This window comes from Yarrowia lipolytica, chromosome 1E, assembly GCF_001761485.1.
Source record: "Yarrowia lipolytica chromosome 1E, complete sequence".
Taxonomy (NCBI): Eukaryota; Fungi; Ascomycota; class Dipodascomycetes; order Dipodascales; genus Yarrowia; species Yarrowia lipolytica.
In genome coordinates, this window is record NC_090774.1 from 1,177,643 (window position 1) to 2,237,667 (window position 1,060,025).

General features: G+C 50.2%; 442 protein-coding genes, 26 non-coding genes and 9 pseudogenes across 468 annotated transcripts, besides 2 other annotated features; 231 read left to right on the top strand and 246 right to left on the bottom strand.

Moving 5' to 3' along the window:
- Positions 1-1,829: 1,829 nt before the first annotated feature.
- YALI1_E11798g (uncharacterized protein) lies at positions 1,830-2,174 on the bottom strand (the record flags this gene model as incomplete). Its single annotated transcript, XM_068282950.1, has 1 exon — positions 1,830-2,174. One exon carries the CDS (start codon positions 2,172-2,174, stop codon positions 1,830-1,832), a length of 345 nt encoding a protein of 114 aa, XP_068139051.1.
- Positions 2,175-3,042: 868 nt separating this feature from the next.
- On the top strand, positions 3,043-3,666 carry YALI1_E11807g (uncharacterized protein; the record flags this gene model as incomplete). Its single annotated transcript, XM_068282951.1, has 1 exon — positions 3,043-3,666. The coding sequence occupies one exon, from the start codon at positions 3,043-3,045 to the stop codon at positions 3,664-3,666; it is 624 nt and encodes a 207-aa protein (XP_068139052.1).
- Positions 3,667-5,919: 2,253 nt separating this feature from the next.
- On the top strand, positions 5,920-7,242 carry YALI1_E11835g (uncharacterized protein; the record flags this gene model as incomplete). The annotated part of the gene is made up of 1 exon (XM_503739.3): positions 5,920-7,242. One exon carries the CDS (start codon positions 5,920-5,922, stop codon positions 7,240-7,242), a length of 1,323 nt encoding a protein of 440 aa, XP_503739.3.
- A 2,590-nt stretch (positions 7,243-9,832) lies between these two features.
- Positions 9,833-10,438, top strand: YALI1_E11875g (uncharacterized protein; the record flags this gene model as incomplete). Its single annotated transcript, XM_503740.2, has 1 exon — positions 9,833-10,438. The coding sequence occupies one exon, from the start codon at positions 9,833-9,835 to the stop codon at positions 10,436-10,438; it is 606 nt and encodes a 201-aa protein (XP_503740.2).
- A 3,296-nt stretch (positions 10,439-13,734) lies between these two features.
- On the bottom strand, positions 13,735-17,508 carry YALI1_E11943g (uncharacterized protein; the record flags this gene model as incomplete). The annotated part of the gene is made up of 2 exons (XM_503741.2): positions 13,735-16,700; positions 17,328-17,508. The coding sequence occupies 2 exons, from the start codon at positions 17,506-17,508 to the stop codon at positions 13,735-13,737; spliced, it is 3,147 nt and encodes a 1,048-aa protein (XP_503741.2).
- A 1,773-nt stretch (positions 17,509-19,281) lies between these two features.
- On the top strand, positions 19,282-19,704 carry YALI1_E11969g (uncharacterized protein; the record flags this gene model as incomplete). The annotated part of the gene is made up of 1 exon (XM_068282952.1): positions 19,282-19,704. One exon carries the CDS (start codon positions 19,282-19,284, stop codon positions 19,702-19,704), a length of 423 nt encoding a protein of 140 aa, XP_068139053.1.
- Positions 19,705-19,989: 285 nt separating this feature from the next.
- Positions 19,990-20,319, top strand: YALI1_E11976g (uncharacterized protein; the record flags this gene model as incomplete). The annotated part of the gene is made up of 2 exons (XM_068282953.1): positions 19,990-20,091; positions 20,143-20,319. The coding sequence occupies 2 exons, from the start codon at positions 19,990-19,992 to the stop codon at positions 20,317-20,319; spliced, it is 279 nt and encodes a 92-aa protein (XP_068139054.1).
- Positions 20,320-23,651: 3,332 nt separating this feature from the next.
- YALI1_E12013g (uncharacterized protein) lies at positions 23,652-23,923 on the bottom strand (the record flags this gene model as incomplete). The annotated part of the gene is made up of 2 exons (XM_068282954.1): positions 23,652-23,716; positions 23,761-23,923. 2 exons carry the CDS (start codon positions 23,921-23,923, stop codon positions 23,652-23,654), a joined length of 228 nt encoding a protein of 75 aa, XP_068139055.1.
- A 331-nt stretch (positions 23,924-24,254) lies between these two features.
- On the top strand, positions 24,255-24,746 carry YALI1_E12019g (uncharacterized protein; the record flags this gene model as incomplete). The annotated part of the gene is made up of 1 exon (XM_068282955.1): positions 24,255-24,746. One exon carries the CDS (start codon positions 24,255-24,257, stop codon positions 24,744-24,746), a length of 492 nt encoding a protein of 163 aa, XP_068139056.1.
- Positions 24,747-24,851: 105 nt separating this feature from the next.
- YALI1_E12027g (uncharacterized protein) lies at positions 24,852-25,336 on the bottom strand (the record flags this gene model as incomplete). Its single annotated transcript, XM_068282956.1, has 2 exons — positions 24,852-25,128; positions 25,191-25,336. 2 exons carry the CDS (start codon positions 25,334-25,336, stop codon positions 24,852-24,854), a joined length of 423 nt encoding a protein of 140 aa, XP_068139057.1.
- A 3,741-nt stretch (positions 25,337-29,077) lies between these two features.
- YALI1_E12067g (mitochondrial 37S ribosomal protein bS16m) lies at positions 29,078-29,398 on the top strand (the record flags this gene model as incomplete). The annotated part of the gene is made up of 1 exon (XM_503745.3): positions 29,078-29,398. One exon carries the CDS (start codon positions 29,078-29,080, stop codon positions 29,396-29,398), a length of 321 nt encoding a protein of 106 aa, XP_503745.1.
- A 1,057-nt stretch (positions 29,399-30,455) lies between these two features.
- On the bottom strand, positions 30,456-30,709 carry YALI1_E12083g (Compare to YALI0E09713g, Misc non-coding, no similarity possibly noncoding; annotated as a pseudogene).
- A 119-nt stretch (positions 30,710-30,828) lies between these two features.
- Positions 30,829-31,017, bottom strand: YALI1_E12086g (Compare to YALI0E09735g, Misc non-coding, no similarity possibly noncoding; annotated as a pseudogene).
- A 692-nt stretch (positions 31,018-31,709) lies between these two features.
- Positions 31,710-32,669, bottom strand: YALI1_E12103g (uncharacterized protein; the record flags this gene model as incomplete). Its single annotated transcript, XM_503748.3, has 1 exon — positions 31,710-32,669. One exon carries the CDS (start codon positions 32,667-32,669, stop codon positions 31,710-31,712), a length of 960 nt encoding a protein of 319 aa, XP_503748.1.
- Positions 32,670-33,217: 548 nt separating this feature from the next.
- On the bottom strand, positions 33,218-33,676 carry YALI1_E12113g (uncharacterized protein; the record flags this gene model as incomplete). Its single annotated transcript, XM_068282957.1, has 1 exon — positions 33,218-33,676. One exon carries the CDS (start codon positions 33,674-33,676, stop codon positions 33,218-33,220), a length of 459 nt encoding a protein of 152 aa, XP_068139058.1.
- A 4,114-nt stretch (positions 33,677-37,790) lies between these two features.
- YALI1_E12159g (uncharacterized protein) lies at positions 37,791-38,276 on the bottom strand (the record flags this gene model as incomplete). The annotated part of the gene is made up of 1 exon (XM_068282958.1): positions 37,791-38,276. One exon carries the CDS (start codon positions 38,274-38,276, stop codon positions 37,791-37,793), a length of 486 nt encoding a protein of 161 aa, XP_068139059.1.
- A 2,043-nt stretch (positions 38,277-40,319) lies between these two features.
- YALI1_E12183g (uncharacterized protein) lies at positions 40,320-40,837 on the bottom strand (the record flags this gene model as incomplete). Its single annotated transcript, XM_068282959.1, has 2 exons — positions 40,320-40,636; positions 40,732-40,837. 2 exons carry the CDS (start codon positions 40,835-40,837, stop codon positions 40,320-40,322), a joined length of 423 nt encoding a protein of 140 aa, XP_068139060.1.
- Positions 40,838-40,931: 94 nt separating this feature from the next.
- Positions 40,932-41,527, top strand: YALI1_E12186g (uncharacterized protein; the record flags this gene model as incomplete). Its single annotated transcript, XM_068282960.1, has 2 exons — positions 40,932-41,046; positions 41,094-41,527. The coding sequence occupies 2 exons, from the start codon at positions 40,932-40,934 to the stop codon at positions 41,525-41,527; spliced, it is 549 nt and encodes a 182-aa protein (XP_068139061.1).
- A 455-nt stretch (positions 41,528-41,982) lies between these two features.
- On the bottom strand, positions 41,983-42,954 carry YALI1_E12206g (uncharacterized protein; the record flags this gene model as incomplete). Its single annotated transcript, XM_503750.3, has 1 exon — positions 41,983-42,954. One exon carries the CDS (start codon positions 42,952-42,954, stop codon positions 41,983-41,985), a length of 972 nt encoding a protein of 323 aa, XP_503750.2.
- Positions 42,955-43,359: 405 nt separating this feature from the next.
- On the bottom strand, positions 43,360-43,629 carry YALI1_E12211g (uncharacterized protein; the record flags this gene model as incomplete). Its single annotated transcript, XM_068282961.1, has 2 exons — positions 43,360-43,518; positions 43,573-43,629. The coding sequence occupies 2 exons, from the start codon at positions 43,627-43,629 to the stop codon at positions 43,360-43,362; spliced, it is 216 nt and encodes a 71-aa protein (XP_068139062.1).
- Positions 43,630-43,752: 123 nt separating this feature from the next.
- YALI1_E12223g (uncharacterized protein) lies at positions 43,753-45,207 on the bottom strand (the record flags this gene model as incomplete). Its single annotated transcript, XM_503751.3, has 2 exons — positions 43,753-44,668; positions 45,194-45,207. The coding sequence occupies 2 exons, from the start codon at positions 45,205-45,207 to the stop codon at positions 43,753-43,755; spliced, it is 930 nt and encodes a 309-aa protein (XP_503751.3).
- Positions 45,208-46,742: 1,535 nt separating this feature from the next.
- On the top strand, positions 46,743-50,240 carry YALI1_E12244g (uncharacterized protein; the record flags this gene model as incomplete). The annotated part of the gene is made up of 1 exon (XM_503752.2): positions 46,743-50,240. One exon carries the CDS (start codon positions 46,743-46,745, stop codon positions 50,238-50,240), a length of 3,498 nt encoding a protein of 1,165 aa, XP_503752.1.
- Positions 50,241-51,897: 1,657 nt separating this feature from the next.
- YALI1_E12295g (uncharacterized protein) lies at positions 51,898-61,579 on the top strand (the record flags this gene model as incomplete). The annotated part of the gene is made up of 2 exons (XM_068282962.1): positions 51,898-51,953; positions 52,174-61,579. 2 exons carry the CDS (start codon positions 51,898-51,900, stop codon positions 61,577-61,579), a joined length of 9,462 nt encoding a protein of 3,153 aa, XP_068139063.1.
- Positions 61,580-62,590: 1,011 nt separating this feature from the next.
- Positions 62,591-64,396, top strand: YALI1_E12402g (uncharacterized protein; the record flags this gene model as incomplete). The annotated part of the gene is made up of 1 exon (XM_503754.3): positions 62,591-64,396. One exon carries the CDS (start codon positions 62,591-62,593, stop codon positions 64,394-64,396), a length of 1,806 nt encoding a protein of 601 aa, XP_503754.1.
- Positions 64,397-64,492: 96 nt separating this feature from the next.
- Positions 64,493-65,288, top strand: YALI1_E12421g (uncharacterized protein; the record flags this gene model as incomplete). Its single annotated transcript, XM_068282963.1, has 2 exons — positions 64,493-64,581; positions 65,036-65,288. The coding sequence occupies 2 exons, from the start codon at positions 64,493-64,495 to the stop codon at positions 65,286-65,288; spliced, it is 342 nt and encodes a 113-aa protein (XP_068139064.1).
- A 1,081-nt stretch (positions 65,289-66,369) lies between these two features.
- On the bottom strand, positions 66,370-67,743 carry YALI1_E12454g (uncharacterized protein; the record flags this gene model as incomplete). The annotated part of the gene is made up of 1 exon (XM_503755.3): positions 66,370-67,743. The coding sequence occupies one exon, from the start codon at positions 67,741-67,743 to the stop codon at positions 66,370-66,372; it is 1,374 nt and encodes a 457-aa protein (XP_503755.3).
- A 377-nt stretch (positions 67,744-68,120) lies between these two features.
- YALI1_E12482g (uncharacterized protein) lies at positions 68,121-70,598 on the bottom strand (the record flags this gene model as incomplete). The annotated part of the gene is made up of 1 exon (XM_503756.3): positions 68,121-70,598. The coding sequence occupies one exon, from the start codon at positions 70,596-70,598 to the stop codon at positions 68,121-68,123; it is 2,478 nt and encodes an 825-aa protein (XP_503756.2).
- A 1,367-nt stretch (positions 70,599-71,965) lies between these two features.
- Positions 71,966-74,617, top strand: YALI1_E12496g (uncharacterized protein; the record flags this gene model as incomplete). The annotated part of the gene is made up of 1 exon (XM_503757.3): positions 71,966-74,617. One exon carries the CDS (start codon positions 71,966-71,968, stop codon positions 74,615-74,617), a length of 2,652 nt encoding a protein of 883 aa, XP_503757.3.
- A 323-nt stretch (positions 74,618-74,940) lies between these two features.
- YALI1_E12541g (uncharacterized protein) lies at positions 74,941-76,473 on the bottom strand (the record flags this gene model as incomplete). The annotated part of the gene is made up of 1 exon (XM_503758.3): positions 74,941-76,473. The coding sequence occupies one exon, from the start codon at positions 76,471-76,473 to the stop codon at positions 74,941-74,943; it is 1,533 nt and encodes a 510-aa protein (XP_503758.1).
- A 1,342-nt stretch (positions 76,474-77,815) lies between these two features.
- YALI1_E12561g (uncharacterized protein) lies at positions 77,816-78,469 on the bottom strand (the record flags this gene model as incomplete). The annotated part of the gene is made up of 1 exon (XM_503759.3): positions 77,816-78,469. One exon carries the CDS (start codon positions 78,467-78,469, stop codon positions 77,816-77,818), a length of 654 nt encoding a protein of 217 aa, XP_503759.1.
- A 494-nt stretch (positions 78,470-78,963) lies between these two features.
- YALI1_E12587g (uncharacterized protein) lies at positions 78,964-81,099 on the bottom strand (the record flags this gene model as incomplete). Its single annotated transcript, XM_503760.3, has 1 exon — positions 78,964-81,099. One exon carries the CDS (start codon positions 81,097-81,099, stop codon positions 78,964-78,966), a length of 2,136 nt encoding a protein of 711 aa, XP_503760.3.
- A 2,676-nt stretch (positions 81,100-83,775) lies between these two features.
- YALI1_E12614g (uncharacterized protein) lies at positions 83,776-84,570 on the top strand (the record flags this gene model as incomplete). The annotated part of the gene is made up of 1 exon (XM_503761.3): positions 83,776-84,570. One exon carries the CDS (start codon positions 83,776-83,778, stop codon positions 84,568-84,570), a length of 795 nt encoding a protein of 264 aa, XP_503761.3.
- Positions 84,571-85,770: 1,200 nt separating this feature from the next.
- On the bottom strand, positions 85,771-86,703 carry YALI1_E12643g (uncharacterized protein; the record flags this gene model as incomplete). Its single annotated transcript, XM_503762.3, has 1 exon — positions 85,771-86,703. The coding sequence occupies one exon, from the start codon at positions 86,701-86,703 to the stop codon at positions 85,771-85,773; it is 933 nt and encodes a 310-aa protein (XP_503762.1).
- A 2,443-nt stretch (positions 86,704-89,146) lies between these two features.
- On the top strand, positions 89,147-90,718 carry YALI1_E12668g (uncharacterized protein; the record flags this gene model as incomplete). Its single annotated transcript, XM_503763.3, has 1 exon — positions 89,147-90,718. One exon carries the CDS (start codon positions 89,147-89,149, stop codon positions 90,716-90,718), a length of 1,572 nt encoding a protein of 523 aa, XP_503763.3.
- A 606-nt stretch (positions 90,719-91,324) lies between these two features.
- Positions 91,325-92,683, bottom strand: YALI1_E12703g (uncharacterized protein; the record flags this gene model as incomplete). The annotated part of the gene is made up of 1 exon (XM_503764.3): positions 91,325-92,683. The coding sequence occupies one exon, from the start codon at positions 92,681-92,683 to the stop codon at positions 91,325-91,327; it is 1,359 nt and encodes a 452-aa protein (XP_503764.3).
- An 838-nt stretch (positions 92,684-93,521) lies between these two features.
- Positions 93,522-94,446, top strand: YALI1_E12711g (uncharacterized protein; the record flags this gene model as incomplete). Its single annotated transcript, XM_503765.4, has 2 exons — positions 93,522-93,524; positions 94,099-94,446. 2 exons carry the CDS (start codon positions 93,522-93,524, stop codon positions 94,444-94,446), a joined length of 351 nt encoding a protein of 116 aa, XP_503765.2.
- A 661-nt stretch (positions 94,447-95,107) lies between these two features.
- Positions 95,108-95,993, bottom strand: YALI1_E12730g (uncharacterized protein; the record flags this gene model as incomplete). Its single annotated transcript, XM_503766.3, has 2 exons — positions 95,108-95,393; positions 95,827-95,993. 2 exons carry the CDS (start codon positions 95,991-95,993, stop codon positions 95,108-95,110), a joined length of 453 nt encoding a protein of 150 aa, XP_503766.1.
- A 1,041-nt stretch (positions 95,994-97,034) lies between these two features.
- Positions 97,035-99,422, top strand: YALI1_E12747g (uncharacterized protein; the record flags this gene model as incomplete). Its single annotated transcript, XM_503767.3, has 1 exon — positions 97,035-99,422. One exon carries the CDS (start codon positions 97,035-97,037, stop codon positions 99,420-99,422), a length of 2,388 nt encoding a protein of 795 aa, XP_503767.3.
- Positions 99,423-100,282: 860 nt separating this feature from the next.
- Positions 100,283-100,532, bottom strand: YALI1_E12780g (uncharacterized protein; the record flags this gene model as incomplete). The annotated part of the gene is made up of 2 exons (XM_068282964.1): positions 100,283-100,426; positions 100,470-100,532. The coding sequence occupies 2 exons, from the start codon at positions 100,530-100,532 to the stop codon at positions 100,283-100,285; spliced, it is 207 nt and encodes a 68-aa protein (XP_068139065.1).
- Positions 100,533-100,590: 58 nt separating this feature from the next.
- Positions 100,591-100,978, bottom strand: YALI1_E12784g (uncharacterized protein; the record flags this gene model as incomplete). The annotated part of the gene is made up of 2 exons (XM_068282965.1): positions 100,591-100,811; positions 100,861-100,978. The coding sequence occupies 2 exons, from the start codon at positions 100,976-100,978 to the stop codon at positions 100,591-100,593; spliced, it is 339 nt and encodes a 112-aa protein (XP_068139066.1).
- Positions 100,979-101,364: 386 nt separating this feature from the next.
- On the top strand, positions 101,365-101,680 carry YALI1_E12790g (uncharacterized protein; the record flags this gene model as incomplete). Its single annotated transcript, XM_068282966.1, has 2 exons — positions 101,365-101,520; positions 101,570-101,680. 2 exons carry the CDS (start codon positions 101,365-101,367, stop codon positions 101,678-101,680), a joined length of 267 nt encoding a protein of 88 aa, XP_068139067.1.
- Positions 101,681-101,720: 40 nt separating this feature from the next.
- Positions 101,721-103,325, top strand: YALI1_E12793g (uncharacterized protein; the record flags this gene model as incomplete). Its single annotated transcript, XM_503768.1, has 1 exon — positions 101,721-103,325. One exon carries the CDS (start codon positions 101,721-101,723, stop codon positions 103,323-103,325), a length of 1,605 nt encoding a protein of 534 aa, XP_503768.1.
- Positions 103,326-107,103: 3,778 nt separating this feature from the next.
- YALI1_E12847g (uncharacterized protein) lies at positions 107,104-109,329 on the top strand (the record flags this gene model as incomplete). The annotated part of the gene is made up of 1 exon (XM_503769.3): positions 107,104-109,329. The coding sequence occupies one exon, from the start codon at positions 107,104-107,106 to the stop codon at positions 109,327-109,329; it is 2,226 nt and encodes a 741-aa protein (XP_503769.3).
- Positions 109,330-109,678: 349 nt separating this feature from the next.
- YALI1_E12873g (uncharacterized protein) lies at positions 109,679-109,924 on the bottom strand (the record flags this gene model as incomplete). Its single annotated transcript, XM_068282967.1, has 2 exons — positions 109,679-109,728; positions 109,771-109,924. The coding sequence occupies 2 exons, from the start codon at positions 109,922-109,924 to the stop codon at positions 109,679-109,681; spliced, it is 204 nt and encodes a 67-aa protein (XP_068139068.1).
- A 1,740-nt stretch (positions 109,925-111,664) lies between these two features.
- Positions 111,665-113,446, top strand: YALI1_E12893g (uncharacterized protein; the record flags this gene model as incomplete). Its single annotated transcript, XM_503770.3, has 1 exon — positions 111,665-113,446. One exon carries the CDS (start codon positions 111,665-111,667, stop codon positions 113,444-113,446), a length of 1,782 nt encoding a protein of 593 aa, XP_503770.1.
- A 560-nt stretch (positions 113,447-114,006) lies between these two features.
- On the bottom strand, positions 114,007-116,159 carry YALI1_E12919g (uncharacterized protein; the record flags this gene model as incomplete). The annotated part of the gene is made up of 2 exons (XM_503771.3): positions 114,007-114,328; positions 114,373-116,159. 2 exons carry the CDS (start codon positions 116,157-116,159, stop codon positions 114,007-114,009), a joined length of 2,109 nt encoding a protein of 702 aa, XP_503771.3.
- A 325-nt stretch (positions 116,160-116,484) lies between these two features.
- YALI1_E12952g (uncharacterized protein) lies at positions 116,485-117,570 on the bottom strand (the record flags this gene model as incomplete). The annotated part of the gene is made up of 1 exon (XM_503772.3): positions 116,485-117,570. One exon carries the CDS (start codon positions 117,568-117,570, stop codon positions 116,485-116,487), a length of 1,086 nt encoding a protein of 361 aa, XP_503772.1.
- Positions 117,571-118,575: 1,005 nt separating this feature from the next.
- On the top strand, positions 118,576-119,994 carry YALI1_E12962g (uncharacterized protein; the record flags this gene model as incomplete). Its single annotated transcript, XM_503773.3, has 1 exon — positions 118,576-119,994. The coding sequence occupies one exon, from the start codon at positions 118,576-118,578 to the stop codon at positions 119,992-119,994; it is 1,419 nt and encodes a 472-aa protein (XP_503773.3).
- A 144-nt stretch (positions 119,995-120,138) lies between these two features.
- YALI1_E12987g (uncharacterized protein) lies at positions 120,139-121,128 on the bottom strand (the record flags this gene model as incomplete). The annotated part of the gene is made up of 1 exon (XM_503774.3): positions 120,139-121,128. The coding sequence occupies one exon, from the start codon at positions 121,126-121,128 to the stop codon at positions 120,139-120,141; it is 990 nt and encodes a 329-aa protein (XP_503774.1).
- A 527-nt stretch (positions 121,129-121,655) lies between these two features.
- Positions 121,656-123,434, bottom strand: YALI1_E13011g (uncharacterized protein; the record flags this gene model as incomplete). Its single annotated transcript, XM_503775.3, has 1 exon — positions 121,656-123,434. The coding sequence occupies one exon, from the start codon at positions 123,432-123,434 to the stop codon at positions 121,656-121,658; it is 1,779 nt and encodes a 592-aa protein (XP_503775.3).
- A 2,306-nt stretch (positions 123,435-125,740) lies between these two features.
- Positions 125,741-126,286, top strand: YALI1_E13034g (uncharacterized protein; the record flags this gene model as incomplete). The annotated part of the gene is made up of 1 exon (XM_503776.2): positions 125,741-126,286. One exon carries the CDS (start codon positions 125,741-125,743, stop codon positions 126,284-126,286), a length of 546 nt encoding a protein of 181 aa, XP_503776.2.
- Positions 126,287-130,533: 4,247 nt separating this feature from the next.
- Positions 130,534-131,862, top strand: YALI1_E13082g (uncharacterized protein; the record flags this gene model as incomplete). Its single annotated transcript, XM_503777.3, has 1 exon — positions 130,534-131,862. One exon carries the CDS (start codon positions 130,534-130,536, stop codon positions 131,860-131,862), a length of 1,329 nt encoding a protein of 442 aa, XP_503777.3.
- Positions 131,863-132,072: 210 nt separating this feature from the next.
- On the top strand, positions 132,073-132,379 carry YALI1_E13097g (uncharacterized protein; the record flags this gene model as incomplete). Its single annotated transcript, XM_068282968.1, has 2 exons — positions 132,073-132,172; positions 132,222-132,379. The coding sequence occupies 2 exons, from the start codon at positions 132,073-132,075 to the stop codon at positions 132,377-132,379; spliced, it is 258 nt and encodes an 85-aa protein (XP_068139069.1).
- Positions 132,380-135,560: 3,181 nt separating this feature from the next.
- YALI1_E13132g (uncharacterized protein) lies at positions 135,561-137,261 on the top strand (the record flags this gene model as incomplete). Its single annotated transcript, XM_503778.3, has 1 exon — positions 135,561-137,261. One exon carries the CDS (start codon positions 135,561-135,563, stop codon positions 137,259-137,261), a length of 1,701 nt encoding a protein of 566 aa, XP_503778.1.
- A 168-nt stretch (positions 137,262-137,429) lies between these two features.
- YALI1_E13150t (uncharacterized protein) lies at positions 137,430-139,574 on the top strand (the record flags this gene model as incomplete). Its single annotated transcript, XM_068282969.1, has 1 exon — positions 137,430-139,574. One exon carries the CDS (start codon positions 137,430-137,432, stop codon positions 139,572-139,574), a length of 2,145 nt encoding a protein of 714 aa, XP_068139070.1.
- A 62-nt stretch (positions 139,575-139,636) lies between these two features.
- On the top strand, positions 139,637-143,479 carry YALI1_E13173t (uncharacterized protein; the record flags this gene model as incomplete). The annotated part of the gene is made up of 1 exon (XM_068282970.1): positions 139,637-143,479. One exon carries the CDS (start codon positions 139,637-139,639, stop codon positions 143,477-143,479), a length of 3,843 nt encoding a protein of 1,280 aa, XP_068139071.1.
- Positions 143,480-144,639: 1,160 nt separating this feature from the next.
- On the top strand, positions 144,640-148,839 carry YALI1_E13223g (uncharacterized protein; the record flags this gene model as incomplete). Its single annotated transcript, XM_503779.3, has 1 exon — positions 144,640-148,839. One exon carries the CDS (start codon positions 144,640-144,642, stop codon positions 148,837-148,839), a length of 4,200 nt encoding a protein of 1,399 aa, XP_503779.3.
- Positions 148,840-149,296: 457 nt separating this feature from the next.
- On the bottom strand, positions 149,297-150,379 carry YALI1_E13280g (uncharacterized protein; the record flags this gene model as incomplete). Its single annotated transcript, XM_503780.3, has 1 exon — positions 149,297-150,379. One exon carries the CDS (start codon positions 150,377-150,379, stop codon positions 149,297-149,299), a length of 1,083 nt encoding a protein of 360 aa, XP_503780.3.
- A 675-nt stretch (positions 150,380-151,054) lies between these two features.
- Positions 151,055-151,843, top strand: YALI1_E13287g (ribosome biogenesis protein NSA2; the record flags this gene model as incomplete). Its single annotated transcript, XM_503781.3, has 1 exon — positions 151,055-151,843. The coding sequence occupies one exon, from the start codon at positions 151,055-151,057 to the stop codon at positions 151,841-151,843; it is 789 nt and encodes a 262-aa protein (XP_503781.1).
- Positions 151,844-153,778: 1,935 nt separating this feature from the next.
- On the bottom strand, positions 153,779-155,329 carry YALI1_E13329g (uncharacterized protein; the record flags this gene model as incomplete). Its single annotated transcript, XM_503782.3, has 1 exon — positions 153,779-155,329. One exon carries the CDS (start codon positions 155,327-155,329, stop codon positions 153,779-153,781), a length of 1,551 nt encoding a protein of 516 aa, XP_503782.1.
- A 1,821-nt stretch (positions 155,330-157,150) lies between these two features.
- On the bottom strand, positions 157,151-158,317 carry YALI1_E13359g (Compare to YALI0E10505g, Misc non-coding, no similarity; annotated as a pseudogene).
- On the bottom strand, positions 157,745-158,317 carry YALI1_E13360g (uncharacterized protein; the record flags this gene model as incomplete). Its single annotated transcript, XM_503783.3, has 1 exon — positions 157,745-158,317. One exon carries the CDS (start codon positions 158,315-158,317, stop codon positions 157,745-157,747), a length of 573 nt encoding a protein of 190 aa, XP_503783.2.
- A 4,265-nt stretch (positions 158,318-162,582) lies between these two features.
- YALI1_E13402g (uncharacterized protein) lies at positions 162,583-163,167 on the top strand (the record flags this gene model as incomplete). Its single annotated transcript, XM_068282971.1, has 1 exon — positions 162,583-163,167. The coding sequence occupies one exon, from the start codon at positions 162,583-162,585 to the stop codon at positions 163,165-163,167; it is 585 nt and encodes a 194-aa protein (XP_068139072.1).
- Positions 163,168-163,176: 9 nt separating this feature from the next.
- On the bottom strand, positions 163,177-165,417 carry YALI1_E13428g (uncharacterized protein; the record flags this gene model as incomplete). Its single annotated transcript, XM_503785.3, has 3 exons — positions 163,177-165,191; positions 165,268-165,304; positions 165,412-165,417. The coding sequence occupies 3 exons, from the start codon at positions 165,415-165,417 to the stop codon at positions 163,177-163,179; spliced, it is 2,058 nt and encodes a 685-aa protein (XP_503785.3).
- Positions 165,418-167,596: 2,179 nt separating this feature from the next.
- On the bottom strand, positions 167,597-168,087 carry YALI1_E13453g (uncharacterized protein; the record flags this gene model as incomplete). The annotated part of the gene is made up of 3 exons (XM_068282972.1): positions 167,597-167,721; positions 167,764-167,931; positions 167,988-168,087. The coding sequence occupies 3 exons, from the start codon at positions 168,085-168,087 to the stop codon at positions 167,597-167,599; spliced, it is 393 nt and encodes a 130-aa protein (XP_068139073.1).
- A 1,465-nt stretch (positions 168,088-169,552) lies between these two features.
- On the top strand, positions 169,553-170,608 carry YALI1_E13472g (uncharacterized protein; the record flags this gene model as incomplete). Its single annotated transcript, XM_503786.3, has 1 exon — positions 169,553-170,608. The coding sequence occupies one exon, from the start codon at positions 169,553-169,555 to the stop codon at positions 170,606-170,608; it is 1,056 nt and encodes a 351-aa protein (XP_503786.1).
- A 172-nt stretch (positions 170,609-170,780) lies between these two features.
- YALI1_E13495g (uncharacterized protein) lies at positions 170,781-171,836 on the bottom strand (the record flags this gene model as incomplete). Its single annotated transcript, XM_503787.2, has 1 exon — positions 170,781-171,836. The coding sequence occupies one exon, from the start codon at positions 171,834-171,836 to the stop codon at positions 170,781-170,783; it is 1,056 nt and encodes a 351-aa protein (XP_503787.2).
- A 925-nt stretch (positions 171,837-172,761) lies between these two features.
- On the bottom strand, positions 172,762-173,235 carry YALI1_E13509g (uncharacterized protein; the record flags this gene model as incomplete). Its single annotated transcript, XM_068282973.1, has 1 exon — positions 172,762-173,235. One exon carries the CDS (start codon positions 173,233-173,235, stop codon positions 172,762-172,764), a length of 474 nt encoding a protein of 157 aa, XP_068139074.1.
- A 512-nt stretch (positions 173,236-173,747) lies between these two features.
- YALI1_E13514g (uncharacterized protein) lies at positions 173,748-175,964 on the top strand (the record flags this gene model as incomplete). Its single annotated transcript, XM_503789.2, has 1 exon — positions 173,748-175,964. The coding sequence occupies one exon, from the start codon at positions 173,748-173,750 to the stop codon at positions 175,962-175,964; it is 2,217 nt and encodes a 738-aa protein (XP_503789.1).
- Positions 175,965-176,464: 500 nt separating this feature from the next.
- YALI1_E13541g (uncharacterized protein) lies at positions 176,465-177,925 on the top strand (the record flags this gene model as incomplete). The annotated part of the gene is made up of 1 exon (XM_503790.3): positions 176,465-177,925. The coding sequence occupies one exon, from the start codon at positions 176,465-176,467 to the stop codon at positions 177,923-177,925; it is 1,461 nt and encodes a 486-aa protein (XP_503790.2).
- Positions 177,926-177,977: 52 nt separating this feature from the next.
- YALI1_E13579g (uncharacterized protein) lies at positions 177,978-180,299 on the bottom strand (the record flags this gene model as incomplete). The annotated part of the gene is made up of 1 exon (XM_503791.3): positions 177,978-180,299. The coding sequence occupies one exon, from the start codon at positions 180,297-180,299 to the stop codon at positions 177,978-177,980; it is 2,322 nt and encodes a 773-aa protein (XP_503791.2).
- Positions 180,300-182,071: 1,772 nt separating this feature from the next.
- Positions 182,072-183,493, bottom strand: YALI1_E13611g (uncharacterized protein; the record flags this gene model as incomplete). Its single annotated transcript, XM_503792.3, has 1 exon — positions 182,072-183,493. One exon carries the CDS (start codon positions 183,491-183,493, stop codon positions 182,072-182,074), a length of 1,422 nt encoding a protein of 473 aa, XP_503792.3.
- A 1,601-nt stretch (positions 183,494-185,094) lies between these two features.
- YALI1_E13627g (uncharacterized protein) lies at positions 185,095-185,362 on the top strand (the record flags this gene model as incomplete). The annotated part of the gene is made up of 2 exons (XM_068282974.1): positions 185,095-185,138; positions 185,185-185,362. 2 exons carry the CDS (start codon positions 185,095-185,097, stop codon positions 185,360-185,362), a joined length of 222 nt encoding a protein of 73 aa, XP_068139075.1.
- Positions 185,363-186,080: 718 nt separating this feature from the next.
- On the top strand, positions 186,081-187,217 carry YALI1_E13637g (uncharacterized protein; the record flags this gene model as incomplete). Its single annotated transcript, XM_503793.3, has 1 exon — positions 186,081-187,217. One exon carries the CDS (start codon positions 186,081-186,083, stop codon positions 187,215-187,217), a length of 1,137 nt encoding a protein of 378 aa, XP_503793.3.
- A 196-nt stretch (positions 187,218-187,413) lies between these two features.
- YALI1_E13677g (uncharacterized protein) lies at positions 187,414-190,095 on the bottom strand (the record flags this gene model as incomplete). The annotated part of the gene is made up of 1 exon (XM_503794.3): positions 187,414-190,095. The coding sequence occupies one exon, from the start codon at positions 190,093-190,095 to the stop codon at positions 187,414-187,416; it is 2,682 nt and encodes an 893-aa protein (XP_503794.3).
- A 558-nt stretch (positions 190,096-190,653) lies between these two features.
- On the top strand, positions 190,654-191,265 carry YALI1_E13683g (uncharacterized protein; the record flags this gene model as incomplete). Its single annotated transcript, XM_503795.3, has 1 exon — positions 190,654-191,265. The coding sequence occupies one exon, from the start codon at positions 190,654-190,656 to the stop codon at positions 191,263-191,265; it is 612 nt and encodes a 203-aa protein (XP_503795.1).
- Positions 191,266-191,525: 260 nt separating this feature from the next.
- On the bottom strand, positions 191,526-193,181 carry YALI1_E13708g (uncharacterized protein; the record flags this gene model as incomplete). The annotated part of the gene is made up of 1 exon (XM_503796.3): positions 191,526-193,181. The coding sequence occupies one exon, from the start codon at positions 193,179-193,181 to the stop codon at positions 191,526-191,528; it is 1,656 nt and encodes a 551-aa protein (XP_503796.1).
- A 360-nt stretch (positions 193,182-193,541) lies between these two features.
- Positions 193,542-194,150, bottom strand: YALI1_E13718g (uncharacterized protein; the record flags this gene model as incomplete). The annotated part of the gene is made up of 1 exon (XM_068282975.1): positions 193,542-194,150. One exon carries the CDS (start codon positions 194,148-194,150, stop codon positions 193,542-193,544), a length of 609 nt encoding a protein of 202 aa, XP_068139076.1.
- A 937-nt stretch (positions 194,151-195,087) lies between these two features.
- YALI1_E13727g (uncharacterized protein) lies at positions 195,088-195,691 on the top strand (the record flags this gene model as incomplete). Its single annotated transcript, XM_503798.3, has 2 exons — positions 195,088-195,306; positions 195,443-195,691. The coding sequence occupies 2 exons, from the start codon at positions 195,088-195,090 to the stop codon at positions 195,689-195,691; spliced, it is 468 nt and encodes a 155-aa protein (XP_503798.3).
- Positions 195,692-196,213: 522 nt separating this feature from the next.
- YALI1_E13755g (uncharacterized protein) lies at positions 196,214-197,899 on the bottom strand (the record flags this gene model as incomplete). The annotated part of the gene is made up of 1 exon (XM_503799.3): positions 196,214-197,899. The coding sequence occupies one exon, from the start codon at positions 197,897-197,899 to the stop codon at positions 196,214-196,216; it is 1,686 nt and encodes a 561-aa protein (XP_503799.3).
- Positions 197,900-198,911: 1,012 nt separating this feature from the next.
- On the top strand, positions 198,912-200,261 carry YALI1_E13765g (uncharacterized protein; the record flags this gene model as incomplete). Its single annotated transcript, XM_503800.3, has 1 exon — positions 198,912-200,261. The coding sequence occupies one exon, from the start codon at positions 198,912-198,914 to the stop codon at positions 200,259-200,261; it is 1,350 nt and encodes a 449-aa protein (XP_503800.3).
- A 132-nt stretch (positions 200,262-200,393) lies between these two features.
- YALI1_E13787g (uncharacterized protein) lies at positions 200,394-201,101 on the bottom strand (the record flags this gene model as incomplete). Its single annotated transcript, XM_503801.1, has 1 exon — positions 200,394-201,101. The coding sequence occupies one exon, from the start codon at positions 201,099-201,101 to the stop codon at positions 200,394-200,396; it is 708 nt and encodes a 235-aa protein (XP_503801.1).
- Positions 201,102-201,352: 251 nt separating this feature from the next.
- Positions 201,353-201,424, bottom strand: YALI1_E13790r. Its single transcript has one exon. It is a non-coding gene; the product is annotated as a tRNA-His (tRNA).
- A 164-nt stretch (positions 201,425-201,588) lies between these two features.
- YALI1_E13793r lies at positions 201,589-201,660 on the bottom strand. The gene has a single exon. It is a non-coding gene; the product is annotated as a tRNA-His (tRNA).
- Positions 201,661-202,122: 462 nt separating this feature from the next.
- YALI1_E13808g (uncharacterized protein) lies at positions 202,123-203,160 on the bottom strand (the record flags this gene model as incomplete). Its single annotated transcript, XM_068282976.1, has 1 exon — positions 202,123-203,160. One exon carries the CDS (start codon positions 203,158-203,160, stop codon positions 202,123-202,125), a length of 1,038 nt encoding a protein of 345 aa, XP_068139077.1.
- A 433-nt stretch (positions 203,161-203,593) lies between these two features.
- On the bottom strand, positions 203,594-204,208 carry YALI1_E13818g (uncharacterized protein; the record flags this gene model as incomplete). Its single annotated transcript, XM_503803.3, has 1 exon — positions 203,594-204,208. One exon carries the CDS (start codon positions 204,206-204,208, stop codon positions 203,594-203,596), a length of 615 nt encoding a protein of 204 aa, XP_503803.1.
- A 447-nt stretch (positions 204,209-204,655) lies between these two features.
- On the top strand, positions 204,656-205,268 carry YALI1_E13823g (mitochondrial 54S ribosomal protein mL43; the record flags this gene model as incomplete). The annotated part of the gene is made up of 2 exons (XM_503804.3): positions 204,656-204,780; positions 204,971-205,268. The coding sequence occupies 2 exons, from the start codon at positions 204,656-204,658 to the stop codon at positions 205,266-205,268; spliced, it is 423 nt and encodes a 140-aa protein (XP_503804.1).
- Positions 205,269-205,299: 31 nt separating this feature from the next.
- On the top strand, positions 205,300-205,801 carry YALI1_E13829g (Compare to YALI0E11055g, Misc non-coding, no similarity; annotated as a pseudogene).
- Positions 205,802-205,899: 98 nt separating this feature from the next.
- On the bottom strand, positions 205,900-207,213 carry YALI1_E13848g (uncharacterized protein; the record flags this gene model as incomplete). The annotated part of the gene is made up of 1 exon (XM_503807.3): positions 205,900-207,213. One exon carries the CDS (start codon positions 207,211-207,213, stop codon positions 205,900-205,902), a length of 1,314 nt encoding a protein of 437 aa, XP_503807.3.
- Positions 207,214-208,188: 975 nt separating this feature from the next.
- YALI1_E13863g (uncharacterized protein) lies at positions 208,189-208,659 on the bottom strand (the record flags this gene model as incomplete). Its single annotated transcript, XM_068282977.1, has 1 exon — positions 208,189-208,659. The coding sequence occupies one exon, from the start codon at positions 208,657-208,659 to the stop codon at positions 208,189-208,191; it is 471 nt and encodes a 156-aa protein (XP_068139078.1).
- A 2,437-nt stretch (positions 208,660-211,096) lies between these two features.
- YALI1_E13899g (uncharacterized protein) lies at positions 211,097-212,290 on the bottom strand (the record flags this gene model as incomplete). The annotated part of the gene is made up of 1 exon (XM_503808.3): positions 211,097-212,290. The coding sequence occupies one exon, from the start codon at positions 212,288-212,290 to the stop codon at positions 211,097-211,099; it is 1,194 nt and encodes a 397-aa protein (XP_503808.1).
- Positions 212,291-214,965: 2,675 nt separating this feature from the next.
- Positions 214,966-216,666, top strand: YALI1_E13926g (uncharacterized protein; the record flags this gene model as incomplete). The annotated part of the gene is made up of 1 exon (XM_503809.3): positions 214,966-216,666. The coding sequence occupies one exon, from the start codon at positions 214,966-214,968 to the stop codon at positions 216,664-216,666; it is 1,701 nt and encodes a 566-aa protein (XP_503809.3).
- Positions 216,667-217,205: 539 nt separating this feature from the next.
- YALI1_E13963g (uncharacterized protein) lies at positions 217,206-218,690 on the bottom strand (the record flags this gene model as incomplete). Its single annotated transcript, XM_503810.1, has 1 exon — positions 217,206-218,690. One exon carries the CDS (start codon positions 218,688-218,690, stop codon positions 217,206-217,208), a length of 1,485 nt encoding a protein of 494 aa, XP_503810.1.
- Positions 218,691-220,982: 2,292 nt separating this feature from the next.
- On the bottom strand, positions 220,983-222,858 carry YALI1_E14003g (uncharacterized protein; the record flags this gene model as incomplete). Its single annotated transcript, XM_503811.4, has 2 exons — positions 220,983-222,632; positions 222,691-222,858. The coding sequence occupies 2 exons, from the start codon at positions 222,856-222,858 to the stop codon at positions 220,983-220,985; spliced, it is 1,818 nt and encodes a 605-aa protein (XP_503811.3).
- An 865-nt stretch (positions 222,859-223,723) lies between these two features.
- On the top strand, positions 223,724-224,686 carry YALI1_E14013g (uncharacterized protein; the record flags this gene model as incomplete). The annotated part of the gene is made up of 1 exon (XM_503812.3): positions 223,724-224,686. One exon carries the CDS (start codon positions 223,724-223,726, stop codon positions 224,684-224,686), a length of 963 nt encoding a protein of 320 aa, XP_503812.1.
- Positions 224,687-225,133: 447 nt separating this feature from the next.
- On the top strand, positions 225,134-226,477 carry YALI1_E14028g (uncharacterized protein; the record flags this gene model as incomplete). The annotated part of the gene is made up of 1 exon (XM_503813.3): positions 225,134-226,477. The coding sequence occupies one exon, from the start codon at positions 225,134-225,136 to the stop codon at positions 226,475-226,477; it is 1,344 nt and encodes a 447-aa protein (XP_503813.3).
- A 402-nt stretch (positions 226,478-226,879) lies between these two features.
- YALI1_E14045r lies at positions 226,880-226,959 on the top strand. The gene has a single exon. It is a non-coding gene; the product is annotated as a tRNA-Pro (tRNA).
- A 13-nt stretch (positions 226,960-226,972) lies between these two features.
- On the top strand, positions 226,973-227,064 carry YALI1_E14046r. Its single transcript has one exon. It is a non-coding gene; the product is annotated as a tRNA-Tyr (tRNA).
- Positions 227,065-229,157: 2,093 nt separating this feature from the next.
- YALI1_E14068g (uncharacterized protein) lies at positions 229,158-229,967 on the top strand (the record flags this gene model as incomplete). Its single annotated transcript, XM_503814.3, has 1 exon — positions 229,158-229,967. One exon carries the CDS (start codon positions 229,158-229,160, stop codon positions 229,965-229,967), a length of 810 nt encoding a protein of 269 aa, XP_503814.3.
- A 389-nt stretch (positions 229,968-230,356) lies between these two features.
- On the top strand, positions 230,357-230,807 carry YALI1_E14080g (uncharacterized protein; the record flags this gene model as incomplete). The annotated part of the gene is made up of 2 exons (XM_068282978.1): positions 230,357-230,366; positions 230,620-230,807. The coding sequence occupies 2 exons, from the start codon at positions 230,357-230,359 to the stop codon at positions 230,805-230,807; spliced, it is 198 nt and encodes a 65-aa protein (XP_068139079.1).
- Positions 230,808-231,291: 484 nt separating this feature from the next.
- Positions 231,292-231,656, top strand: YALI1_E14089g (uncharacterized protein; the record flags this gene model as incomplete). Its single annotated transcript, XM_068282979.1, has 2 exons — positions 231,292-231,446; positions 231,491-231,656. 2 exons carry the CDS (start codon positions 231,292-231,294, stop codon positions 231,654-231,656), a joined length of 321 nt encoding a protein of 106 aa, XP_068139080.1.
- A 541-nt stretch (positions 231,657-232,197) lies between these two features.
- On the bottom strand, positions 232,198-234,186 carry YALI1_E14118g (uncharacterized protein; the record flags this gene model as incomplete). Its single annotated transcript, XM_503815.3, has 1 exon — positions 232,198-234,186. One exon carries the CDS (start codon positions 234,184-234,186, stop codon positions 232,198-232,200), a length of 1,989 nt encoding a protein of 662 aa, XP_503815.2.
- A 471-nt stretch (positions 234,187-234,657) lies between these two features.
- On the bottom strand, positions 234,658-235,397 carry YALI1_E14125g (uncharacterized protein; the record flags this gene model as incomplete). Its single annotated transcript, XM_002143034.3, has 3 exons — positions 234,658-234,920; positions 234,985-235,066; positions 235,395-235,397. The coding sequence occupies 3 exons, from the start codon at positions 235,395-235,397 to the stop codon at positions 234,658-234,660; spliced, it is 348 nt and encodes a 115-aa protein (XP_002143070.3).
- Positions 235,398-235,614: 217 nt separating this feature from the next.
- Positions 235,615-236,739, top strand: YALI1_E14132g (uncharacterized protein; the record flags this gene model as incomplete). The annotated part of the gene is made up of 1 exon (XM_503816.3): positions 235,615-236,739. One exon carries the CDS (start codon positions 235,615-235,617, stop codon positions 236,737-236,739), a length of 1,125 nt encoding a protein of 374 aa, XP_503816.3.
- A 51-nt stretch (positions 236,740-236,790) lies between these two features.
- Positions 236,791-237,675, bottom strand: YALI1_E14153g (uncharacterized protein; the record flags this gene model as incomplete). Its single annotated transcript, XM_503817.3, has 1 exon — positions 236,791-237,675. One exon carries the CDS (start codon positions 237,673-237,675, stop codon positions 236,791-236,793), a length of 885 nt encoding a protein of 294 aa, XP_503817.2.
- Positions 237,676-238,793: 1,118 nt separating this feature from the next.
- YALI1_E14164g (uncharacterized protein) lies at positions 238,794-240,869 on the top strand (the record flags this gene model as incomplete). The annotated part of the gene is made up of 1 exon (XM_503818.3): positions 238,794-240,869. One exon carries the CDS (start codon positions 238,794-238,796, stop codon positions 240,867-240,869), a length of 2,076 nt encoding a protein of 691 aa, XP_503818.3.
- Positions 240,870-241,041: 172 nt separating this feature from the next.
- YALI1_E14189g (uncharacterized protein) lies at positions 241,042-241,533 on the bottom strand (the record flags this gene model as incomplete). Its single annotated transcript, XM_068282980.1, has 2 exons — positions 241,042-241,281; positions 241,327-241,533. The coding sequence occupies 2 exons, from the start codon at positions 241,531-241,533 to the stop codon at positions 241,042-241,044; spliced, it is 447 nt and encodes a 148-aa protein (XP_068139081.1).
- A 942-nt stretch (positions 241,534-242,475) lies between these two features.
- YALI1_E14201g (uncharacterized protein) lies at positions 242,476-244,458 on the top strand (the record flags this gene model as incomplete). Its single annotated transcript, XM_503819.2, has 1 exon — positions 242,476-244,458. The coding sequence occupies one exon, from the start codon at positions 242,476-242,478 to the stop codon at positions 244,456-244,458; it is 1,983 nt and encodes a 660-aa protein (XP_503819.1).
- A 1,294-nt stretch (positions 244,459-245,752) lies between these two features.
- On the top strand, positions 245,753-247,117 carry YALI1_E14234g (uncharacterized protein; the record flags this gene model as incomplete). Its single annotated transcript, XM_503820.2, has 1 exon — positions 245,753-247,117. The coding sequence occupies one exon, from the start codon at positions 245,753-245,755 to the stop codon at positions 247,115-247,117; it is 1,365 nt and encodes a 454-aa protein (XP_503820.2).
- A 281-nt stretch (positions 247,118-247,398) lies between these two features.
- On the bottom strand, positions 247,399-249,798 carry YALI1_E14274g (uncharacterized protein; the record flags this gene model as incomplete). Its single annotated transcript, XM_503821.3, has 1 exon — positions 247,399-249,798. One exon carries the CDS (start codon positions 249,796-249,798, stop codon positions 247,399-247,401), a length of 2,400 nt encoding a protein of 799 aa, XP_503821.3.
- Positions 249,799-251,246: 1,448 nt separating this feature from the next.
- YALI1_E14316g (uncharacterized protein) lies at positions 251,247-253,967 on the bottom strand (the record flags this gene model as incomplete). Its single annotated transcript, XM_503822.3, has 1 exon — positions 251,247-253,967. One exon carries the CDS (start codon positions 253,965-253,967, stop codon positions 251,247-251,249), a length of 2,721 nt encoding a protein of 906 aa, XP_503822.3.
- A 2,347-nt stretch (positions 253,968-256,314) lies between these two features.
- YALI1_E14341r lies at positions 256,315-256,443 on the bottom strand. Its single transcript, XR_002432133.3, has one exon. It is a non-coding gene; the product is annotated as a 5S ribosomal RNA (ribosomal RNA).
- Positions 256,444-256,657: 214 nt separating this feature from the next.
- Positions 256,658-257,332, bottom strand: YALI1_E14350g (uncharacterized protein; the record flags this gene model as incomplete). Its single annotated transcript, XM_503823.3, has 1 exon — positions 256,658-257,332. One exon carries the CDS (start codon positions 257,330-257,332, stop codon positions 256,658-256,660), a length of 675 nt encoding a protein of 224 aa, XP_503823.1.
- Positions 257,333-257,443: 111 nt separating this feature from the next.
- On the bottom strand, positions 257,444-257,723 carry YALI1_E14353g (uncharacterized protein; the record flags this gene model as incomplete). The annotated part of the gene is made up of 2 exons (XM_068282981.1): positions 257,444-257,657; positions 257,704-257,723. 2 exons carry the CDS (start codon positions 257,721-257,723, stop codon positions 257,444-257,446), a joined length of 234 nt encoding a protein of 77 aa, XP_068139082.1.
- A 3,126-nt stretch (positions 257,724-260,849) lies between these two features.
- Positions 260,850-263,742, top strand: YALI1_E14385g (uncharacterized protein; the record flags this gene model as incomplete). Its single annotated transcript, XM_068282982.1, has 3 exons — positions 260,850-260,877; positions 260,954-263,151; positions 263,203-263,742. The coding sequence occupies 3 exons, from the start codon at positions 260,850-260,852 to the stop codon at positions 263,740-263,742; spliced, it is 2,766 nt and encodes a 921-aa protein (XP_068139083.1).
- A 91-nt stretch (positions 263,743-263,833) lies between these two features.
- On the bottom strand, positions 263,834-265,054 carry YALI1_E14427g (uncharacterized protein; the record flags this gene model as incomplete). Its single annotated transcript, XM_503825.3, has 1 exon — positions 263,834-265,054. The coding sequence occupies one exon, from the start codon at positions 265,052-265,054 to the stop codon at positions 263,834-263,836; it is 1,221 nt and encodes a 406-aa protein (XP_503825.2).
- Positions 265,055-267,435: 2,381 nt separating this feature from the next.
- Positions 267,436-268,380, top strand: YALI1_E14451g (uncharacterized protein; the record flags this gene model as incomplete). Its single annotated transcript, XM_503826.2, has 1 exon — positions 267,436-268,380. The coding sequence occupies one exon, from the start codon at positions 267,436-267,438 to the stop codon at positions 268,378-268,380; it is 945 nt and encodes a 314-aa protein (XP_503826.1).
- Positions 268,381-268,763: 383 nt separating this feature from the next.
- Positions 268,764-269,309, bottom strand: YALI1_E14469g (uncharacterized protein; the record flags this gene model as incomplete). The annotated part of the gene is made up of 1 exon (XM_503827.3): positions 268,764-269,309. The coding sequence occupies one exon, from the start codon at positions 269,307-269,309 to the stop codon at positions 268,764-268,766; it is 546 nt and encodes a 181-aa protein (XP_503827.1).
- A 701-nt stretch (positions 269,310-270,010) lies between these two features.
- On the bottom strand, positions 270,011-271,243 carry YALI1_E14489g (uncharacterized protein; the record flags this gene model as incomplete). Its single annotated transcript, XM_503828.3, has 1 exon — positions 270,011-271,243. One exon carries the CDS (start codon positions 271,241-271,243, stop codon positions 270,011-270,013), a length of 1,233 nt encoding a protein of 410 aa, XP_503828.1.
- Positions 271,244-271,709: 466 nt separating this feature from the next.
- On the bottom strand, positions 271,710-272,105 carry YALI1_E14497g (uncharacterized protein; the record flags this gene model as incomplete). The annotated part of the gene is made up of 1 exon (XM_503829.3): positions 271,710-272,105. One exon carries the CDS (start codon positions 272,103-272,105, stop codon positions 271,710-271,712), a length of 396 nt encoding a protein of 131 aa, XP_503829.3.
- Positions 272,106-272,880: 775 nt separating this feature from the next.
- On the top strand, positions 272,881-273,627 carry YALI1_E14505g (uncharacterized protein; the record flags this gene model as incomplete). The annotated part of the gene is made up of 1 exon (XM_503830.3): positions 272,881-273,627. One exon carries the CDS (start codon positions 272,881-272,883, stop codon positions 273,625-273,627), a length of 747 nt encoding a protein of 248 aa, XP_503830.1.
- A 339-nt stretch (positions 273,628-273,966) lies between these two features.
- Positions 273,967-275,853, bottom strand: YALI1_E14535g (uncharacterized protein; the record flags this gene model as incomplete). Its single annotated transcript, XM_503831.3, has 1 exon — positions 273,967-275,853. One exon carries the CDS (start codon positions 275,851-275,853, stop codon positions 273,967-273,969), a length of 1,887 nt encoding a protein of 628 aa, XP_503831.3.
- Positions 275,854-276,654: 801 nt separating this feature from the next.
- YALI1_E14555g (uncharacterized protein) lies at positions 276,655-277,836 on the bottom strand (the record flags this gene model as incomplete). The annotated part of the gene is made up of 1 exon (XM_503832.3): positions 276,655-277,836. One exon carries the CDS (start codon positions 277,834-277,836, stop codon positions 276,655-276,657), a length of 1,182 nt encoding a protein of 393 aa, XP_503832.3.
- Positions 277,837-278,475: 639 nt separating this feature from the next.
- Positions 278,476-279,387, top strand: YALI1_E14561g (uncharacterized protein; the record flags this gene model as incomplete). The annotated part of the gene is made up of 1 exon (XM_503833.3): positions 278,476-279,387. One exon carries the CDS (start codon positions 278,476-278,478, stop codon positions 279,385-279,387), a length of 912 nt encoding a protein of 303 aa, XP_503833.1.
- A 96-nt stretch (positions 279,388-279,483) lies between these two features.
- On the bottom strand, positions 279,484-279,579 carry YALI1_E14572r. The gene has a single exon. It is a non-coding gene; the product is annotated as a tRNA-Ser (tRNA).
- A 1,174-nt stretch (positions 279,580-280,753) lies between these two features.
- Positions 280,754-281,518, top strand: YALI1_E14584g (uncharacterized protein; the record flags this gene model as incomplete). Its single annotated transcript, XM_503834.3, has 1 exon — positions 280,754-281,518. The coding sequence occupies one exon, from the start codon at positions 280,754-280,756 to the stop codon at positions 281,516-281,518; it is 765 nt and encodes a 254-aa protein (XP_503834.2).
- Positions 281,519-281,975: 457 nt separating this feature from the next.
- Positions 281,976-282,755, bottom strand: YALI1_E14604g (uncharacterized protein; the record flags this gene model as incomplete). The annotated part of the gene is made up of 1 exon (XM_503835.3): positions 281,976-282,755. One exon carries the CDS (start codon positions 282,753-282,755, stop codon positions 281,976-281,978), a length of 780 nt encoding a protein of 259 aa, XP_503835.1.
- A 1,477-nt stretch (positions 282,756-284,232) lies between these two features.
- YALI1_E14619g (uncharacterized protein) lies at positions 284,233-285,855 on the top strand (the record flags this gene model as incomplete). Its single annotated transcript, XM_503836.3, has 1 exon — positions 284,233-285,855. One exon carries the CDS (start codon positions 284,233-284,235, stop codon positions 285,853-285,855), a length of 1,623 nt encoding a protein of 540 aa, XP_503836.2.
- A 903-nt stretch (positions 285,856-286,758) lies between these two features.
- On the top strand, positions 286,759-290,886 carry YALI1_E14644g (uncharacterized protein; the record flags this gene model as incomplete). Its single annotated transcript, XM_503837.3, has 1 exon — positions 286,759-290,886. The coding sequence occupies one exon, from the start codon at positions 286,759-286,761 to the stop codon at positions 290,884-290,886; it is 4,128 nt and encodes a 1,375-aa protein (XP_503837.2).
- Positions 290,887-292,158: 1,272 nt separating this feature from the next.
- On the top strand, positions 292,159-292,656 carry YALI1_E14698g (uncharacterized protein; the record flags this gene model as incomplete). The annotated part of the gene is made up of 1 exon (XM_503838.4): positions 292,159-292,656. The coding sequence occupies one exon, from the start codon at positions 292,159-292,161 to the stop codon at positions 292,654-292,656; it is 498 nt and encodes a 165-aa protein (XP_503838.3).
- A 616-nt stretch (positions 292,657-293,272) lies between these two features.
- Positions 293,273-294,535, top strand: YALI1_E14709g (uncharacterized protein; the record flags this gene model as incomplete). Its single annotated transcript, XM_503839.3, has 1 exon — positions 293,273-294,535. One exon carries the CDS (start codon positions 293,273-293,275, stop codon positions 294,533-294,535), a length of 1,263 nt encoding a protein of 420 aa, XP_503839.1.
- Positions 294,536-294,648: 113 nt separating this feature from the next.
- On the bottom strand, positions 294,649-295,632 carry YALI1_E14733g (uncharacterized protein; the record flags this gene model as incomplete). The annotated part of the gene is made up of 1 exon (XM_503840.3): positions 294,649-295,632. One exon carries the CDS (start codon positions 295,630-295,632, stop codon positions 294,649-294,651), a length of 984 nt encoding a protein of 327 aa, XP_503840.1.
- A 174-nt stretch (positions 295,633-295,806) lies between these two features.
- Positions 295,807-297,312, bottom strand: YALI1_E14749g (uncharacterized protein; the record flags this gene model as incomplete). The annotated part of the gene is made up of 1 exon (XM_503841.3): positions 295,807-297,312. One exon carries the CDS (start codon positions 297,310-297,312, stop codon positions 295,807-295,809), a length of 1,506 nt encoding a protein of 501 aa, XP_503841.3.
- Positions 297,313-298,619: 1,307 nt separating this feature from the next.
- Positions 298,620-300,470, top strand: YALI1_E14762g (uncharacterized protein; the record flags this gene model as incomplete). Its single annotated transcript, XM_503842.3, has 1 exon — positions 298,620-300,470. One exon carries the CDS (start codon positions 298,620-298,622, stop codon positions 300,468-300,470), a length of 1,851 nt encoding a protein of 616 aa, XP_503842.1.
- Positions 300,471-300,609: 139 nt separating this feature from the next.
- Positions 300,610-302,868, bottom strand: YALI1_E14805g (uncharacterized protein; the record flags this gene model as incomplete). The annotated part of the gene is made up of 1 exon (XM_068282983.1): positions 300,610-302,868. One exon carries the CDS (start codon positions 302,866-302,868, stop codon positions 300,610-300,612), a length of 2,259 nt encoding a protein of 752 aa, XP_068139084.1.
- A 1,889-nt stretch (positions 302,869-304,757) lies between these two features.
- Positions 304,758-305,573, top strand: YALI1_E14824g (uncharacterized protein; the record flags this gene model as incomplete). Its single annotated transcript, XM_503844.3, has 1 exon — positions 304,758-305,573. The coding sequence occupies one exon, from the start codon at positions 304,758-304,760 to the stop codon at positions 305,571-305,573; it is 816 nt and encodes a 271-aa protein (XP_503844.1).
- Positions 305,574-305,761: 188 nt separating this feature from the next.
- YALI1_E14856g (uncharacterized protein) lies at positions 305,762-307,984 on the bottom strand (the record flags this gene model as incomplete). Its single annotated transcript, XM_503845.3, has 1 exon — positions 305,762-307,984. One exon carries the CDS (start codon positions 307,982-307,984, stop codon positions 305,762-305,764), a length of 2,223 nt encoding a protein of 740 aa, XP_503845.3.
- A 3,311-nt stretch (positions 307,985-311,295) lies between these two features.
- On the top strand, positions 311,296-312,276 carry YALI1_E14889g (uncharacterized protein; the record flags this gene model as incomplete). The annotated part of the gene is made up of 1 exon (XM_503846.3): positions 311,296-312,276. The coding sequence occupies one exon, from the start codon at positions 311,296-311,298 to the stop codon at positions 312,274-312,276; it is 981 nt and encodes a 326-aa protein (XP_503846.3).
- Positions 312,277-312,889: 613 nt separating this feature from the next.
- On the bottom strand, positions 312,890-313,449 carry YALI1_E14910g (uncharacterized protein; the record flags this gene model as incomplete). Its single annotated transcript, XM_503847.4, has 2 exons — positions 312,890-313,397; positions 313,442-313,449. 2 exons carry the CDS (start codon positions 313,447-313,449, stop codon positions 312,890-312,892), a joined length of 516 nt encoding a protein of 171 aa, XP_503847.3.
- Positions 313,450-314,897: 1,448 nt separating this feature from the next.
- YALI1_E14925g (uncharacterized protein) lies at positions 314,898-317,945 on the top strand (the record flags this gene model as incomplete). The annotated part of the gene is made up of 1 exon (XM_503848.3): positions 314,898-317,945. One exon carries the CDS (start codon positions 314,898-314,900, stop codon positions 317,943-317,945), a length of 3,048 nt encoding a protein of 1,015 aa, XP_503848.3.
- Positions 317,946-318,146: 201 nt separating this feature from the next.
- On the bottom strand, positions 318,147-319,124 carry YALI1_E14967g (uncharacterized protein; the record flags this gene model as incomplete). The annotated part of the gene is made up of 1 exon (XM_503849.3): positions 318,147-319,124. One exon carries the CDS (start codon positions 319,122-319,124, stop codon positions 318,147-318,149), a length of 978 nt encoding a protein of 325 aa, XP_503849.3.
- A 1,634-nt stretch (positions 319,125-320,758) lies between these two features.
- On the bottom strand, positions 320,759-321,519 carry YALI1_E14988g (uncharacterized protein; the record flags this gene model as incomplete). Its single annotated transcript, XM_503850.3, has 2 exons — positions 320,759-321,210; positions 321,507-321,519. 2 exons carry the CDS (start codon positions 321,517-321,519, stop codon positions 320,759-320,761), a joined length of 465 nt encoding a protein of 154 aa, XP_503850.1.
- A 2,369-nt stretch (positions 321,520-323,888) lies between these two features.
- YALI1_E15015g (uncharacterized protein) lies at positions 323,889-327,695 on the top strand (the record flags this gene model as incomplete). Its single annotated transcript, XM_066094342.2, has 1 exon — positions 323,889-327,695. The coding sequence occupies one exon, from the start codon at positions 323,889-323,891 to the stop codon at positions 327,693-327,695; it is 3,807 nt and encodes a 1,268-aa protein (XP_065950414.2).
- Positions 327,696-328,064: 369 nt separating this feature from the next.
- On the bottom strand, positions 328,065-329,786 carry YALI1_E15074g (uncharacterized protein; the record flags this gene model as incomplete). The annotated part of the gene is made up of 1 exon (XM_503852.3): positions 328,065-329,786. The coding sequence occupies one exon, from the start codon at positions 329,784-329,786 to the stop codon at positions 328,065-328,067; it is 1,722 nt and encodes a 573-aa protein (XP_503852.3).
- A 1,167-nt stretch (positions 329,787-330,953) lies between these two features.
- On the top strand, positions 330,954-331,364 carry YALI1_E15086g (uncharacterized protein; the record flags this gene model as incomplete). Its single annotated transcript, XM_068282984.1, has 1 exon — positions 330,954-331,364. One exon carries the CDS (start codon positions 330,954-330,956, stop codon positions 331,362-331,364), a length of 411 nt encoding a protein of 136 aa, XP_068139085.1.
- Positions 331,365-331,632: 268 nt separating this feature from the next.
- Positions 331,633-332,634, top strand: YALI1_E15093g (uncharacterized protein; the record flags this gene model as incomplete). Its single annotated transcript, XM_503853.3, has 1 exon — positions 331,633-332,634. One exon carries the CDS (start codon positions 331,633-331,635, stop codon positions 332,632-332,634), a length of 1,002 nt encoding a protein of 333 aa, XP_503853.3.
- Positions 332,635-333,911: 1,277 nt separating this feature from the next.
- On the top strand, positions 333,912-335,837 carry YALI1_E15115g (uncharacterized protein; the record flags this gene model as incomplete). Its single annotated transcript, XM_503854.3, has 1 exon — positions 333,912-335,837. One exon carries the CDS (start codon positions 333,912-333,914, stop codon positions 335,835-335,837), a length of 1,926 nt encoding a protein of 641 aa, XP_503854.1.
- A 940-nt stretch (positions 335,838-336,777) lies between these two features.
- Positions 336,778-339,915, top strand: YALI1_E15144g (uncharacterized protein; the record flags this gene model as incomplete). Its single annotated transcript, XM_503855.3, has 1 exon — positions 336,778-339,915. The coding sequence occupies one exon, from the start codon at positions 336,778-336,780 to the stop codon at positions 339,913-339,915; it is 3,138 nt and encodes a 1,045-aa protein (XP_503855.2).
- A 624-nt stretch (positions 339,916-340,539) lies between these two features.
- YALI1_E15182r lies at positions 340,540-340,613 on the bottom strand. Its single transcript has one exon. It is a non-coding gene; the product is annotated as a tRNA-Ala (tRNA).
- A 1,071-nt stretch (positions 340,614-341,684) lies between these two features.
- YALI1_E15197g (uncharacterized protein) lies at positions 341,685-342,164 on the bottom strand (the record flags this gene model as incomplete). Its single annotated transcript, XM_068282985.1, has 2 exons — positions 341,685-342,111; positions 342,160-342,164. The coding sequence occupies 2 exons, from the start codon at positions 342,162-342,164 to the stop codon at positions 341,685-341,687; spliced, it is 432 nt and encodes a 143-aa protein (XP_068139086.1).
- Positions 342,165-342,417: 253 nt separating this feature from the next.
- YALI1_E15211g (uncharacterized protein) lies at positions 342,418-343,524 on the bottom strand (the record flags this gene model as incomplete). The annotated part of the gene is made up of 1 exon (XM_503856.3): positions 342,418-343,524. One exon carries the CDS (start codon positions 343,522-343,524, stop codon positions 342,418-342,420), a length of 1,107 nt encoding a protein of 368 aa, XP_503856.3.
- Positions 343,525-343,971: 447 nt separating this feature from the next.
- YALI1_E15229g (uncharacterized protein) lies at positions 343,972-345,324 on the bottom strand (the record flags this gene model as incomplete). The annotated part of the gene is made up of 1 exon (XM_503857.3): positions 343,972-345,324. One exon carries the CDS (start codon positions 345,322-345,324, stop codon positions 343,972-343,974), a length of 1,353 nt encoding a protein of 450 aa, XP_503857.1.
- Positions 345,325-347,968: 2,644 nt separating this feature from the next.
- Positions 347,969-349,486, top strand: YALI1_E15256g (uncharacterized protein; the record flags this gene model as incomplete). The annotated part of the gene is made up of 1 exon (XM_503858.3): positions 347,969-349,486. One exon carries the CDS (start codon positions 347,969-347,971, stop codon positions 349,484-349,486), a length of 1,518 nt encoding a protein of 505 aa, XP_503858.1.
- Positions 349,487-349,742: 256 nt separating this feature from the next.
- YALI1_E15274g (mitochondrial 54S ribosomal protein uL23m) lies at positions 349,743-350,531 on the top strand (the record flags this gene model as incomplete). The annotated part of the gene is made up of 1 exon (XM_503859.3): positions 349,743-350,531. The coding sequence occupies one exon, from the start codon at positions 349,743-349,745 to the stop codon at positions 350,529-350,531; it is 789 nt and encodes a 262-aa protein (XP_503859.1).
- Positions 350,532-350,980: 449 nt separating this feature from the next.
- Positions 350,981-354,181, bottom strand: YALI1_E15318g (uncharacterized protein; the record flags this gene model as incomplete). Its single annotated transcript, XM_503860.3, has 1 exon — positions 350,981-354,181. The coding sequence occupies one exon, from the start codon at positions 354,179-354,181 to the stop codon at positions 350,981-350,983; it is 3,201 nt and encodes a 1,066-aa protein (XP_503860.2).
- Positions 354,182-354,497: 316 nt separating this feature from the next.
- Positions 354,498-355,418, top strand: YALI1_E15321g (uncharacterized protein; the record flags this gene model as incomplete). Its single annotated transcript, XM_503861.3, has 1 exon — positions 354,498-355,418. The coding sequence occupies one exon, from the start codon at positions 354,498-354,500 to the stop codon at positions 355,416-355,418; it is 921 nt and encodes a 306-aa protein (XP_503861.1).
- Positions 355,419-360,381: 4,963 nt separating this feature from the next.
- On the bottom strand, positions 360,382-362,175 carry YALI1_E15398g (uncharacterized protein; the record flags this gene model as incomplete). Its single annotated transcript, XM_503862.3, has 1 exon — positions 360,382-362,175. One exon carries the CDS (start codon positions 362,173-362,175, stop codon positions 360,382-360,384), a length of 1,794 nt encoding a protein of 597 aa, XP_503862.1.
- Positions 362,176-364,476: 2,301 nt separating this feature from the next.
- YALI1_E15421g (uncharacterized protein) lies at positions 364,477-364,728 on the top strand (the record flags this gene model as incomplete). The annotated part of the gene is made up of 2 exons (XM_068282986.1): positions 364,477-364,605; positions 364,648-364,728. The coding sequence occupies 2 exons, from the start codon at positions 364,477-364,479 to the stop codon at positions 364,726-364,728; spliced, it is 210 nt and encodes a 69-aa protein (XP_068139087.1).
- An 811-nt stretch (positions 364,729-365,539) lies between these two features.
- On the top strand, positions 365,540-366,329 carry YALI1_E15432g (uncharacterized protein; the record flags this gene model as incomplete). The annotated part of the gene is made up of 2 exons (XM_503863.4): positions 365,540-365,603; positions 365,767-366,329. 2 exons carry the CDS (start codon positions 365,540-365,542, stop codon positions 366,327-366,329), a joined length of 627 nt encoding a protein of 208 aa, XP_503863.2.
- Positions 366,330-366,525: 196 nt separating this feature from the next.
- On the bottom strand, positions 366,526-367,599 carry YALI1_E15452g (uncharacterized protein; the record flags this gene model as incomplete). Its single annotated transcript, XM_503864.3, has 1 exon — positions 366,526-367,599. One exon carries the CDS (start codon positions 367,597-367,599, stop codon positions 366,526-366,528), a length of 1,074 nt encoding a protein of 357 aa, XP_503864.3.
- A 1,652-nt stretch (positions 367,600-369,251) lies between these two features.
- Positions 369,252-370,496, top strand: YALI1_E15469g (uncharacterized protein; the record flags this gene model as incomplete). The annotated part of the gene is made up of 1 exon (XM_503865.3): positions 369,252-370,496. The coding sequence occupies one exon, from the start codon at positions 369,252-369,254 to the stop codon at positions 370,494-370,496; it is 1,245 nt and encodes a 414-aa protein (XP_503865.1).
- A 146-nt stretch (positions 370,497-370,642) lies between these two features.
- YALI1_E15492g (uncharacterized protein) lies at positions 370,643-371,572 on the bottom strand (the record flags this gene model as incomplete). Its single annotated transcript, XM_503866.3, has 1 exon — positions 370,643-371,572. One exon carries the CDS (start codon positions 371,570-371,572, stop codon positions 370,643-370,645), a length of 930 nt encoding a protein of 309 aa, XP_503866.1.
- Positions 371,573-371,992: 420 nt separating this feature from the next.
- Positions 371,993-372,568, bottom strand: YALI1_E15502g (uncharacterized protein; the record flags this gene model as incomplete). Its single annotated transcript, XM_503867.4, has 1 exon — positions 371,993-372,568. The coding sequence occupies one exon, from the start codon at positions 372,566-372,568 to the stop codon at positions 371,993-371,995; it is 576 nt and encodes a 191-aa protein (XP_503867.4).
- A 181-nt stretch (positions 372,569-372,749) lies between these two features.
- Positions 372,750-374,495, bottom strand: YALI1_E15521g (uncharacterized protein; the record flags this gene model as incomplete). The annotated part of the gene is made up of 1 exon (XM_503868.4): positions 372,750-374,495. One exon carries the CDS (start codon positions 374,493-374,495, stop codon positions 372,750-372,752), a length of 1,746 nt encoding a protein of 581 aa, XP_503868.3.
- Positions 374,496-376,618: 2,123 nt separating this feature from the next.
- On the bottom strand, positions 376,619-377,872 carry YALI1_E15555g (uncharacterized protein; the record flags this gene model as incomplete). The annotated part of the gene is made up of 1 exon (XM_503869.3): positions 376,619-377,872. One exon carries the CDS (start codon positions 377,870-377,872, stop codon positions 376,619-376,621), a length of 1,254 nt encoding a protein of 417 aa, XP_503869.1.
- A 426-nt stretch (positions 377,873-378,298) lies between these two features.
- Positions 378,299-380,002, top strand: YALI1_E15559g (uncharacterized protein; the record flags this gene model as incomplete). Its single annotated transcript, XM_503870.3, has 1 exon — positions 378,299-380,002. One exon carries the CDS (start codon positions 378,299-378,301, stop codon positions 380,000-380,002), a length of 1,704 nt encoding a protein of 567 aa, XP_503870.3.
- A 652-nt stretch (positions 380,003-380,654) lies between these two features.
- On the top strand, positions 380,655-382,400 carry YALI1_E15583g (uncharacterized protein; the record flags this gene model as incomplete). Its single annotated transcript, XM_503871.3, has 1 exon — positions 380,655-382,400. The coding sequence occupies one exon, from the start codon at positions 380,655-380,657 to the stop codon at positions 382,398-382,400; it is 1,746 nt and encodes a 581-aa protein (XP_503871.2).
- A 440-nt stretch (positions 382,401-382,840) lies between these two features.
- YALI1_E15606g (uncharacterized protein) lies at positions 382,841-383,170 on the bottom strand (the record flags this gene model as incomplete). Its single annotated transcript, XM_068282987.1, has 2 exons — positions 382,841-383,027; positions 383,166-383,170. The coding sequence occupies 2 exons, from the start codon at positions 383,168-383,170 to the stop codon at positions 382,841-382,843; spliced, it is 192 nt and encodes a 63-aa protein (XP_068139088.1).
- A 700-nt stretch (positions 383,171-383,870) lies between these two features.
- YALI1_E15625g (uncharacterized protein) lies at positions 383,871-384,932 on the bottom strand (the record flags this gene model as incomplete). The annotated part of the gene is made up of 2 exons (XM_503872.3): positions 383,871-384,833; positions 384,891-384,932. 2 exons carry the CDS (start codon positions 384,930-384,932, stop codon positions 383,871-383,873), a joined length of 1,005 nt encoding a protein of 334 aa, XP_503872.2.
- A 378-nt stretch (positions 384,933-385,310) lies between these two features.
- On the top strand, positions 385,311-386,723 carry YALI1_E15629g (uncharacterized protein; the record flags this gene model as incomplete). Its single annotated transcript, XM_503873.3, has 1 exon — positions 385,311-386,723. The coding sequence occupies one exon, from the start codon at positions 385,311-385,313 to the stop codon at positions 386,721-386,723; it is 1,413 nt and encodes a 470-aa protein (XP_503873.3).
- A 1,605-nt stretch (positions 386,724-388,328) lies between these two features.
- Positions 388,329-390,599, top strand: YALI1_E15659g (uncharacterized protein; the record flags this gene model as incomplete). The annotated part of the gene is made up of 1 exon (XM_503874.3): positions 388,329-390,599. One exon carries the CDS (start codon positions 388,329-388,331, stop codon positions 390,597-390,599), a length of 2,271 nt encoding a protein of 756 aa, XP_503874.2.
- A 3,574-nt stretch (positions 390,600-394,173) lies between these two features.
- On the top strand, positions 394,174-397,926 carry YALI1_E15718g (uncharacterized protein; the record flags this gene model as incomplete). Its single annotated transcript, XM_503875.3, has 1 exon — positions 394,174-397,926. One exon carries the CDS (start codon positions 394,174-394,176, stop codon positions 397,924-397,926), a length of 3,753 nt encoding a protein of 1,250 aa, XP_503875.2.
- A 268-nt stretch (positions 397,927-398,194) lies between these two features.
- YALI1_E15758g (uncharacterized protein) lies at positions 398,195-398,887 on the top strand (the record flags this gene model as incomplete). The annotated part of the gene is made up of 1 exon (XM_503876.2): positions 398,195-398,887. The coding sequence occupies one exon, from the start codon at positions 398,195-398,197 to the stop codon at positions 398,885-398,887; it is 693 nt and encodes a 230-aa protein (XP_503876.1).
- A 510-nt stretch (positions 398,888-399,397) lies between these two features.
- On the top strand, positions 399,398-399,478 carry YALI1_E15770r. The gene has a single exon. It is a non-coding gene; the product is annotated as a tRNA-Lys (tRNA).
- Positions 399,479-399,495: 17 nt separating this feature from the next.
- Positions 399,496-399,587, top strand: YALI1_E15771r. The gene has a single exon. It is a non-coding gene; the product is annotated as a tRNA-Glu (tRNA).
- Positions 399,588-399,591: 4 nt separating this feature from the next.
- Positions 399,592-399,708, top strand: YALI1_E15772r. Its single transcript, XR_002432134.3, has one exon. It is a non-coding gene; the product is annotated as a 5S ribosomal RNA (ribosomal RNA).
- Positions 399,709-399,795: 87 nt separating this feature from the next.
- Positions 399,796-401,892, top strand: YALI1_E15774g (uncharacterized protein; the record flags this gene model as incomplete). Its single annotated transcript, XM_066094344.2, has 1 exon — positions 399,796-401,892. The coding sequence occupies one exon, from the start codon at positions 399,796-399,798 to the stop codon at positions 401,890-401,892; it is 2,097 nt and encodes a 698-aa protein (XP_065950416.2).
- Positions 401,893-401,984: 92 nt separating this feature from the next.
- On the bottom strand, positions 401,985-402,806 carry YALI1_E15804g (uncharacterized protein; the record flags this gene model as incomplete). Its single annotated transcript, XM_503877.3, has 1 exon — positions 401,985-402,806. The coding sequence occupies one exon, from the start codon at positions 402,804-402,806 to the stop codon at positions 401,985-401,987; it is 822 nt and encodes a 273-aa protein (XP_503877.1).
- Positions 402,807-404,080: 1,274 nt separating this feature from the next.
- YALI1_E15835g (uncharacterized protein) lies at positions 404,081-405,832 on the bottom strand (the record flags this gene model as incomplete). Its single annotated transcript, XM_503878.3, has 1 exon — positions 404,081-405,832. One exon carries the CDS (start codon positions 405,830-405,832, stop codon positions 404,081-404,083), a length of 1,752 nt encoding a protein of 583 aa, XP_503878.3.
- An 861-nt stretch (positions 405,833-406,693) lies between these two features.
- Positions 406,694-407,326, top strand: YALI1_E15843g (uncharacterized protein; the record flags this gene model as incomplete). Its single annotated transcript, XM_503879.2, has 1 exon — positions 406,694-407,326. One exon carries the CDS (start codon positions 406,694-406,696, stop codon positions 407,324-407,326), a length of 633 nt encoding a protein of 210 aa, XP_503879.2.
- A 121-nt stretch (positions 407,327-407,447) lies between these two features.
- On the bottom strand, positions 407,448-407,570 carry YALI1_E15852r. The gene has a single exon. It is a non-coding gene; the product is annotated as a tRNA-Ile (tRNA).
- A 1,290-nt stretch (positions 407,571-408,860) lies between these two features.
- Positions 408,861-409,868, top strand: YALI1_E15865g (uncharacterized protein; the record flags this gene model as incomplete). The annotated part of the gene is made up of 1 exon (XM_503880.3): positions 408,861-409,868. One exon carries the CDS (start codon positions 408,861-408,863, stop codon positions 409,866-409,868), a length of 1,008 nt encoding a protein of 335 aa, XP_503880.1.
- A 1,386-nt stretch (positions 409,869-411,254) lies between these two features.
- YALI1_E15889g (uncharacterized protein) lies at positions 411,255-414,863 on the top strand (the record flags this gene model as incomplete). The annotated part of the gene is made up of 2 exons (XM_503881.3): positions 411,255-411,329; positions 411,390-414,863. The coding sequence occupies 2 exons, from the start codon at positions 411,255-411,257 to the stop codon at positions 414,861-414,863; spliced, it is 3,549 nt and encodes a 1,182-aa protein (XP_503881.3).
- Positions 414,864-415,112: 249 nt separating this feature from the next.
- YALI1_E15939g (uncharacterized protein) lies at positions 415,113-417,662 on the bottom strand (the record flags this gene model as incomplete). Its single annotated transcript, XM_503882.4, has 3 exons — positions 415,113-416,255; positions 416,617-416,704; positions 417,139-417,662. 3 exons carry the CDS (start codon positions 417,660-417,662, stop codon positions 415,113-415,115), a joined length of 1,755 nt encoding a protein of 584 aa, XP_503882.3.
- Positions 417,663-420,082: 2,420 nt separating this feature from the next.
- Positions 420,083-421,513, bottom strand: YALI1_E15991g (uncharacterized protein; the record flags this gene model as incomplete). Its single annotated transcript, XM_068282988.1, has 1 exon — positions 420,083-421,513. One exon carries the CDS (start codon positions 421,511-421,513, stop codon positions 420,083-420,085), a length of 1,431 nt encoding a protein of 476 aa, XP_068139089.1.
- Positions 421,514-422,551: 1,038 nt separating this feature from the next.
- YALI1_E16002g (uncharacterized protein) lies at positions 422,552-423,847 on the top strand (the record flags this gene model as incomplete). Its single annotated transcript, XM_503885.3, has 1 exon — positions 422,552-423,847. The coding sequence occupies one exon, from the start codon at positions 422,552-422,554 to the stop codon at positions 423,845-423,847; it is 1,296 nt and encodes a 431-aa protein (XP_503885.1).
- Positions 423,848-424,263: 416 nt separating this feature from the next.
- On the bottom strand, positions 424,264-424,671 carry YALI1_E16023g (uncharacterized protein; the record flags this gene model as incomplete). Its single annotated transcript, XM_503886.3, has 1 exon — positions 424,264-424,671. One exon carries the CDS (start codon positions 424,669-424,671, stop codon positions 424,264-424,266), a length of 408 nt encoding a protein of 135 aa, XP_503886.1.
- Positions 424,672-424,970: 299 nt separating this feature from the next.
- On the top strand, positions 424,971-427,202 carry YALI1_E16026g (uncharacterized protein; the record flags this gene model as incomplete). The annotated part of the gene is made up of 1 exon (XM_503887.3): positions 424,971-427,202. The coding sequence occupies one exon, from the start codon at positions 424,971-424,973 to the stop codon at positions 427,200-427,202; it is 2,232 nt and encodes a 743-aa protein (XP_503887.3).
- Positions 427,203-427,546: 344 nt separating this feature from the next.
- YALI1_E16068g (uncharacterized protein) lies at positions 427,547-429,190 on the bottom strand (the record flags this gene model as incomplete). The annotated part of the gene is made up of 1 exon (XM_503888.3): positions 427,547-429,190. One exon carries the CDS (start codon positions 429,188-429,190, stop codon positions 427,547-427,549), a length of 1,644 nt encoding a protein of 547 aa, XP_503888.3.
- A 796-nt stretch (positions 429,191-429,986) lies between these two features.
- On the top strand, positions 429,987-430,587 carry YALI1_E16076g (uncharacterized protein; the record flags this gene model as incomplete). The annotated part of the gene is made up of 2 exons (XM_503889.3): positions 429,987-429,989; positions 430,162-430,587. The coding sequence occupies 2 exons, from the start codon at positions 429,987-429,989 to the stop codon at positions 430,585-430,587; spliced, it is 429 nt and encodes a 142-aa protein (XP_503889.2).
- Positions 430,588-430,729: 142 nt separating this feature from the next.
- YALI1_E16097g (uncharacterized protein) lies at positions 430,730-432,052 on the bottom strand (the record flags this gene model as incomplete). Its single annotated transcript, XM_503890.3, has 1 exon — positions 430,730-432,052. One exon carries the CDS (start codon positions 432,050-432,052, stop codon positions 430,730-430,732), a length of 1,323 nt encoding a protein of 440 aa, XP_503890.2.
- A 2,471-nt stretch (positions 432,053-434,523) lies between these two features.
- YALI1_E16121g (uncharacterized protein) lies at positions 434,524-437,868 on the top strand (the record flags this gene model as incomplete). Its single annotated transcript, XM_503891.3, has 2 exons — positions 434,524-434,558; positions 434,979-437,868. 2 exons carry the CDS (start codon positions 434,524-434,526, stop codon positions 437,866-437,868), a joined length of 2,925 nt encoding a protein of 974 aa, XP_503891.3.
- A 400-nt stretch (positions 437,869-438,268) lies between these two features.
- YALI1_E16164g (uncharacterized protein) lies at positions 438,269-438,811 on the bottom strand (the record flags this gene model as incomplete). The annotated part of the gene is made up of 1 exon (XM_503892.3): positions 438,269-438,811. One exon carries the CDS (start codon positions 438,809-438,811, stop codon positions 438,269-438,271), a length of 543 nt encoding a protein of 180 aa, XP_503892.1.
- Positions 438,812-439,747: 936 nt separating this feature from the next.
- On the top strand, positions 439,748-441,490 carry YALI1_E16174g (uncharacterized protein; the record flags this gene model as incomplete). Its single annotated transcript, XM_068282989.1, has 1 exon — positions 439,748-441,490. One exon carries the CDS (start codon positions 439,748-439,750, stop codon positions 441,488-441,490), a length of 1,743 nt encoding a protein of 580 aa, XP_068139090.1.
- A 173-nt stretch (positions 441,491-441,663) lies between these two features.
- Positions 441,664-441,907, bottom strand: YALI1_E16194g (uncharacterized protein; the record flags this gene model as incomplete). The annotated part of the gene is made up of 2 exons (XM_068282990.1): positions 441,664-441,823; positions 441,867-441,907. The coding sequence occupies 2 exons, from the start codon at positions 441,905-441,907 to the stop codon at positions 441,664-441,666; spliced, it is 201 nt and encodes a 66-aa protein (XP_068139091.1).
- Positions 441,908-442,622: 715 nt separating this feature from the next.
- YALI1_E16202g (uncharacterized protein) lies at positions 442,623-444,680 on the top strand (the record flags this gene model as incomplete). Its single annotated transcript, XM_503894.3, has 1 exon — positions 442,623-444,680. One exon carries the CDS (start codon positions 442,623-442,625, stop codon positions 444,678-444,680), a length of 2,058 nt encoding a protein of 685 aa, XP_503894.1.
- A 696-nt stretch (positions 444,681-445,376) lies between these two features.
- Positions 445,377-445,892, top strand: YALI1_E16230g (uncharacterized protein; the record flags this gene model as incomplete). Its single annotated transcript, XM_068282991.1, has 1 exon — positions 445,377-445,892. One exon carries the CDS (start codon positions 445,377-445,379, stop codon positions 445,890-445,892), a length of 516 nt encoding a protein of 171 aa, XP_068139092.1.
- Positions 445,893-447,328: 1,436 nt separating this feature from the next.
- YALI1_E16249g (uncharacterized protein) lies at positions 447,329-447,750 on the top strand (the record flags this gene model as incomplete). The annotated part of the gene is made up of 2 exons (XM_068282992.1): positions 447,329-447,474; positions 447,519-447,750. The coding sequence occupies 2 exons, from the start codon at positions 447,329-447,331 to the stop codon at positions 447,748-447,750; spliced, it is 378 nt and encodes a 125-aa protein (XP_068139093.1).
- A 163-nt stretch (positions 447,751-447,913) lies between these two features.
- YALI1_E16255g (uncharacterized protein) lies at positions 447,914-451,084 on the top strand (the record flags this gene model as incomplete). Its single annotated transcript, XM_503895.3, has 1 exon — positions 447,914-451,084. The coding sequence occupies one exon, from the start codon at positions 447,914-447,916 to the stop codon at positions 451,082-451,084; it is 3,171 nt and encodes a 1,056-aa protein (XP_503895.2).
- A 643-nt stretch (positions 451,085-451,727) lies between these two features.
- On the bottom strand, positions 451,728-452,375 carry YALI1_E16300g (uncharacterized protein; the record flags this gene model as incomplete). Its single annotated transcript, XM_503896.3, has 1 exon — positions 451,728-452,375. The coding sequence occupies one exon, from the start codon at positions 452,373-452,375 to the stop codon at positions 451,728-451,730; it is 648 nt and encodes a 215-aa protein (XP_503896.2).
- Positions 452,376-452,896: 521 nt separating this feature from the next.
- Positions 452,897-453,589, top strand: YALI1_E16305g (uncharacterized protein; the record flags this gene model as incomplete). The annotated part of the gene is made up of 1 exon (XM_503897.2): positions 452,897-453,589. The coding sequence occupies one exon, from the start codon at positions 452,897-452,899 to the stop codon at positions 453,587-453,589; it is 693 nt and encodes a 230-aa protein (XP_503897.2).
- A 273-nt stretch (positions 453,590-453,862) lies between these two features.
- YALI1_E16325g (uncharacterized protein) lies at positions 453,863-454,858 on the bottom strand (the record flags this gene model as incomplete). The annotated part of the gene is made up of 1 exon (XM_503898.2): positions 453,863-454,858. The coding sequence occupies one exon, from the start codon at positions 454,856-454,858 to the stop codon at positions 453,863-453,865; it is 996 nt and encodes a 331-aa protein (XP_503898.1).
- Positions 454,859-458,260: 3,402 nt separating this feature from the next.
- On the top strand, positions 458,261-459,271 carry YALI1_E16359g (uncharacterized protein; the record flags this gene model as incomplete). The annotated part of the gene is made up of 1 exon (XM_503900.2): positions 458,261-459,271. One exon carries the CDS (start codon positions 458,261-458,263, stop codon positions 459,269-459,271), a length of 1,011 nt encoding a protein of 336 aa, XP_503900.2.
- A 2,106-nt stretch (positions 459,272-461,377) lies between these two features.
- YALI1_E16390g (uncharacterized protein) lies at positions 461,378-463,414 on the top strand (the record flags this gene model as incomplete). Its single annotated transcript, XM_503901.2, has 1 exon — positions 461,378-463,414. The coding sequence occupies one exon, from the start codon at positions 461,378-461,380 to the stop codon at positions 463,412-463,414; it is 2,037 nt and encodes a 678-aa protein (XP_503901.1).
- An 886-nt stretch (positions 463,415-464,300) lies between these two features.
- Positions 464,301-465,665, bottom strand: YALI1_E16433g (uncharacterized protein; the record flags this gene model as incomplete). The annotated part of the gene is made up of 1 exon (XM_503902.3): positions 464,301-465,665. One exon carries the CDS (start codon positions 465,663-465,665, stop codon positions 464,301-464,303), a length of 1,365 nt encoding a protein of 454 aa, XP_503902.2.
- A 1,819-nt stretch (positions 465,666-467,484) lies between these two features.
- YALI1_E16451g (uncharacterized protein) lies at positions 467,485-468,942 on the top strand (the record flags this gene model as incomplete). Its single annotated transcript, XM_503903.2, has 1 exon — positions 467,485-468,942. The coding sequence occupies one exon, from the start codon at positions 467,485-467,487 to the stop codon at positions 468,940-468,942; it is 1,458 nt and encodes a 485-aa protein (XP_503903.1).
- A 1,653-nt stretch (positions 468,943-470,595) lies between these two features.
- Positions 470,596-471,702, bottom strand: YALI1_E16493g (uncharacterized protein; the record flags this gene model as incomplete). The annotated part of the gene is made up of 1 exon (XM_503904.2): positions 470,596-471,702. The coding sequence occupies one exon, from the start codon at positions 471,700-471,702 to the stop codon at positions 470,596-470,598; it is 1,107 nt and encodes a 368-aa protein (XP_503904.1).
- A 741-nt stretch (positions 471,703-472,443) lies between these two features.
- YALI1_E16501g (uncharacterized protein) lies at positions 472,444-473,460 on the top strand (the record flags this gene model as incomplete). Its single annotated transcript, XM_503905.3, has 1 exon — positions 472,444-473,460. The coding sequence occupies one exon, from the start codon at positions 472,444-472,446 to the stop codon at positions 473,458-473,460; it is 1,017 nt and encodes a 338-aa protein (XP_503905.2).
- Positions 473,461-473,525: 65 nt separating this feature from the next.
- YALI1_E16531g (uncharacterized protein) lies at positions 473,526-475,439 on the bottom strand (the record flags this gene model as incomplete). The annotated part of the gene is made up of 1 exon (XM_503906.3): positions 473,526-475,439. One exon carries the CDS (start codon positions 475,437-475,439, stop codon positions 473,526-473,528), a length of 1,914 nt encoding a protein of 637 aa, XP_503906.3.
- Positions 475,440-476,790: 1,351 nt separating this feature from the next.
- YALI1_E16544g (uncharacterized protein) lies at positions 476,791-477,148 on the top strand (the record flags this gene model as incomplete). Its single annotated transcript, XM_068282993.1, has 2 exons — positions 476,791-476,806; positions 476,856-477,148. The coding sequence occupies 2 exons, from the start codon at positions 476,791-476,793 to the stop codon at positions 477,146-477,148; spliced, it is 309 nt and encodes a 102-aa protein (XP_068139094.1).
- An 852-nt stretch (positions 477,149-478,000) lies between these two features.
- Positions 478,001-479,026, top strand: YALI1_E16556g (uncharacterized protein; the record flags this gene model as incomplete). The annotated part of the gene is made up of 1 exon (XM_503907.3): positions 478,001-479,026. One exon carries the CDS (start codon positions 478,001-478,003, stop codon positions 479,024-479,026), a length of 1,026 nt encoding a protein of 341 aa, XP_503907.3.
- A 1,980-nt stretch (positions 479,027-481,006) lies between these two features.
- YALI1_E16597g (uncharacterized protein) lies at positions 481,007-482,065 on the bottom strand (the record flags this gene model as incomplete). Its single annotated transcript, XM_068282994.1, has 1 exon — positions 481,007-482,065. One exon carries the CDS (start codon positions 482,063-482,065, stop codon positions 481,007-481,009), a length of 1,059 nt encoding a protein of 352 aa, XP_068139095.1.
- On the bottom strand, positions 481,938-483,185 carry YALI1_E16608g (uncharacterized protein; the record flags this gene model as incomplete). The annotated part of the gene is made up of 1 exon (XM_503908.3): positions 481,938-483,185. One exon carries the CDS (start codon positions 483,183-483,185, stop codon positions 481,938-481,940), a length of 1,248 nt encoding a protein of 415 aa, XP_503908.3.
- A 68-nt stretch (positions 483,186-483,253) lies between these two features.
- Positions 483,254-483,712, top strand: YALI1_E16609g (uncharacterized protein; the record flags this gene model as incomplete). Its single annotated transcript, XM_068282995.1, has 1 exon — positions 483,254-483,712. One exon carries the CDS (start codon positions 483,254-483,256, stop codon positions 483,710-483,712), a length of 459 nt encoding a protein of 152 aa, XP_068139096.1.
- A 3,606-nt stretch (positions 483,713-487,318) lies between these two features.
- Positions 487,319-488,071, top strand: YALI1_E16649g (60S ribosomal protein uL30; the record flags this gene model as incomplete). Its single annotated transcript, XM_503909.3, has 1 exon — positions 487,319-488,071. One exon carries the CDS (start codon positions 487,319-487,321, stop codon positions 488,069-488,071), a length of 753 nt encoding a protein of 250 aa, XP_503909.1.
- A 1,787-nt stretch (positions 488,072-489,858) lies between these two features.
- On the top strand, positions 489,859-490,812 carry YALI1_E16675g (uncharacterized protein; the record flags this gene model as incomplete). Its single annotated transcript, XM_503910.2, has 1 exon — positions 489,859-490,812. One exon carries the CDS (start codon positions 489,859-489,861, stop codon positions 490,810-490,812), a length of 954 nt encoding a protein of 317 aa, XP_503910.1.
- Positions 490,813-490,955: 143 nt separating this feature from the next.
- YALI1_E16694g (uncharacterized protein) lies at positions 490,956-491,807 on the bottom strand (the record flags this gene model as incomplete). The annotated part of the gene is made up of 1 exon (XM_503911.3): positions 490,956-491,807. One exon carries the CDS (start codon positions 491,805-491,807, stop codon positions 490,956-490,958), a length of 852 nt encoding a protein of 283 aa, XP_503911.2.
- Positions 491,808-492,432: 625 nt separating this feature from the next.
- YALI1_E16701g (uncharacterized protein) lies at positions 492,433-493,065 on the top strand (the record flags this gene model as incomplete). The annotated part of the gene is made up of 1 exon (XM_503912.3): positions 492,433-493,065. The coding sequence occupies one exon, from the start codon at positions 492,433-492,435 to the stop codon at positions 493,063-493,065; it is 633 nt and encodes a 210-aa protein (XP_503912.1).
- A 425-nt stretch (positions 493,066-493,490) lies between these two features.
- YALI1_E16731g (uncharacterized protein) lies at positions 493,491-495,503 on the bottom strand (the record flags this gene model as incomplete). The annotated part of the gene is made up of 1 exon (XM_503913.3): positions 493,491-495,503. One exon carries the CDS (start codon positions 495,501-495,503, stop codon positions 493,491-493,493), a length of 2,013 nt encoding a protein of 670 aa, XP_503913.1.
- A 1,828-nt stretch (positions 495,504-497,331) lies between these two features.
- On the top strand, positions 497,332-498,000 carry YALI1_E16750g (uncharacterized protein; the record flags this gene model as incomplete). The annotated part of the gene is made up of 1 exon (XM_503914.3): positions 497,332-498,000. The coding sequence occupies one exon, from the start codon at positions 497,332-497,334 to the stop codon at positions 497,998-498,000; it is 669 nt and encodes a 222-aa protein (XP_503914.1).
- Positions 498,001-498,427: 427 nt separating this feature from the next.
- On the bottom strand, positions 498,428-500,895 carry YALI1_E16773g (uncharacterized protein; the record flags this gene model as incomplete). The annotated part of the gene is made up of 3 exons (XM_503915.4): positions 498,428-499,699; positions 499,951-500,047; positions 500,549-500,895. 3 exons carry the CDS (start codon positions 500,893-500,895, stop codon positions 498,428-498,430), a joined length of 1,716 nt encoding a protein of 571 aa, XP_503915.2.
- Positions 500,896-502,988: 2,093 nt separating this feature from the next.
- YALI1_E16820g (uncharacterized protein) lies at positions 502,989-504,401 on the bottom strand (the record flags this gene model as incomplete). Its single annotated transcript, XM_503917.1, has 1 exon — positions 502,989-504,401. One exon carries the CDS (start codon positions 504,399-504,401, stop codon positions 502,989-502,991), a length of 1,413 nt encoding a protein of 470 aa, XP_503917.1.
- Positions 504,402-506,469: 2,068 nt separating this feature from the next.
- Positions 506,470-506,737, top strand: YALI1_E16841g (uncharacterized protein; the record flags this gene model as incomplete). The annotated part of the gene is made up of 2 exons (XM_068282996.1): positions 506,470-506,496; positions 506,543-506,737. 2 exons carry the CDS (start codon positions 506,470-506,472, stop codon positions 506,735-506,737), a joined length of 222 nt encoding a protein of 73 aa, XP_068139097.1.
- Positions 506,738-507,429: 692 nt separating this feature from the next.
- YALI1_E16850r lies at positions 507,430-507,523 on the top strand. Its single transcript has one exon. It is a non-coding gene; the product is annotated as a tRNA-Phe (tRNA).
- A 290-nt stretch (positions 507,524-507,813) lies between these two features.
- YALI1_E16854g (uncharacterized protein) lies at positions 507,814-508,950 on the top strand (the record flags this gene model as incomplete). Its single annotated transcript, XM_503918.3, has 1 exon — positions 507,814-508,950. The coding sequence occupies one exon, from the start codon at positions 507,814-507,816 to the stop codon at positions 508,948-508,950; it is 1,137 nt and encodes a 378-aa protein (XP_503918.3).
- A 51-nt stretch (positions 508,951-509,001) lies between these two features.
- YALI1_E16900g (uncharacterized protein) lies at positions 509,002-512,406 on the bottom strand (the record flags this gene model as incomplete). The annotated part of the gene is made up of 1 exon (XM_503919.3): positions 509,002-512,406. The coding sequence occupies one exon, from the start codon at positions 512,404-512,406 to the stop codon at positions 509,002-509,004; it is 3,405 nt and encodes a 1,134-aa protein (XP_503919.3).
- Positions 512,407-514,250: 1,844 nt separating this feature from the next.
- YALI1_E16919g (uncharacterized protein) lies at positions 514,251-515,561 on the top strand (the record flags this gene model as incomplete). The annotated part of the gene is made up of 1 exon (XM_503920.4): positions 514,251-515,561. The coding sequence occupies one exon, from the start codon at positions 514,251-514,253 to the stop codon at positions 515,559-515,561; it is 1,311 nt and encodes a 436-aa protein (XP_503920.4).
- A 607-nt stretch (positions 515,562-516,168) lies between these two features.
- YALI1_E16950g (uncharacterized protein) lies at positions 516,169-517,341 on the bottom strand (the record flags this gene model as incomplete). The annotated part of the gene is made up of 1 exon (XM_503921.2): positions 516,169-517,341. One exon carries the CDS (start codon positions 517,339-517,341, stop codon positions 516,169-516,171), a length of 1,173 nt encoding a protein of 390 aa, XP_503921.2.
- A 196-nt stretch (positions 517,342-517,537) lies between these two features.
- On the bottom strand, positions 517,538-518,026 carry YALI1_E16956g (uncharacterized protein; the record flags this gene model as incomplete). Its single annotated transcript, XM_068282997.1, has 1 exon — positions 517,538-518,026. The coding sequence occupies one exon, from the start codon at positions 518,024-518,026 to the stop codon at positions 517,538-517,540; it is 489 nt and encodes a 162-aa protein (XP_068139098.1).
- Positions 518,027-519,159: 1,133 nt separating this feature from the next.
- YALI1_E16968g (uncharacterized protein) lies at positions 519,160-519,678 on the top strand (the record flags this gene model as incomplete). The annotated part of the gene is made up of 1 exon (XM_068282998.1): positions 519,160-519,678. One exon carries the CDS (start codon positions 519,160-519,162, stop codon positions 519,676-519,678), a length of 519 nt encoding a protein of 172 aa, XP_068139099.1.
- Positions 519,679-519,782: 104 nt separating this feature from the next.
- Positions 519,783-520,577, top strand: YALI1_E16974g (uncharacterized protein; the record flags this gene model as incomplete). Its single annotated transcript, XM_068282999.1, has 1 exon — positions 519,783-520,577. One exon carries the CDS (start codon positions 519,783-519,785, stop codon positions 520,575-520,577), a length of 795 nt encoding a protein of 264 aa, XP_068139100.1.
- YALI1_E16982g (uncharacterized protein) lies at positions 520,574-521,536 on the top strand (the record flags this gene model as incomplete). Its single annotated transcript, XM_503922.4, has 1 exon — positions 520,574-521,536. The coding sequence occupies one exon, from the start codon at positions 520,574-520,576 to the stop codon at positions 521,534-521,536; it is 963 nt and encodes a 320-aa protein (XP_503922.3).
- A 369-nt stretch (positions 521,537-521,905) lies between these two features.
- Positions 521,906-523,804, bottom strand: YALI1_E17014g (uncharacterized protein; the record flags this gene model as incomplete). The annotated part of the gene is made up of 1 exon (XM_503923.3): positions 521,906-523,804. The coding sequence occupies one exon, from the start codon at positions 523,802-523,804 to the stop codon at positions 521,906-521,908; it is 1,899 nt and encodes a 632-aa protein (XP_503923.3).
- Positions 523,805-524,364: 560 nt separating this feature from the next.
- Positions 524,365-526,125, bottom strand: YALI1_E17037g (uncharacterized protein; the record flags this gene model as incomplete). Its single annotated transcript, XM_503924.3, has 1 exon — positions 524,365-526,125. One exon carries the CDS (start codon positions 526,123-526,125, stop codon positions 524,365-524,367), a length of 1,761 nt encoding a protein of 586 aa, XP_503924.3.
- Positions 526,126-527,194: 1,069 nt separating this feature from the next.
- Positions 527,195-528,835, bottom strand: YALI1_E17065g (uncharacterized protein; the record flags this gene model as incomplete). Its single annotated transcript, XM_503925.3, has 1 exon — positions 527,195-528,835. The coding sequence occupies one exon, from the start codon at positions 528,833-528,835 to the stop codon at positions 527,195-527,197; it is 1,641 nt and encodes a 546-aa protein (XP_503925.2).
- Positions 528,836-529,283: 448 nt separating this feature from the next.
- On the top strand, positions 529,284-532,004 carry YALI1_E17069g (uncharacterized protein; the record flags this gene model as incomplete). Its single annotated transcript, XM_503926.3, has 1 exon — positions 529,284-532,004. One exon carries the CDS (start codon positions 529,284-529,286, stop codon positions 532,002-532,004), a length of 2,721 nt encoding a protein of 906 aa, XP_503926.3.
- A 397-nt stretch (positions 532,005-532,401) lies between these two features.
- Positions 532,402-535,209, top strand: YALI1_E17100g (uncharacterized protein; the record flags this gene model as incomplete). Its single annotated transcript, XM_068283000.1, has 2 exons — positions 532,402-532,434; positions 533,989-535,209. 2 exons carry the CDS (start codon positions 532,402-532,404, stop codon positions 535,207-535,209), a joined length of 1,254 nt encoding a protein of 417 aa, XP_068139101.1.
- A 438-nt stretch (positions 535,210-535,647) lies between these two features.
- YALI1_E17141g (uncharacterized protein) lies at positions 535,648-536,457 on the bottom strand (the record flags this gene model as incomplete). The annotated part of the gene is made up of 1 exon (XM_503928.3): positions 535,648-536,457. One exon carries the CDS (start codon positions 536,455-536,457, stop codon positions 535,648-535,650), a length of 810 nt encoding a protein of 269 aa, XP_503928.3.
- A 475-nt stretch (positions 536,458-536,932) lies between these two features.
- On the bottom strand, positions 536,933-538,630 carry YALI1_E17162g (uncharacterized protein; the record flags this gene model as incomplete). Its single annotated transcript, XM_503929.3, has 1 exon — positions 536,933-538,630. The coding sequence occupies one exon, from the start codon at positions 538,628-538,630 to the stop codon at positions 536,933-536,935; it is 1,698 nt and encodes a 565-aa protein (XP_503929.3).
- Positions 538,631-538,973: 343 nt separating this feature from the next.
- Positions 538,974-539,670, bottom strand: YALI1_E17171g (mitochondrial 37S ribosomal protein uS11m; the record flags this gene model as incomplete). The annotated part of the gene is made up of 2 exons (XM_503930.3): positions 538,974-539,503; positions 539,580-539,670. 2 exons carry the CDS (start codon positions 539,668-539,670, stop codon positions 538,974-538,976), a joined length of 621 nt encoding a protein of 206 aa, XP_503930.1.
- Positions 539,671-540,816: 1,146 nt separating this feature from the next.
- On the top strand, positions 540,817-541,575 carry YALI1_E17184g (uncharacterized protein; the record flags this gene model as incomplete). Its single annotated transcript, XM_503931.1, has 1 exon — positions 540,817-541,575. The coding sequence occupies one exon, from the start codon at positions 540,817-540,819 to the stop codon at positions 541,573-541,575; it is 759 nt and encodes a 252-aa protein (XP_503931.1).
- Positions 541,576-541,736: 161 nt separating this feature from the next.
- On the bottom strand, positions 541,737-542,447 carry YALI1_E17201g (uncharacterized protein; the record flags this gene model as incomplete). Its single annotated transcript, XM_503932.2, has 1 exon — positions 541,737-542,447. One exon carries the CDS (start codon positions 542,445-542,447, stop codon positions 541,737-541,739), a length of 711 nt encoding a protein of 236 aa, XP_503932.2.
- Positions 542,448-543,074: 627 nt separating this feature from the next.
- On the bottom strand, positions 543,075-543,815 carry YALI1_E17214g (uncharacterized protein; the record flags this gene model as incomplete). Its single annotated transcript, XM_503933.4, has 1 exon — positions 543,075-543,815. The coding sequence occupies one exon, from the start codon at positions 543,813-543,815 to the stop codon at positions 543,075-543,077; it is 741 nt and encodes a 246-aa protein (XP_503933.3).
- Positions 543,816-546,295: 2,480 nt separating this feature from the next.
- YALI1_E17243g (uncharacterized protein) lies at positions 546,296-546,715 on the bottom strand (the record flags this gene model as incomplete). The annotated part of the gene is made up of 1 exon (XM_503934.4): positions 546,296-546,715. One exon carries the CDS (start codon positions 546,713-546,715, stop codon positions 546,296-546,298), a length of 420 nt encoding a protein of 139 aa, XP_503934.2.
- Positions 546,716-548,170: 1,455 nt separating this feature from the next.
- On the top strand, positions 548,171-553,179 carry YALI1_E17258g (uncharacterized protein; the record flags this gene model as incomplete). Its single annotated transcript, XM_503935.3, has 2 exons — positions 548,171-548,235; positions 548,313-553,179. 2 exons carry the CDS (start codon positions 548,171-548,173, stop codon positions 553,177-553,179), a joined length of 4,932 nt encoding a protein of 1,643 aa, XP_503935.2.
- Positions 553,180-553,395: 216 nt separating this feature from the next.
- Positions 553,396-553,521, bottom strand: YALI1_E17311r. Its single transcript, XR_002432135.3, has one exon. It is a non-coding gene; the product is annotated as a 5S ribosomal RNA (ribosomal RNA).
- A 378-nt stretch (positions 553,522-553,899) lies between these two features.
- On the bottom strand, positions 553,900-555,006 carry YALI1_E17326g (uncharacterized protein; the record flags this gene model as incomplete). The annotated part of the gene is made up of 1 exon (XM_503936.3): positions 553,900-555,006. The coding sequence occupies one exon, from the start codon at positions 555,004-555,006 to the stop codon at positions 553,900-553,902; it is 1,107 nt and encodes a 368-aa protein (XP_503936.1).
- A 1,624-nt stretch (positions 555,007-556,630) lies between these two features.
- On the bottom strand, positions 556,631-556,722 carry YALI1_E17343r. The gene has a single exon. It is a non-coding gene; the product is annotated as a tRNA-Ser (tRNA).
- A 336-nt stretch (positions 556,723-557,058) lies between these two features.
- Positions 557,059-557,925, bottom strand: YALI1_E17355g (uncharacterized protein; the record flags this gene model as incomplete). The annotated part of the gene is made up of 1 exon (XM_503937.3): positions 557,059-557,925. One exon carries the CDS (start codon positions 557,923-557,925, stop codon positions 557,059-557,061), a length of 867 nt encoding a protein of 288 aa, XP_503937.1.
- Positions 557,926-558,510: 585 nt separating this feature from the next.
- Positions 558,511-560,130, bottom strand: YALI1_E17377g (uncharacterized protein; the record flags this gene model as incomplete). Its single annotated transcript, XM_503938.3, has 1 exon — positions 558,511-560,130. One exon carries the CDS (start codon positions 560,128-560,130, stop codon positions 558,511-558,513), a length of 1,620 nt encoding a protein of 539 aa, XP_503938.1.
- Positions 560,131-560,692: 562 nt separating this feature from the next.
- YALI1_E17389g (uncharacterized protein) lies at positions 560,693-561,301 on the bottom strand (the record flags this gene model as incomplete). The annotated part of the gene is made up of 1 exon (XM_503939.3): positions 560,693-561,301. One exon carries the CDS (start codon positions 561,299-561,301, stop codon positions 560,693-560,695), a length of 609 nt encoding a protein of 202 aa, XP_503939.1.
- Positions 561,302-563,865: 2,564 nt separating this feature from the next.
- Positions 563,866-563,939, top strand: YALI1_E17415r. The gene has a single exon. It is a non-coding gene; the product is annotated as a tRNA-Met (tRNA).
- A 213-nt stretch (positions 563,940-564,152) lies between these two features.
- Positions 564,153-565,481, bottom strand: YALI1_E17431g (uncharacterized protein; the record flags this gene model as incomplete). The annotated part of the gene is made up of 1 exon (XM_503942.3): positions 564,153-565,481. One exon carries the CDS (start codon positions 565,479-565,481, stop codon positions 564,153-564,155), a length of 1,329 nt encoding a protein of 442 aa, XP_503942.1.
- Positions 565,482-568,191: 2,710 nt separating this feature from the next.
- YALI1_E17466g (40S ribosomal protein uS5) lies at positions 568,192-568,971 on the bottom strand (the record flags this gene model as incomplete). The annotated part of the gene is made up of 1 exon (XM_503943.3): positions 568,192-568,971. The coding sequence occupies one exon, from the start codon at positions 568,969-568,971 to the stop codon at positions 568,192-568,194; it is 780 nt and encodes a 259-aa protein (XP_503943.1).
- Positions 568,972-570,827: 1,856 nt separating this feature from the next.
- YALI1_E17484g (uncharacterized protein) lies at positions 570,828-571,543 on the top strand (the record flags this gene model as incomplete). Its single annotated transcript, XM_503944.4, has 2 exons — positions 570,828-570,832; positions 571,090-571,543. The coding sequence occupies 2 exons, from the start codon at positions 570,828-570,830 to the stop codon at positions 571,541-571,543; spliced, it is 459 nt and encodes a 152-aa protein (XP_503944.2).
- Positions 571,544-573,149: 1,606 nt separating this feature from the next.
- Positions 573,150-574,547, top strand: YALI1_E17508g (uncharacterized protein; the record flags this gene model as incomplete). The annotated part of the gene is made up of 1 exon (XM_503945.3): positions 573,150-574,547. One exon carries the CDS (start codon positions 573,150-573,152, stop codon positions 574,545-574,547), a length of 1,398 nt encoding a protein of 465 aa, XP_503945.2.
- A 67-nt stretch (positions 574,548-574,614) lies between these two features.
- On the bottom strand, positions 574,615-574,702 carry YALI1_E17523r. The gene has a single exon (XR_011031481.1). It is a non-coding gene; the product is annotated as a YALI1_E17523p (non-coding RNA).
- YALI1_E17524r lies at positions 574,703-574,788 on the bottom strand. Its single transcript has one exon. It is a non-coding gene; the product is annotated as a tRNA-Trp (tRNA).
- Positions 574,789-575,057: 269 nt separating this feature from the next.
- Positions 575,058-577,505, top strand: YALI1_E17527g (uncharacterized protein; the record flags this gene model as incomplete). The annotated part of the gene is made up of 1 exon (XM_503946.3): positions 575,058-577,505. The coding sequence occupies one exon, from the start codon at positions 575,058-575,060 to the stop codon at positions 577,503-577,505; it is 2,448 nt and encodes an 815-aa protein (XP_503946.3).
- Positions 577,506-577,763: 258 nt separating this feature from the next.
- YALI1_E17574g (uncharacterized protein) lies at positions 577,764-579,734 on the bottom strand (the record flags this gene model as incomplete). Its single annotated transcript, XM_503947.3, has 1 exon — positions 577,764-579,734. The coding sequence occupies one exon, from the start codon at positions 579,732-579,734 to the stop codon at positions 577,764-577,766; it is 1,971 nt and encodes a 656-aa protein (XP_503947.1).
- A 981-nt stretch (positions 579,735-580,715) lies between these two features.
- YALI1_E17583g (uncharacterized protein) lies at positions 580,716-581,147 on the top strand (the record flags this gene model as incomplete). Its single annotated transcript, XM_503948.3, has 1 exon — positions 580,716-581,147. The coding sequence occupies one exon, from the start codon at positions 580,716-580,718 to the stop codon at positions 581,145-581,147; it is 432 nt and encodes a 143-aa protein (XP_503948.1).
- Positions 581,148-581,384: 237 nt separating this feature from the next.
- Positions 581,385-581,807, bottom strand: YALI1_E17594g (mitochondrial 54S ribosomal protein bL31m; the record flags this gene model as incomplete). The annotated part of the gene is made up of 1 exon (XM_503949.3): positions 581,385-581,807. One exon carries the CDS (start codon positions 581,805-581,807, stop codon positions 581,385-581,387), a length of 423 nt encoding a protein of 140 aa, XP_503949.1.
- A 202-nt stretch (positions 581,808-582,009) lies between these two features.
- Positions 582,010-583,704, bottom strand: YALI1_E17613g (uncharacterized protein; the record flags this gene model as incomplete). Its single annotated transcript, XM_503950.3, has 1 exon — positions 582,010-583,704. The coding sequence occupies one exon, from the start codon at positions 583,702-583,704 to the stop codon at positions 582,010-582,012; it is 1,695 nt and encodes a 564-aa protein (XP_503950.3).
- A 233-nt stretch (positions 583,705-583,937) lies between these two features.
- YALI1_E17616g (uncharacterized protein) lies at positions 583,938-585,347 on the top strand (the record flags this gene model as incomplete). The annotated part of the gene is made up of 1 exon (XM_503951.2): positions 583,938-585,347. One exon carries the CDS (start codon positions 583,938-583,940, stop codon positions 585,345-585,347), a length of 1,410 nt encoding a protein of 469 aa, XP_503951.1.
- A 1,321-nt stretch (positions 585,348-586,668) lies between these two features.
- On the top strand, positions 586,669-587,796 carry YALI1_E17643g (uncharacterized protein; the record flags this gene model as incomplete). Its single annotated transcript, XM_503952.3, has 1 exon — positions 586,669-587,796. One exon carries the CDS (start codon positions 586,669-586,671, stop codon positions 587,794-587,796), a length of 1,128 nt encoding a protein of 375 aa, XP_503952.3.
- Positions 587,797-587,915: 119 nt separating this feature from the next.
- YALI1_E17699g (uncharacterized protein) lies at positions 587,916-593,218 on the bottom strand (the record flags this gene model as incomplete). The annotated part of the gene is made up of 2 exons (XM_503953.4): positions 587,916-592,258; positions 592,582-593,218. The coding sequence occupies 2 exons, from the start codon at positions 593,216-593,218 to the stop codon at positions 587,916-587,918; spliced, it is 4,980 nt and encodes a 1,659-aa protein (XP_503953.3).
- Positions 593,219-596,251: 3,033 nt separating this feature from the next.
- Positions 596,252-597,775, bottom strand: YALI1_E17754g (uncharacterized protein; the record flags this gene model as incomplete). The annotated part of the gene is made up of 1 exon (XM_503954.3): positions 596,252-597,775. One exon carries the CDS (start codon positions 597,773-597,775, stop codon positions 596,252-596,254), a length of 1,524 nt encoding a protein of 507 aa, XP_503954.1.
- Positions 597,776-598,406: 631 nt separating this feature from the next.
- YALI1_E17760g (uncharacterized protein) lies at positions 598,407-599,342 on the top strand (the record flags this gene model as incomplete). Its single annotated transcript, XM_503955.2, has 1 exon — positions 598,407-599,342. The coding sequence occupies one exon, from the start codon at positions 598,407-598,409 to the stop codon at positions 599,340-599,342; it is 936 nt and encodes a 311-aa protein (XP_503955.2).
- Positions 599,343-599,652: 310 nt separating this feature from the next.
- Positions 599,653-600,156, top strand: YALI1_E17773g (uncharacterized protein; the record flags this gene model as incomplete). The annotated part of the gene is made up of 1 exon (XM_068283001.1): positions 599,653-600,156. The coding sequence occupies one exon, from the start codon at positions 599,653-599,655 to the stop codon at positions 600,154-600,156; it is 504 nt and encodes a 167-aa protein (XP_068139102.1).
- Positions 600,157-600,940: 784 nt separating this feature from the next.
- On the top strand, positions 600,941-602,366 carry YALI1_E17786g (uncharacterized protein; the record flags this gene model as incomplete). Its single annotated transcript, XM_503956.2, has 2 exons — positions 600,941-600,976; positions 601,152-602,366. The coding sequence occupies 2 exons, from the start codon at positions 600,941-600,943 to the stop codon at positions 602,364-602,366; spliced, it is 1,251 nt and encodes a 416-aa protein (XP_503956.2).
- Positions 602,367-602,456: 90 nt separating this feature from the next.
- Positions 602,457-603,512, bottom strand: YALI1_E17811g (uncharacterized protein; the record flags this gene model as incomplete). Its single annotated transcript, XM_503957.3, has 1 exon — positions 602,457-603,512. One exon carries the CDS (start codon positions 603,510-603,512, stop codon positions 602,457-602,459), a length of 1,056 nt encoding a protein of 351 aa, XP_503957.3.
- A 326-nt stretch (positions 603,513-603,838) lies between these two features.
- On the top strand, positions 603,839-604,339 carry YALI1_E17815g (uncharacterized protein; the record flags this gene model as incomplete). Its single annotated transcript, XM_068283002.1, has 1 exon — positions 603,839-604,339. One exon carries the CDS (start codon positions 603,839-603,841, stop codon positions 604,337-604,339), a length of 501 nt encoding a protein of 166 aa, XP_068139103.1.
- Positions 604,340-605,233: 894 nt separating this feature from the next.
- YALI1_E17829g (uncharacterized protein) lies at positions 605,234-606,829 on the top strand (the record flags this gene model as incomplete). The annotated part of the gene is made up of 1 exon (XM_503958.3): positions 605,234-606,829. One exon carries the CDS (start codon positions 605,234-605,236, stop codon positions 606,827-606,829), a length of 1,596 nt encoding a protein of 531 aa, XP_503958.1.
- A 439-nt stretch (positions 606,830-607,268) lies between these two features.
- Positions 607,269-607,689, top strand: YALI1_E17849g (uncharacterized protein; the record flags this gene model as incomplete). The annotated part of the gene is made up of 2 exons (XM_068283003.1): positions 607,269-607,361; positions 607,435-607,689. The coding sequence occupies 2 exons, from the start codon at positions 607,269-607,271 to the stop codon at positions 607,687-607,689; spliced, it is 348 nt and encodes a 115-aa protein (XP_068139104.1).
- A 2,789-nt stretch (positions 607,690-610,478) lies between these two features.
- Positions 610,479-610,550, bottom strand: YALI1_E17882r. The gene has a single exon. It is a non-coding gene; the product is annotated as a tRNA-Glu (tRNA).
- Positions 610,551-611,311: 761 nt separating this feature from the next.
- YALI1_E17889g (uncharacterized protein) lies at positions 611,312-611,597 on the top strand (the record flags this gene model as incomplete). The annotated part of the gene is made up of 2 exons (XM_068283004.1): positions 611,312-611,381; positions 611,428-611,597. The coding sequence occupies 2 exons, from the start codon at positions 611,312-611,314 to the stop codon at positions 611,595-611,597; spliced, it is 240 nt and encodes a 79-aa protein (XP_068139105.1).
- A 278-nt stretch (positions 611,598-611,875) lies between these two features.
- YALI1_E17896r lies at positions 611,876-611,967 on the bottom strand. Its single transcript has one exon. It is a non-coding gene; the product is annotated as a tRNA-Phe (tRNA).
- Positions 611,968-613,011: 1,044 nt separating this feature from the next.
- Positions 613,012-614,379, bottom strand: YALI1_E17920g (uncharacterized protein; the record flags this gene model as incomplete). Its single annotated transcript, XM_503959.3, has 1 exon — positions 613,012-614,379. One exon carries the CDS (start codon positions 614,377-614,379, stop codon positions 613,012-613,014), a length of 1,368 nt encoding a protein of 455 aa, XP_503959.2.
- A 1,478-nt stretch (positions 614,380-615,857) lies between these two features.
- YALI1_E17935g (uncharacterized protein) lies at positions 615,858-618,230 on the top strand (the record flags this gene model as incomplete). The annotated part of the gene is made up of 1 exon (XM_503960.2): positions 615,858-618,230. The coding sequence occupies one exon, from the start codon at positions 615,858-615,860 to the stop codon at positions 618,228-618,230; it is 2,373 nt and encodes a 790-aa protein (XP_503960.1).
- Positions 618,231-619,658: 1,428 nt separating this feature from the next.
- On the top strand, positions 619,659-620,177 carry YALI1_E17973g (uncharacterized protein; the record flags this gene model as incomplete). Its single annotated transcript, XM_068283005.1, has 1 exon — positions 619,659-620,177. The coding sequence occupies one exon, from the start codon at positions 619,659-619,661 to the stop codon at positions 620,175-620,177; it is 519 nt and encodes a 172-aa protein (XP_068139106.1).
- A 966-nt stretch (positions 620,178-621,143) lies between these two features.
- Positions 621,144-622,757, top strand: YALI1_E17988g (uncharacterized protein; the record flags this gene model as incomplete). The annotated part of the gene is made up of 1 exon (XM_503961.2): positions 621,144-622,757. One exon carries the CDS (start codon positions 621,144-621,146, stop codon positions 622,755-622,757), a length of 1,614 nt encoding a protein of 537 aa, XP_503961.2.
- Positions 622,758-624,856: 2,099 nt separating this feature from the next.
- YALI1_E18025g (uncharacterized protein) lies at positions 624,857-629,485 on the top strand (the record flags this gene model as incomplete). Its single annotated transcript, XM_068283006.1, has 2 exons — positions 624,857-625,889; positions 627,033-629,485. 2 exons carry the CDS (start codon positions 624,857-624,859, stop codon positions 629,483-629,485), a joined length of 3,486 nt encoding a protein of 1,161 aa, XP_068139107.1.
- Positions 629,486-630,492: 1,007 nt separating this feature from the next.
- Positions 630,493-631,020, top strand: YALI1_E18081g (uncharacterized protein; the record flags this gene model as incomplete). The annotated part of the gene is made up of 1 exon (XM_503964.3): positions 630,493-631,020. One exon carries the CDS (start codon positions 630,493-630,495, stop codon positions 631,018-631,020), a length of 528 nt encoding a protein of 175 aa, XP_503964.2.
- Positions 631,021-631,236: 216 nt separating this feature from the next.
- YALI1_E18095g (uncharacterized protein) lies at positions 631,237-631,875 on the bottom strand (the record flags this gene model as incomplete). Its single annotated transcript, XM_503965.3, has 1 exon — positions 631,237-631,875. One exon carries the CDS (start codon positions 631,873-631,875, stop codon positions 631,237-631,239), a length of 639 nt encoding a protein of 212 aa, XP_503965.3.
- Positions 631,876-632,042: 167 nt separating this feature from the next.
- Positions 632,043-634,496, bottom strand: YALI1_E18121g (uncharacterized protein; the record flags this gene model as incomplete). Its single annotated transcript, XM_503966.3, has 1 exon — positions 632,043-634,496. The coding sequence occupies one exon, from the start codon at positions 634,494-634,496 to the stop codon at positions 632,043-632,045; it is 2,454 nt and encodes an 817-aa protein (XP_503966.3).
- Positions 634,497-635,959: 1,463 nt separating this feature from the next.
- On the bottom strand, positions 635,960-636,685 carry YALI1_E18143g (uncharacterized protein; the record flags this gene model as incomplete). Its single annotated transcript, XM_503967.2, has 1 exon — positions 635,960-636,685. The coding sequence occupies one exon, from the start codon at positions 636,683-636,685 to the stop codon at positions 635,960-635,962; it is 726 nt and encodes a 241-aa protein (XP_503967.1).
- YALI1_E18148g (Misc non-coding, similar to Saccharomyces cerevisiae YDR306C; ancestral locus Anc_5.327) lies at positions 635,960-637,231 on the bottom strand (annotated as a pseudogene).
- Positions 637,232-638,171: 940 nt separating this feature from the next.
- Positions 638,172-639,434, bottom strand: YALI1_E18171g (uncharacterized protein; the record flags this gene model as incomplete). The annotated part of the gene is made up of 1 exon (XM_068283007.1): positions 638,172-639,434. The coding sequence occupies one exon, from the start codon at positions 639,432-639,434 to the stop codon at positions 638,172-638,174; it is 1,263 nt and encodes a 420-aa protein (XP_068139108.1).
- A 1,382-nt stretch (positions 639,435-640,816) lies between these two features.
- Positions 640,817-641,342, top strand: YALI1_E18184g (uncharacterized protein; the record flags this gene model as incomplete). Its single annotated transcript, XM_002143038.3, has 2 exons — positions 640,817-640,888; positions 640,965-641,342. 2 exons carry the CDS (start codon positions 640,817-640,819, stop codon positions 641,340-641,342), a joined length of 450 nt encoding a protein of 149 aa, XP_002143074.1.
- Positions 641,343-643,578: 2,236 nt separating this feature from the next.
- On the top strand, positions 643,579-645,345 carry YALI1_E18212g (uncharacterized protein; the record flags this gene model as incomplete). Its single annotated transcript, XM_503969.3, has 1 exon — positions 643,579-645,345. The coding sequence occupies one exon, from the start codon at positions 643,579-643,581 to the stop codon at positions 645,343-645,345; it is 1,767 nt and encodes a 588-aa protein (XP_503969.3).
- Positions 645,346-646,625: 1,280 nt separating this feature from the next.
- YALI1_E18242g (uncharacterized protein) lies at positions 646,626-647,198 on the top strand (the record flags this gene model as incomplete). Its single annotated transcript, XM_503971.3, has 1 exon — positions 646,626-647,198. One exon carries the CDS (start codon positions 646,626-646,628, stop codon positions 647,196-647,198), a length of 573 nt encoding a protein of 190 aa, XP_503971.1.
- A 151-nt stretch (positions 647,199-647,349) lies between these two features.
- Positions 647,350-648,156, bottom strand: YALI1_E18258g (uncharacterized protein; the record flags this gene model as incomplete). The annotated part of the gene is made up of 1 exon (XM_503972.3): positions 647,350-648,156. The coding sequence occupies one exon, from the start codon at positions 648,154-648,156 to the stop codon at positions 647,350-647,352; it is 807 nt and encodes a 268-aa protein (XP_503972.3).
- Positions 648,157-648,739: 583 nt separating this feature from the next.
- YALI1_E18269g (uncharacterized protein) lies at positions 648,740-649,318 on the bottom strand (the record flags this gene model as incomplete). The annotated part of the gene is made up of 1 exon (XM_503973.3): positions 648,740-649,318. The coding sequence occupies one exon, from the start codon at positions 649,316-649,318 to the stop codon at positions 648,740-648,742; it is 579 nt and encodes a 192-aa protein (XP_503973.1).
- Positions 649,319-649,896: 578 nt separating this feature from the next.
- On the bottom strand, positions 649,897-650,457 carry YALI1_E18281g (uncharacterized protein; the record flags this gene model as incomplete). The annotated part of the gene is made up of 1 exon (XM_503974.3): positions 649,897-650,457. The coding sequence occupies one exon, from the start codon at positions 650,455-650,457 to the stop codon at positions 649,897-649,899; it is 561 nt and encodes a 186-aa protein (XP_503974.3).
- Positions 650,458-650,976: 519 nt separating this feature from the next.
- YALI1_E18291g (uncharacterized protein) lies at positions 650,977-651,507 on the bottom strand (the record flags this gene model as incomplete). Its single annotated transcript, XM_068283008.1, has 1 exon — positions 650,977-651,507. One exon carries the CDS (start codon positions 651,505-651,507, stop codon positions 650,977-650,979), a length of 531 nt encoding a protein of 176 aa, XP_068139109.1.
- A 1,205-nt stretch (positions 651,508-652,712) lies between these two features.
- Positions 652,713-654,809, top strand: YALI1_E18303g (uncharacterized protein; the record flags this gene model as incomplete). The annotated part of the gene is made up of 1 exon (XM_503976.1): positions 652,713-654,809. The coding sequence occupies one exon, from the start codon at positions 652,713-652,715 to the stop codon at positions 654,807-654,809; it is 2,097 nt and encodes a 698-aa protein (XP_503976.1).
- A 208-nt stretch (positions 654,810-655,017) lies between these two features.
- YALI1_E18326g (uncharacterized protein) lies at positions 655,018-655,415 on the top strand (the record flags this gene model as incomplete). Its single annotated transcript, XM_503977.3, has 2 exons — positions 655,018-655,268; positions 655,340-655,415. 2 exons carry the CDS (start codon positions 655,018-655,020, stop codon positions 655,413-655,415), a joined length of 327 nt encoding a protein of 108 aa, XP_503977.2.
- A 116-nt stretch (positions 655,416-655,531) lies between these two features.
- Positions 655,532-661,862, bottom strand: YALI1_E18378g (uncharacterized protein; the record flags this gene model as incomplete). Its single annotated transcript, XM_503978.3, has 3 exons — positions 655,532-660,212; positions 660,269-661,802; positions 661,853-661,862. The coding sequence occupies 3 exons, from the start codon at positions 661,860-661,862 to the stop codon at positions 655,532-655,534; spliced, it is 6,225 nt and encodes a 2,074-aa protein (XP_503978.3).
- A 943-nt stretch (positions 661,863-662,805) lies between these two features.
- YALI1_E18411g (uncharacterized protein) lies at positions 662,806-663,483 on the bottom strand (the record flags this gene model as incomplete). Its single annotated transcript, XM_068283009.1, has 1 exon — positions 662,806-663,483. One exon carries the CDS (start codon positions 663,481-663,483, stop codon positions 662,806-662,808), a length of 678 nt encoding a protein of 225 aa, XP_068139110.1.
- A 455-nt stretch (positions 663,484-663,938) lies between these two features.
- Positions 663,939-666,718, bottom strand: YALI1_E18441g (uncharacterized protein; the record flags this gene model as incomplete). The annotated part of the gene is made up of 2 exons (XM_503980.3): positions 663,939-666,473; positions 666,548-666,718. The coding sequence occupies 2 exons, from the start codon at positions 666,716-666,718 to the stop codon at positions 663,939-663,941; spliced, it is 2,706 nt and encodes a 901-aa protein (XP_503980.1).
- A 2,138-nt stretch (positions 666,719-668,856) lies between these two features.
- On the bottom strand, positions 668,857-670,422 carry YALI1_E18480g (uncharacterized protein; the record flags this gene model as incomplete). Its single annotated transcript, XM_503981.1, has 1 exon — positions 668,857-670,422. The coding sequence occupies one exon, from the start codon at positions 670,420-670,422 to the stop codon at positions 668,857-668,859; it is 1,566 nt and encodes a 521-aa protein (XP_503981.1).
- Positions 670,423-670,851: 429 nt separating this feature from the next.
- Positions 670,852-671,123, bottom strand: YALI1_E18485g (Misc non-coding; annotated as a pseudogene).
- A 1,416-nt stretch (positions 671,124-672,539) lies between these two features.
- Positions 672,540-672,739: a sequence feature (Compare to YALI0E15444s, Misc non-coding, Centromere Cen0E YALI1E centromere; YALI1_E18502g).
- Positions 672,740-673,185: 446 nt separating this feature from the next.
- Positions 673,186-673,764, bottom strand: YALI1_E18514g (uncharacterized protein; the record flags this gene model as incomplete). Its single annotated transcript, XM_503982.3, has 1 exon — positions 673,186-673,764. One exon carries the CDS (start codon positions 673,762-673,764, stop codon positions 673,186-673,188), a length of 579 nt encoding a protein of 192 aa, XP_503982.1.
- A 2,522-nt stretch (positions 673,765-676,286) lies between these two features.
- On the top strand, positions 676,287-677,726 carry YALI1_E18539g (uncharacterized protein; the record flags this gene model as incomplete). The annotated part of the gene is made up of 1 exon (XM_503983.3): positions 676,287-677,726. One exon carries the CDS (start codon positions 676,287-676,289, stop codon positions 677,724-677,726), a length of 1,440 nt encoding a protein of 479 aa, XP_503983.3.
- Positions 677,727-684,099: 6,373 nt separating this feature from the next.
- Positions 684,100-684,627, bottom strand: YALI1_E18622g (uncharacterized protein; the record flags this gene model as incomplete). The annotated part of the gene is made up of 1 exon (XM_503984.3): positions 684,100-684,627. One exon carries the CDS (start codon positions 684,625-684,627, stop codon positions 684,100-684,102), a length of 528 nt encoding a protein of 175 aa, XP_503984.3.
- Positions 684,628-692,513: 7,886 nt separating this feature from the next.
- On the bottom strand, positions 692,514-693,638 carry YALI1_E18713g (uncharacterized protein; the record flags this gene model as incomplete). The annotated part of the gene is made up of 1 exon (XM_068283010.1): positions 692,514-693,638. The coding sequence occupies one exon, from the start codon at positions 693,636-693,638 to the stop codon at positions 692,514-692,516; it is 1,125 nt and encodes a 374-aa protein (XP_068139111.1).
- A 758-nt stretch (positions 693,639-694,396) lies between these two features.
- On the top strand, positions 694,397-697,138 carry YALI1_E18720g (uncharacterized protein; the record flags this gene model as incomplete). Its single annotated transcript, XM_503986.3, has 1 exon — positions 694,397-697,138. The coding sequence occupies one exon, from the start codon at positions 694,397-694,399 to the stop codon at positions 697,136-697,138; it is 2,742 nt and encodes a 913-aa protein (XP_503986.3).
- A 171-nt stretch (positions 697,139-697,309) lies between these two features.
- Positions 697,310-700,399, top strand: YALI1_E18749g (uncharacterized protein; the record flags this gene model as incomplete). The annotated part of the gene is made up of 1 exon (XM_503987.3): positions 697,310-700,399. The coding sequence occupies one exon, from the start codon at positions 697,310-697,312 to the stop codon at positions 700,397-700,399; it is 3,090 nt and encodes a 1,029-aa protein (XP_503987.2).
- A 97-nt stretch (positions 700,400-700,496) lies between these two features.
- Positions 700,497-702,708, bottom strand: YALI1_E18802g (uncharacterized protein; the record flags this gene model as incomplete). Its single annotated transcript, XM_503988.4, has 2 exons — positions 700,497-702,623; positions 702,682-702,708. 2 exons carry the CDS (start codon positions 702,706-702,708, stop codon positions 700,497-700,499), a joined length of 2,154 nt encoding a protein of 717 aa, XP_503988.2.
- Positions 702,709-703,048: 340 nt separating this feature from the next.
- On the bottom strand, positions 703,049-706,711 carry YALI1_E18843g (uncharacterized protein; the record flags this gene model as incomplete). Its single annotated transcript, XM_503989.3, has 1 exon — positions 703,049-706,711. The coding sequence occupies one exon, from the start codon at positions 706,709-706,711 to the stop codon at positions 703,049-703,051; it is 3,663 nt and encodes a 1,220-aa protein (XP_503989.3).
- A 1,045-nt stretch (positions 706,712-707,756) lies between these two features.
- Positions 707,757-709,526, top strand: YALI1_E18854g (uncharacterized protein; the record flags this gene model as incomplete). The annotated part of the gene is made up of 1 exon (XM_503990.1): positions 707,757-709,526. One exon carries the CDS (start codon positions 707,757-707,759, stop codon positions 709,524-709,526), a length of 1,770 nt encoding a protein of 589 aa, XP_503990.1.
- Positions 709,527-709,674: 148 nt separating this feature from the next.
- Positions 709,675-711,852, bottom strand: YALI1_E18895g (uncharacterized protein; the record flags this gene model as incomplete). The annotated part of the gene is made up of 1 exon (XM_503991.3): positions 709,675-711,852. One exon carries the CDS (start codon positions 711,850-711,852, stop codon positions 709,675-709,677), a length of 2,178 nt encoding a protein of 725 aa, XP_503991.3.
- Positions 711,853-712,223: 371 nt separating this feature from the next.
- On the bottom strand, positions 712,224-712,664 carry YALI1_E18903g (uncharacterized protein; the record flags this gene model as incomplete). Its single annotated transcript, XM_503992.3, has 1 exon — positions 712,224-712,664. The coding sequence occupies one exon, from the start codon at positions 712,662-712,664 to the stop codon at positions 712,224-712,226; it is 441 nt and encodes a 146-aa protein (XP_503992.1).
- Positions 712,665-714,191: 1,527 nt separating this feature from the next.
- On the top strand, positions 714,192-714,680 carry YALI1_E18918g (uncharacterized protein; the record flags this gene model as incomplete). Its single annotated transcript, XM_068283011.1, has 1 exon — positions 714,192-714,680. One exon carries the CDS (start codon positions 714,192-714,194, stop codon positions 714,678-714,680), a length of 489 nt encoding a protein of 162 aa, XP_068139112.1.
- Positions 714,681-715,046: 366 nt separating this feature from the next.
- On the top strand, positions 715,047-716,774 carry YALI1_E18927g (uncharacterized protein; the record flags this gene model as incomplete). The annotated part of the gene is made up of 1 exon (XM_503993.3): positions 715,047-716,774. The coding sequence occupies one exon, from the start codon at positions 715,047-715,049 to the stop codon at positions 716,772-716,774; it is 1,728 nt and encodes a 575-aa protein (XP_503993.3).
- Positions 716,775-717,043: 269 nt separating this feature from the next.
- Positions 717,044-718,513, bottom strand: YALI1_E18961g (uncharacterized protein; the record flags this gene model as incomplete). The annotated part of the gene is made up of 1 exon (XM_503994.2): positions 717,044-718,513. The coding sequence occupies one exon, from the start codon at positions 718,511-718,513 to the stop codon at positions 717,044-717,046; it is 1,470 nt and encodes a 489-aa protein (XP_503994.1).
- A 1,841-nt stretch (positions 718,514-720,354) lies between these two features.
- On the bottom strand, positions 720,355-720,450 carry YALI1_E18981g (Compare to YALI0E15752g, Misc non-coding, no similarity possibly noncoding; annotated as a pseudogene).
- A 59-nt stretch (positions 720,451-720,509) lies between these two features.
- Positions 720,510-720,695: a sequence feature (Compare to YALI0E15774t, LTRyl1; YALI1_E18984t).
- Positions 720,696-721,421: 726 nt separating this feature from the next.
- Positions 721,422-722,143, top strand: YALI1_E18990g (uncharacterized protein; the record flags this gene model as incomplete). Its single annotated transcript, XM_068283012.1, has 3 exons — positions 721,422-721,689; positions 721,829-721,913; positions 722,029-722,143. 3 exons carry the CDS (start codon positions 721,422-721,424, stop codon positions 722,141-722,143), a joined length of 468 nt encoding a protein of 155 aa, XP_068139113.1.
- Positions 722,144-722,297: 154 nt separating this feature from the next.
- Positions 722,298-723,776, bottom strand: YALI1_E19014g (uncharacterized protein; the record flags this gene model as incomplete). The annotated part of the gene is made up of 1 exon (XM_503997.3): positions 722,298-723,776. One exon carries the CDS (start codon positions 723,774-723,776, stop codon positions 722,298-722,300), a length of 1,479 nt encoding a protein of 492 aa, XP_503997.2.
- A 2,198-nt stretch (positions 723,777-725,974) lies between these two features.
- On the top strand, positions 725,975-727,081 carry YALI1_E19036g (uncharacterized protein; the record flags this gene model as incomplete). The annotated part of the gene is made up of 1 exon (XM_503998.2): positions 725,975-727,081. The coding sequence occupies one exon, from the start codon at positions 725,975-725,977 to the stop codon at positions 727,079-727,081; it is 1,107 nt and encodes a 368-aa protein (XP_503998.2).
- A 177-nt stretch (positions 727,082-727,258) lies between these two features.
- Positions 727,259-728,389, bottom strand: YALI1_E19060g (uncharacterized protein; the record flags this gene model as incomplete). Its single annotated transcript, XM_503999.3, has 1 exon — positions 727,259-728,389. One exon carries the CDS (start codon positions 728,387-728,389, stop codon positions 727,259-727,261), a length of 1,131 nt encoding a protein of 376 aa, XP_503999.1.
- Positions 728,390-729,333: 944 nt separating this feature from the next.
- Positions 729,334-729,646, top strand: YALI1_E19070g (uncharacterized protein; the record flags this gene model as incomplete). The annotated part of the gene is made up of 2 exons (XM_068283013.1): positions 729,334-729,341; positions 729,394-729,646. The coding sequence occupies 2 exons, from the start codon at positions 729,334-729,336 to the stop codon at positions 729,644-729,646; spliced, it is 261 nt and encodes an 86-aa protein (XP_068139114.1).
- Positions 729,647-730,566: 920 nt separating this feature from the next.
- Positions 730,567-731,334, top strand: YALI1_E19082g (uncharacterized protein; the record flags this gene model as incomplete). Its single annotated transcript, XM_504000.1, has 1 exon — positions 730,567-731,334. The coding sequence occupies one exon, from the start codon at positions 730,567-730,569 to the stop codon at positions 731,332-731,334; it is 768 nt and encodes a 255-aa protein (XP_504000.1).
- Positions 731,335-731,655: 321 nt separating this feature from the next.
- YALI1_E19098g (uncharacterized protein) lies at positions 731,656-732,132 on the bottom strand (the record flags this gene model as incomplete). The annotated part of the gene is made up of 1 exon (XM_504001.3): positions 731,656-732,132. One exon carries the CDS (start codon positions 732,130-732,132, stop codon positions 731,656-731,658), a length of 477 nt encoding a protein of 158 aa, XP_504001.1.
- A 788-nt stretch (positions 732,133-732,920) lies between these two features.
- On the top strand, positions 732,921-734,456 carry YALI1_E19105g (uncharacterized protein; the record flags this gene model as incomplete). The annotated part of the gene is made up of 1 exon (XM_504002.3): positions 732,921-734,456. The coding sequence occupies one exon, from the start codon at positions 732,921-732,923 to the stop codon at positions 734,454-734,456; it is 1,536 nt and encodes a 511-aa protein (XP_504002.3).
- Positions 734,457-734,626: 170 nt separating this feature from the next.
- YALI1_E19124r lies at positions 734,627-734,735 on the bottom strand. Its single transcript has one exon. It is a non-coding gene; the product is annotated as a tRNA-Pro (tRNA).
- Positions 734,736-735,618: 883 nt separating this feature from the next.
- Positions 735,619-736,146, bottom strand: YALI1_E19138g (uncharacterized protein; the record flags this gene model as incomplete). The annotated part of the gene is made up of 1 exon (XM_504003.3): positions 735,619-736,146. One exon carries the CDS (start codon positions 736,144-736,146, stop codon positions 735,619-735,621), a length of 528 nt encoding a protein of 175 aa, XP_504003.3.
- A 1,307-nt stretch (positions 736,147-737,453) lies between these two features.
- YALI1_E19172g (uncharacterized protein) lies at positions 737,454-739,592 on the bottom strand (the record flags this gene model as incomplete). Its single annotated transcript, XM_504004.3, has 1 exon — positions 737,454-739,592. The coding sequence occupies one exon, from the start codon at positions 739,590-739,592 to the stop codon at positions 737,454-737,456; it is 2,139 nt and encodes a 712-aa protein (XP_504004.3).
- A 2,910-nt stretch (positions 739,593-742,502) lies between these two features.
- YALI1_E19201g (uncharacterized protein) lies at positions 742,503-744,197 on the top strand (the record flags this gene model as incomplete). Its single annotated transcript, XM_504005.3, has 1 exon — positions 742,503-744,197. One exon carries the CDS (start codon positions 742,503-742,505, stop codon positions 744,195-744,197), a length of 1,695 nt encoding a protein of 564 aa, XP_504005.1.
- A 4,513-nt stretch (positions 744,198-748,710) lies between these two features.
- On the top strand, positions 748,711-750,627 carry YALI1_E19263g (uncharacterized protein; the record flags this gene model as incomplete). The annotated part of the gene is made up of 1 exon (XM_504006.3): positions 748,711-750,627. The coding sequence occupies one exon, from the start codon at positions 748,711-748,713 to the stop codon at positions 750,625-750,627; it is 1,917 nt and encodes a 638-aa protein (XP_504006.1).
- An 813-nt stretch (positions 750,628-751,440) lies between these two features.
- YALI1_E19292r lies at positions 751,441-751,540 on the bottom strand. Its single transcript has one exon. It is a non-coding gene; the product is annotated as a tRNA-Leu (tRNA).
- A 329-nt stretch (positions 751,541-751,869) lies between these two features.
- YALI1_E19314g (uncharacterized protein) lies at positions 751,870-753,756 on the bottom strand (the record flags this gene model as incomplete). The annotated part of the gene is made up of 1 exon (XM_068283014.1): positions 751,870-753,756. The coding sequence occupies one exon, from the start codon at positions 753,754-753,756 to the stop codon at positions 751,870-751,872; it is 1,887 nt and encodes a 628-aa protein (XP_068139115.1).
- A 211-nt stretch (positions 753,757-753,967) lies between these two features.
- YALI1_E19316g (uncharacterized protein) lies at positions 753,968-754,894 on the top strand (the record flags this gene model as incomplete). Its single annotated transcript, XM_068283015.1, has 1 exon — positions 753,968-754,894. One exon carries the CDS (start codon positions 753,968-753,970, stop codon positions 754,892-754,894), a length of 927 nt encoding a protein of 308 aa, XP_068139116.1.
- Positions 754,895-754,984: 90 nt separating this feature from the next.
- YALI1_E19327g (uncharacterized protein) lies at positions 754,985-755,706 on the bottom strand (the record flags this gene model as incomplete). The annotated part of the gene is made up of 3 exons (XM_068283016.1): positions 754,985-755,090; positions 755,499-755,629; positions 755,689-755,706. 3 exons carry the CDS (start codon positions 755,704-755,706, stop codon positions 754,985-754,987), a joined length of 255 nt encoding a protein of 84 aa, XP_068139117.1.
- A 386-nt stretch (positions 755,707-756,092) lies between these two features.
- Positions 756,093-757,799, top strand: YALI1_E19337g (uncharacterized protein; the record flags this gene model as incomplete). Its single annotated transcript, XM_504009.3, has 1 exon — positions 756,093-757,799. One exon carries the CDS (start codon positions 756,093-756,095, stop codon positions 757,797-757,799), a length of 1,707 nt encoding a protein of 568 aa, XP_504009.3.
- A 234-nt stretch (positions 757,800-758,033) lies between these two features.
- On the bottom strand, positions 758,034-758,381 carry YALI1_E19360g (Truncated form of YALI0E16192g, Misc non-coding, highly similar to uniprot|Q9Y756 Neurospora crassa Vacuolar ATP synthase subunit F (EC 3.6.3.14) (V-ATPase F subunit) (Vacuolar proton pump F subunit) (V-ATPase 14 kDa subunit, similar to Saccharomyces cerevisiae VMA7 (YGR020C); ancestral locus Anc_4.157; annotated as a pseudogene).
- Positions 758,382-759,472: 1,091 nt separating this feature from the next.
- On the top strand, positions 759,473-760,348 carry YALI1_E19371g (uncharacterized protein; the record flags this gene model as incomplete). The annotated part of the gene is made up of 1 exon (XM_504011.3): positions 759,473-760,348. One exon carries the CDS (start codon positions 759,473-759,475, stop codon positions 760,346-760,348), a length of 876 nt encoding a protein of 291 aa, XP_504011.1.
- A 420-nt stretch (positions 760,349-760,768) lies between these two features.
- YALI1_E19403g (uncharacterized protein) lies at positions 760,769-763,102 on the bottom strand (the record flags this gene model as incomplete). The annotated part of the gene is made up of 2 exons (XM_504012.3): positions 760,769-762,702; positions 763,039-763,102. 2 exons carry the CDS (start codon positions 763,100-763,102, stop codon positions 760,769-760,771), a joined length of 1,998 nt encoding a protein of 665 aa, XP_504012.1.
- A 748-nt stretch (positions 763,103-763,850) lies between these two features.
- YALI1_E19415g (uncharacterized protein) lies at positions 763,851-764,333 on the top strand (the record flags this gene model as incomplete). Its single annotated transcript, XM_068283017.1, has 1 exon — positions 763,851-764,333. The coding sequence occupies one exon, from the start codon at positions 763,851-763,853 to the stop codon at positions 764,331-764,333; it is 483 nt and encodes a 160-aa protein (XP_068139118.1).
- Positions 764,334-766,361: 2,028 nt separating this feature from the next.
- Positions 766,362-768,161, bottom strand: YALI1_E19458g (uncharacterized protein; the record flags this gene model as incomplete). The annotated part of the gene is made up of 1 exon (XM_504013.3): positions 766,362-768,161. One exon carries the CDS (start codon positions 768,159-768,161, stop codon positions 766,362-766,364), a length of 1,800 nt encoding a protein of 599 aa, XP_504013.3.
- A 308-nt stretch (positions 768,162-768,469) lies between these two features.
- YALI1_E19483g (uncharacterized protein) lies at positions 768,470-770,695 on the bottom strand (the record flags this gene model as incomplete). Its single annotated transcript, XM_504014.3, has 1 exon — positions 768,470-770,695. The coding sequence occupies one exon, from the start codon at positions 770,693-770,695 to the stop codon at positions 768,470-768,472; it is 2,226 nt and encodes a 741-aa protein (XP_504014.3).
- Positions 770,696-771,167: 472 nt separating this feature from the next.
- YALI1_E19488g (uncharacterized protein) lies at positions 771,168-771,785 on the top strand (the record flags this gene model as incomplete). Its single annotated transcript, XM_068283018.1, has 1 exon — positions 771,168-771,785. The coding sequence occupies one exon, from the start codon at positions 771,168-771,170 to the stop codon at positions 771,783-771,785; it is 618 nt and encodes a 205-aa protein (XP_068139119.1).
- YALI1_E19494g (uncharacterized protein) lies at positions 771,782-772,287 on the top strand (the record flags this gene model as incomplete). Its single annotated transcript, XM_504015.4, has 2 exons — positions 771,782-771,830; positions 771,917-772,287. The coding sequence occupies 2 exons, from the start codon at positions 771,782-771,784 to the stop codon at positions 772,285-772,287; spliced, it is 420 nt and encodes a 139-aa protein (XP_504015.2).
- A 900-nt stretch (positions 772,288-773,187) lies between these two features.
- On the top strand, positions 773,188-776,382 carry YALI1_E19508g (uncharacterized protein; the record flags this gene model as incomplete). The annotated part of the gene is made up of 1 exon (XM_504016.3): positions 773,188-776,382. One exon carries the CDS (start codon positions 773,188-773,190, stop codon positions 776,380-776,382), a length of 3,195 nt encoding a protein of 1,064 aa, XP_504016.3.
- A 357-nt stretch (positions 776,383-776,739) lies between these two features.
- On the bottom strand, positions 776,740-778,508 carry YALI1_E19557g (uncharacterized protein; the record flags this gene model as incomplete). Its single annotated transcript, XM_504017.3, has 2 exons — positions 776,740-778,119; positions 778,473-778,508. The coding sequence occupies 2 exons, from the start codon at positions 778,506-778,508 to the stop codon at positions 776,740-776,742; spliced, it is 1,416 nt and encodes a 471-aa protein (XP_504017.1).
- Positions 778,509-778,691: 183 nt separating this feature from the next.
- Positions 778,692-779,183, top strand: YALI1_E19563g (uncharacterized protein; the record flags this gene model as incomplete). Its single annotated transcript, XM_068283019.1, has 1 exon — positions 778,692-779,183. One exon carries the CDS (start codon positions 778,692-778,694, stop codon positions 779,181-779,183), a length of 492 nt encoding a protein of 163 aa, XP_068139120.1.
- Positions 779,184-779,594: 411 nt separating this feature from the next.
- YALI1_E19603g (uncharacterized protein) lies at positions 779,595-782,720 on the bottom strand (the record flags this gene model as incomplete). Its single annotated transcript, XM_504018.3, has 1 exon — positions 779,595-782,720. One exon carries the CDS (start codon positions 782,718-782,720, stop codon positions 779,595-779,597), a length of 3,126 nt encoding a protein of 1,041 aa, XP_504018.1.
- Positions 782,721-784,401: 1,681 nt separating this feature from the next.
- YALI1_E19620g (uncharacterized protein) lies at positions 784,402-784,761 on the top strand (the record flags this gene model as incomplete). The annotated part of the gene is made up of 1 exon (XM_068283020.1): positions 784,402-784,761. One exon carries the CDS (start codon positions 784,402-784,404, stop codon positions 784,759-784,761), a length of 360 nt encoding a protein of 119 aa, XP_068139121.1.
- Positions 784,762-784,914: 153 nt separating this feature from the next.
- On the top strand, positions 784,915-785,520 carry YALI1_E19625g (Compare to YALI0E16412g, Misc non-coding, similar to uniprot|Q6CGP8 Yarrowia lipolytica YALI0A17446g; annotated as a pseudogene).
- Positions 785,521-787,040: 1,520 nt separating this feature from the next.
- On the top strand, positions 787,041-788,333 carry YALI1_E19647g (uncharacterized protein; the record flags this gene model as incomplete). Its single annotated transcript, XM_504021.1, has 1 exon — positions 787,041-788,333. One exon carries the CDS (start codon positions 787,041-787,043, stop codon positions 788,331-788,333), a length of 1,293 nt encoding a protein of 430 aa, XP_504021.1.
- Positions 788,334-788,882: 549 nt separating this feature from the next.
- YALI1_E19669g (uncharacterized protein) lies at positions 788,883-789,314 on the bottom strand (the record flags this gene model as incomplete). Its single annotated transcript, XM_068283021.1, has 1 exon — positions 788,883-789,314. One exon carries the CDS (start codon positions 789,312-789,314, stop codon positions 788,883-788,885), a length of 432 nt encoding a protein of 143 aa, XP_068139122.1.
- Positions 789,315-790,564: 1,250 nt separating this feature from the next.
- YALI1_E19682g (uncharacterized protein) lies at positions 790,565-791,485 on the top strand (the record flags this gene model as incomplete). The annotated part of the gene is made up of 1 exon (XM_504023.3): positions 790,565-791,485. The coding sequence occupies one exon, from the start codon at positions 790,565-790,567 to the stop codon at positions 791,483-791,485; it is 921 nt and encodes a 306-aa protein (XP_504023.1).
- A 545-nt stretch (positions 791,486-792,030) lies between these two features.
- On the top strand, positions 792,031-792,648 carry YALI1_E19696g (uncharacterized protein; the record flags this gene model as incomplete). Its single annotated transcript, XM_066094347.1, has 1 exon — positions 792,031-792,648. The coding sequence occupies one exon, from the start codon at positions 792,031-792,033 to the stop codon at positions 792,646-792,648; it is 618 nt and encodes a 205-aa protein (XP_065950419.1).
- Positions 792,649-793,089: 441 nt separating this feature from the next.
- Positions 793,090-793,734, bottom strand: YALI1_E19714g (uncharacterized protein; the record flags this gene model as incomplete). Its single annotated transcript, XM_504026.1, has 1 exon — positions 793,090-793,734. One exon carries the CDS (start codon positions 793,732-793,734, stop codon positions 793,090-793,092), a length of 645 nt encoding a protein of 214 aa, XP_504026.1.
- Positions 793,735-794,525: 791 nt separating this feature from the next.
- Positions 794,526-794,796, bottom strand: YALI1_E19723g (uncharacterized protein; the record flags this gene model as incomplete). The annotated part of the gene is made up of 2 exons (XM_068283022.1): positions 794,526-794,672; positions 794,719-794,796. The coding sequence occupies 2 exons, from the start codon at positions 794,794-794,796 to the stop codon at positions 794,526-794,528; spliced, it is 225 nt and encodes a 74-aa protein (XP_068139123.1).
- A 406-nt stretch (positions 794,797-795,202) lies between these two features.
- YALI1_E19736g (uncharacterized protein) lies at positions 795,203-795,952 on the bottom strand (the record flags this gene model as incomplete). Its single annotated transcript, XM_504027.2, has 1 exon — positions 795,203-795,952. One exon carries the CDS (start codon positions 795,950-795,952, stop codon positions 795,203-795,205), a length of 750 nt encoding a protein of 249 aa, XP_504027.1.
- Positions 795,953-797,629: 1,677 nt separating this feature from the next.
- On the bottom strand, positions 797,630-797,977 carry YALI1_E19754g (uncharacterized protein; the record flags this gene model as incomplete). Its single annotated transcript, XM_068283023.1, has 2 exons — positions 797,630-797,791; positions 797,834-797,977. 2 exons carry the CDS (start codon positions 797,975-797,977, stop codon positions 797,630-797,632), a joined length of 306 nt encoding a protein of 101 aa, XP_068139124.1.
- Positions 797,978-798,060: 83 nt separating this feature from the next.
- YALI1_E19757g (uncharacterized protein) lies at positions 798,061-799,107 on the top strand (the record flags this gene model as incomplete). The annotated part of the gene is made up of 1 exon (XM_504028.1): positions 798,061-799,107. The coding sequence occupies one exon, from the start codon at positions 798,061-798,063 to the stop codon at positions 799,105-799,107; it is 1,047 nt and encodes a 348-aa protein (XP_504028.1).
- Positions 799,108-799,554: 447 nt separating this feature from the next.
- On the top strand, positions 799,555-800,067 carry YALI1_E19772g (uncharacterized protein; the record flags this gene model as incomplete). Its single annotated transcript, XM_068283024.1, has 1 exon — positions 799,555-800,067. The coding sequence occupies one exon, from the start codon at positions 799,555-799,557 to the stop codon at positions 800,065-800,067; it is 513 nt and encodes a 170-aa protein (XP_068139125.1).
- A 452-nt stretch (positions 800,068-800,519) lies between these two features.
- On the bottom strand, positions 800,520-800,832 carry YALI1_E19783g (uncharacterized protein; the record flags this gene model as incomplete). Its single annotated transcript, XM_068283025.1, has 2 exons — positions 800,520-800,709; positions 800,798-800,832. The coding sequence occupies 2 exons, from the start codon at positions 800,830-800,832 to the stop codon at positions 800,520-800,522; spliced, it is 225 nt and encodes a 74-aa protein (XP_068139126.1).
- A 1,052-nt stretch (positions 800,833-801,884) lies between these two features.
- On the top strand, positions 801,885-803,210 carry YALI1_E19795g (uncharacterized protein; the record flags this gene model as incomplete). The annotated part of the gene is made up of 1 exon (XM_504029.3): positions 801,885-803,210. One exon carries the CDS (start codon positions 801,885-801,887, stop codon positions 803,208-803,210), a length of 1,326 nt encoding a protein of 441 aa, XP_504029.3.
- A 199-nt stretch (positions 803,211-803,409) lies between these two features.
- On the bottom strand, positions 803,410-804,984 carry YALI1_E19826g (uncharacterized protein; the record flags this gene model as incomplete). Its single annotated transcript, XM_504030.1, has 1 exon — positions 803,410-804,984. One exon carries the CDS (start codon positions 804,982-804,984, stop codon positions 803,410-803,412), a length of 1,575 nt encoding a protein of 524 aa, XP_504030.1.
- A 1,908-nt stretch (positions 804,985-806,892) lies between these two features.
- YALI1_E19845g (uncharacterized protein) lies at positions 806,893-807,488 on the top strand (the record flags this gene model as incomplete). Its single annotated transcript, XM_068283026.1, has 2 exons — positions 806,893-807,166; positions 807,319-807,488. 2 exons carry the CDS (start codon positions 806,893-806,895, stop codon positions 807,486-807,488), a joined length of 444 nt encoding a protein of 147 aa, XP_068139127.1.
- Positions 807,489-807,562: 74 nt separating this feature from the next.
- On the top strand, positions 807,563-808,858 carry YALI1_E19852g (uncharacterized protein; the record flags this gene model as incomplete). The annotated part of the gene is made up of 1 exon (XM_504031.3): positions 807,563-808,858. The coding sequence occupies one exon, from the start codon at positions 807,563-807,565 to the stop codon at positions 808,856-808,858; it is 1,296 nt and encodes a 431-aa protein (XP_504031.2).
- A 620-nt stretch (positions 808,859-809,478) lies between these two features.
- Positions 809,479-810,240, top strand: YALI1_E19871g (uncharacterized protein; the record flags this gene model as incomplete). Its single annotated transcript, XM_504032.2, has 1 exon — positions 809,479-810,240. One exon carries the CDS (start codon positions 809,479-809,481, stop codon positions 810,238-810,240), a length of 762 nt encoding a protein of 253 aa, XP_504032.2.
- Positions 810,241-810,677: 437 nt separating this feature from the next.
- Positions 810,678-811,647, top strand: YALI1_E19883g (uncharacterized protein; the record flags this gene model as incomplete). Its single annotated transcript, XM_504033.2, has 2 exons — positions 810,678-810,750; positions 811,082-811,647. 2 exons carry the CDS (start codon positions 810,678-810,680, stop codon positions 811,645-811,647), a joined length of 639 nt encoding a protein of 212 aa, XP_504033.2.
- Positions 811,648-812,339: 692 nt separating this feature from the next.
- On the bottom strand, positions 812,340-812,818 carry YALI1_E19902g (uncharacterized protein; the record flags this gene model as incomplete). Its single annotated transcript, XM_504034.3, has 2 exons — positions 812,340-812,554; positions 812,779-812,818. 2 exons carry the CDS (start codon positions 812,816-812,818, stop codon positions 812,340-812,342), a joined length of 255 nt encoding a protein of 84 aa, XP_504034.1.
- A 1,192-nt stretch (positions 812,819-814,010) lies between these two features.
- Positions 814,011-816,839, top strand: YALI1_E19916g (uncharacterized protein; the record flags this gene model as incomplete). Its single annotated transcript, XM_504035.3, has 1 exon — positions 814,011-816,839. The coding sequence occupies one exon, from the start codon at positions 814,011-814,013 to the stop codon at positions 816,837-816,839; it is 2,829 nt and encodes a 942-aa protein (XP_504035.3).
- A 1,348-nt stretch (positions 816,840-818,187) lies between these two features.
- On the top strand, positions 818,188-819,012 carry YALI1_E19958g (uncharacterized protein; the record flags this gene model as incomplete). The annotated part of the gene is made up of 1 exon (XM_504036.3): positions 818,188-819,012. The coding sequence occupies one exon, from the start codon at positions 818,188-818,190 to the stop codon at positions 819,010-819,012; it is 825 nt and encodes a 274-aa protein (XP_504036.2).
- Positions 819,013-819,550: 538 nt separating this feature from the next.
- On the bottom strand, positions 819,551-824,295 carry YALI1_E20016g (uncharacterized protein; the record flags this gene model as incomplete). The annotated part of the gene is made up of 2 exons (XM_504037.4): positions 819,551-823,981; positions 824,077-824,295. 2 exons carry the CDS (start codon positions 824,293-824,295, stop codon positions 819,551-819,553), a joined length of 4,650 nt encoding a protein of 1,549 aa, XP_504037.3.
- Positions 824,296-824,730: 435 nt separating this feature from the next.
- Positions 824,731-825,246, bottom strand: YALI1_E20029g (uncharacterized protein; the record flags this gene model as incomplete). Its single annotated transcript, XM_068283027.1, has 1 exon — positions 824,731-825,246. The coding sequence occupies one exon, from the start codon at positions 825,244-825,246 to the stop codon at positions 824,731-824,733; it is 516 nt and encodes a 171-aa protein (XP_068139128.1).
- Positions 825,247-825,320: 74 nt separating this feature from the next.
- On the bottom strand, positions 825,321-827,267 carry YALI1_E20049g (uncharacterized protein; the record flags this gene model as incomplete). Its single annotated transcript, XM_504038.2, has 1 exon — positions 825,321-827,267. One exon carries the CDS (start codon positions 827,265-827,267, stop codon positions 825,321-825,323), a length of 1,947 nt encoding a protein of 648 aa, XP_504038.1.
- Positions 827,268-829,370: 2,103 nt separating this feature from the next.
- YALI1_E20070g (uncharacterized protein) lies at positions 829,371-830,390 on the top strand (the record flags this gene model as incomplete). The annotated part of the gene is made up of 1 exon (XM_504039.3): positions 829,371-830,390. One exon carries the CDS (start codon positions 829,371-829,373, stop codon positions 830,388-830,390), a length of 1,020 nt encoding a protein of 339 aa, XP_504039.1.
- A 1,856-nt stretch (positions 830,391-832,246) lies between these two features.
- YALI1_E20099g (uncharacterized protein) lies at positions 832,247-834,187 on the top strand (the record flags this gene model as incomplete). The annotated part of the gene is made up of 2 exons (XM_504040.3): positions 832,247-832,434; positions 832,873-834,187. 2 exons carry the CDS (start codon positions 832,247-832,249, stop codon positions 834,185-834,187), a joined length of 1,503 nt encoding a protein of 500 aa, XP_504040.3.
- Positions 834,188-834,874: 687 nt separating this feature from the next.
- Positions 834,875-835,875, top strand: YALI1_E20125g (uncharacterized protein; the record flags this gene model as incomplete). The annotated part of the gene is made up of 2 exons (XM_068283028.1): positions 834,875-834,977; positions 835,379-835,875. The coding sequence occupies 2 exons, from the start codon at positions 834,875-834,877 to the stop codon at positions 835,873-835,875; spliced, it is 600 nt and encodes a 199-aa protein (XP_068139129.1).
- Positions 835,876-836,569: 694 nt separating this feature from the next.
- Positions 836,570-837,022, top strand: YALI1_E20142g (uncharacterized protein; the record flags this gene model as incomplete). Its single annotated transcript, XM_068283029.1, has 1 exon — positions 836,570-837,022. One exon carries the CDS (start codon positions 836,570-836,572, stop codon positions 837,020-837,022), a length of 453 nt encoding a protein of 150 aa, XP_068139130.1.
- A 1,259-nt stretch (positions 837,023-838,281) lies between these two features.
- YALI1_E20159g (uncharacterized protein) lies at positions 838,282-839,982 on the top strand (the record flags this gene model as incomplete). Its single annotated transcript, XM_504043.1, has 1 exon — positions 838,282-839,982. The coding sequence occupies one exon, from the start codon at positions 838,282-838,284 to the stop codon at positions 839,980-839,982; it is 1,701 nt and encodes a 566-aa protein (XP_504043.1).
- A 209-nt stretch (positions 839,983-840,191) lies between these two features.
- Positions 840,192-841,535, bottom strand: YALI1_E20192g (uncharacterized protein; the record flags this gene model as incomplete). The annotated part of the gene is made up of 1 exon (XM_504044.3): positions 840,192-841,535. The coding sequence occupies one exon, from the start codon at positions 841,533-841,535 to the stop codon at positions 840,192-840,194; it is 1,344 nt and encodes a 447-aa protein (XP_504044.3).
- Positions 841,536-843,886: 2,351 nt separating this feature from the next.
- On the top strand, positions 843,887-844,630 carry YALI1_E20215g (uncharacterized protein; the record flags this gene model as incomplete). Its single annotated transcript, XM_504045.2, has 1 exon — positions 843,887-844,630. One exon carries the CDS (start codon positions 843,887-843,889, stop codon positions 844,628-844,630), a length of 744 nt encoding a protein of 247 aa, XP_504045.2.
- Positions 844,631-845,299: 669 nt separating this feature from the next.
- Positions 845,300-846,469, top strand: YALI1_E20229g (uncharacterized protein; the record flags this gene model as incomplete). The annotated part of the gene is made up of 1 exon (XM_504046.2): positions 845,300-846,469. The coding sequence occupies one exon, from the start codon at positions 845,300-845,302 to the stop codon at positions 846,467-846,469; it is 1,170 nt and encodes a 389-aa protein (XP_504046.1).
- A 404-nt stretch (positions 846,470-846,873) lies between these two features.
- Positions 846,874-849,234, bottom strand: YALI1_E20269g (uncharacterized protein; the record flags this gene model as incomplete). Its single annotated transcript, XM_504047.3, has 1 exon — positions 846,874-849,234. One exon carries the CDS (start codon positions 849,232-849,234, stop codon positions 846,874-846,876), a length of 2,361 nt encoding a protein of 786 aa, XP_504047.3.
- A 1,006-nt stretch (positions 849,235-850,240) lies between these two features.
- Positions 850,241-851,482, top strand: YALI1_E20279g (uncharacterized protein; the record flags this gene model as incomplete). Its single annotated transcript, XM_504048.2, has 1 exon — positions 850,241-851,482. The coding sequence occupies one exon, from the start codon at positions 850,241-850,243 to the stop codon at positions 851,480-851,482; it is 1,242 nt and encodes a 413-aa protein (XP_504048.1).
- Positions 851,483-851,627: 145 nt separating this feature from the next.
- Positions 851,628-851,713, bottom strand: YALI1_E20293r. Its single transcript has one exon. It is a non-coding gene; the product is annotated as a tRNA-Pro (tRNA).
- Positions 851,714-852,996: 1,283 nt separating this feature from the next.
- On the bottom strand, positions 852,997-853,581 carry YALI1_E20312g (uncharacterized protein; the record flags this gene model as incomplete). The annotated part of the gene is made up of 1 exon (XM_504049.4): positions 852,997-853,581. The coding sequence occupies one exon, from the start codon at positions 853,579-853,581 to the stop codon at positions 852,997-852,999; it is 585 nt and encodes a 194-aa protein (XP_504049.2).
- Positions 853,582-855,526: 1,945 nt separating this feature from the next.
- Positions 855,527-855,830, bottom strand: YALI1_E20334g (uncharacterized protein; the record flags this gene model as incomplete). The annotated part of the gene is made up of 2 exons (XM_068283030.1): positions 855,527-855,755; positions 855,799-855,830. 2 exons carry the CDS (start codon positions 855,828-855,830, stop codon positions 855,527-855,529), a joined length of 261 nt encoding a protein of 86 aa, XP_068139131.1.
- Positions 855,831-858,509: 2,679 nt separating this feature from the next.
- YALI1_E20361g (uncharacterized protein) lies at positions 858,510-863,484 on the top strand (the record flags this gene model as incomplete). Its single annotated transcript, XM_504050.4, has 2 exons — positions 858,510-858,528; positions 859,040-863,484. The coding sequence occupies 2 exons, from the start codon at positions 858,510-858,512 to the stop codon at positions 863,482-863,484; spliced, it is 4,464 nt and encodes a 1,487-aa protein (XP_504050.2).
- Positions 863,485-864,643: 1,159 nt separating this feature from the next.
- YALI1_E20423g (uncharacterized protein) lies at positions 864,644-865,165 on the top strand (the record flags this gene model as incomplete). The annotated part of the gene is made up of 1 exon (XM_504051.3): positions 864,644-865,165. The coding sequence occupies one exon, from the start codon at positions 864,644-864,646 to the stop codon at positions 865,163-865,165; it is 522 nt and encodes a 173-aa protein (XP_504051.1).
- A 1,003-nt stretch (positions 865,166-866,168) lies between these two features.
- On the bottom strand, positions 866,169-867,653 carry YALI1_E20453g (uncharacterized protein; the record flags this gene model as incomplete). The annotated part of the gene is made up of 1 exon (XM_068283031.1): positions 866,169-867,653. The coding sequence occupies one exon, from the start codon at positions 867,651-867,653 to the stop codon at positions 866,169-866,171; it is 1,485 nt and encodes a 494-aa protein (XP_068139132.1).
- Positions 867,654-868,209: 556 nt separating this feature from the next.
- YALI1_E20463g (uncharacterized protein) lies at positions 868,210-868,659 on the bottom strand (the record flags this gene model as incomplete). The annotated part of the gene is made up of 1 exon (XM_504053.3): positions 868,210-868,659. The coding sequence occupies one exon, from the start codon at positions 868,657-868,659 to the stop codon at positions 868,210-868,212; it is 450 nt and encodes a 149-aa protein (XP_504053.3).
- A 465-nt stretch (positions 868,660-869,124) lies between these two features.
- YALI1_E20467g (uncharacterized protein) lies at positions 869,125-872,478 on the top strand (the record flags this gene model as incomplete). Its single annotated transcript, XM_504054.2, has 1 exon — positions 869,125-872,478. The coding sequence occupies one exon, from the start codon at positions 869,125-869,127 to the stop codon at positions 872,476-872,478; it is 3,354 nt and encodes a 1,117-aa protein (XP_504054.2).
- A 258-nt stretch (positions 872,479-872,736) lies between these two features.
- Positions 872,737-873,363, bottom strand: YALI1_E20510g (uncharacterized protein; the record flags this gene model as incomplete). Its single annotated transcript, XM_504055.2, has 1 exon — positions 872,737-873,363. One exon carries the CDS (start codon positions 873,361-873,363, stop codon positions 872,737-872,739), a length of 627 nt encoding a protein of 208 aa, XP_504055.2.
- A 2,821-nt stretch (positions 873,364-876,184) lies between these two features.
- Positions 876,185-876,273, top strand: YALI1_E20538r. Its single transcript has one exon. It is a non-coding gene; the product is annotated as a tRNA-Asp (tRNA).
- A 468-nt stretch (positions 876,274-876,741) lies between these two features.
- On the top strand, positions 876,742-877,344 carry YALI1_E20544g (uncharacterized protein; the record flags this gene model as incomplete). Its single annotated transcript, XM_504056.3, has 1 exon — positions 876,742-877,344. The coding sequence occupies one exon, from the start codon at positions 876,742-876,744 to the stop codon at positions 877,342-877,344; it is 603 nt and encodes a 200-aa protein (XP_504056.1).
- Positions 877,345-877,544: 200 nt separating this feature from the next.
- Positions 877,545-879,284, bottom strand: YALI1_E20569g (uncharacterized protein; the record flags this gene model as incomplete). The annotated part of the gene is made up of 1 exon (XM_504057.3): positions 877,545-879,284. The coding sequence occupies one exon, from the start codon at positions 879,282-879,284 to the stop codon at positions 877,545-877,547; it is 1,740 nt and encodes a 579-aa protein (XP_504057.1).
- Positions 879,285-880,493: 1,209 nt separating this feature from the next.
- YALI1_E20596g (uncharacterized protein) lies at positions 880,494-882,011 on the bottom strand (the record flags this gene model as incomplete). Its single annotated transcript, XM_504058.3, has 1 exon — positions 880,494-882,011. The coding sequence occupies one exon, from the start codon at positions 882,009-882,011 to the stop codon at positions 880,494-880,496; it is 1,518 nt and encodes a 505-aa protein (XP_504058.1).
- A 606-nt stretch (positions 882,012-882,617) lies between these two features.
- YALI1_E20604g (uncharacterized protein) lies at positions 882,618-882,972 on the bottom strand (the record flags this gene model as incomplete). The annotated part of the gene is made up of 2 exons (XM_068283032.1): positions 882,618-882,789; positions 882,836-882,972. The coding sequence occupies 2 exons, from the start codon at positions 882,970-882,972 to the stop codon at positions 882,618-882,620; spliced, it is 309 nt and encodes a 102-aa protein (XP_068139133.1).
- Positions 882,973-883,936: 964 nt separating this feature from the next.
- On the bottom strand, positions 883,937-884,998 carry YALI1_E20626g (uncharacterized protein; the record flags this gene model as incomplete). Its single annotated transcript, XM_504059.1, has 1 exon — positions 883,937-884,998. One exon carries the CDS (start codon positions 884,996-884,998, stop codon positions 883,937-883,939), a length of 1,062 nt encoding a protein of 353 aa, XP_504059.1.
- Positions 884,999-885,918: 920 nt separating this feature from the next.
- On the top strand, positions 885,919-886,533 carry YALI1_E20635g (mitochondrial 54S ribosomal protein mL67; the record flags this gene model as incomplete). The annotated part of the gene is made up of 1 exon (XM_504060.3): positions 885,919-886,533. One exon carries the CDS (start codon positions 885,919-885,921, stop codon positions 886,531-886,533), a length of 615 nt encoding a protein of 204 aa, XP_504060.1.
- Positions 886,534-887,437: 904 nt separating this feature from the next.
- YALI1_E20666g (uncharacterized protein) lies at positions 887,438-889,009 on the bottom strand (the record flags this gene model as incomplete). Its single annotated transcript, XM_504061.2, has 1 exon — positions 887,438-889,009. One exon carries the CDS (start codon positions 889,007-889,009, stop codon positions 887,438-887,440), a length of 1,572 nt encoding a protein of 523 aa, XP_504061.2.
- A 1,073-nt stretch (positions 889,010-890,082) lies between these two features.
- YALI1_E20677g (uncharacterized protein) lies at positions 890,083-892,629 on the top strand (the record flags this gene model as incomplete). Its single annotated transcript, XM_504062.2, has 1 exon — positions 890,083-892,629. One exon carries the CDS (start codon positions 890,083-890,085, stop codon positions 892,627-892,629), a length of 2,547 nt encoding a protein of 848 aa, XP_504062.1.
- A 638-nt stretch (positions 892,630-893,267) lies between these two features.
- On the top strand, positions 893,268-893,717 carry YALI1_E20709g (uncharacterized protein; the record flags this gene model as incomplete). The annotated part of the gene is made up of 1 exon (XM_504063.3): positions 893,268-893,717. The coding sequence occupies one exon, from the start codon at positions 893,268-893,270 to the stop codon at positions 893,715-893,717; it is 450 nt and encodes a 149-aa protein (XP_504063.3).
- Positions 893,718-895,237: 1,520 nt separating this feature from the next.
- Positions 895,238-896,155, top strand: YALI1_E20729g (uncharacterized protein; the record flags this gene model as incomplete). The annotated part of the gene is made up of 1 exon (XM_504064.3): positions 895,238-896,155. One exon carries the CDS (start codon positions 895,238-895,240, stop codon positions 896,153-896,155), a length of 918 nt encoding a protein of 305 aa, XP_504064.1.
- A 603-nt stretch (positions 896,156-896,758) lies between these two features.
- Positions 896,759-897,529, bottom strand: YALI1_E20751g (uncharacterized protein; the record flags this gene model as incomplete). Its single annotated transcript, XM_504065.2, has 1 exon — positions 896,759-897,529. The coding sequence occupies one exon, from the start codon at positions 897,527-897,529 to the stop codon at positions 896,759-896,761; it is 771 nt and encodes a 256-aa protein (XP_504065.1).
- Positions 897,530-898,629: 1,100 nt separating this feature from the next.
- YALI1_E20762r lies at positions 898,630-898,710 on the top strand. The gene has a single exon. It is a non-coding gene; the product is annotated as a tRNA-Glu (tRNA).
- A 278-nt stretch (positions 898,711-898,988) lies between these two features.
- On the top strand, positions 898,989-900,170 carry YALI1_E20766g (uncharacterized protein; the record flags this gene model as incomplete). Its single annotated transcript, XM_504066.1, has 1 exon — positions 898,989-900,170. The coding sequence occupies one exon, from the start codon at positions 898,989-898,991 to the stop codon at positions 900,168-900,170; it is 1,182 nt and encodes a 393-aa protein (XP_504066.1).
- Positions 900,171-900,454: 284 nt separating this feature from the next.
- Positions 900,455-901,069, bottom strand: YALI1_E20787g (uncharacterized protein; the record flags this gene model as incomplete). Its single annotated transcript, XM_068283033.1, has 1 exon — positions 900,455-901,069. The coding sequence occupies one exon, from the start codon at positions 901,067-901,069 to the stop codon at positions 900,455-900,457; it is 615 nt and encodes a 204-aa protein (XP_068139134.1).
- Positions 901,070-901,187: 118 nt separating this feature from the next.
- YALI1_E20791g (uncharacterized protein) lies at positions 901,188-901,539 on the bottom strand (the record flags this gene model as incomplete). Its single annotated transcript, XM_068283034.1, has 2 exons — positions 901,188-901,433; positions 901,486-901,539. The coding sequence occupies 2 exons, from the start codon at positions 901,537-901,539 to the stop codon at positions 901,188-901,190; spliced, it is 300 nt and encodes a 99-aa protein (XP_068139135.1).
- Positions 901,540-901,746: 207 nt separating this feature from the next.
- On the top strand, positions 901,747-904,398 carry YALI1_E20794g (uncharacterized protein; the record flags this gene model as incomplete). The annotated part of the gene is made up of 1 exon (XM_504068.3): positions 901,747-904,398. The coding sequence occupies one exon, from the start codon at positions 901,747-901,749 to the stop codon at positions 904,396-904,398; it is 2,652 nt and encodes an 883-aa protein (XP_504068.2).
- Positions 904,399-905,015: 617 nt separating this feature from the next.
- YALI1_E20829r lies at positions 905,016-905,302 on the bottom strand. Its single transcript, XR_011031482.1, has one exon.
- Positions 905,303-906,874: 1,572 nt separating this feature from the next.
- On the top strand, positions 906,875-908,812 carry YALI1_E20845g (uncharacterized protein; the record flags this gene model as incomplete). Its single annotated transcript, XM_504069.2, has 1 exon — positions 906,875-908,812. The coding sequence occupies one exon, from the start codon at positions 906,875-906,877 to the stop codon at positions 908,810-908,812; it is 1,938 nt and encodes a 645-aa protein (XP_504069.1).
- A 2,065-nt stretch (positions 908,813-910,877) lies between these two features.
- YALI1_E20885g (uncharacterized protein) lies at positions 910,878-912,188 on the top strand (the record flags this gene model as incomplete). The annotated part of the gene is made up of 1 exon (XM_504070.2): positions 910,878-912,188. One exon carries the CDS (start codon positions 910,878-910,880, stop codon positions 912,186-912,188), a length of 1,311 nt encoding a protein of 436 aa, XP_504070.1.
- Positions 912,189-912,836: 648 nt separating this feature from the next.
- On the bottom strand, positions 912,837-914,711 carry YALI1_E20923g (uncharacterized protein; the record flags this gene model as incomplete). The annotated part of the gene is made up of 1 exon (XM_504071.3): positions 912,837-914,711. The coding sequence occupies one exon, from the start codon at positions 914,709-914,711 to the stop codon at positions 912,837-912,839; it is 1,875 nt and encodes a 624-aa protein (XP_504071.1).
- Positions 914,712-916,253: 1,542 nt separating this feature from the next.
- YALI1_E20943g (uncharacterized protein) lies at positions 916,254-916,724 on the bottom strand (the record flags this gene model as incomplete). Its single annotated transcript, XM_068283035.1, has 1 exon — positions 916,254-916,724. One exon carries the CDS (start codon positions 916,722-916,724, stop codon positions 916,254-916,256), a length of 471 nt encoding a protein of 156 aa, XP_068139136.1.
- A 2,006-nt stretch (positions 916,725-918,730) lies between these two features.
- Positions 918,731-919,732, top strand: YALI1_E20963g (uncharacterized protein; the record flags this gene model as incomplete). Its single annotated transcript, XM_504072.3, has 1 exon — positions 918,731-919,732. The coding sequence occupies one exon, from the start codon at positions 918,731-918,733 to the stop codon at positions 919,730-919,732; it is 1,002 nt and encodes a 333-aa protein (XP_504072.1).
- A 1,020-nt stretch (positions 919,733-920,752) lies between these two features.
- Positions 920,753-921,367, top strand: YALI1_E20984g (uncharacterized protein; the record flags this gene model as incomplete). The annotated part of the gene is made up of 1 exon (XM_068283036.1): positions 920,753-921,367. The coding sequence occupies one exon, from the start codon at positions 920,753-920,755 to the stop codon at positions 921,365-921,367; it is 615 nt and encodes a 204-aa protein (XP_068139137.1).
- A 494-nt stretch (positions 921,368-921,861) lies between these two features.
- YALI1_E20995g (uncharacterized protein) lies at positions 921,862-923,340 on the top strand (the record flags this gene model as incomplete). The annotated part of the gene is made up of 1 exon (XM_504073.3): positions 921,862-923,340. One exon carries the CDS (start codon positions 921,862-921,864, stop codon positions 923,338-923,340), a length of 1,479 nt encoding a protein of 492 aa, XP_504073.1.
- An 857-nt stretch (positions 923,341-924,197) lies between these two features.
- On the bottom strand, positions 924,198-924,444 carry YALI1_E21020g (uncharacterized protein; the record flags this gene model as incomplete). Its single annotated transcript, XM_068283037.1, has 2 exons — positions 924,198-924,352; positions 924,396-924,444. The coding sequence occupies 2 exons, from the start codon at positions 924,442-924,444 to the stop codon at positions 924,198-924,200; spliced, it is 204 nt and encodes a 67-aa protein (XP_068139138.1).
- Positions 924,445-924,520: 76 nt separating this feature from the next.
- YALI1_E21026g (uncharacterized protein) lies at positions 924,521-924,946 on the bottom strand (the record flags this gene model as incomplete). Its single annotated transcript, XM_504074.3, has 1 exon — positions 924,521-924,946. The coding sequence occupies one exon, from the start codon at positions 924,944-924,946 to the stop codon at positions 924,521-924,523; it is 426 nt and encodes a 141-aa protein (XP_504074.3).
- A 2,758-nt stretch (positions 924,947-927,704) lies between these two features.
- YALI1_E21053g (uncharacterized protein) lies at positions 927,705-930,206 on the top strand (the record flags this gene model as incomplete). Its single annotated transcript, XM_504075.3, has 1 exon — positions 927,705-930,206. The coding sequence occupies one exon, from the start codon at positions 927,705-927,707 to the stop codon at positions 930,204-930,206; it is 2,502 nt and encodes an 833-aa protein (XP_504075.3).
- A 611-nt stretch (positions 930,207-930,817) lies between these two features.
- Positions 930,818-932,145, bottom strand: YALI1_E21097g (uncharacterized protein; the record flags this gene model as incomplete). Its single annotated transcript, XM_504076.4, has 2 exons — positions 930,818-932,077; positions 932,128-932,145. 2 exons carry the CDS (start codon positions 932,143-932,145, stop codon positions 930,818-930,820), a joined length of 1,278 nt encoding a protein of 425 aa, XP_504076.2.
- A 505-nt stretch (positions 932,146-932,650) lies between these two features.
- YALI1_E21106g (uncharacterized protein) lies at positions 932,651-933,249 on the bottom strand (the record flags this gene model as incomplete). The annotated part of the gene is made up of 2 exons (XM_068283038.1): positions 932,651-932,943; positions 933,018-933,249. The coding sequence occupies 2 exons, from the start codon at positions 933,247-933,249 to the stop codon at positions 932,651-932,653; spliced, it is 525 nt and encodes a 174-aa protein (XP_068139139.1).
- An 851-nt stretch (positions 933,250-934,100) lies between these two features.
- Positions 934,101-935,156, bottom strand: YALI1_E21128g (uncharacterized protein; the record flags this gene model as incomplete). Its single annotated transcript, XM_504077.3, has 1 exon — positions 934,101-935,156. One exon carries the CDS (start codon positions 935,154-935,156, stop codon positions 934,101-934,103), a length of 1,056 nt encoding a protein of 351 aa, XP_504077.3.
- Positions 935,157-937,096: 1,940 nt separating this feature from the next.
- YALI1_E21147g (uncharacterized protein) lies at positions 937,097-937,687 on the top strand (the record flags this gene model as incomplete). The annotated part of the gene is made up of 1 exon (XM_504078.3): positions 937,097-937,687. One exon carries the CDS (start codon positions 937,097-937,099, stop codon positions 937,685-937,687), a length of 591 nt encoding a protein of 196 aa, XP_504078.3.
- Positions 937,688-937,865: 178 nt separating this feature from the next.
- YALI1_E21183g (uncharacterized protein) lies at positions 937,866-940,670 on the bottom strand (the record flags this gene model as incomplete). Its single annotated transcript, XM_504079.2, has 1 exon — positions 937,866-940,670. The coding sequence occupies one exon, from the start codon at positions 940,668-940,670 to the stop codon at positions 937,866-937,868; it is 2,805 nt and encodes a 934-aa protein (XP_504079.2).
- A 425-nt stretch (positions 940,671-941,095) lies between these two features.
- Positions 941,096-942,346, bottom strand: YALI1_E21200g (uncharacterized protein; the record flags this gene model as incomplete). Its single annotated transcript, XM_504080.3, has 1 exon — positions 941,096-942,346. The coding sequence occupies one exon, from the start codon at positions 942,344-942,346 to the stop codon at positions 941,096-941,098; it is 1,251 nt and encodes a 416-aa protein (XP_504080.3).
- A 362-nt stretch (positions 942,347-942,708) lies between these two features.
- On the top strand, positions 942,709-943,473 carry YALI1_E21203g (uncharacterized protein; the record flags this gene model as incomplete). The annotated part of the gene is made up of 1 exon (XM_504081.3): positions 942,709-943,473. The coding sequence occupies one exon, from the start codon at positions 942,709-942,711 to the stop codon at positions 943,471-943,473; it is 765 nt and encodes a 254-aa protein (XP_504081.1).
- Positions 943,474-944,287: 814 nt separating this feature from the next.
- On the bottom strand, positions 944,288-945,292 carry YALI1_E21222g (uncharacterized protein; the record flags this gene model as incomplete). The annotated part of the gene is made up of 2 exons (XM_504082.4): positions 944,288-944,607; positions 945,052-945,292. The coding sequence occupies 2 exons, from the start codon at positions 945,290-945,292 to the stop codon at positions 944,288-944,290; spliced, it is 561 nt and encodes a 186-aa protein (XP_504082.4).
- Positions 945,293-945,418: 126 nt separating this feature from the next.
- Positions 945,419-946,963, top strand: YALI1_E21230g (uncharacterized protein; the record flags this gene model as incomplete). Its single annotated transcript, XM_504083.3, has 1 exon — positions 945,419-946,963. One exon carries the CDS (start codon positions 945,419-945,421, stop codon positions 946,961-946,963), a length of 1,545 nt encoding a protein of 514 aa, XP_504083.3.
- Positions 946,964-947,790: 827 nt separating this feature from the next.
- On the bottom strand, positions 947,791-948,266 carry YALI1_E21256g (uncharacterized protein; the record flags this gene model as incomplete). Its single annotated transcript, XM_068283039.1, has 2 exons — positions 947,791-948,020; positions 948,068-948,266. 2 exons carry the CDS (start codon positions 948,264-948,266, stop codon positions 947,791-947,793), a joined length of 429 nt encoding a protein of 142 aa, XP_068139140.1.
- Positions 948,267-950,576: 2,310 nt separating this feature from the next.
- On the top strand, positions 950,577-950,852 carry YALI1_E21282g (uncharacterized protein; the record flags this gene model as incomplete). The annotated part of the gene is made up of 1 exon (XM_504084.2): positions 950,577-950,852. The coding sequence occupies one exon, from the start codon at positions 950,577-950,579 to the stop codon at positions 950,850-950,852; it is 276 nt and encodes a 91-aa protein (XP_504084.2).
- Positions 950,853-953,545: 2,693 nt separating this feature from the next.
- On the top strand, positions 953,546-954,745 carry YALI1_E21312g (uncharacterized protein; the record flags this gene model as incomplete). The annotated part of the gene is made up of 1 exon (XM_504085.2): positions 953,546-954,745. The coding sequence occupies one exon, from the start codon at positions 953,546-953,548 to the stop codon at positions 954,743-954,745; it is 1,200 nt and encodes a 399-aa protein (XP_504085.2).
- A 169-nt stretch (positions 954,746-954,914) lies between these two features.
- On the bottom strand, positions 954,915-956,858 carry YALI1_E21345g (uncharacterized protein; the record flags this gene model as incomplete). Its single annotated transcript, XM_504086.3, has 1 exon — positions 954,915-956,858. The coding sequence occupies one exon, from the start codon at positions 956,856-956,858 to the stop codon at positions 954,915-954,917; it is 1,944 nt and encodes a 647-aa protein (XP_504086.3).
- A 1,215-nt stretch (positions 956,859-958,073) lies between these two features.
- YALI1_E21364g (uncharacterized protein) lies at positions 958,074-958,826 on the bottom strand (the record flags this gene model as incomplete). Its single annotated transcript, XM_504087.3, has 1 exon — positions 958,074-958,826. One exon carries the CDS (start codon positions 958,824-958,826, stop codon positions 958,074-958,076), a length of 753 nt encoding a protein of 250 aa, XP_504087.3.
- A 2,713-nt stretch (positions 958,827-961,539) lies between these two features.
- Positions 961,540-962,952, bottom strand: YALI1_E21406g (uncharacterized protein; the record flags this gene model as incomplete). The annotated part of the gene is made up of 1 exon (XM_504088.3): positions 961,540-962,952. The coding sequence occupies one exon, from the start codon at positions 962,950-962,952 to the stop codon at positions 961,540-961,542; it is 1,413 nt and encodes a 470-aa protein (XP_504088.3).
- Positions 962,953-963,610: 658 nt separating this feature from the next.
- Positions 963,611-964,146, bottom strand: YALI1_E21417g (uncharacterized protein; the record flags this gene model as incomplete). The annotated part of the gene is made up of 2 exons (XM_068283040.1): positions 963,611-964,032; positions 964,086-964,146. 2 exons carry the CDS (start codon positions 964,144-964,146, stop codon positions 963,611-963,613), a joined length of 483 nt encoding a protein of 160 aa, XP_068139141.1.
- A 1,190-nt stretch (positions 964,147-965,336) lies between these two features.
- YALI1_E21430g (uncharacterized protein) lies at positions 965,337-966,152 on the top strand (the record flags this gene model as incomplete). Its single annotated transcript, XM_504089.2, has 1 exon — positions 965,337-966,152. One exon carries the CDS (start codon positions 965,337-965,339, stop codon positions 966,150-966,152), a length of 816 nt encoding a protein of 271 aa, XP_504089.1.
- A 504-nt stretch (positions 966,153-966,656) lies between these two features.
- YALI1_E21443g (uncharacterized protein) lies at positions 966,657-967,589 on the top strand (the record flags this gene model as incomplete). The annotated part of the gene is made up of 1 exon (XM_504090.2): positions 966,657-967,589. The coding sequence occupies one exon, from the start codon at positions 966,657-966,659 to the stop codon at positions 967,587-967,589; it is 933 nt and encodes a 310-aa protein (XP_504090.2).
- A 905-nt stretch (positions 967,590-968,494) lies between these two features.
- Positions 968,495-970,192, bottom strand: YALI1_E21478g (uncharacterized protein; the record flags this gene model as incomplete). The annotated part of the gene is made up of 1 exon (XM_504091.2): positions 968,495-970,192. The coding sequence occupies one exon, from the start codon at positions 970,190-970,192 to the stop codon at positions 968,495-968,497; it is 1,698 nt and encodes a 565-aa protein (XP_504091.1).
- A 952-nt stretch (positions 970,193-971,144) lies between these two features.
- Positions 971,145-974,367, bottom strand: YALI1_E21513g (uncharacterized protein; the record flags this gene model as incomplete). The annotated part of the gene is made up of 2 exons (XM_504092.2): positions 971,145-973,678; positions 974,337-974,367. 2 exons carry the CDS (start codon positions 974,365-974,367, stop codon positions 971,145-971,147), a joined length of 2,565 nt encoding a protein of 854 aa, XP_504092.2.
- Positions 974,368-974,755: 388 nt separating this feature from the next.
- Positions 974,756-975,139, top strand: YALI1_E21524g (uncharacterized protein; the record flags this gene model as incomplete). Its single annotated transcript, XM_068283041.1, has 2 exons — positions 974,756-974,813; positions 974,862-975,139. The coding sequence occupies 2 exons, from the start codon at positions 974,756-974,758 to the stop codon at positions 975,137-975,139; spliced, it is 336 nt and encodes a 111-aa protein (XP_068139142.1).
- A 410-nt stretch (positions 975,140-975,549) lies between these two features.
- On the bottom strand, positions 975,550-975,905 carry YALI1_E21535g (uncharacterized protein; the record flags this gene model as incomplete). The annotated part of the gene is made up of 2 exons (XM_068283042.1): positions 975,550-975,853; positions 975,898-975,905. The coding sequence occupies 2 exons, from the start codon at positions 975,903-975,905 to the stop codon at positions 975,550-975,552; spliced, it is 312 nt and encodes a 103-aa protein (XP_068139143.1).
- Positions 975,906-975,950: 45 nt separating this feature from the next.
- YALI1_E21552g (uncharacterized protein) lies at positions 975,951-977,582 on the bottom strand (the record flags this gene model as incomplete). The annotated part of the gene is made up of 1 exon (XM_504093.3): positions 975,951-977,582. One exon carries the CDS (start codon positions 977,580-977,582, stop codon positions 975,951-975,953), a length of 1,632 nt encoding a protein of 543 aa, XP_504093.2.
- Positions 977,583-977,642: 60 nt separating this feature from the next.
- Positions 977,643-978,028, bottom strand: YALI1_E21555g (uncharacterized protein; the record flags this gene model as incomplete). Its single annotated transcript, XM_068283043.1, has 2 exons — positions 977,643-977,915; positions 977,960-978,028. 2 exons carry the CDS (start codon positions 978,026-978,028, stop codon positions 977,643-977,645), a joined length of 342 nt encoding a protein of 113 aa, XP_068139144.1.
- Positions 978,029-978,709: 681 nt separating this feature from the next.
- Positions 978,710-979,328, bottom strand: YALI1_E21566g (uncharacterized protein; the record flags this gene model as incomplete). Its single annotated transcript, XM_068283044.1, has 2 exons — positions 978,710-978,948; positions 979,004-979,328. The coding sequence occupies 2 exons, from the start codon at positions 979,326-979,328 to the stop codon at positions 978,710-978,712; spliced, it is 564 nt and encodes a 187-aa protein (XP_068139145.1).
- Positions 979,329-979,422: 94 nt separating this feature from the next.
- Positions 979,423-979,756, top strand: YALI1_E21570g (uncharacterized protein; the record flags this gene model as incomplete). The annotated part of the gene is made up of 2 exons (XM_068283045.1): positions 979,423-979,431; positions 979,487-979,756. 2 exons carry the CDS (start codon positions 979,423-979,425, stop codon positions 979,754-979,756), a joined length of 279 nt encoding a protein of 92 aa, XP_068139146.1.
- Positions 979,757-980,854: 1,098 nt separating this feature from the next.
- YALI1_E21585g (uncharacterized protein) lies at positions 980,855-981,406 on the top strand (the record flags this gene model as incomplete). Its single annotated transcript, XM_068283046.1, has 2 exons — positions 980,855-981,082; positions 981,125-981,406. 2 exons carry the CDS (start codon positions 980,855-980,857, stop codon positions 981,404-981,406), a joined length of 510 nt encoding a protein of 169 aa, XP_068139147.1.
- A 1,659-nt stretch (positions 981,407-983,065) lies between these two features.
- On the bottom strand, positions 983,066-983,899 carry YALI1_E21615g (uncharacterized protein; the record flags this gene model as incomplete). The annotated part of the gene is made up of 1 exon (XM_068283047.1): positions 983,066-983,899. The coding sequence occupies one exon, from the start codon at positions 983,897-983,899 to the stop codon at positions 983,066-983,068; it is 834 nt and encodes a 277-aa protein (XP_068139148.1).
- A 2,136-nt stretch (positions 983,900-986,035) lies between these two features.
- YALI1_E21638g (uncharacterized protein) lies at positions 986,036-986,443 on the bottom strand (the record flags this gene model as incomplete). Its single annotated transcript, XM_068283048.1, has 2 exons — positions 986,036-986,199; positions 986,257-986,443. The coding sequence occupies 2 exons, from the start codon at positions 986,441-986,443 to the stop codon at positions 986,036-986,038; spliced, it is 351 nt and encodes a 116-aa protein (XP_068139149.1).
- Positions 986,444-990,677: 4,234 nt separating this feature from the next.
- YALI1_E21683g (uncharacterized protein) lies at positions 990,678-991,241 on the top strand (the record flags this gene model as incomplete). Its single annotated transcript, XM_504094.3, has 1 exon — positions 990,678-991,241. The coding sequence occupies one exon, from the start codon at positions 990,678-990,680 to the stop codon at positions 991,239-991,241; it is 564 nt and encodes a 187-aa protein (XP_504094.1).
- Positions 991,242-1,000,168: 8,927 nt separating this feature from the next.
- On the bottom strand, positions 1,000,169-1,000,850 carry YALI1_E21779g (uncharacterized protein; the record flags this gene model as incomplete). The annotated part of the gene is made up of 3 exons (XM_068283049.1): positions 1,000,169-1,000,313; positions 1,000,371-1,000,662; positions 1,000,724-1,000,850. 3 exons carry the CDS (start codon positions 1,000,848-1,000,850, stop codon positions 1,000,169-1,000,171), a joined length of 564 nt encoding a protein of 187 aa, XP_068139150.1.
- A 102-nt stretch (positions 1,000,851-1,000,952) lies between these two features.
- On the top strand, positions 1,000,953-1,001,222 carry YALI1_E21786g (uncharacterized protein; the record flags this gene model as incomplete). Its single annotated transcript, XM_068283050.1, has 2 exons — positions 1,000,953-1,000,991; positions 1,001,037-1,001,222. 2 exons carry the CDS (start codon positions 1,000,953-1,000,955, stop codon positions 1,001,220-1,001,222), a joined length of 225 nt encoding a protein of 74 aa, XP_068139151.1.
- Positions 1,001,223-1,001,814: 592 nt separating this feature from the next.
- Positions 1,001,815-1,002,330, bottom strand: YALI1_E21799g (uncharacterized protein; the record flags this gene model as incomplete). The annotated part of the gene is made up of 1 exon (XM_068283051.1): positions 1,001,815-1,002,330. One exon carries the CDS (start codon positions 1,002,328-1,002,330, stop codon positions 1,001,815-1,001,817), a length of 516 nt encoding a protein of 171 aa, XP_068139152.1.
- A 1,687-nt stretch (positions 1,002,331-1,004,017) lies between these two features.
- Positions 1,004,018-1,004,410, top strand: YALI1_E21816g (uncharacterized protein; the record flags this gene model as incomplete). Its single annotated transcript, XM_068283052.1, has 2 exons — positions 1,004,018-1,004,084; positions 1,004,127-1,004,410. 2 exons carry the CDS (start codon positions 1,004,018-1,004,020, stop codon positions 1,004,408-1,004,410), a joined length of 351 nt encoding a protein of 116 aa, XP_068139153.1.
- Positions 1,004,411-1,005,557: 1,147 nt separating this feature from the next.
- YALI1_E21832g (uncharacterized protein) lies at positions 1,005,558-1,006,562 on the top strand (the record flags this gene model as incomplete). The annotated part of the gene is made up of 1 exon (XM_504095.3): positions 1,005,558-1,006,562. One exon carries the CDS (start codon positions 1,005,558-1,005,560, stop codon positions 1,006,560-1,006,562), a length of 1,005 nt encoding a protein of 334 aa, XP_504095.3.
- A 2,382-nt stretch (positions 1,006,563-1,008,944) lies between these two features.
- On the bottom strand, positions 1,008,945-1,009,478 carry YALI1_E21871g (uncharacterized protein; the record flags this gene model as incomplete). Its single annotated transcript, XM_068283053.1, has 1 exon — positions 1,008,945-1,009,478. One exon carries the CDS (start codon positions 1,009,476-1,009,478, stop codon positions 1,008,945-1,008,947), a length of 534 nt encoding a protein of 177 aa, XP_068139154.1.
- Positions 1,009,479-1,011,395: 1,917 nt separating this feature from the next.
- YALI1_E21890g (uncharacterized protein) lies at positions 1,011,396-1,011,840 on the top strand (the record flags this gene model as incomplete). The annotated part of the gene is made up of 2 exons (XM_068283054.1): positions 1,011,396-1,011,500; positions 1,011,544-1,011,840. The coding sequence occupies 2 exons, from the start codon at positions 1,011,396-1,011,398 to the stop codon at positions 1,011,838-1,011,840; spliced, it is 402 nt and encodes a 133-aa protein (XP_068139155.1).
- Positions 1,011,841-1,012,350: 510 nt separating this feature from the next.
- Positions 1,012,351-1,013,847, bottom strand: YALI1_E21915g (uncharacterized protein; the record flags this gene model as incomplete). The annotated part of the gene is made up of 1 exon (XM_504096.2): positions 1,012,351-1,013,847. The coding sequence occupies one exon, from the start codon at positions 1,013,845-1,013,847 to the stop codon at positions 1,012,351-1,012,353; it is 1,497 nt and encodes a 498-aa protein (XP_504096.1).
- Positions 1,013,848-1,016,317: 2,470 nt separating this feature from the next.
- On the bottom strand, positions 1,016,318-1,018,624 carry YALI1_E21962g (uncharacterized protein; the record flags this gene model as incomplete). Its single annotated transcript, XM_504097.2, has 1 exon — positions 1,016,318-1,018,624. The coding sequence occupies one exon, from the start codon at positions 1,018,622-1,018,624 to the stop codon at positions 1,016,318-1,016,320; it is 2,307 nt and encodes a 768-aa protein (XP_504097.1).
- Positions 1,018,625-1,019,694: 1,070 nt separating this feature from the next.
- Positions 1,019,695-1,020,675, bottom strand: YALI1_E21983g (uncharacterized protein; the record flags this gene model as incomplete). Its single annotated transcript, XM_504098.1, has 1 exon — positions 1,019,695-1,020,675. One exon carries the CDS (start codon positions 1,020,673-1,020,675, stop codon positions 1,019,695-1,019,697), a length of 981 nt encoding a protein of 326 aa, XP_504098.1.
- A 2,088-nt stretch (positions 1,020,676-1,022,763) lies between these two features.
- On the top strand, positions 1,022,764-1,023,828 carry YALI1_E22004g (uncharacterized protein; the record flags this gene model as incomplete). The annotated part of the gene is made up of 1 exon (XM_504099.2): positions 1,022,764-1,023,828. One exon carries the CDS (start codon positions 1,022,764-1,022,766, stop codon positions 1,023,826-1,023,828), a length of 1,065 nt encoding a protein of 354 aa, XP_504099.2.
- Positions 1,023,829-1,023,943: 115 nt separating this feature from the next.
- YALI1_E22029g (uncharacterized protein) lies at positions 1,023,944-1,025,311 on the bottom strand (the record flags this gene model as incomplete). Its single annotated transcript, XM_504100.2, has 1 exon — positions 1,023,944-1,025,311. The coding sequence occupies one exon, from the start codon at positions 1,025,309-1,025,311 to the stop codon at positions 1,023,944-1,023,946; it is 1,368 nt and encodes a 455-aa protein (XP_504100.1).
- A 307-nt stretch (positions 1,025,312-1,025,618) lies between these two features.
- YALI1_E22041g (uncharacterized protein) lies at positions 1,025,619-1,026,527 on the bottom strand (the record flags this gene model as incomplete). Its single annotated transcript, XM_504101.3, has 1 exon — positions 1,025,619-1,026,527. The coding sequence occupies one exon, from the start codon at positions 1,026,525-1,026,527 to the stop codon at positions 1,025,619-1,025,621; it is 909 nt and encodes a 302-aa protein (XP_504101.2).
- A 766-nt stretch (positions 1,026,528-1,027,293) lies between these two features.
- On the top strand, positions 1,027,294-1,027,375 carry YALI1_E22049r. Its single transcript has one exon. It is a non-coding gene; the product is annotated as a tRNA-Glu (tRNA).
- A 611-nt stretch (positions 1,027,376-1,027,986) lies between these two features.
- YALI1_E22070g (uncharacterized protein) lies at positions 1,027,987-1,029,378 on the bottom strand (the record flags this gene model as incomplete). Its single annotated transcript, XM_504102.3, has 1 exon — positions 1,027,987-1,029,378. One exon carries the CDS (start codon positions 1,029,376-1,029,378, stop codon positions 1,027,987-1,027,989), a length of 1,392 nt encoding a protein of 463 aa, XP_504102.2.
- Positions 1,029,379-1,031,435: 2,057 nt separating this feature from the next.
- On the bottom strand, positions 1,031,436-1,033,484 carry YALI1_E22111g (uncharacterized protein; the record flags this gene model as incomplete). Its single annotated transcript, XM_504103.2, has 1 exon — positions 1,031,436-1,033,484. The coding sequence occupies one exon, from the start codon at positions 1,033,482-1,033,484 to the stop codon at positions 1,031,436-1,031,438; it is 2,049 nt and encodes a 682-aa protein (XP_504103.2).
- Positions 1,033,485-1,034,057: 573 nt separating this feature from the next.
- Positions 1,034,058-1,034,603, top strand: YALI1_E22117g (uncharacterized protein; the record flags this gene model as incomplete). The annotated part of the gene is made up of 1 exon (XM_504104.3): positions 1,034,058-1,034,603. The coding sequence occupies one exon, from the start codon at positions 1,034,058-1,034,060 to the stop codon at positions 1,034,601-1,034,603; it is 546 nt and encodes a 181-aa protein (XP_504104.1).
- A 390-nt stretch (positions 1,034,604-1,034,993) lies between these two features.
- Positions 1,034,994-1,036,403, top strand: YALI1_E22126g (uncharacterized protein; the record flags this gene model as incomplete). Its single annotated transcript, XM_504105.3, has 1 exon — positions 1,034,994-1,036,403. The coding sequence occupies one exon, from the start codon at positions 1,034,994-1,034,996 to the stop codon at positions 1,036,401-1,036,403; it is 1,410 nt and encodes a 469-aa protein (XP_504105.1).
- An 881-nt stretch (positions 1,036,404-1,037,284) lies between these two features.
- YALI1_E22159g (uncharacterized protein) lies at positions 1,037,285-1,038,232 on the bottom strand (the record flags this gene model as incomplete). Its single annotated transcript, XM_504106.3, has 1 exon — positions 1,037,285-1,038,232. One exon carries the CDS (start codon positions 1,038,230-1,038,232, stop codon positions 1,037,285-1,037,287), a length of 948 nt encoding a protein of 315 aa, XP_504106.3.
- Positions 1,038,233-1,040,684: 2,452 nt separating this feature from the next.
- Positions 1,040,685-1,043,129, bottom strand: YALI1_E22207g (uncharacterized protein; the record flags this gene model as incomplete). The annotated part of the gene is made up of 1 exon (XM_504107.3): positions 1,040,685-1,043,129. The coding sequence occupies one exon, from the start codon at positions 1,043,127-1,043,129 to the stop codon at positions 1,040,685-1,040,687; it is 2,445 nt and encodes an 814-aa protein (XP_504107.3).
- A 1,051-nt stretch (positions 1,043,130-1,044,180) lies between these two features.
- On the top strand, positions 1,044,181-1,044,582 carry YALI1_E22218g (uncharacterized protein; the record flags this gene model as incomplete). The annotated part of the gene is made up of 1 exon (XM_504108.4): positions 1,044,181-1,044,582. One exon carries the CDS (start codon positions 1,044,181-1,044,183, stop codon positions 1,044,580-1,044,582), a length of 402 nt encoding a protein of 133 aa, XP_504108.2.
- Positions 1,044,583-1,044,949: 367 nt separating this feature from the next.
- Positions 1,044,950-1,046,194, bottom strand: YALI1_E22238g (uncharacterized protein; the record flags this gene model as incomplete). The annotated part of the gene is made up of 1 exon (XM_504109.3): positions 1,044,950-1,046,194. The coding sequence occupies one exon, from the start codon at positions 1,046,192-1,046,194 to the stop codon at positions 1,044,950-1,044,952; it is 1,245 nt and encodes a 414-aa protein (XP_504109.1).
- Positions 1,046,195-1,046,857: 663 nt separating this feature from the next.
- YALI1_E22245g (uncharacterized protein) lies at positions 1,046,858-1,047,522 on the top strand (the record flags this gene model as incomplete). Its single annotated transcript, XM_068283055.1, has 3 exons — positions 1,046,858-1,046,919; positions 1,046,973-1,047,254; positions 1,047,303-1,047,522. 3 exons carry the CDS (start codon positions 1,046,858-1,046,860, stop codon positions 1,047,520-1,047,522), a joined length of 564 nt encoding a protein of 187 aa, XP_068139156.1.
- Positions 1,047,523-1,047,661: 139 nt separating this feature from the next.
- On the bottom strand, positions 1,047,662-1,048,582 carry YALI1_E22262g (uncharacterized protein; the record flags this gene model as incomplete). Its single annotated transcript, XM_504110.3, has 1 exon — positions 1,047,662-1,048,582. One exon carries the CDS (start codon positions 1,048,580-1,048,582, stop codon positions 1,047,662-1,047,664), a length of 921 nt encoding a protein of 306 aa, XP_504110.3.
- Positions 1,048,583-1,048,885: 303 nt separating this feature from the next.
- On the top strand, positions 1,048,886-1,052,062 carry YALI1_E22265g (uncharacterized protein; the record flags this gene model as incomplete). The annotated part of the gene is made up of 1 exon (XM_504111.3): positions 1,048,886-1,052,062. One exon carries the CDS (start codon positions 1,048,886-1,048,888, stop codon positions 1,052,060-1,052,062), a length of 3,177 nt encoding a protein of 1,058 aa, XP_504111.3.
- Positions 1,052,063-1,052,701: 639 nt separating this feature from the next.
- On the top strand, positions 1,052,702-1,054,591 carry YALI1_E22303g (uncharacterized protein; the record flags this gene model as incomplete). The annotated part of the gene is made up of 1 exon (XM_504112.3): positions 1,052,702-1,054,591. One exon carries the CDS (start codon positions 1,052,702-1,052,704, stop codon positions 1,054,589-1,054,591), a length of 1,890 nt encoding a protein of 629 aa, XP_504112.3.
- A 709-nt stretch (positions 1,054,592-1,055,300) lies between these two features.
- YALI1_E22329g (uncharacterized protein) lies at positions 1,055,301-1,057,310 on the top strand (the record flags this gene model as incomplete). The annotated part of the gene is made up of 1 exon (XM_504113.3): positions 1,055,301-1,057,310. The coding sequence occupies one exon, from the start codon at positions 1,055,301-1,055,303 to the stop codon at positions 1,057,308-1,057,310; it is 2,010 nt and encodes a 669-aa protein (XP_504113.1).
- Positions 1,057,311-1,057,582: 272 nt separating this feature from the next.
- Positions 1,057,583-1,058,746, bottom strand: YALI1_E22364g (uncharacterized protein; the record flags this gene model as incomplete). The annotated part of the gene is made up of 1 exon (XM_504114.3): positions 1,057,583-1,058,746. The coding sequence occupies one exon, from the start codon at positions 1,058,744-1,058,746 to the stop codon at positions 1,057,583-1,057,585; it is 1,164 nt and encodes a 387-aa protein (XP_504114.1).
- Between the last annotated feature and the right edge of the window lie 1,279 nt (positions 1,058,747-1,060,025).

Here is a 1,060,025-nt window from a genome sequence, read left to right on the forward strand (position 1 = left end):
TACCCTGGGGGGAGTTGGGGGTGGAAATAGTGTGATGAGGAGCCTGGAATTTTGACAGATGGTCTATAAGAGTGTCAATTATCTGTCATCTTTTTTTCCGCGCGATTCGGCCACTATTGGGTCCTCCAGATTCCTTTCGAATGTCGCCACTTCTCCACCTAACGAACCTTGTCAGAAGCCGAAGGCCGAACAGCACGGTTAAAAGCCCCATTTCCAGAGCAAAAAGCGACCGTTTCTGCCCGGAAATCGGACTCACGTGACCCATTCTGTACAATTGACGCCCAATCTCCTGGAAAAACGGCGTATATCCGCGAGAAATACCGACCTATTCTCGGTGGCAACTGTCGCTATACTGTCAGTCAGGGAAAAAAAGGCCGATTGAAATAAAAAGAACCTTAACGCTAAAAACAAAAAAAAATTGGAAACAGTCCGAGTCATAATTGGACCCTGAGAAAGACATGAGTGGGTGGGCAAGGGGTCTTAAAGGGCTCCTTGGGGGCCGATTTCGGAAACGAAAAATGCACGATCCCATTTCTTCGGGCTACATGACCACTTTTCGAGCGTCTTATCTCGTTTCCACCCTCCCCACAACCCACATTAGCCACCAGTAGCACCTCCCAACCTCGTCTCCATGGCACATTTCGAACCCAAATCAATTTTTTTTCCACACGATGCATGAACGAGGTACGCGGCTGGTGATTGAGATGGCAGCGGCGGAAAACGGTGCAAAAAAAAACCGTGTGTGTAAAAAGAAACGAGACGTTGAAAGGTGCAATTGATGAGGCGAACACCCACTTGGCTGTTTTGTCGGTCGTTACGGTAGTTGCGTGGACCATCCACGTCGTGATGTTGGTCTGGGTTGTCCATCATCGCCCATTACTCGGCCATCCAAGTGTCTTAACAAAATATGTGCAGTGACTGTGAAGGCGCTTCTTGTCTGAATGCGGTCACACGACGGATCGCATCGCACAGTTGCTGAAAAAGATAAGCTCAGGTGGGTCTCATGGAGAGTGTGGGGGTTTTGGGCCCAATAGTGGTCCGATTTTGGATCTGAAACGTGCATTTTGTTCGTCGCATCGATACCATCACAATGGTATGCGTTTTGTTGCTATATCTTCTATTTCAAGCAAAATGGCTGGACCTCTCTATCCTCCTCTGCCTACACTACAGACTGTACAGGGCATACTGCACCCAACATGTGCAGCGGCTAAGTGGAGTTACCGAGGGCTTCGGCGGGGTACCGGTGCTGTAGATCTGTGTCGAGATGTGTGGAGAATATGATGGTTTTGTTCGCCTCGTTTTTGGCCTGTTTTTTCCCTCTTTTACTGCGACTCTTTCGCTCGTCGTTTTGCTCACCGACATCCTACAACCCTAACTCGAGACCGGAGCAGGATACCCGAAATATGCACCAGAGAAGCCGGAGCTCCTTGTATCACTACCCGAGTAGCTTGGCTACAGATGTTGATGCGAAGCATGGGCATGGGCTAACTGCGGGCTATCGCTATCCAGTTGGTGAGGTTCATTGCTGCCCAGCGACGTGACACAGTGGCCAAGATGAAGTTGGGTGGGCTCTAGGGAGGACCGTAGTGCAGCCTTCAAGCCAACTCCGGGAGCAATGTTGAGAATCCGGACATGCAAATGATTCATTCGGTCAATTAACATGCTTTCCCGCGATCTTTGGTAGGTTTCCATGCCTGGTTTGGTGACTCAGCATTGGAGAAGTACCAGCATGGATAATGTGAGTTTGAGGGGTAATGGAAAAGACCAATGGTGGAGATGTTCATTTGATGATTCGGATATTGTGTGATCTCATCCTACGTTGAAGGTCATTACTGCGTACTGTACTGTAGTTGTAGTTGTAGATCATCATTGCCGGACCCATGATCAGAACCTAGACACCACTTTAGAACCATGGAACGACGTCCACAAAGGCTGAGACTCGGGAAATCGCATATTTTCTGTTTCGTAATGGCCGAAAACATCTCAGTATTCTTCATCTCGCTCTCTCGGCGAAATATCCGCTTCCCGTTTGGTCCTTGCGTTAATAAAACTCCGAGGAAAAACGCTGCAAGTCTCTCAGTCTCGATTTGGACGGGTGAAATATTGGTTAGGTGCCGTTGCTGGTTAGAGACGGATTGGTTGGTGACAAGTTGCGTGCAAATCCAGTAGAGCATGACGTTTCTCGCCAATTCACTGTGTTTTTGCTGACTAAATTGGATGGGTATACATGATAGAAGATGTTCCGGTATGACTAAGCAGCCTGGAGGCGAGATGTGTCCAGTGACTATATGGCGGTATCTCTGACTGAGTACTTGTACTTGTACCAGGCTTAATGAACTCGTGAGGGTATCCTTGAATGACGAAAACAGAGGCATGAATAGACAGCGGAGAGTGGATGGAATATCGTCCAATAAAGGAGCGGGTGGGAAGAGAATCTTGAAACTGCTCAAAGACATGATGAATGGTGAGGTCGGAGGTGTGCTGGTGCTGTTCATGACCATCAGCTGTGGGTTGGTCGCGCTCGGGAATGTAAAGGGAGATCGGGTGTTACAAGTACACAATCACCATAACAAGAGTCCAGTAAAAGTCTATGGACGTGTTCCGTAGGTGTAGAAACTTGCGCAGTACTAACTGTACTTGTACTCATACTCCTCCTGCACTTGTCAAGACTCGTATGTCCCTGTCGGTTCCACCCCTTTGAAAACGGAGGTTCGATAAAACCATACCAGGACCGGCTCTCGATACCGTGTGTATCAAAAGTCAAGTCTCCGTGTACAATACTCGGTCCAAGTCCGACAAGTGTAACTGCATAGTGCGTGTCTTTATCAGAGCGATCTCACCATCAGCTCCTAGCAGCTGTCACACTACGACTACAGAGCTGAGTACAGTGTCTTGTACCATACTCCGTCAGACTAGCCAATGACAGAAGGACAATTCCTTTAGTACGAGGACGGTACAGTACGTCAAGTTTGCTCGGAGTGGGTCCTTTTGAATCCGTCTTCTCCTCTTGGCTGCCCCTCATCAGTCCACGAGTTACAGTCCATGTTCTGGAAATCCTTCCTCATCGGTCCAAGTACATACTGTTGTCGTACCGTACCGTACCGGACGTACCGGACGTACCGAACCGTACCAGAATGTTCCCTCTGGAATGCACTCTGGTTGCATCGCAGTCCGAGCCGCGTGTTCTTTCCTGACTCCCGGGGGTTCTTGGCAATACAACACAGCAAAGAGGCTCCGACAGCAAGCCAGGGTTGTCTGCCAAGAGGAGACTTCATTCTCGGCCGTACGTGGTTAGTTTGCTACGTTCAGCTCCTCTGGTTCGATTCTCTCGTCTGTATCTTCTCCTGGGTCCTACCCATTGTTACACCGTGGTCCGTCCTTGCTGAAACAATACAACGGTTGTATAGAAACGGCGGTCATCACGCAAGACCATCTAATCTATGCACGTTTGAGCAAATTGGTCGGGTCTCTTGCTGGCAACAAGTCTGGTTTGGGAAGACCCTTGTCTCACCTTGCGCCCAGCTTCATCCCTCCCCTCGTTCCATCCCTTGTCTGCGACGTTTTGAGACCGCCAATAACTTGTGGCAGATTACTCAAATTTGCCCGTCTGATTGGCCCCCCTTTCAATTGTCTTCCAGCAACCTTTACCAGCTTAGACTTGAATAAAAATATTTCACGGCGATTTTTTAACCGAGCGAATACTGCCACGGGAGAACGTACAAGGCGCCGTATCTCGCGCAAAAACGGGCCATTCGAGCCAAAAATGGCGCTCAATCAACTCAGCAGACTCCATTCCATGCACAGCCAGCAACGCAACCAACCCACACCACCTCCACACCTCGCTACAGGGGGGCACCCCATTTATCCACGTCATGCATAGAGGCATATGCATCTCCATCAGATGGTCCGTTTGATAACTGGAAACTGGAGAAGTAGTGGCGTAAATAGGAAAATACCTATATCGGAGGACTCACCAAACACCGACAAGTCCATCAATCTAACTTTCATCCCGGAAATCCCATCATCCACCAAAATACCCCTCACCGCAAACCCTCACCAAACTCACACCTGCATCTAATCTAATCAATCAGTCAATCTTCCTTCAGCAAAAACCCGCATGGTACAAGGCCGAATGTGTACGGCTCGCCAAGAGTTCGGGAGGCGGAGCAGCTCCCTTGGCATTACTAATGCGCATGCCATTGGTGTGGGAGGGGTATCTGGGCCGGAGTAGGCGGGACGCAAATATAGACCCTGGAACGAAAAGAACAAGACCATTGCAATCGCCATCATGTGACAAATCCAATGGTGCAACTTCCATCTTTGTAGCTTCACATGTCGTCAAGTTAGCTCCACATGTATGTCCATAGGATGTATCTATCATGGTTGAAACTAGAGCTATGAACAGGGGATAAAGACTATTACAAGCACCTTTGAGGGCATATTTCGAATGGGTATTTGACCAGCTTATGACCGTTTTATTTCCGGTCCATAAAATGCGACAAATGTACGTGGTTGGGTGGGTTGTTTGGTCATTTGTGGACGGATTTTGATTTTGAAAGTACCGTCTTGTTGGAAATCACGTGAGGAACACGAATATGCTAGCCATTCTCGGCAGTCTCTTGTCGATTCCGTGCGCAGTTTACTTTGTAATTTAACTCCGTCGGATGTAAAGAGACGTGATAGAACCACTTTGAAAACGTTAATGGACCTCGGTTTGCATAATAAACTTGGCCTTAAACTGTAGTTTAATTTCCAAAAGGGGGCGTTTTGCGCGGGATATGGGCGCGAGAGCGCGAATCTGAGCGCACCAGCGTCTTCTCCAGCCCTTTGCCATCACAGCCATATGTCGATCGTCCACTTTTGGGGACTCCAGTGGGGTCTTTTGGACGCTTCAAGTTGGCACGGCCGAACTTTAAGACGCGCTTCTTTTGGTGACAATGAAGCCCCGACACTTGCTTGAAATATGCCCGGGGTTGGATATTGAAACACATAGCAGACATCTCCCGAGCGCGCGGAGTATGGAGCCGGTCTTGGCTGTCGAATCCCTTCACTCTAGCGCTGTTCAGAGCCCGTCAAACCTTTTAGCCTCCAAAAAGCGGAACCAACCGATGCATGTTCGGATGCAAGATAATCTGGCGGTCCATGGGGACATGGTCACCTGTGGCCCGCTCCAGAGCCATTTGTGGCCCCAAAACTCGCAAACGGGGCTCTTCACTGCAAACTCCGCCCATCAGATAAAGGGCTCTGCTCCATATGATTCTCCTGGATGTCAAAGTTAAGGTGGATATTTGCGTATGCTAAACGGAGTGATATGTTTAGCCTCCCAGAATCAATAGAGTTGGCGCAACTTAAACACAACGGAGTTGTACTATGTGTTTTTGTTTGTGTTAATTTTTTTCTTTCCTTGTGCTTTTTTTCTTTTCCTTGTGTTTTTTCGCTTGTATTTTTTTAATCTTTTTTGCCGCTATCCTAAGAGGAGGGGCTGAGAGACGAGCAATCGGCCAGAGAACCCCCAGAGGGCGCAGAGGGCGGGAAACGAGGTCGCCGGGCGCAATATCACCATCACGTGACCCCATTCCCGAGAGATGGCCCGTCCTCCATCCAAACCTTGCCCTCGCTAAAGAATCTCAAACCCCATCTTGTGGATGCCAAAAACCCACAAACCGTGTGGAAGCGGGTGCCAAGGTTCAGCATAAAATCTAGATGCCTTGCGGAAGCGGATGGCGGGGCGCCGAACGGGGGATATTTGTATGGCGACCAGCTGATATTATTACATCAACGTGTTTGCAGGCACCACATTACCCTACTGGCCAGTTTCCAGCCCTCTCTGAGGCCTCCAACATCCCCCATAAGCCGCCCCTAAACCTGCCTCACAATACAAATTAAACATGGCCAACATGCATGTCCATCTCAACCTAGATGAAGCATATTTCCCTTGAAATATATATCTCTGGTAGCTTCCGCCCCCGCCAAAATGGGTTCGATAGATTATCGCTAAAGCTCACAATGCTCCACAAGTTGCCGTTGGAACAGCTCTCCACTGTGTTTTCCTTCTGCGACGCGCGTTCGGTCGTGGCTCTGAGTCTGGTATCTCCGTACCTGCGATCCTGTGTCCAGTCCAACAGAATTGTGTATGAACACGCCCTCAACGACATTTTTTTCGGTCTGACAAATTCAACAGGCTCTAGAAACATGTCGGTGGCTCAATCGCTCAACTTCATCGCCTCGCTAGGCCACCAAGTCGACATTGAGCAAGAAGTCAACCTGCTGGCAGCAGAAAAGATATCCAAAACCACGATAGCGCCGTTCCACAACGATTACGAACTGCACAACAACGTGCTGGTCAACCCAACCGCCACCCTCGACAACTCCTTGTACAATTTCACCAACCCCATCACCCAAAATGACGACTGTCTCACCTGGCTTGTCAAGGACTACCACTATGTAACCCTTTACGAAATGAGTCTCCGCGACGGCTTCCTGCGGGTCAAGCACCGAGAAAACATGGAAAACATGATTGACTACAGTGGAACTTCAGTCAGCAGAAGTTCGCAGATGCAAATCGGAAGAGGTCACCTGGGCCACTACTACGCCACCAACGATACCCAGATTTTCCAGGACCAACTGTGGATCCGGAAAAAAGAGAACCACGTCATCAAGTCCATCATGTTACCGATCGGATACAATTTGCCCGGTGTGGGGGTTCAGAAGCTGCAGTCCAGAGTCAACAGTCGGTACAGTTACTGCCGCCTGGACTCCAAGGATGACTCAGCATGGTTTCTGCTTGACTGGAATCAGGCCAAGTCCTTTCTGCTATTCAAAACCGACAAATACAGCGATAAGATTGATCTACATGCCTGTGCGGAAACAGGATGTGTGTTTATCACCTCAAACACCTCCCTGAACACCCTGAAGCTGTTCCCACGAATTTCTGAGCGCGAAATTACTTGGTATACAGCCCAGACCAACGATCTACCAAAGTCATACCTGTCTCTACAATACGGATGTGTGGTTAGAGAAGGAGCTGAGGTGACGTATCTCAAACATAAGGGGAGTATCTTGTTGGTGGGACAGGTAGAGGGAACTACACAGTGCTGGAAGTTCACCCGTCCGTTTCTCTCCAAGCTAGATGCCTACGTCAAGAGATGTCTGCCTGTATGGAAAGCAGATAGTGAAGAATGGAGAGACTGGAAGATGGATCTCAGTGGATACTTTTATCCCCAACGAAGGAGAACGAGATAGAGGGATGTATGTATTTTATTTATTAGAACTAGTTTTGCGGATAGAGTACTTGTGTTTGGGGTGTAGTGTATGATCGGAGAACAAGACGAGGCCGAGTTCCGTAATTTCGGGGTTATAAGAAAATAAAACATACCACAATGATCTTCTCACCTTGCTGGTTATTACAGTAAAGGTCTCAGACTGATAGGGGCATTATATTGGTTGTTTCGGCGTTTTATTAGGGTTGATGATGGAGGCTGCGATAAAAGATTAGTTTGTGTCTTGGAGACTCGGGGAGTTGACAGTTTGTCAGTAATTGTTCCAATTACTGCTGCATTATCCTCTGCTTCAATTATTTGTCGCATATCCTCCTGTTCATTCATGTTCCTGGCCACCTATATGAGTAGTCGTCATTTCCGTTCTGCAAGCTTGACCAACTCCGGAAGTTGCACATGTGCGTCATTGGGGCTGTGCAATTTCATCATTCCGAAGCTTCAAGTTGCATGGTATTTACAGCTGTATTATCTGGATGATCTGTTGATGGCACCTGGTTCCCGAGATGGTGAATTGATAAGTAAAGCTGACATTGAAGGTAAGTTGCTGGTTCACGTGGTTTTCAGAAGTGTTATACGAAGATTGTAAATATATTGGTGCCGCGTCCAAAATGTTCTCCGCTCAATCGTCTTATCTACATCCCCATCTACCAACCACACGCAATAAACACTCAGTGAGAGGCTACTGCGACATAAACTCAGGCTTAGAAGGCTTGATTAGATCATCGTCGACTTGTCTGTAGCATATTAGAAAGAACCTACAAGTCCTTCCCACCTCTTTCCCTAATAATGCTACTCACTATTGAACGACGGCACGAGTACATGTATAGCAGTCATACGACCGCAGAGTTATGTGTCAAGCCGCCTACTTGCAGATCATCTCCATCAAGAACCCTAAAGTGATTCGTTGAAGCCTTGAAGAAGCACTATTAGCTGCTTTGAGCTCTCATTTCTGTCCATCTACATGGTCATTCAACCTCCCCACGCCCAATAGACATTCATATGGGCGCTGTTGTCTATTCTATAGCCAGATCGGACCCTTTCATCACCCCTGATCACCTAGGTTAACTTTGAACCCTCGCAGCTGATTGACTGAACTCACGGACTCTGAGACTCCAACTCCAAGGGGTTTTAGTTTTTTCCCCTCGAGACATTCGCCCACTCGGTCACGGTTCTTGCACAAGCTTCATAGACAACATGTTTGGGTTGAGGAGAGAATATGGGCGTGATCCGGTTCGTTTTCTGATATATAAAACAAGCCAGAAGTCATCTATTGAGATTCTTCATCCATTGCGACTTCCAGAATCTCAATTGATCCAGTATTGACAGAGTTAGAGCAGGAACGAATTGTATGTTTGTCAAAAATGGTCTATAGAGACCCCCATAGACCCATATTTGGTACCATTCGAATCCTCATAATCGTCGTAATCTTTCTAGCATACTCTCTCATCACCAAACCCCCTCCCCTTCTGCCCATTTGTTTCCACGGTCTTCTCGGAACTAAAATATCACCCCGAACCACCCAAGACCAACCCATGATCAACCTGAGGCATTAAGATTCTCCCGAAGATTGGATTAGTCATCCGTAAAGGGTATTAAATATCGTGAATGAGTGCAAATTCACTCTCTCGAATCATCCTTATTGTTCTCCAGTCTATCTCCTGTCTGTTTCTGGTCTTCCTACCACCTCTCATAGTGGGTGGACAACAACTACTTAGCTTTACTTGAACTTACTCCCTTTAGTTGACATAAATACACTTTAAATCACATCATCCAACTAAACTCCCAACTAACCCCGACCACTTTATTTGCCGGCCCTAAAACCTCTTCTTCAACTCCCGAACCCAATAATTACCGTACCGTCTCCGCTTTTCGTCTCCTCTCTTGGTCTCCTCTCTTGGTCTACATCTTTCCTCTCCAAGATATGAGATATCACGTGACCGCCCAAGGCGGTAAGGCTTCTGGGCGCCAAGAAACGGCGCTTCTCTATATGGACGAATGTGCATGTGACTCCAACAGCCCATCTGCGAATATGAGACTACTCCGACGCCATACGCACAAGTGGTCCATCTCGCCCAATATTGGTCAGAAAATAATTTGGGCAACAGTGGCATATTCCCGGAGATTTTCTCATCAAAACCATACCAAACAGCCCCCACTCGGGCCCCTCTCCGAGTGAGAACGCTCAGCCACAAGTTTATCGTCAGATGCGTTTTTTTTAAGCTTATTTGAGCGTTCTATACGGATTTGTGGGAGGTGAAATATGTCTACAAGTAGGCCAATAGTGGACTTATTTGGATTCTGAAAAGAGTAATCTACTTGTCCCTGCCCAAGTACATGATTTATTTTTTTCAGAATTCAATTGGACTACTCCTTCATCCTCAACCGTATATCTCCGAAATACCGTCCGATGCCTAATAGTTTCGTATGTACTCCCCTCATGCTCTCGCAACTTTGTCAGTCTTACAATGGGCCCCTCTCTTATCATATATTAATACCCGTCTTGGCGCTGTACAAATAAATCACTACTATACTGTCAACTTCTCTAATATCTAACAATGTCCTACAACACGGAGGCTCTGGAGCGCGGACGGGCGTTTTTCAACCGCATGAAGCACCAAATGACCATTCAAACAGATACCACCGACAAGGAAGAGTCGACCCAGCTTCAAGATTCGCTAGTCAAGTACTACATGACCAGGAACAAGCCCATTCCAGAGTGGTTGGAGACCGAGGAGACCCGACAGAGTCTCGAACGACTTAAGATCAAAGATGCCTCCACTGCGGCCTCTACCAATCTCGTGACTCCGACAGCCCCCATCCAGATCAAAACTCCGGCCTCCAATGTGCCTGAATTGACCCATAGGGGCCGATCTCCCAGTCCCACCAGTCCTCAGACTCCCACTTCTCCTGCTTTCACCAACCAACGGCCTCCCCTCAAGTCCAGACCGTCTCAGCTGCAGGATATCTACGCCCGAAGAGGCTCCAGTGCCGACGTAAGCCGCCAGAACTCTGTCACGGGCTTTGAAAAATACGGACGACCCAACGGTTACCAGGAAGTCCGAAACGCCAGGGTCCCACCTCCCTTGAACCAGGAATCGACAGACAGAATGAGAGAAAAGCTTCGAAACCTCTCGAGAAGCAATTCTGTCCAATGCCATTAGGTGGTCAGTCTAATGTAATGTTTAATGAAGATATGTTTATACCAACCAGGGGTGGACTGTATAGTGCCAGTGTTGGACTTTGTAGTGGATAATTTCAGACCTTGTAGTGGATATGTGTGAGATTAGAGTGAATATTCGTAATTAACAGAAAGAGAAGATAATAATGGTACAAGTATTACGCTTTATGATGAGACTTGATTTGATCTGGTTGATTTTTATTGCTAATGTCAACTTGGTGTCTGTGTGTAAAACCCAGCTGACGTAACAATGGAGGAGGTAAGGAAAATGGCAAGTTCAAAACTACAATAATTGGAGATCAAATAATGTAGTTCTCCAATCATTGTGGCTCTGGGATCTTTGCTTCAACACTTGCGAAATCATCTTCAGTTTGCAAGCCTATCAAAAACAGTGCAGTGGCTCCAAAAAGTTAGCAATTAAGACGAGGACTTCAAATGATGGTATTTCCACTCTTTATAGATCACTATTTCCCCACTCAGGTCTACTTTCGTCACTTAACACCAAATTACCCTCTTGATTACTAATACTCGGAGATGTCAATACTGTGAGAAACGTCGATCCAGCAATCCCACACAAAACAAGTTGAACCAATACATAATTTCCTCCTGATATTCCCCTTCTCCAATCACTTGTTACCACATTAATAACTTCTTTACATCCTTCTATCTTTCTCAGACATTGCCGTGCACTTTGGCCCGCTAAGACACCCCGAAACGTTCCCCCACCAACTTTACAGTCCATCACCGTTGTTCACGTGATCCCAAATTTCCCCTTTTGTACCTCTTCTTTCCAAAATCCTTCCTCCACAAGGTTCTTATCGTGCTTCCCGCAACCTGAGAGGACGCTGATAGGAGCCTATCGACGCGGTTGGGAGCCCCGAAAAAAGATTGGCAGAGTTTATCAGCTCGGAAACAGTTGGGATTTGCCAACCTTGATCTGATATTTCACCTGGATTCATTTCCGAGAAATTTACACCTCCAAAGAATTTTTTGTAAGAGTTTTACAGGCACATCAGACAGATGAAAATGAAGTCAGGTGGAGGTATATATGGCGATTGGTGACGTCATTGGAAGTACAAACACCTTCCCAGTAAAATCTCCACTCACCGCTCACCGCCCACCACTGATCTTCCCACCATCGTGACGACATATCCAACTCGCTGATTAGGCATAACAGAAGGACGGAAGAATAAAACTCAGTCATATTGGTGTCCACGTGACCATCAGCGTCGCCGTCCTCCCCTCTCTCCATCCAACCCTCTTGTAACCTCATACCATTCGCCATGGGCTATTCGACCCCAAACCACATCCCGCCCTGGATCCTCCGATTAGTAAGCGAATTAGTTCAAAGGTCACCTAAACAAGTGCTTCACGTGACTCGCACGCCTCTGTTTACTCACTACACGAACTGTAGGCGAGTATTTTTTGAGCGCAAACAGAAAAATTCGCTATATTACATAATCGTCATTACATAATCGTTCACACCTGGCTGTTCCCCCGCTGTTCCCCCGCTGTTCCCCGCTGTTCCTCACATGTAAGGTAATGTAACAGCTCCAGATGGTGCATATTACACAAACCGACTTTGCATTACTTTTTTTAGACCCGCTAAGAACAATGTATGTATCGTACCCCACAATATGGAGAAAAAAAGAAAAAAAAGTTTGGGTTGGAATAAAATTTCGAGCAACTTTGAGTTCCAATCTGGAACCGGTTCGATAGCCGAGGGAAGGCTGAGAAATACGCAGATTTAGAAGAAGGACTTTGGAAGCAACCAATTGAGCAGTTTAGTCGCAGTAGTCGCTTTTGGACGAGTTGGCCGAATCTAAATCACGTCTCTGAGGCGGCTAATATGGACCCTTCTGTAGTCTCGCGCGTATATGAAACTCTACTACCCCAACATATATGGAGTGGGCGGGAGATGAAAGAGGTTTTTCAGAGCAATACCGAGCCGCAGAATGCCGTTTCTTTGTCGGGTTGCTTTGTCTGAGTGTTTCCCCGTGTTTATCCGTGGTTTTGTTGTGCTAGTGTGGTTACGAGGAATGGCCGTTGTTCAGGTCGGCCAATGTCCGGCAGTGACAATAATTTCAACATATCAAAAAGAGAAGACCAGATATCCTCATTGCTATCTATACGAGGGTAGTTTCAGCTAGTTTCTAGCACGAAAAACTAAGCAAACTACATGATTCCCACTCCATCCAGGGTCTCGGAACCTTAGACAAACATAGCCCAACCCACCAGACTGATCTCCTATTATTACCGTGTTAGAAGGAGACAAAGCGTGTCATCTTGTAATAAAAAAACACAGAAACCGTGTCTAACACCAGTCTGTTGAAATTCCGGAGCAAATCAGACTCCATCGCGTCCAAAAAGGCCCTTCTTGTATCTCTCCAACAAAGCCTAACATACTGTTGGGAAATGTGGGGTAGCAGGGCTGGTTATGGCGTCATATTGTTAGCGTGAGGGTACGACCCGATCGGATTGGATCCGGATACCTACGACTATTGGAGTGGTAGATAGTTGGACAGCACGTTGATTGAAGCGTTATTTTACACCTGTTGACGGTCTAGATGGTGATGTGGTAAAAGTTGGCCTCAGTCCAGCAGTAAAGGGTACAGTACTACCAACGTGTACATCTCAAGGATTGCATCCTCAGCAAATTTCAACTACAGTAGTACATCTTTACGCCACATTGGACATCTCCATGTACCCCAGATTCTAGACTGCACATTCTAGACTGCTTAGTGAGATGCACTTGAACCAAGCCTAGACTTGCACGCACAGCAAAGATACATGAGTACTTTGTTAGAGGTGCACTGCCGGGAGGAGAGTTTCATTTGAGAGCACATTTGGTGCAAGAGGTGCTGTACAAGCGGTACATGTCCACTATGTACAGTACATACTTGTAGTTCGATCGTTAGAGCTATCGTGAAGAGAGGTAAACTTGTATTACAGTATAGTGTGGAGAAGAGTTGGAGACACATAAATCATATCAAGATGTTCCTCTTGCTGAGACAAACACGCTGGTACTATTATTTTCATAATACCTCAATTATAGCGTCGTTTTGAGGGACTTCATACACCTGCCCTCCAGCATCGTATACTCTACATACTGTACTTAGCCGTAACTAGTTGTGCAACAATATCAGCCATCTACAGCACAAAAAAGCCGGTAATGATTCGTCAGTGTATACATGCACGTTCCCACAGTCTACAGTCTACAGTCTACAGTCGCCGCCATTCCATTGCAAATCATTATTATAAATTACTAATACCAAATACCTATTGCTTCTTAGTCTTCTCAGCCATGTACTCAAAGAAGGCAAACTGGCCAGGGTTGGCACCCTTCTCGTAGACAAATCGGCCAGCAAGGTAAGAGCCAAAGATAGCCTTGAGGTAAGACTCGGGAACACGCTTGAGCATAACATCGAGACCAATCTCGTTGACCAGCAGCTTGGGGAGAGCCTCGTGCAGAACAGAGTTTCGGAACTCCACGTCGTCCCACAGAGCGGAGTTCTTGAGCTCACCAGACAGATCGTTGATGGCGATAGACAGCTCGTCGGAGAGAATAGATCGAGGCTTGCCGGTCTTCTCGTGCTCTCTCCAGATAGCCTCAAACTCCAGTCGGGCGTTGTTCTGAATGATGGACTGCACCTCCTTGACGTAGGCCTTGTAGAACTCAGGCACAACTCCGTCTCGAATACACATGTCCTTGGCGAAAGACTCGTCGTCAAAGGCAAGAGAGGCAAGAACCTCCAGAGAAGAGGAGGTCACACCGCCCTTGTTGGCAGAAGCGTCCTTGTAGACAACGACACCGGCCTCCTCAAGTCGGAGCTTGGCCTGCTGGGTGATGAACAGGTTGGCACCCTCAACGAGCCACTTGATCTTGGGCTTGCCATCAACAAACAGCTGGCTGACGTTGTTGATGTCAATGGCCTCAGGTCGACCACCGCAGGGAACAAACATGTCAACAGACTCGCATCGCAGATGGTAGGTGTTTCGGAACTGGGTACCGTTGGAAACAACCTCACCAGATGGCAGAGTCACGTCGTTCTCGTCAACAAGAACTCGGTAACCCTCGGGAGAGAGCTTGGACGCGTCGTACTCGGAGATCATGACTCGTCGCTTAGCCAGGGACAGGAGCTCCTCTCGGTCAAGTCCGTTGGGGTCGTAGAGGACACCAGCACCGTCAATGACTGTGGTGTACTTCTCGGCGGAGAGAAGAATCTCGTTGGAGCCGAGATCTCCGTCGGGGCCACCAGTCTGCTGCTTTCGCACGGTGGGCTGCTCAATCTCGAGCTTTCGGTAGATACCCTTGACGTACTCTCGCACGGACAGAGAGGTCATTCCGTACTCGTCGTGAGGGATACCACCGAGAGAAGGAGACTTGCCAGTGAAGAAAGACTTCCACCAGGGAGCGCCTCGCTGCTTGGCGTGCATGGTGGCCCAGTTGACAAGGCCAGCGGTGTTCTCATCGGGACCCATGAACAGAATCTCGGGAGAGCCATGCAGGTCAACGATGGGCTCCTTGATGCCGGGAGTGTCGCCCTTGAGGAGCAAATCAATGACCGAGTCAATGTACTTGTGGAAGGCAATCTCGGCCTTGTCCTGGTGCTCGTTGTTGAGCAGAATGACACCCTTGGAGCCACCCTCGGGGATGTCCTTGTTCTTTCGCTGCTGGGTGTTGGCGAGGTTGTAGTTCTCGTCGAACATGGATCGGGCGTTGATTGAGTAGGCCTCTCGGTTTCGAGACTTGACGATTCGGATACCGCCACGGGCAATATCGGCAAATCGGAGGTGGAAACCTCGGAACTCCTGACCAACTACAAGGAACATACCGTACAAAGGTTGAGGGTACTCGGACTCGGGGAGGAAGTCGGGAGAGAGTCGGAACGACAGAGCAACCTTGGTAGGGGTGTAGAAGTTGGTCTTGAGCACGTGGGTGTTGAAGGTCAGGAAGGCCTCCATTACCATGGCCTCGTGGTCGTTGGCGGCCTTCTTTCGGACCAGCTTCTTGAGCTCATCGGTGGAAAGAACGGACTGGGTCTGCAGTCGCTGGTAAGACAGGGTAGGCAGGAACGAGTCACCCTCGGACTTAGACTGGATGTAGTGCACGTCGGCAAACTGCAGGTACATCTGCTTGACAACGTCGAGCTGGTTGTTGATCAGCTCAAACAGGTAGTCTCGGGTGAAGGTCTCCTGTCGCAGTCGTCGCTTGAGCTTCTCGAGAATCTCAACGTGCTCCTTGCCAGTGCCGAGCATCTGCTGCAGAGTGGTGTACTCGGAGCCCAGACGGTTGAGGAAGTGCTGCACGAAGATGAAGGCGCAGTGGGCATAGATGGACTCCTGCAGCGACATGTCGCCTCGGGCAAAGTGGTGCTTGAAGGCGTTGTTGGGCAGGCAGAAGAGCAGAGAGGCCTCCTTGACAATCTGGTGGATGGAGTTCTCAATGGGAGGGTACCGCTTCATGGCCTTGATCTCATCAGCAGTGTTGGCGGTCTGGGGGAAGGCGGGAACCAGGTACATGGAGATGATGGTAACACCGTTGGAGAACTGCTCGACGTACTTTCGGGTGGAGGTGAGTCCGTAGAAGTGGTACAGATCGGACAGAGCGGAGAAGTAGCCGGGAGTAGTCTCCTGCTTGTATCCGATAATGACCCGTCGCTCTCGAGAGCCGTCAATCTCAAACATCTCGATGACGGGGCCCTCTCGCTGGACAACCTGGTTGACAATCTCAGAGTAGATGGCTCGGGTGTACTCGGTGGCCTTTTCGTAGAAAGTTTTGTCGGAGATCTTGGTCAGATCAGTCTCGCCCTCCTTGGGGTTGGGCTCGATGAAGTCGCACTTGTAGACAAAGTAGCATCGCAGAGCGCCGTCACCAGGAATGGAGTCGTTGGTGGCTCGGAAGGTCTCGACTCGGAACTTGCCGTTGGGGCTAGACAGGTACTTTTCGTCGATTCGGGTCTCGTACTGGGGGCCCTCGAGGTTGGTGGTGCCAGGGTTAGAGGTGTCGATGTAGAAAGCGTGGGCATCGTCCTCCCGCACCAGCTGGATGTCAAGCTTCTTGTCAGTTCGAGCGTAAGCAGCAATCTTGGCAGAATAGAGGGTGTGGATGTAGGAGACAATGTTGTCGATGGACTCGGTAGCGAAGAAGGAGTCGTCGATCGAGAGCTGCTCGTAGAACCACTTGGTTTCGTTCTCAATCAAGTTCTCGGGGATGAAGCCCTTGACGTCAATGGCGTCCATGACTGGGTTAGTTGCATGTTAAGTGGACAGTGTCAAAAAGGGTGACGACAATAGCTATGTAGTGCGTGGACCGACCTTAGCGGCGGTTTGATCTGACTTCAATTTGGTGATCTGATATCATCAGGCATCGTTGAGTTGATCCGTTGAGTCAAATTGTGCTGCATGTGGTTTTTTCTCTTCATGCCAAGCAGTTGGTAGAGATGGCAAATGTACACTCTGTGGGGTGGGTGCTTAAAGACGAGAATCGCGCAATAATTGGCAAACTAGTTCACGTTACGCCACTCGCCTTAACTGTGGTTTCACTCCATCACACCACCTGATGCATGCACCCGCCTGAGCTGCAGTGTCGATTGCCGTACGACATCGGCACAGTAATGCAGAACAAGACAGGCACAAAAACAGACACAAACAGACTATAACACGGTGTTTTTGCTCACGACCATGTATAATTAGGGTCACCGAGTTGGAAAATGCTCATGAATGAGTGGAGAGACGCCACTTTTACGCCACAATTCGATCCAAACGCAAACCGATCCGCTCAGATCAACCACAAGCACCGAAACCGGTTGTGAATCGATTGGTCACCAAATAAACCCAGAGACGTTGCTGTCTCCGATACTAATACTCACCCTTCTCCATCTGGGAGTCCTTGCCGTCGAACAGAGGCGAGTTGTAGCCGGTCTGGTTCTTGAGAACATTGTTCTTGACCACCTTGAGGCCGTTGTTGTGGGCCAGATGGGCTGCTGCGGCGTTGAGGGTGTTTGTGTTGGTGGCAGCCTGGGGCTGGTCACCTACGGGAGTGGCAGGCATGGTTGTGTGAGGTGTTGGTTTTGTGTCTCTCAATTGTGGAGGCTCCAGAGGTATATATATATAGGCATGGTGCGTTCCCAACCGGCCCTCCTGTGTGTGTTTGGTTTGACTTTGTGTTTCTGCCTAACCCCAAAAAAAAAAAAAAAAAACACAAAAAGCCAGTTTTTGTGCGTGCATGCAGCCTCCAGCAGAAGCGTCTTGGTGGCACACTTCCGAGCTGAACCTTGTTCCCCGAGGAGCCCTTGCCAAAGTGCACCGACATGTAAGAAGCCGTCGGGTCTTGCAAAATAGACATGCACTAAATGGATGGCGGTGATTTGGGCCTACACCATCGTGGCGTGCGTGGGAGAGAGTGTTTGGCCCCCAAACAAAGAGGGTCGGAGATGATGCTATTTTTGGGTGAGTACTAATGACAGCTTGTTGATTGTTGAGTGTCATGACCGATGGTGGTTCTGACTCTGTCCCGTGCACCGTTTTGGCAACGCACAAGCAGCCTGGGGTCACAAGACTTGACGATACATGCTGGCAACTGATGACAGGGTCTTCCAGCAGGTACAGTACAACTGAAGTACACACCTGACTACTGGCACTCTCCCAAGAAGGTAACCTTCCTCCCCTTCCTCCCCAGACACACGCTAACATTACATTTCATACATATTGGTGGTCTCGGTACCCCACACACTTAGCTCTCATCGCTAACGGCCAAACCCAAGGCAAAAGCTGCCGCAGTCAATAGCCGCGTGAGAAAGAGACAATCGACGTGGTGACAGTGCGATAATGGTTGGTGCTACCTAATACGGATAAGTGTCCTGTTTGAATGTTCTAACTAACTATAGGTGGATATTACAGTGCTAACATGCTGCCAGACTACGAGTGAGTGTGCTGTAAAACACTACTCGGCGGCCCCTCTCCTCGAGCGCGCGCTACGACACTTGAGGTTCCTGTCGGTCGCTCTCTAGACTTGCTTTTTATCTCACATCGCACCCAACCTCCTAAACGGACCCTTTTTCTCCTTCTCCAGCTGGACGAACGTGCGGCGCGTCCCAAAAGGGCAAGCCAACCTTGAGTGTGGATTCTGGGGGACTCCATGGCAGAGCCGTTCAACATACTCTACATTACGGGGTGCGTAATATGTAAGAGTTTGGGTCTGGCGGGAGCATGTCATATGTGGCGCTTGTGGGACTTGGGACGTTTCTGCTTCTGACGTTTTCGACGGTACAGTAAGCACAAGTATGACGTCTCCTACCGGACTGGACCATCGGAGTATGGCACTTTGAACTGTGAGCAATGAGCAATGAGCCATCACCACGAACAACGGAACTTGCCGCTAGCCGCCAGAATACCCACCAGTACACCCACATACAGCCATTCCGACGATACTCCTTGTTCCATGTCTTTTCCCCGGTGCTACTCGTACCGTATCCCCAACATCACCACCCCACATGTCCGGCCGGGTAACCTGGGGAAATTAGCTTTGGAAAACGCTAAACGATCCTCCCCCCGAGTTTCTCCTTGAGGCAGTTATCTGCGAACGTTCTGCGAGCGTTCTGCGACTCATGCTGCGACCGGAACTATTGATCCGAGACACTCAAGAAGGGGTGGTTGGGGCGCTTTTTTCCCGCTTTTTTCAGCGCCCCGCTGGTCCACCTTGCAACTGGGACTCCGGCCACCGCTCGAAATACCTCCTCTCCACAACAAAGGTTTTACGCCACTCGGTGGTGCACCGCCTCGCACATTTGGTGCACTCATTTCATTTCGAGTTTGGTGGCAAACATGTTGGTGCACGATTTTGGGGCCGAGAGACGGCGGTTAAAAACGGAGGTTTTGGGGCACACTTTTAGCCCACGAGGGGAAGTTGCGGCGGAAGAAGAAGAAAAAACAGAAGTGGATGCCCGCATACTCCAAATTAGTGGGGTCCGTTGCATCCCAAACTCACCTCCCACACCTGGTGATATTCTCCCAAAAACATGCCGCCCAAAACACCGCTCCCAAAACACCACGGTGCATGGAAAAGAAAGTCTCTTGCCCGGGTTTCCTCTGTTTTTCGTGCCAAGCAAAAAACAACGCCCAAAGGATGGACCGGCTTATCTGTGGCCAATGGCGTCGCCCAGATACCACGAAAAAGAGCGTGGAAACGTGATTTCTAAGCACTCGAAACGCTTTACCTCGGCTATCAACAAGGGAAAAGACGATTAAGCATCGCCGAATCAGGGCCCGGGCGTTGAACGTGTAGGGAGTACATTATCGTGTGACTCAGACAATGTGAAAAGACCACCGTTACGATTCCGACCACCTACAAGACCGATATCGGAGTCACAGAGGACGGGGACGGGGACAGGGAGCGGCAAGGTCACGCCATAACTACAAGTACAAGTACAGTACGGTACAAGTAATTTAGATGGACCGTCTGGTTGGACGCGTGACTCAAACGTGTCTTTGGACACACTCGTTCCTGTGACGCTCCACTATCTCTTCATTATTATGTGTCGTCTAATCCATCGTCATATATGGGTTTTTTTTTTCCCCAAAAATTCCAGCGTGAAATTTCAAATTAAGATTTTCCGACACCGGCGAGAATCGAAGGTGCGGCGGACGTGCGGCTCAAGAAAATGACGTCATTTGAGAACGAACCAGACAGCTGATTTGACCAGTGAAAAGTGCAATCGACGGAGAATCGACCAGAGAATAGTTGTATCAAGTTTGTATTTCTCTCACGTGATCAGCCGTCCTGTTACAGCGTCCTGTTACAGCCATAATAAGTTCCGCGTTATCCTCTCTACCCCACTCTCCTCGTACCTTAACTCAGTGTGAGAACACAATGGTTCTTCGGAATGCTCGGAAAGACGACATTCACATGTGCGGCCGAGTGGAGAGAGTGCTGGAGCCGGATATATACTTCTATGGAGTGTTTCGGATGTGTTACAGGTGCACCAGGGAGAGGACTGTGGAGATAGTCACGTGAGCTGATGGAGCTCTCCCAGTTCTCTCCGCTCGTGCTTAATGGCGGTTCTGGTCATGACTCATGGGGACTATGATTCATGTTTGATAGGCACAACTGTTTGAGGCGGTTGCGTTAACGGTGTATGACTGCAGACAGGCAGAAGAGAGAGGATAGCTGCGTATATGAGCTCCTGCTGAGTAACGGTGATGATTGAGGTCTTTAGTAGTCGATAATGAGTTACTTGTACAAGTCACATGAAGTGTCCTTGTGCTTGCTTACTAAGACACATAATGTATTCAGAATGTCACAGAAAACGTATGGATTTCACGAAAAGAAACGGCAGATATTACAATCACGAGAACTGCATTTAAATTACTAAAATCCAGCTCCAACTTTCTCTCTGGAGTTGCTCTGAAGGTCTTGCACGAGCCGAGATCTATCCTCAATGTATGGGTAAAGGTCTCAGATGTGTTTCAACTGCTTCAAAGTGGAGATTAAACGGCTTCCAACGGCTTCTAACGGCTCAATCAGGCTGGTAATCAACTGCTATTCACGATAGTTCCTTCATATAGTACTCACAATGGTTCCCAAAGGTTCCAGAAGTAGCAAAGAGACAAGAAGTCGGGAAGTTTTTCAGATGGGGAAATAAAAAATTGCTTAGCTGATAAATTGAACGTGCGTATTGTTTCCATATGAGGTTTGTCTTCTCTACTTTACGGAATTTCGTTTTACGGATACTTTTGTTCCACTCCCTCCAAAAAGTCATTATTTGGAGAGTATTCAGAATTGCAAATATTGGGAATATTGATCTGTAACTGGAAAATTAGAATTATATAGTCACATATGCTGTTTTGTCAACTTTTCATAGATCTTCCATTCTTGCGGAGCTCGCTATTTCACTTCATATGTCTCCCCATTATCGTCGCGTGTGAAGTGTATTGGGGGACTCAATGAGGAGCATTTTGTGTCGAAAATGCATCTGAAAGTGGATGGCAAGAGTAATATTAAGGATAACTGTTATTTATGTGACTTGTGAACCAAATTGAGACTAACAGGAGTGATGATATTTTGGGGGAGACACTCAAGTAATATCCCAGTATGATGAATATGGTATTCAACTAAGTTCATACTATTACACTAAAAATGTCAACTAACACTTGAAGGCTACTCATGTTTAATAATTGGTCAACTATGACGATCAGTTCAGGATGGAAAAGAAGTTGGAAAGAGAACAACGGAGGACAGCGAAGGAAACATTGCCGTAGACTAGAATCAAGAGGGTTGAAGCTATACCATTGATACAAAGTACCTGTGCCTCAATTAAAGCGCGACAGCCGGGGAGTTTGTAGTTGAAGGTCAGAACCACTCAGATATAGACCATCTTCCCGTTGCCGTATGTTGTGAATCCACTTGCTCACTGTCTAGTTATTCACTGCCAGAAGACCAGTCACTCCAGAACTGGATCTGCAACCTGAGCTCTTACAATGGGTTTGTCGAAACTGTGAGGGCTGGGCTGAAGCCGAGGGTGCACTTCAGGTAGCTGCCCAGACGTCGACATGATAGTACTGTACTACATGTAATCAATATAGTACGGAGAGAACTATTCCAGGAGAACCGTACGAGTATAGAGCATCTGACATTGTGACTCGGTGATGTACAAGTACAGTACTCATTAGTACAATAGGCCTTACTCGCGATTGTGCTCGATGGGCCCTCAACGGCTAGCTTTCCAGCTCCGTGCCAGGGCTGCTACTACCCTCTTGAACTAATGGGATCTTTGGAGATTTTGAACATAAACTAAACAAGTTGGACATGAGACTTACTACTAACACATCTGGTTTAAAATCAGGACCTTGTTGTCGTTTTTCCAACATTGTAAAGTACTACTAGATGATATGTATTGAAGCCATGGTCTTTAGATGAGCCACCAGCCGTCAATGAACTTGTCTATCAGACTGACCTCTTGTGTTTTTACCGAGTCTGGTCGGAGTACAACTACAGTTGTTGGAGGTTGTGTTTTGCAAGGAGACAAGAATTATATATATCATTAGAATCAGTGCCAAATGATGAATCCATTGATGAACTGTTTGAATCCATTATTGTCAAAGACACTAGATTGGGGTGTTTTTGTTTTTTTTTAAAAAAATCACATTTATACATCAACTAGATAGATATTGAAGTCCTATCGGAATGTCCCTGTTGGAGCGCGTTGATGATGTCGCCAAGTCTCTCACCTGATTATCGGAGAAAGTGGGTGGAACTACAACTACAGTATTTATTGGAACATGAAGTACGTAGTTATGACATCTGGCTAATTTTCCTATCACTGACGGAGTCGAGACTCCACTCTACCCACAGAGTCAACTTGTCTTATGTAAAGACGTGGAGTTGTACCTGAAAGTGCCATTCTCATGTTTTCAATGTTCCAAACACCCGAAACATAACGGACTTCCCAAGGTGCAATCAACGTTCTCGTCTGCCATCAGGGAACCTCCATGTCCTCATCAACGCAGCCCAATATGACTACGAGTTTTCTGGCAACTTCGTATTTACTTTGGTGTGTCCGCTCTTGTTCGTTGTGAGCCTCCGTGGAGGCGTGGAACAGGTATTTTCCGTTCAGCTATGTTCAATCTCCATGTTGGAAAGGATGAGCAATGGACTTATGTTTGCGTAAATCGAGTCCGCAGGTCGCAGTCCGGTGGCCTCCTCAAAGGACACCCGAGACGCAAATCCAGGCACACTCTTTGTTAAACAGCGTACTAGTGACTACAGCCCGGGCAAGTATCTGTTTGAATACAGGCAGGGGTTCACCACTGTGCTTTTCAAGAGTGCTGTGCGTTTCAAGAGTGCTGTGAGTATAAAGACCTACAGCTAAGATAGATTGCAGAATAGTAATACCAGCGTTGGTCTCTTTTGGAGACAGTTCAACAAGATATATCTTTTACAACCCTTTCCCCAATTGAAGTGTCTGGGTCTCGGTGTAGGTGCAGTTCAAGATGATAATAGCACCTTTAATCGCTGTTAGATGCCCATTGTTATGCTTGTAGCTGGATTATCGCAGACCTGTCTTCTCATGTTTGTACTGTCGTCTCATGTTTGTACTGTCGTCTCATGTTTGTACTGTCAGCCATATTGGCCTTCAATTAACACCTACAGTACCATTCAAGACGTATACTAAAGTACGTGCAAAGGTGGTTCACGTTCAGTAGCCCAATGACTCGTCATAGCTAGATGCCCAGTCAACAGTCTCTAGTTGAGTTTTTGATACTGCTCCATCCATGCTCGAACTGGCTATGATCTGCGTCATTGACTTCTACGGAAGGACGTCGGCGAGCTGTTCAGTCGAACACTCAACAGTGTTGGTTTACTCTCTGGACTCGATGTGACAGTCCGCTCATCGGAAGGACTTCCAGCCTTGTTAAAAAACCGGTCGGTTAGACGAGGAGCTGACAGACTCTTCCCGAGTTCGGCCATAAGTTCAAGTCAGTAACGGGCAGTCCACCAGTCGACTGCTCTCACACGTTGGCTTAGAGACTCTCTTCAAAAAGAGAAGACAGTTGGGGACAAACTCGAGAGCTTTGGAGATTCAAGTCTTTCACCTTAGTCTGCTCAATCGTCTGACATCTGGCCATCTGACGGGGAGCTTGTGATTCCAGCAGTCTGTTAGTTTCTAGCAAGGGTCAACTTGAACAGACGGACCAGCCATTCCATTACCGGCAAAATCACTTGCAGAGTTTCGTTAACCGCCTCTGTCAATAGATCTCGGGTTAACACCATCATTAACAGCCCTGCAACAAGTCATGGCATGGATCATTGCATTGATCTCACCTTTGGATCTGGTGTTCAAAACACGGCCCTCGTAGTGATCACCTACAAGACATTTCTCGCCCCAAAACACAACTGGAACTCAGCAAACCCATATCAACCTCAGTTCTGCTGCTCGGGCTCTTCAAATGATCCCAAACCGAGAGCCTACCTCCCAGAGTTTCTGTCACAAGGTCACGAGGTCACGAGTCACGAGGTCACAAGGTCACAAGGTCACGAGGATGGTCACGTGATGGCTCACTCACTCACGCTCTCTTCGTCCAATCCACTTATCTCATGTGATGAGATCTATCATCATTCCCTTCATCCAGTCCTTTTTGCCGAGATTTTCCGAGTCAGTCTTCTTTGTAAAGGAGTATCTCGAGGAGGGAAGTCCTGTTTCTTTTTCCTGAGTAATTTCTCTCTTCTTTGCGGTCCAATTTCCAACATAATGACGTGCGTTAGGCAGCCAGAGATGCTGTGTTATGAGTAGCTCTCATGTAATGTGACATGGATTATGGCGAGGGTCCGAGTGAATGAGTTGTGGTATAGTAGGTCGATAGCCCAACTCTACCAGGTCATCTAGTAAGGAGTCTGACTACCGTCTCATCAGATCTGTGGAACGTGAGACGGGTGCTGATTGTTCCAAGCCATTGCCATACTGAGATGAGTCGAACAACGGACTTGGGGAATAAAAAGCAACGAGTTTTGACAGGAAGGCGTTGGAGAAGCGGTTGATTGCTTTTTCTGATAGCCGAAGCAGGGTATGAAACCTGAAAACAGGGTATAAAGGGCAACTATTCAATGACCAGGAGTGGTTGGGGTGGAGAGCAGGAGTGAGCGATAGTAGTCGGTGGTGAAGTCTGCGGTCACTACTCGGCAGTCCTACTCGAGCGTCAACCGGCAGTGAGACTACTTGGTGCGCCGGAGCCTTCACCAAAGGCAAAGCTCAACCGTTGCTCCATCCAGTCTCAGAAGAGAACGAAACGGTTTCTGAGGTTCCCGTATGTGGGTTGGTTCTTTTCTGAGCTCCTTCAACATGAACGACTCAATGTTCCTGCTGAGGTTCGTCGGTACAGCCATCCCTGGTCTCTTAGAGATGAGAGTCTGCTCTCCGAGGCGGGTGGTTCTGTCATTGGAACTGTGAGACTACTGATGTTCATGGACATGTTTGTCTTGGACATCTCGACACTGAATCTTGATGCTGATGTCCGAGGCAAGCGCTTGCAGTACGTCTTTGCCATTTTCCAGGACGGTGAGGTGTACATCTTGAACATAATCCTAGATAGTACAAGATCAATCACTCTGTGCTCCACCCAGTCAGTGAGCTCAGTCATGGAGCCCAGTCAGTGCCCATTCAGTCAGATTCTAGATTCCAACTCCCCGTGCTGCTCACGTCAACAAGTGACATTGACATGACTTGACTGACATGCTCACATTACTTTTTCCATCTGAGAGTACAGTACAAGTACTTTTTCCTGGCTGCCCCTGCCCCTGTAGGCCAGCACGTTTTTCGCTGCAGCGCTGTCGAGACCCTGTTATGGCTGCCCTTGCTGTAGCAGCCACCGTTGATATCAACAGCAGTTTTTAGATAGATGGCGTAACGTAACGGTATGGATTATAGAAAATATCGACAGAAAGCCATTTCAAAAAATAAAATAAAATAAAATAAAATAAAATAAAACCAATTAAGTCCAAAAAAATCCAACAAATACCAAAAAGATTTTAAGAGGGTTTCCAGAAAACTCCAACTCAACCACTCCAATAAATTTCAACCCCGATTTTTCCGCTATTCTGCACAATCCCCAAAGTCCGAAAATCCCAAAATCCCAAAATCCCAAAAATCCCAAAATCCCAAAATCCCGAAAATGCCCAAAAAAGACCCAAAAAGACCCAAAATCCTAACCTCCAATCCCACTCTCTAGCATCCATCATTCCAAGACAATTGCTTTTATCTCCGCCACGCCACGCGACGCGTCTCTTCTTTCCTTCTTTCATCAGCCGACCCATTTCCGTTTTCCTTTTTCCGCTTTCCTTTTTCCGTTTTCCGTTTCCGTATTGCTTCGTTGCGGTCTTTTCGATGCGCTGCAGCAACACTAACGGGACCACTGCATCACCAGCCTGTCATGCCGAATAAAACGAGACCCAAAATCCTATCCAGACGCCGCAAAAAAACAAGTAAAAACTGCATTTCGCTGCGAAAATCAACCTCTATCACCTCGTATATCCGGAACCTCCCCATTATGCTTAGTCAGCCACCAATGCCTCTCCCTTCTCCCTGCACAGCATCAGCATGCACATATGCACATGTACCATATACGCAGCCAAGACGCACCTGTAGCCTAGATGCATGTGGTGCTGCAGACCAACCCGTACAGAAGAGCATGAGCGCGCGAAAGAGTACACGATTAGTCAGTGTGTGATGTTGTACAATGACTGAGCATGTTGTAGTAATTTGGATCTTGAAAATGGTCTCTGCTGTAATCCATTGCATTGAAACAGATGTGGTGAATCCAACCCCGGCCTCCGTTTTTCATTTGCAATTTCCCTGATTTGTTAGGTGTTTATCCCGCGAGTTATAATGATTCATACCCGACATGTACGGGTACTCACACCCTTCTATCCACCTTGTCCGAAAATTCCCTGACGACATCACCGTGTAATACTTGAATCGAGCTCTCATGCTCCAGCATCGCAGATGTCACAACACTTTGGACACTGGATTGGCCGTATACAGCATTTCTCCGATACGACATGACGCGCGCGCGAATGGAGCTAGAGCTAGCACCAGAAGCAACCCAGAAGCCACTAGTCCCGATCTCGCACATTAGCGGCAGTTGTCTGTTGTGTAAACGCGCCCCAGGTTTCGCCGGTATTTCTGGAGTTGCATTTGCTTCGGTTTTTGGGCTGGAGCTAGCCAGCCCAAAGTAACTGGAACCGTGGAGATATGCACCGATGGCGCTTTTATGCATCCCAATGTAGTAACGACATGACCAATGTGGTAACGACCGGGACCAATGTGGTGACAACATGGTCAGGGTTGCGGGACAACATGGTAAGGGTTGCGGGACAACATGGTCAGGGTTGGGACAACATGGTCAATGTTGTGCAACTACGCGACCAATGTTGTGGGCATGTCTTTGGGTCAAGGTGGATGATTAAAGTTGCAGCATGACTACCATCAGGTGGTGTTCAACTGAGAGTGTTAGTCAAGTAGTATGTACAGTATGTATATATACCGGAATTTGTACTCGCCAGAATCTGAATGATAAATAATGAGACCAGTGATTTATTTTGCATTCCAATTTCCACACGGTTTTTTTTTAATTTTTTCTAATTTTTTCTAATTTTTTCTAATTTTTAATCTTTTTAATAACCTTCAGATAGCCGCTTTAACCGCCGTCGAATGATCGCCGTAATGCACCTAATGTCTAATGATCAGAGCAACGCACAGAGCGATTCAAAACGTACCGGATAGGGAGGTTACGGCCAGCCTCATCACATCACACCAGAAATGTATACCATGACATAAGCCATGTAATGCCAACACACCAGACATGTAGTTGCCATCACAGGCAGACATGTAAATGCCATCCACAAGACATTGTAGTGCCATCAACAGCAACATGTAATTGCCATCACAGACATGGAGTGCCATCACAGACATGTAATGCCTCCACTCTGACCATGGTCTAACCGTGCGGACGCTTGCCACCATCGCCAACGGTCACATGACCCGGCCCACCTTCTAGAAGATCTTCGGTGCAGATCGCTACAGGACAATCCCGAGGTCCACGCCGGCCGGCTTTATATGCGTTAATATCGTTCTTGTAGCGGGAATTAGCCCGTTGAGATCTTCTGCGCGGCTGGAGAGGGCGTCGCACGTGTTCGGGAGCGGATCCGGCTAGGTTTCTGTTGATTTCCTGACATTGTGTGATCATTTATGTAATTTTCGGGATTATTTTTGATTATTTTGATTTTTTTGATTTTTTTTGATTTAATGGAATCAAGGATAATCCAAATAATTCGATAAATCCAAAGAAATCCAAAGAAATCCAAAGAATTCCAAAGAATTCCAAAGAATTCCAAAAGAGGGAAAAAAACCAACAAAAACATCAACAACCAACCCCAAATCAAAATACACGTCACCGTCTTCCATCAATCAACCCGATTCTCTCTTTTCACTCAAATATGCTCCGATCAGCATCTCTATCAAGACAACTTCACAGCCACAATGAGCAAATATCCCTTCTGAATGTGAAACCAAACGTCCTGAAGAAAGAGCCAATTCGAGAGCGATCTAAGAAAGGTAGAAAACAGCTGAGGCCCGGAAATATATCTGCAATCGGCCCAAAATCAACCAAAACCACCCCAAACCCCCCATAACCTGTTTTCTACCACCCCAAACCGCCAAAAAACCCCCGTGACACCCCTGACACCCTCCAACCTGCTCTCCAACCACCCACAACCCTCCTCCCCTACCCGGCCATGTCTCACGATCACCGTTGAAGATCGTTGTGGCTCCCAAGCCCAAACTGAAGATGGACGGAACAAAGCCCACCAAACTCGTCGACGATCCAGCACGTGCCAATGCAATGCAATCACGTGACCAGACAATATAGCCGCCGCCTGCAATCTCGAAATCAACTCCAGATCAAAAATTAAACAAGAAATCTGCCCCAGTCGAAAATCGAACCGCGGACCAAATATTTGCTTACTCAGCAAACCTTAAGAAGCCCTTACCCTGACATGATGCAAAATGGCATGTAAAATTGTGTCTCCAGACGCACCGTGAAAAAACCCACCGACACTTATCATCTCATCATGAAGGGAGGAATCAGAATTCGACTGGCGCGATTTGGCCGACGACACTCGCCCCTGTACAACATTGTGGTGGCCAAGGCCGGCCAGCGACGAGACGGTTTGCCCATCGAGGTGATTGGCACATACAACCCCATTCCTGCCCCCCGGTCGCACGAGGAGCTCAAGAGAGGCGTGCTGCCGGTGAAGGACGTCGAGTTGGACTTTGATCGAGCAAAGTACTGGATTGGAACCGGTGCCCAGCCGTCGGACACTGCCACCCGGATCCTGATGCTGGCTGGCGTGCTTCCTGAGGACTGGAAGGGAGTCGACAAGAAGCAGTAGGTGGTCTGGGGGGTGTCCGAGAGTGAGAAGCATTGATTTGTGTTGTTGCATTGTGGTGGAAGCAAACGGTGCAGACACAGACACAAAAGGGCTCAGATCAGACACAACACAATCACACTATCACACGGACAAAAAGAGACAGACCAAAAGAGACAGACACAAACGCGAACGGAGTGTGACTGTGAGGGATGGTTGATCCGACGAGAAGCAGATTCGGACCAATCAGGAATCTTGTACATAGATAATGGATGTTTAGTTGAGTTGAGGTGGCTGAAGACGAGTAGTGTGATGGAGGTGCGTGAAAGGGTTAAGCGGTGGTGTCGAGTGGATCTGGAGCGGGCTAGAGCGGATCTGGAGCGGATCTGGAGCGGATCTGGAGAGGATGTGGGACACCGGTGGAATGAGAGAGAGGAGGGGAGTCAGAAGAAGGTCTGACGAATATCGAGGGTAGGTTCAAACAGGGGGAGTTGGGAAGCGAGGTAAAACGGTCAGTTGCGATCGCATTACATTGAAAGTAGTATCAAATTAATCAGAGACATGAGGAGAGTCCAATGATCATTGTTAATCTCTTGTAGGAGCAGTATCGAAAGCGCTGGGGTGTGTTGTGGTGGTGGGTGTCGTGTGTGCATCACGCAGACTCTTTAACGAGATTGGCGAGTCGGTGGATCAGGGGGTGTTTAAATTTTTTTTTTGTAAAAATTGCACCATTGTGATCATCGTGATTAGGGGAACACAATGGTGTGATTTCCTTGGGCATTTGTTCCATGCGTGGAATTTTGGCGGGATCTGAATTGCCTTGGAGGACAGGTTGGAGTTCTTGGGCGGTCGGAGATGATCCTGATGAGATGGACCATGGGCATCTGGTCAACAGCAGTGTTGATCTGGAACGAGATGATGATTGGCAGGCCCACCAACTACCCCACTTGTTACAGGACTAAGACCCATGGAGCTGTAAAAGAAGTATGATGGCACCGATCGTGTGCAACTTGATGGTGAAGAGGCAGCTGTGGAAGAGGGCGTGGAAGAAGTGACGATGGATGTGGGGGTCGCGGTCTCGTCAAGGTAGGTCACCGTAGGATGCTGAGATGGAGGAGGCCAAGGCGTCTGTGAGCGAGTCGCGGATGGACGGAAGCGGCGACAGCAGCGTCGGAGAGGTGACGGAGGGAGCTCTAGCAGGGCCGGTATTAGCCAGCAGGCGTCGGCAGCAGAAGTAGCCGAAGCCACAGAAGACAAGGCCAGCAGTCTGCTTGTTCACAAGGAGGAGACAACGTTAGTTTATCGGGGACAGATATTGGAGTACACTTGGTGACCCATGTGGAAGGGCTCGGGGGGGGGCGGGGAGCTGGCGGGAGCCGAAGTGGACAGGAAGCAGGAGAAGGAGCAGAAACAGATTCGGAAGTTCTTGACTGTGCTGTTCCTACTGAACTATGCTAGGAGACCAGCACTCCCGCTGCCGTCCCTGCCCCTCCCCGCCGGCCAGAACATGTGAGACGCTTCCAACCCCAGTTCTCGGTGATGTCAAGTCTAGAACCGGGCTCTGGTTGTCGTGTAAGAGAACCCGAGTGCGATGGGATCATTCTTGAGTGACACTGGGTCGTTTCCAAAGCTGGCAGATTCATCGGTCCAACCAGGTTCTCACAGTACTACAGATGACGCCTACTAGACTGCTATAGGACCAGACCATGGCACTGAAGTTGGCTAGGAGATTGGGATTTAGTTCTCAAATCACAATCTCGAGAACGCACGTTCACGAGAATACCCAGTCTGTGGTCAGCGACTCTTCCTGACTACTACACAGCATCAAAAGCTCCAAGCACTTGTCATGTTGCACAAGTCGGTCACAAGTCGGACAGTCGGGCAGAGGACACAGGTCAATCAGTGGGGCAAAGGACGCAAGTCACTCAGACAACCACTCGCCGTCATCTACATCTACATCTACATCTACAGTACTCGTCAATCGTCCAATTCCAGATTGTTAGATTATAATATATATCCGCCTGCGGTGATGCATCTCGTGAGAGTGATTGTGGTGTGTTATGTTAGGTAAGGGGTTCCGTGTGTTCGATGGAACAGATAAAACGGGTTGCTTGATTCGAACCGACAATGTTTGATGAAATCCGGTTCGAAATCCGGTTCGAAATCCGCTTCTGCGGCGGCGAAACCCTAGTTCGAACGTGCGCTGCGACTCGAACTGAGCTGAGTGCGTTTGAAATCGAATGGATGGATCTGCACTCGCTGCACTCAGATTGACACACTCGAAGTGAACTTTGGAACCTCGTTGCGCTCAGTTTGAGCGTGCTCAGTTCTTTGGTTACTTCTTCTGCTGCCCTCGCTTAAACCTCAAACTATCTCGCTTTCGCTGACTAGTAATATTAGTCGGAAGACCCTCCACATCCTCCTCCTTGGGGTCCTTGTCATGCCCATCGCCCATCATGGGACTTTCGGCGAGCCGCTTGCTGCCGCTAAAGTTGAAGCCCTCCTGAAACGGGCTCTGAAGAGGCACCGAATCCATGGAAAACACCGGCGACTGATGACTCAGCGTGATTCGAGTGGGCCGCGAAAGAGTGGGCGGAGTCAGAGGAGTGTTCGAGTCGATCGAGGTGTCCATGGCATCGTCATCCTGAAGCCAGTCCGAGTTGAAATCAACATGTCCAGAACTGCTGCCATCAACGTTCTCGTTCACGTGATCACCCGAGCTCACGTGACTGCCAAATAACAGCGTGCCAGCACCCTCGAAATTGCTGTTGGACTCCTTGACGGGCGTCTGACCCAGTCCAACGGTATTTCCACCGCCACGCTGGGTCAGCACCAGCAGTCGCCGCCGGATCGCCACCATCGAGTGGGGGAAGTCACGGGACTCGGCTTTGGCGCGCTTGGCGCAGTCTTTGGCGACTCTGTGGATGATTCCCGAGGGCGGGGTGTGTCCCACGAATGGCGCAATGGTCGGGTTGTCCACCACCTTGTAGTAAATGTGCATGAGGAACGCGTCGTCGTGTTCGGGCCAAAACTGGTTAGAAATCGACGTCAGCGGGTTCGAGTTGAGATCACTCATGTATCCGTCCTCGTCTTCCGACGTGGCTACTGACGACGTGATACTGTTGTTTCTAGACAGATATCCATGGGGAGTGTGGATGGTCTGGTCCATGGGGGTCGACGGAAGCGAAGATTGCGACGTGTTGGACAGAGTGCGGCCCAGAGCGGCTCCCCCGCACGATTGCGGGTTGGGCGAGTTGTGCAAATTGATATGGAGATTGGGACGAGTCGTTTTCATGGCGGACGAAGAGGGGGAGGAGGAGGAGGAGATGTCCACGGAATTAGATGGAGTCGAAATTGTTGAAGAAAAATCCACACGAGGAATTCAAAGTACCAAAATGATGCCGGAAACAAGACAAATCCAGCGGTCAAGACGTCTTTCCAATCACGTGAGTATTCGTAGAGATAGTGTCACTAATCTGAGTCACTAATCTGAACGCGTAGTGCAATGTAGTGCGATGTAGTAGTAATGTAGTTTTAGCAGCGAAAAGCGTCTGAAACACGAGTCAGGTGGTTTCCTGGAGTACTCTGGTAGTTGTTCTGTTCTTTTTGTGTCGCTTTTGAGTCGGTTTGTGTCTTTCTCGGTCGGTTAAAATGTCCCGGAAAAAAGTCGCGTAATGTCCTACTGCTGGTGAGGTCGTAATAGTGGTCGAATAGTGGTCTGGGGGCGTCCTTTAGGTCGAAAATACCCTGGTCAGCGTGGTCAATGAATCGGGGCTAAAAACAGGCACGTTCGTAAATCGACTGATCGTTCACAAAAACGATTTCCGACGACTCCGACAGATGTTATATGGGAAAAGACAGACACCAGATATCAATGGTGGAGCAAAGCTGCACCCAGAGCTTACTCGTAAACCCAATAGGGTTATGGTTTCTACAAAAACACAAAACCAACCCGCAACACAAAGAAAAGGCTATTTTTAAACCACTCAGCGCGATTTCCATTTGACTACCTATTTGGGAAAGTGTTGCTGAACATAGAGAGAACATTAAACTTTCAACCCTAACCCTAATCACGTCCGATGGCTGGCTAGCAAGGGATGAACCTTGACCAGGCGCGTCTAAATAATATTTATGAAGAAATTGTGGAAATAATTCGCAAGGAGTTATGCGGGAGTAGCGGAGTTGGCGATTTGGCGGAATTATTGCACAATGAATTTTCAAACGCTGGTAGTTTTTTTTTTTTTTGGGGGGGGAAGCGATTTTCGAATTGTTTGGTATTCTTTTTAATTTATTTAGGTCCATTTTCCCTGAATAAATCCGAATAACTTTAGACAGTCTTGTGACCAAGTTGAAATTCAAATTTGACCCGACAAAATTGAATCACGTGATAGGGATATTAGCGAGCGGTTTTATCCCCTTTCGTATCTATTTGCTTTGTACTGTGATTTTTCCTACATTTTTCCTACATCTTTCCTACATCTTTCCTACATTTTATTTTATTCTATTTATTTTAAATACGTAGAAAACCCCTAGTGCCGATCCTCAAAAAAGGGCGTGTTAAGAATGCGGGATGCATGAAACCAGCTGTATCGACGCCTTGCGGGCGGAAATATTATTTTAGCACACGTGACGTTGCATTGGAAGTGGTTTTGGAGGTGGGTTTTTGGAGGTGGTTTCTTGGAGGTGATTTTTGTGATATTATTTTTGTGGCATTTATTTTGCCTTTTTCCCAGTCGATTTCCAGCCATTTTTGAGAATACGCGTTTTTTTTTTTAATTTTAAATAATCCAAAAATTACCCCTTCCTTCGATGCTTACATAATCGGGGCAGTGAATCGGGGCAGTGGCATGACTAATCCTAAAAAACCTCATATTATGGGTACGTAAAGTGTCGGAAATTCATACTATAGGGAACTTCACGTGACCCATTCCATCGGGACGTCTTTTTCAGCTCGATTCCGTCACGTTTACGTCGTTCTCGAGGTGTTACCCTACTATATGTTTGATTACTAAGCATTCCAAATGAGTGAATGCGGGGGATTTTTGCAGGATTTTCTTGTCACGTGTGTGTGCAGGTGGTCTATATTCGTAAGTCGGTTTTTGTTACAAGATATTTTTATTTATTTATTATTTATATTTACTTACTTTAATTATTAAATCAATTAATTTAATAATTTCTTACATCGGAAAATCACTGCTAAACCTCAGATCGTGCTTCACTCCGTTTTCGTCCATTCTCCGCCCATTCTCCGCCCAAATTAGACCCAATATGCACCCCGACACGCCTCACCGAAACCCCGCAACACTCTCTCATTTTTGTTCTATTTTCGCATTTTTTTTCCCATGTTTCATATTAGGCTTTGGGCTGGTTCTGAGGGGACGAATTTCTGAAATATTCACGGAAAATCGCAGCCAAGTTATAGAGCCATAATTTGACGGCCAAGTCGATTTTTGGAGAGCTTCGCGCAGCTTGCCAGTTTTTTTTGTCTTTTTTGGAGCCATAATCGCGTTTTGGAAGGTAGTGCAGAATGACGTCAATATGTAAGGGGAAAAAGAGGAATGATGGGCAGTTGGAGGGACAGATGTTGGCGGTTGTAATGGCTTTTTTGGGGTTAAATTGCACGAGGTTGGGTGTCGAGGACGCGCCTAATTTTTTTTAGGAGCAGTTTAGAGAGTATTTTGGAGCTGTATGGATTTTTTGCGGAATTTCTGGAATATTTTTAATATTGTTTAATAATTATGGAAAATACAGGAAAAATAAAAGTGCAAAGTAATGCAGCCGAAATGACACCTTCTGAAGTGACAAGAAACCAAGGAAGTCAATTGACCGTTAAAGAAGGCCCTAAGAGTCTACTGACAGCTCGACATACGTCTCAGAGCTCCATGTCACGTGCCGGGCCGGTGTTGCATGAGGCGGCAGGTCCGGAAGAAGAGATGGTCATATTGTGGACAAAGGAGTTGGGCTGGAAGATCAAGATTCCGTATAGACGTTGTTTGTGTTCAGGGTGTCATCTGCAAAAATTTTGGACTTGTTAGAACCGAATTTGGTCGAGTTGAAGAGGGGCAAGGAGGAGTCGGTGGGGAAATCTGGTTTACTTGGTTCTAGTGGGGAATTTGTGGGGTAATTGTTAATCTTTACTTAAACGCTATGTATTGAAGCAGGATCATGTTAGGGACCTCAACTAAATGTAAGTAAAGGTGAGTGAAGCGAACGTGTCTCTAGAAGGACGAATATACATTGTGAAGAACAGGAAAAGGAGCAAATCATCTCCTCCACCCCCTATGACCATAATAATCCCCTCAACCGCCCCAGATCTAAGTCTCTACTAGCAGATAATAACTCATTCTGTTCTAGACAGGGCGTTTGCACGGAGACACTATCAACCAGACCGATCTAGAACCGTAGACCCAGGACGGGGGCGGAAGTCAAAGAATAATGGTCACGTGAATGTATGATATCATCTTCCAGTATATACACAAGGGGTAAGATAATTTGGAGTTGAGATTCGAATCAAAAGGTCATTGAGATTTCAGTATCTTAATCATCCACCATTATGCTCAACTAATTAGTTGTCTTTAGTTGGGATAATCTAGATTACTAAAAAATCCAAGTACGTTACTTGAATATCCCAAGTATCTTCTACTACTACAAAACAGATAACATACCTCCACCAGTACACAACATAACATACCACCCATCTGATCAACATTTCTATCGACCCAATTCACCCCCAAATCATCCCTAATTCAATAAAACTCTTGTTCGTTCCAAAATTACCACAAAACATTCCCGCCCTTTCGAAAACTCGTTGCACAACCCAATATCCAATTCCATCATATCCGTCTCATCTTTCTCCACAAATCGACACCAAACACGTCCATGTATCCGTTTCACATGGGCTTTAGCCGGTTGCAGAAGCTCCCGAGACACCACATGTCATCAACTCTATGACAGAGTCTAACTTTTTCCAGGATGTAGATTCTCGCCGAAAATGTATGCCAGGGTGGAAAATAAAGCCGCCAGTCCGAAAAGCCGTGGCGAATTGTCCCTGTTTTCTACCTTCTCACCTCCACACCACCGATTCTCCAGCCCCTATGTCGCCATAATTACCCCCACCTGCATTAGCGCGGCTCCGGAACCGGAATGGGCGCTAAACCCACTTTGATTGGATCTCTGGAGCATCAAATGATACCAAGACGCGCGAAATTTGATCAGCAATGCACTGGGCTGGTCAGATCCAAGATCCGATCGAAATTGGAGATACTATCACCGATTTGAGATTTCTCCCCCAAATACCCCCCAAATCCCACATTAACCTATTCCCACCCTCTCAATCCTACATTCTAGATGTATCACGTGATGCCATATTCTCCAAGTATCTCTGCAGATTCCCAGAAGGTCTCAATTTGGTCAAAAGCAACGGCAGATCTCGGAAATGAATCTCAGGGATGAGGTTTGGCCAGTTGCTTCCACGTGCCGCCGTTGAAGCTGCGAAAAAGCCGCCTAAAAGCCCATTGAGCACCCTAAAACCCGCATCCGGACACCCCAGCGACTCAAATTGTCACGTGAATCGTTTGCCTCAGGGTTTGAAACAGGGGGGCGTGACTCCGGGACGTCAGGAACGTCTAGTGCGCCGGTTGAGGCAGTGTCAGATCGGACATTTCTTGATATGCGCCCAGAATCATCAATATGAAAGGTAGATGAAAATAGACTTGATAAAAACGTTCCGGGAACCGCCAATGTTCACCTCCATGTCTCCGCCAATCTCCAGGTTTACTAAACAAGAAACTGCGGGAGGAAAACGGAAATCAGCACTACAGTTGGAGAGTCTGGTTGCGGGTCACGTGAAGGAAAATGGAGTTGACAATATTGTATTTAACAAGCAGGGAAATCGTTTGGAAAACTCCTCCTTTCTCCAACGTATCTCTATGGCCCAGTAAATTGAATCATAAATCCCGACTATCATAACTTGACGGTTGTATAGTAGGATCAAAAAGCACACGAATGAACAGGCCCATCAACTCACTCCATCCAATATCAGGCCAAGAATAGGCACATCCACTAGTTTGGTAATGTTGCAATACTAAATTTGGGAAATAATCACCACCTCTGTAATCTCAGAAATGCCAGTATGCCAGTAGATAGAGGCAAGCTATGAGCTGGGGAAATATATCATTGGAATACTCTCATTCAAATCTCCTAAACTTTTTACTTTTGGAGTCTTGAACTTGTGTCTGTTTGATTCTACCGTTCTCTGAATTTTTCTCGTGGTTTTGGCTGGTACAAAAATACCTGCCTATAGTTCTAAACGTTCAAACGACATCAAAACAAGCAAACAACAATCTATAACCCCCTACTTGGACCCCTGGTGCCTTCATACAAAGCCGGAAACGTATGTAAGGCACTATGTAAGGCACTAATAGGAGCACGCGGAAGTAATCTTCATTTTTGGATGAGGGAGTGAAGGTGGAGGAAATAAAAAGTAGTGAAAATGAGAGGGCCGGTCAAGGGGATCATAATAATATGTTCTGCTAGTTTCTGAAAGTACTACAACGTCCACAATTATACATCTCCTTTTCCCAGTATTACTCCCTGTAATACTCCCATTTATACACCAATAAATCGTAGATACAAACTCGGTTTTCAGTTTGTTTCTGGAGACTTTGGCAAGGAGTAGGGGAATCGAACTTTGGGCTTGTATTGGTTGTTTCTCATGGTTTTGATGAAGCTGTTTGGTCGGGGTGGAGGGGTTCGACTGTTTTTCTGAATCCAATTCGACGAATAATGACTGTAGAGACATGTTTAAACCACTCTTATGATACCCGTCAAAATCCAAACAAAACTCCCTTTTGAAAATCATTCTATCCGTCGCGTTTCGTTCACAATCTCCCCCAAAGTCCATCCACTCAGAACCAAGTCGAATCTCTCTCCAAAACCAAATCAAACCAAAAAAAACCTGCTCGGGAGAATCGGGAGACACGTGACCGGATCCAGCCCCGTCGTGACTAACGCTTACAGTCTTTTACTGTACTGTAGTGTGTTTTTCGGTAGAGTTTTACAGGGGGTAGACGATGGGTTCTGGGTGGGTAGGAAGATGGTTTTCAGCGGTCACATGACAATGCAAATTGATCCACAAACACCATCGTGACGACCCCTTTCTTGGCGGCGATCCATTGGCAGACTCTGCTCTCCAATTGAACAGCTGGTCGCGTTTTTTTGCTCAAAGTTGCAAGAGGCGCTACCCCGCTGATCTACAGATCAGCAGATCGGCGCTCAGCAAGGTTGAAGCCAGCAGCAGTTGATAGACAGGGTATTTTGGGGCCGTCGATCGAGATGGAGGGGTCTTTGGGGATACCAGCGATCCCTGATTGTCTCGTTGGGCTGATGTTTTTGTGATGACGGCTTGTTTGCGGTTTTGATCACAACTTTTGATCCGATGGAGATAGAGACGCGGGAAGTTGTGCATTCGATTCAGGCCACTCGGAAGAACCCGCCGAAAGGCTGGATGGCCCAAAAGTCTCAGCTGGCGGCGGCTGGCAGGGCTGGAAGATTCAGACCAACGTACAGTCGTGCACTACTCTACCCCGCTTGGATCGACAGAGCTAGTGACTGGGCGGGGAGAGGGAGGTGACGACCTTGCTAGTTTTACGTTGGAGTACGGCGGGGGAATGAGGAAATGGTACTGGCAAGGGCCGTGTAACTGCCATCACAAATATGGGTAGTGGCTGCATTGTTTCTGCCATCACCACTCCACCCATGCGGTTACCACATCGTCCAAGTACTCATTACTCCATCCACGTGGTCACCCACTCACCCATGTCATCACCACATCATCATACATCGCCAATGATTCAATAGCCTTGCAGAAGGGGGATTGTTTATCCGTGTTAACAGTCCACTAGCAGGGGCTGGGGCTGGGCTAGCCGCGACGAAGTTTCGGGATACTTTTCGAGCTAGATTATGACGATTTGCGGCGCTAAGACAAGACCGAGTGTAGCAGCCGTATCTCTGGTTGCCGCCAGGTTCTTTTGGGGGTTCTATGGCAATTAGAGCGGGTGAAATTGCTTCATCAGGGCCTGGGGGGACGGCTGAAGTGAAGGAACGGCACAGTTGTCTTTATAGAGGCGATAGAGAGAAGCGGAGTTGACGAAAGTGATATATGGGCGCTTTGTAATGGTCTGGTAAAAAGAAAATCTCAAAATCTCCAATACTGCCCAATCTGGAGACATTCCATGGGACCTCCTGTGCTGGTCGTATTACTCAAGTAAGCTTAACTAATTGGGGAGATAGGCTAAGTAATACGTGAAGTTTGAGGTCTGTTCATAACGCGCTAGATTGGTTTGCAAAAGCTCAATTTTTTTTGCTAATTGAGACATTGGCAAGGCAAGAAGGCTTTATACGGGTTTGGTGTGTATTAATGGAGTAATAAGCGTTCCAGGAGGATTCAAATGCGGTTGGTTTGCTCAACTAATTGAAAAATAGAGTTTAAAAATTACCATTAAAATAAATAATAAATGAAAATGAAATGAAATGAAAATGAAATGGAAATAATATAAAATATAAATATAAATATAAATATAAATATAAATAAAAAATAATAATATAAATAAAATATAAATATAAATATAAATATAAATATAAATATAAAATTAAATATAAATATAAATATAAATTATAAATATAAATATAAATATAAATATAAATATAAAATAATAAATATAAATATAACAAAGCGGTTGGTCAATCACTTGGACCGGCGGCAATGTGCGACCCAAGACGAGAACAACCGATCTAATGTTGTAGGTATCGGACCATTTCAGCATGCCTGGACGAACTGGTCGGGTGTTGACATGATGATGAATGTCAGTAAACATCGTCTCTGCCCGCAAACAGCCATTTCTGCTGAGACACCCCAATCAGAAAGCATCGAACACTCATCGAGCACTCATCGAACACTCATCGAGCACTCCAACTCAGACCAGAAAACGCCCCAGGTCAACTCCGAATGACTCGATTTGTGCAAAACGTCGATATAGATCATATCTGAGATTCCAGGACCAACGGCAGAAATCGTTCCTCTTAATGGCCACAATTGGCCAGGTAGGGTTAACTTCATTGAAGAAGGCTCCAAGGAAATCTGACTAGAAGTTCCACCTTCAATATCACACTTGTAGTTGGATCGGAATGCGGTTTTCAGCAGTGTTTGGCCAGAGCGTTTGTGAAATAAAATACTTGCACCAATGACCGCACGGGAAACCTTTGCTGAAGTTGGATACAGAATTGTCTGCGATCAGTGACTGTGAGCAGGTTTAGTGTGTCCGAGCTTTGAATTTGGTCCATTAGTATGAGGTTTCAACGTTGGCTGGAGGTTGAAAATGCATCCAGATGGTCTGGTCTGGTCGATTCAGGAGGTGCACGTGCTAGTCTCACCGATAGTAGATTTCTCCGGATCTCGCACTCCATCCAACCTCCATCTCAATGAACGGCTTCTCGAGCTCCCACCTTGACTTGCAGTCTCTCCCACAGTCTCAGTCTCAGTCAATACCACCTCTTGACAATGTCTCACTCAGGTCTCACACGACGCAATGTCGCATTGTGTTCGGAGATCTCGATACGACCAAATATCGGAGCCACCCAGCCACGAAATAATAAATCAGGAACTTATGACATTCGTGTAGAGCAAGTCAGATACGAGATACGACTGGAGAAGATGAGAAAGTTGTCCGAAAGTGCCAATTAGTTGACCATCTCCACAAACAGAAAATCCAAAACTTGGTTTTCCAACTAGACAGCAAAACAGTTGCTCCTCATGGGATACCCTCAAACAGGACAAAAATAAGAGGGAAAAAACAACAAAACAGCAATTCCCCAACGAAAGGAGTAGCCCAGGCAACCCAACCAGAGCTCGAACATGGTCTCACCAGCCCTCAAACATTGTCTCACTATCCCTTGACGCAACTATCTGCTGTTGTCTCACTTTTACAACGACTCGGATCGACGGGATCGACTCGGATCGACAGGATCGACATGGGTGAAACTAATGAGTTGGAGACAATGTGGGTTAGACTGAGGGGGAACTGGGAGTTGGGAGTTGGGAGCCGGGAACTGGAAGCTGGGAAGCTCGGCTCTAGTTCCTCCGGTTCATTGTTTTAGTCTCATCGAAAGTGGGTTTCTGATCAGTGGACGAAAGACAAATTTCTGAGTTCCCAAGTAGTTCCAAGTAGTTCCGAGTAGTTCTAAGTAGCTCCAAGTAGTCCCAAGTGTTCCAGGTAGTTCCGAGTAGTTCTAAGTAGCTCCAAGTATTTCCTCGGTAAACCAGCAGCTAGGAGTTCGATGAAACAATCCATTGTGACGTTACACTTGCGAGCCTCGATCGGTGTTGGAATTTGGCGAAAGGAGGATATCAAGTAGAAAGCTGCGATCATTGTAGTTTGAGTAATGTAAGTGGTTCGAGTAGTCTGAAGATTCAAAACCCCTGTCAGTAGTAGCCTAGATATCGCGACTGCTACAGCGCAGCCATAATCTAGCGCTCTGGAGTGGCCTAGCCAAGAAATACTCAATTTACTTGCATACTCACTACTCGGCATACTCCTGAAATGAATCTATGATCATTCCTCCTTGAAGTAGGGAGCAACGTCCTTGTTAAGACGCTGCCAGAGCTCCTCTCCGACACTTCCTCGGCGCCCATCGTCAACATCCAGTCTAAGATGACCTCGAACGCCCCAGGGAATGAGATGCTCGTTGTTCTTGACGGCAGGATTGAGCAGTGCAGACAACTCTGTGTAGGCTCCGTACTTAGGAGGGTACTGAATGTAGCTCTTGAGGGTGGAGAGGATTGGGTAATGTCGGGACAAATTGGAGGACAGATTGCCCGGATCGACGGACACGGAGACCACGCCCGAGTCAGGATGGTGCTTGGACCACAGATATGCCAGATAGGCGTCTCCGATCTTGGACTGTGAGTAGAGCGTCCAGGGAGACGGGTTCTTGTCGTTCTGGTGGTTGATATCGTCGAATTTGATGCCTCCTTCGTACGGGCTCACGAATGTGACTGACGACGACAACCACACGAGGCGCACCGAGTCTTTGGGGGCAGTTTTTGCCGCGGCGATCACCGCTGGAGAAATGTATTTGGCCAACAGAAAGTGCGAGACCACGTTGACTCCCCATTGCGACTCGTGGCCCTGTGGAGTGAGAGAGTAGGGCGGGGCCATGACTCCGGCGTTGAAAATGGCGCCATCTAGAGTCGGGTACTTGGTTCGAATGTACTCTCCTGCCCGTTGCACTGTGGTCAAGTCTGCCAGATCGGCCTCCACGAAATCCAACGTGCCGTGCGAGTGGTCCTTCTGGAGCTGGTCCAGGACGGGCTGCCAATCGCTTCTGGACCGGCCAACCATGATCACGTGGCTCTTTTTGTCCAGCAACAGCTTGGTCACCTCCAGACCCACTCCTCCGGTGGCGCCAGTGACGACAAAATTCTTGCCGTCAATATCCGGGTAGTCCTTCTCAGTGTACTGCGGTTGGCCCACCCAGTTGTTTCGCAGAGCCTGTTTGTACTCGGTGAACTTGGCCCGAATCATTGTTGAGAAAAAGTGGTGAGTAAGAGTCTAAGTTGGTTGTTGTGATGTTAGACTCATATCTACAAACGCCAGGGAAGCAGAAGAGCCGCTGCTGGACGAAGGAGAGGAGATTTAGAGACTCTGAAAAGTGGAATTTGCTCAATTGCACGAGCTGAATCTTTGGGATTTGTCAGATTGCCAATACGACCCAAACTCGTCAACTTGGACCTTCTGACCCGGGTTGAGCACTGTCGCCCAATATCGCAACCTTCTGGTGCGCTGAATAATCGGCTCACCGGTTCGAATTTGGTACGAGAGCATTCCCCGAGACGCCCGCACCTAGAAAAACCTTCGCCAGTCCGAATCTATGGTGTATTCGTGGGTTTAGACAACATCAAACACATCTACAAACATCTAACTGCGAAGTCAACGGCCCATCGGACCCAGATCTGATACTGCCAGTATTTCAACCATGGATGCACAACCAACACCTTTAGACCTTGTACTTCTCCAAGACAGCACTGCACAAGTACAGTACCTATTGCATCTGCTTGTTTCTTCAATCTCCTCATTCGTCACATTCCTCTAATGATTCTTAATCCCTTCGGTTGTTCTACTTGGTCCCTCTCTTCATCCGACATTCATACCAATGATGGGACTAGACGAGAGAACCCACAAGACTTGGATTGAAGTCATGGAATCAACAATATCATCGACGAGCCTTTTCGTACATCACATTGAGACAAGCATTAAACACACGTGACGATTCTTGTCGTTGGAATATGTTCACGTGACTCTCTCAACCCCAGTCGTCATGGGTTACTCCAAAATCCACTTCCTCTCATCCCACCATCCGTCTCGAATAATATCACAATGCATCACCCTCACCCTCCCCATCTTCTTCATCTTGCGCTCCACCTGCCGCTGACTGAGCCCCGTAGTGTCAAACTCCTTCACAATGGTCGTTCCCTTTTTGAACACGTCCGGTTCGTTGTTGTAGTTGAGTCCAAACTCGGTGAACAACAGCTCATGCTTGTCCTTGCTGACGGTCTTGCTAAGCCGCTGCTCAGCCTCCTGCGTAGTCATATTTCCCTGCTGAACCAACGTCCAGAATGTCGTATTGTACAAGTTGTTGATATGGCAATCCACCTGTCTCCACGAAAAGTAGTCTCGGATAGATTGCGCGTTTGGATAGACGACACATCGAGCGTCAAAAGTAGGAAGCATGTGAATCACAAGTTCGTTTGAGCGAGAGTCACGTGAGTCGTCACGTGGTTCAGACTTGACTGCTTTTCTCTCCTCCTCCTTCCTTTCCTCCTCCTTCCGCTCCTCCTCCTTCCTCTCCTCCTCCTTCAGCTCCTCAGTCGTCTCACGTGTCTCATCACGTGACTCATTTCCGTTGAAATACCTCCCCCACAATGCGACATAATAACTCGTAAACGTGCTAGCAAAGGTACTAACCAGTTTACTCTCTCTTCTCTCAAACAGAGAACACTTTCTCCTCAGCAGAAAAGAATACTCGTCGGAGTCGCCATAAGCCATAATAACATCATCAAATTGAGACACAATCAGCTCGGCGCATTTGTTCATCAACTCAATGGCTCTGAGATCGTTGGGCTTCTCAAAATTGTAGAACTTTGAAAACTTGTGAAACCCTCGACCATCAACTCGAACCACGATATGACAGTCGGGAAGAAGATGGTTTTCCTGCTCAAAGTTTTTCACGTATTCGTATCTGTGTTAGCGCGTCGAAGGGGTTTGGATCACGTGATATCTGAGGAGAGAATCAAGTGATGTTCCATGCGTGGGTGGTAACATCCATAATGGTGCCTGAATAGACGAGCGATTACGCTATGAAAAGCAACAGTGGTATCGAGAGAATGACAGGATGATACAGGAAATGTTTCCATCGTCACTGCATCACGTGATAACATCGTAATCACATTCTTTGGGGAAGCTGGGTTTGAGATAGAGAATCGTTCTGTTCAATCGCGTTATTCCAAACGTAGGGGGACCGGGTGAGTGATAATATGTCATAGAGTAAGATCAGCAAAAAGATCATGTGATTTCCCCTCCTGGCCCTGCTCTTGACGTGGCGTTGTCACTCCACGCAGCAGTTCCCAGACCTATCCTGATCGGTCGCGACTGCTCCATCTCACACCCTCCTTCCCTCGAGCATCATGGTACTTCCATTTAACCGGCGGCAGGTCTGTTTGTATGATTTTTCCATCTCTGGATGTCGTCCTTGGCTCCAACTCACCTGCTTTTCGCCATTTTCGCGTGGTTCTGCGATGATCAAAATTTCCAAGATTTATTTTCATCTGCATATCCCATGCAGATTTGAGTTGCGTCTCCACCATCGCGAGGGAAGGACGCTCTGAGTATGCGAAGCAGCTTTTTTACCGTTCATGATATCAAAATGGTTGCGCGGATGTCACGTAGGCGATCCGAGGAGACTTGACATTGAACTCAAGGACTCTAACTACGTTTCGTGAGGTTTGTGCCTGGTAACAAGGCCATTGAGAGGTATCTACCAGATGTCAGATGAGTCAATGGATCTGACCAGATGATTCATGGATCTGTCGAGACTTCAGGTCAAAACTCCAAGGGTTCGGCTGGAGAAGTTTCCCTTGACTCAGGGTGAAAAGATGACCTTTGCGACGGTTACGGAACAGTCTTAACGGAGCTTTTCCAACTGTCCTTGAGGATCCGACATGCACCGTATGGATACCAACGGCCATCTTCCTTTGGAGTCAGTTTCTGGAGACCTACAGTCCTCCAAACGTCAGAAGGGATTACACTGTTCTATCACTTGGAATATGGCCTAGATGATACACATTTGAGGTTTTGGACACTCTGACAATCAGATAGGTTGCGTTCTGCCGGGTTCTTCTGGGAGGCCCTCCAATGACCAGACTCTTCTCTCGACTAGGGAGACTCATCAGGAGAATCTTCGCACTGAGCACGTCATCAGGTTGACCAACTTCAGATGAGTGAGTGATTTATCCCTCAGCTAGTGGTTGGAAGGTCGACCCGCGATCAAAAATCATTCATAACAACTGCCACAAAGCATATCAACTGTCACAAAACATGTCAACACCGAAGGAGACATTTCATTGCAATATCCGCCTTGATTCGCCCCAACGGAGACGTTTGACTTCCAGTTGGGTGACTTTGCAACTGATTCTGGCCAGAGCAGACGTTAGGAGTAACATAATGATGAGAGCAAAGATATCAGGATGCTCCTCCAGACATTCCGATCCTGGTTCTACTTTCAAAAATCAAATCTGTTCACTATTCACCCACACACCGTCCTTTTTCAAGCGCACATTTCACCATTTTGAGTTTCATAGACGTTGGAGTTGGGGGAGTCTCAAATGGGTAATTGGAGACATTATTTGATGATTCAAAAGATGTCATCCTACTCATATCCATCTTCTTTTGCAGATTATGTCTTCATTGTCGGTCTAAAAGCGCCCCCAAGTCTCATTGACAACTTCTTTCGCCACCAGTGGAGAAACTCGGCTAAGATTTGAGTTTTTCACTTTTTTTGTAGCTTTGGAGATGTGCGACGAATGGGCCAACTAAAGCCGGTATCGCGATTCTGAAAAGTGCATTCTTTTGGCAATGCAATTATGACTCCAGAACTAACGTTGTATTTCCCGATTTCCCTCCTCTTCGGGTCTTTCCAGCCCCAACCGAGACTCCAACCCCGTGCATCTGGGACGCACGGTGGATAAACTTTTCAAAAGATTTTATTTCACTGCACATGTCCAATTTTTTCCTCCCACCACTACTACCACAACAAGATGAGTGAAACGAAAAAGGCGTCGTTCCACACGCTGGAGCGCGAGGAGTATTTTGCTAACCCGCCAGATGAGCAAAAGTACCCGCTACTCAGAGACGCCGTGGCGCCCCACATCGGGTCGTTCAACGCGCTGACGGAGGGAGGCATGGACTCTCTGCTCAACCTGGCGGCCAAGGAGGTTGGCGAGCGGGTGGTGTTTGACGGAGACGACGAGAATCTGGGCAATCGGCTGGCGATCCGGGTTGCCAACGTGCAACTGGGCCGACCCACGGTGTCTGCCAATGACAAGACCACCATCAACCGAAAGGTGTTTCCCAGCGAGTGCCGTGAGCGAATGGCCACCTACCGAGCCCGTATGGTGCTGACTCTGGGCTACTCGGTCAACGGTGGCCCCGAGAAGTTTGAAAGCAGAGATGTTGGTATGATCCCCATCATGATGGGCTCCAACCGGTGTCATTTGGAAGGCATGGGTCCCAAGGATATGGTGGCCCACAAGGAGGAGAGCGAGGAGCAGGGAGGATACTTTGTCATCAACGGTCTGGAGAAGCTCATCCGTCTGCTGATTGTCCAGCGACGAAACCACCCCCTGGCCATCATTCGAAAGAGTTTCACCAAGCGTGGAAGCAACTACACCACGTTCGGAGTCCAGATCCGATCGGTGCGACCCGACCAGTCGTCCCAAACCAACGTGCTGCATTACCTGTCCGACGGAGGAATCACAATGCGATTTTCGTGGCGAAAGAACGAGTATCTGGTGCCCGTCATGATGATTCTCAAGGCTCTGGTGGAAACCAACGACCGAGAAATCTTTGACGGCATTGTCGCCTCCGAGGGCTCCAACTCGTTCCTGACCGACCGTCTGGAACTGCTGCTGCGAAACTACAAGTCCTACAAGCTGACCTCCAAGCAGGAGAACCTGGCGTTCCTGGGAGAAAAGTTCCGAATCGTCATGGACGCCCCTAAGGACATGTCCAACGAAGATGTCGGCCGACTCATGCTCAAGCGGGTCATTCTGGTCCACCTGCAGGACAACACTGACAAGTTCCGAATGCTTCTGTTCATGATCCGAAAACTGTACGCCCTGGTCGCGTCTGAGTGCTCCCCCGACAACCCCGATGCCGTCCAGCATCAGGAGGTTTTGCTCGGCGGCTTCCTCTACGGCATGATCATCAAGGAGCGAATGGAGGAGTACCTGAGCAACTTTTGCGCCACGGTGCGAACCGAGTTGCAGAAGAAGAAGCAATCCTTGCATTTGGATGACCCCAAAATCATGCAGCGAATCTGCCCGCGAATTAACGAGGACATTGGCCGAAAACTGCATTACTTCCTGTCCACCGGAAACCTGGTGTCTCACACGGGTCTGGATCTGCAGCAGACCACCGGTTACACCGTCATCGTCGAGAAGATTAACTTCCACCGATTCATTGCCCATTTCCGAATGATCCATAGAGGTTCTTTCTTCGCCGAGCTCAAAACCACTGACGTGCGAAAGCTGCTGCCCGAGTCCTGGGGCTTCCTGTGTCCCGTTCATACCCCTGATGGTTCGCCCTGTGGTCTTCTGAACCATTTGGCACACAAGTGTCTGATTTCCGTCAAGAAGAGCGACGTGGGAGACATTGACTCTGTGCTCAACCAGCTCGGAATCTCTCCCGCAGGAGCCCTGGCCAACACCCCCCAAAAGTCTGTCGTCATGCTCGACGGAAAGATTATCGGATGGTGTACTCACGAGATTGCCCAGCAGGCCGCCAACACCATTCGACAGTGGAAGGTGACCGGAGACGCCCGACTGCCCCAGGATCTCGAGGTCGGTCTGGTGCCTCCCTCTCGAGGAGGTCAGTATCCCGGTCTGTATCTGTTTGCCGAGGCCTCTCGGTTCATGCGACCCGTCAAGCATCTGGCAACTGAGAAGGAGGACATTGTCGGTCCCTTTGAGCAGGTTTACCTCAACGTGGCCGTCACCCCTGACGAGATCACCAACGTGCATTCCCATGTCGAGTACTCGCCCACCAACATTCTGTCGATTCTGGCCAACATGACTCCCTTCTCAGACTTCAACCAGTCGCCCCGAAACATGTACCAGTGCCAGATGGGTAAGCAGGCCATGGGCACTCCCGGTGTCCTGACTCACCGAAGTGATAACAAGATGTACCGACTCCAGACCGGGCAATCGCCCATTGTGCGAGCCGGCCTGTTTGATGAGTACGGTTTGGACAACTTCCCCAACGGAATGAACGCGGTTGTCGCCGTTATTTCCTACACGGGATACGATATGGACGATGCCATGATTATCAACAAGTCTGCACACGAGCGAGGATTTGGCCACGGAACCATTTACAAGACCGAAAAGGTGGATCTCACCGAGAAGCAAAAACCCGGCGACCCTACTCTTCTGCACTTTGGTTTTGGCCCCGACAACTGGCCCAGAGAGTGGACTCAGACTCTGGACGTTGATGGTCTTCCTCTGGTGGGCGCCAAGCTGTCTAACGGTGATCCCATTGCCGCCTACTACGACTCCAACTCCAACAAGACCATGTGCCTCAAGTACAAGTCTGGTGAGACTGGATTTGTGGAGGAGGTGAAGCTGCTGGGTGATGACTCCCTCGGTGAGCTTCAGAAGATCACCGTCAAGCTGCGAATCCCCCGATCGCCCGTCATTGGAGACAAGTTCTCGTCTCGACACGGACAGAAGGGTGTGTGTTCGCAAAAGTGGCCCACCTACGACATGCCCTTCAGCGAGTCCGGCATCCAGCCTGACGTTATCATCAACCCCCACGCTTTCCCCTCGCGAATGACCATTGGTATGTTTGTCGAGTCTCTGGCGGCAAAGTCCGGAGCTCTGCACGGAATGGCTCAGGATGCTACTCCCTGGCAGTTTTCCGAGACCAACACCGCCGCTGAGTACTTTGGAGAGCAGCTGCTCAAGGCCGGCTACAACTACCACGGAAACGAGCCCATGTACTCTGGAGTCACCGGTCAGGAGTTGAGATGTGATATCTACGTCGGCGTGGTTTTCTACCAGCGACTGCGTCACATGGTCAACGATAAGTTCCAGGTGCGATCCACCGGACCGGTCAACCCGTTGACCATGCAGCCCGTTAAGGGTCGAAAGCGATCTGGAGGTATTCGAGTCGGAGAAATGGAGCGAGACGCGCTCATTGGCCACGGAACTTCATACTTGCTACAGGACCGTCTGCTCAACTGTTCCGATTACACCCAGACCAGCATGTGTCGAACATGTGGCTCTCTCACTGCTACCCAGGAGGCCCAAAGCACCACCGGTCATCGACGAGGCGTCAAGTGTCGACGATGTGCCACCCAGCTCGAAAAGGACTCCTTCTCTTGGGACTCGCCTCCTGAGGGCATGTGGCAGGACGCCATTGGCAACTGCTTTGTGGGAGGAGATGATACCACCACGGTGGCCATTCCGTTTGTGCTCAAGTACCTCAACTCGGAGCTGTCGGCCATGGGTATTAAGATGAAGTACAACATTGATCCTTAGTCGGGGTTAGAAAATGGTTTGTTATGGAGGATGAGATGCTTATAATTAATTGATAGATATTAACGTAGAGTACAAGTACAGTACGGGGTAAATTGCCGGTACGGTCTCAAACAGGTGCCATCGCACATGGGTCTTGCAGTCGGTATATCGATTCGAATCTAGACCGCCTCTCTTGATCATCTAAGAGACTGCGGTTTGCTGTTCGAGGTAAGAGTGGTAACTGGAAGGTGATGAAACACTTACTAGTTAAACTATCTCTTAATTCCCAAGTATTTCTTCATTAAACTCAGAATTACTAGTTAAACTATCATTTAACTATCAAGTAATTCTCCATTAAACTCCCAAGTATTGCTCACCACATAAACTCCCAAGTTTCTCACTAAACTGGCAAGTTTTTCTACACATACACTCGGATTGGGCCGTCAGAACAGAATTTGTTATTTCACTGCTTGAACTCCACATTTGGCCCATCTTCCAGATCCCACATTGTCTTCTGATTCGAACTTCCCTACTTGAAGGATGTTCCAATGGCGGCAGATGTCGGGTCTCTCGTAATTGGAACCCTTTAGATACAAGTAAAAGTACCTCTCTTTTCCGGAATGGCAATCTCCAGAGTGACTTTCCTTTCCTGTTGGTTCCGTGCTCTTTGCCGGGCTGAAGTTGAACATGGACCTTCCGTCATGTTCCTACAATTCAAGTCTCATATGTTGAGAAAGTCGGAAGTCGAACTTGTACGGGTTAAGCGAAAAACAGTCTCCCAAGTGTCATTAATACAGAATTGATTCAAGTACAGTGGTATACAAGTACTTCGGTTTTCTTTCAGTATTTTTTTCAGTATTTTTTTCAGTATTTTTTTTCAGTATTTTTTTTTCTTCGATCTTTTCCTTTTTTTAACTGATAAACAATCACACTCTATAAGCTGTGCAACATCGTACCACTGACACCATAGTAAAATACTTCTATCGAAATTTTGATAATCGAAAACACAAATCAAACACTTGTCCAACCGCGCAACCATCCCCAAAACACTCCTCCACTTTTTTCTCCCATTTTTTCCCATTTTTTCCCATTTTTCCCCATTTTCCCCATTTTTTTGACATTTCTTATATTTAATTTAATTTTTTATATTTAAATTCATTTTATATTCATCGCGAAACAAGGTTTCAAACTAAGCATTATCACCACTGCGGGATTCTAAACTAGAGCGTAGTTAAGACACCTCTCCCCCAAAACACCTCTACCCCAAAACCCCCCGGCTCAACTTATTTATACGGCAAAGCTGCCCAGGCGTCGTGGTGAGTACACAAGAGGACGTCACGTGACACGCGACACGGACACGGGCCGAGCTAACTCAGACATCTTTACTGGCGAGCAACAACCGCCCACCACAAAAAACACGACTTTTCACACGCCACTTTTTGGCTAGACGGATACCAGCAAGGAGGAGGTGAGTACAGAGTGACAGAGAAGGGGTGATATGGATGGAACTTGTCGTGAGCGGGGCTGGTCTGGCTCTGGCTCTGTTCTTGGTTTCCTGCTAACTCAGACTAAGGCTACTTGTACGACAGATACACAACAGACCAGGCATTTTTGAACGGCCAACAACGTCTATAAACCAGTGACAGACGGCGTTCGTTACACAAAATGTGAGTAATCTATGGAGGTTGTGGCAGATTGTTTTCTCTTTTGGGGGTCTACGACGAGATCGTCATGGTATGAGTGGACGCCATGTGTGTCTGGGATATTGGGTGTTTGGAGCTCAGTGTTCCATTGGCGGGGTTACGATTAAGCGGTCTAGCGGCCTTCTACTTGCTCAGGTACAGGTGTTGGGGTTACTGAAGTTCAAACATGACCCTTGATCTGGAACATACCAAATGTTCATTTGGCAACTACTACGAAACCCCCTCCTCGGTTTCACATGATACTAACTCAGGGACTCGTCTTCGCGCTTCCAACCGGAAGCCATTTCTGGCGGTGTGGACTTCTCGCCCGTCTTTCTCATGGACGTGATCATGATCCTGCTGGTGTCGCTGTTTGTCATTTTCTACTTCAACCGGCTCATTGCATGGGTCACAAACTTCGGACTCCGCTTCGTCTTCTGGCACAAACATAGGATACGAGTCAAGGTGCAATCAGTGCAGATCTCGCTCCTCGGAGGAAGAATCTTCTTTAAAAACCTCACATATATCGGCACCAACCAGACGATATGTTTTTTGAAGGGCCATTTCACATGGCGTTACTGGCTGTGGAAGAGCCGCAAGAGTGAGCTCCAGATGAGCGAGGACTCGGAAAGCAATGTGACCCCGGAAAAGTTGCAATCCAGACTGGCTCTCGAGGTGGATGGCCTTGAGTGGTTTGTGTACAACCGTACACCTGCTTATGATGCTGTTTTCGAGCAGTTTCAGGCCCGCCACAAGGCCAACGCCGAATCAAAGTGCGAAAACAACGACACCCTCCAAACGGCGCATACTACCACATCTTACGAGCCGAAAAACTTTTCCTTTGGCGAGCAAATATACCTAGATTTGTTCCCCATTGACCTCAAGGTACACAAGGGCAGCATGGTGGTTGGCAACAGGGACACTCAGAGTGTGTGGATGTTTCATTTCAAGAATGCCACCGGATTGGTGGATGTGGCGCCCACTCCTTCCTATCTGGACAGATACAGACAGGTCTACCGTGCGGACTTTGAGCATCCTGTGGTTGAGATGAGGCCCAATATCGACTACAAGGGCATGGACTCGACGCAGTTTGAGCACAAGCCCAAGGTGAAGAAGAGTCTGTGGGCCAAGACGTACGAGAATGAGCCTAACACTAGCAAGTTGCGGCGCAGTCTGCGGGCCATTCGGGCTGTTCTTCTCGCCCGTGCTCTTCCTGACAATGAGAGTGAGCATTCTCGTGAAGGGATGCCCTGGATGGGTCTGAGTCGGTACTTGACGCAGGACACTGAGTACTATGTCGAGGACGACAAGAACGAGGGAGCCTTTGAGGATTATGCTCGAGTTCCTCAGATTCTCGATGCTCCAAGTGGTTCCTTGACAATGTACTACGATGTTCAGGGACAGGTTCCTCAGATTGAAGGTGTTGGAGCCAAGGATTCACCCCAGTGGGGCATGAAGATCACAGCCACGAATGCCACGATCAACTACGGCCCTTCCACTGAGCGACAAAGGACAGATCTGCATCAGATGCTCATTCCCCGCACATGCATTGATGCCGTTCCGTCTCCCAAACCTCTTCCAGGCGATTTGCGGCCCTATGAGCAATTTCGGGTCGATGTGGAGTTCCAGGAAGAGATGATTCTGCGAGTTCCGATCCGGGAGGAAAGTAAAAATCTCGAGTTTGCCAACCTGTTCAGAGACGACCCTGGTGCCAACACGAAGCGCCCGTTCGGGTGGATGGAAATCAAGACAAACAATACGGTGACTGTGGAGGAGATTCAGAGCATGGAGGCCACCAAGGATGGATGGGCTCATACCGTGTCTATTAATCTAGGCCAAACCGAGGTTCGAACGAGTGTCAACCATGGTCTTTTGTTCACCGGCGACCATGTTTCTCTTGAGTGTGATTTGTCTACTCCTCTCGAGTGGAACGGGCTTTGTGACTGGAAGTTTGATTTGCAGTCTTCGTCAGTCAAATTGTTTCTCCTCGACGAACACATCACTTTGTTCTCCGATTTGACCAATGACTTTGGCTCTGACACACCTGTTCCGTACACTCTGTTCACTCCTTACAAGTACACCTTCCACTGGGGAGTTTCGCACTTCTGCAACATTTATCTGAACATCAATGACGCCAACATTATCAACAATCCCACTGATTTTGAAGATAACACGTTTCTGGTGTTTGAGAGTGATGCTCTTGACATAGACTTTTCTCTTCCTCTGGACCAGATCCACCAGTCTCTGAACGAGGCCTCTTTCAAGATTTCCGCTCCTATCATGGACTTCAACTTGTCTGTGCCTCCCTGGCATACCTTGGACTCGTTTCTGGAGACGGAGAAAATGGGGCGAGCCTACGAGTTTGCCATTGTCGGTACTTACTCGTACTACTCTTCCTTTGACAAGGAGCACACCGATTCGATGCATGTGGAGATTTACGGAACAGATGTGACCATGGTTGCCCATGGAATCTTTGTGTGCTACCTCATGAAGGTGATTGACAACTACTTTGGCATCAACACAAAGTTCCAGACCATGGAGGAGTATGCTCAAAGAGACGCTCCCAAGGTGGTCGACCCCGTCAACTTCATCAAGGAAAAAAACGATATGGACGTGGTGGTCGATACCTTTATCACCAACGGAGTGATTGTGCTGCCGGCAAATCTGTACTCCACCCGAGAATACTTGCGTCTGGATTTCCCGTCTCTCGATATCGACTGTCGGTTCACCAACTACTACATGGACCTGCAGTCGAACATTGCTCCCATCCGAGGTCGATGTGTCACAGAGGCAACCACCAAGGCGTACATGTTGGCCCGCGAGTCGCATTCCCGCACTCTTGGTGAGGTCCAGCCTCATATCTACATTGATGGCATTGACGTGCATGGTCACCGTTTGTTTGGTCGTCCCCCTGAAGAACCCACTTACTACTGCAAGTGGGACTTCCACTTGGGTGACATTCAGATCCGAGGTCCCATGAGTGCTATTGCAGTTCTCGGCCAGGCTGCCGACTGCTTTGATTACGGCTTTGACGACACGGAGAATAAGCTTCTGATGGCGATTCCACTCTTGTTTGACGTCACCTTTGTCTCTGCGAAGATTAACTCTCTGACATTCAGACTGGAAACCGATCCAGGAGCCGTGGAGGTTCTTACATCTGCTGTGGCCTTCAAACTGAACGATCTGAACAATTCGGACTATACAGCACGGGCCTCAGTCAAGATCCCCTGGATCCAGTTGTCTGTAATGACCAACGAAGAGGTGCTTTCTCAGTTGACCACTTCTGTTCTCGTCACCGATTACATTCAGAAGAGGAACATGGATGACCGTCGAGGCAAGCAACAAGAGCACATTCGGCTCCATGACGACTCGTTTGGCCGATGTGACTTTTTGTTAACTCACAAGTATGCCCCAGACGCAAAGCCATACACCATCGTTCCCACTCTTCCTCTTCCTCCACTTGCAGAGCCATTGACTGACGAAAACATCAACTCTCTGGGTACAGCAGGTATCTTTTCTACGTACAAGAAGCGTGAAAACTACGACATTGCCCAATCGTCTTTATCGTCTGCATCCACCAACTCCCACCGTCTGAGTATAGACAGCAGTTTCATGACCCGAAGCAGTGGCATTTCTCGTATAAGTCGGTCTCGAAACAGCTACAAGATTCGCAAGTTCCGACGTCCCCGTATTGAGAACAAGTTTCTGGCGCCCAAACCTTGGAGAAAGGCTTCCAAAACAGCCGTGTCCGACATTGACGTGGACCCTGACTTTGCTCAAGACTTTTTCGCGTCGAAAATGCGACCCGGCATGTCTGCATCACGTGAGACACCTGACGAAGACACGGAGACGGATAACATTGTTGTGCAGCTGGGTAAGATTGGAGGAACGCTTACTCCGGCTGCTCTGACGGTAGTTCTGGCAATTATGGCCCAGACCCCGCAGGACGGGTTCCACGTGACTTTGGATAAACTGCAGATCCAGGTCATGAAGAAGCTCAACTACATCTTGTCTGGACAGCCAGAGACGAAAAACATCCGCGTGGTGATTCCCGGCGTGGATATTGAGATGAAGGCTAGTCCAGGGGGCTCGGAGGAGTACGTTCATTTGCAGATGGGTACCATTGACATTATGGTACGTGACAATGTGCACAAGCGTCCCCAGTCTATTGAGGACTACATTCAGGATACCATGGATGGTAATGAGCCGCGGGAGAACAGCTTGATTGTGTATGGTTCTATGGACTTGACTCTGGAGGTTGTCAAGAGCAGCCACACGATTGGTCCGTCTCCTAACCCTCTGGTTCTGGGATTGACGCAATTTGAGTTCTGGCTGAACCAGGACGTTTCCAACTCAGCCTCTGCTCAGATCAAGGAGCTAGACGTGAGTCTGGACAACCAGCAGCTCGAGTGGCTGTTGCGGAACACAGATCGGCAGCTGGACCGTCTCAAACTGCTCTTGGATGACATTCCCAACCAGAACAAGGCTACCCAGTCCGACAGAACCAAAGACGTGGTCTACTCGCTGGCATTAGCTGGCCAGCAGTTTGATATCACGTCCGATCCTTCAACTCTCACGAAGCCTGCATACATTATCCGTCTGTCTCAGCAGCATGTGCGAGCCCATGATTCGTGGAAGATTCTGATTCGGCTGCGACACATTCTACAGACGGTTCCTGCTGCTTGGTACGCTCACAAAGAGAAGCAGCTGATTCATGGCGACTGCAAGGTGCCCGTGGACGCTAGAACCAAGGTCATCAACGTCTTCAAAAAGTGGCGATTCTGGGAGATCAACAGTATCCCGAAAAGTTACTTGTTTTTGCACGTGTTCCCTCCCGAAAGCAAGAGGGCCATTACCATGACTACACGCGTGCTGGTGGATGTCGACGGTATTGGTCTCCGTCTGCTGTTTGCAGAGTGCGAGAACTATCTTCTGTTTGACTACGTGCAGGTGTATGTGGACGTGAGCGAGGGTGATGACCATGTGATTGATGCCGATGCCGGTGTGTGCGTGGCCTCTATCCGTACACATTTTTCGCTCGAGATTGTGGACACCATTCAGACAATTGCTCGGTATGTGGATGCAACCAAGCCCTCCAGTGATGATGAGACTGACCAGGATACGACTAGACCAAGTACCGGTGACGTGCTCAAGATTGAAGTTCCTCAATCTCCCCTCTCGATGTCAACTAGTATGATATCTGACAAGTCTACTACGACTCCTGAGCCCGATAAGTCGGTCTCGCCTGGCCCGGAGAAGGTTGCTTCCAAGTCACCTCCTATCAGGGTCATGGTCAATACTCTGTTGTCGTCGTGGGTGGTTTCCATCAAATCGTCGGCCATCACGCTGTCTGTTTCTGGCCAGGAGTTTCTCAATTCTGTGTTTGTGGAGAAGACGGGCGACGATTTAATCAACGATGTGGCTGTCATTCTTACTGGCACTTTTGGGTCCACTGGAATGGAGCTAATTGCCACCGAGACCGACGAGCAGGTGGTTTCGTACGCCATCAATTCGACAGCGGCATCTATTGCGTTCGGCAAGTCCATCCACGTGACTTGTGACACGCAAAACATGTTGCTTACAGTGTCTCAGGACCTTCTGACGCTCGTGAAACTGACCACGCAATTTTTCGAGCACGATTGGGAGGTCATCGATAAACTGATCGAAGAACTTAGTGGAGAGGAGGACATCAAAGCCCACCACACACCTGGATCGGCAGCCGCCGCAGCAGCAGACGCAGCGGATGAGCTGAAGGAGGAGCTGTGCGAGGAGCCTGGACCTCTCAAGGATATCATTCCGTTCCTTGACCGAGTCTCGTTTAGATACTCTCTCACTTCTCTACAATGTTCGTCCATGCTCATGCCCAACTGGGTGTATGCCAACGAATTCCGTAACATGCAGGTGGTGGTTGGATCGGGCATTGATTCGAGAACCACTCTTAACGGCTCGTTCGAGGTGGGCGAGCAGATGCACGAGGTACGAAACCACTCTTCTGGCGACTCTCAGATTGTGCTTGGAATTGCTCTTTCAGCTGTCTCGGCCCTTGGAGGATCGGTCATCACAGAGGAGTTTGCTTTACTGGACTGTGCGCTTCGATTTGGCATTTTTGATGCCCAGACAGTGTCTCCTAGCATGTTGACGAGGTACCTAGCGTCTGAGAATGAGCGGGAGTGTGTTAAGCAGATGTCTGATGCCATTGATGATCTTCAGGAGATCCTCAAAAAGCGTATTTCTAAGGGGGGTGGGGAGACCACCGAAATCCCTGTTTCTTCAAAGCAGAATACCCCCAGCACACCTTCCTACCCTCTCCACTTCACCACCCAGATTCTGGCTGACAGGTTCTCGTTCACTATTCCCGCTCTAGATTCTTCTCTTTGTCTTGAGTGCGATAAGGTATCTGCTTTGGCGTACAATTTTGTCATGAGCGAAAAGACCAAGGCCATTGAGCATACAGCTCTCACTGGAGCTGTCACCCCTGATCACGTACGGTTCCTGCTCCAGAATAAACGTCTGCCTGGAGGTGTGGCTACTCTTGTAGACTTGCATGTTCGAATTTCTCTGTACGAATACATCAAGTCTGGCGAGAGAAAGCGAGGCGCAGATATCGAGTCCGAGTTCATTCGTATCTGTCTGTCTTCTCCGTCACTGCTCAAGCTGATGGAGATTCTGACAAACATTGAGGGTGACATTTCCTTGCTTGAATGGGAGTCGGACGACAAGTCGCCAAAGAGAAAGAGTCCCAAGAGGAAGATGTCCCGTGACAGTGTCGACTCAAAGGTGTCACATGAGTCATTTGTGTCGGCTGAGTCCGAACCCGCTATTGTGGAGGAGGAACCTGAGTCACGTCAAGAAACGGCTTCTCCAGCTATTGATTCGGGCGATGATGACTCAACATCATCCGACTCTCCTCTCCAAAACTGGCGAATTCGAACGTCTTTCGAGCAGGTCACGTTTGGTTGGCTGTTCCCACCAAACTCGGGTTTCAACGGTATTGTTTTTGGCTGTGATAATGTGGCTGTTGTGGCACTTTCTGGTTACGGTCAGTTGCGGCTCAAGGGTGTCTACATCACACCAGCTCATGGTAACAAGGACACAGACTTTTTCCCGGACAAGGTGTTCCCTACTCATGCCAACACCGTCTATCTTCCTCGTCTGCTGGTCACGTTTGCTACTCTTGACACTCGAGAGTATCATCTTCGAATCCTTGGTGAGGAACTCAAGGGTACGATTCTGCCGTCCATTGTCGAAATCGTCTCCTGCACGGCTACTACCATCAAACAGACGGTTAAGGAGCTCGAGCTGCTGTCAAAGGAGCGCAACAAGCGGCTTGAAAAGAGCAACAGCAGCGTTCGGGTTGTTGAGCCAAATACCGCACCGTCCGACTCGTCGCTGTTGTCAATTGATCATTCCTTTGTCTTCAGAGCCGACGCCAAGTTCCAGGGAGCCGTTGTTTCTCTCTGGAGTGAGTCTGAGTACGCCATGGAGATGTATGCCGAAACGCGTCACATCCAGGCGTCTTCTGGAGGCCGCAGATCAACTGCTCGAGTGGTGGAGTCATCTCCAGAGCTCTATCTCCAGGCTCCTGCTCTCGAGGCCAAGGTTGACTTCAGACATAACACTGGATCCGCCAACAAAGAGCTGCTCAAGTTTGGCGTCACTGTGGAGCCCAGCAGCAACACTCTCTACCCTCGGATGATTCCTGTGGTACTGGATATTGTGTCTGGTATGAGAACGCTGCTCGAAGACAAGAGCGACAAGCACAAGGACCTGAAGCTGGATCTTAAGAGCGAGATCAAGAAGGTGAAGATTGAGACGCCCCAGCCCCAGCAGCCCTCCAAGGACCTCACCTTCTCCGAGTGGGATATCACTGCCGGTATACAAATTGAGCGCCAGGAGCTGATTATGAGCTGTGAACCGACCGCCCGAGTGTCTGCCTCGTTGTCGTACCAGAATCTGTCTCTGAACATGACGACTGTGGATGCCAGTGAAGAGGGTCTCGGAAAGTTCTTTTCATTCACGTGTCGGCTTCACGAGTTCAACTGCTCGTTGCAGCACACTTACTCGCGTGAGATTTCTGCCATGGTCGGTATTGATGAGATTCTGTGCGTCGTCAACAAGGACAAGGAGGTAGACCCCGCGTTGGCAAATACCTGGAACGTTGCTGTTTCGATCGTCGATGTGATTGCAGACATCAACGTCAAACACACACAGGACCTCAAGTTGTTCCAGGAGCTGTGGCTCAGCGAGATGCCCGAGAAGGAGAAGGAGGTAAAGGTCAACACGGATCCGGAACGGTTCGTCCTCAAATACCACCGAGCCACTTCCGGTACGCGAATCTGCTGGAACGCGACAGTTTCCAACGTCAAATTCTCTGCCGATCTCGGTCAATCTATCGGAAAGGTAACTGTCGGTCTGGATCGATTCTGGCTGCTCACAGACAAGAAGGAGCACCTGGACCAGCACATTACTCTTGGTTTCGAGCTCATCAAGATCCATTCGGACGGCCGACTGGGAGGTATGGTTTCTCTGGCGAGATTCCGGCTTGAACTGGCTCTTCTGTGGGAGATTGACGAAGACGCTCAGGTAACGCCAGAAGATGTTCCTCTGGTGACTCTTGTGGCGTCTCTGGCGTCTGCGGAGATCCGGATGGCCTTTGACTACCAGCAGTTTGGTATTGCCAGTATCAAGAACCTCGGGTTCAGTGTCTCCAACCAGCGAGAAGTGGCGGACTACCTGTCCGCCATTGTCGACATTGAACAGATTTGTGTCTTTATCACTGTTTTGGCTCCGTCCAACATTCTGGATCTCGTTCAGATTCTGGTTCGAACCAAGCAGGGTATTGAGGGAGCCTATGAGGAAGAAGTCGGGGCTTCCAACGAAGAAACTCCCTCCAAGGAGAAGAAAGTTGGCCGGCCTCATCTTCTCACGTCTGTGGACGTTTCCATCAACTCTGGAACGCTGCAGGTCTACCCCAGCACTCTTCTCGATACTCAGGTCCTCTACGTCAATCTGTCTGGAACACATGCCAAGTTTGTTTGTGACACCCAGAAGCGTGGCCTCGTCAAGTCGCACCTGGAGCTGGGTATGCACGAGTTTATCATTGCTCTGAGTACTTTCAAGACCCAGATCAACGAGGAGGATCTGTTGACACTCACTGTGGACGAGTTTGTGGCTCATACTCGCAGAGCCAAGGGAGGCACCATTGTGCGGATCCCCAAGGTCGACATCAACATGCACACATGGCAGTACGACACCAACCCTACTGAGGTCAAGTTCACATACTCGTCCGAATTCGCCGGCAAAGTGGACATTGGCTGGAACTTTGGCTCAGTCACCTTCATCCGAGAAATGTGGAACTCGCACGCCAAGGCCTTTGCCAGCCGAAGAGAGGCCTACAAGCTCAACTTTGTGGCCAACCCGTCGGTGCTCAAGGATGGCGAGCTGGAGGAGAAGCTCAAGGATGTGGCTCTGGATGAAAAGTACGTCTATGTGGCGTTGGAGCCTCCCAACATTGAGATTCCCCAGCTGCGAGATATGGGCGAAGCCACTCCTCCCATTGAGTGGATTGGTCTGCATCGACAGCGGTTCCCCGGTCTGACTCATCAGGTGGTGATTGTGGGTCTTCAGGGCTTGGTCAAGGAGGTTGAAGTTGCATACTTTACAGTTCTTGGAGCGTAATGACGGCGATATAATGGAGTTTGAGGAGGAAGAAGAGAAAGATATGAGCGGCTGAGTGTGGGGGACAAAAAGGAGGACAATTTATTTATTTATATTATTTTATTATTTCAATTTGGGGTGCTCCGGCACACATGCAGTACATACTCGTACTCGATCTTGGATCAGTGGTGTGTGGCTAGACCATTCATAAATCACTACAGGACAGCCTTGTGTATCACGCGGTGCATCATCTGTTTCTGGACCCTTCTGGACCCTTCTGTTTGTTTCTTCTGTCTCACTCCATCCAACTTCCACACATCGACGATGCAGAAATCAGGCGTGGAAAACAGAAGTTTGGATCGGTGATGGTGTGGAGTTGTAGGGAGGATGGAGTTGTAGGAGGATGAAGGGCGTGGATGAGTACTTGAATCTCGTTTGAATCTCGTTTGTTTCTATGCAAAATGTGTCAAGATAAGATGATTAGTCGTGTAGAAGAGGAGCCAACTAATAGATAAGTATTTCGTTCCAAAGGTAATCATTTTCCAAGTGTAACGCTAACTAATGATTGAAGGGATGGGGTTTTATGATGGAGTTTTAAAGACATTTTTGGAGATGAATTGTGCCAAAAAGAAACATTTGCTAAGAATATGTTTGCGGTCTATCGCTTTATTCATCTACAATTTCTCTAGCATCTTTAGAACACCGAATATGAACCCCCAGCATGCTTTTGCTCTTAACAAAATGTCAAGTAAAGAAGACTTTTCCAGGAAAGGACGTGAGTTCTGAAAATGGGCAGAAAAAAAGTAGCACAGACACAAAAAGTGGACCTTAAAAGACATCCAAGCCCTAATACCCCAAGCATCTGCTTCTACTCGGTCTACTCCCTGGGTTGTATGGTTGCCACCAGACCTGCCTGGGTTACCCTACCCGATGTGAAGCTTGTCCTTCTTCACCTGCAGCGTACTTACTCAGCACTCACTGGTTTGAACTGTACACACACCACATCACCACCCTCCAACCGTCTGTTTCAGCATGAATAACAGCGTGGAGGAGTTTTTGGCGCAGACGCAGCGCGGGCTGGACACGCAACAGCCGCCGCGACCTCGTTCCCACGACTCGCGCGACACCGAACGAGATGTCCGAGATCGAGAACGAGAGCGGGACCGGGACTTCAGAGACCGAGACCGTGAGCGAGACCGCGAGCGGGACCGGTACCGTAACCAGCGGTGGCGTCGACGGGACGACTCGGTGGACCGTGAGCGGGAGCGAGAACGACACAGAGATCGAGATTATCGAGATCGCGGCGATCGAGGAGATCGAAGGGACAGATACAGCAGAGATGGAGGTAGAGACCGACGGGACCGACGGGACGACGATCGCACACGTGACAGACCACGTGATCGAGACAGAGACAGAGACAGAGACAGAGACAGAGACAGAGACAGAGATAGGGATAGGGATAGGGATAGGGATAGAGACAGAGGAGACAGAGAACGGGCACGTGACCGAACCCGCGAACGAGATCGAGACGTTTCGATCGACGATAGCGTGGTGCCTCTCGACGAGCGTCCATTGTCTGCTCCCACGGGCTGGGATGTCAAGGCTCGAGGATATGAGCGGGTCAGTTCTGAGCTGGCCAAACGATCGGGTCTGTTTCCGTTACCGGGACGTCCCACCCAAGTCAACTATAATGTGTTGAGGGGACTGGTGGAAGGTCTGCCTGATCAGCCCACGGACCACGAGACGGCAGCAATGATGCCTCTGGTGGACACGGGACCCATCAACAACGGTAAGGGATCTGTTCGACCTGAGTTTTCACGGGTGGCGCGAAGACTGATTCTGAGTGGTATTCCTGCCGATCAGATCGACACGGTGGCCATCAAGAGCTTCTTCACAGACTTCATCGAGGGTCTGGAGCTGCAGGGATCCAAGGAACGGATTGTGGACGGAGTTTACAAGCATCCTCGTCTCCCCGAGGTGTTAGTGGAGTTCTTTTCTGCGGAAATGGCAACCTTAGCCCTGGCTCTGTCTGGTCTAGGTATCAATTACTCGGGACCCCCCATTAGTATACGACGACCGTCCAACTACATTTGTCCTACGCCAGAGAGAAGCGAAGTTTCAAGAAGATCGCTGGACGAGGAGAAGGAGGTGGCTTCTGTGGTGGAGGACTCCAACACGAAAATCATTGTGTGGGATATTCCGTTCAACGTAGAAGAGGACCAGGTGCGACAGCTGACAGCATCGTTCGGTGAGCTTTCTGCATTCCAGCTCATTCGACAGCTGCCGTCTCGGGAGTCGGCGGGCATTGCTCTGGTGGACTACAAGGACCCCGAGGTGGTCAAGGACGCCGTTTCAGGGCTGTCAGGACAGGTGATTGGTGGAAAGAACCTCAAGGTAATGCTAGCATGTGAAGGACCCACGCAGTTGTCGTGTTCGTCCAACAACGGGTTGAAGGGAATTGTGACGGTCATGAATGACGTCAAGAGCCGGCCGGAGTCGTCGGTCATTGTTCTGTTCAACCTGGTGACTCTGGACGAGCTGCTGGATGATGTGGCCTACAGAGAAATCACCGAGCAGGTCGAGTCCGAGTGTCTCAAATATGGAGGAGGAGAAGAGGTCCAAATCAAGATCCCACGACCTGACCCCGAGGCCATGAAGGCGTCGTATCGACGGCTAATCTTTGAGACTCGTCCAGGTGTGGGAAAGGTTTACGTCAAGTTTGCCAGTGTGGAAACGAGTCGAGTGGCGATGCAGAAGTTGACGGGCCTGCGGTTTAGCAGGAGAAGTGTCATTGCGAGTTATTACTCGGAGGAGTGTTTTGACATGAATGTGTTTTAGATAGTTGAGCGCAACGGAGAGACACTTGTTCCAGGACTCTCAATCGGAGCAGTGGAGTGCGAACGAGCTAGACATTGTGACGCTCTCTACTCTGATATGAAGGTTCATCTATCATTATTGTGTTTGTCATCATGGATTTTGGCTGGATTGGATATAATGATACCGAGTTTCCTTCGGGGTTATAGGTCTTTACATTAATTGTACATTTGAATAGTTGGATTTTTGTATAAGGGTATGAGCAGCAAGAAAGCAATTTGTAGAAAAATGAGTAGGAAGAGCGCGATTTTCACATTGTCGCAGTTCTGAACACTCGTGGAATGTCAAACAAATAATTAAAAAATAAAATAAAAACAAATAAAAATAAAAATAAAAATAAATCTTAGATTATTGTGTTTTTTATTTAATTTTTTTTATTATAACATTAATACATTAAACTCTATATTTAATAAGACAAGTACTTGTACTGTAGGTAAACCGCTGAATGTGATCGACGGATTAACTCTGACCCAGCTCTCTCTTAAAATAATGCGATTAAAAAATAAAAATGAAAATAAATAAATAAATAAAGATCAATAAATTAAGATAAATAAAATAAAGATCAATAAATAAAGATAAATAAATAAAAAGACGTACACATAGAATTCCACACGTTGAACATGAACCACGAGAGAAACGTTGCTCGTTCTATGGTACAGATACTCCATGGTCCACCAAACTCTCAGACTCGTATCGAGGCATAAAGTTGAGGGCCGAGTCAGAGATGCAACGTCTCCCCCACCATCAAACTCAGCCCACAGACATGACCCTACTCCCTCACGCTAGGTTAGCAAGGTGGTTGAAAAAAGCGACCACGTTCAGATATCACATCACGATTGTTTTCTTTTGTCGTTGAGTATCCCCATGTTCTTTGTAGGTTGGCTCTTCCTAATACCATAATGTTTTTCATCATTGGTTGTGCGGATCGGGTCTTTCTCCAGGTGTACTTACCGTTAGTTTGGGGTTCACAGAATCCAAACAGCGTACCACCCGCTTTATATACCCTGACTTTCGGGGCAACTGGCGCTTCTGTTTTTAGCCACCGATCGCAATGGCGCTTTCTATTGGACCGCCCTCGACTTGCACTGCACCGCACCACATGGCACCAAACTCTGAAACCATGCTGGAGGTGGATATTTGGGGCTGGGAGCGGCGTTTGGAGACCGTGAGGTTGCCTGAAACGACACCGAGGGTCCGCCGGTCGTTTTTCGCCGTCTTCTGGACCCCCAAATGCCCCCAGGTCTACCCCGGATCATTTTACTTCTCACACGCCCCCTTTGCTTTCATCATGTTGATGCACGCAAATATAGTGTTTGGAAGGAAAGAAGAAAAAAAAAAAGGAAGAAAAAAACCGGAAAAACCAATAAAAAATGGGAAAAAATGGAAAACTTGCAGACTGGAATTTACGTCGATGAGATGCGAGAACCCAAGAATCAGTTTGGTAGTCAACAGAGAGCATTTCAGGTGGGTTGTGAAGACGTGAATATACGAAGATACGAAGATACGAAGATACGAAGATACGACCTCAGATCACGTCCATCTCACTCATTGCCTGAACGACTGGTACATTCAACGATTGTCAGGTGTTTCGTCACAGGCAGGGTAACTACAGAGAAGTGTATGCTACAGTACTTGTAGTAGGGTTGGATGAATCCATGAGAACGAGGACTGCATCAGAGATACTGGTGGTGCTAATACTCCACCTTCCGATCATGTCCAGTAAACGCGTTGTAGCTAAGTCAAGTCATGAAGCATTTCTTGTATATCATAAATAGGTATGCACGGCGAGCTCTGGGCACAATACCGTGGTTGTATGTGCAGTGTGGGTCGTTTCAGTCAACGTCCTACTTGTAGGTGGTAAAATACCTTGCTGTGACCACTTCTTGTCTCTCGCTTCTGGCGACTTGTCTCTTGGTTCTTGTCGCTCTCGTCTCGCCTTAAATGGTCTTGACCTCCTCATATATCGCCTCGTCATATGGATGCCTCACCAACAAATCATACAAGTCCTCGGGCAACTTGGCAACGAAACTCATGCCCAGCTTGATAATCTCCTGGGCTCGCAATGGAGGCAGGGACCGCAGAAGAGACATGGGCGACTTGCTCTCCAGCAGCTTGTCTCGCATGAGATTGACCTGCGCAATCACAAACAACACGTTCATGTGAACCCCGTAGGCAAACAGGAAATCCCACAGCACGACCACCTCAGACAGCGGCGGAGTGCAAGCAGATAGCGTGAGCACCGATGCAAACGCGTACAACTCGGCCTTGAGCATCTTGGAGTTGAGGTACTTGTAAAGAGTTGGGTCAATGATCTCCAGACACTTGTCGATGAGGGCCAGAGCAGAATGCACTCCCTCCAGAGTGGGTTTTACGTAGAGAGGGCAGTCCCGAGACAACATGACGTCCAGCAGATTGAATGCCATTGCCTCACTTTTGCAGACGTACAGGAACGGGGCTGCGAGGACGTTCATACCTTGAACGTACTGATCTCGGTGTGATTTTTGCAGGTGGTCAATGCCCTCTTCCAGACTCGCCTTTTGCTCGCGCATTTCATTTTTCCATGCGTATGAGTTGAGAACTCGGATGAGCGCGTCTTCCGGCACCTTTTGCTTGAACACCGTGTCTGTGGCCATTGTCCTGAACGTGTCGTTTCGGATCTTGCCGTACATGGGCGAAGGGCCCAGCTTGATGAGTCTGATGTAGTCTTCAGCACGGGTGGGAGGCACCTGGAGCAAAACAGACCACACTGTTGCTCGGTAGGTGCATTCTGCCTGGTCGTTGGCCTTCAACCCCTCCACCAGAACGAGATATCGCAACTGTCCAAGTGAGCTCTTGAGAATGATGGGAGTCTTTGATAGGAAGTTTTCGATTGTATCTTTTCGGCGCGAGCGCGGTTTGGTCGGCGATTTGCGCTCGCTGAACGAAGATATGCTGGACGTTTTGCGCAGGTCGCGTTCCAGCTTCTCCAAACTGTCTCTTCGTGACATGTGTGAGCTGCTTTTGTTTGGGGTGCGTCGGAGGTGGAGATTTGGGCCACGAAGCTGGTTGTTTGAAGTGGGAAATTGGGGATCGGCGACCTGGTAGTCGGTGACTTTGATGGGATCGCTTTCAGGAGACACGAAGGCTGAACTGGATGGGGTTGCGGGTGCACTGGAAACATCACCAGTCGCCATGTTTACAAGTAGTGCATGTGCATGAATCTTAATCTCTGGAGTGTCGATAGGGGTTGAGGAGGCCGCTGGGGGCCGGAAAAGTTGATCGATTGGCGCCAGATTCGAAAACGAGTATGGATGGACCTTCTGGGGCCGCATTTTCAAGTTTCAGACCGGTGCACGGTCGCCGGCGGATGCTGTGTGCTGTTGTGCAGAGACTTTTTAGTAGTGTAAACACTCCAATGGAAGAGTATGAGCAAAGCACTGTGAGAACCAACTGGTGCGTACGATAGCGTGGAATAATATAATGCCGGAGCTCGGGAAATATGGCTTTGACTTGATTGCTGGACCCACCAACAAAATGAGCTACAGGTACAGTACAAGTACAGACAAGTGTCGCTGGTCTCACCAAAAAGTCAGTCATAATCACATAATACATTATCGTAGGCTCGTCTAGTCACCTCTAATAGTTCTACGTACAGCTGCGGCTGTATTGTTTGGATCAAGGGAATGACCCCAAACTCATGGGCCAACATCTACTGCTGGTCCTTGAAGTTGAACGGAGCATAGGCGTACCCCTCTCCCTCGAAAAACTTGGACATGGCCTCAACCCAGTGCAATCTGAGGGAATGAAGCATAGCAGATGTTCCTTCCATCATCACCAGAATGACCACCGTCAGAACAAACCACATGGCAAACATGATCACAACCATGGCTACACCGGCGGGTCCCGTGGGTCCAAAGGCGCCCTGGATAGTCATGTCCCAAAGCACAGTAGACAGCTGGGCATGAGCCAGAGACAGAGCCCATAGACGCAGGTAGGAAGCGGTATGCGACACACAGTTGAGGCAGAACTCAATGGTATGAATCACCTGGTGGATCATCACCTCTCCAAACTCAAACTGCTCGTGTCCCTCACCTTCCTCTTCAAACTCCTCAATGGTCATATCGAACGAGTCTGCGTCGTCGTCAGTGTCACCAATATGGTAGGCATTGGGCTGTCGAATGGCGTCATATTGTGTCTGCTTATGCTGTCGTCGCAGGTAGAGCGGCTTGAGAAGGAGCAGCCACGGAACACAGACAAGCGCAATAAGCACCAGAATGATCTGCACAAACTTTTGGCCGGGATACAGAGGAGCATCGATGGTGCCTGGGCTCAAAAACATGTTGATGAGCATGTTCAGCAGACCAGGAGGGGTCTTATCCTTGGCAATCCAGTCTACGCACCACTTGTACACAATGGTGAGCGAAAGGTAACCGAAGATGGATTGCATGAACAGCAAGCCAGGTACAAAATTGCCCCAAATATCAATCTGCGAGTTGAAGAACTTGTAGTTGAGGAAAGAGAAGAAGAAGGAGTAGCTCATGTGGGTGAAACCCATGAGAATCGACAGCTTCATCTTGTACGAGTTTGTGAACAGCAGGTTGTTGTCTGTTCCATGCCATGCGGGATCCAGGCCAAAGGGGTAGACTCCCGTTTGGTGGGCTGTGATACGCTCTTTTTCCTCCCAGCTCTCAGGCCAGGCCCATCCCGATCTGAACAGTGTCATACTCTTGGAAAAGATATCGTTGTACATGAGACCTGTGTAGAGCGAGAAGATGCCCATCAGTAGCACAATGTATCTGCCCGAGAAGGCCATGTCGAAGATTTCGTCTCGGTTTCGCATCTTGAGAATGCTCTTTTCCTTGAGCACCATGACGAGTCCTGCCAGGGCCAGAATAACACCATGACCCAAATCACCAAACATGATAGCAAACATGAATGGAAAAGTGACAACAGTCGCCAAACCAGGGTTGATTTCCTGGTACGACGCAATACCGTACGCGTCGACAATGAGCTGGAAAGCCGCCGTGAATTTGTTGGTTCTGTGGAATGTTGGTGGAGTCTTTGACGTTTTGATTTCGTTGAGAATCGAATTGATGGCCACTCCGGACGACAGAGTCACATCGCGGAGCACCTCCTGGACGGCTCTAAAGTCCGCCTTGGGGATCCATCCCTCGGCGATCAGACATCGACGGGTCTGGTCGTAGTTGAACATGTTGAGAGTGTGGTAGATGGCCTTTTCTTTGTTGGCCAGAACCTCCCAGTGGGGCAGAGTATTGGCAGCGAGAGCCAGCTCGGTCATGAGCGCATTGTTAGTGGATCCTAGGACGTTGTCCACGTCCGCAAGCTTGATGTTTAGCTCTTCTACCTGTTCTCGTCGTGTATCAAAGTCCTCCGAGACAGGGTACAGAGTGGCGTCCAGGGTGAGGGCGATTCGCTTGATTTTCGCCAGCAGCGACTCTCCGTGTCCAAAGACAATGAACACGTCCTTTCTAACGCCCGCCAGCGGCTTTTCGATCGCCTGGTGTCGAAAATACAGGTTTCCACGCAGAGATCGCCACAGGATCCGCTCGAAAATGGCGGTTTTGGTCGAGGGGATGACTCCGGTGACAAACGAGAGCCCCGCCACCGAGTTCCAGGTGACTGTTGCGGCCTCCACGTCTGGCTGAGGGTCGTCCAGGTCGTACAACAGGCCCGCTCGGTCGCCCTCTAGAGACGCTCGAATTTCGTGTCTGTTTTCTCTGGCGTCTGCAAAGAAGATGCCTGCCGTCTGGACCATTTCTCGACGTTCCAGAATCAGCGCACGCTTGTCAACCAGCTCATTCCAGGTTGTGTCCAGGTGTCCCACGCGCTCCTCCAAAGCCCCGACCTGGTGACACATGTTGTCCACCTCGTCCAGAGTCGGAGCCGCCACTCCCTCGGGCTGCTCATCGATTGCCACGCCATGCTTGTCGATATGCGCCCGCAGGCCGCGCAATTGGCGCTCCACGCCGTCCACGCGGCGAATTTCCTTGATGAAGGACCGCTGAAAAACGTTGACCGAGGTGTTGAGGTCTCTGAACATGACCACGCCCAACTCTCCTAGAGCCGCAACCACGTCTCGGCCGATTTCACTGGCCACGTACAATTGGACCAGCGACATTTCAGCCGACCGAAATATCGCCTCACGTTCCATCGCAGCTGTTTCCATGATGGCGGTATGAGTAGATGACGAGAGGATGATATGCCACTTGTCAACCTTAACATTACTAAGTGGCAGAGGTCTGGCTGCATGGACGACCGACTGCAAGAGACCAAAGATGCAACAGGGAGGAGTCCCAGGGTGGTACAAATGTTGGTGACGACCGTGCTACAGCCTAGTCACATGATCTCATTGGCTTATTAATACCCTTTGCTTTCGTTGCACCTTCAAAACCCCGCATTTTTCACCACCACCAACTTTTCACCGCTTCTTGGCACTACGTGTACAATCTTACTCTAGGGTCGGCTCCGCGGCTTATCAGATTCTTTCCGATAAGCTCTGGGATGCAGCTTGGGGTCATCTTGTGTAGCTGGAGCGAATGGTGTCCGTTTTCGAGACTTTTTTTGCTTCCATTTCCGCCCATTTCGCGCAACTCGTGAATCATATAGGGCCCTTACTTTTGATGCAATCTTACAACAGTACGATACGACTGTCGGCGTATTTTAATGTTAAAAATTCAGTATGAAATGAAGAAGAAAAAAAAAGAAAAAAAACTGGATAAAAAACTGGATAAAAAAGGAAAAAAGAAAATGTTGGATGATACTTATATCTAGACGGGAAGTGATCAGAGGAGACAGGAAAATGTATCGTCGGAATCCCCGAGACTGGGAGAATCGATTTCCGTTGTCATATTTCAGATGCGACGGAAACTGCGCCGTTCAGCTCCTGTTCTTCTCTCAAATTGCAACTCCCAACAGAACTGTAAAGCTGCGAGAAAAAACCGTAGTGCAATGGAAGTAGTTATGTTGCAAAGTACAGTTTGTAGGCGGTTTGGGTGGCGGGTGCTGGTGGCAACTGTATGTGTGGATATGAGTATGAGCAATAGTTTTTGGGGATGGTATTTTTTTGCACGTTGCACGTGACTACTTGTAGTTAGTAAGTAAACCAGATTTCTGTTTCACCTCAATTTGTTCAACAATTGACTCTCAGCGTCAGTTTTGAAACACGTGATTTCCCCACAGACGATATTACGTCATCACACAGCCCGCACTAATTATAGGTGCCTTCTGCACGATATACAGTCCCACACCAGGCAGCATCAAACAGACGCGGACAGGAGGGATTTGCCCGGAATTAAGTCGCACAGACAACTCAAGCCGATATTCCAGCTCACTGTCTTACCCAGCCTTCCCAAAGTAGGTTCTACGACAGGGCCCAAACCGGGAGACTCCCACAACAGACTCTCACAACAGACTCTCACATCAGACTCAACCAGACGCTTAAAAAACGAGCACAGCCTCGACTGGTGACTTTGGGGACGTCTTTTTATTGACCCATTTCGCAACTGGAGTCGATTTATTGCTTTTCCGACAAAAATGCACCACATAGTGGCCCACGACAGAGAGAAGGAACGACAGCATGATTTGAGGGACATGATGCACCGCACACACTCTCGCTCGACGTCAGCAGTGAGTCCAGACGACAGCGACAAGTGTGTGACTACAGAAAAGAAAACATCCAAGCGAACGCTTCCTCAGGGAGAAACGGTGCGGTATCTGTTTGTTGACTTCAAGGCATTCCATTACTTGAGACAAGAACAGCAGTGCAGCCTGGTGAGCGAGGAGGCAGTGATTCATGGCTACGAATCTTACATGGTCGAGCAGTGGGTGTGTGAACGACGAAAAGTGACCGTCATCACATCATACACCGGAAACCAGTCCAACACCGTGCGTGTCGGTGTCTTGGCCTTGCCCAGAAACCCCTCGTTATGGACCCCCCGAACTAAAGCGTATTTCGACGAGCTTCTCAAGGGCTATGCTCGAGCTAAGGAGACCGAACTTGGAGTACTGTTTGTGACTTCGTTGTCCTCGTTCCCTTCCTTCTTGACCCTGGTATCCGTGCCTGGCGGAGACGTACGAAAGACATGGGAGTATTTCGATGTCAATGAGAATCTAAAGCGAATGGGCTGTGGAGGTCGAGCATCATTGGCCATCTGTGAGCCGTCCGGAACTGCTGCGGCCAAGTTCAAGAACATCTACAAGATCCATGACAGTGTGCCCATTACTTTTGCTGCCAAGGAATTGGTGGTTCTTGTGCAGCTATCTCTCTTCTATTTTGGAGTACTACAACCCGAGTATTGCGATGGCCTTCTCTGTAACGAAACAGTTGACGCCATCAACACGTGGTGGGATATGTGGGGAGTGCGAAAGTACAACACCAAGCCCAAAGATGGTGTTTTGGGACCCACAACCGTTGCTGGTTTGATTGGGTTTGTGATTGGAGTCCGAAACCGAATGGCCTATGTGCTCAACTCCAAGGTGGCGAAAGATCCCTTTGATTGCGAGGGGTTTGTTGCTGGCTTGAGTCGATTTCAGAAACACGAACGGCTTCCCAAGACCAGAATCATCGACCAAAGAACCATGGATAGACTCTACTTGCTCACCAACAAGGGCAGTTATAACTCCGATATCATCGATCTGTTCAAATCGTCCATCAAGGAAGTGTCTGGAAAGCAGCATCTTCATATGACTGCTTCCGAGACGTTCAACCTGGAGCAACTCACCAAGTCGCTCCAGGGAGCTCGATGCAAATACCTCTGGGCTGGAAAGGGCCACCAGCGAACTGTTGATGCCTCTCTTGTATCCAACTGCGTAGGTATTCCCATGTCGTCTGCTGGACATACCGAATTGGCAGCTGCTCGAGATATCAGACGAGTTATCCGAAACCCAGCCTCTTCCACAACCACTTCATTAGTGTCAACCAACAACAATATTCCTGGAGGTGCAGACACCTCTCGACGGGCCATGTTCAAGCTCAGGAAGCCCAGAGATGTGGTTGAAGTACCTCCTTCCAGACTTTACAGAGGTATTCGAGGTAGACTTCGATCAACTTCTCCTAACGACTCGGTCGATGACGATATCGCTATCCGAGGCCACAGTTCGACTCCTGAGCTTGACCTTCCTCTCGACAACATGCTCACTGATCGTCTTCTACCTCAGGAATACAGAGATGACAGCAGTGACGATGATGACGGTCACCACTTGCGCCCTGGTCGGCAGGATAGCATCAAAACGACGAAAACGAACCACTCGGCTACGTCGTTTGACAACAGCAACCCTGCTCTTCATTTCCGGCGACGATCCAAGTCTGTGGATCAGTTCCACCACGAGCTGTCTGTTCCCGAGCAGCTGGAAAAGCACCATCGATCAGTTATGCGTCGAAATTCCTTCAGTCTGATTGAGAACTTCATTCTCCGCCAGCCCCCGGAGAAATCCTTTGTCAGTGAAAAGCGTATCCGGCGATCGTACGAAAAGTCGCAACTGTACCATTTCCTCTTCAAGCGTCATGTGAAGAAAATGCGGGATGTCTGTGAGCAGATTGACCAGGAAAGTCGAATGCTGGGCAAGGCCAAGATGCGAGATGACGTGCTGTTCGACAAGCTGACATCGTATCTCAAAAACTCATACAGAGAAGAGGCTCGCCTCAAGGCAGCTCTACACGAGGTCGAAGTCATGAGCTCTCGAATCAGATACGAGTCCAAGATGCTGCAGTCCAAAATCCAGGACGTGGAAGAGACCATGGAAAGTTTTGTTGGTAAGGTCCAGTCGCTGGAGGAACGAGTCCAGAAGGCCTCGGCTGCTCGAGGTTACGGCTCTGGAGGGTTCAATGTGAAGAAGTGCGAGTTGGAAGAGAACCACCATGAAGGACACAAGGCCAGTCCCCTCGAGACTCACCGACCTCCCCCCCTCAAGATCCCCACCATGAAGGTGGCATGCACAGAAGTTGGTAAGGGGGGGCTTGCCAATGCCGGTAGTGGTGCGAGCACTCCCATCCAGAGTCCTCTGGGAGATATCTTTGAAGATGGACCTACCCCCAGCAGTCTTTCTGCTGTTCTCTGGCCCGATAGCAAGCCTGGAGAGGAGGGTTTGGTTCAGAGACTGTTCAACAAGCTGTGCGAGTTGGCTGGATACGAGACCAAGAGTGCGTTCGACGCCAATGCCGCTGGAGAGCGAGTTTACGCCGAGTAAAGGATGAAGCCTGAGATGACAATATACATATTTATAGACCAATTAAAACGTAATACAACTACTCTGTACAGAACTGTACCAGTTTTACCGTTCTCCATTCTATTACTATAATACATTAAATATAATCGTTTCGTCGTTATGTTTGACATCGTTTTCTGCACAACACAGTTTTGGGGCGTTCTCTTCTCCACAAGAAGGGGGAGCAGAGAACGGTTGAAATATTTTTTTGTCCATGGCAACAAACACCTATTCAAAAGCACCTGTGCCGGTAGATGGCAGTTGCATGGGACTTGAGGTCCGAGGGCTCGTCAGTGTCCTTCACACTACTGAGAGAAAAAGTCACTGGGGTCATCCTTACCCTCACTGCTCTCGTTGGCCTGGATCAGCGCCCGGGCAATAGCAATCTCCTCGCCTCCGTGAACATGTTCCTCAAAGGCGTTCTCAACCTGCGGATCAACTGGGATATTGTCGTGTCGAGTGAGCTGCTCGTCCTGGTTGTAGGACGCCAGGTCCACGTCAAACTGGCTCATCTGCTGGTTGTTGGAGGCTATGTTAGCAGCGTTCTCGTTCTCACGGTTCTGAGCAGCCACCGAAGCCATCAGCTGCTGTCCATCTTCCGTGTCAAGACCCAGATCCGCCTGAAGGCGGCCAATCTGGTTCATATTGTATCCAAGAGGCATGTGCGAGCCGAGGTTCATCATTCCGGTGTTTCTCGACTGCTGGCTCTGGTGCTGTGATTGGCTCTGGGTCTGCTGGGTCTGTTGCGTCTGCTGCTCCGAGGAGCTGGGCACATGCTGATGCACCTGGAGAGCAGACAGGTCCTCAAAGTCGTCCTTTTTGATTCGCTTGATAGGAGGTCGTGCCACTTCTCTGCATTCGACACAATTTCGAATAGCAGCCGCAACAGTCTCCTTGATTCGGGTCCAGTGGTACGACTCTGTGATGATCGACGTACTCTTGTTGATACCAGCATGGCTCTGTTTGTGGACCTCTGTGGCGATCTGGATCTGTCGTTCAGGGTCCGAAACCACCTCCCGGTCCTTGAGCATCAGCTTGCCGTCTCTCAGACGGTAGTGAGCTGCCGAAGATCGCAGTCGAGACTTTTCTTGTCGGTCTGACTGAGGAGGATACTTGCCTGTTTCGAGGTAGTACTTGATCTTATCGAACCGAAGTTCTCCGATGGACTCGTCAGTCTCCTCAATCAGCTCCTTTCCGTAAATCAAAGCATCAACAGGCCCGTTCTCATTATCCTTCAGGTGTCCTGCGCCCTTGATTCTTCCCACCTTTTTGAAACTCAACGCATCGAAAATCTTGCGTGCTGCCACGTTGGTTTCGTAAACCAGATTGAATACCGAGTAGGTGTATCCCAGTTTGGGGGCCCACTCGATATAGCTCTCCACCAGAGTTCTTCCGATGCCCTGACCTCGAATTCCGGCATTCACCAGAAAGTTGGCAGTGCAAATGTGGCAGCTGCGGCCAGGGTAGTTTGGGCGGATGAAAAACGAGCCCAGGCACTCCTTTTCCCACGCCCGGTCGTCCCGAATGAGCGGCTCGTTGCCAAGCAGCATGATGGCGGAAAAGGTCCCAAACCAAAAGTTTTGAAAGTCGTCAAACTGGATGGGATGGTAATGGGGGAAAGTGTCGCCACGCTCAAGCTCCATGTTGAACTCGTCAAACAGAAAGTACTGTAACGTCTGGGGCACAGACTGCAGGTTCCGGATGGGGTAGATGGTGGCGGTGGTGACCTGGTCCTTGAGCACCACGGTCAGAGGCTCGACCTGGGCGGCCGAGTCCAGATTCAGCTCGTCGCCACGCAATTGGATGGGATGCGACGTGTCCTCAAAGGTCGTCATCATTTTGAAAGCGGGTCGGTTGTGTGCGGGTTGGAAAGTGGTGATGTGATGTGCTTAGTAATCAGCCGTGTGATGTGAAGATACTCAATTGATGTGTGCAAGACGTCGTTACTGTCGCCCTATCTCTGTGACTCTCTCGACTGGCCGAATGTCTGGTCGGAGCACTGGACGGGTTGAAGGTCTGGTCGTAGACTCAATATAGGCGCCTCGTATATGTCGTGTCTGGCTGCAATTGCCGGTGCAGTTTAAAATACCAAAAAAGAACCCCCAGCCTGAAAGCGGAGTAGGAAAAGACCCTGTGGCAGGTGTGGTTTTCCGGTTCGGGGGAGCTGGAAGCTGCGTGGATACGCGTGGGTGGCGGGGCCGAGATGCTCTGACGCGTCGCGTACTGTACTGCCGTTTGAAAGCTGCACACTGGCTGTTTAGGGGAGGTGTGGTGTGTGCTGAGATATTCTGAGGAGGCGAGAAATTTTGTCCGGGTTACCCGGTCGAGATATAACGGGTGGAACAAATATAAGGTTTCCGGAAGTTTAAACGGGGGGACTGGTACTTGGGTCCGACAATGTCTTGAATGTGATATTATCGGCGATAAGAGGGGACGAGAGTGGTTTTTTGGTGGTTTTTAGGCTCAAATTGCGACGTTAATCTACTTGAAAGTGCTCCAGAATGTCCCCAAATCCTCCAAAATGCCCCAAAACCCTCCGAAATCCTCCATCAATATTGTAGCTGCAAGTGACCAAGGTTCACCATTTAACTCTTCCAACTTCCCAGCTGCAGGTTGCCTTTTAGGGACAAAAATTAATGATCGGTCCATGTCTCAGAGTTTTTCTCGAACGGCGTGTTACTAAGCCGTACTGTACGGTAGTAGGTGGGTTGGAGAGGGAAGAGATGACATGAACCGGTTTTCAGTGGAGAGTATCTTGTGCGTGGCGGACTATGATTTGAAGACAGTCAGTAGCTTTCGTATCGTGTGTATGTCTGAGTTTCCAGGGTTATTTTCTATCCATCTCGTATAACATGTTCTGTTCAGCGTTTGCAGACTGGCTCATGCTGCAACTGCTGTCCGAGTAGCCGTCTCATCTGCGCATGCTGAACTTGTATCCACAAGCGTTTGACTGGAAAGTGCATCTAGTGTGACAATGTCTCGATATTGTGCTATTACGGAACTATGGTACAAGTACTTGTAGTACACTCGATTCAAGATGGTGCAGATTATGTGGGCAAACAAGACGAGATGAGACCATGGTGGGCTAGTTGGATGTCAGTTTCCTCAACCATAACATGCCGTCGCCACAGTCCATCTTCTCCGCGTTCACAGGCCCCCGTCAATCTCCCTCAGGCTCCCTCAAGCCGCCGTCAATCTCCAACTGTCTGTCTCTTCCACATCGAGCTTTCTTCCATAAATCAAAGCGTCAACGGGTTCGTCAAAGCCGTTGAGAATAGCCGCTCCGGGGATTCTGCCTACCACCTCGAAGTCCATGGAGTCCCAGATCTTGCGAGAGGCCGTGTTGGTGACAAAAACCAGGTTGAACACCGAGTATGTGTACCCCAGCCGAGGACCCACGTAGATGTAGCTTCTTCCCAGCGCCTTTCCCACTCCCAGACCCCGATGGCGAGGATTGACCATGAATCCTGCATTGCAGTTGTGTGAACACCGGCCAGGGTAGTTGGGCCTGATGTAGTAGTGGCCCAGGAGACATTCAGACCAGTCGCTGTTCGTGGGAAGCTCAGTGCCTCTGACAAGAAGCCCTACCCATCCAACGAACCAGTACTTGACAAACTCGGCCGAGCTCGCAAACGGCTTCAACTGCGGGTATGTCTGTCCATCCTCGATTTCCTTGTTAAATTCATTAAACATGAATTCAACCAGACGCTGGGGTAACTTGCCCGCCTCCTCGTACCCATTCACAGGCACAATCGCGGCCTGACTGCCATCTTTCAGCGTCACGGCCAGTGTCTCGGTGAATGGCCTAGTTGGCTTTTCTATACACACGGTCATTGGTTTGTGTGCAATACAAGAGGGAGACACGAATACCTGTCAACTAACGCTTCGTCCCAAGAGTCATAACAGTAGTTCGCACCCAACTTCCTATCGTGACGTATTGAGAGGAGTGCGCCGCGTGCATATCGGAGATATTAATGGTACACGAACGAGCTGAGGGAAAAAGCTGTAGCTTGGTAAAATATATTATTGTGTAGCAGGAGTTACACAGAAGCAATATACCAAATAAAATCACATATTTCTTTCCAATCACACTAGTTATGGCGATTCGGAGTTTGTCGCAAAGAAAGCCTATTCGTGTGCGGAAGGTCAGCGCGATAGCACGATAGTTCTAGAAGATATAATACGACATGGTACTGTATGTACAACTGTGTCTATAGATGACTCTCTCTCAAGTCCTCGCTTGAGTTCACTGTGCAATGACTCTATTACTGGTTGGCGTCTATTATTAATGTACACTTGTATGTCTATGCCACCTTCAGATGGCCGATTCACTCTCCCCCTCTCAGCAACTTCCACAGTGACCCAATATCAATTCTCTGCTCTGGCAGAGTCGAGTACAGTAGAATGTACAGCCTGTTTCTCTGAACAGGCACAAACTGGCCTGTCAGCAGCCGCTTGATAACCCTTACGCTGAGGTAATGGAACCGGATTCGGTCTGAAAGAAGCGAATACTGGTAGAAGATCTTGGAGAAGCCGAGAGGGATGTTCTGCAGCTCCAGAGTGACCCCATTGGCCACGAACTTGATGCCCCCTGGCAGTCTTTTTCTGTCTTTGGCTCTTAGAAGCAGAGCAAAGAGCGGAAAGTGGTTCAGGAAGGCCAGAATGGTTTCCAGGACTGCGGAGAGAATGATGATGGACAGCCGGGCCAATGCAAAGGCTCCGTAGAATACCATGACTGTCGGCAAAAGAAAGACCAGGACTGTGAAGAAGATGGTTCCCATCAGAAGCTGGTCGAGATCATAGTTGCAAGAGTCGATACGGTGTCTCAGCACGTTCTGACGCTTGCCTCTGAACAGGTGGAACAACGAGGTGATTACTCCCAGTTGCCAATGGAAGATTTTAGCTGATGCAATGTAGAATGCGTAAATGTGCAGCGTGGTAAAAGAGATAAGATCACATAGCACAGAGATGGTCAGAGTGATACCACCAACACGAGAGATGACGCTTCCCAGAGCTGGCATGTAGGGCATTGCGGGGATGATGAGACCATGCACCACTGTTCTAGACCAAAAGTGGATCACCCACAGCAGAAATTGTCCAAAGAACTTGGCCAACTCGGTATTGAGCTTTAGACCAGCCGGGGAGTCCATCAACCAGATAATAGTTGATTCTGGGAATGTTACAAGAATGTAACTGGCCAAGCGAGGTCCATTCTCAGCTATCCAAGTCTGGTTATCAAGTAGATAAGCACTTAGAGCGAATCCCAAGATGAGATCGTTCAACACAAGCCAGACGGTGTTGTACATTCGAATGTATTCTGGAGGAACGTGTCGCTTGGCAGCACTTCCATGTCCACTTTCGCTGATACGACGTTCAATGGCAATGTGACTAGGTGACTGGGTATGACTGTCATGGCCTCGAATACGCATCCACTGCACTGGCAAGTAGCAGACTTGCTGTAGTCTCAAATCAAGCTGAATGGCTGTAGCTGACGTCTGTTTAAGATTCTTTCCGAGCACGCGGAACTCGATTAGCAGCAGACATGCCTCACAGAAGATTCGGATCCCCATGATGAAATATATCACCAGATTCGTGAAGAGCGGAATCAAGGGGTTGACGAGAGTGCATAGAAGCGTTGAAATCACATGACTCTCTTTGTTGTTGTGTACCAGTTTCTGCAATCGGTATGCCGAGTTGATTTGTGCAAGAATCCGTTCTAACTGACACTCTGGAGCACCACCTTCTGCATGGACTGTTCCGTTCAATCTCGGAGCTTCGGTCTCTTCTGTGTATGACAAAACCCCCAACTGGCAGTCCCCTTGCTCGTCTGTCTTCTCCAGGGTTTCCACCACAATCTCCTTGTCACCCTCCACGTAGTCGTCACCCCCAAACTCCACTCCTCCATGCTGTACCAACTTGTCCATCAAACACTGCTTCTTTTGCTGTTCGTGAACCAGTTCCTGCTCGAATTCCTGCGAAATGACCCGCATTGGCACCGACCAGCCGAGAATTCCCAACGAAATCGGATCTGTGCTGTAAAACTGCATCCGCTGTGGATTTGGCGTCTTGTATGTGATTATCGTCACGTCGGGAAGAGAGCATGTTAATGGACTGTCAGCGGTGTAGGTGAAAGGAATTAGATGGCGTGATGGCGTCGAGCGCGACTCATTCTTGGTCTCACGTGACAAGTCGCACAGATCACGTGCCTTACCCACATATCCAACAATCTCCAACCCCCGTTTCCTGGCGACCTCGGGCAGCTCGACACATGTGGCTATGACAACAACATTGCAGCCGTCGTTGCGCCAGCCAATGACTAAGCAGTCGTCGTACCTCCTCCCGCGCATCACGTGCATCTCTTCCAGCGGCCAGAACACTCTCATTGGGGTGGTAGATCCGTTTTCGCGTGGTTCGTCGGGTAAAGATGGGTCCATGTTGCGGGACGTGAGAGGTGCAGTTGACATGCACACAAGTGTTAGGCTTTGTAGATAAAATATTAGGGGAAATTTTGGGGGTACGAAAAGAAGGGTTTGGGAAGGGGTTTCGAGAGAGTGGGAGATTTGTGGTATTTTTGATGAGATTCTGTTCACTTGTGAGTTTTTTCAGATCTATTATAGGGGTTATAGCGTGAGACAAAAGCGGTTGTTTGTTGTAACTGCTTCCAAGTATTCCAAAGTCCTACTTAGAAGTATAGTTAGTTCTTAGTGAGCAGAAGTTGAGGAGTGGAGTGGGAGTCATATCCAAAAAAATATCCACGACAATTTGCTACAAGTACGGCACGAAAACAAGTAACGATAGAAGTTCTTCCAGCTTCGAATTCTGTTGCAATTATTCAGCAATTCAAACAACCGGAAACAGCTTCTTCATTCGTGTTTCATCTGATACATTCTTGCAAGACTGAAACATGCGAATCTTGAAACCAAGTCTTGATATTGATATGATCCGAGTATGTAGTTGGCCTAGACTTGGCGGGGAGTACGAGTACATACTCTTCAAGTACCCACCTCTCGCCAGATGAACATCGTCGTCGCCACAGTTGTAATCACGTGACAGACCCAAAACCCCCGGGCCCTCTTGGTCGCCTGAACGACCTCTGGATCGACCGAGAGGCGGAATTGGGGTCGGATGACGGCGGGCTATGTCGACTTGGATCCTGTATCCTGTGTTGAGGGCTGTACGAGGTAGTCACGTGAGAAGATCGTACCGAGAACAATCCGTTCCTTCATCTTCAGGGCTATGTGACATTATCAGCTGTCTTGGGCAGACCGACAACTGTCGTATTTTTTATTTTGCGTTTTTCGCATATTCGGCAATCCTGTTTGTTTTTGAATATTTTTTTGGTTTTTTTTGGTTTTTTTCGGTTTTTTTGGTTTTTGGTTTTGTCCTGTTTTGCCCTTTTTTCCTGCACTGCCCCCCAGATGGCACTCTTAATCACCTTGATGTCCCCACATACGGACGGAGGCTAAGACCAAGCGTCGTCCGACAAAGCGTCGTCCGACAGAGCGTCGTGGCGAGCGTCGTGGCAGGCTCTGGAGGGTTGCAATTGGCCCATTAGTTTGTGTCCAGAGGCAGTAGACGACTCCTGATACGCTCCTAGCCCTCCGAGTCTTTGCTTGGTGGCTCATCTCTTATAGTTGTCGGTCCTGAGTGCAGCAGTCAGAAGCCGAAGCTCCGTGCTGATATCAGAGTTGAAGACAGGGTTGGAAAAGAAAATCAGGGTTGATCAAGCGATCTTTTGGTTAAAGCTACGGCCGTGAAGAATCACGCTACCGTGCTGTTAGTCATATCTGGTGGAAACGGTTGGAAAAGAAAAGCATCAGCGAGTTAGCTTATGGTTAATGCCTGTGATCCTTACGAGGACGAGTACGAGTTCCGCTCGCTTCTGGCCAATAATGCTGCTGTAGATGAAGGGACTTGACGGTGGAGACTGTGGTGCGATTCCCTACTATACCGTGTCTTTTGTTTCCATAAATTGTCCCGCCATGGCCCCAATATGTCTCTGTTCGGGTTTCGGAGTCCGCGTGCACAAGCGAAAAGGCATGCTTTTACAGAGCATAGCGTCGGTGGTCGCGTGCCAAGCCAGCAACGCTGTTTGTTCCTCCGCCAATCGTCTTGCGGGCGTTAATTGGGCTTTCTTAGTCCGCTAAGTCTGCGGCTCTGGGGCTGTGCAAGAAACGTAACGCCTGGTTGGGTTTGGCTTGAGACATGGTTTAGCCGGAGATTCAGGGTTGGAGAGGGAAAAAAATTTGCACGGTGGCCAGGAATTGCGCAGCAGTTGCGAGGTGCAAAATCTGCTGGAGCCGCCCCTTGGCCCGCACTTCGCCTCCAACTCAGCCTGCTTCAGGCTGTGCATCACGTGCGTGTCCACGTGCCCAACCACGGAGGGCTATGCACCGGTTCGTATTCATGTGCTATCAAACATGTGGGACGCATGTTGACGACCAGCAGGAGAAAAGGCACCAGGAGGGAGAAAGCGGAGATTATGTAATCGCAAGGGCCAAGTGCAGATACTCAATTTAGACAGGGCAGGGTCCGCGTCCAATGCCCGCTTCGGGAACCTTGAGAGGAGGGGTCCGGGGGGTAACAACTGCCCACATTGTCAACCAAGGTTCGGGCTGAGTCGACAAGGGAAGATGTAGTTGCGGTGGAAAGTGGGTCTATTTGGACCAGGTTTTGGTGGGAAGGATGAGTGAAGCTCAGCGATTCTTTTTGTATACTTGGATTCAAAATCGGACCGTTACTCGGCAAGTTACGTATCCTATTGTCGACAACGACCGACGTTGGAAATAACCGAGCCGTAGGCGTTTGAAAGCGGCTGGAACGGGAAAACCAAGAGAGGAGAAACAAAGAGGATGGAAAAGACGCAATCAGCTCCGGGCTGAGTCAGACCCCATCACGGCCGAAATCTCCCCCTCCACGGCCAGTTGACGTCATGTCAATGGCCTACCCATACTCGTACCCTGGTACATGTTTTGTCCTCCACACGGCTCGATCAGCCCAAGGCTATGCACTTTTGACGCACGTCTAAACTTATTTGAGAACCCTAACTAAAGGTGAGTTATTAGTGGTAATTGGAACCCTATCTAAGACACTTGACGACAAGTCAACCACCTCTCACTACCGTCTCCTATATATATACCATGACGGAGCCCTCGGAAACGCCCTCCACCTCGCCAATCGACACAGACACAGACACAAAGACAACTATGGCCACCGTCGCAGTACCTCTCGCTTCTCTCAACAACGCTTCCAAGAAACACAAGATGGCCACCAACACCCTCATTATCACCGGGCTTTCACGAGCGCACTTTTCGTCCGAGCCGTTCATGCTCGAGCTCAAAAAGGCGCTAGAGTCCGACGATCTGGTGTGCTGGGCTCCCCTCAAGTCGCTGGGCCGAATCGTCTGCGTTTTTGTGACCCCAGACTCGTGTTCGGTGGCGAAGAAGTACATCAAGCAGGCGGCCGAGGCAGCATACGTGGACGAGGAGTTCCTCAACTACTCCACCTTGAAGGCCCAGTACGCCCCCAATAATACAGACATGGCCACTCTCGGCGACACAAAGCAGCGATTGCAACTGCCCGACGCTGGCAAGCTCTTCTTCATCTCGCCCCCTCCCTCTCCTCCGGCTGGATGGACCTCCAGACTCGAAGATACCCCCAACCCCAACGCCTTTGACTCGCAGTTCTACGACATGCTGCACAAGGAACTAAGCAACGTGGCTGAGCCCAAGGAGGAAAAGAACGACCCCATCAACATTCCTGTGAGCGCAGGTACCCGAAAAATCACTCTCCACGAGGGCCTCAAATTGGACACCAACCAGGGCGTTTCCAGCGGCATGAACTCGCCAACAATCATCCTCGAGTGCGAGGAGGGTGACGTCGTGTCGCCGGGAGTCGCCTTTGCAAAGACCGAGAGACCCCCTGTCGAGCTGTAGACTTGACGTTACATTCCGTGCATAGCCACAACGCAACACAACATCCTACATTCCGTGGCAACAATCATCCTGGTATCTGTGGTCACAATAGAAGAACACGATACATACTAATCATTTATTAATACACTTTTTATTTAACGCTTTTGTGGGTACTGGCCCGACCGTAGTGGCCGTGCGACTCTGCGATACAACACTTCAACACGTGCCTCCACAGTGATGGGAAGAAGCCCTGCCAGTTCTGGTAGATGTATTGCACTTGAAAGGGTTGTAATGGTTGTCATGTTCATGAAGACGCTCTTCATTCTCAATAGTCACCATAGTCACCCGTCTTCATAGTCCCCCAGCTAGCATGAATCAACGCTCGTCAACAATCTCGTCCACTATCTTGCGTGTCGGAGGCCGCAACTGCCGAGGAGGCTTTGTAGATAGCTGGTACATGGCGTGTTTCAGAGTCTTGTATTGAGAAGAAGAACATCTTGAAAGCCCCTTGCTTGGGGTGTATTCGAAATAGTCTGACGACAGAGAACACGAGAGGTTGAACAGTGCAAATGTCAGTCGTCGAAACACTCTGTCGGAGAGATATGTCCACCTCGTGTATCTGGCCAAGGTATCGATTTTGGTGGGGATAGTGGAGCTGTCGCAACCCACATCTTCAGGTATTTCTCCGCAAGTTTCTGCGGTCAGAACTCCTCCATCAAGTGTGATTATAACTGTGGTATTGTCAGCAAGAGACACTGTCAACGAGTCTCCATAGTGAGTCCCTTCAACCATGGAAGTGATGTGAGGAAAGGAGAGCGACATGGGTGCATGCTGTGCTTGGCATTGCAGGAGGACATCAAGTTTTCAAGAGAGGTTGAATAAATATCAAAATGATCGCGAGATTGAGGAGGTTGGTGCACTGACACCTGGTTATCTATACCAGTGACTCGAGGTGAATTATAGGAAATGAGACGAATGATAAGAAATCTCAAAATAGAATGTGTCAGTAGTCGAAATGTAGGAGTGCGTTATAGTCATGATTACTGTACCCGTACAGATGGCGTTTTGTTCTGGGTCTCTGAGATGGGATGACAATGTTGGAATGTTCTCAGCTAAACAGTTATTCCTTAGCAAGTAGAATTTATTGTCGATCTCGACCTATATACAATATGAGTACTAGCGTGCTAGTAGTAACTAATGGTTAAAAGTTAACAGTGCTGTCTAAGCAGCGGCTTGGGCCTCGACCTCCTTGGCGATCTGGAGCTGGGACGCAAGCTCCTGCTCACTGGCTTCGGCGGTGGCAACGGGAGACAAAACACCGTCGTCGTTGTACTTGGCTCGGAAGAAGGTGTAATGCAGAACAATGTCGGAAATGCCTCTGAGGTTAGGGTCGGTGGCGTAGTCTGGGTCGATGAAGAAGAAAACAGGCATGTCCACCTCCTCACCGGCTAGCAGCTGCTGCTCCTCGAAGCAGAAGCACTGGATCTTGTTGAAGTACTGCGATGCAATGGCCGGCGTCACGGTGTATGTGGCCATTCCGATAATGTCCTTGTCGGTTCGGTTCTTGGCCTTGTAGAAGCACAAGGCGGTTTCTCCGGGAATAACAGACACCTCTCGCTGCTGGGGTCGGAAGTCCCAGGGCAGAATGCCGGAGACATCGCCCGAGAACGTGATTCGGATATGTCGGCCCTGCTCGATGGGCTTGAGTCGCTCGGCGGCAAATCTGGGGTTTTCATAGTCGCCGGTCTTCATATTTCCTCCGGGAGTGATCTGTCCTCCCCAGCCCATCTGCTGACACACAATTCGGTAGACGGGCACGGCCAGGTATGAGAGACCCAGGAAGGCAATGACCACCGACAGGCCGTAGAGAATCGTGGAGTTGACATCCTGCTGACGTCGCTGTTTTCGGGCCTTGGAAAACAGCTCTCGGTACTCCTCCTCGGAAACGCCCAACCTCTTCATGTTGGCGTCTCGTTTCCGCAGAAACTCGTCTCGCGCCGCCTCATATGGCTTGCGGTTGTTGAACACTGCTCTGGAGGTGCTCAAGAGGCGTGTCTGTGTCTGCGTCAACGAGGTCTTTGCGAGCGAAGAAACCAGTCGGGCAGTTAAAAGAGACGACCGGAGTCGTGTGGCTCGGGGTAGAGACTGTAGCATGGTCGTGAGAGTCGTTTCTGACTAATTTGCTCGTTTTCGAACGGGATCGTGAAGACTCGAAAATGTGGCTGTTCAGCAGTTAAGTCAAAAAGATGGCTTTCACTACAACTTTTCGAGTATTAAGGTTCGCTGCCTGTGGCTAATTAAAGTTGCGTGGAAAACAGTAATCGGGAGTCTTGCCGAGATGATAGGGAAGATATTGAAAAATAAGTAATGTAAATCTATTTGTCGTCAAATTCTCAGCAGAATGATACCAAAAAATCGAATACACTCCTCCAAAAATGCCCCTTTCAAGCCCGCCTCACTCCACATACATTGCGCCCAATTAAGTAACCCTAATCCACCCAAGCCACATGGATGTGGCTGGAGATCAGCTCATTCTCTAGGGCCTGGCATCGACCACTTGACTGAACATATACATCCCGGCCAGAATACATGTCTGGAGAAGGCGGAGAAGGCGGAGATAGGTGCCTGCAGTCACGTGACAATGCGTGCACCCTTTCAGTCTGTTTGGTAACGTGACTTGCCAATTCCAATCCGGCTCGTATCATTGGTCCATACATCACCCCACAAGCTTAGACACTTCCGATCCAGTCTCCGCTTCCGTCTTTTTTTGTTTTGTCTTCGTCTCGAAAGGTCACGTGATTGTTCGAACAGCAATGGAACAGGGGCAGGGTTAGGGCGCATTCGTTCTGCTCGTTTCTCGAAGTTGGCGGGTCTTGCGGCTAACTCGATGAGTATGTAGAGTATGCGTCAACCGTTGAGATTTGGTCAACTTTTGCGATGTTGGTGGATTTGGAAAAAAAAAACAAAAAAAACAAAAAAAAACAAAAAAAGAGAATATGGTGACAAATTTCTTCACGTGACAAGCTCAATGATGGTATTATTTTCTTTGTAGCTGCTCTTCAGCGTCTTTTGGAAACGTCTATAACCTGGTCTATCAACCTTATCCGTGTTATGGAGCAATAGTCTTAGAATTACTGTACCATCTCTTTTTGCTGTATCGTGCAAGTACAGTATCACGTACAGGGGCAAAGACATTGAACAGATGCCACAAAAGCGTATATGTTTTTCCAGCCGAAAAGGCGGCGTTCTACCCCTCTTATCCAAGTCGATCTGTGCGTATTGAGAGGTATTGAACTTCTTTTCTCCCAATTTTCCGATGCACATGACTCCCAGTTTGTTCGGAAAAACTCTTGCAGCAGCATCGCGGGTGGAAGGAAGTGTGAAAGGCGCGATGAGCAGACTAGGAGCGTTTTCTAGAGACTTGAGAAAGCGAAATCTGCCATTTCAACGACTGAAAGTACAGTCAGGCTTTTCCTTTGGAAATGTAGCTGGTCTGGAGGACCAGATAGCGAATGCTGTACAGCACTGGTGTGAAAGCCGAGCGGCACCGGTTCAGGCACTTAATTTTAGAGTGAAATGAACGAGTGTACGCAGGGGTGGGCTTGGAGGGTATTTTTGTGTGGCACTCGGTCTGTTTTGTCACGTAATATGGGGTAACTGGATGTGTGTATTTGATTCAAGATATCTCTGTCGCTCTATGTCATCTCCTTCATGCCCAAATAGCATCCGTGGAGAGACTGCTAGGCTCAAAGTCCCGTTGGAGACTAGAGTCTAAACTGTGACTAATTTCAAGACAGAAATAAAAGGTGCTTCTAGCTTGTCTCAGAGACACTAAAAGGGACATTATATTATATGACTCAACTCGCATTGATCGGTAAAACTCGCTGGTATTTTCGGTTTTTCATTCCCACAATCGTAGCCCGCAATATACCCCTCCTCATCTCCCTCTCATCTCCCTCCGTTAAAGTTCAGAGGGTTACCCATTCTATGCTACCGAATCTCAAATTGTGATGTGGACACCCTTAGGCACACCACAAAAGCCACGTAAAAGGCACCCTCCTGGAATACTATAAGTACACGCAATCCACCCTCTTCTTCCCCGCTTCTTTTGCACCTCCTCTACGTCCGTCAGCCTCCCTCTCTCTCTGACGTGTGTCAGAAATCCCCACATGTAACTCAAATTTCAAAATCAAAATTGAACCAAAAATCACTACCACCAAAACCAAAACCAAAACTACTTTTCTCCACCACCAGAGTGACGACGCCATATTGGAAACAACCGGCACTCGCGCAAAGATACGACGGATCACGTGATATATACACCTCACGTGACACAAGCGATACACCGCACGTGACTCTCAACACACATCCACGCGACTCTGTCCCAAACACACGACCTTCACGACAGAGAGTCTAGACCGACAGCGATACCCCACTTCACCAGCACGACAGTACCCCAGCAGTAAGACGACAACACCGGTCACGTGGCGTACTTCTTTCCATTCACGTGACAATACCCCTTTCACGTGACTATACAACAACACCGCAGCACGTGTTCCACAGCCAGTTAGTCAACACACCAACGACATCCTACACCATGGACAACGAGTACAAGCCGCTCCGACCGAGCATTTTGGCGGCTCCGGGACAGTCGACCATGTACGACATGAGCTCGCAGGGCTTTGCGGCGTTCAACATGGGCTCCAGTATGTTGACGGGTCCTCAGAACTACATGTATGGGAACCACCAGCCACAACAGCAGCCCATCAAGCGAACCAAGCGGAAAAAGGTCGACCAGGCTTGTGTTTACTGTCGACGAAGTCACATGACGTGTGACAACAACCGCCCGTGTTCGAGATGTGTGAAACGAAACATTTCTCACCTGTGTCATGATGAAGCCAAGCCAGTACGAGGGAAGCGACAACAGAGCCAGTCTGACGATGAGGAGGAAGTTCAGGGCCAACAGCAACAACAACAGCAGCAGCAGGGCCAAGGACAACAGGGCCAAGGACAAGTCAGTGGCTTGAATACCCCCAACGCAGGCATGTCTGCTCAGTTCATGAACGCTGGAGGTATTCAGAATGGTTTGTTTTTCTCCGAGCATGCCGGATCCGAATTTTCCTCGCTTAACGACTTTCTGACCATGTTCGACGATGTAGTTTATGAGGGACAGCCGAGTCAGGGTCAGAACCAGGGCCAGCAGCAGGGTCAGGGTCAAAGCCAAGGACAGAGTGAAAACGGGACCGGGACCCAATATCGCCAAGGACAGGGTATGCACCAGACACAATCTCAGAACCATTCCCAGACCCAGTCACAGACGCAAACCCAGGCACAGGCCATGTCTCAGGGTCAGCGCCAACAACCGGGCCATCAGCATCAGCAGTTGCAGAGTCCTGGTATGGCACATCCAGCTGTTACCCAGCAGCAGCAACAAGGCCAGAGCCAAGCCCAAGCTCAATCGCAAAATCTCTCTAACGCATCCCTTACACACGAAGACCCTCCCCAGGTTTCGGAAGCTGCTAGGAACAAGTTCTTTTTGACTGCGGCCGATCCCACTATTGACAATTCGCCCGAGGAGCGTCTCAAACAGGTCATTTACGCCAAACTCGAAGCGGGGCTTCTTCAGCCGTTCAACTATGTCAAGGGATACGCCCGTCTGCAGCAGTACATGGACAACTACATGAACATTTCGTCCAAACAACGAATTCTAAAGCCGTTGTCCATCTTTCGGCCAGCTTTTCGAGCCATTGCACAGTCGTTGAAGGATATCGATCTGGTTCTTGTTGAGGAGGCCTTTGAGCGAATGTTACTCGACTACGATCGAGTTTTCACAACCATGGCCATTCCAGCGTGTCTGTGGAGACGTACAGGTGAGATTTACCGAGGCAACAAGGAGTTTGCCGGCCTAGTGGGTGTTCCTGTGGAAGATCTTCGAAACGGCAAGCTGGCCATCTACGAGCTCATGAGTGAGGATTCGGCGGTCAACTACTGGGAAAAGTACGGCAACATTGCGTTCGATTCGGGACAAAAGGCCGTCCTGACAAGTTGCAACCTGCGGTCTAAGGACGGGCGAAAGAGAAAGCTATGTTGTTTCTCGTTTACAATTCGACGTGATCGGTACAATATCCCTAGCTGTATCGTGGGTAATTTCATTCCGATTAACCCATAAGCAGACTGAGCGGACTGCAGTTCAGAGAGAGAGGCATGATGAGACTACCATGTTAAACGTCTCGATGTCGAAGGCTTGCCATTGGCCTCCAGCTTCTACACTGTATATATATATATATAAGAGAAGATGTTTTTATTATCATTGTAGGTCAACATTTGGTGGAGAATCATTCGTCCAATGGTCTCGAAGGAGAACTTATCTGCTCCTCTTTCGTCCTCAACATCAAGTCCTGCGTGGAACTGGCTAGATAAAGAATATGTCAGGTGCTTGGAAGATCTGACAAATATTCTTCCACAGACCCAACCCCCCAGACCAACTCTTGTCAACCTGGCAAAAAGCTTGGCCGCTGGGTCCTGGAATCTTGGATAGTGGATCAAAAGTTACAATGCATGTCAATACTGACACACTAGTTCCGTGTTGCTATTGGATACAATGACATCCGTTAAGACACCAGGCTGCGTCACTATTGTGCTGACATTGCTGCGATTCTATCAACCAAACCGTTACGACATTGTACTGTGTACACATCTTCGTAAACAAGATATTATACCATTATGTAGCTCTTTTTGAGCACCATCTATATATTGTGGAGCTGTGCCTTTTTCCTTACTCCGTCTTAGCCTTCTTGGCTCCACCGTCCTGGTCGCTTCGCTTTCGCTTTCGCTCCTGCAAGGCCTTGTCGGCTCGTCTGTTGTGTTCGAGAATGTCCTCCACGTCAACCACCTCGGCAAGAGCAGCATCCAGAGCAGACAGCTTGTGTCCTTCCACGACAACCTTCTCCTCATCCTCTTCACCAGCACCGATCTTCAGTCCCTTGGGCATGACGAATCGGCCGTCCGACTGCTGACCAATCTCCTCCTCCTCCTCCTCGTCGTTCTCGTTGAACACATCGTCCTGAGTGTACAGGTTGTCAGCCAAGTAGATGGGCAATGCGGGAGACGATCCGGTCTTGAGGTAGACGGATCGCACGCCATCAAAGCCGTTGGGCAGATCGGCAGTGAACTGGTCAACCACGGCGTAAACGTTGGCGGCAATCTCCTTGGGTGTAAACAGAGTTGTGGCCACTCGCACGTTTGTGTGGTTGGACTGGCTCTTGAGGTACCAGGTGGAGGTCATGATGTTGGAGAGGCCCTGCTGGGTGGCCTCGACATCAATGTCTTCAGTCTCGACCACTCTCTCGGCCTTGGACTTGATCAGAGTCTGTTTTTCCTCCTTCTTGTGCAGCACGGTGATGGGCAGAGGCAGCTTGACGGCTCCATTCTTGTAAAAGGTCTTGCCCAGGCAGAAAGGCATCTCCTCGGTGATGTCCTCGTCAACCACAAAGATGTCGTGTGCAGCAAACAGCTGTCGTCGGGCCTCGTAGGGCTTGAACTTGCCTCGCAGCTTCTGTGTTCCAACCACTCGTGACAGAGCGGGGGTGGTGGCGCCCTTGAGAGCTCGCTTGTACGAGTTCTGAGGGTTCTGGGACAGCAGGCAGATGGAGGGCTGCTCTGCACTCTTGGTCCACAGACCGTGGGGGACCTGGACCAAGGTGGGGACCTGGGCCTTCTCGGAAGACACAAACCGCTTGGAGGTGATGACCAGGTAGATAAACTGCTCCTCGTTGTCGTCGGCAAGCAGGTTGTTGGCGTCCTCTTCGGCCTGCTTTTGGGTGAACTTCAGCAGGGCCTGGGCAGCGTTGATTGTGTTGTCGGAGGATGCGAGAGGGCACGACGAGGTCTCGGCGGTGGACACGGAGGATCGTCGTTTAGTGGGAGTGGCTTTTGAGGGAGTATCGCCCTTGGTAGGGGTGTCAACAGCAGCCTTGGCTGACTTGGTGCTCTTAGGAGTGCCCTTAGGAGTGCCCTTAGGAGTACCCTTGGGGGTTCCCTTGGGGGTTCCCTTGGCAGCGGATTTGGGAGTGGCTACCTTGGACTTGACGGGAGTGCCCTTGGGGGTTCCCTTGGATGCGGATTTGGCGACCATTGTTGGGTTGTGTAGTCTGGTGTCTGGGTGTGGATCGCAGGCAAAATAATTTTGGCATAATCCTAAAAAAATTTAAGAGCTGCAGATTTTCAAACTCAAACTGGCGGGTGGATTTGAGCAGAGCCAATTGAGGTATTATCAAAGATTTTGACTGGGATTATAGCATTTGTGAGATCATTAATTCGCATATATACTTGTTCTAAATAAAACCCACTTTTTCGCTTGTCGATCCGACACCTATTGGTCTAGATATGGTGGTCCTGTTCTCACTACTCCCTGTCGTCTATAGTTCAACTGAACGTTACTCTGACTGAAGTCCGACTACCATTGGGAGGGCATATCGAGTAGAGGAATGTGTCGAATGTGTCGAATGTTACGAATGTGCCGACAGTGTCTGGGTGGCGTTCTGTGTGTGTATTGTGGCGGTGTTTGTCTTTTAATGGGACGGTGTGATCTATTTGGAGGTAAAATTTTGAAGAACTCACTTAATAAACGTTTAAGTATAGTTGACTCTACTTGACCAGTTCAGTTGACTATAACTTTGTCCCAAGTAAACGTCAACTATGACTAAGTGAGGAAATCTACATGTCAACAATCTACAAACTGTACAGTACAACGGATTTTTTTATCTAAAACTCTGCTGACTAAATTAAACGGTCGTTTCGGATCACCTGATATCTCACATTACTCTCCAGCTACCTTCATTCACCGTCTTGATCACCTCCTGGTCGATTGCGATTGCCCTCAACGTTGCACCACGTGACTTTGAGTTTCGATACAATATCGCAGAATCCAAGCTCTGCAGAGCGTCTCTATCATACACACAAAAAAACACATCATGGTGAGTACGAGTGCTGGAGAGAAACATATGGTTTGGACAAACGACTGATTAGTTTGAGAGCAACTACAGAATGTGGTATCATCGGCAATAGAGGGACTTCAGACATCACTCTACGCGATGACATACATGAGACGCATTACAAGGGTGGTTCGAGACATGACACGAACGAGGATGTACTTCCGGCTGGTTCGGTTCGACCATCCCATAGGAGTGTCTTCCTATGAAGTCGATTCGATACTATCGGCTTCTCATCAGCGACTGTAGTGAAGCACGACGACATGGCCTCACCGAGAGGTTGACCCTGAGGCCCCATTGAACCGTGTTGGTATTTATCGTGGTGCTCATCTGACTTTTCCGTTCGGGTTATCCACAGCCGCTGAAATATCTGGGCGCCGCTTCAAGCAGGCACGAGATGGTGGTCTGGTCACGGTTTTTTGGTTTTGCTACATTGTTCGATTCGCCGCTCAACATGCTTCTTTCATCAGGTCGAATCTAACGTCTGGTATGATTCATGAACAGATGTGCCGCGACCACTCCACCTACTCTCGCTCGTTTTTGACATCTGCTAACACAGGGAAAACGAAAGTCTTCCTCTGCCCCCGCCAAGAAGGTGAAACAAACGCTGGCAACCCAGTTTGCATGCCTGTTTTGCAACCACAACGACTCGGTTGTGTGTTCAATGGACAAGAAAATGGGCATTGGCAGCCTATCGTGCAAGGTGTGTGGCCAGTCGTTCCAGGCCAGCATCAACGCTCTGTCTGCGCCTATCGATGTCTACTCCGAGTGGATCGACGCCTGTGAGGCTGTTGCGGAGCAGGAGAAGAACAAGGATGACGAGTTCATTGAGAAGGACGGAGGCTATGCTAGTGACGACGACCACGTGCCCAAGGAGGAGGACGATGAGTTTTCCGATCTTGAGTAAGGCGGAACTCACAGGGCGAACAAACAGTGCATGTATAAGAAAAGAATGTATATTAAATGTGGATGGGGTGGAAGGGGGGCATGCTGACTTGCTGTAGGAATGGAAGGGTACCCAAAGAAAGGGCATGAGCCGCAGTGTCTAATACTCGTACAATTGGACGAGGACTTCTTATGGCATCACTAGTATCTACAGTACAGTATGTACGGGTACGAGTACGTACCCATACATTGTGCAGCTGTCAAATACAGTACTCATTTTTTGTACAAAGTCCGAATAATTGCTCCGGAACTTGTCTGACAACTCTTGTCGGGCCATTTTCTCTCGGTGCTTTCTTTTTCCATTAGAGCATGTTTACTCATCCAGTACACGATCCCTGATATGACAGTCATGATAGGGTTGCGATGTTATTGAGAGCGGCTCGAGTTTCGGGATGTCCAATGCTACAGTCATTAGAATACTGTACTTGTAGGGATATGAACGGAGTATATATGTGATCTATTCAGCTTGTGACGTGACAGCTACGATACAGCAGAATGGTCCGGCTCTACACCAACTCTCCACAAGCATGTCCCTCAACAGGTGCGCCGCTCACTATCGTACTTGTAGGGAAACCAAACAAGCGGTGTCTTGTATATGCGATCAATTAGCTATTTTAGTGCGTTTATTCAGCAAGCTTGGGGAAAAGGTCCTCCTTGAGGGTGATGCCGAGCTCCTCTCGAACGTCCTTGAGAGCGTCAAGGTATGCCTGGTACTGGGACTTGTTGTCAACCTTGTATTTAAGACCCTCGAACACTCGGACGGCGGTGGGGAAGTCGTTGACTCGTCGGCAGGCCTGGAGAGCCTTCTCGATCACGGAAGGTGCGGGGACCAGATCGTAGGCGAAACAGTTGTTGAGAACTCGCTGGACCTCAAACAGATCGTAAGCCTCCTCGAACTCCTTCTCGAATCTGTGTTAGTAAGATGAATTTAACTGGCCAGCAGCTCATTGGTGACGTGTGAACGAGTCTTGGTCGTACCACTTGGTGTTCTGTCATGTCCGTTTATGGTGAGTGCTGTGATGAGCTGTGAGGTGTCATTGTACGTTGTAGTTCGAATGATAGGTCAATCATCAAGGGTCAGATGTCTCGGATAAAGACGACAAAACCGTCATCTTGTCTTCATTCCACCTCCCAATTCCCTGCGTTTGTGATTGTGTCTCCCTGAGCCGATTCCTGTATCTCGTCCCAGCTGACGCCTGATAGCCGAACAGCAAACACGACACCACAGCAAACACCGTCATCACGTGTTCACTGTACCACACGTATGACTAGCCGTTTCCCACGTCCACACTCGTCCATCTCGTCGTTTCATTAACCGCATCCTCCATGTGGTTGTACTCACCGAGTGGTGAACTCATCGAAAGTCTCCTCGTGAGCAGCGCTGTAGTTTCGGATAGCAAGAGGCTGGGCTCGCACGGCCTGGAAGGTAGGTCGGGCAATGCTCAGTCGAGCAGCGGAGTTGAGGGCGGAGCCTCGGGCGATAGATCGGAAAGCAGAAGCAAAGACCATTGTGATGTTGGGGTAGTGACGTGCTGATGAGAGTGTAAATATCACCGTTTCGAAAGTGGTCTGGTTTTCCAAAATGCAAAGTCAACCAAACTTTTCGGCAAGCTGATTGGAGGAGTCCACCACAACATTAAGGTTTCGACATGTGCAGTACATTTGGTCATGGCCCAATACCTGGGAATGGGCCATAGGGGACGAGTCTTTAGTAATCGCCGGGCGGGGGATGATGGGGCTCGTTTGAGCTCCGTGACACAGAAACAAGGTGGACACAGAACCCCGCACAACTTTGAGAGCAACTTCTGCCGTCCAACCTCCATCTCCACTTCCACCCGCTCCTAGGGGGCGCTTCCACAACATTCTCAGCCCGCCTTGCCGACAGTATGCGGGCTTGGGACAAACTGGCCAATCAGCCGTCAGCTATGCACGGTCAGCTGTGGCTGGTGTGGCTGGTGGCCTGTTTTTCGAGCCAGGTCATTTCGAGGGTTGTAAGCTGACAAGAGCGTGTCAGAGTGTCTGGAGAGTAAGAGTGCACTTTTAGACGATGCGCGATTGAGCAGATATATCGGTGCATTATTTGCTCATGCTTAGTCATTGGTAGTGAGTGAATGAGAAAACATATTGACAAGGACTTGGCAAATATATATGATGAATGGGTCTACTTGTACAAGTAGACCGATCAGAGCAGCACGGTGCAAGCCGATTTCATCTCATTTGATCTTTTATTCTTTTTCTTTTTCTTTTTCTTTTCTGTTTTTATCTCTTTTTCGTATTCTTTTTCGTATTCTTTTCGTTTTCTTTTTATTTTCCAAAAAATTTCAGATTCAATCCTCCGCAGTCACGTGACCCGACATTCATAGTTTGCATGCAGACATTATTCTGGTGAAAAATCAAGGGCCAATACGCGGAGGAGGTCAAAACACGCTGAGCGAATCAGTACTGCCCCGAGCCACGTTCAAACTGCTGCTTCACGCGCACTCACTTCTCGTTTGCCGTTTCACCGTGAAAAAACGCCTCGTCGACAGCAGATCAAAGTGTTTATATGACATGAGACGGATCAACGTGGCCGTTCGTACCGTGGGTCTGGGGCCCCGGTATGACTACAAAGCGTTGGTTCCATCGATACAGATGCCGCGGGTGTCCATTCGGGTGCCCAGAAGGGCATTCAGTGCGCTTCAGGCGCCTCAGGGAGGGCTGCAGTTCATTCAGGACATTCTCTTGGCCGAAGAGCCGACTTTTTTGCATTTGGTTCAGGAAGTGATTGAGCAACCGATACGGGAGGGAAAGAAGGGCCCCAAGGGCGCGGTACACAAGCTGCAGATGCAAAAGCTGCGTGTTTTGGCGCGGATTAAACACATGAATCTGGGGTTGGAGGAACAGGTGAGAATGGTGGCGGCAAACCGACTCATAGATCATTCCAGCCTGCTGCAGTTCTGGGAAACGTGTTCAATGGACGATGGAGGAGATCCGCAGCTTCCGCTCTCTACAGCTATTTTGCTGGGTCAGCAGATGGTGGCCGATGGAGAATTCGAGCTGGTGGCCGACTTTCTAGCCAACCAGTTCTCGTTCGGAGACATTCTTATGCTGGGCGGCCGGGTCATTGCCGACGGAGGGCCTAAAAATAAACAGAAACAAGTGGTGACGGCGTTCGAACTGTGCAGGGCTTTTGATAAGCACGGGTTTGCCCAACAGCTGGCCCGGGAGTTTTGGATAGGTAACATCAACGGAGGATTGCATTTTTGTCTGGGGTTGGATAGCTGTGCAACGGAGCAGCAGCTTCAAGACTTTCTGTACCACAACGACCGGATCAACTACCGGTTGTCCAAGTACAATAGTGGCGCGTTCATATTGGAAGATGCTCTTAAGCCATATGAGAAGATGAGGCTGTTGGAAAAGTACGTGCAATTGGGTAACACGGAGGTTTTGCGCAACTTGTTTTTCAACCAGGCTGCTGAAAAACATCAGGAATGGATCCATGCATGCATTGAGAGGGTGATACGAATGGCTATCACTGACTCCAGACTTTTGGGGGTGGTCAAGGACGTTTTGGAGAAGAAGAATGACCTCCCAGTGTGGTGTACTGCTCGAGTAACGGCTCTAGTGACCGATCAGAAGTCTCTACGAAGTCTCTGGGCAAGATATACTGCACAATATGCCCATTTGGCTGAAGATGAGACTGTCAAACAGACAATGGTGACGTTTCTGGAGAAGGCAGTGGCCCTGGGAGATATTCATTCGGCCAGTAGCATCACCAAGGTGCTTGGAGAGAACACTCCGATTCCCTTAGTTAAACAGTACCTGCATCTGTTGTTTAACAACCGTCTACACAAGCGTGAGTCAGACAAGTTTGATCTGATTACACGTCTGTTGGATGCATATTCGAGCCACCCTTCGGTAATCATGAAGGCTGTGGGCGCTGTCTGGCCTCACAAACGATATCACAAGTCGGAGGTGCTTCTATGGGACCTGCTACGTGCCTTCGAGGCTAGTAAGCTGCCCCATTGGTCTCAGCTTCTGGAGAAGCATTTTGCTCTGGCGATTTTTACTCGGCCTCCTGTTGAAAAAGTTGAGTACTACTTCCTACCCAAAGTGTCTGTGCGAGCCATCTGGCTGTGTATTCAGACTGAGCTATCCAAGGCCATGGAGGCTGTGACGGGCGATGTGGATCGAAGCGGACGTCTGCAGTTGATCACTATTGCTCTCATGGCTATCAGAATCAAGTCCAGAAGGAGGCGGTTCCAAAGAGGCCATTTCTTGGAAGCTGAAAAGGAGGAGTCGGAGGTAGAGAGCGATGATCAGCCAGAGACCAGGTTAGTCGTTTCCAACCCCTACGCTGACCTCGATTTGAGCCTACTGCCTCCACGGGCTCAGCTAGAACGGCTTCAGATCCCAAGTGAGTACCTGAAGATTCGAGATCTGGACATGTTCTTACTACAGCACATTGGCAAACAAGAGAAGCCATTTTCACAGCTTGTGGACATGGACCAGTGGATCTACGACGTTCTCAGTGTGGAAACATACAAACCCAACTTGGAGACGCTGTCTGTTGAAGACCCCGCTCTGGCCTACAGACTCATCCGATGGTTCAGACACGACTTCATGTTCCCCATTCCGCCTCGAATCTTGCGGGCCATGGTGCCCGGGTTTGCCACTTCAGAACAGCTCACCAACAGCATGTCTTTCCGGTACATTTCCGAGGTTATCTCTCAGCTACGTCTGCAGCACGAGCGGGTGGGTCCTGAGGTGTGTGAGGAGCTCGTGGACTCGTTGTTTGATCGAGTTGCTCTTCCTGGAGCGTCGCGTGACAAGAAACGGCTTCAGTGGGCTCTGACGCTCGCCAAGCAGGAGCAGGTGGACGAGCAGGTGGTGGAGCGATGGAACAAGCGTTTGGAGGATATGAAGAAGCGTCAGGACGGATTCTGGAAGGAGGCATGAGGAAAGGGGTTTGTTTCTCCACGCTACACAACAGTATTGGTAGGCCAATGCCACTCATTCCGCCAAAACTGGCAGGTTGTCCGGTATACAATAATAGGGCGTGTCCCGTTGCATATATATAATTATAATGAATAACGAATGCATTTGATCTGACGACCGCGAGTATTGTACAAGTATCGCGCATTCGCTCTTGTTCTCGTCTGACATTTACCATAAGTATCGCGGTCATTGCTCGGCGTTTGTTTTCGGCTACTGCTCCTGTCCAATTTAACAACGTTTGTTTTGCCAACCCCCCTTTACTTGGCAAAAAAAAAAAAAAAAAAAAAAAAAAAAAAAAAATGATTGGGTTGAGGACGATGGGGTGGCAGCGCTACTTGTAGGTGAAAGACCGCCATTTACGAGACAGAAGGCCCTCGGAAGAGGACCTGGAGGACCCTGCTGTCTGTCGAGGACAGTCTTGGTCTCTTCCACGACCCTTCTTTACATGGTCTGTTCTTTGTTGTCTTGTTCCATGCAATTTGCCGTCACCCACACTCCTTCGAGATCGACGCACTGTAGTCTCGGAAGCATAATATGTCAACAGAGATGGAGATGACACTCGCGGTTGGGTGTGGACTGTGTGTACTGTAATATGTGACTGTGCAATTGCCTAATCGACGTTGGTCGCACTGACCGACACAGATTGACGATTCCATACTACAGCAAACCTCCTTTGCGCTACACACTTGCTCAATCTGTCTGCGTAGGCGCCTCTTCCGCGTTAGCTTGCTCTAATGCGGGCAGTGGCGGTATTTAATCGTGCGAGATGACATTAAAAGTGGTTCTAGCTTGTGGACACATGTCCAGAGGCTTAGCTGGGCTTAGACGGGCTTAGACGGGCTTAGACGGGGCTGAGAAGTAATTAGACAACGTCCAAGCCCGTCATAATTGGTAATGAAACCGGCAACAGACGGACTGCGACCGACTGCGACCGACTGCGACCGACTGCGACCGACTTCGACCGACTACGATGGACTGCCACAACAGACCGCGACGGACTGCCACGACGGGGTGCTTGCCTGGGTCTGAGTATAGGACGACCCTCAACTGTTCAACAGGCCCGTTGCGCATACAGTGACGCTCGGGGGCTCCTCCGTGCAAACATGACCACCAGTGTCAAAGTTCTGGTCTAGTGGACAAGGCTGATGCTGATCAACGTCGACAAATGTCTCAGAAGGATAATATTGCCGGACGGAGGCTGGAACCAGGAGTAGTGCCGACCGGGTGTGGTCTGAGAAGACCGTCCACCGGACTTTGAGGCCTTTTTCCACCGCTGTTTGCTACCGCTGTTTGCGCTGTTGTTCCCTCCGATCGCCCTATCCACGCAAACCAAATAGTAATAATCACAGTCTATTGTTCTAATTATAAATACACTACCATACACACCAGTCAGTTGTACTACTGTACAGTACACTATGAACAAGTAGCGATGACAATGACAAATGAGCAGAGCAGCAAAACTGCAACGAGAAAAGCTGGATAAAACGGCCGCGGCACCTGCAGGGCCTGGTTGCCATCCGACTAATTAACGACCCGGCAGATCTATCGGTGGATCTATGAGGCGCTTAGCACACACATGATAACTAACTATGCCCTGGTAGAGGCACAGGCAAACCCAAATGGCGGAGCAAGGAAGACCATGTGCAGGGTGTATACATTGTGTGGAGTGGATGTCGGGGCACTGCGGGAGGGCGTTGGATGGCTGGGTTCTGTCGGATGGGACACGGACCGCCTGTTCCTGTTACACTGGTTCTGTTGTGGTCCCGGAGCAGCGCGTGGAATCTATAAATACCCCTTTAACCCCTCGTCTGCTCAACTCCCTCCCCCTATAGTATAAGGTGCGCTTGAGGGAAAAAGACAAGTGCAAGCATGCACAGCAACTGCACAGCCGCTGGTCACTCAAATGGTGCAAACTATACGCCTTTTGCAAAAGTATATGGGTGGAGCCTTGGTAGCAATTGAAGGACCGGTTCTCCAGACGGATTTCGATCACAAGACACGACGCGTGCCCCTACGACCGCCAACACAAACCAGCAACTGCTACTCTGACGATACTGAAGTCATCTCACCTTGATAGGCGCACAGATTATAAACACAGGTAAAACCAGACAAAACACACGACCATCGCTGCTGCTGTCACATCTCAAAAGCTCAAAAGCTCAAAAGTTCAAAACCTACAGCCGCACATTCCAGATACACTCTCGAGGGACCACTGCTAGGTAGATATTTACCCACTCTTCCTCCACACCACACCCAGACATGCACTTTTCCAACTTTCTGCTGGGCGCTCTGGCCGCCACTGCGGCCGCCAAAAACACGTACCAAATCAACAAGTACGGGTCGCCACTGACCAACCAGAAACGATCGCTGAGCGAAAACTCGGTCGTCCAGCTCGACACGGTTGGCGTGCGATCCATCCGAGATGAGCCTGCTCCCCGAGACGCCGCGCTCATGAAGCGACAGACCGCCACTCTTCCGCTCAAAAATCTCGTCACATACTACGAGGCCGAGGTGAAAATCGGCACTCCCGCCCAGACGGTCAAGCTGCTGATCGACACCGGTTCGTCGGATATTTGGGTCATTGGAAGCGGCAATCCCGATTGTGGCTCCGCCCAGGACGCCCAGCGAGACCCCAACATCATCGACTGCTCCATCTCGGGCACCTTTGATACCTCCAAGTCGTCATCGTGGTCCCAGAACCAGACGGACTTCTTCATTCAGTACGGAGACCAGACCGCCGCCGAGGGAGGCTGGGGCACAGACACCTTTGCATTCGGCAACACCAACGTGTCTGGCCTATCCATCGCTGTGGCCTCCAAGACCAACTCATCCAACGGAGTCATGGGTATCGGTCTCGCTGGTCTCGAGTCCACCATCACCTACCGAGGTAACGACCAGATCTCTGGTAACCCCTACGAAAACCTGCCCATGAAGATGAAGGCCGAGGGTCTCATCAAGGCCAATGCATACTCTCTGTGGCTCAACAACCTGTCTTCCGACAGCGGCAACGTGCTGTTTGGTGGCGTCGACTACGCCAAGATTGACGGAGACCTCTTCACCGTCAAGCTTGTGAACCCCCAGCGATCCGTGTCCTCCAAGCCCATTGCATTCTACGTTGGCCTGGACTCTGTCTCCATCACCGACGTCAAGGGCGTCTCTGGCTTCATCACCAAGCAGCCCGTTCCTGCTCTTCTTGACTCAGGAACCACCCTGACCTACCTGCCCCAGGACGCCTTCAACTACGTTGTTCGGGCCATGGGAGCCACCTACGACCCCCAGAACGGATACGTGTGCCCCTGTAAGAACGGTTACTCCGGACACCTCGACTACAACTTCTCCGGCGCCAACATCTCTGTCCCTCTCTACCAGCTCACTTACCCCATCCAGCTGCAGTCCCAGTCTGGACGAGTGGTCAACGCACAGTTCCGAAACGGAGACGACGCTTGTCTGCTGCTTATGCAGGCTTCCCAGGACCATGTCATTCTCGGAGATTCGTTCTTGCGAGCCGCCTACGTGGTCTACAACCTGGACTCGTACGAGGTGTCCATGGGCCAGACTAAGTACGGAGTAACCGACACCAACATTGTCGAGATTGACAGCAACGGAGTTAAGAACGCCAATCCCGCCCCTGAGTACTCTTCTTCCTTCACTAACGTCAACTCCGAGACCACCATTCTGCGAGGAGCTCCCGGCTCTGCTGACTCCAACCCTTCCACCACACTTTCTGGCGGTCTTGTTGCCGGCTCCAGTGCTTCTTCTGGCTCTTCTGGTGACGGTAAGGGCAAGAACAATGCTGCTGGTCTTGAGCTCAGTATCGTTGGACTGGCCGTCGCAGTTGTCATGGCCAGCTTTGGTCTTATGTAAACGCAGCATGATAAGCCAAGCGAGTCTTTGCAAGCAAGTCTTTCCAAGCAAGTCTTTGCAAAAGCACCTTGTCTGGCGAACCCACTCACTGCGGCATGTTCATCACGTTCCTGGCATGTCCACTATGTATTTAGTATGATAATAGAATTTATAAATGGGAGGATAATGAGAGTAGCATGAGGGACTGAGCCTTAAGCTTGTGAGCGTCAAGAACCAGTACATTGGCAGTGCGCAGTGCTTTCCATGAGTTTCATCACTTCATTGAGAGACTCAATATTGTATGTACGAGTACGACCTGTACGAGTCATGTAGGGTCGCAGGGGTGCTTCGGTATGAATAGCAGAGTCAAAGGTTGCGAGCAAGTGTTTCAGCTGCACAGCAGGTGGACTAAGGGGTTGTTTCAGGGTCCTATCTTGATGTTGGACCACCTATGGATTTTGATGTGAGATGAGCTGGGTGGAGAGCAGTTAGTCAGAAAATGTAGTTGTTCAGAGCACGTGGTCAGAGAGAACATGTACAGTATACTTGGAGGACGTCCATGGCCACTTTTGTCGGTGATATGTAGCCCCTTTTCAGTGAGGTAATTGGTTTGGGGGAGCAGCCAAATACGAAACACGAGTTCAAACATGGTCCGAGGTTCCACACTTGATAGTACGGTGAGACCTGGAGAGCATTCCGATTGGGGCTAAATCGCCAGAACAAACGTGCAACTGTGAGAGCTTTGGTCACGCGAGCTACGGGCGACTGAACGGGCTAATGGTTGGCAGTTGACGAATGATGATGTATTTGGTGTCTTTAATGAAGATTGCATCGCTTTGCAGGAACGCGTTGAGGTCGAAGTATCTTCACACAACAGTATGTACACTACAAGTAGCGGCGCAGTGTGTACAGCTTGTACCAAAGGTATAGGGCAGCCGAAACTTCAAGCTGAGATTCAAAGGTGGGTGAGACGTTGAAGTATCTCGATTATTGCTGGAAAGTGAAACCAATTTTTTTCGCAGTTGTACAAGAAACAGTCCTTTTCTTCAAAGGATATCGTTAAACTAAATGTCAACTAATATGAACGAATTTGCGGTGTTAGTTAAGAGTAGGTCAGGAAGTAACGGATCGCAAAAAGAGGTATTGCTCAGCTACAGTATACAGTAATAAAATGTACGTTATAGTAAGCTGGCATAAAACCATTTGTTGAATGGTACGCAATGTGTGCTCCATAATTCTATGGAATTGCCCCTAAGCTTGGCCTATGTCACCTCCGTATGCCCACTGCACTGTCAGATGGTTACAGTAGCAAGATTAAGAGTGTGGATCAAGTACGAGTACGAGTACTAGTACAAGTATTGTGGCCGGTGCGATATGTATGAGCTCTACATGTGTCAGTGTCCATGTCCTCTGGGAATGAACGTTTTGTGGATACTGTACAAGTACGCCATATAGACAACCTACTCAGGTTATACAAGAAAGGAAGGGACACTGAGAACTCCACCGAGGAGTTGATTTGGAGGCATGACGAGACGGTAAACCCGATCAAGACTTGGCGTAAATGACGTGCTCCACGGATATCAAATAATTGCCGACAGATATTCTGGATTTTCCCCCCCCCCCCCCCTCCCCAAATTACCCTGTCAGGTACACTTCATCGCCCTTCCGCATGCGTCATGTAAGATAATGCAAAGAGACCAACAGAGCAGGTGGGGGCCCCGCCCCGTGTCGGTCCTAGACCTCAGGTCTCATAGAAAGAAGTTATAGCAATTGGGATGTAGAAAGAGAGTGGTGAGGAATTTAATCAAAAGCAATTTGCTGTATGTGCGACAGACAATGGATTTTAGTGCGGAAAATGAAATTTCACCAACTTTCTCCTATCAATTAGGCAGCTTTCAGGCTACTTGTAGGCCCATGACGACAATCAGTGCTAATTTTGGACGCCATGACTGCCCTTGTGCAAAGCCTACAGTAAGAGTACAAGTACACCGCCACTCAACAGGATAGACATGATTTCTATAACGCTGCCCCACCTTTCTGAGACAGGGGTGTCGACACCGGAGATGGCGAGACAAGAAGAGAGCCATATAGGGAATATGCCGTTGATTGGACTGGTTATTTGTACACAGTTGCAAAACATGCACCCGATGACTCTACACATGTCTCACCATGTGAAGCAGATTGTTTAGAGAGGGTAAGAAAGGGGTTGTGAGTAATATCGCTGCCAACTACCCCACCACGACGCTGAGACACAAGGAACAAGCACCAGTACTTGTAGGTGGAGTGGGTATGTTTACGTCATAATCGCACCCGTATATGAATTGCCATCAAAGAGAGGGACAAAGCCGTCTCTCCCACCATGACCAAGCCGCCTCTCCCACCATGGCCAAGCCGCTTCTCCTCTTTCTCCAGGGCGACAAGGGTCGACGTCTAAGACGTGGTTGCCATTGCCGCCAGTCTTGTGCATCCTTCTGTGGGATTCCGCGTCGGGTCTTGCCTTGGGCGGTATAGGAGAAGCACACGTGCACGACACGGTCTCTTGTATAGCTCGCTCGCCGGACGTGGGGTTGGGGCAAAGACGGGTTTTCCCATGGCCAATCATAGCAGATAAACTAGACACGCAGGGAGGTGCATGTGGTGAGCACGGGAGACACATTTGGGGGGAAACTAGGTTTGTCAATCCAGGTTAATTTGCAGCGCTGCAGGCCTATCAGAGACAAGTGTGGGGGCAGGTGGTGTATGGGCCAGGCTGTGTGGTCTTTTTGTGGTTATTTTATGTGGATTGGGGGTCCTCGGAACCAAGTGCCATTGAGCTGTTTATGCTGAGTGTATTTTTGTCGGCTCCTTTTTCAAGGCCACCATCTTTAATACACCCCGACCGCTCATTCCACAAGCTTATATTGGGCACACAAGTAGCTCCAGACTCCAAGAGACACGTTTTTGGACTGCGTTTTTTGAATTTCAGCATGCAAAGGGGCAATCATGGTGGTACTGTGGACGGCAAGGGCGACTGCCGAATTGCGCCGGGGCAAATCTCAGTTTAGATGATCATTTGATTTCCTGGAAAAACATGTTTGTGCTGGGGAGCTCAGAGTAGTGTACCGCCGTATACGGTCTCATCGGCCGTACATACAGGAGGCGCTGCACCCAGCTACGTGTGTAACTTGAGTAGCGCTACACAGGGTGAAGGCGGGACCGACCACCACCACCCTCCCGACCCCCGACATGGGCCCACGCCTCCTCGAGACCCAAAAGAGGAACAGCCAGGCCGACCAAACGTGCGCTTGTGTAAATGGAGTTTGACAGTCAATCCGTACCGTCTTTGAGTTTGCTCCACAAGGTTGATATCAGCATTGTCCATGCAGCGGCGTGGTTTGGGGGACATGTGTCCAAACTCAGCTGTAATTGGTTCCTGGGCGGTTGGGTAGGCTTCTCATTCAACGTGGATCATGTCTTTAGAGCGTGACGTGTCGGTCGTGTGAGCCGAGCGGTGTGAAATTTCGCGTTAGAGGGGGCCCCACCAGCTCGAATCGAACGCCGAAAACACAGCCCTCAATGGCTGCCCACACCCCTCCTCCTCGCACCCAGACCACCATCACCACCTCTCTCACTTGCCAGAGACCCCTTCTCCACCCCACCCAACTCAATCGCCTGCTCGCATGACAGTAGAGTTTGCCCTCGTGCTAACAGTGACGCTTTCAACAGGCACCCCGAAAGCCAACTAACTTTTATAAATACCCGTAGCCCCCGGCGTGCTGAGGTCTCGTGTAGTCGTTTCCGTTCACTTTACCATTTCAACATGCTACAATACGCCATCCCCGCCTTTCTTGTTCTCGGACTGGCCCTAGTCTTCGTCAACTCGTCGGCCAAGACCCTGGCCATCTTTGCCTGGAACTGCTTCATCAAGCCCTTCACCGGCCACAAGGACGTGGCGGCCGGCCAGCAGGGCGCCCTGGAGTCCTTCTACAAGGGCCAGGCCAACATTTACGACCGAACCCGAGCCACTCTGCTCAAGGGCCGAGAGCAGGCTCTGGCCACCACCGCCGCCGAGCTTCGAAAGAAGCATGATCTCGTGTGGGTCGACATTGGAGGAGGAACCGGCTGGAACATTGAGCACATGACCACCAACTACCTTCCCATTTCCTGCTTCAAGGCCATCTACCTGGTTGATCTGAGTCCTTCTCTGTGCGAGGTGGCCCGAAAGCGATTCGCCGAGAAGAACTGGAAGAACGTGCACGTTCTGTGCATCGACGCTGCCGATTTCACTCCCCCCGCTGGATCCTCCGTTGATCTCTTCACCATGTCCTACTCTCTGTCTATGATCCCCACCTACTATGCCGTTATCGATCGACTCTCCACCCTGCTTGGCAAGGACGGTCTGGTCACTGTCATCGACTTTTACGTCCAATCCCATGCCACCTTGACCGCCAAGTCTACTACCATGGGCGGCGAGCTGCTCCGGCATGTCAACTGGTTCTCCCGAACTTTCTGGCGACTGTGGTTCGAGTTTGACCGGGTCTACCTCGACTCTGCCCGACGAGACTATCTCGAGTACCGATTCGGAACCATCAAGTCAGTCAACTGCCGAAACACCCGACTCGGAGGAATCCCCTACTACTACTGGATTGGATGTGACAAGGACCGATCCACCAACATTCTCCAGCGAGCCAACGCTCTTGCTACCGAGTCTCCCTACCTGTCCCCCCAGAACGAGCTTGTTGTTGGAGACGAGGACGCCGCTAACAACACTCTGGCTATCCGATCCAAGGGCTACGATGCCGCTCTCGTCAACATGCAGCGAAACTTCCCCGCTCCCTCATTCTTCTACCAGACCGAAATCTGGCGAATCTTCTACAACCAGGAGCTGCCCAAGTACCACCAGTTTGCCAACCAGTACATCTACGCCTTCACCTGGGAGGACCCCCGAGAGGACAAGAACATTCTACAGTTTAAGCCCAGCGATACCGTTCTTGCCATCACCTCTGCCGGTGACAACATTCTGTCTTACGCCTCCATGGACGCTCCCCCCAAGCGAATCCATTGTGTCGACCTCAACCCTTGCCAGAACCATCTGCTCGAGCTCAAGCTGGCCTGTCTGCGAGTGCTTCCCTTTGAGGACATGTGGAAGCTGTTTGGTGAAGGCAAGCACCCCAAGTTCCAAGAGCTGCTGACCACCAAGCTGGCCCCCCACCTGTCTTCCCACGCCTTCCAGTACTGGCACAAGCGAGGCCACGCCTCTTTCACCGGAAAGGGTCTGTTTGATACCGGCTCTTCCCGATGGGCCATTCGACTTGCCCATTGGGTCTTTGCAATTTCTGGTGTCTCCCCCCACATTAGCGCTCTGTGCGAGGCCAAGACTCTCGACGAACAGTGGAGCGTCTGGGAGAAGTCCCTTCGACCCTGTCTGTCCAACCCCATTGTCGCCAAGGTGCTTGTTGGCAACCCCATTTTCCTGTGGAAGGCTCTCGGTGTTCCCGTTGAGCAGACCTCTATGATCGAGGGCGGTATGCTCAAGTTTGTCATCGACACCTTCGAGCCCATCATCAAGCGATCGCTCATTTCGGACGACAACTACTTCTACTACCTGTGTCTCAAGGGCTGCTACGCTGCCAACAACTGTCCCGACTTCCTGACCAAGCACGGCCACGCCAACCTGGCCAAGCGAAAGGGAGCTCTTGACGGAATCCGAATCCACACCGACGAGATCAACGAGGTGGTCAAGCGACTCAACCCCGGATCAGTCAACCACGCCATCGTTATGGACCACATGGACTGGTTCCCCAAGGACGGTAACGCCGCTCGAGAGGAGATCAAGTCTCTGCACCATGCTCTTACCGAAGGTGGAAACGTTATGTTGCGATCAGCCTCCCAGAAGCCCTGGTACCTCAGCGTCTATGAGGAGGAGGGCTTCACCACTAGACCCGCTGCCATCCGAGAATCTGGCACTTCCATTGACCGAGTCAACATGTACGCTTCCACTTGGGTCTGTACCAAGAAGGGAGCCATGGAGAGCCTCAAGATTTAGACTATTTATTATAGATGATGTATTATATGACAACTCATGGTCAACCTGGGACGTACTTGTACAAGTACTCGTGCGAGTACATGATGTAACATTCCACAACACCAAATGTGACGCTATGGACCAAACAAAACCAGATATCAAAAAATGACACGTGTAATAGTGATAATAGTGACATGGACTCGAGAAAAACGCGCTCCTACGAAATGAGAGGGCCGAAGGAGATAAAGTTTGGTTTATGTAACAAAATCCTACGAGACTGTATATGGGGTGATATGTTCCCCCTTTGATTTCCATTCATCTTAGCTGTGCTCATATCTTAGAAAAAACTACTAAATGATACTCATCAAAATCATGGGAGTGTTATAATACCGATTTTGGAGGTAATATCTTGATACGAGCCTCTTCTGCCGGGACACTGGCATCGACGCAATCAGAAGGCACAGGCGATGATAACAGAGGGGCTATCATCCAACGGTTTCATTGTCGAATAAATAACCGCTGTGGCTTTGTTGTGGGGTATCCAACTGTTGAGTAATGTGCCTCGATGAGGGGAATATCTTTGTTCGAAGTCGTTAGTCGCACAGCCCATGGCCATTTGAAGAAGATACGAATGACACCATTCGAAAGCTTGAATCTGGACCAGTAAGATACAAGTACTTGCAGTTCAATTGCTGGCAGTGTTGGAGAACTTGTTCCTGCTTGTAGTTTCAATGTCTGTTCGACCACTCAGTTATCAGCGTTCCTAACCATAGCAAATAGTCGTACTGCGCTGATTGGAGCTGCAACAATGTTACATCTATGGCAGTTCTGAGATGAAAGAGTTTCATAAGAGCAAACTTTGGATTTCTCGAATGTGTTCCTGAGAACAAGGCCAATGTTTGCTTTACCCAGCGGTTGTGCAAACCAGCCCTCGTGCCTCCAAAAGCAACGAAAGTAGACCCAATGAGACACACTAGTGTATGGTGGCTGTTTCTGTGGCGTAGTCAGTCGACTTTGAAACTGCCTCACGCGAGAGATACTGTAGCTGCGATCATGGACTCATTTTCACATTGACAACGCTCAGGGTCCCCAATAAGGACACAGGTAGATTGGGTAGCTTCAATCACGTCTCTCTAGAACAAGCACTTGTTATCTCGTTGGCGTCCTTTTCTTTGTACTCTTGTCGATTTGATTCTCCGAGGCCAATTTGTTTTTCGGGTGGCCCAATCCTCTTGCTCGTCCGACGGTTTCTGCAGCACCTGCCTGCTGGTCGAACACTGTGGGTCCAGTTGCCGAACTTTCAGCACCCAGGTAAAAAAGCGTACTTTACAGTCTTGCTGGCGAGTTACTTAGTTCTTAAAGCAGTCTAAGATGGGGCGGTGACTTGAGAAGACCGACTTTAGGACCGACACTTTACTTCTACCTCGGGATTCTCTCTGTGCCTGTATCTTTTCTCGCTTAGGTCCCGGCATCTGACACATCTCCACTTGGCTGCGTTATCTTGCATATAGCGAGTACGACAGACAGATCACATCTTGCATCGAGTGCCGTACGCCCCACTTGGGACGACTCAAAGGTGTCCAAAATGAGCCATTACAGTTAATCATTTTAGGACTCATACTTTGAGACAGCCCTCGCATTTTTCTCGCTGATATACTTTTAGCCGTATTTTACATGAAACTGGGAACCTCTAGGGGAGAGTGTACAAGAGAGGTAATAAAGGGGTGCAAGAGATGGTGAAAGTGACCCCGCATCGCGCCAAGCCGTCAGAATGGACACCATCCGATTTTTCTGGCCTGCCAATCCCTTCTTGCCAAGCTCATTAGTCACCAGTTGACAGACTTCCCTCAGGAACAGACGAAACTCTTTCTCTGACAAGACATGGGCCGTATGATAAGCCACAATTGCGCAGCGATAATGAACTGGGGGTTGTCGTTGTTGTAGAGCGGCTATTTGAAAGCCCTTTCGACATGTCTCTAATTCTCTCCCCCTCATCGATATCAACACATCTTCCCCACTGTTGGTTGTTTTGCGTTCTTGTGATGAAAGGGCTTTTTCAACTGTGGCCAGGTCGGCCTTCTATTGTTAACACGCCTCGGCCCATCACGATACAGACGACTCTCGCATTCAACATAGCCTAATGCTAATTCCACGTCTAACTGAGCCTCCAGATAACACCATTGGCTGGCAGCGTTTTCATCTTACTCCAGGTCCCCTATCAGAGTTCCTTCGGCCTCGAACCTTGAGTCAAGATAAGTGAAATGAACATGTTCCAGCTCACCGGGGGGTTATGTAATGTGAGGGAGTATAAGTACTGCGAGCGATAATACAGTGATCGAGTAGAAAAATACTATCAATGAGCGAGCGAAAATCCTTTACGGAAAACGTCGAGTCCGACAACTCTGTGGGCGAGATCCACGAGGTCAAGGCCGAGGGACCCCCCGACACTTCTCACCTCAGCTACTGGGGTCGATTCAAGCACGGTTTTGGTCCGGCAGATGTGGCACACCTCGATCTTGAGGGTCTGACACCCATGGAGATCACTGCTCTCAAGACTGCCAATGCACCTCTTCAACGAAACCTCAAGGGTCGACATTTGCAAATGATTGCAATTGGAGGATCCATTGGTACGGGTCTGTTTGTTGGATCTGGAAGTACTCTTGCCAACGGAGGTCCTGCCGCCCTTCTCATTGCTTATGGAGTCATTGGTATCATGTTGCTGCTGACCATGCATGCTCTTGGAGAGCTGGCTGTCTGTTTCCCTGTCTCTGGAGGTTTCTGCACTTACTTCACTCGATTTCTTGATCCCGGATGGGGCTTTGCCATGTCCTGGAACTACATTATGGGCTGGTTTGTCATTCTTCCTCTAGAACTGGTGGCAGCGTCCATGACAGTTAACTTCTGGAACGAAATGAACGGTACTCACATCAATGCAGCGGCCTGGGTGTCCATCTTCTGGATCATCATCTGCGCCATCAACCTGTTTGGAGTCAAGGGATACGGAGAAGCCGAGTTTGTCTTTTCCATCATCAAGGTTGCTGCCATTGTCGGTTTCATTCTGTTTGGAATCGTCATGGCTGCCGGAGGAGGACCCAAGGGAGGAGCCTTCCACGAGTACCAGGGAGGTAAACTGTGGCAGCATCCGGGAGCCTTTGCCCATGGTTTCAAGGGTGTGTGTTCCGTCTTTGTCACTGCCGCCTTTGCCTTTGCTGGTACCGAGCTGTGTGGTCTTGCTGCTGCCGAGACCGAGAACCCCCGAGTCATGCTGCCCAAGGCCACCAAGCAGGTTTTCTGGCGAATCTGTCTCTTCTATCTCGTTTCCCTGACCATCGTTGGCCTGCTCGTGCCCTGGAACAACGACCAGCTGCTCAACGGATCCTCTTCTGCCGACGCAGCTGCCTCTCCCTTCGTTATTGCCATCCGAGTGGCTGGTGTTAAGGGTCTGCCTTCGGTCATGAACGTGGTCATCATGATTTCGGTTCTCTCCGTCGGTAACGCTGCCGTCTACGGTTTCTCTCGAACTATTGCTGCCATGGGAGAGTCCGGACAGGCCCCCAAGATCTTCGCCTACATTGACCGAGAAGGTCGACCTATCTTCGGCATCCTGGTCGTTCTGGCGTTTGGTCTGTTCTCTTTCATTGCTGCAGCCGGTGCTGAAACCCGAAACGAAGTCTTCAACTGGCTGCTGGCTCTGTCTGGTTTGTCTTCCGTCTTCATCTGGGGCTCCATCTGTGCTGCCCATATTCGATTCCGAATGGCTCTCAAGTACCGAGGCCGAGGAACCGACGAGTTGTCATTTGTGGCTGGTTTTGGAGTCTGGGGATCTGTCATTGGTGTAGTTCTCAACTGCCTGGTCCTCATGGCCCAGTTCTGGATCGCTCTCTACCCCCTGGGAGTCAAGACTCCCAATGCCTCTGACTTCTTCCAGGCCTACCTGGCTGCTCCTGTCATTCTCGGATTCTGGATCTTCTGGAAAATCTGGAAACGAGATGGCCTGTTCTTGCTTCTGAAGGACTTGGACATTGACACTGGAAGACGAGAGCCCGATCTCGAGAGAGTCAAGGCCGAGATGGCTGAGGAGAGATACGCCCTCAGCCAGAAGAACTTCATGTACAGACTTTACAACTTTTGGTGTTAGACAAAAAACACAACTCCATCCCCATTCTATATACTCATATAATGTTGACCTTTGGTGTCTGCTAGTTATTTAATGATTGATTGCTATACTACTGTACACGAGACTGTGTGTTATGTACGAGTACCACTACACGAGCAGCGCTTTAGAATGGCGGCCAAATGAAACTTGTTTCGAGAAGCCACAAAATGGTCTAATCGATTCAATTAATTACCTCATCCAATGGGAGGGGGTCGTCATGTTGCCACAGTATGACCATTCCATGATACTGCTGATGCTGAAACTACAGGGCTGGCTTGTAGGCAGATCAAAAATCGACTTTTGCCCCCAGATAAGTCATGCGTTAATAATTCTGATAAATTTTACAAATCTCGGAGATTTCTTTTTCCAACTGCTAATACATAGACACCTTTCGACACCAACATTTCGTCTTTTCGTTTCCTTATCTACCTTGACCTGATCGACCCTCTTATCTCCAGAAGGTGATACTCTAATCTTGAGTGTAGCATTGACTTTGCATCACCTTATTTTTGTACGTCCGGAAGACCGAAAGAAGTGGACTCTTAGGGCGCTATTTGAGAATTGAAGAGCTGGTTTTGTTGCCGTAGTATTAAATTGGTCTGTTTCAGTCTAATTCCGCAATTTCGGACCCCTCCGGTCTCTGCCCGGCTACTTCTCTGCCGTATGTACTGTACTGTACAAGTACTTGTAATGCTGGTCTGAAAGTCCTCCCCCCTTGCGCTGGTATGAAACGAAAAAGGATGTTCAACGCCAAATCCTTCCCATCCGGTTTCATTATCGGCAGCTCTTAGCCAATTGATTGTGGTTATGAGACTGTATTCGAACGTACTACTGTAGTACAGAAATGACTTAAAACAGAAGCCACTCCATGGTCTACTTAGTTAGTTGCACGACGGGGAATGTCAGACATGTCTGTGTCACCGCCATCAGTTGGGCCGCCGTTTACCACTCCATTGGAATCCTCCCCTCTCGATCCAGATCCCTCTACCTGATACATCTCTTTGGGCAACTCGTGGTCCTCAAAATGTTCAAACTGAAAAGTTGCAACCAAGGTAGTCTCATCCAACGAAAAGGGAGGCCGTCCTTTGTAGATACGCCGATACACCTTCTGGCGCTCGTCATACGCATCAGGGATCCGAACCGCGTCGTGTGTGCCTCTGGAGCTATCCTCGAACTTGTGTGGCTCGTCAGAGACGTCCTCAGAATGAATCACACGCGTAAAAACAGGATCCCCTCCACGAACAGTTTGGGGAATGCATGCCTCATCCCACCATCTAATAATGTTGTCTCCATCTGACGAGCCGTTCGATATCTTCTTAATCACCTTCTTGGAGACCCAGTTATCCACAGAGAAGAATCCCACGGAAGACCCATCGCCAGCAGCAAAAGGAATAGATAAAACCTGTTTGGGGTTGAAATAGGTCGTTCCAGTCTTCAGATCTCCAACCACCAGTCCCTTCGCGTCTCCCACTGTCACGAATTGACCCTTTCTCTGTATTCTGGCTCCTTGGAACTCGGCTTCTCCTTCGTTGAACGTGCCAATGGCTGGGAATCTTCTGTCCCACACCGTTAGAACCTGTCCTCGGAAACCCTTTGAGTAAACATGACTCATCAACCCTCCAGTAGGATGCTGTCTTGATCTCAGACCAAGATCAACCCATAAGCGCAGAAACCTGCCCTCAAAGTAAAGGTATAGGTAGCCATTGTAAAATGTGAAGAAAGGAAAGCTCAGATGGTTATGCATTCTCTTGAATCCCATCCCCATGGGTAGCTCGCACAATACGACCCCCGGGAGACTCGGGAGTGGCTCTATGTACGCCAGGTACTGTGCAGTTTTACCACCTTCAGTGTTGGAGACGACCAAGGCACCCCCAGGCCCTGGCACAAGACTGACAAGAGTTCCAAGAGGATTATTAACAGCGTTGTTGTCGGGAAGTGGCCATGCATTTCCATCCTTGGCCGAAACAATGCAAGCCCCTGATTGGTCCCTAGGATGTGATGTCTTGTGGACGATTGCGTCTGCTCCGCCAATCTGAGACCAGTACCGAACATGCAGCAATGAGTCGTTCTCATCCACCACACGAATCTTGTATCCTTCGTGGTCGTTTACAACTCTCAGTCCTGATGGAGACATGGCCATATCGGTTCGCCTGTACGTGTATTGTAGCCGGTGTGTGCCTGGGAAGTCGCTTTTGGACACCTCCATGGTCTTGAAATCCAGCTCTTCGCCCGGAAGCAGTAGTTTCGTGCCCTGGATGGCTCCTCCTTCGTAAACATCAATTGGAAGGAGGTAGAGCTCGTCGAAGATGGGCTCAATGGTTTCTCTGACCTCCTTGTCTTTTGAAAAGTCCACAGAATCCACAAATTCCACCTTGTTGCAACATAATGAGACCGGCACTGAGAGGTTTCGGAGCACGTAGAGATGCTTGTTGGCATTTCCCCCGGTTCCATCCTCCTCCAATGCCCTGTAGGAACGTCTCGTCAACAGCAAGGCACATTTCCGCCATGAGTCAAGCCCACATTCCGTATCCAAGGCGATGAACCACGGAGCTCGCTCCACCACTCTCTCACGAATCAGAGACTCGTCCAACTCGGTCCATACCGACCAATACGAACTGCATACCTGACTGAGTGCCACACAGCCTTCGAGGTTGCAGTACTCGAAAATCAGGCGTATGAGTTCGTTGCTGAGCATGCTACTAAGTTATAATGATGTATGTGTGTGCATAATAGATGAAGGCGTTGAGGATAGGAAAAACAGACACTATCGTAAACGCCACAGAAAGCGGAGTTATGGCCATAAATAAATACAAGAACCATTGTTGGACTCTTCATAGCAGCTCCAATAATTCTATAACATATATTACACATACATTTCTACCCGCTTGAATACCCAGCTTCCACCGATATACTCGAGCTTCCCTTCTAACCTTGCATGAACCTACAAGGTGTGTGATACCATATCATCATCGTCATATCATCATCTTCATCTCCATCTCCATCTCCATCTCTCAAACACACTAGAGCTCATCTCTCACCTTGCTGCTGGCCCCCATGGGCATGACTATAACGTACTTAATGTACAAGTCGCCATGCGAGTCATCGACGCCCATCTGGGGCATGCCGTGGTTCTTGATCACCTCAATGTGGCCATGCTGGGTAGGCTCGCCCTTCTTACGTGACAGAACCACCTCAGACTCCTCATCCAAGAACGGTATCTTTCGGGTCCAGCCTCCATGAAGCGCCTCCTTGAGCGATAGAGCCTCTGTTCGGAACAGATCGTTGCGCCGTCGTCGGTAGCCCATGTTCTCCGTTGGTGCCTCTCTCACCTGCACAATGAGATCTCCAGCCACGTGATCTGGCGACTTGTCAGCTTCCTCTTCAAAGGAGTAGCTGTGGACTCGTGGGGTTCCGGGCTCAATGTACACGTTGTACTTTCGGTCCTCCCGCTGCACCTTTTGTCCTCCGCACTTGTTACAAGGGTTGGAGATGAGATGGCCCTTGCCCTGGCACTTGGGACACTGCTGCTGGAACTTTTGGATCATCATACCCATCTGGGCCACCTGGATCACCACTCCGCTTCCGTCGCAACCATCACACTTGTGGTTCACGCCGTCAGCACTTCCAGAGCCCTTACAGCTGGAACAGATTCCCTGCAGATTGACCTGGAGATCCATGTCGAAGCCCTTGAACATGCGCTTCATAGACACGTCAATATGGGTTTCTGTGTTGGGGCCCTTGGGCACGCCTCGTCGCTGGCCTCCTCCTCCGCCTCCAAAGAATTGTGCAAACAAGTCAAAGGGGTTGGTTCCTCCTCCTCCGCCGTTCTTGAGACCCTCGTGGCCAAACTTGTCGTATTTGCCCCGTTTTTCTTCGTCTGACAGCACCTCGTATGCCTCTCCAATCTCGATAAAGGTCTGGTGGGCCTCCTCGTTTCCGGGGTTCTTGTCGGGGTGGTACTTCTTACTGAGGGTTCGGTAGGCCTTTTTTATATCCTTGTCTGACGCGCCCTTTTTGAGGCCCAGAACGGCGTAGAAGTCCGCCTGCGCAGCCACCAGCCACATCAGCGTCGCTAGAAGAAATACGGCCTGAATTGCCAGTCGCATTGTGTCGTTAGGTAATGGATCTCTGGAACGCTACCGTCTTCTGCACGAGCCACGGTGTACGTTAATCCCATCACGTGAGATGGGGGTTTATTCGTGTTAAGGTTGTGGTTTGGTGAAAAAGATGGAGAAGACGGGTACAACTTGACAGCACGAGGTGTCCCAGTACGAGTGCAAGTACTTGAGATTACAAGTGCGGCACGCTCTATATATGTACTTTTTGGATGTCACATTTTCGTCTTTAGAAACTGGGTGCTTTTGCCGCTCATATGGATTGGACAGAACTTAAGACAGGGGCTTGGTTAGTCCCTGGTAGATAGTAGGTCTATGGACGACATTCCAACCAGGGTAGCAGAGTTGCACTAAGTCGTTTTTACTACAGAATGTGAAGGGCGTATGAGAGACATGAATGACTACTACTTGTTGTAGGTCATATTGATTGCCAGCTGTATCCTCTTAGACGATCACGAGCACCTGATTCGGTTTGAGATACTCAAGATGAGATGTGAGACCGATGATCCATGAGTACTGATAATCATGGGTGATGTATGTAAGTAATAGGGAATACTCATGCAATAACCTAGGTGCCGATATGGGGGTTTCAAGAGGTCAATTGACAGTATAATGAGTTTTCTGTTGGTCATTTTTGTACGTTACAGGTATCTTATAGTCGTTTTATGTGCTCTATAAGCGGATATCATGGAGGATCTTTGTTTAACCACAATACTTACTTTAGTTGGAATGTGAAGAGCTTATGGAAGAACTTTTAGTTGAAGATTCACTTACAAACGAGGACTTCATACCTATTCAAAAGCTTACCAAATCTGTTGAAATTGAAAAGTCATATTTAATGCCCCCATATTGGCCGTCCACACTGCTATCTTTCACGTAGCGTCAGGAACACGCCTTTTATACTGACCCCTGCTCCAACACCCTCCAATATAAAGTTCCAATCACAGTGCAGAAGGCGGAACAAAATATCAGTCTCCGATTCACAACCATTCAACCATGAGAGAAATCATCACGCTGTCGTTTGGCCAGACCGCCGGCCATATCAACGCCGACTACTTCAATTCGCAGGAGCACTACTTTCCTCTCGCCACCAAATCGACCTCAGACCCTACTGTGCGGTTTCGACGAGGAGTGGCTACCGACAGCAGAACTGAGACTTACAACCCCCGTCTGTTGACGTGGGAGCTCAAAGGTGGGTATGGAGCTTTCCAGGCATTCAACCAATTCTATACAGAGGGCGACAAGAGCCAGCCGCAGGTGTGGAACGAAGGAGAGATCAAGGAGATCAAGGAGCAGCCTGTGGACAAGAACGAGTACCAAAAGGCACTTGATCTGGGCAGGGAAAACGCCTCCCAGCTCAATACAGATACCACCAAGCGATGGACCGACTACAATCGACTGTTCCATCACCCCAAAACCCGCCACCAGCTCGACAACTGGCTGTTTGACCCTGACACTGCTCCCCAAGGTATCCATAGAGGAGGCGATCAAAAGTGGACGGGCTTTGACGTGGGTGTCAACGAATGGGAACATGTGCTCAATTCTGATAAGGAGTATCTCGACTCGACTCTGCGGTCATGGGTTGAAGAATGCGACTCGTTGGGAGGCCTTAACGTCGTGGTAGACGACTCAGCCTGGGCAGGAGTGGCTGCCAAGATCCTGGCAAACTACAGAGACGACTTTGACGCCAAGGGAACGGTGGTCACATGGTCTGTGGAGGCCAAGCCCGAAAAGAAGACCCGAGAGACACAGAAGAATGCCATTCAAACCACTGTGGCTCTGTCGCAGGTTTCGTCCATCTACATTCCCGTGTCTTTCCCTACAAAAACACCCATTGATGCTGATTTCGACCCTACCAGTCCCTGGCATCAGGCAGCTCTCTTTGGCTTGTCAGTTTATGAGCCTGTTCAGCTTATGGCCACCCAGAGAACCGGAGGCTTGTCGTTGGACGCTATGGCTGCTTTGCTGGACACCACTGGGGAGAGAAACATTGTTTCCGAGGTAGGAGGCACTCTCACTGATGTTGATGGCGACAAATCAACCGTTCAGTATGACTCCAGGCTGTTCCAGGAGCTCTTCTTGCCCTCCAGAATCCCCCCAAAGACCCCCCATGTCTTTTCTGATCTCAGCATTGCCCGATTGGAGGATCAGGATGACGATGCCAACAGCTACCGGTTGAACCAACCCATGCCCGAGGTTTCTTCTCAGCCCGAATTCACTAAACAGTTTGTCAGCTCCAAGACCCGTCTGGCCGTAACCACCAAGCCCCGACGAACTCTTCTGGACATGGCCAAGTTTGTGTCTGTGTACGAACGAGGAGACGAGCGTGAGGAGATGAAGCAGGAGCTCGGCGACATGGCTTCCAAGTACGAGCATGGATGGGAAGAGGAAAGTGATGACGATGATGACTACTAAGTAATGAAATAGCTGTATATAATACAAGCAGTCACATCCATGTATTTGATAGAAAGGGAAGGTGTATTGGTTAGGGATCCACGATCTATTAAATGGTTAATCTAGTTATAGCATATTATAGCCACTTCATCATGGAAACATGTGCTACTTCTCTTCAGTTGTCTCCTTTGCTTCCAAGTCTTTCTTGAACTGCGCGATATCAGAAATGCCAGTAGCCGAGCCTCCACAGAGAACAACAACAACGTTAGAATCAGGTTTCAAATCAACCAGATCCTTTAGAGCAGGCAGAACAGCGAGGGAAGCTCCACAGGCGGGTTCCACGATGATCTGCTTGGTCTCAGCGTACTCCACCAGAGCTGATACTGCGTCGTCATCTGAAACGACTGCAGACACAGTAGGGTATGTCTGGGCGTTTTCAAACGTCTTGTCAGCGACTCGAACGGCTCCCAGAGAAGTGGCAATTGACGTAATTCCAGGTAGAGTGACCTGCTCGCCCTTCTGTAGACTCCGGCTCAGAGCATCAGCACCGTTTGTTTCCACTACAATCACGGGGCAGTTGAGCTTGTGTCGTTTAAGGCCCTCGACTACTCCGTTGAACAGTCCTCCGCCTCCCACGCTGCACACGACGGCGTCTGGGGTGATTCCCTGCTTGATGATTTCGTCGATGAGAGTCGAGTTTCCCTTCCACACCGCTGGAGCGTCAAAGGGATGGCAGTAGATTGGCGTTTTTCCCGTCTTTTCGAGCCGCGGCATCTCTTCCTTTTGCAGAAAGTCGTTGGCTTCTGACCAGTGTTTTCCGTGCACAATCACTTCTGCTCCTGCAGCTCTCAGTTTCTCCACCATTCGAGGTTTAGTCGATTCCGGCACAACCACCGTGCACGCGACACCATTGAGTCGCGAGGTGACTGCTGCGGCGAGCCCTGCGTTGCCTCCAGAGCTGGAACACACGTGGAGAGTGTCTAGAGAAGCCTGGGGGTCTGAGTCCAGCGCATCGGAGATGACCTGGGTCATGCCTCGGGATTTGAACGACCCTGAGGGCTGCAAGTTCTCCATTTTCAGGTACACGTTGCACCCGACCTGGTGCGAGAAGATGTCGTTCTTCAGCAGCGGTGTTTCAATGTAGCCTGGTCGCATTGTGTTGTGAACAAGTGCAAGTAGACGTTGCGGATAAGATCAGACTTTCATAGATATGCACTACTCAAGTGGTACTTGTAGTATGTAAGACCATTGGAATACGGATTGCCTCGATGGATGATACCTGAGAGATTTACATGGGGTTTGAAGAGTAGTTACACAAAAAGATAATGCTGAATCGATGGGAACTTGGTCGCTCGGTACTGTACCCCTTTTTTCGTTGTCAATAGACCTACTTTGCGTCAGCCATAATGATTGATCTACTGGTCTGGTCTGCATACTCACACCCCCAAATGCATACCAAGATATCGCTAGACGCACATTGTATACAAGTCATGTGCTGGCTGAGCGCTATAAAAGGGTGATACATACCAACCGTCTTACATGTCTCTGTATGAGTAGTTGTACTTGCAACTGGTTACAAACACTTGTACGGTATACTGGTATGTACAGTATGTACATACTTGATGGTACCTTGGTAATTCAGCTCTATTGGTTATCCAATAATTAAATATATTAAGAATCTACTACAATCGATGACCGGGAACACATGCAAAAATAACGGTGAAACAGGCGGTGACAATTACGACCCAGAGCATGACCCAGGAGGACCGGATCAGCAACAGTCGTCGCACAAACGGCTCCTTGATTCGAACCCGTTTGGTCAGACTGGACTCGGAAAAGCCCAGCACTGCCTGGATGGGGTCCAGAGAAAAAAGCCCGGCAATCACCAGATACCATCCAATGGCAAACGGCAAGAGCACCCAGACCCGCTCTGTTCGCGAGTAATTGAGAAAGATGAGACAAAAGCCGGTCCACACGGCGCCAAACACCGCCACTAGACCAGCCACCATTCTCACCAGCGCTCCCAGAGGCACCAGGTTGCCTAGTGCTTTGGTGGCAAGGAAGCCGGGGAACACCTCTCGTTCGAGAATCTGGAAAACGTATTCTCGACACTCGTCAAACACCTCGGGGTCGTCTCGTCCCTGCTGTTCGATGGCGGTCCGGACTGACTCCATGAGAGGTGCGGGCAGGGCCAGTTCACGTTCTGCTCCAGGCATGAAATATGTGACGAGGATCTGCTGTGACGACTCTCGGATCCGTTCTCGGGTGATGAAATTGGGCGAGTTGACGTCGCTCATGACGCCGTGCTCGTTTCTCTTGGGGAAGAGCTTCTCGATGATTTCGAGGGTCAGAGGCTGCGACGACGCTCGTGAGTCCACGCCAATGGGGCCACGGGGCTGCGGCAGCGTCTGGGGCAACGCATTGAGTTGTGTTTGTAGCGGAGATGCAGGTTGGGTGCCCAGAAGAGGCGAGTTAGCGTTGGGCGATTGCGGCAGGATCTGCGACAGTTGCGAGTTTCTGCGGGTCGCCAGATTGGGACCTGTGGGCTGCGGTTGTTGTGGCAGCGCAGACTGGGGCTGTGGCGTTTGTGGTTGCTGTTGTGGTTGCTCGCCAGAGTTGTCTGGAGAAGGGAACTGCAGCTGGGATTGGAGAGTCGGACCAATCTGCGACTGCGACACGTTGGACATGGACAGGTTGGTCTGCTCCTCGTCGTACAGCTGCTGCAGCGACGGTTGTGCCTGGGCAGCCAGGCCCAGTGATGCACGTGACGACTTGCGGTTCAGTGAGAGGCGTGAAGAGCCCTGCAGTGAGTGGGTCATGGATGCTCGAGACCCCGGACGGACCATGCCGTGTTCTTCGCCCGCGTCCTCCTCGTCAATCGGGCTTGCGGCGGCACTCTGGAACAGGTTGGAAGATGCATTGGACAGGTGTGATGCCCGTTTTTCCTCGAGGTTCATCATGAACCGCTCGCTTCGGTTACTGGGCGCATGGTCGTCGCTGATTTGCGACTCCCGAACATGCATGGCGCCCAGCAGGGCACTGAGACGCGAGGCTGCGGACGAGTCATGGTCGCTCAGCAGGTTTTCGCCCCGCAGGTACTCGGACAGACGATGCGAGTCGCCGTCCTCCAGCAGATTGTGGTCGTGGATAAGTGTCTCCAGTAGGATGGATGATTCACGAGATTGCTCGGCAAGGCCCTGCCCGGTGATGTTGCTGATGCTGAGGTTTGTGTGTTCGCTGGCGAGGATTGACTGGCGCAGACCGCGGATGTAGTGGCGGCACAGCGACAGGTGCTGGACGACATCCAGCCAAAAGTCCAGGTAGTCCACGCCTCGGTGCTGGTCCCGCGTGTAGACGTAGAACGACCACAGGTCGACTGGCGCGAGCGATTTTCGGTTGAGCACCTCGAACAGCGTCGGCAGCCGTTTGCGCTCGTCCTGCGGGAGTCGAGTGAGGCTCATTGTGGAGATGTGTGTCTTGGGTCGTGTCTTCTCCTGGAAATCGCGTTATGACGGTCAGATGTTGGCTCGGTCTTTGGTCGTGCGGTGTTGAGCAGTGGTGGGAATGTGTGTCCGTGTTTGGACCGGTGATGTCGATGACGACTTGTAGTGCTGTACCACTCTGCTCGCACACCTGTTGTTGGTGGTCCGTGACGTTTTTTCAACTGGTGTCACACGTTGGTCGGGTGAAATGCTGGCTGGTGAGTTGTAACTTTATTTTTACGAGACTGGAAATAAAAAGAGCTTAAGCAAAGTAAAAATAGGGGGCAGGATGAGACACCGGGGCGGAAGAGTGAGACAGTGGTGAGAGCGAGAGAGACGAGAGTTGGTATGGAAGAGACGCTAGTGTCCATTTATTTGTCGCCGAACGCTCATATTTGCGCTGCCAGCCTCTTTAGAGCTACACGTCCAAACAGTGTCCAGTACAGTGTACCTGTGAATGACATTCGCAAGTAGGATAAATACAGCGCCCAACTCTCTTGTTTACTTTAGTCCCAAAGCAGATTGACGTCATGTTACTGGAGGAGACGGAGATAATTATGCGAGTAACGGAGGGAAAAATGAGCATCTGAGGCGGCTCTAAAGTTGCTACGGGGACCATGTTGTGATATGTCATTTAACGGCTCCTTTTTGCCTCTCTATCCCGTTTCGTGGTCCATACAAGTACCACCCCAATATCCAACACCTGACGCGGCTGGGACCCCAGAACTCAAACCTGCATACCACCACACTAATAGACTCCGGAATGTGCGCCTGACGAAAAGCGTGTTTGGCCATAGACGAGAGGTCCATGAAACATGTCTGCAGATGGCGGTTTCGGCCATGTATCAGGAGGAGAGACCACAAGAGGCTCCAGAATCGAAGCCGTGGTCATTGCGGCGGTTGCGCTCCAGATCTGTGACCATTGTAGTCCTGGCAGTACGGTACTTGTAATGGTTGCATGTACTCGTACTCGTAGGGCCCACTACACTGTATGCTATTTTCGTCACACCTATTTATGGATCTGCCGAGGACGAGAAACGAACGACCAACGACGAACGAACGAAAAATTGACAAACGAAAAATGGACAAGCGAAAAGTGGATATGGGCTGCTTATATAAGCCGGAATCCCACACAATTCCCTTATAGGACTTGGATAAACACGGCCATTTAATATCTGGTGCCCGAAGTGGGTCATATGGGGCTGGGACTACAGTATCAAGGGGCTGGTGATAATATTTTTAGACGTCGACATTTTGAGTGTGGAGGTTTGAACGGAGATCTGTTTGAAGAAGTTGTAGTGTACAAGTACATAGTGTACAAGTAGAGACAGCAGTTGTTCACGTCAAGAGATGTTGAAAGATTACATTTGTACAATGTGTGTGATTCAGGAGATTGAGGAGTCTTTGGCCTCTTTATGGTGCTCCTACTTGTAACTATACTGGAACTCCTGAAGCCCACTCTGAGTTATGCATCGTTTGACTCTTCTGGTGTGCGATACTACAGCACAGGTAGGTACAAGGGGAAGAGTTGTTGTTATTATATGGGAACCAGGCTGGCGATCGGGTTATTATTTGCTGGTTTTGTGGCATACTGTAGTTTCAAGGCTTGGTGGACTGGGTGGTTGCGGAGGTATCGTTAGACAATCTACAATATGTAGTGTAGTTAAGTTAGTTGATATCTTGAGGGATTTGTCATAACGAGTGCAGTAGTTGTAAGTAGTACGCAAGTAAGGCGGCTAGAATTAACAGGAAAGTTGTTATAATCGGTTTTTCCAATTATCCTCGACTATAACTAATCTCTTTCACTTATTATCTTACAGTAGTATCCACCTTCTCACCTACATCGTCAAAATACATAACGCCAGTGCTTGTATAATCAATGATGGTGAAACGGTACCTCATTCTAAACGGCTCGTGTTTTTCATAATTTCGAGATTTTAAACATACAATTCAAATCCTTACCGTGTTGTTATTTGTATCTTCAACTTCAATTTTCTATAATACCGATATTACCCCTTTTGAATCTCTTCTCCACCCCTTCTGGCCCCCCCACCCCCCTCCTCCAAAAAGCTGCTTACTAACAACTCTATTTTATGCATGCCTTTTCCACACTCCAGGGTCGCACGATCCTGGCCATGAGCACCTCAGCATCATCACACTATCGCTAGCAACCGCACACAGAACGACATCGAACAGCATCTCACACAAACACAACCCCTCTGCATCATCATACACATAAACATCCATCCGTCCCCCTCACCACATTCACAATACCGTCGATATCGATGCCCAACTACTACCTTGCTGACGACACAAAGTACACCCGTCCTTCGACGTCGGCCATGTCCAACCTCACAGAGTTGTGTGGGCTCAAGGGCCTGGCGGACTCGATGGCGCGGTTCGACCCCGTGACCGGCGAAAAAAACAAGCTGCGAAAGTCGTACAAAAACCAACTGCTAGATCTCACGGGCAAGTTTGACATTCCGTCCCAGCCATCACTGGTTCGAATCATCCGAGACCCCGTTCTGGCAGAGACCGGAGGCAAGTCGCTGTCTGTGTTCGATCGAGATTTGCTGTCACGTGGTCTGGACTTTGACGCCACTCCCAGCACGGGCATTCCCGGATTCAACCCGGCCATGCTGGGTATGCCTGGTCCTGGGAAGCCCGGAATTGGTCCCCAGGTCGGAGGCAACAGACTACTGTCGGTGCGAAAGAGCTACAACACGGAGTCAGCAAGGGAGAGTAGTAACAACGAAGAGACCCCGATGGCGAGACGCAAGCGAAAGGGAGACGATGATACCGACGGAGAGAGACGGCGCAAGAGAAAGTGAGATTAGTACAGTTGAGGGCGTATTGTGGGGTCTACTGAGACCTCGCCATGTGACTGAGGCTGTACAAACGTGCTGATAGTGCGACAGTTCGGGGTGCCTGTTACTGGTACCTCTGGCTAAGTAGAAGCGGCGAAGGTGGTTAAGCACTGTAAAAGAGCCAACCAAGTGTGACCACACTGGGAGCTGAATGGCATGAAGGCACACTACAGTTGGAGTTACACCGTCAGCTGGTCGATGTACTCTTCATCGAACCACTCTTCTACGATTATTTATATACACAGTGTTCCTACTGTTTCTAGAATACATTTTGTTCATAGGTGTATGAAGGCAAGCCAGATGTACAAGTCGACCCTGCATGAATGGAAGGCCGGGAGAAGTCATAAGGAAGAGACACTTGCAGTTGGACGAGGTTGTAGGCGATGTATACTTTTAGTTGGATCTATAGGTAACCAGCGGGTACAGTAGATGTGATGTTTATGAAGTGGGAACTATATATAGATGCAGTCTTGTATAATAGATGCGATCCCTATTGACTTTATCATGATATACAGTAGTTACATAGTCGTATTGTAGATGACTGTATGGACTTGTAGCAAACAAACAGATCTAAGTTGTAGAGCTACTTGTGACAGTTACTATACTGAGACCATCTGTCATCCTAAGGATTCGTTTGGAAGCTGTTTCCAACTGAAAAATTCTTGGTTTAATCCCTCGTATAGCTCAGTTCTCCATCTCACTAGTATACGAGAGATTGGCCGACGGGATCGTACTCATTGACCAGTGTAACAGTGGGTGTAACCTGGATAATGCCTCGGTCTGAGACCCGGTCTAACAAATGCTTCTAACCGTACTTGTAGCAACTACTCGGTGTCTTTTCGGGGAAGACAGACTACGAGTCTGTGCAGACAGACCTACATCACAGTTGTTTCCATTGGCCGGATTTTAACGGAGCGGCTATGGCAACGTTGTGGGTCTCTTGTGCCGTCTTTGCTGCTTCAGCGACGGTGTTCCTGCCGAGCACGACGATCGCGGTCTTCCTGTGACGTCACCAAGTCGGTTTCATGGTGGCTCTAGTTTTTCGCTTTGCTCTCTTTCCTCCGCTGGAGGTTGAGTTCCGGTCGGCTCCGGGTCGGCTCGAATAGGTACTGGTAGGACTGTGTAGACAGACTTAGTTTGGGCTTACTTTTGGCAACGGTTCTCGCTTAAACAACGCGGCTTGCACTTGGCCTAGCTATACCAAGGAGCAACTCGTATAGGGGGGGCTCGGAAATGGACATGTTCTGTACATGCGACGGTGTTGCCCGCTTGTTGAGACGACCCCCATCCCAGCACTTGTCCGCAACAGGGCCTGTGACGTCAGTTAAGTCCGGTGAGTAGGTTTTTGGACCGCGCTAAATGGCCATCTCCGTTTTTCATTGTCGCTTCTTTTCACACTTTTTTTCACACTTTTTTTTTTTTTTTCTCAACGCCAATTTACGTCATTAAGTCTAGACCTCCAGTTAGCCTTCTTGGTCAGCCTGGGGAAACCATGCCGCACCACACGGACGTCCGTGACCAGCGGTCATGGGACACAAGTTACAAGGTAGTCGTTTCAGCTAAGCGTAAAGACTGGCTTGCAAACAATGCCCCGGATGTGCGTCATGAGCCGTGTCTTTCTCAAGTGACTTGGGGATATTTTATTATCTGGAGCTGGCGCGAACCCCACCCCCCTTCATATTAGCTTACAGGCACGATATTACTCCCGAAAATTCCCTCATATCTGGTCGGGATAAATATGAAGAGAGAGAAAGGCACTAAACCAAAGACAGTACATACTTGTCCAAGCGGCCGGCAGCTGTCAAGGAGCTCCCACTACCCTATTTAATCCGGCGTGCCTCGACGTGCTTGCCCGGGCCGTAGTCACTGTGCTTTTTTTGCTCAAGTTTTTCCGAATTCTGCATGGTTCAACGGGTTTGGGTCTTGTTGGAGCCACTGGGCGTGCGCTGTGCGCTAGTCTGGTGCCCACAGCGTTATGGGGTTAGCACACCGTTCAAGTATATGCCATGTAATTAGGCGATATTCTTCGGATAAATGGACAGGCGGATAAACGGATAAAAACGGATAAACCAAGCACATACAGGCGCGGCATGGGCAGCACCGCACAAGATCCACATCCAGCCCCACATGACAAACGCCGAGGCCCATTGCATACATTCCGGATTAATAGTTTAGGCTACAGTCTACTGCAGAGTGCGAAGAAAAAAACAAAGTGTGGATGCCTTTTTTGGGTTCACACTGACGTAGGTTTGTCCCAGACCCAACTCTGCTAGAGGTCTTTGTTAGCCGACGAGAACAGCATAATTACCGGGGAAAACAGGATGGGTCCAAAACGGGCTGGAGAAGAGGTGAGGAGGTGGAAGCAACGGGAAAATGTTCTGGGGGACGTAAGCAGTTGATTCGCGTTTCCGGCGTGTCCGTGCGCCGTCTCGTCACCATTCTGGCTCTCTCCACCTCGGCCCCCACCAGCTGGTTCCCCAAGCATCTTCCCCAATCCACGTGAGCTAAATCGCGGAGAAAAAAAAGTCTGAATCCAAACTGTGCATTAACTCTAATGCAATGTTGTGTGTTGTGGTCCCGAGACTGGGGGTGTATATATCGTGGACCTTGCCCTCGATTCGGTCTGCATCCTTTCTCCCCCACCGCATCCCCATTCCCCGTATTTTTTGGCCCTCTGCGCACAAAAATACAGCCCCCACTCGCAACACAAAGACGATTTCCGCACACATTCACATTCTACACATCCATCTTCCATCATGACCGACACATCCTACGTTAACACCATCCACGAGGGAAACAACAAGGCACGCGACCTGGTGAAGAAGCACAAGGTGCTGGTGGTTGGTGTCTCTTGGGCCGCTGGCTTTGCCGAGATTGTCGCCGACGCCAAGAAGGCATACCCTGACACCTTTGTGGTGGAGTTTGACAAGCTGGACAATGCTCTTGACAAGCTGGAGCTGCAAAAGTCCTTCCGAAACATCACGGACCACTGCGTGACCCCCGACATTTTTGTCAATGGCAAGGACTTGGGCACCTCCGAGGAGATTTTCGAGCTGCAGCGAGCCGGAAAGCTCTCTGAAACCATCAAGAAGGCCCTGGTCTAAGCGGTCCAAGCGCACTTGACCAGACCATTAAGCATGAAACCACCCCCCAAAAAAGAAACGCATGATTCAGAGTGAATCATGGACGATTGACGACGAGAGATTGTACATTACCATCTGTAATAGACCCATACTGACTGAATAAATGATGATTACCCATTAGAAGGCCTATGGCCATTGTACAGTACAAGTAATATACAAGCACCGGTACTCTGGCTCAACACCCCTCAGGAACGGCATTTCGTTCAGCAGACTCACTTCAACAGACTCACTTCCCCACCAATTACCCCAACATATTACCCCATTCTTCAGCACTCCATGTTTCTTGTTTGACAGCGGCCATTTTTCTCTTGACTTTGCGCCCATATCCAATCGATGACTCTTATCTCATGCTTTGTTGACGGGTTTGACTTTGGTTTTCGTATTGAGGGAAAATCGCAATGTGAAAGAAGCGACCGCTACAGAAACGGGAAACGAAAAACGAAAAGCACCTCCGTCTGCAGAAGGACGTTTAGAAGCAGGGAGACATGTGGCGGTGGCAGATAAGACAGAGGGGGGAGCTCGATGGAGGCTGCGGACGAGCTGTTACAGTTACTCGTGATTCGGCCCATCAAAATATATTTTTTCTCGACCCCACTCTAATTACCCCGCCACATCCATCTCAGTTACCATCTCTGGGGTTGTCTCTGGGGTATCTCCAAGCTTAGCCTTAAGTACACAAACACTGCGAGTTGGTCTCTTTTCGTCCTTCTTCGTTGTGCTTTCTTTTTCCACTCAAATTACCCGGCTCACGGACTTATCGGGGATATGTGGGTACCGCTAAAGTAGCCTAATAAAACCTTGTGAGTAACCCTGATTCACATTACTGTGTTAATGTTCACGCTACGGAAGGAGCCGGAAAGGACAGGTTATGAGTGGGTTGGTTGTGTAGTCAGCAATTCCCACAAAAGAGCAAAAGTCAGACGTCTGTCGTGATTAGCAGCGCTACTTTGCTGTGCTTGGTCGTAGTACCACAACTTTGCTCCTCTGCAGTTTTAACTATACCCATACTGATATGCCCACTCGTAGTTGAAAACCACACTATGTACTGATCAGAATTTAGTTACACCCATGCCACCAAAACTGCCGGGCTTTTACTACGATGAAGAGCGCAAAAAGTACTTCAAGATAGTAAAGACGGGCCAGGCGACATCTGCATCGCAGGATTACTCGATTTCGGCGGTGGAAAACACCAAACGGCAAAAGACCAGAGAACGGAAATTTCACAGAACGGAGCAACGACATGTTCGAAAACCCACAGCTCCTAAAATCGACAAGATTGTGCTTCCAAAACACTCGGTCCACGTGACCAGTCGCGACACGTTCCATACCCAGCTCCAGCGGTATCTGCATTGTCGAGAAATGGGTACTTTACAGCCTGGCTTTCAGAGCCGTCTTGAGTCTCGGGCTTTGGGATCGTTGATTCGGGTCACAGACGTGGAACAGGTGGGCCAGGTGAGTGGACGAGACGACGTGACCGCCATTGCTTTGGACGAGGAGAATGGAGATGTATTTACTGGCAGAGCCTCGGGGATCGTCAATGCTGTTCGTCGAGGCAGCTCTTTGATTCGAGAGTCGTATATCAGACGCATTCCCGACAATGGCACCATAGGCACGGTTATTGGCATCAACTACAATCCACGCACCCGGTTCCTATGGTCTCTATCTCAAGGTATGCATTCTGTGCTTTGTGGAGGGATATCTGAAGACACTTACAACGACTCCCTGTTCTACGATTTGCACAGCATGACCAGGCTGCAGCTGTGGGACGACAAGTGTGTGTTTTCATGTGCACAGAGCCCCGAAGGAGATATTCTTCTGGGTCTCAACAGCCAGATACAGACGTTTACAGGTACTGCTGGGTTGCATCGTCTCCATGCCATTGATATGAAGAGTGACGCAACTTCTGTGTGTTATGAGCAAGAGCAGGTGGTTTTTGCCGGCTGCCGAGACGGAAATCTACGTCAGATTGATCTCCGTGAAGATCGCAAAGGCAAGCGGGTCAGGAGTCCGTTTCGAATCTCCTCTCCCGTGACCAATATTGGAGCACAGGGCAATTTTGTGGCTTGTACGGGTTTGCAAGGGGTTGTCACTGTGTTTGACCGGCGGATAGAGAAGCAGTCTTTATGGACGGCCTCTTACAAGAACGACTGTACGTTCCGACATGGTTTTGCTCTTGATCCTAGTGGACGTCTGATGATGGTGGCTAATGACGATCAGACAGTCCAGCTGTTTAATCTGGCTGGAGGAGAGGAGAACTGGGGTGGATCTGCCGCCAACCTTGTGAGCTCGGTCAACGGACACCGGTTTGCTGACAATCTGGCCTGCATCCGATGGACTGAAGGCGGCGTTGTGGCCGGTGGAGGAACTAATTTATATTTTATGAGCGACCGCTCGTAAGCTAATGTACTTATTCGACAAGGTCTTACGTATGAGAGTGGGCTGGGCGGCACGGTGACTGTAGAGTGACTTCTGAAGCTACAAAACACAGCAGAAACCGGATTTAGGGTGGGTGTGACCATGGACCAGAGAACTAACCAGTAGCTACTGTTTGAAAGACTTGCTGGTGTCTGTGCGCCGCTACCATAGCGAGTAAGATGCCGCTTGTGAATGAAATGGATCAACATCAGTTGGATCACCCCTTCTGACCGAATCTCCCGATATGATTTCGGCTATCGGGAAATTTCATCCCATTCTGACCACAGTCAGAGTCTAACTAAACGCGCAGGGTTAGTTGAACTATAATGAGACAAGTGGAGAACCAAGTGAGTGCATATTCAGCAATACTGTATGGACAAGTCTAGAGCTGTCTCTCATGGTATCTTTGACGACCCCATCCCGTCTATATACCGGTGCTATCGATAATCCCGCCCTCCATATTCCACCAACCACCATTTTTTCATACCATCCTAACTAGCCAGCCCATCTCCATCCGCTGATTGGCCCAGTAGCTAGCCCCAACTACAGGTAGCTACAGGCACCGTATCGATACAGCCTAAGGACTGGTCACACTACAAGTCCAGTATGAGTGCAGTACTTGTATATTGTACAAAACATTCGTAACAAATCTCCTATTAATATCCCCGACCCCTGAACAGCGACGAATGGCAAGTTCCGTATTGACCCTGTTTGAAGCTGGTGATAATAAAGCTGTACAGTCACGCTGCATGAAAAAATAAATCATACAGCGTGCCAAGTGTAACTCGTACCAATACGGTAAGCGAAAGATGTTCGTCGGTACCAATACCACTGAAAGTACAGTCATGACAGCCTGGTCCATTCGTGTGTGATTATGTAATCGGAAACCTTATTGTGCGGGCCTCAGATCAACGTTTGCTGTGGCATGTATTTGCTGGATTATACGAGCTGGAGCAAATAGTGGGGGCGGGTAGAGAGGGGAGGGGCTATGACAAGTTACAACCAATCTCCTAGGCAACATATTGAAGCTAAAGCGGGTGCCTCATCTTGGCTGTGTCTGTCTACCCTGGATAGACATGTCTTGGATCAACAAGTGTGTGTGTGTGTGTGGGCCACTCTCTGGTCTGTTGGTTGTTATGTTGCAGGAGTGGCCAAAGTTTAGCCACAGCCTGTAAAATACACTTTGGGCCCACCCCGGTCACATCGGGCGCCACGGTAGCCACGAGCAGCGCCCGGACGAGCAAAAACGTCGGAGAAAAAAGATAGCGTGGGCACTGGTCCGTGGCTGCTGGAATCTGCCGCGAAGAGATGGACAAGACAAATTTTGGAGTCAGCTGGATATCTTGCATGAGGCATGCATCTCCTGTTATCGCAACACCTTATTTTAGAGTGCATGTGAATAAGCCCGCCAACCAACACAAAGCGGTTGGGATAAATTAGGCTCCGTCAACGCCAAGGATTTCTGTTGTCACGGTTACTTATTGCGAGGACGGCGGTGAGACGAAAATGATGGCCGAGAGATGTAAGATGTGGTAAACGGGCGGCGCACGGTCGTGTGACGGCTCAGTGTAGCTGTTGTCGGTGTGTTGCTGTTGCTGTTTATGACGTCATCTATCCATTGCCTTGTTGTGGACTTGTTGTACATGTGTGGCGGATCAAGAATATGGCCTAAATTGCCGAGATTGCCCCAATCTTGCGGGCCAAAAATTGCCCCATAAACTGCAGCTGGCGTGGAAATTGCGAAAATTGCGCCTCAGGTCCGTTGGCTCCCTTTCCAGCCGCAGGGGTGGATGAAATATGCAGTTTGTCACTGAGGTTGCAAATAGGCTTCTTTAGCAAGTGAGACGGGGACGGGGGCGACGACGGGGTTTGTGGCGGTAGTTTGGCGGATATGGGGGCATGGTTGTGGTCGCGTTGGAGCGCTGATTCCGGATCACTTTTCAGAATCGGAAAAAGGCCACTATTGGCCGCCGTAGAAGTCCCCTCCACACTGACCTGTCCATATACACCTCCCAATCAGCCCGCACAACTCTAACATGTCTTGCGCTTAATGAAGACCCCAATTGACATCCACCACGTATGTGTATGTTTCACTGTCGTCTGGCGGAGGGTGTAAGGGCCTCTGAGGCCCGGGTTTGCAGCTGCCGGGTCGAGAAAGGACACGTGTAGCCCAGGTAGCCCGTGTAGCCCGCGTGGGTCCCCTTCGTTATGCCCACGGCGCTCCCCAGCCCGCTGTAGTAACCTCTTTGCCCTTTGCCCGTGGTCCTAGACTCAGAGAAGCTACTGCACATCCCCGATCCGACCCTTTGCAGAACTTTGCATCTTTTGGCAGGTTGGGTTTGAGTAACCATCCAGAGCGAGACTACTGTAGACTGAGAGAGACTGCGAGACAGAAGGAGAAAGAGACCCATGTTCCATAGACTGAGTGTGGGGCTATCGATGGAGAGGTTGGAGACCCGGAGCGCGATTGGGGCAGCCAAAGAAGACCGCGAAACAAGCCAACAAGCGCCCCAGGTCTCCTCCCTGACAGCCTGCGGTAGACTCCAGCACTCTGGTTTGTGCTGTTCCGCCTCATGCGTTATTTGCCAACAGAGTCGAGGCTAGGGCTCAAATATATTTTAAACCTAATACCCCCTAATATCCAGAGAGGGGAGGAGGTGAGGTGACAGTCGCGGGCTGATTGCGAGGATCCGGGCTCGGAAAACAGCAGAGATCAGCTCGCCCGGTCTCCAGCACCACAACCATACCGCTTTTGCCCTTATCCTTCGCCCGCATGGCCCACCGCCAACCAGTCTTTGCTCGCCGTGTGAGGTGAGGGCTGCAGACCTTGTGCTTATTTATATCTACCGAATTTAAACCCACGGGCTTAGCTAGAAACTTGACCACATCTTCTTGTATTGCCTCATTCAAAACCGACCTCTTGTAGACCTTCGGACCACATTGAGGGCCTTTATGGTGAGTATCACAGCGACGACAGAGCCCACACACAGCACTCCTGCCAGCAGCGAAAACAGCCCACAAAACCCCCCGCCAGGAGCCGGTTCACACCCGGTCTCTGTCACTCAACAACTGAACCTGGTTGCGCCACAGCTCCAGAGCCACCAAGCCGGAAACTGCCATGACCGCGACTCCATACGGACTACACATAGCCCACACACACAGCCGGGCCCTTTCCGCACCGCCACGTGCCCCTGATGGACCAGCTGCGGTGGTTGTCTTGGACGTCCTGTGCTGCACCAGTCTTCAATTTCAAGCGGTTCACACCTCGGCCTTGGTTTTTGGTAGTTAATGGTTGGAGCTAGCTACAGGGTTACAGACATTGATTGATCAAGAGCAAATTGCGGGATGATGTGTTGACGTTGCGTTTACGTGGCGACCACAGAGCGTCTGTGACGAGCCCGACCCACGGCGACATCCGATCCACACTTGCGTTTTTAGTTGCCCCGTGTTACACTTACCACCACCCACAAGGTCCAGTTCTTTCACCTACAGTTTCACTACTTTGACCCAAGAGAAAGATGATCCCCTTGTGTGTGTGTGTAAGCTCCTACTGCACTCCCAACACCTTACTAACGTTAGACTTTTTGCCATCCCTAATCGCGGGGTAAAACACATTGCCTAATTCGGAATAATCTTATTTGCCACTTTTGATCCAGACCTCCTACCAAAACCCCCTTCACATGCACGCCTCCTCTCTATCCGTGGGGTCTATTTCGACCGCCGAGGAGCCTCACACCCCCAAGCAGGCTTGGAACCTGCCCGGCTACGCCACCCACGACTCCCGCTTCATGCTGGGAGGCTACGACGACCTGGTGGGTGACGTGTCGCGGCTAAATCTTGCTCCCTCCCAAAACGGAAACATGCCCATGTCCCAAAACGGAAAGATGAACATGTCTCAAAACGGACACCCTAACCTCCCCGTCAGCCACAACCACAGCCAGCATCACCGTACCCACTCGGGAGCAGGCGGATCGCCCATTTTCGGCAAGTCTGTCTTTGTGGAAAACGAAGACAAATTCCCTATTCTTGTCCGGCGTCCCTCCTCTGCCGTTTCCCCGCCCTTGGAAGAGACCTTCCAGCAGCAGCACCACAATCATCATGGCAATCACGGCAGCTACAATGGCAACGGATCTCCACCCATGCACCAGCCCCTGACTCCTCCTTACGAGAAGGCCGGTGGCAAGTTCAATTGTTCGACCGCTGCAAACAACAACAACTCCCACTCTGTCATGCAGGCCATTCCTGCCTCTCCGCTAACCCCCAATTTGCATACTAATCTGTCTCCTACGTTTGTGGGCAGCAACAACCACTACCGACGAGCGTCCCAGCCCGCTAGCAGTTGCATTCCTCCGGCATTCACCCCTGAGCGAAGCCCCAACGGCACTGCGTCGTCTGGAGTACAGACCCCCTCCACCACCTCGTCCAAGATCTCCTCCATTGATCTCAACAACTGCGACATTTTTGCGCTGTGCAAGGACCAGCACGGGTGCCGGTACTTGCAGCGCAAGCTCGAGGAGGAGCCGTACTACCTGAATCTGATTTTTGAGCAGACCCACAGCCATGTGGTAGAGCTCATGACAGATCCCTTTGGCAATTACCTGTGCCAAAAGTTGCTGGAAAACTGCTCTGTGGCACAGACCACCGTGCTGATCCGAACGGCTGCTCCCTCCCTTGTCCAGGTGGCGCTCAACCAGCACGGCACTCGAGCGCTACAGAAGATGATTGACTACGTCACCAACGACGAGCAAATTGAAATCATTGTGCAGGCCCTCGAGCGAAACGTGGTACGGCTCATCCAGGACCTCAACGGTAACCACGTGATCCAAAAGTGTCTGAACCGGCTCAACTCGTGCGATACCAACTTCATCTACCGAGCCGTGTCGCAGAATCTGGTGGTAGTCGCTACACACAGACACGGCTGCTGCGTGCTGCAGCGGTGCGTTGACTACGCGGACGTATTGCAACGAGAAATGCTCATTGGTGTTATCACAAAACACGCTCTGCAGCTCGTGTGCGACCCGTTCGGCAACTACGTGACTCAGTACGTGCTAGGCGAGCAGGTGATCCGCCAGTTTGTCGGCCACGTTGTCGCGCTGTCGATGCAAAAGTTTTCGTCCAACGTGATTGAAAAGTCGCTCAAGGTGGCGTCCTACGAGCTTCGAGCGGTTCTGATTGCCGAGATCTGCGCCTCGCCCCTGTTGCCTAAGCTGCTGAGCGACTGCTATGGCAACTACGTGGTCCAGACCGCCTTGGACACCGCCAACCAGTACACCCGGGCACAGCTCATTGATCGTATCCGGCCCGTGCTGCCCATGATCCGTCAGACCCCTTACGGACGACGCATCCAGGCCAAGGTCGACGCCCGAGTATTTTATTATTAGTGTATTATAAGTGTAAGATATATGTATATTAGCAGTGGCCTGTAGGTGAAGGTTTTCCGTCGTAGCTATAAGTATAGAGACTATGTTTACAGAGACGAAGCTCAGGGCCAGTACTTATACTAAACAGAGCTATTTATTAATCGAGCGCGACCAGAAAAAACGTTCACCATGGAAACAGCGCAAGCCCAAGCTTCGGCGGGTAACTCCTTGGGCGCTCCGAACCCCCCACCTCCTGATTTATCGCGAGGTGATGGAGCCACCTCAACCGAAACCCCCAACCAAACCGACATTGAAAAAATCCAAAAAAACGACAAAAACGATGAAAACAACAAAAAAAACGACAAAAACGACAAAAACGACAAAAAAAACGACAACAATATCACCCTCAACGCCTGGAAGAGCAAGGCCGAAGTCAAGGCTCTCCTGACATCGAACCCCTCCACACTCAAATTCAACCTCAACAAGGAGCGAATTTCGGAGCCCCTTGCGGCGCCGAATGGTAGGCATACCTCCGGCCGTTTCAACGTGTCCTATGTAGCCAGCAAGGAAAACTTCTTCCGAAGAGCTCTTGACCGCTCCGCCACCCCTGATTGGAATCTTCCTATCTCCATGTTCCTCGAGCACCTCGATAACGCCGCTGAAGTCGACGAGAAGGACACCATCAGTGTCCTCGAGGGCGTCATCGAAAAGTTCGACGAGATCAAGGGTCAGGTTGGTCTGGCGGAGTTTGACCTGTCCAGGCACAACCTAGACATCGTCCCCCACCTGATCGACCAGATTAACTTAGAACAGGACCCTGAAGACTGCTACCAAGTGGGAAATGGTTGGCACTACCTGACGTCGGACGCCCTCACTGACCCCCACGAACAACGAATGGCTGTCATTCTGGAGACAGTTAGTCTCATTGTTGAGGCCAATACTCAAGATTATCGCATCATGAGGAAGGGCTCGGCTAACCCTGCTGGACGAAGAGTACTTTACTACTTCAACCTACCCTCGTACATGAAGATGGAGCGTCAGACGGAGGATGCTTTCAAGATCCACCTCAACGCTATTCTCAACCAGTTCGACGTAGACATTGATCAGGCCATTCCAGGTTCCTCCCTCTTGAGTGGCACCCTTCTGATGACCTCTGCCAACCATCAGAACATCTCGGGTCCTGTGATCGCAGTTCGTGCTCTCCTAGGCTCCACCCTGCCCCAGACCATCCCCGACTTCTTCGTCAACCTGGATCCCACCAAGGCTAGGCTTACCGGCTCAAAGTTGATCAAGATGCACTTCGCCAACGGCGATAACATCTGTGTTAAGTGCAAGAGCACTAAGCACATCCGGGAGGCCTGCCCCGAGAAAGACATGGTCACTCCCAAGATCTTCCGCACCCGCGCTCACCAGGGTACCCTCCCACAGAGAGGTAAAGCCCTTGCTTCCATCCATGCCCCATCCACCGTGGAGCCCCCGGTCCAAACTCGCAAGTTCCACCACACGCCTGCTACTCACCAGTGGGAGACCGTCGGCACTAAGTCCCCTAGACATAGACGGACTCGAGACACGTCCCCCCAACCCACCGGTCAGAAGCCCCTCCGATCTTACTACAACTTTGAAGTCTTGAGCGACAAAACCGGAGAGGACACACCCGAAGAGACCGAGCAAACTAACCAGCTGCCCTCTACGAACCAGCAGCATGGAACTCAGAATCTACCCATCAACATCCCCGCCTCCGAGGAAGACACAGTTCCCGACGACCAGGAAACGGAACAGGCTGACGTATCCATGAACGGCTTTGACACCCAGCCTGACGCACTTGCTCACCCTGAAGTAGCCCCTGATGTCACCCAGTTTCTTCCCCCCGCTACCCCGCTTAACACCGAGGCCACCAACAACGGCCTTCCCCACGACCACACCAGTCCCAACACGACCAACCAAACACAACCCCCCCCCGGAAGTATCCACGAGGGCCGACCCCGAGGAGGGCACACCACCTCCAGTTTCTCTGGCGAGCCCTCTCACACCACGCTCGGCAAGAAGCACATTGCGGTCTTCCAGACCGCCTCGAGCGAGGTTCCGGTGCAAATCCTGAACCCGGACAGGTCGGAGAACAGACTCTGCTGGCTGCCTTCTCAGGAGGTAGCAAAGTTCATTGACGGGAGGTGCCCGACATTCCTGTCTACATGCCACTTCAAAGTTTTCCACGACGGTGCGACACTCAGCTCGGTAGACGAGATTGTAGAACCCCCGAACAGTCCCCCGAACCCCCCTAGGGTGACCACTCTCCATGAGGTGGACACAATGCTCCGACCGGGGCAGAACCAGTAAGCATGTCTTTCACCTCTACTACCACCCCTTCTAAAGCCCCATGTAAGAGCACCCAGGCCAAAATGAAATCTCCGAATGTTAAAGTCATCACGGCTAACATCGGCGGTTTTAAGATGGCGGAAGCGCTTAACCGATTACCCGACACCATTGTAAACATTATTCGAACTACTCACTACCCCGATCTCGTCCTTCTTCAAGAGACGAACTGGGTGGACTCCTCCCTACAAACCGCTCAACAAATCATTTCAAACTCGCCCTACCCGGGGGGCAGACACTACACCCTCCTCGGCTCCACAGCTGGTGTTTCTAATAGAAGCGTCGGCGTGGGGCTAGTCTATTCCGACAACGTCACCATCACAAACTTTACAACAGTTTTTGAATACTTCCCAGCCCTAGACAACAGACTGTGTTTGGCCGACGTGCACATCAAAGGCACCGACAGACACCTATCGCTGATCAACGTATACGCACCAAACGAGCAGGGAGCCTCCCCCTTCACTAACCGGCAGTTCTACCAGTCACTAGACGACTATCTACGCCTCCATCCCTGCCAATACCCCCTGATAGCGGCAGGCGATTGGAACGCGGTCGCCTCCAACGACGGCAGGATTGGCGAAAAAGTGACGACTCACCTTAAGGACTTCTTAGCTAACTGGGACTTACTAGACACCTACACTCTAATCAGCAAACACAGAAAAGGCCTCTACACTCACACCAACAACAGCCGCGGAGCTGGCAGGCGCCTGGATCAGCTGCACATCTCTTCGACACTCTCACAGTGGATCAAATCCACACAACTGGTAACCAACAAGCAGGGTCACAACATCACGAAGTCCTCTCACCACGCGGTCCAATTCGTCTTTAACTTTGGCAACCTCACCCAGCGACAAGACAGAGGCCCAGGCACCTGGAGGATGCCCTGGTGGGTTTTTGATACAGAGTACATTGCTTGGCTCAAGTTCCACGTCAAATCCATTCTGAAGCGATATGGTCCTTTGAAGCCCAGCCTGAAGCTGCAATGCCTGAAAGAAAACATTAAGGTCACCATCCAACAGGAAGCCAAAAACCGCGCACTTCGAGATTCCAACCACCCAGACAACAGACGCCGCGAGGCCCTCATGGCAACAGCCTCAGACTGGCAAGCCTACCCAGCTAACGAGCCATACCCGATGCTCCATGCTCGGGTCGAACAATCCAAGCAACAGATGGAGATCCACTCCCTACGGAACCACCAAGGCCGAGTGAAGACCGACACCTCCTCTCTCTGCGACATCTCAGCTCGATACTTTGACAACATCTTCGACAGAGCTGCCGATATCAACGACACCGACGACAGCGCCTTTTTAGACCTCTTCCCCGAAGAAACCCGGAGGGTGAATACAGCTAACCCAAGCCTGGACTCGTCTTTTACCAAGGAGGAGATCTTCGATACCATCAAGGCGTCTACGCACAACAGCGCGCCAGGGCCAGACGGCATCCCGTACAGGTTCTACCGCGACTGCTGGGATGAGCTGGGGGACTTGATGACGGACGTCTACAACGAAGCTGGAGCCGACTCGCCCATCAGCACCGAACGCAACACCGCTATCATCAAACTACTGTACAAGTCGGGAGATCAGGCCGACATCTCCAACTACAGGCCTATTTCTTTGATCAACACAGAGGTGAAGATCTACACACAGCTCATTAACAAAGCCATCCAGAACATTCTTCCGGACAGCATTCACGGCGCCCAAAACGGTTTCGTACCGGGTCGACACATCACTAACAATCTCGACACCATGGATCATTTTTGCAACGCCTACTCCCAGCTGAACATGGGTTGGGTCGTAGGATCACTGGACTTCCGGAAAGCCTACGACACTATCAGCCAGAGTTGGGTGATAAAGACGCTTCGAAATGTGGGTGTCTCGGAACTGATGATCAACCGTATCCTAGCTGTACAACAGAACGCAGTAACGAGAATCAACATCAGAGGTGTCCTATCTCGCCCAGTCCGCATCAAGATCGGAGTGAGACAAGGATGCCCTCTCTCTCCAACCCTCTTCATCATCGCAGTAGACGCACTTGTGCGTCGTCTGGACCGAGAGATGTTTGGACTGGCCCCAGGCCTGCCACTATCCCACCACCACACCACTGGGCACAGGCCGCCACAACCCCCTACTCACCCGGAGGCAGTGGCAGCTGGACACATGAAGGTGTCGGCTTTCGCGGACGACATAGCGGTGTTCCTCAACAACATCCAGGACGTGGCCACGGTTGGTAGAGTGCTCTGCCTCTTCCAACGGGTCTCAGGCCTCACACTAAACCCGTCAAAGACGGTGCTTCAGAAGATCGGCCCCCCCGATTGTTTTGTTCCACTAACCTTTATTGACGCAGAATGGCAGCGAACAATTGACGCCACCTGGCCAACCGACAACAACACACGACAGGCCCCGACGCTCCGGACATCTGACAACATTTTCCGGTACCTCGGAGTACACTTCGGAAATCGCGAAAGGTTGGACACGCACTACGCTCAGATCAAGGAGGACCTCAAGGAGTCGCTGCGACGCCTTTCACTATGGGGTCTCCCCTATTACAGCAAGGCGTGGATGATCAACATCTACTTCTTCTCGAAACTGAATTTCCTTGGACCCTACGTCAGCCAGATCGACAACACCTTCATCCGAGAGCTGAACGAACTAGCGTGCGACAAGATCAACAAATTATCACCCGACAAAACACGCAAAACCTTCAGCAATGGTTTCATCCAAACTCCGGTAGGCAGAGGAGGACTGAACCTGCGGGACATGGGACGTTTCATGGTGTGCCTGAAGGCCGCTCGGGCTTACAGGTTCTTCCATGGCTCATCGCCGGCCCTTTGGGACTGCACCTTCCAGTTCTACAGCAGAACTCACAGTCTCACACAGGAAAAGCCACACCAGCGCGTCGACTGCCGCTTTCCGACAGGCCAAGCTTGGGGCTACGCAGCCTCCCCCACCATGCGAGACGCAATCAGAGCTTCTTTCGAGCTCAACAAGCCCCTCACCGCGGAACATGCCAACCCTCGAGAAGATCACGAGCCCTCTACAACAGACACAGTTAATCACAGAATCTGGGAACGAAACCAGGTGAACGTGAGAGCAGCAGAATCTTTCCGGGAAGCACACGTCGACATCGCAGCCGCGAGACGATACCATCCGGTCAGAATGGTGTCCACAGCGGAAATCGACCACCTCCGGTGGAGCATGGGACCACTTACTCTAGAGAACTTCATGTTTCACAAGACCTCGTCTCCCGACTTGCCAAACTTCCCACACACACTTGCACGACCGAAGAAGTGGACTCAACGAAGCGACTACGGGGGCATCTCTGACGACATGGTCTGGCAGGAGGTAATGCATGACCTTCGAAAACACTACATCGCCGACGCCAACAAAGCACAAGTTCTTCACCTCATGCGGATATCTCGACTTCCGCTCGTGAAATGGAGATACCCTGACGACCACGTTTTCACCAAGAAGAATCCAGGATGCGGGCTCTGTGATAAGGCCATCATTCAGGATCTGCACGAGCATATCTTCTGCAAGTGCGAAGTTCTTCTTTCCATGTTGACCAGGATGAAGATTCCGTCAGTGGACTCTCTAAAGGACTGGATCTTTACCGAGTCGAAATGTGGAGTACTCCCCTCTTTCCCAGGGCATGTGAACAGTGACGCCCCCCGGAAACATCAACAAGTCAAGACACGCAAATATCTGCGGGAATTGGCTTATGGGATCTGGAAGATGGAGAGATCCCTCCGGTACTCAGGGGACGACGCCACCCTGGGACATGTCCAACAGGGTTTGCTTCAATTCCTGAAGGAAGCCCAGATGTGTTTCTACGATGGACAACCGCCAGCACTTCACGATGAGCGAGAGTAGACACAGTAGCAAGCGTAAAAGGCGGCCGAGGCCACCGAGAGAACAGCGTAGCAGGGCGCGTAGTCACCACAGGGGACGCAGAACCAAACCAATGACGAAGAAGAACCACAAGGAGAAGTTTTCAAAGGCAATGCAAATGAAGAGGGCAATGGAAGGATTGAGATTAGAGAACTGGAGACTGGAGTGGCGTTTTCCCGATGAACGAACAAACACGCGAAGCTATGTGGACCAACATACAACACGGACTGAACCAGGTTTTTTTATGATTTTTTTACTGGAAATAGGTACGTGCCAAGTTGGACCATGACACTAAACGTGTTTAATTAGTAATATTCGTGTAAGCGTACATTCATTTCAAAGGTTATTCTTTCACGGCAAAGTTATAATTAAATGAATGTATATGCAGAAAAAAAAAGAAAAAAAATACTAGTGTATCTACAGCGTGACACCCTCTGAGTGACGGTTCCGACACTGTAGCAGATGGCTGAAGATACAGCGACGCTGTAGAACGCCGGGAAAATGTCTCAAGAAAATTAATCGAGAAAGTTGTCATATTGCTTCAGCCGTGTGAAGCCGTGGGTGGAGGCTGTACATGCAGTAGAGAGTGATCATTAGACAATCGAAAAGTGCCCAGTTTTCGGACAACGACAAAAAAACAACAGCGTAGTTCTGTCACCCTAATATATTCTCTCCAGTCTAATGAGCTTCCGTACCCTCGGGCGTTTGCTTGACAATGCTACAGGTAGCTGGCTATCTGCAGATCGGTCTCGCTGTTTGGCTCTTGCCTATTTGGGACCCGCAGGGCTCGCATCCTGCATAGTGAGATGAGCAGCTTCTTGTGGGGTGTACAGCGGGCGTGTAGGTGATTTGGGGATGGAAAACGAAGTGGAAATGGAACATGTATTCCGTAGTTGACAAAGCCATTCTATTTGGACCATTTTTGCTTCTGAAAAGAGATATTATTATGTTTCCCCAGAGTCGGTTAGTTTACGGAACCTGCGTTAGCGGCGTTTTAAGGTTCACTTATGGCCGAATCGAGACATGGGAAAACACACGAGTCGAGGGCCATGGACAATGTATAAGAGACAGCCAAAGAAGCAGTTTCATCTCGTCTAACAAACTACTGCTGAATCGCTGATACATCATTGAGAGTGAGTACGATGAGTCGAGTTTCTCAGGAGGCAACAAACCAAACTAACACAGTGCTCAAAGATTCATCATCTCACATTGGTGAGGACTACGCTTCGCTCGTGTCGACATGTTTTGCCCATGGACGGCTGAGATGCGAAGACCAGCTTTTTGCAATCGTGGATGACTCGTTCATGCGCGCCATTGAGGGCCTGGGCGTCGACACTGAGCTCATCCAGCTGATTCTGCCCTTCACACACGGCCTGGAGCCCATGGTCTCGGTTACCATTGACCGAGACGAGAGAGTGCTCAAGAGCCGAGTCAATGTCGGTGAAATGTACTACGATAACTACGAGACCATCAAGGGCGCTTTTGCCGAGCTATATGGCTCTCTGACTCCCCAGGAACGGGAGTATCTCAATGTCAAGCCCGAGTTCAACGACTATACCAAGGCTGACGAGCTGTGTGACTTTGACGTGCGACACATGTTGCGACAGGCGTTTTCCAAAAAACAGATTCGACAACTTCTTTCCATTCTCTCGGGTCTTATTCTGCTCATCCACGACCAGGATGACCTGGAAGCCTGTTCTCTGATCGAAATCGATCCCCATGTTCTTCAGGACGCGGGCATGACTCGACAACAGGTTATTTACGCCATCTACGACAAACTGCTGCGTTTTATTGTGGGATCGATAAATGCCAAGCTGTCCCAGGGTACCACAAACTCGTCTTCGGCTTCCATTCACTCGGGAGACACTCTCAACGACGCTGACGACTCCATCGCTGCTGTGGTCCACTTTCTGTCCATTACCAAATCATCTTCGCTTGTGAGACAACAAATGTTCGACGTGAACCAGGGTATCAATGCCGAGATGGTTGGCGACGGACTCAAACTTAAGTCTTCTCCTGAACTTTTTGGAGAACTGTCTCTGCATAGACCTGTTGATATCTCCGACATCACATCCTTCACACAGTCTCATTTACTTACCAAGGAGGCACGAAAGGCCTACTCTCTGCCAGATCTGTTTGCCTCCTCTCGTCTGTGGACCGTATTCACCCGAGACCATCCCCCCATCGACTCCTGGAACGCCTTCAAGCAGGGCAACAACTTCACCACTGACTTTGATCATGAGGAGTTTGTCGATCGGTACTACGATGCATACCCGTCGCTACAGTCTATTCTGCCCCTGGACGTCTGCGAGCATCCTCTGAGTTACTATATTGGACTATGGGCTCGAAACAACGTCGGATCTGCTTCTGAGATCTACGTCGGTCGAGACCGAGTCTGGATCAGCGAGAACACCTACCGAAAACTCGAAGCCAAGTACGCGGAGTTCTCTCAGACCACTCCTGTGCAAGAGCAGGGTGAATGGGCTGCTCAGGGTGGTGACGAGAAGGCTATGCTTGAGAGTCACTCTCATGAGCTCCATTACGATGACAAGGAGATTGTAGACGAATCTCTGCTCAAGGATGTGGATCCGGAGCTTGGTGAAAATGTTCATGTTGAAGAGCAGACGCGACAGCGACGGGTGTGGATGACTATTGTCTGGGCCATGACCTGGTGGGTACCTTCTGGATTCCTCCATCATCTTGGACGACTCAAGCGAAAGGAAGAACGGATTGCATGGAGAGAAAAGTTTGCCATTTTCGTGCTCATCTTCTTCCTCAACTGTGTCGTCATTTTCTACATGATCTTTCTCGGTCGAATTCTGTGTCCTGATTTCGATAAAGCATGGACAGCCAAGGAGGTGGGATACCACCAAGGAGAAGACGACTTTTTTGTGTCCATCCAGGGAAAAGTCTACGATATCACCAAGTTCTACAGACAGCAGCATTCTGATACCTCCATCACCACCTCTGCCGCCAACATGATTCCCTTTGCTGGCCAGGACATGACCTCGTACTTCCCCAATCCTCTGACCAGTGCCTGTCAGGGTCTTGTTGACGACCCTACCGTGTGGCTGGCTTCCAACAACACCATCTACGACCCTACTGCCATTCACTACTCTGGAGACTACAAGACCTCTGATACTGGATCTGCTCTGTACAACCTCACCTGGTACAATGATGTTTTCCAGCCCAGCATCGCTCAGTACTACAAGGGTCCTCTGGTTGCCAAGAGCAAGGAGCTCAAGGAGAATGGAGAAAAGGGCTGGAACAAGTGGGTTGTTATCGACGGCTCCATCTATGATCTGACCAACTACTTTTACACTCTCGACCAGGTCGAGGGTTACCCCAACAAGGGCGCCTACGACTTTTTGCACAAGGATGTCAAGGCAATGGTTGATGATAATGCCGGCCAGGATGTTACTGACATCTGGAAGCGGATGGATCTCAAGCCGTCCGAGCGAGTTCAGAACATGGAGTGTCTCAAGAACGCCTTCTATGCCGGTAAACCTGACTTCCGACAGTCTGCCCGATGCCAGGTGTCCAATTACATTCTGCTGGTTGTTGCTATTCTTCTGTGTTCCGTTGTTCTCATCAAGTTCCTCGCTGCCATGCAACTCGGTTCTCTAGCTACCCCCGACACTCAAAACAAGTACGTTGTGTGCCATGTCCCTGCTTACACTGAGGACGAGGAGGCTCTGCGACGAGCCATTGACTCCATTGCTGCTCTCGAGTACCCTGATTCTCGAAAGCTGCTGCTTGTTGTTTGTGACGGTATGATTGTTGGACAGGGTAACGACCAGACCACTCCTCAGATTGTGCTTGATATTGTTGGCCATGATCCTCGAGCTGCTTCCGAAGTCATTCCTTACGCCTTTGAGTCCATCGGCGATGGTGCTGCTCGTCTTAACTACGGTAAAGTGTACTCTGGTCTCTACCACTACGATGGCCGAAACATCCCCTATTGCATAGTTGTGAAGGTCGGTAAGGAGTCAGAGACTTCCAAGCCCGGAAACCGAGGTAAGCGAGACTCCCAGGTTCTGCTCATGCGGTTCTTCAACCGAGTTGCTTCCAACGGAGCCATGAATCCCCTGGAGCTCGAAATGTTCCATCATATTGGTAACGTGATTGGAGTGGACCCCGGAGCCTACGAGTACATGTTCATGGTGGATGCCGACACGCGTGTCAAGGAGGACTCTCTCAACTTCCTCGTGGCAGACTGTGTTTCTGACGTCAACGTGGTGGGTATCTGTGGAGAGACCGCTCTTCAGAACGAGAACCAGTCCATCTGGACCATGGTCCAGGTCTACGAGTATTTCATTTCTCACCACCTGTCCAAGGCTTTCGAGTCTCTGTTTGGTTCTGTTACTTGTCTGCCCGGTTGTTTCTCCATGTACCGACTCAAGAATCTGATTGATAACCGGGTTCTGGAGGAGTACTCCACCAACAAGGTCAACACTCTGCACATGAAGAACTTGCTTTCTCTTGGAGAAGATAGATTCCTGACCACCCTCATGACTAAGCGATGGCCTAAAATGCGATTCACCTTCTGCCGAGGAGCCATGGCTTACACCACTGCTCCTGACTCCTTCTCCGTACTGGTTTCTCAACGACGAAGATGGATCAACTCCACTGTTCATAACCTGGTTGAGCTTCTGCGAATCAACTCCATGTGTGGTTTCTGTTTCTTTGGCATGCGTTTCATTGTCTTTATTGATCTCGCAGGCACCCTAATGCTGCCCTCTGTATGTGTCTACCTCGCCTACCTCATCTACGTGATTGCCGCCCACGCCGGAGCCTTCCCCCTGGTCTCGGTCATCATGTTTGCGGCCGTCTACGGTCTGCAGGCCATCATCTACATCATCAAGCAGGAATGGCAGCATATTTTCTGGATGATCATCTACATTTGCGCCTACCCCTTCCACTCTTTCCTTCTTCCCATCTATTCCTTCTGGAAAATGAACGACTTCTCGTGGGGTAACACCCGAATCGTGGTCGAGAAGGACGGTAAACAGCTCGTCCAGAGCGACATTCCCCGTCTGTCTGACAAGGAGTTCAACGCCCTATGCCCCCTGGATACCTGGGAGTCCCATGCGCTTCGCAACAACCTCCCCATCTTCGCACCCGATGATACAGCCACTGTATACAACGAAGACTACCTTGACCAGCCGGCTTACACCCCCCGGGCTTCAACCTTCTATACCAACACCATGACCAACACTATGCGAAGCAACCGAATGTCGTTGTTGGAGCAGCAGGAGCAGCTCATCGAGCACCGTCGCAACCGCTTCTCTCAGCTTGGAGACAGACACAACTCCATGCAGTCGGGCTTCACCGGTTTCTAATCTCAAGCATAGTGAGCAGGCTCACTCTTTGTTTATTTATAATATATTTGCACTTGAACCAGGATTGTAGTTTCTCTTACCAAGGAGAATAGTTGTAGTATCTTTGCATACAGAAGTTGAAGTAGGCCCTCATGATTGTTGGCTCGGTATCTATACAATGGCTGAATTTCTCAGTCACCACGGAAGTTTTTCATGGAGAACATCTATCGTACAAGCATAGCATAGCATGTCAAGTTAATTGGCCAACAAGTACTAGTAACGTGCGGTACCTGCGATATCACATGGAACCGTGTATGTACTACAGTATAGACCCGAATAGAACATGTACACAGATCGTCTTGAAGCACAACTACTTGTACGGGTAGTTTGATATGACTCTTCTATAGTATCAGACATTGTCTCCATAACCAAGTCTATAAATTTATTAGCTGTAACTATACATTTCCCTTTTTCCTGCTTATCGTCGCTTCTTGGACTTTTCCCACATGGACGAGCCGCCCCGCTTTCGCTTAGTGGCCTCACCAATATCTCCTCCAACTCCCCAGTCTTCACCAAAGAAGGCGCCAGCTCGAGCCTTCTTGAGCTTGGATCGTTCTTTCTTGTTGGCGCCCGGCAGACGCACAAAGTTGTCTTCTTCGTATCGCTGGACCTCCTCCTCTCGTTTTCGGTCTCGGTCTGTCTTCTCTCCTCCTCGACCGTGCTCCAGAATACCCGAACCAATAGACTGCTCGACCATGGGTGCAGAAGAAGAGTACTTTAGATACTCTTCCATGGTGGCGTTCTTCTTCTTGCTCTTTCGCATGCTCTTGGACTCGGGAGCCACAGCCGAGATCTTGGGGGGCCTGTAGATGGTGTTGGAGGCGGACTCTCGGTCGTCGTCCTGCTCGGATTTCTTTCCTCGCGAATCTCGCACTGGTCGAGCATTCTTGTCTCGTGTGAGGTTGGAAACGTTGGGTTTGAATGCAAGATTGTCGTCCTCAGATTCGGACTCATCGTCGTCGTCTCTATCGTCCTTGTCGCCCTCATCGTCGTCGTCCTTCTCTTCGCCAAGAAGCGCCTTCTCAGCCCGTTGCTTTTCTCGCTCGGCCTTTCGCTCCTTGTCCTGTGTGTATGCCTTGAGCATCTTGTCAATCTGGTAGTTGACCTTGCTCTCCAGACCCTTGATACCCTTCTCCAGCACCACCCGGTTCTTGACGGTGCCCTGGATCGCGGCCTGTCGCCCCTTTTCAAGAGCGTCGTCCTTCTGCTCCTTCTCCACCCGCTGAACTTGTGCCAGAGTCACAACCGCCAGGTGATGGAGGTAGGCCAGCATTGTGTGATTCTTGAGTCCCAGCAAGGACAGAGAGTCCCGCTGGATCTGGGCCTTGACGTCGTCGTCCAGAGCATTGTACGCCTGCTGCTCCTCCTTGAGCTTGGTAGCCGAGTTGTCCGTAGCCGTCGTGATCTCCTTCAACAAAGCCTCCATTTGTGTTGTCTTGATCTGAGATGAAATTCCCGTCTGAACATTTTTTCTGCGCCCGGAAAAAAATAGCTTCGTCATGCAGGGTGGGAAAATCTTGCATATGCTTAGTCAGCAAGGTGGGATAGGGGATTACTGACTGCCAGCATTGTACTTGTATCGTATTTGTCATCATGTTACGGGCCAAAGAGTGTGTATGTATATATACCTATCTTTCTACCCGCTTCAATTCATGATATACTGTACCATTTCCAACAATTTATTTCTGCATGCATCAACCAGTCCTTCATTAAAATACAACAAAAGTACTTGGACAAATAATGGACGACAAAACGGGACTATTGGAAAAAGATTTCTACCAAACAGTCTATAAAAACAGGTGGCATTTCATTTGCACCCTTTCTTTCATTGTCTATCACTTTACCGGGTGGCGTAATGACTATGGTATTTTTTTCTCATAAGGCGTTCTCAATAGAAGACTAAAATTGCTTAGTGCAGTTCAATGACAAGGGTAACAGGACAATGGTAGGCAATTGTGAGCGAATAACGGCGAATTTACCATCATTGTAGATGGAGCTTCATTATTCAGTGGTAATTCCCGCTTATCTCCCCCTCAAATATTGTCTTCTACACCTTTCTCTGTGCCCTCCAACCTCAGTTACCCTCCTTTCAGATAAGAAACTCTAATAGAAATTTATTCCCAAGGCTTTCTGCGGGAAAACAAATTTCTCCTTCACACAACATACACAGCACAACATGCCTCAGAACGAGTATATTGAGGCTCACATTAAGAAGCATGGTCGAAGACTCGATCATGACGAGCGAAAGCGAAAGCGAGAAGCCCGAGAGGGCCACCGAATCTCCAAGGATGCCCAGAACCTGACTGGTTTCCGAGCTAAGATGTTCGCCAAGAAGCGATACGCCGAGAAGGTGGCAATGAAGAAGAAGATCCGAGAGCATGAGCAGTCCAAGGTCAACGGCACACCCAAGGAACACAACCCCGAGGATGGTGATGCTCTGCCCACGTATCTGCTGGACCGACAGCAGCCTAACTCTGCCAAGGCTCTGTCGTCTTCCATCAAGCAGAAGCGTCTGGAGAAGGCCGACAAGTTCAGCGTGCCTCTGCCCAAGGTGCGAGGTATTTCTGAGGAGGAGATGTTCAAGGTTCTCAAGTCTGGAAAGCGACGAAACAAGAGTTGGAAGCGAATGATCACTAAGCATACCTTTGTTGGCGAGGGATTCACACGACGACCCGTCAAGCTGGAGCGAATCATCCGACCCTCTGCTCTGCGTCAGAAGAAGGCCAACGTGACCCACCCCGAGCTCGGCGTCACTGTCCACCTGCCCATTCTGGGCGTCAAGAAGAACCCCCAGTCTCCCATGTACACTCAACTGGGTGTGCTGACCCGAGGAACCATCATCGAGGTCAACGTGTCCGAGCTTGGTCTCGTGACTGCTGGAGGTAAGGTGGTGTGGGGTAAGTACGCCCAGATCACCAACGAGCCCGATCGAGATGGCTGTGTCAATGCAGTTCTGCTGGTTTAAGAGAGCATACGTTTCTCCAAACGGACTAGCTGCCCTACAGCCATATTTATATCAGGTGGTTCCAGTATTCTGTACATTATACGCACCACTCGGTAGTGTTCGACTACCTCTTGGGATAGACTAACTAAAATAAACATGTTAATGGTTTCTTGTTGGAGCATTGTAGAAGCCCAAGTAGTACCGTAGATACGATCCAACTGTAGTGTGACCATGGGTGTGTTTGTATTCACAGTACTGGGAATTCGATGACAATGCACTATTATTGCTGGGTACAGTAGAGAGAAGCACAAGTACACTGGTGGGTAACTCATAACTAGGTCAATCGTAACGACTGCACTCCACTCGATTGTAACACGCTGGATGGACGCCCATCGTATAACAAGTTAAGCATAGCTCTTCCGTATCGAACTCCCCCTCCACGCCAGAATGAAACAGTAGTCTGGGCAATATAACCCCTCAATCAATGAACCATGTAATTATATTGACAAGGAAACCCTGGAGAAAGCGTGGAACAAACATTTCCTCCATGTACGAATGTACATACGGTAGTGTATTTTGTACCAACGCCAACCCAGAATAGAGTCATCGAAGTCTAGATTGACCTTGTATTCGTTAGCCTACTCCCCATACCCATAAAAGAGTCTATTTTCTTGTCGTCCTTGTCCCGTGGGTTCTCTCGATGCTACTGTACGCCCTCTGTGAATGCTACAATGGGAAGCTGCTTACTAAAGGGTCGCTAGACGTGTTATTTAGACTGCGCTCACATAAACATAGACACGGTTTCAAACGCCGAAACCTTGGGGTTTGAAACATTGGGTTTCAGACCATCAAACCCAGCTAATGGTCTTTGTTGGAGTTGTAACAAGGACTCACGGGCAAGCTTACCGACGGAAATGGCCTCTCTCCGCATTTTTCCAGGTCGCCACACGCCCGATACTGGCTTGTCTGTGTCTTTGCTTTGGTAAGCGTGCAGGACGAACATGTTTCAGGCGTGCTATCCACAGCCAGCATGCCCGCCATTCGACACCGTCGGAAACTCTTGCCGAACCTATACGGACCGCCCGTGCACTATCTACTCTTGACTTGTATACGAAGGGCAAGCAGGGGTCAAGTACGTCAATTTCGCCTGCCAGAATGCAGCCCTAGTCTGGTAATATCCGGGCCACGTTTACCAAACTCAACGTCTAGTGCCAGGACAAGTGTGGGCTATTGGATCGACTACAGAGCATTATCGTAGCTACAGTGTGCTTAATGGTACGAGTAGTAATTATAAATTATAAAATTATATACAAGTATGGAACCGCCAATACACAGTACAAGTACATTGTGTACCAAAAAACAACTGGGATACTGAGACCGCAAGGCAGAAACCAGACCACGTTTCTGTTGGAATCGCCCGTACTGGTACCGTACATATTCGTACAGACAGACACATCCGTCACTTTGGTAGACAACATCCTTGCATACAGTTAAGCAACACGCCATTATGACGTCAAAATAACAGCCAAGATTGGTGCTTGACCGATTAGCGCCCTCATGGACCCCGTAGTGCTACATTTCCCCAACAATGGGCGCCAAGCTCCCCAAGTCGCTAAAAGCTGGCCAGCCGTACAAACACGCATGCTCGTCTAATAGATCTACTTCTAGACGACCCCTGCCGAAAAGGGTCTCGTGTCTCGCTTGTGTCTCGCTTGTTGGACATAAAGTAGTGGAGACGGGAAGGGAGGGCTTTCCAGGACACAGTTTGGCTTAATTACCAAGCTTGTTTTACATTCTCGATCTTCCTTCTTCCTTGTTCTACTGTTCACTCTCTGGACAGTCGTTTCTTCTTCGACTCGTGTAACCTACAATAAGTACAGTATGTGCATACGGTACGAATCTCATCTCAGTATAGTGTACATACTCACATGATTCATTAATTGAAAACTATTTGGTTCATCTCATCATTCGTCGGACCGCCTTCTGACGCATGTCCTCGCCCTTCCACAGCAGGATGAAGACGGGAATAGTGCTGGCAATGAAGCCAAAGGCAGCCACAGTCGACGTCCAACCAATGCCAATGTTCTCCACGGCCTTGAGGGTGGAGGCAGCAGCAATGGCACTGCCGCAGTTTCGAATGGCGTAATTGCCGGAAATAGCAGCAGCAGTTCCGAGCTCAGGACTGGAGTCGGCACAGTAGGCGTTGAGCGACGGAAAGTACATGGACAGTCCAAAGCCAACCAGGAACATGGTCACCACCGGAACTGCCACTCCTCCAAACTCCTTCTCCAGAGACCATCCGTAGATGAGCATACAGACGGGGAGCAAGATGCCAACAAAAGGGAGCTGGGATCGAAGTCGGTCCTCGCAAACTCGTCGGCCACGGATCTTGGTCCATCGCTGAACAGTCTTGTCCGCGTACATGCCTCCAAAGTAGCATCCAATGAGGAAACCCACACCCTGAGGCAGGTAGAAGAGAGCTGCGACGACAGGAGACTTGATATCGAAACGGGGCTCGACAACCAGAGAAAGGGGAGTCAGCAGACAGTCCATGCCGTACATGATTGGAACAATGGAGAGACCTGCCAGCAGAAGATGCATGTTTCGGAGACCCATGAGAACCTTGAAGGGGTTGATCCAGATCCAGACAAACCGCTTGTTTTGCTCAGCGCATAGCATTTGGTGCTTGGTGGTGGCCATGGGCTCCCGGAGCACAAAGGTGACGAGTAGCAGGTTTGCCAGGGCAACTCCGGCCTGCATCCAGAAGATGACTCTCCAGGAAGTCTTGGTGACGATCCAGCCACCGATAATAGGACCAATGGTCATTCCAGATTGAGAGCCGAGAAGGCAGGCGCCCACAGCCTTGCCTCGGTGCTCAGGCCGCCAAATATCGGCAATGGCAGAGCCCGAAACCGAGAAAAACGCCGTACCTCCCATGGCGGTAGTGGCTCGGAAGATGTAGTAGGAAACGAGGTTGGGAGAGGCAGCAATACCAATATTGGAGACAATAAAGATTATGCAACAGGTGATGAGGGCGGCCTTTCGTCCGTAGGCATCACTGAAGGGTCCAAAGAAGCAGGACGAGAAACCGGTGATGAGGAAGAAGATAGCGTTACCTACAGTGACAATGGTGCCACTGACGTCGAACTGCTCGGCAATCAGAGGCACGGCAGGCAACATGGCGTAGGTGACGAGGAAGGGCTGGAAGAAACAAAAGGCCAGAACTGCGGTCATGATCCGCTTTTGCGACAGAGTGAACCGGTTGAACTTGACATCGTCATCGGGGGCTGTGGCAGGGAGAGCTTCCACGTCCAGCGTGTTTGTGTTGCTGTCGTCAGTGTTTGCCGACACCGGTCCATCTCCCTCTCCCGCCGTGTCACTCCCGCTTCCCAAGTCGGAGGACACAGAAACTCTGGGTAGCTTTTGGTCAATGCTGTCCAGCTCAATGTCAATGGAGCCGCCAGTGGACGCGAACGTTTCGTCTGCCTTGTTCAGAAGGGCTCTCATACTCGTTATTGTGTGGTTAGTGAGCGTGTTTAAAGGCAGAAAGTGGATTCTACAAGGTGGCTGATCCTCAACCCATTATATTTGCACTCTGTGAGTTTTTTTTTGCCGCGCCGTTCCTCGCTATATGCAGGTTGTAGCGAGCCGCTCTATTTTGGGTTTCGAGGCTTGCTAAATTCACCGATACCTTGGCGGTTAGACGGGAGAAGAGCGGGTCTGGCGGCAAATAATCAGATCCAGACACCAATCTTTGGAATCCGAGTCACTGGGGCTTTTTTGCGCCCAAATTGAAGCAAGTGCACGCATTTTGGTAGCTCGTGTTTTGTGGGGGTAAAATAGCTTATTTCAAAGAGAGTTTCTGAGTTGTCCTCTAAGGGCAGGAGCAAGCTATTCCATTTTCGCAATACGACGCTACCGGCAGTGATAACCGTTGGAATAATTGCTTATCGACATCCACCACGTTACTTACGGCCAAAAATGGCCCCGAGAGGTGCTGATCCGAAGGCGTTCTGGCGCTTTTACACGTGATCCCCACGTGACATGTACCACATCTTGAACCTTATGCAGGGTTAAATCTGGTGCTAAAATATTTACACTTTCATAAACGAGACGTGAGAGTCTGGGGAAGGGTGTGAATAGCGGCTTTGTGATGATAAAAGTGCTTGCGGGAAAAATAAGTGGATTCTAAACATCGCAGTTTGGTCACGTGGCGGAAGTGCTGACTCGCAGTAGTTCATCACGTGTTCAGCGTCACATGGTTCATTGGAATGATGCCGTTAGCCAATCACAAGTGGTGGTTGACTAAAAAGGACTATACATGCTGTCAGATAGTCCACGGTAGAGTGACCATACTTTTGCCATCTGCCATGTCTGCCACCTCCAACGCCGGCGACACACAAACCACCAGACGCCGGCTCGTGAGCACCCTCAGCACCCCTGAAACTGTAAGTAACCAAACAAGCCAATTCACCGCTGCTGTACACACAGCATCATTATTATTCACAACATGTGGTCTGATATTACGCGAGAAAAAATATCGCGTGAAGCAGACAGTCCTCAGGAAGCGCGCATTATTATGGAACCGTGCGTCCCCAGTATGTTCACTTGTAGTAGCAATTGCAGCCGCGAGAGGGGAACCATGACAGCAAAGTCCACTGGGTCTTTTTCACACTCAAGGATCTACATACCCCACTGACAATCACCGGTACCTGAGACTTCAGACTTACAAGACTCTACCGGACATTACAAGACTCTACCGGACTTTACAAGACTCTACAGGACTTTACAAGATTCTCTTTACACGGCCACAACTTGGAGACACTCTCCCCAACCTCAACAGACCCTCCATCGCCAAGAATCACGTTGCTATTGCTTTTCACATAACACTTTAGCACGTTCTGAAAGGGCGTAAGAAGCAATGCTGATCAGGGTCTTGACTTAGATAATACGGAGCTGCATGGAAACCCGGCTTCTTCCGGCCGGAAATATTCATCGCTCTTAGTCATCCCTCTCAAGCTCAGAATTATTACTCAATTCATACAACGTGCCAATGGGTACATTGACTGGAAGTGGCTTGCTTATAGCTATGACTCAGAATACAATTCTACGTCCAGTAAGGTTGATGGTGCATCCTTCTCAACAAAACATAACTTACTCGTACATAGTACCAATGACTCATGACAATAAATAAAATCCATTAAACCGATATAGAGTCACGAAGATTCGAGACTCGGGTCATCAGCTACACACTCTATATCTCGTTGGTTAGTTAGTATGTACGGTGGGCATACAGTAGCCCTAATAATCACAGAGTCGTCAAGTGCTCTAAGAAGAGAACTTGGACTGCTCAAAAACCTGGCCGTGGACCGCACGCTCGTGTCGAGCCCGGTTTCCACTGTCCACATGCCATCGCGTGGAACAAGTCTTGCTTCCAGGGAACTTTTCCATGTCTCCCTCACACCAGAACCGGCATTGGAACTTGGGGTGTCCATGGCGTCGGTCGTAATGCTTCTGGGCCTCCAGCTTTCGAACAAAGCCGATAATGTGCCACAGACAGTCAGGCGACTCGCACTTGTAGTGTCGTCCGGCGACTTCGGTGGTGCCCGTCTCCTTCTCCACCTTCTGGATGTGTGCTGCAAACTCCTCCAGGTTCTTGTCGTAGAAAATCTCGTCGCAGTGCTTGCACTTGTACTTTCGGTTTCTCCACTTTCTGTGCTTTCGGCCGTTGAAGTCCACCTCCACGGGTTCCTCGACCTCTGGGACAACCTCAGGCTTGGCAGATACATTCGGTGGTTCGTGCTCCTCCTTGATGGTCACGGTCGCCGGCAGTGGGGTCGTGGACGGTTGGGGAGGGGTGATTGACAGGTTCACATCGGGTAGAGGGATATCAATGCTCTGTGTCAATAGCTGTGTGGAGTGCTACTGCGGTTGCAACTGTGTCTGCATTTGGCCCTGGGTGAAGTCGAACGAATAGTTGCCGAACGCGTGCTGTTCCTCCTTGATCACGGTGGTAGGGATGTAGTTCATGTTGTTGTTCATGGTGTTGGAACCAGCCATCAGTTGCTGAACAAACACAGAATAGTCGGTATTGGCAATGTTGGTGGCCACGTTGGGCTTGCTGATGTTTCCCGTCTGGTTGCGCGCTGGAAGAGACACTCTTCGGGGCTCAACATAAGGAGCAGAAGAGTTGACATCGGGGAAGCTTTGGTCTGGCGGGAAGAGCGAAAAATCATACTGTGGGCCGTTCAACACGTCGCTGAACGAGCGTTGTGGCACTGCTAATTGTGGTTGTTGCTGCTGTTGCTGCTGCTGTGTGATATGGTCTAGGGATTGGGGTATGTCTGGAAATTCATCACAGTCATCTTCTTCCTCTTGAGGGGAGTACATTGGGTTGACCACAAATGGTACTGGCGACAGAATGTCGTACCCCAGACACGGCTCGTGAGTATCACAGGCCACCACCTCATTGATATCAAAATGAGAGGGCATCATCGTGGCAGGTGATCAGAGAAGAGAGATTGAGAGGGTGTGTGTGAGTGTGATTGTGCGTGGGTGTGTGATTGAGGCTCGTGAATGTGTCGGAAGATGTTTCTTGAGCTCCAGATTAAAGGCTGGTTTCGAGGTTAGTATTTCGTTCTTGGGAATCCCCAGCCTCCACGGGAACCGTTCTCTACTTATATCAATGGTCATAGTTGGATAACAAAAGAGGTGCTGTTAGTGCTGTTAGTTCAATTAGCTCTATTTGCGTTGCGCACAAGGGCAGGATATGTGCATGTGCAACAAAGAAATCCCCAAAGTTGTCATACATAAGGTTGTGCGTCTAACCTAGAAAATCGCAAAATTCATTCGGTGGAAAAATAAAAAAATAAATTTGACCTCTTTTGCTTTTGCCAAATCTACGGTTTTAGTCAGTTTTCTGCCAGCTTAAAAGCTCAAAAAAACGAAAAAACAGGCACGGTTGAAAAAATATCACCCACATTCACGCCAACACCACACTCGTCTCCAGTCTCTACTACTGTACACACATGTTGCACATCCCTCCGTCGGATGCCATTACTCAGAGCCCCCCCCCAGTAAACACAAAACGGTTGGACACATGCACTGAACCCGCTGGTGGAAAAGCATGGTCGCCGATGGTACATGCAGAAGCTCCGACGACGCGGCCAGAGACGCTGCTGGTCCACACTCCTTTGGACCGAACATCGCGAAGCGTCCCACACACAGGCCATGGCGAGTCTGGAGACTCGATACAGACCGCGGGTGAGATTATTATCCCAGTCTGGTGACGGCAATCCACGGCCCCGCCAGAGAGGGAGGGTTTGGATCCAGAGTCTGTTTGTATCCCCGGCTGTAGATGGCATGTGGGCCAAAACGTTGTTGTGACAATGTGCGCGGAGACCGAGTGAACCGAAGGTGTGATTGAGGAAAGAGGGAGTTCTTAGCGAGTCGACTCGGGGTATCGTCTGGTGTGCTCGAGTGTATCGAGTACGAGTACGGGCACACGCCTGGGTTACTTGTAGAGAGGGGCGCAGAGTGCGATACGATGGAGAGAACAGGGGTAATATGTGCAAAAAGGCCCATGTTTCGAAAGGTCAAGAGCCGTCGTGGTTTGCTAACCTTGCCAAACTGTGGGCTAGCTGTGGGCTATGGGCTAGGTGCTGTGGTCCGCCCTTTCGTACGCGTCGGTTCACATATATTGTGTACTCGTACTGTAGCTCTCTTTCCGGCGCCTCTCGGCGATTCAACCCAAAGCCCTCCACCGTGAAACGGTTGGAGGACTGTGGAGGAGGTTGGAAGAGGTTAGAGGAGGATGTCTGGCGGGTCGGGAGACTCTCAGAACGGGGAGAATGAGAGTAGCGACTTGTGCAGCGTGTGTCAAGACGGGAGTGAGGTGTCTGTCAGTTAGACCGGCTGTTCGTCACATGACTCCATCGTCGTAGCCCTGGTTGCCCAGAATGACGTCGTTTAAAAAGTCTCAAAGCACACGGAGAGGGTGCATTTCGAACGTGGTTGTAGACTTTTCGAAACCTTGCCCAAACAACTCGGATCTAGGATTCAACTTAAAAGACCCTAAAAATAGTGCATCCACACTCCTTCAGCCGTACACCGCGCGCTAATCAATATTCAACATCAGACCATGATTGAGGTTGTGTCTAGGCGGGCTAGGCAGGGACAGGGTGGACCGCAGCATGGTGAGGTTGGTGTTTGAACGGGCTGAACTGAACGGAACGGAACGAGAATCTGCCAAGTACAACTAGTGGACAACTAAAAGTATCGTACTTGTACTTTTGTTCGTACTGTACCCATACTTGCATGGCGATGACGGTGACAGCGTCCAAAAACATGGGCCTAGCGCGAGTGAGTCAACTCCAAACAAACCCCCGATCCTTGTGGCAACAGACCACGGTCCGAGTAGACAAAAACTGAGAGACAGAGCAGAGACAAGAGTCGCCACCGACTAAACTTTGGACTCCATCCTGCATTCCCCTGCCTCCCTCCCGAACTTGTCAGGACCCTAATTTCACGCTCCCAATCTGGAAAAGTTAAGCGTATATTCGAATTCCACATGAGGAATACGAGCGTGACAAAGGTTTCGGAGATTCCGTACCTGTCACGGAGGGAGACGGAGGATTTGACGGAACCTGAGAGGGACTTGACTTGCCCAGAGGCTCCTTTTGCCAGAATGATGGAATATGTACAATACAAGTAGGCATTTAACCATAAGAGAGCGCCGGGCTATTAATAGACAGAAGCGACGGGCGATTATACGAGCATCTGATATCTCATGGCGGGGTCTTGTCTTGGCTACAACCAACGGCACTGGCACACGGCTGGATCGAACTTGCGGTTGTTGATTGTGTCACAGGGCTGCGAGGTAATTGCGTTGGTTAGTTCCGTGACTGACATGGGTTTCGGACCCCGAAACTCACTCACCGAGGGGCGTTGGACCGCCTGTACTAGCTACCGTACTACTACCGTCCACAGCACTACCTTGCAACAGCAAGCTCGTAGGGCGACACAGCCCCGTCTCGTGACTGGAGCTAGCACGGCTGAATCACGGGGTCTATCGAGCCTTTGGCATTTGTTGCCAGGGCCAAACAAAGACGGTGAGGTCTTGTCTGAGGCTTCGTTAGCTGGGGAAAGCGAGCTAAAGGCCAAACCCAGACAGTTGGGCAGTCAACTAAAAAGTCGACTAAAAGCCAAAAAGCCAAAAGCCGAAATAAGACACCATTTTTTTCTTGTTGAAGCAGGTTTAACCCCATTTGGAGCCGGGGAAAACAAGCCCATGAACTGGCAACCAAGCCTTTGATGAGACATGACAACGGTTCTGGGCCTCTAGAACCGGCCGTCTCCTAGAGAAGGCCACCCCGCATTTATCAGCGACCGACCACGAAACCACACACCGAAACCATCCCGTCGTCGTGCTCTCTCCATGGGGCCCTTGTTTGGCGGTTTTAATTACCGCCCTTGTCTCCTCTGCTGGAGCCAGCTGTTGTCTCACTAATCAGCAAAGACGTCGACGTACCCCGTATCCTACACAAACACACAACGGCGGTTGATGCATGGGCTTGCTGACGTCATGCACGGGACCCTCAGCCCTGGACCCCCAAACCCTTGTTATTATTCGGTGCTGGACTAGAGCGTCACGTCCAAGGCTCCGCCTACAGCTAGACTCTCAAAAGGCAAAAGGACCCACGTTTTAGAATGTATTATCGAAGCTACCAAGAGGTATAGAACACAACGGCGGCCAGAGTTTAATCTGGTGGGGTGGGAGGTATGATAAATGGCTTACATGGTTTCGATAGATGGTTGGATAACTGCGTTTGTTAGTCATACCAACAGTAAGTTGGGCTCGCACTGTAGCTCGTGAAAGACATCTCGAATGTCTCGAATGTCTCGAATTAAACAAACCATTGACTGCCATTGTAACCCTGCTGCTGGCAACCACCCTAGATTCGGCCTCGGGCTGTGTACTGTACATACTGTACGATACTGAACCCCAAGACCATATCCAAGATCCAATACAACCTCCCGTTTAGCCGACCAAAGACATGCCTCTCAAACGCACCCCGTGAGCCACGGCCCAAAGTGTTCGCCTCCGGAGGATTCTCGTGATCAGCCCTCTCTAGGTGTCTATTATGCAGGTCTCGGCATGGACCGACCTTGTGCCCACACTGCTCCCGTCAAGAGCCTTTCATCATCACTGGTGGCAAAAGCAGGACGCTAACCAAGACCTAAAGTAGACTCGCTCGTGGTCTCGCGTGTGGCAAATGAAACCAGCGCACCAAACCATCTGTACCGTTGAAGCCAAGCTCGGTGGCATAAAGATATAATATCGTCTCTTGTGTTATATCGTCGTCTCGACACTACTCACTTACCGTAGACTCTATTGGATAAGACAAGGTGACAAAGCAGCCAAGCCTTAATGTCGATCTAGCAATGCACAATCGGAAATCTGACAAGACAGGGCCGAAACTGTATCCGGGCCTCCTGGGGCCGCTGGACTCGGTCGTCTTGTCGCGCTCCAATCTTCGTATTCGTTGCGCTCGCCAAAGTCAACCCTCCCACGGTGGCAAAAGGCGGCAAACCTAGTCGGTCAATTGACTTTGGTCTCAACATGACGTGGGCCCTTTGTCTCATGTACCGGTGTCAGTACAACAAGTTCCGGCGATGATTCGTGCCAGCTTCTGTACAGTACACCGTTAGATGAGCTTGGCTCCTCTTGGCCAACCACAAGAAGGGTGCCACGTGTAACTATGGCCTCCCAAAGGACCATTGACCCGAGCCATCTGCTCGTATTCTCACACTCGGCTGCAACCAGATCAACATCGCCACCAAGTAGTAAACTTCGATCCGACTGCCCCATGATCTATTTGTCAGACTGTCGCAGCGCCGTGTCGCACACCCACAGCCAGCTGTTTCACCCTGTCCCCGGCGCTTTCTTTTTGCAGTTGCCAACAGATGAAACCGTCTTTTTGGCGGACGCACTCCATGGTTCGGCAAGCGGCGCCAGAGTGACTATGACAGGCAGCTCTCATGTAAACGGTGCACGCACGTTAGACCTTGTCTCAGATGAGTGCAAAGTACAGCATGTACAAGAGAGTATGTACTGCGGTCGCCCTCTCCACAGCCCTCATTCCACACAGAATCGAACCTCCATCAACATGCAAGGGCGTGCTATTATTAGCAGCAGAAACAAACAATCGATTCGACGCAGCCATTGTCTACAGACACGGGTGGTGGTTTCACGATACAAGGCACAAGTGAGATATAATGTCAATATTAAGAAAGGTAAAAGTACAGAGTGGATTATATTTAGAATGCCTCGATTCGGTCCCTAAGAACCCCCTTCAGGCCTTGCTGCTGAGCTTGGATGACAACCCACTGGACGGGCGCAGCTGAAGCTCGGGAATGAGAATCTCGTAGGGGTTGGTGTCTCCACTGGGCTTGCTGGGATCAATCTCAATACGCAGAGCCAAAGAAAGAGACGATGGAAGAGCCTCGATGGGAAGCTCCTCCTCGACAGGCTTGGAGCTGATGTGTTCCACCTTCTTACCCGCATGTTGACTCTTGGATCCTCCACCCATGTGCGTAGTGTAGTCTCCGGAGGTTTTAAAGTCGGGCCCCATTGGACCCGGACGTCGGTTCTCGCCGATTCGAGCAGCCTTGGGATCAAACTTTTGTAGATTATCCAGCTCAATGATGGAGCACCAGTTTCGCCGGGGCAACAGGCGCTTGTTGTTTCTGTGAGAGCCATCGACGTCGCAGGGGAAAATCGAGACCATGTTCTCGTCGGTCTTGAAGTCGAAATGATGCACCTTGTTCCGCTTGTTAAGGAAGTCGGCCATGGTGTCCGGAGGAGGTGTGTTCACAATAGCTGAAGAAATGACGTTCAGCATGTTTCTATGGTCGTTGATAACGGGGACAGACACCTTGTGGTGCTTGGTGGGGTTCAAAGACTTGGTATAGAACCGTCCAATGCCAGCCAGATGCACGTCTCCAGACAGAATCGTGATTCGGACCGAGTACTTTTGGGCAAGCTCAAACAAACGCTCAACCAACGCATTTCGCTCCTTCTTGTGTCGCTGAGCACACCAATGGTCATCGAGATCATCAAGAATCTCCACTCGGCCATCAAACTCGTTCACCAGACCAGCAGCAACGACTTTACGTCTAGACAGGTATCTGATAGGGGCCAACAGCGGAGAGGTTAGCAGTCTCTCGAGCCAGACGAGTCGCGGGTAGGCCATGGGGACACCGATCATAAGCAGCAGATGCTTGATCTCGCCCTTGGCAGCTGCCAGCTCCTTTTCGATACGCTGAAAGTTGAGCTGGTACGTCTCTCGAGTGATAATCTGGTCAATCTTTCGTTCAGTTCGGCAGTCCAGACCGTGAAAGGCAATGCTCTTTCCAAGACGAGCATAGATGGATCGAGACCGATTGTGAATGTAGGGACCTGTTTTGGCTCCAAGCACCCAACTGGGGTCCTCAACGTCGTCAGTCAGGTTGTCTCGAGCCCCTCCTTCAATGTCAACCAACGTCTGGTTCTGAAACAACATATAGTACTTGTAGGCGACTCGTCCGATACCTCCAAACACAGGTCCAGTCATGGTTTTCTCAGGGTAGGAGCCGAAACCGTCGATAATGTCGTGATCATCAAAAATGTTGATCATGGGAATGGATGCAAACGCAAGGGGAAGGTTGGTCTGCTGGGTCGAGCCCTTGGGGCCTCTCCAGAATCCAGCTCCGAACCAGGCCATGTAGTGGAACAGGTAGAATCGGTGGAGTTCGTCTCTCATTTCCGGCGTCCACTTGATTCGGTCCTTGTGGCCATGTTCGGCCTCGATCCACTCCTTGAAGTGCTCGGTGTACTGTTTGACCGAGTCGCAGTAGATCTGGTCTCCTCCTCCGAGCATAACGTGGTAGTGGGCCTTCTCGTGCTCCTTCATGACGTCTGTCCAGAGGGAGCCATTGAACACAGAGGGGTCCACACCCATGGAGAATCCGTTGCACGAGTGGAAAACCACGTTCATGGACTGCTCGAGAGCAGGCACGAAGAAGCTGGCAGCAGCAGCCTCCTCGTTGATGCGGTAGTGCAGTTTCTGCTCCTCGTTGGTCATGGGGATCTCCACGGACCATCTCCAGAACGAGATGCCCATTTCGGAGAGGATGTTTTTCGCCTCAAGAGTGTTTTGGAAGCCATTGGTGGACGTGATTGTGAGAAAGGGGGTGGTGGAGAGGTCTGACGACATATCTTCGGTGCAGATCATGATGCTTCCTCGCCAGACGTCTGCGGCCTTGTCGCGCATGCCGAGATATCGCAGCAGCGGGCCACATGTGATCTTGAGCGGGGGAGACCCTCGAGCTGCGTTAGTAAGTGGTCATTGGGACACTGGCAATGTCGCCAGAGTCGCTGTACGGTCAGAAAAAGGGTAACTTACGAACAACAGGAGGCCGGCTGGTTTCGTTGGTAAGGGTCTGGGTTAGCGGGGAGTTCTGGAGCGAGACGCGCTTGAAGAAGCGTGTCTGTATCGTGGACAAGTTCCACTCAATCCGCGGTGGGTTTACCCCCAATAGCAACTCACACTCATGTCAATGGTGATAATGAATACTGCTGCATTCGGAGTGTTAAACAACCCATCATGAGCTGCAACCTTAAATTATGCATTTGGGCAAAACAAGCTGGGCTGGGTCTGGGGAATGTGACAACTGGGGCCGATTATTAACATGACATTTGTACGGAAGACAGAGGGGACTCGGTCCCGCGGGGGGCTCGTTGACAGTCGCAAAACCTGCATTTGTGTCATCTGCGTTCCCCGGCTTGCCAAAGGCCCATACTGACCTGGAGTCAGCACTATAGAGTGTTGCTGATTCGTGCATTCTCTCCTCTATTGGGTTCGGACAGACGTATGGGGGTATCTCAGGGGTCCGATGGAGAGACAATACAAAGAAAAGAGTCTCCAAGATAGCAACCAAGACAACAAAGGGGGTTTATTATGAAGCTACTCAGAAGGTGCCCAGGATTTGTGGCCAAGGGAGATGTCGGGAATGTGAGAATTTTGGGGGTTAAAAACTGCGCCTCCATCCACATCCTCCAGGCCATCTATTTTTGGATTCTGGAGAACAAGTCGATTCACGCACCTAGACCAGGTTAAGCCTTAACATTAGCACAGCCATCGAACGCTTTTTTGGCCCTGTAACGGTCAATCATACGACAAGAAGGTGGAGTACGAGAGACAAGGAGAATCAGGGAAAACAATCAATCTGGGCTGAGCATACGACGGGTGGATATACACACGTCGACCTGACCCGTCGTATGCTCCGCCTCGCTAAAGCACAGGGACTTAACCCGTTATCGACAATTAGTTACAAGCCTGCATGGTGATACTGTAGCTGATAGTGAATATCGTGACAGCCAGCCTTGTAGTTTCAGCGAACTAACGATTAAATAGCTCATTAATTGTAAACGGAGTAAAATAGAGACCAAATACCGAGTCTGTGGTGCATGGGAGTAATGTGAAACAAACACGAGAGTGTTCTAACATGCTCATAGGCTTCCGATGCTCTCTGCTCTGGCTGCAGTATCTCAGTTGAATGGTCACTTGTCTCAACTTCTTCTTTTCAAGTCATGTAATCACACCCATCTGGAGTAAACAACTTCCAGTATGGTAAATGTGTGGGGAGTGCAAGACACTCATCTCGGTGCCGTCAACTGTAGGTCTGTGGATATGGAAACCAAACTTTTCACTTATAACCCAGCTGAGTACCGGTACCTGTATTCGTACTACCTGTACAATTCATCTCGTATTGCGCTTCTAAGTTCTTAGTCATCAGTTCGTTCGTCAACTCTGACTGTCTCGTATGGACATGACGGAATTACGCATTCTCTACGCACATGGGGCACGTCCAGCCACACCAAAGTCCTACGTACATCCCATCATATACATTATCCACAAGCAAAGAACCTAACCAGCCCACACTTGCATTAACAGTGCCTCTAGGCAGCCATTCTGAGAAGACGAGCCCAGAAAGACCGCCGATGGCCGAGAACTACAGCAGGTGTCTTCCCACGGCTCCCACACCAGCTGATCGGTAATCGACACGAGCCGCCTTGGAAATCCGTGGAATTTTCGGACATATTCTACAGCTGAAAAATTCTCCTGTTGGAGAAAAGTGACAAGGTTTAAGCGAGTTTGGGTTCGGTCTGGAAAAAAAAATTTCGTGCCGCAAAATATCAAAGTAGACGAGTACTGGGACTATTTTCAGCAGGAAAATTCCAAAAAATCTAAAATATACACCTTCTTAAACGATACCACACGTGTATTTTCGCTCTGCCATTACCATAGCTCATTTGACGCGTGATATTGTTATTTATGGCTCCCTTTTTCCTCATGCATGTTAATTGCAAATGCGCATGACAAACGCACATATCTTTCTACCTGGGCTCTTCTCGAAACCCAAATTGAGCTCTCCAAAAATATATAAACCCCCCCTAGACCCCTCCTAGAACAGCAGAAGCGACCAGTCTCTGGGCAGCAGCAACTGCAAAGGATGCGGTACCTTCTGATGGACGGTAGGTGCGGTAGAGCCCGCTGAAATGCGGAGCTGAGAAGCAAACCTGTCCCACCCCACCATGCAACGATGGACTTGATTGATGACGTGCCATACACAGCTTAGCCAGCCTACGCACGAGATCGTCCGCTTGAGTTTGGGTAGCGCCCAAGGGTTGTGATATTTCCCCTGCATGGAAAGATACACATCACCACATGGTCAAGAGCCAATGCCTTGAGAGCAATGACGCGTTGAGACACACGCATGAGCCCAAGAGTGAAGCCGCCTGAGCCAAGAGTCAATGAGTCCTACGGGTTGACCGCTTGTGACAGAGTCAATAAATCCTTCGGGTTGACCTCCTTGCATGAGTCAATAAATCCTACCACGGCTGACCGCCATACGCTGAAACATGCTATGAGCCAAGAGCGAGGTGTCTAGAGCCGGCTGAAATGCCAGAGCCCGCCTCCGTGCCTTGTGTAACACACATGAGCAAGCCGCCAGAGCCAAGCGCCAGATGCCATCGAGCCAGAGCCACCAATTCGACCGTTGAGAAACTCACAGGGTGGAATTCCTTTTTGAGACACTCACGAGAGCCGCCTAGTTAACCTACCTGAGCAAAGCGCCAGAGCCACGATGCCAGAGCCGCCCCAAAGAGCCAACTGTCGAGAGACGGCCAGGTAAAAGCCGAGAAGCTGCTGAGACGCTACCATGCCGAGAAGCGGGCTGAGACGCGCTAGAGCAAAGATCTGCTTATGACAGACGCCATTCCAATGGTCAAAAGAGCTATGCAACAGTTAACGAGCCCGCGCCACACGCCGACTATCAAGTCTGAGCGAACGCCAGAGCCGCCAACGAGCCACACCATGATGCCTGAGTCAGAGCCAGTAAGCCCCACTGAGGCAATAAGTGCCAAATCCAGAGCCACAGACGAGAGCAAAGAGCCGGTAAGTCCAAAGATGCAATAAGAGCCAAACGCCAGTCACCAGCCAGAGCAAGAGCCAGTGAGTCCACAGATGCAATAAGAGCCAAACGCCTGAGCGATACACGTACCAGAGCCAAAGGAGCCAGGGCCATCGAGCCGAGGCCAGCCAGATGCCACTAAGAGCCAGAGCCACAACGAGCCAGTTGCCAATAAGAGCCAGAGCACGGGCCAGAGTCACACAAGATGTTGCAGTCGAGATGTGTATAGGACGTAGGCAGTTGAACCTCTTAGCAAGAGGATGTAAACTGACCGAACCTATTATTTAGTTGAGAGGAGTAGGTGAAAATCCGAACCTCTGGGTTAATATATCATGGACCAAAGAGTCCCCACCCAATTTTTCAATTGTAGTGTTATTGTAGCATTTTTGTGTCGTGGTAATTTTTTTTTTTAGTAATTTTTGTAAGTTTTTTTTCTGTGTGTAAGTACATGAGTACGTGCTAGTGATTTAGCTACTGCACTTGACATACGTACTTGTACAGTACTTACGGTATGTACCTCATAATCTCACCACCCAGCTTAGAAAAGTGTGTATATGAATCACCTCAGCTCCAGGAGTCATGAAAAAGCCCCTACTGTACCATCAGATAAGTACATACTCGATTACGTTGTACAATACGCCACAATGATGCAACCCCTTGGCGATGAGCTCATCTCAGGGAACTCTAACAGAAATACTTAACATACGCATATAGGAGTGTCGTGGGTCATTGCATACAAAAAACAAGTACAAATGGGTGTATCCAATGGCTTATCATGGACACTATCACTCCATCATTCTGTCAACCAAGTTTACCCTACCGAGAGAGACATTTCTCGTCGACAGGCAACTAAAATATTTTCTGACGGCTATTGACGCTGACGACATGTCCCAACAGGGTCACGTGAACCGTGCGGCTTTTCTATTGAGGAGATGATGTAGAGAAAGAAAAGTAGGAGGTGGTTGGATTGTGTAGCGGGAGTTGTTGGCCTTGGGACTCGTTTCAATCCGACGGTGTATCACATGACCAGTAAGATTCTGCCATTACATCTGCTTCACGGTCGCCACAACAGTAGCAATTGCTCTTGTCCCAACCTCGTCTTACTCAGTTCTTCACTGAGTAAACTGCAAGCTCAAATCATAATCTCCAGTCGGAAAAACTCAACACATTTACACCACACACTCGCACACACATACACGCAAACGCCTCACTCAGATGCTCAAGCGACAGCTCCATTCCGCCAGCAAACGGTCGGCCACCCGTTTTTCCGACGCACTCAACAAGGGCCCCTCGTTCGATGACTTTCTGACCGGACGAGCAGGAAAGGCAGCAGCCGTTGATCCTGTCCTGGCAGCATCGTCAGACGGAAAACGACTGCCCAAGTGGCTCAAGACAGAAATTCCCAAGGGAAAGAACCTGCACAACATCCGGGAGGACCTGCGAGGTCTGGGTCTGCACACTGTGTGTGAGGAGGCCCGATGTCCTAACATTGGAGAGTGTTGGGGTGGATCGGACAAGAGCAAGGCCACAGCCACCATCATGCTCATGGGAGACACGTGCACTCGAGGCTGTCGATTCTGCTCCGTCAAGACAAACCGAAACCCCGGCCCTCTGGACCCCAACGAGCCCGAAAACACCGCCGTGGCCATCTCCAAGTGGGGTCTGGGCTATGTGGTGCTCACTACTGTGGACAGAGACGACTTGTCCGATGGAGGATCGTGGCATTTTGCAGACACCGTCAAACGAATCAAGGAGAAGGCGCCCCACATTCTGGTCGAGACGCTATCTGGAGACTTCCGAGGCAATCTGGACCACGTTACTACTCTCGCCGAGTCTGGACTCGATGTCTTTGCCCACAACATGGAGACCGTCGAGGCTCTGACCCCCTTTGTGCGAGACCGAAGAGCCACGTTCCAGCAGTCGTTATCCGTGCTCAGACAGGCCAAGGTGGCCGTGCCCGACCTCATCACAAAGACATCTATCATGCTGGGTTTCGGAGAGACCGACGAACAGGTCGAAGACACTCTTATGCAGTTGCGGGGCGTGGGTGTCGACATTGTCACCTTTGGACAGTACATGCGGCCCACAATCCGACATCTGAAGGTGGCTGAATACGTGACACCCGAGAAGTTTGACTACTGGCAGAAGCGGGCCATGGATATGGGTTTCCTTTACTGTGCATCCGGACCTCTAGTGCGATCTTCGTACAAGGCCGGCGAGGTGTTCATTGAAAACGTGTTGAAGAAGCGAAATGCCGCCAAGGCTGTCTAAACTACTCCGGCTTACTCCACCTAACTGACATATATATTTAATCTCCTGAATGATAGAAGAACAAGTTTCATGTAGATCTTCACTCGAAGTACTTGTAGCAGGCAGGCGCAATGTACTTTTACAAGGACTTTACTCCATATATAATGCATGTATTATGAGGTCTATGTGTGTGCTACGTTTTGCTTCGTTTGGGCTGACCTTCGTAGTCCCCCATCTCACTGTCTGCATCACTCTTTGAAGTAGAAAGCACAGGTTTCCGCTTGGCTCGTTTTCGATCACTGAGTTTCACATTCTGAACCGACTTGACGGCGTTGGATAGAGCCTCCAGAACAGTAGTGTCTTTGACATGCAGATTGATGATGTTGGCTACTGCGGCCAGCTCGCAGTATTGTGTATGCAGTTGGTCTCTGAGCGCTTGCCAGTCTCGCTGACCGTCGTCCATGAGATATTCGTCTTCTCGGTCCGATTGCAGGTCCTCCACGTCGCAATTGAGACGGACGTTTTCGCGACGTAGTTCCTCCACTTCTGCCTGCAAGGTCGATTCGGTCTCTTCGAGGCGTTCAGCCCATCTCTGAGTGGACGCGAGTTGGCTCTGGATCTCTCCGTTGGTTTTCTCCAGCTTCTTGATGTCCTTTTGCAGGTTCCCCAGACTGCTCTTGAGTTCTGCGTTTTCCGCCATGATCTTCTTGCGGTTCTCTTTTCGCTGGAACTTTTTGTCGTCAAGAGACCCTCTCAGACGCTTGATTGTATCTCTTCTACGGTCATTGATGGCTCGTAGTCGCGAGGTTTCGTTCTCGTGGGCCAGTTCCATGCTGTTCAGAACCGATGTGACTCTACTGAGCTCCTGCTGCCCAGCAATATGGGTTTGTTGAAGTGCCAGCATCTCTTTCTCGACCTCAGCGATTCTGGCGTCAGCTCTGGCCTTCTCAGACTGCTCCGAGTCGCGAAGAAGCTCGAAACAATACGTTTCTGCATTCTCCTTGAACCGAGCAGCCTCTGCGAAAACAGTCTGGTGAACCTGCTGGCACTCGGGGGAGCTTGGGTCGGACAAGGCCTGGACTAGGCGTTCGAGATGGGCTACCTGCTGGCTCAGCAACTGGTTTTCGTTAGTCAATCGCTCCACAATGCGGAACGGATCGTCTGCCTCGGACGTCGCAGTCACACTGGCAGTCACGTCAGCCGATTCGTCCATTCCATACGGAGGAGGCTGTTCTTCCCAGCCAGTCATGACAGCGATGTCCTAGATTAATCGTTTTCGTTTGTCGTTTGTCGTTTGTCGTTCGGTGGTTTAGTTTAGTCGTTTGGTTGGTCTTCGCAAATCGGCGTTTCTCCGTGATAATTGTTAGATATAGCGTTGTAGACTGTGCGGATCAGTTTTGAACTCATCAGGCTGGTTCTCGATACCTCAAACAGGAGGCTCATCTCGCTCTCAGACGGCAGGACCATAACATGACTGATCAGATGAGCAGGATAAGAGCCACGGGAACCAGCCCTCATTTGCCACCGTCGGGAAAGTCGGGGCAGTGGTCTCCCGGTCACGTGACTGGCGTTGTCATTTGGTATCTAGTTCATGTGTGTGTATATCATACAGTCATGTTTTTTGTTGGTGGTATCTTTTAGCTACATATCTTGAGCACACATGATATTCCCAAGTTGAGTTTGATGGTGAGTTCGATGTGATCTACCATAGTCCACACAGTACATAGAAGAATACCGACACAAGAACAAGTACTCGTAATTCAGTTGAACTTGCGAACATATGGGGGACTTTGACATTACAATGCAACCACAATACTGTATGTACCGGTACTGTAGGAGTACTTATAGTTGTACTTTTTCCCACATCTCTGGTCAAACTTTTTTTTTCTTTTTTTTCTTCTTCATATCATGCCTCTGCTGAACACAACCATAACGATTCCCTACCGCCATACCTCTCCAAAACTCCACCCCAGGGACAGCGGTTGTCGCCCACGAGCACTCGTACATACATTACTCCGAAAATACATCCAGAAGCATCCAGAAACATGTTTTCCACGTTTGAGGGGCTCTTGTAGACGCCATTGCATCTAACCTGCGTGGAGGTTGTGCCAAGGCGAGCCGGTACGAGTACGACACTTGAAGCATACAGTACTGTAAGGATTCAGGACTCGGTGTCAAACTGAAAACGCCCCGGACGCGGTCCATAGATTGCACGGGTCCGCTCTTATCCGCTTTCTCCACCTCCACCCGGCCGGCTTTCTGTACTTGGACGGTAGGTTCAAGTGGTAGCTGTTATTCCTTCCAATAATGGATATTTGGATCCGCAACCTTAAGAGGTTCGCTTCGGAGCGCGAGGTTGTCCAGTATAGTGTATACAGTACGACGATACTCGTGCCTGTATGGTGCGGTGGAGGTTGTTCAAAGGGCAGGTCGAGGGAGATGAGAGTTTTTTCGTCACGTGATGGGGTCACATTGACTGCTCTGGAAATTAATTGCCACCGGGTACGGCGCTCATGTGAGCACTTCTCCCCGCTTAGGACTGCTGCAATTGGGCATACTCCAAGCGAGTAGCTAACAGACACTCTAATACAAGCGGCAGAGCAGCGTGTTTCAGTTTGGGAAGGTCTGAAACCACCGGTTGGGCTCATGACCGCGGATCGCACACAAGGACCAACAGCGGTCAGCAGCCCGCGGAGCCTCGTAACAACGTCTCTGTGTGCACACAAGCGCGTCCGTGCGCGGCCTGTTGTATACGTTCGTGGCGAACTTGCTGCGCGGTTGCTGTTGTCATGCGCGTGGCGGGCTCCGATTACAGCAATGACTGAGGAGTGTGTTTGGGAGATGGGGGCCGTTCAGAGCGGCAAAAGAAGAATATTCTACAGGTTTTAAAGGAAGAAGTCAAAGTAGGACTCAATCTCTCTCTCCTGGGCTCCTCTTCCAGTCATCCTCATCAATCCCCGTGGTTCCATTGGGACATTTTATCCGCCACCCCCCGTCTGGTCTACATACGGCATCAACCTAATAAGCCCAGATATACTGCTTTAACTAGACCCAAGGCACAGCACGCAGCGTAGTAAAGTTTGGATCGCCGTCAGGGCTACCACTTGTTAACGCACTGCTTGTTTTTCTTCTCTTTTCACCAAACTCAACCCATCGCGAAATGTCATATCCCGATCGAAGAGCTTCGTTCGGCTCGTCACCGCGGCAGTCTGCCATCCAGCGGCTCGGAACCCCCGTCCAGGTCGGTTCGCCCAACTCCAACCCAGGCTCGGTGACGGGCTCCTTCAAGGACTCGATGCGAGAGTCCATGAAGCGGTTCGAGGAGCAGGCCGACGCCAACAAAAACGTGGAGGAGGTGACTTTCAACAAGCGAACGCCCGAGGAGCAGCACAAGAACGGCAGCGACTCTTCCAAGGGAGGTCTCAAGGGCCTCATGGACAAGGGCAAGGAAAAGGACGATGCCAGCAACAAGACAGACTCAAATACGAACACAACCACCAAGACCACCCCGTCTAACAGCAGCAAAAACAACAGCAACACCAAAACCAATAACAACAGCAACAGCAATTCGTCCAACGACACCAAAAAGGATCAATCTGCTTCTCCTGCAAACCCCCCCAACCCCGCAGACGCAGACACCCAGTCGATCCACTCTGTGGACATTGACAACCCCAATCCCGAGGTGGTCAAGGCTGTCGGCCGACATCTCGTGTCTGACGACAAGACCAGAAACTACGGAGCCACGGAAAGCGAAAATTTCGACTCCCTCAAACTGCAGGGAGGAGACATCACCCGCCAGCTGTACAAGTGGCAGAAGGAGCACGAGGAGGGCGGACTCAAGCGATCCAAGTCGTTCGATGCCGGCGAGGGAGCCTCCTCCTCTGCGACCCAGGAACTCGGACAGGATATCAACTCTATCAAGGCCCCCGGAGGATTCCGACGAAACTTCATTGCTCAAAAGGTGCAGCAAGAAAACGGCCAGGACAAACCCCCCACCTTCCTCACTCGGAACTTCATTGAGTTCCTGTCTATCTACGGTCATTTTGCCGGCGAGGAGCTCGAGGAGGACGACGATGACGACGATGATGATGACTACGACGGAGACGATGAGGTTGACGAGAACGACTACGACGAAGAAACCCCTCTGCGTCGAAGAGCCCGAAAGCAGCGAGGTGCCAAGCCCGGCCATCCTCCCCAGGGTAATGCATCTGCTACCAAGGCTGTCATGTTGCTGCTCAAGTCCTTTGTGGGAACCGGTGTGCTCTTCCTGCCCAAGGCCTTCTTCAACGGAGGTCTTCTCTTCTCAGCCTGCGTGCTCACCATGGTGGCTGCTCTCTCTTACTGGTGTTTCCTGCTGCTGATCCAATGCCGAATGAAGACTGGCGTGTCGTCCTTTGGTGACATTGGTGGCGCCCTCTACGGCCCCAAGATGCGGTCTCTGATTCTCTTCTCCATTGTTATTTCCCAGATTGGTTTTGCTGCCGCCTACATTGTGTTTACGTCCGAAAACTTGCAGGCCTTCATTCTATCTGTGACCAAGGGAGAGACCTTTGTCAAGATCGAGACTCTCATTTTCCTGCAGCTCATTATTTTCCTGCCTCTGTCCATGATTCGAGACATTGCCAAGCTGTCCGGAACTGCTCTGATAGCTGATCTCTTCATTCTGCTGGGTCTCGTGTACCTGTACTACTGGTCTGGAATGATTGTTGCCACAGAGGGTGTCGCTGATGTCAAGATGTTCAACCCCAACTCCTGGTCGCTGTTCCTCGGTACCGCTATCTTCACCTTTGAAGGAATTGGTCTGATTATCCCCATCCAGGAGTCTATGAAGAAGCCCGAGCAGTTCACCCCCGTCCTTGCTGGAGTGATGGTTGGCATCACTGCCCTGTTTGTGTCCATGGGAGCTATCTGTTACATGGCCTTTGGCTCTGAGGTTAAGACTGTCGTCATTTCCAACCTGCCCCAGGACTCCAAATTTGTCAATGGTGTGCAGATTCTGTACTCTGCTGCCATTCTGCTGTCCACTCCTCTGCAGCTCTTCCCTGCCATCCGAATCATCGAGAATGGTCTCTTCACCCGATCAGGCAAGTACAACTCTACCATCAAGTGGCAGAAGAACATTTTCCGGTTCTTCCTTGTGTTTGTCACCGCCTTTGTTGCATGGGGAGGTGCCGACGATCTCGATCGGTTCGTCGCTCTCACCGGATCGTTTGCATGTGTGCCTCTGGTGTACATTTACCCTCCTCTTTTGCATTACAAGGGTGTTGCTCGAGGCACCACGGCTCGAACCGCCGATGTCTGTATTTTCATCTTTGGTCTGTGTGCCATGGGCTACACCACTGCCAACACAGTTGGTTCTTGGATTGGCGGAAACTAGATGATACCATCCGCTGCCGCTTTTCATCAAGCAGGTGCATAGACTTAAATATTTAGTAAATGCACAGATTATATTGGCCTGTGTAAGAGTGTATATGTGGGGGATGTTCGCATTATCGAGGTCATTGCTCTCCATGCAACGGAAGTCGGAACCAGTCTTACTACCCGTTGAAGATGCACATCTTTGCATTAGTGTGGAAAGGTGCATATAAGCGGAATGTTTCCGCCCATTCATAACAAGTGTTCTATAGATGGGGTAATACAGAGTGAGTTTATGATATGATCTTGACAAGGCATAGAACCGCTCTTCTAGTGAAGTTGACTTCCGACAACATCCATTGCTCGATTCAGGCGAGGGAGACTGTGGTTTCAGTTCAATCAATGCCAATGTAACATAGTGTCCAAAGCGCTTTAGTTTAGCGCGTTCTGGCCTGTGTGATTATATAAGGAGGGAGATGTTCTGATTGTTGTCTACTAACTATCAATTCCGGTCAAGAAATCATGTCTGTCACATCAACTTCTCTCAATGGAACCTTCAACGGTATCTCTGAAGACGGCATCGAGATCTTCAAGGGTATCAAGTACGCAAACATTCCGTATCGATGGGCGTATGCCGAGCGAATCGACGACTACGATAATGGCGTTTTCGACTGCACTCAGGAAGGCATGGCTTGTCCGCAAGTACTTCCTTTCGACTACAACATTGAAAAGGGGCCCAAGGAGATGCCTTTTGATGAGTTTGAATGCTCCAATCTCATGATCACTCGACCCCAAGGCGCTACAAATCTTCCTGTGTTTGTATGGATTCACGGAGGAGGAAATCTGGCTGGAAATGGGTACTGTTCCGATCACAACCCCGTTCCTTTCGTCAAGCACTCCATTGTGGCTGGAAGACCCGTTCTTCATGTGATGATCGAGTACCGTCTCAGTGCCTTTGGGTATCTTGCTGTTCCGGACACAAATGGCAACTGGGTTGGCAATTGGGGTGCCCGAGACCAATACACAGCCTTGCAATGGATCTCCAAACATATCGTGGAGTTTGGAGGCGACCCTTCCCAGATCACCATTGGAGGAGAGTCCGCAGGAAGTATTGGACTTCACGCTCTCATGGTGCACGAGAGTATGAAGCCCAAGGAAGAGTGTATTATCCACAATGTTATCCTCTCGTCAGGGACCATGGATCGAATGGGTACGGGGACAATTTCAGAGGATGCTTTTAAGCCCATCTATGACGGTATCAAAACTCTGGTTGGAGATATCAACACCTGTTCTGCGGACGAGCTGTTGGAGGCTCAAATCAAAGCCGGCCTCGACCTCGGCTTTTACCTTCAAGACGACTTCTTCCCTCCAGACTGGAGAAACGTGCGGTTCAAAGTCTCTCGAGTTTTACTCTCGGACGTGATTGTGGATGGAACCAACTTCAAGAACAAGATCAATCCAGCGGTACGAGTAACTCCAGAGAACGACTTTGACCACAAGGTCTTCAAGCTCTACAACATATCTACCGAAGATACATGGGAGGACTACCACTATAAGATGATGCTATTTAAGGGAGACGAGACCTTTATTCGTGGAAACCAGCAGCTGGAACTTCTGTTTGAGCAGGAAAATATCCCCGTCTGGAGACAGTTGTTCGACCAGATTCATCCAAATGACCCCAGTCGTCTCTGCCACCATGCCGTGGATCTCTATTACATGTGGGACAACTGGGAGATGCCTGAAGATAAACATGCAGTGGCCCGTCAGTACCAGGACACTCTGACCAAGTTTGTTTACGGACAAGACCCCTGGCCGGTCGACAAGCTCCATTATGTCCACGATAACCAGTTTGAGATCCTAGACAAGTCTCAGTTTGGCGACTTCCGCAACGTTCCAGCCCTCAAGTTTCTCTTGGGATTCTCAGCCGAAGAGCTTGGAGAACTCACGAAAAAGTACACTGGAGAGGGTCACTACACGTTGTAGGGTTCATGAGAAGATAAATATATAAATACATTGAGATATTAAATGCGCTAGATTAGAGAGCCTCATACTGCTCGGAGAGAAGCCAAGACGAGTACTCAAAGGGGATTACACCATCCATATCCACAGACACAAGCTGGGGAAAGGTTCTATATACACTTTCCGGAATACCGTAGTTTCCGATGTTATCAATGGGGGCAGCCAGGATTTCAGGCACTTCGGTGTCTCGGGGTGAAATGGCGTTCTTGGCCTCCATCAAGTCGTACCATGTCTTCATTTGCCTGTCAAAGTAAAACAGAAGCAGATGAAGAATGAACTTGAAGTGAAGGACGTGACTACAACAGCCTGCCTGGTCAACCACATCATTCATGTTGCTGATGATCTTCTGAATCAGCTGAAGAGGGTACTCTGTCTCAATCAGATCACCAAATTTGGGGTGCAGTAGGGCACATGATCGAAGCATGAGTGCAGTAGTAGCACAATAAGTCATCCGAGCAAGGTAGAGAGTACTCGACGACAGAATCTGCATTGTGTAGAGCTCCGAGAATCCCTCCAGGGATGTTCGCACCGCATCGGCAGTGGCCATGGCACTATTGATCACTGCGGGGGTCAGTTTGAGATCGAAGATGTTCAGACCAAACTCGGAGAAGGGCGTTCGAGGAACAGTGGGTGACACGTTCGTCAACAGAGATAGTTCATGCAGAGAGATCTTGAGAGAAGATTTGAACAACTCGAGAACGTGATCAATTGGGAACCCTCGCTTGTCAAAGGTGAACACCTCGTCGATTCGACGGTCGAAATGCTTGACCAGCCGCTGAGTACGTTCATCATTGATATCCAGAGGCTTCTTGTAATCCTCACTTCTAAGCATGGCCATCATATCTTCCAACTCCTTGAACACTTTGGCCAGCTTGGCACATCTGATCTCATTAATGGTTGAATCAGGTGTGGAAAAGAGGTCACAGCATTCCTGCAGATAGGCATTCCATGTGATTGTGACAGGTTTCTTCAACAGAGAGGACATATTTACCTGCTGGAAGTAGATGACGAGCCACAGTTTTCGACACTCTCGCGACTTGGGATCCATGACAATGTTGGGTCTCATGATGGATTCATAAGAGTCAAGGGAAGACACTCGCGTGAAGGGGCCGTCGTTGATACCAATATCATTGGCGATTGAAACGGCCATGGAGATGAGCAGGTGGTACTTTTGGTTGAACGCAAGCTCGCAGTTGTTGTACCAGATCATCATGAGAGCCAGACACTGCACCAGCTCGAACGATTTGGTTCCTACAACCATGATTTCTGAGGTAATACTTTTGTAGCATTCCACATTGATTTCGATGGATGTGTTTTGGAATTTGGGTCCGAGAATAGCGTTGGAAGACGAGTTCATGATAGCCAAGAATAGAAACGGCTTAGTTGATCTAAGCTCGTCTACCGAACAGTCATCTGGAATCACCACAATACCATACAGGCACTGCAAAACGGATCTGTACTGTTGCAGTCTCATATCCGCCTCCTCTTGGGTAATGACTCCTCTCGCAATGATATCATTATGAGGTCCTAACTGACCGCAGTATGCATGAGTAGTGCTGTGGATGAGCTCTGTTCTCTTTGCACTTAGCTGAACCAGAGCGTTCCATGTCGCCAGCGTCTTCTGCTTCTCGTCCACGCCATCGATTCCGGTCTGGAGGTTTCGGGGATTGTTACCTGACGAGTTCTGGACTTCTCTGAACAGTCGGTCTGCAGCTGCTGGGAGTCTTGGTTGCAGGTCTTTGTTTCGGACTGAGAAGGACGATGCTGAGGTCGGGGTTCCAGAGCTTTCTGGCGTTCGTTCCGACTGCGTTGTGGGAGACGGGTTCAACATGCCTGCAATTCCATTGATCGGCATCTGAGGGGGGATGCCACCGTTAGGAGGCGTTTGTCCGTGCATCTGCGGCGATTGCATGTGGCCATGGCCCTGGCCTATAGACATGATATGGCCCATGGGTCCTGGTTGCGGCAGAGACTGCGGAGGTAACTGATGCTGTTGTGGCTGCGTCTGCTGTTGCTGTTGCTGTTGCTGTGGTTGTGGCTGTGGTTGTAAGGGTTGGTGGATCATGGGCTGACCTTGGGGAGCGCCTGCAGCCGCGGCTGAGGCTTCGGAGACCTGAAGGCCTCGGCTGAGCATCTCCAGCTTCTCCTCGAGCTCCGCAATCTTGCTGCGCGTCTTGGGTCGCCGCTTTCGTCGCGCATTATTCACCACACACTCCTTGTTGAACCTCGCGCATCGGGCACAAGGCCCACCTGGATCTGCCGAGTCGCTGGGCAGACACTTGACCTTGAGGGCCCTGCAGTTTTCGCAGGCCCGCGGACGGCGCAATTTTTCGTCCATGGCGGCGTCGGGGGGTATAATGGCTGAAGTCGGGTCGGTTTTTCTGTTGGACTCGATGAGTAATCTTATACCCTCTGGAAAGTGCCTTCCCCACCTTCAAATAGTTGCAATGGAAGCGAGCCAAAGTTTACCTGACATGCAGAAAAAAAGCGACAGAACAATACCAGCCCGTCAACTAAGGTTCCCCTATGTGATGCAACAGGCTGGACCTGGCGGATCGATAGCACACCCGGGACTCTGTAGATGCACGACCGGGTCTCCTCGGAGAATGGGTTCTTGTAAATGCGAAAAACACGCTGGAAAAAGCTCGTTATCTCCACGGAGTCGCCCTCCTGCTGGAATACGTCATGTCCGAAACGTGCAAAAAATAGGCTTTTACAATCATAACTCCAGAATCGTCAGTGTGAGACTTAATCGTACATATTCTTACGTAGGGGACCCAGAGGCAACGGCGGTAGCTCAGATCGGAGTTTGGCTGCTTCTCCGAGACATGCATCGTGGCCAAACTCCCTAAGAAGGCTCTCTTGCACCCTTTCCACCCACCGGCCCACGCCCAAGATAACCTTGGAGAAGCCTGCCTCCCACAGTCGGCATCTATTATAAAACCGAGTCCGGTGCTTTGTACTTGTACTTGGACTAATTAACACAAACAAGCCTTGCGGGTAGTTGTAATTGTACCGTGCCAATAGACACTTTGTATGGCACAGACACATATTTCTTCTATGCATTGACTGACAGCGAAGCTGCACCTATGGTTGTGGTGCCAGGGCATTGCCGGCTTGGATCTGACACTTGGCAACCTTGGCGGCCGTGTCCTATAATATATTGTCTTTTGTCTCTGTCGCACAAGACAAGACATGCGTTCTAGACACGGTAGCAAAGTCGGTTTTAATTGTACATGCCGCTGGTGGTCCCGATACATGAACACTCGTACTTCTTGTACGTCATTCCACGCACACCCTCCAAGAACAAAGCGGCCTAGACTTTGAACCCCTCCACGCTAACCAAACCTACCTAAGGCTTATGCCACCCAACCTCCAATTGCGTATCCCTCGCTTGCTAACTCCCGTAATTAAATGGCGGGACTCTTGGTGGAGACAAAAGACCCGTCTTTGCTTCTTTTCTTTTCCACCCAGCAAGCCTGCGGGTTTGGGTAGCTGAATACAATACCAGCTGCCCAACGGCCGTTGAAGCGTGTTCTTATTTCGGCTTGCAAACTAACAGGCTTGCCTTCCTTGTCCACCAGCCGCTCGATGGACGCCGTTACTTGCATGTCTCACACGACTAATCTTAGCTGCGAGCCCACCGTTCCATTTTGACACTGTCTCACAGCCATAGCCAGAAATGCTCGTACCTTGTCCCCTTGTGTGGAGACACATGCCCATCTTCCCAACACTTGCCGCTCTTCATTTTGTATTAGGTATTAGATATTGGGGCGACCGCGTGGTAAATCGTTGCAATGAGCCAAAGTTGAAGACATCTTGCTTCTCTTCACACGCCCATCTACGCAGGTAATTCATTTATAGCTACCCCAAATTCCTCGACGACGAGTTCGTAGGATGTACTCCCAGTCCAGTACAGTAGGTACCATTTGGTGGCTTGTCCGCTCCTGTTAGTGAACCCCAAGTGCAGGTACAATGTAGTCCACATCTTCAACTAGGTATATTCATTGTTGTTGTCGCTTGTGATCCCTTCAAGTATATCTGAAAGCTAGGCCACTGTATGTACTGTTGGAAGACTGTTCGTTAGAGCATCGTCACTCATCCAACGGCTCATTTCGAGACTGGAGAAAGTCCCAGCACAGACCAACTCTTGCTTGCATCGTTTCCACCAACGTGTCCACGTGCGACCTGGACTCCTTGTCGTGCAAGAACATCAGCCCGCTTGTTTCCCTTACTATCACCATGAGCCTGGACCTTCTTCAGCGCAATTCCACGCTTGACAAGCCTGTCCATGATTTTTATACAATCCTGGATCAAATCCACGTTCTCCACAGGCTTGCCCTCACTGGTTTTCCATCCGTTCTTCTTCCAGTCATGTCGCCACTTGGTGAGACAATTGATGGCATACGAGGAGTCAGACATGATCTCGTAAGAGTGACCATTGTCTTTTTTCTCAATCACTTGATATGCCTTCATTATGGCCTGCAGCTCAGCCCGTTGGCTAGTATGAACCGTTCCCATAACCGAGGCAGCAACATTCCATGGGTTGTTTTCTCCGAAATACAGACCATACCCAGCCTTTGCATCTGGACCATTGTTGGAACACGCTCCATCGACAAGCACCTGGTAGACTGTGTTCCCTTGTTTGTTCACGTAGGAAATGTCCTCGCTAAACGCCTTGTGGTTTTGATCATAACCGGCTTTTCGCACTTTCTCGGTAGCTTCATCCCAAGACGCAGCTTTCACCACACCCTTGGACCCACCGTAGTACATCACGGCTGCCTCTCGGGTGTCGAAAATGAAACAATCCACTATGTAGAACGATTGCTTAGGTTCGGCGCTGTCCCCTCCTTTAATATTGTCTCGAGCCAGTTGTAGAGCTTGCTTGTGAGACTTGACCCTATCCTGTGCTTCAAGGAGGGCCTTGGTCAGAGATTTGACATCAGCCTGAGCCGAAAGCAGCTCGTTAGTCGCTGTCTCAATGTCGGTTTCAGCCTCGGGTTTTCCTTTTGCCTTGGTCTTGGCTTTTGCTCCGGTTTTAGTTTCAGGCTGGACACCAGATTGCGTCTTATGATTGACTTGAGATTGGACCGCAGTCTTGGGCCGATCTTTACTTTTGGACTGATCTCGAGTTTTGGGCTGATCCTGAAACTTGAGCTTTGACTGAGTTTGAGACTGATCTCGAGTCTTGGACTGTGTCTTAGTCTTGGCCTCTGGCTGGGACTTGGCGTCTGGCCGACTCTTGGATTGGTTTTGAGCTTTGGTCTGTATCTTGGTCTGTTCCTTCATCTTGGTTTGTTCCTTCACCTTGGTCTGTTCTTTCACCTTGGGTTGAGTCTTTAGTTGCTTCTGATGCTTGGATTGTGTTTCGGATTCTGATTTGGTCGCATGGAGGTAGTCGGTAGCATCCTGAAGCACATTGAATCCCTTCCAGTCAGAACGACTGTACCCTCGGACTTGTTTTTGAGCGTCCGCATAGTCGTAAATACCTGGTTTGTGCCCAGCTCTGACCGCGTAGAACTTTTTAGGCATGTCGATTCAAAGGCTGATAGATTTGACCTGGCGCTTTCCGTATAGTCTCTTCCGAGAGTGCTCGTACTGTACTCGTACTTGTATTTGTAGCTGGTCTAAATCAATTAAAATTTCAGCTCCCACCCTGCCTCTGCGCGTTGCATCCAGCATGCGGGACAGGTCGCGTGTGTGCAATTTGGCGATAATAAAGAACTCGTCATATTACGAGTACGAATACGAGTACGAGTACGAGTACGAATGCTTGCACTTGAAATTAATGGAATGATGCGACAAAAAAACAACAACAGAAGAAGAAGAAAAAATCCTCAGAAAGATGATATTACGGTCAGCCCCCGGATTTTTACCATGATAGATGCCTCGAGTAGCCAGACTGATGTGACTGATCAATCACAGCATCGAGCCATCTACGGCCGCACTTGTACTCATTTGATGATGATCTGACTATAGCGATGGGCATACTTGACGTAACCGATATGGTCCTGATGGTGCGGGAAACAAGTCTGTACCATCTGACTCCAAACGTATCCCCACCTCTGTCAAGGCCAACTGTTGACCTAAACAAATTCGAGGACCTCAATTGAACGGCAGGTACTCTCATCCTCGTCCAATACTGCCGTTATTGATGTCCCATCGCTCGGGAAAGAACTCCTCCGCGAAGTTCGGGGTCTCGGTGGGTCCACCAGACTGAGTATGACACGGTTGTCCTGGTAGTCGTCCTTTTGGCTATCTGTTCGAAAATCTATTTTTCCTACGAAGCAGCTAACGATTAACTGAAACCAAGGGGGGCTCATGGATTCTACCTGGTATTTGTGAATATATAGTACATTCACCGTGGCTACGTTGCCGAGCTAGCTCCTCACCGGTGCTGAGCTTCTGGCTCTTACTAGCCGCATGCATTCATGAAACCGACTCCCTTGGGACTGACGGTTTGTCTTGATACCGAACCTGTTGGACTAAGGCTTCCGATGATCGAGAGCAGTTACTCGTAGGAAGTCGTCAAAACCCTCCCCTTCTGGTTGATTCTTTACTGCTGCGATCCCTGGCCTCTTCGAAGAATCTGACATCCGTCTTAACACCTTCCCTTTGGCAGTCAGTCGATCCGATCTGGCAAGAGGGGCACATATTTCATGCCATCTCACATGCATGCGGGGCTCCCAAATTAATCAAGTAAATCAATATACACAAAGGTGAGCCGCACGATGATTGCTCGGCTCTTCGATATCACATACTTATATCCACCGCGTCCCCAATATAAACAGCTTATGCATGCACATCACTGGTCAAAATATGTCCGGCAGTATAAGCTGGGGGGAGCCCATAAGCCGGAATGTTTTCCCTCGCATAACCCTCACTGTTTTCAAAGTGACATTCGAGAGTCAGGAATTGCTATCATACGTCGAAGTTGCTGAAACACATGCTGGTCTTTCATGACAAACCCATCCACGTTTTTCCACCCGTTCTTCTTCCGAGTGTAGGCCACTTGAGTGAGGTGAACGCATAGGCTGGATCTGAACAGATCCCATAAGACCGATCGTTTCCCCCCCTTGAAAGCAAGCTGACAATAGGCCCTTCTTATAGCTTCCAGCTCTGCTCTCTAGTTGATGTCAATTGGTGGGCAGCAGGCTTCCGGAATGTTGAAAGGATTGTTTCTGCCAATGTACGCCGATATCACATTGAGAGCCTTTTACAAGAGCAATCGGTAAACACCTGGTATATCCTCTTTCCGTCACACACATCCACGTAGCTCAAGTCCTCTCAAGACAGCTCTTTCTACGTTTGAAGCTATCCCTGGCTAGCCGTTGCCCTTGCATGCTGGAGATTTGCGCATACTGCAATGCTGCTACCTATGGCATGTTCTCCTGTAATTGACAGCTCCTTAATAACAGTGTTATCAACAACAAAGTGCATCTTGGAGTGTGTCGACGGATTATCATCAGTCTGGTCATCAAAATATGGTGCCAGCCTTTGCATTTCTGTCTTATAAAGGGCTAGAGTTTCGGCCGCAAAGGCTTGGAAAAGGAAGCTCCATTTTGCAAAGCGCTGTCTTTCTCTCCGCGCGTCAGCAGTTGCCTCCTGTAGTGATTTGGTTGACACTTCGATCTTGGCCATGGTGCTGGTTACAGTCTCTTCAGACTCCAGGAAGTGACATAATGTTCGGCCGCATGCCATTGCTGGCGGGGGTCCAGCTCGGGGCACAGTTTGAATGTGGTTTGGACTTGTTCCGAGACTGTGATTTGGCTGGCGATTGGGCTTTCTTCAGGTGATTAAGAGCGTCTTTCATATGTTGAACCCATTCCAATCCGAATGGCTGTAGCCCTGGACCCGTTGCTCGGTCACTTCGAAAGAGTACACATCCGGTAAGAATGCTGCTTTGACTGCGTAGTTTTTTTTCTTTTTTTTCGACATGCTGAAGTTAATGAGATGTTTTGTTTCTCGTGATCACAACTGCTTATCGTAATGCGTCAGTCTCTACTGTAGAGTTTCAACGCGTCACGTATTTTTCATGCAGTAAAATTAGTCCTTCTCAAGAACATCAGCGGGATCAACTTCACATCACAACAACACCCAAGACACAAAGACACACACAATGCAATCTTTCTTTGCAAAGTCGCAACAGGCGCAAAAGGCAGACGGCAAGAAGACGTCGAAAAACAAAGCCCCTCCTCCATGGGTTGAAAAGTACCGTCCAAAGTCGCTGGATGACGTCTCGTCACAGGATCATGCCGTGACTGTTCTCAAACGAACTCTCGGCTCAGCCAATTTGCCACACATGCTATTCTACGGCCCTCCCGGAACTGGAAAAACGTCGACCGTGCTCGCCCTGGCCAAAGAGCTGTACGGACCTGAACTCATGAAGGATCGAGTGCTGGAGCTCAACGCGTCGGACGAACGAGGAATCGCCATCGTGCGAGACAGCATCAAGAATTTTGCGGCGCAGAAGGTGGTTGCACCCAAAGACCATATTGCCGAAAAGTACCCCTGTCCGCCATTCAAGATCATCATCCTGGATGAGGCAGACTCCATGACTACAGACGCCCAGAGTGCTCTGCGACGAACTATGGAGACGTACTCGGCCCAGACCCGGTTCTGCCTCATCTGTAACTATGTGACCCGAATCATCGACCCGCTAGCGTCTCGATGCTCCAAGTTCCGATTTAGACTGCTGGACGGAAACGACGCCCTGGCCCGTCTGCGGCACGTGTCTGACGCTGAACAGCTCTCCGTGGAGGACGGAGTGCTGGAGAAGATCCTGGAGGTGGCTAACGGAGATTTGCGTCGAGCCATTACCATTCTGCAGTCATGTTCGCGTCTCAGCGGAGAGTCTTCAGCTGCTCAAAACGACGAAGATGGAGACGCAACCATGGCTGAAACTAGGCCCATCACTATTGCCGATGTGAACGAGACTGCTGGCGTTATCCCCACAGAGACTCTCAAGGCCATCATCAAGGCATGCAAAGACTCCAAGGGACCCATTGGAGACACTGTGCCCGACATTCTCGTCGCTGTCAAGGAACTGACCTACTCTGGATGGAGCAGTGCTCAAATCACCTCGCAAATGCATGACCTGATTATCACCGACGTGTTGATTGAAGGTAAGGAAAAGAGCAAGATTGCCGAGCTGCTGTCTGTCACCGACAAGCGTCTGGCTGATGGAGCCGACGAGTCTCTGGCTATGCTGAATCTGATTGTGGGTATTGCTGACGTTCTAGGAGCAGCAAAGTAAGCACTATGCATGATATATATAGGGAGAGGGGGAGTAAGTATGTAACGTTTGAATGACATTCGATTTTTGATTGTAGACGTGTGCACTCTGTTTGTGTTAAATGGTTACATGCTATGAATGCTGTCTGGGGTACCCGTACATACTGTACATACTGGTGGAGCGTCCTCCGTAGTATCATTATCATTCTTATATACAATTAAAACTCGTAATCCTGAGTGAATACCGGCCATTTATCAATTTCCATCAGATGGCGCATAGTGGGTCTTCCATGGGGACAGTTCCAGGGCTTATCTAGACCTGCGAGGTTCCTCACAATGCGATCCATCTCCTTTTCCTTGAGAGCAGTGCCCACCATGACACTTCCTCGACAGGCTCGAGACGCAAACACGTCTCTGACCTTCTTGGGACGAACAGAGTCGTTTCCGGGGTTATCTTCGAACAGGACCACGAGTTCTCGGAAATCTGGCATTCCAAACACAATGTTTCCTGTTTGAGGGAAGCCTCGAATTTGGCACTTTTCGCCAGGAGGGAGAGAATTGTCAATGGTCACGAGAAAGCCGTTCTTCTTCAAGAGCTCGAGATTGCTACTGACAACAGATTCTTCAAGAGGCGTCAGTTCCACCGTCAGAGGATTCACGAATGGCTGAGGAGTGATTTTAGTGTCTCTTTGAAGTCGCTCAAAGTTGTACTTTTCGTCACTCGCATGCTGGTCAATGATGAATAGGTTCTCGGGGTCAGAAACAATAATGAATGCCTCGTTGAACTGGCCAATGATGTTAAAATTGAGGAAGTCATTCTTGGAAATGGTCAGGTTGAGCTTAGATTCAGCTGACGAATCGTCTAGAGCAGACGTCTGCGGTTGAGAAGTGCTAGAAGAAGTGTTGAACGTAGAGAGAGTCTCAGAAGCCCGTTCGCCTCGTTCAAGATCCTCGGCCGTGATTGTGAGAGACTCTCTATGTCCAAATGTATCAAACTCAGGCAGGTTGGCATAAGTTCGCTTTCTGGAAGAGGCTCGTTGAGATGCAGGAAGAGATGGTAATGATGATGCAGTGGAGGGCCGAGTGGAAGAAGACGACGAGGGTCGCGAAGAAGCAGAGAACTGGGATAAGTTGAGTTTGTTCACATTGCTCTTGGTCACTCGTCTTCGGCTGGTGATTGGGGTAGTTAGCGAGATGGAGGTGTCGGATACAGAGTTCATAGAAGTGTCCGACTGAGAGTACGACAGTGAGCTAGTTGGATCGTTGTCGTTGTCGTCGTCGTCGTCGTCGTTGGTTTCATCATCATTCCCTCTGTCTTCTCCTTCATCCTCTAAGGTAGCAGCTGTGTCGATGTAGGCATACTCTGGAGGAATTTTTTCGGGGTCTTCTTCTTCTGCCTGGCCTTCTTCTTCCTCTTCTTCCTCCTCTTCCTCTTCAACTTCCTCAGCCTCGTCATCAACCATACCTTCATCCTCCTGCTCCCGTGGATGATCAGCTTCATCAGTAGTCATATCATTGATTACCAGCGACTCCGTCTCCTCAACGTAAGTCATGGAAACATCTTCCTCTTGCTCCTGATCAGTAACAAACAGTCCAGCCCTCTCGATCTGACCAGCAGCGGCCTGCCTTACTTCGAGCTGGTTTGGAACATCGTCGGAAGTGGCAGCTTCATCAAGTTGAACATTATGATCCAGCTCAACAGGTCCTACCTCTCCAGATTCTTCAACGTCCTCAACTTCCTCAATCTCTTGCTCACCAACATCGTCCTTCACGCCCCAATACGACTGACTGCTCATGGGCTGCACCTTTACGTCAACAGTGTGCCGAGGAACAGATTGACCAGAAGATTCAAAGACATCAACGAGATTTTCTCGAATACAATTGATCACGTCCACCTCATTATGCAGCATAATGGTCCGTTTATCAGGAGAAACATTAACATCATAAGCACTAGGAGGAATGTCCAAGTTGATGATCAAGACAGGCTTTTGTAAATGAACGAACGACGTATAAACGTCTTGAAACACCTTCTGTAGCTTCTTCATTGTAAAGGGACGCTTGTTGATAAAAAGTAACTGTTTATCGTTGGCATTACGTCCCATACCAAACACAGGCTTGGAAACAAGTCCCGTAACTCGAACGACATAATTGGGCAGCTCTTCAGAACTAAGAAAGCCGCGTTTCGTGTAATTAACATCAAAAGAAAAGTTCACATCCATCAAATGAGCCTTGAGCTCGTTTCCAAACACTCTTCCAACAGTCTTTATCATGTCCCCTGATCCGTCGGTGGTCAGCTGCACGTTTCGGTTCTTGTTGTTGGTGACATGAACGATACTAAACCGCACATCTGAGCGTATAATGGCGTACGTCTCCAGTATGCGAATGAGCCCCGGGTGACTGTTCTTGGCGTTCTTCTCGAACTCTTTCCGACGAACAATGGCACTGTGGAACAGCCGCCTGATAGTCACAGTTGTACCTCGTTTACCAGCCACAGGTTTTGTGCTCTTGATAGATCCGTCACGGTTGAACTCCAGACGTGTGGCGGGTTCACTGGTGTTGCCACATGTGACGATCTCGAGCTCTGCCATCTCACAGATAGATGCCAGGGCTTCTCCTCTAAATCCATAACTGAGAACGCTGGCCAGGTCGTCGAACTCGTTGATTTTCGACGTCATGTGCTTGCGTGCCACGTGGTCAAATTCGGACTTGGGGATTCCGTCTCCATCATCAATGATCTCCACACGATCTTTTCCATAGTCGAAGATTTTGATTTCAACGTTCTTGGCGTTGGCGTCCAGAGAGTTCTCCACGACCTCTTTGACGGCGGAATTGAGGTCCGTAACGACTTGCGCCGATGTTATCTGTCGAATTGACGCGGTGTCTATCGCCTTGATAGCCATGGCGGTGATAGACAGGTGTTGTGTTGTGTTGTCGTGTAGCGTACGCGTTGCAATTAAGCTGCTTGAGTGAACAAGGTTGAGAGAGGTGGTAATACGGGGGTTGTGGACCGGTTGTAGACGGGTGGTTGAAGCGCTGTTTCGGGAAATCTACCTATGATGGAAGAAGCTGCTCTCTGCCAAACATCCTGCTCTCCGGCTATCGTGCTAGGGGTGTTTGAGTGTGGTCTGTATACTATGCTATACTACGCGAAGTTGTTAGGATGAGAAATCCCGAACCTTATTTAGTTATCTTTTTACATTAGCTATAGTTGGGAGTGAATAAAATAACGTCCATTTTCCAAGTATAGGTCAAACCAGTCAACTAACACTCCCATCTGAACTGCTTACCAGAACCACCTCACAAAAGCTCAGATAACGACTATGACCAAAGTTGCCTCCGAAGAAAACTGTTGATATCTGCCTGACTTACTTGAATTGTCGCCACAAAGACACCCCTTCTCTGACGTTTGCCACCCACCACACGCAGCGACAGCAGAAAGCTTGCTTCTTTCTCCACACATGAAAGCACAGGAACCAGATACCACTACGTATGCTGCCGTGTTGGAGAGCATCCGGACGTTTCTAGCCGTATTCATCCACAACATTGCCTATTACTTCAATGTATACCCCGCAGACGCTTTTCAACAGGTGCGTCAGTTCAACTCCGCGGTGTGGCTCTGTCGAGCACCAGTAGTCAATGGATACATTGACGAGGCGAGCCACGAGTGCGTAAACCTGCTCAAGGACGGTAAATGCGCCGCCGTGGCAATATCGATTCACAACTCGGCTTCCAAACACGTTGCTACGATACCAATCAAGTTCAACATTCCTGTTGTACCGGAGTCTGACCAAACAGTGCCAGTGACCGACGCTCCCACACTGATCGAGGACCTCCAACTCGAATTCAACGCGTTCTTCACACGTCTGGCTAACTACGGGCCAAATTTCAACCCTTCCAAGTTGGAACATACGTTCAAGATCCAATGTGAGCTGGAAGGACGCCATACTCTGGAGGGCTGGATATCATCAGAGGCTCAAAGTAGCAAACAAGTCCCAGGATTGGAAGATGTCGTGGTCAGAAAGATCGAAACAGGACCCATAGAGGTTGTTTCTTGGTTGGAATATGTGTAACTGGGCTACTGGTGATATAATCGGCCATTTCACCGATGATAGTCGACCACTTCACCGATGATGATCCTTACAACAGTCGGTCACAAGGGGACTCGTCATATACATTATGCGTCCATATTGCGATCTAATATTTTTATTCGTACACCCTCAGTCCATTCCTACAAGTACTTGTTCTATGCTCTATTATATTCAACATGCGTTATGTTATGCTTCTACTATAGGTCCGGTGCTGTACATGAGCAATGATGGTTACTCCAGCATTACTCCAACCCCAACATGGTCTTGGTATTCTCGTAGACCAAATAACTTATACTGACGGCAGGAGCCACCTTGGCAAGGTTGGGAGCCAGACCTCTAAACAGACCCCGGTAACCGTCCTTGGTCACCGCCTTGTGGTATGCATCCATGATGCCAGTGTACGTCTGAGGATGAGCAGCAGTTCCCTGGGCCTGGAGACGGGTTCGCAGCAGGTTGATGGGGTACACAACCGTGGCTCCGACGGAACCGGATAATGCGCCCATGGTCAGAACGGCCATGTTACCAATCTTGACGTCAGAGTTCTCGCAGCCCAGTCGCTTTGCCTCTCGGGTAATGTATCCTCGCTTCATGACCTCAAATGTTCCTAGATCAAGCGCGGCATAAGGGAAAATGCCTCCCAGACCAGCCCACAGACCCCTGTAGTAGGTGGCCAGACCTCCGTTTCTCCACATCTGCTTCATTGTGTGCCACAGAAGCGCATTGCCCTGAAGAGCGCCGGTGGGGGGCTCGCACTGGATTCGGAACTTGAGCGTATCGATGGGGTAGACCACAAACTGCGACACGACACCTCCGATACCTCCGGCCAGAAAAGTTGATGCACGGGACAAGTCAGCAGTGTCCTCCACTCCCTCCAGCTGGCACAGAAACTTTTTGGCGGTCTCGAACGAGCCAAACTTCATGGCCGACTCGGGAATCACCTTGAACACGTTGAGACCGTTACCAATGAAGAACGACCGGATTCCTCCCTCGGCCCAAATGTTCTTGATGGCATTGATCAGCACGTGGTGTCGGGCCATGAACCCCGACGGGGGCTTTGCCTTGGATGCGTTCTTGGCAATGCTCTCATAGACGGCCTCCGAGGCTCCTGAAGCAGCGGCTGTGGTTGCGGGAGTGATAGGATCGGCAATCAGGTAGACCTTGAGCCGATCCAGAGGAGCGGTGGCTGTTCGGGAGATGGCTCCGGCAAGACCGCCAGCCAGAAAGTACCCCAGACCTTGTAATACGTCTCTGTGAAAAATCACGTCTCCTTCGGAGCTGAGATCCAGCTCCTCTACAAAAAATTTGTAGGCGGCCTTGAGGGTAGAGCCGGCCTCATTTGGGACCAGCAGCAGGAAGTCGCGCCACTCGTCGAAACAAATGTATCCGTCCTTGTCTCGATCGAGGGCCTTGAAGAAGTCGTCTATCGTGTCGCTGTCCATGTCTCCCAGTCCCACAGCTGCCATTCCGTCGGCCAGCTCCTCTCTATCCAGCTTACCGTCTCCCTTGTCGTCGATGATGTGGAACAGGTAGACCAGGTTCTGTTCCGTGAGCTCCAGGTACGACTGGAACTCGGACAGGTCCACGAGACCGTCCTCATTTGTGTCCATAAGATTCACCAGGTTGCCCACCAGCGAGTCTGCGTTTCGCAGCGTGTGCGACTCGGGCACAGATCCACCGAGCGAGCCACTGAAGGCTGCCACAAAGTCCTCCTTGGACAGTTGGCCCTTGCCCTCTCGATCCAGTTTGCGGAACATGCGTTCATAGCGTGCGCTCCGTTGTTCCGGGGTTTCTCCGGTCGAAAGCGCCAGCTGCTGTTGTTTTTCCGCCTTGAGAAGCTGTGCCTGGGCCTGCTCGGCGCTCTTGTGTGTGTGTTCGGCGGCTTTTGTCGGCTCCGTCATTGTGTGGTGTCTGTAGAATGTAGGTGTGTTTTTTTTTTGTGAGTGGTTGGTTCCGATTCTGCCCGAAAAATTCACGTGTTCCTAGGTCACGTGGGCTCTATGCGTGTAAAGCGGGGGATGTGGTATTCGCCTTGTTCGCCTCGGTCTCGTGCCTCTTGCTTCCTGGTCGCTGGTAGCGTTGCTTCTTGAGGCCTGGTGGAGTATTAGTGTAGGTGGTGATGCAAAGAAAATTCAAAAAAAGAAGTCAAATGCAAACCATGTTATGTAAGTGGTTGGTGGGGTGAAAGGGGCCCAAAGGGGAGCAAATATACAATTAAAAACATGAAAATCATATCTTGACCCTGTATCCCTTCGAATAGATCACGTGACATGTCGCCAAACCGTCCCTATCATCGCGTTGTATGGAACATCAACTCCCCCCCTCATCGACAGACACACCCTATACAGAATAGACACTGTATGATTGGGTTGCGAATAGAAGGGACCTTCCAATGAATGACTACCAGTACATCTACGTACGAGTAGACATGGGGCCTGCCAAAGGTGGGTCACATGACCTCGAGTTGCGCGATTGGAGCAATCGATAAATTTGAGAGAAGTCGGCTCTATACCTCCACTCTTGCTACATCCCGCGCACCCCACAGTAGAGTCTGACTGGCATGTTTGCTCGGTACACATGATTTTAACCTCTTCAATATATATACTCGGGCTAGCGTCGGAGTCTAACGTCTGGGGTTTTGAGGTGTGTTTCTGAGTCTGACAAGGCAGCTGGTAAGGATTTTTGTGTTTGCTGGATCGGGTGTTGGTGGTCATAGGGCAGTTATTGTGCTCTATCAGGTCAATTTCACCCTTGGTGGTGCTCTGTTCCCCCTCAGTGGGCAATGTGTTCACGCATCTTGACCCTACATTCACCGCTTTCTCCTGCCACCTTTTTCTCCACATCGAAGTCCACCGCCAAATGCACGTCATGCTTATTTGGTTCGGAATTGATTTCCTTTTTGAGAGGCCTGCAAATGGTCTCGATGGAGTATCTTAGCGAGATGAGACGCCGGCTCAGATAGATACCCGCCGACACTGCGCAATTTCGCTCTTCACAGAGAGAGCTGCCGTTAGCAGTAGTTGTTGGTTGTATCTCACTAGCAAGAACGTGATTGTTGATGCGTAGGCCTCTTTCGAAATAGAGATCGTACAGTAGCTACTTTGTAGCCAACAGACAACAGAGATAGACAGATAGCTTATCTGGCGTGTTGACAGGTCACGTGGCAAAAGGCAGTCCCGGTCACGTGCTCTTATTTCACACGCAGGGTGTATTTTATTGATTTTGATAGCCGTCTGCTGTCATTCCGCAATCACATGATGCGCCAACGCTTTTCTGTAGTCCAGTAATCGCTTGGTCCTGGATGGTGTTCATAAATGCACTATGGTGAGCTTATTTCTGCGGTTGATGACTCGGGCCATCCTGTGTGTCTTGTGGTTGTGTGTTCGAAGCCGAGCGGGGTTCCTTTGTGGTGTATTTGTGGGGTTTGATGGTTTGATTCTAGAGCTTTTGAGGGAGCTCCATGTCAATTGACTTGGAAACGAGTACAGGTGCTCAAATACGACTTTCTCTGGTACACATGCCTTCATTACTCCAATTTTGGACAATATCGGACCTAGAACCTGATTGGGGAAAGATACAAGAGATTTGAATATATCCCAGTGAATCTCATGTCACGAGCTATCCGCTGGTATAATCACATCTGGAATAATGCGTCATCTACCCCCATTTCAAGTCATCGGATATCACCTCTAACTTGCCCTACCATTCATCCTCCCAAACTCTGATAATGCATACAGCACAGCACATCACCAAATCCCACTCACCTGCAAATAACTCACGAGCAGCACACACCACACATCACACACCATGTCGCAGATTGATTTCCGAAGAATTGACGTCGACCAGTACGACCCAGACTCGTTCATCTCCAAGGAGGATCTCACTCCTCCCTGCAAGCCCGTCTCTGCCGCTGAGCAGCAACAGGTGGCCACGGAAATCCGAGGAGCCATTTCTCGAGGAGAGGCCAAGGCTGCCCTTCCCATTGCGCTGGACTTTGCTCCTTACGGTGGTGATGACAAGGTAAAGGTGAGTATGGAGCGGTGGAAACGATTGCTCTTGGCAGCAAGTGAAACCCCCATCAGCTCGTGATCAACCGACATCTGGGGACACAATCAGTTGTCTTTTAAATGTAACAACCGCCAGACCCCACGTACTAACCCAGGACGCCCACCTCAAGTCTGTAATTGAGGTTCTGAGCGCAACCAAATCGGCCGAGATCCCATCCGTGGTCAAGGCTCTCAACAAGGAACAGCAGGATGTGCTCATCAAGTACCTGTACAAGGCCATGGGCTCGCCACAGGGCCAGTCCCAAGGAGTCGGCGCCATCCTACTTGCCTGGTACGAGAAGACCGTGGACATCACCGGACAGGGAGCCGTCGTTCGATACATGTCTGATCGACGAACTGTTTAAGCGAGTTTAAGCGACTACAAGCCCCTCGAACAGCGGATGGATGTGGGTAAATATTATGAGGTTCTCTCGCAATTGTAAACTACAAGCGTTGCAGATCAATCATATAACGGTAGCAGTGCTAATGATGTAAATGAATGTAAACTATCATCTTTGTTTGGACAAAATCAAGTGTAGACTGCAAGTCAGTGTTCTTGTGTAGAGCCTATCGAAGAGCTGCTTCAGTCTATGTCGTCCATTGGCCAGTACCAACGGTGAATAATGTGTGAGTTCACTTGTCATAGACACAGTGGATCTGCCAACTATCAATATTGTTAATGTATGGACCTTCACGTTCCCTCCACGACATGGCATCGTCTAAGATGATGCCCCTTGGGTTGTCATTGTCTTCTTACATATGATCATCCAATTGACTAGTAAAAACTGTAGGTGGGTATGAGATCAACTGTTAGGACCACTTTCCATCTACCACTTGAATGATATCATGATTATTTATGTAATTATTAGTAATGTCTGTTCTCTTGATTAGTCTGAACGAAAGCTGTCTGGACCATGTGCAATCTCAACGTTCTCTTTGTCAACGTTGAGTCTCTGCTTAAGTAACTGATTTTCCTTGCGGAGCTTTACCAGCTCGTCGCTGACATTGTCGCTGTTGACTCGTCGTCCCAGAATGGAGATCTTCTTGTCTGTGAAGTTCTGAGCAGCATCGGTAGCCTGGTCTAGCTGGTCCAGATACCACTGGCGCATCTGCTCCATGTGGGTTTCCATTTCCTGGTTGACCTCTTCTCGGATCTGGATCTCCAGGGCGTCTTCTCGCTGCTGAGCCTGGTACAGTTGCTCCTGCAGAGCAGCGATGGTTCGAATGAGATTGTCCTTGGTGTCATCGTGCGAAGTATGTGATGCGGAGGACATATGCGACATGGTGGAGCCTGTAGAGGAGATGGATGAGTTGGAAACCGCGCGTTGAGCGGGAGTGGAAGGTCCAGAACCAGCTCGCTTGAGGTAGGCAGGAGTGACGGGTGGTTTGATGGTATCTCGTGCCAGAGCAGAGTATCGCATGATCTGGATGGTGGATGAAAAGTCGGCGTTCTGGTTCGCTGTGATAAGGAGAGCAGTCATGGCATCTCTGGAGAAGGCAACTGGAAGAAGAAGCTGGGCGAGCTTCGAAGATCGAAGAATGGATCGATCCAACTTGTATCCCTTGACTTCTCTCTGTCGCTGAAGACACTGTCCGAGCATCATGAGCGACTGGTTGATGGAGCAGGCTTCACTGAGACGTTCTCCCTCGGCCCGAGTGCTCTTGTTTCGCTCACTTCCAGCAAGATCACCGATTGTAAGGCTTGTGGTGAGCATTGTTCGACCCAGTCTCTTTACGGTGACTGTGAAAAGAGCGTGGGACCGCGAAGACACGCTGTTGGACTCTGTGGAGTGGGTGCTTCGTAGTGCATGGGCCTGTTCCAGCACTTGGAAAGCCTCCTGGATGGTTGCGCAGAAGAGTTTAGTCTGCGAGGGAATACCAAACTTGCCCTTTGTGTCGCACTTGACCACCACGGGTCGGCGTTTGTCCAGAAGATCAAAAACTCTGTCGTTGTAAATCTCCACCATGGAGATGTACACTCCATGGGAAGATCTCTGGCCGACAGAAGAGTACAGGTCAGCGTTTTCGGCAACAACGGCGTTCTCAATGAACTGGTTGAGCTGATGTTGGCTCTGTGTAAGAATGCCGTTGTCAATGAAAGGAATGGCTTCCAGAACATGGGACTCTCTGTTGGGACCTGCGCTTTTTTCGGCAACCGCTTCAGCCTCGTCAAATAGACACAGGCGGTCACCAATGGCATCAAAAACAGACTTGAGTGCATAATGCACCATGCCAGGACGTCCCAGCCGAGGGTTACCAAGCAGAGTGTGTGTCTTACCTGACCCGGTAGTTCCCATGGCAAACAACAGACCGTCTCCCGATCCTGTCACCACATTTTTTACCATGGGCAGCATGACCTTTTTGTAAACCTCCTCCTGAGTCGAGCCGTCAAAGACCTCCGAAAATGCAAACTTCTCTTTGGTCCTGGTTCGGCTCTTCTCTGGAGGATTGGTGATGATGGTGGAAGGGTCGTTCGAGGCGATTTCGAGATACGGCTTGTCAGTGACGGAGCTGGGCCGCGAGCTGGGCTGCTCGTCATCCTTGCGCAGTCGCAAATATACCGGTAGAGACATTTTTGAAGCTGTGGTGATCGTTCTGTTACAGCAATAGGGTGTTTAGGTCTAGCCTTGGGTATACAGTTAGGGGTCTATATTTGGGTGGTTTTGAATTACCCTTTTGGGATGGAGGATGGTTGTCCCAGCAACGGCTCAACGGAAATTATGGGGGTGGATGAATGATGAATTTGTGGTCTGTCAAGGGAGAAACAATTTGAAAAGTATCCAGAAGTGATATCCATTAGATTATTTGGCTCATCTACTTTATTATGTGTTATAAATGGTCTGTTATGGTGTTGATGTTTGTTAAGAAGAGATACTTACGAAACTTTACTGAGACGAGAAACAGTCAAGCTGAAGTGCTTTCAAAAGTGATATGGGTTGTTTTTTTTCACTTCAGAAGTATTTTCCATTACAGAAAAAACAGTCGGATGTTTTTATTAATAAAATCTTTTGTTTTCGGGTTAGTTTAGCTGATTCTGTAACAGATCTCAATGGGCTCTACGATGACGATTTTACTTAGCTTTAGTTAAGATTTTTAAAGAAAGACTCCAGACCATCCAAGTATGTGGTATTGGAGTAGTAAACACAAGATCTGGGTATTCGTGATTTGGATTGATAAATCGAGGAGCTTCACTTTTTCTTCTTTTGTTGTTACGTCCCTTATAAGATATCTCTAGAGATCTCTATCGATCGTTCTTCTCTTCCATTCACGGAGTTCCTGTATGTAATGTACATAGCTGTGGATAGCTTCGAGTGTGTCTAAAACACTGTGTTGCGATTATTTAATAGAATATCGAAGATTGAAAAGGTAATATTACATGCTATCGCATTTCATTCACTTTTTCCTTTTGTCATTCTGCTCATTCCCCATCCAGATAACAGCACCTTCCTCTTCTTGCGACTTGCCAGTTACCCGGAGTGCTTACATAATCCCAGACGCAAGCCGCCCACAATGCAGTTGCAGAACCACACCAAATAATTTGTGTTGAATACTGCACTACGATACACACACAATTCGATCCCGACCATGTCCAAACGAACGCGAGAAGAGCGAGAGTCCATTGCGACCCCTCAGAAAATTGATATCAAGCGTCGCAAGAGTGAGGAGGATGTTGTTGATGCCGCTGAGGTGGAGACTACACCCACCAAGCCTGTGACCGGCATCAAGTGGATTCCCAGTGAGGAGGATGTGGCTGATGCCGTTGCCGAGGCTGCTGAGGAGACCAAGGCGATTGCCGCCGAGACCCAGGTGGTTGCTGATGAGATCAAGGCGGCTGAGAAGGAGGTCGAGGAGCTCAAGGAAGAGGTGAAGGCTGATGAAAACGATACCAAGCAGGAGTCTAAGGAGGTTGGGAAGGAGGCTGGTGATGCTGGATCCAAGCAGGAGTCTAATGCTGATAATAACACTGAGACTAAGGCTGATGAGACCACCGGGACTAAGGCTGGTGAGACGGCTGAGACTGTGACTGAGTCTGCTACTGAGACCAAGCTGGCCAAGGCAGCAGAGACCAAGACAGAATCATCTGCACCCGAAACTAAGGACACAAACGGCGACTCGAAGCCAAAGCACGTGTTTGGATCCAATTCCAAGTTTTCGGGCGGATTCGGAGCCTTCAAGGGCGGATCTTTGTGGGGCAAGCCTGCTTCAACCACCACCTCTTCTATTACCACCCCTGCATCTCCTGCTCCTGCAGCTGCTTCTACAGGCTCTTCCGGCTATGTGTTTGGCTCGGCCACCAAGTACTCTGGGGGCTTTTCCTCGGTGCTAAACAACCTGAAGAAGGACGATACCAAGTCTGACAACCCATGGGCCGAGAAGAAGAAGGAGGACAAGACCGAGGACAAGAAGACAGATAAGGATGGTGAGGACAAGAACGACAAGGACAAGGATGCGGACGATAAGGAAAAGGAAAAGGAGCAAGAGCTAGAAAAGGAAAAGGAGGCTGAACATTACATTGGTGTCAGTGCCCCGTTGGCCAAAAAGGAGTCTATGGAGACCGGAGAGGAAGGAGAAGAGTCGATCTACACATGTAGAGCCAAGTTGTACTACTTCGACCTGACCAATACCACTGAGGGATGGAAGGAACGAGGAGTTGGTCAGGTCCACATCAACAAGCTCAAACCAGAAGACGTGACCGAGACATGCAGCGGCCGCATCGTGATGCGAACAGACGCCGTTCATCGAGTGGTGCTTAACATGGGTCTGGTTAAGGGTCTGGAGGTCCAGGCAGGTATGGGAGCCTCTCTGTCCAGTGACAAGGTGGTTCGTATTTCCACCATTGAGGACAATAAGCCGGTCCAGTATGCGCTCAAGACCGGTAATCCCGATGCCGCCAAGCAGTTGTTGGCAGGCATCAAGGGTCTCATCCCTGTTTAACGAATAATGATATAGTGTAATATTAGAGTGTTATTTCGTGTATTGTAGGAAGATGTGGTACGAGACCTGGTTTGAAATGACGTACTCGTAGAATTTATATCAGCTGCTGTTTACTTTCCTTTGTCCCAGGATCTACTCCTTCTTGAATGCAATGGTGCACACGGTGGATCCGTCGGTGCCTCCGAACCGGAAAGAAGGGTATTTGACATGCTTCCACTCCTTGAGACAGGTGTCTGTAGTCATGATCTTGACGAGCTCGTCCGAAGTGAAGTTGCAGCTGGTGATAAGAACAACACCCCTAGTCTTGACCATATGCTGAACGACATGGGGGTATGTTTGCACGCCAGTCTTGCCCTCATACTTAATATCAGACAGGGCAATGGCGTCCAAAGTACCCTTGTCCAGCACAACGTCCCATTGTCGGTTGCCAGTCGACCACATAGCGGCATCTCCCAGAAAATCCGCATGCTCAAAAGTAATGTTTTCCATCTCTTCCTGCTCGGCAATCTTGGTGGAGAACTCCACAGCAGGCTGAGAGTAGTCCAGCCCAGTCAAGTGACCAGTGAATCCCCCCTCTCGGATACTAAACAGCAGTCGTCCATTTCCTGTGCCCAGATCGCACATTTTACAGTCCAAGGAAATCAGAGACTCGCCCTGGCCCTGCTCTTCCTCGTCAACAAGGAAGTCCACCATCTTCTCTTCTGCTCCAGAGTCACTGAACCAACATTCTCCAGAATCGTTGGGGTTTTCGGCGTAGTTGTTCTTCTCGAGGTTGTAAAATTCGTCCCAGTACTGTTTGGTACCGAGCTTGGACGAGGTGAGCTGCTCAACGTCAGACATGGATTGTGGTTTTTGTAGTTCAAGACGATCTCAAACTTCTCCGATATTGAAATTTCATGCATCTCCGAACTTTGATTGAATCTACTCTGACGGTTTTCATATACTAATAGCGGATTGGTAATATTACGAATGTAAGACTGGTTCATTTTGATTTCTACCACAGTTAACAAGGGGAAAAAATGAAAAGAATCTTCAAAAAACAAAAAACATATTGCAGGAATCAAACCTGCTTGTTTGGAACAGCATGATGCTGCCATCACCCAGAATCGAACTGAGGTTTCCACGGCCACAACGTGGTGTACTAACCACTATACTATGATGGCTTAATAAAAGCTTTAGTGGAGCTAATTTTTGTGCTACATTATCCAAAATCTGATTCAGGGTTAGGGCGAAAATGAAACTTCAAAATGTAGCCCTCTAAAAAGTGGTTCCATATTTCGCCTACAAAACATGTCTGATCCAGATCAGAGCAAAAAGAATAGGCACTTGCCATCACCCAGAATCGAACTGAGGTTTCCACGGCCACAACGTGGTGTACTAACCACTATACTATGATGGCTGGTTGTGTGACCGAGGCTCACTAGGTTTGATTTGGGCGCCAAAACAACTTCTGTAATTGGGAATATATTTTGGTCTACGAGGACAAGTATAACAGCCAGAAGAACAGAAATATCCGTCAGAAGTGTTTGATATGCAATTTGTTTGACGACATTTAATGTGGTGTTTTTTGAGGCCATTTACTGCGCAGCTCTTTCATAAGTGTGGATAATACTGTAGTAATGGGAAAGAAATTAAGAGGCTGATATACTAGGGTGAGTGGAGCCAGCAGTCTTCGTCCGTATCATACCTTTTCCCTAGAAGCAAGTGTTGAACTTCCTCCGGCATATCTTTTCCATGCTCTATTACTTACATTACCATCAGTTGACTACAGTATGTGCATACTTGTATTACCATCTCATCTGAATGCGCAAAATACTATAATAATACAGCTATATATTTACATGCCGTGTATACCTTCAGCCTAATAATACTTTGTAGGCTCTCGTCCTCCTCTGTCTCCTCCTCTGTCAGCTGGCCCTCTTCTGAAGTCCCCTCTATCTCTTTCTCTTCGAGGAGGACTTCTGTCTCTGTATTGAGGTCGTCGTTCTCGATCCCGGTCACGAGGGTCTCGTTCTCGGTCTCGATCACGTGGATCTCGATCTCGGGGATCCCTGTCTCTGAAATCTCGTCCTCCTCGACCTCCGCCCCGTCCTCTGAACGAGTCTCTGTAGTCTTCCGGAGGTCTGGATCCTCTAGGGTCTCTTGATCTGGGCCCACCTCGGTCTCTGTGTCCTGGAAACAGATCCCGTCCTCCAGCTCCTCCCGGTGGCATTGGTGGACCGAGCGGTTTGCGTTCAGACTCCTTTGTGTAGTGTCTTCCGCCTTTTCCTCCTCCTAGTCGTCGAGGAAGCCATCCACTGACCGTACGGCCTCTCTCGACGTCAACCACCACTTTTCTGCCCTTGATGATCGATCCGTTGGTCATCTGAAATGCTTTTCGAAAATCGTCTTCCTCCTGGAATTCGACAAACCCATATCCGTTGCTCTTGCCGCTCTTTAGATCCCGTACAATACGTACGTGTTTGACAGGCCCAAACTTGATGTAATGTTCCTCCAGGTCGTTTTCAGTCACGTCGAACGCCAGACGCGCCACAAATAGCGTCTTGAACGGATCGCCCACAATCTTGTCGTCCTTCTTGGGATCCCATGCCTCTTTTCGTTCCTGCTGGGTCACCTTTTGGCGCTCACTTTTTAGCCGCTTCTCTCGCTGCTGTTTGACCAGCCACGACTCGGTCGGCACGTATTCCGAATCGGGCTGCTTCAACAGCTCCATATACGCCGAAACGCCTGAGATTTTCTGCGTTCTTCGGTCCTCAGGAGCATAGTCGATCGGCTCCAGGTACCGTGGCTCGGGACACTCGGGGAAGAGCCGCTGGATGTGAGGGGGTAGCCGTTCCAATTCAGCCTGGGTTAGCCTTGTTGTTGATTGCAGAGCAAATGTCGCGCAGATACTCACCATGATTATGGATGCTGTTAGTGTGTGTAGTGATGTTGATGGTCGTGATGTTGGTTTGAAATATTAGTGTTGTGCATCAGAAGTTTATCTGACATCGTGAGTAGGGTGAAGTGAGATGGGATTGAAGAGAGTTATACAAGAAAGGTAGAGAAGAAGTAAATACAAGGGGAAAGCGAACAGAATATCGTCGCTAGTTTGTTTTTCTAGGTTTTTTTTTGGATATATTCTTCTGAAGAAGACTTTTCAAGACGTGATCGAGTTTTTCAGACCTACAGTGTGCCCCAGGAAGAATCAGCGAGCTACAAGGCTGTTTGCAATAACAAGTACACTGTACTTGTACTATACTGACCATCCGCTCATACTACCGTCTCCACCCTCCCCTTGATACACAAATAAATACTTTACTATATACATTGCTGCTCTTTTGTCCTTCTAATCACAGGTCAGGAGGAAAGAGAGCAGCAGCAACAAGACCGGGACGCTCGGTGGCCAGAAGATCAAAGTTCTTGGCTCCGTTGGCACTGTCAGAGATCTCGACGGAGATTCCCAGAGAGTTGAGATAGTTTCGGGTCTTGGGCGACAGCACTCGCGACTTCTTTCCCAGGCCGAAGATGAGCAGCTCAGGACGAGGGTAGACAACCTCAAAGACACCCAGTGCAGCAGGATCGATTTCAACCAGACCGGTATCGAGACCCTTGACGCACTCGGGAGTAAGGTTCCAGGCCAGCACCTCAGAAAGGCCCATCAGAATGGCTCCAACGGGCTTCTTTCCGCTGGGAGACTTGCTCTTGAGCACCTTGTCGTCCTTGAACACAAAGCCGTTGGAAAGCACGGCCTCCACGTTGTTGTGGGCCGTCTCAAGATCGCCGTAGAGATCGTATTCGGCCAGAGCTCCTCCAGGACGAGCAGCCGTGTTTTCGAGCTTTCGCTTGGTTCGCTCCATGGGTCCCTCGCCCTTGAACCACGGGTTTTCGAGCTTGACGTTTTTCGCACACACCCGAGAGGTGTGGATCGAGCGGGACAAGATTCCGACGGCTCGTGTTCGCAGCATTGTTTTTGTCGTGAGAGCGAGTGAGTTGTGGTGTTCAAGACGACTTCAGCTTGGTCTTGATTCGCTCTGCATTGGAACCTTGTTGATGACTTCAGTGGCGGTAGTCGAAAGAGGCGGGAGAAGGCTAAGTAAACGTTTGACAATTAGCTAACTAATAAATGCCCCAACATTAGTAACTGTATTTGGCTTAGTTGAACTCTGAAGGGCAGATCAATACCCCCTCAAGCTCTTCTAATATTGGTAATTATTGTATGGAAGAATCCACACTGTCTCTATTGTTGTTTTTCTTCCATTTAAAATGCTCTCCTTCATATTAATTGTCTCTCATTACCAAGAATTACTCCTCCCCCCCTTCGGGCCTCCACAGTTACCCTACCTTTGCAAAATTACAGGAGCCTAAACGCAACGCACAGATCAATCTGAAATATCTACATTCAACACACAAAAATGTCGGCTCGACCAGCTTACCAGACTGTTGCCCGAAACCTCAACGGTGTCGGCAACTTTGTGCTTCAGTGCAAGAAGGTCACTTTCCGGTACTGCAACTGGGGTGGCTCTTCCGACGGAATGAGGTGAGTATCACAACGGGGAACTGAACTGTGACTTGGACACGGACATAGATGGAGGTACAGACATGCCAGTGGCACAAGTGGGGTGCTAGATGAAGAGCAGAATGCTACCCAGTGCGTGTGGTGTGACGTGTCATCTTTGTTTGGTCTTTGAATTCAGACATCCACCGCGTCTCAGATCACACTAACACAGACAATACCTGGACAAGAACCTGCAGAAGATTGCTGCTCAGAACCCCGAGATCGAGTTTGTGGCTGTCAAGGACATTGGCCACCCCTTCATCCGAGGCGAGTTTGTCAACGGTGCCGAGAAGACCATCTGCTGCAAGAACAAGCATCCCCGATTCATCAACGGCAAGTTTGAGATGCTCAAGAGCTCCGACGGAGCTCCCCGAAAGCAGATGAAGAGCCCCGTTGAAAGTATAAACGAGAGTGTCCGAGGTATCTGGTCTCCTTACCATACCGACCCCAAGGCACGACACAAGATTTAAATGTACATAGTAAATTATAGCATAGCGAAAGATGGTGAAAGAGCGAAGGACAATGGCCGATACGAATCGCCATAGTAGAGGTATGGAGCGAATGGTGGTGTGCAAGTGGCTTTTATACCATAACGGTTGTGACACAGTAGAAGCTCGTTTGTTGAATTGTGCGGCACTCCGACGATCTCTAACTACGATATATCGTGGAGCGCAAGTGAGAAGTACTTGTACGAGGCAAACAAGCGGTTGTACTACAAGTGTTCGTACGAGTACAGTACTCATAAGTACAGAACTTGTACCAACTTGTATGAAGTCACTCAATTACTATAGGGATGAACAGAAACACAACTACTGGAAGCAAAAGGGAGTGAAAGGAAACAGAACAGAAAACAGAAACAGAAACAGAAACAGAAACAGAAACAGAAACAGAAACAGGAAACAGAAACAGAAGCAACCTGAATGTTGTCAAAAGGATACTTGTAGTAGATTCAGCAAGGTGCAAGGTAACATCAACCTCGGCTACAGTAAACTTGGGAACTTGATTGAAGCTGTGTACATCACACAGTCTGGAATAACTTATTTCTATGCGTGCCTTTCCTCCGTCTATTTTACATGCCCAAAGTGGCTGCTCTCTTGTATCTTATGCTTTGTGTTGGGGGTCGAGCTGGTCTATGTCAGCCTCTCTATCATGACAGAAGGGATGCTCGAGTGCCTGTTCTGGGGTCATTCGCTTTTCGGGGTTGAGTGCAAAGAGCTTGTCTAATAGATCGATCAGATGGCCCTGTAGGATGATATCTGATCCGGTCTCTCTGCATTTGCCCAGCAGCTTTTTGACAGGCAGAGGAGCCTGGTTTTGTGTGTATCGTAGTGTATGTGTGATCATTCGTCCAGTATGGGGGTCCACTTCGTCGGACTTGAAGTCGAGGTTCTCGTCAAAGTACTTTTCCGTCAGCTTGCCTTTTTTAAGCTGCTTGTGGCTAAACTTGCCTCGCACGTCCATGATACACTTGATCATGTGGTTGTTGGACGAGCCTGCAAACAGAATACATCCGGTGTACAGCTCGTAGAGAGTGCATCCAGCGGACCACATGTCGACTCCGTAGTCAAAGGGCGCGCCCAGAATGAGCTCGGGGGCCCGGTAGAACCGCGATGCAAGGTACGGCATGGGTTCCGTCCACGCCTTTTGGTCCTTGTTGGCCTCCACGGCCGAACCAAAGTCACACAGGCGAGTGGACGACCGTTTGGCGTTGACCAGCACATTATCTGGCTTGAAGTCGCCATGCAAGATTTGGCATTCACGCAGAATTTGCAGACTAGTGAAAATTTGCCGAGCGTAGAGACGGACGGCCCGGATGTTGATGCCCTGGTTGCGTCCAAACTCCTTGAGAATGTCTCGAAGATTGGAATGCATGCCTTCAAATACCAGACACAGATGGCCCTTGTGGTCGAAGCGGTCGATGAGGCCAATAATCGAGCTCGTGGACTGGTGTTTGTTGAGGCGGTCGATGATTTTGCCTTCTCTGTCTCCGATTTTGCGCATGGCGTCGTTACTTCGGATGATTTTCACGGCCAGGCCGTCGTTTTCGTGGCCATTTGAGCTGCCATTCTTGTCTTCTTTTTCGTTTCCTTCTTTCCCCACCTCCTCCACCTTGACAACGGTAGCACTGACTCCCTTGCCCAGATGATCCACCACCTTGTACTTGTCGTTCAGCACCTCGCCAATGATGGTCTTGTAGTAGTTTTCCTCGTCGTCCCATTTGTCGAGCAGCTTCTGGTCGAGCTTTTGGCCTTTGCGGGCCGGCTTGTCGGCCTCCGTCTTTTGTCGCTTTTTGTTTGGGCTGTCTGTATCAGAGGCCAGGTCGAACATGTCGTCCGAGTCGTCCGAGTCCATGGGGTTCGCTATTTTCGAGGGTGTCGGCTGGACGCGTTTGAGCGGGGCGGTTGAGGTCGCCATTTGGGTCTGTGTGTCGAGATTCAGCAGCGAGGGGCCGGCAGCGTCGTTTTTATCAAATTGCTCCACTTGCTATTATGCGGTCAAGCGTGCAGTAGTGTGGATTAGGTGCGTATGATTTAAGCAAGGTTTTGCGGTGATGATGGTGGGTGTTGATTAGGGGTTGCGCGAGAGAGAGAGAAACAGGAGATATGCACGTGATTGTTGGCCAGTAGACATACGATCCGATTCCGCGGGCCTCCGGCAACGCCACGCCCCTAGCAGCCTCAGATACACACCGCTCTGCTTCACTTGTGCTTTTTTGCTAGCCCAACTCTAACTTCAGCAACCATCTGATGTTCAACTAATGGCTCGGATGGGGGGATACAACAAGGGTTCTTTATATGGGTGGATGCGTGGATGACTCGATGCGTCAATCCATAGGTTGGTTCGGCCCTACCTCTGCCTCCCACACTCGCAATCGCGTCCTCACAACTCTCAAAACAAACTCCTGTCATGGAGCTGTCAACTCTACCATTAGGCTGCCTGGAAAGATGCTCAGGTCCGACTTTGAAGCCCCAGAGGTGACGTGTGACAGCTGTCGTCGGTCGTTGCAAGTCCCTGTCGGACTTTGGAGTAGCTTAAACGAGTTCCGTGGTGGTTCACCCAGCAATCGGCGTTGTTGTTGTCCCTCAAAGCACGGCACGTCGCCAAACCTACCGTTTCGCTAGCCTGGCTCATTGCAGAAATCTGCCACTAGTGGAACCAAGAATCCAGACAGCAACGGTGTGAGTGCAACGTGCAGGTGTGCAGTGGGTGTGTCACGTGAGTGCTGCGGCCTGTGGATTTTAGCGCCGGCGTTTGGTCTTCTATGTTTTCCCCCACCGTATTCATCCGTGACACCTCGTTGCAGCTCGTCTATACGTGTTCGTGTTTTCCGTTTGTTTTTCGCTTCTTTTTTTTTTTTTTTTTCTTGACACTGCGGGGCCAAGTGTCCGATTAGGCTCGGCCAGTGCTAACCGAAATGAAAAAAGCAACGATATTCCGAGCCGCAACTGAGACAGTGAGACAACGAGCAACGAGCAAAGATGCCACGTGAAGGGGTCGGCGGTGGCAAGAACGGTGGTGGTGTGGCAGGTTTGCAGCGTCCACGTGATGAGCCACTATTGTTCCATGACTCCAACTCACACCAAGCCCACCATCCCGAGGTGTCAGGACCAGCAGGGCCGATATGTGCATCTGCAGTTCCTGCTTCAACTTCAGCGTGTCAGACCAGAAGAAGACAAGATGGAGGAGCCTGCAACAGAGCTCGCTTATAACCACTGCTTTCGTTGGGTGCATTTGAGAAACCCCGCGCCTTGTCAATACCATACGACTACCGTACGTACTGGCTGGTAATCTCCTGGCACCCACTCCACTCCCCCAGCGAGCCGAGCGCTCCGTGAAGACTTGCCTGCCACCTCGGGCCATGGCACACCAGACCGGGTGATATGCACAAAGTTCGGTTAGCCTGTCGTGATCAAATAAGCTGCGAATGTAGAAGTGGACCAGTGATTCTTGTCCAGCTAGCACAACGGATTCCGAGCCGCTAGCGCAAACCTCAAAGCTTCCGTCTTCATACCGGCTCAAAAAGGGATATATTGATGAAACATAAAGCTGTTGGCCTTAGTCATGGTTTGTGATGATGGGGGAGATATACCACGATAGACCTACAAGGCTCTGGGTGCTATTGTAGAAGTCGCAAGAGCGAAGAGTTGAAAATGGGTGTGGAAAAGACTGCTCGAGTGGATTAGTTGCTTTTGGAGACCTCTTACAAGTGGTCTTGGTCTGAGGTTGCTTTGTATGGTGGTGTCCAGAGCTTCAGTGTTTGTTGCAACACACGAGAAATACATAGTGGCTGTATACACCGATGATAAAAAGGCATCTGCAACAGACAAAGCTATACTACGAGTACGAGTACTTGTATCCTGTATTTTGACCTTCAGCAAGCACCATCGGCGACATCCCACAAACGATTTCAGGCACTGTTATGCATTCATGACAGCCCAACTCATCGACGGCATTCAACAGGGCCATAGGCTCACTGCGGACATGTGTCAGTCTTCAAGTGTGTCCAAAATCGGCAGATCAGCCGTGCGGCTATGCACTACATCTATAGTCCACGATCCATAACTGTTGACTATCATACAAAGTGCATCTATCATAGTTGGTCTGGACTCGCTCGGTGCAAGTCCGGCATGGAGTAGTGTTGCATGTTATATTTAGTGCTTTCATATCATCCATTGTGCTCTTATATCAAACGCTCTGACAGGGAGACTACTGTGCCTACTCCGAAATCATTCCACTATAGACCCGAGTTCCTCCAATAAGATCACTCCAAGATCCTTCCAACAATATCACTCTTGTGTCCAATGGCAAGCTGCCGCTACTTTTCCAAGGCGTCGGAACTGACCTGTGCGTAGCATTGGGCGCCCTGTCCACCTGTGTGTCGGGTGGAAACATATTGGCACCTTGTCTTGACGTCCTCCGACTCGTTTCCTGTCATGTATATATTCACATCCTGCGGGTCCTTGGAGGAGTCGAGGAGTCCCACTTACCTTTTCCTTTGATTGCTTCCGTGTAATAGTGTCTCAATATTAAATCGCACCCGGGTTTTATCTTCGGTAAATTCGACTTCCTCGGAGTACTTCTCCTCTCATTCTGTTTCCTTGCCTGGAGCAGGTCTCGACGAATCTGCTTTCGTTCGAGGAGTTCTGATTGACTGGAAGAGACGCCTGGATAGGACCTCAGCCCTGTAGAGGATCTTAGACTCGTTTTCCGTACACCGTGCGCTCGTCAAAAAGCTCGTGCCCACAATAGTTACCAAATCTCCCGTGACGTTAGGAACGGTGTAGAGCACAACGGCCGAGGTGGAGAAATCGTGGACTTGTTTTGTGAGGCGAAGCACAGTTTAGGGGATGGACGTCCGAATACTAGTGTGTATACCCTTAACACCTGATTGTACTTGCAAATAGTTCCACACTACTTGCCAATGGCTAGGGGGCCTAAGCTGCACTTTTGTCAAACAGCATTTCGTTACAAGTAGTCAACAGGCCATGTCTTGGAGTCAGGCATCTCAATGTGTCTTGGACAATCAATCATCTTGGAAGAGGCTCTCAAGTGTTGAACTCCTTTCATTTAATAATGAATACTTTAGCTAGAACAACTCAGTGCCATTGCTATGGTGGATCACATAGATGTGGAACAGGAACTGTATCATGCCCGAGTCTTTGTGGGATTTGTGTCGTACTCACGCTCATGGCGAACGCAAAGGACTGACACCGAACCAAGTACTTGTAATTGCAAAAACTACAAGTTTCAGCCTGTTCTGTCTCACAAAATATGACAGAGTTATGTCGAATTTATATGATTTTACATCAAAATTTCGAAACTTAATGTCTATTAAGGTTGGGTATGGGGACAATTAATTTGTCGCGTTCTAAGGCCAAATGTGTAGAATTTGCCGACCAAGCTCTAAGAACTAATTATCCATGCACCCTGTGAATGAATAAGAAATATTTCGTGAAAATTATGATACAGAAATCAAGCTGAGAGTCGGAAGAATCCAATGGCATCTTAACATGTCACTCGTCACTTACAAAAATGTGCCCCATTTGTATCACTGCTCTGAGACTAGTGTAGCGGAGAAACCCAAATGATCGCAGGCAGAATGAAGGCGAGGTCTCTTTTGACCGGTATGTACTGCAATCGCCTCATAACTTCTCCATACAGCAATTGTCACCTAATACTACTACAATATCCTATTGTGGCAGTATTTCACTACGCATTCGTCTCTCTCACACTCTCCAGGCCCTCTGCTCTGTCCGAGTTTGCTCCAAACATAAATCATAAATCATCTATATACTAACTACTCGACAGAAGAGACCTTCTTGATGACGATGGCGGTGGAAGCTCCTCCACCGTTGCAGATGGCGGCAACTCCGTACTCGCCCTCCTTGAGGGCGTTGACCAAAGTCACAAAGATTCGGTTACCGGAGGCACCAATGGGGTGGCCGAGAGCAACAGCTCCACCCTTGACGTTGACCTTGGACTTGTCAATTCCGAGTCGCATGAGGTTGGCGAGAGCGACACCGGAGAAGGCCTCGTTGATCTCCCAGAGGGCAATGTCGTCCTTGGTAAGGCCAGCCTTCTTGAGGGCGGCGGGAATGGCCAGAGAGGGAGCAATGGTAAAGTCAATGGGGGCGGTGGCGGCGTCTGCGTAAGAGACAATCTTGGCGAGCACGGGGGTACCGAGCTCCTTGGCCTTGGTGCCAGAGGCAACGACAACGGCAGAAGCACCATCGTTGATGGGGGAGGCGTTACCGGCAGTGACGGAGCCCTGCTTGTCAAAGACAGGCTTGAGGCCCTTGAGCTTCTCGGCGTTGGCTCCCTTGGGCTCCTCGTCCTCGGAGACAGTCACGGTGCCCTTTCGGGTCTTGATCTCAACGGGGACAATCTCGTCCTTGAAGGCGCCGTTCTTGATGGACTCGTTGGCCCGTCGGTAGGACTCGATGGCGTACTCGTCCTGCTGCTCTCGGGTGATGCCGTCTCGCTTGTTGGTGTTCTCGCAGCAGTTGCCCATGTGGATGTTGTTGTAGGGGTCCCAGAGACCGTCCTTGACGATGGAGTCCTCGAGCTTCTGGTTGCCGAAAACAAGACCTCGACCGGAGTAGTAGGGGGTGTTGGACATGGACTCCATTCCACCGGCCACGATAACGTTTCGGTCGCCGGCCTTGATGGCCTGGGCAGCCAGAGCCACGGTCTTGAGGCCGGAAGAGCACACCTTGTTGATGGTGGTGGCCTCGACGGACTCGGGGAAACCACCCTTGATAACCACCTGTCGGGCGGGGGCCTGGCCGGAGTTGGCGGTCAGCACCTGGCCAAACAGAAACTCGTCAATCTGGTCGGCGGGGACCTTGGATCGCTGGACAGCGGCCTTGGCAGCGGTGATACCGAGGTCAATGGCAGACACGGACTTGAGGGCTCCGTTGAACTTGCCGACAGGAGTTCGGGCGGCTCCTACAATGTAGGCGGCGTTAAGTCGGGGCAGAGTGAGTCGCATTGTGTGTGTGTGGGGAGGATATGTGACGTGGATGGCAGAAAGAGAAGGACCGAGGTATATAAGTATAACCCACTAACGGTAACGTGTATGCACTGTCTCCCCAGAACACCCGTCCTTTAGCTCCCTGGTTGCGTCGGCCCTGTTCCGAACCTTGTCGGGTATCGGTCGGCTCGGCAAACTTTCGGGGGAATCTGGGGTACGAATAGCGGGTGTTGTACATGGTATATACCATAAAGGGATGTAACAAGAAACCTGAGAGAGTGTCTTGGGAGGATATATATACATTTGTATTTGTGTCCCGAGCCTGTTTGTGTCGCATTTATACCAAAAGGCCCTCCTATAACCCCTTGCCTAATGCCGACCGACACCCTGCTCCACATGTTTCCCAGGCACAAGTCGGACTTTCTTTTTCTTTTTTGGACCGCCAACCGCCCGCGAGTAAAATTGCCGTGGCTGGAGACCATGGTCACGTGATGTGCCCGAAGGCGCGCTGCTGAAAATGACAATCGAGCTGAGTCGCCGGTTTTCCGCCCCTTTTTCCGTCACGTGACCGAAACATACCGTTCCTCCGTCTGTTTTCGTTCCTACTTGTTCCGATCTTGATCGGCACATGTGCGGAGAGCTGTGGGCGAGAAAAGACGTTAGCGTGATTCGCATGTGGGGAAGTGTGGAGAGCTGCAGATGGAGTTGGGGTCTGTGTCAATGACTGGGTAAAGAGGGCGTGGTGAGTTCTTATTGCGGTTTCCGTTGTTCTATGTTGTCATTTGGTCCTATAAAGCAGTATTGGCGGCTCCATTTTTACGCCAATCATCATGTTCATCTTTTTTTTTTTTTCCAACTGTAATTTCCGCTCTAATTCACAGGTTGGAGAGCCGAAAAGTTTCACCCACTCCATGATTTTTTTTATTTTTTTGTTTTATTTTTTTATTTTCACACTCTCCCAAGACGTAAAGTTGGCTGTCATACTGACTGGAAGGAAGTGATCTAAGACACGCCAAATTTCACTCCCAATATCGGCCAAGTAACAAGACACTGTTTCACGGGTGGTCTGGGATCACCGCAGATATATATGTCGTTGGCTCTGGTAATTCGATGATCTCTGACTGGTCAGATAATAATATGCGGTGCACTCGGCCACAAATGGAAAAATGGAAAAAAATGGAAAAAAATCGTGTATATATAGGCCAACAACTTCCCTGTAGGCTCACTACAGATGGTGCACTCAGCGTTGGACGGAGATACTTGAGCAAGTACAGTACATACTGAAGGAGTACGTCCTGTTCAAGTACTGGTTAATACTCGGAAAACAGTACAGTATGGCAACAAGTGCCTCAAGAGATGACTTGAAGGGTGAGTAGTCATTGCCGGTTGGAGACAAGTCGGTTGGCAAAGGCGTGATCGGTTGGCAAGGGCATGGTCGGTTGGTCGGTTGGCAAAGACATGGTCGGTTGGCAATGGAGACATGGTATACATGTTGTCGACATTCAGACACTCAGACACAACAGATGTCTGATCACAGTCTGATGGGTCAACATCCATCAGAGAGAGGTTCTTCTCGAATGAAATCGTGTGCAAGTTCTAGTTTGTTTCTCTTCGCAGAACTTGCACACACTAAATAACTATTTGAAAGAATGTAAGCCCTAGCATTACCCTTGACTAGAAATCAAGCGAGTTGCAGGGCTAACGGGTCCCCCAGTAAAATCCGGTTCCTATGGGTCGTTCACGTTTTTCTGGGCACCCTTTTGAATCCAGTCCGCTATAGGGCATGAGCGAGTGGATCTTCGAAGGTGCCGAAAGATATGGGTCGAGCTAAACTACAATCTCGTGTCGTCAAAAGTGTATTACGGTCGATATGTTGAGGGTCGGTGATGTGACAAGAAGAAAGATGGGTGTCACCGCGAAGTTTATACTTTGGCAAAAGGTTAGGGTTGGTAATTGTCAGACTGGTTTGGGAGGTTTGGAGGTAGGGTAAACGGGACACCTTTACCACTGCCAGTGTGGACACAGCACAGATCATAGCGGTGGGAATATGAAGTTATGACAAGCCCGATTGGTCTTTGTCTCGATTTTTCCACACAGACGAGAGGACAGCAAACAGATCGAATAGATAATGCATGGCTGCAGCCCAACAACTAATCCTTACAACTGTAAACGAACCGTCTTTATATACAAGTACGATGAAAAAGGGGCTAAGACGACCGCATTTCCATGTACTCGTATGTACATACTGTAGGTACACATGTTGATACGAGCACATATCCTCTGGCAAACGTTTATCCCAGTCTGGCTGTCTCAGGCTCCCTATTCTGGCCTTGCCGAAAGTCTACCCTTAAACTGTAGTGCTGGAAAGGGTCCCGAGGTCTGGATAAGTTTGGATCAAGGAGCTAACCCTGTTCATGTAGCAATCATGGCATGTGTTATTTGTGTATGAGTGTGTTTGTTGCGGGGCGTGTTTTTGTGTCGGTCATGGAGTCTGCTTGCGGGGCGTCTCAGGCCCTCCCTGTCGGGTGCCCGTATTTCTTCTCCCTTCCCCAGATCATGCGAGATTACGCTGGGCCCAAGTATGCGCGCTAAATTTAATGACGCAACAGGTGGAAGCCTAAAGTACGCGTCTTGGACCGGTGAACAAAAAAGTAGTCTCATCATCCACACCCTCCACAGACACATACCGCACTATGGGACGACCACCTGGATCCGGAATGGACGGTCCGGTCTACACCGACTACGACCCCGCCATCATGGAAAAACTCAACCTGCACGTGGACATTGAAAACGGCACTCTCACGAACGGACCCCAGTGCTGGCTCAGTTTCGGGGACCACATCCCCACCTTTGTGCACATTGAGTATCTGGACACATATGCCATCAATGGAACCACCTGCGACTCTCCCTACTACTCGATGGGAAACAAGGGCTACCTGGGCGTCATGCTGAGCGTGGGAATCGCCGCTGCCACACTTGTCACCTTCTTCAACCTGAGAAAGCATGGAATGAACTTCATGCACGAGCCCAAGGCCGAGGAGCTCATGAGCCAGGGCGGACGGCCTAGCAAAACCAAAACGGCCGAACCTGGCTGGATTCGAGGCCGAAGACTGCCCTGGTTCCTGCTCCTGGTCCTGGGACTCATGCTGATCCTCACCGGCTTCTTTGCTGTTGATATTGACCGAAACTACATCCAGGGCACTGCTGCGGGTATGTACGGCGTGTTTCTGTCTGTCTGCCCTGTTCTGGGACTCATGGTCTCGTGGGAGTTCATTCGAAGATGGGGTTTCTTCGAAGAACGAAAACTGCTGGAACAAGACCCCTATGCAATTGACCAGACAGACCTCAAATCCAAGGCCCGAATCATCCCTCCCATCGTCTTCTACGTGAGCTGCTTCTTCGCAATGTTCATGATGGTGCTGCGGAACTGGAGCAAGCATCTGGATTACAACACGTTCTTTGATCTGGATGTTCGGTGGGTCATTGGCGGCATCTGCGAGGTGTTTGCCTTCATCCAGCTAGTAAACTCGCTCAGAGTCACTATCACGTACTACCAGGTGCCCCAGGTGCCTCTAGTTCTTCCCTTCATGGTGTTCATGAATCTGCTGACGGAAATCTACCAGGTGACCGTCATGGTGGTCAACGACAAGACCGTCTCCCCTTTCTACCCGTCTTCCAGCGTCGTTTTGCCTGTATTTCTCGTCTACCTGCCTCTTTGGGCCATCACCATTGCTGGTAACCTCTCTGGTCTGGCTAGAGACAACGAGGACCAGGTGATTTTGCGTCTGCGAGCTCTCCGTTGGAAGATTAAGCAGGAGAACGCCGAGCGAGCTCGATCTCAAGGAGAACAGGAACAGGAGGCTGCCCAGATAGCCGAGCGACGAGAAACCGACGCTACCTTCAACGAGCAGTACCCTCACTTTGAGGACTCTGACGCTGAGGCCGACGAAGAGGGATCCGACCCCAACGCTTCTGGAGGAGGACGACAGACTTCGCGGTACCAGAAACTGGGCAACGAGGGAGGCAATCGAGCTGGTCTGTTCAAACGTCTGTTTGGCGAATATAGACCCACAAACACCTGGTTTGGGCATAACATGGCCTACGTGCCTCTGTCACGAACCAAAAATCAGCTGTTTGACGAAGAAGATTTCCCTGCCATCACTCTGCAGAAGACCCGGGTTCGATCTGAGGTGAACGAAGACCCTGATGAAATGGAGGGTGGGTTTGACAACTACCACAAGCCGTCTCTGTTCTCCTTCTTGTCCAACTCGTTCCGGCCCATTCCGTCCAAAGGTCGGCGAGACCTCAACGACCTGGAGATGCAGGATCTCGGCACTCCCAAGAGCATCAAGCAACAGAAGCTGTATGGAGGTAGACGTGGTTCTCGGCCTTGATTATTTATGTATAGATGGATTAGATGTTTCACCTTGAGTTGGGGGGATACAGTATATGTACACATGGTACAAGTAGTGATGCCTATGGAAGCAACCCTCTTTGTTGTACAAGTACCAGTAACGGTACAAGTGGAAATGTACTGTTGATCAGATTGATAAGATCTCAGACTGCAGTGCAGCAGTTTCACATGTCTTCTGACTGTCCCGCATGCCCTTCTCATACTGTAGAAAATATTTACTACGGGGACTGTAGAGTTTCCCGCTGTAGATAATAATCTGGGCACCAAAAAAAATATGGACCATCTGGTAGACTATATTTAGCATGGGAATAATTAGTCGGCTATAACATACAGTCTATGGGGTGACACATTGTAGACTTCAAGGCGGTTATGGATACAGAGCTGTATCATGGTGAGCTTGTGGTACAACTACGTACAGGGTGCGACTCTTCTGAGCATATGAATGTACTGCTGGTACTTGCACTCACCAAGTCATAGTAAGTAAAGAACTGATCTAATCTATTGTATAAATAATGCATGTTAAGGGCCGAAAATTCGCATCTTTTCGCTCTCCAGACGCGACCGCACGGCAATACGAGCCTGGGCGAGCAGCTCGCGGTTAGTATCTTCGCTCAGAGTGGCCTCGGAGACGGCTGTGGTGCGAGAACTGATGGAGGTTGTGGACGTCGCGGTGGAGACGCACGAATTGATGGAATTGGCAGATTCGGGAGAGGTAGAAGGAGCGTATGTAGGAGGAGGAGGGATGTGAGGCGCACCGCAGCCGCTGCCAAGGCTCATGGTGCTGGCCTTCTTCTTGAGCCGGTTAGACGAAGAAGAGGTGCCGCTGTTGGTGATGGGCAGGTTCGGAGTGTTGTACTGCCGTCGAGGAGACCGGGTGGGCGAGCTGTTGGGACTGGGAGATGACTGCTGCTTGGGGGGACTCAGAGGAGGGTCAAAGTACGACTTTTGCTTCTCTGGAGACATGAGCAGAAACAGCTCAGCGTGAGACTTCTTTCCCTTGAGCGACGGGGTGTGAGTGGGGATGTTAAGAGATCGCACCTCGAGTTTAGGTGATCGGGGTGTAGAGGGTCGGGGAGCGGCGTTGGGAATAGCTGAAGACTCTTCAAGCTGGAAGATGGTGTCTCTGAGACTGTCTCTAGAAGACGAGGTGACAAAGTCCTTGAAATTTTCCTTAGAGGCAGACTTGTGCAGCTTGAGAGTTCCCTTGGTCGACTCCTTCTCCTTTTCTCGCAGTCGTTCTCTGAACGCTCCTCGGTACAGTCTCTGGACCTGGACTTCGACTGCCAGCTTCTGCAGAAAGGTGCGGATGATGAGGGCACGCTCATCCTTGGTGAAGTTAGCGGAGCTGGGCTGTTTGGCGTCCCGAGTGCGGTCGATGCAGTCTCTCGCAAACCGCATTCGGGTGTTTCGAGCAATGTTGTGTTCCCGGTAGAGATCTGAGTCGGCCAGGGTGCGGATGTACTCTTCGTCGGTGGCGTCGGCTCGGAGCAGAGTGAACTTGCAGTTGTTGAGCTTGTCGATAACTGGAAGAGTGGACGAATGGGCAGGCATGGCGGTCAGAATACAGACGCTTCGAAACTTGTTTTTGGCCCAGTCAATGGTGATTCTGTGTTGGTCGTTGAACAGCTGGCGCTCAAACTCGCTGCGGTTGTACATGATGTCGAGTTTTTCCACCTCGCTGGCAGTCATGCCTGTAAAGTCCTCCTCGGACCGTGATGGTCGCAGATTATTCTTCTCGCTGCTGAGAGCTGTTGGAAGCACCTGATGCGACCGCTTTTTGTTGAGCTTGTGGCGCATCAGACACTCTTTGACGTCCTTGGTCATGTCTTCCGACGAGTCTCTGCGGAACGGAGTGTGGATCTGGCGATTGCAACGCTTGTACATGAAGGTGAGAGACTTGATTTGCAGGTCAATGTGGTCCTCGTTGTCGCCCTGGTAGTATGTAGGAATGGTGATGGCTGGGGTCGTTGAAGACGGCCATAGAAATGAGAATAGTCCTGTCATTGTTGTGGGCAATAAACTTGTCGTCGTCCGTGTCTGTCGGTGGGTAGGGAATGAGTGTTGTGTAAGGAGTGAGGGGGGTTGTGGGAGATATGTGTGCGTATAAGGAGTGTATAGGTCGGTGAGATATGTCGGACGACTAGGTCGGTATGACTCGTTATTGTGGCGAGCGGGAGCTGTCGAGTGTGTATTGGAGAGGTCGCAATGAGAGGTGGTGAGTGGGGAACGGAATGAAGAGAGTCCCGGCTGAGAAGGTCTAGGTGTATATGCAGTTGCGAATGACCAGAGATCTATGCACAGAAACGCAGCTGAGCTGATTAGCGGACGAACCTAGAGGCGGCAGACAATCAAAGCGGGTAGGGTCAGCTGGACAGACACAGAGTATGGTCCCAGGAGCGTTTTATTTTTTGTTGATATGTGTGGTATGCACGGGGCGCGCGTCTGGTCTGTTTGTTATTTCAACTTTCAGCTGTATTTCAGACTAGGTTGGATTGTTGCAGCGGAATGAAAGACACTGTTGGTTTGGCAAGTAGGGTGGTGGTTCTGGAGCCGGGAGGGGTCGGATTCGGCGACCGTTGCGCAGCTAGAGGGGCTTGGAGAGCAATTAGCCCGGAATAGAGACGGTTTTCGGTCCTGTTAGTGCCTCAGAAGAATTCCGCTAGTGTGCCTGTTTGCTTCCACTGTATACAGTTTTTATGCAGGCTGGGCAGAATGGGGTGATTGGCCGCGGGCAGGTATGGAGAATGGTGGTTAGAGCAAGGGCCTTGAAGAATGAGCTGAGCTACAAGTAGGCGCACTTTTGGCGGACGAGACGGGCTTTTGTCGGAAATGAGTGCACAAGTGGTGTGATCCGGGATGGTGTGACTGGAAGTCAGGGTGTATATCGTCAGACTTGAGTGTAATACCGGCGATGAACACGGCAAGGCTGTTATCGTGAGAGACGTTACGGAGATATCAGCCTTGTGAGCCTACTATATATCCTGGACATGATTGTGCAAGTCTATTAATGGCCAGCATGCGCCCAAACCGCCTGGTTTCAGCTCGGCCTGAGAGCCTACAGTCCATGTTTTTTCCCGACTATTTCAGACCCAAGACGGCCTTTGTATTGTTTACTTCTGCACCCTTGTGTGTGGGAGGAACCTTGAGTTTGGAGCAGCGGGGTTGTGGAGGGATATATCAGGGCATTTCGGGGCGGATTTTGACGCAAAAAACGTCTGAAATGGATACTAAGCCGTTTAATATCAGATATTTCGACTCATAATTGCAGTATTCCTGCTCAAACACCCCAATAATTCTGCCCCTCACCTGTTTAGCTCCCAGACAAACCCAACCCTAAACGCACCATAACATGTGCAACAGTGTCAGGGCGCGATGAGCAACTTACCGTAGCACCAAGTAGCGGACATTTGAAGCACGGAATGCTGGAACGAGGTGACAATGTCATGTGTCATGTGCCGATGAGGGCCGTGGAGTCTCTACCAGTCTGTGTAACATTGGATCTGCGTGCTCGTAAAGTACACAAAGATATATTCCGAGCACAACCGCCGCCAAATCGCACCTACAGCACCTACAAGTAGCTACCCCCTCTAACCATACAGCATAATACCACTGACAATTGCTCTCTGCTGAGCCCCTGAAAGTTGCTCTGATCCTCACTGATAGACAGACGGCTTCCATACATATCCACTGTGGAGAAGCAGTTGGAGCCCAAGGAGCTGCAGTGCGACTCAATACACACAAGCCCATAGTTACAGTGTTCTTGTATAGTTGTGTAGTTGTATTCATTTGCTACTTGTAGTGCCATTCTTACAGCACAGCACCATCATAGGATACACCCTCTCACATGTTACTTGTACATTGTACATTTGTTTTTATCTAAAAGATCTATATTGGAAGGCTACAGTCACCCCGAGATGGCAAGCGCAACTGATCGTCTCAGCAAAGCAGGGGTCTTCAACTTCAGCGTTTCACCTTGTCTCAACCGATAACGTACCGTCCCCTTTTTTTTGATTTTTTTCACTTACAATAGCCGGACCTGCGTGCTTTAATCTTGCGTTAATTATGAGTAAAGGCACGAAGAAGCATAGTGCAACAGAAAAGTGCCTGAAAACAGCACTTGAAACACAGTGGAGAGAAAAATATCAAATGACCACATGTCGCTTATGGCACGTCTATCAGCAGGTGCTCGCACCAGCACCACCCGTTCCCGCATCGCTACATACATCTCATCTACATCACATCACTTCCTTGCTCTATTACTATACTCTATCAATGTCCTTTTATGCCACCTTTTGCTCACCGGTTGGCGCCACTCAGCTTGTCCACCTCGTCCTGAAGCGCCCGCAGGTCAGCCAGAAGATCGGGGCTCGTCTGGCTCGAATACCCGTTGCCGTTGAAGGAAGTCTGCGGGGGCGCAGAATGCAACGCCGTAGACCCTCGTCTTGGCGGAGGCGGAACGGGAGCCTCTCGCTGAAATGACACGGGCGGTGGCTGGGGAGATGCAGACTTGTTTCGGGGCGGCGGAGGAGGCGGAGGCACCCGTCGGCCTCCTACAGCATTGTATCCACCGCCGTTTCCAAATGAGGTGGGTGTGGGAGACACGCTCTGTGAACGCGACACTCCGGGCACCATGAGATTGTAGACCGAGTTCATATTATGCTGCTGCTGTTGTGACTGCTGTTGCTGCTGTTGCTGTTGCTGTTGATGGTACTGATGTGGTTGGTATTGTTGCTGCTGCTGCTGCTGTTGCTGGCCATATGCTTGTTGGGTGTGCGGGGTGGAAAACACGCCAGACAGACCAGAGTAGTTTGTAGCGGCTGCAGATGGCTGGGATTGAGTCTGAGGCTGCGGAGTGGATGCCGGCGAAGGCGAATACGACGAGTTGGCTGATCCGTCGCCGTACGACATGTATCCTGCAAACGACGTGGAAGGAGCTCCTGTAGCCTGTCGGCCCAAGGTAGGCTTAAACGACGAGCCTGTGTTAGAGGGCTGCAGATTGTTATTAGTATTGTTGCTGTTGTTGCTGTTGTTGCTGTTGTTGTTGCCCGTGGCCTGAGACACCAGAGCATCTCTGAATGCGTCTCCTGGAGCAGGAGATCCTCCAGGAGCAGGAGATCCGGTCGCCTGGCTCTGCAGAATGTTTCTGAAAGCATCGCCGGGCGTTTCTCCGTAAGTGCTTCCAAAGGTGATGGGAGGAGGTCCCACCTGGGGTTTGCCGTGGTGCAGCACACTGTCCACCTTGACGTTCTTGAACCCACTGTCCTCCAGAGCCTCAATGACCTCGTTTTCGTCGTCCTCACCAGTCGAAGGGTTCGGAGGAGGGGCTTGTTGGATCGGAGCAGTCACAGTCACCGGAGGTGGTGGCTGCTGATGCTGCTGAGGAGGAGGTGGAGGCTGCGACTGCTGTTGCTGAGACTGAGGTTGAACTTCAGCTTGAAGATCCTGCTCAGTCTGGTGCATATATGCCATGAATGACGTTCGAGGTGGAGGCCCCGTCTGCTGGCGTTCCAGAGGCTTGGGTTCATCCTCTTGGGCCGTATCATCATCCAACAAATCCGACATGCTCTGCGAATAGACAGGGGCCGAACCGCTCTGGCGCTGTCGCATGAGCTCCTCCAGCGTCCGGCCGGCCGCAGCAGTCACCTGCGGAGGCTCGCTAGTGAACTGCACCTTCTTCTTGCTCTTTTTGCGTCTATCTCCGGTCAACAGTAGACTGGTGAAGGAGTTGATGTCCAGCGGGGTGCCTGTGGGGGTGACGGCGAGCTCGGGCTCCGAGTTTTTGCGCTTGCGGCTGAGAATCGATTTGGGCCGCAACAGAGGAGCTGGCTGGTAGATCATGGCCGCAGACACATTGCTGCCATTGAGCGCATGGCTCACCAGTCGTAGAAAGCCGTAGAACTGGCCAGGGTCCAGATTGACCAGGTGCTGGCCACATGCATTGAGAATCTGTGTTAGAATCACTGTAATATGATGGCAATGTCTGCTGTCCCTCCGTCTGACTCACCTTTTGCTTGTCCTCGTCCTTGACGCCGAAATTGTCCACAAACGTCAGCACATCGCCGACAACAATGCTCTCTTTGCCCTTGCGCAGCAGCAAATCTGTGTACCACCGGCTGTACGCGCGGATCTCGTCTTCCGTCAGCGACAGCTGCTCATATCTGATGGACTCCATGCGTGGTTTTTCCCTCCAAGTGGTCTCTAAAGGTAATATGCGCTGCGGTCTCGGTTCCTATTGTAGTACCAGTACACTCGTACGTGTAAGTAACTTGCTGACTAAGTTGGGAGGAAGAGGAAGGGCCAGAAGAAGGGATGACAAATATAGATGGGGGCGGAGTCGACTGGGGATGGGGGCGGAGTTCCAGGGGTCTGTTTGGGCCGCTTGGTCTACATTTACCACTATTTTCGTCCCGGTCACACGACCCCATCCCCGATACTTAGGGCTCACTTGACCCGGAATTAACGGCTGTCAGGGGCGATCTGTAAGTGCGGCAAAGATACGATGTGGGACATCCGGGTGCATGTGGGAATGTGCGTGGGTGCACCAATAGGGGATTCAGAGGGACAATGGAGTGTGATCAGTGTTATAATATCCCTTTTCAGTGGTATTTTTACTCGTACAGTTAGTGCACTAGCTTGTATGTCGATTGTACGGCGCTACACTACACTACCAGTAGCTTTTATACTGTAGTGTATGTATTACAGTACCCGGACGTATGGCTCAGTATCAAGGGGGGGCTAAAAACGTCTACAACTCGATTTTGTGAAATGTGCAAAAAAGGACTCTACGAAATCAAACGTGGTGGAACAAACAGCTGTCCCAACATATATATATTGTGCCATGCTCTCGCCCTCCCATACATTCGCCTGTTTCTACAACTGCGTCGACTGGTATGTACTCTTGCCATTTCCCCTTCCGTCACGTCTAAAACTAAATTAAGCCGTTTCGCGTTTATTGCATGCTGCAGTATCGCACGTTAATTTTTTGGTGTTTGATGTGATTGTCGCAGCACCCACTCCGACACAACCATAGAGACACAATGTCCGACGAAGACGAGTACTTGAGGCAGCAAAAGCTACAGGCGGACTACGACGAGTTCCAAAAGGACGTGGAGGACGCCGACGGAGAACACGTGCTGGGGATGATCGAGAGAGCCAATGAGGTCAAAAACAAGTACAAGGACGACCGGCGAGCTCTCATCAAGGACGCAGATCTGCTCAAAACGGTGGCGACCAAAAAAACCAAACACATCAAGAAGTACGCGCTCGCGCAGCCCGGCACCATCGATCTCAAGGAAGTGCAGAATATGGTGACCAGGTTTATCGACACCGCCGCCGAGATTGAAGACCCTGCCTTTGATCGCGTGGTGGACGCTTTTACGGGGCTCTCGGCGGATCCGCAGGCCGTTCCTGATTTCAAGCGGATCGCAGCTCTGGGCCGGGTCGGTATGAAGCACGGAAGAGTGGCTCGTGGAGCGTCTCATTTGATTGGCGCTCTGGAGAAGGATCGACCGCAAAAGGTGCGCCAGATGAAGCCGCGACAAGACCCAACAGAGGTGGGAACCCAAGAAAAGGCCAAGCAACTCAAGGGCGACGAGATCGACAGTACCAAGAACAACATTCAGAGATTCGGAGGAATTATGAGAAGAAGGCTCACGGCCGAATACAACTACCGAAAGCAGTGCGGAGAACCTCTGCCCATGCTTCAGGCCATTATTGACCCTCGAAGCTTCGAGTCGACCGTTCAAAACTTCTTTGTCTTCTCTACCCTGGTGGCTGGAGGAATGGCTAAGCTGTCTGAATACGAAGACAACACTCCTGTGATTGATATGTGCTCCGAGGAGGAAACTGCTAAACTTGTGAATGATAGAGATTCGCGGTGTCCCGTTGTGCTGGAAATGGATTATGAGACGTACGAAATGATTCTGGATGCGTACGAGATGCGAGGTCAAGAACCGTTGTTGGACCTGGGTGATACCACCATGGGTTTGAGTGCAGAGTAGAGTGGACCACATGACCGAAGCGAATGTGTGAGCTCGTGTGCACTTGACTAATGGAGCTTGAGGCACTTCCATGAGTGAATTGGGAGCACTCGCTGGTGTGGGGTACTGAGGGATGCTGTTGAAGTATCATTTTGGGTCATGCGACCTTCAAGAATGCAGTTGAGGGTACAAGTACTGTGCATTAAATTTATTTATTGACGTTGACTGTTGTAGGGAGTATGATTTAGATATTGTGGTGGTCGGCGTGACAGATATTGAAGTTGTACTTCTATACCGGTTTATGTATGAGAGTTAGCCCACAACGTAGAAAAGCGTATCATTTAGTATATGTTTAGTCAGCATGATGCAGGCACTCAAAAATTACTTGTACAAGTACATGTACTTTCCACGTCCACGACATTTCCACTTCCATCATTCTACTTGTAGAATTGTACATCTGCTTCCAAAATGCATGCCGTGTACTTGTATATCCATGCCATCTTCCGTGCATATCAACGAACTTTGGACTCTATAAACGCACCCACCCCGCCACTCATGTCTACACTACTGGAAGTACTGGGATTGGACAATCGTGAACACAGCCCATTTGAAATCGATCAGGCGTACCGCAACAGAACGTTTCTTGCGCTTGGACTCCTGCCATCGGACTCCGATCCGTTTTATGCAGTGTCTGATGCCTATCAGGTCTTGAGAAACCCCAGTCACCGAGCCAAGTATGTGAAGCTCGGAGATAAGCGGTTTTTCGACCAGTGCCGCAACATTCAGTATATAGATGCTGTCGACATTCTTCTGGGCTCATTTGGAGTGGACAGACTGAAGTTTCTGGTTGCCGACATGCCTGCGTTCAGCACCATAGTCAATTGTTTCAAAGAGATGAAAGAGATTGCTGTGGCTGCTGGACCTCTGGACATTTCAAACAGATCCCTGGACATCATGCGACGCCCAGGATGGACACAGGGGAAAGCCAAAGTTGAATATCAGTTTAAATGCACCAAGGGAGACTACTCTCGCGTGACTGTCATGCCCCAGATGAGAGAAATGCAGCATCTACTAGATGAATACGACGGAGAAAAGGGGAACCGACAGGTTGCAGAGAAACTGCTAGATGCGTTCAAACAAACCACTCTAGGGTTGGACTGGATGCATGTGGTTGCTGCAGTGTTCCGTACCCGCGGAACCAATCAGTATAACAAGTGCCGCAAGCTGATCAACAACAGAAGCAATATTGAGTGCCCAATCAAGAGAGTGGCTTACATGAGGAAGTACGTGATCAGAACCCAAAAGTTCTGGAAGTATGCCAACAAGTCATACGATGACCAGGTCAACCTGTTCTACCTGGCGTGCGCCTGTTCTCTCATTCTGGAAGCCAAAAAGGCGTTAGACAAGACTATCGATTACCTGTTTGATGCACAAAGACAACAGATCTCGAAACGAAAAGACAGAATGGTTCCTGCTAAACGGATGGCAGACCTAGGGGAGTGGATGGGCCAGAGAGACGAGGTGTTCATCACTTACGATGACGTTCTAGCATCCGCAATCACACACACAGCTTATCACGTTGTCTATGTTGTAACAAAGATGGAAAAAGTTGACCTTCCAGATATCAGATACAGCCTTCCCAAAACTGACTTCCCAGACCGATCAAAGACCTTGGTGAAGATGGCGTTGGATATCTACAACGCAGAAGATCTTTCGGCAGGCCCAGATCCTTTCAATTCAGACCTCGTGGTTTGGAACCTGGCTTCGATGAATGCGTTGATGACTGGCCCTACTCCTGGAACCTATTACTGACATAATGGCACTGTGATGTATAATAATACGGCAGACGACGGAATTGATTCATATTTGTTGTAGACGGCACTAACCCAACAATTTACCGTCCCGATAATATGGTCCAACTTTTTAGTTATCTCAGTCTCGGTCTCACCCAGATGATGATGCCATGTTTCACAATGTCGGATATCTGAGTTTTCTTGGGCAACATCCATATTAGATATTCTAAGACATTATCGCTTGTAAATACGGCTTGAAACTAGCCCCAGAATAATTGCTAAAGCCACATTTATAATATCCATGTACTCGCTTGCAGATATCTCCATTATTTATGCCCCAAGTCGCCGTTTCAATTTTGGTCACGTGATTTTCTGAAATTTCGATTTGGTATATTTAACACATCACCGTGACAAGTATTGTGGCCCGATGGTTATAATTCTCGCTTAGGGTTTCCTGGAGCAATTTGCGAGAGGTCCCGGGTTCAATTCCCGGTTGGGCCCCTCCTTTTAATCTCCCCGGTGGGCCAAGCTGGTTTAAGGCGCGAGACTGTAATGGTATCATATTGTAATCTTGAGATCGGGCGTTCGACTCGCCCCCCCGGGAGATGTCTTTTTTCTGTGGGATCGTATGACTCCAGGGGTTTATTTTTGCTCTGTAGTTTTCGGGTGCCTTGGTTTCGCATGTATAAGCCGTAATTCAACATGGGGGCAAGACAGCCCAGAGTGTCAATTTCCGTTTTACCGAGGTTGGGCTTTGCGAGCCAATTTAGGAGTGTTTATTTCCCATCTGGAGAGGTGTGCACGGCGTTAAATGAGCTATTTGGGTCCTTGGCTCCGGATGAGATTGCTATCAGATCACCATGCCTCCATAATCACACTAATTTGGACGCGTCATATTTGTACCAAACTCATGACTGCGTCATTAGCGGAGACTCAGACCATGAGGGCAATTGAGGGTTTAAGCCAAGGTTCGGTTCTTTGATGCGCTCTTTTGGTGATGCATTCATTCTTGACTAAATGGGACATTTGGTTGCCCGAAAAGATCAATTCGCGGGGACTCGTGGAATGCAAGAACGTGCTCTCGGCCATGTGCCCAGATTACCACCACGGGCTTGTGTGCGACATTATGGATCCGGTGGAACTGGAGGCTTGGTCCGTCTGTACTGTAGTTGCGTTACGTGTTGCCTGGCTTAGCATGTTCGCGTTAGCCCGAAATGGATTTCGTGTGAGTCTTGCTTCTGCTTGGCTGGGCCACTAACAAGACAAACCGAGCTACGTTTTGCTAGAATGGGCCATTTGGGCTCTGCGCAGCCCCCCCAATTTCGGTCCAGCAAATCCGCCTGCTCCTTGGCTTGTTTGTTGGTGTGCCTCAAAGTGCCCTCTTGTGCGGCCCGCCAATCGAAAGTCGCCTGGGCGCAAAGTGAGGGCAGTGGGCCGAATATTATTATCTGGCTTTTTTGGCATGGACGATATTACGATATTAGCAGGCCAATTGCTGTGTTACAAACTCGTACTGTAGTTGCAAAGATGGGGGAAAGAGGGTAAATTAATTGAAGTGAGACCGCCCCAACCCAGGAACACCAGCGTCACAAATGTCCACCCTTTCTGAAGGCCGGTTTAACCGGTGCACTGGAAGACCTACCGACCTTGTGCTGTAGATGTATTATTCCTAGGGCTACAGGAGCTATTTTAAGATCGCAGCCGAATCCACCCCTATACAAGTACGGTACGAGTACTTAGGGCCCTAGGGCCTGTGTCAGCCCCTGCAATAGACAGGTGCTTTTTTTTCGTTTTTTCCCAAAATACCCGTCTATTTCCGTCGGCCCTCTTTAATAAGCAGACGCCCTTCCGTGAATAGGGCCTGGGCCACCTGACAAGACAAGGGAACGGCTGACGTCATATTTTGTGCCCTGTCCGCCTCGCATCGGCGATTGGGTCTGCGAGCCGCATATCCCAAAATTAGTTCCGACGAAATGGAGGTCAGCAAGCAGAAATCATGCTAAGGACCATGTATCCACAAGCTCCTTACTCGTCGGTGGCGAGTCGAGTGGAGCTGGACAAAAAAAAAACCGTTTGGACGACCCGCTCCAGAAGCGCATGTAGGCCCGGGCAAAGAGAGAGAGAAAATGCGACATTCCTGACTCGGTTAGAGGATAATATCCGGGAAGCACGGTGATGCGCGGGGCATCTCGGGCCAGTCAACACATATTTCCGCCCCAGAAACACTACAAAATAAACCCTCTTGGTGTCTCTGTCTGACATCACCACCGTTTGCAAACGATTATTAGCCCCAAAGTAAAAAGCCTAAAACTCCAAATCCCAACAAGGTTAAGCTTCTTTGTCACTACAAGGTTGAGGTGTGCGTCGTCACTGCGATTCGTATTTAGACAGGCCTCAAGTCCCGGGTGGTATATATATTATAAGTCTCTCTAGCGCCATAGCCTCAAACCTGTGCTTGCAACACGCTACAACTACCGGCTGGGAAACCACAGACATCTCTCCATACCCTCTTCTTCGATACACTGGCGACGTGGAACTGGCTTCGACAGGATACCTCATCCCAACTCTGATGATCTCATTACACCCCCCCATCCCCCCCATCCCCTAGATCTCAGATCCCCTAATTAAATAAATCGGCAAAAATCAAACCAGACAAAATATCGCAAGTCTCTCGATATTCGCCACCGCATTAAAAACCCATGACAAAACCCACAACGCCACTGCACTCTGTTGACTTCTACGACTGGAACGTGCTGACCCAGTTCAAGCTCAGGGGCGACCTGTTCAAGGACCCCGTGCTTAATCGCGTGGCCTCCTACTTCAACGAGGGCGTCACCTATCTGCTGAACGGCGGATATGTGTACAAGGCGCGGGGCTCGGGCAAGTGGATGGCACTGCCCAAGACCGCCGCCACAGACGAAGCCTCAAAAACCGCGTCTCCTGACGCCAACCGCGACTACCCCAAGGAGCTGCTGGAACTAATCATCTCGGACGCAGACTCGGCCTCTTCGCTGGAAGAGTGCAAGATTGTGGGCCGCGATCCGTCCAGCTGGGCACCTGAGCATCGGGTGCTTCTGGAGCGGGCCACAGAGTCCAATCCAGACCTCAGCATCGTGGCCGACTTTCTCGCCATCGGAGGCACCTACGCCAAAAAGGACAATTACCTGTTCCGAGTGGACAATGGCGTGGACCGTATGGTGGTGCCGCGAGGCGACGTACGCGACCAGCTGATCAGAGAATGTCTGGAGGGCATCAGCGAAGGAGAAGATCCAGTGGAGCGGGTCCAAACTATGGTGGCTCAGTATTACGTCATTCCGGAATTGGAAACTGACGTGGTCAGGGTCATGAGTTCTGAGGAGGGGGAGAAGCGGCTGCAACCTACTACAAAAGAGGCTGCTATTGCACCAAAGACTCCAGTAGTCACTGCTGCTGCTGCTACTTCTACTCCCACCACTCCCTCTGCATTGTCGTCTCCTGCATCCGATGTGTCTGTTGCCCCATCTCTATAATCCCCTGTAGCATCTGCATTTATTTATTTGTGTTTATTATTGCTCTTGTTGTTGGCTGCACCCGTCGCGTTGCGCATCTTAGCATTCTGGAGTCCCCTAATCCGTCGTGAAACCTCCTATTATCTCCATCCAGCGTTTCTTCTCAAGGGATTTCCCCACATATTGCACAGTTTCAAACTCTATTAGTAGAGTAAGACTCATCAACTCTAATCCGCCTGGAGCCTGACTTAGTCACATCCATCAGACTCACATATAAGGCCCCCACTGGCTTCATGGCCATCTTTTCTTTCTCCTTCTCTCTTTCCGACACTTTTATTTACTCTACGCTATTTATTCCAGCTTCGACTTGCCCCATCTCCCCGACAGCAACAAGTTGACCCTTATTTATTATGACCAGAGTGAGTATCTGCTTATCTCGATCATTCGCCTCTCCGCCTCCCTCCACATACAACACATTAACACGCCTTGATACATCGTGAGCAAGTTGATACGAGGCAGGGTCCACAAAAACGAGTGTAGAGGTGCTTGTCTACATGTGGCTGTGTCTTTGGAGCACATGGGACCATCTCCGTTGGAGTGGCTTGATTGCATATCGTGCATATCCAGCAGGACCCTCACAGCAGGCAAAGATAAGTATTCGTACTAACACAGATGACAAAGTGGGACCCCGAAAACGACAACATTGTCAAGAGCTTCGTCAAGGAGCATGGCCGCGAGTGGTCGATCAGCGAAATGGCCGACGAACTCAAGTCACAACTGCCTGGTTTCGACAACTCGTCTATTCAGCGCCGCATTCTGCAGTGGCTCCAGAATCCAAGAGGACCGTCTGACCTCCTGTGAGCAGACAGCATCATTACACGACACAAAAATTGCATTTACATAGCCAAGGCATGGATTAAAACACTACAAGTAGCTGTGGGGCGTACGATGAAGTACACGCCAGTATGGGTACGATACGAAACCAGGGCCTGGCACGAGTGCATACTTGAACTAGTATGTAAGGTATCGCTACAAAATGTTGTAGAACAGTATGTACGAGTATCGTACTTGTATCGCTCGTACGTACTTTACTTGTCATTATACACAGTTATCTTTATTAATCACATCCAGACAATTCCACCTTTCACTTTGAGGCATTACGTGATGCGTCCAAAAGTGTGCCTCATTTTGACGTTGACGGACGTTAGATAGTCTTAGCTTAGTCTATAACCCCAAGTTCCATGACACCCCACAAAACCATAGCGTTATCCGAACTCAAATCTCAGCACTTATAAGCCGCGAATCACCTCTGCCAAGGGCCACTCTGCAACCGCCTCTCGTTACCATGACAGCCTGGTCCATCTGGGAAGACCAGGTCATTTCCGTGCATGTCAAGCAATACCACAAGGCCTACACGGTCCGGCAGATGGCCCAGGAGCTGGCCAACGCCAATGTCTTCAAAAGTCGAACTCTTGCGGAGATTGAACAAAGAGTCTGGGTGTGGGTGGAGGAGGGAATGTTGTTTTGAGGGGAGTCGGACTCAGTTCTGGTACGGTCAAGTCTCAAGCAAGCAACAGCAAAAAAGCTATTCACTGCCGTGCATCACCCACCCGGCGGGTTTTCCTTTACACGGTTGGACTCGTTGGTCTGACACATGACCTTCAGCGTCGCGAGCTAATGACGAGTGCGGGAGAGTCGGGTGGAGCCTAAACTCATGACGTCATGGTGGGTTCCCGGGACTCGCAATTCGTGTATCTGCCCTTTATTTATTACCAATTTATTTATCACGCATTTTTGAAGAGCAATCACAACAACTTGTATTGATTACGTATCGTACCTCCACTGGCCCAATATGATACTGCTGCCAATCAGTCGGAAGAGGCTATTACTGCATTTTTGCCCGTTGTGCCTGACAACAAGCACCCCTTCCCCGCCTCCAATGACGTCACCCACACCAAGGTGAAACTTACAATAACGTACAAATACAAGAATATTAATTATGTCGCGTTGTTCAAATATTTGAGACACGCAAAAACATCAGCTACCAGTATATAATATCTCTCTAATTACATGGCGCCATGTGACCCTCTTATCTGTACGCACGCCATCCAGGTCTTGTACTTGTATTTCCTCGAGGTTATTATGAAACGCAACACATGGCAGAGTCTCGTATATCAGGCGGAGCTCGGTTATGTATCTATTAGATTATGCGCATTTCGTTCGTTTTCTCCGTATAATATATCCTCTTCCCCTAGGCACTCTTACCCAAGCTGACCAGGCTCTTAAACCGTTTCCACAGGCCCACACCATAGCCAGCAATATTCACGTTCTTGACAAACTCCCATCCCTTGACGGCGCTGGGAATTGGATATTGCAGTGGCCGGGGCAGAGTGGTCTTGCAGAAGGGCACAGAGTCAAACGCCACAGATTTGGCCAGACACAGACCCTGCAGACCCTCCTCTCCTCCAAACTTGCCGTAGCCAGAGCCCTTGCAGCCTCCAAACGGCAGCTGGCACACGTAGAAGGCTGCCAGATCGTTGACGGCAATGTTTCCGGACTTGATGTCGTTGATAGCCTTTCGCAGCGTCACAGTGTTGGCTCCAAACACCGCGGCTCCAAGACCGTATATCGTAGAGTTGGCCAGATCGATGGCTTGGTCGACCGTCTCGGCCTGCATCATGGTCAGCACGGGGCCAAACACCTCTGTCTGAGCAATCTCCATGTCGGCAGTGACCCCAACGAGCAGAGTGGGTTGGAAATAATGACCCTGGGGGTACTTGGGGTGGGGGTATCTGTGTCCTCCAGCAACGAGCTCGGCTCCTTGGGCAACCGCGTCGGCAATGAGCTCCTCCAGACGATCAAAATGCATGTTGGAAATACACGCTCCGACATCCACGTCGTCCTGCTGGTCGATTCCAGCTCCAACACGCAGCTTGGGGATGGTTTCTCGGAAGATGTCGAGCAAAGTTTTGTAAGCGCTAGGCTGGGCGATGACACGCTCGAAACCAATACAGTTCTGGCCGGCCGCCTGGAAAGTGCCTCTCAAAATGGTGTGAGCGATGGTCTTGAGATCCAGTCCATCATCGTCAAAGACGACACATGGGTCCTTGCCTCCAAGCTCAACGACAAGAGGAACAAGCGACTCGGCAGCGGCAGCTGCCACCTTGTGGGCCACGGGTTTGCTGCCAATGAAAGTCATGTGCGAGATCTGGGGGTGGCTGGTGAGGTGGTTAGCAGTCTCGGGCCAGCAGCACACGAGCTGTACGAGATCGGGCGAGTGGCCACAGGCCTGGAGCGCCTCACGAGCAATCTGAACAAAGTACTGCGACGACCAGACGACAGACTCGGAGCATTTGATGATGACGGCGTTTCCAGCGTACAGAGACGCCAGAATCGGCCCCATGAGGTTATGGAGAGGGTAGTTCCACGACACAAGGGCAGCCACGACGCCCAAAGGCTCATATACCACCTTGGCGGCCTTGTAGAACATGAGAGGGTTGGAGGAACCCGGTCGTGAGCTGGGCTGAAGGGCTCGTTCTCCGTTCTTGATGAGCCAGTTGATCTTCTCCAACGTCACCATGATCTCGCCCATGGATGCGTCGATCATGGTCTTTCCGGTGTCTCGACAAGCCACTCGAGCCACGACCTCCTGGTTTTCAAGCAAGAACTTTCGAATGGTTTTGAGCACCTTGTTTCGGGCGCTGAACGACGGGTTCCACTGGCACTGGGCAGCTGCAGCACATTCAATCGCTGCATCAATGTCCAGCAGCGTCGAGGCCGGTGTGGCTCCCAGAAACTGGCCGGTCGCAGGACAGTAGCACTGGATCATGTCGGGCTCCTCCTGGGATCGAAGAGTAGGAGGGTCCATACGAATGCCCTTCCAGTGGGGCAAGGCCTGGTCTGGGGTTCGAACGTGGATCACCGCAGGCTTCTCGGCGGCGTTCTTGTAGCCGAAAAACCACCGCTGGGTCGCCAGAATCAGCGTCACGGTGACACTGATTGTGGTGGAAACCAGCAGAATGTTTTCCCACTGTAGAGACCCCGACGACAGCGATTGCAGGTCGCGGAGGTTAATGTACTGGTCCAGGTCCAACCAGGCCTCCTCGACCGCCGACCATGCTGTTTCGGCGTATTCCATTGGGGGGGGCGGATGAGACGGGGGGGGGGGGCGGTTGATACCGGTACTGTACTTGGAGATGTAGCGCTGAGGTGGTGGTAAATTCAACCTTTTGGTATGCATCGAGCACCCAACTATATGTACCTGTGGAGTGGTTGAGGGAGTTGGGGAAAGAGGAGAGAACGGCAAAAACACGTTATGGAGGAGAAGTCCTGCTTATATTCTTGTTAGAGAAGAATAACCAACACTACTGCCTTGTAGCAGCTGAAAACACCACACCCATGGTGTCTCCACTGTCCCTTGACGAAAGCTAAAATTGACTGACACTGGTGACGGTGAATGTTACTGTAGCTGCTGGAAGCTGTAAGCTATATAGCATAGCTGTGACGCATGATGTCCTACTGTAAGCGGAAATGAGAAGTGCAAAGAGATAAATTGAGAGGTGATTGACCACATGGAATTGATCAAAGTCAAGATAAAGACGACACCATCTGATTGGTGTCATTGTGTCTCTCCTGCGACTGCGCTGCACTGGCTCACACCAGCTCTCAACTACGAATACCAGCCCTACCATAAACATGTTAATATTAAAACCTAAGCGTTGATGTGGACAATGGGCTTGGGGGTCAGAACCTCATCTATAAGCTTCTTGAGCACGTCCTTCTCGGCCTTCTCGCCAGCCTTCTTGATCTCGGCCAGCTCGGACTTGGCGGACTCTTCGGCCTCGGCCTCAGCCTTGGTGTTGCTGCCGCTGTCGGCGTTCTTGGTCTTAGAAAAGTCCTCCTCCTTCTTCTTCTTGTAGGCCTCAATGTCGGCAGCAGCGTCCGTCTTGGCGTCCTTGAGCTTCTGTGTTCGGTCTGTGTTAGCACATGCACAGGGGGTGTTTGGAGACAGAATCGTCTAATTCGGGCGTATACTCACATCCTCGTGCCTTCTGCACAATCTCGTGGGCCTTCTTCTCTGCCTGGAGCAGCTTCTGGATTTCCTTGGAGTTTTGGGCGGACTGTGTTAGCAGGGTCATGGATCGTGCGGGAGTTGTCAGGTTGGTATGTTGGAGTTTGGTTAGGCGGGGGCGTATTTGGGTCGGTCCCTAACGGTATAGCTCCCGAATCAGTTTGTGTACAAGATACAAACTCGGCTCTTGATTCTATCGACAGCTTGTTGCGTCCCGTCTCTCTGGTGTATCGTCGTCATGTCAACATGCTGGTTCAAACAACGACAACACAACCTCGGGACTTGCAGAGCAATTGGCAGGTGGTCGCTGATGCATTATCTGTAATAGCTCTGCTCTGAGACGGTGAAACAATCGCTCTTTTTGCTTTCGTACTCACCATTTTTGTGTGTGATGCTGACTGGAGTTTTGGAGTCTCGACGTCGACGATGATGCCAGATAACAAGCACGGGCAGTTGCGGCAGCCGCAGTTCGAGTCCCTCCCACGCACATTTAATTGGACAAATAATATCTCATCTAAAGTTAAAGTTTATAGTTGACTTATTACTTGAACCCTCCAACCACCCCAAGATAGGCTTAGACCTGAAATTTGTTATCGTATGCATGAACTAAAAAGATTCACCATCCAGAAGAAAGAAAAAAACCACACACACACACACACACACACACACACACAAACAACAACACACAGCATGAGCTGCTCCATCTGTCAGCAGGAGAGCAAATACAGATGCCCAGCATGTTCGGCGCGCACGTGTTCGCTGGCATGCTCAAAGCAACACAAAGCCTCCGAGAAGTGCTCAGGACTCCCTGATCCCACAAAGTACCTGAACCGAGAGGCTCTCTTTACAGACACATCTGTTAACAGAGACTACCGGTTTCTCAAGCGGCTGGAGCGAGATATTGTAGTGCGCAAACAGGATGGCGAAAGCATGCCGATTTTCAAGCGGGCTCGATACAACCAGAACAGAAAAGACGGCAAGGATGGCAGTGTGATGGAGCGAAACGGAGTCAAGATACACAAGGTGGCTCAAGGGATGGGACGGCAGAAGCGGAACCATAGCAGATGGGATCCTAACATCAAGCAGTTTTGTTGGACTGTCGAATGGGTGAATGTTGACACTAACGAGACCATGACTGTGGACAAGGTAAACCCTGTGCAGTCACTTCTCGAGTGTTTCCAGAAGAGAGGCAGTGAGAAGGGTGGGAATGGTGATAATAAGGGTGAACGGAAGGTCGAGAAGAACGACACCGAGCAAACAGAGATGAAAGATGAACATTCAAAACAGAAGGATGGCGACAAGAAAGACGAAGAAAAAGAAGTGGTCCCGTTAACACCTAGATCATTCTACATGAAGAGAATCAAGTCGAAGAACACATCTCCAATTCTGTTAGATCCCTCAAAGCCTCTGTCTGAAAATCTGAAAGACAAATCTGTCGTGGAATATCCTACCATCTACTACACCAACGAAGAGATTGTTGCGAGTGACAGCGATAGTGACAGTGACAGTGATTCCGACAACGACAGTGGTTCCGATGATTCGGACGATTCGGACGATTCAGATGACGACTCTGATGATGACTCTGACTCAGCTCCTGAAGAGGAGAGTGCTCGACAACCAGAGATGCCTGACATTGTCAAAACATTGGCCGACTCAGCTGTCAACGACATGGCCGGCCTAGAGGACGCCTTCGAAAAAGCACAAGAGGAAGGAAAGCAATAGCATATAATTTATTGTATATATATTTTAGTAGTTTTGGTATGATGTGAACGTCTATGCAAGTTTCAGAGTGTGGATAGGTACCTCCGCGGTTTGGCTGTCCAGATCCTCGTACTCGGGGATATCGGGGAAATGTGCAATGAGGTCGGCAATGGAGTCATCGTTGAGCAGAGAAATCTGCTTGAAGGACCACTTCTCGCAGATGCCACTGACAAAGGCCATTCGAGCTTTGATGTCACACTTGACCACGTTTCGGACAGCTTGTCGGATCTTTCCAACGTTGTCAATGGCCTTTGTGATCATACTGTCAGACTCTCCCTCACCCTCTTCAGCCTCCTTGTCCTCGAAAATGTTTGTGATCTCCTTTCGGATCTTTCGAGCCAGTCCAGGGGCCTTTCCGTTTGTGGAGATCATAATCTGCAAAGGGCCATCTCGGTAGATGGAGCCAAAGTAAAAGTCGCACTTGGCCGGCACATCAGCCACATTTACGGGGATCTTGAGGCTGACGGCTCGTCTCCACACCTGGTCTGAAACCTCGGGATCGTCCAGACACGACAGAACAAGGTTGTAGTTGTCCTCGGCAGTCAGATGGTCATCGTTGTACGGAGCCTTGATCCAGATAAACTCCTTGAGCTCACGTCGGTTCTCGAGCTCGGCGTTTGTGATAGCAGGCGACACCACGACGACTTCCGCGTCAGCATTGAGCAGAGCCAACACCCGTCCAGAGGCCACTTCTCCGCCTCCAACAACCAGACATCGCTTGCCCCTTGCCTGCCACGCCACAATCAGTGATCCTCCAGGCTGCACCTTTTCAAACTTTTGTGTCTCCGCCATCTTGTTTGTGTGTGTTGGTGTGCACAAGTAGCCACTGTAGTGTGTAGTGTAGATGTCAGAGCTTGATCTGATCTCGACAGTCATATGGAGATAGTGTATCTGCATGCATCACGACTGAACTTTGAATATTGTATTAGATCACGTGCCTGCGAGATTACGTACACAACACAATTGCAGCTGGAACTGAACCGACCAAACAAGCCCATGTACAAGCACTGTACCTACAGGCATCGTACCGATTATACGACGCCAATGAGTCGATTTGAAAATGCTCAAAAGTGGCTTGAGCCGAGGTCGGCAGTCACATTTAGAGTCCCTTCAAAAGGCCCTTGAACCGAAACCACAAGGTGGGCGTGCCCGAGTCACAAAGCATCCGTACAATCCACAGTAATCATTTCGAGCAGCATAGCATTGCACCATAGTTGCTCTTGTTTGTTCGGGTGCGCGAGCGATGCATCTTTCTGTCATCCTTCATAATACTACAACGATGTACAGTCACTGCAGTGCTGAGGATGTGTGTTCGAATACGCAAACACGTTTGGAGCTACAGTATCAACTTCTAGACTGATTGAAGACAATGACAGGAACATTACTTGTACAAGTATACGTGACATTGTCATTGTGCTTCTGATCACCTTTTTGAGGTCTATGGCAGCTTTATCACTACCGCAAGACACTCTAGTTCTCACGATATCAATACCATCCATATGGGTATGTATGTACCGTTCTACAGCTCCCTACAACTCCGCCATCTCCGCCCCTCACCCTCAACCGAAAGCCCTATGTGGCAACACCCACATGGGTCTCGCATATGCCACCGATAAGCCACTTCCCTGCCTCCACTAGCGTGGTGGTAGATGTCCCGTAACCTTGACACATGGAAAATGATGCAAAATCACGCCTTATCCAAACCTTGAACGTATGTCGATCCAAAAGCCACAGGAAACTGGGGTAAGTGGAGGAGTGAGAGTGGTTATGGGCGATTGGTGGGGATGGTCATTTCAGCGATTCAAGGTGTTTGGGTCTTTCACACATCTGGCCCATTGAAAATTACCCCACTGGCCTTTACAGACGTATGTCCATGCACTCCTCCACCATGACAACTATTTCGCCGCATCAACAGAGTTGCACAACTCTGGCCCCAGTGTGTGGCTTGAAGAAATACGAAAGTGTGGAGAATCAGCACTGATCTCCGCCATTTCCGCGGCTGAAGAAGCGTGCGAATGCGGAGATTGAAATACAACTTTCAGTCAGTATATATACAGACGCGTCTCCGCCAATTCAAACACATATCACCCTCTACCACTCCGATCGGTTACATTTGGCTTGCGCATCACGTGCCAGATCATCCAACCCATCCTTCTGGAAACCCACGACTCGTTATTTACACGTTTTCCACAACCAAAATGCCTACTGGACAGGAGCTCTACGACTCGCTGCCAAATCTGCACTTCCCCGATGAGCCCAACACCGCTGCAGAGGAGATTCTCAAGCGAGACTTTGCTGGTCACCGAAAGGTGAGAGCGGTGGTAGTCGGAGGAGGCCTTGCAGGAATCACCCTGGGAACCATTCTGCCCCGAAAGCTCGACAACCTGGATCTTGTCATCTACGAGCGATGGCCTGAGACTGGAGGTGTGTGGCACCGAAACACCTACCCCGGAGTCAAGTGTGACATTCCATCTCACAATTACCAGCTTTCCTTTGATCCAAAGACCGACTGGAGTGCCACCTATGCCCCCGGTCAGGAGATCAAGAGTTACTGGCAGGGCATTGAGAAGAAGTACGGCGTCGACAAGCTGATCAAGACCAACCACGACATCCAGAGTGCCGACTGGGACGCTGAGAAGGGCAAGTGGATTTTCAAGATCAAGGATCTCAACACCAACACCGAGTTCACCGACGAGGCCGAGTTCTTCATCCAGGCAACCGGTATTCTCAACAACGCACGGTACCCTCCTTACCAGCCTGGCTTTGACGATTTCCAGGGTCCCAAGTTCCACCCTTCTCAGTGGCCCAAGGACCTATCTCTCAAGGGCAAGCGGGTCGCGTTGATTGGTAACGGTGCTTCAGGTGTCCAGATTCTTCCCCAGCTGCTTGCCCAGGGTGTCTCTCACGTTGACCACTACGCCAAGCGAGGAACCTGGATCTCTCAGCACGTTTTCGGAAAGCACCTTCCTCCCCACCGAGAGTACTCTCCCGAAGAGATTGCAGAGCTGCGAAACACGGAAAAGTACCACAAGTTCCGTAAGGACCTCGAGACTCGAGGCCAGGGAAACATTGCCTCCGACGTCTACGGATCTGAGCAGAACCGACAGCAGCTCAATGCCTTTCTGCTGCTCATGTACGAGCGGCTTGGCGGTGATGAGGAACTCTTCAAGAAGGTTGTTCCCGACTATGCTCCCGGATCTCGACGATTTCTGCCTGCTCCCGGCTACCTGGAGGCTCTGACTGACCCTCGAGTTTCATACCATCTGGGAACCGTCAAGTCGTTCACCAAGACTGGTGTTGTTGGTGCCGACGACGTTGAGCGACCTACAGATATCATTGTGGCCTCCACCGGATACACCCGAGCCAACGGAGAGTCGCATGCCCCCAACTTTGAGGTCACTGGTCTCGATGGTACCAATCTCAAGGAGCACTTTTCTGGAGCTGGCTCCAAGCTCGGATACACCAACAACTACTACGGAATCACTTCGCCCCATTTTCCCAACTACTTTTACGTGCTGGCTCAGAACTCCTATCTGTTCTGCGGCCCTGCTCCTATCGCCGCCGAGCTGTGGTCCACCTACATCTCCAAGGTGATCCGAAAGGTGCAGCTGGAAAACATCAAGTCACTGGTTGTGTCCGAGAAGGCTGCGCTTGGTTTCTCTCGAGTAGTCACCGAGCTATCCAAGGCCTCGTCTACTTCTCGAGGTATCGATGGCTTCTTCGTCGAGAAAACCAAGGATGGAGAATACAGAATTGCCCTTGCCTGGCCAGGAACTATCACCCATGCCGTAACTCTGCTGCGAGAGCCTCGATGGGAGGATTATGAGTACGAATACCTGGACAACGACAACCCCTTCTCCTTCTTTGGAAACGGACACACCTTCCTGGACTTTGCCCCCAAGGGAGACAAGACCTTCTTCGTGCAGACCGGTGTGCCTCCCAAGCTCCTCCACGAGGAGTATCTGACTATCCCTCGAGACCATGTTGCCGAAGGATACGAATATGATGGAACCGGTGACTTCCTCAAGAACCACCATGTGGGACTAGATGACGACGAAGACGCCGAGCAGGCCAAGGAGGTCAATCTCTAAACGCAGGTTTGACAATAATTTATGTATTGAAAAGGGTATTTGTTTATTAATCGAGAGTATATACGATACTGTGGGTGCTGCAAGTAATTGTACTCGTAATCAACACCTTGTAGTTCTGTTCTACTTGTACTGTACAATATTGGTAGAACAGCAAATGGAAGATACTACACCCTCATAACAAGACGTGGAGGGACAATTGATGGAGCGTGTCCTTTGCTGTTGATTTCGAGCTATTTTGACAAACTTCGAAGAGACAATTTCGCTCAACTAATCCCCACCCTGCAGTTAAGTAAACTCTTGTTGAACATTCTGAGACACGGTCTCTGTCGAAAAGTTGCAAGCAAGCACAGTGTGGGCAACTGTAACAACACACGCCAATCTCTACCCTTCCATCTGCGTGGCGGTGCTGCGGCTATCGAATAAACCTCTGCTTATCTTTTTTTTCTATCAGGGTAACGTCGCATCTCTCGTCTATTGGGGCCAAAAGGAAATAGAACAAATCTAGTGTGGCTGAAGATTTGAGGGGGGATAGAGCTGACTCACGTGGCGTAGACAGCCACCAGGGGTGAGACTGGGTGGATGAGACTGGGTGGATACGGTTGAAAACGAAAAAAGAATGAGGGCAAACAACCAGACCCTCATCTCCGATTATGTTGGACCACATGCATATCTGTAGAGGTCAGAGAGAAGAAAAAAAAAACAGCCGATGACTCAAATGACTCAACACTTTGCACCCAACTTTTTCAGCAGCGCTGCAGTTCAGGAACGCTTAGAGTTGGCAACAGTGTGGCAAAGATAACAAGCCACCGTGGCTGAGGTGGGCTGTCAGAGAGAGGGTGGTGGTAGTTTTGACATTGGCAATCACATAGACCATTTTGTTATTAGTGTGATTTAATTGTTGTGTTGGCTGTGGGTCCGTAGCTGTGGCATTATGCGATCTTGGGGTTTTCGTACGTGCATACTCGACATTCAAGTATCGTGCTCCAGTTGCTTGTTGTCAACTCCGTTTTTCTTTTCTTGCCCTCTTCCGTTTTTTGTTTCTCAACTGTGATTCTTTTTGTCTGTTGGCCGGTTATCGTCTCGTCCGATCCAATTATATATTCCCTAAAGAAACGAAAGCAACTCTGGCTTGAAGCACTATTTACGGCGGTGTCGAATTCAAGCCACAGTTTCTAATCACCCTAGCCCCGAGGGTACCCTCATGCCACCCTCATACCACGCTCCCGAGAACGCCACAGTAGGCGGATTTGGCGGTCCCAAACTCCTTCTCTCCTGCTGCTGTTTCGGATGTGTGGCTTTCTGTATGAGCCAATTTAATGCCCAACTGGTGCTCAAGATGGACATGGTCTGCAGCTCTCATGTGTCTTATACTTTGAATGGGTAATATAATTGGAGAGGGTGACCGCGAGGCTCCGGCCCTAAGCGTGTCTTTTGACGTCTACCACCTGGTTATCACCTCACCCACCCTGTCCCGGTGACCTCCCCTCCAACTGTCTGACACTCCACCAGAAATCAGAACCCCCGCGTCTCAGATCTAGACCGAACCACACACTAGCAGGGGCACAAGACACCTACCAGCATCCACTGCTATCCAGTCGCACCACTAATGACTATCTCCAAGCCTCCATCGCCAAACAACCTCGACAATGCCGGAATCACCTCCTCCAGCCAGGCCGGTAGGGGACATACCAACGTGACCGGCGTGGACAAAGAAGCCCTCTGGAACGAGTTTGACTTTCTCAAAAACCTCGAGCCTCCAAGTGAATGGGCCGAAACCATTCTCAACCGAGAGTACCACGGCCGACGGCCCGTCAAGGTGGTCATTTCGGGCGCTGGGCTGTCTGGAATCACCACCGGTATCCTCATCAACGGCAAAGTGGACGATGTCGATCTGACCATCCTGGAGCGAAACGAAGAGGCCGGAGGAGTGTGGTTCAAGAACACTTACCCGGGCGTGCGATGCGATGTTCCCTCCCACTCGTACCAACTCTCCTTCGACCCCAAAACAGACTGGAAGAGCGTCTATGCCTACGGAGAAGACATCAAAAAGTACTGGCAGAGTCGAGCTGAAAAGTACGGCATCTCAGATAAGATCAAAACCCAACAGAACATCCTCGAAGCTAAATGGGACCAGGAGGACGGCCAATGGCACATTCTGGTAGAAGATCTCACCAAACCCCATCAGGATCAGTACACAGTCAAGGCCGACTTCTTCATCTCGTCCTCAGGAACCCTCAACCAGCCCAGATACCCTCCCACACAGCCCGGATACGACAAGTTCAAGGGCGAAAAGTTCCACCCAGTCAATTGGCCCAAGGGACTTTCTCTTGAGGGCAAACGGGTGGCTTTGATCGGAAATGGAGCCACTGGTGTACAGCTCCTCCCCCAGATCGCACTCCAGGCTGCTCATGTTGATCACTACACCAAACGAGGTGTTTGGATCGGCCATTCTCTATATGGATCTCGAGTTCCTGGATACGTGGATTACACGCAGGAAGAGATTGACGAGATTCAACAGTCTTCCGAGTACCACAAGTTCCGAAAACAGCTGGACGAGGCTCTTTTGGGTAACTACGGCGGCTCCTTCTTTGGAACAGAATCCTATAAGGGCCTCATAAAGGAGCTACTGGCAATCATGTTTATTCGAGTGGGTAAGGACCTGGAGCTGTTCAAGAAGGTGGTACCTAATTACCCCCCTGGAGCCCGACGTCTTCTTCCTGCTCCCGGATATCTCGAGGCTCTGACTCGAGAAAATGTTTCTTATCATCTTGGAGACATTCAGGAGTTTACTGAAAAGGGTATCATTGGTCCTGATGGCGTAGAACGAGAAGTTGATGTCATTATTGCCTCTACTGGCTATGTTCGAGATGATGGAGCTGGAGTGACCCCCAACTACGAAATCTACGGCCAGGAAGGATACACTCTTCGCCAGCATTTCAACCCTCCCGAATCCAAGCTTGGATATTCCGCGTGCTACCTTGGACTGGCAGCTCCTCACTTTCCCAACTTCTTCTACACACTGTCCGTCAACTCTTACATTTACTGTGGAACAGCTCCGTTTGGAGTCGAGTTGCAGGCCACATACATCGCCAAGGCTATTCGAAAGGCCCAGCTGGAAGACATCAAGTCGCTTGTTCCCTCGGTGCGAGCCTCTGTGCTCTTCAACCGACGAATCAATGAGTTCTCCAAGACGTCATGTGTGTGTCGAGGCATTGATGGATACTACACTGAGCGAGACACTGAGGGCAATGTGCGTCTCAAGGGTTCTTGGCCCGGAACCATGACCCATGCTCTGAGTATGCTGCGAGAGCCTCGATGGGAAGATTACGACTACGAGTACCTCAATCCTGATGATCCCTTCTCGTACTTTGGATCTGGAAAGACGTGGATTGATGACCATGATGGAGACAAGACTTTCTACCTCACCGAGCCCGGTAAGGTGTCTGTTCGTAACGTCCATGAGGGCTGGGTGTCATTGTCTCGGCATCATGCCCCCAACTGTTCTCACAATGCTGACGAACATATTGAAGATGGACCCAAGGCCAATGGGCATGTTAATGGTCTCAAATCGAAGGTTAATGGGGTCTAGACGCCCATGATTTGATATTTTAGCAAGTATATTTGACTGATACAAGTGCGGAAGCTGCTGGGCGAGTACATACTGTACACAAGGGAGCACGTTATCAGTTCCGTCCGAAGAGCACGACTACAAGTAAAACTAATAGTTGGTGATCGATACTTTGAAGTAGGATAAACGCTATTGTATGTACGATGTACGAGGGAGCACATGATGATGGATTCGGCTTATCACCAATCAGAACTCATCATCCTACCAAACACCCTATATTCCGGCTTTGAGATATTATAGACAACCTTGGTTCATGCTGAATATATCGGACTCCTCATGTTACCAGCCATCTGGCCCCTCGTCTACAGAGTTAGGCTTGTCGGATCAAGAAGAAGATGCGGAACAGATGGAGCCGGTGGGAAAAAAAAACAACGTGACATTTCAGGTTAGAACCCAGGCTTGTCAATGCGCACTAAACCATGATACTACATGAAACGGCACACCGGGGATGAGATGCACCTACAGTGCATTTTCGCCACAAGTACTGTAATGCTGATACTCCTGGTAGTCGCCCTAACCCCTAACCATCCCATAGAAGCAGCCTTGCCATCCAATGCGGCACACCGACGACAGGATATCTGCAGGTCTGGTTCTATCGTCTTTTTGTCTGTCCAAAAAAAAAATACGCAAACCGAGTATTTTGTACTCTAACTTTTTGAGGACAGGGTAACGCCAAGGCGCCAGTGGAGGGAGGCTTGGCGACACGTGATGTGGACGACAGCAGCAAGGGATTTGCAAGTGTGTAGGGGGCTACTTGGTTCAATTGAAAAATGGATGTCGTCGTCTGTTGTTTTTTTTTGCGCCAAATCACATTCGCCTGGTCTCGTTTCAGGGTCAACTAAATAAGCTGTCACCCCACTTGTGTGCCTGTTAGCAACCAACACTAAAAGAGTGTCTCCAAGACACACGCACACTATCGATTCAGTAGCTACAGTATATGTATGGATCCGTACTGTACGTACGTAGAGGCAGTGCACACGGCGGTTGTAGCAATGACATGATGATACGGCTCAGTCGGACATATATAGTTCAACCGCGCGCTGCTTGGTGCGCCCTCTCCAACACACAGTACGAGTACGATCCGATACAGCACAATCATATTCTGTTCACAAGTATACGCCAAAAACATCTGCACGTCCCACTATCCCCGCAGAAAATAAGTCTATCGCGCCACAACACTTAAGTGCTGCTGTACATCCCATTGTCATCAGACACACCACCCTCACACCCCACGACCTTTAGAGGAAGATATTTAATGTACAAAACCAGAGCGGCCTTCGACACCATCTCGCCCCCACAACTCGCTCCCGATGGTCCCGAGCTTCTCTCCGACATTGACTACCGGTCGCTCGATCTACCGTTTTATTCGCTCGCCGCCAAACACCCCGGCGTCAAGCTCTCGTACCACGCCCGCACGGTGCTCTTTTCGTACACGGGCAAGCAGCAGGCCGACAATGCATTGAAATGGCTCATGGACGAGCTTATCGAGGACAATGACGAGCTGGTGTGTCTCAAAATCATCGACAAACATAGCGCCAAGGACGTGGAAAAGTACCACAAGCAGGCGGCCGATATTTTGCGGGCCGTGGTCGCGGAGGCAGACAAGGTCGGCAAAAAGCTTACCATCGACGTTGAGCTGGGCCAGGGCTCCGTCTCCAAGGTCGTCAAGCACTGCACCTATCTGTACCAGCCTGCTCTGGCTGTGGTCGCTCGAACCAACTACATCGATCCTCGAGTCAGTGAAATGCCTAAGGATACCGCCACAAACTATCTGTTGCGTTCGTCAGTGGTGCCCGTCATTGTGGTGCGTCCACCAATGATCGACAAGTGGCAGGAGCGCAAAAAGGCCCACGCCAACGACCAGCCGCCGTTCACCGTGCCCTGGTTGATTCACGACCCCCGAATCACTGTACCCAAGGACTACGAAACCCAGCAGGGCCTGTTGGAGAACCCCTCGTTCAAACTCGACGACCTCAAGCTGCTGCAGCATTACCAGATCGACTACAAGAAGCAGCCCACCGGCACGTCGCTCCAGGTTCCTTCTACCGCCCCCAACAGACGCATGTCTAGCAACGCCTCGCAATCGCCCTCCAACATGCGAACGCCAGCGCCAGAGACTCTTTCGGCACCCACGTCACCGGCCCAGATGCGCACAAACTCCGTCGGAGGGGGAGGCCTACCCCACCCCATGTATAAAGCCGATGGATTCCTACAGCTTCCACCAGACTCCAGTGCACTCAAGAAGCAGCAGCAGCGACGTAAGTCGACCCTGCTGTTGGACGACGAGCCTCCCAAGCCTCCACCTACCCCGGCCGACCGGTACGACGAGAACGCCCTTGACGACTCGTCTCCCGAAAGAGACAACAGTGGCTCTCAACCTCCATCTTCCCGAACGATTTCCATTGTGCATCCTGAGAAACCCGAGCGATCTCGGTCTCGAGGAAAGGACAATTTGCGGCCTTCTCTGTCGCTGACCCGAACACTATCCAGCTCGTCCATGTCGTCCGACTCGTCCAAGTCGTCCCACAAGTGGGGTCTGGGCTGGCTCAAGGGTAAGAGCAGCAAAAAGAAGAAGGGCGGCAGCAGCGGAAACAGCCTCAAGCCCTCCGTCACCAACTAGTTGCATTTCCCATCTTCCGACTGATACATATATATTTATTACATTCTCGATACTGTGATTTGTAGAGAGGGGAGGGAGGCGAGAGAGATACCGATAAATTTGATACCAGGATGATAACAGGAATGGGGAACAATGTCGTTGATACCGGTTGCGACTAGCTGTGGTTGGACTACTGCTTTTTTGTACAACTGCCCACCCATTACGGTAATTCATAACTCATTATATCATTAATTGATGCATTTTTGATGCAAGGAGTCTAGCTACACAACTATTCAAAAGTTCTAAATATAAGCAGCAGTGGTGACGCTGATGGGAGTGCTGCTGGGATCCTTGACAATGATTTTGACGACTCGATCGGAGGCATTGAAGAAGTACTCTGCGGGTCCATAGATCCAGTCGATGAGCATTCTTCGGCACCAGATGGCCGAGTAAATTGCTGTTCGGGCCACCTTGCCTCGGTTAGCATAGTCGTCTTTATCATAGCCCGCTCCGTAGCACAGCTGCTTGTTAAACACGTGCACCACCTTTCTGTCCTCGTTGTACCCGTCAATGGTGTATCCAACACGGGCAGCAATCTCGTCTTCGAGTTCAGGAGTCATTTTGGCGGACTCGACGAAACCAAAAGAAACAACTCCTCGGAAGAGACCGTCGACCCCAGGGACTGGAACAATCTTGACTCTGTCTTCAGGCTTTACTCGAGGAACAGTGGCGATTCTGATAGCCAGCAGAACAACGTGTTCAGAGAGGGTGGGGAAGGAGTCGACAAAAGTTTTGAAGACGCCAGGGACAGTGTTTGGAGATCGAAGAGTGAACCGCAGATTATTGTAGAAGATGGACATTCCAGGATATCGAGGAATAGGGGCGGCGTTGGTGGCAGCGTTGATTTCCCGATGTCGCACCTGCACGTCCTTTTTCTCTTTGACGCCCAAGTCGAGCTCAGAGACATTGTCATCCGATACTGTTTCGATGGAGTCGTCAAAGTTCTGGGCGTACTTTTCCTTGGTGCCGAGGTTCAGGCTCTGGATGTGAGACGGTCGCGGCTTCTTTCGCTCAAACAGACGTCTCATGGGCACTCGATGGTCAAACTCGTACTTCATTCGTTCTCCGTTACCCCATCGCCACAGCAGCATGACCGAGATGAAGATGACTCCCATCATGAGCGGGAACCAGGCTCCTGAGGGCACTTTTTTCATTTCTGCAGCAACAAATGTCATGTCAAGAAGACCGAAGGAGAAGAGCATCAGGATTCCCCACACCCAGTGGTGCTTGTGAACCAGAACAATGGACATGGAGATCATGACAGTGGTGATGAAAAAGTCGACAGCCACACACAGACCAAAGGCCGAGGCGGTGTTGTTGGAGTTCTTGAAACCAATGGTGGCCAGAACACAGCAAACCAGCAGAAAGTAGTTGAGAATGGGCACATACACCTTTCCGTAAATCTTCTCCGAGGTATGGACAACGGGGAAGTTGGGCATACAGTCCAGTTGGATGAGTTGCTTGGAGATGGAAAAGACTCCGAGAATGATAGACTGAGAGGCAATGATTGTGGACAGCAGAGCAAGCACGAAAATGAACCAGTACAGACCTCCGTTCTGGGGTCCCGGAATGGTCAGGTAGAAGATGTTTTTCATCAGAGAAGGCTCCAGCACCATTCGAGCTCCCTGACCAAAGTATGCAAGAGCACACATGGGGTAGACGAGCACTAGCACTGATAGACGGATGGCCCAGGGCGAAAAGTGTCCGACATCAGCAAACATAGCTTCTGTTCCAGTCAGACACAGGATGACGTTTCCCATGGAGTCGATGCCGCCTGCCTTTAAGTAATCAATGGCGTACTTGGGGTTGGTGGCCTTGAGAATGGCAGGATGGTAGGTGATGTTGTAGATACCAATGACACCGAGGGAGATGAGCCAGACAAAGAGGATAGGAGAGCAGACCATGGACAACTTGGCACTTCCCAGGCGCTGGAAGACAAAAATGAAGACAATGATGAAACACGAAATCAGCACAACGTGTTTTTGCATGCTGGGTTGGGGGATCTCGATACCTTCAATAGCAGACAGAACGGACTGGACAGGAGTAAGGAGACCATCAGACATGAGAAAGGAGGATCCTAGGAGACATAGAAAAAGAGGCATGGTTCGCAGAAACGGAGCTACTGCTCTCCACACTTTGTTGTTCCACATATCGTCGGTCTTGTGATTTCCGCTGGCGGCCCAAGAGCCTTGGGTTTCCGACTTTTGGAGCTGGATGAGATCATCTTCGGGGTTTGTGGACGCACTTCCTCGCTGGCCGAGATTCAACTCACGAGCAATTTTGGCGTAGATGGCCACAATACCTCCCTCTCCGTTGTTGGGTCCAAAGGCAAACACAATGATGGCATACTTGAAGAGCACGACGATAGTGAGACCCCAGAAAATGCAGCTGACGGCGCCCATGGTCTCTTTCTCGGTCGGATCCTCGGGGAAAATGGAGTTGAGCGTATACAGAGGCGAGGTGGCCAAGTCTCCATAGACAGCTCCAAGCGAAGAGAATGCCAGCATTCCGAGCTTCATGGCTCGCTTAGTAGTCGATTCTGCAACCTGGTGGGACTCCACGTCCCTGTAGTTGATTCCGTTGATCATATCCACAGGTACGTCACTGTCAAGAGTCGCTCTTTCGCGTTCTTCGGGAGCCATGTGTGAGATAGTGAGATAAACGGCGGTTGAATGATAGGCATAGTAAGGATATCGCCATTCTTATATAGACTAGGTGCGAAATCCACAAGTCATTAACCATGGGTACAAAAGCACATGCTTCCACATGGGCGTATCCGTGTTTGAGACACGAACCGCTGATTCTCGCTCGTTTGGTACGAGTAGACTTTCTGAGGCGAGGCTGAGAGTTTCAGAGCGAGAGCTAAACGCGACTGCGAGAAAGTAGGGATGTGTTACGAGCGGAATTTTGGGGCGAATCGAAATCTAAAAAGATAATTTAATCACTATCATGATAATTTATTGACGCTCAATTTTTCTCCCAAATCCACCCACTATCCACCAACCTGAACCCCATACTCCACTCATCTTAGGTACTGTTGACATGCACAATGTGCGTTAAAAAAGCTTATAAAAGCCGTGTGGTGAACCCTATTGACGTCATGTAAAAAATGTCACCTCTGCCAGCCCAAAGCTTGTGTTTGCATCTGGTCCCAACACGAAGATCGGTTTCTCCTGTGGACCATGAAGTCGTCGTGATAATAGTTACTGAGCAAAAGTAGCTTCCCATGCGCACGGAGCCGTGTGTTTACTGCACAGCCTGGATCCTTGTCGTATCGCAGGCAGTCATTAAAGGGCCCAAGACTACTGTATGTACAGGTACAGCTGGATCTCAAGTTCACAGTGTTCACGCCAAGGAGCGTGTCGAAGAAGACCAGTATAACATCACACACAGAGAAATGCGTAGAAAATGACCTCGGTTGTTGTACATCAACCTCACCAGAATCGGATTTTCCCCATTTTTTTCATTTTCCCCATACCCTTACATCACCAGGACAACCCGGAAACCCCAGGGTATATGTGAAAAGGGTGGGAGAAAGTCGGCCACCCACGTCTTAGCTGCCAAGCAAAAGCGCCCAGAGCCCTTATACGAGAGATTAACATTCTCAATCGTACCAAATGAGTGTTGAATGAGACCAGATAGCAAAACAGTGTGAGATGGGCGAGATATGGAGATGGAGAATAGAAAAAGATGGGAAATCATGAATGGAGAGGGGAAGTTGAGATTCGTGTTTTTGATCCACTGTATGATATATCATGCTCTCCTATACTACGACCATACATTGCCCACCCTACAGTCTGAGTGGCTAATACAACACACTCTAACTGCAAGCTTAGTTTTCTCCCTTCTTTTTTTCACCCAGCCAAAAAGAGTCTGAAAGCGGAACTTGAGAGCGGAAGCAGTTGAGAGCGGGAGTCTGTCTATATCTCAAAGGTGCATTGCATCAGGAAAATGTCTACTGAGTTTCAGACAATGTCCCTCGTTCTATGAATCCATCATGTGATGCTTCTGACGCCCAATCACGCACAAACAATACATGTTACTGTTTTCTAATAACATCTATTACATCAATACAAGTACATGCTTATAATTAACCATGCAGCCGCTCAAACTCCTCAAGATTGGTGTACTTGTCCACCAGAGCAAGCTCGTGGGTCAAAGTCTCGTCTCGGAAGGCCAGACGCACATTGGGCACGTTTGTCTTCTGGATGGTGTTGCCCTCGGGGCCATGGATCTCGTAGTTTTCGCCGATCCAATGCTCCTTGATGATTCGCTCAAAGCCAGATTGCAGTACCGAGTTTCGAGCAAGCTCACACATATCCACGTTGGAAAGCTTGTAAATGAGCGCAGCCACAGAGTACTCCTCAATCAGAGCCTCCTTAGTGTAAGCAAACTGCAGAGGATCATCCGATGACAAGGACACGTTGAGACCCCGCTTGAAGTATGAGTAGAAGGGGTTCTTGTCGAACGTGAGGAACAGCGCATTGTTGGACACGGGAGACATGGCAATGGGGATCTGGTCCAGGTAGTAAAGGTACTGAATGAAGGGCACCTTTCGCAACAGAATACCGTGGTTGATACCCTGAGCAACCAGATAAGTGCACAGAAGATGCTCTGGGTCACCAGCCTCTCCAGCATGGGGTCGCAACTCAAAAGTATTATAGCCCAAACGCTGTCTCCAGGTGTTGATGGAGGCCATGTTGGCGTATAGATAGTACTGCCAGTACGAGTAGGGAGGGTTCTGTGCGCTGTCCCAGTATGCTGCAGTTGGGAACTTTCGGTGGAAACGTCGGTCCAGCTTCGACTCGTCATCGACAGAGTCAAAGCCCACAACTCGCTGCAGGAACACGTGCAGCTTGGGATGGGTACTGGGATCCTTGGTGACCTCGAAAAGAGGCTCAAAGACGTTCTGCACAATGTCGGCAAAGGTGTTAACCAGACCAGCCTTCTTGTAAATGTCGTACAGTCGAGGCACCTGGATCAACCACCGAACATTGGGCGAAAACAGTTTGTTGTCCAGCACCCAGGCAGCCAGCTTGTCCCACTCGTCCTTGGACCGACCGTAGATGGAAATACGGTACTCCGCCATCTGGTACTTCGAGTTCTCGAGATCCTGGAACACCTCCTTTGTGATCTCAGCTAGGTATCGACCCTGGATGTAGTTGTCGGTCTTTAGGAAGATTTCTCGCAGTCGAGACTCACCGACAGGGTTGTACTTGAGGTTGAACTTGTCAAATCGATGGAACGAGTCCTTGTGAGCATGCATATCAAGGGTATCGATAGACAGGTCGTAGGCAGTCAAGTTAAGTGACTCAAACACCTGGGAGAGTGTCAGCTCCCGACCGTCTCGGTGGATGACAACTTCATCAGGGCAGTTCTTCATCTTGTATTTGATGAATCGCAGCAGATGCTTCTGGTTCATGCAGGCAGAGTGGTGAACGTGGGTGTCGACCTTTCGTACGTTGTAAAAGTCTCGATGGGGGTTGGTCTTGGACTCGGTTGTCTCCGTGTACTCGTTGAGCAGGTAGTAGAGGTTCCACTTGGCTTCTAGATATTGCAGTCGTCGGAAAGCAAAAGACTTGGCAGGTCCGTCAGACGAAGCCACAATGAGATCCTCCAGATCCATGTAGTAATCTCGGATTGAGGGGATGGCAACAAACGGCTTATTTTCGTTGAGAGAGCTTTCATCCTCATAGACCTGATAGACACAGGTAGGATCTCGCTTGAAGACCATGTCGTTGGGTCCGGGGATTTCGCAGTCCTCGAATTTGAATTCATCCATTGTCGGGTCTTTCTTTTGGTGCTCCTTTTTGGACGAGCCTCGGAATCGCTTTTCGGTCTCGTGCCAGGAGGGTGGTGGAGGCTCGGGGTAAATTTTCCAGTGCGTCTTGTCATCCTTGGGGTTGTCTCCGTCCTTCTGTAGCGACACGGTTTGGTACTTGTCTCGGAGGTCTCGGCAGTACTGCACCTTTTCGAACATCATGGACAGCTCCTGGGCCACAAGAGGATCTTCTGTGGTGGTGGTGATTTTGACGTCGTTGATGGACATGTTCTTCATGTCGTCCTTGGTGCGGGTGCGTTTGAGAGTAGGAGATATGGGCTTGCAGGTGTCTTTCTGGGTAGCATCATAGACAATGTCGTCTTCCGCAGATAGTCGGGCATCGTCATCGCTCTCGTAGGGCTCTTCTTCGAGCGATCCGGTCATGTTGAGCTGCTGGAGACCCTTGCTCAGCGAAGATCCAGACTTGGTTCTGTTTCTGTTGAACTTGCGTCCAGAAGCTCGAGACGACGATCGAGATCGAGTGGAAGATGCGTCATCGTCCTCTGGCTGTTGGTGGGTGTGGCTGGAGGGTGGGGGAGGGGGGTGGTTCATTTCGGCCCGCACAAATGACGAAGATCTGGACACGGGACTCTGAGAGTGCTGATGAGGCAGATGGCCATGAAGAGCTCTGTACTTGGCATCAACCTCGATGAGGTGGCGTTCTTCCGCGTAAGAGAAGTGGGTGGACGCAGATCGGCCCAGCATTCCCAGTTCTTCAAGCTCGTCTTCGTCGTCTTCGCAGCCCACGTAGCCAGCAATCTCGTCTGCTCCGTGAGGTCGAGGAGAGATGGGACCCACAAAATGCGAGTCCAGGTCGTCTTCTTCGGGCATGGGCACAGACTTGGCCTTGCCCTTGATATCCATTGCTTGCTGCGGCATGGTACAGAGGCAATGTCGTGATGGTGTAGTGTGGAGAGGAGCAAGATCAAACGAATTAGCGGGTCCTTCCAACGGCTCTATCTCCAACATGCACAGCAACGTAAACTTCATCAGGGTTTAAGCGACAGTAGCGAGTGCGATGGGGTACAAGTGCTATATGGCGCAAGTGTTTGTGGATTGAGAGCACTATTTATTTAGGGAGCTTTTTTGTATTCTGTAGATTGATACGTTAGTCACATGCTTGACTGCTTGGTAATGAATACCAGCCCCACAAGTTGTTCAGGGTGGAGCTCAGAGTCTGTCATCAATGCAGCACTGCTCCAGATGATAAGCTTTGGAGAAAATCCGATGGAAGATGGTGATGGAACAATGGGGCGTGTGGCGACGGCGGAGTTGGTATGGATGGGGCAACTATGTTGAAGGTGCATAGTCAGTAGCATTTCCGAGTTGACAAAAGTACAAGTAGCACAGCGAGAAGGAGATACGAGTATGTAGTCTAGTGTACTTCTACTGTAATAGTAAGCTGTCTAGAGACAGTAGCTCGCGTCAAAGTGAAACCCGACCAAGGAGATGCTTCGAAACTACAAACAGGGGTAGTCGGAGAGGAGGAAGGGGGAAAGAGGGGCTAATAACCTGGTGGATTCTGAAAATTGAGATTTTTTATAACGATAATATACCATGCTACATTATTCAGTGCATTCACTGGCTACTACGGACTTCAGAAAAGTGTTTCATACACCTGCATTCTCGCTTAAATCGGACTTGGCTTGAACCTTGACAGGACTAGTTCCTGATCAGTGAGTGGTACTTTCTTGGCACCACCCAGGGCTACTAAGTATAGATACATGCGACAATGTCTTCATTTCCTGTTCATCCCTTTCTGTGTTCAAAAAAATGATCCATAGATTCATCTTGTGGAAGCTATCGAGCAGGACAAGCGGCACGATTAAACTCCTATGATTTGCGTCAATTTAATTTCAGTATCTTCGACAGATGGATGTGGAAGTCGAGGCTATTGTATATGAGTATCAAGCTCTGTAGTCCGGTGAGCGCACTACTACATGTAATTCTTCTAAAACACGTTCTTATTATATTCCACCTAGTTCTGTAACAAGTGGCAACTAGGATCGATACCAAAGGGATGCTTGCAGACAACCTCTTCCAGTATTGGTGATATACCACTCATCAGTCTATCAAACTCATGTCTTATACCAAGAAAAAGAAACCAAATACCTATACTCTGCAGGCCTACAAGTTTACAAATGCAATCTCAATATCGGACTCCATGGTCCTGAATCTATTACAGTAACCCAGAGGTTCGGATTTTCGCATACTCCTCTCAAAACTAGATATACAGGTTTGGATAGCCCCATCCTCCTGTGAGGTTCGACTCCTACTCCTTCAGTGAAGTCTTTGCAGGCCTAAGATCAATTTCTCTGGCTCTTTGCTCTGTCTGTGTGTTCTGGCATTGGCACTTGTTGCTCTTGGACTTACTGGCTCTTTCTCAGATCAATTGCAGCTCCTACAGCCTGGCTCTGACTTATTGCTCTTTTGACCCTGCAACCGTCTGTCGATGCTGATTTTTGCTCTAGCAACTCAGCACTGGTGGCACTGGTCATCTGCTTTGCTCTTCAGTATCTAGGCGGCTCTCTCAAACCGGGACTCCACCTTCGAGTATGAAAAGGAGTATATCAACAGGGATTCTACCCTAGAGTCTCCCGTCGATAATCTGGCGACTTTTTTGTCCATTGCTCATGGAGTGTTTCAACTCATTAACGGTCAACCTCATGGACTTGACCCTGACACTTGGGGCTGTGTCCTTGTCGTGAAAGACTGTGCTTATCAGCTCGGCATTAAAGGCACCTTCCGTCTTCAGAGCGACTCATAGTGAACTGGTCTTGTTCTATGGAAACCCGGGGTCTGGAGAAGATGAATATAGTTCTTGTAAAGTTCGTCACCTTGCAAATAAATGGCACGGCATGCTGGTTCTTGTGTATAGATACGAAACGAAGAGAAGGACTTGGAATGAGGTGGACTAAAATATTACTGTAGATGGAATTGCAAGTTGGAAACGCCGGTTAATAACTTTAGATAACATCGGTCCAAGTAGCTCTGTAAAACCACTTTACGGGCTCTAGTGTTACCCATATATGCCACTTGATTTGCGGTCCTTTGCATGTACACATTCTTTTGCCATCTCCCCGTCAAGATGTCTCTCCAAGGAGCACAGGGGAACAGCAAAATAGTGAAAACGCCGCTTTTCCCGAACCGTTGACACAAAAACTTGCCCGATGTTTGTCGGGTGGGAAAATGGGGGTATTCTGGCCCCTGGCGCCCCCAAAGTCGGCATACATGCTGTAGCGACTTTTAAACGCTCGAAGCTGGTTGGAGACTAAACATGATGAAGGCAGGGAGAGATGGAAAGAAGGAGATTGAGCATCACAATCGGCAAAAAAACAATTGCAGCACCCAGGATTCTCGTATGGTCTCCCACTATACAATACTAAACTGGGCCTCTCTGGTGCCTTGGACTATGGGCTGATCCGGACGGGGAAGCCGTATTTTCACCAAGGATATGGCCGCAAACTAGTTTCGGGAATGCCTACTAAGAACGAAGCTGTTTGTATTTTCGGCCTGAATCCGCATAAAAATAAAAAAAAAATATTAAAAAAAAAACTCGATACATGTCCTACATGTTCTACACATGTTCCGAGTCCGACAAGAATACTACAACTAAAATACTACAGCTTACAGTTCTTTTTCAATTCATTAGGGGGTAATAATAGTATCAACTAACCAACTTAAATAAGCAGGGCAGCGGCGGCAACACCGGCAGCGGCAACGGAGACACCGAAAGCAGCGGCACCGTTGGCCTGGGCAGGGCCGGTGGTGGGCTCAGTAGCCTGGGCGGGCTGGGAAGGCTCACCGGTGGGCTTGTGGCACTTGTCATCCTCGCAAGAGGTGATGGTGACCAGAGCGGTGGACTGGGCAGTGACAACACCGGTCTTGGTGACCACGGTACCGTTTCCGGCAGCGGCGGCAGACTCGGTCTTAGAGTCCTCATCCTGGTAGATGACACGGGCAGCGAAGGGAGTAGCACCCTGGTTGCAGTCCTCGGAGGAGGTGACGGTGTACTTGTAAGCTCGGCCCTGGGCAGCGCAGGCAGTGAAGGTGTAGTTGGGGACGTAAAGGTGGTCCTGACCGTCAACGGTGACGCCGTCGGTTCCCTGGCCCTCGCCATCCTCAATGGTGGCGCCGTTGCCGAACTGGACGGGCTTGTCGTTGGCGTAGAGGACACCATCCTTCACCTCGTAGGTGGTGGGGATGCCACCGTCACCGCCAAGGACGAGCTTCTTACCGTCGGAGACGACGGGGGAGTTCTGGATGTCGGAGCCAGATCGGATGGCGACGATGGTGAACTTCTTGGCGGAGACAAGAGCGGCGGCGGAGGCGAGGAGAACAGCGGAGAACTTCATTGTTAAGCGAGTGTGGTTGTAGTTGGTTAGAGAACTGAGAAGGGTAGCCCGAAGGGTGTTATATATGTTTTGAAAACGGTCCCCCAACCTCAGGGCACCTGACACGCAAGGCTACAATAGCCTCAGACTCAGACTCAGACTCAGACTCAGACTCAGAGTTCGGCTCGAGTCATGGACTCGTTCTCGACGCGTGTGGAATGAGCTTTTAGACACGAAGAGAGCCAATAATGCCGTGTTTTGGGCATCAGATTCGGGAATCGTATGGGTGGTATCTTGTTGGATCACCAGGGGTAGTTGTTTTTTGGCTGCTCTCTGCAAGCAGGGACTTATCAAGCATTCCCGTGAACATCCCGTTTCGCTCCACTGCAGACATGGTTTTCATTAGATTCATCGCCAATGCGCACTTAACTCAATCCCCAATGTAACGCTGCGGGTCGAATAAACTCCCTTAGTGAGGTGAAAAAAGCTACTATCGTAAGTGTGGAGCTAAAAATAGGCAATCACGGCGAGGCCATGATAGATTGGTGGAAATCATCTCCAAGTCTTGTTTTCGGCCCTCTAGCCCCCAATCTAGCCAGACCAGACCAGGTTTCGTGTAATTCAGGTTGCTTTTGTGTCACAGACCTTGCGCTGAGGCCTGAAACCTCACCTTCGCTGCCCCCATTCCTAGATCGACTTGTATGTGGTCGACATTTCCAAGAATAGTGTTGTCGCCCGTGAGCACCCAAGTAGAGTTGAGTGGGATTTCTTTTTCTGATGAGTTGCTCATAGATGACATCATATTGGGGACAATAATAGAACGTATAATTTAGAAAGATTTAGTAAATCAATAATAGGGGCTGTTTATTTTTGGTGGCACGGCACGACAGCCAGAGTTCATTACTGTCACGCCGTGTCTCTATAGCGCGCACCTGTTCCCCCCATCGCTGCTTCTAGTGTCTATAGTTGATACCCACTCTAATCCAGCATCGTTCGTCCATGGACAGCTCCTTCTATACCGGTCAACTTCACGATCTACAAGTACGGTGAATTACAGCGGCTGGTTGTAGTTGTCTATTTTGCGGAACTTGTCGGTTGAGCCTGTTGTTAATAAAAAAACAAAACGGGTAAAAAACTCTGCTGGAATCATCGCTTCCGCCTGGTTAAGGCGTCCGATTCGAGTAACTTTCGCAGTTTGTTCGTCTATAAACGCGTTGTGGGAGAAGATTGGAATGCTTGGCACGAAGCAAGGGCCAATTGTCACCGTTCGCGTCTCGAGGTGTAGGAGAGCGTTCTGAGGTGGGAAGAATTGCTTTTGATCAATTCCCACGCCCCGAAACAGTTGACTTTTCGTCTCTCGTTCGACTCTCGTTTCGACCCTAGGTACCTTCTTGGTCCGTCTGTCGGTCACGCCGCGACAGTAGCGACCTCATCTGATTATTCGTCCATAAGGTTGCGATCGCCATGGAGATCCAAACAGTGAGGTTCGTTTCCCAAAAAGGGAAGACCGCTACTGTAAGAGAAGGAAGAGGCTGAAGTGCCGGAATGATGCACTCGACATCCGGGGAATCCCCTGATTGAGAGCAAGGGCCTTCTAAGCGAGGTACGGTACAGTACTCGGGAGAGAGCAATGTTGCATCTATAGGCATAGTAAATTCCGGTGGCTACAAGAATGTGCAAATAGCAGGGGTTGGACCGCCGCAACTACAGTGCCTACACGATGTGTGCCCCTTGAAATCATTGTCATGGCAGCCACGGTTGCTCTTATGAGTGGAGCTATGATTCTATCATGATATCATACCTCATACATATGCCTCGAACGGGCTTATGGGTATTATTCCACCATCGTCAACGTTCCTCTACATGACCCATGTATCCATTCTGTAGCGAAGACCCGATACGTTGTCTGTCTCAGTGCTTTCCTTGTGCAAGCTGGTTCCAACTATTGTAGCTCTCGTTTCAGAAACAAGACACGGCAACAGGGTGCTGAGACAGACCGACATTCTGAGACAGGGCACACGTGATGTGAGTGTGAAACGAACTGGAATGAGAGTGTGGAATGGATAACTGGGTTGTTCGAGTTTTCACGCGATAAGATATCATTGCTGAAGTAATGTACATACCAGCGCCGCTCTGGTACCAGTGACGAAGTACCGACAGTGTAGTATCGTACATACAGGCGTACATACAGACGCTCGTAAGCGTCGTATGTCACCAGACGTGCTTTGATAGGATCATCACTGTCATGTTCGCACCTGTTATCAGTTGCCCTGTCCGGCTCTGTGTGTATATAGAAGTCTTTCAGTAGAACGCGTTGCTTGTTGTTGAGTGTCAGCAGGTGTACTGATGGTGAGAAGCCACTCACAAGTACCGGTACAACTAGCTACGGGTGTCACTAGGAGTACGAGTACAAGTACAAGTACCGCATGCCATCCCCCAACGACATTCCGGATGACATAATATGATGGTACAGTATGTACTTGTATACTTGTTCAAGTGCAAGTCCATATATAGACCCCATTCTGCCCTCCCTAATGTCAAACACTGTTCAACACCTTGTTGAGCTTTTGGTGAGGCACGCCCATCCGTACTTTTACCAACCAAGGTTTCAGTTTGTTTTGATGTAAGGGTTGCCAGGCAACGCGTCACAAGACTGCCTCCCCAAACATTATGTCCACGTGACCAACGTCCCGATCAAACTCGACAGACACTTGCGAACCAATCGTCGCACCCGCACCGTGCTCGCACACCAAGACAAGGGACCTACATTCTGCTCCCCAACCGGGTCTTTCCCCAACAGCTCGTGGCCATCAGCTTGCTTTTTCCCGCACATTCGATGCACTCCAACGGGTTCTGCATCTGTCAACGGTCTATGGTAAAAGCCGTATTCTCGCACCAAGGGAGGGGAATAAAATAGACCCGCGGTCCACAGCTAACATAAATGCACTTGTGCACACTATATAAACCCTCTTCCGGCACTATTTTCCTTCAGCTGTAACCTCGGCTTCAACCCGTCAACACTCCAATATCGAAGGCCACAACGTGCCTGAAAACTTAACCCTGGAAGGTGGTAGCTGCTACTCGTACTCAAACCTGAGAGAGGGAGCTATAAGCTCCATGGGTGGCGATGCAAGGGCAGGGTGGGGGAAGATGCAAACGGTTTCGAGACAAGATGCAAGCCACGTGACAAGAAACCACGCCCAACCCAGCTCCCATACCAGTATTCGTACTCCTACAAGTAGCTGTCTAACTCCAACTCCCCCTATACTTGTAGGCACTTGTTTACTTTAGCTAGACGCATTCCTTCCAGGAAGCTTATTTGTGCAGACCCCGTGCACCTCTGCAAACCTTTGTTTTGATTTACGAACTAATTCTTCCCACGACTCTGTTCTTTTGCCCACGGTGATTTTCAGGACCCCGTTTGGATCGCACGCAACCACGGCTCTCACCTCACGCCCCCGTCCGGTCCGCAACTAATCGCCGCCACCAAAGCCCGCCACACTGCACGTGCCATTGTGTCCCAGAAATCAGACGCGTCATGGACAGCTACGAATATCTGACTGAGGGTGAGTAACGACCAGAAGGACGTGTTTCCAGACACAAAAAGAAAGGGAGGTTCCCCGGGTTCAGCCACTAACACAGGTTTCGACCCCAAGTCTCTGCGAATCGCAGACCTGCGACGAATCTTCGCACACCACGACATTGAGTACAACGTCTCCGGCAAGAAGGCCGAGATGATCAGTGTCTTCAGAAACGAAATCTCTCCGCGCGCAGCAGAGCTCTATGCCAGGGAAATCGCCACCCCTGGAGGCGAGGGCATTGTCGACGCCGGAGCCCCTAAGATCAAGAGCAAGAAGGAAGGGAAGGAGAAGAAGGAGAAGAAAGAGGACAAGGAAAAGACCACGCGAGCGCCCGCAAAACGACGGGTTACCTCGCGAAACAAGACCCCCGAACTTCAGGCTCCCGACGAGATCCAGGTTAGACGGTCGCCCAGACGATCTCCTTCCAAGCAGGATATTTCTCTTGATCTGGACGAGGTTCTAGCCTCCCCCAAGAAGAAGAAGGCGTCTCTAGATTCCCCCAAGAAGAAGGTTGGCCGACCACGAAAGATCAAGGAGCCCTCTCCTGAACCCGAGTCTGAGGAGGAAGAAGAGGCTGAGGAGATTATTGAGCAGGTTAAGACTACACGAAAGCTGGAGCTGGACGATATCCCCGTCATTGCTGCTCCCAAGCAGCAACGACAACCGTCCGGATACGCTGTGGATGACGATGAGGTGGTTGAGATGGATGAACAGGAAGTCGCTGAGTTGATTGCCCCCATCGTAGACCAGTCGCCAAAAAAGTCGCCAAAGAAGAACAAGCGGCGGCTGTCACAGCCCGTGGTCGACCCTGAACGGTCCGACAATGAAGATGCCCGGCCGAAAAAGAAAAAGCTGTCCAAGGAGGAAAAGGAGGCTAAGGCGCTGCGAAAGGAAAAGAAGCGAAAGGAAAAAGAGGCTCTGGCCCGAAAGGTGTTCTCCTTTGAGGACGCCGAGACTGCCGAGAGCAAGCTGCTGGGCGAAGAGGACGAGGTTGCCGACTTTGAGTACAAGAAGGTCGACACTCCTCTCAAGGTCAAGAAGGAGGAGGACTCAGCAGACTCTCCCTTCACGTCTCAGAACGTTTTCCAGTCTGGAGGAACCCCCGACAAGAAGAGAAAGCGAAAGTCCGAAGTGGCCGAAAACAGTGCTCGAAAGGTCCGAAAGGCCGAGGAGGACGACGACTTCAATGCCTCACTTGACCAGACCTTTGCCTCTGTTCCTGAAGCCTTTTCTGGTCTTGGAGGGGCTGCACAGATTCCCTCTTTGTCCCCTCCTGCGTCGTTCTTCTCACATCAACAACAGCCAACTACTGCCACTTCTCAGACTCCTTCGTCTTCGACGCAGTTTTCTTCTCCTCCCCATTCCACCTCCAACTCTCGAATCAACCGGTTCATGTTCTCTTCCCCCGAGGAGCGAGATGACGAGAACGTGAATGTGGTGAGCTCCACCCCTCCCTTGCCTGTGGCCTCTTCTTCCCAAAACACCCGCCAGTCGTTCATGCCTGGTTTGGACGAGCTCAACCTAAGCAGCAAGTTTGCTGAGGAGCTCCGAAAGCAAAAGGAAGAAGAGCTCAATGACGACGACGACGAGGAAGAGGAGGTTGATGTCAAGTCCAAGGGCAAGGAGACAACGAGTATCACCAAGACCAAGACAAAAAACAAGCCTGTGGTTTTCAAGGCCAAGAAGCCGTCCGTCTTGTCCAAGATTGACTTCAAGGCTGTCATTTTCAACCTTCTCAAGCTTGTGACAATTGGTGCTCTCATCTCTGGTCTCGTGATAGCTGGTGGCTGGTATCGAAAGGAGAAGTTTGCCGTTGGATACTGTGGCACCGGTGAGCATGCCCAGGCTCTATCAAAGTATGACGAGTTCATTGAATTCTGGAAGGAGGTTCTTCCTCCCTGCACACCTTGTCCCGAAAATGCCGAGTGCTATCGGGGCTTTGAGCTCGAGTGCCACGAGGGCTTTGTTGCTGAGGCTCACCCTCTCTCTTTCAACGGCTTCCTGCCTCTCCCCCCCAAGTGTGTCTACGATACCCGAATTGTTTCTGTTGCCCAGCAGGTGCTCGACTACTTGCGGCTGCAGAACTCCTACGCCGAGTGCGGCTCTCCCGAGTCTGAGGCCACCGGCTTCGACGTCCAGGTGAAGACCGAGTTTACCTACGACGAACTGTACGACTATGGACGAAAGAACGTGCATGCCTTTGACGACAAGGTGTGGGCACAGGCCATGAAGGCCGTCGGTGAGCAGGAAGATATTATTGTAAGGTTTGTTTGTGTTGAAGACGGAAATGAGGAACTATTACTAACCCAGATCGGATCAATTCGTATCAGTGAATCCCAAAGAGCAACGCGATTGGTTGAAGGAGAACCGGAAGTCTACTACGAGGACGTCGTGGTTGCACAGGAGACGTACAAGTCAATCTCCGACGCCTACTTCACTCTCCGATGCAAGTGCGACAAGTTTGTTCGAGGATGGCTGGCTCAAAATCAGTTCTATATTCTCGGGGTTTTGATTGCCGCTTCCGCTGCTATTGTTGGAAAGGAATGGTATAACCAGCGAAAGCGAGAGCAGCAGCATGTGTCTGAGCTTGTCAATCAGGTCAACGAAATGATGATGACCCAGGCACGGGAACATGACGCTGACTCTACTGGCCTTAAGCAACCCCGATTCCTTCCTGTGCCCCAACTTAGAGACGAGCTGCTGGTAGACACCGCCACTTCCAAGCGAAAGGCTTCGCTGTGGAAGAAGGTGGCTGACACCGTTGAGCAGAACGCCAACGTGGAGTCTCAGACCAAGGAGGTCCGAGGAGAGGTTACCCGAGTGTGGGAGTGGGTTGGAAATTTGAACTAGTTGACAGTGTGTATTATTATTAATAGGTGTGGATATAGAAAATAACTGAAATGTGTATTTAAATTTCCGAAATTAGAAGCCAAGGCGTATATTAGTTGGTGGGAACCAGTGTACGACCGGGTCCTGTATAACCAGGTTCAGTGGCATACTTGTAGGAGTTGTTCCCGTGGTATTTGGGCATGGCTAAGACATCTCGCCGACCAATGTTAAGTGCACAATAGCCGATGTAGTAGATGTAAGCCAGATGGTTTTGGAGCAGGTCGATTCGAGACCACAGATTGAAAGTGCCTCGATGGCAGGCCTCGTTTTCTCCTCCTTCACAGACAGACACTTTGTCGAGTGCAGGGTAGACGCTTTCTTGGTCAATGTACACTTCTCCTATGGCGTGTGTGTAATTGGACCAATCTGGCAGTCCAACGAAGATATCGTTCCAGTGAGTGAGCCTGTAGTTTCGTCGCTTGTCGTTTACTTCAAGGCCTGTGTCGTTAAACCACAGCTGGTTGATGTAGTTTGCAAACTCTGAGTTTCCTACTCTCGGCTGGCCAAAGTTGATCATGGTAGGATCATGTCCAAGTAATTTGAAGTGAGTTGCGAAAAGAAGAGCTTGAGCAGCGCCCAGCGAGTGACCAGTAACATACATTTTGTAGTCAGTGTGGTTGGTGAGGAACTTTTCAAACTGAGGAGCAGCATTGACCATAGTTTCGTTGAAGGCCTTGGCGAACCCATCATGGATCATGCAGCCTTTGCACTCACTAGTTTTGATGGGAATAAGACGGGGGTCTTCAACCACCAGAGCCCGCTCTTTGAGGTTGTCAAGACCTTTGTTCTCCACTTCCAAGTCTGGTCGGACTGCCCATCTCTGTTTCATATCGTCTTGGGTAGGGATCAGGTGCTTAGGAAGCTCGACCAACCACGGAGACTGTTGAAACTGGATGTCGGTAACAGCATCTGGAATGCTGAATGTTCCTCGAATAACAACATATTTCTCCTTGTTGAGGTGATCATAAGCTATGTATCCGGTGATTGAAGTGGAATAGAAGTCTCCTCCGAAGACTGAGTCCAACGTCATGTTCGGGAAATACCGACAACTCTCTCCACATGTAAAATCAGTTCGTAGAGGAGTGACTGGCGCATTGACACAGTAGGCGATGTTTGCAATCCGAGAAAACTTGGCCGTAAAGTTGTACAGCTCCTGGGAGGCTTGAACTCGAGTTTTTGAAAGTGTCGCTGGTGGCTCGCCGAAGAGGGAGGCATAGAGGTAAGCAACCACTTGCCCGAGCGTGAGGTTCATGATGCCAATAGTGAATGTCATTTATCACCGTACAGCGCAGTATTTATATAGGGCTCATCGGTCCATGTATAGATCTGTCCACTTATGACACCCCCATGTCTCATTAATGTGTAAAGGTGGAGACGGGTGGAGTACAGGTACAGAGTTGGAGGAAATCAGGATGGTGGGGTTAAGACATGCTCCGAGTCCAAATTTCAACTCTCCATTGTCACAAGACCTCTGGTTTCAGAGTTATTACAGATCTAGGCCTGTTTCAAGGTGGGGGGACCTCATCTGGATCGGCACGACGATCGTCACCTTACAGAGGACGTCTGTCGCAGGGAAAGGTGATGTGCATTAATTAATCATTTAGATGATGAGAGGGCATCGGTTTCTAGAGGGCATCAGGTACAGGAACGATAACTTGAGATCTGACAGGACTCCTTGAAAGGTGTCATAAAGTCGGTCGTCAATTGCTTGGTATGTTTCTGGACTGATGATGTTTATGTTTACTGTCGTCGCGGACAAGGCGCAAGAAAACAAAACAATTCCAGTAAATTTGCTTCGTATAAGTCACCCAAAAGGACACTAAACTTCACCGAATCGACAGGGCCAAGGTCTCTTGAATAGTCCGCGCGTACGTTTGGACGCAGCTGAACTGCACCCCACAATGTCATAAAGGGACACAAGGATTAAACGTAGAGGCGCCCAGCGACGTTACCCTTGCAATGCCGCTGCCACCGTTAACCCCGGAAGAATTGATGCGTCTTTGGGCTTCCTTGTTAGTAGCCTGTGTGGTCCTACTAAGGCATTGTGTTCAATATACGACTATTTTTACCGACGCCGCATAAGACTGGGAGTACACCCGGTTCAATATATGAGATAATTTGTATGTAGATGGTCCTAATCACCCCCACAGAAGTATCTTCACATGCCAATAGAGCGGAAATAGAAAACTCCGTTGGCACATTATCAGACGTCCACTTTGGGCCAATGTCTTACAACTCACCGTGTAGGTTTAAAAGCAGGAACCGCGGGGTTGGCAGCCAACTACAACTACGTATTGACTTCATGTGATTCTCCCTCTTTTGGATGTGGAATATACATTGTCGAGTAGATAGGCTGATCTGTAGATCTGAGGGGAAAAGAGACTTGTAGTGAACTACGAATATCATCGAGTAGTTGCACCTTTTTCCTTATTGGTGGTTTGGTATCCAGACCCACCAAGGTACAAGTATGTACCCATATGGTACTTGAAATGGCGCATCCAATGTCTCAGAAGACAAGGTGCTGTACAATTACGAGGTGCATCTCACTTGTATCGTATGTACTCGTATATATTCAGGCTTATACCACGGAGGTAAGATATCATGTACTGGTAGACCGGCTATTGTTGCTGCATCAATGTTTCTTTCTCCGAGACATCACACGCTATGAACTGAACAGTATGTACTGATTGTCAGCTACGGACGTGATTGGGTGACAGATGTCCTGGAAGCTATTCAACTAGGATAATATGAGAGATGTGAATGACATGACAACCAGGTACGAGTACATACCCATACAACAAGTGTGCACACCGGGATACCTTACATGACCATGAGATAATGAAGGCGGAATGTAGCATAACTAAGCAGATCATCTCAGTTAGAGTGCACTGTGCGGATCTAAAACACTTTTCAACCTCCTTACACCCCACTCTACCCTGTCTCATTACTCCAAAGATCGACATGAAAGACAGTTGACAACGTCGATCCCCCCACAATATGGCTACTCAACCATCTTTGCGAAGATACTGTGATTCTACGAGTACTTGTACGAGGATGTGGTGTACAGTATCGTACTACAAGTAGGGTCAATGTCCCCAAGTCCGTGTTTGCAACTTTGTAGGAGCTGCAATAATAGTACAGTATGTACTGTACAGTAACAATGAGCTATTTTTTATAATAAAGAATAACAATCAATTTTTTTTTTTGCATAAACTTTTTATATAATGTAATAATCACTTCTAACAAACGCACCAAGTAGGAGATGTAGGCTTGTCAAGTAATTACTTATTTACTCAAGTTAGACACAGTTCATCTATACACTATCAGTGTTTTCGATAGACATTTACTTTCGCCGGTCCAATGGAAATACCATCGAACTGATCAAAGGCTCTCTATATCCTTGGTTCCTTGGTTCTCCACTCTCGTAGCTACCTTCAGTGTACAGCATTATCTCAACCCCACCCCACATACCTCCGATAACGTGCACCGAAACCTAATCCAATTTGTACTCTTCGCTAAAACAAGTCTCTGTAACACGCCTTCAACACACTCACCAGCTTGCTACACAAATATCGCTAGATACCACCGACCCATTCATTCGATCAGTGAGATACCACCGTGATACAAGTTGATACATTGGTAGACTCCGCTGTCATGGACAATGCTACGATGACATCGTATCGATCCGCGATTGATCATAACCATTACGGGCAGCCTGAAACGATACCTCTGGGCGTGCTACAACCCTCCAGCAACAGGCTCAACTGCAAGACTGCCGAGTCTGTATACAAAACGAAACCGCAGCTCAACTCGGCTCCTATCAACCAACCCTCGCTTACCTCGACTCGATGGGACGGAAGTGCAGTCATGACCACGGCGCAGAAGATGACGAGCCCCCAGTACGTGACCTATGGTGACGGAGTGGACCCCGTAGATCTATCAACGAACTTCACCAGTATGGACAACGACCCCGGGCCTACGAGCATCTGTATGGTCAAGCCGTCTGATTTGCGCCAAACAAGTGTCTCCAAGTCGATCATGGAGCAGTACCGTAGCCAGATTCGACGGGAAAAAGAAGCAGTCGAAGAACAGGACTACTCCACCATAAGAAGCGTCACGTTTCACCCTGTGGAAGACTTGCGAATCTACGAGCCTCTAACTGGAGAGCATTCGGAGAACACGTTCTTCCCGTCTCCGGGATCGGGATCCAAGGTCCCCAGACGACTTGAAAATGGTGCGGCCAGAATGGAGCAACAGGGCTCGCATCTCGAAAACTCCCTGTTCCTGAGCAAGATGTACCGCTCGCCTACCCCGTTGGAATCATATTCGCCTGTTCACATGCTAGAGTATGGGGGGAGCATCCATTTGGGTGACAGTGGCTGGGGTCCTTACGGCAACAAGAAAAGCTACACTATGAAGAGCACTGCTTCCATGCCACGTTATATGAAGGATACCATTTCCTATCGAAACAAGAAGCGTTCCAAGCACGACACCCAGAATGGAACTGAGAAAGGCACCAGAAAGGGTCAGGACCGTGACTCCGCTAAAGGGGTGGGTAGAAAGGCCAAGCGTGATTTATTGGATTTTTTCCGGAGATAACACGTCCTATGTAGACAGGGTAAATATGACTTGGTCGAGAGAAACAGTTACGCGGAAGGGGTTGGTGGTTGGGGTTGGGTGTAGTGGGTATTTGTGAGGGGGTGAGATTGTTGGGCAGACAATGATATTGCCGTTGTAGACTTTCTTCAATTATACATGGAGCTTGGAACATCGATTGCCTGTGATCTCTCAACTACGGAAATGCAGATAACGATTACAATGGCACTTGATACCCATATGGTATCATTGTATGAGTATTTTGACATGTACGTAATTCTGACATGGACAAAGATCGACTTTTCCAACACCATATGTAGAACCTCATACTACACACTCAGTTCTGCACTCATTCAATCTAATCAAACCATCTATTATCCTACATGCTAATCCTTCTTGAGCTGCAACTGCTTGACCTGCTCCTCGAGGTTTCGGATGGATCCGTTGAGGGCGATGACGTCGGCAATGATCACGTTGTTGGCTTGTCGGTACTGGTCCACCAGGTAGGAGTAAGCGCCGAAGCCGGTGAGGGTGGTGCCGAGCAGGAATCCGAGCAGAGTTCCTCGCACGCTGGACTTCTTTCGGGGCTTGAGCTTCTGGGCAGAAGAGCCGATGGTAGCTCCGGCCTGGGCAGCCTTAGCAGTGGCCTGGGCACCGGTGGAGGCTCCCTGAGCAGCGGACGACACGTTGGAGGCAGCGTTGGAGGCAGCGTTGGCGGCGTTGTTGGCAGCGTTGTTCACGGTGTTGGCAGCGTTGTTGGCAGTGTTGGCAGCGGCGTTCTCAACAGCAGCGGTCTTGGCCTGGGCAGAGTAGTTGGCGGCAGGCTGGATCTTGGTGGGGGCGGGAGGCACAGCGACGGGGTGGGGAGCGGTAGAGTAGGCTCGGGTGGCGGGTCGGGCCACTCGGGTAGATCGGGCGATGGTTCGGATCATTGTGTGATTTTTTGTGTATCTCGTCTCGTCAGACTCCTGTTCTGTCTCGGGCTTCTTTCACTTTGCTAATGTGCTGTGGGATGTTCGACTTTGAGTTTTCCCGTTTGGGATCTGCCCTAACCACACGAATGGCGTCCTGTGATTGGGTGGATGTTTGTAGAATGACGGGGATCATATTTCTCGACGCCAAAGCTGCTCAATTGGAGAGCTATTGAGAGGAATAGATATGACTTAACTTGATTGGGGCTCGTTGTAGCTATAGTGGTGCTTTAAGAAGCTGTGTTTCAGGGTTGTACTGCCTCCCAAATGCTGAATAAGCCTATGAGTGATTTGCCATGTTATAGCGGCTACGAGCCGGTGTAGAGTGCGTATAATCACGTGACCCACTAGATAGATACATTTTCATAATTAATGATCATTTAATCACTTGTCTGTCGGTTTTTTTTGGTCCCAGGTATCTACGACTTAGCTCTTGTATCCTACTGTAGTTGCGTCGACGCACTGGTGTTAGTTACTGTAGAAGAAGATTAAAGTAAAAAATCAAGTACAGTTGAAGTACAATACCGAAAATACTCGGGCTCGGACATACTGCACAACTGTACCATCACTGTAGCAAGGGATAATATCTCATGCATTTCGGTCAAGTTGTTCGTATACATACATGATTAGTAATATCTAAAAACGTCCTTCTCCTCTCCCCCCTAAATAATACCCGTCTCTCTTAGCTGGGCAGACAAGACCATGTCTGTCACGGCGGCCATGACAAAACGCATGTTCTCAGTGTCCGTGGCACAGGTAAAGTGGACGTAAATCTCTTTGGACGGTCCGCACTTATTTTGGGCCAGAAAGAGATTCTTAAAGAAAGCCTTAACCGCAGTGACTTCATTTGGTCCATTGAAACTAGGGAAGTATTTGCGAACAGGCGATTTCTTTAGCTTGGCCTCCAACAGATCGCATTTGTTGAGAAACAGAATGATCGGCTTGTCGATGAACGTTTTGAAGTTGCAGATGTAGTCAAACAGGCAGATGGAGTCCTGCATTCGGTTCACGCCAGAGTCCTCATACAGAACCTGGTCGTACTCCGACAGTGCAACCACAAACAGCACACTGGTTACGTCATCGAAGCAGTGCATCCACTTCTTACGCTCGCTTTTTTGACCTCCTACGTCAATAATGCTGAGCATCTGGCCGCCCACCAGAAAAGGGGTTTCCGAAACACCTGTGGTTTTGATTCTTCCCCGGATGACATCCTCGTCTGAGGCCAGGTAATAAGGGTCGGCAAGACTGTGCACATTGTCAAAGTAGTATGACGCCGCATCTTCCAGCTGATACTCGTTTGAGCGGGCAAAACATTGCTTAATTCCTGTATCTTTAGTCCATAGCTCTGAAATGGCGTGTGCAATCTGTGGCCGCTCGGCTGGCGACACCTTGAGGACATTGTCGGCAAACTTGAGCGGCGAGTCTGTATAAACCATGGGAAGATTCTCACCCTCCATAAACCTCCTTTGGCTTTTGATGTCTTCATAAAGCGCATCCCAGTCAGGCATAGCGGAGTCGTTGGGGTCTGCATTGGTGAGCAGGGTCATATGACTGTTCAGAACGCTGTGTGGATCGTCGCAATCCAAAGAAATGCCCAAGAACCGTGCCTGGCGCACAATTTCCATCATCTGGACGAAAGCCTGCTCCCACATAACCTGAGCATACAGACTGCGTTCCTGATGGGTGAAGCCCTGGCCGTGGATGAGCTTCATTTGTTTGAGAATGGTCGACTTGCCAGACTCGCCGGTACCCAGAAGCAGTAGCTTGGGGGGTTTGGAGTCGTCAAACGATCTGGAGCTGCTTAGTTTTCCGACTCTAAATCGCATATTCTCTTCAATCAGTAGATGCTGGTCATGTTCAGCCCCGTACTCGGGTTTCGAAGGTACACATCCCATTGTTCGGGTGGTAGGGGCGTTCAGATAATTAAGTGGTCGCGGATGGCTTGAGATGTGTTGGAGGAAGTTGAGGGGGGTTACAGCGCCATAATTATATGTTGAGCCGAAGACTCCATTCACTCTGCCTCATTGATATCCTCTTTGGGATGTGGGGCTGAATGAAGTGCTGGTGGATGCACTTGCCGGGGGTTCCCTCGATTGGAGGTGGTCAGGTGACGAGAAGAGGATCAAACATGTGATTTTAAGTGACACAATACGGTCCGGCTACATATTCAGTGGCTACCAAACCCACCATATAGTAGTTGCGGCCGTAGGGTATTGTCATCGTGGTTCAACCGTCAGTGCAAGAACATGCACCCCCCCACCTGCACTCATGCACCTTCTGCCACATAGAGAACTCTATCCTGAGAACTTGGAGTCATACTTCAACACATCTATTCCATGATATACTGTAATACTTTTCTAACTAAAACTTGATGACAAAAGCTCCCTCAATGTCCTCCTCATCCTCGTCGCCCTCTTCTTCTTCTTCCTCGTCGCCTTCTTCCTCGTCGTCTGAGTCGTCATTGTCCTGGTCGTGATCGAGCTTGGCCTTCTTTTTGCCCTCATGCTCCAGATCTCGAAGTTCTCGTTTGTACTCATCCAGCTCCTCCTGGCTGCCCTCTAGGCGGGCCACAGCATCGTCAAGATGGCCCTTGTACTCGTCGGCTTCAAGCTGGGCAGCCTCGACCTTCTCCATGGCCTCGTCGTAGTTCTCCTGATTGCTATCAACCTCCTCCTGCTGGTCCGGAATCACCTCCTCCAGCCCCTGAATTTGGTCCTTGAGATACAGAGCATGTTGCTCCCGGTCGTGTTTGGACATCTGTGGTAGAACCGGTCTCGTCTCGTTCGTGCATTCAGGCAACTACACCTTTGGAGGTTTTAATTGCTCCCGCCACGTTCCTCTATCGTTAACCGGGCTCTCACACCATCAATCGGCTTTATACGGATCTATGCTGCCGCTATACGAAGGCCTAAAACCTATACCACCACTGTGCTACCTGTAGTTGTGCCCATACCGGTACACCCTCCGCTAGCTACAATGCTGCACCAGTAGGTCTCTTGGGTCGCATGTGACGTCATGGCGCAGTGGAGTAGTGGTAGTGAGGATGTCATATGTTTCACGGACTTGTATCAACCTCCATACCAATCACGCTCACGTCTATAACCCACTCAGTAAACGCTACAGTAACTTGTCATCGCCTTCTGACATGCCCCAATGCCAAGTCCCACCTCACAAACGGCACCCAAAACAGCCCCAAAACAGCCCCAAAACAGCCCCAAAACAGCCCCAAAACAGCCTCTAATAAAGACCACTCTAAAATAGTATATGCTGCTTGCTGCTGTTGGGTGAGCTAGCCGAGCCGCCGAGTGTCATCCTGGCATGTCATGAGGGATAAACGGAAACAGCTACTTGGACACGCAATGGGCCTGGGGGGGTTTTATTATTCCTCCGCTTACATAATCGTCCATTGCTCATTGCTCCGAAAGAACAGATCGAACCTTGATTACACGCATACATATGAAGGCACAACGTTTCTGACGTACAATATCTGCTTCTTGATCACTCCTTCACACAAAGAAACATCAAAAAAACAATGCCCAAGGTCATCTCTAAGAACGAATCGCAACTGGTCGCTGAGGCTGCTGCCGCTGAGATCATTCGACTCCAGAACGAGTCAATTGCTGCCACTGGAGCTTTCCATGTTGCCGTATCTGGAGGCTCTCTGGTGTCTGCTCTCCGAAAGGGTCTGGTCAACAACTCGGAGACCAAGTTCCCCAAGTGGAAGATTTTCTTCTCCGACGAACGGCTGGTCAAGCTGGACGATGCCGACTCCAACTACGGTCTCCTCAAGAAGGATCTGCTCGATCACATCCCCAAGGATCAGCAACCACAGGTCTTCACCGTCAAGGAGTCTCTTCTGAACGACTCTGATGCCGTCTCCAAGGACTACCAGGAGCAGATTGTCAAGAATGTGCCTCTCAACGGCCAGGGAGTGCCTGTTTTCGATCTCATTCTGCTCGGATGCGGTCCTGATGGCCACACTTGCTCGCTGTTCCCTGGACACGCTCTGCTCAAGGAGGAGACCAAGTTTGTCGCCACCATTGAGGACTCTCCCAAGCCTCCTCCTCGACGAATCACCATCACTTTCCCCGTTCTCAAGGCTGCCAAGGCCATCGCTTTCGTCGCCGAGGGAGCCGGAAAGGCCCCTGTCCTCAAGCAGATCTTCGAGGAGCCCGAGCCCACTCTTCCCTCTGCCATTGTCAACAAGGTCGCTACCGGACCCGTTTTCTGGTTTGTTTCCGACTCTGCCGTTGAGGGCGTCAACCTCTCCAAGATCTAGATGTATTGAATGGATGAGTATGATAGAACCAGTAAGGTAAATGTGAGCCGTTGACTCGAAATGGCTTGCTTGTAGAGATCTGATAGATATAATTAAGCCATTGACGAGTATGACGTTGTATTCATCTGAAGTTGTATTCATCTGAAGTAGCTACACAATCTTGCTATTCTTTACACTCATAATTCATTATTTTATATACAGTCATTTCGTCGGTTATTTGTCGTAGGTATTTGTCGTTTGCTCGTTTCGTTATTATCGTAGTTTATTCATAGCATGTATCGTCAGGTCGTGTTGTGTTGTAGTTGTAGTTGTAGTATTGGTCGTGTATCATATCGATCTTCATTCATCAAGAGTACCGAGGGCAGCATAAAGCGAATCAACGTCAACTTTTCCATTCCTGGTGCGCAGCATGCTCACAAGAGTGCCGAGAGAAGAGTTGGCAAATCGGGCATGGCCACTGAGAATGTTGTAGGCGTCTGTACAGGGCACCAGGACGGGAGAAGAGGACTCAGCACAGGGCCTGGCAGAAGTTTTCAACACAGTGCAAAAGAGGTTAGCCTTGGGGTCCTTAGCACACAGACAGGACGACAGATCTTCTTCGGTGACCGAGACCTCTGCCATCTCGTTGGCCACTTGGTCGACGGCGTGGTCTGTAATCTCAATGACTTCCGGCTTGTCTGGCTTGAGGGCACTAGAGCAGGGCTTTTCAGCTCCCTCCTCTTCGTCAAGACCAGCACAGAGACAAGGAGTGCCGTTGGAACAGAACCCACAGGGATCCACCTGAGGGGAGGGTTTATCTACAAAGTTGCTGTCCACAGGACTGTTGAGACTAGAGATGGACGGTGTTCGCGAGATCTTGGCGACTTGGGTCTTTGAATGTTTGCAATCGGGACCATGGACGTGTACAGGCTCAGGAACAGGTGGAGTCGTGGGTTTGGAGCCAAAAGTCTTTGTAAAATCGATTTCGTTGGCTTCAGACACGCGCTTGAACCGCTTTCGGATTATCATAGACGTCCCATTTGAGGCAGGGCGCTTCTTGAGGGGAACAGCAGCAACAGGCTTGATTTCACTGAGATTGACGCCGCCAACAATGTACGTGTTTTGGTCCTCAGCTGGAAGAGGTGCCTTGAGTCCCAGGGTATCACAGAGACAATTTCCTCCAGTCTCACACAGTCCACAGTCGTCGGGTTCCTCGTCCGGTTTCATTGGCGTGATATCATGGTGGTTATGTTGATGTTGATGGTGATGATGGCCAGTGCTGTTATTCGCAGTTTGGGCACCTGGGGTATCGTCAGCAATGGTGATGACCGATTCTCGTCGTTTTCGGGGCGGTCGGGCTTTGGGGAGGATAGCTACTGGTTTCTTTTCGTTTTCGTTTTCCTTGTCCAAGTTGCTCTTGCGTTCCTTCTCCATCTCTCTCTGTTGCCGTGCTCGTTCTGACATGGGAAACATGGAACTTCTAACAGCCAGCGGGTTGGCGTCGACGAAGCCGTACAGAGATTCGCGCGAGTCCTGGGTTTTGAGTGCCCGTAGCATTTCCACCTCGCTTCGCAGCTCTTCAATCACGGCTCTGAGTTTGTTGTTCTCGGTGTTGGAGTTTTGAAGCGCCGCACGTAAGTCATTTTCCACCTCGTCGTGTTCCTGTTCCACCTCCTGCAGTTTGTCCTCCAGCTCCACGACCCGGGCTGCTCGTCTTTCTCGAAACGCTCGCTGAGCAGCTCTGTTCTGGGCTTTGCGTTTGGTTGGCGGTAGGTCGTTGGACGGCTTTCGGCCGGGTTTCGGCCGCGGAGGAAGTACCCATTCCTTGGAGGTGACAATGTTAGTGATCTCCGGCGACACGCCGATGGAGTACGACATGGACGAGTTCTGCGAGAGCATGCCCATGTCCAGGTCGTCCTCCATTTTCACATGGCGCGGCTTGAGCGCAGATACTGGCGGAGGAGATGAGGACGACGAAGACGAGCCTAGCCGGGGAAGTGGTCGGGGCTGAAGCACCGGAGGCGGTCCGTTGCTCTGGATCTGTGGCTGCGACGCCTGCGGTGTTTGTGCCACGGGCTTGAGGGCCAGCTTCGGCGGTGCCGACTGCTGGGTTGGAGGAGCTATCGGCCGAGAAGGAGCCTGCTCGTTTGAGCGCAGCTGCGGGTGAATGGCCAGCTGTGGAAGCGCATGATGCGGTCCGTGGGACGGTCGCACCGGTTGCGGCTCTATCGACCGTATTGGCGTCATGGCAGCGGGTGTGAAAGAGTGTTGAGGTCGTGGTCGATAACACTGGTGTTCTACGCTAAACCAAACTGAAAAATCCTATTGTGCGTATTGTGGGATGCACGGGTGAAAAAAAAACACAAAATTCAGACGACCCAGAATGTGACTATGCACTGCACACTATATAAATTTACTCTCTACCAAGTACAGCTAGTAGGGATACTCGGACGGCCGCCCACAATACAGGAGAAAGACACGTTGCGGGATATTTCGGATAGTCGTTTTAGCGTTGATTATGCACTCAGATGGTGGGGTGGAGGGGGTTGTTGATCGATCGAGGAGCCAATGTGGCCGTCTAGTGTTTCAGCATGGTGCGGCGGTCATGAGATGTCGAGCGTACAACAGCACATTGCGCTCATGGTTGCTCACCACCGGACCAAGTTTTTCGCTTCTTTTTGCCACCTTGCTGTTGTCTTGCTTTTGCGGTATATTTGCTTAGACGGATCGGGTGGAAAAGACGACGCTGAGAACCAAGAGATGGAGGTGCAGCTGACACGCATGTAGATTATCTAAACCATCTGCCAATGGGAAGGGCACGGGAGAGCCCGGGCCGACCAGAGACAGAAAGAGAGATAGCCAGCAAAAGAAGCAAGTCAGCAACTGCGTAAAGAGACGTTTCAGTTTCAGAACTCAGTAGGGTTCGAGACCATGATAAGCTTTAGATAAAGCGAGCAAGAAATAACACCGAGATGAGGCCAGGCTACAAAAACTCGTTTATAAGTTGGCTACTTGTAGAGAATTAAGCAATGATACAATAAAAATACATCAGTTGCACTTGCGAAGACCATTCACATTGATCCAGCAGGAAGGACCATAGGAAGGGCCCGCGGTGACAATATGAGGATCGCCAGTGGCATGTATGTTCTGTTCAGCCAGACCAATGCGGTAGTCCTCAGGGTCAAAGTACACATAGGCGGCTCGGAAGAAGGGAAGACCCATTACAAGACGGTTATCGGTCTTGCTGTTCAGCGAAGGTGCAATCAACAGTCGACATTTGTCGTCTGAATGCTGCTCCACCGGCATCATCAGGGCTTTGGCTGGCACGTCGACAGAGACGCCGTTGAAATCAAAAGTATACTTGAAGTTGCTAGCAGGAACATTGCAATCCATTTGATAATCAGCGAATCCTTCTTGTTGAATATTCTGAGCTCCAAAGTCTGCTTGGATGACGTCAAAAACATGCCGAGGAACAGTAATCAAGGTGTAACCCGTGTCAAAATGGGCATCAAAGGTCTCCACACATTTGGGACGAGATCCGGGACGTCTGAGGATGTCCTTTCCATTTCGCATGATAGAAGTGATGAGTGTATCGTATTCGTAGGGCTTGGGGGAGTCCTTGATTCGGTTGAGTCGGTTGTTGACCATCTTGGTGAACCTGAGCTCACCCTTGATTCGGTCCTGGTCATAGCCTCCAAAAAGCACTTCTGCTCTTTGGTTTGCATCAATGTAGACACCGAAGGACCGTCGCCGAATGATTCCCTGACTTCGCATCTGAGAGAGAAGATTGGGGTATCTGGGATTCACCATCTCTCCTTCCTCAAGACCCAAGCCCATGAATCCTGTCTGAGGGCGATGTCTGGGATGGGTAGGATGGGGGTACTCTGCCACTCCAATGTTAGCGTCACTGATGATTCCTCCAGCAATAATTAGTCTCTCCTTGGCCATGAAGCCATCAAACTTTCTACCATCCGCGTACTCCAGATGCATAGGAACGGAGGTGTTGACATACGAGGCCGAGGACTCGGGTTTGAAGCCAGTGGAGAGAGGATTGAACCAAGTTTCGGAAGAGCCGGTATCAACCTCGATTGACACTTGTACGGCGGGATTTCCCACGGAAATGTTGAGCATTAGAAACTGGAAATCCTCATACTCCCCAGCAGCTCGGAGGTAGTTGGCTGACGCTAGAGATAGAGAAGTCAGAGTTGACAGGAAGAAGGTGGATTTCATGGCTGATGATGATCTGATGGCGTCTGTTTCCTTCTCATCCTTTCCAAAACCCCATCTATATACATTTCTGTGTCTGTTGGTGTGGTATCATCTGCTGTGGTTGTGCTATTGAGGTCGCCAAAACGGGTAGCATCAATTGGGTGCCCAAAAGAGGTGGCTCAATGCAGAAATGTCGCTATCTGAAACACATCCTTGGCAGTCCGAATCAAGACTTAAACAGGTGACATTCTATGTGGAAAAATATTTGGTCATTCTTCCTCATGGCCAAGGGCATAACATTGGTCAGCATTCCTTACTTCCATACACATCTAACTTTTTGACCGTTGAGCCTTGTTAGGCGCTGATGGACTAAGCGACCCTGAGCACTCGGGTCTAGCAACAAGTAGAGTGGCAGGGGCTAGGCTGAAACATTTTAACCAGAAATGAAGCTGATTCGAGAGCAACCAGGCTTCAGAAGACCATCTTGTGAACACCTCTCGCCCTCCACGCTCTCTCCATAAACCTCCAGCCTGCGCCCCCACTTTTGGGTTCCATAAATGGTCCCAAGGTTTCAGGCGCTGTGCAGAGTGGGTGCCAAATAACGGTGTGTGTAAAAAACGTCAAATACAATAACGGCTTCCAAGTTTCTCACTTTTCAGCATGAAACGAGACAAGAACAAAACGGACGGCGACACGGACTCCACGGACTCCACCCCCGACGACACAACCGCCACGGACGACATGACGGACGACGTACACGACCTGTACGCCACTGACGCCACCTCCCCACAGGTGGATGGTGATGTCGATCAGAGCGACGTCAAGACGCCTGGAGACACAGTGACGCAGGAGAGAGACACAGACGCGGGCTCAGACACGGAGACGGAGTCCGACAACGACGCGGAGCCGCTGTTATCGCCCTCACAACCCCACAACGTGCACAAGTACAGAGGCGTGCTGCACTGCGGAGTGTGTAGTAAGGTGGTGAAGCATGGCGTCCAGGTACGACCTCTACCGTGCAAGGACCACGTAATACACACTGAGTGTGTAACGGGAAACAACCAGCTGCCCTCCAAGTGCATGTCTCAGAAATGCTCGCCGTCTTCAAACACGTCTACATCTTCTGATGCCTCGCCCAATATGGCTCTGCCCAAGGTAATTCTCACCGTCCAGGACTTTGAACGAGACTATCCCGTCACACATTTTCTGCCCACAGAAAGCGAAGTCACCTACTGCCTGGTGTGCCAGGGCATCGTCAACCCGCCCACACAGGTGCGGACCATGCCCTGTGGCCATAAAGCACATGCCAGTTGCATCCCAGCTCCACTGGCCGTACCCGATAAGTGCAGGTTCTGCCGACGAGATAACCATTATAGAAGGGAACAGGAGCTGCTGGACGGATATGACCCGGCGCTATACGCCAACCAAAACCTGCCTGTTTATCCTGGCAGATCAGACGAGGGAGAAGATGATGACTCGCCTCCTCCTGCTCACTCCCCGCCGCCCCCTGGAGCAGAACTGGGGCTACCGACGTACGAGGAGGCCACCGAGTGGACAGAAGAGACAAAATGATAGACAGATAGCATATACGTGATTTGATTTATTTATAGCAAGATTTTGGGGCCAAAAGGTAGCATTTTTGAGCAAAAAATGCAAAAAAAGAAATGGCGACAATTGCAGGACTCGAACCTACGCGCGGAAACCGCATTTGATAGCTGAATAGAAATTCAAGTCAAACTCCTTAAACCACTCGGACAAATTGCCAGTTTTTCCAAATTTTAAAAAGTTCATTATATCACCGATAGACAGGGTCACGTGACTAAGTTTTTTTTTACAGGCCACTAAAACTGATGAGGACGATGGGTTATCTGGTTTGTAGAAAAGTTAGGGATTGGGGTGACAATCAAGTTTATGATAAGTATTTGCTTGGCCATCTCTGACGCTCGAGAGGCTTGTTTTTATGGCTGTTGCTCATGTTCCGTTTCGATGATCTGATAAATAGGGGTGATGATCGGCAGAGGGTCCCTTCAGGGGTAAGACGTGCGCTGGTGGTGGTCATACCATAGGGGTAAGGAAGTAAGTATGTGGGTGATTGGCAAAAAAAACAACAAGAAAAAGTGGCTCGGATGAGAGCTCTAACAGCTTTCAGTCTCCACTCAAAAATGTACACATTGTTCCCCACCAAATCCACTTCCTGTTGTACATTCCTCATCAATACGTCTGGCCTGTTCCAGTCCAAAGTTAGATCTGAAACGATCAGGGTATTCAGACATAATTAGTTGTGCTTAAAAGTATTCATAGTAGCATCCTCAAAACGGCGCAGTTCTCCGAGAATACATGTATCTACACATGACGCGACTCTCGTTCATCATAAGATTGATATCGCTGTGTTCACGATACGTCTCCTGTATTGCTTTGCAACCCCTAAACGCTGGGACGCATCGATACGGCACAATATGCAGTGGTTGCTTCAAGCAAACTTGGCTTGGTAGGTGTGGTGAATATACCGGTATCGAATACCAGTGCTGTAGGATGTATGTGTTTGCGAGCCTGCCATTGTCATACAGTAATAACCGTAGAGTATTTGTATACAGTAGCTAGTTCGAGATCTGTTTGAGAAGTTGTCCAAGTGTTGTACTCGTACAAGTGCTGATTGTGATTTGCACTGACGACTGACGAGAGACACTCTCGTTTTACTCGTATCGTACAGCTGCGACAACTGCGGAAGAATGAACATGTGTCATTTTAGCCCGGCGCAATTGTGGGTGCCTGCGGCGTTTTCAGCTTGTATTTCGGGCTAAAACAGGGCTACAAGAGATTCTCGGAGGCCCCATCTCTGTGTTTTCGACACTTGTGGTGGCAACATCAAAATCACGTTCTCAAAATATACTGTGATGTACTGTCAAAGTATGACAAGAGGGGCGCGGGTGATGCCTCTATGGTTGCGGTTACCCGGCCGTCATCACGCACCGCACCACCAACACTGTGCAGGACCTCCCAACCCTTGCAGAGGTTGGGTGTGGCTATATTTACCTGCAGACAGATAGACAACAGAAGCTTGACAAGTGAGAGCTGCAAATACTTGTACGACCACCCGACTTCTTTGATACATTTCCACCCTCACCCACTCACTCTCACGCCAACACAGTCGCAAATGGAGTGGTTCAAGAACATTTACGAATGGCTCTTGTCGCTGTTCTGGTCCACGGAGCTGGACATTACGCTTCTGGGTCTCCAGAACGCCGGCAAAACGTCGCTTCTCAAGGCCATCTGTGGTTCAGATTTCACTCCAGACTCGATACCCACTGTGGGGTTTGCTATGAAGCGGGTCAAGGTGGGCCGCGTGACGCTCAAGTGCTGGGATCTGGGCGGCCAGCCGCGATTCAGAAGCATGTGGGAGCGATACTGCCGGGGAGTCAACGCGGTGGTGTTCATCCTGGACTCTGCGGACCCGTCGACGTTCGATACCGCCAAAACAGAGCTGCATTCACTGCTGGAAAAGGAAAGCATGGAGGGAATTCCGCTGTTGGTGCTGGGCAACAAGAACGACATTGCCGACGCAATTCCGGTAGACAAGGTGATCCAGACGCTGGGACTCAAGGAAATCACCGACCGCGAGGTCTCGTGCTACTCCATTTCCGTCAAGGAGGCCAACAATCTGAGCGCCGTGCTAAAGTGGCTCATTGCCAACAGAAAGACCTAACAGCATTCATTATTTATAGACAAGCATGTGACAAGTACCTACAACGATGGGCGTAGAGAATGCGCACGCACACATGGGCATAGGTTGACCGATAAGACCTAGAACAAGAACCTCAATATCCAAGCAGGTGGATTCAACGTGACTGCAATCTTCAGGAGATTCCGTAAGCAACCTACGTGACTATTTGTACTTGTAGTAGAGCTATCATAAGTAGCGTCTTGTGCTCTCATAATAAGCACAGAAAAAAAAAACTACTTGTTCATGTATATATTCACGTCTTAATTTGACTAAATACTAGATGCATTTCTGATAGTTGATATCGTTAGTAGGCGCGTTGAGCGTTTTTGTTTTTGGTTGGTTGAAGGGGGCGACATTTAGATGCGAATGTCTTATTATTAGTGTGGGGTGTGTTGAAGGTGTTGACTGAGGCGCGTAGGTACCATTAACTCTGGAATCGTTACGCGGCAACTGCTAGAATGATGATGAGGGCGAGGATCATGATTCCAAGGACAATCAGAGAACAAGTTCTTCGCTTTTTCTGGTAATCGTTGGCCTTGACGAGCTCTCCAGCAGCTGCGGAGGTCTGATCCGCCACCGTGGAGATGTTGTTCTCCACTGAGTCCATCTGTTCTCCCTGGTGGGCTATTAACGCACCGAGGTCTCTGTAGATGCCGTTAATGTCGTTGATGCCCTGTTCGATGCCCCGAATGTCCTCCTCTCGCTCAGCAATGAGCACCTGTTGCAGGTCCACCTCCGACTGGTCCACCACGTCCAGCAGCTGGTCCTGCAGTCCTCCGTAGTTGGTGTTGTTCATGCCCATGGGCTTGGCTGCCAGCAGGCGGTCCTGTTCGCTCCGTTCTTCCTCCAGGGCCGCTCGGGCTGCAGTATCCTGCCTCTTGTACGCATCGGTACTCTGATGCTGCAGGTTTTGGAACCGGCTCAGGAGCAGGCCGAACTCGTTGCTCAGCCGTTTCTGGGCAAACTGCTCCGTGTTGGACAGCTCCGCCTCGGGAAACATGTTGAGCCGGCGCACGTTGGCATGCATGGTTTTGATGTCGGCGGTGATTTTCTCCGCCAGATCGGTGACACGGCCACGGTTGGTATCTCCATCTTTTCGGGTTCCGATCCACGACACAAACCGGTCGAGTTTCGCCACGTCGGCCGAGATGGTCTGCAGCGAATCGGACAGCTCCGTGGTCACCTGCTGGAACGGCACTTTCTGGTTTTCGAGATCCATGCTGTTGGGCGGTGTTTTGGGGGGTTGGTTGGAGGTGTAGGAGTCAAAAAAAAATAATTTATTAGCTTACTCCAGGCCAGAGGTGACTAATAGAGGTTAATGGAAACTCTCAGTCAAGGGTGTGAGTGTGGGCTGTAGGTGGGTTATGATAAATGGGAGTGGCAGAAGGAGCAGCCAAACGTCTCGTGAAAAAGGAGAAAGAAGAAAAGGGACTCGCAAAAGTGGGGTATCCACTACAAACATGAACCCTCCTCCCGTACAAGTGAGAAGACCATCACAAAGTGTCTTACTCCCTCCTCCACGTGACAGCGATTGACGCCAAGCCACAGTTGGATATTGACTCGGGTAAGAAAAGTGGAAAATCAAGGGACCTCCTATACATTACATTTATACAAGTATGTACATACTGTACAGTAATAGGAGAATAGTGCACAACCATAGACCACGAGTCATGGCCGTTGCAAGAGGGCGGATTGAAGCTTTCTTTATATTGGCGTCGCGTGACACATTTTTTGACCCTAGAGAATGCTCCACTCCCGGCATCCCTACAAGAGGCGTATTCGTTTCGCTACGTGAATGAGTCGCAACGAGCCGCAGCCGAGTGGCACACACTATATTAAGGAACGCCACGACGGGGGCTGGCTGTACCTTCAGTAGCTAGTGGAGATGGGGGTGCAATGGAAAAGACGTACTCGTAGGAAAACGGAAAATGGAAAACGGAAAACCACGGTATCTATAGCAGGACACACGGGTCAGGAGATGTCGACTCATTTGATTAGTCATTCTAATGCGATACTGGGATAGTCTGCAAGTGTCGTCTCGTACATACCGTCGTATGACTGTACCCCTCGTACCCCTCGATTCATCTTCTCATGCAGATGAGACATCATAATTAGTCCGTGTAATTACTCTATGTACTGGTACGATACATTGTCATACTACAAGTGCTACTGGTTACAAGTACTTAGTGTACTCGTACTCGGACCGGTGAATGCCGACATTACGCACGAGCTCCGATCGGATATACAGAAACAACCGAGAACCACAGTGCATACCGCAACTACTTTATGTACAGCCTTGTAGACTATGGTCGGTGTCCGAAAACCGCCTTTTGAAGCCACCATGACAAAGCCACGATGGCAAAGCCACCATAATGCAAGCCACAGAGGGCGGATCAGCCACAGAGGGTGGATCAGCCATAGAGGACTGAGAATCATCAGTGTCAAACGGCAAGTTAAGTCCGTGGCACAACTATCCGACATCTCTTGACTTTGACTTAAATCTCCATGTACTGGTACCAGTCCACATCTGCGCTCTTTCTGCGATGAATATAAAGCGGCGAAGCTGTCTGACAAGTGAACTCTGGTAAACTCTGGGGATTCTATACGACGTGCATCGATGCCGTGTACTTGGCAGAGGCTATATAAGATAAGAGGGGTCTCGGTGGGCTGATTCTGAGTATCGCAATATCACCAGCATGACCTTCCAGGACGCAAAGGACATCTACAACAACCGTCTGCAAAAGTCAATTGAGGAGGTGGACAAGTATTTCCCCGGAAGCCACAAACCCCTGCCCGATACTATCCCTTCCAACGTCAGACCACTGCTCAAGCTGCTCCATGACGAAGACTACGAGGTTGTGACGCTAGGAGGAATCGAACTGCTCGATAAACTGGCCAAGGGCGAATGGTCTGCCGTTCGAGTCACGGGTGCGTACATTCGAGCTGCCGTGTTGGCCCACAAGCTGGTCAACTGCGCGACCGAATTCCTTGCAGAGCGGGCCTACAACCGAGCCAAGTTCCTCGATGAACATCTGGCCCAAAAGGGGCCCGTTGGACCCTTCCACGGCTTGCCTTTCTCCGTCAAAGAGCTGCTGGGCGTCAAGGGACATATCTCCACCTGTGAAAACTCCTTCTTTCTGGACTCGGAGCCCATGGAAAAGGATCTGGTGCTGATCCAGCAGCTGGAGAGCCAGGGGGGTACCATATTTGTGCGAACAAACGGCCCGCAGCTCTGTAATTCTCTCGACAGTTACTCTCCTGTCCACGGTTCCACTCTCAACCCTTATAATACTTCTCTGACCACTGGAGGCTCTTCTTCCGGAGAAGGAGCTCTGGCGGCCTTTGGAGCGAGTATCATTGGTCTGGGAACCGACATTGGAGGCTCCATTCGAGCTCCTTCTTCTTTCTGTGGAATCTACGGTCTCAAGCCCACCAGGGGACGTCTTTCGATGCTCAATTGTGTGGGGTCCAACCCAGGAAACGACTTCATCAAGGCCGTTGTAGGTCCCATGTCTCGAGACCTGCGTCTGATTGATTTGTTCATGGAGAATATCATCAAGCAAAAGCCGTGGAAGGACGATGTTTCCTTGGAGGCTGTGCCTTGGGAGATTGTGTCTTCCATCCAGCCCAAGAAGCTGACTCTGGGATACACCACCTTTGACGGGGTGGCCCATCCTCATCCCCCTATTGTACATGCAATTGAAGAGCTGGTCAAGAAGTACGATGGAAAGACTGTGGACGGAGTGGAAATCACTTTCAAGAAGTACACCCCTGTCATTCCTGAAGATATTATCCACATGCTCATTGGAATGTTCATGCCCGACGCTGGAGAGCGAATCAAAAAGTGGTCCGAGAAGTTTGGAGAGCCCTTGGATGACCCTGGCCCGGAGGTCAAGGCTCTGGCCAAGAAGCTGGAAATTAGCGATGTCTTTGCCCTCAACACCAAGCGAGACAAGTATAGACAGACCGTGTGGGAGGACTGGAAGAAGCAGGGGATCGATGCGGTGATTTATCCGGTATACATTTCGCCCTCGTCTGTGATCCGAACACCCAATTATGGATTGTACACCATGCTGTGGAACGTGGTGGACTACCCGGGAGTGACTCTTCCTCTAACCAAGATGGACGCCAAGAAGGACTACGGTCCTACTCCTGAGCCTGCCAATGACATGGACAAGAAGTTCCTGGGCATGTACGAGCCGGAGAAGTTCGACAATGCTCCCATTGGAGTTCAGATTATCGGCCCTCGGTTTGAGGAGCCTCTGCTGCTCAAGGTGGCTCAGCTTCTCCAGGGCACTGTTCAGCCTTTGGGCGAGTAGGTATTTTGACCACAATTGATGTTATTGAACAGGAACTTTTTTAAAAGTAGTGATTACTGTAGCGACAGGTACATACTGTGATACAGTGACAGGTGGTGTTTGAGAGTCGGCACTGTAGTCAGATCACTATGTACACTACGTAGTAGAACTATCACGACCATGCCAGTACTACCATAAATGTTTTTTTATTTTATTTGATTTTACAGTGATCAATAGATGGTCTTCAAGAGCATGTAAAGCCTGTAATTACAAGTAAACCACCACCAGAGACTGTCACGGCCTAGGAACGGCTCCGTTGGCAACAAGCAAAGTTCACACGACGTAGGAGGTGAGCAATCACCTCTTCGACACGGTTTCAGGTAGGGGCTTCAAAATGAGAAGAAAAAAACTGAGAGCGAAAAAAGAATCAATATCATCCCAAATCCCACAACAATGCCACCCCGCCCACGGCACATGGCACGGTACAGCACCCACCAGCACTTCTACACAGTACAGTGTGTGCATTTGGATGCGATGTGTCTCCTACCACGCGTATTAGACTTTTTCAAAAACAATTTGCAGCTTAATTTGCAACCTGGTCATGCACCTTTTCGAGAGGGGGCCAAAAAGAAGTAAGCCCAATATGCGACGGCGGCAACTCTGTGGAATAATGAAAATTCAAACACAAGTATGTTTGCTGATTTCTAAGCCGTTTGTGTCTTTGTCTTCTCAATTGCTCACCTTGTTCACCCTTTATCAAAGGGCTCAGTCTCCGACTGCACCCCCAACCCCGAACTCTAACACGCGTCGGGGCTGGTAACGCGTTTTTTCACCTTGATGCGTCTCAATTAGGCTCTTTTGGGTTATCAAATTGAGACCCGTCTTTTACTCTTAACACATTACACACTAGACACATTACACAGCATGTCGCGACGAAACGCTCTGGCGGCCCTCAAGGCGGCTCGAGCCGGTGAGAAGCGAGAACTCACCTTCAACGCCGAAGACGTGTACGACGAGCTCGACGAAACCGAGTTCAAGCAGCACCGAAAACAAGAGCTGCTCCAGGACGACTTTGTGGTGGGAGATAACGGAGAGGGGTACGCAGACACGGGCGCGTACGAGTGGGAGGATACGGGCAAGCGGTACGGCTCCAGCGACGAGGACGGCTCGCCCAAGAGCAAGCGGGCCAAGAAAAACAGCGACGTGATCAAGAACCGCAAGCTCAACTTCAAGGCGCTGGCGTCCAAGCCTGTCAAGACGGAGACGGCGGCGTCAGCAGTGGCAGACGACTTCATGGACGACTTGATTGGCGTGATTGGCGGCTCCGGGCCCAAAAGCGCCGACAAGAAGAAACCCATGAACCGCAAGTCGCGATCCGCCCGGGCCAAGGAGGAGGAAGACGTGTTTGTGGACATGGACTACAGCTACGACATGGCCAGTCCGGAGCACGTTTCGTCTTCTCCCCCCGCGGAGATTGTGCATGCTGTCAGAGAAGAGGCCATTGCTGACGGCATGGATTTTGCTGATGACATGGACATTGATATGGGCGAGCCCGACATTCCTGACAAAGTGCCTCAATCGGAGTCAGACGACGATGAGGACGAGGTTGTGGTTCGACCCAAGGCCGGCCAGGCTGCAGCTGCAGTCAACATGCGCGGCCAGAAGCCGGTGGTTGCAGTCAAGAAGGAGATTGTCAAGACGGAGCCAGTCAAGAAGGAGCTGGTAAAGGAGGACATCGAAGAGCCCGAACTGGTTCCCGATATCACCAGTAACATCCAGCTTGCGACTTCAAAGGCTGGATCTGCTGATACTGCCAAGATCTCTGTGGAGCCCAACGAGGTGACCACCGAGGACGGCAAGTTCAAGTTCTTCTGGATGGAACACGCCATTGTGCGAGACACACTCTATCTGTTTGGAAAGACCATGGTGCTGACCGGCAAGAACAAGGGCCAGTTTGTATCGTGTCTCATCAAGGTTGCAAGCACCCAACGACAGATGTTTGTGCTGCCCAAAAACGAGTATAGCACTTCTGACGTGCACGAGGAGCTCGATGGAATTATGGAGGCCCGAGGTATTCGAATGCGAGCCAAGCCTGTCACTAAAAAGTACTGTTTCCATCTGCCTGGTGTCCCTGCCGAGGCCGAGTACCTGGAGGTGCTGTACTCCCCTCCCAAGGAGAAGTTCGACGTTCCTTCTTCTGGAGCTACCTTCTCCCACGTGTTTGGAGCCAATCAGTCGCTGTTTGAGCAGTTTGTGCTCTCTCATCAGGTCATGGGTCCATGCTGGATGCAGATTGATGAGCCTGACTTCGCCTCGGCTGGTCAGGGACGTATTTCGCACACTGGAATCGAGATCACCGCTAAGTCGTCGGCCAAGATTTCTGTCTGTTCCAACCAGGAAGCTCCCATGCCTCCAATTTCGATGATCTCTCTGGCTGTGCGAACCATGACCGAGGGCAAGTCTCAGTCTGTGGTTGCCGTGACTCTCCGAATGTTCCAGGACATGCCTCACGATACCACATCCAAGCTCGGCGAGCTGCAGCACCGATCTATGACCTTCTTCCGGTACCCCAGTAAGGTTGCACCTGTTGGCTTCAAGCAGATTCTGCAGGAACACAATGCTGGCACTGCTGTGGACAAGATCATTCCATGCAATTCTGAACTGGACATTTTGAGCCATATGGTGCGGCTTATTGCGCGTGTTGACCCCGATCTCATCTGCGGCCATCGTCTGGAAGCTCTGCATCTGGATGTTCTGCTGCACCGACTCAAGGAACTCAATGTCAAGGACTGGTCTTCCATGGGCCGACTTCGACGAACACAATGGCCCCACATGAACTACGGAGTTCTTGACGGCCGGCTTATTCTCGATATGGACAACTCTTACGGTCGGTCTGTGGTGCAAGGATGTCAGTCGTTTGATCTGACTGAAATGTCGCTCAACACTCTGGGCATCAAGCGGATGGACATTGAGCTAGATGCTGCTCATAGCAAGATGGTCAGCTCTGCCCGGCCTTTGCTTAGCTATCTCATGCACTGCATCCAGGACACGGGCCTTGTTGCCGGCATTGTGATCCAGACCCAGGCCATTCCTCTGTCCAAGCAGCTCACCAACCTGGCCGGAAACGCCTGGAACAAGACTCTGGCTGGTACCCGATCTGGCCGAAACGAGTCCATTCTCTTGCACGAGTTCACTCGTCAGGGCTACATTATTCCCGACAAGGAAGCCGGTCGAGGCACCAACAAGCGAGGCAAGGCCAAATTCCAGGGAGGTCTGGTTCTGGACCCCGTTAAGGGCCTGTACGACCGCCACGTGCTCGTCATGGACTTCAACTCACTGTACCCTTCCATTATTCAGGAGTACAACATTTGCTTCTCGACTGTGGACTGGGCGTCTATCCCCGACGACCAGATTGAGCCTCCTGCTCAGCCCGAACCCTCCGTGGAGCAGGGCATTCTCCCTCGACTCATTAGGACTCTTGTGCAGCGAAGACGGGAGGTCAAGCGACTCATCAAGGACCCCAAGGCGTCTGCTGCCCAGAAGAAGCAGTGGGACGTGAAGCAGATGGCGCTCAAGCTGACTGCCAACTCCATGTACGGTTGTCTGGGTTTTGAGGGCTCTCGTTTCTACGCCAAGCCTCTGGCCAACCTCACCACCTCCATCGGTCGAGACACTCTTCGAGCCACCAAGGAGCTTGCCGAGGCCGAGTCCCTGCAGGTTGTCTACGGTGACACTGATTCTGTCATGATCAACACCAACACAGACACCTACAAGGACGCCATCAAGGTTGGTAACGACTTCAAGAAGAAGGTCAACGGTCTTTACAAGCAGCTTGAGATTGATATCGACGGTGTTTTTGCTCGTCTTCTGCTCACCAACAAGAAGAAGTACGCTGCTCGTCTGGCTACTGAGGAGGGCATGGGCAAGATTGAGGTCAAGGGTCTGGATCTGAGACGACGAGAGACGTGCCAGATTTCCAAGGACGCTTGTACCTATGTGTTGGAGCAAGTTCTGGGTCCCGACGACCAGGAGACTGCGCTGAACAATGTCCACGAATACCTTTTTGAGCTGGCTGAGAAGCTACGATCTGGGCCCGTCAAGGACGAGTCAGCTCCTTTCCCCGTGGAGCACTATGCGATTCTCAAGCAGCTCGGAAAGGACCCTAAGGCCTACAACCCTCCCATCCAGCCCTTTGTGGCTGTGGCTCTTCGACGTTTGGAGCGAGGAGAGGTGATTCGAGAGGGCGACGTTATGTCGTTTGTCATCACCACTGTGGGCTCCGACGAGTCTGCCAAGGCCCAGACCACTATGGATGTCAAGCTTTCTCGAGGCAAGCTTCAGCCGGATGCCGAGTACTACATTTCCAAACAGCTGTACCCTCAGATCGAGCGACTCCTCGCTCATGTGACCGGTACTGATCCTGTCCGACTTGGAGAGGTGCTTGGCATCGAGATCAAGAAGGCCCACCAGTCTCACGAGTCCCGAGAGCTGCTCCATCCGCTGGAGTCTACCATCTCCGATGCTGAGCGGTTCAAGGATGCGGTTAAGCTGGAGCTGACTTGTGAGTGTGGCCACTCTTTTGCCTACGAGGGAGTCAAGCAGAACACCACCGAGCACGGTATTATCTGTCCCTCTTGCTCCACAATGTTCCCTCTCACACGGCTGTGTGCCCAGTTGGAGACATCAATTCGACGACACATTTCCAAGTACTACGAGACTTGGTACACGTGTTCAGATTCCGCCTGTGGTATTCGAACCGCCCAGCTGACCAACTTTGGAAAGCGATGCATGGGTTCCGATGGCCGCTTCAACACTTGCAATCGGGGCACTCTGGACTATGAGTACAACGATCAGGACCTGTACCGACAACTGTTGTACTTCGACACTCTGTTCAACATGGACAAAGCAGCTCAGGAAAATGATAAGGATATGAAGCTGGCTGTTCTGGCTGGTCAGAACCGGGAGCGGTTCGTGTACCCTCGCCAGGTGGTGGACAAGTATCTCAAGGACTCTGGACGAGCCTTTGTGGATATGGCTGCAATTTTCGGTTAATGTGGAGGAGATATTTATGTATACTAATGGACTTATTGATTATGACTGTTGTATTGTAGTTTGGTATGAATAATTGTGCGTGTACTAGTACTTGTAGAGGTATTTGTCTGGGTTCATGGGGTATTGGCTAATGCAGTACAGCACGAGCACGAGTACAACAAATTATCATACCGTACTCGCTTGTACTTGTACGTACCGTGCAGGATTGTCCTAGCTAATTAGGTAGACTTCACAACGAAGTATCGTAACTATGAACACACAGAATTAGTTGACATACAACCAAAGTGGTGCTTTTTACAGCCAAATGTGCTCTATTACCAATAAAATCAGAAGCGGGATATTTTTGGTTTCCATTACAATACAGACTCTCCCATTGACCCAGTCTACGGTCATCCTCCCTCACGTTTTCAGCTGGTCACCAGTTAAAGTTCGGAGGTTTGTGTGGTCCCAACCTATCGTGCCCTAACCCCGAGTTGGGAGGGCCAATCACCGTGGGTCAATATCTGCACATACTACTGGAATTTCTGAACAGTGATCAAGCACGGAACGACAAAAGAGTGAGTATTGAGAAGGATGAAAGCGTTACGGGAAACGAAGTGGATGTGGTGCTAAGATGAAGCGACGATACACGACATGATGTAACGGGAAGAAACGACTCGTGATCGATACATGACGGCGGAGGAGTTATGTTGTCATGGAGCATCACGAACCATGGGAGATGGGTCGGAACGGCAAAGACGAAGTGAATGGTGGATTGTGGAAGGTGTTAATGATCGATTATCGGTTGGTGTCAGAGTGCCCAAGTTGTTTAAACACAACATTTGTTTTACTGATCAATGTGAGAATGCAAGGGAAAGACTACAATAACTACGGAGACATGCAACTTTGGCATAATTGATGGGCTGTTGTTGTTTTTGATTGTTGTTGCATATGGAGAGAGCTATTTCTTGCTGTTTATCACTGTAGCTCATTCGTTTCTCCACTTGTCTTGCTCACTTCTCCGAAACACCTGATTCATGTGCATCAGACACCTTTCATGACCTGTTCTAGATGTGCGTATACAAACAGTTCACATGTCTTTGATACATATGCTCACCTTCTCACCCTCCAATGGGTCCTGCTTGTAGGGTTGTTCGTGATCTTTAACTACTTATCCATTTTCATACTAACCCAGTGTCTGAACACGTTCACCTTCCCTCGCCGACATTCAACACCAGCTCTGCTGGCCACTTTCACCCCTACAACACCCTGGGACTGGCCACCCAGAGCGCCATGGTTGGTCTTGGTGCTGGTGTCGTTGCCGCCGCCGCGCGAAACAGTTTAGCCACAGGCCCCCGAAACATCCTGACCACCTTCTCTAAGTCTGGAGGAGTCGTCACCATCTTCACCGGCGCGTCTATCGCCTACGTGTTCACTTACTGCTCTGCTGCCAACCTGCGAGAGCGAAAGGACGGCTGGAACCACATGTGGGCCGGTGCTGCCACCGGTGCCGTACTTGGAGCCAGAACTAAGCTAGTCCCCGCATTTATCGGCTGGACGGTGCTTTGCGGAGCTGCCTGCGGTCTGTTTGGCTGGACCGGCGCCCGATTCAACGCCGACCGAAAGGCTTCTCTGGAGCAGTCTCCCAAGGGCTTCGTTCAGGAGGATGCTCACCAAACTTTCTGGGAGGTTGTCCACCGACGACCCTTGTCCCTGACCGTGGAGCAGCTTGGTGAGGGCCGAGGAATTAACGCCGTGCCCATTGCCACTGCCACCGAGGCCCCCAACTAGCATAATAGATGATTGAGTAACGCTGAGAAAGAGATTCGCGTAATAGAGACGCACGAGACCCATGAAGGCTATTGGTTTGGGGTGTAGTATAAGAGACAAGCTGTCAACAGAGAACATAGTGATTGAACAGAGACCATATCGTATACAACTTCAGCATGGGTCATGTTGAGAGAGAGAGTACAACTACTCGTAGCTTCATAGTTCTCAGGTTGAAGAGCAAAATCTACGGTGTAATAAATAAAAGCTGACGTTCATTTCGAGTTAAGGAGAACAAACCTGGCATTGTACCCCCACCAAATGGCTAATAGTGTTGTGGATATTGCGGGGCGCATACAGTAGCTCGTTCTGAAAGAGCCGTCGTTAATGCCGGCTGTGCCACCTCAACAATTGGACGCCCGAGTGAGTGAGAGTGGCGGTCATCAGATATAATATAGAATACAGAACAAGTACGGTATAAGTAGGTACGAGTGTCGTATTGTGTGCATCGTTAGCTTCTTACAATGTTCAGATTTTATCCATAAACTCTTCTCTCTTCTTCGACCCTGCCTCAGAACATACTGTAGCTGATAACCTAATAACCGAGGCGAGTCCATCTTGACCTCCGCAACAACACAATATGACTTCACGGTACAGAGTGGAGTACTCACTGAAGCAGCACCGACGAGATGAATTCATCGAGTGGGTGAAGACTCTGCTTGCTACACCCTTTGTTCTTCATGCAGGATCTACAGGTGACGGTCGTCCTGGAGACGAAAACCGATCTGTGGTGGAAACTCGACGACGATACGCTGAGATCTTCTACGATGTGGAAAAGCTGATTGAAAACCAGCTGTATCATGACAACAATGACAGTGGAGAGCGGGCTCGACTGCGACAGCTGGTGCCTACCATTGGCCAATTCTTCACCAAGCTGCCTCTGGAACGGGCCTTCTACACCCAGGACGAGATCCGGTCGATTTCTCACAGACGTTTTGTGTCTCCAAGCTTCAATGACGTGCGGATGATTCTCAATACTGCACAAGTCATGGCACTAGCTACAGGTCGTCAGCCACTCAAACTGGTCACCTTTGACGGAGATGTTACACTATATGCAGATGGAGGTAACATTGACCCTGACAGCCCTATCATCCCCGTGCTACTCGGGCTGCTGCGAAACGACGTGTATGTTGGAATTGTCACGGCTGCCGGATACTCCGAGAAGGACGGTTCAAAGTACGGAGTCCGTCTCTATGGTCTTCTCGAAGCGATTGTCAAGACTGACACCCTGACCGAACAACAGAAGAACCATTTGCTGGTAATGGGAGGCGAGTCCAACTTTCTGTTCAAGTTCATTGCTGCCGAAAACCGATTCGAATGGATCGATCCTGAAGAGTGGACTCTTCCTGAGGTTCGAACTTGGTCGCAGGAAGATATCACCAGTGTTTTGAACATAGGCGAGCGGGTGTTTACCAATGCCCTCACCAAATGCAGTTTGCCTGCCACCATCATTCGAAAGGTGCGAGGAGTGGGTATCGTTCCTCTTCCAGGCAAGAAGATTATGCGAGAACAACTTGAGGAGATGGTTCTGGCTGCCCAGAAGACCCTTGAGACATCCAAGGCGACTGGAAACGTGCAATTCTGCGCCTTTAACGGCGGCTCCGACGTCTGGGTCGATATCGGAGACAAAGATCTGGGTGTTCGATCCCTTCAGGCCTACTTGGGCAACATCACAGGCACTCAGACTCTCCATGTGGGCGATCAATTTGCTGCCCTTGGCGCCAACGACTTCAAGGCCCGTCTTGCTGCAACCACCGTCTGGATTGCCAATCCTTCCGAAACGGTGGAGATCATTGCTGAACTCATTGACTACATTGAGCACGAGCGACAGTGCAGTGCTTGATAACAATGGTGAAAGCACCACGGTACACATAATAGAAACTTATTCAATTAAATAACACATGTATATACCCTCCGGGTAGTTCATTAAATACGTTAATATAAATACTGCTATGTTTACAACTCCAGCTGCATCTTCAGCTTGATTTTGAATCCGTCTTTGGGGTACGGAACCACAAAATTCGACGTCAGAAAGAATTGAACGATAGGAATGTCCTCCTTGTGATACTCAATGTACCGTTTCTCGTCGTCTGGAGCCAGCGACTCTTCATCTGCCACCAGATTAGCGTAAAACAGATCATCGATCAGCATCTTGATTCTGTCTCCGTAAATGTCTACCAGATCCTCGTACTCGCCCTCCGTGATTTTCGTACTCTTCTTGAGATACGAGTCGGCAATGAGACGTGCCAATGTTCCCTTGATGAACCTCAGACCACTGGAGATATCGTTTCCTGACAACTGACTCTGTTCTTTCAACTGAGCCTGAAGAAGCTCCTTCTCGTAGTTGGGGCCTTTGCGACTTCTTTCACGCGTCTCCCTCAACTTGGCCTGAAGCATTTCTGTCAGTTTTTTATGTTCCTGTTTGAGATTCCTTTCAGCACGGATGCTTTTCCTAAGTTGTTTGGCCTCCTTCTCAAGCGCATTTTCCAGCGAAATGTTGTTGTTAATGCTGTCTTCCACGGCCTTGCCGGCAAACAGAAACGACAATGTACCAACATCTTCCTTGTCAATGCCTTCAATATGCCTCAGTGCCTTTTCGAGACCCACATAACGTTTCTGGAGAGCGGTCAAAGGGTCGTCTTCCCTCAAGGGCGTCGCCTCGGCTGACCCCCCCTCATCTTCCTCTTCGTCCGAGAACCCAAAGTCATCGCCATGCTTTTTCGGCATCGGCTTAGCCGTTTTGAGAGCTTCACATTGGCGAGTCAGCTTTTGCAGCAATGGCCGGGTCCTCTCTGAATGATACTCGTCGGGAACAGTGTCGAGAAACTCGTCCAGCTCCTGTCCTTCAGACCCGAATACGCCACTCAACGTCGTGTCCGTGCGTGTTTCCCACTCGTAGCTTTTTTGTACACATCGTGCCAAAGCTGCCTTTCGTGACATGTTTCGGATAGTCGTGTCACTTCACCAAGGGATCTATGTTACGCGTCGTGCATGAACCTGCAGGTCATAATCTGTGATACAACAAATGAAGAAGGGTTACGGAGTATCAATGGTGTGGCGTATATAAGTCAGAAATACACATTGTTGTTATAAATAAATATCGTATTGTACATACTAGAAATAATTATTGCCTCTGAGACTCTCGAGAGGATCATGTTTCTTGGGAGGAGGGGCAGAAGGAGCCTTATCGGGAACATGTAGCTTCATATCTTGAACGCAAGCCCACTCCTTTGAAGAAGGTCCAAACTCCTTGGTTAACGCTGTAATGAGCACTCTCAGTTTTTCTTCGAGTACCTCCTTTGAGTTATTTTGTGCCAGTGTTTCTGCGTTCAGGGGTCCCTTGACACTCGTCTTTTTGACACCGTCAGTCTCCTTTTCCTTTTCCTTTTCCTTTTCCTTTTCCTTTTCCTTTTCCTTTTCCTTTTCCTTTTCCTTTTCCTTCTTGTTCGTTTTCGTCTTCTTTCTGTTCTTTTCAAACAGAGACCCTCCCATGAGCTCTTCATTGCGGGCATTGAAGTCTTGATCCTTGCTGAACGTGTGTTCCAAAATAGTAGCAAACTCCACGGCCGAAGTAGCCTTGTTGCCGAGATTCTCAGCCTCCAAGCGCCACTTGAACGGCAGTCGCATCACAACCACATTGTACACGTCCTGGATATCAATGAATCCTCCAGTGCCAGCTTCCCCGTAAAGACACTTGTTGATTTCTCGCTCAGATTGGGCTCTGCTGACAAGACGAGCCACGTACGAAAGATACCGCTTGAGTCCACCCCGTTTCGAAACTGCCACGTTTTCAAGCAACGACATTGTGTGAGAAACGAACTCCTCGTCGTCCTTGATGGCAGCAAACTCGCTGACCACAAACCGTCTGATTTCGCGCCACGAGCCTGCCAACACCCGTTGGTGCATTTCCTTGGCGTCATCCTCAATCTCCAGCTTGTCTAGGCCTTCCACCTCAAACGTTCTGTATCCAAACTCGGCTTCCAGACTGTAGATGACTCCTAGAGACACAAAGAATGGGAGGTAATAAACAAGATAAAACTCCAGGTTCTCCACATCATGATCTCCGTTCCATGCAGCAAATATCGCTCGGATGATCGCCTCGTACTCCCAGATAAAAGTACGCATATCTGTAGCTCCTACCCACTTCATGAGGTTGGACGTCTCACTCAACTGCTCGGATGTGAAGGGAATGTGTAGCTTGTTGGGATCTGCGGGAAACGGCGCCTCGTCGTTGTCGAGCTTGACCATTGAAAAGGTCTTCTCCAGCTGGTCTTCGTGGATAATTATCGTCTTGCCAAGAATAGCCTCTCCATCCGAGGCAGAATGCATGCTGGAGTTGCGATCTGGACCCATAAGATCCGGAACGTCATTTCCGCTCGCCTTGATCGAGTTGGTGAGTTCCTCCATCTCCTGCTGCGTCAACTCGCCCTCCTCATCGCCTGACTGTATCGTCTCATCCATTTCTTCAATCTTGCCGTTGGAGTGCTCCACCAGCACCTCCAGAGCCGATGAAAGCGATCGTTTTTCCATCGGGTTGAGCTGGTTGAACACGTCCCACACCTGTTCCATGGTGATCTCTCCCATGTCCGGGAACCCCTGTTTTTTCAGTATCTCGTCCATCGTCGTTCGTGTCAGTGGTGTTTTTTGTTCGTGGTTAATTAGAATTTTCCAATATTTGATCTGAGTTACGCACCGACAGATGAGGAAGGGCTACAGTAATTTCAACACTGATAGTTTGATACTAGCCAATTTAATGAGAGAATTTAATAAACCATTCACTGCACCAGTCGTCAGTTTTAGTACAAGAAACCAACAAAGAGCTGTTCATCTGGCCCATAAGTTCGCCGGTACATACAATAGGATACCATTGGAGTTTTTCTCTCAAACACATATGCTCTATAAAACATTGTGATATTCCTAGATCTGTTTCATCAACTATTTTCTTCATTTATCTTTTTATGCGTTCACCAAATTACAAGCGCTATACTTAGCTTTAGTTATAGAGCTCCGCTTTTGTTGGGAGTTTAGTTTAATTATAAACCACCACTTCATAACAATCGACATAAGTATGATACAGTACTCAGACAAACTACTTATTCACCTCACCTCTCACCTCTCACCTCTCACCCTCATGATCATGATCATTTGTTGCAAACTTGCAACATATCTGAGAACCCCCTGAACCCGAGAGAAGCACCACTTTCAAACCTAGGCTACCGACTCCTTGTAATGGCGTCGTATCGACGTGATACAGTTCCCCCTCCACCTATTTGATGCTGATCGTGCCGTGTGGGAGCTACAGGTAACCATCTAGTTGGAGCTACTGTAGGTCGTCTGGCGACGCCTGGATGAGCAACATGAATCACAGAAACACACCACAAGCCGAGCCAAACATCAACTGGAGCAATATTAGCACTGCTACCGGTGTGCATCTACTGTGCTATATACTTACAATGACTACAATACAAGTACCACGGTACATTACACCAACACAACGTCTCGTTTTAACAACCCCAACAAGACACACTCAAACCATGATAAGATGTCCGTTCATCGTAAGTTGGGTGGAGGAGGTTGCACCAGTACAAATAAGAGGAAGGTGTCACAATGTCGAAATTTCAAACTGTCGTATTGTGTCACACGTGACCCCGTGACCCCGTAACCCCGTGACCCCCCCCACGTTGACCCCATGTCCAACTTTCGGACTCTGTGTTTCACCAGTGGCCGTTTTTGTTATCTTACCGGCGGGGTTTCCGTCCTTGGCAGCCTGAGAATGCGTCTTATACAACCTAACCTGCCATACAACCTGCCATACAACCTACTTTTACCCCACATTTTCGGACTAGGAGTATATATACTTTTGGTCTTGTTCCTGTTGCTCAATTCCCCCTCTCCATCGTCTTCTTCGACTCAAATAACCCCCCTTGATGCCCCAAATCATTCACAAATCTGCCTGGGGCGATATCCCTCTATCCACCTTTTTCTACGGAAACGTGACGGACTATCTCCGGAGTAAAAAGTCGTTTGGATCCGACAAAATCGGCTACATTGACGCAGAGACGGGCGAGGGAATCACCTACAAACAGCTGTGGAAATTGGCCAATGGAATCTCGGCCGTATTGTACCATCACTATGGTATCGGACACGCCAGAGCTCCTGTAGCTTCGGATCATACTCTCGGAGACGTGGTGATGCTGCATGCTCCAAACTCGCGGTTCTTCCCCTCCTTGCACTATGGAATGCTCGATATGGGATGCACTATCACCTCTGCAAGCGTGTCTTATGATGTAGCTGATCTGGCTCATCAATTGCGAGTCACGGACGCTAGTCTTGTCCTGTGCTACCAGGAAAAAGAAAACAACGTGCGACAAGCAATCAAAGAAGCCCAAAAAGATGCTGCCTTCCCGGGAATCACCCATCCAGTGAGAATTCTGCTCATTGAGAATCTACTCACAATGGCCTGCAATATTTCGGAAGAAAAGATCAACTCGGCCATGGCCAGAAAGTTCGAATACTCGCCCCAAGAATGCACCAAGCGAATTGCCTACTTGTCAATGTCGTCAGGGACCACCGGTGGTATCCCCAAGGCTGTAAGACTCACCCATTTCAACATGTCGAGCTGTGATACTCTAGGAACCCTGTCTACTCCTTCCTTTTCTACGGGAGATGATATTCGAGTAGCAGCTATCGTTCCAATGACCCATCAGTATGGTCTGACGAAGTTCATTTTCAACATGTGTTCATCTCATGCTACTACTGTTGTTCATCGCCAATTCGATCTGGTCAAACTACTCGAGTCCCAGAAGAAGTACAAACTCAACAGACTCATGCTGGTGCCTCCTGTGATTGTCAAGATGGCCAAAGATCCGGCCGTGGAGCCTTACATTCCCTCCCTGTATGAACATGTCGACTTCATAACTACAGGAGCCGCCCCTCTTCCTGGATCTGCCGTCACAAACCTGCTGACTCGAATCACAGGCAACCCTCAAGGCATTCGGCACTCTCAGTCTGGCAGACCTCCACTGACCATCTCTCAGGGTTATGGTCTCACAGAGACTTCCCCTCTGTGTGCTGTGTTCGATCCCCTTGATCCTGACGTTGATTTCCGATCTGCTGGAAAAGCTACCTCTCATGTCGAGATCCGAATAGTATCTGAAGACGGAGTTGACCAGCCTCAGCTCAAACTCGACGACTTGTCCCACCTGGACGGCATGTTGAAACGAGATGAGCCTCTGCCTGTGGGAGAGGTGCTTATTAGGGGCCCCATGATTATGGACGGATATCACAAGAATCGTCAGTCTTCAGAGGAGTCTTTTGACCGGTCGCAGGAGGACCCCAAAACACTCATTCACTGGCAGGACAAGTGGCTCAAGACTGGAGATATCGGTATGGTCGACCAAAAGGGCAGACTCATGATAGTGGACCGGAACAAGGAGATGATCAAATCCATGTCCAAACAGGTGGCTCCGGCTGAACTGGAATCTTTATTGCTGAACCACGACCAGGTCATTGATTGTGCCGTCATTGGAGTCAACTCAGAAGCTAAGGCTACAGAGAGTGCCCGTGCCTTCTTGGTACTGAAGGACCCATCTTATGATGCTGTAAAGATCAAGGCTTGGTTGGACGGTCAAGTGCCCTCGTATAAACGACTCTACGGAGGAGTGGTTGTGCTAAAGAACGAACAGATCCCAAAGAATCCCTCTGGAAAGATCCTGAGACGAATTCTGAGAACCAGAAAGGACGATTTCATTCAGGGCATTGATGTGAGTAAGTTGTAAACTGTTAATGGACATTTAGCTAAAAAACTACAAGTATTATAATTGTACAAGTAGAATGAACTCGTAGTGTGTTATAATGTAGAAGCGATCAAAACCAACCCACTGACCCATACTTAGACATATTTACATTATTTACATACTATTCGCCACCTTCGGACAAAAGAACTAGACGCTCGATGGAAGCCAGATGCTTGCCGTAACTGTACTTCTTCAACGACGCCAGATGAGGCTTAATGATGCTCACCAAAAGATCGAAATCCTCTCCCTCGCTGACATCCAGCAGCTTTTGGATCACGTAGTTGGCAAACTGATCCTTCATCATGACGGTAATGGGGAGAGTGCCATCCTCCCGCTCGGTGGCAATCTCTTCAATCAGAGCCCGACGCTGCCGTCGGTTACCGTAGATGACACACTTCTCCACAACGTTGGACGCAAACTTGTGTCGCGAGAAGATGAGCACGTGCTGCTTAATCACCAGCATCATGGCCTCCTTATCGTCAGGAGCGCCCTGCTCCAACACATGCTGAATCACATAGTTTCCATATTGGTCCTGGATCAAGTGGTAGGCGTAGTTGTGCAGCTCGGCCAGAATGGCCGCCTGGGCCTCTTCACAGTGCTCGAGCATTCGCTGAATGACTCGGCAACCGTAAGGATGTGTGGCCAGCTGGTACACCTGCTCGTTGAACGCGTTGATAATAAACTGAATGTGCTGAGGGGGAATCTTCTCAATGGCCTTTTGGATCACATGGTTTCCGTTCTGGTCCTTGACACATCGCAGCACATGCTTATCTAGCTCATTGATCAGGTGCGCCTGTTTGGCAGTGTCGACGTACTCAATGGCCTTCTGGACGACACGGCAGCCATACATCTGCAGCGACAGGCTGAGCACGTGACCCTCCATCTGCTTGGTTAGAACAGCCTTTTGGGCGTTGCTACCGTGCACAAAGAACTTCTGGACCACATAGTTGCCAAACACGTCGGTCATAAGCTGCAGAGAAGAAGGACGGATTTCCTCGAAAATCGCGCTTTTCTCCTCACCGCTGGCAGACTCGAGCTGCTGCTGGATGAACCGAGATCCATGCTGGTCACCACTGAACTCCACGATGTGGCCCTGGAGGTCCTTGAGCTCGAACTTCTTGGACTTGTTGTTTCGGAACTCTTCAAGCAGGGGAGATCGGTAGCCATCTCGCTTTCGTCGCGATGATGACGAGGGAGGAGCGCTGGCAGCACTGTTGGTGTCTCGGGACTCAACTCGGGGAGGAGTAGGGGTGGTTGGCACCGCGGTGGTTGCAGGAACAGAAGCAATGTCAGCCTCAGGTGCAGCAACCACACTGGCTTTATTAGTAGGGGTGCGCGTAGTGACGGGCTTTGCGACAATCTGCTCAGGAGAGCCCTTCTTCTTGGATACTTCGACTTCGTCGTCCAAGCCGTTGGGGAAGAACTCCTTGACGCCGTACTTGCGGGGTGAGGGTCTGCCTCGGAAGCCATAAAAGTCGTGGCCGTTGGAAACAGCGGCTGTGGGAGCCTGTGGCGACTGCGTGAGTCCGGCCATGCCGGGCATGCCTCCCATGCTGGGCATGCCTCCCATGGTCATACTAGCGGGTCCAATGGGAGCACCAGAGGCAGGAAGACCACTGGGAGCAACACCCGCAACATTAGGCAGTCCTGCACCTACACCAGTACCTGCAGCGCCCATGTCAGCGCCGTAGTCATAGTATCTCTCGTAGGGCACAAACGGAGTGAAGGTCTGCATCTGGTCCGTGACCTCGTCAATATGCAGCTTGGTCTGCTGGGCAGGAGGAGAACCCGTATTGTTCCAGATGGGGCTGGCGGACGAGGTGGAAGTTCGTCGAGAAACCAGTCCAAAACCAGAAGCGTCTTCGGGTGAAGCCTTTCGAGAGCCCAGGTTGAGCTCTGCGTCTCTTGTGGCGTCTCCGATGTTGGAGAACCGGGACAAAAATGAGCTTCCACTGGCAGGGATGGGCGCGTGGGCCTGAGACGGGTTGAAGATTTCCGGGGCCTGTAGGTGGGGCCGCTGCATTTCCACGTCGTTGAAGCTGAAGTGTTTGGAGGCAAACTGGTGGTCGGGGTGTGGCAGCATGGAGGAGTCTCTGCGGATATCATTGCCAGAGCGGATGAGGGAAATGCCGCCGGAAAAGGAGCCGCTTCGGATGGGGTTGTATGCGGGGTTGATTTCTTCTCCTTGCGAGTTTTTGCGGCCCACGCCACCGGGGGCCAGGTCTCGTTCTTGTTGGAAGGACGGGGCTCGGGACCATGTTGGGGTGTCTGTGTTAGTTGGGGGCCCGTACGGGACTATGTGGCTCTTGTTATACTCACCCCATATGCCTCGGGAGGGCGGAGACCGGTCCCAATTGTTGGACTGGGCGCGGCCGGTCATGTTCTGTTGTTAGTGGGGTTGTGACTGGGTTGCACGAGCAATCTGGCGGTGGATGCTGATGGGGCTGCTTGAGGAACAAAGTGACTGGACTCACCTGGTAGGGGTTATTTGTATCTGTGTAGGTGGTGCTCGCCATGTTATGGGGCCCGGGGTTATGGGAGCTGGGGGATTGCGTACTTTTCCGAGCTGCTTTGTTGGGTGGAAAATGCAACGTCTTGGAGGGCGTGGGAATGAGTTTTTTTTTCAAAAGCGGGTCCGCGAATTGCGCCGTGTCGAGAGCTGTCGGTCAGCTGAGGGGCGTCGGGGGGTTGCGGGTCCTCGTGTGTTGGCTGATGAATACAGTACTATCTTCACTATCGCGGTGGAGACGGAAGCTTTTCGCCTTTAGGGTCTGCTTCTGTTTTACTCCCACAGTGGTGTCGGTAGTGTGCTGGAAGGGCGGGCTTAGAGTTTGGATGGTGCAATTGACGGGTTAGGGTGGTCCGACATAGAGTACCCGGTAATGAGCGGGGAGTGGACGTTTGACCGGTCGAAACCGGCATGGATTGGCTCCAAATGCCCCAAAGGGGTGCCCGGGTCTTTTTTTTCCCCCGCGTATTCGCCCTGCCCCGCCCCCACAACCATCCAGCTCCACCTGCTTCATTTCACTCTCCTGCGCTTACTCACATGAGCGGAAGCCAAACTTAGCTACGCCTCTAGCCCAATACTAGCTGGTGCAATACCGAAGGGCGTGTCTGACGGCTTCCCCTCATCATGGCGGGTGTGGTGCGAGCGGCTCGGGTTATGGAAGATGCGAGTGTGCCGGGGTCTCGACATTGTGACAATCACAAAACCCATATAATAAACGCCTCGTTTACATAATCATGGTTTCATTTCGCAATTGGTGCATGAAACGACCGTTTTAAGAGGCGGCATGCAGTTTTTATTTCTTTCTTACCCCCCAAAAGGCGCGGTACGAGTGTACGTAATCCGGTGGGCAGCCTTGTTAGACGCATTTGCGGCTTGGCTCCCGCGTCACCGGCGGCCAAAGTGTCACGATGACTCAGCGAATGGGTAATCAGGAGTAATCAATACCCAAATTGTAATCATAAATACACTGCGCACCAAAGCATACTCGCACGACACTGGTATAAATGTGGTGGTAATCAGATGCCGCATGTGTTCGTTTTTTGGTGGTGCAGGTTGCTCGGCTGCAGCATACAGGCATATGGGACTCTAGCCACAGGAGAAGCGGCGTTAATAGTCAGAAAAATACATTGAAAGACCCTTTTGGCCCCATTTGTCCATTTCCATTTAGTCCTATTTACGATACTAAGTATATCTAATTAATCACCTATATTTAGGACTTGCAGATCCTGATAAGCTTCGATATATAACAATGGATAAGCCACAGAGATGGACAAGAGGGGTGATTCAGAATCGGTGAAAAACCAAGGACCCGACTATTTATTTGATGATGATAGGTTTCGTAGATGCGGTAGAATGTCGTGGTTTGTCTTTGTAGTTTTTTTTCCCCCTGTTTTGGGCTTTTTTGTTTGTTTTTTTTTTTGTTTTTGACGTTGTTTTTTACATGATTTTACATCCCCTATTCTTCAACTATTATTGTACTGTGGGTATCTTATGCTTATTTCATTGTTGCTCACATCTGTCTCAAGACACGCAATGGAATGGATTGACACTGCCCATCATTGATGCGCAACGGTTTCGTGCACGTTCGCTAAAGTCACGCCTTTTTTGTTCAGTTGCTACGACCGACACTTCTCACTCATGCTTACTAATCATCCCAACGCACCACCACTACAGTACACAATTAGTAACACGCACACCATGCACACTGAGTTAATGCAGAACGCGACGCGACTTGGTTTCTTCTCCCTCTTCAACTACGCATGAAAACATACCGAGCCAAGCGAAAATACCTGTCGGAATCGGAAGACGACGTGTTTTCTTCATCACCAACACAGTCACCCGAAACCTCGCCTCTACAGCCCCCCAATGAGTCACGACTCAACATAAAAGCAGCTCAAGCCGTCTCGCCATGTCAGAAACGAGCCAAGGTCGTCAAGAAACCAGCAAAAACAAAAGCACCGGTCCAGATGACCCTGTCGCTGGGACAGACGACTTCTACCACCTGCAAGACGTGTGGAATGACCTACCAGGTGGCTTATGGTCCTGATATCTCTGCTCACAAGAGCTTTCACAGCACGGCCCTCAACGGACCCAAATGGAAGCCCTCAGTGTCGGCAGTCGTGGTGGACAAATCTAAGACGTACACAGTGTACAAGTCGCGGCTGTTGAGTCATCCCTGTGTCAGCCAGTTTCTGAAACTCGTCAACTCGGAACTCAATGCGCCAGAGCCCATTCTGTCCTCTCAGGCAGCTGTCTACGTCTACGTGGTGGATCAGCGGGCAGTAGGATGCGTGCTAGTGGATAGAATCACAAAATGCCGTCACGTGGACATTCAGACTGGTACTTTGGGCCTCAAAGAGTACCCTGCAGTCATGGGAGTGTCTCGAATGTACGTGTCGCAGCTGTTTCGACGAACGGGCATCGTGACCAAGTTGCTGGACCTGGCGAAAAGTGACTTCATCTACGGAATGGAGCTTGAAAAGAACCAAGTGGCATTCACTCAGCCAAGCGAGGGAGGTCTAAAGGTGGCCGAAAACTGGGCGGGGACCGTTCGTGTCTACAGAGAGGGAGAGTAGACTTGGAGACGTGCGAGGAAAGGCTGGAATTTGCATTCTTCCAGCGAGCATTGGCATTACTCAATATCATAGCATTAATACAAGTTGAGTACGTACAAGTAATTATAAGTACAAGGAGTAAATCTTAGACAATGCTCATATAGTAAACTAGATGAAGTCAGAAGCGTTAGTGGCAATAAATAAAAGGGTCAGATCAGATTGGGCGAAGTTTTAGGCGTTCGGCCCCGTCTGCTGAAGTTGGGGGGTTTGTTGAAATCAAAGTCAATGGGCATGAGGGTAGGGGAGTCAATGCCGACCGAGAACTCCTCATGGGGGATCATGGGCGAGTCAAGAAGCAGATTTTGGTCTCGCGAAGACTTGAGGAGATCATCTAGAGACAGCTTTCTGAGGCTAGGGGGGAGATTACCGCCTAGATCTGTGTCGTCAAAGTTGACCGGGTAGGACACCTGTGGGTTGACCAGAGACATGAGAACGGAGCATCGATGAACAACTCCATCTGGCCACATGTCACTGGAGGCAGCAGAGTACATCCACAGATCAAGCGTCTCCTCGATACTCTGGGCGTAGAGAATTCCGAGAATAACTGCCTCCATGTAGAATCCCAGCTGCTGGTAGACATGAATCGCCTGGTGAGCCAGTCCCAGAGACAGAAGAGTGGTACAGACATAATGAGTATCGAGAGCAGCCGAGGGAAGGCGTCTTCGGACACGGGAAATGTGCACCGAGATGGCCTTGTCGACCTTGGTGGGTTCTCTATCAAGTAGAGACAGACATAGTAGAGCTGTGGATTGTGTGGGTGACAGAGTGCTTTCCAGAGAGTCAATGTTGAGAGTATAGTCGCTGTCGTTGAGCCATTGGCCGAGGTAGAAGTTGGCGATGGTGTTGTCTTCAGTTCGCTGGCTCTGGATAAGTTCGTAGCAAGACGACTCCCAGTCAAACAGCACCCGGAGAGCCTGGGATTCCCAAGACAAGCTTGGAGATAGAGCCTTTTCGGCCATTGGGTCCGGTACGGACATGACAATGTGGAAAAGCGAGATACGCGAGGTGTCGATAGGCAGCATTTCGTTTCTAGTAGGCGTGGTCTGTCCTGAGAATCGGGTCTTTGGTCGACAGTTGAGGAGAGGTTTCACTGGCACATCATATTCGGAGCCAGGAAGAGTATCTGCGGAGGTGTTGCTGCTGCGGGTGTTTGAGAATGCTGAGGAGGGTCCATCAGATTCATCGTCCCAAGAGTCGGACTGGGCTCCAGCTGAAGGAGGAGGGGGAGGGGGAGCTTCTGTAGGAATGGGAATCAAGGGCGTTCGTCTGGGAAGAGGTCGGGGAGGTGAAGGTAGCAGTTCAGGTGTAGGAAGAGCGAGTTCCTTGACTTGCTCGACGCTCCCTTCGCTGCTATCGCTTCCTCTCTTTCTGTTTTCCATCTTTTTATCTCCTCCTACAAGGTCAAGGAACTCGATACCCCCGGTGGTTGCCATCCAGGCCTTGCCTCGGTTGCTTTTGATACAGCAAGACACAATTTTCCCGGTCGAAATGATTTTGGTTGACACGTTCGATGTCTTAACGTTGTGGACGCACACTCGGGAGTCATTGAGGGCGTGGAACAGCGATCCGCCCTTTGTCCACCATATGGGAGACGCAGTGTGAGCTCCATCAGGCAGTCCAAAGCACCGAATCTTTCTCACCATGGACTTGAGACTCACAGACCACACCTGGATCTTGTTGTTTGAGTCTATGGCGGCAAGTGACTGGTTAGAGGGGTCTCTTGAGGAGTAGTGCCATGCCGTTGTAAGAGCGTAGACGGGAGTTGTGGCAGGTTCGGACTCGCTGTCCTTGGAGAAGTCGGTACCGGAGCCTCGTGAACTGAGCTTGAATGTATGGTAAACTTCCAGTTGGTGTGTAATTCTGAGCACCGAGATGGAGCCGCTTTTGTGAGCAATTGCAAAGATGTTGTCGCCGCAGGGAGCTGCCGAAACCGAGGTCACTGCTCCTCCAATCATGGCACCAAAGGGATCCATCTGATGAGTGAGAGTGTTGACTCTATAGAGGGTTCCGTTAGTTGTGCTGAGCACCAGGGCTGTTCCATCATGGTTCCAGCACACGCTGGTGAAGATATCCGATTTCGGCAGCTTCCATTCGGCTACCTGACAAAAGTGGTCCTTCTTTTTGGTCAGGTCGAATACTGCCAGATGAAGCACGTTGGCTGTGTCGAGAGTCGCCAGCTGAGTCTTGTGGGCAGTCATAAACCGAATACTGGTCTGGTCGGACACCTGGTAGCCCGCATTGGGCACTCGGGTCAGGTTGGAGGGGTCGTGGGTATAGACAGTCGCAGTGTCGGGTTCTACTACAGCCAGGGCAGGTCCACAGATCTCCACCAGAACTTTGGGGGCTGCTGGAGGCAGACAGTTGTAGGACATTTTGTCGAAAGGAGAAAAAACCGTGGGAGTCTGGGGACAGATGAGAGATGAGAGATGAGAGATGAGACGAGATGTTTCCGACTCTCTAGAGTGGTGGATTCAGCCATTATTAGCCGATCAGCTAGCATAACTCCAAAGTGCACTGTTTCCCAGTTAGGCAGGTGGGACTCCATGGTTAGAGTTTATAGTTGCAAGATCGTAACTTTCTTCTTTGTCTATGGCTGCACAAGTTGCATTTTGCAGACTACATGCTACTTTCACTTTGCGATTTGGACCACTTGTCCATAATCACAGTCTTTTTCGGTGCCCTGTCGATTCTCACCTTTTAGGTGGAACATAGGTGAGGCTCTCAACGGTGGCCTAAGATGACATCTGGCCATAAAAACAAACATTAGGCCTGAAAAAAGCCAACAAAGCGGACAATGTAGAATAACAAACATGCGGCTTTGTAGGTCTCCGCCATTCTTTCATCGTCACGTCCAACACGTCCAACACGTCCATCATCTGATCTTCCCCAGGGGTGTCGATCGATGAATAACAATAGGGAATAGTGTGCAAGAAAAGAGAATGTGAGGGCAGATGATTCAACAGGCCTGCATTCGTCCAACTGACTCCAATATTGTTTGTTATCATTCCTGAAGTCTGGTGGGTTTTAGCACGCCAATATCGCCATGTTCTCTGCGTTGGTCCACGGTGCCGGAGCCGTATTTTAGACTCGGCCTACCTGTAGCTTGTACACACATAACCGCTCTTCCGATCTCATTGTCCATAGGTTCTGCAAGATTGGGTGTGAGCATGGCCGCTGGAGAGAAAAGGTGCCAGGCGAAGACCTAGAAGAGCACCTATAGCTTAGTGGAGTCGTCGGTAATCAGCCTGGAGCCGAAGCCGTCTGTAGACATTTATTTTCAGCTACTGGAACCAGGTCTGTTTGGGTTGAACGCGTCGATATGCCAAACTCAATAGAGGTTAGCTTTGCATGGAATGTATCTCTAGATTCAACTACAAGCACGCTACTAGCCCTTTCACACCACCAACAACATTAGTCGGGACACTCTCCCTAAGCTGTGTGGAAACAAAGGCCACAGAGAGGCGAATGGGGGACAGACAGCTACTAGGATATTAGTTTTTGGTGGAGAGACTTGCTTGATGGATGTACGTACCTCGGTTGATTTATCACCCTGGTGGTAGTACGAGTACCGGTGTAAGTGCGAGTACTTACAAGTGTATGTACAGTATAGCTATGCGTCTCTGCTTCCGGAACCAGTCCTCACCTCACATTCTCCTCCAGCGTCGCATTTTGGATCTAATGCTGGCGTGCAAAAGACTACAAGTAGGCACTCCCGTGTCTACGATCGCGATCTAGTCTTATTCCTCGATGGGACCAGACAAAAGGGTCACCTTCTAAAGCGGAAGTAGTGATTACCCAATGCCGGATTCGAACGTTTGGTATTTAGCCAATCCACCCGGCTACCCCCATCCGGTCTCTGTCTACACCCTCCAGCACGCACATCAACTCTCTTGGCCGCGCCTCACGTTATCTATAGAAGCACATAGCTTGCCGTTTCTCCATCTTTTCTTCCGTTGGGCCCCGAAGTATGTCCAAGTACAGTTCATAAAAACATGAATTCCTCTGTACTCGTGCTAATTAGTACTGGCGCAGTAGGCCAAAACCGGACAACAATCTCTCTACAAATGAGCCCAGCCCAGAAAAGCGCAGAGTCCACAATATTGTCGACATCACGCCATAAACCTGTTGGGCTCTGCACACAGGTGAGAGCCGTTGACTAAAGGACTTGCTGCATCCGTAGACTACAGTAGGTCGGCTTCGTATGTACCCGCTCATTATCACTACTGCACTTTTTTACGCAGGGTCGGTTTCGTGCCATGGACATACAGTACGACAAGTGTACTCATCCTGGGCATAACACCAACTATGCTGGCCGTTGTCTGTCGAATCCCAATCAGACAAGGATCGTCGTCCAAACGAGCTTGTTTCTTTGTCTCCAGCTTCTGTGGGATGTCTGGAACCATATTGGGTTTCGCTTGTATCTTTTGAGTTAAGCGTCGTTTCCATAGAAACACAACACACATGAAGACAATGGTATGGATTGATAGCAGTATGGCGTGTGGTGTATTAGTCACGTTGCTGTGACGGAGAAATACTCGTTGTTAGTTGTTAGTCGTCTTTGAATCGCCCCGATAGTGATATTCTGGCTCTTCAATATCGCTTGCTGTGTTGCTACTCACACATGAGTGCTCATACATGTGCAGTCTTCGGATCATACTCGTACCAAGGACTTCATACGAGAGGTCTCAGATCACGTTAACTACTTTTAATGCACTCCAGCGGGGCAGTCTCATGTATGGCACGCGAATCAAGATACAATTACGACGTGACGAGAATCTTAGAACCCCTGATCAACATGGTCCTATGACGGAGCTGCCAGACGTCAGACCACACTCTATATCACCAGGGATTTGCTTTTTCATTGTATGCAAAACAGACGGCGTATCTCTGTCTCGTACACTTAGACTCGCTGACATACATAGACTTCCACTAGCGAAGGTGGTTATGCGTGTGTATTGTATTGTAAACATTGGTAAATGAGCGCGGACAAATGACGGTAGAGACAGCCCAGAGATGTAGTTTGACGTTAACAAGAGTTGAATTGGGGAGAGTTTTGCCTCCCGCGCTACTTGGTACTTGCTTCTTATGCACCAACAAAGTGGTTTGTTCATAACTGCTCTCGTTTAGGAAGTATTTGCTTTTCAAACATTGCTTTTACGACCACCAAGCTTCCTCGAGACTTACTTTTGGGCGGGGAAAGAAGGAGTACAAGAAAAGTCGGTTTATTTTATTTTGCAAACCCTCCCTCAGGTTAATTGTTCATTAAAGCCTCAAATTCCGTTTCTCAAACGTTGCCCATACGTCCATTAGTCTTGGAGAGGTGTGAGTAAAACTTGTATACGTGATAATACCTTCCTGGGTGTGTACATGATCCATCAAAGACCCAGTAGCTCGTTAAATGTCTCACATATGTCTCATAATCGCTCCCTGCTCAGTGTGAAACTTGCTGCTGTCTCATCTCAACGAAAACGCGACGACAGCTTGATGTTTCTGAGACACTAGAACGTCGCAACGCGGAGCTGATATCGAGCGGTGCTGTTTGAAAACACGCTTCAGAGGCAAAATAAACTAGGGCAGACACGTCTTGGGCTGACTAATCTTTGCTGACTAAACATGCGCTGATAAAGTTGAAGGTGCATGAGGAAGATGATCTGACATCTACGATACCAACCCAGCTACAGCCATGACCTGGTTCACCACCATGGGGATGTTCATCATCGATGAAATCCACTTTGAAACTCACTCGGTATACGACATTGTTGGAGGAGCGGGAACTTACGGGGTTCTTGGAGCGCGTTTCTTTGCCAAACAAGACAAGGCCAAGGACATTGGATGGATTGTGGACGCTGGAAACGACTTTCCGCAGTCGGTAGAGGAACAGATTACAAGCTGGGACACAGGTTTAGTCATGCGAAGAGATCCGAGTAGAAAAACCACCAGGGGATGGAACTCTTATGGAGATAACGACCTTCGAAGCTTCAAGTATCTGACACCAAAGAAACGGATAGAGGTGTCGGATCTCCAGGAATGTGGTCTGGACTCTTCTCGTAGCATCCACGTCATCTGCTCTCCGGATCGATGCATGAAAATCTGCTCTGATTTGGCCAATGGACCTCGACAAGACCAGCAGGTGTTCCTATGGGAACCTGTGCCTGACTGTTGTTGTCCGGAAACGTTTCCGACCATGCTACAGGCTCTCAATTCCGTCCAGGTACTTTCTCCAAACTGCCACGAGGCTGCTTTGTTTGTAGGTATTCCTGAACCTACGACAGTGTCCGAAATCGAGTCTCTAGTCTACGACTATTGGGCTCCTCATCTTGACAAGCTGAAAACGGTGTTTGTGCTGCGATGTGGCAAGCTCGGAGTGTTGGTCTACAGTGACAAGAAGCTCAAATGGTACCCTGCGTACCACCAGAGCTCGGAGAAGGTGATTGATCCCACTGGAGGGGGAAATACATTTGTGGGAGGCTTCCTGTACGGCTATCTTGAGAGCGACGGAGACCTGGACACTGCTGCGTCGTATGGAAACGTCGCAGCTGGATTGGCAGTCGAGCAGGTTGGAGTTCCTCTTCTGACCTACCAACGCGGACAAGAGCTGTGGAATGACACTACCATCGAGCAGAGATTGGACGTGTACGCTTCTTTGTTGAAGGCCAGCAACTAGCGTGGATGGCATGGAACATGAATGGTTCAGGTTTAGTATCCAATATACTAAAGAGAAGCATCGAAATATTATTCTCAGCCGTCTAGAGACAGAGTCAAGTGACTTCAAGTGTGAAATTAAACGTGTGAAGGCTTCGACCCTGATATTGCTCTGGGAAATTAATCACATGGCTCGGGGGCAGAGGCTTAATTAACCCGTTTAATATTACATGATTGTGGATATGAGACATGGATCATTCTACCGGTACTTTACAGCCGTTCAGGGGTGGTTCTTGTATATTTAACAGGTCTTCAGGTGGTCCAGGTGTGTCATGTGTAATCGTACTTACACTACACATCGATATGTGTACGGCAGTTTTTACAGAGCGGTCCTCGGAACCTGTTCGCACGTCTCATATCTCATTGTCCCCTTGCCAACGCCTATTAACTCCATATCTAAATCAGAACATGTAATCATTACAAAATCAGCCACTGAGACAGCTCTAGCACAACTGCTGCTCTTCTAGAATCGAAATCATCCGCCAGTAAGTCACCAATCAACCTAAACAGCCTAGCCTCTGCTCGTAGACAGTAAACGACTCTCAGTCGCACTCTTAATGTTATATAAATATGCACTAGACTTCCAACTCTCCGGCGGGCTCCTCGTCGTCGTCAGAAAACGAGCCAATGCTGCTGAGATCGTCATCGTCAGAAATGTCCTTCTCTGCCGACACAGAGTCGTTGCTGGCGTACTTGGTCACGTAGTCCTTGACCTTCTCCTCGTACTGCTTGGGCTCTCGCATCAGCATACCCGAGGCCTCTCCGTTGAGAGGATCGCTGGGATTCGGATATCGCAGCAGCTGAGGCAGGAAGACCTCAAAGATGTTGACCATGTCAAACATGGGGGACCACGTCTGGTTGATGACATCGAGGCACACGCTCCCGCTGAGCTCGTCGATATTTGGGTGGAAGATCTTGTTGACAAAGCCGATGGAGGGCGACTTGTATGGGTACTCGTTTGGCAGTTCCACGTGGATCTTCCATATTCCTCCCTGGAACGGTGTTTCTTCCGGTCCTTCAAACCGCACGTAAAACTCCTGCATGCTATCATTGACCAGCGTCACTTCGTAGTCGCTCATTAGCCTGTGTTAGTGGTGGAGGCGGGGTGTCGCTGGAAAGATACTCACAACTTCATGACGTCAGTCTCGATTCTTCTTCTTGTTGGGGAACTGTGTTAGTTTGTGTATGAGAGTGGTGGTGAGGTTGTAATGAGGGTGGAGATATGCGAACCAATGGGGTCAGTATGGCAGCAGCCCAACACCAGCTCTCTAGTCACTGAGCACATGAGCATAAGCAATTTCAGGGAGATATTCGGGGATAACCTGCCCGAAAAAGATGGGGCTTCAAATCCAAGCAACAGACATGTCACTGATAGCTCCGGATAGCGTCGCTGAGTCCATAAGTTCCGTCAACCCATCAGTAGAGGCACATTCAGGCAGACCAGACAGGTTTAGGCAGAGGTGTGGGGTCCAAGCGGAGTGTGAGTTACAGAGCAGAATCACATTCCAAAGTAGGCCATCGATGTGGTATCGTATCTGGCTCAGACGACGCCCTACGGCGCTTTGGGAGACCCTTTCTCTCGACCTTTTCCTCGATCAAGTGCTGTTGTCACCTTCCCAGTCACCCTATCCAGTCTGGACCCCGCATTTTATTGGGGGTGGCCACATCCAAGCAATAACCGGAGGTAGTCGGACCAGTCCAGTTTGCGATGCAGACTGGGATGTGTTTTGAGACTCCCAAGCCTTCACCTACATGTCTTTTTTCATATCACTCCGTCCGTCTTCGCCCCTGGTCCCTCTCCCGTCTGTCTGCGTCTGCTGTAGTACCACTCCCCTAGTGGTGCTATCTAACTGAGTGAGGGGGGACCCGCCACCTGGCGTCGTGGAGGTCCGAGGCTGTGTTTTTTGTGCTTCTTTGGGGCCCTGAGATGCTCTTCCTCCGTCTCCGTCTCCTCCTCTCCGTCCCTTTTCTACTCACCTCATGATTGTCGATATATGTGTGTGGTTATGTGGGATAATGGGGTTATCAGTTGCGCAACATGCACCTTGTCAGCTGTGGCGCTCCGGGCGTAGTGTGACCAAGTTACCCTTACACACCGCACTCCAGCTGCACCGCACTGCACACTGCTCCCATAGACACACGGTTTGTTTCCTCCCACCCACCAGTCAACCACAGTGCACACAAATAAAAATTAAGCTTCGCCTCTTTTTGGCCCCTGGCCGGGTCACTCCCACAACTGCCCCCTCCATAATACTTGCCCAGTAGAGTTGGCAGCCCATAGAGTAGCTACTCTGGTAGTTTGAGGCAACTTTAGAGGTGATAGGAAAGAGAGAGTGAGAGGCGTGCCAAAAACATGTGGGTCACCCAAAAGGAGTGTGGTGAGAAAAAGTACAGAGCCACATCCGGGTAAATGTCTCACAGTCATCAGTGCTGACCGTCACCGGAGTTGCTAGGGCAACGCCCGCCCACCAAGTGTGACCCCATGTGCGATGCGCTCACACTCGCAGATGCGTAACCACACCTCGGACAACCTAAAAAAATATCTCACGGATACCAGTCTGGAAAAACACTTGAGACGGAAACATGACCGACCGTCTGGGACCCGAAGAGCGCCAAATGGCCGCTGCGCAGCGTGCGTACACTGCAGCGTCCCGAGGCGAGGGCATTGAGACCCCCGCCGTGGCCTACGTTCCTCGAACCATGAGCTTCGAGTGGACGTGGAAGTACTTCATTGGATTGTTTCTGTGGATGGTGCTGTACGACGCAATTGGCGTGGGGTTTTTCACCAGAGGCTTTCTGCTGAGCCGCAGTGTGCTCACCGACGTCAGCCCGAGCGACTGGCAGCTCACAGAGCTCCACGAACCTCCCCATATCGACAATGGATGCTGGACGGAGCCCAAGTTCGACAAGGCCATCATGCTGGTGATTGATGCGTTGCGATTCGACTTTTCGACGCCCCAGCCCGGCTCCAACAAGCCCTACCACAACGCCCTGACCGTCATGAGCGAACTGAACCAGAACCAGCCCAACAAGGCGTTCTTGTCCAAGTTTGTGGCTGATCCGCCTACCACAACCCTCCAGCGACTCAAGGGACTTACCACAGGCTCTTTGCCCACATTCATCGACGCTGGAAGCAACTTTGCGGGCTCCGAAATCGACGAAGACAACTGGGTCTACCAAATGTGGGCTCTTAACCAGACCGTCTACCAGTGTGGAGACGATACTTGGGACGCGCTTTTCGGCAAATACTTTGCTGCTGCCAACCCCTACGACTCTCTCAATGTCTGGGATCTGTACACGGTCGATAATGGAGTCAAAGAACACCTTCTGCCCGCCTACAAGTCCGGAAACTACAGAATGAGCATTGGACATACCCTTGGCGTGGACCATGCTGGACACAGATACGGACCCGACTCTCCCAAGATGACAGAGAAGCTCCAGGAAATGGACGAGTACATTCGAGAGATCATTGACTCCCTAGACGACGATACTCTTCTCATTGTGTTTGGTGACCATGGAATGGATTCCAAGGGAGATCATGGAGGAGAAAGTGATCTGGAGGTGGATGCCACTCTGTTTATGTACTCCAAGAAGGACTGGGTTGCTCCCAACGATCAGATTAGTGAGGGCGGATACCCTTCCATTCCTCAGATTGATCTGGTTCCAACCCTGTCTCTTCTTATGGGTCTCCCTATCCCCTTCAATAATCTGGGGTCTCCTATTGCTGAGGCCTTCCTTGGCCCCAACAAGGACCCCAAGGCTCTTGCCAACGTCCTCCAGCTCACTTCTGCTCAGATTGAAAACTACAGACAAAAGTACGGCTTTGATGATCTTGGAGGACTGTATAAAAAGACTGTGAAGGTCGACTCTTCTAAGGCTGGCATGTGGGAGTCCATTGTGTCCAATCACTACAACTTTCAGCGAACCAACCTCGACCAGTGTCGGTCTCTTTGGGCCCAGTTTGACTTTGCATCCATTTTTGCCGGTTTTGCAATCATTGGATCTTCTCTGATCCTCATGATTCTATACAGCCGACTGCCCATTTTGGACGTGGAAGGATCACTCGAGAAGCTGTGCAACTACTCTGGTCTTAGTGCGTTCATGACTGCTCCTGCCTTTTACGCACTTGCCAGCTACGGTGCATTCGGAGAGTCTTGGCCCTTTGATGCTCTATGGACTAGCGGGCTTGGATTCTGTGTGGGAACGCTTCTCGGTTACTCCATCTACTACATTCGACATTTCACCAAGAAGCTCCAACGAGCTGAGATTGGAACTATTGCCGTGATTCTCATCACTCTCATCCATGTAGCTCTCTTCACCTCCAACTCCTTCACCATTTGGGAAGACAATATTCTGTCTTTCCTTCTAAGCACCATTGGTTTCGGCCTACTCATCAACGCCGCCCAGCTGCCCTCTTCCAATGCCAACAGAGCAAAGGCCATTTCACACTCCATCATGTTCCTCATTCTCACTCGAACGTCGGCTGTCTCCAGACTGTGTCGAGAAGAGCATGGAGACAAGTGCTCTACCACTTTCTACTCCTCGGATGCCTCCTCCGTACCGGCTCCTTACACTGTGGCTTTGCTTATTCTGGGCGCATTCCTGTTGCCTCTACTCGTCAAAGGCTTCCTTATTGAGAGTGGCTCTGACCATGGGTCGGCAAAGTTCCACATCTGGGGTCTGTTTGGCGTCATGATGTCTGTTGCCGTCTACTGGTTCCTAGACCTGTTTGTCACTGAGCAGCTCAAATGGTCGGATCCTCTGTTTGGCGACATTGAGCTGCTGTCCAACATGAAGCTGACCATTGCCCGAATCGTTCTGGGAGTCACTCTGCTGGCTGCCAACGTTTCGTGGATGTTTGGTCTGTGTGTGGAGGTCAAGTACACCAAGAAGGACGGAGTCAACCAGGCGCAGATTCTCGGCTACAGCAACGTCTACGGTGCGCAGTACCTCCTGCTGGTGCTCAACTTCTTTGGAGCCATTCTACTTGTCTCCAAGCCTCTTGGAGGAGTCATGATGATCATCCAAATGTACCATATCATGACCACCATTGATTTGCTGCACATCCTCGAGACCCCCGCTAGCATCGGCCCCGTCATTCTGGCTGTGCTTGGAAACGCCTACTTCTTCTCCACTGGACACCAAGCCACCATTCCTTCTGTCCAGTGGGATATCGGGTTTGTGGCCACAAACACCATCTCTTTCCCTTTGACGCATCTAGCCCTTGTTCTCAACTCTCTGGGCCCCCAGATTCTGTCTACTGTTTCCACTCCTCTATTGGTTCTGTGGAAGATTCCTCCCGTGCGGAAATCGTCGCTGCTTTTTGCTTCTTGTGGACAATCCATGCTGGTGTCTGTCGCCTACCAGACTGCTGTCACTCTGTCCGCAGCGGTGTTTGCTACTCACTTCCGACGACATCTCATGGTGTGGAAGATCTTCGCACCCCGATACATGCTGGGAGGCCTGACACTCATCGTGGTGGACGTGGTCGCAGTGCTGGTGGTGGGCTTTGGAGTGGGAAACATCATCAACCACGTGAAAAAGACCTTTGGCACTGATGCCAAAAAGACCGTCACAGCAAACACTTCCCTCAAGAGCGATCTGGGAGAACAGTGGGATGCTCTTCAGTAATTTATAAACTACAATACACTAGACCACATAAGATATTCAATACATTGCATTCTTAACACGAACACGCGGTACAAGTAGGAGTAATACAAGTACTTGTACTTGTAGTATGAGTACAGTCATTAAATATATTCCTCTACATCACTGAAACTAGGGAAGGTCCAACCGTTGCACTTCTTTTCACAATACGTTAACTATGTTAGATTACCAGAACATGGCCAGAGTAACAGGCTCGTGGACGGGCATCTCCTTTTCCTTGTTTTTGTTAACTCGGTCCTGGAGAGCAAGGAACTTGGATCGCACCTCAGGCTTGCCCCAAATGGCAAGGCAGAAGGTGTATCCAACGGTTTTGGCGGAGACAGGGGCGTAGACGGATTCAACCGAGTCGACAATGTCGTCGAGCAGGTCGTCCTCGTCCTCGCTGTCCGAGTAGCCATCGGTGAGACCACGGGGAAGACCCCAGTCTCCGAGGTTGTAGGCATCCTTGACGTCGAAGTCCAGCTCCTCTGCACCGAAACAAGTGGCCGAATCGGACATGCCCGAGTCGGAACCGGAGTCGGAGAACGCAGAAACGGCAATAGCGCTGAGCTGAGACGTGCAGCTGACTGAGTTCGGGATAGTGAGCTGGGACGCCATGGAGGACTGGGAGGTTGATTTGGAGATGCGGTTGGAGCATCGGGGGACCTCTGCGAGCTGCTCGAGCACGTCGGTGTCTTCGATCGACAGGTCGACCGAGCCAAACGACTCGTGGGAGGTCACGGGGGTCAGGTTGTCTGAAGGGTCGTGCCAGAACATGAACCCGTCGGAGCAAGCCGGGGAGGGAGAGGGGGAGGCAGGCTTAGTGGAATGCTGCCGGTTTGGAAGCAGGCAGCAGCCACGGCCGGCCGCCTTCTTGGGGACACAAGACGACACTGGGCTGGTCTTGGGCAAGGTCATTGAAGACTTCTTGCTTGCGACTGGGGCCTTGTCGGCCTTGTCCCTGTCCCCTCTCAACAGACTCCTCAGCTTATCACCAAACTTACGCCGCCGTCCGGCAACCTTGTCGGCGCTGACGATGGTCCTGGAAACCAGGGTCTCGTCGGACAGCACCGACTGGGGTCGTCCGGGACGGGTGGACACAAAGTACTTGTGGTCCTCGTGGCGGGCTGGGCTCTGGCGACCGGTAAATCGTAGAAAGGCCATTGCTGCAGAGCGTGTCTTTACAATGGCCGCCGGTCTAGAGTGCTGCTAAAGGAGGTTGCGAGGTGGTGGAGTTCCGGGTGGTGGTGGGCTGTAGCCTTGCAGAGAAGAACACTCGGGTTGGGACCAACGGTACTTTTAAGGCGCTGTGTCAAAGTTCGCACTGTGTGAACTTTAATTGTCCTGAGACAAACTACTTTAGGTAAACACGTATTGGCGAGAACAAGTTCTAGAGAGACACACGACTGGGAGTTTGGGGAGCACGAGAACGGCGAATAGAGCCCTTCGAACGCACCTTCAACTTGGACCCTCTCTCTCCCTCACACACACACTCACTCTTCTGTCATTCGCGCCCCTTTAATTATACGACTGTCTATCAACCCACCCACCCCAGCCTGTCACTCACATGGCCCGAAATATTATCGTTCCTTTCACTCATTTGCAAACTCTCAGCTGATTGGACATGCCTGTGGGGAAGCAAGGTTGGAATGCCACCACCAGTAGCGGCTACCAGTGCTCGAACCCGCGCTACAAGTTGTCGACCAAGTGGTAACAGCTTCTCTATCATACACACCAGCATTGTCGTTATTGTCTGCATTGCTGACTTGCGGCTATACTGCTCGTGCTGTATTGGTGTGTGTGTGTGTGTGTTTTTTTTTTTTTTTTGGGACTCTGTCCCTTGCAGGCTCTCTGCTATGCAATGTGCTGTATAGTGGTGGTCAAACTGAGCTGACCGGCTGGGGCTAGTAATACCGGCAATTAAACGTGCAACTATCCAACAAATAAACAAAACCGGCGTGGAAATCTACTGAGAACGCCGAGCTTGGCCCCACTGCCAAAAAAATCGACGCTTTCGCCAAACCAACCGCCTTTTAACACACCCCATTCCCGCCCCTCCCCTCCACCTACAAGTAGTCCCCTGTCACCCCATACTGATAAACCCCTAACCTTAGACTGTACCCCGCGGTCTGTTAAAATGTCAGCCGGGTAACCCCGACGGTAAAGCTTAATTCATGCGCGTGATAGCGCACCTCGGGGCCGATAGTGGAGTGAAGTGTTCTGAAGTCCATTAGGCCGCTGAGTCCGTCGGCTGACATGTTCGAAAAGCGGCCCATATTTTCTGATTATTAATGTCTCCGCGGGATCGGTAACCCCGTCTTAATGAGCCATTTATAGCGACTGAGACAGCACGTATTCGCGTCTCTTTTTATGTGAGTCTAGAACTTATCCGAAACAGAAGAAAGAACGCAACAATTGAACACGAGCACAACGAAGTGAAATACCAAGAGGGACGCTACAACTGTTTATGATCGTGGTGGACGATTAATGAACATTTATTTTCCTGCCCAAGTCTCGTCAATGTCATTTCACGATTCCAATGCCTTCCATCGTCGGCATATGTGCTCGATTCTACACATGTATTATTACAGTACAAGTTGCAAGTAAGAATGTACTTGTACTTGTACTTGTACAATACTGCCAAAATGTCACTCTTGACCGGCCAGGATTCGTACTTGGACAGTACCAACGTCCACCCATCCCTGTTTATTTTTTTTAGTCGTATTAGTCACACACTACTACAATCACATATAACAAGTCATTCATTCATAGAGTATCTCAGGAATACTAAACATAACTTAGGCGGTAAGACCAATGACACCGCAGGCGGGTCGAGGGCCAGCGTTTCCGGTCTTGAGAGAGTCGGCATGGCCACCCTTTCCAAGATCGTCCTCACCACCGTGGATAACGACGGTTCGGCCAACAATGGAGTTGTCACCAGTCAGCTTGAGAAGAGAGTCCTTGAGAACACCCTTGGCAACACCCTCAGAGTCAGTCTTGACGTTTCCGAGGTCACCAACGTGTCGCTCAGAGTCGGTGGGACCACCGTGGTTCTTCTTGAAGGGGTTGAAGTGGGGGCCGGCAGAAGTGCAGCCGTTGGTGTTGTCACCAAACTCGTGGACGTGGAATCCTCGCTCAGCGTTGGGATCGTTGCCCTTGATGTCGTAGGTGACAGTGACGGGGCCGGACTCAGAGTCCTGCTCGAAAGTGACAGTACCGGAGACCTTGGAATCTCCTCGAAGAACAGCGACTGGGTTAGAATGTGCAGTGTGGGCAAGTGGCGAACAACGACATGGACTATTCCGTGAGGTAGGGCTCTCAATTCCCTCCTAAAATGCAATTGTGCTTGTGGGGTCTGATCTCAACAAACAATGAGCAACTTCTGAGTCACCTGCCACCTCACACGGCGCAACGTTCCGCCACCTTCCAGACGGTTGTCGAAGTCAACGTAGCGGCCAACCTGTGGGTGTGGACCGGTCGAGCGGCCTTCAATTGACCCGCTGGCCGCTCAATGTGCCCGATTCCGGGCCTTGCTCTCGTACTCACCAGCCTTGACCATTTTTGATGTGTGTGTTTAGTGTGTGGAGGAGAGCAAAGCCAGGTTCCGCACTTTATATATTTTGCTGGAGCCTGAGCCGAAGTGGCTTATTAATTGAGAGCCAGAGTCAATTTTTTTCCATTTGCGGTATACTGCCGCCTGGGTTGGGTATTGTGTAATATCTCGTGCGGAAGCACATGGTGTCCGTTTATGGTGGGGAACATTCCTTATCGGGAAGGCAGATTATACCAAAAACGGATTCTGGAATATCTCCCAATTAGGATGCAATATCGGATATCACGTTGTGGGTGGTCGTGGAGAGGTATCGGAGCAAGTGTGCGGTCAATGAGGGACGAATACCCGCATTCTGGCGGGCCTGGGTACTGCTCAAGTAAGTGGAAAGCAAAAACAAGGAGGAAAGTAGCGCGGGCTACCAGCACCTTTTATACCACCATACCTTGGAGGTCAATTTGCTCATCTGGAGAGCATATACCCCGGAGCTTATTACATGGTCAGTTGTTGCCACACTAATAGGCAGGCCCAAACAAGATGTGAAACGGACGGAAATGGACAGATGGAGTCAGCATTTTGCGGAGAGCAAACGTTGGGGAGAGTTCTTTTGTTCTTGATTACGTCATGCATCTGACTAAACCATTATGACTAAGCCATTGTGACTAAACCATTATGACTAAGCCATTATGACTAAGCCATTCTGACGTGTTGTACGATACTATACTGGAAGTACATACTGTGCGATACCAACAAGTCCCAAGTACTGATCGATACAGACAATCGTACCACTGTTTGTGCAATGACAGTTTGTATATGAAGACAAATTTACACTGCCAGTTCTTCGGCTTTGTACAATGGCACGATATTGTTTCCTACTTGCACCCATTGTCTGCTATACACTGTTGTCTATAATACATACAAGCATCAGCACAATGCACCATGTGGGTACAATTCCTGAAACAAGGGTCTAAAACGGAGGTCAGAAACAATGGACAAAGAAGTGAGTCTGGCTGAGCAGGCAGTTTTTCTCGAGCCCTGGCAAGCTCTTTTGACAAGCCGGTTGCGTTTCAATCAATCACGCCGAGCTAGCCCCCGATTCTCCGGGCCCAGCAACACCTCAACAGGGCTAAGCAGCCTGCAGATTAGCTACTCGTCTACTGTAAATCGGCTAATCAAAGCTAATCTGGAAAAGTTGATGGGTGAGGATGCATTCCGACATGAATAGGAGAGGTGGATCAGTTCCGTGGGCCAGGGTGGTTAGCGGCTTGTCTGGCCATAGGTGGTCGAGTCAAGAGTGCTACAGCACACGGCCCAAATCAAACCCAATCGCACCTCTCACTCAACGGTATACTGTATACACTGCTGATGATAGGCCTCTTCTCTCACCTCTGACGAAGTTGCAGTCAAGTAATTTAAACAAGAGTGGGCCAACTAACAATGGAGCGTTTCTCTAAAGTAGACTCTATTGTAAGTATAACAAGAAAAAAAAAAAAAAAAAAAAAAAGTACCGTGCAATACTGCAGCGCAATTGAGTTCAAACTCGACCCACAAAAACTGGCCCCAACCCAGGAACAGTGAGACTCGTGGGTTATTAGCTGACAGCACTAGTGTCTGGAGCAGGAAAAAAAATTACGGAAATCCGCGCTTTCCGCCCGTGACAAGCCCCCAAACCCATACTGCCTTGTCATCTTCTCCAGCTCTCGCACTTCACATAAAGTAACCTTTACTCCCAACTCCGCAGCCCCACAGATTTGCCTTTAGATTGTTGTATTGTGTGGTGTTTGTGAGCACGTGACGCGTGCCACTCATACGTACAGACAGTCGGTGCCATCTTCACCTTCACAATTCACTTTCTGCAACAAAACAAACGCCATTTAGGCAGTGAGTACCCGCAGCGGACCACGTCTCACCCCCAGCGCCCTTCTAACACAGTGCATCCTCCTCCATTACCTCCAAAGCCGCCTGCTGAGGTCATCAACAGACGGACCCAGGTGACGGATGAGTTCAGAACCAAACTACCTGAGCGAGTATCGTCGCTCGTGGACAAGCGACCGTCCTATCACCCGCAAGGACCACGCCAGCTCAACTCGGACGCGCCACAACAGACCAATCGGTACCTGGGCGTCTACTCTTCGCCGCAAGCGCCAAACTGGAGAGATGAAGAGAGAAGCGTGGAAAGAAGCAACACAGATTCGTCTGATAGAACGAGCGGCAGCGCCACCGACCGTGCCAGCTACTCATCTTACTCCACCGACCGAACCAGTATCCACGGCGGCGTCTCTGGCTACTACAACGACCCCAACAATGGCAACAACATTGGCACCGACTACGATAAGTTCTGGGCCCAACAGTACTCGGACGTTAGCCGGACCAGCAGCATGCAGTCGTGGCGGCCCGACAGCGAACGACCGCCACCTCTGCCCCTCAAAAAACCCGCATTGAACACCTCTCACAGATCTAATCCCGCGTCTCCAGGACGAGCTCACTTCTCACAACAAAACACAAACACGCCCCCTCCACTGCCACCACAGATTCCCATCTACGACACATACATGGAGCAGCAAGCATATGAGGACTACCTGGAAAATGGGTTCTACGACCAACAATCACTATATCGTACCCCCGAGCCCCAGCACCCTGCGCGTCACTTTACTCCGTCCCCAAACGCCCAGGACAGATACCAGATCCCTCCGCATTTGAGTCCAGGCCACAGCTCGTACCAACCGCCAGCTGACCTGCCTGCATTGGACACCAACGACTGGAGCCATGTGGCGTCTGCATACGAAACAGACAACATGTATCCGGACCATGCATACGAGTCTCCGGTGCGCATGCCTGTGGCAGATGCCTACATGTCGCCTGGGAGTCCCAGTCCGTTGAAAACAGAGACATACTCGCCTGCTCCGTCTCAGCAATCACCTCTGCATCACCACTCTTCGCAGTCGTCTTTGAACTACATGACGTCTCAGTCGTCTCCCTTGACTCCCCAGCAGTGTTCGGAACGAGATTTGGCTCTAAGAATGGAGCGACTGGATATGCGTCCTGCCATGGAACGATTGGAGCCTCGTCCTATGGTCGATCGAATTGATATGCGCCCCTCCATGGACATTCGACCAGTCGATATGCGACCCACACTGGAGAAACGCATGAGTTTGCCCAACGGAATGCCCAAGTACCAGCCAATGTCACCTTCTGTGTCCCCGTCGCGGTTCAACTCTATGCCCAACAAGCGACCTGTACCTGTATCTGCAGGAAACACTCCCGTCAAGCAGCTCGACATTCCCGAGTACGATATTCTGTCGGACAGTATGCGGTCGGATACCGCCTGGGTGGAGCTGGATCTCCCGTCCATTCCTACACGACCACAGGTGGATCTCTCAAACGTGACGTACGCATGTCCTGAGATGTGGTCGCTGTCTGGCGTTCGAAACTGGATCCGTCCTTTCTTCACAGGCGACAAGGAGGTGCCTGAGAAGGATTTGCATACGGCCGTTTCGAATCTCTTTGCCGCCAACAAGACCATGTCTCCTGTTTATGCTGAACAGTACGCCAAACACGTAATCGGAGCCCTTGGACGAGGCGACGTGCTTCGACATGATGAGGAGAGAGGCTCTTATATGTTCAGCGACGAAGGTGTCGTTTCAGGAGTTATCCCAGCCCTCACCCTGTGCTACAGCAAGTCGTCGCATGACTCTGGATACACTTGTTATTCCACAAAGTGCCCATATGAGTCCGACACTCGGAAACGAGAGGACAAGAAGCGCACCGAATCTACATCCTCTGACCAGATGGACTGGGCGCAGTACTGGGAGCTCACCGATGACCAGCTGGCTCGTATTGACCCCCGAGAAATCAAGCGGCAGTACGCCATGCACGAACTCATCGTGGGAGAGGAGCACTTCATTCGTGACCTGGAGATTCTGCACAACGTCTACGGCGAATCTCTCAAGTCACACATGCCCGACAAGCAGTTTCGGGACATGTTTGCTGTTCAGGATATTATCCAGTGTTCCAAGGAGCTGCTCCAGGGCCGTCTCAAGGCCAGACACATTATTTTTGTGACTGGTATTGCCGACATCATCATCGAGTGGATCAAGGTTGCTCGTCCACACTTTCTTGCCTATGCGAACCGGTACTTGCATGCTGACCGGCGTATTCGAAAGGAGCGCGAAGACAATGTTTTGTTTTCTCAGTGGCTGGGCGACATGTCGAAGGACCCTCGGACGCTCGGAAAGCCCTACTCGATCTACTTTCATCGAGTTATCCCCCGTCTGGCTCGATATTCGCTTCTTTTGGGCACCATTTCGAAGCATACTACCAACGAGATGGAATTGGAGCTTCTATCACGTGCTGTCGCCGAGTGTGATGACGTCACTCGACAATGTAACATGGTGATTGGCAACGTCGAAAAGCAGGTGGAGCTGTTGGATCTCAAGAGCCAGTTTGTGTTTAAGCCCGACTGTGGTGCTGATCTGAAGCTTGAGAGCACTCAGCGAAAGATTATGCGACGAGGTGACGTACAGCGAAAGTCCGACTACGGCTTTGAGTGGATTGACGCTCATCTGGTGCTGTTGGACAACTTTTTGGTGCTGTGCAAGCATCAGACAGGTCAGCATGGTCCCAAATTGTATGTGACGAAAAAACCCATTCCTCTGGAGCTATTGTGCGTTGAGCAGATTGACGAGGCCGAGCAGCAGACCAAGGGCCGAATTCACAACATCACGTCGCATGTTCGAGAAGTCAGAGACAAGCGAATGAGTTTCATTGGCGGAGATCATCACAGCAGCAGCTCCTCCAACCCCGGAGCAGTCACCGTGCTCAACGAGGACTCCGATCAGACCACGTATCCTTTCCGAATTCGCCATCTCGGCCAGAACATCACCTACACCCTGTTCTGTCCGTCTTCTCTTGATCGAGACAGATGGCACACTGCCATGGTCGAGGCCAAGCGTCAGTACTCCAGCAAGGTGTATGCCAAGAACGCCGAGCCCTTCCGGCTGACAGTTCTGTCATATCTCGACTTTGGATACGAGATTCCTGTTCGCCTGGCAGTCCCTAACAATGCCTCTACTCTCCAGAGAGCCATTGAAAAGGCCGGTATGGCCGGCAAGCCGCACCTGAAGACCCAACCGTCTTCGACCAGCATGACTACTCGAAGCAAGGTCAACTGTGCTACGTCGTTCATGTTTGATTCGCGTGAATTCGTTTTTGTCGGCACAGATTACGGTGTTTTTGTGTCCGAGTTATCTCCCGAGACCCGTCACAAGGGCGGAAACAACAAGTACAAGCGGTGTGTCGACTTGCACAAGGTGACTCAGATTGGCGTGATTGAGACACTCAACTTGGTTATTATCCTGTGCCACCGTGGACTAATCTACTACCATCTGGACCAACTGCTCAACCGAAGCATGACCAAGGATGCGGCCACCCCCATGGGCTACAAGTTGTCTTCCTCTGCGTCCTTTTTCACCATTGGCAATATGAAGAACCGAACCCTGGTATTCTACAAGTCTCGCGAGGGTCTCAACTCGGTGTTCAAGGTATTGGAGCCCATTCGGCAAAAGGGCTCTCAGAAGAAGCGATCTCGAATGTCGCTGTCTCGGTTCTCGTCGCATATTGGGTCCACCGAGTACTTCAGGGACGCTGAGCGGTTCTACGTGCCGTCCGAGTGCTGGGGCATCTCCGTGTTCAAAAACTACTTTTCGGTGCACTGTACCAAGGGATTCGAGGCCATGAGTCTGGATTTCAAGGTGCCTCGAACACTACCCATCATCTCTTCTGGCTCCACTGACCTCAGAAAGCGACTAGAAGGACTCAGGCCCCTGGCCATGTTCCAGATCTCGGACTCCAAGTTCATGCTCTGCTATGACGAGCTGCTGGTGTACACGGATCACTTTGGCAACCTGGCCTCCAAGCCCATTCCCATCATGATAAAGGCCAAGGCCGTGGCACTTCAACATCCCTACCTGGTGATTGTGGACGACGAGATGGCCGAGATTCGGCACATTGATGGTACTCTCAAGCAGGTGATTCCTGGCCAGGATATGCGGCTTCTCGACGACCACGAAGGCCAGATCAAGCTGTGCATGGCGAACCCCAATATTTACGGCCGCCAACTCATTGTCGAGCTCAACACCAACGAGCTTATTGTTGACGACGACGATTCGTCTCTCACGGGATTGTAAGAGAGAGTCGGACAGTCCAAGTCCGTGTATACATAGTTTATTTATTGTCATGTTAATGTGAGCATTATATCGAAATTTACTTTCTATTATTTGAAGATGAAACTCCATATCACGAGAACATCTAGTGCCTTTCTTTTGGTTTCACTCCTTCAGTCTCCCATATCGTCAAACATTCATACTAATGCTTATGGTATAAACAAACATACAGTGTTGTACTGATACCACTCAGTTTCTACTCTCGGAAGTAAGCACCATACGAAAACTCACTGAGCAGATGTGAACTCTCTATCTATCATAAAAGTCATGGAATTCATTAAATGCGGTTGAAGAGCACCACAGTGGACTGGATAAGTCACGTCATCTTGCTACTCAGCTCGCCACGCTCGTAGGTTTAGCCTCGTTGGCAAGTTCCCCCTTTAACCTAGTCAACAATGTCCCCTCGTTGTTTGGCCAGTTCAACTCGTCATAAACCGGCGCTGTCATGTCTAGACACTTTGCCATCTCACCCTTCTGGTTGGCATCAGCCCATTCACGAGCAGACAACAACTGCCACAGAGCCGCCTTTCTGCCTTTGGGAGATTGTGAAAAGGCGTACGATACCCGCAACATGATGAGAGCATAACCCAAACGGCCCACCAGCCGCTCATCCAACAGTTTCTGGAACCACTGAGTTGCCCCCTGTGAAGCAGCGTCAGGACCAAGCAGACACTGCAGGTCCGAAGTTACCACCAGCATTCGAAGCGCATACTGTGGTAATTGCAGCCGCGAAATATATGTATAGCATGCCGAGTCCAGCAATGGGTTCAGCACCTCAACCCGTTGTTTCTCCGTCAGACGAGTAGTGTACATGAGAAGGGCCACTGCTGCCTGTTCCTGACATGCTGCAAGGTACTTCCACGCCTTGTCCGACAGGAAATCCCGTTTTACCAGCTCGTAAGTAGCATATGCGTATCTGTAGTCTCTCAGCATGAACGCATAATCTGCCAAACGTCGAATCGTCTGTTCTGGAGACCCCTGGGGGTAGATTCCCGATGCTTGGATGGATGATCCTGCCTCCTGTTTCTCGCTTCCTCCGAACTTGAGCCACTTTTTGCCCGCGGAAAACATTCGACCTGTTAGTCCTCGTTTTCCGGCTGCCACCGTATCCCACGTCATGATACACCGTTCCATGTGCGGAATAAGATGCTGTACGGTAAACTCTCTCAAAAGCGACCGAATACTCTCCTTGTCAGGCTGAGACAAGGTCCGAGAACCGAATCCCACTCCAGTCTTAAGATTGACCAGCTCATCGCCCACGGTCAGAAACTGCGGCGTGGGGATCGTCTCCGGAACACCCTCCTGGCCCAGTTTGATCATACCAGCCAGTCCAAACCGCTTCTTGGCCCGCTCCAGCAACGCAATGGTTCGTTGCGTCGAGTTCTCGGCGTCCTCCACACGTGCATCGTGCACCAGCACATAAAAGTTGAGACAGTCCTTATCGCGTTTCTGGCCCTGGGCCAAAGCCTGCAACGTGTCCAGAGGATGCGCGTTTCTGCTGGAGACACAAAAGAGATGCGCAGCCGGTTGAGAAAAGGTCTCAAATGCCGTGTCCGGTGGAGCAGCCACCAGTTTGGCGAAAAACCGGGCAAATGCAGAATCGTCAGAGTTGTAGTGACCAATGTACTCTCTCAGAAGCGCCTCCATGGCGTCCGGGTTGAAGAGCATGCCGCCAGAGTCTCTCTCGGTGGGTCGCTTGGCACCCAGTCGAATGGCAAAGTCGTCGTACGTGTTGGTCATGCCCTGGGAGTCTCGAACTGTGGCTCTTCCTACCGAGTCTCCATGGGGGGCCAGAAGAGTGATGAGATCTTCGTATCCGAGATCGTTGGCGAGTTTGTCGCAGTCTTCCGTGGCGAACACGGAGCAGAACGGCGAGTACGCCCTTGCCACTATCGACTTCATCATAGTTGGGTTGGGAGTGTTATGTTGTGAGTTTGATATGGTGATGTGTGTTAGTAGTACTTGTAGTAGTAGACAGACGACCGAGTGCTGGGAGAGCCAAAGGGAAGACAGAAAACGACAACAGACAAACGATTGAAGCAAGAGTGAAAACATGGAGTTACACTCTCCACCCTCCCGTGATTAGTCAGCATTAGTCATCACAACGAACAGACCCAACAGGGTGCTTGTAGCTGGGTGGGATACGTGGCCAGATATGTCAACTAAATATCCAAGTAGGGGCCAACTAAACGAGAGTTTGAGACCAAGTAGAAATTCAACCGACACTGACTCCGGGCCAACTACTGTACTTAGAGAATAGTTTAGTTGACTTCTCTATGATATAAGATGGAAACATCCAAAGTCGAGCCCAGAATCAAGCCCAGAAAGCCCACGTCTCAGTGGATAGTCCGCGGAGAAACGGAGACCGAAAGAGACACCAAACACGCCACAAGTGGCCTATTTCCCCCCCAAAGTCGGTACTGTAGACAGAAAGAGAGACTAACGACGGGCTAAACATTGAACGGCCCAACATGTACATACAGTAGCCATGCCGAAACGGCGGCATAAAGTAGCTTGTTTTGCGCTGCCGGTTTCATAGTCACTGTATTTGCCGCTCTTGGATGAAATGAACTTTGCCCATAAGTCAGGCACGCAGCAACACCATCAATAAACACTCTGTTTTGCCTATAATTAGTGTCTATGAAAAGTGGCCAACCAGAGACGCCAAGACTCGGTTAATAATAGCTCGTGACTTTTGACAACTTAATCGCGTGCAGTGAACTAATGGGATGCAGAGAGCTATGAGCGCCATCTATAATGTCGGCTTCCAGGGGGGGGGGAAAGGGAACATTACTCAGCATTTTGAGGCCGTGCGTTGCCCCGGTGATGGTCCGTGTATACGTATTGTGTTTGCAAAACGTTGCTGTTTAGACATGGGCCAGTTGGGTTAAGGTCCAGTGTCGATCTTTTTCACTCTTTGGCTGATAACAATGTCTGGGAAAACTACAAAGTAGGGTTCATCTTACGCTTTAGGAGGGGCGAATAATAGGAGCCAGGGGTGCAGTAGCCGGTAAGAACGGTTGGTCCTTTGGGGATCCACGGCTGCGCATTAGTTTAGAATGTTAGATAGAAAAAAAAACAACCAGAGTAGGGCTCTTTTTCACGGAGCATCTTCACCGAGCCAGAGTATGAGCACTTGGCAACAAACTTGCCACAGTGTGTCTCGAGTTTCTTCTTGTTTGGAAAAGGAAAACCGTGTCTGATTTAAATTAACCTTGAAAGATGGACACGGCTAATCAGGAACACTTGCGACGGTCCTTTGGCGCAGCATCTCTTTCTCCACCAGCAGCTTCGCCCGCCCTGCATACCAAACCCATGTTTCGCCGGCGCTTTTCCACCACTCTTCTTCTGCTGGGGGCCTGTGTGTGTCTGCTGTTTCTGGCAGCGTCACAGTCCCGTCTGGACCTGGATGTGCCCTCTTACCATGGCTACCGAAAGTCCAAAGAGGTGACGGACGAAAAGTTGCATGTTCACAAAGAGCGTCCTCAGGAGGAGCATCACGAACATGTGGAGCATAAGGAGGAGTCCAAGGAGGAGATAAAGGAGGAGTCCAAGGAGGAGTCCAAGGAGGGTCCAAAGGAGGAGTCCAAGGAGGAGTCCAAGGAGGAGTCCAAGGAGGAGTCCAAAGGATAAGTCCAAGGAAGGAGTCCCGAGCCTGTGGCGGTAGAAGCCCGAAAAGAAGCCTGAGCAAAGTCCTGAACAGGCGGAGGAGGAAAAGAAAAAGGCCGACGAGCTCAAGGTCCAGGAGGACCGTAAGAAGACCGAGGAAGACAAGAAGGAGGAGGAAAAGCGACTCAGAGAGGAGGAGAAGAACGGCCGAATCGACCGGCTGGCGGAGGACGAGGAGCAGTTCAAGAAAACAGAGGCCAAACTCAAGGCGGCGGAAGAAAAGGCAAAGGCCATGAAGGAGGAGCTGGAGGAGGCACGAAAACGAAAGGAAGAGAGACGAAAGAAGGCCCAGGAGCAAAAGAGTGAAAAGTTACAGGGAATCTTCCACAAGCTGGAAGGAGAGGAGATCGGATCCATCGTCAACAAGCCTCTCACTTACACGGACGAGGAGAAAGTGGACGGTCATGTCCAGCCCTACGGACCCAAGATTGCGCTTTTGTCTGCATCCAACGGAAAAACGGACAACGAAATGGCCATGCTGGAACTGGTGCTACCCAACCGACAGGAGTACTGCAACTACCACGGCTACATTTGTGCGTTTGTGGATCTCAACACTGTCGACACCGGTTCGGATCACGTGGTGTGGGCCAAGATGGGTGCTATTCAACGTGTCTTTGACGAACATCCCGAAGTCGAGTGGGTCTGGTGGATGGACACTGATATCTTCCTCATGAACCCCGAGATCGAGCTTGGTGAGCATCTGCTGAGTGACCGAGCTCTGGTGGAACGACTCACCTACGCTCGTCCTATTCGAAAGCCCGATGCCACCTTTGATGGAGAAGTCTACCCTTCTAAGGACAATCCTCCCAAGCCCGAGAACCTCAATCTGCTGTTGACACAGGACTTTTTCGGTATCAACGCCGGCTCGTTCTTCATCAAGCGGTCTCCTTGGACAGACATGTTGCTTGATCTGTGGTATGACCCCGTCCACGTGGAGAAGAACTACATCTTCAAAGAGCAGGAGGCTCTTAACAACCTGATTCGAGGCCACAAGTCCATCTTGTCGCACACTGGAATCTATCCCCAGCGTCTGTTCAATTCATACACTGGTGAGCCCAACGACGTGTGGACCTACAAGGAGGGTGATCTGGCACTGCATCTGGCCGGCTGCAACCACAATAACGACTGTGAGAAGCATCTGACTGGCTACTTCCCTCAGAGAGTCCGGGTTCCTGAGAAGTACAGGGAGTCTGGACTGAGAGTAGATTTTGGAAAAAAGAAGGAGGGCAACTAAGCGAATAGCCCACAAGCCAAGAGTGCAACAACACGAAGATGGGCACGAAGAGTACCCTTACTTTTGCCTACTTGTAGTTGTACTAGTATCTTTATCCAAAGAGCACCAAGACAATGCATCAACCGTTCTAGAGCATCATTAGAAGATGCCATTAGAATAGATTAATAAAAGGATATTATTTTGTAACTAGTGAGTGTACTTGTACAAGAAGTTGAGGTAATACAAAAAGATCAACAATTGCAATTATCTTATGGTCGATGATGACTCTCCAATCTCAGGCATCAGACTCTGGGACAACACTGTGGCTCCTTCACTAGAAGAATTGGACGAACGCTTGTACACATGGAATTGGAAGCCTTTACCACATGATCGTGTTTCGGGCCCTTAAAATCTTCTAACAGTACCTGTATCAGTATGTTTCTCACATAGCTTTTCAACATGGCCCACAATTTGAATCAACTAGACACCCAACTAAAAACATGCCCCCCCCCCAACTAAAGTCTAACCATGCCTGTCCCAAAACTAGGCTGTGATAAACGCAAGTCACTCTTGGCTTAGATTAGGCCGGAAGATGTCGTGTGCAATAATGGCGATAGTGGCCAAGAAAACACAACGGGGATCTTGCTCTCTAAACCCCTCAGTAGCTATAGCTATCATCTCATCAAATGCCTCGGAGATATGCGGAGATAACGTAGTGAGGGATTTATGCAGCGGAAGAATGCACACAGTATCGGACATACATGACCGTCCAACGCGTGAATCCAACGTCGCAAAAGAGACAAGAGTGGCGGTGGCAATAAATTCGTGGTACAAGTAGAGCGGATAGCGCGATTAACAAAACAGACAAATGCCCGATTACTAATCAAATATATAATATATATATATATATATATATATATATATATTACCTAATCAAACAAGGGTTTGGGTGCCCCCCTGTCAGAAGCGAGACAGCAGTGACTTGGCATCATCGTATAGGTTGACTGGTCCAATTCAGGGTCATACAAAGAGCCTTCAATTTCCCTGTTTGGCGATAGGTGACGACGAAAACCACGGAAAACGGGGGTTCAGCGCCCATATCTCCGCTAAATCCGAAGTAAATCCGATATTGATTTTTTTTTCCGCTCCCAAAAGGTGGACTGGTCGTGTATGGTTACACTTTTGGTTACTGTACATACAACAGTAGAGGCGAGTTTTGGTTTTGGTTCGAGCTTGAAAAATCACACTTCGTTCCACCTACACGCCACAACACATACAGCCCCCTTCACACAACGACAATGTTACACGTTTACGTCGTGCTTCTGTTAGCGGCACTATGTCACGCGTTCTATCTGCCCGGCGTGGCCCCCACAGACTATGAGGAGGGCGACAAGGTGCCTCTCCTGGTTAACGCGCTGACTCCTCGACAGATTCTGTCCGAGTCCGGTCAGCTGGAGTCTGTTGTTCCCTACGACTACTACTACGAGCTGTTCAACTTCTGCAAGCCTGTCGGAGGCGCCGAGAAGCAGAGCGAGTCTCTGGGATCCATTCTGTTTGGCGACCGAATCTTCAACTCGCCCTTCCAGCTCAACATGAAGGAGGACAAGCAGTGCGAGGAGCTGTGTCCCAATCGACCCATTTACGACGTGTTCTCCGCTCGTTTCACCAACAAGAAGATTCTGCAAGGTTACGCGCAGAACTGGTTCATCGATGGTCTTCCTGCCGGCCGACAGCTGCGTGGCCAGGAGGGACAGTTTTTTGCCGGCTTTGAGCTCGGAGAGATTGAGCAGCCAAACGCCGACAACACCGACGACGTGGATGACTCTGAGAACAATGAGAAGCGAGACGAGGATTCCGACATCCCCTACCTCAACAACCACTACGACATCACTGTGGAGTACCACACCACCAAGCAGGGCAAGCACCGAGTGGTTGGCGTGGAAATTCTGCCGCGATCTCTCGACCGATCCGGCGCCGAGGAAGACCTCTGTGGTGACTACCCCAAGCTGCATCTCCAGACTGATCCCGATACTAAGCAGCAGGTGGTTTTCACCTACTCGGTCACCTGGAAGCACTCAGACACCCCCTGGGCCACCCGATGGGACAAGTACCTCCAGGTCCACAACCCCCAGGTCCAGTGGTTTGCCATCATCAACTCCGCCATCGTCGTCACTCTGCTGGCTACTACTGTTGCTACCGTTCTGACCCGAGCTCTGCGAAAGGACATTGCCTCCTACAATGAGATTGATCTGTCTGAGGAGGTTCAGGAGGACAGTGGATGGAAGCTCGTGCATGGAGACGTGTTCCGAACTCCTAAGAACCGAATGATTCTGTGTGCCTTTTTGGGTTCTGGAGCTCAGATGTTCGTCATGTGCGGCCTCACAGTCTTCTTCGCCGTCATTGGATTCCTTTCGCCCTCCAACCGAGGAGCTCTTGGAACAGCCTTCATTCTCTTCTACTCTCTGTCTGGCTTTGTCGGGGGCTACGTGTCTCGAAAGTTCTACAACACCATGGGCGGTGAGAACGTGAAGATGAACCTTCTTCTGACCCCCGTGCTTATCCCCTCCATCATCTTTGCCGCCTTCATTGGTCTCAACTTCTTCCTGATTGCCTACAACTCTGCTGGAGCCGTTCCCTTCGGTACCATGCTTGCTCTGGTTGCCGTGTGGTTCGCCATTTCTGTTCCTCTGTCCATTGCTGGAGGTTTCATCGCCAAGACTCCCTTCTCTGTGCCTGTCAAGACCAACCAGATCCCCCGACAGATCCCTCAGCAGCCCTTTTACCTGGAAAAGGTCCCCTCTGTGGCCATTGCTGGTATTCTGCCCTTTGTGGCCATCTTCGTCGAGCTGTACTTCATTGTCAGCTCCATCTGGTTCCACCGAATGTTCTACATGTTCGGCTTCCTGTTCCTGTCGTACGGTCTCATGCTGGTGTCCACCGTTGTTGTCACTGTGCTCATGATCTACCTGCTGCTGTGCTCCGAAAACTACCACTGGCAGTGGAGATCTTTCTTCATTGCCGGCTCGTGCGCCTTTTACGTGTACGCTCACGCTCTGCTGTTCCTCATCAACAAGCTGGCTCTGGGCTCCTTCACCTCCAACATTCTGTATCTCGGCTACTCCGCCATCATTTCCCTCATTATGTTTGTGCTGCTCGGAACCGTGGGCTACACCTGTTCCTTCTTCTTTGTGCGAAAGATCTACACCGCAATCAAGATTGATTAGACAAGTTAGCATGGCGGTTGTAAAATCTCCCAATAAAATTTTATGAATATTACTGAGCGAACAGCACAGTAGCTATAGACGTTACAGCTGCATTGCTCTCAGCAGACAGGAAATATCGTATCGATCAGCTCCCTTGACAGTGTATACCTTCAAGGGACTGGGTACACTGTATCAACAACTGTCCATGTTGTACTTCTAAAGTACTTGTATACATACTACATATACCACTTGTAGCACTACTTGCACTGGTACTCGTACTGTACCAGTTATTCAGCACACTAACGCATAATACTCTAACGCTTCCTTGGTTACTTGAACAACCAATCCAAACACTCATACTGTAGACGCCTAAATTATTCAATGTCGATATTTTTTTTCATCTTCGGCTCATCCAGGCCACATTGAGTTTGATGAGTTGCGTCAGAGCGGTGTGTGCACAGGGATAAAAAAAATATTTTTTGGATTTGCGTGCAGAGCTCCCTAATGATTGGTGCGCTTACGTAACTACATTCCGACGGTGTGCGGTGTACATACAGTCTGTTTCCACCGTATGCCAGTGTGTGCAAGGGGGCCAAAAAAGACAATAGGGAAAAAGAAACCGAAAAATACGGGAAAAAAAGGGGCTCAAAGTAAGTGCAAGTTGAAAGTGAGATTGCGACGGAATTTTGAAGGGGGAGGGATATTAGACGACGGGGCCGCGGTAGACTTGCCAAATCACGTGACCACCAGACAGACTCGACCCCCCGCACGTGACCGCGGTCCCGTCCCTACGCCAGTGCGACGTCAATTGCTGTAAAACACCCCGGCTCTGTAATCGTAATCGGTCCTTGTTTGAGTGCACAGATGCACCCCCTAACCCCAACTCTAATCGAAAAAATTCCAAGTTTAAATTTTCTCTCGCTATCTCACAGTCTCCTCTTAACTTGTACCTCACTACACGATGGACGACTTCACGGTGCAACTAGCCCAGCTTCTGGGCCAAATCACGTCCCCCAAATCGCCTGAGGACATCAAAAATGCGTCTCAGCGACTGCAGGCCGAGTTCTACATGAACCCTCAGTGTGCCGTGTCTCTGATCCACATTATGCAGAAGCACGAGGACTCTGGAATCAAGCAGCTGGCTGGAATCGAGGCCCGAAAGCAGATCCCCATTTACTGGGAGGAGAACGATCAGGCCGTTCGAAACGAGATCAAGAACTCGCTTCTCCAGTCCACTCTGGCCGAACAGGTGGCCCTTGTACGACACACCTCTGCCCGTGTTGTGGCTGCCATTGGAGAGATTGAGCTGGGTCTGCAGACCTGGAATGAGCTCCCCCAGAGCCTCAACACCGCAATCAGCTCTGGAGACGCCCGAGATCGAGAGGTCGCTACCTACATCATCTACATTCTGCTTGAGGTGGGTGCCGAGACCTTTGTGACCAACGCCTCCAACATTCTTCCTCTGGTGTCCGTCAACATGGCTCAGAACGACGCCGAGCTGCAGGTTACCTCCATGCTGTGCGCTGGTATGATCTCAGAGCTGATTGACTCTTCCGACTCTAATGCCGAGATGTTCAAGAAGCAGGTGGTGCCCCAGATGGTCGATGTGCTCAAGGGTGCCATGCAGCGTGACGACGACAAGACCCTGCAGCTGTTTGAGGTCTTCTCAACCCTGCTTCTCATCGAGGGCGCTCTTGTGGCTGATCACATTGGCGACCTCGTCCAGTTCATGCTGGAGATTGCCAAGCGAGGCGACTCTGACGAGAACAAGATGGCCGCTCTACGGTTCCTGATCTCTGCCGTGCGATTCAAGAAGCGACGACTGCAGGCTCTGGGTCTTGGGCCCACTCTCACCAACTCCATGGTCGAGATCATTGCACAGCAGATTGCCGAGTTCCCCGACGAGCAGGACGACGATGATGAAGATGAGGATACTACCCGAAAGCTTGCTCTGCGAGTCATTGGTTATCTGTCCAACGAGCTGCCTCCCAAGCAGGTGCTTGTCCCCATCTTTGAGCTTCTGCAGCAGCAGCCCAACTCGGACGCTGTGCTTTCTGCTCTCTCCTACGCCATTGAGGGATCTCCCGAGTTCGTGGCCACTCACCTGGACCCCGTTCTCGAGTCTGTCATTGGCACTCTCCGACAGAACCCCACCAACGTGTCTGCTCTGATGGTTCTTGTCCGTCTGGCCTACCACCTGCACCACATTATTGGTGAGCACCACGCTACTCTGGTGCCTCTAATTTGCTCTGCTATGGATGCCTCTTCTTCCCCCGCTCAGTTCAAGGCTGCCACCTCTGCCCTGGAGTCTGTGCTTGAGACTCTCGAGCAGGACGTCATCGCCGAGAAGTACCTGGCCGAGCTCATGCCCCGTCTCATCACCATGCTGGACCAGGCCCAGGACGACTCTCTGCGAACTACTCTGATCGCTGCTGTTGGTTCCGCTGCTTTCGCTGCGAAGGAGGCCTTCACTCCCTACGCCGAGCAGTGCATCAACGGTCTTGGCCAGCTTATCAACCTCGAGAATGCCGCTGAGATGACCGAGGTCGAGCTCGCCGTCAAGGGCTCCGCCTTTGACACTATCGGCGCGATTGCCGGCGCTATTGGCAAGGAGGCCTTCCGACCCTACGTCAACACCTTTGCCGAGAAGGCCTATGCTACTCTGCAGGTGGATCTGCTGCGAGAGGCCGGCTTTGTTTTCTTTGGCGTCATTGCCAAGCTGTACGGCGAGGAGTTTGGCCAGTACCTTCCTCGAGTTATTCCTCTGCTTGTCGAGTTCCTGGGACAGGACGACTTCGGCTTTGAGGATGAGGATGAGGATGATGAGGCTATTGGACAGGAGGACGACGACTCCAAGTTCAAGGTCAACTCGCTGCTGGCTACCCAGAAGGAGACCGCTTTCCAGGTGCTTGGCGACATGATCCTCGCCACCAAGGGCCAGTTCCTCAACTTCCTGGAGGAGATCACCGATCCCCTGTTCTCTGCTCTCGACCACTTTTACGAGGGTATTCGAAAGGAGGCTCTGGGCGCCGTGTGGAAGATTTTCCACTCTCTCTACAGCATGGCCAACCTTCCCCAATGGAAGCCCGGTTTCCCCGCGGACACCTCGGCCTACCCCGAGTCTCTGTCCACCTTCCTGCAGCTTGCTCGAACCAAGACCGTCGAGCTTCTGGAGGAGGAGGACTCTCGACTGGTGGTAATTGCCATCTGCGAGGTGCTTGTTGAGGCCATGAAGGCCGCTGGACCCGCCATTCTCGGCGACGAGGACACCCTGCGAACCATTTGCTCCCAGGTGATCCTTGTGCTCAAGAAGGAGCACCCCGCCCAGATGGAGGAGGAGGAGATTGACGCTGCCGAGCTCGAGCAGTCCGAGTACGACTCCCTCATGCTGGACTACGCCTTTGACGTGTGCGCAGCCATGTCTGAGTCTCTCGAGGCTCACTTTGTGCCCATCTTCAAGGCTCTATTCCCTTACGTGCAGAACTACGCCAACTCCAAGATGGATGAGGAGCGAGCCTTTGGCATTGGTGCTCTGGCCGAGATGACTGTCGGCATGAAGTCCTCCGTCTCCGAGTTCACCGGCGAGATTCTCAACATCTGCATCAAGGGTCTCACCGACGCCCATCTCGATGTGCGATCCAACTCCGCATTTGCATTTGGTGTGTTGGCCGAGAACTCTACTGTCGACCTCACTTCTCAGTACCCTGCCATCCTCCAGAAGCTGCAGCGCCTGCTCACCAAGGTCGACAAGCAGGCCAAGAAGAACCTGTCGGACGACCCCGAGGACAACAACGACCGATGTCTGGCCAACGCCTGCGGTTGTGTCGCTCGAATGACCCTCAAGGCTCCCGGCTCCGTACCCATCAGCGAGGTGGTGCCTGCCCTGGTGGCTCGTCTGCCTCTGGGCGACGGCCAGGAGGAGTATGTGCCCATTTTTGGCCTGTTTGCCGCTCTGCTGGAGCACAACGACCCCACTATTGTGCCTCTCAAGGGTGACATCTCCAATCTGATTCAGGAGATTGCCCGAAAGGACGAGACAGAGAAGATCCTGGACGACCAGGTCAAGCAGAAGCTGGAGGCAGTGATGCAGAAGATGTAGAAAAGTGGCTAGGTGGTCGAGACTATGCTAGATGATTTAATAGATGTTTTATTTATACGATGTAGACCGGGCTCTTGATTTGAGGAGCTGAAGATAGGAGAGCACAATTCTTGAGCCAGGGCTGCTCTCTCGAAGCCTTTCGCTTTCCGAGAGTCGTGTCTACTGAATCCATAACAGAAGCTCACATCCACCCAAGTTGGAAAGCGCTAGTAAAGCAGGTTGCAGGGACATTATTCCAGAAAAGATTTATTTATCGCCCGCGCCAGTGGCATCAGTTGTATTCTGTGTCTGCAGGTAGTGTCATTCCTATCGTATCTAGCGTTGAAGCGTGAATCCATAGAGTGAAGAGGTTGACTCTTTAAATTGGATAGAGGATCCGTGAAGTAACTGAACTGAGGAAATTGGCCATTATATATATTCTTCTTCCACAGTGCCTCCATTCATCTGTCTTTGAATGCTGTTATAGGTATTATCGCATGGTAGCGTTCACAAAGGAGTTGGGAGAAGGTCCACGATTCTGAAATAATATCACCGAATGTCATGACGATATCGAAAGATACAAAAGAAAAAAAAATCACAAGTATGAAACGGTTATCGTTGCTGTATCAACAGATTATAAAAAAATGGACGACACCGGAATCGAACCGGGGACCTCGCGCATGCTAAGCGCATGTGATAACCAACTACACCAGACGCCCTCGTTAAAAACACGGATTTTTGGCATCCACTTTCAGAAATGTTGAAAAATAGAATGAATCATTAGAATAAAAAAAATAAAAAAATGTATGATTTATTGAACGCCAATAACCCGGCTTACTACTTGTAGGTATATAGCTGTAATGAATCATTAGAATAAAAAAAAAAAGTAATGAATCATTAGAATAAAACAAAAAAAACCCAGCAAAAACAAAAAACGAGGGACGTTTTTGACCGTTTCAAAGTGTTTCGAGGGTAGTAGAAATGTAGAATATAAACACACTACTGGTGTTTCTTACGAGTATATAATATTCATGTTTTAACAATGGTATTGATGGACATCAATGTTTGTTGTTGTGTGGTAGGGGTCGAAGAGACCTCTCTCGACTATTATCACTTCCTGAAGTGACCATCAAAAGACTGCAAGTTGAAAGATGAGTTTTAAAAGATAACTGAACTGATGGGGGAACCGCTTTCATCTTTATGAGGTCGAACTAAGTGGCTCCCAGACAAGTACCAAGTTACGTCAAGGAACCATCTGAGAAAAGATCTTACTCTCAGTGATACAGAGGGTGATACAGACAAATTTATGATGTTTATGAGACTTTCTCATAGAGCTTGAGTGACGCAGACAATGTGGTCAGTTTGTCACCTTCCAGATCAACTTCTTCACTTGAAGATCTGTGCACTCCTTCTCCCAGCCCTCAGGTTGGAAGAATGTCGTCTAGTTGATTCACCGCTCCTGGCGACAATGCAGGCACAGAAGCTGGAGCCTGGGGATCTAAGATGGGGTAACAAAAAGAGCTGTAAAAGAGGCAAGTCAACTAGCGCGTTTGACTGGTGTCACACACTTTCCCGTCTCACAACTCCTACAGCTATGCGGTCTCTACAGGTGTCCCCGGGCTGTGCTACTCTCAGTAAGAGTTGAAATGTATTAGATTAGTATGAATAAATAGGGAGCATGGCTCTTTTGTATCTGCTGCCCCCGTACAGTAGCGTTATCGTTTGTTGTTTTTTGAACGGGGGGTTGGCGGGTGCTATGCGCCATTAAGTCTGTATCGTGCACGTCTCTATCAAAGAAAGACGTTCATCATGGAATAGCTGGTGAAGACCATCCAGAGAATCTGGACCACCGCCCAAACGAGTGGAATCCATGTACTAACACTGCACAGACCCGCTCGATAGACTCCCGTGATAATGAGTCCCACAATAGTCCCGCTAACTATTGCCTCAATTCCGGCAATGCCAATGTACAGAAACATGATTATGAGTCCGTTTTTGAAGTCGCGTTTCACCAGCGACGCCCACATTCCCGCAATAAAGTGGAAGCAGCAGAACAGAATGATGGTCCACAGAACCGTGAACCGCCAAATGTCATATGTGTAATATAATGACGAGACTTCATAAAGTCGTTCTGACGATCCTGCGGGCCAGTAAAGAGACGGAAATGGTGGTACTTTGTATCCGATCGGGACGCTGTACGTCGACGATATCAGAAGTCTGTGTTAGAAGCAGTGGACCGAAGTTGGCGGCTGTGGCAGTACTCACACCATGGTTCATGGGTCTGTTGCGATGTGGAGAGATGTTGCCAGTGGCTGTTGTGCCTGATATTTAGTTCACAACCTTAAATTAACGCCTTACAGAAAAATATCTTTAATTTATGACAATTAGTTGGGTTGTTAGTTGGTATTTACTTGAGAAAAATGGAGAAAGCACACGCATAAAGTGTGCGAATAAAAGTTGTAAATAACAACGGTAGTAATAATCACCGTCTATCCACATCTCATCAATAAATTACAATCGGATTCAAAGACCCATTTCTCGCATGACGGCCATTGCCTCGTCATCCTCGTAGTCTTCAGGATCAGGTTCGGGTTCATGTTGTTCCTGGTCCTCGAAATCAGGCTCAAAGTCAGCCAGCATGTCCAACTCCAGATCATCCATTTGTCGCATCGGCTGGGGTGGCGCTTTAACGGGTGCCTGGTTGGAGGGAGGTTGAGTTGGAGCAGGTGCCTGAGGAGGTTGTGTAGCTGGTGGCTGAGCAGCAGGTGCCTGCGTGGAAGTCTCAGATGCAGGTGGAGGAGTGGGGTCTAGAGAACCAGTGCCGAATATATCACCTTCTAAGGTACTGCCTCCACGATCACTCTCAGAGGGGCTACCACTCCCCCCCAGATCAAATAGACTCAGTCGTCCGGACGATCTCGAATTGTCCTTGTCACGCTGGGCTCGAGCTCCCTCCAATAGCTCGCTCACGTCCTGCTCTCTATCTTCATCATCCTCTCGTCGACTAACCTCTGCCTGAATGTCAACATCTTCGTCGGATACCAGTCGATGGTCAACACTGTCCATACCCACAAACAGGTCGTCGGGGTTGTCCACATTCACGGAAGTCTCCACGGGGGGTTCCGATTGCCTACTGTATCGAGGCTCTGTTTCAAAATGTCGTCCCCTATCTCTGAAGTCTGTAATGTCCTCCAGCTCATCAACTGCAGTTGCAACATCCGCAGCCTGTTTCTTACGCTGTTCCTCATCGATCCAAGCAAGTCGCAGTCCCCGCACAGTTGCAGTTCGACCGGCTTTGGACGTCAGAGGATACAAGCTCTTGAACTGGCCCTTGGGAAACAGATCATGCGACCACATCTGGTACATGTCCAGTAGTCGACCCAGATCTCCAACCTCGTGGCCATTGCCCTTCAAATTTACCTTGGTACACAAATGCTTGAGAGCGGGAAGCCCCTTGTCGTCCATCATACGGGTATCGTCTAGTTTCGCCACATGCCGGGTTCTCTTGACTTGCACTTCAGTATTGATTCCAAGCTCGTCATCGTTGAGAGGTTGCGAATCGATATTCTGCGAGTCTGCAGGCGCCTCAAGCTGCGAAAGACCCCATGGCGATTCGTAGTCGTTATCCATGGCTGTTTTTGTGTGATGTGAGTGGGTGTTGTGTGAAAACGCGTCACCGATTACGCGTGCACTTAATTAAATTTCAACGTGCATGACGCATGGCTGATGGAGAAAAAATATACCGGTTGTTAATTACTAGTAGGCAATCAGTACTCGTACTTATACAAGTATTTATCGCCAAGAAAAGGACGACAGATGATTGAAAAATACCACAATTTTTGATCTACAAGTCTAGAGTTAATTCTTTTTTTCGAGGTATTAATCGACATTAAATTTGGAAATAAAATGCTGTAAAATTGGAACGATCATGGAAGGCGGAGCTTCTAATATCAACGCCACCGGGGATTCCCATTATCCTGCTGAATGGACCCCCCAACTCCATCAACCAAATACAGATAAAAGAAAAGTCGTAATTCGTTAGAGTATAATACAATCTATAGTCCGAAAGACATGAGTCTACCAAGAGGCCCTTCGCTTGTCTTTCTCAGTGTCTTTCTCAGTGTCTTTCTCAGCCAGCCCCCGAGGAACCCAGCCAATTGCCTCCAATCGCTCCTTCAGCTTGGAGCGACCGGAAAGATCGGTCAACCAAAGAGGGTCTCCATCCAGAGGAGACACGCGCTTATAGGCCGACGAAAGCGTGTATCCATAGTAGGACAAGTGTACATTGCCAAGACAGACAAGTCCAGCGTCCTTTTGAAACGTCTGAGACCGTTTCCAGTAGTTGTTGGCGTACTGACACGCCTTGTAGATGGGGTAGTGAATGCAGGGAATGATGTATACAGCCAACAAGATAGGTTGCCACCTCTTCAAGCCCAGGTACGTGTGAAAGGACGGATTCCAACACAGAAGCAGCGTCAACACACCTCTTGTGTATTCCGATAGTGCCATCCACCCCAGAGGGAAAGTGTCTGTGTTGATGGGGAAGAGTCGCCCTGCTAGCACATGGGCCACAAACAGCAAGATTTCCGGATGTGTGTGCATTGTTAGTAGATGATTGTGGATATAAATATGGGTGGTTTTTTTGGTCCATCCTGCCACGTGAATCCGTGGTTTTCCCTTGTGGTAGACGTAGATCTGTGTTGGGTTAGGGAAGTTGAGGTCACGGGCCACATTTTCGAGCTTGGACCGTAACTGGCATTCCATGAGCGGATATGCATTGGGCGGCGGACTTGTGCGGTGGATTTTGAGCACCATCATGTGTGTAGCTGTGTAGATCAGAGGGACAAGGAAGACGAGAGACATGTGGGGCTTTTTCCAGGGCAATGCCGATACTGCGAGCTCTGCGAACCCCACAATGAGACATTGAACGACACCCTTTTGCAGAGTTTCGGACGTGTACTCGGACAGGTATTCCATTTTTGTAATGTGTAGTTGGAGCACGTTTGCGTCGCGTTCGTAGGCATGTAGCAGTAGCGAGATGCGTTGGAGAATGTAGAAAATGGCCGAGGCTAGAAAGGCGTTGACGCAGTCGCTCAGTGCCATGGTAATGAGGGTCTGGGGCGCGTGGATTTGGCTCAATCGCAGTCTGAGCCGGCCCTGGATGAACTCGGACGCCCAGATGATCCAGGGCAAGAGACCTAAGCCGAAAATGGCCGTTTTTTCCACAAACGGCAGCAGTGCCAGGTAGAACTGGCTGCGCAGCTCGGCCCACGCCAGCTGGTTCTGTTTGCGCAGCCCCACACAGTCCAGCATGTGTGTCAATTCAGGGGGCACCGTGTGGGACGCGCCCAGATAGACGAGCTGGCGCGCCTGCAACACCATTTCGGCCACAAAGACCACCGCGGTAGCAACCACAATGAGAGTGCCCATTGTGGAGGTGTCGATAGAAGCGAGGACGGTGGAGGATGTGTTGTGTTACTGGTTGATGTAGACTGAGGTTCTCGGTACTAGAGTTTCGGCAGAGCCCTGCATAAGCTTTAGTGGGGAAGTGTGGAGAGTGGAGCGTGGGGTGAGTGGGTGTGTAATGAGCGACAAGTTGACGGCAGAGTGTGTACTTCGAGAGTCAGTGGGCGCTGGATGCATCGGTATATATATATTGAGGAAACGGTTTTAATGTCACTTTGCAACATCCCAGATGTAATCAAAACGCACATCCCAAAAAAATCGGGTCACACCTCGGATCATCTCCAGCACATGAAAGCATGAAAGTTGGTGCATGACCACCAATGGCCTGGCAGATGATGACAGGGTACGACTGTTAATGGAGATGATGGTTGTGAATGGTGGAAAGCGTAGCCATCGATAGAAGCAAAACATCTGACCAAGTGTCAGATATCCTGTCGCCATGACTGTTATGGCATTTTATTTACCAACTGTTCCGTTGGCTCATCTCTCAGCCTGGGTAACGTCACATGGATGATATAAGAGATGGATGATATAAAAGAGATTGATGATATAAAAGAGATAAGAAGTGCACGAGACATTTTCTTGGGAGCCACTTCATTGTACGTAATAACCAGCCTCTTGGAAAAGCTGCTATGAACAAAAAATCATAATTGAATCGAGTTGAGCCAGAGGGCGCCTATAGATTGTATTAGGGGATTCGTAGGTGTTGCAAGGACGGGTGTACGAGTCTAGAATCTTTCAATACCAAGGATTGCGAAATGAACAACTGATATCGCGAATCTCTGGTTTGTTTTGCAGTCACAATCGCCCTACAGCTACTCAGGCTGACTCTCAGCATTTGGTAAGTCCTAAGCCTCTTCCGGTTATGATACATGAGCATAAAAAACAAATCCAGGGTGGCATTCACTTTCCATCAACTGTCCAATGACATCCAATATCCAAGACAGTTTTCAACTCGACTTGTCCAAAATTCGACTTGAGCGGTGGACGTTGGGTTTCTTGTGGTTGCATTATCCCCTCTTAGTCTGGGGCTACTTGCACTACCTGTGGTACGAGAATGGTAGCGCCTGAAAGAGTGTTATTTTAGCGTCAATTGGATAAATGCATTTCAATCTTCTTTATTATTATTATGTATTATTGTTGTTATTGTCAGATATGTGTTCGCATCAAACACCTACTTGCTACAGTGTGTATTCCACGGTGCCCCTCCAGAACTCCAGTATGTAGTGATGTGCACTTGGAGATGTTTGAAACTAGCGAGTTGACTTCAGAAACGACTTTCCTGACTCCCCATAAGAACTCCCTATAAGTAAAAGTGGTTATTGACTACGAGTACGGCACTCATAATTGTAAATATTGTAGTCGCTTGTCTAAAACTCCTAAATGACGTCATGGCCCACCACTGAACCCTCAACGGCCCATCAATCATCTAATCACACACTACAAATGTAGTACTTCCAGTCGGCCTCTTCAGCTCTCCGACGCTGATCGGCGAATTCCGGTCCGTGTTTCACCGTTAGCCGTGTCACGGAAGAGATCTGAATACCGCCAACCATCGAAATTCTTGCACCCGCTCTTGCAGTAAATACGTGCAGATATGTACTCAACCTGTCTACTTGTACCGAAGATTCTGCATCTGCACCTACTTGTCTGGTTTACTAGTTGGCCCCCCAATGGCCCACACACACATCCAATCTCCCACCTTCCTCATTCATTCAATCATACCCCCCCATTTTCATCCCGTGGGTGCCCCACAACCCAATCCTACCGTGTCTAACGTAAACGTGTATTGACCATGGTGGGGTTACATACGGACGTGAGACAGGCAATGGAGTGGTGATGTGGTTCATGCTGAGTAAGAAATGGGATTTACGCGGTCCAAATTGCTCTGCGCTATTTGTAGAACAAACATATTGCTCTCAAACCCCTCACATAATGTCTACACCCGCCAAAACCTGTACAGACTCCTTTCTTCCTCACTCCACATGATCAAGTCACGCCGTTTCAATCTCACTTATGGTTATGCACAAGCGAGCTAAATATAGACGCATAACTAAATGTGAGTGTGAGTATATACTGTTTGTACAGTATGTACACGACACAGCCAGGAACATAGCCCACGCTGCGATAATTGGGACGTACAGTCATGATTATGAGACTTGAAATTACCGCGCGGCATACTGGAGGCGGAAATAATCGACTTTTCATCACCACAAAATATCCCCATTCACTCTCAATACACCCGTCTCTAATAACCGATGGTACATTCGTAACCTACGAACCAACGACAGTGTAACCTAAGATATACCGCAGAGACAAGTCCGAGATAAGAGGACGCTTGGCAGCAAACTACGCCACAGGCAGTCGGGGAGACGCCAAAGCGCGCCATGTCGTCTGTCCTTCGCCCACACCGCCTCTCCAGAGAGTCAGCCAAGCCCCGAGCCCCTTGTTTTGCACATCCACCAACAAGCTCTAATTAAACTACCGACCTAGTAGCGCGCTAGGGATGCAAGCAAAAAATCTAGCTCCGGAGGTCTAGCCCGAGGCTGGCAGTTTATAATGTTGGGGTGGTGTCTCTGGCGCTGCAATTGATTCCACTCGACGAAAAATGGGAATCAAAGGCTACTTTAGCACTATGAGAGAGCGGTTCACGCCGCTGACGTTGGACCAGATCGGCAAAGGTGTTGTCTTCGTGGACGGGCACATCATGGCCCACCAAATCGCCAACATGGTTGATCCAGGCAGCCGTTACGACATGCGTGGCGTGGCCATGAAGTTGGAGGAGCTCTTCAACTGTTGGATCGGCCAACACAAATGGGATATTCAGCTCGTGCTGTTTGACGGCCTGGTGCCCACAGACAAAATGGACGGCAGACGCAAACGGGCCATGGAGTCCCTCCCCACGGCTCTGCATGCCCAGAGTCTCGCTCTGACCGTTCTTTGTGGAGCTCTGTGTCTCGATACGATCCAGTCCAAGTTCCCAAATGTCCCGTGCTTGGTGTCTCCAGGCGAGGCAGACCGGGATCTGGCCTGTCTGGTCTTCAACTACGCCAAACTGAACTCCAACAAGGCCGTTCACATCATCTCCAACGACTCAGGTTTCTGCGCGTTCGACTTTCCGGAAAACGTGCACGTTGTCAACACCCTGGTAGGAGGGTTGGAGAACTCGGTTCTGTATGCCCTACCAGTCTCACGAACAGTCGCCAACTGGATCGGAGTCAAACCTACCCTACTGGCATACTCTGTCATGAAACACAGTGGAAAGGGACCTTCACAAGCGAAAAAGTACGAGGAGGAAGAGGGGTACCTAGAGTTTTCACAACAGCAACAACAGCTGCTAGCCAAGGCCAGTTACTCATCTGTAGGCGAATATCTCGCCGAACCTGTCACTCGAAGAGCATACCAGATCTTTGGCCAACAGCACGACGAGTTGTTAATGCATACAGCTGCGAACGCATGGATCGAGTATGGATACGGATACGTGCTGCTACCCGTCATGTGTGAGCCCAAGGAGTTTGAGTATGCCTTTGACGCTGGACGAAGGTGGCGATCTGTGGCGTACGAGATCTGTGCCCAGAGACTGATGCAGGTGTTCCCCGAAAAGGACTTTGTGACATCTCATGTGCGTGAGTTTGTGCGGATTGGAGAAACGTTAGGAGAGATGGACGTGCCTATTACCGACCACGAGAGAGCAAGATACAACAAGACCGGTTCACATTACCAGCTGTTCCAAAAGGAGGAGCTTTTGCGAGCGGTCAAGACGTGGAAGACTTCGGATCTGATCAACGCCATTTGGATAGAAATCATGGCCACGTCTCCCAACGTCCGAAACACCAAACTTGAATTTGACGCCCATCACATGAGGGATAGGGTGGTCAAGTACTTGAAGGAAGCATGGAACGACGAGGGAGTGTTTGCTCTGCGAAGGTACTCACGAAAGGAGCGTAAGTTGATGGCCCGCAAGTCGTGCGCAATGGAAGCAACGGATCGTCGGTTCTACAACAAGCTGTTGGCCTGTTTCCAGAGCTTGCGAATGCTTCAAGCTGTGGGAGTCACGTTCCCAGTCGATGTTCATTTGTTTGATCTTGATGGAACTCGATGGATGTCTATGACCAAGTCGAAGTGACAAAACAACCGAGCCAAGTATTTATATATGTGACAATAGATGATTACAATTTTAACTTGTTGTACAAGTATCTCTGAGTAGCCGAAGTATTAGTAGATTTTTATATATGCATATATTGTAATCGAACCAACAACCACACAGCCAAACGCACTTGCCCTCACCTCCTCAAACCCTAACCGCAGTGAAAAATACTGCATGGCTCTGGGCCGACTGGGATCAAGAAAGCTTTCAAACACCCGAAACACATACACACAAAATGCGACTTTCCGGGGTGTCTCGATTCGGCGCAACGGTCGCCAAGTTACAGCGACCTACCATCACTCTGCCCACCAAGCAGGCCTCCGGCATCGACGCCAACAAGTACAAGGGCGGGCTGCCTCTGCATCGACCCTTGAACCAGGAAGAGCGAGTTGCCAAGCTGGAGCAGGGCATCGAGTCTGGCGACGCCCATTTCGCGCTGGGTAAGCGGGAGGTGTGGTTCCCTAAGGAGCAGGTTATTCTTGTGCGACCCAATGCCAAGCTGACCCCCTACCAGGCGTCCTTTCTCACTCCTCTGCACATGAACAAGATGGAACTGCGAGACTACCTGTACAACGTCTACGGTCTGCGAGCGCTCAACGTGCGGTCCGTGGTTTTCCCCGCCGCATTTGAGCGAGAAAACCCCACCCGACCCCGATACCGAAAGCGAATGATCAAGAAGATGACTATTGAGATGGAGGAGCCCTTTGTGTGGCCCGAGGACACTGACGGCTTTCTGGCCAAGATGGAGGAGTCGGCAAGAGAGACCAAGAAGCTCATGGACGAGGTCACCGGCCTTGATTCCCTTGGGTCCAGTCGAGATCGACCCTCTACTGCCTTTGGGGGAATTATGGGCCCCTACAAGAAGGCCGGATCACCTTTCGTGGCCCAGAAGGTGGCATCCAAGCTTGGCGGCTCCAAGCGACGAGAGGCCGAGGCCGAGGCTCAGCAGGAGAAGATGCGAAACATCGCCTTCTACCTGGCCAAGAACAAGCAGGCTGGCATTCCCCAGCCTAAGACAAACTAGTCTCTGTATATAGAAAGGATATGTTATGATAGCAAACACTGTAGAGAGTGAGAATGAGTATGGGAATGCAGAGAATGAATATGCTCAACATGTTATCTATTACGAGCATACTATTACCATCACGTCTATAAGGAAACATTAGATGAGTGTACACTGGGTTGTTACAGTACAACTACAGCAAAGTGTTGAACATGAGTTCATATCACAAGTACAGCAGCTAGAAGTACGTATCTTACGAAGTAATACTTGACCTGATAGATTGAGCATGTACAATCGTCGATGCTCACTTGGATGATCTGCTTAACCATAAAGGCGAAATGCGGTGTTACTGTAAACACCCAATCGTCTACAAAGGTCTCCCCCATTCATGTCCATACCTCCAATAATATTATATATACAGCTAACGCGTTCCTTTTCCTTCGCATCGCCACTGTGCGCCACAGTTTTCCTTATAAGAAACCCCGGAAAGAGTTGATCTTCTTGGATTCGCTCTTTCTAGCAGCATTCTGCCATCCTCCCCGCCCTCGAGCTCGTGGCCGAGAAGAGTCCTCATCCTGAGATGTAGAGTGCGAATGCGAAGGAGGCTGGGGCTGGGGGATGTTAGTAGCAGATGTTGCGTGGCTGCCGTGGCCTCCAAAGTTCATGCCCAAGTGCTCAACTGCAGGAGAAGGTGTCTTCGAGTTGCCTCCAATGGGCACTCCTCGGTAGTAAGCCGAGTCCGAGCCGGCTAAAGACGCTGACGACTGCTTGGTGGTTCTGTGGGAGTTCCCAGAAGACTCTCCAATGGACTCCACGTCGTAACCAAGCAGACTCTTTTGGTTAGTGTTGTTGAACAGCTCACCAGCGCCAGGAGACAGGTTCTCGGCCTCTGAAGACGCGGCGTATGTTCGGAATCGTTCGTCCAGATCTTGGTACCGCTGAGACAGCTCTTGATGACTAACTGACAGCTGATGGTACCGATTTTCAGCCTCCTGTTTGATAGTCTCAAGCATCTCGAGCACCTTGTGTGAGGGCTGAGTCTGCTTTTCAATGTTTGTCATCTGCTCTTCAAGTTCTGCGATCTCGCCTCGCAACCGTTTCTCCATTGTTTCCTTCTCGTGTTTCAGGACTCCTAAGTCAATCTTAGTTTTCTCCAGCTCAATGTGAAGATCTGAGTTGGACGATTGTGTCTCGGAGCCCCGTATGTTGTCAGATGAAGATTCGGCGGAGGCCTCGAGGCTTTTCAGCTTGTCTCTATACTCGTTAATCAATCGATTCTCATTTTCCAGAGATTCGACCTTGAGCTCCAGCTGTGTGACAGCAGCCTCCTTGGCCATAGCTGCAGCATACAGTCTCTGGTTCTCAGCCTGCATGTGCTCAAACTCGAGGTTGGTTTTGGCAGTTTCCTCAGTCAGCGCGTCACACTGAAGACGCAGTTCTCGGTTACGTTTTGTCAGCGTACCTTCGTGCTGTACCTTTTGTGTTCTTAGCGTGTTTCCGAGCTCTTTCATCTTCACCAACTGCGAGTTGAGCTGCTCAGACTGACGCTTGAGCTTTTGATTGGATGTGACGAGGTTCTGAACGTCAATATCTTGTCTAAGAGCACTGTGAAGCTGTTCCTTGAGTTGGCGGATGCGGAACTGGTTGTGGTAGTCCAAGTAACAGACAAAATCAAGCTCGTTCTTGATCAGCAATAGCTCTCGCTGATAATAAGCCAAAATATCGGCCTGTTCGGAAGTAGAGTCTCCTCTGAGAATGGGGGAACCGACAGGCAACTGAGTTGGGCTCATCGCAGGGCTGGAGTTAGTTCCTGACTCAAGGACACCCTCAATAGAGGCTGAGGGTGCTCCTAGACTGGAATGTTTCTGGTATCGAGTCAGTGGAGAAACAGGACTCTCTTCTCGACCCTGAGAATCGCTATCATCAAGAGTAAGTGTGGAAATGGATACTGGAGGAGGAAAGTCGGCCTTTCTGCCGTACAGAGACTGGTGACGGGCCTGAAGATCCATAAGCTGACCAGTGGCAGATGTAGATGTCAACGTAGGCGAGAGCAGCTCTCCAGCAGCAACTTGTGACTCTGTTGAAGTTGTCACTTGACTGGAAGGAGTAGATTCTCGGTCAGGAATTGAAGTGATTGAAAACTGACGTTTCGACTCACTCAAAGACGTACCTCGTGATCGAGTAACAATTTCCTTGTCCTTCTCCTTGTCCTTAGTTCCGGAGGATACAGAAAGATTGTCTTCGCGTGATCTTTCAGCGGGCGATGCTGTCAGAAGAGACAAACACAATGACGCAATGTCTGCAGGTGTCATTCCAGCCCATCGGTACTCGTCCTTGAGTTCTTGCTCCGACGAGGATGTCAGCAGTTGAACATGCAACAAGTGTCGGTCAAAGCAAGTTTTGGACCGCTGCGAAATAAAATATTCGTCCCAGTCGTCAGGAGACGACAGAGTCTGTGAAATGTACTCTGTAGGTTTCCGTAGAAACATGATGAAATTGGAAGGAAACAGTCCATACAGAAAAGTGAACATTCGTTCCCAGTCTGGGCTGGGAGCGTCCGGAACATTGTCTCGGGGCAGAGCGTGCCAGTCGGCAAACACAGAAGTTGAGTTTTCTGTTTCTTTGCCACCATCTGTGTCGCTGGTTGGTGGATTTGTGTTTGTGTCGTTAGAAGGTTCTGGGTCCAGCGTAGACTGGGTTTCGGTCTCTTCTTTTTCCTTGTGTTTAGCGCTATCCTCGTCGTCTGTGTGCACCTCTTCCTCTTCCTCTTCCTCCTCGTCATTGGCTACTCCAAAAGCGTCTTGGTTGTCGTCTTCGTCAGTTATTTCTCCTTCTCTCCAGCACACCATGCGCCCGTAGACTGCAAATAAGTAGGGCAGGTCGGTCATGATCTTACTGCAGATAAAAGGCAGCATCATGATGAGTGCCGAAGCAGCCATGGTGACTACCTGCGAGGACTTGTCGTGCAACAGGCATGCAAAAAGGTGCTTGACGAGCTGTGAGCGGGCCAGATCCGCCGGAATTTTGGCCTTGGTTTGGGAGAAAAAGGCAGACAGAAGCACAAGAATTCTAACACGGTACTCAGGCTGTACAAAGAACCGGTTGGCAATGACACAAAACTCCTGGGGCCGTTCTTCGGCGAATGTGAGGATGAGGTTTTTGGCATTCATACGCACAAACCGAAGACGTTCCTCCTTCGCATCAGCTTTGCCCTTGGTCTCACCCACAATCAGGCTCTCATGCAGGTAGATTTGGACCATGAAGAGGGCCGTGCTTCGGGAGATGGCCTGGTACTGCGCCGTATTGCCCTCCACGCTGTCTCTGGGCACCATCCACGCCACCAGCAGGTCACGGGCAGCCCGCACGAGATCATTCTTTTGGCCGGCAGAATCAATGGCGGGCTTGGAGTACAAATCGACCCACGTTCGAACCTGCTCCTCCACCACCAGACAGGGAGCCAGGCGGCTCATACACTGCAAGAAGAGCACCTCAGCCGCTGGGTTGGCCATGACGGCATCTTTGTAAATCTGAACGAGATCCTCGCCGAGCTTGGCCGACTCGGATTCGGAAATGGGCAGGTTGGAGTCCACGAACGCCTCACATTGCTGGACCACCTCTTGTCGCACCTGAGGCGTCAGCTGGTTGGGCGGAGTCTCCAACGCCAGAGCCATGGCTCTAGCCAAGTCGTGACGGCGCCTGTGTTAGTTTTTGCCTGTCATAAAAAGCTCTTCACTCGTACTCACATTCCCATCGAGTTGTAGATTTTTGATGAATTCAAGATTGGCTTCCCCACGCAATTTCACTATAGTGCGCCTGGGACCCAGTATTATGGCGTGCATGTTCTGGGTCTCCGTCCACAGTTCGATTCATGGTTGGGTTGGTATTTACATCATGAAAAATATAAAATATGTGTGTGTCCCAACATGCTGAATATAAGTACAGCAGTATGCAAGAAAACATAGGACACCAAACGCACTCTCAACAACAATGAGCCTCCTGGAAATCATCAAAAAGTGCGATTCGGCACCATACACGCCACTGACTGACTATTACATCTTCACTGCTCACGAGGGAACGCCTTTGGGATACCTGACGCCCCTTGTGGTGGCTGAATTGAAGAAGGAAACAGATACGGTCTCGGTGGACGACCACAAGAAGACGGTGACGATTCTGGCGCAATTGGACACGAGTGAGAAGCGGTCCGAGGCATTCGAGAAACTGGGCGACAAATGGCGAGCACAAAAACTCTTTGATGTACTGGAGGGTTGGAGAAACGAGAAATATGCCATCTACAACCCCACTGGAACGGTCTACTTTCTCATGGAGCGGGCTGTCACTGCCCTGTTTGGTGTGGTGACTTATGGAGTACATATTGTCGGTTTTGTACCTGGAAAAACTGCCAAAGATGCTCGGATCTGGGTGCCCAAAAGGGCGCTTACTAAGCCCACTTGGCCCGGATACCTGGACAACACAGTGGCAGGAGGAGTGGGATACCCTGCCTCGTTGTGGGAGACTGCTGTCAAAGAATGTGGAGAAGAAGCTGGCTTAGAGCCCTCTTATGTCGAGCCTCGACTTTCTTCTACCGGTGTTGTTTCGTACCTCTACAGAGCCACTGATGATCTCAGTGACGAGCTGTCTGTGATCCAGCCTGAAGTGGAGTATGTGATGGATCTGGAGATGGACGAGGCGACCATCCCTGCTCCTGCTGACGGTGAGGTCGAGAGCTTTGAGCTGCTGTCTGTGGATCGGGTTCTGACGTTGATCAAGGAAGGTAAGTTCAAGCCCAACACTGCGCTGATTACGATTGATTTTCTGATTCGACGGGGTGTTATTGGAGTTGAGCAGCCTGGATATGTCGACATTCTCTGCCATTCCCACAGAAAGCTGCCTTTTCCTTTGCTCAAGTAGGGGAAAATGTGCTTGATCTAGATACGCGATTCTGACCATACATGAGGAGTTGACTTGAACATGTTAAAAACAAACCGGACATGGGACATGTGAAAGTAAAAGGCATCGCCCAAAGAATTGTCAGACTGGACAAGTTGAACAAGTCCAGACAGACCCGAACACACTTCAGACTGGACGATATCAGACTGACTAAGACTGAACTCGATACTTGAAATGAGATCGGTGAGACTTGCAAGTATTTGTACAAATAATATAATATACATATGGAAGATAATGTATCACTCGAAATGAAACTGGCCATTCGCGGAAATGAACGTAATATCTGGTGGTTCGGCTAAGCCCCTACTCTCGCATATGTGTCTTGAGCATGTGCAGCCCGAGGCTGGATACGGAATACGAGCCGTGGAAGCCGGTTAGACCGCCCAAAACAGGTACAAGTACTCGTAGGGTTGCTCATGTGAAAAATTTTCCCCTGAGATCCGTGTCTGATTTTGGATTTCATTTCCGACTCTCATTTCCTGTCGCTCGTTTTTTCTTATCTCCCGGGTCATGGCTGCTTGTCGATCGGAGCCTATTGATCCAGGAACAAGAGCCTGTGTGCTTAGAGCATGCAGGGGAATGGGGGTTGGGGAGTCGGCCTTTGATAAGCGTGGGGGTCGGTTGACGCTCAGTGGTTCGGTCCGCTTTCGAGCACTTCAAGGTTGCGCTGGAGATATCGTTGATTGAGAAGGAATCCAAGCCCACTGCGGCGGCTATATTAATCCGAAAATAAGACTGCGATAGAGCTGGAGATAACGTTGCCCAGCCAAACTACAAGTAACGCACAAGGACAAGATATACTACTGTATGAGAAAGGCTACACTCACAGCACAGATACAGTGAAATACCAACAATCTATTGGTTGACATTAGGGAGCACTGCTTGCACGCTTTGCTTCCGTCCTGACTAGCCTGTCGGGGTCGCAAAGAGCAACATGGGAGGCAAAGTCGCGGCCCCATTTTTCCATTCCACACGTGGAACACTTGATTCTGACATCTCTCTGCATGGCTGGGGGCAGCGGCGGAGGAGTCTCGTGCGACTTTGGGGCTGGGTGTGATATCGTTTTAGTCGCTCCACCCAGTTCTTGTAGCGGTGTAGCGGTCGGTGGTGGTGGTAGTTGGAGATACCAGGTCCGCCCGTCTGGCAGCATTTCCAAGCCCAGCCTCATTGTTGTTTGAGCCCCATTATTCCGAGTCTCTACGGCAGACTGATATGACCGGTCTTCTTGACTCGTTCTTATGGCCTTGTCGTCTCATTTAACCAACAGCTTCCAATGTACATGTGTGATTACACTGCAATTACACTCCTCACTGAGAGGGGTATTTGTACCAAGTTTTCAATCATGTCCGATGCGCCTGAACCACTATACAATGGATATAATACCGTGGGTGGACACCTGAGAGACACACGTGTGTGCACACATGGTTGTGAGAGCCCCTATTTGACGTCATAGACCCCAGGCTTCCCCTCATGCTACCGCACAAGAGGTCCCTTGGCTCGTCTACGACCTGGGGTAGGCACGTCCGGCTTTTCGGTCTTATTGTGGGGTAAGTAGACAAGTGTTTCGGATTTGGATTTCCGTACCAGTAGACAGTAGAATATGGCCGGTTTGTAGGTGAATTGGAGATAAGGAACACTTGGAAGAGCACGCGTGACAGACCGTTGCGGTCTCTTGACAGCGGATTGGATCGCATGTAGTTGCATCAAGTCGACCACGGCAAGACGCTGTTCTGTCCCTGGCGGAGCCATCATAATATCGTCATAATATCCGCATCTTCTGCCCCTGTCTTGTAGCTATTGCTCAAGGTTCCAATAGGTTAGGGCAATGCGGCAGCAGTAACAATTGTAACAAAAAGTTTACTCAAGACAAGTGCAAACCAAAATTAAAAAAAAAAAAAAACCCAAGAAAAAAAAATTAAGCAAAACCGTAAGAGCCAGAAACAGGGCCCCAACAGCAGTAGAGGAGCGGGGACATGGCTCTTTGGGGGTGCAACTAAAGAAACCACTACATTTTTTTGGCTTCCCCCGGTGGATCATGATGGTGAGACGGCGCCGGAAGACCGAATGACACGGACATGACTCACCGCAACCCCCTGATTAACACCGCACGTTTATCATAGACGGCTATCAGTGACTCAGTTTGGACCAGCAGCAGAGAATTCAAACGTGCATTATTCTGCGTATCGTGGAGCTGACGTCACACAGTTTATGCAGACGCGCCCTCCCAAAACGGAGATGCCGCAATCACACACCTTAGTGTGACTATTAGAAACCGTGTATATATAAATGACGCGCCCCCAGACCACCATGTGCCACCAAACCTCCTCGTCTCCACATCGCCACACTCAATCACAATATGCCCTGCCATCACAAAGAGCCCGTCAACACCGTTGCCCATGCCCCAACCGCAGACCAGGTCAAGTGCCCCAACTGTGACTGTATCGTACTGCAAATCGACTACCAGGACCACCGCCGGACAGGCTGTGATCCCCGATACAACGTCTAGTTCCGTCTAGTTCCGTCTGGTTCCCTGCAGATGTAGCCCGACTCCCTACACCACCCTCCTCCATGTCACTGGTGTTACCGTTTTGCATTATTTATTCGCATGCTAACCGTCAATGTTTACTGGGCCAACCGTGCGACATTGAGCAGCTGCCCACACCAACTCAAGGTGAAGGTGAAGCCATGGCTCCTCGGCCTTGCTGGCTACAGTACGCTCTCATATTCGCACAGTACTACTTTGCTGCTGCCCATGCCTATGACATCATCCCGCTTCTGGCAAACACACCATTGTTTAGTGCAGTTGACCTGCACGGCCCCTGTTAAACATGCTATTTATTCAATCTATTTATTTCCAGAGTGCACCAGCGTATTGCGTGTCCAGTTGTATCGCGCCTGAGCGAGTCTGTCCGAGTACTGTACCGATACATATAGCTCAGCCTCTCCGTCACGCTACACGTAATTCACTGTAGGAATGCACTTGGTGGTCTCCCCACATTTGCCATTTGCTCTTGCCTGTCCAAAAATAAAATAGGAAAGCTCTTGTTCAGTAGATGCTCTTGGCAAACTCTGAAAAAAGCCACCTTCGACGTGGAGCTACAGAGAAGAACCACTGGGTGACGTCATAGAGCTATAGCAAATACCCCGTTTCTATACCTGTTGAAAAACACGCTCAAAACACCTCTTTCCGAGACCTATAAACACCTTCCTCCTGTTTGGGAATTCCAGGGTTAGGACATGCATAGTATAATGAAAAACCTATGAAAAACAGACTCGCAACCACGCTCTACACAGGCACGATCGTAGCTCGCTCATACGTTAGACATGCCATCTGCCCACTTTTGAGCAAGCTGGCGCCGGAGTCTTGGGCCCGGTCTGTAGACTGGCTCCATTGAGCCAATCTGTGCAGCTATTTAGGGACAGAAGAGATGGTTGGACGTAACTTATGGCGGACGGTGTCACTTCTCGATACTTGTACTTGTAGAGCCTGCAACTGCCGAAAACAGCCATCTAAGACGCCGCAAGAAGTATTCGACGACCCCAACCGACTAGAAAAACGCTGTCGACCACGGATAACCCTGCTCCCGATGATCAATGTCCGTTTTTTCTTGCCTTGTGTTGCGGACCAGAAAGTTCCGCATTGCATGGAGCGCACTGTTATTTCTCGCAAGACAGTGATGTGGGTTTGCAACATTGGGCCATATGCCTGCGCCGGGCTTGGAAGAGCGAGCGAGTCCGTCAAGTAAACAGAGGGAAGTCTGAAACGTTATGGCTGTATGGTGCCATAAAACCTGATTGGGGCTGTTTCAGGTTGTCACTAGCCGAACTCACCGAATGTACTGGCAGCTACTAGACAGGACTTGCGCTCTCACCGGCCTGTACTGTAGCGATTCGGATCGCCGCCATGCCAGCAACCATCCAGACTGACGTCATGGTTCCCCTCCAAGCCCTGCCCTGGTCGGTTGCTATGCTTGAACGTCGTATAACAGCAAGCATGAAGCCCCGTTAGCGTCGTTCCAAATATATCTCCGTGCATCCCGGAAGTTTAATCAACGGGACAGGCAACGTTCCAACGGTGTTCACTGTGGAGTAATGTCAATGGGAACGAAGGATTTGGATTTGTTTTCATATTGATTGATTTGATTGATTGATTGATTTGATCATTTGTTTGGATTATCTTAAAAGTAGTACCGTATACCCCACCCTCAATCTCACCCCACTCATCGCCCCACTTATGTGCAATCTGAAACAGGCGGAGAAGTGAGCAGCTATTGACGGTCATTTGCTGTCGTACGAGAACTTGTGCCAACTACCCAACAAGACGCAGAAAGACGACCCCCAGAGCAGGAAACTAATTCTTGGCAGAAGTTGTCTCGAACCGCTGTATCGCAGTTGGGGTATAGTGCAGATTTACGTGTATCTTGACGTCATAGTTTTGACGGCTGCAGTTTAGGACTAATGCTACGAGAGCTTCAGGTTCAGGCAGCTCCAAAAATAGTGCAATTTAATTGAGGGCATCTTCTGGGTATGTTATATCTCGGTCTAGCGTCCGGTTTTTACAGTGGTTACTATACTATGGGTATACAGAGGTTTTCTCCACAAACGCAGCTCTTAGTCAGGGAAAGAGCAACAGTATAGCACTTTGTTGTGTGCTCGTAGTATGATCAGACTGAACAAGTTCCACCACTTATCTTTCTACTATCTTCATGTCAATGGTGTATTCAAACCATTGTAGCAGGTACTTGCAATCTAGACCGTTTGGTACGATGCTGTAGGGGTGATATCAAACAATACACCTAGACACCAATCATCTCCAACTGTTGCTCATCCAAAATATATTATTATACATGTATCCATGACACAAATGTTGCAACTTACACGCCTCTTGTTGGTAGACCATCGGAGTACATCCTCGGATCTCGTCTTACAGCTTGGCCTTGTTGAGACCCAGAACAACATCGTCCTTTCTAGCACGCAACAATCGTCGCAGAATCTTGCCACTGGCGTTCTTGGGAATGGCATCAATCACCACGATGCCAGCATGAAGCTGCTTGTACTTGGGAAGCTGCTTGTCCAGCCATGTTTTAATCTCCACAGCGTCGTACTTCGGGTCCTTGAGCACAACAAAAGCTCGGGGAGCCTCGTTACCCTTCTCCACGTCCTGAATACCAATGACTGCGGTATCTGCCACCTGTGCGTGTCCCAGGAGCATGTCTTCGAGCTCGGCAGGAGCAACCTGCTTACCCTGACTCTTGATCATCTCCTTGGTTCGGTCCACAATCATGTATCTGCCCTGCTTGTCGACCAGAGCAACGTCTCCGGTTCGGAACCAGTGTCTGTTATAGTAGGCAGTATCTGCTTCAGCATCGTCAGCCTTGACGAAACAGGCTTCGTTGGCCTCGGGGTTGTTATGGTAGCCGTCCATAACCTGGGGACCTCTGATCCAAAGCTCTCCGACTGGCAGAGTGCCCTGTTTGATGGCCTCGTCCAGCTCGTTGGGGTCCACATCGTAGGCGGGCTGATCAACGCCGTCTTCGTTCACAATTCGAACCTGCGAGTTGGGCACGAGCTTTCCACACGACCTAATGTGTCGTTCCTTGTCTTCGGGGTCAAACAGAGTGGCTACGGGAGACGTCTCTGTAAGTCCGTAGCCCTGGACGATTCGCAGACCGCCCTCGGGGGACTCGCCAAACTTGTTGCCAGTGACTCTGGTCAAAAGAGCCTCTGTGACATTGGCACCCAGAGGAGCAGCTCCCGAGAGGATGGCTCGCATGTGGGCCCTGAGAGAAGGAATGTACTTCTCGACAATGGGATGTTTGGTGAGCAGTACAATGATGGGGGGTACCAGGGTCCACGAGTTGACTTTATACTTCTTCTGTGCCTCCAGCACCTCGATCAGATCGAACCCATTGTGATAGACAGTGGTGGCTCCGGCGTGGGGGTTGCCAATGAGGAATTTCGACAGTCCAAACAGATGAGACACGGGGATAATGGCGGCAGCGATCTGCTGGTCAGTTGCGAGGGACTCGGAGGCTTTGTTAGAGATTTCAGAACACGACGTGAGATTGGAATGGGTGAGCCTGACAGCCTTTGAAACTCCTCCGGAGGTACCTGAAGACATGCCAAGGTACGCGATTCGAGTTCGCGACTCGTGGGGGGCCAGCTTGATCTTTCGGGTGTGTTCGACCTTGTGGTTTCCAACCATTCGGGCCTGTTTGTCCAGCGCCTCGAGCTCAACAAGTGCGGGGGGGTTGGGCGAGTTGTACAGCTTCGTAGCCTCGTCCACCACATCCTTGAACGCCTTGGCATACACAACGACCTTGGGAGTGGTGACTCTGAACTGGTGAGCGAGATCCTGGGCCGAGTAGCCTGTGGATCCGGGAGAAATGGTTGCTCCGAGGTCGAGAGCAGCCCAATGGACCACAGGGGCGAGGATCACGTTTCCAAAAAAGGTGATGAGCACATCTCCCATGGATGGGTCCAGCTCGTTGTCTCTGTGTCTGCATAGACCGTACTGCGAGCTTAGAAGTGCCGCGTACTTGTCCGACAGCTGCCACATTTCCGCCTGGGAAAGAGTCTGGCCTGTTTTGGCATCGATCACCGAAGGCTTGGTTTCGTTGGAGTGGCCTCCGCTTCGAATGAAGTCGGTGATCTTGCCGTCGTAGAGCTGGTCCACGGGGATATTGGGGATGGTGGCGTTATGGATAATCTGTGTCATGTTACCTGGGGTCTTAGGGAGAACAGATCGCGGTATATATAAGTGGATTGGAGATGAACCAGAGGCTTCTCCTTTTGCGTTTTCTGTCGGGCTGCACTGCACGGTTAATCATGCGGGGCACAAGTGGGGTAGTACCAGTACAAGTATTCGTACAGTAGCTACTTTCAACTAAGTTGTGCGCCATATGGCAAGTGGGATAGTGTGAGAAAAAATAAGTGCGTTATATAGTGTACTGGTGGTCTGGAATGTCCTGTGTACGAGTTTTACGAGTGTCGGTTCACATGGCGCGTTCAGGCCCTGAAAACTCCCATTCGACTCGTCGTATGCCAAGCCCACACGCTAAGGCCTAAACCCGATGCAAACGGGGTTGATACACGCACAACACACTCTTTTAAGGGGCTCTTCCGAGCCGAGACGTACCCCGATAAAGTACAACACTGTCTTCTGATGGTTGGATGAGGTGGTTAATGCCGTTCTAGACGAAACCCAGTCAAAGTCCATCTAAATCCGTCTAAATCCGTCTAAATCCGTCTGGTCCGTGTACTCTCACCTCATCAATGGGAAACGCAAATGATACATCACCGTTGAGCTAAGGCGGCCGATTTTCTTCTCTTCTCTCGGACTACTTGTACGATACTTCTCTTCTCCATCTCCGTGCCGCAATGCCGAGGCCGTTTTTGAACCGCCTCTACTATGCTACTCGTACAATACGCCGTTTCTTCCGGAATGCGTGTGTGCATCCGACGGTGCATGTTGTGCATTGTGTTGAGCGAGTGTTGGGTGTGCTGTTCAATATGTGCACTGTCTGCATCCCGTTTTGTTCCTTTCCCAAAAATCCTCTCCTCTTCACTTCTGGCTCGCTTCTTACTCACTTTGCTTCGTACCCACAAGGTACTAGTAGCTCATTTTGCTGTGGTCCTCTCCTGGCTCATCACGTGATCCCCCACTCTCAGTTTTGGCTTTGCGGCTGATTGACTCGCAAAGTGAAACAGCGAGCGTAATGGAGCCAGGGTTCAGAGGGGGTAATTTCCCATCACAGCAAACAGACGGCGGCTGGAACCGCTTGGTGCTCACGTAAGCGGTTCACTCACGTGAGGCGGTCGAGATTCCGCGCCCTCCGTGTCGCAAAACCGTGCCTACACCATGTCAGGTGCCTGTCCAGGCCACATGAAACGGGCTGGTACATCCCTGTACCCCGCAAACCTAGATTTGCCGATCTTTGGTATCTATGCCACAGCGATATCGCCAAATATTGGCGGGTTTGCGGGGCAACCCAGAGATTACTCGAGTCCGTTGGCCAACCTCCGAGCGTTTGTGTTTGAAAACTTTTCTTTTTGACTCAGGCACGTCATTTTCGCTGACAGCCTTCATCTACTGTACAGCCTTGGGTATGATGATACTGTATCGTCAGTCGAGCTGTGTGGAGTCTAAAACAGCGCCAACGTGTGAGACCTACGATACAAGAATCGACTCGTACTGTACGATAAAGCTGCTAAGAGATCCAGAACCCGCTGGGACAGTCGCCTAAAGCACGTCACAGTCGTGTCGGCTGCTAAGCACGTGAATGGGTACATGAAGGAGTGATTATTATGTGCGATATTGGCACTGTCGCGTTTGGTTTTGCGTTTGCCCTTTTTTTCTTGTCTTGTCAAAAAAAAAGTGTGTCAGTCGGTCCAAGAGCTTGTAGTCCAGCCAGCCTTCCAGATAATAAAAGGCCCTTAATAAACGAAGGACGGCCTACTTTTACGCTGATCACCACAACCCAAGATACGACGGGTCATTAAACCATACCAACCAAACACACGCGCACACACGGACTGCCACGCCAGATAAAAAGCCTCCATGAACGCAATCACCCCTATTCTCCAGCCCCACATCGACAAGGTCAAGGCCAAGCTGCCAATAGAGAAAATTGAGCAGATTCGTGCCAACATTCCCCCGCTGCCCTTTGACGTTAACAAGCTGGTGGAACAACTGCCGTCGGCCTCCACCTCGGTGGTCATTTTCGCCACCCTCGTGCTGTTTGCCTCATTCCACTCTGGATTTCTCTTCAAGTACGTGACGGTGCCCTTCATCTTTGCCATTTGCTGCGTCGTCATGCTCGGCAACCACAAGATCAAGTGATGCAGAGCACTGGACAAGGCACTACATGAACTCGATTGTCGTGAGTCTTTGACTGGGTGCTGGAAACCATCTGCTGGCAATCATCTTCAGTCTCCCACATCATCGCGCACTCTTACACACCCAGCACCACCAGGTGTCTCTCCACACTGACGTAAAACGTTCCAACCAAAAACCGACATGTGGTATCAAATGCTACACCGTTACATACCGTCTGTTTCTCATTCAGATAGTAGTTTGAATATATTCATCTCGGGATTCGACCTCGCACCAACATTCGACATGGACCGCATTCGGCCCCACCCCCAGGTGTAATTAAACTGTATGCTTGACCCATGCAGGTTGGGCCAGGGAAGTGGTAATGGTGGTGCTAGGGGATGTAATTTGGTGGGGATTTTCGTTTTTCGTAAAGAAATAGATAATTGGCGTTGATTTGGGCAGAATGGTGGTTTTTACTGGATTTATTCCACTATTTCTGATTTCCAAGGAATTATGAAATTTAGTGTATGAATGAAATTCCACCGTTGATTAAGGACTGTCTAATCTACAGACCCATGCCAAAATCACCGTCTCAAGAAACGGACAATTGAAAATATTACAAGTAAAAGTACAAGTACAAGTACTAAATTCACCCTTGTTACGTCACGTGACCAACTAGGTACTATCTTGTACCCCGTAAGTAGTGGTAGTCGTATTACTTGAGCTTGCAGAATTATCTTCTGTTAGCCGCATCAGATACATGATCTGGCAAGACTGAACGGTCAATCAATGATTCGATCCGCGAGAAAAAGATAAGTTATTATAACACCATTAAACCCCTCTCGTTGAGCTGATTCAGACGGATATTACAACTCCCGCAAATACCGCTCATTGGCCAAATCCGTCTTCTCGCAAACTTCTGTTTTTTTTTTTCTGCATATACATTCATTTATGTTAGTTCGATGAAATCTCGAAACTCTCCCTTAGTGTGGCCGAGTTTCTTTGGCTTTTTTATTTCTTTCGAAAGTGACTTGATTCAGAAACGGACACTAATTGAATGGCTGCTACAGTACAACTTCTAACAATATTAATACACAACCAGTGGCCTCTCCCCCTTCACCCAACAAGTGTGTACTTCAGCCCACGCACAGCTCAGACGCGTCATGTGAAATGTCAACCCTAACCGCGCATGTGAAGCTGTCCGAGCTGGTTGGCTCTCTGGAAAACTCTCTTAGAATCAGATTTCCGAAGACCAGAAATTACAATGTCCTTTCCTGACAAGATTGTTGCCGACTTCAACGTGGATTACGACCAGAAGAGCCTCTGGAGTGAGTACCGCAACCATTGGCGTCCCTCGGCCCCCTGTTACACACACTTGTACCCCACAATCATGTGTACACGGTGTAAGAAGCTGATGGAACTAATCCCCTAGCCACCGATCTAGCACCCCACGCCAGGGCCACAACCCTCCCTTAAACATAACTAACACAGTCGTCCTGGGCTCCATCGCCTTCAACCCCATCTTTTGGAACATTGTTGCTCGAGCCGAGTACAACACCCACTTTCTGACTAAGCTGGCTGGAGGAGCTAAGACCGGATGCTATCTGCTGGCCATCACCATTTTCTCGCTCGGTATCTTCCGAGACTACCTTTACCACCAGGCTCTTGAGCAGCAGCCCACCTCCATTCTGCTGTCGGTCACCTACGTTGACATTGTCAAGCCTCTGGCCATTGTGCTGTTTGCTGTTGGCAACGTGCTGGTCCTTACCTCCATGTACGCCCTGGGCGTCACCGGAACCTACCTCGGCGACTACTTTGGCATTCTCATGAACGAGCGAGTCACCGGCTTCCCCTTCAATGTGTCCAACAACCCCATGTACCACGGCTCCACTCTGTGTTTCCTGGCTTCCGCTCTGTGGTACGCCAAGCCCGCAGGCCTGCTCATCACCGCCTTTGTGTCGCTCATGTACTCCATTGCTCTCAAGTTCGAGGAACCCTTCACCGGTGAGATCTACGCTAAGCGAGACCGGGAGCTCGCTGCCAAGCAGAAGTAAAATGCCTCTATTAGGTATTTACTGATAAGCAACAGAAAACGGCCTACGCCAAGCGGCCCTTCAACAACCCGCTCACAACTCAACTATTTATAGCATAACTTATTTCAACATAATAGATTCAACTCGCTATTACAAAAATCGATATTTTCTTACAGTATAGATGTTCCGGTTGTAGATTCACTAAGTTACTTCACAGCTACTCCTCCTCGGGACCGTCAATGATGATCTTGATGGCCTTGCCCTCGGCCGCCGTCTTGTACGCCTGCTCAGCCTCCTTGAAGGTGAACCGGTTGGTCACCAGCTTCTTGACGTCAATCTTGCCAGAAGCAACCAGCTGAACAGCCAGGGGATAGTCACCATGGCAGTATCGGAACGATCCGAGCACGGTAATCTCCTTTACAATGCATTTGGTGATAGGGAAGTTGACGTCATCCTTGCCCATGCCGACCTGCACAAGTCGACCGGAAGTGGCCAGCACAGAAACAGCAGTCTGAATAGAAGGCTCAGCTCCGGTGCACTCCAAAGCCACATTGGGCGAGTCAGAGAGACCAGCGCCCTTGATCAGAGCTCGGATCTTGTCAGCAGACTCGTTGGGACTGTCTCCCTTAGTGGGTACAAACGTATGAGTGGCACCGAACTTCTTGGCGAGCTCCAGCTTCTCGGGAACAAGATCAACACACACAATGGTAGATGATCCAAAGGCATTGGCCACTCCCACGGCTAGCAGTCCGACTGGGCCAGCTCCAAATACAATAACCACGTCCTGGGCAGTGGTCTTGGCCAGCTTGTTGCAGTGGACAGCCACGGACAGAGGCTCCACAAGAGCTCCCTCCTCGAGAGACACATGATCAGGCAGCTTGACACAAAAGTCCTCGGGAATGATGTAGTGACGACACAGAGTACCGTCGTAGGGAGGGGTGGCAGCAAACACCATGCAAGGACACAGGTTGTATCGTCCCTCCTTGTACTCCTGTGACAATCGAGACGGCACTCCGGGCTCGAGAGCCACTCGATCTCCCACCTTGAGGTCCTTGACTTCAGGACCAACCTCAACCACCTCTCCGGCACTTTCATGGCCTAGAACCATGGGAGCCTTGACAATGAAGTCGCCGATTCCTCCATGCAGATAGTAGTGGACATCCGAGCCGCAAACTCCGGTCTTTTTGACTGCCACCTTGACGGAGTGGGGGTCCTGGATCTTGGGGTCGGGCCGATCCTCAAAGACGAGATCCAATGGCTTTCGAAGAACAAATGACGGGTTAGAAGACATGTTGAGTGAGATGAATGGAACTGAATTGAATGGAATTGGAGATTCAATACAAGAGTGTGAGCTTTTAAAGTTGTCCGGAAGAACCCACTTATGTAGTATGTGTGCGCATCTGCAGTCTGCGATGTTAGGGTTTGGGTTTAGATCCTTTGCAAGTGGGGATGACACCGAGTGGTGCCTTAGATAGCGCGCATGCGAGCACAGGTAGCTGCTTGATTAGGCGTGCCGCGGCCCCTTGGATGATGTTGATTATGTAAGCGGTGTTGTGAAAGAAAGGCACTGCCGAATGCCGTGTTGGTTTGTGCGTCTCGTCCTTCTCCTCCTTCTTCTCTATTCCATGGATGATCATTGTCCAGAGTTTCGTTGGGAGCATTGGGTACCGGTTTAAGGTGTTGATAAGCTTCGTATGGTCTGATGGCCACATGGGACTTGAGAGCAAGTATTGTACCAGTATTGTAGGAGCAGCTTGGGGGCAATAGTAGAATGCGGCGGGTCAACATGTCTGACAAGATGTTCATGATGTGGCACTTTCTGGTGGTTAACAATTGTTTTGTTTTCTTCCTGGTGGCGCAATGCTCCATTGGCTGAAAGGTCTGTCCAATGTCACCTGTCAAACTCGTATTCAGAAAACAGACCTTGAGACATGTGGTTTTGGAAAGTGCTGGGAATGGCTGGTCTTATAATTAGAGGTGCGGGTCTGGTGTTGACTATGGCGTGGTTGTTGGTCTCGAATGGAGTGTTCAAGGGCGTTGTTCTACTATTGTACAAGTAGAGAGTGTTTGCTCGTGCTGTACCTACCGGTGAGTGGTTGTCTGAAGAAGGCCGTAGAGTCAAGTGTTGGAATCATCACGGTTACAGGGAAGTGTTTGAGTAAACAGTGATATTGGTGCTGTTCCGCGTGCCAATTGAACTGGCGTGTTTTCAGTGACTCTGTTTTGTACTCGGTATTACTTGTACTGTACAATACCCAGTGGTGCGAAGTAGGTGGTTAAATGGACTGTGGAGATGAGTTGGAACATGAGTTGGAACAAGGGAGAGGTCTTGGGCTAAAATAAGCTGACTAAAGACAATGGTTGGCTATGCTTACTTGGGCAACTCTGAATGCTTGTGTTGAAAAAAACAATGACTTGCAATGACCGAAAGTTGATGGCCATCTTCTCTCAATTCCTGAGGCACGCTCACTCCACTTCTTTCAAAAGACCCTTCCCATACTTTTTTAATTGTCCAATACCTGCGTTATATATTGCCCGTCTGTGATTGGCATAAAGGAGGTTACAGTACACACATGAGCAGAATAAGTGCAGGAGAACCGATTCTTTCGCTGACTCGTATGAGAACATTTCGTGCTGCAACTATGATGCTGACTGATCATCGACATAGGAGACTAGGAAGGTACTGTAGACGATAAGTTGACGACACAAAAGCAACGAAACAGTTCAGAATGGACAGAAATAAACTGAAGAAACCAATACATCTCCTCCAACACGCCCCCCGCCCGCTAATTGCTGGACCTGAGAACCTTTGCGGTTCTGACTACAGTAGTCTTCCCCAGACTGATAAGGTTGACGTGCATAACTAGAGATGCAAAAGTTTAGCTACGCGGTGATAACCGCATAACCACAGAGGGACAAGCCAGGGAAAAATATATATAAGAGATGGCTTCGACGGACGAAAAGAAGGTCGCTAAGACCATTAACGACACAAAGACAGACGCAACTGTCCCCACAACAAGAGCTGACGAAGACGACGACGAAATCCCAATGCTTGTTTCGGGACCTCCTCCTACTGGCATGTTCCAGACCCAGAGTGAACACCACTACAGCACATTCGACGTGCCCCAGGTCGAAGACCGTGTGCCCATCACCATCATCACCGGCTATCTGGGCTCAGGCAAAAGTACACTGCTCAATTTCCTCAGCAAACAGAAGGAAAAGAAGATCGCCATCATTCTGAACGAGTTTGGAGACTCGGCCGAGGTGGAGAGATCCCTTACTGTCACTCAAGACGGTCAGATCTTTGAGGAATGGCTCGAGCTCGACAACGGCTGTCTGTGTTGCACAGTCAAAGATTCGGGGGTGGCGGCCATCGAGAACCTCATGACCAAGAAGGGCAACTTTGATCTCATCATGCTGGAGACCACCGGAGTTGCGGATCCAGGCCCTATTGCTAACATGTTCTGGCTGGACTCTGCGCTTGCATCTTCCATCTACCTCGACGGAATTGTGACTGTGCTGGACGCAACCAACATCGTAAAGTGTCTGGATGACGTGACTGTCGACGATGCACATCATGGGGAGAACAAGGAGCTTCAACCGCTATCGACAGCCTGCATCCAGATCGCCCACGCCGACATTCTTATTCTAAACAAGGTCGACAAGATTGGCTCTGCCGAAGAGCTCGAATATATCAAGAACAGAATCAAAGGTATCAACGGCCTGGCACCGATCATCGAGACCACCTATGGACAGATTGAGCTGCCGAAAATCCTCAACCTCAAGGCCTACGAAGAAAAAGTGAACCTTGAGCACGCACATTCTCACGATCACGGATGGCATGACCACAGAATCACCACTGTTTCCGTTGGTTTTCCTCCTGTTTCGCTGCAGCAGGCTGAACAGCTCGAGAGCTATATCCAGCAGGCCACCTGGGACAACCAGTTATTGGGAGTGCCCGTCGAGATCCACAGAACAAAGGGTAAGCTGGTAGACACCAACGGAAACGTCCGAGTGATCCAGGGTGTTCGAGATACTTATGATGTTATGGATACCAGTCAGGTGGAGAATCTGTCAGAAGTTGGACATAAGCATCCTTCCAAGCTCGTCTTCATTGGAAAGAACCTCAGTAAGCAGCTCGTTCTCGAGAGCTTTGCCCGTTTCATGGGCATTACAGATATTATTTAAACAGCAACCTTCAAATACAATCTATTACATTAGATAAAGAGTCACCGATGTTACATGATCCAGTTAGTAATGAGTATAGTTATCTCCATTCAATATTCGATGTTAGTATTCTCTCTATATGTTATTTACATACGTGAATGTCTCTCTCACATCATTCTCTTACCGATTTCTGACTCCCAGGTAGCAGCTCGCTCGAAGCCGTTGCTGCTGAACTGATAGTCCATGAAGGCATTCATGATTCCTTCCTCGGAAGAAGCCACGAAAGGACCGTGTTGGACAGTCTTCTGGTTAAGAATCTGAGCTCCAATAATGATGATTCGAGAGTTGGGAGCAGGGGTAAAGTCGATAGTCTCACCCTTGGTAGACAGAGTAGCAACATCGTGAGCATTTATGACCTTGCCATCAACAATAGCAGAGCCCTTCATAACGTACAGCAGAGAGTTGAATCCAGCAGGCATGGTCTGGCTCATTTCTGTTCCATCGTAGTTGGATTCGGTGAAGTAGTCAAGGTACCAGACAGGAGTGTAAGCAAGATCCTTGACAGAGTCCACGCCCATAGCCTGGCCTGAGATTACCTTGACAGTAAGATCCTTCTTGTCGGACTGAGCAGTAGGGATCTCTGCGGCCTTCAGATCTCGGTATCGGGGCTCGCAGTTCTTGAGGTGGTCAGGAAGATCAACCCACAGTTGGATTCCTTCCACGACCTGCACCTCACCGTTTGGACCAGCTGCAGGCATCTCTGCGTGAACAATTCCTTTACCTGCAGTCATAAATTGCAGATCTCCAGCATTCAAAGTACCCTTGCTTCCAGTAAAGTCCTCGTGGTCAACAGCTCCATCAATCACATAGGTGATAGTCTCCTGACCTCTATGGGGATGATCAGGGAATCCTGCTGTTGAAGGGACCTTGAAGTGGTCAAACATAATAAAAGGGTTGAAGTTTCGTAGCTTTGGAGTACCGATGGCTCGTCTGACTCGGGCCCCAACTCCTTCAGACTGTTCGGGAGCTGTGAAGACCTTATCGATGGCCTTGGCCATAGCAGTAGTAGCGGTAGTAGTAGTGGTAGTAGTAGTCATTGTTTGTCTTTTTGTGAAGATAATAATCAAAATGACGCTCTAGGATGTCATTATATATTGTTCCTATCTCGCGATGGTGTTTTCCAGAAGATCAGTAGTAATAACTTACTGTGCATAATATATGCAGTGTAATAAGCTAGTAACAAAGAAATGTGTCTTAAACATGCGATGTAATGCATGTGTAATGTATTACACCTGGGTTATTCAGTCAAATAGAGTTGAATATTAGAAATCAACCGTTTTGATCGTGTGGAAGGAGGCGTAATGCACTCCATAAGATGAAAGCTAGTAGCATAAACTAGTGGAAGGCATTGGATACAGATAGAAAGTTTCCATTGTTGGTGGAATCGCAATTATACCATTTAAACACATCTCATAATTGAAGAAATAAGAGTTAGTTACAGACAATTAATATTACCATCAAGAACGGTATCCAATCAGCTGGAAGTACTGGGGGTTGCGGCACTTGGGAGATCCCTGTTGAGCATAGATAGGGCCACCTCGACAAGTGTAAAACTGGTTGACTCCGTTCCAGGTGAAAGGCATAACGGTCTCCTGGTTACCGGTGAACTCCCAGTAGTTGTAAACGAAGGGTCGACCCCATCCGTCCTCAGCAGTAAGCTTGCCTTGACCGTCGACTTCAATGTGCTTTCGCTGCTTTCTCCAGCCTCGCTCATTGATGTTCACGTTTGAGTTATGGTACTCAACGGTGAAGTCAGGACGCTTGTACTTGTCATCAAGCTCCATGGTTTTGCCCTTGATTTCAACGGGCTGGTTGTGGAGACGGGTTCCGGGGGCAAACGCCTTGAGCTCGTACTGGTAGCCCTTGGACTCGGGATAATTGGGTCCGCTGTTATCGGGTCGGTTGTGGTTTCCACCCCATCCGCCTCTCTGGGCAGTGACAGGAGCTGTCAGGGCAAACAGGGCAAAGGCAACGTTGAGTTTCATATTGGTCAGAAGTAATTCGCTGATTATCTTTGTGTAGTCTAGTATCATGTGCTCATTGATCTATATAAATACCTGGTCTATATTTTGGCGGGACTGAAGTTGCTATGGAAAAACGACTGTCTAGGCAGGTGCAAGTTTGCCGTGAAATGCCCGCAGCCCCGTTACTGAGATACACCTGCAGTTGTGTTGCAGTAGATGCAATTGTGTTGGACTTGCTAAACCGAGAAAATTACCATCCAAACCGCTCGGCAAACAGCTCCACATTCTGGCCATTGCCCCGTAACTCCGCTACATTATTTCTCACTTGTCTCAATAGCATGTCTGGTCCACAGACACACACCCAATCGCAAGACGACGATCCCTTGAGCCGCGATTGCACCATTTCGGTGATATCCGGTCTGCCCTGTGTCTTGGTCTCGTGGATCAAAACAGACGCATTCTGCACACGCGGGTGGCTGAGATCGACCCATGTGGCAAAAGTGCGGTCGGGAACAATCCAGATAAACTCGACTTCCCGTTTCTGGTGCGCCAGCTGCAGCATGAGTGGGAAGGTGAAGGCCACGCCTGATCCGCCGGCAATAAGCACAATCTTGCGCTGCTGCACAAGGCAGCTGTTTTCGGTTGCTGCAATTTCCTGGGGGGCAGGCGGCTGAAACAAACCAAGAGGCTTGACTCCGTAGGGACCATGGAGAATGACGGTCCAGCTGATTTTTCGGGAATCGGCTTCAGACAGCCCGTTGGCAGACATTTGGGCCAGCAGCTTTTCCTTGAGCGACTTGGTGAACCCTTTTCGTACTCGGATAATGAACTCGAGGTTGTCTTCGTGATCATAATTCGACGAAATGGTAAAGGGATGCGACTCGAAAAGCCTACATCTCAGAAAAGTGATGAACATGTGCTGCCCTGAATGCCATTTCAGCTTGGTTTGTCTGTTGAACAGGCCAATGAAGAAGTTGAGAGTGTGAATGAGGCCGTTTGTGATGAGGATGCCGACATTCAGAGGGTTCCAAGAGGACGGGTAGTAGCTCAGTGAGCCGAGCAGCTCCCTGGGCTGGTTCTTGGGAATCTTTACAACGATGGTGTCTCCACTGTGAAGTTCCAGGTATGCTCTAGCCACTCTGTATCCATCTGCAGCCCTGGCCACTCTATCGTAGACAACGGACGCTCCAGCAGCTAGAGCAAAGGGCTTGGCGATCGGAATATGGTAGTACAAGCCCACCAGTGACGCGAGCATGCCTACCAGATGCACGACGTAGAAAATTTCGTAATGGTTTTCTCTGAACTTTTGCCGACTAGTCAGACCAATGACGACGAAGGCCACGAAGGCCAAGATGCCCATGATCGACCAGAACTCGGTGATCAAGTACATGGGATTGAAGTAGTAGGCGAATACGGCCGCGTGCATGACGGCCGCGTACACACAGCACATTCCAACCACCTGGTGGAAGATGTTGAGTTGGTCATAAGACCATCCTACCAGGAAGGACAGGGGTGTCTTTTTGGCCCCCAGGATGTAGAGCATTGGGAAGTTGATTGCAATGACGAATCCGGTTCTGAATCCAAAGACAATGAAGTGGGTGATGTTGTAAAAGAGCAGGAAGGCCGTGGCTGCCATGAAAATGAGAGTCACGAGATGCGTGGCTACATCAAGCCGGCCCTCTCCCTCCGGGTGGTATAGCAGACATTGGTCGATTTTGTGGAAGATGCGTAGTCGTCCGAACAGCGACTTCTTTTTGTTGTTGTGTTCTTTCTTCTGTAGCAGTGCCAGCAGCTTGCGGCCCTGGTATCGCATGACGTGCAGCACCAGCAGGCCTGCTAGTGTCCATGCGTAGTATGTGGCATAGTCTCGAGATTTGAAGATGGCAGCTGCTAGTTTCTCCGTCTCCTGCTCGTCCTCAAACGGGTTTTTGCCTCTCCAGATGGGGTACGAGTTTGGGTCGGAGCCAGGGTGGGTTCTTGCCAGAATGCGTGGCATGGCAGGGGAGGCGTCGAATTATGGTCGGGAGGGTGGTGGGATGAAGGATCTAGCAGGAGGGACCTGGGTGGAGGAATCTGGGTGGAAGACACTTTCACTTTTCACACTTTTATCTTATCCATCTCATCAGACTTTTGGGCTCATCCGCATGCGAAATGGCCCAGTCTGAAACCTACAGAGGCACCGTGGCGTCCGTTGACGCTTGTTTGCAACTCAACCTCCTGTCGCGTGGTGCAGCAGGTGCGCACAGTATGGAGCAACTGGAACCATAGCTCGGGGGAGACAAGGCTTTGGAAGCAAGTATTGGCATGCGATCCGATCGATAAGATGGCGGGAAAAGACGCCGGCAACACTCTACAGACACGGGCCGCCTCTGAGTTAGTCTCAATTGCGCCATACCCTCGCTGGCAGCCCGATATTGAACTCTGACAAGCTCACGGAAGCAAATTTCACCCGAGTTAAAAGAGTGTATAAATTTTTGACCCTGGCGCGGAACTACACGGTGGCCGGTGCAGCCAAGAAAGTGGCCGTGTTGCTTTCCGTTTTTTTATCGGATGTGGATCTAGACACGAGTCCGATTGTGTCACTTCCATCCGATTGTCCTTGTCCTTGTACGACTAATACTTGTGCTATATGTACGATACCGCTAAGAGTACAGTTGAAGTCATGCTACTACGGTATGTACTTGTAGATAACATCTGTGGAACATCTGATTAAACTACCGCCAGTACATACACTATTGAGCTTATACTCCGTCAAACAAGGCCCCAAACAAGACCCCAAACAACCGATATCAGACTCATATCTTAGGGATCACTGTCAAAGAGACAGTCAGACACATGTCCTCACATGGACAATTGTGTGAAGAAATACATGTACAAAATGGTGGAACTTGTAGCCAGATCTTTCCCAAACAGCTCCGTATATTTCCACCAAGATATTCGTACAAATACCTGGGCCGACTGTGGCCTACTGTACGGTTACATGGTATCTCACGTATCCCACTCACTCCTTGTTTTGGATGAAATTCTTGGCATGATTTTTTGGAGATTTTGAAATTTTTTTATTTACAAAAATCAAATAAATACGGATGAAAACGGACATTCAAAACAACCATCTTCCATTTCAAACAGACTGCAACTTACCAGCTGCCACATGAACTTCAGAGACTTTGAGAGGTTGGTCTAGTATAGCTGGTCTCAACGAAGTACCGGTACCGGTACTCGTACCGATACTCATACCGTCCCCGGCAGCAGGTTCTGACATCTCTCTACACGATATAGTCCAATCACGTGATGTGCTCTGATGTAGTTAGTGGGGTTAGTCACGTGCTTGTACTATTGCGTCTGTCTGTGTTTTCCACGTCACTGGATGGTCTTGTTGCCGTCCTCATGTTCGATTCTCCATCCCAGTCTGCTGTCCCACCAAGTCAAGAAGGTTATGTAATCTCCTCTCTCAAGACCGTCTTCGGAGTGTCTCATAAGTCGGCAACATCTCGGTACTGTACCTAGCAAATAATAGCTCTCTATATATACCGCTCAAAATCAGTTCAACAACGACAAATCCGTTAAAATATCATCACCGATATATTAACGCACCCCACAAACAACCCCATGTCTCTCCATTGACACAATCACTCACATTCAACCTGATTAGTGGACCATGAAGTGCTGATTAGTGAACTGCTCTCCATGTGAGACACACGATTAGAGTGGATCAACGTGACATTTTTCAGAACCAAAAAAGGCTCCTAAAAATGACGGACTAACGCACTACTACAAGTAGTAAGTGTCGCCACTTCTCCGCTCCCCGATTAAACACGGCTATAGATGCAACATTGGAATTCGTTGTGGCTGTGGGCGCATAATCATGGCAATAGACGGCATGTGGATCCTTGCATGATAAGACGGACCACCGAGATTGCACGTAAAATTAAACTAAGCTACGAGCTTCCTTAAACACAGTCTCTCACAACTATAGTTTCAGTAATTGTCCGGTACATGTACGATAGTTAACGATATCAATTAAATACATTTTATCCCAGGTGTCCGAGGGAGCTCCGAGAGACCAAGTCTGGCCAGTTTCAACCCTCCATGGCTCGCCAATCAATACACACAAACTCCTTATGCGAAATCCTTGTTGAAGGCTCGGCCAATAAGCATTCGTCGGACCTCAGAAGTTCCAGCTCCAATCTCGTAGAGCTTGGCGTCTCGAAGCAGACGCTGGGGAACGGTCTCCATCATGTAGCCCATGCCACCCATGCACTGAATGGCGTCAAGAGCAACCTGGGTGGCCTGCTCGGCAGCAAGCAGAATGACAGAGGCACATTCCTTGGAAGTGTGCTGGCCGAGATCAGCCGCCTTGGCAGTCTGGTACTGGAAGGCTCGAGTGGACGCAAAGGCAGTGTACATGTCGGCGAGCTTGCCCTGCAGCAGCTGGTTGTGGGCGATGGGCTTACCGAACTGGGTTCGGGTGTGGACGTAAGGAAGAGCCTCGTCCAGAGCTCTGTGCATCAAACCAATGGGGCCAGCAGCAAGCACCAGTCGCTCGAGATCCAGGCCGGACATGAGCACGTAGACACCGCCGTTGATCTTACCAAGAACGTTGCCCTCGGGCACAAACACGTCCTCGAAGATGAGCTCTCCGGTGTTGGAGCCTCGCATACCGAGCTTGTCGAGCTTTCGGGCGCAGGAAAAGCCGTCCATGCCCTTCTCCACAATGAAGGCGGTGATTCCTCGGGCACCGGCAGCGGGATCAGTCTTAGCGTAGACGACCATGTAGTCGGCGTCGGGACCGTTGGTGATCCACATCTTGGTACCATTGAGAACATAACCTCCGTCGACCTTCTTGGCGGTGGTCTTCATGGAGACAACGTCGGATCCAGCGCCGGCCTCGGACATGGCCAGAGCTCCAATCTTCTTTCCGGCAATCAGATCGGGCAGGTACTTCTCTCCCTGCTCGGGGGTGGTGTGCAGAGACAGCTGGTTGATGCACAGCTGGGAATGCGCCGAGTAGGAGAGAGCGATAGAACCAGAGGCTCGAGACAGCTCCTCCATAACGACAGAGTGGGCGAGGTAGCCGAGGTTGAGACCGCCGTACTTCTCAGGAGCAGTCATTCCGAGGAAACCAGCCTCTCCAAACTTCTCCCATAGATGGTTGGGGAAGGCGTTGTCCACGTCGGTCTTCTCCTGGAGCTCGGGAGTGATCTCCGCGGCGCAGAAGTCAATGGCAGCCTGTCGCAGCTCCTCGATCTCCTCGATTCCAGATCCAGAGCCGTTGGTGTCTGTGGAGTAGAGTCGGGCGGCAGCCATGGATTGTCGGGCCATGGAGGCCACTCGAACCGACTTTTGCATGTGTGAGAGGGTGGATCGAAGCATTGTGTCTTTGTGTTTGGTGTTGTGTTAGTGCTGCTTCCAGAGGGTCAAAGCACGTATATAAATATCCCCTGGAAGAGTCTCAATTCTAAAAGCTGGGGAAGTTTTGAGTTTTGAAATCTGCATTTCGATATCCGGGGTTTTTTCGGCGTGGTTTAGGAAGGCTAGCGGTGGCCTATTTGCAAAAATAAAACTTGTGATACCGCGTTTTGAACCATTTTAAATCGATCCACGTTGTTAATTTGGCTCCCCCAAAGCCCAATCCCTACTTATACTGCTGCTACCCCACCCCGAATTTATGCCGAACTTAACTTACGGTTTCTGTGGGGTTCCCAATAACCGTTTAGTATAGTGTTTATAAATATAAACGCGGAGGACCCAGTGTAACACCTCACGACTCTTCTGAACTTCACCTCTTCCCACACAACAATGCTTCGAATCAACCTCAGAGCACTGTCGCATGTCCGACAGCCTCTAGCCAGGCCCCTGGGTCTCTCCCGGTCTCTGCACCAGCATGTCTCTCCCAAACAGACGGACTTCAACGTGATCCAGTCTAAGATTGATCCTCTGAGTGCAGACTTTGCCGAGAAAAAGAAGGGTTTCGAGGTGCTTGCCAACAAGCTGGCCAGTATCCATGAGCAGGTGACTGATCCCGCCTTCATTCCTGAGAAGATCAAGACCAAGCATCTGGCCAAGAACAAGATTCTCCCCAGAGACAGAATCACTGCCCTCATTGACCCAGGCACCTCCTTTGTGGAGCTGTCGCTGCTGGCTGGTCATGAGATGTACGGAAAGGACAAGGTCCCGGCCGGTGGCATTATCACCGGTCTGGGCCAGGTCAATGGAGTCACATGCATGATTGTCGCTAACGACTCCACCGTCAAGGGAGGAACCTACTTCCCCATCACCGTGCGAAAGCACCTGCGAGCCCAGGAGATCGCCATGCAGAACAAACTTCCTTGTCTGTACCTGGTCGACTCTGGAGGAGCTAACCTGCCCCACCAGGCTGACGTGTTCCCCTCTCATAACCATTTCGGCCGAATCTTCTTCCAGCAGTCTCGAATGTCTTCTGCCAAGGTCCCCCAGCTGTCTCTGGTTCTGGGCCCCTGCACTGCCGGAGGAGCCTACGTTCCTGCCATGTCTGATGAGTCCATCATCGTCAAGGGCGGAGGCCACATTTTCCTGGCTGGTCCTCCCCTTGTCAAGGCCGCTACTGGAGAGATTGTGTCTGCCGAGGACCTTGGAGGAGGAGAGATGCACTCTTCCGTGTCTGGTGTGACCGATTACCTCGTTGAGTCTGAGCAGGAGGGTATCGAGCGACTTCGAGAGTGCGTCAAGAACCTCAACTACCCCCAGAACAACGGCCACGTGACTTACAACCAGACCCCTGCCCCCATTGAAGAGCCTCTCTACGACCCCAAGGAGCTTGGTGGTATTGTTGGAGACAACCTGCGAATTTCTTACGACGTCCGAGAGGTGATTGCTCGAATTGTGGACGGCTCCCGATTCTCCGAGTTCAAGGCCAAGTACGGCGAGTCTCTGGTGTGTGGTTTTGCCACCATCCACAACCACAAGGTTGGTATTCTCGCCAACAACGGGCCCCTGTACTCCGAGTCTTCTCTCAAGGGTGCCCACTTCATTCAGCTGTGCAAGCAGCGAGACATTCCTCTGGTTTTCCTGCAGAACATTTCCGGTTTCATGGTTGGTTCTGAGGCTGAGCGAGGCGGAATTGCCAAGAACGGAGCCAAACTTGTCAACGCTGTGGTTGGCTCTGGTGTCGAGCGATTCACTGTTGTCATTGGAGGCTCTTACGGTGCCGGAAACTACGGAATGTGTGGTCGAGCCTACGACCCCCGATTCCTCTTCACATGGCCCAACTCTCGAACTGCCGTTATGGGCGCCGAGCAGCTGGCCCAGGTCATGGAGTCTGTTCGATCCGAGAAGGGTCACGCCGACGCTCTGCGAGAGCGAGTGGAACACGAGTCCATGGCTGAGTTTGGCTCTGCTCGACTCTGGGACGACGGAGTCATCAAGCCCGAGGACACCCGAAAGTACCTGGCTCTGGCTCTGGAGGCTTCTCGAGGCGGTGTTCGACAGAAGGAGGACACCGACTTTGGTATCTGGCGAATGTAAGGGGATTTGGGCGCAGGCATGTATTTAGGACTAGAATAAAATGATTATAAGGAACGAACCGAACGAACTTGGCGGAGGTAAGTGAGTGGACCTATTGTGCGATCTCAAGCACGAGTGCATACTACTTGTACAAGTACAAGTATGTGCTGTATGTAAAGTAGTACCAGAAATCAGGTTTATGGTGGAAGAGAAGTAAATGGAGAGTAGCTCTGACAATCAGGGCTTCACGAACTTGCTATAGAACCGCGATTCCATTTTTTTATCATATACAAGGCACGATTAGTAACTTTTCAATACTTACTATCGTACAGTTCGTTTTCTCAGCAGCGCATGATCTTCATCCTTAAAGACTCTCTGGGCAGTGCCGTATGAAGTGTGTTAAGGTGAGATGGAGGACACTGTCAATGGCATTTGAACCGCAATAGATAACTTCAGACTCCGTTATTTAATTTCACGTTTGCCTCACGAATCCCATTTTCTATTTTACATGTGATTTTTGCCACCTTCCAACAGAGTACTTTCACAGTTCAAGTTAGCACATGGGTGGTTATATTTTATATTTCACACTCCGCCACCTGCATGCGACATACATAAAGTTGGTTATCGCCACCTACAATCACGCTATAAGAGTAAGCACTTCAGCAACCCAACCATGAGTGAGTCAAACAGCTCTCACGACAAGGATCTGCTCAATCGAGACATTCTCATCCATCACGTCTTTCCTCTGCTCTCCCCGGAGGACATCAAGAACGTTTCTCTCACCAACAAACAACTACACGAGGCAGCAAACTCACCCTCCGTTTGGCACGATCTGTATCTCAAAACGTTTGGAGAAAACCCATTGACCACCCACAAGTGGCCCGAAATGTACCAGGTGCGATCCCGAAGCGGGCTTTTCACTTGGGGCCAAAACGGCCGAGGAAAGCTCGGTCTCAACGAAGCCCATGTGCCCAGTGACCACAAGACACTTCGAGGCATCTGCAGACCGACTCAGGTGAGCGGTCTGGGCTCCCTCGTGGTTTCGGACATCTCGGCGGGAGGTTGGGGCTTTTTGCTACTTGATATCGAGGGCCATGTCTACGGCATTGGAAGTATTTCCGACCGAGGAAGAGCTCCTTATGTTCCTGGACGAGTCACCAACAATCCCAATACCTACCCCTTCAGAAACCCTCGAGGAGCTGGTCTATTCGGAGGAAGAGGGCCGTTCCCTTTTCGAGTTGGAGGTCTGATTCGTCCCGACATTCCTCCTGTCACCAACAATGATGCTCAACCCACTCCCCCTCCTCAGCCTGGTTCTGGACCTGCTCCTCCTGCAACCACAGGAATGTACGGAGGAGATAACAGCGACCCTCAAACAGACGCTCCTCCTCTCGGGCATGGAATTGGACCCGCTGTGCCACCCAGAACCACTGCTGAGTCAGATGCCATCATGACTGCTTCGAGAGACGCTGCTCAGAATGACAAAAAAACCAACGAGGGCCCTTCCGAGGAAGATGTCCGAAAGCACTGGCTACTCAAGTTCCCCGACGACAAGCACCCCAAGGTGGTGGCTATCTCTGCTGGTCGATCTCGAGCTCTGGCTCTGGACGAAGAAAATAACATCTGGCAGTGGGACAAGACGTTCTACGACCAGGCTGCCCGCCTTGAGTTCTCGTTCGGAGACAAGCGCATTCTCAAGATCACCGGAGGCTGGGAAAAGGCCGCTGCTGTTGTTGAGGATGTCGGTCTGGTTGTGTGGGACGGAATCAGTCTGACCAACGTGGCTGCTGTTCGACCCGTGGAACATGAGACTGTTCCCAACACCAAACTCACCGGTGATGGGGAGATTGTCGATGTTGCTGTTGGTCGAGACGCCATTGTTTACCTTGACAGAAAGGGAGATGCGTACACTATCGACATCCACAAGCTTGCCAGTGGACCTGTTCGTCTGGATGGGTTCATGAACAAGCTCAAGCTGTCCGACTGGAAGGTCGATGCCAAGTTCACCAAGCTTACCGGTAACTTGACCCATTTCATTTTCATTTCTGACCGAGACGATGTGTACTTGACTCCTCCCGATACTACTCTCACAGCTGGTACAGAGCCTTCCATCATCCCTGAGCTCCAGAAGAAGGGATGTATTTCTGTGGCTGCTGGAGATCGCCACTTTCTGGCACTCATGAAGGGAGGCAAGATTCTGTCTTGGGGATGTGAGTCTCAGGGCTGTGGAGATCTTGGTCTCGGACAGGCTCAGGAGTTGATCAAGAACGATGGAGCCTCTGAGCGAGGCATGGATCTTGTGCTTTCCAAGCCTACCCAGATCCGTATGGAGGGCCATGCTCTTGCCATTGCTGCAGGAGGCTGGCAGAGTGCTGCCATCATCACCACCGATGACATTGAGCACGATGAGAAGCAGTAGCCGTGGCAACAGCAGTATATAGTTGTGTATTTAATAAATCTTTTTACATTCACTATCTGTGCTACAAGTAAGGTAATTACTGTAGTAGTAGTGGGTCTTACAATATCAACCCTTCAGGTGCTTAGTCATCAGATAACATCTCAGACATCAATCATCGATCCTTGCTCAGGAAACCTCCGCCTTCTCGTTCTACGTGTCCCTGTCGTGTTTCTTCTCGGTCTGAATCCCCCAATATTGTTTCTGTGTCGTTCTGATGTCGGTTTGATGTTGCAATTTCTCCCTCGTCGCTACGGTTGCGGTATCTAGTCAAATATCATGTGCAAATGTATTAAGTCTACTCGGAGGCAGGCTTCTCATCCTTGATACCCTGGGTTAGTTTTGCAATTGTCGTGATCCTTGACTGCTCAATCAGTCGAATTTCTCATCTTCCATCTCTCCAATCATGTTCTCCACATATCAATACTACTCACAAGAATGGTTCGGCCAGTGTACCAGACGGAAACGCCCATGGAGACGGCGAAACAAGCGTAGAAGGGGTACAGCAGGAACTTGGATCGGGGGTGTCGCTTCCACAGAGCCACGTTGGGCTGGGACTGGAAGAGCTTCTGGTTCTTGATGACGTTGTTCTGGGTTAGTAATGTGGTGACACACGCCGCGCAAAAAGGCCGCACAAAAGCCACAGCCCGCTAAACGGGACGTGCTCAGAACACTGGCGGTGGATCTGTCGGGTTTCAACGCCTCGTTTCGCGTTTATCGGTACTCACGACCATTGTGATATGTAGTGATGGATTTGGTGGTACGTCTGAGCTTACTTAAAATCGAATGTTTGCAAGCGGCCAATCAGGCTCGGTTCAAACCCAACCTTGCGCGTAAAATAGGGTCCTGCGTATAACACAGACTGCAGTATTGCCTGATCCAAGGCGCTTTGAGTTCAGCTTTGGGAGAAGCTGTTGGAGATGAGTGGATGGAATTTGTGGTGTCATATTTTTTACATAATCATGATATTATGTAATCGGAACAGGGACAGACATTCAAATGTTCAACCACTCGCAAGGGCGTAACAGTGCAGAAACCAAAGCTATTGTTCACGTGATACCCTTAGTTCTTCAAACGTACACTCATACATACCTACAGTATACATGCCACAAGTACAAGTACAAGTATCGGCAGCGTTCCAAAGCAAGTCCCTGTGATCTACTGTACAGTATCGTAGTGCTGGGTGTGTTTTGGGTATGTATGGTCAATCAAGGCCTATAGACTTGCTGGGCTGTACGATGACCATTACCACATTGATTGTGTTTCCGATAACATTTTTATTGATAAATAGTTAGTATGTATTGCTCTCCCTGAGCCTGTGCTCTCCCTGAACCTGTGCTCGGGTATCTGTATCTCACTGAGGCTCTCAGACCGCTATACTGATTGCCCCTCTCGCACGCTCTGTCTCTTGCCTTCACTTTGGCTCCCGCCTCACTAGCTTGAGAAATACCCCTCGCTATCACTGCCTCTGGAACCGTTAATATGTGCATCCACAACTCTCGTGAATGTCTTCTCATCTCCATTGGCTACCCCAATGGTTAGTTTGGTAGGCTCGACCGTGATCCACTTGATCGCATGTCTTACCCCCAGACTGATATCTGGAGTCTCTACCGGAGGAACATGCTCACTTGGAGGCGAGTTTCTTCTCGGGGGTCTCTCAATCATCACACGCTCAGGAATATGTCGCCTAGAGGGACGTGCGTCGTGGAACTCCTCGGTAGGAGTCCTTGGTGCATAGTGCGAATCTGGAGCATCGTGGTATTGTTCTGTGTGTTCTGTAGTGTCACTCACCGCACGGATGGAAACCTCCACGCGATGGCGATAGTAAGACTGCATGATGATGTGGTTGATGGTGGTTCCCCAGTCGAGATAATGTCGCTGACCCTGTCTATCGAGCCAGTGTATATTTCCAGGCACTCCGTACATCATTTCTGAGCCTGAATCTGACAACTCATCTGAATCAAAGCCGCCTTCATGGGTCTCAATATCCAGAGCTGAAGCCAGAGAGGCGTCGAATTGAAAGTCGCTGCCATCTTCGCTATCTGAAAAGAGGCCTGGAAGCATCGAGTTGTGTATCGACAGATCTCTCTTGTATTCTTCCGTTTGTCTTTGCATGAGTTCGTCGTACTCTGCTTTCCTGGAGGGGTCTGTTTCGATTATAGCTGCAATTATGGCCTTGGATATACCTGCCGCTGCATGTGAGATATGGGGCTTCTTGTGACACTCCTTCCGACACGAAGGACAGGTGTTGACCTTGGTGAACCAGGTCGAGATGCAATCATAGCAGTAAGAGTGCCCACACTCCAGCACACACGGCAGACACATGAGTTCCTGGCACACGATACATGTGACTGAATCGGCGATTTGCGATAGCAGAGACACACATTGTGTTTGAGTCTGTGTTAGTTAGATCCGATATCCAGACGTAGCTGCTAGCGGTGCCGGTGTACTCACATAGGCCCTACTCAACGCTGTCACGTTTAAGTTGTCGGACATGTCAGCTCTGTGACGTTGGCAGTGGTTGAAGGGAAGGAGAACGAGTCCGTCGCTTGGATCGTCTGTTTCTGTTAGTAAATAGTGCTTGGGTGCTCTCACAACACTTTTTTGGCGTCACGTTGCAGATAAAGCAGGCCCGATGCAAGGTGGAGAAATATTTAAGGTTGTGTGCCTGTCGCGTAATTATAGACACTATAGAGGTGTCAAAGTCAGTACTTACTTAAGTAGACACAAAACGAAAAGGGACCTGCAAAAACACTCTCGACCTTGTATTGTCTCACTCATAGCACATCGTCACAGAACGCCCATCTACTTCGAGCACAAAAACACCTCCAGGATACCTCCAAACGAATACCAGCATCGCGATACCTCTCCATCATGGGCCGAAAGTTCAAACACGCCCCCCAAGCCCGTGCCGATCGACCTGCTGATTCTCCAGCAGCAAATACTTCTTTTGGAAGTGACGCTGGCAAGGCTATCCCTGGACATTCTGAGGTTCGAGTGGACCCTGTGTCTGGAGATAAACGCCGTCGGCGGCCACAGTGGATGACGCGTCTGCGCAACAACCCAGCCAATGTCGTGGAACAAGATACCAGCGATAGCGATGGCAGTTTCAGCCACTCCAAGCATATTGACGACGATACCCGCGATGACGACGACGACGAAATTGAGATAATGACGCCTCGCAACGTCAGCAGCGAGATACCCCGTTCCTCTGTCTTCCGACGAGTCAGCACTGAGGTTGTGCCTGCACCCTCTTCTCCCGACGACTACCAGCGCAAGGTCAGTGGTGACAAGCCCAGAAAGGTCACCTTTGACAGTTCGCCCACTAGTACCAAAAAGACGGTCGTGGCTGCCAAGAGCATTCTCAAAAAGCCCGAGCCGGAGCCCTATGCTGTCATGTTGCCCCTGACACCCACACGGGTGCTCAATCAGGAACAGCCAGTGGCCTCCATTTCTACTACGGCAGAAACCCATCCTAGTCAGTCGAGCAGAGGTTCTAGCCGGCCTCACCGCCTGCATTTGCCTCGAAGACCCAGCCGGTCCAGCACCTTGGATTCGGTGATGGGCAACGCCCCGGTCGCAGAAGCGACCCGGGCTGACAAACCACTTCAGGTGACAGTTGACTCGTCCTCTTCGGAGTCATCGCCAGAGGCCCCCACCAGCTCCCTGGCCAAGGAGATTGCGAGGGAGCTGGTCAAGGAAGTCAAGCTGCTCCAGCCTGCGCCTCTGCTGCCTTCACGCCCTCAGGGCTCGCCGCCTGTGTTGTCACTCGACACGCCGGCTGAATCAAGCCCCAGTCAGAGCCATGCTCATCGAACCGGCCGTCTTAGTGTCCGCCGTCGCCAGCAGGCCTGGAGACAGCGTCGGGTAGTTCGAAAGGCCATTCGGACCGACGCCTACGTGGACAAGATTGTCGACGAGATTGATGGGCAGGAAAGCAAGCCCGAGGGTCCGACTTCCGAGCCGGTCTCGGAGTCGACTTCATCCCCTCGGGTTGACGGGAAAGCGCCGTCTTTCTACTGGGACCCCTCTGGGGCCTTTGAATTCTACACTTCCGCGCAGTGGTGGGAACATCTGCGGGATCGAGCCAACTCGGCCAACGACGGGTCTCGGTCTTTTCGAAAGCAGCTATTTCTGAATGTGGATGGTGCTGCTATGTGGCTACATGCGACCGTGACTGGGTGTGTATCTCGAGTTCGGTCTCGATGCGAGTCTGTGATGGCGCTAGTTTCCCGAATTCAGGCTCGATTCGGGTGGTATTCGGATGGCGGAGCAGTTCCAGCGTAGAGGACTTCATATACGAGTAGAGGTGCAGGTACATACTGGTAGCTACATGGGAAGATATAGGGCGGATATAGATAATGATGAGTATATACTCTTGTGGCTGTGTGGCTCGGCAATTGGTGGGATCCTTTTCACCCCAGCTTCAATGGCATCTGTCATCTGCTGCTTTGGGAAGGTGCAGAACATGCTGGGTACTGTATAGTGTGCCTGGGAGTGTGGGAGGTAAATTGGGTCCCCATAGACTAAGTGTGAGACAGAGGACACGACAAGTACACACATCGAATGGGGACTATAGGCATTGATCCTAATAGCAGCAGTTTCACACTAGTGTAGTGGAAAAGTAGTGTCTCAGGAGTCACGAGGGCGGCGCTATAACGTAGTTGTATGTATGGGTGCATTGAGACGGGCGTTTAGTGTGTCTTTCTGTCACTTGAAATTTCCGGCCCTCCAATCTGGGTTCTGTAAGATCGAGACAAGCTTTGTGCAGGAGGGTGTTGAGTGTCACTATACGACCTGTACGAAAAGATACGGGGTGGGGACAGGTCTGGAGCACATTGGGGCAGTAGTGTAGTGTGGGGTGCGGTGGTACGGTGGGCGGTTTTGGAGACGTTGAGCACGGACTCCAATATGGCAGTCTGGGAGGCTCAATTGAGTGGGTCGTGGCGTTCACATACTCGCGACGATTGGTCTACGGTGCTCCAACAAGACCGCCGATACTGCAGACGGTGCATTACTTACCCGTGTCGACTGAGAGTCTACTTGGTACTTGGCCCTGTGGCTAAGCAGTATTTGAGCAACAATGCAATGCAGTGGCTGACTCGGTTCCAGATCCCCTTGCCCCGATGTGTGGAAGCGTTGTTTTTGGGGCAAGGGCATGTGGGGGCTGCATCATACTGTGGCTGGGGCCGTTGGAAGAGCCGTCGGCAGTGAGCCTGAGTCGCTTCTCGGGGCCTTATCCCCCCCGCCTCTAGGTCAGCGGCGGCGGAAGTGTCGTACTCAGCTCGCCTGTACAGTATGACGTGACCGAATAGCCTCTGGAAGGTTGGAGAAGTACGGTGCAAAAAAAAGTTGCAAAATTTCATTTTAGCGTTCGATCCGACGTGGCAGTTGGACAATGAATCGATGGAGACATGATCATGGGCAGAAATAGAAGGTCTCCGTGTTCAATGGCAGTACCAATTGAGCAACAGACGGGTCGACAGGCGGCGGGCACACCATCCGCCCTCCACATGGCGCAATCGTCAGTGCAGCGATTCGTACTCGGATTGCATCATGTTGCACCGAAAGTTGGGGCCCGCACGTTGGAGAGGCGAGGAGCCAGGGTTAGCTTTGGTGGGGTCCTTTGTTGTCACGTGGCATCAGCGAATGGCGTCCTCCAATCAGGGCCGTCAGCGAAGTCGGCGTGTGATAGTGCGTGGGGAGCGAATAGAGTTTCTGGGGGGGGCGGCCCAAAACGTGAAATCCGAGTACGCATGTAGAGTGTAAATTGGGTGTATAGTGACATTGTTTGACTCTGACCCTGAGAGTAATATATAATGTGTACGTGTCCCCCTCCGTTGGTCTTCTTTTTTTCTCCTTTCTCCTAACCAACACACAAACTAATCAATCATGGTCCTTTCATCTGTCCTTGGTTTCCCCCGAATCGGTGCCAACCGAGAGCTCAAGAAGATCACTGAGTCCTACTGGGGCCAGAAGGCCTCTGTCGACGAGCTGTTCAAGGTCGGCAAGGAGCTCCGAGAGATCAACTGGAAGAAGCAGAAGGATGCTGGCGTCGACATCATCCCCTCCAACGACTTCTCTTTCTACGATCACATTCTCGACCACTCCCAGCTCTTCAACGTGATCCCCGAGCGATACGCCAAGTACAACCTGGCTCCCATCGACACCGTCTTCGCCATGGGCCGAGGTCTGCAGCGAGACAACGTTGACGTCCCCGCCCTGGAGATGGTCAAGTGGTTCGACTCCAACTACCACTACGTCCGACCCACCTTCACCAATGCCACCGAGTTCAAGCTCAACGGCCAGAAGCCCGTCGACGAGTACCTTGAGGCCAAGGCTCTCGGTATCGAGACCCGACCCGTTCTCATTGGTCCCGTTTCCTTCCTTGCCCTCGGTAAGGCCGACACTGACTCTCTCGACCTCGAGCCCATCACTCTCCTCGAGAAGCTCCTCCCCGTCTACACCGAGATCCTCCAGAAGCTGCACGCTGCCGGCGCCAAGACCGTCCAGATCGACGAGCCCGTTCTTGTCCTTGATCTGAACGAGAAGGTCCAGGCCGCTTTCAAGACTGCTTACGAGTACCTTGCCAAGCAGAAGGACATTCCCGAGATCACCATTGCTACTTACTTCGGTGATGTTCGACCCAACCTCAAGGCCATTGAGGGTCTCCCCGTTGCTGGATTCCACTTTGACTTTGTCCGAGTGCCCGAGCAGCTCGAGGACGCCATCAAGCTTGTTGGTGACGACAAGACTCTGTCTGTCGGTGTCATTAACGGCCGAAACATCTGGAAGACTGACTTCGCCAAGGCCATCAAGGTCGTTGAGCAGGCCAAGGAGAAGCTCGGTGACCGAGTTGTCGTTGCCACCTCCTCTTCTCTCCTCCACACCCCCGTTGACCTTGCCAACGAGCACAAGCTGGACCCCTCCATCAAGGACTGGTTTGCCTTTGCCACCCAGAAGCTCGGTGAGGTTGTGACCGTCGCCAAGGCTGTTTCCGGCGCTGACGTCAAGGCTGACCTCGAGGCCAACGCCGCCTCTATCAAGGCCCGAGCCGAGTCTCCCATCACCTTCAACAAGGAGGTTCGAGACCGACAGGCCCAGATCAACGAGGAGTGGAAGAACCGAAAGTCCGCCTTCCCCCAGCGACTCGAGGCCCAGAAGAAGCACCTCAACCTGCCTCTCTTCCCTTCCACCACCATTGGTTCTTTCCCTCAGACCAAGGATATCCGAATCAACCGAAACAAGTTCACCAAGGGCGAGATCACCGCCGAGGAGTACGAGAAGTTCATTGAGAAGGAGATCCAGGATGTTGTCAAGTTCCAGGACGAGGTTGGACTCGATGTGTACGTCCACGGTGAGCCCGAGCGAAACGATATGGTCCAGTACTTTGGTGAGCGACTTAACGGTTACGTTTTCACCCAGAACGGATGGGTCCAGTCTTACGGCTCTCGATACGTTCGACCCCCTATCATTGTCGGTGATATCTCTCGAGCCCGACCCATGTCCGTCAAGGAGTCTCAGTACGCCCAGAGCATCACTAAGAAGCCTATGAAGGGTATGCTTACCGGTCCCGTCACCTGTCTGAGATGGTCTTTCCCCCGAGACGACATTTCCGACAAGGACCAGTCCGAGCAGCTTGCTCTTGCCCTCCGAGACGAGGTTCTTGATCTCGAGAAGGCCGGCGTTTACGTCATCCAGGTCGACGAGCCTGCTATCCGAGAGGGTTTCCCTCTCCGAGACGGCCCTGCCCGAGACGACTACCTTAAGTGGGCCGTTGATTCTTTCCGAATCTCTACTGCCGGCGTCGAGGACTCTACCCAGATCCACTCTCACTTCTGCTACTCTGACTTCAACCCCTCCACCATCGTCTCTCTCGATGCTGATGTTGTTTCCATTGAGTTCTCCAAGAAGAACGAGCCCCAGTACCTCAAGGACTTCGCTTCTTACCCCAACCAGATTGGTCTTGGTCTCTTTGATATCCACTCTCCTCGAGTTCCTCCTCAGGAGGAGTTTGAGCAGCGAATCGAGGAGATTCTCAAGTTCATCCCCAAGGAGAAGGTCTGGATCAACCCCGACTGTGGTATGAAGACCCGAAAGTGGGAGGAGACCAAGAAGCAGCTCACCAACATGGTCAAGGCCATTGAGAAGTTCCGAAACTAAGCGGAATCCTACTGCGTTTAAAAACTGTATATTTCAGATGTCAACCATCTGTTTTATTTATTAGTGATGTCAACCGTCACCATAACTTATTCAACATATAATGTAAATACATCAACTGATTGTAACACACGCACTATACAATGTACATACTGTAGCCGTTAGATCTTCATGCAGCGCATATTTCACAGCACTGCATATTTCATAGCATTGCAACTATTATTAATAGCTCTCCAGCTATTAATGAACCCCACAAAATGAGGGTGAAATGTCTTGCTGGAAGATGGTGGCAACAAGACGCCTGAGGATCAAAACCATTGCTGCCAATGTGTTCAATTGATGCAATTTGTTGGTTTAATAAGACACGACGTGATGGAGCGTCGTCTTCACGGACCGAGCGTCGTCTTCACGGACCGAACGTCGTCTTCACGGACCATAGTATGGTGTGACCACGAGAAAGATCAGTGGAATCCTTGAATCAAGTACGTACTAGTACAGTGTACAGTAGCTAGAACGACCTTGCTCGGGTCTGAACTCACCATGTTTTCAGATCGTATGGCTCAAGATCATGGTCTAACGCCACCAGTTCGGAGGACTCGAAGGCCCAGAAAACTTGTGAAAGACGTCCACTTCTGGTTCGAACTCTACCATGAAGCAATTAATGCTGTGGAGACGTTTGTCTATGGCCCGTTGGCAACTATAAAGGGTGTCTAACGGTGGACACTTCACGATCTCCAATCATGAATCGTACATGCGATACTGCCGCCAAAGAGAGGACTAAGTGAGCGCACGGTAGAAGCAATTATACGAGAGAAGAGCGTAGAAGATGGGCAATGTGTAGAGGCAGCCAGATCAGCTTGGGTGTCAATCTTGCCCTGTTTCTGGGGGTTATCAGCGATCACAACAAGAATAATGTCGATCAGCGATCGTCAGGAAGGCAGATGTCAAGTAGGGTGCAAGGCAGGGGAGGGGGTTTGCACAGATGTTAATTATTGCTGCTGTGCAAACCATTGGGGAGAGAATTCCATAATGGAGGATATTATTTCATCCCCAATGTAGGTGAAGCAAGTTGCTGGAGGGTCGATTTGAGACACAGGGCGCCCTACTGTACCTTAACACTATCATCCCTTGCTAGTCTTATATTGGGTGGTTGAGATGGATAGATAATTTTATCAGCGATCACGTCGGACGGGGTCGATTGCACGTGTCTCTGCGTGGATATCAGCTGAGCAGGGCTGTTTCTGTGAGTTGGCACGTCTCCTTTAATTCACCATACACCCCACACACCTATTGTCCAGCTCTTTTGACGGGAGGTTGTTCTATAAGTAGCAAGGAGTAGCGAATATCCACCACAGGAGCCACACCTGCAGTTACACGTCGCGTGAATTACCAATGCGGTGATGCGGTGGGTGGTGTACAGTCATTAGAGACAGCGATACAGAGCACAGAGTGGTGAGATATCTTTCTTTCGCAGCTCTGTCTGAATAATACTGCAATAATTTCCCGAGCTACCTCCTGCACTGCATAGGGCTAACCCTAGTGATTGACAGTTCCTGGACCGAGAGATTGAGAGAGAGATTTTATGCAACGGGAGACGATTGTAAAGAGGGCGGGGGACGTGTAGCCCTGCTGGACGAGCTTGGCCAGCTCCGGTAGGCTCCTCCGAACCTCCTTCAAGCACTTCTGTCCTGTCTCCTGCACCCCTTACTTGCCAGCCTTTTTCGCGCCTTTTTCTTTTTTTTTGCTCCCTCTATCTGCAACCTTCTGCACATGGGAGGGCTGGGTGGTGCAGATGTCAACTTAATCATTGCGTGAGCCGTATGGAATTTGACAAGTAATTAGTGGAGCTTGTGGGTCGAATGGCAACTGATGGTAGTGCCAGTGCGCTGGTATGAAATGGCGTGTGCGGTGGCGGCTGATGTACTGTAGAATTGTGGCGTGTGGAGAGAGTGTGCTGTATGATTACCACACTGCTTCAAAGGGCCCTCCCCACTCAGCGTAACATGATCACCACCTTGTCAAAATAGCAGCCAAAACCGTCTTGTTAGTCCGAGAGTAATCTAAGAGCATGTTCGGTGCTGAAGCGTCTGTCTAACAGAAACGTCGAATCGAACTTTCCCACACAGCGTTTCAGGCGTGAAACCCAGCTGAGACACTGGGCCCGGAGTCATCGTGTGTATCTCACCGTCCGCAGATAATTATCCCATAATTATCGCTTTTCCACCGCCGTACATGGGGAAGAAAAAGAGACCATCAAGAGGTCATGTACATACCCTTTTCTGTAGATCGAGAGATTGAGCTGTCATCTTCCAATGGGCTGTAATCTGACGCTACTGTCGCTTCCGTCTGTCTAGGCAATATCTGACATGCAACGAAACCAGTGCAACAACAGATGGCTCCCCTCTGCTTCTCCTACACAGGAACAGACAAGGTATCCCCCCTGGGGCCTGCCAATCTCCTGCGAAGCCGAAGACGCCAAGATTATTGCTTTTAGACAACATCAAGGTTCGTCCAACTGATATTGTGCCCGTTCCAAGCGTCGCTGGAAGCCCCAGACTAGCCTACCAGCAGCAAACTTTGGAGCTAGTGGTTAGCGTGGCGCTTCATGTAGCGGCCCTAGTCTGGAAACCATGGGGCTGTCAAGGCGGGTGCCTCTGCTTATGGGACGACCGGAGAGTCTGCCGCCAGTTGTTTATCCATCTTGTCCCAAACGGGCAGAGACTCCAAAAGTGGCAGCCAGGGATAGATCTTCAAGTTGGGCAAACAAAGACAGAGGTCGGAAGAAGCAGTTGAAAGTAATTTCCCGAGTGTGAAGAAAGAAAAGAACAAACAAGCAGTTACTGCAAATGCAACCAGCTGCTCGTACTGGCATTTTGTTGCCACTAGCTCCCCCCACTACTGGATCTTGCTGCTCACGTAGGCAGCTCGTGTGAGGGGCCTGGCAACGTCAGCGACCCTCAAGAAAAAAAAAACCATGCTCTCAGCCCGACGTATTGACGGACAGACTTTCGCCAAAACGACAGAGTTCGTAAAAAGCAACGAGCTGGAGCTTGTGTGATTGACTTTGTCGACTCGCATCCTCCCACAGAGCGTGCGCGTTCTCAGTTTGGAGAGAGTGCATGGCTAAAGTCAAGATTGGTTTTTTTTCTTTTTTAGTGATTTTTTTTTTCCAATCACCCCCCACAACAAGGTTTCGCACCCACCGCATCAAAGTGCTAAGAGGTGCAGTACGAACGACTCCTTGTTTCACCCTTCATTGGCGTGTTCTTGGTAATTTTCTTTTTCGACACACCTTTCGAGACCCATTCGAGACCATCTACACCACTACCGCGCCTACGAACCGCACCCCGACCGCACCCACGACCCTACCCTCGGTCCCCACGCCCTACACCAAGTGAATCGGAAAGTGAGTATCTCAGGGGTAGACACGCGCGGCGTGAGAGCACAGTACAGCACCGAACAACGGAACAAACAGCTCTGGCGACAACGGTCATGCAATTCTGACACGGTCGCGAACAGGTGAAAAATCCGGCGGACGTTCTCGTAGATATTAATAGCCACCCCAGAACTAACACAGATGGATCTAGAGCATCCCATCCCGCCCTTGAACGTGAACAAACTTGTTTCGTCTGAGTCGTTTGACTTTTCAGAGTCACCGTCAGACCCCGTCCAGAAAATGCTCAAGCGGAGATCGCTGATTCAAGCCGCCAACAACGCCGCTCTCAAACACCAGCGCAAGAAGGAAACCGACCCTGGCCTCGAAACGCCTCCGCCATCGCCAGGTTTGGAGCAAGCTTCCCAAACTCAACTTGACAACTCCACCTCTTCTTCCCACAACACACTCAACAACGACATGGAGAGCTCTCCTCGAACGGCAGGCTCCAACTACACGTCGTCCATCAACATCGAGTCGCCACCGGACTCGCTGCAACAGGGCGCAGACACACAGTCGCCCCCGTCGTCTCGACAAACATCGGTGGCCTCGTACGACTCCAACGCGACCGACATTGAGTCGCGCAACTCGCTGAACTCGGTCTTTTTCGACTCCAAGGAGGCACCCGCAGACCCGCGCAAGATCACAAAGAAGGAAATCAAGCAGCGCGAAAACATCAGCGAGCTTTCAACTACCCCAGGCTCGCCCGACGGAACAGAAACAACCTCGGCGACAATCACAGCATCCGCAGCCACCGCCTCGGCCGCAGCAACGTCCGAAATGAACTCCATGTACCCATTTCTCAGAGCCGTGCACGCGTTCGACGCGCGCTCTCTCGAGACACACGACAAGGACTCTGTCTGTCTCTCCTTTAAACAGACAGACTGCATTTTGCTACATGGCATGGACGTGTCCGGATGGGGAGACGCCACTCTGCTACACACTGGTGAGCGAGGCTGGGTACCCACAAACTTCTTCCAGCCCTTCCAGGACCCAGAAGCAAATGCCCTGCTGGTAGCCGTGCAGAAGTTTGCTACCAACCCCAAATGTCACCCTACAAAGAACGGCCACACCTTTTCGCAAAACTCGGTCAACTCGGTCATTGCAGGCGTCCGAGCATTACTTCAGGCCTGCGGTGCCCTCACACGTGACTCCCCAGCCGTACGAAGCTCCAACTCGACGAAAAAATTCAGAAAGATGCTACTTGCCGAACTAGCCGTGTTTGTGGGACAGGCCCGGGAGTCTAAGAACTCGACTGACGACGCACTTATCCAATCGCTGGTTCAAAGCTGCTACAACGTGGTGTGTCGAGCTGTCGTGTTTCTCGACATCTACAATCTCAAGCGAGACAAGTACGGCTCATCTCTAGGCAACTCGCTGGATGCAACGGCGCGACACTCCGTTGCATCCTCTCAGAGCATGCGTTCCGATACCAGCACGTCCAGCCATGGACGTGTTTCTGGTCGAAGCTCACGCTCTGGGCCTCCATCGTCTCCTAGAAAGGATTCAGCCACAGGCGAAGACTCTCGTCAGTCTGTTGTTCTTCACAAGACTGCCCCCTTTGCCAATGCTCGTCTGGACGAGGTGTATGACGCCCTGATGGCATACTTAAGTCTGATTCTGCGTCTGCTCAATTTGCTCGACACGTCTCAGGATGACGGCCAGACCATTTCATCCCAGATTCTGTACATCGCCCGAAAGAGTATCGTTGCTTCTCGAGCTCTGATTTCCGCCACTGAGGACGTTTCCAATAGAACTCCCCGTACTCGACGAGCTGAACTAGAAGCCACCAAGGACAGGCTATACCGATTGGCCACCAAGTTGTGTGCCACCACTCGAGAGCTTGTGATTGATGAGGGCGCTACCCCCGAGTACGCCAACGAGCTTGTGCGTGTGGTCAACAAGTGTGCAAAGACAGCTGGAGAGTGTGTTTCTCGCTCCAAGTCTGTCTTGGAGTCCACTGGTGACTTCCAGCTGAGCAGTGACAGACCCTACCCCGACCTCAGAGGTACTACCGTGACTATCAACTCGTTCTACAACTTACGACCTGACTCTGCTCGAGTCGGCGAGTCTACTGCTTCCGAAGCCGAGGAGGAGGCTCCTCCTTCCACTGCTGACACTGACGATACGACCCAGCTAACCATGCATTCGAACGCTTCCACAGAGAGCACTGCGACTGTCGACAAGCCTTATTACAAGCTGACATCGGCTGCTCGTCTTCGTCGATCCGTCGTGATTGACGAGGAAGGAGATGAAGGCAACTCCACAGTCGGTAACGATGATGATAACACGGCTGTAAACGAACTGGGACAAGAACAGGTGCAAGATGGAGACAAAGAGAAGCACGCCTCTTTGCTGCCTCCCTTGCCTCATGTGATTCCAATGAGCCAGGGTGAGGCTGTTCTCATCAGCGAGGAGGTCGGCGATGTCAGTGGAATCACCATGGCTTCGGCGGATGACGACACTGTGGATCTGTCGACGTTTGATCCTGCCAGCAATAATCTTGCCGCTGTTTCTGTGGAGGACCAGCTCATTGTCGGTGACCAGGGACAGATTCAGGGAGGTTCCATCCAGGCTCTTGTGAAGCACATCACCTCGACCGTCGACCCTTTCTTTGTGTCCGTTTTCTTCCTGTCTTTCCGACGCTTCTGCACTCCCATTGAGCTTGCTGAGTTTCTGGTTGAACGGTCTCAGAAGCCCGACGAGGATGTCGTCATCCGAGTGTTCAACACCTTCAAGCAGTGGCTCGAGTCGTACTGGAAGGCTGGCGACGCTGAGGCTCTTCCACTGATGCGATCTTTCGCAGAGACTCTGGCCAAGGAGCACAACAACTCCGCTACTGTGCTCAAAACTTTGGTGACCAAGGCCCAGGATCCCAATTACAAGCCTCCCATCCAAAAGTGGGTTGCTGTAGCAAACACCGGTCGTCCTGCAATGTCCATCTATAACTCTGGAGCTGTTCCTTCCAGCAACGTGAGCAAGTCTCAGCTGACGATGATCACCAGATTTTTCGACAACGTTGCCAACGCTGCATCTGATGCTGGCAATCGACGAACTGCTTCTCTGACCTCCAACCCCAACTGGGCTGCCCTTCGAAATGTGATTTCGCCCGAGGCCACTATTTCAATCGTTGGCTTCGATGCCTTTGACATTGCGCGACAGTTGACTCTCATTGACAATGAGCTGTTTTGTAAGATCAAAACGGAGGAGTTTATGGACCTCAACTTCGCCAGCAAGAAGCGAAAGCTCGGCAACGCGCAGAACATTGGAGCTATGACTCTCAACACCAACAAGCTCAGTGCTCTGGTGGGAGACTCCATTCTGCGTCACGGGCTGAACGCCAAGCAGCGAAAGAACATTCTCAAGCAGTGGATCAGGATTGGCGACAAGTGCCTGGAGCTGGGCAACTTCAACTCACTGCTCACCATTGTCAGTGCTCTTCAGTCGGTGTCCATTATGCGACTTCGAAAGACGTGGGAGATGCTGTCTCCTCGGTACCAGACCCTCTTTGCGTCTCTCAAGGCCATTGTTCTGCCCGAGAAGAATTTTGTGGCGTACCGGTCTCGAATCCGGCAGCAAGACATTCCTTGTGTGCCTTACCTTGGTGTCTATCTGACCGACCTGACCTTCATCGAGGAAGGTAACGCCGACAAGCGTCTGTACATTCCTAAAGGAGGCGATGGACATGCGCCTTCCGTGTCTGTCATCAACTTTGACAAGCATGCTCGAACCGCGAAGATCATTGGCGAGATCCAGCGATTCCAGATCCCCTACCGTCTTCAGCCCGTCAAGGAACTGCAGCAGTGGCTCCACATGGAGATGGACCGTGCTCAGAGTCTGATCAGTGAAGACAGTAACGGGCTGTGGCGACGATCTTGCATTGTCGAGCCCAAGTAAGTTTCATTACTGGGTCTTTATTTATTTATATCTCTCTCTCATTTGATTGATGAATGAATTATGTATGTTATGAACCACTTCTTGTAGAATCACGATACTGAGTACTTTGTACAGTACATACAGTAGTTGCATAGTTTGTGTAGTGGGGTGTAAGGCGGGGTTATTTAGGTGATAAAAGTCCACCGCTGATCAATACTTGTACTTGTACATACGATACCGGGACTTGTGCAACTTCATAAGCACGTCAATTCTTTTTTAAATCGACAATATGAACTCCGGATACCATTACAACTACCCAGGATACCGCTACAGCTCTGTTGTCAACCCATTGTCACTTTCCTCTCCGACTCTGTTGAACCCGCCAGACGACCTGTTTTACGACTTCGAATCAGATGGGTACTACCAGGACTCCAAGAGATCTGCCTTTCAGTTGTTGGAGGATGCTCGAGAACAGTACGAGCACAAAAAGATATCACTAAGCAAGTACTTCGATACCACTGTGGCGTTGCTCAAAACTCTGGATACCTCAGTTCCGGTCTTCAGAAAAGCCGGGGCTATTATTAGATATCTACCCATTGATATCCTCGACAAGGTGCGGGACAACCATGTCACTGCCCTCCTGCTCGAAAAGCTCATCCACTACTTCTACCGTCTAGACTGGACTAATTTACTGAAAGCGTTGGAACAGGACAGAGACACCTGGTTGTTCAATGGTTCCGGTGACACCAATAAAGAAAAAGAGAACGACAACTACTCGTACGCTGAGGCAGCCCTGCAACAGACTCGTGATTATGAAAAGAGAACACGGCCGGAACAAAGGACTTTCCTACAAGTGTGTGTCTCGAGCGGCACACCCACATCCAAGACGCGAACACGTCGGTCGGCTGGAACACAATCTCCGCCATCCACTCCTGAAAAGCAAATCCTTCCCATCTGCCCTACATTGGCTAACTTGAGATAGATGGAGTGTATATTTAGCTTGTAGAATACTATAATAGAGTGATAGACAGACAGGTTATGGGATGGGGAATCACGGGTCGTGGTATATAAGAGCGACCTACAGTAATACCGTCAGGGCGTCAATGAGTCATAATAAGTTATTGGTTGACATTGTTTTTTCCATATTCTTTTTTTTTTTTTTTTTTTTTTTTTTTTTTTAATTCTAATGAATTCATTACAGCTATATATACCTAGTAAAGCGGGTTATTGGCGTTCCAATAAATCATAACACTTCTGAATCTTGGGCGATGTGTGCGCTGTGAGGCGGGGCTGTCGGTTTGTTTTTTCGACCGCCTTCGTCTAGTTGATGACATTGTCGTGGTCCCTGGGTAGTGAAATCATGGCTTAACAGATCGAGAAATCATATCAATCGTTTCATGTCTTATCCAGACTCGAGGTTGGTTTAGTTTGTTCTGATTACATAATCAGAAAACAACGGCTCTGGTACAAAAACACTTTGTGTTCAGCGTCCGCCTGGCTAGCTCAATCGGTAGAGCGTGAGACTCTTATACAAGAAATCTCAAGGCTGTGGGTTCAAGCCCCACGTCGGGCTATTTGCGCTTTTCAATTTCCGATATAGTGTAGGGGCTATCACATCACGCTCTCATCAAGAAGTCTTCTTGAGAACCGTGGAGACCGGGGTTCGATTCCCCGTATCGGAGTTGTGGTTACGGCCATATCCTGGTGAAAATACGGCTTCCCGTCCGATCAGCCATAGTCAAGCACCAGAGAGCCTAGTTAGTATTGTAGTGGGAGACCATACGAGAATCCTGGGTGCTGTAATCTTTTTTGATATTTGTAGTTTTTTTTGTTTTTTGGACACGGTCTTTTTTTCACTATATTTTGTCTACGGGCACTTTTGATAGTCACATGACCCGACTTGCATATGCAATTGGTCTGGGGGGGACATTGATAGCTCCAAGTGCAGGTCAAAGCGCGCTATCCCACACTTTGAACGACATGACCAACATCCCCAATCCATGTTTGTTGGCGATTCTGGTCACGTGCGCGACCTCGACCGGACCGCAGTTTGTGTTTCATTACCCGCCCAAGCCCAAGTCCTACGGGTATCGAGCTGCAGCACCGGTAATCTTCCGCGAGAACGAGGAGTCTTCAGGTGATAGTGAGTCTTCGGAAGACGACCTTGGCGACATTCTGTCCGACTCCGACGAGAGCGACAAGGAGGAAGAGGAAGCTCCTGCTCTGGATTATCGGCGATTGAACAAACGGGATCAGGGCAAGAAGGAGAGCCGACGACGAAGAAAGGAGATCCTCAAGAACCTCATCAGCAACTACACAACGGCGGCCGAATTCGACTACAACTTTGGAGATGATACTCCAGATGACGATGGAACGACAACAGCTTCGCAGGGCACCTCACGAAAGAACTCTCTGTCTGAAAACTCATGGGACAAGGTGCTTGGATTCGATGCTCAGTTTCTGGGTGATATTCTGACGCCCGAAAAGAGCATGTGTCAACAGCGGTTCGAGTTGACTCTAGACGATATGGTGTTCACTGGTCTTCCTGTGCATGTGAACGACGACGGAAGGTGGAGACGGAAAAAGGAGTACGACAGGGAGGAGAAGGAGGTTGGAGAGGAGGACGAGGAGCCGAAATCTAACCTCGTGTCGTTCCACGTGTCGTTTGTGGTCAATCCACCTTTGGCAGAGTACAACCAACGCGTGGACGAGATGTACTTTTATATTGCATCCCAACTTGCGGTGGCTTTGAGAGCAGAACAAGCCAAGTCTGATTGGGTGGGGCAACAGCTACGTCAGATTGCTCACCTGAGAGAAGCAGCGGCATACGAAAAGCGTGGAATGGCGGATTTATGGAGAGAAACAATCACTACCTGCCCTCTGGCTCATGGCATTGCACAACTGTTTCATTCTATCCAGAACGCCTCTATTGCATCCATTGTTCTGAACAAGAGCGTGCGGAGTTTCCAGATTCCCGTGGAGACAGAGATGGCCTCTTTACCGCTGGTAACTGAGCCCCACATCTCCGGTGCCTATCTTACCACCGAGTCCTTTTCAGATTCGGACTCAAAACAGCTGCATTTCGCTCTTCTGCTGTTGGATGAACCTGAGTCTATCATCTCAGACCTGGAAGCGCAGAAGGACTACACTCTGTGTAATTTTATTTCCCACCTAAAACCCTGGATACCACTCAAACAGGTGGTTCAGGACCTGCAGATTTCAGCCGAGCAGGCCCTGGGGTTCAGCAAGCATCTTATTTATTGGCGAAGAGGACGAGCAATTCTGCCCATCAACAAGGGAAACTCGTACATTGTGTCTCCCATTGCACCTATCGAATCTTTGTATGAATTTGCACCTCGATTTGCTGTCAAGTTCCCAGGCTTGCCGTCTCTTCCCAGAATGCTGTCCTCTCTCTCGACGGGAAAGCCCCAGCAGTTCGCCAAGCTCATTCCTTCCCGCGATCACAAAACCATGTATTACCGGGCGCTGGCCTGGTTGCTGCAGTATGGATTTGTCACCCAGTTGCGCACTTTTCTGTACCTAAAGATCTCCAAGAAGATCAAGCTGCAGGTGAAGAACCAGACACGAGATAAGCGAGACAACGATTTCAACCTTACTAACCCTTTAGCCATCTCTCGAAAGTCGTCTGAGTCGCTGAAGGATAGACACTTTTCTGCAAGTATCAGCAGTCATGTTTCCAAGGACTCTCCCGAGGCATCTGAGATCCATTTTGCCGAAGATGACAGCATCGATGACTCCATCTTGCTTGAGCCCGACAGAGCCACTCTCACCCAGCGAAAGTGGCTCAACAAGATTCTTGAGAACCAACCTCAGGATGTGGTCTTGTTGTTTAACCGCCTCAAGCCTTACTTTAATGGCAAGCATGCCATTGAGCAGGTTGTGATTGAGGAGGGGTTGTCTCGAAACGAGCTTAGACGACTGACTCAGTCTCTCGAAGAGCATCTTTTGATGGTCCGCCATTGGTGATGGGTGTATTTATAGCTACAAGTAGTGTATATAATGGATTCCGTTTTGTATATTAACACCTACAGTAATCAAATCAATCTTCTAATAAATAATCAAGTCATCTTTGGCTTGTGGGCACCAGGCATCATGATGGGAACGGGAATGAACCACTTGTAAGTGGATTGAGGAGTTGCAACACCAGCCATTGCGTTCCAGCAGCCCAGGAGACCGGTGGAAATGCAGAAAGAACCACCAGCAACGAGCAGACGGGGATTTCCAGTGAAGTTACCAGCAGCTAGGAAGATGACCGCGAGGTCCAGAGACACAAACATGACGAAAAAGGCAACCGTCGCCTTCAGTGTACACAGTGTCATCAGTACACAGAAGACAAACCAGCCCATGAGGAAGACTCCAACAGCTTGGGCAAACTCATCTTCTGTGGCGTAGTACTTTTCGATTCCAATAGGTAAGTTGAGCATGGCCCAAGAGAACCAGAAGCAGGAGAAACAGAGGAAGACACAGGCCGCAAAGGTGTTTTCGGCGACAATTTCCCAGATACCGGCAATGAGTTCACAGAGACCTCCACCGAAGATGGCGCATCCAACCATGACATTAGGAGCTCCAATACCTCGGACTCCACAGGTGCAGAAGCCAAGAATGATCATTGTCACGGAGAAGGCAAACAGACCGATGGGAGCAGCATTTCCAAATTTTCTAGAGGGAGCAGGGGCGGATCCAGGGTTCAGAGTACCTCCAAACGCCTGCATGAACTCGTTCCTGTGGTATCGAGTACCGGCGATGATGAGATACTCTCCGTTTTCAAGGACACGGCCATCCTTGCCATTCTCGACATGAGAGATTCTGTCAGTAGAACCACCCCGTTCGAGATCAAGGTCGCTGGCCATTGCATGAGAAGAGTTGTTGAGGGTAGTCATTTTGTGATGTCCAACAAACCATGGCTGATCCCTTTTATATATCGCGGAAGGTATCAGTTGTTTGGGTGGAGTTTCCAGCCTCGTAAGGGTGTTGTGGGGTAATGACTTAGCGAGGTGCTAGCAGCAGGCCAAAGTAGTGGAACTTTTAACTGCTGGAAGGTAAGAGGACAGATCTACACCTGTTGGGTTGGACCACCTATACGTGGTGATGTATACGGGAGGGTGATGACAACCTTGCATGACGTAAAGCCGGTGCAAAGAATAAAAAGCGAACCTGGAGTTGATGAACCTCTAAAAGCCTGCTCAATAATTTCCATGAAGATATCAAACCCAGCATACCGCGGATATGTGCAGAGTGTACCATTAGGCCGATCTAGACCCTAGGCTGCAGAGACTCCATTCGAGTTGCAGCCTCTGTGCGGGGCTAAAAGGAGAAAGCACACGCGAGGGGGGTTTCTCGCCTCTGTAGAAGTAACTTGAAATGAATTAATCAACTTCTTGGGGGAATTCAGGGGGTGCTGAGCACTTTCGGTGAGACCTCGGAGCACAGTGCATTAGTGAAATGCCTCCATGCTACACTTGAACAAATGTTCTACTTAAGCAGCACACTTTTTACCCCTCATTCGAGGAGTTTACTATTAGAAACGTGTAACAGGTCAAAATCTCGGTTCTTCATGCCCTGTTTGCGCTTCACGCGACAAGTTTTGACGGTGTTTTGCTCTACATTGCAGCTAACTGTTTTTAGCGTGGGTCCAGTGGGGGTACTTGAGCGGGACGTAGCGAGTCCTTAGGTAACTTGGAAGACGAAGAATTGCCTAAGGGTGCTCAACTACATGTAATTGCGGGGAACCATTCTCCATGAATGAAGCTAGACACTTGTTTTTGCGTAGCCATGGGGTATCGTACATCTGGAACTGCCTTGCAACGCTAGTTTAGTTCTCTCGCTGGAATATCGAATGATCCTTGCTTGGTGTTACAGATTGATGAATTCACATGGAGCAGTCTTTAGTATGTTAATTTTTCTGGCTTTCGGAGCTTCAGAGCCCTACGTGTACTTGTACAAGTATTGACATTCCTTACCGGTAACTACATGTATGTGCTGGTACAAGTACTTGGGCAATCTTCCATCGAGAGTGCCAATCAGAAATCTAGACCTTCTGACAAGCCGCATATTAGAAACGCCAACGCAACACGGGCTCTCTTCTGTCAATTAAAATAATTCACACACAGGCTAAATATAATGTACATGTTCGGGGTTGAGGCCAGTCAGATGCTTAGAGCTTAGCCTTGTCAAGGAACTTCTGGGCGACAAATCTTCGCTGAATCTTACCAGTGGCAGTCTTGGGCATAATGTCGGTGAAGAAAACTCGAGCAGGAATCTTGAACTTTGCGACCTTATCAGCCATGAAGTCCTTGATATCTTGCTCAGTGGCCTTGGCGTCCTTCTTGAGAACGATAGCGGCATTCACCTGCTGTCCGTACATCTCATCGGGTGCACCGAAACACACAGCCTCGGCCACGGCAGGGTGCTCCAGCATGACTCCGTCAAGCTCAATGGGTGAGATCTTCTCTCCTCCTCGGTTGATGAGCTCCTTGATTCGGCCGGGGATGTTGACAAAGCCGTCCTTGTCCAGGAAGCCCTGATCTCCGGTTCGGAAGAAACCGCTCTTGGTGAACGACGACTTATTGGCCTCGGGGTTGTTGATGTAACCCTTGGTGACGTTTTCTCCTCGGATACAGATCTCGGCAATCTTTCCCTGAGGGACTTCGTCTCCGTTGTCGTCCAGAATGGCGACTTCGACACCCTGGCCAACTCCGACGGTTCCAGGCTTTCGCTGTCCGGGAGGAAGATTGTTAGAAGTCATCTGATGGGCAGCCTCAGTCATGGCGTAAGCCTCCAGGACGGGGGCCTTGAATGCCTTTTCAATCTGGTGGAAGGTGGCGGGTGCCAGGGCCGAAGAGCACGATCGAATGAACCGGATCTCGGGCAGAGGCTGGGGAATCTTTGTGTTCAGCAGAATCTGGTGGATGGTGGGCACGGCAGTGTACCAGTTGCACTTGTACTTGACAAAGTCGTCCCAGAACTGCGAGGCAGAGAACTTGCTAGGGATTACGATTCCTCCACCAGAGGCCAGAGGGGCCAGGAAGGCACACAGAAGACCGTGGACGTGGAACAGAGGCATGACCAGATAAGTGGTGTCCTTACTGGTGAGCTTGTATGTGTCGACAATGTTGTGCATGGTTCGGCACAGGTTTCGCTGGGTCAGGGGAACGGCCTTAGGTCGGCCGGTGGTTCCACTGGTGTGCAGCACGAGAGCCACGTCTTCGGGGGAGACCTCGTCGGGGGTGGGGACGGCAACGGGAGGGTTTGTAGGGCCCTCCTTGATGTCCATGACAATTCGCTTCTTCTGGTCGTCCCAGTAGACCTCAGCGATGGCAGCATTAAAAGTTCGGGCAGCCTGAACGGAGGCCAGGTTCTGGGCCACGGCTCCCTTGGGTACCAGCACCAGCTTGGACTTGAGATCGTCGATGTAGAACTCAAACTCGGACTTTTTGTACGCCGAGTTGAGAGGAGCAGCAATGTATCGAGAGAAGGTGACTGCCAGGAAGGTCACGGCAAACTCGAGAGAGTTGGGGATGGCAATGGAAACAGCACTCTGGGGAGGAAGACCGACCTGGGCAAGCTGTTTCTGGAAGTCGCCAATGAGATCGAAGAACTGGCTGTAAGTCAGCTCCTGGGCGCCGGGGATGAAGATGCCGGCTCCGGTCTTGGAAATCGTTTTCTGAAGAGTCGCCATGGTGTAGATACTTGTCGTGTCGTGAGATGAAGGAGTACTCAGCGGCGTTATATATAGGTGAGTAATAAATGCACTCCGATTCCGGGGTAACCTAAATACGATGCATCTCAACGGAGTCCGGCCAGGAAGGAAAAGAGGGAGAGCAAGAGTATTCAGCACAAGCAGTGCGATATCATATGACGCACTGGATGTGTAGAATAGAACAGGGCAATTCGGCCGACGGTGCATGAACCCATTGCTGGATAGTCTCTTGTACGAGTACTTGTACCAGTATTGTCTACCGAGGTTCTCCAAGGTTAGTTGGTAACGGTGAACGCCACAGGCGCCACAATTACAAGTTGACTTATGTTCAGCCTCCGTTCAGCCTCTGGTCAGCCTCTAGTCAGCCTCTCACCATCCTCAGCAACCCGTGAAATATGCCATTCGCTCTCTTCTGACCACATATACCTTTTCTCCGCTACACAAGTAGCAAAGTCCCGAGCTGTGGGGGTGGGAAAGCAACCATCCCCCACTTTTCAAACGTGGGGGTCACCGGAACTAAACCGACCTGCACAAATCGACCATGTCAACTAACCAGTCTCGTTACAGAATGTGGTAATAAAGATGCAGTGGTCAATGGCGTGATCGAGGTATCTATTAGTCCTAACAACTTCGCAAAGTATCACTAATCATCTTCAATGGCACGTTGCAGTTCCCTTTCAAACCAGATAACAGATGGAGTTCCTACTTGCGGCAATCTGGTGTCTTGTCTTCATACACCATGATACACACAAGCCACACGCACCGTCTGAAAACAGGTGCACACACATACACACACATAGCTTCACGTCTGAACCTTAACAGGATGGAAAATGCACAAGGAAAATATAAAAAATCAAAGGGTGGTAAATGTGTGACAGAAGAAACCTGTGCGACGACTCCCATGATCTCCGGTCCAAACCGCTGTAGTTGCGTAGGAGCGGTCCTCATACCGAAATTAAGTTGATGAACACTCTATTACCCTCCTCACGCGAGATCCAACCTCAACGCACATGATACCTCTACAGTAATCAAGCTCGCTGAAACAGTCTACAGTCTACGTCCGTCTGCATGGCTCAAGACGACATTGAACTGGGCCTCATCAAGGACAAGCCCGCCCAATGGGCTCCGGAAACAGGTTCGTCGGAAAAACACATCCACCGCCCGCCATGGAACCTCAAGTTGTTCGTGCTGGTTGTCCTCCAGCTGACCACCACGGCAGTCGTGATTCTGCACTTTAGCGAGCTGGAGACCCAGAGTCCGCTCGGACTGGCCGCGCTCATCTGTGTGTGTCTCTCGGGCCTCAGCCAGGGCATCACCCAGGCGTTTATCACGCGTCGACCCAACTACTCACAGCTCTTCAAGTTCTACGTGTGGGGAGTCATCAACGGCGTCACCACAAAGATGTGGACCGACATGCTCATCGCCAAGGTGCCAGTCACCATTCTCAGAGTCGTCATCGACCAGCTGTGCGGAAACCCGGGCTTCCAGCTCATGTTTTTGTCGCTATCAGCTTACTGGGATGCCACGTCCATCTCTGCAACTTTGCATGAATCCTTCTGGAAGACACTCAAAAGCAGCTGGCTCATCTGGCCTATCTTCTCAATGGTAGCCTTCTTTGTGCTTCCCCAAAACCTCATTGTTCCTTGCAACTGTGTCGTGAACCTGACATGGTGCGTCATTCTGGGACTCATCACTCAATAATGCTAATAGATAGAATGTGTTTGTGTTTACCACCGTCGTGATTTACGGCTGTAAAAAGTGAAAAACAAAGAGATATACAGCTAGGGGAAAACAATTACACGCCACGCCCCTACAAAAAGAATGCTCCAGGAGGGGATTGAACCCACGACCGTCGCGTTCCTCACACGACCGTGACTTTGACATAGAGAATGATCAAGTCTAAAATCTATAAGCACGAAGCGCTAACCAGCTGCGCCACTGGAGCATCGAACTCACGACCTCGAAAATACAAACCCAAACCTTAATTCGCGCTTGCACCATCTAGGCCAGAAATTCTGATCTTGCGTTTTCGCCGTTTTTGGGGCACTTGAGCCATTGCTTCAAAAGTCACGTGACAAAACCCTTTGGATTTCCCTTTTCAATGATTTCGGCCGGATGGCGACGTGGGGAAAAAACCAATCATATAGAGAATCAAAGTGAAAATTTGAATTTTCAATCTTCCAACGCATCAAACCCACTTTGACATCTCAATGGCTCGTAATTGTCTGGTTCAGGTTTGTCACCTTGGGGTCGTTATCGAACGCTAATTGGGGATGAGGAAAAGTGAGACTAGTGCGATTTTGAGCCACAAGGTGGGCAGATTTGCTTTTTGTAAGCTTACGGGAAGGAAACAAGCACATTTCCCATTTGTTTTTTGCTATTTTCAGTGCCGCTAAAGCTGTGAGATACTCCTACTTTGCATATTATTTGCAACCCGTCGACATGTGGAGGTGCAGGTGGCTTTTGCGATAACGAAACAAGGTTTATGGGAAGAGCGATAAATTTCATCTCGCTTCACAGCTACAGTACTTACAGCACAGGTGAGACTTAACGGCGTGTGTGTGTGACCCGACGACGAGGCAATAAACCCAATGGAAGAAAAGGCCCTTGAGCCTTGAAATGGTGTCAGTGTGAAGACAAAGTACAACTCAACACAATAGTATTCTGCCTTAGATGATTTTCCACGTGGGGAAAAAGAACCTCACTTAAAGATAAATAAGCCAACAGCCTCCTGACACCGCCTGCGCTGCTGTACCGGTACTGTAATTTTTTTGGTTAATATATCTCGCTTATTTACAAAAACTCTCTTTGTGCTTGATATATTATACTCGCTTATGCTTGCTTCCAAAGTGGCTTATTATCGCTCACACAACGTACTGTAAATGAGTGGGCGGGCTTGGCTTGCTAAACATGTACCAGTAGAGAGACATACAAGGGCCGTGAGCCGCACAGCCGTCAGGGATGGTGACCATAGTTGTCCAAAAAAGCCGCATGCAATATTAGCGCGGGTTTTTAAGCGTTGTTGGTTGTCTGTTTTTCTTTGGGGGGTCCCACCATATGACAATCCGACAATGCGTAATAAGCTCACTCAGTTGCAGTAGTTACAACTGTGGGAACCTAGAAGCCTAATGAATAGAGTCGTAGACAAAGAATTGCATCTAGAGCCGCACGCTCTTTTCCACAGCGGGCCCGAAGGATTCCTCCTGTTGCAAACGCATCGCATATCGGAGACAAAATGAGCAGTCGCGACGTGATCAGGGCCCTGGCACCCCTCATTCCGCCCGAGGAGTGTGCTCTGGAGATGGTAGCGGTGGCCCGTCGTAAACACCGACAGGGCTGGATCAAGCTGTTTGTCAGCTCCGTATGTGGAGGAATCATGCAATCCATTGGAGCCTTCGTCAGTATCACGGTACAAGGAAACTCGATTTCGGGCCAGCATGTGGGTGGGGCAAACGACTGGCTGCCAAAGGTCCCAGAGGCTGGCGCCTACTCCATCGGACTGATTCTCATCACCATGTTTGGTCTGGACCTGTTCAACTCCAACATTCTTTTTTTCACCGTGGGCTGCGCGACCCGCAAGCTGTCACCGTGGGCTCTTCTAAAGTCGTGGGTGGTGTCGTGGTTTGGAAACCTGGGAGGAGCTCTGTTTGTCAGCTACATTTTCGCCTACTCCACCGGCCTGGCACGATCGGAAGGAATGGTGAACGCATCCTACGTGTCTGTCAACAACAAGCTGACAAACCCAACTTGGGCTCAACTGTTTGCACGGGCAGTGGCCTGTAATGCACTGGTGTGCATGGGTATCTATCTGTCGTTCATGTGTCGAACATTTGTGGCAAAGTACATTGCCATTCTCATCCCGGTGTTTGCCTTCGTATACATTGGGTTCGACCATGTGGTGGCAGACATGTTTCTCATCAGTTTGGGCCTGTTCAATGGCTCACCGCATAGTGTCGGGCTTTTCATTCACAAGTCGTTAGTGGGAGTCTCTGTCGGAAACATTGTTGGAGGCAGCGTCTTCGCGCTCGTGGTGCCGTGGTATCTGCACTACTTCACCGTGTCGGCTCTGCACATCAAGGATTCCATTGCTGGTGTCAATGCCGACGGAGTCCAGATCGGTACCGAGGTGGGAGAAGAAGAACCAAAGGAAGAGCCGTCTTCGTCTTCGGCCGGAGAGTCGTTCAATCCTCCGCAGGCCCCCGCTTCGGCGCGTATTGCACCCCATGCACAGTCGCCAGTCTGATGCATTTGATAGAATATTTATACAAGTTTTGATATAGAAGTAATCGCATGAGTTGAAGACGGCCGATAGACTGTATGCTGTGGTACGAGGATCGGAATCAACATAAAACCACAGACGAAGGGAGTGATTTTCGAATTGTGATCCTCCCGGAACAAGGGATCACTCGTGCGGCCACATGTATCATATGCAGAAGGGTACTGTCGGTATGGGGTATTGTTGGGGGTAATCGCGCAATGGCATTTTCATTTAAGGAAGTTGGCTGTTCCAGAGAGTGTCAGGATAAACTGTTTTCCATAGGTATCGACATGTGTCTGATCCGTCGACGTATATTTGCCCAAAAGTCAAGCATCTCTAAGATATCGGGTTAATGTGGGCTAGAATGGAATGAAAAGAGTCCCAAGTTTGTCAGGCGAAGACCGTGTCACAATGAGGAGTGAGAAAGGGTACAGCACACATGGTACTGTAGGGAGAGTGTGGGGTAAAGTGAGCCATGAGGATGGCAGGTGGCAGGTCTAATGAATGTTCGTTGCTGTAGGCAAAGGAAGAGAAAAGGGGAGATTCTGAAGTAAAAGCTCTCATACACTTGCATAATAGAATTAATATCTCATTTCCAATAAATACCAGATATGTGCTTTCATAATTCTCCTTACGTCAAGTCTATGTTTATGATAACAGCGGTATTGTTTGGAGCCTGGACTAGGGTAATGCAGTATGGGTGTGGATTGTCGCAGGCACAAGCAGTTGGATTCCGCAACAGAGAAATTTGGAAGGATCATGGGACGAGTGAACAAAATAAAGGAGAAGAGGTTTGGAAACCATTCACTGATCAGTATCAATCACGACTATCCCGAGCTTTATTTACGCTTCAACTGTTTACTTAAGACTCGAGAGACTTTAACTATCATTTGGAGTGCCAAATTCCTCCTTCAACGTCCACGATGCTGCTGTACTTCCGTTGCGCGTTCCATATTGAGAGCTACAGAGACAGATGCTGGTGATTACCGCAAACAACCGGAAAAAAACCCCGAAAACAACAACAAAAAAACAACAACAAAAAAAACAATTAAATATCTACGATAACAGCTCATCTAAAGCTCTGGGCTTCTGTTTCAGCCTCAATGCAGCATGCACCCATTGGAGCCTGAGTCAATAAACCAGGTAAATATATGAGTGAAATAGATTGATCGCGAAAAACGCTTGATTGGATCATCGATCAACCCATCATTTTCTGCTTCTTTCCACTACAAGTACAATCGCCCCTTCCAACACCAGCTTACATCATCTGCCGGGGTCCATCCCCAGACAAATTAGATACATAAAGTTTCGCGTCGGACGCGATCTCCAGAAGACACACCACACACACCAAGCGACACGACATCATATTCAATGACGGCCAAGGCGCGATTGAAGACGACGAATCTCCTAAAGGGAGACACGGGCGCCATCAAGAACAACGTCAAGGTGAGTATTTATCCTTTTCTATCTTCTACGACATTCCAATTGTGTGGTTTGCTAACCTAGAAACTGCTGGACGAGCTGAGAAGTGTTGAACAGGGAGGCCTGGACATCAATGCCTGCAAACCTATCCGGCAGGCGCTTCTGGACAAGCGCATTCTCGAATCCAAAGATCAGACGACCCAGGCGTACGCCTCGCTGTGTTTCCTGGAACTCCTGAAAATCTTTGCTCCGGATGCCCCTCTTTCCATCTCCGACCTGGAGCGCGTGTTTCAGCTGTTCAAGCGCCGGTTCAAGGCACTGGCCAACACCGAGGCCGCTAGCTACGCCGAAAGCTTTGAACTGCTTGAAAACGTCGAGTCTCTGAACTGCATTGTTCTGGCGAACGACTTTGAAACCAGAGATAAGTTCATTGACGATCTGTTTTTGCTCTTCTACAAGCTGTACACCACAAAGCCCGACAGCAAACACGCCGTACTACTTCCCCGTGTACTTAATCAGCTTCTTTACGAAATCAACCAGGAGGGCAATTTGCCCATGCAGTCTGCTCGAGTGGTCTTCTCTCAGTTTGTGGCTGTCCCCAAGAAGAAGACTGCGTCCAAGCAGGCCTCTCTGGGCTTTGAGAACGCTGGATACGCGCTGAGCAAGATTCTGTGCGCCGATAACAAGACGGTCATGGCCAAATCTTTGTTTGCGTATTTCAACGACGTGTTCAACAGCGAGTGTGGAGACGACGCAGAGGAGGACGAAGAGACCAAAATGACGGAGCTCACTCGATTACACAAATTGGTGGTGGAGATCTGGAAGGCCGTTCCCGAAACCATTGCCCAGCTGGTCGGATATTTGCAAGCTGAACTCATCACCGAAAAGACAGCCGTGAGATTGCTGCTGGTAGAGGTTGTGGGAGACATGATTGCGCACCAGCCTTCAGAGATCAACTTTGTGACCACCTACGATACCTGCTGGAATCTGTGGCGAGATCGATGTCGCGATAAGGATCCCGAAGTGCGTGAAATGTGGGCTTTCAAGGCCCATGATATTCTCAAGTATCGAACTGACGTGACTCGAGAGGTTTCCAAGATCCTTCTGCAGCTGTTGATTGACGAAGATGAGAGAGTTCGAATCCAGGCCATCAAGTCTCTGGGTGAACTGGAGCCGGAGACGCTCAAGAACCTCGTGGGAGGCTCAGACGAATTCATCAAGCTCATGACTGACCGTATGGGCGACAGGAAGCCTCTTGTGAGAAAAACAGCCACAGAAGTGTGTGCTCAACTATATGCTGATGCATACCCCCTGATTGAGCAAGATGAGGATGTGTCCAGTATTGCCAATTGGATCCCCAGTGCTCTTCTGAACTTGGTGTTCAAGAACAACCCCGAAATCACCTTCAACATGGAACGGGTTTTCCATGAGGATATCTTGACACGAGAAACTGGTGTTCAGACTCGTGTGGAGCGTCTTTTGTCGGTGTTGGGATCTCTTGGTGATGATACTTCTCCTGCCAGAAAGTCGTTCCATTCACTCATCAACTGGCAAAACACCATTTCAGAGTACTTCAAGGCGGCTGTGGGGGATGTCATCACCGATGCTCAAAAAGAGTCTATTATCGAGTGGATGGCCAATATCACACCTAACCCCAAGCTTGCAAGTTCTGCCATCGCTGAGCTGCTGGAAAACTATAGTGAAGACCTCAAGACATGTATTTCACCCGACTCGACTGTGCGAGAGGTGATTGAGGCACAGGATCGAATTCTTGACGAGTTCTCTGGAGAAGCCGCGGAAGTTATTGCTGTGCTTCTCTATCGAAGCTCCAACTTGCTCCTCAACAAGCAGATTCTCGCATCTCTGGTCACCCAGCCCGTGGCTGCTTCTTTCTTGGAGCACGTGTCTAGAATCAACCCAGCCCTTCTCACAGCCCATGTCAACGGCATGTTCGAGTCCATTGTTGCCGAGAATGCCTCTGAAGAAACTCTTCGAACCCTGGCAGCTATGGCCAAGCGGGGCAACAATACTCTCAAGGTTCCTAAGATGGCATTCAAGCCTCTGACAAAGTTAATTCTTGACGGTGAGCCTCTAGAGGCCAACTATGCTACCGCCATTGCCTGCTGTGCTGCCCCTTCACTTCTTTCAGCTTCGGCTATCAAGGCTCTGGTTGGTTCTGCTAACACTGATTCCAAGTACACTGCGTTGACGCAAATCTACAAGCGAAAGCCTGAGCTTCTAGAGAAACATGACCTAACAGAACACGTTTCTGACTTGCTAGCAAATATGGAGGACCCCGACACTGAGGTGTCTGGCTTCGCGGTATCGTTTGCAATCACCCACGAGACTGCTAAGGGTGCCCCTAACCTTGTTGACACCATCTGCAACCTCATTGACCCCAAGGATCTAGAAATCGACGAAGATGGGGAGATGGTTGACAACGAGCTATCTCCTTCTGTTCATCTGTGTCTTTCTCTGGAGCTTCTACGGCTTGCTTGGAACCCGGCATACAGAGCTGACAAGATTCATGCCCAGCACATCATTTCTCTGTCTCGAACAGTTCGACATCCTGATCCCGAAGTTCGAAAACGGTTCATGCAGAAACTCATGTCTCTGATGAACAAGAACAAGCTAGGCTGGAAGTTCCTTCTTTTGCCGCTGCTGTGCATCGGAGTGGAGTCTGAAGCTGCTTTTAAGGATGATGTTGTCCGATGGGTGCGTGCCAAGCACGACAATGAGCTCAAACAAAATCCCAAGTCCACCGTTTTTGTGGCTCTGTTCCCACGTCTTTTGCACTTTCTTGGACGTGATCTCATCATTCACACTGGAGGAGCCGTCACTGGCGATCATCTAGAGGAGCCGTTGTATGCCATTCTGGTCTTTCTACAGATTGTGGCAGATACAGACAATTTGGCCATGCTGTTTCATCTTGCTCAGCGGGTCAAGCAATTCCAAGATGCTGTAGACGAGGAGCGAGCCAACATTATGCATCTGGACAAGGGCGTCCATTTTCTGTCTGAGCTGGCACAGCTGTCCATTCGTCAGTATGCTGAGAACAAGCACAACATGCAGATACCCACCTATCCTGGCAAAGCAAATATGCCTGGCGATATCTTCAAGCCGTTCGATACCCCCGAACTGGCTAAAAAGGCGTCTCAGACGACGTACATGCCTCAGGAGGTGGCCGAGGAGATTCCCCACAGTATCCGAGTGTTCTTGACGTCTCGAAAACGTGCTCAGGAGGCTAATGCAGAGAAAGCCAAGAAGCCCAAGAAGGCCAAGATCATCAAAGCACCCAAGAAGACGAAAAAGGCTGCCAGTAAACCAAAGGCCAAGAAGAAAGCCGCTGGGACTGAAGACGGACCACGAAGGCGAAGCAGTCGACATTCTGGACGAGTGAGTGACTACAGAGAGAAGTCTGTTGAGGAGTTGGAAGAAGAAGATGAAAGTGAGGACGAAGAGGGCGACGAAGAAGAGGAGAGTGAAGAGGAGGAGGAGGAGGAGGAGGAGGGAGAGGAGGAAGAAGAGGAAGAAGAGGAAGAAGAAGACGATGAATAACTGTATGTATTGTATTTTAATGTTATATCAGAATTAGCCGAGATCAAGGTACAAGTACCTATAGAATGAGACGATATCGTTATGAACTACATCCAAAAGGTACAGAAGAACGTCGTTGTCCACTCAACTCTACAAACAGATATAAATTAATGTCTATTGTACAAAATACCTAACTTTGGTAGTCATATCAGTTACAGCATAGTCGTCAGAAGAGGTCGGTAGGGGATCAGAAAAGAGTTCCGGCGGAGATCAGTCACGAGTCTCACTTTTCACATTATCATTTTGCTCCTCCTTGATCTTCTTCTCCACCAGATCGGCTATCTTCAACTCCGCCAACACGGCATCCAAGCCCTTGCTGGTGACAATCTTTCTCACTTCAGCCAGCAGATGTTTTTCGGATAACGAGAACAAGTCCTGTTCCTCGTCCTGCTCCACACCCGCCTCCAGATCGTCGGGACCTCCGTCACTAATCTCACCATCATCGTCATCGTCTTCTTCCTCCATCTTCACCTCCATCTCCTTGTACTTCTCGGCCATGTCCAACATGGCGTATGCTGCCACGGCTTCATCTCTAGCCTCGTTCCAATTATGCATTTTTACTGTGTCGATGAAGTCCAATTTGATCCCTGCTTCTGGCAGTCGATAAGCCACTCCATCAATCACCATTTCCCTCATTTTGGCCCGACGAATATCAGCTAGCGACGGCTTTATAGAGAGGGGTACCCCCTCATCTCCCTCATCAAGGAGAACCTCTATGTTACCATCGTTAACAAACCCTCGCTGGAGGTCCGTATCAATACGTTTCAGTTTCTTGGGCTTTCGAGGCAGATTAATCACATTATCCACGTGATTAGGACACTTCCACTTTCGGCCTAGCATCTTGACATTAGCCAACGGAGGATCAATGCAGTCCAGATGCCATGCTGTGGGGCAGTAATCACAGGATGTGATTCCTCGGCCATTGAGACCGTTCTTGCCGCACTTGAAGCATTCGAGCGGCTTGCCGTTCTTATCCAGGTTGCGAACGATGCCGACCTCTCGATCATCCAGAGCCAGCGTGATATCCTTCTCGGTCTTTTCGTGGTCGTCGGAATACTCGCCAAACGGCCCTGTGCTGACACCCTCAAAGTATTCGCGGATGCTTTTGGGAAGACGGAACTCCTTGGGGTTGGTGCGACTGATGCGGTTTAGTAATTGCGAAAAAATGCCCCTGGGAGCCTGCTCCGGAGGGAACCGGCGGGCCTTGCATTCCTTGCAAAACCACTGGCCGTCGGGAAGCGACTCGTCATCGTAAGGCGGGTCGGAACATGCAAAATGGAAAGATTTCGGACATGCCTCGCAGCAGAGGAACCGGCCTAGGCCCTTGCACGCGTCGCAGAAATCGTCATTGTCCTGGGGTTAGATATTAGGTTACGGGGGATACTTGTGGACGGTTGTGAAATAGACTCAATGACACGGTATCCAGGGAAAAGAGATGTGGTGGTGCAACACACGAGACATATCCCCGCTCTATATAATAATAGAGTGAGGTTCGTGTCAGCTCGTCAGATGGTTATGTGTGCTAACCTTGCTGGACTCAACAAAGTCAAGCCAACATAACTTCCAAGAACACACCACCACCAAAAAAACCAACAATGTGTCTTGACAGAAACGTGTCAGAGGACAGGTACATTGACAGCAATCATGCAACAGAAATATTCGCATGATCACTTCCAGCATGTTTCAATATAGTTACCAATCCAACAATACTCACCTTGGTCGGGTCGTCTTCACTAGGGGGAGCCGCGACTCTTGGCGGCGTTTTAGTCGCAAATCCAAACGGACTTCCGGGCTTTTTGGGACTGAGTTAGCGGAGAAAAAGGAAGTCGAACAGCGAGAGCTGTTCGGTAGACAGCAAGAGGGGGGGCGAGGCAAACGGGCGGCCAAAAAATCTGGGCGTGTGGGGTATGGGTATCACAGGGTATCCACCACAACAATCTGTTTATGTGTCAAACCGCAATAGATGAAAGCAAACGCAATTTGCGAGCATAACATCGCAGCATGTAAGCAATGACGACACGACCATGACAACGACATGTCATTACCAACAACATACTTTGATTGTAGTAACCGCGTCAGCATTGTAACATTGAAGATCATGTAAGCCGTCACTTTCCACCTCTCTTTCTTTCTCTCTCTCTCTCGCTCTGTGTCTTAACAACACTCTCTCATGGGTATCAATATGTAACACGATGGCGAACAATTCGCGTAATTGGAGTTGCACTCATGTACTCACCTGGCCACCTTGATCTTAATATGCAGACCCGAACCGTGTCCCAGGTTCGGAGTGGATCCCAGCTTTGGAGTACTCGGGGTCGGAGTACTGCTCTTATCCTTCTTTGCTGATCCCTTGGGTCTTCCTCGTTTCCTCGGCGTACTGGAACCGCTTGGCGTCGCAGTCTTTTGTCGTTTGAGCGAGCCTCGTTCTGTGGACGGCTCTGTCTTGTCCAGAGCCACCTTGAGTGATCTCTTGTTGGTGGACTCATACTGCTGCACCCGGTCTTCCACCTGCGGTGACGATGATGGCGACGACGGACGCGTGCTGTCTGTGGTATTGCCGTTGGGCTCGTGTCCATTAACACCGTTGGTGGACTCGAGCGCCGGACTGGACTCTGACGAAGCCACCGACGAGGCGCGACTCATGCGCTTGACGGTTTTCTTGCGTCCTCGTCCCGACTTTTTCGGCGGTGGAGCGCCAAAGTTGTACCCGGTCACGGAGTTCTGCGGGCCTGCCGTCTGTGGCTCGGTCCACTCGGGCATCTTTAGTGGTGGTGACGTGCCTGAAGTTATTGTGCGATGGGTCGACACTCTCTGGTGTAAAGTGAAAAGTGCGTACGAAGTTTAGTGGTGGGTGTGCGACAGAGAAGCTGGATCTGGTAGGAGCACAGTTGCCAAAAAAAGCAGCGTGTTTTTTGGGGACGAAATCTCGTAATTACCTGGAGGCTGACACAAGTATCTGCGCCAGTTAATTGCTAGATTTTAATAATGGATATCCCGGGTCTCGAGTCCTGTGTCTCTGTTGAGAGTTGTGTGGGTGTGAGATATACAACTGCACGCTCCTGTTTTTCTCTGGTGTGCACTGCTGCAGTTGTGTGTGTGGTTAAACAAGTGCTCGTGTGTGTGTGTGGGCACGGTGAGTGGGTGGTGTACGCGGTTGAGTGTTGTGCAGTGATTCAAACGACTAATATACTGTAATTCCGAGAGCCTCAGAAAAGCAGTCTGTCAATCAACAAACGACAAAAATACCCACCTCAAGAAAGCAATAAACCAAGCTCGGTGAGGGTTTCGGAAGTGCGGATGCGCGGGATCTTGTTGCAGGTTGCAGCGGTGGTTGTATGTACAGTTATTACTGTTTCCGTCGATGTGGCGGGGGCTTGTACAAGTGGCTAGTACGGATGGCGTGCGCACCGTGAGCATTATATGCTGCTCTCTTTTGTATTTCATTATGGTAATCCCTGCTTTCTTTTATCCAACTAAAGTCGGCTGGTATTTCACTCGATTACCTCTGCGAGCTTCAGGGCCTGCGATTCCTTCTTTGGTCTCTTTCCATCTCGTGATGCAGCCATAGATGCTTCTTGTAAGGACGCTGTTCATGGTTCATGACACATGTTGTGCTCCCGTCTCGTACTCTCGACACCGTCCCATGACTACCCCAGTAGCTTACCGTCTTTCTCTACATTATCGCCCAGAGCTGCTCCAGGAGGGCTGGTTGCTGCATACATACAACGTGCTCACGGGAGAGGTACGAGCATGCAACCCCTCTGTTTCACCTTACTCCGGTGGATACGATTTCCGAGTGGTGAAGGAGACTGTATGTCGACACCTTCCGATCTCTACTGTTGCCCTACAGTATGTACTTGTACATCCATCGTACTCCTCTTGCAGAACATTTATTAAGCTAGTCGAGCGCTACAGCTCGCGGCAGCTAGAGCCGACTTGGTCATGACAGTGACACCGCCCACAGTAAACGTGAGCACAGCAGAGACCTAGCTCAAAGACCAGGCCCACCACCATCGCGACTTCAAGAGCACTTGCTCTCAACTCCGAGGCCGCTAAGAGGCTCGAAACGTGGCCTTTAAGTTTGATCAGCAAGCCGGGGCACTTGTTGGAGGTCTTCGTCAGGCACCCAAGATTCGACAGGGCACAGCTACTTGTAGCGAGTACGAGGCTATACAAGCGCGATTTGTAAGCAGGCGGCCGTCGTTCGGACTCACCTGTTGGAACGAAGAGTGTCTTTACTTATCGTAGTACTTTCGCCAACACCCTACTTCTCATGAGAACAGAACAGAACAGAACAGATCCCATAGAAAGACCAAGGTGTACTCACCTGAATTGAGAAGTCAGCAATAGAACTATTGTACCAAGGAAGTGGTCGTTTCAATTCATTTGATCATGCCTGGGGTAGTCAAAGCTCCGTCTCTCGCATTTCTATGGATCCGCTTTAGGGATGGCCCTGTCTAGTATAGGAACAGGACACGTGAAGATACGACATGAGCTTTTGCTTGATTCAAAGAATGGATTTGGAAAGTGGTCACTAAGCTGATACTTGTCTTCAACTATTTCATGTCATTCGAGACTCATTCCACCCTGTGACTCCAACAACTTTTCTCTATTCATTTCCATCTTCTCCTTAAACCAGTAACCACTTCAGTGTCCCCATTCAACATCACGAAAGCCAACGCAAGTTGACAAAACAAAACTGTTGAAGGATCCTTTTAAAAGACCTGAAGTACTCGTACTTCAACTTGTGCACTTTCTTCCTTTGCAGTTTGAGAACACAAGTGCATAGCAAAAGTGCTTTGACACACTAAGGAATACCTACTTCACGCCTTACAAAATGAATTCAAGCTGTTATATATTTCCGAGCACTTCAGAAGAGACCCCTTCTTACATGTGCCATGAAGACTGTCTTTCAAAATACCGAATTTACAACTTCACACCGGCTGATTGACCTGCTCACTACCCTATATTATGTACATCTCACGAACAAGCTGTTAACACTTTCAATATAACAAGAGCATCATAATGACCACAAGGAATTGCACTATCCTCTTTCCATTACACCTTCCTATTATACACTCCATTACAAGTACTCGTACCATCGGATATTACCATGTCATCATCGCAATCATATTTTCATACTAACCGGTATACATCCTATTCTGCCTATTTAACGTGATTTAAGCAGAAGCAGCCTCCTGGGCCTTTCGCTCCTTCTTGGAGAGCTTGAGGGGCTCAGCGAGAACCTTGAGGAGATCCTCGTTCTCAATCTTCTTGTCAGACTTGACGATGGAGAAGTCGGGCTGAGGGGCGGTGGCCAGCTTGATGTTACCGTCCTTGGTGACACCGACGGTGGTGAAGAACTCGGCAACAATCTCGCCGTCCTTCTCGTAGTGGACGTCGTAGGGGATGACGAGACCGTGGTTCTTGCACTCCTGGAGACCCATTCGGCCCTTGGTGGGGTCCTCAAGGACTCGGACGGAGAAGGGGAAGGCTCCGGCCTTCTTCTGGACCTCAGAGAAAACGGCTCGAGAAGATCGCATCTTGAGCTGGTAGGTCAGATCGGTCTTCTTGTAGATGGTGGTTCGGGTCTCGCCCTGCTTGACCTTACCGTCGCCGGTGGAGACAAGAATGTCGAGTCCGTAGACCTCATCAGCCTCAAAGGTGAAGGTCTCGAAGTTCTGCTTCTGGCCCTCGGTGGGGTTGAGAATGATCTGCTTCTTACCATCCAGAATGTTCTGGCCCTGCTGGTGGGTCAGCATACCCTCGGCGGGGGTGCAGCCGTAGGCCTTGCAGACCTCCTCGACGTTTCGGGTCACGTCCCAGTTCTTGTTGCCGGGCTTGATGGTTCGGACAGCGACCTCGGTAGCGTACCAGGCGGCAGAGATGACATCGGCAACCTTGCCGGTGATGGGGCCCTCGGCAATGGGGCCGCCAGAGACAACGAGAGTGTCGGCAACAACACCGCCGTAGCCGTCAATCTGGGCGCCGAGAGACACCTTGATGACGTCGCCGGTCTTGAGGTTGATCTTGGCCTCGGGATCAGTGGAGATGGGAGACAGATGGGCAACACAGTTGTTGGGGGAGATGGCGGTGGGGAAAGCAACACCCTTGGTCACCTTCTTGCCCTTGAAGATCTTGTTGGTCTCAGCGACGAGGAGCTCGTCACCCTTGACACAGATGTCGTAGAGGTTGGCGCCGTCGACACAGAGGGCCTTGACCTGCTCAAGAACCTTGGCGGAGATCTCGCCGGCGGTTCGGTACTTGTAGACAACCTCGGAGTTGGCGAGGGTGGTGTTAACTGTGTTAGTTGGGGGTTCAACGGTCGCGCAGCCGCTCAATTCACTCACCGTCAGTCTTGGGGGCCATTTTGTAGTGTGGTGTAGATGCTGTGTAGCGGTGTGCAATAAAGATTTTTTCAACTGCGAGCGGTCACGTGCTAACCTAGTGCCAAGGGTGGAGCGGAGTCTGGTGCGAAGCAAAAGGTGGAGTACGCGCGCGAGTGCTTGGGGAGCTGTGCCGTTGACACTTTGGAGCCGGGAATTGGGTCTGGTTTTTGGAGATGGTGGCTTGTTGGAGTTGCTATCACCACTTTGGACATGGTGTAGCATGGTCTTGTCATGATATTATGATAACGTTGTGTTTGAGAGCACGGAGTGGGGTCCAAGCACGGGCAGAAATGGGCGACAATGAATTTAGACAAATGGGAATATATATTAACAAATAGAAGATGGGGAATATCCGTTGGTAATTGTTTTTTTATAGAATTACTAGGGCGGCCCGTGTCATTTCTCACACCTTTCAATTCTCGATTCCTCGATCTGAACAAAGTTGGCTGCTCGTGTGACCTGATTATGGTACCGTAATGAAGATGTGCGTGTTGAGTTGGATGTTAGTTGAGCCGACAGGTAGGTTCCATGGCTTTATATTTCGAGTTAAAGCGCCTTTAACGGTGACACGAGGGTTGGATTCGCTTTTTTGTCCTACTTTTCATCAGATACCCCCTCTTTCGGCAGCCTCTCAAATCGGCCACACAGCTTGCACGCCGTCAGTATAGCCTACAGTATTGGTGGTGTACTTTAACTAAGTTCAACTAAACTGGATAAAAAAAATACAGTAGTCCCACACCCTTGGAAGTGCTACGCGGCTAACAATGCCTACTCGGAAAATAAGCTTCGACTTATCTCATCTCAGACCGTCAAGAGAGGTGTTCAAAAGCCGCTTCGCAGTAATCAGTTTGCTCGTAAATGGATAAAATCAATCAATATGCCACTTATACTTCAGAGATATTCTTTCCCAACCTTGGCGGCAACCACAGCCACTGCTACAGCCTTCTCAAGCGGTCCGCTTCCCTCTTCGATGTCAAACTATAAACTCCATATTGACTCACTTCTAGCGAGTTGCGAAATACCGCTCTAGCAAGTGCAATTTTCATTTTTTGTCAAAAACCAACAATGAAATCAATTCCAAATGCCCCTTTAACCCCCCTGAACCACTCTCTACTCCCCACTTCCGCTTAACCACCCCAAATCAACCTCCCAAATACCCATTGACTCATTGGCTAATGCACCGTCCAACCTTCGCACGACGCATAAATACTGTAGACCGCTCCACAACCATCACCACCCACTATTCACCCGTCCGTTGCGATGCAAGTGCGACATTTCTCCTCGTGTCGAATCGTCCAGGCCGGCAAAGAGCGGTTTGTGCCCTCCTCGGGAACCTACCCCAAGGGGTTCAAGGTCGGCGGCTTTTTCACCGGCGTGAAGAAAAATGCCTTCAACATGGATCTGGCCATGCTGTCGTCCGATAAGCCCTGCAACGCCGCGGCCGTGTTCACCACCAACGTGTTCAAGGCCGCTCCTGTGCAGGTGGACCGAAAGATCCTCGACGTAACCCAGGGTAAGGGAATCAAGACCGTGGTGGTCAACTCAGGATGCGCCAACGCCGTGACTGGAGAGGGAGGTATCCATGATGCCCAGCAGATGGTCAAGAAAGCCGACCAGGTCTTTGGATCCGAGAGCGACCTACCTGCCTCGCTTGTCATGTCCACTGGAGTCATTGGACAGCGATTGAAGATTGACAAGATTCTCAAGGGAATCGAAGAGCACGCCCCTGCCATGAAGGACGACCATGAGGCCTGGCTCAACACCGCCAAGGGAATCTGTACCACCGATACTTTTCCCAAGCTCATGTCTCAGCAGTTCAAGATTGGAGATAATACTTACACTATTGCTGGTCTGACCAAGGGAGCCGGTATGATTCACCCTCGAATGGCCACTCTTTTGGGTTTCTTTGCTACTGACGCTCCCGTGTCTGCCTCTGCTCTCGGAGTTGCTCTCAAGCATGCCGCTGACCGATCTTTCAATGCTATCTCTGTCGACGGAGACACTTCCACTAACGATACCATTGTCTGTCTGGCCAACGGAGCCGCTGGAGGTCCCGAAATCACCGAGACCTCTGCCTCCTTTCCTGTTTTCCAGGACATCCTCACTGACTTCTCTTCTCGACTCTCCCAGCTCGTTGTCAGGGACGGAGAGGGAGCCACCAAGTTTGTCAAGATTTCTGTGAACGACGCTGTTTCCGAGCAGGAGGCTGCCAAGGTGGCCGAGACTGTGGCTTGCTCTCCTCTCGTCAAGACTGCCCTCTACGGCAAGGACGCCAACTGGGGCCGAATCCTGTGTGCCGTTGGATACTCTGGAATGCAGGTCGAGCCCACCAAGACCACTGTTTCTTTCATGCCCACCGACGGCTCTTCCGAGCTCAAGCTGCTGGTCAATGGTGAGCCCGAGCAGGTCGACGAGGCCCGAGCCTCCGAGATTCTCGACATGGAGGACCTGGAGATCCAGATCAACCTCGGCACCGGAGGGGGCAAGAACGCCAACTTCTGGACCTGTGATTTTTCCCACGAGTACGTCACCATTAACGGAGACTACCGAACCTAGAGAGGACTAGAAGCATCCAACAATCATATACATATAAAAACCACTACGATCATAAGCATATGGCCTAGTGTAGTGCAATACACACTCTCAAACGTCTATAGAAGAGCCTGGTTGTGGTCTCTCAGGTGATTCACTTAACTGTCGATGGCCCTCAAGTCTGGCAACCCTCGCCACCATCGTGAGAGACTCCGTTACACTCTACCGACCCTCTATATACTCTACTAGTTCTGTACCTGTTGGGTGCTCGTCCTCACTCCACGTAAATGCAACAGTGTTTTTTGTACAATAATAAATAAATGGTTATACTGAGCGTGACGTCCGCCACCTCAGCCTTTGGTCTCTCTTATAGAGCTCCAAGGGGCCACCCTGCTCGTCCTTCTGCAACAGGTCCAGAATTCGTTTCGCTTGTTCCCGAACTAGTCCACCCTCGACCGCTTACTAGGCTTCTCATCGCCAGACATGGGCGTCGAATCCCCCTTTCTTCTCTTTTGAGAAGCGGTCTTTTTCCTTTCATTCTTGGTTTCGTCCAAGTCACCCCCCGCACCTGTTTTGGCCTGGTGTTTGAGAAAGACCGCCGAGGACAGCGAAAACAGCCGGTCGTCTTCGTTGAACACGTAGCGCTTTTTCGATTGCGCGCCCTTGATGTATGTGTCGAAGCCCTTGACGAGGTTTCCATGGGACGTTTCCTCGAGATATGCGCCTTCCAGGGTGAATATCTGTTCCTCCAGCGAGTTGAGGTTTTTGTCATGTGTTTTTTTCTTGTTGATGTTGTCCTTGAGCTGCTTCTTCAGCTTCTCGTACTGGTTCATTTTCTGGTCGCTCATTGTGGTCGAATACTGAGAGGTTTTCAATATTGGTGGTGATAATTATAATTATCACGATACCCGATTGGAATGGTGCACCACATGTAGTATTTGTTTATTAGAAATTGGTCATTGATTTAGTTAAAAATGTCAAGTAACTCTAATGGCTCAGCAATGCTGACGTTTTCGCCTTTGTACATTTCGGGCTGGCACGAAACGCTAATATTGGGATATCACCACCACACGTCTAGCACGTCTACACCTCCAAACCGCACTACTTGGACCGCCGTACACGCCACACTACACACCGTACGTACACCATGTCGTTCCGGCAACAGTTCCAGCAGGGAGGCAATCCCAATGGACAGATGGGCTTCAACAACATGAACATGAGCCCAAACATGAACAACGCGAAAATCGGAGGCATGGATATGGGAGCGCAGATGGGCCAGATGGGCCAGATGGGCCAGATGCCACAGATGGCTCAGATGGGCCAAATGGGCCAGATGGGAGGCATGCCGCAAATGGGCGGACCCATGGGTGGCCAGATGAACGGCATGAACATGGGTGGCATGTCCGGAGCAGGTGGCATGCCCAATGTCGGAGGGATGCCCAACATGGCAGGAATGCCCAACATGGGTCAGGGTATGAACATGGGCCAAGGAATGAACCCCCAAGTTGGTCGAGGTGGACCCATGGGACCTCAGGGTATGATGGGCCAGCAGGGCATGGGCGGCATGCAGCAGGGTGGCCAGGTGCAGATGGGTGGAGGACCACAGATGCAACCCCCTCAGCGTCAGCCACAGCCACAGCAGCAGCAGCAGCAGCAGCAACAGCAGCAGCAGCATCACCACCAACAACAGCAGCAGCAGGTGCCTATGCCGCAATCGCAGCTCATCCCTCAGCAAGGAGGCATCCCCGTCATGGCTGGAGGTCAACCCCAAAAGAACTTTGATTTCCCCCCACCAGGCCAGACCATGATGCAGCCCGGCCTCACTGTCCCTCCCGTGCAGTCACATCTGGGTCTTGTGAGTTCCGATGACGCCCGACAACAGGAGACACCTCTCGTGAACCCTCCCTCGGCTGCCGAGTCGCTCGCCGAGATGCCCACGCTGTTCAACGGCCAGGGAATTACTGATCTCACAGAGATTATGAAAAACAAACGTGACCCCAAGACCGCCCAAGAACTCAACCTGCGTCGTTTTGTATCCAAGGATCTCAACGAGTCCTCCACGCTGCCCAAAAAGCTCAAGCAGGAGGCCGACAAGCTCAACGCCAAGCGATATGAGATCTCTTTCTACCACTCGTTTGGTCCCATTCGTTCGCAGGAGCCCCAGTCCATTTTTCAAGACGGATACCTCGGCTATGGCAATGGTTGGACAGGTCTCAACACACGGTTCGTGTACCCCCGTGACCGAAAGAAACACAACCGAAACACCCGGGACCTGGTGCTGTCGCGTCAGCAGATGAATCAGCAGGCGGCAGAACCGGAACTGCTGGTGCCCATTCGTCTTGACTTCGATCTCGGACGACTTCGACTTAGAGACACCTTCATGTGGAACCTTAACGAGAAGACATATCCCGTGCACTTTTTCGTGGAGAACATGTTCGAGGACTTCCACTTCCCCCACCAGTACATTCAGTCGGTCACAAACTCCATCACTGAACAGCTGCAGGATTTCCAGCCGCATCAGTACCCCCAGGACCCTCGACACGTGATTGGCAACGGAGATGCGACCCGAAACGAAGACATGCGAGTTGTGGTGCGCCTGGATATCACAGTTGGTCAGCACAATCTAATTGACCAGTTTGAGTGGGACATCAACGATTCTCTCAACTCCCCAGAAGAGTTTGCTGCCACCATGTGTGCCGAGCTGTCTCTGTCTGGAGAGTTTGCTACTGCTATTGCCCATGCCATCCATGAGCAGACACAGGTCTTTTCAAAGTCGCTGTTGCTTCTTGGCCACACCTTTGATCAGCGACCTGTGGACGACGAGGACATTCGACGTGAGATTTGCGCTCCCATACCCGATGGATCCGTCATGAGACCCAAGAACTCGGTCAACGAGTACTCTCCTGCGCTGTTTGAGATTTCTGAGGCCGAGCTGAGTCGCCTGGATAAGGACAAGGACCGAGACTCTCGTCAGAAACGTCGACAGGGACGAGCCGGCAGACGAGGCGCACCTTCTCTGCCCGATTTCAAGAAGGTTGTCCGAACGTTCCGAACTCCCGTTTACTCCGCTGTGCTTCCTGGAGCTGTCGACCGAAAGGTGGAGTTGGCTAAACAGGCACTTCAGGCAGAGGAGGAGGAAGAGGAAGAGGACAGTGATGGAAACGTTGTGGTGCGGCCTGCCAAGCGACAGCGAACCACCGGTAGACATGTTCCAGTGCGAGCTGCTGCTGCTAATGCCGCTGTGGCTGTGGCTGCACAGAGCCAGGAGCTGGAAACCAACTATGTGGAGGAGCTGGCGGATCCTACTTCATTCTGGGTCACTCTGAAGGTGCCCCCACAGCAGCTTGCGCGGCTGATGATGATTCCTCGGTTTGGATAAGGGAGGGTAGAGGGAGTAGCTACCCGCAAAAGAGATTAGCTACAGCTAACTGTATATTAATAGATGTATGAGACAAAGCAGAAGTCTTTGGCTAGTCATGCGCCAGCCAAAGGCTTGTGCTGATGGATAATGAAGGATATGTATCATATATAAGTATTTGATGGTAATTGAGGGTGCAGGTACAAGTAGTTACGAGAGATGATGATTCACGTGGTATCCAAGTACATCATGAAAACGAATGTGTACTTGTGCATAGTTCCTGGGCCACTGACACTGCTATAGGTATCTACATGTTGGACGGTGTTACATTCAATCATAGTCATAACTTTTATTCATATTTACACTTACAAGGTAAAGTCCTTGAGAAGCTTCTGGACCTCACCAACAGAAGAGGTCTTGTTGGCAATCTTCTCCTTGAGAATCTGGGCCAGATCCTCAATCTTGACATCAGTTCCTCGGTCAGATTCCTCACCCAGACCCAGCTCCTTGATCTTGACCAGACCCTGGGGATACTCGTCCTGGCCCAGAATGACGGCAAAGGGACATCCGGCCTTCTCGGCGGCGGTGAACTGCTGGGGGTACTTGGGCTTGGTTTTGTACATGTACTCGGCCTCGATTCCGGCCTCCCACAGCTTGTGGGTGACGGCCATTCGCTCGGCGAGGAATCCCGTGTACTCGGGTCCTCCTCCCATGGACATGACGTAGACTTGGGTAGCAGCAGGTCGGACCTTCTCCATGAGTCCGGGCCGGGACTTGATGAGCGAGAAAAGACGCTCGACGCCAAAGGAGACTCCAACACAGGGGATGTTACCCTTTTTGGAGTTGTTGGCAAACATGCCGACCAGGTTATCGTATCGTCCTCCGGCCAGAATGGAGCCAACACCGACGTTCTCGGAGTTGTCGTCGTCATCCTTGGACTTCTTCTTCTTCTTGCCATCCTTCTCAGCAGCAGCCTTGAGGGCAGCCTTCTGTTCTTCGGTGGGGGGAGCAGAGGCCTCGGTCACAGCCTCGTAGATGATTCCGGTGTAGTAATCAAGACCTCGGGCCAGAGACATGTCGAAAGACAGGTAGTTTGTGATACCAAAGGACTCCATGAAGGGCAGGGCAGTTCGCATCTCCTCGATACCAGTCTTGGCAGACTCGTTGGCCATAAGGGCAGCGTCTCCCTCCAGCCACTCGAGCATGTCCTTGACAGAGCCCTTGTGCTGCACGTACTCGCCAATCTTGTCGGCGACCTCCTCAGGCTGGCCCTTCTCCACGCACATTTCCTTCTTGACGTCGGCCCAGGGTGCCTTGTCGAGCTTGTCGACGGCAGAAGACACCTTTCGCACGTCCTCCTCCTTGACTCCGCAGACCTGGAAGATTCCGTCGAGAATCTTTCGGTGGTTGAGCTTGATGGTGAAGTTGGTGATTCCGAGTGACGTCAGACCCTCCACGGCAATGGCCAGACACTCGGCATCGGGGATCATGGTGGGGTAGACGCCAGCCACGTCGAAATCGCACTGGTAGAACTCTCGCATTCGGCCCTTGGTCATGGCGGGCTGATCTCTTCGGTACACCTTGGCAATGTGGTATCGCTTGATGGCCTGGATTCCGTTCTGGGCCACAAATCGGGCAAAGGGCACCGTCAGATCGTATCGCAGCGATGTCAGCTCTCCTCCCTGGTCCTCCAGGTTGTAGATTAGCTTGGAATCCTCGCCGTACTTTCCGGCCAGAATCTCTCGCAGCTCAAAGACGGGGGTGTCGATGGTCACGGCGCCATGTCGCTTGAACACCTTGGCCAGAGTGTCGAAAATGGCCTCTCGAACAACCATGTCCTTATCGGCCCAGTCTTTGGTTCCCTTGGGCACCTTGAGCTCATACTTGACGGCCTTTTTTTCCTTCTTGGGGGCGGCCTGGGGGGCGGCGGTAGGAGCGGCAACGGCAGCCTCAACGTTGGCAGCGGACGACATTCTTCGAATAACTTGTGTGAGGGTTCTCCGCAGCATGTATGACTGAGCTAGCACAACCAAACTTTTTCAGTTGAGGTTAGGGATTTTCTGAGTAGTGCGGCGGCCAACGTTGTGCATGCGAGACGAGACTGGAAGAGATCAAAGTCTCCGTGTCGAAGGTTGAAGCCGGTAAATTCGCTGGATGTTGTTGACTATTTATATTGATATTATGAGTTCCTGTTCGCTATATTAGCCAACTCCTGAGTTGTGTTGTTTAGTGTGTGGTATTGGTAATAAAGAGAATGAGTCAAAAATATATAAATAAAATAATATAAAGAATATAAAAAAATATAAAATATATAAAATATATAAAGTATATAAAATATATAAAAGCATAATATATATATAAAATATTAATACTTGGACAAGTTACGAGTTTCATCTACCTGATAAATAATTGTAAGATATACGGGTGATAGCTATTGTACTGATGCTGTATTGTAAAGTAGATTGGTCTTCTTGCTTTTCAAATATGGCCACTGTGTCTACACTTCAAACTTGGAGTTCTGATTCTAACTAATTCCTTCTGTTTTACTTAACCTATGCCAACTATGATACACCACACGAATGTCACCCAACCACTCAACATAGTGGAAAAAAGGGGATGATTATATCAAATATCCTCTCAATTGACAGTTGGTCTTCTTTTTGACCCTTCTTTTCCTATTTTGTGGCACTTTTCAAGACTCTTTGGAAATCGTGGCAAATCCATCTAACCTCCCACCACACGCAAGGTTCAATATCTGACATCACCACACTCTCACTTGTGCCCGTCCCCAAACAACACATCATAATGGTGAGTATTAAAACACGCAAGAGGTGATAGCCGCTGTTGTTTGATGATACGTTGTCTCTAACTCCAACTGAGTCGTGGTCAACGTCTCATAAACCAACATTGACGCCGTTGTTATGTTATCGCCACTGACACGACCACACAACAACATCGCCACTGAACCTCTCTAACACAGTCACTTCGAATCACCCCCGAAAACACATCGCGAACCCAGGTTAACCCCGCCTCTTTCGGAACCGGTGCTCCCTCTGTCCAGGGTCTCCACGACACGATGCGAGACGGTCAGCTCAACATTGAATCACAGCTCAACGGACGGCACCCATTACAAGCTCGTCTGGAGAACTGGGAGGAGACACAGATGAACATGCGAATGCAAAACTACAAGCGAACCTTTGGTATGGGTGAGCCTATCCGACGAACAATGGAGATGCAGATTGTCAAGGAAACCACCCTTATGCCTGCTGTGGTCGGTACCCCCGCCAACATCCACCTGGACATTCTCAAGAATAAGGATCTGGATGTGGACTGGGAGGACGTGTACACCGGCGACGACCAGCCCCTCGACTTCCACTCCGAGCTCGAGAAGCGAATGGGTATTTAGAGTAATGATGATGTATTAGCTAGATGGAGAAAGAGAAAGTGTGCCAACATGTAAGGATCCTACGCCAATTGTCTCATGTGTATCGTGTATTAATAATGCTTTACTGTACATGGGGAACTAGTGCTCTCTTTACGCAGTCAGCCTAGTTAACCCTCTTCCAAACCTGAATATATACCTCTTTCAAATACAAGGAGTCCTGTCCGAGCTCGGTAACATCAGAAACAACCAGATCTCGGACATCCACCCACGTTTTTCGTCCCCCATCACGCATCTGGACACTCCATTCCTTCTCCTTCTTGTCTCCTCCCTCGCAAGTGATGTTGGTGATGAGATTGTACTTGCCTTCCAGTCCCTTGGTGTAAGGAGCCATGTCCAGTCCCTTGAGTGGAAAGTTGACAATCGTACCGTTGTACTCCTTGGTTCCATCTGGAAGGGTGGAGAATCGCTTGTAATGCAAAATGAGATACTTGGGTAATGACACAATCTGGTATGTGTTTCTCTCCCCGGCTAGTTCCTCACAGGTTACACCATCGTACTTTTTTAGCAGCCTTGTTAATGGCACATGTTCAAGGGTGGTATCGTTATCTCCATCCTTGAACACGGATTCCGCTGGCAAGTCGAGAGTCAGCAGCAGGAACGGAATACATGTTGTTTTCGAGCTCTTGACATCGAAAACGGACTTTCCACTCACCTCCCGCTCGCTCAGCTTTTCCGTCGTCTTGTTCAATTTTCCCTGGAAGATATGGTGAATCAACGAAGATCCCGGCTTTGAACTTCCTCCTAGTCCCAGATGTGTCTGTACCAACAACCAGACCAGAAACTGACAGGGATCAGCCTGGAAGTTGGCGGAGAACTTGCCCTGTGACAGCTTTTCGGCTAGGTTCACCAACTCATGTGGACTCACGTGGTTCTTGAAAGCCCGTGGGTTCCAAATGCGTCTGGATATCTGTGATAATGCTGACACAATGGCAGACTCGCTTTTGGGGTGCAACAGCAAGTAGTTTCTCAGAGGCTTTGTGTGTGAAAGAAGTTGGACAACCACATTGGCGTAGTCACTGTGCTTGATGTTGTTGATTCCAATGTACCCTGGTCGATACACCTTGTTGGTCAGTGTGTAGCTCGTCTTGTCCACATCCAGCCTGTTGATCTGAGACTCCTCATACACAGGATTGGCCACGGACTTGATGTCATCGAGATCACGTGACGCCTCCTTGTACCCCTCCGGAAGTACGTAGACCTCGTATGTTTCCATGTTCAGAAACACATGGTGGTCGTCGTTGATGGAGTGAAAGTAAGCATGGCTTGACTTGCCTCTTCCCTGAAAGTATCTACCACATACCAGGCAGCAGTAGACGTTGGTGGGCGATAGCGACACGGAGCAGACCTTTTCAAAGTCAAAGTCGAGTTTCGATCGGTCCACTGTGTCGAGGTACAGCGACGATTCTTGGTGGGTTCTTTTTTCCATTTTCTGTGATGAGATTGGAGATGTTTTGGCGAACCTGCAGGTCTAAAGTGAATCAGGAATTTTGGGTTGGTATACTACAGGATCTGGGTGTGAGCACGAATTGTACTTACTTAGACTTGTGCTTGGAAAATTACCTATGCTTAGTTGGGTCTTAACAAAACCACAACTCATTATCATCAAAACCGAAACTCATCAACAAAATCAGACTCAACATCAACATTGACACCAACAGACGCAGTGAAGTCAAACAGGTTCCCCAAATCCTTATTGAATAGACCGAAGAAGGGTAGATACAGATATCGCAGGTGTCGCAGATTCTGAAGTGGCTCACGGACGCGATATTTCAATCAACACTACACCACGTGTGTTACACCAACCCATGCCTTGATACATTCAAACTTCCATGGATCTGCCAACTGCCCAAGACTTTGTGCACGTTCTATTCGAAGCTGGTCTCATCAGACAGATGCTGGCTCGGTTCTCCGAGGTGTCGCCATCCCCATTCTCAACGTGATTTGCATGTGCAAGTCTGAGAGTCCTCCCATTTCGAGCGACCCGGCGTTCCTGGAGCTCGTTGATAGAGATGATCTGGCTCGCTTGGCTCAGGGAGTCAAGCATGTGAAACCTCAAGCCTGTTCAATCTGGCACTTCCTGCTGAGCTCCTGAGATTCTGGGTATTCTTGCATCACTGCACAACCCCAAATCTACCAGTGCGAGGGACGAACAGGTTGAGGTCGACGGAGTGGTCGTGGCTAGACAGATATTTAGCAGTGATAGACGGTTCTACGAGGTGTCCAAGCTGCTTCAGAAGGTGCAGTCTACGACCCTTTTCATCCCTCTGACTGCAACGAACAATGAGGCTCTGACATTGCAAAAGGAGGTGGCAAAGACCATCGTTGTGCGAACATTTACTGTTCCTCTTGGTCGAAGTTGGCTGTTCTTCTAGGTGCGTGTACCTTTCACTACCGAGCGGTTCCCCATTCCCACAACTCAACTTCAACATGTTACTGCGACCTGACAACGTCACTGTTCCTCTTGACAAGTCGCTGTTGAGTGAAGATAGCACCGCCTGGGATACTTCGACGATGGTGTGTCTTCGGGCTTGAGACGAATGTGTTTCTTTGGCTCTCGCGGGCTGTTCGTGTTGCCTTGGTTTGGTCAGGTCAACAGCATCATCTTGTCGCCTTAAACCCCTGACTATCTCTTTCAATGATGAATTGGAAATCGATGGTTTTAATAGCCGGTGCTTGAGACTTTACTTTGTTGTGACATCTGGCACGGTGCCAGCTACAAATACCGATAGCTACACATTCACTTGTAAACTAGCGGTGTCTGAGTTCTGGATGTACCATCACTCCCAATACAACTCCCCTAACTCCATCACCAAAAAAGAACACCATTGAGTTCTCAGAGTTTGAGGCAAATGAGATGTCTGCTATTGGCGCTGATCATTGTGGTAGTACGAACAGCAGACTTTTGAACGAGCCAATCGTGATATGAACTTCAATGATTGCGTAAATAACTACTGGCTACATTTTATATTTGTCAGCTGTGCAATCACACACCTGGCGTTCCTCCAGGTTGCACTTCCTCTCCAATACTCGCTACGCTCACATTGGCCGCCCATGTCACGTCACCTCGCATACTGTATGCACAGTGCAATGGGAATACTGGGCCATATCTTTTTCTGGGTTTGCGGGCTCCATGGTGCAATACTCAGCAAAAAGAGTCACGTGGGAGCTGCGGCCAATCTCTGCGGCGGCTCTTCCGACCTATGGCAAGTGCCGAAAATGCATGTCCGAAAATGGGGCTGGTTCCTGTGCATGAATGCCAACGTTGTGTGCCTTGGGTGGGACGTTGGCTGAGCTAATAGCTAGACCGAGGAGTTGAAGGAGGGAAAAGGGGGTGTATATATAGCCGAGTAAAAAAAAATAAACCGGCAAAAGAGGACAAACAGACCCCCTGAGAGGAACACACTGTGCTCGTGGCAGCTCATTTCCGCGCCTCCCCCCAACAAGATGCCCCAACTCCGTCTACGAGAACACCACTAAAGTGTACCACTTTTAGCCACGCAGGAGGACCTTGTCTTAAACACAGCCTTGGAGGCCATGTCAACAGGAGCAAGAAGAATGAAGACGAAGGATAAAAAATGAGTTGCAGAGACAGATGTAGCGGAAATGAAGATGGTCGGGGCGTTTGGAATACGTCACGTGACCCGTGGCTGTCTCCTATAGGCCACTCTCCCCCGCCTCTACTTACCCCACATACAGCAGCTCACCTAACCCTGCTTGTCCCAGTGCGTGAGAAAAAAAGTTGACGGATATAATGGCACAGTGAAAAATCTTGGAAGCGTAAGTGTACTTGTAGCTACCTTGAGCTCTTGATCCACACATCGAAACACAAAACGACGCCAGCAAAACGCCCTCAACAACCAACTATCCAACAACAACCCACTTATCATCACCTTAGCAATGTCACAGTCTTCTCTTTCTTTTGGTCCCGAATGGTGAGTATATTGTCTACGGACTTTAAAGGTCAAGGAGCACGTTGGCGGCCGGGGTACGAGTACTACGGAGGCTTGACAGAGCAGACGAGAGTACGAAAGCGTCGATATCTTGAGATAAGCACGTCATGTGGCATGTGTGAGTCACGGAGCTTCTACAGAGACTTCTCCAGGGAGCTCTTTTTTGGGCACAGGTACAATTAAATTGTGTGTGTGATTTTGCCTTGACAGACACCACGGTGGTATCCTGGTATGGACACCTCACGACTACACTTGTACTGCGCCGCTGTGACACGACACGATAAGGACACGTTATCATCTGCCCCGGCGCCGCTCTCGGTGTCGTTATCCACCACTCATGTCTGTTATCTACACCAACACCAACTCTGCCTCAGTCGTATCACCAGTGTCGTACTAACTCAGGATGCGCCCGAAATCCAAGGCGCCCGACGGAAAAACACCACTACCAGCTGTGGTTCCCAATGGCAATAAGGCCAAAATGGCGTGGTCCGGAGTCGCCGCAGGCAAGGTGGTCACGTCTGTGCCCACTGAAACCAAAAAACTGAGCTTTGCCTCTGCCGCCACTACCACCCCTCGCAAGTTCAAGAAACGCGACCTGGAGGAACCCGAGGATCTGCGCTCCGATGTAGGTTCGGGCTTGTTGGCTGAAAATTCGGAGCCCGTGCCACCCGAGTCTCTGGGTGACCTCGCGTCTCCATTGCTGCCCAACCACGGAGGACAACGGTTTTCGGCCGAAGATATGCTTGCAGTATGGCGAAACATGAAGGACAAGAACGTTCTGGTCAAAACGGAGGTAAACAACCAATCCATGTACCAGAGCATTCATCTCAACACCCCTTCGCTGCTGCAGAAGGACCAGGGTGCAGGAGGTTCGCTGATGTCCAAGGACCGAGAGGGATGGTCTCCATTCAAGAGCGTAAGCGTGGTGAGTTCGGTTGAATCTCCCTCTCAAGGACACCAGTCACTGCACCAGCCCCAGCAGCAGCAAGCGCAACAGCAGCAAGCGCAGCATCAACATCAACAGCAATATCAGGCCGATCCTTCTGCCCCCTCTTCCGCTGCCATGTCGCCTACCACGGGAACGGTGCCCTCGGTGTTTGACACGTTCAATGCTCCCGCTGTGCCTCCCGGGATGGGTTTTACAGCCTCCCCACCCAAGTTGCAGCATCCTGAAAACATCAAGTGGATGTACAAGGACTACCAGGGCATAATCCAGGGTCCGTTTGCTGGTCCCGTTATGCACACTTGGTGGAAGGGCGGCCATCTGGATGCCAAGCTGCTCATTCGACGTGAGGATGACGACGTGTGGCAGACCGTGGACGAGCTCATTTCTAAGACCAGCACCCAGGAGCCGTTCCTGACCCCCTTGCCGTTTGTTGCTAAGCAACCGCCCGTGATCAATACGCAGACGGCTTTCTCGCAGCAGTATCAGCAGCCTGGAGTCCCGCAGCAGCAACAGCAGCAGCAGCAACTTCAAGGCCAGCAGCAGCAGCAAGGAACTCCCCAGCAAGGAGGATCCTTTCAGGGCTCTACTTCTTCCTTCCAGCACTATCCCCAGCATCTGCATGGTAGTGTATCATCCTGGGGAAGTCCTGCTGTGACCCCCATGTCTCCCACACCCTGGGGTGGTTCTCAGATGGGCGGTCAGGCGACCCCCAATAACAATTTCGGCGGTGGAGGCTCGTTTTTCGACCAGCCCTTCCATGGAGGGCATTCGCAGTCGTCTTTCTTTGACGACAGAAGCATGTGGCGAAGTGGCAGCGTCAGCAACACCATGTCTCCTGCTTTGTCGCGAGCTTCGTCCGTCATTTTCCCCAACGACGGTCCCCATACTCCTACCCGGGCCGGATCTCATACTCCTCTTGCGGCTGCTGCTTCCACTGCCGATGTGACTGCCGCTGACAACGAGCTGCTTGAGCTGGATTCGCTGCCCCTGCATCTGAAGGATGTGATTGGAGATGATTTGGAGGAGGTTCCAACCATCAAGGAGGAGGAGCCTGAGAAGAAGGAGATGAAGGACGAGGGCAAAAAGGACGTGGAGCCCAAGAAGGAGGCCAAGGAAGAGCCTGAGGAGCCTCTTACTGCCAAGGAGCGGGCCAAGCGAGAGCGAGATGCCGCCAAGAAGGAGAAGAAGCGGAAGGAGAAGGAGGAGAAGCAGCGAATCAAGGAGAAGATGGCTGCTGAGAAGGCCGAGCGATTGGAGCGGGAGGCTCGGGAGAAGGCCGAGAAGGCGCGTCTTGAGCAGCTCCGGATCGAGCAGGAGGCCATTGACCGGGAGGAGGCCAAGAAAGCCGAGGCTGAGAAGGCCGAGCGGGCTCGACGGATTGAGGAGGAGCGACTGGCAAAGGAGGCCCGAGAGAAGGAGGCGCCCTGGACCGCCAAGGAGAACAAAAAGAAGGAGAAGCCCAATAAAATGTCTCTGGCTGAGATCCAGCAGCTGGAGGAGTTTGAGCGGCAGAAGAAGGAGGCCGAGGAAAAGGAGCTTGCCAATGCGATCCGAGCTATTGAGGAGGCTGAGCTGCAGCAAGAGAATTCTCTGTCTGCTTCCCGAGACGAGCCCTCTTTCAAGCCCACCTGGGCCACTGCTCCTGTGGCCTCTGCTCCTGCCAAGTCTCTGAGCCAGATTCAGAAGGAGGAGGAGGCTGCTCGAAAGAAGAACACAATCACTCCGGCAACCGCTGTTTCCTCAGGAGGAGTAAAGAAGTACGCTGACGTGCTTCCTCGGCGAGCCCCTGTCCCCGCTGCTGCTGCTGTTCCCGACGCTGCTTCTCCCTGGACTACTGTAGGAGCCCACGGTAAGCGAATGGGAGAGGATGGAATGCCTGTTCGAGCCCAGACCCCTACTGCCCCTGCTGCTCACATGGCTCACCAGTACGCTGCCCAGCAGGCCGCTGCTGCTCAGCAACAGGCTGCTCTTGCAGCTCGCCCCTCTGCGCCAGTGGCTCCCGCTGCCCCCAAGGTGCTCACTCCCGCTGAGTCTTTCTTGCAATGGTGCCATGGAGCTCTCAGAGGTCTAAACGCCGGAGTCAATGAGACCGAGCTGATCGGTATGCTCATGACTCTGCCTGCAGAGGAGGAGTCCACCGAGATCATTGCCGACATTGTGTACGCCAACTCGTCGACTCTGGACGGTCGACGGTTTGCTGCCGAGTTCCTCAAGCGAAGAAAGATTGCTGATGGTGACTCTGCTGTCAAATGGAGCGAGGTGATTCAGCATGCCGAGGTTGCTCCTCAGGATGATGGATGGAACACCGCCTTCAAGGTGGTTGGCAAGAAGAAGCGGGCTCCTTAGGGCTCTTTAGGGCTCCTTAGGGCTTCCTCGGAGGACATGTATATATGTATAAGTAATGGGCAATTATTGTACGATGAGAGGTACAGACACCGTATAGCTCATACAAAAGACTACAAGTACCAACACAAACCGTACGGAAAGCACGGACGCTTTCTGAGAAAACTCCTGGCCCTTCGATGGGTCTAAGTACTTCTTGTCCTGCGAGCCATCGCCATAACCCAATGTGCAATCTGTCTAAAGATAATACAAATGATCATCGCTTCATTAACAAGTAGTAGGGTCTGACATTCGTTACAAAGACCCGTTGCTATCACATTGGTTCGCAGTTAGTGCCAGTCTTCTTCTACACCCACTTTATCGCTTCACTGGATCCATATCATACCTCCATTTCTATATTGATCTAAGCGACAATGACCTTGGCCTGGACCAGGTCGGCATCAAAGGCCTTCTCCTTCTCGTTGAGCTCGTTGACTCGTCTTCGCAGACCCTCGTTCTGGATGATCTCCGACGCAGTAGCAAACATGGTTTGGGCCCAGTTTTCGGCGTATGTGTTGGCCTCAGCGGCACAGTCGTTGAGCTCCATTTCGATCATCTTCTCCCACGCGGTGAACTGATGCAGCAGATCATCTCCAATGGATCCCGCCTCGTGAAGAGCAGTCAGATGGGGCTTGGCCTCCTTGGTTTTGATGATTCGCTTGATGTTTTCCGCCGACCGTCGTAGAAGAGCGGCCTTGAGCACCTTTTCGGATGGACGGGGCGACGTGTGGTCCCGCAGAGTGAAGTAGATGTCTCGGGGAATGTGATCGGGGTACCACGGTTCGACTCCTGCCAGGTTGACCGCCTGCCGGGATCGGTAGATCTTGCCAAACACGGCCAGCGCCGTCACAAGCACGGCAAAGTAGATGAAGGGCGTGTAGATGGAAACGCCGCTGCTGCTTTCCATTGTCGGTCTTTTGTCGGTCTGTTGTGTGTGTGTGTGTGTGTGTGTGGTGTTAACAGAGGTAACGTTACGTGTGTCTCGTTCTTGTTAGACTCTCTTCGCTTCGGCCACCTATGAATAACTCTATTTGCACTGGAGAAAGAAGGTGTAGTATAATCAGCTACGCGCGTTGCATAGACGAGGCTGGAGAGGACGACAGAGTGTGGTCACGTGGATGTTTTTTTGGTTGCAATTGTTTTTTAATGGTTGTATACGCGTCCCGAGGATATCGTTGCTTTTTTTCCAGAACCAGATTTGGGCTATTTTGGGGTAGTTTTAGACGACAGTCGAAGAGGTTCTAGAGTTTATGTAGTTACTTGGCTTTGCTACATAATGATACTTGAGATTTAATTAGAACATGCCAATGTGGGATGGTATTAGGTAAGCCGAGTGAAGTGTTTAGAGTCTAGTTGTGGCTACAAATATGAGTACGAGTACACGAATTTGTGTTTGTGGCCACCAATTTCTGAACCGACCGTTCAAGCATCCTTTTCATTGGCTGTACACATGCCATCCGCCATTATGCCCGCGCTTACAGTAGTATTATCATTTAGGCTGCTAATTATACTGTATGAAACTTGTACATGATCATCAGCCCCAAACTAGGACACCTTCAAACGGCGTTTCCGAATGTTTAAAGACCCGAAATACTCTCCTTCACCACTGTAATACATATTGAGGCAATATCTTGACCTCTTGGTACGATACTACAGACGTCACACTGTCTGTCGCCATCCAGCTACTTTTTTTATATATACTGTTTTGTTTTTTATTTTATTGATTCTCCAAGTAGAGCCAAATATCTTTAACAAACTCTAAATCCTCACTCGGATATGCTTGTCCCAGTGGCAACAGGAAGCTCCATCTCAACATCATCTCTATCAACCACTACTTTCGAGAATGGTGAGTACTGCAGACACAAACAGCTGTGGAATTGTGCCCAGACTAACTCAGATCCTGCGATTCCGGTCCAAAAAGGGCACTCTTCGAGCGGAGGCCCAGCCCACAGATCTCTTCGATGTGGCGTTCAAGAAGCTCACTGAAGACCTGCCAGACATCGATCCCGCCACAATCACCCTTGCCACGTCACCCACAGGCAAGCAGGAACCGGCCTCTCGTCTTCTGGGTAAAACCGTCCAGAAGCTGGGGCTTAATCATGGTGATATGCTGTTTGTCAGCTACACAGACTCGGCCCCACGAGCTGCTGTGGAGGCTGTGACGGCCGAAACCGCTCCCCAAATGACCGCGGCACACATTCGAGACGCCACCAAACAATTGCCTGTCGATGACTATCTCGAGAAACAAGATGGAAAGATCAAGCGACAGCTATCAGCACTCCAGCAGCGAAAGTTTGGATCCAGAGGTATGGGCGAAGACACTCTTCCAGTCGACCCCTGGGACGAGGAGTATCTCAAGGAGCAGAAGATTAAGCATATGAGCTACCATGCCTACGTCAAAAAGCTCAATTCGCAGGCGAACAAGAAGAATGGAGGCGGATACATTGCCCCCCTGAATGTGTCGGATTTCGGAGTGTCCAAGAGCTGTACAGGAGCCCATGCTCCCTGGCCCGAAGGAATCTGTTCCCGATGCCAGCCCTCGGCTATTACTCTGCAATCACAGCCTTTTCGAATGGTTGATCATGTGGAGTTTGCAGAGTCAGGTATGATCAACAGCTTTATTGAGCCCTGGCGTCAGTCCGGAACACAGCGTATCGGCTGGATGTACGGCCACTACGAACCCTACGAACTTGTGCCTCTCGGCATCAAGGCTGTTGTTGAGGCAATCTATGAGCCTGCCCAGAGTGGTGAGTATGACGGTATCACCATTACTGAAATTACCCAGGCAGACGGTCAGCCTCAACCTCCTCATATTGCCACTGCCGAGGCGTGTGGACTGGTGCCTCTGGGCGTCATTTTCACCGATCTGGTTGATGCTGGCAATGGAGATGGTTCTGTCATCTGCAAACGACACGCGGATTCGTACTTTTTGTCGTCTCTGGAGGTGGCATTCGCTGGAGCCATGCAGGCACGTTTCCCCAACAAGTCGCGGTGGTCACCAACGTCTGAATTTTCGTCCAAGTTTGTCACTGCCGTGATTTCCGGTAACCCCAAGGGCGAGATTGATGTATCGTGCTACCAGGTGTCTGAGCAGTGTGAGGCTATGGCCCGCGCAGATCTCATCGAGCCCAGCATCAACCCGTCGGTGCTGCTGGTCAAGGAAGCTACAAAGACACGATATGTTCCCGACGTGTTTTACAAGAAGAACAACGAGTACGGACGGACGGTGCTCCAGGGAGCCAACCCACAGCTTCCTGTAGACTACATGTTGGTTACACTGACCCATGGCTTCCCCCAGGACCCCAGGCCTTTGTTCTCATCCGGCCTGTCGTCTTTCCCTGTGGAGAACCGAGAGCTGATTGGAGTGACCCAGAGCCCCCAGGCACTAGGAAAGGCTCTGGACTCTGGGTCTGCTGGAGGAGCTGTTTCCAACTTCCATCTGCTGAGCTACATTCAGTCCATGGGTGTGCTATCTGCTGAGGAGTTCCAGTTGTTGGCCAAGGTGGCTACGGAAAAGAAGGATGAGGACGTGAGTCGGTTGGTTGCCAGTGAGGGCTGGAACAATCTACTGTTGATCATCCAGTGATGGACGAGTATATAATGGGTGCATTACAATTTCTATCATGCCGACTTGTGTCGTACAGTACGAGTCCAAGTATCATGCACTACTTGTAGCTACTGTACAATCAAAGTCCGATCCTTAGCGGCGAGTAAATTGCAAGTCTAGCAGCATACAGTAATGATGTCTTGGATGTCTGATCATGACGTCAACTTTATCGCTCGAAATACCATTTTTGTAGTCCGTTGAGAGCCATATTGCAACTGTCGAATCATAGCAACTACAGTATGACGAGAGCACATGTTGTTGCCAAACAGGTACGGCAGTAAAAGTGGCACCGTGCGGGTACTGAACAATAATCTATGGTTGCCATTGTTTCTGTAGGAGGAGAATGTTCCCGCACCTTCTATAGCCACGTGCAGCAGTTTGGATGGAACATATCATCTCATCTTTCTTGTGTTGAATAAATGTACGAAATCGCGATAATCGAGGCCAATTGGCGAAATCCAAGTTGGTACAGCCCTTTTCCGCCGTTGCCCCTCGCCATTCTGGTATCACACGCCCCATCCGCCTGATACTGTATGGTTCTAAGACAGTTTTGGATACTTGCTCTGAGGCAGCGCTATCGATCAGGGATGACACGAGCAGGAGATATTACGCGCGTAACCAAGATAATGCTGCGCGATCTTGTGTACCATATCGCCTCAAATTCCACAAATGCCCCAATTGCCACTTGCACCAGGTGCTCTACTAGTCGCCAACTGGAACCTGGACCGGTACTGTAGTATCCGCCACTGTACTGTATCGGGGCCGGTCACGTGAATATTAAGATTAAGGTTCTGGGTTCGGGAGAGTTCCACGTTATTCTGGAGGGTTCTACCTTGTTGTAGGTGGATTTTCGGCGGTCAAAAATGGGCCGAAAAAGGCATTTTTTTCTTCAATTGGACAATTGGCCAGTGGCAAGAGGGTGGGAATCTCTTGTAGGCGCCCGCGACCGTGTCCCCGGCGTGATTGCTCTCAACTTTTTGAAAAGTCAATTTCCGTTAAACTCCAGCTACGACAAATATAAAAGTTTTCACGCCCAACTACAGTTGAGTGTTAAAAGTACAGGGCATCTACAACCTAGCCATATACCCATTTTATCACAACACCATACACAATGACCACCCCCATTGGATTGGATTTTGGTAACTACCACTCCTACGTCTGCGCCGCCCAGCGAGGCAACCTTGACGTTCTCGCCAACGAGGTGTCCAACCGAAGCACACCCTCTCTTGTTGGTTTCTCCTTCAAGAACCGATACCTTGGAGAGACCGCAAAGTCCAACGAGGTGTCCAACCTGAAGAACACCGTTGGTTCTCTGCAGCGAATCATTGGCCGAGCCGGCGATGATCCCGAGTTCCTTGCCCAGCAGAAGTTTGTCTCTTCCAAGCTGCTCCCCGTCGACGGCCAGGCCGGTGCCGAGGTCACCTACAAGGGTGAGAAGCGACAGTTCACCGCCACCCAGCTCACCGGTATGTACCTCAACAAGATCAAGCAGACCGCCATCACCGAGACCAAGTCCCAGGTCTCCGATATCTGCATTGCTGTTCCCGTTTGGTTCAACGAGCAGCAGCGACTTGCCATCAAGGACGCTGCTGCCATTGCCGGTCTTAACTGCGTCCGAGTGGCCAACGACGTGACCGCCGCCGCTGTCGGATGGGGTGTTTTCAAGAACAATGATCTGCCCGTTGACAAGCCCAAGCTTGTCTGCTTCGTCGACGTTGGACACTCCTCTTACACCGTGTCCGTCGTTGCCTTCAAGAAGGGAGAGTGCAAGGTCCTGGGTACCGCCTACGACCAGCACTTTGGTGGCCGAGACTTTGATGCTCTGATTGCTCAGCACTTTGCCGAGATCTTCAAGAAGAAGTACAAGATCGACGTCAACACCAACCCCAAGGCTGCTGCCCGAGTCATGGCCCAGTCCGAGCGACTCAAGAAGATTCTGTCTGCCAACTCTTCTGCTCCCTTTAACATTGAGTCCGTCATGAACGACGTTGATGTCTCTTCCTCCATGACCCGAGAGGAGCTCGAGGAGGCTGCTGCCCCTCTTCTCAAGCGAGCCCACATTCCCGTCGAGGAGGCTCTTAAGCGAGCCGGTGTCACCCCCGATCAGCTCGACAACATTGAGGTCATTGGTGGTTCTTCTCGAATCCCCTCTGTCAAGGAGGTCCTGTCCAAGGTCTTCAACAAGCCTCTGTCTTACACTGCCAACGCCGAGGAGTCCACCGCTCGAGGTGCCGCCTTCATCTGTGCCATGCACTCCCCCACCATGCGAGTCCGACCCTTCAAGTTTGAGGACTACAACCTCAACTCCGTCACCTACTCGTGGAACCCCGTTGAGGGCGAGGATGTCTCTGAGCTCGAGGTCTTCCCCGAGGGAGGCTACTACCCCAACACCAAGGTCATCACTCTTCACCGAGCTGCTGCCTTTGATGTTACTGCCCGATACACCAACCCCGACACTCTGCCCGAGGGAACCAACCAGTTCATCTGCAAGTGGACCATCTCCGGCATGCAGGGCAAGGAGCCCGCTGTCTGCAAGCTCAAGCTGCGACAGGACCCCTCCGGCATCTTCACCATTGAGGACGCTTACGTTGCCGAGGAGGTTGAGGTTGAGGAGCCCATTGAGGGAGCCGAGCCCGCTGAGGAGGGCGGAGAGATCCCCACTCAGACTGTTAAGAAGTGGGTCAAGAAGACCGACCTCAAGATCGAGGCCCAGGGCCTGGGTCTGTCTCAGAAGCAGCTGCAGGAGCAGATTGAGCTGGAGAACTCCATGATCATGGAGGACAAGCTCGTTGCTGACACCGAGGACCGAAAGAACGCCCTCGAGGAGTACATTTACGAGATGCGAGGCAAGCTGGAGGACATTTACGCTGACTTTGCCTCCGACGCCGAGAAGGCCAACCTCCGAGAGAAGATGGAGAAGATTGAGGACTGGCTCTACGGTGCCGGTGAGGACGCCAAGAAGGCTCTTTACATTGCCAAGTACGAGGAGCTGGCTTCCATCGGAAACCTCATCAAGGGCCGATACAACGCCAAGCAGGAGGAGGAGCGACAGGCCAAGGTTGCCAAGAAGGAGGCTGCCAACCAGGCCAAGCTTGCTGAGATGATGGCTGCCAAGCGAAAGGAGAAGAAGGATGCCGATGGCGATGTCGAGGTTCCCGACGTCGAGTAAATTAAAATCGTATAGAAATATTAGATGATAAGGAAGACCAGGTGAGCGTAGATGACGTAGTCTGTGAGAGAATTGTGCGACTGTAGATCATGCGATCCGTATGTACGTGATCGTCTCCGGACAGGGCCCGACACTTTTACATACTACTCGTACAGCACGTGTAAGTGATCTTCTCGTTCATCGGTGACGGTCACTTTTCACGCAGCTCTAGTCTAATAGGACAGTTTCGATACTATCGTTTGACGATACGGGTTCATTGGAGCTTTCTACTTTGTTAGTTTCCATTCAATGCTCTTGTCGGTCTTGAACAAACGCTGAACTGTTGGATTCGCTCGGGCTTCTGGCATAGTGTGAGCTATATGCGAATATTCTTCAAATATTGAAGCGTCAATTGCATGAGTGTATATGAACTTTCACACTGAACAATTAATTGTCCGTCGGCTTGGGGATTCTTGTGTGTTGTAGCGTTCACCGCTGCCATAAATAGAAATGGTGTCCGAGAAGACTGGAGTTTCTATGAAGCAGTGTAATGTCAGAGAAGAGTGAAGTTGAAAAACTTGAGAGAGCAAGAGATAACTTCTAAGAAAATGTCCGGAATTAGCTGTTCCTGTCACTCAGGTAAGACCAACCTGCTACAAGTACTGTAAAACTAATATCTGATTGTGAGATGTAGCTACATACTGTGATATATGAAAAATGTCCATACTGAGACTAGGAAAAGATGCATCACTCCAACTGTCTCCATCTGTTGCGGAGTTGTGGACAGGGCAGTTCTGCCGAGTATACTGCGGAGAAGCCATTGTTTGTTTTTTATTATTATTTTATGCGTACTTTATTCGTATTTTATTCGTATTTTATTTTTTTAATTCTTATTTTATTTGGTTTTTTTATTCTTATTTATGCGTATTTTATTGTATTTTATTTGTATTTTATGTATTTTATTTGTATTTTATTTGTTATTCTATTTGTATTTTTTACTTATATTTATTTGTATTTTATTCGTATTTTTATTCGTATTTTATTCGTATTTTATTCGTATTTTATTCGTATTTTATTTGTATTTTATTTGTATTTTATTCGTATTTTATTCGTATTTTTCAATTCTGGTTGACACATTATTTGACCAACGCTCAACCTCCTCAAAAGATATCTCCTGAAGGACTCATGATGAGTCCACAGATCGACCCTAGACTGATGTTGACTACGTTGTAATTGGTATGCTCCAAGTGTAGCTAGATTGCAAGTACTGTACTAATTAGTAACTACTTCGACCAGAAAAAACGGACCATCACTCTCTGCCAAACATGCCCCGTCCATAGGTTCCATGTGGCTCGTTTGGCGGCCATTACATTTTTTTGACGTTTCGCAGTCTCCTATACCCCGTTCCCACAAGGTTGCTTTTTTTCCCTTTTTTTCCCTTTTTTTTCTCTTTATCCTCTTATTTATCATCGCTCTCGGGTTAAGTACCGGTCGTAGCGTGACAATCCGAACGTGGTGCGCCTACCCCATGTGGACAAAGAGGTATAAATACACGCCAGTATGACGTCGCAGGACACCTGACCGTTACAGCCAAAGCACTACCTACTGTACGATGCGATACAGTACGAAAGCTCCAGCGACACGTTAATGGCAGTACCACAACTGTGCTCGACTCAAGCTCACACGCCACGTTGCATTTGACATGTATATGCTGTAGACGTGGGTGCTAGCGGTCGGAGAGATGTTTGTGGGCGTTTCGGGGAATGCGTGCGAGTCGCCACCGTTGCGCAAAATACCCCTCATCAGACCCTCTCCTCTTGTGCTGGTGGAGGTGATAAATTGCACGTTGCCGTTACACCGATTGGAGTGGGTCGTGTGCCACGTCACAAAGGTCTTTTTTTTTTCTCTGCAAATTAACATCGGTCAACCTTATGTGTGAGGTTAATGTGAGTTTGGATTTGTGGGTAAATTGGTTGTACAACGGTTGTGTTAGGGGAGGGGGACACCAAGAGAGGGGGACACCATACCAAGATGGCGCCAGATGGTTGTCTCCAGGGGAGATAATTGACCCTGGTCTCGGCTTTTTGGTCGTCTAAAACCACCGCCACCGGCAACCCAGCCTTCGACTCTTTTTCACCAAGTTGTACAGAGCGTTTTGGGTTGGAGCTCAGATCAAATTTTATGGCAACCGCGCATGACTGGCGAGTCTAACACAGGTGAAAGAAGAGATAGCTGAGGGATATGGTGTAGATAAGGGGTGTCCGAGGGCCGTGTTAGCACTCCAGAGAGAGTGCACATGGAGCTCGGGCTGGGGTCTCGAAGCGTTGTCCGGCAGCTTTTTTGCCACCCCCAAAACTGAACATCACCCTTTGACCCTGTCCCACAATCAGCCGTATACTTGGGTTCAGCAACTCTGGATACTACAGGAAAACTATGCAGAGATCCAACCACACACGGCCAATGTCCTCTATGGAGCTGCGTGGGAGATATTGGGTAAGTCCTAAGTGGCTGGAAAAGGGGGATTGAGCCCGCGTCCTAGGCCATGGTCCATCCCGTTGCTCTCAATGCCGGCCTATAGAACGGGTTCCAACACTACACACACCCACTAATGCACCCCTCCCCCTCGTGTTAGCCGAGGAGAGATGGTATGAGTGAGTAGACAAGAAGAGATGGTGATGCCCGAGAACGCCGATAGTATCAGCGAGATACACGCCAACAACCAAACAACTTGGTTGCCCTCAAATCAAGCCCCTCTTCGCCATTCGGTTCCTTCCAGACCATTCCAGATCAATCCACCTCTTCTTATCTCAGGTGGGTGCTGACATCAGACCCCGTAGCCCTTCTCCCAGTGGCGAACAGCAGGCATAAAACAGGGCCATTGAGCAGAGCAAACAAGGTCGGTGAAATCGTCGAAAAAGTCGGAAAACGGTTGCAAGAAATTGGAGCGTCACCTGCCACCCTCCAGGCTCTATATAAAGCATTGCCCCAATTGCTAACGCTTCATATTTACACCTTTGGCACCCCAGTCCATCCCTCCAATAAAATGTACTACATGGGACACAACAAGAGAGGATGCGCGCCCAAACCCTAACCTAGCACATGCACGATGATTCTCTTTGTCTGTGAAAAATTTTTTCCACCAAAATTTCCCCATTGGGATGAAACCCTAACCGCAACCAAAAGTTTTTAACTATCATCTTGTACGTCACGGTTTCCGATTCTTCTCTTCTCTTTCATCATCATCACTTGTGACCATGAGTGCTCAGAAGGAAGCCGCCATTACGCACAAGACGCTCTCTGAGCTCTTTGAGAAGCTCTCTGTCAGCGACTCTCTGGAGTCTCGACTTGAGGCTGCCAACAACGTTGCCACCTTTGTTAACCAGGGCGACGTGATTGAGCACGATGTTCCTAACCAGCTGCTGGCTGCCACCAAGGCCAAGCTGAACCAGAAGAAGGACCAGGCTGCCGTTCTCAACGCTCTGCAGCTGCTCAACTCTCTTGCCACCTCCTCCTCCGTTGCCCCCAACGTGGAGCCCTACCTTGTTGAGGCCATCACTGATGTGCTCGCCAAGGCCGGTGACAAGGACAAGCAGATCCAGGACGCCGCCGCCAAGACCGCCAAGGATATTGCTCAGTGCATCACTCCTCGATCCGTCAAGTTCATTCTGCCCCTGATCATCGAGTCTCTTGTTAACACCAACAAGTGGCCCGAGAAGGTTGCTGCTCTCGAGTGCATTTCCATCCTGGTCACCGTTGCCCGAGACCAGGTTGCCCTGCGAATGCCCGAGCTCATCCCCGTCCTCTCCGAGGCCATGTGGGACACCAAGAAGGAGGTCAAGGAGCAGGCCACCGCCACCATCACCAAGTCCACCGACACCATTGACAACAAGGATATCATCAAGTTCATCCCCGCCCTGATTGCCTGTATCTCCAAGCCCACCGAGGTCCCCGAGACTGTGCACATTCTCGGTGCCACCACCTTTGTGTCCGAGGTCACCACCGCCACCCTCTCCATCATGGCTCCTCTGCTGTCCCGAGGTCTTGCTGAGCGAGACACCGCCATCAAGCGAAAGGCCGCCGTCATTGTCGATAACATGTGTAAGCTGGTCGACGACCCCCAGGTTGTTGCTCCCTTCCTTGAGACCCTTTACCCCGCTCTCAAGACTAACTACGCCAACATTGCCGACCCCGAGGCTCGAGACGTTACTCTGCGAGCTCTCAACACCCTGAAGCGAGTTGGTGAGATTGTTGACGACAAGATCCCCGAGGTTTCCACCGCCGGTGACACCAAGGTCAACCTTGCCATCCTCGAGAAGCTGCTCGAGCCCTTCAAGGTCGACACCAAGAAGTTCGGCCTCATGATGCAGTTCATTGCCTCCATCTCAGGTGACCTCATTGACGAGCGTCTCACCCACGAGGCCGACTGGGCCGAGTCTCTGGTTGCCTTCATGGTTACCATTCTCCCCGAGAAGGATGCTCGAACCGTCATTGAGTCTCTCCGAAAGCAGGCCATCGCCAACATCCCCGGTGCCACCAACTTTGAGGAGGAGGACGACGAGGGCGAGGATCTGTGTAACTGTGAGTTCTCTCTGGCTTACGGTGCTAAGATTCTGCTGAACCGAACCCAGCTGCGACTCAAGCGAGGCCGACGATACGGTCTCTGTGGTCCTAACGGTGCTGGTAAGTCCACCCTGATGCGAGCCATTGCCAACGGTCAGGTCGAGGGTTTCCCCACCCAGGAGGAGTGTCGAACTGTCTTCGTCGACCACGACATTGACGGTACCCACGCCGACACCAACGTTGTCGACTACGTCCGAAAGACCGCCGGTGAGTCCATCGGTACTGAGGAGGAGGTCCGAAAGCAGCTGCTTGACTTCCTGTTCACTGACGAGATGACCCGAATGCCCATCACCTCTCTGTCTGGTGGATGGAAGATGAAGCTGGCTCTTGCCACTGCCGTCCTCCGAAAGGCCGATATCCTGCTGCTTGATGAGCCTACCAACCATCTGGATACCGTCAACGTTGCTTGGCTGGTCAACTACCTTAACACCTGTGGTATCACCTCCATCATCGTCTCCCACGACTCTGGTTTCCTCGATAACGTCTGTGAGTACATCATTCACTACGAGCGATTCAAGCTCCGAAAGTACAAGGGTAACCTGTCCGAGTTTGTCAAGAAGGTTCCTTCCGCCAAGTCTTACTACGAGCTTGGAGCCTCCGAGATTAACTTCTCTTTCCCCGAGCCCGGTTTCCTCGAGGGTGTCAAGACCAAGCAGAAGGCTATTGTCAAGGTCCAGAACATGACCTTCCAGTACCCCGGTACCACCAAGCCCCAGATCCGAAACGTCTCTTTCCAGTGCTCTCTGTCTTCTCGAATTGCCGTTATCGGTCCCAACGGTGCTGGTAAGTCCACTCTTATCAACGTCCTGACCGGTGAGCTGCTCCCCACCTCCGGTGAGGTTTACGCCCACGAGAACTGTCGAATTGCTTACATCAAGCAGCACGCCTTTGCCCATATTGACTCCCATCTTGACTCCACCCCCTCTGAGTACATCCAGTGGCGATTCCAGACCGGTGAGGATCGAGAGACCATGGACCGAGCCAACCGACAGATCACCGACTCCGATGAGGCTGCCATGAACAAGATCTACAAGATCGAGGGCACCCCCCGACGAGTTGCTGGTGTTCACGCCCGACGAAAGTTCAAGAACTCTTACGAGTACGAGTGTTCTTTCCTGCTCGGTGAGAACCTTGGCATGAAGTCCGAGAAGTGGATCCCCATGGGTTCCGTCGACAACGCCTGGATCCCCCGATCCGAGCTCATGGAGTCCCACTCCAAGCTGGTTGCTGAGGTTGATATGAAGGAGGCCCTTGCTTCCGGACAGTTCCGACCTCTTACCAAGAAGGAGATTGAGGCCCACTGCGCCCTCCTTGGTCTCGAGCCCGAGCTTGTCTCTCACTCTCGAATCCGAGGTCTGTCTGGTGGTCAGAAGGTCAAGCTTGTGCTTGCCGCCTGTACCTGGCAGCGACCCCATCTTATCGTCCTTGATGAGCCTACCAACTATCTGGATCGAGACTCTCTTGGAGCTCTGTCTCGAGCTATCAAGCGATTCGAGGGTGGTGTTGTCATCATTACCCATTCCGCTGAGTTCACCAAGGATCTTACCGAGGAGGTCTGGGCCGTTATGGATGGTGTCATGACTCCTTCCGGCCACAACTGGGTCTCTGGTCAGGGATCTGGTCCCCGACTTGGAAAGAAGGAGGGTGACGAGGAGGAGAAGTTCGACGCCATGGGCAACAAGATTGTGTCCGAGAAGAAGAAGGCCAAGCTTTCCGCTGCCGAGCTCCGAAAGAAGAAGAAGGAGCGAATGAAGCGAAAGAAGGAGCAGGGTGATGCTTACGTCTCTTCCGATGACGACTTCTAAAATCAAAATTAGTAGCCAATAGATTATGCGAAGAAAAATTGATATTTGTAATTACCACTCGCGGCCTGTAGTCTCTCTTGTATTATTGTACTTGCACTGTAGTACTTGTATCGTGATCGGTGTGTCTTGAAGATCGGTTTTTCTATTCATTTTTTGGAAGGCCAAAACTTTGGAGCCGAATTCACTGAACAATAGTGATGATATATGTATTTGAAAAAGGTGAATGAATCAAACATTTTGAACACGATATACATACTCGTCAACAACTTTCAGTCGTTTCACAAAAACTTGATCTCTATTGGTGACTCTTCTGTGGACCAAGTCCATATGAAGCAGTATGAGCTCTACACGACCAAAAGGAGTCGTCGGTGATTCGAGTACATTTTGATATCAATTTAATACGCATATTGATCTAGTTCCATTTATATCTACAAGTACGAGTAGCGGTACCAATCATCTGTGTAATCATCACTCGTACAAGGTGTGTTTCATACTGGTTATTCTTTCACGCTCTCCCTGATAATTGCAGCTATATGATGCGAAGGTTTCTCATGGGAAGAGTGGGCAAGAGAAACACCTGTTGGGGAGTATCCCACTACCTCATCATTCATTATACAATAAATAAATATTATTACAAGTTATGCTACTCATCATCTTCTTCCCCTTCCTCTTCACTTTCCTCATCTTGACTCTCCCCCTCACTCTCCTCGCTTTCGCTCTCACTAACGTCAATAAGAGGTTCTCTGGGCTCCAACTGCTCAGCATCTTCGAGGGTCAGTCGTTTAGGCAGTCGAGGCAATGCAATATCACACACTCGCTCCTCGTGTAACAGATCATCAATGAACTGATCCATGTACGTCAGAGTCACGCCACCCATGTTTCTGAACCGCAGTTTCCGGTAGTCTCCTAAAAGTGGTTCCAAAAGAGTGTATATTTTCACGGGGGGGTATGCCAGCCGAATATAGAAGGCTGCCACCGCTCTCAGGTACTTGAACTCCTTCTGGTTCAAGTACTCCATGATAATGTCGTGGCTGGGCTGGATCTGGAGCAGTTTGAAGACCAGACACAAAAACGGCGTCGGTTTTTGATTCGCATACTGACCTCCAATGGCCGTCAATGTTGCTGCTCGATCACACAGAGTGGCGGCATTGAGGTTGAAACACAGCTCTTTCCAGTACAGTGTTTCAAAGATGCGTTCTCTGATGATCTTTTCAATCAGTAGAGCCGGGTTTATTCCATGAATCGACAGCGCGCCGTGCACCATGCCCCTGTCGGTGATATAGGTGTCCATGGCTGTTGTGTGTCAAGGGTGGTACAGTAGTGCGTAGGAAAAAGTGGTCATGTTCTTTGACGCATGTTGGTGCACTGTTAATTTAAGTTCCCCGATACCATTGATCCAGTAGTCTGATCAGAATGTTGATCCAGCAGAGTAGCTGTAGTTGTACGCGTACTCAAGAGGTCGGCAAGTAGATGTGAAGCTTTGGAGTCAGGTCCGACAATCAGATATGTGGACCAATGAGTTCTTACGTACTTGTTCTTGTACTTGTATTTTGTTGATATGGTCGTTTTATACACATCAGTAAACGGCTATATATTGTTACGAAGTAAAAGTATTTGTACAAGAATGTCAAAAGTTGGGCTTCGAGGGAGAAAAACCAACTCTGACGAAGGGAAACAATCCAGGAGTTTTCTTGCTTTTTCACCTCTGCCTCCTACCCACACTACCGCTTACATAATACCCCCGTCCAGACCCACACGATAACAGCTGCAGGCTCCTGCACTCTCACTCTATCTTTAGCATCTGACAACACCATGGAAGCAATCTACGACCGGCTGGCGAAACGGGCTCTAGACCTGTACGAACACAAACAGCGTCGGGTGATCATCACGCTCGTAGGAATCCCCGGCTCGGGCAAAACCACCTCAGCCCAAAAAATCGCCGACAAAATCAACACCATCACACACAAGCCCGATCTCAGTATAGTCGTACCCATGGACGGGTTTCATTACACTCGAAAGGAGCTGGATGCAATGGATGATCCTGCCGAGGCTCACCGAAGACGGGGAGCGCCATTCACGTTCAACGCCCAGGCCTTGGTAGATCTTATTGCCGATTTGCATACTGAGAAGCCCGGCGTTGAGGTGCCATCTTTCGACCATGCGAAAAAGGACCCAGGTCCCGGCTTCGTGGTCCATTCGGAAAACAAGATTCTCATTGTCGAGGGGCTCTATCTTCAACTCAACTACGAGCCCTGGAGCAAGATCAACCAGTTCGTTGACGAGCGGTGGAGAATCGACATTGATTTCGACAAGGCGAGGCAAAGAGTGGGAAAGAGACACGTGGGAGCCGGTCTAGCAGACAATCTCGACCAGGGACTGGAAAGATTCGATATGAATGACGGACCCAACGGAAAGCACCTCTTGGAGAAGAGTGTGAAGCCAGAGGTGGTTGTGGACAGTATTGATGAGAGCCCTGCTTGGGCTGATTGTGGTGGAGAGTGTTAATCTACTTGATACTACCAAAGGATGCGCAATCCAACGTTTATAAAGAGCTCTTCACCGCCCTCAGGAGTGCTATGTCCCTCTAACATCAGCTGATTAGACATTGTACGGTGATGTAATCATGCTAGGATGTGTGAGTGAAACTTCTCCTGTCCGAGGTACTTGTTCCGACATTTACTGATCTTGTTGACACACATGATCTGGAATTACTCTCTTATTAATGTATGGAATTATAATGCTAGTCTCCTTCCTTTGCCTGTCTCTCTAGACTCGGGGCTAATCACTCTCGTAGTTCTCATCCTGGTATCCTCTCAACATGAGCGATGTGTATCTCAGATAGTCATGCTTCATGTACTGAGGCATAGCGCAGTTGGCGGGATACCAATAGTTGACACTCACATTGGCGTCGTCTTCGGGGGTCTCCACAATCTGCACCTGATGATACCACAGCGAAGGAATGTATAGAACTTCTCCCTCATGCAACTCCACCACAAACGGTCGGCAATACTTTCTGTAGATGGGGTTGTGGGTCTTCTCATCGGCCGGGTTAACGGTAGGGAAAAGCGTCTTGGGCATATTCTCATCGTTCACAACATTGTACCCCCCTTGACCATCAGGTACATATGTAGCTGAAGTCAGGAACTGCTCATCCAGACAGTACACCTCGGTAGGAGGGATCAAGTAGAACTTCTTGATTCCTCGCACTTGTATATACAGGTTCTCAAATGAGTCGCAATGCAGTCTCGAGGTGGTTCGCGTGTCCCCAACCCACAAGTTGACCAATTCAGGCACTCCTAGAACCTCGTCTGCCCATTCAAAGTTGTCCACCAAGTCTTCCATCAAAATTTTGTAGGCTGTGGCCATGCATCCATCCTGGTTCTGCAGGTATCGCACCGGCTTGTGGCTGTCAAAGCTGTTTGATCCCTGCAGCGAATCGACAAACTCCCCAAAGGGCATTTCTGCCGTGTGGGGCTTGACAAACACAGATCCGTCAGTTGTGTTGAGAGGCGAATCCGCGTTTCCCAGCGGGGTTTCCGCGATACTCACTACCAGGTTCTCGCCCAGTTTCTCCTTGAGGTAGGCTGCGTTCCATTTGCCAAAACACGGCAAATCAATCTTCTTGATTACCATAGGAAAGCCCAGACCCACCTGTTTGGCGAGCTGGGTGGGCGTGGGAGGCGTCTCGAACTCGGAGATTTCCGCGGGCAAAAACACCTGTTGGAGCTCCATCTGCTTGAGCATGCCCTTTTCGAGCTTTTCGTGTGAGACCATGTTTGGACGTGTTTCTGATCCGTTTCAAATGCCGTCTTGTGAGTCCGGAGGCTGTGTGAAAGACGAGTGTGTCAGTTCAATCCCGTGAGCCCCACTTGCCGCTATGTCGCACGGGTCCTCCAGAAGTATCGTACGTTGCTAGCTGTGACTGAGCACGGGGTGCGATGTCTGTTTAGAAAAGTATGCAGCTGGTATGCACATTCACGTCACCTGAACCCGAACTTTTGGGGCCCAGTGAACCTTGAGCAGGCTATTTTGGGGCTCACTGGGGCAGGCAGGGCATGTATGTGGAATGTGTACGACAGCAACGGAAGAGGCATTTTGGGGCTCCTTGGAGATATGTGCATGTAGCAGGTGGTTATATTACTAAGCCACTCTGATTCTTTGTGGTGGTTGAGTTGGTATATTTGTAGTGTACGATACAAGTGCTAGTGCTTGCAGCTCAAGATATAATGACAAGGGGAGATGGTAGCTATTGTAGTGGTGAATGTTCGAGTGCAAGGTACTACAGTTGCTACTGTTAAAAAAAACAGAACATTAACCACAAGTAAAAGACGAGCAACGTTGATTGCACTTGGTAAACAGTGTGTACAGTATGTACGATATACGTTCGAGGAGTACTCTCGTACCACTATGTACCGTACATGCGTGCTTGTGCAAGTATTAGTCAGGAACAGTTCACACCAAGTGTGCGTTTGTAGACACGGATCAGCACATATTGGCTAACAATGGGCTAACAATGGGCTAACAAAGACTAACAATGGCTAAAAATCATCGAAAATCGGCAAAAATGACTTGCTACAAGTAGGAGTGGGCTCAATGGTATGTACATACAAGTATGTACCATGTAGGCTCAAACCTACAATGTGGAGTAGAAGTCGATTACTTGTGTAGCATTGGTTGTTTCTAGAGTATACCGAGGTCGCAATCGTTAGCTTGTACTTGTACTTGTAGGTACTGTAGAAGTACGAACAAGTACAGTACATACTCTACAGTATGTTTCCACCTATGAAGCACTGATTACCATCATATCGTTTTAATACGTACCTCAACGACCTACCCTGCCGCCCAGAAACCCTCTCAATCTGATGATAAGTCCATGGGACTTGCCTCCGTCAGACTCTTCCATCTGATCCGCCCACCAGATTACAATTCCACTTTTGAAAAAAACACCAAAACACACTGTCTGTTTATCCAACGGTCTGAGTGGAGATGCAACTATCGTGTAGGGCAACTAACTGGAGCCGAAAAGTCTTCATCTTCAGAGAGTGTAGAAACACTTCATTGTCTTAGACTAAAGTCTCCGACTCCGTTCCATGACAATGCCATTCCCTCTGGAATGCCGTTCCCTGTGAGATACCATTCCAGCACTGTACTGAAACTACAGTACTTGAACAAACTCTATATACACGATTACACCTTCGGCTGTCGGCTATTCTCAAATCTGCAGGAACATATGCACCACGAGTGAGATCGATGACAGGGTCTACCTGGACCAATATTGGAGATATTGCAAGTGGGAAAATTGGTTTTGGCATGAAATTCATTAAGGATTCGAACAGTTGCTTTTTCGCCTTCGGAATCGCCCCGTTTGGCCCTGTCAACAGCACCCCCAATCCTCATGTCTCAGCTGTATAAGTCAAAACAGTTTTCGGTGAAGAAAAGACCTGAACAGAGTATCAGAAATCCACCAACGTTTCTATTCGGGGTATTTGTCCTAGTTACTACTTCTTTGCATCAGATACAAGTACTTTTGGGCTCTTTGCGGCAGACCCCGCGGGATTTGTGCCGGTCCCCACGCTTTTGGTAAATTGGAACAATATAGGCGAAGGACGTGGAATCAACCATACACTACGTCAACAGACACTGAACAGGGTAAAAAGTATCGACGTTTGACTGATAATGCTCTTGATACATACCTTTGAAGTCACCGCCCTCATGTGGGTCCATTTCAGGTGTTCGAAAATCACTGCCGTGCCCGAAATACAATGTCAACCGATTCCCATTGTATGGATGACAAGTGTCTCAGCTCACCGGCTCCTCGTGTTCACCAATGCAACCCGCTAACAGAAAAAGATAAATCCAACAATATGTGCACGCTGCCTACAACAACACCCGAATCCATCCAGTTGAGTGTGGGCCGAATGGTGCCTGGAAAATCGCCCCCATCCGGTCAAAGATAAGATCTTGACGACTGTTTAGTCAACACTCCAATCAGAATGTACTTCAGAATACACATTCTGGAGTATCCACCGAGAGCCGAGTGCACATACACCTTTATAACGGCATGGTTTCGTTTGACCTAGTCCGAGTGGTCCAATGAGTTGCCAGATGCCCGAGAAAAAGAGAAGGTTGTTTGGAGCAGGATTCCGGGCGGAAACCGCAGATCTGGACTGATAAGAAGTCGCAGATGCTGTGTTCTTCCTCGGTGACGAGCCACCAGCAGTCGGCTACTGTTGTTCGTGTCCCTCGTTTGAATGTTTCCGTCTGCTGTGTTTGATCGTCTGTCCTCACTGTGTCTCTCATTCATTGTGTCATGGATACTGAAATTACCCAGATGATATCACTTTGATTGCATCGATTGGGGCTGGGATGTTCTCTTGTATGTACAGTATGTATGAGTACATGGTGGAATCTCGTTTTTGGCAACAGCGAAAATCAAGATAAACAGCGAAAACAGATCCAAACATGGCAAAAACAGAAAAGATCCAAATCACGAAACCACACCAAGACCTCACCGTCATTCCTCTGGCCCACATCTACACTCATCTCCCCTTTCATGTCCAGGACTAGGTTGAGTAACACGATGTTTATAGACTGAGCTATTGTATGAGGACATAGTCTTCCCCTCTACATCACCACAACAACTGCCGGTACCTGTATCTAGTTATAACAGACTCCCCAACAAATAGCTACAAGCCCGACCGCACAGGCTGCCCACAGTCGCATGTCGCTGAGTCATCGGAAGTGACAGAGTTGGAGAGTGCGTTTTCTGCACCATTCAGGGAGTTTTATGCGCCGAACTGTGCCTCGGCCGAGTTTGCCCCGGGTTAAGAGAGGTGTGTTTTCCAGACATTCAGAGATAGGGGAGAGATGTGGTGGCAGCATAAATCGAAGTATTCTACTTGGCTGATTCGATTCATGTCGTCAAAAATATACCGTATCTCCGAAAAACACGTTGTTCCGGGCTGCTCTCCTCCAATAACCGAGTCATCCCGGTCGTTGTTTCCCATCTCGTGCCCTAACCCCAGCCATCCACCTCCCCGACTTTGTCCCGACTGGCCTGGAGCAATGTGGAGAAACTTTAGTTTACTCTAAAAAGCTCAAGGTCCCACCACCTCATACATTCCCGTTGTACCACCACATACACACTTCCTTCTCCCCATCCCCATCACACACACAATGTTTGCTCTGCGAAACCAGGTTCGAACCCACATTGCCCGGGGCTTTGTCTCCGCCCGACAGTCTCTCAGCACACTGGCTCTCATTGAGCAGAGCAATGGCACCATTGCCGGATCTACCCTCAACGCCCTGACTGCCGCCAAGGAGCTGGGAGGCGACGTGACCGCTCTGGTGGCCGGCTCCAAGGCTGCCGACGTGGCCGCTCAGGTTGCCAAGATCAAGGGAATTGCCGCCGTGCTCACCGCCTCATCCCCCGCCTACGACCACGGTCTGCCCGAGAACTACGCCGATCTGGTCGCTGCTGCCACCAAGGAGGGTGGCTTCACCCACGTCGTGGCCCCGTCCTCCGCCTTTGGCAAGAACGTGCTCCCCCGAGTCTCCGCTCTGCTCGACGCCACCCAGATCTCCGACATCACCAAGATTGAGTCCGAGGACACCTTTGTGCGACCCATCTACGCTGGCAACGCCATTGAGACCGTCAAGTCCAAGGACCCCATCAAGTTGCTGACCGTGCGAGCCTCCGCCTTCCCCGCTGCCGAGCTCGAGGGCGGCTCTGCCAGTGTCTCTGACGCCAAGGACCCCGCTTCGGAGCCCCAGTCCGAGTGGCTGTCCGAGGAGCTCACCAAGTCTGAGCGACCCGATCTTGGAGGTGCCAAGAAGGTTGTGTCTGGTGGCCGAGGTCTCAAGAACAAGGAGAACTTTGACAAGATCATGTTCCCTCTTGCTGACGCCCTTGGAGCTGCTGTTGGTGCTTCTCGAGCCGCCGTTGACTCTGGTTTTGCTGACAACTCTCTCCAGGTTGGCCAGACCGGAAAGGTTGTTGCTCCCGAGCTTTACATTGCCGTCGGTATTTCCGGCGCCATCCAGCATCTTGCTGGAATGAAGGACTCCAAGGTCATTGCCGCCATCAACAAGGACGCCGACGCCCCCATTTTTGAGGTTGCGGACGTTGGTCTTGTTGCCGATCTCTTTGACGCTGTCCCCGAGCTCACCGAGAAGGTCAAGGCTTAGGAACAAGAGTCATTGAAGTGATGCATGACTAGATCATGAATGATGAACGGTAGAAGTGAATGAATAACGATTTATGTTTGTATGAAAAAGAATCTTGAGCGAATAGAATGCCTGATAAGCCAATGTCTGCATATGGTGATGTAAGCTGCGTTCCGTGATATCTACGATACTAGCACACTGAAGCTACGCTATCATCCAGATCCTGACACAGCCTTGTGTAGCATCTTTGCCTATTGATTGACTGTAGTGGAGCATTATAAACTGACCTCCAAGGAGCATATGATAGCTTGTGGGGCATCTACAAGTAGTGTACGATACGTAGCTGCCATTGGCATTACAACATCGGATGGAATCCAAGTAAGCAATGCCTGGTACAGCACACTGACACAAGTGGTCTTTGCACAATGCAATTGCAACTATATCAGCTACAATCACTTCTGATTCTTGTGATTACTTCTGATTCCAACTTCATCTTTTCAGGCTCGGCCATCTGGCGGTGTGTCCCTGAATGTCCACAATGTTTAATGAACAGATATCGTAAAAATTAAGGGGTATCGATGCATACTGAAGAACATGAGATTATCCCAGCCATGGTAAAGGTGCGAGCATGATACCGTGACATCGATGTCGTCTTCATATACAAGTATTGTCACATGACGTGACGTCATTGAGGTTCAAGAGCACTCAGACCACCGTCATTTGCTGCCTTTCATTGTACATACTGAACTGGTACATACTGGATCTGTACACACAGTAACACGAGCGAAACATTCTCCCACAACTCTACAACAACACACTGCCAGAGTATTACGAGCAGAACTCGTACTCTTACCGACGCCTACCCATTGTACCGCCCCAATTGAACCTCCAAGGTATCTTGGAACCCAGCAGTTGTATATTATATCCTTACTAATACGTTGCTTTCGGTAACAGTGCTTTTTACCTTGTTTGATCCAAGCCACGTTCAGTCTGGAATACGACGATAGATGGTGTCGTGTGTGTGCCACTAGAGCAGTATTCCGTATCTCGTCGTATCGTATCTATTGTCGTTTCCGTATGACATCACATGTGTCATGACACTGGCCATCTATTTATATCCATCCCTTTTCCCCGCTACTCTCTCTCTCTCTCTCTCTCTCTCTTTTCTCTTTCTTCACGCCCATTCTCCTCCACACAAACTCTGTCCTTTGTCCTGCCTGCCAACTTTATTGGACAGATCCTTCGTGTACATCTTTGTCTTCGATCGAGGACGATGAAAGAAAAGGAAAAATGGCGGCGAAAAAATGGCGAAAAATGGGGAAAAATGGCGAAAAAATGGCGAAAAATGGTGAAAAATGGCGGCGAGAAAACGAAAAAATGCAACAAACAACGTTCAGACTCCGGCTTACGAAATCTAGGTGACTAGTCGAGAGCTTACCAAAACGCCCCCTCCTATAGGCCACACGTGTGCTTTGGTGCTTTATCTGTGCAGCAGTCAAACTTGTCCGTGACTGTGCTGCTCAATCAGGTGCACTTGTGCACTACAAGTAGGTCTCGGGGGATAAAAATACTCTCTTTTTAGACTCTGACCGGAAACTATCACCATTAATAGGGTCTTTTTTCAAGAAAGAGTGGTACCCACGGTAAGAGAGTCAGCGAGGTTTAGTGGTGCATAACAGCAGACTAAATGGCCATCTGGTTATGAAACTACAACAGAATGTGATGGTGGTTGTGGCCATTGATGATATGGGCACCTTACCATACAAGTCGGATCAGACTCGACAAACGCACCACTCCCTCCTGCCTCTCCTATCCCCGCCACTACCACCCCCTACGCACCCAAACTCAATAGGTCTTGCTATCAAACCTAGAGCCTGGAGTCGTACAGTGTCGTGCAGCATAGGCGACACGTTCCTTCATAACCCTCCTAAAGAACCTGACAATTGCAGCAGCTAGGCGAGAAACAAAAAGTCGGGTGTTCTTTTTTTCGATCCTCCTTGTTCTCCCTTACACACAGACGAGCCCCTCGATCACGTGACCACAAAGCAAGCCCCAAAACCACTCCACTCCACTCCATCCCCCTAACACACTAGCTCCCCCCACATCATCTCATCCACAGCTAGCAACATGACGGGTGAGAATACGCCGTTGTTACACAAAGTCACCATTTCCGAGCCCGGAACGCCTCCCCGGCCAGGAACCCCGACTCTCCGACCCAACCTCATCAGACACATCTCCAACAATTCGGTCAAGCCCTCGTCCTCTTCTAGCAATGACGATGATCACCACAGACTGGTTCCTCCACCAACTCCAAAGGCCCTACGGCCCAAAATGAAGTCCTACTGGGCTTACTACATCCCCGCCATGGAGTGGATCCCCCATTACACTGCGACCAAGTTCTGGGGCGACTTTTGTGCCGGTGTGTCATTGGCTTCTTTCCAGATCCCACTGTCAATGTCCTACGCCACTTCCCTGGCCCACCTTCCGGCTGTTGCAGGTCTCTACGGACTAGTAATCCCGCCGCTAGTGTACGCGATATTTGGATCTGTGCCCCAGATGATTGTGGGTCCTGAAGCCGCCATCTCTCTGGTCGTGGGCCATGCCCTCAAACCCTACCTGCACCCTGACAGTGACAACGTCATCAAACCCATTGAGGCCAACGGAATCATTGCCGGAGCTACAGGCGCCATTCTGCTGTTTGCCGGCCTCGTCAGATTCGGTTTTCTCGACTCCGTGCTCTCCAGAGCGCTTCTGAGAGGCTTCATTTCGGCCGTTGGTATCGTCATGTGCATCGACCAGAGTCTTGGGCTACTCAAGCTCAACGGTCTGTTTGCCGAGCTGTCGCCCAACAACGAAACCACCTTTTCCAAGCTCGTGTTCGTCATCACACACTGGCATCAGGCCCATAAACTGACTGCTGCCATCGGTCTGTCTGCCCTGGTGGTACTGGTGATCCTGCGAAGTCTGAAGAAGAGGCTACGAGAAAAGATCTCCTGGATGCTTTTCGTGCCAGAGATTCTCATTGTCGTTGTTGTCTGCACCGTTCTGACTGATGTGTTTGACTGGGACCGAGAAGGAGTGCTTGTTCTGGGCAAAGTCAAACCTGGAAAGCTCCACCTGAGATTCCCTCTCACCCCCAGCACCTGGACCGACTTCAAGGCTACCTTCTCGGCATCTTTCATTCTTGCCGTGCTTGGATTCTTTGAGTCTACCATTGCTGCAAAGTCGCTGGGTACCACCTTTGACGTCGCTGTCTCCACCAACAGAGAACTGGTTGCTCTGGGTCTGTGCAACTTCTTTGGCTCGCTCTTCTGCGCCCTTCCTGCCTTTGGAGGCTACGGTCGATCCAAGATCAATGCTCTTTCTGGAGCCACGACCCAGATGTCGTCTGCCGTCCTGGCCATCATCACCATGCTGTGTACAGCCTACCTGATGCCCTACTTCTTCTACCTGCCTTCTTGTGTGCTGTCGGCTGTCATTACTGTGGTTGGTCTTTCTCTCCTGGAAGAGGCTCCCGGTGATATTGCATTCTACTGGAAGGTGGGAGGCTACCAGGAGCTGTTCACTCTGTTCCTCACGCTCTCCACGACCATCTTCTGGTCCGTCGAGACCGGTATTGCTGTCGGAGTGGGTCTCTCTGTGGTTCGAGTGATCCACCATGCCACACGTCCCCGAATCCAAATTCTGGCTCGAAAGCCCGGCACCAACGACTTCTTCAACGCCGATCTTAGTCTTGACAACGAAGATGGTACTCATTCTGAGCTCGAGGATATTCACGGATGTCTGATTGTCAAGATCCCCGAGCCTCTTACCTTCGCCAACACGGGAGATCTCCGAACCCGACTGGGTCGTCTGGAGCTGTATGGTTCCATGAAGGTGCATCCCTCGCACCCTCGAATCCGAGACGACGACATGACGCAGTTTGTCATTTTCGATCTCAACGGAATGACCGAAATCGACGTCAGTGCGGCCCAGATTCTCATGGAGATTGTGTCCCGGTACAAGGACCGAGGCCTGGAGGTGTACTTTACGCGAGTGCCCAACGACCACAAGATCCGACAGCTGTTGGACAAGTCTGGTATCAGTAAGCTGGTGGCCGATGATAACGCCGTTTACTACAATTCTATAGAGGAGGCTTTGCGACATATCGATAGTGAGGCTTAGGTGTCGCGTGAGTGCGGGCTAAGTTTCAGTGGACACATTAACCCCAGGCCGCTGGGAAGAGAAAAGAAGCATTTAGAGTAACAAATATTGATATCTTAGGTCGTAGAGAAAGAGTCCTAGAAGTCGGAACTAGAGCGATAGTCGACTTTACGAACTCGTCTACCACGTCTGTTTACTCGTTTGAAATAGGAAGGCGATATGGCGGATATGAATGAGCTGTTTGTCTCACTGGATTCTATCGGTACTTGTATCATACAGCACGAGTTGAAAAATAAGGTTGCAAGGCTTGCATTATCTAAACTCAACTTGAGAGGCTAGTTACTACGGGTACAAGCATCGTACTAAGTATGTAGATACCGTAAAATGTTGGTATCACGTAGGTGAAACATTCCAGTACAATTGATAGTCGAGTGGCGTTATATTCTATACAAATTGGAGCTCTATCTCGATTATTACTCAGTCAACTGTCCACCATACGTTCCTCCGCTCTTTTTAGGGTCCAGCAGACCAGACTACAAGTGCAAGTGCTTGTTGTTGCGAGTTCGACGCTAGCAAATGGAGTGAATGAGTCTATTGATTCCCAATAATAGGTAAACTGGAGTCTTCAGCTTCTGTATAATCATTGATCATTGAATCGAGAAAGTCTTTGAATTTCAGTGCTCCCTCCCCCACACGGCACACCATTTCACAGAGAAGCTCTTCATCCCTCGACTGTAATGAGACCGAGTGTTCAGGTGTCCCCTTCTGGTTCAATACAACTAGTGTAAAGAGCTTTCTGGTGTCCTCCCTGTCTTCTCCCGAGCAGCCCTAAATCCCCTACGTTCTTCTACAATCAAGTCTTTTTCTTTTTTCACCTGTATAAACAGGGGTGGTGGTCCATTGAGGTCTAAACAACACAGTGGAAATGCTTTCGGCCCTTAGCGATGCCGTCCTTGACAATCTTGGCCACCTCCTCGGGGTCCTTGGTCATCTTGGTGAAGTTCTCGTAGCCGTCCTTGGTGACGAGAATGTCGTCCTCGATTCGCACTCCGCCAACCTTCCAGTACTTGTCCAGCACGGCTCGGTCCAGAAACTTCTCCTGCTCGGGCTGGATGAAGTGGTCTAGTAGGTACTTGTTGAAGTAGCAGCCGGGCTCGACGGTCAGCACCATGTTCTCCTCCAGGGTTCGTCGAAGACGCAGGTATCGGTACATGGGGTCCTTGTCCTCGTAGTTGGGTCGGCCGGCGGTGTCGTGGGTGTCCATACCAAGCATGTGGCCGAGTCCGTGGGGGAAGAAGCCGCAGGAGACTCGGGAGTCAAAGATCTCGTCCTCCGTTCCGTTGGTGAAGATACCGAGTCGCATCAGATGTCGAATGAGAATTCTGTGGGCGTCTCGGTGCAGATCCTCGTAGTTTACGCCGGGTTTGATCTTCTCAATGCAGTGATTCTGGATGTCCAGCACAGCCTCGTAGATGTCTCGGCACTCCTTGGTCCACTCTCCGGAGATGGGGAAGCAACGAGTCACGTCAGAGGCGTAGTTCTTCCACTCGGCACCAGCGTCAATCAGCACCAGCAGCTTGTCGTCGAGGGGCAGGTCGTTCTTGACGTAGTGCAGGGTGCCAGCAGAAGTACCAGCACAACAGATGGGATCGTAGGACTGGTTCTTGGAGCCCTGTCGGATGGAGTGGTAGATAAACTCGGCATGGATATGGCCCTCGTTCTTCTCAATGGGAAGAGCAGACATGACGGCTAGATGCGAGTTGTCGGTGATCTCGGAGGCGTGTCGCATGAGAGCGAGCTCGTGTGAGTCCTTAATGGCTCGAGCCTCGTCCAGCGCGTCCAGCAAAGGCTGAGACATGGTCACGGCGTCTCGCTTGTCGTAGGTCTCGACACTGATGAGCTTCTTGCCCTTGAGGTCGCTCTCCAGGTGGTTCATGTACTTGATTTCGTCCACGTCAGACACGGCTCGGATCTGTTCGGGAGACAGCGGCAGGCCGGACCACATGACCTCCTCGTCGTCAATCTCGGGAATGTAAAGAGTGATCTTGTCGTCCTTGGCGGAGTAGGTGACAATGGCGTCGGGGGCCTCGTAGCCCGTCAGATAGTAAAAGTACCGGTGCTGTCTGAGAGGCACGGTCTGGTCCGAATGGGGCCACAGGGTGGTTTTGGCAGCTTCAATGTACCACAGAGCGTCGTCGGAAGCTCCGGAAGCTTTGAGGTGTTGCGCGGCCTTGAGGGCGTGGGCCTTGGCGGGGTATTGGTCGACGGTCATGATTGTGTGAAGAGAGGAGATGTGGAGAAAGAGAGGTGTTAGCCGATACTTGTATCCGGATCAAACTCTAAGATTTAGTTGCACGAACGGCACTGGAGATGCAGTTGAGCGGTGGACCAAATGCAGGTAGAAAGGGTAGGAGTAGGCGATCGGAGTCCGACCGTATGAATAATCTGTACGAGGAGTAGGATACGCACACTACCGAGTCCTTTTGCTTAGTAATATACCATGTCTTGTCTTGCCGCGAGCCCACTGTATATAATAATGGCCTACTTGTACGAGCACTGTATTTTCTTGGGTGAAATTTCACTTCTGTCATCCTGACTTGGACCGGATACAAGAAGACATGTTCCGAGAGAGACATCATGTGTATGTATGATGGCATGTACGTGGAGAAAGACAACTGTGGAGTACAGCAATTAGTCATTCAGCTGCTGTACGTACAGTCTTGTAGGTTGTGGTATGGTGTGACTACTAGTTCCGATCCCGTTCCTGTTGTATCGAGACACTTCTATTAGGGAGATGTATGCCTCTCACTTTGATGATCTTGTATTGTATCAGACCCCATTGAGAAATCACCTGTAACATGGCCAAAGGCGAAGTGCTAGTCCTTGGGGATATCTCCAGGTCTCCGTTGTATCCCCTTTTTTTTCCTCCGTGTAGATCTGTCTGCTATATTATAGTCACTGGACTCCATGTCCAGTCAGACTCTGAATGTCCTCTCGTACACTACATACTGTACATACTCCTTCGTCAGTCCATGAAGCATTGTTACGAAGAAGAAAATGAAAAAAATGGCACTTTCAATATATCAAATTGATGGGCTCGCATAGGAGCTTCGATTTAGCTGCTTTCGGCATCTTTTTCACTATTTTTTGTCTCGTTTATCTTTGGTGATCACTGCCTGTTCCCCGGGATGGACTAGTAGACACCTAAACCGGCCATTTTTGACAAAGGTGTGATATAAATCTCGTATGCTAGTTGTTGTTGGTCACGTATACTTCCTATCTATGTCTTCTTCGCCCCCCATTGTCATACAAAAATGGTCTCTTCTGGACCCCTTCCATTCACCTCTCAGCTCCCATACCGCTTCTACTGTAAGTACGAATCCTCACAAACTTGTCCAGTTGCCAAATGCCACAACACTCTCCTCAGTCGCTTAATAATCGAGATACGAGCATATAACTCGAACTGGTGATATAATACGTGACCTTACTCACCCTTCGTCGATAAATACCTCGTAAGAGCACCTGAACTGACTCCCCCTTCACCCACCATTCACCATCTTGACGCATCCTAGAACCTTAAGTTCAGAGCAGTCTTGAAGTGATGGGCAACCCAGCCATGAGCCCTTTCAGTGAGTGTCAGCAAAGTGTGGCCGGGGTTTGAACATCCGGGCCATGGAGATGCTGCCATGACCACGTACCTATATATACCTGTATTTGTACTGTTTATGTTGTCACACTCCATACGACACTCCAATTGCCTATATGCCTACAATCTAGCTCACGCAACGCAGTCACTGATTTGTGGCGATATAAGTACAATAAACGTAGATCGAGCATCAAAATACCGGCCAAAACACCTCCAAACCCACGTCACACACCCACAAACCACCTTGTCAAGTGAATGACCAGAATATATCTCCCCGGTACCCTAACCGCCACCCTAACCCCATACCCTAATGCAGAAGGACTCGTCCCAATCCTGGCCGCTCCCCTAATCCAAACCCAAAGTACAAAAATTCTGCGCAGTGAAAAAAAAATTGAAACTCACATTGAGAGCTTCTCCTACATATCGACCTAGCAACACTATCGACATGTCTGCTGTTGTTCAGGAACAAACCGACTATCTCATCAAGCCCGAGAATGTTGGCCCCTCGGCCGACACCTCTGAGTGGCCCCTTTTGCTCAAGAACTACGACAAGCTGCTTGTGCGGTCCGGTCACTACACCCCCATCCCCACCGGATGTTCTCCTCTGAAGCGAGACCTCAAGTCGTACATTGCTTCCGGTGTCATCAACCTCGACAAGCCCTCCAACCCCTCTTCCCATGAGGTTGTTGCCTGGATCAAGCGAATCCTGCGATGCGAGAAGACCGGTCACTCTGGTACTCTGGATCCCAAGGTTACTGGATGTCTGATTGTGTGCATCGACCGAGCCACCCGTCTGGTCAAGTCCCAGCAGGGAGCCGGAAAGGAGTACGTGTGTATCGTGCGACTCCACGATGCTCTTGAGGACGAGAAGGAGATGGCCCGTGGCCTCGAGAACCTCACTGGAGCCCTGTTCCAGCGACCTCCTCTCATTTCCGCCGTCAAGCGACAGCTGCGAGTCCGAACCATCTACGACTCCAAGCTGCTTGAGTTTGACAACGACCGACACCTCGGTGTCTTCTGGGCCTCCTGTGAGGCCGGTACCTACATGCGAACCCTGTGTGTGCATCTGGGTATGCTGCTCGGTGTTGGAGGCCACATGCAGGAGCTGCGACGAGTGCGATCCGGTGCTCTCGACGAGTCCGACGGAATGGTCACCTTGCACGACATTCTCGATGCCCAGTGGCTCTACGACAACACCAAGGACGAGTCGTACCTGCGACGATGCATCCGACCCCTTGAGTCTCTGCTGCTCGGCTACAAGCGAATTGTAGTCAAGGACTCCGCCGTCAACTCCATCTGTTACGGCGCCAAGCTCATGCTTCCCGGTGTTCTCCGATACGAGGAGGGCATTGAGCTGGAGGACGAGATTGTGCTCATCACCACCAAGGGTGAGGCCATTGCTCTTGGTATTGCCCAGATGACCACCGTCGACCTTGCTTCCTGCGACCACGGTGTCGTGTCTCGAATCAAGCGATGCATCATGGAGCGAGACACCTACCCCCGACGATGGGGATTGGGACCCGTTGCTACCGAGAAGAAGAAGCTCAAGGCCGACGGTAAGCTCGACAAGTACGGTCGACCCAACGAGAGCACTCCTGCCGATTGGAAGAAGAGCTACGTGGACCACACTGAGGACGAGCCCGTCACCAAGCCCGTTGTCGCTTCTGTGACCGAGACCATTGCTGTCGAGGCCCCCAAGAAGGAGGTCGAGGCTGATGTCTCCATGGCCGCCGACTCTGACGATGAGGAGGAGGACAAGAAGGAGAAGAAGAAGGAAAAGAAGGACAAGAAGGACAAGAAGGAAAAGAAGGAAAAGAAGGAGAAGAAGGAGAAGAAGCGAAAGGCCGAGGACTCCGACGACGAGGGCGAGAAGAAGAAGAAGAAGAAGAAGAGCAAGGATTAGTGTCTGCATGTAAATTATGTTATTATTTGGTTCCGACAAAAAGGTGCAAAGTGGCTTGGACTGAAGAGTGGAAGGGTAGATTGTCAGTGTGAATACTAAAGAAGAGTGGCAGTAGAAGATGGCTAAGATTTGTATGGATTCTGGTTCTGTATTGAAGCTAGGCTCATCACGCGGTATGAGGCCTACAGAGACAAGAGGTGGTATGTGGACGAAAAAATCATGTTGAGAAAGTTGACTGCGAGTATGCGTACAGTTGATGATGTGACACCCCTTGAATACCGTCTGATTGAATACCCAACTGTTAACAGAAGGCGGTTTCACGGAGAGCATGGCAGTGTAAACAACAGAGAAGTTATGGCCAACCAACCTGGGCCAAGAAGCTGGTCAAAGGCTTCTTCGTTCCATCCAACTTACGTACTCAGATTGACCATCTATCGGGCTACCCGGATATCGACCCCGAGTGGCTCCAAGCTCTGGATGAGCGTGGCATTTCCCTTGACCGTCAGCCTGAAGAACTTCAGCCATGTGAAAAACTTCAAGCGCTGTGGCGACATGGCTTCCGACCAGCGTTGTCGCTCGAGGAGCACACCCGATGGATTCGCAACACCTGCGTCGCCTCCCTGATCAAATGAGACAACGTTGGTAAGTACGGAGGCTACTTGGTCAACTGGCTCGGCTGTAACAGTAATTGTCACCCAAGCTCCCTCTCCGGAGGCATGTTCACAGCCCACTTGGACGAGCTCAGAGCACAGGCTTCTAGTATCGGTACAGGTGCGTACCAGCAATAACTACTGTATCTTCGTGATGTTAAGATGTCTCTACGACCTGAAGATGCGTCCACGACCACCACCTGAAGATGAACCTCTATTTCCCACTCTAACCAACCCATCTTCTTGACCTCAGTTCTGTAGGAGATGTAAAGTCGATGAAAAAAGTTCTCATAACTACACTACTCGTACTCGTACCGTAAAGCACAATGTACAAACATCCCTAGTACACCAATGCAAACAGCCACTCGTCGTCAAATCACACATCAGCTTGCAAGAAGTTGTGTCACAATGCTCTTCTGTTGAATTCGACAGATTCGCTGAACTCGACAGATTCGCTGAACTCGACAGATTCGTTCAACTCGACAGATTCTAGAATGTTCCAGAACCCACATCCAGAACCCACATGCCTCGTACAAGACGATAATCCCTCTGAACACTTGACGGGCCGTCGACGTGATTGTACATGTACATGAAAAATGCCCTCCAAACGTCACCGCTTATCTGCCCACGTCGATTGCACATTTAGTTTGCTAATTATGCTAAAAAGCCTTCAAAATGTCGTCGACAGCACAATACCAACTTCTTCAGCAGAGCCGTCAGAAGCCCCAAATGAAGGCGCTCAGAAGTCCCATCAGCTCAATTGGACGTTAAAAGACATTCTACATGTTTTCCTACCCTCCAAACCTCCCCCTGATCCCTATAAACACCTCCATGTCCTCTTTACACCCGCCAAACCTCACCAACTAAATCATCCTTAGAGTTGCACTAAGGCTGCAGTAATGAGTTGTTCATGCACACGTACAATTGTCTCCATGATCATGCTATCATTTATTAATTCTTACATGTGAATGCTCTTGCACTCTATGTACAATAAGTTAGTCTATTAAAAGTTGTCCTCAATGGCCTTTCGCTGGGCGTCGGTCAACGAGCTGGGGAAGTCCACCTTGATGGTGATGATCAACTGACCACGCTCACCAGGCTTCTTGGAAATGGGCATACCATAGTTGGGGTAGGTGATAATGTGGCCGGGGTTGATGGGCAGACGCTGCTCAATCTTGAGCTTCTTGCCCTCCAGGGTCTCAATGATCTTGGTGAATCCACACAGAGCCTCCTTGAGAGACAGCTTGATGGACATTTTGAGATCATCACCGTCTCGAGTAAACACGGGGTTGGGCTTCTGCTCAATGACAAACACCACATCCTGCTGGCCACCGTTGGGCTGAGAGTCTCCCTCGCCAGCAAAGGTGAGCTTGGTGCCTGCCTTCCAGCCGGGCTTGATGTTGACGGTCAGCACCTTCTCTTCGGGCTGGCCACTGGGGCCCTTTCGGGTGATCTTCATTTTCTTGGTGGCACCGGTGCACAGGTCCTCCAAAGACACGGGCATCTTGACTGTCACCTGTGTTCGCTCGGGCGATCGGGCCCTCTGGCGCGGCATGCCTCCCATACCGCCCATGCCGCCACCCATGCCTCCTGCACGGCGGCCAGCACGTCCGCCAAAGAGGTTGGCGAATCCTCCGTAGTCGTCTCCCTCATCGTCGAATCCGCCCTGCTGTCCGAATGAGTTGAAGATGTTGAAGGCGTCGCCAGACGAGAAACCACCGAAGCCACCCGGACCACCGCCACCAGAAGAGAAGTGGAAAGTCTGAGGGCCACCACCGCCTCCTCCACTAGAGAAGCCACCTCCGGGGAAACCTCCGGCGCCGCCGGGAAACCCGCCTCCGCCCGGAAACCCGCCTCCTTGGCCGGGTTCGGGCATGGGAACTCCTCCTTTTCGAGCAGCCTCTAGACCATACTGGTCGTAGAGCTCTCGCTTCTCCTTGTCTGACAGAATGTCGTACGCCTCGGAAATCTGCTTGAACTTCTCCTCATTTCCTCCGGGCTTGTCAGGATGGTACTTGAGAGCAGCCTTTCGGTACGCCTTTTTGATGTCCGCCTCGCTGGCGCCAGAAGACACCCCGAGGTCGTCGTAGAGCTTTGTTTCTTTCACCATAGTATCGCTTGTGAAAATGTATGGGTGTAGTAACCTATGTCGTGCGTTACAAGAGCCCGCAAAAAAAGTGCTGACCACCCGCCTTAAGTATTGCTCAGAGCCTATTCGCACTCGACTCTTCTGGAGCCTTCGAGATTGGTTGTGAACCTTCCAGCGTCTTCGCCGCGATAAGGTTGGCAATTGGGACCACGACAGAGCTAAATTCCAAGGCGGCAGTTTGGCTGTGAGTGTGATATATATATACTTAGCGCAATAGAATAGCTACAGAAAAAAGAGGGAAAAGTCACGTGACAGACAGGATGTCGGAGCGCGCGCACGTAGAGAGAAATTCTTACCAATTGAGCGTTCCCCTCGCCACCCATACCTCCTCCTCTCGGTGTTAAAGTGTACGTAGCGTAGCTACTGTACTTGCAGGCGTGTGTGTCAGGCAGGGCAATATTAATACATGAACCGCGCAAGGCCAAAAAAAAAAGACGAAAAAAATCCACGGAAAAACCCGCAAACTCAGCCAATGGATCGCTCTGGCCGCTAAACAGACCCAATTTTCCTCAATTGACGATCTCAAATGAGTACCTTCGAATTTCCATATTTTTTATCAGGGTTAGGGTAGTCCTGATTTGGCTGATTTCTGGGGGGGGGGGAAGAGAGAGGTCCACCTCACGTGACCATAGCTTAATCTCGCCGCTCCCAATATGCCGTTTAGTCCGTGATATCTCGAGCAGCACGAAACAGGTTGAATCCATGGGTTCGGAAACAAATCAAGCATCCGCGCAGCCTCAGCAGCCACCGGCGCAGCCCCAGGGCCAGGTCCAACCCCAGCAGCAGGCCGCGGCAGCCGAGTCGGACATGTCTGTGATTTTGTGCTCGTCGAGTTACGATAACACCATCAAGTTCTGGGAGGCATTGAGTGGAATCTGCTCGCGAACCATCCAGCATCCTGATTCGCAGGTCAACAGACTGGCAATCACGCCAGACAAGAGGTATCTGGCAGCAGCAGGAGGCAACACAGTGCGGCTGTACGACATTCGAAGTAACAACCCCAAGGCGGTCATGACCTTTGAGGGACACACAGGCAACGTGACGGCATTGGCATTCCAGTACGATGGCAAATGGATGGTCACTTCGTCGGAAGATGGAACAGTCAAGGTCTGGGATATGCGGACCGCCACAGTCCAGAGAAACTACAAGCATAGATGCCCCGTTAACGATGTGGTGATCCACCCCAACCAAGGAGAAATCATCTCGTGCGACCAGGAGGGAAACATTCGAATCTGGGACCTCGGCGAAAACACATGCACTCACCAACTGATCCCCGAAGAAGACGTGCCTGTACGATCAGTGTCTGTGGCGTCGGATGGATCAATGTTGGTGGCCGGAAATAACAAGGGCAACTGCTACGTGTGGAAAATGCACAACACCCGCGACGTGACTTCTCTGCATCCCATTACCAAATTCAGATCTCACTCAAAGTATATCACCAAGGTGCTGCTATCTCCAGACGTCAAGCACCTGGCCACCTGCTCCGCAGATAACACGGCCCGAATCTGGTCCATCAAAAATGGATTCTCGTTGGAAACTACTCTCACAGGACACCAGCGATGGGTGTGGGATTGCGCATTCAGTGCTGACTCGGCATACCTTGTCACCGCAAGCTCAGACCATTACGTGCGGCTGTGGGAATTGGCATCTGGGCAAATCATCAGACAATACAGTGGCCACCACAAGGGCGCACTTTCGGTCGCCCTCAATGATGTTTAGTCTACTAACCAGCTTATGTATTTTATTATATATCTATGTATATCTTTCATCTTCATGTGCTTTAATCACACAGTAACAGGAGGAGAAGACATGGGGCGGTACCAAAACTCCAGTTTGCCCTTGATCATTTCCACCTCAGGACTCACATCCAAAATATGGATGGACTGGGGGAAAGATCCGTCAGCAAGAAGCCCGTCATGAGCAAGATATTCGTAGAGGAAGCCGCACAGAACAGACATGTCGTGGTCAAGACCATGCTTACTGACCACGAGATTCGCGTCAAGCTCCAGATTGTCATGGTCCTTTCTCACAAGATCGCCACAGATCATGGTCTGCTCAACGTAGGGGCTTGCAGGATGTGTGAAGCTGAGATTCTCGTGAGCAGACGAAAAAAAGGCGTAGGCGAGATTCACAATGGACTCCAAATCGTCGTCCGAAAGGAAGTCGTTCTCCCTGGACTCAGCAATATCACCGGCAAGAATTCGCAGGTAGTTGCCGAGCATAAAAAGGCTGATGGAAACAACGGGGTTGTATGACGACATCTGAACTCTGCAGTACCGCAACTCCACCAACGCCTCCAATAGTGCTACGGCAATGGTGGACTTCAAGTGAGGCAGTCGCTCCCAATCGGGGATCTCTGCTTCGTCTTGAAGTTGATGTAGGTTTCTTAGCGTCACCAAAAAGGTCATGATATGAGAATCAATAGGTAGAACTTGTGCCTGAACCATCAATCGAAGACATAGTTGCATGGTAAGCAACTTGGATTGGGTCACTTCTTCGACAACTGTCAGACACTTTTCCGTCTTAGCATTACCCTCAAGAGTGCAAACGTGAGCAAGAACCATGCCCAGGACCTTTTTGAAGTTGGCGTTATCAAAATACTCCACCGAATGGGTCATCAATGTCAACATGGCCTGGATGACGTCTCCAGACACCTTGTTCTCACATTCGCAGACAAGCAAACGTGCCGAAGGCAAGAGATCGACGGAGTTCCGCACAGAAATGGCCTCGGTGACACCATCCATCAGGTGCCTGAGACATTGATCCAAAGTAGGAGGATTCAGCAATGTGAACGGATCTCTGTTGACTCCAGTCCCGCACTGGGTGCACACGACGTGACTGTAAGGGTACTCCAGCTCCTGCGACACACAACCTGGGCACTCGCACCAGAAGCGGAAATGCATATACAACAGAGTACGCCGTTCCGGGGTAGGGTGCATGAACCGGGTGTACGATAGGAACACTTCGTCGCCGTCGTTAATAGGTTTCCAGCACACGAGATGTACCTTTCTGCCTCTAAAGAGCAAGTACGCGTTGGGAACACAGCTGTGGTTGATCAGAGCAAGAGTAGGATCGAAGATGTACCCTCCCTGTCGCCCTAGATCGTCACATCGAGTGTATTGGTTGACGAAGAGCATACCTGCGTACTCAAGAATCTGTTCAAGCGGGTGACCGCGAGAGGCGTTTCTGGAGACCAGAGCTTCAGCTGCCATTCGAAGGGTATCCATGGCAGGCCAGGAGGTATCGGTGGTGTGGTGGGTGAGCTGGGCGTAAGTGTTGCGAGGACGGGGCTGCTCTGCCATGCATAAAATCCGGTACAGAGCACGTAGGAATCCGGACATGATCAGTTTTTGGGGCCCACAGAGATCTGTACATTCGGGAGAATGCAAGGTGTCCGCTTCGAGACACCTCTGCGAGCAATAGGACATGAGCTTGCAGTCCTGACAAATGGTGATGTTTCTGGCGGGGTATGTTTCAAGACAAAAGGCACAAACGCCTGTAGTGGGGTCGAGACGTGCCTCCTGCTCCACCTCGATAGTTCCGTCTGCGTCTCCACCTACCAGAAGTCGTCCGGAGAGAGGGACGTTGACGGCAGGTTCAAACGAGCAAATGACATCTCCTGTGGAGTAATAAGAGCACGACACAAGCCCTCGTTTGGCGGGTCCTTCCCCAGCCTTGAAGATTTTTAGAGGTGCCATTGGGCACAGGGCTACCAACGTTGGTGTTTGATTGGGTTGTGTGTGTTATGTGGTATCGGGTGGTATCTGTGTAGTATCCGGGGGGTATCCGAATGGTATCTAGGTGGTATCAGCGAAGGGTGTCGGAAATGATGCGGTTCCGAAGGGTATGGTGCAGTTTGTGTGGTTAGGTATCAGAAGACTATGATATGAGTCTGTGGCCGTGTAAGGTGTCCAGAGTGCGGGGAGGAGACACAAACACAAGGTCACGATAAGGCGCACTACTTGTAGCTTCAACTAGAAGATCACGTGTATCGTTGGTGTGTGTGTGTGTGTTAGCTACTTAGGTACAAGTAGTGTCCAGGTGAGTGTTGAGCAAGTGTAGAAGAGTGGTTGAGAGGTGGTGGAGACAGAGTGGCCTGTAAACAAGATATCATGGGGCCTATTACAGTCTGTTGCTAGGATACGGTGGAAAAATACTCACTGTGCTACCCGAGCTCACAACAATGGTATTATCTGGGCGTGAGGGGGGCGAAGGGCGTAAATATATATATAAAAAAACACTCCGAAACAAGTAGCACCGACACCGACAGCATGGACCAATGGCTACTCGGCACACACTGTAGCTGCTCAATCTGTTGAGTGAGTGAGATGTATGAAAGAGATTCATGATCTGATAAGCTACAGATTTCTGGTGCAAGTACCTACTGTACAAAAAAGTGCACACTTCAAACCTGTTCTCAAACGCTCAATACAGTCGATATTTGCACTGTAGAAACTACTGCTTTTACTTACCCACAATGGTAGATTTTCTATTTTCTTCTTTGTTTTTTTCCGAGTTTTTCGCACCATTGCCGCTAGCCAATTAATTGCCCTGTATCGGCAGTCAGATGGTGCATACACACTGTACAACAATGGGATTGTGAATGATTAGCTTCCACGGCGCTAATGACGGAACCGGAAAGGAGGTTAGGCAAATAGGGGGTTATAGCATCGGCTCTGTGGAGCAAGGCTTCGTCGGCCAAATCGCGGGACTTGACCATCGTCAGCGACAATGGTGGAATGGGTTGGGGTTGGCCTCGTTTAGGGTCTTTCTCCCCACTTTGAACTGGTACGAGAACGGTACATACGGTACCAGTATCCGCTTACAGCAGTATCGTTGAATACACTCCAGATTCGACGCAAAGAGCCCGAATTCGTCAAGTCACATGTCGCACACGGCATCCTGCAGCTGGCCACAAACTCCAGAGATATGTTGGACCTCCAAACAGCTAGTTGCTGTCCACGTTATACGGCCTATAGACTACCAGCACTAGTACAGACTGTACTGGAGCCGGACTTAACAGTGTCCCAAGGTCCAAGACTGATACAAATGGCGCCGGTCGTCTGTGGACCCCCCCCAATTGGCGTTTCAGGTCGCAATTGCTCTCCAACCAGACTCAGACCTTCGCAGAGGGCCGGATCTGAGTTCCGTGACTATTTCGTACCAGATTCAAAACGAGAAATCAAACTCAGCCCACCATATCACCCTTCAGACAACCATTTTTAACCACGGCCTCGAAATAAGCAAAACTCTCTCCCACCGTACCGTGAGAGCAGAGGGCGTGCACAGCACTATTTTTGGACTTGCTCAATCTGCTTTCAACCTACCCTGTCTGGCTATAACTGCCCTCAGACAGAGAAGATACCCGCCTCAGCCTCCCGCAGGGTCGGGTCAGTTGACAGCCTGACTGACGCAGGTGGGTCATCGCAGCGACAGACCCGACAGATGCGGTATCTGCTGCTGCTGTGACCGCCCAACAACTCCATCTCCAAAATCCACCACAGCCCACGTCATTCTATTCCTGGCTCGGGTCCGCCAACGTGCATTTTCAGAAATCAATTAACATCGGACGCATTATTAAAATTTAGACTTTTCCAAGACCTGCTCGCTAACTGCAGCTCTATTTTTAGACGCCGAGCACCCAGCCACGCGCCAAGAGCCGAGCGACACACGTTTGTGGCGATATTACGAGATTAACGTGTATGTGAGATTTCCAGGCGATTACGCGCCGCTCTCAGTGGTACCGGACGGCCCCAAACACGCCCCGGAACTGCTCCATATCCTTCTCCTAGCGTTGGTTCGTGACCAAGCATGATTTTCAGTTGCCAAATTAGGCTACATGCATGTATCAGGTCGCTATTTGTGACCGACTAATTAGGGGGCCCACTGCCATGTGTACAGTGCAATAAAAGGGGTGTTTGCGGCTTGGCAACCGGGGAAAATACCATGGGATCGGCCTCAATCGGTCCAACTCGCCGAGGAGCCGAAACCCGCGCCCGAAATAGCCCCCTCTACGCCCTCAAACTTCCAGATTACCTTCTCCATCAACTCTTTTTTCTCACCTCACACAACGCTTCCCCGCATGCATGTCTAATTATGCAATATGCACGAGCACCAGGTAATGGGCCACGACTTGTGGTGCCCCCCCCACTATGCCGAGTATATAATAAGGCGGCCATCCCAGCTTGCAGCTCTCAGACACCTTTGTAGTACTCTTTCACCCCCCCAAAAAGAAGAAGACCCAAGACAAAATCAAACCATGAAGTTCGCCCGAATCGCCCTCGTTTCTCTCGCCGCTCTGGCCGCTGCCCAGGACAACAAGAAGGCCGATGGCCAGAACCCCATCTCGTCTCCCGGCGCCAACACCAAGATTTCTCCCGGTGAGAACTTCTACATCACCTGGGTGGCCGACCCCGCCATCCAGGCCATCACCCTGTCTCTGGTGAAGGACGGACAGAAGGTTCTTGATATCGCTCCCGGACAGGCCAACGACGGAAAGTTCACCTGGCCCGTCCCCTACGACCTTGAGGCCGGCTCCGACTACTCCATCGAGATCACCACCTTCAACGGCGACAACGTCAACTACTCCCCCAACTTCACCATCACCGACCGAGACGAGTCGCTGCAGAACCAGATCCAGAACCCCAACGCCCACGGTCTGGTCGCCTCCGAGTCTGGAGGAACCGAGGCTGCCGCTTCTGCCTACACCTGGTCCGACGAGGTCAACACCAAGACTGCCGGTGTCTTTGCTTCCACCACTGGATCTGCTTCAGGCTCTGCTGCCTCTGGCTCCGCCTCCGGCTCTGGCTCCGCTACTGGCTCCGGCTCTGGCTCCGCTACTGGCTCTGCTACTGGCTCCGAGTCCGGTTCTGCTTCCGCCACCTCTGCTGCCGATGCTTCCAGCTCCGCTTCTGCATCTGGTTCTGACGCCTCCGGCTCGGCTTCTGGCTCGGCAACTCAGGATTCTGATGCCTCTTCTACGGGCGATGCTTCTGGATCCGCCTCTGCCACTGGCTCTGCTTCCGGCTCTGCTTCTGACGGCGCTTCTTCCGGCTCGAACGGCTCTTCTGCCTCCGGATCTGGCTCCAACGGTTCTGGATCTGCCTCTGCCACTGCTTCCGGCTCCGGTTCCAACGGCTCCTCTTCTCTGGCTGCCTCTGCCACCTCTGCTGCCGCCTCTTCTTCTCCTTCCGCCACTTCTTCTCAGAACCAGAACGGAGCCGGTTCTCTCCAGGGCTCCATCGCTCTCGTTCTTGCTGCCGGTGTTGCCGCTCAGCTTCTTTAAGCGTAGTCGAGTATTCATGGTACCCCGGCTTTTGTAATTTATTTAGGACTGTAGTAATTTAATTTTTGACATATGACCATGGACGTATATCGTAGTAATCAGGAGGGAGTTGCGGACTTGTGTCACAATGAATACGAGCCATTGAGTAATACAAATGTCAGATATGGGTGTTACTGTATAATGGATGTCTTTCTAGCCCGCCTGTCTCAGTCGACCATGTGAGACCAGTACATACTGTACTCGTACTCGTACTCGTACTTGTAGCTAAAAGTATCAATAATGAGCCAATCACGCAAAGTTATACTACTACTTGTAGCTCGGATGTATCGAGAGTTGGTGACAACTGAAGATCCTTCAAGTAGGTTCAACTAATTAGCTAACGAGAGTTGACTGTTCAAGTAGGATTTCAAGAATGAGTACTTTTAAGATCAACAATTTGTTAAGGACAATAGGGCACCGTTTAGGGTGCTTGTACAAGTACGATATTGGCGATAGAAATGGATCCAGTAGCTCATGTTGTGGAATCGGTTTATGGGAAGGGCCATTTTCCACTCGAAAACTCACAGAATATCCCCCATGACGTCTCATTTCTTTGACGAATGAGACGTCAGGGAGTCGTCGATGAAGGGCTATATATAGAAGTGTGAATTGAGTGTCCAAACTTAGCAGCAGAGAAAAGAGCAGCCCATCTCCGATAGACGACGATTGGTCACCACATCTACAAGTGCTTGTAGCTCATCAGCAGTGCCACTTTTGCACTTCCCACGCTCAACTCGTACGTACGTACAGTACATCTAGACTCGCATCTCCGCCACTTCTCGCACTGATCCGATCCGTCTCAGAGCCAGTGTCTCTCGTACAAGCACCTTGTCAACGCCTCCTCCACGGGATCTACGGGATTTTCGCTCGTCGACAGTGAGACACGATTGACGCTGCTCAGATCACCACAGTGATGAAACAAGGCGTCAGATGGCTGTACACCATGTCCTTCAGTGGCTGCCATCTGAATAATGATGACATCAGCACTTGTTTGCACCGTTACCCCTAAATAATAGTTTCATCCGTCGTGTCTCAAGCAGCTACGGCGCTCTCTCTCTCTTCCTTGTCCATGTGTCACCGGTGAAAACAAGACGCTGATTGGCACCAACTGAAACCCGAGACACACAAGATACGAGGCCAGACAAAAAGTCACATGACCGATCGGACGCCGCCGAGCAGCCCGCGGCGCAGCCACCTCGCTCTTTCCAAATACTAATACCGCACGCACCAAGCAGCCCCTGTCCCTGGCCTTTACGGTTTCAGGGAGCCTTGCAGATCACTGTGGTTGCAATGGAAGCAAGACGGAGCTCTTGGTTTGGTTTTGGATCCAAATAAGATTGCAAACAGATATTATGGACGGCGCAAATATTATTGTAGAAGCGCCCTAAACGCAACGTCTGCCAAACTACGCTCTGAACATGGAAACCAGGTCTCCAAGCCCGGTTGGTCTCTTTGCTTGCAGACAACCCCCTCATACAAATGTCTCGGTTAATTATACTTCTCACGTGCTAATCCAATAAGAGAAGCCTAAAAACGGCACACGTCCTCTTCTTTTTTTAAAGTATTAGATTAGAGTTTGACAAACCGCATGTACCATATTATGTTTAGCATAACTCCAAACCTACCACTAGCACAAACGTCATACAAGCCCCACGACAAATAATGGAGGGCAAAAAACAGCTCTTTTCCTCGGACAAAACACTCAATCAACCACCACGCAGCCCACACAGGCCCTCAGATGACCCCCTCTAAGTCTAAGACCCCCCTGAGTCAGACGAGACATATTTTTCAAAATAAAGTTCATGCGATAACGGTTATCTGAACCTTGCCAAGTATAGAACAGCAAACTACCAAGGAAGAGAAGACGATTGACTACGATTCTTAGTCACCCGGTGTGACCTCATACTACGCTGCAGCGGCTCCATCCACCTAATAATTTATCTATGCATCCTTGTGGGTGGGCTTGAGCAACCCCACAGTCATGTCGAGAAACTTGGCGGGGTTGCCATGGGGCGTCCCTTCCTTGTTCTCATGCTTGTTGACCTCCTTGTTGTGGTCGGCAGACAGAAACGTGCCCTGCTCGGCCGTCCATCCCATCCATTCATCCACCCAGCACCGAACCACCATCCACGCTCCAAACCCGTCTCCTCCGTTGAGAAAAATCTCCCGTAGTGCGGCTGTAAACACAGCGTTCATGTAAAGCAGAAACATATGGGGGTACACGTTGGTGAACCGCGACGGAAGAGTCATCAGGTACATTGCCCAGTGCTCCACTATAGCCGACGCCACCGGATCCTTGTAGTCCAGCAGCTGCGGAAGGTCGACGTCGAGAATCTTGGTCACCTCCTGTGATGAGCACGGAACGTCTCGAGCCACTATCAGCCCGCTGTCCACGTACTTGATCCAATCGTTTTTCATCACCGCTCGGTCGTGGTCGGACGCCAGCAGCTTGCCGGCGTTGAGAGCCAGCTCCGACACCCGCACCAGCCGCATCAGCAGTGATGCAAACGCCCGCGCGGGCTTGAGCTTGGTCTCCACAAACCCCGGCGACGTCTTGCACAAAGACGACTTGAGGTACTCGGGCAAGTATTGCGACAAGCTCTTGAGACCCGACAGGACCTGTGGAGGAATCTCCTGCAGCGCCAAAGGCGACAGCATCTGGACCATGTCCTTGTACATAATCCAGTCGGCCTTGGCCACCCACGGCTGCAGCGACTCATGTCGATACAGCTTTTGAACTGTGGATGTCAGGCCCCCAATGAAAGCTCCATGAATGTGGAGAAATTTTCTGATATGCATGAACCGTAGCGATTCGACCAGCGACTGGCAGTGGGCCTTGTAGAGCGCCGCTAGCGTGTTGGCGGTGTCGCTGTCAGTGCCCAGAGGAAGGTACGGCTCCATCGAGGGCAGCATGAGGGAGTCGTAGCCTTCTGATAGTGACACTTCCGTTAGGTTCGACACGAAACGAAGGTCGGGTACGCCTGGTTGGGGGGTTCCCATTATGTGTTGCTGTTGCTGTTGCTGTTTGTTGTTGTGTTGTTGGTTGCTGTTGCTGTTGTGTTGTTGTGTTGTTGTTTGTGCTGTTGCTGTTGTTGTGTTTGTTGCTGCTGCTGTTGTGTTGATGTTGTTGATGTTGCTGCTGCTGCTGTTGCTGTTGATGATGCTGTTGGTGATTTTGTTGCAGATGCTGCTGCTGATGATTTTGGATATGCTGCTGTGGCGTGCCGGGCTGGGACGCCATCATGGAGTTGAGGCCCAGCGCGTAGTCGGGAGTCTCAGTCTTGCCACGGAACCCGTAGGGCGAGTCGAAGGGAGTCAATTCGGGGGTGAAGGCCCGATCAGGCGATCCAGGCCCGGGGGTAGAGATCTCCTCGGCCTCGCCGGTGAGCCGGATGCCGCAGTAATGGTACTTGCTCTGGCCACGAACTCCCAGTCGTCGCGTGGTCAGGTCGGGGTAGATGACGCGCACGAGCTTGCCAAACGATGCCGGGTTCATGGGCCGCACATTGTGTTGCGAACACATGGTCACGTAGCGGGCGTAGATGCGGGATCGCAGGACCGACGACTGCTCATTGAGCTCGCAGAACTTCATGAGCCAGGCCATGCCAAAGGTCTGCTTGGTGCGCTCGTTGCCATGGCCTCTGCCGGCGGGCGAGTCTTGTCGACGCAGGGTTTCCACAATATCTTCAATTGGCAGGCCCACCAGTTGCTCTGCGGCTCTGCGCAGCTCTGCGTCGATTTCCTCCGACGACGCCATTGGTGCCTTGCGTTTTCGCGACGCCGACGAGCCCGGGCCCGGCGACTCGGGAGGCCGCATGTCTGTGTTATTGGGCGCCGGGGTCACGTTGTTGGCGGCTGTGTTTTGCTTGTTTGTGTACACCTGGGAGTCCATCATCGAGGCCGAGGTTGCGGCGGTCGACGCCGACGCTGCCGACGAAGTGGACACGTTGGAATGCTCGCTTTCGTTGTTGGTGAGAGCGTCGGCCAGCGAGTCGTCGTTGCGCATGTGGTACATTTGTGTCAAAAGGTCCGACTCCGGTTTTTCGAGCAGCTCGGCAGACGAGCTTCGCCGAGCGCATTTCCGGCGCCCATTGTGGCTTCCATCCATGGCCACCTCCATTAGGTGAGTGCTAGTTGGGTGTCGGGGTTGACAGAGTCGTATAGATCGGAGAGAGTTGGGTGGGTAGGATGCAAACTGAGTCCAGGAGAAAACTGCGGTCTGACGACAGGGTCAAAACGGGTAGTGAGAGTGGGGGAGGTTGTGGCGACGTTTGGTTGGCGCTGTTTTCGACACGTCTGTGCTTCTTTTCCTTTTTTTTTCTCCTCTTTTTTCTCGTTTTTTTCGGTCCCCGTCCCTCGTTTTCCAGCTGCTTGTGGACCGACCGTGTCTGTGCGGAGCTCAGTACCAATGCCAGATGCACAGATTCACACTGCTCAACATTACACTCTATCTTTTTGAATTTTCCCATTTTACCTTCATCAAACTCCCACACAATAAGATTGTACGGTGGACATAAGATTATATCGACCTGCAATTTTAGTGCGGACTCAGCAGCGAACAAGAGAGACGGCGCAAAAGAAATACACAAAGCTACAGGTCCACAGAGGCTACAAAAGCAAGCTGAAAGACGACGGCGGTTTGGGTGACGTGGCAGTAAACCACACGGTTGTCCGGCCCCAGTATCGCCACCCCTCCCGCGTCGCCTACCGCCCGCTGCCCGCTGCCCGCCGCCTGCCGTCACTGGTCTCGTACAAGCCACCCGTTTCTCGCCCAACCACCAACAAGTACAAGTACTGTACTACTACCAAACTCGCAAACTCTCTCCACTTGTATCGTGCAAGCTGCACTCTGCACAGGGTGCGTGACACCAACTTTTTCACACCCAAGGTGCTGGACCGTCCATTGATCGGATCTAGGACGCGATCTATGGGACAGGAGGTTTCCAGGGGGCTGATCTAGATTGAGCCATGGCGACCCAGACCCACAGACACTAAATGGCTGCTGCTTTGGGATGTTATGTGGGACGCCCCGTGCGTGCAGCAGAGTCAACGATATGCCATGCTGGAGCGTACATTTGTGACCATGGTCCCTGGTGGTGGACGGACTGTGTGGTGTGATTGAGGTGGTGCAAAATGGTGTGTGGATGTGTCAGCAGTTGATGGGCTTCGTTTCCAAGGGTGGCTGACTCAGAGTCCAGAACTCTACGTCGATGCTCTCTGTCAGCATACCAACCATTCGATCCATCTTCAGTTGTCAGCTGTTGGCACTGCGCCATGACCCCGTCAAAATGGCACTCACTCAATGCAATGGCATGTCGTCTTCGCTCTGGCTTTTTCGCTGCCACCTCACAGTTAGCCTTCACTGAACCAATAACCTAACCTAAACCAACTTGCACAAGGTCACCGCGACTAGGGCGCTGACAACTTGGCTGGTCCGTTTGGGGAGGCGAAAAAGCAAAAGTGGCGACGTGGCCTGCTGTGGATCTTCGGCGACAAAGCAGCAGCCCGCCATGATCCACAGCCCGCCTCAATCCGCGGCCCACCGTGATCCGCCGCCCTTTTTCGCGGTTGTCATGGTCGCCCTTTTCGTTTTCGGGCTCGCAAAAACGTCCCCCCTGGTTCGTCCAAATTTAAACTGCCAATGTTTCACAAAAGGACAGAGGTGGATGTGGCCTGGTCGCGGCCGGTGTCTCGTATGCCCACCGTCACGTGTCGCAGGGTGCTGTCGGGGTGAAAAACCAATGGAAAGAAACGCCGATTCAATCGGGGCCAAACAACAAAAAGACATGACACGCGTGCTCCACGTAGGCACCAGGGCCCGCTACGAATGCACTTCTTCACCTACGACTGAGGGTTCACCGATTGTACAAGTACATCCAAATGGACTTGTTGCCGGGGGTTTTTTATGCAATTTTGGCAGTGCATCAGACCCTTAGCGACGGTTGACAGTCTGATGTACTAATACCGGTTCATACACCACCGCGTTAGTGCCGAAAAAAAGTAAAGAACACTACTGTATGTACTGGTAGCTACTACAAGTAGTCGACTTGAACACCGTCACTACCGGTACTGGACATACGGTACTAGTCCACATGTACAATTCCTTTTGTCGTATCGGGTGTCTTGTAACGGTACCTACCGTCTTCCGTCCAGTGGGCCCGTGCAACAGCTGCTTCTGACTGTCTGTACCTGACAGCGCCAAACTCCTGCTACACAGTTGACACAGGTACCGCAACCCAATGTGTGAGAGCCATCTAATTACACCTACTTGTAGGGGCCATCCCCACATTTGTTGCTCTCTCTCTCTTCACAGGTCTGAGACAGGGTGGGCATTAACAGTGACGTTATCCCACATTGTTGCCGTTCTTAGTGTCTTTAGGCTCTTGCTCAACGTTGTTCAACAGCCTGATGCAAAGCTAGACTGTCCCAAGCTTGGATACTACAGCCTTGCTACAACGCCAGGTATTTTTAGCCCCGAGTGTACGTCACTTTTGAGCGATATCCGCGTCTGCTCGGGGCCAAAGAGCTCGACTTGGGTGCATCAACATGGACGAGAATGTCTTGCGAGAGATCCACAACCGCCCACGGTGTCCGAGGTCGCCCCCTTGCACCTGACGACTCGCCTCCAGACCCATTTCACCCCGTCTTCTGATTGACTCTCGTGTCTCAGCCCACCTTTAAAGTGGCCGAGGAAAAAAGCAGTCTGTCTCTGGTTTTGGAGGGGTGCATGCAACTTTGGTGTGACAGATGGAACGCCGAGAGATATGCCGTGGTTGAAGGAATTGCTATTTGGCGCGAAGGAATTGCCACTTGATGTGCTTGTATCGTGCTTGTATTGTACGAGTACAGCCGTGGTTGAGGAATTGTTACTTGGTGTGCTTGTATTGTACTCGTACCGTACCGCTGCCCGAACCGCTGCCCGAACCGCTGCCCGAACCACTCAACAAACGATACATTCCGTACGACCTCGCGTACATTTTCACAGCAGATTTATTGCACTCTAATGAGGGTTTCTAGATGCCGTACGGGCTCAAACGGTCCGCAAATGGCCGCTCAGAGTGGCTCTTTGAGATAGCGACAGATATGGCGTTTACGGAAACGGACGTACATCTGTGAGGGGAAGATGGAAAACTGGGGGGCATCTTCCAAACAATTCAATAGCGGTGCGGTGTTCTAGACCAGCTACCTACCAACGGCATAAACCGATATTATCATAACACTAGTTGTATCTATACATTACGGAAGTCGGAGCCGCGTCTTTCTGTTTTCGCAAGATTCTCCGTGACAATAAACCTCGTACAATATACGACGTATAGCCATGGTTCTACTGCAACAATGTGCCACTAACTTGTCTGAAAAATACCCGCTCCATCATAGACAAAGACAGTGTACGATGCCAGACTCCACTTTGACACCATTCTGACACTGGCACTGACGGCCCACATCTCTCCAGAACGTATAGCTTAGGAGGTACAGGCTTGCCAGAGTCCGGAATGTGATTGGAGATTAGAGATTGGAGATTGGAGATTGGAGATGGGAGATTGGAGACTGAAGGTGAGTGAAGGTGATTGGAAGTCCAGTATGAATTGAACAGTACAATGCACACAATGTGGGAAACAACTATTGCACCAATCCACACTAACTTCAACTAAAACCGAACATCCAGAGCCCGCAACTTGTGGTGCCATGGAGGTATATGTCTGCAACAGTCGCTTGCTGTTGGTATAATGAGTTCCAAACCATGCTTTCTCCACGTACGCTCTCTCCACGCTCTCTCCACGCTCTCTCCACGCTCTCTCCACGTACGCTCTCTCCACATACGCTCAGCTTCAAGAGGAAATCATACAACTGCCTGCCTCGCAGTCTATGGATCAAGTAGTTGAACGGATAAGTATCGTAGAAACAGCCGGAAAGATGCAGATGGGTTTTCAGAAACACACATGACCGGTAGACTCCCTTAAGACACAGACAGTAATATCCGGCATCTATCCTTCATCTCGTCTATGATACATCCTCTTCTCTCCATTTTCTCCAGGTTAATTACACATAAATTATTCTCATTAAGAATCGAACCGACGTCTGCCAAACTCTCCCAACCCCCACTCCTTCATCCCAACCCTAACACCCCGTTGGTCCCAACTCCCAAAAGACAGTCACATCACGTGACCGCTCACTGCTCCTCCCAACCTCCCAACGTCCTTCCTATACTAAATTTTCACACTGATCTTCTTTCAGCTCATCAACACATCTAAAATGCCTGCCGGAACCGTGCCCACCAAGGATGACGTTCTCGTTCCCGAGACTCTCCTGAAGAAGCGAAAGAACGCCGACCAGATCCGAGCCGCCAAGGAGGCTGCTGCTGCCGAGAAGAAGGCCGCTAACGCCGAGAAGGACAAGGTCATCTTCTCCCGAGCCGAGAAGTACGTCAAGGAGTACCGAGAGGCCGAGCGAGAGCAGATCCGACTCCGACGAGAGGCCAAGCTCAACGGCACCTTCTACGTCCCCGCCGAGCCCAAGCTCGTGTTCGTTATCCGAATCAAGGGTATCTCCAAGATGGCCCCCAAGCCCCGAAAGGTCCTGCAGCTCCTGCGACTCCACCAGATCAACAACGGTGTCTTTGTGCGAATCACCAAGGCTACCGCCGAGCTTCTGCGAATCGTCGAGCCCTACATTGCCTTCGGTTACCCCAACCTGGCCTCCGTTCGACAGCTCGTCTACAAGCGAGGATACGGTAAGGTCAACAAGCAGCGAATCCCTCTTTCCGACAACGCCATCATTGAGGAGGCTCTCGGCAAGTACGGCATCATCTGCATGGAGGATCTGATCCACGAGATCTACACTGTTGGCCCTGCCTTCAAGCAGGCTTCCAACTTCCTGTGGCCCTTCAAGCTCTCCAACCCCTCCGGCGGCTGGGGTGTCCGACGAAAGTTCAAGCACTACATCGAGGGTGGCTCTACCGGTAACCGGGAGGAGAACATCAACGCTCTCATCAAGGCCCAGAACTAAGTCTGTCTTTTGACGCAAAAATAAAATAAAATTATTCATTGAACGGACCACAGACTTTCATCAGTCGCCGTGTCTCAGTAAATTAATGTAGCTTGTATGTACAAGTAATAAAGTGCAATACAAGAAATCTAACCGTTTATTCCAAAGAGTGGACTCTTGTCTGAGCGATAATTGTTGATTGTAGCTGTAGACGTACGACAAGACGCAAGATATCGACAATCTACACTGCTTCCTGCTCTAATGATGGAAGATCTATCTCATCTTTACCCGTTCATCCTTCAGCTCTGTTGGAGTTTTGCTTCAGAAATCGGGCATGATAACAGTGGTATAGGAACGTGTTAGCAAGAGCAATGCGACCAAATTAAATACCTCCATTTCAGTGATACCTCACCTATTGCGAGAGTTGTTTGCTCCTAATCTGAAGTTGATACCATCATATAGTTGAATACATTTGATCTTGTAGGAACATTGGTACGAGACAGGAGTGAAAGGAGTAGGTGGGTTCATGAAAGGATCGTTATAAGGGGGTTTAAAACTTGAAAAGGTTCTCTAGGTTGTATGAAAAAGTCGACTCTGGGATGGTTCATGAGCGAGATAAGTTGATAAGAATGATTCAAATGCTTGATTTGATGGAAAAGTGGGTATTGCAAAGCACTTGGCATAGTCAGTGACGACATAGGATGTTTTGCTTAGGTCCGCATCGTATTTTTCATTATTTTAATTATTTTTCATTTTTTGCTCAAGGCTCTATCGGGTTCTCACAAGAGCTACAATACCTGCCTAAGGGGTATAAAAATGAAGGGAAAAATAATAAAAAATAGTAGAAAACAACCAAACAATGGCTACTTCTTCATTGGACGCGCTCATCGCTTCCTCTATCATTCTCGCCTGAATTCTCACATTGTCAAGAGTTCCTCACACACACAAAACATCACTGACACAAGCAATGGACTACATACATAATTCTGGTTCGAAAATGACCACAGGGACCCAGATAACATATATGTCCACTTTCCAAAGCTCTTTATTACAAATTCAGTTCTTATTTTGTCTCTAAAATCCTTGTAAGATCGGTTTATATCCCGGCAAAGTTGGAGTTTCTCGAATTTACCCTTGGTTTTTTTTTTTTTTTTTTTTTTTTTTTCCGATTTTTTTTTCGCCTTTTTTTAATCTCAATTTTCGAACAAGTTTAATTCGGCAGAAATCCCAAAAGTTGGTTTGACTTTTAGAAAATTGAGAAGAAAATTTTTGAGAAAATGATGAGAGGAAAACGAAAAATCTGAGGAAAATATATATTAAAAATTAGTAAGCAAAAAATGTATACACCTCAGAACAATACACAGATGAGAAACAGACGAAGAATATATTGTAGAGAGTGTACACAGTAGCAAATTATTGACCTCTAATACTTGTAGTGTTTCTTTCACTATCTTTAGTTCGTCTTTACAAAGAATCAATACAGCCCCTTTGATCTTGTTTACTTAGACTTTCAACTGTACTTCAAGTAACATTGCTGGAGTGTATAGAAGCAAAAGAAACAGATTACAAGTATATAGCAAAATAACGGCCTTGTAATTTACAGCAATAGAACCAAATCAATCCAGGATTAAAAATATTCTCGCTACACTCACACTTTTAGTCCAAGTCTACACACATGACCTCCATCTACAACTTCAAGTATCAAGATGCACATGCACAACACCAAACTTTAGAAGATCTTGAGGTGCACAGTTTCAGCACGATACCACACTACCACAGACACATCTCAGTATTTTCACACGACAACCATGGCCACAGCGTCGCCATATCCATCCGACATCATCATGTCCAAGCCGTATCTCAGCGAAAACGCCATTCAGCAGATCCAGGCTCATTCCGTCTACACCACCTATTCTCGGTACATGGCCCAGGCCAACATCGCGTTCAAAGTGCTTGAGGCGACATGCAAGAGCCTGCTGCTGCCCGTGCGCTCGTTCGGAACGGCCATGGTACTCTTTTCGCGCTACTGTCTGCTCAACAACTCGTTGGACGGCACTTTCGAGGAGGTCCTCATTGCCTGTCTTGTTTGCGCCTGCAAAATCGAAGATACCGCCAAACGGGTGCGAGATGTTCATGGCGCCGTATACTTGTACTCAAAGGTGGCCATGGTGGCCTTTGATGCGTGCAAACCCAAGATCATGACGCTAGAGCTTCAGATTCTGGAGACGGTCACCTTTGACTTCCGAATCAGACACCCCCAACCATACATCATCAAGATCGCCAAGGCGCTGGGAGCCTCCAAGGAGATAGCGCGCCTCGCATGGACCATTTCCATGGACACATACAGAACACACATGCATATGAAGCGTCCTCCACACACTATCGCACTGTCGTGTTTGATACTGGCTGGCAAGCTGAAGAACGAGACAAACATCTTCCCCATCAAGTCGGAACCATATAACTCGGATCGTTTGTCGGTGAATCATGCGCTTTTGGACCTCTTGGATCTCTACATGATCTACCTGGACAGCACCAAGCTGGGCGAACACAAGTACGAAAAGAGCGTGTTTTCACAACTACGAATTGCCGTGTCAAAGGAGGTGGAAAACTCACATGTGGAGGAACATACGCTGAGTCACGAACAAGAACAAGCCATTTCAAAGCAACTTATTCGGGACAAAACTCGTTCTGATAAGGGAACCGTTCGGTATATTCTTGATTGGGAAATTCATCAGCTAGGAAAGTATGAGGAGGTTAATTAGCATGCCGGTATGTACGATTGTAATCACATTTGGTCGATATTACCTGTAGGTGTACGTGCAGATCTCTCTTTGAATCAATATCGGTCTACTGTACTTGAAAGTCATTCATTTCATGCATTAGATCTTACAACACCGTCCTGGTTTCAGTGAGCTGAAACCACCACCTTCTCCCAGTCTTCATATTGGCCCTTTCTAAGGGCATCCTTCTCCTTGAGGTCACCAATGTGTTTGGTAAGAGTTCTACCAACAGCTTCGGGTATTCTCTGTTTCTTGAGCTCATAAAGCATGATGGTGTAAAAGACAATCCAATAAATGCAATGACGGCAGTCTTTCTCATCCTCGTACAACTCCGCAATTTCTTTGATGGTGGACTCCACTACTTCAATGTGGTATTCGGTAGAAATATCAGGATAGATGATTTCAGGCTTGGTCAACAACCATCGTAAGTAGAGCCAAACAGACTGGTCGTTGGGGTCCATAAAGATAGCATTCTTCACGTAGTCCAATTCCGAGCCGAAAAACGTCTTGGGATCACTGAGACGTTTTACCAGCTTCTCGTCTGTGCACTTTCCCTGGCGTGTTTCCTCCATGAGTTCTGGAATGACCTTTGATCTCTGATGCCAGGCGGAAAAGTTTGAGAAGTTCTTGTTGATCTTTTCCTCGGTGAATTCAAACTCTTTGGGCTTGACAGCGCCTCTGTGGGCCTCAGGGAGCGTCTCCTCGTACTTGGCCAGCACATATCGTCTGTAGTTCCATGCGTGGAAGTTTCGTTCGTCTTTGGCAAGAGCATAAGTTACCATGGCCAGTTCCTTTTTCCAATCCGGCTTTGCGGCAGTTTCCAAACACCATTTTCGGTGGTTCCACAGCCAGTAGGTCTTGGGGAACCGCATCAAACATTCCTGAACAAACTTGAGCTCTCCATCCAGAAAGTCGTCTTTGTCCTCCAGATTGGGCAAGATTCCGGTCTTCAGTATTTCTCGTCGGTAATTCCACATTGTGTAAAACTCGGGGTTGATCTTAATCAGCTTGGTATTGAGATCCAGCGCCTCCTTGTCGTGTTTTCCTTCTCGGCGAAACTGGTTCACCTGTGTCGAGAGGCCATTGTAGGCGTTGATCTTGCCCTTTTCTAGCTGCTTTTTTTCTGCCAACTGCTCGGCCGAGTATTTCTGCTTGCGCACGTTATGCTGGGTTAGTGGAAATCGGGTGGCAACAGCGGACTCGAGACACTTACCATGGTGTTGTGGTGGAGATAGGGACGATTAGGTGTTACTAATTAGAGAGAGCGTGCATTGAATGCGCTTAATAAGCGGAGTGGAGTAATCTGAAGACTAGAGCCAAAGTCGACGAATAAACACCAAGAACGACTGAAATTTGGAAATGAGGCTTCTGGAGCCTACATTTACGTTGGGTCGAAATCTGGGACCTATTCAGCACTCCTAATCAGCTATTTTGTATCACCTCTTTTCGAATGGCTTATGTAATTAATCTTATACTTACTCTCTACCCAATATTAACCTTGCTGGAAATCCCGATTGGGAGGTAGATATACAAACCGAAAACCGAATCAGTGCTACTCGACACTTGAAACAACTCGAAAAGTCGGTTCAGACACACGCGAAAATGAATAAGGCGCCGACAAGAGACAGATTATCGATCCGAGGATCGTCCAAGACGGTGGCGGAGTTCTTTGAGTACTCCATCAACACAATTCTGTACCAGCGGGGCATCTACCCGGCGGACGACTTCCAGCAGGTCAAAAAGTACGGTATCAATGTGCTGGTGACGGTGGACTCAGAGGTCAAGGCATACATTCGCAAGATCATGGGCCAATTACACAAATGGCTGGTGGGTGGCAAGATCCAGAAACTGATTGTGGCCATCACATCCAAAGAGTCTGGAGAAGTGGTGGAACGATGGCAATTTGACATTCACATTTCGGGCAAGGACACAGACACGGCTTCAAAAGAAACCGACACAAAGACCAACGGCGACAAAAAGTCAGACGACCAGATCCAGCAGGAGATCCAGGCAATCATGCGCCAGATCACCGCCTCCGTGTCGTTTCTGCCTGTCTTGGAAGATGAATGCACCTTCAACGTGCTGGTGTATGCCGAACAGGACGCCCCTGTGCCCCCCGAGTGGGCCGACAGTGCCAACAGAGAGATTAAGAACCCGGAACAGGTTCAGCTCCGAAGCTTCTCCACTAATGAGCACAAGATTGATACTCTTGTTGCCTATAAGCTGGACAGATGAAACCACTGACAAGTTTCCCACAACCAACACATCCCCAAGAGGACACCTTATCAAATCTCTCTCAAGTTCATGATGATGACCGTTAATGAATGATAAGGGCCACTTGAGCCGTGTCAGTACCAATGCCACTTCCATGGTACACACAAATGCATACCCTTTTTCCATAGGAATATATCTAACGTCATAGAACCGTCAAACAAAGACTCGCACATGGAGATGAACAAGTACATACAGGTCTGTCCTCGGCAATTACAGCGATATTTGTAAGCACATTCGCTCGCTTAGACGGTATCTCACAGATCACACCTCTGAGACACGCCTCACTTGTAGTACATCACTACAAACTCACGTATACACTAGATTACCTTTATTAGGAAGCAATAATTAAATACTCTACATTGAAACTCTCATAGTTCCGAAACCTTTTAAAGCTCATCGTGGAAAGGAGCCTCATCATCATCAGCGTAGAATCCACCGTCGTTGGACTCGTCTCCACCTTCTCCACCCTCGTAGATCTTGGAGGTGATGGGGTAGGCAATGGCAGACAGAGCCTCCTTCTTCTCCTCAAAGTCCTCCTTGGTGGCAGACACGGAGTTGGCCTCCAGCCACTCGAGAGTCTCGGTGACAGCGTCGTTGAGAGCCTCCTTGTCGTCGGCAGAAATCTTGCCACCGAGACCAGACTTGTCAGCAACCTGGTTTCGGAGAGAGTGGGCGTAGTTCTCGAGAGAGTTCTTAGCCTCAATGGTCTCTCGGATGAGAGCATCCTCCTCGGCAAATCGCTCAGCCTCCTCAACCATTCGCTCAATCTCGTCCTTGGAGAGACGGCCCTTGTCGTTGGTGATGGTAATGGTCTCGGACTTGCCGGTGCCCTTATCGTGGGCGGTGACTCGCAGAATTCCGTTAGCGTCAAGCTCGAAGGTGACCTCAATCTGGGGGACACCTCGGGGAGCAGGGGGAATACCCTTGAGCTCGAACTTACCAAGCAGGTTGTTGTCCTTGGACATGGTTCGCTCTCCCTCAAAGACCTGAATCAGCACGGTAGACTGGTTGTCAACAGCGGTGGAGAAAATCTGGGACTTCTTGGTGGGGATGTTGGTGTTTCGGTTGATGAGCTTGGTCATGACACCACCAGTGGTCTCAATACCAAGAGTCAGGGGGTTAACATCGAGCAGGACAATGTCCTCAACACCGTCCTCGCCGGAAAGAACACCAGCCTGGACAGCAGCTCCGTAAGCAACAGCCTCATCGGGGTTGATACCCTTGGAGGCCTTCTTGCCGTCAAAGAACTTCTCCAGCAGCTCCTGGACCTTGGGGATTCGGGTGGAACCACCAACAAGAACAATGTCGTGGACATCCTCCTTCTTGACGCCAGAGTCCTTGAGAACCTGCTCAACGGGCTTGAGGGTTCGCTTGAACAGATCAATGTTGAGCTCCTCGAACTTGGCTCGGGTCAGGGTCTCCGAGAAGTCCTCTCCATCGAAGAAGGACTCAATCTCGATTCGAGTGGACATCTGGGAAGACAGAGTTCGCTTGGCCTTCTCAACCTCTCGCTTGAGCTTACCAATGGTCTTAGCGTTCTTGGTAATGTCGACGTCGTGCTTCTTGTTGTACTGCTTGACAAAGTGCTTGATGACTCGGTAGTCGAAATCCTCACCACCAAGATGGGTGTCACCAGCAGTGGCAAGAACCTCAAAGACACCAGACTCGATAGACAGAAGAGAAACATCGAAGGTTCCTCCACCAAGATCGTAGACAACAATCTGCTTCTCGTCATCGGTGTGGTCCAGGCCGTAGGCAATGGCGGCAGCGGTGGGCTCGTTAACAATTCGCAGAACGTTGAGACCAGCAATGATACCGGCATCCTTGGTGGCCTGTCGCTGGGCATCGTTGAAGTAGGCAGGGACGGTGACGACAGCGTGGGTGACCTTCTTGCCAAGGTAGTCCTGGGCAATGTCCTTCATCTTGGTAAGAATCATGGCGGAGATCTCCTCGGGGGTGTAGGTCTTCTTCTCGCCCTTGGTCTCGACAACAACAACGGGCTTGCCGTCCTTGTTCTTGACCTTGTAGGGGAAGTGCTTGATGTCTCGCTGGACGGACTCGTCCTTGTACTTAAGACCAATGAGTCGCTTAATGTCGAAAATGGTGTTGAAAGGGTTGTTGGCAGCCTGGTTCTTGGCAGCGTCTCCAACGAGTCGCTCGTCCTCGGTGAAGGCCACGTAGGAGGGGGTGATTCGAGAACCCTGGTCGTTGGCCAGAATCTCGACTCGGCCACCCTTCATGACACCAACACAGGAGTAGGTGGTACCCAGATCGATACCAATGACGGTGCCATAAGAGTCCACGTCATCAGCCTGAACGCCGGCCTTGGAAAGGAAAGGCAGAAGGCATACCAGGAGGGCGTAAAAAACGACGCCCCACGAAGGCATAGAGAACTTCATATTTCGAGGTGGTTGTGTGTTTTGTACGGTTTTGTGGTAAAAACGGCACAGGTCTGTCGAAAGATGCAGAAAAGTGAAGCGGGGGGGACTAGCCTTCTATATAAACTCGAGTCGGATCAAGGTTAGTCATTACGTGTCTTCAAAAATTAGGTGGGTGCGTGGCAGGGTTCTGAGGCCGGGTAACCCACCTGAACTGAAGTAGAAAGGCGGGGGAAGTTTATCTGGCCGGTCTCAGGTGGCGGGTTTGGAGGTATTCGCGAGCGTCCACGTGACCTCCGAGCCCACACCTACGCGTCACACGCTGCTACCAGCCATATCCCGGCTTTCCCCGTCTCAATCTCCCCGGCCATCATGCTTCTACCGCCTTCCACCCAACTCTTGTGCTGCTCTTCTCTCCACTCGGTTACGTGTCCAAACCTAAAGATGCCTTTGGCGTGCTTCACAGCGGTGGCAGGCATCGACAGGCATGAACAGACATTCCCTACACGGAGTGAACAGGGTCGTTTTGGGCAAGCTGCCAGGGTGGCAGTTTGAGGTGGCGACGGTGGCGACATTGACGGCGAGTCATGTGAGCAATTGCGGGATTGCGGGTTGCTGTGGAACCGCTCAATGACGTGTTAACAGCGTCTGTGTTATGTGTGGATGAAATGTGTGGTTTCTACCATATTCCACATGACACAGGCCAGTTAACCGTTGTGTGATTTGCCACATGGGACAGAACGGGGTCTTGGGCGTGTTACACAGACACAGTCAGAACAACCAGACCCAAATCTCGTGACAACAAGACTCCTCAGAGATGCCAATGGCAATGTCCATGCCAACGCCAATTGTCATGGTCACTGGACTCCTCACATTGCCTGTGTGACCTTGTTTAAACATGTTCCTGCCCGCCACCACTCAAGGTTCCGAGTGGGAAAAGTTAAGTTGGCTAAATGACCAGAGCCATGCAGGTCGCGAAACATAATGGTCGTATTTATCGATGACGTGTCCTCTGAGCGGTCTGTGGAGAAGCTGATATCGCCACAGTGTGTGCAATTCTCGAGTTGTCGTTTGCTCACAATTGCCATAGAGGCCACGCGCTTGCACCTTCCCCGACACACCACTCGCTCCCACCGACGATTCACCTCCTTACTTCCTCATGCGACATCCACGCGTCTCATCTACCACCGCAAGTAGGGATTAACCGCCTGCCACATGATATTCTCATCGACAAGCATTTGCACACCATGTCACCAACTGCTGGCGGCCTCTCCTTCTAGCGGTATTAACACAAAATGTCTGGTAGTGGAGGAATTTAGACTGAAACGTGGGGAACTTCTCCAAACGATCAAGTTATTAATCATAATTTAATCGTTTTCTAACGCCCGCCGCCCCCGACTATTAGCCCTGTCACCAGAGTCTGTCAAAACACGTAAATCAAGATAGACACGATTTTTTCCCTCGACGATCACCGACGATCACCCAGCTCGAATTATCCACGACCACGAAGCATTGCATCACCTCTGTCATGCCGCCTGCTAAATTACGTGCCGTACATGACGTGTGTGCTTCTTTGGCTTTCTCTTATTCGTTCCCCTGGATTAATTTATGCCATGCGCGTGGAGAAACTGAAAGTGAAAATGTCGAGGCATCCAATTCAGGACTAACCCAAACCCAGTCTTAGTCATCCATCTCGGAACTCGAACCACCCAGATCAACCCTAACCCTTATCGCAGGACGCTGAAAAAAAACAAGATTCTGCATCAGTTGACAGGGCTAACTGAAAAAGACCAAAAAAGAAAAAAAAGACCAACGAAAAACGCAAACAGCACGAGTACAGTACCCTACAATGACTACAAAATACGAATACCATTCGGGCTTCATGGAAGAGGCTCTCGAACAGGCAGAACTGTCGCTCAACAATAACGAGGTGCCTGTGGGATGCGTGTTTGTGCACAACGGCAAGGTGATTGCCAGAGGCATGAATGACACAAACAAGAGTCTGTGTGGAACCCGCCACGCCGAGTTTCTGGGTATCGAGCACATTCTCAAGACACACACGGCCGATATCTTTGAAGAGGTCGATCTCTACGTCACAGTGGAGCCGTGTATCATGTGTGCATCTGCTCTGAGACAGCTCAAAATCAAGTGCGTGTACTATGGATGTGCAAACGACCGGTTTGGCGGCTGTGGAAGCGTCATGAGCATTCACTCGGACAAGGGAGTCGACCCTACCTACAAGGCATACCCCGGATTCTACCGTGAAGAGGCCATCATGTTGTTGAGACGGTTCTATTGCCAGGAGAACGAAAATGCCCCTACCGAGAAGAAGGAGAACAAGAAACAACGAGAACTGAAGACGGCCTTTCAACCGTTTGATTTCACCAAATATGTGCATTCGGAGGAGGAGTTTGTCGAGGTTTACGGCGAGGAATATTTGCATCTATACCAGGAGAGTCTGAAGGAAAAGCTCAAGGAGACTGGCAAGGGAGAGAAGAAGAGAAAAACAAAAAAGTAGACACGGACACGCATTATAGACATCAACTAATATACACACATTTACATCTACAGCACGAATATGTACCAATGTATGTACATACATGAATGAGAAGCATCTACAAGTACAAGTACCCGTGCTCATACAAGCACATACCTGAGTCTTGTCTACAATTTCTGTTACAAATAGTCATACATACCCTCACTTTATTACTGCGAATTATCCCTCCAATTCCTTACCTTTGTGTGTCATTGTGCAACTCGAGCCCTGCTCTCTCTCGCACACAAGGAACCCGTAGATCCGTGGTGCAAACTGTCCATCGTGCTAAAATGTACAAGTGCAAACGTTTGATTTTTTGAAGTCTCTGGTTGATTTTTTGCCCCGTTTGATTTGTAGATATAAAAAATGCCGTTCGATAACTCAGAACAAGAGCGACAGACGCTGCGCGCTATGCAACACCGGCAGCGGCTCTCTTTCGCTTCTCAAGCAACGTGGCGCCGTCAAGTTTGAGCTCAAACACGCCTGATCGGTTCTTTTGCTTCTGGCGCTTGTGGGCGTGAGGGTTCTCGGCCACCGACACTCGAGACATGCTTCCCTCCAGAGTGTCGTCTTCCTCGTCCTCTTCGTCGGTGATGATTTCGGTCAACATGCCGAGATTCTTGGAGCCGCCCATTCGGCGACGTCGCGCATTCTCCTCCTCCATTCGATGCACTGCGTTGGACACGTCAAACACCTCCTTGAGGGTGACAGTGGCCGGCGACCGATACGTTGCTTGAGGATCCTCAAACGACGACGTGGAGGCGCCCTCGGCAGGGTGCTCGACATGCAGAGTTGATGCAGAGTCGTGGGGTTGAGGATCTTCGGCCTCGACGTTCTCTCGCGAAATGGCAGTCGTGGCGGGAGTGTGGCCCTTTCGCTGGTCCAAAATGGACGCCATGGGAGAATCCAAAGCAGGATGGGTGGGCTCGTTGCTCTGGGTGATCCAGGGATGAGCCAGAAAGTCCTCAATTGTGTACCGACGCTCGGGATCGACCGTCAGCAGATGTGAAACGAGATCCTTGGCTCCCTTGGAGATTTCATCCCACCAGGGAGACAGGAAAGTGTATTGTCCTCGAGCGACCTTCTCGGTCAGAACATCGATACTGTCGTCGTAGAAGGGAGGGAAGCCACACAGAATAGTGTACAGAACGCACCCCAGAGCCCACATGTCGACAGATTTCGAATACCGCTCATCCTTGACAATCTCAGGAGCGGTGTATCCAACAGTACCACAAGGAGTCATGGTTTTGCTGTCCCAGACCACCTTGGAAAGTCCGAAATCAGCCAGCTTAATAACCCCAATGCCTCCGGCTCCCACGCCGGGAATGTACTTACCCTCGTCTTCCTTGCTCTCGTCCTCACCCTTTCTCAACACAATCTTCTTGCTGGGGGTGAAGGGAGCAGGGTAGAAGAGCAGGTTTTCGGGCTTGATGTCTCGATGCACCACTCCTACCTCCTCATGCAAGTATTGTACTGCTTCTGCGACCTGGACAATCACGTGTCGGGCCAGGTCTTCGGAAAAGTACGTCAGACGCACAATCTGGTGGAACAGCTCTCCTCCAGGAAGAAGCTCCAAAACAATGAAGTAGTGGTTTTCACTTTCGCTAAAATCAATGAGCTGCACCACATTTTTGTGCCGTAATTGACGCATGATTGCCACCTCCTTGAGGATACTCGAACGCTGAGTTAGTATTTTGCGACTGCGGGTATAACCACCTCAATCCCTGATCCTTCATTAACCCACCTGTGTTGCCTTTTGTTCATGCTTAGCCTTGTTTCCTAAATGTCGCGACTTGTGTCAGTGGTGTCTTTCTTTCCTGAGTGTAGGCACAAGCATTCGTTTCTTCTCTCTCTCTCTCTCTCTCTCTCTCTCTCTCTCTCTCGCTCTCTCACTCTCTCACTCTCTCACTCCTCTCTCCTCACAAGACTCACCTGATTGGCGTTTAGTTCAAATTTCCGAATGACCTTGACGGCCACCTCCTCCTTGGTCTGGAGATCCACTGCCTTGTAGACAATGGAAAATGCGCCACTATGTTAGCATGTTGAGATAATGTACTAACCGCACACTTATGCGGGTTTAGCGCGGGTGGTATTTAGAGCCCATTGGCGCGTGAAGCACGGAACAGCGCTACAAGTACACTGGGTATCAGTTCTTCTTGCGTCGTCACGTGTCTCAAACGCCTCCACCTGTTTTGCAGGCCATTATGCTTATTACCAACATGGTTGGAAATTCGCGCTAGTGACATGTGACTTGTGTCAAGTGGTGTAGTCAGGTCCGAGTGTGTGGATGTAGTAGCTGGACATGGCCAGACACTATGTCCTCACCGTCCATAGTGAACATGATGTAAGCGAGCGTGTCACAAAATAATTAACAAGTTTGAGCACACACTTTAACCATACTCCCATCATCACACCATGACCCAAGGAAATTGAACGACAGACATCCAGAATGGCCATATATATGGCCGTCGTAAGCATCCGCCTGTCACCATACACAACCCCATGTTTCCCTCCCGTTTCTCATACTCACTCTCCCATCTTTTCAATCAGCCTGTATCTCTCGAGTCCCGGGTAGTTGGGAATTTTGCTCTGTTGCAGCTTCTCCTCCTCCACAATCTCCTTGATCGCGTCGTTGTACTTCTCCTTGTCGACTTTTTTGGCGGGAGCAGCGGCTTTGGCGGCCGGTGCGGGCTCCTTGGTCTGAGCTGCGCCCTCGCTGAACATTGTGGTTTTGGTCAGCGGCTCACTGTTACTGTGGGTGATGGCGGGCGGTTGTTGGCTTCGTCGGCCCGAGTTACGGGACGAGATGGGCTCCAGGCCGTTCTGGGCCTGTTTTCCATGCCGAATGAAGTTTTTGAGGTTTTCAAAAACGGGCATTGTGTCTTATCAGAGGCGTGGTGGTGGTGTCGTGAGTAAGTCAGAAACAAGAATTGGTGTCGGTGGGAGAAAGGAGTGTTTTGACTGCAGGTGCAGGACGTGAATGTTCTGGGGATGCGAAGGTGGTGAACGAGGGGATGGTGGTGGAGTCGTGGGGACGCCGGTTGTGAGATACAAAGCAGTACAGTATGTCAGCCTACGGTTATCCCTACGTCTCCTCTCAAGGCATACCTTGATCGCTACTTGTACTCCTCCTCCCACTCATCGTGGGTCATTGCTACAAGGCTAGTTTTTATCTTTGCCGCATGACGTTGCGTTATTATGGCACACGGCTGTAGTGGGGAAGTTGCTGGCGAGAAGAGTGGCTGGGGGTCAGGGGGGGGACCGTTCACGATACCAACCGTGTCTCGGGCCTTTGTCCGAAGGTCATGGCCGCCGTTGTGACCAGTCATTTCCGACCGGTCAAGTCCCTGTTAACCGAACCCCGGGCCTTCCATTGACGTCATCAACACATGCGACACTATGTACCCGTACAGGCTGCTATCTATGCAGGTTGCTGGAAGTAGCAATGCACACGCGGCATGGTTTGGAGCAAAGAACAATGGAGCAAGGAAACAAAAATATTAAAATATTTAGAGTCTTGTCTTGTATGTGGATACTTTGGACCCGACCGTCTGCGGCGCTCAAATCCCTGAGTTTTCGGGCGCACATGGCACATATCCGCCGCAATGGGGCTCCTGGGCAACAGAATTTGAGACTCTCCCCTCTCTCAAACCGACTGTCTAATCAGGCAAGGTACCCGATCGACCGTCCATTTAGTCTCACAAGCAATGAAAAATAAAATAAAGTCGCGGCTTTATAGTTGGCCCGAAAGCCAGGGTGTGCGTTTTTCGAGACGGTCTTTTGAAGGGCGTAGGAAAACGCTACGAGATTGCCGACAGTTTGTGGGACCGCGATTGACCGTCGTATTTCGATTCCACAGCTCACCAAAAAGGCATATTCGCTACAAGATCCCAGAGACCCATCCTTCGGTTTGTCCCTTTGTGCTCCATGCATGTCCGATGCCCCCCGAGATGGCGTGTCGTCATATGACATGAACCGCACAACAAGGGCGTTTCAGGTCCTCATTTACGCGAGAAGTCTTGGCCAATACCGTGACAAAATGGGTCCTCCTAGAAGAATTTATTAGAAGAAAAAAAATACGAAATGGGATCGTCCTAGATGCCCAACAAGACTCCTTGCCTTTGCCACCCTAACGTTTAAACGGTGTTTCAACGGCGCAATTCAGTACATGCATACCACCACCGAAATGGGCTACCAGTAGCTAGCCATGATACTGTGCCAACAAGGAGGTGTACATTGGATTAATGGAGATAGAGAGATCTGAAATGTCGGACTCTGATGGTCCGTCACTTCCTGAACCCCAGCTCACGTGAAACCCGCCCTAACAAACCTTGACGACGATCCTTCGGCTCGGATACGCCCCAATACGATGTAAGGGTTCCAGACTGGTGGGCGAACACTTAGTTTTCCAACAATAAAGAGGGTAGTTTTGTGAGCTGGCGGTTGGCCCTTGTAGAGGGGCCATGGGACCTGTAAAATCGCACCACAACAACCGCACCTATATGAAAAGGAGAAGATCAGGCTACTTCATACAGTACTTGTGCGATTGCAATGTTCTGGCATCATAAACCTTCCACTTACTCACGAGTGACTAAGGGTCCTTAACATGAAGGGCTACGCTGTCTTATACCATAATCATAGTGTGTCTGACAAATAGCAGTTTGCCTGCGTCTTGTACTTTTGACCGATCTTCAAGTATGTTCTGTAAAGTGAATGCAAGTCTGGTGCACTTGTAGCCTTGGTTGGTTGATTATATCTTTACTTGTACTACTTGTAGTAACTGAAACAGTTGTGAGTAATGAGTAGTACATATACAATAGACCGCCCCACTCGGAGCGTTCCTCTACAACCCTCTCAGTTCATCTCAAACCCACAGTTGGGTCAATAATAATATATATATTACAATAATTTACCGTGGTCCGAATGACCAAGCTATATTTTGGAACGGCGTATGGCATTGACACAACAGCCTATTCCATGGTGGTATCGGCGTCAACAGTGGAACCTTCAACATCCTGCTGCTGCTGCTGGCCAGGAATGAGCTTTTCAGTTCCCTCAGCCTCATTCACAAACTTTCGCTCAGCAGTGCCGTTTCCATGACCCTCGGGATGCGAGAAGATACAATTGTTGTTGGCACAGTTGACGCCATACTTGCATGGCGTCTCCACGGGATGCATGAAGATGCAGTCCATTCGGGTGCACTCCTTTCCGTTTCGACAAATGGTCTTGGACATGGCATGTCGGAACCGACATTTGGGGTTGGTGCAGTAGTTGTTGAACTTGCACTGCTCCAGAGTCTGGCCTGAGGGAAGAGACTCATTCTCACGCACCAACGACGACGACGGATGGTTCTTGACACACTCAGGATCCGCACAGTGCTCCTTATTGTCGCACCACGCAAAATGGTCGGTGATCTTGGCCTCATTGTTGCATGGAGTAGGATGGCCATAAGTGCAATGCTGGTTGGCACACCGGTCTGTGAACCGACACTCCATGATGGTCGTTTTCACGGGCACCTGGGGAACCATGACCTGTTGGGGGCCTTGGGGAGTCATCATGGGCATGAGCATAAAGCCCTTGGGAACTGCAGGCTTGTATCTCTCATAGGGCACCCACTCAAACGGCTTGGGCTGCTCGGGAAGGTTGGCCAGATCATCGATATCCTGGCCAACATGCACCTTGAGACACGTGCCAGGAGGAGCAGCACACGCTCCACCGTTGGCAAACGCCTCACATGCCTCTGTGGGATGCACGTACTTGCAGTTATCGTAGTTGCAGTTGGGCCAGTTTCGGCACCGATGGTTGAACCGCTCCTTTGGCGGAAGATCCATCGACAGCGCTTTCTGCATCGTCGCGAACATGGCCTGCTGTGCGTCCGTCGGAATGCCTCCTACAGAACCCGTAGGAACTCCCCCGGTAGATGTGGGCTTGCTCCTGATGCTATATTCCCCCTCCTTGCTGAATGCCTTGGACACGCCGTTTCGGCCGACCCGATCCTTGAGCGACTTGCCCACGCCTCCAAACGCACTTCGATCCTGTCTGCCCTTGAAAACGCTCTCTGTTTTCCGTCGGCCAGGCATAGACCCCACGCTGTATTCATCCTCCATTTCTGTGTCCTCCTGTACCGCACCGCCGTGTTTTGCCACGCGACCCATTTCGTCCTTGCACCACGCCACAAAGTCGTCGCTGAGCTGCCCCTCGGTCATTTGCTTCACCTCTGACTTGATTGTGTCCTCGGTCACGTAGTCGTCTAGCAGCATCATCACAATGTACTGCCCCAGAGTCGGGTCCTGCTCTGAGCCCATAACCTGCGTGGCCCGCTGTAAAATGTTCTTCTCAAACTGCTCCTTGAGAGCATCGTCGTTTTTCAAAATGTCTGCCATTTGAAAAGTTGTGTGTATGGTGGTGTGTATGGTGTGCGGAGGTGCTTTCTAGAACCACATGAGAATCTCACTTTTTCAACCAAACTTCGTCACGTGAGTTACCCTGCAGGTTGGTAAATGTCTTGATGGAGGCTGAATTAACAGTAAAATAAGGTTCCAGAGAACTTTACCTAATATATCGATATGAGGTATCACATGATCTAAGAAAATATCGCTCTTTTTCGCTCATAACCTGTACCCCGCCACGGTGTTGCGGTGGCCATTGTGTCCGAAAAAGAAATTGTTAGGGATCAGCGGCTAAGAAATAGCCGCCTGATTAGTCTCTCGTGAACCGCTAGCGGAGACTACGACGAGGGGCCACCACGTGGGCCCTCAGTGGGATTACGCTATCATTAATATCGATATGCCAAGCCTGCTATCACGGACAAAGGGTTGCGCCGCAACCCTGGATAACATATAAACCCCTGTATTCCATGTATTCTAATACACCTTTCTTGAGAGTGACGGCAGTGACCATACCTTCGGTATGGCCACCCCGGCTGAGTCATCAGTCGGCTTAGTCACGGGGCCTGGGGTCTAACATCTGGTAAGGCCGATGCACTTGTTGTGCAATGCGATTCTGGGGCGAGAACCAGGGCCAGGGGAAGTCGGTCAGGTTTAAACGACACAAACACCTACACCGCTACGGTCCTTCGAAATTCCGCAAGTCACATACCGTTGCTGCTGCCTCAGTTCAGGTCATCGTTCCAAAAACCCCGGAAATTTTTTTAGGGGTGGCTGGGTTACAAGTAGAGGCGAGTGGGACCAGGCCTCTCTAGTTGTCGGCGTCTTTTTTAGAGGGGTAAAAGATGGTGGCACCCTGGAGTCCCGCAGTATCGAACAGGCCTCTGTGGGAGGAGGGGAGAGTGAAGTATGCACGAGTGGTAGGGAGAGTTGGCATGATCATGACTAACTTTCCAAGGATGAGAGGTGGAGAAGAAATGCCGATGGCTTTTATCGAAATGTATTTGGTGTCATATCGTCTAGCAGTCTCATCCTGTCGTCGTGGGAGTCACGCTCCGGCTGTCGAGGAGCTGGCTCAGTGAGTGATGGTATCGCTGGCTGATGTCTGTGGATGATGTATCCCAGAGTGACGATGTCGGTGATGGAGCTCACGGCAGTGCGACATCAGACGTGGCGTCTGCACTGAGAGTAGCGAAGGTGCTGCGGTTCTGCCAGCTTTCCATACCTTCCTACTGCCATAAGGTGGACAGTCAAGTTCACAGGAGTGACGTCTTCTCCCCAAGGAGGCGCGCTCGACAAGAGGACGTATCTTGCACTCGTTGTAGCATGGTTGCTCCGAGTGAATAGCCGACGGTCTTTGGTTCGGCTGCGCTTCATAGGAACGGTTCGAGAGTCGTTTCAGCTGCGGTGGAGGGCATCCCCATGAAGGATTCCGTTCAGCGTTGTCGTCATACTCGGTTACGACGCATCGAGGCCACTATGTTTCCGGGAACTGGCGTGTGGTCTTGATTGCTTAAAGGAGGCTTCATGAGACGGACTGATCCTAGGTCGATGGAAGTTGCAATGTACAGTAACATGTTGGTGAGCGAAGATTAGGCTCCCTGCTGGGTGTCTTCCGGTTCTTGATTGCTGCCAAGGTGTGCATTATCTGCCACCATTAAGGTTTGTGTTGGGCTGTGTCCAGCTGCATAAACACATGCGAACTCTGACGACTATTGTCTCGTCGTCTTCAAGAGCGTCCGGGGGGACGTCATTATGGACTCGTGAGAAAAGAGTTTAGCAATTCAAGAGTGGTCTTCGAATGACACGGTGGCGTACCAACGATTGAGATTCTCTCTAAACTCAGTCACCGGTATTGGTCAGCTCAAGTTCCCTGCGACCTGCTGGTTAGTGTCGCTGGAGACAAGAACTTGTCGCGGCATACCCGTTATCACTGAACTTGGTCATGGCTCGTTCGTGATGTTTCCCCCTGTTTTGTAAGTCTGTTGTGTGGACTTTACAAGTAGTCGCTTCCACTGCCAAAGCCTCCGCTACGTTCGACTAGGTTGTCGTCCTGAGGTGAGTAATGACGTGTTGTTATCGTCATGTTGCTGTTCTAAGGGTTTAGACCAGACTTTTCTTTCTGTCTGTGTCGGTAGATCCCTTGGAGTGTGTTAAGTCGCATTGAAGATGATGCTATCATCTTGAGGTGGGGTGAGAAAGGAACGAAACGGTTTCTGATGTTTCTATTTCTCGTATGTCGGTTTGTTCATTTCGGTGTGGATTGGGATGAACGGCTCAGTGTTATTGCTGAGGTTACGTTGGTACACTACAGCCATCTCTGGTCTGTTTAGAGATGTGAGAGTCTGCTCCTCCGAGGCGAGTTTCTCGGAACTGTTTGAAGCCTAGTCGACGTGGTTGTCGGTTTGTTGATCCGTCAACTGCGAAGTTGGGCTGTGTTTTGCCTTGTTATTCTCAGACATTGACCCCGCGGGTTGATGTCGGTCGGCTGTGATTGTCTCTGGTCATGAGGAGTTTCAACGTGCCTCGTGTAAGTTCTCGCGTCGCTGAGGGCTGCACCTTATTGTATGGATAGTCTGATCCATAAGATTGTTTCACGGGGAATGTTTGTCTTGGACATCTCGACGTCGAATCATGGTTGCTTTTTATCGTGTTAAGATGGAAGTCGCTTCCACGACTTCATCTTAGGGGGGGGGATGATGTTAGGGATCAGCGGCTAAGAAATAGCCGCCCTGGATTAGTCTCTCTGAACCGCTGCGGGGAGACTACGACCGAGGGGCGCCACCACGTGGGCCCCTCAGTGGGATTACCGCTATCATTAATATCGATATGCCAAGCCTTGCTATCACGGACAAAGGTTGCGCCGCCCAACCCTGGATAACATATAAACCCCTATTCCATGTATTTCTAATACACCTTTCTTGAGAGTGACGGCAGTGACCATACCTTGGGTTATGGCCACCCCGGCTGAGTCATCCAGTCGGCTTAGTCACGGGGGCCTGGGTTTTTAACAAAGAAAAAATCGGGGATTTAGCCTCAGTTGGGGAGAGCGCCAGACTGAAAGTCATTCTTCGGTCAGAGTAATCTGGGGTCCTGTGTTCGATCCCACAGAATTCGCAATTTTTTTGGAGATGTTTCAGACAACACACACATTCTCGTTTTTGTCAGTCCGACTGTAAATTCAAGCGGTTGCGGGCTTTTGATAGTACTCCAATTTGTTTTTCAACTTCCTCTGTGTCTCCACACTTCTAGTCTCTACTCCCCTCCTAATCTCAATACAACCCTACTACTTGTACTTGTAGGTGGATACGGTTTGTCAGATGGTGGATAAAGTGCAAACGGCATCAACTCTACCATCTATTACATTCCATATAAGAGATCTGTAAGCGTGGTTGTAGTTGTGGAGATAATGTTCTTTTCGTTCCCTGCTCTTCTGGCTCTTCTGGCTCTCTCAGCTCTTTCAGTAGCTGCACCCTCCAACCCCAAGGTGGTGTCTATGGATGTCTCTAAAAAGACATACCTAGGGTCGGTCAAGGGAAGACCTGGGGTCTATATTTCCACATACATCGGTGTGGGCACTCCTCCTCAGTCATTCGAAGTCAGCTTTGATACAGGATCTTCTGATCTATGGATACCAGCCGTGGGTGATGACCAAACTGGAGGTCCAGGGCTCTTCAACCCCCAGGCTTCCTCCACGTTCAAATCTTTAGGAACCAGTTTCAACGCGGCATACGTCGGAGGAACAGCCCAGGGATACTGGGTGACCGATAATGTCAACGCAGCAGGCCTGTCTCTGTCCAATCTGCAACTTGGAGCTGTTTCTAACATGCAAGACCAGAAGCAAGGAATCTTGGGTGTGTCTTTCAAGCAAGTAGAAATGTCGGTACGAAATGGACAACCCCAGTACTACAACTTTCCGTTTTCCGCCAAAGAACAGGGCTTTATTGACCATGTGCTCTACTCTCTCCATTTTGACGGTCCCCATTCTCCTGACGGAACCTTTCTACTGGGAGGTATTGACCACGCCAAATACTCTGGAGATCTCCATTACTACAACGTCGCCAACCCCAGTGCAGGTCCCCAGATTAATTTCAAGAGCCTCGTACTTGGCGGACACGAACTCGACTTCAATCTGCCGGTCACACTGGACTCAGGGTCGCTAGCTATTGCCTTTCCAGACACCCAGTTCAGAGCTATAGGAAGCGGGCTTAACCTGACCAACTACAACAAAGATATGGGTCTGTATTATATCGACTGTCAAGCGGAGATCTCCGTGGACTTCAAATTCGACGGACTCACAATCTCAGCCAACTCTTCGTCTTTGGTACTGCCCATGGGATTCTTCTCAGGGGACACCACAGACCCTTCATGTGTACTGGGAGTGCAAAACTCTGCCCTTTATGAATCTCCGAATGATGCTGTTCTCGGAGAACCTTTCCTTAAGAACGCCTACGTCGTCTACGATTTGGAGGACTACAGCATTGGACTAGCTCCTGCTGTCTACACCGACAAGTCTGATGTTCAAGCTGTCTCCCGCACATTGTAAACAGTTTACAACCTCTTTCTTACGTCAATTAAAACAATGCAATTAACACTCCTAACTGTAACTAATATCGAACATCTCCTCGTCAATAACACCAAACAGATCCTGCATCAGCTTGGCTAGAATCTCCAGCTCGGAGGTGATGGTCACACAGACCAGAATGTAGATGTACAGGAGCGCAAAGTCGTTATCTGTGATTTCCGAACCAGCTGCCATGACGTTGTTTTGCTCATACTCTTCAGGTTGACTGCCTCGATAGATATTCAGTTTGACCATCATACGGTCTCGAGAATGCTTGGTGGAGGGCAAATTGTCTGGGAAGGGGAAACCAAGCTTCATGGCAGAGGCCAGCATGTAGAACCGCAGGAAAATTCGATGACTGAGCTCAGTACGTTCAGCCAGCGTGCTTTTGAGCAGAACAGCTTCATGAGGAGTCGTGGTGGGGTCCTTTTCAATGACCAGTCGCAGGTTCTGGAACGCATCAAGGATCTTCTGTGTTGATTTGAGAATGTTGTCGTACGTGTTCTTAGGGAAACGGCCCTTGAGACGAAACTCGTTGGGGGCATGTTTGAGCAGACCGTCCAGCTGGATCAATGTGTTCTGCAACTGGGGCTGCTCAGCAAGCCCAACCAACCTATACCCTCCAGTAGCAGGATCAAATTGGGACGCCAGCGGGTCTTTCCACGTAAGACCCATTCGCAACCAGAGTGAACACAGACCATGCTTGAGATTGACTCGGGCCTTGTTGGGGAGCAATAGAACAGTAACCAGGAACGCCCACATAACTCCAGCACACACAGAAACGAACCGATGGAAAGCAATAGTACCTACCAGAGGCCTTAGACCTCCTTCATCGTCGTCATTGTCGTTGTCTCCAAGGTACAACGAGTACGAATACACAGCTGTAATGTTAAAGGTGAGCAGAACGAATCGGCCAAACGCATTGTTATCCTTCCACGTAACAATGATGCGGAAACAAGGATAAGAAATGGCAGCTCCAATCAATGCCAACATGTATTCGTTCTCTGGGAACAAAACCCAAGACACATAGGCACACATAGCACCCAAAAACGTACCGATAATTCGTTTCCAGGCAGTCCAAGTAGTGCCTCCTACTGACTTGGACATGATGACCACGTAGGAAATCAACCCCCACTCGCCCCTCCATGTATAGAAAATTGGCTGAAGACTGGGCATATAAGCGGGGGTAGCAAACATAGCTGCTCCAATACCTACCCTAATTCCAAATTGGACATCTCGTCTTCTAAAAACACGCAGGCGTTTCCACAGACGGAACGACATAGACGGTTTTTCGAGCTCTCCGTGCTTTGCCTTCTTAGTCAGAGCACTATTGAGATCATCATGCATTCGCCCAGCAAACCCCTCCTCCAGAAGATCAGATTGTCGAGTCATGAACGCCATGGTCTTACGTCCACTGATGATCTTGTTGACTGCACTCCTCTGGGAAGTTTCTGCCTCCTCTGCTGCCGTCGGTTCTCTATGCTTGCCTCCCCACAGCCATCGGTAGCTTCTCTCGTCGTTTTCACGGATGGTGAGGTATCCCTCTATGCTTCCCAGCAACTTTTGCACCTCAGAAGCCATTTCTTCAAGCAGCAGCGAGAAGTTACCACACGAAGCCGCCACCTGCTCCCAATCAGTGATGAACTCGTCATTGTGCCTTCGCTTAAACAGCCCCAAGCCGTAGACTTCAGCCAGAGCCTTCTTTCTGGCTTCACAGAATAGCTCCTCAGCAAGACCAAGTGATCTCTGGTACTGAGCAACATCCGCCTCGGCATCGCATTTGTCGAGCTCCGAACCGTGCAAGATCCGCTTCATGGTCAGAGAAAAAGACTTCATGGGTGGACCCAAGTGGTATAAGAAGACATCAAACAGATTTTCAGGCGTGATTGTAGGCTCATTGGGTTTTGTAGATGCAAAATTCGGGGAAGGAAGAGAACTTCCAGGGGTAGAAAGAGTTCTCTTCAATGAGTGTCGTTTTCTGATGGGGCTGTCCTTAAACAGCTGGGACAGCTTCTTTCGCGTCAATGTAGAATGCTCCGTTTCAACACCTGAAGTAAGAGCGTTAAGATGCTGATGAATACTGTTCATGTGATGAACGAGCTTCTCCAGCTGGTGGTATTCATCTTCTCGGCCTGTCAAGTACAGTTCCAGCTTCGCATGACGAATGTTTCTGAAACAACTCAGCTGGGCACGCAGCTTGGCCTTGAGCTCAATGTACTCGACGCTGTCCACGTCGACAGCCCGCATAAACTGCCTGGTAAGATACAGAAGCATGTCTCCATATATGTCCATGGTGTTTGAAATGGATTGCTTGAGTTCTGTGACTGCAGAAGTTCTCCAGAGCGTTACACAAACCAGAGCAGACACAGTACAACCAGTAATGGCGAGCAAGAAGATCTGGTTCAGCTGTTCCAAAGAAATTCTGCCCTGCTGCACGTTTCCCTCCTTCGTCAGCACACTAACAAGGCACACACACGCCAGTGAAGTGGCAGTGTTGAAAGTCGGCAAGTCCATTTTCTGCTTAACAAAGGCCAGAGTGCCCAGTCCCACGGCGCAGAAGATGACTAGGTCGATAATGTACGCCAATAGGCGCATATGCAAGTCGACCAGAAATGCCGACACTAACATACTCAGAGAACAGACACAAAAGGAGTACAGCAGGGCGATAGATGCAAAAATAAGAGCCTCAACCATACTTCCCATGGTTCTTCCTGGGTGGAAATAAATAACTGAAGTGGCAACCATATGTTTGGAGTCACCGTTACCCAATAGTCTTGAGAGACGGTCGTTGTAGACGAACACGGTTCCTAGAAGGTATCCCACTGAACATTTTAAGACGACCTTTGCTTCTGGATCGATCCATGCTCCAGTGGCGTAATATTTCAGTTTCCCAAACACTCCTGTGGGCTTTGGTTTGTGTCTGTGGCACATTGTGGGGCTGTCAACTGTCGATACAGCGTAGTTGAAGGACCGTTCGGGGTCCGGTTCTGGCGAGTTTGGAGAAGAACTGCTGTTGGGTTCTCCAAATTCGGTGATACTGTTGTAATTTTGGTACGTTGTCTGGAAATTGTTTGCGTTTGCGTTTGCGTTTGCGTTTGCGTCTGCTAATGCCTCCAGTTCTTCAGGCGTTATCTTGATTGTCTGTGGCACCAGTCGCCCTTCCTCGTTGCTGAAAGTCACTTGTCGTCGTACTCGCTGTCCTGTGTTTGGCAGGATCATGGAGGCTTTTCGGAATAGGGGCAGCGTGATGCCGGCCCTCGTGGCCCATCCCACGGGAGACACAGCCAGACTGGAGGCTGCTGTGCTGCCCAAAAGTCGCTGAGATGGAGATGAGGGCATGGATGTTTGCTGCGACGAGTCCTCACCAGTCTCGCTGTACCACGAGTTTCCTCGAATGGCCAGCGGCCTGACGTTAGCCTTGGGGTCGGGCTGGTTCATTATCGGTTCATAGGGATGTGGCCGACGAGCTGAAAAGGGTTGGAGCGTTGGAGAGCGGTGCTTGAACAGTCAGGGACAATATCCGGATGAAAGTTTGGAACAATAACATGGTCGTGCATCACCCATGCAATTCCTCCGCGAAAGGTGAAGGGACCCAGATGGCTCCTAGACCCGAGGGGGGGCAACATCTATTGCGGTCACGTGACAAAAATATATCAACTGTGGATGGCTGATGGAGTTTCTATGTACTCAATATATGGCTTCAAGCCACCATCTATCACGTTCTGCTGCCCATCTCTGTCAGCCGTGTGTGTTATGTTATTATTTCGCCGGAAGCCAAAACATGAGCCAAAATAAAAAGGAATAAGGGCATATAATTTACACACAAGGCGGACGGGGAAGACTGTGCGTGACAATGCGATCCCGTACAACTACTTGTAGTTCGAAAACTCCGTCAACATGTGATCCGATTGCGACAAGCTAGTCAAATGTCCCTTTCACAAGCACTAAACACTTGAATATACTCAATCGACCCTTGAATATACTCAATCGACCCTTGAATATACTCAGTCAACACTTGAATATCCTCATACTGAGTATCGATCCACACTTGAATATACTCAACCAACCCCTGAATCTACAACTGCAGGTGTCTACAGCATGCATCGTCTGAGGTCATTTTGTACAGTATGTGCGTGTACGAATGCCGGTGCAAGAATCGGAACGAGTAGGACAATTGGAAGCACGAAGACGTGGCTTTTGATTGGCCATTCTGGTGGTTTACAGTCTCGGTTCAAGTACTTTCCTTGGGGTATGTACAGTAGCTATTCGTAGAGCCGTTGTGAAGGATGCCAGAAGTGGTTTAGTAACTACTACTGTAGTTATGAACGAGCACTCGTACCAGAAAGGAAAGACAAGACTTTGAAGTGAGCACCAGGAATAATCTCCAGCAGAATAGTTCATCATTTTTTACAAGTAGCCACAATGCTAGTACAGGTACATCACCCGCCTGTCGTATCAGGACAGATGGTACTTCCTGCAACTCCCAATTCCGACCTCGGAGTTCTCCAGGAAACAGATTATGAGCTACTAGACGACATTGGAAGGTTCCTGGGTATGTAACAAACACAATTGGTTTGCTTGAGGACACACAACAAGCATTCTTCATCAGGTGGACCCTTCTGACTCATCTCTACTCAGCCTTTAGACGCTATTGAGATGTACAAGTACAGTATGTACATATGCTAGTTAAGGAGCAGTTCATACACGTATCTGTTGCCCAATCTGGATAAATATTGGACCAATCGAATGGTCTCAACTCATTAGAATCCAGCCATATCTCTGTCTCTTCCATATTGACCTCATGTCTCGTTTTTTTTCCTTCTTTTTTCCTTCTTTTTTGGGGGTTAATTTAGGCTAAATACCGTCTGTAGTGTACTTATACTTATTCTATAAATGGAGATAGACGAGACGCGAATAGAGTCTTTCTGGAAAACCCATTAAGTGATTCCAAGCAAAAAATCCAACAAAACCCGCCGTACCCCTCTCGACATACTATCGTACGCCCGTACGCTCTCCACTGGTGCACTTGCTGCCAACCACTATCAACGTCACGTTACTGAACTCTATCTGGGCTGTGGCAACCCCAGAAACCTACAGTCCACCTTCGCTGTGCCTGTTGCAATAGGGAGCCAAACACTTGACGACCTGATAACGACGGTCGACGGAGCGGCACAGACACAGAACAAGACGACAAGTCACAAAGAGCCCCACTCCAACAACAGCAACAACTACAACTACAACCACACCCCATCAAACCCCATCACACACTCTCACTGCATACGATGGAATGGCAAGATGAAGCGGGGCCTTCGAGTGGTCCTTCTAACGGCATAGCGTCATCGTCCAACGGACCCTCGTCGCACTCAGACACAGACCTGTATCGAAGCGACTACCATGCGCTCGAAAATGACAAGACTTATATCGACTCTGTGGTGAGCGATCCGGCCAAAGACCTGGATGGAACCCAGAACGCCCACATCACATACCTCGTGACGACCAAGTCCAACAACACGCAGTTCTCGAACAAGGAGTTCCGAGTCCGACGCCGGTTTTCGGACTTTGTCTTCCTTTACAACTGCCTGAACAACGAGTTCCAGGCCTGTGTGGTGCCCCCTCTCCCGGACAAGCAGCGTCTCGAGTACATTCGAGGGGACCGGTTTTCGACAGAGTTCACAGTCAAGCGAGCAGCATCTCTGACACGGTTTCTCTCACGCATAGCACATCACCCCCTGCTCAAACGGTCCAAATATTACCACGCCTTTCTGGAGTCTGGCGAATGGAACGCATACAAGAAAAACAACATTGCACGAGGAGGACTGATTGTGGACGGAGGAATTTTGGACGGACTGTCCGACACGCTGGTCAGTGCATTCACTCGACCCCCACAGACGGCCCAGGAGTTCCAGGAGGTCAAGGAACGAATCGACCGCCTGGACGTGTGTGTGTCGCACATTGAAAAGGTACTGGCTCGGTCTGTGCGTCGACAGTCAGATCTGGTCATGGACTACCAGGACCTGTCGCAGCACGTGGGCCAGCTGGAGCATCTGATTCCTTCATTGGAACAAGAGTTTTCCAAGTTTGCTGGAGGCCTGCAGGCGCTGGCCATCAACACAGCCGTGCTCAAGGAGAAACTTGATACCGACTACGTGTCTTCTCTCAAGGATCTCATGCACTATCTTGTGTCGGTCAGAGCTTTGCTCAAACAACGAGACCAGAAGCAGGCAGACTACGAGGGCCTGGTGGAGTACAATGAGCGAGCTGTGGCCGAAAGACAGGCGCTGGTGTCTGGTGGAGGGAACGGTATTCTGCGAAACAAGCTGGAGGACATTCGGGGTATCAACCATGAGTTTTCACGACGGGAACGGCTGCAGAAGCTCGAGGGCCGGATCGAGAGTCTCACGGGCGAGACGAATCTGGCCAAGACCACGTCCGAGGCCTTTGACGAGCAGACCAAGCGCGAGATTAACACTTTCGACAAGATTCGATCCGGCGAGATGAAGGAGACTCTCAAGACTCTGACCTCTGGACAGGTGGATTTCTATGCGGCTTTGGTCAAGGATTGGGAGGCTATTTACGATGCTCTTGGAGAGTGACGGTATTCAAGTGCTTACCTAACGATAATAATGATAATGATAATTCGAAGCCATTGTGCACTGGTTTATTTTGATGATGATGAATAACTCCGATAACCTATCAATTGACGCCACCCAAAGTTGTGCAACTCCACTACTCGTATTTGTATATATTCAAACAAGTCTGTACAAGAAGATTGATAAAGGAAGTTTTAATAAGGTTTCATATCAATTGAACCTCATCATTATGGACCCTTCAAAGCAGTGAGATGGAAAGGTCAATTTTTCATGCGTTTTTGTGTGCTCTTAGAGGATGGCAAGAAGAGTTGATTTTTCGATTTCCAGCTTCGCAGCTGCACTATTGAGTTGTATTTGTCTGAGGTATTATATAGTATGTACACGGAATATACAGTAGATTGATAACATTCACACGATATATGCACTGTCTAGTGAAGCGAGTGAAGCAAGTGTACAGGAACACCTGTCATAGATCATACTGTTCCTTTTGATCTCTTCATTACGGGTGCTCTCCTAATGTCCTTATCGCCAAATACATCTATGCTAATTACTGTACGTACTGCGACACTCTATATAACCTCCTTCCTCATTTCCTCATTTCCACCTATGCTTATGCCTGAAGAGGCAAAGGAGCGTAGAGAACCTGGGTCACGTACTTACGAGAGTACCGGGAGACCGAGGCCACGGCCAGAACGTTATGTTTAATGGACGTGGTGGCCAGATGGTTGAGAATGACGTGATTGGGGATGGGCAGCACCGAGTTGTCTTCCTTTTCGGTGGAGTTTGTGTTGAGAATGACCGAGTCCAGATGGGGAGGCAGTTGGGGAGGCGTGGGCAACTCTTTGGAGATGTACTGCTCCATCACTTCTGTGTCGGTGAACAGAGCCGGGATTTCCGGTGTGAACTCGTACTCCTCCTTGGGCAGATCTTCTTCAGTGAACCGCTCGTAGCCTCCTCCCAGATCGTCGTTACTGGGGATGATGCCTGCTCGAGAAATGGGATGCAGATCCTTCTGGTCGGCCCGTTCCTCGGTGTCCGATAGACCCACCTCCACGTAGTTGAGAAGATTACCCATGGAGTCTGTGGCTGTGGGGAGGTAGTCTGAGCATCGCAGCTCATTGTCAACGACAAATCGCAGTCTGTGGGTTCCAGGAGGAAGATGAAGGGTGGTAGAGAAGACGCCCTTCTTGTTGGGGTCCGGGGTCAGAGCCACCATCTTTCTCCAACCAGTGAAGGTTCCAGTAACGTAGACCTTGGAGCCTCCCTGAGTCCATTTGATTTCGAGGGGGATCTTTCCTTCGGTCACCTGAGGGGAGGTGAGTTCGATCTCTTCGCCGGAGTCCACCCGTGACAGCGGCTTGGGCTCGTTGGATGTGGGATGGGTGATGTTGAGTTTGTCGAAGGGGATATCGTCGTCGTTCTCTCCCACGGGTTCGTCTTCATCCAGCAGCAAAGTTGACTTTCGTCGCATCTTGGGCCGCTGGGGGTGGCTCTTTGCGGGCGCCACGGGGACGGGGACGCTTTCCGGAGCAGGCGACTCTTTGTGGTACGAGGCGGGCTCAAATGGGTTGTTGAAGGGTGTTGCGCTGACATGCGACGAGTTGGCGGACATTTGCTCTGGCGAATGGCTCACATGGTTCTGTGTGTTGTCGGAGCCCTCCTGGGGGATGGGCTGCGGATCGGCGGAGCCCTTGGGGTCGTGATGGCCGTTGTTGTCCGCTGGACGGTGCTGCCGAGCAGCTCCATTGTTGTTGGCCTCCTCCTGGCTCTGTGCGTTTCCCATGGTTGCTTGGGTGGCGGGGTTGGGGGGTGATTCGGGTATTGGTGTTGCGGGGGGCCTGTGGCGGGGCGTCGTTACGGGATCCAGCAGTGGTGTTGCTCGAAGAGTACGCTTGGAGAGAGAGAGGACTAGACAGCGTTTCGCACCCGTAGATATTTTGGATTTGCCCAAAAGTTTAATCTACACGTAACGGCAACGGTCAGATAACGAACATGGTGCGTCCTTCAACAAGTGGACGGCGGGGCAAGCGACGGGCCAGAGCCGCCATTCTTTTTGCGTTCCCCGGCGCATGTTTTTTGCGGTGGTTATAGGGCTGGTTACGGGCGCCGTTTGCGCTGCCGACCGGGTCCGGGATCCGGTGTCTACATCCGCGCCAGCCATTCACACATGTCAAAAATAAACAGTGTGTGTCAGGACGCAGTGGGGCACACGCTGGAAAATAAAGGTGAGCTGCAACAGTCAGGCTAGGAATAATTATTTGAGCGATTTTCGAGTGGTTTTCTCGCCTATCGGCCCCAACGCAGGGCCTTCCCCACCCGGGCGGTGGGTGGTCACGTCCACAGGTCCACCGGGCTGCTCTAGCGGGTATACTTTTGCGTTCCACGTGACCTTCCGTTGCCTTGCTGCACACATGCGGCGTTTTTCCGAGGCCTAGCAAGGAGAAGATTGAGCGGTTTAGTCGGGACATTGGAAGTTAGTTGGAGTTAGTTGGCGCTCTTGGTTGAAAGTATCAAAAGTGGCCAGATGATGCAGAAAACAACAGACAAAACAACAGAAAAAAACAACAGAAACCCCGGACTGGGTGGTGTATTATGTATTAACAGAGCATGCGTTCCTCAATGGGCATTCGTACCAGTTTCAGGTTTCATATGGGTTCAAGCAACAATGTTTTGAGCCTGAAAAGCATAACCGCTCTCTGCCGTCCCGCTCAACATCCGCTCTCGAACAGACACCAATTTAGGAGGACGGAAGAAGAAATTTGAAAGGATCAAAGTGTCAGGAATTGACGAGTTTTCATTGATGCTCCCGAACCGATTGGAGGACGGAATGACCACGGTTGACCCAACTTCCGAGCAAATCTGAACATTCATACAAGCGCCAATCTAGAGAGAGACCCACACAACATTCATGTCTCATATGGACTCGGCCAACAAGCAACGTTAGCAACTCCACCCCATAACATCGTCCGCGAGGATGGAGTAAACGACACACGTCATTCATGTGCTTGTCAGACGTATGTTTGAGAAAAATGTTGGGTTGGAATGGAATGAGACTTTGGTCACGTGACGTTATCAATCGGCGGGTAGGGTAGGTTTGCAACTCCTGGGCTGATTGTTTTTGGGTGGTGTGAACTTGTAGTAGTATGTACTATAGTAAGTCGGGATGCTTCAGGCTGTCTACCTTGTAACCAACACCACTGCACTCGAACTCGCACTCGCACTCCGATGTGAGCTATTTACACTTGCGACGTAGACGACGGACGCCCAAGACGATCGCGGTGCCTGAAACAGCTGAAATGAGCGATTGGCAACTCTGAGGAGGGCTCTTTAGACTCTGGGGCTCGGCCGTGTGCCATGGAGTCTAACCGCAAGAGTGAGGCAGCATGTTGAGAGAAAGACAAGCAGACGAAGACATGTAGAGTGTACCACTTGTAGGGACTCGAGCCGAGATGCAGCGCTTTAGGGTGCTTTATCGACACGAAAAGCGCGACAGGTGAAACAGAAGGTGTCGGCCATCTTGCAGTAGCCCGATGAAGAGACTCTCACTTAGGCACCCCCTATCCGCCTCGATGCAAGATAACCGGACGCAAATGTTGATTTCATGCACACCTGGTATGGTGACGCCTGCGTTAAACCCAAGGGTAAGGCTGTTAGGAGTCGTGCAAAGGCGTCGGTTCTGGCTCCGTTGACGAGGCAGTCTGTCTCTGCAGCTCTATCACACATATATATGTGCATGGAGCGTCTATATCATGTAGTAGTAGCGGCACTGGGTGCATTTATATCAGGTCGCCTTGCGGATGTTCTTTTTTGGCTTGGCTACCTTTTTTTAAAACAATTATTTAATTTTTACTTTTTTGAATTTTTTTTTTTTCTTTTTCATTGTGCTTGTCCCAACCGACACTTTTTTACATTTACCCTACCCGCATCTCAGCAACACTCCAGCGACACTCTACTGCTATACAAGTGCGTGTGCGAGAGCGTTAAAGAGGGCAAAAGAGAGTTGAGAGAGCTTCTGCAGCACCCAAAAACCATTGCAGCAACACAAAGCTTTGCGAGCGTCTTCATCACCACTACCCCCACCTCTCGATACGACAGCTTGCAACCTCCCCCAAGGCGGTAGTGTCTCTGTTCGCCACACAGCCAAAGTCACATCGACACAAAGACCCCTGCAGCTGCTTCAGTAGCACATTTTCGAAACTACTTCCCACCACACTTACCAACATCATGTCCAACACTCTGGTCAAAAAGGGCCAGGGCCAGGCGGCATCCAACGCCAAAAAAATCGGCTACAACAAAAAGAAGGGCGGCGGCCAGACCAAGGGCCGGCCTGCGTTTGTGTTCAAGCTGTGGAACATGGTCAACGACCCTGCCTACGACGAGTACATCCGGTGGATGCCTGACGGCAAGTCGTTCCAGATCACGGGCCGAGAGCAGCTGGAGAAAATTGTGCTGCCGCGGTTCTTCAAACATAACAACTTCTCGTCGTTTGTGCGGCAGCTCAACATGTACGGGTGGCACAAGGTCCAGGACGTGACCAGTGGCAGCATGCAATCCAACGACGAGGTGTGGCAGTTCAAGAGCCCCAACTTCATCCGCGGCCGCGAAGACCTGCTCGACAACATTGTGCGAAACAAGGGAACCAAGGGCAGCGACGAGGAGGAGGAAATGGACATGACCACACTGATGGACGAGCTGCAGCAGATCAAGCTCAACCAGCTTAACCTGACCCAGGAGGTCAACAAGCTCCGCACAGACAACCAGCTCCTGTGGCAAGAGAACCTGGGCTTCAAGGACAAGCACAAGCAGCATGGCGAGACGCTGGAGCGAATTATGCGCTTCCTGGCCTCTCTGTACGGCAACCAGGGCAAGGTGCTTGGAGAAGCCATCTCTGGCAACAGAAACCAGCGTCTGCTTCTGGGCAACACTGATCCCGCCCAGGCTACACATATGATCAATGAGGGGGCCGGCTCCCAGCTGCTGCTGCCGCAGAGAACAGCGGCAACTTCCCCTTTGAGATGAACGACATGTTCAACAACAACAACAACAACAACAGCAATAACCCCAACGACAGCCCCTCGTTTGCACGAGTCCAGCCGCTGTCCTCTACCAACTCACCGCAGACGGTAACAGGATCTCCCCGGGAAGAAAACAACAAAACAAACAACACAAACAACACAAGCAACAATTACGACAAGATTACGGCATACGACACCGACACGGGATCGGAGCTTCCCGACAACCTGCAGGACCTCACTGACCTGTCGGACTTCACGCCCTCCATGCTGGACCCCCAGACTGTGCAGCAGTCCATGGAGCCTCCCATGGGTTTCGGAGACCTCAACAAGAATTCCTCGTTGATACTCTCTAACAACTCCAACAACTCCATCAACATGCCCCAGACGCCAATGCGAAACAACTCCACTAGCTCCCATAGCTCGCAGAACATGTCGCACCACAACTACAACTACCAGCCCAGTACGCCCGGCGCGTTATTCCCTGAGCTAGAGGCGTTCCAGGGCGCCAACGACCAGCTGATCCGGTCGGCCGAGCGTCCCCGAAACAACCTCAACATCAACGGCAACGGCAAGGCCGACGATCTGCAGCGACAGCTTCAGGATCATGGCCGTCACATTGACCAGTTCACTGACCGGCTCAAGAAGCAGCAGGGATACCAGCCGCAGCAGTTGCAGCACCAGCAACAACCGCAGCAGCCTCAGCAGCAGCCCACCCCGATGCAGGCACCTGCTCCCACGCCGGCATCCACAATCAGCTCTGCACCTACCCCTGATCCTACTTCTGACCTGTTCAACGTGGGCGACCCCAACATTGTGCCCATGCAGGATTTCAACATGGACGACTACATTGATAACGAGGCGGACATGTTTGACCCTGAAGTCAAGATTGAGGAAGACATGCCTCTGGTGACAGAGTTGGATTCGCCTGCGCCTCGGCCTAAGAAGCGTAAGGCTGGAGAGTAGGAGGAGAAAGAAATGCAAGGAAAGTTGACGAGGAAAGTTGGTGGAATAACTCTGATGAAGAAGAGTCCACAACGAAGAAAACGGTCTCAGCGGAGTATGAGTATCATAGGTAATTTATTGCGTAATAACCATAGCTATATTGCAGTACATGGTGAGTTGGGGGAGCAAAATTCATAATACAGAGCAATGGTTGTCTATGATGCGATGATCGCAGATCGAAATAGAAAAATACATGATCTCAAGCAGAGAAGTCGATGGCTACATCAGTAACCAGATAGTTGTTCGTACAAGCACCATCCAAACATCATTATTCGTAATTCGTAACTTTTATTTTGATTTTCAAGGATGTTCTTTCGACTGTATTCCAAGTCACATCACGACACACTTTTTATCCTTGCCATCTTTGGATTTTTTTCCTTTGGTCTTATCGGGTCTGCTTTTAGTGGCCTTGCCGCTTCGGGTCTGCTGCTGCTGTCGTCGAGCAGTCGTACCTGCCGTGCTAGTGGTTGTCTGCTGGGGTCGTCGACGCTGTTGGTCTTCTTCCTGAATCTGTCTGGCGTACTCGGCGTCGTCCTGCTCCTGGATCTGCTTGGCGAGATGGAAGTCGTTGGTGGCCTCGACTGTTTGGTGGGCTCTTCTTCTCGACTCTTCCTGTTCCTGGTCTGTCATCATTTGTACCAAATCAAAGCCTCCGGTGTAAAAGGTATCGTCTGTTCCCGAAGTTCCCTCCAGCGAAATCCACACAATTCCGTTCCGTCCACACAGCTCTCTGTCTGTCACGAGACTAAAGAGACGCCCTGAGGTTGGCTGTTTGTACAGAGTGGCAAAGTGGTTGTTCCTGAAGAAGACACACACAGAACCAGGAACCAGGATCTCCTCAATGTACCGGATACCGTAGGTGGTCAGCTGTGAGGGGTTCTCGTCCATGAAGTCGAACGTGGCTGCCAGTTGTCGATGCAGTACCTCTCGTTCCCTTTGTTTCATCTTTCCGTCTTCGGTAACCTCGATCTGTAATAGTTGGGCTGCATCGTATGATCCCACCTCCATTACATCGTCATGGTACGGCTCCTTGGGGTCTGCGATCCATCCATGCACTACATCCACCTCAAAGGCTCTGAAGAGAGCCAGCTCGGGCCCTTCTTCAAACGTGCCGTCGAACCGAGGGTTGATGTTGAGACCGGAGTATAGTTCTGGCAAAAGTCGTAGACAGGTGTTGAGATCGTCTGGGTTGATATGAGGTCCGCTTTGGCGGCTGCCGATACTGAGGAGCCACTGTCCGAGATGATCCAGTAGCAGGTTTTTGCTCACCATCTCTTTGTTCTCCAAAAGAGCAGAAAGTGGTCTTCCGGGGCCTGGAGGGATGGGAGACATGGCCTCGGTGAAAACGAGGGTGTTGACCAGTGCGATGAAGGGACACGGGCCGTTTTCGTCCTGGAGGATGATGGGTGTTTTGACCAGGTAGTTGGCTGGTGTTCTCCACTTGATGACCTTGACCTGGAACGTGATATTGTCCTTTGGTGGGTTGAAGGTGAGCGGTGCTGGGATGATATTCTGAGGAGGAGGAGAAGCAGACTTCAGGATAGGCGATCTGACTGGTGACCTGACTGTCAGGGGAGCCAGGGCACTGTCTGAATTGCCAGCCTCTGGCAGACCCAGCTCCTCCACATGGCCGTCTCCAATATAGCTGGCTCTGTTTGCGGGGTTGGGTTGGAACGATGTGAAGGAATGGATCGAGTTTCGAATGGAGCTTGTAAAGTCCACGTCGGACGGCGTGTTGCTGGAGCCTCCCTGGACGTCGAGATAGTGCATCTTTTCGGGTTCGGCGGGGATGTTGACGGCAGACACAGAGGTGGTGGGCACGGTGGCAGGAATGTCGACCTGGCTGCGTTCGACAATGAAGTCCGAGGTCGTGGGCGTGGTTGTAGTGTGCCCCTGGATCGAGGAGGGCTGTGCTACTTCGCCTGGTTCCTGCATAGCCTCTGTGGTATACACGGCCGGACAAGAGTGTGCCTGGGCGTGGCCCGCGACCGCTGTGGCGCTCTTGGCATGGTCGTCAGTCTCCTCCGCCGCAATGGTATTTGCGATATCGGAGTTTAGCGTCGAGTCCGCCGGAGGAGAGGGCATCAAGTGAGGCTCGGTAGACAGAGACTGGCGAAAGGGGTTGCGACTGGGCTCCGAGCTCGTGTTCAACGCCGCCTTTTCGCCGTCCTCCATGGCCCCGCTCGCGGTCGTCTCCATGTGCCGTATGCTCGCTTCAGATCCATCCATAACTATAGCTGTCTGTTTTGATATGGTTGGTTTGTTTTTTCGCTTCCGGTTCCAATTTTCAAGTCGGTGTAGTGGGCTTGTTTTCCCCGTGGGAGCATGCTTATATCGGAGCTATCTATGCACGGTGACCGAGTTTAAAGGGGCTGTGCTAGGGGGGTGTACCACAGCCTACAACAGGAGCATTTCGGAGGACACACAGCATAGAGTGACCGACGGACCAACAGGAAGAGGACACGTGACCTTTAATCTCACCCGATTGTTGCTTTTTCCACTCTATCAAAACACGGTTTGCACCCTCAACGGCCCCACTGGTCTATGAAGCCGGCCCATTAAGATTGTCATCCATCTACAATTGTAGGTCACCACCTCCACTTTTATTCATCCACTCATGTGAATGAACAAGGTTACATTGTGCCTATTACAGGTAACACCGATAACAAAGTTTGTGTTATCTCCAAGGAGATATGACGATGGAAACTACAGTATCTACAACTCCAAGTGCCGATTACAAATACATTAGTTGTCTTCCTTCTCCATATATAATAAATCATCGCATCCTACTATTTGAGCAAAGGAGCCACCTTTTTAGCCAACATGACAACCTCGCTCTTGGAATCCCGCATGTCCTCTCCATCGCCGTCAGCCCCATCAGAGTTCATGCTGGATAGCTGGTGGATGGCATCGACAATCTCATTGGAGTTCTTGAGCAGATCCTTAAGACGCTGGTCCTTGGACTCCAGCAGCTGCAGCACGGTCCACACGGCAATGTGGCCAAACGTAGAGTCGCCGCTGGTGAGGAACCGGATCAAAAACTCCCGGATTCCTCCGCTGGGCTCGTTCCAGTGGTTGACAAACGTGTCGTAGTTGCCCACCTTGGAAGACAGGTTGCCAAGCGCAGCGGCACTGTTGCCCTGCACCTCAATGTTGTCCGACAAGGTGAGGGGAATCAGAACCTCAGCGATTCCCAGCTCCAGCAATGTACCCTTGAGCTCGTCTCCGAGAGCGAGCACAGCCAAGCATGCAGTCATCTCGCTCTGGACCAGTCGAGGAGCGTCCAGCACTAGCTCCTTGCACTTCTGCACGGCGCCGGCCTCGACAATCTCCAGCTTGTTCCGCTCAGAGCTGGCAGCGAGATTTCGTAAGGTGGAGATTGTGTGGCACTGAATCTCCTCGTTGTCGCTAGCGCCCAGCAGCTCCACCAGCGTCTTAAGGAAGCCGGCCTCAATGATGGGGGTCTCGTTGAGAGGGTGGATGGAGATGTTTCGGATGCAAGCGACGGCCGCAAGAACCAGCGGCGTGTGAGTGGATTGGAATAAGTTAAACAGGTGGGGGAGGCCGTTGGCCTTGACAATCTCCAGCTGGTAGTCGGAGTCGCTGGCGAGGTTTCGCAGAGCAAGAGCAGCCTGGCACTGGACCCGAGGAGAGCCGGAGTCCATCAGCTTGATGAGATGCTCCACCAGCCGGGGCTCCGAGCTAGACAGCTTCTTTCGGTTGGACTCGTCCACAGCAATGTTGGAAAGAGCGGTGGTCGAATAGTACTGCACATCGGGGTCTCGCGACGACAGCAATGACACCAGAATGGGGATGGCGCCGGCGTTGACCAGCTCCTGTCGATTCTGGTCCGAGTGGGTCATGTTGAGAAGGGCACCAGTGGCGTTTCGCTGGACTCGCATGTCCTTAGACTTGGCGAGCTTGGTGAGTGGCAGCAGAGCGCCGGAGCGAGCAATCTTGGATTTGTTGGCCTCGTGGGTCGCCAGGTTGGTTATGCATCCCACGGCGTTGCACTGCACCTCCACGTTGGGCGACATCATCTGTCGGATGAGGGGCTCGAAGCCGCCCATCTCGACGATCAGCACCTTGTTTTCGTTGTTGACGGCGAGGTTGCCCAGGGCAGCAGAGGCTGCTCGCTGGATGTCGGGGTCGGTGTTTTGCAACAGCAGCAGCACGGGCTCGAGGCAGTCTCGGTTGACGGGCCGGATGTCCTTCTCTGTAATTTCTGCAAATGCGAGGGCGGCACTTCGCTGCAGGTCAATGTTGTCCGAGTAGACCAGAGTGCTGAGGGCTCGGAGGGGCCCGTTGGAGAAAAAGTCCACTTCGCCTCGGTTCTCGAGGTATCGCAGCAGGAGAGCCACGGCTTCCCGTTCGTCCTCGGCCAGCACGGGCGCGTAGTTGCCGTCCTGTTTGTTTCCTGGGTTAGTGACGACTGTGGGGCGGGGGGGAGCTGAACAAGAGAGACCAGACATACGCTGTCGCCCCATTCTGTCTGCAGCACTTGCTGCCATCTTCGCCCTTGCAAGACCCGCTCTCTGTCTGTGTACCATACTCACCTGAACAGCAGCTCGCACAAACACCCATCTTAGCTATTAGTCGAGGTAATCAGAAGACGTGTGTATATTAATGGCGGTCAAGTATCCAATCTGTCGCTTCACCGGGATATGGACCAACTAGGCTTTCGAGATGTCGACGTTTGTGGTGGTGTGACGGCGGTCTTGTGTTGCTACAAGAGAGTGTGGTGTGTGTAGTCGTCGAAAGTGCAGTAGACTTTGTGTGGGAGGGGTGTGTGAGAAGGGTTGCACAGTGCACCTAAATTGAGGTAAAACGGGGGGGAGGAAGGGCGGCGGTGGGAGCTATGATGCACAAGTCCGGTGCAACAATACCAATATAGGGGCGACATAATCCACGTAATAGGAGCCTACATAGCAACGTGACAGGTGTGAGACCCTTGCCCCGATCCGGCAGCGACATACCAGCACCTTTCTCTCTTTCTCTTGACGCTTCCCTCCCGCTCTACCTTTGGCTCTTCTTTTTTTGGCGTGTGTCAGATTGGTAATTTTGCCGGCAATTATACTTTGAGATTCTGAGCCTCGCTTCCCAAACGGGGTTTGTTAGTACACGCACCCTCTGAACTAACGAACTAAGGGGCAAATGGTGATAATTGGTCAGACGGTACACTGGAAGCAAAATAGCCGTCAAGAGAGCCTGGGGTTACATGCAACGCATATACGGCGTTGGAAACACCGAAAACACATGTTTGGAACACCCGCAACCCGCTCCAAGTCAACTAATCTATGCCTCCTACAGTCACCCTACCGCGTCTCGTATATCGTCGTCTAAGCACGACATACTCTACAGTGCCCAGTGTATACTCTACTGCAAAAGCCCCGGTGCACCGGTTCACCAGCAGAAATCAAGGCTAGGGAGTCTCTTGGGGCTGCCATCGTTGGGGGAGGAAATCAGATTGCTATTTCAGACTGCAATCAACGTCGGGCCCTTGTAATTGGACCATGTAAATTAGTTAAATATCGGGCGCAGCAAGCCCGTGGGATTATCAGCGCTTGCTGCTGTAATGCTGCATGGTCAACTAGAACCCTGAAGCTTAGTACTTGTAGGTTAGTTGGCCTTGTAAGCAAATCTCATGAGATTGCTTTGAGACGAGCCAGGAACACGCTGCACGGTCAGAGGAGAAATGGCGCTCTTCTTGGGACGCGCTTGCGGTGTGGAACTGGGCGTGATTGTGGGCGTGATTGTGGGCTTTTTGGCAACACCAGAGGAGCCTGTAGGAGTCACTACTCGACGCTTGGGCGTAGAGGCATTGTATCCAAACTCCTCAAACAGAGTAGACTTCCGCTTGGCACAAGTCACAGGTGTCTGCGGTAGCGTGGTGTCTTTGTTTGGGGTGCCAAACACGATGCTGCTTTCTTCAATGTCATCGTCGCTTCGGTCAGGCTCTGAACTCAACATGGTATTGAAGTTGAAGGGCTTGTTCTCCTTCTCAGCCTGATCGGGACTCGAAGGGATGGAGAAAAAGTGACTGGAAGTAAGCGCGGGGGACGTCTTCGTTCGGGTTGGACTCAACATGTTCTCCGCAGAAGCTGTTCGCACAGCCAGGTCAACCGGCTTTGCCACCAGAACAACGGGCTTCTTGCGGCGCAGCTGTTCGGGAAGTCGCTTGACATCGCCTGTGTACTCATTTTTGGGCGCAAAGAATCCCCGTAGATCGGTAGGCTTGGCTGTCTTGTTGGCAGGAAAAGTCTTATGAGTTCGAGGGTGCACCAGTCCAGTGGCTATTGCTCGCGCCAGACCTTGTGGAATCTCGGCGCCAATGTGAAAGTCGACCTTTTCGTCCAGCTCATCTTCAGGCTCATTCAAATGTACCAGCCTACGAGCCTCGGGGCAGTAGACTCGTTGGTAGAGAAATGTAAAGTTGGCAGCATGGAATCGTTCTAAAAAGTCGGGTGAGGAGTTGTATCCGTCCATACGAAGAGCCTTAATGATAGCCTCGGGAGTTTGCCATCGTCGAATGTACCGAGCAGCTCGTTTAGGACCCACGTTCGGCACTCCATCGCAATAGTCACAGCCAGATAGAATAGCCATGTATCTCAGGTACTCCAGAGGAACCTCAGAGCCGAGTTCGAGATCTGAGCAGCTGGAGATTCGGGATCCATCAACTGTGACGCATCCTCCACTCGGGTCCAGCTTTGTGACCAGCATCTGTGCTCCGTAGACCACAAGATCTGAGTCTTCCGAAATGATGCCTGTGGCGTAACCTGCCTTCTCCAGGTACACCAGCTGGGCGTCTGCTTCGTAGGGTGCAACCACAAAAGGAATACGTTGACTCTTGAGCAGTTCTGTCAGTTGGTGGACCATTTCCTGTGTGATTCTGGTGGCTTTTTGGAAAAGGTTGACAGCTTCGGATCTTCGTCCTCGAGACATCAATGCAAGGGCTTCCTTGTGGGCCTGGTCACGTAGTGCGTGTCGTTTCTCGTCGGTCCCACGCTTGGAAGGCAGTGCTCCTCCATCAAAGACAATTAGCACGTCCACTCCACACCGTTTCAGAAACTCCACTTTGCGCATGACCCACTGTTGGGGTCGATCTGTCGGCCTGTTGAGAGCCAGGTCTTCGGCGCTTCCAAACGCGGCCTTGTGTAACCATGCAAACCCGTCCACTGCCAGTCGCTGGCCCTTGAACTCGGAAATGTGAGCTGCCGCCTGGATCGGCTTGAGCAGGGGTAGTAGTCCAGACACTCCCATGTCGAGTGTGTGTGTGTGTGGGGAGGTGCGAAGGAGGGAAGGAGAGAGGTAGGTTGGGGAGGTGGTGTTCGTGTCGGTTGTGTTTCTCCGCTTGTGTCGTTAGTCGTCGGTCGTTAGGTCACCTCTTGCTCGTTTCTTTTCGTCTTATTTCTTTCCTTTTTGTGGTATCAAGTCGTGTGTAACTTGTTGTGTCTACTGTAATACATTGTAAATCGCGACGCGTTCAGTAACTGCACATTTATTAGACTCTTTCACTAATAAGCCCTAAAAAAATAAAATATAAAATAAAATAAAACAGAGTCCCAACACCAACACCAACACCACTGCGTGCACGACCCACGACTCGAATCTAAGTTAACAGCCAGCACACATGCAAGCGGTGTGAAAGTGTGTTCGTCATCAGCTTGCCTGGGAAAAGAAAAAAAAAGATAACACACTGCAACACGCCATGGCTTCGAAAAAAAGATCGGCCAGAGCCTTCCACGACCTCGGTGCAGACCCCAATGCGCCCAATGGCAACCCCCTGATGTCGCCGGACCTCTCACAGCCCATGTACGGGGTTCCTCCTGCCGGCCAAGTTGCAGCTGATTCTCCCTACGGAGGAGCCCAGTTCGGTTACGAGGCCCACAATCCAGCCATTCCTCATGGACAACCTGCCTACGGTCATGCTGCCTCCCCTGCTGTGTCTCATGGAGCCCCTCTGGCCCATTCTTTTGCTCAGATGAGCCTGAACGCCTCGGAACAGGAGGGGTTCGGCCACGACGCAGCAAACCCTTCTCTGGAGCGTGGCAACCAAGGAATTCCTTCGCTGGCAGCTCGACGAAACGATGCGCGAGAATACACCGCTCGAAAACCCGTGTTCAAAACGTTTCAGAACACCCTACCCCCTCCTGCCACCGCCGAATATCTCTGTGAGGATCAGGGAGTGTCTGCTCCTCCCTTTTGTCGTCTCTCCATGTACAACGTGCCAGTTTCCGATCAGCTGCGGTCTCTGACTAAGCTGCCCCTCGGTATGGTGGTCAAGCCCTTTGCTGAACGAGACGTTCCCGTGGCCGACTTCTCGCAGATCGAGCCCTTCCGATGTCGACGATGCATGGCCTTCATTAACCCGCAGTTCCTGTTCTCTAACGGCGGATCTCGAGCCGTCTGTAACATGTGCCAGTTCCCCAATGCAGTTCCCGGAGAGTACTTCCAGCCCACCGACCACAACGGAGCTCGAGTCGATGTCGCCGAACGAGCTGAGCTGTTTGCTGGCACCTACGACATGGTCGTTCCCGACTCTTACTACCCCGAGGGAGACTCTCGAGAGCCCGTCAAGCACCTGTTTGTCATTGATGTGTCGGACGAGGCTATCAAGAAGGAGCTGCCCTCTCTGGCTGCCGAGGCTATCAGAAAAGCCCTTGATGAGGACGATACCCCCAAGAAGATTGGTATCATCACCTTCGACCACGCTCTGCAGTTCTACAATCTGAATGCGGATCTGGAGAAACCCCATATGGTCGTTTCTAATGATCTAAAGGACCCCTTTGTGCCCTTTGAGGACGGTCTGTTTGTGGACGCCCAGGAGTCGCGGCATGTGATTGAAGATCTGCTCCCCCGGCTGCAGTCCATGTTTGAGGGCTACAAGTACGCCGAGTCTGCCTTTGGAGCAGCTGTTTCCACTGCCCACAAGGTGCTGTCTGCGTTTGGAGGAGGAAAGGCCCATCTGGTTCTCGGATCAACCCCTACCTGGGGTCCTGGAAGTGTTTTCCCTAACAACCTCGAAAATCGAAAAACTGCGTCCAAGGAGCCCAAGAACTTTGACTGCAAGGACCCTTTCTACACCGAGCTGGCGGGCAAGTACGCCAAGGACGGCGTGGGTCTGGATGTGTTTGTCATGCCCAGCAGTGTCACTGATCTGGTCACTCTAGGCTATATTTCTGCCAAGTCTGGCGGAACCACCAAGCATTACCCAAACTTTGTGCCCATTCGAGACGGCAAGCGGTTCATGGCTGACTTGGCCCACTCCGTGACTTCTCTTCGAGCTTGTGGAGCCAAGCTCAAGGTCCGATGCTCCACGGGTCTGCAGGTTGCCGCCTATTACGGCAGCTTCCACTCCGACGACTGGCATATTGAGCCCGATGTGGGATCTGTCGACTCCGACAGCACTTACGGCATTCTGTTTTCGTACGACGGAAAGCTCGACACCAAGCTGGATGCCCACTTTCAGACTTCGCTGCTGTATAAGCATCTGGACGGTACTCGACGTCTGCGAGTTATTAACGTGCTTGCTGGAGTCACCGAGCAGTTCAAGCCTGCAATTAACTTTGTCGATGCCGATGCTTGCTTCTCCATCATGGCCCGAAACCTGTTTTCCAAGGTCACCTCCACCACTCTCAAGGAGGCTCGGTTTGGTCTCAATGAGCGACTGGTGGAAGTGTTTGCCTCTTACCGAAAGAACACCACCGAGGTTCTCCCTGCTACACAACTGCTCCTACCCACTTCTCTGCGACCTCTGCTGATCCAGTCTCTTGCGCTGCTCAAGTCTCCTCTTCTGCGAGACACTGTGACTTCTCTGGACAGACGAATCCAGTACCTGCGAGAAGCCAACAACAGCGACGTGGACAAGTTTTCTTACATGCTCTACCCTTACCTTTTCGCTCTGCATAACATGCGAGAGATTGACGGAAGTGCTATTGAGAACGGCCATTTTGTTCTGCCCGATTCTCTGGCTCCCTCTCTGGCCTCTCTGGAGGAAGGTGGTGCATACATGCTCTTCAACGGCGAGAAGCTTTATTTATGGCTTCCCAGTACTGTTTCTCCCCAGCTGCTTAACGATCTGTTTGGTGAGGACAACAACATCACCCGGGACCTGGACCCTTATATGAACTCCATTCCCGAGGTCGACAGCCACATCAACAAGCAGGTTCGAGCTCTAGTGGCCCACTTTGAGGGTCTTCTGGGCATCAGCCATCTCAACGTTCAGCTGTGTCGACCCAACCTGGATGGTGCTGAGATGGAGTTCCAGTCTCTGCTGGTGGAGGACCGAAACATGGGCGAGTACGCCTACACGGACTTCGTGTCTCACATTCACCGACACGTCAAGTTGATGATGGAGAACAGCAGCATGAAGATGACTAGCAAGACGCTTTTGAATGATGCCATCGGATACAGGGAGGCTGGCTTGTGATGAAGAGAAGGCAGAAGAAGGTACCGGTACCAGGTGGAGGAGGAAGAAAGAACGAGGATATAATACTGTTAATAGAGTGAGTTATTAGGAGAGGGCTGTGTATGGAATGGGTGCTGTAGGGGAGGGGTTGTTGACAGGACCCAGTATGATAGCTAAAGTAGTCATCCATCTTCCACCGTTTCTTTGTCATCCACGATATATCATGATGTTGTCATGCACCTGAACTCTATATGTGTTGATATATGTAATTTGCCAAACTAAAACTTTTCCATTGAACATTCTTTGATCTCTTGTGAGGAGGTAAGTATGAACGCTACGGCGCGTGAACACGGCTTGGACGGGATTTTTGGACAGCTACTAACCCAGGCTTGTATTTTTATCCCCCGTTTGTATTATTATGAACTACAACAACGACGATTCTGAGGATCGAGTGAGTACCACCACCCCGCGACACTACCAGATTCAACGACACAAACCCCCCCTTCAGGGACGACGCGTTTGAGAGATGGACCGAGATGGAGAGAGGAGGAGGATGGACGGACCTGGCCCTTTACCGCGTGCTGGATGCTGGATATGGGACCAAGCAAGCGGCGAGACCATCGGCGGTGTGATGATGGGGCGACCGGAATGGGGCGTGCGGAAAACAATCAACAAGGAGGCAGAAGACGACGGTGATAATACTTGTGGGGATCTACTATTGGGGGCTGGGGATGGATCTACTTATTTTGGCTGATGACTACTACTTCTTGTTCGATATGTGATGGCAAGCGAAAAAAACGGCGGGCATGGCATGGCATGGCATGGCAAGGCGCACTCTATCTCTTTTGTGGGAGGCACCCATATTACGGACGAACACACGAACGGCTGGCGGGAAAGATGGACAGCAAAAAAACAAAAGGATAGGCTACAGAGACGCATGTGTGCGTCACATCCTTCTTGTTGTTTTTTTGGTCTCGTGGGTATCACATGTCCCTGTGACGGACGGGTGCTTTTGAGGCATGTCTCTCCTCTCTATTGTGTGAGCGAGTGTCCTGTCCTCGTGTGTGTGGGTCTTCTGTGTGTGTCCCGTGATATATAGGACCTCTACGTGACATGTCACATTAGAAGGCTGTTCGATCCCTGCCCTCGTCGTTTTCTGCTGCCATTTTCTGTCGTCGACCATTTTCTATCGTCGACCCGGCCGGTTGTCTTGCTCCCTTGCTTTCCGTGTTCGGTCACGGTTGCAGCTTGGGCATGCACAAACGCCCTCTCTGTCTCTCCATGCCTCCTGTCCTCTCAGGGCTGTCGGAACCATAGCTTCTTGGTTCCACACACGTGGACAGAGTTCAAGGAGGGTTACCCTACCCTGAAAGTGCCTCACATGTAAAGGCAACTCTAAAGTTCCAACCACCACAACCAGTGCGCAACAGCAAAGTCATTCGTCACAGACACACCACACCACACCACCCATCGGCGACAACTTGTTACTTTTCTGAGCTACACGTGCAGAGCTACAGTTCATCGAATTGGAAGAAGGGCCGTGATATTGAGAGCGAGAGAGAGCATTGCGCTAGGCATCAAGACGAAAATATTCAGAGTGATAATTGTGGATTATTAGCACCAGTTTTTTGGCAGAAAAATAATCACGGAAACGCATATTGATTGAATTGGCTGTGTTTGGACTTTAGGGTATGTCTGGCAATGAGAACGATGGCTGAGAACATGTGACGTTCTTTCAGGAGAAGGGAAACAGGCAAGAATGGGAATCGACACATGGAAGGAAGTGCATCAACAGCAACTACTACAACACATGGCATATGAGGATGGGGTTGTCCAACTCGACTTTGGCAACTGCCACGCCCACGGCATCGATGGCGCAATGCCTTTGTGGCATCAATTGGTTGATTGATGTGCTCATGTGCTTCCGACCATGCTACCTACACCTACCCCTGTTTCTGTGCAAAACTACTTTTTTTTTTCTATCCCAACAACTTAACTAACTCAGTATTTCCGATCACCCTATAGAAACAGATCCCGATCACCAGATCAGAGAAACAGATACTATCGAGACCACTCCAGATCTCGATCCAGAAGTAAGTCGCCCCGAAGAGACTTCAACCCCCAGTTCCGAGACAGAGCTGGAAGCGGATCGTACCGACGAAACCGATCCCCACCAAGAAGAAATAGCGGACCCCCACAGATGCTTCAGCAAGTGAAGGATTCCTCCCAACAAGACCGACGAGTCTACGTTGGAAACTTGGCCTACGAGGTCAAGTGGCACCATCTCAAGGATTTCATGCGACAGGCCGGAAACGTGCTGTTTGCCGACGTCCTGCTCATGCCCAACGGCCGGTCCAAGGGCTGCGGTATTGTCGAGTACTCCACTCGAGAAGAGGCTGAGAACGCCGTCAACACCCTCACCAACCAGGAGCTCATGGGCCGGGTTGTCTACGTTCGAGAGGACCGAGAGAGCGAGCCCAAGTTCTCTCAGCCCAACCTGGGTCCCCCCGGAGCCCGAGACGGTGGCCGAAGCGAGCGAGGCGGAGACTTTGGCGGCTCCCGACAGAGCGGCGGTGGTGCTCCCGGCACCCAGCTGTTCGTTGGTAACCTGCCATACTCCACCGGATGGCAGGATCTCAAGGACCTGTTCCGAGAGGCTGGTCAGATTGTCCGAGCCGACATTATGACCTCTCACGATGGTCGATCCAAGGGCTCGGGTATTGTGCTGTTTGAGACCGCCGAGGACGCCCACCGGGCTATCGAGCGGTTCAACGGCCACCAGATGGGCGGACGAGCCATTGAAGTTCGAGAGGACCGATTTGCTGGTCCTCCTCGAGGCGGACCCCCTGCCCGAGTGGCACGAACCCCCTTTGCTCCCGCACCACAGAACCCTCCCCGGGTTCCCTCCGAGTTCTCGGATGGAGCCATTGGTGGCGGCGACCCCTCCGACACCATTTTTGTGGGCAACCTGCCCTGGTCCACCGCCGACCAGGATCTCTACGACCTGTTTGAGACCGTCGGCAAGGTGACCAAGGCCGAGATTCAGTTCCTGCCCGATGGAAAGAAGGCAGGTAGCGGAGTTGTTCAGTTTGAGACTCCTGCTAGCGCCGAGATCTCCATCGCCAAGTTTTCTGGCTACAACTACGGCCGACGAGATCTGGAGCTTTCTTACGTTCGACGAACAGAGCCCCAGATCCCCAACGCCCCTGCCGCTTTCCACGAATAAGCACAAGGAACTGTTTTTATGTAATGAGTTATTATAGGAAGAGTGGAGCCTCCGTGAGTGGAGCGCAAGTGAAAATGAGTTGTTATTACAGAGTAGGAGAGACTAGGTCATGTTGCATGCAGGCTGAGATAAATTGAATATGATGCTGTGATCAGCGCCAGTAGATGTGTATCGGTAGTTGACTGAGAAAAAAATATCTTAATAAAATGTAAGACTGTGATTAGACTGTGATTAGAGGGAGGCACTTGTCTATTACTTCATCTCATGGTACAAGTACAGTAATACTGTTACCACGTTGACATGGAGCAGAATAGAAGAAGATGGCTTCTGAGAGACCCTTCTTCTGGGTACAAGTAAGATACACAACTCCGGTTTGCTCTACTCTCACACATATAGCCTCCCTAATATACATTAAATACGTTAATCATTTTGTTCCCGTTACTTGGGAATGTTCAACACCAGACCTCGACTGACTTCGGTTTCCTTATCGGCGTCATCTTCCCCTTCGAACTTGAGCCGGTATTTGTCTCGTCGAGTCCCTGTTACCTCTGCCCGGTAAAAAGTGGTGGTTTCGGGGTACCGTGCCAGAACCTGGGAACCAGCAGTGAACTGGGGCATGTTTCGCAGCTCCTCGTCTGTGGGCAGAGGAATAATGTCTCTGATGGACGTCTTGTAGCTCTGTCCGGGGTTTCCGTTCTCATCGGGCTCGGGGTCCTTGACCTCGAATCTCTGGCCATCCGAGTACACTCGGGTCACCTGGCACTGGATCCACTCCTCTTCTTCGTCTCCTCGCTGTTTTCGGAGTCGGAATGCAACCTGTGAGCCCACCCGTGGAATGGGGCGTCTGTAAGAAGTTGATGGTTTGTCCTCCTCGACCTTTCTTCGCTTGATCTTGGAGTCTTCTGGGTAGTCTGTTCGGACCGCAATCAGCACCTGGAGATACTCAAGAGCTCCATCCAGGCACTTGAGACGCTCCGAAAGAACCTCGGATCCAGTTGTCAGCACCTCCTGCAGGTGATCCAAGCTGGACTCGGAGGGAGAGGCCTCTCTGACCATGCGCAACATCTCGCCCAGGCTGGTTTGATCGCTCAGTCCGTTGGTGTCGATCAGCTTTCGCTGCAACCGCGAAATGTCGGGGTCCGTCTCCTGCAGGGAGGTTATCGACGTGACGATGTTTCGCCACGTGGCTGCTTCGTCTCCCTCGGGCATCGGAGTGGTGTTTGATCGAGACCTGGAGTGACTGGGCATGGTTTAGCTAGTCTGCATACTAGACTGAGTTATGAGTGCTTGAGCTTGTTCACATCCTCCATCGTGAGACAATGCATTTGTCATGTACCACCCTGGTGCGTTTGTAAAGCCGGTGGTTGTGAACCTGATAGATTTGAATACACGCCTGAGTGTGGGAATATTACGCCTTTTTTCTACAAAGAACTCAGCCATCTGTTTTATTAGATCAAAAACCCTCACTGTGCTTTTTTGCACACAAGCTTCGGCAAGGGATGAGCAATGAAACGATGATCTTGACAGAGACAAATGGTGTGCAATACTTGTAGAGGTGGTGATAGAGAGAATATAAGGCAAAAGGTCACACTACTGTGCTTCTTGTCCAAAGGCAGATGGTTTCCTCCAACGGTGATGCTCTGCTACTTCTCCATGCCTGTACTTGCACTGAAGACGGTCTCATGAGTTATGTCTAGTTCGTTCTATACTATTTACATTCACATTACAACTTATCGCCAATGAAGTAAGCCACGACCTTGACCCAGGTCTTGACCTGTCTGTCCTCCTGGTCATAGTCAGTAATGCTCTTTTTGGTGGTGTATCGTTCGATGTGGTCAATCTCCTGCTGAAGCTGTCGCTTAAGCTCCTCGTCTGTGGTGACAATCAGAGCGTTAGTCTCGAGATCCTTGGAATAGCCTCGTCTAGTGTAGTTAGAAGAGCCCACAACAGTGATTGATGGCAACTTGTCTCCAGGACCATTGATCCAGATACCCTTGGCGTGGTAAGACCATCCACCGGGGGTGTTGACGACACCTCGCTGCCACTCCAGCAGCTCAATCTCCTTCTGTCTATGGGCCTTGTTGACGTCAAGAATGAACTGGCGCGCCAGCAGGGTGTAGCAGTCGGGCAAGTACTGCGAGATACCGTGACTCTTGTAAAAACCGTTGGCTTGAGGAGAGGCAGTGATGACGGTTCCCTTATCGGGGACACTGCCGAGCAGCTTGGCCTTGAATTCGGGGTGCATGTTGAAGTAGCCAGCGGTGAAGGTCCATGAAGATCGCTGCATGGACAGCATGGAGAGAAGACGTCCCAGAGTAGGGAACTCGGTGGAGGAATCGGGTTTAAGAAGGGGAGTGAATTGCGAGATGGGGAATACGAGAGTCTGGGGCTCGGTGGACTCTGACTCGTTCTTAGCCTCCTCGAGTTCAGTTTCTCTTTGGGCTAGAGACTTGACCTTTCGTCGGCCGCTCTCGACAGGTTTACTGGTGATGAGAGGAGCAATAGAGGCGGTAGCCTGACGCTGGAACTCGGCAAGAGACACATTGGGGCTTTGCAGAGTGTTGTTGTTGGGCCATTCCAGCACAAAGCCGGGGTCCTTGACCGGTTCGGGTTCGGGAAGAATCTTCTTGGCAATAGAAGCAGCCTGCTTTTTGAAGAAGACAGCCATTTTTCCGGGCTCGGGGGCCTTCTCGGCGGGTTTGGGGAGGGCCACTCTCCAGCTGAGTCTGCACACAGCGTTGTGGATGGCGTGGTAGTAGTCGACAATAGGCCGAGACTTGAACACAAAGTATCGATCCTGTCGGTTGGTAAAGTAGTCTCTGGACAGGTTGGCTCCCGACAGAATGATATCGTCGTCGCAACCATACAATTTCATGTGTTGTAGGCCCCAGCCTTCGTTGAATCGCTTGGGGATCAGCTGTTTCTTGAGTCCAAACAGGTGTGGGGTGATGTAGCATCTGATATCGACCCGATCTCCGTGTTTGTGGAGCAGGGAGGCCAGAAGAGAGGCCGAGCACGTTTCGGGCTCCTCGCGGGTTCCTCTCAGGCCGTCAATGAGCACGGAGACCTTGAGACCGGGGTTTTTCGTCAGAGCCTCGTCCAAGCAGCTAACTAGTTCCGTCTCCTCCTTGCCAACGTAAAGAGTGGAGAGGAACACACGCTCCTTCGCCGCCAGGATTTTCTGCTTGAGCTGGTCGTAGAACTCTTCGGGATCGTACAGAACCTGGATCTGGCCCTTGTCCACGGCAAACTTGGGCACTGTGGCTTCAATCTGCTTGAGAGTGATGTTGACGTTACTGTGGAGACCAGAGAGTCCTCGGGATCCGCCGGTGAGTCGCATGGCTCGCGAAGTTCGGGCACTCACCACGCCTGCTCGTCGAGCTGAGCATACCAATCCAGCCAATCGGGCGTTTCGAAACATGTGTTCTGCTGTTTTCACAAGTACGATACTGTTGGTCGGGGTCGTTAGTCGGGATATTTCAAAACTGCTGAAGTTTATCCATACATGCGGAGATTAGTATGGGGTAGGAGGAGTGTAGCTGATATTGAAGGCAAAAGACATTTTGACCGAGCAATCAAGTGACTATGCACTTGAGATCAGATTGTTCAAAAAAGCAATACTGTGCGGTCATTGTTGGCCATTGTTTGTTCGTCATACTTGCCTTATTGTATCCGAGCGTTGCGGCTCATCAACATACCAGTACAGGCTACAGCATCGCTCAAACACCAACTATGAATACTATTCCTATGTACAATGCACCCGTTTAGACTCGTCGTCGTCCAGGAGGTCGGGTACCTCCCTGGTTGAGCTTGGTTCGGTCAGACAGACGGTCGACCTTGGAGGCCACCTTCTCTCCCTCAGGGGCAGTGAGAGCGGCAAAGAAACCCTCTCGGCCTCGTCCAAAGCCTCGGACAACAACCTCGACGGGTCGGGTCAGCATGCCCTTCTTCTCGAGCAGCTCAAAGGCTCGGACACTGGTCTGGAAGGCTCCGTCGTACTCTCCTCGCTCCTTCTTCTTAATGCCGAGATGTCCGCAAGAAATGTGGAATCGCACCTCCTGGGGGGCTCGCACCTTCTGCAGCAGCTTCTCGTCAATGCTCTCGGGAATGAAGGACTTGTCAACAAACTCGTCGGTAGCGCAGATGTGCAAGTTGTTCTTGGTAGCGGTCACATGGACGTAGTGTCGCACCACCTCCTTACCCTTGGCGCTCTGGTCGATCTGTCTCTGGGTCTCTCGGGCCTTGTTCAGCTCCTCGGCGTCCGTCTTAGGGATCTTGCTGATTTCCTTTTGCACTGTGTTAGTACGATCCGGAGTCGTTCCATCTTGGTCAGATCCTCAAATCAGCCTGCTCGCAAGCGCTCAACTCACGGTTCATGAAACTGGCGAGGCCAGAATTGTGTCGAACACCTCCGATGGCGCCCGTGGCGACTCGGGTCCGCAGCATCTGAAACCCTTGCATTTTTGTGTTAGTGATGACGCTGTGGTGGTGGATATGCGTAACCTTGACAAATTTGATTTTCCACCCGGCACGTGATGCACTTAGTCAGTGGGAGGAGTGTGCGGTGATAAAACCAAAACAAATTGGATAAAACCGCCATAAATATATAGAAAATTAAAAGAAAGAAAAAAGCCATTCTAATTGACTGTGTATTAAAGAGGGGAACCATTTATTTTGCAATCGCCTATCCACACAAATCAGCTAAATCAACTAAATTAACTAATCAAAGTCTCTCATACATACTGAAGACCACAGTTCAAGCTTGAAATGGTGACGAGACGCTGAACACTTGAAAAAAGTACATACTGAAAAAGGGTTGGAGTAAAGTAAGTAAAGGCAACCCTCGACTGTTCCCTCGACTGTTCCCCTCGACTGTTCCCCTCGACTGTTCCCTCGACTGTTCCCTCTCTGGCTCCTCTCTCTGTTGGTGTTCCATCTCATCTAACCCATAGTTTCAGCTCACGATATGACCTCAGTTGTACTGGTACAGTATGTACATACATATACGTACTTGTAGAGAATGTACATGCTCATCATACTCTGATACGTTTGAAACTCCATACCTATATAACCAACGTCAATTCGCTACTTGTACGGAGTGGTAAATGAACTACTTGCTCCTTGTTCCTGCTTCACTTATGTGGCTGTCATACCATACCATTCTCACAAAAAACTTCCAGCAAAAAAGTCGTACTTGTGCTTACTGGACTCTGCTGTTGGAAACAATCGTTGGAGGTTAATTATATTTTCACACGAAGACTAATATTGCTGACGAGCAACGTCCCCTCGTAATAGCTACAGTGTTGGCCAAAAGCCAAATGGATAGAGTATATGGGGATCCGAGGGGCCCAGGGAACCGCCTTAGTTGTCACCGGGTGGCCTCTGCACCGCAATTAGCCGCCAGTCGCGTGGCTCGCCTAAAAAAGATGTATTTAGACCGGGATCCAGCGATGGAGTTAGACGCACCCACGTGGATTGCGTACGCTTATCGCTATGCAAGGGAGCAACAGAGAAAGAGTGTGGCCTACTTTGGAGGAGAGCGTGTGAAAAATTGACACACACGACACAAAGTACAGTCACTCTGCACATTGCCATTCAGCCCGAATCATGACGCAACAGGAACGAGAAGCCACCCGAGCCATCCGCACCACCAAGGCGCCCTACAAGCCGTGGATTAGCTCGCCCAACGTGGGTCTGTCTTTTGCCTACCACCTGATTGGCTTCATCTCATTCGCCTCGTCGTTCCACTTTCTGGAACAGTACCCCAACCCGCTCAATGCCTCGTACGGAGGAAAGTACCAGTACCTGACCATTCTGGGTCTGTGCGGCAGCTACCTAGCGTTCTTGCTTGCTCTGCTGGCCGACGCAGCCTCGCTCTACTCCAAGGACTTCAGCAATCTGCTTTACCAGCTCAAAAACTCCGTGTCGGTGGCTGTGACGCCCCTCGAGTGCGTCATCACCGTGCTCTACTGGTCCCTCAAGCTCTACGACCCCAAGCTGCTCAAACACCCCGCCGTCAAGGAACAGATTCCGTTGTGGCTCGACATGTCCATCCACCTGGTCCCTGCCGTCGCCCTTTTCCTGGACGTGGTACTCATGGGCCAGCCCTGGAACCTGACCACCGTCCAGGCCGTAGTTGCCAACTTTGGTCTGTCGGCAGCATACTGGTTCTGGGTCCACAAGACCGCCTCCGTCAACAACTTCTTCCCCTACCCCTTCCTCGGCCTCGTGAGCACCGAGGTCCGAGTTGGCGTCTTCATTGGAGCCGGGGTTATTGGCTACATTAGCTATATCATCATCCGGGGTCTGCAGTCGACTTTTGCCCGATCTCCCCTCGACCAGCTCAAGGGCAAAAAGAGCATCTAATCAGTCTTAGTGCTTGTAAATAGAATATAGAAACGAAGAGTATCAAACCAAGAGGGGTAGGGGCTACGAGTAGCCAATTAGTACAGTATAACAAAATACTCGTACAAATACAATTCAATGCGATTAAGAGTTATGTAAGTATGCAATAAATAGTGGGGTGGTCAACGTTCCGACCAAATGTACTCGACAAAGGCCATGACATCTTCACACCGAAGACTCACCTGAGCAGTGCTGTTTCCAAGACTCAGAGGCGCAAAATAGATCTTGTTGGTGGCCCGATCAATCATGGCAATGGCATCAAGCAACATGCGTCCTCCTCCCATGGGATGAAGTGCCCGAAAAGCTCGCGCAAGGGCAACTGTATGGTCACAGATGAGGGGAATAGAATAGTCGTTCTGTGTAGCATGGGCGTCGGTAGTCACGGCAACTACAGTAGCACCTAGCTGTGTTTGTAGAACCGCCCAACACTTTTCCAGCTGCTGTCGGATATTGGGCTCCATCTGGTCGTCCAGGAAGAACAGAAAGCCGAGCTCACTGGAAATGTCCCGTAGCTTGAGTATTGTCGTATCGCTGTCCATCACATCGCTATGTGGACCAAAATACCCTACTTCGCATTCAAATGTAAGAGGAACCTGTCGAATGCTGTATACCGACCCTTGACTGATATACCGAGGGATCTGGGTGATGCAAGCATGGGTCCGTCGCTGGCTGTGGCCCTTCAGACGCTTTGTGATCTCCTTGACGTTTTCTCCCGAGAGAACAACCTCATCCTCCTCAACTTCGTCTCGAACTCGTCGTCGTGGAGTCGGTGTGGCGGTCCCGCTACAGCTCTTGCGAGTAGGTGTGCGAGGCTGTCTTGGTATGATGTTCATGTTGTTGGATGTGTGTGTGTGTCTGAGTCTGTGTGTGTGGATGCAGAGTATTTAAATGATTGCTTTGTGCACGTCTTGTTCTTCTTTTTTCTCTCCCGACTCTTTGTGTTTGACCCCTCACTGTTTGTTTTAGTCACCGGTGATCCAGGGTCCAGACTAGTTCTCACCTCCCCTCCCAGGATCACCTTGGTACTTAAGCATGCAACCTCGAGGATGTCTATTCTTTGTTTGTGAATTGCCCGTTTCGGTAATTTCAAAACAACCCTAACCCTGTCCCCACAGTCCATCAAGGGATAGCCATGCATCGAACGCAGCCCCGACGACATGAAAGTTGGGCAAGACAATGGCGTCACCAAGACATGTGGGTCACGTCATACCCCGCCGCAGTAATCATTAATGCACGAGCGCTATTGGTGTGGCCAGCTTACTAATATTACATCTACAACAGGTACACTCTCTGTTTATCGCAAATACGTTTAAATAGCTATATACTTAGCCGACTGGACTCTATCATTTCAAAGGCAAAGTTTTAGATCCTAGCTAGAATGGTTAGTGATCGTGTAGTTCAAATGGGGGAAAGATCAGTAGGAAGGCACTTTGTGCGCTTCCCTGATGCGTGATGTATACTTACTTGGCAGGAGGAGGGTTAACAATGAACTCCTCGCCCTTGGCAATGTTGCCGTAAAGACCGTCGATGGAGACCTTGAGAAGCTTCTTCTCGTAGTCGTTGGCCTCGGGAAGGATGTTGTAAGCCTTAGCGGCACCCTCAGGGCCGAACTCGACAGGGACAGAGAAGAAGGCGACACCGACCTCTCGCTTGATGTCGGAGGTGCCATCAATACCGTCAAGGTAGATGTAGGCGGGCTCGATGATGCCCTTCTCACCAGCGGCACCCTTGAGGACAGCCTCGGCAAATCGGAAACCAGCCTGGGCCATGGAGAGGGTAGCGGATCCAAGACCGTCCTTAGCCTGGACAACCTCGTCACCACCAAACTGGATTCGCTTGACGAGGTCGTCGAGCTTGTCGGCGGGGATCTCGACCTTAGGCTTGGTCAGAGACAGGAGAGGGACAATGGTGTCTCCGGAGTGGCCACCAACGACGGGGATGTTGAGCTTGGTGGGGTCAGACTCGCCAACAACAGCGGCGGTGAAGGTCTGGGCTCGGACAACGTCAAGGGTGGTGACACCGAAGAGCTTCTTAGGGTTGAAGACGTTGTGCTTCTTGAGGACCTCGGCAGCAATAGGGACGGTAGAGTTGACGGGGTTGGAGATGATGAGCACAAAGGCATCAGGGGCGTACTGGGCGACACCGGTGACGAGATCTCGGACGATACCAGCGTTGATCTTGAACAGATCGTCTCGGGTCATACCGGGCTTTCGGGGGATACCGGCGGGGATAACGACAATGTTGGCGCCGGTCAGAGCGTTCTTGAGACCGTCATCCTTGGGAAGGTAGCCAGTGACCTTAGCCTTGGTGGAGATGTGGGAGAGGTCAGCGGCAACACCGGGGGAGTTGACGACATCGTAGAGAGCAAGCTCGGTCACGTAAGGAGAGAGTTTGAGGAGAAGAGAAAGGGGCTGGCCAATACCACCAGCGGCTCCGGCAACGACAGCTTTAACCACTGAGTTAGTTTCGAGAGTTCATGATACAAAGACATCGCCGGTTGTGCGGAAGCGGGGAACAAGGTAGGGATAATAATCCGCAGCGGCATTGGCGATGGCGACAGCGATGGCAACAGCGATGGCAATGCGCGCAAAGAGATCTTGCATTGTGTCGGGTTTTTCAATTGACGATTGCACAACATCCAGCTGTGTTTCGTGAGGTAATTGACCCTTTTGATAGCAACGCCTCAGAACCACGATCCATGTGCAGCGACTGCAGTCTGCCTTCACTGGCCTTGTGCATGCCATTGTTGCCTGTTCAACTCCGCGAGCAATCAATTGACTCCCACCATGATACTCACTTTTGAATTTGTTAGTGTTTTGATATGTGAAGAACGGTGCGAAGGAACACGTCTGTCTATATATACTGCACCCTGTGTTGGGATGATGCGTGTGCTGAGGTCCCACACACATAATAACCATATAACCTTGTCTCTAGCCCCGGGTTCTGAGAGACGGGGCCGCGGAAGAAGGCATCGATACAAGAGTCTTGTGGTGGGTCTTGGTCTGCTCAATTGCTCTCGAATTGTCTATAAATACCCCCCAGGACGCCCTGTTTTCTCGCCCTCACACTACACGCCTTGTCCACGTCTCTCCTCAACTACCCAGCAAATTGCTCGGCTCTTCGGTCAGTGCTGGCTAAACCCAAATTTCCAAGCTCTGTGCGGGGTGCACATGATAATGGCGTGCTATTGGCTGAGGCAGGTGGAGAAAGCCAAGGTCTGACGGCTGCCCCAAACCGCTGGTCCGTGTTTTTCCGCCGCTTGAGCCGCCTCAACACATGCTACAAGACGCTACTACAACCCCCCCCACCGCCGACGCTCGGCACCCACTTGCTTCGGGCAAATCACACTCTCGGAACAGTCCGGAATATGCACGTAGCTGCCACGATAATGTTTCCGGCTAGCCATGGAACGGGGTAGAAATGTGGAGAGATGTGGTTGAGCCCTGGCCACGGATCGTGCTGGTACTCGTGCTCGTACGCGTCTTGGTTGTCTTTTCCGGGCCGCAAGACCAATTGTTGTACACCATTCCGCTTGCATTCAGCCGCACGGCTTGTCTATATAAGTCCTCCCGCCTGCTAGCATCAATTGGTCTTGTCCTGTATATGCTATTGCGCCATGATCGACAAATCTGGGGAGTCTTGCAACTGGCAACAGAAGGGAAGGCTGCCCCAACCGTATGACGTGGGCCGAATCGTAAATCATCTTGGGCTACTGTACATTCAGTACCTTATCCGTTGTCTCACTCGGATTGCGTCATAGTATTGGAGTGCGGTACTTGTACGAGTACTGTACCCGTACGAGTACTCGTGATATCGATCGCTCGTGGTATCGTAAGGTAACAGTTTGCAAGAGACGGAATTGGTCAATATGATGCATTGTTGCTTATACTACGCTGGTGCTACAAGTACCGTTCATTGTACACCGTATCATAGGATTCTCATGGTCATAACCTGTATACCCCCTTCAATCACCTTCAATCGATGTTACAGACTTCCAAGACGCGAATATTCCTTTTTCTTGGTGTTACATTAGGCACCTCTGATCACTTTGCGTGCACCTTTCCTGGCGTCTGACTCCTCTCAAATCACCATTATTATTCAACAGTGACTTCAAGTCAACGGTTTAGGTTGAGATAATGCAGGGCCGGAGTTGTTGACGGGAAATCAATGGAAAATGGAGCAAGGGTGCACGTGCTTTGGTTTTGCTATTAATCAGTACTTGTAGTCGAGACCATGATATGACACGATTGGCCGTTGTTTGATTATTAAGCATCTCGACACTTCTTCAGCGTTGAGTGTTCAGGTAAGAGCCCCCCAAGAACGAACTCGTAGAATCACACACGTGACTTGGATGTCCTTTTGATCGTCTACTTGGATGCCCATTCAATATCCCGGGGTGAGGCTATGAAGCATCGGTGTACAATGTGCTCTTAGATTGTCTGTCGGTAAAATGAAGAGTGTCTACAGTATGTATATACTCACGCTCTCAATCTGTTATCGTTAAATATAGCAGTCACTTTCCCAGCTCATTCAACCTCTCTCAGTGTCAGCATTTCTGTCTACTCGTCATCTTCCCCATGTCGTGTCTACTCTAGTTGCTACACATCTCAGGCAGTGCAATATCAGTGAATGCCTCACTCCAATACATTATTTTTTTACCATACTTCAACTAGGTGATAATTTAGGCACGGTTTCGGGCAGCAAACTGCTTCTTGGAAACAGTGGCGGCTCGCTTGATGGCAGAAGCTCGGACAATGGCGTCGTAGATCTGCTCGTCCTTGTAGCCCTGGACGGTCTTGGAGACGGCCTTGGCGATAGCTCGAGAAGACTTGGTGGGCTTGAACTCAACAATGTGTCGGGACTTGGCGGGCTTGTTGGCGTTCTTGACCACCTTGGTGATGACGCAGATCTTGCCGGAGGGCTTGCAGTAGTGCACACCGACAGCCTTGTCGTGAGAGAGACCGGACTCGTAGTGAGTGGACAGGTTGTTGAGAGCGTAGGGGTCTCGAGACAGAGTGGTGTCGATGCCCTTTCGCTTAACGAGGTAAGCGTTGGTGCTCTTGGTGCACTCCCAGATGAAATCGTTAGAGACGTTGGTCATTTTTGAGCTGTGGTGTGATGCGACTACAAAGTAGGGTGCGAAGATTTGGGTGATTGAAAATGTCGAGAGTCTGTGCGCGAGGTGTGCGCCCCGATTGGGAAGGAGGACCTGGAGCTGCGGCCGGGAGGAAGTTTACTCCCGGGTAAGTCATGTGACGTGCGTGGGAAGATTTTTCGGCTTTGTGGGTTCGATTCCGACAAAACACCTCTAAATCTAAATTAATTCGATTCGATACTTTTTCTTCATCTGGATGGATCTGCGTCCGACAAATCTGTGCGCTGCCGAAAGAGGCATATTGAAAAATTGATTTGAAGGAAGCACAAGTGGAAGGACGGACATTTTCCAGCGTGAGTGAAATAACGGCTCATACATCCTGGTATATGCACTCCTTCATACTCTTCTTGTACTAGCTCGTGTTATACCTCCCCCTTCCCCTAATAATAGCCGCCTATCCAGATATACCGGGGGCCTGTCAGCACCCACCAATAAGAGATCGGTTGACTCCATGTCGGAGACCATTCCCGTGGTGTTTTTTTTCCGGCTGCTTTTGCATCAATGGCGCGTCAGGGAGGTCCATCTCGTGAGTTTGTGGCTGGCGGATTCCGATAAGATGAAAAATTGACGGTGGTTTTTTTTTTTTTTTTTTTTCTTCCTCATTCACCAGTGCTGCGCTACAAGTAGCAGTAAGTTGGTGTGTTTGTGTGAGTTGGTGTGACTGAAAAGATCGCCGTGGACATAATGTGAGTCACGATTGCTCACCCGTGTCATGACTCTGTCGCTCTCTCGTCTGTCTCACTCATGTATGGATGACCATTCATCATTACGGCGCTTGTCAACACCTCCTATAAGGGACAGGTTAGAGATAACTGAAAGCTAAAAAGCTAAAGTGCCATTAATTTCGCTTTTGCCATCTTCCCACAAGCCTTGTCTGGCAGACGACCGAGGTGCGAAACGGGGTCAATGTTAGACGAATGGAGGTGGGAAAAAGCCGAGAAGAAGACGAAAATCACACAAACAGTGTGGACACAAGACGCTCCTGTTAACGGAATTGCTATACATCCCCGCCCTCGCTTGTTTGCTGCATCATGGGTGCGAACTAGTGCGTGTTTAATAGACTCATTCTTTGCAATGCGCACGGCACTGCATTGTATGCAGCCCCACCCCCCCGAGCGAGTGGTGTTTGGTAGATAGACACACTGTGTATAAAATGTGGGGGTTTCGCAGGTGACAGCTTTTCCACATTCGCGCCTCTCGTCAACCCGCTGCTCGAACAAGTTGTGTTGTGCTGAGACATCAGTCTTAAGTGCCAGAGTTCCTTGTCCTTAAAAAGATACCGTATTTACTACACGTTCCTTTATCAGCGTTTAATTTTCGCACCAACCTTTTGGTTTCTAACTTTTTCAACTTCACCACCATCGCTCCTCTCCACCAACAGTCCACCCACCAACATCATCCATGTCATTGAGCTGCGAAAGTCCCCTGTGGGATGGCAGCGATGTGCCCCGGTGTAGTCGCCAAATGTGAGTATTGTGCGGGATCACTACACAAATATGAATATGAACCAATCCCCAATACTTGTACACACCACTAACACCAGATACTTCTTCTTCTATCCCTATGTCATCACCATCGCCATCTCGGTGCTCCTACTGGTCACCCGAACGATCCCCGCCTCGATAAAATACCTCGCACGACAGTCCCGAAAACGAGACCCCTCGGCTAAACCCCTTCTCGCCTCCGAAACCTTTGTGGACTCCGATACCGACGATAGTGATAACCTACAGCCCGTGGCGTCGGAAACGTATGGAGCCGTGCTTGTTAACACCCAGCAGCGTCGATTTTCTGTGCGAGCAGACCGAGCCCGACTCTACGGAGGCCAGAACCCTTCCTCCAAGGATGACACCTCCTACACTGTGTGCCACCGAGGAGTGTTTGGAAACCTGACTTTCGCGCTGGAGGGCGTCTGTGTCATTGCCCAGCTGGTTCTGGCTACCCTTCCCTTCACCATTCGAGAGCTCTACCCCGTTTACGAGGGCTACCCTTACAACGTGCTTGTCAACATGGCCTTCTGGCTTCTGGCCGTGTCTCTGTACGCCGCTCGAGTCTGTGCCAACTGGTCCAAGTTTCTGGGAGCTCAAAAGTTGTGGCTGCACTCCACTCTGCTATACACCGTGGCCGTCATCAGCTCGGCCGTTTTCTTCCGATCCGCCATTGTCGACCCCCAGACCCCAATGTCCAAGAACTTCTTTGTGGCCCAATTTGCCTTCTGCTCTGTACTTTTCCTCATTTCCATCACAGCAACCTACGCTGATAAGCCTATCGTTCTGACTGCCGTCAAGGGTTTGCAGCCCTCTCCCGAGGCCATTGCCAGCATTTTGTCCCGATCCACCTTCGGATGGCTTGATCCCATGGTGTACGCCGGATACAAGCGAACCCTTGATCTCAAGGATGTCTGGGACCTGCGATCTGACGACCATGCTGTGGCCATTCTCAAGGACTTCCGAAAGCTCAAGCGAACGGCTGGACTCATCTGGAGATTCACCTTCTTCTTCAAGGGCTATCTGTGGGCCTCTTCTATGTGGGCAATTTTCTACTCGCTGGTCACCTTCATCCCCACTGTGCTGCTCAAATCGCTCCTGTCGTATGTGGATGATCCCTCAGGCACCCCCAAGAACGTGGCTTGGCTGTACGTCATTGGCATGCTGTTGGCCTCCATTCTCAACAACGTTGGCCAGGGCCAGTGTCTTTTCATTGGCCGACGAATCTGCGTGCGAATGCGATCCGTCATCATTGGAGAAATCTACTCCAAGGCCATGCGACGAAAGGTCTCTGCTGCCGAGACTAAGGAGAAGCCCGATGAGCCAATCTCTGGTGAAGCCGAGGTTGACGCGCTCGCAGAAGAAAACAACGGAGAGGGACCACAGCAGGCCAACCTGGGAGCCATTATCAACCTGATGGCCGTTGACGCGTTCAAGGTCTCCGAGGTTTGTGCCTACCTGCACTTCTTTGTTGCCTCCATTGTACTCTTTGCCGTGTCCATCTGGCTGCTGTTTGTGCTTATTGGCTGGTCTGCTCTTGCCGGCTCGCTCGTCATGTTGCTCTTCATGCCTGCCAACTACCTCTTCTCTGCTCAATTCTCTGCTGTCCAGAAAGATCTCATGGGTGTCACCGATATCCGAATCGAGAAGACCAACGAACTGCTGCAGTCGATTCGAATCATCAAGTTCTTTGCCTGGGAAGACAAGTTCATTGACGGTGTCAATGAGGTTCGAGAGAAGGAGCTCAAGCTGCTGCGACGACGAGCCATCACCTGGGCTGGTGCCGGTCTCTTCTGGTACATGGCCCCCTCCCTGGTCACCGTTGCCTCCTTTGGTGTCTACACCTCTGTGCTAGGCCACAAGCTGACCTCTCCTATCGCCTTCACGGCCCTGTCTCTGTTCAACATCATGCGAATCCCCATGGCCCAGTTCACCGAGATGCTTGCTGCCGTTTTGCAGTCCAAGGTGTCCATTGACCGAGTCGAGAAGTTCCTGTCCGAAGACGAGACCTCCAAGTACGTGCAGCTATGCAACCCCGTTCGAGGTCCCAACTCCCCCTACATTGGTTTCGAGAACGCTACCGTTTCTTGGGGCAAGAAGGAGTCCGACTTCAAGCTGCGAGACCTCAACCTGTCCTTCAAGGTCGGCCAGCTCAACCTCGTTATTGGTCCCACCGGCTCTGGAAAGACCTCTCTTCTGCTTGGACTGCTCGGAGAGATGGAGCTTGAGCAGGGCCAGGTCTTCCTGCCTGGTGCTGAGCCTCGAGAACAGCTCGCCATCGATCCTTCCACTGGCTTCACCGAGTCTGTCGCCTACTGCCCCCAGCAGGCTTGGTTGCTCAACGACACTGTCCGAAACAACATTCTCTTCTCTTCTGAGTACGAGCCCACCCGATACCAGGCGGTAGTCAAGGCATGTGGTCTGGAGCGAGACTTCGAGATTTTGGAGGCTGGAGATTCCACCGAGGTCGGAGAGAAGGGTATCACTCTGTCTGGAGGCCAGAAGCAGCGTATCTCGCTGGCTCGAGCTCTCTACACCCGTGCTCGACACGTGATTCTCGATGACTGTCTTTCTGCTGTTGACTCCCACACTGCTGCCTGGATCTACGAGCACTGCATCACTGGTGAGTACATGGCCAACCGAACCTGTATTCTTGTCTCCCATAACGTTGCTCTGACCATCACCAACGCCGACAAGGTGATCATCATTGAAAATGGACGAATCAAGGGCGCTGGAACTCCGCAGGAGATGGCCGACCAGGGTCTTCTTGGAGACGACAAGCACATTCTGTCCTCAGCATCTGTCTCCGCTTCTAAGAACGCTTCCCACGTGAACCTTCCCGATGCTGCTGAGGCTGCTGCCGCTGATGCCGAATCTGATCTGCTGACCAAGGTTGCCTCTCGAATCGCCGAAGAGACTCCTTCTGGAGCTGGAAAGCTCACCCAGGAGGAGGCCCGATCCGAGGGAACCGTGCCCTGGTCCGTCTACGAGGGATACATGGCCAACATGGGTGGTCTCATTTTCTGGGGTGGTCTGACCATTGCCTTTGTGGCCTCTCAATCAGCTGAAATGTACCAGTCTTTCTGGATCCGACAGTGGGCAATTGGTGTTGGTACCCCCGACGACGGTGTGGAGCCCGGAACTCTTCTTTCTGTCGCCAAGGTTGTCCAGTCTTCTCCCGTTCTGCAGTCTCTCTCTGTCTTCTACCACAATGTTACCTCCAACTTTGTCAATGTTGAGGACGAGACCCACGCCGCTCACTCGGCTGGCTACTACCTGACCATCTACTTTATTCTGGCTGTTGTCTTTGTTTTCCTGTCTGTTTCCAAGGAGCTGTACATTTTCTTTGGAGGTTTGCGGGCTTCTCGAAAGCTGTTTAACGAGCTCATGCAGAAGGTTGTCTATGCCAAGCTGCGATTCTTTGACTCCACTCCAATTGGCCGAATCATGAACCGATTCTCCAAGGACGTGGAGGCTCTGGATCAGGAAACTGCCATGGCCGCAGGAATGATGGTCCAGAACTTTTTGGCTTGCCTGGCCACTGTGGTTCTTATCACCATGATCACACCTTCCTTCCTGTTCTTTGGTATCATCATTGCCGGCATCTACCTGGCCATTGGTATCTTCTACCTGACCACATCTCGAGAGCTCAAGCGCCTGGACTCCACCACAAAGTCTCCTATCTACCAGCACTTTGGAGAGACTTTGGTTGGTGTGACTACCATCCGAGCCTACGGAGATGAGCCACGATTTGTACGAGATAATCTGGAGAAGGTCGACACCAACAACCGACCTTTCTTCTACCTGTGGGTTGCCAACCGATGGCTGTCTTTCCGAGTTGATCTTGCTGGTGCTCTCGTCACCTTCTTCGCTGGTGCTTCCATACTCATGGCCATTGGCAAGATTGATTCTGGCCTCGCAGGTGTGTCTCTCACCTACGCCATCCTCTTCTCTGAGAATGTGCTGTGGGCTGTGCGACTCTATGCCGTCAACGAGATGAACATGAACTCTGTCGAGCGAATCCAGGAGTACCTTGATCTGGACCAGGAGCCCCCGGCCGTCATTGAGGACTCTCGACCTCCTGCCAACTGGCCCTCAAAGGGAGAGATTGAAGTCAACAACCTGTCCCTCAAATACGCTCCTGAGTTGCCTGATGTCATCAAGGACGTTACTTTCCACGTCCAGCCGCAGTCCAAGGTCGGTATTGTCGGCCGAACCGGAGCCGGTAAGTCCACCATCATCACCGCCTTCTTCCGACTCATTGAGGCCCACCAGGGTAGCATTAAGATTGACGGCGTGGACATTGGCAAGATTGGTCTCAAGGACCTGCGACGAGGCCTGGCCATTATCCCCCAGGACCCCACTCTCTTCACGGGAACCATCCGAACCAACCTGGACCCCTTTGACCAGTACACAGACGAACAGGTATTTGAGGCGCTTCGACGGGTGCATTTGATCGAGGACTCCTCCAGCTCCGAGTCTGACGGTAGCAGCTCTTCTGCTGTCGCTACTAACGAAAACAAGAACCAGTTCAAGGACTTGTCTTCTGCTGTCACTGAGTCTGGATCCAACCTGTCTCAGGGTCAGCGACAGCTCATGTGTCTAGCTCGATCGCTTCTCAAGAGCCCCAAGGTTATTCTTCTGGACGAGGCTACTGCATCCATCGACTACGAGACGGACGCCAAGATCCAGAAGACCATCCGATCGGAGCTCAACGACACCACCATTCTCACCATTGCCCACCGTCTCCGATCCATTATCGACTATGATCAGATTCTGGTTCTGGACGCTGGCGAGGTCCGAGAATATGCTCCTCCCCACGAGCTTTTGCAGGACAAGGACGGAGTCTTCTACTCTCTGTGTGCCGACTCTGGCGAGTTTGAGGCTCTCATTGACTTGGCTAAGGAAGCCTACGAAAAAGCATAGCATGATAATCAGCAGACCTGATTTAGTTTATTAGATTTTTAACATTGAAAGAGATTGTATTGTAGTGGCGTATTTCTGGGGCAATACGTACAACTACAGTAGTCATTCAAATTTGATCCAGACGGTGTGATTTCTAGGATTGAAATGTGTGAAAAATCTAACTGGGTTTATTAGGTAGCAAAAACGCTCCCTACCGCCTTGAGATTGAAAAAAAGAAATTGCAGCACCTAGGATTCTCGTATGGTCTCCCACTACAATACTAACTAGGCCTCTCTGGGTGTTTTTGACTATGGCTTGATCGGACGGGGAAAGCCGTATTTTCACCAGGATATGGCCGCAACTGATTTCATAAACGTAATATGGATCATACCGAATCATTAGAATAAAAAAAAGGCTTAGCGTGAGGAGAGGTACGCTGGCGGGCCCAAGTTTGGTTTCTTGTGGGCTTCGTCATTTGCAGGATCATTAGACGACGGAGGATGACAAGCGGGTTGTCTTCCAAGATCCTCTCGTCAGGGGCACTTCTTCGTGGCTGGAGATTTGGACAAGTTGAGATATTCTCTAGAGACCAAGCTCGTTTTCACAATGGACTAAAGTCCTTTGGAGATACGTGCCACATAATTGAAACACCGTACATTCTGTACGCTAGGGGATATGAGCTTCTAATATATCTTGCAAATTCTAGTAGTCAATTGCTTATAAGTTAAACAGCTAAAGTGCTTATTTGGAAACGTGGGCCTTGTGCTCCTTGTCGTCACCGTAAGCCTTAGTGCCGTAGTGGCCGTTGATACAGATGACATCCTGAGGTCGGTAGTTCTGCTTTCCGGAGAAGTAGACCTCGAGAATGTTCTTGGTACCCTCGGAGTATCGGCCCTGGGCATCGATGGAGGTACCGGAGATATGGGGGGTCATGGCGTTTCCACCGCCCCACTTGTTTCGCATGTATCTCCAGGGGTGGTCCTTGGGGGCAGGCTGGGGGTTCCAGACATCACCACCGTAGCCTCGGATCTTACCGGACTTGAGGGCCTCAACAATGTCGTCAGTGACACAGATGGCACCTCGGGCGGTGTTGACGAGCCAAGCACCATCCTTCATGTGGGAGATGAGTTCCTTGTTGAACATACCCTTGGTAGAGTCGTGGAGAGGACAGTTGATGGTAACAATGTCACAGACAGAGAGCATCTCCTTAAGATCAGGGACGTGCCGGCAGCCAATCTCCTTCTCCACGTCCTTGGGCATGGGCTGGTAGTCGTAGTAGAGGAGCTCCATGGGGTTGAAGGGTGCAAGTCGCTTCAGGACTCGCTGACCAATTCGGCCACCGCCGACAGTACCAATGACCTTACCCTCAATGTCGTAAGAGTCCTTGGCGACAGCAGCGACATTCCAGCCACCCTCGATGATCTGCTCGTGGGCGGGGACGAAGTTTCGGACCAGAACCAGCATGGTCATGACAACGTGCTCAGCGACGGACTGGACGTTAGATCCGGTAACCTCGAGGACGGCAATGTCTCGGGCGTTGGCGGCATCAAGGTCGACATGGTCGGAACCAACACCGGCAGTGATACAGATCTTGAGCTTCTTGGCCTTGTCAATTCGCTCCTTGGTGATGTAAGCGGGGTGGAAGGGGGTGGTGATAACAATCTCAGCATCCACAATCTCCTTGTCGACGGTTGAGTTCTCACCGTCCTTGTCGGAGGTGGTCACCAAGGTGTGTCCCTGGGACTCGATCCAGTCACGGAGACCAAGCTCGTTCTCGGTACATCCGAGAAGTCGAGGCTCATCCTTGGCGTGGGAACCGGCGTCGTAGAGAACAAGAAGGATCTTCATATTGTAGTTGTTTGTTGTTTGTTGTTTGGTAAAGAGCGATAGGGGGACATGGCCACCCCTTTATATATCTTCTGAGCTCACACGGTTACCACCTCAACCCTTATACCCCATCCGCCCGCACAACCTTGAGGCTCAGTGTGTAACTGCCTTGTCTGAAGCTTCGGTGGCTGATCGAGCAACTGGGGCAGCTGGCTATTGGGGGAGAGTTGTGGCCCTCAGAGATTGGGTTGGGGCTGACAGGCGGAATGTTCTGTGCCTCGCTAAGGTAAGGAAGCTGCTTAAGCGAATATGGGGTGTCTCATGGACAGCAATTCAATGGCGTCCAGAAATCTCCAAAAAGACGGCATCAATTGACCTAGTAGTTGATTGGGAACCACACCAATTCCCCGAAGGCTTCACCATCCACGTTTTTCCATATCCAACTCTCCCCTCAAACACAAACCCAGAGCTACAAGTAGCCATTTCCGAGCCGCAAAAGCCGACTTGCACCGGATACACAAAGATAATGGAGCCAAATCCAAATATCTCGCCGCACCGCACGGTCCGGCTTCTGTTTGTCCTTTCAGCGGGGTATTGGAACATGGGGTATGATCCGGTGGCTCCAGCGAGGCGGCTTCTTGGGCGTGGATCCTATACATACGGTGGCAGACCGGCTTCAGAATACAGCTCAAACTACACTATCTCACGCCGTCTGCATGGCACGATTACGTCGATATACGTGTGTGGTACGCACTGGAAGCCCTTTCCTCGATCACGCCCCCTCCCCAAGGTTTAGTTGCTGCTACGAGCGCCTGCCATTGGAGAGGAGGGTGTACAGCCCTGATGAGTGCCTGGGTTATGCGCGGTATTATTGACGATAATTATATGAGAAAGAGGTACATCCGATGCTCGGAAGCACAGCTCTCAACAAGTGAATCTGTCGCTACAGTACCAGTAGATATGCCAAGAGTGCGTAGGTTTCATACACATTGGTGTATCGTTTGGCTCTTGTCAAACAAGTCTCGTATCCAACTACCAGCAATAGGTGTTATTTATGATTTGTCCGTGGACCACCTAGCACCCCTGCTCCATACACCCTTCCATAGCACCCCCCAATCAACACCCATAGTGTACATCTTCCAGCAATGTAACCGCTGCTGCACTTGGCAAACCTTGCACACACATCGTCGGGGACGCAAAAGAGCACAAGCCGGAAGTTTGAGCGAATATCGACTTCTTCGGATGTACAATTGACCCTTCGGATTCGGCTCCTGCAACTTTCCTCGCCCTAATCAGGCGCTTATAGCTATTTCATCTGTGTTACCAACAATCACCAACCTCCAAGGCAGCTACTCTATCCCCCCCAAAGTTCCATCTTCTGTGAGGAAGTTAGAAGGTTATCGTCTCGGCCAACTCATAGGTGGTGCCTTGACTCCAAAGCCTGGTTATGGAAGGCCATGGATGTCTCATTGGATTCCCACAACCTGCAGAGTTTGATCAACGGCGTTGCCTCTGCTGGAAATTGGCGCCAAAACGTTTCCCCCCGGCGCCTGATCCGGGAGACTCACTCTCGCTAGGAGATGTCTTAACACAATCAAGATTCAGAACAAAAAATTTCATTTCGTGCATAATTGTGCAAAAAAATCGACAACTGCAGGATTCGAACCTGCGCGGGCAAAGCCCAACAGATAGTACGTTAATTCGAATCTGTCCCGTTAACCACTCCGGCAAGTTGCCACTGGGCCACGAATCGCGGCGTTGAGTCTTGAGACTCTAGAGCATACTAGAGCCCCAAAATAGCGAAATTTACCACGAAATTTTGGGCGTTTAGGGCTATTCTAAAAGCTCGTGGGAAGAACCAAATTAGCAAACTTGTAAATACAGGTGGAAATTTATATTCGAGGTAGAAACAACTTGAATTGGTGTACCATTTAGTATATGCTGACTAAGCGTTGTTATGTAGGGAGTGTGTCTCTTTTGAGGTTCATGAGGTACTGCCAGTGGGTTATTGCTGAGCTTGTATAATAATCACTTGTGTGTATAAATGTCATCATCATTATATAATTAATACTCCTATAGCTTCGGGGGCTTGTTGCCCTGCACAATGACAGTCTCCGGGTAAGTAGTTCGGGCAGAAGTGTGCCATGCTGCTCCGTCAATGACAAGAGTGGTACCTGAGATGTATGAGGCCGCATCAGAGAATAGAAACACGGTTCCGTTGGCAATGTCCTCTGTGGTTCCAAATCTCTGCACGGGCACAAGCTGCAGAGATCGCTTCCGAGCATCCGAAGGAAGCAGACGTCCGAGACCTTCGGTGCCGTCAATAGGACCAGGAGCCAGACAATTGACAGCGATGCCGAGAGGCCCTAGCTCCACGGCTAGAGCCTGTGAAAGTGCGTCGATACCTGCCTTTGCCGCTGACACGTGTGACTGCAGCGAGACTCCTCTGTAGTGCAGCGTAGCAGACACGAATAGCACCTTACCCTTGTTCTTTCTCAGCTCGGGGAAACATGCCTTGACGGTATTGTAGGAGCCCAACAGATCGATTGAGATGACGGACTTGAAGGCGTTGGCAGACAGGTGATTGAAGTCAGCCAGGAAGTTGCCTGCGGCTCCTGCAATTACGTAGTCAATTCGACCCAGCTCCTGCACAGCCTTCTCGGCCGCCGCCACCAGCGACTTGACTTCTCGCACGTCACAGTTGCCAATTCCAATTACCTTGGCACCAGGACGCAGCTGCTGCATCTCCTCCGCGGCCTTTTGTGTCACTTCTGGTCGTCGTCCGATCACGGCAGCGTTGGCACCCAGCAGAATGAGAGCTTCGGTTTGCACTCGACAAATGGTGCCTGCTCCTCCGGTCACAAACACAACCTTGCCATCAAACAGGCCGGGGTTGTAGACGCAGGTCTTGAGCCATTCGGGAGTAAGAGTGTTGGGCATGTTGAAATTTGACACGCAATAAGTTGACAGCGTCAAGTCAAGGACTGCTCCTTATATTTGTACTGTCTCAGCAACAAGGTTCAAGTGGGGTCGAAGTTAGGTGGGGGGTTGCAATACTTGTACATAGAACGATATATGGGAATATGTCTGGTACCTCGGTAGAATGAGACCGTTTGGGGGGGTTCCCTAGGGGTGTGTTCTAGGGTAAGACATTCTAATTATGCGCTTAGGTAATACATACCCATCCAATTGCGCGAGATATATCTATGTATATACACCTGACTTAGCTCTCTTACAGGAGATGTTTCACATTCCCTTGCAACCCGGAAATACAGTGCCTGTATCACGGATTCAGCCACACACATACAAAAAACCACACACACCTACCATCTACAATGCCAATTGCACACACACCGATTCTCTACTCATCTTTGTACAGTAATCTCACCCTACCCACCCCACCTCGGACCCGACCATGCATCACACTGCAGCTTACACGCACACCCGCTGCCGGCTATACCGCTAACTGCGCCAACTGGGTCCAAATGTCATAATCATAACGAAATAAATAATACCTACAATACACTACATGTTGACGGCCAAAAGAATGGCCAACATACCCAAAGTCTCCCGTCCATCTGCAATGGGTATTTTAAGCAGCTCCAAAATCATCTGGATGTCCTTGTTGAGCAGCAACACGGCATACTCGAAACGATACTGTAACGACGAGGGGAACAGAGGGAACGCACGCGATCCGGTGATCACGCTCACCGGGTCAAAGATGGCATGATGAGCGCCCACACGTGTGATGGGATACTTCAGCGGAATCTCAAACAACCCAGAAAGGAGCATCAGAAGCTCGCAAGTAAGAGAATATGCAAATGTCTGCTCGTGTTCGTCGGGGGAGGTTAGTGATAGGCCGGCAATTGCGTACGAGCCATTCCTATGAGTGATAGGAAAGATTTCACAAAGTTGTTGAAGAGCCTGTTTCCTGATATCGAAAAGAGCTCGCTTTTCGTCCTGAACTTGCTTGTGCAGATCCGTAGGTACATCCTGTAGCGCCTCCCTAGCCTTATCTTGCAGCATTTCCCCGCTCCTCAAGTACGCACGCCTCGTTTCTATGTCCTGCACGAGCTTTGCCCTTTTTTGGTCCAACTTGAACTTCGTGGTGGCCAATTCTGCCTGGGCTTCCTTTATCCGGGCTATTTCAGCAGTGGTGTAGTTCTGACTACGTTCAGCCATGGTCATCAGCTCCCGATTCCGCGTCAGAGTTTCTACCTCCTTCGAGATTGTCTGTCGGGTGTGTTCGGCGTCCTTCACAAGATGTTCCATATTGAGCACCTTGAGCATCTGGTCAAATGACGTGGCATTCAAGGGCTCTGCGGGTGTGCGTAACCCAGACGAAGAAGACACCTGGTGTAGAAAGGCCGAGGGAGTTCCTGGAGTGAAACAACCGTCGTCAAGGGACAGGACTAGTTGGCTCTGCCGACGGGCTGTTGATTCATCCTGGCCAATGTATCGTAAAGACGACAAATCGACTCGATATACCGAGGGCCGGAACAGCTCTGCGTCGTCGCTGTCCTCGAGCCACAGAACCACCACGATCTCCTTTAAATCTCTGTAGTTTTTGTCAAAGTCCAGGTCCGCGCCAAAGTTCGACTCGTGCACAAACAAGGACGATACGTAGATGGGCTCGTCTTTATGTTCTGGGTCGTGGATTGAGAAGAATGCGGTGGGTGGGTGGTATTCCATGAGTTCGTCGTTCAGTGAGTCTGTGCTGGGTCCCCGAGAAATCTCGACTTCGGGAGTTGGCGCGGGACACTCCGTGACGCTGGTGATAGTTGGGGCCGGCATGAGTTCTTTGCCGTTCGTTTTAGGCTCCGTAGTCTCGTCATGAACTCCGTTTTCGGGCTCTGACTCGCCCTTGGTTGTGATGGAAACATTGGTCGACGTGGCCTTTTTGGCAGTCACAAACGGCAAAAAGCCTTTTTGAGAAACGCGGAATTGAGAGTCGTGGTTAGTGATGAAGGGCGACGCTGGCCGGGTCGGAGGGGTGTCCAGGGGCGTGGCGAGCGCCGAAGAGATGCTTTTGAGGTCGTTTTTGCCGCGCACACAAACCACATTGGCGAAGGAAAGGCGATGGACGTGGCGAAGCCGGCGCTTGGACGACGCTAGAGTCAGTTTGTGTCTGTCTCTATGTCCCATCGCTGTGGTTTTCAAAATCGACGTTGGGGTGATGACAGTACGAGTTTACCCTCACCATGCATACGACGATTTAGCTGCGTTTGTGATGAATGCGACAACCTAAGTAAAGTGCCTTAGAGTTAGTTAAGGCTAGATAAGTAAATGTGAATCAAGGGGGATGCAAATTATAGCGTCAATACGAACGACATACGGCTGAAAGTTGGAAAAATTGAAATTCCCTAGTGACGAGATTATATGTACAAGAATCAGCCACGTCTATTGGAAAAATCAGCTGCATTTGAGTGAGGTTGGAAGACAAGGCTGAAGACATAAGATAACGCGCGGTACACCCTCTATCAGCTTCAATGGTGAACTGAATGGGCTGTAACGAAGATATATATATCACTCTTCCAGCTCAATTGATATTCCATATATCAATTGATGCCTTATTTATACCTTTGGCATCCATACTTGCCCCATACTTGCCCCCTATCTACACATCTCCATGTCATCAACTCAAATCTATCATCATTGGTGTACCTATACAAAATTCCATCATCGCAATCAACGCCAATGTCAACGTCTACTTGAAAGCCTTGGCGACAGTCTCCCAGAACTGCTTACCCTGGATTCGGGCCACGTTCTTCTCGAGCTCGGTGGGCTTTCGAGATCCGTCTCCTCCAGCAAAAGTACCAGCGCCCCAAGGCGAGCCTCCGTGGATCTCGTCGAAGGAAGTGAGCAGAGGGGCGGCCTCCTTGTATCCGAGGGGCACGTAGATCATGCCGTGGTGGGCAATGGTGGAGAGAGCGTTGATGGCGGTGGTCTCCTGGCCTCCTCCGGGGGTACCGGTGGACACAAAGACACCGGCGTACTTGCCGGCCAGTCCTCCGCTGGCAAAGAGACCTCCAGTCTGGTCCCAGAACGATCTCCACTGGGCAGGCTGGTTACCGAATCGAGTGGGGATACCCATAAGGATACCATCGTACTCGGTGATCTTCTCGGGGGTGATGACGGGGTCATCGGCCTTGGGGGGAGCTTTAATGATGTCGAGAACTTTCTGGGGAAGGGTCTCCTGGACTTGGTAGAGGGTGGACGAGCCTCCAGCCGACTTGATACCTTGCTGGATCTCGTGGGCGAGGGTTCGAATGTGTCCGTAGACGGAGTAGTAGACGACAGCGACCTTGGGAGCCATTGTTTTTGAGTAGTTGGAGAAGCGAGAGACGACGGGGATCAAAGTCGGGGGAGGTTATACCTCTATATATATATCTGTCTTCACAGCCTTCCGTTTTGAGTCAACGCAAATCGGTGGTCGTCACGGCTGTAGTCAATCTTGACTGTGCGTGTATTGTGCATCCTACAGTAGGACAAAGAAAGAGAAGCCACCAAAGACACGATCCAGCGATAGAATTTGCACCATAAACCTCTGCTATTGTTTGCTCATACATGAGTAGTGAAAGTGGGGTGTGTACTGTACTTGTATCTGGCGTTGTACTACTACTTGTAGTAGTTCAATCAAGTGGGGGAAAAATATGAGGGAGAGGCGACACTGTTGATTGCTTCAGTTACCAACCCTAACTAACAGCATCTGTAGTCTGTAATCACTGCTGTACTGTACATACTGTACTCTCTGCTGTATCGGTATGATGCACTTTGCTTTTTTACTGTTTGAATTTTTAGGACATGCTTCTGAAAGGCATGGGTTGTGCCCTGCCAACCGGTTTTACTCCTTGCACGTGGGTTGCACCTCCAACCCACAAACAGGTCGGAACATGTCTGCTTTCCGAGATCAATTCAACGACAGAGGCGATCGGAAACCAAGCTAACAGATGGTAATCATACTGCGCCGTGCCACGCTTACAAATCACAATGCACCTACTGTACATACTGTACGATTGTACTAGCAGATACCCCATCTCAACAGCCCTGTACACAGCCCCGCTAAACCTACTGTCACCATCGCTACTGCAGAGAAGAGGGCTAACGCGAGTTTGTTTGTGTGTGGGGAGGGTGTCAGATCAGCTCCGACGGAGAAATCTGAGTAATTCGCGTCGACAATTGGAGCTTTTTGTGACCAGATCAGCTCCCGACGAGGAAAATTGAGTTAATTCGTCGACATGGAGCAGTTGTGACCAAGACAAATGGTCACGCCCGGAGTTGTGTCCTTCTTTGCTCATTGATATGGTGTAACAATGATAAACCAAGGCCCATTGATTGAGACGGAGATATTTTCGGCGTGTCTAGGGTGTCTACTTGTGCACCGGAACATGGAAGATCGTGCGCTGTTCACTTGCAACAGAAGGCTAACGAGAGAAACTGGGCCAACCCGTCTATGCTCTTCATGCTACTCAATCTATTCAAAATACGCCAGTGCTCCCCTTGCCTTATACACAGGCTCTTCACTCACATCTTGACCATCTTGGATGTGGGTACTGTAGCTCCTGGGAACCAGTCGTGCGGGAGCATGAGAACCACGTCGAAGAAGATGGTGACCCAGGAAAGCAAAAACTTGGGCACATTCTTGTAGATACCCTGACCTGTCGTGGTCGAAGATACCGTCGAAAACCAGCTGTCCCATTGACAGAAACCCTCCTCCTGTATCTAGCAGAACGCTGGCAATAGAAAAGCCATTAGTGGACTTTCGCGTGTAGTTCGACGCAGCAGAGGATAGTGCTTGTGTCCAGAGGTGTCCGAGCGTCGACAAGCATACAGCCCTCGGGTGGTTGTGTCGAAATACAACAGCCAGTCCTCCACGATCCAGCTCAGATAGCCCTGGGTGTTGAGATAGAGACAAGTCGAGCGAGATGTTCTCAGTGGACTTGAGTTTGATGTTGTGAAAGATGGTTGGATTGAGAGCACAACTCCATAGAACATAGTAGTCTCAGTCCATGAGCTAGGAGAGAATCTCCAGTGCTGATGTCATTTGAAGAAGAAGAGGAAGAAGAAGACAGATAGATCAACTCAGCCCCTTCCAGTTGCCGTACAATGACTCAACCAAATACGTTCAAGCCTGCTTTCAAGCCTGCGTGCTCTTTCTGTCTCATTAGTTGAACGTAGATCATCTGAGAGAACTTGGCAGACCGTGCAAACACAAGGGTGAGACTGATAGGACACTTGATCTGATCCAAAATTTGACAGAGGAAAACTAGTTTTGAAGTTACTGAACGTTTCTTCTCCAATTGCTTCTAACCCCCCCCCCACATAGGTTTCGGGGTCTGCCAGAGTTCCGACACAGAGACTTCAAACAAGTAAGTGACGACAAAATATGATCTCTGATGACAACTTGACTTGGCCATATCGCTAAAATACCCACCCTGAACTTTTTGCGTTCCCTTGCATTGTAAAGACCACCTTGTAGATGACCAAAGGATGAAACCGCCATTTATAGGCTGCAAACAAACAAAAAAGCGACACGAAGCGATTGGCAAGAAATATAGTAGATTGATACAATTGATTCATCTGTTATTTCAGTATGTTCTGAAATTCAACTTCAAGATCAGTGCCTAAAGACTTCATCGCTCTCCAATCATGATCTGATAATAGTGTTGAGAACGAGACTCACGAATTGAAGCTAGAAATGATCTTCTCGAGAAAGGGAGCAGTTCTCCACATTGTTCAGGTTGAGTTTCATATCATATATCTTTTCATGTGTCTCCAAAAGCCCTCTGAACGCTTTTAAGAGCCCTTCGAGGAAATCCATCACGTGACATAAATCTATGGATGTCTAGTTTCAAGAGATGTAAAATCTTACAACCTTAAAGCGATGTGGCGCAGCGGAAAGCGCGCAGGGCTCATAACCCTGATGTCCCCCGGATCGAAACCGGGCTATTTTTTGTCTCAATTTTTTCAAGAAGCGAATATATATATGTTTCATCATATCCTCTTACCACAGTTAGCACCTACTAGTAACCATTCAATTAATTGGAATCATTTTATTATGTACCACTTGCGTTAACCAGTCTTAATGAGACAAGGCATGCTGGAAAAGTTGAATCTATCCTATAAATACGATGTTGAATCATACTGTGTATTGTATGAGTGCCTTCTTATTCAAGAACGGCGCAGAAGCCAGTAAGGAGACCCTCGTTCTTGGCCCACTCGAAAAACTGCCGCACAAACTCCTCCTGTTGTTGTCGGGTGAAGGTGAACATGAGAGTGTTGAGCAGCGTCTCAACCTTAGACACATGGTTGGACACAAAGGTCTCGTAGTACAGGTACGAGAAGAAGCCCATGAGGAACTGGCAGTCCATTCGGTCTGTGATTCCTCCGTGGCCGGGAATGGTGTCTCCAAAGTCCTTGACCTGGAAGGCTCGCTTGAGACCGGAGGCGAAGAAGCCTCCAAAGGGGGCCACCAGGGAGGCAAAAGAGGCCAGAATGCCAACATGGAAGTGGATGGGCGCGGCTGAGAAGGTGGTTTTGTGGGTGAGCTGTCGCAGGAACTCGGTGGGGATGGGGTACTCCTTAGGCATGAAGACGGGGTTAGGAACACACGTCAGGTTGGAGAAGAGGTTGGTTCCCATGTCCTCAACGGGGCAGATGAAGTAGTCGAATCTGTAGAGGAAGACGGAGAAAATGACTCCCCAGATGATGGTGCAGATCCAGGCTCCGAGGAAGCCCTCGACTGTCTTCTTGGGCGAGATGGCAATGAGCTGGTGCTTGCCGAAAGTGATGCCACAAAGGTAGGCAAAAATGTCATTAGAAATGACAAGGCCGGCGGGGACAAAGAACCAGAAGAGACCCTGGAAGATGTTGTTGACGATGAAGTGAGCCTGGACGACACCAAACAGCAGGGTCATGTGGGTGAGGCAGAACTGGGTGAACTGGAACCGATAGTGGTTCTTCTCCAGGGAGGCGACAAAGAAGACAAAGCCGAGAATGTACAGGCAGTAGGAGAGGAACCGGTGGTGTAGGAAGAGGGTGTTGAGGGTGTTTTCCAGGTCCGAGTTGTTCTGCTTGATGAATCGGATGATATTCTCGCCCTCCAGAAAGTAGATTGTGGTGGCGAGGAAGTACCAGTTAAGGGATCGAACCCAGGGCAGCTTTTTCTCGCTGGCGGGCTCTGAAGCCAGATTTATCACCTCCTTGAAGGTCAGGATCTGGACGAGGCCGACCAGGGCAATGACCCAGATGTGGCCTGCCGCCAGCACCGCGAAGAAGAAGACAATCATGACGAGCGACCAGATGGTTCGCACAATGAATGCCTGCTTCTTGGACTCGGGCGACGAGTCCTTGGCAGCCTTTTTCAGATACTCGGCCTCTCGTGACGAGTCTCTGGACGTGTTGAGCGACGACACTTTGGAGTTTGCTCGCGAGGTGACTCTGGAGACAGAGGCCGAGTCTGCTCCGGACGTGTGGGCGTCAATTTTTTCAGACATGGCTCATCAAGTCGTGTCGGGGATCCACGGGGTATGCAGTTTGGGGCTGCGGCGAAGGGGAGTGTTTTTTGTGGGGTGGTGGGGGGAGGAACCTGAAGAGTGGTTGTTGGAGAAACGTGGTTGGAAAATGATGTCCACTGTGTTTTTACACTTTTTGCTTGACCTGAAACTTTTGTCTTTTTTTTTAATTTTTTTTTTTACCTCCCAATACTCCCAAGAAGCCTTGACCAGCCAGTGTGGGGTCTCTACGAGTTACTACAGCAGCTGTCAAGGTTCTTGTTGAGCTGGAGAATGCAAGGCACCGAGAGGTGAGGCGTCGGCCATTGAGCCCAAGCGACGGCGGGATCTCTGCCACGTGATCAAGAACCCTCCATCCACGGCCACAACACTCACGTCTTTCGCCACCAGGCTCACTCACATCCAGCCTGCCGCTCTATTAACTCGTGTCTGTCGCGCGGAGCTGCATCCACCAACACACCCAACGTCATGCTCGGAGATGCAGTCTGCAACGTGAAAAAAACGATTGGTTGGCATGTTTGGGGGCACGACAATAACGGCCTCTAGAATAGCGACAAGAACCGAGAAAATCGACTTGGGAAAACCCCGCCCCCGTGCCCGCCCATTGTTGCTGCAACGTCACCCTTTTTTTTCTCGCAAGCACGTGGCCCTCATTGCTTCTGTGTGATGTGACCTTTGGGTGTCAGACGTCCCACATCCAAGTAGTGAGTTGCGTCAACAGTGTTGAAGAAGCTAATTGGGAGCTCTGTGTATGGTGGTGAGTTTAAATATAATAAGGGAGAAAATCGGCCGTGAACACAATCCGATTGGACACAAAAACAGCACAAGTGGGCATTTAAAGGCCTGACGAGCCCACTTCCAGCTCTTCACGCACTCCGACGTCTACCACCAACACTAACCCCCCCCACATGACGTCACCTACACGTCAGATCCGAAATCACAGGCCGAAATAAAAATAAGGGCCCTCACAGCTCCACTGCATCCAACCGGGCTCACCAAACTCTAAGAGTACCAGCTCGGGGGGAACCAACAGGGGGGGTCTCTGGAGCGGGGTATCGCGCAGTTGGAAGACATGGCACCAGATACCATGAACAGCCATTTCAGGGTCATGTTCATGTGACCCAATGGCACGTGTCGGCCATTCCAGTCGGCCAAACTCACACCCAGATTAACACGCAGCTTATGTTTAGGTTAGTGCACGGGACATCCGATGCAGAGATCCGAGGTTGGTCAGCTCCAACCTGTTGAGCCGTTGATATTATGGTGTCACTGACAAGGGACCAGGGGGTACCGTATCCGTATCGTACATCTCTTGGTGCGGTACCTGTACTGGCAGTCTAAGCATGTCAGTCCTGTGAGTGATGGACTAGCGCACATCAGTATGATACGAAGTGCGCTGCACAAGAAGGAAGACCGACACCGGAGCTTGAAAAGTACTGTGCCTCGGTGAGGTATTTCCCCCGAATTATTGTACGAGTACGAGTACTGGTACATGCGATGCTGGCCAGAGAGCTGCCTGGCAAGATCGATCCTTGTGGTCAAGGAAGTACAACGTGCGACAGTCGGACATGTCTTGTTGACTCTTGTGGATGACAGGGAAGTGAAGCAACTACCAGGGGTATTGGGCGACCGTTTTGGATGAGACAAGTTCTCAGTCTGTTCAGACCAGATGCTGATACCTCAGACATGGATGGTGGAGTGACGCAGTTTGAGGTGAAGAATCGATAGACCCAAGTACTTGTACTACACCAGTAGTCATATTGGAGCTCTTGGTGAAGAGTTGTACAACGCTCTCGGATAGTGTCGGCAAAATATGGGTCTACGGCTACTGAGATCCATCTGTACTTCATTTCAGGGCTACCAGACGTATCTCACCCGTAGGGGGTACAACTGTCACCAGTATGGTAGATACAAGGTCTCCCGCAGCGACACAGGGCTTGGACGGACTCCCAATGTTACTATCCACTTATAGTAAAGGGACCGGCACTTCCGCTCTCTCTATTGTCTCAAGCTTAACTACAGTCCCACAGTACATACTATACTAGGAACTGGCAAAGCTATACGCTCATTCTGCTGGGACTTTTGTGAGCAGAACAGACGGGAAGATTCCGTGGAGTTCTAGGAGTTCGGCGATTGAAGTCTCCACATTTCAAGTTATCAAGTCATCATCAAGTCCTATCAAGAGTCCCTTTGACCTAGTAGTGACCACTCACTCACTCGGGGAAATCAAGGTCTCTCATATGACTCTCTGCACGAGGTTCGCGAATGAGCTTCTTCTCCGAGCCGAATCTCAATGTCACCAATAGCAGCTCTTTAGGACTCTCACACAAGAGCACCTTCGAGTCCCGACTTCCAGCCCAATTGCGTCAGATTCACCACCACAGAAGGCTGGTCGAACTATGACAACATCCTTATCTGTGCTCGTCTCTTTCAAACCAATCACGGCTTCACAGTTACGAACCACAGCCCGTGCTAGAGTATGTACCTTGTACAATGCACTCGGTAAGACATATGAATGGCTTCTCGCTTATGAATCAGAATCCAACACTCACCATGGTGAATCTCAGTCTACAATACAATATCACCCGTGGTTCTACAGTTCAGATACACGCTCGCTTCGGTCTACACGTCCGTTCACTTTACTATGCAAAGTTCACTCGATAGGATACGCAATTTTTACTCTAAACTACACTTAGAATCGTCGCTTCTGGGAAGAGAGGAAAGAAGAGTGGGTCTCGAGGGGAGAGGGGGTGAGGGCAGTCTCGGTCCACAGGTTGGGGGTCAGGAAGCCGTAGGTGTTGGCAATAGCAATGAAGGTAGCCTTGAGGGTGTTCTCCAGGGTTCGGGTGGAACCGGCAGAAGAGGTGTAGACATCCTTGATACCACCGAGCTGCAGAAGCTTCTTGACAGCAGGGGAGGCAACAATGGAAGAACCTCGGGGGGCGGGGATGAGTCGAACGTTGACGGATCCACACTTTCCGGAGGTCTTGGTGGGGACGGTGTGAGGCTCACCAAGAGAAGAACCCCAGTATCCTCGTCGGACGGGGATGATGGCGAGCTTGGCAATGATGATGGCGGCTCGGATGGCGGTGGCAACCTCCTTGGCGGTCTTGATACCGAGACCGACGTGACCGTTGGAGTCACCAATGACAACGACAGCCTTGAATCGGGTTCGCTGACCGGCTCGGGTCTGCTTCTGGACGGGCTTGATCTTCATGACCTCATCCTCGAGAACGGGCAGGAGCTGGTCAACAATCTGGTACTCCTTGATGGGGAGAGCGTGCAGGTAGATCTCCTCCATGGACTTGATGTGACCGGCCTTGACAAGTCGACCAAGCTTGGTGACGGGAACCCATCCCTTCTCCTCGTCCTTTCGGCCTCGGCCTCGGCCACCTCGGCCACGGCCTCGTCCGCCACGGTCACCTCGACCACGGCCAAATCCACCTCGGGGAGCAGCTGCTTCAGTAGACATTTTTGATATATTTGTCGGTTGTGAAGATGAAATTCGTGGCTCGCTTTTTTCACTACCTGCAGTTGGGAGGAAAGAGTCTGTGACTGTTTTCCCAAACGGGAAAAATCATGTGACAGAGAAGAAGGCTAAACAATGGAAGCTTATTTGGGGTGATGAGATGGATGGGGAACGGGATAATTGGGGAAATTCAGATTAATGCACTCACCGATCTATTTAGAAATCGTTTTCGCCCGATTCAAGGAATAAATTCCCGGTACCGTTAGTAACGACAATTCATTAATACCAATAAAATCAAATTAAACAAAAATTAAGACCGAGAAGGTGTTGGAAAGGGTTTACACTTGAGATTCTGACACTTGTATGGCTTTTTATTATTTGTTCAGCCTTTTCACGTCTGTGGTAAGCGGTGGGAAGTGGTGATTAATCTGATTCAAAACGGAAAAAAGTCGATCAAAAGACTGTCATAGCTGAACATACAGAGCAGTCCGATTGCTTCCTGTTTGAAACGTTTATGCGCAGCCACTTGCAGATACTGTTGGCTGATTCTACTGAGCTGTTGGAGCTGGTCCCGCCTCTCCAGATCGTATAACGTTTTTAGCCAGTCCCATTGTAAAGACGGCACAGGCGGTGCGTGTAGTACCACTAACGGTCTACAATCCAGCTACAGTTTCACCGCTGTTTGGTAGTTCCAGGATTCTCGTCTAAACTGCTTTGCGCGCCAGCTTTAGTGGTTGGTTTCCGTTGGAATCTTGAATACGAGAGCTCGGAACTGACCATAGTAAGTATTTACATACTTGTAAAAAGGAACATTCATCACCAGCCTCCAATTCCAACCACATTAAAAGTAGATCATCACTTGACACAAGTGCGATTATTCATTTTCATGTTTCTCAGGAATCGACAACGACTGTGAACCGAACTACAAGTAGCCGACAAGTGTTCACCAAGCCCAGATTACGAGTGATGCTGTGATATCACATGTCCGCGACAACAGTTTATGTCTGAAAGGGTTATATTGACGCAAGCCCTCAGTAAAAGTACATTGTATCGTCTCAAAAACTGTTCGGTTCTCCTCTCCCATTTTTCGCACTGATTCCTATCAAGATTCCTCTTGTCGGAGCCGCTTGTGCTTGACTCTCGTATATTGCGGACCTCATCGCCTGTTTCATTAATACAATGCAGCATGTATCGTAATTACAGTACCTGTAAAAATTAAATTTATGTTTTTTTTTTTTTTTTTTGTTTTTTTTTGCACATGAGAAGAAAAATAAAACAATGGAGCAGGCTTTGCGGTGGTACTGGCCAAGTTACAGTACCCATTAACAGTAGCAATCCATGAACTCGTACTCCGTCGAATGATACAGCATCGCACATGTTCAACTAGTGCCACCTCCACTCAGCAAAGACAATAGATGATCAGGATCATCGCAGGTGTTTTTCTTGTGCATCTCAGCCAGCCGCCGCAACAGCAAACACAGACTACAGCCCCGTTTTGTTCCGTCCTGGGCCGGGTGCATGAGACCTGTGTGTTTCGACACGCCACTGCAGCAGCAAACATATCACATGTTTTAGCGAGGAGGGCAGTTGGTGGCGGGGCTGGGAGAAGAAGAGTGCTCTGGAGGACCACACACGGTATATATAAGACATTCGAAAGGACACAAAACACAAGGGCTCCTTCCCACATAGTTCCACATGTCTCTAATACTGCACACACCCTCCAATAGTTCCTGCCGACCTTCTGCTTAAGGTTCGCTTGATCGGCAAGTGGTTAGTCTAGGTTTGGAGTCAGGCGTCGTCAAGTTGCTACCAGTTATATTATCACCTCACACTTCCTTCCAACCACACAAAAAACCATCATGTCGTGAGTAACAACCCGGAGCTATTGGACGCCCAATAGTAAGGACCACACGGATACTGTGACGAGCAGTACCATGCCACATGACCTCAATGGTTCATCATACAAGACCGCAATGGCAGTCACCGGCTACAAGTACCCAGACGGCGAGTTGTACGAGACGACTCAGAGACTGTCCATCGCACAGTGGCCGAGGCAATCAAGACATGTTGACCAGGCAATTTGCACACGACGCCTCCCGCCACACACCGTTACTAACCCAGCCACACTAACAAGAACGAGAGCTACGCCGACGCCGCCCACAAGGCCCCCCCTCAGACCAAGGAGGAGAAGCAGTGCCCCGTTCTGACCCCTGGCCAGCAGGAGGAGATCGAGAAGAAGGCCGAGAAGGTCGAGAAGGAGTTCCGAAAGGTCGAGAAGGATGTTATTGCTAAGAAGGAGGAGCTTGCCGAGGAGCTCAAGAAGGACGGCAAGGCTCTGTCCGAGAAGTCTTCCGAGCTCTACGCCAAGATCTCCAACGAGCTCCAGAACCCCGTCGTTGCTGCCAACGTTGTTGTCGGCATCGTCGCTGCCATTGGTGTCGGTTACTCCGCTTACCAGAAGCACACCCGAGGTGAGCTTGACGGTAAGCTGGCCGGCATCTACGTCGGAGGCCTTGCTGCCTTCGGTGCTTTCCAGTACCTCATTTCTGCTCGATCTTACAAGAAGTTTGAGTAAGCCAATAATTAATTGATTAGAATGTGTATTTGCCCACCCTACCGCGACCAACTACTCGCAGCTTTTGAGTGCCTGCTTGTGCTTGTAGTTATTCTGACTAGTGTCGCCACCGTTGGCTATTTAGACCAGCTCCGGATGGTCACCTGGCGTTTTAGGTTCACATGCGTTATCGGGGTTGGGGTTCTACTGAGTTGGGTGTTAGGATATATATATATATACTATGTCTATATCTACGAGCTCAAGTTTTTATGTTGTCGTAAGCGGACGACCTGAGGAAAGTCTTTTCTACATTTGCATATTAACAGAAACACAAGTACCTCCAACATGAGTCTCTCTCTCTCCAACTAGTCCACCCACACCCCGTCGATATCAACTTTACATTAGCGTGCAGTAGCCATTATAGATTAGACACCCTGCAGTTTTAGACCATCCCTTTATTGGACGGCGCTCTTGAGCGCTACGAGACGCTGCGAGACTATGTCCTTTCTGTGTCTGAATAAGGCCACACTCTTCTTAGTGGAAGAAGAGGACGGTGGCATCCCTTGGTGTGCAATACGTGAATGTACGCTGCTTTTTGCTAGATGCAGGTAGCTCGCATAGCCGGGTCTAGGTTACTGAGTTATAATGCGATGGTTGAGGGACTGGGATAGAGAGTTACGTAATGTACAAGTACGCTATACCAGTACCAGTAGCCAGAATTAACTACAAGTAGTTACCACCGTACAATATCTTGACGAAGGTGCCCCCGTTAAGACCTTTGCTGATCGTCCAAGGGTTTACCACCGCAATGGCCCATATGAACCAGCACAGTGGTGCCAGTGGTGCCATAGTCATATGGTATGATACTGTGTATGTACTGATGCTCGAGTACTGTACTTCAACTGTACATACGTACCAATAGTCATGTTCCTGGGTACACGACCTTAGTTGAAATCTCCCCGCCAGACACGCTTTTGGCTAATATCTAATAGTGCAGACTTTGGATTCTTTGCATGGAAGCCGGACCGGAACACCAACGAGTCTGACACTTGGCTTCAACAAATGGTATCGTTCCCGTGTTATATCTCCACGGATCGTTGTGGTTGGTGTTTCACTTCTCCACGGAGTTTATTGTAGCCAATGAGAGATATGCTGATAGACACACTCAATCGGGTATTTTTGGCCGACAGATGTAACAGATGGAGGTGGGATATAAACCAACACAAACGGTTGCTACAATTCATTGGTAATTCTTGTTCCCCCCCCCTACAACTGCCTCTCAGGGTGTCTATAACCCCCACCTTCTCTTGTTCTTACCCACCGAGTGCAGCAACAATACGAGCATCTCCTCTATCCAATCAAAAATGCGGAAAGAGGTGAAAAAAATCACATTTGACTGTTAATGAAGCAACAGAGATCTCAAATAGGACGAACAAAACCGAACAAAACCCCAACTTCATGTGTAAACGGCCCACTACTCTCATTTTCAATCGTCTTGACACACACCTTATCGTTCCACAAATGACTCAATTGAGTCACCGCACTCTCCACCCCCGCATGATAAGCACCATCTTTATCTTGTCACCAAACCTGTCATTGGCAATAAACTCCGCCTTATCCACTAACCATGACACTGACCGATCTCGTGAGAGCAGAGCCGTCGGGGGCGCTTCTGGTCTCCCTGGCAACTGCTTACCTCGTTTATCTCGTTGTGGTGGCCCAACTCAACCCGCTGAAAAAATGCCCTGGACCCTGGTACACTCTTTACAGTAAGATGCCGATTCTCGTCATTTTCTGGAGAGACAGCCGAAACAGATACGTGCAGGCCTTGCACGAGAAATACGGACCCATTGTGCGTCTGGGTCCCGACGAAGTATCCATTTGCGACCCCAAGGATGTCTCAAAGGTCTATCTCGGCAATTTTGATAAGTCTCGATTCTACGCGCAGTTTGGAAACTATGGAGCCCCTAATCTCTTTTGTATTCTTACAAAAGAGCCCCACATCAAGCTGCGAAAACTCATGACAGGCTTCTATAGAAAAGAGACTATCAACGGCACCGGAATCATTCAGGAGAAGGTGGACGAAATGGAGACCGTTGTGGCGGCCAACAACAAGCAGGACGTTCACACTCTCTTCAGATACCTTGCCTTCGATGTAGTTACCCGTCTGACAATCTCTGATTCGGAAATGCTGGCTGGTAGGAACCAGAAACTCGTCTTCTACCATGAAATGCAAACCTCCATGACCTTCTGGACCACTCTGCAGCCCAAATGGTGGGATCTTGCTGCTGCCCTGAGCGAGAGACAGACTGTGTTGGGCGAAAAGACCTCTATTTCCGAAGCTAGCCAGAGATGCAACGACTGGACCTTTCAACAGACTGGAGATCCTGACACGCTTCTAGACATGCTCAAGTCAAAGGGCGTGTCCCACAAGATTGCCATGAGCGAAGTTCAGGACCATATCGCTGCTGGACACGAGACTACAGCTGTAACTCTGGCCTTCCTCTTCCACAGACTGGCTCATGATAAATCCGTTCAGGATAAGCTGTACGCTGAACTTGAACCCATCAATGTAACTCTTGAGTCAGTCGACTCACTTCCTTATCTCAACGGTCTTATCAACGAAACCCTCAGACTCCACGCTGCTATTCCAGGGGCCGAGCCACGAGTGTGCCCTGCTGGAGTCATTTTCCAGAACGTGGCTCTTCCCAAGGGAACTATCATTTCAGCCCAGCCATACACTCTTCATCGAGACAAGGCCTGGGGAGACCCAGAGGAATTCCGAATTGAACGGTGGTCCGAGGATCCTCCTCTCGCCTACTTCATGCCTTTTGGAGCTGGTATCCGGATGTGCATTGGAATGAATGTGGCCATGGGCGAGTTGAAGTTAGCTACTGCCCAGCTCGTCAAAAAGTACGAGATCAAGAAGTCCAGTCCTCAACAACAGTTCCCCACCATGAAGGACTCTTACACGACTTTGCCCGAGGGAGACAATACTCTGCTGTTTGAACAGAGAGCTACATAAATAATATGACTGAGATTGAGGCTGAAGTACAAGCATTGTAGTAATCGAACATTGTTAGGAAAATCTCCAAAAAAAGTGTTGACTAGCTTCAGAAGCTAGGGGAGTCAAACCCCTTATTTGTTCCAGTTTAAGCCATTGTCAATCCCATAGGAATTTGACATGGACAGGAATTGAACCTGCAACCCTTCGATTACAACAAGAATTGCTGGAGTCGAAAGCTCTACCATTGAGCCACCACATCAACACTGCGTTTTTAATCCATAAATACAGTTAACATCACACATGATGGATTAGGTTATTCCGCTTTGGGAAATATGAATAGTCGACTTTTCCAGGAGATTGAAAATCTATATCAAAGTATTGTACTTTTAGATGATATTTCCGTGTCTTTAAACCTCATTGTTCTCTGGAAAATCCTATAATAACGGTGTGTTGGCCCGGGCATCAAAATAAGTTTGGATTTAGCGAACATGCACGTTGAAGGTGACGACACTCAGAACCATCACTACCATGAAGTTGCAACTGAGTGTACTGGCCTGTGTGGCATCGACGGTTGTCGCCGTTTTTATCGACGAGGTTGGTGTCAACGACTGGGTACGATTAAGCGCCCCCGAAAGCATCAAAGTGCTCGACAATGTTGCATATTTGGCATCGGCAGACGCTCTCTCTGCCCTCGACCTTTCTTCAGACGCCCCCAAGGGGATCAAATGGAGCCGGCGATTTTCCGACAATAGCTCAATCACACTCAAGAATGACCACGCGATTGTGCAGGAACAAAGTGTGTCGTACGGGTTCAATTTGAAAGACGGAGGTCTGTCATGGGAGAGCCATGAGAAGGACGTGCTCAAGGAGGGTGTTATTGTGACCACAGAGGACGACACCTATGTGGCACAAGCTGACAACGCTCTGGGATCAATTAGGCTGTTCAAGCTCAACCGAGGAGTGCCCGAGGAACAATGGTCCGCTACTGCTGATCCCATCAGAGACCTGGCGGTGGTCGATATCAGCACCGGGGAGGGAGAGCAACAGGAGATCAACACTTCGGTTGTTGCTCTTGAGGACGGACGGTCCAGCACCAAGGTCCGGATCATTTCTAAGAACTCCGACAAGTCCATCACCATGGGTCTGTGCCAGCGACTGATCAAGTTCCAGCCCTTCGCCTCCAAGTTTTTGGTTTCGTGTATCATCAGCGAAAAGGTGCACCTGACCCTGATCGATCTGGAGTCGAAGAAGACTGTTACCACCAGCGTTATCGGCCAGGAGGGCCAGGTTCATGTCTCTGGTGCTGATATCTTTGTGCTAGGAGATGACAAGCTGTATAAGATTGATCTTTCCGAGTTTGCGCCTGTTCTCATCGGTGACATTCCCCATGGAAAAGACGCTGTCATTTCACTCCAGGAACAGCTTGTGGTTCAGGACTCTGCTGCAATTGAGACGTTCGACTACTCTCTCAACAAGAAGGCTTCTGTGGCCCAGATTCCCTTTTCTCTGACATACACTGGGTCTGACAACTTCCTTGTTGCCTCTCCTACGTCTCTCAACGTCCTCACTCCCGAGGGTAAGTCTCTGTGGTCTTCTCCTGTCCTCTCGTCTATCATCACTGCTGCTTTCATTGACAAGGATGAGGTCAAGGCCGATGACGCTTTTAACATCAACACCGACCCCGTGACCGCCTTTATCAACCGAATCCAGTCCCACGTTGCCCAGCTGCCTCATCTTATCAAGTGGTTCTCTTCTCTAACCCTTGACGTTCTGGAGGTGTCTACTGACAACGACCACTTCTTCGAGAAGCTGCTGATTGTGGCTACTCCCTCTGGTCTCACTGCCATTGATACCACCACCAACACCAACGCCTGGGAGGTGGATATTCCAGGTGTCACCAAACTCACCTCTGTCGCTAACGGAGTTGTTGCTACCACACCCAATGGAGACATTGCTTACGATGCTCACGGAGTGGAGTTCAGTGCTCCCGAGTCTGACTCGGAGTACACCGTCAAGACCACCGGAAACATTATTCAGGGATACAGGAGCGGCCAGCCCACCTGGACCTGGAGTCCTGCAGCTGGTTCCATCGCCAAGACCGTGTCCAAGAATCTGGACGACGAGTCTGTGTCTATTGGCACTATCCTCGGAGACCGAACCGTGCTATACAAGTACCTGTACCCCAACGTAATTGCTGCTGCTTCCGTTGATGAAACTGCCGGAACTCTGCTTATCACTGTGCTCGACTCTGTTACAGGTAACACCCTGTACCAGTCTATTCACAACGACGTCAAGTCCTTCAGCGACATTGTTTTCGGCGAGTACTGGATCACCTACTCTTATGTTTCTGGTGGTGCCCTTCCCGGTGCCAAGCTCGTCACCTGCGACTTCTACGAGTCCACTACCCCCAATGAGCGAAAGTCCACTGACGAGATGTCTGCCTTTGACATGTTTGTTCCCGAGACCATCTGCCAGGCCTTTGGCATCGAGTCTGAAGTTACTGCTCTATCTGTCTCCAAGACCACCTTTGGTATCACATCCCGAGATGTCATTGTCGCTCTTGCTGACGGACGAGTTGCCTCAATCCCTCGACAGGCCATCAACCCTAGACGACCCGTTGGACGAGCTGCTACTGCTGCTGAGATGGAGGAAGGTCTGGGAACTTACGATCCCTTCCTTGCCATCTTCCCCCAGATGCTCATTTCACACTCCTATTCTCTAAAGGGCGACATCATTGTCACCAGCGGAGCTACTTTGGAGTCGACTTCTCTGGTGGCTGTTCTATCCACCAACGGAGACATTTTCTTCACCCGAATCTTCCCTTCCACCGCCTTCGATCTCATGAAGCCCAATTTCAGCAAGAAGAACCTCGTGTACACTGTGCTGGCCCTGGGTATTGCCGTGCGATACATGGGCCCCGTGGTCGCCAAAAGACTCAACAACCAAAAGTGGGGTGTTGGTCTCATTGAGAAATAAGAAATAACGATAATACATGTTTGACTAGATGCCCTTACTACAAAGTAGAACGTGCCTTACTTCAGTATATGTAAACCGGCTGTCCATAGAGAAACCGCCACAGATCCAAAGTGTGACATGTTCTGATTTGGCTGCCTTGGTCTATTCTCTCACCCATACATCTCACCTCAAGTGGTCTGAGGGTGACTACTTGGTGCTGTTTAATTCCAATATTGAACTCATTACTCTGTACATATTTTTATTGAACGTTTACTGGATTTACTCCTTGTCGGTGGAATCGAAAGGAGTGAGGTCCTTGGTGGCCTCCTCCCAGGCAACATCGTCGGCGGTCATGACGTTGATGGCAGCAATGACGGCGTCGATGGAGCCTCGAACCTGTCGAGTGGAGTCTCGCTCTCGGAGGGTGACAGAGTTGTCCTTGACAGTGTCGAAGTCGACGGTAATACCGAAGGGAGTTCCCATTTCGTCGTTTCGGGCGTATCGCTTACCGATAGAGGCAGAAGAGTCGTCGACCTTGGCGGAGATTCGGGCCTGTCGCAGCTTCTTGGAGACCTCCTGAGTGAAGGGGGCCAGCTCCTTCTGGGAAGAGAGAGGAACAACAAGAACCTTAGTGGGGGCAATTCGAGGAGGGAAAGAAAGCACACCCTTGGCTCCGGAGGCGTCCTCGGGTCGAGTCCAGAAGCAGTGCTCGATCAGAGAGTAAAGGATTCGTCCGATACCGAAAGAAGGCTCGATGACGTTGGGAGTGTAGTCTCGAACGTGGGTGGTGATGGTCTTTTTCTCAATCTTGATGTGAGACTTGTCAAGCTCGGTGCCGGCAACCTCGACACCCTCAATCTCGGGCAGGACGATCTTGCCGGCCTCAAGAGCCTTGGCAAGATCCTCAAGCTCGCACTGGGTTCGGGACTCGAACCACTCCTCGACGGGCTTGGCGGCCTTCTTGAGCAGAGGACCAAACTTCTTCTTGTCGTATTCGCAGACAAACTTGTCCTCGACGAGAGGAGCGTCGAGCTTCTGCTGAACCTGCAGCTTGACCTTGGTTCGGGCCTCGTGCACAGACAGATCGTAGGCAGATCGGTCAGCACAGCCAACACACTCGATCCAGCCGTAGGAGGTGTGCAGCTCGGCATCCCAGCAGTCGGTGGCGTAGTGGGCCATCTCGTTGGACATGTGCTGTCGGAATCGGAGTCGGTCGGGGTTGACACCAATCTTGATCAGGAACAGGTAGATTCGAGCAAGGAAGTATCCGAGGGTCTTGTTGTCAACGAGACCGGTCTCAACGGCCTGGCCGATGGTCATCTCCTGGATGTCGGTCTTACCAGCGGACTGGACATCCTTGGCGAGGAATCGCAGCTTGACGTCCTTGACCTCGTCGAATCGGTGGTGGTCCTTGTCCAGAGGGTCGACAAAGTGCTCAATCTCGGCCATGGTGAACTCTCGGACTCGCAGCAGACCGGATCGGGGGGAAATCTCGTTTCGGAAAGACTTACCAATGGAGGCAGAGGCGAAGGGCATCTTGGTGTTGTTGCAGTCCAGCAGCTTGTTGAAGTTGAGGAACTGGCCCTGGGCGGTCTCGGGTCGCAGGAAGCCCTTGAGCTTACCGGAGGGGCCGATGGCAGTCTCGAACATGAGGTTGAACTCCATGGGCTTCTCAAGGGGACCGCCGGTGACGGGGTTGACGATCTTATACTTGTCCATGATCTCACCAAGCTCGGGGCCGGAGAAACCGTCAATCTTGGCAAGAATGGTCTCGTACTCCTCCTTAACATTGTCATCGAGCTTGATGGCCACAATCTCCTTGACCTTCTTCTTTCGCTTCTTGGCGGACTCGTCCTCAACAACGTCCTCCTTGATGCCTCGGGCCTCCTTGTCTCCCTTGAGTCGGGCCTCGAGCACCTCCTCGACCAGATGGTCGGCTCGGAAAATCTCGCCGGAGGCCAGATCTCGGCACATCCAGTCGGCAAACTTGTCCACGTGGCCAGAGGTCTTCAGAACCTCGTGGGGAGTCAGCATGGTGGTGTCGACCTCGAGCATGTCGTCCTCGAGCACAAAGTGATCTCGCCACGTGTCGATGATTCGGGTCTGGAGAGCACATCCAGGCGGGCCGTAGTCGTAAAGACCGGAAACACCGTCGTAGATCTCAAAGGCTGGGGCGTAGAAGAACCGTCGCTTGAGGACGGCATCAAGAGTCTCTCGGTTGAGCTCCTGGTCGGCGGGTCGGGTGGACATTCTAGCGGAAAAATTCGAACTGACTGAGAATTGACGTATAAAATGGGGGGTAGGAATCAGCTTCCTACGTAGCAGATTTAGTGAAGTCACAATGGCAGTAGTCGTAAGAGTGGACTGGAGTTAAATTTTCCAAACTTTGCACTCTTGTAAAAAAAAACAACGGGGTTTGGGAGTAACAAGAAAAGGGTGCGTGAAAGTGACCCCAGCGCAGTATGCATTTGCTGTCAATGAGAGATAGATGATAACGAGTCCCTCGTACAAGTCGTAGAGCAGGCGTGACTACACCGGAATTGTGTTTCCCGAGAGCTTGAATCCCATCACACATCTATAACAAAGAAAAGACGTCACTCTTTGTGACTCACCATGTCTCATCCATCACCCGTACTCGTACTTACATGACCCCCTCCGACAGGCCCTTCCTAGAGCCAGAATTAGTTCCTGCCTCAGATCATTGAAGGTTCTAGTGTGTCAATAAACACCAAAAGGGACCGACTGGACGCAGACATAGACAGACTTTGAACTACTTGTTGGACAATGCCATTCCACAGGGCTCGTTTTTTCTCGCCCGGTATCCCCTATGGGTTCATATTCGGCGATATTCCGGGCCTGTCCAATTGAGTTAGTCAGGGTTCCAGAGCATTTGAACAATGCAATGTAGAGTTTGAGGTTTGTACCCATATACGAAAATGTACTGGAAAATCAAATAACTTGGATATATGGTGGGTAGAGTGCCAGATATATAGCTATTGGGGGAATTTACCACATTTATGTTTTCCCGCGTCTGATCAAGTTATATTGTAAATCGAGTTGATGCACTTTTACTTGTATTCCTATTTAATTTGTATTCTATTTTATTTATATTATATTATATTATATTATATTCTATTTTATTTTATTTTTGTATTTTCCCACAAACCTCCCACTCACGTGACCTAAATATATCCCTACCTCTGCACCAACTCAGCACATTACACACACATCATGGGATCTATCTTGCTGCCTCACCTGAACACGGGCTGGCACGTGGACCAGGCCATCTTATCGGAGGAGGATCGACTCGTTGTCATTCGATTCGGCCGAGACCACGACCTCGAATGCATGAAAATGGACGACCATCTGTACTCGGTGGCGGAAAAGATCAGAAACTTCGCGGCCGTCTACGTGTGCGACATTGACCAGGTGCCCGAGTTCAACCAGATGTACGAGCTGTATGACCCAGTATCGGTCATGTTTTTCTACCGAAACAAACACATCATGTGCGACTTTGGCACCGGAGATAACAACAAGTTGAACTGGGTATTGGAGGACAAGCAGGAGCTCATTGACATCATCGAAACAGTCTATCGTGGAGCAAGTAAAGGTAAGGGTCTGGTGGTCAGTCCCAAGGACTATAGTACCAAACACAAGTTTTAGAGAAAGGTCTACTTGTCCACGACGGGATAACTCTGCATCATAGAAAGATTAGTAATTTATATGTAATATAGCCATAACTACGACGTGAACGGGAGTTCATAGCGTGCACCATGTGTTTGAGGAATGTATGCCATGTCTTTACAATCCCCTACGTACTCAGATCATCCAATAATATGCTGGTTACTATGTACTGTTTTTGCGCTACCAACGCCTTCTCCGTGTCTCCTTCTACGTCGCCTATTTCTTCTTCTTCAGGTCGGACTTCTTCTTCTGGACCTGAACTCCAGACTTGGTCTCGACGAAGTCCTGACCCAGCAAATCGGCAAAGTCGTCGTCGACCTCGCCGAAACCAAACTTCTCGTTGAACTTGGACATCTGCTTGCCCTCCTCTCCAGAGTCGGTCTTGAGCTCGGGCTTGTTGGGGTTCCAGAGATGCACGTTTCGCTGATCATTAATGGGCTTCAGCTGCTCCACGGGGGCCACGGTTCGTCGCTTGTAGGTGGAGCCGTCGGACAGCTGGACGGTGCACTCAAACTCGTGGAAAACGGGAGCGATGGTCTGTCCGAAAGCGAGTCGCTTTTGTCGCTTGGGCGCTCGCAGAATCGAGGCGTTTCTGGCGTTCTTGATTGTCGTCAGGGGGACGGTAGCTCGCTTGAACATGTTTGTGACTGTGAAGTGATGTACCGTGATCCGAAAATTCACTAACACAGTTTGGATGTTGCAGGGTTAGGTTTTTTTCAGACGAGGTAAAAATCAGCTATACAGGGGGTCGTGAGTTCGACTCTTTGGTATGAGCATAACAAGAGTGCTTCTTAAAAATACATTAAATACCGTAAAATACATACAAGTTGTACAAATAGTACTACCATTCCTTGTCCTCGTCCTTGCCCTCGCCCTTGCCCTCGCCATTGCCCTCGCCCTTGCCCTCGTCCTTGCCCGTATCCTTATCTTTATCCTTATCGTCAATTCGCTGCTGAGAAATACCCGACAGGTCTCGCAGGCTCTTGACGTTGTTAAGATGAAGACTGAACATGTTGAGATCAGGGTCCTCCACAGGGGGCTCCGAAGAGGATTCGGTAATAACAGCCGCCTCTGTAGTCTCGGGCTGCATCTCGGGGTCCACAACCTCCACAACGTCCTCTTCGTCGTCCTCAGCAACCTGATTCTCTTCAACATCACCTTCAGGTCGCTGCTCTTCCTCGGCGTCAAAGATGGCCTGCACGGTTTCGTTGGAGTTCTCCCTAAGAATAGTTCCTCGGACCTTGGCTCGGAGAGCCTTTCGAATCTTGCTGATGTCATTGTACTCGAACCAGCCGTCCAGAACGTCGTACTTGGCTCGAACAGGGGCACTGTGGATTTTCTCGTACAAGAGAGGGTCAGTAATGTCGCACAGCTGCAGAGTTTGCGACTCGGGAGGATGAATTCCGTCAAAGACATACGGCAGGGGAAGTGCCTTTTGAGCAGCAGGCTGAACGGGAGGGGCAAGACCGGCCAAGTCATCCTCCACCTTCTCAGTCTTTTCGTCTTGGTTGTCGCTGATTCGAAAAGCTTCTGTCTGGTAGAACCGCATGCTGGGGTCAGTTCTGGGGTCCTTTCCATATACCACATAGGCTCCTCTCCAGGGTCCAGATCGGAAATAGTAAGCCACATAGGGCAATGCGAATCTGAGAATGTGTTTGAGCTCGGGGTTGTTAACGTAATGACGCAGTCCCTGGCGAGTCCAAAGAGGCCGTTCTCTGAAGAGCTCCTGCAGCTCATCCACACATTGTCTGAGTAGCTTCTCGTGCACCTGTTGGGCGGGTTTGCCGGAGTAGTCACGTCTAGCGTCTCCGTTGGAAGTGTCCATCTCAGCATCTGGCTCAGGAAGAGGGGCAAGCTCTTTTCTAGGGCCAGTGGGGGCTGGGTCTGTTGCTGTAAGTACCCAGGAGTACAGCTTGGGTGCAGCATTGGCGTTCACTAGCTTTGTAGAAGAGCCATCTTTGACGACAGTGACCATGGGGTTCTGTTTGTAGTAGTAAGGGAAAGGGTAATGGATGAGCGAAAATCGAGGAGGTGGAATTGAGTCGATTTCGACAGATGTGAGATCACCAGGTCCCTCCAGCTCCAGCTCTTTGATTCTTTGGAGGTCTCCAGCAAACAGCGAGGCCTCCACCTTGTGCACAAATGGCGAGTTTTTGGTGCACCATTGAAAATCAGCCATTTCTCGGAATCGTTGTGTCGAGCTGATATGGTGGCATTTGTAGTCGGAGCTTTTCCCCGTTTCTTGTTCCTGTGCCTTAAGAGCAGCTCGCACGTCTCCATTGTGTTTCTCCAGCAGTTTTTTCGACAGCTTGACTTCGAGCAGCACGTGCTGGTCGTTTGAGAGCACCGAATTGACGGGGTGTGCAAAGTGGTCTTCCGGTCTGAATTGCAGCTCCAGCTTGTCGGAGTTTTTGATGGCTCGTGCCACCTTTTCAGGACCTCCCAGCATAGTCAGCGCACGGTCCTCGTTTACCACATTGATGGGCAGCTCGACGGACGCCAGACGCGACTTGATTTGGTGCTTTTTGGCCTCCATGGTGTCGTGATGAGTGGAGGATCGCGGTGTCGAAATTATTTATTTGCAGCGGTGGGAGTCGAACTACAGCGCGCATGGGGGATGTGTACTCAACCTTAAGTTAGCGCAAACACAAGTCTCCCATCCCCAAACCCGCCATGCACATAGAGTGAATCTTGTTGCAAGTAAATAACAGTGTCTCTTCTACCGCGCCAGCAACACACCACAAACGAGACATTTCCCTGACAGATATAATGCCCAACGTGCTGGTCATATCGAACCGTCTGCCGGTGACCATTTCCCGCGAGGAAGATGGCACCTACAAGTACACAATGAGCTCAGGGGGCCTGGTAACAGCGCTGTCGGGCCTCAAGCAGTCGACGACCTTCCAATGGTTTGGGTGGCCCGGATTAGAGATCCCCGAAAAAGACAAGCCGCGACTCATCAATGACCTTGAGACCATGTTCTCGTGCGTGCCCGTGTTCATGGACGACGATCTCGCCGACCTCCATTACAATGGCTTCTCCAACTCCATTCTGTGGCCCTTGTTCCACTACCATCCCGGAGAAATGAATTTCGACCAGGTGGCGTGGGAAGCTTACACACAGGCCAACCGGCTATTTGCCAAAAAGGTGGCATCAATCGTCAAACCCGGCGACATTGTGTGGGTCCACGACTACCACCTCATGTTGCTACCCGAGATGCTGCGTGAAGAGTGCGAGAACAACAGCGCTCTCGACGGCCTGAAGATTGGATTCTTCCTGCACACGCCATTCCCATCTTCGGAAATCTACAGAATTTTGCCTGTCCGAAAGGAGGTGCTGACAGGTGTGCTGTCGTGCAACCTCATTGGCTTCCACACCTACGACTACGCTCGCCACTTTCTGTCGTCCGTCTCTCGAATCCTGGATCTAGAAACCATGCCCAACGGAACGTATTACAAGGGGCGTCATGTCGTGGTAGGTGCGTTTCCTATCGGTATTGATGTCAACAAGTTTCTCGAAGGATGCAAACGACCAGCTGTTCAGGAACGAATCGCACAGCTCCAGGATAAGTTTAAGGGCATCAAGGTGGTTGTGGGTGTCGACAGATTGGATTACATCAAGGGTGTGCCCCAGAAACTTCACGCCTTTGAGGTCTTCCTGTCAGAACACCCCGAATGGATCGGCAAGGTCGTGCTGGTGCAGGTCGCAGTGCCTTCCCGAGGACTAGTGGAAGAGTATCAGAACCTGAGAGCAGTGGTGAATGAGCTGGTCGGACGTATCAACGGTATGTTTGGTACTGTCGAGTTTACGCCCATCCATTTCATGCACCGATCGGTGGACTTCAACGAGCTGATTGCTCTCTACTCGATATCAGATGTGTGTTTCGTGTCGTCTACGCGAGACGGAATGAACCTAGTGTCGTATGAGTATGTTGCTTGTCAAACTGAGAAGCACGGATCGCTGATCTTGTCTGAATTCACAGGTGCAGCTCAGAGTCTCAACGGAGCCCTGATTGTCAACCCATGGAACACCGAAGACATGGCCGAGGCTCTGTACGACTCTCTGACTTTTTCGCCCGAGAAGAAGGCTGAGAACCACCGCAAGCTGTTCAAGTACGTTAGTAAGTACACCTCTCAGCATTGGGGCGAGGCCTTTGTCTCCGAGTTGAAGCGGTGTTGATAGACATAGATAACTATTTATTGGGAGGCCAGGAGTAGAAAATAATGAAATGCAATAACGAGTGATTAGATTGTACTTGTACAGGTAGCTGAGCAACAGTCTGCCAGTTACAGTATTGGTCTGTTTATGTCTCAAGTTGTTCTGTGGCCTTTTCTCCATCGTGACAAATATTATTCATCGGTTTGGATGGTCACTGGACGTTGATCGGGTCGGATAAAGCGGATCCGGATCACGTGTCTCATGCACGTGGTGGTGTGAGAGCATGGAGCAACTGCAGAGAAGCCATGTTTATTCTGAGGTGAGCCAGGTCAATATTGATCAGAGAGAAGCTGGAAAAGTCATAATGGACTTGAAAAAACGTTGGAACGTTGTATTTCAAAGCTAGAGTCGTTATCAAGACTATTACTTCAGTTTCATCAATGAAGATGCTGAACAGACCCTCGGTCTCGGGACGAGGCTGTTGTAACCTAATAATTAAACATTCGGTTTAAGTTGTTAGAGTTTTAGTTGAGAGAAGTTGCCAGCTGTGTTTGGCACTGTGTTGAACGGTCTAGTGCTTGTTAGAGGGCATTTTGTACAAAAGAGACAATTTATAACGGCTAGATTTAACAGAAACGTTTACGGGGGCTTTTTTCTAGCTCTTTTTGTCGTCGTTTAGTCCAAAACCCTCGTATGGTGGACCTCTTGAGGTCGCCCCAGATGTATACTCGGACCGGCTGCACGCAGAGCCAAACCATGCGATATCGAAAATACGAGAAGGTTGAGCGGGTATTGTAAGACACTTTGGAGACAAGCATTGGTGAAACGGAGGGCATCTGAATCAAGGACGATCATCGTATGATTACTTTTGTGGTCCAGCGACTCAGATACGGCTACAGAGCGCAAAAGTAGTGCCCATATTACGTTACTAAAACATACACTTCTGTCGTCCAAAGTGGTATTGTACATACTGTACATACTTATATTTTCGTACTCGACCTTGTACTGTATCTGATTTCGAAATTAGACACGACACTCCACTTTTACAAACAAGCGAGTACTGCCAATGTCTCTACTTGTAGTACAGCACCGAATCAACTGACAGACCACCAGCCACACCCCTGTCACCTGCATATTTGCTCGGTACCAGTTCTCTTGTCAGTGGACCCACCTTGCTTTCAAAGTCGCTGGACGTTTTCTTGTCTTGGTTTCTCCGTGTGTGCTTCGCTCTTGTTCTTGCTTCTTGTTGGCTCTTGTTGGCTCTCTTGTTGGACGCTTATCCCCGAAGCTCCACTCCAAAATGGGCCGATAATGTCCTTCTTCAGCCAACCTCGCAGGTTTCATGCGCTCAGCCGCAATAGGCACGTTAATGAGTAAGGCAGCAAATGGAAGTCCAGTCGCAAGAGGAATGAATATAAGTATCGGTGTGGTTCTCAGAAGTAGCCGTTTCACATTGTTATCCAATCAAGCCCTCTCCACCATTACAACCATGCCCTCAGCTACTACCCCCACCTACTCGGTGGACGATCTCATCGGACCCTGCAGACTGACCCTCGGCACCATCGAATTCATCCACGGAGGCTACGTCCAAGTGGACAAGAAGGACGTGTTCCACGAGCAGATTTACCACAATACAAAAACCTTCATCAAGAAGGACGGCGCCGTCAAGATCATTGAGGCCAACAAGTACGCCCCCGGCCCTGCAGTAAGCCACCATGCCGTGGTGCTGGAAGACAAGATCATTGTCTTTGGAGGCTACTACCGAAAGAGCCACTGGTTCGAGAACAGAGACAACTCCATTTTTGTGTTTGACAACAAGACCGAGCAGTGGGTGGACGCCAAAATGGTCCATTTCCATGAGAAGTTCAGCATTCCCGAGAACATTCCTAACAGCGATTTGGACACTCCTCGAATCTACATTGGAACTCGACGACAGCTCAACAACATGAAGCAGTGCGAGGAACATTGTGTCAGCCAGCCAAACGGCCACTCTCTTCACGATTACCAAATCACCGCCAACAACAAGGACCTGGATGATGTCGTCAAGGTTGGTGTCTTCTCCTCCAAGCTCTCCGAATTTCCCAAGTTGCTTGATAACATGGATAACGTCTCCAAAACAATCCATATCGACCAGCCTGCCGAATGGGTGGAAGCTTTCCAACAGTATACTCTCACTGGAGTTGTTCCTGACAACTTTGACCAGCTCTGTGGCCTTCTGATCATGGCCAAGACTTACGAAATTGAAGATCTCAAGGTGAAGGCCACCGAGAAGCTGCTCTCTATGGATCCCCCCTGTGCCTCCTCGGCCATTGTTGGATGGTACAGAGCCTACTGTGCAGGCAACCGCAAGATTCGCAACAAAATCGCCAAGGACTGCTTGAAATTTGGCAAGGAATGTGCCGGTAAGGAGATGGAGATGCTCCAGACCCAAGGATTGCTCGTGGACTTCACCAGCGACATGTTTGCCTAACTCTTCTCTACATAATTACCATTAATTTATACATCTGACTCGATAAAATACTCGTTTTCGTGTGAGTTGTTTTCAAAATGACATTATGATTAGTAATAAATAGATACATAAATAGCACCTTACTGCTTCTTTCGTCGCCAGCGGACCTTGGACGCAATCTTGTATCGCACGCCAGGAACTCGAAGAACGTAGTAGAGCATAAAGGTGGCACAAACGTTGAAGATGGGATAGGCAAACACAATGCCAAAGTTTCGCCATCGGTCTCCATAGAAAATGGAGGCATTGTCGAGGTAGGCATCAGCGTTCTCGATGGGGCAATAGTGACACATGTCGGTGGCAGTTTCATTGAGCAGGTAGCCCTTGAAGATGCCAGCATTGTCCAGGAAGGGTTTCATGTACTGTGCACAAGAGTTGCCCTTGAGAGGCTTGAACTGCAAAATCTCATGTTGCGAACATGTCACCTTTCCTCCGGCCAAACCAGTGGCCATGAAACCGCCAATGAAGTATGTCAGAGGCGACGCTCGGTACATGAAGATCCAGAATCCAGGCATGGACTCCTTCGTGGCCAGCACACCACAGAACATAAGACAGAAGGAGAAGAGCAGGTATGCAAAGTTGGCTGCCGTCTCGTGGTTGTTGAACATGACACCAATCATGTGAGCGTAGGTAGAGTCGTAAATGAAGAAGACCAGCAGGAAGAGGAAGTAGAGAGCTCCTCGCTCCTGTGTCTGGTGGTTCTCAGCCGCAATTCGATAGAATCCAATGGGGTAGTACATGCAGAAGAAGACGACAACCGCCACGATAATCTGCCAGGGAAGCTCCGCGAGCATATTTCCGCCGAGGAACACCTGCCACGAGTAAGTCTTGGAAGCACGCTCTCGAGCCTCGTACAAGTCTCGCTGAATCATGAAAAGAGGCATAATCTGCTCGGCAACTGTGGTGAAAATCAGGAACATGAGGAAAATACTAAACATTTGGTTCTGAAGACCCTGAATGTCTCGAGCCGACTTGTAGAAGGAGAAACCAATGAACAGAGCACAACCAATACACAGAGTCATCTTGGACCACAGATAGGAGGGAGTTCGCCAGTGGAACTGCAGCAGTCGCTTGGTAACGTAGTACAGCTGGGTCCACTGAGACACGGCGAAATCAGTGTCTTCTCCTCCAACTGCAAGAGCTGCCTGAGAGTCAGCGTTGAATGCAAGACGCATATCATCGAGTTCCTCACGCTGTTGTCGTCGAAGCTGGGAGTATCGCCAGACTGAGGGCCAGTCCTTCTTGGCCCGGGAACCAGGAGCAGCACCAATTACCTCCAGCATCCATTCGGCAGGGTTGCCGTTATCAGGACAAGGGTCAGCACCGTTACTTTCAAAGTATTCAATGAGCAGAGACGCCTTATCACCGAGGTCTCCGTAGTACACTGTCTTTCCACCGGCTGCCAGGAACAGAAGTCGATCAAACTCTTGGAACAGAATGGCAGAGGGCTGATGGATGGTACACAGGATAGCCTGACCGTTGGCAGCCAGCTTTTTGAGCAGAGAGACGATAGACCAAGCAGTCTGGGAATCCAGACCGGAGGTAGGCTCATCCAGGAAAAGCAGCAGCTCGGGCTTGGCAGCAAGCTCGACGCCGATAGTCAGACGCTTTCGCTGTTCCACGTTAAGACCTTCACCAGGAACACCAACAACGGCATCAGCGTAAGAATCCATCTCAAGAATAGAAATGACCTCATCGACGTAAGCCAGCTTGTCAGCTCGAGACACAGAAGAGGGCTGTCGCAACAGAGCTGAGAACTCGAGGGACTCACGAACAGTGGCAGTGGCAGTATGCAAATCCTGCTGTTGAACGTATCCGGTCTTTCGCTGGAAAGAGGCGTTTCGCTGCTGGCCATTGACCAACATGTCTCCATGAACAATACCAGTGGATTTTCGATCAGCCAGCACATCAAGAAGAGTAGTCTTTCCAGCACCAGAAGCTCCCATGAGAGCGGTGAGGGTACCGGGCTTCACGTAACCGTCGATATGGTCCAGCAATCGCTTGTTCTCACCAGCAACCTTGATATCGTAGCAAACATCGGTCCATTGGAACACTCCAGAGTGCTGCAAGTTAGATTTGGACGAGTTGAGAGACAGGTTGGTGCGAACCTTGGTGGGAATGTAGTTTGTGTCATCACCAACTGTGGGGGGCATGTGAACAGTGTCTCCATGAGGGGGCTCGTACCCACCAGTAATACCGGGGGTGCCAGGAGTGTTGTACTGAGCTGGGGTGGCGGGAGTAGTGTACTGAGCTGGAGTGGCAGGGGTGAAGTTCACCTGGGGCGCGGGAGTCGTGTAGTTGATGTCGTCTCCAACGGTAGGCGGTTGGTGAATAGTGTCTCCATGGGGGGGCACATATGTAAAACCGGGAGTCATCATGCCTGCGGGTGACATGGGACCAGGCGTCATCATTTGCTGACCGGGAGAGAACATTTGCTGACCGGGAGAAAGCATGCCACCAGGAGTCATGGGGACATGCATCATAGGAGCGGGAGTCATGGGAGCCTGCTGGGCGTACCGAGAAGGGGGAATCTGAGCCTGGATGGGTTGCTGGTAAGAGTACGTCGAGTGGTTGTCGCCGAGGTTTTGGTCCAAGTTGTGGTCGCCGAGGTTGTCTCCAAGCTCAACGTCTTGGAATCGTTTGTCAGGCTTGGCCTTGAGGTTCTTTCGATGCTGGGATCGCTTGAACAGCAGAACCTCACCCTTGGACTGGGCCATGGTCACGTACTCGGCAGCAAGCAGGTAGACGCCGCAGAAAAAGCCAGCAAAGGCCCACAGAATGCCCAGGTTTCGCCACAGGTGTCCACTCTCGTACTTGTAGGCCGTGCTGATGAACACGGAGCCATCGACGTAGTCCTGGCCGAGCTTGGCGCCGATAGCCACACAAGACTTGGACTCAGCGGGCACAGAGTTGTAGAAAGACCGGGAAGGAACGTAAAGTCCACAAGGGAACCTTCTGTTTCGGAACTCGTTCACCATTACTGCCTCAAACGCATAAGCAACAGGATTGAGGTAATTCATCCATCGGGCCCATCCATGCATGTAATCGACGGGAAGCGTGAAACCAGTGTAAATAACCAGTGCCAAAACTAGCACAGAGGCGGGGGCCAGAGCCTGTTCCATAGTCTTGGTGACAGAAGCAGTGAACCGGAAAATCATGGACATTGCCATGGTACAGGTGAACGAAAAGAGCAGGAAGATGAAGAAGGCACCCGGGGTTCGTCTCAGGTTAGTCATGAAGTAAAGAGCGAGGTTGACTGAAATCAGAGTTGCCAGTTTGGTCGGTAAATCAACCAACATTGACGCGATTGATTCTGCAAAGGGATGGTACAATGCATATCGTTTGTGTTTCTCAATCAGTGGTCGCTGTCCGTACAGCACGAAAATCTCCAAAACGGAGGCCATAGCGTTCAGCAACATGGCCAAGAAAAGCAGGGCAGATCGCGAGAAGAAGGCATCAGTCGACTCTCGCAAATTATAGTACATTGATGCCAGAATGAGGGCCATGATGAAGTTACCAATGATGGTCATCAGCGTCATGGACAAGTCTCCTCTCACCAACAAGAAGCCTCTCCAGAGACACAGACGAACCTGCATGGGCCAGGAGAGCAGATATGGCGACGACAGACGGGTATTTCGGGCCTGAGACTCCTTTCGGAGCTTCATGAACTCGACATAACCCTGACCACCAAGAGGATGAGTGGTATTGAATCGGTCGATGTTGTAAACTAACAGAGCGTGTGTTCGGGACGATCTCCATCGAGACTCAAACTCCTCGGGAGTTCGAGGCACGAGCTTCTCCCATCCAGCCTTGATTCTTCGCTCGACAGGGTTTGTAAGGGAGGTCAGAAAATCACCAGTGGTCTGGCGATGGGCTCGCTCGAATCCCAGACCCTCAAAGTATGATGTGGCCTCTCCGGCCTTACCGAAGAAGATTTGTCGTCCCTCGTACAGCAGACACACCTTGTCGAACATGTCGTAGGCCTCCTGGGAAGCCTGGTACAGAGACACAAACATGGAGGCGCCTGTCATCTGGGCGGAAAGTCGCAGAGATCGAATGAATTCGGTGGCGTTCGCAGCATCCAGACCTCGAGTGGAGTTATCCCAGCACTGTAGAGGCGCTCCGCAGACGACGGACTCGGCAATAGAGACTCGTTTTCTCTCTCCACCGGAGACTCCACGCACTAGATCGGATCCAACCTTGGTGTTGATTGTGTGAGACAGACCGAGAGTGGCCATGGTAACATCTCGGGTGTGACGAGCATACTGCTCTCGGGTCACTCCCAGCACTCGGTTTCGGGGAGTTCGGGCTAGAGCCGCAAACATGAGGGTCTGTCCGACCGTCAAGTGAGGGAAATGGATATCGTGTTCAGCATTGTAGACAATTTCTCCTCGGCAATGCTTTGTCATGACATCTCGTGGTACGCCTGCGTTAGTAGGGTCATTATTGGTTATTGTTTTTCGCGCTCCGCGGAAATCTGCTTTCTTTGTTCTTGTGTTCTGATTCCCACCTGGTATGATTATCGCGTACAGAACACTCTATTCGGGTCTAGGTATTAGATACTGGCCGTGTTGGGAGTGATCTGCACTGATTGGAATGTGTGCAACACACAAAAATAATAAAAAATAATAAAAATCAGGTGGACACAAAATAACGGCCAACAAGAAAGAATAGACCACCTGGAAGATGTTCATTCAGGTATTTCCATCTCCCTCATAACCTCATAGCCCCATAATCCCAAATACTCACCCTGATAGTTCCATTGTGTCTCTTCCTCCACATGAAATCCGTACGTCTCGCAAGCAATACTCTTGAGAAATGTAGTGCATCCTGATCCGGGACGTCCCAGAACTACACAGGTTTCACCTGGAAGCACCAGTCCATCGCACTTGCGCAGAATCTGGATTTTGCTTGTCCGTTTAGCGCCAATAGCACTTCGCAGCAAATCTCCAGTGGCCACAATGACGTTGAGAAACGTCTTCTGGTAGTCACTGCGACTGCCGTACCCGTAGGCACCCAGGTTCTTGAACGACACGCCGGCCGTGATTCCCTTACTGTTTCCAAATCGCTCCTTGAGACCCAGCACGGTCTTGATCCACTTTCGCGAGTTGAACTCGCCCGACCAGGGATCCAGCTCCGGCTCCGCACTGGCCTCCACGTAAGGGTTGACGTCGGGGTTCTCAAAAGACGTCTTCCGCAGCATATCATAGTCGTATTCGTCCTCATGCTCTTCTCGAAACTCGTCGTCAAAGGTGTGGTCGAAAATGTATCGCGATTCTCGATGGTGAGGTTTGTGTACCATTCCCTCGGCCAGCGATCTGATCTCGACATCTAGCGAGTCGAAGTTGCCGACCGACGACACGCCCGACGGGTAGTAGTGCGCCATGATTGGTGTTTGCGATAGCTTCTGGAGTGAACTTTCAGGGGGGCCATTTACTATATATTGGGCTCTTTTTTTTCTGGCCGTGCTCTCTCTTGTTGTTCAGGCTTCAGTCTTTAGGCTTTTTTAGGTGGGAAAGCATTTGCCTTGTTTCGCAACCTTGTCTGCCCACATAAGCTCTTATGATTTTGCTAGCTTCGTTGTTCTGGCCAAAAATACTGCATTTCCTAAATTCAAACTGGCCTGGGTGACAGACGATAAGTTGGCGATCTGCGCAAGTTTTAGTTAGGGGTGGAGTAGCACCGGCCAGATTCCCGCCCGAATCTAGGGTGAGTGGATCCGCTTGCCCATCTGTGCCTGACTAATGCGTTGGTGGGGCTATCAGCCTTGCAACCGCGCGCCTTTAGTGCCCCGCCACCACGCTCGTTAATCACGTTTGGGCCCGATTGTTAGGCGTGAGCTTAAAAATGAGAGTGACCGAATTATGCCCGCGTCCTGTGTCGGGGGGGGGGGGGGGCAAGTGCAAGGCCAGAAGGAGGTCTGTATGGAGCCGTTGAAAGAAGGGAAAAGACACCAAAGGTCTTTGGCCTACCAAAAAAACATGTGTCTGGACATTGGTCACCCTCCAAATACGGTCCCCTAGGGCCCCTATAGCCGTCGCTTATCGCCACGATCCCACATCAAGGTAGGGTAATCCCCCCATGCCAGCAATTTGTCTGACGTATGGTGCATTTCGCTTGTCACACTTACGGTTTTCCCTCTGCACATAGACATTCCACAGCAGGGCATACAAAGTGGTGCCGGGGGGGGGGGGGCGGAAGGGAGGAGGTTTGGACGATAAGTTGTTCAAGATTACGAGCCCGCATTTGTCCGGACTGCGACAGATGAGCAACTGTTGCCAACTGGGCTGGTGGTCATAACTGGCCCTACTTGGACCGGTCATCATGTTTTCACTGATTGCGTTTCAGCCTTGCATTCCAACACTACGCGTTGACTAACCTACTCGGCCTGGCCAACGGTGTGTCCCTACCAGCCCTTTGCTAGACACGGTTGAAGTCCGTTCCAACTGAGCTGAGATTTCTCTGCCCAGACTGCCATGCTACGGTATTTGAACTCGCACTGGAGCTGTAATACACACTGCCCGCAGCATGAGCCTGCCATTCACGTCAAATGTCTCTTTTCTGCGACACAAGCTCCCATGTCTCACACAAGTGTGGGGTGCAGCCCTTGTAATGAATAATAGCTAGGGTACAACCCCCCGATACGATATTACGACGCTGACACCAGAAAAAAAAGTCTCTGGAGCGCCGTGGAAGGCTGGGGATGGATCGTGTCATATCCAGGGCAGCGTTACGGTTTCCCGAGCAGATCGTCGGATTGCCATACGAAGTCCTTCTGTACCCGCGTATGCCGCCTTTTCTTGGTTTTGCTTTCTTGTCTCGATTTTCTTCTTTCGCTTGTCCCCAAAAATAGCCTTCCCAAGAATGCCAAAATTAAAACTCACACGTTAGAGAGGTATTGAACAGGGCAATATAAGACATGGAGGAATGTGGTGTACCGCAAACGGCAGCAGGTATTTGCGCGGAGATTCTGGAGATGGCCGTATATTTTAGATGGTTGGAGGATCTGCCGATCACGTGACTCACTCAGTCATTTGTTGACAGAACGACTACTGTGCACATGTACACTCTCGTACAGTATGTCCAGTGCACTCTATCTCAATGCCACAATTGAACGTCGATCTGGCGGGTCTGGCGAGTAATTAACAGGTACGCTACCAGTAAGCGAAAAGCGGAAGCAAGCCTAACGGTACAGTAATGAAGAAAGTGCAACTGGATATACGGTAAACCTCACCTGATCCGGAAACCACACCGATTGGCACCTACGGTGGCCTGGTACCTACTTCAGTGACAGTCAGTTGCAGTTGAGGATGCAGTTGGCCCTGCACTGGGGGGTTCGCTTATTTCTTGGCAAGAATAATTTAAGAAATAATGAGAAGGCTGAGTATTGTCACTGGTGACACCTGAGAGGTTTATTAGTAATTAACAGGGTCACACGAGCTCTTAATTACGAAACCAATTAGTCGCTCACAATATGGCTGTCTCGGAAGGCCTGAAAATTATGAAACCAAGAAAAATCCACCTCCACGGTCCTATCTGACGCATGAGTTGATATCCAATTGTCCAATACCATACACGACTTTGCGGGGCTTTTGGATCTAATCTCCTCCACCACCCACCCTGAAGTGCTCTCTACTATCTAATTACTCAATATGATCGACAAGAGTGGCCCACGTGGAGTGTGCCTGATCTGCAGTTATTGAACCCTGAGACGGTGGGGTCCGGAGCAAAGCAAACTATCCCGCGCAGTGGCGGAGCGTTTACAGTTGGGCTAGAGATACTTTGGTACCGGATCTCGGAGGCCCCCAACTTCCTGCTTCCTATTCCCGCCAGCTTATCGTACCCCACCTCTGCTCAGCCCACCTAGTTCCGATGCAAGGACGACGATCTATGCACCAAAGTTCCATCGGGCTACAAGAACAAGCAAGACAAATTAAAAAAGACAAAGAAACGGGTGGGGTCAACGGTACGGGAGTGGGGAACACAAACGGGTGGGTCTACGTCGGAGCGTTGTGACATCATGCTTCACGCCAAATCCCCTGCAAGACAACAGCCTTCTGTGACAGACATGCGGCGGGATTACTGTAACACTTAGTTGCGGGTACTGTAGGAAAGCCAAGTATCCGAATCCGTACTTGTCGCCTTGGCCATATATCATTATAGTCCAATTCCTATGCACAAAGCTCTCTCTCTGTCTACAATTCACACACAAAATCACAGTATTGTACAGGTATACAACCTTCTTCATTATCTACATATCGTCGTTCGACGGGACTCCTCTCACTCAAGGTGAGGGTCTCACAGTGTGAAACGGATTTGACTAGGTCAAGTACAAGAGTCTGGCGGTGCTGGGCTTTGCATGTCTCTGTCTGTGGCTGTGTCTGTGTGCGCAGTGCAATGAAGTGCATCTTCATCGCCTCTACTCACCCTTCTGCTGTCCAGCCCAGATCTCCTCGGCCTCGACAATACACCGGTTGTTTGCCATCATCTTGTTGATAGTCTCGACATATTCGTCGTACTCGTCAGAATCGAAGACAATGCCTCCTCCGGCCTGCAGGTACGCAACACCGTCCTTGAGAAGCATAGTTCGAAGAGCAATGCAAGTGTCCATGGCCTCTCCGTTGTAGCCGAAAGATCCAACGGCACCGGCGTAGACACCTCGCTTCTCCTTCTCAAGCTCTCCAACCAGCTCCATGGCCTTGACCTTGGGGGCACCAGAAACGGTTCCGGCAGGGAAAATGGATCGGAAGGCGTCGAATCGGGTCTGGTCGGGTCGCAGAACACCAGACACCTGGGAAACGAGATGCTGGACGTGCGAGAAGGTTTCGACACCCAAAAGCCGATCGACGGAAGTGGATCGAGGATCACATACTCGGTTGACATCGTTTCGGGCCAAATCGACCAGCATGACGTGCTCAGCTCGGTCCTTCTCAGAGTTGAGAAGCTCCTGAGCCAGCTGGTTATCCTCGGCAGGAGTAGCTCCCCGCTTAACCGTTCCAGCAATGGGATGAGACACAATTCGGCCGTTCTCAATCTTGACGAGCAGCTCAGGAGAAGCACCAACAAGCTGGAAATCAAGATAGTCAATGTAGAACAGGTAGGGAGAGGGGTTGACGGTTCGCAGGTGTCTGTAGACGTTGAAGGGATGCAGGTCGGTGGGCCGAGCTACTCGCTGGGAGGGCACGGCCTGGATGATGTCTCCCTTCTTGATTCGCTCCTTAAGAGTGGTCACGTGCTGTTCGTAACCCTTCTGGCCAATGTTGGAAGTGAAAGTCTTTCCAAGGGTCACGGGTCCCTGGGGGGGCTGGGGAACCTCAGGGGAAGTCAGCAGGTCTGCGATTCGCTGCACCTCCTTCTTGGCGTCCTCGTAGGCCTTGGTGAGATCGGTGTCGGCCTCAACCTTGACATTGGTGATAACCTGGAGTCGCTGGTAGACGTGGTCAAAGGCCACAATGGTGTCGTAGAGCATGAGGGCACTTTCGGGGACCTCCAGGACGTCCTTGAGATCTCGCTTGGTTCGGGGCTCGAAGTACTTGATGCAGTCGTACGAAATGTATCCGATGGCTCCTCCACAAAGAGTGGGGACGCCGGGGGTCTGGAACTGTCGGTACTGGTCGAGTTCAGACTCCAGCAGGTTGAGCGGATCAACGTCAGGTCCATGGGGAGCACCAGTCTTGATCATCTTCCGGGGATTAGATCCAATGAAAGAGTAACGGGACAGATGCTTACCACCGAGGGCAGACTCGAACAGGAACGAGGGACTTCGGTTGGGGTCATCCAGACGAGCCAACTTGAGGTAGGCAGTATGAGGAGTCAGGGCCTCAGCATCCACATAGGCGAAAACGGGATAGAGGTTGTCGGGAAGAGTCTCCTTGGTGGCGGCGGCTCGGTTGTCGGCCACGATGGTCTGAAGAGCCTCTAGAGTGGGTCTGAGTTGGATCATTGTGGAGTAAGTGAAGCCGTTGAGCTGTCGGTGTTACAACGCACGTTTTACTGGTACCGGATGACTCTATGTCGAGGAAAGTTTCATACACACAAATTTCAAATAGGGTTATGGTATGAATCACTAAGCTACTGGTAAGGGGACTGCGGCTATACACTGTTAGTGGAGAGCTAAGGTAGAGGCGTTAGTGGCGCTAGTGGGGGCTCCGTGGGGGGGACTTTGTTGTGTGTGTGAGCTGTTGGTGAGATTCTCCATGATGTCTACTGCTCTGTCTTTTCATTGCAGATGTGGGGTTATGCAAGCGTGGTCACTGGGTGTACTGAAATTGTGTTGATGTAGCATTGTATTGGGGAATTTGCAATACTAGTAGTATCGTCAGTACAAGTGTGTTATGAACTACTATTGGGTAGTCTGGTAACAGTATGTACTGTTGCCCGAAAAAAAACCCTTGGGTTACCCAGTGGTTGTTCATTGTGGTCATGTAATCGTTATTGGGCTGTATTCACCTCTCGTTCGACCTTGCCACATCAGCTCTTCTCCTTTGTATCTTGTAGATGTCATTTTCTCCTCTAAAAAGACAAAAAGTCCAACTAAAACTCTTGGTTTTCTAGTTGGGACAGCTGCATAAAATATGCACTCTGGTTGTGTCACACCAAACATTTATTTACACCACTTTAATCAACCCATCCACTACTCTGCCATCACCCACCCAACAATGGACGCAGCGTCGGTACTCGACCAATACGTCCAGGACCTGGCGAACCTGCCGTCCGAGGTCGCACACATCCTCGAAGAGGTCCGAGACAAGGATCTCAAGTTCTATGAGACCCGCAAGCGCATCCAACAACGCGACAACCAGATTCACAAATTCATCAGAGCAAATGGCTCCCTGGCAGAAAACCCAAAGGAGCAGGCGGCATACCCCAAAATACGCCAGGACTTCCAGACCGCCATGGAGCTTCAGGACGAGAAATGCACTCTGGCAGCACAGGCGCTGACCCTAGTGGCAAAACACGTCAAGAAACTGAATGACGACATCGACAAGCTGGATGCCGAGGGTCTGTTGGGTGGCGCGCCACCACAGAAACCTATTTCAGCCAACAGATCGCGTGCCACGTCATCAGCCACTCCTGCACCGGAACCCCCATCCCGAAACTACACAAGAGACAGAGCCAACAGTCGAAGAGGCGGTTCTCCAGCGGCCAGTCGGTCTTCTACTCCTGGAACACGACCGCCAAAGAAGCGAGCGACTGACAAGAATAACGAGGCTGCATCTATGAGCAAGGAGTCGTCTGTGGGTGCCTCTGAGCAGCTCCGAAACATGCCTGAGACGGTGGCGGTGGGATCTCTGGATGCTGCTATTCGAGCCGGACCTGGGGAAGATGACGAGGTGCTCTACTGTTTCTGTCAGCAGCCGTCATTCGGAGAAATGGTTGCTTGTGATAACGATGACTGTCAGTACGAATGGTTCCATTACGACTGTGTGGGTCTGGCAGAGCCTCCCCAGGGAGTCTGGTTCTGTCCTTCATGCTCCAAGGGACGAAAGGGTGATAAGAAGAAGCGTTAACAGATACAATTCTGGAGTTTGAAACCAGCTTCCCACTGTTCTTCAACGCCTTCTACTGATCTTCCTGAAGCCGAGCCGCAGGGCGCAATTTCCATGTCACGTGCCCCCAAATCACGTGCCCCCAAAAATCGCGTGCGTCGCAGGCTGTATTCCAGGCGTCATGAACGCTGCGATTGAGCACTGTTTCCGGGGCTTGTTTAGTATAATCATAAAGGGAAGGACATGTTGATCGTTTTTGTATGAGCCCCAACAGCGCCCTTACGATGAGATCCTTCCCAAACTTGTAGTAATATATTATTTATTTGTCTCTATGGAGCGGCAACTGTATCAGCTCTTTTCCTCGCCAAAATACTTTTATCTCGCTGTGGTTTCGATTCTCAAGACATCGTCACCCGCCTCGTCCAAGTGTTATCATGGACGTCTTCGACGATCGCTTAACAGTGGTGTTCGGCTCTCGGCATGTCCGAAGAGGAAAGACTGCCCTGGAAATGCGTACAAGATGCGAGGTGACTCCACAAGAGGAAGTCACAGGGTGGAGGGACATAAACAGTGTGGAGCGGCTATACGAGGAATACGAAGAGGCGCGCGCGTCATCGTACTGGCGGGGTGTCTTGTGAGGGTTAAATTTGGTGTCGAAAACAAAACCTCCTTTAGAGACAGGTCTACTGGTGGTTCGCGTTCTTTTTGGTACCTCGCGTTTCACAGCGTTCCGGATATATCCGATTATCTCCGAGCCGAGATCGGGAAGGGTCTCACAAAATATAGGCGAACAACACAAAGAAAAAGAACCCCATCAGAGCACGTGATGCCATAGCATGCTTGTGTGGTCCACGAGGTGAGTGCGATAAGCAGAATTGTCGGCGTGTGCCGTATTAGGTGACTTTGCTTTTTCCGCCGTTTGTTTGTTTGTTCGTGTCTATTGGTTGGTCGACAGAAAACAGAAATAAAAACAAGACCAGTGAGGAGGATCTCCCTGTTGAAGGCCCTACTTGTGCTGTAAAATACTTCAAAAAAAAAAAAAACAGTAGCAGGGGAAACCGGCTCACGTGACAAGGTTAACTAATACCCCTCATTACACCGCGGATGCATGGTGTGGCGCAAACCCGGCGGGGTCCTAGGCAAGATCAGAGGTGGAAATCGGGCATTGGTGAGTAGTAGAGGCGGATTCCGCCGCCAGGCAGCTCGTCGACTGCTGTTCTGCGGTTGGGGCTAGCACCGACGACGGTCACTTGAGTCGCCAATTGGGTTTCTGGAAACCTGGAAAAGGGAATAGAGGCGAAGGCTAAATGCAAAGCCTGCTGACACGACAGTTACCACACACCACACCACAGAAGACTCTACAACAGAAACAAGTGTCAACATCATCTGGCTCGCCTCGCAAATCAGTACGATACAGAGAAAAAAAAAAGAACCTTCGACAGAGAAAAAGACATCCTTGCCTTTTTGCCCCCCTCAGCTTCTTTTCGACACCCCTATTTTTTGCGCCACTTTCTGGTTTTGATTTTTTGATACTCACATTGATTTATCTCTCTGGTATCAACAAACACACATTTTCATCCCCCATCAAAACACGGTAATACAACTTCCAGAATCACATAATGGGACAGATTTTGTCTACGCCTGTGACGGATAAAGTGAGTATCAGCTGTTTGGACCCCGCCCGACCATGTCCAATTGCACTACTTGAGTGTGTTGATGCCCGTTTTCCTGGGTAGCAACGTTGAGCACCCAACGCGATGACTGACACGGGAACAAGCGACGGCGAACATTGAATGAGGCGACATCTCCCCTAAACAACAACTAACGCAGTACTCTGAAAAAGGAGGAGACTCCGATCTCGTCTACGGCCTGTCCTCTATGCAGGGCTGGCGAGTAACCATGGAGGACGCCCACGCCACCGTGCTGGAGCTCAAGGACGCCAAGGGACAGCCCGAGAAGAAAAAGGTGGCCTTCTTCGGTGTCTACGACGGACACGGAGGTGATAAGGTTGCCATCTACACCGGCGACAACCTGCACCACATTGTCGCACGGCAGGAGGCCTTTGCCAAGGGAGATTACGGTCAGGCACTCAAGGACGGTTTCCTCAGCACAGACCGAGCCATTCTCGAGGACGCCGCCCTCAAGCACGACTCATCTGGATGCACCGCCACCACCGCCATTGTTTCCGACGGCAAGGTCATCTGTGCCAACGCCGGAGACTCCCGAACCGTGCTCGGTGTCAAGGGTATTGCCAAGCCCATGTCCTTTGACCACAAGCCCCAACACGAGGGTGAGCGAACGCGAATCTGTGCCGCAGGAGGATTTGTGGAGGCTGGACGAGTCAACGGAAACCTTGCTCTGTCGCGAGCCATTGGTGACTTTGATTTCAAGCGGTCACCGTACTTTCCTCCCGAGGAGCAGATTGTCACTGCCTATCCCGACGTGATTGAGCATCAGCTGACTGCCGACGACGAGTTCCTGATTCTCGCCTGTGACGGTATCTGGGACTGCTTCCTGTCGCAGGAGGTTGTGGAGTTTGTGCGACGAGGTATTGCCGAGAAGCAGACCCTTGTGGACATTTGCGAAAACCTGATTGACAACTGTCTGGCCCCCACCTCTGACCTTAGTGGTGTTGGTTGTGACAACATGACCGTCATGGTTGTGGCCCTGTTGCAGGGTAAGACCGAGGAGGAGTGGTACAACATGGTTGCCGAGCGAGTGAAGAACGGCGAGGGTCCTGCCGCTAGCCGAGAGGCAGTGGAGCGAGTTGCCGGAGAGGAGCGAGAGGTGACTGCCCAGCAGTTGCAGCAGAATGCCCAGGCCCAGCAGGCTAACTCGGCATCGCTGGCTCTTCAGCAGTTGCTTTCTTCCGGTGCCACCATCACAGACGAGAACGGCATGGTTGTGCTCAAGGCTGAGAATGCTGCCGAGCTGCTTGCCAAAGTGGGATTTGCTCCCGAGGACGTTGGACAACTTGTGGAGAGTGGAGATCTGGTCGAGGAGGATGTCGAGGTCGGCGGTGACAGAATCACCGAGGAGCAGTGATTATTTAATGATGTACATGATACAATTGTTTAGTGATGTTTTCTATATTATATTTGTGTATCTATGTGTGCGTTGGTGTGTATGTTCTATTTACTTTTCGAGGTTGAGGAACTTGAGCGAGTTCTCGTAAACTACCTTGGTGAGCTCCTCCAGAGGAACGCCCTTCAACTCGGCCATAACCTTGGCTACCAGCACAATGTTGGCAGGCTCACACCGGCCCTTAATCATGCTGTTCTCCACGAATTTCTCCTTCTTTTTCGACTCATAGGGTAGCTTGTGCCCTTGGAGCAGTTTGTGTGATTCGTGCGAAGGTCGGATCTCGCACCATGGGGCATCAGTTTCAAGCAACAGCAACTCCAGGGGGATCTCCTTGGCCACGTCCAAGTTCTCCTTGGTCTTGAGTGAGCAGCCGTTGATACCGATGTAAAGGCCCATCTTGACGTGATCCTGGAGCTCGTCGAGGGTACCAGTGAAAGAGTGGACCACGCCTCCTCTGGGAAACTTGCCAGCCTTCAAATAGGGATACAGCATGTCGCAGAAATCCTTGTGGGCTGCTCTGGAGTGCAGGAACAGAGGAAGGTCGAGTCCTGACTCGGCAAAGAGTTTCAACTGCTGCTCAAAAAACAGCTTCTGGATCTTCTCGGGGCTGAAATGCAGTCGGTCATAGTCCAGTCCAAATTCCCCAAGTGCAAGCAGAGTCTTGGGGTTCGATCTGGCCACCTCCAGCAGATCCTGGATTCGTGAGCCGATAGCGTTGATATCGTAGTCTCCCTCAGCTTCCGTAGCCTTCTGCTTTCCTCCGGTTTGGGCGTTGTATTCTGCTAGGGCTGAACAAGGATGGATTCCACCAGTGCAGTAGAGCTCCAGATAGTCACAGTGGAAGTCATTGCAGATCTTGACCGACTCCTTGGTTTCGGAAAGATCTGTGCCCGTGACTAGGATCTTTGTGAGCTTCTGCTCCTTAGCTCGCTCGAGCACAGCATTGAAGTCGCTTTCATGGCCCTGTTTGCCATGGTAGATACCCTGGAATTGGGGATCAGACAGGTTGACGGCGATGTCGATGAACATTGGGTGATTTCGTGACGTTGTGTAGCTTCTTCTGACCACGTTTGACACTCGTGACAGTCTGAGAAGTCTCAAGCTCATGATTGAGTTTTGAACCAGCCTATGCTCGTTGATGCATGTATGACATTACGAAGAGAAAGGTCAAGGGCAAGAAACAGCCGGTGACAACGCGATGATGCGATAAGAAACGACAATCATATGCTACTCCTTATTCGATGCAATCCAAAAGTTATCGTCATATTATACGAGAACAGGTGCTTTTTTTGGATTATGTAATCAGATTATGACTTCTTTTAGATAATATATGACGTCACATCTGGATCTAGCCCCATTTAATATTGGGTCTTAATAACTTGATCTATCCGCTGTTGGGTACAAGTACTAATTAATTGTATATATCAACTGATATGTTCTCAGACCAGGCTCGTACTCGTACCGTACATACAATAATGCATATGCTGTATACATCAAAACAGACTCCCAATGTGTTGCTGGTGGGATGGACATGTCCAAATGTAGCCATACAAGTACTACTGTACAAACATGGGGTTGAGAAGAGTGCGATAACATTGAGCTGGGATATTCCGTGTATTTTGCATCATATCAAAACCTCCAAATCGCCCATTTTCGTTTGCTTTTCTCGCGATCTGCGTTGCTTGTCTCTCCAGTTGGTGCCCATACAGCATGTACAGCATGGGCGTTACATCAGATGGTCCGGCCCTGTTGTGTGCATCTTTCTATGCGGAACCTCACGATATTCTTCCGGTATTGGGGACCTGCACAGAAGCAATTCCAGTTTCTCGAACCTCGGAATTTCACCTGTCCAAGTTTATCCTTGGAGACATGGCCCCACGCCTCTTTGCCTCGAGGCTGCATCACGCGTCAAAAAGCGATGCATCCAGCCCTAAAGCTGAAAACGCTGGTTTTGACACTGTGAGGTGAGACAAGAGGCTGGGATGTCCACAAAGAGAATGTCAGTTGAGGGGACAATATTATGTCCGGTCCGGTGCGTTGCGTTATTATGGTGTCATCAACAATTGGCGCTAAGATTGCGCTTTAATCGGGGGTGTTTGTGTTTCCTGTATCTGCTAAATCTGCTAAATACTCGGACCAAACACACTACTGTCCAGGGCTGTACTGTATGTACTGTAAGTTTTAGTTAATATAGGGTCACACCATCTGGTGCAGCTCCCATTTTCAAAGTGGTGGTCAAGCTCAAATACACTTGAGGTTTTGCTTCAGCATACATTACATTAGAGCTAAAGCGCAAAGGGAGGAATGGGGAATGTTGGCAAAAATATGGATTTCTGACTGGATTAGGACAGTATTTTTTTACGCAAGAATGTACCGTGCACCATTGGGGGATCCTGGGCAGTTACGGGTCTATTTTGCATCCAGTTTCAGCCCGTGTCTGGGGCTGAAACAATGCGTTGCCTTCATACTCTCCCCACCACAAAAGTCTTTGTTTACGCTTTGCACCGTCTCGAATTTTAAGGTCGCTAAAAGTCTGACCACTTACTTCTCTTTGCTAAATGGTTCACGGCGGCCACTTGTAAAGATAAATATTTTGCATCGTTCGACACTGGTAGCTACGACTCACAATCATTGCTACACCGCACCAACAAGAAACACAACGACACTAACCAACACGCAGCATCCAACGTCAGGCATCACACACAGACTTGACACTGACATAACACGGGACCTAGACAAACAGATACCACAAGCCGCAAGCAAGACAGGTCACCCAGACATTTCACACTCACAAGACACACACTTAGACACACCTCTTTTTTTCCGCCATGCAATGGTTTAAGCGAAGCAAGCAGGCGTTGAGCGCCGATGAGCTCCTTTCGCAACTACAGGACGACCAGCAACTCACCTTTGCGCAGTTCGCCGTGATTGTGAAGCCCTTCTCAGCTCGAGACGCCCATGAGTGCACCATGGCATTCCGAATTCTGCACACCATTAACGCCAATCTCAAAGAAACACAAAGCTGGCCGTTCCAGTTGCTGCGACATTGCGACCTGGAACATGTCACGGGGAAGTCTTCGTGGCTCGATCGAATCCGAAAACGACCACAAAAGCCCACCTCCGAGGGAGGCACCAAAACAGCATTCAACATCAACATTGCCAACAAGGTCCACAAGCAGTGCGGCCAAATGAAGACCCAGATGCAGCAATGGGACATTAAACACCTCCAGAATGTCACAGGCAAGCTTCTTACCAACGGAAGCTTTACCTCGGACGCCTCTTCGGTACTCATCACACTTGTGCTCAGAATCCTTTCACGATACTCGGAACTGGAGGAACAGCTGGATCTGGCAATGTCACGTGCCACCCTCATTAAGATCAACTACGAGCTCACAGAGAAGCTCAGCAAGGAGCTCGAGAACCAGGGAGAAGAGGAGGACGAAATAAACCCTCTGCTTGTGGCCTACAGATCGTTCGTCAAGCAACTGCTCTCCGAGCTGGACACTGATAGCGACAACAGACAAGATCTGCTGCAGGTTGTCAAGGACCTCGAGGACATGTACAAGCAGTACGCCGCCTCCACTCCCAAGAAATCCTCTCCTCGAAAGAAGTCCTCTACTTCGAGATTCCCCACTCCTTCAACTCCCAAGCGAGAGGCCTCGGACCCCTTCGATTACATGGACTCTCCCACTCACACACAGACGGAATCTTTCTCGTCTATGAGCAACTCGGTTAACTCCCTATTCTCTTCTACATCGAAAGCATCCTCCACTGTCAGTGACGAGCTTCCTAACCTCCTGCATGCATTTGACATGGAATACGTGAAGCAGCAGCGACAGCGACGAGAGCTGGACGGCGTTGGAATGTCGTCCCCACAGTCCATGACCTCTTCCATCTCCTCCAAGTCGCTCTCTTCTTCCAAGTCATTCTCCAAGCTCAACCCCACACACTCTTCACCTCTGGTGGCGGCATCTCCTCTTCAGACTTCGCATATTGCCCCAATGCCCAATTCTTCACCTGCACCCTCGCATCTTGACGTCCAGATGATCAACAACCGAATGATGGTCAAAACCGCTTCTGGTTACCAGGACATGCAGGAGTGGGTCATGAAGCAGAACCAGGAGGCTGCTCTTCGAACCACACAGCCCGCCGTGAAGAGCGCTTCGGACTACATTGTCACGGTTCCCAAGGAATCTGTTCCTCGAACCCTTCCTTCTACAGGCACTTCTTTCCTCTCCAACATCTTCGGAAACCGGCCTCTGGCTCCCCCCGTTCCTCTTGAAAAGAAGGAACTGCCTAAGCCCCAGCCTTCCGTCGGCCCTACTACCTCTCTCCTAGCCAAGAGTCTTTCTGAGAAGCACTCTACCTTCCAGCAATCTGCATTTGAGACCTCTTACCGACAGGAGATGAACGATTTTGAGTAGAGCGTCGACCAAACTACGATACTACAAGTAGCTCGTGCATAGCATTATTTATTTCCGTGTGTAATACGATAAACAATACAAACAAAACACCATACAGTAATTTGTTTTCCCCTTTTGTCGTAGATTATTATTATGGCACCACGAAGTTGGGTGATCGTGCATATGCGCACTGCAAGTAACTGTCGCCTTATGTTTTATCCCGTATATCTGTGGTCTGTGGGGTGTCGGACATTGTTTACTTCTGTCCCTCAGTTGAAGGACAGGAATGTACATAAAATTACTGTACAGTTACCAGTAAAAATACACACAACACTCAATAACTATAATCTGATATAATTAATAAATAAAGACCCCTGGCCAGTTGGAGTCAAATGAAGATGTATAGAGCTGGGCTGCTCCGGTATATCTTCGGGATTAACACTTGTTTTGAGGTGGCGCCATGATCGCCGTTAAATTAAAACCTCAAAATATCTCCCACAAACTCCCGTTTGGTTTCGTTCAGAGCGACCTTTTAGATTGTTCCCGAAAGGGTGTGGGATAGCCATCCAGTGCTAAAGGTAAGATAACACATTGTGTTATGTTTGTTCGTAGTGAGGTCCTTGTAGACGGCCTGCCGTCTACCAGCCCTTCTTGGGGTTTGTGGCCATCTCCACTCTCATGAGGTTGACTGTTCGTGCGTGGATGGCGAGACGATCCCACGGAATGAGTGGCTCCAACATGGTCACAATGTCAGGAATATATGTCGTGAAGCGGTACTTTTTAATGTATTGGTTGATCAGGTCGTCATAGGTCGTCTCATCGTCCATGGCCGTGTACGCGACCGGCACATGGTGAGTGAATGTGGGTTTTTGAGAGTGTAGCACTTTGAATGTTCGGGTCGGTGAAGGACGACTGGGGGGAGCCTGTTGCACAGCAGCGCATGGTTGTTTATATATCTTGGAGTGTACCCCACAGGTTTGTCACCAGAGTATGCAGACTTGGTACCTGTACGAAGCAGGCTGAAGTTTATTTGTGCTTTTGCTTTGGTTTTAATTTTCCCAATGCGATTATTGCCTCTTTGTTCTTGCTGCCCAACTACATGTGCCAGCAGCAGCTACGTCTAGTCCGTACCTGAAAATCGGACGATACGTTGCGATGGGTTGCTATTGGGGCTGTCGGGTTGTGGACGGTGGCGCGTCAAACTCGATGTGGTGCCTTCCCGACGGTGATCGTCGCCGCCAATCCTTCTGCCCTCTTAATGCCGCTGACTCCTCATCGCTCAAGAGTTAGCTCATGGCTCAGCCAGCCCAACCGAACTTAATGCATTCCGGGTCGGTTCAAGTGGAGCAGGCGTATCAGACGAGGATTTGCCACCGGATTTGGCGCCGCTTGGGCTTGGTAGTGTGGGTCCAAAGCGCCCATAGTGGTCCCCTGACTCCATTTTCATTAAAATATGCAATGTGTTCCTGCATTTTTTGCGCATACCGTGGTCCTGCCAGCTCGCTCCACCATCCATCCAACCCCTCCCTTCGTCTCCACCACGAGAGATGGTATGGTGTCTTAATTTTGCATGCGTCGTACAAAGACTTGAAACATGCATGTTTTTTGGCGGCTCGTCAAACAGATGATACGCTGCTGCCTGTGCGCATGTAACGCCACTACCCCTGAAAACGCCATTGCGCAATACTACGCGTGCCCGACAGGAAGGCCTACATGTCCTGTCAATCCCGTCATGTCCGGGCCGGCTCCGACACTCTCCGAGAAGGGGATCTCGGCTTTCTGTTGGATACGGCTAAACTCAGCCATCCAAATTGGTCCGTGCTAATCTACCTTCTTTTGCTTGCTCGCTACAGGTTTAGGCATTCAATAAGGTAAAAGATCTGGCTTGAAAGTGAAACTCCTCCCGCCCGGTAACTATTGCCCTAACACCCCTGCGACTGAGACATGCTGATATGTGCATGAACCTCCTGAGACTCACATGTTGAATAGCGCAGCCGGCCAGACCATAAGGCAGCCAATTCAAATGAAAACCTGCATGTGTAAGTGTGGGCTATATGACCACTTCTCTCTCTCTCTCTCTCTCTCTCATTTTGCCCATCAATCAAACTCTCTGATGTACGTCAACTACCTAGTTAAGTAATACTCAAAAAAATTACCCTATAAACCAGCTGTTTAGAAAGTCAAACGTGCCGTGCTCATGCTTCCATCCGCGGCTGCACCAGGATCTCCTCAAGGTCTTTTTCAACTGCTTTTTGATCCTCTCCATAGTAATAATAGTACCACCAGGTGAATCTGTTCTCCACAACTTTTGGATCTATGTTGCGGAACCGCATCTGTGCATCACGAACAATTTCTGGCAGATCATACTGGACTCTGTTGCTAAGTATGAACCGAATAGCCATTGAGTCATCTGCTGGGCCCCATGTCATTGTGCTTTTAGAAACGATGTTGCTGTAAGTTGAAGGGAAGCTCATGCCCTTCCAATAAAAGGAAGCAGCACCTTGGCTACTTATATCGCTCCGCTCTTTGTACCAAGTCAGCTAAGCGCTGGAGCTTACGGCCTTGTACGGTACGATTGCCAGTAGTAATAAAATATCGAATGAGGTCCATATTGATTGAACACAATGTCTATAACCTCGAATCTCTCATCGTCAACTACTGTAAGCACATGTCAAAATAATAAAGTGCGATAATCTCATTGTAGCATCGACAAAGTCTTCGAAGTCACACAGAGTGTTTCATCTCAGAGAACACAGCACACATCACCACCGCGACCCCGTTAATCGGTCCACACGCAACCCCCTCACGCGACAGCATCTTTGCTTCTAGAGCCTGCGTGCGTGAAGTGCTTTTGCGAGATACGCTTGTACAGTAGCTACATACTGTCTACTCCTGCCAGTGGTTCATAGCACCACACTGTAAAACCTATGTGTTTTTAACTCTTTGTGGGTTAGACGTTCAACAGTTGTTTATTTAATATCGACCTTTGTATTCCGATGGCGACAGGGGTCAAATTCCAGGAATAGCACGCTTATCTTGTTCTCTGAGACACCTCTTGTAGCGTCCCCCGCCTGCCCGCAAATGATGATCCCCTTGTTGTGTCCTTCAGTATCAGCAAGCGAATGCGTCTCCACTAATTACGTCATTTTTGCCGCTTGCAGTAGCATAGCAGCTTAGTCCAGAATCTCTCACTCCTCGGATTTTTGGACGATCTCTAGTGGCGATTTTAACCTGACTGTGGAGCTATGCTATCCCACTATTTGGAAAATTTAGACCGACATTCACCCTCCTGTCCTTTCTTCGCGTTGAACGTTTCTGGTAGGGTAGAATTGCTGGCTGAAGCTGTTGGACTCACCTGCTTTCACAGCATTGATTCCATACAAATACTCGTACAATACCGGTATGATACCCACTTGTTCTTAACATGACGTCATTCGCTTAGATCGTCGTGCAGTTTTGAAGCGCGTCAGATGACCATAAATAATAATAAATGCTGCTAAACTAGACCCTGTTCTCGTAGCTGTCTGTTGCACCATGAAAATACTTATTACCGAAGCTCGAAACCGTGGAAAAATAAAGCAACCAAACCGATTATCGTGTTACCGTACTTCGCATCGGACTTGCGCCCTCAACACATTCCCAGAAGAGCAAAAAAATAAAAAAAAATTTACTCCGATACCGGGAATCGAACCCGGGTTCTCCGCGTGAAAGGCGGAAGTGATAACCCCTACACTATATCGGAAGAATTCAAATTTTTAATAAATTTTCAATAGACTATCGTTATCGTTTGTCACGTGATCATGAATCAAAAACGGAACATAAAAACCTTATGGAAGTAGCGAGACATCATCTGTTCCGTGAGAGTTTCAGGCTCCCTCTACGACGCAATTGTTGAGACTGATTAAAACCGGTGTGAAGAACGCATGAGCGGAGTAAAAGACGTGAAGCTGCCCGCGAGCTACGAAGCTGCCGAGTGAAAGGAAGCCCTTCGGTACATGTACTATGGTAAGGCAGGGGAAAGAGTTGAGGGCTTAGCAAAGTCCCTCATGAATTCCTATCTCCGTGGCTATGAAGCTGTGATTGGACACGAAATATTGTCCATGAATTCTCCGAAGGGTAGCTCCCTAGGGTACAAGCTCTGCATAGGTTAACAATGCTTTGGGGGGATGGATTCGTCTAAACAGTCATATTGTCTCCCCCACCGGGCTGTTGACTTGGTTCGGCACAGGAATCACAGTTAAGAGAACAATTACACCGAACCTGATCCAGCTTGCTCCGCCTGAGCATAAAGGTCTGCGAAACGCTATTGTTGCAAAAGCGTTCGCGCCCCAACCAACCAACCGCCAGAGCCGAGCTAGTCCGAGCCGCAACGAGCCAGAACTAGAGCAGCCGACTGACAAATGCCGCCCACCGACAAGTGCCGCCCACCGACAAATGCCGCCCACCGACAAATGCCGACAAACAACAATAAGACAACGCTAAAAAGCCGCCTGGAGCTGAACAATGGTTGAATACCACCAGCCACCAGAGCATGCCGCGTTGAAGCGACTGAGACGTACAGTGCATCCAGTGAGTGCCATGAGCCAGTAAGAGCTAAATGTGATGCTAAGGAGAGCCAGTACTGGAACTATCCAGAGCCAATAAGAGTAGAGAAATCCTGGTCCTGAGAGCCAGAGCCCCGAAGAGAGGCCATAGCCGCCCCACGAGCACAAAGGGCAGTCGGAAGTTGATCTTCATGATCCAAGATTCGCATGTATGCAGTCATTCGTGCCTCGAATTGTGGATGTAGACTTAATTGAACCTGTTAGTTTATAGAAAGAGAGGATTTAATTAGTGCTCTGAACCTCTGGTTAAGATATTCTGGACCATAGAGTCCCACCCAAACTTCGTATTCGTAACTGTAGATGTCTGTGAGGGAAGCAAATTAGATCTGTAAGTGTGTACAAGTCGATTTATGAAGTCCCTTTCGGGATTAAAGTGCTATCTCCATCACTGATGGAAAAAAATTGATATGTGTGCACGGGTAGATGCTGGTACCAAAAACAATTGGTATTCCCCAAAAACAATTGCGAATTCTGTGGATCGAACACAGGACCTCCAGATTACTCTGACTGAAGAATGACTTCAGTCTGGCGCTCTCCCAACTGAGCTAAATCCGCCAGATTCTTAGTTGAAAAAGTGGAGATTCAATTTATGCTTGAAAGAATAATAAATAAAAAAATGAATCATTAGAATAAAAATAAAAAAAAAATCACTACCACGAGACCACGACAATGACATCCATAAACCAACCTCGAGTCTGGATAAAGACATTGGAACGATTTGATATGATTTCTTGATCTGTTAGGCCATGATTCACTACCACGAGACCACGACAATGACATGAACTAGACGAAGCGTCGAAAAACCAACTGACAGCGCCTCGCAGCGCACCCGCAATGATTCCAGAAGTGTATGATTTATTGAACGCCAATAACCCGGCTTAGTACAAGTAGGTATATAGCTGTAATGAATCATTAGTAAAAAAAACACAACCATACACCTCGATACTCCTATTTCCACTCCCCGATGCCGCAGCAATTCAATCAAGATACACACGAATCTTCCTAATGACTCCTATGCTAATAACGCCTTCTACGATCCTTACGAGAACAAACTAAACCAACCTCGAGTCTGGATAAAACATGAGACGATTGATATGATTGATTGTTTTACTAGTCCTGACTCACTACCACGTGACGGTGACAAGAAAAAGACAAAACGACAACGATATTGGCAGTTTCGAACTAAATAAACCCGCACCGAAACCTGCACCAAACCCGCACCGAAATGATTATCATGAGTATGATAAACAATGTTTTTAATTAAAAAATTAAAAATTGCTTATTTCACTATTAGCTGCATAATTTAATAATATGTGTTGTCATTCTATACAATACCAAGCTGCTTTTTAATGCTCGTCTTTCACATGATGGAGTTTCGAGCGTTCGAACTTTGTATTACGTAAGGGAATAGATCATCATTGTTGGTAACGAATGAATGAAGAGCATGCAAAATAGTCTCTGCGGGCTGATGACATTCTACACTCTTAGTGTACTTTGCCTAGCAACCATTGTCGTTACAACTGTACGACTTCTTTCTATCAAGCTACGGTATATGTACTTGTACATTGTTCATGTCATTATCGTTACTCTGTATTGTGACTACTCGTATCGCTGAACAATAGCAGCACCAATAACCTTAGCATCCTTCAGAGTCAAGCTCTTGTCTCTAAGTTCCTTATTGGGGAATGTGGTCTGGAGAACGTATTCTCGACCAGAGGGGTTGTGTTCATCAACAAAATCGTAGAGGGACTGGACAGTGAGATCGGGGGAGAAGGAGGGAGTAAGACGAGTTCCGTCGCCAAGTCGAATCTGAATTCTGCTTCCTCCTGCTCCAGATGAGGAGTTTGAAGGACCAGATGAGGTAGCAGCAGGAGTAGGGGCGGAGGGTGGCGGAGTGGCGGAGGAGGAGGGGGTAGGCTCCCCAGGAACAGGAGATCCGAGACGATTACCAGAACCTCCGTAGACAGGCTTCTTCTCCACGTATGCCTCTTCACTTCGGTCCGTCACGTTAATATCAACGGCCTGGTTATGTTGGACATCCAGGAGAGCCAGAGGAGCTCGTCCTTGGTTGAGGGTCTCGAGGTACCGCTGGTTTCGGGGGTCGTCGTATCTGTACAGAGGACCATCCTCGACTGTGAAACCGTTCTGCCAGAAGGTGATTGATCGAGAGACCTTGGGGAGAGAGGTGGGGAGAGCAGACTCCACGGGTCGGCTTTGGACCTCGTCGGAGCCCAGAGTGAACCCTGTTCCGTGGAAGCTTCCCACCTGTTCCTCATCCTCTGACTCATCGTCGTTCTCACCTCGAGGTCTTGCTGGGTTGGCCTCAGCTCGTCGAATGATATCATTAACCAGAGGGTTGCCTCCCTGGTTGCCCTGCTGGCCAGGTCTGTTGGGGTTCTGGACAGCCAGAGCCGACTTTTCTCCTCCAGTGAATAGGTCCTGTCGCTTGGGAGGCGCATTGTCTCGCGACAGATCTCCCAGAGTTCTGACACCCGCCACGCCCCTTCTAGGAGCAGGAGCAGGGGCAGGGGCAGAAGGAGCAGGAGTGGTGCTACTGCTGGCTCCGCTGACAGGAGTTGACGACCCGGTACCGTCTCCGAGTCTGTATCCAGAGGGCTGGGGGTTGCTGAGGATTCCCTGTGGCTCAGAGGCAGCAGCAGCAGGATCATCTCTGCCAGCTAGGCCACTGAGGAAGCCCTGGATTCCGGCGGCAATTCCACTGGGGGCCAGACCCGAGGGGTTGGCGTATGCGTCCGAGTCCTCCTCGACGTCAATGTCCTCGGCATCGTCGTTTTCAGCATCCTCCTCGTTCTCCTCGGGGTCGTCGTTAGCCGACAAGAACAGATCGACAGCCTGAGCCACGTCCCAGTCGGTGTGGAGCAAGCAATCCTGTGCATCTTCGGGCGAGGACTGTGTGATTCCCACGAATTGCGCGATTCGTTCGGTTTTTTCTTCTTCAGATACCATTTCTAGTCGTTGTGGCAGCTTTTGGTTAAGACTTCCTCAATGGTGGCAAGTTAAGTGTAATGCTGGTCCGAGATACATTAAGCTTTTGGATATGCAAGATGATGGTACACCCGAAATCGAACGTCGATATGGAGGTGAAGAGATGGTGCGTTTTACAGGGGACATCTTTGCCTCGTTTGAACGGAGGTTGCTTGGTGCTTTCAGTCGCTTTGGTAGCTCCCGAGACTTTTGCATACCTTTTGGGGCCACGATTTTTGGTCCGGCGCCAACCTGCCCCAAAATGCAAGTTGGTCCCGTGCAACCTATGGAGGAAACTACTCGAAAAGTCTGAGTGTACTGTACCGGGAAGGGCTACGAAGGTATTCCATTACAAGGAGACCATTTCTGCCAGATTGGGGGTATATATCACATTGAGCAAGGGTTAACAACCTTTACCGTGTGTAGTCACGTGAAGTTTTGTGTTGCTGTGCATGTAGCAAGTACAGTACATACTGTGTGAGTAGGTGGCGGCTACAAGTGCATACTGTAGCTCTTGATATGTGCAACCCAAAAACAGTAAATTGATGCACATTTGTTTGAATAACCGCAGAATATTGGAAAAAATCGGAAATAATAGGTAAAAAAATATAAACCGCTAGTGCAACATATTTGGGGGAGGAGAGGGTATGGTGTGGACCTATTTGTCTGTCCCCGAGGCATACAGTGGTTTTTTTGCTCTAGACAGTGCCAATTTAACCCCAGATCACTCGGTCTTTCTTCGTTGCCCTATACACACCCAAACATGATGTTATAATAGTCACCACACAGACAACAATATCGTGCACATGTTTTCTTCCGCAAGATGACACGACAAAGATGCAACTTCCAGGTCAATATATATAGGTCGCCTACTCGTACGTGATGTTATATATACACCATCGACCAGACGCGTGCCTCCCAAGTTAAGATTACGTCATTTCATTTCTACCCCAGGAACTATGCACCCAGCGATATCGGCAGCTCCACGGAGAAGTCTTTTTCAGCGGACCCCAGAACATGTGTCCAAAGCGACGTGATAGAGACACAAAACAAAAACTACTAGTTGCTAACATGACGACGACTAAAAACATGTTATCCACATGCACTTGATATCTACAACGATTACAGGTATTGTGGACGCTGTGTGTACCAACCGAATAAAGTTGCATGAATGGGTTGGTCTATTCACATGGGTCAGAGTCACGTGAAGGCGCGTAATATGGGGTATGGAAGGGTCAAACACCACTCTACCCAATGAACAAAGCACACGGACGGTGTCTCCGCTTTTATCATCCGTCCATACGCCCGGCTGGCTTACATTTGCGTGTTCTTGATTGGCTGGATAATGTGCAGTTGTGCACGAACCTTATCAGTATGAGTCACCGTGATATTTCAGATCACGAAGTTTCACCCTTTTTGACACAAACCAACTAAAAGATTTTCCCCACACAACCGAAAAAATGCTGAGAAGTGCTCGATTTTGCCAGGCACGATTCTCGGCCATCAAGGCTCGTGGTCTTGCCACCACTGCCAACGCCTCCGGCCTCAGCGTGCCCGCTGACTTCAAGACCCGAACCCCTCCCTACGCGGAGCTCATCAACCGTCTTGATCAGGTCAAGAAGATTATCAACCGAAATGATTTGACCTTGGCTGAAAAAATTCTGTATTCACATCTTCACAACCCTGAGGAGACTCCCAGCATCACTCGAGGTGACACTTACCTCAAGCTCAACCCCGACCGAGTGGCCATGCAGGATGCCTCTGCTCAGATGGCTCTGCTGCAGTTTATGACCTGTGGTCTTCCTTCCACCGCCGTGCCTGCGTCCATTCACTGTGACCATCTGATTGTTGGCCGAGACGGTGCCGATGATGATCTGACCCGATCTATCGCTACCAACCAGGAGGTGTTCGACTTCCTGCAGCAATGTGCCGAGAAGTACGGCATCCAGTTCTGGGGCCCCGGATCCGGTATCATCCACCAGATTGTGCTGGAGAACTTCTCTGTTCCCGGTCTCATGATGCTCGGAACCGACTCTCACACTCCCAACGCTGGTGGTCTCGGTGCCATTGCCATCGGTGTTGGAGGAGCCGACGCTGTCGACGCTTTGACCGGAACTCCCTGGGAACTGAAGGCCCCCAAGATTCTCGGAGTCAAGCTGACTGGAAAGCTGTCCGGCTGGGCTTCTCCCAAGGATGTTATTACCCATCTGGCTGGCAAGCTGACTGTGCGAGGAGGAACCGGAAACATCATCGAGTACCACGGCGAGGGTGTTGACTCCCTGTCCTGCACCGGTATGGCCACAATTTGCAACATGGGTGCCGAGGTCGGTGCTACCACCTCTACGTTCCCCTTTACGGAGTCCATGCGACGATACTTGGAGGCCACCGGACGAGCTCCCATTGCCGCAGCAGCAGCAGCTGCTCGAGACCGAGGCTTCTTGGCTGCTGACGAGGGTGCTCAGTATGACGAGGTTGTAGAGGTCAACCTGTCCGAGCTCGAGCCCTGTATCAACGGTCCCTTCACTCCCGATCTGGCCACCCCCCTCTCCAAGTACTCCACCAAGGTCACCTCTGAGAAGTGGCCCGATACCGTGTCTGCCGGTCTCATTGGATCATGCACCAACTCCTCCTACGAGGACATGACCCGAGTCGCCTCTCTGGTTGAGCAGGCCCGAGACAACGGTCTCGAGGCCAAGATTCCCTTCTTCATCACCCCCGGATCCGAGCAGATTCGAGCCACCATCAAGAAGGACGGTCTGACAGACGTGTTCGAGTCTGCTGGTGCGGTGGTTCTGGCCAACGCCTGTGGACCCTGTATCGGTCAGTGGGATCGAACTGACGAGACCAAGCCCGGCGAGTTCAACTCCATCTTCACCTCTTTCAACCGAAACTTCCGAGCCCGAAACGATGGTAACCCCGAAACCATGAACTTCCTGACCTCTCCCGAGATTGTCACCGCTATGATCTACTCTGGAGACGCTCACTTCAACCCCATGACCGACTCCATCACCACCAAGGACGGCAAGGAATTCAAGTTCCAGCCCCCTAAGGGTACCGAGCTGCCCGAGGAGTTTGCCAAGGGCCGACCCGAGTTCTACCCCGAGGCTGCCCCCCAGCCCCATCCCGAGGTGAACGTGACTGTCTCCCCCGATTCCGAGCGACTGCAGCTCCTTGAGCCTTTTGAGCCCTTTAACAACCAGGAGCTCAAGCTCTCGGTACTCATGAAGGTTGAGGGCAAGTGCACCACCGACCACATTTCGGCCGCTGGTGCCTGGCTCAAGTACAAGGGCCATCTTGAGAACATTTCCTACAACACCCTGATTGGTGCTCTTAACAAGGAGACCCAGAAGGTCAACCACACTATTGATGCCGCTGACGGCTCCGAGCAGTCTATCCCCGACCTCATGATCAAGTGGAAGGAGCAGGGCAAGCCCTGGATTGTTGTTGCTGAGCACAACTACGGAGAGGGTTCCGCCCGAGAGCATGCTGCTCTGTCTCCCCGATTCCTCGGTGGACAGGCCATCCTAGTCAAGTCTTTCGCTCGAATTCACGAGACCAACCTCAAGAAGCAGGGTATGCTTCCTCTGACCTTTGAGAACGAGGCCGACTACGACAAGATCCAGGCCTGCGACACTCTGGAGACCCTGGACCTCCTGGACATGCTTGAGAAGGGTGGTGACAACGGTGGCTTTGTCCAGATGCGAGCTACCAAGTCTGACGGCTCTACCTACGACTTCCGAGCCCGACACACCATGTCTGCCGACCAGGTTGATTTCTTCAAGGCTGGTTCTGCCATCAACTTCATTGGAGCCCAGAAGGCTGCCAACAAGTAAAGCCAGTAGTCTCCTTAGAGCAAGAGAGGCTGCACCTTCAAAAATAACAACCCCCCAAAACTGTAAAAATGAATTAAAGTCGAAAATGAGTTCCGAGATGAATAAAAGCCCAACGCACAGTGCAAATAATATTCCACTGTACCCCGTATAAGACCAATCAATATTATCTTTTGAGGCCCCCCCTCCGCTCCAAACATTCTTCGGGTCTCATTTGCTTTGAAAACCCATGTGTGCCTCAATGTGGCAATTCCAGGAAGGGAAAGGGGTCAAGTCAAGGGGCAATCGTGAAGTGTCGCAACTGTTGTGCAGAAGGACGGGAGCTAATGTCGACAGTTAAACAACAGCTGTTGATTTCGAAACATACTTCTTTCGAGGCTGCCGCACGCTCGCTGAGGCTCTTGTCGTATAGTCATGTGTGCCTGTGTGATGATGCCTCGAAGCAGGCCAGGTTGTGTGGCAGTCGGGGGTATACGAGTACGATACACAACAGAGAGCGGTCTTTGTGTATAAAAAGTCGTATTTAAGACTCCTGTGGGGGGGAATTGTACACGCGTTCACGCCGGAAAGATATTATTATTGCTGTTTGCTCCTGTTTATAAAGGCAGAAACACGCGCCAGCCTGAACACCAAAAGGAGATACCGAAACAAAGAAAACTGTGGGACGATAATTAGTTATGGAATGGAGACCCCGCACTACTAATATGCGCTATATTCTCTTTCCAATCCGGGGTCCCCGAGACTCGTAACTGTACGCCTTTGTTAATCAGCCTGGTAGACCTGTCAACCTCCTCATGTTGTCCTGTCATTCAATTGGTATTCACAAACCAACATCACAGAATGCTGATCTGCAAGTGCATTCGAAAATTGTGATTTCGATTGACACCAATGGATGGTTTTCAACTTTGGCACTCATTGAATTGCCATTGTTGGTCCGTGACCTGGACCAGAGCTCAACGAAATCATTTTGTGCAGTCAGATGACACAACAATATGAGAGCACAGATTGAGATGCATGCTTCCAGGAACGTACAAACGGACCCCCAAGTCGTGAGATACTTTGTTACGTGTACCAATAAGTTGGAGTATTCGCTAAAGACGAAAAACGCTCTGATTTGGTTACGGCACTGGTCACCTGCATTCCTAAAATTAATCGCACATCTGGTATTGTCTTACAGCATGTCCACCTCTCCTCCTCTCCTTGGGTACAGTATTGTACAGAAGAATGCAGCCTTTCATACATAAATCCCAAGTAATTTTACGAGTGATTTGGGTAACTGTCCCATTACGTCATGGGCTCAACTCTCCCCGAGCCATTGTGGATCGTCACAGGATTTAATTATATGTCCTGTCCGAAACTCTATTCATCACTGCCGTACATGGATTCTGCAATGTTGGATATCCATCTCAACTGTACGTAATTGTATGTCGTATGACCTGTGGACAGCAAAAAACCCCACAAACCGACCACAACAATAAAACCAGTCCTTTGACTCCCCACACTCGACGTGTTGATGAGATCGGCTGCCTTCACAGTTCCCAGTTTTGCATCAGCACGCACATTCAATGCTGTAATTACGTATTGGTACAGGTTCCACGCGTCATTTATCACGTGCGGGGACACGGGAAGATAACATGGAGCACATTGCAGCCAACCAAACGAAAAGTGAACCTAAAGGATATCAATACAGACACTCCCGGGCAAACCACAGTTGAGAATCGGCGGTTCGGCACACCTCGGAAAGAAATGAACACGTGGAGAAAACCACAGCGTCGCCTCGTGCGTAGTCGTACCTACAGACAGCCTTATCTAAGCCTGGGGCATAATATGGTAAGGAGAGACAAACTGCAGCTCTTCCAGCGGGGTGCAGTATACGTACTTGGACTGTACTCGTTCAGATACTCAATGTTGCGTGACTACCTCTGCACATTTCATGCATCTGAATATTGAGTTTGAGTTTGATTATAGTTGTACTCCACATCTGATATATCAGGTCGTTCGTCCTGTTCAGCGAGGCGTGCAGGAGGGTGGCAAAAATGTACCGACATATCACCAGCTACCCGCGGCGGAATTTCACTCTGGAAAGACATCAAATTTATGAGTAGGGGTGTTCGGAGAGTAATATTGTAGATACGCAAGGTACACGCCGTTAAGCTAAAACGTCGTATATGTCATCACCTTAACTTTGCAGTTGCAGTTGCATTAAGGGCTCTCCTTGTCCTGTAACCATAGGCGCGGCGTTACTATTATTAAGCCCTGTGGTATACCGGTTTTATCCATGTGTGCTTGCCACCCGGTATCTTGACAGTCAAAGTTCACCTAGCTGGCCCTCAATAAGGCTGTACCTCATACGGTGCTCACCAGTTATTTTCACTTTGGAGCAGTCAGATCCCCAGACTTCCCCTGGGCTGGTTGGCTGGGGTAAACGTGTGAGTTGATATTGCGCCACCATACTCCTTTTTTCGGCCAATTGAATCGGGAAAACAGGGAGGTCGGTAGAGAGCGAAGATAAGCCGGCCAGGGCTCCCTCGTGACCACGTTCTCACAGGCCAATAAAGTACCTTTAGCCGAACTGGCGAGTATGCGGTTGGAGACTAATACAGCTTTACAACTGCATTACAACAGTCCAAAGTTAGGCTTTTGGTAATACGCACAAGGGACTATAGAACGGCTGGCATGCTTTGTTGAGTGAAGCCCATACACCGGCGGTTGTCTGAGGCAGGGCCCAATCACCCGTTATCTATATAAGCTGGGTCTGGTCCCCCACACCTCCAGCCTCTTACCAACAATCTTAACCATCTGACACACAAGAAAACACAAACACGCGCTACTCATCTACAGCACCGACAGCTCAAGTCTCGCTTTCTTGTCGACAACATACACCGGACCGCCGCTAAGCCGCTGTAGTCAACCACAATGAGCGAACCCTCCCCCAACTCCCCATTCATGTGCAATACCAGCGACTCCATCTACACTGGTATGGCCCTACGAAAAGTCCCGACTAATTCTTACCACAACACCACTACGGACCAAGCCCAGTCCACAACATTCTCAGTACCACCTGGAGAGCTCAAGGGTCCCATGTGGGGCCTCTCGTGCTACGATGATGTCCAAGGCCTCTACACATACAAGGAGATTGACCCGTTGAACATTCCGCTTCCTCCTTCAGCGTCAGTCAATATTCACCACACCCAATACTCTTGCGGACCTTACGCTGGCTCCTGTTTCACCCAGGGGTATAACCACGACGTCTACTCTGAACAGACCTATTCAATGTCTTCGGATTTGTCTCAAGGGCTGCTTCTATCCAGCTCTCAGGAGTCGCATGACGGCACCATTTACAGTTACGAGACTCCCTCTAGGACCAACCACGCGCACCACTCGCACAGCTCTTCATTTTCTGACATGGGTCAGCCAGCCTCTTATCACGAGGAGTTGCACGCCTCCTCTTACGACTCGCAACAGTCGTATTTCTCCGACGAGTCGCGGTTGTCTTCCTTCTCCGAAACCCCACGGACTCCATTTTCAATTCAGGAGTTGCCATGCGCCATGGAGAAGTTCTCAACCTACTTCCATGAATCCCCCAAACCCGCGGATATGGATATCCTCTCACCTGAAGGATCGGACTCTGACCAGGGTTCCAGTGAAGCTTGTGGAACCGCCGTCCAACAACTTGAGAGAGTCTCCTCCCTTCTGTCTTCAACTCCTACGGGACACTTCTCGAACGTTGACCCACGGGTGAGAGCAACATCATTGTTCAACACCCACGTTCCAAAGAGGGTCTCAATTGAGAATTGCGAAGAAATAAAGGCCCTAAAGATCAAACGCCCCCTCAAGAAGCCCAAGGTTCTGAAGGAGTTTCCCTCTGTGGCAGACTTTGTGTATGACCCCAATCATGAGTATGATCCCTTCGTGCAGCCCACCTCGGCTGCTATGGCGATGCTCATGAGTTGCTTGAAGCCAACCAAGAAGGATCAGGTTATGATTCTGAAGGAAAATAAGCGCCAATTCTGGCAGCCAAACTCCAAATACCGATGCCACTCATACGTGGACCGGATTCTGGCTAGTGAGACACTCATTGCCATGCTCTTCAAGTCTAAGAAGGGCCCAATTGCCTGCAACCACTGCTCCCTCAAGTTTGAGAATTACTTGGCGATTGCTGCCCATTTCGATCAGTACAACGTCACACGTCCTGGACGGTGTAAGTATGACGATTGCCTCTCCTCTGTCCTTGGGTTTGCTTCGCCTTCTGAGCAGAGCCGGCACACAAAGACTCAGCATGGAAACACTGCTTACACATGCAGTGCTGAGGGTTGCGCTTACCACAGTCCTCGACTTGACTGTGTGAAGCGTCACTATTGCAAAAACCATGGGGAAGAGGCTGACTCCAAGGTCCTCTCAAAAGGAGTGCGGGCTCTCAAGGATCTGCCCAACAAGTTCCAGGATGTTAAGAAGTCAAAAACACTGACTGACGAAGAGGTTCGTCAGCAGGTGGCTCCTATCCTGGCGAAGTTGCGTGAGCTCCTGTAGTTGGGAAGACTACTATTTTCAGTAGATGGCTATGGGGTGCTGTCTCAATAGACGCCAAGGAAGATAGGATATGGGGATGGAAAAGATGATGGAGGTACAGTAGAGGGTTTTTATTTATATAAGTTATAATCAATCAGTGTTTTATTTCCACTGTCGATTAGTACGTCCGTAGTTGTTATGCTGTAGTGTTTCACAATCACGTAATTAGGTCGAGAGCCGCGGAAACTCAGCTTATGGCAGGAAGGTCTTGTCGAGCGCCTGTTTTAGTAAAAGCACCTTTGAGGTGCAGAATCTGTGGTAGTTTTACACGAAAATGCCGGTATCGTATCGTACATACTGTAAAGTGTACCATACGCGTGGTGTATCTCAAAAAAGAGACCGTTACTTTGCGACGTCACTGCCCCATTACAGCCCACCAGGGGTTCAGGACACACTTTTAAAAGTGCAGGGGCGTACTGTAGCTGCTACCAATTTGAAGCAGGAATATGTATGTACATAACATTGAGCATCAGTCCGTTTTGGGATTCAGTTTCCGTCACTGATGCTCTTTACGGTCGGCCTGTAGAGGCTGATAATGAATTTTGGATCCATCTGCAGGTTGCAGTTCCACTTGTAATCGTCCCTTTTTTTGGCTAATTAACACATCTAATCTTAGGCAACCAGTTTGTGAATGTCGGTCGTCTATTTCCCCTTTACTTGGCGCCGACGATCAGTGAAAAATCTCCCTGTAGATGATAGTCGCCTGTGAAAATTATCCCCTACACTTCCCTCTGATCATTCCAAATACGGAAAACAGGCATTATCACCAACCTACTCGGGCAACCCAAAACTTTTTTTCGCCAGGGAAAAAGACGCAAGTGCCATTCGTGAGTGGGTGAATAGCAGCGTTAACCGGTTTAGAGTGCAACGGTACGAGCAAAAGACTTCCGCGAGCTAGGCCCCACCGCTTTTTTTCGGCTGTAAGCTGTAAGGGCCAGTTGCTGCGTAAAGTCCGATACAGTGGACTTTGTCATAACCGACATCTATTACCACAACGGCCTTACAACCAGTAATGTGACACTTCCGCATCATCATGACAAGTTCCACTACGACCCAATATGAAGATCTTAAATGGGCCCCAGTCGATCGCCAAAAGAGCTAGATTTCGCTAACCACGACGTTTTCAGGTGTCTGGCTTCGTTCCCCCCTTGACTCTTGCTCTCTTGGAAGACAGATCCGATCTACTGCTTAAATCTCGCGCCACTGCGGCGTTATAGAGCTAACTTGTACTGTGCCGGGGTTAAGCACAAGACTGTGAGCCCGGTTGGCCGGACCAGCTTGTGTTGTAAATGTCTCATTGTCCCAAGGTTGAATAGACGACCACTACATACTTGTGGCACTATCGCACTTTTGCCGTCTTGGACCTGCTTTATTCAAGGGCTTGTGTTATTATTTACAAGTACCTAATCGGTGGCAAATCCTGCCCGAAATCCCATCTAACGGTTTTGGGACCTCTATCAAGTAAAGGTGAGATGATTTTAGTGTGCCCACGGAAGGTTATTGTCGATAATAATATATAGGACCCATGTGACTATAGATATATGCACTAGTGAACATGAAAATATCTCACACTCGACTGTGTATCCCGATCATGACTCGCTTATCAAGACCTTGCCTACGACCGGCAAGTGCCGTAGGTGAGGAGCCCCCCCCATTCATCTTTTTTTTTTTGTCTCGTTTGTTTCTCATAATTATTTGCACCAATGTTAATCAGATTCCCTTCTTTGTCTTTGGTGCAGCTCACATGTATTAACAAACTTGCGGGATAGCGTAATGACAGTAAGACCGACCTGAGGTTTAAAATCACGGACTCCCATACATAGAAAACCAAAGAGAAAAGAAAGACTACTTACCTAAAACAATACTCGCTACTCGCTACTCGCTCAGCACCACCCACCGCCCGGCAGTCCATAAACAGACACAAGACAGTCCAACTAGACTCCTCTCCTTTTTAAACCTGTCACGAATCGGTCGACTTGCACCACACGACATCCATCCCAGGCACAGACAGACACAGACAGACAAGGCCATAAGTGTGACACAAACTGTCATCAGACACAATGCCGGCAAGCCCGAAAACGTCTCAAAGAAAACAAGTGGGCTCTGGACCCGCGAGCCCGCTCAGTCCTAGCGCAAGCCCACGACCAAGTCCTTTACTTACTAGCCCGGGGTCATTCCTCAAACGAGCAGTTAGTGCGGGGTGGAAACGACGGCAAGACCCTCTCGAGCATCCACTGCCACCGGGATCGGTGTCATCGTCCGACATTGACACAAGCCCGACATCTACACGTAGTCCCAACGCGGTAGGTCGAAGGTCTTCACGTGGCGGACTGAGCAGCAGCCGACTGAGCAGTCCAGCGACGAGTCCGCTCAGCAGTCCATACTCGACCAGCTTTGCCAGAAGCGCCAGTAGTTCGTCCTTTCTCCCTAACGCCTCGGAGCCTGACTTCGAGATGGTCACTCAAACCAGCCACCAGCACCGTCCTTCCCCTCGAGTTCCTTCCAGGGGTTCGCCCGGTTTCACCGGATCGCCAAAGATGCACCAGTCTGAGTCTTCAACTTCGATACTCTCATTCCCGCCTGAAGTCATGACTGTGAAACCAATAGGACCGACCAATCCTACCCATGTGCGACAGGAGCAGCCGCCCATCGCCAGCGACGCTTCCTCCCCTTCTGTGCCCGTTATGGCGCCTAAAAGACGAGAGTCCTTACGACGACGATCCTCATTGAACAAGGGGCTAGGAATCGACAGCTTGCCCGCCACCAGTCCGTTAACTCCCCGACGGCAGCCGTCTCTCGCGGGCTCTTCACGATATGCGACACCTGAGCCCGAGGAACCGCCTTTGTCTCGTACCGACAGCAACTCGTCTATAACCGAGGAGATCATGACAGTATCGCCAGTGTCACCAGTTCTACAGACGCCTCCTCTCAGCATTACCCCCAAACGACAGCCGTCAGTTGATGGCTCCCTTAACCGGGCTAACAGTGTCGCTGCCAGCCTGAGCAGCAGAGAGGGATCACTCGAACCCTCGTCCCCAGTGGTGCCACCTAGAGGTGGTGGTATTCGACGGCATTCAAGTCTCAAAGACTTTGGTGAGTATGGAAGAAGAGGAAGAAGAGGAAGGAGTGGAAGGACGACGGAATAGTCTGCTGTGAGGACACGAATATTGCATAGATCATGTGGAACTGTCATGCGTGCGTGTATCAAGATATGTATGGTCACCCATCAACATCAGCCTGATGCTTAGTCATATGTGTCTTAGGCGCCCAGACCTCTCTCGGCCTCTGTGGCACGCATGCATTACAGGCCCAATTGGGCTGCATGTACAACTCGTACATGATTTTGGTTATGCTGTTGAAGGCCCGTAAAGTTCTGACGGATATTTTAATGATAAGTGCGAGATACGCATGAAAAATTATTACGTCCAATTCTTACCAACAAGAACAAAGAACCAATCTGGTTTTAGTTCTTGATGTTTGGGGTGAAAATGGGCATCTTTTTCGGGGGCTAAAGACCAACTGGTCTCATGGTTCCAATGAAGGTGCCTGTCAGGCCGACACTACTTCACGGATTTCCACAAGCAGCCAGAGGGCCCGCTGTGCAGCAGCCACACTAATTGTGCTGTAGCGCTGTCAAGCAGGGTGAGTGGCAGACAGCCCGCAGCTGCATGAGTTGACATTATTCGTGTCCCAACTATTGACACAATTCTTTTTTGCATGGGTGGGAAGGCCATGTGATGGTGAGGGCATGCTACACGTACAACGTGAAGGATGATTACCGCAGATACGGTTTTATGGTCGTTTCATGTGGCAGCTACTGTGCCTCATCCTTCCAAGTCTCTTGAGAGTCCACACCTTGTCCGTTGGATCTCCCCGCACAGTGAAACAAGAGGATTTAGAAGAGAGGGAAAGACACACTAAGGACACTGGTAGTCTTTTTTTCACATCTGTGTGGGAGGCTTTGGGTTTTGGTCATGCGTCTAAATGGGGACAGAGAACAAAAGCGACGAAATTAGACTACAGACCTAAAAAGCCAGTGGTCCCTCCTCAGCTATGACTAGGGTGTCCTTGTCTGTGGTTAAAAAATAAGAGCTGCTGCATATCCTCTGCCACCCACGCAACCTCCGTCGTTCCATTGTGGCTGCCCGCCTGCCGATTTCACTTCTCAACTAACCACTTTTTTGTGTTTGCGGTCTGTGATTCAGCCCGTAAACGTTTATCTTTTCTTCTGTGCAGACAAATCGCCGCTCCACACACCCAACGTTTTTACCTCTGAAACATCCCCGCTATCGATAAACCGACAGTCCAATTTGCGAAGGTCGGCCTCAGCGTATTCACAAAAATCCGTCACCAGCAACGACCAAGGCTACTTTGCTCCTAGAGGCGACATTCCCTCCAAGCCTGGAACTCCAACCTCTCCCGGAACCCCTCTGAACTACAGCCAAGAGATGATGTCGAAGAGAACGCCAGTCTCGACTCAGACACAAAGGTACGACTCACTTATCCCCCCAGTAGATGCGGTTTCCACGACATCACCGGTGACTTCACCGGCTACACCCAATCATGACGCTATGGATGGTTGGTCTCCTATGAAAACACAGCCAGACGTGTCCATTTCACGAGCTTCCTCTCAACAATCCATCACAGCTTCGACTGCTCGAACCGCTCATCCCCCTCTGTCCGTGGCTTCTCAGCGAATCTCCAAGAGGATACCGGGTCCTCCCATGTCATCAATGTGGCTGGACGACGACAGTGACGAGGAGACTAAGCCTGTGTCAAGATGGAAGGGCCTGCGGCGTTCCTCCAAGACGAACTCTACCATTTCGATGAACCTGCCAGGTAATTCGAGTGCTCACGGTATCTCTCATTCTGCATCTTTCCCTTTGTTGCCACTGCGCGAGTCCACCAAATCGGACTCTCTGCGGTCGTCGTCGTCGTCTAACTACAACGAGTCCCATTCGCACCGAAACAGTGATCGACAGTCGAGTAGCGACAAGAGCATTGGAGCCGATACTGAACACTCTTCTGTGTCTTCTCCTGTGCCATCAGTGGGAGCTTCATACACCCCCAAAGCATCATACATCCCCAAGCAGACCTCATACACCCCAAAGTCAGGCACAGAATCACCGTCTCGACTCAAGTCACCTCTTCGACGCTCGGAGAGTGGCTCCAAGTGGAGTGTCAACAGCATCTTTACTCGGTCTCCCCGTCACAAGAAGTCTTCGTCTATCTCTTCTAACTCGGATCTCACCATCTCCATCTCTCGTCCTTACAACTTTTCGCATGTGGAGCACGCGGACGCCAATTCAGAAGCAATCACTATGCCTGCTCCTGTTCCTGGTTCTCCCAGTTCACATCTTCCACAGCAGTCCCCTCTTCAACGAAACAAGTCGACTTCGTCTGCACATAACGCTCTGAAGAACGGCCTGCGGTCAGTCAAGGACAGAGCTCTTGGCCACAGCCCATCCAAGAGTCTGTCGGGTGAATCCTTTGACAATTCCTTTGGTGGACCTATTTCTAAGACTCCCTCTAACGCCACTGGCTACTCTGTGCACACCACTCATAGCCGAACGATGCTTGCAGAGCCTGGAATCACCCTCAACACCTCGAAGCCAGTGCGGCCTCGCCGCCCTGACGATATTGTGCTTCCCCGGGGTCTGAGTAACAATGAGGAAGAGAGCAACGCCGGAGCTCCACATGGACAAGCTCGACGACTATCCAACTCATCGTCCAACTACTCCAGCAACTCCACTGTGGGCAGTACAGCCAAGTCTCAAGTTGGTGTCACTGCTGCCACCACTCCCAGCATGTCTCCAGATGGCCGTGAAGCTCGATTTTCTTCTGTCCAGAGTGAACATGCGGCGCGGGTTGCCAACCTCTTGAAGGACAACGGCAATCTCAGCAGAGCCTCTCCTGCCAACTCTCCTAATCCCAATCTCAATGCTTTCCCAGCACCCAATTTGTCTGTCAACCACCGACAGTCGTGGCGCTTCTCCGATGCTGATTTGGACATTGAGGAGGAGGAAGAGATGGACGGCGAGTCAGAGATCACCACGTCTCCCTATGCATCACCCCGAATCCCTCAGCGGTCTGAACGACGACGTGGATCCACTTCATACGATATCAATGGCTTCATCCAGACTCCTGGAGTTGCCCCCCAGACCTTGTTCAATTCTCCAAGATTGTCCCAACAGTTTGAGTCCTCTCCCCAGACATTGCAAACTCCTCAAACACCCTCTTCTTCGTCGTCTTCAAATGCAGGCTTCCGCAGAAAGAACCATGGCCTTGGACTCATCAAGAACCAGCCCTCTTCTGATTCGATTGGATCATCATGGACATCTCCGGGCTCAGACTTTGTCGAGCAGCACAACTGGTTGTGCCAGACTGCCCCACAGTCGGATCTTGAGAGTGCTGCCTCCACACCCAATGCGTCACAGACTACCTTCCGAAGGTCTGCCTTGTTGCCCTCTCCTCTATTATCTCAACAGCAACAGCAGCAGCAGCAGCAGCAACAGCAACAACACGGCCAGCAGCAGCAGACCCAACAGCAACAGCCTTACATGACTAATGGCAGACACCTTTCTACTTCATCGCTACCTTCTCACGGAGCGATTTTGGAGGATCTTGCTGAGGAAAACCCTGCACACCGACCTTCCGTGCCATATGAACAGACTCAAACTTGGATTTAGGTGATGTACGATACAACAATGCATTTTAATTATCACGTCTTCCCTGGACAATTTATCCACTTGTACCAGTATGTACAGCACAAGTAGTTACACTTTGTACGGTAGCACTATAGACCTTCCTTAGTCTACTGTAGTTACATGTGCTGGTACCGGTAGCTACTGTGACTGCAGCAAAAGGTCTACAGTGCTACCGTACCTCATGTCAGACAGCTACTTGTACTGTACAGTTTCGCACCTACGGTAGTGTACATACTGTATCGGTACTAGTAGATAAGAAATGTATCAAACAAATGTATGGGTTTACATTACCTGTAGGCACTCAGTTGCAACCGAAATACGACACTCGTTTCCCTGACCCCCCTGACATTTCCCTTCCTTGTATTATTCTCCAGTAAAACCGAGGCTAGAGAATGTTTTATGACTACTGTATGTACGATACACCTCCGAGGTCAAATTATGGGCCGATAAGCACACTACGGGTATGGGTACGAGACACCACAAACAAGTACTCAAGTAAACAAATGTATGGGGATTGGTGTCATTATAAAGAGGAAGACCTTGTCCTGTCAAATGGTGAGTAGTTGCTGATATTTTCGGTGGCGTATGTTGGTGTAGTCTACATCACAGAATGATGGACAATATGGTTGCCAGCTGTTCATACAACATTGCACAAGGGTTAGCGCGGAATATTATATGAATACATGCGGGCCGCACAGTTTGGTGGGAATACCTACCTACAGTACTGTAGACACCAGAGAGTGGGGCTTTTATTATGCCCTCCCATAGTCAAGTCTATCGATGTTGGTTTCAAATAGCGAGGTCAGTTGAACCATGTCGTAATCTACTGAAAGTGGTAGTCCAGCCAATAAGATTGGACACGTGCTAAACATATTGGACCGAGACATTCGACCCTAGACTTTTCCAATTGTGGTATTACGGAAGTCTTTTTGAACTTCGGTCTCATTTCCGCCTCCTCGTTTCGTTTATTGCGACTCGCATCCACATGCATGATACCTCCGGTTGAGATGGGTGCATACAGCACACATCTCCCAGAAAGCCAAATTATTAATCTCACTTTGGAGTATCAGAAACACGCGACGAAGACACATAACATGGCGGACCGACTGACCCAGCTACAGACGTGCGTGGATCAAATGCTGACCCAGTATTTCTCGGCACTAACGCACATTAACACCAACCATGGGTTCAAGTCGTTAGCGGGGGAAGAGTTGGTCAAGGACGATACGGTGCCTGTTGTCACAGACGAAGAACGCGAGAGAACGCTAGAGGAGCTGGCGAAAGACCTTGTGGTCAAGTCACAACAGATTGATTACCTCATAGATTCGTTGCCAGGTATCGGTTCTTCGGAGGAACATCAGATGCAGCAGATCGAAAAGCTGCAAAAGGAGCTGGAGCATTATGATCAGGTAACAGAAGACGTCATCAAGGAGAAGGACGAGTTGTTGGAGCACTGTGATGAACTGATTCTAAAGCTCGCACAGAGAAAGGCCCACATCGACGTGGAGAGCATGTAAGGATGGGCAAACACCCGATAAGCCTGCCCTGCGAAACGGGCAGCAGAAAAAGAGGCACGACGGGTAAGACTAGGCCTGCTCACATCCTACCGCGAGGCGTTCTTATCACTGGTAATACCAGAAGCCTCTAGCATCTTGTGGAGCTGGAGCACTCTGTTCTAATGGCGACATCTTTATAGAGTGCATCAATTTTTGTATTGTATGTATTATAAATAATCAAGAGGCTGCGACAGCGGCAACCTCAGTTTTTGTAGCGGTGGCGGTAGTCACGTCCCCAGTTGTAGGATCTTTCTCTTCATCCTTTTCGGTAGGCTTGATCTTGTTCTCCAAAGCTTCCAGTCTACTTTTGACATTTGCAAGTTCAACCATTTTATCAACAGCACTCTGGAAGTGGCCCTGTGCTATACGAAGCGTGTATGGTGGCATGATACCAAACATCCTGATGGGATCTGTTTTCGCTCCCTTCTCCTCCTTCTTGCTGTGTATCGTGAATTTCTCACTGGCATGTGACACCGTGATCTGGGCGCATTGGGGCCGCTCATCATAGCTAAACCTCGATATTCGAGAATTAAAGGTCGAAGCGGCCATGAAATTGTCGTAGTTGGTCTTTGCAACGTCCAAGTGGCCCTGCTTGAGCTCTTCGCACATGTCCCTGGTCAGATGTTCATAGTCATCCACCAACTGGAGCAAAGTCACAAACAGATCGTCGTTGCCAGAGCTTCCATCATCGTCCTCACGGGCCAGATTATCAATCTCCAGCTTGCTGAGGCCCTCCAACAGGCTGGCCAGGTTCGGAGTACCGGTTTCGTCGTCAGTAGTCATAATGGTGGTGGAGTTAATGTACAGTATGTACATACATGTACGTTGAGTTTCGTGCTATATGCGTCTTGCACTCATAGCAACGACGAGAAAAATATAATAATCTCCACCAGCTCTTCTACAAGCAAGTACAACAAGTACGGGCTCCAAAAATTCTATACTTTATTATCTTTCTCTTATTATACTAAACTTTTATATACTGTTTACTCGCCCTTTCGGAACTCCACCTTGCCCTGCTCAGCCATCTTGGCGACCTCCTCGGGGTCAAGAACATTGCCCTCCTCATCCTTGTAAACCACCTTCTGGTTAGGGGGAGCGGCATGAGGAGAAATGTGAGCCTCAGAGGCCTTCACAGCCTCAGCGGCATCCTCAACGGCCTCGGCGATAGAGGGGTCGAGGACAGAGTCAACAACCTTCTCATCAACGGGCAGAATGGAAGCCTCGTTGTAAAGGTCAAGGGACTCGTGGAAAGAGTTACAGTCGAAATCCCAGCCAGGAAGCCACTTGCCCTTCTCACACAGAGACTTGGTCCATGGGTCTCCGTAAATGATGGGAGAGTAGTAGACGTAGAAAGAGAGGGCGGCAGCAAAGACACCAACACTGAGAGCACCTCCAATAATCTTGTTTCGCACAATTCGGAGGGTGAAGTACTCCCAAGAGCAGACAAAACCAAGGAAAACAAAGTAGAGAGAGCACAGGTAGTGGTGCAGGAAGAGCTGTCGAGCCATGAGGTAAGAGGGGAAGTAGTGCAGAGCCCATCCAAGAAGGAAGGAGGTGAACTGGACGTCGTAAGCTCGCAGATCAGGTCGGCCTGCAAAGTCGTTGTATCCGCGCTGGAATCGCAGCAGATTGATGGCCTTCCACAAGAGGAAGATACCAATAGAGAGGGTAGTCAACCACCAGATGGGAGCGTTACCGAGAAGATAGACCTGTCGGTTATCCTTAACCCAGAAGTTGATACCTCGCTGGAGGAAGGGCCAGGACTCAGGTCGAGACTCCCAGGTATGGGGATCAGTAAGTCCCTTGTTGACAGTCCACATGACCTTGTTCAGCTCGAGGAACTTGGACAGGAAAGAGGGGGTTCGGTAAGAGGCTCGGTCAGTGGAATCCACGAGAGTGGGGTGGGAGTTAGACTCAATGTACCAGATGGAGTTGGGAAGAGTTCCAGACTTGGCGCAAGTTACCTCCTGCTGCTCAAAGGCCCACTTGGGGAGCTTGACAGAGTGAGAGAACAAAGCACAACCAGTGATGGTGTGGATAAGTCTGAACTTGGTGTCGATGGTTCGAACACGGTCCCGAGAGACACCCTTCTGGGACTTGGACTTGACAATCTCGACTCGGAAGTTATCATTGGCATCACCATCGAAACCGGGGTAACCGTAGGCGGAAACCTCGTTCTGGTAGTCAGCCTCAGACACGGGGGGTCGGAAATCGTGAGAGTGGATTCGTCGGCCAGTAGCAATGTGCTTGAGTCGAATGACATCACCGTCCTTAAGGAAGATCTGGTCACCCTGGAAGTCACCCTCAGTCACAGTGTAGTTTTCAACTAGGAAATCGTTGTTCTGGTCAGAGTGAGGGTAGAGAGTGACCTGCTGCTGCTTGGAGCCAGTCTCGTAGAGGGACTCGTGAGAGTGCAGGTAACCGCCCTGCGTGTTGAGGTGTCGCAAGGTGATCTTAGATCCGAGAAGAACATCAGCGGGCTGGTTTCCAATAAGAGTGGAGTGCTGCAGGGTGTTTTGGAACTCGGGGGACATGAAAGAAGCTCCATCACCAGTGTTGACAAGGCACAGGAAGTGCACGGCAAACATTGCAACGTAGAAGGAAATGGGGACACCAATGAGGAAGGCAGCTCTCCAGCCGAAGTGTCGAGTAAAGGAGCAGGGGGTGACACTGAGATCACCAAGGGTCCACCACAGGTGCCACAGAGTCATGAGACCCATCCAGGCGATGGTGAAAAGACCGTACCACTTAACAGAGGTGGTAGCACCGAGAGCCAGTCCAGACAGGAACAAGTATCGGTACCAGGCGCCGGTGAAGGGGGTCTCGAGCTCAAACTTCTTGAAGAAGTACACGGTGAGAGCCAGGAAGAAGATAAGGGGCGAATCAAGCAGAATGTACCGCGATTCAGTGACAAGAGAGTTCTCAATGGCAAGCAGAGCAGCACCAAAGAAGCAAGTGGCGGTTCTGCAGCCGGAAGCCTTGAGGGTCAGGTATGCGAGGGCCACGGTTGCGACACCGAGAACAGCAGGGTAGGATCGCATGGCAACGTAGGGAACGTTGGAGGACAGGTAGTCAACACCAATGGAGGAGAATTCAAACTCGCCGTCATAGCCAGCCAGCCAGCCGACAGCAGCGAAGAGCATCTTAGCAAGAGGAGGGTGGACATCCATGAAGAACCGTCCAATGACGTATTTTCGGGCAAAACCACCAAAGTGGACTTCGTCGAAGACCACACTGGAGGGCTGCCAGATGTTTCGGAATCTGGTGTAACCGGCAAGGAAAGAGACCACGAAGATGAGCACTCGATCCTTGGGTGTCAGAGCGCGTTCCTCAGACAGGTTCTTGTATCCGGGGGCCGGAGTGACCTCAGGAGCCATCTCCTCGAGGGCCGATTTGGCGTACACGGCTTGTACCGTCTTCTTTTCACCTTTGGACATTGTCGCGAGAAGTGTCGTAGTAGACGTGTGAAGATGGGTTCGTTAGCTACGTGTGTGCTTAAAGGACACTCTGTGAAACTTACGTGGCATAGAGTTTCAGAAGTGAAGCGAGGAGCAGTGAGCCTGAGACGCGACATGGTCAGAGCCTACAAGTAGACAAAGACGCTTGTTCGCCGGCTTGAACTGTCGCCTAAGCAGAATTTTTCAAAAATCAATTGGACCGATCTTTTTCTACTCTGTAGTCTTCTTCTGATCCCAATAAGCACTTGTTCGGCCACTGAACCTATGCTGTGATGGTTTGCACTAACTGGTTTGGTCCTGCACGCTGCACTGTCAGGAACCCAATTGTTGGCCTCTCTCCACACTGCCAAATTTCAATGCGAAACTCGGTTTCGTGTCGTGAAAATTGAAACAGCCAGGGGGAGAAAGATATGCTAAGGGCAACCGAAACACCACAGAGCACACACGCCTGCGATATTGCAAGCAAAATGGCCCTCTCAATGAAAGGATGCGTGGATATCAAAATCCACGACACTAGGGGAAGAAACAGCCCCTCACTGAGCCCCACCTGATGCCTGCCCTTCAAAACGCCAAACCAGACATGGTCACCATCAGATGAGCTTAATTTGGGTGTGCTGCCGAAAGCGTGTTGAATTGACTCAATCAAGAAAGTGGATTACAATACGGTATCGTACCGACGGTACTGGTACGGGTACGACACACACAACTATGGCGCATCCATAGGTTGGAATTGCATACAGTACGAGTACGAGTATGTACTGTACCCCAGTATAGTCGCAACAGTAGTAGCATAAGGACTTCATTGTACTGTACACTCGTATGGAGACGTTAAAGGTGATGATACTCGCACCGAGCAAGTCGAGGTGGTTGAACCTTCAATGAAATTATATGGAGAAAGAAGATGTCTAATAATACTACAGTACAGGTACGTACATACTATGGCCAGGTCTGTGTTGATTATAGCAGGGTCAAGAGCTTTGTGACGTGGCATATTTCTTGTTTCCTTCCTTCTAATTTCATGAAGCAACACGTCAACCAGAAGTGATTATACTTTTTTTTCTCTCACGCAGGCCATCCAACATCGAAGCATTAAATGATGATGAGAGTCAGGGTCGATGCAGCGCCAAGCAAAAAAAAACAAAAAAAAAAACCAGCAGCAAACTTCTTGTACCTGTGATTGTAGACTTCTTGTTACCTGTGATGGCAGGTTACTTGCACGAGTATGTACTGCACTGTAAGTGGACAAACAACGCCCACATAATGTCACCAGTGAATAGCCTACCTCTTATAAATTATCAATGTTAGTTTATATACAAAATGCAAAATGAATGATGTCTTGTGGCTTCATGCAGCACGGGTTCTGGCTGTGATGAAAGAGGTGACGATTACAAAAGTCACAAGTATGGGAAAGTTCCTTGATGTCAGTTGATGAGACATGGGGTTTAGATGATCCACATGCCTCCACCATTTGCGTCTGTGTCGTCCAGAATACTGGCCAGCTCAGAAACAGCCTCATCCTTAGCATCCCAGCTCATCTTGGAGGAGACTCTGACCACTCTCAATTTGGGAATCTTGTCTTCCAAAATGGCCAGAGTAATGTCATCTGCTCTCAGTTTATGAGCCTGTCCTAAACCGCCACTCGAGTCGATGTCCAGAATCTCCAGAGGATGGCTTTGGAAATGGCCATCGGCCCTTTTGAACATGCCGTCATCAAATATGTGCTTTGTGAGATAGTCTACCGACACCGAAAGATGTCGAAGGTTGGGACAGTGTCGCAAAACTTGATCCAGTGCATCTGGTCGCAGGCCGGGCATGGGGTAAACAACCTCAAGATATTTCAGGTTCGGGCCGAGATATTGGCACAAAAAGTGAAATGAGTTGACAGTGATGAAGGGGCAATGTCGCAACGACAAATGTGTGATGGTATCAGCGAATCGGGTTTCTCGGATGAAGTCGTCTGAGATTCCTCCAGAAAGTCCTAGTCTCCAAAGTTTTGGGGGCCAGACATTATCGTACTGCTCGCAGAATAAAGACGATCGAGGAAAAAAGAGTTGTTCGAGCTCAGGAGATTGTCGAAGTGCTAGAAACAACAGCCGCAGATCAACAACCTCGCTGACCAGAGACAAGTCAAGGCAGCGCAGCTGTTTGCAGTGACGCAAGGAAACCATAGGAGCATATCCAAAGGCTGTCTGAGGTGCCACAAATAGTTCCAAGTTTGCTGAACATCGTTTTAACACCTTTGCGGTGTAAGAGTTTTTTCCCGACTGAATAATGGAGTCCAGCCGTAGCTCTCTCACATACGTGCCAAAGTAATCGTTTGAAGAAACGGCCTCAACGAACAACTTGAAATTGAGTGGACCTAGTTCCGGAGATTTGTATAGGAACGGTAAACCACATCGGTACCAAGTCTTACACACTAGCAATAGGTCAAGAGTGATGGGATCCTCCAATAGTGTGAAAATCGTGTCGACGATTTCTGGGGGGAGGAACACAGAGTCAGCAGTAGCCACTAACGTTTCCTGCGACTTTGCGTCCTCCCCGATTTCATCTATCTCGTTTGTAGGTCGAATAATGAGCGCATCGAGGGCGGCCGCTAGAGTGTCGATTTTCTCAAACTCACTGTCGTGGAGGGGCTGAGCAATCGTTTTCTCCGCGGTGCCAACTACCCTCCTGTAGGGAGGACGGTTCTTCTTGGGTCGGTGTTTGTTAGCTATTGTTGCAAGCCCGGTGGCAAAAAGATGATACACAGGAAGGGTTTACATGCTAGATGTGGTGTTGCAATATAGCATCTCAAAGTGCATGCAAGCCCCGCAGCCTCTAGCTTCAAGATTCATGCAGGTGAGTCTGGGCTTGCCAGTTCGAGTCTTTCAAATGTAATTATATGCCCAACATTAGAGATAAGAGATCTGGCACTAGATAAATCGATCAGACGACCGTGTCTGGCGCGAAAGCTGTACTTTTACGAGGGTGTCACACCTTGAAATCAAAGGGAATTGACCAAATAACTCCAACTACGGACTATGGAGACTGGTTTGTCCACTTTAGAGGGGGCGAATTCAGAGTTTAAAGGGCGCTAACAAACGAGGCGTGGGGAATCGTTTGACCAATATATACAAGCGGGTGTGAGCGGGTTCTTGTTCGAGAGGGTCTTTCTAAGGATAATAACTCTCATCTAGGTCCTTCTGTGTCTTGTGTGATAGGACCTGCGAACCTCCATCGTGCGCACCCGTTGCGGTCACGTGATGTTACGCATGATGTAGCAATGGTGGGGAGGATTGGCGGCTATACAGTTCTGACGCAGAGTGAGATTGTTCCAGGATATTCCGAGGCAGTCCTATGCAGCAGTTACTTCAACCACATTTCAAAAAATAGGTTCGTGAAAGTCAGGGCCGTACAGGTCTCACTCTGGGTTGGGGTTAGGGTCTGAATCGGGTAAATTTCACGTAATAGTTAGTGTGAGACCAAAGTTACACACGTACACCACTGACTGAGGCAACTGCACGTACATTGCAGACTAATTGTAGCCGACGCGGGAACAAACATGGAGATTGATAGTTTGGTAGGTGTATTTTGAAGCTTAAGGGACATGAAATGCCGTATATTCTTGGATATTAGCCTGTGAGGATAGCAGTACCAGCAGCAAAAAATAAGCTTTCAACGTGGGCTAAGGTTTCGACAACACATCACCACCACGAAACTGCACACCAGCCCCTTCCACACACAATAACACCCCAACACATACACAAAATGTCTACCAAGGCTCTTATTCTCGTTGGAGGCGGTACCCGAGGAACTCGATTCCGACCTCTGTCTCTGGACACTCCTAAGGTTCTCTTCCCCGTTGGAGGCAAGCCCATCCTCAGCCATGCAGTCGACGCCGTGGCTTCCCTCAAGGATGTCAAGGAGGTTCTCCTCGTTGGTTTTTATGAGGACTCTGTCTTTTCCCAGTTCATTGCTGACACCAATAAGCAGTACCCCAACCTCAGCATCAAGTACCTTCGAGAGTACAAGGCCATGGGCACTGCCGGTGGTCTCTACCACTTCCGAGATGTCATTCTCAAGGGTAACCCCTCCCGATTCTTCGTCATCCATGCTGATGTCTGCTGTTCTTTCCCCCTCAAGGAGATTGAGGAGTTCTACGAGGAGAAGAAGGCCAAGTATGTCATTCTTGGTACCACTGTCCCTGCTGCTGTCGCCAACAACTTTGGTGCCATTGTTACCGACCCCGAAACTCAGCGAGTTATCCATTACGTTGAGAAGCCTGAGTCTCACATTTCCAACCTGATCAATGCTGGTGTTTACCTTTTCGACCAGACCATCTTCGACACTATCGCTGCTGCTAAGAAGGTGCGAGAAGAGAAGGCCCAGGATCCCTCTTTTGTTGGTGAGGGCGATGAGGACCACCTCCGACTTGAGCAGGATATTCTCGTCCAGCTCCCTGCTACTGACGCTTTCTACGCCTACGAGACCAAGGACTTCTGGCGACAGATCAAGACCGCTGGCTCTGCTGTCCCCGCCAACGCGCTTTACCTGCAGCAGGCTTTTCAGGCTGATCCCAAGCAGCCCGGTCTTCAGGCTCCCTCTGCCAACATTGTGCCTCCTGTCTACATTGATCCCTCTGCCAAGATCGACTCTACTGCCAAGCTCGGCCCCAACGTGTCCATCGGTCCCCGTGCCGTGATCGCCGCTGGTGCTCGAATCAAGGACTCTATTGTTCTCGAGGGTGTCGAGGTCAAGCATGATGCCGCCGTGTTCCACTCTATTCTTGGTCGAGGATGCAAGATTGGATCCTGGGCCAGAATCGAGGGATCCGCTGTTGCTCCCAACGACCACTCCGAGACCCTCGTTAAGGATGGCGCCAAGATCCAGTCTGTGACCATTCTCTCTTCTGACGTTAATGTCTCCGAGGAGGTGCATGTTCAGAACACTATCGTTCTTCCCCACAAGGACATCAAGAACGATGTTGTGAACGAGGTGATTATGTAAGAGTCGACGATTGATGTAGTAATAAATAATGATGTAACTTCTCAGCGAGTTTGTAAAAAACTACAAGAAGCAGTTGCCAAAGATTTTTAGGGAATGTGATTGTCTCATTGAGGCGATAACTAACACCAAACGAGGAACATTGAATCTGTACATAAAAACGTTCATTACATACCCGGAACCTTATTCCACGCACCTACTTGGATTGGTATGAGAATCATGTGCCAGTGATTTCAACAAACAGTTCAAAATAGCGTCAAAAGAAACACCAAAAAAAAAAAAGGCCCACCCTCGAAAGACTGCGAGTGGGTCACGTGTGCGCGCGTTTAAACTTACGGATTAGACCGCCCAGCTGTTATTGTTAGCCCAAGGGTCTCACCAACAAACGGAGCTAACAGCCGCACAAGACATTTGATTGTTGTGTTTCAGCTAAAGAAACGGCTAAACAACAGGTTCAGTATCGGATCGTACGCATGAAACATAATGTAAACAAACCAATGGGCAACATCAGAATCAGCCGAGAGCTGTTCACTAAGCGCACACTATATCGTAGAAGAATGTTGGAGTCACTAAGTCAAACCTGGTTCATGGGTGAGAACCACGCTCCGGCTTATTTGGAATCCTGTGATCTGCTCTGCTCCAACATTTACAAGACAGCTCTCGCCGTAGAGTAAACCCTACTATACCGAAGCTGCAGCCAGTGCATGCCTCAGTTACAATGACCATATATTTCGGCCACGTGAGGGAGGAGGTGATGAGGTTAAAAAATTCTGCGCGACAGAAGAATTTATACCTCTCAATAAATCACGTGACCAAACCCAACCTTAATTGCTTAACCCCGTAGGTCCCAGTCCCAAATTGTTGTCGCTGAAATTTCTGGCTCATGTGGAGAAGGCGCTGTAAGAATCAAAGGTGGCAAGTGATATACTGTTGTGCATACTTATACTTGTTTGTGTAGTTTCGAGGGAGCCTTTTTCAGGTGCTGAAGTCATTTGATCCTACGGAGATATATCGGTCCTACACTATTAGCAACCCCACGTTATGTTGTGGTAAATTACTACATGTTTGATTTGCTGGGTCTGTACTAGTATATACTCAACGATAGGTCTCAATATAATATGTTAGAATCTTTGAAATGAGGACTGTACTTCATTGGAATTGATAGTTTAGTCCCCTACGCCACTTGTTGATGTTGTCTGGTACCGCGGTCGGTTCGGTTATCGCCACAAGCACGTGACCTCAAATAGAGTTGTCCCAACTTACCTGTAGTGAAAAATCCTTGATAATTACTCACAACCAAACTACACGACACAAAAATGGCTGATCAAGGAAGAGACCCCTGTCCTATTGTTATCATCAACGATTTCGGCGGTGCCTTTGCTATGGGTGTGAGTATACGGAATATTCGACCGCAACTGGGGGCGTAAGCGTCATTATTCCACAATGTTCCATTACTAACAACAGATTGTCGGAGGTACTATCTGGCACGGTATCAAGGGTTTCAGAAACTCTCCCCTTGGTGAGCGACGAGCAGGTGCCTTCTCTGCCATTCGAATGCGAGCTCCTGTTGTTGGAGGTAACTTCGGTACTTGGGGTGGTGTTTTCTCTACCATGGATTGTACCGTCAAGGCCATTCGACGAAAGGAGGATCCTTTCAACTCTATCATCGCTGGTTTCATGACCGGTGGTGCTCTTGCCTTCCGAGGTGGCTGGAGATACGCTCGAAATGGTGCCATTTCTTGTGGTCTGCTGCTTGCCGTTATCGAGGGTGTTGGTATTGCCGTAGGACGATACTTTGCGGCTGCTCAGGCTCCTCCCATGCAGGCTCCCATGGCTGCTTAAGTCGGTTGAAGGAATGGCTACTTGAAGTTTTGCCCGGAGTTGATTTCCCTGCTCCAGGAGGTGTTCAGTGGGTTCTTTCACACCCACATATTTATGACAGAAGATGATTGTATATGTACATAGCAATGAAAATAAACGAATTGTATAATCCGTGATATGTGAATCTCTTGACTGTATTTAACCTGAATTATCCTGACTGAATGGCTATCCTTATCTTTATATCATTGGATAGAGCACAGTATCCGTGAGGGCATGGCATGTAGCTACACTATACATCTATCACTGAAAATAGTACAGATACAGTAGTGATTTAGGAGCACAACTTTTGTAGCAGAGAAGTAACAATGAGACCACTTCTACAAGTACATACTGTAGTGGTGCTCGGAGATAATGTAGTCCTTGGCTTAAATGTATACAAGTATTATCCTCAGGAATTTGAGCAATCGGTTAGCAGGTTGTTAACGCACAAGAATTGGTAGCATGAATGATAGGTCTCCTGATACCCCATACATAATTGCAGATGGTTCTGGTCGAATGAAGAATCTACAAGTGTACTGTATGTACACTGCTTGTGGATAGCCTACAAGTAGGTACGCTGGCTCATAACACCACCGTGACTACATGAAAATTCGTTTACACCTGCGGGACGGGTACTTGCGTATTAAGGAAATTTACCAACCTCCAAATCGATGTTATCACTTACAAGAGGAGATCACAAACAGATGACACTGGGTGCACACGTGGATACGTCTGTGATGGAGAAAAAAGAGCAAAGGATCATAAATGTTTGCACTTTGACATTTGTGTAGTGCATACAGATTATAGGTACAGCACCGGGGAAGTCTCATGCCAAGTCCGAAAGGAGTAGGACAGCCTGGGGCTCATGCATGAGGAGTACAGACAGGATGGCCGAGGTTCCCCGATGTCGGAATTGGAGGAGGTGTCGTGGGGGGGGGGGGTTTCGGCTTTCATTAGAATTCCCCCTACAAGTAGGAGAAATATAACAGACCAAGTTAAACCAATATAAGTAGATAAATGCAATAATCTCTCTACGTTGTACTTGTACTTACTCTTCGACTTTGCTGGACGCATGCACCACTCACTCCGCGAAATATCCGATGTCTCTAGACGTGTGGGTAGCTAAATAACGCACAAGCCCCAACCGGCCGGCTTCAAACCAGGCCACAAGCTATACTACAATATTTATACTACACTTGTACAAGATCATTACAATCTTTGCATCTTTCCCATATTCGCAGGCCCTTGATTTCTTGAAATCACGTAGTACAAGTTCAATGTTGATTAATCTGATAAAATTCAGGATGTGACGTCAAAACAAGATTAAGCTTCCAAAGGTTTCTCCTAGGTGTTGGTGTGATATGTCATCCGCTGGAGCAAAGCATATCAATTTTACTTGGTCTAGTTTTATATGCCATTATCGAACTGTCAGTGAGCAATGATTCTTATTATTCTACGAACTTCAACATGTACGGGTGATCTTGGACATTACAAGTACATACGGCAATTATATGTGCTAGTACATACCCGTACGAGTACAGTACAAATATGTACATCCCATACCAGTACGAGTAGGTACTCACCAACCCGACATGGGTTCCGAGTCGCATGCATACAAATACATACTGCAAGACAGTTGGTTCCCCCAACCACATGCAAGTCCACAAAGCGATCCGGACTCCTCATTTTAGTTTTCTGGCAGGCGTAGCTCTGTGGTTCACCTACAGTACATACGACACTGGACAGGTGAGGCGATGGGGCCCAGACAATTTAGTAACTAAAGACCTCAGGACGGCGTCATACAGAACCAAGAACATCGTAGTTAGCCAGGGATAGGAATGGATAATAGCTTGGCAAGAGGAATGTGAGAGTCAATATACACGACATTCATGCGGCAGACCCAGAGTTACAGGTCCTCGGACCGTATTTAAGCGTTAGAAAAAGTGACTCTTTTGATCAACGGCGCTATTATCTGATGGAGATGCATAAGCTTCGGTGACGCAATTTCTTTGTCTACTTACATCTGATAACTTTTCACATTGTTACAGACACAGCAAGAAGTGCGAATTCTGCATGAAATGTAAATGCGAGTGTAAGATTCTCGCAGCTACTTTTGCATTGGTATTTATATAAGAAGCAGATCCTTCCCACACGATCACCAACAGAATTACAGCATTTTACACAAAGACTTCCGACAATCGTGTTTTTTTGATGTTCAATGGTGGCGATACAAGCAACAGAGAAGTACAGCAGCATGAGCTGTATGGACTGCCCTGCCTTCGGTTACTCCCACTGTCCTGTTGAGCCCCAGGATATCGAAGATTTGTGCTGCAAGCGAGATCACGCAATTAACTTCGGCAAGCACTACACAGCGCGTAAAGTGGTTCCCCACAAACCCCTAAGCATCACACACGGAATAATCACTCCACCCGAGGAAGCCGACAACGAGCCAGAGTACTTCAAAAGACACGTTTTCATGTCCTCTACCCTCGACTCCCTACCATTTGAAATTAGAGAACAGATTGCATGGGACTGTTCACAACGAGATGCTGTGAGGCTGTGCTCCACTAGCACCAGCCTGATGCACTCAACCCTCCCACGACTATACAGTCATATCGTTTTTGATAACTCTCCCATCCACTACTGTGAGGAACTCTCCGCAGAGGGCAACGGTCTGCTAAGCAAGGTCACCACAATCGGAGGCATGCGGGAGTGCCTGCGAAGCCTCAAGGACCCCGACAAAGCCCATATGGTGAAAAAGCTAGAAATCCGGCGTGTGGACATACCCGATTACGACATCATATCTGCGGCAAGGGTCTTCCTTCCGTTGATGACTCGACTGGAGAGGCTTGTTTGGACATTCACTTCAAGTAGCAACAAAGTGCTCCATCTACTGAGTAACAAGGCGGCCTTGAAGCACCTGCAGGTTTCCACGGTGGACAGGCTGAGTCCAGACTTCACGAACCTGCAGATTCTTGAAACCTGCGAAATCGACAAAATTCCTTCAGCCGACCGGCTGAGCTCTCTCACCCTGCACATGTGCAAGGGCCTGACTCCACTTGATGGGCTGACCATGAAGAACATTCGAAAGCTCAACATCTCTCGAATTCCTGGACGTGCTGATGGGTTCGTGGCCGTGGAGGCCATCATGCTTTCGCGTGCTATTGACACGTCGCAACTAACACACCTATCACTGACCCTTCATGATGATGGCTTCCTCAAGCAGTTATCCAGATCGTCTTTTGACAACCTCGACTACCTGAGGCTGGATGTGACAGAAGACACTGATACTGTCAGCAATGCATTTCGCATTCAAGAAGAGTCTGGCGGAACGCGCAATGATGGCTGCATTTCTGGCGTGGCTACATTTCTAGCTCATGTCAACGCTCTCTCTCTCGATTTGATAATCCACTGGAACTCTTCGGTGACTCATCATAGGCAATTCTGGCCCATGTACTGCGGTGAGATGGCTGGCGCTCTGAGCAACTCGCAGCTTCGGCATTTACACCTTGAGTGCAAGGAGGATGACAGAGGCACACTTATGATCCCATACGTGTGCCTCAGTTACATCGTTGCCAACCTCTCACCTCACTTGGAAGGTCTTGGTATTTCATATCCCCTCCTCGACACTGACCACAGTTACAATCGATCCTACTCGAACTATGGAAATGGCGAAACGTTACAGGATCTCTTAAAGTACCTTAATGTCAAGTATCTTGATCTCCTAAACTGTGGACCCCCTCCGCGAGCATGTTCCCTAGTTGGTGGGGGAGCTGTTGCCATACCTGGATTCGAAGATGGCCACCACCCTGATGATTACAGCCGCGTCATCCGAGAGATACTACCCGCCATCCCATCCACTCGCTACGTGGGTATTGGATCGCATGTTTTTGACGTAAGAGATCCTTCCCGGTTACCTATTGTTAGAGACGGACTTCGAGAGTGGTTTATCGACAAACTCCTGGGGCTTGAGAATACCTCATAGTAATTCTCACGACCATCACGAATCATGATGACTTTTACGACTTTCACGACTTTCACGACTTTCACGACTTTCACGACTTTCACGACTTTCACGACTTTCACGACTTTCACGACCTTTACGACCTTTACGACCTTTACGACTTACGACTTTTCCGACCTTATGACGCTTATGACCTTTATGACCTTTACGACGCTCACGACCTTTACGACCTTTACGACCTTTACGACTTACGACTTTTCCGACCTTATGACCCTTACGACCTTTATGACATCTATAACCTTTATGACCTTTATGACCTTTATGACCTTTATGACCCTTCTGATGACTTTATGACTTTATGACCCGCTTTATCCATGATCCCCACGATCATCACGACCTTGCTATTACGACACTGTTTATAAAGTCCTATGACCCTTATGATATTAATGACTCTAATGACTCTAATGACTCTACGATTTTCGTGACCTCACAGCACACACAACATCCCTTCAATACATATTTAAAAAAATAATGATATCTATTAGCGTACAAATCTATGCCGATACCGGTATCATAGTTACTGACAACTGAAAAATTATATGTGTAAGTTGTCAACATTGAGGATGCCAAGGGTACTTGTATCTGCGCATGAGGTATGCCAAGAACCATGAGACAAATTCGAGTGTACTGTTCTTGTAGCTACTGGATATCGGTAGTACAAAAGATGCGCTTTCCGACACTGTAATGTCAATAGAAGTTTGTGAAATAATATACCAAAATACCAAACACCAAGCTCGGAACTTAGATGATCGTCAAAATATTCAACCGTCGTAGAATCTCGAAAAACAATAATGATCCGTCCGTTCAGATTAAAGTTGGAACTGCGCCTCCACACGGCACTTGAATTGGTCACCTCAACATCATTAGTGGTATGATAGAAAGATGGCGGTGATGCTGAAGCTGGCGGTTGCCTCTACCAAGTCGGGTTTTGTTTTCTGTGATCTAATATAATTGCGCAAAGATGCGGTATCCCTTCGTGGTTTCACCACTTATAAGCCTACAGTGTGCACACATCTGCAGTGTTAAACCATGCCAGTCCGGGGGGGTTCTAAGCAGATACAACTTTGATCACCAGAAGGGTGCGTGAGCAGCTGCGCAAGACACCCGACACTCACAACCCAGACTTTACAGCTGCTAACCACACGTTGACCGCCACAACCAGGATCCGTTGACGACACAAATTAAGGGCAAATTCGACAAAACTAGCATAATCGCATTGCTATAAAAGACACGGTTTCACCATGGGAAAAGCAGCATCGAAACTGTCTAAGGACGAGCTCACTGAGCTCAAGAAAGCAACCTACTTCGACCGAAAGGAACTGCAGCAATGGTACAAGGGCTTTCTCAAGGATTGCCCGTCTGGCCAGCTGAACAAGGAAGAGTTCCAAAAGATCTATCGACAATTCTTCCCATTCGGCGACCCTTCCATGTTCAGTGAATACGTCTTCAACGTTTTTGACAAAGACAAGAGCGGAACGGTGGATTACAAGGAATTCATCTGTGCGATCAGTGTAACCTCGCGTGGAACCCTTGAGGAGAAGCTAGAATGGGCCTTCCAGTTGTACGACATCAACGGCGATGGTAAGATCAGCTACGATGAAATGCTTGCCATTGTCACGGCCATCTACAAGATGGTTGGCTCAATGGTCAAACTACCTGAGGATGAAAGTACACCCGAGAAGCGAGTGGACAAGATTTTCCGTCAAATGGACAAGGATCGAAATGGTGAGCTGACTCTGGAAGAATTCCGAGAGGGATCCAAGGTTGATCCCACCATCGTCAGTGCTCTTAATTTATATGACGGACTTGTCTAACGAGGTCCTTGATTGTCGTCCACAACCTATGTATCCAATATACCTTCATATTTTGTTTCATTCAGCTTATTAAATGTTATAGGAAGCATGGTTCCTTTTAATACTGTTATCTCTTTGTAGGTCACACACGGATAGTTAGCTACAGTATGCTCTATTTACCCAAAACGCCAGGCAGAGGCTCGCTACCAACGCTCATCATGAGCTTGATACCGAGAGTAATGGTAATCAGAGCGACAACTGCAGTCCAGAAGAAAAGCTGGAACTGGACGCTCACGTCCTGCTTCTGGCACAACTTTCCTCCTCGGCCAGTCTTGCACTTGCATGTGTAGGCAGACTCGCCACGGCCCTTGGAGCAAGCACCATGGCCTGAGCAGTTATTTGTCTTCTCGTTGCACTCATCCTCAGAGCCAAATCTGGCAATACCAATAGCCTGCTTCTTCTTGGAGGCTGCTAGGCGGCCACGTTTCTCCTTGTTTGTAGCTCGGAGGCATGAGGGGGCGTACACGACGGTGACAGGATTCTTTTCGTCGGCGTTAGAAATCAGCTCTTCAATATGGCTTGACGAAGACGACATTATGAGGGAAGCCTTGGCAGCTCCATGCTTTTGTTCCAGTCGGTGACTCAGTTTCTGAATAGCGCCCATATCGATGGCGGACTCAATTGCGTAAAGAGCCCCAGAGTCGTCGTTAGCATGATCAGAGAATAAAACGGTATGGGAGTCCACAGGGCCCAATCCCATCTGAGGAAGAGCGAAAAAGAACTGCTCCTTCTCGGCCAACTGGTTGCCGTTGAGACCACTAGACAGACCCAGGGTGTCAGCCAACACGAGGTGGGCCTCAGCTCCATTAATGGACTGTTGAGCAGCACCCGTCTGGGGGTATGTAGCAATGTAACCCATGCATTCGGATGAGGCAATAGCGGTGGCGGACAGCGCCGACAGCAAGGCGAAAAACTTCATGGTTGTGGTGTCTCGTCGACTGTGCTACTGCTGTTGTCAACGCACACGAAGCATGAACCCTCGATTTAAAGTTTGATGGGAGGTTGTTTTATTGGTACGAGTACAAGCGTGTTAACTATAGAAGTACAGTAACAGGTAACACACAGTGATCGACAGCTACAGCATGACTTCTTGTACGATGACTTACGGTCCTGACATACCTGGGGAGGTTCTACAACGGCGCCAGAAGAGAATTCAGCAAGCTGCCAGTGCCCTTGAAGTGGTCCAGGCTGGACCGCAACTGTCCGAAGAGGCAGACTCATCAGACGACGATGACTTCGGTCCATCACTAACAGGTAACCCCAACATCAGCGAGACAGAGGCTCTCAATAGGTTAGAGGAGAGGAGCAGAAGCAAGACATGGGTGAATATGGACCCTGCTCACAATCCCAACCGGGATGGGTGGATGCAAAATGTCCCTGCGGAACTCTCAGGGACTTTTTCGAGTGAGTCGGCGCAGGATCGTGCTAAGGAGATGATGGGGTTTAAAAAATAGTTCACCTTCCACTCGTACATTCGTTAATACATATTTATATACAGATGCTTAAACTCGCTCGGCGACCCAAATGGCTCCTCGACATCCTGCTTTGATGGTTTCCGTGAGAAGCCAGTAAGGTCTGGCTTCATGCGAGTCGTTTTCCACAGCAATCTCGAGATGCTCCAGCTCCTCGTCACGGAATTGCTTAACAATGCTTTTCAAAGAGGTGATCTCTTCGTCCTTGGACCGCTCTTCCTTGGGAGGGAAGTTTTCGTGTAACCATCGCAACTGAGTGTTGTAGTGTCCACCAATAACAGTTTCTACGGCTTCAGTGCAAGCCATGGCACCTTCTTGACCAAGAAGGGCCGTGGCACAGCCTAGACCAGTTGCTGCAACCTTCCAGATCGGGGTAAGCAGAGACGGCCGGACTCTGTATTTCTGTTGAAGCTCGTTGAAAGTTCGTCTGTGGTGCTGCTCTTGCTCCCACATGTGCTTGATGAGAGGCTCGATCTCAGGCTTGGTTCGGCTGAGAACCATGTACTGACCTCGGTAAATAAGGTCCGCACCAAGTTCTCCAGCCTGGTCGACACGGATGAGTTTGGTAATAAACGAGGCCTCTGCCTTACTGAGTGCGTGTCGGGCCATGTCTGTTTGGAGGACTGAGAGAAGATGCGTAAGGTGGTGAAGTTAACTTTTGTCGGCTCATGTCCAAATTCATTCATCCCAAGTCCGCACTCTGCTGCGACGCAGGTGTAAGACTCGAACAGGATGTCGGACGCTGCACATGATAGAAGTCCCCAAATTGAAATCGCACATACATCACCAGGATCGTAGGCTGCTCTCTACATATCCCCACCTCAATTGTCAAGACACGGGGACACCCTCAATGACTCGGAACTCACTTGCTGCCGATGAAAACTAATCTGTACTCAAATGCCACCTCATATGATAACGAACCTTAACTGTGTGATCTGAGTAAGCAACTCGGCTTACAGTAGATGGGAAGCATAGAGCCAGAAGACGAAGAGGGTGAATAGAAAACATAGTAAAAGGGCTACGAGAACCAAATTATTATCGAAAAAAACAAGCTTATCTATATTACCAGTCGTCTCCTCCACCATAATCATCAGCGCCTCCCGAATACATATCGCCGTCGTTGTTGTTACTGTTGTCGTCATAATAGTTGTTCACAACCGTGTCACCGCCATCATGGTGGCCACTCATCATGTCTCCAATAAGCATACCACCAAGAAGACCACCACCAACACCCATGGCGGTAGTTCCCCAATTTCGTCTGTGAGGTTGCTGCTGCTGCATCTGCATAGGCGGGGGCTGGGCATACATAGGTGGAGGCGGGGGTTGTTGGTACATGGGCTGGGGGGCCAATAACCAGGTCCAGGGCCATAACCAGGTCCAGGGCCACCGTATCCGGGGCCCGGCCCTCCGCCATATCCGGGGCCCGGTCCTCCACCATAACCTCCGCCACCGTGGGGACCGCCGAAGCCACCAGGGCCAGGTCCCCCGCCGTATCCTTGAGGGCCTGAACCACCACCACCATATCCACGCTGCTCCTGGTGAGGTCTGTTGTTGTTGCTGTTGCTGTGGCTACTTCCCCGAGAAGGAGGCCGGTCGTATGATGGCGGACTGTGGCCACCGGAGCCGCTAGGCTTGTCCCACTGTGATTTTCCGTTGGAGAGGTCGACATAGTAAAAAGTCTTGTAGTTGGGGTCCCATTTGGCTAACCAGCCATCGGGGACGCTGGGGGGAGTTGGCTCGTTTGGCATGTCGTTGCTGAGGCCTGGGCTGGACTGAAGATGCCGTGTTACAGCTAGCTACGTTTCGATCGCTGCACTTCGTGGTCAGACTTTATTGGGATTTGAGATTTGGGTATGGGTAGTTTTGGCCAAGTTTACTACTGCACTACACACAGGGTAATTAGGAGGCTGTGTCAAATGTGACCGGAGGCTGTGTATGACTGATCCTTCACGTGCGACCTTACAAGCAATGAATACGGTGAAGGAATAAACTCGTCGCGCACTATTATATGCCTCTACGAGCGATATCATGATATTTAGATTTGTAATACGCGCCTTTGCTCCGGGGAACTGCACAACCTCTCAACAAGATTATGGTGGTACAGTATCGTAGACAGTAAGTATGTACAACCCCACCTGTCACCCCGAACATAAAAGTACCATACAAGTGTGATTGAATAGCGCCGTTGTATTTTCTTGTGGGTTAGACACAACTCGACATATACTACAGGTAGGTGATTAAATCTATGCACTTATATACAGGCTTTCTCAAAGATGAAATTTCTTCCCAGTGGAAGCAAATGCTTCGGAGGTTTCGGTCTCCAGAAGCTCTGTTAGGGTGGTGCCGTCACGCAGATAAACCCATTCACCGTCGACATAGTCATAACGCTTGGGGCCGGAAATGGGGGAACTTAGCCAAATCTGTTTGTTCGGGGGTTGTTTGTTGATAACGTAGGATCCAGCACCAGGGATTTCCAAGCTCATCACGCCTTGAGCTAGATCCACATCCAGCTCATTTGAATCGACCTCCTCAGCGTATTCTTCATAAGCAATCAAGATAGACTCCAAATATTCATCCGCTTGAATGTGGTAATCCTCTAATTCCAGCTCGGTCGCCTGGAGAGAATATAGTCGGAGCGTTTCATGATGTGTAGTGATGTGTGGCAAAGTAACTGTTCTTGTCGCACGTCGCACGCCAGTGGTGAGGGGTCTGCGAAGAGGTAGAGAGGCCACTCCTGTGGCTACTCTTGTGGCCAGTGCGATTCGGGGCACTGTTCTTAGCGATCTTATCAAACTCATGGCTTTCTGAAGGATCGTGGTGAAGGACGATGCCTGGGAGTAAAGTTCGCCTCAATTCATGCAAGATCACCAGATCGCTCTTTTCTCCCCACGAATCCGAGTAATCAAATTATGATGGCCGCCCACTCTTCCACGGTACAATTAAATGTTACGGAGCCATATAAAATGAATTCATAAGATGTATGCGGCAACCTAAACTTGGCTGAATGATACTTATTTTCTATTTTGCCACCATATTCTGAAGTATTTACTGTCCTTTTGAGGGGTCTGTCGGCGGTTCAAAAGCCCGATTGGTTGGAATTAAAAATGTCTGTACAAGTACGATATATTATTGTACGATACAAGGACATACTACGATAGTACAGTAAGAACTACTTGTAGTGCTTCTACTCGTACTTATACTTGTGCGATACATTAGCTACAATCAATATACTTGTGATGTCGCATGCCCGCAAGCGAAGATTACTCGTTGCTAACTACACGTGAGATACATTTGGAAGACTGCCCAACGCTGTTATACTTTGAGTTGGTCGTAAACAGAGTTTCATGCGTGCAGGAATTTGCGATGTAGCAACACCATCTGGGTGGGCTAACAGCTGGTATTTAGGCTGTTGTTTCCTCAGATGAGCAATAGACAAATACGATATTACATTTCCAAAAGATTCACAGGATACGAGACTTTAAAACATTTCATTTTCTCTGCTTTTCGGCGGTTGTGTAAGATTTCCAATTTCGGTGAGTAGTGCTTGTCAACAAACAGTCTGACCCCTTCGGCGCATGAGAGACTTCAATAGAAAGGGTAAAACCGAAGTTGGAAACATACCACACACCAAACCCACACACAATACACAACAGGCACAGGCGACAACGTCGAAACAAGACAACTCACGATAAGCCGTGCAAAAAAACTGGCAGAAGAGACACGTTCAAGACACTAGAGCCTTTCCTGGTCCCAGAGCAACCCCTGTTGTCCCTGGTGATTCATTTTGAAGGAAGACCACTGCAGTCAACTGATACACGACACCCACTTCGCGCCACCACCACAGCATATTCTCTACTCGTCGAGCCCCAACTGATAAGCGGTAGTTTACCTTTCAATAGTTGCCGCTGCAAACGCTCGCTCTCGGTAACACGGACATATACACCACCACCCCGCACCCTCTGCTCAACTCACAACAAAAGCAGCCTCAAACTACGATACAAAAATGCATACCGTCTCCATCGTCAGGAAGGACCCAAAATCTAGCAACGCTAACTATCCGCTGCGGGGTACAGATACTCCAGACTATCTCTCGCAGTTTCACTTTGACGTCAATGGCAACGAGCTCCAGTTCGTCGAACTTGGGGGTGAACAGACGTCCACCTCTGCCAGTCTCGAGAATGGAACTCTTGGAGCTGCCTCTGATAACGCAACATCCCGTGCTACGGAACTCAGCAAAAAGCGCCAGGCGTCTTGCAGCCTGCCACGCCAGAAGAAGGTACCCCGAAATGACTTGGAAATTGAGCAGACCGACGAGCAGCAAACATCCGCATCAAACGTCGCCATGCCTTCGCCTCCCCCGGCTCGAGAAGAAGAAGAAGAGCAACAGCATCTTACCATTCCTCATGCCAACCTACGGGACGAAATCCCTCAGCTCCTCGACAACTTCGACGATCTACCAGCCCCTGTCAAGAACTACGTGATGTTCCAGCTTCTACGTCGATGCAACAGACGGAACCTGTCGATGGTAGCCGATATTGTCGTCCCTGCCTTGCGCTGCGATTTGCTGTCCATCTTTCCTTTGGAACTCGCCACAAAGGTTTTGTCCCACCTCGACTACAAGACTCTTTGTGCCGCATCACAGGTTTCAAAAAGCTGGAACTCCATTGTTGAAAGCTTGGGCGCAATCTGGAAGGGTCTTTCAGAGAGCCACCAGGCGCCCGTTACCGATGCTGACGTTGCCAGAGCTACCGAGCAAAAGTGGGACTATACCACGTGGGGGTCCGAGGACACCGATCCTAGCATTGTCGAATCCACTCCTCTGTACAGCAAGATCAACCTGTACAAGAGCATATACCGTCGAAGACATCTTATTCGTCGCAACTGGATGGATCCCAACTCCACACCTGACTCCACATGCATCCGAACTGGACGGGAGGCAGTCATTACTTGTCTCCAGTTTGATGATGACATCATTGTCACTGCCAGCGAAGACCCTTGGATCAACGTCTACGACACTAAAACTGGCCGTCAACGAAGTCGACTCGAAGGTCACACTGGAGGAGTGTGGGCTCTGCAGTACGTTGGTGATACATTGGTCAGTGGAAGTATTGACAGAACTGTTAGAATTTGGAACATCAAAGAAGCACGATGCACCCACATTTTTACAGGTCACGTCTCTACGGTGCGGTCACTAAGCATCCTGACTCCTGTGCCAATGAGCCATGCAATGTGTGCTACTGCACGAACGGAGAGCACCGACCCCGATGAGATGTATCCTTCTCGACCTCTCATTGTTACTGGATCTCGGGACAAGACACTGAGAGTCTGGAAGCTTCCTCTTCCAGGCGAGCCTGAATGGCTGGATCAGTCCACTCAGGATCCCTACTTCATGAAGTCACTCCAGGGCCACTCTAATTCTGTTCGCGCCGTTAATGGCTACGGTGACACTCTTGTCTCTGGATCTTATGACACTACTGTGCGTGTCTGGTCTATCAACACTGGAAAGTGCAAGTTTGTACTTTCTGGACATCACAAGCGAGTATATGCTGCTGTTCTTGATCATCAGCGTAATCGATGCATCTCTGGGTCGCTTGACTGGAATGTGAGGGTCTGGTGCCTTGAGTCAGGATCCTGCCTGTACACTTTGGAAGGTCACACCTCGCTTGTTGGTCTCCTTGACCTCAACCGATCTTGGCTCGTGTCGGCTGCAGTTGACTGGACCCTTCGAGTTTGGGACCCCGAGACTGGAGGCAACATACATAAGCTGGAGGGACACGCGGAGGCAATTTCTTGCTTTCAGCACGACGAATACAAAGTTGTCAGTGGTTCCGCAAAATGCTTGAAGCTCTGGGATATTCGTACTGGCAAACTTGTGAAAGATTTGTTCACGGAGTGTGAGTCAATCTGGCAAGTGCGGTTTAGTGGATCCAAGCTCGTCGCAGCTGTCCAGAAAGACAACGAGGCTTATCTCCGAATCCTGGATTTCGATTATGAGCCAGGAACGAAGACTGAGAAAACGGTCTACGTTGGAAATGAGGATGACATCAAGGTCGAAGACGAGCTTGACACCGCTGCCGCTCCTGATGTAGCTCAATCCTAAGTTTCATACAAGCTACATGGGCATTTACATTTGCCCACCCATATATTTAATTAACAGGATATTATTTACGATACTCGTATCACATACCTTCATACAGTAATTCTGATGGCTGTGTTTTCAAATGAGCTTATCGGGTCACGTGTGTTTAAGGTTTCAATGAGATGTTAGCTTTTCAGTCCCAAATCACCACAACACAACTCGCACCACGATGAACCCCATCCGGCCCAGCAAAGAGCGACTTACCTCGTTGGCAAAATTGACTGCCCAGGTTTTTAATCGGTCTTACAACCCCGAGAACCTTCGACGTGGCACTAAGGCCCTCCGGGCACCGCTGATTGGCGAGCAGATCAAGAGCTACTACCCCACAAGCGACTTCAGCATGAAGAGCCTTCGAGAGGCCATGCCCCAGTTTGGTTTCGCAGACTACACTGAGTGGTACCGACTTACCAACGTTGTTCAGTGAGTATTAGATCCTATTGTATAAAGGCTACTAGGTACACGCACAATCGTGGTTCAATTATTAACAACAGGCGAAAGAAACGAGGAAAGGGAGCCCCTAAGAAGCTCACCGAGAAGAAGGCGGCCGGTGGAAAGAAGAAAAAATAGGCATGCTATTAATTTATACTGCCATGTACATAGACGAAATACAAAGCACGTTTACTACGGTGTATATGTTTCGATTAATTTCAACATTTCTATAAATTATGTAAGTATATCCATGGTTAGATGTAGTCGTGGCTATCGTCGTCAAGTGTTTCATCCTTCTCGTCATCTTGCTCTGCACGTTGGTATCGGCTAGCTCGTTTGGACAGAGCTCCACCCCAAACGGAGTTCTCAAACGAGTCGATGAGCTGGTCTTCCTGTCTGTGGATGAGGTTCAAATCAGAGGAGTCTTGGTCCTTGAAATTGTCACTGTCGCCTGATACGCGCCGGTCCCACATAGAGTTCCTGTCAATGTTTGACCGTTCCGAAGTCCATGAGAAACGGCCAGAGCTGCCAGCATTCGGGTTCGGTGTCATTGGGTCTGTAGACAGGAAGTAGTCTGCTGGAACTGGAACACCATCAGGTGTTGTAGGTACCTCTTCCACATCGAAGTCCGCCGTTTTCCTAGGAAGCAACGATGGCTCCTCGCTGGTAAAGTCTTCTTTGCTGTCGCCATCAGTAGTGATGAAAATTTGAGGCACAATGTTCTTTCGCGAGCCCGAAGGTATTCTAGTCACTCCTGTGCTCTCAAATGGATCTCTCGAAGCTGACATAGGACCCATATCGTCTCGTCGTTCGTGAAACTCTCTTCTGAGTTGCACCATATCCATGAAGCCTCGTAGTTTTGCCTTCAGAAGGTTCTCTTCCACTTGTTGAAGCATGATTCGTCGCTTGAGATAGGCATCTAGCATGAAGCACTTGTTTTCATCAACCATCTTATAGATGGGAATTGCCAGCAGTACTTGAGAAAAAGATATACCCTTGTCTGGGTTTCTCTCAAGTAACACTTGCTCACAAAGTGTGTCAAAGGCCCGGCGTCTGTTGATCATGTCTCCGACTGGGATGGTTCGAACGGCCTTGTTCAGCGCAGGAAGGTCGACATCATAAGGGTCATGGTCATTGACTCTAATGTTGTGGTCTGAAATCAGCTCTTTGATAGACCAATCGCCTTCATAAATGCACATCGAGAAGGTGCCTTCAATTCGTCGGAGAAATCTGTGGAGCTCATCTGGCCTAATGTATCCAGTTCCGGTGGGATCAAATTCTCTCCAGGCCTTCTTGTACTTCCGCAGCTCTTCCCGCTTGATGGCTCGACTGAGTGGGCCAGTCTGCTGGTAGACATACGAAAAATTTTCGTAAATCAAAGAAACAAACATATTGACGAAGATGTACATGGAGAGAATGTTCCAAGAAATGAAGAGCAGATACGCGTAGGGACGGGATCCACAATCAGTCTCGTTGAAACCAGCACCGTTGATACAGTACGGCGGCTCCAAAAGATAATCAGACATGATTTGGTTCCACCCTTCACCACAACTCATCCGGAATAAGAGAATCAGGGCCTTGGGGACTGTTCTGAAGTTGATGTTTCCTGTTCCATTAGGGCCAACTCGAGTGAGACCAAAAATCTGATTGAACGCAATAGCATATACCACAAATAAGACGATCCACGTAGCCATGAGGTTCAAAATGGATGCAAAAGAAGCTGACGTGGTTTTGAACAGCTGGTCGAGTCGCTCTGATCGTGGAATGAAAAGTAGCAGAATACCGACTTGGCACAACTTCTGGAAGTTGTAGTAAGTGTTGGAAACGAAAGAAGCAAAAGAGAAGATGGTGGTCACTAATGCACCCGTCACAACAAGTACTGTGTAGAGATCCCATTTTCTGGACATGAAACCCTTGTAACCAAAAGCATAAAACCTCATAATCTCGTTGAGATCCAGGATAATGAGGATGGGTAGAAAGAGCCCATTTCGAATGTCTTCGGCATATAGGTATTGAGGATACCATTCTAAGCACAAAATAATGAGGTGGATAAACAACAGACCCGCAAGAAACTTATTCCACTTGCCCTTTCGATTCGTCACTACTCTGTAGCAGTATTCACGCCATGTTCCCTCACGCACGTACACCGGTACAATGGACGGTTTTACCAGCTTCAGGATTTTTTCAGCCTCTGCCCAAGCCCGTTGCTCTTGGGTAAGAAATGCCGTACCCGTGGTTCTCGAATAATTCTTAATGATGACAGCAATGAACAACGTGAGAATGAAAACTGTGGAAATGAAATTGTACAGGACAAGAAAGGCCGAGTTGTTCACTGAAGCGGCCCACTCCAAATTCATCCCAGGCCCTTGAATACTCATGGTAGTCTTGAGAACATCCGTCCAACCTTCGAGGGAAATGATTTCGAACAGAATTAGAAAGGAATGACCGAAATTGTCAAAGTCATAGTATGGCTTCACAACAGAGCGGGGCGCCAGGACATTCCAGTTTGACGGCGAGGATGCAAATTCGTTGATACAATTGGCAAGAAATTCGGTATTTTCGTCGTTGCAGCTGTAGAAGCGCCCTTTAAAGATTTGCAAGCCCCACACACTGAAAGGGTAGAGCAGACACATGGAAATCATGGCCGCGCCGAAGATCTTCCTGATGCCCACGATAACGATGTTCTCGAATGTTTCCTTAGCTGCATTCGAAATATTGAGCAATCGCAAAGCTCGCAAAGCTTTGAAAGCACGAACAGCTCGAGAGACGTAACCATTTCCAGCAAAGATGGCAATCATGTTTATCCACAGAGATATCAGCACTATGAAGTCAATAACACCCCACGACGATCTCAAGTAGGCATTGGGTGTGAAGTAGAATCCATCAGCCAAAATCTTGATAATGGCTTCGATGCTGAAAAGAATCAGAAACCCCAAATCGGACCAGGTGATCCAAGACCACACCCCACCACCTCCATTCTCCTTCTGGTACAACGGAGTAGCAACACATGCCAACACAACTAGGGCAACAGTAGCAAGAAACATAATGAACGTAAATGTGTACCACACCCACTGCTTGGGAATAACACCATCATGCCTAGTTCCATGTGATGGCATTACAATCCTTTGGCAAAATCGACGAATAGGGTTATGAGGAGGCAGGCAGTATAGCACCACGTTGAAATCCGGATGCTCAGCCAAAAATTCCTCCTGAGTCTTCAAACGCTGCTGATAATCATCCAGGAAATCCTTTGCCAAATTTATTGGATTTAGGCTCTTCTTTCTGGAGAAAAAATCTCCACCTTGCGGGGGATCTAAGAAAGGATTTTCAGTGGGTTCCTTTTTGCGCCAAAACATCAATGACTTGACATGTGCTTGTTTCAGCATGCGCTTGATTCGCGATGGCCGCGATCGTTGTTCAGCCGGCATCTCCTCCGCCTCATTCACCTCGTCTTCTAGAAAATCTTGCACAACGTGACGTTGCATCAACATATCAAACACGTGTGAGCCGTCTGTTTGGTTGATCTCCCGGTTCTTGCCGAGATGTTTCACTTTTTGCATCAATAGTTGCATCGTCGGCAGGGATCCGCCGTTGTTGCTGATCTGGTCTGTGTACTTCCGGACGAAGCCCTTGATCTGTTCAATGCGCTTGGTTTCTTCAGACACGTCAAGATTTTCTGTAATCAGAGCAATGAAAAGGTTCATGACAACATTATTGGAAAAGATGAACCAGCCGATGAAAAAAGCAGCAATGCAAAGAGCTGAGAAGGTGTTTGTTGCGAACTGCTGGCCATTGTACAGCATATCTGTCCAATTCTCAGTAGTTGAGAGAGCATACATTCCCAGAAAGGTATTCTGTAGGTTGTAAAATGAAAACTCGATCGACTCGCCGCTATCGTCTTCTTGCGGAATTACACCACGCAGTAGTCGAGTTGACATGACAGAACAGAGGAATGTCAAGAGAAAGAAGAAGCAACTCATGTAAAACATAGTTCTGTAGTTTCCCACGACTCTTCTCCACAGGAGCCGTGTGAATTTGAAGAACATCACGACTCTGTAAATCCGCAAAATTTGGAAAATCGTCAGCCAACCATATAGCACGGGCTTGTTGTGAATTGGGGGAATCAGGATGACAATACACATGACTCCAAGAGCACAATCCACCACGTTGGCAATATTAAGGAAAAATATGCGCCAGTTCGGCAAATAGACATAAAACCGCAAGATCACGTCTGCTGTAAGCATGGAAGTGATTATGATCTCAAGAATGTAGAGCGCTGTCTCTTGGCTGTCTGTAGTATCTGCTGTCCTTGTGCTGCTTACGACAAGAGACATGAAGATAATGAGACTCCATAACCATTCCATACGGAGATACCAGCGGCCCTTCACAGTTTTCTTGAGAAAATTGCGAGCCTCTGCGGAAGTTAATCTCTTCCGAAACAGGGTCTCTGTCTTAGACTTCCGTGATAGAATCATCTCCACACGAATTTGCGAATAAGACGTGGCGATAACTGCCACCAGCAAGTTAGCAAGCCACAGCGCCAGGATGAGAATCCCAGCCATGAAAAATAAACAGGCAGTCATGTAGTCACTATCCATCGTATAGTACATGATATCGGTGAATGTGTTGAGTGAAATAATGACGAAAACCATTTCAAGAGAATTAAAAATGTTGTCAAAAGACACTGTACCACCGTATGGATTCTTATCGCTGACACAGATACTGCCAGCCGGGCACATGTACCCTTTCGATTGGGGTCCAACAGTGCCATCAGTGAAGACATATGGCATATGCTCGAGCGTCTCCGGGTGAAGATAGCCACCGCAGTATTGTTCATAAGTGTAATTATCCTGTTGCCCTGTGGAGTCTACCCAAACACATTGTCGTCGAAGAGACGCCTTGAAGGATTGAGTTCCAATGATAGAGAAGGTCACCCTGATTGTTAGTAGCTATTGAAGATGGATGTCAGTGTGAAGTCATCGTATACATACCAGAAGAAGCCGATGAATAATGAAACATTGATCAACAAAGGAGCTGACGTTTTTAGAGCTCTCAGCACAGCGGTGGTGCCATGTGTCAAATTCAGCAATCGCAAAATTCGAAGGCATGCTAAGAAGCGAAAGAGAAATAGCTGGTGAATAATGTCGTAGTCGTGTGCAGCCACCCCCAGCGAGATCCAATAGCAAACAACTGAAATGAAATCAACTCGATTCCAACTCGACCGGAGGAAAGCTCTTTGAACACGATGTGTGGGTTGTTCGTTATGCACAAGTAAGGTGAGGGCGTGGCTGATTGGAGCTGAACTTGTCCCTTTGCGTTGGTTCCACCTAGATGATTTGGTCAGCTTGTTCGGGAAAAATCTGTTCCACGACGAGTCTGGCATTTGGCCAGTGGAGTAAAACATTTGTGAATCGTCCCAGAGCCCAAACGCAACTATTTTAGCTGATATCTCGAAAGTGTACAAAATGAAAATTGCGAGAAATCCCCAGTCCGTCCACTTATGACCCCACGAAGCGAAAATGTGTTCAGTGTCTTTGTCTTTAAAAATGTTCCACGATGATTCACAGAACAAGAAGACAGTATGCAAAATAATCAGAAGTAACACAAAAGGCTCGAACCACGGGGAACTACATAGCTTCCACATTTTCCACCGCCAAGGATGCTGAGGAGGAAAAATCCGTAGAGAACGTCCAAACAAGTACTGCGATGGGTCGTCGTAGTCATTTTTTGGAGTAGTGGGTCTTCTTGAAGATGTGTTTGAGTTGAACCTGTGGGGACTTGGCCTCACAGGAGATGTGGGACGGAGTGGACTACTTGGCCGCAGGTGATCATACTGTGTGAAGGGATCCTCCTCATCACCATCAATAGTACCATCAGAGCTCTCTCTGTCCTCTTCGTCTGTGACTATTTCATCGGGATCGATCTGCTCCATACCCGAAATGATACGGTATGAGACTCTCTGGACAGCTGAGGTCAAGTTGTTCCATTTATCGCCGGTGTTATCTTTGCTCTTGGGACTATTTCTCGAAACTGCTCTCTCGAGGTCGGTATTTCTCAAATCGTTGTGCATCATAGGGTCGGCAGAATCAAATGAGGTATAACGCTTGGGCGTATATGCGATGTTGTCGAGTGATTCCAGTTCAAAGTCAACAGTTCTGTTCGGTGTCAAGTAGTCACTTGATGAAGGATTCCATCCCACTTCAGGTCGCTTCAGCCCACCTTTGGTAGACTTTGGGCTCTCTTCGAACACTGAAGTCCGTCGTTTCTTCGGACTCAGCTTCTCGTCATTGTGGATCTGCTCGCTGGTGAGCCACTCGCCTCCTGAGCCCCCCTCACCTAGAGCAGTAGTTAGACCCTGTCTTATCGATGCAATCGATGGGTTATCTGTTGTAGACCCGGACTCTACGCTCGAAAGAGAACTGTTCGAGCGTGATGCTGCGCGTCTAGTTCCGGAACCAGGATCTAGAAAGGGGTTGTTGGAGGACCACCTTCGTCCGCTCCCTTCCACCTCTTCTAGAGGGATATCTGAGTGTTAGCGCCTGTTGAACTGTAGTTGTAGTGCTTGCAATACTCACCTTCGGCCATCGCGCGTAACTGTTTGTCAATGTCGATGTTGGAGTGTGTACCTGTACCGATGTCTGATTTTAGCGTTTACTGCATCACGTCTATGGTTATAACTGTAATGTGGCGCACCCAGATGTATTAGAAGTATCGTGGTCTCGTACTTGTACCGGTAAAAGTGTTGGTAAGAAAAGTTTTATACTAAAGGTCTTGGGGTCGTACTGTAGCTACAGGTACGATACTGTACTCGTACCGTAATTTCCTGGTATACAAGTATACTTGTACTTTTTAATTCAGGTTTTTTAGCTAATTTCAGTCTCATGTTCTTTCCACCAGGGCAAGTCCTCACGAAGACATCGCAGAATCGCGTTTTTTGACATTACATGAGTGGTATTCATAATGAAGCTCGTTTTTTTAATCCCTCCTACAACGATAGCTAACTTGTACTGTTGTAAGACTCGTTGGATCGGGATTGACGGCTGAAATGGCTCTGACAACGTGTTCAGGGTCCACCCCTCCATTGAGGGCTTGCGGAAACATTTGGTAGCGGTGCCTTTCAAACCGTACGTAGTGTACAATCCTACCTTGGCTTTAGAATACTGCAAGATGCTAGTTTCCATACAAATACTTAATTCTTATATTGAGACGACGTGTTTCTTCTATCGATATTTACCCTTGTGTGTACAACCCAATTATTGGACACCCGACACCCGTGTACTGATTAACTCCTTGTACGCTTGTAGATGTATTGTATAACATGGGGCTGTCGAAATAATGTCTGTGCCATCAGTGTGGGATTCCAGCCTTCGACGAAGATACCATTACAGTAGAAGTAGCTACTTGTAGCTTTTACAAATTAATAGAAGTGTGATATATATTATCGATTTTATGTAGAGTGGCTTCTGGACTTCGAGCCATCACAATTTCATTCGGCCAAGAAGAATGTGTATAAATAATCCTCCCTCTATTAGCCCCTCCGAGATGTTGCTCCTGGAGGCGGAGCTTGGATTGCCTGTTGGGGAACGATGTATTGGTTCTTTTTCGCTTGAAGAGCCAGCAATCGTTCAGTTTCGTCGCCATGTCTCCCACCTTTTCCATCGTGCTTGAAGGCATATGTGACTGTTATTTGCTGGTTCATGAGATACTGTTTGTCCATTGATTCCAATGCACGGTCTGAATGTTCAAAATCAGTAAAAGACACAAAACCGTACCCTTTTGAAGAACCATCTGTGTCACGAGATATTCGAGGGGGTTTGGCAAATGGTCCAAACACAGAGAACGTTTGCTGTAGTGTAGACTCATCTACGAGAGGATCCAAACTTCCCACGAAAAGTGTTGCTCCAATCTCAAACCCGTTTTGCTTGTCGGATGCAGATTTGCTGACTCGAATGGATTTTCCGAACAGCCAGATTTGGTTCATAATAGACGCTGCGTAATTTGCATCAGCCTCTGTTTTGTACTCCACGAAGCCATAGCCTTGGTGTGTCTGGCTGACTCTGTCTTTAGGAAGATTGATGTGCACGATAGGGCCCGCTTGAAGCATAAGTTCATACAGAATCGCTTCTGTGACGTTCTCGTCAAGGTTGCCTATATAAAGAGTAGCCTCAGGGTTCTGGTCCGCTTCTTGTTGATTCACTCTGTTCATGAAAGCTGTCGATTTGGCGCGATGTGTGAGAATTCAACACGATTATGCACGATCAATTTAGGTTGTTAGTAATAAAAAAGTCCCACCACGAAGTCTCTTGATCGCAACTTGTTTTATTTTATTTTTTCATCCATAAAAATTTTTATACCTGTAATAACATTATATTGGGGGAGGGGGCGAGATCCAATATATATATTTTATAATCACATAATACAGTACAAGTATTCGTACAGTACTTGAACAACACTTTGTTGAACTATTAACACATCAGACCCTCTACTGATCTCACACTTCCGGTACAGTATGTACTGTACTTGCAGTACACAGCGCGATACATTACTCTACGTTTTTTTTTATGGTGGTGGTCCTAACTGAAACTATAACAGTATTAACTAATCTTAACTCATACATTTCTTAAAATTTACTTAACTCGTATCACTTGGTCAGATAATAGCTTAGAGCTTAGCATCCTTGGGGAAGAGCTCAATGGCGGCATTGCTGATGGCGGTAGTACCTCGCTCAACAACCTTGGTCTGGAAAATGACCTTGTTGCCCTCCTTCCAGCCCTCAACCTTCAGGGTCTCACCAGGGAAGACGTGACCAGCAAATCGGACCTTAGCGTTCTTGAAAGGACCAAACTGATCGTAAAGAGCCTTACCGGAGACACCAAAAGAGCAGAGACCGTGGAGAATAGGTCGGTCAAAGTTACCAACAGCAGCAAAAGCAGGGTCGATGTGAAGAGGGTTGTAATCACCAGAAAGTCGGTAAATGGCAGCCTGGTCCTCCTGGATCTTGATCTCCTTAACGAAGTCAGGAGCTCGAGCAGGGGGCTTGTTGGCAGCAGTGGCAGCGCCACGGTCAGTACCGGTAGACTTACCACCGAAACCACCAGAGCCTCGGATGAAGAGAGAAGACTCGTTGTAGAAAACCTCCTCACCAGTCTCCTTGTTCGTGGTGGTGGTAGCAGTGACAAGGAGGGCAGCCTTGCCCTTGTCAACGACATCGATGACCTTAGCCTTGTTCTCCAATGTAGCATTGGTAGGAATAGGCCACTGTCGGATTTCAAGGTACTGCTCACCGTGGAGAAGCATCATAGGGTTGAAGTTAGGAACGAAGTCGCCATAGTTGGTAGTGATGAGGCCACCCATGTAAGGGATAACACCGAAAGTGGGCACGGTCTGGAAGTCATCATCACCCTCGAAGACATACTTGAGCTCATTAGCCTTGGCACCGAGACCAAGGTTGTAAAGAATGAGGTCTCGGTAAGTGTAAGTGTAGTCGAAAGGTTCGCCCTCCTTGTTGAGGATACCGGGACCACCGGGACCAGCAACGAGAGCAGTCTCCTCAACCTCCTCATCAGGCACGTTGAAGATGTTCTCAAGAATCTGAGTAGTAGACTCGGAGGGAGTGGTGGGATGGGTGGAGTTACCATCATCGAAGTCGACGATCTTAGCCCAGCTGTCTCGAACCATTTCGGGGGTGACACCCTTCTTGGTGTTGAAGGCCTTACCACCAGCTCGCTGCCATCGAGTCTGTCCGATCCAAGCAGAACCAGTCTCAAACAGATCACCGGTGACGGGAGCCTGATCGGAAGCAAGCAGGACGGTGATGGGTGCGATGAAATCGGGCTTGAAGAGCTCGAGCATCTCCTCAGTGAAGACAGAAGCAGTCATGGCAGTACCAGCGTTAGGGGCAATGGTGTTGACAAGAATGTTGTACTTCTCACCCTCTCGAGCAAGAGCTCGGGAGAAACCGAGGATACCAGCCTTGGCGGCAGAGTAGTTGGCCTGGCCGAAGTTACCGTAGATACCAGAAGTTGAGGTGGTGTTGATGACACGGCCGTACTTCTGCTTAAGGAAGTGGGGCCACGCGGCCTTGGTAACGGAGTAAGTACCGTTGAGGTGGACATCAAAGATCAGCTGCCACATCTCATCATCCATGTTGGCGAAAGACTTGTCTCGGAGAATACCAGCGTTGTTGACAACGGCGTGGACAGCACCGAAGGCGTCGATAGCGGTCTGAACAACCTTCTCACCGTGGATGACGTTGTTCTTGTCAGCGACGGCGATACCACCGAGGGCCTTAATTTCATCGACAACCTTCTGAGGGTTACCGAAATCGTTAACAACGACCTTGGCACCAAGCTTAGCAAGGAGGTGAGAGTAAGCTCGGCCAATGCCAGCACCGGCTCCAGTGACAATGACAACCTGGTCCTTGAAGGAGACGGTAGGTCCCTGGGGGTTCTCGGGTCGCTTAACAGACTCCTCAGCGTATTTGAAGAAGTCAGCAGGGCCGTTAGGGTAGGTGGGGCTCTCAAAAGAGGTGACCTCATCCCATCGCTTCAGAATAGCAGACGGGGTGAAAGTGTCGTCGCCCTTGAAAACAGCACCGTTGCCTCGCTCCCATCGGATTTTAGCCATGTAACCAGCACCGACCTCGTAAATACCATAAGACTCGGTGACAGAGTCGTGGGTGAGGTAGCCGACCAGAGGAACAACGTACTCAGGCTTGAGGAGCTTGAGGATATCCTCGGGCATGACTGTCTCGGTCATTCGGGAAGCAGCAAGAGGAGCGATGACGTTGGAAGTAATGTTGTACTTGGCACCCTCCTTGGCGAGAGTCTCACCGAAACCAACCAGGGCGAGCTTGGCAGCGGAGTAGTTGGTCTGGCCGAAGTTTCCGTAAAGACCAGCAGCGGAAGAGGTAGAGATAACTCGACCGTACTTCTGCTTTCGGAAGTAAGGCCAGGCAGCTCGGGTAACCTTGTAGGCACCGAAAACGTGGACCTTGTAGACAAGATCCCAGTCCTTGTCGGTCATCTTCTTGAAGGAAATATCTCGGAGAATACCGGCGTTGTTGATGACAATGTGGACGGAGCCAAAAGCCTTGACGGCAGTCTCGACAATCTTGTCACCGTTCTCGACAGAGTCGTAGTTAGCAACAGCCTTGCCTCCCTTGGAAACAATCTCGTCGACGACAACATCGGCAACCTGGTGTTAGTTTATCCTTCTGTGTGGTGTCGTTTTGGGTCGTTTCGCTTCGCTGCGCTTGTAATGATACTCACTCGCTTGCCACTGCCAGCCTGGGCACCGTCGCCCTTGAAGTCGCCACCAAGATCGTTGACAACAACAGAGGCTCCTCGAGAGCCGTAGAAAAGGGCGTATGCCTTACCGAGACCGCCACCGGCACCGGTAACAATGACGACCTTTCCGTCGTATCTTAGTTCTCCAGACATTGTGTGTGTGTGTTGAATAAATAGATTGTGTTAATAACGTATCTTCTACCTCAATTGAGTTAGCAGGTCCGGTATAACTTGATCTAGAAAGCAGCAAGTATGGAGGGGTGGGGCAGGTTATATACTGGGGTCATGCAGTGGTCACTTTGGCTTCCTATGGGGTTTATGGTTTCGTTGTCCCGATTTAGACTCTGCCTCGGCTCAAGCAAGTCGCTCGTCATCGGGCGGGCGTAATCCATGTTGGCAATACAACCGCAACCACAATGAATTTAGGGAGAAAAGGGTCCTCAATTGTTCAGAGCTATCTTGTGTGATTCCATTGTGAATTTTTCCGTATCAATATGGAGTACAAATATTCGGTTGTTCTCATTTTCTCGAAAATGTCATCAATTTCAAAGTTGTAGAACCCCACATCCATACAGAAGCTTGTGGAAATTTCAACATGAACCAGGAAATGGTTATAACCGATTTTACGTTTAAATAATTCTGACTGGGAAACGGCATGACCTACGAAATCCTTCTCCTCTTCTTGGAGGGTTTCCCCATCTCTCCCCAAAGAGGTTGGCTCGGGGTTGGCCAACCTCCCCATGGGGATCTGCCCGTTTTCATGCTCACTCTGGCTTGCATTAGCTCATCCAATCCAAATAAGCCCCGTGCTGGAACTCAACCCCACATTACACAAATCAGCCGTTGGCCTGCGACAACGGAAATGATTACTAGACAATTGCTGCCACTTGACACATGTGGTAATAGTGACAGAAATGACAATTGCGACAGAGTAGCCCATCAATTGTAGGTCTATCTATGTTCCACTAGGGAACGCCACCCATCGTAACTCCGAAATTCAGATTTTTTACCTTTTCTCGGTAATTCTCATATTTATACCGAAAACACTGGTCATTGCAGTACTCCCTACAGTCCAATAGGCCTACTTCTACAAGTACTGTAGTCTTACTCTAATTCGCTGCTGGAGTCAACATCTCTTTGGCTTGTACGTCGTTGTCGGCGCATTCGGCTCCGAGCCTTCCTCAGTTGTCGGCTTTACCCTCTCCGCATTTCTGGCGCATGCATGATCTCAGGAGATGTAACAGTGTTTAGACAGCAAACATCAAACGTGTCCATCTCATAATTTCACTACTATTTGTATATTCCTCGGATATGGATAATGCACTTGATGACAAGCACACCGTTTGTATTTTGGTTGGATTTCGGTTTTGTGCTGTACAATTAGCAAATCCGAGTATCCAACCCCACACATTGATTCTCTCGGCTTGTTGCATACACAGAGTTCATGTGCCGAAAAAAAACGGGTTGCCCGCAATGCGGGGCAACTTTCACGTTCGTTGTTGCATTAGAACCTGTGAAAGCATAATCAACTGGCTACAAGTAGGTACAATACAACGGGTACACATCATGGTGGAGGGACAAGGACAGCTAACCATAGTACAAGTAGTACATACGGTGAGAAAAAAGTACGTCGTCATGTGCGCTCCAGATTAATTGCAGAGCGTTCTTTGGTAAAATGATCTTTAGAATGCGGGGTACATGGTCGCTGTCCAACCCGTATTAATAATACTATTTTGTGATTGGCATCTCATTGGACTGGATGTGATCCAATCAACGGTATCCTTCCAACATGGTGAAGTAGTATTGCCGAGGTTTGTAAGAAAGGTTCTGTTTGGTTCTATACGATGGGCTGTGGACTACTGAGCTCCTGTGGCGAAGTTCAACTGTTGGATTAAATTAACATCAAATTAGATAGCAAGTCCCAATCCCAGTTTGAAGAAAACCGCAAAACCCCTAACCCTTGTACTGAGGCTGTCATGTGTGTGTGTTAAAAAGGTATAGTACATATAAGTATGTACTTGTACTTGTACCTGTCCTTGTATATAATTATAACCATACAAAATCCCACTGGTACAACAACAAGCATCGTATGTACGAGAGTACTAAAAGTTCCCTGGTAGCTCTGACGTTTCAGCCAAAAGTTCTCTCATATTAATGCGGATTTGTGGTAAGGTAGAAAGAGGAGTACATTGTACAAAAGGGGATGTGACGATAACCTGTATTTATCTATATTATAAAGGAGTTGGGCCGCTTATAGCTTTGGGCGAACTGTGGTTAGTAAAAATATCATATCATAAGAAAATTCCTGACTTCAAACTGGCTGCTCCTAGCCCTAAAACGATCACCCAGAACCATAGCTTACCAAATATCCGCTCCAACAGGGAGCGGTCAACCTTTCCTGTTCGAGGAAAAGATGGAGCAGCTAGACTACCCTGGACAGCCTTTTGTTTTCGACTAGTGTAGGGGGCATATCTGATCGCCATTGGTCGTTCGATGAAATGGGGCTGCTTCATGAAAGTCTGCCTGTGTGAAAAAGCCAAGAAGGAATCTTCGCCGTGATAAGACCCATAGCCGGATTGGCCGACACCACCAAAAGGCGCCTGCACGCAGCCAACGTGAACAAGACTATCATTGAATATCAGGCCACCTGAGTTGATTTGAGATTGGATATACTCTCCTTCTGATGCATTATCAGTAAAGACATACATGGCCAGGGGAGTGTCGTGATTCTCATGAACATAGCGAATACCTTCGTCAACGGATCTGGCTGTCAGGATGGGCAGGATAGGGCCAAAGATCTCATCATTCATCAAAGAATCACCATCAGGAACTTTCGCAACAACTGTGGGAGCAAGAAACCGTGATTTCTCGTCCGAATTTCCGCCTGTGATGATATTTCCCTCTGTCTGGGCAAGCATGGATGTCAATCGTCTCCAATGTCCAGGTGTTGCAATATGAGTGAAGTCCTTATGATCAGAGTCAACTCCACCTCGGTAGAACTTCTCAACCCAGTACTGGCAAGCTTTGATAAACTCCTGTTCGACCTCAGGCTCGACGATGATGTAATCGGGGGCAACGCATGTTTGTCCAGCGTTGACCAGTTTACCCCACAGAGCACGCTTGGCAGCAAGAGATACGTTTTGGCAATTCTTAGTCACGAAGACTGGTGATTTGCCTCCAAGCTCCAAAATAACGGGGGTGAGGTATTTGTTAGCTGCGTCCAAGATGATCTTGCCAACTCGATGATTTCCAGTGTACATGATTTTGTCGAACTTGTACTTGAGAATCTCCGACACTACCGGAACGCCTCCCTGAAATGCCTTGAAAATTTCTTTATCAAGTGCCTCTGTGCACAACTTTCCCAGCAAAAGCGATGTATGTGGGCACATTTCGGAGAACTTTAGGGCCACCGTATTTCCTGCCGCTAGAGCAGCAAGCAGGGGAGAGATGGTCAGAACAAATGGGTAGTTCCAAGGAGATATGATAAGGACGGTACCAAGTGGACGCTTTCTAATCTTTGGCCGGGTGAGAGTGTATTGAATGGTGGTTCCCTTCACCGTCTCATCAGCTGCCCATTTCTTCAAGTTAGAAACGACATTATTGAATTCACCCCACTGAAAGGAGATCTCGCAAAGTTCAGTCTCGAAGACCGGACGTCCGAGATCCTTATGAATTGCTTCTTTGATCGCATCGACATTATCATAGAGAGCATAGAAAAGCTTACGAATCTGGTCAAGCCTGAAGTTCAAATCCAGCGTCTTTCCGGACCTGAAGCCCTGTCGTAGGGTTTGAATATCCTTCTCGATCTCACCTAGTGGTGTTGCCGGCAAAATTGACTCCCAATCGAACTCTGACATGATTGGCGTTGTGTTCAAATGTTAGTAAATATTAATATTCGTGCAAGTACATACGTCCTTATATATATTCGTGTTGTTGAGTATGGCAGCTGCATGGGAGACGCTTCAAACCTTGTGGATTCGGTATGTTCCCCACACTAAGTAAGTTCATACTAATCAGATAATGTGGCGATTGAACTGTATTATTTCACATGATGAGCGTGTGAATATGAAACTGGCAGATTGATATATATCGCTTAATTAACGAATTACAAAGTGAGTTCCATACTGACTGCAGCCCAGATAAATCAGCTTTCCTTGCTTTCAGCAGCTTCATTGCAAGGTTCACACACACATCTTCTAACTACAATGTACTTGTATTTGTCCCCCTGCCTCAAACAGATCTTCACCTCTAGGATTCTTGCGTTTTTCCATCAATAGGGTGAACTTTGTTGAAGGTAACGGTGGGGGTAATAACCTGGCTAATTCCTCACATAATGATGAGAATGTCACCACATAGTTAATGAGAGGAAATCAGCTGGGTCGTAGACGAAGATGTCCATCCTGTAGATAGTTTTATCCACTGATCTAGAATCTCTTTTTTGGTAAATGAGCAAGCAACACACCTTTCTGTGTGTGTACTATCGGACGCCGTGTCCCTAGAAGTGGGTTGTAGTTTGTTAATTAACTATATAACATCAATAATACTATGATCTTCAATAAACTTGGGTGGCATCAGATCCCAGTCATGCCCAAACTCCCAAAATCATTAATTAATTTCATAGTTACTCCCAGACCTCAAAAATAAATTATTTAACTCAATCCACTTGTAACAACATATCATTGCGCAAAAACGGCCTCTCCGGAGCTACCGATCTCACCACGTTGTATTATATACTCGTAGTTCCCTTTCGAGAAAAGCATGTTGACTTGTTTATAAGAAATAATAATATTCATGTCTCGACAATGACAAATAAAAATCAGAGTAGAATAAAATAAAAATTATCCACACCTTTTTTAGAAAAATGTTAATAAAAATCCACTTCGACAAAAACAAAAATGTTGAGCGAAAAAAGGAAAGAAAAAAAAGAGAAAAAAAAAAAACCTTGTCAAGTGTGTGGCTCTCGAATCGATCAGTAATAGATATGGCAATCTATGGTCGCACTTGCCAGGACTAAGCAAATGACTAAACACATATTCTAAACAAATCCATATAACATTATTGATATCACAACCTCTGGAAAAAAAAAGTACTTCCTAAGGGGTGATTGGAAATAACATAGCAAATGACTAAACAAATATTCTATCTAAACTACATTTGACGTTATTGATTTCACAACTTCTGGAGGAAAAATAGTACTTCCGAAGGATTGATTGGAAATAACATAGGAAACAATTAATCCATTTTCTGTAAAATTGTTAATAACATATTTTTAATTGATTCTCTAGAATAAATCATGTTGACTCATTACCTGTCAGTAATGTTGTGTATGTAGGTATACAGGGTAAAAAAATATATAAAATTGTAATAATGTTGTTTGAATTTTAAGTTAATATACTAATACAGTAAAATGTAACACATAAACCAATGGAACTACAGAAAGTTAATTAAATTGCTGAAGTACAATAAACTTCACTATAAATTCAAAATACAAACTAGAGCAACATTTATAGAAGAAGTATTCCGTAGGCGCAGCAAATCATATATATATAATATATATATAAACGAAATTATATACATTTTATTCAAATTTGAAATCAGGATCAAAATACAAATTGATCAAAACCCCATCGAATTCCAAAATACAATAAAATTTAAACGAAACATACTAATATCAATCAGATAAAACAAATCAAATTACAATTGAATCATATAATCTATGTCCAAAATATATATAGACTCTCGGGTAAAAATGAATGATATTAAACGACTACATAATATCAGATCAGTTGGTAGAATGTTTCCCTTATTCTACTGTGGTATATATATATATTTTTCATTGTTATGATTAAAATATCTACGGGATGGTTTCATAATTACCTCGTATGAATTCTATTCTATTACTGTCATATATATCTTCTTGTTTGTTCATATTATTAAGAGTCTTTCCTTTCATTCGGGAAAGACTAACGTTATTCACAAATATTCTTGATTTACTTTGGTTTTGCCCTATTCGGAAATTTTATTGATATCTAATAGAAGTATTAAAGTAAAAATGTACTAATACTTAATTGTAATGTCATCAGAAATAACATTTGAGGAAAAATTTTCAAACCTAATTGATATATATATTAGAGATGTCCCGCTTCTCTGTCATTAATATATTCAAGCAATCGATGATATTGTGGAAACTTTTTTATCCTATTACAATGGTGTATATATATTGTTCGTTCGCAGCACATTCTTCTCCAATCTTGGTCTGGTGTATTTGTTGTTTCAATAAAATTCTTTCCAACTTTTTTCTCGTATCACACAATGTATAGATTCTTCAAGCAGTTTCTCAACTTTCTGAAGCAAATCTTTGTTTTTTATAGTTTTTTTTGGTTTGCTTAAATTAAATTTTTGTCAGATGATTCGATGTATTCTTCGTGGTTTCTCAAAATTTTCCCAAGGAATCTTCTTCTTTTTGCCAGTTTTTTTTTGGCCTGTTTTTGTTTTTCGCCTGTTTTTGTTTTTCGTCTGTTTTTGTTTTTTGCAAGATACACAAAAAAATATACAACTTATATAAAATAGGTCATATCCGTACACTGATGCGAAAATATATTTTTATTAAGAAAAGACAGTTATCGGCGTCCTTTTCGCTGGACAACTTCGAATCCGTCATCATCGATTACAGGGCCCTGTTTCTCTTTTGTACCCAAATCTGCCATCTCAGAATCCCCGTCCACAAGGTCCGGTGCATGGTCCTCCTCGTCTTCGCTATCACCACCGGTAGTCTGGTCGTCGACCTTCACGCTGGTCTTTGTGTTCTTGCTCTTCTCATATTTGTTGTACTGGTTTTCGACCGTAGAGAATATGCCCTGTGAACATTCCATCCAGATTTGAATCAACAATTGTGCAGTTGTGAAATCACTGTCGTCGTCCACGACTGTATCGAATTCGTCTTCCATGACCTGGGATAGTCTAGTTTGAATGTCGAGCGCGTCGAGTACTGTTGATTCCTCAAACAGTTCGACTATGTTCCCCACGAGCCACTCTCGCTTTTCCTCTGAGTCAGATCCTCCCCAGCTGTTATCAACTGCTGTGGTGAGGTCAGTCCAGTTATACAAGGCCATGCATACGCCAAGCTCGAATCGAGCCTGCACTTGTGAATCTCCGAACTTCAGTCCGTTGGAATTTTCGATCTCTAGGATGTCGGACATTGCTGTGGTCTGGCTACTTGTAGTGTTCGTTGCAGTTTTTTGGTGGCTTGTACAAGTGAAGTTTCAAAATATTTTTTTCCTGCACTGTTTGCATGTCAGTCAGTCCGGTAAGGTTTCGTTCAGGGGCCAATCTGGTTGTAACTGACGGCGCTACTGGTATTGGTAAGGTCGAGAATTGGGCGTGTTGAGGGTAGGTGGAGAGCTGACGACCGTGGTTGTGACGAGTATTGAGCGTTGCGTGTACTGTAATACAAGTATGAATAGTTGCGCTACATCACCTACATTGTAGAATATTTATGCGTTCTAATCAGAACGTACATATTCCATGCACTGCACTACTCGTACTTGTACTATTACACCAGAACATCGCTACTTGTACAAGTACTACAGGTAGCCACAAGTTCAAGTTCTGCACTGTACATGACCCCAATATGCACCAGCTCATCCAACCAAGAGAAACGGCAGGAAAGCGAAAGTCCTTACGAGGCCACGACCAGTGCCTATGTACGGCACAAATGCACCACACACTCGCGACACACATGACGGGACTCCCCGAAGATTGACTTACACCTTATCTTACATCTACCCGAGTGCAAGTCTCTCATTTTCATCACAGTTGGACCAGAACCCTACACAGCTCGATCACAGCTGGCGCCATGTCCTTGGTCACCTGGTCCTGGGAAGTGAGCTTGGGCTGAGAAATACCCCCAAACCAAACCGAACCAAATCAAGCAGCCGATTGTTTACCGCAAGATGAAAAAAAGGTCCGTTGTACACAAAATTGATAGCATTGGGGTTCAGTGAAAATATGTGAAACAAGAAGGTGTGTTTTTTTTGGAATGCTTGGAAGTCGGTCAGCAGTCCGACGCTACCTTTCAGTTAGCTACTCCCCTAGAATCTCTCTACACGGCGAGGGCTGGTTCCGTAGAACTGCAACGCACGAGAACTTACAACTCCATATCGCAGCGCTACTACAACGGGTACTAACCAGCCTATCACCGAGACATAGCCACAGCGAAAACTGTGTCACAGCAAGTGGCAAAAAAGCGCTGCTGATAGCGATGAAGCGCACTCACACAGTGGCCTTCAGAGACCTCTGAGCACGGATACGAGTACATACTGGAATGTCTCTGAGGCACATATACATTGTGCGCGTAAAAGTAGTTACTTGTACGAGGAGGGGAATGAGGCTTACATAAGCACATATACACTTCGTGCACAAGAAGCCATGACAGAAACAAATATGAAGTTACCCTACCTACGTCCCTGGAATTTTGGGGCAACCTAATTTCTTGTGCTGAACGTGGTACGTACTGTACTGTACAGTATGTACTATACCGTACTTGTACCCCACTCCATTTCGCTAATGCAATTCTCGGATAATTGTCCCAGTGGATTGCATAATTTGTAAATGAACAAGGAGAAGTTGGTTTTAGCTGCGAACGAGTGGCAACCAGAGAAGCCCATGGCTGCAAAATGTATAAAAAAGATGCAGAGTTATCTCCAAGAATGGAAATTCATTAGTCCGTGAGTTGTGGGGTCGTGTGACAGAATTCCCCATATATTGAAGGAGGCTGACGTCCGGCTAAGTTCATGAATCTTACATGTTGGGAGACGGGGATGAATATCTGCGCGAAAGAACAAATACTCGTCGAAAGAGTAACGTACAGTAACTGGACCCATGTGAACCCGACCACACTCGGATTAAAAACACATTGCTGCGCAATCAACACAGGTGAGAGTATTTCACCCTGTGCCCTCGTTCTAAGTCGTTCCCGCATTACAGCGAAAACCGGAGAAACTAAATTTTCTAGCTGCCGGCAACAATATACAGTATGTACATACATATACAGGTGGATACATCAGTGTGTGCGAGGAACGACCTGGTACTTGTACGGACTTGGAGGCAACTATCAATCATTGGTGAATACGCTGTCAATGCTCTAGGGTTATCCGGAAGATAGCAAACATGCGCCAAGCGTTATACAATCCAACAAGGTGGAGCCGAACACAACACAGCCCGTACATACCATATCTGATGAATAACGCCTTACGCATTGCTCAATACGACCTACATGGACAAAAGCTAATTCTCACTCCACGCGACAGCGTTATGGAGAGTGGACAATGAGCCATCCCATAAAATTCATGATAAAGGCAACAAAACAATGGTGGATCGATTGTACTCACACCTTGGGGACTCGAGCAGCGTAGTTATACAGTATACAGGTAATAGTCTTTTTTTCTGGGGACTCACATTTGAAGATTGCAAGTAACCATTGTGAGGGTCAGCAGAAGAGATGGTCTCCGACGACTTAGTCAAGAGACCCCAGTTTCTCGGACTGCACTAATTATATTCGCCTGTGACTAAGACTTCAGCAGTGTATTACTAGTTACTTCGTTATGGGCTATGGGCTTCCAAAATTTACATATCTATAGAGTTGAAACCATAATTGCTGGTGCGCAACCAAAACGTATATAGACGCGGGGGTATCTTCTTTTTGTCATACTTGTACTGCCTAATGACAATCACTCTGAGTCAGAAGGTTGGCGAGTTCGCCTCCGAGTTCGCCATCGATGGCAGCTATGTTCAGCAAGGCGTCAAACACTTCGTCGATCAGACAGCACAGGCCCTCTCAGCAAACATGGAAAGAGCAATGCCCATGATTCCCTCGTTTGTCACCCGAATTCCCACAGGGAAGGAAAAGGGTGTCCAGTTGGCAGTTGACCTGGGAGGCACTAACTTCCGGGTCTCATCCGTGCACCTGAATGGTGACCACACCCACAAAACGGTGGCATCAAAAGTTGCTGTCAGCGATGACCTCATGACTGGCACTCAAGCTGACTTCTTTGGATTTTTGGCCCAGCAAGTGAAAGATTTCTTAACAGAACACCACTCAGAACATTTCAGCCAGACTGAGCCTTTGCGAATGGGAGTGACCTTCTCGTTCCCCGTCAATCAGGTAGCTTTAGACAAGGGCTATCTTTTGAGATGGACCAAGGGTTATGATATCAAGGATGCTGTTGGAAAAGACGTCGTGGAGCTATTTCAGATCCAGCTCGATGCTCTTGACCTGAATGTGAAGATTGTGGCTCTGGTCAACGACACCGTGGGCACACTATTGGCGCGAGCTTACGCCTCTAAATCCGACGATGGTAAGCATAAGCAGACCTTGATCGGCGCAATCTTTGGCACCGGAACCAATGGTGCTTACTCAGAAAGACTTAAGCGGGTCCCCAAGTTTACCGCTGCGAATTACCCTGAAGTTTTCAAGCGCTACTCACCAGAGCACATCGCGAACCAAACTATGATTATCAATACCGAGTGGGGATCTTACGATAATGACATTGACGTCCTCCCAAACACCAAATGGGATATTGACTTGGACGAAAACACTCACAACAAGTCTTTTCACATGTTTGAAAAGCGGATTTCTGGAATGTTCCTGGGTGAGCTGTTGCGGCTCTGTCTTTTGGATTTGAAGAGTGAGGGCCTACTTCTTCAATCCACAAAGTTGGAAGGAAACCCTGTTTGGAAGGGATTTGGAATGGACACTTCGGTCTTGTCATTCATTGAAGCAGCCACTGCGGCACAGATCGAGACAGGAAAGGGCGACTATGAGAAAATCATCAAGGCCATGGGTCTGGCCGCCAAGGACATCACTCCTGAACAAGTTGCTGCCCTGAAACCCCTGGTTACGGCTATTGGTAGACGATCTGCGTATCTATCTGCCATTCCTTTAGCTGCCATTACTCTTCATACTCACGCTTTGGAGAAATTCGACGTTGTTGACATTGGAGTTGACGGTTCTGTCTTCCAGTTTTACCCCAAATTTGCTGATATGGTGAAAGAAGCGATGGGCTATGTCGAGGGTATTTCTGTTGACCGTATCGACATCGGCCACGCAGAAGATGGCTCAGGGGTGGGAGCTGCCTTGGCTGCTTACCCGGACGACTCATAGGAAGGTACTTTATGTAAACTCTTAAGATGGAATTGTGGGAATATTATAAACACGGGACCTTGTTATCGTAGTGAGAGTGGCAGCATGTAGCTACTTGTAGCATGGCGTTGATCTCTACCGCTATGGAGACTGCGAGACTCCTAAAGACATTCTATACAGGTATGTGCCAGACGTGAAATAACGCCGCCTACAGTGTACAATACAAGTACAACACGCTGCATGACTGGAACATTCGTACTTACAGGACCACTCATACTTCTTTTATGCATTCCTTGTATGGGTGTACATACTGTGTATTTGTACTCGTACTGTACATACTGTACAGTATGTACTCTTACTCGTCTGTACGATACATGCGCGGTTAGTGAGCTTGCAGTGAGCCATAGTGGACAGGAACTTCAATCGGTTACTGGGACCACCGGCTCCCGTGTCAACACTCGAAATACCTAACAGCAGAACCATGTGGTTCACCCATGGGGGTCGGAAAACGAACCCTTCTCATCTCGAAGAGATCTATTGCACCACGAATCAAATACAAGTATGTACGTAAACCTGCATTTGTTCCACATTCTTTACAATACCGGTACCTGTGTCCATGAGTTACCAGGTTACAGCTGGGATTTCATACTAATATATAGCTGCAATTCCTTTCTGGAATACAGTATTTGTTATTGGAGAAGCCGTTCAAGGGAACATCCAAATAAGAACGTGATGGCGTGTGGGCATGCCATGCGATATTATTGGATTAAAATGTAAACATGACAGTCCCTAATGGTTAGACATATGGAGGCCTACACACCGCAGTGGTTGGTCTCATCAGTCACTACAGGCGTTTTTGTCTGATCTGAGTGCATCTCCAAAGTCGCACCCGTCGAGACCCAATTCCGACGGCTGGTCTTTTTTATCCCACCCCCCAACAACACAATAAGAAGGTATGTGGCAGCGTACTTCTAATACTCAGCCCAATCGCACCTACTTGTAGCTGATCTCCTTTTTTGGGTCTTCAGCAAGCGCACATGGCTTGGATTACGTAATATACATTGTGTGGTTGTGACATGCGTAAGAAACATTCGGTTCAATGATATATACAGTAGCTACGAATACAAATACCAGTACAAGTACATACTGTACATATATCTACCACGAGAATCCACAGGTGTTTTTTTTATAAAAACTATGACTTCGGAATTATGTAAAATCACCTACCTCCTGTAGAGCTCAATTGTATCGTTACAGAACACTCTCCTACGAATAGTTTTGACCAGTTGCGCCCGAGAACTCGCAGTTGCTGAAGAACCACAAGAACACACGATTTGTACGTCCTGGTTGCAACTGCATGCCCAATGGTGATCGCGTATTCGCCAATTTACCTGACAACCCCGACAAGGGCCGATGACACGATTACACTTTTGAAGTTCCAAGGATATGATTACTGTAACTTAAAAAAAACATTAAGTAGATGATGACAGCCCATTAATATTGGCGGAACTACCGTATTCGCGTGTCTGCATCTATGTACTATCTCAATTTCTTTGTGTTGAATGTGAATCACCTGAGATCTCAACGAACAAGGGCTGCCTGGACGAGAGCAATGAGTAATGAGTGATGCAATGCTGCAAGGAGTAGAATCTGGCAGCCACGGGCACTGCGGAAGTTCACTAAATGCTCGAATTTTGTGTTCCGGAGCAACATGCGAGAAAATAGATTTCCAAGATCGAGTGGGTGGCCGTCTTGGGTGGGTGGTGGCTAATCATGCTTGTCACTGACCAACTTAACCTCGTCATTTCATAACCGAACTTGAAGCTTTCATATCAGAGTAAATTAAATGCTCGCCTGACAGGACATCATACCTGTACGAAGTACTTCTACAAGTAGCAGGGTAATACCTTGAACGATTCGACGGCACAGAAGTTGCCAAGCCATGATGACACTTGACAGCTAGGCCTCGACAGTTGTCTGGACAGGTGATTGGCAGCTGTCGGTCAATTTTTTTAAGCACTCGTACATGCTTTTAGCACTTGATATTTAAAGTCTGGGGTACTCACCTGACACTCCGTATACTGTTGACAAATGAAAGCCAAGCTGAATAGAACCCGCATGGGGTTCCATGCAGAGACTAAATTAATTAATTAATATATAGTATATAGTTACTCGTACATACTGTGGGCTACTTGTAGAAGAGGTGACGTGCCCATCTAGAATACTTGTAGCTACAACACCCCCACACATGACTATTACACGCACGCCATTCTATAAGTGCAAGTGCTCGTACTTGATAGTTCATCTTCACAGACTCCCTTGACCACATGCGCTATCTAAACAGCATTCAAAGACCAGAACGTAGCAAGACAACCGTGCTAACTTTTTTCGTGACTCTGTTCCCCACGGTCAGGTGTCGTATACGTAAGTACTGATACTCGCTCGTACTGGTACTGTGCGGTACATACACAGTACGTTGGCACCAGTGACAATTGTGCTATCGATACTGTTATAAGCGGCTTCTATCCATGGTTTACTGAGGAGAAATGTTCTAGCAGTGACGTTACAAGTATCGTCACTACATTATGTTGCCATGTTCGCACAATACAACATACAGACCCGTTTTCAATGCGACGTATACGTTCAGGTACCTTCAGTGCATGTGTATGTACCACATTATACGAAACAGCTCGCACTATATACCATGCAACTTGTACAAGTATGGGCCACATTGTGACACCAATACAGAACGCACACCGACGCAGGAAGTTTGGAAGAGCGTTCATGCCGATTGTGTACTCACAGTACCAGTACAATACACCGGTACTTCTTCCCTGTATCGTACGAACTTGTACTCCTAGTCGAAATGACCTCAAACTCAAGACATCAAACACTTAGCTTTTACTACGGTAAGAACTGTATACCCAATGTACTTGTACGCCTTGAATCAGTCGATGGTCTGGCACAGAAATGACCACACATACCCAGTTAACTAAGCCATTTTCTTCATCAGCGATGGAAATGCATTTAAAGATGGTTCTATTTCATACAACTACCCATTGACTAATGGTTATTCTTGTAAAATGATGGAGAACTTCTACTACAAGTACAAATACTACACGCGAAGTTCCCCAGATTGCACCGCCACAAACACCAATCGAAGGTTTCTCTCCATACATTTTTCCCATTTGGGACCTGTGCATAATTATAATTCATCACCATAAAAATTTCCTGTTGCATAACAACCTGACTCCTGAAGTTTCGCGCATGTGTACATATTGCTCCATCTTCAAGTACAGTACAGGCACAGTAAGGTGACACGTAGTAGAACAGTCAAACTAACACATCAGGCCCACCATCCACCTTACACGTACGGTACTTGTAGAAAAGCGCTTCGTTCAATTCAGGTTTTAGGCATTTCCTTCACTACAGTTCACTACGAATGGTAGCTACCATAGAGCGTGTATCCGGCTGTTTTCTTTTTACATTCACAAGCCACTGATATTACTGTATTACAATAGTGAGATGAGAGCACCCCAATAGTGAACCAAACTCAACTTCTTCGGCTAGCAATTCCGCAACCCTAAAGTTAAAGGAGGCGTCGCTCTTGTGTCCAGCAGCTTCGTGCATGATCATCTCGGGATGAGATTTTGTGCCCGACACACACTAAGAAACTGAGTTGTAGCTGCCCGTCAACCTCAAGTCATTAAAGTCACTAGGTACAAGTGCGATGACCCTGGACCTGTGAAAATTACATGTGATGCGTCCTACAGTATGTACTTGTACTCTCCAACGCCCCTAAAATCCGCTGCTCATCTGCAGGATACCCAAAGAGGCAAAATGCAATCTATTGCGCTGGATGTACGGCTGGCTGGGGGTACACGCTTCTTTGATTTTCATTTCCCACAGATGACCGTTTTTGATGTCATGCGTTTCCTGCAGAGGTCAAATTTCCCCAGACAAAGAAGTTACTATTCATATAGAAGTAGACATTGCTTTGGAAGGCACATTGGAAGCACATGTGCTTCCACTCTGTTGGTCAAGCAGGATTACTATCTCGCTTATGTATGATGATGTAATGCTCCCACAGATATGAAAAATTACACGTGTATTCATATTAATTCAAGAACAGCAACAGTTGATGATTGAACAGACCGCAGCAGTGGCTACTGCGTGCACAGTATTCTGGAAACAAGCTTTTTTGCATTTTTTCTTTTCTCCTCCCAGTATTACTTATACTCGTGATGTATCCGGTACAAGTACTTGGACACTCATTCTGTTTATATAAAGATTGATTGACTATGTAGTTACCGATATACTGGATATTGAAGTCTTTCCCCTTGCATTGCAGATTTAAAAAGAGCTACAAGTAATTGGCCCACCTAACACCACGACACCAATAACACCATTGACGGCATACAGTCTGTGAGGATCAAGGAGAGTGTATGTAATAGTATGTAGTTCCACTATGCCCTACGAGAAACTGAAGCACTTGCAACAGATACAAGTATTTGTACTTGTAACATGTTTCTTATAAGAGACCTCGTTGCTATTCTCCCTTTCGCCACCTACTTGTGCCAGTATGAGCACTTGTCGGCGGTATTATACAGCTTCAATAGACGCACCAAGAGGTACAATTTTTATTCGTGATCAGAATGAGGTCGATATCTTTTTTCGCAGCGTCTGAAACAAGCTACAATCGACTGCAAGTACTTGTACATTACTGACAGTCCTACGTGTATCATAGGTCCTACTTGTAGGTATAATACTGAAAACAAAGACAAAGGACCAGACATGAGAAACATTCATGGCGGTTTTGAAACTGGGGTCATGTTGTAGGTTCTCTTTTGTGCGGCAATTCTTGCACAAAAGAATTACGAACAAACACTTCTACTTGTAGTTTCAACTCTCCTGAGATATCCTTGCAGTTCTTGTCGCTTTGTGAGTTTGATTATGTGAGAGGTTGTAAGTACCGCCGGTATAGGTAGCCAATTAAGGCGGGTCTGAGATTTTCACTCTTCCGAAGGCATAGAACTTCTGCGTCTTGCAGCTCATATCGTTATACAATATATTCGAGAATGATATCACAACGTGTCTCTTTCCACCATTGACTCTAACTTGTGTAGCTCGTCAAAAATGACTTCTTCTAATGATTAGGTTGCCCTTTAAAAACAGTTATAGAAAAGTGGCGTCTGAAAATGTGATGATGATTGGTGATCTTGCTGTATTTGGTTTATTGCTTTTTATGGTCGTCAATTTCAGCCCTGATACCTCCCTGAACTCCGACAACCTGCAGGTCGACAGGATGCACGCATGCACCCCGGCCATACTTCTATAGCTTGTGTCAGATGCATGAGGACAGAAAAAGCGGAATGAGCATGCCGATGGATCCGCAAATTCAGTGCTGCATGGGACATGGTTGGCCCACCCTCCCGCTACAAGCACTGGTACCAATAGCACAAGATGGTACATACAAGAACATGCGCTAGGTACAAATACGCGTACCTGTAGTGTGGGAGAATCTCAGGAACACCCCATTATGCATGTAGGAGCCCCCCAAAAGCAGCTTGGAGTTTCTAACTCCGTCACGGTCCCAGAAACATGGTTTCTGAGGTTTTCCCACCTCCCCTCTTTCTAAGCTCCTTTTCTACCCAACACAATTAACTCCGAAGTGCACGGCTCAGACTCCGAAGCAATGTCGTGATCAACAATTTGCTCGATTCAGGGAGTTTATTAATTGATAACCGACTGATTGTACTGTATGTACTAGTCATGCAATTATCCCCCTAAATTGAGCCCAGAGTGTGAACTGTGACACATTTCCATCGAGGGAGTTTGATTTTGAGAAACTCGTCAAACTTTTTTTATGCCTGAGGTTCAGGTGAGCGAGGATAGCTATCACTCCAATGCCAAAAGCAAATGTGGCAGTCACCTTGCTCTCTCTTCCAGTAGAGTTGTATGGTTTTTCTGCTATTAATTACAATCAGGCAGACCTCAGCCTGACCGCCCCAAGTTTTTGGGATCTTGTGAATCAATGCCCAATACTTGTACGAAGTTCTGGCGAGAAAAGCCTCGTAAATGTTCGTGTGTCCCATGATTCAGCAGGAGGAGTTTACCATGGTGTTAACCGAGACTGTAATGACAATTAACCAGACCACCGTCACCTTACCCTCTAGGCTACATATATAGAAAGCTGTAGTGGTACTTGTACTACGTAGAAGTGCCTGTGTAGATAAGGTGATGAGAACCCAGCAGATATACAAACGCCGAACAGAGGTTAGAAGTATGACAATGCTTGACCATTTACTCCAGGCACAACAACATCAAATATCGTACAAGTGTTTTTTTTGGGAGAGAATAAATATAATAAATAATATACAGGTTTTGATGTTGGTTAATTTCGGGGAACAGGTCGCTTGTGCTCAGACTTCCAGCCCTGTCGCTTGTTCTGAAACCATATCTGGACCACTCGAGGGGTCATGTTGAGCTCCTTGGCCAAGTCAAGTCTCTGCTCGGAAGAAGGAAAGAATGTCTGCTCAAAGACTTCGTTGAGCCGAGCAACTTGGTAAGAGGTTGCTCTGCGTCGCTTGGGCTTGGGGGTCTGAGGAACAGCCTGAGGAACGGCCGGGTATGTAGTTGTAGCCGGGGCAGCGTAGTAGTGGGTGCTGGGCGCTGGTGCCAAATGGGTGTGAGGAGGAGCCACATGGTGGTAGGCAGGGTGAGGAGCCATCATATGGTGGGGGACATGGTGAGGGGGAGGTGGAGGAGGGATATGGTGATGTGTGTGGAGAGGAGCAGCATGGTATACTGGCACTGGAGTAGGCACAGTATGAATGGGAGAGGGTTGCGAGAGCGCACTGGCGTGTGGAGGAGCGGCAGTCGAGGTGTACTCATACAGAGGAGGAGTGGAGGCAGGGGTCATAGGAGAAGTAACATTCTTATTCAGTCGCTCCAGGGGAGGAGACAACTGCCGAGGGGGCAAGGGTTCCGGCTCATCACATAGGAGTGATTTGACTGATGGCAGTCGTGTATCTCGTGGCCGGTATGCGAGAGGCCAGTGTTCATGTTGTGGATGGATGGCAGTGAGAACGATGGGGTGGTCGAAGGCATTGTGAGAGTAACGGACATTATTTAATTGTGGAGATATTCAAGGCTATCTTGGGGGGCTTGATAGATATATATGTTATGAGCCCCGATCCCAGCCAAGAGACTTTGGTTATGCAGAATCATGGGTGTGTAGACATTTGGGTTTCGATTCTTTGTTTGAGAATTGCTCCCATCGAAGACAAAGAGACAACAAAGCAAAGTTCCATACAGCAACACATAATTAAGGTTGAACGAATCTTAACATACACATGCAGGCGCTGAGCTTAATGGAACTAAACGCTACCACGATGACCTGTGCAACAAAACTCTGCAGTTATACTCATACCTGAAATTAGGTCAACCCTATAATTCCGGATCGCGGGACTTTCGAGGGTTAGGGGATTGCATTTGAATGATTGTGGCATTGAAACGTGTAAATTGTGGTGAGACTCAATCCAGGTTAGGGGTGGAGAACGTGGAAATAGTGGATTGGAGCCGGAGATTGGAAGAAGTTAAGGGAAACCCATGGTTCAGCTCTGCTATTAGGGCAATTAAACGTTGGGGTAACTATTGCCGTTGGACTTAACTGGAACACTGTCTTTGTAGCTGAGTATTTCGGTCATTTCAGGCTTCTGGCTCTTATTCATCAGGACGACCATTAAAACTGCACCGGCATTATAAATTATCGTTCTGTGACTGAATGTTTCGCCCGCCAATACCGCTTGATGTGGGAAACTTTTACTTCTTTAGGCAAAAGAGGAAGTGCATCACTGCAGTTTGACTTTTCGATTCATAGCCCTACCTCTCACTGTCACACATACAAGAACGAAGTCAGGCTTTTATATGAATTAATTTGACACGATAAACAAAGAGGAGAGTTTTTTTATTTTATTTTTTGGGCAAAAAATCTCTGAGTCTACCCCCGCGATCGGTTATTTTGGGAGCGGCTATTAACTGTGCGTAAGAGTGACCATATGCAGTGTCCAGGCCACATGATGAGGGGATAGCACGTATATTTGCCCTTCTGAATTCAACCAGATACTAATTTGGTACCTGACATGATGTGGATTGTTTATTCTCCTCTTCTCTCATAGGTTATGGCGAAGTATTATGGCTGAATTGCAATGCAGTGGCGTTCTGTTGACAAGTTAGGGCAATACCAGAAATTGGGTTCTTCGGCTGTCAAGCCGGTGAGCTTATCGATGCGAAACATGGCCAATTCCAGAAGCAGTGGGAACTTCCTCGTAGAACCTTAAATCCACTTCCGGTTGACATGAAATGTGTGGGGGAATGTGCGATGGAGCAATATTCCCTGTATCATCGACAAATACTTTTGAGTGGACAATCATTTATAATTCGGTATTATAAAGATTATCTTCTTTCCTTAACGATCTGGTTTTTAATTAATTTACCGAAATAATATATATCCAGTATATAGTGAGTGAGTGTACTCGTACAAGTAGATCCACTTTGAAAAGATGGGACTACTCGGCTGGCCGGACACTCAAAACACCACCTCACAAAGGAGGCGTGCGTCCATGCATAAGGTGGGCATAGATATCGGACACTAAGGCCCCGTGAGTCTGGGCAGGGGTCAAAGAATTGCCATAAAATTCCAATATAGTAAGCAGTCTTCTATATGTTATGGCGGGTGGACCATTCTAGTCACCAGATCACCGTGGGGCCTTAGTTTTATGCCCATCAATGATATGGATTTTAGATCTTATGGTGGTTGTAATAAACAACACTTGCATAACCATAAACGCCAGTTAGTCCCAGCCCCTGGCATTGGCGTTGTGGCTAATGACAAAGGCAATAGCAGTTGCTCCCAAAATGAATAAAAGGAGCACTGAAGGCAGCCACCTGAACAACGAGTAAGATCAAAGCCATAACATGAGCACATTTAAGAAAAGACCCTTTAGACTCCAGATGATTCACAAAAATACACCACCGCCACAAAACCTGGAGTGTACTGGTAATAACTGATTACCACGCATCGAGCTCTGTGCAAACACAAACAGCTCAGCCACATTGTCTTGAGTATTGTGGCAAAACTGAATCTTATTAAAACACGAAAATGCAAGTATAACCGACAACCCTATGTATTATTACAGAAACAGAAATAGGTGTAATATCCACCGCATAATCCAAGATGCCGAGGTGCGTTGATTATTAATGCGTGTGGTGTGGTTGACATATCCTCTAACCATCTTGCTCTGCCGTCATGTTTATGTATAGTGGGCTGATGTCACAACGAGTCGAAGTACAGTACACTGTATTTTGCTCGTGACTTCATTAAAGCTTATATAAACGACACCAGGGACACTGTCGCATCTTACTTGTAGCGGGTACTTGTACGATACAAGGTCATCCTCGTGCGGTGCCGGTATCTGTAGTTGCACTTGTGGGACAGCTACAAGTAGTTCGATCAGTGGTGTTATGACGCAAAAAGACAACTTCGTCCCCCATCTGAAATTATAAATTCTGAGGCTTAACTTGTTCTTGGCACCTGGCTCTCTTTCTTTGAACCATCTTGGCTGGACGGACAGTGTTCTCTCCGCTATTTTCCTCGAGTTTGTCACTTGTTTTCGCAGCCTTCCTGCAACCCTAACATTGACGAGGTCACAAATTTTAGATGTGATGTGGTCGGGGACTACAGTATACTGATACTCTTATGATGGGTTTTGTTCTCGGACCAGCGTTTGTCTACGCACATAAAGTGCCACGCAGGTCCCGATACAATAGCTACAAGTAGGGCTGAGGAGACCATCGGGAATAAGATCCGAAGAAAATGCGGAATAGGCCGGAAACAGCAAAAAAAAATATTTATTTTTTTTTAAAAAAAAGTCGCTTAATGAATCAGTGGGGTGATTGTTGGATCACACACATATCTACATAATCCAAGTGGAACCACGCGGTTTGACAGCAATTGGGGCTGCTTCCCACAGCAGGTATTATGCTGCCAACTCCCACTCTCCGTGTTCACACCCTGTCGCTTGTCATCTCCCTCGTACAAGGACAAGTGCAAGTATGCGGCTGATACATCACTGTGGGATATGGCATACCATCGGCTGGGCTTCAGGAGATTTTTGCCTAAAACGATTATTCCTATACAATCTAAAAGTACCTGTGCTATGATGCTTCCATTAAACTATAATCTTAATTATATACCCTCATCACACTAAACTGAAGGGTCTCCACAGGACAATTTACTGTATTCAAACTATTCTCTTTGAGATAAACGCCCAGTGTCTTTATTGTTCAAGCTACCAACCGTATGTAATCAATGATAAAAAAAAAGTGAGGCTCACTTTGAAAACTATCCACATTGTTGTGTTGGACTCCAAACGCCTTTGTTCCATTACTATATAAGATTATCAAAATAATCAAAATAAGATTCACTATTAAGCAATATTAAAGTGTGATGTATAAGAGCAAAAAAACGCACGCACGCCGTGCACGATTGTCCCTTCAAATAGCCGCGAGGAATGTGTACTTGTCTGTGCTCACAGCTAGACAAGCAACGAAGCCGGAGCCAAGTCGGAGATATTGTCTTAATGCATAACTTCCATCGCCGAAGACAAGGGGAGCTCTTATGAAGCTTGAATAACATGAAAACCTCAAAGGTGAACCAACTGTGGGAGCGGGCACACGACACTTACGTGGTTATCAATATGACTGGGTCATCGTAATTAAGGTTTATACAGGCAAATCGTGGGTTGTTTTTTTCTTTTTTTCGGCCCGGTCTCGGCAAATGACAAGACTATGTCTGTGACGAAATAAGAAGCCCTTGTTGGTCACAGAAGGTCTTGAATCTATATAGTTTTTTTCGCCGTCTTCCCTGTGTTGTTCTTCTAGCTTGTAGGGCCCATTTTAAAAAATAACACGTGACTTTCCCCGACAGAATATTCTTCTCGGGATATCATCCGCATTACAGCTGCATATGCAAGACAGCCAAGGACGTATACGATGACGGCTGGGTCAGATGGTTCGTGACAAAGTTTGGCAAATGAAATGCAAACAGTGATAGCAAGAAGAAAGTTGAGTTTAATAAACAGCAAAAACCAAAAGTAGCTTTGAGCACCAAACTAACAGTGATCTCAGAACTGAATTTCACTCTCGTCGGCTCTTCTCTCGGATGTTCTAATACGCCTAGCATGCGGTGGGATCGAAGACAGAGCAACTTTACCGTATATTTGCAGCTGTGGATGCGGAGGTATAAGCCGTGAGCTATTATTCGGGATTTCTCATCTCAGGTCGTGCTGCTCTAAATACCCTGGACCACCCCCCATTGATCCATAATTTTGTGAAAAGTGGTCCAGAGGAGGAGGGGCTGTTGTATAGCGTTGGGGACGGACACAGTTGACTGTATGGCATGGCGTTATATATACAAGTGCCGTGTAAAGTATTTGCTGAGGCTGTTCCGATTCAACCACCTACTGAACAGCAGCTGTGAAGCAAGAGGGAATGACTACAGTGCCTATCACTTCAGTGCGAGTACAGATGAAACAATTTGTTGCCACCTGTACTCACTTCGCACTGTAGCATGGGATTATCAGAGTAGTTTCCGATGCTTGGTGACTTGCCAAACTGTGCCCATCCGAAGAGTCGAAGACCTATGGCCGATTCTGATTGAGGTTGGCAACCTCGGGCAACTATCCACTCTTCCTGTAAAGTTGCCACGGCCGCAGCTTTTTCTAAATCCAAGACATTAAATTAATATTGCACCGTGCAAAAATTTCATTTCCCCCTTTCCCCTTGGACATGACGTTGGGCTGCAGGTCTCTGCTTCAGGCTGCATATCGCCACATAAACGGAGCGTTGGAAATGAAAAAGGACAGCATGGCTAAAAAAAGACCAACGGGGTTCATCTTAAATGTTGCATGTGCGTGGTGTCGTAAATGACGCATTTGCCGTTGTTTTCAGTCGGTCGACAGGAGTCCTTCATCTTCGGAGGTGGTCGAAAGTGGCTATAAACTCGCTTGCATGCAACCGGAGCTGCCGATGGTTCCGAAATCGGCACGGCACAAAAGCAAAAACGCCGAGACTGAACAGCAGGAGCCCTCAACAAGACATCTCCTCCATCTACTTTTAGTGGATTTGAATACATACAGTATCTGGAACTCTGGTTCCAAGGACCAGTACCAGAATGGCACCATTCGAGCACAAAGGCTGCGAGACATTGTACCATATAAGCAGGCTTTTAGACGCAGCAGACCCATCCGAGCAGACTGCCTTGCAGCCGGGCAATCTCGGGAAATCGACAATGAAACCCCAATTCACGAAATAGGATTTATATCAGGTGACCATCTGTCCTAATTATATTGAAGAGATGCTAGGAAAAAATTGGAGCCCTCTTACCCCTGGCGCTAGATAGATTCTGCTGTTCGCCCTTTTTGTCAGACTACAATACTTTCATGTCTTATGTACCATTTTTGGCCCAGCTTCAGACCCGTCATACCGCTACAGTATTTGGTGTGTTGCATACACCATATCGATCCGCAGTACAAGTACGAGTATCGGGTACCACCAGAATTAACGGTACAAATATGAATAGCACTGTAACCCCACAAGACTCTACAGCTCAGATTCTTCACCCCCACCCCCTGCTTTCTTCTTCATTACAGACAGTTGCAAAGAATCCAACGCGCAGTTTTGGAGCAAAATCAACTATGGAAGCACACTTGGGACATGCGCCAAGAAATGGACTACAAAATACTACAAGTAGTACTAACGTCACAAGTTTTCTATTGGAACGAGCTGTATCAAAGATTTGAGCAGCGGCCAAAGCCCTGTTCTGTCCGCTTCCTTGTGTTTTTAGGGGTTTTCTTTTTAACGGAGTCAGCACCCTGGAATTAGTTTGAAACCAGCTTTACTACTTGTAGTTACACTACTTGTAGGTGCAGATGTCATTAATAATCGCCATTTCCCATGAAAACTACCCTATGCTGATGGATAGACTAACCAGACACGAATCGGGTGTGTAACAAGAAAAAACACCTCAAGCAGTACATCCATGACGACTACTGTTTCTCAAGTTGAGGGTACATACAAGGACTGTGCACAATATATCGCACATGTCTCACTTTCGACAGGAAGTATGAACTCCGGTGGCCAGCAGCAGTGGTGTCGTAGCAGCCTTGCCAGCCCGCTTCAACATTCTACTTTTTTAGCTTAAGCTCGATTTTCTCGCTTAAAATTGTTGTCTACGGATTGATTGTGGGCTGCTGCAAACTGCTGCGGGTTGATCCGTACCTGGATCGACCTTCGGTCGTTTAACGCGAGGCTGTCGCAAGCGGCTGTGGAGGATTCTAAGTGCCCTTCCTGCTGAGCCGTCAGAAGAGCTTGGAGTGCTACGGGTGGCCTGGGGAGCAGGGTTTTGATTAACTTGCTTACATATTGCTATCGGCGCGACGTGAGTGTCTCGGAGGAAGTATGGTTTTCGAATGAGGCAAGGTACTCTCGTACATTGTAGAAGCACGGTATGAGTGTTGATAAAGCGACTTTGCATTTTAAACAATAACCCCGATGCTGAAATCAAAAAGTGCCGGTACACTACACTACACACGACTTCCATGTAGCCTTACAGGTACCGCACCGTAATGGGGGTACTTTACCAATGCCGATACTTGTAGTCTTACAGGTACAGTACATACTGTACCCTACCGTACATGCCGTTATCGGTCTGGTGTGTACTACAGTTTGTATACAGTATGTATGTACATGCTTGTAAGAAATACCTCTGAATAGGTGACTGACGATACATACATACATACCTGACCCGAGTCTTACTGTCGCTTGCTCGGGGAAGGCCCTGGAGTGATGCGGCTGCTCTTTCCACGACTTTGATTCAGACGTTAGAAAGCCCCGGATTCTTGTCACTGAGGAGTAGTACAGTAGCGCGTCGTTGCCTCGAAACTCCAGCCTGTAAATAAGCTCAGACACAAGTCGGCACGAATACACGCGATGATGTAATTACCCTATATTAAAGGCAACACAATATACCCTACAAGCAGCATGTCTCAGCTGTGTTTGCATTGTTTTAAAAAATATATAAAAAATTAAAAAATTAGAACTGCTGCTGTGGAACTCCTTCCAAAAGATGTCCAGTCTGGGCAGGTTTTTTTTACATCCGTTCGAACTTGTACTTGTATAGAGAACTCATCTATAGAGTTATTACATGTTATATTGTGTAAGCGGAAATGGCGGACTTTCTAATAGACACTCTTGTTGCACCTATCCGACGCAAGCCGTGTCTGGCATTTATGATTTTCTTGCTCTATAATATGTTATACGTGTCGCGGAAGTATTGTACCTCCAGGGATAATGGCATGACGACGGACGAACGAACGGCTCTCGGTTTTGGACGGGGGGGTCTCCAAAAACATATTGCATATTCGCGATATAAAAACAATAGCAGAATCACCGTGTGGGTGATAATGACATTGGATACAATCACCGCCCGTTCAATATTACGGTACATACTGTACGTATCGAACGTCATTGATTCTCGGCTGGTTTTTTTCCCTGGAAAAAGCACCGGGCAACGATATACAACATAAAGAGGTTCATCATTATTGATGTCGTTCGTGTACAGGAAAAGAAACCCCAAGCGAGCTCGTGTGACGGAATGTCTTCCCATATGGAAACCTTCCGTCTGAAATATAGATATCAAACTATTTTTTAGATGACTGTGTATATACATTGAGTTGTCATTTAATCTTATCTGACCGGCATGGAAGGGTCTCCCCGAGCGAGCTTTCTCGCCTTGTCGTTCGAGTTGATGCGTTTTGGCGACAGCTTCTCTTCCGTTTTCTGTTTCCCGTCGTTGTTTGGCTTCATGAGTGTTGGGTCAAATCGACGGACTTCGGCCAACTCCGGGGTGAGCGGTTCGATAATTCTGTAGGATTGGAGCGCCTTATTGATTGTATCCATGGGATCTGGTTTGAAAAGACTCTTTTTGTTCCTCCAATCGCCAGCGACGTATTTGATCATTTCTGCCATGCCGCTTCTAATGTACGACTCGGATTCAGGTACCTTGCGAACACGGAATACGTAGACTCCATCGCACGCACCTGGGGTTTTGTGGAACTCTTCCAAGAAAATTCTTCTGTATATCTTGGCCGTGATACTTCGGTAGACACCTGACGTTAATGGACAGGGGTTTCTCTGATCTTTCAAGGGCATCCCTGTAGATGTTGGCATTCCTGGAGCCGCATACCCCATGTTGTTGAATTCGTTGACCTTGTGACCATTTAGGGGTAGGAACGAATGCCACTGTATGACAATTGACGGTCTCGTCTTTCTGAACACACCCTGTACCGTCCATGGCGACAAGTAGAACGATGTAAAATCGACTATGCTATGGGAGTAACTAGCTTTTTTGATGCCGTTTCCAACCGTATGCTGATGAATTCCTTTGAGCTGAGTGGGATCTGTGACCACGTCCGGCCAATATGTCCCCGGGTCCTGGTTTCCACTGTTGTCTGGGGGCATTATCCACTTTGTGTACTTCTTCGGGCTCCACATGTCTTCTGCGGTGAGGTTATGGCCCGCGACATTGGCGAAGAATGCGTCAGCCTGGACCGATCCACACGATCTGATTTCTTTGTCGATTCTTGGGTGACTTAGGGGCTCGTCGATAATCTCATGGTGGCTGTTGGCATGTGCTGTAGACCCCCGGCCCGTGGCATTTTTCTTGCTGAAAAGAGATCTACCTACTCGCCGAGGCTTTCCTGTTGGAGCTTTCACTGTCTGCGTTGACGTGGCGGTTGCAAACCCCCGGATCAGCTGTCTCATGATATTGGAGTGCTCAGGTGGCCAAAAAAGTGTGCTCTTGTCATGCATTATCTCAGTTAAATTTACGGAACAAGGTTTGGCGTGCCCATTCTGTACTGCATGCTGATGAGATGAACCAAGGGTACACACAGTACATACTGAACTGGTGCTGGTACTACTTTTGTCGGTTGAGATGGCACCGGAGCAGTTTTAGGCGGTCCCTTTGATGCTGGCGTGTCCGTGTTTTGCATATATTCATGAGCTTTTCTTATCGGGGGTTACTTGACCAGAGCGTACTTGTACGTGTACTTGTAGGGTATGCAAATCCAAATTAATAGTCACAATTTGCCAATACTTTTACGATACTTATACTGAGTGAGGTCATATGGCCGAGAAACGACCATCAAAGAGACACCAAGAAACAGATGACAACAGCTCAAGACAAACCCGAGAATGCAGTAATTAGCATCTCCGGAGCCGATTTCCCTAGAAATCACCACTACGTCGCGTCTATCGTTGTGCTCTTCTCACACCAATGCGCGTGCAGCAGGCATAATATATAGTATCTTCATGAGCGGAAAAAAATCGGCTGGCCAGTATAGATGGACTGCCCCGCTGACGGCATATAGTACGATGAGGAGGTCGCAGACAAAAAAAAGTATATGGCTCACGGTGAATAGTAAAGGTTTAGCACCCTTCGCGTATTCTCGGAAAACCGTGAAGGATGATGGGTGTCAACTCTGGGCTTACAAGGTGGCACGTGACATGCGCAGTTATGCCGTCGTAGTTTACATTCTTGGGTAGCAGTAATGAGAGAGAGATAGGCGATGGTCTCCAACTCTAGGAGGTCCACGTCCCCGCTCTCAGTTGCCTTACTTAGATTCATCAGAGCCCTTATCATGATTGAAGCGCGCATTCCTCGCTGTGCACCATCATCGCTCAATAACCTTCCTAGCAAACATACCGCGAACTCTATCTCTCCACGAAACCTCCATCACCAACATCACATCGAACACAGAACACTGCGGCGAAACTCCACCTGCCGCCCAAGGCACTCAACAAACATAGATAAAAAAGCAGGAATGACGACGCCGGCGCACCACGGCAGCTCATTCGCCCCTGCACCTGGGGTATCTCGCCATTCCCAGTCTTCTCATTCGTCGACTGCTTCCTCCAAGAGTCACTCCGGTTTCCAATCCTCCTCTTCCATGCAAGCAAGCCAGGCCAAGGGACTCCCGCCTACTCCCACTACAACAACACCACCAACGTCGTTTCCCACAGTCAACGGCAACCGTAGAGTATGGGTGTGTCGTCCAGGAGCGACTCCCACCACGGTGTTGGTTCCTGCAGAACTCATTGTCGACGACCTGAAGAGCGTGGTGCTAGCTAAGTTCCCAACATCACTGCAGCGGACAACCGACCCTGCTGATCTAGCTATCCGTCTGCCGCAGTCAGCTCAACCACCCCCATCGCGACTGTCGAATTCTCATCTAGCGCCACCTGCGTCCCCGGCACTGGCAGCAGCAGCAGCAGCAACGGAAGAGTATCGCTCGGCGACATCACCACACCTCACATCTTTCACACAGGCGCTGCGTAAGAAACAGCCTGCCAAACCTAGTCCTTTGACTATTAAGACACCGTCCCTGTCAGCATCAACAGCTGCAGTGCCTCAGCCGCACCCTCTCGGTGACCCATTATCACCTGATATCAATGTGTGGCAGCTCTTGGATACACATTTCCCGCACGGAATGCGCATGGATGATGCCCTCATAATCGACGGAGAAACGGTCGAGGCGGCGCAGCCCGTTCATGCTCCCTTGCACCACCATGCTGCCTCACCTCACCCCCATCACCAGCCATCGCACATTGTGAAGCAGGTCATCACTCCGCATGCCATCCCTCAGCAGCCTCATCTGCAGACCCCTGGCCAAGATGCATTCCCGGGACCCCCTTCAGCCACAGACGAGGAAACCATATACGACGAGGACACAAAGCCAGCACGGAAGCGTCGCGACATTGGTTCTGCTGGTTCGTCGCAACACTCGGTGGCAGGCGCTGCGGGTGCTTCGTCTGGTTCCCCGTCCCAGTCACCCGCAGCCGCAGGTACGGCTCAAGGTGGTGTTCTTTTGCTCCCCCGACAGTTCCGAGGTGGCACCCGAAACAGTGACAAGGAGCCCAGTGCAGCGCGTAAGAAGGGCTCTTCGCCTGCACCCGACGACAAGCGAAGACAGGCGCCACCTCAACCACAACACCAGCAGCAGTCACAACAGCAACCACCGCAACAGCCAGCAGCCCAGCCACCGCAGCCCAAGCCGGTGCCTCAACAGGCAGTTGCTGCGTCACAAGCACACCAATCAAAGCAACCCGCCCAACAGGCAGCATCTGACCCCCCACCCAAACCCACAATCAGCATCACAGCTCGACCCAATGGAGCTACCATCACCGAGTCGCCCAGCAATACCAATCTGCATATGCTGGGTAAGCAAAAGAAGGAAGAGCCCACTGTACCAGCACCACCAACACCTGCAACAGCAACGGCGGCAACTGTGGCCGGACCCACTGGTAAGACGCTTCGCAAGGAGGATACCAAGGTACCCGCACCACAAAAGACACCTCAACCAGGTGTTCAGGCCCAGGCGAAACCCGAACTGAGACGCACTCGAACACCACTTTCAGCCAAGGTTCAAAAGGGGCCCACAACAATGGAGACTATCGTTCCCCGTGTTAATGTCCTGATTGTCGAAGATAACGAGATTAACCAGAAGATTTTGGAAGCATTCATGCGTAAGCGAAAGATTCGGTCGTCTGTGGCCAAGAACGGTCGCGAAGCTCTGGAAAAGTGGAGACAGGGAGGATATCATTTGATTCTCATGGATATTCAGCTTCCTGTCATGAGTGGTATTCTGGTGACCAAGGAGATTCGTCGATTGGAGCACCAGAACAAGATCGGTGTTTTCAGCGGTGGTGCTGGAGCTGGGCAATCCACGATGGCGCCCGTGGACCCCGAAGATGTCCTCGACAGCAACCTGTTCCGTTCTCCTGTCATCATTGTGGCACTTACCGCTTCGAGCCTGAAGGAGGACAAGTCTGAAGCTCTCGCAGCCGGCTGCAATGATTTCTTGACAAAGCCCGTCAACATGGTTTGGCTGGAGCGAAAGATCATGGAATGGGGCTGCATGCAAGCACTGATTGATTTCGAGGGCTGGAAAATGTGGAGAGGCCGTGACTTTGATGGAGCGCATGCACCTGCGATTGGCCGAGCCCTTGCCAACACTCATCTCACTCAGCCAGTTTCTGCGACCAGATCAAGATCGAGGAGCAACTCGAGGCTCGTCCGACAAAACTCTACTGGCACAGGTTCTCGAAGCAAGCTATCCATGACACCAGTTGCGTCGCCTTCTACAGCGGCACCACCATCTTCGTCTGTTTCAGCTCCACCTGCTGTTACAGCAGCAACGCATTCTCCCGCTGTCCCTAGCAAGAACGGAGAGCGACCTCCTGTGAGTAACAAACCAGCACCGGAACAATACCGTTTGGATCCTCCAAAGGTGGAGGTTCCCGCAAAGTAGCATTAATAATAAGAACGTTCCGTATGAGTAACTCGACTCGCTTGTACTGTATAAAATAATAAAAATGCATATAGTCCATCTGTTATTATCATGTACTGTCATTAGTGGTGAAGCTTGATCTGCACCTCTTATGCAAGTACCAAGTTCACCACCTTCGTTACGCCACATCCCATGGATCAGCTCTTCAATGTGTTCAAGTCGGTTAATACACTTGCAACCTTTATGAGGTGTCGAAAACACGTTCTTCCGACAGTCAAGAACCTCAAATGTGCCCACAAAGACATTACCGACGAGCACTTCGCCATGTTCAAATACCTTCTTCCTGACGACATCTCCTATGTGTGGGTCGATTCACAGCAATACAGCGGCGATCAGAGGGATGTCTTTGACATTGAGGAAGATGGCGACAACTGGATTCTCATGTTCGACTTCATCGATGGTGATCTGAAACCCCAGCCAGCCAGCAAGAAACGCAAAGTCGAAGAGAAGGAGTGGATTGCAGTGGAAGATCGAGTCAAGGTGGAGTTGGATGAGACGGTTTTGAATCTTACCAATCCACGAGAGAACAATAAACGTGACAAGCAAACCTGGAATTTCAGTGTAGAAGACATGGGCAAGCTGGCCGCCAAGCGGAATGCCAAGTTCAAGGACGCGGTGGAATTTTTGAGATCAAAAATGAAATCCTTAGATTACCAAGGGACCGAGGTGGAGTACTTGAGGGAAAAGATTGAGATTCCACAAATACCGACATTTGTGGATGTTATGAATGTGGATCGGAAGAAAGCCACAAACCAAGGACAGGCAATGGTGGATGTCACTCAACTCATCACTGATATCACAACGAAGGAGTCCTACTCTGGGCAGATTGTCGATAATGGATATATGATCATTCCAGAAGAGGAAGCCAGATATGGCGAGCTGGAGTATGAGCCGAACAAGGAAGTCATGGCAGCATTTGAGTTGACCAAGGGGGTCACCAAGTTGTTCACCCACCAAGCTGATGCACTGAATGCCCTATATCGTGGACAAAATGTGGTTGTGTGTACACCCACTTCTTCGGGAAAGTCACTAATTTACCAGACGCCTGTTCTAGAGTCGCTTCTAAACAATGATTCATCCAGGGCCTTGTTTATCTTTCCAACTAAGGCGCTGGCACAGGACCAGAAGAGATCGCTGACAGAGCTTTCCCTGGCCCTTGGGCTTGACTATGGAACAGTCGAAACCTTTGATGGAGATACCCCCTTTGAGAAACGATGCGAAATTAGAGACCGGGCTCGTGTCGTCTTCACAAATCCAGATATGATGCATGTCAGCATTCTGCCAAAACTAGATGCAGATAGATCTTCCTGGAGGCAGTTCATCCAAAACCTGAGATATGTCGTGGTGGATGAAATCCACTATTACAACTCCCTATTTGGCACACACGTGAGTCTTATTCTGAGACGGCTAAGGCGCGTGTGCAAGTTACTGGGGAATAACGTGGTACAGTTCATTTCCTGCAGTGCTACCATCAACAGCCCTCTCACTCACATGAGTAATTTGTTTGGCCTAGACGAGGGATCCATCACTTTGGTCGACTCACCTGGCGGAGCGCACGGTCTCAAACATTTCTTAGCCTGGAACACTCCTTACATATCGCCCACAGATCCCCGAAGCGGCCGCGTATCTGTGGTCGGTGAAGCCATCTCTCTTCTGGCACACATGGTGAAAGAGAACGTACGTACCATTGTTTTCTGCAGAGTCAGGGTTATTTGCGAGCAAATTATCAAAGGTGTTCGTCAAAAGTTTGTGGATGAAGGCAGACCCGATCTGTCTAACTTGGTTATGAGTTACCGCGGCGGCTATTCTCCACAAGACCGCCGCAAAATCGAGCAGGACATGTTTGCTGGTTGTTTAGTGGGTATAGTTGCTACTAACGCCCTGGAGCTGGGAATTGATATTGGACAGCTGGACGTATGTATCGTTGCCGGATTTCCCATGACTGTGTCTAATCTACGACAACAGAGTGGCCGTGCTGGACGACGAAAGGACGGATCAGACAGTTTGACTATTGTCATTGGTTCTGGAGATCCCGTGGACCAATTCTACATGAAAAACCCTGACAAAATGCTTACCGAGCCTACAGAAGCCCTTACAATCGAGCCTCTTACTAACCTATTACTCCTCGAAAGTCATATTCAATGTGCAGCTTCGGAGTTCCCCATTGAGCTGACACATGATGTGGAATTTTTCGGTCCTTTATTGCATACAGTGAAGGACAAACTAATTGAAGACAAGACTGACGAGACAACCTTCTATCACACATCATCACGGTTCTCTGACAATCCTGCTAAGGATGTTTCCATTAGAGGCATTGAGGAGAACCACTATGCTGTAGTGGATATCACCCACAACAAGGGTCACATCATTGAGCTTCTGGAAGAGAGCAGAGTGCCATTTTCGTTATACGAGGGAGGAATCTTTATGCACCAAGGGTTTCCCTACCTTGTTGTTGATGTCTCAGTGGAAGAACGAATGGGTAAGGTCCGAAGGGTCAATGTGGACTGGTATACGAGACAGCGAGACTTCACAGATGTGGATCCAGTCCAGTCAGAGGAGGTGAAACAGCTTTCGTATGGAAATGGGGGCGGAAAGGTGTCATTTGGAAACATCCGCATCACAACGACTGTCTTTGGCTTCTTCAAGCTTGACAAGCGAGATCGAATCCTGGAGGCTGTGGAGGTTGACCATCCGTCGTTTGTGATAAACACAAAGGGGTTCTGGATTGATATTCCACAATCCACTATGAAACTGATCGAGGCCAAGAAGCTCTCTCTGGCCGGTGCAATTCACGCCGCCGAACATGCTCTCATCAACTTCTTTCCAAGATATGTTGTCTGTGGACCAGGAGATGTACGCACAGAGTGTAAAGCTCCTGAAAAGGAGTTTGCTAAACGGCAATCCACTCGAAGACGGCCTTCACGGTTGATATTTGGAGACAAGGTAGGCGGCGAGGGCGGCTCTGGCTTGTCACAGAAGGCTTTTCAGTTTGTGGAAGAGATCGTCAACAACGCTGTCGATGGAGTTAACGACTGTGAATGCGACTGGGGTTGTCACTCATGTGTTGCTGGGGCCTTTTGCACGGAGAATGGCCTTGTGTTAAGTAAACCAGGGGCACAGATCATTCTATCCAAGCTCGTCGGTAGGGATATTGACTGGACTAAGGTGAAGGAGGGTCCTGAGCCGAACATGCCTATAGCAGAGACTATCACAATCGAATAGACATTCGACAAGTCAACACAATAAAATATAAAATCTATTGTAAATATTACATATGGGGGTACTGTACTGTACATTACTGTACTTGTACATACAAATGTTACCACAACAAGTTCTGGGTATTTTGAGAGCCCTGAGCAATACCGTTCTGTGTAACGAAGTAGCCTTGGCTGCCACTTCCGTCATCCAGCAGCTGCTGTGATTGATGGTGCACAGCAACGCTGTTAGATCGCTGGGGCATTTGCGGGAAGCTGGGGGTAGTAGGAGTACCTGTGGTAGGGGTGGGGATCAGCGGAGTGTACTGGGCCAGAGATGGGCTCTGAAGAGTGCCCAGATTCAATGATGCAATGTCTGGCATGCTAGGAGCAGGCTGCTTTGACTTTTCAGCCTGCTCAGCAAGCTGTTTAAGTTCATCCACATCGCTGTCTTTTCGAGGAATGAGACACGGCGATGGAGTGAGCTTTCTGGGTTTGGCCAGTCGGAATACATGGCGAACAGGCTTGAGATAGATAGAAGCGAGTGTACCGATGCCAAGCTCCAACTCTTCCAGAACTCGAGGGTCCATGATTGCTTCATCCTCAACATGGATCAGAGGCATTTTATCGGGATGCACAATGTCTCTGGCAGCAGAGGGGTCAGACGACAAGAGACGCCAGTACATGTATCCTCGGTCTCGCAGGTCGGGGTTGTCAGTCTCCTCAGTAGCCCACTTGAGCACCTTGGGAACCATCGCCTGGCCTCTGGTAGGTCGCAGGATGAAAAGTTTGACGGTGGCCGTCAAAAGTGCAAGCTGAACGTTGACGGGCTCATCGTGCCACGTAGAAAGGAAATGTTGCTCCAGAATGAGATGCGAGTCATCAATTCGGTCAGCGTACTGACCGACAATCCAGACCATGGCCTCACGGGCCTCCGGCTCATCGAGAGCATCCAGGTGCTCACACAGCTCACCAATGACGCCCTCGAACCGACCGGGGTATCGTCGAAGAATGTTCTTGAGAGCTACAATGGCTTCTTGCACAATATATGACACCCGGGTCTCCACAAGGTACATGAGTGTGTCGACACTGGCCTTTGCGGCTGTAGCAGACTCCAATTTGAGGGCCAGCTTTCCAATGGCTCGTACAGACTTTCGAACCACCTGCACGTCGATTTCCGTCGCGTACTCACGCAGCTCACGCAGCACAACTCCAATGTTGCTGTCGTTGGCCAGCAAATAGATAAGCTCCAGCTTAGTGGTCTTGATATAGATGGGGTCGTTGTACTTGCAGAAGAAAGCCTTAACAGACAGGCCCTGGAGCAGCTGGGGTTTTGATTGGAGGATAAGGATGCAGTTTCGGAGCGCAAGGTACTGCAACTCAGGCTGCCTCGAAATGAGGTTGACCATTGCGGAACTCAGCTTGGTGGGGATCTGGGGCACGTGTTCCAGGAGGTTCTGCGAATAATTGGCGAGGTAGACAATGAGACGCACAGTTCCGAGAACCACAGCAGCATTAGAGTGCTGCAACCGCGGAAGAACACGCTCCACCATACGCTCCGCTTCCAGAGCTGTCTGTGGGGTCCAGCATAGTAGCGCCTGGAGCATGCTGATCTGCGACCATTCGGAACACTCCCCAAGCACGGTAGCAATCTTGGACGCGTGGTTGTGATCGAGTGTGAGCTGCAAATCACTAGACTTTTCGGTGATGTCCATCAGGGCAGCCAGTGCTGAGGCCACCACAGTGGGGTTTCCATCGTTCAGCAGCTTGTTGAGCAGTGCGATCAAGTCAGAGTGCTCAACAATCTTGGTGTCATGGGACCACATTTTAGCCACGGCCAGACACGCAGTCTTGCGAACATAGGGGTCCTCATCAAACAACAGTCGCTTGGTAGGCTCCACTCCCTCCCTGATGAAGTCCTCCAGAGGAATAGAGGAAAGTGTTTTGAGGGCCAGGGCCCGAATCAAGGGCGACTCCCGGGATCCAGCATCGTCCAGAAGAGGGTCCAGCGCTCCCGTGGCCAGCTCAGGTTTAGCCTTGCAGTATGTGATGAGATAGAGGAAACACATCTTCTTCACGTCCAGATCGTTGGACGATCGGATCATGTCGATAATGTCCTCGAATAAGACAATCATCTCATTGTTGCTCATGGTCATGTTGGCCACGATCTTCTTCAGCACCGCCTTCTTCTTTCCGACATTTTTCGGACCTTTGGCTGCCTGCAGCTCCGTTCTCAATTCCGCAGCTTTTCCCTGAGTTAGCATAACCTCCAAGACGCGCCCGCAAAGCGCGACCACCCCAAATACTCACCTTGGTGAAGAATTTCAAGTCACTCATCTTGTCGTGTACAAGAACAATTTACGTGTTCCGACTGTTAGTGCATATGCAATATCGCGCAGCCCATTATGTAAGGGGGGAGACCATGCAAAGCTAATATGGCGATGCTGAGATGGGTACCGGAATTCGGCCTGAATTATTGCTAAATACTGGAAAATATATCAAAAAATCGAATTAAACTACAAACGACTGATGAAGCAGATTCGGACGTGCTCAGATTATGCCAGATCATGCCATGACACGTCACCTCACTCTACAGTTTTGTAGGTATCCGAATAACACCAATAATATATATATAATTCATCAATAAAAACTCATTCCAATCCAATCCTACATCAGCCTAAGTATCGGGATACGATCTCAAATCCATAGTAAGAATCTTGGACGAGTTCACCTCCTGATCTCGGTAGATACCAACTAAACACTCTCCATGAGTATACAGACCCCGCTTGAGAGAAATCACAATGAACTGACACTTGCTGCCAGCATGCTTCCGAATGTAGTTGGCGACTCGTTGCACGTTGGCATTATCCAGAGCAGCATCAATCTCATCAAGCACAAAGAAGGGCGACGGGTGGAAAGAGTGGATGGAGAAAAGTAGGGCCAAAGCAGCCATAGTCTTCTCTCCTCCAGAGAGAAGCTCCATTTCTCGAAATCGTTTCATGGGGGGCATGGCGTGGTACTTGATTCCCTCAAGGTAAGGCTCATGCTCATCTTCGACAGTCAGAGTAGCCGAACCTCCCAGAGGAAACGCATCAGAACGAGTGAGCTCCTTGTACGTAGCGTCAATGACTCCGGAAATGTGCTCGAAGGCAGCATTGAACTTATCGCATCGAGCGTCTCGCACCTCTCTGAATTGGGCCTGCAGCTCCTGGAGTGCCTCACGTTCTCTCTTGGACTCAGCTTCGATGCTAGCACCCTCGGCCTCCACTTGCTCGAGTCGAGACACGGCCTTCAGGTTGGGGTTGATTCGCTCCAGTTCAGCCTGCAGAGCCTTGATCTTGGAAACAAGAGTAGAATCGTCGGCAAGTCTTCGAATGCCCTGGGGAAGCGACGAGAAGTCAACCTCAATATCGATATCCATTTGCGAGTCGTCTCCCTCAACCAGAGGCACAGACTCGAGATCACCTGACACCAGAGGAAGCTCAATGCCCTCAATCTTGCACTCTCGCAGAACCTCGTACCGCTGAGTAGCAGCAGTCTCAAGCTCGGTCTCAGACTGGGCAAGCTTTCGTCGCAGGTTATCGACCACGCCCTGAGCTCGGGAAAGATGCTCCTTGGCAGCGTTGGACTCAGTTGACGCGTTCTGAACGGCAGCTGTGAGCTTCTGAACCTGCTTTGCCTCAGCTCGAGCCTTTTCTTCCAGAATACCAATGTCCTCTCTCAGCTGGGCCTCATCGGCCTCCCAGCCATCCACAGCTGCCTTGTCATCATCGATAGACTGTCGAATCTTGGCCAGTCGCCCCTTGCACTCGTCCACACGCTTGGAGCCAAACTTGAGCTGTGACTCGAGAGTAGCAATCTGCTGAGAGAATGCGAGCCGCTTTCGCTCGGCACCAGCGGAGAGAGAGCCATGGGTCTGTTCATATGCAAACACGTCCTCAACAGTCACGCCGACACGAGTGCAATAAGACGAGAACACGGTGTACCAGACTTCGTCAAGGCGTTGTTGAATGGTGGCCTTCTGTGTCTCGAGCTTTTCGAGATCACTGGCGGTGCTGGCAATCTGCTTCTTGCTCTTGGCAGCCTCCTCGCTGTAGTACTTGAGCTGCGAATTGATATCCTTGAGACGGTCCTTCAGGCTGGCAACATGCTTCTGGGCAGCAGACACTTCCTGTCGCACCTTGTCAACCTCACGCTGCAGTGTATCCTGACGCTCGGGGTCAAACTTTTGCCGACCAACAGTCTGTAGCTCCAAAACCAGAGCATCCTTCTCTGCCTGGAGCTTTGTAACCTCAGACTCGTCCCATTTGGATGCTCGCTTGCCGCCATGGTGGCCCTTCTGGGTAGTACCACCAGTCATAAGACCAGCCTTGTGAATCACGGAGCCATCGGTGGTCACAGCCTTGACATTCAGGCTCCATCCAAGGCGTTTAGCCTCCTTAAGGTCGTCACACACAATGGCCGAGCCACAAACGTACTGGAAAGCCCGTTCGTACTGAGACGAAAAGGAAATGGCATCAATGGCAAGTACAGCCCCACGAAGACGCGACCGCAACGACGAGTTGACAGGCATGGCCTTGATAGTATCGAGGGGAATGAACGAGGCAAGACCGCCCTGCTGCTCCTTGAGGTATGCAATACAGTCCTGTGCAGTTTTGAAACTGTCCACAACAATGGAATCAATGTCCTTACCGAGAATGGTCTCCACAGCAAGATCGTGTCGCTTCTCCTTGGGCTTGCACAGGTCGTAGACGAGACCGTGGACCTTCTGTGCCGAGAAAACATGCTTCAGGTTGGCAACAGTCTCTTTAAGTCGTCGTTCTCGCTCAGTCTGTCGCTTGACCGCATTTAGCTCAATCAGACGGTTAGCCACAACACCCAGCTTGTCGCCAAGCTCCAGCTCGACACGTCGTCGGGTAGTCTGTTCGTCCACAACCCGAGCCAGAGACTCACTCTGAGTTCTCAGAGCAGACTGGTGGGTCTTGAGTACCTCCTCAGCTTCCTTCAGTTGGGTCTGGTAGACGCCAAACTCGCTTTTAAACTCCTTGACCTTGAGTTCCGAGTCCTCCTGTGCCTGCTCCAGAGCTCGCTTATGGTCCAGAACAGGTCTGAGTTTTCGCTTCACCGTCTCAATCTCAGCCTGCTCAGCCAGCGACCGCTTGTGCACCTCATTTTTCAGCGTGCTATACTCGGCCGCGTCCTCATCAGTTCGAATAACTCCGCCTGACTCCTTCTGCTTCGATGACAGATCTCGTTCAAACTCACTGGAGGCATCCTGAACCATCTTGAGAGAGCCTCGAGTCTGCTTGACTTCGTCCTGGTGTCGAAGTAAGTCAGCCTCGACAGTGCCGTACCGAGCCTCGTGACGCGAAATGTTGCCGGACACCACAGCAATACGTTCAGCCACAGGCACGAGCTGCTGCTTGTGCTCCAGAATGACGTCTGCTCGCTTCTTTGCCGAACGCTCCTGCTTGAGCAGCCGCTTCTTGTCGCTGGCATATTTGGCAGCCACGTTTTCCACCTCCTGAGCAGCCTCCTGAACAGCCCCCTCGGCGTTCTGGATAGCAGCGTCTCCACCTTCAATCTGGTCTCGGGCCTCATCTTCGATTTTTTGGGCCTGCCACAGTCTCCACAGCTGCTGCTTCACAACGGCCTCGTCTCGCTCTGCGGCCTTGGCGGTGTACGCGTCGTAACGGTCCTTGAGCTCAACGTAGTGCTTCTTCTCAGCGTTGTAGGTACGTCGTCGCTGCCAGGCTGCGTTGCTTCGCTCAGTCTGGACATCTAGCTCCTCCTTGAGACGGTCGTATTCGGGCTTGAGATCGATGGAGCCAGAGGTGATTTCAATCAGCTTGGACAAGTCTTGAGGCGACTGACTGGCAATCTGCTCCACATCTCCCTGGAAGACCAGGAAATTTCGGGCCTTGACCAGAATGTTTTCCTTCTTCATGGTGGCATTGTATTCGCCTGACGACGTGACCTTGTTGTTGATTCGGTACTCAGACGTGCCCGAGGGTGTGATGGTTCGCTTGAGCTTGAGTAGGTCTCCATTTGACTTTTCGTACTCCACCAGAACGTATGCCGACGTGGCTTCCTGAGACTGGGTCGAGCTGACTTCCTCGCCACGCATGATTCGGCCTCGGTAGATGAGGTCCTTGAGCTGGGTGGATCGGAGCTGCGAAGACCGCACTCCGAGCACAAACGAGATGGCGTCCATCATGTTGGACTTACCCGAACCGTTGGGGCCGATGATGGCCGAGAACGACGAGTCACCGAGATCCACACGGTGCGTATCACGGTACGACTTGAAGTTGCACAGCTCAATAGCCTTGAGGGTGCCCATAGTGTTGTGATGGTGTTGTGATGGTGTGTGGTGATGTTGTGTTGAAGTGTACGCGTGTTGGTGGTAGAATGACAATTTACATTTCACTCGCGTCCATCTAAACTTTATTTTGGAATAAAAATACAGTAAAAGAAATAAAAGAAAATAAAGAAATAAAAGAAATAAAAGAAATAAAAGAAATAAAAAAAATAAAAGAAAAAAAAAAAATAAAAGAAAAAAAAAGAAATACTTTGTAAATTACGAAGAAAACAAAAATATAACTCAAGTACAAGTACTTGCTGGTTTCTCGTTATAGACATTGCGAACCACACGCACGATAATTCAGAGCTCCACGCGAATTCAGCTCCACACGATTCAGAAGCTATCAAACCAAACCTCAACGGACTGGTACTATCTGTAGAACATCAATGATAACGACTGTTGTTGTCGTCAAAACTGGTTGCTCCGGTCGAGCTGCTGTGGATCGATACTGTCTGGACAAGACTATTACTACAAGCCTATACCACTGATCTTCAGTTGAAAACAACTCAATGCGGGGTGATGGCGAATACCGATTGGAATTGGGACAGGAAAATCAGTTATCTCCAAGCTCGAGGGGAAATATCGTATCTTTTTGTGTTTTTTTCAGACGTATTCAAGTCTCAATCTTCCAAATACTGTATGCATCGCTCGTCCAGTAGCCTGCCTAAAGTTTTTGATGCGAACGCGTAAACAATAAAAGATGCGCATGTATGATACTGTTTAGGGGGTAGTCTAGACGACGCTACCATGGACCTCGAAATGGTTGGACCAGTACAGAAATTGAAGGAAAAGAAGGAGCAGAGGCTCAGAATATGGCAGTAAAGAGGATATCCACTGACCCCCCCTCCATGTTCCTGTTTCTCTAAATTTTGCCACCGCCACTCCGCGACAAGGTTCGCTTCTTACCCTACTTAATTAAGAGTGTGCACGCCTGCGCGACGCGTTCTTTCCAAAATTCATCTGCTTGTTTTCTACGCTCCACAGCAACACACACACACATACACACAAGACCACAAGATACAAGATGACGTTTGAGCTATCGACCGGATTTTTCGACGCCGTGGAGAACGCCACCAGCCGAGATGAGCTGCCTGAAAAGTTTCGGGCTCCAATTCTCCAGATTGTGCGGCCCATGAGCGAGCTGCCCGGCAAGAACAGATTCAAGGTGACTCTGTTTGACGGAGAAAAGCCCGGCATGGTGTTCGGCGACCTGGACAACCTGCCCCAAGAACGACCGGGCAAATTCGACATTGTCAAGCTCAGCAACTTTGAGCTGGTCATGGCCAAACAGCGAGGAGTCGTCTACGTCCACCAGATGGACTTCTTGAGCCACGCCGACGCGGCTCTGGGACTCGATACCGAAGAGGATGCTGAGCTTCCTGGTGGCGCTGCTGCTACTGCTCCTGCTGCTGCCACCAGCAACCCCACCCCTGCCAAGCGAATGGCTTCTACCAACGAGATTCCTGCTGGTGTCCAGGCCCAGGGATTCCCCGCCACTGTGATGCCCATTGAGCGACTTTCGCCTTACCAGAACAAGTGGGCCATCAAGGTCCGAGTCACTTCCAAGGCCGACAAGAAGAAGTTCTCCAACACCAAGGGAGAGGGCCAGCTCTTCAATGTCACCTTTATCGACGAGACGGGCGAAATTCGAGCCACCGGCTTCAACCAGGAGGTGGATAAGTTCTACCCCATGCTGGAGGAGGGCCAGGTTTACTACGTGACTCAATGCCGAGTCTCCATGGCTAACAAGAAGTTCTCCAACGTGAACAATGACTACGAGCTGGTGTTTGGCCGAGACACGGTTATCATCCAGGCGGACGAGGCCGAGGCCGCTGCTATCCCCACAGCCAATTACTCGTTTGTGACTCTCGATAAGCTGCAGGATGTTGAAGTTGGCAACAATGTTGACGTTCTTGGTGTCGTCCAGAACGTTGGTCCCCTGGAAGACGGCGTGGCCAAGGCTACTGGCAACCCCTATAAGCGACGAAACCTCATGTTGGGAGACAAGAGTGGATTTGCCACCCGTCTGACTTTCTTTGGAGAGAAGGCCACTTCCTTCGACGAGGGAACTGTTCCTGTTGGCACCATTATCGCCATCAAGGGCGCCCGCGTTGGCGACTTTAACGGCCGAAACCTGTCCACCAGTCACAGCTCCACTATTGCCGTGGAACCAGCCATCGACGAGACCTACGCGCTCAAGGGATGGTATGCCTCTGAGGGTAAGCAGACGAGCTTTAAGCAGCTGCAGACAACTACCACCAACAAGCCTGTGGCCGCCACACCCATTGATGTCGCCACATCCAGCTACGGACAGTCAGAAAAGCCCGACTACTACACCCTACAGGCTTGGGTCGTGCACGTTCGAACCGGCAACTTTGCATACCCTGCTTGTCAGACTCCGGACTGTAACAAAAAGGTGGTCGAGCATGGTGACGAGTGGCGATGCGAAAAGTGTGAAAAGAACATGGATAAACCTCTTTACAGATACATCCTCTCCATCAACGTGGGAGATGCCACAGGAAGCATGTGGCTGACGGCATTCAACGAGCCTGCTGAAGTGATTATGGGCATGACCGCAGATCAATTGACCGAGATCCAGACTAGCCAAGGAGACGATGAGTTTGAGCAAGCTGTTCAGAAGGTCACCGGCAAACAGTACACTCTGCGATGCCGATCCAAGCAGGAGTTTTACAACGAAGAATCCAAGGCTCGTCACCAGGTTCTTACGGCGCAGGCGCTCGACTATCTCAAGGATATTGATGAGCTCATCAAGGACCTCGACCAATACATGTAATGGGGGATTGGTGTTACTAGTTGTTATGAATGATGGGGGTATATATAGTTTATGAAAGATTGTAATTTAGCGCAAGCAAGTAGTTCTGTCGTGAGTTCATCATTCATCATTATCTATAATCAGTTCTTGTGGCAAACACTGTCGTTGGCTACCTGTTAGTAATCCGCTTCCACACGTTCAACGCTACAGCATCCACAGCACCGAGATTAGGAGCTGCAACACTCTGCTGCACCTTGAACAGCTTGGTGTGGGTTCGGTTCCATACACCCACTGCAGCGGCACCCGTACTGTACCCTGTGCCCACAGTGTCAGCTAGGGAGGTCACTTGACGACCCACGCGAGCCTCATGGGTGTAGAGACTGGTCCAAATGAGAGATAGATACCAGCCAAGAAGCACTGGGTCCCACTGAAACTCAATCTTGTGGAACTTTGTGGGCTGCACAGGAGGATTGAGGGTGCCTATAGTGTCGATCATCGTGGAGGGTGTGTCTTTAGTGGTCTTGGGCTCGTCGCTAGCAGGGCTTGTGCTGGAGCTTGGTGGTGGTACTGCGGAGTATGTGTTCAACCCAGGGACAGAGGACTCAATCATGGCGTAGACCGTGTCAATGGTGTCGAGTGGAAGGTCTTCTAGCCATGACAAGTCCTCCTCACCATTTGTAGGCTCCTTTCCTTTCTCCTTCACGAGGCGATGCAGCTTTTCAAATGACGACCGTCGCTTCTGTAGAACAAAGACAAGCGACTTGTTGGCCTGAAAGTTGTATTCAAGCATGGCGTTGATGGACTCCAGGGTGAGCTCCAACAGGAAGCGGTTTGTGGAGTTGGCGAACAAGAAGGAGGGCGATGACAGAACGTCGAAAATGTCAACCAGCTGGCACGACACCGTGTAGTCGATATGCTTGGCCTGCACAGACAGGTTGTAGATGCATTCAACCAGAGTGGGGATGATGGGGTTGATTTCTTCACGAGGTTGAGTGATGACAGAGAAGAGCTGGCCAAGCACATAGTTGAAATTCACAGTGCCATCGTCGAACGAAGACACAACCACATCATCATCACTCAGATAGAGCAGGAAGTTACTGAGCAGCCTCAGAGTCTGCGTGCTCTCACACATTTTGATTTGTTGCAGAATCGATAGAATGATGTTGTCGAGGTACCCCTTCTTTAGAAGCCACGGCAAGAATCGCTTGTTGGTCTGAATGATCTCCCATAACAAACAGATAATCTCGTTGGTGCGTGTTTCCTTCTTGCCAGTCAAAATGGAGCCAGAGGAGGCCGAGAACTTGGCCAGAATCTCGCTAATGTGTCTTGCAATGAACTCAAAGTCCACATCCTGCTTGAGTTTGCCCAGAAAGTATCTGAAGTTGTTCTTCACGCCCGGCTCCGGGGGGTAGTAGACAACAAGCAGAAGCAACAGTTCCAGGGCCCAGAACGCCGTCTGAGAGCCCCCAAACACGACTGTTTGGAAGGCATTGGCATCGCGCAACAACCGCACCAGCGACAAGTTGAGCAGAGAGCACAGTAGCAACAGGGTGTCGCTCTTACCAAGCCCGCTGACAATGCACGTGAGAAACCGGGAGCCCTGCGTGGTAACATGGTTAACACTAGTGTACAGCTGTTTGCACGAGCAGCACACGAGTAACCTGAGAATCTCGCAGCGATTTCCCTCCTGCGCGCTGGTCACCCCTCCTTCCACGCTGTGACAACCCACTCCCATTTCCCAGATTTGCGAGGTGCCGCATAGCTTTTTATTGAACAAAAGCGACACGAGCTTTGTCACCAGCTTCTCGCCCAGAATGTCGTTGCTCCAGAAGAGATCGTCATCAAACGTCTTGGTGCCACTTTCAAACACAATTGGTAGCACCCTGGTGAGAACGCGAATGCAATTGAGCAGTTGCGGCTCGGGCGTTGTATCGTCGCAATTGATAATCTGTTGGCTCACGACTCGGACCAGAGTGGCTATATTGTCTGGAAAAGTCTGGAGCGCCGTTCGGACATCGTTCTCGCCCACCAGTGTGAAGATGTCGCTGGCGTTTTCCGGAACCATCCATAATTTGCTCCAGAAGATGGTATCTGATTCAGGAATGCTGGAATCCGTCGACAACCGGAAAATCTCGGTGCGAAACGTCTGTTTCGACTCGGTTTGGCCCATTGATGTGCAAGTCGGTATATTGAGGGTGGTCAGATGGCCTGAACCTAAATCTCGCGTACAGGGTGATAAGGGTAAGGGTTGGATTGTGAGATGCAGGCAAAAATAAATAAATTGTGATAACATAGCGTAGAAGTAGAAGCAGAAGTAGAAGTACTTGTACAAGTGCTCGTGATTCATAACGTGTACTTTGTTTAATATTTTCTAAATCAATTTTTAATACGTTAATAGTCGGATTTTTTTTTTTTTACATTTTCATAATTTTAATTCATTTTTAATTTACTTTTCCAAGCAGAGTTTTATTGAATTAATTCTGTTTCACGTTAGGTAGGTGTTTAAGTAAATTTAAAGTAGAAAAGTAAATAAATAAATAGATAAATAAATAAAAAGGAAAAAAATGAAAATAAAAAAACGTCCATGTCCAACCTCACCACCGACTCCATTCAAAAATCCAATGCTTAATTCATTATTTATGCTTGCTATGTACACTTTTACACGTTTAGACAGCCCAACCCATTACAGGTCGAGCATCCCTTCCACCATCACCACTTCTACCACCATCCCTTCTTGTTCTTTTCCTCTTCCTCCTTCTTGGCGATGGCAGCCAGCTCGTTCTTGATTCGCTCGTTTCGATCCTGGTCATTTCGAGCCTCGATCTCCTTCATCTTTTCTCGCACAGCCACATTGAAATCAATGGGCTTGGAAGCCATGGGCCCAACCTTCCAGATGGGCTCGTTGGTCTTGGACTGGGCAATGGCCTCCTTGACAAACTCGTTGAAATACTCCTGCCGAGCATCTCGCTCCAGCATGTATCGCTCTCGCAACTCGGGGTTCATTCGTCGCACAATATCTTCTTCGGAAGGAGTGGCATAGCGGTATCCCAGATATGCCGATCCGATGACGCCGACGGCAAACAGACCAAACTTGGGCCAGTTGGGCACGCCGGGCCGCGACCGGAACATTTCGACAATCGGCCAGTTTTCTAATCTCATGATTGTGTGTGTATGAGCGTGTGAGTGAGGTTATGACCAATGATGATGATGGTAATGTGGACAAGGTGATAAATCCTAATTAGACTACCTGTCCCACTCAGGTTATGAGTTAAGAGGAGGGATGACCAGTCTGGAATGGCTTAGAAAAAAGAAAGATTGGGGGTATTATAATATTCAAACTGGCAATTAGGTGCTAATTTGACGTTTCATCTAGCAGTCAAATACTCATAATCTGTGACACTGTCATAATCTGTCCCAACCACGTCCCAATTAAGGTCCATATACAGATATTTCAAAAAAAATATCGAAATAAGAGTAAATAAACCTCTGCACCAACATCTTCGCTTAAGAATGGCTTATATGACTTATTGTTATATCTCAAATGTTCCCTGGAAGCTCCGAAAACTCCTGCTTGTACCACTCATAACCTGACGTCCCCCCATTTCGACGGATTTTAGCGTGGGGGGCATTCAACCTGCAAAACCTGGGGCTGCATTAACCCTAGGCAAAAGGGCACGTGACCAACCTTATTTTGAAATGTCCACGTCATAAGCAGATCGTCGTGAGTAACCTACTTTTTGAGGGAAGGGGCTGGTAATTGTGAGGAATGTAGTTGTCGGATTCGAGTTTGAGGGGTTCAATTTTTTCGCCAATCGAGATACAACTCATAATTACAAGTACTTAGTTTCATCAAGTGCATCTGTGGAACATTTGGTCATGCACACCACGGACTATTGTATTTTTAGGTGAGTGATTGGTGACATGATAGTCGATGAGACACGGACAGTTTGCTGGCCGGGGGTTTGGGTTCTTTTGAGTGGGTTTTTTATATATTTTATATATTTTATGGATTTTTTGATTTTTCAATTATTTTCATTCATTTTCTTCCATTTTCATCCATTTTATTCCAAAATCCCCCAAATCCCCCAAATCCTCCAAATTATTCCAAATGATTCCAAATTCCCCGTTATTCCAACTCGATCGATAATGAAAATCACTCCATGCCTACTGCACACACAGCTCATTAGCTACAAGTACAAGATCGAACTTGCTTGTACAAGACTTTTCCAGTCTCAATTTCGGTTTATTAGCTTCTCTGTTCCATATGATTCTGTGCCTGCGGTCGGGATCACTGAGTCAGAAAAGCTTATTTTCACCCGTGTTTGCTCCGGTTTGTTTTCGTGCCGAGGCAGGACCAGTTAGAGCGACGTCGGGGATTTGCCGGTGGAAAAAAAAAAAAAAGAGGTGGTGGACATGGTCATGGAGCAGCAGACTCCCGCAGCAGAACAGTCTGCGAGTCCAACTACTTGGCCAAAGCGACTTGTTCTACAACTTGGCCAACTTTCAGTCTTATTCTCCAATAAGAACCGTCCTCAGCGGTCTACACTCTGCTGTGTCTTTTGCGCGCGCCTTTTGCTCCTTTTTTTTGCTCCTTTTGCTCCATAGTTGGTTTTACAACTGTATACACACACATACTATGTACAACAGCACTCTATTGTTCGATTCGGCGGACTTGAGTGTGGGGACATGTGGGGGGGGGTAGTTACAACGACGGATATAAGAATGGGTTTTTTTGGGCCAAAAAAAAAAAAAAAAAGAAGAAGAAGAAAAAAAGAGTATAGCGAAATACACAGAAACCGGTCAATCACCACTCAATGGTCAACCGCCACTTGTCTTCTCCCCAGCAGAAGCAACGCTCCCGCTCGTTGCAGGCTACATGGACTGTGTTACACGCACATAGACAAAGTACTCCAATCTCGCTCTCACCTCGGGTGCTTGTGGTCAAAGAATCATGTCGATTGCAAATGCAACTGGTGGAGGTTAAAACGTGTACCCCAACTTTGCCGAGCGTCCGACAAGTGTCGAAAACGAGGTCTAAAAACGGCAATAATGGGCGGCGACAAGGGCCAAAGTCGAGAACGGGGCGAATTGGATATGTTCCATCCCTGCGGCGGCCGTCTTGGGGTCAACAGACGCTTTTCTTTGGCCCCTCTGGTCCCCAGATTCCCCGTTTGACCTTCAAATCCGCCTGCATATCCCTATAACCTTAATTTGCCCACTCGGTCTGTGGGGGCCGAGAGCACAGAGACTATATAAGCAAGCGGATCCCCAGTCCCCAGCTTTGGATTCTATCTGCAAACAGTGAGTATTATTGTGGGGTAAACCAGGTGGCAGGTGGCAGGTGGCAGGTGGCAGGTGTGGCAGGTGGTGGCACGATGGGGGCTGGTGGTGGTACGAAGGTGGCAGCTAAGTCACACCGAGCCCTCACGCCTCCTCAAACCAACCACCCATGTGACTCAACAGCCTCTGACATGGCCCACACACCAGCCAGCGCTACTCAGAACCGCGAGCGGGATCCAACGTCCACTCCTCTCTTCGACAATGGGGCCTGGTCTGCCGGATAGCGCTTCCGTTGTACCTGCACAAGAGATGCAAAAAAACTGCACACTCCATACTAACCATTTAGTGACTACTGTTCCTTCTAGCAACACTGACGCCATTCTCAAGGGTGTTGAGATCCGGGCTAACATCCCCGCCAACGCCCAGCACATCTTCTCCAAGGAGGCTCTGGCTTTCATCGCCACCCTGCACCGAACCTTCGATGCCCGACGACACGAGCTCCTTGCTGCTCGAGTCGCTCGACAGGCCCGAATCGATGCCGGCGAGTTCCCCGACTTCCTCCCCGAGACCAAGAACATCCGAGATGACCCCACTTGGCAGGGTGCCCCCCCCGCCCCCGGTCTGGTTGATCGACGAGTCGAGATCACCGGCCCCACTGACCGAAAGATGGTCATCAACGCCCTGAACTCCGACGTCTGGACCTACATGGCTGACTTTGAGGACTCCTCTGCCCCCACCTGGTCCAACATGGTCGATGGTCAGGTCAACCTCTACGACGGTGTCCGACGAACCATCACCTTCCAGGCCCCCGGTGGAAAGTCTTACAAGCTCCGATCCGACAAGGAGAAGCTCCCCACCCTTATCGTCCGACCTCGAGGCTGGCACCTTGATGAGACCCACTTCCTTGTTGATGGCAAGCCCATCTCCGGTGGTCTCTTTGATTTCGGTCTGTACTTCTTCAACAACGCCAAGGAGTCCGTTGCTCGAGGCGCTGGCCCTTACTTCTACCTCCCCAAGATGGAGTCCCACCTTGAGGCCCGACTCTGGAACGACGTCTTCAAGCTCTCTCAGGACTGGATCGGCATGCCCCGAGGAACCATCCGAGGTACCGTTCTGATCGAGACCATTCTCGCCGCCTTTGAGATGGACGAGATCATCTACGAGCTCCGAGAGCACTCCTCTGGTCTCAACTGTGGCCGATGGGATTACATCTTCTCCTTCATCAAGAAGTTCAAGAACCATCCCGAGTTTGTTCTCCCCGACCGAGGTGACGTTACCATGACCGTCCCTTACATGTCTGCTTACGTCAAGCTCCTCATCCAGACCTGCCACAAGCGAGGCGTCCACGCCATGGGCGGTATGGCTGCTCAGATCCCCATCAAGAACGATGCTGCTGCCAACAAGGTTGCCATGGAGGGTGTCTACAAGGACAAGCTCCGAGAGGTGACCGCCGGCCACGACGGTACCTGGGTTGCTCACCCCCAGCTTGCCATCATCGCCTCCGAGGTTTTCAACAAGCACATGCCCACTCCTAACCAGATCTACCGACGACGAGAGGATGTCCACATCACCGCTCGAGACCTCATCAACCCTTACATTGAGGGCGGCAAGATCACCGAGGAGGGTATCCGAAAGAACCTGTTCATCGGTCTTGGCTACATGGAGGCCTGGCTCCGTGGTCTTGGTTGTGTCCCCATCAACTACTTGATGGAGGATGCTGCCACCGCTGAGGTGTCTCGATCTCAGCTCCACCAGTGGGTCAAGCACGGTGTTACCACCGCCGAAGGCAAGAAGGTCACCAAGGACTACGCCGTCAAGCTTCTCAACGAGGAGACCGACAAGCTCATCAAGAACTCCAAGCCCGGCAACAAGTTTGCTGAGGCCGCCGCTTACTTCAAGCCCGAGATTGTTGGCGACAAGTACTCCGACTTCCTCACCACTCTCCTTTACGACCAGATCACCTCCGTTGGCAGCTCTTCCAAGCTCTAAGCGCGATGTGTTAAATTGTGAATATTTATCAATCAAATTGTTTATGAATTAAATGAACATATATATACATGTAGAGTTGATATGTTTTGTCATATGATTTAGCATCATGCCATGAGAGAATTGCTTTTGTGTGCCAGGCAGGCATGGCGTGTTTTCGAAAGTACAGTACTCGTATGGTCTATCATTATTCATTCAAATTAGTCTATATGCTACAAGTAGATCATCTAGTTAGTATCTCTTCATGTCGCTGGCCCAGGTCCAACGAACGTCTAAGTCAGCTCGCTCCAAATGTAAGGGAAGATGACGATGCAAGCGGTGACCAGAGAGGCGACAAATTGCAGTAGCGACGCGGGCAGCTTGGCAATGCCGTTGGCCTGCATGTTGCAGATTCCGCCGTAGATGGCCACTACGAAGAAATGCGTAAACAGGTACATGGGTCGGGGGAGAACTCCAGCCAACAGCATGACGGGGTGGTCCACACAGATGCCTCCCAGCTTGAAGTAGTTGAAGCATCCGAGCTGCAGGATTCGCAAGTAGTCCGAGTCGGCGGCGAAGAGCGAGTAGAGGGCCATGGAGAGAATGTTGACGATGGAGTCGAGGTGTTTTCGCTGCCAGTGGAACTGCGAGCTCATGACGGAGGACACGGCATAGGTGTCTTCCAGGTTAACGCCGGTGAGAAGTCTGCTGAGTAGAAGGGCATCATTGAGAGCAACGGTCATTCCTCCTCCGGTAAGTGGATGTCGCATGTTGAGTGCGTCACCCAGCAGAATCAAACCGTGGTGATCGTTCTTGGAGGCCGACAGGAAAGAGTTGGGCATGACTCGAATGGTCTGCTCCTTGAGAGCGGCTTGGAAAGACGGCTGGATGGACTTAGGCAGGTGGGGCATGACGTTCTTCTCCATGTGTTCCTTGAGGGCTCCGGTTGCATTAGAGGGGACGGGTCCCTGAATGTCACACAGAATTCGGGTCTCTCGAGCTCCAACCTGGTAGACAAGAACGGGACACGAGTTGGGCGACAGAATCACGTGGCCATGCTGGGGGGAGGGCAGAACAGCGTCCTTGAGAATCAGACCGGCGAAATGCGAACGCACAGACGTCTTGTTGGTGCTAAAGTCCTTTCGGAACTTGGAAAAAGTTCCATCACAGACGACGGTGAGAGGAGCAAAGAAGTGCTTGTAGATTTTGGCGCCTCCAGTTTTAGAGAAGGTCTTGACTCCAATAATGTGGCCGGTGTAAGGGTTCTTGACCACCTCGGTGACTGTGGCCTCCAGCAGAGTCACATTGGGTGTGTCTCGTGCGGCCCTTCGCAAGTTCATGACAAATCGGCCGTGGTGGAAGGATACTCCTCGGGGAGCCTCGTTGGAGATGTCGGCAGACTTTCCGCTTCTGTACAGCTCGTTGTAGTCCTGCTGGATGTCTCGGGGGACCTTGGGGTATTTGAGAACGCACTCTTCTCCAGAGTAGATCACGTTGTATCCCTGGCAGGGGATCGCGTCGATATCCTCGATACAAGAGCCGAGACCCAGAGTCTTGAGAGCAGCGACTCCTCCGGGCTGAAGCAGCTCTCCCACGATTCGGTCCGGTTCGGAGAGATCTCGTTCCACAACAAGAACCTTTCTGCCCTGATTTCCAAGAGCCACGGCCAGAGCGGGCCCGGCAATACCAGCTCCGACAATGACCACGTCGTACTCGTTGGTCTGGGTGGCGCTGGTCTCTGCTGCAGACTGTTGGGTGACCATTTTGTGTGAGTGTGAGTGTGGGCTGTTGTGTGATTAATTTATGTGAGCGTTGAGCGAGAGACTGGCGGTTTGTAAATGCGTCGGAACGAATGTGCGGGCGAGAGAGCGTGGGTATGTTGTTCTTATACCACCAAGTATCACCTGTTTACGCAGTCTGGAGAAGTGGTCCAACTCTGCAATCTGTTGCTGCTGGTGATATTTATCGTTCGATTCAAAAAAAGGGCGATGTTGATAAACTTTGTCCGTGGCTCTGATGCTGATGTGCTTGTGCTTGTGCTTGTGCTTTTGTTTTTAACGTGTTTGCTCCCCCAGAAGTGCAGGTCCGGTGGGCCCGAGTGGTGTCTGTGTAGGAGAAGAGAAGACCGGCGTTTCGGTTGTGTTTTTACGAGCGTTTTTGTCCCCCCTTTCCTGCTAGCTCTATATAAGTCGTGTTAGTATCTGGCATTGTTCTCGACCGCTATTACTCGTACAGCTAAGACCGATTTTTTTTTATTCTCCCCCCCCCTGGCACACATTTTGGGTTTAGACACTTTGACTTGTCTCGTCGTTAACGGTCGCATATCCTCGCGTGGCTCGTTCACTAGTTGTTTGGGTAACACCTTGCCCTGGACTGGGCCAAAAGCGCGTCTAGCGAGCGCTAAATTGCATCTGCAGGTGAGACGGCCATCACAAGCCGCACTGACACACATCCACGTGTCGCTGAGGCTCGCGCGACGTTCCATCGTGCCATGTTGCAATATCACATGTAACTGTGGATACACGTCTGTTATGCCACATTTCTCCGCTCGCAGATTTTTCAACCAGAAATGAACACACGCTCCAACTTTAAATGGTTGGGCATCTGAGGGCTGAGACAAGGGAGAAAGAGAAGAAAGAAAGTAAAAGAAATAAAATAAAAATAAAATAAAATAAAATAAATAAAATAAATAAAAAATAAATAAAAAATAAAAAAAAATAAAATAAAATAAAATAAAATAAAATAAAATAAATAAAATAAATAAAAAAAATAAAATAAAATAAAATATAAAAAAAATAAAATAAAATAAATAAAAAATAAAATAAAATAAAATAAAATAAAATAAAATAAAATAAAAAAAATAAATAAATAAAAAAAAACCGTTCACATGAATGATATATATTAATTCAACGAACGTGATATCTGGCTGTCCTTTATATATATATATTATATTTTAGTATTCTCTCGATTCATCACATCTATATATACATGAAGCCGGGTTGTTGGCGTTAATCATACACTTGATAATCTCGATATGCGTTTCGAGGCGCAAGTCTTTGGTTCATCGTCCTGGTCTCGAGTTAGTTAGTCATAAATCGTATCAATCGTGTTTTTTCTTCTCTTTTTTATATATGTTTTTTATATATTTATTCTGGGTCTCCTGTCTTCTCCAAACTCCTTGGTTTAGTTTGATCTCGAAGGGACCGTAGAAGGTGTCATTAGCATGGGAAAGATTCGTGTGTATCTTGATTGAGTGGTAGTGGAATCGGGGAGTAGGAGTATTGGGGTGTTGTGTTGGTTTTTTATGTTTTATTTTTATGTTTTATTTTATTTTATTTTATTTTTATTTTATGTTTTAAAATAAAATATATATATTTTTCCCCCAATATTCCATTTTCATTAATCAGTCGTCAGCGAGTTTATTCAGCGCGAGCAGTTTCCACAGATACGCAATGTGTACCAGCCATTGCAATAATCCTCCTACTTGTAGAGTGAAATCACCTCGGCGCTCATTCGCCGCTGCGCATCCACCTCAGCCATGACGACGATATGCTGCAGAAACTCGGTTGAACAAGCGAGCCAGTCTCGCTGGACCAAGGGGTCACTACAAGATAGGCCAGTTTTTCGCATGGCTCGCTCTAATGTAGTTCAGCGGGCCGTCCTTGGCCTCCAGTAAGATCCAACAAGATTCAGCCGCCATTTTAGATGGAAGGGACGTCAATCTTTTGGCAGAAGGCCTTGCATGTGCTGAAGGAAGTCATACCCGGTAGTGTAATACCTGGCTAATTCCTCACATAATGGTGAGATGTCACCACATAGTGATGAGAGAAATCAGCTGGGTCGTAGACGACGAGATGTCCATCCTGTAGATAGTTTTATCCACTGATCTAGTCTTTTCTGGCGAATGAGCAAGCACACACCAGAAGGGTGTGTGCTACTATCGGAGTGGGTTGTAAGTTGTTAACTATATCACATCAATAATACTTATGATCTTCAATTAGGATGTTGGACAATTGACCATAAAAGATGCTCGTGGAAAATAAAAATAAAATAAATAATAATATATATATATAAATAACCCTAGGGAAATACGTGATCTGCAGTCATCATCGGATCCTCAAGTGAATAGCCGCTGCACAATCCACAGCCTTACGAAGTTCGATTCCCTCCTGCACTTAACGGCCAAACCACACGGAATAGGGAGTAACAGCGGGGCGAGAATACCGAAAGAAAGGAAAAGAAAGACAAAAAAGGAAAGAAAGACCAAAAGGAACCCTTCCGCATTCATACAACTTGCCGATTCATTGAATCGAGCATGTACGTACTCCCCGATAAGCGATACAGCAGTTGACTCTAGATACACTTGCGGGGACATCATACTCTGTACAGACTTGACAAGTGATCAGGATCAGACTTGACAAGTGATCAGGACCTTATCCAGCAAACGACATGAACCGCAATTGCCACACAATATTCCGGTACAAGTGTTCGCACTCGAACTGTGCGCCTCAAGCTAGTTTTCCGGGTGGCGCCAGCCACATTTGCCCTCTATCTCCATGCAGGTTCGAGCATTTTTGAAGCGTGTGTGAGATGGCTATTTAATTAACCCACTCCCAACCCAGAGAACATCAGATAACACAACCTCACACGTCCACACGTCCACACAAAAAAATGGACCACTCTCACCACATGATGGACCACAGTGGCCACGACATGCCCATGCCCGATATGCCCGGCCACGGCGACATGCCCGAAATGTGCAGCATGAACATGATCTTCAACTGGGACACAAAGGGCATGTGCGTGGTGTTCCCCTGGTGGCACGTCAAGACCCATGTGGGCATGATTCTGACCGTCATCGCCGTGGTCTTCATCTCCGCAGGATACGAATACGTGCGAAAGCTGTCGCGGGACATTGATGCCGCCTTCAAGGGCTCCGGTGAGTACTCCTTTTGATGATTTCCTTTTGATGATTTCCTTTGATGATTTCCTTGGATGGTTTTCTTTTTCTTCTTTTCGTCATGTTCCTTTGGACAATACTTATACAGACTGTGATCTGGAACCGATTATTAATCCAGACGTTCGACCTTCGGACCAGAAAAAGATCCGAATCTACAAGTCCATCTTCTATGGATTCCAAGTGGGTTACAGCTTCTTACTGATGTGAGTATGACATGATGCGGATGTGGTGTGGGAGTGAGGAGGGAGTGAAGATATGTGTGTGTTGGATGTGATATGATGTGATGTTGTGTTATACACTAAGTGTGGACTAACACAGGCTGGTCTTCATGACTTACAATGCCTGGCTCATGGCTGCTGTGGCCATTGGAGCTGGTGTTGGCTACTTCATCTGGGGCGGTAAGTCCAGTGAGCGATCCATGTCTTGCCATTAAGAGAGAGGCACATGTGACAGAGATTTAATAACTATAATAACGAATATAACGAATTGATTACGTGTCTATGGTGTGTGTATTCGTGCAATCCAATACTTCTACAAATGTTGCCTTTTTCAATCGTTTATTCAATAAATGCATGCCTGAGTCGCGCTTAGTACTCCCAAGCGTCCTCAAGAATAGAGGTAAGGGCCTCTCGGACCTCGGCCTCCTCAACACCGTGGATACCGGGGGCAAGATCAAGAACTCGTCGTTGAGGAACGGCACCGTCAACGAGAGCAGAAATGTCGCTTCGCTTGTAACCAAGAGCAGAGACACCTCGGGGTTGGTGCTTGAGCTTAGTGAACATGAACTCTTGGATGGCCTCAGCAAGCACCTCTCCGGCAGACTCTCGCTTGACGTTGGAAACATCAACGCCAAACAGAGAGGCGGCCTTGAGATGTCGCTCGGGGTCGCTGGGAGCAGTAAACTTGAAGACAGAAGGAGCAGTAACTGCAACGGAGATACCGTGGGGAACCAGAGGATGGTCAGTGTGGTAGTCGGGGTGGTAGTAGGAGGTGTTCATTCCAGAGATGGGGTAAGAGAGACCGTGGCAGATGTGAACACCGGCGTTTCCAAAACCCACACCGGCAAGAGTAGATCCAAGAAGCATGTTAGAGTGGGCCTCCATGTCTTCGGGGTCGGCACAAGATCGAGGAAGGTACTCAATGGCCAGACGCAGACCCTCGAGAGAGAAAATATCAGCAATGGGGTTGGATCCTTGGTAGGCAGGTCGCATGTTGGGGTTGCTGGGACGGGGGGTTCGCTGCTGGTAGGGGATGGCAGTGTAGGACTCAAGAGAGTGACATAGGACATCGAGGCCGGAAGCGGCCTTAACCTGCTCGGGCATGGTGGCAGAGTTGAGAGGATCGACAATTCCAAGCAGGGGCTTCAGAGCACGGTTAGCAATACCGGTCTTGGCCTTTCGGGAAACGAGATCGAAGATGGCAGTTCCAGTGGTCTCGGATCCGGTGCCGGCAGTGGTGGGGACGGCAATCAGAGGCTTGAGGTCAATGTCGATGGGCTGAGCCTTTCCAATGGGGGCGTTGACGAAATCAAGCAGCTCAGCGTCGGGGAAGCACTGGTACAGGTTGGCCATCTTGGCAGTGTCCATGACAGAGCCTCCTCCAATGGCAAGGTAGGCCTTGGGCTGCTTAGCTCGTCCCCAGGCAATGGCGTCGAGCACAGAGGGCTCTTTGGGCTCAACGCACACGTCCGAATAAAGGTCGTATTTGATTCCACACTTGTCGAGTGACTGTAGTGCGGTTTTGACGGCGGGGGTGTTGAGCAGGTTCTTGTCGGTGAAGACAGCCACCCGGTCGATTCGCATGTTCTTGAAGTCGTAGCCCACCTCTGCCGTCACGCCGGGGCCGTATCGGATGTTGGAAGCGGCCATCTGGAACGCGTACTCCGTCTCCTTGTGATCACTGGCGTAGTTTCTGTGTCCGGCTCCCTGCATCACCATGGGGGTGAAAGCCCGCTGGTAGGCTCCGAAGTTGTGTGAGGTGATGCCATTTACCTCGAGGCCGGGAGGAGGGTTGGCCTGGATGGCTCGCAGCACGTTTCGTGCAAGGTTCGTCGACGTTTTGACCATGTTTGTGTGCGTGGAGGAGTTGTGATGTTGTCGTGGTCTCTTTTGCTCAGTGGAGATCCCAAGCCTTATATGTACTCGAACCGGGGGGTTGTTGTTTCTTAGTTTTTGTCGTGTCTCGACGCACCTTCCGTTTTATGCGGGGAAGCTTATGCATCTAGGTTGTGGGGGGAGCCTAGTTGACGCGAGGTGGTGACGACCAAGTACAGTACAAGTAACTGACTCGTAGTTGGATGAAGATAAGCAAAAAGTAGGGCAACACGGAAGCGGGACTGCAGTATTATATTATATAAAAAAAACCCGCTTGTGTAACATGGATTAAAGAACGCAAAAAATCACAAAGGATCAAACCACTAAAAAAAAAACAAAAAAAAAAAAAAAAAAAAACATCACAACTGAAGCTTCTCCTCTACTCTACTGGATGTACCTGCTGCACCTACACAAGCTCCGCACTAACCAAACACGACAGCTGCACCTGACTATGATAGTGTGGGGTAATATGTGTGCGGGAGCTCGTATCGGCGTTTTTCCAACATGTCCTCAGACGCAGGTGTCCATTTTCGTCATTCCGCCATCTCGCTGGCCTCATGCTCTTGCCCTTTTCCTTGACGGATCTCTCGGATAGTGGCGGCTAAACTTACCTTTCGCTTTCGGGCGGAAGGCTACTTTCGGGATGATGTGATTCTCTATGCAACACGCCGTGACAGGAGCGACATATCCAGCTCATTTGTTGGTGGCAATGTGAACTGGATGATTTCTGGGTCCAACGGTGCAATTATCATTACAGCAATAGATAGTCCGGTACCACCCATCACGAGGTAAACGCCGACGCGGGGGTGAGTGAGCTCTTTTTGACTTTTGTTAACTCCGACGAAATTTGGGGGGGGGGAGAGGGATTTCGTGCGTCCTTGCATGGTCTAGTCCGAAACTAACAACAGCTCAACTGGCGGATCAGGACACTTTCAGACAAGTTTCAAACAGCAAATTCGGAGTGAAGGACCCTCTTGTTGCTCTGCTTCTCTTCTGTGGGTCGCTTCTTTGTCTTCTCCGTGTTTTTGCCGAACTGTACATCAGCCCACATTACAAAACTGCACGGTGCAGGACACGTTTAGCCGCCCAACTATGGCGAGGTGGGGGTCGTCGGAACGAGGTTCAGAAAAGAAAAAGACCGGCTCGAGGGCTTCCGGAGGATAAAAGGACCGTTCAAATGAGTATCTCCACCCGCCTTTGCTCCAATTGTTGTTTTTGGAACGTGTTGCTGGAGGTGTGGATCTTTTGGCAGATACAAGTATGGACGTTCAGTTGATAGACACCAAGTAAACTACTTGTAGTTGGTCATATGCATCGTCCATCACTCGTGTTGATTTCGAAGGAAGCTGTTTATTTGATGAGTAGCTCATTTTCCAACTTACTCGGTGAACGTTGCCAGCGGCTGGCCGGTATTGGACAAGATCTTACTGTTGGACAAGCCATTGTGAGTCCTCTTGTGGGTGTGTTTGGATGAAAAACAGAACCAATCGCGAGTCTCGGCCCGACTCCACTCAGACCTTTTGTATCTGGATAAATGGAGTGTCGCTTGGCTCAGGGGTACGAGACTTCGCCCAAGTTGGCTCAATTGACTAAAAGTCCATTTTCAACCCGTGTCATGGTCGTTAAACACACCAATTTCACTCTGATACACCAATGAGTCTCATTGGACCTTCCAAAGCCCCCATTTAGTACTTTTTTAGCCCTCTCGGGACACTGGCTACTAACATTGAACACCGGCCCCGCATCGTGCGGCTTGGAAATTCAGGTGGTCCGTTCGTGCGACTCGAAAATTGTAGAGCGCGGGGGCAGTTCAGGGGAGGAGCCCGAATAACTCATATTTTGGTAGCCACACCGACCTCAAAGTAATTTCAGAGGGCCATTAATTGATCTTTGTTGTTTCAACGTGCCGGAATGGTCTTTTTATAGGTCCATTGTCTAGTTCACTCAGACCACATCAACAAGAGTTCTATGCAGCACGAGTGCTTTAGCGACATGCAGGAAATAATAATGAGCCGCATAGCTCTCCGGTCTGAAAACCGTCGAACAACACCATTCCTGCAAGTCCCACAGATCGAGGCGGACATGATATGGTGTAGGAAACGATATATAAGGGACCCAAAAGTCCTGAATTTGGTCTTCATCAACACACCGGTCTACCACCCACTACTACCATGAAGTTCCTTCTTGTTCTTTACGATGCTGGCTCTCACGCTGCTGACGAGCCCAAGCTCCTTGGATGCACCGAAAATGAGCTCGGTATCCGAGACTGGCTCGAGTCCCAGGGCCACACGCTTGTCACCACCTCTTCCAAGGATGGCGCCGACTCTGTGCTCGACAAGGAAATTGTTGACGCCGACGTTGTCATCACCACCCCCTTCCACCCCGGCTACATCAACAAGGAGCGAATCGACAAGGCCAAGAAGCTCAAGATCTGCATCACCGCCGGAGTCGGCTCGGACCACGTTGATCTCGATGCTGCCAACGCTCGAGATATCGCTGTTCTGGAGGTCACTGGTTCTAATGTCCAATCCGTCGCTGAGCATGTTGTCATGACTATGCTCGTTCTGGTCCGAAACTTTGTCCCCGCCCACGAGCAGATCATTTCCGGCGGGTGGGACGTTGCGGCGGTCGCCAAGGACTCCTACGATCTAGAGGGTAAGGTCATCGGTACCGTGGGAGGCGGCCGAATCGGTCAGCGTGTCCTCAAGCGATGCAAGCCTTTCGACCCCATGGAAATGCTCTACTACGATTACCAGCCCATGCCTGCCGACGTCGAAGAGGAGATTGGCTGCCGACGAGTCGAGTCGCTCGAGCAAATGCTTTCTCTGTGTGATGTTGTCACTATCAACTGCCCTCTGCACGCCTCCACCAAGGGTCTCTTCAACAAGGAGCTCATCTCCCACATGAAGGATGGAGCCTGGCTCGTCAACACTGCTCGAGGAGCCATCTGCGTCACCGAGGACATTGTCGAGGCCCTAGAGTCCGGCAAAATCCGAGGATACGGAGGAGACGTCTGGTTCCCCCAGCCTGCCCCCAAGGACCACCCCTGGAGAACCATGCGAAACAATTACGGTGGTGGAAACGCCATGACTCCCCACATCTCCGGAACCTCCATTGATGCCCAGGGCCGATACGCTGAGGGTACCAAGAAGATCCTCGAGGTCTTTTTCTCGGGCAAGCAGGATTATCGACCCCAGGATATCATCTGTATCAACGGCCATTATGGTACCAAGGCCTACGGTGACGACAAAGAGCATAAGGAGCATCAGCTCAAGTAACTGGATGACCACAATCAGAGTCACTACAAGCACGAGCTTTTTTTTTCCAGCCATGTCTCTAAGAGCCCTTCCTATACACTCTACCTGTACTGATTTCTCAACTACGACGACCTCCATCAATCTCTAATGTCTATTCTATCTATAAATAAATAAGTTAGTGGGTTCTATGCTGTATCTCTATCGCACAACAAACGACTCAACGTCAACGCCGTCATCTCCGACAAATCGCACATAGAGATACTTTGCGGAAACGGCCTCGCTGAGCCGAATGGTGAGCTCTCGGGGCGCCTTGGCATCGTCAATTCCCACCTGGGGAATGCCGGCCAGGACTAGGGGGGTGAGCTGTCCAGTGGGCTTCCATCGACCACAGACGTTGGTGGGAACGGTTTTGGTACTGCTTCCGAGAGTGTAAGTTGCCTGAAGGGAGTCGTCCATGACGGAGTTGGTCTGGACTCGGGCTCGAGAAACAAGCTCGCCCTCAAAATGGGGGTCCATGGCCGACCAGCCTCCACTCTTGGTTCCATACATTTGCAATTGCGAGTTGTCGGTGAGGGCAAATCTGTTGGCGAATCCAGCAAAGTTGTTGTTTTCGGTGGCGTCCACTTCGGGTGTGATGGCCTCCACGGTGTTTCCGCCCATGAAAATACGGCCGATGGAAGATGCTGAGGAGTCGTGTTTGGTGGCGAAAAACTGTTCGACCCGCTTTTTAGTGTCGTCAAAGGAGACATTGCAGGGCGGGTTGAGGGCAAAAACAGCCACGTATTTGGCGGGCGACGTGAACTTGTTGGCCGAGGGAGCCACAATCTTGAGCTCCTTGATGCTGGGGGCTCCAAGGAAGCCTCCCTGGGTGGAGTGTTCGGTTCCAAACAGAAAGTCGTGCACGTTATCAAGAGACGAGAAAACGGTGTCATTTTTTTGCGTCACCGTTTCGGGAGAGCCCTCGAACTCGGCCTTGGTCATGCCCACCTGTTTGAGAGGCAGGGTGGATCGTTTCTGTTTCTTGGACGGAGGAGCTCGGAACTCGGGGGCGTCTTCGTGGCTGAAAAACTCCGAGTAGAAGGCGTCGGAAGAGAGACAGGCGGGCTCAAACACGTCCTCGTCCACGTCCTCGGCGTCGAGACCGAAATCGGGAACCTCGAACGGCACGTCTACCAGGGGCCCGAACTTGGGCGAACATGCTAACGAACAGGCCACACTACCAGCCAAAGAAGGGGCGGCCGAGTCGTAGATGACCGAGGTGGATCGCGATGGAGGCGTCTGCTTTCGCTGTCCAGGGGTGTATTTGGATTTGGTACTTTCTTTTCGCATTGTTTGTGGCGGTACTCGTGTCGTGTGTATCTTGTCTGTTCAAGTTCAAGTAGTGAGCCGGACATGTATATATTCAGCTCCCTTCTATCTGAAACTTAAAAAGTGCGTCAAATTTTAATCTTCCCTGTGACGTCAGAGTGCTTGGTGCGCTTTTTTTTTTTAATTTTTGCCTACGGAAGTCCCAATTGGGAAGCCGTAAGGTTTTTGAGAAAAGAGGCACAAGTCGTGATAAACGCGATAAAAACCCAAGCTCCGAGAGAAAGAGAGCGTTGTGCGTGAGATACGAGCAATATGAAACGTTGAGACGCCCCGAATATCTTTCTCTGGCCCGCTTCGCAACTCTCAGACGCACTTTTGCCCCAATTACCCCCACCGCAAGTTGCTAGCACATGCCCCTGAAATTAAAGGCATCCCACCCTGCACTGAGACACATGAAAGTTGCCAAGCAAAAAAAACAAAAAACAAAACAAAAAAAGAACACCTGAAAACAGTTACGTCATGACGATTATCAGTGGTGTGAGAGGTGGTGTCGGTAGGACGGGGGGAAATGGCTCCACTGTGCTCCAGATGGACCACTTCAAGAGATCCTATCGGCACCTACTGGCAAATGTTTGTACGTTGCACCACCCTTGTCTTCCTCTTCCACAGCCCTCGTCAACCACAGTTGCCACATTCATGTCTCTCATTTTAGTGTCTCTTTCCGAATACTCCGTCGATGCTGTTTGTTGATATGTTGCTATACAGGATGCGTAGATGCTGTACGAGTACCGTTCGGCAGCGAAAGCGGTACGCGTGGAGAAAGTACATTCAAGTTGAACATTGACTTCCCCTTCTGACCCTCATCTAATTACAGGACCTACAAGTTCGGCGGTACTGTAAAGTACGACCACGGGTACGTCTACCACTACCACTACCACTACCACTACAGTACAACTACTCCTCCAATGGTACTGTACGTCGCAAATGACGTCACGACAGTATGAAACAGTGGTATGAGTTGGGAGGATTACGTCAACAGATCGACAAGTTCGAGTACTTTCCCGAACCTCAGAGCTCCGAACCTCAGACTCCGAACCTCAGACTCCGAACCCTTGCCAACTTAACTCCGACTCAAGTCCAGTCCTAAATCGATCTCCAACTCGACCTCCAACTCGACCTCCAACTCGACCTCCAACTCCGATGACCAAATCCAAGACTTGGTCGCGATCGGAGTTTGGAGTTTGGCGCAAGACCGACTGTGGTTCTCCCGGAAACTAGCAATCTAATGACTAATGACTCATGACTCAAACCATCCCGGCTGGTGCGCAGACATCCGGCTGGTGCGCAGACATCCGGCTGGTGCGCAGACATCCGAGAGCTCTATCGCTACAAGTACTTGCTTTGCTCTCACTAAATGTCTCACACTCTATCTTCGTCGGCCAGCATGTGAAGGCATCAAATCGGAGGTGGGGTGTCAGAGGATTACAGACGGTGTCAGAGGACTACAGACAATTGTTATCGTTCACTTGGTGGTTCAGATGACGATTCGACCCCTGCCAGACACGAGTATTTGTAATAGCTTTCCACGGGATTCCCTTACCGACGACCATCAAGTCCATGCCGTTGATGAAAATGTTCATGATCAGATCGAAACACATGCTCGTGACGCGGTAAAAGAATATCTATGACATGCCGTCTTGTGCGCACCACCCCGAGATGGAAGAGGTACTGTAGAGCCGATGATCGGCATCCTTTCAGACCAGGAGAACTGCTATGAGTACCTGAGCATAAGTGAATGGACCTGACACGAGTCTGGGGAACGCTGGTGTTTGAGGTCCTAAATACCGAAGCAAGGGCGCCTTCAGAACGGTCGTATTCTCGACATTTGCCCCCAAGGGGTCTCCAAGAATACGGGTTGTGACTTCATAGACATTTGGAATAGAGCTACCAGAAGCTATCTCTTCATAAAAACATCAAAACTTGCATGACCATTTGCCACCAAAAACCGTCACTATCCCATGACACGCCGAGTATTCGTGGTCGTATCTCCAATTTAATTCTCTCGGTAATATTATACGCCTCGTAATCGAACCCACAATCTTTCATCATGCATCATATATGCAGGATAATTTCAACGGAAACGCGTGAAGTGATTAGATTAGCCATCGTCGCACACCAACCAGCAAGAAGAAGAAAAAATGTCGGTGCCAGCGGAACAGCTGGAGACCTTCCTGCCGTCGGAGCTGCATTTCATGGCGGAGAATGAGACCATCGAGATCCTGCCGCGACGAGTCGGCAACCCCATCAAGCTGGCAGGCACAGATCTGCCTCTCATGCATCCTCTTCGAAAGAACAGAGTCCCCATCTGGATGGCCATCGCGCTCAAGAAACAGCAGCGGTGTCAGTTCGTGCCCCCGGACTGGATGGAGGAAAGCAATTTGCGGCGGATCTTGGCTTTTGAGCATGCCAACCCCACCGCGTTCTCCAACGTGGATTTCCACTGGCTGGAAATCGCCCAGATTGTGCTCACCACCGCTCCAGACGACCTCACCTCGCCGCCACAGGTGATCCGAAACCTCGTGCGAGATATCCGAGAGGTGCGGGAGCAAAAAAGTCGACAGGGTATGAAGGAGGTCAACGAAAACATGCTGCAGATGGACCGACTGGGGGCTCTGGAGATCAACGAAATGAGACCGTTTGTGGTAGAAGGCATGGAGGAAATGATCAAGATCCGCAAGGCCGGCAAGAAGGAGGAGCCCATAATCTATTCGGAAAGTGACAACCCCGAGGACGACGAGGATGATGAGCCTACTTATGGACATGACGACGAGTCTTCGTTGGCTGTGCCTTCATCTCAACTGGACTCTTCGTTGCGATATGGAGACCGAGTGGACACTTCGGAAAGAAGACGAGAGTTGTCTCAGTGGGATGATAATGTGCCGCAACAAGGCGGCCCCGAATGGTGATGTTTCTCAGATACAAGAACACATCTTCCAACATGTACACTAATGAATATATTTATTGTAATCGAAACCGACCAAATTGAAGTATTGAGGGGCAAGCCACGACTAATGATAAGCTACGTACTGTACATGTTGTTACAAGTACAGGGTACGAGTATGTACTGTATCGTACAAGAATTTACGGAACCTTGTAGGTTTGGAGACTGCAATGACTTAGCATGCATTGAATCTACCAGCACCCACAATATCATCAGAAGAAATGGAATTGGCGTTACTTGGTGGTGGTTGCTGGTTGTTCTTGTCGCTCTTGCTCTTGTGGCACAACTAAACATCAACTTCGGTAACCTTGACCTCCTTGAAGGTGACGAGCAGAAGGGCAATCTCCTGGTTCTCAATGAACTGCTTGGCGTCGGGGTTGGCCTTCTCGTGTTTAGCAAGGTACTTTTGGGCCTCGGCCAGGTCCTCCACCACTCGTGCGGAGCCATTGAGAGTCACACTCATGGAGCTGATCTCGTTCTGGTTGATGTTCTGAAGCAGCTCCAGCAGCGACGGCTCCTGGCCCCCCACCACACGAGATCGGGCCGTGACCCAGTCGTGCACAAGCACAGACACTAATGGGTTTTGCGATAGATTGACATATGTGGTGGAGGACTTTCGAGTGGTCAAAACAATGGCCTGCTCGTCGGCAATATACGTGTAGTTCATGAGGGTCACGTTGGGCTGGTTGTTGTGGCACGTGCCCAAATGCACAAATCCAGCATTAGTAAGTAGCTGCTCGACTTCTTTGGAAAGTGTGGCCATGTTGAATTGGTGTTTTGTGTGTTGGTAGGTGGTTTGGTTGTGTTGCTGGAGATGTGGGGAGACGCATGATACGATAAATATGAAAATAGGGTTTTTTGTCTTATTAATAGCTGGGCAGCCGGCGCCCTACAAGTAGGGGACAGGTATGCATGGAAAGAGGGACCAAATTTCGGTTCAATTGGTTGTATTGACGGCAATTGTTCTCAAACTCGGCTTTTTTGTCCGACATGGCGTTTCCGGCAGTCTGACTTTTTTTTTTCTTTTTTTTTTCTTCTTTTTTTTTTCTTTTTTTCTTTTTTTTACGCAGCAGTCTTATTTTATGATGAGATTTTCGTCTAAAATAAAAATTAAAAAAACTATGTAATTCAATATAATTCTATTATTAAGCAAAATAAGTGTGTTTACTTAATATTTATTCACAGTTCTCTTCTTTTCACATCCCCTTTCTTACTCCAATCTCCATCCCGGTATTGCTGCGGTGCTTATTAATCAACACCATCGACCATTAAGTTCGGTACATGCACAACACCAGGTAGAAATATCATGATGGATCAATACGTTGACGACACTAGACATTGACGATACACGCATCGACGATACACGCATTGACGATACACGCATTTACTACACGACTTTGACGACACACGCACTGACGATACACGCATTTACTACACGACTTTGACAAGAGCTGGCGGAAAGACATTATATACCACCAGCTGGTACTTCATCATTGACACCAACACTCACACTCGGTCACGACATTACTAATAGACACTACTATTTACGGCATGGAATCAGAATTCCCCGAAATTGGCGGCGAAATCACCCCGACGGGCGACGAAATGGACGTGGAAATCGTCGAGGAAGTGGTGGAACCTGCAGCTCCCGTGCTACCTCCTCCGCAGGTGCCCAAACCTGAAGCTGTCAGTGAGACCATGATTGATACCATCAAATCCAGAACGCTGTCAATTTTGACGGGCAAAAGCATCCCTGAGCCGATTTTTCTCGACGGCGAAAAGGCCCGAGTATACAGTCTGATGGAGAACGCCATTCGGTTTGGAGAGGGAAACTCGTGCATTATTGTCGGTCCTCGAGGAACCGGAAAGACTCTCATTGTGGAATCTGCACTGACAGAACTGGAAGAGAAATACAACAGCGCGGGATCACAAAACAACTTCATCACCATCAGATTGTCTGGGTACGCGCAGACAGACGATAAAATGGCAGTACGAGAAATAGCACGACAGTTGGACACTGTGTTACTAAACCAGGGCCAATTGATTGAGAACAAGAGTATTTCGGAGACTCTCAATCAGATCCTATCTCTGTTTGACCGTGCCGACATTGACGAGAGCGAAAAGGAAACTGTCTCTTTGGTTTTCATTCTTGATGAATTCGATCGGTTCTGTTCAACCACTAAACAGACACTGTTGTATACTCTGTTTGATGTCGCGCAATCATCGCGTGCACCTATTGCTGTGATTGGACTGACCCCTCGAATTAACGCCCGTGAGCTTCTCGAAAAGCGAGTGCGGAGTCGGTTTTCACAGCGGGTGGTTCAGGTCAAGAGACAGCACGGTATGAATGACTTCTGGGCCATTCTCAGAAACGCAGTCATTTATCCTGAAAATCTATTGACCATGGTCAAGGAGGAGGGCGGGAACAAGACAGCATTGCATACTGACGTGGATCTGGACACTGTGAGATATTGGAACTGGCATTGGGAGAGCATGTTTCAGGCCGGTCCTCTACGAGATCATGTTGAGCGTCTCTTTCACACCACGAAATCCTGTCGGGAGTTCTTCACATCGGCCATTTTGGCGGTGTCGCAAGCAAACCCCTGGATCAACCCCAACGACTTTGTCACTGATGTCTTTGAGAGAGGCGTGGCCGATACCGAGTCGTTTATTGAAGGGTTATCTGACCTGGAGCTGTCTCTCATCATCTGTGCTGCCAAGGTGGAAGTTATGTTCGAGGTTGATCAGGTCAATTTCAATCTGGCCTATGAAGAGTACATCAAGACCGCCAAGGAGCAGAGAGAAGCCCTTCGAGCGGTTGATCTGGAGGGAATGGCCACGGGAACAGTTGCTGGGTTCCGAATCTGGAGCAGAGGAGTGGCACGAGCTGCATGGGAGAAACTCGAGTCTCTCAACCTCCTGTCTCCGGTGGAGAAAAGCGCCAAGCGAGTGGCCAAACAATTGGCCTCAGACACTTCTCTGGACGACGAAATCCGCATGACTCGAGTGGATGTCAGTCTCCAGGAGCTGACTAACATGCTTGGAAACTCTCATCATCTCATTCAATGGACCAAAATCCGTAGGTAACCAGCCGACCATGTATGTACATCACTAATACAAGTTCGATTAGAACATAATCACTCTGGCATCGTGATACTGAAGGAAACCAGGAACGGTGAGAAAATACTATTGGCAAGAAAAATATGTAAGTTTTTTTTCTATTAAAAAAATTAAAAAATGGATAAAAGAATAAAAAGGGGGTCATCCCGGGTTTGAACCGGGGTCACCTGCAAGTTATGATTGTACTGCAATCACAGGATGCTTCAGTCGCCCGAAGCAGGCATACTACCACTATACTAATGACCCAGTTTTTATTGTTACAGTGAATTTTTAATATAATCCAAAGTCCCATTTTTTTTGCCAAAAATACCAATCTCTGCCAATATGATAAGAAAAACATATTAAAAGACTTTAGGAGACCTTTAGGAGACAAAATAATAATCAGAACAAGTTTTAATCTTTCCCTGAGCGTAATATAGCCTTAAAAATGTCTTTCAAAACCACACCAAAAACGTGGATTTCAATGGATGTGGAATAGCGCTTGGATTGGGACTGTTATGTCAATGAAATCGTCTAGAACCCTTTTTCACGGGCCATAAAATTGTAATACACGATATTCCTTACTAATTATAGATCTCCTAGATGTCATACTGAGTGCTGGTTTTTTTTCAGGCCCAAGAAACGACACACGAATGTGACGGAAGAGCTGAAAAAGAGTATTAAAACAAGTCAGCTAGCGTTTAAAAGACAATTGAATATGTATCCACTTTTACAATCATCTCTTAGAACCCTTTCAAGTCCGATTTGCGATTCCTTTTTCTGACATCCTCATATTGATTATTCAGCGACAGAAATGCGCTCATAGGGATATAATGATGATTAATATTTGTACATAAAATGAGTGACAAGAGTACAATGTATTTTTTTAACCATTTCTGTCTATATTTAACATACATTTCCCCAGTTTTTCTGACGACCTGGACGTGGACCTGAAACACATGAATTCCATGAGAGACCTACATATTATTAGAAGAGATGTACGTAAACCGGCATGTTATCTGCCCGACATCCATCTGATTCAGATTGACTGTTGGAAGAGTGAGCTGACTGGCCTCTTTCACGGTCTAATCGCGCTACACCCATACTTGTACTTGTACTTGTACAATCATCCTATAAAATATATACCACCTTACGCGACAATCTTGTCGGCGTACTTAAGAACCACCTTATCAAACAGCGCATTCTTCTCGGCTAGCTCCTCGAAAATGGGGTGCTTGGCATCCACCTTTTTCAGCTCGTCCTTAAGCTCGGTCACATCGTCGCCCTCAGACAGACCCACGACAATCTTGGCCATGAGAGCATTGGGATCCTGGGGGGCCACCTCGTCGACCTTGGACAGAGTCTCCTTTGCCTCGTCGATTCGACCCAGTTGGATTTCTGTGAGCGCCTGGCCAAGCAGCATGTTGCCAGTCTTGTGCTGCGAGAGATCCTCGAAAATGTAGTAGGCGGATCGCACATGGTCATCGCCGTTGGCCCGCATGGCGACAATGGCAGAGGCCAGCAGATAGGCCACGTCATCATCCGAGGTTCGAGCGTAGTCACGGATGAGTTTGTGGGCAGCGTCGATCTTGTTTTGGTCCACCAGGATCCGGGCGGTCAGCAAAACGGCTTCGAACGAACCCTCGTGCTTCTCCAGTAGAGAAAGCGCCTCGTCCATCTTGCCCTCGAGGTATAGGCCCGTGGCGCCAAACAGCTGGACGGCTTCGTTGTCTGTGTTGGATGACGCCAGACCCGACAGAATGGCTGCGTCCTTGTGACCAGAGGCCACAAACTTGGCGTAGGCCTTGAGGGCCTCTCTGGTGGCCGGAGAAGACACGTCATCAAAGCTGGCGGGGCTCAGACCGCTGGCAATCTCAGCCCGGTACTTGAGGAAGGCCACGCCATCTTTGTGTTCGTCTCTGATCTCCGACGGAGAAGAGGCCAAAAGCGACTTGGTGTCGCCGGTGAAAAACGCCAATCGCGCGTCGAGGATATCTGTGTTAGAAACTAATTGGGGCTGTAAGGCGAGTCGGCTTACTCACTCTCAATAGTAGACATGTTGTGTAGTAATTGAACAGTAGAGAATGTCGTGATGCTGGCACATGCATATGCCGACGTGTTCCATAGAGTTTGATTAGTCAGCGGGTAGTGGACTAGTGATGTGTGAAATGGGTCCGTGAATGTGATTTGAAATGGTTAAGAGAGATGTAGATGGTCGGCTTGGTGTATTTTGTGTCTTGTCTTCCACGGGTATGTTGATGTTTAGACCATGGATTGTGTTGTCAGTTTTTTGAGGAAAGAAATTTTAAATTAAATAAATTAAAATTAAATAATAAATAATAAATAAAATAAAATAAAATAAAAATAAAATAAAAAAAAACATTACTAGCTAGTAACTACTTGTAGATCGTCTCATGCTCTCATCTTACGAACTTCAGCCACATCAACTATCAATATCATTCCCCTCTGGTTATTCTACCTCCATGTTGCTCGTGTGCTAGTGATACTCATCTTGTTCGAGTGAATACCAGTTCGAAATGAAGTTCGTCAGAAAAATCGACAAAAAGAAATACTCACTCGACTCAACAACTGGTGCTGGATCTACACAGTCGACAAGAAAAGAAAAGAAAAAGAAAAGAAAAGAAAAAAATCTCGTCATTTGGCGCTTATGTAATGATCACGTGGAGATATTGACACAATCCAAGATATACAGCCATTTCGACATACAGTAACTGGATGTAGAGTGATACTAGCGCAATAAAAAATACCTGATTGTGCTCCCCTGGTCAAGAGCTGTCGATTGGAACCACTTTTGAATCCATTGCAGCGATTTCCGCACACATTCATTGGAATGCGGGACAGATCGGTACGATATAGCTTTCGACTCACACACGCCCCTCGTCACTTTCAACATTTTCAATATAATAACATCTATTTATTCGTGACCCACGGCCACTCACTTCGGTTGTTTGCTGCTCTCTTTCCTTACAGCTTAATCTTTCCGGATCCCAGAGAAGCCCAGTCTCCAGCATCGAGCTCCACGTACTTGTTGCCCTTGAGCCAGTAAATGGGGCTCTCGCCTTCCTCATGGGGCATCTTCTGGTTCTTGTACTTGACCTTCTGCACCTTGTTGTTGCCGGTTCGCTCAATCTCGTCGACAAACTTGATGAACAGAGGCACGGCGTACTTGGGCAGCTGCTTGAGCGAGTACTCGGCAATCTGGTCAAGGTTGGGCTTGACAGAAGCGTCCTTGAGCTTCACCACGGCGAAACCAGCTCGGCCCTCGTGCTCGGGCACCTTGACACCCACGCAGACAACCTGCTCAATGTTGGGGTCGGAAGCGCCAACGTGCTCCTCCACCTCGGAGGTGGACACATTCTCGGACTTCCATCGGAAGGTGTCTCCAAGACGGTCGACAAAGTAGTAGCACTGCTCGTCGTTGAGTCGCACCAGATCACCGGTTCGGTAGTAGGCATCGCCCTTCTTGAACACGTCTCGCATAATCTTGGAGTTGGTGGCCTTATCGTTACCAAGGTATCCCTGGAAGGTCTCGTGCACCTTCTCGGGGTTGGGGATCTTCTGGATGAACTCACCGGGCTCGTCGGACTGGGCGACTCGGCAGAAGCCGGTCTCGGGGTCTCGCCACAGCTCAGTCTCGTCTTCGGGATCCACAGGAACGATGGTCTGTCGGGTGGCCAGGATGGCAGCCAGAAGCTTACCGTATCGGCCCATGGCACCGATACCAATCTCACCCTGCTGGAAGTTGTTGGTTCCGAGAGGACCCTCGGTGGCGGCGTAAAACTCGCCGATGGCGGGGATGTTGAATCGTTCCTTGAACTTGACCCAAATATCTCGTCGCATTCCGTTGCCGAACGCCACCTTGATCTGGTGACTCTTCTCGTCGGGAGAGGGAGGGGCGTTGATCAGGTATCGGCAGGTCTCTCCGACGTACTGGATGTGAGTGGCGTTGGTGAGCTTGGCCTGGGTCCAGAAGGTGGTGGTAGAGAACTTTCGGCCAGGGGCGTAAGCGGCTCCTCGGTTGAGGCAGGGCAGACAGCCGAGAATGGCGGCGGTGGAGTGGTAGAGAGGCATGGCGGAGTAGACGACACCGTTGTTCTTGAGCCGGATGGAGTGGCCGTAGAGCGACGACATGAGCTTGGCCTTCTTCCACGACATGATGGCGGGCTTGGGCAGACCGGTGGTTCCGGACGTGTAGATGAGCACAGCAGTGTCATAGTCCTTCTGCTCGGGATGTCGCTCGTAGTCGGGGGCTCTGTAGGCCGGGGAGGCGGCGTAGGCGGCGAGGAAGTCGTCGTCCATGAACACGGTGTCGCACTTGGCCTCGGACTTGATCTCGGCCAGCGAAGGTCGCACGTTGCCCTCGACCTCGGTGTCGACGAACATGATGGAGGCATGTCCGACCTTGAGGCAGTGCAGCAGCGACTTGTCGGCCAGGTTGTAGTTAATGAAGGCCGGGGTGGCGCCCAGGTTCCAGATGGCGAACCACACGATAATGAACAGGGGCGAGTTCATGGCGTTGAGGGCAATGGTGTCGTTGGCGGTCACTCCGTACTTGTTTCGCAGCAGGTGTGACATTTTCAGCACCTCATCGTACAGCTGCTGGTAGGTGAAGGTCTCCACGTCAAACAGGTCGTCGTACGAGTCGCCGCTGGGCTTCTTGCCCTCGATGGGCTTGGGGTAGACGATTGCCGGGTTGTTGGGGTACTTCTTCACCGCGTCTTCAAACGCGTACCAGTATTGCACTCGGCCCTTCCAGGCGTTGTAGAAAAAATCCAGACCGTTGGTCATGGCGCCTCGGATCATGTAGGCATCTTCGGAGATGAGCGTCTTGGCCTCCAGGTAGGCGGCTCCAATGGCGGCGGCAGCAACTAGTCCAGCTGTCATTGTGGTTGGGATTTCGACAAGGTGATAGTGGAGAAGGGGACTTAAAAAAGGGCAGCCACGGTTAATATAAGGGCCAGCATGAAAAAAATGGGGTATCTGGGGTTGAACCTTAATTTTGAGACTAGGGGTTCGGGTTTGTGGGGGATGTGGAGGAGATATGGGATTTTTGAAAAGTGCGTTTTGATTCTCGGATTTTGTTATTTTCAATATCGTTTTCATTTTTCAAATACCTCCAAAACTGGGTATTCTGGCTGAACCACCTTTTGGCCAATGTGGGGTCGGCAGGACGTCATCACCTCGGCTCGGTACTAACTTTATTTGGCCTCCAGATTACATGCTTTAACACATGGCAACGGTAACGCACCGACGTGGAATGATTGGTTGTGGCGATGAGGAGTCAGCGCGGAAGCGACGAGCGCTTAGTAATTTGGTCACGTGTGTGCTATTTGACAACGCACCCCTGATTAAGTGTGGAGTTCCCAAATATCCGCGCTTTTAGTCGCCCCAAAAATTGCCACCACTATTCCCAATCCATGTTACCCCCCCCTTTGAAATAAACTCGTCGGGAATTTCAGGACAGCACATGAAGGTTCGGCACACACATTGCGCATTTGCGCGGGGATAAGTCACGTGGAGAAAATAAGACGCATGTTTGGACGCAATTGGGGCGAAAAATGGGGGATTTGGTGTTGGAAAAATCAGGAAAATTGGGGGAAATGGGAGGAAATGGGGAAAATGGGGAAAATTGGGAAAATAGAAAAAAAACAGGCAAAAATAGACAAAAAATAGACAAAATAGAAAAAAAAGAAAGAATAGAAAAAAATAGTGGCGCATGCTGAACAGTCACGTGAGTCCATGGCGAGGGCAGAAATGCGCAGTCACGTGAGCTGCATCTCAGCACAGAAAAAAAAGATAACACGCTCGCAATTTCCCGTTCCGAGTCTCCCCAGCACCGTTCCGACATTGAAACTCGTTCCATTGGCCAAACCATGTGATTCTAGGTTCTGTGGGGGAGGAGGGAATGACGTGGCAAAAATGGACTTGGACCTGGAGAATGAGTAAGCAAGGAACATGTAGCTGATTCGGCGCTGAATTGTTCTACTTACGTGAAATTTCGACGGCGTTCATTTGCGTTACTCTATCTTCGACGGCCCAGTCATATGTTTTATCATTCTCTTTTTGCGTCTCACTTAACGCCAACGGTATTATGTTGCAGTCTAACCTTTTCGCGCAACCGAAAAATAATGTCAATATTGTCGGTTCATTTTGTTTTTTTTTCAATTATTTTGTTTTTGTTCGATCTGATGTTCCCCGTGTTCTCGATTTAACGTTATTTATATAAATTTTCCGAAATTCAACGTGAATCAAAATAATTCAAAAAATCGAAATAAATCAGAAAAAATCAAGAATAATATTCCCCAACAACAACTACAAATAGATTCGTATTATTCCGTCCTGCGGGGTGACTAGCGCAGATAAATCCGCTAATGCATGACCACGTCGTGGATTACTCACCCTGATTACTGGCCATCATGCAGACAAACCAGATTCGGCGTTAGCGCTTTTAGTGCACGAGGCTCAGATGGTGGCTTATTAAGCAATGTGCGTCTAGTAAGCGACGTAGCTTATTAAGCAAAGATGCTTACTCAGCGGAGTGACTACTAAGTGACGAGACTTACTAAGCGGCACTGACAAGGGTACTGCAGAATCACATGTGTGGAGAGCAGCACCTGTTTTTGTCTCACGTGACTGATCACATGACCAAACAAAAAAAAAAAACAGAAAAAGCTCCCCGGCACCCTTCAACCATACGAGTTGTGTGCGCGTCCTTCTCCTTAGATGACGTAATTTAAGTGTGACCAGTCACATGACCACCCCCTTCACCGCTTCTTCCTGTATCTCACGTGACTGACTGGCTGGTCACGTGACCCCCACCATCACCCACTGCTCCCCCATCTCTACTGCGTCTTAGATGCATTGATCATGTGTAATGAACTTTAAATAATAAAGGTCGAAATTTCGAGGGGAAAATTGGACAATTTGAAAACTGTTTGAAATAGAATGTCATTATTTTTGCCTTATTCAGCTGACTCTGAATCAGTCTTTGAAATTGTGTTGTCGTCCTTAGTCAGCATTCTGGAGACCCCCCGTTGCACTGTTTGCACTGTTTGGACCATGTATAATTGTAAATAGGGGTCAAAACAAACAATGCGAGGCAGGCTGTCTGTGTGGCAGAGGTAATGAGCGACTGAAATGATTAGTCACAGGACGCGAGAGGGGTGGGAGTTATGTAACTAAAGAATTTACTCACGGGTTTTATATCTATCACGTGACCCTGCTCTCCCGCTCACTGCTAAGCGCTTACTCAACACCGGATCCACCTAGCAACGGGCCCATGTCTCGGTACATAGCGTTCAACGGGGAACCATAATGGTCATAACCATAACACGAGTGTGATTAAGACGAGTTGGATTTCCAGACAGTCAATTGGTCTGCTGGAAAGGGAGTTAGTAAGACGGCGTTACGTAATTGAACATACTCCCTTGATACGATGACTAAGTTGAGTGATCAAGCCCCCATTTGGGCTTTGTCATCAACCTCCTGATTTTTTTTTGATCTTGACACTGTTTGTATTTATACAAAATATAGTTTGGGTCTAAATGTGTTTGTGTAGTTTCAAATTTCAATCACATTTTATTGACGCTGTGTTGGGATTATTATTAATATAAAACTACCATTGTAATTCACTCATTTCATGCTACAAAATGCACTTTTCAGAATCGAAAAATATCCAGTCAATCGTCCCACAGACCCACAGTTTTATTTATAGGGTTAGGGCTTCCCAATACGGCTCGTCCCAAACATAAACAAGCCCGAACCTTATCAGTTCACTAACAAGTATATGTGTAGATGTTTTTGAGATCTTCTTGAGCAGAGTCTGTGGAGTTGTTTGTGCGATAGAAGCGAACGTTTGCACCATTACATTTTTGTGCGTGCCCATCACCTTGTCCTTGTCGTCCCCACCACATTGCCAGTGTCACCACTACATTGCCAGTGTCACCATTACACCATCTAGGTCACCCCAACTACAACACCTTCACCACCTTCATTCCTCCACTCCACACTACGATGAAAAAAGTGGAACCAATCGAGTTCCTCAAGGACCGGGTCTATCTCGGAGCATATGCGCACACCCCCAAGGACACCGAGACGACCGTCTACTTCACGGTCGACGATGCTCTTCCCTACAACCCGTTTCATCTGGATTTCGGGCCTCTGAATGCCGGTCATCTGTACCGATTTGCGGTTGCTCTTCACGAGATTCTGGCGGAGAACGAGGACAAGGCGGTCATGTTCTACTCGTATCCTGATCCCCGATACCGAGCCAATGCCGCCTGTCTTCTGTGTTGTTACATGGTGTTGATCCAGTCGTGGCCTCCTCATTTGGCATTGGCACCGATTGCACAGGCGGAGCCTCCGTTCATGCCGTTCCGCGACGCCGGCTACTCGACTGCTGACTTCATTCTCACCATCCAGGACGTGGTCTACGGGTGCTGGCGGGCCAAGGAAAAGGGCTTTTTGGACCTGCGCCACTTCAATCTCGACGAGTACGAGCAGTATGAAAAAGTGGACCAGGGCGACTTCAACGAGCTGCCTCCTCATTACATTGCGTTTGCGTCACCGCAGCAGGAGGACTTTCTCACCCCGCTGGACCACGCCTTCAACAACGTGCTCGACTACTTTGAGACCCACAACGTGCAGCTGGTGGTGCGTCTCAACTCGATTCTGTACGACGCTCGTCAGTTCGAGCAACGCGGAATCAAGCACGTGGACATGATCTTCGACGATGGCACCGTGCCCACCATGGACATGGTCAAAAAGTTTGTTGGCGCGGCTGAATGCATCATCGAACAGGGCGGCAAGATCGCCGTTCATTGCAAGGCCGGCCTGGGCCGCACGGGGTGTCTGATTGGCGCCCATCTCATCTACTCCTACGGCTTCACCGCCGCCGAATGTATTGCCTACATGCGGTTTCTGCGGCCAGGAATGGTGGTGGGCCCCCAACAACACTGGCTCTACCTCCACCAGAACGAGTTCAGAGACTGGAAACGAACCATGGTCGTCAGCGATACCCCCAGCTACAAGCTGGCCAACCTGCGACCCCTGGTGCCCATTGCCGACCAACAGTGCAAATTGAGACAACAATTGAGCGCTCTCCAGGACCAGATCCGGCGCAAGGAGGAACAATTGGGCTCTCTGGGAGCCTCCGCAGTAACCCATGACTCCATTCTGCCGTCAACCCCCCCGCCAAAAACACCCGAACGATCAATTCTCGGAGACATGGACCATTGCAACTCGATTCTGCCGGCCCCTACTCCCGGACAGCCCCGCAAAAACTCCCCCAGTCCGGCCCATCGATCTGGAAGTGTAGGCATTTCCGCCATCCGTCCCAAACGGTACATTTCCACTTCCCATGACACCGTCTACAACTCGGACGAGGAACGAGAAGGCTCGATCGCCTCGGCGCGACGAGTGGTCAGCAGCAGACAAATGCCGTCGCGTCAGCCGTCGCGGTCCGTGTCTGTGTCAGTCTGCGAGGACGTAGAGGGCTCGCTGATTGTCACGGCCTCTCATTCGCCCTCCCGACGACCCTCGCACCAGCAGCAGCTGCGGTCGCCCTCCAAACAGCTGGACTTCGACCAGGAGAACGACATGAAAAAGTCACCATTGAGGGTTCGGAGCGCATCCCGGCGCCAGGCATCGGTGCGACAAGTCAGTGGCGAGACCGGCGTGAGAAAGGTCTCCAGAACCAAGAGGTCGTAGAGATTTGGCGGTATTTAGATGACTGCATGATTTATCCACTGAGATGACTTGGTCACATGACCCATTCAAATGACCCAATCACATGACCCGATCAGATCACTTTGTCATTAACCCCCCTCTCACCCAGAACAGCTATCGGACACACTAGAATGGCATCCCACGCTAACAGATACCACAGTTATATGCATGGAACAGTATGTATGGATTAATAATGAATCACGTAATGGAATGGTCGTGTAGTGGTACACTAAGAGTGCGATACCTACGAGTACTCGTGTTCTGTGGAAGTGTGGATCTCCATGCCACGAACAACTTTTAGTAGTCATTGTCTCGCTTCTTCGTCTCCCGGACCTCCTTCTCAGCCAGATACTGTGGTTGAATGAGATCAACGCCGAGTCATTCAGATCTTTTCAGATCGTTCTCATGCTGTTCGGCTAAGACCCGGCCTTTGGAGAAGGGCGTGTTCAGGGGCATGTGTGTTCTCGTGCTCGACGAGACGGTCAACCTGATCGAAGGAAAAGGATAGGAAGTCGGCATCAAGTACGAGTACAAGTACTGTACAATACTCGTAGCGAAAGTACCTGACTCTGCGGACCCAAGAGTTGCCACACACCAACAGGCAGATCGAGGTGTTGAGCAGTACCCTGCCTTTGACTTGGGTATCACCCTGTCTTCACCATCAGACAGCCCTCAAGGGAAGCTGATGTGAACGGAACTGGCCTCGAACTGGTCGACGTACTGTTGAACATTAGTCGCGTATTACTTGGACCCTCAAATATGTGAGCTGTGTCCAACTAATGAGCAACTAATGGCCGCTTATCCGCTGCCCCAACTAGCACATGTCACGGCGGAAATCGCCCATTCAGCTGTCGACAGAATTTTTCATTCTGGTTTTGCGATGCGGTACAAGGACATGGACACGTGACTTCACCATTGCTCCTGTACCCCAGATGGTTGTAGATGACGGAGTTCTGGTTGTACCCATGGTGGCATCTGAGCGTATGGGTAGATGTCAGAAGAGAAAAAATATTTAACATAAAATAAAATATAAATACAAATATAAAATAAATATAAAAAACCTATTCTCTTACACATTACTCAAGATGGTGACACAACGGTGACACAACTGACACAAACAATGCCACAAACAGACCCAAACGACACCACAGATACCCCCACCCACCCAGTCTCAGACACAGATAGATATGACACAGATACCCTCGTCGTAACCCGATACGATATGAAAAACAGAAACTGACACAGATACTTGTACTACTATCATGCAGTCTCGGTCACATACACATCTCCAGCTGACTCTGTCGGGGTACCGCATGCGACCTTGATATGATCCGGTTACTTGCGCTTTCCTGGAACTCTTGCTACGCTCCAGTTCTGCCACTTTTTCCAGCACGGTCCCAGCCAATGGTCTCCATATAGTCACCAGAGCAGGGTTTGATGGTGTAGGAAGTGTGGGTGGACGAGCGTTGCGAGGTAGCGGGGGGCGCGAGGGGAGCGAAGGGAGTGAGAGTGGATGTGGACCGTTGGTTTCTCACACTCGGAGCTCCCTGGCCAAGTGTGAACTCCTGTGACCTCCTACTGAGTCGCTTGCCTACTCTTTCCGAGTGGATGCCACGCCCATTCAGACTTCTGTCCGGCAACCCCCGGTTATTTCCTGGGAGCCGCTCTGGATGGCCAAAGTTGATCATTAGTCAGCTAATACCATACCTGGTTATTACTCATCAAAGTTCCCACCAGCTACTTGACATTGTTCTGTCTTAAGGTCCTACTACTGTGCAGGTGGGATCTGACGCCCGCCAGATGTCGGAACAAGTGGTGTGTTTGCAGTTATGAGACTCTTGATCTGTCGATTGTTTTGAGCAATGTCGAATTCTCAATCTATGACAAAAAGCAGATTTCGTTGTTTTTTGTTGATTTATTCTTCTTTTCCTTTTTCTTTTCTTTTACTGGGAATTCCCAAAAACCTCATCACATCTCCATCCAATTTAACCGACACAAGAGAGGGATATCATGTTCGCCGCACCCCATGTTACCCTGCCGACGAATGTACAGTATATGTGCAACGAATATTATTCCAAATGGTCTGATACGGCCCGATACGAGGTTTTTTTTATTATTATTATTTAATTTTTGAGGTATTTTACGGGGTATTTATTTGTGAAGTGGTGATTTACAGCGGAAAAAAAAAAGTCGAAAATGGGGAAGGGGGGTCCCAGCCAAAAAAAGAGTGCCGTCTAATTGGACCAACTGAAAGTAGAAATAGAAACACACAGCCCCACTGAGCTTGCGTACTGGTAGCCTTGCGAGTTTGTATGTATGGTTTGTGGGATGTGCAGATGAGATTTCATTTAGTGGAGTTAATTAAATCATTTAGGAAAAGGAAAAAATGGAGGATTTTTTCCTCTAAAAAAGAATTAAAAAAGAACATTGGAAAAAAAAAGAAAAAAAAGAGAAAAAAAGAAAAAAGAAAAGAAAAATCTAGATGGGGATAAAATGGGGTGGGTGAATGGAAGGATTGGAGTCGGGTCGGTTTCTGATGGTCCGATTGATGACTTGCGAGTATAAGAAGGCAACAATCTCAGCACATTGTTTAGTTATTGTCCTTTTTAATTTTTTTCTATTTTAATAGGCAAAGTTCCACGGTGCGGAAGAAGGACAGCAAGGGAGAGGCAAGCGATGGATTGGAGGTAGAGTATTGTCTAGATACGCGTAAATACACTGTAATAAATGGAGGGTCTCTGTGAGACAATAGGGTCCGATTCAGGTCATTATGTTGACCGTATGTACTGTTGGCAATGAATCGCCAGCATTGACAAAAAAAAAAAAAAGCCGTTGGCACTGCTTATAAATCAACTGATAAAAACCCGCCGGCTCAGATCAACGAATAGTGAATAAATCGCCTCATTCTACTTACTTTAACCACTCTTGACTCTTCCTGGATCCATTTCTCCCCAAACGGAAGACGCATCGACGATCCTTGGGCTCTTTTGGTGGGTGGGTGGAGACCTGGAGAACAGACCTGGAGCGGGAAGCCTGGTTCATTTGCCCGTTTCGCTCCCGCTTCGCTCCCTTTTCTTTTTCTCCAGAGCGCATTCGATCCGTGAGTCTAGGAAAAGGGCTTAGTCCATCCCGTGATACTTGTCCCAGTGCTCAGCTCGGCTCATGTCTACTCAGCCTCCCAATTTATATCTCCGATGACCGGTGGGCTGTGCAATAAAACTAGTTGGTTAAAATCGGTCGGAAAGTGGTTGAAAATGGATAAAATACGGCAACACACGAATCTGCAACTGGTTGCTATCCTTCGATAACCGCTTCACACGCTCTCCATCTCGTCGTATCCTTGTCTCTCATTTCGCACTGGATATGCGTCGAAGGATTGTGTGTATAAACAGACCCTTTTGGAATGTACGTCACCAGGGTGATAGCGAAATAGAGTTTAAACAGAGTTTATGCACGACAAAAAGAGTTTATGCTCGATACAAATAAGGTTGGGACTGGCTGGGCAGTAACGGTTCGGTTTTTGGTGCGGAAAAATTGGGTCCGAAGTTGGGATGAGGGATAAATGAGAAAAATAGAAATGCGTAAAAAATCCCAAAAAAACTGGGAAAAATGGGAAAATGTCGGAAAACAGCAGAAAATTGACAGAGAGAAAATGGAGAATTGTCAGTAAAAAAATCAGACAAATCACGTGGCCATTTTCGCCCCAATTAGCACCAATTAGCGCGCTATGTCTCTCCCCTCTTTTACCCAATATACTCATTTACCTCCGTGTAATGAGACTCAGACAAGCAAGGCAAGGAAAGAGGGAAGCGCTTGAGAGATGTATTGTCGTACAAGTCATATGCACTTTGTGATGAAGAGCCCAAAATGGGGATTGGAGCGACCGTCGGTTTGCGCCGCGGTCTCCACGGGTGCCAATGGCCCGCTGGATGGATCATATCTCCTCCCTCAACGACGCGTTCGCGCGACGGAGCCCACTCAACGCGTATAATAAAAGTCTAGATGGTTTGGTACATTCCGGCTTGTTGTGAGTTTTCCCTTTTCTCCATTCTGAGGAAAAACACAGTTAAACTGGGTTCTGAGGTTGTATTTTTTTAACTGGATTTTATGTATTTAAATTTAATTTAATTTAATTTAATTTAATTTAATTTAATTATTTATGTTTGAGAGAGCAGCAATGGGGAGTGTTGATTGGAGCGGGGCTGAGTCAGATTGAGATAATGCGGTTCGATCATCGTCTCCTTCTCCAAATCCACCCCAATCGCACTATCCATTGTCTCTCTGGACCAAGTGACTATCACTTCGTACAAGGCACACTGTACTACAAGTACACTTCAAGAGCATGTACCTCCCCCCCGAGTTTTGTACCCCTTCCACTTTTTGAACTTTGGAGTGGTGCAACCCTAATTTCGAAACCCTCTCACACCTGCCTTAAATATCTCACGGTTGCTTTACTACATTGTTTTCTATAGTTACTCTTGCACCACCTCACACCATGAAATTCTCTCCACTTTTGCTGGCGACCGTGGGTCTGGCCCAGAGCTTCTATTCGCCCACCGACTCGTACGCGCCCGGGTCGGTCGACTGTCCCTCCAACTCCACCCAGATTGTGCGAAAGGGCGAGGGCCTTTCTTCGCAGGAACGAGAGTGGGTCCAGAACCGACACGAACAGACCCGACCGGAGCTGCTCAACTACCTGAAACGGGTGGGCTTTAAGTCGGTGGACCCGGACCAGTTCCTGGGCCAGGACACTAATATCACCATCGGACTGTCCTTTTCTGGAGGAGGATACAGAGCCATGTTGGCGGGAGCAGGCCAATTTGCGGCTCTGGACGCGCGAACACCCAACGCCACCGAACCGGGCCATGTGGGAGGTCTGGTCCAGGCCGCCACCTATCTGGTGGGTCTTTCGGGCGGAAACTGGATGGTGGGATCTGTGGTCATCAACAACTTCACCACCATTCCCGACCTGCAACACTCGTCCGACGTGTGGGACCTGGAACACTCCATGATCAACCCCGGCGGAATCAACATCTTCAAGACCGGCTCTTATTGGGACGACATCAACGACGACGTCAACGACAAGCAGCACGCCGGATACAACACCTCTTTCACCGACATCTGGGGCCGAGGTCTGTCGTACCAGTTCTTCAACGCTTCCAACACCGCCCGACTCACCTGGTCCGAGATCCAGAACTACGACCACTTCAAGAACCACTCTATGCCCTACCCCATTGTTGTGGCCGACGGCCGAGCCCCCGGAACCCGAATCATCTCCGGAAACTCCACCATTTTCGAGCTGGCCCCGTTCGAGGTCGGCTCCTGGGACCCCAATGTCTACTCCTTTGCCAAGACCGAGTGGCTGGGAACCAACATGACCAACGGCCGACCCAACGGAACCTGTGTGCATGGCTTTGACAACGCCGGTTTCATTGTGGGAACCTCTTCTTCCCTGTTCAACCAGTTCATTCTCCAGCTCAACTCCACCGGAGTAACCGGAGTGGTCTACGACCTGGCCCACTCTATCCTCAAGCGTCTGGATAAGGACTCGGACGATATCGCCATCTACTCGCCCAACCCCTTCAAGGGCATGTCCTACCTCGGCAACTCGTCCATTGCCCAAACCGAGTATCTGGATCTGGTCGACGGAGGAGAAGATGGACAGAATGTGCCCTACTACCCTCTGCTGCAGCCCGAGAGAGCCGTCGACGTGGTCATCTCCTACGACAACTCCGCCGACACCGACTTTAACTGGCCCAACGGAACCTCCGCTGTCCAGACATACCGACGACAGTTTGAGAACCAGGCCAACGGCACCATTTTCCCTTACGTGCCCGACGTGAACACATTCATCAATGAGAACCTGACTTCTCGACCCGCCTTCTTTGGCTGTGACGTGCAGAACATGACCTCGCTGGACAAGAACGGTTATACCGACGTCAACTCTTCCGCCGCCCTTCCCCCTCTCATTGTCTACATTGCTAACTACCCCTGGACCTTTTTCTCCAACACATCGACCATGTCCAAGCTGTCGTACAACAAGAAGGAGGTTGCCGGCATGATCGAGAACGGCTACTCCACCTCCACCCAGTTCAACGGAACCGTGGACCCCGACTGGCCTGTGTGTCTTGGCTGTGCTCTGCTCAAGCGAGAGGCCACCCGACGAAACCAGTCTCTGGGCTCTGACTGTGACAAGTGCTTCTCCAAGTACTGCTGGAACGGAAAGACTGACGATGATGCCGAAAAGGCTCTGAAGTTTGCTCCCGCCATCTATGCCAACGGCCCTAACGTTTCTTCCAACGCCTCGATTGGCCAGGCTTCATCCACCTCCAAGCCCAAGAAGAACGGCGCCGAGGGTCTGGTTCCGGGTATGGCTGCCATTGCCATTGGTTTTGCCGCTCTTCTTATGTAAGCATTAATATTGACTAATTGACTATATAACGAGTTTCGAGCGTCAGAGAGCGTCAGCGGGCGTACTGCCACGTTCCATGTGTACAACAGGTTGTATTACAAGTATTGGTGCCGAGTCAGTCTATTATTGAAGCTGTAGATGATAATACCAGTCATTACTCAGCATGTGGAGTCTGGGATTGTTTTTTGCACGGTTTTTGCGTCTGACAGATTCCAACTGGCGTCTTTTGATTATTTTTGATTATTTTTGATTATTTTTGATTATTTTTGATCTTTTTTATTATGATTTAATTTATTATGATTTTTTTAAATCTTACAGTCGCCCATTATAGTGCGGAAAAATGCGCAATTGGCACGGTTTGAAACATACGGAGCGTCGCCGCGTACACAAGGACGTACAGATGCACGGCATCAGCTTACAAACGCTGTTGGCGACCGCAGCTCCGGAAATGGCGCTTTTTCGAACTACTTTCACGCGTCAACAAGTTCTGTGAAACTCAATCGAGTCGCGAAGTTTGGAGGTGGATTTGGGGAAGAAGAACGCTGGAGATGAGCAACGGAGACCGTCCGACGGCCATCGCCATCTTCCACCAGCGGTGTATTCCTCCAACCCCTGAAGAATCACATTCCTTCCAAGCTCCAATGACGTAAAACGGCCTTGGCTTTGCGGCCGCCGCTAGGAGACCCTGAAACCTACAAACCTGAAAATGCCAAACCTAGATGGCCTAAAGAGGCAGACAATGAAAACTATAATCTTCGGCGGAATCCTGCACCGAATAATACTTTCACGCACGGAAGAATGACTGAGAAAAAATGATATCCGTGAGATTCGAACTCACGCCTCCGAAGAGACCAGGAAATTCGTTAAGGTATTAGCCTTAACCTGGCGCCTTAGACCGCTCGGCCAGGATACCGGAAGTTGAAAAAGAAGGAAAATGGGTTTACACAATTCGAAATATGCTATAAAAAGTCTAACTAAAACAAATTGAGGTCTAGTCGACCAATTAGTGGATAAAATAGGAGAAACGAAAAAAATGAAAAAGAGAGACGAAAAACAAGAAAACAACGAGAGTCGAATCACAGACTGCCACGGATCTGTACTACAATACTACAGAGAGTTTTCCCTCGTATCTGGGACAAACAGGGTCGATTCCAGGACACATCAGTTCCATGTTTGAGAAGGATCATGATAACTATGTACAAAATCTATTCATTCAGTATGTGACTATTGATATATATAGTCCTACTTGTGGTAAACATCGGCTCCCTTTCGCCATCTGGCGGCAATCTCGTCCTTGGGAACTCGGTCGCCCCACGAAATCATGGACCAGAAATGCGACTCGTTGAATTTGGGCGCGTTAGGTGCAACCTGCTTGACAGGCCGGAAACCCATGCTGGCAAGAGAAGCAGCCTCGTCAGTCAGAGCCCGCTTCTTCTCCTGCTCCTTGTAGCTCTCCGATTTGGAAAACACCTCCCACGGCCGATCCGAGTCCGGCAGAGGCATCCACTTGTCCACCTTCCAATGAGGGCTCTGGGTCATCTCCTTGAGTCGAGAAACAGCCCGCTTGTAGGCAAACTTCTCGTCCTCGCCGGTAAAGGCGGTGGTGTCAGCAAAGTTGGTTGGCTTGATGACTCGCTTGTTCTCATCAGACTCTCGCTGGCCAGTAGGAGTGTCGTAGGAGGAAACGTTGGGTCGATGGGGGTTCTCAATGTCCTGAAGCGTGTCCGAGTACATTTCCTGGGCCTGGATATCAGCCTCCTCCTTCATCTTTTCAGGATTATCAATCTCGGGGAAAAAGAGCGAGTCGGCATTAGCCTCTGCTCGAATGATGAGCTGACATCGACACTCGTAGGCAGCATCCAGCAGAGTGATGAGACGACGGGCCTCGTTCTTCTTGGCCAGAGTCATGACAGGCACCTCATCGACAATGATGGTATGGTATCTGGAAGCCAGAGAGATGAAATCAGCAGCAGCCAGGGGTCGTTCAATCAGCTGGCTGAACTTGAACATGGCAACTCCGTCCTTGACCCAGGGAACCACAAGAGGCCGTCCATACACAATGATCTCCTCTTCCTTACCTTCAGAAGAAGGACACAGAGTCTTAACTGTCTCTTCCCACGCCTTGTCACCCTCGGGATCGTTGACGTGGTACTTGACAATGGGCTTGTCTGTACCCTCTGCAGCCTCTTCTTCTGAAAGCACCTCTCGGTAGTCAGTGTCACTTTGCATGTTGTGGGTGACACATCGGGCCTGCAGAATGGTCAGAAAACTCTCAAACTGTGTCTTGGAGAAGTTGGTGGCATACAGGTCTTTGGGGAGACGGTTACTTGTGGCCACCAGCACGCCTCCAAACTTGAAGTAGTAGATGAAGAGCGTCTTGACAATCTTGGCGGCTGCCATGTCGGGCAACATGAATTCGTCCAGCAATAGAACGGTGTGGTTGTCAATCATATCCTGGGCTAATTCCAGCAGAATATAATCTGTCAGAAGCGCCTCAGATTCCTTGCCAAGAAGAGTCTCAGCAGATCGCAGTCGGTCTTGTCGTTCTTGGGTCAACCGATGGATACTTCCATACAGCGACAACATGAAGTTGTTGTAATGGATTCGCTTCTTGGACTGGTGGGGCAACGAGTCGGCAAACATGTCCATCAGCATACTCTTGCCACAGCCCACTTCTCCGTGAATCAGCAGACCCTGGGGCGAGTTGAAGTTGATGAGCTCCTCCTCGTCGGTCAGAGTCTTGACCATCTCCATAGACTTGAGATCCGGCTTGTACCACGGCCTGACCGCCTTTTTCTTGATCTGCGAGTTGGTCATGTCTTCCCCGGCCGCCTCCTTCTCAATCTCCAAAAGTTGCGCCTGAAGGGCAGACACCTTCCGCTGAAAGTCCTGTGGAGGAGTGTAGTCCTTGAGCCGGTGGTACAGTTTCTGGAGCTCTGCCGCCACCCGCAGTTGCGCCTCATCCGCCTTGAGCTCCCCACTGGCCACCTTGTTCTGGTAGATGTGCAGCGGGTCTGTCAGCGCCAATTGTGAGCTGTACCGGAGCGACGAGTATCTGAGCGAGCTGGTGTTTCGCAGAGTCGCGCGCACCACCGCCGTTCGCCCGAGAGTTCTTAGTCGTAGGTTCATTGTCGTGGAGCAGAAAACTGGGCGCGTTCCCGGTACTTATAATGTTGTGCTGGTAGAGATTGAGTACCTCTAGCAATAGGACTGGCACATTATGCACACTCAAGATAAAGTTCCTTAAAGTTCCTCTCTCTCCACTATCTTGATCAGACAGAAAAAGCGACCCCAAATAAGTCTGCAAAAAAGACCGCAAATCGTCGCCAAGTACGGAAAAATGCTCAAAGTGCCCGCTCCAATCAAAACATTCTTCGACGCGTTCCCGCTGGAGAAATTGCCGCCGCTGGAGGTGTCGGAAACCGACTCCAACGCCTGCCAGGTGGTCGGAGGCGGATCAACACAATCCCCGGACTTTTACCTGTACACGTACGGACACAAAAATGGTGTGGGAACGACGCTGAGCACGGAACCAACATCGCTGGCGGTGCAATTGTTGCTGTCATATTTCCACCCCAAGAAATCCACACAGCTCGCCACAGTATCTCACCTGGCCAACATGGACGGCAAACTGCCTCTATTGGTCCAGCAGCCCTCCAACCGCACCTTTCTCACCTTCAACTCCATCTACAAGAACCTGGTGCCATCGACCCCGCAAATCAACGTGCTCAGCTCGCTGGTCTTCCACAACCTGTACCATGCGTGGATCGTGACCATTCTGGACCCAGCATACTCCCGGCAGTTTGAAAACACATTTCTGAGCGTCAAGTCACTCGAGTCCAATACCGAGGCCCGGTTCGTCGAGCCTCTCAAAATCAGATTCATGCAGGATCTCATCACCGACCACAAGAACCTCGCCACCGCCATGGAACAGAGCACCCGACTACCAACCCGGCTAGTCATGTCCATGGAGTCGGTGTACGACAGCCATCCCGAGATTGAAGATATTTACTGCCGGGCGCACGACGCTCTGACCGCCTTTTCGAAACTGCTGGCCGAAAGCCCCTCCCAGTTCTTCAACGCCAAGGACAAGGGTTTTGAGCAGAGCGAAATCGGCTCTCTGGACTGTGTGGTGGCCGCCTTTATCTACTCGCTACGGCCCGAGTCTCCCTTTGGCCAGACTCGCCTGGGACACATGGTCCAGGATTTCCCCGATCTCAGCAGCCATGCCGTCAGTGTTATCGAGGAGGTCTACAAGAAGAATTAATGTACATAGATTTATACAAGCGGAGAGAGAGCGATATCATCAAAAACATACAAGATTGAATAAATACATTATTACGTCAGTGTCATATACCTAGAGACGGATTTGCGACTGTCGGTTGTTGAGGACAATCTGGAGTCCGCAGAAGACAAACAGGATGATGTACACCAGCACGGCGCTGAAGATGGTCGATGCGACACTGTGTTAGAGAGAGAGAGAGAGAGAGAGAGAGAGAGAGAGAGAGAGAGAGGGAGGAGAGCTGGAGGGAACAAGACAATCAAGCAAGTGACATGAGATAACGAGAAACTGAAGCATGACGAATGGAGGACAGCAAGTATTGGTACTGTAGAACAGTGTTGCGCTGATCAAGCAGCAAGAAGAGTCCTCCAATTGGACGTTTTCGACGTTGAAAGGATTCATCCAGTCGGCGTATGAGTTGTCTGTGTTGTCATCAAAGATCTTATGTGTCCTTCATGTCGTCGTCAATGTCATACGTGCTCTCGTGTTGTTGTCGATATCGTCATCCTGTGTCGTCGTCTACGTCATCCATGCTTGTAGCCATGCTTGTAGCAACGACAATTCCCCATAAAAAAACCACGATACTCACGCTGCACCATCCTTTGGGTCATTGATGGATCCGACCATGGATTCGCTGCCGCTCTTGAACAGCAGGCCCAGCACGCCGAGAATGACGATGCCAAATGCAGAAATAACGGTACAAAACCAAGCTTTTCCGGGCTGTGTTAGTTGCTGTGTTACCGATAACACCCCCCCCCCCTGTTCTCCATCATACTCACTGCCACGACTGCCTTCATTGTGATGTTTTCGGGGTTGTTGCTCTGGAGGCCTGTGCGTCACTCTATCTGTGGTAATAGTGATATCGTCGACTGGGAGCGAACTTTATTGCACCAGGGAGTGAAACATAGCCCTTGGGATTTGGTGTAACGAGTAGAAAAGGGTTGACGAGAGGGAAACAGACGCGGTATATATGTACTTTTTTATTGTGGTGACACCGCCAATGTCGTGACTTGACATTTTAACGACAAGAGAAAAAGACATTTATCCTGACACGTAACAGCTCTCGGAGCTACTACAAGTTGTACTGGCTCTATCGTTCACGTGATCAAACCTTAAACAAGGAGAGACACGCATATCACATCTGTCGCTACATCTAAACAAAAGACATTCATCACATTTCACAATGGTCGAAGTTTCGCTTACTGTCGGCAAATTGGACGCCTCTCTGGCGCTGCTGCTCACCAAGGACCACCATCTCATCGAATTCCCCACAATTCTGCTTCCCGACGACGCCGAGGCCGGCTCGGTGGTGAAGATCACCTGTGAGAAGGACTCTGGAGCGGAGAAGGAGGAAGAAGACAGCTTTCAGAGCCTGCAAAAGGAGCTGCTGGAAACGTACGGCACGGAGCAGCCCAAGGCGCCAGTTCTGAGCGCGAAAAACATCACCCAGACGTCTGTGGTGCTGGAATGGGAGCCTATTGAAATCGCCCAGGCCGATATCAAGAAACTGGTGCTGCTTCGAGATGGCGTTTGGTGCGGCCACATTCCCAACCCACTGGTGCGAACCGCCACCAAGCTGTCTGGCTTTGGAGTCGAGAAGAAGTACACCTTCCAGCTGGTTTTGTACACCACAGCAGGCACCTACGAGTCAAATCTGCTGGAAATTGAGACCCATAGCATGACCGACCTGCGAGGTATCACTGTGTGCTTGGGCGAAATCGATCCCAACATGACAACGGTCACCGAGTCTGAAATCTCCGAGTCTCTGGAGGACATTCACGCCAAGCCTCTGCAAAATGAAGTCAAGCTCGATACCACCCATTTCGTGTGCACCAAGCCCCAGGGAGCCCAATGGGAGAAGGCCGTCGACATGAACATTCCTGTTGTTTTGCCTGAGTGGCTCCGAGCCTGCAAAATGGACAAGAAGATGGTCAACGTCAGAAACTTCTACCTGGACTCTGATCCCAAGCACAGATCCCAGTACAAACGAGCTCCTGGCGCCCCCGCCTCTCCTTCCATTCACCAGGCTGAGTCCATCAGGTCCACTGAGCCTGCTGCTTCTGCTCCTGAGTCTGCTCCTGTTGAGTCTGCTCCAGTCGAATCTACTTCTGTCGAGTCTACTTCTGTCGAATCTACTCCTGCTGCTGCTGCGCCTGTCGAGTCCACTGCTACCAATTCCTATCTTGAGAGATCCAACACTCGACATTCCATCTTCACCGAGGGCGCTACCGAGGCCGAGGAGGTGGACGAGGACCCTCTCAACGTTGAGCTCGAAAAGGAGGTTGCCGCCAACGACGCTGAAGTCGAGGCTGCCTCCGAGTCAATGGCCGAGGTCGATCTAGATGGTCCCAGTGGAGAGCCTGACCCAGACACCGTCGAGGAGATTGCCGTTACCGAGTCTGATCCTGTTGTCGTTGCCGAACCCGAACCTGAACCCGAAGTTGAGGCCGAGACCAAGGCCGAGGAGAAGGTCAAGGAGCCAGAAGAAGCAGTTACCACTGATGCCATTGAGCCCGAGACCAAGACTGTAATTGACCTCACTGGAGATGACAAGCCCACCGAGCCTGAGACTGAGCCTGAGCCTGAGCCTGAATCTGAGAACCAGACTGAACCTGAATCCGAAACTACACCCGCCGAAGAGACTAAACCCGAGCCTGAAACCGTCAAGTCACCCTCTCAACTCGCTGACGAATTTGCCGAAGTGTCTCTGGAAGACTCAAAGTCGCCTGAGGACAGCACTGCTGAGGGAGGCAACAAGGAGGACGATGATGATGGAGATGAGGACGGGGACGAGGAAGAGGAAGTGGACGATAAACAGGAGGACTCGAAGCCCGCAGCTGCATCTGGCAAGAAGAACAAGAAGAAGAACAAGAAGAAGGGCAAGAAGTAGACTAACATGGTCTAATGAAGCGCATGGATGTTTGACTAATGCACTAATGGTTAGTAAACAAGGATATTACCATGATATTAACATGATATTTTTCCCGAATGATATACAACAACGATTTAAATTGATGAAGATGGCTTACAATATCTACAGTATAATGTACTTATACTCCTATCAGAGTAACTACGCAGCAACCTGGCGCCAGGGCTGGTTTGCCAGCATTCACAATAAATTAGTCTAGTTGTCACCAAACAGACGTCGGACTCGTCGCAGAACCGAGTCCTTCTCGGGCACGTAGGGGTGGTCCTTGGAGGGGATCTCCAGCAGCGCAGGGAAGGCCTGTGTGTATGTGTCAACTCGGAAGCGGATCTTGTCGGCAATATGCTGGTTGATGAGCAGAATGGCAATGTCCTTGCGGGTGTTGGTGAACTCGTCGAACGCCTTCTCGATGGCTTCGTTTTCGGTTTTGGCGTCCACCACGAAGAAGTTCTTCTTCTTTTCCGCGTCGTCAGACACATTGCCGATTCCCGCCAGCAGCAGGCCCGTCACGGAGTCCTCGTCGCCAATCACGGCAAGAAACTCTCGGTCTTTTTGTGTGGTTGCCCTGGGTTAGTCTGGCGTCCAAATTGCGGTCGCCGCGGGCGTGGCTGCGATACTCACATGGTGTGTGGTGGTGGTGTCGATGCAATGTCAATGTGTCGTCGAGATGATGTGCGTGATGTACGTATAGTTGTGAAAGTTGGCTTAGTCAGGGGGTGCGGGAAGGCAAGCAGGAAAAGTGGATAAAGGCGGAGAGAAGAAAAACGGAAGAAAAAGATGAACCTCCAAGCTATTCTTTGGGTGTATATTTTGATCTGAGTGTATAGTCGACCTTGTGAACTACAGTATTTACCAATGGTACGAGTATGTACGAGTGCACTTACAGTAACACTTGTAGTTGGTTTGGATGTGCCTAGAAGCCAATTACGAACAAGTGGAGAGAGAAACAACTATTTAACCGGGCATAAATTCCTTTTTAAATCGATTGATTGTCTTTGGGCACTTTTATTTCCACCACAACAGACCATTGCGGCGCACTCATGCTGACTGTTGTTCTAATTAGTTGGGTATATTAAGTACAGGAGACAGATAGATGGCTTTCTTAAGTAAAATGAAGATCTGCACTCAAGTGTTTGTGTTGTGTGGGTTCGAACCCCACAGACAGGAAAGAAAAAGAAGAAAAAAGATCATTCAAATAGTGATTGACCCCGATGTCCCGACTCGTTTGACAATCAAATGAGTTTTGTTTTCCTCTCGTTTTTTTCCTCTCGTTTTTTCTCATTTTTTCAAAATTTCCATTTTTCCCCATTTTTCCCTCATTTTTCTGATTACCCAATTTTCAATTTTCAATTTTCAATTTTCAATTTTCAATTTTTGTTCTAAGCAAACCCCGAATTAAACCTATCTAGACCTACCGAAAGTAGTCGACGATCCCACAATAATTCAACACCAATACATATAACTCATTGCCCTGCCTCTCCTTATATCTCTCATAACGTGACGTCGGTTTTTTAGCCGGCAAACGCTACGCCCTCCAAATCACACTACTTGGCTGACATGTGTACTGCTGAATATGCAGTGCTTCCAAACCTTCGGATTCACCATTTTTTCCGCACACCACCAACGCCTGATCTATCATGTCGCTTCTCCGTCTGCAATCCGTGTCTGCGCGCGCCTTCTCCACGTCGGCACAGTGTCTCAAGGGCCACTCCAAGTGGCAGAACATCCGGCACACCAAGGCCAAGCAGGACGCCATCAAGGGCAACCTAGCCACCAAGTTTGGCAACCAGATTGCAACCGCAGCCAAGATGGGCGGGGCCGATCCCGCCGGCAACATCCGACTGGCAACTATCATCGACGCCGCCAAGTCGTACAACGTGCCCAAAAAGACCATTGACGCGGCGATTCGGCGGGGAGCCGGACTGGACGCCAAAGACAAGCAGATCGAACAGGTTTTCTACGAGGGCATCGGGCCGTCGGGGGTGTCGCTCATCATCGAGTGTCTCACATCCAACCGAAACGGCCTGCTGGCCAGCCTCAACACGCCCTTCAACCGAGCCGCGGGCAAAAACTCGGGAATCGCCTTCCCTTCCACAGTCCAGTTTCTCTTCACCCGAAAGGGCTGCATCACCATTGAGAAGGAACAAAAGTCCATGGTGGCGCCGGACCCGGCTAACCCCATGAAGAAGATCGAGCAAGTGACGGTGCTCGACTTTGACCACGTCATGGACCAGGCCATTGAGTGGGGCGCCGAAGACGTGGAGGAAGATGTCGACCAGGACGGAAAGGTGGTCTCCTACACGCTCTACACCGACGTGCAGGACACTGGAGCCGTGGCCAAGCTGGTGCAGGAAAGTGGCATTGCCGTGGCCGACTTCTCCATCTCCTACATTCCCAACGAAGATACCATGGTGGACATTGAGGACGAACACAAGGCCGGCGTTTTCCAGGCCTTCATCGACTCCCTCGAGGAGATTGACGACGTGACAGAGATCTACACCAACGCCAGATAATGTACATAGCTAACGTGGCGAATATTGAGGTTGAACTAGCTGAATGAGCAACTGAGCGAATCGGAGTCGCAGAGCAGATCGGAGTCATTGACTAGAGCGAATCCGAGACTCAGACGGGGGAAGTCGATGATACCAACACACTCGCACATAGCATACCTACTGAAGCGTAGTTCACATCCTTGTAGCCCTTACCTCCCGAACTACAAGTAGCCTTATATTCTGTAATAATATCAAACCAAGTGGTCGCCAGGATGTAATTATGATGATTATGACACAAGTGTCCCGCGGCTATGAAGGTACTGGTGGCAAGATCACATTTCAATCACACTCACGTCCACACCATCCAACAATTATGATTAAGCATACACCTATAAATACAATCTGAATGTGGCCATCCACCGTCTATACTCCAGCATCCCTCTACTCCCTCTGAACGTAGTGAGGAAGTCCATCTTCTCCAATGATGGTGGAATACTCGGATGTGCCGGCAGACTCGTGGGGGCCCGAATGGGTACCTCCATGCCCCACATGACCATGATGTCCTCCTCCTACTCCTCCTTGATACACCGGCTGAGGCGCCATGCCGGGTTTGGCCAGACTCAGAGGCGGAGGAACCTTGCCCTTTTTAGTGATGCCGTTGCGAGCCAGAGAAGCCGCCAACGACGTGTTTCTGTATGACTTGGGCACCTCGGAAACCGGAGGACCCGACTGCAACATGTACGACTCGTTGTTTTCGTCGTGCACAGAGGCAGGCACAGAAATAGACGCAGAATCCGACTGTGTGATGTTGTTTGGGGGGCCGTCGGAGTCTGGCTTTTCAAAAAGACCACTCTTGGCCCGCTTGACGCCCCGCTCGTCTCGCTCAAACTCTGAACTCGTCCGTTTCTTGGACTCGGATTCGTCCGAAGAGTCGTGGATCGACTGCTGGGACTGTGAGGAAGGAGGTAGAGCCGGCTGCTGGGGTCCCTGGCCATCTTTGCCTTCCACAAAGTCCCAGAATAGCGGCGTCTTGATCACCATGTTCTGCCGGTAGTCCGTTCCATGGATCACCTTGCCGTTGATGATGTACGTCTGGTGCTCCAGCTCGTAGTCCGGGTAGTCCGGGATGATTGATGATGGGTACTGCTTGTTGTTAGGTGCCGCTGAGGCGTTGGAACCCGGATGTGCAGCCTGTGTCGAGGGCGTCGGTTGGCCCTGCTGCTGTGACATCAGAGCCGTGGCGGCGTTCATACTCTGATCAAACGGGAAAGCCGCATATGTCGCCGACAAAGGGGCCTGCTCATACAGCGAGTCCAGATACGGCATATCCATGGGGTTTGAAGGTGGGAAGTAGTCGAGCGGGAAATCGGAAGATTGAGAATCGTCGTTTTCGTCCTTGATCTTTTGGGGTAGCTGCTGCTGCTGCGGGAGTTGTTGCTGAGACTGAGCGTGCTGCGGATTCTGAGGATTCTGAGGATGCGGCGGATGCGACTGCTGGCCATGCAAAATGGACCCGCCTAGCTGCACCATCTGATTATACTCGGGGTTGCTGGCCATCTGCTGCTGGTTGAGCTGGATCTGGTTCTGCAGCTGCTGCTGCATGGATGTGAGGTACTCTGTTGGCGTGCTCAGGTAGTCGCTCAGTGCATACGCACTCTGGTTGGCCACCGTCTGAGATGCAATCTGCCCAGTGGGGCCGCCACCCTGGGTTTGGCCCTCCGGAGGCGCAGAGTCGGTCACTATACCACCTGGACCACTGCCTGGAGCATCACCTGGGCCTCCTGCACCTCCAACTCCACTGGCGGAAGGTCCCGCCTGTTGTCCACTATGTCCTCCTCCGGGAAGAGAGCCCACCGCTGGCATCCCGTCTCCGTTGGTCACCTTCATAAGCTGCTCATAGAGACTTTCGTTGAGATCAAAGTTGAAGCTCTTAGCGGGCTCGGCGTGAGCTTCGGTCGTGGGTTCTAGGTTGTTAAGCTCCCGTCGCATGTCTCGTTCCAGTGCATCGACGAACAGCCGGTCGTGGGGCACGCTGAACCAGTAGTAGACCTTTTGTTTCTTTTGTGTTCGAATGCAGCTGTTTTTGTACAGAAACTCGAGGAACGGCGATTTGGGCGACTCGAGCACGGCGTCGCTGTTGCACTTGAGACCGCGCAGATCGGAGAAAATGCCCTCTTCGAACTTTTTGCGGTTTTTTATCGACCGTCCAAACGCCTCGAACCGGAAGCTGATGCATCGAACAATGTCTGTTCCTGTGATATGATAGAGGCCCTTCCAGAGCACGCAGCTGATGAACTCCTCGGTGGGCAGGTAGTAGCGCCGGATAATTTGGCCCGGCTGCCAGTTTGCCGGTGCGGTCGCCAGAAAAAATTTCACTAGGTTAGTATTTCACAAGAATGGCCTTGAGAGAGTGTCACAATACCCCGATTTCCCTCAATAATCCCGCCTCTTCCAATTGTGGTGGTCCGTTGCAACCGCGTGCAACCTGTCACAGGGTCTGTTTCATACATGTAACAGCCTGGGTTGGGAGTCATCACACGTGTCTGGGGGGTATGGTAATGGCTGAGGGAGGTGTATCTGGGCTTACCAACACCCTGTTCCGGTCTCCATGCCGTCCCCATCACTTGTAAGTCATCAGGCACCACCGTCGAGCACAAACGCGTGCCCGGATCCCATACCTCTCTCTCCCTCTCTCTACTACTGCTACTCACTGTCGTCGACCTGAGCAAGGGCATCGCGTGCCAGCTGGGGCAGCATATCTCTGATTGAAGACATGTCGAAATGTCCGTAGTTACCAGTCGTGTGCTTGTGGCATATATGTGTAAAGTGGCCGCGCAAAGGAGTCGTGTGGCGGCTGTGAGTGTGTTTGTTTCACTGGAGCCGAGTGTGGGTCGTTGCGTGCTGGGGAGGGTGTGTATGTGTGTGTGTGTGTGTGTGTGTGTGTGTGTTTGTGTGTGTGTGTGCGTGAGTGGATTGCTGTGGCCTGGGTCCGCCGGAAAAGGGAGAGAGGTCGCAATACGTGGATCGGAGGAGCTCGGCTCTTGTCGTGCTTAGCAGATAGTGAAAACGACGATCTTTGGAGAGTAGATTTGTCTTTTGGCCAAGATTGCCCATTTGAGTTCACCACTACAGTAGAGTTTTGGCATCTGGCATTTTGGTTTTGGTTTTGGTTTTGGTTTGGTTTGGTTTTTTTTTTTGAAGGGCCACACCACCACCCACCATAACCGGACCTACCCCAAGTACATTCGGTTCGGTACAGTATGGTACGGTACGATACCGGTATGATGCGAGGAGAGCACCACACCCGCAAGACGCCCGCAGCTTTGTGGCAAGTTAAAAGACAGCCACCCCCGACGTTACCACACACCGCTGTTGGCCGGTCGCTTTCTCCGGACTCTCCGAGCTCTCCGGGTCCCCTGACACGCTCTCTTTCTCGACAGGGACGGGTAGACGTACTCGTACTACAAGTAACTATCTGTGCTCCTTCTTCGGACCAACTACCACACACCGTGGGTTGCAGTTGATGGAAAGGTCTAGATTTCCCGCCATTTCCCGGCCATTTCCCGCCATTTCCCGTCCATGTGATGGATGCTTGTGCGAGCAACAACTTGGTCTTTGTGTTGGGTCTGTGTGTGTGTGTGTGTGTGTGTGTGTGTGTGGCTACAGTGCAGTGTGTGCGGGGGGATTGGCCCTGAAGTGGGATGTGGGATTGGAGGTCGCCATTACAGAGTACAGGTACGCGCGTCGTCGCGTGCGAAACTCCCGTCAAAGTTCAAGAAAACACACCTCTGAAGCGTTACCTTCTTTTGTTGGTTTTGTTTGTCTGGTTTTTCCGTTACTAACCTGTAGCTACAGTACAAGTACCGGCACAGTCGTATCGTACAACCGTACTTTAGCGTCTGTCTCCGTCCCACATAACGTATACCCCTTCTTCTGTCCCTTCGGACTAGCATTGGGTTTTGGGCGCTTAGCGTTTGAGCTAACCTTGTGGCTGCATCTGTTTTGAAACCAGCGTTTCTTGTTTGAGGATTGCAGAGCTTGTTACAGAGTCGATGGGGGCGGGGAGAGGCGGCCAATTGTGGCGGGTTAGGGCCGATCAAACGACGATTGGACACGGAGATGCCCATTCCGCACATGTCGCAAGAGGGCTCTTGACCATCTAACATCATCTCCTCCACATCACGTGAAGTCTCCCGGCCGAACAGACCAGACCACCCCCCTCCTCCATTCCTCGTATCTATTTCGGGGCTTGCTCTTAGCCTTTCAATGCTGTGTCCACCTGCAGTACCTAAACCATGCAGCGAAGGTGGACTACTGAGAGCAAGAGAGGGCAAAAACCAGCACAGACGTGTGTTGCTAGGTGAGACTAATAGCCGAGCGAGCGTGAATAGCAAAAGGGAGAAAAATCAAGACGAAGAAAGACGTCTTCTACTGATTGGTCGTCATATGCCCTGCTCTCAGGGAGTGAGTACATCTATTGTACATACTCGACGACTACATTCTGTGCTACTACCAGGGGTATGTGCCCGGATCAGAGCACTAGACTGTGGACAAAGACCAGCCCACGTCCGATCGCACAGCTGACTTGCACCACTCGGAGCGGTAAAGTCCATGGACTTTGGCTCTTCCTGGTTGTACTACTTCTAACCGCTTGGGGGCCCGGGGAGATCGGCCCAAAACGGCAACTGCAACTCTCGTATTCTCTTATTCCCTGGGATGTGGGGCCAGCGGGCGTCGGCCAAATACCTCTTGCGGACACTCTTCCGGGGACGGGTGGGGTTCTTCCATCCTTCCCCAGTCCCCGGAACTATGTCGAGAGTGAAGAGAGAGTGCGCAACACAGTACTCCCGCCGCTGTAAGCTGTGACTACCCTGCATGGATGTTCGGTGCTTGGATGCTGTGGAGTCACGACTGTGCTTTCCGAAACACGTCCAACAACAGCAGCAGTGCGTGGCACCCTCGTCTTGGCTTCTGCCGCCACAACTGCACGCACTGTGCTGCTATATCACAAGCGGCGGCGGGGGTAAGACTTGATTTGGGTACGACCGGCTACTGTACGGGGGGTTTCGGTGTCTGGTCTCTTGTCTGTCTCACCCATCATCTATCATACCGTTCGTGTATCCTATAGATGAGATGGGATAACTGCAAACCTCCAATGAGCAAGACCCCATATCTTACGTCAAGGCAATCTAGCACTAATGAATTGCTGCCAACGCACACAACACGCTAGGACCAAACGGTAACACTACTAATTACTTCGATGGACCCTTTAGACCCCCCATCTACATGCTTAGACACGCTCTAGTTCCACTTTAGCACGCACTATTTTGGACATTATGCGCACTACCGACGATGATCAGGCCACAATTTTTCCAGCGTGGGAACTCGAGGGAGGTTTCCCAACCATTCTACCAGTAGTAATTCTGCTACTGTAGCCAACAGCTAGAGTCTTATTTGTTTCACACCCGTTCTCTATGCAAAAGGTGGTGGTGAAGAGATTGCACAGGAGCTTAGACAAGCTCTTCATCTGTCGGCAAAACCTATTCAATCCATAGTGATGGTGCATTCTACAGCAGAACTGTCGGTCAGACATTAAATGGTACCTGCAATTCACTCGACGCAGAATTCTGGCCCGAGCTCTTGGTCAGGTTCTCTCAAAGCCGCGCAAATGAAACCAATATGTTACAAGTTGGTCACTAGCTGTGCGCCCAGAGTTTTCTTTTTCCTATACGACTCTGAGAGAACCTGACTAAAGAGCCCAACCGTATCCACAGCGGCAGTAGCAGAGGCAAGTGGAGTTTTATTTGATCTCTGCAAGTTGCGCTCTTGAGAACCTCGAGTTGGAACCACGAGTTGGAACCGCGAGTTGGAAACCACGAGTTGAATCCGACGAGCAGCAACGCTATATCAATATCACCAGACAACGACGGGAATGAGCCATGTGAAGAAATAGTGCGCCACTCTCCAATGATCTATTAGTTCTATTAGTGTAACATGTACCGGTACATAGCGGTAGAATCCAATTGCAAATGCATCACTTGCGCTTAAGTCCACGTCTAGCTACCCAAGCCTCGGAACCAACTCCGCTGTTCACGTCGAAAGAGACGTAGGCCTGTTCTCCACCCTTTCGAGAGTCCCACAGCTCGTAGACAGGCAGGGGAATACGTCCTCGGACCAGCACAATGGCCTTATCGGCTGCAAGCTGCGCGTTGAGCAGAGATGCTGATACAGGGGTATGCAAACGGACGCTAGCTCCTGCAAATTGCACCATGGCCTGTCCAAGACACTCGCCCTGCGGAATGTCAAAGTTGGGCAGGTACTGGAGTCCGTCGGGGGTGATTTCCGCGTGCTTGACGGTCTTCTTGTCCATCGTCATGACGGCCAAAAGAGTGGAGTTGGTAGACAGTGCCACATCGGCCAGATCAACGCCCTCAGAGTCGAGAATACCAACGTAAACAGACTCCAGACCCACCTCGAGGGCCGGGAGGTCGCTCAAATGAGACGCAAGATTGCCTCCGTGCAGATACGTGACAGTCTGGAGCGAGTGTTGTTCTGCACCTGTGAAACGTGGAGGCTCTGCATCTGGAGCATCGAGAACGTGCGATCGGGCCTTGACGGATTCAGCCAGTCGCGCCTGGTCGGCGTCGACGCCGGGATCACGTGTAAACACCACGTCTGACGGCTTCACATGATCTATGAGCTGTCGCAGAAGATCGTGTCCCGCAGCACGCACCCAGCCGCAGGTATTGAACACCAGGGGCAGCTTGAGACCCTTGGCGAAGTCGATAACTGCCTTACACGCCTCAATGTACCCCCTGGTGTCATCTTTGGGGTTGTTGTAACCCACAAACCGACTGTAGGTGGGGGCTGTAACGTGTGTGAAGGAGGGTCCCAGAATGGAATAGGGACTAAGGTGACCTGCGCCAATAACAGTCACAGACACCTGACCGGGGGCAGTGAACTCGCAATTGCTAGGATCTAGATCCACAAACGCCACAGAGGTGCCGGTCTTTTTGGTGGTCATGAACGCACTCAAGTATTTACAAAAGGTGGACTTGCCGGTGTTTTGAGAGCCCACTACCATGGTGGAGGAGTGCTTGAGTCGCCGAATGTCGTCACACACTTCGGCCCATTCGTCATAGATGCCGGGAATGACCGCTGCCTGCGATTTCGTCACTACACTGGCTGTGTTGTAGATTCTGCTGTAGTTGCTGCCGTCATCCTCAGAGCAGTGCCACAATTGACGCACAAACGGCACAATGTTGCCCGAGGACATCTTCCCAAAGTTGCTGACCGTAATCAACGGGTTTTCTGACCGTCGCGGCATTGCTGCGATCTCCACAATGACCGAGGATCCCTCCAATTGATGCAATGCCTCCATGACGTCTTCGTCCCCCGATTCTCGAGTTTCGGGAGCTCCAGCAGCAGCCTCGATTTGAGGAAGAGCGTGAGACGCGGGCGCAAACACGGGAATATCGACCGGAGAGTTGATGTTCACCAGAGCTCCGTTGATATGGATAACTCCACTCCACACCGTGACTACATAGGCTCCCCGTAGAACGATGGTTTCTTTGAATTTCATGCCGTGGAAAACTCGCGATCGACCGCGAGTCTCATCTCGTACCACCTTGGTGTTCTTTGCACTGAAATCAAAAGTGCTGAGCTGTCTGACGGCCTCATCTTCTTCGGTGATGCTGATGAACGACTCCTCTGCATCCGGAGAGTCCAGAGGAGGGTTGGTGACCACAACGACTTCGGGATCCGAATCCTCCGAGCTGATGACCTGTTTTTTCGTCGGCTTCAGCGCACTCAACGCACTTTTCCGCTTCGTCATGGTGGCTTTGAAAAGATTTCAACTACCCAGTGTTTTTTCTCACATACATGCACATGCATAATAATTTTCGAATAGAGTTTGGGGGGGGGGGAAAGAGGAGCGGATTATACGAATGATATTGGGGGTGATTTTGGGGGCGATTTCGTGTGACAAACATGAAATATCATTGCATTAAACCGCTAACAATGTTGTCATATCCATTGTGTCAAAATTACAACTCCGTCGGATCATTTTTGAGCGTACTACATTGTGTTCTCTAGACCCCTACTTTTCCCAAACCAATGATACAAATCTATAATGCTAGTTATTTACTGCTTGCCTCGCTTCTTGTTGAGCACCTGCTTCATCTCCTCCTCGTCCGAGTCAGGCAGAGCAATCTCGTTCTCGTCCTCGTCCTCTTCGTCACTTTCTTCGTCCTCGTCCTCGTCCTCATCATCCTCACCTTCGTCCCCCTCACCCATCTCGACATCGTCATCATCGCCCATGGCCATGATCTCGGACATGTCGTCTTCCTCATCGTCTTCGTCAATGTCCTCTTCGCCCTCGACAAACTCGACCTCGGAGTCGGACTCCTCGTCGTCGTCGTTGGCGCCGTGGCTGGCGTTTCGCAGTTCCATCTGGGCCTCAAGCATCTCCAGACGGCCCTCCAGAGCCAGCAGACGATCCAGTGTGTTGACTCGGGTATTAAGAGCCTTGTGAAGTCGCGACACAGTCACCAGCAGCTTGGGCACGGTCACCAGGTATCCTCCATGTGCCACCATGACCCACTTGATCCAGGCGTTGAACTGTCGGCCTCTAGAGGGTTGGGCGGTCATCTTGGCAGCCAAACGCTCCAAAAGTAGCACGGCCAGATTACTGTTGAGTCGCTGGACGGTAGACTTGATGCCCTCCTCGTCTCGGAAAAGGAGACACGACTCGAGCAGATCGTCGTCGTCGGACTTGATGGCCTGGGTAAGAACAGTGGATAGAGATCCCATGGTCGGGGGAGCAGTTCCGGAAAGTCCGCTCTTGGTGGTCTTGTTTTCTCGCTTGAGAGCGTCCATCTTTTCGGCCAGAGTGGCAGACTCGTCGTCATCGGACTCGTCGCTTCCTACACCGTTCTCCAGCTGTGAATAGTCGTCTCCAGCAGCAATGATAGCGTCCTCCTCGTTGTAGGACACGGGCACAGTTCGCTCCTCGGTGTAGTGGTTTGCGGCGTTTTTGGGGTCGTGCACCACCGTCATGGTGGGCTCGGTCTCCAGAGCAGCCAGAGTCACGTGTGCAAACTGGGCCTGGGCCCGCTCGGTGTACGAGTAGTAGGCCTCCTTGGCGGTGAGCGCGATGGCGTCGATGACGAGGTTCTGGCCGGCAGCCTTAGTGCCCCGCTCCAGGTCCAGCGATGCAAACGAGGACTTGGTGACAATGCTCTTGCGCTTTCCCTTCTTGCTGTTGGGGGTGGATCCGTTAGTCTGGGCGAGCTGGAAGAACTCGGCGGCTCCTCCCTCTGTCAGGGCGGTGAGAATGTCGCCGTTCATGGAGACACGGTGGGCACCCGACTCGGCCATGAGCACCAGCACAATTTTCTTCTGAGCCACGTTAACCACGTTGATGAGACGGTCGCCAGCAACGGCAGCAACAAGGTCACCTCGAACACACAGCTCGGTGACAGTAGAGGTGTGCGAGGGGATATCAAACAGAGCCGAGTCAAACGAGACGGCCGACGAGTCATCGCCCTGGGGGCCGTAGACGGCGATGTTGTGGGTGGCCAGCAGCACGTTACCCGAGGGCAGAACGGCCACCAGCTTGGCGCCGGTCTTGTCCACAGATCGTTCCACAGAAGAGCCCTTCCACACGTTCAAAAGACCTCGGTTGTCAAGCGAGTAGGTGGTGCCGGAGTTGGCGTCGACGTCAAAGTCGGCCACAGGCAGAGAATGGCCGCCTCGGAGAGCAGACACAAGCTTGGCCTGGGCGGGAGAAAAAGTGAGAATGTCGCCCCGGTTGGTTCCCACAGAAACTAGATATTCCTCGGAAGAAGCAGCCGCCGAGTCCTGGGTCTTGGTCTTCTTGCGTCGAGAAGACGACGAGGCGCCCTCGCCAACGTTCTTGGTCCACTTGAGAGCAGTCACAGTGGTGCCCTTCTCCAACACAAACTCCACGGGCTGGAGACTGGCATTGGCGCCTGAGACCGCCTGGACACGGATCTTGTGCTGGTTAAGCGCACTTGTGACGCTGGCGTACTGCGTGAGAGCGGGATCGAATCGAGACAGCTGTTCCGACATGATGTGTGTGAGTTGTGGTGGAATTATCTGGCTTGCCTGATGGTTGTCCAAGTGCAGGAAAAAATAATTTAAACTCTGAATTTTTTTTCTGCATGAAAATTGACCGAGACTTGTATTGTAACAAGTACATCTGGTGTGGTAGAAGAACAGAGCAGAGAGCGTTGGAGTTGCGGGGAAGCGTGGAAACGGGGAGTTTTGGGGGGTTCCGACTCTTCGGTGTCGACCCGAAACGTGCTCGACACAAAATATCTCCTCGTATTTGCCACTATATGTCATTCTCGATGATCCACCGTAAACGAGGTTACTTTAGCATCACAACGGGGAATCGAACTGGCGCGCTGTCGAACGGTAGAGGAGTTGGCAGGCGGCGTTGGTTCGATTTTGACCTGTGCCCGGAATGGGAAACATTTAGTTGTCGTGTAAATCCTCCAAGACGAGACGGTCGCAACAAACCAACTCAACCATAGTACACCATTGTACAGGAGCTGTACAGTAGCTACACGCCCATAACGATCCCACCAATACCAGATTGACTCATGCACTAGGGTTAGTCACCGACAACACATAATCTGTTTGTCTCCAAATGCTCAACGAAATACCACACTTTGGACCAAACCGGTCCGATAGTCGTGATAAACACCCCCGGTTTACTCACTAGCCGAAAAACTGGACCCCTTGCAAGTATTTGTTGGCGTTTTAACAGCTATGTAACCCCGATGGTCTAAACTGAGCTTGTTCATTGTCACCAATGTTGTGGTTCGGAGTGCAACAGAACAACCCAAAGTCGGTTCTTGTCGCCAACAGCCGGCTGTTCCCTCCTTGGTCTCCCCCCTCCCTCCCCGCCCCCACAAAATTGCTCTGCGACGTCTCATTGAGTCTGAGCTACGTCTCATTGAGTCTGTGCTACGTCTCATCGAGTGTTTGCCATCACGTGACGGGCCCAAAAAAAAAAGGTTTCTCTTTGAGTTCCCGCATTTTAAGCTCATTCTGGAACCTTAAACGGGGTAGTAGTTGGATGATGGATGAGAATGAATTGACTGACAAACTTGTACGTGTTTTGAGGGAACAGGGTTGGTTGCCCAAAGGCACCAAAATCAACAGATTAAGAGTGGGAAATACAATTCTTGGGGCGTGGCTCTGGGGGGGGTATGTAGGATCACGTGACCTGGCTGGATCGGTGGCGCCGTTCTCCCAGTGCGACTTGCACTTTCCTGTAGGGTGGCTATCACTGTTTACGACTCTTGAACTCTATCTTTGGGAGCTCGAAAAATATATAAACATGCATAAAGCATACAAGGCGCGTAAGAGCGACGAGTCCACCACGGCACAACCACACGTTTACCACAACATACACGCAGTGAAATGAGCGACAGAGAAACTTCAGGGAATGACGACCTTTCGTTGCCCAAGGGTGAGTAGAGCCGGAGGGGGGGTTGTGTTTGTGTTTGTGTTTCTGTTTGTGGGGGGTTGAAAGTTGTGGGTCGGTTATTAACCCAGCCACGGTGCAGAAGATAGTGAGCGAAATCATTCCGTCAGACCTGGCGTTTGCCAAGGACACCCGCGACGTGTTGATCGAGTGCTGCATCGAGTTCATCATGATGCTGAGCACCGAAAGCAACGAGATTGCCGAGAAGGAGAGCAAGAAGACGATTGCGCCGGAACATGTCATCAAGGCTCTGCAGGAGCTGGGATTCATAGACTACATTGAGCCCATCAAGGACCTGATTGTGGAGCACAAGGAGGCGCTCAAGTCGCGGGAGAAGAAGGTTGGAAAGCTGGAGCAGTCGGGCATGACCGAGGAGGAGCTGTTGAGAAAGCAGGAGGAAATGTTTGCTGCCGCCAGAAGCAAGCTCAACAACAACGCATAGGGTGGGGGAGGGGGACAATGAGGTGGCGACACCAAACGGTTGGATAATGGGATAATGGGATAAATGGGCTGGTTAGGACAATGTGTGCTACATACAGGATAGTCTACGTGTGGTCGATGTGACGACAGTTGCATCCACGAAACGTACTAATTGATACTGTGGTGTTGGCTCTATGTCAACATCTTTTGGCATGGTGATCTAGAGTAGCGGCCGAGCCGGTTCCGCGGGTGTATATAGATGTATCATATTTGATTTGCATAGGCACCTTTTGGATTGGATTGGATTGGATTTCACCAAGACCAGTCCTTTTTTTTTTTTTTTTTTTTTTTTTTTGAAAAAACAAAAAAGGGAAAATATTTTTTTCTTCTGCATTTATTTCCAAAAAAACTCGGCTGATGAACAAATAGTTGAGTTTACAGTTGAGATTTACTTGACAAAAACATTGTTTTTGGCCTCGATCTGAGACACGCTACAACTCGGCGAGCATCGATATTTTCACAGATTGGACCCTGTACATATAAGCACAGTACCAACAGCCCCTCTGACACCTCTCAAGCGTTTGTAGCTCTTTTCAACCAGCCATTTTAGCACATGTCTGTGTCTGCGACTTTGGTTTCTTTTCTGAAAAACTATTGCAACTTCTTGGGCAACAGCAAGCAGTGACCGCGAAAATGCACGTATAACAAAGGGTACAGGAGTCCAAATCTATTTTTTGAAAGTAAAAAATAAAATGCCAGACTCGTGTGTATCCGACGATACAGCTCTCGCGCCCTGTGCATTGTATTATATGTTTCTACAGCCAAACCAAAAGTGCCCCAGCAGCCTACATTGAATTTCCCTTGATGCGTTACCCTACCTTCAACGCTAAGGTTAACGTAACCCATCAAAATATAGGGAGGTATGGAAAAAAAAAAAGGTAGCATTACATTGCACCGAGTGTCCACGCTATCTGAGAACGACAAATACAGCAAGATGGACACAAACGCGCTGTACTCGTGCTTCGAGGCCACCACCAACGGCAACCCCAACACCATCAAGCAGGCCGAGGCCCAGCTCAAGGAGGTGGACAAGATGCCCGGCTTCATCCACAGCTGTCTGGACATTGTTCGGGAGCCCCAGGCGTCGGACAATGTGCGCAAGGCCGCCTCGGTCTATCTCAAGAACATGGTCACTCGAAACTGGAACCCCCACACCTCTTCCAAGAAGCTGATCCGGGTCGAGGAGAAGCCCGAGTTCCGGGAGAAGCTGGTGCCTACTCTTGTATCTGTGTCCGGGGCTGAGGGCGTCAATTCGCTGCTGCGATCTCAGCTGGTGGCCATGCTGGCATACATTGTCGTGCTGGACTACCCCAAGGACTGGCCATCTCTGCTGGGCCAGGCTGAGCAGCTGCTTCAGAGCGAGTCGGACCAGGACAAATTCACCGGCGTGCTGATCCTCACCGAAGTCACCAAGCGATACCGATACACCACCGGCGAGAGCCGAGCGCACCTCAACGAGATCATCACACGCACTTTCCCCACGTTGCTGCTGTTTGGCCAATCGCTGGTGAATCAGGACTCGTACTACGCTGGCGACATGCTGCGACACATTCTTAAAATGTACAAGTACGCCACCTACTACAAGCTGCCCGTGGAGCTGCAGGGCGACGATTCTCTGCGGCCCTGGGCCGAGCTGCATCTCAACGCCATCACCCGAACCCTGCCCCAGGAGGTACTGGCTCTGGACGTGGAGGACCGTGAGCTGCATCCCTGGACAAAGTGCCAGAAGTGGGGCTACGCCAACCTCTACCGAATCTACCACCGATACGGCGCCGAGTCGGTCGTGGCCGCCGAGTACGAGGCCTTCAGCGCCCGATTCAACTCTCAGTACGTGCCCGAGATTCTGCGGGCCTACTTCCAGCGCATCGAGGGCTGGGCCAAGGGTGAGATCTGGATCTCCGGCAAGTCGCTCTACAAGCTCGTCTACTTTCTGGAGGACTGCATCCGAGTCAAGGAGAACTGGCACTTGATCCAGGACCACATTGACACTATTGTGCGTCACGTGGTCTTCCCGCTGCTGTGTCTGACTGAGAACGACCTCGAGGCGTTTGAGGACGAGCCCGTGGAGTACATTCATCGACGAATCGATGTCTACGACGAAAACCCCACCGCCGACATGGCCGCCACCTCTTTCCTCATCACCCTGGTCGAGAAGCGGCCCTCCTGTCTGCCTTCTGTGCTGCAGCTGGTCCAGGAGACAGTGCAGGCCAACTCTGGCAACGGAGAGCTCGAGCCCGCCATTAAGCGTGAGTCTGCGCTGCGAATGTTGGGTGCCATCTCCCATCTCATTATCATGAAGAAGAAGAATGCCCAGTTCCGAACCATGATCGAGCCATTCCTCATGGAGTACGTGGTGCCCGATTTCACCTCCCCCCACGGCTTTATGCGAGCACGAGCCTGCGAGATGGTCAACTCGTACGCCGACATTGAGTTCCAGAACCAGGACACGGTGCGAACTCTCTACAGCAAGGTGCTGGTCTGTCTGCAGGACCAGCACCTGCCTGTGCGAGCCGAGGCTGCTCTGGCTCTGCAGCCTCTGATCCAGATTGACGACGTGCGTGTGGCGCTGGCAGACAACATCACCGCCATCATGCAGCAGCTGCTGGAGCTGTCCAACGAGATTGAGCTGGATGCCATCTCGGCCGTCATGGAGAACTTTGTGGACTCCTTCTCCGAGCAGCTGGCGCCCTTCGCTGTTCAGCTCGCCACCCAGCTGCGAGACCAGTTTATGCGAATCGCCCAGGAGCTGTGTGAGAAGAAGAACCCCGACCCGGATGCCGACGACAACTTTGATTTCTACGCCGACGAAGACAAGACTCTGGCTGCCGAGGGTATTCTCAACACCATCATTACCCTCATCATGGCCATGGACAACTCCGTGGAGTCCATCTATGCCATTGAGGAGGTGCTGATGCCCGTGTACAAGCTGGTTCTGGAGCAGGGTCTGGTCGAGTTCCTGGCCGCCATTCTCGAGCTCATTGAGGATACCACCTTCTGCACAAAGTCCATCTCGCCCAACATGTGGGCCATCTTTGCGGTGCTGTCGGATACGTTTGTGGAGCACGCCATGGACTTCATTGAGGAATTGCAGCCCGTGTTGGAGAACTACATGAACTACGGTGCCGACCAGCTCAAGCAGAACCCCACCTTCATTGCCAAGATCTGGCACATCATCGAGTCTGTTCTCACCGAAAATGAGGGCCGGCTGTCCTGGCAGGAAAAGGTGTACGCCTGTCGACTTATTCAGGCTCTCGTGCTCAACTTCCACGGCCACGTGGACGAGTACGTGGAGCGAATCGTCAAGCACACCGTGTCGATTCTGGTTGCCGAGCCTAACCCCGAGGAGCCCATGAAGCCCGTCTTCCGTCTGCATTTGATTGAGAACATTCTGTCGTGTCTCATCTACAACCCCGTGGCCACCATTGGCCTCCTGGAGCAGGTCAACTTCACTGCGCCCTTCTTCTCCATGTGGTTCGAGAACATGGAGCAGTTCACCCGAGTCAACGACAAGAAGCTCATTTGTCTTGCTCTGCTAGCAGTGATCAACAACGCTGCTGCTCTGCCCGAGGCTCTGCAGCAGAACCTTCCCTCTCTGTTCCAGGGACTGGTGTCTGTCATGGGCACTCTTCCCGCTGCTGAGAAGCACAAGGAGGAGGTGTCCAAGGAGTTCGATCCCACCCTCGGCTCAGATCTGGCTGCATACACTGGCGAGCACTTTGACTATGACGACGAGGAGGACTTCAACCCCGCTGACCTGCCCGAGGGCGAAGAGGAGGACGAGGAGGATGAGGACGAGGCCTATGCCAAGCTGTTGCAGTCGGAGAGCATTCTCAGTGGCGGCTTCCGATTCGACGACGGAGATACCGTGGAAGAGGAGGGTCTGGTGGACAACCCCACCGACAGCGTCAACATGTACGCGCAGTTCAAGCAGCAGGTGGAGGCGCTCTCACAGAGCAACTCTGGATTGTACCAGACTCTGGTATCTTCTCTTACTCCTGACCAGGTCAAGGTTGTTGAGAACATGTACCAGCGAGCCGACCAAGCTCCTCGACAGTAAACAGTCAAGGTGAAAAATAGAGCACTGATCACAGTGGTAGATAGTTAACAGAAGAATGAAGTATGTATGGGGAATGAGCCACGTGGTTGTAAATCAGACAATATCACGTGTCGAGGAACAATAGTACGAGTACTGGCAGTCTATGCTGTCTGGATAGGCCGATACTGCTTTGATTCTACTGTACAGTTTTTTACCAACTAAGTCTAAGTAATTTTGGAGACTCTTTCATCACAAAACTGATGTTCCTCGACACAAGTTGCAACTTGCAAGTCCCTCATACTCTTTACAGCTGTCTTTTCAAATACTGTCTTCACTATATAGAAATGTTGAATTCATAAATAACTTCCTCTCAGCCACTTAAACGGGCAGAGGGAACTGGCCGGCCCAGTTGGAGATCTCGGTCTTGAGAGCCTCGATCTTGGGGTTGCCACCAGCCTGGGCAGCAGCCTTGAAGTCCTTGAGCTTGTTGGCCTCCTTGGGCAGTCCCTGCTGGATCTCAATGGCGAGATCGACGGCTTGCGAGATGTAGTTGGCAATCTTCTTGAAGTCCTCCTCGCCGAAGCCTCGGGTGGACATGGCGGGAGCACCGATTCGGACACCACCGGGGACAAGGGCAGACTTGTCACCGGGGATGGAGTTCTTGTTGAGAGCAATGTTGATCTGCTCGCAAACAGTCTCGACTCGAGCACCGTCAATGCCCTTGTCTCGCAGGGAAACCAGAACCATGTGGGAGTCGGTTCCGCCGGACACGAGGTTGTAACCGAGCTTGTTGAACTCGGTCTCCAGAGCCTTGGCGTTCTTGAGAACCTGCTCCTGGTACTCCCGGAAAGTGGGGTCAGCAGCCTGCTTCAGGGCAACGGCCAGAGCGGTGATGGTGTGGTTGTGGGGACCTCCCTGGTGGCCGGGGAAGACGGAGAAGTTGATGGGGTTCTCAAGGTCGTAGAGAATCTCCTTACCAGTCTTGGGGTCGACGGATCGGACACCTCGTCGGAAAAAGATCATGGCACCTCGGGGGCCTCGCAGAGACTTGTGGGTGGTGGTGGTGACAATGTCAGCGTACTCAAAGGGAGAGGGGATGACACCGGCGGCGATCAGGCCGGAAATATGGGCCATGTCGACAACGAGGTAAGCGCCAACCTTGTCGGCAATCTCTCGCATTCGCTTGTAGTCAATGAGTCGGCAGTAAGCGGAGGTTCCGGCAACCAGAACCTTGGGTCGATAGAGGATGGCAGTCTTCTCGAGCATGTCGTAGTCGATGATGCCGGTCTCGAGGTCGACTCGGTAGGGCATGGTCTCGAAGTAGGTGGAGACGGCGGAGATCTTTCGGTTGTCGGTCTGGTAACCGTGAGAAAGATGGCCTCCGTGGGGCAGATCAAGACCCATGAGTCGATCGTGGGGCTTCATGATGGCCTGATAGACCTGGAGGTTTGCGGGAGAGCCAGACAGGGTCTGGACGTTGACGCCCCACTTGTCGGGGGTGACGCCGAAGGCCTTGAGGGCTCGGTTCTGGCACAGAGTCTCGATTCGGTCAATGTGCTGGTTACCACCGTAGTATCGGGCGCCGGGGTATCCCTCGGAGTACTTGTTGCACATGGGAGATCCAAGGGCGTCGAAAACAGACTTGGAGGTGAAGTTTTCGGAGGCAATGAGGACGATGGAGTGCTTCTGTCGGTCAATCTCGTCCTTCATGATGCCCTCGACCTCGGGGTCGAGGTCGTGGAGGGAGGCTTCAATGAGCTGGGTTAGTATGGGTCATTGAGCGTGCGTCGCACTTGTCCAGTCATTACACTGTGTGTGTGTTGAGGATATGGCGTGAGTGTATATTTAAGAAACGCCCCACAGCCGGAACACAGACGTTACCAGACATTATCGCACCTCTACAGGCACCTTCATAGCATCAACCAATTGGTCACAAAACACAATTGCAATTGCAATTGTTGTGTACCGTCTGGATTTGCACTGTTACGACGTGTCCGTGTCACGGTGTCATCAAAATTGGTGAGGTTACACATAACACCGGTTCTGTTGCGGGGCGATTCTGCGGTTGTGTGTCTCTTGTGCACAGACAATTCCTCATCGCTGTTACTCACATCCTTATGGTTGTTGGAAAGGGCGTATGAAGACATGGTGGAGATGTGTTCGATCAATGGTGGTTCAGGCACTACTGTGGAGAGCAGAACCGTGGAGTTATAACTGCACAAATTTTTTGGCTTTAAATTTGCACCGCTATTGGGTCTGCAGAACTCTGTTGGGGTCCAGGTCACCGCCCTGCAAAGCAGCTGAGCTGTGGGTCGCGAGGAGATAAGGGCATGTGTGGAGTGCAGCCTGAGTTGCGGCGCCCTGGTCGTCTCGGATCCATTCCACTTGTGCCTCTCTACCAGCTCCGTCGTGTGTTCTTCCCATCTAAGGCGGGAAAAAATTTTAGTTTGGTGTGGAAAACGGGCCCTTTTCCCCCGGGAGACTTCTTTTTTTTTTTTTTTTTTTGCCTGCCCTCACAAACTTACAATTTTATTTTTTTTGGCGTGAACGAAAACGTCACTTTGACTTGTCCCACCCTTTGCTCTGTACACCCGCACCTTGGAGCACGCTCTATGCATGTGACTCACATTGGGTTTTGGTGGAAAAGAAAATGGCATCGGACCCGAGTTGAGCAGGAGGAGGATGGGTGGTTGAGATCGGACCTATTTGAATGGCGAGCCAACTACAGATATCGAGTCACTTTGACCGACGTCGCATCGGCATACACGCCCACCAATAGGGACATCACAATGACTCACTCCACAGCTCATGTATCGTGCTAGCACCGATACTTGTTGCTACTAGATCCACACGCCAATTAGCTGCAAGTACATACGATACGATACCAAAAAACTGGTAGGTGAGACGATACAGTACAGCGACGTACACTCCCCAGGTCACTCCAGGTCACCCAGGTCACTCCAGGTCACTCCAGGTCACCAAACACACTCGGGATCGTTCCGGGTATAGAACGGTAATTGGCGGATGGGTCTGGAATCAACACTGGATCAAGCAGATGCACATGTGCCCAGCAGTGGATAGACAGATCCAGACCACTGTAAAGGGCAGAAGGCGATTACATAATCCATCAATATTATGAAAGTACTGTAGGCATTGGCGAGTTGTGACACACTACAAATACTTCCGGTTTCACACGCTCTCAGAAACAATTCATCTAATAATCTATTAACCATCTAATAAACCTCCAGAACATATCGTCCGGCATCCTTGAGCTCCTCAATGGCTCGAGCCGAGTCAAGCTTCTCGCCTCGTTCCTCAGCCTCAGTCTCAATGATCTCGGAAAGAACCTGGGTCACATCAGGAACAGGCCAGGTAGGACCACAGAGGTAGAAACCTCCCTCCTTCTTGACAAAGGCATCAACCAGATCGGGCATGGACTGTCGGATTCGGTCCTGGATGTAAATCTTCTGGGGTTGGTCTCGAGAGAAGGCAGCACCAATGTGGGTGATGACTCCGGCATCCTTATAGGCCTCCCAGAGCTCTCCGTACAGATACTCCTCTCTCTTGTGTCGAGATCCAAGATACAAGTACACGTCTCCAATTTCGTGGCCCTGCTCTCTCTGCCAGGCCTTCTCCTCAACAAAGGCCTTGAAGGGTGCCAGACCGGTACCCAGACCAGACATGATGATGGGCTGAGTGGTGAGAGGAGGCAGCTTCATGACGGAGGGCTTGACAGACACAACCAGCTCCTCGCCAACCTTGAGGTCGTTGATGTACTTGGAAGCCTGTCCGAATCTCTTTCGGCCCTTGGGGTCCACCCAGTCGACCACCACAATAAGCAGATGGACGGCGTTGGGGTGCACCTTCTGGGAAGAGGCAATGGAATACTCTCGTCGCTTCAGGGGAGCAACAATCTGGACAAGATCGGCAATGGTGGGTCGGGCAGAAGGGAACTCGGCAAGAATGTCAACAAAAGAATCGGTATCAACCTCAGATCGCTTCTTGAGCTCCTCGGCACCAGCAGGAGAGGCAATCTTCTCCAGAGCAGCCTTCTCAGCGGCGTCAGTGGCAAAGGGAGCAAGAGCCTCGTAGAATCGCTTAGGGGGTTTTCCAAAGAGATCGAGGTGCTCTCGGCAGATCTGCAGAACAGTTCGAGTCTCCGATAGAGAAGAGTCCTCAGAGTTTCGGATAGAAACAAGTTCGTTGGGGTTCAGGCCGTAAGACTCAATGAACTGGTCAACCAGCTCGGCATTGTTTCGAGCGTGAACACCAAGAGCCTCTCCAATCTCGTACTTGAGACCGGTGCCGGTAATGTCGAACTCGACATGGAAGATGTTTCGGTCGTAATTCTCGGGAGTCACTCGTCGTTTCTCCTGCACCTTTACCACAAAGTTCTTGGTGGAGATATCGGGTCGCAAAGAGTTCTCGGTTCCGTAGGCCTCCTTGAACACGACTCGCTTGGCAGCCTCGGAAATGGAGGCAGCAGCAGCTCCGCCCTCCTCGTCCTCACCTCGAACGTTGGCGGGGCCAAAGGCATTGACGGTGAAGTAAGGGGGCACCTCGAGCTCGGTCTCACCCTCAACGGTTCCCCATCCCTCAGTGTTGATTTCGGTGAGGGCAGATTCGTAGACGGTCTCGGCGAGCTTGGCGACGGTGGAAGCAACCAGCTCGGTGTCGACACCGTTAGCCTGGACAATCTTTGTGGTGATCTGATCCAGAGAAAGCTCGGGGTGGGCGAGCTTCCAGAAGGCAAGCTGCTCAATCATGCTCTCGGTTCGCCCAGAGGTCTCGGCATTGTCTCCGACAATAGAAGGATCAACAATGTGGACAGCGGCACCTGATAGAGCGACAGACAGCTTGAAGGAGTCGGTCAGAGCCTTGTCAAGGTCCTCCTGCTTGCTAGAGCCGACCAGCAGCAGATCGGTCTCGGGAGCAGTCACGTTGAGAGATCGCACAATGGACAGATCGCTGACAACGGTGAGGCTCTTGGGGATAGCCCGGTCGGTCGAGATGGTGGTCTTGACCACTCCTCCGGCAGTGTAGTTGTCGTACTCGGAGTAGTAGGTGACGGCAGCCTTGTCCAGAGCCAGAACGTGAGCAGTGGCAGCTGCGGTGTTGGCAGTGGCAGCATTGTCCAGGTTGAAGAAGGTGTAGTGGGGCTTGGGGGTGGTCTCGATTCCGAGAAGGTCTCCGAGAGAAAGACCGTCAATCTCCAGAGACCGGGCATACTTGACCTCATGGACCTTGACTCGGCCAAAGTCAGCAGAGAAGGCAATGGCTCCGGACACGTCAGCGAACAGCAGCGAGTGCTCGTAGGCAGACTCGACGGCGACAGAGTTCTGGACCTGGCCCACCACGGTGATGGACTCGGTGGTCTTGGGCAGAGTCTTGAGGAACTCGGCCTCAAGGAAGGGGGAGTAGATTCGCACGACAATGAGTCCGGCAGACTTGGGCAGAATCTCTCGGGCAGCCTCGGCCTCGGCGGATCCAAACACCACATACACCTGCTTGGCATCCGCGGCTCCCTCGTACTCAAACGCCTTGTAGCTGGTTCCTACGGCAGCGTTGAAGTTGTCGAGCACGGCGGCCACGGAGGCGTTGGAAGAGTCCACCAGCGATGAGTACAGGTCGTACACAGCCTTGGTGGCCTTGATGTCACTGACTCGGGAGGTCTGTCGCAGAAAGTGCAGGCCGTCGTAGACGTGGACGGTGGGGTTGGCAATCGACAGCAGGGTAGCGAGAACGGTCATATTCTGGGCCTCGGAGGGCTTGGTGGAGGAGACCAGGCCGAGTCCGATGCTTCGGGCAACCTCGAACACGGAGGAGTAGTCGGTCACCAGCTGCTCGGCGTCGTGGTCGTAGTCGACAGCGGCAATATTGAACGCCAGAGGGGAGGAAGCGGTGGGCTTAGCGGAGTAGGTGGCCAGCACGGGAGCCATGAGCTTGAGGGTAGCTGAGGAGGCCAGCACGCTCTGGGCTCCGGAGGGGGCGTTGGATCCGGTCTGGTTGTAGATGTAGCCCAGCAGGATAGCGGCGGCTCCGACTCGGGACTCGAGCTCGACAAAGTAAGGGACCTTGCCTGCGCCGTTGGTCTGGTCCTTGGCGTTCCAGGTCTTGACGGCTCGGTCGAGATCAAACGACTCGGGCGAGTAGGAGAAGAGCGCCTTGGATAGCGCGTAGGCAGTCTGCTCCACCAGCGCCTGGCCCGTCAGGTTGGAGGTTCCGGCCACGGAGGCAATGTCTGCCGACAGAGGGAAGGGGAAGGCCGGAGACGAGGTGGTGATCTGCGGCGCCTTGGTCTTTGCGCCCTTATCGGACTGGGGCGATGCCGAACGGTTGTCCTGGACTGAAGGAGCCATTCTTGTTGAGCTAGAGTTGGCGGTTTGTGGGGGGAGAAAGTTGGCTGGAGAGGCGGGCACCGACTCTATTTATTGCAGCAGGCCCTCCTGACGGGGGGAGCAGCCTTTTTTCATGTGGCTGATCGTGGCTAGTAGCATAGGCTCTGTGGCGCGTCATCTGGCTTGAAAATGGCATAAAGTCCCGTGCAAACTCTATGATCACAGATGATGTGCTACCACCCGAGGATTGCGTGGGGGGGAGGTGTTAAAATGAAACGTTATGTTTTTGCCGCAACGATATGACATGAGCTATTTTGCCATGGGCTGAAATGACTGGCCCAAGGGCAAGTGGATCGCAAGAGTGCTTGATGACACTCGACGGTGGTGGGTGATTAGAACTCGTCCCAAACATCTTGCCGGAGCCAACAACCTGTGGCTTGCAGAAACTTGTCTGTCACAAGGTGTGTTCAGGTGGCTAATTCGTGGCTCAGAGAAAGAAAAAGAGGCAAAAAAAAAGCTTGAAAGGCTGAAAAATAAAAAACATTGATTTTTTAAATTTTTCAATTTTTTTTTTTTTTTGGCATGGCAAGTTTCACTAAGCCACAGATGACGTTAGTTCCAACAACACTCATTGGACCGAGACAAGCCGCAGCAGATGGATACACGGGTATGAGTGCGGTACGGGTGCGGCAGTGCGATACTTGTGCGGACTCGTTACAAACAATGACCTTAGACTGGTACTGTACAGACTGGTACATGCTTCATCTCTCACTAGCCCGATCCGAGAAGACTCTCTCAATTACACCTTGCCAGAAGCCAAACACCCCTGTGGCAATGTGGCAGTGTGGCAAGGTGTAATTGTGGCATTGGTGAATCGGTGGCATTGGTGGCCTGTGTCTGTGGCTCTCCGAGTCAGAGCATATTTGCGAGGCGCGAGTTCGATCTGGAGCTGGACGTTGCAAGCAAACGTGTGTGAATGATGCACTGGCAATATGACAGTTTATGGGCGGTCGGCAGTGTATGGGCGGTCGACAGCGTTGGCAAGAGTGGAATTCGTATTCGCGCTTGTGGGATCGGTGACGGTTTCCCACTTGTACCGGTGGTGCGAGTGCTTGATCCACTTGCCAAATTTCTTGCCGATCAGAAGGAACAGAAAAGTATGTTAAGTACGACTACAGGCATGTACCCGTAGTTGCGGTGACTAGACACTACCAATGAAACAGTGGTGATTAACTGATGAGCCGCTTCGGTGTACTTTGAAACCGTCTCTGAAACTCCATCTGGTCTTACTCTGACTGAACACATAATCGGCCTGCAGTTTGTATGTACTGTATGTATATATTTGTAGCTACTTTTACTGCTGTCAAGCAAGCACCATAGAGACGATGGGGGGGTTTTATCATGTTTGTGGAATTGATGACTCTCTGTCTTTCTTTCTTTCTGATTAGTGGTATACTCCTCTCCCCCCAGCACTACTACAGTGACTTCTCGTCGCAAAAGCTGTGGTTGCAAAAGTTGTGATTGGTCGTCTGCTTCAACTATCTACCAACTGTAATGTCAACTATTAACAGCTTTTTACTTCAACTTTCTACCCGCCAAATGCCAACTTTAACCCCACACAATGTGCGCATAATCACATTCACCTTTGACCCCCTCAATATTTCATACCCGCCTCCTCCTCCACTCGATACCACCAAAAGCCATGGCGACGTTCAGGATCTGCAAATACATCTATCTGCACAAAAACATGCCAACTGCACAGGGACTGGTCAGCAGCGGCATTGACCGCGACGCGTCCGAATGGACCAAATACCCACACTCGCCCCTTCAGCTCTCCATTGATACCACCCCCACCGGGGGCGCGAAAATCTCCCTCAAATACGAAAACACCTCTGTGGAGCATCTCGACATAGACGAGATTGACGAGCGGTTCGGATCCATCTACGGAACAAACAACCCGCCGTTGGTGGCCAGTTGTAAACAGCCAGGAATTGGCTTCAAGTACTTGGTGAAGAGATTCCATACCATGGTGAGTGTGCAACGAGGAGTCGTTTCTGAATAATATTATTGATCCCCCACGCCACCAACAATACCCTGACATGATCCCCCACGCCACCAGCAATACCCTGACGCGATGTCCCTCTTCCCGCTAACCCAGACTTATCGCTTCCAAATCAAAGTCTCGTATATGGACGATTACGACCGGACAGTGGAAATGCAATCCAAGACAGGAGTGTGTATCAAGGGTAGGCCTTCCAAGTCTACCACGACTGAAGATGCCACCCAGACCTCCTTCAAAGATTTCAACCCAAAGTTCCGGTGGAACGGAGAGAGTGATGATGATGACCTCACCCAGATTGATGCCTTTCTCATGTCTCAAACCCTCTAACCCAACCTCCTGGTTCGGTTGCTGAGCCTGCATTTATGAGCCAGACATTGGTTGATACACCCAGTTCGTCGCAGTCTTATCAGCCGGTGAAGCCAACCCCGTTGTCGCGGCCACACCGGCCAAAGATATTCTCTGAGACTTTTACTTTGAAACACACTGCTGACAGTATCTCTTATCTGGGGGCTTCTCCAGTCTGCTCGCCCCACCCCCAACTTTCCGAAACGAGCCAAGTTGTGGAAGAAGCACTTTACCCCTGCAGATACGGACATTCGGAGCGGGAATGGGATGGTCAGCAGAGGAACCCAGACCGAGAACTCCAAATGGCTGACTGACACGCGAGCGATGGAGAACCACATTGTGGATGTGGTCCAAAACCCTCTGTTCGACGCATATGTTGCCCGCATCAAGGAGTTAATGAAGGGCAACCAATGAGAGGACGGATTCCGTGAGAAGGGCGTGTGTGTATATTAGTTGTAATAGATGTATTATTGTGAGGTAGTGTCATCAGGATCTACCCGTGTGCTCATGTGCTTGTTTGTTTGCTCATGTGCCCATGTTTTCTCTTATCAATCATAATATTCACGAGAGCTTAATATTGTGATGATTAAGGGATTATAGCTATCAGAGCTACATTTTGCCTGCTAATACTCGGCCACAAGGCGTTATTAGCTGTGAAATGTGCGATAATAGCTCGACTTGTTTTGACGTGCTGTGTGCAAGTACCACTACCACTATTTACTGGTGCTTTGTCTCGTCATGGTGTCTCGTCATGGTGTCTCGTCATGGTGTCTCGTCATGATGCATCGTCATGGTGTATCATAATGGTGTATCATAATGGTGTATCGTCATGGTGTATCGTCATGGTGTATCATGAGTTGACGCTCCGTAACGCCGGCCATGCCTCGCACTTGTCTGCTGTACTGAATCTCACCTACGTGATATTGCACAGTATCGGTTCGACAAGTACCACTCCCTCGGCAATTATATGTAGCCGTTGCCGAACCACTGTCCCAAGGGGTCCCAAGGAGTTGCCACCAACATGGTCCCAATAATAGGTCTCAGTAATACGACCCCCTCGCAGCCTTGGGCAATGCAACACTGCCCTGTTGAGAGAGCCACAGAGCGTCTTTAGCGAGCAAGAAATCGGCCTGTAGATTGCTCGTGGCCATTTCTCAGCGGCCCCCTTGTAGCCAATCACGCTCCACGTGGACGTGGGATGCGATGGAGCTGTACTTTGGAAGCACGGATTTTCAGGCACGCCATAAAACACCGGCGATTTAAACGTGCTTGTCTTGCTACAAATGCGTTACTGTAGGGGAGTGTGGAATGTGGCAAGCCCAATTCAGGGAGCTTTTCGGCTCGTACTTGTATAGTATCGCAGAGGGCGGTGTACGACTGTGGCATGACGTCATGTGGCGAGTCGTCTTTTGGGGGGTGGAATGTGTTTGTGTGACTTGTCTGGGGTTGTGTTTGGTTCTTGTGTTTTTGTTATATAAACGGGTGTTTGTCCGTTGTTGCTTGAGCCCTCTCTCTCTTTCTACTTTGTACAGTATGGGTTGTGGTCGGGTGGCTAAATATATCTCTGTGGGCATATACACTGAGAGGACTCTCTCTTGTCACTCTGCTGAGATTAGCCTTCGGCTTGTGTACCACCCCAGAGTTTATTTTTCGTGCGCGTTTTCGGACAACCCAAATCCAGGGAAAAATCGCAGTCAGGTACGTACGCAAAAAGTTACACCGTGGAGCGCGATCCTCTGTGACTGGAAACAGACACTAAGAGCAGGCGAAGGTGCATTCATTCCTCGACACAAAAGCAAGACGACCCAGACCCTTCCTCAACACAACGCAACGACCGGAATACATCCCGACTATCCTCCACGGCTCCAAAACAAGTGCAACAAAACAAGTACAATAGTGACACTTGAGCAACTACAAATAACAACAAGAAACCGATGCTCAAAGACCTGTTCCACAGAATCAAATACAGACTGCTCCAGGACGCGCCGGTGGGCTCGTCGTTGGCGAAGCTGGAAACGTCGTGGGACCCACGAATATCGTGGGAAAAGCTGAGACGCAAACGGTGGACGTGGAGCGACTGGCCCTACGTGCTCATGGTGCTGTCGCTGACCATCTGCCTGTCGATCCTGCAGACGGTGCCAGCATTCGTGCGTGTCATCGTGGCGTTTGTGCTCTTCGCGCTGGTGTCCATCCCCATCACATCGCAGTTCTTCCTGCCTGGAATGCCCATCATCACATGGCTGGTGCTGTTTGCCTCCCCAACATCGCTGCCGCTCAGCCTGCGGCCCAAAATCTACGTGCGTCTGCTGCCCGCGCTGGAAACCATCCTCTACGGCGGCAACCTGTCCTACTCTCTGGCCCAAATGACCCATCCAGTGCTGGACATTCTGGCCTGGCTTCCTTACGGCGTTCTGCATTTCGCCCTGCCCTTCATCCTCGCCGCATCTTTGTTTGTGTTTGGTCCCCCCGGCACCCTGCCCCAGTTTGGCTTCTGCTTCGGGTGGATGAACTACTTTGGCGTCATCATGGAGCTCATGTTCCCCAACGCGCCCCCGTGGTACAAGAACATCTACGGCCTGCAGCCCGCCAACTACACGATTCACGGCTCGGCCGGCGGACTGGAGCGAATCGACAAGATTCTCGGCTTCCAGCTGTACGGCGGCACGTTTGGAGCGTCCGGAATGGTGTTTGGCGCCTTCCCATCCATGCATTCGGGCTCGGCGTGCATGCTAGCGCTGTTTGCTAGCCATCTGTGTCCCCGGTTCACGCCCCTCTTTTTCTCCTACGTGCTGTGGATCTGGTGGAGCACAATGTACCTGACTCACCACTACTTCATCGATCTGACTGGAGGAGCCTGTTTCGCATACATTACCTTTTTCCTCATCCGGCGGTCGGTGCTGCCGCGAATCCAGCGAGACAAGATCTCGCGGTGGTCCTATGACTACGTGGAGCGAGGTATCCAGACCCAGTCGAAGTTCCGAAAGTCCATGGAGTACGATCGGGAGTACATTGAGATGGCAGACGAGTTTGGCGCCCAGGGCCCCGAGCACCGACTGGAGGACGAGTCGGATGATGCTGACGACGGCATTCTGCCCGCCAGCGACGCAGACATTGAAAGCATTGAGAGCGGAGTCCCCAGTACACCCATTCTGGAGACTCCGTCTTCGCGCATGGGGTCTCCCATGATTTCGCGGATAGGCTCGCCTGCCCCCAACAAGCAGGCGTAAACTAATGACAACAGTACAGTATATATATACCCCATTTGATTCTCGTCATTCCTTCCAGCCTCTCTCTTTGTCAATTTTAATATCCACTAATATAGGAAACGGTGCATCAATAATAGATTATGTGTGAAAACACCAGTATGAGAGTTTGTACGACTTCAAGTTGAGTACGACTTCCACTTCCACTTCCACTTCGAGTACGACTTCCCCTACCGGCAGTACTTGTAGATAACCTACCTGGTATAACGATTAATAGTACATTGCTATGAATAATTTAAGAAGCCCCGCCGAGTGGGTGCTATGTTTCTTTTGGGGTGTGGTCATGAGATACTCCTTTTACCTGATGTGTGTACCAGTGACCACGTTGTATATGGTGATTGCGACGAGATAAGCGGGATCTAGTCTTTGTCTTTTCAATCGATCCAGGCTGTTGTTACCTTGCAAGCGGTGACCCTCGAGACCGTTAAATACAGCCCGGTATCGTACCACCAGTTGTGTGAGATCTAGGCAGGACTGGTCCGTTGCAGAACATCATCAACCGCCTCTGTCATTTCAGGATACGTTTCCTTGACGTTTTTGGCCAGGGTTTGTTGAAATTTCTGTGTTAGAATGTGCACCACATGAAATATCAAGTGGAATATCATCACTCGTGCTCTCCCTTACTCCCTTACTCACTGTGTAGATGTCCATCTTTCCATGGATGAACTGGTTTTGTTTCAGCAGCAGCTCGACAAACTCTCTGGTGTACACGTCCGGGTTTCGGCCCTGGTCAATGTAGTCGATCACGTCGATGGGGATCTGTTTGTCGCACTTGATTTCCTTGAGTCGCTGAAACTCCTTGACCAGAGTGTCCATCTGCTCAATGAGCCCCTCCTTGTTCTCCTGAGAGCCGGTGGTGTCGTGTACCAGCAGCGAGATTTCCACGAGGGTCTCGATCGTCTGCCGCAGCTGGTTCTCCAGTTCTTGTCGGGCCGCCTCTGCCATGATTTTGTTGTTTGTGGAGTGCAAGTGGATGTGTCTTGGTGATAATTATGCAGGGTCACGTGTGAACAAGAATGGGTTGGCAAGTCTGGAGCTGGAATGAAAGCGGTGAAGGCGTGAACCAGAGATGAATTTGCTAACGTAAGCATGTAGACCAATCTTCTCAGTCACGTGTTCCCCTCTTGGTTCTGACTGTATTAGTAATTCTCTCTCCCTCAGTCGCAGTATCGACGAGGTACAAGACCACACCATTCTGACGATTAGTAATGCGGCAAAATGACGACATCAAGTCCCATTGCCACATCGGAAGCTTCCTAGAGCCCGCAACAGACGAATCCCACACAGTGCGGTTTTCTTGTCACATTTCCGTTAACTCCTGCCATTAGGAACCTAGTCATTTCTCGGAACAAGTCTACAGGAATCATGGCGGTCTGTTGGACATGATCTGGGCCTTTCGCAACAGGAACGTACAGTAGTGGTTCTCTATATATAATACTGCGAGCTGCTCTGTCTGTAAAGTCCAACCCTTGCACGATTGCACACTAACGGCTACTATATATAGGCCAGCACAATATACTACAAGTACTTGTACAAGTATACAATACACCGACTCGCTCATGGTGAACAAACTTTGGGTGGCGTTCGAGTCTTGACTTTTTCACGATTCTTTGAAATTTTAAAAATTAAAATTATATATATATATACATATATATATATAAAAAAACAACGATGCGGATGAGTGCGTGTTGGAGATGGATTTTGAAGGGCATTGAACGCGATGAAATGCTCTGCGACCTTGGTCCGTTGAAACGTGTCTTTGTGAGCCTTGTCCACGCCCCACGTAGCCCCAATCGTCCTCTAGCTGGACTAAAGCAATGCACCCCGAAAAGTAGGTCCGAAAGTCTTTCTGACAAATGGTTGGGTGGGCGAGTACAGTAAGAGAGAAGGAAAAAAAGATGGGAAAAAAAAAACATGAGAAAAAACATGAGAAAAAAAATTGTGTATATATACTGGCAAGATGGAACGCCACCAGAGTGAAGACCCGACGTAAAATACTCACGTAGCAAAGAGTAACGCCGCAGCCAGCGACACACAGACCAGCTACCGCTCAAACGTCGCACAGATCGCTATAAATTACTCCAAGCACTCAGGTCGCTGCAATTATGCTTTGGGGATACATTTCGTCACAGTAGCACAGTGCTGGACGATAATCACTACAATCAACACTCCCCAGTACACAGCTCTGTGACGCCATGTCGTCCCAAAACTCGCACAACATCCTCCATGAGACGCATCTGTTGTCGGACACCAGCATCCACGCCATAGCCGGCGCCCTGGCAGGCACGCTCTCCGGTATCGTGGTGTGTCCTCTCGACGTGATCAAGACCCGGTTGCAGGCAGAAGGAGCTCTCGACAAGCAGAGAGGCTCACTCAAGGGCGGCCTCACCCGTACAATGGACTCCATTGTCAAGCATGACGGCGTGCGGGGCCTGTACCGAGGAGTGATCCCCATCATTCTGGGCTACTCGCCCACCTGGATGATTTATTTTGCCGTCTACGAAAAATCAAAATATTTATTGTCCACCGTGCCCCAGTTGGACCCCTATCCCTTCTTTTCGCATTGTCTGTCGGCTCTGGGCGCCGGAGCCGCCTCCACCACCATCACCAACCCCATCTGGGTCGTCAAAACCAGACTCATGTCCCAGGGCCGCAACACCCCCTGGCACTACTCTGGCACCTGGGACGCCTTCAAAACCATGTACAAAACCGACGGAATCAAAGTCTTCTACTCGGGTCTGGGCCCCGCTCTTCTGGGCCTCTCCCACGTGGCCATTCAGTTCCCCATGTACGAGAAGCTCAAGGTGATGCTCGGAGTCAGTCCAGACTCCAACAAACCCAACCCCTGGGCAGTCACGGTGGCCTCGTCACTGTCCAAGATGATCGCGTCGGCAATCACCTACCCACACGAGATTGTGCGGACCCGAATGCAGATCCAGAGTAAAGACGGCCAGTATCGTGGCATCATTGCATCGTTCAAGAAACTCTACCAGGAAGAGGGCTTCCGAATCTTCTACACGGGCTTCGGCACCAACCTGCTTAGAACCGTGCCCGCCTCTGCCATCACCCTGCTTTCGTTTGAGATGATTTCCAGCCGCCTCAAACAGATCCTTTAGAGGATCCCCTTAGACTCCATAAAACATAGAAAAGGCTGGCTCTTACTGTATAGTATATTTAATGACATTGATGGTTCTCAAATGATTGGATGTATCCCGGGATTCTTTTAAAACTCTTGGTACTTGTACAGGAATACTTGCCAATTTTCTGTCTGTGTGTTTTTTGTTGTTTTTTGTTTGTTTTTTTGACATCCTCGATCAGTTGCAAGTACAAGTTGGAGATCTACTTAGCCAAAGTTTGTTTTTTACTTGGGCCATTAGTGTAAAGCAGCCAAGCTAGTAAGGGGCTGGTAAATGAGATTAATGAGATGCACTTTATAATTTGGGCTTCATATCTGGTTTCAGAGCCTCAATACAACCTCTTTCGAGCTCACACCACCCCCATTCCCGTTGAAAACCCCCACTATTGCTGCTCCTGTTTGGCACCTCAGCCGTTTAACCTTGCAGAACTTTTTTGACGCAGGAAAGTCACCACACGCTCATTCTGCGATACACCACCAACAAGACCTTCCTTCACACAACCCACATCTACACACACAAACACAATGTCAGAACAACAAGTCGATCAGCCAATGGTGAGTGATGACCCTAGCCCCCAATCCCCCACACAGCCCACGTTTCTCAAACTAACGCCACAGACTTCTGCCGAAGAAGTAGCTCCTGCTCCCGTGCCGGCTTCAGCCGAGATGGAGGCCATGCAGGCCCGTCTCCAACAGCTCCAGGAGGAGGCATCCAAGCTCGAGTCCATGCAGCAGGACGCCACCAAGTCGTCCGAGGATCTCAAGGAGGACCAGGAGGAGATTGACGCGCGATCCATCTACGTGGGCAATGTCGACTACGGAGCCACCCCCCAGGAGCTGGAAAAGCACTTTGAGAAGTGCGGATCCGTCCAGCGAGTCACCATTCTCATGGACAAGTTCACCGGCAACCCCAAGGGCTACGCGTACATCGAGTTTGCTGAGCCCAAGGATGTGGCCCAGGCAGTCACCCTCAACGACTCCGAGTTCCGACAGCGACAGCTCAAGGTCAGCGCCAAGCGAACCAATATCCCCGGTTTCAAGGGCGGCCGAGGCCGAGGACGGGGTCGAGGAGGTCGTGGAGGCTTCCGTGGACGTGGAGGCTTCCGAGGAGGACGAGGACGAGGCGGTTACGCCCCTTACTAGAGGTACCACTCCCGTCACAACCCACACCCACCAACTACACCACTTGCTACGACCGAAGTGCTTGGTTCAAAAGACTTTGTATATTATTATAAATATGGATTTTATGGAGAAAAGAGGGCATCAACAAGAAAACAAGACATGAAACACTATCAAAAGAACATTGAGTGTGGAAGAAAAAAAAAAAAATAGTACAAGTACAAGTACGCCCACCAAAAGAGAAGCTCCATAAGCACACTTGACCCTTCATACAGACTCTGCTGAAAAAATAAACCAGCAGACCAGGTTCGATCTGGCATGGCATAATGTTCAATCTCTCACGCCGTAGTCTTATACTACCCATTAAACGTATCTACAGGCTCTTCAGTTATTGTCAAGTTGAATTATGGAAATTGGAAGTAAGGACCAGTCCAGCTGGTGGGAAGAGGAAGAGAACCGGGCTCATTACCAGTTGGGCTCACCGTAGCCGGGGAGCCAGAACCATCGCCAGGCCTCGGGGTTGGCCTCACGCTTCTCCTTGTCCATATCAGCGGGCATGGCGTCTCGCTTCCAGTTGGGCTCGCCGTAACCGGGGAGCCAGAACCATCGCCAGGCCTCGGGGTTGGCCTCACGCTTCTCCTTGTCCATATCAGCGGGCATGGCGTCTCGCTTCCAGTTGGGCTCGCCGTAGCCGGGGAGCCAGAACCATCGCCAGGCCTCGGGGTTGGCCTCACGCTTCTCCTTGTCCATATCAGCGGGCATGGCGTCTCGCTTCCAGTTGGGCTCGCCGTATCCAGGGAGCCAGAACCATCGCCAGGCCTCAGGAGAAGCCTCTCGCTTAGCGTTGCCAGCAGCAACCTCGGAATCAGGCTGGGGGTCCATGAAGCCTGCCTCCTGGGCCTTCTTGGCGTCAATGATAGCAATTCCCTGCTTTCCAGACTCGTCATCATTGAAGAAGACAAAGATTTCGTTCTCTGTACCCTGGAGACCGCCGACAATGGCCTCCTCAGGAATGGACTGAGGGCCATGGGAGCCGGTACCAACGGGGGCAGCAGGGGCAGCTGAAACCAGGCAGGCAACTGCGGCAAGAGCAATAGTAGAGAACTTCATTGTTGGTGTTGTAGTGGTAGTGGTGGTAGTGGTGGTAGTGGTGGTAGTGGTGGTAGTGGTGGTTGTGTCTGATGATAAGAAAGGAGAGACATGGAGGAGGTATATATACTTGGTTAATCGTCGTATATTTCATCTTGGAAAGATCAGGAGACTGTGGTGAGAGGTCGTATGGATTCTGCAAAGGGTAATTGTCGCTATATTCATTTGTCGGTGTGGCAACGAAGACTTGCATGGGATACCGATTAATGAAATTGTCGTGCATCATCAGTAAACTGGACAACAGCTCTATTCGGTCGAAAAGTGGCGCTAGAAGGCCGAGGAAAGAGTTGATAGGACACCATCGAGCCAGTGTCTCGTATATCTTCGTTTGACCCAGATAGCTCCCCAATAGGCCGTTCTGTGCGACTTTTTGCAAAGTTGGCCAATCTTTTAGACTCGTCGATACTGTCCCAAATAGGTAATTTTGCATAGAAAACTTCTGTGAATTTCATGTTGGGCAGAAATGCTGTAATTGTGGCGGGGTATCTCTGCGTAATGATATAACATTGATTTCAGAGGTATCTGTGTTCTTTTTCTCGATTCTGTGTCGTTTTTGGGGGCGTTTCTGGCTGCTGTTTTAGGGCCCTGTGGTGTGTAGGAGAAAGGGTTTTGTTTGGGCGGAAGACTCAGTATAATAGACAAAATAGTGACACAGGGAGCTGGTTTCAACTAATAAAACACAGACAGCAGGTGGTATTAAACAAACAATACATGACAAACGCCGTACCAAGGCAGCCGTCCCTGCAAGAAAGCTATTTGGCGACGGCCTCATCGATGTGAAACGAGCCCGGATTGCGAAACGGGCTTGGTTCGTGTAATAGGCAGCTATCAAACCTCAGCCTGCCAGCCCTTGACCCAAGGCCATTGTCCAAATGTTCAGCCGGTTCCACAGCCCCTATCTCGACAGTATGGCAGATGAACTGTCAATCAGATCAGTATTCTGACTGATATATTATGTACTTGTGCCGTGATTACATTACCTTGTCCGGAATGTGAACAACAAGGCCCCACTCTACCAGCCATTCAATGGACAGTATCGCAAATAATTATTCTGATCTCCGTATCTGTGTCTCTTCAATCTACGGTTCGGTCAGATCTCAACAGAACATGAGAGGCCCTTGTTCTTAATCTGTGTAGCAGAACAGACGCGCGATTTTTGGTATGATAGAGCATTCGGAGTGTGCAGTCCATAGATCTATTCATCTCGAATGTTCCTCTCATTGCCAGTAGTAGACTTCTTTATCCGACTGCAAGAATCAATCTCGCAACTGCGGGGTTCGACAATAACGACCATGTAGCAATCCGCTGATATTCCATTGTGCACGTATCGAGCGACTCAGTATTCTTTCCTCTGTACCCTAGCCCCCTCTTCAAGTTGCCCGTTCTCCATATGCATACCTCCGTTTCCTTACAGTACTTGTGAGGCCGTCTACTGTACAGTCAAGCACCCATTTTCACCCATTGGGCCTCGTGTCCAGAAAATGGTAAACGCCGGTCGATCGCCTGTGTACTTGCACGAGTATTGCCACATGTCTCCAGGTCCCAGCAGGTTAGCAGTCTTGGTGGATCCGACGGGCTGCACGGAATCAGAGAAGAATGACGGCGGCTTGAGCCACAGACTGTTGGAGGTGATATTCTCGACCTTTATCTGCATGGCCGGTTGTCTGTTGGCGGTCTTGATGGTCTCCAGCTGCAACTGGACGCAATTGACGGCGTTGAACTGGTACATTTTTGAAAAGGACTCCTGGTGGGGTTCTCCGTCGACCACGTACGAGTAGGTCACGTGGCAGGTGACTGTGTGCATTCCTGCCGTAGGGATCTCATACTTGATGGGGAACTGTGTCGTCTGGTGGATTTCGTTGAGCTCCACGGTGTCTGTCGAGTTGAGCACTTGGACGGGAGGTTCGGTGGAGTCCTTGGCGTGGATCGCCGCAGACACGCCCACCTTGACGCTGGGAGCCGTGTTGTAGATGAAGTCCGTCTTGAGACTCACGTAGACCATGAAGGTGAGCACTTCTCCCACGTAGACCGTTCCAAAGGCTGGACGGATGCTGAGCCATGGTGAGGGCAGGTTCAAAACGGCCGATTGAGATTGCGAGAGCACGAATGGGTCTTGGATGGCCGGCGTCAGCTGCGGTTTCGACGCCCGCATGATTTTCAGGCTGATTCCATGGTTCATTGTTGACTGATGTGTGATGTGTAAATGCGTGAGTTACCTACAGTACATATCTACTGTACTTGTAGGTGGTAGTGATTATGCAACGTTAGTTGGTGTCAGAAAAGACCCACGAACACGGTGGGAGCTGGATCAACTCGGATTTCCGTCCCAAATGAATAATCGCTCTGATTCTGTGACACTCTGTTTCTGTGACTCCGTTTTAAGACATGTTATTGCAATACAACCTCGGGTGTGGAATGTGTGTCAAGATGGGATCGTCAATCTGGATTGGGAAAATGAAGTGATAATAGCGTACCTTTACTCCATGAATAGCAATGAAGAGGGACGAACAAGATCATCACCAACGCACCCAAACCCCCGGACAAGAATGGATATATGTATATCTATCGTCACGTGACTGGTCATAGATGCATCAGACACGACTTGACATGACCTGACACGAATATACATTGTGTAAAAGGAGCTAAAAAGGGTTCTTCTGTAAGCACAGTCGTACGTCCGTTTCAGAGCCTAAGATGATTAGGGTGAAATAAACGTCTGATATGTGAAGCTAAGTTGTACGATAGCTGTATTGATGATACTCTTTTTATAGGGCCTGGTAGAGGTAATTAAACGATTATACTGGTGGGTTGAGTTGATCCAGGGCGACAAACGTATCTGTCTTATCGCCACTAATCTCTGTTCCCTAATGGTGCTCCGTCTGCCCGTCTGCCCGTCTGCCCGTCTGCCTGTCTGCCCGTCAGCATCCACGCTTTGCTGTGTTTATTTTTCTAGGTTTTCCCCCAATTTCGTGGAATTTCCGCATCCAATTTGCTGCGAAATCGCCGCACTTTGGGTCTACAGAGAGCCATTGAACGATACACTTGCACAATTGCACAATTGCACTCGTCTATGTATCTCATTTAACCATCTTATCGTAACATAGCTCATCATCCCTCGATGCATGCATCGATGACGCGACGGCAATCCATGGGACTTAGATCATGTGGGATATAGCAGAAGTGGGAAAAAAAAAAAAAAAAATTAAGAATCAAGAATCAACCATCAGCCATCAACCATCAGCCATCAACCATCAACCATCAACCATCAACCATCAACCATCAAGAATCAAGCCACATGGTGGTGCGGGTCGCGTCAGCGTCGGTCGCCGGGGTCCAGGACAACCGTATTGGCCCTGTGGGCGTCAAACCGTCGGCCTAATTAGCTCCATTCTGTGGCCATTGGTTTTGGCGAGACATTTTTGATAATTTGATAATTTGGGCGAATTGGTCCACATTATGGCGCCAGGGCAGGGGTTGTGACGACGGCCCAAAGCAAAAGTGAGGGCGGAGCATATTTGGCATAAAACTGGAAATGTTGCATTTGCCGCAACTGTGGAGGACAATGCAGCTCGTACTGGGGCAAAAGCGAGTCTTGGGCGAAAATACGGACCGCCGCAAGTCGTCGAAACAGCCGCCGGCACCATCGTCGCACGAAGGAGGAACCACACACACAATCCACACCCCCTCCGCCCAAGTTAGACCGCCAGCTATATACCCACCAAAAACCAAAAAGAGACCTGGGAGATTGGCGCAGACAAAGAAAAGGCAAATTGCTGGAGCCGAACCATAATTAGCATCTGGTGTCCCAGCCCATACCCCAAACCCCAAACCACCCACCACCCCTCAGGGACACAATTTACACCAGAAGCCAAATCAGCTTGCAGCACACGCATATACACCATTTGCAAACGGCTTCAGGATCCGGCCGAAATTGTTGCGCGACACGATAAAACCGCCCCGTGACGCGTGCTCCCCAGATACTACATCCTCCCCACTGTTGCTCCACGTGCCAAGCAAGCTTTTGCGGCCTTTGATCAACGAATCAACGAGTGATCGGAACCCACAAGGCCTCCCACAAGAGACACACACAAACAAGCGACGGTCGCCGACGATAGTGAATCGCCCGCTCGAATCGCACAAAGGAGACCGCCACCGACGACCCCGACCCGGCTCCCCCACGGTTTCTTGGAGATCTAACGTCCATTTCAGCCCGCAATTCAGGCCTCAGATCCGATAAGAGCCTCAGATCAAGAATCCAACATTTCCACCTCCAACAACAAAACCGCCATGGAAGTCGCCCGACAAAGCCTCGAACCATTCGCGTTCGCTGCCAACAAACGGCCACTGGACATGGTCGACTCTGACGAGCCCCGATCAGACAGATCCGAGAAAGCAAACCTCCGTCGACTCGCCATTGTCAACGAACGCCGACAGTACGAAGAGACGCTCAAACCAGACTCGTCGGACACAGAACCTGCCGCTGCCACAGCCGCTGAGCAGCCCGCCGCCAACTCGCCTCCCGCCGTCGAAATCGACCCGTCGTCAGGCCTACACGTGCCCACCCTACGAGCCACCTCGGTGATCCCGTCCTTATCGCTCATGTACGCCGACACGGCTCCTCGAGACGTGTGGAGACCGCAGATCGAGGCCTGGATGAAGAAGTCCGGCCACCGAATGCGCGACGTGGAACGGGCCGTCGAGGCGTCCGACAAGCTCGACGACAAGTATATGCTCAAGGACCCCAAGCCCGTGGCCAAATCCAAGGCAGGCCCTGTCGCAAAGACATCCACTGTCGTGGATGAACAACTACCCCCACAAACGGCATCCATCACCATGCCCTCGCCACAGATCCACAGCAGCGCACACGTTGTCAGCACCCCACAGATCACAGAGCCACCCACGCTCAAACCCCCACAGTCCCCCATACAACACATCCCCCCACCCCCACACATGGCGTCTCCACACCCGTCACCTCATATGGAGACCTCAATGGTCGCCTCTCCGGCACTGTCGTCGCCTCCCAAACCCATCCACAGTGCCTCCACATACTCCACCCCCAGCTATGGCAAGCGACGATGTATCAGTTGTGGATCGGACCAGAGTCCCTGCTGGCGCCCGTCGTGGTCTGCATCAGCAGGACAGCTGTGCAACTCATGCGGTTTGCGGTACAAGAAGACTGGAGCCCGATGCACCGAGTCCGACTGTGGCCGGATCCCAGCCAAGGGCGAGTGGGCAGTTATGCGAAACACGGCTAAGCGAAATCCGGAAACCGGCCGGATGGACTATGCATGCATTTATTGTCGAGGAGTGGTGGAAGTGAATGAGAGGTTTTGAACTGGACAAGGCATGCTGGCCAGCTAACAACGGCGAGAGATTGGAAACGAAGGACGAGACGAGACGAGACAGCGGACACAAGACAGTTCTTGCTAATCACCACTGTCTGTGTTATGACCCGTCGACAAGCTCGTCAACCAACAGACTGACCTCCCACCTCCCTCCACCGTGCAACGCTAACACTAACGCGTGGCTATTTTGTATGGAATAGCCATTGATGACTTATGATGGGTATTTTTTGGAATTGTTTTTTTTGGTTTTTGATGTTATTTTTGTCTTGATTGTTTTGTAAGTATAGAGTGATAAATGATGTTTAACAGAGGTATCTTGGGTCGTAATAGTAGTATCTCGGACCTATCTTGGTGGTTGGTGGTTCTCATACATGTATGATGCAAGGAAGACGTACGGAGCTGTAGCGAAGTCCATTGGGTCACGTGACTGCGAGTCATGAGAGGTATCGCCTTGATGGTAGCAGTGGGGTATGATTCTGTTGAGTTGGGTTGCTTCTTACTCGATCGCTACAAGTACAGTAGTTGTCGGTACTTGTTTGTCTCTTGGTATGGTGAGTGTCGATGTTCCAGAACAATCTGTTGGAAAAAGAGTCGTTTAGCGGAGTTTCGAAGTGTAAGGTTTGTGGTTCGAAACCGGGATGGGTCGCACAAGTTTGTGTCAGAAACATGTCTGTTGTTTGTGTTGTTTTCCGACATTTCGTCGCCGTATGTTGGACTTCCGCGGAGAGGATGGGTGTCTTGGGCTGTGGAGAGGATGTCAAGCTGGTTTGGTGTGTGTTTCTCCAAGGACAGAGGCGCTATTGAGAAACAGAGACTTGTGTTGTGTTCTCCTCGTTCCGGGGATGTCACACGTCAGCTTTTCGGCCGGTTTCTGTCTCTCGTCGTGTCACAGATGGTGTTGTTGTTGATGAGTTCCTGGTTGCCCTGTTTCGCACAAGGTGGTGCGTGAGGTTGTGTGGAGAGGGGCTTGAAGGAGGGGGGTCGAGGTGCAGGAGCGTCCCCCGAGGGGCCCTAGGCCGTCACATGACCGGCATAATGGTGTGGAGTCGGGTTTTGGTTTTCCTGGCGGGTTCCACACTTGTCAAGTCTCGTTTTTCAGGCTTTTTTTCACTCGCTCTTTTTGCACTTTGGCATCTTTTTACCTTTGGTGCTTACCACCTTTGTATGCAGGAAATCTATTGGGTTTGGTGTATAGGTGAAAAAAAAAAAAAGCCAAAGGTGACTGTTTTTTTCCGACTCGGTCATGTTGCATTTTGTGCGATATTATAAGTGGGGAACGAATGGAGGCGAGCTGGTGTGATACGGGAGCTGCTGTTTCTCACGATTCTGCCCAGCCATTTATCACGCGCACGCTGACATCTTGCACTTAGTCATCAAGAGCTACAGTACGACGAGTACATACTACCAACCACTCCTGAAGTGCTTCCATGAGTTCAGTTGAGTGCTGAACCAACTCTCGACACTCTCGACAGCCTGTGAAAAGGAATGAGTGTGTGGAAAGGGATTCAATACTGGAGAAGAGAGGGGAGAGATCGAGAGGGTGATGTTACATCCCCAAGCGTCGTAGTCTCGCGTTGATGACTGGAACGGACTGTTGAACGACGATCAACATGGTGTGCAAGCTGATGGACAGTTGTGCCAATGGTTCAGAAGCGTTAGTTGAGCTTCTAACGACCTACTACTCGCCTGTCAAGTGAGGTGTGTACTTGTTCATACTCCTACTCGTCTCACTGGCGTCTAGGGTTGTGAGCACCGTCGCTTATGAAAGACGCCGTCGCCTATGAAAGACACCGTCGCTCATTGAAGACTAGATCCATAATATAAACAAAAGAGTATTTCTCTGAATGGCGACGGATTGGCCAGCCCCATCGTTACACAATTTGTCCAAAAACACCATCTCTGCCGTCCATCGATATCTGTCGAAATCATCCGGACCAGACAGTAGAGCTTTGAGAACCCCGAAGGAGGAATACTGCAGTGAAGTGTTCTTTGAAACTCTGACTGGAGTATCTCCATTTCTATATCTCCATTAGTAATCACTCCAAACAGATGTCTTCCCGCTTGAGTCAGCCGAGACCACGGTCACGTATGGTGATTCCTTCAAACATATGACTCCATTGACCTAACAAGACACTGGCAGTTGTAAATACGTAAATACATTCTTGATGTAAGTTTTAATCTGATTGGAGACTCTTCTGAGTAACACACTCTCTTCCAAGCAGTCATTTTGGCCTTTTTTTCTTCCAAACCCGTCTCGATTACTCATCAGGTTTTATCTGAGAACCAAAACGTCTCAATCATTGACATATTGTACCATCAACTCTGTAAAAACTTGACAGATGTGCTACTTGTGTCATTATGAATCGATTTTCCAAATATCCATTATCATTATCCCATTTCTTCCCCGATATCACCTCCCCATCTACCACCTCCATCTACCAACCACCATGCTCAGTAATCAGAAACTCCTCTTCACAGACCACAATTGCCAATAATTGACCACCAAAAGTCGTACCATGTGTTTCTCCGGTGACCAGGTCTCGCTTTCACCCATTTATTCCCTCAAAAACACCCCTACAGTAATTTCAGCGCCTTTTCATCAAACTCCATACTTGCAACAAAATCACAATGGCCCCCTGCCTAAACTACGCCCGCCCATAATTGAGTATATTTGTATGACAATCCCGCTCGAAATTTGGCCCACTTGTTCCCCGAGCTCCAAATATTCACTATTCACCTTCACCTCGTGCCCACCCTGGCCCCCCAATGCCCCCCGTGCTCGTAACGTCTCCCTCCCCCACACCCCACACACGTGACATAAAGTGTAAAGTGCGAGTACCTCGGTTGTGCATGCACCACTCCAACATGACATCGCCAACCAGATCACCACCCACTACACCTTCCAGGAACCCCACAATGACGGACAAGCTGGTCAAGGTGACGCAGAAGAAGAAATCGGCGCCGCAGACGTGGCTCGACAGCTATGACAAGTTTCTCGTGCGCAACGCCGCGTCGATCGGTTCAATCGAGTCCACTCTTCGAACGGTTTCGTACGTTTTGCCTGGTCGATTCAACGATGTCGAAATCGCCACCGAAACGCTCTACGCGGTGCTCAACGTGCTGGGCCTCTACCACGACACCATTATTGCCCGTGCAGTGGCCGCATCGCCCAACGCTGCCGCCGTGTACCGCCCGTCGCCCCACAACAGATACACAGACTGGTTCATCAAGAACCGAAAGGGATACAAGTACGCCAGCAGAGCGGTGACCTTTGTTAAATTTGGCGAGCTTGTGGCGGAAATGGTGGCCAAGAAAAACGGCGGCGAAATGGCCCGGTGGAAGTGCATTATCGGTATTGAAGGAATCAAGGCGGGGCTCAGAATCTATATGTTGGGCTCTACACTGTACCAACCGCTGTGCACAACCCCCTACCCCGATAGAGAAGTCACGGGAGAGCTGTTGGAGACCATCTGTAGAGACGAGGGAGAGTTGGACATTGAAAAGGGACTCATGGACCCCCAGTGGAAGATGCCCAGAACCGGACGAACCATTCCGGAAATCGCACCCACAAATGTCGAGGGCTATCTTCTCACCAAGGTGCTGAGATCGGAAGATGTTGATCGGCCGTACAACCTGCTGTCTCGCCTGGACAACTGGGGAGTGGTGGCCGAGTTGCTGTCCATTCTGCGACCCCTCATCTACGCATGCTTGCTTTTCCGACAGCACGTCAACAAGACCGTGCCTGCGTCCACAAAGTCCAAGTTCCCCTTCCTCAACTCCCCTTGGGCCCCCTGGATCATCGGTCTTGTGATTGAAGCATTGTCGCGAAAGATGATGGGATCCTGGTTGCTGCGACAGCGACAGAGCGGCAAGACCCCCACAGCTCTCGACCAGATGGAAGTCAAGGGCCGAACGAACCTGCTGGGATGGTGGTTGTTCCGAGGCGAGTTCTACCAGGCCTACACCCGTCCTCTGCTGTATTCGATTGTGGCTCGACTGGAGAAGATTCCAGGCCTGGGTCTGTTTGGAGCTCTTATTTCCGATTACCTGTATTTGTTCGATCGGTACTACTTCACCGCCTCTACTCTCTAAGCGATTGATGATTGGAAACACACACATGGGTTATATCTAGGTGAGAGTTAGTTGGACAGTTATATATTAAATCAGCTATGCCAACGGTAACTTCATTCATGTCAACGAGGAACCAGTGACTGCAAGTAATATAGAATTTGACCACCTTGCCATTCTCTTGCACTCCTTTACTATATCTCATTTATTTCTTATATACAAATCACTTCTTCTTCCCAGCATCGAGCTCGGAAACCTCATGAGCAATAACATCGTGGATCTCGTCAATAGAGGGCTTTTTGGACTCCTTGCTGTTGGCCACCTTGTCCTTGCTGTCTGGCTCATTCTGTTTCAACGCCTTTCGCGCCAGACCATCAACCTTGTTGAGCTCTCCGTCAGCAGCCTCGACCAGATCATCAAAACCAGAACCCTTGGCTCGAGTTCGGGCTTCTCGAAGCTTGTCTTTAGCCTCTTCATAATCGCCCTTCTTGATAGCAATCACACCGACTCCATATGTGCATAGAGCCTGGGCCTCCTCGACTTCCTTGGTCCGTCGGACATCGGGCTCAAGAGAAGGAATGGCCTTGAGAACACGCTTGTAACATGACTCGGATCGAGCCAGGGCGTTATTACTGCTCGTCTTCATTGTGTCCAGAGGAATCTCGCCGCCTGTGTCAGCTTTGATGGTGGTGCCCTCGTTCTTTTCGGCAGTGTGAACAATCACCTCCAGCTGTTCAGACATGAGGTAGAACATGGAGGCTAGGTTGGCTTGGGCTAACAACAGATCTCCCACTCCACATCCGGAAGCAAGCATGATCTGATAAGTGATTTGCTTCTCTCTGAGAGCAACGTTGGCGAGGGCGTCAGAGAGGTTGTGAGTTGTGAGCACATCACGAGCAGCAATAAGCTCGTCTCTGAAGGGCATCCAGGCGTCGTAATTGCCGGAAGCACGCAGCAGACGAGCATGAGACGCACTTTTAGTCAGCTGGGTCATGAACTCCCGCTCGCTCTGTGTCGGGGGCGTGCTGGCGAGTTTCAGCAGATCTGTGGCCTCGGGGCACCGTCGACAGACCTCTTCTTGAGCCAGCAGGATCTGCAGCAGTAGCGCTCGTGATACCACATCATTTTTCTCGGTTCCAGAAATGTGAGCGAGCTTGAGAGCGATCCGCAGACCTCTCTGGATCACCTGGGGCCGGACATCCTGGGCGATTTTGTTATTCTGGAAGGCGTCAACGTAGGCAGCACAAATCTCCATGTACACGTCGTGGGCAGCGTCCGGGTAGTTGAGCATCTCGTAGATCTCTGCCAGTTTGAGCTGGATGCCTGTGTATTCGTCCGACAAGGGAGACAGGCCTTGGGCCTCGGCCTCCATAAGTGCCTCAATGTAATACTTGACGGCCTCCGGGAGGTTTTGGCCGCCAAAGCTTTCGCTCTCGGCCTTGAGCGCCTTTCGCAGAATGGTGGCGACTTCCGGGGTGAAGGTGTGTCGAGGGTAGAAGTACCATGTTGTGAAGCCGGAGATGGCTGCCAGGAGGAGCAAGATAGTTCTAAACCGGACCTTGGAGACGGGCTCGGCCACGAGGATTCGTCCTGCAGCTCCGGAGGGAGGAGGGGGGGTTTCGCCGTTCTGGAAGTACGATTTGGGGCCACTTGAGGACGACCCACTGGGCTCGGGGGGAATGTCGCCCTTCTGGAAATTGGTCTTGGGAGGCACGGCGTAGTTTCGGACCATGATTGGCGGCATGGCCCGGCGGATCGGAATAGCCCTCAGCTGAGCGACTCGCGATAATCGGAGCATTGTGTGTTTTGGCGATGGCGTTGTAGCACGATACTTGTGTATACAAGTATTTTCGAGAACCGATATTGGGTGGAATCTAACAGACTCTGATCGTGCATCTCCTATGCAAACGGAAGAGTTGCTGGTGGCGGGCGTAGCGGGGCAATGGGGGGCAATAACGGGAGTATTTAGCGGTTGTGCGGGCAGTACGGTATTTTAGGGGAGCTCAGATGGTTTATATTGGGTTTTGTCTGGTCAAAATCACGTCTTTATGCAAGTACTTGTAGAGTATTGTAGTTGGAGGGAAGATACTTGTATAATCAACTAATTTAGGTAGTGCAATTTGTGAGCATTTTGGCAAGCAGTTGGAACCTTGATGAGTCATCTGAATTGATCATTTGGTTACAAGTATGTACGTGTAGTTGTAGGTGTACTTATACTGACGCACTTGTACCTGTACACTGACTATCTACGAGTGACCCCTTCTACTCCTCCGTTCCATGTATGCCAATATTTCAGCTGAAGCTACAGTATTTACATACATACTGTATAACCTCTCACTTCGAAGTCAGTAGACCTACTGTGACAGATGAACAGATTGACGTGAAGATTTTCGTGTGAAGATTTTTGTGTGTAGATTATATATATTCCGAGGAAAAGACCTGAATCAAACAACCGGCCCAACAAGGACAGCTGTTATTTCCCCTTTTTTGTATATATCAGCCTACGCTGAGTTGCATCATCTGTAGCAGGCGCTTAAGCTGCCTCAGCGCGATATTGTGAGACAGACTGCGAGCATGATGAGTACAGTAGTGGAGATACCGTGGAACGGGTGGTTAGAGGGAAACAGAGACACAAAAGTAGTCCGTATTGATTTGCTCGAGCTTCTATTATCGTGATATTCACACATCTCCTATCGATAACCAACACGAAACTTGACCACCACCGCAAAGCTCAAAAAATCCAACAAAAAATCCAACTAAAAGTTCACCAAAACTTGCCAAATCCAACTAACCTTAATGCAAATAAAGGCGGTAGAAATGGGAGTTTTTCCATTCTGGTCCAATTGATGAGTTAAAAGAAATTCAAATTAAAGTACAAATTTCGAAAGAATGATGCAAATTCGACTCTCAAAGATTGTGAGATAATGAATATTGCCTCGGATATACTGCACTCGCTCGTAGGACTAGGGTTGATCGACTCGAGTCTTCTCAATCTAATGATTTCACAGGGTTAGGACAAGTCCACTGTGCCCAGACCTATTCCAATAAACACCCACAATCAACTAATCATTAAACCAACAAGTTACAAGTAGCAGACTCGGAGATATGTACATGAACTAATTATAAAACACATCCTAAATCGAACATAATACAATACGCCTCGAAGATGAATCAATCGACTTTTACCAATTAATCCAATTAATCGAATTTTTCGAATTAATCCGCACGCCCTTCTCTGCCCATGACATAGTTTTTCCGGATCTTCGGTATGCTTCCTTTTGTTCTATTTCTGCCCGTCTTTTTTTCCGGCTGAGCCGCTCCTCCCTCCCGCTGGACCGCGAGATGCACACGATGGTGCTGAAGTGGCGAGTCTGCTACTTGTACTTGTAGTACACCTTCCTGCAAGTGATTTATAAGCAGAAAGTCGGAATCGCGGCTGTACCACCACCGCACAGATTACATAAGCTACATTCCCCCCCAAAGCCCCGACTGTCTCAGCAATATTGAATGAGTCAACACTTCCCCTCTCACCAATATCTTTTCCCCTCAACCGCACGCTACCAGGTGGATCTTGTCCCTTGTCTTCCATAGCAACAATTTGAGTTTGTCATTTTTCACTCAAAGAGGGAGGAGACAGAGAGGCGTGTCTTGAGGACACAATCGTCTCCAACAGCCACAATTCCAACGGCAGCGGGAAACCAACCAGATGGCCGTACTCGCCGCACCGCCAGCTCCACGCCAGTCCTGCTCCACAGCCAAAAAGCCCCCGTGGCAACCAAATATGTCACCCAGTGCATGTGGCCGCCATTTCCAAGCCGCACAAACGGACCGCATTCGCCGTGAACAGTTGCCTTTTGGGGACGGGGCAACAAAGGGAATTAGTCACGGAGGTGGTGGCGGCAAAAAAACCTGGCAAAAATCGCAAAACGCAAAATGGCGTGCCAAAGGGTATATATCCGTGTCACAGTCGGAGTGCAAAAGTTTTCCTCATCCTCAATCGCCTCTTGTCGTCGACTTTTTGAACTCGCCAGCAACAAGAACCCGTCGGAAACGCCGTTGATTAAGTATTTTCTGAGAAAGACAAGCTTATCGCCCTGACACCAGCTTCTCGACTTTTTAAGAATTCACTGAGTCAAGTCCATCACCACCAGACAATCGAAAATCGTCACTGAGTCCACCCACCGAGCACTGAGTAACGAGTCACAAAGAGAGCGTCCCCAACTCTATTTTGCATTCCATTTTTGGCCAACCCTAATCAACAAAAAGCTTAAGTTGGAATTCCCACATTTGGAAAAACCCTAAACATTAAGCAACATCCTTTTTCGGACAACCCCAACCCTAATCAACCCCCCAAGCCTAACTCCGCAACCCCCACCATGAGTCTATCTGCCTTGCGTCGAATCGGACAACTTAGACATCACTTCACCAGTGCAGTGCCAATTGTGTCTTCCACTTCTCCCACTACACAACCGTTCAACACCAACACCCTCGCAAAACACATCCACACCACCCCGTACGCTCTCAAAAACAAAATGACCGACATTACCATGATCCCCGGCCCCATTGAGTTCGACCCCGAGGTCCTCTCAGCCATGTCGCACCAGTCGGTGGCCCACAACTCTCCCCAGTTTGTGGAGGTGTTTGGCTCCGTGCTCACCGATCTGCGGGCTCTGTTCAAGTCCACCGACCCCAAGGCCCAGCCCTTTGTCATTGCTGGCGGAGGAACCCTCGGCTGGGAGATTGTTGGAGCCAACCTTCTCAAGCGAGATGACAAGGCTCTGGTCATTTCTACCGGATTCTTTTCCGACGCCTTCGCCGACTGCCTCAAGGTCTTCTGCGACCACGTCGACGTCATCTCTGCCCCCGCTGGCGAGGCCCCCTCTCTCGGTGAGATCGAGACCGCCCTCAAGAAGGAGAAGTACAACCTCATCACCCTGACCCACGTCGACACCTCTTCCGGAGTCGTGATCGACATCAAGGCCATCTCCGAGCTCGTCCACAAGGTCTCTCCTGACACGCTCGTTGTCGTGGACGGTGTCTGCTCCGTCGGAGTTGAGCCCATCTCCTTTGACGACTGGGGATTGGACTTTGTGCTCACCGCCCCCCAGAAGGCCATTGGTGCCCCTGCCGGCCTCTCCATCTCCATGGCCTCCCCCCGAGCCGTTGCCAAGGTTGAGTCTCTCGAGAAGATCCCCGTCTACTTTGGCAACCTCAAGAAATGGCTGCCTATCATGCAGGCCTACGAGGCCCGAAAGCCCGCCTACTTCTCCACCCCCGCCGTGCAGAACGTGTACGCCCTGCAGGTTGCCCTCAAGCAGATTCTTCACAACGGTATCTCGCTGGACCAGCGTTTCGAGAACCACAAGCAGGTCTCCGACAAGATCAAGAAGCAGATCAACGACTGGGGTCTCGAGATTATCGCCAAGCCCGGTCTCGGCGCTCACGGCCTCACTTGCATCTACCTCCCCGAGGGCGTGACTCTCCCCGACTTTCTCCCCAAGGTTGCCGCTAAGGGCGTGACTCTGGCCGGCGGTCTGTTCAAGGGCATCAACACAAAGTACTTCCGATTCGGCCACATGGGTGTTTCTGCCGTCGACCCCAAGCGGGATGATGTTGACCGAACTCTCAAGGCCATCCACGACTCTCTTGTCGAGGCTGGTTACAAGTGCTAAAACTATCGAACGTGACGAGATAGTTTGAATGCGAGACATTGGAGAGCGGCGGCCGCCAACTCTCTCCAATGGGAACGACGTATAGTATATATAGATTGAAGACGATGTTTGTAATATTTACTGATTGTGTACGGTAAGTACCGGTGCAACCATGCCGATTGTAGTAGTGTAAGTAGTGTAAACGATGATATGGAGCAGGGTGGAGAGGGGTGGACAAGAGGTACTGAACGAGTGCGAGTACGAGTCCGTTTCTAAAGCCGTTTTTCTAAAGTTGGTAACTTCAGAGACTTACAGATGCTGGTTACTTGTACGACTGCTCATAAGCCCAGGGGTACAAGAACTTGTAGATGGCCTCTCTGACGCCAATATTCTCTGTAGCAACGCACCAGCTCGGACTTTTCTGTGTGTTTTCCCAGTTGTAACGCTCAATTGGGTTGAAATGACCAGATAACAGGCCGATGGAACGTCTCGCGAGGTGCCATAACTCCTCAAAGCCCCACGGTCTCCACTTGTCATGCCCACAACCACTCCCAAACGCGTCCTCAGGCTGGAACCTAAACACGAAAACACTATACCTATACGCCACACGTCTAACCACAGACTGATTTCCCCGACCACCAATGTTGGAACCCGGCCACGATCTCTACGCTATTATTGGGCTTGTCCAGACCGACAAACCGACCGTTGCGATCATCAAAACGTCGTACCGACGAGCGGCTCTCAAAGCTCATCCTGACAAGGGCGGATCGGACGTTGAGTTCCAGAAGGTGGCGTTTGCGTACGCCGTCTTGTCCGACGAGCACCGTCGAAAGCGCTACGATACCACCGGGGAGTACACAGAAGGTGTGGATGGCGATCTTCAGGACTATTTCGACCAGGTGTGCAAACGGGGTGTGACCGAGGAGATGATCAAGGAGGACAAGAAGGCATACCAGGGCAGTGAGGAGGAGAGAGACGATGTTTTGGAGGCCTACGAGGAGTACGAAGGAGATATGGATCTTCTTTTCGAGTCCATCATCCACTCTGAGATTGAGGCTGATGAGAAGCGGTTCAAGAAGATGATTGATGAAGCAATTGAGTCTGGAGACGTGAAAAAGTACAAAAAGTACGCCGGCGAGAGCGACAAGAAGACGCAGAAGCGACTCAAGAAGGCCAAGAAGGAAGAAAAAGAGGCCGAGAAGGCAGCCAAGGAGATTGGACTCAAGAAGGAGGACGGCGAGGCTGGTCTCCAGGCTCTGATTCTCAAACGACAGAGAGAGCGACAGGGAAACTCGTTTCTGGACAAGCTGGAGGAAAAGTACGCCCCTAAGACCAAGAAGGGTAAGAAAAGAGAGGAGCCCAGTGAAGAGGCCTTTGCCAAGAACCGCAAGTCCAAGAAGTGAGGAGTTGGAGAGAGCTTTGAGAGGCTGCTGGACGAGAAATACTGGACAAGCCACCAATTGCGAGGGGGTTAAGTGGGGGGTGATCTGTGAGTAATAACCATGTGCTACAATCCTCTTACAGAGCCTCTTGAACTGTTGTTTATGGTGTCTGCACTCCAACTTTTGGACTACCAGTACATTCTTCGGTAGCAGGGAACCCCTGTGACTTACACCCTGTCTCTGATCATTTCATGTATAATATATATGTATTCTTGAGGGAATAAGTAACCAGAAATAGGCCAATATTTGTCGATAATGGGGTAATCATCCGTACTTTTTGCAACACTCCCGCTCGTACTGTAGCATGATCAACTTTAATGATGAAAATATAGATAAAAAATTGGATCCCGAAATTTCAATCTTACCGCGACACCGGAAAGCAGAACGCGAAAAACAACATGGTCTACTACTACGAAAGCCAGGTCGTCGACCCGTACACTACTCTGTACATGGGCAAAGACAAGTTTGAGAGTGAGTGTCGCGGGGGTAGTATTTGTGCAAACAGCTGAGATGAAAGCTTGTAGTGGAGCTGGAGGGCGGAGAGACGACGGTCTAGATACTCCGAAGACAAGAGACCTATGGATACATTGTGTGCCGAGAGACGAGGGTTGATCAGACGTTCAAGTTTGCCTGGACAGAAAGAAGACTGTCATATTGAACATATTGTTGACTTGTTGTTGACACCTACTGGGGTCTAACTGCTACCATTTCCTTTGCCCTCAGGTCCTTGAATGGTTGGACGTTTGGACATTCACCGTTGCGTTTATAAGGAGGCCACTCTGACCCATGACCACTAACCCAGATGAAAACCTGATCAAAAACGGCTGGCTCGAAGACGTGTGGTTCCACGTCGACAACCTCTCTTCTGCCCACGTTTACCTGCGAATTCCCGAGGGAGCTGACTGGACGTTTGAGACTCTTCCTGCCCAGGTTGTGCAGGACTGTGCTCAGCTCACCAAGGCCAACTCCATCGAGGGCAACAAAAAGGACAATGTGACCGTCATCTACACTCCCCATTCCAACCTCAAGAAGACCAAAGGCATGGCCACCGGTCAGGTTGGGTTCCACAAGGACACCCTGGTGCGAAAAGTGCATCTGAAAACCCGTGAGAACGGCATCATCAACCGTCTCAACAAGACGAAACGAGAGGAATACCCCGATCTAGAAAAGCAAAAGACCATTCACGAAAGCAAGACCCTCAAAGAGGCCAAGGAGGCCCGAATGGAGCGAGAACGGGCCGAGAAGGCTCTGGAGGAAGAGCGAGCTGCTGAACGTTACAGAAAGAAGCATGCCTATGATGATTTCTTCAGCGAGGAGAATATGCAGTCCAGTGAGACCACGGGGAATATTGAGGATGATTTCTGGTAAGGACATGGCCAAGGACATGAGCGACTCATTTCAGGAATGTTCTTGAGCGGCTGATATCAGGAATGTTCTTGGGCGACTGGCTTCAGTAATGCACTTGAGTGGATGAGTTCCGTTAAGAGCAACTATTTCGACACTACCAGAGAGTGACTGTACCATATATCAATACATTAATTTATTGCCCTGTTGTCTGTAGCGCTTGTGAGTACTCTCCACACTCGAGTATGTACTGGTACAATTGGCTGAGATGAAAGCAGGACTGATAAACCAACCAAAGAACTACAGTTGGCAAAACCGATACCAATCGAATCGCCTCGTTCGGGCGAGTCTGACAGTGGTCATATTGTCCTCTTGGCTATGGAACAGCCCACCAATATGGACAGCCTTGTAGAAGTGTCAAAATCGGTGAGAATATCACGTTAGCCTGAAGAGGGGGTTAACAAGTTCAATGCGATGATACATGATGGCGATCAACAGCTCTACAAGTAGTCGTGCCGGTACATAGACCACTCTGTCGTAAACTGGTGGCCAAGTACGTCATACGCTCTCTACGTGTTGTGCTACGTGTTGTGGAGGTCCAATGAGCGGCCATGGCGCAATACTCCACTCCTCCACAACTCGAGCTCAGTTACACACTGGTGGTCTCACTCATGTGTACTCAAACAGACACTGTCAATGCATAAATTACATGCCGCTTAAGGGTTAAGATCACCGGCAAAGTTGCCCTTCTCTCGCTGGCCGTCCCACTTCTCAATCCAGTCCTGGGGGCACAGAGAGTTGTATGATCGCCAGAAGACCTTGCAAGGCTCAAACTCCTCACCCTTGGCGTTGATGCACTTGAAGTAGTCGACGTAGTTTTGCCAGCAGTGCTTGGTCTGGTTCTGGTTGGGGAATCGGGGGTCGAATCCGACTGCGTTAGTATGTGCGATTGAATGGTTGAAGGATTGACCCGCTCATCTTGCCTGGCTCGTGTCGCTCACGTCGGCTTTGTGTCGGTTGTGTCGCTTGCGTCGGTTGTCCAAATGTCGGTTGTCCATTGGTCGCTTGTGTCTGATTCAATTTGCTCAATGTCGCCAAACATCAACGTTGGGCCATCTGGACGCGCCCATTGATCCATGCCATCTCAGTACTCACCAGTCTTAAAGACAACCTTCTGCTCTTCGGTATCAGACATTGTTTTGTGTGTAGTTGTAGATGATGGAAGCACCTAAGCAATATGTATCCGAAAGTCAGCTCACTGGCAAATGTTGCAACAAAAACTCTAGCTCTTAGGAAGCCTCTGATTGGTCCTGGCCGATTGGGAGGTCGAGGGTTAGGGCACCCAAACCCTATTTTCGTAGGCGCGAGACGATACTCATAGAGGGGGACGGCTATATATGTGTATATATGTATATGTGTGTGTGTGTACGGCTTGTTCTAGGTCATGTGACTTATCGGAGAGCCGATTACGATACGAATTGATTAGTCATGCCTACTACATCACCCATGTAACCCCCCCCTGATGTTTATATATATATCCCCCCTTACACCGCTTGCTCGATACTAGCTACCGAATCAAAAGTGGCATGTTCACCAGCCGCAGCCAATTTGACTTTAGCTCTGGGCGTGCTATGGGTGGGTGGTGTGAAGCTGGTCAGATTCCAGCTGATGGTAGATGAGTGTGGTATGAGGGTGATTGAAGAGGGCGAATTCGAAACAACGGGAGGCTTAGGGAATTGAGCGTGTGACGTGAATGGGCGGAGAGTTGACCAAAACAAGTTCACACCTAGCCAGTTTAGTGTGGCTGATGTGGCTAGTGCTTGCATGTGTCAACTAAGTACGCTAACAAAAAGATACAATTACTTGACCTTGACCCCCATTACGAGTTCAAGTAAGTGAAACAGGACACGGGGTTCGATTTGAGCTGACGTCGAATTTCACGAAAGTGTTCTCAACGATCCACTAGGTCGCGTTTTCACGTGATATTCGTGTCCCATTTCCCGCAGGCCAGGTTTTGTGTCCGTGACAGCTCTTCCGGAGCTCACAATGGTCGTCTGTTGAGTCCTCCAAAGTGAACCACATGTCAGCGGTACGACACGCACGCACGCAAGTGCGGAACACGACGACATGGTAGGCTTACATAAGCCAATTCGGCGGGCTCCAGATGTCTAGCTACAAGGGTTCAGTAGAGGGAAAACACGTCAATTGATCTAAACACGTGTCTTTGCTCCCTCTTGTGTTTCTGTAGCTTCCCCATCCCGCACAGTCCAGGAAGTCCAGGAAACAAAGTTTGCGATAACCCAGTCACCACTCCACAGAGTATCTGGAACGCTACAGACAACACATTTCGCCCGCCCGCTAGCACACAACCAGGGCCTTTCATCACGATGAATACATCTGCAGAAGGAGCAGAGCAGGGCAGGCAAGATCCCCACTGGACGTCGAGGACGAGGATCTTTGGCATGGAGGACGGGTCCGAGTTCTGGAGTGGGTCAACCCTCACGCCCACCAAACATATTGACAAGGTGGTCTTTGGAAGCAACGCGGTCTGGCGCGCGTACGCAAAGAGCCATGGAAAGGTTCTCTTGGTTGATCTGAGCTCCGGACGCCAGGATGGCCGGGAGTTCCAACATTGTGTGAGCTTTGTTGCAAAGGACGAAGACGGCGACAATGTCTACCTCGCGTTTGGATACATGCGAAACAAGACGATTGAGGACTTCATGTGGCTGTTTGATATGATCAAGGTCCAGTCCAAACACCACTCGGTGCCTCTTCCCAAGACCATCTACTCCAGCGAGATGAAGGAGTGCTACGAGACCATCGACCGAGCATTCCCCAACAGTAACATGCGGTTGTGGCTTCGAGAGATCAATCGGGACTTTGTAGCGCAGTGCCAGCATCTGGTGGTGCGTGACTCTGATCGAGTGCTTCACGACAAGGTGGATCCTTCCAGTTTGACCAAGGACGAAAACATATGGCTTGAAATGATGTCCGACTGGTCGGAGATTCTGGAATCAGACAGCAAGAACCATTTCAAGGAACAATGGGACGAGTTCCGCGCCACTTACAAGAAAAGCCACCCCGAAGTTGTTTCGTATCTCAGAAACCAATGGATCAAGCCGCACAAGCGCATCTTGACGGGCTTGTGGACAAACAATGAAGAGGGACATGTGTTTGATCAGAATGCATACATGGAGGGTGCTGCAAAGTTTTTGGAGAGAGCCGCGGGCTGTCATGGCCTGGAAGACCGTCTGGTAGCTATTCAGACTGCCTACAGAGAAAATCAGCTTACTGAGGGCAGCTCTGGAAAGCGACCAAGCGATGAGGATGAGTATCAGGAGGATGTTGATGATGCAACAAGTAGAATTATGAGCATTCTTCGTGGAGGAGAGAACGAGGAGAAGTCCGGAATCTCTGAGGACTCTGAGGAAGTGGAAGTAGTGGAGGATGGTGAGGAAGTGGACGAGGGTGAGAAGCAGGAGGTTTCTGAAAAGGATACATCGGTAGAGGAGGAGGATTCTGAAGTGAAAGAGGAGGAAGAGCATGAGGAGGCAGAAATGGAGGTATCTGAGGTGGGTTCTGAAGAGGAGGACTCTGAAGAAGACTCTGCAGATGCCTACGAAGAGGAGAGGACTGACGAGTCGGGCGAGAGTGATGTTGAAGACACAAAGAAATCTGCAACTCGGGCTGTGAAAACTGTGAACCACCCGACTACTCCTCGAAAAGCTACTGTACAAGCAGGCGCTCCAACCTTGATAGGTCACCTCCCCCTCGCACTGGTTTCTCCTACAGCCACGACTTTGATGCCTCCCAGGATGACACCACTTGGAGAGGTATTCCTTCACGTTCCGGGAATTGGCTATTTGCCTGAATGGCGTGCTCTAGAGTTACAGAAAGAATTTGAAGAAGCTAAGAGAAAGCAGAATGCGGAGAGAGAGGAAGATGTGGTGATGTTGGATGTCCATGACTTGGAAAAGGAAAAAGAGGAGGAAGAGGAGGATGAGGAGGATGAGGAGGAAGAGGAGGATGAGGAGGAAGAGGAGGAAGAGGAGGAAGAGGAAGAGGAAGAAAACTCTGGCTTTGATCCTGATTCTGGTAAACCCTTGTCAGAGAGTGAAAGGAAGCGAATAAAGGCGGTCAGAAGAAATTTGCGTCTGGAAGGATCCGGTACGGAACTTGAAAGGTTGCTAAATTCTAACAAGCGTTCAAGAAGTGGGAGATCACGTCCATCTCTGGATGGAACCAGGAAGAGCATTACTGAGATCCCAAATGAAGGGAAAGGCGGTGTTGCATCCGATACTTTTGTTGCAGATGTCGACGGGTCGTCAGCCAGCAAACGATCGAGAAGAGGTCAGCAGCGAGCGTCTTCTACGGTTGCTACGCTAAAGACGCCCAAACCCAAGAACAAGACTCAAGAAAAGAGTGCTGAGTCGGAGCAGCCTGTAAAGCGGGGACCAGGAAGGCCACGAAAACACCCTCTCGGTAAGGAGCCTAAGGCGGCTGTAATAAAGCGGGGACCACGAGGGCCGTATAAAAAACGTGTCCTGTCCGCAGCTACGGTTTATGATTCTGATTCCGGGGATGCTGCCGAGCCGAAGACGTCTGGAATGAAAAGCTCTGACACTCCTACGAAATCCAGAGGTCGAACGCGAGCTGCACGACGTTCAACGATGGTTTCTGAGGATGAGGAAGAGAAGGACAGGGAGAAGAAAGATTCAGTGAGAGATTCTCCTGCAGATACAGTGAGCTCTTCTTCTGAGGACGAGCCTGTGGTGGCAGTTCCAAAGAAGAGTCCAAGGAGTATCAGCGTCAACCCCACCACCAAGCCTACCGCGAAGAAGACTACTGCAGCAGCCTCTAATTCCAAGTCATCTCCCACCCAGACTAGAATGCAGATCGGGCGTCAAAGGGAAACTACAGGAGTTAACAGAAACCCCCACCCCGCAGTTTCCAAGACGGTGACCCCACGGTTAGTGCAAAATCGAACCGGATACAAAACCAGCCAGCCCCATCCAGGACTAGAAAACTCGCAGATCGATGGGCGTCAAAGGAGAACTCCTACAGGAGTTTCAACAGAAAACCCCCCCACCGCAGTTTCCAAGACGGGTGACTCCACGGAGTTGCTAGTGCAAAATCGACACCGAAAACAAACCAGCCCAGTCCTCCCATCCAGACTAGAAACTCGCAGATCGATGGCGTCAAAAGGAGAACTCTAAGGAGTTTCAAAAGAAACCCCCCACCGCAGTTTCCAAGACGGGGACTCCACGAGGTTGCTAGTGCAAAGTCGACACCGATACAAACCAGCCAGCCCACATCAAACTCGACCTCAGGCACTTCGAGTTCCAAGCAGAATCGGTTGTCTTTTGCTTCCAAGTCGACTCCAGGGCCCAAGAGGACCCCAGAGAATGCACCTTCGAATTCGACTCCAAAGTCGTCTTCGCAGACTTCTTCGAAGACAGTCACTGAGTCACCTACTCAGAAGACTACACCAAGGCCAGCTTCCAAGGCGACGTCCAAGGCGACGTCCAAGGCGACGTCCAACGGCACTCCGAAGTCAGTCTCCTCCAAGACGACCCCCAAATCAACCCCGTCAGATTCCATGTCTCGGAAACGACCGACTGAGGAGGCTGGATCTGGGTCTGGCCGGAAGGGCAAGAAGCAGCGCAAGTCTGATGTCACTCAGAACGGAGTGTCCAAGGCCGATACACCCACCAAGAGAAAAACCAGCCAGTCTCGTCCTTCGCTGGGTCAGAGAATCCTGGGATTCTTCAAATAGCCACCCATTGTACGATATCATACTAATATTATTTGTAAATTATGTTCTTACTACCAGTAGTGCCACACTCAAACATTCAACGTAGCCAGTTACTAATCCACCAAATCACCTTGTACATGTGAATACACACATCTTTACTTGCTACTTGCTGACACTACTTTTACTGCAAGGACCCGCTTTGACATTGCTTACTGTGGTAGCTCTACTGTAGAACGTAGAAAGTACAGTACATACCCCTAGAGGAGAGTCACGTGACCCAAGATCTGGTGCCGTTTCCTTGACGTCACGTGTCATTTCATCCCATCGCTTTGGATCCACCGGCGGCTTATCTGGTATCCAAACTCAATGGAAGTTCCGCGGTCAATTGGGTTGCCATTTGGGTCCCCCTCCCATGCAGTTTTCTGTGCCTTGGGGGCGCTAGGTCTGTGGCTCTGTTGGAAGGGGCAGGTGTAGGAGGCGATTCACGTGACACAAGGGTGTGCCTTGCGGGGCTCTGTTCGTTTTTTCGGCTTAATATTCAGCCGATCCCGCAATCTCCACAGCTCTCAGATTAGCCAACCACGCCGTTACAGATAAGCCTGAGCAGAGATAGCGCCATAATGAAGCTAAAAGTCTAGTTGTAGTATTGGGAGAGTTATAGCGACAAGTTGTTATTAGAGAACGTCGATATGGAGGAGGGAAGCTTCAAGCGGCCACGAGAGGACGGTTATCACGTGACTTCTTGCTCCAAGTACATCCGTTGAGGAGCTGTTGTCGTGTACTTGTAGGGGGGGACGGTGTCGGGGTCCATGCAAGTTTTTTTCATGCCTGCAAAAAGATTTTTTTGTTTTTGGCCAAAAAAAAAAAATTGGACAGCTTCGCAGCTGCAGGTGAGTTTATTTTTATTCCAACGGCTACATTTTTTTCCAGTCGCTTTTTTCTCTCCCTCTCGAACACCAGTTCCACACCACCACACCACACATCACACACCACACACCATGAGCGACGTCCAGGTCCCCACCGACAAGAAGTACATCTCGTACAACAACGTGCACAAGCTGTGCCAGGAGGCAGCCGAGAAGATCAAGGAGTTCAAGCCCGATCTGATGATTGCCATCGGTGGAGGAGGATTCATCCCCGCCCGAATCCTGCGAACCCACATTCGAGTGCCCGGCTCAAAGAACATCCCCATCCAGGCCATTGGTCTGTCTCTGTACGAGGAGCTTGGCACCGGCCAGCTCGAGGAGCAGATTGGAGTCGAGGTGGTCCGAACCCAGTGGCTCGACTTCTCCACTCTGGAGAAGCACTCCGGAGACCTGATCGGCAAGAACATTCTCATTGTCGACGAGGTGGACGACACCCGAACCACCCTGCACTACGCCGTCTCCGAGCTGGAGAAGGATATTGCTGCCCAGGCCAAGAAGCTGGGCCGAGAGGACGAGAAGACCACTCTCCACGTTTTCGTTCTGCACAACAAGGACAAGCCCAAGAAGGCTGAGCTCCCCAAGGACATGATGGACTCTGGCCGATACATTGCTGCCCGAACCACCCCCGATGAGTGGATCGCCTACCCTTGGGAGGCTCGGGATATCGAGGAGCACACCAAGTTCGCCAAGCTGCAGAACAACGATTAGATGTAATATAGTATTTAACAGGGCTGGAGTAGAGCCACAGCCAAGCCAAGCAAACAAAACGACTTGAGCGTAGCGAGAGTCCAATAGATTGTCACACACAGCAGAAACCACCTTTTTCTTCATCTCAGTGGACAAGCTGTTGCAGTGAAAAAAGTCCTGAGGGTCTCTTTTCCACACTAGCGTCATGAACGACAAAAAACTGTGCTAAACCATTAACTGCCAAGGGGAACAGTTCCAGCGCTACCTCTGCAGTAGCTAGTGAAGTCCACAGAGGCTAAAGTAGTGCTGATCCGAGTGCTAGCAGTAGATGGAGCTGATGTGAGATAATTTACTGTCCCAAGTACGAATAATCTGCGACGGACTGAGATTACTCCTTGTTATGCCCTTTGTACTGACCAGCTGAAAGATCAATTGAGCTATCCTACAACATCTACAAGTCCAGGGTACACATTAACATCAATTCAATATCAACAATCTAACACCGTGTCTCTTGACACTCTATAAATATGTTATGGGACAGCTCTCTTGGGCTGCTTCATTATTCATCCTCGCCAACAAAGTCCTTTCGCACAATGTCCAAGAACACCTCTTCAAGAGACGTAGGACTTACCGAGTAATACTCAATGCCCAGTCGCTCCTTGTTCTTCTCCAACATGGCGAAGATGGTCGACATTTTGTTCTCGTGTCCGGCAGTCTTGCATGGAACAGCCAGCTTGATCTGCCCGTGGTACATCTTCTCCTCCATCTGGGACTGAGGGAACACCTCTCTAGTCCACTCAGCAATATTCCACATCTGCTCATCAGATGTGTAGGGCGCGTTGGAACACACCAAGTGCACGTGGAACAGGTTTCCGTATTGATTACGGAGCTCTGCCGCAGACCCAATCGCCAAAAACCTCTTGGCAAGAATACCTGCTCGGTTGGCAAGCGCATCGGCCTCCTCCATTGAATGGGTAGTCAACACAATACTTCGTCCATGGGCTACAGATGACAGAGTACGCCACATGATTCGCTTGGCAAAGGCATCCATTCCAGAAGACGGCTCATCCAGCAGCAGCACCTGAGGGTCGGCCATGAGAGCGACTGCCAAGGACAACTTTCGCTTGTTTCCTCCGGAAAGAGCGTTGGCAGTAGTCTTTCGGAACCGATCCAGACCGGTGGCTCCAATAATATGCTCCACATTGTGGTCACGGTCCTCCTTGCTGAGCCCTCGCAACATGGCGTAAAACTGCAGAGTTTCAGTCACCGACAGCTTGTCCATAGCGTCAAACTGGGGACAGACGCCGAGATGTTGACGGGCCTGGGCTCGGTTGGAAGAGACAGGAATACCGGTTACGTGGATGCCGCCAGACGACGGGTTCTCCTCACCTCGAATCATGTTGAAGGTGGTGGTCTTACCCGCTCCGTTGGGACCCAGAAGGGCAAAGCACTCGTTTGGCTGAACTCCATAAGTGACATCGTCAACGACTCGGTTGCCTCCGTACTTTTTAGACACGTGTGACAACCTGAGACCTTGGTTCCATGACTCGGGATTCGAATCCACGTGCTCGGCCTCCTTTTGGACGTCAGAGGGAGTCGGCGATTTGGTTTCTTCATCCTGATCTCTGTGTTTGCCTCTGAAAACGAACCGGAAACGTCCAGAGTCCCACCAGACTAGAATACCGTAGAACACAGCGGCTTGCACAAGGAGATACAAAATAGGACCTCCATAGGCGAGAATGTCACCCATGTAAGAAATCTCGGAGTTGTCTGAACGACACAAGACACCAAACAGATTCATGGCCACGAAAAACGCTCGCACAAGCTGGCAAGTGGGCGAGAAGATGGAGATGGTGAAATGGATGGCCCTGACAGTACTGTCCACCTTCCAGGGATCCTCATACATGAGTGTGGACATGTATCCAATCATGTAGATGAGGAAGTAGATGGCATTATAGCCCGCAGTGATGGCAAAAGCTGCCAGCTGAGACTTGACCATGAGAGACACGACAAAGGAAAATAGAGAAGCCGCCAATGCGTACAGCATGAACACAACAAACAAGTATCCTGCTCCCATAACGTACTCCGAAGAGCCACCGATGATTCCGGTACAAGCTGCACCTGTCAGCATGAGAGGAACCCAGTCAAAGATCGCATAGGCAGTCCAAAGGGGAACCACCCTTAGTCCATTGGAATAATGCATAGCACGCACACGCGAAAGACGCTCAAAAGTAGGGTACAGGGCTGCAAAAGCGGGCACAACACTCATTGTGAGACCAAAGTAGACAATGAATTGGAGAGTATCGCCGGTGGAAGAAGACCAGGGAATTTGGAAGGGGGAGAAGTCAGCATAGATTTTGTAGTCACCATTCTGGCGGACATTTGTCAACAGATTCATCATCATAACAGAAAAGTAAGTACCATGGCCAGTGTTGGTCAGATATGCAGCAATGGGGGCAGAAGAGTCTAGGTACACTCCTCCGGGATAGACCTGGGTGTAGTTGGCGTTCAGATAAGCCTCAAAAGAACTCTGGGTGTCGGTGTAGTGAGTTCCGTTGTTCATTTTGGCCATGATCATGCTCTGTATCGTCGAGTTGCCCATTCCTCGGAGCATACCTCCAATGAACGTTCTGACTCCCTGAGTAGAGTCCATCAGGACACTCTGGGGGCCAACAGGCATGTCTAGTGGATCAACACCCAGTCGGTAGGTGTTGTAGACCTGTCGTCTGAATCGCGAGTCTCCCTCGCAGGACGATCCCTTGAAAGATCTCAAAAACTGAGAGGTGGCTCCAGCAACAATGATGGGCAGAATGAACATGACAATATGAGCCAGGGGGTTTCGCTTGAGAATGATGAGCCGCTTGACCAGCATGGACCATGTCTGATGCAACAAGCCGGTAGAAGAGCCCTTCTTGAGACCACCCTCACCCATTTCGGTGATCTCGGCATGCTCAATGTGGTCTCGTTCCGCCACTCGGAGGAAGACGTCCTCAAGCTGGGGTCCAGCTACTCGGTACTCCACACCCTTGTCTTCCAGGTCTTCAATTTGTTCAGCAACCTGTGCAGCACTTTCCAATTCAACAATCTCCTCTCTACCCGATCCTGGATGAGAGATGAAGATTCGATAGCCGCCTCCAAGCTGCTCCTTGAGCTGAACAGTGGTTCCGTACACCTGCAGAGTTCCCTTGGACATGATGGCAATGTTGTCTCCGAGAATGTCCGCCTCGTCCAGGAAATGCGTCGTGAGAAGCATCGTGTGAGAACCTCTGCTTGAAGTAATAATCTCCCAGATTTTTCGTCGGGAAAGGGGATCAAGTCCAGAAGACACCTCATCGATAGCACATACGTTGGTTCCTCCAGCAAATGCAATGGCAAGCTGCAACTTACGCTTCTGGCCTCCAGACATGGTTCCTGCTCGGTCATGGCGCTTCCTGCTTAGATCACACTTGTCAATCAAGAACTCGATAGCTGCAGGAATTTCCTTCTTGGGAACACCCTTGAGCTGTGTCCAAATCCGAAGATGCTCCTCACAGGTCAAAGTGTCCCAGATAACGTTCTTCTGGGGGCAGATTCCAACTCTGGAGCCTGGAGAAAAGGTGATGGTACCGCTGGAAGGCTTTTGAATGTTGGAGATCATCTCCAGAGTGGTGGTCTTTCCGGAACCGTTTGCTCCTAGAAGGCACACAATTTGTCCGTTATGAACAGGCAGGTTGAGATGGTCCACGGCTGTAACAGTGTTTTTGACCCGGCCAGTCCATCGAGATCGGATTTTGTACGTCTTGGTCACATCCTCAAGCAGAACTCTGTCCTTTTGAGATTCGTCAATGTTGATCTTGGAATGAACTCCATGCATGAACCGCTCAACGATCATGGCAAGGAACAGGTAAAAGAAGATGGAGAAGATGGCGCCGAAGAAAATCACAATCACCTTGATGTTGGAGTCAGGCGCGTTTTCCACCATGTTGGTTCCGATGTCTTCCTTCTTCCATCGACCTGTAGTTTGGATGAAGTAAGGGTAGTTCATGGGTGGAAACAGAAACGACAGAACGTAGACAGCAGCGTCTCTAAACCGTCCTTCGTTGTTTGGGACTCGAGTCTGAACGGTACTCATGATAGCCAAGAAACAAGACAGACCAGAGGCTACAATACCGGCCAGCTGGGCGTAAGAGAAGAACATGGAGAGAAACATAGCCCAGGTGATCATTGACATACCCGAGAAAATGTGGTAAAAGATGTAAATGGCCACATTTGTGGGTTTCATCAGCACAAGATTCAAAGTAAGAGCTATACTGATCCATCCAGGAAGGTAGACAATGCTGAACGAGATCAGATAGGCCAGATGACGGGTGAACTGCTTCACCCCCATAGCTGTAAGCAAACCAGAAATACCATACTCTCGTTCCTGAGCTGCCATACCGGCCAGATGGTAAATGACACCAATCATGCCGAGAAACAGGGCAGGAGCTAACCAATCAATCACAATCTGAAGGAATTTGGAAATCACATTTTGTTCATGTTGGGTCTGAGACTCGTCAGTGTACGCGAGAGTGTAGGGGACAGTAGTTTCTCCTGTGATTGCCTTATCCATTTGCCACTGCAGAGGAAGGATGAAGATATCTGGATCAGACTTGTGGCCTCCAATGTCAGTCAAAATCAATCCAGAGTTTCCTCGGATGGTGTAGTTATAAATCTTCTGCTCCTCATCGATATGGTTCCACTGGACTCCTCCGTAGCAGGCGGAATCACCTCGCAGGTTCTGACTGCACACCTGGAACATGTCGTTTTCGTGTTCCAACTCAAGGATCTGGGAGCTGGGGATCCCCTCCAGAGCCGTGTTCATGATCCGACGCATCTCATCGGTGACACCCAAGGGATCACGTGAGTAATAGATGATTTTTCGCTCGCTTACCACATCTCGCAGTTGACGAACTGGAGTGGGATCCGACACACCGTAGTTGGCGTATGGCGAATAGAACGCTTTCGAATATGACTGTGTTAGAGACAAGGAATGTGGCATCACCATGGATAATGTCGTGGCCATCATTATGAATTGGATGTGCACTCGCCCTCCGAGACCATACTCACCATGAAAACAATGAACGCCACAGGCAGCAGCGACGACCGAAAGAAGGTCCACCACCACGATCTCTTGAACACCAGCATGTGTTTTCGCACCAAGGCGACCGTCTGGCCAAACATAGTCATTTGCAGATCCACATCCTCCACGGACGTCTCGCTGACGTTGAACGACTTGGATTCCGGGCTGGATTGCACCGCCAGAATCGCGGCATCTTTTTCCGACATTTTTCAACCCCGAAATGAGAGACTTGACGGACCTCGCAAGTTGCAAAAAGTCGCACGGCTTGCTTTCAGATTCCAGACAGACAGAGAAGAGACAGTAGGGTTGGATAACCTAATGCAAGATGGCACAGCCTTGTGCGACATGAGAAGTGACAGACGAAATTGAGGGGCTAAAAATACGGCGGAAATTTGTAGTAAAGCAGATAACAATAAATTAAAAAAGGCTGGAATCAAAAATACAGCCTCAAAAGCACAGATTTACCCCGTTTATTGCCCCCAAATCGCCCCACTAGCCCCCAACATCAACGTCTCAAAAATACGAGCGTCCTGTCCTTGTCAAAGAGTGTCTCACAGGCTTTATTGTACGCCCTACACCTGCACTTTGCATGGTGCTACGCTTAAAATGAAACCCTGGAATGTGAAGCGAGATGAGGTATTTTAACGGGTTGGAAAAAGAAGCAAATGGGGTTGCTTTTTGGAGGCGGATGATAGCCAACAGAACCGAAATGGCCAAAGAAGATCTCCTCCAATGGGTCTTTGAGCGGCTCGGGGTCGCTTAGAAGACCGCAAAACACTCTTTTCAGCCGCTCCAAGCAGTCTTGTGAATCTTGGCGTCACCATGGGTTGGCATTGGTGGCGGAGTAAAATATATTTTGTTGAGGAGGTGACAGGAGTGGTTGTATATTGGAAGCAATTCGTTTTTTGTCGAACATTTTCAGGAGTAGATTTCAGTGATTTCCCTGTTTCCCCTCTTTTCTCCTGAATTTCCCGATTTATTCCAAACAATTGAAATATATTCTTTATCAGAACGCGCAGATCTGGAGAAAGGCGCATATTGTGGGGGAAACATTCTTCATTTTGCGGGAAAACACGCGTTGATGACGTTTGTTGCTCGTTCGTTCGTCGTTCGTCGTTCGTCGTTCGTCGTTCTACGTGCTCATTAAACAACCACATGGAATCATGAGAAATCGAACGCCCTTCTCCATCAGTGTGATATACAAAACATATTACTCTACAAAACGGACTCTCTAATTGCTGCCGAGATCAATCTTCCACACCCACTCATCAATGTTGGAGATGACTCTCTCTTCAATCTCATTTCCCTTTCCACTAGCCACCTTCAGAACCATCTCGTTCAACTCAGAACGCCCCAGAATGTCCACATGCTCGGCAGTCTGAGCACCGCCTCGAATATCAAGTCGATCAGGCTGGTGCAACATCTCCACAACCTTGACCTGGGCGTTACCAGGGTTGAACTTGGAATTCTCGTCCTTCCATCGGTGACACATGGTATGGGTCACAAGGGAGACGGTTCCATCGCCCTGACCCATAAGCACACCATCAGGGTCGTTTCCAGCGATACTGACGTTCAAGTTGGTCTGCTCGGGATTGGGCTCATCCTGGTAGTAGTAGGCTCGCTCGGTATCCTTACCGACTCCATAGAAGCAGTAGATCTTGAGATCGGGGGCATTGGGGAGAGCAGCTTCCAGAGGGTTGCTCCAGGTAGAAGGTCGCTTCTCATTCTGCTCAACCTGCTTTCGAGTCTTGGCAATTCCAAAGGAGTAAGCACCCTCGGTTCGGTTCACAAACCACTCGGGAGACTGAGAATACAGGAAGTCAACGGTTTCATCCATGGTGAGGTTCTTAGCAGAGTACTCGGTCAAGGACTCCTTGAACTTGATGAAGTTGCCAAAGGTGACATTCTGGCCGGGCTCGTCATCAGGGGCTCCAGAATGATCACCCCAGATAGCCTTACCACCCTTGGGAATCATGGAAGCAATTCCTCCCCATGTTCGCAGCAGATCGGCTCGCTCTCGTCGAGAGAAGAACTGCTCCAGTCCATACACAGCCATCGCGTTCAGCTGCACGGTATCCTTCATTTCTCCAGACAGAAGAGCAACCAGGGTCTTGGGAGTACCCAGCATGGAGCCGGAAATGTCGACAAAGGATTCAATATGGTCATTGACCCAGTTGGGACCTCCTCCTCCATATCCCTCGGCCTCAGCCCACTTCATGAAGTAGAAGATGACCTGGGAGCCCATGGAATGGCCCGTCAGAACTGTCTTCTCACCTGTCATACGCTTAGTCTCTTCGATTGAAGCTTTGAGCTTGGAGAAGTATCCGTCTCGGTGCTCCAAATCAGGGTAGGACAGTCTCCAGTCGTACGCCGCAGCAGACATTGTATCCGTATCGTATCCAATAACAGCCAGGTTCTCGAGCAGCTTGTTCCACAGCCAGTAGCCTGCCATAAAGAAGTCGGCGGAGGCAAATCCCTGGGCGGCTCGCAGCTTGAAATGGGGAGGGTCTAGACCGGTCTCTGTGTCCAGCATCAGGTTCTGCAGCCAGCAGTACTTGTCCAGCAGCATGACTCGGATCATGTACCAGGAGCCCCACATTCGCTTTCTGAAGTGCGACTCGGTGGGACACTCCTCGGTTCCCTCCAGGGACCAGCTCTCCAGTCCCGTGGAGATGACGCCGGGCACCAGCACCACCGGGTACTTGGCGTTGAGTCCCTCGCTCTTCATAGCCTTGCCCACAGCAAAAGGGGCAGCCTTCTGTTCGCTTTTCTGGTGCTTCTCGATCTTGGCCGCCTCCTGCAGAATCTTGGTCGGAAACCGCGATTTCATGTCTTGTACAAAGTCCGACACACTGTCCATGGACAAGTTGTCGAGAGATAGAGCGTCAAAGTCGAACGAGGGCAAGTCGCCGAGAAGAGCATCGATATCAATGCTGAGCTCCGGTGGCGCAGCGTAGTATCCCGCGGCTATCACACCGACCACGGCGCCGAGGACGAAGGTGATACGTCGACTTCGGGTGAAGAAGTTGAGAATCTTGCCCTTGACGGATTTTCGCTTGTGGTGGTGATGATGGTGGTGAACGTGGACGTCGGTCTTGGCCTCGGACTCGGAGTCAGCCACCTCCACTGCTGGCTCGACCCGCTCGACAGTCGCCTTCCGATTCACAGGTTGTGTCATTGATGGTTGTGATCAACCGGAAAAAAGCCGATTACACTTTTTTTACATGAGCCAGACCGGGGTAGCTGAGACATGTCGCGTGAATGATTAGTCATGGAGCGAGCTGCGGGAGACAACTGCTAGAAGGATAAGCCGGAATTGACGTTCGTATTCAATTAAAATTCGATACTGTGGCGATTTTAGCGGCGTTTGTCTGCCGGGCAAATCGAGAATCCCACTATCATATGCGCGTTTCGGTTATTTTGCTGGTGCATGAAGAGCATAATATTAATAAATGTGGGGCGAACATGAAAAAAGTGCGGTTGGTACTGGAAATGGATGTAAAAACAGTCATGGTCGAACCAAAAGAGTGGTGCCATTGCTTGTATTTCTGACTTCATCTGTACAAAGAAATCGCGTCAGAATGGTCTTGTTTCAGTGGACCCCGCAGAATGGTCCTGTGTCAGTGGACAACAGCAAGACCTCATGCAAGGGTAGGTCCAAGCACAGTATCAAGCTGCTGTCGTATCGTACCTACTAGAGAACTCTGGACACAGCACTTGTAGCAAAGGTCGGTCAGTACTGGAGCTTCGGTGCCATGGGGGATACGCTGTCAGTTGTGTGGAGAAGAAGCAGACTCCAGATTAAGAGAACCATTCTCTAGGTCATCGTAGGTCTCACAGTTGGACTGGACGATATACGCTGATTTATCGTCTGTGCTGCATTGAAGGGTCGTTTCTAGGGAGGACAGAGGAAGTTGCTACAACGTACAAGTAGATGCATTCAGCAGACTTGACAAACCAGAGCCGTCATCCCTCCAGATGACAGGGAACCCATTCTTGAAGGTCATGTTCGACGCTGCTTGGTCAGTGAATGTGTATGGTATATCCACGGAGATGTATCAGTATTACATGTACCAATTGTTATCAAGTAGTCAACTCCACTGAACCACTATAGAAAAATGGGGGAAAGATGAATGTGGAGCAAGTCTGGTTCCACTTCTGTATCGGAAAGTCGACTCCAGTTTTGGAGACTTGAGCGGAGGATAATCTACAAGCAACTGTTAAATACTTTCTACAAAAGTTCAAACTTGGCTGGAGGAGTTGACAGTCTAGAGCACTGGGATCGATACAACTCAGCGCACCAGAGAACAAATACAAGCAGGGAATCAAGAACTAGCCGACATCTGTTCCAGTCTCCGTGGTTTACATAGATCAATTATTCATAAATCGAATACAGATACTACACTGTATACGACAAAGAGCTACGTGCACTCATAAATCAAGTATAGGCATCCCGCGAGCACGTGAGTAGAGGCCTACTAGACACAAAGAGAGTCAATGGTGGTCATCGCAAACGACTTCCAAATGCATAGCAGTTCCGCTCAGATGCGCCTCATGCCCGCCTTTGATACTGTATCGTATTTCTCCATGTAGAGTAGTATTGGCACAGCACACTCGGAAGGCTGTTGTTATGATAATGAGGAGAACCATTATAGGGGTTATGACGTAGGGATAAGGAAGTGATTGTCACTTAAATTTAGCAGCCGGAAGTATAGTGGACAGAGCTCAATTGACAGTCTCCTGTTGGGGAAAACGCAGTATGAATACGGCCAATCGCATGTATACATCCCCCTGCAAGTCAATGTCTATCTCCTATCCGTTCAAATCAGTGCAATACCAGACAAAAAGCACAAAGTCATCTCTCCCGACATTTCAGAATCGGCTGATTATCTCTTCTCAATGTCACATTGTGCGCAAGTTGCTGAAATATGTTAGTTTTGCGACCCTACTAATGCACCAGCCCCTGAGATAGAAGAGGCTGTGTTGATCAATAGTGTACCTGTTCACTTGTATGCAACACCGTTTAAAAGGAAGGGCAATGAATTGGTTCGAAGCAGCATGCGTAGAGGAGCTGATTTTATATCCTGTTTGATAATCTATTGGAATTTCCACCCATTATTCTAACCTCATTGTATTTTTTTTCCACCAGCAAAATTGCTGGTAATTTTTCAGCCCTTCTGCCAAACTTAATCAGAGTGCCGTTTATTAAACATGCCGAAAATCTGTGGGGTAATTTTAATATCAAAATTTCAATTTATCCGACATTGACGACATCCACAACATGACAGACTACTCCACTACCCCGGTCGTAGTGTCTCTCGAAGAGCTGCAAAGCGGCGCCAAAGACAGCCTACTGCCTTCGGCCTTTGGCCCCGACTCTCTCGGAGTCATTATCGTCACAGGACTGCCAAAAGACTTTGTTTCGCTGCGACAAAAGGTGCTGTTGTCAGCTTCTGATCTGGCAGCCCTGCCGGCCGACAAACTGGCGGCAATGGAGCACGAGCCGAGTTTCTGGTGCCAGGGCTGGTCCCGGGGCCGGGAAAAGCTGGCCAATGGCGTGCCCGACTTTAACAAGGGCTCGTTCTACGCCAACTGCGCGTTCCACAAAGACCCCCAACTCGAAGCGCCACCCAAGGAGGAGACGGTGGGATACGAAGATATGCACATGTACACCGCACCCAACATCTGGCCCCAAGAGGAGGATCTGCCACAGTTCCAGACCAACCTCAAGGCTCTCTGTAACCTCATTATCGACGTAGCCGAACATGTGGCCCGTGCATGCGACAGGTACGTGGCTGGACACGCCAAGATCGATGGCTACACCGCCGGGTACCTGGAGGACGTTGTTCGCACTTCTACGACCACCAAGGCTCGATTGTTGCACTACTTTCCGATGCAGCAGCAGCAGGAGCAGGCAGATACTCCAGACGACGCTTGGTGCGGCACCCACAAGGACCACAGCTGTCTCACTGGTCTGACATCAGCAATGTTTCTGGATGGCAAGACTGTGCTACCCAAAAGCCCGGATCCCGAGGCCGGTCTGTACATTCACAACAGACATGGCAAGGTGGTGCAAGTGAAGATTCCTGCCGATGCTCTGGCTTTCCAGACCGGCTCCGCCCTCGAAGCAGCCACCCACGGCGAGTTCAAGGCTGTGCCGCACTTTGTCAAGGGCGCCAATGTTGCTGGGGTGTCGAGGAATACGCTTGCGGTCTTTTGCCAGCCCTCCATGCATCGTCAGTTGGGGTCCGAGGGGTCTTTTGCTGAGTACTCTACCAGGATTCTGGAGGGGAATCATTGAGAGCATGCAAATGAAAAGTCATAGTTTCCCAAAATAATTATCCAGGATATTCTATAGCCCCCGCCCTATAGCAACAAGTTGACAAGGTACAGAGTTGATAGACAAGGCACAGCTACAGTACACCATGTAAACAGACACGTGGAGTACAACGACCACCTCGGACTGGCTTTGTCTAGACTGAAGTGTCCGCATACGAGCAACATGATCATGTGAACAGTGCGTACATGAAACATGGGTGGGCCGTATGGCTATATCTGACTCCATGTACCGTGATGGTACAATGTACAGAGTACTGAAAGCATTCAGCGATACATATGGTCTTGATACAGTAAATCAAGCAACAGAGAAATACACTGCTTGTATCCCCCGGTTGCTTACACATTCCCCTCAACGACATGTTGCTATTTAGTTAGGGAATCTATCATTGCTATAATAAACAACAGTCTATATTTAATCTTATATCCCTGGTGGTAGGTGGTTAGCTCCATGGTCTGATGACAAGACAAGACAAGACGGACCTTTTCCGGAAGCGATCGAAACGACAAAGTAGCTATATATACTGTTGGTCTTCCGTGTAGCTGTCGACATTGCACCATTCTGGCTTGGCCTCAATCTCGGTATAGGCTGACATTGGAGGAAGGTATAACATTCGGTCTCAGGTGTATACTCAGCCCGAGTGCCGTTGATATCCGTCCCTGTCGTCCGATATTATTTCGTCCTGACATATTATCACCGTTGCAGGCGTCTTTCAAGTACACCTCACATTGCTAGGAGATCCACCGATACTAGCATCTCAGCATCTCAGCATCTCAGCATCTCAGCATCTCAGCATACATCCATCTGCACCATCAAAAGATAAGAGCCGCCACAGCCAAAAGACAAGCGAATCAAGTCAACATCTTCATCAATTGGTACCTTTCCGACACTGTCCGTCCGTCTCCGTTTCCCCTCCTTTTTGCACCGCCCACCAAACTCCACAAAGTGGTCTCCCCTGGCCAAACTGCCGTCTCCACTAGACTATTTTAACCGACACCAAGAGTGTCCGCGTTCCTGGATTTGGCAGACCATCACGCTATCCAGATAATTTCCGTCGATAGCGCTCCACGTCTGTTGGCTTGGTATTTTTCTTTTCTTTTCTTTTCGTCCGTCTATTTTTACTCTGGAGCCCACCATCTGGAGCCCACCCACTCCACCTCCAAGGACTGTATGCTCCAATAACAGCATCTGCAATTGAGTGCACACAGTACAAGAGTCGCACACACATACAAGCACAGAATATCTGCGCATACGTTTTGCTCGCCTTTTCTTTTCGACACTTCTTCTGCAAACAACCGCTTCCGTCATCTAGGGGCTGATCTCTTTTAGTTACCCCTTTCTAGACCACGCGGCCACTCTGAGTTTGGCCTCACTCCCTGTTCTACGTCTCCTTTGCAATAGCGCGTTTGACGTGAGTCTATCCAGCAATTAGACCCGTTTCCGGTAAGTACCCTAACCCCCGACCCAGACCCACGCGTTGCAACAATAGAATAAGCTTTTCAATTAGCAATCCCAGACAGGAAAAGTAAACAGTTGGGAGACTTGAGAGTTGAGGGGGGACGGTTGATGGTGGCGCAAGAGTCGATTGGCGGCCCGATTCTCGACGCGAAACAGCTTTGAGAGGCTTAGTAAGCTGTTGGAAACCGGCCTCCAGCTCGTCTTTGGTCTCCCCTACCGCCTCTCTAGCAGTCTCGCTCCAGCCTCCCCCTCTGTTCCCCTACCCAGCCCTACTCTGTTCCATCTCAGTTAAGCTTTGGTTCCTTGTGCACACGCGTGAACCGTGTGTTGAAACCTTAATCTAACGTTTAGATATTATTAGGATGGATCTTTCCCAGTTCGAATCCTTCAAGTCTCAGACGACATTTCGGCTTCACAAGTTGGACCCCTTTTTCCCCGACCATTCCACCCACCGCCATCTTCTTCCGCCCAGTCCCTCTTTATCTTCCTCCAGCACCTCCGTTTCCACGCCTGCCTCCAACTGCGGTCCCGACGTTTACAGCATTTTAGGGTGAGTACGCTGACAAAATTGAGTCTCGAAAACGCGGCTCAAAAATGGAGCTCAAAAATGGGGCTCAAAAATGGAGCTCAAAAAATGGGGCTTAAAAAAAGAAGAAAAGAAAAAAAAATCTCCCTCGCATCGGTTGCCGTCATTATCTGCTCAATTCGGGAAGGACACAAACAGCAGCGTCACATGGCGTGTGTACACCGCCGCCTGCCTGCCTGCCTTTGGACGACAAAGTGGTTAATTACTGCTCCTGCGTTGCATCTCCTATGTGCATGGTGTCCACACTGTGCGATAGAAAAATTATCGTACATTGTTTGAAGAGGTCTTAAACGGTAAAAATAGGAGGTTTTTTCACACCCCGTCTATTAGGTGCCCCGTCCTCTTCTCTTCTACAAAGACGAGAAAGAAAAGGGAAAAAAGGAAGCAGAAAAACTAACACAGAATCTGCCCCGACTCGTCTCACTCGCTCCTTCATCCTCATCATAAGCTCTCTCCACCCTTGTCCCAAACCACCACACAAACACAAATGAGTCTTGCTGCTCCTAAACCTCTTGCTCTGCCAGCCTTCTACGACTCGGGATCCAAAATGCCTCTCGGCCACGACGTGCCCAAAAAGCGACGGGGTCGTCCTCGAAAGCGGCGTCTCGACGCCGGCGACTCCTTCAGCAGCGCCACCTCCTCGGACCCTTCCTCCTCCCCCCTCCTGTCCACCGATGGAGCCGCTGCAGCCAGAACCATGGCCTCTCCCACCACCACCCCGACCAAGAAACGCAAACTGACGGCGCCTCCGCCACAGCTGTCGTCGTCGCCACCCATGGCTGCGCTCCGATCGTTCGACACCCCCAGCAGCCCGCCACCACGACCACACACTCCACCAGGGTACGAGACGGTGCTACACACCCCCAAGCAGCTGTCCAAACATCACCACAACGCCAGTAATCACACAGGCCAACCGACCACCGCCACTAACGAAACCCCCCGAAGCCGAACGCTGGCCCGATTCGAGACGTCGTCCCACGTGAACCCGTCGCTCATCTACGCCTCGGCCACCCAACCCATGCCTTCGGCGTCCTTCTCGGACCTCCCGTCGTCCCCCACCTTTGCATCTTCCTCTTCCATCATGTCGCCACAGACGCCCCGCAACGGCTTCTCCTTCTCCACCATCATGGCCTCGTCGCCGCTGTACCACGGCTACTTTACGTCGCCGGCCCAGAACGACTCTCCTGGAGGCTCGGGCCTGGTCAAGCTGTCCGTCAAACCCATGCCCATGCCCTCGTTCAAGAAGGACGCCGAGCAGCTGTCAGATCCGTTCAAGAACTACCAGGTGCGCTCGGGACCCCTCGGCGGCCCCCTGCAGCCCCTGGAGCAGTCGCCCGTGCAGATCAAGCGGCTGGAGATCAAGCGACGCATCTCGCTCAACATTTCCGCCACTGGAAAGGCCTCGGTGGGGATCGCAGACGAGCGCCCTCCTCACATGACTCGGTCATACTACACGGATCCGGACCGCGAGAACATCGACAAGCTTTTCCCCGAGCTGTCGCCTCGACAGGTTGTTCCCGAAGACGACGACGACTCGAGCGACGATGACGACGACGACACACGCATCGGACCTGGTTCCAGCCGCCGATCGCAGAGCCAGGATCCTCTCAGCGATGCCAAGGCCGCTCTTCAGTCCATGATGAAGAGCGGGCGGACCAGCACTTCTCAGGCTGCCTCTCGAGCAGGCAGTCCCCCTCAGTGGAGCATTTTGCATTAGTCATATACAAGTACTACAAGTCAAGTAGATAATTTATTGGAGTTTTAAGATGTCAGATCGGGTATTGTAGCATTGTTGTATATCGGGGTCATCACGAGATGGCTCATTATGGGGCTTACATGGGCTGGGTAGGTGCAGTTTTCAATATGCCGGTTCCAGACCATTGTACAGTGAGAATATGATCTATAAAATGTGTTCTCTCTTACTTACTAATCATCTACGTGTTATTACATATTATGGACCGACTATCGTACGTACGATATTGTAATCAGCCCCATGTTGTGAGAGATGGAGCATCGCATCATTGTGCCTCAAAAACGGGACTGCAGTATTCATGTGCCTGGATATGTTGGTCTACTGTACATACATGTTTTTTGTCGGGGGCACGGCCGCGGGTAGCGCCGAAATGGTCGTTTGGAGTGAGCTCTGGGTTCTCAATGGATTCAATTGCACCAGTTGGATGGTTATGATCAAGTGAGTACTCCATTGCCGGCCTGCTACTGTAATTATAACTAGTAGTCATTTCGAACGTCACACTTTAGCCTGTGTCTCACCAGACAAAGGACGGGCCCTGCATTATCGCAACTTTAAAGACGATAAATCGACATGCAGACATGGTCATTGGTGTACTGTAGATGGAGGGCGAAAAAAAGATGTGGAGCATCAGAACAAAGTGGTTGGTGTATGATGACTAATCTGGGATCTGGATGGCCCAAGACAATCCCTTTTGGTCACAGAACCGGGTTGCCGTTTGTTCCCGTCAAATTCCGAGTGTGGTGGTGTCGTTGTTGTGACTGACACCACGCATCATCTCAATGTATTAAGCATGGCACTTTCTGTGTCACCTTGTGTATGTCACTACATAACCCTATTATGTCTGTGTTAATATTTTCATGGCTATATAAGAGCCCCTCCTCTTGCGCCGCGTTCTTCCTTCCTCTTCCCAATCACATCACATCTTCTTCCCCCACTCAGACCAGCAGCTCGCTTTCCACCACCCAGCCACCCCCACAGCTAGCTCCTGACCATGCCCAAGACCAGCCCTACTACCACTCCTCCCCCTGCGGATACCCCCTGTGATACAGCCTCTGTTACCAAGGGCTTTGCTTCCCTGATTGTCTCCAGCGAGGGTGAGATCGTTTTTTGCTTTACCTGTCACAACACTCGCGTTGTCACAACCTCCTAACACAGCCGACCTCAAAGACAAGACGCTCGATGTCCTTAGCGACCACGACGACACCGCTGACAACAGCATCCTAGACGACCCCGAGCCCAACTCGTTCACCTCGGACTCTCTCACTGCTGCCGAGCCCGAGACCAGAGAAGATGACAAGGGAACCCCGTACTACCCCAACCAGGAACGACCGTCGCGGCCGTCGTCGTGTGTGTTTGTGGCCAGCTTGAACGCCACCCTCACCGACGACCAGCTCAACAATTCGGTCACCCGCCACTTTGCCCAGTGGGGCTCCATTGCCTTCGTCAAGGTCCTCCGAGACCTGTGCGAGCGGCCCTACGCCTTTGTCCAGTTCAACACCGACGACGACGCCAAGAACGCCATTGCCAAGGGTCAGGGAACCTACCTCGACAACCGCTACATTCGTTGCGAGCCTGCTCGAGTCAACCGAACCCTCTTTGTTTACCAAAACCCATCCACCACGTCTCCCGTAAGTATCCCCCCCCTCCGATGATGTCACGACGACTGAAACATCCTTACTAACCTAGCAACTCAAAAGCTATCTCGAGGAGTTTGGAGAGGTCGAAGATCTCGTCAATACCTGTGTTCGATCCAGATCGTCCGAAACCAACCGAGGTTGGTTTGCTCGCTTTGCTTACCGATCCGATGCCATCAAGGCTTACCTCCATATCCGAACCCAGGGTGATTTCGAGGTTGAGTGGGCCCAAAACCTCAACAATGACTTCAGCAAGACCACTGTCACCACGGTCGACCCCAAGTCCATCTTCATTGGCCAGCTGAACCCCGCCACCACCCCCGAAGACCTGCGGGCTGTGTTTGGCCGGCATGGCACCATTGTCTCCTGCCAGATCCAGTTCAAGGAGCGGGACAGGACCTCTTCCATCAAGACGCTTGCTCGGCGGCCGTCTGCATTTGCCTTTGTCTCCTACGAAGAACCCTCCTCCGCCGACGCTGCCGTTGAGAAGGAGAACCACAGCATTCTCCGGAACCACACAATCCATGTCCAGTATAAGGAGGTCCAGCACCAGAAGACCAACCCCAACCACCTGCCCACGTTGGAGTTTGCCCCCCCTCCCGTGAACATCCCGGCCCTGGGCCGGCAACAGCACCAGCCGCGGCGGCACCACTCTCTGCCTTTGTACAATGCTGGCAACCCTCCCTCTGGTCCCCGACAGCGTGGTTTTTCCATGTATGGCCAGCCGCCCAAAGGTCAGGATGTTGACAGCCATCCGTCGGACAAGCCCCAGGAGGCTGACGGGGACCCCAAGCCCAAGGTCAACATTGGCACACCCTTCTACCCCAGACAGCCGCGGGCTGTGTCCTACGGAGGAGGTGGGGGGCTGCAGAACAGCCGGTGGGCTCCTCAGGGCCAATACCGGATGGACAAGGACAACCACTACCACCACAACCCTCACCACCACTACGGAGGCAACGGGTATCGAGGAGGCGGTGGTGGATACGGCGGTCGACGTCACTACCGGCCCAAGGCTTACGGGCCTACTCCGGTGCCCTACTACGTGGACTACCAGGACTGGTATGCTCCCAATGGCCCTCACATGGCGGCGGGCGCAGGATATTACGTGGACCCGCCCATGTCTCAGAAGCCCCATGTCCGAGGGGACGGTGGACACCACAACTAGACGGGTTCTGCAGTGTCCCTGCTGATTGCTAGATAGAGAGGTGTTTTGTGCTTACCGTGTAGACGTGTCATGCGGGGCAGTGTTGTTGCACATGTCCCGTGCGTCTGGGGTCTCAGAACAGGTCTTGTTTTGATCTGTTGTGGCCGATTTGTGTTTAGTGTATTTAAGTGTAAATAAAAATTGATCAAGCGAAAGCCAGATTATGTAGGGAGGTGTTGGAAGGGGTGGAGGGGTGGGGGGGGTGGGAGAGCTATTAAGGAGAGTCTGTGGGCGTGGTGTGGCCAAAGCCCCCCACCCCCCTACTGACGGCAGGTGCATGATTGCTTGTATTGTTCTTGTGAGTAGGTTGCGCAGTGGCAAAATAGGCGCCTATTGGTGTTGGCATGCGGGCTGGTGGAGCCGTCCATGTGATTGCAGCATACTGCCACAGGGTGACCACACCCGCTGCCGGACACTCTCCCGGGAAACTCGTGGGGAATGCATGTATGGCGCGTGTTGGGTGCGTATCTTCCTTAGGAGTGTACATCAAACACCCTGTAGGCTGAAAGTTGAGCGTGTGACCATATTTTAGCGTGAAAAAATCAGAGTTTACAGATAGCGGTAAATTCTATTAAAAAAAATTACGGCGCAAATCTTTTGGTCTTTTGGGCGACGGCGAGAGAAAAATAGGCTTGGTGAAAAGGCGCTACTGTGCTACTCTCAAGCTATCGGCGGTTGTGGACTTCTGCAGTGTGGGCGTTGGAGCGTTGGAGAGCGCCCAAAAAGGGCTGTGCACGTGACAGTCCAGGGGCTATCTGTCGGTCTATCGAGTCCCATGTCTGCTATCCGAGTTGGGCTCTTGTTTTTTTGTGGGGTCTTTGTCGCCGCAACACCTGAAGTATATTGACGGTGGGTTATCTATTGGACCTGGGTTTTTTTTTTTGCCGGGAAATTAAGCTTTTGATTGACCTGCTAAGCAACAAAAGGTTTGCGGGATGAATCAGGGAAAAAAAAGGGCTTTTGCACACCTCTTTTAGACGTCAGTAGGTCTCAGCCAGGTACTAGTAGCGACCTTGTGGGTGTTGATTTGAGGCGCCTTCCCCCGATCTCCGCAGCTATTCAAGAAACGGCCCGCGAGCTCGTAAATCCGACAGATAAACAAACCCCCCTGCCTGCTGTTGCTGTCTCGCATATCTGACGCTGACGCCATTACTCTGCTGTCTGCACCAGAGATCCGACGTCAACTTCCCAAGCACTCGATTGCCTGATATTTGCGCTGAATGGCCCCTCAACCCGACCAAAGCTCCATGTTTGTCACCTCTCCACAGACCCAGCCGGACGACAGTCCGCTGATGACGCCGCTGGCGGTCCCCCAGCACGCGGGACTCAGCCAGGCGATTTCCAAGCTCAGTCTCAACACCAAGGCCCCCGGCACCGTCGAGAAGCCCGTGCGACCTCCGCTGGCGACGCGGGTGTCGGGTCCACACATTAAGCTGCGACGGTTTTCGGGCACCAAGAGCGAGCACTCGTCTGCCGGCGAGGAGGATCTACCCCCGCCAAACGTGAATTTTTTCCTCGATAACCGACTCCCCACGGAGTACTTCAAGCAGGATATCCTCATGTTGATCCATACCCTCAAGATTCCCAAGTGGAAGTACGTGGAGAGCACCATGGCCGCCGACATGGTGGTCACCCGACTGTCTGGTGCGCTCACCAACGCCGTCTACCACGTTGCTCCCCCGACATACCTCAAGGAGCGGCTGCGAGAAGCCAACGAAGGCTTTGTGGCCAAACACAGGCTGCCGCTGCCTCTGCTGCTACGAGTGTACGGCCCCCAGGTTGAGCATCTCATCGACCGGGACTCGGAGCTGCGAATTCTGCAGCGTCTGGGACGAAAGAACATTGGACCCAAGATGATGGGCACCTTTACCAACGGCCGGTTCGAGCAGTTCTTCCACGCAAAGACCCTGTCCAAGGAAGATCTCAGAGACCCAGACACTTCTGTGCAGATTGCCAAGCGAATGCGAGAGCTGCACGACCACGTGCGACTGCTTCCTGAAGAGCGAATGTCTGGCCCCGGAGTGTGGGTCAACTTTGAAAAGTGGGGCGTGCGAGCCAAGGAGGTGCTTGAGATTCTCGATAACCGGGCCAAGACCAACCCTGCCGCCGAATGGACTTGCCAGACCGTTGTGCAGAGCTCCTGGGACGAATTCCTGACCATGGTTGCCAAGTACCGAAGCTGGCTGGAGCACAAGCATGGAGGCGCCGAGTCCATCAACAAGAAGCTCGTCTTTGCCCACAACGATACACAGTACGGCAATCTGCTGCGTCTGGAGCCCCCGCCAGGCTCTCCTCTGCTGCAACCTCAGCTGGAGCACAGACAGCTCATTGTCATTGACTTTGAGTACGCATCCCCCAACGCCCGAGGCTTTGATATCTGTAACCACTTTTGCGAGTGGATGTCCGACTACCACGATGCTCAGCATCCCGAAACCATTCATGAGAAGGCCTATCCTACCGTCAAGGAGCAGCTCAACCTTCTCAACGGCTACGTGGAGCATGGTCTGGAGTCCTTTGATGACGAGGACCAGATCCAGGTCGAGGTGGACGGACTCATGGAAGAGGTGCGTGACTGGCGACCCGCCGTGCACCTCTACTGGCTCGTGTGGGGTATTGTGCAGGCTGTGATTGACCAGGAGGAAGACGATGAGATCCGAGAGGAGCTGAACATGGAAACTGGCCAGTACACGTTTGAGACCGAGGAGGAGAAGCAGCAATTGTCCGCGTCTTCCGGCTCTTCTGCCAATCTCAAACCGTCCGTGAGTCACTCATCTGCTTCGGAAGTGGAAGAGGAGGAAGACCCCTTTGACTACCTCAGCTACGCGTCCCAGAAGGCCCAACTCTTCTGGAGCGACATGATCAGATTCGGGCTCTTGGACGAGAAAGACTACAAGGGAGTCACCCGGTTTATTAATGCGTAGATACTGGACGCAACCAAACACGGGGTGTCACAAAATGAAAAATAACGCTAATGTAGATAATCAATGTATATTAAGGATGGCTTCTCTAGATGTACGCTCTACGCTCCGCGCCTGTATGTCCTCCACTCGCATTTACGTACACTCGAACCAAATCAGTAGACCTTTATTCATTATCAGTCGTTCACTTGCGTCATTCAATTATATATAAGTTACATAAGGAGCATCTTTCGAGGATCCTCAATGAGCTCCTTGATAGTTCGGAGGAAAACGACAGCCTCACGACCATCGAGAACTCGGTGATCGTAGGTCAATGCAAGGTACATCATTGGTCGAGAAACAACCTGGCCGTCAACAACGACAGCTCGGTCCTTGACACCATGCAGACCGAGAACGGCAGTCTGGGGCATGTTAATGATGGGGGTACCGAAGAGAGAGCCAAAAACACCACCGTTGGAGATGGTGAAGGTTCCGCCGGCCATATCCTCAAGAGTGATCTTGTTGTCTCGGGCCTTGACACCGAGGTCGTGAATGGCCTTCTCAATGCCCATGACGTCGAGCTGGTCAACGTTTCGGACAACGGGGGTCACCAGACCCTTGGGGGTGGCGACGGCGACAGAAATGTCAACGTAGTCTCGGTAGACAATGGTGTCACCACCGTTGGGGCCCTCAATGGCAGCGTTGACGGCAGGAACGTCTCGCATGGCCAGAGCGGCGGCCTTGGAGAAGGCACCCATGAAACCAAGCTTGGTGCCGGTCTTCTTGAGCATCTCATCCTTGTAGAGCTTTCGCATCTCCATCAGAGAGGACATGTCGACCTCGTTGAAGGTGGTCAGAGAAGCGGCGGTGTTCTGGGACTCCTTGAGTCGCTCAGCAATTCGAAGTCGCATTCGGTTCATCTTGACTCGCTCCTCCTTTCGGAAGCCGCCGAGACCCTCGGTGGCATCGGTCTTCTTCTCCTCCTTGGGAGCGGGCTTCTTCTCCTCCTTCTTGGGAGCAGGGGCAGACTCCTCCTTCTTGGGGGCCTCCTCCTTCTTAGGGGCAGGGGCAGACTCCTCCTTGGGAGCAGGCTCCTCCTTCTCCTCCGTCTTCTCCTCCTTCTTCTCCTTGGGAGGCTTGGAGCCACCGCTGCTGGAGCCCTCGCCTCGCTCAATCTTGAGAAGAGGCTGGCCGACAGTGACGGTGTCGTCGGGCTTGACCAGGAACTCGGTGATGGTTCCGGCGAAGGGAGCGTTGACGGCAACATCAATCTTATCGGTCTCGATGGTGGCGATCTCCTCATCGGCCTCGACAAAGTCTCCAATGTCCTTCTCAAAGGCGGTCAGAGTACCCTCAGTCAGAGACTCGGCCATGGGAGGCACCTCAACAACGTCGGCGTATCCTCGGGACAGCAGAACAGGCTTGAAGGTCATGACGGTGGGTCGAGTGACCTGAGCGGTCATGGAGGGAGCCTTGAGCGTTTGTCTTAGCATGGATGTGGAGGCGGCGGAAGACAGCATTCTTCGCGACGAGGCGGAGGCCATTCGCATGGATTGGGATCTGATTGTTCTAAGCATCTGGGGTTAGTCATGGGGTGAGTAGAAAGGTGATGGAAAAGTCGTTGTCACAGAGTGCCATGGTGCTTGTGTTCATGTTCGTATTTGTGTCACAACACTGTGCGGGTTGTGTGTCTGTGTAATGTGTTGTCATTTAAAGGTGCTGTGATTCGCAGCTTCTTTGCCACTGTTTTGTATCGGACACAGCAAACAGAACATGTTGAGGGCCCAAGAGACTTGCAATGACACAATAACATTGGTTATGTGCCATTGAAACCACCTGTGATGCCTCACCAGCCCTGGCTCTTCCCTGAGAGCATTGCCCGGAGCTATCGCATGAGGGACTCAAGAGAGAAACGGGCTCCGACAGAGCACGGGAGAAAGCGTGCGACCAGCACTCTATGGGGCCGGCAATTGCGGCTTGTCGTTCCCAGTCCTCCAATTGGCGTCCGGAGCCCCACCAGCATCCAACGTGTTCACTCACCTTGGGTCAAGAAAATTTACAGTCGTGGAGGTAGGAGCGCTGCAGTTATAAGCAAGCGATGGAAAAGCTACTTGGTTGGTCTTTGTTCTGGGGTGGGAGGGTAAGGGGATTTATTGCGCAGTAATTGGCCAAAACCTAAATAGAAACTCCGGCACGCATTCCGGAAGAATTCGGGCGCCTTTTACTATGCGGCAATTTACAGCGAGGAGAAAGACAGACAGAAGAAAACAGAGGAGCGACAGAGAGCGGCGAGCAAAACTGTTAGCCACCACGGTCTGAGAGAGACAAGGGGGGAAGAAAAAAAACTAATCTGGGGGAAAGGGCACGTGTTGCGAGTCATTTGTTTGAGTCATCCGGAAGATCGTGAGTCATGCCAGGGTGGGTGGGTTATCAAGATGGAGAGATGTGCCCATAGTGGCGCTGTGGATCTTGACATTACACGGCTACTACTGCTGTACAGCACCAGCTATAAGAGTGTGGGGAGGTTCAGCCGTCCACAGCACAACAGACAGGCCAAGAGATGCCATTCCCCCCTGCAATGCGCACATACGTACTCAACAAATGCACGGAAAGAAACCGGGTGGGTGGTGATGTACGTACAGTACCAGGAGCGATCGGGACAATAGTCGATTTTTGCAGGCATATACATGTGCGCGGAGCTACAAGTATGGTCCACCATCTGCCTGTATGAAACATCACCGCTATGCAGATCAATCACATCCTACTAAGGGTTGTATTGGTTGATATGATTGATACGTTGGTGGCTATGATTTTGCGGGTTCGATTTCAGATGGAAAATGCACTAGTTGGAAAAGTACTACTTGTACTCGCGAAAACCGGACCAACAAGCCGCTACCTGTATCGTCAAGAGGTGCACGCCATTGGGTTTGACAGTTGCTAGTGCCAACCTTGGCCGTTCCGACTTGATCCGGTCTCCAGCTGTGAGATATATAGTCCTTGAGACCACAGCAACGTCTTGCTTTGATGTTTCCCGGTCCCTTTGCCTTTCTCTCTCGCTCTCTCTCTCTTCCGGATACCGTTTGATTATCTCCGATCCATCTCTCCAGGTCCAGATTCCAGAATGAATGCAAAGTTATAACCTAAACGGAGGAGCTTTTGTCCTGTCTACAGCAGCACGAACACCGTTGAACTTGGCGTTGGGCGAGGCTGGGGGGGGATGTTTGAGGCGATATTCCGCAAGTTTGGGGACCTGCAGATGTGCCTGACGTCTAGCTCAACCCGTATCTACCCAGCAATACCCTCCTTGCTCTCTCTGAGACATGCTAGATTGCAACTCAATTGGTCATCTACAAATAGTCCGTACTGCAGCAGCTGATGCGTGTTACGGAGAAAGCTTTCCCAATTTAACCGCAAATGCATGGGGCATGGGGGTCGACTGGGAGGACTGTTGTTGCTGTTGTGGTGTGGGTGGAGAGACTCTGAGGAGCGGGTTTTGCTTGTAGCCACGAGTTTAGTCAGCTGGCAAAAAATGGGGCTTCTAGCTCTACTATGGGTCGACTTAGAACAATCTTCTGCTGCTTCGTACAAGCTCAAGAAACCACTGTATCAATATGTAACGATATGAATGGACCTAAAATGAGACATGGACGGACCGGTTTTTGCTGAAGATACCGTCCCGCGGTAGCTAAATGGTAGTTTACTTGATTCCGAGAGATTCTGGTACCCTCTCCAGTTTTATCAGATTTAATTTGATTTTGTCCGAATTGATCGGATTTTTCCCCAATAATCAAAAAATAAACTTATTAAAAAATAAAAATTAAAAATTAAAAAACTAATTAAAAAAAATACAAAGTTTGTCACTCTACCAGCTACCTGACTAAGCTATAATAGCTTGCACCACCACTCCAAGTACCTCCGCGCTACACCCATGAAAGTGGACAAGCCAGGACCGAGGAAAAAACCGCTGCCACCACTCCCGTCTTCTTTCTACGACCTGTACACCTCCAAGCCCGCGTCACAGCTCGACGCCAGCTGCGAAACCGATAAGAATGGAAAAGTAAGAGCCCTTCCTCACATTGAGGGCCAGTGGCCTACACATGTGTACCTGGAATGGAAGCCGGACGTGGCCTGGAGACGTCTCGAGATGCTCAATGGGGCTATTGCCAAGGTGCTAGAGACCTACCAAGTGGTCTACCACAGCCTGGCCAAGTCTGACGTTGGAGTACGACTACCTCTGCATGTATCTCTTTCCGACACTCTGATGCCCACCACCGAAAGCAAACAGCAAGTGACGGACAGCATTTGCGAGGCTGTTACGGGGTGGAAGGGCCCCATCAAGATCAATGTGTCCAAGACAAAGTTACAGGTGGTGTTGAACCGGCAGAAAACACGTGCGTTTGTGGTCCTAGCTCTGACCGACAATGAGCCCATAGTGCGTCTGATCGCGGCCGTCAATGCAGCCGTGGAGCCTCACGGGCTGCCAGCGTTGGCTGCGCATCCTCACGTGTCCATAGGATGGTTTCTTCCGAGAGCAGACCCCGATCCCGTTTCAGACGCGATAGTCACGAGTCCGGAGACAGACAGACATTTGACTGCCCTTTTCGGTAAAGTGACTTTCGACTGTGTGAAAATCAAGTGTGGAAGGTTAGTACAGTCCGTGCGCTGTATATAGAAGGATGGAGCCTATGCATCTTGCTACACCCCACGCCGGATCGAAGATAGTTGCGCCAATCCACACATGGTGGTTTGTACAGTTTGAGTGATAATCCTACAGTGGTGATGTAGCATCATCTGAGGTAGTGTCGGTACGGTACGGTACGGTACGGTACGGTACGGCGGTTCGAGTACGAGTAGCAACCGCCAACCAACGAGACCCGCTACTGGAGGAGTCTTTGTTCAACTACCTGCGACGAGACCCCAAACACACGTCATATAGTCAATCAACGCCCTGCTTTCACGTTTGTTCTCCGCTGTACACGTCAAGCTACAACCCACGCGAAATAACCTCCGAATACACCATTATCAAGATTCGGGGCCTACAGCCCATACAGCACCGAGGGGTTTTTAGGGGGTAAATAAGGTTTTTCACTCCCTTTAAGCTCGCACGACGTGTTGTGTCTATACCCAAACGGGTAATACCCATACGAACCGCCCATCGCACCTCACCTCCAGACAGTATATGTACAATGGGGGATCCCACAGCGAGATTGTACAGCTCTAGAACCACAGACAGTCAAATCCTTGCGGGCAGGGGTCCTCCATCTACAGAAATTCGCATCACTTCACACACAGTCAATCTCCAGATCACCTCCATCACCTTGATACACATTCACACTCCACAATGAACTTCGACTATGACTTTCTGCAGTCGCAGCAGAGTCTTCATATGAAGAAGGAGCATCATTCACAGCAGCATCAGAACCAGCAGTCGTCGGCCCAACCGCACCATCCCCACCAAGGATCACAGTACGATGTCAACTACCTGGACATTGGCTACAACGAGCTGGAGCCTCCGTCTACCCCCCAGATGATGCCTACACAGACCAACAATGTGAGTCCCGACACCCTGGCGCGGTTCTCGCGACTGCTCAACTTCTCCTCCACCACCCCCAGTCCCACCAAGCCGCTCAATGACCCCTCACAATCGGACATTTTCCTCCAGCAGCCCCCCACCATGTCGCTGATGGGAGCCATGTCTCCGCCTCACTCGTCCCACCCTCCGGCTGCCGAGTTTGGCCATGCTCACTCGTCCCATCTTCAGCAGAACCCCTTCCTGAACCCTCCCCAGCTCAACTACGATGCCGACGCTCTGGCCTACCTGTCTCCCGAGCCAGGCTTCACTTCTCCTGAAATGGACAACTGGAACAACTACGAGTCTCCCCATGACCACTCCTCTCCCGAGGGACCCCTTGGAGAACCCTTTGACGAGTACGGACTCGGAATCTCGTGGCTGCCCGTCGTCACCATCCCCGAAAACACAGAAACAGAGCAGATCATCGAACAGCAAAAGGTCTCCAACCAGCCTCAGCCTCGAAAGTCCGGCCTACCCCCCGGAAAACTCGAGTCGTTCATTCATGGGCCCTGCGAAGACGGCAAGTTTCTGTGTCTGTACCCGGGCTGTGGCAAGAAGTTTGGACGACGATACAACCTCTGTTCGCACATCCAGACACACCTTGCAGACAGACCGTACTCGTGCTCGTCCTGTGAAGCCTCCTTCGTCAGACAGCACGATCTCAAGAGACACGAGCGCACCCACGCCGTAGTCAAGCCCCACATTTGTCCCTGCGGAAAGGGCTTCAATCGACCAGACGCCCTCAACCGACACAGAGCCCGACAGATCTGCTCTGGAGGCATCGAGGTACCTGGCCAACCCAAGCCATCGCCAGGCAAAAAGGGCCGACCCCGAAAGGTCGAACAACCGATCCAGATGGAACACTATGATTATGCACATACCTCTCCCGACTTTTCGTCTCCAGAGTACCACTCTTCACCGGACTTCGAAGGACATTAGGAAACAGTGAGATACAGAACGAGAAAGAGAGAGAGAGAGAGCACTAACATATATTTATAATGTGGATTGGTTTTGTTTATATGCTTCATTCCTTCATTCTATATACTATTTATTACATTTAATTGAGTCAATTCAAGGAGTAATTACATTGCATCTACACAGCTATCGCGATATCATATCATCACCCCACTCGCACAGCTCATACAGTGCCTCCTTGAAACTTTTTAGCTCCAAAGAACATATATTCCACTGTATCGTACAACCATGTCTCACTAACGCCAGATACGGGGTCGCATGCAAGGGAGTGGTGTACTTGAGACAATACAGTGTATAGAAGACACCACTGTATAACTCCCAGCTCGACAATCCAACAATACAAATTAATCTTACAACATTACTTAACCCTAAGAGGAGGCAGCCACAGACAACTTCTGAAGATGAGACATGAAAGTCTGCAGAGACACATCGTCAGTAAGCACCACGGCGCTGCCAGGAGTGCCGTAGCCACTGTCGCTCTGGTGGGTGTTGGAGGGATTGAGCTTGGACAGCAAGAAACGGGCCTGGGAACCTCCAGCATCAGTGTCAATGAATCGAGGCAAAGGGAATCGGTCAACCAGCAAGTCCTGGACCTCCATTCGAGGGGCCTGCAGAAGCTCAGCAAAGTTGGCGTACTCCTCCTTTTCTTGGTAGCCCTGGTTTCGCCAGTTGGCAATGGTTTCTCCGTGGAAAATGAGAATGTGGAAAAAGGTGTCCAGCAGCAGAATGTGATCGGGCTTGATGGACACCGAATCCAGCAGTACAGGCACGGGCTGCTCCTGCTCCAGAGAGTACGACAGCAGGGTGGGCTGGATCATGATAAGCGAGTTGTTGAGATTCTCTCGGTTCAGGCAGTGTCGGTAGAAGGCAGTCTCATCGGGCGAGTTGTTGAACACCTGCAGGAACTGCGATCGTCGTAGATGGAACATAAACTGGGGGTACAGCGAGAAGTTGTGGGCGAGTCGGAACGAAGACGCGTCGTCTTTTCTGTAGTCAGCAAACTTTTGGCATAGACGGATCAGCATCTTGTCGGTCCATCGCATAATGTCGTTGCCGTCCTCGGTCTCGGACTTGAAAATGGCAATTCGAGTCATAAGCACAGCAGCAGCCTCCTGGTCAAAGGAGCTGGCAATGTGGGGATCGCCACCGGGCACAAGAGCCTTGGCAACAGTGGTCACACGAAGACGTTGCTGAGTGGACGAGTGGTGGTAATGCGTCAGGAACTGCACGTATCCAGGGGGGATCTGGCCTGCAGGAGTGCCCTGCTGCTGGGCCACTTCGAAGAAAGTCGCGTAGGTGTGAGCAGGAGTGATGGAGCACATCTTCCACGAAGAAGTCTGGCCAATACCAATCTCGGTGTCAGCTACACTGGGGTTCTTCTTGTTCATTGAAACGGCGTGGCCAATCAGACCAGATACCTTGAGCTCCTTGGAGGGCACGACATCAAAGGTGGCGTTGAAACCCATCTGGAGGAAGTTGTTGGCGTCTCGGGCAAACATCTTGGTCAGCGAGGACTTGAAGATGGATGTGGAGAAGGCATCGCAGAGCACAAGAGCTCCACCGGTGGAGTTGGGCAGAGATCGCATCTCGTGCATACCAATCTGGTCGTAACAACCGGCGAAAATGTCAACGGCCTGGCCATGGGTGGTGGCTCGCTTGGCCAGACCCTCGTAGAACTTTGTGGCAGCCTTGGAGTGCTTGGCTGTGTCCTTTTCAATTTCGTGGTGAGATCGGATGGGCTCCTTGAGCTCGGGACCCACAATCATACCAGGACCCTCAGTGGGGGCACCACCAGCAAACAGCATGACTCGTGCACCGCAGTTGGGAAAGGAAGTCTCCAGCAGGCCGAGAGCAATTCCGAGAGCCACACCGGTACATCGGATGGGTCGTCGGTCGGCAGCCACGGGCCAGGGGTCCTTCTGCAGACCCTCCAGAACGTTGGTGAGGGCGAACTCGGCGTTCTGCAGAGGCAGGAGGAACCGGGCAGCGGCTCCCTGGGCCTGGGGATGTCCTCCCTGTTGGGGGACTCGGTGACCAATAGGCTGGTTGAGACCCAGCTGTTCCTGCACCTGCTTCGCAGTGTAATCTCGGTTACCTCGGAAGACGAAGCTCTTGCCGCACTCTCGGTAGCCAATCTCGTGGACCTGAGCCATGGCGCCAAAGGTGATGAGACCGACGAGAGCGTTCTCGGGGATCAGAGAAAGAGTGGCCACAAGGTGATCCTTGAGAGCAGTCAGGTTCTCGGCGTCCAGACAGGTGTCAACCACAAACAGGAAGATGGGGTTGGGAGCAGGTCGGGACAGAACGTACTCAACAGTGGTGCACTCGGGTCGCAGCTCGTGGGGCAAGTTTTCGGGAGTAATGTCTCGGTACTGAGGAGGCAGCTGGTTTCTAGACAGACAGAAAGGACAGACCCAGGCTCGGGCTCGCAGATCAACCTGGCAGAAGGAGTTGAGCACAGCTCGACAGGGGGGTCGGCATGCAATGGGCTCATACTGCAGTACGGGGAGGTTGGGCTTCTCCTTCAGAGGAGTGTACAGAGCCGAGATGGGAACGACGGTTCTGGAAGCCTCAATTCGGGTAGAGGGAATGCAATTCCAGGAGAATCGCACTCCGTCCTTCTCTTCGAATTCTTCAAAGTCCTGGGTTAGTACGAAACGGAAACGGGTAACGGGAGTAGCCGCAGGTCGAGGACGACGCGCGACGTGACCATGCGTGTCACTTGCCATCGCAGTGGAAGACACCACCTGGATCCAAGCGGAAGCAAGTAGCTGTAGTTGCAATCACGACACAACAGCGCGCCAAGCTGACACCGTTACGTGATGTTAGGTAGGCCACGAAAAGCACATGGACACAAACACAGCGTAGCGTACCAGCTCCAAGCTGCTGACACAGAAACAATCAGTATACTTGTCACACAATTGTAACATTGTCACAAACTGCCACATCAATGTTTGTACTAAACACCGTGTAACGGGCACACGAATACCTGTCCTAGTCGGTTGATAAAATGGCTGATTCAATAGTGCAACACTGGCGCAAAGATCACGTCATCCAGAGGTCCTAATCACATTGCTTTCGTCTGTGTCACACCATCTCTTCTGTGTCTTTTGTTGCTCATCAAATCCATCCCCCGTGTCTTTTCATATTGGCGATCAACCCCACACTAAGGGATTCGATTGGTCGGTTTGCAAGAGACACGGAGCCATGTGTCGGCCATCGGTTTGTGTCATCAAATCAACCCAGTTCGCCAGCATCGCCCATCGCGTCGCCTTGTCACACTCACCATTTGATTGTTGTGTCGAATAGGCCACCTAAGCAAAGTGAACTCAATGTTGAAAATGCCAGGTCGTTGGTAACAGGTGGGACATTCACGTCCGAACCTAAATGAGTGGTGGGAGAATGTGTGACAACGACAAGAGTGGGAATGGAGGGTCTATATATAGGGAATATTTTGGTAACGACAAGACGAATGTAATGCGGAAATTGGAATGCAGATGCACGATGATTATTCAGGGCCAAAAATCATCCTGTCTAGCGCCACCCAACTGCCCACATTCAGACCTCCTCACCCCAACTAACACGTCTTACGTACACACTTACTGTAACTTCCTCCACACCTAATTCACGTACAGTACAAACTTGTGCATACAAGACAAGAACAAGAGACACACATTGTCAATACCGCACGTCTGTCAAACCCACAGAAAGACACCCACGGCAGGATTCTCAACGATGGAAGTCGCCACTCTCGCCTGTGGAGCAATTGCTCGGATAGTGGTCTACCACCTATTCCCGTCCGTGCCCGCAACTCTAGATGGCCATGTGGAAATCTCCACGCCCGTCACCTCCTTCAAACGACTCCAGGAGGGCCTGTATCTCTACAAGCAAGGAATCGATCCCTACGACGGCGGAATCTTCCACCAGTCGCCACTGCTGCTCGGCGCAGTGTCGGCCGTGTCGAAAATCGTGCCCGAAACCATCGCAATCAACATTCTATACGTGCTGGCGGACCTGACGGCGGCATGGGCCCTCGCTCAAACCGCCCAGAGAGCCGCCACCACCATCAAATACGTCTTCAAGAAGAAAGATACAAAAGAGCCGCTGCCGTTTGCTCCTTGGATCATCGCAGCAATCTACCTCTTCAACCCCCTGCTGTTTCTGTCGTCGGCAGCTAAATCCACAGCTGTGTTCAACAACGCTGCCATCTGCTACACCCTGGCCGCTGCCACCCACGGCCACTTTCTGACTGCAGCCGCCTCTCTTGCATTGGCCACTAACCTTTCATATTACCCCATCTACCTGGCTCCTCTTGTGTCTCTCCTGCTCCATGGAAACAGCGGAACGCCACTCAGAACAAACAAGGCCCAGTACGGCTTCCGGTTCTGCCTGCTGTCGGCTTCTTACACCGCAGCTATCCTGCTGCTGTCCCAGGCCATTGCTGGATCCTGGAACTTCCTAGGAGCTGTCTATGGTACTATTCTTACTGGTAGAGACCTCACTCCTAACATTGGCTTGTGGTGGTACTTTTTCACGGAGATGTTTGACTTCTTTCAGCCCTTCTTCACCGGAGTGTTCCAAATCCACGTCTTTCTCTACGCCGCCCCCATCACTCTTAGATTCAGCAGCTTCCCTCTGTTTGCCATCACTCTCTATCTCGGTCTGGTGGCCCTGTTCAAGGCCTACCCCGATACTGCCGATGTGGGCATCTTCTTCTCGCTGGTGCCCTTCTTCAGACCGCTTTTCCCGCTTCTGAGGTACCCCATTCCGGCTTTTCTGGCGCTGCTATACTCTTCGGTGCTGCTGCCCACCTTCTTCCACATGTGGATCTACCTGGGCTCAGGAAACGCAAACTTCTTCTACGCCATCACGCTGGTGTATGCGCTTGGAATGACCGTGTGCATTTCCGACCTTACTTGGGCCATGCTTCGCCTGGAACATGACGGAGGAGAGGACCCCAACCTGTCCCAAATCTAGATATCATTAATGAAACGAATTATGAATAAGAATGATCATGACACGAATGGAAGCATGTATAGTACCTGTACAATGTACTCGTATGAATATGAATATGCACAAAAAAAAGCCGACAAATGCTTTGCTCGGAAAGGCAAAAAATTCTGGGCCCAACCGGGAATTGAACCCGGGACCTCTCGCAAATTGCCTAGGACACCCTAAGCGAGAATTATACCACTAAACCATCGGGCCAGATTTTTTCATAAAAATGCAAGTATTGACGGTCGCTCGACCCAGAAAGTCACGTGACCGGCTTTATGAACTCAAATGAGGCAACCATTGGTTTCTTTTTCCTCCGCGGTCTCTTTCTTTCGGCATCTAAGCAGCAAGCCAGCGGCATGTTTACCTGACCCGGTTGAATGCTCGATGCCCACCTTTGGTGTCTGGTTACTTTTTGTGAGGAGAAAATGTCGCTTGTGGAAGAGCAATACATACTGTACCATTGATAACGGAGTGCGTATGCGGAAACAGTCGGGTGGTGAGTCTTTTTGGTGCGTATGGTTCAGATTTGATTGACGCAGAGTTGGCCATTGTGTGAAAAACTTGTTCCTTGTCGATGAGGACTGTCATCGAAGACTTGTGATCAAAAAAATGTTAATCAGTGGGTGGTTATCCAGCAAGAGCCTGGGCAAGCCGTTGTATTGTATGGCGAGCGATGATTTTTGATTGGCCGATTGTGATAGTCGCGGGCTTCGAATATCTGCTGATTGTCGATCTTTCTTTGGACTATCTACGTTTTGGGCGCCGAGCACTCTAGACATGTGGGAGTCATGCGGCAAGAGGATTAACCTACCAACAGGACAGCTGACCGATGCACTGCCTCCCAGAGTGGTTTATACTGGCAGATTAGCGATATCCACTAACTGAGTACCGGTGATTTAGTTTACCGCCGTTAGTTTATCCCTCAGGCTTCCAGGCTTCAATGGTCTGATGTGCTGCGATACGGTACAAGCGAGTCTCTTTACCTCAGAATTAGAGCAGAGACAATAGTTTGTGTGGCCTTAGTTTTTTCCACACAGTATCGAGCCACTCACAAGAGAAGGAAGCTTGGGGGCTCTAGGGTTTGTGGGGGTCACTGGACGAGGAGGGAGATCAGTGGGTGGTGGCCATGAGTCGGGGCAGCAGGAGATGATCTATAGACCGTGAGTTTCGATCTCTACTGGGTTTGTCGGAAATTTCACCACTCTCGAGAAGTAAAAGAAGCTCGAAGCTAGGGTTAGAAGAAGGTCTAGCGAACGTATACGTACCGTGGAGTGGAGTGTATGAGCGTAATATTGTAGATCTACATTGAAAATTACCCCTTTGGGAATAATGCAGTTCCCGCAACCTTGTTCCTGGGGGAAGTCTTACAATAGCGAGTCGAGAAGTGTGGGTTCAAAATTTTATTCTGATAGTTATGGAAGCTTAAAGAGTTGAGAAGAAGTAATAGATAGGGCCGGAAACCAGTCGGGCCATTGTTAGTCAGTAGAAATAACTTACTGAGCAGAAGAGGGAGGCAGCTTGGAGGAGACCTCGGAGCCAAGAGAAGAGGTGGCAGAGTCCAGAGAGCCAAGAGCATCACCAAGGTTGTGGAAGATCTTCTTGAAGGCATCGGTGAGCAGACCAATGTTGGCAAGCAGAGTCTGGAAGATCTTGGCGGGGTTCTGGATGGTGTTGAAGGCATCAACGGGGAGAGAGGCAAGAGTGGCGCCAATGGTCTCGACAATCAGAGCCAGGGTCTTGAAGATGGGGTTGACAACGATGGAGCCAAGAGTTCCGGCAATACCGGAAATGACGGGGAGGTTAAGGCCGTTGATGTCCTTGATCAGAGCAGGGATCTGCTTGTTGAGGGAGTCAAGAGCAGTCTCGAGGTTCTGGAGCTGGGTGCCCTTGGAGGTGTTGGTGAGAACACCAAGGGTGCCGGTGATGGCAGAGAGGAAGGTCTCGGCAATGTGGATGAGATCGTCAGCAACATCGAGCTGTCGGATCTCCATTCGCTGGAAACCACCGTTAGCGGCGGGGGCGGCGACAACCACAGAGGTGGCAGCGGCGAGGATAGCGATGTTCTTGATGGCAACCATTGTAAGAGATTAGAGGGTGGTGTTCTTGAAGAAGAAGAGAAGAGGGTAGAGAAGTGAAGAGAGGAGTTGAAGCTGTTTGCTGATGAGACAAGAGGGAACCTGAACCTGTATTTATATTCTTTTGAGAGAGACAGTAGCGTCGATGTCAGTCTCATCAAGTCTCGCCTCCACTTTGTGCTTTTCCCCAGAACCTCCACCCAAACCTACCTCTCGGACCACTGTACAATTGCGACATTGGATGGCGGATTTGACAAAGAGTGTCTATCGACGTTGGTTTAGCGGCAATGTGAGTTTGCTTCGGCCAAGCTCAGGGATTGTCTGACTTGGACCAACCAGTCTCACACTGGTCTTTCACCCAAACAAGCTTCTTTGAGGTCTTCCAGGGCCATGGAAAGTTGTGATTTGGACACGACAAGTTCACAGACATGTAGCTAGGAGTATTTCAACCCTTTATCTCAAGTTCCCACCCTCTTATCAGTGATTCCGCCCTTTACGTCATGTGGTTAAAGTGATACCATCTCAACCTTGGATAAAGCATGAACGATAACCGCCACAGCGCATTTTCTTTGTTCTTACATGTTCATACACTTGAAAACAAGAGAGTTATCCACTTTAAACATCCTTCCCGGCCAATTTGATCCGTGTAGCTGCACTGTACTGCGTCGAACATGTCTGTGAAAGTGGAGGTTCCTGCTTGAGACATGTGCTGTGTATCTGACTGCATTTGAAAGTCGGGGCTACCCAAGGACAGAGTGGAATTCCCCACAGAAGAATCCAAGTTCCGGAGCGTTTGCTCGGACCTTTGGTTGGTCAACACACTACCGTTTGTTCAGTCACTTAGTTTCCCCTAAAGGTATATGACAACCTTCTTGACCGCTAGCTTCTGTTCATGCAAGTGTGCACCAGTGATCTGCGTTGGTGATCGCCCGTAGACCGCCGATTGGCTAGTCGGCCTCGATCAGCAGCTCGATATTGCATTAAATCAGGTACCAACGTGGGTCCCGGTGCAGAAAGTAAGGGGTATTTCGGTTATCTGTTCAAGTTGGATTATCATGTGAATCCGCCGGGCGAGTTTAGACGAGAGGTAGTGCAGGAATCAAGCGCTCGTACCCGAGTGTGGGTACCTGATTAAACGGTTGGTCGCCTGTATCACCCACGTTTATTTCTCAATCAGTCCATTTCGCCCACGTTCAGTGACTAATTCGCATAGTTGACCGAGGAATGAGGACTTTTATTTTCAGGGTGAAGATGGGAAAAAGTAAGTAAGCCCCTGTTTAGACAATCCATGGACTACTGCTGTCCGAGTCGAGGCACCTAGCCTAAAGGCGTGCTTGTGGGCCCTGAGGACGTCCATCATTCAATTTCACGCTTAGTTTAACTGTGTCAGTGTCCTGGGAGGACTATCACTTTACTGGTGAGAAGACGGTGTGTTGGAGAAAGACAGCGCTCTGCATCACCGTGGTGATCTACGGAACCTCTTTCCCCAACGAGCTTCCCCTATCTTGCGGTCGTTGCTTTTGTTACAAAACTGTCCCCGAGGCGGACTGAGTAAACTGGGAAGCCACCATGTGACCAGGTTGGTTGCGGTCTGTATCGGTGATCTGTGACTGGAGGTGTGGTACGGAATCATCAAAGATTCGTGTTTCTTGCTCTTGCAAACGTCCTGAGCGGCTACCGTCCTCCCCCAGCACATGTCAGATTAGGTCTTGGACCTATAAAAGCCACTTATGAGACCTACTCCAAACATTTCGTGGAAATACGAATCGTATGTGCACAACCACCGTAAACCACAGGGCTGGGTGGCAAGAGGTAGTGGGCGGCGAGCGAGCAGCAAAGTTTCAGGAACAGTTTGCGCTAATGTCTGTCTAGCTCTGTGGAAGAGGCCGCCGTCAGGTCAAGGTTTCTGGTCGAGTCTAAGGGCAAAAGAGATTGAGCACTTTGTTGGTCAAGCCGCGTACTGTAGGTCGTCGGTGCCGTTTGTTGTAGCGGTGCCGTGTGAGTAGGGACAGGGCCAAGGTGCCGTTCGAAGGCGGTAGTGTGGCTTGCCAGGTAGTAATCGCATCTCTCGGGCTCTCTGATGAAGTTGTCTCGTCAGTCTCGCCCGTCCGATAACGAATACATGAGGGACGCGGACAAAGTGGGTTTCGGGAAGACGACAGTGGTTAGTGCAGCAACTATACCCAGGTTATCTGATGAATAGGTCAAAAAAGTAACGACTGGCATGCCGGCGAGGCGACGACACCGGACATATTTGCTCGTTTGGTGCAGCTTTCTGTGGGCTGGTGGGTGACTCTTGGCCGCCCTAGAGCCCAGGTCTCTGTTGCCTCCACTCTTTGATGGTGATCCAGGTGGAGACCGTTAACCGTTGCCCGTGTGAGACATGGTTGTATGGGTGGGTTGGCCAAGTGAAACCGTGGGGGTTGCAGCGAGCTTGAGGGTGCACTAGTGGGAGGCTGTTTGCCAATGTTGCAATGTGGCTGTCGTCGGACACGACATTTCCACTTTTAGTTAGATATTGCTACTCGGGCCGGTGCGGATACGTTTCTACTCAGGACATCCCGTAGTGTGCAGTGCAGTCTGGGAGACATGCAGAAACGATTGGAGAAACCCGAGGACTTGGTGATCAAGCAATCAAGAATGTGCAGCGGAACGAGATGTGAACTCCAACTCAACTCAACTCCAACTCTCTCCAACTCCAACTCATCTCGACCTCCAACTCGAGAGACGAACACAACCTCCGCGAAGCCACACCGCTGTTGCTGTCGACACGGGCAAAGTTCAATCTCAGCTTTACTCCACCCAGCAGGAGCGGGAATCTTGCAGTGTAGAAATACGAGACAAGTGGTGTGATTGTGGTCGACGAGAGGTGCCCACTTGAAACATGGCACACAGTTGGTTCAAGACACAGTCGCCCATGTCTTTGTCGGTGGAGTAAACTGGTTAGTCTATCCACCTTGCCTGACAGTGGCGCTCCTGGTATACACTGGTCCACGGTGGACAACGTTGTATAGATCAACTTTGACGGCAGTGAGGCTATATCATTGGCTCAATTGAGGTCTGTACTGTTTTCAGAGTGGTCTTCAAGTACTTCTGCTCGTGCTCGTGCTCAATCCTGATCCTCCCGGCCTTCTCACAATTGTACAATACCTGTATTCAACACATGTCTTGGGCGCTAGCGGCCGTCAAACGTCACTCTTAATCGACGCTAACGCAATCTGACATCTGACGTGCGGAGATCCGTCGTCATCGTTTATCGAATCGAGCTCGCAGTGAATTGGTTTTTCACAAGTCCATGCAAGTTCAAGGCCAATCCGCAGCACTTGTACAGGTGTTGTACTTGTACATTCTGAACAAGTAGCGCTGGTTAACATGCTCGGCAGACTGTTGAGGACCCTATTTTGGTTGTTGATACCGTACTTGTACTTGTAGTACATGACTGACCACGTTTTCGAAGCCGCAAGATTGTGAGTTCGATTCGTGTTGATGATGAAGCAAGACACCATTCCAACTGCGCTAGCACATTGACATCAAGAGCAACCAAGGGTGTGTACTGGCTCTTGTTCTTGGTACTGTATGTACAGAGCACTACCAAGCAACCACCTAAACCACCACCACTTAACTCCTCAACCACTTGACACATCAACCACCTACTTACCACCTACTTAACACACCAACCACCTACTTAACACACCAACCACCTCCCACAAGCTCCCACAAGCTCCCACAACCTCCACAAGCTCCCACAAGCTCCCACAAGCATTACTAATAAAGACACCCTCGGCTCGATCGGAACCTTGTCTAGCTTCCGATACAACACAAGGAATTAGACTGGCTTTTATAATGCGCGAATTGCACTAATAGACAGTGCGTGACAACACTAGCCCGGAGAGGGATAGCTATGCGCTGTCCTTTTAGCGCCCCAAAGGAGTTATAGCCGTGTGCACACTAGAGCCATCTCCTCGACGAACCTGCCTACGGTAGAGTACTTGCAGACTCACATTCCACAAGACCCAGTCGCACAAGGAAGAATGTGCACCGTGGTCCCAGAAGCCTGCATGGAAAAAAAGTGTGTTTGGATTTAGATCCGAGAAATGACAGCGACCACAACCGTGAGCAGGAGGAGAACCAAACGAGCAATTGGGGACCACAAGGAGAGCGGGAAACAGGCCCAGCTCGTTCGCCGCCACGCCTGCTCCATTTCAAGAGCTTCAGCAAAACTCTAGCTGCACTCCACGCTTGGCTTCGGTACCTTCAGCATTGTCTGGTGCATATTCAGGGCTTAAAGTGTAATTTCCATCGAGCAATAGTGGATGTTTTGCAGATGGTTGTACACTGGTTTGCACGCGGACACTTGAAAGAAACCCGACCCAAGACGATCACTAATCATTCGACTGCAATCGGGGCCTGTTTTGTAGACTCCCGAGGCCGTTGGAGGCATGTATAGTGCCTGTTGTATAGATTCCCTCAGTCGCTCCCCCGGAGTTAAAAGCAGGACCTTGGCGCGGTTTAGTTAGGAGCCAAAACAATACAAGCTTGTGCTGTTTACCGTTTTTTACACGGCAAAAGAGACGAGGCTGTGCGGTGGCCGCAAGACCTAGTGCCCCTGGAGGGGTTGGTCAGCCAAAAAATGCCGTTTTCGAGTTGCTGTAGACGACGGACCCCGGAGGTCTTTGTTGTTGCGCCGTTGTAAACACCGCAATTCTAAATTATAATTCGGCAGGGCGAAGAAGCGTATTTCGGAAAAAAGGCTCACCACCACTTCTCTCACTCCTGTGTCGAGGACTGCGTCTGTCTCGGTTGCATTACCTTCGCCGCGACCATTTCCGCGAACACCACAACTTTCGGCCGCTGTACCCACAACTCCTCACACCACACACTCGCCCAGCACTCTCTTGTGGTATCCTTGCATAATCTGACACTTGTTAGACATGAGGGCCAGTACCGACGGTGAGTACCAGAGACGGGACCCTGAAGGGCTCAACATGGATACAGTCAGGGACATGGCAGGGACATGGCAGGGACATGGCAGGGACACAGACAGGGACATGACAGGGACATAGATGGGGACACAGACTCCATACTACCGACGCTACGATATCACGGAGATACAGACATGACAACCCCCTTATGACAGCTCCTATTGTACCTGATGGACGACACATTCCAAAGAGGCCCAGAGAGACATTCAGCGAAGAACGCCACAGTGTGTCGTGATATTCCATGTCTAGTTCCTCTAGATGATACCTGTGTGTGTGCTTGTGCCATGAGAGCATGGCAATAGCTGGCCTTTGTCAGTTGTGTGATGGATATGATGTTACTACCATAAGCAGCCGTTTCCGTGTTTACTATCCAGACATGCAACTATGCGAGTGTTGCTGTGACTGTATTGTCATTTCCAAACACAACCAGGGCAGCTCTTGATATCATTATCTGCCTTTGGTGACCTTTACTAACCCAGCTGAGCTCGCCGAGCAAGGTGACAATATAGCCCCTCTACAAGAGGTAGGCTCCAACATTGACACGACACAATCCAAGCGACACAGATTCGGCACGCAACGCCGCACCCACTCGGTCAACCGACGACGATCGCTATTTCAAAAACTCGTGCATCCTGAACGAGTCGAGGTCGACAACACCCATGAGATCACCGACGAGGCTCATGGCCCCTCGCGAACAGTCTACTTCAATGAGCCTCTTCCCGAGGACCAAAAAGACCCCAAAACAGGCAACCCCCTCGCACACTATGTGCGAAACAAGATCCGAACCACCAAATACACGCCCATCACTTTTGTGCCAAAAAACCTGTGGTACCAGTTCCACAACGTGGCTAATATTTATTTCCTGCTGATTGCCATTCTGTCAGCCTTCTCCATTTTCGGAGTGCAATCCGCCGGTCTGGCTGCCGTGCCCATCATTGTCATTGTCGTGCTGACAGCCATCAAGGACGCCATCGAGGATTACCGACGGCAGATTCTTGACATGGAGGTCAACAACAACGTGACCCGTGTGCTGGACGGCATCGAGAACCCCAACGTCGAGGAGGACGACGTGGGTCTGTGGCGACGGTTCAAGAAGGCCAACTCGCGCTTCTGGGGCCCCAAGGGACGGGCCTTTGTGCGACTCTTCATGCCCAAGCAGCGACGAATCGAGTCCAAGGAAAAGGAGCAGGAGCTGCACAGGGTGCTCTCCAATACCACGGTCATCACCGCGCGAATGAGCAGTGATCTCGGTGGCAGACCCTCGGGTGTGTCTCGTGGACGTCGTTCTGACGTGCGACGATCGGACATTGGACGAGACGTGCGGCCCTCCATGGACCTGGGCCGACCTTCCATGGACCGCGACCAGCGACGGTCTTCTGTGCGGTTCTCGGGCGACTTTGGCGAGGGCCCCGCGGGCGACTCTCGTACTCTGCGAGCCAGCACTGACAACAGAGACAGTAAGAACCCTGGTGAGTTCTCAGACGACCCCACAGTCATCGACTACAACCAGCGACCGGAGGGCGTGGCCAAGTTCCGGAAGAAGTACTGGAAGCAGGTCAACGTGGGCGACATTGTTCGAGTCTTGTCCGACGACGAGGTCCCTGCCGATATTGTTGTCTTGTCCACTTCGGACGATGACGGAGCCTGTTATATCGAGACTCGTAACCTGGATGGTGAGACCAACTTGAAGGTGCGACAAGCCCTTTCAGCCACAAAAGGCATCCGTCACGCTTCCGACTTTGAGCGCTCGCATTTCGAAGTCATGTCTGAACCCCCCCACGCCAACATGTACTCCTACAATGGTGTTCTCAAGTGGAGAAACACAGACGGAGGAGCCCAGAGCGAGCCTATCAACTCCAACAACCTGTTGCTGCGAGGCTGCTCTGTGCGAAACACACGATGGGTCATGGGTCTGGTTGTGTTCACCGGTGACGACACCAAGATTGTTCTCAACACCGGAGAGACCCCTGCCAAGCGATCCCGAATGACCCGAGAGCTCAACATCAACGTGTGGTCGAACGTGGTTCTTCTCGCTGTTCTGTCTATTGTTGCCGCTGCCGTCCAATCACAGCATTTCCGCCGTCATGACACTTCTGACCACTTCTTCGAGTTTGGAATTGTCGGTGGAACTTACGCTGTAGGTGGTCTGGTCACGTTCTTCACCTTCCTCATTGTTCTGCAGTCCCTGGTGCCCATTTCTCTGTATATTTCGATTGAAATTGTCAAGACGTGTCATGCCTTCTTCATCTACAACGATATCGACATGTACTATGCTCCTCTGGACTACCCCTGCACCCCCAAAAGTTGGAGTATTTCCGATGATCTTGGCCAGATCGAGTACATCTTCTCCGACAAGACCGGAACACTCACTCAGAATGTCATGGAGTTCAAACAGTGTACTATTGGTGGCAAGTCATATGGTAAGGTGTTTACCGAGGCCATGCTGGGTCTCCGAAAGCGCCAGGGAGCCAACATCGATACTCTCAAGGTTGAAATGGAGCAGGATATTGCTGACGACCGACAGCTGATGGCCCGGGAGATGGCAAAGGTGTACCACAACCCATACCTAACAGCCGAGCCCACTTTCGTCTCTTCCGATATCATTCGAGATTTGGAGGGTGCCTCTGGCCCTGATCAGCAGAAGCATGTCCATTACTTCCTTCTGGCTCTCGCTCTGTGTCACTCTGTTCTTCCAGAGGTTGACGAAGAAGGTGTGCTTGTGTTCAAGGCCCAGTCTCCCGACGAAGCTGCTCTGGTTTCCACCGCTCGAGATCTCGGTTTCACTGTTGTGGAACGAACTCGAAAATCCGTGGTTGTTGACGTCATGGGCAAGCGAATCGAGTACGATATTTTGGCCATGTTGGAGTTCAACTCTACCCGAAAGCGAATGTCCACCGTTGTACGTCTTCCCGACACTGGCAAGATTGTTCTGCTCTGTAAGGGAGCCGACTCCGTCATTCTGAGCCGTCTCAACCGTCAGATTAACGAGTCTTCTCTGGTGGAGGAAACTGCACGGGATCTCGACCGGTACGCCAACGAGGGTCTTCGAACCCTGTGCCTGGCCCACCGAGAGATCTCCGAGCGGGAATACGAGCAGTGGTACAGTCTCCATTCTGAAGCTGCCCGAGCCATTGAGAACCGAGAAGACAAGATGGATGAGGTGGCCGAGCAGATTGAGCGAGATCTGCGACTGTTGGGAGGTACCGCCATTGAAGATCGTCTTCAGGAGGGAGTTCCCAACTCCATTGCTCTTCTGGCTATGGCTGGAATCAAGCTGTGGGTTCTGACTGGTGACAAGGTTGAAACTGCTGTCAACATTGGTTACTCTTGTAACCTGCTGGATAACAGCATGGAGCTGATCACCATCCAGGTCAAGAACCCCACAGTCGAGTCTGTCGGAGCTGTTTTGGACGAGTTTGCTGCCAAGTACAACATTGATACGTCCAAGGAGGCTCTCAAGGCTGCCAAGAAGGATCATTCCCCTCCCAAGAACAACGCTGCTGTTGTCATTGACGGTGACGCTCTTACGGTGGCTCTTTCCGATCCTCTTCGTATCAAGTTTCTGCTGCTGTGCAAGAACTGCAAGTCTGTTCTCTGCTGCCGAGTGTCTCCCGCCCAAAAGGCGTCTGTTGTTTCTCTGGTCAAAAAGTCGCTCGATGTCATGACTCTGGCTATCGGAGATGGTGCCAACGATGTCTCTATGATCCAGGAGGCCGACGTTGGTGTGGGTATTGCTGGTGTCGAGGGTCGACAGGCCGTCATGTCGTCTGACTACGGTATCGGACAATTCCGGTTCCTCAACAAGTTGCTGCTAGTGCACGGTCGATGGGGCTACCGCCGAATTGCTGAGCTCACTGCCAACCTCTTCTACAAGAATATCGTCTTTGCCATGACCATTTTCTGGTTCCAGGTGCACACGGCCATGGATGGTGTCATGCTGTTTGATTACACGTACATTACCCTGTTTAACCTGGCGTTTACCTCTCTTCCCGTCATCCTGCTTGGTATTTTTGACCAGGACGTGAGTTGGCAGATCTCCATTGCCGTCCCCCAGCTGTACCGACGAGGTATCTTGCGTCTGGAATGGACTCAGTGGAAGTTCTGGGGCTACATGCTCGACGGTCTGTTCCAGTCGGTCATCTGCTACTTCTTCACCTACCTGACCTTCTACAAGGGCCACGTGACCACCAATGTTGGCCGAGAGATCAACTACCGAGAAGCCTACGGTGCCTACGCCGGTACAGCGTCCATGATTGCCTGTAACATTTACGTGCAGCTCAATATGTACCAGTGGTCCAAGCCGTTCCTGATCATCTGCTGGGTGTCTTCTGCGCTCGTGTTTGCGTGGACCGGTATCTACACGCAGTTCACGGCGTCGCAGCTCTTCTACAAGACTGCGCAGCATCTGTACGGCGCCCTCAACTTTTGGACCTGCCTGTTGCTCATGATCATTGTGTGCATTCTGCCCCGACTTCTTGGAAAGTGTGTGCATCGATCGTGGTTCCCCATGGATATTGACATTGTTCGAGAAATGTGGTGGGCTGGTGAGTTCAACTACCTCGAGGGCCAGGACATTGATACCATTGTGTCTGAGACCACTCAGAACTACGGCACTTCTGCTCGAGAGAAGCCTGGCTACGACCAACCTCCCACTGACGAGTACAGCGATCCCAACACGGACCGAGTGTACAAGTCTGAGCGAAACTCGTTCATGGAGTCTGCCACCTTCCCTGGTAGTGACTACCCCGTCAAGGGTTACTCGACGAGCCCCGTGGAGATGGACAATTTGGAGAAACGGCCGCAGACTGACGATTCGCACTTGTCACCCTTTGCGGACCCCAATCCCAACACCAGCTCGCCCATGCAGCCGGCTGGACGAGACGTTTTGCATTCTGATGACGACGAGCATTTGGTTCCCAAGTAGTTGGCTGTGCGGCAGCTGTCAGGAGGATTATGGAGCACAAGAGATAGAGAGAGAAAGTTGCAGGGGAGGCCTGCCTTTTTGATTCAGTAATATTATTTTTGTACGCATTTTTAAACCAATGCTTGTAGTGATGATACTCTTAACTCAGCTCATTCATACTCGTACAATCTATTTTTATCTCACTCATTCAAATCACGTGAGATATCTTGTGAGCTATTTATTTATGGACGAAATTAACTCTTGCTTCCACTCTTGCCGTCGCTCGATTGCCATTGTTGCGTCGTATTTCCCACACGTCGCTTTTTTTGCTTGCTTTCTCCATCTTTTCATTTGCCACCATCGTTCCTGTCGGCTCCTGTTGGTGTGCACTTCCATGCGTCTAGAATGGAATGTTGACAAGATGGATGATGCGTAGAAAATGACGTAAGAAAAACAAGAACGATTCGTCGTCATCTGATCCGAAGGACACGTGTCCTCGGAAACGGCGTATGCTATATTTATATCGATGTTCCCCCCTAACGCCAGAAGCCTCTACCGGTCTAAATGTCGCCACTACTCGAAATCGAATTCCCAACCAGCGCATATTAGCGCTTGCCAAGTAAACTGAAAAAAAATATCCAAATTCAAAAAGGGAAAAAAAAGGGAAAAAAAAGGGATAAAAAAAAAAAAGGAAAACGCAAAATGACATGACCTAAACTCTACGCCACCAACAATAGACCCCTTGCCGTTGATAGGGAACACGCCCAGATAACTTGCCGAGCAAGACGGCCGGGCCGTGGACGCTGTTCACGTGATCAGCAGGTGTATATCGGGATATGATATCACGTGATCATGCCTTTTCCCCACTTTTGCCACCTGCAGCAAAAAACCAGCCTCTGCACCCAACAGTGGCCGATACGGCTGGTTCGTGCCCTAGCCCTATTACCCGTTATGGTTTGGTGCATGCAGTTCCTGTGATTGTCTGCGGTTGCAAAACACCACAGCCTCGCCATCTCAACTTTGGCACGACTTGCACAGCCAAGAGTCTTCCTGACGAGATACACGTTGCCCTCATTCGACACGAGCATTCGAACAGCGACAGAAAAACGCACCATCGCATTTTTATTCACCTCACAGATACAAGTACACCGTCCGTCTGCACACACACCACACCCACACAATGCCATCTCTACCTCTTGAACGACGGCAATACTACAGCGACGGCTGCTACGGCTGGGGATGTGGCGGAAACTCCGGCTGGAACAACTGGGGCCGATGGATTCTGCTGGCGCTGATCATCGGAGTTTTCCTCATTTCGTTTCTGCTAGTGTGCACCACCAACAAGAGACGGCTCAACAGGGGCCAACAACCCATCACAGGAACGTCGTGGATCGTTCCCCCGACATACCACCAGTCGGAGCAGCAGTACCAGTCTCAGGCTGCTCCCCCATACAACCCCAACGCCAACAGCGACCCCACAGCCGCAGGATACTATGACCAATCCGGCAACTTTGTCAACACGTCGCACCATGGCGCCGGCTACAGCAATCACCAGGGAGGCTACACATCCAACGATGCCTATGGTCCTCCTCCGGGCGACGCTTATGGTCCTCCTCCGGGACCTCCTCCTGGACACTCAAACATTGAGATGGACCAGTACCAGCCTCCGTCTCATCCTCCGCCTGCGTTTGTCAAAAATTAGACCCTTCTTCCCTCTCAAACTAAGAGTGTGGTTTGGTACTGTCAGTAATTCCGCTCATTCCGGTAAGACACTGGAAATATTTAGATTCAATATTTATTATGACCCGCTAGAGATTGTTAGTTTGAACTATCGTCTTGCACTTGTAGTAGTAGGGCTGCTCTCGTATGTGCGATAGCGGCAACTCTGGAAAGCCGCAGACGACACAACTGTCTCCATTATTCAAACTGAGACATGAACGGAGAACCTCGCAGCTGGTCCCCGTCTTTTACACTGGTCCAATACCACCTAGCTCAACAGTATCAAGGTTGGACAGGGCCAAGGTACAAGGCACAGTATACACATGGTGGGTAACTGGGTCTCGGACCTCATCTCAACATGTTAGGTGGGGTCTATCAAGCTACAGCTAACGACATATATTTACAGTACACTTGTACACTTGTTTTTAGCGATATGCCACCAACCGACAAGTTGCAACTCGATGATCAACTTCTCAGTGGAAACAGGACAATCGAACGTGGTCTGTGTGACCAGCAGCTCCGGAACAACCACCTACAGCCTTCCCAGCGACTTCCAGCTGCTCATTCACATTCTGCACAAAGATGGATCTGCTCCAGACGAGTACCACCTGTACAAAAAGGGCAATCCGTCGCAGCCACAACATCATGGAGAGCATACTGTTCACACCGAGTCGGTCGCCATGCGATTGAGATATTCACAATTAGACTGAAACAGTTTGTCACTTGATTTCTAATCACGTATATATCTCTCTGGGGTCTCAGCCGGCCCAACGCAGCCTATTGTGCAAATCCAGGAGATCTCTACAGGTATTGTCAGATGAGCGCATGGTCGACGGATCAGCCGATATAGCCCCTCACATGTTCTTTTAGAACATCACTGCTCACGAGCTCCAATGGCTCCATCTTGCATCCAGATCAGCTTTGCTGCTACAGCCTTGCTGCAGCACACTCACTCATGTATTCAATAAATATCCATACTGCTTCCTTCATACTTTGTCAGTTCCCTCCTTGACAGCATAGAACAGGTCTCCATTCTTGCCCAGCATCGACTTGATCTTTTCCTCAACAACAACACCCATACCCAGCAGAGCAGACTCGTCCATGCGACCCATGAGCAGCGGGTAGTTTCTGTGAGCGTATCCGGAAACGTATCTATGCAGCTGCTCCAAAAGTTGGTTTTGAGGGAGTGCGTCGGCAGGTCCAGGCTCGGGAAAAGGAGGAGTCTCATAAACACGCGCCATGGATCCGTCTTCCTCAAAGTACCGAGGTGACTTTTCCTGAAGATCGGCAAAGAAGTCATCAGCAGCGTAAGGGACCCACTTGCTTGGGGGATCGTCGTAGGAATACTGGCCGTTGACACACGAGTATACGTTTGGTGTGAAAGGACCCGGTTTCTCGGCCTGGCGTTTCAGAGTAAGCCAATCGGCCATATCCTCGTCCATTCGCTTTTCGTGCAAACGGTTGATGAAGAAGTTGGTGTTGTTGTAAGACCGACTAACAATTTCACCTGCCTTGTCGATAACCCGTCGAGGAGACGCAACCACCTGCCTGAGGTTCTGATTGGTTAATAGCTGTGTAGCCCTCTCCAAGACAGTAGGAGTGAGAGTGACATACCCTCCTGGTTGCTTAATGTTTGGAGTAATGTACCTGCGCACAGATTTATAGATCTCTGCCTCTTCATCGGGGTCAAAAGGTGGTGGTCTTCTGGCCCGGTTCCTGTGCTGCTCCAGATTATGCAGCTTTTCGTGGTTAAGCGTACCAGGTCGACCTCTGAACAACGGCTTTTCATATGTTTGCACAATGTTTTGAGCTAGCCGTTTCCTTGCCCAGGCTTCTCTCTTGGCAATTTTGGCCTTCTCCTGTTTCACCCGCATATCCTCAAGCTTCTTGAATTTGATTTCCTCCGCCTGTTCCTCCTTGTACAACTTTTCTTGCATGCGCTTCTGAAGCCGGAGAAGCTGTTGCTGCTGTTTCTTCTTTCTGGCTTCCGCCCTGGTCCTGCTCACGTCCACACGCTTCTGGAGCTTTTCTTCCTCACGGATTCTCGCCAACCTGCCGTGCTCAGCCTTCCTCCGCTTGTCGGCTTCGACTTTTGCCTCAAACTTTTTCTTGGAGGCCTCCAGTTGCTGTTTCCGTTCCAAAAGTTTGGCCTGTCTACGCCCCTCAACAGCCAACCTCTCCATCATCCCCAACGAAAGTCCAGGAAGACATCCGTCTGTCTCGTTGGTTGTGCGGGTTGTGTCGCTATCATTGTTGCCGTCGCTGTCATTGTGGCTTAAGATCTCGACTGGTTGCTGTCCACCAGAGTCACGCTGTCGGACAGACTGTGGCGGTTCTTGCGAGCTGGACGTCTGGCCTTGGCCTCCTTCTTGCGGGCCTTCTCTTGCTTGTTGAGTCGTCGGAGCTCGCGCACATCCTGGGCCATCAGCCCTACCATGGAAGCTAGTAGAGCGATCATTTCTTCTTGTCATATGGTGGAAAAGAGAGGCGAGCGACGCTGACTATATAAATATAAATGAGAACAACTTTGATCGCAATCGAACATGAATTGGGTTAGGGTTTAAAACGCCCCGCGATTAGGCCAAAAAGGTGGTCATTTATGTCTGTATGGTGAGTGAGGAGCCACTTGTTGAATCGGTCGTGTTGGAATTTTCCAGAGGAGAGTTAGAAAATCAGTTTAGATTGACTTGATGGTCTTTGTGTATCTTTCTTTGCCGGATCCAAGCCGATCTAGAACGGAATCAAGGCACCATCTTGTCTTACCGTTGCGTATACGATCTGAGACGGGAAGAAGTGTACCTTGGTGAACCGGGACGAGTGCGAGGAGTCCAGAGGTGGATTGCGACATGTAATTTTGGTTGATTGGCGACAGAATTACTGTCGGGAGTGCACCAGTTCGTATTGTGGCTAGCTTACCAAGTACACCATACTGGATCAATGTTGGTGTGTTTGAACAAGTTCCTGTAGCTACCGGAACTACCGTAAAACACAATAAATACTTTACCATCTATAAATATATCAATCTCTTCAGTTGGCTCTCTCCACCGAGTAGTTGATCATAACGCCTAGGCCGCGTTTCTCAAGTTTCTGGGCGGTCAGAAGAACCTCGTGGTGGTTGGTTCCTCCACAGTAGAGACGGTAGACGACCATTTTGACAACCGAATTGGGCACGTAGGGCAATATCTTTGCGCACAGTTTGACCATGGACGGCCGGCAGGTCATGAGAGAAGCCAGTCCCAGCGCCATGACGTCTCCTGTAGACATGTTTGCGAGAAACCTGGGCTGGGAGTTGGGCGGAAGCAGTCGTGGAGTTGACGAAAAGGATGTGGAGGCGTCGTAGGCCATGGAGGACGAGCCTCCAGACACCTGGGACGTGTTGACCATGGAGGTTCTGACGGTGGAAGGTCGAATGAATCGGCACAGTCGCAGGGTGGGGTTCATGGTGTACGAGTACAATACTGCAGACAGAAAAGTCATGACCAGGTTATGCACTATATATACACTCCGGGGACATCGCTACTTCCTTCTCACACGCGCTCAACTGCTGTAACCTAGGTGTGTATGGACAATCTACATCCAGAGAGTTTGGTCGAAACAGCATGTGGGAGAGAGTTTCCGTATACGAATATTGTCGACAGTACATGGCACATGAACGGAGTATGAATGGGGTTACGACTGGAAACGGAAGGAGATGGCCGGAGCGTGGATTAGCCGCAAAAGTTGAGAGGTCACGTGAGGTGGTCATCTGACCGCAATGGCATGTTTCCCCCCCGTCTTTTCGTTCTTCCTTCCCTCTTTTTGCTGAGGTGTGTCTCCCACCATGTTGGTCCATGGTTCACGTCTGATTAATAAACTCCTTAATGAGAAAGTGGAAAAACGCGAAACTCTGTTAAGACGCCAAACTTGTCCCCACGACTGTCGCAAATCCTCCATCAGCACGAAATGGCCAAACGAGACCTGCCTAACGGCTCGCAGACGGTCGCCAAGCGTCGACGCACGCAGGACGAACAGATGGGCGTGTTCGACGACGACATTGACGAAGAACAACGGGCGTACAACAACGAGATTCGAGAACACGACCAACAACATGGGTCCGAGATGATCCCCCGACCCAGTCTCGACATCTGCGAAAAGACGGGCTACCGACCGGGCAGCATTCTCCAGATTTACATGAAAAACGTCATGTCCTACGACGAGTGTCTCGTCAACTTTGGACCCACTCTCAACTTTGTGATTGGCCCTAATGGATCTGGAAAGAGTACCATGCTCGCAGCCATCTGTCTGGCGTTCGCAGCCCCCATCACATGCATGGGCAAGGCGGCCCTTAAGGCCCAGCAGCTCATTAAATCGACCAAGGACGCGCTGGAGGTGCGGGTCGTGGTCAAGAACTTTGCAGGCATGCCGGACCTCACGTTCAAACGAACGCTGACACGTGACGAGAAGCAGGGCAAGTTCTTCATCAACGGCAAGTCGGCTACAATGAAAGAGGTGCGTGCTACCGCTCGAGAGCTCGACATCCAGATTGTGTCCATGACCCGTTTCCTGCCCCAGGATCGAGTCAAGGACTTCACCACCATGAGTCCCAAAGAGCTTCTCATAACCACCATGGAGGATGTCGGCTACAAAAACATGCGTAGCCACTACGACTCGCTGGTAAACCAGCAGGAACACAGTGCCGACGACGAGCACAGACTGCAGCTGGCCACAGATGCACTTGCGGATCTGGACCGACGAAGAAACGATCTGACTGACAAAATCGCCCAACTGGAGGAGCGTGAGAAGCAGGAGGAGATGGTTAAGAAGCTGGAAAAGGTGGCTGTTTACAGCAAAGGCATTTTTCTGAAACAGGAGACTGAGCGTATAAAGGTCGAGGTGGCACAGTTGAATGCCGCCAACAAAGATCTGATTGAGGAGAAAGAGACTCTGAGCGAGAAGATGGGCTCGTACCAACAAGTCATTAAGACATGCGGAAATGAATTGTCTCAAAAGGAGGAAAAGGCCAAACAGTACTGGCGCAAGTACCGAGAGCTCCGTAATAAGGATAAGGAGATTGCGGGCAAGATGGCCAAGCACGAGGGAGACTTTGAGGCTGCGCAGCGACGTCTCGACAAGCACGAAGAGGAAACCAAGGTTCTGCAGAACAAAGTCCAGGAGGATCAGGCGTCATACACTGCATTGTGCAAGGAGTTGGACGACCCCGCCTTTCAGGAGAGGAAGGAGGGTCTCAAGGCCAAGCTGGCTGAGTTGGACAAGGACTACAGCGAGGCTAAACAGGTGATGCGAGACTTGGAAGCCAAAAGACGGAACGAATCCGGCAAGGCTGATGAGATTCACTCTGCATTGGAGTCCGAGAGGCGTGTGAACGACCGGTTTGTGCCTGTGCAGCGAATCAACATGAACCTGATCCAAAAGGTCAAACGAATCGCACCTCCGGACCAGTTCAGATACTCGCTCCCTGCCATCAACACTGTTCGTCTTAAACAAAACAACCTCGATGACCAGAGAATGGTGAGCGCCGTGGTCAGGACCACTGCCCAGCACTTTGTGGCTCGTGATTCCAGTGCTGCTGCCCAGATTGTCCGTGTTGAAGATAAAATTACTGTTCGAGAAGTATCCAAGTCGTTTGAGGAGGCGTCTCATACTGTGCCTGTCGACCGGGAGCAGCTTCAAGGGTTCGGTTTCGACGGATACATTTTGGACCTTGTTGAAGGTCCTGATCATAACCTGGCCCATCTTTGCGAGACAGCCAAAATCCACGCTGTTCCTTACAGTCGACAAGGACTTACTACCGAACAAATCTCAAAGTTGCCTCCGTCCATCAACAGATTCATCTCCAAGAACATGCTGTACACCGTCAAGCAGTCTCGTTACGGACAGCGGTACACCTCTACAAAGTCCGAGCCGATCGACACCTATCCTCCCAAAAAGGATTCTCAAATCATCTACGAAAAGTTACCTGATCGGTCCCGAGAGCAGGAACTACAGGAGCAGTATGACGAACTTGTGCAGCGACTCAGACCCTTGAAGGAGGAAGTCAAGACTGCAAACAGTTTGCTACAGGACAAGGCTCACTTAAAAAACGAGACTGCAGACGAGCTGCGTCGATACAGGACCAGGGAGAGTAAGAAGGATATTCTGGCCAAGAACCTGCATACTGCAAAGGTCAAGCTCAAGAAGCACGTCGAAAACGCTCCAGCGGGCATTGAGGAGGTCAAGGCTCTTATCGCAAAAAAACGAAACGAGACCCGCGACGAGATTGCTGCCAATATGCTTGATCGAGTCAAGGTGATCAAAAAGCTGGGCCAGATCATTCCTGACGCTCAGAAGGACGCCATTGCGCTTGCCAGAGCAAATGTACTGGTTTCTAGTCTCAAAACCCGATACGCCGAGGTGGAGGCCGAGCGTGCCCAGTTCAAAGAAAAGTTCCAGCGTCTCAAGGAGCGATACAAAGCTGCCAAGGCAGAATATGAGGCGTACATGGCGAACAAGGAGGAGGTGGAGCCCGAGTACGTGGTGTTTTTCGAAGAGCTCAAGGCACAATACGATGGCCCCGATCTCCAGGCACATGTGGATGCACAGATTGATGCTCTTCGCCAGGAGCTGACGTTTGCCAATGTCGATATGGATGCTCGAAACAAGTACGAAGAGGTGCTTCGACAGGCCGAGCGCACCAAGCAGGAGGTGGTCTATCTCACCAACAAACGAGACAATGCGGCCGAGGAGATGCAGAAGATCATCGACGTGTTTGTGCCCGAGCTTGAGAGAATCGTCAATCTTGTTTCTTCGCGGTTTGCCGAGCTTCTCAAAAAGAAAGAAAAGGCTTCTGGTTTGGTTGTTTTGAGAACAGTCAAGGAGAAGGCCAATCCCAACGATCCTAGTCCCGAGGAGCCTCTCCCGTTTTCCCAATGGGGTATTGAGATCATGGTCAGTTTCCGAGAGGGAGGCAACAAGTGTAAGCTGGATGGAACTACCCAGTCTGGAGGAGAGCGGTCCATTTCGATCGGAACTTATCTTTTGGCGCTACAGGGGGTTGCTCCTGTGGCTTTCCGAGCTCTGGATGAGATCAACCAGGCGCTGGATGCCAAGAACGAGGTGATTATGAACCAGCATGTTGCCGACACGGCTGCGGACTTTGACCAGCAGCTATTTTTGCTGTCGCCCAAGCTCATTCACTTCAAATACCCCAAGAAGATGCGAATTCTGACCATTTGCAACGGTTCGGGAGTTGCAACCAAGGGAGCCACTGGAGGTTCCTTCTTGGCTCTTAAGCATCTTCAGCACGTGTTTTCCGAATAGACGTAAGTATAGAGGGGAAAGTATAGAAGAGTAATGAATATTTATTGTTAACATCAAAGATTGAGTCGACATGGTAACAGATCAATGAAGGATACAGCGGATAGCAGGAGCCTACAAGTGGTTGCATAGCGTAGAGAGCCCTTCAATAGTCTGTTCGGATATGGATCATGAATACATTATATATAAATATGGTACAGATCGTATAAATACATGTCGAGAGTGTTAGCTTTTGGGGGTGTTTGTGAGGAATCCTGTTGCTCAGGCACTCTTTCGTCTGGTTTTGAGGGGAGAAATGTGGAGTAATTTGACATGCCGTTTGAGAGAGTCTTCTCGTACAAACCCGCGGTCACAGATTTTGCATGTGAAGGGTGTTTGTCGATGGACCGAGTTTGTGTGTCTTCGCATTTCCGATCGAGTAGAGAAGCCCACAATGGACCAGGGACATTTTGTGTCGGCGCATTTGCAGCTTCGGTCATGAGAATGCGAGTCGAGGTGGGTGGCAAAGTCGACCATGGTTTTGAACTTGACGGGGGTGCCCTGCTTAGTGCAGTGGCTACACACGTAGGCTCCTTTCTTGACGGTGTTTGCCATGGCCCAAATGTTGGGGTTTTCTTTGAGCTGGTCGACCAGAGAGGGAATGGTGCAGTATTCGTCGAAAAAGTAGGGGCTTTCTTCTCCGGAAGAAGAAGACACGTCCGAGGGCTCCGAGGGTTCTTCCGGGAGCACGTTATCGGCGATGGGTGCGCATTCAACCGGCGGGAATGTCAGCGAGCTCCAGTCCAGGTAAGGAGGGGTGATGGGCATGTATCCCAGACAGTCGTCTTGTTTGGAATATTCAGTCTGTGGCGGATATGCCGTGTCAAAGTTGAAGTCGGATGAATACATGTTGAGTGATGGATGTGGTGGGCTGTTGTATCTATGGCTACCTCCTCCGTTATATATATATATATATACATGTCAAGGCCAGAAGAGAATTTCATATTGGACCGTGCCTCATCGGCTACTCCAGATATGAGCCAAGATTGGAGTTTAGCTTAACTTTTTAGGCAGGGATCGGCGGGTCTCCACTTCGGATCCCGGAAACGCCAAATTTTAAATGGACGCCCCATGTAATCCGAAAAGGAGTCACGATCGAGTCATGGGCCGCGTGGAATGGCGGAGAAGCACGTTTGTTGCGTCTCCAGAACGGCCGGGCCTCAGAGCCAGTCCTATCGATCCAAAAATGCGTTCGTTTGGCCCACTTCTCGCCTAAGCATGTTGTAGCACGGTCTACAGACCTGCAGCTTTGACTCACTTTGCTCTCAGGATTATTAAATGCACCTGTCCCGTAGGGGATGCGAGCATTCTCAAGGTCGTATTGGTGGGATTAGCGGATTTGGAGGGCGCAAGAGTCAGCTTTCAAGAGGTAGCTGAATGTAGCCGTACGAGTAGCCACTTGTAGCCATTGGCCGTTTGGTGGCAGAAAGACAGAGTATAGGTTGGATTACAATACTTTGGCATACAACAGACTAAACACCAGCCAAAATGACATGTTCACAATATCGATACATGTCAACAATACTCGTACCGTACAGTCGGATACCGACTCATGTACCCCGCTCCTACAGCATGAATATACACACTAGAGCCCATTGTTCATTATCGCGTCCCTTGTCCATTGTCAAACACAGTGGTGACGCACGGTCCTTGGGATGAGATGCCGAAAGTCTGTTGACCAGAAGTTGCTTTTTTTCACACTAAGTATACGAGTGGATACGTTGCTGAGACATCCGGGGGGGGATCATCGGGGCCTTGTCGGAGAGTCCAAGATGACATGGGGATTGTGGATTCAATCGTGGATGGTGAAGTACTCGCCTTGTAGCACTCTCTGGAGACATTGCATCACGCCACTGATACTGATAACGCAGGCTCATGTGTGGGAGTCGGTCGAACAAGCACTCGCCAACCACAGCACTTTGAGAATTGGGCAGCGTTTTTTATTTTTATTTTTATTTTTATTTTTATGTTTTTTGTTTTTTATTTTTTATTTTTGTTCTTGTCTCGGGTGCAGCCCTTTGGTTCAGTCCAGGATCCGCAACCCAGTGGCTGAGGCAAAGGTTGTAATGTGGCACCCGATCGCGTATTGAAGGTGAGCAGTGTGTTTCTTTGCGGAGCTTCGTATTGGTAGCTACAGTTCTTGTACGCTTGGAGTGTCGGATACGTTCACTTTACTGTATGTGCAAATTGGGTTGATTCAGGCTGATCGCAGGCGCACTGTATTTTGAGTTTGCCATTGTGTTGACTGTCAGTTGGAGCAATGACATAATAATAATAATAGATGGAGATATTAATTCATAATACAGGAGCTATGAACGGCTGAAATATGAATATGCAGAAAACGCCGATGGGCGAGCCGGCTAATCCACCGGCGGTTGCAAACCCAGCCCGAAAAAATTAAATATACACGGGATCCCACCTCGTCTCGAGACTGCTCTCGACTCTCCCCCGTGTTGCTCTTCCAAGTTGGGGGGTGCTAGCCGAGCTCCTGTACGGCTAATATTCCCTTTTGAATGCCGAAGTCGGTTAAAGTTGCCCGACGAAAACGACGGTAAAAAACCTCCGTGAATGCACGAGTGTACTCGCTCCAAAACAGACAGGCTGTCTATGTAAGGGTCCAGAAGGGGAATGGGAAAATATACATGAGACACTACAACACCTAGGAAGCCAGCAGATAGTTATATTGCGCTGCTACATCGCCTATCCGCCTCCAATGACCCCACCAACGGCATTTGGACGAGTTTCATTCAGACCCAAACAATGCCAAGCATAATAAATCGTAAAAAAAAAAAAAAAAAAACCAAAAAAAAACAGGGCGGATATCATGGGAAAAATCTGGAGCAAATGCAGCTGGTCGCATGGCCAGTAGGGACATGTTGAGCGAGCAGACTCGTCCCATGACCTGATGGTGGAATGTTCTCGGCGAGTTGCACCAGCATGTTGAGTCAGAGTCATTTATCTGTAGTATGTACATACTTGTAGGTGTTTCTTGAGATCTGAGAGCTACAACATTTAAAACTTGGCCACTTTTTTTTTATTAATTATTAGTATTAAGTATTATTATTAATTATTTTTATTTTTTGAACATTTTACTGTAGGGAAATATATTTCAACTACTTGTACTTGTCTATTAGCATCATAAAATCCAGCTACTTTGATATTCACCATTATTTGCCGATTTTTGACATTTTTTATTCCAATGATTCACGATTCATTACGTACAGCCGGGTTATTGGCGTCAATAAATCAAACGCATAATCGTTGTGATGCGCGTTTCGGTGTCAATGAGTTTGAGACTGCCAATATCGTCGCTTCATCTTGTTTTTGTCGCGGTCACGTGGTAGTGAACCGCGACTAGCAAATCAATCATCATATCATATCATATCATCTCCAAGCTCGAAGTTGGTTTAGTTGTTTTCGTGAGGGTCGTAAATGGTGTTGTTATCATGAGTCGTGTATCATGATTGAGTCGTTGCGGTCTCAGGGGTTGTCGTACGATGTCATTTTTTATGCTAGCGAAATAAATACATATTCTTTTCAATTTTTTATTCAATTTTGTATTTTATTTTATTTTTCTAATTCGTTCTTTTATTATATTCTAATGAGTCATTACTCTGACTAATCAAAAATATGCTTAAAACCAGCCACGTTTTTAAATATGAAAAAACGTCCCGCAATAGTTTTTAGTGGCTAGAATTTCCGCCTGTCAGAACATTGTTCAGCACGCGGGGGACCGGAGTTCAATTCTCCGTTGCGGAGTTCTTTTTCCAACACAAAAGTTGAAGTTTTTTTTGCTCCGACAATGCTGGTCGGAAACCACGACTCATTTTCGGTCGGAGAAGCCGTTTTCCTCCCCATTCGCTCCATTTCCGACCACTTTCAGGGTCTCATCTCGAGTGCATTATCTGTTTGTCTGGCTCTTGCATAACCTGTGCTGGCCCTTGTGTTTAGCTGCAGAAACGTGGACATTAAATTAATAGCGCGAATTTCAGCCGGTGCAGGCGGTTGGTCGATGGAGGAGTATATGGAAGTGAACAGAGAGGATTACGTAAGAAAAGAATCAGCAAAAGAATCGCTCAAGCCCAGCCAACCGTTGGCTTTTCCGCGCAGCAACGTTCACCAGCCACCAAAATTGTTTGACTCGATCCACTGAGCCTATTGTAGTCACATGGTGTCATGGTTGGAAAAACAAACTTGAGCTCTTGACCAACTCCAAAACACCTCCGAATGGCCCCCAGAATCGCAATTGTCTACTACACCATGTACGGCCACATCCGGCAGCTTGCCGTGGCCATCAAGGAGGGGATTGAACAGGCTGGAGGCACTGCAGACCTGTTTCTGGTGCCAGAGACCCTATCAGAAGAAATGCTGGCCAAGATGGGAGCTCCTCCAAAGCCCAACGACCCGCTGGTGACAAACGCGATTCTCACCGAGTACGACGCGTTTCTGTTTGGAATCCCCACACGGTTCGGCAACTTCCCAGCCCAATGGAAGGCCCTGTGGGACAGAACAGGAGGCCTGTGGGCCAATGGATCTCTGTACGGCAAGTTTGCAGGCATTTTCGTGTCGACAGGTACCCCTGGAGGCGGCCAGGAAACCACAGCAGCCGACGCTCTGTCCACTCTGGTTCATCACGGCATGTTGTACGTGCCTCTGGGCTACAAACCGGCCTTTGCCGAACTCACCAGTCTCGAAGAAGTGCACGGAGGCTCTCCATGGGGATCTGGAACGTTCACGGGAGGAGATGGAAGTCGAAACCCTTCGAAATTGGAGCTCGACATTGCCCGTATTCAGGGCCGGGCCTTTTATGACATTGTTACTAGAAAATAGATATTGACCATGTGCTGTGCAATGTACGACTCCGACCTATGCTTCATTGTTTACATTACTTGACCTCCAACACTTAAATATTCCAATTAATGTACATATAGCCATGTCATACATTAGTACAACTGAGAATGCTTCACAACCGTGGCAAGCCGACATTCTCTCTATTACCGCCACTCTTCCTTCACCGGGACCGTCTCCTCTTAAAACCGGAAGCCGTGCTGAAAGTGCTGGCCTCCTCCTCCACCTCCACGACCTTGCCCCTGTCGAGCCTGCTGCTTCATCTGTTCCTGGAACATGGCAGCGAAATCAAAACCTCCTCCACCTTGTTGGAACTGGAAGCCTCCACCCCCGCCTCCAAAGGGGTTCTGGGGCTGATGCTGGCCCTGACCATCAAACTCGCCTCCGTTATCAAACGCAGCCTTCTTTTGAGGGTCAGACAGAATCTCGTATGCTTCGTTAATTTCAGCCATCTTTCGCTCCACAGCAGTATCGTCCAGATCGCCCTTGTACTTGTCAGGATGGTACAGCTTGGATTGTGTTCGGTATCCCTTCTTGATGTCCTTTTCGGTAGCGTCTCGTGCAATACCCAGAATCTTGTAGTAGTCCTTGGACTTTGACTGCTTGAGAAGCACAGCCACCTCCTGCTGCCGGTTTCGAAGCAGCTGCACCTTGTGGCTGTCACCTAGGGACTGCCAGTACTGAACCTGCTCGGATAGGATCGCATCAGCCTGCTCAAACTGCTCCTCGTCAACCAGCTTGTTGGCCTTAAGCATGACTGCAGGAACAAAATGCTCGTCTCGTCGAGAAACAAGATCGCAGAAAACAGCCCGCGATGCAGGGGGCTTGTTGGCTTTCTTCTGGGTCTGCTTGGAGTACGCCTCACAAAGCACCTCCTCCATGCTACCCACGAGATTGGAAACAGAGCCGAGATTATTAATTCGATCAATAGGAGCAATGGTTAGAGCATCCATGAATACCCTGGTGTCTCGCACAATGTCGTCAAACAGACCCTCTTCAACCCACTCCTTAAACAGTCGCTCATAGAGAGGATCAGCAGGCTTTCTGTCTCTTTTACTGTCCAAAAGAGCCAGGCCGGGCTTCAGCACCTTGTCTCGCTTTCGAATTTCCTTGGCCAGCCGTCCACACGTTTTGTTTTCGGGATCCTGACGCAGACACTTTTGTCGAATCTGCTGTAGCGCCTTGTCGGGCTCGTACAGCATGTAAAAGTAGATCTGGGCCATCTCCTGGGCCAGCTGCACGTCTGCAGGGTTTGCCACTTGCAAGTAAGACAGGTCGACCAGTGCGGACTGGGCCTGGCCCAGAGCCAAGTGACAGTTGGCCTTGTATTTGTGTAATGTGATTGACTTTTTAGCCACCTTGAGGGCCTCGGTTGCGTGAAGAATACACGACTCGGCGTGCATCTTGTCAATGGGCTGCTCCTTGTCCTGGGACTCCAGGATCGACTGGTAGGCCTTGGCTGCGGCTTCGGTGTTCACCAAGCCACTGTTGGCACCCTCCATGATCCGTTTTCGGTCTCTCTCGTCCATGCCCTTGAGATCTGTAAGGGGCTCGAGGCGCTGGATCGACTTGAGAAACTCGCCCTGTCGCAACAACGCCTCTGCAATCTTGATGGAGGCCTTGTGCATCTTGGGGTTGAGGGCCAGGGCTGCTTCAAAGTCGTCCAGAGCCAGCTGTTGCTTGTCTTTGAGCAGCAGCACCGTTCCTCGTCGGTACATGACTCGCGAGAGCTCCACGGGGTCCTCCACGGCGTCGTCGCCCTGCGACTTTTGTCGTTCTAGCGCCTTGTCGTAAGAATCCAGCGCCTGGTCAAAGGCTCGTTCGGACAGATACTTGTCTGCCTGGGCAATGAGGTCGCCCATGAGCGGCTCCTGCGCCATCGCCAGCGGTAGTAGCGCTACCAGCGGATAGATCAGTTTCATTGTGGCGAGAGATAGTTGTGTGTACTTGTACAAGTCACAAGCTGTGTTGCAGGTTGCACTTGAATAAAGCGTGACGTGGAAATCTGAACTTTAAGCGCCGAAACGGTTAAAGCTGAGGTGTGTAGTGTGACGTGGCGGCGAGCAGTTTGGAGGCAATAAAACACCGACAACCGCCATGTTTCCGGGGTAGGGATCACGTGACAGCAAACACCGTGCCCACATCTGTCTATCGCCACACAGAAACCTGCTCTTGCGCCGCCCCACGCTGCCTTCATATCGCCACCGATCAGATTCGAATTTTAACCTAAAGAAACCGTTTCATATTGGGGAGTGAAAATGGCGTATTTATGAAGGGACGGGACAAGGTGCGTTTAAAGCCATTAAGTTTGGGATTTTAGTTAGCATTTTAGTTGGGACTTGATGAAGATTATATATATAACACAGCAGCAGGAATGTCGTCAAGGAACCAACTACACGGGAACGGAATCTTCGCTATTATCTCAAATACCGGACAAAAAGCATCTAAAGACACAAACACCCACATTGCCTTCTCCACGTCTACTTGTAGTGGCCCACTAAAACTACCCTATTGGGAACCGTTGTGCTGGTTGGTACTGCTCGAGGGCAGGTACTGACGCTAACACAGCGTAAAGTTTGCGATACCGAAAAAACATAAAGATAAAACTATCTTGAAATTTTGGATGAAAATAAAAATATAAAATATAAAATATAAAAATATAAAATATAAAATATAAAATAAAAATATAAAAAATAAAAAATCCTCACGATCTGAACCGCCGCCGTTACCCAATTAATGACAGGCCAAATATTCGAACGGGCTCAATCAGACTCAGACCGACCCAAACAAACACAATACAAGCTTCGAAGAAGCCAGAAGCGCCACTTTTTCCCACTTTTCCCCCACTTCGACATCCCTGTAGGACCCTGCTCTATCTAATGCACGGCTGACCAGCCTTGCTTTTAGCACCACGATACTATAATACAGGTACATCCAACTAACATGTACAAGTACGGCACAAGTACGGCACAAGTACGGCACAAGTACCAGTGGTTGTACTTGCACTCCAGCAAATATAATTCAATTTTATTAGCATAAATAGTGCTTGATTTCTTTGAGAAGGGAGCCTTCTTATACCATCCCCCCTTTTCTCCACCTATATACGTGATCACTCCAGATTCCGCCGTGGCCTATCTCTGACCCCGATCAATGGAAATGGACCGTCGGAACTGCTCGTAGGAAGATCGCGATCGCACGGACGAGGAGGAAGACCGTCGTCGGTTTCGACGGGCAAAATGGGGGTCCAGGTCCGAGTTGCCAGCATGTCGACCCAGCACATTGAGAATGTCGGTCAGCGACACCACTCCAATCAGCTTACCGTTGTGAGCAGCGTGGTGAGAGGGACCGTGGGTCTTGGAGGCCGGCTGACCAGAGGGGGTCGACGGCTGTGGAGAGGGCACATCGGGCTGCACGACCCACAGTCTGTGGGCGTTGGTGGCGACCATTTTGGCGATGGTTCGGCCGTATGACGTCTGCGGGGTCACGTGGAACACGGGGAAGGAGTCCTTGCCGTCCTCCAGGCCCCGGGCATTGAGAATGACTGACAGGAAGTGCGCGCAGGTGGCTTTGAGCAGATGTGACTGCGAGCTCTTGGACACAAGCCGCACGTCCACCACACTGATGTTACCCAACAGGTTGTTGGAGGCGTCGACGACGGCGAGAGAAGACACATTCTGGGCGTTCATCTTTCGCAGCGCCGCAATAACGTACTCATCGCCTCCAATGGTGAGCACATTGGGGTTGGGCTGGGCAAGACCCAGGTCTGTGAGGGGCGTCTGGAAGAGGGGCTCCAGCGTCTTGAACAACCGGCCGTTCTCCCAGATGTATCGCACGGTTCGTCGCTGGGACAGAATGCCAATGACAGCGTCGGAGGCGGGGCCCTCAGTGACGGCAAATCTGTGGACGCCAGAGCCGAGAATCTCTACGGCAGTGGCCAGAGTGGAGTCTCTAGGCACACAGATGAAGGGATCCTTGGCTCCCAGGCCAGCCACAAAGTTGACCGGCACGGGCTGGCCCGATCGCGCCTTCTTGACGTTTTCCAGTGCCTCGGGAGTGGTGTCTGCGGCGTCCACGTAGCCCATGACCAGCAGCAGGTAGGCGTTGAGGTCTGCGTAGTCGAAAGAGTGGGAGACGGACTTGTGTTCAGGGGCGGTTCGCACGGGCAACGAGGTGAAGTGGTTTTCGACGAGTTTATCGAACGCCTTTTCCACGGGCGTATCTCCCTCCACAAACACCAGCTTGTCGGGCTGCACCATGAGATCCAATCGGTCGTCTTCCCATCGGCGGTAGTGCTTTGCGTTGGAGTCGTCGTAAGCCGGGAACACAGGCGACATGGCGGCCTGGTTGTTGGAGGCTGCCGACGACGATCGGGACCGGGAGGGCGTCACTGCCGGTGGTGCCGTCACCAGCTCTGCAATGGACGACTCGCCCACGGTGGGGGAGGCTGGAATGGCAAAGTCGCGGTTGTTGGGGCGTTCCATCTGAGAAGCGTGACTGCCTTTTCGTGCGCGGGCAAAGGTGGCTTGAATGGACGAGTTGGACGGCGATAGAGCTGCCTGGGGCGATTGGGGGGAAGCCTGGGAAGGAGCAGGGACCGCCAAAGACGGGGTGGTGGGGGCCTTTTCCACTGAGGCGTTTTCTTTGTCCATTTTTTCGCTTGTCTGGGTGCAGTCTCTTGAGAATGTGTGTCCGAGACTCTCTGTTGTTGCACTTGTTGCACCGTGTTGCAGTTGCGTTACTGTAAGAAGTGTATGTGGTGCAATGTGCCGATGTACAGGATGTGAGTGAGTGAGTGCGGAAAAGCGGATGTTCAAGAGCACTATATACGATAGTTGGGACTTCCAAAGCGGGTCCCCTAACAAGGAGACAAGAGATTGCTGACTATTGCTGGCGGCCAGCGTCGCCTATTTGTGTCCAATTGAGGCCCTGGGCACCTCCCCAACTGCGAATCTAACCGACTACAGGACCGCTTCAGCTCAATCGCCACCCTTGCTTTTTTTTCCCCGTGCAGCACCGAGCCCTACCTCAGGTGAAATCTACAGTTGAAAAATGGCGCCATGCCAAGAGAGCGGGTGGAAAAGTGAACAAAAACCGGACACCTTCTGCTAAAAAAAGACGGATACTTAAGATCCCGACAGTCCCTAGCGGTTCCAAGAACTTGCCAAGTTACCACTTACCCTACAAAAGCTCCATCACCACGTCGCCCGATCCCCAGTCACCAATGGCACTATCGTATGCGCACCTTCGACAACCGTTCAGGGCAGCAAACTGATTAGGTTCCAACCCAACAGTGTTATCAAATGTACGACCTCAACGTCATGTGAGCATTGTAAGGAGGAGTGATGGCATAACATGTGATTTGTTGGAGGTGTTGGGTTATTTGCACGGTACACTACGAGCATTCCGGTGTATCGTACTCGCTCATGCCTATCTCCGTTGTGTCTCTTCCAACTACTTGTACCTCACCCATTACCCCAAACCCCATTGGATGACAGCAAGACAATGGACATGTCTGAGAGGAGAGAAAACAGGACGGATTTCGGGATGATGGCCGGATATTAATTGCTCGACGGCAGTGTGGATGCACCGAGCCGGCATTAAGCAGGCCATGTCTATGTCTATATTTCCGTGTCTTGGAGCTATTGTTGGTGGTCTATACTGTATTCCTATTTTTTAAACTTTTTTAAATTTTATATATATATTTTGTATTTTAATATTTTGATTTTATATTTCTACACCCTATAACTCTATATCTATATTCTATATTTTATATTTTAATATTTTATTAGCCTTGTCTAGCAGTTAACAGTACAGAACTTTTAACCAACTGGTTGAGGTTGTCCAGTAGAATGCCGAGATGAAAGTACTTCCTATTGTACCCACACTATCAGCTCCAACTGTTTATAAACCACATCAACACATGCTGCATCAATATCATATGTCCTCTCCTCCACGATTCCGAGCCCCGTTGCCCGATCTGAACGTTGTCATCATCAACACCTTCTCTACTGTATGCGTATCACTTCGCATTCTCGACACAGCCCCTCAGGTCACAAGACCAGCTTGTAACTTGCTCCCTGAAAATCAACCTTGACTGAAAACAACTTTGAGTGATTACTGTTTGGCTGCTGAACTTTCCCTTTTGGTCCTGCGAGCAAAAAGCTGGGATTTCGCTCCAAAAACGTGTTTCGACCGCTTTTCTAAGCGCCTTTTCAGCCCCTTATTACCCCAATATTTGACTAACCTCAAAAACCCGCACTCTACAATGTAGATTGCTCATGCACTTCCTGCAACGTTTACATTCCAATGCCACCGCAACAACGGTATTTCGGAGATTGCGGAGATAGTCGTATTAGTCGTATAGCTTGAAAGTTTGTCCACCTCACTTGAATCAATAGCTCTCGTGCGTGTACCGTGCCGTACAGTCCTATATACAGTCCTCATACTCGTACTACTCGTTCTGTAATGCACTCGATGCTTGTTTATATACTGTACCGTTATGTTATCTGTTTAGTTTAGTCGTTTAGTGGCTCGGGAGCCGTGATGCTATGCTCGTGAAATAGTGTATCGTAGTCTACTCAAGTCGAGAAGAAACCACCTGCTCGGAAGTAGAAGCTCCAGTCGACTTGCCAGCCACCTCGGTGGCCTTGGCCTTGTTCTCATCCTCGGACGAAGAGCCGCTTCGAGACTCAACCCACTCCTTGTACTTTTGGGCCGTGATCTCCTTCTGCTTCTGCACGTAGCCCCGGGTGCCGTGGTACTCCGTGTTGAGAATGCGGTCCCAGAAGGTGAAGAAGGGCTGCGAAAAGTTGGTCTTGATGCCAAAGCTCTGATGGTGAATGTCGTGGTACACGGCATTGTTGGGGAACAAGATCTGGAACGGGTCCCAGGGAATGCAGTAGCCGCAGTGGTCATCGACAGTCTTGAGCGTGGAGAAGCAGAAGAACCAGATGGCTTCTCGGGTAGTCAGGCCCGAAACCATGTATGCCAGGCCGGCTCCACACGAGTCCATCAGCACGCCCTCCAGAGCAGTGTTGTACAGCGCTCCAATGGCGTAGGGCACATAGAGTCTGTGGTGTCTGGAGTGGAACTTTTTGTATAACCATTTGCTCTGGTGCATGGCCCGATGCAGAAAGTACTGCCACGAGTCGAGAATGAAGAAGGCAAAGGAGATTTTGACAAAGGGCAGCAGATAGGTGTAGGCGAACGCCGCGAGCCACGCCTTTGCGGGGCTCGTCTGTCCTCCAAACCGAACCTGCCACGTCCAAATGTCGTGAGCTTCATGGCCAGTCGTGTTGGGCTCCTCAAAGTAGTTGAGTAGCAGGCCCAGAGCCGTCTGGAGCATGTGTTGCTTGATAACGTCTCGAACAACCTCCGCAAACGTGCACTTGTTGCGCTTGGTCACCTCCTCAGGAGTGTGGATCCGGTACTGTTCGAGCAGCTCGTACTGGTCGATGATGTGGAACATGATGCCCGACGTCCAGTAGCAGATGATGGGCAGCAGCAGCGCGAGATTCTCGTCCGAGATCCATGACACGAGTGGTGGAATGGAGTGTTTGTAGATAGGAGGCGGTATCGACGACACGTTGGGGGCCGTCAGCGTTATTGGGCCGAGATTGAAGGTGCCGTTGTACATGTCGCAAGGGGTGGAGCTGTTTATTTCGCTGGAGCTGGCGGTGTAGCTGGAGTTGTTGGCGAGCAAGTCGGTACAAATGTAGCGTTTTTTTTCGTAGGTCAGGGGAAGATACGCGCCAAAGTTGGAAACTCTTAATTGTAACGTCTTGCCATTTTTGGTGACAAAGACACATAACCTTCTAGACTTATCAGATGGGCAGGTGGAGCGATGGACAGAGGACGGGGTTCAAGTTGGGCTCGGAAACCAGGGTCTAGACCGCCCATTTCCCACCTGGCAACCTTCAAATTTCCGAAAAATCGCCACCTTGGCCCTCTTTACTGCCCCTCCCCCCGTCATCCGTGCCTGCTTCTACACTCTCGTACCACAAGTTTCGCCACAGCGTAGCTAAGACAAGCTCCTACAGAGAAAAACCACCCTAGAAAAACACTAATGGCACCATACTTGTGAAGTCAAAAAACAGCAGTAGAATGATCATGTCAAGAGACCGAGGAGGAAGCCCTCTGACGGGGACGTATAACAGTATGAATGGTGTCGGTGGGTGGAGTAGTAGGGGTAGTCACGTGACATATATCCCTAGGCCCGTGTCGGTTCCTTCCTTGCCCCTGATTTTTTTCCAATTATCTGCTTTTCTTGGATTTATTTCGCTTGCACATTTTCGGTCGATCGATGTCTCGCTAGACGCGTCCCCCCAAATTTCAGAGTTCAACTTTGTTGAGCCGAGACCGAGCTGAGTCAGAAGAGTTGGTTTCGGGCGTTAGTCAGCGAAGGGAAGAGCTAGACCGATCATCCCGTGACCGTCACCTCGTGAACGCCAGTTCGAATCCCGCGAAAACCATTTGCAATTTTTCCCTCCCTCCAGACCTCCCTCAAACCCTAATGGAGATCACAAATTTCACACTGCAACATCATCTCCATCAACAATGGCACAGTACACAAAAGCCATGGGCACCGTACGAAAGTACACGCCCGCCACTCTCAAGCGAGACGGTAAGCCCGCGTTTGTGTACGTCTACCGACACCTCCAGACGGGACAGGTGGCCTACACCCAGGTCCCCGGCGTGACGGAGCACCATCTCAACCGACAGTTCAAGGACCCCAACTGGGAGAACAAGCGGCCCACCATGCGACAGGATCTGTGGCGGCCCATGGCCGTTGCCGATTTCGGCGACCACCAGGCTGCTTGTGATGCCTACGACGGCCTCGTGTACCTGCGATACAAGCGAACCCACGACGGCAAGAAGGACATCAAGGGGTGGAGAAAGACCAACGCCGCCGGAAACGTGTGGCAGGACGGCCAGTACCGGCCCGTTTACACACAGGAGGCGCTGGCAGACCTGTCGACCGTCACCGAGGCCGTCAAGGTGCCCGTGACCATCCACTGGGAGGACCTGTGGAGACGAGGAGCCGCTGAGTCCTGGCCTGAGAATGCTGACCATAGCGTTCTCAAGCGATGGGACGCCATCTACCCCCAGTCTCTGGAAAAGCGACTTGCCAAGGAAGCCAAGGTGCCTGGTGAGACGACTGCTGAGCAGTAATGTACATAGTTAAGGAAGTGAAACAAAGAGTGCGAAGCACTATGGTTGAACGGGTCCTATCCATGGGTATTCGCTCACAAGACGTTATACTGGCAAAGTAGTAAAGTGTGGATATTGTAGATGGTCTGGCTTGAGCTGTGGGAGTCGGAGTACGAAACAAGTCGAACTCCGATATATCAATAGTGGCCGGATGAGCAGGAGTCTGTAGGAAGTCATGCAGAGCTGCTATAGCTCGCCTTCTGATACTAGAGACTGAGTCAGCTTATGCAACTAACAACTCTGGGCTCTACCATTCCACCATTGACAACAAAGTCGCTGAAGACTGGTACACATTTCACCAATGAGCACAACAAGTCTCTACTATCGATTTCTGTAGTTATCCTCAGTGTCAACTCCACAAATCACACTTTGAACCCCCACTCTTTTGACAAAGCGTAGGTTCAGAATGGTTGAGAGCACGGGTTCAGAAAGGTTCAGAAAGGGTCAGAAAGGGTTCAGCACCGGTCGAAAAAGCAGGCTAACAAGGCTGGATACGAGGGCAGTGCTGTTTCTATACGGCTATACGGCTATGCGGCTGTACGCTATACGGGTGATAGACATGTCTTCAATCTGTCCAAGCAGCCTTACGGTGTTATCAACGCGTAAAACACACTTCTTCAACAAGTGATGGTCCATATACAATTCAATACAATACGAGTATCAGTATACTCGAGACAACAATGATTTAGTTGGCTACAGTACTTTTAACGACAGTTGTTCGTGTCGTTTGACGTCTGATTCTTTTTATCAATCAAATATTACTCTTAAATACAATAATCCTTTCTAGTAGTACGGACTCATACAACTAAACCCAAGTAGATCCAGGCCTGTTTAGCTGATAGACTGTCGGGCCACGTCTTCACGTCTACTGCTCCTTCTTCTCCTTCAACTCCTCACTCATAGCCTTACCTCGGAACACCTTTCGCAGAATAGCAATGGTGACCATAAGGAAACCAGCTACCATCATGATAGAAGTGTAGTCTCTGACGGCGGCAAACCGATCAATGTCAGCCACGGGAGTTCCCCAAGACGTGGACAGAAGAGGGAATCCTCGTCCATTGGCCTCTCGAGGTCCAATATGGTGGTAAGACACTCCCTCGGGGAACAGACGCATATACGAGTTGTGGGTCACGTCAAAGGGCGATTGCTTGAAGTTGGCCAACTGCTCATCGGTCTCTGCACAAACCCAAAACACCAGGGGCCAGGGGGCCTCGTTGGGCTCGTATGTCTCTCCCTCCTTGGGCTCCTCGTACCGCAGATGCAGAGGAAGAGTGAAGTTGAGGTTGAAGGGGGTTCCCTCGGGAGCATCAGTGATGGGGAAGATCTCAACCAAAGCTTCGGAGCCCCAGCCCTCGGTGTGGTAACGGGGTTCTTCAAGATCGGCTTCTCCCCACAGCGCAAGAAGACGTCCTTGACCGTTGGGGTGTTCAGAGGTGGTTCTCTCGAGGTCCGCAAGCTGATACTTGTCAAAGAAGATAGAAGAGGGGGCGGAGTACTTGGCAAACAGTCTGCAGTGTTTGACTCCATCGTTCTCGTCATTGTGATCGGTAGGAATGGCAATGTGTCTCAGCTTGAGCTCCGACTTGGGATGCAGACCAACAGGACGCTCAAAGTCCACAGACACAGATCCAGCACCGATGTTGTGTCGAGGCTCGATCACTAGGAAGGTCTCTTGGGGCTTCTCCTTGGTAGAGTCATGGAGCAGGCCCTTGAGCTCGGCAACTCCTCGAAAGGCGTAGGAAGTGGCCAGGTTGTTGAGATCGAAGATCCCGACCTCCAGACGGTCGTTCTTGCACGCCCGCGAAATGTGCTGCTTCTTCTGGTTGAAGTAGTGCTCGAGATCGGGGATGGTCACCTCTGCCACCAGCTCCTTCTTGTCGTGATCAATGTGGAAAGACGCACTCTGGGCGTAGTTGAAAGTGTCCAGGTCATTCACAAACTCCTCGGACTCATCGGAACAGGCAGAGTGCTTGTCCACAAAGTGGCCAAATGCCTCGGGACCGACAAGAGGGTCGTAGTAGGTGTAGTCGGATCGCGACTCGATGAAGGCCTTGGGATCCACAGGCAGACCAAGCTGCTCCTCCAGGAACTTGGCCACGTGCACCAGCTCAGGAGCAGCCTCAGAGGGCTTCTCCTCGCCCCATTTGCGGGGCTCCGACGCCTGCTTCTTGACCACGGTCACGTGCAGACCGGGCTCGTAAGCAGCTGCAAACAGCACGGGCTGCTGGGCAGCACTGGGTCGTCCCCATGCCACTGAAACATCGGCCACGTGGTTCAACACGTCGAGATCGGCGTTAGAAACGGGCGCCGAGAAGCGGTCCTGTCGAGGGGCGTTGACGGACACGGTCAGCTTGGACTTGTTGTTGTCGCCGGGCTTGAAGGAGATCTTGTCTCCATGCTGCTGAAGATCAGCCAGAATAGTAGCTCGTCGTCGCATGGTGTGAGTTGAAAGTGGTTGTTGGTGTAAGAGGAAGAGTTGCACAAGGCCGGGGGTTTCTTTTTCAGCCGTAAACCGCTTAAATCTCTGACCCTGGTGTCGATCAATGCAGGGTCGGTGGGTGTAGGACGCGTATGCCGAGGTGCGGTTTTTGGAGGCAAAAAAACGGGCTTTTTACATAAGCAACCGGGGGCGGGGTTTTTGTCACGTGATTCGCAAGCGGTTTGGTTATCTAGTTGGCTTACTACTATCCCTTTTCTGCTCCAATTGACTGATCTACACTGTGTATTTCTGAAAGTGGTTTACTAACACTGGGTACGTGTTCATATCACGAGAGCTAATTTAAATAGGCTCATAGTGAGGATTGCGTAAGTAGTTTTAATAGACTGTTTTGTTGGGAATTAGTGGAAGATAACAAGAAGCGGCCATCAGAGAGTAACTGGCAATATTCGGACGGTTTTCCAGGCTATAGTACTGTACAGGGTGTGTGGGTACTTTTACGTCCATATTCACCGTTACAGAACCTGGTCACGAGTGCGAAAAAGTTGTACAAGTTCTATCACAGTCGGATCTTCATTTAGTTAGGAGTTACTTAAGAGGAGCACCTACAAGGGGTCTACAATAAGATGCCACAGCAAGAAAAATACAATAATTGGGCAATTATGTTCTTTTGAATGTGTTTTTAAATGCAACTGCCAGGTATTTACTACCTCTTATGCCATTGCAAGTCCGAGCGGCTCCCATCTCTATGTCGATGGCAGGCTACATACAGTTGACCTTTTAGTTGAGTTTTCGACGGGCATGATCTACCGAGTAAATGCTCATTAGTAAAGCAAAATCGGCAGATATGGCTTGATTTTGGTATTGTTATTGCCTTGAAAAGGTCTCGAGGCGCTTATTACACACTCTCCACGCTGCCGGCCAAAGCACCACTTTTCGTCACCACCCAGATTCGAACTCACAACCTCCCCTCACAACACCACTGCTTGGCATTGCCACTGCATAGTGCCACGACAGATAATCAGATAAAACACACCGACTACCTACACCACCTACCGCCTTACGCAATTGACATGTCCAACAACACGTTGCAAGAGGCGCTGACCGAGGTGCGGCAGCAAGAGTCGCAGATGCGCCGGTGTCTCGAACACAAGGGCAAAATCATGGACGCTGTCAAACATGCCTCGACTCTTTTGGCCGAGCTTCGTTCGTCCACCCTGCCGCCCAAACAGTACTACGAACTGTACATTGTGGTATTTGACGCATTGGCGTACCTCGGCGCCTTTCTCAAGGACTCCCACCCCACCCACCACCTGGCGGACCTCTACGAGCTGGTCCAGTACGCAGGCAACATTGTGCCTCGTCTCTATCTCATGATCACCGTGGGTACAGTGTACATGGGCATGGACGATGCTCCCGTCAAGGAGATCATGAAGGACATGATGGAGATGTGTCGAGGCGTCCAGCATCCCGTGCGAGGTCTCTTTTTGCGATACTACCTGTCGCAGCGATCCCGAGACAAGCTCCCCACTCTGCCTGAGGGAGATGAGAACGCCGCTACCAAGGGCTCTCTGCAGGACTCCATCCAGTTTGTCATCACCAATTTCATCGAGATGAACAAGCTGTGGGTGCGTCTGCAGCACCAGGGCCACTCGCGGGAGCGGGACAAGCGAACGGCCGAACGTCAGGAACTGCAGATTCTCGTGGGCTCCAATCTCGTGCGCCTTAGCCAGCTCGAGGGCATCGACAAGACTTACTACCGCGAGTCGATTCTGCCTGCCATTCTTGAACAGGTGGTTCAATGCAGAGATATTCTCGCCCAGGAGTACCTGCTGGACGTTATCACTCAGGTGTTCCCCGACGAGTTCCATCTCGCCACCCTCGACATTTTCCTCGACACCATTGCCAACCTCAACCCGGGAGTGTCCGTCCGACGAATCGTCATCACCATGATTGAACGTTTGGCTGCCTACGCCGCCCGAGAAGCCGAAAACGAAACCAACACTGTTGCCAAGCAGTTGAAGGAGGCGCACCTAGACGACGCTGTTGACAACGACAAGGACGGAGATGACAAGGGCAAGGACAAGGATGAAGAGGTCACAGACCCCCTCACCGCCCCCTCTGCGTCGCCCTACACCGAAGAGTACCATCGAGGTATTCCTGCGTCCATGGACCTGTTCAAGGTGTTTTGGGACCACTTTCTGGGACTGCTCAAGGCCCGGCCGGATCTGCCCCTCGAAGATCAGATGGCCATTCTTGGAGCTCTTACAAAGCTCTCCATGAATGCTTACCCCGAGCGTCTGGAGTTTCTGGACCAGATCTTTTCTCATGCCGCCGAAAAGCTCAAGGCTGCCGACTCGGCTGCCACCTCCTCCAAGGAAACCGTTGATGCGCTGCTGGCCATGGTTCTGGCGCCTATCAACTTCTACAGCCGGCTGTTGACGGTTCTGTCGGTGCCCTCGTACCTGGAACTGCTTCAATCACAGACTGCCGCGTCCCAGCGAGTGGTTGCCATTGCTGTGATTGACTCTGTGCTCAAGGAGCAGGCCCATATCACCGATATTGGCGATGCTGAAGGTGTGTTTGGACTGCTGCAGATCCTGATTGTTCCTCGAGGAGCTGCTGCCCAGTCTGAAGACGAAGAGTCTGAAGATGTGGCTGCCGACCAGGCCAAAATCGCAAAGGTTGTACATCTCTTGTACCACAAGGACCCCGACACCCACTACAAGCTGCTTGTAGTTGCTCGAAAGGCGCTTTCTGCCGGAGGACAGCTTCGAAAGTACACCTACCCCGCTCTGGTGTTTTCCACGCTTCGAATTGCTCGTCGATACAAGGCCCGGGAGTCTGTGTTTGTTGACTGGATGCAGCGGACCACCGCTCTGTTCAAGTTCATCCACAAGCTCATTTCCGATGTCTCTATCACGGGTCGGGCTGAGTACGCTCTCCGTCTGTACGTTGATGCTGCTCAGGTGGCTGACCAATGTGGAGCCGAGGAAGCTGCGTACGAGTTCTTTGTGCAGGCGTTCACTGTGTATGAGGAGGCAGTTTCGGACTCACGGGCGCAGTTCCAGGCGATTTGCATCTTCGTCAGTGCTCTGCAGCAGACACGCAACTTTTCTCTGGATAACTACAAGCTGTTGATTTCCAAGACGGCTGTGTACGGCAGCAAGCTTCTCAAGAAGCCCGACCAGTGCCGAGCCGTGTACATGGCTTCTCATTTGTGGTGGACTGTTGACGACGACGATGAGGACGACGACGAAAACAAGGAGACACCCGAGGGTGAAGAGAGCGGGACGGCGTCTGTGCGGGACGGCAAGCGGGTGCTGGAGTGTCTTCAGCGAGCTCTGCGGGTGGCCGACGCATGCATGGACGTGGCGGTGCAGGTGCAGCTGTTTGTGGAGATTCTCAACCGGTACATTTACTACTTTGACCACGGTAACACGGAGATTACGGTCAAGTACATTAATGGTCTGGTGGAGGTGATCCAAAACAACTTCAACGACGACGGAGCCTATGATGCTCAGAACATTGAGGCGCCCAAAAAGTTTTTCGACCGAACGCTCGACTATATTGCTAGTCAGAAGGAGGTGGATGAGCGCTACGAGAGCATTGTCTGGTGACTAACGTAATGATAATGAGATATGATTGATGAATGAAGTGACTAAGCGGGTCTATTAGCCATGGAAGGGCGAAGAGGCGTTGGAGCGTGAATTGCAAACAAGCTGGTACTTGTAACGGACCCAGCTTTTTTCCGTCTCCTAAGAAGGAGAGCGGTAACTATGTAGCTATTGACCGAGGGTTAATGTGTAGTATAAATTGACCCTGTGTAGCATTGGAGAATGAGTGGCGATGTATTCAGGGCTAGGATGAGGACGAGTCCTACTTCGTAGTGGTTAAAAAGTTCGTAGAAGATCCGTCTACAAGACCACAAGATGGTGGTAAACACATACACGACAGTAGATGAGGTAGATTAGTCGCTACGCTCTTCTTTTTTTCACGCCATGTCACTGCGACGCGACATGGTGCTATAGGTATAGATGATAGCTATGTTTTATAGTCCAGAAGGGGAAGAATGTGCCAGGTCTATATGTACATCAGAGAGGCTCGACGATATTACGATATATCAAGAAGTAAGGATGAGTTACGGTGTTACTAGTTCACGTTCCGTATAGAACAATATAGCACTTCCACTACCGATAGTGCTACAAGTCGTGCCCATTAGGCAGTCAGTGGTTTGAGAAAGATGGGCTAGATGTAGATGGTTGTAACATACTACATGCAAAAAGGCATAAGAGGTATAAATGGCGATGGAATAGAAAAGTGTGTTGTATTTGTCGGCCTGTTGATATATACCCCCCTTCGAGTCATTGATTCAACCACACCACCTATCCTCACAACAATGTTCATTCCTCTTCTGCTGCTGTCGTCTCTTGTTGCCGCTTCCGACTGCGAAGATACACCCATCAACAAGCGAGGCATGATTCAGTGCGTCATGAGAGGTGTCGACGAGTCCAAGGCTCCTTCTCATCCGGTCAGCCAGATCGGAAATGCACCCAAGGCTGGAGAGACCCAGGCCGCTCCTAAAGCTCCCCAGACACCTGCCCAGGCTCCTGCTCAGGGAGAGACTCCTGCTCAGGCCAACTACGCCTCCAAGCCTTCTGTCGAGATTGGTCTTGGAGTGGCCCTTGCCATGTGTCTTCTTTTGTAGCTTCAAGTAGTTAATTGACGTTTGTTGGTTCTCAGGTTGACCAAACTTGACATTGTAGGCCTCCCATCTCTGTCTGATACAGAGTGTTACACTAGCCCAAATTCTTTGGTTTTTCGACAGATGACTTTCCAGTAAGCTACAACGGATATCCAAGACGGACACTAAAAGGAAGCCCAAGTCCCGGCATCATTTTTGGTGATCGTGGAAGGAGTCTGGGACTGAAACAGTGATCGACGATGGTCTGAACTCAAGAATACGAGGGGAGACAGTACGGAAAAGATGGAAATTTGGATAGTTGAGGACTGGTTTTAATTTTGCTTTTGTTCTCCATTAATCAACTCCCTGGGTCGCTGACAGTTGTGTTTACAATGTCAGTTGTGCAACATAAACCGCACCAATATGTAACAAGTGGTGGTCTTGTACAAACAGGAAGAAGTTGTGTCAGAAAGAAACGAACCAGCTAGGGGAATGACATGAAAGTACAAGTAGTTGACTTTCAACTCTGTGTTCCTCCACCAGTACATGTGCTTGTACATGTACATGGTCATGATCGACATCAAGCCTGTCTTGCAATTATTCGAGATACTGATAACATACAGTCAATGAATGGAAAGAGAATCTCTATGAAACACAGCAGTACTAGTAGCAACATATTATAAAGACCTTACTAACCCACATACCAAACAAAACGAGCTTCAACCGCCTTACATCTTCCGTTCACTTTTAGTTACATCTCCGTTTCACTTTTAGTTGACATTAGTTGACCCCAATTACTAAATCCCAACAAAATCCCACCTCAACAATGCAGCTTACAGTACCAACTCCAAAACAACGAGATGTGTTCGCATACAGCCGAACACGTCACGTGGCCAGGAAATCTCCAGCACGTGACCGTCTCCTCCCTACCATCATCTATCAGTGACGTCACTCGTCATCCAATAAAAGCGTGCTATTTTGGCACCTTTCACTGAGTCAAAAGACGCATGCCAACATTGAGTTACGATAGCCGCCGTTTGCCTCGTTTCGAGGGAGTACAATAACTACCGCAATAACGCTCCAATTCAGACAAAAATAACATATTCAGAATCCTACAAGTCACACAATAACAATAATGTAGTCAAAATACAAATAAGACAACATTTACACCCCGAAAACTCGACCAAACAGCCCAGCAACTGACATTAAAGTTCCCTCCTCGATGGTGGGGTATACCGAAGCGAGCGGCAGTTGTTTCTGAAGACTGAGTGGGAGCATTTTTGGAGAGGACAAGAGAACCCGCTGGAACAGAAGGTGTAGAGAGGAGAGTCACGTGATCTACCTTATCAACTGCTTTTTGCGCACATGGTCCAGTCCTCTCCCCTCTTTTTTGCTCGCTCTCTCTTGCTTCTCTTAGTATTGAAAAATGCAAAAAAACTTTTTTGGAAAATATAGGCGCGTTGTGGAGGTGTGTTTGCAAGTGTGCATGGGTGTGGGTACAAAACAAGCCAGACCCACGACTCTGCCATTCATACACACACAAAATGGAAGAACCCGTGATCTACGACGAGAACCAGATTGACGACAACCGGGTGGTCAAGGATCTGATTGCCGGCACCTGTGGAGGAGTGGCGCAGGTGCTTTCGGGCCAGCCGTTTGATACCACAAAGGTGCGTCTTCAGAGTGCTCCTGAGGGCCGATACTCGGGAGCCATGGACGTGGTGAAGCAGATCATGAAGAACGAGGGCTTCAAGGGCTTCTACAAGGGCACTTTGACCCCCTTGATTGGTGTGGGGGCCTGTGTTTCGATCCAGTTCTCGGTCAACGAGTACATGAAGCGAATGTTTGGTGCTCAGAACATTTCGCTCGGTCTCAAAGACACCCGGCTCAGCTCGTGGCAGTTTTACCAGTGTGGAGCTGCGGCCGGTTTTGCCAACGGTTTCCTGGCATCGCCCATTGAACAGATCCGTATCCGTCTGCAGGTCCAGACGGCCGACAACAAGCTGTTCAACGGACCCATTGATTGCATCAAGAAGATGTACGGCGCCGGAGGCATCCAGGGCATCTACCGAGGCATCATGCCCACTCTTGTGCGAGAGTCTCACGGTATGGGCATGTACTTTCTGACCTTCGAGGCTCTGGTGAAGCGAGAAATGGCCCTCAAGGACTGCCAGCGAAAAGACATCCCCGGCTGGAAGCTGTGCATGTACGGAGCCGGTGCTGGCTACGGAATGTGGACCACTGCTTATCCCATCGACGTGATCAAGTCCAAGATGCAGACCGACTCCATTTTCCCGGCCGAGCGAAAGTACAAAAACTCGTTTGACTGCGCCAAGCAGATTCTGCGAGACCAGGGCGTCAAGGGCTTCTTCCGGGGCTTTGGACCCACCATGCTGCGAGCCGCCCCCGTCAACGCTTGCACCTTCTACGCCTTTGAGCTTGCCTGCAGAGCCATGGGTTAGAGCGACGAGGAGACAAAAGATGATATATATATATAGACACATGTATATTAATGATTGATAGACCGAACAAGAGTGGTTAATGTGCAGTTTAGAGGCTGATCGGGTGGACAAGGGCGACGGTTGCAGCACATGCTCAAATTGCACCATAAACAACGAAGTACAAATAGCAGAGGGAAATGGAGATGATTCTTCGAATCTGTGGAGCGAGAGGGTTCTATTGAGGTCTTTTAATCGCCCATCGGATGGAAATTGGCCCCTTGAGAGTGTGCTGTTGAGATGTGTGTTGTACATATAAAGATTATGACAGTCTATGAGCTAACGAGACAAGACTTATTTGCTGTATATAATGTTGAAGAGGGCTAGTACTCATTAGCAAGTATATGTTTCTTACTAGGGAGTTTCTGCCTTCTCTCATATCTCTTTCAGTGTAACATTTGTCCAGCACTACAATACCGCTTCCATACCGTTTTTCACATTCAATGTACTATTTCGATCGTCTTATCGAGGGTACCCGAAGACCGCATGCTCGTAGTATTGCACATTCAAATACTACATGTCCGTATACCCCGTCAGTATTCTCTCGCTTCGCTAAAAAAACACACGCTACTCCAACCGCCGGAGCAGGTAGTCCACCTCGACCTTCTTGGTGAGTGGAATCACCCACTCCTTGTAGATTCGCTTGACAACCTCGGAATCAACCTTTCCCTGGGTTCTCTGCGACCACCGGAGAGTGGGGTCTGTGCCGTAGGCCAGTGCCTTTTCTCCCAGCCGGGCCAGAATCGTCTCTTCCACCTTGGAGTTTGTGATGGCCGCCTCAATACCAGCAATGTCCTTGTTCTTGATGAGCTCGGTGAATCGCTCGGTTTCACTCAGAAACTTGGACTCGGCCACAAACTTGCCAAAGTGGATTCGTCGCGACAGCGCCTGCAGCGTCTCGATGTCGCACACCATGACCGACCCATAGTTCTCGGGCTGATCTCCAGTGCCAGCACACACCAGGGGCACAATGTCGTCGGTGTAAATCTTTTTAATCTCGTCGTTGACGCTCACCTCCTTGCTGTAGGGTGCCAGAATTGGCGCATAATCGATGGGGGGCAGAATGGCCTCGGGTAGATCGTCGGGGAAGAAGGCCTGCTCGTCCGGGGCAGCGTACCGACGCAGTTTGGCGTGCACCTTTTCCGACTCCTGCAGAAACCAGTCGAGGTAAGAGCCCTTGAAGCCGGGAATGTCCGAGTTGCCGGCCTTGTACACAAACTCGGAACGGCAGAACTGAGCCCGCTCAATCAGATTGAAGACAATAGTGTCCTCCATTCGGACCAGCGAGTCTCGGATGTTGGCGAGATCCAGAACGGTGTCGGCTTTAGTGAAGTCCATTTTCCGGCGAATTTGGGCAGATGCAACTGTTGTGAGGGTCCGTAGCGTCCGTAAAATTGTTGCAGCGTACTCTGCTAGTGGAGTTTTTCACTTCAACTGTATGGTATGGGACTACCGTTACTGCAGACAACGAGCTTAATGAGTCAGACTAGCCCTGACACTTTAGTGTCCCTTGTGAGGGGTAAGAGAAGGAGGAAAAGAGCAAGGGGGAAACAACCACACTTATATACACGGCAACTATCGCGGCACAGAACCAACCCACCACATGGACTCGGAAACACGGTTGCTCTTAAAGACATTCCGCAACGCTGACCCTAACCCATTTCCTCCACCCTTATCAGTACGGCTCACAAATGCAGGCTCGGATCGGTCGGCCGAGAGCGCACGTGACCTGGAATGAAGACGGCGAGAAGAGCTCAATGTGGTATTTGGGAAGAACGTGTGGGTCGAGCGTACAATGCCAACTGATATATCTAGGAAATTGTTACCGTAAATGTATGTTGGCTGCTAGTGGACACTGAAGGGTATAAATGGCATATTGGATGTGAAAATAACAATCAGAAGAACGAGGGGATCTTAACGGTACCAAAATCACCAACTTTTCGTGGGGGGTTCGTGAAATAAAACAGTTATTTATAATGTCACGGGGATCCAATTTCGTCAAATGTGATGTTATCAACTAAGATACATCTTCTTCATGATCCTTTATCATTGAATGATGGAGCTAGTCAGATTGTGTAGATTATAGCACCTTCCAAAGGTCAATTGATGATGATGATGAGTACATAAGAAGTACATTCTCAAACTGGTGATTTCATACTGATTTTAGTGCTACAATCGTCTCCTACATTACTCTTCCATACCACTCACAACTACACATCATCATAAATCTCTCTCTTATCTTCTGTTGCAATCAAACAGACCCTCCAAAAGAAGTAATTAAAGAAGTAATTCTTGGCTTTGGGAGCTGAAAAAACTTGATAAATATATATACAAGCGTGTGTTTAAAAGCTATCCACAAATTTCAGCCCAAATTTCAGCTAAATACTGTCCCAAACAACACATCTAACTCGTCTAAGCGCCCGCCAAACTCCATCCGGTCCGATATAGTGTAGGGGCTATCACATCACGCTCTCAAGTTGAGAACCGTGGAGACCGGGGTTCGATTCCCCGTATCGGAGTAAACCAGAAGTTCCTGCTTCTTTTTTGTTCTTCCCAGAGTGTATGTGTAGGCCGACCCACCATTTTTTGGCCATCCAATGGCATTGCTTACATAAGCTTGCTTTATCCGTGCGACTCACCGTGACTCAACTGAACGACTCAATTGAGTCACGACAACCTTAATTTTTACCCCGAAATTTAACCGAGTGGAGAAAGTGCCAGGGATCCACTCAGTAGCACTATATAACCGCATTTCATCTCCTGATCTCTTTCCCAACACATTTTTGACATCCCCAACATGCTCAAGCAACTGGAAAATATTCTTGAGTCGCGAAAGCACAAAAACAGGTTCCGAAAATTGACGGTCATGGATCCTGAGTCGACGGTGGATTTTTCTTCGAACGATTTTCTGTCGCTCGGAAAGTATCAACCATTCAAAGACAGCGTCAGTGTCAAGGTGGCGGATTTCTGCGCCCAAACCAGCTCTTCTCTGGGTTCTGGAGGGTCTCGACTTTTGGATGGAAATTGTGCACTGTACGAGGGTCTTGAACGTCAGATTGCAGCATTCCATGGAGCAAAGTCTGGCTTGATTTTCAATTCTGGATTCGACGCCAACTCGGGGTTTTTCTCCTGTCTTCCTCAGCCTCAGGATATAGTCATTTACGACGAGTTGATCCATGCCAGTGTTCATGAAGGAATGCGTCAATGTCGGGCAAAGAAACGGGTTCTTTTCAAGCACAATGACGTGGAGGACTTTGAGCGGGTTTTGAACCAGTACAAGGGCGAATCAGGCAACATTTTTGTGGCCGTAGAGGCTGTATACAGCATGGATGGTGATACAGCTCCGTTGAGACAACTGTACGACGTTTCAGACCGTCTGAACAGAGAGATTCTTTTGGTGGTGGACGAAGCTCATGCCACAGGTGTACTTGGAGACCAGGGACGAGGTCTGGTGTGTGCTCTCGGTATGGAGAAACAGGTATTTGCTCGAATCCATACGTTTGGAAAAGCTCTGAGTGCCAATGGAGCCATTATTTTATGTCATCCCGTGGTTCGATCTTATCTGATCAACTATGCTCGTTCTTTTATCTTTACAACTGCTCTTGGTCAGGTGAATCTGCTCATCATTCAGGCCACCTATGAGCTTCTGGAAACCCAGGCAGCAGCACATCTTCAGACTCAACTATGGGACAATCTGCAGCGGTTTTCCACGGGGTTGAAGGACACTGGAGTTCACGTTTATCCTCCTGTGCCCCGGTCGGCCATCTTTTCAGTCTTCTGCGACAACCCGCGGTCTCTGGCGGCCCACTGTCAGCAGTCTGGGCTGGTTGTGAGACCCATTGTGCATCCCACGGTTCCCAAGGGAACGGAGAGAGTCCGGGTGTGCATTCACAGTGCTAATACCGCCAAGGAGGTGGACATGCTAGTGCACAGGATTCTCGAGTGGCATTCTCAGAAGGAGATGAGAGGGCGGTTGTAGAGGGTACAGACTCTCCTAGGAGTAGAGGGCAATAGAAATTGAAGATACGAAATCTCGATAGTAGCTATGGAAGTTATCTGAGGCTTGGCAGTGCCGTGTGGTTTCAACTGGTCTTGTCAGATTGTACCAGTTGCACATCAAGGAGGTGCGGAGATAGACAATCAGGAGATAATGAGGTGGTCAGGTGGACTTCTGTGCTGTAGGAGAACAAGAGAACAAGCAACAAGCAACAAGCAACAAGAAACAAGCAACAAGGTGAACAAAAAAACAGTACACGTCGTCGTTCAGTACATAAACCTACAAATAAAGCTTTGACAAGTGGCAATAGGGACCCTTGAAAGCCGTGAGAAGTTCTGAGCGTGATAAAGAACCGTGGCTTGGTAAAAGTGAAAGGCTCTGGCCAGCCACAGTTGACTTAGGTCACCTGGCTCTACTTGATTGATATAACAATTGGGGTTCGATAGTATGCTCTGGATGTACGGCTTGACATCGTAATGCGTGCTGTACGTGCCACGATTGGACTGTTTGAAGATAAGGTAGCTAGCCGTGTGCATTAACGAGTACGAGTACGAGTACAGTGCGTCTGATATTATATATAAACAACAACAAAAAAAAAAAAAAACCATTGCATGTGCTGGTACCGGTGCTAGTACATAACATACATGTGCTACAAGTTGCACATTCTTTCGATAACAGCAACGGTACATTGTAAGCCGGCTCGTGTGCACCAAGATATCGGTTACTTCACGTCTACAGTAGATGGTATCACGACCCCAGAATCTGCTGGAGCCGTGCGAAAGAAGGCATTGGCTGTTTCTTGGCGAGATAGTGTCATGAAATACGAGGGGTAGAGCGCCGGATAGGAGCGTCACTGGTTGCAGACAGGTTGGCGAAAACATTCATTCATGGAGGAATGGTGTACAAGGACGGAGGTTGTTTAGCTCCCAACCGCCCGGCCCTACCGTTGCAAGTGTTTCACTTCCTCTTGCAGTAATGATCTCCCGTGTCTGGTCAATGTCAGACGGCGGAGGTGATTTGTGATCTTCTCATGTCACACGATCCACGGAGACAAAACGAGGGAGTGTGAAGCTCGCTGAGGAGTGATTTCCCCAAACCCAGATCCACACGGCACCAGTCTAAAGTCGGTTGATGGACGCTAGTGACGTGGGAGACGCTAGTCATGCATCTTGACAGGTACAAGTACCATTCAGCCGTGCCGGAGATGTTTCGTGAAAAGTTTATGGCCCCTGCAGAAACATTCTTCTACCCATAACATGTCCGTTGGGCATCATTACGGGGAGCATAGCTTCTCAACCCAACGTCTTGACATGGAGCATTCATCTCGCCCCCAAGTGCGATCCGCCCTCATGGCCCACCCCGTCCATGGCTTGGCGCGGCATGGTCAATGACGTCTCACGTCAAAAAGCCACCAGTACCAGCTCTTGTCTCCTTTCGTCTTATCAGCGCTACTTCATCTTGGCATCTTGATACGCACCCACACGGCTCCATAGACCAGATACCATGACCAACATATATACATAGACGAAACGAGCGACAGGATGGACTCACCACCAACATGACCGACAAAGACCAATATCCGACCACCGTGTCGGAGGTGGCCAACTTTTCCACCAACAATGATAAGGAGCAGTACGTGACCGACGTGACTGAGGTCGACTCGTCTGTGCTCGCGTGGATGGCCGAACAGCTCCAGATCCCCCCCTCCGATGACGACGGCTCCTACTCGCCCGAGGTGCACTTTATGGCCGCTCGATTCGAGGAGATGAACTTCGAGGACGCCTGCAAACTGGTGCGAGAGAACATGAAGTACCACGACAATGACAACAACTTCCGAGACGAGTACCGTCGGGAAATCCGAGATCTGATGGAGGCTCTAGACTCCGTGGGTGGCGGAGACGACGAAAAAATGTCGCTGGACGACCCGAACAACAAGGTCATGATGGTTCGTTACTGGGCCACCATTTTCCACTGGTGGAGTCCGTACCCTGAGGTTCGAGCCGTCACAGATCCCCAGGACGACACCGAGTGCACCTCGGAGACCTGGCGAGTGTGGGTGCTCGGAACTATCTGGGTTGGCATTGCTGCCTTCATCAACCAGTTCTTCTCGCCTCGTATGCCCTCCATTGGTCTAGGAGCTGGTGTCATCCAGCTGCTGCTGTTCCCCTGTGGTCGATTCCTGGAATATGTGCTCCCCGACAAGGGGTTCACCTTCCGAGGAACTCGATACTCACTCAATCCCGGTCGATGGAGCCAGAAGGAACAGCTGCTGACCACCATCATGGTCTCCTGCGCCTCCGGAACCCCCTACATCACCTACAACCTCATGACTCAGATCCTGCCCAGCTTCTACGGCCAGGAATGGGCCCGATCTTTCTCCTTCGGCTTCGTCTTCATGCTATCCACCCAGATGATGGGTTTCGGTCTCGCCGGTCTGCTCAAACGATGTGCTGTCTACCCCGTCAAGGCCGTGTGGCCCTCTCTGTTGCCCACCCTGGCCGTCAACAAGGCGCTTCTGGCACCCAACCGAAAGGAAACCATCAACGGATGGACCATCACTAAATACAAGTTTTTCCTCATCCTGGTGGCGTGCTCCTTTGCCTACTTCTGGCTGCCAAACTACCTGTTTGAGGCTCTGTCCTACACCAACTGGATGACTTGGATTGCCCCTGAAAACGAGACTCTGGCGCGAGTCACTGGATCTCTCCAGGGTATGGGATACAACCCCATTCCTACATTTGACTGGAACATGGCTACTGCGGCCTACTCACCTGTCGCCATGCCTCTCTACACCGTTCTCAACGACTACATTGCCGTGTTCATCTCTGGTCTTGTCATCCTGGGTCTGTACTACACCAACAACTTCTGGACCTCGTACATCCCCATCAACACCAACCGACTGTACGACAACCAGGGTAAGCCCTACCAGGTGATGAAGATTCTGACCAACAACAGATTTGACGATGAAAAGTACCAGGCCTACTCTCCTCCCTTTTACGGAGCTGCCAACCTGGTTGTCTACTCGTCCTTCTTTGCCATCTACCCTCTGTCGTTTGTCTACGTGACTCTCATGGAATGGGCTGCCACCAAGGAGGCTCTGGTGGAGACTGCCAAGGCTCTCCGACACATTCACCGAAGCAACTACGAGGGTCGAGTCGACCCCTTCTCCCGATACATGCGAAAATACAAGGAGGTGCCCGACTGGTGGTTCTACATCATCATGGTGCTCATGTTTGTGCTCTCTGTTGTCATGGTCCAGGTGTGGCCTGTTGACACTCCCGTGTGGACCCTGGTGTTTGTTATTGGTCTCGTACTGGCCTTTATCATCCCCTTCACCATCTTTGCTGCCTACACCGCCAACTCGCTGTCTCTCAATGTCATTTCCGAGCTCATCATCGGTTATGCTCTCCCCGGATCCTTCATGGCTCTCAACCATATCAAGGCTCTGTCTGTGACCATCCAGATGCAGGCCCAGAACTACGCGTCGGACCAGAAACTAACCCACTACGCCCACTTGCCTCCTCGATCCATTTTCTGGATGCAGATCTGGGCCACCTTTGTCAACGGTCTGGTCTGTCTCGGAGTCTTGTCCTTCCAGGTGGACATGCCCGACATCTGTGAGCCCACAAACAAGTATAAGTTTACCTGTCCTGGAGACACTACCTTCTTCACCGCCTCTGTGGCCTGGGGAGTTATTGGTCCCAAGAAGATGTTCGACAAGTACCCCGCCATGAAGTGGATGTTCTTGCTTGGAGCTCTTCTTGGTGTGCTTTTCTACTTGCTGCAGGTGACCCTGCCCGCCTTCCTGGCCAAGAAGTACCCTTCCAAGGAAAAGACCATCGACAAGATCCGACGACAGCTGCTCTACATCAACCCCATCATTGTCTGCGGAGGATTCATGGCCTGGGCTCCATACAACCTGTCGTACCGAACCGGCGGTCTGTACCTCGCTTTGCTGTTCAACATGTACATCAAGAGCCGGTACCTGGCCTGGTGGAAGAAGTACGCCTACATTCTGGAGGCCGGAATGGGCACTGGAATTGCCATCTGTGCCATTATCATCTTCTTTGCCGTCCAGTACAACCCCGTTATTGTTGACTGGTGGGGCAACAATGTTCCCTATGTCGGAGTCGACGGTACTGGACTTTCAATTATCGAGCCCATTCCCGATGTCGGCTACTTTGGTCCTGCTCCGGGCAACTACGATTAGCCGGATGGGTCCGGTTACAACAACGCTTTTAGCGATTTTATAGTGAATTAAGTGAATTTTCAACTTGTGACATGTACCGCAACACAGGAGGTCGATGTGTAACCAAAGACACAAGTCTTCACCATCGTTAGTCCCCAACAGTGGTCACTTATTTCCACTCTCTGATTTGGATTTTCGTATTATTACGGTTAAATAGTAGACTAATGGGTCCAAACAAAGCGGAGAATAGGGCGGAGAGACTTCGAATCGACGCGGGCGTAAGCTGGAACGGGTTCTCAGTCTTTTACAGCCTTGTTCTCTCTCCCGGCAGATGCGCCCCGCGGTCTCTTTCGCCGGTTGTTCCTGCTGCACGCAATAGTTAACGTTTGTAACAAGCCGTGAAACTTAGTTGGAAGTCTAACTATGGAAGCAAAGAGGTAATGCAAAAATGTTTAACATAAAAAAAAAAGGGCAAAAAAAAGAAAAAACAGCCGAACACGGAGACGAACAGTACGAGGAGACGGTCGCTTAAAAGTTCAATGGAGAGATCGCCGAGGGTCTTTTTTTTGGTGGAGAAACATCGGAGAAATCGCACCGACAATAAAAATACCATTGTAAGGACCGTACCCACACAAAAAAACCTCTCCCCCAGTGATCGGTATCGAGTTCTACCCGTGGGTAGGCCACGCATTGCACTAAAGACTTACGTCAATCTCCCGCAGCGCACTTCCATACCAGGCCCGCCTTTTACAACGGCCCCAGTGTTTTTTCTGATGACGCTGTTCCATGTTTCCACATGGCACTCTCACGAGACACGGCCCAAGGGTCGTTATAGAGAGAAGAGAACCACCGAATTTCCCACCTGGATTCGAACTGCAGAGCGCAGTCTTGTGTAGCCAGGTACGCGAGGCCAGAGGGAGAGGCCGGGTAACTGCAGTCTGACCGTTAGGCCAGAGCTAAATTTCCCGACATTTTAACTTTTTTAGGCCGTTTCATCGGACAGTCGTCAGGAATGACTGTAATCAAAGATTCAGAAGTGTATTGATTTATTGAACGCCAATAACCCGGCTTTACTAGGGTATATAGCCTGTAATGAATCATTAGAATAAAAAATATATAAAAAATTTAGTCCCAAAGGGGTGTTGCTCCGAAGCCTTTTTCCTTTTCCTTATATATTTTATATATACTACATTGTAGTATATATATTTTTTTGCAATTGTGCAAAACGGAACCCTCGGCTAAACAAAGTTAGAGCAGCCACTCCAACAAAGTCTACGGAATAATATGATCGGCCCTGGGTTTTTTATAGGAACGCTTTACCCCGCTCCGTCTCGAAGAGCAGGCGGGATATCGTGAGGTGGAAGTGAAGAGGGCAGTTATATGAGCGGATTATGTGGGCGGCTAATGACATAAAGGCGGCTAACTTGTGTTTTAATGTCGCGTTTGTTTGTCTGCGCGGTGCTATATGTTGCATCTGGAGCTCATTCCGCGATCCTTCGGCACGTCTGAGGGTCCTATTTTCCGCCCTGCTTTTGCTTTGGATGTGCGACGTGAGTTGACGTACCCCCCTGCAATGTTCCACGTGTGAGGTAGGCGTCAGAGGGACTAAATGAAGGATGTGCGAAGGGTGAGGTGGAGGTGATGATAAGCGGTGCCTGGGGAAGGTGGACTGGAGCAGATGGAGGAGAGTGGCTATAGGCATGAAAAACCGACAAGTGGTCCATGGCGCATTCATTGATGGTCTCGTCCACGCCACTTTTCAGGTCTATTCATATCATACACTCCCTCTCGTATCAATGCATAGTTTCAAACACCCTGCCAAACACCCTTTTATGTTTTCTTTTGGCAATGTTTCACGTCAAACAGGGATCTCCATGGACATGAAACGTGTAAACAGAGCAGAGACAGGTGTTTTATCGAGTCGAAACGGGATCTAAACGGCAGGCCCGGAACGCCCCCAAAACGGGCTCGAGTCCACGGAATCCGCCCATTCACGCACATCCAATAGCCGTTATCTATTTCTCAAGAGTGGGCGGTTGATCGTTCAGAAGATCTGGCGACGATCCACAGCACCAAACTCAGTTGGTGGCTTGCGGCTCTGCGGCAGTCGTTTGGGAAGGAAAGACGTGAGTCGCGACTTCTCCTTGCTGGTCGATCTGCCGATCCAACACGGTAGGGTCCAAAGAGTGGATTTGATGGGGTGGATCTCATGAGATACTATTGGAGACTGGCGGCAATGTCGACGAGGAGATGTCTCCCGAGAATCCAAGAGCCTGGCGCTCCGGTACACACCCGATTCTAGCCCACAATAGCAGACGGACATTGAACTCTGCTTGGTGATAGTTCCTGGTTCAAACTCAAGCTCCAACCAAGAGCCGGATAAGCTCCCACTAACCTCTGCACTTAGTCAAGAGCTGTCAGAAGAGAGAGACTGAGCCCGGTGTTATATAGAGGAAGGCACTGCTTCCGGGCAAGAGAGCATCTTGTCTCTCAAGCAATGAAGCTCTTTCACTCTCTTTCCGCATGCTTGCTTGCCTCAGTAGCGCTGGCCGCTCCTGTGGTGGACCTAGCTTCTCGAGACCAGCAGATCATCAACACCTTCCAGGTCACTGGTCCTAACATCCAACTAGAGTCGGTTGACAAAATCCACCTGTGGCAGCACACCTTTGCTAACAGTTATGGAGCCCCCAAGGTTGCCCAGTACACTCCCCCCAACCAGGACTTTGACCGTGTCCGACTGTCCTACAACTCCTCCGTCACCACCACCCAGTACGACAGACTCATCCAGGTGTTTGTTGGAGATACCGAGGTGTGGCGTTCTTCCACTGCCGAGCCCGTCGGTTCCCCCCTGGTCCAGTTTGGTTTTGAGAAGGACGTTTCCGAGTACCTGGCTCTGTTCAAGGAGCCTCAGACCATCACTTTTGTGCTTGGCAACGTGGTTCAAGACGGTCTGCAGGGCCAGTTTGACACCAACTTCTTCATTGAGTTCCTCAAGAGCGGAGACGGACCCCACCCAGGTACCCAGATCGGAGGAGCTCTTACTTGGAATTACGGAACCGGAGGCGACTACTTCCGACCTGCCGACGTGGTCCATGGCCTGTCCAAGGGCAACGGAGACTCGTACTCTTTCCCCGACGATACTGCCAAGACTTCCATCCAGCTGCCTCGAAACACCACTCGAGCAGTTGTGGAGATCCATGCGTCCGGAAACTCCAACGAAGAGTTCTGGTACACCAACATGTTCAACGAGCTGTCTGGCCAGGATGGAGACGGAAACGGAGGTCCCAGTCGAATTGTGGAGGTCTGGATCGGAGGGAGACTCGCTGGCGTGGCCTTCCCTTACCCCGTTGTATACACTGGAGGCATCTCGCCTTACTTCTGGACCCCCATTGTGTCTCCCCAAGCGTTCGACGGCCCCTCCTACCGAGTGGACGTGACGCCCTTCCTGCCCTGGTTGTGGCAGGGAATTGAGATTGAGCTCAAGCTCACCGCTCAGTACACCGACAAGCCCCAGAACGCGCAACAGAACTGGTTTGTGACCGGCGCTCTGCTGGCCTGGACCGAGTTGGGTCTGCAGGGCTCCGGCAATGTGTATGTGGCAGATAACACCCCCACCTACACTCCGGCCTGGAACAAGCTGTCCAACTCGGACATGGTGCAGGTGTCGCACGTGAACCGGGTCGTCAAGGTCATGTCTCAGCTGCAGTTTTCTTCTCCCCGTGGCAACCTCAACGCCCAGGTCACCTGGAACCAGAACGGAATCTCCAGCAACATCCAGTACTACACTTCGTCTTCTCAGGCTGTTCTGCAGAGCACCAAGGGTTCGGATTCGCTGGAGGTTGTGCTCAATGGCAACACCCAGACTGTGTGGAACGCCTCGTACTTTTACCCCGTTGTCCTCAACACCATTCAGCAGGGTAAGGTGGCCAACTCCGACATTGTCACCGGTTACGACCGAGTCAAGACTGGAGTTGCCTACGAGCGAACCGTACTCAACGCTACCTCGCAGATGGGTGGCGACTCGTCTTGGGGCACAACCTACCAGTCGTACTGGCGATCTCTAGCTGGAGCCTACGACGTGCCTTCCAACTACGATGCCACCTACTACTCCGAGGAGGCCCAGGCCGACCACGGCAACCTGCAGTACCGAAACCCCAGTTCGTCGGGATCTGCAACCTCCTTTAAGGATGGCAGCGTGCTGGACACCATCAATCACTACACGGATCTCGTGTTCGCCAGTGGCAACAACCAGGACCCCTGGGCGTTTGCTACAGCACTGTCCAACGTGATCAAGGCTCTGGGATACTCTCCCGCCGAGATCCCGTCCTCCTCCAACGACAAGTCGTTTGCCATCCAGTCGGGTGGAGATTCGGACTCCAACGCCGGCCCTTACCGAATCGTCTTCTCCGGCGGCAACGGCCTTCATCAGCACTAGACTTCAGCTTCTTAATTTATACCCTACACCGCCACTCACTCAGCCTAGAGCTCGGACTTTATCTAATGATATCATGACTTTCGTTAACAGGATGGGTAGATGTAGACATGAGTAGTCCAGACACGTCCATGTAATCGTTGTGTACCATGCGAAGACAAGACATTAGAGAGATAGACCTTGACTTCTGTTAATAGAGCGATAGACCTCGACTTCTATTAATAGAGCTATAGAACCAGAGTTTTCAACTCTTTCTTGTTTGCAAGTATGTACTTGTACCTTAGCAAGAATGTGTTTACACCGACATTGCGATCGAACGCGCCGTTGAGCTACCTCTTGTCTACTTGTATTAGCGACAACGATATGAAACTGATATGTTCTCACCTGAAACAAACGGTATTGCTTTTTCCACAACCAGCACAATGGATAGACCTGTGCCTGTAACTTGTCTTACCGTCGACAGGCATTAGTTATGAGTGTCTTGGTATCAGCGATAGGAGATCAACATCCATATAAATGTATATTCCTGTACGAGTTCCGTATAATACCAACGAGTACCGTACAATACCAATGCAATTGCCGTGGTACTTTTCGTTCACCTCCCTAGTCGTTCTTTTCGTGAAACTGCCGGTGATTCTCAACCGACAATGACGTAATTGCAATATATATCCGCCAACACCAACATGAAATAAACTGACGCGAAAACCCACGGACCAAGCCCTGCAAAAGCTATCTTTATACCTACAAAACTGCTACAAACCTGTTCTTGCTCTGGTTTTACTGTAACTAGAGTCAGACAGTTGTACCATCTAACCAGCAGAAACGCCGAGCGGGTACCCATGATAAACCTCCGACTATCCTAGATATACCACTGACTATCTATGATATACCACCGGCTATGACCCCCCACTGACCCCCACTCGCCATATATACCTCATAACACGCCGGTACCTTGTCCACATTCCAACTCTACACGGCCCTCTGCGGAATCCGAGAGTTTGAGGTTCGCTGGTGGAGGAAATAAAAAAGCAAAGCGAGACACAACCCTGAGACACGCTCCGTGTGTGCAAGCACATGCTGTGGGGTATTGTCGATCGGCGTTGGGTTGGCTTAGCTAAGCCGCCTTGATTATGTAATCGGCAAGAGCGCCACTGAACATGTTACCACACAGTACACTGTGCAACGTAATTACTTAACCTCCATAACTACCGAAGGTGCGGTACAAGTACCTACTTAATACGTGCGAACCGGTAATAAAAACCACATTGTATTGCATTGCACTTGCTACTCAGTTGATACTTAACATAGTATTTAATTAAGAGGATAATGAGCGAGATAAATACACTGGTTTTGTGATTCCGTTTTCATCGGCCGGACCCGGAGATGAAGAATATCCACTCGGTTTTCCTCCATGGTGTCTCCATGTCATTCTAGAGACATCTCCGCCTTCCATCTCCCCATGGGATGGACTATTCGGCCCATCGGAACAAGGTTGCATGGTGAGACATGGAACGATATGAACGTGAAGTCCTCAAGTGTCCTACTAAGAGGGTAGTTACAGAGCTACTTGAGACGTTTTAATGGAGACAATCAATTGTTGACCCTGTACTGCGCACGTGACCGGGCGCGCTCCCGCGTAATCTCGGTTATCGCACTTACCCTACAGTCCCCTTTAGGCAACCGTTCCTCTCCCGTATCGCCGTCTGCTGTACAGTAGCTGTGCACTGCGCTTTTGTTGGACCCAGTGGTGTGACTAGTGATAGGCGTCTGGCGTGAGTTTCAACTGTGGAGTAGCAAGTCGTGTGAACACAAACACAAAACGAACCGAGGCTTATATATATGCTGCGTTGGATCCTGTCCCCGCTCTCTCTCTCTCTTCTCTTCTTTTCTTTTCTTTTCTTCCATAACACTACACCGTACAACGTAGTCTAGCTACTTTACTTATTACACACAAGAGCCTGCACCCACACACACCATCCACTTATCAAACTCAAACCTATATCTTGACTCTATCAGCTCCACACACACGACACACGACCCCCTCCCGCAACAAGAATACTACTACACCATGCCAGTCTACGGAGCTCGAAACGTGGACAATGTGCGGATCGGCGTGATCATGGTCGGTCTGCCGGCCCGAGGCAAATCGCTGATTGCCCAAAAGATTGTCCGGTACCTGTCGTGGCTGTCCGTGCCCACCCGCTGTTTCAATGTCGGCAACTACAGACGCAAAGAAACGGCCCATCCGACGGCCGAGTTCTTCGACAACGCCAACGCCGTGGGCGAACGGTTGCGACGCAACGCCGCCGAGGCTGCGCTCGAAGATATGATCCGGTGGTTCGAAGAGGACGGCGGAGTGGTGGGAGTGTTTGACGCCACCAACTCGACGGTGGAGCGTCGCAAATGGATCGCAGACACCCTGCTGGACGCCGGAGTCGAGCCCATGTTTGTCGAGTCGTGGTGCGACGACCCGTCGATTGTGATGCATAACATCATCGACGTCAAAACCACATCCCCAGACTACGTGGGCACCGACCCGGAAAAAGCCATCACCGACTTCCAGAACCGAATCAAAAAGTACGAGGCAGTCTACGAGACGCTGGGCGAAAACGAAACCGATCTCACCTACGTCAAGCTCATGAACGTGGGCGCCCAGGTGGTCATCAACCGTATCCAGTCCTATCTCGAATCGCGTGTGGTCTACTACATTATGAATCTGCACATTAAGCCACGGTACATCTGGTTGTCTCGACACGGAGAATCAGAATACAATTTAGGAGGACAGCTTGGTGGCGACTCCAATCTCTCCGAACGGGGACAGATGTACGCCAAGAAGCTGCCCTCGCTGTTACAAGGCGCACTGGAACAATCTGTGTTCCCCGACGGCAAGGTTCCCGAGCTCACAGTCTGGACCTCGACCCTCAAACGAACCAACCAGACAGCGCGGTTCCTGGACTACCCCAAACGGTCGTGGAAAGCCCTGGATGAGTTGGACGCCGGAGTCTGCGACGGAATGACGTACGAGGAAATCGAACAGCAGTACCCCGAGGACTTCAAGGCACGTGATGACAACAAGTACGAATACCGATACCGAGGAGGCGAGAGCTACAGAGACATTGTGATCCGTCTGGAGCCGATCATCATGGAGTTGGAGCGCCAGGAAAACATTATGATTGTGACCCACCAGGCCGTGCTTCGGTGTCTGTACGCCTACTTTATGAATGTGCCTCAAGACCAGTCGCCCTGGATGCAGGTGCCTCTGCATTCATTGATTCGATTGGAGCTGAGAGCGTTTGACACGATTGAGACGAGAATCAGCGCCGATATTCCTGCCGTTTCAACTCATCGAGAGAAGGGTAGTAGTGCCAAGCATGCGTAATATCGCGCGCGACCTCGCACGCAGCCTTGTGTGCATGGATGGCTGATATGTTTGTGCACATATACTGTGATGACACGAGTGGATGATCGCCGGCCACTCATTTTACGAGATGCAACTAGGGAGCCAGGTAGCCAGTGTATTGGACTTGGAATCTTGGATAATAATAGATATTTAACGATGCAAGTGTAGAGCGAAGCTGCGAGCGCTGCTGAAACCACTGTATATATCAGCGAGTAGAGGCATGTCTTGTAACAGAGTATCGACGCCCATTCTCCAAGTCGCTATGTCCGCCGTGAAAGTCTAGGTGCCAGTGTATAGTCTCACTACAATTGGTTCCTGCGTGCTCATAAAGTGCTTCTTGCTTCATATACTAGTCGCGCCACCAGACAAACCATACCATATGATACTTCGCCTTGAATTACTACATTGCAAGTCTCGTCCTTTTAGTCGTCTTATATCTCCTCGGGTGCCTGAGATGGTGAAGGGACAGTTTGTTGCTCCATATTCTGAAACATTCATCCGCATGTCTCAAAAGACTGGGTACGAGTTGCACTTTCCATAATAATGCTTGCTATTACTACCCATTTAACACTCGTTGATCAGTCTTGCAACTCCACTCAACTGACTCGTTCGCATAAAATCGTTTTCTTACAACTTCTCCACGACCGCATTCTTAATCTCTCCAATGACCGAATTCTTGGTCTTGTCCTGCCGGCCCTCGACTAGTCCTCCAGGATGGACAATGTTGGTCTTATCCCAGGCCTTCTGGGCGCTGGTCTTCTTCTTTCTAGGGGCCTTGACATCTCCTCCCTCTTCGTCAATGTTGGCGTACGACTCGCCCACCAGCTCCTCGTCAGTGCTGTAGTCGTCCTCGTTGAGGTCGATGTTTCGTTCCTCGGGCAGCACATTGTCGAAAATCTCCTCCATCCAGAATCCCAGCTTGTGGATGGGAGCCTTGGCTTCGGGGAAGAAGGGCACCATGTTGAGGAAGCCATGGGAGTAGCCCTTGATGATGGATACCTCGACTAGGTCCTCGGGGTTCTTTCTACCGGAGTCCCTGAAGGCTTGTCGCAGCTTGGCTCCAAACAGAACAGTGTCATCCACCAGAGGATCCACCTCACCACAGATGATGTACGTCTTGGGGAACTGTGCAAGCTTCTCTTCGGGTGCGAGAAGGGGGGACATTAAATAGTCCTTGGACAGATCACACTCGGTGTCTCCAGCGTACAGCATCAGAGCAGTGTACAAAACCTCGGCTGGGAGAACTCGATCTCCGGAGTAAAGCACCTTGGAAGTAAGAGACAGTTTGTTTCCAGGACCCTGTTCGGAAGGAGAACCAGGCTGCTGCGACTGGACCTTTTGCTGCTGAGCCAGGTTAACAAACGACTTGTTGGCTCGAACAGACTTGTGTGCATCTCCAGCGTATGACTGGTACACGTCCTTCTTATTCTTGTAGAGGAACGGGGTGGCAGTTTCCTTGGTCACCTGTCGAATGAGCTTCATCTGGTCCTCGGACAGAGCAGAGGCAAAGTTCATATCAAGAGCAGGGTAGGTGAGCACCAGACCAGCGGGTCGCTTGATCTTCTTGGGGTAATCAATGAGCTTGAGCTCCAGAGCAGCGGCGAGATTTCCTCCGGCAGAGTCTCCGGTAACAACAACCTCAGGCACGACATCGCCACTGAGACCGATGATGGTGCCCTTGGACTTCATGAGCGCGTAGTAGGTGTCAAAGACCTCGTCCAGAGCGTAAGGGTAGGGAAACTCGGGGGCCTTTCTGTAGTTGACCGAGAGGATGGGCACCTTGAGCTGGGTTGCCCAGGCAAGCAGATAGTCCTCGTGCAGCTTGGGCTCCATGGTGGTGAATCCTCCTCCGTGCAGATGGTAGATGACCTTCTTCTGGTTCTTGAGCTGCTCGGCAGTTCCGTCAAACAGAAGCAGACACTCCACGGGCTCCTCATACTCGGAATGGGCAGGTCGCTTGACAAACACGTCCTTGTAGATGTTGATTTTGGGCAACAGCAGCTTGGCAATGGCGCCGGCGTACGGGTTTCGGCCCTTTTCCCATGACACCCGGCACGATTCCACGGTGGTCTTGAGTCTGTATCGTCGGACCTTCTCGTTGGCAGCGTCCGAGAAGATGAGGTAGTAGACGGTGAGTACGATGGACAGCAGGTCTCGGGCGTACTTGTTCTTGATGGGGTAGGCGGTCCAGAAGCCCGCGTCCAGCGCTTGCATCACCCATGTGGCCCGGTAGAAGCCGGGGGTGTAGTGGTTCTCGAATGGGATGGGGGGCGTGAGGCCAATGAGCTTGTCAAAGTTCTTGAGCAGGTAGTAGCCCGTGAGCGTGAGCACGTAGATTTGCCACGCGGTGATTTTGGCGGTGAGCGCTCGACTCAGAGATCGGATTCCGGGAGGGCCATGTTTGTTTCCTCGGGTGATGATGAGCCACCAGGCCAGCGCCACGGCAAAGCACTGGACCCGCTTGAATTTCGCACTGGGGCGTCCAAAGATTTCGTCAATCATGTTTGTGGCGATGAAAGACTGGGTTTTTGTGAAGAAAAGGTGCTTTTAGAGCCAACCGCCGGGGTTATCGCCTTTAGCTATCGTGTTCAAAAAACCGCAGCTAGAGCGCATGCAGAGTCAATTGGCGTGCTTAGAGTTTACTTGACAAGGCGAACGTGAAAGACGTGTTAGCGGGGTAGTTGGAGGAGACGGTGGGACAGTACCAGCACCAATGTGCGACACGAGATGGAATGGGTCCGGTTCACGTGCGCCCTGGTATATTATGAGCCCCCCCCCCCCCCCAAAAAACTCCCTGGCTCTACATATATCTCCATCCTTTCTCCACACCCAACTCAAACTGGCTGTCTAACCGTTCATAAATGTATGCCTGTAGTCAGTTGTACTTGGCTCAGTCGTAATTAACCCTTTTTACGGCGTTATGTATATATTCCCGTTATCCTCTATTGTGGGGTAACTTAGTGGCGGTAGGGTAAATGTGCCGAGAGGAGAAGGAGGAGAGCGAGTAATGGCGGCTATGTTAGGAGATAGGCACGTGACTGCGGGTGTATGGATAAAGCATTAAAAGGTCGTGTTACTAACTGTGGTATTTTCATTTCTCATATTCCCCCAGTTTGTGTCTCTTTCGGTCTCTGCCAATAATGTACAGATGGCGGTATGAGAACATACCATGACCCTAATACTGTATACGGGACAGTTCAGACTCGCACTACACAAGAAACCCCGGCCTCGGCTGAAATTAATTTATCAGTAATCGAAGACGGGTTTCAAATTAATCATCGTCAGAAAGCAGCCATCCCGGCTTTTCTCCACATTAAATGACCGCAATACACCCCCTGCATCCGCAATCTCAGAGCTACGGTACCAACTTGTACAGCAATCTGAGTGCATTCCTTTCATAGCTCCGTCAAGTGAGCGTAGGGAAGCTGAAGTATGTGGGTTTGGACTGGTATGATATGGGATCAAACTAATGCTCATACTCGTACTGTATCGCGAGCATCGTACCGGGTGGAAGGGACCTTTTGCCACTGGTCTGGATCTTTGCTGAAGGTACAATTCAATGAGTGGTCTTTGATACATAATATTGTATGTACTGTATGTATGTATTGTACGTATGTGCTGTTCTTGTAGCTGTGAGCATTTCCTAGAATATAAAAAATAGAATCAAAATAGAATCAAAATAGAACAAAAAATAGAACAAAAAATAGAACAAAAAATAGAAGAAAAAAAAAAAAACAACCATATTGGCAAAAAACCCAATGCAATCTAAGGAGTGCTCTGAGTGATATTCTTCGACATAATGTGCAAGTACTCGTAGCGTACTTGTATTTTCCAAGTTTCGGGAATGACCCGTGAATCTGACTCCGCTGAATCTGACCCGGCTGATATGTGGACTGTTAGATGCTTCAATACACTCTTTTCCAACGCTCTGGAAAGACCCTACAGGGAGAACTTCTGATCCTGAAAGCCGTTTGAAGACTCTCCATTCTTATTAATAGTCTTATTCAAGAGTTGGACAGTCCATACCTTCATCCCTTTGGGCGTTCATATCTCCACACATCTAGTCTTATCTCTATCTCCTGAATCAAACAGTGGTGTTCGCTCCTCTACTGGTACTTGTCGCACACCATTGTACCAGTTGTGGCTTGTACAGCCACGGTGTAACGCAACTCTGGTCCATGTTGAGCATACTATCCATCTCCGCTCAAACGTATCCTGACATGTACCTTTAGGAGTACCTCTCGACACGGTAGAGCCCCTGCGCTCAAGTCCACCTGTCTCATGTCCAGCCGCCAAGAAGACCCGCTCCGCTGCCAAATGCGAGTGCTCCGGAATAATTCCATTAGTGTCACTGTTGCAGAGATAAGGCACGCGGAACACGATTGGGTTCGTCGCAGAGGGTGGAGTGATGGACATTGATAGACAATGGTGGACCAAGGGGGACAATGATGGACGAGTGTGGAGAGTCGCTTGGTGCAAGTGTGTACAATTCGGCGTAATTTTCGGTACGAGCATTACAAGATGCTACACTCTTGGAGCCCACCGTGGGTAGAACATATACCGACCTGCATACAGCACTCCTGCCGGCATGTATCACCCCATCGTATTCGCTTCACCTGTCGACCCGTCATATCCGAAGTATCCGTTTATCCGTCTGTGGGGGTATGGTGGTGAAGTGAGGAATGAAACGAGGAAACAAAGTCAGCGTGAGTCTTCCAATCGTGACCGCGAGAGTACCAGGAGGCGTTTCGTGTCATGTGACAAGTAGACACCATAGCTCGACTGAATACTTGTATTGTGGTCGTACGACTCGCGAACACCTCAATACATCCGTCTCCACGGACCGGCTGCAACTACTCGATCATCCACAAATTAACGCAGCGGTGGACAGGTAAACTCATACCCTTCTCTGAAAGAGGCTCTGAAGCCAGTCCTAGACACGAGAAAGGGGACAAGGGTAGCCCGGCGGAACGCACCTAAGCTTTGCGGGTGCGTGGGGCGATTAAGTGTGCGAGAGGAGTTTTCTGGAACATTACAAGGGCGTTCGACATACTCGTACTTGTACTCATACCTGTGTCTCCGTGGCATCCATTACGGTTGCTTCATGCGATTAGGAATTTCCCTCACACACACAGCGTCTGCAGCTGCAAACAACCATATATCGCACTCTAATGGGCCGTCTAAACACGAAGAGATCAGACCGGGGCTGTGCTGAGCTTACTGCGTGGGTTTAGCTGCCGGCCGCGTGGTTCCGGGGCGATATTCCGTCAAAAACCTGCGTTACGAGCGATACGAGAGCGTCATGCAGGAGTGACTCGCTTTTCTATTCTTCCAGGGTGCATTTTGTTGGGGAGCGAGGTTGAGTCTGGTGATGAAGTTTGGAGCATGTCTGGGTCGACCGCGAGAAGGGGCCCAGGGTGTAGAGTTACCGAGACCGAGGTGATGTTGATATGCATCCGAGACATTGGTTTTTGGAGTTGGGCTTTGGAGCATGGGATCTAGAGGGCAAGGACTGGTATCAGGATCAGTATAGCATACGAAGGATATACTCGCTTGCACATCTGCTGGTTCCTAGAAGACGGTATAAAAGACGACATGATGGAACATGTGTGGTCACGTCGCTCTGGCGGTGCCATTCCCTGCTATTTCCACATTTGTCTCGCTAAAATCACCTAAAATACCCATTATATGTCTCACTTGCAACCCCCACAAACTCTCCTTCGTTTTCTTATCGGAAACAGATGCATGGTAATCTGATAAAAGAGCGGGTACCAACGCCATTTGGAGGGATAGAAGATGGTGCGCAACAGTGCGAGTACTGCTATCGTCATCTATGACAGGTTCGCAGTCGGCCGGAGGCACGCAAGGCCCTCTCCTTTTGTTCCTCTGTAGAACCCTCGTCTCGCTAACTTTGCTTCCTTAGTGCCCCAACACAACAACTGGAGACTACCGTAGCCCTCTGGCTATAGACACAAGCATTTGCAACGTGGGGCGCTGGTGTCTGTGTGTGGGGCCCTGTTTGGGTAGGAGGAAGAGAAAGAAAAACCCACCTTGCAAAAAAACAACAAAAAAAAAAAAAAAAAAAAAGACAACAATGCCGGTTTTTCGTCGCCCCTCCAAAGTTCACCCGGTTGTTGAGATGCACATGATAATGAGAGGCGCATGATAATGAGAGGCGCATGGTATCAGTGCGACAACAGACAGCGAGTGAGTGGGATTCAGGACAGCTCAGGTGTGTTCCAACAAGCTGAGGCATCGCGGCCAAAGAACCAACCAAAAATGGATCTAAACACATGCAGCCGTGGATAGGCTATCCTTCTTCTGGTATAGGTTTGTCTCGTAGCCCCTTGTGCCAGGGTAAATCCGAAAATCCAGAAGCTAATTTGGACGAGGTTAGCTCCCCACTTTAGAGTTGGTCCGAGTGCAGGCGATAGGACGGGATGGAAATATAGAAAAAGGCGGGTCCCCTAAAAGCTGACATGATCGTCCAGTAAACCTCCCCCAAACGACCACCAGGAGCCATGTCGTCGACACGCACCACCACCGCCGCCGGCCAAATCCGCTTCCGAGCAGACCCCTGCGCTCAGGAATCGTTCATAGAACATGCCCAACACACGGTGACAGACACCATAGAGGAGGTCAAGGAGTCGCTGACTCACCTGTGGGACGACATTCCCGCGTGGCAACGAGACAACTGCTACATACGAAGGGGCTACGTCAAGGAAACCAACTGCTACAAAAAGACCTTCAAAGCCTTGGGCTTTGTCCACAATGAGACGGTCAACATCTACTCGCACCTGATCCCGGCCCTCACCACCTTTGTGGGAGGCGTGGCGGCCTACGGACTGGGCACCTACCTCGACGTGGGTCTGCCCATCTACCCCACAACCACCTGGAAGGACCACGGCGTCTTCATTCTCTTCATGTTTGGAATCGTCTCGTGTCTGGGCATGAGTGCCACCTTCCACTGCATCAAGTGCCACTCGCAGCAGGTGGCCCGAACCGGCAACCAGCTCGACTATCTGGGAATCGTGTCGCTTGTCGTCTCCTCCATGTTCGGCATCATCTTCTACGGTTACGACCACGGAGACTACGAACGATGGCTGTACTGGGGCCTGACCTTTTCGCTGGGCACAATCTGTGCTTGCGTGTCGCTCATGAAAAAGTTCCACACCAGCGAATGGCGGCCGTTCCGAGCCCTCATGTTTGTGCTCTTTGGTCTCTCCGGAGGCTTCCCCGTCATCCACGCCTGTTTCCGATTCGGATACGAAGGAACCGTTCTGCGGATCCAGCTGCCTTGGATCTTGCTCGAGGCGGCCGCCTATATTGGCGGAGCCGGCATCTACGCCGCCCGAGTGCCCGAAAAGTGGTCCCCCGGTACCTTTGACATCATCGGCTCGTCCCACCAGATTTTCCACATGTGCGTGGTTCTGGGTGTCATTCTGCACTGGATTGCCCTGCTGGGAACCTACCACGCCTACCACGGATGGGCCCTGTCTCAGAGCCCTATTTTCTTCCGATAACCACCATCCTGGAGATGTCCACACTAACAAGCTCGTTTCGTATCCTAGCTCTCAGGCAGACCCAGGATCATAGATGTAGTTATAAAAAGCAACGTTACATGCCAACTTTGGAGGTACCAGTAGCAACCGGGTGCAATTTCCCTGTCATGTCAACCCAACCACAGTAGCAGCCATCCTTATAGTCCAATCTGACTGTTATCATAAATGCCATGTATGGAGGATGTTGCATGAGGCGGTCTGGAACCATGTCTGGAGCAATGTATCGGATGTTTCAAAGGAGGGGGAAATGTGGGCCTCCGTAAGATGTCGATGAGGTCCATGGATAGATTGAAATGAGCGATATTGTCCTTACACGACAACTAGACCGAGTTATATATCTTGGTTATCGGCCAAGATTCGGCTAATGAAACTTTATAGGGAGATTGGCTCGGGGCTCTTTTTTTTAATTTTTTTTTTTTTTGCACTGTTCTTTTTCTTTTGGAGCCCGTCAAAAGAACCTTGGTGCTCAACTTTTGGGACGGGCTGGAAAAGAAGGAAGCTGCCAACAATCTTGTCCACTCTGTTTCGGTCACGTGACCTGGAATTTCCCGCGACCCATGGTCAATTTGTAGGTTCCATCTCTACGCCTCTAACGCCGCCTCTAACTTAATGTGAGAATACGACTGGGTATTGTAGGTGGTGTAGGGAGGGGTTTGTTTGCGGGTGTATGGGTTGAGATATGGCGATTCTGAAAAGTGCATTTTGTGGAGAATCTTCTTTTTACCCTGTTTGGGATTTCTCCGGGTAAAATTGCCCCTTTGGATCCCCTTGAGGCGTCTTTCTTTCCACTGTGGCCGTACCAGTGTACGTATGTATGTACTGTACTGATACTGATACTGTACTTGAAGGAGGGAATGACGTATGACATCATCAAGCCCCATGTGTCCCAGTCCCAAGACTGTCTGGTGCAGCTGCACATAATTCGTCTCTCTTCAGGGGATCTCTTCTCCAGGGCTTCTTCGGATTGCTTTTAATTAGCCCATGTCTCTTCTTCCCCACATGGCCCCATGTTGTCCTTGTCTGCGGTACAATACTCACATCAGATGGTCACAGCGACCGCTAGACGCCTGGTGTAGGTCCGTTTTCCGAGCCTTTTTGACAACTGCGCGGAGTCGCACGTCCCCGCGGTCCAGCTTTGTCTCAGCTCAGACTGTCCCAGAGGGTCCGCCGACGGTCCATTTCGGTGTCTCCAAGACACCCCCTCTCGATGCATGTCGCACAAATGGAATCACGAAAACGGCTCGCTTGGTGGATGAACTGTATTTTTGGAGGAGAGAAGCGACTCTTGTGGCGACCGGTGCGACTTGTGCTTGTGCGACTTGTGTGGCCTGTGCGACTTGTACGACTTGTACGCCCATGTACGACTTGTACGAGACTGATATTCACGTCCACAGTCGCTTCGACCGTCAGAAAACCCCTCCCAACCCACCACTCAACCTACCACACCGTCAATCGTATCACCCCAATAAAGTTGCGGAGTCTGTTTTGGGATGCCGCCCTGAGACGGAAAACGTAGACACATGTGTCTCCGTTGTACGAGTGAGCCCCAAAGGGAGCTATAATATCGCGATTATGACGTCATACAAAGAGGAATAAAACACGCGGTTCGCTCCATTCTCTTTGTCGCTATCCGCTCAGCTTCTTCAGCCCCCTGTATCAGCGGCCACAGCACGGCTAATGGTAGGTACAGGACATAGGTACGAACGCTCCAGTTGTACCAGTCTACTTGTACGTGTCTTCACTATTATGCATCCACCCCACATGCAATGTCGATCATTGAGAGGATAAAAAAAGATCGGTGAAAGAACTGCAAGGCGCGCGTAGACGGACTGGAGTCGGGTATCGCAGAGGGTCTGGCGACCTGCTGGACCTCCTTGGTTCGTCCATTGCCGCATCGTTTCAAGATGAGCTTCTCCAGTACCAGGTGGACTCCTGAGGCCCTTCTCAAATCACTCGATTGCTACTTGTTCTCCCCAACTCTATGTGCAACTCTATAAACAGTTTTTCCGGTGCTTCCTCCTGTACGAGTATATGTAGAGCCGGCAAACCTCCCTTCATATTCCCCATCTCAATCTTCACCCACGCCACAAATGTCTGTCAACCCTCAGGATCTCGGCGACAAACTGCACAACCTCAAGCTCAATGAGGACGGCACCCCCACGCGAAAGATCATCAAGACCACCAAGGAGGTGATTGATCCCGTCACTAAAGAGAAGAAACTCGAGTCGTCCACCGAAGAGGTCATTTCACACAACCGGTACGCCAACTACGCCTTTGCGTTCGACATTGACGGCGTGCTGCTCAAGGGCGCAGACGTTATCCCCCAGGCCCCCGAAGCTATGCGAATGCTCAATGGCGAGAACGAATACAACATTCGCGTCCCCTACATTTTCGTCACCAACGGCTCCGGTCTCACCGAGGAGGTCCGGTGCAAAAACCTGTCGAAAATGCTCGAAACCGAGGTCAATCCCGGCCAGTTTATCCAGGGATCCACTCCCATGAGATCGCTGGTCGAAAAGTATGATACGGTGCTCGTGGTCGGTGGCGTAGGAGAGGCGTGCCGAAAGGTGGCCGAGGAATACGGCTTCAAAAACGTGGTCACCCCCGGAGACATTCTCAAGTGGAACCCCAACGTGTCGCCGTTCCGAAAGCTCACTGAGGAGGAGTACAATGCTTCTCGAACGCTGGATTTCTCCAAGATTGCCATTGGCGCCATTCTGGTGTTTGCCGACTCGCGAGAATGGGCCTCAGACCAACAGATCATCTTGGAGCTCCTCATGTCCAAGAACGGCGTCATGGGCACCGAGTCCAAGCAATTCAACGAGGGCCCCGACATTTTTTTTGCCCACGACGACTTTGTGTGGTCCACCAATTACAATCTGTCGCGGTACGGCATGGGAGCTCTGCAGGTCTGCATTTCCGCTCTCTACCAGGCCCACACTGGCAAGGAGCTCAACGTGACTAAGTTTGGAAAGCCCAACAAAGAGACCTTCAATTTTGCCAACAGCATTCTCAAGAGCTGGCGTCAGGACGCCTACGAGACGCACTTTTGCAATGACAAGGATTGCGAAGATGAGGACCACGCCAAGAACGGCAAAAAGGAGGAGTCTGCCAGTGACAAGAAGCTCAGAGAGGCCGAAAACAATGAGGATACAGTAGTGGCCAAGGCCGAGGAGACTACCAATGCTGACGGCTCCAAAACCGAGGTCTTTGACCTGCTTCCTGCCGCCCAGACCGTTTACTTTGTTGGAGACACCCCCGAGTCGGATATCCGATTCGCAAACACCTTTGACAAGACGTGGTACTCGATCCTGGTCAAGACCGGAGTGTACCAGGACGGCACCGAACCCGCCTACAAGCCCAAGAAGATTGTGGACAACGTTCTGGAAGCGGTCAAGTTCGCCATTCACCGGGAGCATGAGAAGGAGCTGGAGCTCAGAGAGCAGGCACGATCTGCTGTGGCCAGTGGATCTGCTACCCCAGGAACCAAGGGTGGGTCCAAGACTCCCGTCGAAAGTTTGCATCCTCATGAGCTGCAGCAGTTGGTCATGACCCAGGCTCATGACTAACTCGGATGAAGCGAGAATTAGTTGTATGGGAGCGACTGCTGCTGTTCATTCGCAACTTCCCAATATTCCCAATACCAACTTCTCATCTCTTTTGCATCCCCCATGCTAATCATTTGCTTACTACCATAGCTATTGTTGGAGTCTCATTATATCTACTTACTACTATTTAGCTGAATCAAAAACTAACAAGATGGTTTGAGTGACCAGGCAGTGGTATCGAATCCAGTACGAGTACAAGTATGATCTACAACCGCAGGAGGAACACTTCAATTGAATGGTATTCGGGTCTGTACTTGTAGTATGAAAATAGCTCCAGTTCGAGTGTTTTGGCTTGTACACTGGCTGCTTGTCAATGTTGCCTGTCACTACTCACCCAAGGACGACTCACGCACAATTGCCAATACACACTTTTCAATTTCAGTTTCGATTGGCCCCGGAAGAAAGGACGCTAAGCATCCCAGCTGGCTTATCTCTGTATGAAGTATAAACAGGCGAAGAGCCGAATACGAGCCATTAGCCGCGTGTGGTGTGACTCAATGAGCTGATTGTATAACCCATTGAGTCTGTTCTTAGAGTCGGAGACAGGGTGTTTGATCTGGTGGATGTGGAGTATGAAGAATGCCATCGGAATGCGGGTGGGAGGTGCGCGCATGATTAACAGAAGATGTTCATGGGTGCTGCAAATGTGGAAAACGAGTCCTGGCATGTGCTGGTATAGGGCTGAGCAGTATGGACAGAAAGAGCCCCATTCTGGAGACTCTTAAACAATCAACGGCAGTAGTAGAATTTCTGAGTAGGCGTAGTCCGTATCGAGACAATCCTTCAGAACTGTCGTTGTCAGTAGTTTTTGGTTCAAGTCACAAGACTGCGTAGTCTTCGATTAATCCGAAGGCAGTCCTTGAGGGCATATGATCCTCCACCACAGACACGTGACTGAATGGATGCAACATGAGTAGATAGCGATAGAACCACATCGAATCACAGCTATGGTATGCGTCTTGTGTTCTCGAGGCTATGCAGTCCGTCGACCTGTGATCTAACCATCAACGCCATACCCATCTCTGACATGAGAAATCCTGTGTCACTTGCCAGGTAGCAGCGCATTCAAGTCACTACTCTTCTTGATACACATCTTGGTCGTGTCTAGATCACATTTGGTGTGTTTTGTCGCGTCTCCTGCTCACTCACTATCATCCCCATACAAAACCTTTGAAACGTCAACCAAAGGTAGATCCCAGACTCCGTCTGTGGCCTCCCAGAAGTACTCGCCGTTCTTGCCTCCGTCAACTCGAGCATGTTCGTCCACAATCACCTCGAGCCGGTCCAGCGGATATGTCATGACCTCAATGTTGTAGAGGGTGAGAAAGACGTAGGTGAAGATGAAGGCTGCAATGAGCCACGAGGGAATGGCCAGCGCCCACCATCGCGACGGAAAGTAGTAGATGTGCAGGTAGTGAAGTAGCCATGTAGGGGAGAGAGACCACAGAAAGAACACCAAGGCGGCGATGTTGGCACCTATATATAGGGCCATCCCCTTGTACTCTGTTCGGGGCGGGACCGCAAACGCGCCCACGGTCACGTCCGAGTTTTTTGCTAGCGTGTCCATGCTGCGATGTTGGGGTGTGCGAGGCAGATCAATGTGGTGATGGATGTAGAGTTGGAGAACACATGGTGGGAGGGGTTTGATTAAAGTGAAAAGTTTTAGTTGGACTTAGTTGGACTTAGTTGGACTTAGTTAGTTTTGGTAGTTGGGAGTAGCTCGTCAACACGTTTTTCAGACTCGATTCCGGCAAGACTTGTTTGCTCTCGGTCGATGGCCGAGTCTGAGCCTGTTCTGGGGATGACCATGAGTATATCGAGTCGAGCATAATAAATTAATGTTACTTTATAGCGAGCAATCTACAACTGTGCCACCATACAACCCGATGCTACGCAATTCAAGATTCAGCCTCTACTCGGCTAAAACTCAAGTTGAGAGCAATGTGACACCGTCTCATGGATTTGGCACCGCTCCCGTGGCCAAAGCCTCTGGAAACGGTCACTACTCGCTTACAAACAACCAAACAGTGCGATACAAGAACGAGTACAGTACAACTGTATGTACTTGTATGGCACTGATAGCGATGTCCAACTCGTACTCGTACCGTACCAGCTCAACCCTGGTACAGTTTAGATTCTGACCTACAGCATGGTTGGTAATGGACAGTAGGCTGACCAAGATGGAACATCTGGGACCTGCTCAGCGGAAGACGGGACAAAAGACGCCAATCCCCGTTTGGGGGGTCACGTGACTCTCCACGAATATCCCGGAGATGGAAAGGGGGTGGTGGGGTCGACGGGGCGTACTTTGGTGGATGTTCAATCATCACGTGGTTTTTGTCTTTGTTATTGTTTTTTGTTTTTTTTATTGCATGTCATGTTTCACCGCTTTCGAAACCTTGACCTTGGCCCTTGAGTTTCCTCACCGGATCAACCTCCCCACAAGCCAAGAGATGCCCTTCTTCTAACGGCAACCGAGAGCGCGGGCGGGGTAGTTGGGGCGGGAGAGTCGAGTCTGTTTGTGTGGTGCGTGTTGACGGGACGATAGCGCCCTAGTTGTACTGTTTATGTTGTCTGTTCTTCGTCTGCAACTTCCCTTCTTGTATTTTTAACCGACTCGTGATAGAGTTGATTTTGCATGTACGAGTACGATAGTTGTTGGAGTAGGCAACCTGTGTATCTTCATGGTGACGCCATACCGAAGCCCATACCGAAGCTCGCCGTCACCAATTGGCTGATTGTTGTCCTTTGGTTGTCAGAAATGGCGAAATACCGCGGATTCTGTCTTGTATCTGGTCTGTCTTGTATCTGGTCTGCCCTGTATCTGGTCTGCCCTGTATCTGGTCTGTCTTGTACATACTTAGACCTGGTTGCTGACCTACCGCTGACATGCCCATGACACATATATGCTGCCGGGCCGACGGGGCTGGCGGCCACATTCTAGAAGCAGGCAACCAGACTCTTGTCTCGTGTCAGGCGAGGTTTCGGAATGTCGGTTCCGCGGTGAGGCGATGAAAAAGGGTCGACCGAATGGGCGACAGAATCGGTTGACAGAATGGGGTAGCTGTATGGTGCTTCTTGGCGGCGGAGACAAAGCCGTCGGAACAGCGTCGGATCGGAGTTTTGCGGATTAATAACTTGGCTGTCTACAAATACTGGGTGGTGGTGTTACGAGCGAGTACGGTACAGTACTTGTATATACCATGCGGTACGGGCACGGTACAATACTGTACGGTGCAATAAGATGAGTGGGAGGGTCATTTGAGTGTACAGTATGTACGGTGAATGAAGTAAGAACCATGTGCAAGTAGCCGAGAGGAATGGCGAGTTGAAGTCACGAGATGGAGCACAATCGGCGGCGAAACGCGCACTATTATTGCATTCCCTACTCGCGCGCACAACCCATTCTCCCCTTGCACCCTGGCACCTCCTCCTCCATTGCTCCGTACGCTTGTAGAGTTGGTTTGCTTGCATGCGTCATTGTGCATCCACGTGGGGATGGCGAGAAAAGAAAATGTGTCGGTCAGAAAAGACACGGATTTGTGGGGCAGTGTTTGCGGGAGGAGACAAGAGACTCGAGCACTCGCGTCGGGCGTCTTCGAGCCGATATTATCGGTTCAACTTCGGCTCATCTGCAGCCATCACGTGCCTCCACCAGGCTCCGATTCCGTTATTATGGAAATTTCGGCGACGGCAAAACAAAAATGGAAAGAAAAAAAATGGAAAGAAAAAACATGGAAAGAAAAAAAAAAGGGTTGTAGACCTCAGCCGTATACCGCACTTTATGCCAGTCACCCGACCTTGCTGGCCATAGTACAATAGAGGGAATAGATTGGCCAGGTGCAACTACAAGCGCCATATATGAGCTGAGAGCTGTAAAGACGACGTAACACGTCCATAATGCACAAGTCCCGTTGACCACCAGGTGCACGGTGGTTCCGCGAGAGAGCGCAAACCACCGCAAAGCAAAGTGGTGTGTAATATTTTGCTAGTCGAGCTAGCGCATTGCGTGATAGTCTTGTCAAGAGCTGTGTACGGACGTCGTATGTAGACATACAATACAATAGTCTAAGTGCACCGGCGTCCTTTTGCAGACCCTTGCCGCGTGTTTTTGGACCCACCTGCCCCGTTTGTGCCTGCCTGGCTTCTCCATTTTCAGCCTGCCGTCTCTCTGCATTTTCTACTCTCTCATTTTTTGGTTTTTTGGAGCGTTTGAGACCAACTCCCCCTTTTATACTTTTGTTAAAGTTAACTCAACGAGAGCCCATCTCGCCATTCCCAAGCTCTCTCATCACTGTCGACATCCCCCCAAAACACACGCTACAATGACCGTGCAAACCTCCACCGAAGCCGTGGACGAGCTGCAGCCCGTGCCCGAGGCCTGCGGGTCCTGTGAGTCATTCGACGGATGCGTAAATGGCCATTCCCACTACCCACAAGCAACACAGGCTCAGCCCACACAAGCAACACAGGCACAAGCGCCGGTGGCATCTCCCACACAACCAATGTCGTCGCCGCCACCGACACAACCCCAGCCGGTCCCCGGAAGTCGACCGCCAGGACGAACCCCCAGCGGCGTGTCGTCCTACGACGCTCCCATGCGCTCCTCCACGTCCATGGGCTCCCAGAATGGAGGAGGCATGATCCTCGACACAGATCTGCCGTCCCACCAAGACACCAAGCTCAAGGTGGGCTCGTACGTGCCGTCATCAGGCGAAGAGACCACCGACGACGAGGGTATCAACTTCATGGCGACCCGGCGGTTCCCGCCCCGCACCTCGCCGCCCAGAGAAAAGGAAAACGTGCACCACGACGCCGACACGGGCTCGCCACACGGATCCTTAGAGAAGAAAAAATCGTCGCGAGGACTGTCCCGACTCTTCTCAAAGACAAAGCTCTTTGACCATAAGGACCACTCCAAGGATCACGCCAAGGACGATCATTCCAAACGAGAACGCGGCTTCTCGCTCACCCGACGGTTCACCAACAAGGAAAAGAAGGACAAGGAAAAGGACCATTCCCACCCGGGAGGCATGGACGTACCCAAAGCCAGACCGCGAACTAACACACTCGACACCCACGCCAACCTCCCCCACTCGACAAGATCACCCTCCGGATACACCCGTGGATCCTCGGTGCCCACCAAGAGCATCACCCGCGCAAACACAGATACGGAGCTATCGTGCAAGGAGCAGTCGCTGTCGTCGCTGCGAAACGGAGGCCATGCCACCTCTGCGGGAGGCATGCCCTTGTCTCCTGGCACCTCTCGACGGTACTCGGGCCACCAGCCTCTGCGTCCCCGTGTCATGACCCAGACCCGTCAGCCATCGTTGCCTCATAATAGTGACATTTGCGACATCCCATTCGTGCCCTCTACCCCCAAATATCTGCTCAGTCCTGCCAAGATCATGAAACCGTCCGAGTTTCTGCCCCCGGAGTACAACACCGATCCTCCGGACATGGACATTTGCACCAAGTACGCGGCGGAAAAGAAGCTGTCGAAAACAAAGCAGCTGGGCCGAGGTGCCACGGCCGTGGTCGAAAAGGTGAATGAGATCGAGTCCAAGATGGTACGTGCCGTCAAGATCTACAACAAGCGCTCCGCGGACACGGATGCTAAGGACTTCTACGACTCGGTGGCAGAGGAATACGTGATTTCGCGCAAGCTGCAAGGCCACCGCAACATTGTGCGGGTCATGGAGCTGTGTCTGGGCTACCACGACTCGTGGTGCTGTGTCATGGAGTTCTGCCCCCAGGGCGACATGTTCTCACTGCTGGAGTCGTATAAGGCCCAGAAGAAGAAGATGCCCAAAGACGAGCGAAACTGCCTGTTCCGGCAGCTGCTCATGGGCGTGGCCTTCATGCATCGAAACGGTGTTGCCCACAGAGACATCAAACCCGAAAACCTACTGCTCACAGACGGAACGCTCAAAATCACCGACTTTGGTGTCTCGGTGCAAATGTTCGATCCCGAGGTGCCCGACGGGCCCATCAAGTACTGTGCCGGAATCTCCGGTTCTGAGCCTTACATCTCTCCCGAGGTGTTTGAGTCCAAGGTGAGCTACAAGGAAGACACCCCTGAGCAGCTCATTGGTCGATATGACGGCCGTCTGCTGGACGTGTGGTCGTGTGCCATTGTCTTCGTTAACCTGGTGCTTAATGGAGGTCTGTTCGCAAAGGCCTCCATGGACGACCTCAACTACAAAAAGTTCCAGGACGAACTGGACCGGTACTGGCGCAGAGAGGAAAACTTCCAGAAGTTCCACCGTAACGAGCTCACTGGAAAGGGCTCGCAGCTCGACTTGTCTGACTCGTGCGGCAACGGAGCTACCCAGATGGGTGCTTTAGAGGCTGCTCTTCAGGAGGAGGCCAACTTGGTGTCTTCCGTGGTCCCCTCTCCCCGTCAGTCATCTTCTAATCTGACGGGAATGGGTTCCATTTCGCGGTCCGATCTGCGTCTTGGCGGCGGCGAAATGGCCCCTCTTCCTTATTTCAATGAGATGGGTTCGGGTCTCAAGAGACTCATTGCCCGGATGCTCATGCACGACCCTCGAGACCGGCCCTACATGCCCGAGATCATTTCAAGCACGTCTGTGCGAAACATTGGCATGTGTTTCCCGGTGGACAACATGGAGGATTACGCGCCGGATCAGTACGTCAAGGGCTCGCTCGCAGAGCTGTATGGATACGATTTGGCCATCAAGCGGGTCACGAGCGCCGACCAGACGCTCAAGAAGGAGGAAAAGTTTGTCCGCAACCATAATCATGAGCCTCTCAGCGCTCCTCCCAGTACCTTTGGTATTGGCACTTTCCGGGACCCTTACTAGGACCCGATTCTAGCATACGGCAACTCCTCCCTAGCACTATAGGTTTTGTATTTATTTATAGACATTCAGGATTACACAATGGTATCGTAGAGGGATGGTGACAATGGCATCTTTGCAGTAGCCTGGTACATGCAATAGCTCATGATGCAAGTACAAGTACAGGTATAATACATGTCTAAGATTTATCATAAGATCGACAGGGGATTAATGGAATCCGAGCTGTTGGTACCTAATGAAAATACGAGTAGGATAGACGGGTTATTGTATGACGTTGAATATACATGGCAATGGAGAGTGACCTTGCGAGTGCTCTGATACGACTCTGTAGTGTAGTATCAAAGTATTTTCTGATCAAGAGGCTCTGGGTCTTCTTGAATCACCCCTTGTATTGTCATGTCTTTTTCTAGCGGCATCTACGAGTACAGCTTGGCCAGTACTATCCACCACCATGCGTTGAAGAGTCCTAAGAGTCTTGCCGTACCTACTTCAAATGTTCATGTCGAAATACCGCCAAAAGACGCTCTCAGTGCTTTCTAAAGATCCCCAAGTCCTTGCGCTTCAGGATGCTGTCGAAAGGGTTCGAGCGCCGTATATCCATTCAATCATAAATACTACTGTTCTTCTCCATCATGAGCATGTGCAGCCAGCACCTGAGCCTCAGCCTCCTTTTCAATAGCCTCCTTCACGTGTGCAGGAATGGGAGCAGCAGCAATAGTGGCTCCATTCTCTCCGGGCTCCTGCTTGATGAGATCCGGGTTAATTTGGGGAGACGAAGGGTTGGAGGACATCTGGCGCTCTCGGGCAATGCGGGCCTCAATCTCCCGCAGCTCTTGTTCCCGAGCCAACAGCTCCAGCTTCTTTTCATTGATTTCCTTCTGCACCCGCAACTCAATCTCCCGTAGCTTCTCTTCCTCCCGTGCCAGCTGCTCCTCCTTGAGCATGTAGCTCTGGTTGGCGAGCTCCTCAGGGTTGAGCGAGTCGTCGTGTGCACCCGAGGGGTTGGGGCCCGAGTAGCCCTTTGACAGCCGTTCGGTTCGGTAGTTTTCGTATAGAAAGTCGTGTGTCAGCAGCTTGAGGTCCTGCAGGTGTGAGCCCAGCAGTGCGGACTTGAGAGCGACAAAGTCGCTGTGTTCGGGGTTCTCAATCTCCACGTTACCCCAAGGGTATGCTCGCACGGGGATGTCTTCCCCGTTAGGGCCCTTGGCGTAGGCGTTGCCAGACACAATGGCGAATGGCAGCAGCTTGCGCAGGTAGGTGTTTTCCTCTATGGTTTCCTCGTCGTCGTCTTCGGGATCAAAGGGGAAGTTGTAGATGGGAATCTGGTGGTGGTCCACGTCGTCCATGATGAGGCGTTTGTTGAGGGCGACCTCTGCGGGGGTGAGGGCGTCTGATCGGCCAATCACGGGGATGATGTTGACTCGCTTGGACAGTCGCTTCATGAGCTCCACGTCGAGCTCTCGGAGTCCGTGGCCTGTGGCTTCGATAAAGTAGAGCAGCACGTGGACTCTGTTATCCTTGAACCGGGGGTTTCGTCGGATTCGCGACTCTTCGGACAGAATGTCGTCGTACTGGTGCTCCAGGTACTTGAGAATGGCGTCAAAACACTCGTCATTGTTGATGTTGTCTCCAAATCCGGGGGTGTCAACAATGGTGAGGGTCACTCGGGTGCCGTCTTCCTCGTCCAGATCGACGGTTCGGGGCTGGACCTCGATTCCGGGATCAAGATGGGCGTGCTCGGGAGTATACTCTTGTGGGGAAAGCACTTCCACTCCGCACAGCGAGTTAATGAAGGTGGTTCTTCCGGTGCCCGAAGCACCCACCACCATGATGGAGAAGGAAATGCCCTTCTTGACGTTTTTCTTTCGTCGCAGCTGTGTTAGAGGCGTCTGTTCACCGTCCAATTCCGTCTTTCCACACTCACAATAGCCGAAGAACTCATGATTCTGTGCAGGTTTTTCGATATGTCGTGTCTGGTAGAAAAGGGGCTACTCAAGGTACCGGTGTACGAGTCTACATAACAGCGCTGTTGGCGCAGACCATTAGGGTTAGGGCCCGAGTCTCGCCAGACGCAGAGATGTCAACTTTTCGCGTGTTTTTTGGTCTCAAACGCCGCCGTGGACGCCAAGCGACGCGTTTCGTTTCTATTGGCTAATGTCGTTTGTCGGTTGGCCGTTTGTTTGTGTCAAAATCAGCCACCTTTCGTCTCCTCAGCTACTCTTCTCGCTATAAACCCTCGTGACACGTAGACTCCAAAAAGTTGTCAATGTTGATTTTGGTTTTGGTGGGAGGTGCACTGGTGCTGTCAGAATATACAACGAGTATCGTACGTACTTGTACGAGAACATGTTGACAAGCGGCTGATTTGGACTGCACCGGAACCGATAGGTCGGTAGAGTGCTAACTGTCATAAAAGGGCCCTATTGCTCGTGCTGAAACCTCTTGTATTATGTAATCGCTCCGAATTGCTCTTTCTCTGAAGCGCTCTGTCTCCGAATCCGAATCCTGTCTCCCAATCGCTTCCTGTCTCCCAATCGCCCTTGTCTCTGATTCTCCCCTGTTGTTTCAGGATATTCTGAAACAGCTACTGCGGAGTTGGTAAGGAACACGAGCGAGTGTCTGACTGGGTGTCGGACTGTGTCTGACGGACTGGGTGTCTGTCTGTCTGTCTGATTCTCTCCCTGTCTGTCTGATTCTCTCCCTGTCTGTCTGATTCTCTCTCTGTCTGTTATCTGTCTGTCTGCCTATCTGACTGTCTGTCTATCTGACTATCGTTTGATATATATTATTTAAAATAGGGGCCAGGGTAAGGACAGGAACCTCGTCCAACGATAGGGTCGTAGATAACGAGTCTCAACTGTTCTATGAATGCCAGGGGAAAAATATGGGCCTGTCTTGAGTTCTTTGGATAATTTGGGTCAGTATCGCGTATACAACACTTGTATATTTGTGATGGCCTGTTAAGTAGATGGACTAGATGAACTAAGAAAAAGTGGAGGAGATTACAGCGAGTTACTGAAGTGGGGAACGAATGCGAGCGCAACATGTAGCACAGAGACCTTCTGCGAGGGAGGAGGATGCTCTGTCACTGTTGCTTGGATATGGATACAACTACTGACTATCCAACTATTGTACTTCCTCCTCCGTGGAGTTTATATCAACTTTTCAACAACCACCTTGAAGCTGAAATGCACACAGCTTGTCGGTTTCTATATGCAGTTTTCAACCATTTCGGTGCTGTGAGTACTTCCAGGAGTCCTTTGAATAACGTGAATCGTTGTATACCTCTCAGTCAGACGTCTCCGACCGATATCTCCTCCATGGTGGTCCATAATGACACCACCTGAACCGCTGAGACGAGTCAGGGTCCGTGTCTTCTATTTTCTACCATGGTTGTAGCCATTTCTCTCTCTTCCTCAGGTCTCTGATACCGGCTGGTGATATTACCACTTCATGTATCGACTGTTGCATCTTAATAAGCCCCGTTCTTTCTATTTATGTCACCTTGAAAGCCCAACAGATCGCGTCAATGTCTTATCAGATGAACACAATAACTGCATCGGATATCAATCCTCCTGTTGGTCCGTCAAGCTGCTCATGGATCTAATAACTTTTCGGTCCATGTTCAATCAGTGTCGGTTGTGTCGACTTGATCAGATTCTGGTTGTTTTCTGGTTGTGATTCCGCTCTTCATATCGCCGTCGGAAACATTGTGAGTGGTTACACAGGTGAATTCCCCAATTGGCAACGGCTGGTCGCAGGTGCACACTAGTGTCAGTACTTGTAGTCATTCCATATATGGTCCAACGTTTACTTCTTCGTTTTTTACCCTACAGTGTTCATATCTCCTCCTGTTGCACGTAAATCATATCTCATTATAAATACTTGTCGCCTCGCTTACTTGGAGGTGTCCAGAACGTATCGGCCGGCAATCTTGCCCTCCTCCATAAGCTTGTAGACCTTTTCCAGCTCGGACAGACCGATGATGATGATGGGCGACTTGACGAGACCTCGGGAGAAGAACTCAATGGCCTCCTGGGAGTCGGCTCGGTTTCCAACGTAAGAGCCCTTGATCTGGATAGATCGAGCCACCTGCTGGAAGATGGGAGACTTGCAGACGGCGCCGGCGGGCAGACCGACCAAAACAACGGTTCCCAGGGTTCGCACGTACTCAATGGACTGGTTGACTGCAAACTCGGAGACAGACACATTGATGACGGCGTGGGGTCCGCCCTTGGTGGCCTCCTGGACGTCCTTGACGAGGTCCTTGGTCTTGGCAAAGTCGATGAAAACCTCGGCACCAAGGTCCTTGCACATCTTCTCCTTGTCGGCGCCAGTGTCAATGGCCAGCACTCGGTAGCCCATGGCCTTGGCGTACTGGACAGCAAGTGTTCCGAGTCCTCCTCCAGCACCAGTAACGGCAACCCACTGGCCAGCGAGGATGGCGGCAGTCTTGAGAGCCTTGTAGACGGTGATTCCGGCGCACAGAATGGGGGCAATCTCGGCGAGATCGCAGTTCTTGGGAATGTGCGCGGCCTGCACGGCGTTGGCGGTGGCGTACTGCTGGAAAGAGCCGTCGTGGGTGTATCCAGACATGGTGGCGTTGGGACAGTTGGGCTCGGCGGCCACCTGGCAGAACTCGCAGGTGTAGCAGGCCTTGTTGATCCACTTGATGCCGGCATAGTCGCCAATCTCAAACGTGTCAACGTTCTTACCCTTGGCAACAACCACTCCGGCACCCTCGTGGCCTCCGACCAGAGGAAGCTTGGTGTCCAGAGGCCAGTCGCCCTTCCAGGCGTGCAGATCCGTGTGGCAGACTCCGGAGAACTTGACGTTGACCAGAATCTCGTCGTCGGCAGGCACAGGCACGGGGATGTCCTTGTACATGAGAGGACCGCCGGAGGTCTCGAAGATGACACCCTTCTGGGTCTTGGGGATGACGGGAGCAGACATTGTGATGAGTGGTGGTGGTGGTGGTAGTAGTAGTTGGTTGTAGGGACCTGGAGCTGGGGATTTGGCTGCTCTTTATACAGCTCCGAGCTCCATTTGGCCACATTTGCGGCTCTCGACAAACTTCTTTCGGGAAGTAGCCCTAACTCACTCCCCACATGTACTTGCTGCACGAGAAAGGGAGGTGTGGGGGAGCTGAACGAGGGGCGGGAGGAGGCGGGAGAGTGTTGATCTGGGGTGTTTTGGCGGCTCTGAGTCGATTGGTGCTTGCAGATTCCACTTATCTGCTCTCCTTCCGCCGCCAGTCCCATCTCTTTGAAAAAACACCTGACTCCCTCGTCTCCACCATACTTGTCAGATGCACCTACAGAAACCGTATATCGCCAAGTGTGCAGTACGGTTGAGTCTAAAGCATGAGTTTGCCGGTCGGGCGGATTCGAAAAAGTCAGAGACAAGAGACGAAACCACAACAAAAGGCCAATCCATGCACATTGACCCCGCAATTGCTCCGCACATCCGGCCTCGTATCTGATGAGGGGTACTTCTTATGCGGCTTGCGGAGTCGGTTTTTTTACAGATCGCCTATCGCCTGGTCGTTTTCTCCCAGCCCAGCCCTACTCCTGCCCCGTTGTGCCTCTTAGTATTTCGCTTGAAAAAAAAAATGAGCCCACTTCAGCCCTTGTTCTCTCCATCTCGGTCGACTTGTTAGCGCCAACCTTGCCTTAGCGTGGGAAATACGACGGCCAGAGTATGATGCGTGAACTGAAGTGTTGGGGATGCACGGCTGGACCTTCCATTGGACTTTCTGTGGGGCTTCCTTGGGGGGCTCCTCGAACCTGTGGCGAGTACGAGCTCTTGTAGTGCCAAACAAGTGCCATTGCACCTCTCCAAACACCTACACAACTCCCCCAATGTAATCTTGTCATCCACGGACAAGTATAAGAACCCCTCTAAACCCTGTAAACTCACTCATCCTTATTCCTACCAGTACCAGAACGGCTAAGAGTACCACCTACTGTACTCACTCTCACTTACGCAACATAATTACAACAGGCTCAGAACATTGTGCTCAACAAGTTGCATGTCCGGAGTCTCGGTCGGCCGACTTAGGTTTGAGATTTTCCGGTACCTGTACTTGGTGATATAGCGGTGGCCTTTGGTACGAGGAGTACTCACTCGCCCAGGAAGACGTGTTGATCCCAGCACCAATACCGTACAATGGTGCTCGCTACACTGCTGTTTGCTCGCGGTGCCAAATTTCAAAGAAGACCTTTCGTTAGTGCGCCGGTACCGTACCGTTAGAGTATCGCTATCTCTCTGGGCTGATCTGTCATCAGACTCGGCACGGAATGGTATTACGCTCAGCGACCTACTGTGTAATCCCTCAACCTAGACTCTCCGTAGCTATCGCGGGATTTGAATGGGGTGATTTGGATGAGTGCACGACGGGGTTTATACGGGACAGGGCTGTCGGTTGGCACGCACGGTCTTGGTCTCACTGGATCAATTTACTCCATACTCCGAGATGCAGCATCCATGTCCGGTGGCTAGTGCCGTACGTGGAATGTTCGAGCAATGTGCAACTGGGTGTAGGCTGTGTCTCGGATGTGAATTGGTTGTGGTCGACACGTCTTGACTACACCAAGTGAAGCTTCATCAACTCCCCAGCTATGGCAACAGTCTAATCAGCAACTTCTCTACTTTAGTTGATTGACTAGTTGACTTTTTGTTGAACAAAGTTTCGGAATTTTCAAGTTGTTCTGGAATTCAGTCGGAAGTCATAACTTCAAATCAGAATCTCAAGTCGGAGAATCATAGGGCAAAAACACACCCCCATCCCAATCCATCTAAACCTCGCCCCATTTGCTCCTCCTCGCCCTTCTGAACTAGCCTATCTCCCATCTCATTACGTCAGCAACACCCTGACTCTCCCACCGCATCACATGACCGTGCATGCACATCTCCTAGTGAGCCATCGGTCATCTACAACACACACCATGGCGAAGAAAAAGAAGTTGGACGACGGAAAAGCCCAGGAAATGCCCGAGTCGGGAGATGAAAACGAAGAGGAAGATGAGGACGACGGCCAGGGACTTACGTCGTTACTGGGCAACAACGCCAGTGGAGAAATGACCAACCAGGAAATGGAGGCCGAAAAGCTGCGGATTCTCATGAAGAACTTCGACACCGAGCAGATGAACCGATACGAGGTCTTTCGACGAGCTAACATCAACCGGCCCGGTGTGAAAAAGCTCGCCAACGCTGTTCTCAACCAGAGTATCACCGCCAACGTCGCGGTGGTACTGTCAGGTATCTCCAAGGTGTTTATTGGAGAGATCATCGAGAAGGCCAAGGACGTGCAACTGCGGATGAACCCGCGATATGAGGGAGACGACACTTACGAAAACGCGTCGCCTCTGTTGCCAGAACATGTGCGGGAGGCCTGGAGAATGTACAAGTTGGAAAGTGGACAGGTTCCCAATGCTCATTGGAGACGACAGGGAGGAGGAGGAGATGGACGCATGTTTAGATAGTATTTATTAGTAATGAAACAATGACTTAGAAAGTGGGTCACAGCACCCAATATGTCTACTTTTAGCTACTGTACTGTATGTCTCGTGAGAAAATAATGTACTTACTACTTGTAGCGGTACCTATAGCGATACTAATCACATGAGACACAATATAGATCCTCAACGAACATGTCTGCGCTCAAATGTTGGCAGAAATATGCCCGCCCTTGTTAGTTCTCCCCTTCTTATCCTCCAGATCATACCGCTTGCTCTCCTTGGACGTGTTGATCTGCACACAAAGAGACCGCTTGTCGGTATCAAACAGCTCATTGTAGAACTGCTTCATCTCTTCAAGAGACACCGTTTTGGCCAGCTCGATTGCTTCGGCGTCAACATTGAAGCCCCAGCTGTTGCACAGCTTGCTCCAAACATGCCGAGACTGTACCATCAACGACTTGGGAGGTTTGGACACCTGGGCAATGAATCCAGCAGTGTACTTTTCAAACTCCTCGACCGTCATCTTTTCCATAATGGCAGCCATGTGCACAGTGAGGAACTCGTCCATTAGAGCCTTGACATCGTCAGCATGGTAGGCCGACTGGGTGAGTAGAGAAAGACCACCAGTGGAAAAGTTGCGTTCAAATCCCGCTCGAGCAACGTAACCAAGCTGTTTCTTGGTTCGCAGAAACGTAAACGCAGGCTCCTTGATTATATAAGCCAACAGGCGGGCCTTTTCAACCTGCGTCGACTCAAAGTAATACAGAACACAGTTGTCAGCATTGTCCACATTGAGAGAGGGTCTAGCAGCAATCTTGGAGCCATAAAGGGGTGTAGAGATCAGTTTTTGAGGCAGATTAAGCACATCTCCACACTTGAACTCTTCAATAACTCTGCCATGAATCTCATGGGCCTTGGACTCGCTGAAATTGCCTGAGACCAAAACTCGAGGAGAGCATTCGGAAATGATCTTGGCCATATGAGCCCTGACTTCCTCAAGAGTGATTTCCTTTTCTTCTATGGAAGCTAGACGCTCTTCCAAAGTGAACTGTTGCTCATCGACTTCGGCAGAAAGATACTCGTCAATGATCTGGAACGAGCTGTTGAACTTGGCGTTGGAAAGAGCTCGCTTGAGTCGCTCAAGACGCAGACTAAACCGTCCAGGGTCGATATCAGACTTGAGAGTCTCGTACGACTGATCCAACAACACAGACAGCTTGTCATTGAACCCAGCAACCTGCACAATCACTCCATAGGTGCCTCTGTGGATGGAAAGACCGAGACCGGCAGAGGCAGCATCGTACGAGTACTTTTCAGCAGCATCACTCCACAGACTGCATGCGAGACGGGTTAGCAATGAGTTTCTGACTGTGTCGCTAGCATTTGGATGGTTCAATCCGACAATAATCATACCTTTGGGGGTTTCAAACATGTGATCTGGGAAGTAAGACAATGTGGGAGAAAGAGTCTTGGGCTTGTAGTACTCTGTCAAAGGGATATCTTCCTTCTTCTCATTCAAAATAGTAAACTCCTCTGCAATGTAAGGATTTTTCTGAGGGAGATGGAATCTCTTGGGAAAAGAAGATTTGAGCGCCTCACTAAACTTGTCCACAGTCTCTTTCTTTAACTGAGAAACACTGTACTTGGTTCCGCAGTGCTGTTCAGTCAAATCACACTTGTCCTTCACTTCAGGAGCCACAAGAGTCACTCTGAGGTTATCAGGAGTCAATCTGGTCAGAAACTCCACCAGAACTTCTGCATTGTAGGTCTTCATCAGGTGGTTGTAGCTCACTACCTCCGATGCAGCACACTGCTTGTTGGCAAAAGTTGCTGACAATGCGGATGCCTCGCTCATGATCTGAGTGGGAGTCTCTTTGAAATCGAAAAACAGCTGACAGATGTCCTTGGACTCATCAAAGAACCACTTTTGGGGGCCCTCAGCCCGCAGCATAGCCAAATACTCGAATAGAGCTGCTCCGATTTCTTCAGTATGCTGTGCACCCTCAGTGGTGAGATTCACTGTCACAGAAAAGAGCCCTCCCTCGGAAGAGAGATAGTTGATATGAGCAGACACAGAGTCGGCCCAGCCCTTTTGTTTGAGGTACCAGTACAGACTTCCGGGTGATTCGTGGCCCACCAGCTGTGCGTAGTACGAATTGACGGAGTACTCTCCCAGTTGTCTCCATCCAGGCACCTCAAATTCGTACTTGACAAACCGTTTCTCTGAGAGCGGCACAATCTGCAGAAACGAGTTTCGGGGGTCCAGCATGGGCTGTTTGAGTACTGGAATGGGCAGGTTCTTGTTAGGAATGTCCTCGAAAACCTGCACCAGATTCTCCAGCTCGCCCATGTCGCGGCCCATGAGCACCAGGCGCATCTTGGACGCACAATACTGGTTCTTGTGGAACTCTAGAAGCCGATCTCGCACTCCAGGCTTGTCCAGAGTGTGTTTGCTGCCTGTACTGAACTTGTGGTGGGGGTGCTCTTTACTACCCGTCAGTCTAGATACATGCAAGATACGCCTGGAGTCCAACTGTGTGTTTTTCTCGTGCTCCGAGTTGACGGCGTTGATTTCACGGTCTTTGCAGTCCGGATCGAATAGCGGCTCGATGAAAAACTGCGCAAAGCGGTCCACGGCTTCTTGGAACGCGCTGTTTTTGATCTGGAAGTGGTAGTTGGTGATCTGGGTGGACGTGAAGGCGTTACTAGCGCCGCTGTTGGTCAAAATGAACTGCTTGTACTCGTTCTCGCGAGGGTACTTTTTGGTGCCCAGAAACATGAGGTGCTCGCAGAAATGCGCCAGCCCAGGCAAGTCTTCGGGATCATCGTAGTAGCCGGCATGAACGGCTAGAGAGGCCGAAGACATGGTGGTCGTCTTGTCTGCCACCAGCAGAGCCTCGAGGCGGTTGCCGAGCCGCACAGACTTGTAATCGCGCGAATCCAGACGCGGTTTCACAATTGGTGTTTCCATGGCGAGTTTCAGGCCGTTTCTCAGATGTGGGAGCATGACAAAATAAGAGGTCGGATGTCTGACGACTTATCAGCGCAGGGTCAGGAAGCTTATTTGAAGTGTGGGTTTTTTTTTTGTTGTTGTTTTTTTGTTTTTTGTTTTTTTTGAGAGGATTTCGGGAGAAACTTGGAGAGGAGCAATGTGGAAAATTCAAGCCCCCTTCATGATATCTACGCGTTGTTCTTTCGTCAAAGTGTCTATGAGCTTCACTCCGGCCTCATCTGATGTTCTTTGAAGGCATGTAGACCATACACTTCTTCAGCGCTAGCCATTGTAGTGGAGCTACCTTACCACATTCAATTACCACCACCCCTGGGGCCTGGATGAATAATTCATTCACTTATAATTGGCTGTGCGTGACACCTCTTGCCACGTACAACATGCTGATAAATACCTTGACCAAATACCCCTCCCCTATGGCCCTATAGCTTCACCTCCTGCCTGGTAGGATCGCTGCTTCGACGCTGTAGCTCTGGAGGAGTAGAGCTCCATTCGGATGAACTGCCCTCCATGGGAACAGGAGGAGTCCCCAGAGGAGGCACCGAGTGGCCCACAAAATGCCGACGTCGCTCAGTCATCAATAAATGCATCTGGTGACGCAGACCTGAAACCACATTCACAATTGCATGGATGTCGTCTCGAGTCCGCATGTTTTCCCGCATCGTCTGCATCGACGTGTTCACCTCGTAGTCCGCCAGCAACTGGTTGATGGCCAGGATGTCGCCTCTCATCTTGTCACACTCAGTTCGCACACCTTGTAGATCGTCTCGCGTGACACTGGGAAGCAGCTCAAAGCCCGCATCTGCAGACTGCTGGAGATCCAGACGATCTAGGCGATACCGTAGCGCCTGGTTCTCGTGTCGGAGGCCTTCAATTTTTTCCTCCTGGGCTTCCAAAACAGGTGCCAGCTGAGAATACGTGCAGGAAGCTGTATGAATGTGGCTCAGACGTCTTGCACCTTCCCATCGACACCCAAACTTCTCGGCCGGACAACTAATGGGTCGTTCCGAACACTCGGACATGTGATCGTCATGTAGCTGTGCGGTGATTGTCTCCTGACAGAATAGACAGCTCAAATGTGACTCTGTACACTCCTGTTTGCAGTGATCAATGTAAGCAATGAAGGGCATTTCCACGTCGCATCCTTGCAAGCACGTGACCTTGGTATGCACACACGTAACGCCCGGCAGACGCTGTTGCAACTCCTTGATATGTTCTTCCGCCACATAGCGTCGATGCACCAGTTCGCCACATACTGTCCCCTCTTCCGTCTTGCCGCGACATGGGACCTGTGCATAGTCGCACTGTTGACGGCAGTGCATTTCCATCTGGCTTCGGGGCCCCACATGTGCACAGCCTCGGTTTGTGAACGGGCACTTGACCTGCAGCTCGTTCACCAGATCAACCAGCACCAGGGGCGCTGGCTGTAGCGTTTCTGGGTCGATTTGGCTGCGGCAAATGGGACAGCGGTTGCCCGAGTCCGCCACACGCATTGTAGACAGAATGCACAGCCGGCAGAAGGTGTGGCCACACTTTGTGGAGTATGGAGTCACGAATCCACAGGTGCACACTGGGCATGACAGTTGCTCCGGCAGGTCCATGTATTCGAGCGACCAGTAGTCCAGGGTGATGTTTTCGTCCCCTGGCGGCAGCGTTCTTGCTAGAGGTTCCATTTGGTGTAGATGTGTATTCGTAGATGTTGTACCAGTAAGTAGTGCAGTTTGGCGGGTGCCAGTGGTATTTTTAGTATGGGGTAATACTGGAGCATAATGTTAACGGTGCGCCACATACACAGCGGCTGACTAAGGTTGGCAGTTCGGTTCCAGTGGGTAAACACGACTGTTAACATTATTACAGCCGGTCTACATACTGCGATAAGACGACAGCAGCGAGCGACCGATAACGACAAAGACGACCACAGAAGGCGATCAAAGGAAGCGATACACACACAAACAGCTCTCTCGGTCTTTATCAGAACACTAGTCCCATCTCTTTTTTGCTTGCTCACAGGTATCGTACATACATACTTACTTCAATGACAAACCTGGTACTCTTGGTGGACCAGACCCAAGTGGCTATTGACGAACGAGAGCGGCTGACGCTGCTGGGAATCAAGGCGGCGGAGTCGGACGACCGCGACATTGAGCGGGCGCTGGAAAACATCAAACAGGGCCTTTTGGACAACCGACAAGCAGCAACCCACGGAAAGGATGTTGGAACCCTGACCCGAGTGCGAGAGGACTACCACAACCTGGTGCAGGCGTACGAGAAGATCAGTGACACGGATCTGCCGGACTTGTATCTCAACGAGTCGCTGTTCGTCAGCAAAAAGAAGTCGGTCAAGTTCCGAGACAACAACCTGGAGGAAACCAGTGGTGCCCATAGTCTCAACGACCAGCACCGAGACTTTGAACCATACCGAGACGACCCCGAGGCCCTGATTCCCGAGAGATACACAGACGAAGAGCCCAGCCCAGCAGCCCGATTCGAGGGGCTGTCGACACAGCAGGTTGTGTACTCGCAAAGAGAAGACATGGGCGAGCAGGACGAGCGACTGAGTACTCTAGCTCAGTCGGTTTCTCGCCAGCATCAGCTCAGTCTGCAGATTGGAGCCGAAGTCGACTCCCATAACGTCATGCTGGACGATATTGAGGCCCAGGTGGACAACAGTGACGGACGTCTGAATCTGGCTCGACGACGACTGGACGACTTTTCGCGACGAGCCAAGGAGTCCGGCTCGCTGCTGACCATCATAATTCTGGTCTTCATTCTCATTATCTTGATTGTATTGTTGAGCTAGATCAAGACGCTTGACAAAAGACATGACCAAAATAATGACCACCTTTATGACTGTAAGATTAATGAGATATGACTTTGTATAGAGTAGGGCGGTGAAGGAGTGTACAAGAAGTGGTGAAAGAGGTGTAAAGTGAATCACACTGTAGCTAGTCTCCCTTGGTCGCGCGATAGTAACCGACCTACAACCACTGTACTGCCACACGGTATATACTTGTACAGTATGTACTCGTACATTCATTGTTTTGTAGTCGTTGAGTCCAACCTGACTGAAGTGTCTTGGTAGACAGGAATGACTTGCTGGTAAGAGGAAGAGTAGGAAAGAGGGACATCTGCTGTATATAACTTGTCTCAATGCGGGTTCAAGTACTGCTTGTACTCAAACACTTGTCCAGGCATGACACATTGTTGTAGACCTATTCTACTTCCCGGATGTATAGCGTACGGTTATATCATCTTATTAGATGATACTGTTTTATAAACAAGCCGCGTCTTGGTCTCGCACCTGTTCATGTCACTACTTTTAGTCACTCTGAGCTGCTGTACAAGTAGTTGGCTCCAGTCTAATGTGGATCACTTTTCAGTCTAGAGGACTCGCATACGGAACACTGGTCGTACTTGTATGTCGTTGACAGACCAAAGAGTCTACAAGAACCCTTCCTGGCTACACCTCTTCATGACCATGCGGCTGTTGCGCTCACAGAGCCTTCATAAACGATAATGTACATTAATCGCATCATAGCACGGTTTTCGCCCATCTCTAAGAGTCTGAGGAAATCAACGTGCTCCGCTTAAATAAGTTATGATGCAATAAATATCTAGAGCTTCCGAGGGGAGCCGGTATCCATGTTGGTAGGGGTGGAAGCTCGTCCGGTGGCGGGATCGATGATCTCAAGCGCCTTTTTGGCCCGGGTCACGCCGGCAGAGCCGCTGGGAGAGGGCGAAAGAGGGGACGAGTACGAGTAGTTGGATCCGCCGTACTGTCTGGAGATGGCGTTTCGCAGCTCCTGGTCGGGCGTCAGCATATGGGGGGATGCATTGTTGAGTCGTTCTTCCTCGAGGAGGTTGGGGCAGAACTCGACGTCGTCGAGCGAGTCAAACGTCCGTCCGGCGTTGAATTTGATTCGTGAAGTTGCCACTAGGTTAGTATGTTGCTTTGGGCGTGTTGCGTGGGTCTTGTCCTTCCTCCACCTTAAGAGATCAGCCAGGGGTAGTGGAAGGAGAGATGAAGAGGTGATGGGTTGGGATGGACACAAGCAGTTCGGTCATCGGATTTGACAGTCTTGAACACGCTTTCCCCCGCGATCACGGCCTTCTTCACCACCTGCTTGGTGGCCCACCTACATTCTCTCCGTGGAGAAGCACATGAACGCGAGCAAGTACAAGATGCACGTGTGACCAGACAAGTAGAGAGGGGGAGAGAGAGATGCGCCAAAGACACAAACACCGTGGTAGTGCTGGTCTCTTCCGGCCTCCCACTCTCCAGTCCTACTAGTCCCCTCCCTTCTGCTCCTCTCCCGTCCTAGGCCCCGGGTTCTGTGCTGTGTCACGGTTTTTTTTTTCCGTGTCGGATCATACTCACAATTCTGCATTCTCACAACCTCCGAGTTGTACCCGCTCGGGTAGTTTGCTGAGTATCCCTGGTATTGTGGCGGTCTCGAGTACATCTGAGTCTGTGCAAAAAAGGGGGTTTCGTTTTGGCGCTGAATTTTGAAAGTGGGTGCTGGTGGAGCCTTAGGTCGAACGTGGTGTAGTGAGTGTGGTGTTGGGTGAGTTGGTTGAAAGAAGTTGCACACAACCTGCTCAATATATGCTTTGGACATTATGTATCTTCGGCTAAGCTTTTTGCGAGAGTGGTGAAAAAGAGCTTGTGTCGGATTTTGGTACCGCGAACTTAGTTTTTTCCAGCAGCTTCAACCGCCTCGACAAGACGATATCTACCGCGAAAAATGACGTTGTGGATGCGCACAGGCCCGCGTCTGGCCTTGCCACGTGTCCGGCAGCCATTGGCCGTGCAGATACAGACCCGACACAGCTCGTTCAGCCTGCGAAAAGCCACCGATAAGAAGAAGACCCCCAACCCGGCTAAACAGTCGCAGGGGCCTGAACGAACCCGATTCGCGCCGTCGCCAACAGGCCTGCTGCATCTCGGCTCGTTGCGAACGGCCCTCTACAACTACCTGCAGGCCAAGGTGACGGCGGGACAGTTCCTGCTGCGAGTGGAGGACACAGATCAGACCCGACTGGTGCCTGGGGCCGAAGAACATCTGTACCAGACTCTGGACAAGCTGGGGATCAAGGCTGACGAAAGCCCCAAGGTGGGAGGACCCTACGGACCGTACAAACAGTCGGAGAGATCGGACATTTACAGAAAGTACGTGGACCAGCTGCTGGAGTCGGGACATGCGTACAAGTGCTACTGTTCCAAGGACCGACTGGATGATCTGCGAGACAGTGCGCGGGCTCTCGTGCCTCCTTCCATGGCCTCCTACGACCGAAAGTGCGCGCATGGCGTGGCTTCCGACTCCAACAACGGAGAATATGTCGTGCGTTTCAAGGCCCCCGACCTATACCCTTCTTACACGGACGAATTGCATGGACAGGTGAACATCCAGGTGCAGAGAAACGCCAACGATACCCGGTTTGACGACATTGTGCTTCTCAAGAGCGACGGACTGCCCACTTACCATCTTGCCAATGTCGTTGACGACCACCTCATGAAGATCACCACGGTTATTCGGGGCGAAGAATGGATGCCCTCCACCCCCAAGCACATTGCTCTGTATGAGGCGTTTGGCTGGACCCCTCCTCGGTTTGTGCACATTCCCCTGCTGACTTCTGTGGACAACAAGAAGCTCAGTAAGCGGTCTGGGGACATCGACGTCATGTCTCTTCTTGAGAACGGCTATCTGCCCGAGGCCATTCTCAACTTTGTCCTGCATTTCGGCTGGTCCCACAACCACATTCAGGCGTCGGATCGAATCGGTCTGTCGCGAATGGAGCAGATTTTCGACCTCAAGACCCTTACCAAGGGCAATGCCAAGGTCGACTTCAGCAAGCTTGTCTACTACAACAAACACTACATGTATGGTCGAATCAAAAACCCGGGAGACAAGGAGTGGATCAAGCCGTACTACGAGGCCATGAAGAAGGAGACGGGCACCACCAAGACGCTGGACGACTGCCTGACCGCCATGGAGATCATGAAGGGTTCCTTTGGCAACGTGGAGGAGTTTGTAACCACCTGTCGGTTCCTGTTTGAGCGGCCCATGCGGCCCATGCTCACTCTGGAGGAGGAGAAGATGGTTCGAACCATTGCAGAGGCCAAGGACGTCAAGATGGGCATTGCTATACTGGATACCCGATACGATAAGAAGCAGATTTACCAGGTGCTTCGTAAGGTCATTGCTGACGGCACTCCGGGGGCGAGCATGGACAAGATCCGGTGGTTTCTAGGCAAGGAGGAGGTTCAGGCGAGATTGGAGGGGTTTTAACGAGCAAACTCATGTGGGGCAGTGGTCGGGTTAGTGTGACCGTGGTTCCGTCAGTCGGATAATGATCGGGACAGTCTGACAATCACCGTTGGAGCTCGTTTTGGTACAACCCTTTCGGGGAATCATGTAAATAGCGAATACCATAACATTGGAAGGATCAGGGGTGGGTTGCGACCCTCTTGGAAGAAGGATCAATGAAGGGGCGAAAAAAATGAGGTACTACATACTGACACGGTGCATTTACGAAGGAGAAGTGTCATGTTTGAGACTATCGGTGCAAGTGCCATACCTCTAACGATCTACACTGTCAAGTTACAGGATGTCCAGGTCGTCTTCTGTCACAACGCAGGAGGACCAGCTGAATGTGTCTGTCTGCATACATGTATACATGTAAGGGCTGGCATCGATTGAGGAGGTAGGAGGGCTGTCAGATGCGATCATGATTGCAAAGAACAGGCCATGAATCTTGGAAATAGCAGACCATGATCTTCTGGTGGAGAGGAGGTGCGATTCATAGGATGGACAAGATGAAGCGATCTGTAGAGCGTCCAACACTCGTTTGAATCGTTATTGCCGCTCATATTCAATTGACGAGATCTAGTTGAAGTACCTGTACCTGTACGAGTTGTGCATGCAAAACGATAGACAGATGTCTTGAACACATCTATGACTCTCATTGGTGCACAAGAAACCAAAGGCAGTCAATAAAGGAACACGTACAAGTCCATAGATCCGGAGCCGGTCTCATTGGAGAGCAATCTGATGTCTTCGCTTTAGATTCGAAAGGCACTGTACGGCATATATTGAAGTTTCCGTTTTGGTAGTGCTTATTGAAGTGAGTGTATGAGTATGGTATGAGTACGAATACTTGGACGAGGAAACGAGCAAGACGACTTTTTACTGTCTGAACCATACATGGTCAATGGCACATCTTCTCCGTGCCATTGCCTTGACGTAGAATTTGCACTCCAACCGAACCCACTCCAACCGCACCACTCCAACCGCACCACTCCAACTAGATCACATATTACCGCACTGCCTCTTCTCTGCCGCGCTGCTGTACGTTTGATCACGACCCGGATCGGACGCCGTCTCTGGCTGCACCTCTCACATGGGTATAGCTGCAGGGCGAGGGCGGTGTAGTGTTTGGTGTCGGGTTGCTATTCTGGAAGCCATGTTTAGTGAGCTCTTCACGTGTCCAGGCCATTGTTTCCTCCCGTGTGTACTGTCTAGTGCCTTCCTGCTTGGTTAGCCTCGCTTTCTGTAGATCCACTAGTGGATGTTTCCTTGTCAACAAACACATTCTGCGGCCGCTCCTCCAAACCGTGCGGTACCTTTTTCGGAGCAGCTGTCAAGGTGAAACATGACAGTGGTGAGCGGGTATGTTGGTGGAGTCCAGAGTGAAGTTCGGTGAGTAGAGTGCAGCATATGTCACGCTCTTGAATGTACAGTACTCGTACAAGAGCGTACTCACTCTACAGTCTGAGCCTCTGGGCTCTCCAGACTGAGCCTCTAACTCTCCAGACCGAGCCTCTAGCTCTCCAGACTGAGCCTCTCCAGACCGAGCCTCGTATGGCGTTTTGCTTATTTCTGCCTCTTTGGGCCGCTCAGCCAACGAGAGTAGAGACCGTGTCTCACGGTTAACCTTGGACCATGTCGTTTCTTGCCAAAGACAGCGAATCGAAAAACCGTGCACCGAAAAACGGGACAAAAAACCGTCGAGTGAAAAAAGCGTGAGCCAAAAGAAAAAATAACTCGGCAGACGAGCTGTATTGTACGTACAAGGTAGTCGTACTCGTACTGAAAGACAGAGGGGGCCTCGCAGATAATATTTTCCAGTATTGTTGAAAAAATGGCGCACGACAATGTTCCTAGGGTATTCTGTTGTTCCCGCCACCCCCGATTATCCGCCATTATAGTGGTTTGTGGTGGTCTGGTTATTTCCGGGCTGGACCCTGGTGTTCTCAAAAAAGGCCATTTTTCCATTTTATTTTCCATTTTTTCCATTTTCCTTTTTCTGCTTAGTCCTCCAGCCTTTGTGTGTCAAGGTTTAGGCACCTGTTTTCGTGCAGTTGCAAATCTTGTTGGCTTCGACAGAACATGAGGTCGATTAATGGAAGAGAGAAGAGAGAAGAAAAAGGCGAAAAAGGGGATGAAACGGAGCAACAAAAACACAGAACAAACAAAAACACAGAACAAACAAAAACACAGAAACAAACACAAACACAAACACAAACACAGAAACAAGCCCAACTAGAAGTAGCCGTTACACCTCCGTGCACGGTCACACCTCGGCACATGGCTCATGCATGTCCCAAGCAAGGAGAGAGTGAAGGAAGGAAGAAGGCCAAAGCTAAAGTGACGGAAAATGGCAATGGCATGACGGACGGACAGGCAGACAGCATAAAAGTACTGTAGCAAGGCAAGGACAGGTTGGTGCAGATCCACATGAGTATCTGGTGAGGAGTTTTGTTGTGGTCGTCCCCTTTGCCCTCGCCCTCGCCTGGTTGTCCCCTTTGCCTCGCCTGATCACCCCCTTTTTTTCCTTTGCCTCGCTGGTCTTGTCCACTCGCCATAATCTACAATACAGTATTTAACCCCTGTCTTGGGATAAAACAAACTGCCCAACTGAGGTATGATGGTTCCGCTTTGTGTCGGGCTGTTTCAACTCAGCTGCGCAATAGCGTTGGGACCCTAATTTTAAAAAGAGCTGAAATTGGCTTGGGACAATAGTAAGCTCGTAATACAGAGTCAGTGTATAAAAGCCCGCCATGCTCCACCTAATGGTGTCCCCATCACACTTCATCACCAAGTAGGAACTATCGAAACCACACCGAGACTTCTGTTGGACACGACACTCTCTTTGCACTCCTTTGCACCGACACTCCCTTTGTGATACTCACTCTCTCTACCCTCCGTTGACCGGACCACTTTCCTTACGCGACTCTCCTTTTTCGTCACCTAAAACCAACACACACGCCCTTATTTCCAACATGAAGTTCTCTATCGTTTCCATGGCCCTCCTGTCCCAGGTTCTGGCCGCCCCCATCGCTGCCGAGGCTGGCCTCGCCAAGCGAGCCGTTGTCACCGTCAAGAACCAACCAACGTCATCTACGTCAAAAAACGTGGGTCTTACGTCGACCAGAACCGGCACCCCCTAACAAGACCAGGTGGTCCCCTACACCACCGAGGCCCAGATCGAGCAGCCCACCGAGGCCCCCGCCGCCCCCTGCCCCCGAGGCCCCCCGCCGCTTCTCCCACTTCTGAGGCTTGCTCCTGCCCCCCCCCCCTCCCTCTGAGGCTCCCCGCTCCCCCCCCCACCCCCGAGGCCCCCAAAGTCTGCTGAGGAAGCCCCTCCCCCCTTCCTCTTCCTTCTCCCCCCCAACTTTGCTGGCCGACGAGAAGCCCGAGGCTGCCCCCTCTCCCTTCTCCCCGCCCCCGAGCCCACCACCTCTGAGGCTGCCCCTGCCCCCCCCTCTCCAGGCCCACCACCCTCCGAGGCCCCCCGCTTCTACCACCTCTGAAGGCTGCTCCCGAGCCCTCTCCTTCCGCCCCCTCCACTGGCGGTGGATCCGGTGACCACACCGGTGAGGCTACCTTCTACGACACCGGCATGGGCTCTTGCGGCATCACCAGCACCGACTCCGACTTCATTGTTGCCCTTAACAAGGACATGTGGCAGGCTGGTATGATCGACGGTAACCCCAACCACAACACCCTGTGTGGCAAGAAGCTGACTGCCCACCGAGGCGGCAAGTCTGTCACCGTGACCGTCACCGACATGTGCCCCGGCTGTGCTTCCGGCGATCTCGATCTCTCTCCCGCCGCCTTCAACGCCCTGGCTTCTCCCAGCGAGGGACGAGTCGGTGTCTCTTGGTCCTGGAACTAAGAGTAAGATTTATTAACAAAACCCCATCTTGTAGTCCTGCGCTGGCGTCGGGCTAACTCAAGATTTATATATATGAAATACCCTTACTCTTATGTCGAATGGCTCATCTTGAGCGTGCTCAGCGTATCGTAGAGTACTACAGATGTTGACTGCTTCAACAGTCGTGCTTTCAACAGATGTGTAGTCGTGTCTTGTCTCGTGTTTTCTCATAAAGTTAGACACAATGAGCATCGTCATGGACATTTTTTCAAAGCCCCTGGACTGCGGAGATGCACAATCTGAAACAATAACAATGGAAAGCGCCTTTGACGCATCTTTGCTGGGCAGAGTGGACACTGTATGGTCGCTGGATAGCTGGATAGAGGCGTATATGCGAGCTGCACTTGCTCCATACGTTGGAATTTACTCCATAGATCGCGTCACACAATTGCATTGTTGGGTGTTATGTGGAGAAAATAAGGGGAAAAGGGGAAAAAGAATGGAGAGAAGAGGGAAAAAATTGGGAAAAGGAAAATGGAAAAAGGAAAAGCCGAACCGAGTGTTTGAGCTTGGATAGCGGGTACACGTGTAGCGGCGGTAATCACGAATAAAGGGGTTCCACAGCGCGACGAAATCAATAGGTGAACACGGTCATTGAACACGGTCATTGAACACGGTCATTGAACACCATCATTGAATACTCGTATGTCCATACGGTATGTACTGCACATACATACTTATAGTATTATCTACAAGTAGTCTGGTACTGTACATACTTGTACTGTACTTACCTACTTGTAGTCTGATGCTGCGCATGTACAAGTACACTACTGTACAATTGCTGAAGTTATATTTTGACGGTTTGTTGTGGGAAATTGGGTCGTTCATATCGAGGCAGACGAGCATTCCATTTCGAGCCTTCTCATGAGGTGAAGCTGTTGGCGCCTTCAGTTGAGGGACTGTATAGTTGCATTAGGGTAGTCGACATGTCTTCGTTCTCATGTCTTGTCTGTAAAGCACGACCCGGACAAAATCTTCCTGGAGGCAGGTAGAATGATACCGTATCGTACAGTCTCGTCTGAATCTGGATTGTGACTCTGAATCCGGACTATGACTCTGAACCCGGACTACGATTCTGAATCCTCTTTCGTCGGGTGGAGATGATGGAGTGGAGATGGAGTAGAGTTGGTATATCTTCACTCAGTACATCGAGACTGATTGAAGGTCAATAGTCCACTGCTCGGTGACCTAGCTGTCATTATAGAACAAGTGCAGTAATCAGGGCTTTTGGATTGACATCAGTAGTCATTGGTGCAAGTACAGTACGACAAATTATGTTTTTTATTCCTTCGTTATTGTGACTTCAAGTATATATATTATTATTATTTATTTATTTGTTTATACTGCTTTATATACCTTCCGATCTCCGTACAGTATCGATATCGCAGTATCGTAGTGTAGACTCCTTGGAGTTGAGGTTTCGTCACTAGGGACCCAGAGATGATAGACGATAGGATAGACGATAGGATAGACGATATACTATAGACGATAGACGGTAGACGGCAGAAGCTGCTCCCACTGGTATGAGTAATGGGCGGGAGGGGACTGGAAATCATCTGTTTAACAGTGCTGGTAAGTTACCGTGAACGAACTTGCAACTTTTACCATTTTCGATTCCGCGTCGGCTCCGCTGAGTACGTACCCGTACATGTATATCTAGTACAAGTACATTAGTGAAATGAGTCTCGTGAGTCAACTCGGTGTTATTAATCAACTAGTCTAGTCTTGCGAACCCATGTCGGGTCTATGAATCTACAAGTTGTACTCAAGTCTTGCATCAATCTATAAAACAGTATATACATAAAATACCACTTGCACGATACAGGAGCAGTCGCCGTCCAATGGCCAAGTCGCCGTCCCGTTCCTACCAGAATCATACTCTTGACCGTGGTCTTTTTCGACTCGCACTGGTTGTGTAACGGATCTCAACTGGTGTGAAGTACACTAACTTGTGTGAAGTACATACTGCTTGCGTGTTTGAAGAAGAGCAGCCTTGCCTGGAGAATGTCCTGGTATACAGTCCTGGCTTGGATCCACGTACGAGCATTGTACAACCTCTTAGCTACAAGTACTTGACTCAATGGAACAAGACATCAGACCCACCATCGATCTCACAACTGTACAGCCCACTGGCACTTCCCACTGTCTTCCACTGACTTCCCACTGTCTTCCACTGACTTCCCACTGCCTTCCACTGACACTTCCACTTCATCTTCACTCTGTCTGCCAAAGAAGACGTCAGGAGACCTCATCGCCCTAAATATCCTCTTTATTCCTCAGGAGCAAGATATATATCATTCAGATCCTTTTAATGCCGCATTTGATAGTGCTAGAAGGTCGCTGGCTATCGGAGTAGCACGTGCAGGTACAGCAATTATTTACCAAGTAAAAGTGGCTTTTCTCCAACTAATTACTTGATTAATTAACTAAAGGTGACGATAATAAGTGCAAGTATCAGTTACCGCGACCATCTCCCACGTTAAGAGAACCACACCGAACCGTACAATAAAAAATATCAAAAAAATAGCCCTTTTTGCTACCCATTTACATCCTTAGATGGACCTCTGAAGGTCCTGCTGGACCGCAACGACTACTCGCACACACTTGCCCCACATTAATATATATTATCTAAACTCTGATTAATATCTTGAGTCATGCGACTACTCATCCGCCGAACCGGTCTAACACGGCCCCACGGCGTGCAAGCGCGCCGATCCACATGGATTCGGCTTCTCTCGACCGAGATATTGCATGCAGAACTGCTTCCCGACCGCCAGTCGCCCCACTACGTCCAGGAGTCGACCTCTCTGTCATCTCTGGTGTGGGACAAGCCTCTGGAAAACGTTCTGATCGTCAAAAAACCCTGGGACCACAATGTGCGCGAGTCGCTCATCCAGATGGCATCTCACATCCAGCGCCGGTACCCCCGAGTCAACATTCTGGTGGAGGAACATGTGGCCGACGAGGTCCAGAAGCAGATTGGAGCCGCAGGCGTGACCGCCATCCACACGGGGCCAGGAGAGGTGCTGAGAAACAAGACGGATCTGCTCGTGACTCTGGGAGGCGACGGAACTATTCTACATGCCACCTCCATGTTTGCTTCCGGAGAAGTGCCGCCGGTGCTGTCCTTTTCGCTGGGGACTCTGGGTTTCCTGCTGCCGTTTGATTTCAAGGACTTCAAAACTGCATTCGACATGGTGTACTCGTCGCAGGCCTCGGTGGTCAACCGCGCCCGCCTAGCATGTCAGAAAATGTCCATTCGCAAGGAAATCACCCACTTGCCCTCCCAATCGCACATTGAACACAACTCAACCCATGTCTACGGCAATCCCGACGACTACAATCTTAGCCCACTAACCTACGCCATGAACGACATCAACATCCACCGTGGAGCTGAGCCGCATCTCACCAAGCTCGACATCCACGTTGACGGCGAGTTCATCACCCGAGCCATTGCTGACGGTGTCACCATCGCCACACCCACGGGCTCCACGGCCTACTCGCTGTCGTCTGGCGGCTCCATTGTGCATCCCCGAGTCGCCTGCATTCTGCTGACCCCCATCTGTCCGCGATCGCTGTCATTCCGGCCTCTCATTTTCCCAGCCACCTCCAAAATATGCATCACCGCCTCGTCCGAATCTCGAGGTAGAGGCGCCGAGCTGTCTGTCGACGGAATCGCCAAGGGTCTGGTTCGACCCAGCGACAAGATTCTGGTCGAAAGCGAAACCGGCCACAACTCGGGCATCTGGTGCGTGGCCAAGACAGACAGAGACTGGGTCAGTGGCCTCAACGGGTTACTGGGCTTCAATAGCAGTTTTGGCAAGGGCGGGGAGGCGTCAGGCGATGTTGCTTAGCTTGAGTACCGCAACCAACTAATTGGCCATGAACGGCCGTGTGTATATGTATATATATCTATTTTATTTAAACATAAAAAAGTACCTCTCTCTTCTTGTAGCGCACAATCTCCAATTGGTCATTATCAATTTTGTTGTTTTATACACAAATACATACAGAGTGACTTGGTTACATTCGATCGACGGGAGTAAGACCAAGAAGGACCATACCGTTGTAGAGAACCTGTCGAGCGGACGAGTAGAGAGACAGACGGGCCTTGGCCAGAGCCTCCTCCTGGCCAGCGACCCAGAGAACGTCGTAGCAGGACGAGACCTGGTGGGTGAGCTTGAACAGGTAGGTGACAATGGTGGCGGGCTCCTGGGTCTTGCCGGCGTTGAGAACAACGTCGGGGAACTGGGTGAGGGTTCGGATGAGCTCGTCAGCGATGGGCTCAGTGAGCAGCGAGAAGTCGGCAGAAGCCAGGTTCTCGTCAATGGTCATGCCGGACTTTCGCTCCACAGATCGCAGTCGAGAGTGGGCGTACTGCAGGTAAGGGCCGGTGTCGCCCTCGAACGAGAGCATTCGGTCCCAGTCAAACTTGTAGTTGTTGACTCGCTTGGCGGACATGTCCTGGATCATGACAGACGAGATGCCCACCAGATCGGCAATCTCCTCGGGGTTCTCCACTTGGTTGTACTTGACCTCGTTCTTCTTCATGACGTTATGCATCGACTCCTTGACCTCCTCGAGAATGTTGGACAGGAAGACCACGGTGCCCTTTCGGGTGGACATGCCCTGGACCAGACCAAAGTTGACGTGCTGTAGTCGGTCCACCCAGTCAAAGCCGCACTCCTTGAGAATTCGGAAAAACTGCTGGCAGTGCAGATCCTGCTGCGACGCAATCACGTAGATCATCTTGTCAAACTTGTATTTTTCCATTCGGGCAATGGCTCCTCCAACGTCTCGAGTAATGTACAGAGAGGTGCCGTCCTTCTTCTCGACAATGACCTTGCCCAGCTTCTTGTTGAACTTGGTAAGATCGATGAGCTTGGCGCCTCGGTCCTCATGGACCAGGCCCTTCTCCACAAACAGGTCCTTGGCCATCTTCATGAACTCCTCGGGCACCTGGGACTCGCCAGAGTACGAGTCGTAGTGGATGTTGAGACGAGCATAGGTGTCCTTGTATCGCTCAATGGACAGGTCCCGGAACCGCGACCACAGAGCTAGCGCCTCCTTGTCGCCGTCCTCCATCTTTCGGAAGTACTCTCGGGCCTTGTCGTCGGTGGCCGAGGACTCTTCTCCGGTGGCCTCCTTGGAAGCCTCCTTCTCGGCCTCCATGTCCTTGTTGATTCGCACGTAGACCTCAAACAGGTGCTGGATGGGGTCGGTCACGAGCTGCTCCTCGGAGCCGTATCGCTCAAAGCCCACAGCCAGCACACCAAACTGCTTGCCCCAGTCTCCGAGGTAGTTGAGTCGGATGACCTCCCATCCGAGCTTCTCGTGCAGGTTGGAGAGGAAGCCGCCGATGATTGTGGATCGCAGATGGCCGGCGTGGAAGGGCTTGGCGATGTTGGGCGACGAGAACTCAATCACCACCTTCTTGCCCTTGCCCACGTCGGACGAGCCGTATTCGAGCTTTCGCTCCAGAATGTCCTTGATGACAATGTTGTACAGCAGCTTGGGCGAGAAGAAGAACTGCATGAAGGGGCCCATGGCCTTGACCTCCTTGAGGTACTCGCCCTTGGGAAACTTGGAGGCCCACTCCACAGCCAGTTCCTGAGGGTTGACGCCCTTCATTCGGAGCCGGGGCAAGGGGATCACCAGATCGCCCTTGTCGGAGGTGGAAGTCCACTCAAGAGCGGGGTAGATGAGCTCGGGATCCACCTTGGACAGAGCGGCGAGCTCCTTGGTGATGTAGGATCGGAACACATCCATGGTGTTGAGAGCGGGGCTGGACCCGGGGAAGGGCTCGAACTTGTCAATTCCGAGCTTTTCCAGCTGGCTGGAGAGAGTGGCAACGTCGGGGGCGGCAGCGGTGCTCATTTTCGCAGTGTAGTAGGGTGCGGCCGTCTTGGAGGGAGTTGTGAAAGCTCTTCTTGAGGCGGTGGTGAACAAGCGTCTCAGAGCCAGCATGCAGCTTTTAAATTTTCAGTCCGAGCTGTGATGTCCCAAAATTTAAAGTGCAAAGGTTCAAATTTTTTTTATCTGAACTTTGTCACTTGGTCACGGTGACGGCGTGGGATGGCTACCTGGAGCGATATGGCGAAAGAGGTTGTAACGGTGGGTGTATCCGATTGACCAATCAAAATCGAGCATTTCGATCGACTTGATTCGGCTGGAATTGCCATGCTGCGGTGGGGTATAACAACACTCTCCCAAAATGGCAGTCAGAGCTCCAAACCAAGTAGGGATGATACTCCAGAGATGATGAGTCATTCAGAGAGAAGCAGAGAAAAGAACACTATCGTCGTTCTGGATTCCAGCAGTCACATGACTCGCTGTAGAATGACTATTCTTTGCAAACACAGATTGATTGCTATTGCTATTTACCCTCCTGGTATGACTCACGTGACTGTCGCCGCAGTATGTAGCTGTCAATCTGCTGTGCGGCGGCTTAGTCCAGGTCGAGAGCGCGGTGCAACATGGTCTGTGATAACCAATTGCTGCTGTCCAACCTGACCGCCCCACGTGTCCTTAGTCATCTCCTAACCATGCCTAGTCATCTCCTAACCATGCCTAGCCATCTCCTAACCATGCCTAACCATCTCCTAACCATGCCTAGTCATCTCCTAACCATGACTAATCATCTTAGTCACCCATACTTCTGCTATCTTAGTCAAAGCATCTGAGCTCCCCTGAATCCCACCTCCGTCAAACGAAATCTCGATACCAGTCCACAACCAGCTGAATATCTCTGACGTGCGCCCGGACTCTTTCGAGAAACCGCTCTTCCTCAAAATACCGATCATGGGTGTCGCCGAAAAAGTCGGTCGTCTCCACCTCCTGTTTCAGGCGCTCCAAGGTCCTCACAAGCTCGTAGTATTGCTTCACGATGTCGGAAGCGGCGGGAACGGGCTCGTTTTGTGTCATAGTGTGCGTGCGATAGCGCAGGATCCAGATTCAAACCGTCCCATTCCGCCCCTATATATATTCCGTTGTTGTATTATTTCTCTCTTTAAAAATACTGCCCCAACTTTACTTGGACATTACTTGGACATTACTTGGACATTACTTGGACACTACTTGGAAGCCAGATCTACAGATGAGATCCGAACGTCTACAGTACAACTACAATACGAGCCTTCAAACGCCAAATGATCGTCAGATTGATTGAATATATTAATAAAACTAGTCGCCTCCACCGCCTCCTCCACCATCTCCACCGCCCCCTCCACCATCTCCACCACCGCCGCCATGGCCTCCTCCACCATCTCCATGTCCCCCATGTCCTCCTCCGTATCCTCCACCGCCATGGCATCCTCCATACGCATCTCCGGAGCCCCCGGCGGCGCCGCTGGTGGAATCCCGATTGCTCTCCGTCTTGTCTCTCTTCTTGAACCTGCCCCAGAATCCCTGTGGCTGTGGACGTGAAATGGAGGAGATGTGTGCGCTCTGTGAGCCGGAACCGGCGTTGACCGGATTGTACACGTTTCTGTGACTACCGTTACCTGTGCCCCCCACAGGATCATAGCCGTAGCTGGTGGCCCCATCGTAGGCCTTGGGCGGAGGGCTCACAGCCACATAGTAGGCTGGAGGCACGTCGTTGGACTCGTCTCTGATGGTCTGCGAGGTCATGGGAATGTGGGTCACTGGATCATTGGTCACGTTGACGCCTCCTTCGCCATTACTGCTGTACACGCGATGGTTGTAGATGACTGTGGTCTGGTTGTATCCGCTTATGGTCTCCGGGTAGCTGTAGGTGAAGTTTGGGGGGCGGGGGTCATTGGGGTAGCCCTGTTCCAGCTGTTGCCGCTGGAGCTCTGTGAACCGTTTCTTCTTTTGTCCTTTGCAAAACACCAAAAGGTAGAGCGCCCCTATGACCACTCCCCCGACCACCATTGGAATGATCCACCATCTTATCCGCGAGTTGGTGTCGGCCATGAGAGTCGTTGGTGGAGGTGGTTTGAAGAGATGAGTGGTTGATTGTCAATAGGTGAGCGATTTGAAGAGGTGAGTGGTTGATTGTCAATGGGCGAATGGTTTGGTACTGGTTGATTGTCAATGACTGAGTAGGTGGCTCTTGGTCAATGCTGTTCTCAAGCTCTGCTGACGATCTGGGTCCGATAAATACAAATATTCTCTCGGGTCACGCTCACTGGCTCCATTCTATTGGTGATAGTGGAGGCACACCAAGCCGCGGCATGGGCGAATGCGGCTCATTTGGCTCAGTTGGCTCATTTGGCGCTTTTTTTCTGGTGAAAATGCAGGAGTGAACAATGGGCTAACAAAGAGCTGTCCAAGTGGCTAACAAGGAGAAGTCGACAAAGGTACTATGACATCATTTCCCACAACATGGGTGATGAGCGGCTACGGAGCGGAGCCATTACCGTAGCTAGCCCATGTTGCAACGACCCAGTGTTTTCTAGCCCGTTTTTGATTGGCGATTGTGAGTCACTTGACGGCCTCTATTGCGTCACTTGACGGCCTCCACTTGGTGTGGAGATAAGCAGCAGTTTACAGTTGTGTTAACATGCATTTAGACTCGATCATCTCTCAGCCGTACGAAGACGCACGTGTCGGGAGGGGGAGGAATGAGCCACGTGATCTCCAAGGTCCACGTGATTTCCAGAGTCCATGTGATTTCCAGAGTCCACGTGATTTCCAAGGTCCACGATTTCCAAGGTCCAAGATCACCAAGGTCCACGATCTCCAGGAGGATTGACGTCATCCTGCATTCTCCAGCTTCTGCTTCTGCTTATATCAAGCACCTATTCCGGTCGGTCCACAAGAGTGTTCATCTGCTGCAGAATGGTGTTGATTTGGACTTGACTTGGAGGAGATATTGACACCCACGCTGCCAACGTGAATGTGCTCAGCTTTTTGGCGCCCCAGGACCAGAATCTCAAACAAGCACAGGCCCTGTCGGGGCTAAACCTTTTGATCTTCATCTCACCATCTCCACACGGACCTCCTCAGTCATCACACATGAGCCCCAGTATGTGTTATATAATGAGCCGGTCTTCTTAGATGGCAGAGATGAATCTTTTGTCAGTGACTGAGTTGAGGACTCCTACGACATACCGCCATTCTGCCGCATTCTGCCGTACTCCGCCGCCGAATGGCCTCAGCCTCAACGAGATAGACATGTTGCTGAGCAGTCTGAAACCTCAGTCGCCAGAATGGCCCATAATCTCTCCCGTTTATCGACTTCATATCAGTCAATCTATGCTATTCTGATATGAAGTGAGAATGGCATAGATTTACTGATATGAAAGTATACAATAAGAGAGCTACCATAGAGTAGCGGAAAAGCCGCCGAAACTGGCCACATTGGACGCCGAACTAGCCGAATTAGCCACCTAATCACGACTCTATCGATCTACCCCTTCACAAATACTGTCTACTCCTCAGCTCTACACTGGCAGGGACTGCCACTTCAACAGTTCCTGCCACTCCAACAGCTACTGTTACTCGCACTGAAACATGATAGATTAGAAATGAGAGTTGATGAATTACCGGTCAATCGCCTGGTGACAGAGGGCTCCATCTAGCAGCACTTCTTCTTGGGTCGCTTCCGGCAGCACTTTTTCTTCTTGAAGCACTTTTTCAGATGACAAAAGAAAAACTCGGGGTTCTCCTTCACCTCCAACGCCTCCTCGGGGTACTGGACGGAGATGTCATACACGTTTTTATCGACAGCAGGCATATCCTGGTGGACAGGTAGGTCAATGTGTTCATTTGCGGCCTCGTTGGCAGCAACAATGGAGACCAGGAAGAGAATTGAAAGATGTTTGAAGTTCATTAGGACGATGATGGGCTGGTTGAAATGTACCGACTTGTGATATCCAGGACTCCAGCCCTCTTATATGTGGTTTCCCACGACCCGGACCGTCCTCGGCTCGTCTTCCATGCCGCCTTAGCCATTTCCCTCAACAGCAAGACCCACTGTTGGACCTTTTTGCAACTTCCTCTTGTCTCTCCACTTTCTTGCCCGTCTTCATTTCGCCATCAACATTCAATCTAGTCCCTGCTCCAACGGTGCAACTGCTGAGTTGGGAAAGAAGCCGACATGACAAAACTCATCTTATGCCATATTCAAAGCGCTTGGCCGTTGAAACACCCGACCGAGCCCACTTTGGTACTCTACTACTTGCCCCGATCCTGTGGCAGTGACAGTGCATGTACGATACTCAAGAGTGGTGGTCGTGTTGTTCACTTGAGTCGTCTGAATCGCACCGCTGAATTGAGTCAACCGCCTCCTTCGGAGATTCGGGGCAAGCCACTCTCCAGTCCTCCAAATGAGCTTTTGTACACAGACAAAGACAACGCCGCCATGTTGCTGGGTATCAGTGGCCTCTGACGTCATGAAGAGAGCAACTTGAATACAAACGAGTCATACCACTGCTGTACTCATCATGGTCTCTCTCATAGACTGGATCGCTAAATCTCGTCCACCACCGATCCACCTCATTAGGAAACTCCTCTATCCAACTCCAAGTGCCATTCCATTTGCCATATCCGGCTCGTATTCCTCACATCTTACTTATTGGGTTCTTTACAACTACATTTGAACCATCTCATAGCTCTCATAACACGTCTAGTTGATTAAATATCGATAGCTCAAACCAGAGAAATCTCTCGCTGCGCTCCTGGCCTATCTCATGGTCACCAGCTCCTCGGCAGAAGTGGGATGGATAGCCACAACATTGTCGAAATCGGCCTTGGTGGCTCCCATTCGAATGGCCACGCCGAAACCCTGCAGAATCTCGGCAGAGTCGGCGCCAACAATGTGCAGACCAACAACCTTCTCGTCCTTGCCGGCACACACCAGCTTGTAGGCGGTGGGAGCCTTCTCCTCGAGCATGGCGTAGTACATGGCGACAAACTTGGAGGTGTAGACCTTGACGTTCTCCTCGCCATACTGCTCCTTGGCGGCAGCCTCGGTGATACCGATGGAGCCAACCTCGGGGTGGGAAAAGACGGCAGAAGGAACATCGGTGTAGTCCTGCTTCTGGTTCTTGAACTCTGCGGGACCAAACAGTCGGTTGGACAGCTTTCGTCCGGCAGCAATAGCCATGGGGGTTAGCTCGACCTTGCCGCAAACGTCTCCAAGCGAGTAAATGTTGTCAACGGACGATCGCTGGTACTCGTCGACCTCAATGTAGCCCCGCTTGTTGGTCTTGATGCCAAACTCGCCGAGGTTGAGGGTGTCCTTGAGAGGCTCTCGTCCAATGGTCCAAATGAGTGAGTCAAGAGTGATATCCTTCTCGGCGCCATCCTGCTCGTAGGTGACGAGCAGCTCGCCATTGTCCTTCTTGACAATCTTCTTGACGCCGGAGCCCTTGAGCACGTTGATGCCCTCCTTGACGTAGTAGTCGGTGATGGTGTCCTGGATCATGATGTCGAACGCTCGGAGCACCGTCTGGCCTCGGCAGAAGAGGGTGGTCTCGGAGTTGAGTCCGTGGAAGACACCAGCCAGCTCCACGCCAATGTAGCCTCCTCCAACCACCGCCACTCGCTTGGGCTGGGTCTCGAGAGCAAAGAAGCCGTCGGAGTCAATGCCGTACTCGGCTCCAGGCACGTCGGGCAGACGGGGCTTTCCGCCGGTGGCAATCATAATCTTCTTGGCAGAATACAGCTTGGTATTGCCGTCGTCGCTCTTGACCTGTACCAGGGGGAACTCCTGGCCCTCCTGCTTGTAGAGGGTGGCCCAGCCAAACACGTACTCGACGCCCTCCTTCTGGAGGTTTCGTTCGTAGATTCCATTGAGTCGCTTGACGTAAGCGTCTCGCTTGGCCTTGAATCCGGACCAGTCAAAGTTGTCGGCGTACTTGGGGTCCACGTCGGGGAAGCCGTACTCCTTGGCCTGTCGGATTCGGCCCGCCAGATCGGACGCGTTCCACATGACCTTTTTGGGCACACAGCCCACGTTGACGCAGGTGCCTCCCAGCGCCTTGCCCTCGATCAGCAGTGTTTTGGCGCCGTACGAGGCGGCTCGACGAGCAGAAGCAACACCTCCAGAGCCTCCGCCGATAACCAGATAGTCATAATGGGGGATAGAAGCCATTGTCTGTCGTGCGATGTTTGATAGTCGGGAGAGAGTGGTGCGAATTGTGGAAGAGAAAGGGGGGCGCGCAATTGAGAAGAGAGGACCCAATTGCTTCTAAGCTTGTGTTGCGGAGGTTGTTTTTTTTTGCAGGGAAAAAAAAAAGATGCTCCAACAAGGTCTCAGCAGTGGTCTTTATAATTTTTGGTTTGCTGTCTTATATCGCCAATTTGGCCAAACCTTAATTTGGCTGACGACATTCGGACCTCATTAGTCATGTGCACTTAGACAGCAAGCCAGTCTAGCCTTGTGGAGTATGACAAATCAGCCACGTGTGGCGCAGGTGGCGGCGGCGGCGGCGCGCGCAGGTGGCTGAATCGGGCGACCATGCGTCTCAGGTGCGACCGAAGGTGGTGGAATGCACCGGATGCCGGGCTGGGACCGATCCACATCGTGTTGTATTGTCCGTCGTCGACCAACTGGGCAACAGTGTACTGGGTCAGGGACAACTCTGGTTGAGTCTGTAAGAATTACAGTCGGTTGAAAGTACAGTCTGGCCGTGTCTATCGGTAGTACGGACAGTCTGTGGGTCACGGACAGTCTGTTTGAGCCAGCTCTCTTCATCCGCCAATACAGAGTCGTCATCTTCCCTTCTCCCCTGGCTCTGCTCGAGTTGCACCTATCTCCGCTCTCGGCCGGCGCAGCACAGTCTCCATTTCTCGCACTGAATGGCCATCAACAATTGGAGCCTCGATTCTTGGATTTTTGTTGGTTGACTGTTTTCTGGGCGGCCAGCGGCGGAGCTGTGAAATATCAGAAAGAAAGATAAACATGTTGGCAAGGTGAATATCGTACTCGTGAGCCCAGCTGAGAATGTGGGACCATGCCAACCAGAGCTGACGGTCGAGACACGCCCAGGGACGAGCATGACCTTCGAGATTGCGTTATTCCTCTTCCACCGGATTCGTCTTCCACCGGGCGTGAAGCAATGATCTAGATCTGGTGATGTTGGGCGGTTGTCGAGAGACAACTGTTGGTATTCTGATACTGAGAGATTCGATTGTCGAGAAGGCAGAAACGGTAAACAGTTGGTGGTTAGAACTATTGAAAAGTCGGTTGAACGAGTTCAATTGTCAACCTTTCGCTTGACCAACTTCTGCTCATCATGGCCGCGAAACAGACATCAGGGTTGCGTTTGAGCACGGTACAGTACATACCGTACCATCCTGGCGATACTGGAGGACACCATTGGTTATCATGAGTCCTACCAAGTCGACAATGACAGGGGCAACTCATCAACTCAGATCATCAGATCAGATCATACATTTCTCATCTTCTGATGCCAACTGCGTGTTTCGATTGCTTGTCTCGACTGCTCTCAACGACTTCCTGTATCAGCAGCTGGTACGGAGAGTCTTGTGCTGTAATCAATCATCTTTGCTCTATCGATCGTCGTTGCTGCAATCGATCGTCTTTGCTGCAATCAATCGTCTTTGCCGTAATCAATCGTCTTTGCTGAACCAGACAGCGATGATTCAACCGACGGCCTCTAGTCGCGCCAGAGGACTGTTTGGTAAGCCCATCTTCACAGAACTAACCCACAAACCATACTCCACCTTCAAGTGGTTCTCACATGGCTTTCTGATTCTCTGGGAAAAGGAACTGTTCCAACAATAACACCTTTGCTGCTCGTATCAAGTCCATTCGCTACAACCAGCACTCAGTGTTCGGTCTGAGCTTCGGAATCACTTTGCTGCCGTCAACAAGTGGCTCTATGATAGAATGTCACAGATGACCATCTCGTCTAGATCCATTAACCGCATCTTCCAAGTCTTCACTCGTTCCTCGACCCTTGTATAGATTTTTTAAGCAGTTTGTGGATTTTACAGTCTTTTTTTTTTTCTTCTTTTTTTCTCTATGTTTTTTTCCTCCTTCTCACATTTTTCTTTCTGTTTGTCCCAACTAAATCCAAGTAAAAACATTCTTTGTAAATTCAGAAACATGCCCACAGTGGCTCAAAAACAGTATAATTCTTTGATTTAACAGCCTCAAAATTAATCCTTTCAGTTTCTCTAACCATTGACACATTTTTCGTCCGTCTAGCACCTCGAGAAGCCCGCTTTGGCACCCCCAGCGTACTTTTTCCCTTAACTATTGTTCAACTAAACAGGAACCAACCTAGTTTTGCAGACACACTGGAAATGGTAAGAAGCTCACCTACCTCGTTTCTCTCCATCTTTGTCTCTCCACATCGTCTCTCTCCACCTCGTCTCTCCCCTCGTCTCTCTCCCCACCTCGTCTCTCCTCCATTATCCACTTCTCGCCCATTTCGCAACCCTGACTAATCATTACTAAGCAAAGCTAACTTCACTCCGCACGCGCCCCACTTTGCAACCACTCTGCAAATGTCATCACCACAAGACGTGTCAATGAGCGATATCAAGGACAAGGAGCCCGAGACGACCGTCAAGACGGAGCCCGCGGAGCCCGCCGCTGCCGAAAACGACCCGCAGCCCGCCCCGACGGAAGGCGCACCAGACACAGACGCAAACAGCAAGGAGGAAGGTCCAAAAGAGGGAGGCAAAGATGGTGTTGAGGGGGATGGCGAGAAGAAGGAGACTGGAGAGAAGAACTCCGAGGACAAGGAACCAGGCGCACGGGATTCTGGAGCTTCTGGGGCTTCTGGGGCTCCTGCAGCTCCCGGAACAGAAGATGTTGACATGGAGGATGCCAATCCCGAGGAAAACGACATTGATATCGACTTTGAGCTGGAGGGACCGGCACAAGAGGAAGAGGAGACCGCACAGGTGCCGGGCCCGGTGCCGGTGACGCGCAAGGACAAGACGCTGAGCGAGTTTCTGGACAACATGAACGAGTATGCGCCCATCATTCCTGACGCGGTGACAGACTACTATCTGGCAAAATCGGGGTTCCAGACCAACGATGTGCGGATCAAACGACTGTTGGCGCTGGCGACCCAGAAATTCATCTCAGATCTGGCCTCCGACGCCTACCAGCACTCGCGCATCCGGTCGTCGTCGTCCGTGTCTTCGGCCTCCAACCCCCAGGCCCGGGCCAAGGCTCTGGTTGCAGGAGTGGGAGGCGCGCAGGTGCAGAGCAGCACATCGGGTCGGTCGAAAATTGTCCTCACTATGGAGGACTTGTCGTCGGCAAGCAGCGAGTACGGTCTCAACCTCAAGAGACCCGACTATTACAGGTAGACAGGGAATGCGCAAGCGAGGTAGAAGAGGTAGGGGGAAGGCGGAATCGAGGATACAACCAAGGAGGATATCTAGAGTATTTAGGCAATGTAACATTAAACATATCGTGAGTAGTTGAGGTGGATCCAACACCGTTCTTGCGAAGTTCTTTTTCCGGCGTTTTTCCGCATTTCTCCCTCCGAAAACGCCTTCCCAGTTGGGATACCGTTGCTTGGAGCGACTACAAGACACTACAAGAGACGTCTACTATCGAAACAAGACTCGATTTCGTCAAGTGGATCTCCAACAGGTCTCATAGAACAGGGCAGGTAAGCAGGGGGAAGCAAAAGGGTGGTGCAGGGGTGGTTGTGACGACGGGTATGTTGAACATGTTGGATCGGTTGTCGAGAGCAATCAACGGGTGAGATTTGGGGACTATAAGTATGGCGACAAGTTCCACACTGGATCACCATCTCCATCTTCAGTCTCCACTCTCTTCGAATTCATTTGACTCTCATCTCCACCATGCAGTTCAAGAACATTGCCCTCGTTGCCTTTCTCGGTTTTGTTGCCGCCTCCGAGTCCGTTCCCGAGTCTGTGGACGACACTCCCGTGAACCTCGACGATCTGACAGCCGAGGAGGCTGCCTTCTTCATGGACAAGCTCAAGAACAAGTGTCCGATGATGAAGCAGCCCCAGGAGTCGTGCCCTAAGCAGTCGTGTCCCAAGCAGCGTCAGCAGTCGTGTCCCGCTTGCCCCAAGCAGCAGTCTTGCCCCAAGCAGCAGTCTTGCCCCAAGCAGCAGTCTTGTCCTAACCAGCAGACCAAGACGGTCACAAAGACCATGAGCAAGCAGGGAGCGGCCCAGACCAAGACCGAGACCTCTACCCAGGTCCAGTTCCAGACTCTGACCGAGACTCAGACCCTGTATGAGACTCAGTGGCAGACTCAGTGGCAGACCGAGTACCAGACCCAATACCAGACTCTGTACGACACCCAGTGGCAGACTCAGACGGTTCAGGGGCCCACTCAGTACGTGACCGAGACCCGGACTGTTCAGGGCGCTCCTCAGTACGTGACTGAGACTCAGACGGTTCAGGGTCCCACTCAGTACCAGACTGAGTATGTCACCAAGACCACCCAGGGAGCTCCTCAGTACATCACCGTCAGTGGAGCTCCTCAGTACCACACCGTCACCAAGACTGTTCAGGGCCAGAACCAGTACGTCACCAAGACTGTTCAGGGCCAGAACAAGTACATCACCAAGACTGTGCAGGGCCAGAACAAGTACGTCACCAAGACGGTGCAGGCGCCCGCCCAGACCATCACCCAGACGGTCCGTGGTGCTCCTTCGCTGGTCAAGGTTCCTGAGTATGTTACTGTCACCTCCACTGTCACTGTTGGCAAGCAGCACCAGCACCAGCCCAAGAAGGATTGCAAGAACCGAAACTGCCAGTGATTGGTGCTGATGTGGTGAAAGGTCCTGATGCGAACGGGCCTCAGATCTCTGTTCAACCTAGTCACTCCTTAGTATAACTCTCAAGAATCGTTGTTTGTAGAGCACTCCAGCTGGGTACTAGTAGTGCTTGGAAATAGTCATTGCGCCCTGTCTGTTTCACTACTTTACGTCAACAAAACCCAAGTAATTTTTAGAGTGTAAAAATACGCTCGTCTGGAATAGCGGCAAATTTTGTATGGTATATGTGGGATATTTCGGTGTCAATGACAATATCTAACCTGGCTCTACATTTTGGTACCACTTTTGTTTTTGTAGCATCTCTGCAACCCCGAATTGGCACCCCCAGCGGACTTTTTTCTTTAACTAAACGGCCACCTAAACCGTAAGTAATTTTCTAAAACACAAGTCCTGGAGGAGTTGTTCTGAAAAGACACAAGTAGCAGTGTTTGGAAGCTGGAATCGAGCTGGGTTCAACGGTGGCAACATCGGGGTTTAGTAAATATATATATCTCGTGTATAGTAGCTGTGAAAGCAGTAATAATGATGTTGAAAGCAACCACCATGTTAGTTACGATTGATATTACTCTACAGTAAATCCAACAAACGTCCCAACTGAATTCGTTAAATATTTGTCTTGAATTTGTGATAACACCAGTAGATGAGACAAACAGTGGAAATTTACTACACATTTGCTTAAAACATGACTCTTGTCTTTACGATGATATCTTTTTATCCCCTTCACCATCACTGTAACATCAAAAACAAACCGCAGCAGGGTTTGTAGCCCAACTATTTCTAACAAACTTATCCAACTAAATCGAGTCTAGTATGTACATACCACTTGAAAACCTGAAGTCGGAAGATTCTATCCATGTACTTCCATTACCAATCTATTACTCTAAGACCTATTGTCTCAACTCATGCTCCTTGACAAAATACAAACAAATGGTGCTGATGGCGCACATTGCGGTGGCGTAGAAAAACACGTCTTTGATGGCCAGGTCGTAGGAGGCGATGATGGCGGGCTGGAACTTTGCGGGGGCCTCTCGGATGGCGGTCACCGACTCCTTGACGGCGGCAATGGTCAGCTCGATCAGTCGCACCTCCTTGGGGGTCGGCTTGTCCACCACGGCGTACATTTTGACCGGCAACCACTTGGAAATGACCGCCTGGAAGATGGTGGAGGACAGCGACACGCCCAGAGTGGATCCCACGCCTCGGAAGGCATATTGAATGGAGGTTGCGGTGGCCTGTTCCTGGTTCGAGACCGCGGAAATTAGCGCCAGCAGCGAAACGGTGAGCATGGCGGCATAGCCGGCTCCGGGAACAAACAGCATGGTGTATTGTAGCCAGGCCGGGGTTTCTGCCGACAGAGGAATCAGCGCAAAGACTCCCATGGTGGTGAGAACTCCCGCGGCGATTCCCAGATTGTAGTACTTTCCGGTCTTTCGCATGTAGATTCCGGACGACATGGATCCAAACGAGACTCCGATGAAGTTGCCCACCAGCCGGGCGCCCGCTTTGGCGTCGGAATCGCCCAGCACAGACTTGTACCACAGAGGCACGTTGTAGAGCATGGCAAAGATTCCCATGGTCATAAAGAGGTTGGTGAGCGACGACGCAAAGATGGTTTGTCGATAGAGAAGACTCACGGGAATCACGGGGTTGGCACACTTGAGCTCGTAGTTCCAGAAGACCACGCCGGCAATCACAGAGATGATCAGCGGGGTGTAGATGATGGGTTCGGTCCAGGCGGACTTGGTGGCGGACGAAATGGCAAACAGCAGTAGCGACAGCGACGTGACCAGCAGAGCCGAGCCGGCAAAGTCGATGTTCTTGACCTTTTGCCAGGTAGTTTCGCCGGTGGGGTCAGAATCGGTGCTTTTGGCATGTGGGAGATTTTCAGACTCCACGGATCCGTAGAGAACCGACGAGTTGGCTCCGGACAGAGGATTGGCCACGTCCGAGTCCGCCGGCGACGTGGTGAGGGGCGAAACGGGGGTGTTTTCGTCGGCGTTTTCGTCGGCGGACTCGGGATCGTCGAGCTTCTGGTTCTTGGTATTGCTGTTGGTCATTCCAAATACCACCAGCGTGCCCGAGCAGACAATAAAGGGCACCTGGATGAGAAACACGCCTCTCCAACCAATCCACTGCGACAGCACGCCTCCCAGAGCTCCTCCGATCGCCGCGCCCGAACCGTAGGCAATGTTTCCAACGCCTTGGTAGATTCCTCGTTGTCGCAGCGGAATCAGATCGGAAACGGCAATGGTGCTGACGGTCAGAAGCCCACCGCCGCCGATTCCGGCAATCACTCGGCCCACAATCAGCGGCATGAGCGAGTACGACAGACCGCACAGGGTGCAGCCGACACCAAAACAGGCCGACGACACCAGCAACATGGCCTTTCGACCGAAAATGTCGCTCAGACGGCCATACAGCGGCTGGAACGCCGCGCACGAAACCAGGTAGCCCGTGGCGATCCACGAAATTCGCGACAGCTCGTTCAGATCAGAAGCAATCGTCGCATAGATGGAGGTGACAATGGTGGCGTCCAGCGCGCTGAGAAACACGCCCGTGTAAAGCGCAATCAGAGTGAGTAACATGTGTGTGTGTGACCAGTCAAACAAGTGTCAAACAAGTGTCGAAAAAGTCGGTTGCGCGTGCATCCGACGCTTCTTTTCAACTGCGAAGATAAGCCTCGCAGATACGCCAAGGTTTAATAAGGAAAATACCCGACTGCTCGTGCACGTAAAATGCGGACTCCGGGGGAACCAGTGGGGAAAACGAGACACCCCGACGGGCACATAATCGACGGTTTGAGAAGCGGAAAAAGAGATAGCCGGAAATTAACGTGTCCAAAAATCCGATTTCCACTCTTAAAATGCCCAAATCCACCAACCCTAGCCCGTTTCACAACCCACACCCCCAACCCGCTCACTATTCCCAATCCAGAAACTACAACCTAATTCTGCGATAACTGTCATGTCCGGGAAATACAACCACAACCAAACTACTTGTAGCAGTCAGAAAAACGCACACCTCCTAAAATCAGGCCGCGGGCCTTCTCGCCGGTCACGTGACCAGAAACCAATCTCGCAAACTGAAAACACGCAAACTGCTGCTCTCAAACTGCAACCCTCAAACTGCAGCCCTCAAACCAGCCCCACCTAAATCGTAGCTTTGGCAAATAGTGTCGCACAGTAGGTTAGACTCCCGCACCAGCTGTGGAGAGAACAGTGGTCTCTCAAACTGTTTTTCAACCGGTTTTCAGATGGCGTCGCTCACTTTTGAATCACTCTTTTGAATCACTGTTTCATCTAAGGCTATACCCGATTGGTATACTCGTCTACAATGCAATCCCATACCTCTTCCACCTACATATTCTCTCCATCACACCCAGTGTATATCCCTCACTCAAACTGTGGCTGATTACCAACCACTTGTACAGCTACGATACTGATAAAAGGTTTATACTCACCGCGCCTTACTCAGCTCACTCAAGCATGTTATAAAAATGTATATGCTACCTGCACTGCGCAGTCCCGTCTCCCCGGCTTACTCCTGGCCGAAACCAACAGTCTCCTCCACAGCCATGGACAGCTTCTTGACCAAATCCTCGTAGTTCTTGTACGGAGGCAGATCGACTCGGTTGAAACAGGTATGCGACTTGGGCAGATGCTGGGCCTCTCCAGCCTTCTCAATCGTGAACCGGCGAGGACCATCGCTGCCCTGCAGATCCTTGAAGCCGTTGACGGGGATTCGCGACGTACCGGTCGTGAACTGCAGCAGCCGCGACTTTTGCTCGCTGTCCCACGATCTAATGCACTGCCAGAACCACTTGATGACCTCGTCCGACTCCGAGTAGCCCCGGTAATCGGTGTGCTTCTTCCAGTCGTCGACGTCAATGTCGGCAATACCTCCAATCAGCAGCTCCAGCTCCCGCTCGTCAAACACATTGACCAGCTCCTGGGGGATGAGCTCGTAGAATCCAGACACAAACGCCTGGAACTGCTCCTCCACACGCTTGCTGATTCGCCACTCGGTCACAAGCTCAACGTATTCAATCTTGTTATCGTTGGTCACTTCAATGTTTCGGCCGTCGGGCTTGAGATCAATGGTGACAATCTCGCCAAACTGGTCGTCCTCCACGCTGAAGGTCAGGTCCAGCACATCGGTAATGTCGTTGTCCAGCGCCCACTCCAGGTTTCGGTGGTAGTCCGCGTCCACACCCTCCATGTCCTCCAGCATAACCTTCTTCTTGAGAATCATCTTGTAGAAGGCGCCAATGAAGAAGGCGTCAAGGAATCGACGATGGAAAATGGCCAGACCGACGCACCGACCGATGAACTTGAAGTAGTTGAGATGCTCGGGGTTGATGCCACTGTGGGGGTTGATCTGCAAAGTGTAGTTGTCGTGCGCCGAGTATTCAAACAGACAGTAAAAGGGGTTGAACATTTCGTGCGACAGCAAAAAGAAGAACTCTCGCGACACTCCTCCGTAATCCAGACCCTCCTCGCCGTCGAACTTGATCATCAGTCGCTTCTGCAGATCCTGTGGCGTCTGCCGCATAATCTCCTGATATGAATCTTCAAAAATGTGATCTCGCCGCACCTTGATGTGGCACTGGCCAGGCAGAATTCGCAGAGCAGGCTGCGACCGGAAGTAGATGAGCTTTCGTCGGAAGTCCCGCTTGTACTGCGGCACGCTCTGGTCAAGCGACGAGGGCAGCCGTGGGTCTTCCCAGGTTGTGGTCTTGGTGTTGTGGTCCACAAAGTACACACGAGCAGTGTTGGTGAGCCGCATTTCCCAGCCGGAGGGAAGGGGACCCAGATGGGACACAGACATTTGCTGCACGGTCGTGTTGGTGCCCCCCGCGGCGTTGGTGCCGCCGTACATTCGAATGTACTGCTGTCGCCGAGGGTCGACCCAGGTTGTAGTTCGTGTGTTGTGGTCCACAAAGTAGGGCCGTCCCTCGGGTGTGAACCGCTGCTCCCAGCCGACAGGCAGCTCGCCCAGTGCGGGTGTGGTGGCTCCAGACATGGTCATGGCCACGGCGTCGGATGCAGACCGGGGAGTACCACCCGGGGAGGTGGCTGCAACACCGCCGGCGGCTGCACCTCCTCCCGCCGCTCCCGACGACGAACCTGCGGTGGCGCCGGAGCCGGTACGGTTGTGGGAACCGAGCGTGGGCGACTGGGCCCGCTCCTCGGGCAGCGTTCGGTTCTGGTGCCGCTGCCGCTCCAGGTTAGTGTTGTTCTGACGGGCCTGGCGCGACTCGGACTCGTTCTGCGAGTTTGCCGGGCGGGTCCACGTGGTGCTGCGATTGTTGTGGTCCACGTAGTACGTTCGGCCCAGATTGTCGGTACGTCGCTCCCAGCCGGTGGGCAGCCGGCCAAACTGATCCTCAAAGGACGAGAAGCCCCGGGAGTTGGGGGCTGGGCGTGCGGCCGTGGACGTGGCGGTAGCGGTGGGTGCACCGGCAGGGGGGCCTGTGGTGGTTGTAGTGCCCGTGGTGTTATTGGCCCCGTTCAGCGCACTGGTCGATGTGCTGTTAGTGGTGGCCGAGGGGGTGGCGCTGTGCGAGGTGGAGCTGCTTCGCACGCTGGAGTTGTCGACGCTGAGGGACGAAATGTCGGGGAGGTTGGTGCGAGCAGCAGCAGACACGGAGGCGGTGGATGGGGCGGTGGAGCCTGCCGCGGAGGAGGCGCCGGTGGCGCGTCGGCCGGCGGTGTTGGTGCTGAGGTTGAGGATGATCTTGCCGTTGACCACGAGCGAGTCGTTGGCCTTGCGGAGGTCCTTGGTGATCATCTCGTCTCCTCCTTGGGCCAGGTTGAGCACGTCGCCCACGCGGATGTTGATGACGCCGAGGAAGCCCTGGTCCTTCTTTTTGAACTTTTTGTGGTCAAAGATTTGCACAACGATGATGGACGACGGGGTAACGTCGACGTCGAACGACTCGTTCCAGTAGGGGTTGAGCGTTTTCTTGATGACGGAGGTGGTTCGGGTTTGGCCGCCGTCCACGAGGACCACTGCGAAGGGGTCGGGGAGACGGAAGACATCTCTTTTGTATAGTTGGTCTGCGGCGATGACTGTGTTAGCGGGGTTGGAAGAGTAGCGTGTGCAGCGAGCTACGAGGGCTCGAGTGGACACCGGGTCGCACGACGGCCGGACACCGGGTCACACGACGGCCGGATACCAGGTCGCACGACGGGCAACGACCAATGCAATGATATGAACCCCGACCATACAACGCAACGATGGCAACGACTGATGACAATGATGTACAATAACGTACGGCAACGACGTTGAGAACATATTTGACCCGGGCACTCCTCCACTCTGATCACAGAGGAGACCAAGTCTTGAAGACGTCCTGGCCATTCCATATCGTAGGTCTTTGCCATTCGACACCGTCATTCAGCATGGTCTCTCCGCACCGTCACTCGTTCCGTCACTCGTTCCGTCACTGGTGTCGCACAGACTCGATCTCCGGTCCAGAGTTTGTGTATCTCCGAATGGATATCAGGCCAGTTGTCATAGGGGCGTTCGGCCGAGGACCGTTCCCATTGGACTGTGTCTGTGCCATTCTCTGTCTGTGCCACCTTGTGTCTGCGACATTCTCTGTCTGCGACATTCTCTGTCTGTGTCACCCTGTCCCATGTCCACCCAGTGTTCCGTTGGTCCTGACTGGTCCCTGACTGACTGCCACAGTCGCTCCGTGGCGCAACGCCACCGGCTCATACTCACCCGTCAGCCTTAGCTTGGTTGTCCTGGGCATGCCGGAATTCTATCGCTCTGGTGGAAGAGGAAGACTGTGCTGGAATCTAGGAGCTTTGTAGCCCGGTTCGATAACTAGCTCAAGTGAGAGTGACACACACAGTTTGGGTCTTAGTCTTGCTGCCTCGCCTCCCAATTTCAAAGTTACCCGGGGTACGTAGAGGCATTAATAGTGGTGGTGGGAAAAGACGGGCAAAGGAGCCGGTGGCCGAGTCACGTGGACTCCCGCAGACAGCAGACACGTGCCTGCCACCTGTTTGTTGCGCGGCCAAATATATACCCCACGGGCCCTTGTCTCCTTCTCGTTTGTTTCTCCTCTGAGGATTCCTTTTTTTTTTCTCTTCATCCCCACCCTACTTCCAACTGTACTGCAGTATGAACTTTAGTGAATGTGTGAGTTCAATTTGACGAGGTTGTTGGCCATGTGCTGTACGTGGGACACGCACGGTTCGAGCCCAGTATGAGCACATTTGGCTGTATTACACCGTGGGACAGCTCCTTGGGTCCAACTTTACTCGACGGTCGCCAATCCGCTCTTTCAACCGCTGAGACGAACCGCTTCTGACCGTCTCAAACCGCTTCGACAACGTTTGTCAGCACCTTCACTAGCGCCTTGTACCTACGACCCACGATACTCCACTCCGCCCCGTATTATTCAGGAGATGCCACTGTTGGTCCAGCCGGATGGATGCGCAAGCGGACCGCGAAGTAAAAGCGTGTCGACGTGGTCCATGCGACATTTGAAGGGCTCGTGGAGTCGGAGGAGTGTATAGGAGCAGTCTATAGCAGTCTATAGCGTCTATAGCAGTCTATAGCAGTCTATAGCAGTCTTTAGGAGTGCACTCGTATCAATCTATACTCCAGATGGCATCGTACCTGAGACACTGGTGACCACGACACCTCCACTTGCCGAGGGCAGGCCGACCACCTCACCAAACTTGCGGCATATCTCAACTTTGCTCGCCAACCTCGACACGGAGCTTTTGCTCTGCTATCGTGCAGGTTGCGTGACTAATGTGGGTCGCTGCGCCTCCTCGGAGCTATTTTGGGAGTAGCGAGTGGCGGTGAAGACAAGCCCGTGGGTTCGAGTCTGGCGGAAAACGAACATGGAGCGGCTAGGGCTGGGGTATTTCCGATCACTAATCACAAAAGGGAAGCGCATCTGCATGGCGTCAGCTTTGCCCTACTTTGGAGAAAGTGGGCGGAAAATGGTCTGAGCAAATATCGCCGGATGTATATATAGGAGCGAGCGTTTGGCTCGGCAGGTCAACAGAGACGACTGACGAGTAACAGGCGACACGAGGACAACAGAAGAACGTCTCGACTTACGAGTAGACTCGGTAAGACTCACGAAATCCACATGTTGACTATCGACCATTGACAGAACCACTTCCGTGACTTGCGACTTGATACCTTTCTTCTGATCGCTACCATTGGTCTGATTCTGATCTGATACCTTTCTTCTGATGCTGATGCTGATCCTGATGCTGATCCTGATACTACTCTGATCTATGATATCTCCTATCCCTACTAACTCATCAAGTAAACATTCACTATGCAAATAAATACGGCATAAAGTCCAAACTAAACCTGGTCGGCTCGAGCCCAGTCCTTGGCCTTGGAGTGCTCCTCATAGGAGTTGCCCGATCCGCTGGGCTCAACGCCCGACAAGAACTCCACGCCATTGGTGGACTGCTCCTCAAGCTCGTGGTCCTTGTGGATGGCATGCTGGACGTTGACCTTGGGGCCCTTGAACCACTTTCGTGCGTCGATCATGAACCAGCCAAACGCCAGAAGCATGGGACCAAAGTAGACCACCACGGTCCAGTTCATGGTGTCGAGATCGAGGTTCTTGCCCTTGTACTGGGGCAGACACAGAATGGGGGTCATGAGCGCCACATAGGCGACCGACAGAATGCCGCAGGGCCGCGACCATCGGCCAAGGTTCCAGGGCCCGGGCTTGAACTTATCCGACGACCAGAAGACCTTGATGCCAATGGGCATGGTGAAGGCCACGTAGCCGGAAATGGCTCCCACGGAGAAAATGGCGCCGATGGCGGTGTCACCAGCAAACATGAGAAGCAGCAGCAGCTGACCAATGATCCAGTTGAACCACACGGCGTTGACGGGCGTCTGGGTGTAGGGGTTGACCTGGGCCCAGATGTGGGACAGAGGGTAGCAGCCATCACGAGAGTAGGCAAAGGCGACTCGCGACGCTGCCACCATGCAGGCCTGGCCCATGAAGAAGCCCGAGATGATGGTGAGGGCGGTGATTGTGGTGACAAACCGTGGAGTCAGACACTGTTGCAGGTAGGTGACAAAGGGCTGGCCGAGCTCGTCCTGGGTGACTCCGGCCACGTCTCGGACCGTGTAAGCGATGGCGATCTGGAAGGCCCAGCCCATGAGTCCTCCGACTCCGGAGGTCATGACGATGGCTCGGGGAGCGGCCACGGAGGCGTTGGAGCACTCTTCCGCCAGGTGGAAAGGAGAGTCGTAGCCGGACATGGTCCAGATGATGGAGATGAAGGACATGAGCACGGCGATTCCGTTAGGCCAGTCGGTCTGGTTGTCGATGAACGACCACACCTCATGGGAGTTGTTGAATTTGTGGCCGTCTTCTCCGGGCTGGGCGCCGCCAACAATCATGAACAGCACCACAAACAGACACAGGGTGTTCATGAGGGTTCCGGCACTGTTGAACCGTGCAATGAACCGTGTGGGCATGGAGGAGATGATGCCGTGCGAGAACATGATGCCCAGAGTGAGCAGATACACGTGCCATGTTTTGGCAGTGTAGGAGGGGTCGTGCAGTGTTTTGAGGGCGAGAATCATGGAGGCGGTAGAATAGTTGACCGAGGGTGCGGCCGTGACCTGGCAGAGCCAGTTGGACCACCCCGTGAGCCACGACATGAGAGGGCCCCATTTGGGGGGCGCCAGCACCGCTGCGGCGTAGTAGAGACCACCGGAGGTGGGCATTGACGAGCACAGTTCTGCCATGCTCATGGCGACCGACTGCACGCCGACCATGGCGATGAGCCAGCCCCACGTCATTCCGGCGGTTCCGGCGTATCCCAGTCCGTAGAAGAGGGTGGATGCAATGGAGGGGAGGAGTCCGAGGACCGAGAAGGAGACGGCGAACGTGGACCACAGGCCGAATTCTCGTTTGAACTCCTCCTTGTATCCGAGCGCCTCAAGATGGGCTTGATCTGCGTCCATATTGTTGACCAGTGTGAGATATGGTGGTTAGATGTCAATCGAGTGTTGGTGAGTCAAGTGTCAGATCTGAGCCAAGTCTGAGCCAAGTGTTAGATCTGAATGAGACAAACGAAATGCAAGATCTGAGCGAAATGTGAGATCGGAATGAGATGAACGAAATGTGAGATTGGAAATCGGAACGAAATCTGACGGAACGAAATCGATATGAAAGATATCTGAATGAATGATATCTAGGATGATATCTAATACGACAAAATCGTTCTTACCAACTGTGAATCGGTTACTGTGCAACCTGTCTGTGTAACCCACGAATGTCGTCTTGTCATGCGAAAACTGGATCCCATGGTCTATATATATAACGTAACGTGGGTGCGGACACAACGGCGAGTCGAACTGATAAGCGGGGGGATTTGACTTTGCCGATATGCACTACCAATCTGCACCATCCCAAAGAGGATGTTGTATGCTGATAAGTGTGGGGGGGGGGCGAGTTTGAGCGACTGGCCAAACAAAAAAGCGAAATGGCCAAAAAGCGCCAATCCAAGCGCCGAAAAAGCCCCAAGTCCGTGTTTTTTGGACGCTCCAAAACGCCCCCCACACATCCCCAAATCACCCCCCAAATCTCCCCAACCCCCAAACCCCATAAACCCAGCTAGCGTGGAAGGACAAATATACTTGTTCTGTAGCATAAAAAAAATACTTAGTTTGTAGCGCTTGTACCACCTGTAATAGCGTCCGCACAGTAGCACCAAGTGTAAGTATATACCTTGCTGCATTTTTTAAAATACCCTTATCATCTCCCTTGTACCTTAACCTACCGTGGAGGTCGGAATCCGGCGACGCACAAGACGGAGCGCGAGAGCAGCGCGAGAGCAGCGTGGATCCATGCACAAATGGGCGTGGGCGTGTGCAGAGATGCCAGTGTGGCCAATCGGACACGCCGTCTGTTGCGTCTGGAGTCATGCTTTTCGCGGCTATAATTTCCGCCAGCCCCTCAGTAGGTTGGCATCATGAAACCCAAACAAAAAGCTCCAGTATCAAGGTTGTGCCCAATCACGCCCATATGTCTGGAACCTTGTGTCTGTTGGTTTGTTCCTTGTCGTTGTTGCTTGGTGCCAGCATCTTTCCTAAACAGTAAGGTGTATGAGGGTGGTGTATGAGGATGGCGGTATGTCTTCATTCAGTTTGATTCTCCGAATCCCTCCGAGTGTGGAGATCCAGTGATGAGGTGAGGTTCGACACGACTTGACCAGACTACCAGACTCAAACTTGAGATAACTTGAGATGCACTTGTCAGACCCGATCCATCTCCAAGCCACAAATCTTTGCAAACAAGATACTCTTGTACATTCTGTAGTGTATCGCTCTTGTGTGCTGCTATCTTCCCCCTACTGCTCAAAGGTATCTAGATCTCATCACACGTGCATCTAAGCAGCCCCTCAAAGTCGCTCCAAGCCTCTCTCTTCCGGTCTCAGTCCCACTATCGCGGTCCCACTCTCTCAGTCTCAATCTCGTCGTATCCGTCCTTTGAAGCAGGTCGATACGCTTGGATGAAGCAGCCCTTATCAGACTCTCGATCCAACGTGCTAGCCAGCGAGATGGCCGTGGAGATAGCCGTTTGAACGGGGCAAAAAAACAAATTGGGCGGTCTTGAGTCGCAACCCTCAGTTCGAGTCGCCACAACGTCGAAAGATAGAGCCAAAAAAATACCTCCACAGCTCCAGAAACCCCAGATACCTCCCTCATGTACCGCTCATCTGCCCCGTGTGCATTGGTGCGTCTAAAACCTCCCACAAAAAAAAAAGCGCAAAGGAAAAATGGACGATACTTCAGCTAGACAATGCCGAACGTTGGCCTGGAGATGTAAGGGCTAACGCGGTGCCCAATGGGGCAATTTCGCCGAGTATGTCATTTCTCTCGTCGAAGCCATCGCTCTGGCCGTTTCCGCAGCTGGTATTTCCATTGACCATTTCCTGATCTCAGTCCAATCGCCCATTAGTGCTGTACCCCACACTAGTGGCAGGGCAGAAGCAGAAATGACAAAAGGGCAAAAAGGGAAAATTCTGCCGCCTTTTGATATATACCGAGTCTTGCTGGTTCGAGAATGTCGATGCGAGATTGTGCAGACGGAGCCGGGAGATGAGCAGCAATGGCGTGGGATCTATAGGAGATAGGAGATAGGACCTGGAGACAATGAGAAACGAGGTCACAAGGAGGTCGGAGTCAGAGCGAGCATGGTCGGAATGGGTTCAAGGATATGGGAGGTCTGGTCGGAATGGGACTCAACGGAGAGTTCTCGGTGGTAATGGTCGAAGATGGACGTTGCTGTCTGATGTGGATGATTGCGGTGAGGAGTGGTGGGTACGGTACTGATGCTGTTTGGTACGTATTGTATCGCACTTTGTTGCGTTGGTCAATGTGGCAGATCGAACTGTGGACTATTGAGCCTGTGGTACAGTCAGTTTCAGCCCCGTGAACCGCTCTCGGCAGTATGGAATTGATTCTAGAAGAAAAAATCTTGCAGAATGGACAAGGCGCAGTCTTTTTATCTCAAGATCTAGGAATATGAGGCTCGAGGCTTACCTCCAGGAGATTCGCGCCATTTGAGATGGGCTACGGCTATACGTGTAGGGGAGGGTCTAAGGGTTGGGGGGGGGGGGTGCGATTAGGCAAACAGGCGAAGTAGAAGTATTGTGATTTATGAAAGCTCTTTTATGTCCCTCGGTTTCCTCTATTTACCAGTTACCCACTGTCACACTTGATTTCTAATCCCGTCTGATCTGAATAAGGAAATATATATAAAAGTATATACTGTAAATATTAAATATATAATGTACAGTATATATATATTAAAAATACAAAAAACATCAGTAGGAAAGGAAAAAACATCAAGAGGAAGAAGAAAAAAAACATCAAGAGGGGGGGAAACATCAAGAAGAAAGAAAAAAAGGAAAAAGAAAAAAAGAGAGAAGAAAAGAAAGGAAAAATAGCTGCAATTCGACTATTGGGGATATGAAAGTCCTTCATTGATTCTACGAATATAACCGTACCCGAACTCGACTCGAATTCTACTCGGATTCAGACAACTGTGCTCGCCCTTCTTCTCCTTGCATCTCCAATTCGATTCCGCCGAGTACATATGAGTACGTACGAGTTCTTGCACTTGTATCTATACGCTAACCCTGGCCACCGATCTCCAGCTCGACCCCGCAGTCCTCACCTCGATTCCCTGTGCCAAATGACCCCAGTACTGCTCTCAACCGCGATATTTGATGTGGCTGATGCTCGACCCTTCCGCAAACGTCTCGACAGCTCCTAAACCGGCAGAGCAGGAAAAACTGGGCAAGTTTCCGGGCGTTACCAATTCATCACAAACGGTGACAAAGCACAAACGACACTACAATCACAAACGGTTGAGCACAAACGGCACTACAATCACAAACGATTGTGCACAAGCTCGCAAACACACCACCATAGTACACACGCGATCCAACGCTGCAGTACCCTGACATTTCCATTTGTCAGCCACACAAAACGTGTAGCGTCATCGTCATATCATCTCTGGCCACAGCGGGTATGTGGGCGGGGATGCAATACGACTCTATAATACACCGCGCGGCTATCTTACAACTAGTGGCTGCAGAGGACTAGTGACCATGTCACCCTCATTCAAACGGACAGGAATTCTCGCAAACACGGTCGGAGTCCGGTCTACACTAACTATCAACCGCTGTCATTTGCTGATCGACCTGCAGTTGACGTTGACACTCTGTCGCCATGGCGTCTGGGCGTTCCGTGGAACTTCTAGACCAGCTGTCTTGTAGTCCACACTAACCCGGGGGACTTGTCTGTGTGCTGCACATTGCCGTAGCGTAAGCGATGACGGAGGACGAGAGCCCCTGCGCGGAGGTTTTGGTGCGGAACGCACGTTCCCATTGCTGTGGTAACTGTCGGTGCTGTCGGGCTGTCATGGCGTTCTTTGGGGCTGTCGGGCTGTCGGGGCTGTTCCGATTTGAGGCTGCTCTGATTCGCGACTACTTTGATTCGCGGCTGCCCCAATATTATGGGGTACTTTGAGGCATCATCACCACCCCGATTTCACGCTCGGTTCGTCACAAGGCCATTGTCACTTTGAACTCTGTCCTTCAGCCAGGCCTTTGTGTCCCCTCCCCACATTTTTCTGCTTCAGAACCTTAATTTGACGAACCCAAATTCTGCCGAAAACCCAAACCCAAACGCAAGCCAAACGCAAGGTTAGATATCTCCCAACAACAAGGTTTCATTTCGCCAAAAACACAAAACCGAACACCAACCGAACCCCACTAACAACAGCAAGAGGATGGGCGTCCGTCTAGATTGCAGGTTTCAATACCGTCGGTGATCGACCCTCGGCCACTTCTAAGTCGTTCTAGGGTTGATCTGCCCATGTTTACAGGATAGCCCAAGGGGACTTTTTTCGTTTTTGGGATGTCAATGTCGGTAATAACTCCGATGTGTATGAATCTGCACTTTTTACGGGTTTTTTACAAGTTTTACGTATTTTTACGAGCTTTTGCAGACGTCTGATACACATTTCCAGCCCTTGCGTTGACATTGACACTATCTTGCGCCTGTTCCGACATGACATCTATTATCTTATGTCTCACATCTCCCTGTTTCTCCTTCCGCCCCCTGGTATGTTTTGACGCTCCTTTGCGTCAGATCAGATGCGTCGGTTGAGTGGAAAAATGGCGTGTTTCTGTACAGACCACGTGGAGGAGATCTTATTGATATCATGACTGTGGCAGAGGTCGGGTGCGTGCCCGTGTCTACGAGGTTCTGTGCCTATAGGTGGGATTTATGATAGGTGGATTACGACGACTTCTGGTGAGCTATATCCTGGGTGGATGTGGTTGAGTGGTGGGGTTGGTTGAGTGAATGACATGGTTGAGATGGTTGAGATGATTGTGGAATGAATGATATAGTGATGCCATTATCTTGTCTTCATGATCATATAGCACTTCTCACAGGGTCTGCACTAACACTACATTGTTTGGCTACTACTTGTAGTACAGGTACAAATAGTGTGTGCCGTTTGATGGCTAAAATATGGCCCTAGTTGGTTTTAGCGAGCCGGACAGATTCCATCTACTCATACTCTACCGCATCTACATGGATAAATAATATTCTATACATAGTGGATGGGGTTCGCCTGGGATGGCAGCCAGGGATACACCTGTTGGGCTGGCCCATGTTGTGACATGAGCATTGGTTGGGTGGAGTGGACAGCGGGGTGGCTGTGGTTTTGGTGGGGACTCAGACTATGACTCTGGGTCTGAGAATGGTTCGGGGAAAGGCTGCTTGGGTGACTAGACAGACGGCTGGACAGGTTATGACTCTGGCTAAGACTCTGGCTCTGGCTAAGACTCTGGCTATGATTCTGGGACATGGCTCGGGGAACGGGGGCCAGAAACAGCGGCTGTGAGGGGTAATAATAGGATGACTCATGTTTCTGTTGGTAGACAAAGTACGAGTCCGGGTTGGGGGCGGTTAGGTGGTCCTGAGGTTCGTTTGGAGACATGACTTCGTTGTCGAAAGTCGTTTGGGGAGTTTCGAATCCATCTGGACCGGGGCCGGGACCGAGACCGAGACCGGGACCAGAAGCGAGCCCTTGGCCAGGAGCGATCCCTTGACCCGGTCCCATCATGGTCTCCGGCGCCTGCCAAGGATGATCTGGGTGTTGGTATTTTTCCGCACGTTTTCGGTGGTACTTTGTGTCCATGTGGTGTTCGAACAGGTCTGCTCGACTGAAGTATCGGTCGCACACCAGGCAGATGTATGGTTTTGTGGTCATGTCTAGTGTTAGCGGGTTCAAACTGGTTCAGAGTGCTTCCGAGTGACTCCGCGTGTTGCTGAATCACTCTGATCTTTCTGGAATCACTCCGATCCTCATGGGCGATTCCAATCTCACACTCATACTCACGATTAACGGCATGACGCTCAACATAGTCCCGACGCGTGTAGGACTTTTTGCAGCCGAAATGGGGACAATGGTACCGGGTTTTTGATTTCATGGTGGAGATCAGGACTCTGGTGATGGTGGTGAGGGTGGTGTTACTGGTGGTGACTGATGGTGACTTGGTGGTGACTGGTGGTGACTGGTGGGGTGAACTGGTGGTGACTGGTGGTGACTGGTGGTGACTGATGGTGACTGATGGTGGTTTCGATGGCTGACTCTGGTAACGCCTTCCAATCACTAACCTGCCACCAGCCAAGGAAGTCGTCACCCATATATACCTGCTAGCAGCCTTGTGCTGGACATTAACCTCTGGGGCCATATCCTAACCTGGAGGTACAGAACTATAGACAAAATACGAGATTGTCTTAATGAGGAGCTTGCAACAAAGAGATGATGCTTAACTGCGGCACAAGGAGCGATATCTTGGAATGGTTGTGTTTTTTCTGTGGTCCATGGCTACTCTCTGCACTATTGTAGTGTGCTAGTACACCCAGTTGACAGTAGCCTGAGCTGAGCGTTTTGGACCGGTTTCATTCGCGTCAAGAGACACTAATGTTAGTCCATTGTTGGTGGTGGTCCGATACTAGCTTGTACTATCCAATAGTTTGATCATGTCCCCCTTCCTTGGTCTATGAACGAGGAGGATGAGACGAGACAGGATGTAGATGTAGAAGGGATAAGATGTCTCTGTCTCGGTGTCTATGTCTCGGTGTCTATGTCTCGGTGTCTCTGTCTCGGTGTCTCTGTCCCTTACATGTCCTTTACCTGTCTCTTACCTGTCTCTTACCTGTCTCTTCACCTCTCTTACCTGTCTCTTCGCCTCTACACCTCCATCTGTGGAACCTTGGTGACCGACCGAGAGACTCCAGAAGGCAAACAAACCACGGGAGACGGCTCTAATGCAGCCGGCAATGTATAGAGCAGGTTCCATGTCAAAATGTGCTAAAATGACTTGTCTTTAGGGAGAAGGGAGGGGAGGTGGGAGATGGAGGTGATGGACAGTCGGGAATGGGGGAACCGACGAAATGGACTGGGGAGTTCTCCATCGTGGTCTCCGTCGTCTAGTCCACGATAATCTCCATCTCTCAGCAACCTCCTCTCTACCGTTTTCCATCTAGCCGCTCCACAGGTGTAACAACCGCCGCAACAAAGACCGACACTAATGCATCTCCTCGTGCTAACCAACAGTCCATGGACTAATGTTAGATTTTATGCCAGATTTCCGATCAGATGGCTGGTTCAGGGCAGTTTAAGCCGAGTGGTGGTACACCGCGGAGGTTCAAAAACAGGCGGTTTTCAAAAAAGAGACGATCTCCAAAAAAGCGGGTTCCAAGAAACAGGCGGGTTCCACAAGGAGTGGATTCCACAATCTGCCGGATCTGCCGAATCTGCCGGCTTACACAATCCAATATCTCCATTCTATGAATTGGTACTCGTTCGGAAGTTGTCTTTGCCGATCTCCGACCAGCGAAATGGGAAAGGGCGAAAAGCAGCGAAAAAAGAGAACTCGAAAACTCGAAAAAGAGACGTTTTTGTCGGTTCTGGAATCCCAAAAGAAATGTTCTGCCCCAGACGCCAGCAATCTCTTCCTAATGCAATCTCCACAAGAGGCTCATTCGCAGTCTTGCCCACATTCTCACATTGCCCTTCGTTTTCTGGCATTTTCTTGTCTTTTTCTTTTTTCCTGGGCAAAACAAAAAAAAGCAAGAGCCGGCAAATGGAGAGGTAGTTGGACTCGGCAGAGTCAGATACTGGAAAGATGCTAAGATGGTAAATAATACGGCAACCGCGTCCCCGAAACTCAGACTTCTTTGTAAGAGATGTGAAAGACAACAGTCCGAACCCCCGTCGCACCCGCTCGGCCCGTGAACTACTCCAGCATGTCGTCTTTTTTACTCGGTTGCACCAGTTCGAACCACGCCAACGACGGAATAAAACGATTTTAATACGCCCCCAGACCGGCCATAATTGCACGAATCGACGCAAAAGGTGACAAATAACGCCCGAAATAACGTCCGAAACAATGTCCGAAATAATTGTGGAAATCGTGGGCCAGATAATGGACCTCAAACGCACTCAGACTCACAGGTCTGGAACTAAGGGCTAGGTCTGCATGTTTTGGGCGTGTTTGGCTAGTTTCAGACGGCGTACCTGCCTATTTGGCGATTACCGGGGTTATTGGTGTGATTGGAATGATCGGGTTTTGAAAAAAGGTGAACATGGGGGTATTTGGAGGTCAAGTAGTTGAGGATAGATACTTGGGCTTTGTTTGGGCTTTACTTGGCTTTTACTTGGGCTTTACTTGGATACGAAATTTGGGCGAAACTTGAATACGAAACTCGGAAACGAACCTTGGAAACGAAACTTGGAAACGAAACTTGGAAACGAAACTTGGAAACGAAACCTGGAAACGAAACTTGGATACTTTGATACTTGGTCGTGACTTGGATGTGGATTATCGCGGCTCCAGACCAGTGATCAGCTCATGGTCATCTACAACCCCCCAAAACGGAGAAAGAAACGAAGAAACTGGGCTAGATCCTGACAGTGACAATGTATAGTCCAACGACCAATTGGGCCGGCACCATTCAGCCAATCTAGTCTCTTGTCGATGAAGGGCTTTTGCAGTGGAATTATTCAGATTCGAATTTTCCACAAAAAAAAAAAAATGTCAACTCCATTTCCACCTCAATCCTGACACTTGGATACAAAGAAAACTGATCAAACCTGTCAGCCAGTATGTCAACCAGCATGTCAACGATCTTATCGGCCTCTGGACCTCGTCTTTGTCGCCTTTGGCCCGTCTTTGTCGCCCAATAACGTTCCGAAACTCCATGGATAATATCGCCATTGGGCCTGCCATGGAAAAAATAGCGTCTTTCTGTACATGACGGACGCTAGAAGAGTCGTTAGTTGGAAATTACGAGCCCAGAGCCGATTCGAGAAAGTCTAGCCGGACGAAGACTACTCATCTGAGTAAGGTGATGGAGTCATTCAGTGACCGGGAGTCCTTCAGCGACAGGGAGTCATTCAGCGACCGGGAATCATTCCGCGACCAGCGAGTCCTGCAGGTGAGCTCAAAGATGATTGCCAGAGATGATTAGTGTAAATAACGTGATTTAAATGGCCACTACGGACTCTGGAGTAATTGGGTGCTTTTTCTAGCCACTCTCCAGCCCCTTTCAACCTCATTCCAACCACCTTATGAGTCTTTCTTGTGAGTCCACCTTATGAGTCCATTGACACTACACATGTTTTCACAATAACGACATTAAGGCGGCCCAAAAACTCCATAGAATCGTTTTTGATCGTCTTTTTGTTCATTTCGTCAACTCAGCCTCTTTTCCTGGCCCCCCATCCCACCACCAGAGTCGGTCGAAGGAGTAGAACGCCCACAACGAAAAAATACTCACTGTCGCCCAGAATCATATTTCGTGATCTAGTGACATTCCACGCTCCATTCACGCCCCCTCAAACCCCTTTCACGTTCATTCACGTGTTTCCACATGTCGAAACGGCCTCCTGGCATGCTGTAGACGGCTCTGATATAATTTTTGCCCACAAAAAAAGGACTCGAAAATAAACAAAAAAAAAAAAAAAAGACCCCCAAAAAAGACTCAAAAACAATAGAAACAGACTCGGAACCATCTCAGAGCCTTCTTGGAATCATCGGATCGTGCCGCCCGAAACCTCCCCTCTCGCGCCTTGCTTCTATAACTCCCCATCTATTAATTGCTCCCTTCGATGCGTCCCAAATGTGCATCTAGAATGACCTCATTCCACAAGCGAGCAAACCAGAGTTAAACGAGACGCAGGCGACCTGAAACCGATGTCGGCAGTGTTCTCAGGCAGCTGGACATCCATTTTTGAACTGGGCGGTTTCCAATCTTGTAAGGGCGCCGTTTTGGGGCCAAAACTCGTCACGTGAATGTTAGGCCAACTTTCGGCCAACTTTCGGCCAACTTTCAGCCAACTTTTGGCGCTTCCAGAACCGTCGAAACTGGGGGAGGGGCGTTCCCACAACTCTTAGCGGCTTCTCCAGCCCGTCTAATAATCTCTGGGCTAGCATTTTCTGTTTGCAGGGCCCAGAATCTCCATTTCTGCGGTTGCCAAAACATTGGTTTTTAGCACCCAAATTAAATGGCACTAAAAACGGTGTAAATTGGCTAACCCCGGCCGGAAAGATTATCCATCTGAGATGTCCGTGTTTTGTTGCAGATTCGGTTCTTTCCCGCTCTCTCGGGTTGTCCGATATTTTCTTTCGTTTCTTTCGTTTCTTTCGTTTCTTCAGTTTCATATGCACCCATGAATTAGTGCGTATAAGATGAATAAGATGAATGGGATAAATAAAATAAATGAATGAAAAAAAATGAAAGAAATAAAAGAAAGAAATAAATTCTGTTGAAATTACTTTACAACCAACCATAAGTATTAAATTACTTGTACTTGTACAAATTCAAGTAATTACTTTCAGTTTACTTTAATTACTTTAAATCAATTTTAATATCTTATCAACTTTAAGCCATCTTAACCGGATTAAATCATTTTTGTAAAAATCACAAAGTAATATTTTTTATAATCAGAAATTAATATTTCAAAAATAATAAAAAGTACCCACCAACTCAATCAACTCCAAACCCCAACCCCGATTCGAGCAACCCTCGAAAAATATTCACGACCCCAAAAAACCCTCCACACGGACCCTGCCTGCAGGCTGTATGGTTGCTACAATAACATGTGGTGTTTTTTTTTTTTTTTTTTTTTTGGGCTATTTTTAAATGCGCGTTTTATTACGACAGATGTGCAAAAAAAAGACCAAACAAAAACAAATTTCAACGTCAAACGTCAAATCTGGTCCTTCCTGAGATAGAAACCAGGAGGAGAATAAATGACACATGTCACCCAGTGGATCAGATCACCTCCCAGATTCTTTCCATAAATCTCCCCATTTATAATTTATAATCCGATTTTGAAAAATCAACTTTTTCAAAATTTGTCATGTCTCAGATGTCTCCACAAACCTCATCATTTTCGCTTAAACCCAACCTACGTGGAGTGCAATGTCTTGGAGTGCGTGGAAAATGGTGCTGGAGAATCAGAAAATTTGTGTGTGTCTTCGGGTTCAACTTTTTATTTTTATTTTTATTTTTAATGTTTATTTTAAAACTTTTAGATTATTTAAATATTTAATATTATTTCGATTTTTCCTTGATTTTTCATAGAATTTTCCATTTAATTTTTTTCATAGAACTCTTCATGGTTTTTTTTTCTTCATTTTTTTCTTTCATTTCCCTTGTTTTTTTTTGTGCAATTGTTTTCGTCCATTTTTCTTCCATATTCATTATTTGTGGCTGCTTCCCGTTTAGTATGCAACAACACCTGTTCCAGCCGGACTGCCCAATGGGATTAAACCTTATTTGCCACATCCCTTAACTTGCCCAATGCGGGGAAACCGTGATGCGTCTCAGACGCGAGCAATTGTTGCCATATGTAGGTGTGGGTTAGGGGAGCGGTAGGGAACCTGGTTAGGGCCTTACAGGGCCAGGGCTGAGGAGGAGTTGGAGGTTAGGGCGTTTCAGGGCAAAGACGGTGGGAGGCTCACGTGATTGGAAATAAACGTCGACCAACTGTGTTGGCTATACGTTGTACATTGTTACATTCCAATTTACCTTCTACGCGAGCCGTGCAAATCGGTTGGTGGCAGCCGCAAGCGGAGAAACCCTAGCCCTCATACGAGACAATCGTGCTTTCATACGGGCCCTAACCCGGCTTGTCCCCGCCCTGCCTGGCACGCACCCTCCCGAGCACCCTAACCACAACCCCTCTAGCCGATCCCAGGAAGGTGGAGTTGCAACAATTGTAAGTGAACTTTCGGGCGACATGTATTAAATGTGCCCCACACGGTAAGTCCAAAGATGAAAATGGAAAATGGAAGTGCATGGAGATTGAGTGGTTAAAGGTCAGTGTGATGGGTGAGACATGGATGGCCAATGTGGTGGGCGCGACATGGTCAATGTGATGGGCGCGACAAGACTGGTGTCGTTACCACATTGCCCATGTCACCCCCACACCCCGTCGTTGCTACATGGTGTTGTCGCGCATTACGCGACCGATACTCCCTTTCCAAATTCGGAAAGTGCAATATTTTGCACCTACTTTAGCCTTAGACACGTGGGAGATGGGCCGTCCTATCAGTATGGAACGTGGGGAGATTGGGAGGTGCGATAACGGAGAGCCTCTGTCGCGAGAACGTGGTAGGCAGCAGAAAAAATAGAAAAAAAAAAAAAACACCATTGGGAGACTCAGGGGAGCGTGAAAAATTGCACAAACACAAACGGGCGAACCAGAACAAACACAAGTGCTAATGAACTCCGCACGTGTGTCAACGGTGACCGAGATGTTATAGAAGACTGCGCCCTGAGCTCCAACCCCTTCATCTCACCCCCGTTCTCCTTGCTCGACCATAGTACGGCTGTCGTGGTGCAAATACTTGTACATAGTTTGTACTCATTCGCACGTACTGAGGTGTAGCACCAATCTCAACATGCTATTGAGACAATAGCACAAGCAGGGAGGAGGCATGTACTGTTCTCGTACCAGTAGCTCGAGTGCTGGAGAAAGGAGCGCTGGGGTAGGGAGCGCTGGAGTAGCTCTAACTGGGGTCGCTGAGTTAGTGGGAGATATTATCATTGAGGCATTAAGGGCGTGATTCGATGTCATCTAACAAGGTCCAACACGCCAAACGATGATAAACACGGTCCTTTTCTCGCCTGAATATCCAGCTCAAGCCCGAGATTGTTATCTGACTCCGACTGGGTTTGCAAATGACTCAATCTTGGATGCAATCTTTCGCTTTTTTTTCATTGCTGCGGGAGAGGGTGCATGTGTATGCATGGGTGCTGCATCATCGTTTGGTTTTGTGTTTTCTGCGGGAGGAAATAAATAAGGTTGGGGAAAATTTATTGTGCCACCGGAAAACAAGCTCGGGGTGCAGCGTCAGTCAGCCTCGAACCGCCGCTATATAACCGAGGGGGTAGTAGGTTGCCGGCGCCAGAGTCCCCACAACCCCCCCAAACGACACACTCACCACCAAACCCATGTGGTCCCACGACTTTTGCACCGTCTGCGACAAGCAGTGCCCCGCCGGCTCCATGTACTGTTCCGACGCCTGTAAGACGTCGGACACGGCGGCGGACGCTGGTCCGAACTACAGCGCCTCTTCGACCCTGTACACGTTGCGCCCCAAGAACGCCGGGGTGCCTCTCTCACCGGAGGAGCTGTTTCTCGACGACAAGGAGAGCAAGCCCGACGCCCACCACACAGGCAACGCTACCCACCACGCCGCCAACGCCACCCACAACGCCACCAAATACTCACCTCGAGTGCTGTCGCAGTCATTACCAGCGGCGGCCATTTCGCAGCAGCACTTTGGATCGCCGCCCACCTCTGACGATGAGGACGACGAGAACTACCCCGAGTACAACTCGCATCTCATGTACCGGTCGCCTCTGTTGTGCGCCACCACCCGCAAGGAGACCACTGGCAAGAAGCTGAGTCCCCCGCCGTCGCCGCTCATGATGCCCTCCCTGGCCTACAACCACCAGCAGATGGGCCAGAGTGTCGACGCTGCTGGCAATTATCGACGATGGTTGAGAAGTTAGGTTAGTGAAAGTGCGGTGGATTCGGATGGCACAAAACCACAAGGACACAAAAATCAAGAAAACGACACAAAACCAAACGACACAAACCAAACGACATAAACAAAACGACACAAAACCAAATCACCCCCCGATAACTCGGTCGGCCCCCCCAAAAATGCGGCTCTCAGCCTGTACGAAGTTATGACATAAAAATGCATTGTAAATACCCATTCAAGTAGGAAATGTCTACGTAGACGGAGTTGTTGGAGCCATAGCTCTTGTAGTTCTTGTGCTTGTAGGCGTTTTTTAGTATATTTTTATTCGTTTTTTTTATGTTTTTTTATGTTTTTTTTATGTTTTTTTTTTTCTGCAGGGAATACTTGGATTTAGTTGATCCCAAATCTTATCGTCGATTGGATACGATGGCCTCCACTTAAATTGTCCAAATACCCGCGCTGGAACCATGGTATCGAGATTCCGAAAAAAGAATTTGACACAAAATACACGAAATAATACATCTGAGAGTTTTCCCGGTCACAATGAGCCCTCTTGACCACGTTTGAGTGGCGTCTGGACACCTTCCGTTTAGTTGGGAGTTGATGGATCTTGCGATATTACTTAGAAACCTTGTTGAATAAAATAATCAGATGTACAAATTCTGAGGCAAGAGAAATATCACTGTAAAGCATTCAGTCCTCCTAAAAGCGGCCATTAACCAAGACACCACGGGACCACGAAACCACAACAAAGACCGCCTCGTCACATACCTCCTTAGTCATGTGACCATCCACGTGACCACCTCCTTCATTGACGCCATGAAGGTGTGGCTTGAGGCATTATGCAACTTTAGAATAAATACGAGATGACGTCAGACAGGGGAAGGAGAGATGACACCGACGCGAGATCATGTGACCGCGCACGTGACTGAGGGCCAGGGAGCGGCACGTGATTTAAGCCAACCCCCCTCGGTATTGTCGGTGGCTGTCACGTGACCTAGCGCAACGACGCTTGGTCCCGCCCCGGTCTCGAGTGTCCCAAATTGCCATCAATTTTTTCTCCTCAGCCACAGACACAAAAAACAATTGCTGTCATTATTTGAAATTAAAGTTATGACGATCTCTATTGTTCGCGGAGGTTATCGAGCTCGGAAAAACTCGAAAAAAGTAGTAACAAGTGGTTTTTTTTTGAGGGGATTTGCGTGATAGCTCACGTGAGGGAAATGTGGCAGATGTCCACCGGGCGATAGCAACAGGCAGACATCAATACATATGTCATGTGACTCTTCACTTCACCACGTGACAGAAATTGCTCTGCTCGAAGACGCAACTGCATGGAAGCATCGGTGCTAATTATAGAAGAAGGGAGATGAAACGGTAATGGCAAGATTAACAAAGGGTGAAGAAAGTTATTATAAAAGTCTAATGTTCCAGTGAGAAAGTCTAATAATTTGGGTGGTAAAAGTTTAATATTTGTGTGGTAAAGTCTAAAATTGTAAGGTCTAAAAAAGTGTGAAAGGTTAAAATTTTGTGGGCAAATTTTTTCACAGACGAGACATAGATGCGTTATCTATGACAGCCACACGGTCGGGTTGGGGTTCGGAAGCCCACCAGTTTGACAAGGTATTTGGGCAATGCAGAATGGCAAATGGCAATGAAAATAAAAAAAATTGAAAATGGAAGTGGAAAATTAAATTTTGTGAGTGAGACAATTAATTAGGAAATTATTGTATTTGATTAATTTGGTAGATTATTATAATGATTTATTATTTGGATGATTTAAGATGAATTTGGATGATATTTGGAGTTATATTTTTTCTATATGTTTTCTATTTTATTATTTTCTAATTTTCTATTATTTTCCATTTTTATTATTTTCTATTCTATTTATCTTAATCTTCTTTAGTAATAAATAATCATCAATTGTAGCAACCAACAATCGCGACATACGCCATAGCAACCCAGATTAGATAAGAGCCCATTCCACCGCCGCCACGCCACAGTCCACCGCACGGCTTATCTCTAAACTTGCTACGGCATGACTCAGGTACGAGTATCGTCGAGTACATACAGTGGGCTGCCGAGCGGCGTTTTTCGGTAGCGACGCGTCGAGAGTTTGGAGCTAGAAAAATTTGTGCATGTGCGAGGCAAGGTAGATCAGAGAGTGGGGTTGAAATACGTGTGGATGGTCCTTGAAGACGGTCGTAGACGGTCGTTCAGCATTGTTATAGGGTATGGAAGATGGTTGTAGACGATGCCTGAACATTGTTGCAGGACAAGTTCCACATTGCTCTAGACAGTACAGCATCTAGAGCTCGCTGAGGGGATCAAATGGAGAAATGTCCGCGATCGATTCCGCCGGAACCACTGCATCATTTGAGACACCCCCACATCCGATAGCACGGTATGAGTTGGCACTGAGTTAGTACTGAGCGGTACTGAGTTGGTACCGGGTTTGCATTGGCGTGACCTGGGGATCTACTTGCAGCAGGTGGTTTGTGGTTTTTTGGTATGGTAGTAGTAGTCTTAATCAGAGTGGAAGCGGTGATCTCAGACCAAGGTTAGTAGACCGGATTTGACCCTCTTATGAACGTATTACTTGACGTATTGTTGACGTATTGTTTAAACAAGTTATAGTACTACTTGTAGTCGTATCACACTCGTCGTCCTCGTTGTCACTATCATGATCTTGCCATTATCATGGTCTTGCCATCGCACTAGCCTCTCGCACTTGCTTGTCCCACCCTTGGCGAGGAAGGACATCTTCCACCAACGCTGTAAACCTCTAAAAAGACCCACGGAACCTCGCGACATGTTCATTGGACTTTGAAGGGTTCGTCTATGAAGATCCTTACACACTCGTACGTTACCTCATCTTCAGAGACCAAGATGACGATATACCCGCGGAACTATACTCAGAAATTGTGTCTGTCTATACTCAGTAGAAAAATAGCCCCCAGCAGCGTTCATTTGTATTCTCAATTGCCAAATAAATGCGACATTTGGAAAAATCGAACCCGCGTCCTGACATCCATTGATGCAGCTAAAAATGACCCAGATTGGTCCGCCGAGAAGTCCCCGACAAGTAACAGCTGCTTCCAGTAGTGGATATTTGTCAATTCTCTTCGGATCCTTCTCCCCATCGTTCACATGACTCATTCACGCAATCTTGCTACTTGTAGCTTCAATTACCCCTTTTGCTTTTCCCGCCTTTACGCGCTCTTTTTGCCATTCAGCTTGTTTGAACTTCACTTGTTTGAAAACCACCTTGTGCCAGACATGCCATCTTCTGATTTGCCAGCCGGAAACTCTTGTTTGGACCTAATTACCCGAGCAACCAATTTTTTTATGTTTTTTCCCGTTTTTTTGTCTTTTTTTTGTTTTTTTTTGTTTTTAGTTTTTGTTGACTGTTTTAACGTTTAATTGAGTCATTTATATGAGTCACCCGGAGTCATACGAGTCATACCAGACCCTTACAAACTCTGCTGAATACGGCAACTACGGCCCCAGAGAGTTTTCTGGGGTGTTTATCGGAGTGTCAAGAGGAGCTTGCCCCACCCGGCGATTGGATTGATGCTCTGGATCGGCTTTGGGGCGGTGTGTTTGGGTGATGTGAGTAGTATATAGCAGTCAAAGAGTGGATACGAGTTGGGGAGCGAATAAAACGTGTCAGTGAACCAAAGTGAGTCAATCAGAAAGACTGTGAGCAAGTAAATCAGAAATACTGTGAGCAATTTGCCTGGTCTTGAAGGTTCACCGATGGTTTCGGTAATGGTCAAACAGGGCGTGCGTACTGTATGGGATTGTATTTGGCCAGTATAGAAGGAAAGAGATGAGTTGAGGGCAACAGGAGTTCAAAGGGGGTCCAAGAAACCTCTCCAAGGTCCCTCAAAAGTTTCAAACTTCCCAAAGTCCCCCGATGCCCCGATGCTCCCAAACCCCTGAACCAGACTCCCGAACCCCCAGACTCCCGAAGCCAGGATATCTACTCGCGGCGTGGATCTTGGGAAGAGACGCTCGGGTCTCGAACGGCCTACAGACTTTGTTGCAAGTTGGCCAACGATATCTAACCTTTTTTGAAATGTCTCAATAATCGACCTTTCCACCCTAGAATCAAAAAAAGCAAAGAAGCACACATTTCACTTTCCGAAAAAGCGAGATAGCGGGCAGCGGGCTAAATGCGCATTGGCGATACTTGTTGCCGTACTCTATTCTCAGATTTCCTTTGTCTGTTTCCACAATTGCTTCTTTCAGAGGGCACAGGGTATGGAGTGGTTGGAGTAGAAGTAGTCTTGGAGTAGAGAGCGTATAGAATACATATTGTATCGCCAGTACCACCAGAAGTATCGCTAGAACCACCGTGAGATCCAGCCGTCCGTCGCCACCACCACCACCACCACCACCACAATACCTCTGGATGTGGTTCCGCGCCATTTTGCTCATCAATAAACTCCACGGTGGTATAGTCGGCGGGCCAGAACTCAGCGACAGAAACACGCAGAGTTCTGTTGAGCGTCAGGAATGCCTAAAGGTGTCGAGATGTGCACCTTGGCGATCGTACGTCGTTTCTGCGCATCGTAGACTTTTCTAATCAGATCAACCGGTCTAGAGTTGATAGAAAAGATGGAAAAGATGGATAAGATGGATAACGGTCCGAATCGATTGGGGGACCCGGGTAGAAGTCGTGACCATGTTCCATGAGGTACTTCACCAGTTGAAGGAAATATAATGAGACCACGGGAGACCGTGAATGACTTGGAAGACTGTGAATGGCTTGCAAGACCGTGAATGATCAACTATACATTCCATATGAAGCAGTTATTTCAAAAAAAAGACAAATTCAGACGAAGGAGCATCTCAAACGTACATCAGACTAATGTATAGGACCGGCTGTCAAGTACACTAATCATTAGTCAGATTGGTCAAGCACTTGTACTCATACTGTGCCACTCATACTAACATTGGTCAGAAAAAAACGGACTAAAAAGAAATTTCCACTCCATTGTGTTACCAGAGAAGAAAAATATCCCCTTGGATCTCCAATATCTGGAACACTCGTCGACTTGAGTTGAGCCAATGTAGGATTATCATAAATGTACCAATACTATAGGGCGGCCTACGTTGAGTATATAGGCGGTTAAGGGGTGGAAAAATTGCTCAAACATGTTGGAAACCGTCCATAATGGAAAACGTCCATAATATCTTTGTCAAAACCACCATTGGCACGTTTCAGGTCTTTTTAGGCGGTTCTAGCGTGTAAAACCGCTGCTAGCGTGTAAAATCACTGCCATTGTCGCTAAAAAAAGTGGGGGTCATGTTTCCGCAACACATCCAATCCGGACCACCCCAAGGTCACATGACCCGGTCTGCACCTGTTTGTTTCTTCCCCCTGTCCATCTTTTATTAGGTCGGCGACAATTGCCAAAACGGGCGATTTTTCATTTCTTTTTTTTGTGGGGTGGACAGCAGCTATATCGAGGCAGTTCCAGAGTTGTCTGGACCGGCTTGCGTCCGTATTGGCCTTCTGACGAGCTATTCGCGTCGCAGGTTTGGATCTAAGCATGGTGATCGACAGTGGTCACCATGGCGCCATTCTGGGCAGGCAGCCAGAAAGATCAACGGGAATGGAAGACGCGGCCCAGGAATGTATCTGTAGTTTTTGAATGTTTTGATAGTTTTTGAATGTCTTGATAGTTTTTGAATGTCTGATAGTTTTTTGAATTTTGATATTTTTTGAATGAGTCTTTAGTTGGGGAATATGGCTGTCTTTCCAACCGGTCGATGGAGCCCGTTCTCGGCATTCCACAGTCGAGTCCATCTTCTCCAGCCACTTTCTGGATCTCTATCGCCATTAGTCGTTGCTCTCAGACGACCAGGGGTTGACGATTCACGTCTACGAACCCCAGAGTCGATGACTCGCGTCTGAGAAAGCCATAATTGACCATTCAGAAAGCCTTAGTGGATTCACGTCTACAGACACATGTTCGATTGATTTTCTGCTGGTTTTGGCCTTGACATTGGGCCATTCACCGCACAATGGACCGATTTCTCTTGGTACTCATTCGTACCGGTACCCATAAAAAGGGACACATTTTGACTGACCAAGAGCCGTCTGTGACAGTTAAACTCATTCGGTAGAAATGGCCTGATCAGACCAGACCAGAAGGAGGGCTCTCGAGCAAGGCATTCCGGGCTCCGGATCGGGGCTTAGGGAATGAATTGGGCATATGCAAACCTCCTTTGCACTTGCTTACATACCGTTGTCTGAAAAGAGGGATCAGAAAAACAGCAAACCCATGATCCGTCATCTATAGTTGAGCACGTGTCGCAGGAGGCGGCATCGAGCGGCGCCTGACAGTCTCTAGATGAAGAAAAAAAACCAAAAAAAAAAAAAAAAACCAAAAAAAAAACAGGTCGATATCGATAAGTAGACCTCAAATGCTGTGCTCTCTCCGGCCACCAACCGCGCCCTAACTCCCTTCCTCACTCCCCGATAAGTGCAGATTGCCTGCTCGAATCATATACGCGCGTGCGCGCAGCACATGCAGCAACTACTGTAGGTAGGGCAGTGTAGTGGATGGTAGTGATGAGCGATGGTGCGATGTTGCGATGGTGCGATGATGCGATGGTGCTAATGATCCGATGATGTGATGAAGCGATAGTTCCACCTCCCTCGGTCCTTCCGACTCCTCCCACGGCCACCCCAACTTCACCTCCCCACTTCCCACTCCTGTGGTCCCTGTCGCATCTCCATTAAAGCTTTTCGCTTTGACTTTTTGTAATTTTTTTTTTTCATGTCAACTTTTTTTCGGAATAAAAAGTAAAAAAATCACACAAAATGGGACAACCGGGGTAGGGATAGAGCCCCGAAAAATCCAGCCTCAAAATCCGACGCCGGGAAAAAACAGTCACGTGAAGGTCTCACGCCCCTCTCCGAGCCGTCTCCAGAACCCCCAGCACCCCCAAACTCCCCGTCCCCTCGGCTGTCTGCGAAAAGTGCCGCTTAGGGTTTCAAATGCATGTCTTTCAAAATGCATGTCTTAGATACACCATCCGCTAACCTGAAGGGGGGTTCATGTTTCGGATGTGGATTTGGGAGGATTTGGGGGTGGAAAATGAGAGTGGAAAAATGGAGTGGAAAACAGGGGAGATTTTGTCGACAAAGGGAACTTCCAGATGTCCTCCACGACGCCTCTTGTCCTTCTGCTTCTGCCCCCCCACCCCGTTACCCTCCTTTCAACCCCCTCGTATATGCACATGTCCGCCTTATTTAACGTTTGCAATCCACCACAATCCTATTGTATGGCCACATTGTTCGCATGCAGCCAGCGCCGCAAAATAGGGTTGGGTAATATCTCCATGTAGCAGGGTGGCCGAAACCGGGCAAAGACGGTGCAAAACGTCCCTGGGGGCGTCGGGCGCGGCGTTGCGGGATCGCCGCGGGGTCGTGGGGCGCCGCGGCCGGATATTTGCGGTCACGTGACGTCTTTCCTCGGTCCCGCGGCCCGTTCCGCTCTCACAGTCTTTTTCAAACCATCTGTTGGGGGTAGAGAGGTAGAGATGGGGGAGGGGGAAGAGATGGGGGGAGGCAAGAGGAGGGACGAGGAGGGAAGCACCACTTGAAGTTGGGGTTGGTGGCTCAGACGTTGGTCTGTGACTGTTGGTTTCTGGTCTCCTCCTCCGACGGTCTTCTCCTCTCCTCCCTCGTCACACGTTTATGCGGGTCAACAACGGAAGTCCAAAAGAGGTAGAACGGAAGCAAACTCTGGAGAGAAGGTAGCGGCGCCCCCAGTGCGGGTGCTCGTACTGTACTTGTCTTCGCATTGTTTGTGGGCTCGTCAAGTCCGAGCTCCTTGCTCAACAGAGGTGAGGTGGTGAGGAGAAGAAGAGGTGAACAAGGTGAAGAGGAGGAGACGAGAGCAGGTGAAGAGCAGGTGAAGAGTATACGGCAATCTCGAGATAGTGAGTATGATGTGATTGAGAAGGGGATGTGATTGAGATGGAGACGGAGATGGAGATGGTTTGAGGAAAACGGTTGGGGACTGTTGGAGAAATTCGCTGGGGAGGAGATGGGGTTTTTATGAGAATAATGCGGTGCTGAGATGGTATAGAGTGTGTGCATTAGCCTGGCCATCTGCTCGAGTTGACGATGGTACGATTACAAGTACGATAGACCGACTGACTTGTTCGTACGGCTACGTAGCTGGATCTGGGGGGACACAAAAAGACACGACAGTGGTATACTGTGTCCAAGTGTTCTTCCCGGGGGGTTCTGCCGTGTCTATGCTGTCGTCTGGGTCTGTCTAGTGTTTCTGAGGGAGTCAAAATCACACTACAACTGACTATTACCATGTCTCTTACTATCTATCTAGTCCGTCTGTAACAGCAACATGACCATCACGTCTCCACCACCTCATCACCGCCTCACCACCGCCTCACAACCACCTCAACACCTCCTCCATTACAGTTATGGAGCTTGCGCCACAGGGTTCATGTGATTGGTGTGGGCAGAGTGGTGTGATGGAGACGGCGAGGCGACCCACGAGCAGCCCAGCACCGCAAAGAGACATGTTCGCCAACAGACAGCGTTTCTACCGCCTGAAACTGGGCGCCCTGACCCCCACGCACATACTGCATATCCACGCACACACCCCTATGTTTCCCACTGGCGTCAATGTCTCAGTTGGCCGGTGCATGTCGTCCATTGCTGGGGGCAGAGAGGTGTGAAAACGGCGGCAATGTCGACACAGATGCGGACGCAGATGTAAACGGAGTCACGGGCCGAGATTCCGATCGCCCTCGTCCTCCCCTCCGCGGTCCTGGTCACATTTCAGGGCTCAGTGGTTGTCGAGTGGTTGTCGAGTGAGAATGGGACGGAGTGCGAATGAGACTGTTTAGAAATACTGCTTGTTTGCTTCCTACTGTCTCCGTCTTCTCGTCGCCCATCGCCCGTCACCCATCGCCATCGCCATTGCCTCCAATGACCAGTCCGCAACACGTACTAACCCAGAAATGGTCACAGAGCCGCAAGATGCTCAATTGAGAGTAAGAAACCGGCACCAAACGTCGCCGACAAGCCGCAAGAGCCAACAATGGACTCTGCTGGACTGACGGCCCCAGTTCGGTCCAAGCATACTACCGACTGTTTCCATACGATACATTCCGACAACACCATAGACCGGAGAAGGAGACCAGAAACAACAATACCCAGTTGATACCAACCAGAGCCTCAGATACCCAGGGTCTTGGAGACTCGTGTGATTGTTGTTTATACCTGTTTTTATACCTGTTTTGAGACCAAATGGGGATATTGTGATGATTGGCCCTGGTGTATTGCCACACTGGTGGTATTATCGTCGGGTGGAGGAAAGTGGAGGGGGGAGGAGGAGGGTTATCGGTAAAGGAAGGTATTTCTGTGACTTCAACTGCACTGCTGTTTCCATCGACTGCTCGCTTGCCGGATCAACTGCTGACGTTCAGAGGCTGATTACTAATCTACTTTTTGACATGTGTGCCCGGCATCGGTGCGTCTAAAGACAATCCAGGGACAATCTGAAGGCTCTAGGGACACTGCATGAGGCGGATACCTTCTCTGGGTGTCGTCTGGAGCCGTTTCGGTGGCTGTTTTTCTCATGTGGCCTTACAGTCCTGTACTGTCTTCAGGCTGTTTCCATTCCAGTAACACAGTTTATGGGGTCAATAAAGTCATTGTGAGCTGCTACTGACTCAATTCTTCATGCTAAAGTGCTGTTTGATGTTGCTGGCGTCTTCTCTCGTTCATTAAGGGTTTTGACAGGTCTGTCTGCTGGCGGGGGGTGAGTTGGGTGATAGCTGCTGTCTAGTAAGCAAGACTGGCCCACAGGGAGCGGTGGACTTTGAGAGTCTTCACTCTCTAGAACTGGACATGTTGGTCTTGCGTTCAAAAAGCACTGCTGATGTTTCTGTCCATGTCACTTGCCACTCATGGTACTGCACTAGAAGGTTAAGGACAAGACAGCAGCAGTGACATTGGTTGCGCAGGATAATATCTGCTGTGTGTTGGTTGAGTTGCTCAACTGCTTGTGACGATGCCTGTCGCATTGACTCCGCCATACTGGCTTACGTGTCAGCATTCTGAGCTACTCCTATACCCATGCAGCCATGTGTGGGTGCAGATGTTCATGTTTTTACGACGATCTACGCAAGCGAGAAAAGCAGAAAAAATGGAGACATGTAGCGGACCAGTAGATGATCAAGGGGAGTGGCATGTCTCTCTGTCTAAGGTTCCTGTTGGAGATATTCTACCGAGGAAGCCTGTCGGGAGTCTGTGGTGGATGTTCCCTGGGGAATAACAGGAGAAGAAGAAGAGATATGAGTCTGAAATCAATATGAGAATGTTCGTCTGGATGAGCTCTTGATTTTGGTACCTCTCTTGACCCTGACATGTCATCTTTGCACTATTATTTGTCTCCAGAAGGAATTTTGGTTTTTTGGGCCAGGTCGAAAAAGCGTGGTATTCCGTTCATTTTTGGGCCGATGATGAATATCTATGTACTAAAACGCTCATACAGGGACGGTCTTCATCTCTACGGTATTCTGTTGCTACTTTCTTGTCTCCTTCATGTCGTTGTTGTGCCCCTACTGATGGTCAGGAGGAAAGGAGGATTTTGACGTACTTCCTGAGTCAGCGCAACGGGCCCAGCAGTCTCTATTGGTTGGAGGCTTAGCAGACGAGAGATGGGGGGCTGAAGTGTGCGCAAAAGTCGAGTTATCACTGATACGATGACACTGTTTCTAAATATAACTACGGAACTCTTTCCCTGAGGAACTACTGCTCCCCCCTCGCTCCTCCTTCTCTGTCTTCTAGACTCACTTACGACCGGCATGAACATCGTCGTTTGGAGGGAAGCAAATCTACGTCTGAGAAGCTTGGCATGGGCTAAGTTGAGACGCTTGCTGTGTTTGCAGGTGAGACACTGTGGCATCTCTTGTTGGTTGGTGCCGGTGGTTGCATTAGGACAAACGTCGCCGATCAGTGGTACCACTTTTTTGGGGCTTTGGAGCTTTTGGGCCTTTGAGCTAGACTTTGGTCCGTCACGTCGTATTAATCTTGGAGATGGACGGTTTCGGTGCATGTCGATCCGGATAGATCTGGCAGAGGCAGCTTTGGACGATCACGTGAACCCGCTGGGGTCGGCCCTTGTTTGTTTTGACTTGTCTTGTCTTGTCTTGTCTTGTCATGTCATGTCAGTGAGCCAATGGACAAGCACGGTGCTTTTATTATACGGCATCTCTGTCTATTGGGTCTCTGAGATGTCTCCTGCAGCTGACGTTGATTTTTGCGTCTGTCCACAGTGCGACGAGTCGGTTATGAGCTAGTCCGGGTGGTGTACTCGTGCTCGTTGTGCATCTACGACATTGTGGATTTGTACATGTGTCTTGATGGTGACCCCCAATCTTCCCTCCCCCCACGCTGCTTTTCCCCCCACTGGTGAACTCTTTTGATCCCTTCAGGGATGAAGCAGTTACCCGGCAGGTTAGGCAGCACATCGACAGCGCATGGAGCATGTCTGGGAGGTGAGGCCCGGTTGTTGAGCCAAGTCTACGGGCTGCGCTGCAAGCTGTGCAAGTTATGCTTACTGGACCTGTGCGCATCGAGCTATGCCCACTCTGTCTCACATCCATGATTTAATATCTTGGTGACTTGAAACAGTGTAGGAGAAGTTTAAGCGGTGATGGGGGAGGGTTAACCGAGGTGAGACATGTCCAGATGGTCCGGGGGGAGGGACACTTGAGGGATGGAGGCGATTTGTGACGGCGGAGAAATAACTCCGAAAGACCATTCTCCATCTGGGCAGCGACGACAGTGAACTGGTCTAAACTGGTCTAAACTGGTCTAAACTGGTCTAAACTAGTGTGCTTGGTTGGTTGGTTCTTCAGATCAAAACCAGATCAAAACCAGATCGAAACCAGACCAAATTAAGACCAAAACCGAGACCAAACCAAGACCAAAACCGAGACCAAACCGAGACCAAACCGAGACCAAACCGAGACCAAACCAAGACCAAACCAAAACCAGACCAAAACCAGACCAAGGACCCTTCCCCTCTCTGAATCATGGAGATCGGCGCTGGCCGTGACATGCTGAGCATGCGCTAAACGTACAGCACTTGTACAGTGTACGAAACTATCATGTACTGTTCCTGTGCTCGTACCTGAGACCTCCCACACCATCTGCTAGCTCGTGTTTGTTGCATACAAAGAGCCAAGCGAAACAGGTGGCTGGATGCAAAGCTACTTGTCAGAGCCAGCCCGTTTGGCCAGTTAGTTTGGATCGGGCTTGATGGGCTCTTTTTTTTAGTGGGATCTCAGGACTAAATCGCATCTACAGTCTTATTTGCGTCCGTTTGCCTTCCCCTGCCGTCTTACCATTCATCTGCTAGCCGCTGCTACTGTGGCCTCCCGCTAGTATAGACTAGCGTCTGCGACTCTATCCGGCTACCTAAATTCCGTCCTGTCGACTCGTGATATCACATGGAGGTCTTAGAGGCGCATTGTTAATTTACCAAGGTTGCATTGTTTTCGGGGGGGAAATTGTCTCTGGGGAACAGCGGAAGCCAGGGATATTTTGCCGCCCATGTGCACATTTTGCGAAATATTTTTTTGCCAACTTTATCGTGAGTGTGGGAGAGAAGGGGCCATTTGGTGATCTGGTGATTTGGTGATTTGGTGATTTGGTGAGTAGATGTGTTTGGAGTGGTTAATGGAGATGGTTAGTGGAGATGGTTAGTGGAGGTTAGTGGAGATGGAAACGGGTCGAAAATGAGTGACTCAACGCATGGGATATGTTTTGAGTCATTCTGGGCTCATAAAAGGCAATTACCGACTAGTTGACCACTTAAAGATTAGTTGAAGATTAGTTGAAGATTAGTTGAAGACCAATCAATTGACAACCACATCACAAACAGTCCATCAACCAGTCCATCAACCAGTCCATCAACCAACAACCAACTCACCAACCAACCCACAAACCCACAAACTCACCAGATCAACTTTATCGATCCAACTCCTACAGTAATGAACTCACACCCCTATCCAATCTGTCCATCTGTAGAGTCCCTTATTTGCATCTTATCCCCATTAACCCTTGCTTGCCTTGTTTACTTAGTTAACCTTGCAGTCTGTGTCACCTACGATACTCTGTTCCACACCTAATGTGATGAGCGTTGGTTACGATGATAGGATGAGAGGAGCGGCATGGGCATGGGGTGAGCTGGGATTGAAGGTCACGTGCGATTCGGTCTAGTCACATGCCGGCGTAATCACGCCCAACCACTCGCACCCAGTCACGACGCTATCACCACATTGTCACCACTCTGTCACCATGCTGTCACCCTATCACCACACTATCACACGCCCAGCCACCACCTCACCAACCGCCTTTCAGCCAGGGTCCGTGCGAGACCCTGGCTGTACTGTACTGTGCCAGCATCGCACTGTACAAACCATTTCACAGAGTCTCAGTTCGAACCCTGGGGTGGGCGGGCGATGGGAAGGGCTCGTCGATCAGGGATGGGCTGCGAGGTTTGTTTTGCAGCGGAGGTTCTTCTTTGCCTCTGCTCCTGTTTTGTGCACGTTGTTGGGTTTCATCGACTTTTTGCTTTTCCATTTGGGGCTTGGTTTTTCGCTTTGGTTGGGACCACAGGGCCGAGCTTGTGGGATAGGCTCTGGGTTTAGGGGAAGCAGAAAGTTGACAGGGCAAAAGACAAAGTGCACGGATGAGGGAGAGCAGTAGTAAAAAAACACAAAGGCGACGATATGCACCAAACGCACCCAACGCACCAAACGCACCAAACGCACCAAACGCACCAAACGCACCAAACGCACCAAACGCACCAAAAGATGCAAACAAAGAGTGTAAACGAAAAGTGTACACCCACTCTCAACTAACGGAGTAGAGTCGAGGGGGGATGGGCGAATGGGGGGAGACAAGAGTGTGGTCAATTGGACGAGTGGGCTAACTTGGGGTGTGGTTGGCAGTTATCAATGGAGAACTAATGCTCTGAACCTCGCAATTGACCCGCTCTCTCCATCTACCTCAAGCTACCACCCACTTCCCCAGCTCGGTTGGCTTTTTAGTTTGCTCGTCTCTATGCACTCTATATGATTTTAATCTAAAGTATCTCCAGCATTAGAGACGGCTTACTCTCACCCAGTTCAACGACCATTGTTACCGCTACCCCCATTCCCACACACCATCTCTTGGAGATACTGATGAGACTGGTAAAGAGCCACACTTGTTGAGCGGTATTTGATTTGGCTGCTGGGGCATCAACACGACACGAGAGAGAGCCAGGCACCCATGAAGTTGGAAAACATTTTGAATGAGGCATCAAGAGAAAAGTCCGAGGTTCCAGGTCCGGATGCCACTCAGGCTGAGGACGGGTCCAAGCGCGACGGCAAGCTGCCTGCACACGACCACCACCCCCAACGCAGACCCTCGGTCCATTCGCCCACCAGCACCAGTACAGCTGCCGGCCAGGTGGTTGCACCGAGTGGACAACAGGGACCAAGTGGACCTAGTGGGCCGAGCGTACAAGCGCCGAGTGGCGCACAAACCACGTCCAACCAGATTGCGGTTCCCGGACAAATGTCTCGTCCTCCGAGCACGGGCCACTTTGGAATGCAGCCGGTTCCACAACCACACGAATTCATTCCGGGGCCATTGCACGCGCCCCAGCCCTATTATCCGCATCATCTACAACACCAGGGCCACTTTCCGCCCCTGCAACCGATCCAGATCCCCCAGTGGACCGCTCCGCACCACGGCCATCATCCCAGTCTGACCCCTGGGCCCTCGCCGACCGCCACGGCCCCTGAACATCGTCACAGACGCAACTCGTCGGTCTACTCGCCGTATCAGCGGCCTCGTGGCGGCTCCATGGGCCATCTGGGGCCCGTGCCCCCCCCCAGCTCACATTTGCCGCCTCCAGCCACAGTCACGTTTGCTCGGGGCGGCTTTGAAGACAAGACCAGCGACGGCAGCCAACGGAAACGCAGCAAGGCGCCCAACAGCACGTGGACCATGGAGGACGACAACCGGCTGCTGGACCTGGTGCTGGCCACGTTACCGCGGCAGGACTACGCCGAGTACGCCCGTCTGCTCAACAAACGGGACAGTCAGACGGTGCGGTACCGGTGGAAGGTGTTGGTTCGACGGGCACGGGGCGAGGGAGAGCAGCAACAGCAGCAGCAACAACAGCAACAACAGCAACAGCAACAAGCAAACAACAACAGCAGCAGCAGCAGCAGCAGCAGCAGGACAGGTAGGGTCCTGGGAACAGGGCAATTACTACTACTACAATAACACACAAACAAGAAAACAAGACCAAGACCAAGACCAAGACCAAGACCAAGGATAGCATGGAAGGAGGGTAGGGGAGACAAGAGCACACAATACAGCTTTTGGCAGGGCAATACACACGTCCTTGCCGGCGGCGGGGCCTTGTTTCCTCACCCAGTGTAATATACGCATTGTCATTTGCAGAGGAGAGAAATTTGCAGCGGTGGAATGTATAATATGGCTTTTGCAGCTCTGACGGTGGCTGGGGTGTCTCAGTTGTTGTTTGGGTCGCGGCTAACTAATTTAACAGTTTGAAAGTGCCAGTAGTGTAGAAATGTAGGTCGAGTAACATTTGGAGAGTGTTTACGAGTTCTTTGTAAGACTGTTACGAGCCGTTGGTCTCTTGGAACCCTTGTAGTCCATGAGTAGGAAGACTCAGACCCAGACCTAGACCCTGCAGACTGTAGACCGCACCCAGACCCTGCAGTCAGCTCGACCCCTTTATACAGTCAGCTATGTATCGTAGACGTAGCAAGAATGACAGGAGGTTGGCAAGTAGAGGGGGCGGGCAATGGAGGCCAAGTGCCTGGCGCTGTTGGAGTGGCAACTGGAGAGGATGAGGTGTTCCTTTTTTTCTCAAAACAAAGTGTAAGACGGCTTAAATGGCGCGAAGCCACCAGTGGATGGAAGAGGGTCAATGGTGGGTCAGCATTTGTTGTAGTCGGTTAAAATGTCGCCAGCAACTGTGGGATTATCGGTATGTTTTTGTGGTCCACGGGCCGTCTTCTCCGCCGTCTTTTCGTTCCCATTTCGAGCGGTTTGTCTACAGTGTACTAGTCTAAAAGCGGAGTTTGAGTCGACCACGCCACCTTGCCTAGGTGGGCGACGAGCAAGCTGGAGGCATGGGACAGTTGGTGACTCTCTTCTTCTTGGTCTGGTGAGTATGTTTTTGAAGAGTCCGAGTTCCTGGTGCGATTATTGACGTTGCAGAAGTCGATGCCTCGCTGTTGCTTCCTCCCACTGGATCCTTGTCTCACCATCCCCACCGACCACGACGACAGCACCAGCAAGCCACGAGGTGGCATTCCGCTGAGGGTTTCTCGGCATCGGGATCAAGGTGGGCCTGTTCTCCGAATCTCACAGTGGAGCGATGCGGTGCCGCTGAAGAGGGCAGTGTCACAATCGAGGGTTGTACCGCGGTAGTACGAGGTTTTGGCCCTTACTAATCTTCCGCCGATGGAACACTTCTCTGCGTTTCGGGCCGGTCCTAGAGAGAGCTCGATAACCACCAGCCGATCATTGCAACGTTGGCGGCAGTAACACATAGAGCGGCGGAGTAGTGATAGATAAGTCTCAACCGGCCCCATCCTGTATAGAAAGTCCAAGATTCAGTCGTGTCGATTAGGCAACCCCCTTTTAGCGGTGTAAAGAGCCTCAGTACAATTCCCCCGGCTTCAACGTTCGAGCGACATTAGAGCATTGATTAGAGAGTTTTGGCCAGACCGGAGCCACCAGATGAGACGTGGACAGCACCGGCGGAGCCTGTAGCGGTACGAGTACTTTTTTGGCTGGTTTTGGACTCATTTGACCATTACAAGCCAGAACAGAACAAAGTCAGGAACAGGAGCAGGGTCAGGAACAGGAGCAGGGTCAGGAACAACAGAAACTAAAGGTACAAGTCCTGTACAAACACCGTGACAAGAGCCACACTGTTTACCGTTCAGTGACGTAATGGATGGCTTCAAATCTTGCTCTTGAACCCACTCCAATTCAGGGAGGAACCACACGCCGTTCAGACCGTCAAACAGTCAAACAGTCAAACAAAATAGTCAAATCAGAGTGCAAACTTTCGCTCCGTTGCTTTTCCGGTTTCTCTCCATTTTCTCCAGAACTGTCTCTTATAGTTTTCACAGGCATCGAATGTTCTCACCGGCACAGCATGCCTCATACTACGGTATCGTACTCATACGGTCCCCGTAGTCATCCGGTACTCATACTTACACGCATACGCTCATGGCCCTCCTTTTTCTTCTTCTTCTTCGTCTTCTTCTCCGTCAGTTTTTTTTTTTTTTGTTGTTTCATTTTGCCTTTCGGTTGCAACCTTTGCATCGACGGACCCCCAACGGGGGAGGGCTGGGGAGGTCTCGCGGACCGGAAAAGCACGTGATCGGCCCCTTGGGCCCCTTGGGTAACCGTGCGAACCGGTTTTCCGATCCCGCGCTCGTCGTGGGCCCCGCCGGCTCCAGCACCACACCCACCGCGCGCAAGGCTTTCACAAACACAAGGTTGTAGCCGTTGGGGGCTTGAGACAAAGAGTGGTCCCAAAAGGGCAACCGACGTACATGAGGGGACCAGAATAGCTCAGATCACAGGAGCCTATTTTTTGGGGTTGCATTGTTTTGCAGATCACGTGCGTCTCGACGTCAAATATGAAACATGGAGTGAGTAGTGGAGCGGAGTGGTGAGTAGAAGAAACAGTGAGAAGAAAGAAAAAAACAAAAGAAAAGAGAAAGAAAAGAGAAAGAAAAGAGAAAGAAAAAAAACAGTCAAAAATAAATACTCAAAATAAACAGTCAAAATAAAGAGCGAAAATAAACAATTCAAGTGGGCGAAATACCAAGTACCAAGCACGACCCTTTTAATACCTCGCGGTCGCACTCTACAACTGGGTTCGCTCAGAATTCTATTTGGGCCGCTGGCGAAAGAAAAACACAAGGCCAAGGTCTGGGAATGGGCTGGGGTGACGCCGAATCCAGTGAGTCGCCTGCCAACCGACATCCGCCGTCTCTGTTGACGTTTCAGAGTGCCGGATGTAGTGCGTCTACAGCCTGTCTCATGGTCCGGCGTTTGGTACCAAGGTTGACTCCAACGGTCGGTCACTGGTTGCAGGTTAGTCAAGTTGGATTCCGACGCCGACGTCTGGAGCATCCCTCCTCCCATGGACCCTACCTCCTCGCGTGGACCCCACGTCGCCCTGTGGACCCTACCTTGTCCCGTGGACCAGAACCTGACCTCCTCCGGGATCTCCACCCCACCTCACCTCCACTCCACAGCAACCTGCCCACGCGAGTAGGTTAGTGTTCGAGATCTCACCGTTACCGAAGTCACTGTAGACTCGTGGTGCATGGCTCACTACAGCGACCAGCACTGTACAGGGCGCGCAAAAGAAAAGTGCTGCCTGCCTAGTCGTGCATCGCATTAGTAAACGGCCCCTCGGAGGCCGACGATAGACACTTGTGAGCGGTGGGTTGCTGTGTTTAGACCAGTTGGAAGACCGTACAGGTAGGGAGATCTGAGGGCCAGACATGACAGCCAGGTGCGTGCAAGTACAGCGTACAAAGTGCAAAAGGTGGTGTCAGTCTCCCACCCCAGCCGTCAGACGCTTCGAACCCCGTTATCCAGCGAGGAAGTGAGACACATCCGCGTAACATCACGTATTGAGTAATTTCTAGCTCGTCAAGGTCACCCCGGACATTGGTGCATTACATTGGTGCTAGGTGGCGGGCGTTATCGTCTTGCGCCATTTCTTCGGAAATCAAAGCAACGCAACCGCCATTCCACCCCCCAAACACGTCTAAAACTTCTTCTTTGCGTGCTCGTGTTCGTCTCTAACAGCTCTCTTCCGCCCCCGGCCCTGAGTCTCGGCAACTTGGCCGGATCGGTTACTTAACATCATATCAACAAGACTATACGCCCAAACGCAAAGCTGGACCCAGACAAGGACCGCCGAAGCCCGCCATATGAAACTCTGAGCGAAATCTAATCTGTACTTAAACTCCCTGGGTGGTCTTTTTGGCACTACGGTGGAGTTAAGTTCAACTCCGTGGGACTAGAGCACGTCAGGAAGGCTGGGGATGGCTCGAAAAAGTACTTGTAACCTGAAGACGACCCTTCGCCTAACGGTAACCACGACAACTGACCTGACAGCTCCCCAATATCACGTCATACAGCCCACATGACATTGCATTGCACTGCCGCCGGCTTCTGGAGGGTGTTGGTGCCATTGTGTTCTCACAGTGGCCCCTTCGGTGCAAGCCTAGACTGACATGAGTTTTGACAGCATGGCATGATAAGAGCGGGGCTATCCAAGTCATCAGCCCATAGTCGGAGCTCGGTGCGTCTGTGCAGAGTTCCATGGGTCTTCTATAGTCCACGCCAGGTACACGATATCGATACAGGCACACACACGGTACATGCAGCGGAAAAGTTTTCACCGCCGAGGAGCGGAGGGCGAGGACACCAGACAATGTGGTACAATGTACGAATACGACTACTATATACCCAGTTAAATGTCCAGCCTGCGAGACCCAAGGTCAAAAGACAGCTCTATCTCCAGACGGACAAATACTATCCCTGCAGTTTACCAACTGTCTCAGGTCGGAAAGTCTCAGGTCGGATAGTCTCGTTGTCGGTCATCTCAGAGTGACGTAACTGAATGGGGCGTGCGTATAACGATAGGTTCAGACATTTTCGTGCAAAAAGTCACATGGAGCCTCAGTGAAACACACACACACACACACACCACACACACACACACACACACACACACACACACACACACACACACACACACCAGTCCAACCAGACTTTGGCGGTACATCTCACACTCAATCTCGCCAAAACCAGTCTCAATTTACCGTTAGTCTCATTATATTCCCACAAGACACGATATTGGTCTCACCATGCTGGACACGGTTAAGATTCCACCCCTGGCTAATCTCTCCCTGGTGACCAAACCATGACCTTCTCTTCTGTCCAGAGTGGATATGTAATCGCCATTAGTGTCTGCCGAGAGCCGACAAACTCTCCGAATAGTCTTCGTCGAAGGCACTCGGGCAAATCAATGTGCTGTGACACATGTCCAACGAGCTGTCAGCCAAAACAAGCCGTCGTCTGACAGCTGTCAGAACAGTCACGTCTCCTGTCAGTGTCAAGCCAATTCGCGCTTATGTGAACACCTGGGTTTGGGGCGGTTGATTGGGCAAGAGCCACTGGCGCGGTGAAGGAACCAGGCGACACTCCCGACACGGACTTCCCAGACTACCCGTGCATTAGTCTACATGCGATAAGAGAGATAACGAGTTTATCCGCGCGGTGGAGCCTTGGCATTCTAGTGGTACAGCGAGCGTTGGGTACAGCGAGCGTTGGGCACACCAACCGGTCCGGGATAATATCCACAGTCACGGGACAAGCCCCGCGGTCCGCGAACAAACGCAGTTTACCTCCTTGTCCTGTGACGTCCCTTATGAGACTAATTTGGCGCGCCGGACCGTGTCATTGGGTCGTTGTCGTATTCGCCTAGGGAGGTCGTATTCGTCTAGAGAGGTCGTATTCGTCTAGGGAGGTTGTATCTTCGTGTGGCTGTGGACACTTCTAGACTTCCACTGCTGTCTCAGTTGTCTACAATTGACTCAATCGACTAATTGCAACTAGACAACCACGTGATTAACAGTATCGTATCCACGTTGATGTCCAGACATTCACAGAACGCGAGAATCTACCGTGATACGTTCACGTTTACACCACAGTTTTCAATTGAGCCCAAGCTGTAACAGATGGTGCTCTTAGTAAGTGCTCAAAGTTATCGTACAATTAGTCATATGTCAATTGTAGCCTCTCTCTACAGAATAATACACCCTACTTGTACTTGTAGCCATATGGTCCTCCTATACTCTATACTCTCATCCTTCTCAAATGCTGAGTCATACAGTTGTGAGTATGTTCATTCTACTTATACTGTACTTACCTTAGCAGTACAAATTGACTCACTCCTCACTTCATATGCATATCATTACTATCATAACCTCCCAAACTACTTGGCCTGAGAAAGGTACGAGTCAAGAGCACCGACAAGAATATCAGCGTGCTTCTCCTCAAAGACCAGCATGGGTCGCAGACGAACAGTCTGGACGCCACAGGCGCCAATGTTGACACCAAAGGCCTTCATTCCAGACACCAGGGCGTCCTTGGCCTTGCCGGAGGAGGCGTCCCAGGCAATGTAGGTACCACAGTCCTTGCCTCGCAGGTTGTTGATCTCCTTGGGGTACTTCTCAGCCAGCTTCTGCAGCTTGCCGTAGAGGTAGGAGCCAACCTCAGCCACCCGGTTGGACAGATGGTGCTTGTCGCACTCCTGCCAGATGGTCTTAGCAATGATGGCCTTGGATGGGTCACCGCACCAGGTGTTGAACTGTCTGTAGGGAAGGTTGGGCTTGATGCTGGGGTCCGAGAAGTAGTAGCCGGCGGCCTGGAACTTCTTGGAGAAGGTGACCATGTCCGGAGGGAAGGGCAGGTTCCAGTGCTCGTGGGCCCAGAACTTGCCGGTGGCAGCAACTCCGGTCTGCACCTCGTCGACGATCATGAGCACATTATGCTTCTTGGTGATCTTTCGCAGTCCCTGGAAGAACTCGGGGGAGGCGTGGTTGTCTCCTCCCTCGGACTGGATGGGCTCGACGATGATGGCGGCCACGGGGATGGGGTTCTTGGCGAGGATTTCGTCCACGGCCTTGAGACATCGCTCCTCCTCGGCCTTGTTCTCCTTGGCGTGCTTGTCCAGAGGGTACTTGAGCATGGGGAAAGGGGCCTTGGGCCAGTCAAACGCAGGGATATCGAGCTTGTGGATGGGCTTGGATCGGGTGGCGGACAGCGAGCCAAACAGACGGCCGTGGAAGGCGTGGTCAAATGACATGATGGAGAGAGACGCGGATCCGGGGCCCTGGTTGTTCATCACAGACTGCTCGTCAGCCTCGGTGAAGGGCTGGCCGTCTCGCTCAATGGTTCGTCTCCACAGAAAGGCGGCCTTGAAGGCGGTTTCGTTAGCGTCGGAGCCGGTCATGCCGGTCCACACGTCCTTGAAGCCGGGAGGAGCGGCGGCGATGATACCGTCCTTGAGGATCTTCTCGTAGGTGGAGGAGGGGAAGTTTCCGAGGGCGGGTCGGTTGACGAGCGACGAGATCATCTCGGGCGACTTGGAGGCCTCCACCAGCTTGGGGTTGTTGTAACCCAGAGCAATGGACGAGATCTGGGCGTACACGTCCAGGTAGATGTTGCCATCGACGTCCTGGATGTAGTTGCCGACGGACTTTTCGTAGTCGGCAACAAAGTTGGCTGCTCGGGTGTCGAAGACCGAGTCCAGAGACAGCAGGGCGTCCTGGGTGGCCGGGCCGGGGAAGGAGGTCTTGACCACGGGAGCCTTGGGCTCATTGGGGAAGTAGGTCTCGCAGAGGGAAGCGTAGCCTCGGAGGCCGGTCTGGGCGAAGCCTGCGCCCGATCGCACTCGAACGGCGGAAGAGAGGGTCTTGAGTCGAAGCATGTGAGTGTGTTACGGAGACAATTGGAGTGGCAGGCGCGTCGAGTTATATATTGCTGGGCCCATCACAAGCAGTTAGCGTTGCCGCCGAGCTTAAGTGGGGGGAGGGAGAAAGGCGGGGAACAACTGTGGGTTTGGAGGCGATTGTGGGGCGATTTTGGAAATTGAAAAACGGCAATGCGTTTGTTGGGCCATGTGGAGTCTGTGGTTTTAATTTCGAGCCCATACGGCCGTCGGAAGGCCGTCTTGGAGCCCTCTCTTCTCCCGGCGCTGTTTCTGATGCCCCATTTTGCCGCCGCAAAGTCCAAGTCCCTCGCATAGCCAAACCTTGTGGGGAAATGTTATCAGCTCTTTCTCCCAACACCACGCTCTCGTCAACTGCAGCGCCGCATGGATGATGCACTCCGCATTGGAAATAGTAGAATTATCCGATGGCGGTGGAGTTCTGTAGCGGGCTTTGGTGATGGGGTTGGAGGGACCGGACGGGGGTATTTATACATGTTACACACCTCACAACACGCCACACGTGACGCGACACTTGGGATGTCAGAGGAATGGAGGAAATACACATGTCTTAGACACTCTGAACACTGGTGCTATTCACTCTACACATGTACATACCCACACTAACTACTGTAGGCTATCGCAGCTGCATCTTTTCCCGCGCGGCTAAAATGGCCTCATTGGCATTCGTGCTAGCGGCTATCTGTCCTGCCGTCATACTGCACGCGGTTGCCTCCGAAACGGCACTGGTGCCGCTGGAGCGGGGTCACGTCCAAGAACCGGCTCCATCACGGGGATTTTTACCGGTTCGTTTTTCGGGCCAAAATAAAGCTGTAGTAACGGGTGGAAATGGGGCGTTTTTATTGGCTCACGGGGAGGAAGAGTAGAATATACTGGGATATGATAATCGGAAATAATTGGGGGAAAAAAATCAGATATAATTGGAAAATCGATATTGTTGCTCTTTGAGTAATAATACAAGTGCATCGTACAACATTACCGTACACGCAAAACATTGACCAGCTTGTGGAGGTACTGTACTTGTACTCTCGATATAGGTTTTATTTTATTTTATTTATTTATTTATTTATTTATTTTAATTATTTATTTATTTATTTATTTTTTATTTATTAATTATTTTATTTTATTTTATTTATCAATTTATTATCTATTTATGTCATTTATTTGTTTATTGGCTCAAATAACAGCCGAAATAGCCGCAAAAACGCTTTCAAGACACTCGCAAAGTTCAACGCTCCTCAAACCCTCTCAAATGACTCAAATGAGTCGTTGTTTCACGTCCGCCATTGGCCCTGACTGTGGTGCCTGCTGGATACAGGACAGGTACCTACCGTAATGGTGCAGTCGGTGCATGCATGTGTGGCGTACTACACCTACCAAAAGGAGATGACGGTGGTGATAGTATTCCCCTCAAGTCGCTAGAAATTTCCACTTTCCCCGTAGACTTCGAAACATGGGCCCATTTGTGCTAGCGGCACTTTATTGTCGTCAGTTGATGAACGGCTTCTCAACTGTGACTTCTGGGTGGCTACAGGTTCAAGTACTGGCTACAGCTAAAGCTACTTGTACAGTATGTCCAAAGTGGGGTGTGTATAGCATGTTCACAAGCCGCTTAGTCATCAAACCCCACATGACTACAGATGTCAAAAACCACTCGTCAAATCGTCGAGAGCAACAGATGTACGGAGCTGTACGGAGCTGTACCCAGCTGTATCCAGTTGTAGGGTGCTCGGAAGTGTTCAAGATGGTAGAATGGATTCTTGTTACGGATTTTTTTCACTGATTATTGCTGCAGATTGTGGAATTACAACGCTTATGGTCTCTCTCACAATCCCGACGCTCTCCAGATTCAAATGGTGTTGTCTGGGTCCACAGTATATACAGTACATACCTGTATGTGAATTCCCACTTGTTCCACATTAGTTGACTTTTGTTAAGAGAAAAAGTCGGCTGGGGGTTCAAATAAGAGGTTACAGAAACCGCCGGAAAAAGAGAGCAGAACCAAATTGTCCAGAAAAGTGACAGATCAATAAAAGTATTATATTCGGCCCCTTTTCATATAAAAAAACGAGATAATCATGATTCAAGTACCCCATAGATATTGCAATTTACTTGAATTTAGTTGGGAGAGGTCACGATGCCATCCCTCAGAGCTCAACCGAAGAATGACGAATGACAAACTGAATCCATTGATGCTCACCCCTGTCTTATGCAATACTGCTCATTATCTATAAATGTACCCGTGATCCGAAAAACAATTCCAAGGTGATAATCACAAAAAAGTGCTGCATTTCTGTCAAACATTCCTGTTATCGTAGTTCAGAGCGCATAGAAACTTTGCACATTACTAGAGTACACGGTAGGACGTGCTAATTACATCCACAACCAATAAAATACAACACCATTCCTAATATACATACTATTTATACACCTATTGCAACTGTAGCAATCACTCCAAATCAATCTCCATATCAACCTTGGGCTTCTTGACCGTCTCCGTCGACGTTTCGGCACTTTCGTCGTCATACATTGGTCCAGCTTCATACGGCTGGTTTTCTTCGCCCTTTCTTTTTCGTCCGTGATTGTCAGAGTGATCGCGGTCCGACTGACCTTGTCTACCACGTCGGTCGGATTGCCGCTCAGAGTCTCGTCGGTTACCTTGTCGACCACGGCCAAAATCTTTGGCCCCACCCTCCTTCTCCTCCAACCGCTTGACCACCTTGCCCATGTAGCCCTTGACAAACTCCTTGATTTTCTTGGCCTTCTCATCACTAATCTCAGTCATGGGCTCCGGACGTTTCAGCTCCTTGTCCACCAGAATCTGCACAATGTCCTTAGAACACTTTTTCGCCCGCTCCCGATCAACGTCGTATTTGGACACTTGATTGGGCACCACCTTGGCCAGCAGTTTAGTCAGCCGATGCGCCTGCGCGTTCACGGGCTTGGCAGACGCAGAAGGAGCCGGCTCGCTGTTATTTTTCACCTCCTGCAACCGAGCCTGCTCAATGATGCGCTGGAGATCACTCTCGCGCTGTGACTGCAAAGAAAGCGGCTCTCGGGTCTCGGAATTGTCCCGTCTCTCGTCTCGACGGTTGCCACGGGGACCCTTGGGGCCCTTGGGGCCCTTGGGGGTCGAGGGTGAGCTCGCACGTGACGCCTTGGGGAAATCCCACTGTTGGATGTTCAGCTCGAGATTGTAGTAGTACACCTTGCCCTGCGGGTCGTTCGCAAACTGCCAGCCCTTAGGCAGGCTCCTTGGAGGCACCATGGGTGATGCAGGCTGCTTGACGGCCTTCTTGGGGCCCTTGGGGGCTGTTTTGTTAGAGTAGGGGGTGGGGATGAAGGTGAAGGGGGATTCCGAGCGGGTGGACGGCGAATCAGTAACGCCGTTTCCGTTGTTATCTGCTTTTTTGTTCACCTTGACAACTTCCACATCATTGGGCTCCTCAGACTTGGAGCTCTCCTTGGTGACCTCCTCGCTGGTACCTCTAGAGACCGAATGCTCGTCTCCGTCGGGATCAATTTTTCGTCGTGGGATTCGGAAAGCCATTTTCAGGTTTGCCCATTCAGACAAGAGCTCCTGGGCAATGGTGGCAATGTCACTGTTGTCGTTGGACGTCAGGCTCTTGACCACGTTTTCAATCTGCGAACTGGAGATTTTGTTCTTTGTGATTCGCGGCCACTTTTGCAGGACTCGCAGCAGCATCAGCGTCACGTTCACGCGGTCGCTGTCGTCCAGCCCAAGAGGATTGTCGCCCCACGTGGCGGTCAGAATCTGCGCGAAGATCTGGTATCCATGCATCTTCATGACTGCTGCCTGGACGGACGTGTCTGTGCACAGAGCAATACGCTGCAGCATGAGGTTGACCTGCCAGGCTTCCTGGTTCATCATGAGAGACGCCATGACCTTGGACACGTCCTGCACGGTCAGGTCTCGGGGTCGCAAGTCCTCGGCCGACTTTTTGCCTCTCAGAATGGCGTTGATATCTCTGGACGTGAGACCCAGAGCAGCGGTCAAGGTGCCGGAGACCTTGCTGGCGCTTTCCGTCTGCGTTTTTCCGCCGAGAAAGCCGACACAGTTTTTCTCGCCGCAGTAGCACGCCTGGGCCTCGGCTCCGTACCGGTCCACGTTGTAGTCAAACGTGACCTCTTCTCCCCTTTGAATGTGTCGAGATGCGAAAATGCCCATTCTGAGCCGTTTGCCCACGACCCACTTTTCCACGTGGCCATTAGGCGCGCACGAATGGTTGCAGAACCGACCCAGTCCTCCCTTGGCGGTAGCGTCGATGAACTCGCCCTTTTGCAGCATCATAAAGTAGAAATGCTTGACGCCCTGGGTCGTGTAGATGGCCGTTCGCTCCTTGAAGGTCGGCTCGTCAATCACCTCGCCCACGTACTCGTAGACAAATTCGCCGGCGGCGATGTCCTTGGTGGCCCGCAGTCCAAACCCCTTCTTTTCTGTGCTGATCACGTCCACCGATGCGTATTTTTTGCCCTGGAACCGTTTGTTCTGACAGCCCTTGCAGCACCGAACACACTCGATGGAAGTGAGTCGGTTGATGCACCCGCTGTCCTCGTCACACGCCGTGGGCCCGGGCTTACAGTCACACGCCATGACTTCCGCCTGCTGAGACGAGCCCAGACCCTTCATGTACGTGCACTCCGGGAGCTCCACAAATGTCTGAAGCGCGTCCTTGGTCACGTCGCGAGCATCGGGGAACAGCTGCGCGTTTATTGGTGAGTTGTTGCCCGACATGTCGATGTTGAGAGGGCGCAGGTCGTGATGGTGGAGAGAAACGCCGCTGGGAGGTTGTGCATATGTCGACAGTAGCACCACCAGTACAGATTATTGTATGGAGGTGAGGACGTGATTGTGCACGTGAAACGACCCAACCAGAGTTTGGGGCAACATGACACACAGATATATATATGTATATATATAATGCTACTTATCAGCACTTTTTTCAGCTGCTTTTCTTGCCATTTTTTCAACCCCCCAGACATCACACGATAGGCAATCTGATGGTGGGATGAAAAATACACGCAAAACGCCGTACATGCGCGTAATCCTAATTACACCCATGGAGACCTGTACAAGTTTAGTACAAGAAGCTACCATTATCAATCCAAACACGTGACCTAGCCGGAGCCCATACAGTCCAAACACGTGACCCACCCCCCCCGGCTCCCCCCCCGCCCCTTCCCCCCCTTGGCTCGGGTCACGTGACCGCCGTCTTTTTCTTTCGTTTCTCGGTGTGATTGATTGGCTCGTTAATTTTTCGGATCAAAATTTTCCAACCGGAAATCGAACTGAGACACGGTTGTTGGAGTCAAGACGATGACAGAACTGCTTCTAATCTTAACAATCTAGTTGAGGAAGTTAGTTGAAATTACTGGGGATGAAAATTCAGCTGGGGGTTCATTTACGGGGTTGTAGAAACGGTGGAGACTAGGAAAGTTGCTGTGTGGATAGTCGATCAGCAACTTGATAAGTAATAATGACTTTTGAGAATCTCTACACCACAATAATCAGAGATATCTTCATTTCAGCGTCTCGTTGTTGAGTGTGATTAGTGGAAGAAAAGTAAGATTTAGTTGGTATGTACTAGATGGGTGTAGGATTTGTACTGCAAAGCAGAAATAGAGCAGAAATGGTCTCCTAGCACCCACATCTCTCTCACTTGTACTCGCCGCTTGTTAGTCGTCATAAAAAATACAATTAACATTCTATACATAATTTTTTGTTAGACCGTTCCAGTGAAAGCCACAGCTTGGCTTGCCACTCGGTGAGCCGACAGTGGGATCTACAGTAGTCGTCGTGCCAGCTTATTTCATGCAGTAAAATCGCTTGCCGCCCTTGTTCTCAGCCTTGCACTCCCACTCCAGAGTAATGTCCAGATCTCGGTTGTTCTTCTCGTTGGGTCGGCAGTCAATGGATCCAGTCACCTCGTCACCGGCTCGCAGAGACACCTGGCCGTCAATGTAGAAGACAGTCTGCTTCCAGTGAGTGTACTTGGCATGGGGGCCGGTGGAGAACTTGACGGGGGTGGTGAGCTTGTTGAACTCAATGTCGAACCAACACAGAATAGCGTGGGCAGTGTCGTTGACCCGGGCCTTGAGGTCAAAGTTGGCCTTGAAGGCCAGATCCTCCACCTTGACGGTGTACAGATCGATCTCAAACACCTGGCAGGGGTTGGAGATGACGTGTCGGAGGTCCACGGTGTCGACCAGAGGCTCGGACAGCACAATGTCCTTGAAGGGCGAGTAGTCAAAGCCGTAGACGTCGTCCCAGAAGGACACCTTTTCGTCCTTGTACTCGCCGTCCTCCAAAAGAGCGGCGTAGATGGTGGACTTGTCGGGCATGATAATACCTCCGGGGACCAGGTACTTGTCTCGGGCGTACAGCACCGTGTCCAGCATGGATTCGTAGAGCAGGAAGTAGCCCATCCACTCGGAGATGATAATGTCCACCTTCTGGTAGGGTAGGGTGATCTCCTCCATCTTGCCCTGGATCAGGGTAATCTTGTCGCTGAGTCCGTTAAGATCGACAATCTTTCGGGCCATCTCGATGATGTTGGACATGTCCACGCCCATGACATGCTTGGCACCGGCCTGCGCAGCAAACATGGACAGAATGCCGGTTCCACAGCCCACATCCAGCACAATCTTGTCCTTGAACAGGTCTCGGTTTCGCAGAATTGCGTGCTTGTACGACAGAGTTCGCGACTCGTCCTTGAGCATCTCCTCATGGATGCCAAAGTGGTCGTACGACGAAAAGTAGTGCTGCTCGGAGTATGGGAGGGACATTGTGGGTGTGCGGTAAGAGGTCGGGTCAACAATGGTGGTGAGAAGAAGAAAGCTTCTTTATAAAAATTTCCCAGCTATGCACGATAACTTTATCGACCAACCATGCAGGTGGGTCAGAGACCGAAAGAGGGTGTTGCGGCTTGAAAATGACGGTTTTTGTTTGTGGAATCAATTTCTACGGCTTCAAAAACCACAACGAAATATCCGTGGTCCAAATCTGACCACCATAACCCCCTCCTGACCGTGCTGTTTAGCTCAAACCATGGGATATTTTTCACAACACTCGCATGAACCCTGTAGGAGTCGAGAATGACGAATATCGCGAATTTGGTGGTGGAACAAACGGCAAGAAATTGATTGTTGATCGACAGACTGGTGGTTGGGGAATCACCTCTCGTGCTGATTAACCCGTATCAATTACGGGTGTTTATTATGAGATTTCCTCATCTCCTTCTTTATACTGTGAAGTTTGTCGTAGCGGTAATGTGACATTGATGGTTATCGTGGACCAGTGTACGGACAGGTTATGACCAGGTAAGGGGAAACAGGTATTTCCGATGGACTTGATGGTGAGTTCTCCTAGTTTATACCTTCAAAAAAGGTATCCTTTTTGGTGACAGCATCTCTTGGAGCTACAGTTTCACCTATGACCATTAATGAACTCATACCGACTGAGGAGTCGGCCCGTACCAAACCCGAACTCGACCCGACTCGACTCGACTCGGCTCGATAGTCACCCTTCCCTACCTGCAACTTGTTTCAGCCTTACTATCGCCGGCAATTCTCCTTCGGGTCTCTCGTCGGTATCCAGTCAGTTCAATGACTGTTAGGCCAGTTGAGTCTCGCTCGTTGCTCTTTCAGCCCATGGCGTAGTATTCGCTCAATGCTCCCCGGAATTGATCTAGGCCGTAGCTCGAATAGCGCCCACAACGGCCGGTAAGGCACAGGCTGGTTTACCGAACAGCCACCAACACTACTCGTAGCGTAAACCGGCATATACCTGGCGGAGTCAACAGTCGACAGTCGACAGTCGAATGGTAACCAGCTTGGTAGCCAATCAGCCAATCAAAGCAGTCTAGACGGGACTCTCTGCCAAGAGACAGCTGCTACAATGGTCCCATTCTTACCAGATCATGCTTCAAGCCATTGTTGATGCTGGAGGTTAGTTGTTCCGCGCCGTATCCAACCCCAACCAAAGTGAGACTAGACTACAACGCCATTCTGGACTCAACAGAGTCCGACGGCGACCAGAATATTTTGCGATTCGCGAACCGTCAATGGATGACTAAGACGTACAGTTTTAGTCATGTATTATTCCCATGGGGAAGAGTCCTGTTGGCAATGAAGTCCAATTGAGAATGTAGTCCAATGAATAAGCTACTTGTAGTCAAAAAAAAAGAGAAAAAAAAAAAAGAAAGTCCAAAATGAAATAAAAGTCCAAAATCATATTAATGATATTAATGATATTAATGATATTATATTCTTTGAAAGTGTCCAAAAATGGTAAACACCTGCCACGTGACCCAACAAACGACGACCCAAACCCACGTCACGTGACCCCACTGCACCATAGGACCAGGTCAGCCCGACGCTCAACCATCCATCCCGCTAGTGCGATAGAATATGCCTCGAAATATCCGCCCTGTGGCTCAGTCACAGCACGTGATTTGTGCGTCTAGTTTTTCCTGAACCCTATCCGTCTCCCACGGTCGCTTGACCAAAGGCAAAAAAATACCTTGTTGTTTGCTCGACTTTTGGTCACAATTTTTTGGTAGAAACTTGTAGCTGATTATACTGTCTCTCTCCACATGCCCTATATATCTCCTTCCCCGTGCGCCAAGAGGCTCTTGGGCTTGTCGACTAGAGGGGGATTTAGACTCCTGCGGGGAAACGGAACAACTTTCATCCAATAAAATTCAACTCCGCGGGACATTACACCAGGGCTATTCAGCACAGTTTGAGAACGATCCAGCGGACACCAGAAAACACGCGTAAGCGCTTCCACAGAGGCCTTTTCAACCACCGTCTCATCGCTTCATCGGCCCCGGCCCCCCCCCCGACCTACTCATTTTCTCTCTCACGTGACCCATGTCCTTCTACCCCATACTGCGAGGTCCGGCCAAACAGGAGAGTCCACCTCCTCCTCCGGCTCCTAAAAAGCGGCGAAAGACCGCTCGGGCCTGTCTGCATTGCCAGAAGGCCCATCTGACCTGTGACGAGGGCCGCCCGTGCGCTCGCTGCATCAAGAAAAACATGGGAGACCAGTGCGTGGACGGCAAGCGGAAACAGGCAAAGTACTTGGTGGGACTCCCTCCGACGCCTCCAGGACAAGCGACGCAACAGAAACAGCAGCAACAGCAACAGCAACAGCAGGCGGTGCAGCATGGAATGGGCCCTCCGGACACGGACTTCGGCTCGTCTGCCGCCAACTTGGAATACTCCATCTTGTCCAACATTCTGGGTCGCGGAGACACGTCTTCACCTCCAGACTTCTTTCCCGCCCAAAGTCCCCATATGCCGTCTCCCATGTCGATTCCGGGTCTTCACATGGAGGAAGAAGGCAGCCAAACTGCGGGAACGCCCCAGGGATCGCCGACAGACATCTACACCAGTATAACAAAGCCCTATGCGTACACAACGGGGTTCCATGCGCTGATTGCGTATCTCAAAAGCCGGTTCGAGAAAAAGGAGCTACTGGACGTGGTCAAAAGCATGGCCTTCTACCGGCCGTCGTTCATAGCCACCACCCAGACCCTGCAGTACGAAGATCTTGTGTTCATGGAAAAGTGCTTCCAACGCACGCTGCTGGAGTTTGAAAAGTACATTTCGTTAAGTGGAACGCCCACGGTGCTCTGGAGACGAACCGGCCAGATAGCTGCCGTTGGAAAGGAGTTTTGTGTGCTGACGATGCGATCGCAGGCAGATTTGCTGAGTCAGTTCATCATCGAGTGCATGGACAACAAGTCTGTGGTACAGTACTTTGACGTCTTCTCCGAGCTGGCGTTTGGAGACAGCAGAGGCACGATTACCACCACGTTTGGCCTCACCAAACCCTCAGGCGAGGTGGTCAACACGGCGTGTTCGCTGACCATCAAACGAGACGTGTTTGACATTCCCATGATGATTGTCGGCAACTTTCTGCCTATTCTGTAGGCGCCATGTAATTATTTATTCTGAACGAAAACAAGAGAGCAATTACTTGTATAACTAACACTTTGTAGATATTACCTGAATATGAATGATATAGATTACGAGTATTTACCTATCCCTACAACCGCATGAGCCGCTCTTCATCATCCTCACCGTCAATGTCAATAATGCCCCTCTCCTCAACCCGTCGCTCCTGAACATCTCCTCTAGACACGTACTTGACGCGCTTCAACTTGGAGTCAGCCATGGCCGGGTTCCACACGTTCTGCGAGTTCAGCTCCGCCACCTCTTGCTTTTCAGACTTGATCTTGGACTCAAGTTCTCTCAACTCCTCGTCATCTGTGCTATCGTCCTCCATTTCCTGCTCTCGGATCTTGCCATCCAGACCCAGCGAAATGACATGCTTCTTGCCCTTTTTCCGAGCGTCTCGTTCCTCCATCTTGGCCATTTGCCGCTGCTGCTTCTTGAGCTGCAACGCCCTCTCTGTCGCCGAAGCCCACTGGTTGACACCTGCCGAGGGCAGTTCAAAGTCGCCCACGTTGTCGATGATCCGGGTTCTCTCCGCCTGACTGTCCTGGAACGCCATCAGGGTGTCAAGCCGCTCCTTGGCCTGCTGAAGCTCCTTCTCCTTGGCCTCCTGCGCCTGCCGGTTCTCCTCCTCCATCTGTTTGATGGCCTCTTCCTGCGCAGCCCGCCCCCCAGCATTAGATAAGTTGTACTTGATGGCCTTTTGTTTCTTTTTGGGCACCGCCTGTTTGGGGGCGTTCACAGACCGAATGTCCTCCTTTTGTTGGTACAAAACCGACGAAATTTCATTGCGCTCCTCCGCACTCAACAGAGGAGTGCCACAGAATGTGCACGGCCCTAGCCCTTCCTTCAGGCAATGGATCTTGCCACAGTTCATGCAGTTGGGGGCAACCTCCAGCAACGGGTGTCGGGAAGCCATGCAGTCGCATTTTGCGCGCGCCGTGGTGCCGTCTTTGCGCACATCTCCATGTTCCACCAGCTCCAGGTCCCGTAATGCCTGGTCGATTTCGGCAATCGAATCCACCTTGATTTTGTTTTTGGCCTTGGTCTTGGGCTTGAGATCCAGCAGTTCGGAAGTTGTTGCTCCGCCCTTACCCACGCCGGCCAGCCGGTTGCGAGGTGTCTTTTCCTTCTTCTGTTTCTCCTCCTCCACCTTTTCTCCTGCCGTTCTGGTGGCCCACGATGCCTTCTTCTTGGGGGGCTCGCTCTTGGCCATTTTTTCAGCCTTGGACTTCTCCAGCTTCTTGGACGAGAACCGCTTGCGGTTGAACTCCTCCACAAACCGGAACACCGGCTCAGACTCGCCCAGAAGCTCCACAAAGTAGCTGTGCACCTCCAGAGGATCGGTTTTCTTCATGCCCTGATCCACCAGCTGGGCGACGGTCTCCTTGTCGAACCCGCCGAGCAACCGGCCAACCATGTCCTTGGCGTACTCTTCGGTCACTGTGTATTTTTCCATATCGTTTGAATGAAGGAATTAGGAGGTTGCTGGGATCAAGTCGTACCAAATGCTGGTGATAAGCATGCATGACCAGGCAAACTGCACGTGATTTGATAAAAGAAAACAAAAAAAAATATACAAAAAAATACGTAAAAAATTGAATATAATGTAGGAGGATGGGAAAATGATATCAAAGTGGTCAGAATAGTTGATTCTTTCCGAATTTATACTCGACGATACTTTTATAGAAATACTCATACTCTCACGCTCAAATGTCTAGTAAAATCAATTCTATGTCTATGTCTAATAAATAATGTGGCACCTTCTAACAGAAATCAAAGTCGGGGAAACCGAGATCAACTCCCCACTTGGGCTTGGAAGTTCGGTGGATACCCTCGGTCTTGTGCAGATCGTTGAGAGCCTGCAGGTCTTCCTTGGACAGGTTGACGGCGGACTTACCGTTCTCGATGATTCGAGAGTTGGTGACGGACTTGGGAATGACAACAGTGCCGTTACCAATGTGGTAGGAAGTGAGAATACCGCCGGGAGAGGTCTCGTACTTATCGGCGAGCTTGAGAACCAGCTCGTTCTTGAGCAGAGGGCCTCCGACAGATCCGAAAGGAGAGAAGGCAGTCATGATGATGTTGTTCTTCTTGCAGAACTCCATGAGCTCGAGCTGGGGCAGCAGAGGGTGCAGCTCGACCTGGTTGACAGCGGGGACCACCTCGGCCTCCTTGAGCAGCTCCTCCAGGTAGGGAATGGAGAAGTTGGAGACTCCGATGGACTTGGTCTTGCCGGTCTTCAGAACGGCCTCCATCTGCTTCCAGGTCTTAGGCTGCGAGCCGGACTCGTCAATGTCTCGAGATCCGTCCGGTCGCAGAGGGTAGACGGGGTCGTTTCCGTTGGGGTTGAGGGGCACCGGCCAGTGGATGAGCAGCATGTCGACGTAATCGAGACCCAGTCGCTCCAGCGACAGATCCAGGTTCTCCTCGACTCGGTCATGGTAAGTGACCCAAATCTTGGTGGTGACAAAGATGTCCTCTCGCTTGACACCCTTTTCCATGGCCCGCTTGATACCGAGACCGACCGCGTCCTCGTTTCGGTAGTTGAAGGCGGTGTCAATATGTCGGTAACCTCCCTCGGTGAGAGCGCACTCGACAGCTCCGGCAACCTCCTCGGTGGTCGACTTCCACGTTCCCAGACCGATGGCAGGGATAGTCTTGCCGTTGTTCATAGTGAAGTCGATAGAAGTCCCATTGTGTGTGTTGTGTGTGTGTGTGTGTGTGTGTGTGTGTGTGTCAATTGGTGTTTGATGCAGACTCCAGGGGGGATCAACCACCTATATATATACACATTCGGCAACGCTCTCGGATCATTCTGCTCGTAGATTCTTCCGGACCTTGAGTATATCCAGCTTGGAGGTTTCGTGTGACGTAATGGTGTGCTTGGTGGACGCAGGCATCTGCAGTTTTCGGTGGTGCGAAATGACGTACATTTTTGTCCCTCTGAAAACTTGACGCACATTTCTGGCCCTGGCCGGCAGAAAAGATCACCACTTGACGTCATAGCAAGCGGCATTTTCTACATGTTTTGCGAGCGAATTTTGTAGAAAAATCAAATCGAAACAAGAACCGAGCGGTCCGAGTGCAAACGAGAGCAACAGCAAATGTATTCGTCCAGATGATGTAATCAATAATTAGACTGTACAAAGTCCGGAAAATGTGCACTAAAATACAGAGAGTAACACCGGAGGAGTACCACGAAAAGGACGCACCGTGTTTGGATATCAGCCTACACTTTCCTTCAGTAGATGCCCAATATTTAATGAATCTGTTGAATGTCTTAATAATCTATTAAATTCGATTTTTAATCTCTCCAAATCCACAATTTTTATTTATCTTATTTATTTTATTCTAATCAATTTATTTTATGTTCTAATTTTACATTTCTAGGAAAATACTTAAGCAACCCAAAATATGCAACTACTTTACTTCATCAAATCCGATATAGTGTAGGGGCTATCACATCACGCTCTCAAGTTGAGAACCGTGGAGACCGGGGGTTCGATTCCCCGTATCGGGAGTATGTGCTTGATTATCTTTTTCCTTCACAATTTCTCACCAAAAACCCACCAAATGTGGAAAGAGGTGCGTTTTTTTTTATTTTATATATTTTCTTTTTTTTTGTTCGCCATATATACTGTATGTTAATTTTTACAATCTGAAAGAGTTTATGGGTATTGTTCAATTAAACAGGTTGTACTACGGAATGCCAGAAAGTGGCCAAAAGTGATCGTATATAGAGATTGTTGATCTTTAAGCAGTATTTTAACAAGCAGTATGTTATATTTACGAGTATTCTGTCCAAACTGCTTCCATCAATATAGATTCACACAACTCTGCGAGCATGGTATGTATTGTAACCCCGAAACTGGTTCTGACTTTAACAAAACTTTCAACTAGCTCAAGTCATGGTTGATTACTGTACGATTATAAATTAAAAAAATACTTGTAATGGCATGCCACGTACGAGACGATATTACACATGACGATATCTATCGAGTTAGTATGAGATTCAATTTCGTCGGACACTATAATAATTACATGTGAAGAGTCTGGAATCACCGTGAGAAAGTGCAGAGGACAGTATGGCCAGAGAGAACGCACTTTGCTGGCTCTGGACAAGTACAGGTACTAGTGAATACCAGCAAGACGAGCGGTATTGAGATGTACAGAAATGTCCAAATCGTCCGTCTGCTCGGCAATCTGGTCCAGCTTCTCATTCTGCTGCTCCACCTCCTCATTCATGGCCAAACCCAGCTTCTTCAGACGGCCAGCAGCGTTGCTGAGCTCGTCGAGATTATTGTCAATCTCGTCTTCCAGAATATCATCCTCTTCGTCGGCCTCAAACTGGTATCGGTCTCGGCCCGGTCGGCTGCCGTACTTGCTCATCATCTCCTTTCGGTGCTTGGACTTCTCGCCCACACCGTCCAGAGCACCCACCACTCGCTGTTGCGAGTCGTAAGCGTCTCGGCGTCGCTGCTCCCTCTCCACCTGCGCCACCGCCCGCTCTCGGCGGATGCGGTCCTCCTTCTCCTGAGCTCGTCGCTTCGAGTTGAACGGGTTGCTCACGTGAGGAGCGAACATGGACCGCGTCACTGTCTTCAGCTCCTTGGCCTTATCCTCGGCAATCTTGTGTTGTGTGGTGGCCAAAGCCAGAGTGCTGTGGATGTTGTAGAGCCGTTCACCTTGAGATCCAAGCATACCAAGGGTATTTCGGCCACTCTCCTCGGCCTCGGCGGCGTGTCGAAGGGCGTTTCGAGTCGAAGCGGCAGACTGTTGCTTGGTGAACCGAATCTGCTGCTTGACGGCCTCCACGTCCTCATCCTCCTGCTCCTGCTCCGTCTTCTCCTCCTCCTCAAGCACCGTGTCAAACTCGTGGCCCTGGTTGTAGTTGTACGTGTAGTTTTGCTTGCCGTACTCCTGCTCGTTGCCGTATGAGTACGAGTCGACCCGGCCGAGGTTGAGAGTAGACCCTCCTCCCAGAAGCAGATCCTCTTCCTCATCAACCGCCACGGTCGCCTCGGAATACTCGGCCACGGCAGCCGTCTGAGGAGCAGGCGCAGCAGGCGGTTCTTTCTGACGCACCTTTTGAGACAGCTCTTGTCGAGGCATAGACATGACCGACTCGGCGTACTTGGGCTGCTCAGACAGGGCCGGGTTGTAGCTGCTGTCCATGGGCGGATCGTCTCGAGGTCCAAACAGCGCAGTCTTGTCCTCCTCGAGCTCCCGGTCAACGTTGCCAAACCGCGATCCGTAGCCCTGGTTGGCAGATGCGTAGGGGTTGACGGCACCTGGCATGGGGGGCGGGGGCAGCTCGGGCTCCTCGGGCAGTCCCACGTCATAAACGGGCTCGTAGTCGTCTCGTTCTGCGTCGTTGTAGTCTGTGGGAGCCACGTATTGGCGCGGTCGAAGTCGTGGGTCTTCCAGGGGTGGAGGTGCCTCTTCCTTTTTGCTTCGTCCAAACCGCTTGAACTTGGACGACTTGGCTGGGGATTCTTTTGGTGGTGCTCCATTCTGAGGCATGCTGTAGGGACTGTTTTTGTGGCGGGCGGGGGAGCGGCGGTTGTTGCCACCGTTTTTTCATTTTGTAGGGGGCTGCCGTTGCTACACCGCCGTTGCTGTTGCTACCGCCGTTGCTGTTGCTACCGCCGTTGCCGCCACCTCCATTGCTGTATGGATCACTGCCTCCGTATGGTGATCCGGACGCTCCACCTGCGGCGGCGGCGGCGTAGGGGTTTCCTCCGCTGGGCTGTTGGTTCTGGACGGCGTAGGGGTTGCTTCGGGCCGCCGGAGGAGCCGCAGACGACTTCTGGGTCACCTGGGCGGCGTAGTTTTTGTATGCATCGAACTTGTTTCGGTTGTAGCCGTTGACGTCGGTCTTGACCAACAGACCCGCGTCTTGCATCGACTCCCGGATCTCCGACTCGGTCGGATCCTTCTTTTTGAACATCTTTTTGAACCCCATCGTTGCTGTGGTTTTTCCGTGACTGTGTGTTGGTGCTGGTGCTGGTGATGAAAACGATTAGCTGATGAAGTGTCTATTTCCAGTGCATCCCAACGGCATTCGAACTGTATTTTCGCATCGAGGCTGTGCCCTCGTAAAAGTAGTCCGAGGAAAGAACAGCCAACAACCGAGACGGTAGACAAGCCCGTGGCGGCGGGGGACGGGGCTGTGTGGACTAGTGGGTCATGTGCTCGCTCCCCTTTGATTTGTTTTTAATTGCTTTCCTTTTTTTCCCCATTTTTCCCGCGCTATACATCCTCCGTTTCCCCTTGGCTTACCCCCCTTTTTTTTTTCCTCAGAAAAATAGCCCCGAGAGGGGACGGTGATCTGCCCAAGGGGTGATAAGCGTTATTTCGAGTCCAGTAGAGTGACAGCTTGTGACCAACTCTAAGAGAAACGAGACAAGATCGAAAGAGAGGGTTGGTAGGAGCTGCCAGTACCTTCTACGTAGGAAAATGTACCTTCTACTTGTGGCTGCTACTGTACTTGTAGCTCCAGTGCTAACTGGACTGTAGTTGAGTTGCTCGTACTCGCGTCAGAAAGCAGATCGCCACTGCAGGGGTATTGTAAAGAGAGTAGCCACTCTTATGCGGTGAAGAACATATCTGGGGTTTCGAGTGTCGGAGTAAGATGGGAGTTGTGAAGATATATATGTTATACCGGAGTCTTTCCTACCCTCGCTCGTGAAGTCTTGCTATTTATATAGAGTTATTTATAGAGTTAGTTGAGGTGGAGTGGGTCAAGTAATGTCAAGTAATGTCAAGTAATTGTTAAGTAATGTCAATTAATGATCTACAGTAGTAAGGGTAAGTATGACCGAGTAATAGTGAGGAGTATCCAACTACGTCAAATGAGAACATAAAACAGTACAATACAATAGCCACATATAATACAAGCTTGGGTAGCTAGAGGTACTATATGTACTCGTATGTAGTTTTGCCACATTCGAGAGAGTTTACTTTATCAGGTTTTTTGGTGAAATTATATATAATATATATATTCTTTCAAAGCCAAAGTTATAAATAAATGAATGTATGCCGAAAAAATATATATACACATATATTAAAAATGTGTGAATGTAAAAGATAGAAAACGAAAAATCTGGACCAACAATACAATAATAACACCAAAACAGCAATAAAGAGCCTCTACACTCTCTATACCCCCTTTACGACACCCTATACGCTCATGATCGTGTTGGTAACTCCAAACAACCAGAAGTCCCGAGATAAGATATTCTGTTGGCTGAGCTCAATCGCCCCACAAAACAGAAGATACTGGATACACCCAGACCTGTCAAAGGTCTGAAGATGCTAATACAGACAACGACAAGGATAGCTTTACCTTGGATCCATAAATATATATACATATATACATAGGATCGACGCTCGCTGTGTCCGACAAACCTCGGATCACCAAACAAGGTTGAGATAAGAAATCGGTGCATTATCGAAACTCTTTCTAAAATACCGAAAATCGCCAGATGATCAACACCTTTCATCTCATCATTATTATAACTTATAAAACTGCTTCAACATGCAAACCCACATAAGACTGTGTCTTCAGGGTCTTCCTTTCATGGAAGGAAGACACTGGAGTAAGACTCAACATCCCGCCGACAACACACACATCCCTTGAAGTTCTTCCACTGCAACTCATGGCGACAAATTCCACACAGAGCAAAACATCGGCAAGGCCACACAATGACGGACCGTTCTTCGTACTGACAAACAACACAGTACCGTCGTTCGTCCTTGCGCTCCATGCCTTCATATCGTTGTCGCGCCTCCATAATCACCTGGGCGAGTTTTGTTCCCTCGTCTTCAGCCAACAGACCAAACTTGGACCGTGTCAGCCGATGTTGGTTCATGTGGGCAGTCAGAATCTTGGACTCCTTCGCATTAGGCTGGGAGATGATGGATGTTAGTTCCGAGGGGTCGTACAATGTCTGGAGTTCTGACTGGCGACGTTTTCGAAGTCGGCTCTTGTGCTGTCGACTAGTATTGGTAGTCTCTTCAGTTTCTGTTCCAGAAGACGATTCAGAAAGAATGGCCTGTTCTGCAATGGTCTCTGAGACCATCATCTGCTCTTCCAAAACGTCGTCGCTATGCATTCCCTCGTCGTCGTACACCTCGTCACCCCACTCCTCGTCTTCCTCACTTCCATAATCCGAGTGCAACTCGTACGCCATATCATCCTCGTCGTAGACAGGTTCGGTATACACGTAGTCCTCCTCTTCTGATTCATCAGCAAACGACGCCGACAGAATCGTTATCGTTTCGCCGTCGGAAGTGTGGAAGCTTTGAGTATGCGGCTGCTGAGCCTTGGACTGGAAAATAGACCGGAGCATGCCTCTCAGAGTAAAAAAGACCATGAGGGAATAGATGCGCAGAAACTCAACGTAAACACGAACGCGGTCCATGAGCTGGTTGGCAATACCCACATTGTACTGGTCTATCAACTGCTTGACCCCATCAGGGGGCATAAAGACTTGGTTGCCGTACCCCGGCGAGCTTCCCAGTTCTCGAGTTCTGTTCGGATCACGGAAGAACCGAAGCTGCTGGTCAATCCAGGTCTCGGAAGGCGTCTCCAGGTATCCGGCGTTAATGTATCTGTTTTTTGACGCAGACTTGGTAACGTTGTTGCTGACAACCTCGAACCAGGTGTAGAAGTCCTGCGAGAGGGACACACGTTCAAACAGAATGGAGGGCACCCTTTTGCCTGTCATGAGCATAGTGGCCACCTCCATGACGACTGTGCTGAAGATGACGTAGGTGTAGATGACCTGGGGCATGAAACCCAACACCAGAATCAGCGGGAAGTTGAGCAGTCTTCCCTTCATGGCCTGAACCTGGAAGAAGGCTAGGAACGACAGACCCACCAGAGCCGAGGGGATAAGCCTGTATCTGTTGAGTTTGAAGATGGCCAGCAGGTGAATAAATACGTGGCTCACGAGCCCCATCAAGCATATGACGATAATCTCGGGAACCGGCTCCTTGAGCTGGGCCGCTTCGTGGAACGACAGAGAGTACTCTATCAGAGACATGTTGGACTCTGAGTACGGCACCTGGCCCTGGATGAGCGACACGAACGTCTCGACGAGCTGGGAGATGCAGATGCACCTGAACATACCTGGGTAGGCGTCGGTCAGGGTGTCTTTTGTGAGCGAAGATGCCGGCAGCAGGTAGCGCGCCAGAGCGCCGATCCAGCTGGGACCCCAGGTTGCAGAGGCCTTAAACAGTCGCCACAGGTGCGGCAGAGACAGCATGATGGGGATACTTCGTGCCATGGTCTGGCTGGCAGCCGGCAGCACCGTGGCTCTTCGGCGCTGTGCAAACTCCCACATTCGGTTCATGATGACGGCCATGATGACCGACGTTGACGCGTACGAGCTAACAATGTAGACCACGTGGATGGTGAACTTGGACTCGGGCTTGAGCCAGAACTCGAGGTTTTGCTGCAGAGTGTCGGCAAACGGAGGGGCAGACTGAATCGTGGCCGTGGCTGTCTGGGCCGTGATAGACGAGAGTGTGGGGGTGATCTGGGCGGAGTCTGAGACCAGCGTTTCGGTCGCCGCCACCCCGAGGTCGCCCCCCACCCACTGCACAAATTCCAGAATGTCCATATAGACCAGAGTCGTTGGTGTGGGGATGGTCTGTTGGAGTCAGTCGCACACAGCTCTACTGCTAGTCGGAAATTCAATTAATTAACTCGGAAGGTGGGAGGATATGTTGGGGTGCTTTATCGGTTGCTTTATCGGGGAGAGAGAAACGCGATTAGACCACCCCTCTGGGTGGGTTTATATTTCGAAAAAATATCCAAAATTCGCGGAAACGACTCTTCTATATTACTGGATATTTTTCTCTATTTTAAGTATTTTTCAACCCCCCCAAACACCCCCCTACTGTTCACCCACCCACCCCCGCCGCTCGGCTTATCTCCCTAACTTGCTAACCCTATTTGCCCATAGTGAGCAGGTCTCTACTGGTATGCCAACTACGGACCAACTAGGGACTTTTCAGACTTGTCAGACATGTGATAGTTGCGCTATGGTGGATTATAAACGACAAAAAACAAGACCTTCTCACATGATGACCGCCCATCAACATCCACAAACTCACGGCTGACTTCCATCAACTCTCTTGGAATCAAACTCTCCCTCATCACCTCCCCCAGTCGCCCTTCTCCAGATACCACCATGCCCGCAAGTGGAGAATTCACCTGGCAACTCACAGGAAACGTGGCCATCAACACGCTCTTCTCGGCCGCTTTCCCCGTCTTCACAGCCATCTACGCCATCCGCGGACTCAAGCAGGGCGCCATTGAGACCGCGAGCAAGTCCGAAGCCCGTCTGGCCAAAAAACTCGACATTGACGCAGAAACTCTGTACGAAAACTACTCACCGCTCATTCTCATCGGATACCCAATCTTTGCCGTCAATCTGCAGCCGCTGGGAACTCTGGCTCTTCTCTGGAGCCGAACCACCGGCCTCATTGACCATCTCTCTGATCAGCAGCTGGAAAATGCGCTCAGCACATGGTCCAAGTTCTCACAAGTCTACACCTGGGCAACTGGAGGCATATGCGTGGCAGCCCTGGGAATCTGGTCTCGACGACGTCAGCAGCGACGTAGCAAGCAGGTGACCAAGAAGATGCCTCTTTTGGGCGCTCCCGAGATTTCTCTGCTGCTCTTCTCGGCTATTTTCCTGCCCGTTGTTAGTCAGCCCATTGAGGTGTTCCCTTGATTACTATAGAGCGATGATAACATTGCTGTCCAAAATGTTGATGTTATTTATATGATATGAATACTGGAGACGAGACTGGCTGCCTACGTACAGTACATACTCGTCAACTATTAGGCCAAGTAACAATAACGTTCAAGTAGAGTGTTCTGGAAGAACCTGGAAAGGGGGTGGTATTGGGCGCAATTGATAAGAAAGGAGCGGTTTTTTCGTTTGAAATCGCATCTTCCAGTCTCAATTATCCGTCTCACGTGCTCATTTATCCAGTTATCTTTCTCGTACCCCTTTTTCTATGCATCTACCTCAAACCTCTCCACGTGACACTGCCCTACAGCAAACCATATATATATACTGTATACTTGATCCCCATCTCAACATCAGACACAAACAAGAATGGTGCTGGATTACTCGAAATGGGACAAGATTGAACTGTCGGACGACTCGGACGTGGAGGTGCATCCCAACGTGGACAAGAAATCGTTCATCCGATGGAAGCAACGAGACATCCATGAGAAGAGAGATCGAAATAAGATGGAGATTGCGTCGCTGGAGCTCACCATGAAGATCGATGTGGAGCTGGTGGAGCGTCTGGACAAGCTGCTTAGTCTGCCTCAGGCGCAGCTGGCCAAAGACTCCATTGAGGAGCTGCTGGTCAAGTCCAAAGAGGGTCTCAAGGCCAAAGATACCCCCACCGCGCCCAATCCCCAGAAAGAAGGGGAGCAGATGAACTGTGACGACATGCTGGAGAGTCTTCTGGACATGATCAAACCCGACGTGGATACCGACAACGGCGCCACCTTCTACGACAAGCTGAAGGAACATAGAGACAAGCTGGTGGACCACGACAAGAGCCACCGAGAGCGCCTAGCCGAGCTCTACGACGAAAAGGCAAAGTACATCACCTCCGAGGACGTGCACGATGTCTACAACTCTACAGTTTTGAACAAGACTGCAGAGCCCGATGCTGGAGAAGACGATCTGGCCGATCTGGAACGGCCCAAGAAGACCGAGACCACCATGGAGACTCTCAACAGTCCTGGACAGTCGACTTCTTCTGACGCTCCTGTTGAGAGCACGCTGGCCAAGGCTTCTGACGACACAGATGATGACTATTCTGATCCGTCTCCTGCTGCCCGCAAGTTTGCCGAGATTCCCGCTGATGATCTCAAGGAGTGCTACCGGTTTGTTTCGAAACACCCCGAGATTTGCACCGAGAAGGAGAAGGATGCGCTGGTTATGGAGGGGTTCCAACTGCAACTTGCCGGCAAGACTGCCGACATGGAGAGAACGGTTCACAATGCCATTTTATTGCAGTACTGTGCGCAGCTGGGCCCCAACGGCTACAGAAACTTCTTTGAGCGGATCCTGCAACCTCAGGGCCACCCCGCTCTCGAGGTGCTCAAGAAAGACGTGGCGTTCACCATCAACCATGTCAAGACGCGGTGCGAGATTCTCAAGAAGGAGAGCGAGGAGGAAAATGAGCAGATCCAGCTGCATGCCGTCGACCCCAACACGGAGATTGTGGTGAACCAGCCGCCCCAGGATGACGCGGACGCCATGAAGGTTTTTGGCGAGCTGTCGCCTGAGATGCAGAAGGCGGTCGAGTCCGGCAAGCTGGAGGAAATCAACAAGGTTCTGGCCAACTACTCGGTGGAAGATGCCGAGAAGGTGCTGCGAATGTTCGATGAATGCGGCATTCTCGCCGTGGAGGAAAAGATCTACGATGCAACCGAGTGGCAGAAGCAGAACAAGGACAAGGAGGTCCGGGATAACGTGGACCAGATTGTGCACAAGGAGGAGTGACCAGAGTCAAACTACAGTATGTACAAGCGCGGTACTTGTATGTACACGAGCACATAGGAATAAGATAGTCATACAGGAAAAAAGCAATTGTGAAACAAGCAATACCAGCTGTGCAGACGATACTGTGCGGGTGAAACATGTCTGCACGGTTTAATACTGTCTTAGTGCTTGTCCATGATGCAGGTTGGACAAGCCGATCGGCATAACTTGTAACAATGAAACGTATATGAGACTGCACCTTCCATGGGGGAACTGCACAGCGCACAAGACAACGTTTGAGACAGTAATGCAGCCTTCTCTCGATTGTTCCAGCTGCAATTTCCAAGTCCATTATCACGCCAGCAGGTACTTGTACAAGGGCGGGCTAGTTGATAGAATGAAGTCATGGACCAAGTCAAGCAACCTTTTGAACTTGTCGGATCAACTGGACCTTGCTATCACGTCGACAAATGTCTCTGAAAAGCTCCACAATGGGACCTTCAACACCCCTGACTGAGAATGTACCACACCAGCTGTACTTCAGCCTAATTCTTAGCTCTATGGCGCATAGTCAAGCTGAGACATCGAGTCCAAGACGCATTAACACAAGGTGGGCGCTATCTCTTCAATGTATGTACGAGGACATGAGCATATATCGCATTGTCATACCCAAAGGAGAATATCTCGGCGGTTTAGGTACTACTCTAAACGACGGGAATACGTCCAGAGTACGCCCAGAACACGTGGGGAATCCTTCCGGACGACTCAGGGACGTGCGTTCGCTTGCATTGTGCTCCTAAATGCCTCAGGGACATGCGTTGGGTGGGATTGTGATTGTTTTGTCACAGCTCACTATGTCTCTCCGGTTCATAAGCAATAACTTATCTATTCTCTATCTGTAGTTACTCCCTGTGGACGGCCTTCTTGTATTCGTCCTTGTCCTTCTCGTCGGCGTGGACCATTCGAGGCAGTTCGTAGCCCTCGGTGGTTCGGCCGTAAGAAATGCCTCCGAGTCGAGACACGGCCTTGATCTTGGTCACGTCGAGAAAGTTGAGATCCTCGTTGATCACGTCCTCGCGGGCGTGGAACTGGACCGCCTGCACCAGAACCGTGGTGTTGGTATGCTTGTTGGGATCAGCGACCGAGTACAGATCGTAATGATGCAGAAGCTTCACCTCCACGGAGAAACACGACTCGGCCACGTGAGCAGGCTTGACAATTTCAGACTCCACGGGGGTGAGACCGCTCACCAGCCACTCATCCACGTCGGAGGGCGCGGCAATGGCACACGAGTTGGCCGCTTCAACGAACCACTCACTGATGATGTTGATGGTGGCCTCCTTGGTGTCGAGCAGGTTTTGGCAGCTGTCTTTGTGGCCGTTGGGGGTTCGGGTCATGCCAATGGCGAACACGGGCGGGTCTGACGACACCATGTTGAAGAAGGAGAAGGGCGCTAGGTTCCGCACTCCGTCCTTGCTCACTGTGGACAGAAACGCAATGGGCCGGGGGGTCACGGCGCCAATCAGCAGCTTGTAATTGAACATGGGCGGCCGGCCCTCGGCCGTGGGACTGAAGCTCACCTTTTTGTGTTTCTTCCACCCGTCATCCTGCGAGTTGGCTCCATCTCCAAACTGCCACTCCGTGTTGGGCGTGTTTGTGAAGGTGAATCCCGGTCGATCTACGAATGCCGGTCGCTCCTTCTCGAGCTCCTTGAGGCTAGGGTGTCGTGACATGGAAGCGGAAAGTGTGGAAAAGAGTCGAGAAACGATTTGGTGGCGATAAACGATTTGGTGGCGATAAACGATTCGGTGGCCTGGTCGTATAGTCAGTCGAGACATTAGCCTGCTCATCACCAGAGCCTATTATAAACATTTTGGCCGCACAATTAAACTCTGCTTCCCCACCGGTTATCGACAACCGCGTATGGGGGAAAAAATTAAATTAAAATTAAATTAAATTAAATTAAATTAAATTGAATTGAATTGAATTGAATTTAAGAATTGAATTGAATTGGAATTGAATTGAATAAAAATAAAATAAAACAAAAACAAAAGGAGAAAAATGAGGAAAATGCGAGAAAAATAAATAAATAAAAGGATCCCTCATCTCAGGATGGTGATGAGGACTCAGTGGGAACCGTCGCGGTCGTCGGTCATTCAGATTAGTCATCGAGTGGAAATGCAAATGGGAGTCACGTGACTCTCTCCGAACCAACACTGAGTCCATCATTAATTTCTTGCAAGCCTTGTACTCGCACAATACCAGTACATACTACGGTATTAGTACGATGAGCAGAGGCCGGCGGTTGTTGGCTGTTGACTGAGATGTCGAATGACATGTCGGATAACAACTTGTGGCCCCCTGAGTTGGTCATCCAGACTGACTGTCATGTTATGGGTCACGCTGATCTTCTGTTATTCTGGAACAGATATCGACACAATTCGAATCGATCAGACGAGGACTGGCCTGGAGCGGCGAAAAACAGGTCGTATATCAGGAGAGACGCGGAACTGGACATGGGAGAGCGTTGTGAGGCTGATCAGAGGGTACTGGCTGCGACTTGCGCTGGCTGAGTGGTTTGGAATCTCTGGACGCACCTACAACCAATCTTGACAGCCACAAGCCAGAGTAGCTGCAAGTTCTTCTGACTGTGCTTCAGGACTCGTGAGAAGCCATCGCAGGGAGTGTGGGCTGTGAAGCACATCGGCGTATATCCAAGTATGCGACCGACGCATCTAACCAACTGGAGATACCTTCAGGTATAGGTCAATTTTGAAGAAACGGGATTTCCAAAAGTTGGAGCCTTTTCAACTCACCCTGGTATGACTCCAACTTTTAGTAATTCCGTTTCTACATACACCGCTAGTTGCAACAAAAGAGATGTCCGCCAACGTGTCGGGCCAGTCGCAGTTGCACCTTTCGGCAAAAAGATATGGATCTGACGTCCCAACTTACCATCAGATACCGACAGGGTGTGTCCTCGCCTTTTTATCTTGAACTCTGACGATGGCCAGCACCATTCATCCCCATGGACGAGCAGCAAAGGACTTCTCAACGTCTTCTCCGTTCAGACCTACCGCATGGTCAAGAGGGATAGCTGGCTCTGATCGTTGAGGTGTTACGGCAATGGTATGACGAGTTGAATAACTGCTTTCTTCAGTTTATTGGCCAAGACTCAAAGGTAGATGTCTACTAGTGGTACTTGTGCATAACATGACTGATCTGTTGGAATTGTCTTGGATACCGTGAATCGTGCGTTGATACTGTGAATCTTCTTGTCAAGGACAGTCAAATGATACCAATCCATTGATGAGCAGCTGTCAGTACTCGTTTTTGGCCAGAGTACTCTTACATACTTTTGTAGGACTGCAAAGAGCGATTCCATCGCAGAAACTACTACTTGTAAGACAAGTACGAAACTAAGAACCGTTGCGACACTGACAGCCAGCACCATTGGACTATAGAGGGAGCCAGGGTATCAGCCGACTCAGACAAGCCCGACAACCTGAAGACCAAGAGTCCCCAGAGCCGGAGGAGCAAGATGAACCATGTGGAGAAATACGTGCCGAGTCGCCAGCTACACAGTTGTCGAGTCGGAACTTCGAGCGGATACTCCTGAAAGCATTATTCCCAAACAAGACATTTCCTGCTGGCGAACATCACTTCTCGGCTCTTCGGATGCGACAATGTCTGCCGGCAGACCCATACCAGTCAGTATCTGGACTATGGAAGTATGGTCATTAACAGGCTCTGTTCAAAAAGCTCTTGTGGCGATATGGACGGTCGCAGGGTCATCTAGAGTCACAGAAATTCCTACAAGAGCCTTCGGGTCGCGGCCGGTTGCCTCTTCATCCGCACTGTAGTTTTCAATCCATTCACTCTAAAGATACGACAACTAAATATATAGAGAGAAAGAGAAAATGGCCGTAGTTTCGGCGACCAGTGTCCATAGTTTTCGGCGACAAGTGTCCATAGTTTCGGCGACGTGTCCCATAGTTTTTCGGCGACAGGTGACCTGTTCGAGGTACCATCGTAGCCAGTGAGGATCTCGGAACTTGCCACAGTAGACAGAGACAACCTGCTCCAGTCACTGTCGTATTCGCCTCTACTTAGTGTCAGTTGTGTATGTCACGTCATCTAAATCCGAGTCATCGCTGACTTCGGATCACTCATCCTTCATGATTCATCAATGCATTCTGTTATGTCGCTTTCTCAGCACGTTGAAGATACGCACATACTATCGGGCGAGACTACAAGTGTACCCGAAAGACAGACACCTCCAGCTACGCGGTCAGCATCTGTCTACAGTCTCATGACACTCTCCCTCCCCACATTATGTATCTCAGAGCATGACAGTCGCATTCGAGGGCCGCTCTGGAGCGGCTTGAAGAACGTCTCTGCCGCCCACTCGTACCACACGACCTTTCCGTCGGTCTTTCGCCAGAAGCAAAGGTCAGCTTCAGAATGATCGGGCACGTTCATCGGAGTCTTCAACGGAAACCAAATGGGGAACCACGACAACATGTCTGGAGACTTGTGTCTGGTATGCGGAACAGTAGACAGGGACACGTCCTGGAAGAGAACAGCCTCAAAGTAGCCAGCAATTCCATGCACACATGCCTTGGCTGGGATCTCGAACGATGTCTTCGAGAAACGCGTATTGTGGATATTTTCTTTGCTGAACGCAGCAGGGTTTCCGGGGTGTGCAAACGACCACAGAGGTTTGGCTTGTGCCAAAATATCCACCTGCTTGAGCATAACCACGTAGGGGGTATTGAAAGAGTTATTGGGCGAACTCGTAGTGCCTCCAGATCCCTGTTGAGGGCCCTGGGCGGGTGTGGGACCACCAGAGAGCACAGAGTTGTACAGTTTCGGAGACAATGCTGGAGCAGCAAATGCAGTGTATGACTGAGGGATCATTATGCCTCTGGTGGGATGCAAGAGTCTCTGGATGGGATCGAGGGACTCGGGAGAGAGTTCATTGTCTCCAAACGAGCCAAGAAGCTCCGAAATGATGAGGTCAAAGAATTGCTCGGACCGGCTTTCGTAGGTGCGCATGTCGGACATGATCACTTCCACACGGTGACCCTGGGCGTTCCAGACGTCGTTGTTGCGTTGCATGAGCTGAACATAGGCTGCAGGGTTCTTCTCCACTGCTACAATCTTCACCTGCGTCTTTGTAGTCGTGGCAGCAGCAATAGTACGGTCGACCAGGGGACCTCTTCCGGCACCAGCCACACAAACCATAAAAGTGCCTGTTGCGCTCTTCTTTTCTCGCACAAGATGTACTAGGGCCTTCCCTATCGCCTCCTCGTACAGCGTGTATTTGACTGGGTCCTGTTCAAACGCCTCGTATGTGCCATTTTCGAGATTGTCTGCGAGAGGTTGCAGAGGCGCCTGCAGAAAGTCGTGGTATCCGTCTGAGAACTTTTCGAGTGCCGACGGACTCGGTCGACGCGCGTAAATATATCTCAGGTATATGAGAAAGGCCTGTTCCCCTCCTCGGAACTTTTCAGCTGCCATCGCGTCTTCCTGGAGCAAAGTCAGAGGTTTGAGCTTGAGACATCGTAGCAAAAGTTGTTGTAGCGACTTACTGAACACTGGGTAGCCCTTGGGGTTGGGAATAAAGGAGCCTGCTGACACGCAGACGAAAGAGATGGGTTCTGCCATCCATCTATCTATCACGTGTAGCGGAGGTAGAGCTCTGGGGAGCTGTAGAGCCACCGATAAGGATGACGGATAGCCGGCCATGGTGCGCACTGAGTGCCAGACTTCCCATATGGATAGTGGATCTGACATCTGCGACGGTTTTCGAGCATGTCCGCCTAGATGGGGGCTACTCTGGGTTGCGTCAGCCTCGGCAAATGGCAGATGAATGGCCACCTGGATGCAGGGAGAGTGTCTGAGGGCGGCTGCGACGGCATGGGCGTAGGTGGCCACGTTTTTGCGGCTCTTGGGGCCCGGAATGATGGCAAAGGCCACTCCACAGTAGGAGGCGTAGGCCAGCTCATGCTTGAGCACCTGGAGAGACATTGCGGCGGTGGCTTCGTTTTTGGCGTCCAGCTCGATCCATGCGCTGGCCAGAACCACCGTCGAGTGTACATGCGAGCCTCCCGGCATGATGGTCACATCGTCCAGAGACGGGGGAGGCACAGTCAGCTGTCCGGCAGTGATGCTCTGCTCCACCTTGGTTCGGTAATGGGTGTTGGTGATGGTGGCGGTGATCATGTCGTAGCCCTGCTCCAGCGCACAGTCGACAATGAGCTGCGACGAGTGGCCGTCGGCACTGGGCATGTTGATTCCAATGAAGCATGGTTCGGGCTGATCAGGCGCCTCCGAATCAGGAGTGGTGTCAGCTCCACTGGCTCCAGACCCGCCGCTCTGGGCCACGTCCGGCGACGACATCCCCCCTCCTCCTCTGCTGGCGGTCGAAAAAACACTGCTGGCGGCGCTAGCTTTTCGTTCCATCGTAGATCGCGCGTGTAAAAGCAGTATAGGACACTGTCTTTTCAAAAGCCCCTGAATTTTGGACTCAAATCTTAGTGCAGCCTGTACAGGTGGTGAGGTGCATCCAGAGGGTTGCCCGGGAGACGACCCCGCATGATCGGCACCGGATGGAGATTTGCACGCGTGAAGTTCGTGTTTGTGGGGGAATACAAGACGGCCGTTGTGGCTTGGACCGTGTTTTCGAAGATGGGGCTGAAAAAAGAGTGGATCTGGGCTTTGGCCGGGTTGATTAGTCATCATATAGAGTTGATATTAGTGAGGCGGTGGTGGAGTTTATTTTGGTTGCCGCACTAGTGCAATTTGTGTAAACAGATGGGGTTATAATGATAATAATAATGATATTTGGGGGGTTACAGGTAGTTGTATTTTGGGGGTTATTTGTGGATTTTTCTTTGATTTTTCTTTGATTTTCCTTGTTTGTTGTGACTCGTTATTACTTGATGACTTTGGATTTTTATTTGGATTTTTATGGATTTTCCTTGTTTGTTATTGTTACTCGTTATTACTTGATGACTTTGGATTTATATTTGGATTTTACTTACAATTACTCGAAAATCACCAGAAAATTACCCGAAAATTACTCGAAATTACTTGCAATTTACTTGGATTTTTATTTGGATTTTACTTACAATTACTCGAAATTACTCAAAAAACTTGCAATCAACTCTGGCGAATGACAAAAATGATATTAAATAGGCAGCGAAACAACATCTAAAGCCCTGATACTGATACCACCACCATGGATACTACTCCTAATCACCCTAGATGGCAGACTGCATCTGCATCTGCACTGCCCCTCCACCTTCTGGAATCTTCTCGACGAAATAGACCCAAAAGTCGATCTCAAAATTGAGCAGAAAATAACATAGCAAATGTCGACGAATCTCGGATACGGCATAGCGTCGGAACAATTTATCCGCCCATCGGGAAAGGCCGATCGGTTCTGTATGACCAGGTCACGTGAAGCACTGCCACCGTCACTTTGCCACCCTGTCGCCACCCACTGAAACGGCAACACAGCCGTGATTGGTCATACCCTGGAGTGGAACCGCAAGATCACGAGATGGTGGACAGCGTTTATCATCGCCCATCGGCTTTGTCAGAGGAGTGCTAAAATTAGCCCTGCCATAATTATGCCAGTGTCTTGTGAGGTCATTGCATGTGCATGAACTCTGATGGGCTCGATGTAGGCAACTAATTGAGATGGAAAAGCCGATTTTTTCAAGCTTGACACTTGATTTCTTCCCCAGCTCTTCTTCAACTCCTCAAAAAGCCTCCCGTCGCCCTCCCCATGTCCTTTGTAATGCCCGACTATGCCGAAACAGACCTGGCCCACTCGCCACCAGCTACTCCTCTCCCACACTCCCATACTGACCCATTCGCGCCACCAGTCGACATCTACGACCTGGGAAACATGTACATTGTGGTGACAAGTCTGCCGGCGGTGCGGTCGGCGGACCTGGAAACCGCCTACGACGCAGACTCCAACAGCCTGACCATCAGTGGCCACTACACCAACCCCTTTGCACATCTGTCCGACTGTCTCATGGTGGGAGAACGACACAACGGCTCCTTCCAGAGAACGGTGCGGTTTCCGCCAACGGTCAAAATCGACCCGCAAAAGGTCAAAATGCACATGGCCAACGGGATTCTTGAAATGCACTTGATGAAACAGCGGGACGCACTCAAGTGAACCGCTCGACAACCTCCCCTGCATCACCCAACACTCACCATCCCTAACTGTATACTAGCATTCTGAATTAATATCTTCCTCTTTGATTGTTCCTTAGGCATATCAGCGGGGATCCCGTATCGTAGTTACAACCATCAACACTTTTTGGTAAGTGTACCATTCTATACTCCAACTGGTCTGCAACTGTACAAGTATCTACAGCAGAACCTATGGTAAAGACATTGCATTTTTACAGGAAGTATCGTCCTACACGTTGATAAATCCAAAGATGCGGAACTTCTTCCACTTTTATCATCATCCCCTACTCGTACACTCGTACTCTTTGTTCGATCGCGATTCATTTCTATAAATAATCTTGTATGTACATTTACTCGGCAACAACCAGAGAAGCGGCACCCATACCGGTACCAATGCACATGGAGGTGACACCGACCTTCTTGCCAGACTCCTTAAGCTCGGAGAGCAGAGTGGCAAACTGTCGAGCACCGGTGGCTCCCAGAGGGTGGCCAATAGCAATGGCACCACCTCGGGGGTTGACCTTGGACTCGTCGATTCCACAATGCTGGATGGAGAACAGAGCCTGGGAAGCGAAAGCCTCGTTGATCTCGAAAACGTCAACGTCGTTGACGGTCAGACCAAGGTCCTCAAGGACAGCAGGAATGGCGTAAGCGGGGCCAATTCCCATGAGCTCGGGGGGAACACCGACGGTCTTGCAGTGGACAAACTTGGCAAGGATGGGCTGGCCAAGCTTCTCGGCAACAGATCGTCGCATGAGGAGAACGGCTCCGGCACCGTCGGAGATCTGAGAGGCGTTACCAGCGTGGGTGGTTCCCTCGGCGGAGAAAGCAGGCTTGAGCTTGCCGAGCTTCTCGGCGGTGACACCAGGTCGGATACCGTCGTCCTTGTTGACGGTAACCTCCTTCTCGTTGTCATCATCATCGAGAACAGTGGTCTTGATGGGGAGGATCTCCTGGTCGAACTTGCCGGCGGCCTGGGCAGCGGCGGCCTTCTCGTAGGACTTGGCAGCAAAGGCGTCCTGGGCCTTTCGGGACACGTTGTACTTGGCGGCAACGTTCTCGGAAGTGATACCCATGGGGATCAGGCACTTCTTAGCCTCCTCGTTGTTCTGGAACTTGTTGGAGAAGGGGGTGACGGAGTTGGGACCGTACTGGTTGGACATGGACTCGACACCACAGCCGATACCAATGTCAATCTGGCCGGCTCGGATCTTGTTGGCAACGTCGTTGACGGCCATCAGACCAGAGGAGCACTGTCGGTTGAGAGCGACGAAGGGAACGGTCTCGGGGATGCCGGCAACAAGGCAGGCAGCTCGGTGCTCAGTGGCACCGGCACCGGCAGCGAGAACGTTTCCGCAGACGACATCACCGATGAGCTTGGGGTCGATCTTGGACTCCTTGACGAGGCCCTCCAGCAGAGAGGCGAGCAGCTCGGAAGAAGAGGTGTCCTTGAACAGACCCTTGCCTCCCTTGGTGTGGGCAGTTCGGTAGGCGGCGGTGATGACAACGTCATCGGGGTTCTTGGAGGTGATAGCGTCGAGGCCCTTGGCGGGGTTCTGCTCGAGCTGGGTGGCGAGGTTGTTAAGTCGGTCCATTTTTGTGTGTCTTGGTTGGATGAGGTCCAAAGTGGGGGGAGTCTACCAGGCTTTATATACACCTGGTAGTTGCAACTTTCGGTATGATCCCCACGAAAGATAAAGTTCAGCATGTGGAGAGCCGAGGTAGTATGCGTGTGACAGAGACCCAAACTGGGGGTCACCGCGTGCACACTGGCGACGCCGCTCTGGAAGGTCACATGACCGCAGATACTCCGTTCTCCCCTCACGTCGATTCGGCTCGGGGACACGGTCAGCGCCATTGCCACGTGTCCACGGTTCTCTCCACTCTGTAGAAAGTCACTTCCACCAAGTTCCATGAAGCTTATTAGGTTTTTGGAGAAATCCGGGGCGGCATTTCTGGGGTAACTTGGGCAAGCCAGTAGTGGATCAATTGGGACCCGAATTGGGTGGAAGAAGGCGGTAACGGGCCCTTTGGGATCCCCACAATTGATCTAAGACCTTTGCTTGCCCCGATCTTGGCCCCCTCAGCCCCAACACTGTTGCTCTTCAAACTCCCCCATACCTCGGTTCAGATGCAGCCTTCAAAACTTTAACGTACCTCCGAGCCTGTGAAAACGTGGTCATGAAAAAACGAGAGATGTAAGTCCCGTCACATACCGCTGCGAGACCACCAGCTGTACATACACTTGGCGTTCCAGCATGCACGGTCGCTCAACAGGCGCTCCCCCATTGGCGGAAAGACAAGCCCCCACTAGATTCCTGTTCAAGGGCAAAGTCTAGAAGCCCGCCCCCCCAGCGCCCGTTTCCTTGTTAGTGCGGCCTGCACATGTCACCTGTCTGGCAGGTATCGTCGCTACTTTGCCAGTCGTATCGTCGTCAACGGATTGCGCTGCCCATTCACGTGTAAACTCTCGACGGATATCCCGGAGTTTCCCGCCGATCCTCCCGCGAGCCACTGCCACGTCGCCTCCTTCTTAGTAAGGCTGGAGAGAGCAACAACCGGTAGGTTTGATATGCACACTGTGGGGTATTGTGGGGATTCGGTTCGGTTCGGCTTTACTGGCGATAAGCGTCTCGATCATGACGTCAGGAGGTGGTGAGGAGGTGACGGGGAGGTGAGGAGCCTACCAGACAGGAAATAGAGTCGGGAAACAGAAACTTGGGCTACTGACGACCTATATATATTTGGACAAACATATTACACAGACACACCCGTCGCACAACACTACATCGTACTTGGACCATCTTGTGAAAGTATGTATGTACACTTTTTACATGATAATGTGAAAACGTTGGTGTATCGTGCAATGCGCGAACTCTGGTGTCCAAACTCCGTTATCGCTCCAACCGAAATCCTATTATAGAGCACACATGATATACACAAAGCACGGTTTCAACGGCGTTCGTTGGTAAACGTCATCTGATGTCTCACGGCTGAACCAGTAGTAGGTTCTGCTTACGTGAGACGTTTGGGCCACCTGAGCTGCTCACCAGACAGACCATTTAGTCATATCTCTCTCCTGGCAGCACCATCTTGCCAATGTCGACACATCCAGGACCGTAGCCGTCCGATTCTACCACTCCGACGTGTTTTAGGTATTCCACACTAGCCAGCCAATTGACTGTATGCACTGGAGACCCGATCATGGACTCGTACATCTCGTCGGCAGAGCCGAACGGCTTGCCCGAGGCGTTGGATACCACCTGCGGCTTGTCAGCGCTGAAATCGGGACGGATCTTGAGCTGCTGACAAACCGCATCGAGCTCGGACACCACCGGAGCCATGATGGCGGAATGGAACGGCGCTGAAACGTTCAGGGGGATTGCCTTCAGAACCCGCAGTTTGGAGGCTTTGAGATGCGCAACTAGCTCGTTGATGGCGGACCGTTCGCCACTGAGAACCACCTGGCCGCTGCTGTTGATATTGGCCACATTGGCTCCGTTCCAGCCCTCGCAGGCTTGGACCAACCGGTTGGTGTCAACCGTGCGATGCAACAACAATGCTACCATGGCTGTTTCCTTGCCACTCTCGTCGTTGGCTCGTTGCATGTAGTAGCCCCGCTTCTGGACCAATTGCACTCCCTGCTCGAGAGTCAGGTAGCCTCCACACACCAGAGCCGAGTACTCTCCGAGGGAGTGGCCCAGCAGATGGGAGTAGTTTTTGCTGGCGCCCTGATTGGCTAGGAAGCTGGCGTAAGACGAGAGAAGGATCCCCGGCTGGGCGTTTTGTGTCTGTGTAATCAGCTTCATTTGTTCGTCTTCGCCCAGACTGCTGTTGCCCAGTAGCACCTCCTGGACCTCGGTCTTCAGCTGATCCAGTGCCGGTTTGAGCGTTTCTCTTATGGCCGATTGTTGCCACAGTTTCTGCAGCATTCGGGGTCTCTGCAGTCCCTGTCCGGGGAAGAATGCTGCTCGCAAAGACATGTTGTGGTGGTACAACTCGCAGTATCGAGTCTCTCTTTTCGTCGACTTTGTTTAGTCGTCTTATTAACACTACAGTATCGTGCTTGTTAGTCGCAATTAAACTCCCAACATGCATGATACTCCGGTGGTGGCGATGTGCTGTGTTGTAGAAAAAGACGTAAACCAGCACCGATCTACACGCAGAGCGATACTGAAAAAGAGCAGACGAGATACGACGAGAGAACAGACACAAACCTCGACACAGACAGCAGAAACAAAGCGACTTACGAGCAACGACCACTCACCACCTACACCGACCCCCTCATGTCTGCAATGAACCCATTACTCTCGTTTTTATTCAACCACCCCAACCCATCGCAGAAGTTTCGAGACCAGGTGGCGCAGCTGGCGCACTCCAACTACGCCATTCTGGTGCCGCAAATATCGCTGGACGACCACTGCGACGCGGAACTGACGCCGGAAGCGGTATTTTCGCATGTGATTCGCATCTCGCACACGGGAGAAAACCAGAGAGCGCGATACTTTGCGTCGGCCAACGGCCGCACGGTGATCTTCAAAAACGATCAGGTTATGACCTACCGTGGCTACAAAAATAACGTCACCGTGAACATCGTCGACCAGTACGTCTACACGCCAGTGTGCTGGTACCTGCCCCGAACCTGCTTCCAGAACTTTCTGGTCTACGAGATCTCCGGGTATCTGACGGAGAAACCGCTGCCCGAAGCGCCCAAAGAAATAGACCAGAATCAGTACGATGGACCCAGCTTTGAGGACATTCTGCTGATCTACCCAAACGTAGGAAGACAGCTCTCGCGACTACTGGCAACCACGTTCGATAACTACACCAGCACGGCAGCCAACACGGAGGAGCTGGATCTCGAATTTGAACGAGCCACAGACAGAGCTATTGAGTACGTCCAGGCAATAGACCCGCTGATGGTGAGAAGGATTATCGAGGAACAACGACTGACAGAAACTCAATTGGAAAAGAAGATTGACGAGTACGTGGAGAGCCAGCTGTCGCGAAAGCTGTGGAATGCATTGATCGCCTTGCGAACCAATGAGGATGGACCTCTTGACCAGGCTGTGGAGAGCATTAAGTATCTCTCTTTGAATCAAGTTGATCTTCCGGAGAATGAAAAGCACTGGGAAGCCAAGGTTGTGGCTGCTGCCAACGTTCTTCAGACCCTGGCCAACACTTCTACAAACGAGTCGTTGCCATGCAATTGTCGATTCTTAGAAAACACTCTCATGAAGTGTATTGATACGCTAACAGATGACTCGATTCAGGTCAATGCTGACGTTCTGGTCTCCCTACTTCTAGTGGTGGTTGCACGGGCAAACATTTCGCATCTAAACTCGACTATTTATTACATTCGGTCCTTCTCGTCCAACGCCGTGGACTCTGGAAAGCTGGGATACATGCTTAGTACTCTCGAAGCTGTCATGTACCACATTGGCGAGAACAGAGAGCAGCTCGAGGCGATTTCTGAGGCCAACAGATGGTTCTTTGAACGGGTTGAAAAGGGCGATCTCACAGAATTTGACTTTGAGCGTCCTTCTATGAAATCCGGTCTACAACGAGACGATGCTGATTGGAAGACGGTGTTTGCAGCCACGAACCCTGCTGGAGAAAGTGCGCTCATGTGCGCTGTATCTTCTAATCAACAGAGCTCTCTGACTTGTCTTTTGGACCATTTTGGATACACCCAAGAAGATATACTTGCCGATAGATCGGTTCAAGGAAGCACTCTCCTGGTGTCTGCATTGAGAACCGAGAATGAAGACATCATCAAGCTTGTCCTTGACAGAGTTAGAGACTGTGCTGATCTGGCTCACTACTTGTCTGTTGGTGATGAGTATGGACGGTCCGTGGGACACTACTTTTTCCATTCTCTGTATCTGCAACAGCAGGTTGGAAGCCTCATCAACTGGACGGCGCGTGATAACCAGGGTCAGACGCCTCTTTCTTCATTGTGCAGATCTTACGATAACCCCGATTATCATGCTTTGTTCAAGAACGCTCTCAAGACGTGCCTAGATGCCACTGGTATGGTTGATTTGAGAGTCCATACCGACGCCAAGGGAAACACTCTTCTGCATACTGTGAGTGACGAGAAGGTTCTCAGCACGCTGTTGAACCATCCTGATGTGCTGGTGAACGTCAATCAACCCAACAAGCGAGGTATGACGGCACTCATGGCTCATGCCAAATATGCACGGTTGAAGGCGATTGAGGTGCTGTGCAAAGACCCTCGTATCGACTTTGCACCCACAGACAACAAGGGCATGAATGTGTTTGACATTGCACGCGACCGGCGCACTGCCGATTTTTTGGACGAGTGCTACATGTCGTTGCAGCCCAATCTGGGAGAAACCGACAAATACTGCGAGATTCTACGGTCTGTGATTGCGGATGGCGAGCTGTGTTTTGTTATCAAAACTCGGCAGGATGGGAAATTGTCTGCTGTGAGACGTCCTTACAGCGACTTTGTGTTTCTGCAAAAGTGGCTTGCACATGAGCAGCCCCTTTCGTGGTTCCCTGCTCTCATGACGCCCACCAACCCTTTTGCAATTCCGCACCGGCCGTCTCGTGAGATTCTTCATGCCATGCACCTGCGGCTGAACCTATTCCTCAGAACGCTTTTATTGCACCCGACCTTCAGCAACCATGAGCTTCTGTGGGAGTGGCTTCTTGTGCAGGACATTAGCCACACGCATCTGGCGGAGCGCACGACCAAGAAGCTCGAAAACAAGAAGGAGAAGGATCTGGAGGAGTACATTATTCTTGGGGAGCCGGAGATGGACGAAATTGAAGGGTTTGTGAGCCATGCGCTGCAACAGGTGGATCTCATGAGAAAGGCTACCATGAACCTTCATCAGGCCAGCGTCAAATTGTGCAATGCCCATAGGGATTACTGCAAGTCTTGGATGTTGATGAAGGAGACTGTGGATGAGCTCAAGGAGATCCCCGGAACCTCTCCCAGAGAGAACATTATTGCCAATCTGTCGTCGGCCATGGTTACGCTTGGGGACACCTTCCGAATCAACAACTCGTCGCCGTTTGTCTTCTCTTGCTACATTGAGTCGCTTCAGAACATGGCTGACGCCACTACTCTGGCTTTGGCCCATCCTTTAGCTCAAATCTCGCATTTGAGACTCCAGCAAATGCTGTTGGTGAAGCTCCAGGCCGATGCGGTGGCTCTTTCTGAGAAGAAAACGTTCCGCGACTTTTTCCATGACAGAGAGAAGGAGATACGGCTGATCAAAAACCGTATCCACATCACGGAGAACGAAATCAGACGACTGTCGATGGAGACCAAGAACGCCCAGATCACCTTGGCCTCCGAGCTTGGCGGCTTCTACCAGGTCCATGAGCACGAGCTGACCTTGAGCATCAAGAACATTGTTTCTCGCAACATCAAACGACATAAGGAGCTACAGGGGGATTTGGAGGAAATCCAGCGCAGATTCATTTAGTTGCATTTTTCTTATTTATTGTATTATTATTTATTCATCACCTCCCAGAACCTGACCTGTGCATGCGATGTGTGTCTCACCATGTGGGCTGATATGATATGGTGCATGACTAGTGCTGTCAATGTTAAAAACTAACCATATTGAGGAAATGCGTGCATTCCATGGCCGTACCAAGTGACATGCCATCTTCTCTCTATTTGGAGCATCATTGTTCTACGTACTATACTCGTACTCTACATGTTTCTTGGTCGTAAATCACTAGCTTTAATATCCTACAACCCTCATTTTAGGTCTGCCTGTTCCACGTGCGTGCATGTCGTTGTCTTGGCCTGCAGGATGGAAGGCGTCAGTGGGGACAGAAGATGCGGTCAATTGGACGAGCAGGGCGGTTTTCGGGGCGGTTTTTTCCCCGCAACATTTTCTGGCCGCCAATTGTCCGATTTATGTCTTTTCCAGCCGTTTTCAGCCCCCATAACACCCCGTTTATGCTCCCTGTCGCGCTGCATAATCCCGCAAGGTTGATAGCCAATCTAGGTTGAGAGGTTGTGAGTGTTGTCGAACTCTTAAGGGGGCGATTTAAATTCCTGCCAAGATACTGCTTCCAGTATACAAGTACTCCTGTACACGCTGATATTCGCAATGTTACGACTACGAACCATGCGACCCACACAGACCAGCGTCAGGGCGGCGCTTGGGCCCACCGCTGCGGCCCGAAACATGTCCTCCTCCAGCCCCTCCAGCTTCGAATACTCGTCCTACGTCAAGGGCACGCGGGAAATCGGCCACCGAAAGGCGCCCACAACCCGTCTGTCGGTTGAGGGCCCCATCTACGTGGGCTTCGACGGCATTCGTCTTCTCAACCTGCCGCATCTCAACAAGGGCTCGGGATTCCCCCTCAACGAGCGACGGGAATTCGGACTCAGTGGTCTTCTGCCCTCTGCCGAAGCCACCCTGGAGGAACAGGTCGACCGAGCATACCAACAATTCAAAAAGTGTGGCACTCCCTTAGCCAAAAACGGGTTCTGCACCTCGCTCAAGTTCCAAAACGAGGTGCTCTACTACGCCCTGCTGCTCAAGCACGTTAAGGAGGTCTTCCCCATCATCTATACACCGACTCAGGGAGAAGCCATTGAACAGTACTCGCGGCTGTTCCGGCGGCCCGAAGGCTGCTTCCTCGACATCACCAGTCCCTACGACGTGGAGGAGCGTCTGGGAGCGTTTGGAGACCATGACGACATTGACTACATTGTCGTGACTGACTCCGAGGGTATTCTCGGAATTGGAGACCAAGGAGTGGGCGGTATTGGTATTTCCATCGCCAAGCTGGCTCTCATGACTCTATGTGCTGGAGTCAACCCCTCACGAGTCATTCCTGTGGTTCTGGATACGGGAACCAACAACCAGGAGCTGCTGCACGACCCCCTGTATCTCGGCCGACGAATGCCCCGAGTGCGAGGAAAGCAGTACGACGACTTCATCGACAACTTTGTGCAGTCTGCCCGAAGGCTGTATCCCAAGGCGGTGATCCATTTCGAGGACTTTGGGCTCGCTAACGCACACAAGATCCTCGACAAGTATCGACCGGAGATCCCCTGCTTCAACGACGACATCCAGGGCACTGGAGCCGTCACTCTGGCCTCCATCACGGCCGCTCTCAAGGTGCTGGGCAAAAATATCACAGATACTCGAATTCTCGTGTACGGAGCTGGTTCGGCCGGCATGGGTATTGCTGAACAGGTCTATGATAACCTGGTTGCCCAGGGTCTCGACGACAAGACTGCGCGACAAAACATCTTTCTCATGGACCGACCGGGTCTACTGACCACCGCACTTACCGACGAGCAGATGAGCGACGTGCAGAAGCCGTTTGCCAAGGACAAGGCCAATTACGAGGGAGTGGACACCAAGACTCTGGAGCACGTGGTTGCTGCCGTCAAGCCCCATATTCTCATTGGATGTTCCACTCAGCCCGGCGCCTTTAACGAGAAGGTTGTCAAGGAGATGCTTAAACACACCCCTCGACCCATCATTCTCCCTCTTTCCAACCCCACACGTCTTCATGAGGCTGTCCCTGCAGATCTGTACAAGTGGACCGACGGCAAGGCTCTGGTTGCCACCGGCTCGCCCTTTGACCCAGTCAACGGCAAGGAGACGTCTGAGAACAATAACTGCTTTGTTTTCCCCGGAATCGGGCTGGGAGCCATTCTGTCTCGATCAAAGCTCATCACCAACACCATGATTGCTGCTGCCATCGAGTGCCTCGCCGAACAGGCCCCCATTCTCAAGAACCACGACGAGGGAGTACTTCCCGACGTAGCTCTCATCCAGATCATTTCGGCCCGGGTGGCCACTGCCGTGGTTCTTCAGGCCAAGGCTGAGGGCCTAGCCACTGTCGAGGAAGAGCTCAAGCCCGGCACCAAGGAACATGTGCAGATTCCCGACAACTTTGACGAGTGTCTCGCCTGGGTCGAGACTCAGATGTGGCGGCCCGTCTACCGGCCTCTCATCCATGTGCGGGATTACGACTAGAGCGTGGAATAGTGGAATACAGCGTTGATCAGAGTGAGTCCGAGAAGAGTCCATAGGAGTCCGTTGAAGAGTCCATTGGAGAGTCCATTGGAGTCCAGTGGCGGACCATAGTAGTCGACAGTAGTTGATAGTAGTACTGGTAGATGAATGTATTATCGGCGCCAGTGACAGTTTAGTTTAGTAAGCGCTCGTATGGAAATGTCATCGGAGGGACGCTTTGGGTGGGTAAGAGAGACAGAATGATTAGCGGCGGGAATATCAGGAAACTCACGTTCCTTTTTTCATGCTCATCTGGTTCTAGACCAAAAGCCATTGAACACTACCACTCCTTGCACTTGTAGACACTCAATCCTTGCTCATTGACAGGAGCCGTGTTCTAGTCAGATGTCAGAAAACATTTTGAGTTTTGGCGGAAAAACTAACAATAGTCCAATGAAATGAAACATAAATCGGTGATAAGCGAGAGGTAGGCGAATGAGTGCAAAACACCTGTCGAAACCAGGTTCAGTCTCATAGGGCAACCGGAACGACCACCAAACGCGCCCTCAGCGCCACTCTAGTATCATACACGGCTCCAACTACTCCACTTCCCCACTAACGCCGCATATGCAGGCGCTGGTGTAGCGCATAATCTGGGTTCGCTGAAAAATCAAGTGTCGAAAAATCGAGTGTCGAAAAATCGAGTGTCAAAAAACCCCGTTTTCACCAGATGAAGCGCGACGAGGAAGCACAGAAGCTAGGGGAGGCCCGCGGCGGGCCGGAGGACCGCGTGGATGTGCCGCCGGTGAAGAAACGAAACGTGGGCACCAGGGCTCTGAGAGCATGTGATATGTGTCGCCATCAGAAGACGCGATGTTTCCCCAAGCCCGATGGACCCGGGTGTCTGCGATGCCACGTGCTCAACACAACGTGCTCGTTCATCGACAGCGACAAGGATGACTTTGATGCGTCGCAAAACCAAAAACAGTTCCCCAAGGTGCCGGACGAGGTCAATGCGCGTCTGGACCGAATGGAGAAGACCATGGAGAGCATGATGGAGATGATGAAGGAGCTCAAGGACAATAACAACAACAGCAGCAACGGTGGCAGGCGGCCGACATCGGTGGCGTCAGCAGGACGACTCACGCGGGCAACAACGGCCTTTTCACCCGCAACAGCAGCAGACTTCAATTACAGAAACGTGATCGCTTCGTTCGGCACCCCAGCCGTTCAGTACGTGACGTCTCCTTTCCAGATTATCGCCGGTATTCTGCCCGAAAAACACATTCCACTGCCTGTCCAGCGGCTCATGAACCCGCAGATGGTGCTCCATGACCAGGACGTCATTTCTATGGATATTGTCAGTGAAGCCATGGTGCTACGATTCCTGCAAGAGTTCCGACAAAACTGCGGACGATGGGTCTCGTTTCCCATGGATCTGCCGGCAGACCAGCTGCTTGTGCGCATCCGACAGCGATGTTCTCTTCTGCTGACTGTCGTTTGCTGTGTTTCACTGAGATACAATCCCCATATGGCCGAATACAAGTCCAAGGTGTACCCTCTTCTGCTCAACAAACTACAACAGGAACTGACAGCATCGCTTCTGGTAGTGCCACAGACGATCGAATTCATGCAGGCTCTGACCCTGCTGTCAATCTACGGTCTGTCGCTTTCAGCCAAGGAATTTGTGATTGATTCATGGTTCATCTCGTCGGTAGCTCTGCAGCATTTCATCACCAAGGACGCCCTTGGTCTGGTCATGTCTGCGGATGGAATCTCGCCCGTGACGGAGTTTGACGAGGTCACCACCTACCGAGTGTGGAACCATCTGTGTCTGGCACACCTGGTCAACTGCGTCATGACTGGAAGAATGTGCATTCTCGACGAAATCCGGCTGGACCAGTGCCGTCGATCTCTGGATCTTTCTTCCGCTACTAACTTTGACGGCCGAATGATAGCCGAAATCTCCTTCCAGCTCATTGTCTACAACTTCATCGAGACGCTGCAGCCATTGCAAACGTTCGAGGACGAGCTGGCCCAGTGGCTGGAAGAGTGGGGGTACCTGTTTGAACAACCAACGACCCAGTTCACAGAAATGGGTTACCATTATGGCTATCTGGTGGTGCTCTACCACTCTCACTACCGATCTTTGTATCTCAAGAAGAAGAGTCAAAAACCTACTAGTGGAGGAGTGGATCTGAACAATGATAAGCGCGGCTTCACGTCGTTACTGGAGCTCACAGAACTGTCTGATTCCGTCTTTGATCCCTTTGCTCTGGGCCTGGTATCGGACGACCCTCAATTCACAGTCGTTAGCGATGTCCTAGAGGAAGTCAACCTATCTACACTCTACAAAATGGCCTCTCTGGGACGAAAAGTCATCGACGGTTTGCTCAATGTGGCTGATGACGAGTACTTCAGACACCTGTCGGACCAGCTGCACTTTAGTGGAGTCTTCACAGGTCTGCTGCTGTGCAGAATGATGTCTGTGATCAGAGATAGACAGGCCAACAAGAAGCCCAACTCGGCTTCCGACGCCAAAGAGGCCTCGGAAACACACTTCCAGACTGTGGCTGACGTGGACGTCTGGATCAGAGAAATGCTCAGCAAGGTCGTGGCGTTGTCAAAGCGTTTCCATCAAAACACAAGCCTCGACACTGATCTAGTCAAGAAGTACGCCCTGGCTCTCGATGAGAACATTGCCTTGTTAACCAACACCGTTGATGTTTCCTATGGCTAGGAAAAGACACACGTCAACAATAGTGAAACTACCCAGTAATAGAATGAACTCGCCAAAGCGATTGAATGAACTACACATACTGTACCGGTACAAGTACTCTCTGAAGCCCTAGATTGAGTACAAGTAGCTGTATATAAGTAGAGTAAACTACTTGTACCATCTTGCAGTCATATACCCGCCATTAATGTCATATGGTTCTAAACCTATAGTGATGCAAATAAATATTGTCCTCCTGAATGTCTCTCCGCTCTGTAGTCTGAATGCAAGTAGTGTCACACCTCCTGCTCCTGCTCATCGTGCAACCGCGCACTAAACACATCGTCGTTGTCGTCAATGGTGTAGTACAGATCCTCCTCCGTAGCAGGAGGCAGCTTGAGCACGACCTCGTCACTGAACATGGCTTCGTCGTCCAGAGAAATGAGCAACGAAAGCGAAATCTCGGAACTCTTCTGGTAATCTGGATTGACTCGGTACGACTTGCCGCGTTTCAGAATCTTGCCTTCTCTCAGAGCTCGTTGCAAAGCCATAGTGGCGGCCTGAACAAACTTGGGGTCCACAGTGTCTGGGTTTGTGTCTGATGCGATCCATTTCCAAATCTGCTGCGCGCTGGCCTCCTCTCCGTTCGACTTGGCCTTGAGTGTGTCGATAAGTAGATCCTCGTAGTTGATGGAAGACAGCAAACGTCGGTTACTCTTGGTGGTGTCCGTCTTGTTAGAATTTTCCAGCTGCATCTGCAGCACGATGGAATGGGTCTGCGGCGAGTAGATGGGCAGCTTAGGCACGTTGTTTTCAGCGTACAGAATGAGCTCCACAAGCTGGGCCTTGGACAGAGACGAGAGGTACGTTTTCTTGACCTGGGTCGAAAAGCCCTCTCCTGATTTTCCCGTCTCCAGGGGCCGTTCTCGTCGTTTCGGCTGGCAGTACTTGCAGAACCACTGGGCGTCTGCCACGTCAACCACCAGTCTGTCGATGGGAGGGTTGTGACACAGCTGGTGGTAGGGCGTTCTGCACTCGTCGCAGAAGACAATCTGGTTGGACTTGGGCGAGTTACCTCGGTGGCACAACCGACACACGTTGTCGAGCACAGAGCCTCCGGTGTCGCTCGTGTATCCCGCGTGGTTGGAATTGTGTCGTTCCCGGGACGGAGGCTGCTGCATCTGGGTCTTGAGCACTGCCGAGTGTTTTCTGGGGCCTCTTTCGATCGGAGAAAGATCGCTGTCGGCCGAGTCTGTGCCTGCAGACGTGCCTGTGGGTCCCTCTTCATCTTCTCCTGCTCCGCTGTTGAAATCAAAGTCTCCATCGTCATTGAAGACGGGGCGGGGAGTCTGTCGAGTGTGCGAATGAGAGTGGCGCGGATGGGCGTGTCCATGGGTCTGTTTGACCGGTTTTTCTATTTTCCGTCGCTTGTCATCGTGGGTCCAGTCGGTATCTGACATGGGTCGCTCAGTGTGTCAACGCTTATCGTTCTTCCTTGCTGCCTCTCTTTCCTCCGGTGTAGAGCTAGAATATATATATGTATAATGTGAACTGCCCAGTTGGTTGCAAGCCGTACCGGAATTTAGCGACTGTAGGGTAATTAAGTCGTTTGGGGAGAGTGGGAGGGTCACACAAGTGGGCCATTCGAGAGCAAGTGCACGGAAAGTACGGGTCACGTGACTTGGAACCGGGCCGCGGGTGCTATTAGATTGGTTTAACGCTGGTTTATCATGCAAAAATGCCCGTCTCCACTGTTGTTGTACAAGTCTGCTTCTGCTACCTGTGAATTTTATATACTTATAATTATCGTGTCCTAAATTAATGAGCCCAAAAAATCACGAGCTTGGGCATGTGTTAATACTTGTACACTGTTGCGACCCTCTTACTGCTGTATATAAAGGTCCGACAACCGCCGCAAGAACGCTGCTGTCTGTCTAACGAGCACCTGGCCACTCCCTAGTGTCGCCTTGTTCCTTGTACGCGAAATCCGCTGCACTCTAACCTGTGCGGCTACGGTTCTGATCACAAGAGCAAAAACGTCGGTGTCGAAATGGGTCCGGGGTTGAGCCGAAGTGGAAAAAGGTGGAGAATATGAATTTAATAGATAAAAGTTTGGAAAAGGGGGGAAAATCAAAAATCAAAAATAACAATAAATTAACAGTAAATTAACAATAAAATAGGAAAAAATGGAGGGGAAATATATAAAATGGTCTCGTGTCCAGTAGGTCCTTTTCTGACCCTTGCCCATCAAATTCAAGAGATTGTTGTTATGTCCAAAATGAACACCATAAACGTCTCCTAATTAACCACTGTATAAAACGGACTCTAACTGAACACAGTCACGCTCAAACTCACCAACTGATGACTAATACATCAAAAGAAGACGCAAAGGAGGTCATTTCTGGCCAGAAATAGCACCCCCAGCCCACCAATACCCCACTGTTCAATACAGGAGCCCCCATTTCGCTCTGGCTACAAACAATGAGTACCCTGAGTTATATTTAACCCGATATGAGGGGATTATCACAGCTATCACGAGCACAGGAAGTTATTTATGGCAGATGAGACGATCTTGGCGAATCACCCAGTTACGCGAGCTAAAGGGCATCTGAGGGGGATCAGAAAGCATCTGAGAGGATGTAAGAGCATTTGAGGGTTTGTCGCTCTTATCTCAACCGGATACCAAGACAAACATCTAATGGTAGTTACCGAGACCACTACCGAAACCACTACCGAAAC